We start from the raw sequence: 1153433 nt of genomic DNA, 5'->3' as shown, positions 1-1153433 counted from the left end.
TGGGTTGCCATTTCCTTCTCCACTGCATGAAAGTGAACAGTGAAAGTCAAGTCTCTTAGTCATGTCTGACTCTAGCGACCCCATGGACTGCAGCCTACCAGGCTTCTCCATCCATGGGATTTTCCAGTCAAGAGTACTGGAGTGGGGTACCACTGATCAGTGCCCACAGATTTCCCTAAATTAAGTTGTTTCTAAAGAAAAGAAATATGCTAAGTTATTTTTGTTGTTTATCTCATGGCCTGAATTGTGAGAGATTTTGCATTCAGAATAAAAAGAAACCATTGAGCACACGGAAGACTCTGAATATCATTGAGGACAGCTTTTCCATTAGATTCTAACTTTTATTATAACCTACTTGAAATTAGATTTGATTATTAGTTCTGTCTTTAGAATGCAAAGTCTTTAGACTTATTGAAATTTCTTCCTATAATCCTCAATGAGAGGGATCTTTGCTTGAAAATATGAGTAAATATGTAGATAATTAAGTAGATAAATAATAGACAGATAGATACATCTCCTTGTGCAGATGCTGGTGAACATAGAGATTTGAACTATTATTGCTTACTAAGAATCATGGCAGAAAGTGAAGAGGAACTAAAAAGCCTCTTGGTGAAAGTGAAAGAGGAGAGTGAAAAAGTTGGCTTAAAGCTCAACATTCAGAAAACTAAGATCATGGCATCTGGGCATCTGGTCCCATCACTTCATGGGAAATAGAGGGGGAAACAGTGGAAACAGTGTCAGACTTTATCTTTGGGGGCTCAAAAATCACTGCAGATGGTGATTGCAGCCATGAAATTAAAAGATGCTTACTCCTTGGAAGGAAAGTTATGACCAACTTAGATAGCATATTCAAAAGCAGAGATATTAGTTTGCCAACAAAGGTCCTTCTAGTCAAGGCTATAGTTTTTTCAGTGGTCATGTATGGATGTGACAGTTGGACTGTGAAGAAAGCTGAGTGCCGAAGAATTGATGCCTTTGAACTGTGGTGTTGGAGAAGACTCTTGAGAGTCCCTTGGACTGCAAGGAGATCCAACCAGTCCATTCTAAAGGAGATCAGTGTTGGGTGTTCATTGGAAGGACTGATGCTAAAGCTCAAACTCCAATACTTTGGCCACCTCATGTGAAGAGTTGGCTCATTGGAAAAGACCCTGATGCTGGGAGGGACTGGGGGCAGGAAGAGAAGGGGACGACAGAGGATGAGATGGCTGGATGGCATCACTGACTCGATGGACGTGAGTTTGATTGAATTCCGGGAATTGGTGATGGACAGGGAGGCCTGGCGTGCTGCAATTCATGGGATCGCAAAAGTCGGACACGATTGAGCGACTGAACTGACTGAACTGAAGAATCACTAGGATCGTGATATTTCATCCCTATGTGGAAACCTGGATAGAACCAAGAATCTGCTTTCTGTTTCTGAAAAACAAATGTTATATATGAAGTGAAAAACATATAATTTACATAATCTGAGGTGAAGAGTGGAGTAAAACAAGAAGATTCTTGAACCAACCAGAAGGAAATCTTTATAGAGACTTTACCTCCTGAACAATGCCAACTACATTCTCAGCAACACTTTGAAACTATGTCTTCATTGTCCAAGCCAAGCTCTGTAAATGAAATATTTTCAGTAACTAGGGACTTGCCTGATAATTTTTCTATGCTTCAGGTTGTCTTGACTTTGTCTTGACTTCAAGAGCTTTGACTTAAGTTATAATGAGCAAAATGGCTGTAAAGTGTCAGCAACTGAAAGATGTCACGTAAGAGCTGACTTTTCCTACACATCCATTTTAAGGGTGTATTTGCTAGAGTACTTTAAAAATGCATGCAGGTCACTTTTGCCTGCCTGGATTTGATACTGTTGCAATCAGGAGAAGCAGATGCACCCTATAGAAAGCATATCACAAAATGTTATTAAAACTTCAGATTTAAAATATTGCAAGTAATAATAATACATATTGTTAAAATACACCTAACTCAGAAGCGCATACACAGAACCAAGAATATATACAAATCTTTGTTTAATTACTTTCAGGTAAGCCTTCTTTTGTTTAGCACTTGGTTGTGGCAAGACAGATTAGAGGAGCCCACATTAAAGAGCTTATTTAGTCTTTCATGCTGGGTTTCTGTATCTAGAATACATGAATGATCGTGATAATTATAATTTATTATTTCAATATAGTATACAAGTAGCTAGCCAGCAGATAATAAGGGAAAGAAACAATGGTGAGTTTTAAACAAGAAATGTATATAAGCTAATTTTTAAAGAAACTGTTTAAAGTTCTTTTTTAAATAAAGTAGAGATACATTGACTTAGAGAATACAGAGTTACAGCTGCAATTTCTTCTAAAACTCAATGTACATACTCATATACACATTTTATCTTAAATATACCTGCATAAAGCACATGTCATGAATTTCTCTGATTTTATCCCACTGAAAGTGCAGTTTGTCCTCCCTCTCTATACTTGTCATTCTCTAGTCATGCTCTTTGCTAACTCACAGCCTTCATTCCTAACCTTTCTTCCATTATTCCCTGGCTAAAGCGAAGATAAAATTTGATTTCTTCAAAGAGGAATCCTTGGACTTTATGATTTAAATTATGTAACTCCTCTCCTCCAGTTATTTTTTATTATCTTTGTTGGTCATTACCTATTAATCAGTCTATTGTTAAATACTAGTATGCCTCTCTAGGCTTCCCAGGTGGTTCAGTGGTAAAGAATTTGCCTCCCCATGCAGGAAACACAAGAGGTGTAGGTTTGATCCCTGGGTCAGGAAGATTCCCCGGAGGAGAAAATGGCAACTCACTCCAGTATTGCTGGGATAGTCTGATGGACAGAGAAGTCTTGTGGGCTGCAGTTCCTGGGGTTGCACAGTCAGGCATGATGGACTGAGCACATACACAGTATGCCTATTGTAAATTCCATCCTGATAACATTATTCTGTGCTTAGTTAATCATTTTGTGTGCAGTGTTGAGCAGAAGTGCAAGTGTTGATGGCACTTACAAAATATTATCCTGAGCACTTGCTCCTTGTCTAATCTCCCTCATTTTAAGAAGAATCAGAAGAATCTAAAAGATGTGCCTCCTTCCATTCTTTCTCACATCTTAGCCAGACCATAGACATTTCCTGACAGCTTGACCTTCCACTATACACCACCCTAAAACAGTCACTATATATTGTACATCTGAGTATTTCTCACTCCTTTTACTGCTAACATGCTAATCTAACACTTTATCATCCACTGCTTAGGTTACTGTAATAACCCCCAAAAGGATTATCTGCTTCCCTTTTACTCCCAATCTCTGGAAACTTTTTTTTTTTTTTTCCAGGAAACAGAGTGGCCCTCTAAAAACATAAAATAGGATCATGTTGTTCCTCTACCCAAATATCTCCAGTGTCCTTCCATCACACTTAGAACAAAGCCAACATTCTTCCAAAGGTTAATAGAGCCCTCAAAGATCTGCTTCCCACTCAGGTTCAGTTCTTAGAGGTCTGCCTTTTCCCTTCCAATGCATCACACATTTCAAACTTTGCAGTGATCATTCCATATGCTGTGGACCTTAGCTCCTCTGCTCCCCTAGGTCCTTGCTTCAGACCTTATGAGCATAGGAAGCCAGAGAAATCTTGCTTGTGTATCTCCACTAACAGAGTTCCTTCCATAACTGTTTTCCCATCCTTTTGAGTTATTATTGATATATGGTGCATATAAACTTCAGGTGCAAAATATAATTTGATTTTCCACCATCACTTTCTGTCTGCATCTACTTCTTGTCCTTTTGCTTCATGTAACTTCATATTTTCTAGGATTTAAATATTTATTGTCTTTTTTTTTTGTCTCTTTTCACTAGAATATAAGCTTGCAGAGTGTGGGATTTTTGTTTTGTTTTAATTCACATCTAATTTCCAAACAACCACTGTGTTCTCTTTGACTAATGCTAAATAAATGTCAAACAAATGGACCATTAAAATATGAATGAATAAATGAATGAAAAAGTGAGTGCATGAATAAGTTAAAATTGACAAATCAAGTTGTGCAAGCAGCCATTTTCTTTGACAGGCAATAAATCTCGCCCAAAGAAGGACACATTTCCAGGGAAGGTTAAATATTCTGATGTAATAAATATGCATCTAAGCATTTAGATTTATACATATGTCCACAATATTTATTTTTTCTATTAATCCATATACTTTTTTATGATATCACTTATCTGTTTAATATTAAAAGATACTGAATTTTTATAGGCCATTTTATCCTGAGCAATATCATTTGTCAAGCATTCAAGATCCTTCATAATCTGGCTATAATCTGTTCTCTTAACTTTATTATCAGCACCATTCAATACTAAAATCTCATATCTCTTTTAAATAATGAGACAACATTGAAAATAATGCTGAAATCAAGCACCCACTCTTGGTTCCTCATACCATTCTCCAGGTGAAAACAAACAAACAAACAAAGCTCTTTTTGAAATGACTGATTCTAGGGCTGGAGCAAGGAATATATAAAATGATCCCAGATCTTATAAGATCAGAAATCAAGATAGTCTTCAAATATGAAAGCCACCACAATAATAGGAATATGTCAGAGGGGAACAAGAACCAACCAAAGACTACTAATGGCAAAACCTGTAACAATTTTGCAACAAAACAAATGAATTAGAATTGGATTATAACCCAGAATAGAAAACAAATGTTCTTAGGTCCATATTAATACAAGTAAATAATTGAATAAATACAAAGGAAATGAGAGACAAACCGCTCATGCAGAAGAATTATCAAAAGTTGTGTATATACTCTGCTTTCAAGGAAATGGAGCATAATTCTCTATTGCTTAAGAATAGTATGTATGTAGGCAATCTTTCCAAAGAGCTTAAGCGAAAAAGAGTAAATGTACAGTGGAGGAACCTGACAAACACTACTACCTCAGCAGGGTGATATAGGTCAACAGCAACAATGGTAAGTCATATTATAAACATATATCCTAAAAATGATATGATGAGAATGATACTTTACCTCTCTGGCTTTCTTTACCTAAACTCATAACCCAAGTCTAACCATGAGAAAAACATAAGACAGAGAAGATTTGTCTACAAAGTATTTGACCAGTATTCCTTAAAAACTGTCATGGTCAGCAAAAACAAGAAAAGTCTGAGAAAGAGCCATGTTCCAAAGGATGCTTAGGAAACAAGATGCCTAAATGTAATGCAGTATCCTAGATGAAACCCAGGAACAAAAAAAAGGGAAGAAAAAAAATGTTAGGCAAAACTCAAGAAAACTCTATACAGCACAATTTTATCCATTCATCTATTGATGGAACTTAGGTTGCTTCCATGTCTTGGCTATTGTAAATATTGCTGTTATGCACATTGGGGTGATGTATCTTTTTTAATTAGAATTTTCCCTAGATACATGCCTACGAGTGGGACCACTTGATTATATAGTAGCTTTATTTTTAGTTTCTTAAGGAAACTCCACATTTTTTTACCACTTTATAGTGGTAGTAGCTATAGTGGCTGAACTAGTTGACATCATCACAAACAGTGCAGGAGTACTTTTTTTTTTATCTACACCCTCCCTAGCATTTAACTACTTGCAGCTATTTTGATGATGCCCTTTCTGACCAGTGTGAGGTGATACCTTATTGTAGTTTTGATTTGCGTTTCTCAAATAATTAGCAATTTTGAGAATCTCGCCATGTACATATTGGCCATCTGTATGTCTTTTTTGGAAACTACCTATTTAGATCTTTTGCCCATTTTTTCAGTGGGTTGTTTGTTTGTTTGTTTTATATAAAGGTGCATATGCTGCTTGTATATTTTGGAAATAAATCCCTTTTGGCTTCATCCTTTGCAAATATTTTCCCCCATTCTGTAGGCTGTCTTTCTGTTTTGTTTATGGTTTCCTTTGAAATAATCCATAATGAAAAATAATCCAAAAAAGAACATATATATATAATGTCCGTGTGTGTGTGTATCTTGAATCACTTTGTTGTACGCCTGAAACTAACACAACATTGTTACCGAACTGTATTTCAATAAAAACTAAAAAAAAAAAAAAAAAAGTAAAACTAAAGAAACCCAAATAGAGTATATACTTATGTCAATATTAGTTTATTAGTGGTAACAAATATACTTGTTAATGTAAAATATTAATAAAAGAAGAAATTAGGAGTGAGTATATGGGACTATGTGCTTCCCTGGTGGCTCAGATGGTAAAGAATCTGCCTGAAATGCAGGAGACCCAGGTTTGATAACTGTGTTGGGAAGATCCCCTGGAGGAGGGCATAGCAAACCACTCCAGTATTCTTGCCTGGAGAATCCCCATAGACAGAGGAGCCCAGTGGGCTACAGTCCATGGGGGTCACAAAAGAGTCAGACATGACAGAGCTACTAAGCATAGCATAGTATATGGACTATACTATCTTCATGACTTTTATGTAAATTCAAAAATTTTTACTTAAAAAGAAACTCATTCTGAGCCTACAATGAGTCCATGATAAACTGTAAGGTATTTGAGCCTAGACATGGATTCAGAGCTCATCATTTTATCTACAAAGAAACTGAAACCAAAAAAAAAAAAAAAAACAAAACTTCCCTAGCTACTGGAAATTTTAAATAAATCTCTTATTTTAAGCATTTCTATGTAATACAGACATTTTGTTTTGACTTCTATTTGTCCACATCAGTTCTAAGATTGTTCCCTAAGGAAAGAATACTAGGCAACAATCTTGTAAATTTACATGAAACTTGAAAGTTTGGAAAATTGAGCTTTGAATTGTTCAGCTTTGGTGAATGTAGATTTCACCAAGGTATTTCCTTGGTGCTGAATATTTTTAAATCAAATAACATTTCTTCTGCCATATTTTTATTCACACAATAATTTTTGAAAAATCCATTAATGTTTCTTTTTTTTTTTAAGATCAAATTTTTTATTATAGTTATAATTAACAAACAATATTAGTTTCAGATATACAATATGGTGATTTAATATCTTTTATGGCAGTGGTCCCCAACCTTTTTGGCACTAGGGACCAGTTTTATTTAAGACAATTTTTCCACAGATGGGAGTGAGGGGTAATGTGAATGATGGCTCAGGTGGTAATGCAAGTGATGCGGAGCAATGGGGAGTGGAATGTTTCTTATTACATAAAATTGAAAGATATATTATCATAGTTCATTTGGAGAAGCTTGATTATTACTTAAACTATGCATCTTTTGAAACCTTATTTTGTTTGTAAAGTCCAATATCCTTCACTGTTGAACTCCCTGTCATTTGTGTCACTGGCATGAGCTATTACAAAATCTTTTTGTCCTTCAGAACTTTGTATCAATTGTCTGTTTTACTTTGAACCATGGAGACCTGACGACAAGGCAACATTTGACCAAGGAAATAAATTGTTCATTTTTATTCTTTCCTTAGAGAGTTGCTTTGTTTCTTGTATTGGCAGGAGAGGAGAATGCTGACAAGATGATATTGAATCAGACTCCAAAGTCAGCTTGGGTCATTAGCTTATATGTCAAGCAACAGCTTCACATTTGGCCTGAAAACAAATATATTTTTTAACATTCAAGTGCCATATTTATTTAATACTTTATTTTCTTCCTTATCATCATTTTACCAGTACAGAGATGATGGTTTAATAAGCCTTCCATTTCATGGTATTCTTAAACAATTTTGGCCTTAAATAATAATTATTAATTGTAATAAATTTAAATAAATTTGAGAGATATTATTTCTAAAAGGTTTTGCAGTTAACAAATTATCTGGAACTTATAATGTATTTTAATGCAGGCTTTTTATTATTAATATATATATTTATAAAATTGTTAAACACAGTAACATATTTTAAGTGCTATTCATAAAACTCAATGAACACATAATTTTTTAAAGATTTCCTTGAAATTAACTTTATTTTTCTTTCCTCTGTCAAGAACTTCTTTATATTAAAAGAGTCACAATGGGCATAATAATGTAAAAAACTTGGCAAATAATACATTAATCTGCTTGGCAACGTACCAAATTACATCTAAACCATCAAGCCAAAATGTTAATGCTCTTATGTTTGCAATGATTGTCTTTAATTTGTCCTAATGGCAGAAGAAAATCTGTTAGCATGTATTGGTTCTTGGCTAGGTACCAAACAACAATGTTCTAACTTTGTTCTGTTTGTCTGTTAAACCTCTGACAGTGATATTCATAATGACCAGTTCATTGTTTTTGCAATGCTTCATTTTGATGTTTTGTTGTACAGGGACACACACATCACAGCATCACTTTTAAAGCATTTTTAACTGAAATTGTCAACACTAATTTCATAATAGTTGTCAGTAGCTAGTCCCTGGATTATAACTTACTTGGTCAGAGGTTCAAAACATTTTTTGTTCTAAAGAATTTCTCCATTGATTAAATGTCATTCAATACATAGTTTCCTAACATTTGGGTTAGATGATTCTGCAGTCTTGGTTTCACCTTATAGCAGTTGTCAGTGGGATATCCCAGAAACCAATGTTTTTCATCCTAAACCCTTTAGTCAGGGCTACTGTGAAAAAGCCCCTTTATCCAAGCACAAAATCACTATTTGTTCTTTCCAATCCCCACAGCTTGGTTCATTGGATCTGGGATTCATTCACTTATTTCACTCATCCATCTATCTGGTACCTACTGAGTGTTCCGGACACAATTAAACACAAGGTAGCAGCCATACTTTTTAGGGTCCCTTGGAAAACACATTTATAAATGCATAGTTATTGGCACAGCATCATGATACTATAATATATTACTGGCAAAGAGCTCAGTGAAAAAATATTTATTTTTCATTTAAGAAGTGGCTTTATCAAGAATTCAAACTGCATAGACTTTCATTAAGTAAATGGATATAGGGTATTATAATCAGGAGAATGAAACAAAGTAGACCAAGTCAAGAAAAAGTATAAGTCCTTAATTCATCTTGGGAGTATGTCTTGAAACATCTCCTAGTGTTTTAGTTTTAAATTAGAAATTTAGATAAGATTTGCAGAAATAAAATATAGAACCACTAAAACTACAGGACAAGTTTTGCATTTATATAGTCTTGTTTAGTTTACTGGCTCTATCACTTTAAGACAGATGCCATTAGGCAAATTATTTAATCTGAGTGTCAGTATTTTTTATTTTTATTTTTTCCTGTAAAATGTGACTAGTATAATTATTGTGTCATGTGATTGTGAGGACTAAATAAATAATGTGTAAAGAACTCACCATGGTGATTGACAACTGTTGGAACCTGATAAAAACTGAATGTTGTACTTATTGCCATTGAGTAACTTGAAATTCTATAGGCTGGATATAGGTTGTCTGACATAAACCATGATAAATTCTTACTAAGTCAGTTTTGCCTAGGCTGATCTACCTTAAAGAAAGCCATGTCAGTTTATTTGTGATTAATAAAAAAGTGCAGAAAAATATTATTTTTAAAACTTTATTTAAAATTATTTTCTTCAAAATATGAGGGTCTCGTATTGCAAGATGATTTTATGTCAGTAAATGGCAATTAATCTAAATGTTTAAATTCTATATATCCAGTGAGTATTTAATAAAGAAAACAAATAATATAGAAATGCAGGGAAAATAATTCTAGACAGTTACTAAAAATAAATGATTATATTATATTTTATTATAAACATTTAGAATAAGTTTATTTTGAACAGCATTTACTAAAAGTTTCAAGTCCTTATTGTCCTAATCAAAACATTAAGTTCCACATTGTTTAGAAGCTTCCATTTCATACACTGTAAGGCTGTAATCTTAAGTCCTATGGAATTTAGTAAACTTGCCATTTATTTGTAAATTAATTCAACATTGGGGCCCTAGTGCAATGGAATGATTAAAATGTCTGCCCAATTGAACAATTTACTACTAGTAAGAGACCCAATAAATTTGAACTGCACTGGACATTCAAATATGTCCAGGAAGGTGACCATGTGCATAATTATTATTTTAATGGTTCAATCAATATCAGCCATTTTTATGTCAACATAAACCTGCTTCTCTAAAGCTATTGGGGTTTTCAAAAAAGCACTGTTATATTTATTTATTGTCCTGGCAATATATATTTATGTTCTTGGATAAGAAGAATGAATATTATGAAAATAACCTTACTGCCCAAAGCAATCTTCAGATTAAATGAAATTTCTATCAAATTTCCAATGGTATTTCTCACAGAATTAGAACAAAAAGTTTCACAATTTGTATGGAAACACAAAAGACCACAAATATCCAAAGAGATATTGAGAAAGAAAAATGGAGCTGAAGGAATCAAGCTTCCTGACTTAAGACTATGCTGCAAAACTTGATAATCGAGACAGAACAATATTGCCACAAAAACAGAACTATAGACCAATAGAACAAGATAGAAAGCCCAGAGGTAAACCCACACACCTATGAACACCTTTTGACAAAGGAGGCAATAATAGACAATGGAGAAAAGACAGCCTCTTCCATAAGTGGTGCTGGGTAAACAGGACAGCTATGTGTAAAATAATGAAATTAGAACACTGCCTAACACTGTGCACAAAAATAATCTCAAATGGATTAAAGACTTAAATGTAAGGTCAAAAACTATAAAACATTTAGAGGAGAATGTAGGCAAAACACTCTTTGACATAAATCAAAGCAATATCCTATTTGATTCACTTCCTAGAGTAATAGAAATAAAAGCAAAAGTAAACAAGTGGGCTTGTTTAAACTTAAGAGCTTTTGCACAGCACAAAAACCTACTGATATAAACAAGATGAAAAGACAACTTTCAGAATGGGGGAAAACAATTTCAAACGAAACATGTGACAAAGCATTATTCTCCAAAATATACAAGAAGTTCATTCAGCTTAATACCAGAAAAACAAACAACCTAATCAAAAAGTAGGAGGAAGATTTAAAGAGACATTCCTCCAAATAAGACATAAAGATGGCCAACAAACACATGGAAAATTGCTCAAAATCACTCATTATTAGAGAAATAGAAATCAATATTACAATGAGGTATCAACTCACACTAGTCAGAATGGTCATCATCAAAAAACTACAGACAATAAATACTGAAGAGAATGTGAAAAACAGGGTACCTTCTTGCACTCATGGATGTAAATTGACACAGCCACTATGAAGAATAATATGAAGATTCCTTAAAAGCTAGAAATAAAACTACAATACGATGGAGCAACCCCTTTATGGATTGCTACCTTGTAGTGGTGAAGGGGCTTGCATAACTCAGTGAAGCTCTGAGCCATGTCGTGCAGGGCCACCCAAGACTGATGGGTCATAGCAGAGAGTTCTGATAAACATGATCCACTGGAAGAGGGAATGACAAACTATGCCAGTATACTTGCCATAAGAACCTCATGAAATGTATAAACGACTATATATATATAACATGAATACAGGAGTACCCCAGGTCTGATGGTGTCCAATATGCTACTGGAGAAGAGCAGAGGAGAATGACCTATAGCCCCAGAATGAATGAAGCAGCTGGACCAAAAAAGATACAAGGCTTAGTTTTTGAAGTGACTGGTGACAAAAGTAAAATATGATGTTGAAAAAAACAGCATTCTATAGGAACCTGGAATGTTAGGTCCATGAATCAAGGAAAATTGGACGTGGTCAAGCAGGAGATAAGAGTAAACATTGACATCCTAGGAATCAGCGAATTAAAATGGACTGAAATGGGTGAATTTAATTCAGATAACCATTATATCTACTACTATGGGCAAGAATTCCATAGATGAAATAGAGTAGCCTCATAATCAACAAAAGAGTCTGAAATACAGTACTTGGGTACAACCTCAAAAATGACAGAATGATCTCGGTTCATTTCCAAGGCAAGCCGTTCAACATCACAATAATCCAAGTCTATCCCTCTATTACCACCAATGACGAAGAAGTTGAAATTGATCAGTTCTAGGACGACCTAGATTTCCAAGAATTAACACTTTAAACAATGTTCTATTCACCATCGGGGATTGGAAGGCAAAAGCAGTAAGTCAAGGTATACCTGCAGTAACTTGTAAGTTTGGCCTTGGAGTACAAAATGAAGCAGGGCAAAGGCTAACGGAATTCTGCCAAGAGAATGCACTAGTCATAGCAAATACTCTATTTCAACAACGCAAGAGACTTTACATATGGACATCACCAAATGGTCAATACTGAAATCAAATTTGTTACACTCTTTGTAGCCAAATATGGAGAAGCTGCATGCAGTCAGGAAAAATGAGACCTGGAGCTGACTGTGGCTCAGATCATCAGCTTCTTACAGCAAAACTCAGGCTTAAACTAAAGAATGCTGGGAAGAACACTAGTCCAGCCAGGTATGACTTAAATGAAAGCCTATATGAATTCACAGTAGTAGTAGCAACGGATAGATTCAAGGGACTAGATCTAGATAACAGTGTGCCTGAAGAACTATGGATAGAGGTCTGTAACATTGTATAGAAGACAGTGAACAAACCGTCCCAAAGAAAAAAGAAAAGCAAAAAGGCAAAGTGGTTATCTGAGGAGGCTTTGCAAATAGTGGAAGAACAAAGCAAATTGATATGCAAAGGAGAGAGGGAAAGGTGCATCCAATTAAATGCAGTTTCACAGCATAGCTGGAAGAGACAAGAAGCCCTTCTTCAATGAACAGTGTTTAAAAATAGAAGAAAACAGCAAGAGGGGAAAGACTAGAGATCCCTTCAGGAAAACTGGAAACATCAAGGGAGTATTCTGCCCAAAGATGGGCACAATAAAGGATAAAAATGGTTGAGACCTAATCGATGCTAAAGAGATAAAGAAGAGATGGAAAGATATTACACAGAAAAACTGTATTTAAAAAAAAAATCTTAATGAACTGGATTATTACTATGGGGTGGTTAGTCACCCAGAGCCAGACATTTTGGAGTGCAAAGTCAAATGGTCCCTTAAGAAGCACTGCTGCTTGTAAAGCTAGTGGATGCAATGAAATTCCAGCAGAACTATATAAATCCCTAAAGAAGGATGCCATAAAGGTTTTGCATTCATTATGGCAGCAAATCTGGAAGACCCAGCAGTGGCCACAGTACTGGAAAAGTTCAATCCTCATCCCAATTTCCAAGAAGGGTAGTACTAACCATCAGACAATCACACTCATCTCCCATGCTAGTAAGGATGTGCTTAAAATCTTGCATGCTAGGCTTCAGCATTATCCAAACCCAGATGTCCACGCTGGATTTAGAAAAGGAAGAGGAACTAGAGATCAAATTGCCAACATTCACTGGATTATAGAAAAAGCAAGAGAATTTCAGTGAAACATCTATCTCTGTTTCATGGACTATGAAACAGATTGAGATCTGTTGGAGTGTGAGGATCATGACAAACTGGGGAAAGTTCTTAGAGAAATGAGAATACCAGACCATCTTACCTGTCTCCTGAAAAATCTGTGTGTGGGTTAAGAGCAACAGTTAGAACCCTGTATGGAACAACTGATTGGCTCAAGATCGAGAAAGGAGTATGACAGGGCTATCTGCTGTATTATTTAACCCGTACTCTAAGCACATCATGAGAAATGCTGGGCTGGATGAGTTACAAGCCAGGATCAAGACAGGCAAAAGAAGCATCAACAACCTCAGATATGCAGATGATACCGCTTTAATAGCAGAAAGCAAAGATAATCTAAAGAGCCTCTTAATGAGGATGATAGATGAGAGTGAAAGAGTCAGCTGAAGACTAAATATATTAAAAAATAAATAAAGATTAAGAACATGGCATCCATCCCCATTATTGTGTGGCAAATAGAAGGGGAAAAGGTGGGAGTAGTGACTGATTTTCTCTTCTTGGGCTCCAAAATCACTGTGGACAGTGACCGTAGTCATGAAATCAGAAGATGATTGCTTCTTGGCAGGAAAGCAATGACAAACCTAGACAGTATGTTGAAAAGCAGAGACATTACTCTGCTGACAAAAGTCTGTATTGTCAAGTCTGTGGTCTTCCCAGTGGTTGTGTACAGTTGGGAAACGTGGACTGTAAAGAAGGCAGAAGGCCAAAGAATTGATGCCTTTGAACTGTAGTGCTGGAGAAGACTCTTGAAAGTACCTTGGACAGCAAGGAGATCAAACCAGTCAATCTTAAGGGAGATCAATCCTGAATATTCACTGAAAGGACTGATGGTGAAGCTGAAGCTCCAGTGTTTTGGCCATCTGATGTGAATAGACATCATTGGAAAAGTCCCTGATGCTGGGAAAGATTGAGGGCAGAAGGAAAAGAGGGTGTCAGAGGATGAGATGACTGGATGGCATCACTGATGCAATGAAAATGAACTTGGACAAACTCCAGGAGATGGAGAGGGACAGGGAGGCCTTGCATGCTGCAGTCCATAGGGTCACAAAGAATCAGACATGGCTAGGTTACTGAATGGCAACAACAATGACCCAGCAACTCCTCTACTGGGCATATACCCTTAGAAAACCATAATTGAAAAACACACATGTAGCCCAACGTTCATAGAAGCACTATTTATAATAGCTAGGACATGGAAGCAACCTAGATGGCTATTGACAGATGAATGGGTAAATAAGTTATACCTATATACAGTGGACTTTTTACTCAGCCAGTTGTACCGTGTTGGGTTGGCATTGTACAGAAATTAACAGCCATATTGGTCTAGAAACGTTAAACATAATTTTTTCCATTTGTACAGGGGTAACACACTGTATTAAATATGTAAGGTCTTATCTACATGGGTTTGATTACAGAAACTAATAAAGTATTCTCTAAATAAAAAAATAAAAGGAACACATCTGAGTTCTAGTGAGGTGGATTAACCTAGAGCCTGCTATATAGAGTGAAGTAAGTCAGAAAGAGAAAAAAATAATTTTTGTATATATATATATATATATATATATATGGAACCTAGAAAAATGGTACTGATGAATATATTTGTAGGAGAACTATAGAGATGCAGACATAGAAAACAGACTTTGGACATAGCGAGGGAAGGAGAGGGTGGGACAAATTGAGAGTAGCATTGACTTACATACACTACCACATGTAAACTAGATAGCCAGTGGGAAGCTGCTGTCTAGTCACAGGGAGGGGCTCAAACAGGTACTCTGTGACAACCTAGAGGGGTGGGATTAGGTAGGGAGAGGTTCAAGAAAGAGGGGATATATGAATATTTATGGATATATGAATATTTATGGCTGATTTATGTTGTTGTGTGGCAGAAGTCAACACAATAGTGTAAAGCAATTATCCTCCAATTAAAAATAAACTTTAAAAACTCTAATTTTCAAGAAATGATTTATTTTCTTACTTATTGGAGGCTTTCATTTTGCCATTTTTTTAGAATTGATTTGCAATTGAAAAATCCTACTAGTTTTCATTCATTTGAGAAAATCTTGAGCTCCTCTGTATTACTGAAGTTTATTTTTACTGTCTATAAATGTCTATTTTGATAGGTTTGGTTTTTTATTTAATTTTGTTGTTTCAACCAGAACTTGACTATATTGTGCTATTTTCTCTAGTCACAGTGATTTCTGATGAGAAATACTTTGCCATTTTCATTGTATTTTTCTTTACAGACTAGATGATGATTTTGTCTGGCAGTTTTCAAGATTTTTTGTTTATTATTTTTTATTTTCTGAAGTATAAATATCATGTGTCTTAGCATGTTTTTACTTCAGATTATCCTATTTTGATTCAGTTCAACTCCTTGAATCTATAAGTTTATTTAGCCAAATTTGCAGAGGTTTTAACCATTATTTCTTCAAGGTTAGACATTATTTCTTCTTTTTCAGCCCTTCTCTCTTCCTCTCCTCCTAGGACATCATTCATATAAATGTTAGGTATATTTTTACAGCTTCACAAACCCATGGGTCACTGTCATTTTTTGAGTGTATGTTCCCTCTGTTATTTCAGTTGTGTAATATTTATCATTCCATTTCTTATATATTGAAATATATAGATAGATAGATAGATAGATAGATAGATCCTTTCTTCTGTCTCAGTTCTTCTCGAGCCTATCCACTGATTTTTTTTTTTTTCTTTTTAAATTTCAGTTATGGTAGTTTTCAGTTCTAAATTTTTAATTTGGTTCTTCTGTATGTCTTCTTTCTATGTTAAGACTCCATTTTTACATTCATTTCAAGTGTGGTTTAATTGCTCATTGCCACAGTTTTAACATGTCTAAAATCATTATCAGATAAATCTAACATTTCAATCATTAATTGATGGCATCTATTGAGTATCTTTTTTCATTTAGTTTGTATCTTACTAGTTCTTGGTATGATGAGTTATTTTCTATTGAAATCTACACACTGTTGGCATTTTGTTGTGAGACTGGATTTTATTTAAACTTCTATTTTCACTAGACTCTTCTGACACCACTCTGGAAGGGAAAAGAAATGTTTCTTCCAGTTGGAGACCATAGTTCAGGTTCCCCATTAGACCTCCATTGTCACTGAAGTTAAGAGAACACCTTCTACTGTTGACAGGGGTGCAATTCCTAGTACTCTCATTGTCCCTAGGATGGAGGCAACTTTGTTAATGTCAAGTGATGAAAAGAGTCCTGATTTTCCACTAGACTTCCTCTGACAACCCTAGTAAAGAGGAAGAGTGTCTCATTACTGACAAAAGGAGAGGAAGCCCAACTTCCCATGAAGACAACTGCTATCACACTGGTGAGGCTCATCACCAGTCGGGAGGGATAAAATTCCCCACTTTCACTTGACCTTTCCTCACACCACCCTTGAGGAGTTTGGAGAATTTTGTTATAGTCTCATTAGTGTGGAAGTCTTGGCTCCATGCTCACTGTTTGCAGCTGTGGATGAGGGTAGAATCATAGGCTTTTTTCCTGTGCTGTTTGACTGAATTAGAACAGTTATTACTTAGGTTTTATATGTTGCTAAGCTCTTTCCTGGTCCTTTAGCTAGAAGAAAATAACTTTTGCTGGGGAAATTTTATCTGGGCCTGTTGGCATTTCCAGGTTGCCAGGCTTTCAGAACACAGTTATATGAGCCAAAAACAGAAACCAAAAACAAAAACAGTTTCATATTTCTGGAATCTCCAGATCCCTAAATAGTGTTCCTTCTTTCTATGTTTCAGAGTCTTGCATTTTGCCTTATAATTTTAAAATCTTTTCAATTATTGAATATTATTGAAATATTCCAAATTGCATATTATTACTTCCAAACTATTTTCTAATATCTTACTTTTATTACATGCATCAGTTGCCTAATGCCAATTTAGACTGTCCTATATTTGTTAGCTATTACTCATGAAGGCACAGAGAAGTGGAAACTAATCAGCTAGCTATAAACTCTTTTTGAAGAGTTTTTGTAAATAAAGTACAAAAAATAGAAGGTAAGCCCCAAGCATATTGGGGCTGGTGCACTGGGACGACCCAGAGGGATGGTATGGGGAGGGAGGAGGGAGGAGGGTTCAGGATGGGGAACACATGTATACCTGTGGTGGATTCATTTTGATGTTTGGCAAAACTAATACAATTATGTAAAGTTTAAAAATAAAATAAAATTAAAAAAATAGAAGGTAAAACTCAAATTAGGAAAACATTTGTATGTAAATGATAGCTATGACTTAACTAATTAATTAATTAAATATCAGCAAAGGAACTTTTTTTAAAATTTAAGTACAGTTGATTTACAATGTTGTGATAGTGTTAGGTGTACAGCAAAGAAATTTGATACATATATATATATATCTTTTTCTTATTCTTATTCTTTTTGCTTATAAGTTATTACAAAATATTGAGCATAATTTCCTTTGCTATACACTAGGTCCTTGATGGTTATCTATTTTACATACAGTAGAGACATTACTTTGCCAACAAAGGTCCGTCTAGTCAAGGCTATGGTTTTTCCAGTGGTCATGTATGGATGTGAGAGTTGGACTGTGAAGAAAGCTGAGTGCCAAAGAATTGATGCTTTTGAACTGTGGTGTTGGTGAAGACTCTTGAGAGTCCCTTCGACTGCAAGGAGATCCAACCAGTCCATCCTAAAGGAGATCAGCCCTGGGTGTTCTTTGGAAGGACTGATGCTAAAGCTGAAACTCCAGTACTTTGGCCACCTCATGCGAAGAGTTGACTCATTGGAAAAGACTCTGATGCTGGGTGGGATTGGTGGCAGGAGGAGAAGGGGACGACAGAGGCTGAGATGGCTGGGTGGCATCACTGACTCAATGGACGTGAGTCTGAGTGAACTCCGGGAGTTGGTGATGGACAGGGAGGCCTGGCCTGCTGCAATTCATGGGGTCACAAAGAGTCGGACACCACTGAACTGAACCGAACTGAAGAAAAGTGACTAAATGCAACATTTCTGTAAACGTTGTAATAATTATTTTGTCAAATGTAAACATGTAGTTATATAACTCAGATAGAAAATGAAAATCACTCAGTCGTGTCTGACTCTTTGGAGTGGGTAGCCTTTTTCTTCACCAGGAGATCTTCCCAATGCAAGGATCGAACCCAGTTCTCCCTCACCAGAAGCATATTGTTTACCAGCTGAGCCACGAGAGAAGCCCAAGAACAGTGGTGTGGGTAGTCTTCTTCAGCCGATCTTCCCAACTGCTTAGAACTCAAATAAGACCCCTTCATTAGCATCTTTGTTTGTTTTTGGTATAACAGATCAGCCTTTGAGCTTTTCAAGTACAATAATTGAATTGTAGCAGACTCTCATTAAATGGTTATTTTCTGAATAAAACCTATGTTGGATTCTTCCCTCATAGCTCAGTTGGTAAAGAATCTGCCTGCAATGAAGGAGACCCCAGTTATTTTCCTGGGTAAGGAAGATCCGCTAGAGAAGGGATAGGCTACCCACTCCAGTATTCTTGAGCTTCCCTTGTGGCTCAGCTGGTAAAGAATCTGCCTGCAATTCGGGAGACCTGGGTTCAATCCCTGGGTTGGGAAAATCCCCTGGAGAAGGGAAAGACTACCCACTTCAGTATTATGGCCTAGAGAATTTCATGAACTGTATGGTCCATGGGGTCGCAAAGAGTCAGAGTGACTTTCACTTTCACTTGGATTCTGCAAATAAGCTCACTTTGAACACAATCCTGAAAGATGATGCTGTAAAAGTGCTGCAATCAATATGTCAGCAAATTTGGAAAATCAGCAGTGGCTACAGGACTGGAAAAGGTCAGTTTTCATTCCAATACCAAAGAAAGGCAATGCCAAAGAATGGTAAAAGCACCTCACAATTGCACTCATCTCACACGCTAGTAAAATAATGCTCAAAATTATCCAAGCCAGACTTCAACAATACATGAAGCATGAACTTCCAGATGTTCAAGTTGGTTTTAGAAAGGGCAGAGGAAACAGAAATCAAATTGCCAACATCCGCTGGATCATGGAAAAAGCAAGAGAGTTCCAGAAAAACATCTATTTCTGCTTTATTGACTATGCCAAAACCTTTGACTCTCTGGATCATAATAAACTGTGGAAAATTCTGAAAGAGATGGGAATACCAGACCACCTGACCTGTCTCTTGAGAAATCTGTATGCAGGTCAGGAAGCAACAGTTAGAACTGGACGTGGAACAACAGACTGGTTCCAAATAGAAAAAGGAGTACATCAAAGCTGTATATTGTCATCATGCTTCAGTTCATTTCAGTTCAGTCGCTCAGTTGTCTCTGACTCTTTGAGACCCCATGAATCACAGCATGCCAGGCCTCCCTGTCCATTACCAAATCCCGGAGTTCACTCAAAGTCATGTCCATCAAGTCAGTAATGCCATCCAGCCATCTCATCCTGTGCCGTCCCCTTCTCCTCCTGTTGCCAATCCCTCCCAGAATCAGAGTCTTTTCCAATGAATCAATCTTTGCATGAGTTGGCCAAAGAACTGGAGTTTCAGCTTTAGCATCAGTCTTTCCAATGAACAGCTAGGACTGATCTCCTTTAAGATGGACTGGTTGGATCTCCTTGCAGTCCAAGGGACTCTCAAGAGTCTTCTCCAAGACCACAGTTCAAAGGCATCGATTCTTTCGTGCTCAGCTTTCTTCACAGTCCAACTCACATACATACATGACCACTGGAAAAAACCATAGCCTTGACTAGACGGACCTTTGTTGGCAAAGTAATGTCTCTGCTTTTGAATATGCTATCTAGGTTGGTCATAACTTTCCTTCCAAGGAGTAAGCATATTTTAATTTCATAGCTGCAGTCACCATCTGCAGTAATTTTGGAGCGCCAAAAAGAAAGTCTGACACTGTTTTCACTGTTTCCCCACCTATTTCCCATGAAGTGATGGGACCAGATGCCATGACCTTAGTTTTCTGAATGTTGAGCTTTAAGCCAACTTTTTCACTCCCCTCTTTCACTTTCATCAAGAGGCTTTTTAGTTCCTCTTCACTTTCTGCCATAAGGGTGAGGCTTCAGCAATTCATGAGCCGTGAACTTCCAGATGTTCAAGCTGGTTTAATTTTTTTATTTTTATTTTTTGATTTTATTTTATTTTTAAACTTTACATAACTGTATTAGTTTTGCCAAGTATCAAAATGAATCTGCCACAGGTATACATGTGTTCCCCATCCTGAACCCTCCTCCCTCCTCCCTCCCCATTCCATCCCTCTGGGTCGTCTCAGTGCACCAGCCCCAAGCATCCAGAAAGCAGGAAAAGAAGGAACATATCTCAACATAATAAAAGCTATATATGACAAACCCACAGCAAACATTATCCTCAATGGTGAAAAATTGAAAGCATTTCCCCTAAAGTCAGGAACAAGACAAGGGTGCCCACTTTCACCATTACTATTCAACATAGTTTTGGAAGTTTTGGCCACAGCAATCAGAACAGAAAAAGAAATAAAAGGAATCTAAATTGGAAAAGAAGAAGTAAAGCTCTCACTGTTTGCAGATGACATGATCCTCTACATAGAAAACCCTAAAGACTCCACCAGAAAATTACTAGAACTAATCAATGACTATAGTAAAGTTGCAGGATATAAAATCAACACCCAGAAAGCCCTTGCATTCCTATACACTAATAATGAGAAAACAGAAAGAGAAATTAAGGAAACAATTCCATTCACCATTGCAACGGAAAGAATAAAATACTTAGGAATATATCTACCTAAAGAAACTAAAGACCTATATATAGAAAACTATAAAACATTGGTGAAAGAAATCAAAGAGGACACTAACAGATGGAGAAATATACCATGTTCACGGATTGGAAGAATCAATATACTGAAAATGAGTATACTACCCAAAGCAATCTATAGATTCAATGCAATCCCTATCAAGCTACCAACAGCATTCTTCACAGAGCTAGAACAAATAATTTCACAATTTGTATGGAAATACAAAAAACCTCAAATAGCCAAAGCAATCTTGAGAAAGAAGACTGGAACTGGAGGAATCAACCTACCTGACTTCAGGCTCTACTACAAAGCCATAGTTATCAAGACAGTATGGTACTGGCACAAAGACAGAAATATAGATCAATGGAACAAAATAGAAAGCCCAGAGATAAATCCATGCACATATGGACACCTTATCTTTGACAAAGGAGGCAAAAATATACAATGGATTAAAGACAATCTCTTTAACAAGTGGTGCTGGGAACTCTGGTCAACCACTTGTAAAAGAATGAAACTAGAACACTTTCTAACACCATACACAAAAATAAACTCAAAATGGATTAAAGATCTCAACGTAAGACCAGAAACTATAAAACTCCTAGAGGAGAACATAGGCAAAACACTCTCTGACATACATCACAGCAGGATCCTCTATGACCCACCTCCCAGAATATTGGAAATAAAAGCAAAAATAAACAAATGGGACCTAATTAACCTTAAAAGCTTCTGCACATCAAAGGAAACTATTAGCAAGGTGAAAAGACAGCCTTCAGAATGGGAGAAGATAATAGCAAATGAAGCAACTGACAAACAACTAATCTCGAGAATATACAAGCAACTCCTACAGCTCAACTCCAGAAAAAAAATAAATGACCCAATCAAGCTGGTTTTAGAATAAGCAGAGGAACCAGAGATCAAATTGCCAATGATCCGCTGGATCATCCAAAAAGCAAGAGAGTTCCAGAACAATATCTATTTCTGCTTTATTGACGATGCCAAAGCCTTTGACTGTGTGGATCTCAATAAACTTTGGAAAATTCTGAAAGAGATGGGAATACAAGACCACTCGACCTGCCTCTTGAGAAATCTATATGCATGTCAGGAAGCAACAGTTAGAATTGGACATGGAACAACAGATTGGTTCCAAATAGGAAAAGGATTATGTCAAGGCTGTATATTGTCACCCTGCTTATTTAACTTATATGCAGAGTACTTCATGAGAAACACTGGGCTGGAGGAAGCACAAGCTGGAATCAAGATTGCCGGGAGAAATATCAACAACCTCAGATATGCAGATGACACCACCCTTATGGCAGAAAGCGAAGAAGAACTAAAGAGCCTCTTGATGAAAGTGAAAAAGGAGAGTGAAAAAGTTGGCTTAAAGTTCAACATTCAGAATTCTAAGATCATGGCATCAGGTCCCATCACTTCATGATGGCAAATACATGGGAAAACAGTGGAAACAGTGGCTGATTTTATTTTTGGGGTCTCCAAAATCACTGCAGATGTTGATTGCATCCATAAAATTAAGACGCTTACTCCTTGGAAGGAAAATGATGAACAACATAGACAACATATTAAAAAGCATAAACATTACTTTGTCAACAAAGGTCCATCTAGTCAAGGCTATATTTTTTTCCAGTAGTCGTTATGGATGTGAGAGTTGGACTATAAAGAAAGCTTAGTGCTGAAGAATTGACACTTTTGAACTGTGGTGTTGAAGACTCTTGAGAGTCCCTTGGACTGCAAGGAGATCCAACCAGTCCATCCTAAAGGAGATCAGTCCTGGGTGTTCATTGGAAGGACTGATGCTGAAGCTGAAACTCCAATACTTTGGCTACCTGATGTGAAGAGCTGACTCATTTGAAAAGACCCTGACGCTGGGAAAGATTGAGGGCGGGGGGAGAAAAGAACGACAGAGGACGAGATGGTTGGATGGCATCACTGACTCAATGGACATGGGTTTGGGTAGACTCTGGCAGTGGTTATGGACAGGGAGGCCTGGCGTGCTGCGGTTCATGGGGTCGCGAAAAGTCAGACATGACTGAATAACTGAACTGAACTGAACTGAACATGATCCAATCTCCTTCAACTTAGTGTTCCTTTACCATTGCAACTGAACTCTCAAAAGAAATATATCCAATTCTTTCACATAAAAGACAAAGTAAGTGACCACAGTTAAGCCAAGTAGATGCATCCACATAAGACTTGGCAAAAATGATTAATGTGGTGTGGTGGCTGTAAATGTGGAGATGTGGTACAAGCATTTGTTTCTCTTAGGGCAGCTCTAACAAACTGTTTTTCTGTCTCTGATGCTCTAGGACTCAGGTAATAGGCATTACTTTTGTAAGATTTCCAGTGGAAGAATCCCAGTTATATCTAGGTATTTTCTTGACTAGGTCATTCCAGGGTTGCTGCGTTGTTGCACAAGCTTCACGCTATGCTATGACTCAGGCCACATGCCTTTGCCAAGCTAGTTATTTACAGAGTTGTTTCTGCTTGGAGGAAAATATTTTACTAGTTCATATATATTTGCTTCAAAGACTGGTGGGGTGGACTTCATTACTAGCAACATAGCATCAAACCTTATTTATCTGGTCTTCTAGAAATTTTGTAGGCAAAATAATACACTGTAAGAAATCCTGTTGTTTATAGTGATTATGTTGGACTGTTATCTGCAACTATGGAGTTTAACTGGAATGAAACTCTTGCCCTTTTACTTTACACCTGGTAGTGATACTGCAATTCAGTATGATTCTCTTTTGTGTGTGCTCCTTGTTTATCAACTTACAATATGTTTTGAAGGAAACATTTAGGCCAACAATGTGCAAAATTGAAAGTGATTTTTCTTGGTAGTCATTTTTTTTTTTTCTATAACTCAAGAAGGAAAGCATTCGTATAAAATACGGTGTAAATGTTGGCATCTTACATGCTTACATACTTTGTTCTAAATTATCTTTTATTCTTTGAACTGAAATCAAGCATAAAATTCTGCAGTATGTGAAGCCAAGCAAAAAATAACTATTTTCTTCAGGAAGCACTTGTTCCAGTAAGATAACTTACAAAATATTCAAACTTGCTTCCTTACCAAGACCACAGCTTCTTCCTTAGAACTAAACTAATAAATTTCCAGCTCATCAAGCCTGGCTTCAAAATTCCTGCCTTACAATCTCCATCTTCATCCAAAGATTACATGGTAAATCTTGCTCAATTCCAGTATATATTCCAACTTCTTAAAGTATTCCTTCAAATCGTCCAGCCTAAGGGTTTTAACTTTATTAACTCAAAATACACTGGGAAAAGAAATTAGAGTTAATGTAATTATAAAGCAATGTTTCCTAATTCTGTATCTCTCATATGTTCATCTCAACTTAGAAGATTTTACATTAGCAAATATTTAGCAAGATGACTTCTAATTTCACATATTTTCTTGTTTATAACTGATTATGGAGTATGAACTTGTGAAGATCTAGCCATTTTCTCACACCTTAACATTTTTTTCATAATGTTATATACTTGTGAATTGGTTAGCTAGATTTCAGTGCATAAAGAAAAGTAAAGCAAAGCTAACAATTTTGTGTGAGAATTAAATCTTTAAATTTTCTCACATTAACACATGTTCCAACCTGACCATATACAAATTGGTTAATTGGTTATTCAATTTTGAATATAAATTATGCTTATTATCACAATATTCTTCATTATTCTGTTTTTTTTAATCAAGAATTACATAGTTTGTGTATGTTTATTTATGCTGAAATATAATCGGGGTTTAAAATAGTTTCCTACCATAATTCCATAAAGCTTAAGCTAAGATAAATTATAAACTAAAGGAATGACAGAAAACAACGAACCTGTAAATATATTGTTAATTATCAGCTTCAAGTATCTTCCTTAGATTTTCAAGAAGCCTAAGTCCATTTTCATATATTTTCTTTAATTCAAAATCTGAACTTCCATAAACCCTACACAACAGGTATGCTTTTCTTGAGCCAGCTAACAACTCACAAACATAAAAGCTATACCCTGAGGTAAGTTTTTTGGCCCAACTTACAAATGACTGATGTTTCATTTAAAGAAGACACAAATAATTGGAAACATATCCTGTGTTCATGGATTAGGATAACTGATATAGTGAGCATTCATTCAAAGTGATCAACAGAGTAAGTGGAATCCCTATCAAAATCCCAGTGGGACTTGTCACAGAAGTTAAGAAGAAATCCTAAAATTTATATGGAATCACAAAAGATGCTGAATAGCTAAAGCAATCTTGAACACAAAAAAGTAAATCTATTTAAAAATTATATTATGAAGCTATGTTAATTAATATAGTATGGTACTGGTATAAAAAACAGACCCTTAGAACAAAGGAAAGAAATAGAGACCTTAGAAATAAACACAGGCATATATGGCCAACTAATCTTAATTCTTGCCAAGAATGCAAAATGGGAAAAGAATGAATTATTCAACAAATGGTGCTGGGAAAACTGGATAATCACATGTAAAAAAAGTAAAAGACCCATATGTTACACCAAATCAACTCAAAATGGATTAATAACTTAAAGGTAAGGCCTAAGATCTGTATACAGTGGAAGTGAGATTATACATTGGAAGTGAGAAATATATTTAAAGAACTAGATCTGATAGACAGAGTGCCTGATGAACTATGGACAGAGGTTTGTGACATTGTAAAGGAGACAGGGAGTAAGACCATACCCAAGAAAAAGAAATACAAAAAAGTAAAATGGCTGTCTGAGGAGGCCATACAAATAGCTATGAAAAGAAGAGAAGCCAAAAGCAAAGGAGAAAAGGAAAGATATACCCTTTTGAATGCAGAGCGCCAAAGAATAGCAAGGAGAGATAAGAAAGCCTTCCTCAGTGATCAGTGCAAAGAAATAGAGGAAAACAATAGAATGGGAAAGACTAGATATCACTTAGAGAAAATTAAAGATACCAAGGAAACATTTCATGCAAAGAAGGGAGCAATAAAGGGCAGAAATTGTATGGACTTCACTTTCAGTTTTCACTTTCATGCATTGGAGAAGGAAATGGCAACCCACCCCAGTATTCTTGCCTGGAGAATCCCAGGGACAGGGGAGACTGGTGGGCTGCCATCTATGGGGTCCCACAGAGTCAGACACGACTGAAGTGACTTAGCAGCAGCAGCAGCAGCAGCAACAGAAGCAGAAGATATTAAGAAGAGGTGGCAAGAATACACAGAGGAACTGTACAAAAAAGATCTTCATGACCCAGATAATCATGATGGTGTGATCACTTAAATATAGCCAGACATCCTGGAATGCAAAGTCAAGTGGGCCTTAGGAAGCATCTCTACGAACAAAGCTAGTGGTGGTGATGGAATTCCAGTTGAGCTATTTCAAATCCTAAAATGATTCTGTGAAAGTGCTGCACTCAATATGCCAGCAAATTTGGAAAACTCGGCAGTTGCCAAGGGACTGGAAAAGGTCAGTTTTCATCCCAATCCCCAAGAAAACCAATGCCAAAGAATGCTCAAAATACTACACAATTATTCTCATCTCACACGTTATTAAAGTAATGCTCAATATTCTCCAAGCCAGGCTTCAACAATACATGAAGCATGAACTTCTAGATGTTCAAGTTGGTTTTAGAAAAGACAGAGGAACCAGAGATCAAATTGCCAACATCCTCTGGATCATTGAAAACGCAAGAGAGTTCCAGAAAAACATCTACTTCTGCTTTGTTGACTATGCCAAAGCCTTTGACTGTGTGGATCACAGTAAATTGTGCAAAATTCTGAAAGAGATGGGAATACCAGACCACCTGACCTGCCTCTTGAGAAATCTGTATGCAGGTCAGGAAACAATAGTTAGAACTGGACGTGGAACAACAGTCTGGTTCCAAATAGGAAAAGGAATATGCCAAGGCTGTATATTGTCACCCTGCTTATTTAACTCATATGCAGAGTACATTATGAGAAACGCTGGGCTGGATGAAGCACAAGCTTGCTGAAATCAAGATTGCTGGGGGAAATATAAATAACCTCAGGTATGAAGATGACACCACCCTTATGGCAGAAAGCAAAGAAGAACTGAACAGTCTCTTGATGAAAGTGAAAGAGGATAGTGGGAAAGTTGGCTTAAAGCTCAATATTCTGAAAACTAAGATCATGGCATCCAGTCTCATCACTTCATGGCAAATAGATGGGGAAACAGTGGAAACAGTGGCTGAGTTTATTTTTTTTGGCTCCAAAATCACTGCACATGGTGACTGCAGCTATGAAATAAAAAGGCGCTTACTCCTTGGAAGAAAAGTTATGACCAACCTAGAGAGCATACTTAAAAACAGAGACATTACTTTGCCAACAAAGGTCTGTCTAGTCAAGGCTATGTTTTTTCCAGTAGTCATGTATGGATGTGAGAGTTGAACTATAAAGAAAGCTGAGCACTGAAGAATTGATGTTTTTGAACTGTGGTGTTGGAGAAGACTCTTGAGAGTCCCTTGGACTGCAAGGAGATCCAACTAATCCATCCTAATGGAAATCAGTCCTCAACGTTTAGTGAAAGGACTGATGCTGAAGCTGAAACTCCAATACTTTGGCTACCTGATGCGAAGAAGTGACTCTTAGGAAAAGACCCTGATGCTGGGAAAGATTGAAGGCAAGAGGAAAAGCGGACAACAGAGGATGAAATGGTTGGATGACATCACTGACTCAATGGACATGAGTTTGGGTAAACTCCCGGAGTTTGTGTTGGACAAGGAGGCCTGGCGTGCTGCAGTCCATGGGGTCTCAAAGAGTTGGACACGACTGAGTGACTGAACTGAAGTGAACTGAACGTCTAAAATCATAACATTTCTAGATGAAAAATACGGGGGAAATTACTTGATGTTAGCTTTACTTTTTTTTTTTTTTTTTTGATCCTACATTTTTATTCCCACAGGACAGCCTAGGGTAGGTCTGCGAGCACTGAGCTTGGTGAAAGAACTTTTTCGAGCAGTGTTGCATACTGTGTTCCCCGGGTATACACTGCCAGGGGTTGGTTTATAAGCAGACCATCATGGGCCCTGGCTTGAAGGCTGCAAGGGCACAGGCGGCAGGTTCCAATGGGAGCACACTTGTGGGGCTATAGGTAGTGTGGCAGGTTCTTCTCTATCACCAGGGACTCTTCCATGGGACCATACCATGTCATCACACAGCGCTTTTGTCAATGAGGAACTTGGGAACGTTCCATTTGATGGCATTTCCCACCATGCACCTCATCTTGGGTTGGACTTCATTCACTTCCACAGAGGGTGGGCTGCCATCCCCATTCACAAAGATACTATTGCACATTTCAAAATTGACATGAGAGCCTGCAGTACTCTTTGATCCCTGTGTTACTTCCTGGCTCCTGCCTCTCAAACTTGTGAGGGAAGACCAGTATCCCTAAACCACTGTTCAAGTGTATGAACAGTGAAGGTCATCCAGTTGAATGTAGTTTAGGTCCTTCTTGCCTCCTTGGGTGGCCACATTGGTGAGAATGCACAGAGAGCCCTAGTATTTGTCCAGGTTAAGTTTTATATATAACACTAAAAGCACAGGTAACAAAAGAAAAAAAAGTGAGTTTTTAACTGGTTCCCTGATGGCTCGGTCAATAAAGAAGCTACCTGCAATGTGGGAGACCTGGGTTCGATAATTGACTTAGGAAGGACCCCCTGGAGAAGGGCATGGTAACCCACTCCAGTATTCTTGCCTGGAGAATCCGCATGGACATAGGAGACTGTTGTGTTGTAGTCCATGGGGTTGCAAAGAGTTGGACATGACTGAGAAACTAAGAACAAGAGCTTCTGCACAGCAAAGGGTGCTGTCAACAAAATGAAAAGACAACTGCAGAATGTGAGCAAATATTTGCAAACCACCTACCAGATAAAAGATTAATATCCAAAATATATTTTAAAAAATTTAATTCAGTAGCAAGAAAAAATAACTTCCACCAAAATGAACATAGGTCTTGAATAGATATTTTTCTATAGGAGAGATAAAAAAGGCCAACAAGTAAATGAAAATGTGCTAAACATCACTAACATCAGGAAAATGCAAATCAAAATGACAATGAACGTGCATCATAAAAAAAGCAAATGGAAAGGATGTGGAGAAAAGGCAACTTTTATATGCTGTTGGTGGAAATATAAATTGGTTCAGGCACAATAGAAAGCAGCATGGAGGTTCCTAAACAAACAAACAAGCAAAAAAACACAGCAGAACTACAATATGATTCAGAAATTCTACTTCTAGGTATTTATCCAAAAGATTTTACATCAAGATCTAAAGAGAGATCTGTATTCCTGCATTCACTGCAGTTATTCACAATAGCAAAGACTTAGAAGCAATCTAAATGTCCATCAATGGATAAAGGATAAAGAAAATATGGTATACACATACCATGGAATATTCTTGAGTTAAAAAAAAAAAAAAGAAAATTCTGCCCTTGTGACAACATAGATGAACCTGTCATATTATGATGTCAGATCCTATGCATAATAAGACAAAATCCTATGATCTTATTTCTGTGGCTTATCTAAAATAGCCAAACTCACAGAAGCAGAGTTTGTGGCTGCCAGGATCTACAGAAAGGGGAAATTGAGGAAGTGATGTTCAAAGGGTACAAAGTTTCATTTCTATAAGATAAAGTTCTAAAGATCTTCTCTATAGCATAATGCCCATAGCTATCAACACTATATTGTATACTTAAAATGTGCTAAGAGATTAAATCCTATGTTAAGTGTTCTTAACACACACACACACTCACACATAAACACACATGAATAATAATAAAGGACATGTGAAGAAATTTTGGGAGGTGATGAATATGTTTATGGACTGAATGGTGGGTATGGTTTATGCCCACACTCATTTTGTTGTGTACATTAAATATATACAGCTTTTTACATGTCAGTCATGCCTCAGAAAGAAAAACATGTACATGAGACAGTAATAGAGAAACTTCTTTAAATTTAATATAGGGTTAAAGGCACAAGCAGATCGTTTCAGTTTTCTTAAAATGACAGTGTTATAAACACACACATACACATATATACATATACTTTAGAAAAAGATATTTTCAGCAAAAAAAATAGTCTTAAGCTCATTATAAAGGTCATTTAAGATGAAATATAAAATTTCATTTTAAGAAGAAAAAAAAAATCAATTCTCAAGGAAAACTTGAACAAATATATTCCCAGGAAAACAGTTTATGAGTTTTGTAGGGAAATAGTTAAAAAAAAAATCTTCTAATCTGGAAAATTTATCCACAAAGGAAGCAAAGGAAACTGTTATGGAATTAGCATTAAACCTGAATGTCATGTACATTGTGGGCAGTCTGCTAAGATGTTCCAAAAACAGAAGGAATCCTCAGCCTTTCAGATATTTAATCAGATACAACCGATTACATACATGTTTTCAAGATGAACTGTAACTACTTCTTACGTAAGAGGACTTGACAAAATCATTTATCACGCATACATTATCCTAGTTTTACTTGATAATTAGGGTGGCCATTTATGCTAGCAATTTGACTTTATCTGGAGGAACAAAAAGCTACTTCTTATCTCTTAATGTCAAGAGCTATTTTTTGTCACTTGGAATAAGACCCACCTAAGGCTAGGTTTCTTTTCATATATCAGTTCAGTTCAGTTGCTCAGTTGTGTCTGACTCTTTGCCGACCCCATGGACTGCAGCACACCAGGCTTACCTGGATCTTGCTCAAACTCATGTCCATCCAGTGGGTGATGCCATCCAATCATTTCATCCTCTGTCATCTCCTTCTCCTCCTGCTTTCAATCTTTCCCAGCATCAGGGTCTTTTCCAATGAGTCAGCTCTTCACATCAGGTGGCTAAAGTACTGGAGTTTCAGCTTCAGCATCAGTCCTTCCATTGAATATTCTTGGTTGATTTTCCTTAGGATTAATTAGTTTTATTTCCTTGCAGTCGAAGGGATTCTCAAAAGTCTTCTCCAACACACAATTCTTTCCAAATATGGGCACTGGGAAATCTGGTTGCTCTCTCCCTTGGTGCTGATATTTCAAAGAGAGGATTCTCAGGTTCTCAAGATATTCCTGGTTTCAGAAAATTAACAAAAGTCCAGCCTATTAAAGGCCAATCTAGTCTTTGAAAGTATTTGTATCCATTTCAAAGAGATGAGAAAACAATTATTTAAAGGTTTTTTAAGGTAAGTGCTCTGAGAAAAGAAAGGGAGGAAAACCTCTGACTTTCAACAGGGAAAAGTAAAGCCTCTTTATTGTCAACTTTAGACAACCAAAAATGACAGTGTAGAGAATCAAAGAGCATTACAGATGATGACTTTTATTAATAAGAAACATTAAAAAGATAGAAAAGAATAGAAAATCCAGAAGCTTTTTAAAAATATTGATATAACAAAAAGGTTTACCTTAACTCTGCTTGAAATGAAGGAGTAGAATTTTTTTTTCTTGAGAAAGACATCATTGTTAGACTATTTCATAGGAAAAGACAAGTATGAAACCATAACTTTATGTTTTATTTTCTGTATGAATGAACATAATCATCAAAATAACATTTACTTATATATATTTTTTTAATTATTTATTTATTTATTTCACTTGGCTTTGCAAGGTCTTAGTTGCAGCATGTGAAATCTTCAGTTTTGTTGAGGCATGCAGAATCTTTAGTTGAAGCACATGGAATCTAGATACCTGACCAGTGATTGAACATTAGGAGCATGGAGTCTTACCCATTGGACCACCAGGGAAGTCCATCCTCAAAACAAAAAGAAAGCAACATCCAAGGGATTAAGATACTTGTCTGGCTATCCTTAAATCCTGACAGATTTCCTAGTATATAAACAATGTTGAAATAGTGTCTATATCTTAAATAAATGGGAATGTTATATTACAGTGCTTGGGCTATATCTCATTGGAAAAGTAAATCATTTTATGAATGTGATTGACATCAGACTTGTATTTTTTTTTAATAGAAAGTTCTGTGGAAGTTGGATTTTTAAATAAGCAAGGCAGAAGAAAAACTTGAAGAAAGCTTACAGTGAGGAATGTAACTCATATTTCTGTCTAAGTTACTTAGTCTGCTAGTATCTAGGCAAAAGTATCTTAACAATCCTAAAAGCACCCTGTGTATTTCTGTGGGTTAAAATTTCTCTCAGATTCTCTGGGCTCTGATTTTTGCATCTACTAAATTCTCATTAACATTTCTATATCCTATGGCTGATTTTTCATTTCTGTCCTGATACTGAAAAAATTAGTCATTTCATCATTTTGCTGTTTAGCCCCTCAGTTATGTCCAAATCTTTGCTACCCTATGAACTGCAGCACGCTAGGCTCCCCTGCCCTTCATCATCTCCTGGAGCTTGTGCAAACTCATGTCTATTGAGTTGGTGGTACCTTCGAACCATCTCTCTCTGTCGGTCCCTTCTCCTCCTGCCTTCAATCTTTCCCACCATCAGGATTTTTTCTAATGAGTCAGATCTTCACATAAGGTGGCCAGAATATTGGAGCTTCAGCTTCAGCATCAGCATCAGTCCCTCCAATGAATATTCAGGATTAATTTCCTTTAGAATTGATTTGTTTGACCCTTGAAGTCCCAGGGATTCTCAAGAGTCTTCTCCAAAACCACAGTTTAAAAGCATCAGTTCTTTGGTGCTCAGCTTTCTTTATGGTCCAACTCTCACATCCATATATGACTACTGGAAAAACCATAGATTTGACTATATGGAACTTTGTTGGCAAAGTAATGTCTCTGTTTTTTAATATGCTATCTAGGTCTGTTGTAGCTTTTCTTCCATGGAGTAAGCTTCTTTTAATTTCATGGCTGCAGTCACCATCTGCAGTGACTCTGGAGCCCAAGACAATAAAATCTGCCACTGTTTCCATTGTTTCCCCATCTATTTATCATGAAGTGATGAGCCTGGATGCCATGATCTTAGTTTTTTGAATGTTGAATTGTAAGCCACCTTTTTCATTCTCTTCTTTCACCTTCATCAAGAGGCTTTTTGGTTACTCTTTGATTTCTGCCATAAGGGTGGTATCATCTGCATATCTGAGGTTATTGATATTTCTCCTGGCAGTCTTGATTCCAGCTTGTGCTTCATCCAGCCTGGCATTTCACATGACATACTCTGCATATAAGTTAAGTAAGCAGGGTAACAATAAACAGCCTTGATGTACTTCTTTCCAATTTGGAAACAGTCTGTTCTTACATGTCCGGTTCTAACTGTTGCTTCTTGACCTGAATATAGGTTTCTCAGGACACAGGTAAGGTGGTCTGATATTCCTATCTCTTGAAGAATTTTCCACTGTTTGTTGTGATCCACACATAGGTTTTAGCATCTTCAATGAAGCAGAAGTAGATGTTTTTCTGGAATTCTCTTGCTTTTCCTCTGTTCCAATGGATGTTGGCAATTTGTTCTCTGGTTCCTCTGCCTTTTCTAAATTCACCTTAAACATTTACAAGTTCTTGGTTCACATACTGTTGAAGCCTAACTTGGACAATTTTGAGCATTACTTTGCTAGCTTGCAAGATGAGTGCAATTGTGTGGTAGTTTGAACCATTTTTGGCATTGATTTTCTTTAAGATTGGAATGAAACTGACCTTTTCCTGTCCTGTGGCCACTGCTGAGTTTTCCAAATTTGCTGCCATATTGAGTATAACACTTTCACAGCATTATCTTTTAGGATTGGAAATAGCTCAGCTGGAATTCCATCACCTCCACTGGCTTTGTTCATAGTGATGCTTCCTAAGGCCCAGTTGTCTTCCCACTCCAGGATGACTGGCTCTAGGTGAATGATCACACCATCATGTTTACCTGGGTCATTAAGATCTCTTTTGCATAGTTCTTCTGTGTATTCTTGCCATGTCTTCTTAGTATCTTCTGCTTCTGTTAGATCCATACCATTTCTGTCCTTTATTGAGCCCGTCTTTGCATGAAATGTTCCCTTGGTATCTCTAATTTTCTTGAAGAGATCTCTAGACTTTCCCATTCTATTGTTTTTTTTTTTTTTCTATTTCTTTTCATTGATTCTTTGCCATTAGAGTGGTACTATCTGCACATCTGAGGTTGTTGATATTTCTCCCAGCAGTCTTGATTTCAGCTTATGTTCATCCAGCTTGGCATTTCACATAATAGGCTTCCCAGATAGCTCAATGGTAAAGAATCCACCTGTAAATGCATGAATTCAAGGGTAGATGCAGGGACATTCTCTGCATTGGGAAGATCTCCTGGAGGAGAAGATGGCAACCCACTCAAGTATCCTTGCCTGGGAAATCTTATGGGCAGAGGAAGCCTGTGGGCTTCAGTACATGGGTTCCCAAAGAGTTGGATATGACACACAGCCCACCCTCTTCATATAGCTCAAATCAATAGGGTGACAATAGACAGCCTTGTTGTACTCCTTTCCCAATTTTGAACCTGTCAATTGTTTCATGTCCAGTTCTAACTGCTCCTTCTTGACTTACATACCGGTTTCTCAGGGGACTAGTAAGGTGGTCTGGTACTCCCATCACTTTAAGAATTTTCCACAAGTTGTTGTGACCCACACAGTCAAAGGTTTTAGTATAGTCAGTGAAGCAGAAATAGATGTTTTTCTGGAACTCCCTTGCTTTCTCCATGATCTAACGGATGTTGGCAATTTGATTACTGGTTCCTCTGCCTCTTTGAAGCTCAGCTTGTAGATCTGAAATTTCTTGGTTCACATATTGCCAAAGCATAGCTTGAAGGATTTTGAGCATAACCTTGCTAGCTTGTGAAATGAGCACAATTGTATGGTTGTTTGAACAATCTTTTGCAAAGCCTTTATTTGAGACTGGAATTAAAACTGAACTTTTCCAGTCTTGTGGCCACTGCTGAGATAGACAGACAGACAGATATATAGATTTGTTATAATGAAGTAGCCATATACAATAATGGGATCATGTGAGCTGGGTAACCTGTGTCTGTAAGTCAGTTACTGCTACATCCGATGTGGAGCTTGACAGCCATGGGGTATGAGCCACTTATGGAAGACAGGTTTAAAATGGGGAAGATCAAGGCAGACTGAAACACTCAAAAACAAGTTGGATTCTCAGAGGATGAACTGACACACTTTCTGTTCTTGTGCCATCTGATTTGATGATGAGGGTGTTTTTCAGAAACCAGGGTCCTTCATCATGAAACTGAACACACATCTCTGGCCCAGGAGTTAGAAAAGCCAGAGGATCCTAGGGAAGATAAAGATGGTGCAGCCCTAGTTGTTGCCTCATGCCAGCAATGTGAGTCAGCAGATGGGAGGCATTGGATATGAGCTAAAAAATGGCTGCTTCTTCCCTCATGCCCTCCAGTTCCCCTAAGAATCCCCCCATGACCCATCCTAAGTGGAAACATACAAGAAAATAATAATCACCATTATTAATAATATTAATAATTAATTCATATTAATTATTAATATTAAAGAAATGCAATTCAGCCTAGTCAGTTTTATACTTTACAGAGCCATCACATACAGAGTTATCTTTACTTCTTGAATCCCTCACCCCTCTCCCTACTACAGACACTCATACGAGGCAGCTGTCCATAATGAACTTTTATTAGAAATTTTTGGAAAACAGCAATTCATATCAAAAAGTCCTTTGACTTCTTATGCTTAATTGGCTTATTGATTTAGTCTCTGTTATATTTCTCATTTACACACTGAACAGATAGCTATATGTGCATTCACTTTTATCCATAAATGATGTATACTATCCCTCCCGGATGAAATAAACTCCATTTATTCATCTTTTTTATACAATTTATAAACATTTTTATCAATATTACAAAATTTAGCTTTAAAATTTTTGCAGCCATAAGTTAAATAGCGAATTTAAAAAATGAAGTCTATTTTCTATTGCTGTAAACAGGAATGGTGTTCTTTTGGAGATGATAAATAATCCAAAAGTCTTTAGTCACCAGTGTCCTAGGAAAGACTGTTTTAGGCAACCTACAACATAATTATTATGTAGCACAATAAAAAATTACAGGAACAAAAATCCATTTGACAGACTAAAGAGCCTTTATTCTTTACCTTGAAATATTGACTTCTTACATATAACTTTCCTAAGTGAAAATGTGTCTTTGCTGCACATTCTTATTTAAATGTCCTAGAAATTTGCCATAGACTTTGTTGACTAATATATGCCTGTACAGATAGAACTTCAACTTTGGTAATCTAAGATCTGCCAAATGTTCTTACATACTACTTTGCAACTTCTGATGATCTTCTATTATTTTTCTTTAAATATTTTATACTTTTGACAGAAATCCAATAATGTTCTCAAGGTTTGATGATGTTTTGGGTTTTCAAGGTCATTTGCAGTAGTTGATAGATCATGATCCCCATAAAGGCACATCTTGCAGATTTATATTTATTGGCCTTTTACTGTGTAAAATTAAAATTTGTTTTCAATAAAATTCTGCTATTAGAGGTGATATTTCCTGTAAACAATGAGTGCTATTCAGGCATTTATTTTCTTTTTGGAATTTACTATAAAACAATAATTTCTGAAGTTGGAAATGTTGAATTTAGTAGTTGTAAACCAGAATATTTCAATGGCTTAGAACAATATCTGAAATAAAATAATAGATATTTGATCTTCAGCAGGGGTGGCTCATGTTGTGGTCTGGGTGTGGGTTGGAAAAGAATTTCCAGACATGAGACAGAAGGAGAGGGAAATAAAGTTTGTTAGAGTGGGAGACACTGTTAGACAGCGGGCCAACTCAAAGGGTCCTTAGTCCACTTTTATACACAGGTACAAGGAATGGGCTAGGGGTCTTGCAGGTCATTTGTTGATTGGATGAGGCATGTATCCTGGGTGGGGGGAAGAGTAAGGCAAATATCTTCTCCCTGTAGGGTAGGAGGGGAGACAGGTTATAGTGCTCAGGAGAACCTGAAATCCATTAATAGTTACAATATGGGGAGAGAAAGATGATAAGGGTCTGGTTTTTCCATTCCTGCATTCCAAGACCCTCCTTGGTTTTATCTGCTCTTTAGTCCTTGGGTCACCATAGATAGATATAGATATATATTAAGCTTTTACATCTAGTTAAAAGATGATTTACACATAAAGGAATTTGAATTGTGGGACATTAAAGCTCAGTTTGACATGGGTAGAAACTAATAATTTCCATTATAAAACTAATATCCAATATCTAAATGTATTTCTTTCAAAAACCCTTGGTACCTTTTCATATGTATACGTCCCTGTTTCTTGGAGTTTGGCTGTGAAACTATAAAAACATATTACAGAAAGAAAGCAAAATATCTGCAAAGGCCAACCTCAGAGTCAGAAACCATCTTGGCAGTTATTGGTGCCAATATCAACATATGTCTAACAGCTAAAATGTATTTTTCATGGTATCTGTTAAAAATGTATAGCAATTATTATTTTTTGATCTCTAAAACTTCAGTCTCACTATCTACCACTCCACTTTTCCAAATCTAAGGCAAAACAAGACAAAGCAGAAAAATTTTCTTTGCAAAAGACTTCAACATTCTCCTAAACATACCCCATAACATTTTCTCCGATTACTATGGTTCTTTGAAACCTCAGCTATCTCACTTTATTTAAAATATATAAACATAAAATGCCCCAAGTACAACTTTCTTAGGAAGCAAGTATTCTGGGCTTGACTCTGAGTAACTCAGCAGCCTTCTGCTTTTGAAAGGCCTGTTGTTTCTAAACTGTACTGCTTATTGCTCCTGGGTGAAAGGGTTTGACATTTAGAAAAAACAAACAAACAAACAAAAAAACAAAACGGCATATTGAAACAGAAGAAAGTCCTGTCCCAAAGAAAGAGGGAGAGAGGGTAAGGATAGGAGCCAAAAGTTCAGTTGAATGGGCTTCCCACGTGGTGCAGAAGTAAAAGAATCTTCTTGTCAGTGCAGGAGACACAAAAGACGGGTTTCATCCCTGGGTGGGGGAGACACCCACCCCTTTAGCCCCCCACCAGCAGGAGGAGGAAATAGCAAGCCGCACCAATATTCTTCTCTAGGAAATCCCATGGACAGAGGAAATTGGCAGCTATAGTCCACGGGGTCGAGAAGAGTCAGACACAAATGAATGACTGAGCAGAGTGTACATAATGTGAGTAATGAATATACATGGATATGGGCAAAATATTAAGGTGGTTTAAAAGACCTGCAGAATGTTTAATTCATACATTTCCCCCAAAGTATATGGATGCTATTTTAATATATTAAAACATATTTTTACATTAAAAAGTGTAATTTAGAGGGTGGCCCAGAAAACCACTAGATCATTCAGGTATGACCTAAATCAAATCCCTTATTATACAGTGGAAGTGAGAAATAGATTTAAGGGACTAGATCTGATAGACAGAGTGCCTGATGAACCATAGATGGAGGTTCATGACATTATACAGGAGACAGGGAGCAAGACCATCCCCAATAAAAAGAAATGCAAGAAAGCAAAATGGCTGTCTGAGGAGGCCTTACAAATAGCTGTGAAAAGAAGAGAATCAAAAAGCAAGGGAGAAAAGGAAAGATATACCCATTTGAATTCAGAGTTCCAAAGAATAGCAAGGAGAGATAAGAAAGCCTTGTTCAGTGACAAGTGCAAAGAAACAGAGGGAAACAATACAAAGGGAAAGACTAGAAATCTCGTCAAGAAAATTACAGATATCAAGGGAACATTTCATGCGAAGATGGGCTCAATAAAGAACAGAAATATTATGGACCTAACAGAAGCAGAAAATATTAAGAAGAAGTGGCAAGAATACAACAGAAGAACTGTACAAAAAATATCTTGATGAACTAGATAATCACGATGGTGTGACCACTCACCTAGAGCCAGACATCTGGGAATGTAAAGTCAAGTGGGCTTTAGGAGGCATCACTGTGAACAAAACCAGTGGAGGTGATGGAATTCCAGCTGAGCTAGTTCAAATCCTAAAAGATGATGCTGTGAAAGTGTTATACTCAATATACCAGCAAATTTGGAAAACTCAGCAGTGGCCACAGGATTGGAAAAGGTCAGTTTTCAATCCAATCTCTAAGAAGTTCAGTTCAGTTCACTCGCTCAGTCGTGTCCAACTCTTTGCGACCCCATGAATAGCAGCACACCAGGCCTCCCTGTCCATCACCAACAACCAGAGTTCACTCAGACTCACGTCCATCGAGTCAGTGATGCCATCCAGCTATCTCATCCTCTGTCGTGCCCTTCCTCCTGCACCCAATCCCTCCCAGCATCGGAGTCTTTTCCAATGAGTCAACTCTTCACATGGCCAAAGTATAGGAGTTTCAGCTTTAGCATCATTCCTTCCAAAGAAATCCCAGGGCTGATCTCCTTCAGAATGGACTGGTTGGATCTCCTTGCAGTCCAAGGGACTCTCAAGAGTCTTCTCCAACACCACAGTTCAAAAGCATCAATTCTTCAGCGCTCAGCCTTCTTCACAGTCCAACTGTCACATCCATACATGACCACAGAAAAAACCATAGCCTTGACTAGATGGACCTTTGTTGGCAAAGTGATGTCTCTGCTTTTGAATATGCTATCCAGGTTGGTCATAACTTTCCTTCCAAGGAGTAAGCATCTTTTAATTTCATGGCTGCAGTCACCATCTGCAGTGATTTTGGAGCCCAGAAAAATGAAGTCTGACACTGTTTCTACTGTTTCCCCATCTATTTCCCATGAAGTGATGGGACCGGATGTCATGATTTTCATTTTCTGAATGTTGAGCTTTAAGCCAATTATTTCAGTCTCTTCTTTCACTTTCATTGAAAGGCTTTTTAGTTCCTCTTTACTTTATGCCATAAGGGTGGTGTCATCTGCATATCTGAGGTTATTGAGATTTCTCCCAGCAATCTTGATTCCAGCTTGTGTTTCTTCCAGTCCAGCGTTTCTCAGGATGTACTCTGCATAGAAGTTAAATAAGCAGGGTGACAATATACAGCCTTGACGTACTCCTTTTCCTCTTTGGAACCAGTCTGTTGTTCCATGTCCAGTTCTAACTGTTGCTTCCTGACCTGCATACAGATTTTTCATGAGGCAGGTCAGGTGGTCTGGTATTCCCATCTCTTTCAGAATTTTCCACAGTTTATTGTGATCCACACAGTCAAAGGCTTTGGCATAGTCAATAAAGCAGAAATAGATGTTTTTCTGGAACTCTCTTGCTTTTTCCATGATCCAACGGATGTTGGCAATTTGATCTCTTGTTCCTCTGCCTTTTCTAAAACTAGCTTGAACATCAGGAAGTTCATGGATCACGTGTTGCTCAAGCCTGGCTTGGAGAATTTTGAGCATTATTTTACTAGCGTGTGAGATGAGTGCAATTATGTAGTAGTTTGATCATTCTTTGGCATTGCCTCTCTTTGGGATTGGAATGAAAACTGACCTTTCCCAGTCCTGTGGCCACTGCTGAGTTTTCCAAATTTGCTGGCATATTGAGTGCAGCACTTTCACAGCATCATCTTTCAGGATTTGGAATAGCTCAACTGGAATTCCATCACCTCCACTAGCTTTGTTCGTAGTGATGCTTTCTAAGGCCCACTTGACTTCACATTCCAGGATGTCTGACTCTATGTCAGTAATCACACCATCGTGATTATCTGGGTCATGAAGATCTTTTTTGTACAATTCTTCTGTGTATTCTTGCCACCTCTTCTTAATATCTTCTGCTTCTGTTAGGTCCATACCATTTCTGTCCTTTATCAAGCCCATTTTTGCATGAAATATTCCCTTGGTATCTCTAATTTTCTTTAAGAGATCTCTAGTCTTTCCCATTCTGTTTTTGTCCTCTATTTTTTTTTTTTTTTCATTGATCGCTGAGGAAGTCTATTATCTCTTCTTGCTATTCTTTGGAACTCTGCATTCAGATGCTTATATCTTTCCTTTTCTCCTTTGCTTTTTGCCAAAGAATGGTCAAACTACCGAACAATTGAACTCATCTCACACACTAGCAAGGTAATGCTCAAACTTCTTCAAGCCAGGCTTCAGCTATATGTAAATTTCCAGATGATCAAGCTGGATTTAGAAAAGGCAGAGGAACCAGAGATTAAATTGCCAACAACTTCTGTATCATCAGACAAGCAAGAGAGTTCCAGAAAAACATCTATTTCTGCTTTATTGACTATGCCATAGCCTTTGACTCTGTGGATCACAGTAAATTGTGGAAAATTCTGAAAGAAATGGGAATACCAGACCACCTGACCTGCCTCTTGAGAAACTTATATGCAGGTCAGGAAGCAACAGTTAGAACTGGACATGGAACAACAGACAGGTTCCATATAGGAAAAGGAGTACATCAAGGTTGTATATTGTCACCCTGCTTATTTAATTTATAAGCAGGGTACATCATGAGAAATGCTGGCCTGGAGGAAGGACAAGCAGGAATCAAGATTTCCAGGAGAATTATCAATAACCTGAGATATGCAGATGACACCACCTTTATGGCAGAAAGTGAAGAACTAAAAAGCCTCTTGAAGAAAGTGAAAGAGGAGAGTGAAAAAGTTGGCTTAAAGTTTTTTAACTTTCAGAAAACTAAGATCATGGCATCCAGTGCCATCACTTCATTGGAAATATATGGGAAACAGTTTAAACAGTGGCTGACTTTATTTTGGGGGGCTCCAAAATCACTGCAGATGGTGACTGCATCCATGAAATTAAAAGATGCTTATTCCTTGGAAGGAAAGTTATGACTCACCTAGACATCATATTAAAAAGCAGAGACATCACTTTGTCAACAGAGGTCCGTCTAGTCAAGGCCATGGTCTTTCCAGTAGTCATGTATGGATGTTAGAGTTGGACTGTAAAGAAAGCTGAATGCTGAAGAATTAATGCTTTTGAACTGTGGTGTTGGAGAAGACTCTTGAGAGTCCCTTGGACTGTAAGGAGATCCAATCAGTCCATCCTAAAGGATATCAGTCCTGGGTGTTCACTGGAAAGACTGATGCTGAAGCTGAAAGTCCAATATTTGGCCACCTGACATGAAAAGCTGACTCATTTGAGAAGACCCTGATGGTGGGAAAGATGAGGGCAGGAGGAGAAGGGGACGGCAGAGGATGAGATGGTTGAATGGCATCTCTGACTCAATGGACATGAGTTTAGGTAAGCTCTGGGGGTTGGTGATGGATAGTGAGGTCTGGCGTGCTGCAGTCCATGGGATTGTAGAGTTGGAAATGACTGAGGGGCTGAACTGAACTGAACTGAACTGAACCTTTACATAACTTGTTTATTGTTCCAACAAAAGGATAACAATGGGTTATTCACCCTCATCTATGTCGACTGAAAGATAAATTTTATCATCAGGATTTCTTATCATAGACTCAGACTATTATTTGCTCTGCTGTTAGACACTCTGGTCGTCTAATTTGCAGATATTTGCAACTGCTACTTTTTTTCATAGCCTGCAAAATGCTTTCATTCCAGCTGAGAAAGGTACTGCATTCCAAATTAGATTCCAGCTTCTGTCTTGATGAACAATGAGAAAAATATGCTCTGCACTGTTTGCACCTTGAGACAGTGTCTTGACTAAGTGACAAATCATTCTCACTTGGAATATCTTTATTTTGCTTAAAAACCATCCATATATATCCTCAAGCCTCTGTGAGTGGTTAAGTGATTATAAATAGATCCCTGTAGTTCAGTTATACACCAACACTCCATTCATTACCAATGAAAATGACATTTCAAATTCTTGGTACAAATTCTATTAGAATACATTATTAGAAGTAAATTACAGTTATATTATTGGCTTGCAAAAGACTTTTCATTAAAAGACTACCTGGCAGTACCTGGCCCAGCTGGTAAGGTTTAATAGTTCATAAATTAGCGATTGCACTGCTTTGGAAATCTATCATTTATTTTTATTGCTTTTAAACATGTTTGCTTGTTGGTTCAAGTCATTAAACATTTATACACTTAAACTTCTTAGCAATAAAATCCATGATTTTTTTGGCAGTCCCTCAACAGATCATACCAGTCTTAATACTTTTGTCTTCATAAATTAGAATATAATTCAGTAACATAAATTACAGCTCTAAATTTGATCTAATTCTGGAATCTATCAAGTTAGCCACCTCATTTAAATGAGTTACTGCCTAATACATCAGAGGATTTCATTCATTTTCATGGTCTAATTACATCAATCAGTTGCATCTAATAATTTTTAAAGTTGACTTGCAATAAATCATAAATATATAGAGAAAAAAATTACATCAGTTGTATTATCAGAGACCAAATTTCGTGAACTGGTGTGCCAGAATTATGTCATAGCATTTTTGCTTAATATGTAATTAATAATCTATTTTGTTTGTTAATTTAAATTTATTATTTTTTTTTTAGGTTCATCAACAAAGAGGAATGACGTTAATAATACTGTCTGGACATCGCTTTGCACCTTGTATGTTTTTAATTTTGACCTTCACAACAGATCAATAATTTAGATTGGAAAACATCTTAATTTGGAAACAAGAATAATAAAGAGAAAAAAATTAAAAAAATAAAAATGGTCATTGAAAGTTCCAAATGCCTTTGTCAGTCGGCATTTGAAACTGCTCTTTATTTCTCTGGAATTTTCTTTCTGCACTGAGGTATTCAATTTTCCTTTCTATCTTAACACATTTATCTTATTTTCATTATCACAAGAGGACTTGTAGAAGCAGGGATGCTGGAAAGGATGTTGACAACTTAGCAGGAGCCTTCAAAGGTATATTTATGGAAGAACTGATTTGTATTATACCAGAACCTTCTTCCCTCCTTGTGATTCCCGTCAAATTTTACTATTATTTCACTTTTCACTTTTCCTAATTTGGCTCCTTATTAATTATCCATGAATTATTTCTTTTTCATTTCTCAACAGCAATCCCGAGCTGCTTGATGGCAAGGGTAACATTTTAGATCTAAGTGTGCCTCAGAGTGTCTGAAACCTTACCAGGTGGCTCAGTGGTAAAAATTCTGCCTGCCAGTGCAGAAGACACAGGAAATCTGGGTTCAATCCCTGGGTTGGGAAGATCAACTGGAGGAGGAAATGGCAACCCATTCTAATATTTTTGTCTGGAAAATTCCATGGACAAAGCAGCCTGGTGGTCTACAGTCCATAGGGTCACAAAGAGTAGGACATAATTGAAGTGACTGAGCACACACACACAGTGTCTTGACATAATAAGTAATCAAAAAATACCTGCTGCATTAAAGAAAATACTTTCCTTACAAACATTATTTTCATTCTTCATTGTCTTTCAATTTTAGCCTACAGATGACAGACAAAATATCTGAATTTTTTTTTTTAAATATCTGAATTTTTAACCAATATTTTTCCCTTGGTTTATGGCCTCAACTTCATTATGAGGATATTCTGTGGTTTAATAATGTTCTTTAAGCCTAGCTTTTCTAACCTTACTGTGAAATAAAGTAGAGTAAAATTGCTGCTTATCACATTAGGATATGAGATTGTCTGTTTGTAAACAGCAATAATTATTTGGACAGGTAGAGGAATTGGTCATATAGTGAATATTAAGATAAAGTTGAGTTTTGGGACAAGCAATACGTGAAACCAAGAGCACAAGATAATTAAATGAAGATCTTACTGTTTATTAAAAAAAGTTTTTTTGTGGCAAAAGCTCTGCCTTTGAACCCCCTAACCATAGGTTCACACTGGATGCAGAAAAAAAATTTTGTGGCACCCTCCTTAGCATTTCAGTATTAAGTACAGCTTACAATGCTCTACATTCACTTAGAAGACCTTAAGGTCACTTAAAAACTGAGAATGAGGTAACTGAAACACAAAATTGACTGCCTAGCACTATACATGAAATGTGGAAAATAAGATGTGCAGAAACAGTTATATAGACCTGGAAGAAGATACCGGTTGTGGTAAGTAGAAGTCTAAGGATGGCTTTCCGAAGATTTACATCCCCTCAATATTCAATGAAGCACACATCTAGGTACTGCAGAGAAAAGATTTTGTTCATGGAAACAAGTTGCTGATTAGATCAACTGACCTTAAAATTGAAAGAGTATCCCAGATTTTAGGAAAATTATCCTGGAGACACTATCTGGAAAGTCCAAACATGCCTGATGCTTAAGTTTATATTCAATAATAATTTCTTTTTCTCTAGTTCCTTTTGATTTCTGAAATTGTTGAAGCAGTTGTTAAATGCTGCAATTCTCCTCTTCTTTGGTCTCATTGCATTTACCCTGACTCTTATTCTGGAACTTTTTTTTTTTTTTTTTTCTCCTTTATTCCCTACATTCTATTCTTTACACCTATGTCTCCTTAAAACTGTGTTCTCTAATTTACTTCTTGGTATTTTTGTATGCTTTTCAAATATGTTTCCTTGTCCTCATTCCTTGCCCCATTCTACATCTTTACCTATTACCTCTTGTAACTATTTACATATTATCCATACTGCAGAATTAATGAAAACCAAATTAATTTGTTAGGTCTTTAATTTTTACTCTTAACTCTAGACATGCATTTCATCTGCTTGTTCTACATTTCTCCGTAGATTTTCTACTAGTATCATAAATTTGGCACATCCCAAACCCCTTTCTTAATGCAATCAATTCTTTATCCTTACTATACAAATGGGGCTATTTCTTTAGATAAATTTGCTAAGTTCCTTTGGGTGATCTTTGATTCTTCAGGAACTTCTCTTTATCCAATTATCGTCAAATTGGTGTAGCAACTACTTCCACTACATCATCTGTATATAATGCCTCCTTTCCATTCTGATTATCCTCTTAACATGATTATTGAAGACCTTGTAAATAACTCTACTTTTCTCAAACTTAGCTGTGCAATGCTGTAGTTTATTAAATAGATCACTGCTTTTGTTACTTACTTAGTCAAAAACTTTCCAGACACGCTGCATATAATTTTTTCTTTCCCTATTTGGCCCCACTGAAGATATCATTTTTAACTTTTCTCCCCTCCAGTTTCCTATGTAATCATCCAGATAAACCACTTCTGTTGTTTCCTGTCATCACAGTTTTCCAATGTGATACTATTTACCAGGTGCCAAATCCAACTGATGTCTTTAGCGACTGACCACATTTTATCTTTTCTCCAGGAATTTCCTTTTGATTTAGAACAGTCGTATGGACTCTGTGGGAGAGGGAGAGGGTGGGAAGATTTGGGAGAATGGCATTGAAACATGTAAAATATGTATGAAACGAGTTGCCAGTCCAGGTTCGATGCACGATACTGGATGCTTGGGGCTAGTGCACTGGGATGACCCAGAGGGATGGTATGGGGAGGGAGGAGGGAGGAGGGTTCAGGGTGGGGAACACATGTATACCTGTGGCGGATTCATTTTGATATTTGGCAAAACTAATACAATTATGTAAAGTTTAAAAATAAAATAAAATTTAAAAAAATTAAAAAAAAAGCTAAATGATGTTATCTCTCCCTCCATCTTTTTTTTTTTTTTTATTCACTGGTATTCTTTAATGACACCTTAATGTCCACCGAATTTTCTTCTGTTTATACCTCATGTCCTCCTACCAAAATTGTTAACTCTTTGATAAAGTAAAGGCATCTCATTTATCTTTCTAGGAAGCCCCCAGCACATTACTTTGCTCTCGAAAGATATCTATAACACATTTACTTAATTAGTTTGTTGTGTTTAAGGAACGAGGAAAAAAAAAAGACTGCTAAATTTACCTTAACAATAAATAATATATTTACATTCCTCTTTCAAAACCATTTTATTTTTCTCTCAATAAATATGATGTCACCTATTCATTCATAGCATTCCATACAGATTTCAGAAGGACTAAAGGAGAAGTGATGTAACTATTGATATGTCTTGACTTTCTTGCAAAATAGAGTAGTAAAAGGTTTATTATTCTGTCAATTATTTCCAAAGAATGACCATTCTTTCCTTGAACTGGTTTATGTGTACTCTAACAATTCTAACACAATGTGACAGTAAATGGAACTAAATGACAGAATAAACTAATATTCAAAAAAGACAGCATGTAGCTATTGACTTGTACACTGGAACTGGCTCATCTCCACGCCCCCCCCCCCCCACTGCCACCAAAAGAAAAAAAGAAAGAGAGAGAGAAAGAGAGCTGGAATTCACTTTCCACAATGTGATATTTACTTTGAGTATCACTTCACCATTTTAGGGGAAAATTTTCTATAAGATAACATAAAAGTGTGTAATGTAAGAGCAGTTGCATACATAAAATCAGCACAACTACAAACAAAAATAACCCACACTTTCGACCAATGGTCTCCAGTCTTTTGGGGACCAAGGATCAGTTTCATGCAAGATAATCTTTCCATGGACCAGGGAGAGGGGGAATGTTTCATGATGATTCAAGTGCAATACCCTTACTGTGCACTTTATTTCTATTTTATTATTATTATATTGTGTTAAGATAATGAAATAATTATATAACTTACCATAATGCAGAATCAGTGGAGCCCTGAGCTTGTCCCACAACTAGACAGTCCCATCTGGCAGTGACAAGAGACAGTGACAGCCACTCCCCAGAGCTAGCATTTCCACCTCAGCTCCACCTCAGGTCATCAGGTAGTAGTTCTCATAAGGAATGAAAAACTTAGATCCTTTGCATGCACAGCTGAAAGTAGGGTTTACTCTCCTATGGGAATCCAAGTTGCCACTGATCTGACAGGAGGCAGAGCACAGGTGGTAATGTGAGTGATGGGGAGTGGTTATAAATACAGGTAAGTCTTCACTGGCTTACTCACTGCTCATTTCCTGTCCTTTGGCCCAGTTTTTAAGGCCATGGTTCCTGGTCCAGGGGGTTGGGGAACCCTTGTTTTAGATGGTCTTTTAAAAGTCTTATTAGTTTTCTTTTTCCATTTCCTCACACATCAACTTTATTAAGTTTTCATTAGTTTTGTAGCTGTATATTATTTAGGATTTTTCAGAATACAGGGCACTCAGGTATCTCCCAAGGATCTTGTGATTCTTCAGTCTTCACATCAGCAGATGTGGGAAAGAGGCTGAACTTCTAGATCTTTAATGTGCTCTCAGTTAATGCCAATATTGCTGATATGAGGGCTGAGCTTCAAGAAGCAAGAAACTAAAGAGATAAAAGAAATAAAAGGTTAACTTAAATTTTTTACATACTCTAAATCTCTTTTGAGATAAGATGAAACTGGATAGAATTTTAAGGGATAGACAAAGAAGTTATTTTGTATCATACTTAGGATAATTTAAAGTTTCTGTATTTTTAAAAAAGTGCATTCTACTTTATAGAGAATTGTAGAAAAGAGAAAACTAAATAAGCCTTACACACGTTATTCAAAAGTAAATAGTAGAAGATTAATAATACTGTTAAATATTTAAAGGAAAAAGAGGGGACAAGGCTAGGCAGTTAACTAAATCCTCAACTTTTATACAGATTCTTAGATCACCATTAAAGAAACATAGATGAAATTGCTGTGGAACTTTTATTTATTTAATAATCTCTTGAAAGCATATGCTAATCTGTTCTACAGAAAACAACCAGAAAGGATAAGAAAGGAGTGTGCAATAAGCAACTTGTCTCACTTGAAGAAATATTTGATTCTAGTTGGACTTTCCTTTATTAACCATATAATAGAGTAGCCAAGGAAATTTATTTAAAATAATTTGCTATATTTTGAGATATGTTATTATTAATATATTATTTTTAGTAAATCTTATTATCTAGCTGCTATTGTAGTTTTTTTAAATTAAGCATAATTTGCTCTGTAAAATCCAAATGCAATGTTGAAAATGCCTAACCCTGAGGGACATCATGTGTAAAATGAGGATAATACACCTTCTTTATGTAAGGGGATATAGAAGTATAGAGAAGTATTGTTGAAATTTTATATTCTTCTAAAGTAAATGAAAGTGTTCCTATTTCCTTTTTATCACCCGTGTGTCCATAGAGTATATTGTCACATTCTCTTTCATGTGCCTTTCACTTTTTAAAAAAAATTCAGCACTATTTCACATGTTATACTGTCATCAACCAAAACAAAACATATATTAAAAATCAACAGTGTGATGTGACACCTAAAATATAAACACATACAAATTCTTGAATGTATAAATTGCATTTTATGTCAATTCAAATTTACATTCTACTTAAAGTGGCAGTATATAATGGATAAACATTCTCTGATCTTTTTCCCCTGAAGAAAAACATCAATCAGCAGTATGTCATATATGCACTTATCTCACAAAAAGTTGACAAATTGTTAATATTTCTTATGTTCAAATAAGGAGTTGAAAAAGCCAAGTAAGAAAAATCATAGTTAAGTGAAAGAAAAACTTTTTGTGTATATCTTTCCTGTTGTTCAGTCACTGAGTCATGTTCTTCCTGCAAATATCCTTCCTAGAAAACATATATTTTTAACTTTTGGTTACACAATGAAAAAAATCATTCAGTTCCATTCTTTTAAATCAGATTGTGCAGTCTATTTTATCTTTATGATTTTCTGGTGATGAATATAAAATGTAAAAACAACCTAACCCATTTTCAGAAATTTAATTTAAGTACTGTTTCTTTTCAAACAAAGGATATGAGTTTTCCCAATACTCTTCTCTGTCCTTCCATATGTCATATTTGATTTCATTTCTGTTTTCTATTTCCCTGACTGCTTTTATAAGTCCAGTGCTTGATACAGGCGAACAGCCCTGACATTTAAAGCAGGAGAGCTTGAATACCATGAACTTGACATTCAGAATTATACTTTTCAGCCAGAAATCCCCAACCCTAACATCTTTCTAGGGATGAAACCATTAATTTAGAAAATCATATTAGAAAGCAACATTTACTTCCTTTGAATCCCATCCTGTTTTCTAACAGTGTGAACTACGTAACACAACAGAAATACTTTATTTAAAGAATTATTTAAACACAGAATTATTGTGGTTAAGTGCAAAAAAATGTTCCTTTTTGTTTATGTGAATATAATAATTGCAATGCTATTTCTACTTTTTCAAGTCAATATAGCAATTATGGGAATATTTTAGATTTAATCATTTCTTTAAGAATCTGTACATTTTAAATATTCATTCAGCATTCTCAAAGTTAAAGAAAATTCTATTTGACAGCATTTGATTATATTGACTTAATGTGAAACATAAATGCTTTCATACTTACTGTTTAAAATTATTTAAAGGGTCCAATATTGGAGAAAATATTATATCATGATCAATATATAAAGTGAATTGCTTTAATTTACTAAAAATATTTAGTTTGCTAAACAATCTATAATTAATCATATCCATTATTTATTGGACAAATATAAAGTATAAAAGAGAGAGAACAAATAAATGAAGGCTTTATTCCATCTGCCCCGTATTTCTTCCTATAATACATAAAAGTAAGAGATTTGTCTAATGGAATACAGAATAAAGTAAAATGTATGGTTATATTTCGGAGAAGGCGATGGCACCCCACTCCAGTACTCTTGCCTGGAAAATCAAGAGTATGGACGGAGGAGCCCGGTAGGCTGCAGTGCATGGGGATGCGAAGAGTCGGACACGGCTGAGCGATTTCACTTTCCCTCTTCACTTTCATGCGTTGGAGAAGGAAATGACAACCCACTCCAGTATTCTTGCCTGGAAAATCCCAGGGGTAGGGGAGCCTGGTGGGCTGCCGTCTATGGGGTCGCACAGAGTTGGACACGACTGAAGCAACTTAGCAGCAGCAGCTGCAGCATGGTTATATTTATTTAGAATTACTGAATTCATTCAAAAAATACAAAGATGCATATTCAAAATCAAAACAAAATTATTTTTCTAAATTATTCATGCTATTTTTATTCTTCTCTGAAGGGAGTGAGAGCATTTCACACAGCAGTGACATGAAGTTTTAAAGACAGTACATTTCCTTTTGTTTACTGGTAATATAGTTATTTTATTCTTAATATTCTCAGGAATTTAAAGCAGGCCTTTATATATTAATGCAGATCCCGCATAGTAAATTAGATTCTCAGCTTTGAAATTTAATTAAAATTTTAGAATCTTAACATAATTAACTATGTTATAATCAATAATAAGATAGTATCACACAAATGGTATTCCTTTGTCTAAGGAGTCACACAGCAGTAGAAAACCCAGATGAGTATTATTATGCCATGTCTATCTGAATGTAGGTGTCTAGTTGCCTAGAACAGTGGTTCTCAAAGTGAGGTTCCTAGGCCAGCAGCATCAGCTCACCCAGGTACCAGTTAGAAATGCAAATTTAGGCTCAAGGTGTTTATGATATGTGCTAATTTATGAAAACCACTGACTCAGAATAGCTCAGCTGTTTCTCCTTCTTACTCCCTTATAATCAGTTCCAAATGTAACTGTAAAAATCTCCCTACCACCTTTAGAAAACCACACCCTATCCTCAGAATTACAGTTTGTCTTTTGTGAGAAATAAAGACAAAAAAAGAAAAAAGCTTATTAGCCTCAAAAATTCATCTTTGTTACATTTAAAATATACTTTACAATAGCTTTCATTTTGTTTTCTTACACTTCAAAACACTGTAAAGATTGGTGCCATATAAGTCTTTTAGTGAAAAATACATTTTTTTTTTTACTTATTTATAGCAAATCAAACCCTGACACTCTGATAACTGGCAGTGTGATTGTACAGCTCTTCTAATAGTACTAACTAAAATTATAGATCACCATGGATGGTAACTGCAACCATGAAATTAAAAGTTGCTTGTTCCTTGGAAGAAAGGCTATGGCAAATCTAGACTGCATATTAAAAAGTAGAGACAGCACAGCACTTTGCTGACAAATGTCCCTATAGTCAAAGCTATGGTTTTTCAATAGTCATGTACAGCTGTGAGAGTAGGACCATAAAGAAAGCTGAGCGCTGAAGAATTGATGTTTTTGAACTGTTGTGCTGGAGAGGACTCTTAAGAATTCCTTGGACAGCAAGGAGATTAAACCAGTCAATCCTAAAGGAAATCAGTCCTGAATATTGAAATGCTGAAGCTGACACTCCAATAATTTGGCTACCTAATGCAAAGAGCTGATTCATTGGAAAAGACTATGATCTGGGAAAGACTGAAGGCAAAAGGAGAAAAGAACAACAGAAGATGAGGTGGTTAGTTAGCATCACCTACTCAATGGACATGAATTTGAAGAAACTCTGGGAGATAATGAAGGACAGGGAAGCCTGGCGTACTGCAGTCCATTGGGTCACAAAGAGCCAGACATGACAGTGACAGAACAATTCTAGAAAGGGAATAATGATGTCTAGGGTTTTTAATGTTGATAAAACAAAGGTAGATTAAGTGATTATAGGAGGGCTTCCCTCATAGCTCAGTTGGTAAAGAACCCGCCTGCAATGCAGGAAACCCCAGGTTGATTCCTGGGTTAGGAAGATCCCCTGGAGAAGGGAAAGGCTACCCACTCCAGTACTCTGGCCTGGAGAAATCCATGGACAGTCCATGGGGTCGCAAAGAGTCGGAACGTCGGAAGACGGCTGAACGACTTTCACTTTCGCTTCTTGTAAAGTGCTAGGAACAATGTAGGTGCTCAATACCTACATACCCTTTCTTATGTTTTCTTACCCATAATCTCTTCTTTTCTTGCAATCATGTCTCAGTGGTCCTTAAAGAAAGAAAGAAAAATGAATATGTTAATCGCTCACTCCTGTGGGATTCCATGGACAGCAGCCTGCCAGGTTCCTCTGTCCATGGAATAATCCAGGCAACCATGCTGGAGTGTGTAGCCATGCTCTTCTCCAGGGGATCTTCCCAACTCAGGGATCAAACCCAGGTCTCCTGCATTGCAGCGAGACTTTTTCCTGTCTGAAGCACCAAGGAAGTGCAAAGACTCTTCAGGTGATTCTCAAAGTAAGGTTTGAAAATAGTTCTAAAAAGAATTTTGTCTCATAAGCTCTGATAAGTATAAATCATATGCCCTGTTATTTCCCACTAAATATATAACACTTCCTAAAAGCCTCCTCTTTCACCTAATTATACCCATTTGTCCATGTTTACAACTCTGCCTGATCTATTATCTCTTTCTTTGGAGATAGTAGGAACTTGAAAATAGAAAATGTCTTTATCTTTTGTCCTTAATTCTACGTTGTTTAATAGGTACTTTGAAGACAGTATTTGCATTTCTATAGCAGGTCACATACCTCATCTGTACAAATTTATTTATCTTGGGAAAAAAAAGATTATTTGGGTATTTTTATAATTATCCTTCATTTAGTTCTGCATTAATAGAATCTACAGGTGCTAGTAAGTGTCACATTTTGAATTTTAAATATTAACCATTTTTGCTTTACTATCACAAATATATAACTTATTTTTTACAATTGTTTAAATTCTGGTAACTCAGGTAATTTATTTACTATGTATGATTCTATTTTTCAATGTTCTACTAAATCCAAAATGTTGGTACTAAAGCTTATTTATTACCAAATATACTTGATGATATTCCCCTATTCCACAGTTTTCAAAAATTATAATTTACTTTGTTATATATTCAATGACTTTGTAATCTAAGTTTTCTTTTTCTTTAGTTTCAACTCTTCACATTATGTCATTGATCTTAATACTAAAACAGTTTTTTGTTTCATATTTTCTAATATTATCTCTTTTGTTTCCTTCAGGACCATTTCATGGCCTACACTCATTCACTATTTCAGCAATCTCCTGTATATATTAAAGCAGAGATATTTTGAATAAGTGTGGAGGATAGTAGTGACAGTATGGGATTTCTTTTTCTTAAAATTTATAGGGAAGAATGTAATATAGCATCTAAAATTTTAATTAAAATACCCCTTAAAAAGAATTTATGCACTGCATTAATTCTACTAGTAAATACTTAACTCTTTCAACAAAGTATTCTCTTCAATCATGTCTGACTCTATGAGACCCAGTGGACTGTAGCCTACCAGGTTCCACTGTCATGAGATTCTCCAAGCAAGAATACTGGAGTGGGTTGCCATGCTCTTCTTCTGGGGATCTTCCCAATCCAGAGGTGGAACTCCCATCTCTTAAGTCTCCTGCATTGCCAGAAGGTTCTTTACCATTAGTGCCACCTGGGAAGTCTATAGCATGAACAGCTTCATTTAATTTCTGACCCTATAACTTGCTAAGTATATGTCTTTGGGTACTTTATTTAAACTTAACTTATATAGAGCTTAATTTCTCAACTGAAATTAAAGTGAACAACATGAGAGCTGTGCATTTCAGTTTAATTTAGGTTATTATTAGGACCATAACCTGAAAATGGTCTCTCAGCTCTGTGGAGCTGCTCTGAAGAGGTGGGGGGTGGTCAGTATATATGTGATTTTGGAAAAGGAGTACATGCATTCAAGCACATATCTTGGCAGGAGGTTACTGTTAGTTGAGAGGAATCCATTAATGATTTTCGTGCTTTTCTAAGTATGAGATGATATAGTAATTGGGGCTTACAAAATTTTCTTCTGAAAATATCTGACTATTCAAAGGCCTATTCTGCCAGTTTCCCCAGACCACTGATCCATCATTCCTGATCTTCATCCTGAATTCCTTTCAGTGTGTGGTGAAGGTCAGAGACTGCAGTGCCTCAATCCTTGTAGCACCAGATGGCAAGCAACATTCTTTAGTTGGCAGTGTTCCCTCATGGTAATAAATTCAACCAATGTTTAGGAGGCATTTCATGACCATTTTGTCCCATGATACTAAGAAATCCTCACTTCTACATTAGGCCAGGATTTTGTTGATACGTCAATCAGTGTGCTATGAGTAGACTAAGCCCTATTAATTGTGGCCAAATGCCAGGGGACCACCTGTTTAACTAGTCTGTTATGGCCCAAGAAAGTTTCTTTTTTGTCTCATCTTTCAATTTCTAGTGTTATACTACTACAATCATTGATCTTATTTAGAACTATATATTTGGTCAATCATTTTAACTCACCTAGTCATCATTATTTTTATTGGGTGCATAGTTATATATTTGGTAATACAGGAAACAATTTTGTAAAATATGTAGAATACAAGTAATATAGATAATAGCATTAACTGGGTCATAAGTAAGACTTAAAGCCAAGAACTTCCTTTAGATGTGGTTCAGTCTATCTCTAGGTCATCTGATACAATCTGTCCCACATGAATCACTGTCCTAAAGGTATATATTGATATTTTTTTAATAATTTTATGGCAGTTTAACTTTTTTAATTTAAATTTATTTATTTTAATTGGAGGCTAATTACTTTACAATATTGTATTGGTTTTGCCATACATCAACATGAATCCACCACGAGTGTACACGTGTTCCCCATCCTGAACCCCCCTCCCACTTCCCTCCCTGTACCATCCCTCTGGGTCATCCCAGTGCACCAGCCCCAAGCATCCTGTATCCTGCATCTGTTCAGCCCAATTTCCTAGTATTATTATGCTGATTATCCTTGGTATGGTTTATTACCAACATAAGGAGGTTTTTAAACTTCAGTGATTGTAGCCTGATGTTAACCTTATATGCATTCATGCTAAGTCACTTCAGCCATGTTCAACTCTTTGTGACCCCATGGACTCCCACTAGGCTCCACTGTCCATGGGATTCTCCAGGCAAAGATACTGGAGTGGGTTGCCATTTCCTCCACCAGAGAATCTTCTTGATCCAGGGATTGAACCCAAATCTCTTACTTATCCTGCATTGGCAGGCAGGTTCTTTATCACTAACGCCACTTGAGAGGATCTAACTATATATATATATATATATATATATATATATATATATATACATACACATATTGGAGAAGGCAATGGCAACCCACTCCAGTACTCTTGCCTGGAAAATTCAATGGACGGAGGAGCCTGGAGGGTTGCAGTCCATGGGGTCGCTGAGGCTCGGACACGACTGAGTGACTTCACTTTAACTTTTCACTTTCATGCATTGGAGAAGGAAATGGCAACCCACTCCAGCGTTCTTGCCTGGAGAATCCCAGGGATGGGGGAGCCTGGTGGGCTGCTGTCTATGGGGTCGCACAGAGTCGGACACTACTGAAGTGACTTAGCATATATATATATATATATATATCCATAATTGCATGAGGTTCTTCCTAATAATGGAAGATTATGTTATTTGGTAGGGATTCAACTTACTGTTCTGACAGAGTTTGAGTAAACATAAGATTTTTATTTATTGCCATGTTCAGAAAAAGTATGATTGTTTGGCCAAGTAAGGTGGGGGAGGGGGTCATCCCATCTAATAGTATTAATAGTAATAGTGGACCAAACAGAGCAATCATTTATTTCTTCTAGAATATCTTTACTACAGGCCATCCAGTTAGAGCCTTGGAGAGGAGAAATCTACTATGGTAACCCTGAAGTACTGGATGTGGATAATTGATCATAAACTCAGATAATTGGATTTATTTTTAAACTGTGTATGAGTGTGCTCATACTAGAATACAAAGGTTTGATTCATATGCAAAACTATAAGAAATTAAGAAAACATGTATACTGGTATACATGTAGGCATTTTGTCTATTTCTAATGTTGTCTTTTCATCCAGACGTTGTTTCTCCTCTGTTTGAACACTGTTTTAAGGCGCATTTGAGATCAGCAGCCTCTGTATAGACCAATATGATGCAGAGGTACTTTGTATGTGCACACATGCTCTGTCTTTGCTACCTTTGGACTGTAGCCCACCAGGCTTCTCTGTCTATGGGATTTTCCAAGCAAGAATACTGGAGTGGGTTGCCATTCCTCCTCTAGGGGATCTTCCCAGTCCAGGAACTGAACACCCTTCTTCTGCTTCTCCTGCATTGTAGGCAGATTCTTTATCATTGTGCCATCATAGAAGCCCCAAGATCTTTTTTAAGTGAAAAATATAAATGCAAGAGACCTGTTCATGTATAGAATCTTTTTCTTAGTTTCTTTTTCACAACCTTCTATGACTTCTTTTTTCACCTTTAGATTTTTCCATGCATACAAAATTGTTTTCCTTAGTAGTTTTAATTGCATTTTTAATTAGAATTCTTAATTCTTAAAAGCTTTAATTTCTAGTAAAAACTAAGAAGTAAGCAATTACACACTAGAAATTTATATATTGACAAAATTATAAATACTATTTCTATGTAGTTTTATATTATATTATAATTTCTATATCTTAAAATATATATTATACATATATTTATATGAAATTGAAAGTGAAGTAGCTCAGTTGTGTCTGACTCTTTGTGACCCCATTGACTGTAGCCTACCAGGCTCTTCCCTCCATGGGGTTTTCCAGGCAAGGATACTGGAGTGGGTTGCCATTTCCTTCTCCAGGGGATCTTCCCAACCCAGGGATCAAACCCAGGTCTCCAGCATTTCAGGCAGATGCTTTAACCTCTGAGCCACCAGGGAAGCCCAATATATATATAAAAATATATATAAATCATATATAAATATATTTATATATTATGTGTATGCTGCTAAGTCACTTCACTCGTGTCCGACTCTGTGCGACCCCATAGACGGCAGCCCACCAGGCTCCCCTGTCCCTGGTATTCTCCAGGCAAGAACGCTGGAGTGGGTTGCCATTTCCTTCTCCATATTATGTGTATATATTTCTATGTTATATATAGAAATTATATATTATATTAACATATACAAATATTTATATTTATAAGCTATTTATAATTTCTGAACACATATGCTAATAGAAAATGTCTCATTGTGACACCAAACATATTTATTAACAGTGATAAATATATTTAGTGTCCTTGTAAAAGGAAGCCTATATTGAGAAATTAATATTCCAGTATCTTATTTTATTTGGAAATGATCAAGGGATTCTAGTAGCCCTCCATCATTTAATTTTATTTAGCACTAATCTGTGAAGTTTCAAGTTACCAAATAACTGGGGAAATTATTTTTTAGGTGAATATTCCTAAAAACATAATTATTTCTAAATAATTTAACTAAAAACACTTACTAAATTTAACATACCTATAAAAACTTTATTACATCAAGATTTTTTTAACAAATTTTTATAGCAGAAATAATAAGGTCTTAAAACTTCCAGTAAACCTAGATATAGCATAGTATACTAAATGTTAATGCCTCAAAAGACATATTTATACTAATTAAATCAATAGATTAATATCAAATATTGATATTTTCCAGATCCCATGAACCTGAAATTCATTTAGGTTAGTGTGTTTCTGATCATTTATATAAGTGCTTAATTTGCTTTAAGCCAATTAAATATATATCATTTACAGATTAATTTAGTAATACTATCTGAAGGAAGAGACATATTGTATCTGTTATGTACACACAGACATACAGGCAAACACACGCAGGGATCTCATAACTTTGTTATCAATACTTATTCATGAGTCAGGTATTGCATTAGTTTAAAAATAACAGTGGGACTAAGTTAAGTTTACTTGTTTAAGTTTCAAAAGACCTCTTTTCTGACATTTTATTTTTAATCTCACGAATGGGAGATGGTCTAGATAAGGCAAAACCAATACAATATTGTAAAGTAATTAGCCTCCAATTAAAATAAATAAATTTATATTAAAAAATAAAATACATGGAAAAAGAAAAAAAAAAGAGTAAGATTTCCTGAGAGTTCTGATATAACACTTAGATCTCAAGACACAGGAAGAGAAGTACAAGCTTCTTGTACAATACTAAGACTTGTTCTTTAGGGTCAGCAATCTGAAAAAATGTTTTATCAAGCTGGCTTTATCTAACTGTGTGTATAAAAACCATTTTGGAATGTCATAAGGGCCTTGTGTTGTCCATTTTCAAGGTGAGATTTCTTTTACTCTCCAATTAAGTACTTGTAAGTATAAGTTCCATACATACATAAACCTGGCTAGGGTCTTAGTTGGAGGTTGGTTTTCTAAAACCCTTCATTTAGCCTAATTGTGGAAAAACGTTAAGCCAGCCTCCAACTTAATTACTCAGACTTCTTAGTATCTTTCAATTGTAGGGGGCACTTTACCCTAGAGTCTTTTACCCAGCCTCCCTAGGTACCTGTTGAAACTGAAAGTGCTAGCAGCTCAGTCATGTCTGACTCTTTATGACCCAATGGACTGTAGCCTGCCAGGCTCCTCTGTCCATGTAATTCTCCAGGCAAGAACTGGAGTAGGTTGCCATTCCCTTCTCCAGGGGATTTTCCAGACCCATGGATCGAACCTGAGTCTCCTGCATTGCGGGTAATTTCTTTACCTTCTGAACCACCAGGAAAGTCTAGGTACCTCTTATTCACAGCTGTAAAGGTCTCATGATCATCAACGAATACTTCAGTTCAGTTGAGACACTCAGTTGCGTCTGACTCTTTGTGACCCCATGGACCACAAAACGCCAGACTTCCCTGTGCATCACCAACAACCGGAGCTTACTCAAACTCATGTCCATTGAGTCAGTGATACCGTCCAACCATCTCATCTTCTGTCTTCCCCTTCTTCTCCCACCTTCAATCTTTCCCAACATCAGGACCTTTTCCAGTGAGTCATCACATCAGGTGCGCCAAAGTATTGGAGCTACAGCTTCAGCATCAGTCCTTCGAATGTATATTCAGGACTGATTTCCTTTAGGATTGATGAGTTGGATCTCATTGCTCTCCAAGGGACTCTCAAGAGTGTCCTCAAAGACTGTAGCTCAAAAGCATCAGTTCTTCGGTGCTCAACTTTATTTCTGGTCCAACTCTCACATCTATACATGAACACTGGAAAAAACAGCTTTGACTTGATGAACCTTTGTTGGCAAAGTAATGTCTCTGTGTTTTAATATGGTGTCTAGGTTGGTCATAACTTTTCTTCCACAAAGCAAGCGTCTTTTAATTTCATGGCTGAAGTCACCATCTGCAATGATTTTGGAGCCCCCGAAAATAAAATCAGCCACTGTTTCCACTGTTTCCCCATCTATTTCCCATGAAGTGATGGGACTGCATGCCATGATCTTCGTTTTCTAAATGTTGAACTTTAAGCCAACTTTTTCACTCTCCTCTTTCACTTTCATAAGAGGCTTTTTAGTTCCTCTTCACTTACAGCCATAAGGATGGTATCATCTGCATATCTGAGGTTATTGATATTTCTTCCAGCAATTTTGATTCCAGCTTGTGCTTCTTCCAGCCCAGTGTTTCTCATGATGTATTCTGCATATAAGTTAAATAAGCAGGGTGACAATATACAGCCTTGACGTACTCCTTTTCCTATTTGGAACCAGTCTGTTGTTCCATGTCCAGTTCTAACTGTTGCTTACTGATCTGCATATAGGTTTCTCAAGAGGCAGGTCAGATGGTCTGTTATTCCCATATCTTAAAGAATTTTCCAATGTTTATTATGATCCACAAAATTAAAGGCTTTGGCATAGTCAATAAAGCAGAAATAGATTCTTTTATGGAACTCTTTTGCTTTTTTGATGACCCAAAGGATGTTGGCCGTTCGATCTCTTGTTCCTCTGCCTTTTCTAAATCCAGTTTGAACATCTGGAAGTTCATGGTTCATGTACTGTTGAAGCCTGGCCTAGAGGATTTTGAGCATTACTTTACTAGCATGTGAGATGAGTACAATTGTGTACTAGTTTGAGCATTCTTTGGCATTGTCTTTCTTTGAGATTGGCATGAAAACTGACCTTTTCCAGTCCTGTGGCCACTGCTGAGTTTTCTGCATTTACTGGCATATTGAGTGCAGTAGTTTCATAACATCATCTTTCAGGATTTGAAATAGCTCAACTGGAATTCCATCACCTCCACTAGCTTTGTTCATAGTGATGCTTCCTAAGGCCCACTTGACTTCACATTCCAGGATGTCTGGCTCTAGGTGATGACCACATCATCGTGGTTATCTGAGTCATGAATTTTTTTTTTTAATATATATTTCTTCTGTGTGTTCTTATCATCTATTCTTAATATCTTCTGCTTCTGTTAGGTCCAAACCATTTCTGTGCTTTGTTATGCCCATCTTTGGATGAAAAGTTCCCTTGGTATCTGTAATTTTCTTGAAGTGCTCTCTAGTCTGCCCCCATTCTATTATTTTCCTCTATTTCTTTTCATTTATATTATTGCAACCAATATTTGAGATCCCAAGACCAGCAGGGACTCACCTAAATTCATCTGAACTCAGTGAAGAAGTACATGGGCACAAGGGGACCTAGCAGGGAGTTAAGGGGGAGAGAAGTCTGTTCTGAGTCCCTTCATGGTCATCAAAATTGTTGATGGAAATAAAAGCACACAAAGTGACAATTGTGAGTTACAGTGTTATTTGTGGATTTACTTAGGACCGCAGCCTGTTGGACAGTCTCTCAAATAGCTCTGGGGAACTGCTCTGAAGAAGTTATAAGAGGGGAAAGATCAGTATATATATATATATATATATATATATATATATATATATGGTTTTTGAGAAGAGGTATGTGCAGTTAAAACATCTATTTCTGCTTTATTGACTATGCCAAAGCCTTTGACTGTGTTGATCACAACAAACTGTGGAAAATTCTGAAAGAGATGGAGTAACAGACCACCTGATCTGACTCTTGAGAAACTTATATGCAGGTCAAGAAGCAACAGTTAGAACTGGACATGGAACAACAGACTGGTTCAAAATAGGAAAAGGAGTACGTCAAGGCTGTATATTGTCACCCTGCTTATTTAACTTATATGCAGAGTACATCATGAGAAACGCTGGACTGGAAGAAGCACAAGCTGGAATCAAGATTGCCAAGAGAAATATCAATAACCTCAGATATGCAGATGACACCAACATTATGGGAGAAAGTGAGGAGGAACTAAAAAGCCTCTTGATGAAGGTGAAAGAGGAGAGTGAAAAATTTGGCTTAAAGCTCAACATTGAGAAAACTAATCATGGCATCTGGTCCCATCACTTCATGGGAAATTGATGGGGAAACAGTGGAAACAGTGTCAGACTTTATTTTGGGGGGCCCCAAATCATGGCAGATGGTGATTGTGGCCATGAAGTTAAAAGACGCTTACTCCTTGGAAGGAAAGTTATGACCAACCTAGATAGCATATTCAAAAGCAGAGACATTACTTTGCCAACAAAGGTCCGTCTAGTCAAGGCTATGGTTTTTCCAGTGGTCATGTATGGATGTGAAAGTTGGACTGTGAAGAAAGTGAGCACCGAAGAACTGATGCTTTTGAACTGTGGTGTTGGAGAAGACTCTTGAGAGTCCCTTGGACTGCAAGGAGATCCAACCAGTCCATTCTGAAGGAGATCAGCCCTGGGATTTCTTTGGAAGGAATGATGCTAAAGCTGAAACTCCATTACTTTGACCACCTCATGCGAAGAGTTGACTCATTGGAAAAGACTCTGATGCTGGGAGGGATTGGGGGCAGGAGGAGAAGGGGATGACAGAGGATGAGATGGCTAGATGGCATCACCGACTCGATGGACATGAGTTTGGGTTAACTCTGGGAGTTGGTGATGGACAGGGAGGCCGGGCGTGCTTCAATTCATTGGATCACAAAGAGTCGGACACAACTGAGTGACTGAACTAAACTGAACTGAACATGCAGTTAAGTACACATTTTGGTAAAAGATTACTGTTAGTCGAGAGAAACAGATGTCTCTGTTAATAAATTTAATGCTTTTATAAGATTGGGAAGATGGAAAAAAAATGGGGCCCATAACATTTTTTACCGAAATATCTAGCTATCAGAAGACCTGTTCTGTCAGTTTTCCCAGAGCACACAGTGCAGCATTCCTCATCTCCAACCTGTTTATTTCAGGATGTGTGGATGTCAGTGACTGCAGTGAAACAATCCTTGCAGAACCAGACAACTAGTGACATAATATAGTCTGTATTCAATATTCTATAATTGGCATCTTCGTCCCTCTGTTCCATCATCTACAAAATATGGTAAATAATAATGGCACTTACTGTCTATGAGTATATTGAAAACTAAATATATCTATAAATACACATTCAGTGGAAGACGTTAGTTAGTAGTTACATAGTTATAGTTGTGGTAATAAATAAGTATTTATTAAAAAAGAATATTTGGCTTCATAAAGATGTTGTTGTTGTTCTTTGGTTGTTAAGTCATGTCCAACTCTTTCCAACCCCATGGACTACAGCAAATCAGTCTTCTCTGTTCTCTGTCTCCCAGAGATTGTTCAAATTTATGTCAATTTAGTCAATGGTGTCATCTAATCATCTCATCCTCTGTGTCCTCCTCCTCTTTTTTGCCTTCAATATTTCCCAGCAACAGCTGTTTGTATCAGGTGGCCAAAGTATTGGAGCTTCAGCTTTAGCAACAGTCCTTCCAATGAATATTCAGGGTTGATTTCCTTTAGGATTGACTGGCTTAGTCTCTTTGCTGTCCAAGGGACTCTCAAAAGTCTTCTCCAGCACCACAGTTTGAAAGCGTCAATTCTTTAGCACTCAGCTTTCCTTATGGTCCAACTCTCACATCCATACATGAATACTGGAAAAACCATAGCTTTGACTATGCAGATTTTTGTCAGCAAAGTTATGTCTCTGCTTTTTAATACTCTGTCTAGTTTGTCATAGCTTACTTTCCTAGGAGGCAGCTTCTTTTTTTTTTTTTTAATTTATTTATTTTAATTGGAGGCTAATTGCTTTACAATATTTTATTGGTTTTGCCATACGTCAACATGAATCCACCACAGGTGTACATGTGTTCCCAATCCTGAACCCTGCTCCCACCTCCCTCTCCATACCATCCCTCTGGGTCATCCCAGTGCACCAGCCCCAAGCATCCTGTATCCTGCATCAAACCTGGACTGGTGATTCATTTCTTATATGATATTATGCATGTATCAATGCCATTCTCCCACATCATCCCACCCTCTCCCTCTCCCACAGAGTCCAAAAGACTGTTCTATACATCAGTGTCTTTTTTGCTGTTTCACATACAGAGTTATCGTTACCATCTTTCTAAATTCCATATATATGTGTTAGTATACTGTATTGGTGTTTTTCTTTCTGGCTTACTTCACTCTGTATAATAGGCTCCAGTTTCATCCACCTCATTAGAACTGATTCAAATGTATTCTTTTTAATGGTGGAGTAATACTCCATTGTGTATATGTACCACTGCTTTCTTATCCATTCATCTGCTGATGGACATCTAGGTTGCTTCCATGTCCTGGCTATTATAAACAGTGCTACAATGAACACTGGGGTACACGTGTCTCTTTCAATTCTGGTTTCCTCGTTGTGTATGCCCAACAGTGGGATTGCTGGGTCATAAGGCAGTTCTATTTCCAGTTTTTTAAGGAATCTCCACACTGTTCTCCATAGTGGCTGTACTAGTTTTCATTCCCACCAACAGTGTAAGAGGGTTCCCTTTTCTCCACACCCTCTCCAGCATTTATTACTTGTAGACTTTTGGATCTCAGCCATTCTGACTGGCATGAAATGGTACCTCATTGTGGTTTTGATTTGCATTTCTCTGGTAATGAGTGATGTTGCACATCTTTTCATGTGTTTGTTAGCCATCTGTCTGTCTTCTTTGGAGAAATGTCTATTTAGTTCTTTGGCCCATTTTTTGATTGGGTCATTTATTTTTCTGGAGTTGAGCTGTAGGAGTTGCTTGTATATTCTCGAGATTAGTTGTTTGTCAGTTGCTTCATTTGCTATTATTTTCTCCCATCTTGAAGGCTGTCTTTTCACCTTGCTTATAGCTTCCTTTGTTGTGCAAAGCTTTTAAGGTTAATTAGGTCCCATTTGTTTATTTTTGCTTTTATTTCCAATATTCTGGGAGGTGGGTCATAGAGGATCCTGCTGTGATGTATGTCAGAGAGTGTTTTGCCTATGTTCTCCTCTAGGAGTTTTATAGTTTCTGGTCTTACGTTTAGATCTTTAATCCATTTTGAGTTTATTTTTGTGTATGGTGTTAGAAAGTGTTCTAGTTTCATTCTTTTACAAGTGGTTGACCAGTTTTCCCAGCACCACTTGTTAAAGAGATTGTCTTTTCTCCATTGTATATTCTTGCCTCATTTGTCAAAGATAAGGTGTCCATAGGTGCGTGGGTTTGTCTCTGGGCTTTCTATTTTGTTCCATTGATCTATATTTCTGTCTTTGTGCCAGTACCATACTGTCTTGATAACTGTGGCTTTGTAGTAGAGCCTGAAGTCAGGTAGGTTGATTCCTCCAGTTCCATTCTTCTTTCTCAAGATCGCTTTGGCTATTTGAGGTTTTTTGTATTTCCATACAAATTGTGAAATTATTTGTTCTAGCTCTGTGAAGAATACCTTTGGTAGCTTGATAGGGATTGCATTGAATCTATAGATTGCTTTGGGTAGTATACTCATTTTCACTATATTGATTCTTCCGATCCATGAACATGGTATATTTCTCCATCTATTAGTGTCCTCTTTGATTTCTTTCACCAATGTTTTATAGTTTTCTATATATAGGTCTTTAGTTTATTTAGGTAGATATATTCCTAAGTATTTTATTCTTTTCGTTGTGATGGTGAATAGAATTGTTTCCTTAATTTCTCTTTCTATTTTCTCATTATTAGTGTATAGGAATGCAAGGGATTTCTGTGTGTTGATTTTATATCCTGCAACTTTAATATATTCATTGATTAACTCTAGTAATTTTCTGGTGGAATCTTTAGGGTTTTCTATGTAGAGGATCATGTCATCTGCAAACAGTGAGAGTTTTACTTCTTCTTTTCCAATTTGGATTCCTTTTATTTCGTTTTCTGCTCTGACTGCTGTGACCAAAATTTCCAGAACTAAGTTGAATAGTAGTGGTGAAAGTGGGCACCCTTGTCTTGTTCCTGACTTTAGGGGAAATGCTTTCAATTTTTCACCATTAAGGATAATGTTTTTTATGACAAACCCATTGAGGGTTTGTCATATATAGCTTCTTAATTTCATGGCTGTAGTCACCATCTGCAATTGGAGCCCAAGAAGAGAAGATCTGTTGCTGTTTCAATTTTTTCCCCCTTCTATTTGCCATGAAGTGATGGGACCAGATGCCATGATCTTAGTTTTTTTTAATGTTGACTTTTAAGCCAGTTTTTTCGCTCTCCTCTTTCACCCTCATCAAGAAATTCTTTAGTTCCAATTCACTTTCTGCCATTAAAGTTGTATCATCTGCATTTCTGAGGTTGTTAATATTCCTCCTGGCAATCTTGATTCTAGTGTGTGAATCACCCAGCTTGATACTTCACATGATGTACCCTTCATATAATTTAAATAAGCATGCTGACACTATACAGCCTTGTTGAACTCCTTTCCAAATTTTGAAACAGTCAGATGTATAATTGCTGGTTTTAATTGTTGCTGCTTCACTGCATACAGATTTCTCAGGAGGAAGGTAGTGCTAGTTGTTCAGTTGTCTTTGACTCTTTGTGACCCCATGGACTGTAGCCTGCCAGGCTCCTCTGTCCATGGAATTTTCCAGGCAAGAATACTGGAATGGGTAACCATTCCCTTCTCCAGTAGATCTTCCTGGCCCTTGGATTGAATCTGGGTCTCCCGCATTGAAAGCAGATTTTTTTACTATCAGATCCACCATAATCTGATATTGCAATCTCTTTAAGAATTTTCCATAGTTTATTGTGATTTACACAGTCAAAGTCTTTAGTGTGCTCAATGAAATAAGTAATAGATGCAACAGTCATTTGAATTAAATTTGCTCATTCCTGTCCATCTTAGTTCTCTGGTTCCTAAGTTGTTAATATTCAAGCTTGCTATTTCCTGCTTTACCACATTGTTTACCTTGATTTATGAACCTAATATTCCAGGTTATTATATGATACTGGTCTTTACAGCATTGAACTTTATTTTCACCCCCAGTCACAACTGCAGCTGAGCATTGTTTCCATTTTGGCTCAACTGCTTCATTCTTTCTGGAGCTATTGGTAATTGCCCTCTGCTTCTATATGGCTCAGATGGTAAAGAATTCTCCTGCAATGCAGGATACCTGACTTTGAGCTCAGGATCCAGAAGATCCCCTGGAGAAGGGAATTGCTACCTACTCCAGTATTCTTGCTTGGAGAATTCCATGGAGAGAGGAACATGGTAGGTTATAGTCCACGGGTTTGCAAAGAGTCAGACATGACTGAGTGACTAACACTTCCACTTTCATTCCCCCAGTAGCATATTTGACACCTTCTGAACTAGGTCTCATCTTCTGGTGTCATATCTTTTTGCCTTTTCATACTGTTCGTGGAGTTCTAGCAAGCATACAGGAATGGTTGCTACTTCTTCCTCCAGTGGACCACTTTTTGTCAGAACTCTTCATCATAACCTGTCCATCTTGGTTGGCCCTACACAGCATGGCTCATAACTTCATTTAATTACACAAACCCCTTCAACCTGGCAAGGCTATGATCCATATAAAGGATAAGGAATGTACAAATACATAATTCTAGAATTTACCATTTTATTTAGAAAATATACCACATACCTAAAGAAATCAAGAATTTACATGTCCTATGCTAATTTATATATAGTCAAGATACATAACAATTATGAATATGTATTTAAGTATTAGTAGGGAAAAAACAGATCTATAGTTAACAATCTTGTGCTAATATTTTGACTTTTCCAATTATCAAATGACTAACATCTAACGAGTCACACAAGCTATCCAAGATTTAACTTTATTATTGTAAGTAGAAAATGTATCATTTTTCATGGTTGTTCTGAGATTAGGTATAATCGGTATAAAACACTTAGCATGCCAAGTGAGAGGAACACTCTTGGTAGATAATTTTATTTCTTATAAATGTGAGAGCTGTAAAGAAGACAAAACAAAGATGTGTATTTATAGAATAACAAAAGGAGAATAGAGAATTAAAGAAATTTAATTTGTATTATGAGAGTATTATGCAAAGTATTATGCACATTACAAATAATGTAATTTATTTGAAATTAAGCTATTATGTCACATTATACAGTTACATTTAAATAGTTATCAGTATTATCTTCAAATATTGATGGAAAATCTACTATGAGTTCTCAAATATAAAATTACTACATTATTAGCTATAGCTAAGTACATATAGAAAAAGATAATCATTAAATCACTGGTTATAATGCCATATTGATTTCATTAACTGTCATCACTAATTTTTTTTGTCATTTATATTTATCATAAAATGCTTTAAAAATTTTTAAACATTCTCCAAGATACAGTTTGTTTATCCTAAGTGATGATGCCTTGATATTTCTGCTTTCCTTTAGCAACACTAATGTGAACAGATGATGCTAGAGATTTTCTGCAAGTGTTAATTAAGGAAAGAGATGAGTTTATAGGGAATGAATAATATCTCTAGATAAGGACTTAAAATTTGATTTACTCTCAGTTTTTTTTTGCTGATTATCTACTTTAGAAATATTGATAGTTGATTATTCTCTCAAATTAGTTTAATTATATACTTCACGTTTGTCTAGTATATTCCTGAATGGATTTCTAACATTCACAGTCAAATTGTAAGTTTCCTACTTTCCAATGTATTAGATAAAATATTTAAAGTACTTGAAGTCATCTATAAATATTAACTTCCCATTGCATCTTCCTATTCTCTTTTATGTTATCTGTCTCTTCTGTCTATTCTTTGGTGTTGCAGTTATTATCCAGAATAGAAGTAATGGAACCCCAAATACCTCTTAATTATATAAATGATTACAAATTATGCAAGTATAGAGACATTTGTCAATAGTTACAAAAAACAATACTGTTTAATCATAAAAAATAATTTGAAAGATTTTTAAAAAGCTGTTTTGGAAATGTTTCAGCCAGAATTGCTTGGATAATATAGGTTAAAAAAAAATGCCTCCTCTGAATTCATACCTTTTAGTCAGAAAAATCAGGAAAAGGCCCCCAAGTTGATGCACACCTCCAAGCCAATGCAAAGCACCTGGAGAAGTGAATAGGATTTGATTTCACTCCAAGGGGACCCATGACTGAGATGCTTCTATGTAAGACACAAACTGCATAATTATGACGGCCTTGGTCTCAGCCAAAGTGAAGCACCCTGTGAGCTTTCGACTAACTAGAGATTTATCATTAGCTAAACACTGTAGGAGCACTTTTCTGATTGTAACTTAAGCAGAAATGGGTGAAAAGGAGGGAAGACACTTTGCATAAGAGATTTCCATGTTCTAACAATTGTAGCAAACTATTTAGATAGAATTTGAATGCCGGTACCAGCCGGCAAAGTCAATCAGGTCCCGAGAACGTGCATGACGTGGCTGAGAAAGAATACTACAGCAAAAGAATACTACAACAAAGATGGGGTCGAGAGGATCAGACACGTCTCCATGAAGGGACGCACTCTGACCACGACTTTATTCAGCATCTTATATTTATACAGGAGAGCATGAGAAAGACAAGACAGTTAACATTCTTTTTGGCAGACCTATACATCTTACTAAAAGTCACAAAAAATCTTGAGAGCATGGGAATGGCACCCTGTTATTATTTCTTACACCAGATAACATTTCCTTGTGCATGAGAAGTTTGTCCAGAACTCCAGGTGTCTGCAGTAAATAATCGCCTAATCTCTGGGGTGGCAGGACAGAGAGCTATGTTTGCAAGCAAACCCTCAAGGACTGAGGCAGCTCCCAGAGCTGTGTCCTTTAGATAAAGGACCCCATTCTCATGGGCAGCTCCCTGCATCTCCCCCTTTCTTTTTATATAGGCGCATGCTTATGTTCCTTTAACTGCAGACAATTTCCATAAATGGAAGCCTTTATCATCCATAGATCATCAATCAATTTTTTAATTAAACAAGGTGCAAGAAATAAAACAGTTAAAATTATTAAGAATAATCCTTCTATGGCTGCTCCCAAGTACCAAATACTATTGACGGTAGGTACGTGTCGAAAAAGTTCTTTAACAAAAGACTCAGCTCTTTTTGCAACATCTAAATCAGGTCTAGGTGCATTTTCAATGTTCATTATTTTTTTATGTAGATGTAATAAATCTAAGGAAATATTTTTATTATGCCAAATACCTTCTAAATGGGCTTTCACCTTATCCCAAGCAGTTGTATTACCACTATATTTTTTTGGGGTAACAGATCCATCGAAAATCGGCATGACATTGTACCCGTAATCTCAACTTTATACTTTGAACCTCTTCACCTAAAAATTTTACAACATCATAAAGGGCATTCAATCGATCCTCTAGCTTTTTGTCAATATCTTCTTGAGTCCCCAGGGTAACGGATACATTTTGTGCCAGATTATTAACAAAAGTTGCAGTTTGCACTGATTGTGCCAGGGACAGGGCTGCAGTAATCGAGGAGGCAATAAGGGTTACCAAAGCTACAAATCCCAGAATTATTAACCCTATTCCCCTGCGATAACGCATCAAAGCACCCTCTACTTCCCTCCTCTTTCATCATACCAAGACCCATTGATCTTTACGGGAATCATAACAAAGGCAGGCTGTCTTAAAACTAGAACCCTAGTCTGATTAGTAACTCCCCTGATGCAATTAGTCAAAGTACAGTTGTTACAAGTTATATCATAATTTCATAACCCAGGTTGTATATTTACAGATCTTACTAGTGAAACATAAGGGTGAGGCACACACGCACGAGGGTACCTCATGGTGAGATTCCATAAATAACCGTGTCTCACTTTCGATCCCACCTGAAGGTAGGAACCCTCACATCCAAGGGCGGTAGCTAATTTCCAGATTTCTGTTTGGAACACTTTAGAGCCGCCCAAATTCCAAATATGGGATGCAAAGTTTCTATTGTCCTGAGCTCCAGGGTTTCTGGCTGAGTCTGGAGACCAGTCCCATAATGACTCATTTGTCCCAAATATGTTATAAACCGTAGCAGTTCCATCTTGACAGTTTTCATGGTGCAGCAGTGACTCTTCCCCTTGTTCCAAAGTCGCAGAAAGGGATATCTAAAGGACTAGTCCCATTACGATGTTGAGGAATTCCAGATTCTTTCGTTACTCCAGGAATGTCCAGGTTCCAACTACTGTCAGAATTGACATATCTTGACTCCCCAACAAAAAGACATCCTGTTGAATTAAAATATTTAGACAGACAAATAGGTAAACGATCAAACACTCCATAATAAGAGAAATTAACTTGATTAGGAATAATATGTTTATCTGAAAAACCACCCAAAGCCACAGTATCATTAGTGTATATGGGAATGGACCGACCCTCCCAGCCTGCCGGTTGGAGAAGGGGAGGGTCGGGAAAATAAGCCCAATAAGCATTTGAATATTCTTCAGAATGTGCAGTATTAATCTGATTTAAGATAATTAATAAGGTTATCAGGAAGCTTAAATGCGATATTGGATCACCCCGCACAGCAATACGATTCTGTGCCTCTCGCATCAATGCCTGGAGTTGTTGCTGAGATGGTAATTCATCATGCTCTTGAATCGTCAATCTCCTCATCTGGTTTACTAGAGATCATCTCCGCCTTGCGTACCAACCTTTCTGGCAGCCAGCGCGGTGCTTCGGCATCCTGTGGGAAAACACAAACATGCCCTCATCCCCAAATTATTATAGGATCTGGTCCATACCATTTTCCCACAAGTGGGTCTTTCCAAAAGACTTTAGGTCTTATTGTTTGCGCATCAAAGTTCCAAAATCTTTGTGCTGCTGAACGGCCACGTATATCCAATTGTAAAAATTTAGAACAAATAAAGCATGGTTTAGAGAGTTGGAGGGGGTATTGAGATACAATTCCCCCTTCCTTAGTTTTTGCAATTGATGTTTGAGAGTTTGATGTGCCCGTTCAATAATTTTTTGACCTTAAGGATTATAAGGGATACCCGTTTTATGTGAAATAGACAGTTGTGTACAAAAGAGTTGAAAATTTTTTCCAGTGTATCCTGGACCATTGTCTGTTTTTATGGTTTTAGGGGTTCCCATAACAGCAAAACATTTAATGCAATGAGCTATACAATGTTTGCTAGCTTTTCTGGATTGTAGAGAGGCATGTAAAAAGCTGGAGAAGGTGTCAATAGTAACATGAACAAATTTTTGTTTACCAAATTCAGGAATATGAGTAACATCCATTTGCCATATGTCATTTGGCAACAATCCTCGGGGATTAACTCCATAATGGGGGACGCTAAAAAATTGAGGACATGTTTGACATTGTTTAACAATCTGTCTGGCAGCTTCTCGAGTAATGCCAAATTGAAGTCTTAAGCTATTGCTGTTTTGATGGTGTAAGCTGTGGGAAGTTTTTGCCATTTGTTCCAATGAAGGAAATATCATACGTGTAGCTTCATCAGCCAAAGCATTGCCTCGTGCTAAAGGTCCAGGAAGTCCAGAGTGAGCATGAATATGACCAAAATAGCATTTATTAACTCTAGAGCAAATTAAATGTTGTATATCACGAAAAAGAGTTTGGATAGTAGAATTCAGGGTACCAATAAATGGAACAGTCTCAATAGTGTTTAAGGCTCTTATGATATATTGATTGAATATAAATTAAATGGAGCAGAGATTTGTAACAGAGCCTGAAAAACGGCAAATAGTTCTACTTTTTGAGCTGACATAATTAGTACGCCAGGTGGCAGTATTGCCCTGTACAATCAAACTAGCTATTCCATTAGAAGAGCCATCAGTAAATACAGATAGGGCGTCAGCAAGGGGCTGAGAAACAACGATTTTGGGGAAGAGAAATTGGTGATAGGGAGCAAATTGCAAAATTTTATTCCTTATCTCGCTTTTGTTGTTGATGCAGTACTTTTTTGACTGTCTTTCTTTGTAATGTCGCGGCCAAAGTTATGTCTTGAACGTACGAAGGGCCGATATCGGCACAGATCCGTACATAATCGGGTAAGCCTCCCTTTTTCCTGTAAGGTCTCAGGGCAGCTTGACAAGCCGAATTGGCATTCTCATAAGCAAGCTGTTTAGCCAACACCATTCCCGCCTGCTCATCCCCTATCATTTTACTAATTGCCTCAAGCAGGCGGGCAACAAAATCTTGATATGGTTCATCTGGCCCCTGGTGAATTTTAGATAAACCTTTGGTCTTTTTAGCAGAATTTGGAAGTTTTTTCCATGTTCATAGAGCCACAGCACTAATCTGAGGGTAGGCTCCAGGCAAATAATTAAGTTGATTATTAGTGTCTCAATAATCCCCCTCTCCCACCATCATTTTATAAGTGGTGTTCAGTCCCTGTCACCGATTGATATCGGCTGTGATCCCACACTGTTCAGCAAACTCAGATTTCCATAGTAAATAATCTCTTTCAGATAGACAAGCCCGAGCATCCTGTTTCTAATCATTAGGTGGCAGATTTTGATTTCCTAAAGCCTCTATAATAGCCTGAGTAAATGGCGCAGTTGGGCCGTATTGTGCACAAGCCATTTTTAACTCTTTTAGTTGCTTAAAGGACAACGGTTCATAATACCTCTGCTGTTGAGCATTTTCAAATACTGGATAGATTCTTGAAAACCCGGGAATATGTTCTCTTTCATCATTAGCTCGCTTAATCGCTTGTTGAAGAGGAGATAATAATATCTCACTTCTAATTTTTATGTTTTCACTGGACAAAGAAGCAGGGATAGATATAAGCTCTCGCGGTTCTATGAAAGGCGGAGGTGGGTCAAGCCCAGCAAAAGCCAAGGGAGGACATGCTGGAGGCACGGGCTGGCTGGAGTGGGAGTGTCCCTGTGCATTCTTTTTTATTGCTATAACAATCTTCTGAATTAAATTCTCCAGCTGTTCTTCAGAAAGCCCTGAATACTTTAATTCCCCTTTTCCTGAGGGGGGTTGTGTGCCAACCATCATCTCCCAAGGCACATCCTCTCTATGGTACTGAGCTGCTTGTTTATCTAATTCTTCCTGTTTATCAGAGCTTAACACATCGTTATTCCTTCCAGCCTTACAAGCTGCTCCCTCGGGCACAGCATAAAGTGGCTCAGGCGGAGGGACGGAAGGCTCTGCAACTTCGGGTTTTGTGGAATCCCGGAGGGCTGTTTGAATCTTATGCCCCTCATGTTCAGGATCCAGACAGTCTCTTATGAGGGTCCACAAAGAAAAAGCATCCACAGGGACACGATTGGGACCATGTAAGGAGTAATATGTCTGCAATTGTTTTCCTACTTTCTTCCAAGTTTCCAGACTAACTGTTCCTTCCTCTGGAAACCAAGGACAAACTTCTTCTACAAAAAGTAAAAATTTCTCTAACTGTAACTTATTTACATGAATTCCCCTGCCTTTTAACATAGTTTTCAACATATGTACAAATAACTGGCGGCTATTGCCTTGTCCCATGATTTATTACTCTTGACAATAACACTCCCTGCCCTTTACTTCAAATAATTAGGAATTCCTTGTTTCTTATCTCTATCCTGACGGGCAGCGGCCGTCGTTGCGCTCCAATTCTTGAGTCCCTGTTCGGGCGCCACCAGCCGGCAAAGTCGATCAGGTCCTGAGAACGTGCACGACGCGGCTGAGAAAGAATACTACAGCAAAAGAATACTACAACAAAGATGGGGTCGAGAGGATCAGACACGTCTCCATGAAGGGACGCAGTCTGACCACGACTTTATTCAGCATCTTATATTTATACAGGAGAGCATGAGAAAGACAAGACAGTTAACATTCTTTCTGGCGGACCTATACATCTTACTAAAAGTCTCAAAAAATCTTCAGAGCATGGGAATGGCACCCTGTTATTATTTCTTACACCAGATAACATTTCCTTGTGCATGAGAAGTTTGTCCAGAACTCCAGGTGTCTGTAGTAAATAATCGCATAATCTCTGGGGTGGCGGGACAGAGAGCTATGTTTGCAAGCAAACCCTCAAGGACTGAGGCAGCTCCCAGAGCTGTGTCCTTTAGATAAAGGACCCCGTTCTCATGGGCAGCTCCCCACATTTGAAGATGAAAATATTTGTTGCTGCTGTTTAGTGGCTAAGTTGTATCCAACTCTGTTGCAATCACATTGACCGTAGCCTGCCAGCCTCCCCTGTCCATAGGATATCCTCCCACAAGAATATTGGAAGTGTTGGAAGTGTTAGTTTCTCAGCTGTGTCCAAATCTTTGTAATCCAAGGACTGGGGTTCACCAAGCTCTTCTGTCCATGGGATTCTCCAGGCAAGCATATTAGCACCGGTTGTCATTTCCTTCTGCAGAAAATATTCCCCACCCAGGGATCAAAGCCAGGTCTCCTACATTGCAGGCAGACTCTTTATCATCTGAGCCACCAGGGAAGCTAATGAATACTGGAGTGGGCTGTCACATCTTTCTCCAGGGGTTGAACCCAAGTTTCCTATATTGTAGGCAGTTCTTTACACTGAACTACCTAGGAAGTTCAATAAAAGTATAGAAGAGTTTTAACCTTTAACTTGTGTTCTTGTATTTAATATATTATTTAATATCTGAAAAAAAGAAGTCAGCAGTAAAATTTACAAAATGGGGAAGATAGAATGACAGAGGTCTTCCCCAGTGGCCCAGTGGTAAAGAATCCTTCTTCAATAAGGGAGACGCAGGAGACTCTGGTTCAATCCTAAAGCATAATGACAGAAAACTTAAAGCATTTTAAGGAGTTGCCTAAATATCACATTTACATTTTAAAATGTTTCACTTCAATCACTCAGTCGTGTCTGATTCTTTGAGACCCCTTGGACTGCAGCACGACAGGCTTCCCTGTCCATCACCAATCCTAAAGTTTACTCAAACTAATGTCCACTGAGTCAGTGATGCCATCCAATCATCTCATCCTCTGTTGTCCTATTCTCCTATTGCCTTCAATCTTTCTCAGCATCAGGGTCTTTCAAGTGAGTCAGTTCTTCGCATCAGGTAGCCAAAGTATTGGAGTTTCAGCTTCAGCATCAGTCCTTCCAATGAATATTCAGGACTGATTTTCTTTAGGATGGACTGTTTGGATCTCCTTGCTGTCCAAGGGACTCTCAAGAGCCTTCTCCAACACCACAGTTCAAAAGCCTCAATTTTTCAGTGCTCAGCTTTCTTCATAGTTCAACTTTCACATCCATATATGACTACTGGAAAAAAACATAGCTTTGATTAGACGGACCTTTGTTTGCAAAGCAATGTCTCTGCTTTTTAACATGCTTTCTCTAGGTTGGTCATAACTTTTCTTCCAAGGAGCAAGCATCTTTTATGGATGGAGAAGGCAATGGCACCCCACTCCAGTATTCTTGCCTGGAAAATCCCATGGATGGAGGAGCCTGGTAGGCTGCAGTCCATGGGGTCGCTAAGAGTTGGACACGACTGAGCGACTTCACTTTTACTTTTCACTTTCCTGCATTGGAGAAGGAAATGACAACCCACTCCAGTGTTCTTGCCTGGAGAATCCCAGGGACGGAGGAGCCTGGTGGGCTGCCATCTATGGGGTCACACAGAGTCGGACACGACTGAAGTGACTTAGCAGCAGCAGCCGCAGTCACCAATGTGTGCTTTACTTTTGCAGACTGTTTAAAAAAAAATTGTTAATAAAAAGTAAAATTTTGCTTTCTTTAACAGGCTTCAGTTCAATTCAGTCACTCAGTCTTGTCTGACTCTTTTTCACACCCATGGACTGCAGCATGCCAGGCCTCCCTGTCCATCACTAACTCCTGGAGTTTACTCAAACTTGTGTCCGTTGAGTCAGTGATGCCATCTAATCATTTCACTCTCTGTCATCCCCTTCTTCTACTTCCTTCAATCTTTCCCAGAATCTGGGTCTTTTCCAATGAGTCAGTTCTTCGCATCAGGTGGCCAAAGTATTGGAGTTTCAGCTTCAGCATCAGTCCTTCCAATGAATATTCAGAACTAATTTCCTTTAGGATGAACTGGTTGGATCTCCTTGCAGTCCAAGGGACACTCAACAGTCGTCTCCAACACAACAGTTCAAAAGCATCAATTCTTTGGCTTTCAGCTTTCTTTATATTCCAACTTTCACATCTATACATGACTGCTGGAAAAACCATAGCCTTGACGAGACAGACCTTTGTTGGCAAAGTAATGTCTCTGCATTTTAATATGATGTCTCAGTTCAGTTAAGTCGCTCAGTCATGTCTGACTGTTTGTGACCCCATGAATCGCAGCACGCCAGGCCTCCCTGTCCATCACCAACTCCCGCAGTTCACTCACACTCATGTCCATCGAGTCAGTGATGCCATCCAGCCATCTCATCCTCTGTCGTCCCCTTCTCCTCCTGCCCCCAATCCCTCCCAGCATCAGAGTCTTTTCCAATGAGTCAACTCTTCGCATGAGGTGGCCAAAATATTGGAGTTTCAGCTTTAGCATCATTCCTTCCAAAGAAATCCCAGGGCTGATCTCCTTTAGAATGGACTGGTTGGATCTCCTTGCAGTCCAAGGGACTCTCAAGAGGCTTCTCCAACACCACAATTCAAAAGCATCAATTCTTCGGCACTCAGCCTTCTTCACAGTCCAACTCTCACATCCATACATGACCACAGGAAAAACCATAGCCTTGACGAGACGGACCTTTGTTGGCAAAGTAATGTCTCTGCTTTTCAATATGCTATCTAGGTTGGTCATAACTTTCCTTCCAAGGAGTAAGCATCTTTTAATTTCATGGCTGCAATCACCATCTGCAGTGATTTTGGAGCCCCAAAAAATAAAGTCTGACACTGTTTCCCCATCTATTTCCCATGAAGTGACAGGACCGGATGCCAGAATCTTCATTTTCTGAGTGTTGAGCTTTAAGCCAACTTTTTCATTCTCCTCTTTCATTTTCATCAAGAGGCTCTTTAGTTCTTCTTCACTTTCTGCCATAAGGGTGGTGTCATCTGCATATCTGAGGTTATTGATATTTCTCCCAGCAATCTTAATCTAATCCTGTACTTTATCCACCCCATAGTTTCTCATGATGTACTCTGTATATAAATTAAATAAGCAGGGTGACAATATACAGCCTTGTCGTACTCCTTTTCCTATTTGGAACCAGTCTGTTGTTCCATGTCCAGTTCTAACTGTTGCTTCCTGACCTGCATACAGATTTCTCAAGAGGCAGGTCAGGTGGTCTGTTACTCTCATCTCTTTCAGAATTTTCCACAGTTTTTGTGATCCACACAGTCAAAGGCTTTGGCATAGTCAATAAAGCAGAAAGAGATGTTTTTCTGGAACTCTCTTGCTTTTTCCATGATCCAGTGGATGTTGGCAATTTGATTTCTGGTTCCTCTGCTTTTCTGAAACCAGCTTGAACATCTGGAAGTTCATGGTGCATGTATTTTTGAAGCCTGACTTGGAGAATTTTGAGCACTACTTTACTAGCTTGTGAGATGAGAGCAATTGTTCGGTAGTTTGAGTATTCTTTGGCATTGCCTTTCTTTGGGATTGGAATTCCAGTCCCATGGCCACTGCTGAGTTTTACAAATTTGCTTAACAGCCTTATGACCATTTAAATTAATTTAAATTAAATTAACAGACATAACTTTAAATATGTAATTAAAAAGTAATTTATATTGCAGAAAACTGACCAAAAATTTTAACAGCACATTGGTTTTCTGTATAGATAATTTGACTTGGAATCCATTAAATCATTTGAGAGATGCTGATGCTTTATTCTCTACTCCTTTAACCTATGTTGATAAATAAAAGCATTCCAGAGAAAGATAATATTGTGTGATGTCAATGACATGTGGAATCTAAAAAATATAAAAACCAGTGAATGTAACAAAAAAGCAGACACAGATGTAGAGAAGACACTAGTGGTTACCAGTGGTGGGGGTGCAGGCAACACAGAATGAGGGAGTGGGAGGTACCAATTATTGGATGTAAGATAGGCTCTAGGATACAGTGTTCAACACGGGGATTATAGCCAATAGTTTTCCATAACTGTAAATGGGAAGTAACATTAAAGTTGCGTACAGTTAAAAAAAATGAATTTAAAAAGTTTCTTAAGTAAAAATGAAACACCCCAAAGTATACATACCGTTTTATTCTTGCTATTCTGAAATTTACTTTGCTAGACTTCCTGGAATTATTCTTAATTCTCTCTTGTCTTCTTTCATTTTCTCTTCTTTTTTCACCTGTTCTCTCCCACTCTCTCTCTGCACCCCTTTTCCATAACCTTGTTTTTCTATTTTCTGGAACATCCTATTAAAATTTATTTTTAATTTATTTAGTTTGCATGACCTACTTCTTGTTCTTGCTATGATTTACTATTCTGAATATCTTCTTTCACCTCTGAGTGCATTTATTGTTTTGTACTTTTCCTCTTTGTTTTCAAAGACATCTTTCTTCCTACCTCTGATTCCCATTTCTCTGGGTTATTTTGTTTGTTTGTTTGACTTTTTCTTTTTATTGTGAAGTGTTTCCTCAAAAGTCAGATGATTTTTGATACTCTTCTTATATTTAAGAGTGATGTACTTACTATAACACAAATCGATAATTATTTGTAGTTGATAAACCACTAGTGAATGTCACTATGAGCTGATTCAATTCTTTCATTGGCACATTATTCACTGAGAATAACTGCAATTCTTTTCCCTTGAGCTGGTTGGTTTTCCCCAAAGAGAAAGCCTTAACATATTCTTCCAGTAAATAAAGAAGCCTGGTGACCACATTCTTAAATTGAGCTGTTTTATGAACTGGGATTTCACTATCAACGTGTAAAATGTCATCAGATTCATATATTTTAGTTCAATACTTTAACCAACAAATATGCCTGCTGTCTTCAAATTTAATTAACTTAATAGAATGTTAATTAGTTAATCAGTTCAATAGAGAAGAATGGTCAATTTTTCTGTTTGGATTTCAGTTGCAAACATACTTGTAATGTTGTAAATGTTGTCTTTTTTCTTGTAGCTGTTCTGTAGCTGGACCTACTACCTCCATTCAATAATAAGCTTTTTGTTTACACCATTTTATTAAGAAAGCTATTATTCCTTTATCTATCTTCTCTTCTGTTCCTTTTTTCTGATCTCCATTTGTCTTATTTTTGTATAAGTATACCTAATTTTTTCTTCTTTATGATGGAATTAAAAGATTATAGACACTTATTTGCATTTGAAAAATTCTGTCTCATTAAAAGTACTGATATTTAAAGTACTTTTAAAATTGATTTTTTTTCCTAAAAGCTTGTCATCTACCCTAAGGGTAAATAGTAATTGCTTCCCTGAATAGAAACCTTCTACTCTATCCCAAATTATCTAGCATTTATGAATGGATAAAAATTATCTAAGAAGTGTACCTTTATCTTTGAGTAATACAATATTTGCTACTTTGGTATTTATTGTATGGCACATAGCAGCAAGCATTTCTTTAAGAGACATTAAATTATTGAGTGAACTGTAGTTATTTCTGTACTTGCGTTTTGTACATTGGCTGGCTCAGTTAGTCAGATGAGCAAATGAGGAAGTAACAGAAGAGAAGTAATTTCTAAATTTCATGTGGTCATGTTGACAACAGGGAGTGTGCAGCATTCATCTTTATATCTCCAAATTTACTTTATTCAACTAAAATATTTGAGGTTCTGTGATAGATAAAACCCTGTTATTGACAAACTTATGATTCATTGATGCTTACATTCTAGGTGAGAAAAGTCAAATGGTAAGCAAATTCTCACATATGTTGTATTAGTGATTAGTACTTTAAATTTGGACAAGGATAATAAGTACGATAATAAAAATACTGCTCCTTTGTATATGGTAGTCAACATACTTTTGCAGTAATGTGACACTGAGTAGATTCTGAAATAAATGTGGTAGATAGCATATGCTTATCTAATAGAGTACATTGTAGGTGAGAGGATAGCAGTTCAAAATACTCAGATATGAAGCAGGCTTTTTGAACTTGTGGGATTACAAAGAAGTCAGTGTTTGAAATGTAGTGAATGAGGGAGCCTATAGGGATATCAATTTCTAGCTCATAAAATTCCTTAAAGATGTGAAAAGGGATTCAGAATTTACTTTGAGTGACATTCAAAATTATTAGAAGTTATTGCATGGAGTTGTAACATGATACAACTTACAATTTAGTGATATAATAGAAAATTATATGGAGAACAGATTTAAGGGTAAATCACAAGGAAAAGTACAAGTCATTAAATTTAAGAATCAGATTTTTAAAAATAGCATGAGAGGACCTGACAGAAGTGATATAAGCTATCAGTAGTGACTGCTTTGGGAATAAATTAAAAAATTAACAGTTTTATTTTGTCGACTTGACATACTGTAGGAGATTCAAGAATAACTACAAATAACCACTTGTTCCAAGCACAGAAAGGTAGACTTAGTTTTAAAGAGTAGAGGGAAGGAAATGTTGATCAAGATATGGGGGCTGGACAGAAAGTCATGGTTGAAATTATTTACATATTCTATGTTAAGATGTCTATTTTAATCCAAACACAGATGTTGATTGTGTGGATCACACAAAACTGTGGAAAACTCAGAAAGAGATAGGAATACCAGACCACCTTTCCTGTCTCCTGAGAAACCTGTGTGTAGGTCAAGAAGATACAGAACCAGACATGAACAACAGGCTAGTTTAAAATTGGGAAAGGAGCATGTCAAGGCTGCATATTGTCACCCTACTTGTTTAACTTAAATGCAGAATACATCATGTGAAATGTCAGCCTGGATAAAACAAAATTTGAAATCAAGATTGCCAGGAGAAATATCAATAACCTCAGATATACAGATGACACCACCCTTAGGGCAGAAACTAAAAAGGAAATAAAGGGTCTCTTGATGAAGGTGAAACAGGAGAGTGAAAAAGCTGGCTTAAAATTCAACATTGAAAAAACTAAGATCATGACATCTGCTCCCATCACTTCATGACAAATATGAGGGGGAGAAAATGGAAACAGTCACAGACTATTTTCCTAGCTCCAAAATCACTGTTGACAGTGATGGCAGCCATGAAATAATTAAAAGATACTTGCTTCTTGGAAGAAAAGCTATGACAAACCTAGACAGCATATTAAAAAGCAGAGACATCACTTTCCCCACAAAGATCCGTATAGTCATAATTATGATTTTTCAAGTAGTCTTGTATGGATGTCAGAGTTGTACTAATAAGAGATCTGAGCAGTGAAGAATAGATGCTTTCAAACTGTAGTGCTGGAGAAGACTCTTGAGAGTCCCTTGAACAGCAAGGAGGTCAAGCCAGTCAATCCTAAAGGAAATCAACACTGAATATTATTTGGAAGGACTTTTGCTAAAGCTGAAGCTCCAATACTTTGGCAACCTGTTGTGAGGAGCCAACTCACTGGAAAAGACCCTGATGCTGGGAAAGAGTGAAGGTAAAAAGAGAAAGGGCCTGCAGAGGATGAGATGGCTGGATGACATCATCGACTCAATGCACATGAGTTTGAGCAAACTCTGGGAGAGAGTGAAGAACAGGGAAGCCTGTTGTGTTGCAATCCATGGAGTCACAGAGTCAGACACTACTGAGCAGCTGAATAGCAACAACAGATGTTGAGCTTCCAGTTGGCTAAGTAAGTCTGGAATGTTGAAGTAGAAGCCAGTTCTTAGGCTGTATTATTATGTACTATAATAGTTACATAATAGTTACACATAATTGTTACTTCTCTATTATTTAATGGGACTACCAGGATAGAAAAAATTTTTGAGGGCTGAGAATTCCTCAAGTTCAAATGTGAAAACTCTTATTGCATGTTCAATATCTTAGATGTTCTCTGACAAATGCCAAGGGAATAAAAATCAAATTATTCACCAAATGTGAGAAATGGTCAAAAGTGGGTCATTCCTAATGTAACTGACATGCTTAAAAAACAAATCATTTAAACAATTTTTGATGTCTTTCCCCATATCCATATAAGATCTGGAAATATAAAAAAATGCACTAATAATTTTCACAAGGTAAAGAATCTGCCTGCAATGCAGGAGACCCAGGTTCGATCCATGGGTCAAGAAGATCACCTGGAGAAGGGCATGGCAACACACTCCAGTTTGCTTGCCTGGAGAATCCCTTGGGCAGAGGAGCCGGATGAGCCACAGTCCATGGGGTCTTAAAGAGTCGGACATGACTGAGCAACTTTCACTTTCACTTTCACTTTTCAATAATTTAGAAATAATAAAACAGTGGAAATTCTGTTTATGCTACACCATGTATATTATCGTGATTATATACTTATCAGAGTGATTATTTATGTCCAGAAGCTAACACATTTCAGTGTTTTTAATAATAACAGACAGAGAAGAAACACAAAACCATTTCTCTCCCAAATGCCTCCTTTCTTGATATTTAAATTTCTTATAAAAATATGTCTATATTTTTCCCTTTTAGTAAAATTTCCATATTTGTAGATTAATTTGTGGAAATATATGCAAACTATTTTCTAAATAGATAATGTAAATTCTGTGGATAAGTGTAATTTTATAATATATATTTACAATGTTTATGACCATTGTTGTTGCTACTGTTGTTTAATTGGTAGGTTGTGTCTGACTCTTTGGGATCGCATGGACTGCAGCATGCAGGCTCCGCTATCTTTCATTATCTCCAAATTTGCTCAAATTCAGGCCCATTGAGTCAATGATGCCATCAAACCATCTCATCCTCTGCTTCCCTCTTCTTCTTTTACCTTCAGTGTTTCTCAGCATCAGAGTCATTTCTAGTAATTCATTCTTCATCAGGTGGCCAAATTACTGGAGCTTCAGCCTTAGCAACAGTCCTTCCAATGAATATTCATTCAGGGTTGATTTCCTTTAGGACTGATTGGTTTGACCTCCTTACAGTTTAAGGGACTCTCAATAGTGGTCTCCAGCACCATAGCTCAAAAGCATCAATACTTCAGAGCTCAGCCTTCTTTATGGTCCAACTCATGTCCATACTGGACAAAAACATAGCTGTGATTATATGGACCTTTGTTGGCAAAGTGATGTTTCTGCTTCTTACTACACCTGTAGGTTTATCATGGTTTTCCTTCCAAGGAGCAAAAGTCTTTTAATTTCATGGCTACAATCACCTTCCACAGTGATTTTGGAGACCAAAAAAATGACACCTATCACTGCTTCAATGTCCCCCCCTTCAAGAAGTGATGGTACAGGGAGGGAAGTGGGAGGGGGGTTCAGGATGGGGAACACGTGTACACCTGTGGCGGATTCATGTTGATGTATGGCAAAACCAATACAATATTGTAAAGTAATTAACCTCCAATTAAAATAAATACATTTATATTAAAAAATTAAAAAAAAGAAGTAGTGTAACTGGAAGTCACGATCTTAGTTTTTTTAACGTTAAGTTTAAAGTTCGCTTTTTCACTCTACTCTTTTATTCTCAAGAGGTTCTGTAGTTCCTCTTCACTTTCAGCTCTTAGAGTGGTATTATTTGCATATGTATGGTTGTTAATATTTCTTCCAGCAACCTTATTCTGGTTTGTGATTCATCCAGCCCAGCATTTCACATGAAGTACTCTGCATATAAGTTAAATAAACAGGGTAACTATATACAGCCTTGATGTACTCCTTTCCCAATTGTTTTTCCATGTCCAGCTCTAACTTTTGCTTCCTGACCTGCATACAGGTTTCTCAGGAGATAGATGTGGTGCTCTGGTACTCCTGTCTCTGTTAGAATTTTCCACAGTTTGTTGTGATGCACAGTCAAAAGCTTTAGCATAGTCAATGAAGTAGAAGTTTTTTTTTTTTTTTTTCCTGGAACTCTCCTGCTTTATTCATGATTCAACGAATTTTGGCAATTTGATCTCTGCTTCCTCTGCCTTTTCCAAATCCAGCTTGTACACATGGAAGTTCTCAGTTCACATACTGCTGAAGCCTAGCTTGAAGAATTTTGAGCATAACCTTGCTAGCATGTGAAACGAGCCCAATTATATAGTAGTTTGAATATTCTTTGACATTGCCTTTCTTTGGGATGGAATGAAAACTGACTTATTCCAGTCTTGTGGCCACTGCTAAGTTTTCCAAATTTGCTGACATATTGAGCACAGCACTTTAACAGCATCAACTTTTAGGATTTTAAGTTGCTCAGCTGGAATTCCATCTCCTCCACTTGATCTTAGTAATGCTTCCTAAGGCTCACTTGACTTCACAGGTCTAGGTGAGTGACCACACCATCGTGGTTATCCAGATCATTAAGATCTTTTTGTGTAGTTCTCCTGTACATTCTTGCCATGTCTTCTTACTCTCTTCTGCTTCTGTTAGGTCCTTATCATTTTCATTTATGAAAATGTCCATCCCAGAATGAATTGCTCCCTTGATATCTCCAATTTTCTTGAAGAGATCTTCAGAGATTTTAAGATATCTTTAGAGATTGCAGCCAAGTACTGCATTTCAGACTCTTTTGTTGACTATGAGGGCTATTCCATTTCTCCCAATGGATTCTTTCCCACTGTATTATATACAGTTGTCTTCATTGAGTAACACAAGCCCCTTCACCATGACAAAGCTGTGATCCATGAATAGGATATGAGCATTACTTTCAATAAATCGAAAAATAGAATGTTGAGCTATCCTATACCTCTAATTCCTTTGTTACTTTACTAATTGATATCCACAAACTAAGGTCTACATTTCTCTAACTACATACCAATATGTTACTTCTATAATCCAATGTTACTTCTATATACCAATAATGTTACTTCTATAATTCACTTCTATAATGTTACTTCTATAATACTGACATAGTCAAGCCTCTACTTCCTCATTTTATGATGATTTTTTCAAGACACACACAAAAAAATTTTCAAGTACACTTAATAAAAGTTCTGTTTTGGTCCATTAAAAAGTTACATAGAATTTTTATTCCTAGATACATTTTATTTGTATTTAGATAAATAGAAACTTCATGTATCTTTGTTATATAATTGAGTAGCTATCAAAAGTTAGGTAATTTTATTTTGAATTAATTTGAGCATATGCAAACAAGAATATATATTTGTATGTATAAAGTAGATGGTAGTTTAACCCTGATGTAAATTTTATGTTCACTTACAATTTATACTCCTAAATAGTGTGTCTCTGACTGAACTCTCAAATATTACCTTGGAAGATGTATGGGAGATCAGTTTTTAGACTTTATGCATAATATGTACTTAGCCATAATTCAAACATATAGAATATACATAAAATATTTTATGTTGTAATTTAGCTCAAATTTCATTCATGGGCAATAAATTGGTGCTTATTAAATAATAAAATACAACTCCTTTCTATGCAGACATACAATTCTATCATAGGTGTTCAATCAAAATGTGCTTACTTACTAAATCAAATTTAATTATATACATAGTGAAAAGCATATCCAGTGCACTTACGTCAGATTTATGTCATATTATTCTATAGAAAAATCAGGTTTATTTTTCATAAAGGAAACTGATCAAGAAAAAATTTGTACTTAATTGAAAGAATAAATGAAGGAAAGGTGTCTTCAATTATCTTTACATATCTTAGCCATCTCCTATTTCCTGGGTCATGATTGAAGTAATAGAATTAGCATTTTTAAACAGAAAATTCTTTTAATATCTGAGAAACTTTACTTTCAAAATGAAATTAATCAATTAAGTCTATGAGATGACAACAAAATATATGCCTGATTTCTTTTAGGAAGGGTAGAACTATTAAAAAATATAGTAGAGCTATTCATGATATTGGCATCATTTTCTAATTCATATTTTTCTTATTTATGAATTTGTATTTGTTATATATGAAAATCTTAATTCTAAAATGATAAATTTATTTACATCTACATGTAATTTATTTACATCCTACATAAATTTACATCTTATTTACAGAGTAAAGAACTACTTTACACTGAATATTTATAATATAACTTTCTTTTGTCTCTATGTACTTTCTATATGTGTATACACATCCATATATAAAATGTTATATATATATATATATATATATATATAGAGAGAGAGAGAGAGAGAGAGAGAAATGCATTTATCTATGCCCATAGAAATATATAAACTCTTATATAATAGAAGTCATAACCTTAGATGTTGTTGTGTGTTTGGTTTTTTTTTTTGCATATCTTTGCTCCTACATTGAAACAGTTTCATGTATCTACAGGCTATTAGAAGTCCTTCTAAGAAAAGCATTGCTTAAAGAACTCTCTTGTACCCTACATTCATAAACTATTTTAAATTTTATTGCAATAAATTTTTACTTTTTCAGAAAATTTTAAAAAATGTTTCAAATTTATTGACAGAAAATCATTCATAATTTCCCATTAATATTTTATCTTTAGTATTTTTCATTCCTGATATCAGTAGGGTTTTGTTTCTCCCAGTTCTGAAGTGCAAATAAGAACTACAGCAGACTGTCTTTCTATTTCAGTCCTAGGGAGGCCATGATAAATTCCCTACTGCTAAATATCCTTAAAGTAACTTCAATCTGGTTATGCTTTAATCATGTGCTTATTATAATTATCAACACTACCTTGTCTCTGGCAGTTGAGAGTTACACCAGATTTCTGCTCTCTGGTAGCTGTTCAGATCAGATCAGATCAGATTAGTTCCTAACTCATGTCCGACTCTTTGCGACCCCATGAATCGCAGCACACCAGGCCTCCCTGTCCATCATCAATCCCGGAGTTCACTCAGACTCACGTCCATCGAGTCAGTGATGCCATCCAGCCATCTCATCCTCTGTTGTCCCCTTCTCCTCCTGTCCCCAATCCCTCCCATCATCAGAGTCCTCCCCAATGAGTCAACTCTTCGCATGAGGTGGCCAGAACACTGGAGTTTCAGCTTCAGCATCATTCCCTCCAAAGAAATCCCAGGGCTGATCTCCTTTAGAATGGACTGGTTGGATCTCCTTGCAGTCCAAGGGACTCTCAAGAGCCTTCTCCAACACCACAGTTCAAAAGCATCAATTCTTTGGTGCTCAGCCTTCTTCACAGTCCAACTGTCACATCCATACATGACCACAGGTAAAACCAAAGCCTTGACTAGACGGAACTTTGTTGGCAAAGTAAAGTCTCTGCTTTTGAATATGCTATCTAGGTTGGTCATAACTTTCCTTCCAACGAGTAAGCATCTTTTAATTTCATGGCTGCAATCACCATCTGCAGTGATTTTGGAGCCCAAAAATATAAAGTCTGACACTGTTTCCACTGTTTCCCCATCTATTTCCCATGAAGTGATGGTACCGGATACCATGATCTTCGTTTTCTGAGTGTTGAGCTTTAAGCCAACTTTTTCACTCTCCACTTTCACCTTCATCAAGAGGCTTTTGAGTTCCTCTTCACTTTCTGCCATAAGGGTGGTGTCATCTGCATATCTGAGGTTATTGAGATTTCTCCCAGCAATCTTGATTCCAGCTTCTGTTTCTTCCAGTCCAGTGTTTCTCATGATGTACTCTGCATATAAGTTAAATAAGCAGGGTGACAATATACAGCCTTCACGTACTCCTTTTCCTATTTGGAACCAGTCTGTTGTTCCATGTTCAGTTCTAACTGTTGCTTCTTGACCTGCATACAGATTTCTCAAGAGGCAGGTCAGGTGGTCTGGTATTCCCATCTCTTTCAGAATTCTCCACAGTTTATTGTGATCCACACAGTCAAAGGCTTTGGCATAGTCAATAAAGCAGAAAGAGATGTTTTTCTGGAACTCTCTTGATTTTTCCATGATCCAGCACATGTTGGCAATTTGATTTCTGGTTTCTCTGCCTTTTCTAAAACCAGCTTGAACATCTGGAAGTTCACGGTTCACATATTGCTGAAGCCTGGCTTAGAGAATTTTAAGCATTACTTTACTAGTGTGTGAGATGAGTGCAATTGTGTGGTAGTTTGAGCATTTTTTGGCATTGCCTTTCTTTGGGATTGGAATGAAAACTGACCTTTTCCAGTCCTGTGGCCACTGCTGAGTTTTCCAAATTTGCTGGCATATTGAGTGCAGCACTTTTACAGCATCTACTATTTAAATAAGATTTAATGGAGAAATCTTGGAATGCCAACTATTACTGAGATTTTTTAAGGACTCATGCAGACCCTTATTAATTTTTGTTTAAACTTTGGTAAAGGCAGTATTTCCACACCCCTCTAGTATTGAAGTGTGTGAAAATGAGCCATACTTAACACATTTGCTTCAATATTTCTACTTTTTGAAATCAATGGATTCATGTTTCTGTATTAGACTAAGTTTTGGCATTTTTGTTGTTGCTGTTTTTGTTTTCATTTGCTAATTCATGTCCAAACTCTTTATGACTGCATAGACTGTACACTGCCAGACTCCTCTGCCCATGCCATGGGATTTCCCAAACAAGAATACAGGAGCGAGTTGCCATTTCCTACTATAGGGAGTCTTCCCAACCCAAGGAGTGAACCCACATCTCCTGAATTGGCAGGTGGATTCTTTTTACTACCGAATCACCTGGGAATCCAGTTTCAATTATAAAATATAATGCTTCAGCATTTATATACAAGATGATCACTGTGGTAAGTCTAGTTATCATCTGGTATCATTTAAAGTTATTACGATATTATTGACTATATCCCATATTCTGTATATTGTATCCTTATGACTTTTTTATTTTATAACTGGAAGTTTGTACCTCTTAATCTCCTTCATCTATTTAAACCACCTTCCATACCTCTACCCTGTAGCAACTATCAGTTTGTTCTGCATATGAATCTGTTTCTATTTTGTTTGTTTATTTGTTTGTTTTTTAGATGCCACATACACAATATGTGAAATACAACACTTGCCTTTCTCTGACTGACTTATATCCTTAGCATAACATATTCTTGTCACAAAGGGGAAGGCATTATTATGTTTTACGGCTGAGTATAAGAAAGCCTTCCTCAGCGATCAATGCAAAGAAATAGAGGAGAACAGTAGAATGGGAAAGACTAGAGATCTCTTCAAGAAAATTAGAGACCAAGGGAACATTTCATGCAAAGATGCGTTCAATAAAGGACTGAAATGGTATGGCCTAATAGAAGCAGAAGATATTAAGAAGAGGTGGCAAGAATACACAGAACTGTACAAAAAAGATCTTCACGACCCAGATAATCACGATGGTGTGATCACTGACCTAGAGCCAGACATCCTGGAATGTGAAGTCAAGTGGGCCTTAGAAAGCATCACTACAAACAAAGCTAGTGAAGGTGATGGAATTCCAGTTGAGCTATTCCAAATCCTGAAAGATGATGCTGTGAAAGTGCTGCACTCAATATGCCAGGAAATTTGGAAAACTCAGCAGTGGCCACAGGACTGGAAAAGGTCAGTTTTCATTCCAACCCCAAAGAAAGGCAATGCCAAAAAATGCTCTAACTACCACACAATTGCACTAATCTCACATGCTAGTAAAGTAATGCTCAAAATTCTCCAAGCCAGGCTTCAGCAATATGTGAACCGTGAACTTCCTGATGTTCAGGCTGGTTTTAGAAAAGGCAGAGGAATCAGAAATCAAATTACCAACATCTGATGGATCATGGAAAAATCAAGAGAGTTCCAGAAAAACATCTCTTTCTGCTTTATTGACTATGCCAAAGCCTTTGACTGTGTGGATCACAATACTGTGGAGAATTCTGAAAGAGATGGGAATACCAGACCACCTGATCTGCCTCTTGAGAAATCTGTATGCACGTCAAGAAGCAACAGTTAGAAGTGAACATGGAACAACAGACTGGTTCCAAATAGGAAAAGGAGTACGTGAAGGCTGTATATTGTCACCCTGCTTATTTAACTTATATGCAGAGTACATCATGAGAAACACTGGACTGGAAGAAACAGAAGCTGGAATCAAGATTGCTGGGGGAAATCTCAATAACCTCAGATATGCAGATGACACCACCCTTATGGCAGAAAGTGAAGAGGAACTAGAAAGCCTCTTGATGAAAGTGAAAGTGGAACGTGAAAAGGTTGGCTTAAAGCTCAACATTCAGAAAACGAAGATCATAGTATCCGGTCCCATCACTTCAAGGGAAATAGATGGAGAAACAGTGGAAACAGTGTCAGACTTTATTTTTCTGGGCTCCAAAATCACTGCAGATGGTGACTGCAGCCATGAAATTAAAAGATGCTTACTCCTTGGAAGGAAAGTTATGACCAACCTAGATAGCATATTCAAAAGCAGAGACATTACTTTGCCAACAAAGGTCCATCTAGTCAAGGCTATGGTTTTTCCAGTGGTCATGTATGGATGTGACAGTTGGACTGTGAAGAAGGCTGAGCATCAAAGAATTGATGCTTTTGAACTGTGGTGTTGGAGAAGGCTCTTGAGAGTCCCTTGGACTGCAAGGAGATCCAACCAGTCCATTCTGAAGGAGATCAGCCCTGGGATTTCTTTGGAGGGAATGATGCTGAAGCTGAAACTCCAGTGTTCTGGCCACCTCATGTGAAGAGTTGACTCATTGGAAAAGACTCTGATGCTGGGAGGGATTGGGGACAGGAGGAGAAGGGGACAACAGAGGATGAGATGGCTGGATGGCCTCATTGACTTGATGGACGTGAGTCTGGGTGTATTCTGGGAGTTGATGATGGACAGGGAGGCCTGGTGTGCTGCGATTCATGGCGTCACAAAGAGTCAGATATGACTGAGTGACTGAACTGAACTGAACTGAATATCCTGTTATTCTGATATATATATATATATATATATATATATACATATACACACACATATATACACTACACATTCTTTTTCCATTTGTCTATCCATGGACCCGTTTGTTGTTCCATATCTTTACATATTTACTGTTGTAAATATCTTAGTGTTTTTGTTTTCTTCAGAAAAATAACAAGAAATAGAATTTCTGAATTGTATCATAGTCTTATTTTAATTTTTTGAGGAACCTGAATACTGTTTTTTATAGTGGCTGCACCAATGTATTATACATTTCCACCAATAATGCATAAGGGTTTCCTTTTTCTCCATATTCCTCCCAAAACTTGTTGTTTGTTGGCTTTTTGATAAAGACATTTTGATACCTATGAAGTGATATTTCATTGTGGTTTTGTTTTGCATTTCTCTGATGATTAGTGATATTGAGCATTTTTTCATGCTTCTGTTCACTGTCTATATGTCTTCTCTGGGGGGAAAATTGCCTATTCAGATCCTCTTACCATTTCTAATTGGATTTTTTGGTTGCTTATTTGCTATATGTTGAGTTATATGAGTTATTTGTGTATTCTGAATACTAATTCTTCATTAGATATAAGATTTGAAAATATCATCTCCCATTCAATAGGTGGTTTTTTCATTTTGTTGATAATTTCCTTAACTGTGCAAAATTGTACAAAATATTTTTAGTTTGATTTGGTCCCATTTGCTTAGTTTTGCTTTTCTTTGCCCTTGCCTGAGAAGACTAAAAATACTGCTATGGATCAATGTCAAAGAGCTGACTGCCTAAATTTCTTCTAAGAGTTTTATGGCTTTAGTTCTCACATTTAAGTTTTTAACTTATTTTGAAGGGCTTGTTATTGTTGTTGTTTGTTTTTGTTTTGGCTGTAATATAGTGGTTCATATTTATTATTTTATGGTACCTGCCAAGTTTTTCCAACATCATTTATTGAAGATAAATTTCCTATTGTAATTTTTGCCTCCTTTGTCATAGATTAATTGACCATATGTGCATGGTTTATTTCTGAGCTCTCTTTTCTGTCCCATTGGTCTATGTGTCTGTTTTTGTGCCAGTACCACACTGTCTGATTACTATGGCTTTATAATATAGTTTGACATCAAGAAACATGGCATTTCATTCTTTTTCAAGGTAACTTTGCCTATCCAGTGTCTTTCATGATTCCATACAAATTTCAGGATTATATGTTCCAGTTCCATAAGAAAATGTTTTTTGATGTTTTCAGGGGGATTACAATGAATAGGTATACTGCTTTAGGTATTATGGGTATTTTAACAGTGTTAAATCCTCCAAACATGAGCATAATGTATCTGCTTATTTGTGTTCATATCAGTTGAGAGCCACTTTGATTGGGCACCTGGCTCGAGCAACGTAAATGGTACTATCAAGATAGATGACCAATGTCAAAAATGATACCTACCAGTGCCTAGCCAATTAAGTAGAGGCGGATTTTTATTTTTTTCATTTTTAATATGGAGCCCAATAGTGCTTCCAACAGATCTCTGCCCTTTCAGCACTGGCTCCAAAATTAGTCAATGAATATGCCTCATGTTTGGCCCAGGGGCTTTTCACTGCCTTTGCACTGAGACTCAGAGAGTGAGTTTTTACACAAGCCTTTTAAAAGTTAAGTCTTGGTTTGCTACAGCACACTCCCTCCCTCCCCTTACTGCCAACTCTCCAGGGAGTAAGCCCTGATAGATTTCAAAGCCAGTTATTATGGGTGATTGTATTCCAGTGCAGGTTCTTAGGGCTGGGGTGCCCAGTGTGGGGCTTGAACCCATAACTCCTTAGGGAGGACCTTCGTGTTTATGGTATTTCTGTTTTGGGGGGAGCAAGTGTCATTGCCTTTAGGTGTGGGTCCTAAGTAGACTGAGTTTCTACTTCTCCTACCCATCTTGATATGTTTTCTAAGTTATACCTGAGTTTTAGAAGAGCCATTCTGCTCTCCTTCAGGTTATTTCCAGATTTGTTTTATATACAGTTATAGTTTTGGTATGTTCATGAGAGGATGTGACTCCAGGATCTCCTTACTCTGTCATCATGACACCATACCCCAAATGCTGGCATTTTAAACTTGCTTAATGAAATGGCAACCCACTCCAGTGTTCTTGCCTGGAGAATCCCAAGGACGGGGGAGCCTAGTGGTCTGCCGTCTCTGGGGTCACACAGAGTCAGACACGACTGAAGCAAATTAGCAGCAGCAGCAGCAGCAATAAGACTATCAGTTCAGTCACTCAGTCATTTCTGACTCTTTGAGACATCATGGACTGCAGCACGCCAGGCTTCCCTGTCCATCAACAACTCCTGGAGCTTGCTCAAACTCATATCCATCGAGTCAGTGATGCCATCCGACCATCTCATCCTCTATCATCCCCTTCTCCTCCTGCCTTCAACTTCCCAGAATCAGGATCATTTCCAAAGAGTCAGTTCTACACATCAGGTGGTGAAAGTTTTAGAGTTTCAGCTTCAGCATCAGTCCTTCCAAAGAATATTCAGGACTGATTTCCTTTAGGATGGACTAGTTGGATCTTCTTGCAGTCCAAGGGACTCTCAAGAGTCTTCTCCAACACCAAAGCTTAGAAGCATCAATACTATGGCACTCAGCTTTCTTTATAGTTCCGCTGTCACATTCATACATGACTACTGGAAAAACCAAAGTTTTGACTAGATGGACCTTTGTTGGCAAAGTAATGTCTCTGCTTTTGAATATGTTATCTAGTTTTATAATAGCTTTTCTTCCCAGGAGCAAGTGTCTTTTAATTTCACGGCTGCAGTTAACACCTGCAATGATTTTGGAATGCAAGAAAGTAAAGTCTGTCACTGTTTCCACCCCATCTATTTGCCATGAAGTGATTTAACCAGATACCTTGATCTTAGTTTTTTGAATGTTGAATTTTAAGCTAACTTTTTCACTCTCCTCTTTCACTTTCATCAAGAGACTCTTCAGTTCTTCTTCACTTTCTGCCATAGGGTGGTGTCATCTGCATATCTGAGGTTATTGATACTTCTCCCAGCAATCTTGATTCCAGCTTGTGCTTCACCCAGCCTGACATTTTGCATGATATACTCTGCATATAAGTTAAATAAGCAGGGTGTCAATATACAGCCTTGATGTACTCCATTCCCAATTTAGAAATGGTCTTTTGTTCCATGTTTGCTTTTTTTTTTAAATTTTATTTTATTTTTAAACTTTACATAATTGTATTTGTTTTGCCAAATATCAAAATGAATCTGCCACAGGTATACATGTGTTCCCCACCCTGAACCCCCCTCCCTCCTCCCTCCCCATACCATCCCTCTGGGTCTTCCCAGTGCACCAGCCCCAAGCATCCAGTATCGTGCATTGAACCTGGACTGGCAACTCGTTTCATACATGATATTTTACATGTTTCAATGCCATTCTCCCAAATCTTCCCACCCTCTCCCTCTCCCATAGAGTCCATAAGACTGTTCTAAACATCAGTGTCTCTTTTGCTGTCTTGTACAGAGGGTTATTGTTACCATCTTTCTAAATTCCATATATATGCGTTAGTATACTGTATTGGTGTTTTTCTTAACTGTTGCTTCTTGACCTGCATACAGATTTCTCAGGAGGCAGGTAAGGTTGTCTGTTATTCCCATCTCTTGATGAATTTTCCACTGTTTGTTGTGATCTATACAGTTAAAGGCTTTGGCGTAATCAATGAAGCAGAAGTAGATGTTTTTCTGTAACTCTCTTGCAGTTTCTATGATCCAGTGAATTTTGGCAAGTTGGTCTCTGGTTCCTCTGCCTTTTCTAAATCCAGCTTGAACATCTGGAAGTTCACAGTTCACGTACTGTTGAAGCCTGGCTTGGAAAATTTTGAGCATTATTTTGCTAGCATGTGAGATGAGTACAATTGTGTGGTAGTTTGAACATTCTTTGGCATTGCCCTTCTTTGGGATTGGCATGAAAATTGACCCTTTCTAGTCCTGTGGCCACTTCTGAATTTTTCAAATTTGCTGGCATATTGAGTGCAGTAGTTTCACAGCATCATCTTTCAGGACTGAAATAGCTCCACTGGAATTCCATCACCTCCTCTAGCTTTGTTTGTAGTAATGCTTCCTAAGGCCCACTTGACTTCACATTCCAGGATGTCTGGCTTTAGGTGAGTGATCACACCATCATGGTTATCTGGGTCATGAAGATCTTTTTTGTATAGTTCTTCCATGTACTCTTGCCATCTCTTCTTAATATCTTCTGCTTCTTTTAGGTCCATACTGTTTCTCTCATTTATTGTGCTCATCTTTGCATGAAATGTTCCCTTGGTATCTCTAATTTTCTTGAAGAGAACTCTAGTCTTTTCCATTCTATTGTTTTCCTCTATTTTTTTGTATTCATCACTGAGGAAGGCTTTCTTATCTTTCCTTGCTATAGTTGATTTCAAATTCTGGAGAGACAATAAAGTACATTAGAAGCCCTCAGAGGTATTTAAGGCAGAACAGAGAGCCCTAATACTCTGGTTAAAGCAATATCTAACATTATGGAGACATTCTTAAACTTGGATCTCATGATTTTTTCCACTGGATTTTAGATATCATTACAATGAATAGCTAAGTGCTTATTAATACCAATTATATTGGCAGTATGTCCTCCATTATATATTCTATATTTAAATTTGTTCCCTGTAAATCAAAATCATTATAAATTTATTGTGATTAGTGATGACATAAAGCTGAATGAGAAGGGCCAAGAGGTAAATCCAGTTCTCTAGCTATTAATACTAAATGAGGTATATTTTGATGTTGATGTGATCTTTTCTCGTTGCCGTTCATGGCTGTTTCTAGATCTTCACAATTCCTAGTTTCTTGACCTCAAATTTGCCTTCAGGGCATGGTTTTTCATTTTGATCCAGATCCTGCTTTTGATGCTTCAAGTTTTTACCCTTTACAAAAATATCGATTATATTTTCCTGGATACAACCTTTCATTCCCCAGTGGTTCACAGCTACCCCCTCTTGCTGTCCTCCCTTCCTGATTCACTTCAAAAGTGTATGGGATTAAAAGGTTTGTTGGGATATACACTTCTGAGTCTTTCCTGGCACTTGAAAATAGTTTTCCCTCAGCAAGTTGAGTTTGTCAGAATTCCCTCCATTAAATTCTTTGCAGCAGCAAACCTATATTTTGGCTTGATTCTGATTCCAAAATATCATCTTGATTAGTCTCCCTTTACAACTTAAATGGAAAATAAGTTTTTGATTGGCTTTATTACCCAGAAAGGCAAACTTATTTTCTTAATACAGGAAAGCCCTAGTTCCCAAGTAGTACTAATCAATATTTTTGACCAATAGGTACAAACTAACAAATTATTATTTAAAACATATTTATTTTATTTGTCTTTGTTCCAGGATCCTGTATTCTAACTTCAAGTGCTCACAAAAGCTGAACTCATTGCTGAGGCTTGAACTTCCCTTCAGGGGCTACACTCTTCCATTCTCATTCCCCAGTTACATACTTTCTTGACCCCTTGTCAAGTTTAAACCTTTTTTTTTTTTCTTTCTTTTTAACCTTTTGATGCCCTTCACACATTTTTTGCACCCTACACCTCTGACCACTACCAATATGTTTTCTATATCTATGGGCTTGTTTTGTGTTTCTTTTAGTTTCCACATATAAGAGAAAGCAAACAGTACTTGTCTTTCTCTGTCTGGTTTATTTCACTCAGCATGATATGTATATCATAACTCCTTTATTCATTCTTCCATTGATGGACACTTTGGTAGTTTCCATATCTTGACTATTGTGAATAGTGCTTCAATGAACATGGGGTGCATACAGTTTTTCAAGTTAGAGTTTAATTTTCTGTAGATAATATCCAAATTGAAATTGCTGGGTCAAAAAATATTTTTAATACATTTTGGAAGAGGTTAAAAAAGCTTATTTAGTACCAGCCTGTCAGGAATGAAACTATTAAACACTGAACACATTGAAATTATATCTTTAAAAAATAGAAGTACGGTACTGTAATAATTCTGACTACAGATGGGTTAGTGTTTGGAGTACAATTCCTTTTATGTGGTGCTGCTAACTTCTGAGCATGCTTAGAATCTGAGTTATTTCTTCCTGTGCATGAAGAGGACGGGACATATTCAGATTATCCTAATAATATGCTCTTATTGATGTTCATTAATGTCTTCATTTGAATAAGACCTATAAACTGAAAAAAGACAAGTTATGTGTCTCTACATTCAAATATAATGGTAAGACAATACCGCAAAATTTGTATATGCAAGTTTGCAGGAATTACTGAAATTCTACAGTATATACTCACATGAGGCTCTAATAAAGGTGAAGAATATGACTCACAGGAGAAAGGATGCTCAGGCAAACACAGAGAGGTCTCAATGCCCCAGAACAATTTCTAAAACTCTTTGTTTTTTGTAGAAAATGTGTTTTGTCTTTGAACAGTGAACTACCAGCATCAGTCTGAGATACATTAGCTATGGAAGCCAAGGCTCAAGTGTACTGAATAATATTTTATGGCCTAAGATGGCTAAAACTCTGCACAATAACCAGTTAAACAGTAAATACCAGAGTCCCAGACATTTCTGGATATCACTATAGGGCTACCATAGACCAAACTCATGTTAACCCTATGTCTAATGACAGATGCATGAATAAAGAAGATATAGTACATGTATACAGCAAAATATTAGTCATAAAAAGGAGCAAAATTAGATCATTTGTAGAAATGTGGTTGGACCTGGAGTCTGTCATACAGAGTGAAGTAAGTCAGAAAGAAAAAAGCAAGCATTGTATATTAACACATATATGTGAAATCTAGCATGGGAGATGAGTGCAATTGTCTGATGATTAGCACATTCTTTGATGGTACACTTCTTGGGAACTGGAATGAGAATTTACCTTTTTCAGTCCTGTGGCCACTGCTGGGTCTTCCAGATATGTTCACATAATGAATGCGAAACCTTGATGGCATCCTGTTTTGGGATTTGAATAGTTCCACTGGAATTTCATCTCATTCACTAGCTTTTTTAACAGCAGAGTTTCTTAAGGCCCATTTGACTTTTCACTCCAGAATTTCTGACTCTGGGTGACTCACCACACCATCATAGTAATCTGGGTCATTAAGATCTATTTTATACAGTTCTTCCATGCATTCTTTGCATCTCTTCTTTATTTCTTCAGCATCTACTTGATATCCACCATTTTTATCCTTTATTGTGCCGATCTTTGGGCAGAATGCTCACTTTATGTTTCCAATTTTCCTGAAGGGATCTCTAGTCTTTCCCCTTTTGTTGTTATCTTCTATTATTTGAAGAAGATCTTCTTGTTTCTTCTAACTATTATTTGAAATTCTGTGTTTAATTAGATGTATCTTTCCCTCTCTCCCTTACTTTTCACTTCTCTTCATTCTGCTATTCATAAAGCCTCCTCAGATAATCACTTTGTCTTCTTGCTTTTGTTTTTCTTTGGGATGGTTTTGTTCTCTGCCTCCTGTACAATATTATGGACTTCTGTCCATAATTCTTCAGGCACACTGTTATCTAGATCTAGTCCCTTGAATCTATCTGTTACCTCTATTGCAAATTCATATGGGATTTTATTTAAGTAATACCTGGCTGACCTAGTGTTTTTCTGGTATTCTTTAGTTTAAGCCTGAATTTTGATATAAGAAGCTGATGATCTGAGCCACAGTCAGCTCCATGTCTTGTTTCTGCTGACTGTGTACAGCTTCTTCATCTTCAGCTACAAAGAATGTAATCAATTTGATAAAATATTGCATGCTAGTCTTCAGCATTAGCTAGTCTTCAGCATGTCTTCATCATGCTAGTCTTCAGCTAGTCTTCAGCAAATCAACAAATATCAGACATCTAAGTTGGGTTTAGAAAAGGAATAGGAACTAGAGATCAAATTGCCAAAATTCACTGGATTATAGAGAAAGCAAGGGAATTTCAGAAAAGCGTCTATCTATGTTTCGTTGAGTATGCTAAAGCCTTTGACTGTGTGGATAATGACAAACTGTGGAAAGCTCTTAGAGAGATGGGAATACCAGACCATCTTACATGTCTCCTGAGAAACCTGTATGCAGGTCAACAAACAATAGTTAGAATCCTGTATGGAACAACTGATTGGTTCAAAAAATAAGAAAGGAGTACAACAGGGCTTTCTGCTGTCACCCTGTTTGTTTAAACTATACGTTGAGCAAATCACGAGACATGCCAGGCTGGCTGAGATACAAGCTGGAATCAAGATAGGCAGGAGAAGCATCAACAACCTCTGATATGCAGAAGATACTGCTCTAATGGCAGAAAGTGAAGAAGAGGTAAAGAGCCTCCTGATGAAAATGAAGGAGGAGAGCGAATGACCAGCTTAAGACCAAGTATTTAAAAATTAAGATCACGGCATCTGGCCCCATTACTGAGTGGCAAATAGAAGGGAAAAATGTGGAAATAGTGACCATTTTTTTCTTTTTGGGCTCCAAAATCACTGCAGTGAGCCATGAAATCAAAAGACAGTTGCTTCTTGGCAGGAAAGCAATGACAAACACAGAGAGTGTGTTGTAAAGCAGAGACATTACTCTGCCTACAAAAGTCCATATAGTCAAGGCTATGGTCTTTCCAGTGATCAAGTATGGTTGCAATATTTGGACCATAAAGAAGGTAGAACTTCAAAGAATTTAGGCCTTCAAACTGTGGGGATGCTGGATAAGACTTTTGAAAGTCCCTTGGACAGCAAGAAGATCAAACCAGTCAATTTTAAGGGTGATCAACCTTGAATATTCACTGGAAGGACTGATGCTGAAGCTGAATCTCCAGTATTGTGGTCATCTGATGTGAAAAGACAACTCACTGGAAAAGTCCCTGATGATGGGAAAGATCAAGGGCAGAAGGAGAAGAGGGCATCAAGGGATGAGATGGCTGGATGACATCACCAAGCCAATAAACATAAACTTGGGCAAACTCTGGGAGATGGTGAGGGACAGGAAGGCCTGGCATGCTGCAGTCCATGGGGTTGCAAAGAGTCAGCCACGACTGGATGGCTGAAGAACAACAGCAACAAAATGTGGAATCTAGAAAAATTATATAGACAAATCCATCTGAAGAGCAGGAGTAGAGATGCACACATAGTGAATAGGCATGTGGGCATGAGGTGGGGAGTGTAGTGAAGGTGAGTTGGGAGATTAGGATTGACACATACATGTGTAAAATTGATAGCTAATGGGAACCTGCTGTATAGCAAGGGAGCTCTGCTCAGTACTCTGTGGTGACCTATTTTGGTGGGATGAGGGAGGGAAGGAGGTCCAAGAGGGAGAGACATATATATATATATATATATATATATATATATATATATATATAGAGAGAGAGAGAGAGAGAGAGAGAGAGAGAGAGAGAGAGAGAGAGAGAGGAGAGACCTTAATCACTTTGTTGTACAGCAGAAACTAACACAACATTGTAAAGTAATTAAAATAATTGTGGATTTGCATTGTTGGATTTTGCCATTTGATATTGGAATCCAACATAATACTGGTTATGTTATACATCATTTTAATACATGTTTCTCACTTTATGCTTCTTTTTTTGCTAATGACTTATTACTTGCTGTTTATTTTATACTTATTTTAGACTGTAGGATTGATGTTAGACAAAAAGTAAATTTGAGCAATTTATTTATTTGAATTCAAAATGGGTTTAAAGCAGGAGAGACAACTTGCAATATCCACAATGCATTCGGCCCAGGAACTGCTGACGAATATACACTGCAGTAGTGGTTCAAGGAGACAAGAGTCTTAAAAATGAGGAGCACAGTGGCAGGCAACTGAAAGTTGGCAATGTCCAGTTGAGAGGATTATCAAAGCTAATCCTCTGACAACTACACAAGAAGTTACCCAAGAACTCAATGTCAATCATTCTATGGTCACTCAGTTTTTGGAAAGGTGAAAAAGTTTGATAAGTGGGTGCCTCATATTTGCAAATTTTAAAAAAATATATCATTTTGAAGTGTCATCTTTTCTTATTCTATGCAACAACAACCAAAGATTTATTGACTAGATTGAGATGTGCAATGAAATGTGAATTTTATATGACAACTGGCAGTGACTAGCTCAGTGATTGGGCCAAGAAGAAGCTCAAAAGCAATAACTCCCCCCCCCCACCCCCAAAACAAGCAATAACCAAAACCAAACTTGCACCAAAAAAAATGGGCACTGTTTGGTGGTCTGCTGCTGGTCTGACTCACTACAGTTTTCTAAATTACAGTGAAACCACTATATCTGAAAAGTACACTCAGCAAATTGATGAGATGCACCCAAAACTGCAATACCTGAAGCCAGCATTGGTCAACAGAAAGGGCCAAGTCTTCTCCAAGACCATGGCTGACTGCATATCACACAACCAAGGCTTCAAAAATTGAACAAATTGGGCTAGAGAGTTTTGCCTCATTCACCATATTCCCCTGACCTCTCTCCAACCAACTACCACCTCTTCTAGCATCTAGACAACTTTTTTGCAGGGAAAATGTTTCCACAACCAGCAGGAGGCAGAAAATGCTTTCTGAGAGTTTGTTGAATCCTAAAGCATGGGTTTTTATGCTACAGAAATAAACAAACTTATTTCTCATTGGCAAGCATGTGTTGATTGTAATGGTTCCTATTTTGATAAATAAAGATTCATATTGATGTATGGCAAAACCAATACAATATTGTAAAGTAATTAACCTCCACTTTAAATAAATTTATATTAAAAATAAATAAATAAATAAAATGGCAAAAAAAAAAAGATGTGTTTGAGCCTAGTAATAATGATTTAAAATTCACAGTCCAAAACTGCAGATGTTTTTGTACCAACCTAATACTCCAACTGAAAAAAGAGAGAGAGAGAGAGAAAGAAAGAGAAGTTAGGCACACAACAGCCACTAGTCTCAAAGATAAATATTCTCAGGTCCTCTCTGAGAAAGGAAATGAGTCTTCAGTAGGGTCTGATTCTGCTTTCTAAGAGTTCTTCCCCATTACTCTGTCCTCTCTCTGCCTTGCCCCATTTCTCTCAGATTTTGGTCTGCTCTCTGAAGCACCCTTTCTTTTGTATAAGAAAAGTCTCATAATTGAAGGAAAATACACTTCCAAGCCTATAGAGCTACTGCAATTCCTCTTCGCTCAAGCTGGTGTTTTTTGTTTGTTTGCTTTTTTCACATAAAACTTTTACACAGTCTTTGTGGAATATATGTATATCAAAAATTTTATCACTTAACATGACAAAAGTCACACCCACTGCTCTTTCCCAGACAAATTTTTTTCACTTTCAAGTGGCTTGTCAGTCTGCTGCAGAACAATCCACATCTGACTCTTTGAGCCACTGTTGTCTGTTTTGTTTTATCTTGTCTAGGACCTAATCCTATTAGATACCGCCTTAAATCTTTCAGAGTTCTTAAGGGTCTTACAGCCACACTCTTCATTTGATCTTTGACCTAGGTCTCATATAACTTTGAGAATTTTTTTACTAACCGAGAAGACTGGAGATGAAATGCAGTTTTGTTCTTCCAACCTAGCAAGTCCTTTCTCCTCTATCAGTCAGTTAGTCAGTTCAGTTGCTCAGTCGTGTCTGACTCTTTGTGACCCAATGGACTGTAGCACGCCAGGCCTCCCTGTCCATCAGTAACTCCCAGAGTTTACTCAAACTCATGTCCATTCAGTCCGTGATACCATCCAACCATCTCATCCTCTGTAGTCCCCTTCTCCTCTCATCTATCTTTCCCAGCATTAGGGTCTTTTCAAGTGAGTCAGTTCTTCACATCAAGTGGCCAATGTATTGGAGTCTCAGCTTCAACATTAGTCCTTCCAGTGTACATTCAGGACTGATTTCCTTTAGGATGGACTGGTTGGATCTCCTTGCTGTCCAAGGGACTCTCAAGAGTCTTTTCCAATACCACAGTTCAAAAGCATCAATTCTTCAGCACTCAGCTTTCTTTACAGTCCAACTCTCACATCCATACATGACTACTGGAAAAACCATAGCCTTGATGAGATGGACCTTTGTTGGCAAAGTAATGTCTCTGTTTTTTAATATGCTCTCTAGGTTGGTCATAACTTTTCTTCCAAGGAGTAAGTGTCTTTTAATTTCATGGCTGTAGTTGCTATCTGCAACTACAGATTTTGGAGCTCCCCCCCAAAATAAATAAATAAATAAAGTCTGCCACTGTTTCCACTGTTTCTCCATCTATTTGCCATGAAGTGATGGGACCAGATGCCATGACCTTTGCTTTCTGAATGTTGAGCTTTCAGCCAACTTTTTCACTTTCCTCTTTCACTTTCATCAAGAGGCTCTTTAGTTCTTCTTCATTTTCTGCCATAAGGGTGGTGTCATCTGCATATCTGAGGTTATTGATATTTTTCCTCTATAGTATCCCTCAATTCTGCTTGCAAACTAAAGGGTACATTCTTTATCTCTTCCCTCCCTTGTAGCTATTTATCAATCACAGCTAATACAACCAAATGGACACTTGCAACTTTAGTTCCAGTCATTCCCTTATACAAATCCAAAAATTCATTGAATACATTTCTTACTATCCAAGTTATCACACATGAGAGTTTGTCCATTTGTATTTTCACTACTATATAGAATATGGAGGCAGAAATTGGAAAAGCATAGAGAGAACTACTGGCAAAGCACCAGTGCAAGCCAATGGTATCAGAGGCTGAGAGAGCAGTGAATTAGGGAACTGTTTAGTAAACTAGAAAATGGAGTGCTATCACCTCCTTCCAATGGAAATACATGTTTTTGTTTTTGTTTTTGTTTTCCTTTTTTAACAACAGCATTCCACTTCCAGGAACTGCATCAATCATATCAATCTGAATGACCCAAAACAATAGCCATTTGTTTGGATCACAGAGCTGCTATTATTGTGGTAATCTGGTCTAAAGTGAAAGTGTTAGTCTCTCAGTCCTGTCCAACTCTTTGAAACCCCATGGACTATAGCCTTCCAGGCTCCACTGTCCACAGCATTTTCCAGGCAAGAATACTGATGTGAGTAGTCATTCCCTTCTTCAGAGGATCTTTTTGTTATCAAACCCGAGTCTCCCACATTTCAGGGAGATTACATATGGTCTGAGCCACCAGAGAAACCCCCAATCTGATCTAGACCAAGTTTAGATAATCTGAACTGTGTCTACTAATGACTGACATGTTGACTGGTGGTAAATTGTCCCTTGTGGTCTCACTGCCACATGTGGAAGTTGTCTGGGATGACAGTGGCAATTGCACTTGTGCTGCTTATTACCCAGGAGACTAGGTCAAACACGTTCATATGTGAATGGGCTCCCAAAGCAACAAGAGAGGAAACGTGCAAGCTTTTGGAGGCTTGTAAGGAACTTGCTTAAAGTTACTTCCACCTCATTCTAGCAATCAGCTTCCCAGGTGGCTCAGTGGGTAAAGAATATGCCTGCAATGCAGGAGATGCAGACAGATGTGAGTTTGATCCCCAAGTGAGTTTTTGGAGAAATTGAAATGTCACATGGTCATGTTTTCAATCACATCATCACCTGTGGTAAAGAAACTCTACCCTTTAAACTGATATTTTTAAAATGGTCTTAGAACCTAAAACCTACTTATTTTTCTACTGATGTAAGTCTTTTCCTTGATCACTAAAATATCAGCATTTGTGTTAGAAATGATAATCTCTATCCTCATTTGCAAGAAAAAAAAATACTGAGACTCAAAGAACCGTATCAGATTGACTAAAAATAAAGCACGATTTATAATTTATTGATATTTTAATCTATATGCTATGTTATTCTCAATGTGCTAAATATATTAGTTTGGTCATATATTAAATAACTATACTTAACAAAGAACCCTGCTGTAAGTAACATTTGTTTAATGAATGAATGTGAATGTGTGTGTTGAATTGTCATTCTTTTATAATATATCCTGTACTGATCTGTAGTTGCTATAATCTTTGAGTTAAGAAATGGTATGACAGCTCAATCTAGGTAGCAGTTTCACATAATAATAGCTGAGAACAGTCTACTAGCTGCTTAATAGATATGAGCCAATAATATGATTAGCAATAAAAGTTCATTTCAACATTTAAATTTAACTCTATAGAGCATTGGACTTACAATGTTCTACAGTTACAAAGTAGGGCTGCCCAGGTGGTGCTAGTGGTAAAGAAACTGCCTACCAATGCAGGAAGTGTCAGAGACATGGGTTTGATCCCTGGGTCATGAAGATCCCCTGGACGAGGGCATGACAACCCACTCCAGTACTCTTGCCTAGAGAATCCCATGGACAGAGGAGCCTGGCAGGCTACAGTCCACAGGGTCACAAAGAGTCATACACAACTGAAGCGACTTAGCATACACACAGTTATAAAGTTGGGAACTATGCAGATAATTGAGACTGAAATATTTACTGTTTTAAGTTAATCAAAAATGACAAGATTATTTGTCACAATTAGAATGTAACATTTACTTTATATTGTTGTAATTATAGTGATTTTTTCTGTTTGTACATTGCCATACCTAGGAGATTTTTTATTATTATTATTTAGAATAAGAAAAATAAGGTACAGTAAATAAATGAGTATATTAATGTGTGAGGGCTGCTATAATAGAATACCATAAACTGGGAAATTTAGAATAATATAAATGTTTTGTTTTGCAGTTCTGGAGGCCAAAGGTTTGCATCAAGGTGTTGATAGGGCTATGCTCCCTCTGAAGGAGCTGGAGAATCATCTGCTCCAGGCTTCTTGCCAGCTTCCAGGTAGTTCCTTGGCTTGTGCTAATCTTCCCATGACATTCTTCTCATGTGTGTCTACTGCCTCCCTAGGATTAAACAATCGTATTTAGTCCCAAAAACCATTTGTGATCTATAATAGCATGTTGAGTGTTATTTCTATTTAAATTATAAGTATATGCAATCTACCTGTATATAAATTTATAGTTTTTATATAGAAAAATGCAACTATCCCATGTATTGCTTCTTTTTTTTTTTTTCCCCCATGGTTAAAGAATATTTTTCTTATTTTCAAATACATATATATATAAAGTTGTAAAAATATAAATATTAAAATACATAATCACCATTTGGAAAAGAGTAAAACAAAGTTATATAAAATCTGATGTAGGGAAAATCTAGAGTTCATAATAACTAAATTTGAAGTACCTAAAGCTTTAAATTTATATGCTTATTACTTTAGCTTATATGCAGAGTACATCATGAGAAACACTGGACTGGATAAAGCACAAGCTGGAATCAAGATTGCCGTGAGAAATATCATAAACTTCAGATATGCAGATGACACCATCCTTATGGCAGAAAGTGAAGAACTAAAGAGATTCTTGATGAAAGTGAAAGAGGAGAGTGAAAAAGTTGGCTTAAAGCTCAACATTCATAAAACGAAGATCAAGGCATCTGGTCCCATTACTTCATGGCAAATATATAGGATAACAGTGGAAACAGTGGCTGTCTTTATTTTGGGGGGGCTCCAAAATCACTGTAGATGGTGACTGCAGTCATGAAATTAAAAGACTCTTGCTCCTTGGAAGAAAAGTTATGACCAACCTAGAGAGCATATTAAAAGGCAGAGACATAACTTTGCCAATGAAGATCTGTCTAGTCAATGCTATGGTTTTTCCAGCAGTCATGTATGGATGTGAGAGCTGGACTATAAAGAAAATTGAGCGCTGAAGAACTGATGCCTTTGAACTGTGGTGTTGGAGAAGACTCTTGAGAGTCCCTTGAATGCCAAGGAGATCCAACCAGTCCATTTTAAAGGAAATCAGTTCTGAATATTCATTAGAAGGACTGATGCTGAAGCTGAAACTCCAGTATTTTGGCCACCTGATACGAAGCACTGACTCATTAGAAAAGACCTTGATGCTGGGAAAGATTGACGGTGCGAAGAGAAGGGAACAACAGAGGGTAAGATGGTTGGATGGTATCACCAACTCGATGGACATGAGTTTGAATAAACGCTGGGAGTTGGTGATGGACAGGGAGGCCTGGTGTCCTGGAGTCCATGGGGTTGCAAAGATTCAGATACTGAGAAACTGAACTGAACTGAACTGAAAGCTTTAAACGTTACCAAAAATATTGGTTGAATATAATAAATGATTTATGAAATATTAATGATGACAGTGATAATGATACTAGTTTATCTTGATGATCAGTAGTAGGAATCTTAACACTGACATAGGTATGACTCTTCTACATGGTGTAACTCACCTAATGAATGAGGAAAACACATTTGAGTAAGATGTGAGGTTTCTGGATTGCTTTTCCTGCCCTTTATGGTGTACCTTTTGCTGCTGCTGGTGTTGACTAGTATAAAAATTTCACACTGTGAATGGATATTTTTCTAAGAAATATTGGCTGCTGCTCATATTATCTTCTGTGACACTGGCAGGATGAAAAACCTAGCAGCAATTCTTCATCCTATAAAGATGACAACATGAGAAATTTCTGTGAATAGTTACTTTGGATGTCATTCAAATCAAGAATATATTAATTTCTCTCATTTGAATGCATTGCTAATCTAGAATAAAAATAGAAGAGTACAATATATTATGTACTTAAAGCAAAAACTCAGATAGTTACAGATATACAGATTCAGAAGTAACCTTGCAGATTTCATTGTTCTTACCCTTTATAGATCATAAAATTCTCTAAGAATCTTAGAAAAGCTATGCAATCTTGTTCTCAAAATCCACATGTGCACATTGCAGCACAGTTTTAGAAATAATGTTCAGGGATTGCATGGACTTTCTCGAGGCAATCTGTAGACTTTCAATAATTATAGACTTCACATAAAAATATGAATCAATAAATTGTCTTAACTTTTGAAGCAGCTATAATTCAAGAAATTTGGCAAACTTTTGCACATGATATAGTGATTTTAAAGCAATTTGTGAAAACTATATGTTGATTTTTACATTCGTGATTTTATATAAGACTTTCCTTAGTATTAAATTTTTGATCTTTCAATGATTCCTTGAGGATAAATCTAATAAAAAAAATCTAAGAACCATTTTTTTATGTTATTTACTTGCTAAAAATCTATCATTTGTAGTCGAAGTAGAAAATATGAAATGCAAAACAGATGCTCTTCTAGTATCATTGGATTTATTAATCCTAGAGCAATGATTAACCCAGCAAAAAATAGTGTCCTTCACAGAGAAGTATTAGAGAAAACTAATTAGGCTGTGCAGATTTTAATTAGAAAATAAATTCCACTATGACAGGATTTGAAAAACAAAGTTGAAAAGGGTAAAAGCACATTGAAACCTTGTTAAAGGAAATATATTATTAGATTATGATATTTTGATATCATTTGCCCACACTCAATTATATCTGATATGTGTTGTATTAATCACCAAACAAAAATGTACTACTTAATAAAGTCAATTATACACAGGTAGCTTGAATAATTCTCTGAAACGTACACACTTCAGAAATTGTTGACTATAATGGTAGTTAAGGTTGTTTTCTTAACTTTGCTTATTTGTCTTTAGGATTAGTAAATTAGTTATAATATAATGACTGTACAGACCATTTTGTCCACTTTAATATTATAATGAATAGGGAAATAAATATTGAAGTGTTACTGAAAACAGTCTTTGAATTGAACCACATATTAAAAAATAACTTATGTAGGCTCTGCTGCTACTCTGAGCTAATTACCAGTGTCATTTCCATAATTATGCACCATATTCATTTCACAGAGCAATCCTTAGGATGGAAATAACATAATTTAGCATACCCATTTCAGTAAACTGCAGAGTTGAAAATATGCATGAATAAATTTTAAGGTATATGAATTCTTGGAACAGCAGTGTCACAAAATGTCTGGGAAGTAAACATTAATATCATCAAATTAGTTATTTTAAACAACTTTGAGCTCATGACTTTGCATAAGCCTTTATTTAAATTCAAAACAGTTAAATGTGATTAATGCAAATTCCTTACTCTGAAATCTGTGATTAGATAGATAAAACTAGGTTTAACTTTACCCTATCAAAGAGATACTGATTTAAATATAAGCATTTATCATATATATTTCAAGAAACATACTTTTTTGATTAAAAAAAAAAGACTTCTAAAACATGTTTTTTTAAGCTTAAGAACTGACTTCTCCATGTAACAGATAAATAAATGATATAATGAATTCAGCAGTAATTAACATGGTTCTTTGGAAACAAAATTTCTTGAGCTGGAATACATCATATTATTTAGTCTCAAAATAGTCTTATGACAAATGAATGACTTATCACTATTTTACAAGTAGAAAAATTCAAACATTAAAGAGGTTAAATGATTTCTGAAGGTAGCACAAAGTGCTAAACAGGGAGGCTGTCCAGGATTCTGGGTCTATCCTGGTTCAAATCTGGTGGACTTTCAACACAATACTTGGACATAACCCTGATATTTCACTTCAAAACATTTGAAGATGTTTTCTGAGAAAATGCACATTGATGTTTGAAGCTAACGCAAATTAAGCCCTCAGGGCTTCCCAGGCAGCACTAGTGGTAAAGAAACCCCCTACCACTGCAGGAGACATCAGAGATGGGATTTGATCCCTGGGTCAGCAAGATCCCCTGGAGGAGGGCATGGCAACCCATTTGAGTATTCTTGCTTCAAGAATCCCCATGGACAGAGGAGCCTGGCAGGCTACATATGGTCACAGAGGGTTTGGACACAACTGAAGCGATTTAGCACACAGGCACCCAAGAGGAGAGTCAAAGAGATTAAAAACACATTGGAAAATAACGTTTGGTATTTATCAGTTCCCTTTCCTGCTCCAGTTCCCAATACATTGCCCTTCACATTTTGCTTCAATCTTCTCATTTCACCCATAACTGAATTGATCCCACATGGCATTTTCTAATTTCCTGTGTTCCTGACGAGTTACGTAGGACTATCTCCTATGTTGGTTCCACAATGCTTACAACTGATTGACACACCACTACTTTATGGCTGAGTGAGCAGACTCATAATCTACTGTTAGATTTTAAGAATTTTGCAAAAGACACACAATACAAATTTTTTTTCCATCCTCTTTCCCAAATCTAAAAGTATATTTCAGTGTAACTCAAGACAAGATCAGAAAAAGCCTCTTCTACAGAGCTTAATTTTTTTCATGACTAGCAACATGAATTTTCCTAATTGGAATATAGCTGGTGTTTTCTCATTTGAATAATTTCAGTTTATTTGTATTTACCCAATCATTCATTTTGGAGAAGGAAACGGCAATCCACTCCAGCCCTCTTGCCTGGAAAATCCCATGGACGGAGGAGCCTGATAGGCTACAGTCCATGGGGTCACAAAGGGTCGGACACGACTGAATGACTTCACTTTCACTTTTCACTTTCATGCATTGGAGAAGGAAATGGCAACCCACTTCAGTGTTCTTGCGTGGAGAATCCCAGGGACGGGGAAGCCTGGTGGGCTGCCTGTCTATGGGGTCGCACAGAGTCGGACACGACTGAAGTGACTTAGCAGCAGCAATCATTCATTTATAGCTTATTTCTATGAAAATTGGAGATTGTTAAAAGCATTCTTTTGAAAATTGATATATAAAATTAACATTTTAAAATGCATACTATATTGGGATGTTTGCTTTAAAGGTCTTTGATACAATCAGTTAATATTCTAAAACCATATCAGCTAGCATAAAGCACCAGCAAAACATTTTTGTCCTAGTTTGTTCTCATTGCTGTATATACACCCAATCTACCATACTTTGCTAATCATTTGGTTCTATTATCATTGATTTCTTTTTATTTATGAACTCAACATAAGTTTAATATGTGGAATTATTCAGGATAATATCTGTCCTGTGGTTGGTGCTCTAAAAATTCATCTTCCTTTTGTGTATCCCAGCATGAAATGATGTTGTACATTTTTTAAAGATAAAAATACAGTGTCTTAATTTTTTTTATTAAACAACTGTTTTCGACTCCTTGCTATATGTCAAATAATCCGCTAATAACATTATGTAACCTTTAATTTTCACAATAAACTAGTGACAGTGTACTATGAAATGTATAATAATATATTTATGCATTTACATTATTAATCCATTTATTCATTTAGCTGACAACTTCTGCAACTTTCATATGCCACACCAACTACTAGACTATTTACTCATGGTCTCTCTCATGAGGCTTTATTTTTTAGCAATAGAGAATGGTACATAAGCAGAAAATAAATAAATATAATAACTCCTCTGAATAAAGTGTGTAGAGGAATCACTCAAGCACTGATAATGGAAGAGCCTATTAGAGGGGAAATGAAATCATAACTAGTAGCCAAGTATATGAATAGCTATTAGAGTCAACTCTTAACATGGTCAATGGTTAATAATAATAAAAAGTAAATCAATACTCCAATTACTTTTATTCTTACCATTTCATTTCTAGTTAGTACAGAAGAGTAAATTATTTCTCAAGTGATGCTATAGTTTTTATATTTCAAACACTAACCATAAAATACCATTAATACAAGGTCTACAGAAACATGTATTTTTTGTTTGTTTGTTCATTTTGTTTTGTTTTGATTCTTAGGCACTGGGAAGATAATATCTTAGTCTGTGGTACTAAAACAGATTTGTACCTAACTTAACTGTAATGAATTTTAAAATTGAATGGAAATAGTTAGCAATTATTAGAGTTTCATCCAAGAATCCCTCATTTTTTACTTCTCTAGTAAAATCACATTATCTTGAATTGGAAGGATACTACTCATCCAAGGAGATTACTTATTAAAGTACGCATTTTTTTATGTGATCTTTGAAATTTATCTAGGTAAATATAAAGCTTGAGAGATTAAATCTGATAAGTCTTGATGGTAAAACGATAAGATATAAAGACTTGAATTCAGCGAACAAGGTGTTCTCTTTCTCCATTTCACTCCAGTGCTATCACCTAGACCATTTTTTTTTTAATTTACAATGTAAGAATTAAAGGTAGACATACTTGTTTCAACAACTAGATGTTATGAATGAAGCACAACCAAAGGTCTGATGTCTTGCACTTCTATAATCTCACATCAAGCAGTCATTAGCAAAAGCATTTTCTACTAGTCAATATTGTTTGAAGTCAGATAAATTCTATAGTCAGGAAACTTAGATTGTATGGGTGCACATGAAGAATAGTGCCCTGAGTTGTCCATTATCAAAATGTCTGAGGTTAAGTGGAGAATTGCACTGAACAATGTCTAAAATCTAATTTCCTAGACAGGAGGAGAGGCAGCTAACTGTCTTTTACAGAAAATTCATTTATTTACAATTACCTTCCACTTTTAAGTTTTCTAACATCTGGCAGCATCAGTCTTCTAATTTTATAAATGACTGAACTATTAGACAAATTTCATTTTTTTTTTCACTTTTTCTTGTGAATTATCTGGACGATAGTTACAAAATTCTTTTGTTTTTGTTTTTCTGAAAATCCCAAGGCTTCACAAACTGTAATCAAAGTGGCAATGTGAAAAAGTAATAGGTTTGGATAACAGCTATTCACTCCTGAATTTTACATCAGCATTCAAAAGTCTTATCAATATTGTCAGTGTCAAGAGGTATGCTAGTTGGCAAAATGATTTCTTTAAGAATTGCAATCTTCAGCTTCGTAAATTAGAAAAAATTCTAAAGAAAAAAAGAGTGGAACTGTACATGTATGCCCAATTTGGCAATTGCCAAGTTGTTAGATGAATGTATGGAACTATGTATTTTCAACAATGAAAGTAATTTTCCCTCTAACTAAGCAAAGTTTATATTCTTGGAGCATATATAAAACACATATATGAATTAGAGATATTAAGAATATAATGTGAGTTTAAATACATTGTATTCTATTATAGAATTCACAGATTTAGCTTATCTATCCATCTATTTTATCATCTATTATTGATCTAAATCTAGATGTAATATAGTGATAATCCAACTTAGATATGAAGTGGACTCAAGGAAAAAATGTACAGGAAAATGTTAATAAACAAAACAGGAATTTGATCTGGAAAATATGGATAAAAATACCAAATGAAGAAAAACATAAGTAACAAAGGGAATGTTGCTATTGATTAAGGGAAAGACTCAAAACTGATTGTCTGGGATCGAATCTCAGCTTTAAAACTGAATTTGTATATGACTTGGGCAAGTTTCCTGATTTTAAAAGTCCCACAGATTATAGTGAGAATTTAGTAAATTAACATATACAAGGAGATAAGAACAATGCCTATTGTTTAATAAAAGCAATATCTTTATTATTATAAAATACTCAAGTAATAAAGAATCAATGGCTGCTATGGCTGAGTTTAAATATAGGACAGCTCTTTCTAGTAATAAGAGTGGACAAAAGTAAGTGGAAACTTCAATTTTTTAAAATAGTTTCTTTATTGGAAATTCTATCTTCTCATGCAAAAATTCCTAGCCCATAGAACTGTAAAAATTGTAAAGTATATAAATTACAATCTGACAATATTTAGTATTTTAACTGTTTCTATTATTATTTTTATTATATGATTCTTTTCAGAGAAGGCAATGGCACCCCACTCCAGTACTTTGCCTGGAGAATCCCATGGACGGAAGAGCCTGGTAAGCTGCAGTCTATGGGGTCGCAAAGAGTCGGACACGACTGAGCAACTTCACTTTCACTTTTCACTTTCATGCATTGGAGAAGGAGATGGCAACCCACTCCAGTGTTCTTGCTTGGAGAATCCCAGGGACGGGGGAGTCTGGTGGTCTGCTGTCTCTGGGGTTGCACAGAGTCGGACACGACTGAAGCGACTTAGCAGCATCAGCAGCAGCAGCAGCATGGTTCTCTTTATTATAAAAGACCATAATAAAATTTGGGATTACCAAAGATTGTTTTATGTTTCTGTTTTTACTTATTATGGATCTTCTTGGGTTAATTTATGACTTCAAAAGTTTATGTTGTAATTAGAAAAATAATATTTAAAATGCCAAGAACATATCTTCTAAAACACATAACGTTGGAAATTTTCTAAGTGTCTTTTTATAAAGGTTGAAGTAACAAATGTTTAAATGCAATACAATAAATATAATTTCTGAGAGGGTTTAAATTAACACATAACAATATAGTCCAAGACCATAGCTGGCATTTCATTTGTCATTTCTCACAAGAGTTTTTAGATGGCAATTGTTTAGCAGAGGATTTAAGCCTGACTCTCAGAAGAGTTGCTGAAAGTGTGAAAGTGAAAGTGTTAGTCACTAAGTCACGCTCCACTCTTTGTGACCCCGTGGACTGTAGCCTGACAGGCTTCTTTGTTCCTGGAATTCTTCAGGCAAGAATACAGGAGTGGGTTGCCATTTCCTTCTCCAGGGGATCTTCTTGACCCAGGGATCAAACCCCAGGCTCCTGCAAGGGTCCTTTTGCAGGCAAACCCTTTACCATCTGAGCCACATAAGGGGCCACAATAAGAGTTACTCGAATTTTGTTACTCAGTGATAGTAGTTAACTGTACTTAGAAACCTTGCAATATAAAGTTGTGCTTGTGAATACATATGAGTGTTTTTCCTTGAATATCAGGTATCAAACAAGGTTATAAACTTCATTGTCTCCATATAAAAGTGAACAAAATCAGCATCTCTCTTCAAGGAAAAAAGTCATGATTTACATCAATAAATATATAAACTCTTGTACAGTCCACAAATTTTACATGATAGCCTGGAGCCAAAATAGTTTCAATCTGGACTTTTCTTATGAAAGTTGTCATTAACTCTCTACCTGTACTATAGCAGATTTTCAGCATTGCACTATTCAAATGTGAAATTTAGAGAAAGAATTTTTTACTTAATGCTACTTATCCTAGAATGTATGGAATAAAAGTGAGTATCATAATAACTAAAAAAACCAACAAACAAAAATTTTACTATATAAGGCAATAAGACTTGAACTCCATATCAAGGTGTATTTTGAAGGATAATTTATTGTGTTTTATGTAGTAAACAATGTTAACATTCCTTCTTCAATACAGTAGCTAGTCACTCATTTTTATTTGAGAAGATTTGCAGTTCATAAATGTAAGAATATGCTATGCTTTGTGGGGTCAAAAGTGATTTAAAATAATATGGACAGAAGGGAAATAGATTGGTGGGTGTCTGGCATCTCTTTTCCCCACTAAGATTTTCATTTTATTGTTCAGGATCAGTACTGAGATCAGTTTCTTTCTTATCCCTGAGTCTCAAAGCATTATTAAAATTCAACACTGAGGCATATATTACTAGCTAACATTTTCTATTGAGTTAGTATAGATTAGGTAGTAAACAGTTTCTGCCCACAGAGTCAAAAGGCAATGAAAAATCAATAAAAGTTTCAACTGCTCTTATTTTATTCTTGATGAAATTCTCCAGAAATTGTGTGTGTCGCATAGATAAATAATTGAGTTGTGGGTATAAAATCCACTAGATTTTACTATAAAATTATTGCATAAAATATATGAGTTTTAAAAAGGAAATGACACCACTATTATTGGCCTTGCCTGAATACTAAAATATAAATGCTTCTTGATTGGTTGGGCTATTTCTCTTTTGAAACAAAAATCAACATGAGCTATGCTTTAAGTGTTTCTCTGTGAGACAATAGCTACAGAATGGGAAAAAAACAAAAAACAACTTTGACAAGTCTTAAAATCTAAACTTAGGAGTCTTTGTATTTATACCTGAAAGTAAAAGGATTAGTGGGAAGGATGATAACTTCAGCTCAGTTCAGTTCAGTTCAGTTGCTCAGTCATGTCTGACTCTTTGCGACCCCATGAATTGTAGCACGCCAGGCCTCCCTGTCCATCACCAGCTCCTGAAGTTTACTCAAAGTCATGTCCATCAAATCAGTGATGCCATCCAGCCATCTCATCCTGTGTCATCCCCTTCTCCTCCTGCCGCCAATCCCTCCTAGCATCAGAGTCTTTTCCAATGAGTCAACTCTTCACATAAGGTGGCCAAAGTACTGGAGTTTCAGCTTCAGCATCATTGCTTCCAAAGAACACCCAGGACCGATCTCCTTCAGAATGGACTGGTTGGATCTCCTTGCAGTCCAAGGGACTCTCAAGAGTCTTCTCCAACACCATAGTTCAAAAGCATCAATTCTTCGGCTCTCAGCTTTCTTCACAGTCCAACTCTCACATTCATACATGACCACTGGAAAAACCATAGCCTTAACTAGATGGACCTTTGTTGGCAAAGTAATGTCTCTGCTTTTGAATATGCTATCTAGGTTGGTCATAACTTTCCTTCCAAGGAGTAAGCGTCTTTTAATTTCATGGCTGCAATCACCATCTGCAGTGATTTTGGAGCCCCAAAAAATAAAGTATGACACTGTTTCCACTGTTTCCCCATCTATCTGCCATGATGTGATGGGACCAGATGCCATGATCTTTGTTTTCTGAATGTTGAGCTTTAAGCCACCTTTTTCACTTTCCTCTTTCACTTTCATCAAGAGGCTTTTTAATTCCTCTTCAATTTCTGCCATAAGCGTGGTGTCATCTGCATATCAGAGGTTATTGATATTTCTCCTGGCAATCTTGATTCCAGCTTGTGCTTCTTCCAGCCCAGCGTTTCTCATGATGTACTCTGCATATAAGTTAAATAAACAGGGTGACAATATACAGCCTTGATGTCCTCTTTTCCCTATTTGGGACCAGTCTGTTGTTCCATGTCCAGTACTAACTGTTGCTTCCTGACCTGCACATAGGTTTCTCAAGAAGTAAGAATGATAACTTAGAACACGTATTTTAAAAATGATTTTCAGAATACTCTGTAAAACTACTCCATACTCCACCTCACTTTTAATACATTGTTCTAGAGGAAAGGAAAGGTAGGTGAAGATGGTCAGGCATATCGGACTCTTTGCAGCCCCATGGACTGTAGCTTACCAGGCTCTTTCATCCATGGGATTTTCCAGTCAAGAGTACTGGAGTGGGTTACCATTTCCTTCTCCAGAGGACCTTCCCGACTCAGCTATGGAACCTGGATCTCCCGCATTTCGCACAGACGCTTTACCATCTGAGCCACCAGGGAAGCAAAGTAAATCGTGTCCCTGGGTTGTCCTAGAGAAGGAAATTGTAAAAAAAAAAAAAAAAAAAAAGACAACAGTACATCAGGGAAAGAAAAGTTAATGCGGAAGTAGACAACAGGTGTAATAACATCACAAAAAGTAAAAGGCACTCTTAAAAAAAGTTTGAGACAAAAACAATCAGTATATTTAAAGGGATACAATGGAAACTATTAACTGAAAGAAAGCAGGAGTGAAAAAAACCTCTATTTATTTAGCCTAAAGAATCATCTAAGGACTAAAGTAAAAGTTTATTATTATTTGCTGTGGTGTGGCATAGGGTTTGCTTGTGTGGCCGGGATTCTATTGTTTACGAATATACTATTGTGCTTATCTATTTAGGTTTACTTCTATGTGATCTCTTCCCATCCAGACAGATAAAGATATTTGCTTTAGAGAGGTTCAGATTATTATGAAAGTTATTAAAAGGAAAAGAGAAGACAAATGCTCAACTTTGGACTTCAAAAATAAAATTTCCAAATATGCAAAATTTTATAATCATTAAAGCCAGGCTTTATTTAGAGAAAAAGAGAAAAAAATATTTTATAGCTCAAAAATAGATTAACTGTAGACATCAAGATAGAAAATTGACCAATTGAGAAATTATACAATTTTAACAATTCATAGATTAAAGGGAAAAGAAAAAATGACACAAAGGAAGGCCTAAAAGAAAAGGGGGTTGGTAGAGTCTTTCCTCTATGATTCAGAGGGAAAGTAAGGAGCTTGTATTATATAGGTGAAACCAGCTCTAGGCTGTGTTAATGTTAACATGAGTACTAATATTGAATTTGATGAATACAGGTGGTGGGCCATTGATTTTCAAGTGTAGTCCATAGATTCCTAGGGACCCATGAGATGTTCTCAAGGTGTCTTCCAGGTTTAGGAAAAATACTAAGAAATTATTTGCTTTTTGAAATTATATTGACATTTGCACTCATGGTAGAAAAAACAGTGTTGTGTAACAATACATGTTTTTTCAAGATTCAAAATATGGTACCAAAATCATACTGAATCATACTGAATTCTTCACTACCACACATACAAAGTAAAAAAAAAAAAAAAAAAGTAAAAAAAAACCTCTCATCTAAGACTGTTAATTAAACAGCAATAGAAAATTATTAATTTTATTAAACATTGACTCTTGAATGTCATTTTTATATTTTATGTGTGGCACAAATATAATTCTGTGTAGCTCAGTTCTGCCATATACATACCAGTACCATGACTTTCTCTAGAAAGTGTGTTAGTTGCTCATTCTAACTCTTTGTGGCCCCATGGACCATAGCCCACCAGGTTCTGATGTCCATGAAATTTACCAGGCAAGAATACTAGAGTGGGTTGCCATTTCCTTCTCCAAAACACACTTGTAAAATAGTCTGAGTTTCAATCTCAACTGTTTTTTCCATGAAATAACATTTTTGTTTGAAAAACAATTTACCAACTATAATGATTTGGACCTTGGCATCTAGCAGTTTTTCAAAACAGGAATGAAGTGAATCTGACACTTGAAGGAAAAAGATATAACTAACAGTGTTCATTGACAATGGCAATCATTTTTATGGTAATATTCATAGCTAATTTGTATATCTAGATACTTGCTGTCCATTGCCTAATGAAATTTCTAAAAGTAGAACTCTAAAAAGCTTATATTCATCACTATTGTGACTTTGACAGCTTCTCAATGCTTAGAATTTTCTGATGAGATTGATGGAGACATTAACATTTATGATCTTTTAAAATATATGTTATAATAAAATATGTCAACCTTGAAGATATATATAATTTAGTGAACCAATATTTTCCAAATGAGCAACCCATGATGTTACAAAATTATGCAATAATAAAACCTCTATTCAAAGTGCAAGATAGACCAATAGTTTTTAATGAAGCCAAGTATCAAAGAACTTAATAGTTTCAGATAATATATCACATCTAAATTTTAAGAAATTATCACTTGTTGAGTTTCGGCACAGTGTCAAAAAATATCTCCAGTCATCAGAAAAGAATACTGGAACAGTTGCAGAGGTACATCACTTCAGTCAATCTTCAAGGAAAAAAAAAAAAAAAAAATGAAGTGTAGAGGAGCTTTCAGATGGTACAATCTCTGAGATTCACTTCAACAAGGCTGAAGGCTTAAGCATTGCTCTATGCCAGTTGCTCCCCATCAGTGACTGAGGAGTGTAGATTCCAGAGCTGTACCATTATGTCTGAGATGGAACTCCACTAATTGTCAGTCTTTACTCTGATGCTCCTCATTCATTTAGCCAAAATTATTAAAAGCTACACTGGTATCTGAGATCTTCCTCCCAGATCCTTTTTCCTTCACTTTCTCTTTTCTTCCTGCCCAGTATCACAGTCTGCAAGTCCTCTCTGGCTTATCTTACTCTCTTTCCTTTTTATCTCTCACAGACATCTCTTTTAATAAATATCTTGTATTTCTATATTTGCATCTCCTGCCTGGGGGACATTTTCTGTTACATGATCCAAATGTATTTCCATTTCCAACTATATAAATATGTATGTAGAGTGGATTTTCATCATGTATGCCAACCAACATGCATATCACAATAGATTGGTGAAAACAGATATGAAAATTCAGCCCTCTTTGTTGTGCCAGATATTGAAAGATTTGCAAAACCATAAGATAATACCACTCTTGTAACAAATTTACAGGAGTATAGATTTTTTTTCATAAAAATATTTTATTTATGTTAGCATAATGAGGTTTTTTTTTTTGCTATTTTAAGATAGTTAATGTATATTTTAAAACATGTAAATCAAGTATATATTTGCTTTGTTGGTGGTGGTGGTGTTGCAACAAATTACCACAAATTTAGTGGTTCAAAATAACATAAATTTATTATCTTCCAGTTCTAGATGTAAGACATCTGAGGTAGCTGTTAGTCAATTAAAATCAAGGTTTTCCCAAGGTTATGTCCATTCTTAAGACTCTAGGAGAGAATTCACTTCTTTACCTTTTCTAGCTGATAGAGACGGACCTTATTCCTTGGCTCTGGGCCCCTTTCTGGCAATTGCATTGCTTGTACCTCTGCATCAGTCATCACATCTTCTTCTCTGAGTCACACTCTGCCTTTACTGCCTCCCTCTTCCATCTTTTAAGGATCTTATGCTTACATTGAGCCTACAAAGATGATATAGGACTATCTTCCTCTCTCAAAACCCTAAACTTAATCATATTTCAAAGTCCTTTTTATATTTATAATAAAGCATAGTCACAGGTTCCAAAAATTAAGTCATGAGCACCTTTGAAAGGGTATACTATTCTACCTAACACACAGTGTAAGAATAAAAGTGTTTAAGAAGGTAAGAAGGTATGACATGGGCTTGATAACCATGTTACTAATGGAGTAAGGATGGAAAAGAGTATAGGATGTCACCATTGCAATTCTTTTTACGGCTAAGCACATTTTTGGTAGATGGTTAGTTGTAAATGATGAAATAAAGAAATAATATCAAATAGTCATTCTTTTAGAACCAGAAGACAGAATTCTTAATCCATTCACTCCAATTTAAAAGGCCATTTCTCATACTAACCATTTATCTCATGAAAAATTATGTCTACTAATGCACTGAATCATATAGGAAAATATCCTTATTCCCTTTCACTTTGGAATTAAACTAAAGATTTTCCTCTAATTTTAAATGTTGTAGAAACTGAACAATGAATTTTTTTCTACAACAAAGAAATTTAATTCATTTAGTCTCACTTTTGACTCTTGAAGAAAAATATATTTACCCTAGAGACTAAGGGAGATGGAGGTGACATAGGGTGATGATGAGGAAACCTTGACATTTACCAATCGTCATTTATCAGTATCCAAAACATCTTGAACTGAAGTTAGGCTACAGGTTAACTTCCTTCTTCAAGTATGTTTCCAATAACGAATTATTTTCAGTTTGACCTGAAAGTCACTGAAAAAATTATTGTATGGATCTATATACTATGTCAGAAATATCAGTGTGATATGAGTTTTACTTGAGGATACAAAATTATGGAGCTCTGTAGTCATAGATAAATCACTCAACTACTTTAAGTTTCAGTGTCTCCATGTCAGATGACAATTACTTCCCTCTGTCCTTTCATGATTGTTGGACTAACCAGTGCCATCATTTCTGTGAAAGTGATTTTTACCTTTTAAAAAAAACATTGATGGCATTATTATTAATCAGGAAGCTTCTATGCATTAACTTTTCCTACTCTCTAAATGAATATTATTGTATTAATATTTCAAAGATCAAGTATGTTATTTACTATCAAACACAAAAGGTGATATTATTTCACTAGGTCCTGGGTTAGGATTATAAGTGAATCATTTTTCTACATCACATTTTAGTCATATTCCTTAAACTTTCAATTACTTCAAAGGATAAAATTATTTTCTTTTGAAAAAAATATCTTCAGATTATTTCCAGGTGTTTGTCCAAAGACTAAAGTTAAATTTTAAAGTTAACTGTGAAAAGAGACAAAGATGGTCACTACATAATGATCAAAGGATCAATCCAAGAAGAAGATATAACAATTATAAATATATATGCACCCAACATGAGAGCACTGCAGTATGTAAGACAAATGCTAACAAGTATGAAAGGAGAAATTAACAATAACACAATAATAGTGGGAGACTTTAATACCCCACTCACACCTATGGATAGATCAACTAAACAGAAAATTAACAAGGAAACACAAACTTTAAACAATACAATAGACCAGTTAGACCTAATTGATATCTATAGGACATTTCATCCCAAAACAATGAATTTCAACTTTTTCTCAAGCACACATGGAACCTTCTCCAGGATAGATCACATCCTGAGCCATAAAGCTAGCTTTGGTAAATTCAAAAAAATTGAAATCATTCCAAGCATCTTTTCTGACCACAATGCAGTAAGATTAGATCTCAATTACAAGAGAAAAACTATTAAAAATTCCAACATATGGAGGCTGAACAACACGCTGCTTAATAACTAACAAATCACTGAAGAAATCAAAAAAGAAATCAAAATTTGCATAGAAATGAATGAAAATGAAAACACAACAACCCAAAACCTGTGGGACACGGTAAAAGCAGTCCTAAGGGGAAAGTTCATAGCAATACAGGCACACCTCAAGAAACAAGAAAAAAGTCAAATAAATAACCTAACTCTAGACCTAAAGCAACTAGAAAAGGAAGAAATGAAGAACCCCAGGGTTAGTAGAAGGAAAGAAATCTTAAAACTTAGAGCAGAAATAAATGCAAAAGAAACAAAAGAGACCATAGCAAAAATCAACAAAACCAAAAGCTGGTTCTTTGAAAGGATAAATAAAATTGACAAACCATTAGCCAGACTCATCAAGAAACAAAGGGAGAAAAATCAAATCAATAAAATTAGAAATGAAAGTGGAGAGAACCCAACAGACAACACAGAAATACAAAGGATCATAAGAGAGTACTATCAACAATTATATGCCAATAAAATGGACAACGAGGAAGAAATGGACAAATTCTTAGAAAAGTACAACTTTTCAAAACTCGACCAGGAAGAAATAGAAAATCTTAACAGACCCATCACAAGCACGGAAATTGAAACTGTAATCAAAAATCTTCCAGCAAACAAAAGCCCAGGTCCAGACGGCTTCACAGCTGAATTCTACCAAAAATTTAGAGAAGAGCTAACACCTATCCTGCTCAAACTCTTCCAGAAAATTGCAGAGGATGGTAAACTTCCAAACTCATTCTATGAGGCCACCATCACCCTAATACCAAAACCTGACAAAGATCCCACAAAAAAAGAAAACTACAGGCCAATATCACTGATGGACATAGATGCAAAAATCCTTAACAAAATTCTAGCAATCAGAATCCAACAACACATTAAAAAGATCATACACCATGACCAAGTGGGCTTTATCCCAGGGATGCAAGGATTCTTCAATATCCGCAAATCATTCAATGTAATACACCACATTAACAAACTGAAAAATAAAAACCATATGATTATCTCAATAGATGCAGAGAAAGCCTTTGACAAAATTCAACATCCATTTATGATAAAACTCTCCAGAAAGCAGGAATAGAAGGAACATACCTCAACATAATAAAAGCTATATATGACAAACCCACAGCAAACATTATCCTCAATGGTGAAAAATTGAAAGCATTTCCCCTAAAGTCAGGAACAAGACAAGGGTGCCCACTTTCACCATTACTATTCAACATAGTTTTGGAAGTTTTGGCCACAGCAATCAGAACAGAAAAAGAAATAAAAGGAATCCAAATTGGAAAAGAAGAAGTAAAGCTCTCACTGTTTGCAGATGACATGATCCTCTACATAGAAAACCCTAAAGACTCCACCAGAAAATTACTAGAACTAATCAATGACTATAGTAAAGTTGCAGGATATAAAATCAACACCCAGAAAGCCCTTGCATTCCTATACACTAATAATGAGAAAACAGAAAGAGAAATTAAGGAAACAATTCCATTCACCATTGCAACGGAAAGAATAAAATACTTAGGAATATATCTACCTAAAGAAACTAAAGACCTATATATAGAAAACTATAAAACACTGGTGAAAGAAATCAAAGAGGACACTAACAGATGGAGAAATATACCATGTTCATGGATTGGAAGAATCAATATAGTGAAAATGAGTATACTACCCAAAGCAATCTATAGATTCAGTGCAATCCCTATCAAGCTACCAACAGTATTCTTCACAGAGCTAGAACAAATAATTTCACAATTTGTATGGAAATACAAAAAACCTCAAATAGCCAAAGTTATCTTGAGAAAGAAGAATGGAACTGGAGGAATCAACCTACCTGACTTCAGGCTCTACTACAAAGCCACAGTTAATCAAGACAGTATGATACTGGCAAAAGACAGAAATATAGATCAATGGAACAAAATAGAAAGCCCAGAGATAAATCCACGCACATAAGGACACCTTATCTTTGACAAAGGAGGCAAGAATATACAATGGATTAAAGACAATCTCTTTAACAAGTGGTGCTGGGAACTCTGGTCAACCACTTGTAAAAGAATGACACTAGAACACTTTCTAACACCATACACAAAAATAAACTCAAAATGGATTAAAGATCTCAACGTAAGACCAGAAACTATAAAACTCCTAGAGGAGAACATAGGCAAAACACTCTCTGACATACATCACAGCAGGATCCTCTATGACCCACCTCCCAGAATATTGGAAATAAAAGCAAAAATAAACAAATGGGACCTAATTAACCTTAAAAGCTTCTGCACATCAAAGGAAACTATTAGCAAGGTGAAAAGACAGCCTTCAGAATGGGAGAAGATAATAGCAAATGAAGCAACTGAAAAACAACTAATCTCAAGAATGTACAAGCAACTCCTACAGCTCAACTCCAGAAAAATAAATGACCCAATCAAAAAATAGGCCAAAGAACTAAATAGACATTTCTCCAAAGAAGACATACAGATGGCTAACAAACACATGAAAAGATGCTCAACATCACTCATTATCAAAGAAATGCAAATCAAAACCACTATGAGGTACCACTTCACGCCAGTCAGAATGGCTGCTATCCAAAAGTCTACAAGCAATAAATGCTGGAGAGGGTGTGGAGAAAAGGGAACCCTCTTACACTGTTGGTGGGAATGCAAACTAGTGCAGCCACTATGGAGAGCAGTGTGGAGATTCCTTAAAAACCTGGAAATAGAACTGCCTTATGATCCAGCAATCCCACTGCTGGGCATACACACTGAGGAAACCAGAAGGGAAAGAGACACGTGTACCCCAATGTTCATCGCAGCACTGTTTATAATAGCCAGGACATGGAAGCAACCTAGATGTCCATCAGCAGATGAATGGATAAGAAAGCAGTGGTACATATACACAATGGAGTATTACTCAGCCATTAAAAAGAATACATTTGAATCAGTTCTAATGAGGTGGATGAAACTGGAGCCTATTATACAGAGTTAAGTAAGCCAGAAAGAAAAACACCAATACAGTATACTAACGCATATATATGGAATTTAGAAAGATGGTAACAATAACCCTGTGTACGAGACAGCAAAAGAGACACTGATGTATAGAACAGTCTTATGGACTCTGAGAGAGAGGGAGAGGGTGGGAAGATTTGGGAGAATGCCATTGAAACATGTAAAATATCATGTATGAATCAAGTTGCCAGTCCAGGTTTGATGCAGGATACTGGATGCTTGGGGCTGGTGCACTGTGACGACCCAGAGGGATGGAATGGGGAGGGAGGAGGGAGGAGGGTTCAGGATGGAGAACACATGTATACCTGTGGTGGATTTATTTTGATATTTGGCAAAACTAATACAATTATGTAAAGTTTAAAAAATAAAATTAAATTTAAAAAAATAGAAAAAAGAAAAAAAAATAAAGTTAACTCTGTTGAGAAGATATTGTGTTATTGAGTAGCTTGTGCAATATATTCAATTTCAATAAAACTCATGTCAAGGTTTTGTTTAATTTTAGAGGGGGAAATATAAATTCAGTTTAATGCTTTTTCTGATATATACATCTTTTTCAAATAAGACATGAAAAAAAATTTGTTTACAATTATATGGTAGAAGGGTTCAAGAAGCAGGTTTTCCAAATATTTTCTAATTGACAACACGCCAGGCTTATGGATTTTTATCTTTATTCTGAGGATCATGAAGTACCTAGTTAATTTAATTGTTTAATGGAATGTGTGAAATTTTTATATATAAACATATGCATACTTTCCCTGGTGGCTCACATGGTAAAGCGTCTGCCTGCAATGCTGGAGACCCAGGTTCGATCTCTGGGTCAGGAAGAGCCCCTGGAGAAGGAAATGGCAACCCACTTCAGTACTCTTGCCTGGGAAATCCCATGGACAGAGGAGCCTGATAGGCTACAGTCCATGGGGTTGCAAAGAGTCAGACACGACTGAATGACTACTTTACAGGCTTTATGCATACTTTCTAATATTAATTATAAAGTTAAAAACATTTTAATTCTAGTTTCTGGTCTCAACCAAGTGATTATCATCTATATTATCTCATACAATCTACCTTCTTTTCATAGCAACTATTACCCAGGGATCAGCCCAGTTGAGATGATCTCTTTGTGGGGAAGGCCACCCTTATTAACCAACTGCCTTACTGAAGTATGGCACAGGAGAGATGAGAGAGGCAGAGTCAGAAACTTTTCAAGTTGATTTTTTTTTATTGTGGTTAAAATATACAGAAAACATTTACCATTTTAATAATTTTAAATGTCCAATTCATTTTAATGACATAAGTGCATTCACTAATGCTATCAACCCATTGTTATGCAGCTGTCATCACTATTCATATCCAGAACTGTTCGTTACCTCCAACTAAAGCTCTGTACCCATTAAACATAATGCCCTGTTCAACCCTTCCTCCCATTCCCGTGGCAACTGTTATTTTATTTTCCATCTCTGTAAATTTGATTATTTTTAAAGGTCATTTCAAATGAAAAATAACAGATGCTTAAGGATGAGAGGGAATGTGGAATATCCATCAAATATCCTTATTACCAGTCCAAAGCTCTCTAGTGTTTGCAATAAAATAATCTCATTGTCAGACTATAGATGGTCTAAAAAGGTGAATACAAAACCCAGATTAATTTCAGGACAACATTATGATGTTGTTTTAAGAGTAAAATGATTGGACTGGACTAGTAACAGTTGTGCTAGGCAGAATTCTAAAATAACTTTCAAGATTTCCTACACTGTCCTTCCCTCTTCTGTGTAATTCCTAGTAGCTTAAATAGGGTTTCATTTCATAACATAATGTTATGTTCTCTACAATTCAGCTCAAAATAGGAATATTTTCAAATTAATCACATGATTCCTTTAAAAGCAGAGTCTTCTCCTCTGGGTGGCAAAAGAGGAAGTCACAGATTTAAAGTGTGAGATGGATTCCAAATGCCATGACTGGCTTGAAATTGGAAGGGGTCATTTGACGGGAAATGTGGGTGGGTTCTAGGAACTGAGAGCGGTCTCCTACTGACAGACAGCCAGGAAGTAGGGACCTCAGTCTCCTAACCTCTAGATAGGAATATATCAAAAATATGATTGGAAGTGAATTTTCTTCCACAACTCAGCTTGTCCAACACCTTGGCCTGGGAATACTCTGAGTAGAGAATTCAGCTACATTAAAGCTAGACTTACAACTTGCAGAACTCAGGACTGGTCATTGGGTACACTTATTTTATTTGTGATAATGTATTATGCACAAAAAGAAAGAAATGCATAGCATAGCCCAAAAAGATGTCAAAAGTGGTGAGGCACTATTAGTAGTCCCTGGAAGGGGTCTAAAGTCTGATGTAGTCAATTCGCCAGGGAAGAGAGGGGCTACACCTCATATAATGTGGTTTTCTTCATAGAAGCAAACAGGCCAAACTTTGGCAGCAGTCATGATTGCATGCAGTGGTGGCTTCTGTATAATAACATATAGTCCTTTACTGGGTGCCTTGCACTGCCACATTTAGTCCAATGAGCACACAAGCATCATGCTGTAACATGATCAGTGCTAACTTGATAAGCAGCCTGATTTCAGTTAGTCTCCTCAGAGGAGGGGCCTTTATCATGGGTATCTATATGAGTGATGCAGACTCTGCAATCAGTAGCCTCAACAATATTATTTAACAGTTTGAGACCTCAAACAGGATATCTTTAATTTGCTAGTCCATAGTATTTAATGTGGCAGACTAGATATTGGCAATAATCCAAGTCAGTAAAAATGTAATAGATTCATCAGTGGCAACAGTGATCAGGGTTAAGAGAATTCCCTTTATTTCTGACAAGTGACCAGAACAATCATGCCAGATTTTAGTCTGATATGGTTGACACCCAGGTTGAACAACAGTGGAATCACGATAGCCGCTATCTAGTTTTAACTTGCAAAATCAACAGTGATTTGGGGCCAGATATTTAGGAAAACCTGTGTCAATCAAGGCTTACATAGAGCCAGTGCCTCTTCTTCAGGTGTTAAAATGTGACATAAGATTTCTTTCAAAGGGATAGCTGCCATCCCATAATACAAAATTAAAATGGCACTAGGGCCATTTATACTCTTGAACTTTCTTTCGAAAAGTGAGCTTGGCTGGATCCTTCATGTATTGTTAGCCTTTGGTCAGAGTTGACCCATCTCAAAATAGTGATACCAGACTAGAGAGCCACAGGCTGTTCATGGGTCAAACATTCAGCTTTATGGAAATATCAGGAGTGGGCTAGTAACTGCTTTACAAAAGGGATTTCCCTGGTGGCTGTGTGTGCAATGCATGCAACCACCCAGGATGCCTCTGGGTGGAGGTGACCTTCTATTGCCAGAGGCTGTAATCAGAGGTGCATATCTAAGGGGATTATATTTTTGTGGGATCTTAAAAGTACAAAGAGCCACAACTGAGGTCAACTTCCACCATAGCTGAGTAACTCTCTCACCAAGCTAAGAATCCTGATTTCTGGGTAATCCATATGAAGGGTCAAGTAAAATGTCTATGTGAGGCATGCATTGTCTGCAATAGTCCAAAGAATTTATATGGTGATTATCCTCTTTTTGGTGCTAGAAGGCCAACAATGTAACAGAGGAATTTTCAAATGTTCAAAAACCTGTGCTTGGTGAGTAGGAACCTGATTTGTGTTGGGGTTTATCGAGCTCCTCTTTTATTCGAGATATGATAATACTACATTCACAATGGAGACTGAAGTTTCCGACTTGGTCACCAACTGGAGCTAGTCTATGTGGTGAAAGCTTTGGATTCAGAGAGTATAGGCTTTTGTGCCATATTATGAACCCTCAGTAGTGTCCAATCCCAGAGAAGTTTAAATATCCATAGGGGAGCATTGCAGATGTTCTCTGGGGGCCTTTTCAAATGAATATGACAGACATAATACTGTTTCTTAAGTGTTAGTGGAATAGAAAAAAAAAAGTGTTGGCAATATCTCAGCAGCATATCATGCATCTTCAGTCCTGGCAATGGATTCCTGGAGAATCCTATGGACAGAGAGGCCTGGCAGGCTTCAGTCCATAGATCTGCAAAGAGTTGGTCATGACTAAAGCAACTTAGCACGCATGCATGCACGCACACGTGTCATCACTTTGTCTGGAAGAGCTGGGGCTACAGGAGCTAACACTGATGATATTTCCATTCTAGAAGACTCCAGATCTTGTAACACTTTCCCCTGGCCATGGAGGGCTGCTGTAGATAGTGCATCTTTCATTACTTCTGCTGACTTTAATTCCTTTATCAGGATTGTGATTTTCCTTTCACCTCCTGGGGTTCTATATTGTTTTTGTTGGAACAATAGGAACAAACAAGAATCATTCTCCATATGCAGCAGTCTCTAAATGGGAGAATCTCCTTTGATATTTTATGAGCACTAAAAGAACAAATAGGTGAATAACATGAATGCCAATTACACATTTCACATTAACAGCACATTGATTTGACACTGACAAAGTTACGATAAAGTGACTTTCGTGAACTGTATGTTTGTATGTGTGTGCACTCACATGCATGTGTATTTTCAGGCACCCATGTGTTTTCTTCTACAGGAACGCAAAGAAGTCTAACACTCCTCCCAAGGGGAGTGCAGAGCTATTAAGAAGGCAGGGAAATCTAGCCTGTGGGGAATTATCAGGGAGGTTTTTAATCTTTTGGTTGTTTTTTTTTTTAATTTTATTTTTAAACTTTACATAACTGTATTAGTTTTGCCAAATATCAAAATGAATCTGCCACAGGTATACATGTGTTCCCCATCCTGAACCCTCCTGCCTCCTCCCTCCCCATTCCATCCCTCTGGGTCATCCCAGTGCACCAGCCCCAAGCATCCAGTATTGTGCATCAAACCTGGACTGGCAACTCGTTTCATACATGACATTTTACATGTTTCAATGGCATTCTCCCAAATCTTCCCACCCTCTCCCTCTCTCACAGAGTACAGAAGACTGTTCTATAATCAGTGTCTCTTTTGCTGTCTCGTACACAGGGTTATTGTTACCACCTTTCTAAATTCCATATATATGCGTTAGTATACTGTATTGGTGTTTTTCTTTCTGGCTTACTTAACTCTGTATAATGGGCTCCAGTTTCATCCACCTCATTAGAACTGATTCAAATGTATTATTTTTAATTGCTGAATAATACTCCATTGTGTATATGTACCACTGCTTTCTTATCCATTCATCTGCTGATGGACATCTAGGTTGCTTCCATGTCCTGGCTATTATAAACAGTGCTGCTATGAACATTGGGGTACACGTGTCTCTTTCCCTTCTGGTTTCCTCAGTGTGTATGCCCAGCAGTGGGATTGCTGGGTCATAAGGCAGGTCTATTTCCAGTTTTTAAAGGAATCTCCACACTGTTCTCCATAGTGGCTGTACTAGTTTGCATTCCCACCAACAGTGTAAGAGGGTTCCCTTTTCTCCACACCCTCTCCAGCATTTATTGCTTGTAGACTTTTGGATAGCAGCCATTCTGACTGGCGTGAAGTGGTGCATCATAGTGGTTTTGATTTGCATTTCTTTGATAATGAGTGATGTTGAGCATCTTTTCATGTGTTTGTTAGCCATCTGTATGTCTTCTTTGGAGAAATGTCTATTTAGTTCTTTGGCCCGTTTTTTGATTGGGTCATTTATTTTTCTGGAGTTGAGCTGTAGGAGTTGCTTGTACATTCTCGAGATTAGTTGTTTTTCAGTTGCTTCATTTGCTATTATCTTCTCCCATTCTGAAGGCTGTCTTTTCACCTTGCTAATAGTTTCCTTTGATGTGCAGAAGCTTTTAAGGTTAATTAGGTCCCATTTGTTTATTTTTGCTTTTATTTCCAATATTCTGGGAGGTGGGTCATAGAGGATCCTGCTGTGATGTATGTCAGAGAGTGTTTTGCCTATGTTCTCCTCTAGGAGTTTTATAGTTTCTGGTCTTACGTTGAGATCTTTAATCCATTTTGAGTTTATTTTTGTGTATGGTGTTAGAAAGTGTTCTAGTGTCATTCTTTTACAAGTGGTTGACCAGAGTTCCCAGCACCACTTGTTAAAGAGATTGTCTTTAATCCATTGTATATTCTTGCCTCCTTTGTCAAAGATAAGGTGTCCTTATGTGCGTGGATTTATCTCTGGGCTTTCTATTTTGTTCCATTGATCTATATTTCTGTCTTTGTGCCAGTACCATACTGTCTTGATAACTGTGGCTTTGTAGTAGAGCCTGAAGTCAGGTAGGTTGATTCCTCCAGTTCCATTCTTCTTTCTCAAGATCACTTTGGCTATTTGAGGTTTTTTGTATTTCCATACAAATTGTGAAATTATTTGTTCTAGCTCTGTGAAGAATGCTGTTGGTAGCTTGATAGGGATTGCATTGAATCTATAGATTGCTTTGGGTACTATACTCATTTTCACTATATTGATTCTTCCAATCCATGAACATGGTATATTTCTCCATCTGTTAGTGTCCTCTTTGATTTCTTTCACCAGTGTTTTATAGTTTTCTATATATAGGTCTTTAGTTTCTTTAGGTAGATATATTCCTAAGTATTTTATTCTTTCTGTTGCAATGGTGAATGGAATTGTTTCCTTAATTTCTCTTTCTGTTTTCTCATTATTAGTGTATAGGAATGCAAGGGCTTTCTGGGTGTTGATTTTATATCCTGCAACTTTACTATAGTCATTGATTAGCTGTAGTAATTTTCTGGTGGAGTCTTTAGGGTTTTCTATGTAGAGCATCATGTCATCTGCAAACAGTGAGAGCTTTACTTCTTCTTTTCCAATTTGGATTCCTTTTATTTCTTTTTCTGTTCTGATTGTTGTGGCCAAAACTTCCAAAACTATGTTGAATAGTAATGGTGAAAGTGGGCACCCTTGTCTTGTTCCTGACTTTAGAGGAAATGCTTTCAATTTTTCACCATTGAGGATAATGTTTGCTGTGGGTTTGTCATATATAGCTTTTATTATGTTGAGGTATGTTCCTTCTATTCCTGCTTTCTGGAGAGTTTTTATCATAAATGGATGTTGAATTTTGTCAAAGGCTTTCTCTGCATCTATTGAGATAATCATATGGTTTTTATTTTTCAGTTTGTTAATGTGGTGTATTACATTGAATGATTTGCGGATATTGAAGAATCCTTGCATCCCTGGGATAAAGCCCACTTGGTCATGGTGTATGATCTTTTTAATGTGTTGTTGGATTCTGATTGCTAGAATTTTGTTAAGGATTTTTGCATCTATGTCCATCAGTGATATTGGCCTGTAGTTTTCTTTTTTTGTGGGATCTTTGTCAGGTTTTGGTATTAGGGTGATGGTGGCCTCATAGAATGAGTTTGGAAGTTTACCATCCTCTGCAATTTTCTGGAAGAGTTTGAGCAGGATAGGTGTTAGCTCTTCTCTAAATTTTTGGTAGAATTCAGCTGTGAAGCCGTCTGGACCTGGGCTTTTGTTTGCTGGAAGATTTTTGATTACAATTTCAATTTCCGTGCTTGTGATGGGTCTGTTAAGATTTTCTATTTCTTCCTGGTCGAGTTTTGGAAAGTTGTACTTTTCTAAGAATTTGTCCATTTCTTCCTCGTTGTCCATTTTATTGGCATATAATTGTTGATAGTACTCTCTTATGATCCTTTGTATCTCTGTGTTGTCTGTTGTGATCTCTCCATTTTCATTTCTAATTTTATTGATTTGATTTTTCTCCCTTTGTTTCTTGATGAGTCTGGCTAATGGTTTGTCAATTTTATTTATCCTTTCAAAGAACAAGCTTTTGGTTTTGTTGATTTTTGCTATGGTTTCTTTTGTTTCTTTTGCATTTATTTCTGCTCTAAGTTTTAAGATTTCTTTCCTTCTACTAACCCTGGGGTTCTTCATTTCTTCCTTTTCTAGTTGCTTTAGGTGTAGAGTTAGGTTATTTATTTGACTTTTTTCTTGTTTCTTGAGGTGTGCCTGTATTGCTATGAACTTTCCCCTTAGGACTGCTTTTACCGTGTCCCACAGGTTTTGGGTTGTTGTGTTTTCATTTTCATTCATTTCTATGCAAATTTTGATTTCTTTTTTGATTTCTTCAGTGATTTGTTAGTTATTAAGCAGCGTGTTGTTCAGCGTCCATATGTTGGATTTTTTAATAGTTTTTCTCCTGTAATTGAGATCTAATCTTACTGCATTGTGGTCAAAAAAGATGCTTGGAATGATTTCAATTTTTTTGAATTTACCAAGGCTAGCTTTATGGCCCAGGATGTGATCTGTCCTGGAGAAGGTTCCATGTGCGCTTGAGAAGAAGGTGAAATTCATTGTTTTGGGATGAAATGTCCTATAGATATCAATTAGGTCTAACTGGTCTATTGTATTGTTTAAAGTTTGTGTTTCCTTGTTAATTTTCTGTTTAGTTGATCTATCCATAGGTGTGAGTGGGGTATTAAAGTCTCCCACTATTATTGTGTTATTGTTAATTTCTTCTTTCATACTTGTTAGCATTTGTCTTACATACTGCGGTGCTCCCGTGTTGGGTGCATATATATTTATAATTGTTATATCTTCTTCTTGGATTGATCCTTTGATCATTATGTAGTGACCATCTTTGTCTCTTTTCACAGTCTTTGTTTTAAAGTCTATTTTATCTGATATGAGTATTGCTACTCCTGCTTTCTTTGGTCCCTATTTGCATGGAAAATCTTTTTCCAGCCCTTCACTTTCAGTCTGTATGTGTCCCCTGTTTTGAGGTGGGTCTCTTGTAGACAACATATGTAGGGGTCTTGTTTTTGTATCCATTCAGCCAGTCTTTGTCTTTTGGTTTGGGCATTCAACCCATTTACGTTTAAGGTAATTACTGATAAGTATGACCCCGTTGCCATTTACTTTATTGTTTTGGGTTCGAATTTATACACCATTTTTTTGTTTCCTGTCTAGAGAATATCCTTTAGTATTTGTTGGAGAGCTGGTTTGGTGGTGCAGAATTCTCTCAGCTTTTGCTTGTCTGAAAAGCTTTTGATTTCTCCTTCATACTTGAATGAGATCCTTGCTGGGTACAATAATCTGGGCTGTAGGTTATTTTCTTTCATCATTTTAAGTATGTCTTGCCATTCCCTCCTGGCTTGAAGAGTTTCTATTGAAAGATCAGCTGTTATCCTTATGGGTATTCCCTTGTGTGTTATTTGTTGTTTTTCCCTTGCTGCTTTTAATATTTGTTCTTTGTGTTTGATCTTTTTTAATTTGATTACTATGTGTCTTGGGGTGTTTTGCCTTGGGTTTATCCTGTTTGGGACTCTCTGGGTTTCTTGGACTTGGGTGATTATTTCCTTCCCCATTTTAGGGAAGTTTTCAACTATTATCTCCTCAAGTATTTTCTCGTGGTCTTTCTTTTTGTATTCTTCTTCTGGGACCCCTATGATTCAAATGTTGTAGCGTTTAATATTGTCCTGGAGGTCTCTGAGATTGTCCTCATTTCTTTTAATTCGTTTTTCTTTTGTCCTCTCTGATTCATTTATTTCTACCATTCTATCTTCTAATTCACTAATCCTATCTTCTACCTCTGTTATTCTACTATTTGTTGCCTCCAGAGTGTTTTTAATTTCACTTATTGCATTATTCATTATATATTGACTCTTTTTTATTTCTTCTAAGTCCTTGTTAAACCTTTCTTGCATCTTCTCAATCCTTGCCTCCAGGCTATTTATCTGTGATTCCATTTTAATTTCAAGATTTTGGATCAATTTCACTATCATTATTTGGAATTCTTTATCAGGTAGATTCCCTATCTCTTCCTCTTTTGTTTGGTTTGGTGGGCATTTATCCTGTTCCTTTATCTGCTGTGTATTCCTCTGTCTCTTCATCTTGTTTAAATTGCTGATTTTGGGGTGTCCTTTCTGTATTCTGGCAGTTTGTGGAGTTCTCTTTATTGTGGCATTTCCTCGCTGTGTGTGGGTTTGTACAGGTGACTTGTCAAGGTTTCCTGGTTAGGGAAGCTTGTGTCGATGTTCTGGTGGATGGAGCTGTATTTCTTCTCTCTGGAGTGTAATGAAATGTCCAGTAATGAGTTATGAGATGTCTATGGTTTTGGGTTGACTTTGGGCAGCCTGTATCTTGAAGCTCAGGGCTGTGTTCGTTGCTGGAGAATTTGCTTGGTATGTCTTTCCCTGGAACTTGTTGGCCCTTGTGTGGTGCTTGGTTTCAGTGTCAGTATGGAGGCGTTTGATGAGCTCCTGTCAATTAATGTTCCTTGGAGTCAGGAGTTCCCTGGAGTCAGGGTTTGGACTTAAGCCTCCTACTTCCAGTTATCGGTCTTATTTTTACAGTAGTTTCAAAACTTCTCCTTCTATATAGCACCATTGATAAAACATCTACGTTAAAGATGAAAAGTTTCTCTACTGTGAGGGTCACTCAGAGAGGTTCACAGCGTTACATGGAGAAGAGAAGAGGGAGGAGGGTGTTAGAGGTGACCCAAATGAGATGAGGTGGAATCAATAGTGGAGACAGTGGGCTAGCCAGTAGTCACTTCCTTATGTGCACTCCACAACTGGACCGCTCAGAGATGTTCACGGAGTTATACAGAGAAAAGAAGAAGGAGGCAGGAGACAGAGGTGGCCAGAAGGATAAAAGGGGGAAATGAAAAGGAGGGAGACAGATCCAGCCAGTAATCAGTTCCCTAAGTGTTCTCCACCATCTGGAACACACAGAAATTCACAGAGTTGGGTAGAGTAGAGAGGGGTTAGGGAGGAGATACAAGTGACCTGGTGGAGAAAATGGAGAGTCCAAAGGGAGAGAGAGCAGTCAAGCCAGTAATCTCGTACCCTAGTGAAAAATGGGTCCTGAAGATTGGGTTCTTAAAGGTACAAAATTGGTAACAAATACATAAAAGCAAAAATTAAAAATCTAGTGTAGAGTTTGGAATTTCAAAAATGCGATGTTAATGAAAAGAAGAAGTAAAAGAAAGAGAGAAAAAACGAACAAAGAAAAACAAACAAGGTCGCGAAAATTATAAGGAATCTAAAGGTACAAAATTGATAACTAATACCAAAAAACAAAAATTAAAAATCTAGAGTAGAGTTTGGAATTTCAAAAATACAACGTTAAAAACAAAAAAAGAAGAAAAATAAAGAGAGAAAACAAACAAACCAACAAAAACAATGTCACAAAAATTATAAAGAAAATACAGGTACAAAATTGATATCAAATACCAAAAGCATAAATTAAAAATCTTGAGTAGAGTTTGGAATTGCAGATATACGATGTTATATAAAAGAAGAAGATAAAGAAACAGAGGAAAAAAAAAGTCACAGAAATTATTAAAAAAACTATAGGTACAAAATTGATAACATATACCAAAAGGCTAAAATTAAAAATCTAGAGTAGAGTTTGGAATTTCAAAAATACAATGTTAAAGAAAAGAAGAAAAAGAAACAAAACAAAACAAAACATGGTCAAAAAATTATAAAATATATATACGAAGTTTGCTGAAGAAGAAAAAAAAAATAGGGTCTTTTTTTTTTTTTTTCAAAGTAATAGTTATAAAAGTGAAAATTAAAGGACAATAGAGGACCTAAAAATTTTTTTTTAATTAAAAAAAAAGGCAAAAAGAAAGAAAGATTGATCGTAAAAATAGTAAAAATATATCTAGGTCTTTTTCTGGTTTTGTTGTGAGTATTGTGGGTTCAGTTCATTTTTGGCTAGTTCCTTAGTCCGACTTATATTTCTCAAGATCTATAGGCCCCTTCCTACGTATTCCGTAGTAACCACAGGGTTTTAATCTATGGCCTGTAGCTTCCAAGGCGTTTCCCTCTGTTACAGCTTCTGCTGTTTGCTGGTCTCTTCAGTGTCTGGTTCCCGCCCTGACACAAAGGGGACGGTTGAGGACACTATTTTTTTTTTTTTTTTTTTAATTTAGGCTCACTTGTTCAGCCGCGCCGTGGGGAGGGAGGGAGGGATGCTGCAAACAGATAACACTGGCGTGCGCTCGCAGTGCCTCAGCCACACTGGGTCTGCCCCCGTTCACGGCGCGTGTAGCCTCCCTGCCCACACTGCTAGGGCTCTAGGTTGTTCCGCCGGGAACAATCAGAGGCTGGCCCTGGGCTGAGCTCCCAGGTCCAAGCCGCTCAGGTTCAGGCACTCGGGTAGTCCTCAGAGGCGCAGACTCGGTTGGGCCTGCGTTTTGTGTTCTTCCCAGATCTGAGCAGCTCAGGTGATGAGGTGTTTGGCGGGCGCCAATGCTGCGACTTATCGCCTCCCGCCACTCGGTTCTCTGGATGTAAAACCTGCGCACCTTCTCAGGCAGATGTTGACCGTCCAGACCCCCAAGAAGTTTTAGTTAGCAAAGAAGCCCGCTTACAGTTTTATAGATAGTGTCTCTCTGGGGCTGCGATTGCCCCCTTCAGGCTCTGGCTGCCTGTCACCGGAGGGGGAAGGTCTGCAGCCGGCTATCTCTGTTCAGTCCTTTGTTCTGTGCGCGGGCCTGGCGGTGTCTTAGGTTAGGGCTGGCTTTTCGCGTGGTAGATATCCCACAGTCTGGTTTGCTAGCCCAAATTATTTCGCTCAGATAGCGCTCAGGACATTCGGCCCGATTCTTACTCTAAGGGACACAGCCCGCGCCGCACTTCCCTGCCCAGCCCCCGCTTGCTAATGCCGTGTGCAGGCGTCTGCGCTGCTTCTCCGCTGGGGGAGTTACCGTAGGGCTCACAATCTGCGATTTTTAATTGTTTATTTTATTTTTTTCCTCCCTTTTATGTTGCCCTCTGTGCTTCCAAAGCTAGGCACAGATTCGGCAGTGAGAAGGTTTCCTGGTGTTTGGAAACTTCTCTCTTTTTAAGACTCCCTTCCCAGGACGGAACTCCGTCCCTCCCTCTTTTGTCTCTTTTTTTGTCTTTTATATTTTTTCCTACCTCCTTTCAAAGGGTTGGGCTGCTTTTCTGGGTGCCTGATGTCCTCTGCCGGCATTCAGAAGTTGTTTTGTGGAATTTACTCGACGTTTAAATGCTCTTTTGATGAATTTGTGGGGGAGAAAGTGTTCTCCCCGTCCTGCTCCTCTGCCATCTTGGCTCCTCCCTCCAATCATTTGGTTTTTTGCTTCAGAGACAGCCCTGCCTCCTCTGCTGTGTACCAGATGGTTTCTGCCACAACTCAGAAAACTTGGGGCTCATTTGCTCTCACCTCTGTTGCCTCCAGCTTTCAAGTACTTCTGCACATGGCTCCTCATTAGCCAGAGATACATTGCCTACCAGCGGGGGAGTGGGGATTGCTGTCCCGTTGTCATAATAACTTTTTCTTCCTATCTAAGGACAGTGAGCAAAATTTAGTGCATCAGTTTTATGGCTTGTTTTAATCTTAACTCTTACTGTTAACCCTCTAAATCTATAGTTTCATCTGAAACAGTGAGAACCTCTTATTTCCTCTGCGTCCTATGGGATGAGAGAGGATTAGGTTGGGTGTCTACTTTTTCTCCAGGTATACTTCATGAGGAAAATCATATTGTAGCAGACATTTACTAAGATTTAGAACTGCAGATATCTAGAGCAATTTTTCTTGCCTCTAGGTATATTTCAAAATTCACAGGCCTTGCTTTTGGATTGGGGTATGAAATATGAAAGTGTGCAGTGAAAAATTATCCTAAACTTTTTTTTTTTGATCAATTCTACTGTATGGATGGAACTGATTTCTAAAAATTAGAAAATATTATGAGAAGATTTCCTTTGTAAGTAATTCATTCAAAATTGGAGTTTTAATGGACCTGTGTGATGAAGTGAGAATGGCTTAAGGCAATTGAGGGAAATGTATAATTATAAAGATTAGCCATGGAACCCAAAAAGACAAAGAGGGAAGTGAGATTTTGAAGATATTTAGCAATAGAGAAGATGACTAGAAGCAATCCTTTGTACAATCTATTATAATTAAGGAATCATAGATGATGCCATACCAGAAGGAATTGTCTAGAGATGCAAGAGGAAAATTTATTAGGGTAGAATAGTTGAAATTGTGGCTACAGAAAGATTACAGTAATAAAACTACTAGGTCAAGCATATTTGTTTGCTTTTACATAGCACATTATCACATACATAGTGACTTAAAAAAACTTGCATTTATTAAGTGAATTTTCACAGGTCAGGAGTCTGGGCATGGCCTAGCTGAGTTCTCTGCTTAGGGTCTTACAAGTCTGCCATCAAAGTGTAAACTGGAGTATGATCTCACTGGGAGAGTAAACTAGAGAATAATCCTCTTCCAAGTTTATTCAAATTGTTTTGCAGAATCCATTTCCCTGTGGTTGTAAATCCAGTGGTCCTATATTCTACTGTGGGTTGAATACTTCCCTCATGTCATGTGGTCCTCACCAACAGCATTTCACAATATGGCTGACTGTCTCTTCAATACTAAAAGGAAAATCTGCTAAGACAGAGTGTAATAGAATGAAATGGAGTCAATCATCTCATCACCTTTGCTGTATTCTATTGTGAAGAAGCAAGTCCAGGTTCCACCCTTAGTTAAGGGTAGACAATGAGACACTATGGGTCCCTTTAGAATATGTTTGACACAAAACATATTCAGAATTGAGTTATTGATAACTGACTAATGGTAGGCAAATGAGTGAGAAGATATCTTTGGACATTAAGTTTTGATTTTTCCTTTGAACTCTGTGAATAATGAATTTTAGTTTTGTTACCAAAACTTACAAAATGTGAAATTCTCAATTAAATGGATTTTATAAATATTACAGTATTTTTATTCTCCCATGAAAATATTTGGTGCAATGCCTATAAAACCATAATTCTTACCCAAAGAATTATTGATAAAATGCCAATAAACACATATAAAATTAAGAATAAAAAAGGTCATATCCAAAGAAGACATGTAAATGATCAATAGGCACATGAAAAGGTGCACACATTACTATTTATTAGCAATATACGAATCAAAAGCACAATGAGATACCACCTCACATCTGTTACAATGGCTGTTATCAAGAAGACTGAGAAAAAACACATGTGGGTGAGTATTTGGAGAAAAGAGAACCCTTGTGCACTGTTGGTGGGGATGTAATGATGCAGTCAATATGGATGACAGTATGAAGTTTCTTCAGAAAATTAAAAATAGAACTACCATCAGTTCAGTTCAGTTTGGTCGCTCAGTCGTGTCTGACTCTTTGTGACCCCATGAATTGGAGCATGCCAGGCCTCTCTGTCTATCACCAACTCCTGGAGTTCACCCAGACTCACGTCCATCAAGTCAGTGATGCCATCCAGCCATCTCATCCTCTGTTGTCCACTTCTCCTCCTGCCCCCAATCCCTCCCAGCATCAGAGTCTTTTCCAATGAGTCAAATCTTTGCATGAGGTGGCCAAAGTACTGGAATTTCAGCTTTAGCATCATTCCTTCCAAAGAACATCCAGGGCTGATCTCCTTTAAAATGGACTGGTTAGATCTCCTTGCAGTCCAAAGGACTCTCAAGAGTCTTCTCCAACACCACAGTTCAAAAGCATCAATTCTTGGGCACCCAGCTTTATTCACAGTTCAACTCTCACATCCATACATGACCACAGGAAAAACCATAGCCTTGACTAGACGGACCTTTATGATTCTTTAATTCCACTATTGGCCAGCTAAAAAACTCCACATATTGACATATACCATACATGTTGAAAATCATTAGTAATTGATTATTTAGGTTTCAAGATTAACTTACATTATTTTAGAGATAATTATCAATAGAAATTCATCTAGAAAATTTTGAAAAAATGATCTACAAAGAACCACAGGATATTATTTATTTATATATATAAATACATATTTATACATGTGTGTGAGTCTGTGCTCAGTCACTTAAGCCATATCTGACTCTTTGCAACCCTGTGAACTGTAACCTGCCAGGCTCCTCTGTCCATGAGATTCTCCAGGCAAGAGTACTGGAATGGATTGCCATGCCTTCCTCCAGGGGTTCTTCCTGACCCAGGGATCAAACCTGGTTCTTCTGTGTCTCCTGCACTGCAGGTGGAATCTTTACCACTAAACCACCAAGGAAGCTCCAAAATGGGACTGTTATTTTCAGAAAATAAAAATAAATTGAGCACATAGGTATACTCAAATAATTTAAAAAATAAGAAAAAAAAAGAGGTGTGCATGTAAACATGTGTGAATACTAAGCAACAGATATATAGATATATACATAATAAACCAAAATCTTCCATATAATCTGTCAACTGAAACTTATTTTCCTCATAAATTAATGCAGGATATATAACAATCCCAGATGTCTTATAAACTAAAAATTGCAGCACTGCATATATATTCAACAACAGTCTAGAGTTCAATAGATTCGCATGACCTAAGAAAGAAGTGAGGCTAATAAAACTGGAAACTCATTGAGTTTTAAAAGGTGATGACCATGGAAATAGAAGTGCAGTGTTTCAAATTGACAGGATAGTATAAATCTATGCTACAGGCTTTAGATATATACCTGTCAAAACAGAAACTGGATGTAGAGAGAATCACTAACAAGCGGGAGTACCACACAAAAAAAAGAGAATTGTGTGTAAAGAAAAACCTTTTCAATTAAAGAATGGGTACTTGCTTTTGTTCTTAAACTATTAAGGGAAAGTCAATCACTTGATTTCATTATGAATCCCTTCTCTGTCTAATTAACTACCTAATGCAATAGTATGTTTGACAGTAAATATATTAGCTTGAGTCTAAGCTAATTTTATGTGATTTGAGTTTCAGGGAGAAATATTTATCCATGTATGTATTTTCTGAAATTGAAAATATACTTATTCTAAAAAAACTAAGAGAATTTTAAAAACCCTTCTCATCTCTCTGAAGGCAACAGCTAACATTAAGACTATATTTTATGGATCAACTTTAAATTACTAAATTTTTATAAAAATCTGACATTGATTACTTGCACTTTTATATAAGCAAGAAAAAAGAAAGACACTGACTTTTACACTGACTTTCATTTTCACATTATATGGAATATATATGGTCTAAAAGCACATGAAAAAATGCTCAACATCACTTATTGTTCAGTTCATTTCAGTTCAGTCACTCAGACGTGTCCGACTCTTTGCGACCCCATGAATCACAGCACACCAGGCCTCCTTGTCCATCACCATCTCCTGGAGTTCACTCAAACTCATGTCCATCGAGTCGGTGATGCCATCCAACCATCTCATCCTCTGTCGTCCCCTTTACCTCCTTCCCCCAATCCCTCCCAGCATCAGAGTCTTTTCCAATGAGTCAACACTTCTCACGAGGTGGCCAAAGTATTAGAGTTTCAGCTTTAGCATCATTCCTTTCAAAGAACACCCAGGGCCGATCTCCTTTAGAATGGACTGGTTGGATCTTCTTGCAGTCCAAGGGACTCTCAAGTGTCTTCTCCAACACCACAGTTCAAAACATCAATTCTTCAGCACTCAGCTTTCTTCACAGTCCAACTCTCACATCCATACATGACCACTGGAAAAACCATAGCCTTGACTAGACGGACCTTTGTTGGCAAAGTAATGTCTCTGCTTTTGAATATGCTATCTAGGTTGGTCATAACTTTTCTTCCAAGGAGTAAGCGTGTTTTAATTTCATGGCTGCAGTCACCATCTGCAATGATTTTGGAGCCCAAAAAGATAAAGTCAGCCACTGTTTCCACTGTTTCCCCATCTATTTCCCATGAAGTGATAAGACCACATGCCATGATTTTAGTTTTCTGAATGTTGAGCTTTAAGCCAAATTTTTCACTCTCCTCTTTCACTTTCATCAAGAGGCTTTTTAGTTCCTTTTCACTTTCTGCCATAGGGATGACAAATGCAAATCAAAACTGCAATGAGGCTTCACCTCATACCAGTCAGAATGGCCATCATCAAAAAAAATCTACAAACAATACATGCTGAAGAGAGTGTGGAGAGAAGGGAACCCTCTTACACTACTGGTCAGAAAATAAATTGGTACCACCAGTAATGAGAACAGCATGGAGGTTCCTTAAAATACTAAAAATAGAGCTACTATATGACCCTGCAGTCCCACTCTTGAGTATATATCCAGAGAAAACATGGTCCAAAAAAATACATACACCCAAAATTTCATTATAATGCTGTTTCCAATAGTCCAGACATGGAAGCAAACTAAATGTCCATCAAAATAGGAATAGACACAGAAAGTATGGTTCATATAGATAATAGAGTATTGCTTAGTGACTAAAAAGAATGAAATAATGTCATTTGCAGCAACATGGATGACCCTATAGATTGTCAGGCTGAGTGAAGTAGGTCAGACAGAAATAGAATTATGTATGTGAATCTGTTTATGATTTGTAAATAAGCAAGCTTTTATTATTACTTTTCAGATTCATACAGGGGCTATGATACAATATGTAGAGCTCTATTCCTTTTATCTAACAAAATGTTCAGATAATGAAATCAAGTTCTGACAAAGTGTGGTCCACTGGAGAAGTGAACGGCAAACCACTTCACTATTCTTGCCTTGAGAACCCCATGAACAGTATGAAAAGGCAAAAAAATAGTACACTGAATGATGAACTCCCCAGGTTGGTAAAAGTGAAAGTGAAGTAGCTCAGTCGTGTCCGACTCTTTTCGACCCCATGGACTTTAGCCTACCAGGCTCCTCCGTCCATGGGATTTTCCAGGCAAGAATACTGGAGTGAGTTGCCATTTCCTTCTTCAGGAGATCTTCCCCACCCAGGGATCGAACCCAGGTCTCCTGCATTGTAGAGAGACACTTTCTCATCTGAGCCACCAGGTTGGTAGGTGCCCAATATGCTACTGGAGAAGAATGGAGAAATAACTCCAGAAAGAATTAAGAGAGATAGCCAAAGCAAAAACAAGGCCCAGTTGTTGATGTGACTGCTGATGGAAGTTAAGTTCGATGTTGTAAAGAACAATATTGCATAGGAACCTGGAATGTTAGGTCCATAAATCAAGGTAAGTTGGAATTGGTCAAACAGGAGATGGCAAGAGTGAGCATCAAAGTTTTAGAAATCAGTGAATGAAAATGGACTGGAATGGGCGAATTTAATTCAGATGACCATTATATCTACTACTGTGGGCAAGAATCCCTTAGAAGGAATGGAGTAGCCATCATAGTCAACAAAAGAGTCTGAAATGCAGTACTTGGGTGCAGTCTCAAAAACGAAAGACTGATCTCTGCTCATTTCCAAGGTAAACCATTCAATCGCACGGTAATCCAAGTCTATGCCCCAACCAGTAATGATGAAAAAGCTGAAGTTGAATGGTTCTATAAAGAGCTACAACACCTTCTAGAAATAACACCAAAATAGTTGTCCTTTTCATTATTGGGGAATGGATTGCAAAAGTAGGAATTCAAGAGATACCTGAAGTAACAGGCACATTTTGCCTTGGAGTACAGAATGAAGCAGGGCAAAGGCTAACAGAGTTTTGCCAAGAGAATGCACTGGTCATAGCAAAAACTCTCTTCCAACTACAAAAGAGAAGACTCTGCACAAGGACATCACCAGATGGTCAATACTAAAATCAGATTGATTATATTCTTTGCCGCCAAAGATGGAGAAGCTTTATAGTCAACAAAAACAAGACTGGGAGCTGACTGTTACTTGGATTATGAATGCCTTATTGCAAAATTCAGACTTAAGTTGAAGAAAGTAGGGAAAACCACTAGAATCTTCAGGTATGACCTAAATCAAATCCCTTACAACTATATAGTGGAAGTGAGAAATGATTCAAGGGATTAGATCTGATAGAGTGCCTGAAGAACTTTGGACAGAGGTTCCTGATATAGTACTGGAGGCAGTGATCAAGATCATCTCCAAGAAAAAGAAATGCACAAAGGTAAAATGGTTGTTTGAGGAGGCCTTACAAACAGCTGAGAAGAGAAGAGAAGAGGAGTGAAAGGAAAGGAGAAAAGGAAAGATATACACATTTGAATGCAGATTTCCAAAGAATAGCAGGAAGAGATAAGAAAGTGTTCCTCTGTGATCAATGCAAAGAAATAGAGGAAAACAATAGAATGGGAAAGACTACAGAACTCTTCAAGAATATTAAAGATGCCAAGGGAACATTTCATGCAAAGATGGGCATAATAAATGACAGAAATGTTATGGAACTAAAAGAAGCAAAAGATGTTAAAAAGAGGTGGCAAGAATACACAGAAGATCTCATGACCCAGATAACCACATTGGTGTGATCACTCACCTACAGCCATATATCCTGTAATATGAAGTCAAGTGGGCCTTAGGAAGCATCACTATGAACAAAGCTAGTGGAGATGGTGAAATTCCAGTTAAGCTATTCCAAATCCTAAAAGATAATGCTGTTAAACTGCTGCACTCAATATGCCAGCAAATTTGGAAAACTCAACAGTGGCCACAGGACTGGAAAAGGACAGTTTTCATTCCAATTCCAAAGAAAGGCAATGCCAAAGAATGCTCAAACTATTGAACCATTGCAATCATCTCACACTCTGGCAAAGTAATGCTAAAAAAAATCTCCAAGCCAAGTTTCATCAGTACATGACCGATGAACTTCCAGATGTTCAAGCTGTATTTAAAAAAGGCAGAGGAACCAGAGTTCAAATTGCCAAATTTTTCTTTGGGTCATAGAAAAAAACAAAAGAATTCTGGAAAAGCATTTACTTCTGTTTTATTGATTATGCCAAAGCATTTGATTGTGTAGATCACAGCAAACTGGAAAATTCTGAAAGATATGGGAATACCAGACCGCCTTACCTGCCTCTTGAGAAATCTGGATGCAGGTCAAAAAGCTACAGTTAGAACTGGACATGGAACAATAAACTGGCTCCAAATCAGGAAAGGAGTACATCAAGACTGTATATTGTCACCCTGTTTATTTAACTTATATTCAGTGTACATCATGGTAAATGCCAGTATGGATGAAGCACAAGCTGGAATCAAGATTGCCAGGAATAATATCAATAACCTCTTATATGCAGATGACACCACCTTTATGGCATAAAATGAAGAAGAACTAAAGAGCCTCTTGATGAAAGTGAAAGAGGAGAGTGAAAAAGTTGGCTTAAAACTCAACATTCAAAAAACTAAGATCATGGCATCTGGTCCCATCACCTCATCACAAATAGATGTGGAAACACTGGAAAAAGTGACAGACTTGATTTTGGGGGCTCCAAAATCACTCAGATGTTGACTTCAGCCATGAAATTAAAATACACTTGCTCCTTGGAAGAAAAATTATGACCAACCTAAACAGCATATTAAAAAGCAGAAACATTACTATGCCAACAAAGGTCTATCTAGTCAAAGCTATGGTTTTTCCAGTAGTCATGTATGGATGTGAGAGTTGGGCTATAAAGAAAGCTGTGTGCAAACAAATTAATGCTTTTGAACTGTGGTGTTGAAGAAGACTCTTGAAAGTCCCTGGACTGCAAGGAGATCAAACCATCAGTCTTAAATTAAATCAGTCCTGAATATTCATTAGAAGAACTGTTGTTGAAGCTGAAACCCCAATACTTTGGCCACCTGATGCAATGAACTGACTCATTTGAAAAGACCCTGATGCTGGGAAAGATTGAAGGCAGGAGGAGAAAGGGACGACAGAGGATGAGATGGTTGGATGGCATCATCGACTCGACGTTCATGGGTTCGAGCAAGCTCTGGGAGTGGGTGATGGACAGGGAAGCCTGTTGTGCTGCAGTCCATGGGCTGGCAAAGAGTTGTGCATGACTGAGCTGTGGAACTGAACTGAACTGAATTGATTCCTTTTATTCCACGGCTCACACACACCACATTTCTTCATCTTATAAGCCAGCAGCATAGGATCTTCAGATCTGTTTGATTCTGTGTTTACACTGCTTTCTATCTTACAATAATCCTTGTGACTCCATCTGGACCACCTATTATCATCCAGGATAATTATTTATTTCAAGATTTCTAACTCAATCACATCTTCAAAGTCCCTTTGCCATTTAAGGTAACATAATGACAGCTTCTAGATATTAGTACATTGACATAGAGGGGGCCATTATTTACTCTATCATACAGATAAAGGCATAATAACAAAAATGTTTCCAACTCTACTCTTAGCTTGGTGCAAAAGTAAATGCAGTTTTGCATTATTGAACTTTGCCATTTGATATTGTAATACATTGTAAAATGTGGTTATGTTATACATCATTTTGATAGGCATTTCTCACTTTATGTTACTTTGCTAATGAGTTATTATTTACTGTTTATTTTATGTTTATTTTAGACTTTAGAAATTATATTAGACAAGAAGCAAATTCGAATGATGTTTTTTTTTTTTTTTGAGTACAAAATGGGTCATAAAGCAGCAGCGACAACTCACAACACAAACAGCACATTTGGTCCAGGAATTGCTAACAAATGTATAGTGCAGAGGTAGTTCAAGAAGTTGTGCAAAGGAGATAAGAGCCTTGAAAGGAGGAGTTTAGTGGCTGGCCACCAGAAGTTGAGAATGACCAACTGAGTGCACCATCAAAGCTGATCCTCTTACCAGCTACACGAGAATTTGCTGAAGAACTTAGTGTTGACCATTCTATGGTCATTTGGCATTTGAATCTAATTGGACAGGTGAAAAAGCTTGATAAGTGGGTACCTCATGAGCTGACTGCAAAACAAACACAATCATCATTTTGAACTGTTTTCTTTTATTCTACACAACAACAATGAACCGTTTCTGGATCAGATTGTGCTATGTAATGAGAAGTGGATTTTATATGATAAATGTGACAACAAGCTCAGTGGTTATACAGAGAAGAAGCTCCAAAGCACCTTCCACAGACAAAGCTGAACTGAATAAAAAGTCACAGTAACTGTTTGGTGGTCTACTGATGGTCTGATCCATTACAGCTTTCTGAATCCCAGAGAACCACTATATCTGAGGAGTATACTGAGGATATTAATGAGATGCACCCAAAATGCAATGCCTGCAGCTGGCATTGCTCAACATATTGGGCCAAATTCTTCTCTAAAACAGTGCTCAACCACAGCTTGCACAACCAATACTTCAAAAATTGAATTAATTTTATTCAAAAATTGACTATTAATTTTGCCACATCTACCATATTCACCTGACCTTTGCCAATGGACTACCACTTCTTCAAGCATCTCCACAACTTATTGCAGTGAAAATGCTTCCACAACCAAAATGTTGAGGTTTGACAGAAAACAGCAAAATTCTGTAAAGCAATTATCCTTCAATAAAAAAATAAGCTTTTCTTTTTTTTTTTTTAATTAAAGGGACATAGAAAAAAAAAGAGGCAGAAAATGCTTTCCAAGAATTTGTTGAATCCAGCAGCAAAGACTTACACTACAGGAATAAGCAAACATACTTCTCATTGGCAAAAGTATATTGATAGCTGTTGTTGTTCAGTCACTTAGTCATGTCCAACTCTTTGCAACACCATAGAGTGCAGCACTCCAGCTTTCCCTGTCCTTCACTATCTCCTGGTGTGCACTCAAACTCATATCCATTGAGTCGGTGATGCCATCCAGCCACTTCATCCTCTGCCATCCCCTTCTCCTCTTGTCCTTAATCTTTCCCAGCATCAGGGTCTTTTCCAATGAGTCAGTTATTAACATCAGGTGGCCAAATTATTGGACTTTCAGCTTCAGCATCAGTCCTTCCAATGAATATTCAGGACTGACTGGTTTGATTTCCTTGCTGTCCATTAGACTCTTGAGAGTCTTCTCCAGCAGCACATTTCAAAAATATCAATACTTTGGTGTTGAGTTTTCTTTATGTTCCAACTTTCACATCTATAAATGACTACTGGAAGAAGCATAGCTTGACTACATCATTTTTCCAGTAGTCATGTATGGATGTGAGAGTTGGACTATAAAGAAAGCTGAGTGCTGAAGAATTGATGCTTTTGAACTGTGGTATTGGAGAAGACTCTTAAGAGTCCCTTGGACAGCAAGGAGATCCAACTAGTCCATTCTAAAGGAAATCAGTCTTGAATATTCATTGGAAGGACTGATGCTGAAGCTGAAACTCCAGTACTCTGGCCAGCAGATACAAAGAAGTGACTCATTTGAAAAGACTCTGATGCTGGGATAGATTACAGGTGGGAGGAAAAGGGGATGACAGAGGATGAGATGGTTGGATGGCATCACCGACTCAATGGATATGAGTTTAAGTAAGCTCTGGGAGTTGCTGATGGACAGGGGGGCCTGGTGTGCTGCAGTACATGGGGTTGCAAAGATTTGGATATGACAGAGTGACTGAGCTGAACTGAACTGAGGCCAAACTTTGTTGGAAAGTGATGTCTCTGCTTTTTTATATGCTGTCTAGGTTTGTCATATCTTTCCTTCAAAGGAGCAAGCATCTTTCAGTTTCATGTCTGGAGTCACCATCTGCAGTGATTTGGGAGCCAATGAAAATAAAGTCTCTCACTGTTTCCATTTTTCCCCCATCTCTTTCCATGAAGTGATGTGACTGGAAGCCATGATCTTTGTTTTTTGAATACTGAGTTTTAAGCCAGATTTTTCACTCTCCTCTTTCACCTTCATCAAGAATCTCTTTAACTCCTCTTTGCTTTCTGCCATTAGATTGTTGTCATCTGCATATCTAAAGTTATTAATAATTCTTCTGGGAATATTGATTCCAGCTTGTGCTCCATCCAGCCTGGCATTTTGTTTTGATGTACTGTGCATATAATTTAAATAAGCAGAGTGACAGTATACAGCCTGATGTACCGTACCCCTTTCCCAATTTTGAACCCATCCATTGTTCCATTTCTGGTACTAAATGTTGCTTCTTATCTAGCATGCAGGTCTCTCAGGAGACAGATAAGTTTTTTTTGCATTCTCATAGTTAAGGGTTTTCCAGTTTATTTTGATCCACACAAAGGCTCTAGTGTAGTCAATAAAGCAGAAGTAGATGCTTTTCTGGAACTCTCTTGCTGTTTTCTTTGATCCAGTGGATGTTGGCAATTTGATCTTTGATCCAGTGGATGTTGGGAATTTGATGTCTGGTTCCTCTGCCTTTTCTAAATCCATATTCTTTTACCTCTGGAAATTCTCAGATTTACCCACTGTTGAAGCTTGCATTGTAGGATTTTGAGCATAACCTTGCTAGCCTGTGAAATGTGTGCAATTGTGTGGTAGTTTGAACATTCTTTGGCATTGCCCTTCTTTGAGATCGGAATTAAAACTGACATTTTCCAGTCCTGTGGCCACAGCTGAGTTTTCCAGATTTTCTGGCTTATTGAGTGCAGCACTTAAAAAGCATCATCCTTTAGGATTTAAAATAGTTCAACTGGAATTTGATCATCTCCACTGGCTTGGTTTGTAGTAATGCTTTGGAAGGTCCACTTGATTTCACATAGAGCCAAGGATGTCTGTCTCTAAGTTAGTGATGACACCATAGTGGTTGTTTGGGTCTTAAGGCCTTTTCTGTACAGTTCTGTATATTCTTGTCACCTCTTCTTGATATCTTCTATTTGTGTTAGGTTCCTACTGTTTCTGTCCTGTATGCTGTCCATCTTTACATAAGATGTTCCCTTGGTATTTCCAGTTTTCTTGAAGAGATCTTTACTCTTTCCCACTCTATTGTTTTTCTCCATTGCTTTGCATTGTTCATATAAGAAGGCTGTCTTATCTCTCCTTGTTCTTCTTTGGAACTCTGCTTTCAGATGGATATATACCCTTTCAGATGGATATTAATTGTAATGGCTCCTATTTTGATTATTAAAGATGCGCTTGAGTGTAGTTATAATGATTTAAATTTCACAGTCTGAAACCACAAGTACTTTTGTTCCAGTCTAGATTTACTAGACTTAAATATCTCTTTTGATGGCTTAGTCGCTAAGTTGTGTCTGACTCTTGCAACCCCATGAACTGTAGCCTGCCAGGTTCCTTTGCTCATGGGATTTTCCAGGCAAGAATACTGCAGTGGGTTGCAATTTCCTTCTCTAGGGAATCTTCCCGATCCAGGGATTGAACCCAGGTCTCCTGTACTGCAGGCGGATTCTTTACTGACTGGGCTATCAGGGAATCCCCTATAAACATCTCTAAGAGTCATAACAAAGTACTAGAAAAACCAAATGCTATTTAAATATTAAAAGTAAGCATTACTACTGGTATTTACCCCATGTTTTCCTTTTCATTTCATTTTCTACATTTATTTTTAATTGGAGGATAATTGCTTTACTATGTTGTGTTGGTTTCTGCCATACATCAACACGAATCAGCCACAGGTATGCATCTGTCCCCTCCCTCTTAAACCTTCCTCCCACCTCCCACCCCAGCCCATCCCTCTAGATTGTCACAGAGCCTTAAATTTGAGCTCCCTATGTCATATAGCAAATTCCCACTGGCTATCTATTTTACATATGGAAATGAATATGTGTAATGCTACTCTCTCAATTCGTCTCTCTCTCTCCTGCCCCCACTGTATCTACAAGTATGTTCTCTATGTTTGTGTTTCCATTGTTTCTCTTAAAATAGGTTTATCAGTGCCATCTTTCTAGATTCCATATATATGTGTTAATACATGATATAATTTTTTTATCTTTCTAACTTACTTCACTCTTTATAATAGTTTCTAGGTTCATCCACCTCATTAGAACTGACTCAAATATGCTCCATTTTTTGGTTATATAGTATTCTATTTTGTGTATGTATACACACACACACACACACATATATATATATATATATATATATATATATATCACAACTTATTTATGCATTCATCTGTCAATGGACATCTAGGTTGCTTCCATGTACTAGCTGCTGTAAATATTGCTGCTATGAACATTGGGATGCATGTATCTTTTTCAATTATTGTTTCCTCAGGGCATATGCCTGGTGGTATGATCACTGGGTCATATGGTAATTTTATACCTAGTTTTTTTTTTTTTTTTTTCCTTTCTTTTTAAAGAAATAATATTGTTTTATATAGTGGCTGTAACAATCTATATTCCCACCAACAATCCAAGAGAATTCCCTTTCTCCACACCTTCTCCAGCATTTATTGTTTGTTTTTTATTGACTTTTTGATAATGGCCATTCTGATCTGTTTGAGGTGATACCTCATTGTAGTTTTGATTGCATTTCTGTAATAATGAGTGATATTGAGCATCTTTTCATGTGTTTATTAACCATCTATATGACTTCTTTGGATAAATGTCTGTTTAGGTCTTCTGTCCTTTTTTGATTATTTGTTTTTCTGGTATTGACCTGCACGAGCAGCTTGTATATTTTGGAGATTAATTCTTTGTCAGTAGTTTCAGTTTCTATTATTTTCTCCTATTTAGAAGGTTATCTCTTCCCCTTGCTTATAGTTTCCTTTGCTGTGCAAGAACTTTTAAGTTTAATTAGATCCTACTTCCTTATTTTTGTTTTTATTTTCACTATTCTAGGAGGTGGATCATAGAGGATTTTACTGTGATTTATGTCAAGGAATGTACTACTTATATTTTCCTGTAAGAGTTTATTATTTCTGGCCTTACATTTAAGTCTTTAATCCCATTTGAGTTTATTTTTATGCATATTGTTAGGAAGTGTTCTAGTTTCATTCTTTCACATGTAGCTGTCCAGTTTTTCTAGCACCATTTATTGAAGAGGTTGTCTCTTCTCCATTGTATATTTTTGTCTCCTTTGTCAAAGTGAAGTGTCCATAGGTGCATGGGTTTATCTCTGGGCTTTTTATCTTGTTCCATTGGTCTATATTTCTGGTTTTGTTTGTTTGTTTGTTTTTTGTGCCAGTACGATACTCTCTATTTGACTATAGCTTCGTAGTATAGTCTGGAGTCAAGAAGGTTGTTTTCTCCAGCTTTCCTTTTTTCTTTCTTAAGATTGCTTTGACTGTTTGGGGTCTTTTGTGTTTCCATGCAAATTGCAAAGGTTTTTGTTCTAGTTCTGTGGAAAATGCCTTTGGTAATTTGATAGAGATTCCACTGAATCTGTAGATTGCTTTGGTTAGTATAGTCATTTTTACCATATTGATTCTTCCAATCCAAGCACATGATATATCTCTCCATCAATTTGCATTGTGTATTTTTATTTCATTTTAAAGTAGATTTTTCTTTCACTTATCTAAATTTTATATAAAATAGTTATGCATGCAGGCTTTTCAATAAACACAAAATTAACACAATAATTAGAATTTATAAAACAGTATAAACATGAAATGCACATTTATACTTTGATTGTCTTTATGCATAATAAGCAAAAATATCACCTGAAAACAGTCAGTAATGGTTTAGTATAAAATCTTTGAACATACTATTGCTGCTGCTGCTAAGTCACTTCAGTCATGTCCAACTCTGTGTGACCCCATAGACGGCAGCCCACCAGGCTCCCCTGTCCCTGGGATTCTCCAGGTGAGAACACTGGAGTGGGTTACCATTTCCTTCTCCAAGGCATGAAAGTGAAAAGTGAAAGTGAAGTCGCTCAGTCGGGAAAATCTTTAAATATACTGTTAGCAAAGTTTTAATCGGAGAAGACAATGGCACCCCACTACAGTACTCTTGCCTGGAAAATCCCATGGATGGAGGAGCCTGGTAGGCTGCAGTCCATGGGGTCGCTAAGAGTCGGACATGACTGAGTGACTTCACTTTCACTTTTCACTTTTCATGCATTGGAGAAGGAAATGGCAACCCACTCCAGTGTTCTTGCCTAGAGAATCCCAGGGACGGGGGAGCCTGGTGGGCTGCCATCTATGGGGTCACACAGAGTTGGACATGACTGAAGTGACTTAGCTTAGCTTAGATTAGCTTAAATGTTTAATGTAAAATCTTTAAATATACTGTTAGAATAGTCATTACCATACAGTTATACAATGAGAAATAATTACTTGTTGAAATTCTATTTATAGTATGCCAGCATGGTATATATTTTTGAGTAAACAAAATATAACTATTAAAGATATTAAAAAATAAACTTCAGAAGTAATATAATACATATTCTCCCAAAAAGAAGCAAATTGTTAAATAATAACTTAATGATTGAGAGTATTTGTTTGTACATAAATAATGTTTGATTCCTTTGTCAAAGAGAAGAGTCTTATTCAGGTCATTGATTAGTCTGAATTCTGACATTTAAATTGGTAGTGTAGTAATGTAATAAAGAAATGATATTACAAACACCAATCTTATTTAGAATATGTATACTCAAGTTCTAATTCAAGACAGAGAAGAAAATTTAAATTTATAATCTTTAATCATATATCACATCTTGTACATAGCCATAGCATTCTATTTCCTTCACAGAATATACTTCTTTTTTGAAATATACCAGTATGACAAAATATTCAGTCTAGTTATACAATATGCAGACTTATTTATTGTTATTTTATGACTGTGTTTGTAACTACTCAGCATATTCCTTATATCTGAGTCACATATTCTGTCATGGTAGCAATAAATTGTGAGGTCTCTGAGGACATAAACTTGTAGCTTGCATTACATTTTGACCAAGGCAACACTGAACTCAAAGAATGGAAAAAATAATTTTAAATGACCATATTAACTGATTTCAAGATAAAAATCATTTTTTTTAAAAAAATTCAGGGTTTCTTTTCTATATAATTTTATTTTTGGTTCCTATAATAGATAAAGTGGAGAATGCAAGTGGAGAGCATGTCTTCAGTGGATTAAAAAGTTGTTCAATAATTCCTAAGCCTGAGGAAAAGCATGTGAATGGACTTTATTTTAAAATTATATTATACTAGCAAATCAAACTTCAATAATATTTCTTTAAGAAAACACATTTTTGTGATTTTTTTCTGTTCATAATACTGAACTACATATGCAGTTTCTTTCAAAAAGGACACCATGATCATTTATGCCTACTCAAACCAAACTGATAATAGTGTATTTTGATATATCATTTTCACACTTATTGCTTCAGTCAACATCCTTGTACAGTATTCATGTGAAGAAAAATAAAATAACTTACAAGACATGTTTGAGTTAAGACTGTAGAAGGCTCTGTGTGTCTTTAGTAATAAAAGACTGCTGCTGCTGCTGCTAAGCTGCGTCAGTCATGTCTGACTCTGTGCGACCCCATAGACGGCAGCCCACCAAGCTCCTCTGTCCCTGGGATTCTCCAGGCAAGAACACTGGAGTGGGTTGCCATTTTCTTCTCCAGTGCATCAAAGTGAAAAGTGAAAGTGAAGTCGCTCAATGGTGTCTGACTCTTAGCGACTCCATGGACTGCAGCCTACCAGGCTCCTCCGTCCATGGGATTTTCCAGGCAAGAGTACTGGAGTGGGGTGCCATTGCCTTCTCTGAATAAAAGACTAGGAAATATAAAAATATAATCTAGGTTCTATCAACATCAGGCAAGTTCAGTTCAGTTGCTCAGTCATGTCTGAATCTTTGCAACCAGATTGACTTCAGCAAGCCAAGCCTCCCTTTTCATCACCAACTCCTGGAGCTTACCCAAACTCACGTCCATTCAGTTGGTGATGCCATCCAACTATCTCATCCTCTGTAATCATCTTCTTCTCCCACCTTCAATCTTTCTCAGCATCAGGGTCTTTTCTAATGAGTCAGCTCTTCTCAACAGGTGGCCAAAGTATTGGAGTTTCAACTTCAACATTAGTCCTTCCAATGAACATTCAGGATTGATCTCCCTTAGGATGGACTAGTTGGATCTCCTTGCTGCCCAAGGGACTCTAAAGAGTCTTCTCCAACATCACAGTTTAAAAGCATCAATTCTTTGGCACTCAGCTTTCTTTATAGTCCAACTCTCACATCCATACATGACTACTGGAAAAATTATAGACTTGACTAGACTAACCTTTGTTAGCTAAGGGATGTCTCTGCTATTAAATATGCTGTCTAGGTTGGTTGTAACTTTCCTGCCAAGGAGTAAGCGTATTAATGTCATGACTGCAATCACCATCTGCAGTGATTTTGGAACCCCCAAAAAATAAAGTTTGCCACTGCTTCCACAGTTTCCCCATCTATTTGCCATGAAGAGATGTGACAGGATATCATGGTCTTAGTTTCCTGAATCTTGAGCTTTAAGCAACTTTTTCACTCTACTCTTTCACTTTCATCAAGAGGTTCTTTCATTCTTCTTTGGTTTCTGTCTTAAGGGTGATATCAACTGCATATTGGAGAAGGCAATGGCACCCCACTCCAATACTGTTGCCTGGAAAATCCCATGGATAGGAGAGCCTGGTAGGCTGCAGTCCATAGGGTCGCTAAGAGTCGGACACGACTGAGCGACTTTACTTTCACTTTTCACTTTGATGCATTGGAAAAGGAAATGGCAACCCACTCCAGTGTTCTTGCCTGGAGAATCCCATGGACAGAGAAGCCTGGTAGGCTGCAGTCCATGGGGTTGCACAGAGTCGGACATGACTGAAGCGACTTAGCAGCAGCAGCAGCAACTGCATATCTGAGGTTATTGATATTTCTCCCGGCAATCTTGATTCCAGCTTGTGTTTCTTCCAGCCCAGCATTTCTCATTATGTACTCTGCATATAAGTTAAATAAGCAGGGCGACAATATAGAGACTTGAGGTACTCTTTTTCCTATCTGGAACCAGTGTGTTGTTCCATGTACAATTCTAACTATTGATTCCTGACCTGAATACAGATTTCTCAAGAGTCAAGTCAAGTGGTCTGGTATTCCCATCTCTTTCAGAATTTTCCACAGTTTATTGTGATCCATACAGTCAAAGGCTTTTGCATAGTGAGTAAAGCAGAAATAAGTGTTTTTTCTGGAACTCTCTTGCTTTTTGCATGATCCAGTAGATATTGGCAATTTGCTCTCCGGTTCCTCAGCCTTTTCTAAAACTGGCTTGAACATCTGGAAGTTCACGGTTCATGTACTGTTGAAGCTGGTCTTGGAGAATTTTGAGCATTACTTTACTAACGTGTGCAATGAGTGCAATTGTGTGGTAGTTTGAGCATTCTTTGGCATTGCCTTTCTTTAGGATTGGAATGAAAACTGACATTTTCCAGTCCTGTGGCCACTGCTGAGTTGTTCAAATTTGCTGGCATATTGAGTGCAGCACTTTCATAGCATCATCTTTTAAGATTTGAAATAGCTCAACTGGAATTCTATCACCTCCACTAGCTTCATTTGTAGTGATGTTTCCTAAGGCCCACTTGACTTCACTTTCCAGGATGTCTGGCTCTAGGTGAGTGATCACACCATCGTGATCATCTGGGTCATGAAGATCTTTTTTGTACAGTTCTTCTGTGTATTCTTGCCACCTCTTCTTAATATCTTCTGCTTCTGTTAGGCCCATACCATTTCTGTCGTTTTTTGTGCCCATTTTTGCATGAAATATTCCCTTGGTATCTCCAGTTTTCTTGAAGAGATCTCTAGTCTTTCCCATTCTATTGTTTTTACTTTATTTCTTTGCCTTGATCACTGAGGAAGGCTTTCTTATCTCTCCTTGCTATTCTTTGGAACTCTGCATTCAAATGGGAATATCTTTCCTTTTTCTCTTTGCTTTTTGCTTCTTTTCTTTTCACAGTTATTTGTAAGGCCTACTCAGACAGCCATTTAGCTTTTTTGCATTTCTTTTTCTTAGAGATGGTCTTGATCCCTGTCTCCTGTACAATGTCACTAACTTTCATCCATAGTTCGTCAGGCATTCTATCAGATATATTCCCTTACATCTATTTCTCATTTCTACTGTATAATCATTAGGGATTTGATTTAGCTCATATGAATGGTCTAGTGGTTTTCCATATTTTCTTCAATTTAAGTCTGAATTTGGCAATTAAAGAGTTCATGATCTTAGTCACAGTCAGCTCTCGGTCTTGTTTTTGCTGACTGTATAGAGCTTCTCCATCTCTGGCTGCAAATAATATAATCAGTCTGATTTCAGTGTTAACCATCTGGTGATGTCCATGTGTAGAGTCTTCTCGTATTGTTGGAAGAGGGTGTTTGCTATTACCAGTGCATTCTCTTGACATTACTCTATTAGCCTTTGCCCTGCTTCATTCTGTACTCCAAGGCCAAATTTGCCTATTACTCCAGGTGTTTCTTGACTTCCTACTTTTGCATTCCAATTCCCTATAATGAAAAGGACATCTTTTTTGGGTGTTAGTTCTAAAAGGTCTTATAGGTCTTCACAGAACCATTCAACTTCAGCTTCTTCAGCATTACTCGTCAGGGTATAGACTTGGATTACCTTGTGATTGCATGGTTTACCTTGGAAATGAGCAGAGATCAGTCTGTCATTTTTGAGATTGCACCCAAGTACTGCATTTCAGCTATGATGGCTAACCTATTTCTTCTAAGGGATTCTTGCCCCACTAGTAGATATAGTGGTCATCTGATTTAAATTCACCTATTCCAGTCCATTTTAGTTTGCTGATTCTTAAAATGTTGATGATCACTCTTGCCACCTCCTGTTTGACCACTTCCAATTTGCCTTGATACATGGACCTAACATTCCAGGGTCCTATGTAATATTTCTCATTACAACATCAGGCAAACAAATGGTTAATTTATTCTGTGAATATATATTAAGATTTACTTTTGTTGTTTAAAGGACTGGATGCCTAGGTCATAAGAGAAAAAAAAAATTCAAGATTTTGTTTATAGCAATAGTTTTTTTCAAAGTGAGAAACATGTATTTATAAATGTCTTAAAATTGTATTATATACTACTCTATAAGTTTACAATGTGTATCATGTACATAGGGATGTGTGCTTATATATATAGGGCCGTATACTTTTGATGGAGAAGGAAAAGGCAACCCACTCCAGTGTTCTTGCCTAGAGAATCCCAGGGATGGGGCAGCCTGGTGGGCTGCCGTCTTTGGGGTTCTGCAGAGTCGGACACGACTGAAGCGACTCAGCAGCAGTATACTTTTGAAGTGAGATGTGTATACATGGATCTGTAAGTGTAGGTGTGTGCCATTGTGTGTATGACCATGTGGATGTAAACACTGCAGGTGTTGATATGTATGTATGTGGATATCTAGGGGTGTATGGAAATAGGAGGGAATGTTATGTGGGCACACATTGTATATGTGGGTATGTATAGGAGGAGTATATTTGCCTTTGTGATTCACAACCAAGGGCAATTTTTGTCATCACGGAATGTTTGGCAATATGTAGATTTATTTTTGGTTGTCACAACTGTAGGGGAAATGGGCTACTGATTTCTAGCAGGTAGACGTTAGATAGTTTCCCACTAGATGCTGTTTAAAAAGCTACAATACATATGCAACCAGTTATAATGAAGAATTTTCCAGTACATAGCAAAACGCCAATAATACTGAGTTTGAGAAACACTGGTATGGTGTGGTGTGTGTGGGTGTGTGCGAGGAGATTTTTATATGGATATTATAAAACTTGCACAGTACACAGCAATCAATAACCATTTCTGTGATGTTACATTTCATGTCATAAATAAAACCAGAGGTGATCTCCTCACATTCCTTTGCATTATCGGTATTCAACACACCCAAAAGATTTTTACTATTCTTGTCTGACAAACCATTTACTGAGAAACAATTAACACCTACTCAGTATGAGTATGGGACATCTCTGATAACTCAGTAAAGATCTAGCTGTGATGTAGGAGACCCCAGTTCAATTCCTGGGCTGGGAAGATCCACTGGAGAAGGGATAGGTTAGCCACTCCAGTATTTTGGCCTGGAGAATTTCATGAACTGTAGTCCATGAGGTCGCAAAGAGTTGGACATGACTGAGAAACTTTCACTTTCAGTGTGAGTATGACATAAAACTTTCCCCAAACCATAAACATATGTTAATGAAGATTCCTTTTTACAGGCTCTCAAAAAAACAACTTTTTAAGATACTGAAAGAAACCCATTACCTTTAACAAGAGAATGTGTGTGTGCTCAGTTGCTTAGTCATGTATGACTCTTTGTGACCCTATGGACCCTATGGAGTTTGTAGCCTGCCAGGCTCTTGCATCCATGCACTTTTCCAGGCAAGAATACTAGAGCCATTTTCTACTCCTGGGAATATTCCTGACCCAGGATACAAGAGAATAAGTAATGCTTGTTTAAAATCGAGTCTTTATGGAAGTGGATGATTTATTATTACTTGCTTTATTAATACATAGATAACTGAATACTTTTTATGTTTGGAATATAAGCATATTGGATTTAGCATATTAAATCAAAGTGCAAAATGATCTTTTATTTTTTCCTTTTCTCTTCCACAGTCCTTGAAAAGCTTTCTAGTATTAAAGTCCTGACATTTGCTAATCAAAAACTATGTACTAGGTAGACAATTTAATGCTTTCCTTTCATTATGATTTCTATTTTCTCACTTTTCAACTATTTCAGGTTCATCTTGATAGAAGAAAAGGCTGAAAATTATATCACCAGTTTATTACTGCATTTGTCTGGGGGCACTTTTTAGATTGAAATGACACTAAATCCACTGGGAGGCAGAAACTATGGATGCAACCCACACAGCTGTGATCAAACCTTTGACTCTGTTACTACAGCTGTCAAAATAAACTGATATGAAATATGAAAAAAGAGAGAGTTCTTATTTTTAACTTTAGATACACTCCTATAACTCTCTCAAAATATTTTCTGTTGGTTATAAAAAAGGCCCATACTTTTTCTGTCATAAAGCTATAAAATGCATAATAAATACAGATTGCATATATGTCAAAGGCAAAATTATTTATTAGCACAAAGACATGCATGCTACAATTTCATAGGTAAGGTTATTTCTGTCAGTCTGCATACAATTTATTTTTAAAGCATGTATTTATGGTAGCTGCATGAGGTCAGTTTTCTTCCAAAATGATAATGTAGAATGTCACAGCTGATATTTAGCTATTATTTTTAAACATTATTTTACATATAAAATGCTCTTTTCTCACGGCAAAATAACACTAACAGCATGCCTTTTGGGGATTCAGAGGAAAGATACATCAACTTACATTTTTTGCACTTTCTTTCACATCTATAATGGGATATTATTGGGAGTATAAATAAATATTAGAGTAGTTTTGCATCTATTTCATAAAAAGTTGCTGTTGTCAACATAAGTAGCTGAATTTGTGTAGTTGTCTTTTGGTGTGCATAAGATGCTACAGTTTTCTCCTCCTCTTTAAAAATCTTTACAAATGCTTTAAAAAGATATCTGAGAGAATGGACAATCAGACTAATCTATGCCTGTGGGCTCATCTTTAATACATTATCTGTCTGTCTGGTTTTCGTTTTGATAAGCAAGGCAACCCAGATGATAACAAAGTCATTTATCTCCTGAGGTTACAACCATTGCATTGCTGCCTCCTTGATGAACAAACATATTCACTGCAGAGAAAGACACTCTAAAATTTTACATCAGATTAAATAGGATTACACAAAATAGTTATAAACTATCAATCACAAATCATTGAAAATAAAAATGCTCTGCATTTTTCTATGGAAATTTCTAGAGTTGGAATTGTTTCATGATCATGAAATTTGACATCCAAGTTGATAGTAATCAGCTCCTTAAATTTGGATAGTTTCTGGAATATGCAAATGAATGCTGATGAATATCAGATGGTGTAAAAAAATTGACTTCAGGTATCAATTAACATGTGAACAATTACAAAATATTTTGAATTCCTATCTTATTAATAACTGTTTTTTTCTTGCTTCTGAATTTTATTTTAGTTGGAATATAGCTGATTTACTTTGTTGTATAGCAGAAACAGAAAACTCTAAAGCAATTATACCTCAGTTAAAACAACTGCTTTTTAATCAGTGCTGTAGAGTAGTAAGTATATTAATGGATGATAAAATGCCAGTAATCCATATGCTACAAGAAGGAAACTGACCTTTTCTTTTAATTTTATTGTATCTTTTACATTTCCTAGGTTCTTGAGCCAAATATTATAGTGAGAGGATAAAGAGAGCCCCAAGGTGGCTGCATTAATAAAGAATCCCTTGTGACTCAGCTGGCAAAGAATCTGCCTGCAATGCGTGAGACCTGGGTTTGATCCCTGGGTTGGGAAGATCCCCTGGAGAAGGGAAAGGCTACCCACTCCAGTATTCTGGCCTGGAGAATTCCACGGACTATACAGTCCATGGGGCCCCATAGAGTTGGACACAACTGAGTGACTTTCAGTAACTCACTGCCTGCAATGCAGGGTCGGGAAGGTCTATTGGAGAAGGAAGTGGCAACCCTTTTAAGTATTCTTACCTAGGAAACCCCATTGACAGAGGTGCCTGGTGGGCTACAGTCCATGGGTTGCAAGAGTTGTCCAGAACTTAGCAACTAAATCACTACCACCAATGACTACCTAAAACTGACCAAAGGCAGAGTGACACTGTGCTAGTCAATATAAAAAACTGTGACTCTTACCAATAATCTCTTTAAGAGATTTAATTTTAAAGTGAGACTACAAATATGAAAAGCAAATATTTCCTTCCCTGTTAATAATGTATCTATATTAATATTTGAAGAAAAGCATTACCAAAAGTGTTTTAATCACATTTAGGACATGTTTAAATATTTTAGGAGAACAACATAAAGAAAAGAAAGAGAGTACAAAGTGGAAGGGTCATTTTCATGTATTTGGGATAAGCAAAATGAATTAAAGTGGTCAAAATTTGTTAACAATGATAAATAGTTACTACCATGAAATCACTGATAGTTCAGTTCAGTTCAGTCACTCAGTCGTGTCTGACTCTTTGTGAACCCATGAACCGCAGCACACCAGAACTCCCTGTACATCACCAACTCCCAGAGTCCACCCAAACACATGTCCATCAAGTCTGTGAAGCCATCCAACCATCTCATCTTCTGTCATCCCCTTCTCCTCCTGCCCTCAATCAATCCCAGCATCAGGGGCTTTTCCAGAGTCAGCTCTCCACATCAGGTGGCCAAAGTATTGGAGTTTCATCTTCAACATCAGTACTTCCAATGAATGCCCAGGACTGATCTCCTTTAGGATGGACTGGTTGGATCTCCTGCAGTCCAAGGGACTCTCAAGAGTCTTCTCCAACACTACAGTTCAAAAGCATCAATTCTTCGGCACTCAGCTTTCTTCACAGTCCAACTCTCACATCCATACATGACCACTGGAAAAACCATAGCCTTGACTAGATGGACCATTGTTGGCAAAGTAATGTCTCTGCTTTTCAATATGATATCTAGATTGGTCATAACTTTCCTTCCAAGGAGTAAGTGTCTTTTAATTTCATGGCTGCAATCACCATCTGCCATGATTTTGGAGCCCAGAAAAATACAGTCAGCCACTGTTTCCCCCTCTATTTGCCATGAAGTGAAGGGACCAGATACCATGGTCTTAGTTTTCTGAATGTTGAGCTTTAAGCCATCTTTTTCATTCTCTTCTTTCACTTTCATCAAGAGACTCTTTAGTTCTTCTTCACTTTCTGCCATAAGGGTGGTGTCATCTGCATATCTGAGGTTATTGATATTTCTCCTGGCAATCTTGATTCCAGCTTGTGCTTCCTCCAGCCCAGCATTTCTCATGATGTACTCTGCATATAAGTTAAATAAGCAGGGTGACAATATACAGCCTTGACATACTCTTTTTCCTATTTGTAACCAGTCTAACAGAAGCAGAAGATATTAAAAAGAGGTGGCAAGAATACACAGAAGAACTGTACAAAAAGTACCTTCATGACCCAGATAATCACAATGGTGTGATCACTCACCTAGAGCCAGACATCCTGGAATGTGAAGTCAAGAGGGCCTTAGGAAACATCACTACAAACAAAGCTAGTGGAGGTGATAGAATTCCAGTTGATCTATTTCAAATCCTGAAAGATGATGCTGTGAAAGTGCTGCACTCAATATGCCAGCAAATTTGGAAAACTCAGCAGTGGCCACAGGACTGGAAAAGGTCAGTTTTAATTCCCATCCCAAAGAAAGGCAATGCCAAAGAATGCTCAAACTACAACACAATTGCACTCATCTCACATGCTAGTAAAGTAATGCTCAAAATTCTCCAAGCCAGGCTTCAGCAATACATGAACCTTGAACTTCCAGATGTTCAAGTTGGTTTTAGAAAAGGCAGAGGAACCAGAAATCAAATTGCCAACATCCGCTGGATCATCAAAAGAGCAAGAGAGTTCCAGAAACACAGCTATTTCTGCTTTATGGACTATGCCAAAGCCTTTGACTGTGTGGATCACAATAAACTGTGGAAAATTCTTCAAGAGATGGGAATACCAGACCACCTGACCTGCCTTTTGAGAAATCCGGATGCAGATTAAGAAACAACAGTTGGAACTGGACATAGAACAACATTGATAGTTACTTCAGTTAAAAAAAATCATATGTTAAGCCATTAATTATTGAATAAATGTTTTTTTTTTTCAAATTAAAAAAATCATCTTGGTATAAATAGTTACAACTGTTAATTGAGTTGTGCATTAATTTTATTTCTGAAAACATCTGGAATATGTATTCTCTTAACTGTGTATAACAGATAGGGTAGAAACATTACAAGTACTTTACCTAGAGTGAGCTTGGGCATGTTACTTTGGGTATGTCTCCAATTATTCATCTCTGAAGCATTGTAATAATGACTGGCCTTGATTATTGTAATAACAAAATAAGACAGTTTGTATTAACACATTATGAGACTGAAAAGTGTCAAAATTTTAGCAAACATTTATTAAATGTAGGTATGTACCAAAAACGGTGCAACATACTGGGAGACACACAGTTAAATTACAACAGTTTCTATCATTAAAGTAACCTTTCCTACCAGTGGGAGACATGCAGTTATATCTTTAATTTATGTTAAATTCTAAACAACAAGCAGTTGAATGACTAAACACCTATTTAATCTCCATTGTGTTTGCAAATTACTACAAAAGTGTCCCTTGGTAGCTTAGAAGGTTAGGAATCTGCCTGCAATGAGGGAGACCTGTGTTCTATCCCTGGGTCAGGAAGATCCCCTGCAGAAGGGAATAGCTACTCACTCCAGTATTTTTGCCTGGAGAATTCCATGGGCAGAGAAACCTGGCAGGCTATAGTCCATGGGGTCACAAAGAATCAGACACAACTGATCAAACACACACAAAAGTGTAGTCCTTATTCAAAATAGTTGAGGATCAGAATTTTATATCTTTCACCAATATTTATCATTTCCTCTTATTTTATACTGTCAGCCTAGAGAACTTGCAGTATTGTGTCTAACGAATTCTCATTACCTTTTTTTACCTGAAATGTTTTTATTTCATATTTATTCTTTAAAGATTATTTTTCTGAAAAAAAAAAATCTGGATTAACAAGTTGAAATTTCTTTCAGCACTTAAAGTTGTTTCACTGTTTTATGTCCTCCACATTTCTGAGCAGAAGTCAACAGTATTTAAGTATTTATAATATCATTGTCTTGCATGAAATGAATCTTACTCTGGTTAATTTTTCTTAACTTTTGAGTTTCTGTAGTTTAACCATGACATGCATAAGTGTGGTTTTCTTTGTTTTTATACTGCTTAGGACTCACTGGGCATCAAGAAATTGTAAATTTATGTCTTCAACATATTGCAAAATTCTCTTCTATATTTTAAAAGTTATTTTTCACCAGTATCTCTCCATCAGCTATCTGTCTGTGAGTATATATGGGTAAACTCCAGGAGTTGGTGATGGACAGGGAAGCCTGGCATGCTGCAGTCCATGGGGTCACAAAGAGATGGACATGACTGAGTGACTGAACTGAATTGATATGTGTACATATATCTATAACAGTTTGCATAAGTTACTGAGGTTCTTTATAGTTACCATATTTTTTATGGTACATTTTATGGTACAATTTTAGCTACATTTTTATTGATTCTTTCCTCTGCTATAATCTCCATTCTGCTGTCTAGCCTATTCAGTGAATGATTTTATAACAGAGATTGGAGTTTACCCTCCAGAATTTCCATTTTTCAGTTCCTATTTCTTTGTATTTCTTTATCTTTTCATTTATGTACTATTATATATTTTTTTCCTTTGAGTATATAATAGTAACTGATCTACTAATTCCAATATCTGACTCATCACAAGCTCAGGCTCCATAGATCACTCTTCTTCTTAAGAATTTGTCGCTTGTTTCCTTTCTTTAGATATTGATTAATTTTGTATTATATCATGGATATTGTGAGGGTATATTTGGCAATCCTAATTTCTGCTGATACTCCTTCAAAAAGTCATTCCTTCATCCCTTCTCCTTCCCCTTCCTTCCTTTCTCCCTTCTCTTTCTCTCTATCTCTCTCTTTCTCCCCCTTTCCTGTTCCTTCTCTCTTGTTTCAGATGGCGGTCAGATTGGTAGGACTCAAACAACCAGTAGACTGTTGAGTAGTAGATCAAATCTTAGTTCAGTTCTTTGATTCATAGATGGGTTGCTTGAAGCCAAGCATTCGTTTTTTCAGAGGCCAATCAGGTGTTTTGGATTTGGACAGAATTTGTACATAGACTTTTAGACCCATTTTCTATGGCTATCTCCTTTTCAGAACTCCTTGTTCATCCAATTTGCAGAGTTGTGTTTGATCTGAATTTTTTCCTCTTGTTCTTCAGGACACAAACACTACTATATATATACATATATATATATATATATATATATATACACATATACATATACATATACATATATATGTATATATATATTTTTTTTTAATAAAAAATTTAACTATGTGGTATGATACAGATTGTAGACTGTGTCCAGTGTTTGGGCTAGATGCTACAAAGATAGGAAATTCACTCAGTACTTTTACCTTATTAAATGGTAAATATCTCTAGATTGTGTCTACATTCAGTTGCTCCCTAGTGATATCAAGTAGTTTTTGTTTTTACTCATACCTGACCTGCCTCTTGAGAAACCTGTATGTAGGTCAGGAAGCAACAGTTAGAACTGGACATGGAACAGACTGGTTCTAAATAGGAAAAGGAGTATGTCAAGGCTATATATTGTCACCCTGTTTATTTAACTTATATGCAGAGTACATCATGAGAAATGCTGGGCTGGAGGAAGCACAAGCTGGAATCAAGATTGCCAGGAGAAATATCAATAACCTCAGATATGCAGATGACACCACTCTTATGGCAGAAAGTGAAAAGGAACTAAAAAGCCTCTTGATGAAGGTGAAAGAGGAGAGTGAAAAAGTTGGCTTAAAGCTCAACATTCAGAAAACTAAGATCATGGCATCTGGCCCCATCATGTCATGGGAAATAGATGGGGAAACAGTGGAAACAGTGGCTGACTTTATTTTTGGGGGGCTCCAAAATCACTGCAGATGGTGATTGCAGCCATGAAGTTTAAAAAATGCTTACTCCTTGGAAGGAAAGTTATTACCAACTTAAATAGCTTATTCAAAAGCAGAGACATTACTTTGCTAACAAAGGTCCATTAGTCAAGGCTATGGTTTTTCCAGTGGTCATGTATGGATGTGAGAGTTGGACTGTGAAGAAAGCTGAGCACCGAAGAATTGATGCTTTTGAACTGTGGTGTTGGAGAAGATTCTTGAGAGTCTCTGACTGCAAGGAGATCCAACCAGTCCGTTCTAAAGGAGATCAGTCCTGGGTGTTCATTGGAAGAACTGATGCTAAAGCTGAAACTCCAATACTTTGGCCACCTCATGCAAAGAGTTGACTCATTGGAAAGGACCCTGATGCTGGGAGGGATTGGGGGCAGGAGGAGAAGGGAACAACAGAGGATGAGATGGCTAGATGGTATCACCGACTCGATGGACATGAGTTTGAGTAAACTCTGGGAGTTGGTGATGGACAGGGAGGCCAGGAGTGCTGCAATTTATGGGTTTGCAAAGAGTCAGACATGACTGAGTAACTGAACTGAACTGATAGTTCTTGGCAAAATGGTTTGCCACATAGTATCTTACTAAAGCAAAATGCAATTGGAAGTTACTCAGCATTAAAATTATAAATATTACTTTTTCTTTCTGAAAAGGAGAAAATAACTAATGTGTCACCCTGAAAACATAAAACTGATTTTTATTTATTTAGTTCTCAAAGGATTCTGCCTCTCTTTCTCAAGCTAAATTGGAAAATAAGATGTATTAAAAGAGCAATTTTTTACTCAAATATTTCCAGATATTTACTTAAAGAAATAACACCACAAAAGGGCTCTCTTATCATCCAGGGAAAACATAGTGAGTCATACCTGTCTTACAGTGAAATATGGATTTAAGTGAAGAGGATCCTAGAAGTTTACACACATCTCTTTAAACCTTAAACTAGCTAGAGGTTTCTTACTGCTTTTGTTAATTGTTCCTGCCTGAAGTAACACTGCAATCCAGATCTTTATTTGGCATTTCTGAATGGAGTTCTTCACAGCCAAAATTGATACCAAAGTCATATACAACAGTAGGAATGTACTGGATGTTAAACTAATAAATTACTTCAGGAACTCTTGATGAGAATCTATTTCCTGTGAATTGCATGCTTTGATAGGGGTAAACTAACCCTTGGAAATTTTCTAAGTTTTATTTTTAAAATAAAGTTTGTGTTGAAGTCAAAAGTACATAAGGAAAGAACAAATCATGAAAATAGAAATATACAAGTGGTCTTCAAGCAAACATACATGTGCAAGTTCACCATGATCCAGGCAAGTAGCATGGGAATTCCAGAAGCTTCCTCATACAAACTCAGTAAATGGTTCCACAATCTTCCCCACTTATGACCTGTTTCCTGATTTCCAGTAGATTAGCTTTTCTTATTTGGAGACATTTGGAAAATTACTTAGAAAGTGAAAGTCTCCCAGTCATGTCCGTCTCTGCAACTCCATGGACTATACAGTCCATGACATTCTCCAGGCCAGAATACTAGAGTGGGTTGCCATGCCCTCCTCCAGGAGATCTTCCCAACACAGGAATGAAACTCAGGTCTTCCACATTGCAGGGAGATTATTTATCAGCTGAGCCACAAGACAAGCCTGAGAATACTGGAGTGGGTAGCCTATCTCTTCTGCAGTGGATCTTCCCAAGCCATGAATCAAATCAGTGTTTGAACAGTGTTCAAATTATTTATTCACTCTACTGTTGATGAATATTTGTCAGGCTTCAATGTAGTGACTTTTAAGTATAGCATAGTTATGAATATCTTTTATTGGTGCTAAGATTTACCAGATTTTCCTTAAAGATGGAGGATCACAGATTGTGGATATCTTAAGGTTTACTCAACGGTGACAATTTTTAATAGTTTTTCTTTTTCTTTTTTTCTTATTTACCATCTCATAAGCAGTGTGCAAGAAATTCAGTTTCTCAAAATCTTTGATAATATTTGATAGTTTTAAAACTATAGTCTTTTTTTTTTTTTTTTTTGCTGTGTAGTTAGCAAACTTACTGAGGTCTTCATCTGTATTTCTATTATGACAAGCAAGTATAAATAAATTTTTGATGTATTTGTTGACCATGTGAATAGCCTCTCTTGTGAAGTGCCTTGTTAAGTTATTTGCTTATTTTTTTTAGTGCTGTCTGTCTTTTCTTGCACCTATCTCTGGATTCAAATATATTACAAACATATTGCCAACATAACACCAGTATATTACAAATATCTCTGCCACTCTTTGGATTTACTGTTTTACTCTAGGAGTGCCTTTTGATAAATTCTCAGTTTTATTTGTCTAGCTTCTCAACCACTTCTGCAATAATGAGTGCTTTTTGTAATCTCTTAAGGAAATCATGATGCACACACATATGTTATAATCTAGAATTTTTATTGTTTTGTATTTAATTTGGGGGATTCTAAAAATTGGACTGACTTACTTTAAAAGAAGAGTGAGATTATTATAAAATATTCTACTTCAGTGGCTTGAGGTCATTTAGGATTTTAAGTATAGATTAGATGATTATTTTAAAAGAATTTCTTTTGATTCCTAGAGTTAATTTTTTACATTGATATTATTTATCAATCTTTTAAATGTGCTATACTTCAATGTTTAATTGAGAGAAATATCATATGAGGAAATTTTAGTTCTGTCAGATTTACTTTATAAACTTAAGATAGTATTTATTAGGCCCATTATTTTTGGGAGATTGATGAAAATGTTCTAAAGTTAGATTTGTGGAAGGCTGGTCAGGAAGATCCCTTGGAGTAGGCATGGCAACCCACTCAAGTATTCTTGCCTGGAGAATTCCATGGATAGGGCAGCCTAGCAGGCTACAGTCAATGGGGTCACACAGAGTCGAACATGACTGAAACAACTTTCCATGCACACATGCACGATTCTGTACATCCAAGGAAAGATAAACCAGAGATCATATTGCCAATGTCCGCTGGATCATCAAAAAAGCAAGAGAGTTCCAGAAAAACATCTATTTCTGCTTTATTGACTATGCCAAAGCCTTTGCCTGTGGGAATCACAATAAACTGTGGAAAATTCTTACTGAGATGGGCATATCAGGCCACCTGACCTGCCTCCTGAGAAATCTGTATGCAGGTCAGGAAGCAACAGTTAGAACTGGACATGAACAGCAGGCTGGTTCCAAATAGGAAAAGGAGTACGTCAAGGCTGTATATTGTCACCCTGTTTATTTAACTTATGTGCAGAGTACATCATGAGAAACGCTGGGTTGGAGGAAACACAAGCTGGAATCAAGATTGCCAGCAGAAATATCAATAACCTCAGATATGCAGATGACACCACCCTTATGGCAGAAAGTGAAGAAGAACTAAAGATCCTCTTGATGAAAGTGAAAGAGGAGACTAAAAGCTTGGTTTAAAGATCAACATTCAGAAAACAAAGATCATGGCATTCAGTCCCTTCACTTCATGGTAAATAGATGGAGAAACAGTAGCAGAATTTATTTTATTGGCCTCCAAAATCACTGCAGATGGTGACTTCAGCCATGAAATAAAAAGATGCTTGCTCCTTGGAAGAAAAGTTATGACCAATCTAGACAGCATATTAAAAAACAGAGACATTACTTTTCCAACAAAAGTCCATCTACTGAAGGCTATGGTTTTTCCAGTAGTCATGTATGGATGTGAGAGTTGGACTATTAAGAAAACTGAGCACTGAAGAATTGATGCTTTTGAACTGTGGTGTTGGAGAAGACTCTTGAGAGTCCCTTGGACTGGAAATCAGTCCTGAATGTTCATTGGAAGTACTGATGTTGAAGCTGAAACTCCAATACTTTGGTCACCTGATGTGAAGAGCTGACTCATTTGAAAAGACCCTGATGGTAGGAAAGATTGAAGGCAGGAGAAGGGATGACAGAGGATGAGATGGCTGGATGGCATCACTGACTCAATGGACATGAGTTTGAGTAAACTCCAAGAGTCAGTGATGGACAGGGAGGCCTGGCGGGTGCAGTCCTTGGGGTCGCAAAGATTCGGACACGACTGACAGACTGAACTGAACTGAATTGATACATTTTAAAGAGTTGAATTTTATAGTATTCAAATTTGTATGTATAAATCTATTAATTTTTAAGTGTAAATATGTTCCAAGATTAATATATTTTAAAAGAAACACAACCAATCTTTTTTACAAGTATAGATAATTCACCTTTGTTACCTGTGGTAATTATCCCCAAATTATATTTTGACTGAGCTTACAAATGCTAGCTCAGATTTATACTTATTAATATTACAAATATATCATTTAATATATTTTGACATTTTTTGAAGTGCTTCTTGTAACCTAAAAATGTTATTTTTTTATCTGTGTATTGGACATGCTTTATTAAGAATCAGTTAAGCAAGTTATATTATATTTTTTAATAGCAGTGTTTCTTTGCTTCCTCCCACCCCATTCACTAAATTCTGTTGGTTGGATCTAATTTTCTTCTCCAGGTTTAGTTTTTATTTTAGTTTTAAATTTCTTACTTTGTCCATACTCATATTAGAGCTTATTATTTTGTGTCAGTATTTAATGGTACCTCAACATTGTACTGTTTAAAAGACTAAAGTTTAGATAATTTGAGTAAATTGTTCAGAAATACAAAAGAAAAATTCTAAAATAAGGAGTAGAAATCTGTCCAACACCATCTCTATTACATATTTTTATTCCAATTGACATAAAAGTAGATGCTTTGAGGCAATATAGCACAATTTAAAACAAATTAATGTTGGCTTAGGTAACACAACAGAAAATGTTGAAGGTGATAATTGGACAAAACTATATGAAAGTAGATTAATAATCATTTGGCATTTTGTCAAGACATTTTAAGATTTATAGTCCCATGTAATTCCAGGAAAAACCTTAAAAGTAATCACCTCCATTCTTAGAGATATAAAATCAATGTTTAGAATAGGTACATAAATTGTTATTAAAATGGCAATAAGTGAGAATTTGAAACTCATAATTTTTGACTGAATTTTTTGCTTCTTTTGAGCTTAATAATGTTTCTCATTATAGACATATAGGATTTTATCTAATTTCTTCTCCCTTTTATTCTTGTTTTCTCAAAACAATCTTCTAAATTGTGTTCGTATCTCTTTAGCTTAAACTACGAATTTCCATCATTCACCTGCTCATACTAAAAGACTAGCAGACTTCAAGCTGTCCTCTTCTTGACTGATCCTTCCCAGGAAATAGTATCTCAAGAGACAACAGATCATTCTTGTATGAAAAATGAAGCGAATGTGTCATATGGGAGTGGACTGTCAAGCAGAACAGATGCAGAGAAATCCCTTCTCTCTGTTCCCTATCAGTTATTTTTTACTTCCTACATGGCAAGCTTTGTTTTAAGGTCTTAGGCAAGCATATTAAAAATATATAATAATTTTAAAAACAATTATTTTGTTAACAGTAAAAATTAAATGTCTTTCATGTACAACTTTTCTAAGTCTTTGTTACAGCAAAATTTAGATGCACAGTCAAATGTTTATTTACTGATCCCAGTTAGATATTTTGTTATTTTTGATGCAATCTGCTTCAAGCAATAAACACATTATTCTAGATCAATACTAGAGGAAAGGGACTCTATAATCATGGAAATATCTAAGTAAATGACAAAGTCTCTCCCTGGTAAAACTTTAATCAAGCTCCTCTGAATCATCTTCCCAACATGCCTAGGTTTTTCAATTTCTGTGTCAGTCTTGGTTTTGCCTAGTTTTAGCAAAAATTCCTGTAAGTTGGTTTAGCTTAGAATTTCCCACCTTCCGTATCTCATCATCCTTAATATATGGCCAAATTCTCATCACCAACACTCCCACAGAAGATATCTGACCAGCTTGGCCTATTATTAGCAAGAAACTTTTAGGTCAGTTTAGCAAAGAGTCATTCTACCAATTCTTTACCAAAACTAGCAAGTGATTTTCCTTTTATCAATCTCTACATGATTTTCTTTGACCATAAATCCCCACTTTCCTGTTATTTGAAATTGAGTCCCGTTTAAACTCTTTAACTATTGTCTAGCTCTAGTTTTCCTTAACAGAGCTCAGCCACAATCAGAGTTTTGAAGAGTGAGGAAAGATTTTGAAAAGGCACACTTTCAGCCTTGATAGTTTTATCATGCATAAAAGCAACCTCAAGATTTCAAGGCATTCAAACAACAAATAGCTATTTCTTGTGCAGGCAATGTGAGATTTGTGGGCAACAGTAGATCTGCTGGGCTCAACTGGGCTTGACTTGGCCTCAGACATCTCCCTATGTCTATGTCCAAGCCCAGGATGCAGTAATAAATGTAGAAATGAAAATAAAATAAGTTGTGATTCTGCTTAGTTAATCCTTATACAACTCATGATTATGTATGTATTAGTTGCTCAATCATGCGCCATTCTTTGTGACCCCATGGACTGCAACCTGCCAGACTCCTCTGTCCATGGAATTCTTCAGGCAGGAATACTGGAGTGGGTTGCCATTTCCGACTCCAGGGAATCTTCTTGACCCAGGAATCGTACCCACTTCTGCATTGTAGGCAGATTGTTTACCATCTGAGCCACCAATTGACTTCTAGTAAAAGACAAGCCATGGAGCTTAAATAATGTCTTAGTAAGTAGTGAGAAAGTTTCTTCCTTCAGGAGTAAGTTTACATTTCTAGGAAGAGGGGGATTAAATCTCAGAAGCCTGGGGCCAGTGGTTTATATTCCAAAGGATTATAAATGACTGGAGATCTGGCGGTTTTCTTCCTTGTCAGAGAGGGAGAGAGGACAGCTGTCCCATTACCATGTAAACTACCAGATTCATGATTTCAAGGTTCCATTCCTGTGGTGCAAGAAACCCATCTGTATGCGCTAGCCTAACCATCTGGCATTCATTACACTGCCCCAGAGAGAAGAGGAACTGGGAAGTGATGAATTACTGCAATTATTGTTGTAAGTACAAATCATCTGTCTTTGATCCAGAAACTTTATGTTTCTGAATATTATTTATATAGATATTTCATAATAGTATTTATATAAAAAGAGGCATTGAGAACTTAAACTGGTAGTCACTGCTCTTACAGTGAAGAGAAGTAGAGAGTGGTCAAAAAATATAAACAAAGTTTCCAGTTTCCACTTAAAACTCCCACATTCATATATGCTTATATTTTATTGGCCTAATCAGATCATATGACCCAGCACAGAATCCATGAGATGAGATAAGTATGGCAAAAATAGGAAGGAAACAAAAATTGTGAGTGAATATTACAACCCACCACCGTCCATAGGACTTAAATATTTCTATCCTTCCTGCACAGTAAGTGTACTTATCCCTTTTCAAAACATCTAAGTTCTTATCCAATCACTGTGTCAAGCTTAAAATCAAGGTTAAAGTCGAGTCTGGATCTAATCCATTTCTGGAACTGATGTCTCATGATTCAGAAAACCAAGAACTAAGACAAAAACAGGTCATCTGCTTCACACACATGCACAACACACCCCACGGTGGAAAAGAGGGCTAAAATGACTACAGTAGATTACAGGCAACAAATGGGAAGCACACAGGCCATCTCTGGTTCCTGAGAATTTTGAAATTCAGCCAGAAGGACAGATGTTGCAAGGTCATTCTATTCTTCAGTTAAGACACAGTATTTGATTGTGCCTTGGCTCTACCCTCTGGGGTTAGATACTCTCTTTTATTCTTCATTGGATTTGGTTCCTCACATAAAGTCCTCCTGTTTCATTATCCTCCCTGACCAGAATTGAAAAGGGAGCTGGGGAATATACCTTTCTTGGCAGCCATTCTGCTTTTCCTGCTTGCTTCCTGCCAGAAATATTTGCACTCTCTAAGTCATTTTACATCTCTTTGAGTCAAGGTCTCTTTTAACCCAAACTGAAGGCATTTTTCATAATAGAGCCTTTGAAAATGCATTGGTGCTTGTTTCATTTCACTCAGCATCATCTGTACATAGCCACACCTTTCTCTCATTATGTCAGCTTAATTACTGATATTTTTAACTTATCAGGCTTTCCTGGGATGACACTTTATGGTTCCTTTACTTGACCCATTTTTATTTAACTGAAAAGATGTAATGCTGCTGCTGCTGCTAAGTTGCTTCAGTCGTGTCTGACTCTATGCGACCCCATAGACGGCCTCCTACCAGGCTCCTCTGTCCCTGGGATTCTCCAGGCAAGAACACTGGAGTGGGTTGCCATTTCCTTCTCCAATGCATGAAAGTGAAAAGTGAAAACGAAGTCACTCAGTCGTGTCTGACTCTTAGCGACCCCATGGACTGCAGCCCACCAGGCTCCTCCATCCATGGGATTTTCCAGGCAAGAGTACTGGAGTGGGGTGCCATTGCCTTCTCCAGAAAAGATGTACTAAGGTCACTTTATTCAAGTCAAAGCTCTTTTTAGAGAGACCTATTAGTCATGTTCCTGATTTGGCCTTAGTTCTTGTTGTGTCCTAATTTAGAATTCTGGGGAAATAAATGTTTAGGATATTGTAATAGCCATTGTATTTACACAGGAGTATACCTGAAAAGTATGTACATTGTTGATAGATATTTATGATTGTCTACAAAGATAAATTATTTTGTTTTTCCAGGAGTTCTTTATTCCAAATTTGTTAGGAAAACACTTTCATAATGGTTTTGCATTTAATTTTAATCTGAATAATTTTTAACAAATATAAATACTCCTATTGTCCTCCTTTTTAGTATAGTGATGAAACAAATCTCAGTGTTAATTAATAACCCTTTTAGGAAACCAAAATATAAATTCAACATAAAAGATCTTAACAATTTTATTATTAAGAATTTGGTAAATACAGAATCAAGTACAGGTGTTAGAGAAAATAAGATATAACTTGAAAGTGAAAGTGAAAGCACTCAGTTGTGTCTGACTCTTTGCAACCCCATGGACTGTACAGTCCATGGAATTCTCCAGGCCAGAATACTAGAGTGGGTAGCTTTTCCCTTCTCCAGAGGATCTTCCCAACCTAGGAATCGAACCTAAGTCTCCCACATTGCAGGTGAATTCTTTACCAGCTGAGCCACAAGGGAAGCCCATATGTATATAATTTAGAAGTTATAACATCTATAAGAAATATAACTAAGAAGTATATAAAATCATAAATAATTACAAGTAAGGATAAAAAATATAGAAACAATAATTATTATGAATTTAACCCATATAATAAAAGTTAATTTTTAATATTTTGAAAGTATATTAAAAAGCATGGAGAATTAATAATAATTTGATGACAAAATAAGGCTCTAATCTGAGCATAAAATAATTCAGTAATTTTACAGCAAAAATGACCACAGATTCTGATCTTACATTATTCATATAACAATTTTCTGTAAAAAATTCCTAATTATTACTTTAAATGTATGTTTAGGCAGGCTCAAATATATATCAATTGTAATAATGTAAAGTTTTAAAATATAATACCTACTATATTAAATAAAATCAGTTATTTATATTAAAATTTCCATCTGAATAAATCATAAGAACAATTTTAATAAAAAGATAGTGAACACTACTTTTTGTACTTCTAAATTCATATTTTTCTGAAATGCTTGTACCTAGTATAATTAGCAACTTATATTAATTATTACATTTAACCAAAGTAATCAATGTTTCTTTTCTCCAGACACAAGAGATGACTAAAGGACAGAAAATTTAGAATAGCTATTTTATTCTACATGGATACTTACTTATTATTAAAATTTGGTGCTCAAAAATAAGCAATTTTAGCCAGACAAGCAGTGGTTTCTACTATAACAAACTCCTCTTGGCATACCTACATTGTTGCTATTGTTTAGTCACTAAGTTGTGTCTGACCCTTTTGTGACCCCATGAACTATCAGAGAAGCCCATACCTACATGCTAAGTCACTTCAGTCGTGTCCGACTCTGTGAGACCCCATAGACAGCAGCCCACCAGACTCCCGCATCCCTGGGATTCTCCAGGCAAGAACACTGGAGTGGGTTGCCATTTCCTTCTCCAATGCATGAAAGTGAAAAGTGAAAGGGAAGTTGCTCAGTCGTGTCTGACTCTTCCCGACCCCATGGACTGCAACGCACCAGGCTCCTCTGCCCATTGGATTTTCCAGGCAAGAGTACTGGAGTGGGTTGCCAGTGCCTTCTCTGAGTTTATGAGTAGGTTAAACCAAACAGACAAACCAACCAACTATGTTTTCATTGTGTGTGATTTACTATCTAGGGCCCTGGATTCAATATTCATATTTGTTGTTGTTCACTTACTGAGTCATGTCTAACTCTTTGTGACCCCATGGACAGCAGCACACCAGGCTACCCTGTCCTTCACCATCTCCTGGAACTTGCTCAAACTCAGCTCCAACCAACCATTTCAGCCTCTGTCATCTCCTTCTCCTTCTGCCTTCAATCTTTCCTGGCATTAGGGTCTTTTCCAATGAGTTGGCTCTTTGAATCAGGCGGATTAGGTATTGAAGCTTCAGCTTCAACATCAGTCTTTCCAGTGAATAGTCATGGATGATTTCCTTTAGGATTGACAGGTTTGACCTCCTTGCTGTCCAAGGGAATCTCAGAGTTTTCTCCAACATTATAGTCCAAAAGCATCAGTTATTTGGCTCTTAACCTCCTTTATGGTCCAACTCTCACATCCATACACAAATACTGGAAAAACCAGAGCTTTTACTATACAGACCTTTGTCCACAGAGTGATGTCTCTGCTTTTTAATATGCTGTGTAGTTTTGTCATAACCTTCTTTCCATGGAGCAAGTATCTTAATTTCATGGTTGCAGTCACTGTTCACAGTGAGTTTTGAGTCAAAGAAAATAAAGTCTGTCATTATTTCCATTGTGTCCCCATCTATTTGCCATGAAGTGATGCGACTGGATGCTATGATCTTGATTTCGTGAGTGTTAAGCTTTAAGCCAGTTTTTTAACTCTCCTCTTTCACCTTCATTAAGAAACTCTTTAGTTCCTCTTTACTTTCTGTTATTACAATGATATTATCTGCATATCTGAGGTTGTTTATAGTTCTCCCAACAATCTTCATTCCAGCTTGTGAATCATCCAGCCTGGCATGATGCATTCTGAATATAAGTTAAATACACAGAGTGACAATATACAGCCTTAATGTTACTCCTTTTTCAGTTTTGAACCAGTAAGTTGTTCCATGTCTGGTTCTAACTGTTGCTTCTTTACTCACATACAGGTTTCTCAGGAGGCAGGTGAGGTGGTTTGGTATTCCCATCTCTTTAAGAATTTTTCACAGCTTGTTGTGAAAGGTTTAGCGTAGCCAATAAAGCAGAAATAGATGTTCTTTTGTAATTCTTTTGCTTTTCCTATGATCCAACAGAAGTTAGCAATTTGATCTTTTGTTCCTCTGCATTTTCTAAATCCAGCTTTTACATCTGAAAATTCTCAGTTCATGTGCTATTAAGATTAGCTTTTAGGATTTTGAGTATTATCCTGCTAGCATGTGAAATGAGTGCCATTTTGTGGTAGTTTGAACTTTCTTTGGCATTGCCTTTCTTTGAGATTGGAATGAAAACTGACATTTTCCAGCCCTGTGGCCACTGCTGTGTTTTCCAAATTTGCTGGCATATTGAGTGAAGCACTTTAACAGCATCATCTTTTAGGATTTGAAATAGCTCAGCTGGAATTCCATCTCTTCCACTAGCTTTGTTTGTAGTAATGCTTCCTAAGGCCTACCTGACTTCAGACTCCAGAATGGCTAGTTCTAGGTAAGTGACCACATGATGTTGGTTATCTGGGTCATTAAGACCTTTTTTGTACAGTTCTTCTTTGTGTTCTTGCCATCTCTTTTAAATCTCTTCTGCTTCTCTTGGGTACTTCATTTTCTGCCCTTTATTGTTTCCATTTTTGCATAAAATGTTCCCTTGGTATCTCTAATTTTTTTGATGAGATGTTTTATCTTTCCCGTTCTATCGTTTTCCTTTATTTATTTGCATTATTCTCTTAAGAACATTTATCTCTCCTTGTTATTCTTTGGAACTCTGCATTCAGTTGGTTATATCGTTCCCTGTCTCCTTTACTTTTTTTTTTCTCTCTCTTCTTTTCTCAATGCTCATTACAAAAACTAGTTAAGTATTTACTTGTTTCTGGTAACTCTGCCTGTTCCAGGTGGCCAATGTGTCATGTTCAGAGTCTTAAATGCTACTGTGTGGCCATTGCTGTCTCTGAAGAACAGTATACTAACACATATATATGGAATTTAGAAAGATGGTAACAATAACCCTGTGTACGAGACAGCAAAAGAGACACTGATGTATAGAACAGTCTTATGGACTCTGTGGGAGAGGGAGAGGGTGGGAAGATTTGGGAGAATGGCATTGAAACATGTAAAATATCATGTATGAAACGAGTTGCCAGTCCAGGTTCGATGCACGATACTGGATGCTTGGGGCTAGTGCCCTGGGACGACCCAGAGGGATGGTATGGGGAGGGAGGAGGGAGGAGGGTTCAGGATGGGGAACACATGTATACCTGTGGTGGATTCATTTTGATATTTGGCAAAACTAATACAATTATGTAAAGTTTAAAAATAAAATAAAATTTAAAAAAAAAGGAAAAGGAAAAGTTGATCCTGGTCCAGCTCCAGACAACCTTCTCTGAACAAACTAATCAGCAACTTTTGACAATGATGAAAATCAGGATGTCGTGAACTGTTGGTGTGCTTAATTTCATCAGCCCTTGACCTAAATGTGAGGTGGAGGTAGGAAAAAGAGAGTGGCAGGGATTGAGAAAGATAAATACAGTCCATGATGTCTACAATCTGGCCTGACAACTTCTGTTGATCAGATGAAGTAGGGAAAGGACTAAGATAAAGTGAAAATAATAATAGTAATAATAAACAAGCAAAATGAGGTTACTGTACCAATCACAAAACATTAATAGTTCCAAATCTCAGTTTATATGAGCAAATGTTTATCAATTAAAGCTTTGTGTGTGTTCTAAGTCACTCAGTCCTATCTGACCCTTTGTGACCTCGGACTATATAGACCACCAGTTTCCTGGGTCCAAGAGATTCTCCAGGCAAGAATACCAGAGAAGTATGTTGCCATGCTCTTCTCCAGGGGATCTTCCCAACCCAAGGATCAAACCCACATCTCAAGTCTCCTACATTTACAGTTTCTTTACTGTTAGCACTACCTGGGAAACCCTAATTAAAGCTTTGTTCTTAGTTGCTCAGTCATGTCCAGCTCTTTGCGACCCTCTGGACTGTAGCCCGCCAAGATCCTCTGTCTATGGGCATTCTCCAAGCAAGAATACTAGAGTGTGTTGCCATGTCCTCATCCAGGGGATCTTCCCAACCCAGGGATCGAACCTAGGTCTCCCTCAATGCAGGAAAAATCTTTACCATCTGAGCCACCAGGGATGCCCAATTAAAGCTTTAATCTGCATCTATTCTTCAAACCTTGTAGATAGATTAATGAAGATGCTCAGTCAGAGAATTACCCTTCTTGACAGCAACAGCTCAAAAGCAAAACTCCATTTTCTTGGATCCTTTCTGACTCACCTAACAAATACCCAAATCCTGTAATATTATTACATATTTTCTAGTTCCTCCTTACAGAGACATCCAATATTTTTCTCTCAGTATGTTTGTTATTGCAGCATGCTATAAAACTAGCTTAGTTCAGTCACAGAAACCATGATAGTTGAAAATAATCTTGTTTGAAAAGTATCTGTTGGGGAAAAATAGGCAAAGTTTAAGTTTCTTGGAGTTTCTGCCTTCTCTCTTTAGAATCAAAATTTTCTTGAAAATGAACTAAACTAAAAGTGAAGCAATAAATGTACAAAATAGACAAATAAAGGAATAAATCTATAAAAATAGTTTGTGATTATTTAGCAGTAAGACAATCAATATCCATTAAGAGTAAGGCTACTGGGTAGTACAAGCCCTTAAGAATCAAACCACTGTTTCTAACAGCAAAGTATGGTGAATAAAGAAATTTCTATAAATTATTTAAACTCTAATCATAAAATTAATTGTGCCCAATTTTACTGCTTGAAAAATTTTAACTGTGATATTGGCAAAATACAGTCACAGTCTACAGCTAACACTCTGTTATATTCATCGCATACTCTTATCTGTTCAAAAGGAAGACATTTACTACATGAAGCTATTATATATGAGGCTACCATACAAGAATTGTAGGGACAGTGTTTGATTTCACTATCAACTAGTTGCTCTGCCTATCTTGTTTGAAAGGTATCTTAAGTGTCTGGGAAATATGGCTCCTAAACTTGGTCCTTTAATATAGGCCTAATGAGGATAGGAACAGACAAGTTTTGCCCATATTTGTTCCTTTGAATACTGTAAGGGTTATTGAAAGCAAAATAATGCCTTTATAACTAAAAGGGTTATAGTACCTGGCATTAGGATATATGTGAATCCATGACATATACTTTAGAAATATGCCCTTTTAACCACCAAACATTATATATATATATATATATATATATATATATACACACACACACACATATACATACTTTTCCCCAGGGACTGTATTCTGATGATCTTTGTTCTCAGATTTATGTAATATTTTCATATTTGAATTTCTCACATGTAAATCCTCACTGCAAGCAGAAGGGCTTATGAGACCATAAAGCACTATAGCTAGTTTTACTCCTTAGCAAGATATTCTGTCTTTATTTCAGAACCTTTTCTTTAGTTCAGCAGGATGAATTAAGGAATAATGACAATCAGGCTCCTTACAGTTCCAGTATAGACAGCTAGAGGTTTTCTTTCTGGTTACAAGAATCTAACATTCCCTACTGTTACAAGAAATATAATTCTTCTCACAATATTACTAAGAGAAACCCTCATATTTTTATATTAGTTTAAATTTGTACCTTTAAGAAGTCTGTAGAAAGGTCTTTAGATACCTGTCCTTGTTAATAATTGGCACCAAACTCACTTTATCTCAGGATTTAAAAAAAAAAAAATTATTTTCTAAGACTCATGCTGGAAACCATTTTGCCAGAGCAACAAAAACTTCTTCTTTTTTTTTTTTTTTTTTTAGCTTTGTCCAATCTTTTTTTTTTTTTCTTTTCTTTATTTTTTTTTAAATTTTATTTTATTTTTAAACTTTACATAACTGTATTAGATTTGCCAAATATCAAAATGAATCCGACTTGTGGTTACTGAAGAGGTTCTTGTGACCATAGTTTTTGGATTAACAGGATATATGGTTCCACAGTGAGAGGGTTATTTTATAGTTATTTTACATCCTTTGCAAAGGTCAAAACTTATTTACTTTAACCAGAAGAGAATATAGTAACTTCTTCAATGTCCTGAAGAAAAATAACTGTCAATTCTGTTTGCCAGAAAAATCTTTCACTTAAGAAAGAGGGTAGAGATTTTTAGTTTGACAAAAACTAACAAACTTTTGAGTACTAACAACTTTTAAGTGAAAAACTATCCCAGAAAGAAACTAACAAAAATTATCTCAAAAGAAAAGAGTGAACGTATAGATAAATTATATTTTAAAGATTGTAAGAGGAGCAAATTCATATTTGAGAGTTTAAACCATTATTTGGAACTAATATCATACACATCAGGAGAAACTAAATGAGAACTTATTACTAACCTTACCTATATCACTATAAAAATGCAAGCAGAAAATAAATGAAAAATTACTACTGACTACTTATATCCTTGTCATTCTCTCTAACAGATGCTGGCAAATCTGGTCAACTGCTTGATTTTGTAAGGCCCAGGAGGTAAGAATGTTTATCACATTTCTTATATGCTTAAACATAAGTTAGAAAAAGAATAACATTTCATGACACATAAAAATGGTATACAATTCAAGTGTCCACAAATAAAATTTTGTTGGATCATAGAACATTCACCCATTTAGGTTTTGATTGTGATTGCTTTTGTGCTACAACATCAGTGTTGCTATAACAAAGATAATTTGGTTGCAAAATTGAAATATTTACTAAATGAATGTTTACAAAATAGTTTATCAATCCAATTGTGTAATCCCAGACTCATTCATTGATATTTGTAACTGAGTTCTGAATTCTGTCTAATTAAGACTCACTTCAGCATAGAAATGTTTTTAACATTTATGGAACACAGCAAAAGCAGTGTTTAGGGAGAAATTTGTCATAATAAATGCATAAATTTATTTTGCATTTAAAAAAAATGCAAAATATATTTTGCATTTATATATCAAAAGTTATATAAAAAAAGATATATCAAAAATATATACCAAAAATCAACAAATTAAGTCATAACCTTCTGGAAACTATAACAAAAGATAATTTAAGTCTACAGTAAACAGATAAATATGAAACAATAATAAATAGAACAGAGTCAATGAAATGATAAACAGTAAAACAATGAAGAGATTTAACAAAATCAAAAGTTGGTTATTTTATAAGATCAATAAAAATGATTAAACCTCTAGGAAGGTTAATCAATAAAACAGAGGATACATAAAATATCAACTTCAGAAATAAAAGAATCATTGCTGTTTATCATATGAACATTGAAAGAATCATAAAGAATACTACATGAAGCTCTATGCCTGCAAATTGATACCTTGGATAAAATGGACCAGTTTCTTTAAACATACAAACAACTAAAATTCATATAAGGAGAAATAAATATATAATCTATACAGGCTTCTGTCTATTATAGAAATTGGTTCAATAATTAATAATCTTCTATAAAGAAGGCTCAACTGGAATTCCATCACCTCTACTAGCTTTGTATGTAGTGATGCTTCCTAAGGCCCACTTGACTTCACAATCCAGGATGTCTGGCTCAATGATCATTATGATTATCTGGGTCATGAAGATCTTTTTTGTACAGTTTTTCTGTGTACTCTTGTCACTGCTTATTAATATTTTCTGCTGCTGTTAGGTCTATAACATTTCTGTTCTTTATTGTGCCCATCTTGGCATGAAATGTTTCCTTTGTATCTCTAATATGCTTGAAGCGATCTCTAGTCTTTCCCATTCTATTGTTTTCCTCTATTTCTTTGCACTGATCACTGAGGGAGGCTTTCGTATCACTCCATGCTGTTCTTTGGAGTTCTGCATTCTAATGGGTATATCTTTCATTTACTCCTTTGCTTTTTACTTCTCTTCTTTTCACAGCTATATAAGGTTTCCTCAGACAACAATTTTGCCTTTTTGCATTTCATTTTCATGGAGATGGTCTTGATCACTGCCTCCTGTACAATGTCATGAACCTCTGTCCATAGTCCTTCAGGCACTCTGTCTATCAGATCTAATTCCTGGAATCTGTTTCTCACTTCCACTGTATAAACATAAGGGATTTGATTTACATAATACCTGAATGGCCTAATGGTTTTCCCTACTTTCTTTCATTTAAGTCTGAATTTCCTAATAAGGAATTCATAATCTGAGCCACAGTCGGTTCCCAATCTGTTTATGCTGACTGTGTAGAGCTTCTCCATTTTTGGCTGCAAAGAATATAAGCAATTTGATTTCAGTACTGACCATCTGGTGATGTCCATGTGTAGATTCTTCTCTTGTGTTGTTGCAAGAAGGTGTTTGCTATGAACAGTGTGTTCTCTTGGCAAAACTCTGTTAGCCTTTACCCTGCTTCATTCTGTACTTCAAGGCCAAATTTGCCTGTTACTCCAGGTGTTTCTTGACTTCCTACTTTTGATTTTCCAGTCCCCTATAATGAAAAGGACATCTTTCTGGGTATTAGTTCTGGAAGATCTTGTAGGTTTTCATAGAACTGTTCAACTGCAGCTTCTTCAGGATTACTGGTCAGGGCATAGACTTGGATTATTGTGATATTGAATGGTTGCCTTGGAAATGAACAGAGATCATTCTGTCGTTTTTGAGATTGCACCCAAGTACCGCATTTTGGACTCTTTTGTTGAATATGATGGTTACTCCATTTCTTCTAAGGGATTCTTGCCCACAGTAGTAGATATAATTGTCATTTGAGTTAAATTCACCCATTCCAGTCCATTTCATTTCACTGATTCCTAGAATGTCGATGTTCACTCTTGTCATCTCCTCTTTGACCACTTCCAATTTGCCTTGATTCATGGACCTAACATTCCAGTTTCCTATGCAATATTGTTCTTTACAGCATCTGACTTTACTTTCATCACCAATCATATCCACAACTGTGTGTTGTTTTTGCTTTGGCTCTGTCTCTTCATTCTTCTGCAGCTATTTCTCCACTGATCTCCAGTAGCATATTCGGCACCTATCGACCTGGGGAGTTCATCTTTCAGTGTCCTATCTATTTGCCTTTTCATCCTGTTCATGGGGTTCACAAGGTATGAAACTGAAATGATTTGCCATTCTCTTCTCCAGTGAACCATGTTTTGTCAGAACATGCTAGTGGAGGTGAAGGAATTCCAGTTCAGAGATTTTAAGTCTTAAAAGATAATGCTGTGAAAATGCTTCACTCAGTATGCCAGCAAATTTGGAAAACTCAGCAGTGGCCACAGGACTGAAAAAAGGTTAGTTTTCATTCAATACCAAAGAAAGGGAATGCCAAAGAATGCTGAAATTACCACACATTTGCACTCATGTCACACTCGCAAAGTAATGCTCAAAATTATTCAAGCCAGGCTTAGACAGTATGTGAACCGGTTAACCTGCAGATGTTCAAGCTGGATTTAGAAAAAGCTGAGGAACCATAGATAAAATTGCTAACATCCACTGGGTCATTGAAAAAGCAAGAGAGTTCCAGAAGAAAAAAAAAAAAATCTACTTCTGCTTTATTGACTGCGCCAAAGCCTGTGGATCACAACAAACTGTGGAAAATTCTGAAAGAGATGGGAATACCAGACCACTGGACCTGTCTCTTGAGAAATCTGTATGCAGGTCAGGAAGCAACAGTTAGAACTGGACATGGAACAACAGACCGGTCTAAAATAGGGATAAGAGGATGTCAAGGATGTATATTGGCACCCTGCTTATATAACTTATATGCAGAGTACATCATGAGAAATGCTGGGTTGGATGAAGTGCAAGCTGAAATCAAGATTGCCAGGAGAAATATCAATAACCTCAGATATGCAGATGACACCACCCTTATGGCTGAAAGTGCAAAAGAAGTAAAGAGCCTCTTGATGAAAGTGAAAGAGGAAAGTTAAAAGATTGGATTAAAATTCAACATTCAGAAAAGTAAGGTTATGGCAGCTGGTCTCATCACTTCATGGCAAATAGATGGGGAAACAGTGAGATACTTTGTTATTTTGGGTTCCAAAATCACTGCAGATGGTGACTGCAGCCATAAAATTAAAAGACACTTACTCCTTGGAAGGAAAGTTATGACCAAACTAGACACCATATTAAAAAGCAGAGACACTATTTTGCCAACAAAGGTCTGTCCAGTCAAAGGTATGTTTTTCCAGTAGTCATGTATGGATGTGAGAGTTGGACTATAAAGAAAGCTGAATGCCGAAGAATTTATGCTTTTGAAGTGTGGTGTTTGAAAAAACTCTTGAGAGTCCCTTAGACTGCAAGGAGATCCAACCAATCCATCCTAAAGTAAATCAGTCGTGAATATTTATTAGAAGGACTGATGCTGAAGTTGAAACTCAAATACTTTGGCCATCTGCTGCGAAGAACTGACTCATTTGAAAAGATCCTGATGCTGAGAAATATTGAAGGCAGGAGGAGAAGGAGATGGCAGAGGATGTGATGCCTGGATGACATCACTGACTTGATGGACATGACTTTGAACAAGCTCTGAGAGTTGGTAATGGAAGGGAAGCTTGGAGTGCTTCAGTCTATGGGCTCACAAAGAATTGGACACAAGTGAGCAACTAAACTCAACACACACACACAAACTTGGAATAATGAGCATTTTTAAACTGACTGAGCTACTGAACTGAACTGATGTGAAGAACTGACTCATTTGAAAAGACCCTGATACTGGGAAAGATTGAAAGTGGGAGGACAAGGGGATGACAGAAGATGAGATGGTTGGATAGCATCACTGACTCAATGGACATGAGTTTGAGTAAACTCTGGGAGTTGCTGATGGACAGGGAAGCGTGGTGTGTTGCAGTCCATGAGGTCACAAAGAGTCAGACACGACTGAGCGACTCTACTAAACTGATAAAGAAAGCTCCATATTGAATATGGTTTAACTGATGTATTCTATCACACATATAATAAATGTTACCAATTTTCCTAAGTCTTTTCCTGAAAATAGAAGCAAAAATACCACTTCCTAACACATTCTATGAAGTTAACGTTACCTTAATTCTAAAACCACCACCCTTATGGCAGAAAATGAAAGGAACTAAAAAGCCTCTTGATGAAAGAAAAGAGGAGAGTGAAAAAGTTGGCTTAAAGCTCAACATTCAGAAAATGAAGATAATGGCATCTGGCCCCATCACTTCATGGGAAATAGATGGGGAAACAGTGGAAACAGTTTCAGACTTTATTTTTGGGGGCTCTAAAATCACTGCAGATGGTGACTGCAGCCATGAAATTAAAAGACGCTTACTCCTTGGAAGGAAAGTTATGACCAACCTAGATAGCATATTGAAAAGCAGACATTACTTTGCCAACAAAGGTCCGTCTAATCAAGGCTATGGTTTTTCCAGTGGTCATGTATGGATGTGAGAGTTGGACTGTGAAGAAAGCTGAGCGCCTAAGAATTGATGCTTTTGAACTATGGTGTTGGAGAAGACTCTTGAGAGTCCCTTGGACTGCAAGAAGATCCAACCAGTCCATTCTGAAGGAGGTCAGTCCTGGGATTTCTTTGAAAGGAATGATGCTAAAGCTGAAACTCCAGTACTCTGGCCACCTCATGTGAAGAGTTGACTCATTGGAAAAGAGTCTGATGCTGGGAGGGATTGGGGGCAGGAGGAGAAGGGGACGACAGAGGATGAGATGGCTGGATGGCATCACCGACTTGATGGACGTGAGTCTGAGTGAACTCCAGGAGTTGGTGATGGACAGGGAGGCCTGGCGTGGTGCGAGTCATGGGGTCACAAAGAGTTGGACACGACTGAGCACCTGAACCGAACTGAATTCTAAAACCATATTCCAAGAGAGGCATACTACAGGCAAATATTTCTCATGAACCTAAGTGCATAAACCTCAAAATTTTTAGTGAATTGAATTTATTCATGTGTAAAAAATGTAATTCCCCATGCCCAGTCAAATTTATTTTTGGTGTGAAATACTGGTTTAATGTTCAAAAATCAATCAATGTAATTCAGCATATCAGCAGGCTAAAGAAGACAATTGTATGATCAATTGATTAATGATCAAATTGACAAATGATCAATCACAGAAAAAAATAAAATAAAATCCAATTCATTCACACTCATATTCTTGGTTAAAAGAGTAAAAATAATGATTAGCAAGCTAGGAGTGGAAAACATTTCTTCAACTTTAATCTTGATGAAGAACATCTACAGTTACCTGCTGCTACTGCTAAGTCACTTCAGTCGTGTCCAACTCTGTGTGACCCCATAGACCGCAGCCCACCAGGCTCCCCTGTCCCTGGGATTCTCCAGGCAAGAACACTGGAGTGGCTTGCCATTTCCTTCTCCAATGCAGGAAAGTGAAAAGTGAAAGGGAAGTCACTCAGTCGTGTCTGAGACTCTTAGCAACGCCATGGACTGCAGCCTACCAGGCTCCTCCATTCATGGGATTTTCCAGGTAAGAGTACTGGAGTGGGGTGCCATTGCCTTCTCCGACAGTTACCTGCAGATGATATCATATATAATGGTGAGGAAGTAGATGGGTTACCCTTATGTCAGGAGACAGCAAATTAGCCAAGATGGCATGTTTAGGCTCTCTTGCTCCATATTTTGTAAATAATGGGTTTTAACAGCTGAGATCATTTATAGCACTGTGCATCCATGTCATGAGGTTTATGTAATAGCTGAGATCATGTGTAGCACTATGCATGTGTGCCATGAGGTACTTGCTTGGTCATGGGCTACTTTGTGCTGTACAGATATATGAACTCCACCTAGAAAGTGGTGGCATTACAGCTGCATCATGTCTGTGTCTGTGAGGAGAGACACAGCCATTAGAGGAGAGAATATAGCCTGTCTACTGCTAGGGCTTCTGCATCAGCCAGGAGAAAATATTGTTACAGCTATTGCATCAGTCAGGAGAGAATGAATGTGTCTGCAGTTCCTATGGCTCCTTGTCTTCTTCCAACCTCTTAGCTCACACTTTATCTATCATGAGTCCAAGGAACAGTGTGAACAGTGTAACATGTAAGACAATTGGCACTGTGAGCAGAGTCAGGGATACAATTGGCATAGTTGATAGGATACCCAACAGGTGGAAGAGCCTGAGGCTCCACTGGATGGAGGAAGCCCATGGCCACCATATAACATGTGGTACCATGTGGCTGCAACTGTCTCATCATGGGCTCCAGTGGAACAATGGAAGGAGGTGAATGGTTCATGGTATAGCATTGAAAAAGCGTTACAAGCAGTGAGTTCCCATTTGCTGAATAAGGTGGCATGGACTATCACTATCACCATAGGGTGAAGGTGAATATGGATCAGGCCCTACGTGATACCATGCTGGTGTGCAATGTGCAGAGACACTTGGATAGAACTAGAGCAACGTACGCTTGCATTAGAGCAAGAACCCTGGGGCCCTGAAGAACCTAGCATCTCTGACAGTGAAGCAGTAAGTGATGGTAAGATGGTGCTGATGAACATTATGAGACTGTGGGTTGTCACTTGGCAGTGAGGCTTATTGTACAGCAGAAAGTGAAGCATGAGCAGCTTATGGCCCAGGGAGGGTATCCTCAAGAGATTGCCAACATGACTGAGTTCATGACTTACCGACCATATACTCGGGTGGAGTTGGTCAACTTGGGTAAGTAGTTTTGGCAAAAGCAAGAGGAAACCTTGGCAGCTTGGCTTTTGTGCCTCTGGGACACAGGGGTGGTCTTGGTGCCTGTGGCGGAATTATGGGTCCTTACTGAGAGAAGTAGAGGGACAGCATGCAAGATGCCCTTTTAAAAAAGTGAAGACACCAAAGGGGGCCCAAGCTGACAGGGGTCCCATCCAGGTTATGTGGATGCAAATGTGGCCTGATCTGTGTGAAGTATGCTATAAAGGCTGTGTCCTGTGATGCTGTACTAACCTCTGATTTTCTTGCAGATTTAGAACAGTGTGAAAGCATTTGGAATCTTGTGGGTGGGCTATAAATGCCACAAAAATCACTTCCTTGAAGGGGTGGGCCTTGAACCTGTTGAGGGGGAGGGGTTCAGATTCTTAATAATTAAAAAAAAAAAAAACCCACAGGGGTGGAGTTGTGCCTGTGGAGGCTTTCTTGCAATCTTGCAAGGACAGACTGTGGACTGGACTTGGCCATGAAAGATAAACACACTCCATATGCGGTGGCTGGCTCTTCTAGCCCCTTGAGGGCAAGGACTGCAACATGAGTTCAAGGTGATATCTGCTGTTGAGTTTTGCTATGTATTGAGAATGGAACTGTTTGTTGTTATAACAGTTACTGCTGTTGCAAGATGTAAATCCAAGGGTCAGTGTTACTTAGCAAGAGAATATCACAGAAGATGGACTGTGCATAGAATGTGAGGTGAGAGAGCCTGAAGGGGTGGAGTATGGAGAGTGAGAAATTTAGCCAAGATGGCATGTTCAGGCTCTCTTATCCCACATTTTGTAAATAAGGACTATGTAACTGCTGAGATCATTTATAGCACTATGCATGCCTGCCTATCATGAGGTTTATGTAACAGCTGAGATCACTTGTAGCATTGCACATGCATGTCAGGATGTACTCACTTGGTCACAAGCTACTTTGTGCTGTACAGATTCATGAGGTCCACTTAGAAAGCAGCAGCATTACTGCTGCATCATGGCTGTGTCCATTTCTGTCAGCCATGAGAGTAGAGAATATAGTGTGTCTGCTGCTAGGGCTCTGTGTTAGCCAGGAGGGAACACTGCCATGGCTGCTGCACCAGCCCGGAGAGAGGTTGTGTTGTGTTAGGTTATTCTATGGCTGCTGCTACAGCTGCTATGTCAGCCAGGAAAGAATAAATGTGTCTGCAGTTCTTATGACTCCTCAAGTCTTCTTCCAGTCTCTTAGCTTGGGCTTTGCTTACCATGGATTCAAGGAACAGTGCACATAATGTGAACAGTGAGATAATTGGCACTTTGAGCAGGGTCAGCAATACATATTAAGATAAGGAAAATAAAAAGATTTCATCTCTGATCACTACTATTTAACATTGTATAGGAAGTCATGGTTGGTTGAATAAGATAATAAACAGAAATAAAAATGTTTAACAATTGAAAATAAAGAAATCAAACTGTTTTTATTTACAGATAACATGATTTTTTATGTAGAAAATTTCAAGGAATCAATTAAAACAACAACAACAAAAAAACTAGGTACTAGTGAAACAATATAGTAAAGTGGTAGGATACAACGTTAAAATAAAAAAGTCAATTGTTCACAGATGCAAGCTTTTCTAACCAGGAAACCTTGACAAGCCATTCATCCAACCCCACCCACAGGGAGCAACCTCCACAATAAAGACAAACCACAAACTTCTAGCCTACAGAAAGGCCACCCCAAACAGAGCAATCTAAACAAAATGAAAAGGCAGAGACTATTCAACACATAAAGGAACATGATAATGCTGATCAAACCAAACCAAACCAAAGAGGAGGAGACAGGGAGTCTACTTGAAAAAGGATTCAGATTAATGATAATAAAGATGATCCAAAATCTTGAAAACAAAATGGAGTTACAGGTAAATAGATTAGAGACAAGGATTGAGAAGATGCAAAAAATGTTTAACAAGGACCTAGAAGAAAAAAAAAAGAGCCAATCAACAATGAATAATGCAATAACTGAGATCAAAGGCACTCTGGAGGGAATCAACAGTAGAATAACTGAGGCAGGCAGAAGATAGGATAAATGAGGTGAAAGATAGAATGATGGAAATAATTGAAGCAGAGAGGAAAAAAGAATTAAAAAAAGTGAGGACAAACTCAGAGACCTCTGGGACAATTAAATGCCCCAATATTTGAATCATAGGAGTCTCAAAAGGAGACCAGAAAAAAGGGTATGAGAAAATACTTGAGAAGATAATAGTTGAAAATTTCCCTAAAATGGGGAAGGAAATAGCCATCCAAGTCCAAGAAAACCAGAGAGTTGTAAACAGGATAAACCCAAGTTGAAACACTCCAATACACATATTAATCAAATTAACAAAGATCAAACACAAAGTTCAGTTCAGTTCAGTTCAGTTCAGTCACTCTTTGCGACCCCATGAATCACAGCACACCAGGCCTCCCTGTCCATCACCATCTCCTGGAGTTCACTCAAACTTACATCCATCGAGTCGGTGATGACATGCAGACAGCTCATCCTCTGTCGTCCCCTTCCCCTCCTGCCCCCAATCCCTGCCAGCATCAGAGTCTTTTCCAATGAGTCAACTCTTCGCATGAGGTGGCCAAAGTATTGGAGTTTCAGCTTTAGCATCATTTCTTCCAAAGAAATCCCAGGGCTGATCTCCTTCAGAATGGACTGGTTGGATCTCCTTGAAGTCCAAGGGACTCTCAAGAGTCTTCTCCAACACCACAGTTCAAAAGCATCAATTCTTCGGCACTCAGCCTTCTTCACAGTCAAACTGTCACATCCATACATGACCACTGGAAAAACTATAGCCTTGACTAGATGGACCTTTGTTGGCAAAGTAATGTCTCTGCTTTTGAATATGCTATCTAGGTTGGCCATAACCTTCCTTCCAAGGAGTAACTGTCTTTTAATTTCATGGCTGCAGTCACCATCTGCAGTGATTTTGGAGCCCAAAAATATAAAGTCTGACACTGTTTCCACTGTTTCCCCATCTATTTCCCATGGAGTGATGGGACCAGATGCCATAACCTTCATTTTCTCAATGTTTAGCTTTAAGTCAACTTTTTCAGTCTCCTCTTTCACTTTCATCAAGAGGCTTTTTAGTTCCTCTTCGCTTTCTGCCATAAGGGTGGTGTCATCTGCATATCTGAAGTTATTGATATTTCTCCAGCAATCTTGCTTCCAGCTTGTGCTTCTTCCAGCCCAGCGATTCTCGTGATGTACTCTGCATAGAAGTTAAATAAGCAGGGTGACAATATACAGCCTTGACATACTCCTTTTCCTATTTGGAACCAGTCTGTTGTTCCATGTCCAGTTCTAACTGCTGCTTCCTGATCTGCATATAGGTTTCTCAAGAGGCAGGTCAGGTGGTCTGGCATTCCCATCTCTTCGAGAATTTTCCACAGTTTATTGTTATCCACACAGTCAAAACTTTGGCATCGTCAATAAAGCAGAAATAGATGTTTTTTTTTTCTGAAACTCTCTTGCTTTTTCGATGATCCAGCAGATGTTGGCAATTTGATCTCTGGTTCCTCTGCCTTTTCTAAAACCAGCTTGAACATCTGGAAGTTTACAGTTCACATATTGCTGAAGCCTGGCTTGGAGAATTTTGAGCGGACTAGCATGTGAGATGAGTGCAATTGTGCGGTAGTTTGAGCATTGTTTGGCATTGCCTTTCTTTGGGATTGGAATGAAAAACGACGTTTTCCAGTCCTGTGGCCACTGCTGAGTTTTCCAAATTTGCTGGCGTATTGAGTGCATCACTTTCACAGTATCATCTTTCAGGATTTGAAATAGCTCAACTGTAATTCCATCACCTCCACTAGTTTTGTTCGTAGTTATGCTTTCTAAGGCCAACTTGACTTCACATTCCAGGATGTCTGGCTCTAGGTGAGTGATCACACCATCGTGATTATCTTGTTTGTGAAGATCATTTTTGTATAAATCATTGCAATGAAAAGAATAAAACACTTAGTTATAAATCTACCTAAAGAAACAAAAGACTTATATGTAGAAAGCTATAAAACTCTGATGGGATAAATCAAAGATGATCTGGATGGCAAAATTACCATGTTTATGGATCAGAAGAATCAAAATAGTGAAAATGAGTATACTACCCAAAGCAATCTATAGATTCAATGCAATCCCTAACAAGCTGCCAATGGTATTTTTCACAGAACTAGAACAAATTTTACAATTTGTATGGTAATACAATAAAACCTTTAACAACCAAAGCTATCTTGAGAAAGAAGAATGGAACTGGAGGAATCAAACTGCCTGACTTCAGACAATACTACAAGGCTACAATCATCAAGACAGTATGGTACTGGCACAAGACAGAAATATGGATCAATGGAACAAAATAGAAAGCCCAGAGATAAATCCATGCACCTATGGACACCTTATCTTTGACAAATGAAGCAAGAATATACAATGGAGAAAAGACAATCTCTTTAACAAATAGTGTTGGGAAAACTGGCCAACCACTTGTAAAAGAATGAAACTAGAATATTTTCTAACACCATACACAAAAATAAACTCAAAATGGATTAAAGATCTAAATGTAAGACCAGAAACTATAAATCTCATAGAGGAAAATATGGGCAAAACATTTTCTGACATAAATCTCAGCAAGATCCTCTGTGACCCACCTCCCAGAGTAATGGAAATAAAAGCAAAAATAAACAAATGGGATATAATGAAGCTTAAAAGATTTTGCCCATTGAAGGAAACTATAAGCAAAGTGAAAAGGCAGCCTTTAGAATGGGAGAAAATAAAGCAAATGAAGCAACTGACAAATAATTAATCTCAAAAATATACAAGCAGCTCATGCAGCTCAATGCCAGAAAAATAAGTGGCCCAATCAGAACAAGGGCCAAAAAACTAAACAGACATTTCTCCAAAGAAGACATACAGATGGCTAACAAACACATGAAAAGATGCTCAACATCACTCATTATCAGAGAAATGCAAATCAAAACCACAATGAAGTACTATCTCACGCTGCTCAGACTGGTGGTTATTAAAAAGTCTACAAACAATAAATGCTGGAGAGGGTGTGGAGGAAATGGAGCCCCCTTACACTGTTGGTGGGAATGCAAACTAGTACAGCCACTATGGATAATGGTGTGGAGATTCCTTAAAAAACTGGAAATATAATTGCCATACAACCCAGCAATCCCACTGCTCAGCATACACACCGAGGAAACCAGAATTGAAAGAGACACGTGTATCCCAATGTTCATCACAGCACTGTTTAGCTAGGACACGGAAGCAACCTAGATGCCCATCAGCAGACAATTGGATAAGAAAGCCAGGGTACTTATACACAATGGAATATTACTCAGCTATTAAAAAGAATATATTTGAATCAGTTCTAATGAGGTGCATGAAACTGGAGCCTATTTATACAGAGTGACTTAAGTCAGAAAGAAAAACACCAATACAGTATATTAACGCATACATGTGGAATTTAGAAAGATGTTCCTGTATGTGAGATGACTCTATATGCTAGAGAACAAAAGAGACACAGATGTAAAGAACAGACTTTTGGATTCTGTGGGAGAAGAAGAGGGTGGGACGATTTGAGAGACTAATGTTGAAACATGTATATTACCATATGTGAAACAAATCACTAATCCAAGTTCGATGCATGAAACACGGCACTCAAAGCCAGTGCACTGGGACAACCTTGAGGGATGAGATGGGGAGGAAGATCGGAGGGGGTTCAGGATGGGGGACATGTACAACCGTGGCTGATTCATGTCAGTGTATGGCAAAAACCACTACAATATTGTAAAGTAATTAGCCTGCAATTAAAATAGATTAATTAATTTTTTAAAGTCAATTGTTCTTCTATATACAAGTAGTGAATAATTAGAACTTGACAATTAAAAGAAATTACCATATACAGTAGCACTAAAAATAGTTCATTACAAAGCTAGTAAAATGCATATAAAATCTGTATGTGAAAGACTACTAAATGCTAATGAGTGAACTCAAACTCCTGTATAAACAGAGAAATATCCATGTTAATTAATTTTAAGAAGCAACATTTTTAAGATGTCAATATTCTCAACTTTTATCTGTGGATTCAACACAATGCAAAAAAAAACTACAAAAAGCTATTTTATGGTCAGAAATATGACTTAAATTTATGTGGAATGACAAAATACAGAATAGCCCACACAATATTAAAGAAGATAAATAAATGTAGAGAACTTATACATTCCAATTTCAAGATGATAATAATTATTAACACAGTGTGGTGTTGTTGAAAGAACATACCTGTAGATCAACAAGCCAGACTCCATTAATGGAGCATAACTGAAAGTTTAAAAACATAGTGAACAGATCTTTGCCAAAAAAGCAAAGACAATTTCGTGGATAAAGGATTGTCTTTGCAACAAATGGCCCTGGAAAAATTGGATGACCATTTGCAAAATAAATGACACAGACTCTGTCCTTACACATGTCACAACAATTTAGTCAAAATGGACCATAGATTTAAATGCAAAATGCAAGACTATAAAACTTATGGAAGAAAATTTATGAGTTTTGATTTGATGATCCATATAAGAGATAATACCAAAAGTGTGATCCATAAAAGATACAAAAAAAGGTAATTTGGAATTTATTAAAATGAAATAATTCTGCTATGCCAAATACACTGTTCAAATAATAAAATACAATGAACAGATAATAAAATACAATGAACAGATTGGGTTATATCATTTCCAAAATACATATCTGATAAAGGATTATATCCAGAACATGAAAATAATCTTTAAATCTCAAAATTTAAATAGAAATTAATAAAATGCACCATACGCCTATGAGGTTAATAGGGAAGTTTGATATGTAGTATATGAAAACTCCCTATTTTCATATTTTTTTCTATAAACCAAAAACTTAAAAAAAATTACTTAAGAAAATCAAATAACCAGCTAAAGTATGCTTAATATTATTATTAATTGTTTCTTTAATGAATTTAACCTTCATCAGCAAAATACTCAGACATCAACATAAATATATTTTTGACTAATATGAGATAATGCTGGTGACTTCAATTTGTGTTTTGCCTAATATTAATAAGTCATCTTTATGGAAATATAATATTAAACTGACAATTAAATTTGTATGATGGATGCCAATCTAAAATTACTCTTGAGCTTTAAATTATTGATTTCACACCTGATGTGTTTCAGTGTGTGTTGATAACAAATGGAAAACTCCTCTGTATCATGCCTAGCTAAATGATCTCTATTAACTTGATGGTAAGTATTCTTTCATACTTTTTTGCACAAAACACAGCATACATTACAAATCAGGTATATAAGAAATATATTCAATTAGAAAAAAAAAAGAAATATATTCAATTAGATATTATGAGACTGACAAGCACATGAAAAACACATCTTCAACTTGAGAAGAAAATTTGAACATTATCTCATCTTTTTGTTGTATAAAGAGGTTATAAGAATTAATAACAGTTTTTTGTATTTATATAATATTCAAAAGTTTCATGCTAAAATTTAACATAGCATGGCATAAACTGCCTGTTATTCAAGTCCCATGAAAAAATTTGCATTAATAGACATACTTTATTGCAGCCATTACCTTTAAATACAAGAACTGTTTATTGTTAACAACTTTGGGATAATTATAGGATTATTTTATATATAATTAATCATTTTACTATAAAACTTCATAGATTAACTTTTAAATGAATCCATATCACAAATGTAGAGACTCATTGGGAAGCAGAGATAGTATATGTTTCCTTTAAGATAGGGACAGTTAATAATTGATAAATAATCCAAAGCTAAAAGTACATTTCAGAATTTAAAAAAGAATAGATGTTTATGTTGTTGTTCTCATTACTTATAATGGTCCATCATTTCAAGAGTTTGGAAAGGCTGGTCCTTTAAAACTATGAACAGATTAGATTCTAGGTCAAACATATTTTAAGGTCTAGAATTTGTTCATCTTCCCAATATTTTCAATAATTAGACAATAGCATACTTTTGCTACCATCTGACACCCACAGATCCTCAAAGGGTATAGTGAAGTGAAGTCGTTCAGTCATGTCCAACTCTTTGCGACCCCATGTACTGTAGCCTACCAGGCTCCTCCATCCATGGGATTTTCCAGCAAAAGTACTGGAGTGGGTTGCCATTTCCTTCTCCAGGGGATCTTTCCAACCCAGGGATCGAAAATGGATCTCCCACATGGTAGGCAGATGCTTTACCATCTGAGCCACCAGAGAAGCCCAAAGAGTATAAGGTAAAATTAAATAAAATCTAATGAACTAGAGCTTTCAGTTGGGAAAGGACCAGTAGTAGGATCTACTTAGTCTCCCTTGATCTCCTAATTCTTTTTGTTTTGCTTAAAAATTATTTGGAATTATGTCTGCTCTCTTCTCCCATTATCCTGACTGACAGTGGAGAAAAATAAAATAAAACTAATAAGTAAAATCTGTTAAGAGATTCAGCAGTATCAGAAAATTACTTGAAATCTATGACAGAATTACTTAAATTTACAAAACTAAATGATACACTCAGTATAATTATTAAAGTCAAACTTCAGGATATGGCTCCAGACCTCATTAACAAGAAACTACAGGGGAAGGGTGTAGGAATACAGGTGGTTCTTAGAACAGAAACAAGAACCCTCAACCTGAATGATCACATCAAATCAAACATTATGTACCAGACTTAAATGTTGTATTTCTATAAATCTGGCAGTTTTAAAATTATTTTTAAAAGATTTAGACATTAATTAGTACTGTGAACACAATGTATTAATTGTGTGTAATATGGAAGAACAGAGAAGGCAATGGCACCCCACTCCAGTACTCCTGTCTGGAAAATCCCATGGATGGAGGAGCCTGGAAGGCTGCAGTTCATGGGGTCGCTGAGGGTAGGACACGACTGAGAGACTTCACTTTCAATTTTCACTTTCATGCATTGGAGAAGGAAATGGCAACCCACTCCAGTGTTCTTGCCTGGAGAATCCCAGGGACAGGGGAGCCTGGTGGGCTGCCGTCTATGGGGTCGCACAGAGTTGGACACGACTGAAGTGACTTAACAGTAGCAGTAGCAGGGAAGAACAAATATGACTCCATATTGTATCTCTTTTACTTTAACCATTGTACTGGAATTTTTTTTGCTACAAGTTAACTACTAGTTTCCTATAATTTAAAGTGCACATAATGGTCCATCTTCTGAAACCTTGCCTCCCAAGTCTGAGCATTAAGCTAAAATGCCTTTGTTTAAGCTTTCAGGAAATATCTTGATCAGTTCAGTTCAGTCGCTCAGTCGTGTCCGACTCTTTGCAACCCCATGAATCACAGCATGCCAGGCCTCCCTGTCCATCACCAACTCCGGGAGTTCACTCAAACTCATGTACATCCAGTCGGTGATGCCGTCCAGCCATCTCATCCTCTGTCGTCCTGCCCGCAATCCCTCCTCCTGCTCCCAATCCCTCCCAGCATCAGGGTATTTCCTAATGAGTCAACTCTTTGCATGACATGGCCAAAGTATTGGAGTTTCAGCTTTAGCATTAGTTCTTCCAATGAACACTCAGGACTGATCTCCTTTAGGATGGACTGGTTGGATGTCCTTGCAGTCCAAGGGACTCTCAAGAGTCTTTTCCAATATCACAGTTCACAAGCATCAATTCTTCGGTGCTCAGCTTTCTTCATAGTCCAACTCTCACATCTATACATGACCACTGGAAAAACCATAGCCTTGACTAGACAGACCTTTGTTGGCAAAATAATATCTCTGTTTTTCAACATGCTATCTAGGTTGGTCATAACTTTCCTTCCAAGGAGTAAGCGTCTTTCAATTTCATGGCTGCAATCACCATCTGCAGTGATTTTGGAGCCCCTCAAAATAAAGTCTGACACTGTTTTTCACTGTTTCCCCATCTATTTCCCATGAAGTGATGGGACCAGATGCCATGATCTTAGTTTTCTAAATGTTGAGTTTTAAGCCAACATTTTCACTCTCCTCTTTCACTTTCATCAAGAGGCTTTTTAGTTCCTCTTCGCTTTCTGCCATAAGGGTGGTATCATCTGCATATCTGAGGTGATTGATATTTCTCCGGCAATCTTGCTTCCAGCTTGTGCTTCTTCCTGCCCAGCATTTCTTATGATGTACTCTGCATAGAAGTTAAATAAGCAGGGTGACAATATACAGCCTTGTTGTACTCCTTTTCCTATTTGGAACCAGTCTGTTGTTCCATGTCCAGTTCTAACCGTTGCTTCCTGACCTGCATATAGGTTTCTCAAGAGGCAGGTCAGGTGGTCTGGTATTCCCATCTCTTCAAGTATTTTTCACAGTTTATTGTGATCCACACTGTCCAAGGCCTTGGCATAGTCAGTAAAGAAGAAATAGATGTTTTTCTGGAACTCTCTTGCTTTTTCCATGATCCAGCAGATGTTGGCAATTTGATCTCTGGTTCCTCTGCCTTTTCTAAAATCAGCTTGAACATCTGGAAGTTTGCGGTTCACGTATTGCTGAAGCCTGGCTTGGAGAATTTTGAGCATTACTTGACTAGCATGAGATGAGGGCAATTGTGAGGTAGTTTGAAAATTCTTGGGCATTGCCTTTGTGGGATTGGAATGAAAACTGATCTTTTCCAGTCCTGTGGCCACTGCCAAGTTTTCCAAATTTGCTGACGTATTGAGTGTAGAACTGTCACAGCATCATCTTTCAGGATTTGAAATAACCCACCTGTAAATGAGTGCAGGTTAGAAGAAATTAACACAACTCTTTCAGAGTCTGGCTGGAACCAGGAAATATTTGCAACAATGTATCATTGTTGGTTTTTTTTTGTTTGTTTCTTTTTACTTTACCTCCTCAACTCCCCATCTTTGTTACATAAAAGAAACTAGCTTCCAACCATCCAAACCAAAGATGATTCTTTGAGACCCTAGTCCACCCTCTTGGTCTGTTGGCTTTCCAAATAAAGTCACTACTACTTTCTCTAAGAACTTGTTGCCTCATTTACTGGCCTGTCATGTGGCAAGCAGTATGAGCTTGAACCCAGTAATCCAAAGTTTATTTTTCTTATTGTGGTGTTTCCAGCAACAACTGGCTAACATACTAAAATCTGATTTTTTAAGATATTCTTTGGCAATTTTAAAGACTTTCATTAAACTATTTGAGTGCAGACATCAAAACTTTATACATATGTTTTTCTCACCAGCCCTTTTTCAGAACTACTCAACCTTTGTTATAGTGATGTCCATCTTTACAGTGATACGTTTTGCTAATTAACTTAGCTGTGCTTGATCAAATCATTTTAATATTTTCTTGGACTTTTTCTGGAGTCAACATTTCAAAATTATGTTTTCTACAGCACTGAAGTATCATAAACTTAGAGTAATGCAGCTCTTGCACTCACTGATACTTAGAGCCCCGGATACCCTATGAAGAAAGGGGCTTGACTCTGCAATTGACTTGAAGACCTCTGTGCTTCTGCATAAATGTGTGAATGACAATATATGAATGAATGAAAGCATCACCTCTAGCTTTTCATTCATATGTGTGTTTGTATGTGTGTGTTTTGCAGGTGTTGGAGAACTATATAAATCATCTTCCTTTCTTGAATGGAATAAAATATTTACTGGGTGAAATGATCATTAATTATCAAACTATGGATAATGATTTAGGAAATATAAAAACAAACAAAAGAAAGGCCAAAAAGGAAAATATACTTCCCTCCAACTCCTCAGGTGGTTCTGAGTTTTTTGTGATGCTATTAAAATTCTATGGTGGAGAGTTCTGAAAAATGTGGTCCATTGGAGAAGGAAATGGCAAACCACTTCAGTATTCTTGCCTTAAGAACCACATGAACAGTATGAAGAGGGAAAAAAGATAGGATACTTAAAGATGAACTCCCCAGGTCAGTACATGCCAAATATTCTATTGGAAGACTGGAGAAATAATTCCAGAAAGAATGAAGAGATGGAGCCAAAGCAAAAACAACGCCCAGTTGTTAATGTGACTGGTAACGGAAATAAGTCCTATGCTATAAGGAAAAATACTGCATAGGAACCTGGAATGTTAGGTCCATGAATCAAGGTAAATTGGAATTGGTCAAACAGGAGATGGCAAGAGTGAACATCAACATTTTAGGAATCAGTGAACTAAATGGACTGGAATGGGTGAATTTGATTTAGATGACAATTATATCTCCTACTGTGGGCAAGAATCCCTTAGAAGAAATGAAGTAGCCCTCATAGTCAACAAAGAGTCCACAATGCAATACTCGAGTAGGTGCAGTCTCAAAAACAACAGAATGATCTCTGTTCATTTCCAAGGCAAACCGTTCAATATCACAGTAATCCAAGTCTATGTCCCAGCCAGTAAGGCTGAAGAAGCTGAACGGTTCTATGAAGAGCTACAACACCTTCTAGAACTAACACCCAAAAAGTTGTCCTATTCATTATAGGGGTCTGGAATGCAAAAGTAGGAAGTCAAGAGATACCTGGAGTAACAGGCAAATTTGGCCTTGGAGTACCAGATGAAACTGGGCAAAGGGTGAAATAGTTTTGCCAAGAGAATGCACTGCTCATGGAAAACACTATCTTCCAACAACACAAGAAAAGACTCTACTATGGATGTCACCAGATGGTCAATATCAAAATAAGATTGATTATATTCTTTGCAGCCAAATATGGAGAAGCTCTATACAGTCAGTAAAACAAGACTGGAAGCAGACTGTGGCTCAGATCAAGAACTCCTTATTGCCAAATTCAGACTTAAATTGAAGAAAGTAGGGAAAGAATGACCTAAATATGTATGACCTAAATCAAATCCCTTACAATTATACAGTGGAAGTGACAAATAGATTCAAGAGATTAGATCTGATAGATAGAGTGCCTGAAGAACTATGGACAGAGGTTCCTAACATTGTACAGGAGGCAGTGATCAAGACCATCTCCAAGAAAATTAAATGCAAAAAGGCAAAATTGTTGTCTGAAGAGGACTTACAAATAGCTGAGAAAAGAAGAGAAATTAAAGGCAAAGGAGAAAAGGAAAGATAAACCCATTTGAATGCAGAGTTCCAAGGAATAGCAGGAACAAATAAGAAAGCCTTCCTCAGTGATCCATGCAAAGAAACAGGAAAAAATTAAAATGGGAAAGACTAGTGATCTCTTCAAGAAAATTAGAGATACCAAGGGAATATTTTAATCAAAGATGGGCACAATAAAGGACAGAAACGTTATGGACCTAACAGAGGCAGAAGATATTAAAAAGAGGTGGCAAGAATACAGAGAAAATCTTCATAATCCAGATAACCATGATGATGTGATCACTCACCTAGAGCCATACATCCTGGACTGTGAAGGCAAGTGGGCCTCAGGAGGCATCCCTAGGAACAAAGCTAGTGGAGGTGATGGAATTCCAGTTAAGCTATTTCAAATTCTAAAAAAATGATGCTGTTAAACTGCTACACTCGATATGCCAGTAAATTTGGAAACCACAGCAGTGGCCACAGGACTGGAAACTTTTCATTCCAATCCCAAAGAAAGGCAATTCTAAAGAATGTTCAAACTATCTCACAATTGCACTCATCTCACAAACTAACAAAGTAATGCTCAAAATTCTCCAATCCAGGCTTCAATAGTATGTGAACCATAAGCTTCCAGATGTTCAAGCTGGATTTAGAAAAGGCAGTGGAACCAGAGATCAAATTGCCAACATCTGTTGCATCATCAAAAAACCAAGACAATTCCAGAAAAACTTTTTTGACTATGCCAAAGCCTTTGACTCTGGGGATTACAACAAACCGTGGAAAATTCTGAAAGAGATGGGAATGCCAGACCATCTCAGTCATGTAGGTCAAGAAGCAGCAGTTAAAACCAGACATGGAACAACAGACTCTTTCCAAATTGGGAAAGGGATAAGTCAAGGCCTCATATTGGTGCTCTGTTTATTTAACATATGTGCAGAGTACATCATGTGAAATGCTGGGCTGAATGAAGCACAAGCTGGAATCAGGGTTGCCAGGAGAAGTATCAATAACCTCAGATATGCAGATGATATCACCCTTGTGGCAGAAAGTGAAAAAGAATGAAAGAGCCTCTTGTTGAATGTAAAAGCAGAGAGTGAAAAAGATGGCTTAAAACTCAGCATTCAGAAAACTAAGATCATGGATCTGGTCCCTTCACTTCATGCAACAAGATGGGAAACAATGACAGACTGTATATTTGGGGGCTCCAAAATCACTGCAGATGGTGACTGCAGCCATTAAATTAAAAGAAGCTTGCTTCTTGGGAGAAAAGCTATCACCAACCTAGACAGCATATTAAAAAGCAAAGACATGACTTTGCTGACAAAGGTCCATCTTATGAAAGCTATGGTTTTTCCAGTAGTTATGTATCCATGTGAGAGTTGGGCTTTAAAGAAAGCTGAGCGCCCAAGAATTGATGCTTTTGAACTGTGGTCTTGGAGAAGACTCTTGAGAGTACCTTGGACTTCAAGGAGATCCAACCAGTCTATCCTAAAGGATATCAGTCCTGGACTGATATTCATTGGAAGGACTGATACTGAAGCTGAAACTCCAGTATTTTGGCCACCAGATGCAAAGAGCTGACTCATTGGAAAAGACCTTGATTCTGGGAAAGATTGAAGGTGGGAGTAGAAGGGGACAACAGAGGATGAGATAGTTGGATGGCATCACTGACTCAATGGACATGAGTTTGAGTAAACTCTGGGAGTTAGTGATGGACAGGGAAGCCCCTTATGCTGCAGTCAATGGGGTTGCAAAGAGTTGGACACAACTGAGTGACTGAACTGAAGTGAATTAAAATTGAGCTTTGGAAAGTGGAGAAATTTGAAATAACCATATGGGAAACAGGAGTTTATTTCAGAAATGAGCATGAACTTGGAGAATACCATTTTTTTGCTCAGGAAATGTAGGCAAACCATAAACTTTTACATTCAAATATTTAGCTCTAAGGATCAATGGGTGCTATTTGACATTTTATCACAAGATGGTGATGAAGTTTTTTGGAAGCAGAATACAACCATATACTCTAACCCTCCTTAGTTTTAGAAAACTAAGATCATGACATCACTTCATAGGAAATAGATGGGGAAACAGTGGAAACAGTAACAGATTTTAGTTTGTTGGGCTCCAAAATCACTGCAGATGGTGACTGCAGCCATGAAATTAATAAACACTCGCTTCTTGGAAGAAAAGTTATGACCAACCTAGACAGCATATTGAAAAGCAGAGACATTACTTTCCTGACAAAGATCTGTCTAGTCAAAGCTATGGTTTTTCCAGTAGTCATGTATGGATGTGAGAGTTGGACTATAAAGAAAGCTGAGCACCAAAGAATTGATGCTTTTGAACTGTGGTGTTGGAGAAGACTCTTGAGAGTCCCTTGGAACACAAGGAGATCCAACCAGTCCATCCTAAAGGAAATCAGTCCTGAATATTCATTGAAAGGACTGATGCTGAAGCTGAAACTCCAGTACTTTGGCCACCTGATGTGAAGAACTGACTCATTTAAAAATGCACTCATGCTGGGAAAAATTGAAGGCAGGAGAAGAAGGGGACAACAGAGGATGAGATTGTTGGATGACATCACCAACTCAATGGACATGATTTTGAATAAACTCTGGGAGTTGGTGATGGACAGGGATGCCTGGTTTGCTGCAGTCTATAGGGTCGCAAAGATTTGGACATGACTGTGCAATTGAACTGAAGTGAATTTTAGACAATCATAAAAGTCTACAGTGTCATATCCTCACTATATCATTGTTTTATATCTTCTCATCAGTGGTGGTCCATTTCCTATTTTCCATGGGGCCTTCATCTTTATCACTCATAACAGTCCTGTAATCAACTATCTATTCGACTTTGTTAGTTTGTTTTTTTTTTTTCTAGATAACATTCAAATTTCTTTCATTGTATCACATTCAGTGATGTTCATTATTTTTTTTCATTTTTATTAGCATGTTTACTATTTATTTTCCCAGCAGCATAATCAAATAAACAAAATATTTTGAAAATTCAAGACAAAAATTCCTGGCAGCAGGTTTTGGGGACAATGAATGATACAGTGACTGTGTAAATCATTTCATTTTACTCATACACAGCTTCTACCTCAATTCATTGGGATGCTTGGGTGTGTCATTTGAATAATACATACAAGGAAAACATGCCTCTAAACATATTTAATTCTTCCCTGAAGGCATCATAAACTAATATTCTTGATTCTATGCAGATCCAATTATTTTTCCCTTGGTAGAAATAATGTTTACTCATGATTTGAGGAAAGCAGAATGAATAAAAACTAATAGTCACTCATATTCCTGGGGAATAGTAACCTCATTTACTTCTCACAATATTATGTGATTGTGATAAAGAAATGGAATGTAGCACAGATAAAGTGGTTATTTTCATTTTAATATCTGGTACTCTGTAAATTGAGATAACCCGGGCTAAGTTGCAGAGGTAATGAGACAAAAATCTCAGGGACTTCATACAGTGTATGTTTATATTTTGTTTACAGTTTGTGCCTATTTCAGGTTAGTGTTCATGAAGAGGGAGTGGGAACATAGGGGTTGTGACTGACATCATTCTTATTCTGTGAGCCAAGCTGACCTAGCCTCTCTGTAAGAAAAAATTTCTTGGCACTTGTGAATGCAAATGGAGAGAAGTGTCTACCAATCAAGCGTTGTAACTTAAAGGCTTCCACCCTAAGTGACTAGCCCTTCATTTACACTAGCACTTCATTTACAAAAGCCAACCAAATGGCTAGGCTTAACTTCGTAGAACCAAGGAAGTACCACCCACATTCACGTGCCAGAAAAGATGAGAGTGGAATGTATCTGTGCACAGATCTAATGTGTCCATGGGCACTAGGAACTTTTTTTGCCCACAAACAAGAAAGCTGATTTTAAAATACTGAAGTCATTTTCAACTATAGTTGAAATGTTTTATATTCCCTGTGGATCTTTATCTGTATAATTTCTACACTCTTAAGTATGTGACATAATCAGTAGTAACACACTGAATGATTCTTAGAGATTAACAAATTAGGAATATTGATTAGAGATTTACAAATTGAATAGCCCTAAATATCTCAAATAATCAGCTGGTGGCCAGGGTTTCTTGATTTCTAGGAAGGCAGTGATGAGAGAATAAGTAAAAGTCCAGCAGGGGGAACTCCAGACTCATTCACTTGTTCTGATCAACAATTATGCTTGTATGTAAACCAAGATCCTACTTCAGTGACAACATATATAGTAACTAGACTGGGCAAAGAGAGGGAATTTTTTTCTTCCTCTAGATATGTCATAGTACAATTTCAGAGAATCTAACACTTCTATTGTGCCAAATGCTGTTCCCCACAAAAGTGGTCTTGCTGTGCCTTATATAAAATATCCATTTACTTCCCCACATACAATAATTCAGGAAGAAAAATTTCATTTGATAATTTTCATTTCAGTAATATGGATCATATGCCAGGCACTGGGCTATAGACATAACATTTTTGTGGTGTTTGTACTGCGAAGGATGGAAAAGAAATGTAAATAAATTAGAATACCATATGGCTAGCACTCTAACAGCTCAAACCATTACTAAAGGGACATTAACAAAATAAATAAATAAAAAAGAACTTGCCTTGAGAGAGTTCAAGAACTTTTTCATGAAACCGATTCTATTTGGAGTAGAAATTTTCCAAGTGGTTAAGTTCAGTGCAGTCGCTCAGTCGTGTCTGACTCATTGCAAACCCATGAACCGCAGCACGCCAGGGCTCCCTGTCCATCACCAACTCCCAGAGTCCACCCAAACCCATGTCCATCGAGTCAGTGATGCCATCCAACCATCTCATCCTCTGTCATCCCCTTCTCCTCCTGCCCTCAATCTTTCCCAGCATCAGGGTCTTTTCCAATGGGTCAGCTCTTCGCATCATGTGGCCAAAGTACTGGAGTTTCAGCCTCAGCATCAGTCCTTCCAATGAACGCCCACGACTGATCTTCTTTAGGATGGACTGGATGGATTTCCTTGCAGTCCAAGGGACTATCAAGAGTGGAGAAGGTCTTTATAAGAAAACAGATCAAGAAAAATTGTATCTTCAAAAATACATTGTAACTTAATTCTGGTGCTATAGGTGAGAGAATAGGGACAATTGCAATGAGGAATTAACAGATATTTTAGTATTGTGGTTGTTAGTATTATAGTTGCTTCAATTAAAGAATCTAGATGATCAGTTAGTTTCATAGGAAAATAATTCCCTAGCAAAACAATCTCTTTAACATTTACCTTTTCCTTTTATTTAACTATACCCATGACTAACTGACTCATCCAATCTCCATGAAGATCTCTATATTATCTTCATTTCATGCTACTAATCCCTCCGAGTATTATGCAGTACAGAGGTGAATTCTTTCTTCTTTGATCACCCTGTCTAGTAAACTTTACAGCCTTCTTTTCCTTTCCCTAGACCCACATGGATTCTCTTCTATTTCAATATCTGATACCTCATCTCATTTCCCTTTTGTTTCCCTCTTTTTGTTTGCCTGGGAGCTTTTGGACCTCATGTGCTTTGCTTTTCCTTGATTAATTACCCCTGTAAATTAATTTATGTAGATCTTTTATTCAGTAAAATTGCTATGTTGAAGTTAAGCTGTTCCAAGTTTTGGGAAACCATCAAGAAAGGTATGTTTCTGAAACATCATACCTCATTTGAAGGGTTCACTCTCAAATAATTTACAGCTTTTTATTCCTGATTTAGTATAATCAAAAAGATGGAGGCATATTTGTCCTACTCATCACTCCATCTGTATCAGAACGTTGTGTGTCAAATAATATTAACATAGTGAAAACAACAGAAATTGAATCACCAAAGGTAACCAGACAAATTCTCAGAGAATCTTGTCAAATAGTGGTCATGGTATATTTTGCACAGCTGGATAGTTTCATTTTTGTGTATAAATGAAACCAAATACAGGAAACTTTTGTTAATTGATTACATAATACTACACATCTATTAACAAAATTTAATTAATTTTCCTCTTAAACATGATAGTATTTCTTAATATTGGAATTTATCTAACACTACATAGAGTATTCAGTGCTCATTTATCTTTCTTGAAAGTCAGTTTCATCCATAAATGATCAGAGATGTTACAGTATTTGTCCTTGAATCTCCATACACATGTTAAATATCTTCTTCAAAATTAATAAATATTTATTGTTTTAACTCTTCATAAAGTATATCATTATATCTGGGTGAAAGGCAGAGCAACCACATCTTATTCTTATTCACAACCAGATAGATCATTTAAATTATTTACTCAGCATTATTATATGCAAATTTATATTTTAAATGCTAACATGAATTATATTCCTGACCTCTTCCTCAGTGAACTTCTCTGTCAATGACCTATTTCCTGAAGACTTGGAAATATTATAAAATCTCCCAACATTCTCCCCTGGGACACTCTGAACCTTTACACAAGTGTATTTTCAAATGGAATCAGCCCCTGACTTACAAATGACCATTGTATTAACTTTATGTCTCCTTTATAAAATAATCTCCACAGAGGCTATCTCTGCCATTGCTATTGAAGTTGTCAACAAAACACACACACACAGACACACACACTGAGTGCGGTTATTTTGAGTAAGGGGTCATTTCCTCATGTCCCCCCTTTTTGGTTCATGAGAAATATGAAATCGATAGAAAGATACCTATATCTATATTTTAAAAACTTGGGATTTGACCCTGATAATTACTAGGCATGATGATTCTTTCTTTCTCCTAACCACAACACTATACCAGGTCAGTTAGTACATACCTAGATGGCAGTCTTCCAAAAAGGGATCCAGAAGATTTAAATATAAATATATTTCAGCAACATGAATTCTCTTATTGAATTGATGTATTACTAGATCATAAGTATGAGATGACCACTTGATTGAGTCACTGCCTGCTCAGTATCTCTATATTAGCCAACAGTAAGGGCAAAGTAGGGACATAAGATTTTATGTAAATTAAAAAATGCCTTTGTCCCTCTTGCACCTATCCATTTTGGACTAAAAGTTTGTATATGAGTAAGATGTGATTGAAATATAGGGGAAGTCGCAGCTATTGGGATGGAGTATACTGACTTTGTGCTGATGGAGTATGAACAAAAATCCTAGCAATTATCTAAGAAATATCTTAGATTACTGGAGGTATAAGAAATGAAGGAAATTAATATTATTTCCCTTTGAAAATCACCACTGGAGCCCTTTCTATGAAGAAAGTATCTTTATATAGTTCTCCAAGATGGTTTCAATCACCTTGTTTTTTTTTTTTTTTTTTTTATATTGAAGTGTTCTCTTTGTGGGAATGCAAATTGATAAAGCCACTATGGAAAACAGTATGGAGCTTCCTTTAAAAACCAGGAATAAAACTACCATACGACCCAGCAATCTCACTACTGGACATATATCCTGAGGAACCACAATTGAAAAAGATACATGGAACCCAGTGTTCATTGCAACACTATTTACAATAGCTGGGACATGGAAATAACCTAGATGTCCATCAACAGATGAATGTATAAGACAGTTGTGGTACCTATAGATAATGGAATATTACTCAGCTATAAAAAGGAACACATTTGAGTCAATTCTAATGAGGTGGATGACCTATTATCCAGAGTGAAGTAAGTCAGAAAGAGAAAGGAAAATATCATATATTAAGGCATATATATGTGATCTAGAAGGATAGTACCAATGATCCTATGTGAAGGACAGCAAAGGAGACACAGAGATAAAGAACAAACTTCTGCATACAGTGGGGGAAGGAGAGGGTGGGATGATTTGAGAGATTAGCATTGAATATATACATTACTATATGTAAAATAGATAGCCAGTGGGAGCTTGATGTATGATGCAGGGACCCCAAAGCCTGTGTTCCCTGTGCTCTATAAAAACCTAGAGGGATGGGATTGGGAGAGAGGTGGGAGAGGGGTTCAAATGGGAAGGGACAAATGTATACCTGTGGCCAATTCATGATGATATTCAGCAAAAAACATCACAAATATTGTAAAGGAATTGTCCTCCAGTTAAAAAACAGAAATGTAGTTGATTAACAATGTTGTATTTATTTCAGGGTGTACAACATGATGACCCAACATTTAAATATATTACAAAATGATCAACATGATAAGTTTAGAAATCATCTATCCTTATTCAAAATTATGATGGTATTATTGACCATATATCTTATGCTGTATGTTATATCTTGATGACTTATTTATTCCATAACTAGATAGTGTATCTCTTAATCCCTCTCACTTATTTTGCCCAATCTCCAACCACTCACCCTTTGGCAACCACAATTTTTTTTTCTAAATCTGAGTCTGTTTTAGCTTTATTTGTTCATTTGTTTCATTTTCTAGCTACCACATGTAAGTAAAATCAAACAGCATTTGTTTTTCTCTGATTGATATGTTTAACTTAGCATAATGCTTCTTAGGTCCACCCATATTATGGTAAATGGACAAATATAAATATATATATATGTATATTTCTTTTTTGTTGTTGTTCCATGGATTTTAAAAAAAGCTTTATTGAGGTATAATTTACAAATCCTAACATATATATTTCAATATATACATATATACCACTTCTATTTTTTTCATTTATCTATTGACAAACACTTAGATTGCCTTCATATTTTGACTATTGTAAATAATGATGCAAAGAAAATAAGGGAACATGTGTTTTTGTCACAGTTATGTCTTGCTTTTCTCTGGATAAATACCCAGAGATGGAGTTGCTGGACCACATGGTAGTTCTATTTTTATTTTTTAGAAAAACCTCCATATTTTTTTTCATAATGGTTGCACCAATTTATATTCCCATCAACAGTAGACGGCAGTTCCCTTTGCTACACATGCTCCTAACCAACACTTGTTATTTCTTGTCTTTTGGATGATAGACATATGACAGAAGTGAGGTGATATCTCACTGTGGTTTAATTTGCAGTTCCCAGATGATTAGTGATGATCAGCATCTTTTAATATGTCTGTTGGCCATCTCTATATCTCTGTTGGAAAAATGTCTATTTAACTACTCTGTATATTTTTTAATTGGATTGTTCAGTGTTTTTTTGATATTGTTTTGTGAATTCTTTGTGTATTTTAGATGTTACCTCATTATTGGCTATACGGTTTGCAAATATATTCTCCCATTCAATAAGTTGGTTTTACATTTTGTTGATGCTGTCTTTCCTTATACAAAACATTTTTCAATTTGGTACAATTCCATTTGTTTATTTTGCTTTGTTGCCCTTGTCTGGGGAGTCAGAAGCAAAAATATATTGCTAAAACCAATGTCAAATAGTTGACTTGCTATATTTTAATCTGCAATTTTATGACTTACATTTAAGACTTAAGAATGTTTTGGGTTGATTCTTTATATATAGCACAAAAAAAGTGTCCAAGTTGCATTTTTTTGCATGTAAATGTACGGTTTTTCCAACATCATTTATTAAGAAGTTTTTCCCATTGTATATTTTCACCTTCTTTTTTCTAGATTAATTTATTATATAAATATGGATTTATTTCTAAAAAGATATAGTAAATCCATCTTTACTGTATAAATATTTATTTATTTTTTTACATTGATCCTGTGTCTGTTTTTAGCCAGTACCGTACTGTTTTGCTTTGTGGTATAGTTTAAAATGAGGGAGTGTGATTCTTTCAGCTTTGTTGTTCTTTCTCAAGATTGCTTTGTCTATTCCAGGTCTTGGGTGATTCCATTTAAAGTTTTTGATTATTTATTCTAGTTCTATGGAAAATGTCATTAGTATTTTTTATACAGATTTGATCAAATCTGTAGTTTGCCTTGGATCATCAGATCAGATCAGATCAGTCGCTCAGTAGTGTCCGACTCTTTGCAACCCCATGAATCCCAGCACGCCAGGCCTCCCTGTCCATAACCAACTCCCGGAGTTCACTCAGACTCACGTCTATCGAGTCGGTGATGCCATCCAGCCATCTCATTCTCTGTCATCCCCTTCTCCTCTTGCCCCCAATCCCTCCCAGCATCAGAGTCTTTTCCAATGAGTCAACTCTTCACATGAGGTGGCCAACGTACTGGAGTTTCAGCTTTAGCATCAGTCCTTCCAAACAAATCCCAGGGCTGATCTCCTTCAGAATGGACTGGTTGGATCTCCTTGCAGTCCAAGGGACTCTCAAGAGTCTTCTCCAACACCACAATTCAAAAGCATCAATTCTTCGGTGCTCAGCCTTCTTCACAGTCCAACTCTCACATCCATACCTGATCACAGGAAAACCATAGCCTTGACTAGACGAACCTTTGTTGGCAAAGTAATGTCTCTGTTTTGAATATGCTATCGAGGTTGGTCATAACTTTCCTTCCAAGCAGTAAGCGTCTTTTAATTTCATGGCTGCAGTCACCAACTGCAGTGATTTTGGAGCCCCAAAAAAGAAAGTGTGACACTGTTTCCACTGTTTCCCCATCTATTTCCCATGAAGTGATGGGACCGGATGCCATGATCTTCATTTTCTGAATGTTGAGCTTTAAGTCAACTTTTTCACTCTCCACTTTCACTTTCATCAAGAGGCTTTTGAGTTCCTCTTCACTTTCTGCCATAAGGGTGGTGTCATCTGCATATCTGAGGTTATTGATATTTCTCCCAGCAATCTTGATTCCAGCTTGTGTTTCTTCCAGCCCAGCTTTTCTCATGATGTACTGTGCATATAAGTTAAATAAACAGGGTGACAATATACAGCCTTGACGTACTCCCTTTCCTATTTGGAACCAGTCTGTTGTTCCCTGTCCAGTTCTAACTGTTGCTTCCTGACGTGCATGCAAATTTCTCAAGAGGCAGATCAGGTGGTCTGGTATTCCCATCTCTTTCAGAATTTTCCACAGTTTATTGTGATCCACACAGTCAAAGGCTTTGGAGTAGTCAATAAAGCAGAAATAGATGTTTTTCTGGAACTCTCTTGCTTTTTCCATGATCCAGCAGATGTTGGCAATTTGGTCTCTGGTTCCTCTTCCTTTTCTAAAACCAGCTTGAACATCAGGAAGTTCATGGTTCACATATTGCTGAAGCCTGGCTTGGAGAATTTTGAGCATTACTTTACTAGCATGTGAGATGAGTGCAATTGTGTGGTAGTTTGAGCATTCTTTGGCATTGCCTTTCTTTGGGATTGGAAAGAAAACTGACCTTTTCCAGTCCTGTGGCCACTGCTGAGTTTCCCAAATTTGCTGGCATATTGAGTGCAGCACTTTCATAGCATCATCTTTCAGGACCTGGAACAGCTTAGCTGGAATTCCATCACCTCCACTAGCTTTGTTTGTAGTGATGCTTTCTAAGGCCCACTTGACTTCATATTCCAGGATGTCTGGCTCTAGGTCAGTGATCACACCATCGTGATTATCTGGGTCATGAATATTTTGGATCATATGAACATTTTAATAATATGAATTCTTTATATACAGAGGCCTCTGTATCTTTCCATTTATTTGTGTCATCTTCAGCTGCTTCCATCATGTCTTATAGTTTTTAGAATATAGGTCTTTCTAATCCCTGATAGCTCAGTTGGTACGGAATCCAGCTTCAATGCAGGAGACGCAGGTTTTATCCCTGGTTCAGGAGTTTCCCTTGGAGAAGAAAATGGCAACCCACTCCAGTATTCTTGCCCAGAAAATCCTTAACATTCAGAAAACGAAGACCATGGCATCTGATCCCATCATTTCATGGGCTATAGATGGGGAAACAGTGGAAACAATGTCAGACTTTATTTTTTGAGGCTCCAAAATCACTTCAGATGGTGATTGCAGCCATGAAATTAAAAGATGCTTACTCTTTGGAAGGAAAGTTATGACCAACGTAGATAGCATATTCAAAAGCAGAGACATTACTTTGACGACAAAGGTCCATGTAGTCAAGGCTATGGTTTTTCCAGTGGTCATATATGAATGTGAGAGTTGAACTGTGAAGAAGGCTGAGCACCGAAGAATTGATGCTTTTGAACTGTGGTGTTGGAGAAGACTCTTGAGAGTCCCTTGGACTGCAAGGAGATCCAACCAGTCCATCCTAAAGGAGATCGGTCCTGGGAATTCTTTGGAAGGAATGATGCTAAACCTGAAACTCCAGTACTTTGGCCACCTCAAGCGAAGAGCTGACTCATTGGAAAAGACTCTGATGCTGGGAGGGATTGAGGGCAGGAAGAGAAGGGGATGACAGAGGATGAGATGGCTGGATGGCATCACGGACTCGGTGGACATGAGTTTGGGTGAACTCCAGGATTCGGTGATGGACAGGGAGGCCTGGAGTGCTGCAGTTCATGGGGTTGCAAAGAGTCAGACACGACTGAGTGACTGAACTGAGCTCAACTAAACTGAACCTCAGATTATTTTTGTTTTTGTTGGCATGGGATATCTTTTTCTATCTCTTCACTTAATTTGTATATATCTTTGTATTTGAAGTCAATCCCTTGTAGACAGCATGTTAATATCTTGTTGTTTTTAGCCATTCAATCTTTTTATGTCTTTTGCTTATAGCATTTAATCCATTTACATTTAGAGTAATTATTGATGAATATCTATTTATTGTTATTTTGTCATTTTCTGGTAGTTTTGCCATTCGTTTCTATTATTTTCTTCTCTTAATCACTTCTCATGTGATATGGTGATATCCTTAATGTTTTGGGGGCTTCCTTTCTCTTTGTGTGTGTGTGTATGTATTTTTATTTTTTATTTGTGTTTATCTTGAAGTTCATATATAACAATTTATATGTACAGGTATTTATTTTAAGTTGATATTCACTCACATTTTTATGTTTTAGTATTATGCTATACATTTTTTATTTTTTATATTTATTAACTAACTGTAGATATAAATGATTTTCTTTCTTTTGTCTTTTACATTCTTAGTTTTGTAAGTGGCTGATGCACTACCTTTAGTATATACTTGCCTTTACCAGTGAGATTATTGTCTCTCCTAATTTTAATTTGTTTGTGACTTTTTGTTTCTACTTAGAGAAGCCCCTTTGACATTCTTTTAAGGCTTGTTTAGTGGCCATACACTCCTTTAGCTTTACTTAACTTTGAAACATTTCTCTCTCAATTCTTATTAATAACCTTGGTATCTAGACTATTCTTGGTGGTAGGCATTTCCCATTTAAGCTCTTTGAATATATCTTGTCACTTCCTGCAGAGTTTCTAGGAAAATTCAGCTGATAATCTTTTAGGAGTTCCCTTATACATAACTAGTGGCATTTCTTGCTGCTTTTAGGATTCTCTGTTTATGTTTAATTTTTGGCAGTTAGTTACAATGTGTCTTGGTGTGGTCGTGTTTGCATTCATCTTATTTGGAACCATCTGTGCCTCCGGGACCTGGATATCTGTTTTATTTCTCAGGTTAGGGAAGTTTTCAAATATATTATTTCTTAAATAAGTTATTTGCCTCCTTCTCCTGTCTTCTCCTTTTGTGACCCCTATAGTTTGAGTGTTAGCACGTTTGTTGTTTTCCCAGATAGCCATTAAACTATCTTCATGTTTTGTTTTATTTTTTCAGTTAAGTTTATGTGATTTCCACTACTCTGATTTTCAGATCATTAATCTACTCTTTTCATCATCTAATCTACCTTGATTGTTAATTCCCTCTAGTGTATATTTTATTTTAGATGTTGTATTCTTCAGGTGTAATTGGTTCTTTTTCATGTTTTCTAACTCTTTGTTGAAGTTCTCTGTGTCTTCATCCATTATTCTCCCAAGTTTGGTGAAAACCTTTATGCTTATTACCTTGAACTTTTTATCAAGTAAATTGCCTATCACCATTTTGTTTAGTTACCTTTCTGAAATTTTGTCTTATTCCTTCATTTGGAATGTATTTCTCTGTTTCCTCACTATGACTAATTTTTTTGTCTTTATTTCTTTGTGTTAGATAAGTCCATATGTCTCTCAATCTTGGAAAAGTGTCCTAATGCAGATGTATTGTGTGGCCCAGCAAAATGCTGCCCACTTGTCACCAGAGCTATATGCTCCATTGGTATTTTCTATGGGGGTTGTGTACACTTTTCTGTTGTATCATGGCTAATTACTGCTGGTGCACTGGTAGTTGAGGCAGGCCCTCGGCCCATTAGCCTGTGAAGTCCCACTTGGTGCAGCTGCAGCCAGTGCACTGGTGGGCAGGACAAGCCTCTGGCTGTGAGCCCTGTCTGTAAGTGATTTCTAATGGTGCTTTCATGGTTGAAGTAGGTCCCTGCCTACAAGATCTGGCAGTGTGTGACTGCTGTGTACGTGCTGATGGTCCCCAGAACTAATTGTTTAGAAGCAGGATTCCAACATGGTACCTGCCAGTACTGGCGCCAGCATAATAGAATGAGATCCTAAAGATGGTAGCTGCTAGCATCTCAGTTCCCATTAAGAATCCAAACTGCCTCTGTTTCTTTGGAAGGCTCTCCAAGGTCAGAAAATGAGTTTGATCTAGGAACATTTCAAATTACTGCTTCTGTGTGGGACTCAGAACATGTGAAATTTGTGTATGCCTTTTAAGATCTGAGGCTTGGTGGCCCCCACCCCTCTGATTCATGTAGACAGTTTTGGGCACTTGTCTTCCCAAAGAAGGACCCCCAATCTGAGAAGATCAACGTGTCCTTGGTTTCTTCATCCCTCTAGATGTTGCATGTGTCTCTTTCTTTATATCATTAGTTATGAAAAAATCTTTTATGCTCATCTTCAGGTTATTTTCAGAGATAGTTGTGCTGTAAATATTTGCAATTTTGTTGTGCTCATGGGAGTAACTGAGCTCAGGATCTTCCTTCTCTGTCATTTTTATCTGATCCAGTCATGATTATTTTAAGTTAAAGATTTTAGTTCCCCATTACCTCTCAGAAAGTTCTCACCATGATATCATTGTCATTTTTATTAACTTTACTGATTTTATAAAAACTAATTTTATAAAAAATACCAGGGCTTGCCCCCAGCTTTAATACACTTCTCAAGAAACACTTGCTGCCACATCTTGATTTACCCATTCCCATTCTCCTACTTACCACTCAGTCATTTCATGTGTAGGATAGAATGAACAAGAGGACAATTTTGACTTGTTTTTTTCTCAATGGTGTCTCTAAAACAAAGATTAGGCTCAATTATTTTAAATAAATTTGGAATTCTTAGACATATCTGCCTTATGTCCATATTAGAGGTGGCCATATCAGAGGTGCTGACAGTCTTGATTTTAAGCATGGTGAAGAAGGAAATGGCAACCCACTCCAATATTCTTGCCTGGAGAATCCCAGAGATGGGGGAGCCTGGTGGGCTGACATCTATAGGGTTGCACAGAGTCAGACACAACTGAAGTGACTTAGCAGCAGCAACAGAGAACTACCATATGCACTCTCTTGACTATATTCTTTGAATGGAAATTCAGGCATTAACTTGCCTCTTTCCTGAAATACAGTGACTTACAGATTAGAGGGGATCACTAGACCCAGTACCTCAGAATGTCACTAGTTTGAATAAATGATTATCTTTAAAATAAGTCGTTGCAAGAATATACAATGGTGAAAAGACAGTATCTTAAGCAAGTGGGAAAGCTGTACAGCTATATGCAAGGCGATGAAATTAGAACTCTCTTTCATACCGTATACAAAAATATGCACAAAATGGTTTAAAGACCTACAGATAAAACATGATACCACAAAAATCCTACAAGATAACATAGGCAACATTCTTGGACATTGCCAATAGCTATATTTTCTTAGATCAGTATTCCTAGGCAAAAGAATAAATGCAGAAGTAAACAAAGGAGAATTACTCAAACTTGAAAGATTTTGCATAGCAAAGGAAACTGTCAACAAAGTGGCTGAATGGCCTACAGAATGGAAGAAAGTACTTACTAATGATGTGTCAATATTCAAAATATATAAACAGTTCATACAATTCAACACAAAGAAAAACAAAACAAAACAATCCAATCAAAAAATGAACAGATGATCTAAATAGGCATTTTCTAAAGAAAATATGCAGATGGCCAAAGGCACATGAAAAGATATTCATCACCACTAATTATTAGAGAAATGCACACCAAAAGCACAGTGAGATCACAATGGTCATCATCAAAAAGTCTAAAAATAATAGATGTTGGAAAGGTGAGGAGAAAATGGAACTCTCCTATGCCATTGGTGGAGGTCTAAATTGGTGCAGACACTGTAGAAAACAGTATGGAGTTTACTTTAAAACTAAAAATAGAGCTTCCATATGATTCAGCAGTCCCACTCTGGGGCATATATCTGGAGAAATACAAAAACTCTAATTCAAAAAGATACATACACCCCGATATTCATAGCAGCACTATTTACAATAGCCAAGTCATGAAAGCAGCCTAAATGTTCACTGACAGATGAATGGATAAAGAAGATGTGGTATATGTATACAATGAACTATTATATAGCCATAAAACAATTAAATAATGCCTTGGGCAGTAACACAGATAGACCTAAAGATTGTCATCTAAGTCAAGTCAGATACAGACACATTATTATACACACACACACACACACGCACACACGCACAGACACACATAACTGAATCACTTTGCTGTACACCTAAGACTAATACAATATTGTAAATCAACTATACTTCAATTAAAAATAAATAAATAAAAAGAAGCCATTGGACTGACCCTAATTGCATATTACTGAGGGGATTTAAATGCAGAGATACCAGAGAAGCACATGCACAGAAAAAAAGACATGTGAGGATACAGCAAGAAAGGAGACATCTGCAAGCCAAGGAGATATCTCTTCAGAGAAACCAACCCCACTGACGACTTGATCTCAAACATCTAACCTCTAGAACTGTGAGAAAGTAAATTTATGTAGTTGAAGCCACTCAGTGTGTATTGTTTTGTTGTGACACCCCTAGTAAAGTAATACAAACACTATGATGCAACATAATTAATTCTCAGAATATATTTAATAGATGAGCTAATGAAAATGAATCCAATACCATAGCATCCATTCCATTCCACAGTGCTTATGTCTTAGCTACCAAGAAATGTTCTTTTATTCTTCATCCCAGCAGAATAAAAAAAGTAATTCTTTTCATTCAAAAATGTTACAGAAGCAGCTTATCAAAAAAAAAAGTAAAAAAAAGAGAGAGAGAGAAAGTGAGAAGATTGATGATGTACTCTGTGGTGCTGACAATGCTACGATGAAGTCTATGAGATAACACAACCCTTGATGAATGATGATACTGTTTTGTCCATAAGACTTTTGAATGATGGTGCCTGCAGTCAGTAATATCAGATTTTTATTTTTATTTTCTAGAGGAATTTCATAGAAATAAATTTAACTGTTTTCAAGGGAAACAATATCTAGCTAAGTGAACAGAATGCCAAAGATCTATAAATACTTTTCTCAAAGATATTTTACTAAATGCAATACTTATAGATTTCTATCATCTTTGTTTTTAGGATAAAAGTTTGTGCTGAAAGTGTGACTCTACTCTTGTAGTTTTTGTCTTTCAAGACTCTGCATTTCCTTATATTTACAATTATCTGGTGCTCTTTTATTTTTCCTTGGTTAAATATGCCTTTAGGAAATAATCAAATATCACATGCTTATTCTTAATATGAATTACTATTTAACTACTCCTGGGGAGGTTTATACATTAGGCCACATCTTTAGTTATAGAATGGAAAAATCTTTTTAAAATGAACTGACACATCATATTTCGGAGCTGGGAAGTCTTTCTTAAGGTTCCTGAAGACATATAAGTTCACCTTTGACACTCTAAATGCAAACTTAAATACAATTATCTCCATCAATAAGCAAAGGTCCCACCAGATTACACAGTATATCTTTCAAGCTGACTCAGTACTTCAGACATGTAGCAGTTTACTCTTGAGCTACTGGGTCACTCGGCCCCGCATGGCCCATAAGTGATTAGATGGACACAGATAACTTGTTAAAAGATAACTTATATAAAAAAATAAAAGGAAGTGCAGAGTCTTGAAAGACAAACAGATATCAATATTTTCTGATAGATAAACAGCTGAGTTAAAGTTGGCAAAACCAGGACCTTTCTCACTCATAGACTTTGTATAAAAGATATGAATGAAAGGTAGATGGGCAGACAATGCGATGGAGAGTGACATATATGCAGAGTAGTTTGGAAGAGACATTAGTTGGTTTCACATTCAACAGGCACTTCCTGAGAATACATAGATAACAGTACTAGAAAGTAGACACCGAAAATTAAAGTCAATCAACACAAATGATAAGTAGAAGCTATGAAGCAATAAAAAGCTGAAATAATCAGAATGTAAGAATTATAGTATGCTTAGAAATATTTGACATTATGCAAAAGTAAGGATAAGCACTGTATTAAAATGCCAAGTATACATCACCTTGCTTCAGTATTTGGAAAATTACTATCTTATTTCATGTCAGTTTTGTACATTGCACAACACAACACTATTCTAGGTCATTTTAAATAAAATCCCAGATATCAAATTATTTTATATGAATACTTTAATATCTATTTTTAAATGATCTGACTCAAATCTCAACAGTGTTTTTCTCAATAACATTATTTTGCTTAAGATATTTAACAATAACTTCTCAATAATATTTAAATACTTAGTTAAATTGTACATGTGTCTGATTGTCTCCTGTGGTAGCTCTCAAATTATTTGGTCTCAGGGAATCTGTATACTCTTAAACATATTGACATTTACAAGACTCTCTTGCCATATTATGCTATCTATTGATATTTGATTTATCATAAATTAAAACTAAGAAATTAGTTTTACTATGCTTCCATTCTTTTAAAAACAATGGTAAAAAGTTCATTTTTACACAAATTCCACATCTTTAATGGAAAAAGAATGGTATTTCTCCATTAAAAGTGAGAAGAGTATAGTATTCCTTTACATTTTTGCAGATCTCTTTAATATTTTGTGTGATAAAAGACTGCTGTTTCTTACATCTTGCATTGCATTCAAAATGTTGCTATCTGTTGTTTTAATGCAAGTATGTGAAGAAATATACCCCCACTCACACACACACATAAATGTAGTTGGAAAAGGAAGAAACAAAACAGCATTCTTAAATAATCTTGTATAGTCACCTTTAACATTATACCAAAATGAGACAAGTGGAATCTTCCCTCAACTTTATTGAGAAATAATTGAAAATTAGTATCTATTCAAAATGTATAATGTGATGATTTGATTATGTATGTATATGCACATTAAGAAATGATTAAAAGATCTATTCACAGCATTTTCAAGTACACAATATACATTGTTAACTAGTGTCACTGTGTTATACATTAGATTCTCAGAACTTATTCTTACAACTAAAATTTTGTACCCTTTGACCTATATCTCCCCATTTCCCCTTCCCTCCAAACCCTAGCAGCCATCATTCTTTTTTACTGTTTATGTGAAATTGGTTTTATTTTTTTCTTAAAGATTTGACCTATATGCAGTTTAATATTTGTCTTTAGGATTATGCCAGCAAGAATACTAGAGTGAATGCCATTTCCTCCTCCAGGGGACCTTTCCCACCCAGAGATAGAACCCACGACTCCTGCATTACAGGCGAATTCTTTACCACTGAGCCACCTGGGAAGCCTACACTTTCTTGTCTGTTGAAATCCTAACTCACAATAACTCTGAATGTCCACTGTAGTTGGAGATGGGGCTTTAAAGAGGTAGTTAACCAGGCTTCTCGTGTGGTGCTATGGTAAATAATCCACCTGCCAATGCAGGAGGCACAAGAGATGCAGGTTTGATCTCTGGGTTGGGATGATCCTCTGGAGTAGGAGTGGCAACCCACTCTATTCCTCTTGCCTGGAAAATTCCATTGACAAAGGAGCCCAACAGGTTACAGTGCATGGTGCAGCAAACAGTGAGACAGGACCGAACACACACTTTTAACATAAAATCAAGTCGTTGGCCTGGACACGAATTCAGTATGGTTATCTCTAGAACTCTGATGAAATAAATTTATCTGTTTTAATTTTATTTTATTTTTAAACTTTACATAACTGTATTAGTTTTGCCAAATATCAAAATGAATCCACCACAGGTATACATGTGTTCCCCATCCTGAACCCTCCTCCCTCCTCCCTCCCCATTCCATCCCTCTGTTTTAAGCCACAGGAATGTGGCACTTTGTTAGGGAAGTCTTAGAAAACATGTACTCTCTTTCTTTTTTTCTTTGTTTCTTCATCATGTTTATTAAAAGCAGTTTAATTATTAGTACTGTAGTGAATTCTGGTGATTGCTTCCCTGTAATACCATGTAATTTACTTTTCTATTCTCACAGAAATTAATGGTTCCTTCTCTAGGAAATTTCATGTTCATTTTTCAATAGTAATCCATAAATGATGCTACATTATATGTTTTCAGGATGATTCACATAATATCTGTGACCATGTGTTTTTTTCATGATCTTAGCTGATAATTTCATGATCTTAGATGATAATTCATTTGGAATTATCATCTTTAGTTATCAATTTATTTAAAAAATTCCAAGCAATGTTGTAGATCCAGAGATTGAACCTGCATCTGAATTGGCAGGCAGATTCCTTACAATTAGCTCCTCCTGGGAAGCCCTGAGTAGGGTATATGTGTATGTGTATATACATATGTGTGTATGTGTGTTCACTAAGTTGCTAAGTTGTGTCTGACTCCCTTGCAGTCGCATGGACTATAGCCTACTAGGCCTCTCTACACATGAAATTTTTTTCCAATCAAGAATGCTGAGGTGGATTGGATTTCCTCCTCCAAGGGACATTTGTGACCCAGGGATAAAACCCACATCTCCTGTGTCTCCTGCATTGGCAGGTGGATTCTTTACTACTATGCCACCTGGGAAGCTGTAAATACATGCACAAACACAGACACATATATATGAAGTGAGGTGATATCTCATTCTGGCTTTGATTTGCATTTCCCTGATGATTAGCAATGTTGAGCATCTTTTCATATACACGTTGGCCATCTGCATTTCTTTCAAACTATTTTAAAAGGTTATATCCAGAGCTGTCAACTCCTTGAAAAGTATTGATGTACTGAATTATATGGATTATTGTTACAGTTTACTTATTTGAACAATGCACACACCATATATTTTATTTAAAATATTTGATTAAAAAAAAGCCTTGTCACATTTGGAGAAATAAATTAATTTCATTGAGCACTGCCTTTTTAGAGATAATTTTCTTTTCTATAGGCCTAACAATAATTACATTTCATATTGTGATCCAATCTAATAGGTTTATACTTTTATTGGGAATTTCCCTAAGATGTAATTTAACTGTCAGTAGGGGATCTATAAAAGCATAATGCAATGTGCTGTGAAGATCTTTTGTCCTATAACTATTTGTTTCTATAGAATCCTTTTAGATTTAGTACTTACAATGAATCAGAGCTTAAACAGAGATAAAGAAAGCTGAGAACTTGCAGACTACTTGACTCAAATAATTAAATTTTGTGTACAAATAGGAGAATTGACAAAGAACATAACAGTTTATGTACCCTTAAACCACATATTTAAGGACATTTTGGTGTACTATAGTAACATGTCAAAAACATAAAAATGAAGACAATTTTCAAAGGCAAATGACCCATAAGCAATATCTAAATTTATGTCTTTTTTTCTTGAATCTAAGACATGAAATAGTAATAATTTAGAAGATATCTCCCCATTATCTATCCATCTATCTATCTATCTATCTGTCTGTCTGTCTATTATCTATCTGTTGAGTAGCACCTGTCTGCATTCAGTTAAGGAGCAGAATGTATAAACTGTTTCAAAAGAAAAAAGTTTGCTGGTTTATCACGGATAGTTACAGACTTTAAAAAATAGATAGGCTGAAAGAAAGAAATTCAGGAAAAATGTTTTCAGGAAATATGAAAGTGCAGGACCCCAGGGATTGCGTGAAGCAGCCACCAGTGATCCCAGCTGCCTCTGGGAACCAAAACAAATCATTTTCAAGAGCATACCCAGAGGTCCTGGAGGTTCTGTTGCCAGAGAAAGCATAGTATGCCTCGTTAAAATTGAATTTCAGATTTACAACACTTTTGTTTGACTAACTATGTGCCAAACATTGCATAGAACACATCTATATTAGAAAGCATTTGTTGTTTTTTTCTATTCAAATTCAACTGATTGCACTGTATTTTAATTTGCTAAATCTTGCAAGTCCAGCTGAAAACTACCATGGTGATCCTTGAAGCCTATAGCTCTGCAGTGTGTAATCCACTGAAGGACATCTGGGAACTGGAGGAAGTCATCTCCAATGATCTCAGCTGGCTGCCCACAGCTGACAAGAGAGAATAATAGCTTCTCCTATTCTTTTCTGGGAAAGGAGTTTTAGGTTTTCCTCGAGGGAAGAACATGAATGGAGACAATGAGGCACTGACAATAATCAATCTGCTATGTGAGTTTACCTAGAGTAATCATAGTTCAAACACAAATCTTAATTAACCATACTTTACTACACTGACATCAATCTTAGATCTTAAGATTTAAATCTTTTATAAATATTAAATATTAGATGATTTTTCATGAGTTATTCTATTAACCTGAGGCTTAATGTATATATTTTCTACTTCTCACATTATTGGATATTTAGGTTGCTTTAAAAAGTATTTCAAGTAAATGGAATTAAACATTAAGGAATTAAAAGGAAAATATTATTAGAGATGATTTTCCAAGTGAAATAAAATATAAGGTAGCCATAAGAAATAGTAATAAAACAAGAAAAGTGCAAAAAATACTTTTTTGAGTCTTCCCTGGTGGCTGAAATGGTAAAGAATCTGCCTGCAGTATGGGAGACCTGGGTTTGATCCCTGGGTTGGGAAGAACTCCTGAAGGAGGGCCTGACAATGCACTCCAGTATGCTTACCTGGAGAATCCCTACGGACAGAGGAGCCTGGAGGGCTCAGTCCATGGGGTCGCAATGAGCTGGACATGACTGTGTGACTAGGCACAAGAACACACATGAAAAATTGGAATTTAAAATAATGAAACAATGATAAATCTTACAATGTTGTGTTAGTCGCTCAGTCATGTCAGACAATATGTGACCCCATGGGCTGTAGCTTGCCACACTCCTCTGTCCATAGAATTCTCCAGGCAAGAATACTGGAGTGGGTTGCCATTTCCTTCTTAAGGGAATCTTCCCAACTCGGGAATCAAACCCTGGTCTCCTGAATTGAAGGAAGATTCTTTATCATCTGAGCCACCGGATAAAACTTACAAAGGACAGGCAAATAATGTATATAAAGGACATAGTGGAGTTGGGAAAGAATGTTAGAAAAGCTACGAAGAATTCATGGCAAACAGTGACATGACTTAATCAAGACTTTTAAAAATATTAATTCAGATGCGCTATAGAGTTAATGGTTTCCTAATTTTTAAGTGCCAATACTATTGCAACATCATTAATGTTTGATAGTAAATGAAATCACTAGGAATGCTTTCAGGATTAAACTATAGAGACAACCTACAAAAAGACAAGGATTTCACTTATTAACATGTAACTCTTGCCAAGAATTTAATGTCTCTGTCTCAGAACTTTATGTCTCCTCCAGTTACAGTTCCCCATAGAGAAATTTAATGCGTACAATTCTAGACATTCTTAAGAACCTTTAGTTCAAGTTATTTCTTTGGAGAGAAAGTTCTTTTCTGATGTAACTTGAATGGGAGCATCATAACTGTGTTTGTACCAATCAGGGGAACATGTCACTTTACCAAAAACTTATTTCCTTAATAAGTTCTTCATTCTCTGTTTCCTTGTAACTCCTAAACTTTGGTCTCAGTTTCAAAGTTACATTGCCCTTAAAAGTGCAATTCAGACTTCCCTGATGGCTCAGTGTTAAAGAACCCACCTGCCAGAGAAGGCAACATGGATTTGACTCTTGGGTGGGGAAGATCTCCCTTAGAAGGAAATGGCAGCCCGCTCCAATATTCTTGGACAGAGATCCTATGGACAGAGAAGCTTGACCGGCTAAAGTCCATGGGATTGCAAGAGTCAAACACTACTTAGAGACTAAACAACAACAACAAAACTGCAATAGCTCTTATATTTGAAAAACTACAAACTCCCTTTCATTTCAAAGTCTGTAAAAGCTTTCCATTTGGTGGTTTCCAAACGTATCTTCCTGGACAGCATTTTTTTGGTTTTTTTTTTGATGGTATATATCTGGCATGGAAGACACTGATGTCAGCACATTGCTTGACCTGATAGTATGTTGCTGTTGTTGTTGTTCAGTCATTAAGTCATTTGCAACTCTTTGTGACCCCATGGATTGTAACATACCAGGCTCTTCTGTCTTCCATTATCTCTTGGAGTTTGCTCAAATTCATATCCATTGAGTCAGTGATACTATCTCATCCTCTGCCTCCCTCTTCTCCTTTTGCCTTCAATCTTTCTTAGTTAGCATCAGGATCTTTTCCAATGAGTCATCTCATGGCATCAGGTGGCCAAAGTATTAGAGCTTCAGCTTCAGCAGCAAGCCTTTCAGTATTCAGCTGGCAAAATTAGTAATTATCTGTAGGTGGTTTTTTTTTTGTTTTTGTTTTTAGAAATTCCATCTTTTGTTGCAAAATTGAATTGTAAAAAAAGTAAAAAAAATAGACTCAGGATAGATATCCTTCTAATCTACAGTAGAAATTAATGCAATTGTAGGATTTAAAGGCTAATTTATACTTGTATGTGCGAGCTCTTTCACTTCAGTCACATCCAACTCTTTGCAACCTTATGGCCTGTAGCCTAACAAGCTCCTCTGTCCATGGGATTCTCCAGGCAAGAAGACTGGAGTGGATTGCCATGCCTTCCTCCAGGGGATCTTCCCAACCCAGGGATTGAACTCTAACTTCCTGCATTACAGATGGATCCTTTATCACTGAGCCACAGGGGAAGAACAATTTGTACTTATATATTATAGCTAATATTATTTGGCAATAAGTTTAAATTGTTTCATTAAGCAGTATATGATTCTACTCAATTGTGTGAAGTTTTTTAGGCAAGATTTTAAACCAGAAACACTGCCTCATTGTTATATTCCAGTACAATGACCAAGTCAGTATTTCTTTAAAAAACCCAATTGATGGATATCCAGTGATCACTAATATTTTTATCACAGTGTTACTTAAAATTACAAAGAAATGTATATCTTAACTATAAGCATAACTTTGACTTTATAGCATGTGCATTTACATTGTTAATTAAATAGAGTGGATACTGTTTTTTTATTGAAGTACAATCTGCATTTGCAATATGATATCTGCTAAAAAAAAACATTCAAAATAATTGATGTAGCTCAAACTATTATATTCCATGTTTCCTCAATTCCCCTAGTATTCTCTGTTATTGTTCTTATTATCCTATCTTGTAAATTATTTATTTTCTAACTAATCCTCCTATTTATTATATCTTACTTTTAAAATCTGATGACTACATCTCTCTGTTTCAATAAATTGTTTCTACATTGTATATATATATTTTGCATTGGTCTTCTTAATATTATTTTCTATATGGACCTTAATTTTTAATCCATCAATTGCTTACCTGCAACTAAGCAGAGAAAATTGTCTTCTCTTTCTTAGTCTTATGCCTTAATTTCTATTTCTATGTATAACCCGGTTCCTACTTCAAAAGTTGACTGACAGTTCATATTTACTGAAATTAAAATTCTTACTATTGAAGGAGATATAAATACATTTGCATATGTCCTAATTCCCTTTAACGGAACAGATGGATGGGGAAATTGTAAAGTAGCTTGAATTTAACTAACAATCAATGTCATCCACATGAAACACTGTGTAGAATAAACATAGCACTTCTCATTTGATTGCAGTTCTAGTGCACTTTATCATACATATCATTTATCCATGAAGATTGAGTGTGTCCTTTTACAATCACATTTGGAAAATGGGTAGATGAGAAATCAAGCTTACTCTATAAAAAATACTGTTATAGGACCCATTTGTCAACCACAATACATGATTCTTTTGTATCAATCTGTCACCATAACTTTCTTAGTGGGCTTGCAACTTCACTCATCTATCTTTATCTGCTATGAAACTTCATGTTGTGTTAGTTCTATAGGAAAATAAAATGAATGGATACTTTATGGCTTCCAATTGAAAATAAATGTTTCATGGAGAGCATTTTTCTTTTCACTGAACCAGCTGAATGACAAGCATATGATTACTGTTCTTTGTGTCTACAAATTTTTAAGAGGGAAAAACACACTAAAGCCAGTTTGGTTACTATTCAAAAGAAACTGCATCATGGTGCTAGGCATATTCTTCTTAGAGTTATATTACTCCAGTGAACACTTGGAATGAACATAGAAATCTCTAGGAAATCTGTATTGTTAGCCATGTGGTTGGAGATGGAAGGTAGCAGTAAGTTTGTGTAAAACCAGGTGCCATGAGACTTCCTGAGAACTGAAGTCCATCTAATTACTTTTGTTCATTTAAACCTGTTTCCTTTCTTTTTTCATATAACTGCATTTTCATTTATTACTTTGGGATTTAAAATTTCAATTAGTCTTTAACGAATCATTTTGAATGAATTCATGATAGAACATTTGTAAGGCAAGAAAACACCAAAATTAGAATATTTTGATTATTATTTCATATATATATAAATTTATGTCATTTATTATGATAAATATTTATAAAAGTATACATTTGATTCTATGTTCTACATGAAAAAAATTATAATTATACCTATCTGATCACCCATTTTATTATGAGCTCAACACTCATTTGTTTACTAATTATTGTTTTGACTTTCCAGTTTCTTTATATTTACTTCTGGTAAATGTTTATCTTAACTTTACGACTCTTAGTTTAATAAAATATTCATAGTCCCAGACAGTAGCTTTTTTGGTTATTTGTTTTTCTGTTTTGTAGATTATTTTCTCAGATAAGCCATTACATAGTATTGGACAGAGTTTCCCTGTGCTACTGAGTAGGTCTTAATCAGTTACCTATTTTATAGCAGTGTGTATATGTCAGTTTATCTTCCAGTTTATCCCCCATCTTACGTGTTGGTAACCATAATTTTTATTTTCTACACCCCTAATTCTATTTCTTTCTTGTAGATAAATTCATTTGTACCTATATTTAGATTTCACATACAAATGATATCATATGATGTTTGTTTTTCTCTATCTGACTTACACAACTCAATATTACAATCTCTAAGTTGCTACAAATGGCATTATTTTGTTCTTTTATATGGCTGAGTAGTATTCCATTGTATATGCACCACATTTTCTTTATTCACTTCTCTGTTGATGGAAATTTAGGTTGCTTCCATGTCCTAGCCATTGTAAATAGTGCTTCAATGAACATTGGAGTGCTTGTATCCTTTCAAATTATGGTTCTCTTTGGAAATATGTCCTGGGATTGCTGGATCATATAGTATGGCACCCTACTGCAGTACTTTGTCTGGAAAATCCCATGGATGGAAGAGCCTGGTAGGCTGCAGTCCATGTGGTCACTAAGAGTCGGACAGGACTGAGCAACTTCACTTTCACTTTTCACTTTCATGCATTGGAGAAGGAAATGGCAACCCACTCCAGCGTTCTTGCCTGGAGAATCCCAGGGACCGGGGAGCGTGGTGGCTGCCGTCTATGGGGTCACACAGAGTCGGACACGATTGAAGTGACTTAGCAGCAGTAGCATAGTATCTCTATTTTTAGTATTTTCAAGGAACCTCCATACTGTTTTACATGGAGGCTGTAGTTTACATAGTTTACATTCCCACCAACAGTACAAGAGGGCTCCATTTTCTCCGTGCCCTCTACACATTTATTTTTTGTAGATTTTTGAGACTGCTTATTCTGACCGGTGTGAGGTGATACCTAATTACAGTTTTGATTTGCATTTCTCCAGCCATTAGTGCTGCTGAGCATTTTTTCATGTGCCTTTTTGACATCTTTATGTCTTCTCTTGAGAAATGTCTGTCTAGATCTTCCATTCACCATTTTTTATTGGATTTTTTTAAAAAATTCTGAGCTACATGCACTGTTTATATATTTTGGAGATTAATCCCTTGTCGGTTGCTTCATTTGCAAATATTTTATCTCATTCTGATAATTGTATTTTTCATCTTATTTATTTATTGGTGTGCAAAAGTTTTTAAGTTTAATTAGGTCTTTTTTGTTTATTTATTTTTATTACTCTTGGAGGTGGATAGTAAAAAATCTTTCAAAAATTTATGTCAAAGAGTGTTTTGCTTGTGTTTTCCTTTAACTGTTTATTTTATCCAGCCTTACATTTAGATCTTTAATTCATTTGGAGTTTAATTTTGTATACAATGTTGGGGAATGTTCTAATCTCATTCTTTTATATGTAGCTCTCCAGTTTTTCCAGCACTACTTATTGAAAAGACTGCCTTTTCTCTACTGTATATTCTTGCTTCCTTGTCATAGATTAGGTACCCATAGGTGCATGGGTTTATCTCCAGATCTTCTATCCTGTTCTGTTGATCTATATTTCTGTTTTTGTGCAAGGACCAGGCTGCTTTGATTACTGCACCTGTGTAGTAGTGTCTGAAGGTGAAGCCAGGGAGCCCAATTTCTCCAACTTCATTTCTCTTTTCCAAGATTGCATGAGCTATTCAGAGTCTTTTGTATTTCCATAAAAATTGTAGGATTTGTTGTTGTTGTTGTTGTTCTAATTCTGTGAAAAATGCTCTTGGTAATCTAATAGGAACTCCACTGACTCTGTAGATTACTTTGGATACTATAACCATTTTCACAATATCGATTCTTCCAATCCAAGAACACAGTGTATTTTTCCATATGTTTGGGTCATGTTTAATTTCTTTATTCAGTATCTTATAATTTTCTGAGTACAAATATTTTGCCTCCTTAGATAGGTTTATTCCTAGGTGTTTTATTCTTTTTGATGTGACAGTGAATGGGATTGTTTCCTTAATTTCTCTTTCTGATTTTTGTTGTCAGTTTATAGTAATTCAAGAGATTTTTGTGTATTAATTTTGAGTCCTGCAACTTTACCAAATTCATTGATGAGCTCTAGTAGCTTTCTGGTAGTGTCTTTAGGGTTTTCTTGTATAATATCATGTTATCTGCAAACAGTGACAGTTTAATTTCTTCATCTACAACGTGGGCTTCTTTCACTGTGTTTTTTTCTCTGATTTCTATGGCTTGGACTTCCAAAACTACATTAAATAAGAGTAAGAGTGGATGTACTTATCTTATTCCTGATCTTAGAGGAAATACTTTCAGCTTTTCACCATTGATAATGATGTTTGCTGTGGTTTTGTTATATACTCCTTTTATATGTTGAGATTGTCTCCTGTTATGAACACTTTCTGCAGGTATTTTTTTTTTTAATTGTAGGATAATTGCTTTACTATGATATGTTGGCTTCTGCCATAAGACAACATGGATCAAACATAAGTATACATATATCAACTCTTTTTTGAGCCTCCCTCCCACCCTCTATTTCACCTCTCTAGGTCACTACAGAGCACCAGGCTGATTCACTGTGTTATATTATATAGCAACTTTCCATTAGCTATTTTACACGCTAATGTATATATTTCAATGCTACTCTATCAATTAGTCCCACCCTCTCCTTTCTCTGCTATTTCCACACGTGTGTTCTTTGTGTCTTCAGCATTTTTTTTTTTTTTTTTTTTTTTTATCTTATGTTAAAGCAGTGTTGAATTTTGTTGAAAGCTCTTTCTGTATCTACTGAGATGATCGTGTGGTTTTTATTCTATAATTTTTTCAAGTAGTGTATAACATGCCACACTGACTGATTTGCAAATATTGAAAAACCCCTGCATTCCTGGGATAAATCCAACTTTCCTTTCCCTGCTGTTTCCACAAGTGTGTTCTCTGTGTCTTCAGCAGTTTTTTTTTTTTTTTTTTTTTTTTATCTTATGTTAAAGCAGTGTTGAATTTTGTTGAAAGCTCTTTCTGTATCTACTGAGATGATCGTGTGGTTTTTATTCTATAATTTTTCAAGTAGTGTATAACATGTCACACTGACTGATTTGCAAATATTGAAAAACCCCTGCATTCCTGGGATAAATCCAACTTGATTATGGCATATGATCCTTTTAAGGTGTCATTGGATTTAATGTGTTGAGGATTGTTGTGTTTATGTTCACTAGTGATATTCACCTGTAATATTTTTTGTGTGTGTGTGATATCTCCCTCTGGTTTTGGTTTCACAGTGAGGGAGGCTTCATAGTGTGAGCTTGGGAATATTTCTTCCTCTACAAATTTTGATTAGATTTTCAGAAGGGTAGATATTAACTCTTTTCTAAATGTTCAATAGATTCACCTGTGAAACCATCTGGTTGTTCAAAGATTTTTAATCACAGTTTCAGTTTAAGTGCTCATGATTGGTCTGTTCATATTTACTATTTCTTCCTGGTTCAATCTTGAAATGTTGTAACTTTTTAAGGAGTTGTCTTTTTCTTCTAGGTTTTTCATTGTATTGGCATACAGTTGTTTGTAGTAGTTTCTTATGATCTTTCATGGTATCCGTTGTAACTTTTCCTTTTTCATTTCTAATTTTATTGAGTCCTCTCACTTTCTTTCTTGATGGGTCTGGTTAAAGAATCACCAATTGTATGTATCTCCTAGAACCAGCTTTTAGCTTCATTAATCTTTGCTTCTTTTTTCTTTTGCCTAGTTTATGTATTTCTGACCTTTATGATTTATCTTCTTCTTCCACCTTTGGGTTTTGCTCATTTTTCTCTAGTTGGTTTAGTTATAAGGATAGGTTGTTGATTTGAGGTTTTTCTTGTTTCTTGAAGTAAGACTGTATTATAAACTTCCCTTTTAGAATTGTTTTGCTATGTCACATAGGTGGTAGACTTGATTTGCTGTTCAGATTAACAAAATAAATAAATAAATAAACTCTTCCTCTGGGACAAATTTTGGGCAGGCTTAATTTGCATCCCATCATAAAATACTGGGGTTTCCTAAATTTATGATTGTTTAGTTTTATGCAGTTCTACTCTGTGCACAGTCTGTAACCAGATTTCTATGCATTGTCCCTATTTGACTTGAGGTAAAAGGAAACTAATGACAAGATGAAGTTCATGCTGCCTGTGGTGCTATGACCAAAGGTTGTTCTGTTATCTGCAGTATCCATAGGAGATACTGATTAACTTGTTAGCTTAGCAATAGGGTAAATTTTCAGGCCTTTAATTGTTCTTTATATAAAGTAGAAAATTGATGAGGCATTAAATTAGGTCAAACCTACTAAATATACTTTTGTTGAACATTTATGGTAAAAAATTAAAAAAATATGGCCTCACTTAATCTACTATTATTTTTTTTTTCTTTTTCTTGTGACATTTTGACTATGGGACTATTATAACTTTTTGTTCTTTCTTTCCTATATTTGGGTTTTTTCTAACTCACTACTTGGTGTTTAACCAACTCTGAATGTTGTGTCTCTGTCAGGAAGCATCCACAAGCCTCTTATCCCTATCCATAAGAGGGCAGACAGGATGAAAACCACAATCCAGAAAACTAACAAAAATGATCACATGGATCACAGCCTTCTCTAACTCAATGAAACTATGATCCGTGCCATGTAGGGCCACCCAAGATGGGTGGTCATGGTGGAGAGTTCTGACAAAATGTGGTCCATTGAAGAAGGGAATGGCAAGCCAATTCACTGTTCTTGCCTTGAGAAACCCCCACTCCCTCCCACATGAACAGCATTAAAAGGCAAAGAAATATGACACTGAAATATGAACTCCCCAGGTTGGTAGGTGACCAAAATGCTACTGGAGAAGAGTAGAGAAATAATTCCAGAAAAAAAGGAGAGATGGACCCAAAGCTAAAACAATGCACAGTAGTGGATATGACTGGTGATGGAAGTAAAGTCCAATGTTGTAAAGAACAATATTGCATAGGAACCTAGAATGGTAGGCCCATGAATCAAGGTAAATTGGAAGTGGGCAAACAGGAGATGGCAAGAGTGAATATCATCATTTTAAGAATCAGTCAAATAAAATAGACCAGAATGGGTGAATTTAATTCATTTGACCATTATGTCTACTACTGTGGGCAAGAATCCTGTAGAAGAAATAGAGTAGGCCTCATAGTCAACAAAAGAGTTCAAAATGCAGTACTCAGTGCATTCTCAAATATGACAGACTGATATCTTTGTTTCCAAGGAAAATCATTCAATATCACAGCAATCCAAGTCTATGCCCCAAGCAGTAATGCTGAAGAAGCTGAAGCTGAATGGTTCTATGATGCCCTACAAGAACTTCTAGAACTAACACCAGAAAAGGATGTTCGTTTCATCATAGGGGATACAAATGAAAGTAGGAAGTCAAGAGATACCTGGAATAACAAGCAAGCTTAAACTTTGAGTACAAAATGAAGCAAAACAAAGGCTAACAAAGTTTTGCCAAGATAACACACTTGTCATGGCAAACTATGACACTCTTTTCCAACAACACAAGATAACTATACACATGGACATCACCAGACAGTCAATAGCAAAAATATGATTGGTTGTATTCTTTGCAGCTGAAGAAGAAAAGCTCTATACAGTCAGCAAACACAAGACTGGAAGCTGACTGTGTCTCAGGTCATTAACTCTTTATTGACAAATTCAGATTTAAACTGAAGAAAGTAAGGAAAACCACTAGGCCATTCAGGTATGACCTAAAACAAGTCACTTATGATTATACAGTGGAAGCAACAAAGACATTCAAGGGATTACATTTGATAGACAGAATGCTGGAAGAACTTCAGATGGAAGTTCTTGACACTGTACAGGAGGCGGTGATCAAGTCCATTCCCAAGAAAAAGAAATGCAAAAAGAAAAAATGGTTATCAGAGAAGGGCTTACAAATATCTGAGGGGAAAAAAAAAGAAGTAAAAGACAAAGGAGAAAAGAAAAGATATACCCATTGGAATGTGAAGTTCCTATCAATAACAAGGCAAGATAAGAAAGCCTTCCTCAGGGATCAATGCAAAGAGAGGAAAACAATAGAATGAGAAAGACAAGAGAGCTCTTCAAGAAAATTAGAGATACCAAGGGAAAGATTTCATGCAAAGATGGGCTCACTAAAGGACAGAAATGGTATGGACATAACAGAAGCAGAAGATATTAAGAAGAGGTGGCAAGAATACACAGAAGAACTGTATAAGAAAGATGTTCACAACCCAGATAATCATGAAAGATGTGAAAGTGTTGCAATCAATAGGCCAACACATTTGGAAAACTCAGCAGTAGCCACAGGACTGGAAAAGGTCATGTTTCATGCCAATCCCAAAGAAAGGCAATGCCAAAGAATGCTCAAACTACAGCACAATTGCACTCATCTCATACGCTAGTAAAGTAATGCTCAAAATTCTCCAAGCCAGGCTTCAGCAATATGTGGACTGCGAACTTCCAGATGTTCAAGCTGTTTTTAGAAAAGGCAGAGGAACCAGAGATCAAATTGGCAACATCCACTGGATCATTGAAAAAGCAAGAGAGTTCCAGAAAAACATATATTTCTGCATTATTGACTATGCCAAAGCCTTTGACTGTGTGGATCACAATAAACTATGGAAAATTCTGAAAGAGATGAGAATACCAAACCACCTAACCTGCCTCTTGAGAAATCTATATGCAGGTCAGGAAGCAACAGTTAGAACTGGACATGGAACAACAGACTGGTTCCAAATAGGAAAAGGAGTACATCAAGGCTGTACATTATCACCCTGCTTATTTACCTTATATTCAGAGTACATCATGAGAAACGCTGGGCTGGAAGAAGCACAAGCTGGAATCAAGATTGCCGGGAGAAATACTAATAACCAAGGAACTCAAAAGCCTCTTGATGAAAGTGAAAGAGGAGAGTGAAAAAGTTGGCTTAACACTCAACATTCAGAAAACGAAGATCATGGCATCTGGTCCCATCACTTCATGGAAAATAGATGGGGAAACAGTGGAAATAGTGTCAGACTTTATTTTTTTGGGCCTACAAATCACTTCAGATGGAGACTCCAGCCATGAAATTAAAAGACACTTACTTCTTGTAAGGAAAGTTACCAACCTAGGCAGCTTATTAAAAAACAGAGATGTTACTTTGCCAACAAAGGTCCATCTAGTCAAGGCTATGGTTTTTCCAGTGGTCATGTATGGACTGTGAAGAAAGCTGAGCACTGAAGAATTGATGCTTTTGAACTCTGGTGTTGGAGAAGACTCTTGAGAGTCCCTTGGACTGCAAGGAGATCCAACCTGTCCATTCTAAAGGAGATCAGTCCTGGGTGTTCATTGGAAGGACTGATATTGAAGCTGAAACTCCAATACTTTGGCCACCTCAAGTGAAGAGTTATTGGAAAAGACCCTGATGCTGGGAAGGATTGAGGGAAAGAGAAGAAGGGGACAACAGAGGATGAGATGGCTGGATGGCATGACCAACTCAATGGACATGAGTTTGGGTAAACTCTGGGAGTTGGTGATGACCAGGGCGGCCTGGTGTGCTGCGATTCATGGGGTCACAAATAGTTGGACATATGGTGACTGCAGCCATGAAATTAAAAGACGCTTCCTCCTTGGAAGGAAAGTTATGACCAACCTAGATAGCATATTCAAAAGCAGAGACATTACTTTGCCAACAAAGGTTCGTCTAGTCAAGGCTATGGTTTTTCCTGTGGTCATGTATGGATGTGAGAGTTGGACTGTGAAGAAGGCTGAGTGCCGAAGAATTGATGCTTTTGAACTGTGATGTTGGAGAAGACTCTTGAGAGTCCCTTGGACTGCAAGGAGCTCCAACCTGTCCATTCTGAAGGAGATCAGCCCTGGGATTTCTTTGGAAGGAATGATGTCAAAGCTGAAACTCCAGTACTTTGGCCACCTCATGCGAAGAGTTGACTCATTGGAAAAGACTCTGATGCTGGGAGGGATTGGGGGCAAGAGGAGAAGGGGACGACAGAGGATGAGATGGCTGGATGGCATCACTGACGTGATGGATGTGAGTCTGAGTGAACTCCGGGAGTTGGTGATGGACAGGGAGGCCTGGCGTGCTGCAATTCATGGGGTCACGAAGAGTCAGACACGACTGAGCGACTGATCTGATCTGATCTGATCTGAAAGATTCGGACACGACTGAGCGACTGAGCTGACTTGAACTGAACTGATGGTTTTTTCAGTAGTCATGTATGGATGTGAGAGTTGGACCATAAAGAAAGCTGATCACTGAAAAATTGGTGCTTTTGAACTGTGATGTTGGAGAAGACTCTTGAAAGTCCCTTGGAATGCAAGAAGATCAAACCAATTAATCCTAAAGGAAATTAGTCCTGAATATTCATTGGAAGGACTGATACTGAAGCTGAAGCTCCATATTTTGGCCACCTGATGAGAAGAAATGACTCACTGGAAAAGACTGAAGGCAGGAGGAGATGGGGATAATAGAGGATGAGATGTTTGGATGGCATCACTGACTTATGGGCATGAGTTTGGTAAAGCTCTGGGTGTTGGTGATGGACAGGGAAGCCTGGTGTGCCTCAGTCCATGGGGTTGCAAAGAGTCGGACATGATTGAGTGACTGAACTGATGAATGAATGTTATCTCTGTATTATTTGTATTCATCTATATATTACTGCTTTTTCATACTGTCCATGCTGTTCTCTGGGGAAGAATACTGAAGTCAGTTGTCATTTCCTTCTCAAGAATTATCTTGTTGGAAAAGACTCTGATGCTGGGAAAAATTGAAGGCAAAAGGAGAAGGAGAGGTGAAGTTTGAGATGATTAGAAAACATCATTGACTCAGTAGACATGCATTTATACAAACTCCAGGAGATAGTGGAGGACAGAGGAGACTGGCATGCTGCAGTCCATTGGGTCACAAAGTTAGACAAGACTTAAGGACTGAAAAACACAAATAGCAACAAATATATCACTGTGATTTTTAAACATTTTTCATGAGTTTTGTAGCAATAACTAATTAGAAAGCATAATGAAAATTTAAAGAATATAATATTTAAATATTACCACAAGGTGAAATCAATATTAATTTATGTGTATATATATTTATATATTTTATCTTAAAAATTATTGTCATCTTTACTCACATAGAATTCTGTATTGTTATATAGCCCTAATTTAACAGTATCTTTCTCAACAGGTGATAATAGGAAATATCTAGGTCCTCTGGGAGTCCTTTTATAGATAGGTAGCTAGGAAGCAGTTTTTTTCTGATGGAAGAAAGTTTGTAAGTAAGCTTTGCTGAATACAAAAAAGAAAACACAAAATTTTGGAAGAAATAGTCATTCTGAATTCAGTGTATTTCCTTTTACTCTGATTTTTCCCTACTCTCATCCTGCATGGTTTCATCCTCCTAATGAACACAACATAAAAACTGTTAATATAAAAAAAAAATTGTCAAACAAATATGTGAAAACATTTTTGACCTTATCCTAATTGATGTGAATATAATTTGGGACAAAAAGATTCTAATCAGTTATAGAATATACCACAGCAAAATTTTGCAATTTACAATGCTTAAACATGTTAGCAACAATGGTAAGATTTGTCCAAATCAGTAATATGATGTGTAGTGAAAGCATGTAAGCAGAAGCACCTCAGTCCCATGATTGGTTGAGATGATGCCACTGGGAATAATGGCAATATCCATCAGAACTATGAATATGAGGATCTGCTTCAAATAAAGAGGTGAGAGTTGAACAGGACCAACTTTCCTGAAAAAAAAAAAAAAAAAAAAAAAAAAAACTATTTTAGAAAAACAGCAATTTGGATGCCCTGGAGACTGAGCAAAACATAGAGAAACAGGAAGAGAATTGGTATTTGGAAGTCAAAATGCAAAAGAATATAAAAGAGAAGCTTGCATGAAAATTAGCCATTGATAAGGCAACTTATTTGGAGAAAAAAAGATAGTCTTTTCAAGAAATATATCTAGCTGCAAAAAATAAATTCACAGCCTTACCTCATACCATACAAAAAATTAACTTCAAATAAATCATACACCTCAATCTGGAAGCTTTAAGTAGCAATATTTTAGAATAAATGATAGCAGAAAATCTTTGTGACCATGGATTGTGCAAAAAGGTTTTGATAAGACACCAAAATCATGATCTATAAAAGAAAATTTGACAATGCTTCATCATATTAGTTTTTAATTCAAAAAACTCCATTCAGGAAATGAAAAGATAAACCACAGATGGCTTCTTCTCCTCCCTACCTTGATTTTCTTCCCCAGTTTTCTTGCCTAGAAACTGAGTGACTTTCTTATTTAAGAATGTTTTCTGAAGGTTTACTTCCCACTCAATATCTGATTGTACTCATGTGAGAGACCCAACTTCCAGCATCTAGTTCAGGCAAGAAAATTTGTATATTATTATAAATGTGATAACTGTGAGACATTATTCAGTTGCTGATTTAAGTTTCTAAGTTTTGGATTTTTAAAAATATACCATAAAATAAGTGGCAACTTTTAGAATGTAACATTAAAAACAGCTTGCACACTGATATTTAGCTATATTTGTTTTACCATAAAAATTAATGTATGAAGTAAATATATGCACACATATAATCATGTTTTGGTACATACCTATTCAAATTCCATTGAAGATATAGAATTATATATTAATATAGTCAACTGTTTATCTTAACTTATGAAATATTCATTTAGAGGGAAAAATAAGAGATTTTTCTTAAGTTGTTGTTCAGTCGCTAAGTCATGTCTAACTTTTTGTGACCCCATGAACTCCAGCACTCCAGGCTTCCCTGTCCTTTACTGTGTCCCAGAGTTTGCTTGAACTCTTGTCCTTTCAATCAGTGATGCCATCCAATCATTGCATCCTCTGTTGCCCCCTACTTGTCTTGCCTTCAACTTTTCCAATGAGTGGGCACTTGGCATCAGGTAGCCAAAGCGTTAGAGCTTCACCTTCAGCATAAGTCCTTCCAATGAATATTCAGGGCTGATTTCCTTTGGGATTGACTGGTTTGATCTCCTCGTTGTCCAAGGACTCTCAAGAATCTTTTCCAGCAACAGAATTTAAAAGCATCACTTCTTCGACACTCAGTCTTCTATATGATTCAACTCTCACATACATACATGACTACTAGAAAAAACATCGCTTTGACTAGGTGGACCTTTTTTGGCAAGTAATGTAATGTCTCTTCTTTTTAATACACTGTCTGGGTTTGTCATAGCTTTTCTTCCAAGCTGCAAGTGTCTTTTAATGTCATGGCTGCAGTCACCATTCACAGTGATTTTGGAGTCCCCTAAAATAATGTCACTTACTGTTTCCATTGTTTCCCCATCTATTTGCCATGAAATGATGGGACCAGATGCCATGATCTTGGTTTTCTGAATGTTGAATTTTAACCCAACTTTTTCACTCACCTCTTTCACTTTCATTAAGAGGCTCTTTATTTCTTCTTTGCTTTCTGCCACAAGGGTGGTGTCATCTGTGTATCTGAGATTATTGATATTTTTCCTGGCAATATTGATTCCAGCTTGTGCTTCATCCAACCTGGCTTTCCCCATCACGTACTCTGTATGTAAGTTAAATAAGCAGGGTGACAGTATACAGCTTTGATGTACTCCTTACCTGATTTGTAACCAGTCTGTTGTTCCATATCCAGTTCTAACTTTTGCTTCTTGATCTGAATACTGATTTCTCAGGAGGCAGGTAAGGTGGTCTGGTATTCCCATCTCTTTAAGAGTGTTCCCCTGTTTGTTGTGATCCACAGAGTCAAAGGATTTGGTGTAGTCAATGAAACAAAAGTAGATGTTTCTCTGGGAACTCTCTTGCTTTTTTGATGATCCAGCAGATGTTGGTAATTTGATCTCTGGCTCTTCTGCCTTTTCTAAAACCAGCTTGAACATCTGGAAGTTCACAGTTAATGTACTGTTGAAGCCTGGCGTGGAGAATTTTGAGCATTACACCAGCATTTGCTAGTGTGTGAGATGAGTGCAATTGTGCAGTAATTTGAACATTCTTTGGCATTGCCTTTCTTTGGGACTGGAATGAAAACCGACCTTTTCCTGTCCTGTGGCCACTGCTGAGTTTTCCAAATTTGCTGGCATACGGAGTGCAGCACTTTCACAGCATCATCTTTCAGGATTTGAAATAGCTCAACTGGAATTCCATTACTTCCACTAGCTTTTTCTCATAATGATGCTTCCTAAGGCCCACTGTTCTTCACATTCTAGGATGTCTGGCTTTAAGTGAGTGATCACAACATCATGGTTATCTGGGTCATGAAGATCTTATTTGCATAGATCTTTGTGTATTCTTGCCACCTCTTAATATTTTCTGCTCCTGTTAGGTCCATACAATTTCTGCCCTTTATTGTGTTCATCTTTGCATGAAATGTTCCCTTGGTATCTCTAATTTTCTTGAAGAGATCTCTAGTCTTTTCCATTCTATTGTTTTCCTCTATTTATTTGCATTTGTCTCTGAGGAAGGCTTTCTTATCTTGTTCACTCGGGTTAACTGACTGAAAACAATGTACAAAACCATTAAATTTCTCTCATACAGTGCTAATTGAAACCACTAGGAACAAGACACCAAACAATGTGATTAGACAGGTTCAAGTACTGATATCAACTGTGCTCTTGGAATCAGCCTCCTGTTTAAATCCAATAGACTGTCAAGGTTTAGGTGACTTTCCCCTTAAGTTTCTATATTGCCCTTGTATTGTAGTTGTAGTTGTTCTTGTTGTAGTTGTTCCCAGGAATTAGCCCACTTATAGTAGAATTATTAAACAATTTTACCTACTACATCTTGACCCACAAAGAGAAAGACTAGAACAATTCCATCCTCTATAACAGACCTGGTCAGTGAGTTAAAGCTGACATAGCAGCAATACCTTTTTCAGATTGGGTCTGGACAAATTTTGTAATGGCCTTTCTTTTTACATGGCTTCCATTCTTGAAATATCTGCCTAAAATGCACACAGAAATAATGAGTCAGGTATACCTCCAGAAGTTCCTCTGAGTAACAAGGGTAGTTTCATTTTAAAGTAATATCTGTATTCATCTGAGGTTTACATGATTTACTGGTGGTGTTTTCTTTTATGCTTGAAGATCACTTATAAACTCTAATGTATAAGTTATTGTGTTTTCAAGACTAGAGTAATATCTGGCTTCTACACAGAAAGTATAATTTCCAATGGTACATCGTTGGTTATAGGGAAAAAAAAGTGCCGTTAAAATTGTTGGGGATTTCCAAATGTGACTTATGTTAATCAAGGTGACCTTGACATAAACTTTAGGGTTTCATCTTCAGTTTGAATAATTGATTCTAATCTTTGTTTTTGAGGAGACTTAGTTAAGGGAGACAGCATAATCTGTACTGTTAGTGTATACTACCAACTGGGAGCAATTCTTCTGCCTCAAAGAAAGTCTGACTAATGCTTTCAGAAATGGAAATTTAGGAATATGGAAAGGTACTTACATGTGTTTTGTGTTGGAAGTGCAGTGTCTGGGCTCTTCAGTAGCTGTTTTTGGTAGATTTCTACTTAGGGATAAGGAGAATGCAATCAAATCATGATGAGAACTGTTTGGTCAGTGATGGCCAACACAGCAGTACTGAATTCAAGTTTCCTATAATATTTTAGGAAATCTGCAATAGAGTATTAAAAAATATTATTGGAGTATAGTTGACTTACATTTCAGTTTAGATTGTAATAGATTGTAATAATCTATTACAATGTATAAGTTTCATGTGTACAGTGAAATTACTCAGTTATACATATACATATATGTATAACCAAAATTATTTCCCCTTATAGACCATTACAGAGTGTTGAGTAGAGCTCTCCGTGTTATACAGTAGGTTCTTATCATTTACCTGTTTTGTATATGGGCTTCCCTGGTGACTGAGCAGTAAAGAAGCCACCTGCAATGCAGTAGCTGAAGGACCTGGGTTCAATCCCTCAGTTGGGAAGATACCCTGAGAGGAAATGGAAACTCACCCCAGTATTCTTTTTGCCTGGAGAATTCCATGGACAGAGGAGCATGGTGGGCTACAGTCCATGGGGTCGCAAAGAGTCAGACATGACTGAATCAACATAGCAGTGACAGCTTTTTATATATAGAAGTATACATATGTCAATGCCAATCTCCCAAGTTGTTCCTCTTCTTATACTCTAGAAACCATAAGTTTGCTTTCTACATCTGTGACTTTACTTCTGTTTTGTAAAAAAGTTCATTTGTATTATGTGCTGTGTGCTGTGCTTAGTTGATCAGTTGTGTCTGACTCTTTGCAACCCCATGAACTGCAGTCTGTCAGGCTCCTCTGTCCATAGGGATTCTCCAGGCAAGGATACCGGAGTGGGTTGCCATGTCCTCCTCCAGGGGATATTTCAAACACAGATGTCACATATTGAAGGTAGTTTTTTTTGCTTTTTTTTTTTTTTTTTTTTTTTTACCATCTGAGCCGCCTGGGAAGCCCAGAATTTTAGCTAAGACAGTAAAATTGGGAGTGGGGGAGGGCAGGGTAAGGCTCTAAATCATGCTGAGGGTTATGGAGAAAGAGGATGAAGACAGGGCAGCTATTTCCCGGTGATTGTTGTGTTTCCCTCTCCATACTATCAGCCCACACTTCTGTCCCCACTACTCCCCTCCAGGGACTGGAGTTAGAATCTAGATGGGCCCCTGACCACACACATCACTGGGTTAGGTGGTGGAATCGACAGGGTGTTTTTGTTCATTAAGAAGGTTCCAGGGGGCTGTTGTGAAAAGATAGATTATTACTGAGAACAAATCCTCCCATTTCTTTAAACTTTTGTGATATTACTTTTCAGGTGCCAAAGTTTTTATTGTCCTATACTATTAATACCACAAAAATTTTCTCATTACAGGAAAGCTAATATTATCTTTAAAAATTCATCTCAGACCCACCTCCTTAATTTGGAATGACCAGATGCAAGAGGGATGAAGGTGTATGTTTTACATACAGAAAGCCTTTATGGCCCACAAGTTTACCTACATTGGATACTGGAATAGGCCTGGTTGACAATGTAGTCAACTGAGTGGTCAATATCCTTATGATTGGGGTCCTGTCAGTTCAAGAACATAATCTAGACAGCTGATCCAGAATTAAGTTGAATCCTCTAGGCTCACATTTTACCTTGATGACACCTGGATATTGTAGTAATCAGGCTGGACTGGGGTTGGTCTTAAAGAAAGAAGTGTGATCCAGAAATCCTCAGGGCAGAATTCTACATTCTCTAAAATTCTCTATAGCCTCTATGCATTTTGTCCTCATTGCTAACCACATATTGGCCAAAAGGAGATCACTTATTGGGACAGTCACATATAATTACCAACCTGACTTTCTAAAATATATGTGCCAAGAGGAGGTGATGGAAAGGGAAAGAGAATCAAAAATATTTTTGAGTCCATTTGTAGGAGGCTTTTCAAAATACTGAGGTGCCCATGGAATGTGTCTTCAATTCAGTTCAGTTCAGTCACTCAGTCATATCCAACTCTTTGTGACCCCATGAACTGCAGCACACCAAGCCTCCCTGTCCATCACCAACTCCCAGAGTCCACCCAAACCCATGTCCATCGAGTCGGTGATTCCATCCAACCATCTCATCCTCTGTCATCCCCTTCTCCTCCTGCCCTCAATCTTTCCCAGCATCAGGGTCTTTTCCAATGAGTCAGTTCTTCACATTAGGTGACCAAAGTATTGAAGTTTCAGCTTCAATATCAGTCCTTCCAATGAACACTCAGGACTGATCTCCTTTATGATGGACTTGTTGGATCTCCTTGCAGTCCAAGCAACTGTCAACAGTCCTCTTCAACACCACAGTTCAAAAGCATCAATTCTTCAGTGCTCAGCTTTCTTTATAATCCAACTCTCACATCCATACCTGACTACTGGAAAAATCATAACCTTTACTAGATGGACCTTTGTTGGCAAAGTAAAGTCTCTGCTTTTGAATATGCTATCTAGGTTGGTCATAACTTTCTTTCCAAGGAGTAAGTGTCTTTTATTTTCATGGCTGCAATCACCATCAGCAGTGATTTTGGACCCCAGAAAAATAAAGTCTGACACTGTTTCCACTGTTTCCCCATCTATTTGCCATGAAGTGATGGAACCAGATGCCATGACCTTAGTTTTCTGAATGTTGAGCTTTAAGCCAACTTTTTCACTCTCTTCTTTCACTTTCTTCAAGAGGCTCTTTAGTTCCTCTTCACTTTCTGCCATAAGGGTGGTGTCATCTGCATATCTGAGGTTGCTGATATTTCTCCCAGCAATCTTGATTCCAGCTTGTGCTTCTTCCAGCCCTGAGTTTCTCATGATGTACTCTGCATATAAGTTAAATAAGCAGGGTGACAATATACAGCCTTGACATACTCCTTTTCCTATTTGGAACCAGTCTGTTGGAATGTGTCTAGGGAATGAGAAAAGTCAGATATCCTGATTATCATCCCGTTGTTGAATGCTTCATGATAAGAGGCACTCTGTTACATGAAAATGATTAGGAAAGCTGAAAATATTTTGCATATTACTAGAGTTAAAGTGATGTGGCAAGAGTCAGCTGAGAATGAAAGCGTCCTCAATCTATGAGTAATACAGTACAATACTACTTTATGAGATGAACTACTTTTAAATTAATCTTTTATTTTTGTGTTCTTTTTTCATCTCTGTCTCCATTTATATATATATATATACACACACACACACATACATATATTCCAATGATAAAACTGAAATGAAAAAAATGTATGTGTTGACAGCTGAGATAGATATGTGCATGTAAATTCTTTATGCAGAAGAGAAATAATTGATCAAAATATTTCCCTGAAGCAGTGTGACTGATCATATAAAAGATACTTGGTTACCTGCCTACAATGCAGGAGATGTGACTTTGATCCTAGGAGTGGAAGATTCCTTGGAGAAAGGCATGGAAACCTACTCCTGTATTCTTGCCTGGAGAATCCCACAGAGAAGCCTGGAGGGTGACTGTCCATGGGTCACAAGGAGTTGGACATGATTGAGTGACTTTCACTTGGTTACAAGTTAAATTCAAATAAATATTCAGAATTTTATTGGCTTTACAATATTCTATTGGTCAAGAAGGCAAATATTTAAATCTTTACATTTAGACATTTAATATCATATATTTTGGGGTTACATTAAATATATTTCACAACCAGCACTGCAAAGCAGAGAGACCAATAAAAGGGACACAATGATCATTCACAATTGATACCAGCTATGAAAAACAAGTCAGCTATACTGGTGAGCATTAGCTCATATGTATTCAAGATAGCCAGAAAATACTCATTTATGTAGACACAATTATCTGGTAATTTGGAATGATGATTTGCTTCACTGATGAAACTTAAAAATCAATCTGATGGAAACTATTTTTAGCATGCCAGAAATATTCATGGCAAAATGTCATTAGTATAATGTACTTGATGGCACTGAAATTTAGGAGCTTGATGATATAGGGAAATAACTGTTCAGGTGATATTTTCATTCTTACTAATGATCTAATATGACCCAGAGCATGATTTCTTTCTTTTTTTTTTTTATGATTTCTTTTTAGACTGATTTTACTTTATCTTAGATTCTTTCTTACTTGCAAAGGGCTGTCTCATTGAAAATAGTGTGTATATGTTTGAACTTACAGCAAAATATTGGATGCATTCAAATCAAAGCTTTCATATTGCTGTAATATTTGCATAATAAAAAGTCATTAGGTGGAAAAAATACTCAAAATTAAAATCGTATTTTCAATTTAGGCAATTGGACATGAAAAGAATTTACAATGTGTAAAGATGGGAAAGAGTCATAGATTTTAGAAAGTCTTAAATCTTTTGCAAATTTGTATTCAAATAATAATTAATGTGGTAGTATGTGAACAACATATTTTATTTTCACTTGTTTTGAAAAAATGCATTTTAATAAATAGCACAATAAGAATACTGGGATCACATGTAAAATCAATAAAGTATTCAGATATTTATAATCAGACCTAGAATAAAAGATAATAATAATAGAAGTTAGTTTCTGCTACTCTGGTTCTGGCAGTCATTAAATAGCAAGTTGTACGTAAACATGCAAATTACCTATCAGGCTCTTATGCACAGCTCTTGTACATGGACTGCTAGTAAATTCAGAGAACCACCAAAAGGATTCAGGGAATATGTGTATAAAAGTGCAAAAATACTTTGAATATTTTTACATGAATAATGTGTCTTTTGCATTGTGAAACAGGTTTTATAGTGGAGGAAAATATGATTTTTCTATTCTATAGATATACATATTTGCATATCTTTATCATCAGAAATGTATCCTTAGATGTTTGATTGTAGGTATTTTACTGAATAAAACTGTGTTAAGACACCACTGCTGTTTTAAATGTCATTTCATTATTAAATATAAAGTCATAAGAAATTTCTTCTTGTTTAAAATTTATATCCTTAGACAAATTAAAATATCTTAATGATTTCATATTTTTTTCCTAATTTTCTTTGTTGAAAAAAATTTTCCATGTGTTTCATAAATGAATTTTCTAAAATTAGTCCTGACAAGTATGTCTAGGAAAGCTATTAATAAGACTTAGTATCATGAAATAATATCCCTGAATTGAGTTCAAATGTTTGTCCTTGACCAATGAGGTTGCTGTGTGACCTTGGACAAAAATCATTATTTGGTATTTTTCTAATTATTGTCACTTGTTATATAAGGGAATATATCATGATATATCTAAACTTCTATTCTTTTTCATTCTAAATCATGAATGCATATCAAATGGTTAACAACCTCTTTAGAGTTATGGTTTAAATATAACATGATTTCAATAACAGTTCAATTATCTATCTTTACCTAAAATACATTTGCATTTCATAAAGGCAGTAAGGCAATAAAAAGGATAATTCCACCTTCCATGTACCTGGCAATTTTTAATTAATTTATTTATTTATTTTATTCTTTGAGGTTAGAGAAATCACCAATGGAGCTCCAAGTCAAGACCCAGGTATGATCTTTCCACATGATTGAAATTTCTCAGCTAGTTGACTAGTCATAAGAATGATCCCATGATTCCTAAGCAATGTATATATTGTACTATTTAACATCTTTGAATGCCATTAGATGGATATGACTATGATATTTTAAATCAATTGATCTTCTGGGTTTCTTCCAAAACAATTCTGCTTTGAAACTTCCTTGAATATGTGGAACAGCACACCAGGATTTGTCCTGCAATTACTCATTTAGTCATTCTAAATTTTATCACCCATGGAAACAGTCATTTGTTCTGATCTGTGAGTTTCCACCCAGATTCACAACTAATACAGCAAATATTTGTTGTTGTTCAGTCACTAAATTGGGTCCAGCTTTTTGTTATTCCATGGACTGCAGCCCACCTGGCTCTTCTGTCCTCCACTATCACCTGGAGTTTGCTCAGATGCATGCCCATTGAGTCAGTGATGATATCTAACCATCTCATCCTCTGCACCTCTTTTTCCTTTTGCCTTTAATATTTCCCAGCATTAGGATCTTTCCCAATGAGTCATCTCTTCACATCAGGTAGCCAAAGTATTGGAGCTTCAGCATCAGTCCTTTCAATGAGTATTATGGTTGATTTCCTTTATGGTTGACTGGTTTGGTCTCCTTGACATTCAAGGTACTCTCAAGAGTCTTTTCCTAGCTTTCCTTCCAAAGAGCAGAATTTTTTAAATTTCATGGCTGCAGTCACTGTTCCCAGTGATTTTGGAGCCCAAGGAGATCAAATCTGTCATTGCTTCCACTTTTTATCCATCTATTTGCCATAAAGTAATGGGACCCATTACTTCATGGAATCTACAATCTTAGATTTTGAATGTTGAGTTTTAAGCCAGTTTTTTTTCACTCTCTTCTTTCATCTCATCAAGAGGCTCTTTCCTTCCTGTTCACTTTCTTCCATTGGAGTCATATCATCTGTATATGTGAGGCTGTTGGTATTTCTCCTGGCAATTCCAGCTTATGATTTATCCAGCCCAGCATTTTGTATGATGTACTCTGTATTAAGTTAAATAAGCAGAGTAACAATATAGAGGCTTGTTATAATCCTTTCCCATTTTTGAACCAGTTTGTTGTTCCATGTCCAATTCTAATTGTTGCTTCTTGACCTGCATATATGTTTCTTGAGAGATAGGTAAGGTTGTCTGATATCCCATCTCTTTAAGAATTGTTGACAGTTTATAGTGATCCACACAGTCAAATAATTTAGTGTGGTCTATTAAACAGAAGTAGATTTTTTTCTGGAATTCCTTTGCTTCCTCTGTGATTCAACAAATGTTAGCAATGTGATTTTTGGTTCCTCTGCCATTTACAAACCCAGCTTGTATATCTGAAAGTTTGCCATTCATGAACTGTTGAAGTCGAGCTTGAAGGATTTTGAGAATTACCTTGCTAGCCTGCAAAATGAGTGCAATTGTATAGTAGTTTGAACATCCTTTGTCATTGCTCTTCTTTGGCATTGGAATGAAAACTGACCTTTTTCCAGCCCTGTGACCACTGCCGAGTTTTCTAAATTTGGTAGCATATAGAGCGCAGCACTATAACAGCATCATCTTTTACATTTTTAAGTATCTTAGCTGGAATTCCATCACCTCCATAGCTTTGTCCGTAGTAATGCTTCTTAAGGCCCACTTGACTTCACACTCCAGGATGTCTGGCCATAGGTGAATGACTGCACCATTGTGGATCTCCAGGCCATTAAAACCTTTCTTGTATAGTTCTTCTGTATTTTCTTTCCACCTCTTCTTAATCTTTTCTGCTTCTATCTCAAGTTATCTTGAAGAGATCTCTAGTTTTTACCGTTCTACTATTTTACTCTATTTCTTTGCTTTATTCTCTTAAAAATGTTTTATTATCTTTCCTAGCTATTCTCTGGGACTCTGCATTCAGTTGAGTATATCTGTATCTTTTCCCCTTGTCCTTCACTTCTTTTCTTTCCTCAGCTATTTATGAAGCCTCCTCAGAGAACTACTTTGCTTTCTTGCATTTCTTTTTCTTTGGGATGTTTTTAGTCAACACCTCCTGTCCAATGTTACAAACCTCCACCCATACTTGTTCAGGGACTCTGTCTACCAAATCTAATCCCTTGAATCTATTCATCATTTCCACTGTATTCACCATTTCCACTGTATCATTTCCACATAAGGTATTTGATTTAGGTCATACCTGAATGGACTAGTGGTTTCCCCTACTTTCTTCAACTTAAACCTGAATTTTGTAATAGGAACTCATGATCTGAGTCACAGTCGGCTCCAGGTCTTGTTTTTGCTGACTATATAGAACTTCTCTATCTCTGGCTGCAAAAAACATAATCAATATGATTTCAGTATTGATCATCTGATGATATTCATGTATATCTGGGGTTGTAGGAAATGTGTATTTGCTATGACCAGCATATTTTTTTTTGATAAAACTTTGTTCGTTTTTGCCTTGCTTCATTTTGTATTCCAAGGCCAAACTTGACTGTTGTTCTGAGTATCTCTTGACTTTCTACTTTTGCATTCCAATCCCTTATGATTGGTGTTCATTCTAGAAGGTGTTGTAGATCTTCATAGAATTTGTCAACTTCAGCTTTTTTGGCATCAGTATTTGTAGCATAGACTTAAATAACTGTAATGTTGAATGGCTTGCCTTGGAAACAAACTGAGATGATTCTGTCATTATTGAGATTACACTGTAGTATGACATTTTTAACTCTTTTGCTGACTCTGAGAACTGCTCCATTTCTTCTAAGAGATTCTTGTCCATGGTAGTAGATATAATGGTCATGAATTATTTGCCATTCCCATCCAATTTAGTTCACTGATTCCTAAGATGTTGTCATTTACTCTTGACATCTTCTGCTTGACCATGTCTAATTTACCTTGATTCATAGATCTAACATTCTCCTTCCCTATGCAGTATTTTTCCTTACAGCATCAGACTTTACCTTCTCTGCCAGACATATCTACAACTGAGCATCATTTCCACTTTGGCCCTGTCATTTCATTCTTTCTGAAGCTATTAGTAATTACCCTCGTCTCTTCTCCAGTAGCATATTGCACACCTTCTGACCTGTGGGGAGGGAGGGGGGTTGTGGAATCTTCCAGTGTCATAACTTTTTGCCTTTTCATACTCATGTGATTCTCAAGGCAAGAATACTGGAGTATATTACCCTTTCCTCCTCCAGTGGACTATGTTTTATCAGATCTCTTCACTATGACCTGCTTATTTTAGGTGGCCCTGTATGTCATGGCTCGTAGCTTCAGTGAGTTTTGCAAGCCCCTTTGCCATAACAAGGTTGTGATCCATGAAGGGGACAACTAACATATCTAGCCACATAATTCACCACTCCAGTCAATTAATATACGTGATCTTATGCTGCTGCTATGATTACTGTCAACCTTAAAACATATTTATACTAATTTTTTTATTTGGAACCAGTTTTCTATCCTAAAGTTCTAAAATTAGCTATCAGTAAAAGCCTAGGACCTTCGCTTTGTAATAATTTATTCAATGTCAGTCTTCTTATATAGATATTATTATCCCCTTGATTAAATAAGCAATATTCAGGTCTCTGAATATTTAGTTGTATTTACCAAAAACCTATGATGTATTACTTAATATTTATTGTTTTCCATATAAATATTGTATATTTGTAATAATTATCATGATATATTTATATTTGATGATTGCTTGCAAATAGGGATTATATTTACACAGGGGAAGTTGATAAGAAATTAATACATAATTTGGAAGGGGATAAAAATACTAGAAATTTTAGAGGAATATTAATGATTTTGTAGTTCAACACTGCTATTTAGGAAACAATCAAGGTCCACTAATTGTATAGCTAGATTGTAGCAGAATTGGGAATAAGACACAGCTCAACAATTTTCTTTCCAGTATTTCACAATCACAATGCTGTCTAACATGTCATATGTTACAAGGTTCTATGTTCATCTGTGGCAGCACTGTAATGACACTTCCTATTTTTAGTTTGTTAAGAATAAATAATCCAAATCTATCACATGATAGCATTTTCTATTGAATCTGTGAAATAACAGAATTGCACTGCCTTTCTGGAGGAAGGCAGCAAGTACAGCTTCTCAATGGCATGCCCTGAGTACAAGCATTTGAGACAATCTTTGTTGTTTGTCTATGTGCTACTGTGGCCAATATCAGAAGCTTGATGCTCATGTGGTCCAATTAACTGCATGTTGTTCTTCAACAGCTGATAGTCTAGTTGATTTATTTCTTTTCAGGTTGATATCTTTATATAAACATTTTAAAAAATATCTATTTATAGTAAGCTTTTGTTTCAGAAGAAAATTGTATTTAGCATTAATTTCTTTTATTTTAAAGGAATACATGAAAATATTATTATGCAGTAACTGAAAGAGAATTAAAATATTTTGAATGTTGAATCATTATAATATGTGAAGTTAGATATGTAGATTAGAGAGGTTCTCTGAACTTTTAATTTGGTGTCATCATATCTCTGGAATTTGTACTGGTCAAAACATCATTAATAGATACAATAAAATGTACATTTTTCAAATGATAATATTTTTAATTCATAAAAAATGTTATTCATAAAGGGCAATGTGTTTTGTTTTTAGGGGGAATAAAAGAAATCACAATCTATAGACAATAAGATTTTATACATAAATGAGCCTGAAAACTTCACAGAAAGAACTAAAACTGTAAATTTGTTACTTAAGAGAAAAAACTCATTGGAAAAGACTTTGATGCTGGGAGGGATTGGGGGCCGGAGGAGAAGGGGACGACAGAGGATGAGATGGCTGGATGGCATCACTGACTCGATGGACGTGAGTCTGAGTGAACTCCGGGAGTTGGTGATGGACAGGGAGGCATGGCATGCTGCGATTCATGGGGTCGCAAAGAGTCGGCCACAACTGAATGACTGAACTGAACTAAACTGAAGAGAAAAAAACATTGGGGAAAATGAAAAACATATTAAAATACTCTTTTTAAAATGATATATGGGAATGAATATCAATTTCCTCATGATGGGAATGCACATTCTGAATAAATTATAGATATATTAGAAATCATCAAAGAGTTTTTTTAAAAACCTGTGTATTTCTTATTTCATAAAATTCCAACAAATTTATCAGCACCAAAATAGTAAGTACATGGATATTACTGTGGCAGTGTGAGAATCCTATACAGATAAATTTTGGATTAAAAATGGAATATCTTTCAGTTGAGAGATTATGTAATATCCATAATCTTCAAATTATAAAACAACAAGAGAAAAAACACTAAAGAGAAAGATATATGTATAATTTATAGAGGCTCAAAAAATCACACATTATTAACAGTCTGATAATTATAACCCTCATTAATACGGATTTTTAAAACTTTAAAAGTTAGTTTTCATAGTATCAGATCAGATCATATCACAGTCGCTCAGTCGTGTCTGACTCTTTGCGACCCCATGAATCGCAGCATGACAGGCCTCCCTGTCCATCACCAACTCCCGGAGTTCACTCAGACTCACGTCCATCAAGTCAGTGATGCCATCCAGCCATCTCATCCTCTGTCATCCCCTTCTCCTCTTGCCCCCAATCCCTCCCAGCATCAGAGTCTTTTCCAATGAGTCAACTCCTCACATGAGGTGGCCAAAGTACTGGAGATTCAGCTTTAGCGTCATTCCTTCCAAAGAAATCCCAGGGCTAATCCCCTTCAGAATGGACTGGTTGGATCTCCTTGCAGTCCAAGGGACTTCAAGAGTCTTCTCCAACACCACAGTTCAAAAGCATCAATGCTTCGGCATTCAGCCTTCTTCACAGTCCAACTCTCACATCCATACATGACCACAGGAAAAACCATAGCCTTGACTAGGCGGACCTTTGTTGGCAAAGTAATGTCTCTGTTTTGAATATGCTATCTAGGTTGGTCATAACTTTCCTTCCAAGGAGGAAGCGTCTTTTAATTTCATGGCTGCAGTCACCATCTGCAGTGATTTTGGAGCCCAGAAAAATAAAGTCTGACACTGTTTCCCCATCTATTTCCCATGAAGTGATGGGACTGGATGCCATGATCTTCATTTTCTGAATGTTGAGCTTTAAGCCAACTTTTTCGCTCTCCACTTTCACTTACATCAAGAGGCTTTTGAGTTCCTCTTCACTTTCTGCCATAAGGGTGGTGTCATCTGCATATCTGAGGTTATTGATATTTCTCCCGGCAATCTTGATTCCAGCTTGTGTTTCTTCCAGTGCGGCGTTTCTCATGATGTACTCTGCATATAAGTTAAATAAGCAGGGTGACAACATACAGCCTTGACATCCTCCTTTTCCTATTTGGAACCAGTCTGTTGTTCCATGTCCAGTTCTAACTGTTGCTTCCTGACCTGTATACAAATTTCTCAAGAGGCAGGTCAGGTGGTCTGTTATTCCCATCTCTTTCAGAATTTTCCACAGTTTACTGTGATCCACACAGTCAAAGGCTTTGGCATAGTCAATAAAACAGAAATAGATGTTTTTCTGGAACTCTCTTGCTTTTTCCATGATCCAACGGATTTTGGCAATTTTATCTCTGGTTCCTCTGCCTTTTCTAAAACCAGCTTGAACATCTGGAAGTTCATGATTCACATATTGCTGAAGCCTGGCTTGGAGAATTTTAAGCATTACTTTACTAGCATGTGAGATGAGTGCAATTGTGCCATAGTTTGAGCATTCTTTGGCATTGCCTTTCTTTGGGATTGGAATGAAAACTGACCTTTTCCAGTCCTGTGGCCACTGCTGAGTTTTCCAAATGTGCTGGCATACAGAGTGCAGCACTTTCACAGCATCATCTTTCAGGATTTGGAATAGCTCAACTGGAATTCTATCACCTCCACTAGCTTTGTTTGTAGAGATGCTTTCTAAGGCCCACTTGACTTCACATTCCAGGATGTCTGGCTCTAGGTCAGTGATCATGCCATTATGATTATCTTGGTCGTGAAGATGTTTTTTGTACAGTTCTTCTGTGTATTCTTGCCATCTCTTCTTAATATCTTCTGCTTCTTTTAGGTCCATACCATTTATGTCCTTTATCGAGCCCATCTTTGCATGAAATGTTCCTTTGATATCTCTGATTTTCTTGAAGATATCTCTAGTCTTTCGCATTCTGTTGTTTTCCTCTATTTCTTTGCATTGATCGCTGAAGAAGGCTTTCTTATCTCTTCTTGCTATTCTTTGGAACTCTGCATTCAGATGCTTATATCTTTCCTTTTCTCCTTTGCTTTTCGCTCCTCTTCTTTTCACAGATATTTGTAAGGCCTCCTCAGACAGCCATTTAGCTTTTTTGCATTTCTTTTCCATGGGGATGGTCTTGATCCCTGTCTCCTGTACAATGTCACGGACCTCATTCCATAGTTAATCAGGCACTCTATCTATTAGATCTAGTCCTTTAAATCTATTTCTCATTTCCAGTGTATAATCATAAGGGATTTGATTTAGGTCATACCTGAATGGTCTAGTGGTTTTCCCTACTTTCTTCAATTTAAGTCTGAATTTGGCAATAAGGAGTTCATGGTCTGAGCTACAGTCAGCTCCTGGTCTTGTTTTTGCTGACTGTAAAGAGCTTCTCCATCTTTGGCTGCAAAGAATATAATCAATCTGATTTTGGTGTTGACCATCTGGTGATGTCCATGTATAGAGTCTTCTCTTGTGTTGTTGGAAGAGGGTGTTTGTTATGACCAGTGCATATTCTTGGCAAAACTCTATTAGTCTTTGCCCTGCTTCATTCCATATTCCAAGGCCAAATTTGCCTGTTACTCCAGGTGTTTCTTGACTTCCTACTTTTGCATTCTAGTCGCCTATAATGAAAAGAACTTCTTTTTTGGGTGTTAGTTCTAAAAGGTCTTGGAGGTCTTCATAGAACCGTTCAACTTCAGCTTCTTTAGCGTTACTGGTTGGGGCATAGACTTGGATTACTATGATATTGAATGGTTTGCCTTGGAAACGAACAGAGATCGTTCTGTCGTTTTTGAATTTGCATCCAAGTACTGCATTTCGGACTCTTTTGTTGACCATGATGGCTACTCCATTTCTTCTGAGGGATTCCTGCCCGACGTAGTAGAGATAATGGTCATCTGAGTTAAATTCACCGATTCCAGTCCATTTCAGTTCACTGATTCCTAGAATGTCGACATTCACTCTTGCCATCTCTTGTTTGACCACTTCCAATTTGCCTTGATTCATGGACCTGACATTCCAGGTTCCTATGCAATATTGTTCTTTACAGCATCAGACCTTGCTTCTATCACCAGTCACATCCACAGCTGTGTATTATTTGTGCTTTGGCTCCATCCCTTCATTCTTTCTGGAGTTTTTTCTCCACTGATCTCCAGTAGTAGCATATTGGGCACCTACTGACCTGGGGAGTTTCTCTTTCAGTATCCTATCATTTTGCCTTTTCATACTGTTCATGGGTTCTTAAGGCAAGAATACTGAAGTGGTTTGCCATTCCCTTCTCCAGTGGACCACATTCTGTCAGATCTCTCCACCATGACCTGCCCATCTTGGGTTGCCCCATGGGCATGGCTTAGCTTCATTGAGTTAGACAAGGCTGTGGTCCTAGTGTGATTAGATTGACTAGTTTTCTGTGAGTATGGTTTCAGTGTGTTTGCCCTCTGATGCCCTTTTGCAACACCTACCGTCTTACTTGGGCATGGGGTATCTCTTCACAGCTGCTCCAGCAAAGCACAGCCATTGCTCCTTACATTAGACAAGGGATATCTCCTCACCACCACTCTTCCTGACCTTCAACGTGGGATAGCTCCTCTAGGCCCTCCTGCGCCCATGCAGCCATTGCTCCTTGGATGTGGTGTTGGTCCTCCCAGCCACCGCCCCTGGCCTTGGGCATGGGGTTGCTCCTCCCGGCTGCCCCTCCTGACCTCAGACACAGGGTAGCTCCTCTCAGCCGTTTCTGCGCTGTCACAGTCTGGTACTCTTGGCCACTGCCCCTGACCTCAGACATGGGGTTACTCCTTTTGGCCGCCGCCCTTCGGGCATAGGGTCCTCCGGGCTTCTGCCCCTGACCTCAGACGTGGGTTTGCTCCTCTCAGCTGTGCTTAGCATGCCAGTTGTCACAGCCGCCTGCCCTTTAAGAAACTTACCTTAAATTTTACAATTCAGTTGTGTTGATTTGCTTTCACACAATAAGGGATGATCATAAAAACTAATTGCAGTGCTGGACTATCTGTTGATTGATTCTTAAAACATCAAGTAGGGTATTTTTAAATGTAGTGAAAATACACATTTAAATTTGAATAACTTTTCCATAGCACTCCTATTAGATGATATATCATGTAGAAAAGTAAAAGCATCTAGGTGTCATGTTATTTTATAAAGTTAAGAGGCATGCTAGAAATTACATATAATCAATATGAATGCAACTATAACACTCACTACATATGGCACCCTCCAATTTAATTCTTTCTTCATACTTACTACTGGTGCTGGTTTTATATTTAGAGTGTGCATAAAGAACAAATGCTTTGGTACCAAAAAAAATCCATTTAATTTCTCAAATCAGTGCTTCAATAACCTGTGATGGATTCATGTTGATGTATGGCAAAACCAATACAATATTGTAAAGTAATTAACCCCCAATTAAAATAAATAAATTTATATATATATATATATTTAAGTTATTTTTGAGAAATGTATATTAGTACTTAATTTTAATTTAGGGTTTGATTTAAAGAATAGACCTTTTTCTTTTATAAAGAGAAACCATCAATTTTTCCAGGAGAAATGCCATGGAAATCATCCATAAACATTTAAAAATTCAGATTAATGAATGGTACAAGGAAAATATTTGGGAAAATAGTTTTATTTTCATGAAAGGTAAGGTAACATGTAAATACAATTCATTTATACAATGTGACTAAACTGGGTTTTAGAATGGTTAATCCCATTTCAAATCAATCACGTCACCTGACTGTAATATTTTTTTCAAAAATGATAAAGATATTTTTAAAATTAAGCATAATTTATTGTGTTCCTATTTGTGCTTAGAAGGAGTGATATTTTCTAGAGTTGAAATGAATAATCATTTGTAATTGAAAGTTTAATAATTTTACAGTTATCAATATGATTATTTATCATCTATATTTCAAAAAATAAATAGTAGCATCTTAATATTTTCTTATCATTAAAATATAATCCTATATTTAAGACATGGATGTTTTTTAGATTACTTGTATTTATGCTTATATTTTGTTTATTCAAACTGAAAGAATATATCCCACTTCTCTTTAGGGAGTGTTCCCCTGTCCCCATCTTTAGAAGTAATCTTTTATCTTATGTTTTCATTCTGGTCATTGTTCCAGAATGTCTACTGTACTTTTAAATATTGAAAAAAAGAATAAATAATTATAACCACAATGGGACTAGAACGTTCATTACTTCCTAACCAAGTTCTTTTAGAGTCTTTGACTCTTATGTGATAGATTCATTACCTGTAGTCTTTTAAAATATCTAATTCTTTCAAAAGCATTCTTTCTTTCTTTCTTTCTTTTTTTTTTTTTTTGCTACTGGGGACTTAATAATCAAATATTCCTTTATATCTCCCATTTTTCAGTTCAGAGTTCTGGGAACTTATTGGCATTTTGCATTTCACAATATTTATTAAAATCATTCATAGTTGGATCACCTGCAATGTTCTTCAAGCCTCTGGCAACTACTCAGTATTAAAATTCTTCAGTGAATTTTAATACTCAAACTCTTCCCATCCCAAATACTGAAACTTACAACTCAATATATAACATGTCCTAGCTATGTGGTCATAAGTATAATGCCTAAAGGAAATGAGGGAGAGCCTAAGAGAAATCAGGCAGAATACTTAGAGCTTTCGAGTGCACATAGATTCTTCTGGTAGATTCATTTGTCAAAATAGCAATCTGCTTTTTGAAGCCTGAGAATGTGGTTACTAGATTGAACAAAAGTGTGAAAACTTTGGAGTTCTTTTGAATCTTCTATCAGTAAAATTTAGTAAAATTTTCAGGAAAATTCAGCTTCCCTGATAGCTCAGTTGGTAAAGAATCTGCCTGCAATGCTGGAGATCCCTTTTGGATTCCTGGGTTGGAAGATCCACTGGAGAAGGCACAGGCTACCCAATTCAGCATTCTTGGGCTTCCCTTGTGGCTCAGCTGCTAAAGAATCTGCCTGCAATGCAGGAGACCTGGGTTCACTCCTTGGGTTGGAAAGATCCCCTGGAGAAGGGAAACGCAACCCACTCTAGTATTTTAGCCTGGAGAATTCCATGGACTCTACAGTTCGTGGGGGTTGCAAAGAGTCTGCCATGACTGAGCAACTTTCACTTTCACTTTGTTCTCAGTAAAATTTACTCATTAAATGCTTGCCCCTGATCATGTTAAATTCCTTCTGCCTGCTATTTATATTGTACTATTGTTGCTTGAGAAGAGGTGGACTTCTGGGGAATTCCTTTCTGATCTTTTCTTCCGTAGCTAAAAGAATCAGAGTTCTGAGAAGACAGTAATAGCAACAGAAACAGCCCTAAAAGGGGAAGTCATTGTTTCCTCCAAAGTTCTAAATATGGAGAATAGCAAGAAACCCAGACCTCTAAGAGAAGGTTGTTGGTAGTAGTTTATCATGGGTAACAAATTAAATATCTAACCTGTCTGAATATCTCTATCTTTTTAAAGCCTTCCATGATTCAGACATACAATGCATTCTAATATTGACTGTATCTCCAATATTTTCTTATTTACAGTCCTCTTGTATTCATATCACACTTTTAATTGCATTCTCATTTGTTATTTGATTTGAGTCATATATTATCAAATATAAATTATGAAATATATAGTTACATGACTTATTTGATTGGCGAATGACCAAATAATTGAGCATAACTAGATTTAGGCTATGAAATTTGCATGTGACTGAGCAATAGTGTACTGGTTTTGCAAAATCTTTTGATAATAAGTAGTTTTGTATACAGCCTACATGTACTTTTTTCAAATTTACATGATATAATTGATACCATGACATTATTGTTTACTCTCAAAAGTAAGTGTAACAATCTAATGTGCAAATAGTTCAGGTGACTTATATTGATAAGTGGTTCACACTTTCACAAAAATTACTCTGATATATAAAGATGTCATTTTAAGAAAAGCAATAATTCAAAATAGGAAAACATGTCCTTTTTTGCACCTACATATCCTTCACATCCCACATTATTTTGGAAGTAAGTAATTCTGTCTTAAAACCTGCATGGACTCTTCTCAACCTATTCTTACTGTGTCTGGCCTTAAAGTCCTTATGCAGAGTTCAGAGGTCCTTTCATATTTAGAAGTTTTCATTTTAACATCTAAGGAAGTAGAACCTGCCAGTGGCGACAGCTAACAATGAAATGGCTTGCAACAGATAAGAGTCATGAAGATGATTTTTAAAAACTTTATTTTTCTCACATTTGTTGAATTAAGAAATCTATTTCATTAATAATGGTATGATTGCTTTAATACAGTTTTGTTGGATATGCTTTGGGAAAAACTTTCTTTCCTTCTTTCTTGGTCTGGTGAAAAAGAATATACATATATATCAATCACTAGAACTATCCTCTTAGCAGATATTTACGTGTTCAGTAAAATATAGCTAACTATAAGCCCAATAATGTAGAGCAGGTCTCTAGAACTTTTTCATTTTGCCTGAATGAAACTTTAGCTATTGATCAGCCACCCCTTTATTCCCCTCTCCTCAGTTCCTTGCTACCACGATATTATTTTTTGTTTCTATAATTCTGACAACTTTAGATACCTCATGTAAGTGGAGTCATGCCACATTTGACCTTGCATAACTGATTTAGTATGTTATTGTTTTCTTCTCTTGGTCAAATGGTCAGGTAGGGATAAAAAATATCTAAAAGACTCCTAAATATCTAAATCCTCAATTTTGAAATATTGGTCAATATAAGCATCTATTGGAACATAGAATTAGTGATATGGCTTATACATTATGGAGGTTCTTGAAGCAATTTTCTTAAGCCTGTTTTTAAGTCAAATATTTTGCAGACATTAAGTAACATGGCCCTTGTTCCCAAAAGAGGCTTTGAAAATTTCACAGATAAAGGATATTTGCATTATGTTTCCTGGCCCTTTATTTTCCTTTTTTCAAACTGTGATAAATAAATGGGTCTAAGGTCAGTTCCTTTATTACTTTGTAAAAATTTAACTCTACTTCCATTTTTAGTTTGAATGTTTATGATAGTGTCAAAAGAGGCTAATGTATATATTTTGTGCATGATTTACTTGGATGATTGTGAGGTAAAGAACCAGTGTGAACATTCTGTGACAGCATTTCAGTGTAGAGTTTAAGAATCCTATAATAGTAAAAATGGAATGATTAATATATTATATATGGAGGATTCTTATAAATCGTATTTAGTGTGCTTTATTTGTGTGACATAGATTTGACTGAGACAATGTGAAATTAAAATTAATTAGCTCTCATTATATAATTTGTGAAAATGCCTATATTTAAATATTTATTCTTAAGGTGTCTAATAATACCATGATAAATCTATCTCTGTAAACATTTTCTGAAAAGTTATAAGTTTTGTGCAAAAAGAGCCCAAACTACTTACTTTCATTAACCAAGGAAACTTATTCCACCTGAAACAGAACAAAGTAAGAAGGAATAAACTTTAAATTTCATCTTACTAAATAATTTGGTAACAAAAATGAAACTGCTGATGTGTTTAATCAGCAGTTTAATCTCTAGCCCTCTTGGATAAAGTTTCTGTTGCTAAATTAATTCAGTCATTTTATTAAGGGACCTTTTTTCATAGCATTATCCATAAAAGATCACAGCCTAATAGACAAAATCAATTGTTGGTTTATTCATTTAAGTGGTAAGCTTAATTTAATTATTATAAACTTAACTCCATTAAAATAATTTAAAGGTACAAAAATTCACTGGACACCATTTATCATTACTGTATATTTTGACTTGATGTTATCTATTATTATCAAATAAATATGATAACATCAACTAGTTATGCTATATAGCAGTTATTGTTTTCAAATTTTTATATTTATTTTGAATGCAACAAAGTGAAATATTAAATGATAACATATACTTTAATGATAGTATTAGTGTAGTAGTGTTAGTCACTCAGTCATAAACTGAGTGATAGATCCCATAAACTCTAGTCTTCTAGGCTCCTCCTGTCCATGGAATTCTCCAGAAAAAGATACTGGAGTAGGTTGCCATTTCCTTTTTCAATGAATCTTCCCAACCCAGGGATCAAACCCTAGTCTCCTGGGCTGCAGGCAGATTCTTTACTATCTGAGCCATCATGGAAGCCCTACTATTTACTTCCTAAACAAACATAAAATACATGAAGAGAAGGGTTCTATTGGCCCTGCTGTCTTACAATACCAGTAATCTGTGAGGGTCTTTCTTCCCTCCCTTTGGAGTTTAATACCATAAGATAATGCTTATAATTTGAGGGAAGAATCAAATAAATGATCAATACAGATATAATAGATTAAATTATTGTTCACCACTATGCAAAACCCTCCATCCCTCCCCCCCCCACACACACATACACATACTATCTCCAACACACATGTCTGTGATGTTGTATTTAGCCATGTGACTTGATTAGCCAGTGGGACTGTGAGTGGAAATGGTAGGATGCCATCACATTTTTCCTTCTGACCTTCTCCATGAGCCCTGGAAACCACAAGTGTGAAAAGAACCTGAATGAAACTTAGCTCAAAGCAAAGTTTCTCCATTTTCATCACAGAATTGAGTAAGAAATAAATAATATTTTCCACTCAAATTTTGTGATTTCTTATTAAAGAAAAGCTGATGGATGCTATGGGATTTTATAATAAAGCTTGCTTTTGGGGTGGAGGTGACAGAGGAATGGCATGAAAAGGAGAGCATGTGAGTAGGTGCAAAGTATTCTTGATGTTCTAGTACTTAAGTTGGATGATGGATCCATAGGAGTTCATTATGCCTGTAACTCACATAAAGCAGATATGATGCTTGTGTAAAATATTACCCAAAAATATCACAAAAGAAGAAAGAAGCAAAGTGAGTCTCTCAGTTTTAAAAGGAACACAGTGAATCAGCATTATGCCTATGTATAAATCATTTTCATAATATTTCTGTGCAATTTCATGTGTCCATATCATACTTATTATATATAGACAAATGTTAACATATATTTTATATTTTTAAAAGCTATTTAAGATGGTTCAATATCATTCTCAACTACAGTTCTCAGCAGAGCAAAACTAAATTAACTTCACTTAATCAGTTTAGAAACCAATTTATTTCTTTATTCTTCAAAACCATAAAAACAAAGTCTTACATACTTGAATGACTTTCTGAAATATACTGATTATTTTTTCTTTATATTTCTGTGACACAGTTATATAATTTTTATATATACCTATATATTTATAGATGTAGTAGCTTTGCCTCTACATGTATTTCTCAAATACTGTTATTCATGTGCTTGTACCAAATGATTTTGCACACTTAAATGAGTTAAGTATACTCAAAAGTTCCCACAGGTAAACTTTTTATCTTGGACAATTTTTCATTGGGGGAGCAGAGAACATTTGAAATATTATTTAGTGAAGTATATTGTTTAATAAAAAATTCTTTTAAGTTACTAGAGAATCATGAATATCTACTGAAATATTTTAAAATGTCAATTATTTTCAAAAATGTGTTTATGATATTTTATTATCGATTAAATAATATTGAATAAATATCAATTTATCATTGATTAAATACTTAATTTAAATTTTATTTAAAATTACACTACAAGCAAATTTGGTGTACAAAAACATTATATCTTATAATCATTAACCATGAAATCATACAATTAATGAAATGCTAGAGACCAAACCAAACAAAAATATATGATTATAGCTTATGAACTTAAACACTATAGGTCTCATATTGATGCTCCATATCTTGCTATGGTGGAGTGACATTGTTGTTATTGTTCAGTCACTGTGTCCAACTTTTTGCAACCCCATGGACTGCAGCATGCCAGGCTTTCCTGTCCCTCACTATCTTCTGGAGTTTGCTCAAATTCTTGTCCATTGAGTTGGTGATGCTATATAGCCATCTCATCTGCTGCCCCTTGTCCTGTTACCTTCAATCTTTCCTAGCATCAGTGTCTTTTCCAATTAGTCAGCTCTTCCCATCAGGTGGCCAAAGTATTGGAGCTTAAGCTCCAGTTTCAGTCTTCCAGTTTCAGCCCTAAATGAATATTTAGGGTTGATTTCTTTTAATATTGACATTACCAACTTTGCATTTATAGATTTTAGTTAGAAACCAAAAATACAATCTAGAATTATGTCTATCAATCTCACTAAAGGGAAAGCAAATTCATCAACTTTCTTTTTGTTTCCAACTAACAAAAAAAATGAAAAATAAATATAAAACAAATGCCATGAGTGCATGTTTTTTATATTATCAGTATCTCTTGTTATTATTCAAAGCCGAGTACTTTATTTTAGATTCTTTGCCACACTCAGTATTTTTTTTTTTTTTTTTGCCTATTTGAGTATCTTGAAACAAAGAAAACAGGGAGATGTGAACTCTTATTAAAGAAAAAAACAAATCTCATTTATATTGCATCACCTGAAATAATTTTAGAATATAAATAGTGAGGAAATTCATTAAATAATGTCACTCAGTAATATTTTTACAATTTGAAGTAACTTCCAGATGAATGAACTTAGTGCATTTGAGTAGGCTCACTTTTAAATTAACATGTAAATGTACTTTGGTCTTTACCACATAGATACTATTCTTTTCTCTTAAAGGCTTCTGTAGATTTCCAATTTTATGATTACGAAGATATCCATTACACATATTATTATAATGATCACTATAGATTTCCTTCAATAAAATTGAGCAAAATGAAAAAAGGTTCTATATTCTAATTATAACCAATCATTTTGCCCAATAAAGAGATAGGGAAATAGGGAGAATTGATTGCAGATAGGGATAATTAAAAAGGACACTTCCTCAGTTCTTGGTAAGGACACAAAGAAGAATCTGAGGTCTTACTCATGGCAAAAATAAGTTTATGGAAGAAAGAACAGAAGGAACACCTTAAGGGAGAAGTAAGTCAAGACAGGCACTGCACAAGAAATGACAAGGTACAGGGGTTTTCAAGACAGTGCTTTTATATTTTGATTTAGGTGGGTGTGGACTGAAAATTTTGTTTGGCAGTTGCAAGTTGAGTAACAACAGGCATTATAAAGAATATCTTTGCCATAATTCAGTCTACTATAATCAGATGTGTGTAAGTTTAAAATGTTTATGAACCATTAATGGGCTCCTGGTTGCCTAAGGTCACTTGCAGACATATCTGTGTATCAGGGCACAAGGGATTTGGAGAAGTCCTTGTGGTTAGTTTGCGTCCATGGTGTGCATAGTGCACATGCTTTCAGTGGAAAACTGGTGATTTTTTAGCATAGCTGTGAGTTCTCCTTGGCCTCTTTGGGGCCAGTCTGGAGTGGTGTTTGAAGATCACCTTGAATCTTTTTGGCTAGACCACTGTTCGTTGCTTATGCCTAACTTCCTACCTAACCAATCTACTTAAATTTATATGAATATTCCACATGTATCTAATTGGTTTACCTTAATGTAACTGTAATCAATATTTACTATCCATTTCCACAAGATGACTGAGAGGTGATCACATACAACTTTAAAAATTTATTTTCATAATCTATTTGATTGATATATTTATTATTTTTCCTAGTGTAGATCTTGTTACATATTAATATGTTTATTCTGCATCCTGCAAACCTGACTTCTCTAGTACAGATCTGTGATGAATGCCTATTTCATTTTTGGTTGTTACAGTGAAAGTCAGAAAGTCACTCTATCTAATTTTGCATGCATCCCTCATATATTATAATTTAAAAAAAAACACCTTTTAAGAAATAAAATAAATGGATTCAGAATACTATCCATGCTTATAATTATTATGAAATAAAATAAGAACAAAACATTTAACAATGATGGACATTATAAGCAGTCAGGTAATTTTTCTTTCAAGAAAGGCCCTGTTTCATGAAATCAGAACATGTTGCAATTAGGCTTGGAAAGACCCATCTAGCATTTTGTCCATGTAGTATTTTAGACCCAAAACATCTAACACAGAGTTGAAGTATAGTAGTTAAATTTTAAAGTTACCATAATTCCTTGGGTATATATAAAACTCCAAGAACATGGTTATTAACATGTGAAATAACAAACTTGGTGTTTAACAGCAATTTTGGTAAATCAGTTATTTCATGTCTATATTTACTGAGAAAATATATACACCAATGACATCATTGACATAGAAAATAAACTTGCTTGTGATTACTAGATATTTTGCAAGATAGTGATTGTTTCATGTTTATGAGGGCACTTATTTAGTATTGAATATCTTCCCTATCTAATCCAATATGAGAAACCTACCAAAGTGTATCATCAGCTATGTAGGACATTGTTTTTTGTCTTATTTAGAATGTTATTGCTTTCCTGGAGCACTATATTGACTGAAGTTATCTTTGGAATTAGAGACTGACTGTTCTTTGCAGGTATACACATATATTTCAATATGCATAGATCTAGAAATAACAAATGGAGTAAATGTCTATAACCCTGCTCCTAGGAAACTTTGTGAATAAGAATAAAGTCAGCTTTAGGGAAATATAACCAACCACATTTACTAACCTTGTGTTCTCCATTGCCTTCAGGGAGTAATTAATGAAGACAATGCTTCTTGATGATTACTCTATTCTCTTAGACCACTTTCTGTGGCATAGTGTGCTGATAGATTTTTTTTTAAGGATATAATCTTGGAAGAAAAACTATGACTAACTTCAGTTCAGTTCAGTTCAGTTCAGACGCTCAGTCGTGTCCAACTCTTTGCAACCCCATGCATCACAGCATGCCAGGCCTCCCTGTCCATCACTAACTCCCAGGGTTCATTCAGACTCACGTCCATCGAGTCACTGATGCCATCCAGACATCTCAACCTCTGTCATCCCCTTCTCCTCCTGCCCCCAATCCCTCCCAGCATCAGAGTCTTTTCCATGAGTCAACTCTTTGCATGAGGTGGCCAAAGTACTGGAGTTTCAGCTTTAGCATCATTCCTTCCAAAGAAATCCCAGGGCTGATCTCCTTCAGAATGGACTGGTTGGATCTGGTTGCAGTCCAAGGGACTCTCAAGAGTCTTCTCCAACACCACAGTTCAAAAGCATCAATTCTTCGGTGCTCAGTTTTCTTCACAGTCCAACTCTCACATCCATACATGACCACTGGAAAAACCATAGCCTTGACTAGACGGACCTTTTTGGCAAATAATGTCTCTGCTTTTGAATATGCTATCCAGGTTGGTCATAACTTAGACAGCATATTGAAAAGCAGAGACATTACTTTGCCAAAAAAGGTCCGTATGGTCAAAGCTATATTTTTTTTTCCAGTAATCATATATGGATGTGAGAATTGAACCATAAAGAAGGCTGAGTGCTAAAGAATTGATGCTTTTGAACCGTGGTGTTGGAGAAGACTCTTGAGAGTCCTTTGGACTGCACGGAGATCAAACTAGCCAATCCTAAAAGAAATCAATCCTGAATATTCATTGGAAAGACTGATGATGAAGCTGAAGCTCTAATACTTTGGCTACCTCATGTGAAGAGCCCATTAGAAAAGACCCTGATGCTGGGAAAGACTGAAGGCAGAAGGAGAAGGGGATGACAGAGGATGAGATGGTTGGATGGCATCATCGAGTCAATGGACATGAGTTTGAGCAAGCTCCAGAAGATGGTGAAGGACAGGGAAGCCTGGCGTGCTGTAGTCCATGGGGTTTCAGAGTCAGACACGACTTACAACTGAATAACAACAACATAACCTCACAGAAGCCCAGGAAAATAAAATCCATCACTGTTTCCACTTTTTCTACTTCTATTTACCATGAAGTAATGGGACTGGATGCCATGATCTTAGCTTTTTTTTTTTGTTAGAAGTTCTTTATCTTTTTTTTATTTTTTTAAACTTTATTTAATTTAACTTTAATATTGAGTTTAAAGCCAGTTTTTTCACTCTCATCTTTCACTCTAATCACGAATCTTTTTAGTTCCTCTTCACCCTCTGCCTTTAGAGTGGTATCATCTGAATATCTGAGGAGGTTGTTGATATTTTTCCCAGAAATCTTCATTTTAGCTGTGATTCATCCAGCCCGGCATTCCAGATGATGTACTCAGCATAGAAGTTAAATAAATAGGATGATGACCGATTTAATTTTTTAGCCTCCAAAATCAATGCAGACCGTGACTGTAGCCATGAAATTAAGATGCTTGCTCCTTGGAAAGAATGCTATAACAATCCTAAACAGCATACTTAAAAGCAAAGATGTCACTTCGATGACAAAAGTCTGTATAGTCAAAGATATGATTTTTCCAGTATTCACATATGGATAAGAGAGTTGGACCATCCAAGTACCAAAGAATTAATGCTTTTGAATTGTAGTGCTGGAGAAGACTCTTGAGAGTCCCTTGGGCTGCAAGGAGTTCACATTAGTCAATCCTAAAAGAAATCAACCCTGGATATTCATTGGAAGGAATGATGCTGAAGCTGAGCTCCAAAACCTTGGCCACCTAATGTGAAGAATTGACTCACTGGAAATAATCCTGATGCTTGGAATGATTGAAGACAAAAGGAGAAGGGAGTGACAGAAAACGAAATGATTGGATGGTATCACTGATGCAATGGGCATGAACTTGAGCAAACTACCAGAGATGGGGAAGAATAGAGATACCTGGTGTGCTGCAGTTCTTGAGGTCACGAACAGTCGGATACCACATGGTGACTGAACAATATTTACTGCAATATACTTGAAAGACTAACATTTGGGTTCTACCTGTATTGAGCTATTTCACATTCTTTGTGCTGTTTCAGAATTAAAAGTTGAGTGTAGGAGGCAGGAAGAATAAAAGAAAAGCAGGCCCCAGCAGGGGCCGCAAAAGAAATTTATAATTATTGATAAACTGGATGCTATAAGGCATGAGACTCTTGGAAATAGTCCAGAGGGGACAGTGCATAATCTTGAAAACAAGATATGATCCTGGCATCAGAAAAGTGACCCCAGACTGTTTCTCAACTGGCGTCTCAGAGACACATGTTTTATGTATCTGGTGGAAAATCTATAGATAATATTAGTCTTAGTTCAGTTCAGTTCTGTCGCTCAGTCATGTCCGACTCTTTGTGACCCCATGAATCGCAGCACACTAGGCCTCCCTGTCCATCACCAACTCCCGGAGTTCACTCAGACTCACGTCCATCGAGTCAGTGATGCCATCCAGCCATCTCATCCTCTGTCATCCCCTTCTCCTCCTGCCTCCAATCCCTTCCAGCATCAGAGTCTTTTCCAATGAGTCAACTCTTCGCATGAGGTGGCCAAAGTATTGGAGTTTCAGCTTTAGCATCATTCCTTCCAAAGAACACCCAGTGCTGATGTCCTTTAGAATGGACTGGTTGGATACTGATTTGTTATTGATTACTGTTTCCTAATTACTCAAGGGTTAATGATCATTTTGTTCTTTGGCCCTGAAGGCCACATGAGTTATAGTTTAACTCCCCGTTTAATCTTTCATTCACGGCTGAAAGTATAATAAAGCTGGCTTGGATTCAGTTTTGGCACCTTCACCTTGGAGCAGTGTTGGTCCCCTGATCCTCTGAATTCTTGTGTCTTGTTTCTTATTCTCTTGCTGTATCACACTTTTGAAAACCCTGCTTGTTGAGCTGGTCTTAACAGTTGAGTAAGTTAAACTATGTTTCCTACCATACCCTAAAATCAATTAAATCCTTTCTAGAAATGTCATAAAGATCACATAAACAACCTTTGCCTGGCATTTGTTTATGTAGGAAGAAGACATACTCAAGGGCCTGCATATTAGAAACACTGTTAGCTTGCCTGGAAAATCCCATGGACCGAGGAGCCTGGTAGGCTACAGTTCATGGGGTTGCAAAGAGTTGGACATGACTGAGTGACTTCACTTTCACAGCCCCTCAGTGCCATTTGAACAAATGAATAGAGTAGTTCAGGCAGAGAAATCTGAATTTAAAAAAAAAATTAAAATGAGAGAGAACATGCCAATTTCAGGGAAATAAATATAGTTGAGAGTTCCTGGAGCACAGCTCCAGAGATACAAGCAGGAGAATCAATGAAACTACTGTGTAAGGGTGTATCAGGAATATCATCTCCTAAGATGCAGATTTTCATTCTAAAGTAATGGGAGACCACAAAATGATTGTGAGCAGGAATAGCACACTATCAAGTTTGCCCTTTAAAATAATTAGTGTGACAGGAAACTTGAGACTATCAAAGAGAAATAAGACTAAAGATTGAAATACTGATGGGGAAGATATAGCAATAGCCCAAACAAGAGATGATAAGGGTATGAAATACTAAGCAGTAGTAAGATGGGTACGAAGACAATTTTTGACAGATATTTAAGAGATGAAATTAATATGATTTATGAATCATGGAAATTTCACTGAATCTAAATTTTCTGCCAAATTCAAAAGGAGACCTAAAGAGTAATAATCTTGGTAGGAGTAAAGGAAATGATTTGTTTTTGTGGAATATGTCATGTTTCAGTGGAAATATTCAACAGAATTTGGAAAACTGGTCTGAATTCAATTAAAGCAATCTGGGTTTGAAGCTTCTAGTTATCAAATATAGTGTTAAGTAAGTGTTAGTCACTCAGTAGTGCCCGATTCTTCACTCCCCCATGGCCTGCAGCCCACCAGGCTCCTCCATCCATGAGATTTTCCAGGCAAGGATCCTGGAGTGCATTGCCATTTCCTTCTCCAGGGGATCTTCCCAACCCAGAGATGGAACCCAGGTTTCCTGCACTGCAGGCAGATTCTTTACCAACTGAGCTACAAGGAGCAAATATAGGTATCAGAAAAAGGACAAGTCATGTGATGTCATCAAGTAGTAGATAATAATGGGATGGTATAAATAAAATTAAGGATTCTAAGTTCATACTATCCATAACCTCCATTTTCCAACTCTGTTCTCTTTTCATTAATACATCAGTTGGCATAGTTAATATACCTTTACTTGAAATTCTGCCTTCAATGCTTTCTGTGACACATTATTTTTTTCCTTCTCTCATATATCCAGTGTATTTCACTAGATCTCCCTCTTCCTCTTGTGACTGAAAAGCCCAATCTTGATGCTCTGATCTTATGTCTAGTAAAGCTATTTTATATATTTATTTTGAAAAGACCCTGATGCTTGGAAAGATTAAAGGCAGGAGGAGGAGGGGACAACAAAGAATGAGATGGTTGGATGGCATCACCGACTCAATGAACATGAATTTGGGTAAACTTCGGGAGTTGGTGATGGACAGGGAGGCTGTGGTCCATGAGTTCTCAAAGAGTTGAACACGACTGAGCAACTGAACTGAACTGAACTGATTTCCACCATGACCCATGCTCTCTCAGTTTATTCACCATTAGAACAGTCATTACTGATGTATGAAATAAAAAGTTAGATCAGATCAGATCAGTCACTCAGTTGTGTTCGACTCTTTGCGACCCCAGGAACCGCAGCATGCCAGGCCTCCCTGTCCATCACCAACTCCCAGAGTTCACTCAGACTCACATCCATCGAGTCAGTGATGCCATCCAGCCATCTCATCCTCTGTCGTCCCCTTCTCCTCCTGCCCCCAATCCCTCCCAGCATCACAGTCTTTTCCAATGAGTCAACTCTTCACATGAGGTGGCCAAAGTACTGGAGTTTCAGCTTTAGCATCATTCCTTCCAAAGAAATCCCAGGGCTGATCTCCTTCAGAATGGACTGGTTGGATCTCCTTGCAGACCAAGGGACTCTCAAGAGTCTTCTCCAACACCACAGTTCAAAAGCATCAATCCTTTGGTGCTCAGCCTTCTTCATAGTCCAACTCTCACATCCATACATGACCACAGGAAAAACCATAGCCTTGACTAGACAAACCTTTGTTGGCAAAGTAATGTCTCTGCTTTTGAATATGCTATCTAGGATGGTCATAACTTTCCTTCCAAGGAGTAAGCGTCTTTTAATTTCATGGCTGCAGTCACCATCTGCAGTGATTTTGGAGCCCAGAAAAATGAAGTCTGACACTGTTTCCACTGTTTCCCCATCTATTTCTCATGGAATGGTGGGACCAGATGCCATGATCTTCGTTTTCTGAATGTTGAGCTTTAAGCCAACTTTTTCACTCTCCACTTTCACTTTCATCAAGATGCTTTTTAGTTCCCTTTATTTTCTGCCATAAGGATGGTGTCATCTGCATATCTGCAGTTATTGATATTTCTCTCGGCAATCTTAATTCCAGCTTGTGTTTCTTCCAGTCCAGCGTTTCTCATGATGTACTCTGCATAGAAGTTAAATAAGCAGGGTGACAATATACAGCCTTGACAAACTCCTTTTCCTATTTGGAACCAGTCTGTTGTTCCATGTCCAGTTCTAACTGTTGCTTCCTGACCTGCATACAGATTTCTCAAGAGGCAGATCAGGTGTTCTGGTATTCCCATCTCTTTCAGAATTTTCCAGTTTATGGTGATCCACACAGTCAAAGACTTTGGCATAGTCAGTACAGCAGAAATAGATGTTTTTCTGGAACTCTCTTGCTTTTTCCATGATCCAGCAGATGTTGGCAATTTGATCTGTGGTTCCTCTGCCTTTTCTAAAACCAGCTTGAACATCTGGAAGTTCACGGTTCACATATTGCTGAAGCCTGGCTTGGAGAATTTTGAGCATTACTATACTAGCGTGTGAGATGAGTGCAATTGTGTGGTAGTTTGAGCATTTTTTGGCATTGCCTTTCTTTGGGATTGGCATGAAACCTGACCTTTTCCAGTCCTGTGGCCACTGCTGAGTTTTCCAAATGTGCTGGCATATTGAGTGCAGCACTTTCACAGCATCATCTTTCAGGATTTGGAATAGCTCAACTGGAATTCCATCACCTCCACTAGCTTTGTTCATAGTGATGCTTTCTAAGGCCCACTTCACTTCACATTCCAGGATGTCTGGCTCTAGGTCAGTGATCATACCATTGTGATTATCTGGGTCGTGAAGCTCTTCTTTGTACAGTTCTTCTGTACAAAAAAGTTAGATATCATCCCTCTATTTAAAATTTCTAATGGCTTTCAAACTTGTTGATGGTGAAATAGAAGTTCTTGCAATGTCCTATTAACTCTTCATGGTCTTCACACAGCTAAAATTCTGGTCTTACATATTTTATCTCCCCCTCAACCACTATAAAATGTGGAATTTACATGGAATCCTCTTTTTTTTCAAGCACATGATTCACATTATCACTTGAAATCCTCTGCAGTTACCGTTTGCTCTGACTACAATGCCGTTCCTCCAGAAAGTCAAAGACTATTTTGAAGCCTTAGTTTTTTCATAAAATGTATCAGATTGAAAAAGCTTTCACTGCATATTAGATCTTTAATAGCATCCATACCTACTTAATTTTTCAATACAATTATCAGTTTTGAAATGTTATTTTGTGAATCAGCTCAGAATATGGGTAGCACAGAGAAGGAAATATTTCTCTTCTGCCTCTGAAAAATCTCTGGCATCTACTGCATTTTCAGACATCTATAAATACTCAAATTTTATTTTATGAATAACTAAATTTAATAAATGTGATTAAGGAATAGGGAGAATATCTAAAAAATTTATGGGTAAATATGACTCAAACCCCCCACCAAACAAACAAACAAACAAAAAACCACAAAAAAACAGGATATATACCAATCCGAGCTCATAGCTGAAAGAAACAACATCCAATTAAACTAGCTTAAGCAGAAAAAGTATTTATATAATAAAATCTGATAGCTCATTGGATCTCTGAGAAAGCAGGAGAGTTTGGCTTGAAGTCAGTTCACGAATGAAAAAAACACAAAAAAACAGGGTATATACCTATCAGAGCTCATAGCTGAAACAAACAACATCCAATTAAACTAGCTTAAGCAGAAAAAGTATTTATATAATAAAATCTGATAGCTCATTGGATCTCTGAGAAGGCAGGAGAGTTTGGCTTGAAGTCAGTTCACGAATGATACAACATATTTTAATGATTCTCCACTGCAAATTCCCCTGTAGCAATTGGGCAAAAACATTCCACTGGACATTGCCTTCATTGGACATTGAACACTAGGAGCTCTGCATTGTTGCTATAGACAGTCTTACATGAAAACAGATTCCTTGTTGTGTCCATTTCTTCACACTTCTTGTTGCTGAATATGTCTTTCTCAAATCGCTGAAGCCTGTGTCACAAGCCTGAATCTATGCACAAGAGAGAAAGTAATATAAGATCTTAGCTTCTACACAGGAATGGTAGACATTATAAGGTGGGAAATCGCCAGTATATAAGATGAGCATTCAAATAGTGTTTAGAAAAGTCTAAAAGAAAGAATAAAGAGAATGGAAAGAAAAAGGTTGAGTGTTATAATAAAAAGAAGCTTGCCATCAGAGGAAAATACCAGGGGTAGCAATTTGATCATTCAGAGACTATTTATTGAGTGTTTCCTAGCAAGCAAACAATCAAGCCTGGATTCTATTCCATATGAGCTGGCAATCTTGTTGTAAAGATACAAACTAACCAAAGAATTTCTAATGAAGTAAATATAATTTTCAAAGAAAGTTACATAGGAGTTACAGGAGCACTTTATCAAGTCTGTAAGGGCAAGAGAGACTTTTTTTAGAAAAGTTGATATTTAAAAGATCACTAAAAATTGAATACATTTTAGTTAAGAGGCAGGAAAGGGAAGGGAATTTTAAGAAGAGAAAGCAGTGGTAAAATTTACTGTATGTTTCTAATACAGGGACTAAATAGCCCAAGTCTTGACAGTGAGGAAAAGTATAGAGATTTTGAGTAAATAATGAAGCCTCATTACATCTGGAGGGGATCCTTTGGGTTTCAAAGCTAATTGCTCTTTTTTCCAAGTAGGGTGAGGAAACAACCCAGTGTTTTTGAAACTCACTATATACAAGACCGGGAGCTGACTGTGGCTCAGATCATGAACTCCATATTGGCCAGTCCAGACTTAAATTGAAGAAAGTAGGGAAAACCACTAGACCATTCAGGTATGACCTAAATCAAATCCCTTATGACTATACAGTGGAAATGAAAAATAGATTTAAGGGACTAGATCTGATAGACAGAGTGCCTGATGAACTATGGATTGAGGCTGGTGACATTGAACCAGAGACAGGGACCAAGATCATTCCCATGGAAAAGGAATGCAAAAAAGCAAAATGGCTGTCTGAGGAGGCCTTAAAAATGGCCGAGAAAAGAAGAGAAGTGAAAACCAAAGTAGAAAAGGAAACATATAACCATCTGATTGCAGAGTTCTAAAGAATAGCAAGGAGAGATATAAAAGCCTTTCTTAGCGATCAATGCAAAGAAATAGAGGAAAATAACAAAATGGGAAAGATGAGAGATCTCTTCAAGAAAATGAGAGATACCAAGGGAACATTTCATGCAAAGATGGGCTCGATAAAGGACAGAAATGGTATGGACCTAATAGAAGAAGATGATATTAAGAAGAGGTGGAAAGAATACACAGAATTGTAAAAAAGAGCTTCACAACCCAGATAATCACGATGGTGTGATCACTGACCTAGAGCCAGACATCCTGGAATGTGAAGTGAAGTGGGCCTTAGAAAGCATCACTATGAACAAAGCTAGTGGAGGTGATGGAATTCCAGTTGAGCTATTCCAAATCCTGAAAGATGATGCTGTGAAAGTGCTGCACTCAATATGCCAGCACATTTGGAAAACTCAGCAGTGGCCACAGGACTGGAAAAGGTCAGGTTTCATTCCAATCCCAAAGAAAGGCAATGCTGAAGAATGTTCAAACTACTGCACAATTGCACCCATCTCACACGCTAGTAAAGTAGCCAGGCTTCAGCAATATGTAAACTGTGAACTTCCAGATGTTCAAGCTGATTTTAGAAAAGGCAGAGGAACCAGAGATCAAATTGCCAACATACACTAGATCACCGAAAAGTCAAGAGAGTTCCAGAAAAACATCTATTTCTACTTTACTGACTATGCCAAAACCTTTGACTGTGTGGATCACAATAAATTGTGGAAAATTCTGAAAGAGATGGGAATACCAGACCACCTGACCTGCCTCTTGAGAAACCTATATGCAGGTCAGGAAGCAACAGTTAGAACTGGACATGAAACAATAGACTGGTTCCAAATAGGGAAAGGAGTACAGCAAGGCTGTATGTTGTCACCCTGCTTATGCAACTTATATGCAGAGTACATCATGAGAAACACTGGGCTGGAAGAAGCACAAGCTGGAATCAAGATTGCCGGAGAAATATCAGTAACCTCAGATATGCAGATGATACCACCTATATGGCAGAAAGTGAAGAGGAACTAAAAAGCCTCTTGATGAAAGTGAAAGTGAAGAGTGAAAAGTTGGCTTAAAGCTCAACATTCAGAAAATGAAGATCATGGCATCCAGTCCCATCACTTCATGGGAAATAGATGGGGAAACAGTGGAAACAGTGTCAGACTTTATTTTTCTGGGCTCCAAAATCACTGCAGATGGTGACTGCAGCCATGAAATTAAAAGACGCTTACTCCTTGGAAGGAAAGTTATGACCAACCTAGATAGCATATTCAAAAGCAGAGACATTACTTTGCCAACAAAGGTCTGTCTAGTCAAGGCTATGGTTTTTCCAGTGGTATGTATGGATGTGAGAATTGGACTGTGAAGAAAGCTGAGTGCTGAAGAATTGATGCTTTTGAACTGTGGTGTTGAGGAAGACTCTTGAGGACCCCTTGGACTGCAAGGATCTAACCAGTCCATCTTAAAGGAGATCAGCCCTGGGTGTTCATTGGAAGGACTGATGCTAAAGCTGAAACTCCAATACTTTGGCCGCCTTATGGGAAGAGTTGACTCATTGGAAAAGACATTGATGCTGGGAGGGTTTGGAGGCAGGAGGAGAAGGGGATCACAGAGAATAAAATGGCTGGATGGCATCATCGACTTGACAGACATGAGTTTGGGTAAACTCCGGGATAGCAGGGAGTTGATAGCATATCAACAGATATCCCTGTTGATAGCAGGGAGTCCTGGCATGCTGCAATTCATGGGTTGCAAAGAGTCAGACACGACTCAGTGACTGAAATGAACTGAACTGACCTGATACGTTAATTAGTGGATAAATGGAGAATAATATATTTTAAATCTTGAATGATGAACGAAATGTGTAATAAGACATAGGGTCAGACTGATTTTAAAGGAATTTTATATATTAAGAAGAAAAAGCTAGGGTTTTGTTTTAAAAAAATCTTTATGAAATAAAAGATTAATCCAAGATTCTCATGAAAGCAAAAGGGAATATTAGCCTACATCCAAATAGCAGCATTAACTCACGAAAGAGTGATTACTCTTCACTGAGATAAAGAAAATAAAACACTGATGAAAACCTTTGAGAAAAAAATCTACTACTAAATATGGAATTCACAATATTTTTATACAAAATTTATTGTCTGTTTTATACTTAAGAGGTAGTACATATTTGTCTCCTATAGAATAAATATTTATAGTCAGTAAATAGTAAGCAGAGTTTCTCCAAGTGCAATTATTTGTATACTTTGAGGTGAATTGGGAGCTTGTTAAAAATATAAACTTCTAAATATCAAATTCTAAGCATCACAGCCTTAGCATGTAGCAAAGTGCTAACTCTTGATTTATGGGGATTTTCTAAGCTAGTTTTAACTGAAATATGTTCAGATAAACTGACTGCAAATTAAAGGATTATAGCCAATTTATGAAAAAAAGAAATACACTTTGTCACTGATGAGAGGCTTATAGGCATATAGCCATTCTATTATGGGCTCTCATTAAATACTATTAGCATGCCAAAAAGCTTTTCCTAAAGTATGATACATTGCTTTCCTGTCATCTTTCAAAGGTACTTGATTATCTTTCTAGGACATATCCCCTTGATAGAATGCTTGTAGTATTGAGAATATATGGTGATTTATTGTTTGCTCTATGCTGGTACACTGGTACACCCTTTATTTCTCTCCATCCTCTAATTTTCTTATCTACTGTGAAAACCTCACATGTACCTTGTGGATAACCTCACATGTATCTTGTGGATAATGATATTCAATACCTCTCCTGAGATTATATTTTAGATTTTCAATCACCAAGTTTTTGTTGTTGCTCAAAATAATGGCAAACAGAAATATGTAAGATAGAATGAAAGATTATTTGCACATTTATCTTGCTGTAGAACCCTTAATTTATACAAATTGATGGTCACTTCTAATTTGAGAAGTCAATTAATTGATTTAAAATCACCATTCTTATGAGATACTACTGTACCCTAATCCCTGTGCATGGCAATGGAAAGCAAAGAAGAACACAATATCTTGTCCAAATGTAAAAATATACATTTATGGATCTTAAGGGGAGACTTTGTAATTTACAGTAAGAATTTTCAAATAATAGCTGATTCAAATCAGGAGAGAGAATTGGGCTGTCTTATACTTTGGCCACCTGACGTGAAGAACTGACTCACTGGAAAAGATCCTGATGCTGGGAAAGAGTGAAGACAGGAGAAGGGGATGACAGAGAATGAGATGATTGGATAGTATCACTGACTTGATGGACCTGAGTTTGAGCAAGCTCTGGGAGTTGGTGATGGACAGGGAGATCTGGCATGCTCTAGTCCATGAGGTCGCAAAGTCAGGCACGACTGAGTGATTGAACTGAACTGATTGTCATGGCTGCTTATATTATCTTGGTATTTAATTTTCACTTCTTGTTTAGCAATACAATAAATTGTAATAGTAATTAACTTTGTTATTACTACTAGAACTTGTAACTGCATATCACTAGCACAGGGAAGGATCATTGATAAAATTCAAAATTCAAAGTATGGTTTATACTGAACATGTATTAATTTTACATCATTATAATGTCAAAAATTTTAAGTTGATCCATTATAAGCCAATGACTGTCTGAACAGTAATATTAATTTTGACACAAATTATTTTAGCTGAGGTCTTCTTTTGTGACTCAGCTGGTAAAGAATCTGCCTGCAATTTTTTAGCTGAATGGTGACTCATAAGACAGTTATCAGTTTCATTACTATGTACAACAGATTATTCTTCAAACAGAGATTTTTTTCAGTTTGTGATCTTCCAGATTAATAAATTTAGTCTTTTATCAATTCTATGTCCTCGGAGAATGTGTCCATTTACTGTTCCTATTGTCCTCTTAACTGATGGTTTCTTAGCTTAAAATCTACTGAGCTTTAAATATACAGAGATAATCAATAGTATAATAATATATATTTCTAAAATACGTAGTACCTTGAAAATGAACATATGGATATGTTTTTATTTAGTAATATGACATCGAAATATTATATTGTAGTAATGTATAAATAATTAAAAAAACAAAGTATACATAACTACATGCTGCAGGCCTTGACATTCATTGAAATATGAAGAATATACATGCAACTATTGTCATTGATAAAAATCACAATGTATATTATGACTGCATTAAAGCCATTGAGGTAAATAAGATTCACCTGCATATTATATTGAAGGAAATCTTACAGTAAAAGATTGTAATTAAAATATTTTAATAAAATTTCTATGTTTAAAAACAGAGCTTTCTATAAACAAGAATGGTGACATCAAGCTTTGAAAATATTTTACATAGATAAGTAAACAGATTCAGTGCTTTGAATAAAAATATAAACAAAGTAAACATGTTCAGTACAGTCGTTCAGTTGTATCCGACTCTTTGCAACCCCATCAACAGCAGCATGCCAGGCTTCCCTGTCCATCACCAGCTCACGGAGCTTGATCAAACTTATGACTGAGATGGTGATGCCATTCAACCATCTTATCCTATGTCCTGCTGTTCTCCTCCTGCCTTCAATCTTTCCCAGAATTAGGGTCTTTTCCAATAAGTTAGTTATTGGCATCAGGTGGCCGAAGTATTGAGGTTTCAGCTTCAGCATCAGTCCTTCCAAAGAATATTCAGGACTGATTTCCTTTAGTATTGACTGGTTCGATCTCCTTGTAGTTCAAGGGACTTTCAGGAATCTTTTCCAAGCCCACAGTTCAAAAACAGCAATTCTTCAATGCTCAGCTTTCTTTACAGTCCAACTCTCATCCATACATGACTACTGGGAAACCTATGCTTTTGATGAGATGGAACCTTGTTGGCAAAGTAATGACTGCTTTTTAATATGCTGCCTAGTTTGGTCATAGCTTTTCTTTTAAGGAGCAAGCATCTTTTACTTTCATGGCTGCAGTCACCATCTGCAGCGATTTTGGAGCCCCCCAAAATAAAGTCTCTCACTGTTTCCATTGTTTTCCCACCTATTTGCCATGAAGTGATGGGGTCAGACGCCATGATCTTAGTTTTTTTAATGTTAAGTATTAAGGTAACTTTTTCACTCTCCTCTTTCACTTTCAAGAAGGTCTTTTGTTTTTCTTTTCTTTCTGCCATAAGGGTAATGTCATTTGCATATCTGAGGTTTTTGATATTTCTCCCAGAAATCTTGATTTCAGCTTGTACTTCATCCAGCTCAGCATTCTGGATGATGTACACTGCATATAAATTAAATAAGCAGGGTGACAATATACATCCTTGATGTACTCCTTTCCCTATTTGGAACCAGTTTGTTGTTCCACGTCCAGTTCAAACTATTGCTTCTTGACTTGCATATAGATTTCTCAGGAGACAGATAAGGCGGTCTGCTCTTCATCTCTGTAAGAATTGTCCCCAGTCTGTTGTGATACACACAAAGGCTTTGGCATAGTCAATAAAGTAGAAGTAGATTTTTTTTTTTTTAATTCTCTCTCTCTCTGTCTTTTTTTTTTTTTTCCCCCTATGATTTTGGCAATTTGATTTCTGGTTCCTTTGTCTTGAACATCTGAAAGTTCATAGTTCACATACTGTTGAAGCCTGGATTGGATAATTTTGAGCATTACTTTACTAATGTGTTAGATGAGTGCAATTGTGTGGTAGTTTGAGCATTCTTTGGCTTGCTTTTCTTTGGGATTGGAATGAAAACTGACCTTTTCCAGTCCTGTGGCCACTGCTGAGTTTTCCAAATTTGCTGGCATATTCAGTGCAGCAGTTTAACAGCATCATGTTTTACAATTTCAAATGGATCAACTGGAATTCCATCACCTCCTCTATCCATTTTTCTAAATTTATTTATTTTAAATGGACGCTACTTACTTTAAAATATTGTAGTGGTTTTGCCATACACTGACATGAATCAGCCAAGGGTGTACATGTGTTACCCATCCTGAATCCCCCTCCTACCTCACTTGCCATCCCATCCCTCTGGGTCATCCCAGTACACCAGTCCTGAACACTCTGTCTCATGCATCAAACCTGGACTGGTGATCTGTTTCACATATGATAATATACATGTTTCACTGCTATTCTCCCAAATCATCCCACCCTCGCCTTCTCTCACAGAGTCCAAAAGACTGTTCTAAACATCTGTGTCTCTTTTGCTATCTCACATATAGAGTTATCATTCCCATTTTTCTAAATTCCCTATATAGGCATTAGTATATTATATTGGTGTTTTTCTTTCTGGCTTACTCCACTCTGTATAATAGGCTCCACTTTCATCCACTTCATTAGAACTGATTCAAATGTATTCTTTTTAATGGCTGAGTAATATTTCATTGTGTATAGGTACTACGGCTTTCTTATTGATTCTTCTGCTGATAGACATCTAGGTTGCTTCCATGTCCTGGCTACTATAAACAGTGCTGTGAGGAACATTGGGGTACATGTATCTCTTTCAATTCTGGTTTCCTCTGTGTGTATGCCCAACAGTAGGATTGCTGGGTCATATGGCAGTTCTATTTCCAGTTTTTTAAGGAATTTCCACACTGTTCTCCATAGTGGCTGTACTAGTTTGCATTCCCACCAACAGTGTAAGAGGGTTCCCTTTTCTTCACACCCTCTCCAGCATTTACTGTTTGTAGACTTCTGGATATCAGCCATTCTGACCGGCATGAAATGGTACCTCATTGTGGTTTTGATTTGCATTTCTCTCATAATGAGTGATGTTGAACATCTTTTCATGTATTTGTTAGCCATCTGTATGTCTTCTTTGGAGACATGTCTGTTTAGTTCTTTGGCCCATTTTTTTTTTAATTGGGTCATTTATTTTTCTGGAATGAGCTGCAGGATTTGCTTGTATATTTTTGAGATTAATTCCTTGTTAGTTGCTTCATTTGCTATTATTTTCTCCCATTCTGAAGGCTGTCTTTTACCTTGCTTATAGTTACCTTCATTGTGCAAAAGCTTTTAAGTTTAATTAGGTCCCATTTTTTGATTTTTGCTTTCATTTCCGTTACTCTGAGAGGAGGGTCATAGAGGATCCTGCTGTGATTTATGTCAGAGAGTGTTTTGCCTATATTTTCCTCTAGGAGTTTTATAGTTTCTGGTCTTACATTTAGATCTTTAATCCATTTTGAGTTTATTTTTGTGTATGGTATTAGAAAGTGTTCTAGTTTCATTCTTTTACAAGTGGTTGACCAGTTTTCCCAGCACCACTTGTTAAAGAGATTGTCTTTTCTCCATTGTATATTCTTGCTTCCTTCATCAAAGATAAGGTGCCCATATGCCGGGGTCCAGCCCCAGTGGATCCAGGGAAATTTGAAGGAGAGATGGCATCAGTGAATACACTGGCTTTAATTAAATATTAATTAGAGATATAAAGAGTAATAGAATAAGGATAGCTCAGCAGGAAAATTCAGCGGAGAAAAGAGGCTGAATAACTTGGTTTACGTGGAAAGCTAATAAAATTCCAAGGCAAGGAATTTACGTCACCTACGTAGGCTGCAGGCATCCTCCGTTCTCCCGAAGGAGAGGAGACACTGACGCCTCCCTGGTCAGATTTTAGAAGCCCAGGCACAATTAGTAGGCTTGACAAGCCTCCATGTTCCAGATGGGAACTCAGTTAGAGGTTGAGAGAAAGAATGACATGGGGAGACCAGTCTTTCGAGGAACTGATCCCATTTTTTATTTTTCCAGGGTCTGTTTTTATACACTGAGATGTTATACAAAAGTCACATGGGGTCAGCAGTTCTGACTTTTATTAAAGTCAGGTGCTTCATACAAATGTATACAGAGGTCTTAGGGGTGTTAAATCATTTTCTGGCCAGGGGGCCTGCTGACAATTTATGACCCTCTCCTTGTGACAGTGGTCAGTCAACCAGAACACTTATTTCTCTGGGGGTGATTATTCTTAAAACAGACGCCACCTTCCGAAGGTACCAGATAAAGTTACATTCCTATAGGGTGAGGGTGTAGTGGGTTTTAATTAAGGAAAGAATTTGCTTAGCCTAAGGTCTAACATGATTAATATCAAAGATTAATACTTATTTCTTCTATATATTCATTAATGTGTATAAGGGCAAGGGATGTGGAGACTTAGCAGCAAACACTGGCTCAACAAATGGAAAACCCTTCACCAATACAATTTCTAATCAGCCCACTATACTATACTAATAGTTTTCTAACTACTCTAAAGAACCTGTTTTTAGAAGGTTTAAAGCATTTTGTGCCTCTCACGGTTGGGAGGCTGTGAGCAATCACATGTGGCCGGACAAGCCTGTCAGGCAGGCTAGAGAACCTTCAGAGGAGTTTGTAGGTTAAAACACTCCTGTCATGCCCAGGAATTATTATTAACTGGAGCTCTAAGTTAACTCATTCTCCTAAAGAGGTGGTGGGGGACAGCCCCCCATAAAGTCAGAGGTGTAGGTGAGAGCACAAAGTAGTAAAGTAGGCAGGCTCTGGTTTTGGGGGAAGATGCTCGAGAATTTCCAGGGGGACTCCTGAGGCTCAATCCCGCCTTTGTGTATGTCGAGCCTCCTTCCTCATGACCTTTGCCACGGGCAGAGTTCCTCACGCTGGCTCCCAGCATCCATAGGTGTGTGGATTTATCTCTGGGCTTTCTATTTTTTTCCATTGATCTATATTTCTATCTTTGTGCCAGTACCATACTGTCTTGATGACTGTGGCTTTGTAGTAGAGTCTGAAGTCAGGCAGGTTGATTCCTCCAGTTCCATCTTCTTTCTCCAGACTGCTTTGGCTATTAGAGGTTTTTTGGTATTTCCATACAAATTATGAAATGTATTGTTCTAGTTCGTGAAAAGTACCATTGGTAGCTTGATAGGAATTGCATTGAACCTATAGATTGCTTTGGTTAGTATACTCATTTTCAATATATTGATTCTTCCAATCCATGAACATGGTATATTTTTCCATCTATTTGTGTCTTTTTTGATTTCCTTCATCAGTGTTTTACAGTTTTCTATATATAGGTCTTTTGTTTTTTTTAGGTAGATATATTCCTAAGTATTTGATTCTTTTCTTTGCAATGGTGAATGGAATTGTTTCCTTAATTTCTCTTTCTGTTTTCTCATTGTTATTATATAGTAATGAAAGGGATTTCTGTGTGTTAATTTTATTTCCTGCAACTTTACCATATTCATTGATTAGCTCTGGTAATTTTCTGGTGGTTTCTTTAGGGTTTTCTATGTAGAGGATCATGCAATCTTCAAACAGTGAGAGTTTTAGTTCTTCTTTTCCAATCTGGATTCCTTTTATTTCTTTTTCTGCTCTGATTGCTGTGGCCAAAACTTCCAGAACTATGTTGAATAGTAGTGGTGAGAGTGGGCACTCTTGTCTTGTACCTGACTTTAAGGGAAATGCTTTCAATTTTTCACCATTGAGGATAATGTTTGCTGTGGGTTTGTCATATATAGCTTTTATTATATTGACGTATGTTCATTCTATGCCTGCTTTCTGGAGGGTTTTTATCATAAATGGATGTTGAATTTTGTCAAAGGCTTTCTCTGCAGCTATTGAGATGATCATATCGTTTTTATCTTTCAATTTGTTAATGTGGTGTATGTCATTGGTTGATTTGTGGATATTGAAGAATCCTTGCATCCCTGGGATAAAGCCCACTTGGTCATGATGTATGATATTTTTAATATGTTGTTGGATTCTGTTTGCTAGAATATTTTTAAGGATTTTTGCTAGAATATTGTTAAGGATTTTGTTCATCAGTGATATTGGCATATAGTTTTCTTTTTTTGAGGCACCTTTGTCTGGTTTTGGTATTAGGGTGATGGTGGCCCCATAGAATGAGTTTGGAAGTTTACCTTCCTCTGCAATTTTCTGGAAGAGTTTGAGTAGGATAGGTGTTAGATCTTCTTTAAATTTTTGGTAGAATTCAGCTGTGAAGCCATCTGGTCCTGGGCTTTTGTTTGTTGGAAGATTTCTGATTACAGTTTCCATTTCTGTGCTTGTGATGGGTCTCTTAAGATTTTCAGTTTCTTCTTGATTCAGTTTTGGAAAGTTGTACTTTTCTAAGAATTTGTCTATTTCTTCCAAGTTGTCCATTTTATTGACATATAGTTGTTGATAGTAGTCTCTTATGATCCTTTGTATTTCTGTGTTGTCTGCTGTGATTTCTCCATTTTCATTTCCAATTTTGTTGATTTGATTCCTCTCCCTTTGTTTCTTGATGAGTCTGGCTAATGGTTTGTCAACTTTATTTATCTTCTCAAGGAACCAACTTTTAGCTTTGTTGATTTTTGCTATGGCCTCTTTTGTTTTTTATGCATTTATTTCTGGCTTAATTTTTAAGATTTCTTTCCTTCTACTAACCCTGGGCTTCTTCATTTCTTCCTTTTCTAGTTGTTTTAGGTGTAGAGTTAGGATATTTATTTGACTTTTTTCTTGAGGTAAGCCTGTGTTGCTATGAACCTTCCCCTTAGTACTGCTTTTACAGTGTTCCATAGGTTTGGGGTTGTTGTGTTTTCATTTTCATTCGTTTCTGTGCATATTTTGATTTCTTTTTTTATTTCTTCTGTGATTTCTTGGTTATTCAGCAGAGGGTTGTTCAGCCTCCATCTGTTGGAATTTTTAATAGTTTTTCTCCTGTAATTGATGTCTAATCTTACTGCATTGTGATCAGAAAAGATGCTTGGAATGATTTCATTTTTTTTTAAATTTACCATGGCTAGATTTATGGCCCAGGATATGATCTATCCTGGAAAATGTTCCATGTGCGCTTGAGAAAAAAGTGATATTTGTTGTTTTGAGGTGAAATGTCCTATAGATATCAAATAGGTCTAATTGGTCCATTGTATCATTTAGAGTTTGTGTTTCCTTGTTAATTTTATGTTTAGTTGATCTATCCATAGATGTGAGTGGGGTATTAAAGTCTCTCAGTATTATTGTGTTATTGTTAATTTTCCCTTTCATACTTGTTAGCATTTGTCTTACATATTGCAGTGCTCCTATGTTGAGTGCATATATATTTATAATTGTTATATCTTCTTCTTGGATTGATCCTTTGATCATTACATAGTGTCCTTCTTTGTCTCTTTTCACAATCTTTATTTTAAAGTCTATTTTATCTGATATGATTATTGCTACCCCTGCTTTCTTTTGGTCTCTATTTGTGTGGAATATCTTTTTCCAGCCCTTCACTTTCAGTCTGTATGTGTCCTTTGTTTTGAGGTGGGTCTCTTGTAGACAACATATATAGGGATCTGGTTTTGTATCCATTCAGCCAGTCTTTGACTTTTGATTGCGGCATTCAACCCATTTACATTTAAGGTAATTATGATAAGTATGATCCCGTTGCCATTTACTTTGTTGTTTTGGGTTCGAATTTATATACCCTTTCTGTGTTTCTTGTCTAGAGGAGATCCTCTAGTATTTGTTGGAGAGCTGGTTTGGTGGTGCTGAATTCTCTCAGTTTTTGCTTGTCTGTAAAGCTTTTGATTTCTCCTTCATATTTGAATGAGCTCCTTGCTGGGTACAGTAATCTGGGTTGTAGGTTTTTCTCTTTCATCACTTTAAGTATGTCCTGCCATTCCCTTATGGCCTGAAGAGTTTCTATTGAAAGATCAACCATTATCCTTATGGGAATCCCCTTGTGTGTTATTTGTTGTTTTTCCCTTGCTGCTTTTAATATTTGCTCTTTGTGTTTTACCTTTGTTAATTTGATTAATATGTGTCTTGGGGTGTTTTGCCTTGGGTTTATCCTGTTTGGGACTCTCTGGGTTTCTTGGACTTGGGTGACTATTTCCTTCCCCATTTTAGGGAATTTTTCAACTACTATCTCCTTAAGTGTTTTCTCATGGTCTTTCTTTTTGTCTTCTTCTGGGACTCCTATGATTCGAACATTGGGGCATTTAACATTGTCCCAGAGGTCTCTGAGGTTGTCCTCATTTCTTTTAATTATTTTTTCCTCTCTGCTTCATTTATTTCTACCATTCTATCTTCTACCTCACTTATTCTATCTTCTGCCTCCATTATTCTACTGTTGGTTCCCTCCAGAGTGTTTTTGATCTCATTTATTGCATTATTCATTATATATTGACTCTTTTATTTCTTCTAGGTCCTTGTTAAACATTTATTGCATCTTCTCAATCCTTGTCTCCTGGATATTTATCTGTAACTTCATTTTGTTTTCAAGATTTTGAATCATTTTTACTATTATTATTCTGAATTATTTTTCAGGTCAACTCCCTATCTCTTCCTCTTTTGTTTGGTTTGGTGGGCATTTATCCTGTTCCTTTACCTGCTGAGTATTTTTCTGTCTTTTCATCTTGTTTAGATTGCTGTGTATGGGGTGGCCTTTCCATATTCTGGCAGTTTGTGGTTCCTATTTATTGTAGTGGTTCCTCACTGTGAGTGCGGTTGTATGGGTGGCTTGTCAAGGTTTCCTGGTTAGGAAAGCTTGTGTCGGTGCTCTGGTGGGTGGAGCTGGATTTCTTCTCTCTGGAGTGCAATGAAGTGTCCAGTAGTGAGTTTTGAGATGTCTATGGGATGGTGTGACTTTGGACAGCTTGTATATTGAAGCTCAGGGCTATGTTCCTGTGTTGCTGGAGAATTTGCATGATATGTCTTGCTCTGGAAATTGTTGGCTCTTGGGTGGTGCTTGGTTTCAGTGTAGGTATGGAGGCTTTTGGATGAGCTCTTATCGATTAATGTTCCATGGATTCAGCAGTTCTCTGGTGTTCTCAGAATTTGGACTTAAGCCTCCTGCCTCTGGTTTTCAGTCTTATTCTTACGGTAGCCTCAAGACTTCTTCATCTATACAGCACCAATGATAAAACATCTAGGTTAATGATGAAGTTTCTCCACAGTGAGGGACCCCCAGAGAGGTTCACAGAGTTACATGGAGAAGAGAAGAGGGAGGAGGGAGATAGAGGTGACTAGGAGGAGAAGAGGAGGAATCAAAAGGGGAGAGAGCAAGCTAGCCAGTAAACAATTCCCTATGTGTTCTCCACAGTCTGGACCCCTCAGAGATGTTCATGGAGTTAAACAGAGAAGAGAAGAGGGAGGAAGGAGATAGAGGTGACCAGGAAGATAAAAGGGAGAAACAAAAGGAGAGAGACAGATCCAGCCAGTAATCAGTTCCCTAAGTGTTCTCCACAGCCCAGAACACACAAAGAGATTTACAGAGTTGGCTAGAGAAGAGAAGGGGGAGAGAGGAGATAAAGGCAACTTGGTGGATAAAAAGGAGAGTCGAAAGGGGGAGAGAGCAATCAAGCCAGCAATCACACTCCCAAGTAAAAATGGGTAGTGAAGATTGGGTTCTTAAATGTACAAAATTTGATAACAAATACCAAAAAGTAAAGATTAAAAATCTAGAGTAGAGGTTAGACTCTCAAAAATAGAATATTAAAAAAAAAAAGTCATAAAAATTATAAAATATATATATATGAAGTTTCCTTTAAAAATAGGGTCTTTTTTTTTTTTTGCAGGGTAATAGTAGGTTATAAAAATAAAAATTAAAGGAGTAATAGAGGACAAAATTTTTAAAAATTTTTAAAAAATTATAATAGTAAAAATATATCTAGGAATTTCTCTGGAGCTGTTGCAGACAGTGTGGGGTCAGTTCAGTTTCAGATAGTTCCTTGATCCGGCTTATACTTCTCAAGATCTATAGGCCCCTTCCCAAGTAGTTAGTTCTAACTACAGGGTTTTAATCTGTTGCACCTGTCACTTCCAAAGCAGTTCCCTCTGTTTATTTTAGCTTCTCCTGTTTGCTGGTCTCTTCAGTGTCTAATTATGCCCTGACACAGGGGGGTGAAGGTGGCTGCTCATTTAGGCTCCTTTGTTCAGTACTACCGTGGGGAGGGAGGAACACTGCAAACAGATATCACTGGCATGTGTGGGGAGTGCTCACAGTGTCTTGGCTGCACTGGGTTTGCCCCCACTCATGGCGTGTAGGCTTTCATGGTCTACACTTCTCAGGTTCTAGGTTGCTCTTCCAGGGAACTGTCTGAGTCGGGCCATGGCTTGCATGCACTTTCCAGGCCTAAGCCACTCAGGTTTAGGTTCTCAGGTGCTCCACAAAGGCACAGACTCGGTTGGGCCTGCGTTTTGTGCCCTTCCTAGGTCCAAGCAGCTCAGACGACCAGGTGCTGGTGAGTGCAGTCTCTCCCAGGTGGGGGTTGCATCTTATCGCCTCCCCTGTCCCAGACATTCAGTTTACTGGGTGGCTGCGTGTGTGCCCCTCTCAGGTGTGCTGTGTGCCTCTTCTGGGAAGCTGATCTCTGGCTGCAACCCTCCCGGCGGATGTCAACCATCCAGAGTCGCACGAAAGTCTTGGTTAGCAATGGAGCCTGTTTGCAGTTTGGTAGAGGATGCCTCTCTGGGGCCGAGATTGCCCCTTTCCGGCTCTGGCTACCCCCACCTGCCTGTCTTCAGTGGGGGATGAGCCAGTCCACAGCCTGCTAGCTCTCCTCTGGTATTCGCTCAGTCCTTTGTTCTGTGAGCAGGCCTGGCAGTGCCTTAGGTTAGGGCTTTGTGGGATAGTTTCTCTCTCTCTCTCTCTCTCTCTCTCTCTCTCTTTCTTTTTTTCCTCTCTTTCTCTGGCTATCCCACAGTTTGGCTTGCTATCTCACGTTAGTTCCCTCAGATGTCCTCAGGGCATTCGGGCCTGGTCCTTACCCTAAGCAATGCAGCCCGTGCCTCCCTGCTCAGCCCCTGCTTGCTGGTGGCGGCTGTGAGTGCTGGGAGTTGCCTAGGCATGTAATCTATGGGTTTTATTTATTTATTTTTCCTCCCAGTTATGTTGCCCTCTGAGATTCCAAAACTCCCCACAGACCCACTGGTGAGAGTGTTTCCTGGTGTTTGGAAACTTCTCCTCTTTTAAGACTCCCTTCCCAGGATGGATCTCCATCCCTACCTCTTTTGTCTCTTTTTTGATCTTTTATATTTTCTCCTACCTCCTTTCGAAGACAATGGGCTACCTTTCTGGGTGCCTGAAGTCCTCTGCCAGCATTCAGAAGTTGTTTTGTAGAATTTGCTCAGTGTTCAAATGTTCTTCTAATGAATTTGTTGGGGAGAAAGTGTTGTCCACATCCTATTCCTCAGCCATCTTAGGAACCCCCTCCCATCTTTATTCTTAGTGATGCTTCCTAAGGCACACTTGACTTCAAATTCCAGGATGATTGGCTCTAGGTGAGTGATCACACCATTGTGGTTATCTGGCTAATTAAGAACTTTTTTTTAATGTAGTTAAATCTGAGTATTCTTGCCACCTTTGCTTAATACCTTCTGCTTCTGTTAGGTCCATAGTGTTTCTGTCCTTTATTGTGTCCATCTTTGTATGGAATTTCCTCTTGACCAACCTAGATAGCATATTCAAAAGCAGAGACATTACTTTGCCAACAAAGGTTCATCTAGTCAAGGCTATGGTTTTTCTTGTGGTCATGTATGGATGTGAGAGTTGGACTGTGAAGAAGGGTGAGTGCCGAAGAATTGATGCTTTTGAACTGTGGTGTTGGAGAAGACTCTTGAGAGTCCCTTGGACTGCAAGGAGATCCAACCAGTCCATTCTGAAGGAGATCAGCCCTAGGATTTCTTTGGAGGGAATGATGCTAAACCTGAAACTCTAGTACTTTGGCCACCTCATGCGAAGAGTTGACTTATTGGAAAGGACTCTGATGGTGGGAGGGATTGGGGGCAGGAGGAGAAGGGGACGACAGAGGATGAGATGGCTGGATGGCATCACTGACTCGATGGACGTGAGTCTGGGTGAACTCCGGGAGTTGGTGATGGACAGGGAGGCCTGGCGTCCTGCGGTTCATGGGGTCGCAAAGAGTCGGACACGACTGAGCGACTGATCTCTGATCTGATCTCTAATTTTCTTGAAGAGATGTCTAATTTTTCCCATTCTATTGTTTTCCTCTATTTCTTTGCATTGATCACTGAGGAAGGCTTTCTTATTTCTCCTTGGTATTCCTTGGAGCTCTGCATTCAGATGGGAATATCTTTCCTTTTCTCCTTTGCTTTTAGCTTCTCTTCTTTTCTCAGGTATTTGTAAGGCCTCCTCAGACAAAGATTTTGCATTTTTGCAGTCCTTTTTCTTAGGGATGATCTTGAATACTGCCTCCTATAAGATGTCTGAACCTCCATCCACAGTTTTTCAGGCACTCTGTCTATCAGATCTAACATTTTGAATCATTTCTCACTTCCACTTTATAATTGTAAGGGATTTGATTTAGGTCAACCTGAATGGTCTAATGGTTTTCCCTACTTTCTTCAACTAAAGTCTGAATTTCTGAGTTTTGCAATAAGTAGTTCATGATTTGCGCCACAGTCAGCTCCCAGTCTTGTTTTTGCTGACTGAATAGAGCTTCTCCATCTTCAACTGCAAAAGAAAATGAATAATCTGATATTGCTATTGACCATCTGATGATGTCCATGTGTAGAGTCTTCTCTTATGTTGTTGGAAGACGGTGTTTCCTATGACCACCAGTTTGTTCTCTTGGTAAAACTTTGTTGGCCTTGGCCCTGCTTCATTTTATACTCCAAGGCAAAATTTGCCTGTTATTCCAGGTATCTCTTGGCTTCCTACTTTTGCATTCCAGTCCCCTATGATGAAAGCAACATTTTTGGGGGGTGTTAATTCTGGAATGTCCTGTAGGTCTTCATAGAACTATTCAGCTTCAGTTTCTTCAGCATTACTGGTCAAGGCATAGACTTGGATTATTGGGATATTGAATAGTTTGCCTTGGAAACAAACAGAGATCATTCTGTCATTTTTGAGATTGTATCCACTCAAGTATTGCATTTTGGACTCTCTTGTTGACTATGATGGCTACTCAATTTCTTCTAAGGAATTCTTGTCCATAGTAGTAGATATAATTGACATCCAAATTAAATTTGCCCATTCAAGTCTATTTTAGTTCAGTGATTTCTAAATTGCCGATGTTCACTTTTGCCCTCTCTTGTTTGACCATTTCTAATTTACCTTGATCCATGGACCTTACATTCCAGGTTCCTATGTAGTATTGTTCTTTACAGCATCAGACTTTACTCCCATTACCAGTCACATCTAACACTGTATTGTAAATCAGAACTAATATAATATTGTAACTCAGCTAAACTTGAATAAAAATTTTCAAAATTAAAAAAAATGTAAAATAACATAACTGTGTGGTGTTTTCACTTTGGCTCTGTCTCTTCATTTTTTCTGGAGTTATTTCTCCACTCTCCTCCAGTAGCATATTGGGCACCTCCCGACCTGGGGAGTTCATCTCAGTGTTATATCTTTTTGCTTTTTCATACTGTTCATGGGGCCCTCAAGGCAAGAATCCTGAAGTGGTTTACCATTCCCTTCTCTAGTGGACCGCATTTTGTCAGAAGTTTTCACCATGTCCTATCCATCTTGGGTCACCCTACATGACCTGGCTCATAGTTTCTTTGAGTTAGACAAGGCTGTGGTCCATGTGATCATTTTGACTAGTTTTCTGTGATTGTGGTTTTCATCCTTCTGCCCTCTGACAGATAAGGATAAGAGGCTTATGGAAGCTTCCAGATAGGAGAGGCTGACTCTGGGGGAAACTGGGTCTTTTTTAATGGGTGGGGTAATACTCAGTAAATCTTTAATCCAGTTTTCTGTTGATGGATGGGGCTGTGTTCTCTCACTGTTGTTTGACCTGAGACCAAACTATGATGGAGATAATGAAGATAATGGTAACCTCCTTCAAAGTGTCCCATACTTAGATTGACTCACTCAATGCTCCCAATCCTCAGCAGGCCACAGCCAAAGCATGCCTCTGCTGGAGACTCCTGGACACTCAGAGGAAAGTCTGGCTCAATCTCCTTTAAGGTCACTGCTCCTTTCTCCTAGGTCCTGGTGCACACAAGGTTTTCTTTGTGCCCTCCAAGAATCTGTTTCTCCAATCCTGTGCAAGTTCTGTAATCAAATCCCACTGGCCTCCAAAGTCAAATTCCCTGGGTGTTCTCAGTCCCTTTGTCAGATCCCTGGGTTGGGAAATCTGTTGTGGGTCCTAGAACTTTCTTAACATTGTGAGAGTTTATTTGGTATTATTGTTCTGCAGTTTTTGGGTCATCTAATTGGCAGCTCTGTGGTGGGGTTAAAGGTGACCCCCTCTAAAAGGGCTTATGTCACACATTGTGTGACCCAGGTCTGCCACATCCGGAGCCCCTGCCCCTGTGGCAGGACACTGCTCACCTGTACCTCTGCAGGAGACACTCAGACAATCAAAGGCAGGTCTGGCTCAGTCTCCATGGGATCTCTGGGTAATGGTGCGCACAAAGTTTTGTTGAGCATCTCTGGCGGGTATGAGGTTTGATTCTAAAAGGAATTTTGCCCCTCTTACCATATTACTAGGGCTTTGCCTTTGCCCTTGGACGTGGGGTATCTTTTTTTGGTGGGATCCAACGTTCTTCTGTTGATGGTTGTTCAGCAGCAAGTTGTAATTTTGGAGTTCTCACAGGAAAAGATAAATGCATGTCCTTCTACTCTGCCATCTACAACAAGTTAACATGTACTAGGTAGATAAGTTAGGAAAGGGAAAATAATTCAGAATATGGAGAAGAGTGTGGAGGTTCCTTAAAAAACTGGAAATAGAACTGCCATAAGACCCAGCAATTCCAGTGCTGGGCATACACACTGAGGAAACCAGAATTGAAAGAGACATGTGTACGCCAATGTTCATCACAGCACTGTTTACAATAGCTAGGATGTGGAAGCAGCCTAGATGTCCATTGGCAGACAAATGGATAAGAAAGCTGTGGTACATATACACAATGGAATATTACTCAGCTATTAAAAGGAAAACATTTGAATCAGTTCTAATGAGGTAGCTGAAACTGGAGCCTATTATGCAGAGTGAAGTAAGTCAGAAAGAAAAACAACAATATAGTATATTAATGCATATATATGTGTAATTTAGAAAGATGACAATGATGACCCTATATTCAAGACAGCAAAAGAGGCACAGATATAAAGAACAGACTTTTGGATTCTGTGGGAGTAGGCGAGGGTGGGATAATTTGAGAGAATAGCATTGAAACATGTATATTGCCATATGTGAAATAGATCACCAATCCAAATTCGATGCATGAAACAGGGAACTCAGAGCCAGTGCACCGGGACAACCCTGAGATGTGGGATGGGGATGGAGGTGGGAGAGGAGTTCAGGATGGGGGACACATGTACACCCATTGCTGATTCATGTCAATGTATGGCAAAAACCACTATAATATTGTAAAGTAATTAGCCTCCAATTAAAAAAAAAAAAAAAAGAGAGAATGTCCTCTCTCTCATATATGTGTGAGTGAGTGTGTGTGTATATAAGGGCTAATTCAGGTATCTTGGAATTACTACACACTTTTTTTTTTTTTAATCAGAAGTAAACTTTAAAATATTGAATTTAATATGAAAAGCTTATATGCTTTATCTCAGGCATTGTTTAGCTCCTTATGCATTTTAATGATTGCTTATAACTAGCAAGGTTATTTATTATTGTTATTATTTTTCAGTCACTCAGTGGTGTCCAACTCTGTGAGCCCATGGACTGCAGCACTCCAGGCCTCCCTGTCCCTCACCATCTCCAGAATTTGTCCAAGTTCATGTTGATTGCATCGGTGATGCTGTCCAGCCACCTCATCCTCTAATGCCCACTTCTCCTTCTGCCTTCAATCTTTCCCGGGATCAGGGACTTTTCCAGTGAGTAATCTGTTCGCATCAGTTTCAGCTTCAGTTTGTGCTTCAGTTTCAACATCAGTCCTTCCAGTGAATATTCAGGTTTTATCTCCCTTAAGATTGACTGATTTGATCTCCTTTCTGTCCAAGGGACTTTCAGTAGTCTCCAGCAGCACAGTTTGAAGGCATCAATTATTTGGCATTCTGCCTTCTTTACAGTCCAGATTTCACAACTGTACATGACCACTGGGAAGACAATAGCCTTCACTATAAAGACCTTTGTCAACAGAGTAATGTCTCTGCTTTTCAACACACTGTCTAGGTTTTTCATCTCTTTCCTGACAAGAAGAGATTGTCTTCTCCTTTCATGGTTGCAGTCACCATCCACAGTGACTTAGGAGCCTAAGAAGAGGAAATCTGCCACTACTTACACATTTTTCCCTTTAGTTGCCATGCAGTAATGGGGGCAGATGCCATAATCTTAGTTTTTTTTGTTTTTTTTGTTTTTTTTTGTTTTTTTTAATAGTTAACTTAAGCAGATTCTTTCATTCTCCTCCTTCAACCTTATCAGGAGGCTCTTTAGTTCCTCTTTGCGTTCTGCCATTAGAGTGGTATCATCCACATATCTGAGGTTGTTGCTGTTTCTCTCACCTATCTTGATTCCAGCCTGTAACTCATCCAGCTCGACATTTCTTATGATGTGCTCAGCATATAGGTTAAACAAACAGGGTGACAGCAGACAGCCCTGTCATACTCCATTCTCAATCTTGAACCAATCAGTTGTTTCATTCAGGATTCTAACTGTTGATTCTTGATATGCATACAGGAGACAGGTAAGATGGTCTGGTGTTCCTATCTCTCTAAAAATTTTTCACAGTTTGTCATGACTTTGGTTAAAGTCAAAGGCTTTAGCCCAGTTCATGAAACAGATATATATATATATATATTTTTTTTTTTCCCTGAAATTGCTTTCTCCAATATTTCTCAAATATATATACATATATATATATATATATATATTTTCCTGAAATTCTTTTGCTTTATCAAATGTTTCTCATATATATATATATGAAACATATATATATATATATTTTTTTTTTTTTCCTAAAATTCCTTTGCTTTCTCAAATGTTGGCAATTTGATCTCTAGTTCCTTTTCCTTTTCTAAACTCAGCTTGGACATCTGGAAGTTCTTGGTTAGCATAATGTTGAAACTTAGCATGCAAGATTACAAGTCTGACCTTGTTAGCATGGGAGAGGACTGATAATAAATATGCAGCTCCCCCTTCAAGGATCACTGCCTTGTCATGGTGAAGGGGCTTGAGTAACTCAAATTGAGTTATGAGAAGCTATGAGCCATGCCATGCAGGGTCATCAAGATGGATGCATCATAGCAGAGAGTTCTGACAAAATGTGAACCACTGGAGGAGGGAATAGCAAACCAGTCCAATACACTTGCCGTGAGAACCTCATGAACTGTATGAAATATATATTTATTATTACTAGCTGCTTATTTCTAGCAGTCCTCATCTCTCAGTTTTAAAAGACAGAAAGTCATTTTCATTAGACCTCTATTTGTCATCAAAATTCTACCTTAATGGTTTGAATGGGATTGTTGGCTATTCCTACCATTCATTTTGGTAATACACGGTAAGCAACTACTCAACAGAGGATGAAGACAATAACAAAATGTTGTGTGTGTTTAGGACAAAAGCTTCAGGAAATGTTGTTGCAGTGCTAGTGACGTTTTAGGGGCATTCCACAGTGCTTCCCCAATATTTGAGTTACCCAAAGGAAATGGAGTGGAAAACAGGTCACTTTGCAACAATTACCTTTCCTCAATAGACAATTCTATTTTTATAAATAAATATACAGATCTTCTTTGGGGAATTTTTTATTTCTGTCCATTAATTTCTACCTTTTTCTAGGTCTGAATTTGAATATTTCATCACTCCCCTCCTCCATAAATAGCTCTTGCCCTACAATGGGGGTGGAGAATTAGCTTAAATGGTTGAGTGCTCACTTAGCATGAAAGAGGTAGCAGGATGGATGCCTGCATTTTCCACCTTGGGCTAAAAGGTCAATTGGTAAAGAATCCGCCTTCAGTGCAGGAAACCCCAGGTTGATTCCTGGGTTGGGAAGATTCACTGAAGAAGGGATAGGCTTCCCACTCCAGTATTCTTGGGCTTCCCTGTGGCTCAGCTGGGTAAGGAATCTGCCAGCAATGTGGGAGAACTGGATTTGATCCCTATGTTGGGAAAGTCACCTGGAGAAGGGAAAGGCTACTCACTCCAGTATTCTGGCCTAGAGAATTCCATGGACTGTATTCCATGTCCATGGGGTTGCAAAGAGTTGGACATGACTGAGTGACTTTCACTACAACGGTAATCAGCTGGTGGTTCAGACTGTAAAGAATCTGCCTGCAATGCAGGAGACTGGGGTTCCCTGGGTTGGGACTATACCCTGGAGAAAGGCTTGGTGACTCATTCCAGCATTCTTGCCTGGAAAATTCCATGGACAGAGGAGCCTGGCGGTTTATACTCCATAGGGTCACAAAAAGTTGGACAAGACTGAACTGTTAACACTTTCACTTTCAACAATGGTAGCTGAGGCAAAGCACTTTTCTCTCCTTTTTTGTTTCCCATGTTTGCAGAGACTTTATTATATCACTTAGTATAAGGAAGAATATTATTCCAATGTAACATATTGGGAAAATAAAGCTGAAATGTTACATATTGGCTTCTGTCTGTAGGTAGAACAGGAGTTAAAAGTCTGTTGTTCATTCCCAATCTGTAAAATTTAGTCAGTCAATTAAATATTTTGTTATTATTATTTTGTTTTCTTTCTTTTTTTTTTTAACAACTTACTATTTTAGGCAATCTCAAGGCTAACACTTGACATGCCAGGATAGAGGTTTTGGAAAATTTTATTTCACTGCATGAACCTCCAGCTACCCCTTTGAATGGAATACATTATAAATCTTGAGGAAGGAAAGAGCTTCTGAACCATAGTAACTCATTGAGTCAAAGACTTTTTTCTTATTGCCCACCAATGTTAACTCTGCTGTATATCAAATGTTCTTCTGTTGAGAAAATTCTAAGAAAAATATAGGACCAAAACAACACAAAATAAAAATCTTAAGATTAATCTGCTATTTTTTATGAAACATCCAATGAAGTTGGCTGTGGAGCTCTAAGAAGGAAAGCCTTGAGTCATTTGTAAATGTGCAACACAGTTTTCTACATGTGCAACAGAGTTTAATACTACTTTTCTAAAACATTCTTCTTTTAGTCTATTCACTAAAATGACATGTAAGGGGATTATTAAGAATTCACCATAGTAACAAACTAACCTAAAAAAAATATAAATTCCTAATCAATATTGATCATTGAAATTAACTTCAGTTTATACACTGAAAATTATACTATATTACTATAATCTTAATACTCTGTGCTCTTTTGGGGGGTAAGGTGGCTAATAATTAATGTTCTAAATTTTATCTTAATCTTTTTCAATCTTTTGGTTGCAGGTAAAGAAATGCAGAATATACAGAAATGATGAGAAGTCAATTCTAGAGGGTGTATATGTCTAAACAGGGAGAAAAAAATATACATGAAAGGTAATTTATGAACTTCTAGACAACCCTTATAATTCATGAACATTGTATGAATATATTATAAGTACCTTTACAGATGTTATGTAGTGTTATTTGGGGAAGACTGTCAGTGCAAGGAAGATGCATCTCTATATGTGGCTATGTGCTGTGTAATGTAAATGTCAGGTGGTACATGCACAGTATTTAGCTAATGAAACAGTTCTTGCTGTTGGCAAAGAGAAGTGATGTGGTATAGAGAGAATTTCTCAACAACCCTGAGGCATATGTAAATGAGATCAATGATGGGAGTGAGTCTTAAAATGAAATTATCCATAGCTTACGTTTTATGTTCGAAGAAAACTAGATTGTTTTCATTTTTAATAAATGTGTCATTATATTAAGTAACTTTAATAGAAATAGATCTGAAAAATTGTTCTCAGAGCTTGTCAGTGAAACTAACTATGAAGGTTCTCAAGAAACTAAATTTGTTATTAAAAAGCATGCAGTTATCTACTAAATGAGTCATTTATGAATCTCTGGGATTCAGAAGAGAGGGGATTGAAAGAAGCAATAAACACAAAAGGGCTTCAAAGAAAACACCCTGTAGGTGCATTTTTTCTTCTCCATGATTCAGAAAACCAAGAAATCATAAGAAAATAACTTGGATGGATAGTTATACTTTTCTGTCTAAATCTAACAGACAGCAGGTACTGAGACAGTCAAAGAAAAGCAAGCAACCCTCACAAATTATGTCTTACAGATGAGCCTGTGTTAAAATGTGTGAACTAACTCAAAGATCTATCTTCTGGATTTCTATTGTCTCTGCTACCGTATCTATTTACATTACATTCTAACTCTGAAGTATTTTGCAGAGATAGACATTTTGTATTTTTTGCTTTACCCAACAAATATCAAATTCATGTATATATATATACACATATATAATAATTATGAGTATTTTAAGTTTAAAAAATTAAATTCTATATACATTATATTTTAGACTATAATTATAAATTACACAATAAAATTTCATATATATATAATTTATAGATATAAATATAATATATAAAATTTCATTTCACTTTTGAGTGGTAAGTACAGTACTTGTGTTGTTTATGAATGAGAGTACTCCTCTTTTTTCTTTTAAGCCTAATAGTTTATATTACTTATGATTTAAGATTCATTTGTTGATATTAACATGCCAAAGGAACTCTGAATGCTCATGAATTTATGTTTATGTTTTAAATATTACTTTGATATCAACCAGAGAAGGCAATGGCACCCCACTCCAGTACTCTTGCTTGGAAAATCCCATGGACAGAGGAGCCTGTAAGGCTGCAATCCATGGGGTCGCTAAGAGTCATACACAACTGAGCAACTTCACTTTCACTTTTCACTTTCATGCATTGGAGAAGGAAATGGCAGCCCACTCCAGTGTTCTTGCCTGGAGAATCCCAGGGACGGGGGAGCCTGCTGGGCTGCCGTCTATGGGGTCACACAGAGTCAGACACGACTGAAGTGACTTAGCATTGATATCAACATTTTAGTGACAAATACCCTTTAATTCACTTCCTAGTTGTTTTGAAGGTAAGAAATGGCAAAACACCAGTTTGAGAGATACATGAATTTGATATTTGTTGGGTAAAGCAAAAAATACATTTAAAAGTATCAATGTAGGCAATTATATACCTTAATAAAAAAGATTTGATTTTTTAAATTTTTTATTACACAGTAGTTACAATTTTAGTTCATTATTTATATTTAATACTTAAATTATTATATCAAGTTTTCTGATCATGAATTTTCTATGCCATAAATTTTTTTCCCTTGTTAGAGATTCAGATGTACATTGAGGAAATCTTCTTTCTTCTTAGAACATATTTATAACACTAGCTATTAAGTTAAAAGGTATATTCCTCTTATCACAGGGAGGGAATAACAAGATATGTCTACTTCAAAATGAATTTATTACTGCCTAATGTATGTGTGCTAAAAGGAAGAAGAGCATTGTTGTCAAATGCTTTGTAAAATTTAGAAAAGAACTCTCATAAATTTGAGATTTCCAATGTATGAAAAATTTGTAGGCTACATATATATTTCTAAAGAGAGAAATAAGAATGAAATATATTTCATTACCAAAAGCATAACAAAGACTAGATCCCAGCTTACTCATGAAAGATGTTTGAAGCATTTATGTTGTTGCTGTTGTTCAATTGCCAAGTCGTGTCTGACTCTTCATGCTCCCATGGACTGCAACATGCCAGGCTTCCCTGTCCCTCTCCATCTCCTGGAGTTTGCCCAAGTTCATGTCTATTGCATCAGTGATGCCACCCAACCATCTCATCTTCTCTTACCCTCTTCTCCTGCCTTCAAGCTTTCCCAGCATCAGAGTCTTTTCCATTGTGTAGGCTATTCACATCAGACAGGCAAAGTATTAGAGCTTCAGCTGCAGCTGCAGTCCTTCCAATGACTATGAAGGTTGATTTCCTTTAAGTTTGACTGATTTGACGTCCTTGCTGTCCAAGGAACTCTTAAGAGTCTTCTCCAGCACCACAGTTGGAAAGTGTCAATTCTTTGGTGTTCTGCCTTCTTTATGGCCCAGCTCTGACAACCGTATAGAAAGGCCATACACAGCCTTGACAATTCAGACCTTTGTTTGCAAAGTGATGTCTTTGCTTTTTAACACACTGTTTAGATTTGTCATAGCTTTCCTGCCAAGAAGTAATCATCTTCTAATACCAAGCCTGCAGCATTTATATTTGTTTAAAATTTGCAGAGCCTGTACCAATAATAATGGCAACTAACATTTACCATTTTCCAAGTGTTTTAGCTATCAGTATAGTTCAGTCACTCAGACATGTCTGACTTTTTGCGACCCCATGAATCGCACCACGCCAGGCCTCCCTGTCCATCACCAACTCCCGGAGTTCACTCAGACTCATGTTCATCGAGTCGGTGATGTCATCCAGCCATCTCATCCTCTGTCATCCCCTTCTCCTCCTGACTCCAATCCCTCCCAGCATCAAAGTCTTTTCAATGAGACAACTCTTCCCATGAGGTGGCCAAAGTATTGGAGTTTCAGCTGCAGCATCAGTCTTTCCAACGAACACCCAGGACTGATCTTTAGGATGGACTCGTTGGATCTCCTTGCAGTCCAAGGGACTCTCAAGAGTCTTCTCCAACACCACAGTTCAAAAGCATCAATTCTTGGGCATACACCTTTCTTCACAGACCAGCTCTCACATCCATACATGACCACTGAAAAAACCATAGCCTTAACTAGATGGACCTTTGTTGGCAAAGTAATGTCTCTGCTTTTGAATATGCTATCTAGGTTGGTCATAACTTTCTTTCCAAGGAGTAAGTGTGTTTTAATTTATTGGCTGCAGTCACCATCTGCAGTGATTTTGGAGCCCCCCAAATAAAGTTTGACACTGTTTCCACTGTTTCCCCATCAATTTCCCATGAAGTTATGGGACCAGATGCCATGATCTTAGTTTTCTGAATGTTGAGCTTTAAGCCAACATTTTTACTCTCCTTTTTCACTTTCATCAAGAGGCTTTTGAGTTCCTCTTCACTTTCTGCTATAAGGCTGGTGTCATCTGCATATCTGAGGTTATTGATATTTCTCCCGGCAATCTTGATTACAGCTTTTGCTTCTTCCAGCCCGGTGTTTCTCGTGATGTACTCTGCATATAAGTTAAATAAGCAGGATAACAATATACAGTCTTGATGTACTCCTTTTCCTGTTTGAAACCAGTCTGTTTTTCCATGTCCAGTTCTAACTGTTGTTTCCTGACCTGCATATAGGTTTCTTAAGAGGCAGGTCTGATGGTCTGGTATTCCCATATCTCTATATCATCTTGGAAATGTCTGAAAAAATACTGAGAATTTTTAATTACATTTTAAATGAGGAAACTAAGTTGTATAGAGTTTAAGTGCCACTCCAAGAAATAGGTAGAAGGTTATGGACAGAGTATAGACTAAGATTTTTATTTTATAAAAGATATTCTTTGAACATTGGGGTGAATGTAGAGGTGAGGATGAATCATACAAAGAGATCAGCACCAAATCATTCTTAAGAGAACAGCAGGAATTTCTTTTTAGTGTTTTATATATCTGAGTCAAGGGCAGCTAGAGCTCAGTTTTTCTCATGACTATATTTACAGTGGCTAGAACACTAGGCATACAGCAATAATATTTACATTAAATACAAACATTCCTCTTTTTCAAGACATTCCTACATTTTAGTGTTTCAGAAACTTCATCTTAGATTCAAAAGCTATGTGGATAAATTTCCAGATATTATCATATTTATGAGATAAAATTAGAAGCCTATTCAGTTCAGTTCATTTCAGTCGCTCAGTCATGTCCTACTCTTTGTGACCCCTTGAATCACAGCACGCAGGCCTTCCTGTCCATCACCAACTTTCGGAGTTCACTCAAAGTAATGTCCATTGAGTCGGTGATGCCATCCAGCCATCTCATCCTCTGTCGTCCCCTTCTCCTCCTGCCACTAATCCCTCCCAGCATTAGAATCTTTCCAATGAGTCAACTCTTCGCATGAGGTGGCAAAAGTACTGGAGTTTCAGCTTTAGCATCATTCCTTCCAAAGAAATTCCAGGGCTGATCTCCTTCAGAATGGACTGGTTGGATCTCCTTGCAGTCCAAGGGACTGTCAAGAGTCTTCTCCAACACTACAGTTCAAAAGCATCAATTCTTTAGCACTCAGCCTTCTTCATAGTCCAACTCTCAATCCATACATGACCACAGGAAAAACCATAGCCTTGACTAAATGAACCTTTGTTGGCAAAGTAATGTCTCTGCTTTTGAATATGCTGTCTAGGTTGGACATAACTTTCCTTCCAATGAGTAAGCGTCTTTTAATTTCATGGCTGCAGTCACCAACTGCAGTGATTTTGGAGCCCAGAAAAATAAAGTCTGACACTGTTTCCATTGTTTCCCCATCTATTTCCCATGAAGTGATGGGACCAGATGCCATGATCTTCGTTTTCTGAATGTTGAGCTTTAAGCCGACTTTTTCACTCTCCACTTTCACTTTCATCAAGAGGCTTTTGAGTTCCTCCTCATTTTTTGCCATAAGGGTGGTGTCATCTGCATATCTGAGGTTATTGATATTTCTCCCGGCAATCTTGATTCCAGCTTGTGTTTCTTTCAGTCCAGCGTTTCTCATAATGTGCTCTGCATATAAGTTAAATAAACAGGGTGACAATATACAGCCTTGATGTACTCCGTTTCCTATTTGGAACCAGTCTGTTCTTCCATGTCCAGTTCTAACTGTTGGTTCCTGACCTGCATACAAATTTCTCAAGAGGCAGATCAGGTGTTCTGGTATTCCCATCTCTTTCAGAATTTTCCACAGTTTATTGTGATCCACACAGTCAAAGGCTTTGGCATAGTCAATAAAACAGAAATAGATGTTTTCCTGGAACTCTCTTGCTTTTTCAATGATCCAGCAGATGTTGGCAATTTGATCCCTGGTTCCTCTGCCTTTTCTAAAACCAGCTTGAACATCAGGAAGTTCACGGTTCACATATTGCTGAAGCCTGGCTTGGAGAATTTTGAGCATTACTTTACTAGTGTGTGAGATGAATGCAATTGTGTGGTAGTTTGAGCATTCTTTGGCATTCCCTTTCTTTGGGATTGGAATGAAAACTGACCTTTTCCAGTCCTGTGGGCACTGCTGAGTTTTCCAAATTTGCTGGCATATTGAATGCAGCACTTTCACAGCATCATCTTTCAGGATTTGAAATAGCTCAACTGGAATTCTATCACTTTCACTAGGTTTGTTCATAGTGATGCTTTCTAAGGCCCACTTGACTTCACATTCCAGGATGTCTGGCTCTAGGTCAGTGATCACACCATCATGATTATCTGGGTCATGTAGATCTTTTTTGTACAGTTCTTCTGTGTCTTCTTGCCATCTCTTCTTAATACCTTCTGCTTCTTTTAGGTCCATACCATTTCTGTCCTTTTTCAAGCCCATCCTTGCATGAAATGTATCTCATTGTAGTTTTGATTTGAATGTCTATAATAATGAGCAATGTTGAGCATCTTTTCATGTGTTTGCTAGCCATCTGTATGTCTTCTTTGGAGAAATGCCTGTTTAAGTGTTTTCCCCACTCTTTGATTGGGTTGTTTGTTGTTCTGGTATTAAGTTATATGACCTGCTTTTATATTTTGGAAATTAATTCTTTGCCAGTTGTTATCTTTGCTATTATTTTATCCGATTCTGAGAGTTGTCTTTTCACCTTGTTTGTAGTTTCCTTTTCTGTGTAAAATCTTTTAAGTTTAATTAGATTGCACTTGTTTATTTTTGTTTTTATTTCAATTTTTCTAGAGGTGAGTCATAGAAGAACTTGCTTTGATACATTTCTTCTTCTTGATACATATATTTCTGTTAATGTCACAGTTCTCCATGGCACCCAAGTTTTTATCATCTTAGATCATTTGTTTCAATCAAAACTATTTCCCAGTAATGAATTGTGCCCAATATCTAACAACTTTCTTTTTTAAGTTCTTCTTCTCAACTGTTCCCATCTAAAGCTGGCTTCTGAAATTCTCTTGAGTGACTTTTATAGTCCATATTCCAGATTTCTCTCCAAATAAGTGCATGCAATCCAGACTAATAGTTCTAAAACAATGGATTCTAACTTCCCACAGAAAAAAATTCAAAAATCTGGTGTTCAAATCTCTATCTAACCTGAACTTTATTATTTACAATCAACAGAAATCACTGGATTGAGGACATGAGCCTGAATCTCACTTAAAATTTTTGCAAATTGTGTATATTTGCCCAAATTTATTCAAAATTTTTCTTTCCCAAATATTTTTGGAATATTTCCAAAATATTCTTTCCTAAATATTTAAACTCATTTTCTCATATAGTTTTGCAAGTCTTAAATAGTTAGACTCACAAAATCTTGTATACTCTAAAACAGTAACAGGCAAATCTAACTAAAAATAATAGTAGTAATAGAAGAGAAGGAGAAATAGCTTTTTCCAGCATCGTTTTCCACTTTTAACTTACATAAACGATGTTACAAGAGACATCTATTTGTTGTATTTAGTCCTTTTCTACATTCTGTTACTTTGCACAAACTCTTCTTCCCACTCAATTATTTTTCACCCTTCTCCTGCATGGAGTGGCCCATCTCCATTCTTGTCACTTTAAAGTGCCCAAAGAGATCAAAGTGATCTCTTCTGTGAATGCTTGGAACTTACATTTTGGCAATGCAATGTGTCCCAGGCTTTTCTTGTCCTTTTTTCTTGTTCATGGCTCACAATCAGCCATTTCACTAGTAGCCTTTGTTCCTTTTATTTGGAAATTACATTTAGAAACCAAGTATAGCCACTGAGTGTGCTCAGTGCACTTGGGGAGTCCCTGTTTCTCGACTTCCCAGAGGACAAAGCTAGATAATACTGTGCACATATGTCAATATAAAAACATTTATATTTATATAAATGTAGATAAATGTAGTTATAATTATTTCTGTGCCTGTAGAACTGTATGTAAATTAATATAAAGTCAAATTATTTTGTATTTTAAAAAGTGTATCTGATAGAATGTACTTACTATGAGCCAAACTTTGGGTTTTTACATACATTTTTTTTTTTTAAAATTTGTGCCTCAAAACAACCCTGTCAGATGGCTGCAATTCTTATCCTCATCTTATACATAAAACTAAGGTTAAAAAGATTGTTACACTAATGCAATACTGTAACTTTGCTGGTTAAATATAGAAATCCTACATGTTGAAGACAAATTGCAGAGAGGAAAAATAATTGCCTGAAAGGGGAAAACTAAATTCCTTTTCTTCCTTCCTTCCCATCTTATTTCCTTTCTTTCTTTCAGAAAAATGTAATATTATTTCTAGACTTTGGGTGAAAATACTTTACCAGAGTGTGAAAAGCATGACTTGATGTTAAGGTCTTTTTGATTTACAAATACTGTATGAATTACTGTGCTGAAAGTTGCAAGGTTATGATTGGAATTTTAGCAGAATGCTGCTATGATAAATTAACAATGCCTGCCAAGAATACCTGAGGGACAGGTGGCAGTATGTTATATTTAGTAACTCTATTATAACAGCCTATTTTCAGTATTCCCTGTTTTCAATTAATCATCTAATTCCCTACAACATAGAATTTAGTGCACTCAGCTAATTTTTTAAACTCACCTATGTTTTCAACAAAATTGTAAATGTTATTATGAAAAAATATTTATATCCATCTTGTTCATTTTTATAATCTGGAGTGTCTAGTATAGTGCATAGTACATATATGTACATATATGTACAAAATTATAAATTGTGAAAACAAAGGTTAAATGTATATCTTATTTTGAAACCTTGTGTGAACAACAGAACCTTAGTAGGTGAATAATATGTTATAGACAAATTTAAATAACTGAGAACTAATAAAATGTTCTCAAAGGTCATCTGGGAATTGCTACCATCCTAACAGATATTTATATTGAGATGCAAAATGACAGATGAAAATTTCCAATATCAGATTTTTTAACATCAGCTATAGCAATAGTCCTAGATAACCTCATTAGTGCTGCAACAGTTATAAAGTCAATGGCTTTTAAAGTATATGATGTAATGAATATTCATGTTGTGCAGATAGTAGTGGGAATGCTTCTAGAACTCCACCTCTTTTCTAATACATTCTGGTCAAGTACTGATCTCTCTATGGAGTAAGTATTTCACCTTTATATTAGTTTATTCTTAAATGCACCCAAGCATCGAGATGAATGCTATAAACTTAATATATATGAAATACAGTTATGATGTATTAGAACAGAATCTTTCATATCTACTGTGGAATCTTGCTTTGTTTTTAAAAGTATGCTTCCTTTTTTAGGAGAGATAACAGAAACAACTTCTATCACACTCAAAAGCAGCCATCTACTATAGAGAGTAAAACGTGGCAGAGAAAATAGAGTGCGCTTCTGTCATGAAATCTACACAGAAAACTATATCCAGTGACATTTTCATTATTTCTGTATGTTAGCCAAAAGCATTAAGATTTGAATGGATTAATTTATTTCTATTACCAGAAACCTGAGATAACATAATGCTTTTTGTTCTGTCTGCAATATGACCAAGAGAAATTGTTATGAATATGTTTAATTTCTCTGATTAAATGCTAAAGGACAAAATTATCCACCATTGTTGTTTAATGAACAAGATAATTTTGTTTTTAGAATGTATTAAGACATACACAGTGATGGGAATTATGGATACACTAAAAACAGTTTAGAAAAATACAATAGATCTTATTTTTCTTTTAAAAAAATTAAAATTTTCTTGTATTTTTACAAATTTTATGATAGTGCATTAATTCAATGCCCAGAGAGGTAGATATCTGTAAAGCAATACATTTATCAAGAATATTAAGACAAACATAATTTCTAACAGTCAAAAAAAAAAAAAAAGAAGAAGAAATCAAGATGTGAGTTCAATCAGAGAGTTTCAGGGACAAAAATAATTAAAATTTATTTTTCTTATTGGGATGATATTGTCTAGTAGTATAGATTTTATTGGGAATTAAAAATTCATACTTCATTTTGTTCATTCCTTGCTCTATGGTACTAACGCATATATATGGAATTTAGAAAGATGGTAACAATAACCCTGTGTACGAGACAGCAAAAGAGTCACTGATGTATAGAACAGTCTTATGGACTCTGAAAGAGAGGGAGAGGGTGGGAAGATTTGGGAGAATGGCATTGAAACATGTAAAATATCATGTATGAAACGAGTTGCCAGTCCAGGTTCGATGCACGATACTGGATGCTTGGGGCTGGTGCACTGGGACGACCCAGAGGGATGGAATGGGGAGGGAGGAGGGAGGAGGGTTCAGGATGGGGAACACATGTATACCTGTGGTGGATTCATTTTGATATTTGGCAAAACTAATACAATTATGTAAAGTTTAAAAAATAAAATAAAATAAATAAAAAAAAGAATAAAATGTGTTCCCTGAAATGGCATTGTTATTATTCAATTATATGAGAACTTAAGAAGATGTTATAATGGATATATGAAATAGGTAATAATAATTTTGTAGAATTTTAAAGATGCTTAAGATTTTAGTGTATCCCGCTCTTAAAATCAGGTAAGCAGGGTTTCCTTCTGTTTTTTTCTTTTTAATATATGCAAAAAATCCATTGTGGTGATTTACTACCGAGAATCTCTTTGGCTTCATTTTTGTAAGCCTGGAGGTCAACATTTGGTTGCAGAGAATTCTTAGTCACTCTTATTACTGTCATTTTTTATAACCAGAAGAAGCTAGAAAGGTAGATCCTTTCTCAACTTGTAAATGTCAAGTGGGCTGCTGTTGAAATGCATATTTTCAGTCATAAGTTAAAGTATAAGAATATCTTCAAAGTGTTTCAAATAGAAGATATGTATCATATTTCCACCTGAAAATAGCAGGGCATTCTTGTTAAGATTTTTTTTTTTTTTAAACGGTGTCTGCTTGACTTGGGCAACAGATACAGTCAATAATTTTTTGACTCTGTGGGAGAGGGAGGTGGAGGATGATTTGGGAGAATGGCATTAAAACATGTATAATATCATATAAGAAACGAATCGCCAGTCCAGTTTCGATGCAGGATACAGGAAGCTTGGGGCTGGTGCACTGGGATGACCCAGAGGGATGGTATGGGGAGGGATGTGGGAGGGGGGTTCAGATAGGGAACACATGTACACCCGTGGCAGATGCATGTTGATGTATGGCAAAACCAATACAATATTGTAAAGTTAAAAAAAAAAAAGTAATAATAATAATAATAAAATTAAAAAAAAAAGAATTTTACAGTATAACTCTGTCAAAATGAAACCAGAAGGTTATGACACCATCCTTTCTTTCTTCCTGCTGAGGTGACGACCTAGGTAATTTCAAAATAGCATTTTTTTCCTTACAGAAAAATTGCTGCTAAAATGAAACAAAAGCAAGCTTGCAATTGCTGTCAAAAATACATAATGCAATCTACAATGTTTCACTCAAATAATCATACTCCAATTTTTGCATTCATGTAGCATATTTAAACAAGCAACCCCAGACACACAGTAGAAAATTCTAACGTATAATAGACCACTTCTCTTTCCCTGTACTTTTAAGTTGTCAGTTTTCTTCTACAATATTTCATCAGAATATCACAATAGTTTTATGATGTGAGGAGACCGTGTTTTATTATTTCCATTTTTCTCAGGTTAAACGACTTGAACAAATACCAATTATTTAAGCAAAACTGAGAATCAAACCTCCCAATTTATGTTCTAGTATGATTTCCTGAAAAACACTGAAAACAGTTCCATTTTTGTTGTTTGCCAGAGGCTGGCTTTCAAATGGTCCACTCCCTCCCCATCTGTCCACATATAAACAAATTATACAGCAATTCCTGGCATTCTTTCCTTTGGTGTGGTGAAGTGTGTCACTCTAGTCATGGATTCTCCAAGCTCCACCCCCTTATCACAAGAAAGCCCAAGATATTCTCCTAACCTTCTCTACTCAATCCATGTGGATCAGCTTTACCAGCTGAGCTACCAGGAAAGTCCCATGGATCAGCTTTAGAGAGTGTTTGCTTTCTCCCATGAGCCTCATTATGTCAGTAGTACAACTGTTCCCATCTTCTTGGGTATCATCAGTCTTTATGCTTGAGCCCATTTTGGTTACGTGAGAGGGGCATATCTCACTTTTGCAATATGGCCACAAAATACACATAGACCTAAATTTCAATTTACTTTTGTAGAAATTTTCCTTCTGAATCTCTACAAATAAAATAGTTCTCCTGCTTTCTTCTTCTGTAATCTTTACCTATATTTACACGGAGTGTTCATTTCTCTTCAAGATTCCTCCTCTTGCCAGTAGCTCCTCCCTGCCTCCATTTTCCTTTTAGACCTGTGGTCTTTCCATGCCCTGTTTTAGAAAACATGTGACAATATAATTGATTGTTCTACTTACAGCAAGGAAAATTTTACACAGGAACATGCAAATTTGTATTTTAAAATTGATTATGCTGTTGGAACAGGGGTCGGAAAAATTTTTAAAGAACCAATTGGTGAATATTTTAGGCTCATGGGCCAGATTGTTCCTCTTGCATCTATTCAACTCTATAATTGTAACACAAAAGCAGCCATAAACAACACATAAAGAAGGCTTTTATGGCTTAATTCTAAGATAAATTTAAAATTGAACTATCATATGATCTGGCAATCCCACTTTTGGGTATATATCTGAAGGATTTGAAATCAGTATCTCCAAGAGCTATCTGCATTTCCATGTTCATTGCAGCATTATTTACAAAAGAATTGTTCAACAACCGATGAATGAATTGAGAAGATGTGACTTGTGACTTACAGGTAGATAGTAGATAGAGAGATAGACAATACACAGACACAAAGGAACATTAATATTATTCAGCAGTGAGAAAGGACATGTATCATTTTCAATGACAAGGATGAAACTTGAGGGCACTATGCTAAGTGAGATAAATAAAGAAAAAGACAAATATTGGATGATATCACTAATATGTAGAATCCAAAAAAAAAAAAAAAAAAGACAGTATAATGGTGGTTAACAGCTGCTGGGAATAGGGGAATTGGGGAGATACTGTATAAGAGTACAAATCTCCAATTAATAGATATATAACTTCTGGATATATAAGGCAGACATAATAATTATAAGATCAGATCAGATCAGTCACTCAGTCGTGTCCAACTCTGTGATCCCATGAATCGTAGCACGCCAGGCCTCCCTGTCCATCACCAACTCACCAAGGTCACTGAGACTCACGTCCATCGAATCAGTGATGCCATCCAACCATCTCATCCTCTGTTGTTCCCTTCTCCTCCTGCCCCCAATCCCTCCCAGCATCACAGTCTTTTCCAATGAGTCCACTCTTCACATGAGGTGGCCAAAGTACTTGAGTTTCAGCTTTGGTATCATTCCTTTCAAAGAAACCCCAGGGCTGATCTCCTTCAGAATGGACTTGTTGGACCTCCTTGCAGTCCAAGGGACTCTCAAGTGTTTTCTCCAACACCGCAGTTCAAAAGCAACTCTCACATCCATACATGACCACAGGAAAAAGGTAGCCTTGACTAGATGGACCTTTGTTGGCAAAGTAATGTCTCTGCTTTTCAAAATGATATCTAGGCTGGTCATAACTTTTCTTCCAAGGAGTAAGCGTCTTTTAATTTCATGGCTGCAGTCACCATTTGCAGTGATTTTTGAGCCCAAAAAAATAAAGTCTGACACTGCTTCCACTGTTTCCCCATCTATTTCCCATGAAGTGATGGGACCAGATGCCATGATCTTTGTTTTCTGAATGTTGAGCTTTAAGCCAACTTTTTCACTCTCCACTTTCACTTTCATCAAGAGGCTTTTTAGTTCCTCTTCACTTTCTGCCATAAGGGTGGTGTCATCTGCATATCTGAGGTTATGATATTTCTCCTGGCAATCTTGATTCCAGCTTGTGTTTCTCTCAGTCCAGTGTTTCTCATAATGTACTCTGCATATGAGTTAAATAAACAGGGTGACAATATACAGCCTTGACGTACTCCTTTTCATATTTGGAACCAGTCTGTTGTTCCATGTCCAGTTCTAACTGCTGCTTCTTGACCTGCATACAAATTTCTCAAGAGGCAGATCAGGTGGTCTGGTATTCCCATCTCTTTCAGAATTTTCCACAGTTTATTGTGATCCACACAGTCAAAGGCTTTGGCATAGTCAATAAAGCAGAAATAGATGTTTTTCTGGAACTCTCTTGCTTTTTCCATGATCCAGCGGATGTTGGCAATTTGATCTCTGGGTTCTCTGCCTTTTTTAAAACCAGCTTGAACATCAGGAAGTTCACGGTTCACATATTGCTGAAGCCTGGCTTTGAGAATTTTGAGCATTACTTTACTAGCGTGTGAGATGAGTGCAAATGTGTGGTGGTTTGAGCATTCTTTGGCATTGCCTTTCTTTGGGATTGGAATAAAAACTGACCTTTTCCAGTCCTGTGGCCACTGCTGAGTTTTCCAAATTTGCTGGCATATTGAGTGCCGCACTTTCACAGCATCATCTTTCAGGATTTGAAATAGCTCAACTGGAATTCTATCACCTCCATTAGCTTTGTTCGTAGTGATGCTTTCTAAGGCCCACTTGACTTCACATTCCAGGATGTCTGGCTCTAGGTCAGTGATCACACCATTGTGATTATCTGGGTCGTGAAGATCTTTTTTGTACAGTTCTGTGAATTCTTGCCATCTCTTCTTAATATCTTCTGCTTCTGTTAGGTCCATACCATTTCTGTCCTTTATCAAGCCCATCTTGGCATGAAATGTTCCTTTGGTATCTCTGATTTTCTTGAAGATATCTCTAGTCTTTCCCATTCTGTTGTTTTCCTCTATTTCTTTGCATTGATTGCTGAGGAAGGCTTTCTTATCTCTTCTTGCTATTCTTTGGAACTCTGCATTCAGATGTTTATATTTTTCCTTTTCTCCTTTGCTTTTCACTTCTCTTCTTTTCACAGCTATTTGTAAGGCCTCCCCAGAAAGCCATTTTGCTCTTTTTGCATTTCTTTTCCATGGGGATTTTCTTGATCCCTGTCTCCTATACAAACCTCATGAACCTCAGTCCACAGTTCATCAGGCACTCTAACTATCAGATCTAGGCCCTTAAATCTATTTCTCTCTTCCACTCTATAATCATAAGGGATTTGTTTGGTCATACCTGAATGGTCCAGTGGTTTTCCCTACTTTCTTCAATTTAAGTCTGAATTTGGCAATAAGGAATTCATGGTCTGAGCCACAGTCAGCTCCTGGTCTTGTTTTTGCTGACTGTATAGAGCTTCTCCATCTTTGGCTGCAAAGAATATAATCAGTCTGATTTCGGTGTTGACCATCTGGTGATGTCCATGTATAGAGTCTTCTCTTGTGTTGTTGGAAGAGGGTGTTTGTTATGACCAGTGCATTTTCTTGGCAAAACTCTATTAGTCTTTGCCCTGCTTCATTCCATATTCCGAGGCCAAATTTGCCTATTACTCCAGGTGTTTCTTGACTTCCTACTTTTGCATTCCAGTCCTCTATAAGGAAAAGGACATCTTTTTTGGGTGTTAGTTCTAAAATGTCTTGGAGGTCTTCTAGAACCGTTCACCTTCAGCTTGTTCAGCATTACTGGTTGGGGCATAGACTTGGATTACTGTGATATTGAATTGTTTGCCTTGGAAAGGAACAGAGATCATTCTGTCGTTTTTGAGATTGCATCCAAGTACTGCATTTTGGACTCTTTTGTTGACCATGATGGCTACTCCATTTCTTCTGAGGGATTCCTGCCCGAAGTAGTAGAGATAATGGTCATCTGAGTTAAATTCACCAATTCCAGTCCATTTCAGTTCACTGATTCCTAGAATGTCGACATTCACTCTTGCTATCTCTTGTTTGACCACTTCCAATTTGCCTTGATTCAAGGACCTGACATTCCAGATTTCTATGCAATATTGTTCTTTACAGCATCAGACCTTGCTTCTATCACCAGTCACATCCACAGCTGTGTATTATTTGTGCTTTGGCTCCATCCCTTCATTCTTTCTGGAGTTTTTTCTCCACTGATCTCCAGTAGTAGCATATTGGGCACCTACTGACCTGGGGAGTTTCTCTTTCAGTATCCTATCATTTTGCCTTTTCATATTGTTCATGCGGTTCTCAAGGCAAGAATACTGAAGTGGTTTGCCATTCCCTTCTCCAGTGGACCACATTCTGTCAGATCTCTCCACCATGACCTGCCCATCTTGGGTTGCCCCACGGGCATGGCTTAGTTTCATTGAGTTAGACAAGGCTGTGGTCCTAGTGTGATTAAATTGACTAGTTTTCTGTGAGTATGGTTTCAGTGTGTTTGCCCTCTGATGCCCTCTTCCAACACCTACCGTCTTACTTGAGTTTCTCTTACCTTGGACATAGGGTATCTCTTCAGGGCTGCCCCAGCAAAGTGCAGCCATTGCAACTTACCTTGGATGAGGGTGATCTCCTCACTGCTGCCCTTCCTGACCTTTCACATGGGATAGCTCCTCTAGGCCCTCCTGCACCCGCACAGCCATGGCTCCTTGGACAGGGGTTGGTCCTCCCGGCCACCTCCTGTGGCCTCGGGCTTAGGGACGTGGGGTATCTCCTGTCGTCTCCGCCCCTGACTTCGGACAGGGGAGTAGATCCTCTCGGCCATTCCTGCGCCACTCTCGGCTGCTGTCCCTGACCTCGGACATGGGGTAACTCCTCTTTGCCGCAGCCCTTCGGGCATGGGGTATTCCCAGTCTGCCCCAGACCTCGGACTTGGGGTGGCTCCTTTTGGCCACTCTTAGAGTGCAGGTGGCAGATGCCTGCACTTAGTGCACTGGATAGTCAACAAAATACCCTATTATATGCTTCAAAATTTCTAACAGACTAGATGTCAACTGTTCTCAATAACAAAGAAATAGTAATTATGTGACATGATAAAGGGGTTAGCTAACACTTCTGGAATTATTGTATCGCAATATATAAATGTATCAAACAACAACACTGTACATCTCAAATTACAAAATGGTATATATTAATTATATCTCAATTTTCAAATGATAAAAAATAAATTTTATGTACAAAAAGCAAGTGCCAACTATACTTGAACTATAGGCTGTACTATGACTCAGTTCAGTTCAGTTCAGTTCAGTTCAGTTGCACAGTCGTATTCGACTCTTTGAGACCCCATGAATCGCAGCACACCAGGCCTCCCTGTCCACCACCAACTCCCGGAGTTCACCCAGACTCACGTCCATCCACTCAGTGATGCCTGCCAGCCATCTCATCCTCTGTCATCCCCTTCTCCTCCTGCCCCCAATCCCTCCCAGCATCAGAGTCTTCTCCAATGAGTCAACTCTTCGCATGAGGTGGCCAAAGTACTGGAGTTTCAGCTTTAGCATCATTCCTTCCAAAGAAATCCCAGGGCTGATCTCCTTCAGAATGGACTGGTTGGATCTCTTTGCAGTCCAAGGGACTCTCAAGAGTCTTCTCCAACACCACAGTTCAAAAGCATCAATTCTTCGGCACTCAGCCTTTTCACAGTCCAACTCTGACATCCATACATGACCACAGGAAAAACGATAGCCTTGACTAGGCAAACCTTTGTTGGCAAAGTAGTGTCTCTGCTTTTGAATATGCTATCTAGGTTGGTCATAACTTGCCTTCCAAAAGTAAGCGTCTTTTAATTTCATGGCTGAAGTCACCATCTGCAGTGATTTTGGAGCCCCCAAAAAAAGTCTGACACTGTTGCCACTGTTTCCCCATCTAGTTCCCATGAAGTGATGGGACCAGATGCAATGATCTTCATTTTCTGAATGTTAAGCTTTAAGCCAACTTGTTCACTCTCCACTTTCACTTTCATCAAGAGGCTTTTGAGTTCCTCTTCACTTTCTGCCATAAGGGTGGTGCCATCTGCATATCTGAGGTGATTGATATTTTTCCCTGCAATCGTGATTCAAGCTTGTGCTTCTTCCTGTCCAGGGTTTCTCATGATTTCTCTGCATATAAGTTAAATAAGTAGGGTGACAATATACAGCCTTGACGTACTCCTTTTCCTATTTGGAACCAGTCTGTTGTTCCATGTCCAGTTCTAACTGCTGCTTCCTGACCTGCATACAAATTTCTCAAGAGGCAGGTCAGGTGGTCTGGTATTCCCATCTCTTTCAGAATTTTCTACAGTTTATTGTGATCCACACAGTCAAAGGCTTTGGTATAGTCAATAAAGCAGAAATAGATGTTTTTCTGGAACTCTCTTGCTTTTTCCATGATCCAGCAGATGTTGGCAATTTGATCTCTGGTTCCTCTGCCCTTTCTAAAACCAGCTTGAACATCAGGAAGTTCACGGTTCACATATTGCTGAAGCCTGGCTTGGAGAATTTTAAGCATTACTCTACTAGCGTTTGAGATGAGTGCAATTGTGCAGTAGTTTGAGCATTGCCTTTCTTTGGGATTGGAATAAAAACTGACCTTTTCCAGTCCTGTGGCCACTGCTGAGTTTTCCAAATTTGCTGGCATATTGAGTTCAGCACTTTCACAGCATCATCTTTCAGGATTTGGAATAGCTCAAGTGGAATTCTATCACCTCCACTAGCTTTGTTCATAGTGATGCTTTCTAAGGCCCACTTGACTTCACATTCCAGGATGTCTGGCTCTAGGTCAGTGATCACACCATTGTGATTATCTGGGTCGTGAAGATCTTTTTCATACAGTTCTTCTGTGTAATCTTGCCATCTCTTCTTAATATCTTCTGCTTCTGTTAGGTCCATACCATTTCTGTACTTTATCGAGCCCATCTTTGTATGAAATGTTCCTTTGGTATCTCTGACTTTCTTGAAGAGATCCCTAGTCTTTCCCATTCTGTTGTTTTCCTCTATTTCTTTGCATTGATCGCTGAGGAAGGCTTTCTTATCTCTTCTTGCTATTCTTTGGAACTCTGCATTCAGATGTTTATATCTTTCCTTTTCTCCTTTGCTTTTCACTTCTCTTCTTTTCACAGCTATTTGTAAGGCCTCCCCAGACAGCCATTTTGCTTTTTTGCATTTCTTTTCCATGGGGATGGTCTTGATCCCTGTCTCCTGTACAATGTCATGAACCTCATTCCATAGTTCATCAGGCACTCTATCTATCAGGTCTAGGCCCTTAAATCTATTTCTCACTTCCTACTCCTATATTATTCCTATGTAGTTTACTGCAAAGAGGTAACAAACCAAGAAAAAAAAAAATCACTCAGTATCACTTAATTAGTTTATCATTTAATACTTAAGAAAACAAATGAGAGATGGTTAAATAATAAGTATATGTATGTTTCAAGGAAGTACAGTAATTATTTTTATTCTGAGTTCCATAGACTAGACATATAATAGCTATTTATTAAATAAATGAAGCAGCCTATCACACACCACTGAAAACATTATAGCAGTCTTTGGAATATATATTTAATATTTAAAATTGAAAATGAATCAGTTAAGTTTTAATTTAGTAGTCCAGAATATTATCTACCAAAAAAATAAAATAAAAATCAAAGAGTTTAGCTTTTGAGGGTATTATAACCATGAAGTGACCCATGAAACAGTAAAATATAAAAATTTGTGTTCTGAAGAGCTAGATCTAGCAACTAATTTTCTTATTAAAATATAAATATTGTACTTTATAATTATAAATACATATATGGTTTCTAAGAAAGAATGCACTCATTTTAGCAGAGTTAGAACATCATTTTGTAACTGTAATAACATATTCAATTGAGCAATTCTGAAATAACTGCAAAGCAGTGCTAGTTAAACATGTTTGGCTTTGGTTCCTGCCCAAGAACACATCCAAAAGATTAAATCTGCAATAAAACAAGCCAAAGGCCTCTGGAGGATATTAAGATAGTTGCCTACTCTACTTTTGATTGTGTTTCCTAAAACTTCTCATTTGAATATAAATCTGAACTCTGAATAATGTTTCTTTTTTTTTTTTTAAATGTAACTCAAGGGATTTGATAACCTTTATGAAGAGTTTTGAATCAGAGCAATGCCCCTCTTTATCTTTGATCTGAAATCTATTCTTTATTTACCCATAGGGATAAGCAATTTTGCCACCGCCACTCGTGGGAGTTGTGTCTGCATATGAAGAAGAATACAGGTAAGTATTTCCTATAATCAGTATTCATTAATATTGTTCATAAATATATTTTTTCACCCTTAATATCTTTGACACTGGCATCATTAGGGGTACATAGGCAAAGAGTAATATGTGGTTCTTGCTTTCACTGAGTTTTGAATTAGTAAGAAATGCAGACAATAAGCAGGAAATTAAAAAATACAGCATGGTGAGATAATATTTGACATACTTGTTGAGGTTTTTTTCTTATTACTTAATTTTTCAATTTTTCCTATTTAATCAGCAGCAGCTCTGTTTCCCTTTAAAAGGAAACAGTGAAAAGACATAAAGCAGAGATAGCCATACTATGTTTCTGGCTTTCACTTTAAACATCTAGACCCTTTAGAGAAGTTTAATGTTATTGCAGAATAGGTTAAAGAAAAATGACCCAAGGTATATGACAAAAGTCTCTGGCAGAATCAGTGTATGGATGTGACACCACTCACTTCATTTCCAGAAAGTAAGTATCCTGAGTAGGAGGGAAAAAGAGAAAAGTGAAGGAGATTAGGCTTTTTTAGACAGTCTGCCAGTACTACCTGAGAAATGTCAGGCACCTGGAGAGAAAATGAATGTATAAACGTAACTGGGCAGATAGATCCATGGAGAGTTCCTACAGAGAGTTTCTGCTCTCAAGTGAAGCATAGAAGAAGCAAAGATTTAACGGGAGCCATGACCAGTGTGGTGTTGGACAACTTGGTTATTTCTGTGAGGTACTGATGTAACCTGCAAAATACAGGATAAGTAGAGAAGTCTGCTTTTCCCCACAAAATAATCTTAACTTTATCAGAAGCAGGGAGGTAAATACAAGAACATTATCCATCATCCTGTCTGTAGGGAACTGATTATAAATTAAATCAAACTATATAATATTTTAGAGTCAAACACTGGACTTTGATATCTCTTTGTGAAGTCTATGATTCTCCTATTTTCTATAACTATAGTATTAATAATTATTAATATTAATAATACAATGATGTATACAGAGTAGGATGTATACAACATATAATGAAGACACAATTAATAATTAGAATGCTTGTTAGAGCTTAGGAAACTTTTATTTTGAACTCAATGATTGTATATATGTTGTTGCTTTTCACTTTGTTAAGAAAAATTGTGAGGGAATTAAAAGTGTATTTTTTGGAAATGGATTTCAGTTAACACTGAGACATATGAGTGGAAGTGAAATTTAGATTTGTAAGTCTCTGGTACTGAAGTATCAACAAAACCTGAGGCAGGCAATAGATGGGCCCCAGGTCAGATATTTACAGCTAGCCGCTTATTCATGCTTCAAAAATAAAAATAATAAACGGAACAGAATAAGTAGCTGGACTCTATCTCCTGTAGACATCAAGGTAATGGGAACAGCAGGAATACAGAGGGACTAAGCCCTGCTTAGGTAAAAGATATGGTGACCACATATTACTCTTCTTGAAGTAAAGAAGACCCCTTCATCCCTCCAAGCTACACATGTGCAGAAAAGATCCTCAGGGGAGGGGTAGGAATCTGTCTTGGCTCAAAGGTGCATGTGCACACACAGTGGTTGCCCTGAGCCAGGTAAAATATGGACTCAAAGACCAACAAAGCAAAATGATTGGCCAGAGGAAACTGGAAGAACTGCCCTTATATGAGTGATGTAAACCACCCCAAAAGTGTGTGATTCTCTCTCCAAGCACACTTGTGCTTTATCCACACAAATCTCCTCTCTTGATAAATATTTTTCCTTGCCTCACTACTTTTCATCTCTGCTAAATTCTTTCTTCAAAGAAACAAGAGCCAGGGCTCTGCTACCAGCCACAGCCCCTGGTGTTCTAATGGCTAAGATTTGGCACTTTGACCACCATGGCCATAGTTTAATCCCTGATCAGGGAACTGAGGGACTTTCCTGGGAACTCGGATGGTAAAGAATCTACCTGCAATGCAGGAGACCAGGGTTCAATCCCTGGGTTGGGAAGATCCCCTGGAGAAGACGATGGCAACCTACTCCAGTATTCTTGCTTGGTGAGTTCCATGGACAGAGGAGCCTGGCAGGCTACAGTCTATGGGGCTGCAAAGAGTCAGACATGACTGAGTGACTAACACACACACATTCACATGCACACACACACACACACACACACACACACACACACACACACAGACATAGGGAACTGAGAGGCATCCCTGATGGCTCAGTGAGTATAGACTTGATCTTTTCTATAGTCTTTTTAGTCTCTTTTATATTTACTTCTGCTTTAATCTTTGTTATTTCTTTTCTTCCACTAAATTTGGGCTTCATTTGTTCTACTTTTTCTAGTTCCTTGAGGTGGAAATTAGGTTGTTTATTTAAGACTGTTCTTATTTCTTAAGGTTGGCATTTATCAGTATGAACCTCCCTCTTAGAACTTCCTTTGCTATATTCCATAAACCTTAGTATGTTGCATTTTCATTTTTTTCCAAGGCATTCTCTTTTGATTTCTTTTTTGACCTACTGATTATTCAGTAGCATGTTGTTTAATCTCAATATATTTGTGAATTTTTCACTTTTCTTTTGTAATTAATTTCTATTTTTATACTACTGTGATGCTATCAATGTATATAATTATTCAAATTCTATCTTACCTGGCAAATCATATTTTTTTCCTGATGAGTACAGGTAATTTTGCTATCTTTGCAGTATGCAGTGTCTGTACTCATTTTCACACAGCAGGCATTGTGCATGTTTGAATTTACAGATAGTTCCCAGAATATTATTAAAACTTTTTTCCTTTCCATTAACTCATTTGAAATAATTTTTCAACCCATTTACATTTAAGGTAATTATTGTTTTGGGTTCTAGTTTACACACCCTTTTTGTGTTTCCTGTCTAGAGAAGATTTTCATAGATATAAGGAAAGAGGTGCAATAAACACAGGAGAAATAGATAATGAACTGATACCAAGTATCTCTCTTTTATTGTTAATACTTTTATTTACAAAATAAAGCAGGAATTATACTTGGTGTGCCCAGGAAATGTTCAATTTATGCAATAACTATTCTGAGGTATAGGAGAATAAAATCAAGGCAACCATAAATTAAGTGCTAGTAAAATTAAAAGTGCTTAGAACATTGCCTAGCATATACCAAGGGATAAATACACATTACATATATATATATATATATATATATATATATATGTATATATGTTTCTTTACTTATTGCCTAAAATAAGTAAGTATACTTAACTTTATTAGATTTGGGTATATAATTTATTTCCAATTTTTAAGACTTTTCAATTAATACACTTGCTTTTACAAATTGATTCTAGGGATCAATATAGCTTATTTTAGAAACAGTTAATTAAATCTAATTTTTGAAACATATGAAAATAATCTCTAAGTTTTAAAATAAGGAAATTTTACTTTCATAAAACTGTGCCTGTATGACTTCAAATGAAAGTCTTAGTGAAATTATGTTTCAAGGCACAATTTTTTTTTTTTTTTTTCCTGCTGCTGCTGCTGTTAAGTCATTTCAATCATGTCTGACTCTCTGGTGATTTAAAATTAATATTCCTGCTACCACTATTTTGACTCAGCATAGTTTTACTCTCTATTCAAAAGCTTTGCATGGACTTTTAAACAAACAGAACTTTTATCATCTCTTCCCTATAGCACAATAGCCTCCATACTTGGTATTTATTTATTTTATGGGTTCCTCTGGTAGCTCAGATGGTAAAGAATCTACCTGAGGAGCTGGAGATTTGAGTTCAATCTCTGGGTCAGGAAAATACCCTGAAAAAGGAATGGCTACTTATTCCAATATTCTTGCCTGCAGAATTCCATGGATAGAGAAGCCTGTCAGGAGTCTCCTACAGTTCATAGAGTCTCAAAAAGTTGGCCACAACTGAATGACTAACTCACATAGAAGACATCAGAAAAGAAAGGTTGAAAAGGCAATAATCTATGTACATATCTCAATTTATCACAATGAAGAGTTAAATTCAAAGAAAGAAAAAGATGATTCTTTAAATTTTTTAAATTAATATTAAAACCAAGCATTACTACTAACTTCTGTAATTGAAAAATCTTTTCTAAAACCCTGTTTTAAGCTAGAGGATTACATAAAATTTCTATTTTAAAAGTTCTGGCAAAATTTATGTACTTGATTATGATACCTAAAAATTTTTATAATCATGACATTATTTGAAACATGCCTGTGTTACTTAAAATGGATAACCAACAAAGATCTACTATATAGCACAGAAAGCTGTGTTCAGTATTCTGTAACAACATCAGTGGAAAAATAACTTGAAAATAAGTTTTATATATATCTGAATTGCTTTGCCTTACACTTGAAAGTAATGCAGCACTGTTAATCAACTATACACCAATATAAAGTTAAAAAAATTAAGTTATTATGTAACAAAAAATATAAATATTCTTCTGTCATAAAATTAAATAACATTTATTATGAACTTGGCTTCTACCTCGATCTGACTGTTACAATTCTACCCAGATGAGAATAAATAAGCTCAGAATAATAGTGGTCTAAGTACAAGTGGTCTAAGTACAAGTGGTCTAAGTACAAGGGGTCCAAGGCAAACCATTCAATATCACAGTAAACCAAATCTATGTCCCAAGCAGTAACACTGAAGAAACAAGTTGAATGGTTCCATGAAGACCTACAAGACCTTTTAGAACTAACAACCCCAAAAAATGTCCTTTTCATTATAGGGGACTGGAATGCAAAAGTAGGAAGTCAAGAAACACCTGGAGTAATAGGCAAATTTGGCCTTGGAATACAGAAAGAAGCAGGGCAAAGGCTAATAGAGTTTTGCCAAGAGAACCCACTGGTCTTAGCAAACAACCTCTTCCAACAACACAAGAGAAGACTCTATACATGGACATCACCAGATGGTCAACACCGAAATCAGATTGATTATATTCTTTGCAGTTAACATGGAGAAGCTCTATACACTCAACAAAAACAAGAAAGGGAGCTGACTGTGGCTCAGACCATGAACACCTTGTTGCCAAATTCAGACTTAAATTGAAGAAAGTAGGGAAAACCACTAGACCATTCAGGTATGACCTAAATCAAATCCCTTATGATTATTCAATGGAAGTGAGAAATAGATTTAAGGGCCTAGATCTAATAGATAGAGTGCCTGATGAACTAAGGACTGAGGTTCATGACATTGTACAGGAGAGAGGGATTAAGACCATCCCCTTGGAAAAGAAATGCAAAAAAGCAAAATGTCTGTCTGGGGAGGCCTTACAAATAGCTGTGAAAAGAAGAGAAGCAAACAGCAAAGGAGAAGAGGAAAGATATAAGCATCTGAATGCAGAGTTCCAAAGAATAGCAAGAAGAGATAAGAAAGCCTTCTTCAACGATCAATGCAAAGAAATAGAAGAAAACAACAGAATGGGAAAGACTAGAGATCTCTTCAAGAAAATTAGATATACCAAGGGAATATTTCATGCAAAGATGGGCTCGATAAAGAACAGAAATGATATGGACCTAACAGAAGCAGAAGATACTAAGAAGAGGTGGCAAGAATACACAGAAGAACTGTACAAAAAAGATCTTCACGACCCAGATAATCACAATGGTGTGATCACTGACCTAGAGCCAGACATCCTGGAATGTGAAGTCAAATGGGCCTTAGAAAGCATCACTACGAACAAAGCTAATGGAGGTGATGGAATTCCAGTTGAGCCATTTCGAATCCTGAAAGATGATGCTGTGAAAGTGCTGCACTCAATATGCCAGCAAATTTGGAAAACTTAGCAGTGGCCACAGGACTGGAAAAGGTCAGTTTTCATTCCAATCCCAAAGAAAGGCAATGTCAAAGAATGCTCAAGCTACCACACAATTGCACTCATCTCACATGCTAGTAAAGTAATGCTCAAAAAACTCCAAGCCAGGCTTCAGCAATATGTGAACCGTGAACCTCCAGATGTTCAAGCTGGTTTTAGAAAAGGCAGAGGAACCAGAAATCAAATTGCTGACACCTGCTAGATCATGGAAAAAGCAAGAGAGTTCAAGAAAAACATCTATTTCTGCTTTATTGACTATGCCAAAGCCTTTGACTGTGTGGATCACAATAAACTGTGGAAAATTCTTCAAGATATGGGCATACCAGACCACCTGATCTGCCTCTTGAGAAACCTATATGCAGATCAGGAAGCAACAGTTAGAACTGGACATGGAACAACAGACTGGTTCCAAATAGGAAAAAGAGTACATCAAGGCTGTATATTGTCACCCTGCTTATTTAACTTATATGCAGAGTACATCATGAGAAACGCTGGGCTGGAATAAGCACTGGCTGGGATCAAGATTGCTGGGAGAAATATCAATAACCTCAGATATACAGATGACACCACCCCTATGGCAGAAAGCGAAGCGGAACTAAAAAGCCTCTTAATGAAAATGAAAGAGGAGAGTGAAAAAGTTGGCTTAAAGCTCAACATTCAGAAAACGAAGATCATGGCATCTGGTCCCATCACTGCATGGGAAATAGATGGGGAAACAGTGGAAATAGTGTCAGACTTAATTTTTTTGGGCTCCAAAATCACTGCAGATGGTGAGTGCAGCCATGAAATTAAAAGACGCTTACTCCTTGGGAGGAAAGTTATGACCAATCTAGGTAGCATATTCAAAAGCAGAGACATTATTTTGCTAACAGAGGTCTGTCTAGTCAAGGCATTCTTTGGAAGGAATGATGCTAAAGCTGAAATTCCAGTACTTTGGCCACCTCATGTGGAGAGTTGACTCTTTGGAAAAGACTCCGATGCTGGAAGGAATTGGGGGCAGGAAGAGAAGGGGACGACAGAGGATGAGATTGCTGGATAGCATCACTGACTCGATGGAGGTGAGTTTGAGTGAACTCCCGGAGTTGGTGATGGACAGGAAGGCCTGGCGTGCTGCATTTCGTGGGGTCGCAAAGAGTAGGACACGACTGAGCGACTGAACTGAACTGAAGTACATATTATTAAAATGATTAAATAGAACAAAACTTGTTGTGATCACCACATCCTTTTTCAGCTGTTACTCTCTCTGCTCTCATTTGCTCCTCAACTTCATGTGCAAACTAGCAAAAAAAAAAAAAAAAAAAAAAAATCGAAACGTTTTCTATACTCAATTTCTTTCTGCACTGCATTTTCTTTCATTAACATCTGAAGACCCTGGGATATGACAAATTAAAATATTGCCTTGAAAGTGGCACTTTGAACTTTTGTCACCATAACCATGGGACATAGCAATTTTTGCTTTTCCTTATGTATGCAACATATGCCATTTTTAACAGCTTTGTCTCTCTTAAAACTTTTATTTTCCATAATACAATACCACATATCTTAGTTTTTCTATTACCTTATTTAGCCCTTTCTTCTTTTTTTTTTTAAACCTAAATACACGTTTTTGTCCATGTCTCTATGTTCATTCAAACAGTAAAAAAATATATATATATTTTTAGCATTACTCTCTTCCTAGAACTGGTTGTACTTTGTGAATAAAGCAGTTATGTTTTCTCTCGTCACTGAACCTATACCCTACTGAGGTAGAAAAATAAAATCAAATAAGTAAATAGATATATGAAATATATTGTGATACAATGATAAAGTGATACTGCTGTAATGACAGGATAACATAGAACATATTTAGGGTAATCAGAGACAGAATTTTTAAAGAGGGTCTAGTGAAAGTGACCTGAAAGATCCAGGTAAGTGTTAGTGGTGGTAGAGGACAGAGAACCTGCTCTGGAAGGCATAGTCTTTGCAAAGGTACTGAATTGTATTCTTAGAGGCCACCAGAATGTGGTGAACAAGGGTGAGAGTGATAAGACGGGGTTGGGAGAGATTGGTGAGACTGATGAGTCAGGGTTGGGAGAGATAAACAGAGATATGATGCTGCAAATGCAGTTCACTCTTCCACTTATCACATCTTCCTTTCCATTTGTTTGTTAATGATCATCAAATCCATATAGAATCAGTCCAGATTTTAAGAAAGACCTGATCCGGGAATAATATTGAGAGCTTATATATGTTATTAAAGCCATGAGGCTGGAAGAAATAACAATACAATGAAAGAATGACTGTAAAAAGAGAAGAGGGTTTGGTAATATTTATTGTTCTGCAAGATGAGGAGGAAAAACTGGCCAAAGACACTTGAGAAGAAGCAAACAGATGGGCCAGAGGCTAACCAGTAGAGTGTAGTGTCCTAGCAGCCAAATGAAAAATGTGCATCAAGGATAAATGCTGATGAGAGTCTAGTTAAAAACAAAAAAGCAAACTGTTCATTATTTTTAAATATACAGTGAAGATCATTTGAGCAAAGAGATAAAAAGGGAGACGTGTTATCTATCTATCTTGTTAAGGCATTTTGTTGTCAAGTGTAGCAGAGAAATATGCCCATAGATATAGAGTTTAAAGGTCTCAAGAAAACAATACTTTTGATGAGAGAACCAACATGTTCTTATGTGATGTTATATTAGACAAAGAAGGATTGATGTAGAGATAAAACAGAATATTAATTGAGAGATATTCTAAATGATCTAGTATACAAGTTGAAGGATAGAGACATGGATAACTTAACACATTGCAAGGAATTTTTAAAATGACAAGTACTAAAAACATATCAGCTACTATTCCTATATTATATTTATTTTCATGACTAAGATTGGTTGGTGCAAACTCTCTATTTTGAGAAAGACAGAGAGAAAGAAAAAGGTAGACCACATAGTGGTAACCAATGTCAATAGGACTCTATGCTTCAGTCCCCTGACCCCTATGTATGTCCAGATGCATATATGAAAGGGGTTTTCTGAAAAAAAAAAAAAAAAGAAAGAAAAGAAACAATCTATATATAAGTAATCTCAGACCTGTTGCACTCAAGTGATTGATAAATTATGCTATCGTGATGTCACCAAAAGCACTTCATGATAAACGCAATTTCAAGTGGATCAGGTGTTCATGCTGAATTTTCTCCTGTAATTATGCCAGGCTTGCTGGCATTAAGAAAAGAGTGGAGAAAGGTTGAAGTGTAGCATTTTTCCTTAGATATAGAAAAAAATCATAATTTCTAGTCATTGTGAACTAAATAGGAAATTGTAATACATCCCCAAAGATTTACAATTTAATTGCAAGTCTAAGAATGTCTTTTTTTTTTTTTTTTTTTCCTCTAGTATTTTGAAACTGGGACATTCTACATGCTGTGAACTTCTTGCTTTTCCTGTACCTTTATATTAACTACACTTGATTAAGACTCCTAAAACAATTTCCTGATTATTTAGTAGTTTGTTTTTGCTTAAATGCAAAGAAAGAAAAAAGCACATTTTCTAGATGTGATTATAATACCAGCATCAGTTTTGTATTTAACTAGAATGTATGCATTTAAAGGACAATTCTTTCCCCTTTAAGTTACAATATAAAAACTATTGTATCATGTAATGTGTTCTAAACTGGGGAGATCTGAAGGAAATAAAAGAAATAATTCCTGATTTTAATTATTTTAATACTTGATTAAGATTAAATACTTTACATAGAATTATAAAAACTCATGGGTCAGTTTATAATTAGATTCTAACATAGGTAAAATTTGTATCAGAGGTTTAAGGGCTACAGGGATTAAGACACAAAAGAACCAGCACAACCACAGAAATGCTGGCTAAGGACACCCAACCTCTTCTGTGTGACCAGAGTAGATTTATACAAGATTAAGCATTAAACCAGATTGTATTTGCCTTATCTAGATAAGATGAAAACATGAGCAAAGCCAAATATGTATTTATTTTCCCAATTGTTATCAAACTGCTTTGAAAAGTTATTATTACGGCCAATATTTGAAAATAGTCTATATTTATGAAGATAATACTGTATAAAATCAATAAAATCATTCAATAAAAAGTATGTTATAAAACAGCTGCCATAAGCAAAATGATAAACTATAGAATTATTATTTAACAGTTATTTTAAATTATTTTTTTAGCTATTCATATGAAGAATCTTTGAAATTAAACCCAAATTTATTTTTTAAACTGCCTTATTTAAATGTACAGAAGAGAGAAAGTAGCATTGACATATATATACTACCATGTGTAAAATAGATAGCTAGTAGGAAACTGCTTGGAGAAGGCAATGGCAAACCACTCCAGTACTTTTGCCTGGAAAATCCCATGGATGGAGGAGTCTGGTAGGCTGCAGTCCATGGGGTCGCTAAGAGTCGGACACGACTGAGCGACTTCACTTTCACTTTTCACTTTCATGCATTGGAGAAGGAAATGGCAACCCACTCCAGTGTTCTTGCCTGGAGAATCCCAGGGACAGAGGAGCCTGGTGGGCTGCCGACTATGGGGTCGCACAGAGGCGGACACGACTGAAGCGACTTAGCAGTAGCAGGAAACTGCTAATATAACACAGGAAGCCCAGCCTAGTGCTCTGTGACAACCTCAAAGGGCTGGATCGGGGGTAGTGGGATGGAGGCTCAAGAGGGAGAGGATATATATATATATATATATATATATATATATATATATATATACATAACAGACAGAGAGATATGACTGATTTGTGTTAATGTAGGGCTGAAACCAATACAACACTGTAAGGCAATTGTCTTCCAATTAAAAATATGTTGAAGACATTTTACAGTACACATTCAGAAATATATCAGTAGTTAACTTTTTAAAGGGTTTTCAAAACATTCTAGGTGTGGTCACTGGGGAAAAATCCGCTGGAGGAGGAAAAAGCAACCCACTCCAGTATTCTGACCTGGAGAATCCCATGGACAGAGGAGCCTGGAGGGCTACAGTCCATAGAGTAACAAAGAATCAGACATGACTGAGCAATTGATCACACAGGCACATGGTCATTGGACCAATAATTGAAAAATCTGAATTTTGAGATAAATAATATGCATCACAATTTGCTAAATCACTCAGGCTTTCTGTATTTTTTTCTTATGAAATGATATTAATATTATATATATTTGAGATGGCAAACCAACTGTGAAAATCTTAGAGAAGATATATATAAATCTTCTTTGTAGTACACAAGTACTAATCACTGAGCTTGTGTTACTTATCCATCTTTTTTATTCCCACTGAAGATTTTTTTCCTCTTTAATTAAAATAATTAACCTATATTTGGTGTTTAATGTGTGTCAGGCTGTTTGAGAGCCTTATGTGTATTATTTTCAGAAATACTAATATTTATCTTGCATTATCTTCATTTTTCCTACTGCTATTTGTACTTTATAGACAGGAGAACTGGTACGTGAATACTTTAGGCAATTTTCCCATATTAGACAGGAAGCATGTCTGACCCCAGCTTCTTTGACCTTAAAACCTGAATACAGAATCATTGTGCCATAAGGCCTCCCAGGATTCTGCACTTACAATACTCATATTTGAAATGAATTAAACTAATTTTGCAATTGAATTTGAGAACAATTGGGTTAAAGCTCTTCCAATGATTTGTTGAGTAATTTTAATTATTTTATATAAGGCTTTTCAAATTATAAATGGGATAAACCATGTTTCAATGCTTGAGAATCTAATAACAAGATGAATAATGACAGAACTAACTAGTCATTACTGGTCTACCTTATCTTGCCTGCGTGTGTGCTATGTCACTTCAGTCATGTCCTACTCTTTGTGACTCTATGCACTATAGCCAGCCAAGATCCCTCGTCCACGGGATTCTCCAGGCAAGAATACTGCAGTGGGTTGCTATTCCCTCCTCCAGGAGATCTTCCCAATCTAGCAATCGAACCCACATCTCCTGTGGTTCCTACAGTGCAGGCAGATTCTGTATCACTGAGCCACCGGAGGAGTCCCCACCTTATCTTACCTGGTGGTAACTCATGTTTTTGTCCTGAGTTTATCCTTGCTAAAGCAAATATATACAATCATGATGTTCATCAATTGGTTATTTTCATTTGTTTCTCATTTTATTGAAATAAAATGATTATTTTATGTCATCTTTTTGTTCACAGAATACAAATACCCTTAAGTGGCAATAGATTTAGATCCAAATTCTTTTTTCTCAGATTCCTTCACTTAGACACATAGTCATAAAAATGCTAAATATTATTTATATTATTTTATATTTCTTGATACATACAACTATACATTGAGAGTATATTATGCATATTTTCTTTTCAAACACATTTTTCCCCTCTGTAACTACCATTCATTCAATCATTTTAGTTTTCTAAATCCATTTTAACTCACAATTCAGATTAGTGTTAAGTGTACCTCCTTTCACTTTTTTTGACATTTTCTTCTATGAGTAATATGTATACATTTTAAACATATATTGACATAACATAAGCACATATATATTAATACAAAAGGTTTTTGGTCATTAATTACCTTCTAGAAATGAAATATACATGACACAAAATTATCATCTTACTTTTTTCCAGCTTAATAATATATCATGGACAATATTTTGCTGTTAGCTGGTATATTTTGAAAAAAAAATTTTTTACTAATTATTTTTAATGATTGCATAATATCCCATTGAGTGGATGTACCATATATTTTCAGTCTTTCCTCTGTAGATAGATTTAATGGGGCATCTTTCCTCTGTAGATAGATTTAATGGGGCATGAAACAACAGACCAGTTCAAAATTTAGAAAGAAGTATGTCAAAGCTGTATATTTTCACACTGCTTATTTAACTTATATGCAGAATATATCATGTGAAATGCCCAGAAGGAATTAAGAATGCTGGGAGAAACATCAACAACCTCAGATATGCAGATAATACCACTTTATTGACAGAAAATGAGGAGAAACTAAAGAGCATCTTGATGAGGGATAAAGAGTAAAAAACCTGGCTTAACCCACAAGATCATCACATCCGGTCCCATCACTTCATGGCAAATAGATGGGGAAATATAGAAACAGTGGCAGATTTTATTATCTTGGGCTCCAAAATGACTGTGGACAGGGTCTACAGCCAGGAAATTAAAAGACCTTTGCTCTTTGGAAGAAAAACCATGATAAACATAAACAGTATATTAAAAAGTAGAGACACAACTTTCCTGATAAAGGTCTGTATAGTCAAAGATGTGGCTTTTCCAGTACTCATGTATGAATATGAGAGAAGGCTGAGCACCAAAGAACTGATGTTTTAGAACTGTGGTTCTGGAGAAGAATCTTGAGAGTCCCTTGGGCAGCAAGGAGGTCAAACCAGTGAATCCTAAAGAAATCAACCCTGAATATTCATTGGAAAGACTGGTGCTGAAGCTGAAGCTCCAATACTTTGGCTACCTGATGTGAAGAGTCAACTCACTGGAAGAGAACCCTGATGCTGGGAAAGATTGAAGTCAAGAGGAGATGGGAGCAGCAGAGGATGAGATGGTTGGATGGCACCATTGATTCAATCAATGTGAGTTTGAGCCAACTCCAGGAAACAGTGAGAGAGGAAAGCCTGGCATGTTACAGTTAATGAGGTCACAAAGAGTAGGACATGGCTTAGCAACTAAACAACAAAATTGAAATAGTATTGCAATAAATACATTTTATTTATATCCTTAGCTGTTTTTTTTTTTTTTTTAATTCTTCCTGATAGATTCCCAGGTGCAAGATGCTAGAAAGAATAAGTATGTGCATCTTATTTCTAAATCACCTTGACAGATTGCTTTACAGATGCTACAACAATTTTATCTATAAATCAACAATGTGTAAAGCACTTTATCCTGATTCTCCAACAACAGGACATTTTACTCTTTAAAATTTTTCCACGTCAGGAATTTTTCTAAGATCTGCCAAGATATGTATCTTTTTCTCATCAATTCCTTCTAGCATGAGATGAGTCCTTTCAACCTGCAGACTCAAGTCTTTCTTCAGCTCCAGGGTATGTTCTACTATTTGCAGAGTATTTGTTTCTCTGTCATCCATTTCCTTGTCTCCTGATTGAATTGCTATTATATACAATGCTAAGCATTTGGGTTTATTACTTACCTTTTCAAATGTCAGTTTTCATTTTTTTTTTTCCTGACATTACTTTTACTACTTTTTTCCTGAAGCCATCTAATTTAAGTATTGCTATTGACTCTGTGAAAGAAGGATTTTTTTTTTTTAATGAGGGAAACAAATAAGCAATTTATGCATTTTATTTTATTTAAAAAATTTTTTTAAATATAAATTTATTTTATTTTTTCTGAGGATTACGGCATGGCTATTTTTTTAAATTTTATTTTATTTTTAAATTTTACATAATTGTATTAGTTTTGCCAGATATCAAAATGAGGTTAAGATGGATTTTTTTTTTTTTTGAGGTCCGGAGAACCTTCTTAGTTTTCAGTTCAGTTCAGATCAGTCACTCAGTCGTGTCCTACTCTTCGCGACCCCATGAATCACAGCATGTCAGGCCTCCCTGTCCACCACCAACTCCTGGAGTTCACTCAGACTCACATCCATTGAGTCAGTGATGCCATTCAGCCATCTCATCCTCTGTCATCCCCTTCTCCTCCTGCCCCCAATTCCTCCTAGCATCAGAGTCTTTTCCAATGAGTCAACTTTTTGCATGAGGTGGCCAAAGTACTCAAGTCTCAGCTTTAGCATCATTCCTTCCAAAGAAATCCCAGGGCTGATCTCCTTCAGAATGGACTGGATGGATCTCCTTGCAGTCCAAGGGACTCCCAAGAATCTTCCCCAACACCACAGTTCAAATGCATCAATTCTTCAGCGCTCAGCCTTCTTCACAGTCCAACTCTCACATCCATACACAACCACAGGAAAAACCATAGCCTTGACTAGACGGACCTTTGTTGGCAAAGTAATGTCTCTGCTTTTGAATATGCTATCTAGGTTGGTCATAACTTTCCTTCCAAGGAGTAAGCATCTTTTAATTTCATGGCTGCAGTCACTATCTGCAGTGATTTTGGAGCCCAGAAAAATAAAGTCTGACACTGTTTCCACTGCTTTCCTATCTATTTCCCATGAAGTGATGGGATTGGATGCCATGATCTTCATTTTCTGAATGTTGAGCTTTAAGCCAACTTTTTCACTCTCCACTTTCACTTTCTTCAAGAGGCTTTTGAGTTCCTCTTCACTTTCTGCCATAAGGGTGGTGTCATCTGCATATCTGAGGTTATTGATATTTCTCCCGGCAATCTTGATTCTAGCTTGTATTAGACTTCAATATTGAGTGCTTTTTCTTTCATTTGTTGAAGTTCTCCCCTGAAAAAGGCATGAGAGACTCCATCTTTTATAAAGATCTCTTCTAATTCTTATTCTTCTTGAGCTTTCTAGCTACAGGATTATACTGTTTTGGTATGATTTACTTTACAAAAATGTTAAAAAGCATCAAAGTTTATAAAGTTTAATACAATGACTAACTGCATCAGCATTACACATTTTCAAGTGTTTGTCATGTTTATTTCAAATCTTGGTTTTCTTTTTAAGAATAGACATAAATATTCTTTCATATTTTGTCTTAAGCCTCATCTTTTGTCCAAAAGTACAGGAAACATCATTTCTAAATTTGAAGTTTATCATTTGTGTATGTTGTGAAATAATTTTATTAAATAATTAATGATCTCAAATAGTATATGTTCTTCTTTGGTTTATTTTTTCATCATATGTATGTGTATTTACATTATTGCCAATTTTTTTTGGAACCTGAGGTTTATGTATGTCAATGCATATCATTCCACTTTCAGTAATTTCAATCTTTTCATCATTTGAGTTTCAGTTCAGTTCAGTCACTCAGTCGTGTCTGACTCTTTGCGACCCCGTGGACTGAAGCATGCCAGGCCTCCCTGTCCATCACCAACTCCTGGGGTTTACTCAAACTCATGTCCATTGCCAATGTTGCCATCCAACCATCTCATCCTCTGTCGTCCCCTTCTCCTCTTGCCTTTAATCTTTCCCAGCATCAGGATCTTTTCAAATGAGTCAAGTCTTCGCATCAGGTGGACAAAATATTGGAGTTTCAGCTTGAACATCAGTCTTTCCAATGAATACCCAGGACTGATCTCCTTTAGGATGGACTGGTCATATCTCCTTGAAGTTCAAAGGACTCTCAAGAGTCTTTCTCCAACACCACAGTTCAAAAGTATCTTCTTTGGCACTCAGCTTTCTTTATAGTCCAACTCCAACGTCCATACATGACTTCTGGAAAAACCATAGCTTTAACTAGACAGAACTTTGTGGGCAAAGTAATGTCTCCATACCAGAATAATATACAAATTTAGATTGCTACCAGTGTTCTGCTAATATAAATATATTTGCAATGAGTATTTTCTAAATGTTTCCTTAGGTACATCTATGAGACATTCACTAGGAGATTATACCTTAAAGGGCAATTGCTTGGTTACAGAATATGGGCAATTCCAACTTTACTAGATATTGCTGGCCAAATTGCACTATAAACTACTTATACCAAATACATTCTGACCGGCAGCATGTGAGAATGCCTATTGTTCCATCTCACTGCCAGGAATTCTTGTTTCCATTCTAACTTTTGCAAGTTTGATATTTGTAAAATACTATTTCATATGAATTTCAATTGGGATTTTTCTAATAACCAGTGAGTTGAGTAATCTTCCTGTGACTTACAACTACTTGAGTAGTTTTATCCTTTGTAAATCCTTTATGCAATTCAATTTACAATATTTTCTGTTATATTTTAGATGTGCACCTTATAACAATTGTTTATTCAATATCACAACCAATATTTTAACATGTTTTATAATGCTGTGTTGTGTTCATCAATATTTTAACATGTTACTCATGAGTAATTTTATAATAATCCTTAGCTATTCATACTTACAGCTTCAAGTCCTCTAAATAGTGTTAGGACCAGTCCTATTTCAGATAATTTGCCTTTTAATTTCCAGGTTTACCACCAGCATGATACTTACTTTATTTTTAAACTTCACTTACTTGTTGAAAATAATGTTTATTTTATTATCAATTGTACACATTTCAGTGGGGATTTCTTTTCTTTTTAAAAATTTCTCTTTATTACCAAGATTAGGAGTATATTACTTGTTGATCTGAATTCATAGGAGTTCAGGATAACCTGCTAGATGACCTAGAAAGCACTTCAGACATGGTCTAAGCCCAGCTGAGCATATATAGTAGCAGGAAAGTTTTCAATCCTTTATGAAGGTAACAGGAAAAAGTGTACTTACTCACCAATCTTAAATTTGGGTATTTGTTTTGGTTTTTGAGATTGGAGAGGACTTGGTCCATGCATATATGCTTCTGTGTATCTTTCTTGGATCAGGGATCCGTATAAGCCAGACTCTTTCTCAGTCATACTCTTATGGTACTTCCTCCAGGAATGGGCCATGCAGGATACCAGATTCTCATTCTATGTTAAAGAAAGTGAGATAACACCATTTTAGTTATCTCTGTCCATGCCTTATTCTTCCCTGGAAATCATGACTACTTGACTTGCTGGTACTGAATGGATTAAACTGCCACTATCATAGAAATCTTAGTAAGATTTCATTTTAATGTGATATTTTAGACATGTGGAATTGTTTTCCAAAAGATAAAAATTGTGACACAAGTCATTATTTGACTTTTTGCTTTCTCAACTATTATAAAACACATAGAAAAGGTATTTTGATATGCATGGCAATTGAAACGTCTAATTCCCAAAGTAACTGAGTAGAACAATAACATGGTAAAAATAATTCTTGATAGTTTGATGTGAGTAAGAATTAAGTTATAAGGACTCAAACAAATACCTAAAGTGTAAGAATTGGAATTTTATTAAAAAGAAAAAAAATAACTACATAGTTAAGTTAGAATAATTTACAACATAGCTTGGAAATTTCAGCTTAACCCAAGTTTGAATAAGCACAGGCTACAATAAAGCATGAGTTTTGAAGCCCTTGAGTTTAAATCATTGGCTCTGTAATACTGATAACCCAAGAAAATAACATTCTCAGTCCTAGTGTGTTGATGCTTGTCTGGTGGCTCAGACATAAAAAAAGCTGCACACTATTTATATTATTGTGAAGTCACTCAGTCATGTCCGACTCTGTGTGACCCCATGGACTGTAGCCCACCAGGATCCTCCATCCATGGAATTTCTAGGCAAGAGTACTGGAGTGGGTTGCCATTTCCTTCTCCAGGGGATCTTCCCAACCCAGGGATTGAACCTGGGTCTTCTGCATTGCAGGCAGATGCTTTACCGTTTGAGCCACCAGGGAATCACACATTTATGTTATATAATAACCACTTAAAGCATAGCTTCTGGCATTTTTTTTCAGATCAGAGTATATAAAATAATTTTACATTTGAAAAAATAATTTACAAGCTTAAAAATTTATTGATGATTCAGGGCTAAGTTTGCTGTCAGTTCTTGAGTTCTTAGAAGATGTCAGAAGCTATGCTTTAAGTGGTATTTATATTACATAATACCATTTATATAATATTTATAATATAATACCAATTATATAATATTTATATTATATAATACCACTTAAAGCAGGTATTTATTATATATAATACCACTTTGATGCTAAAGCTGAAACTCCAGTACTTTGGCCACCTCATGTGAAGAGTTGACTCCTTGGAAAAGACTCTGATGCTGGGAGGGATTGGGGGCAGGAGGAGAAGGGGATGACAGAGGATGAGATGGCTGGATGGCATCACTGACTCGATGGACGTGAGTCTCAGTGAACTCCGGAGCTGGTGATGGACAGGGAGGCCTGGCGTGCTGAGATTCATGGGGTCGCAAAGAGTTGGACACGACTGAGCAACTGAACTGAATTGAACTGAAAGCAGATATTTATATTATATAATACCACTTAAAGCAGGTATTTATTATATATAATACCCCTTAAAGCCTAGCTTCTGGCATCTACTAAGAACTCAATAACTGACAACAAACTTAGCCCTGAATCATCAATTAATATTTAAGATTTTAAATTATTTTTTCAAATTTAAAATTATTTTATATACTTCTGATCTGAAAAAAAAAAACAGCTTGAACATGTGGAAATTCATGTTTCATGTACTGTTGAAGCCTGGCTTGGAGAATTTTGAACATTATTTTACTAGCATGTGAGATGAGTACAATTGTGTGGTAGTTTGAGCATTTTTTGTCATTGCCTTTCTTTGGGATTGGAATTAAAACTGACCTTTTCCAATCCTCTGGCCACTGTTGAGTTTTCCAAATTTGCTGGCATATTGAGTGTAGCACTTTCACAGCATTATCTTTTAGGATTTGAAATAGCTCAACTGGAATTCCATCACCTCCACTAGCTTTGTTCGTAGTGATGCTTCCTAAGGCACACGACTTCACATTCCAGGATGTCTGGCTCTAAGTGAGTGATCATACCATGGTGATTATCTGGGTCATGAAGATCTTTTCTGTATAGTTCTTCTGTGTATTCTTGCCACCTCTTCTTTATATTTTTGCTTCTGTTAGGTCCATACCATTTCTGTCTTTTATTGAGTCCATCTTTGCATTAAACATTCCCTTGGTATCTCTTATTTTCTTGAAGAGATCTCTAGTCTTTCCCATTCTATTGTTTTCCTCTACTTCTTTGCCTTGATCATTGAGTAAGGCTTTCTATCTCTCTTCGCTATTCTTTGGAACTCTGAATTCAGATGGGTATATATTTCCTTTTCTCCTGGCCTTTCACTTCTCTGCTTTTCATAGCTGTTTGGAGGCCTCCTCAGACAACCATTTTGCCTTTTTCTGCCGGGAGCCGGCATATTGCATATTGAGTGCATATTGAATATTGAGTGCAGCACTTTCCACAGCATCATCTTTCAGGATCTGGAATAGCTCAACTGGAATCCTATCACTGCTGAGAGCCAGCGTGAGGCACTCCACCCATGACAAAGGTCATGAGGAAGGAGGCTCGGCATACGCAAAGGCGGGATCGAGCCTCAGGAGTCCCCCTGGAAATTCTCGAGCATCTACCCCCAAAACCAGAGTCTGCCTACTTTCTGCTTTGTGCTTTCACCTACACCTCTGACTTTACGGGGGGCTGTCTCCCACTACCTCTCTCTGAAAAAAGAGTTAGCTTACAGCTCCAGTTAATAATTCTTGGATGTGACAGTGTTTAACCTACAAACTCCTTTGGAAATCCTCTAGCCTGCCTGAATAGGTTTTTCCGGCCACATGTGATTGTTCAGAGCCTCCCAACTGTGAGAGGCAGGAGATGTTCTAAACTGCCTAAACACAGATTCCTTTGAGTAGTTAAAAGATTGATTAGAAAATGTATTGGTGAAGGGTTTTTCACTTGTTGGGCCAATGTTTGCTGCTAAGTCTCCATACTCCTTACCTACTGTGTCCTTGGCAGTGTATTGATTGATATAATGGGTGTATAGAAATGTAAAATGCCGCTTTGTCCAATGCTTTTTGGAAGGCTGGCGCCTGACTTTGGAATAATCACCTTTAGAGAAAGATAAGTTTCTTAAAATGTTAACAGGCCTCCGGGCCAGAAGATGATGTCAATCACCTGAACTTTTGCATATGATAAGTTTGCAGGAAGAAAGCCTGGCTTGCTGCATGACTCTACCCCTTCCCCCATTATCCTCTATGCATACCTTAAGGTATAAAAACTACTTTGGAAAATAAAGTGCGGGCCTTGTTCACTGAAACTTGGTCTCCCCATGTCATTCTTCCCTTTAACTTCTGGCTGAGCGTCCATCTGGAGCGTGGATGTCCTCTGCGACCATTTATTTGCCTGGGCTTCTAAGACCCACTCGAGAAGGTGTCTAAGGTGGGGCACCTTCCGCTATTCGAGAGGGCGCCTGCGGCCTCCGTGGTCAGAGCTAACCTGGTGTCACGGGTTATATTGATTTTCCGCGTAAACCAAGCCACTCAGCTTCTTTTCTCCACTGAATTTTCTTACTGAGCTATCCTTATTTCAGCCGCTTTTCTCCACTGAATTTCCTCACTGAGCTATCCTTATTCTATTACTCTTTGTATCCTTAATTAAAGTGTAATTAAGCAGTTATTCCCTGACCCTCGCCTAGCCGTCTCTCCTTCGAATACCCTGGATCAGCCAGGGCTGGTCCCCGGCATTTTTCCATTTCTTTTTCTTGGGGATGGTGTTGATCACTGCCTCCTATACTATGTCACGAACCTCTGTCCATAGTTCTTCAGGCACTCTGTCTACCAGATCTAGCCCCTTAAATTTATTTTTCACTTCCACTGTATAATCATAAGTGATTTGATTTAGGTCATATCTGAATAGTCTAGTGGTTTTCCCTACTTTCTTCAACTGAAGTCTGAATTTGGCAATAAGGAGTTCATGATTTGAGGCAAAGTCAGCTCCTGGTCTTGTTTTTGTTGACTCTATAGAGCTTTTCCATCCTTGGCTGCAAAGAAGACAAGCAATCTGATTTCAGTATTGACAATCTGGTAATTTCCATGTGTAGAGTCTTTTCTTGTGTTGTTGGAAGAGGGTGTTTGCTACAACTAGGGTGTTCTTTTGGTAAAACTCTATTAACCTTTGCCCTGCTACATTCTGTACTCCAAGGCCAAATTTGCCTTGGATAACCACAAACTGTGGAAAATTCTTAAAGAGATATAAATATCAAGCCACCTGACCTGACTCTTGAGAAATCTGTATGCAGGTCAGGAAGCAACAGTCAGAACTGGACATGGAAAAACAGACTGGTTCCAAATAGGCAAAGGAGTAAGTCAAGGCTGTATATTGTCACCCTGCTTATTTAACTTATATGCAGAGTACATCATGAGAAACACTGGGCTGGATGAAGCACAAACTGGAATCAAGATTGCTGAGAGAAATATCAATAATCCCAGATATGCAGATGACACCATCCTTATGACAGAAAGTGAAGAAGAATTGAAGTGCTTCTTGATCAAAGTGAAAGAGGAGAGTGAAAAATTTGGCTTAAACTCAACGTTCAGAAAACTAAGATCATGGCATCTGGTCTGATCACTTCAAAGCAAATAGACACAGAAACAGTGGAAACAGTAGCAGATTTTATTTTGGGTGGGGGGAGGGCTCCAAAATTACTACAGATGGTAATTGCAGCCATGAAATTAAAAGGTGCTTCCTCCTTGGAAGAAAAATTATGACCAAACTAGACAGCATATTAAAAAGCAGAGGCATTACTTTCCCAACAAAGGTCCATCTAGTCAAAGCTATTGTTATTACATTAGTCATGTATCGATGTGAAAGTTGGACTATAAAGAAAGCTGAGTGCCAAAGAATTGATGCTTTTGGACTGTGGTGTTGGAGAAGACTCTTGAGAGTCCCTTGGACTGCAAGGAGATCCAACCAGTCTATCCTAAAGGAAATCAGTCCTCAATATTCATTGGAAGGACTGATGCTGAAATGTCGATACTTTGGCTACCTGATGTGAAGAGCTGACTCATTATAAAAGACCCTGATGCTGGGAAAGATTGAAGGCAGGAGGAGAAGGGGATGGTTGGATGGAAACACTGACTCAATGGACATAAGTTTGAGTAAAGTCCGGGAATTGCTGATGGACAGTGATGCCTGGCGTGCTGCAGTCCACGGGGTCGCAAAGAGTCAGACAGGACTGAGTGACTGAATTGAAATGAGCTGATCTGAGAAAATATAAAACTGTGATTTAATGCAATACATTTTTATCAGCTTAAAATAAATAGATTTTATTTTTCCTCTCATTTCTGGTACTGTCAATCGTAAAGGAAATCAACCTTGAATATTCATTGGAACGACTGATGCTGAAACTGAAACTCCAATATTTTGATCACCTGATGTGAATAGGTGACTCACGGAAAAAGACCCTGCTGCTGGGAAAGGCTGAGGGCATGAGAAGGAGACCGAGGTTAAGATGGTTGGATGTCATCATTGATTCGATGGATATGAATTTGAGCAAACTCTGGGAAAATGTGACAGACAAGGAATCTTGGTGTGCTGCAGTCCATGGGGTCGTAGGAAGTTGGACACGACTGAGTGACTGAACAACAACAAGTCTAAGGGAGTAAAATGTAAATAGTATAATGAAGATGCCCATACATACAATCATTCTCATGATATTAAAGCATAACAGATATGTGAGCAAATGATGATAGTTTTAACTGTTACTAACAACTGTTGGCAGATTATCATAAATGAATATATTTTAGAGAGTCTAACAGTTAAAATAATAAAATATTCTATTTCATATTATCCTCAGTATATTGTACATGAAAAAGAAAGATCCTAGGGAAGTCCCATCTGTAGTAAAGGAAGAATAAAACAAAACTGTTTACTATGTATACTTAATACAAAATGCTTACAAGCATTGGTTTCAGCTCCATTTACTGCATGTACTAATTAGTTTTTATGTTTGTCTTACAGAAATATAGAACTTTTCCTGTTACATTAATATAAAACTTTTATTTCATGTGTTCATAAAAACTATTGAAAAACCACTTTTTCCTGTATTATCCACCTTATTAAGTTTATTTTATGCATTATGGTACACTCCTGAATAGAACTTAATAATTTACAGAATTTGTCAAACCAACCAGGCTTCAGAAAATTAAAACATTTTTGCCTGAGTTTTAATGGGAAATAATATGAACTTTTGGAAATGTATCTAGAGAATGCAACCTGTAATAAAAAAGTAAATAACTGTATACATGAAATTGTGCTTAGAAAAAGGAGTATTGATTTTAGCTTCCAGATGTAAGCATCTACTCTTCTTCACCTTTTCTTAATTTAGGTAAATCTTAAACTTTCAATTAAAAATGATTATTATTCTAGTATCAACAACTCATTCTAACTAATAGCTTTTGACAAATAGCTATCCAGTTATGACTATTGAGTCATCTGTACAAATAAAGTTTTCATTTATTTAAGTTTTTGAAATCAACATTGAATATATTTTATAGATATTCAAAATGCTCTGACTCTCACTTGAATAAGATTCCTCTAATGCAAAACCCATCCTTTATTTTTATCATATTTCACACTAACAGTGGTGGGGACATGAAAGACATTCAGAATGTCACATAGAGAGAAGTTACAAGTACTTAAAAAAAAAAATTCAAACACGTAAGCTGAAATAAGTAACATACCTGAGTAATGCACTCTTTAGTTAATGTGTATTTTCTTAAATAATAAGCACTAATTTTGGAAAATGGGCTCTCCTAGTTGATGACTCATTTTGTAATAGAACCATAAATTGAACTGTAGACTTTAGAACCATAAATAAGGACTAACTTCTCTTCATCAGAGTCATAAATATTTAACATATTTTTATTGCTGGCTTTGCAAATGAATGTTGATTGGTAATTAAATAAGAATACAAGTAGAAAAGAATAAAGAGTAACACTGATACATGTTTTTAGCTGAAAAGAATAAAATGTATATTTTAAAAATGGTGTTGGATGCCAAAATATTAAACTAAACCAATTATATCTTAACGGAGCACCTGAGAATCTCTCTCGCTTTCTTTTTTTGAAGTACAGAAGCTTCATGAAATCTTTTAATTAAAAAAAAATATTTGAACTTTCTAGAACACACTGACATTTTAAAAAGACACAGAAAACTACAGAATGAGAAAAAAAAGAAATAAAAAAGAAAAGAAGCAAACAGGAGGACAAAAGTATACTTAAGGATTAGACAAAACCTTGAAGGAATGCAGTTATTGCAGGATTAATGTATGAGTATAAAGGATATCAAATTTCTTTGATAATGTTAGAGTAAGCAAAACTGAGTTGTTCATAACAATGTACCTAAAGAGAGAAATAATTACGAAAAATTGTCACTAGGTTACAGATCAATAAAATACATCATTTAAAAAATAAGTTGCATGTCATCTTATCTTAACAGTATGAAATATTGTTACATCAAAGGTAAAATATGATGTGTAAATTAGATACATAGATATATAAATTAGTAGCATGTTATATATACAGTTTTAAACTATTCTAGCATACATCAGGTAATGGAATTTTCAGATAAAATATATTTTTATTTTATTTGGCAGCACTGCACAGCTTGTGGAATTTAGTTGTCCACCAGGGATTGAATCCAGGCTCTGACAGTGAAGGCACTGAGTCCTAACCACTGGACTTCCAGGGAATTCTTATATATTTTAAAAATATTTAAATTAAAAATATATAACTATATGCTTTTTCATTAATTTTAAAAAAGTTTATTACTATCCATTAATGATAGCAGAAAGCTTTGATTGAGACTTCAGAACGTTTCTATTCCAAGGTAGTCTATTTTAAAAACCACTTATATAAATTAAAATCCTGCAAATGTAAATGTTGTTAATTCTGGTTTTGTTGCAAGAAAGGGGATCTCTTCCAAGGCCCAAAGTGTGTTCTTGTTTAACATTCAGAAATGAATTGTCCAAGGAGACATATACTGACAAAGCAAGAGACAATTTTGGAAAAGGTCACACGTGTGGAGAACAGTAGGGTTAGGGAACCCAGGAGAACTGCTTTGCCATGTGGGTCCCAGTCTCAGGTTTTATGGTGACAGGATTAGTTTCCTGGTTGTCTTTCACCAATCACTGTGATTCAGAGTCCTTCCTCTTGGTGCATGCTTTGCTCAGTCATGATGGATGCCGGTGAAAAGTATTCTGAAAGGTGGTAGGACAAAAGGTGTCACCTTTTGACCTTTCCCAAACTCTTCTGGTTAGTGATGTCTTATTTGTTCCATGTTCCTTATCAGGACCTCCTGTTGTAAAAATAACTCAGGCAGATAGTTACTATGGTGCCTGGCCAGGATGAGTGGTTTCAATCAGTGTGCTTCCCGTAACAGTTTTTTCACTGTTTGAGCTTCTCAGAAGGCTCAGTGGTAAAGGATCCACCTACCAATGCAGAAGCTGCAAGAAGCACAAGCACAGGTTTGATCTCTGGGTCAGAAAGATCCCCTGGAAGAGGAATGGCAACCCACTCCAGTGTTCTTGCCTGGAAAATCCCATGGGCAGAGGAGCTTGGTAGGCTACAGTCCATGGGGTTGTAAAGAGTCAACAACACTGAGCTTGCAAACATGCAAATCTAAGCATAGCCAACATTCTTAAAAAACAAATTAACAACATCAACTTATATGTTTTGGAAAAAATACCAATCATTCATATAAAATTCATAATATTATTCTTTCTTATACTTTTACAAATTATGCTTAATCAGATTTTATCCAGAATAGAATTTGACTGTATGTCTATTGGGCCTAGTGTAAGACTAAGAAACATCTGCCAGGCAAGACTAAAAAGAATATTGCTTTCTTGTAGAATAAACTGAAAATTTTAAATATTATGTTCTTGTATATAGTCCTTATCATATTACACTTTTGTTTTCTTACTTTCATATTCTAGCCCTCACTACTATTTGTAACACATATGTACATATAAACACAAACCTATACTTTTACTTCCACTAAAACATAGTTTTCATTTGCAAATCATAGAGGGTCACACAACTATTAGATTTAAACTGAATCTTACCCACCCTTGAGTCAAGATCAATCCCTGTTTTATTAAGGTGAGTAGGCACTATGTTCTCTGATTTGCAGAGGTGTAGCTGATACTAACTGGAGAAAGATAATAATATCAAGAGCCTCCTAAAATCAGAGATGATGGGAAACTCTTAGAGAAATCAAAGAAAAGTAAGCTATTACTTTAAAAGAGCTACAATAAAGAGTACTAGCATACCTTTCCATATTGTCCTGTAAAATACATCTTTTGTATTATATTTGAAACTTGTACCAACTATACTGAAATGCAAAATGCATGTGAATATTGATGACAGTGTAGTTTTTTGGTGTTAAACTGATTATAAAACAGGGGAAGATTAAATTTAGGTTAAATAAAAATGTATTATAAATCTTTGCTGTTTACTTCTTCTGATTAACCTCCTCAGTTCAGTCGCTCAGTCATGTCTGACTGTTTGCGACCCTATGATGCAGCACACAGGGTTTTCCTGTCCCTCACCATCTTATAGAGTTTGTCCAAGTTCATGTCCATCACATTGACTATGACACCCAACCAGCTCATCCTCTGTCATCCCCTTCTTCCCCTGCCCTCAAGCATACCCAGCATCAGGGTCTTTTCCAGATTCAGTTCAGTTCAGTTCAGCCGCTCAGTCGTGTCCGAATCTTTGTGATCCCATGAACCACAGCACACCAGGCCTCCCTGTCCACCACCAACTCCCAGATTCCACCCAAACCCATGTCCATTGAGTCGGTGATGCCATCCAACCATCACATCCTCTGTCATCCCTTTCTCCTCCTGCCCCCAATCACTTTCAGCATCAGGGTCTTTTCCAGTGAGTCAACTCTTAGTATGAGGTGGCCAAAGTACTGGAGTTTCAGCTTCAACACCAGTCCTTTCAATGAATACCCAGGACTGATCTCTTTTAGGATGGACTGGTTGGATCTCCTTGCAGTCCAAGGGACTCTCAAGAGTCTTCTCCAACACCACAGTTCAAAAGCATCAATTCTTCGGTGCCCAGCTTTCTTTATAGTCCAACTCTTACATCCATACATGACTACTGGAAGAAACATAGCCTTGACTAGATGGACCTTTGTTGACAAAGTAATGTCTTAGCTTTTTAATATGCTATCAAGGTTGGTCATAACTTTCCTTCCAAGGAGTAAGTGTCTTTTAATTTCATGGCTGCAATCACCATTTGCAGTGATTTTGGAGCCCAGAAAAACAAACACTGTTTCCCCATCTATTTGCCATGAAGTGATGGGGCTGGATGCCATGATCTTAAGTTTTCTGAATGTTGAGCGTAAGCCAACTTTTTCACTCTCCTCTTTCACTTTCATCAAGAGGCTCTTTAGTTCTTCACTTTCTGCCATAAGGGTGGTGTCATCTGCATATCTGAGGTTATTTATATTTCTCCCTGCAATCTTGATTCCAACTTGTGCTTCCTCCAGCCCAACATTTCTCATGATGTACTCTGCATATACTTAAATAAGCAGGGTGACAATATACAGTCTTAATGTACTCCTTTTCCTATTTGGAACCAGTCTGTTGTTCCATGTCCAGTTCTAACTGTTGCTTCCTGACCTGCATATAGGTTTCTCAAGAGGCAGGTGAGGTGGTCTGGTATTCCCATCTCTTTCAGAATTTTCCAGTTTATTGTGATCCACACAGTCAAAGGCTTTGGCATAGTTGATAAAGCAGAAATAGATGTTTTTCTGGAACTCTCTTGCTTTTTTGTTGATCCAATAGATGTTGGCAATTTGATCTCTGGTTCCTCTGCCTTTTCTAAAGCCAGCTTGAACATCTAGAAGTTCACCGTTCATGTATTCCTGAAGCCTGGCTTGGAGAATTTTGAGCATTACTTTACTAGCATGTGAGATGAGTGCAATTGTGTGGTGGTTTGAGCATTCTTTGGCATTGCCTTTCTTTGGGATTGGAATGAAAACTGACCTTTTCCAGTCCTGTGGCCACCGCTGAGCTTTCCAAATTTGCTGGCATATTGAGTGGAGCACTTTCACAGCATCATCTTTCAGGATTTGAAATAGCTCAACTGGAATTCCATCACCTCCACTAGCTTTGTTCATAGTGATGCTTAGTGATGTTTCCTAAGGTTCACTTGACTTCACATTCCAGGATGTCTGGCTCTAGTTGAGTGTGAGTGATCACACCATCATGATTATCTGGGTCATGAATAACTTTTTTGTACAGTTCTTCTGTGCATTCTTGCCACCTCTTCTTAATATCTTCTGCTTCTCTTAGTTTCATACCATTTCTGTCCTTTATTGAGCCCATCTTTGCATGAAATGTTCCCTTTGTATCTGTAATTTTCTTGTAGAGATCTCTAGTCTTTCCCATTCTACTGTTTTCCTCTTTTTCTTTGCCTTGATCACTGAGGAAGGCTTTCTTATCTCCCCTTGCTCTTCTTTGGAACTCTGCATTCAAATGGGTATATCTTTCCTTTTCACCTTTGCTTTTTGCTTCTCTTCTTTTCACAACTATTTGTAAGGCCTCCTCAGACAGCCATTTTGCATTTCTTTTTCTTGGGGATGGTCTTGATTTTTTGTCTCTTGTACAATGTCATGAACCTCCGTCCATAGTTATTCAGGCACTCTGTCTATCAGATCTAGTCCCTTAAATCAATTTCTCACTTTACTGTATAGTCTTAAGGAATTTGCTTTAGTTTTAACCTCTTACATTTGTTCAATTCATTTTCTTTATAAACTCTTCTGGACAATACTCCTTGTTTTCTGTCTTCACTGAAATTAGAGCTTTATAATCGATATAACCTCTTTCTAGGTCTATATGAGTTTTCCTATCATGTAAGTGAATATAGTTTATAATTATCATTGGGAAGTTTGTATTTTTATTGTGTATAATATGCCAGAGAAACCGTATGTAATTCAGTCATATTAAATTCTTTTGTTTAAAAATCCAAGCAAAACACTTGACTGTGTGTATATATGTACTGGCACACAGACACACAAAAGCGGCAGAAACAGCACTGATTTAAAAGTCAGAAGAACAAAGTTCTGTTTTTCTGTGCCGCTACATCTCTTCATGCCATAGTAGATGGAGAACCATATGATTTGATTTCCCTGGAATTCGTTTCTCTCAAATATTACAGAGGAAGGAGGAGTTGGTTTCTAATGTTTATTTGGTTTAGTTTCCCAGTTCATGTGAATTATTTTTAGCAGACTTCAAACTCAAAACTTAGACATAATTACAGTGTTTTGTATTGAGACAGATACTATCAATGATCAATGCATTTTTAGAAAAGTTTAGTTTACGTCCTCTGATGTATTGAACTGGAAAAACTAAGGGTGATACAGTACACCTTTCACCTGTTTAAAAATGAACAAGGATGTAGAAAGACTATTTGTAATGAAAAATGCAGTGGATCAAATTCCATTAAAGTTTTAGTGTGACTTTTATCTAAGGTGACAATGAGCTGACCTTATGAGCTCATCGCTGGGGAGCTAGGCTAAGAGACAACTTCAAGGTCATCACTTTCAAGTAAGATCTATGGCTAACACTGTTTCCTGATGAAGAATGAGCAACTGTGAACTTTTTGGGCATACGTTTCCTTGTACCACAGTAAGATACATAATGTGAAAGAAGTCATATAGATATAATTTATGCATGTGTTAATCATGATCAGCCTTTTTTATTCTTTAACCTTGAGCTATAACTAAGATACTTCAAGCATAATTTTGCTGGGAAATAGGCTTATATATTACCATTTTAAAGTGAGGTTTTATTCTCTGGCATCATTTAAGCTACCTCTGAAATAGTGTTTTCTTACCCAATTATAACACAGATAAAAATATATTTTTTAATTTATGTTTATTTAGTATTTGAATTTTTTGTTGCTTAAGGCTTGTGCCATACATTGTCAGAATTGACTGTGTTTGTGTGACATTTGGATGGATCAGTAATAAATCTCCTGTACCCAAATATGCCCCTTTTATCTGCTTGCTGAATCTTTCACTCTATCATTATTTGTGTTTCGCTCTACCATTAGGAGGGCTTCCCTGGTAGATTGGATGGTAAAGAATATGCCTGCAATGAAGGAGACCTGGGTTTCATCCCTGAATTGGGAAGATTCCCTGGAGGAAGGAATGTCAACCCACTCCAGTATTCTTGCATGGAGAATCCCCATGGACAGAGGAGTCTGGTGGGCTACAGTCCATGGTGTCACAAAGAGCTGGACATAACTGATCAACTAAGCACAGCTACCATTAGGGATAAATATTAAAGTATGTTACTGGAAGAGATGGCACCCTGCCTAAAATCAAGTTTTCTAATACACATGTATCCATATTAAAACCTGGAAAGCAATGATTTGCTTTTTAAAGTCTATAACCAATAGTCTTATGTTGTTCCTCTTTCACTCCCTTTCACCTCTATCTGTCTTTATTTCTATTCCCTCTTCTATATGTCCTTCTCTTATTTTTCCTCTTTCTTCTATTTTTTTATGCTTCTGTGTAGCCACTCTATTCCACTTTACTCGTTAGTATCAAATGCCGTCACTTTGAATGCCCAAGTAGCAATTTAAAATATTATAATTTCCCCCAAAGACCAGTAGGCATACACTTGTAGTTGCACATGTTGGGTTTGATAATCATTTCAAAAGGAAGAACATATATCATGAGGAGTCACAGCATGAGGGTGTTAGAAAAAATCCATCATAAAATTTTGGGCTTATATTAGGTATATGTAAGGTGAGTTCAAGGAAGCAGGAAATCAAACAAAAACACATGTATACCTGTGGTGGATTCATTTTGATATTTGGCAAAACTAATACAGTTATGTAAAGTTTAAAAATAAAATAAAATTAAAAAAAAATCCATTTTACTCTGGGTGTTTTCAGGAAGCAGGGGCAATTGATTCCTACTTAGGCTACCTAGATGGAAGCAAGACCAGAGAGAAGCAAAATGGTAATTAGAATAGAAGCATCTGCCACTTCCCTTAGCCAGGATAGGAGTATGTCTGGTCTTTTTGTGGATTAGACATTATTTATGTATTCATATTTATAGACGTTATTCTATTTGATCAGGATTACAGAGTGGTCTTATTTTCTTTGACTCTCTCACGGTCACTGATTAACACTATCTGATGCTAATATTCTGTGAATTTGCTTATTTTTTTATTGAATAACACCATAGTCCACCCCGGCTTTCAAGGGGTGTTTTTTACTTTATCTTTACCAAGCTATGAGTCTCAAGCAGTCCCTTTCCTGAGTCTAGGGGTTAAAAGTATGTGCTCTTGAACCACACTGCTGGGTTTGATTGACTACTGCATTTGTCATTTGCTAACTATATTACAGAATACCTACTTCATTTAACTGTACTTTATCTACTTCCACTGAAAAATGGACATTGCAGTCTCTCCCTTATGGTGTTATGAGTATTAAATTGGTTAATACATGTGAAATAGGGAGAACACTGCTTATCACACAGTCGTGTTGTAGAAATGTTAGCTAATAGTATTTCATCAGCTTTCCTTTCCACAGATAAGTACTGGAACATCCCCCAAAAATGTTCATATCATGATTAAATCTTTTGCACTATCACTATTGTCTTTATAACCTCTTTATACACCCAATTTTAGATATGTTTAAGCTCTAGTAACCCTCTAGAAACATCTGTGTTCTGGCTCCTTCAGGTGAGCCTTTCATCTCAGATTCACCACTTCCTTGAACTTCACCATCTCCTTAACAGTGCTCACTGCCTTGGCCCAAAGTGGCTTACAAGTATATGCAACTGAGGGCAAGTACCATAAACTCCCACCAATCACATTTGGGTCCCATCTTTCCTGTCTAATAACTAACCTTTTCCTTTTACTGATTAGAATGTTAGTACATTATATAAAATTTTTTTTTTTTTGGCTTTACAGCAGTTTAGGACTGCTCTAAAAGTAAGAAGTATTATTTGTCTTACATTTATGGCAGGATAATTTTGAAAGATTTTCATTTTGCAACAGCTTATGTACTTTTTTCTCAGTTTTCCTTTTTAGGTAGAGAAACTTTGCAATTTCCTACTTTGGTGGCATTAGTAAGGTGAGAAGCAGCTGCAACATTTGGTCAAAACTCTTCCTGACTTTGCTTAAAGCATAAACCAACTGATTTGACTGTGCAGTTGCTGATGTGGTAGAAAAGAACCACTGACGAAGTTCATTATGTGTAGGAATGGTGTCATGAAGTGAGAGACTGAGGAATATGTGTTAATTCTCTGAACAATGGGAACACACAACAGTATTCTAGGAAAGTGTCCCAAGGAGGTGGTATGTACCATCTATAACAAAGACTGAACTCACACATAACACCAAAGAAGTAGAACTTTTAGACCTAAAACAACTGGGAAAAAGGGCATCTCAGTCATAAACCCTAGAATATAAGGCATTAAAACAGAAGCCCCACGAGGGTAGGCCCTTTACTTTCTTGTTGAGTGAGGATTATATGTTCAAAAGGAAAACAGTTCCCAACACTACTTCTAACATATATTTTAGTCAGTAAGTTAATGAATGATTGATTATATCTCCAGAACTTTTGTACAGATTGACTGGAATTAGGGGAGAACACTTGTTGACAGGCAGGATGCCTATCCTACTAGGAATCTGGTTCAATAAGACACACACCTCACCCAGAAATTCATTATTTCATGGCTGTCTTGGAATCAGGTTTAGAAATCTATCCTCCAGAGATGTATGTGTGTGTGTGTGTGTGTGTGTGTGTGTGTTCATCTCCCCAGAATAATAACTACAAAATGATGGTCATATGGAAATCCTCCCTGATTTTAAATTGTATCTTCCCAAACACTGCAACAATAATGGTAGCAGCACTGATACTAGTATAATTTCAACTTTCAGTGCATTTTACTACAGTTGTATCATTTGCTGTAAGTTATGTAGTCATTAACTCTGTCATGAAAATAAAGCCTATTCTTTTTAAAAATTTTAGGTTGTGACAGCCTGACTAATGGCATTTTCCTGATTAGGTCATGCTTTCTTACACCTCTGTGCCTTTACACAAACTGCTCTCTAGGCTTTAATGCCGTCTCACCATCTGTACTTGGCTAACTTCCAACTCACAGTTCATGAGTTTGCTTAGGCACTCTACACCCAAGAAGCTTTTAGAAAATAATTTTCAGTAGAAGAAAGAGGCTGTGAACACATTGATGAGTGACCTAAACTAGATATGAGGAAAAAAAAGGAAGAGAAAAGAGGGATTTGACATAATTATTAAAATGTTTTGTTCATAATTTTGCCTAGACTGATGTATATTTTTAGCTTTGTATAGTATATTTAATTCATATTTAACCACATAATTTAAGTGTGTTCCCTGATATTATATATAGATGCTAATGTTCAGATTTCATTTCTTGAGATCTTCAAATTACAAAAGAAACTCATTTTTAAAGTAATTATTAATAATGTCCTGAAAATGTGACTGTCAAGAGGAAATTGTGTATCTATCTATATATATAGTCTAATTATCACATTAAAAATAAAATCAAAACTATATAATGAAGATTAGCTCCAAAAAGAGCACAAAATTTAGCATCTGTGCCAATACTTCATATTTAGTGCTCTTTATCTTCTATTAACACTATTATTTTGTTCTTTAAAATAATGACACTATAAGTAAAATTTAACATTTGATGAACTTCCTAGGATTTGTTAGTATTAACTCTCTCCAGGTAGTTGAAAATACTGTAATATAGAAATGGTCCTTATAATATGTTATCACTATAATTTAGTATACATGCTTATACTAATAACTATATATCTATTTATTCATGTAAATAATAATATCTTTTTTGGGGTAGATATTGTTACAATTTTTAGAGCAGTATTCCACACATAACTATTGCCTTTCCTTTGAATGCATTTTCAATCCTTATTTCATTATGCAGGCTATCATTAACCACAAAGGTAAATGTTTTCAAAAGGAAAAATTAAAATTCTCCCAATGTGAGCATTGGAAGGTTTAAATGCATTCAATTCTGAGATCCACAATGACAAACCAAGTTCTAGTAGTAAAGTGATGTCAAAGACAAATATTATATGATGTCATTTATATGTGGAATCTAAAATAAGACACAAATGAACTTATCTGCAAACAGAAAGACTCACAGAGAAGAGGGGTTAAGGATGAATGGATTAGGAATTTTAGATAATCAGATGCAACTAATTTATATAGAATGGGTGAAAAACAAGGCCCTACTGTATAGCACAGGGAACTGTTTTCAATACCTTGTGAAAAATTATAATGGAAAAGATTATAAAAAGAACATGTGCACATCACTTTGCTATACATAAGAAATTAACACATTGCAAATAACCTTTACTTAAAAAGAAAAGAAGCAGATTATTTGGTTAGTGTCTATATATACTTCCATATCATAAGAATTACTAAATTCCAGTTTTAAATAGTAGTCAATGTTGGTGTTTAATTTCATGAATCAACTCGTATGGGCCATGGTCAAACTTTATTCTGGATATTTCTGTGAAGATGATTTTTGGAAAGCATAATTATCCTTTAGGATAATGTGGGTGGATTCACCCAATCAGCAGAAGGCCTTAATAGAAAATCACTGACCCTCTCCAAACAGGAAAGAATTCTACTACCAAAATAACTTTGGACTTGGCACTACAACGCTTCCCTAAGCATCCAGACTTCTGGTCTACCTACTGATTGGTTGATTTGGACTTGAAAAATTTCTGTATATGTGTGAGCTAATTACCCCAAATAAATATATTTTCCTCACTCCTTGTCTATCTTTCTGTATGTATGTATTTGTGTTTTCAGATGGATTGGTAGGGATTTGAACAATGGTTATCAGAACACTAGGCAGAGGAGAAAGGAAAATACAGGGAGCTGGATATTTTCAAAATCTCAATGCCCAAATAGAACTGAAGTAATTAAATAATAGAGTGTTATCCTTGGCCACAAAAACCTATTAACTTATGTGATACAGTTTAAACTGTAGCCTGGGAAACCAACCAGTATAATTATTATTGCATTTCTATGGAAACACTAATTTTCTCTCCCCAGAAAACAACTTTACAAGAAAACTTTAAGAATTCAGTCTGTTTGTCAACTGGGGATTCATGAATAATTTTGGATTTGTGTAAGGACTGAACTGAACTGAAGGATAATGTACAATCATTTACCTCAAATTGGAAATTGTGCATATTTTACCTAAATTTTTATGCATTTGGAACTAAAGTTGTATACTTTACTTACATTCATTCTTGATTCTTTCTTCTCTATCAAATTTTATTAAATATACAATATGCTCTATGTTCATTGCATTGCTGTTAGCACAAACGAACACAAAAGGGGAAAACATACAAAACACTAACTCAAAGTTAAACTGTAGCTGAACTTGCAAAGAGCAAACCAACCTGGAAACATTTATAGAAAACATAATTAAACCCTATATTGTAATTTAGAGAACCTAAGGTTTTTGCCATGAGTCTGTAGTATTGACAGAGAAATGTTCAGGAATTAAAAATTTTAGAATGTCTTTCATTTTAAAACCAGCTTCTTAAAATTCAGGTAGATATCCAAGCAAAAGATCTATGTGTACCCATAGAATTAATATTGGACACTGTCAGAAGTTCTATAATAACTTCAGTGTAAGCTTATTCATGGTTGACTGGAAATTATTTTAATTGTGGCATGATGGTACTACCAAGTTTTTTTTTATTATTATTATCTTGGAAAAAACACATTTAAATTAATGTGAAATATTGGAAATTATATCAGGGTACCACTGGAGGCAGAGAAATAATCTAGAATAAAATTGCCTATTGACTCTTTCTGGTAGACAGCATAGGCTAAGAAGGGCACAAAGGACTTATGACTAGGTCAACTCCTAACTCATTTCACTCCAGAATTATAATTTTAAAATAAATAAATAAATTAGAGGTATAGCTAGACTTACATGATATCATGTATCTTAGCATAACTTTTTTCAGTTAACTCCAGTGTATTCTAGGAAAGGGTCTCAGAAGGGAAAATAGTAGAGAGCTGTGATAAATAAATGTTGGAATTGTTTTTTGTTTGTTTTGCTACATTTATCATAAGAATATTTATTCAAGTGGAACCCAGAAGTCTTTCCAAATAGTTTTTTATACTGACAGGTAATTGACTTCAACTGGAAGAGAAAATAACTGGCAAAATTCTAGGTAAAGGAGGTTGAATGTCTGCAGTATAACCTGATCACTGGTGTTATTTGGAACTTCTGAACTATAACAGTCTTCTGCAACTCAACAAAATGCAGTTGAAATTAATAAGGTACCAAAGAAATGCATGTTCAGCAGCTTAATTAACTTAAAGTGGATGAATCAAATCCCAAATAAAGAGCAGATGCTCCAGTATTCCTAGGGATGAATATATTATAGATTCTGAAAAATGATCACACTTTCACATTTCTAAATGTCCAAGGAACTGAAAATCAAGGTAGCTCAAGTATGACAATAGTTTTTATTTTAGGTTCATCTTTAGGATAATTTTTTTCAAAGACAATATTTTAAAACATACTTATAATTTTCTACTATGTTGAATATCATATTTTCCAGGGCATAGTATAGATTTCAGAATCATTGCTGTTGTGTTTAGTTGTGTCCAACTCTTTGAAATTCCCCAGGACTGTAGCTTGCCAGGCTCCTCTGTCTATGGAATTTTTCAGGCAAGAATACTGGAGTGGGTTGCTGTTTTCTACTCCAGGGGATTCTCTTGATCCAGGGATCAAGCCCACATTTTCTGCATTGGTAGATGAATTATTTAACAGTACTATTACTTGAAAAATTTATTTATATTATAAATATTCTGCTGCTAAAATGTTTAATATAAAATCAGATAATATGACATTCATATTATTCTAAGGTATTATTTCTAGATTTAGTGGAATTTGAACTATGTTAACTGAAGCATCACTGCCTTCATGTCATAGACTCTTGAATCTAGTACATTTTTTCACTTTCAATAAATGTCAGTAACCTGAATGTACAGCTCTTTAAGAGTTTAATTTGATTTCTACAAGTCAAAAAAAAAAAAAGATGCAGATGTGAAGTTAATCTCAAAAAGAAGATTGAACAAAGCAGTTCCATAATGCAAAAACAGTACTCTCTCCACAGGCTTTATAACTAAAATGTATTAATAAATTGCAGCAACAGTCATATCAAAATTTATGTTATGTGTATTTTCTACCTTTCATTACTTCAAGGTAGGTATGGTCAATATCCAAATCAGATTGATTATGATCTTTGCAGCTGAAGATGGAGTACAGTCAGCAAAAACAAAACCTGGAGCTAACTGTGGCTCAGATTATGAGCTCCTTTTTGCAAAATTCAGGCGTAATTTGAAGAAATTTGGAAAAACCACTGGGCCATCCATGTATGACCTAAATCACATCTTTATGATTATACCATGGGCTTCTCTGATAGCTCAGTTGGTAAAGAATCCACCTGCAATGCAGGAGACCTTGGTTTGATTCCTGGGTTGGGAAGATCCCTGGAGAAGGGATAGGGTATCCACTCCAGTATTCTTGGGCTTCCCTTGTGGCTCAGCTGGTAAAGAATCTGCAATGTGGGAGACATGTGCTTGATCCTTGGGTTGGGGAGATCCCCTGGAAAAGGGAAAGGACCTAAATCACATCCCTTATGATTATACCAGTGGAGGTGATGATAGATTCAAGGGATTAGATATGGTAGATAGAGTTCCTGAAGAAATATAGATGGTGGTTCATAACATTGCATGAGAGGCACTAACAAAAACCATTCCAAAGAAAAGGAAATGAAAGAAGGCAAAGTGACTGTCTGAAAAGGCTTTAAAAATAGCTGAGGAAAGAAGAGAAACAAAAAGCAAGGGAGAAAGGGAAAGATATACACCATTGAATGTAGAGTTACAGAGAATTACAAAGAAAGACAAGAATATCTTAAATAAGAATGGAGGAAGTAGAGAGGACAATGCAAAGAAACAGAGGGGAAAATAGAATATGAAAGACTAGAGATCTCTTTAAGAAAACCAGAGAAATGAAGGAAACTTCACATAAGGATGGGCATGATAAAGGACAGAAACAATAGGGACCTAGCAGAAGCAGAAGACATTAAGAAGAGGTGGCAAGAATACACAGAAGTATCATGCAAAAAAAGGTCTTAATGACCCAGATAACCATGGTGGTCTGGTCACTCACCTACACCCAGACATCCTGGTGTGTGAACTCAAGTTGACCTTAGGAAGTATTACTGCAATCAAAGCTAGTGGAAATGATGGAATTCCCTCTGAGCTATTTCAAATCTTGGACTATGCTACATTTAATATGTCAGCAAATCTGGTAAACTCAACAGTGGCCACAGGATTGGAAAAGGTCAGTTTTTATTCCAATCCCTAAGAAGAACAATGCCAAATACTGTTCAAATTACTGTACCATTGCACTTAACTCATATAATATTAATACTAAGGTTATGCTCAAAATCCTTCAAACTAGGCCTCAGCAGTATATTAACTGAAAACATCCAGATATACAAGCTCTATTTAGAAAAAGCAAAGGAACCAGAGATCAAATTGCCAACATTTCTTGGATCATAGTGAAAGCAAGGGAATTCCAGGAAAATATCTATTTCTGCTTATTGACTACTATAAATCCTTTGATTGTGTGGGTCACAACAAACTGGAAAATTCTTAAAGAGATGAAAATACCAGACACCTTACCTGCCTCCTAAGAAACCTATATTCAGGTCAAGAAGTGACAGTTAGAACTGGACATGGAACAACGAACTGTTTCAAAATTGGAAAAGGAGCATGGTAAATCTATATGTTGTTATCTTGATTACACAACTTATATGCAGATTTCATCATGTGAAAGGGTGGGCTGGATGGCTCACAAGCTGGAATCAAGATTGCTGGGAGAAATGTCAGCAACCTCAGGTACCAGTCTAATGGCAGAAAATGAAGAGGACCTAAAAACCTCTTGATGAGGGTGAAAAAGGAGAGTGAAAAACATGCATTAAAAAAAAAAAAAAAAAAACCTCAACAAGAAAAAAACTAATATCATGGCATTCAGTCTCACTACTTCATGACAAATAGAAGGGAAAAAAGTGGAAGGAGTGACAGAATTTATAAGAAAATAAATTTTGGGCTCCAAAATCACTGCAGATGGTGACTGCAGCCATAAAATTAAAAGACATCGTTCCTTAGAAGGAAAAAGCAGAGACATAACTTTGCCAACAAAGGTCCATACAGTCAAAGCTATGGCTTTTCCAGTAGTCATGTATGGATGTGAGAGTTAGACCATAAAGAAAACTGAGTGCCAAAGAACCGATACTTTCAAACTGTGGTGCTGGAGAAGACTCTAGAGAGTCCCTTGGATTGTAAGGAGATCAAACCAGTCAGTCCTAAAGGAAATCAGTCCTGAATATTCATTGGAAAGATTGATGCCAAAGCTGAAGCTCCAAAACTTTGGCCACCTCATGCAAAGAACTGACTCACTGGAAGAGACCCTGATGCTGGGAAAGATTGAAGGCAAAAGAAGAAGGTGGTGGCCAGAAGATGAATTGATTAGACAGCATCATTGACTCAATGGACATGAATTTGAGCAAACTCTAGGAGACAGTGTAATACAGAGGAGCCTTGTATGCTGCAGTCCTGGAGTCACAAAGAGTCGGAGACAATGACTGATCAACAGCACACTTTCCTCTGTAATATGAAGTATGTGTAAGTGTGTGTGTGTGTGTGTGTGTGTGTGTGTGTGTGCTCAGTAGTGTCCAACTTTTTGCAACGCCATGGACCTTAGTCTACCAAATTCCTCTGTCTATGGATTTTTTCAGGCTAGATTACTGGCATGGATTGACATTTCCTACCCCAGGAGATCATCCTGAACCAGAGATCAAACCCCCATCTCTTGCATCTCCTATATTGGCAGGAGGATTCATTACCACCATACCATCTGGTAAGCCCTTTCCTTAAGTGTAATTGCTAGCAAATACTAATGTTAAGAGGTGAAATTTATTATATACTACCAAATTTGAGGCATAGTTCTATAGACCTTACAACATAAATGTTATCAGTGCTGTTTTCCAACAGTGAAAGGGAGGTAGAGAGAGATCCTATAACATGTTCATGATTGCAAAATTCTAAGTCTAGAGCTGGAAAAGATTCTTCTGCAGACATCTTCACTACTCTCCTCAATTATTGTTCTAAATTCTTTGGGCTCCAGACTTCATTAATAGTTTGTAAAGATAGTATGTATATGATATTTCTAATATTCTTTAAGTTAAGCTGGTAAGATAATGCAGTTTTATTTATATGAAGATCTACAGTTACCTGTCTAATCTAAAGTTAAGTCTAGACACCATTATTTATTAATTTTGTGGGTGATTTGCTTCATATGTCCCTGACTCTTATGTTCTAACTGGAAACTTATTATAACAATAATAATACTGAGAATAACACCAACTTGTAGAGTTATTTTGAGACTAATTACACACAATTCATGTAAAGTAATTTGCATGCTATTTTTAAAATTTGTGTATTTTCAGGGTTGAACAAAGTGGTTATTACATAGTAACCAGTCAACAAATACCACTGATATTAGTAAAAGTTCTAGTATTATTAGCAAATGACAAATACTATACTGAGTTCTTTAATAGAGAGATGAATATGATAGAATCAATGTTGAAAATAATTTAAAAAGACAGAAATAAATGAAGAATGAAAAGAAACTTCATTCATTTCTGATGGAAATACTGAATAGAAGAGCCCGTTTTAAAGACAGTTTTGAAATTTTTACACACTTTTTCATAGACTCAGTTATCCTGTCTATGGATACTGTGCTCTGCTTAGTTGCTCAGTCATGTCCAACTCTTTGTGATCCCATGGGCTGTAGCCCTCCAGGCTCCCCTGTCCATGGGGGTTCACCAAAGCAAGAATACTAGAGTGGGTTGCCATGTCCTCCTCCAGGGGATCTTCCCAAACCAGGATATTGATTCAAATAAATTGAAAACTCATATTCATACAAACATCTGCACATGGATGTTTGTAGCAGCTTTATTCAGAAGTTGAAAGCAAATCAAGAGGTCTATCAACAGGTGAATGACTGGACAAACTGACACTTTTAACAATGGAATAACTATTCAACAATGAAAAACATGGTGCATTAATTAATACAAAGCTATGGCTGAATCTAAATGCCTTTTGCCAAGTGGAAAAAAGCAGAACTCAAAAGAATATTGATTGTAATACTGCATTCTAATGTAACATGCTGGAAAGGCAAATCTATAGGAACAGTAAAAGATCAGTGGTTAACAGGATTTGGAAGAATGAAATGCAATCTTATGAAAAAGAGACATACAAAGAATATTTTAGGGTGATGTGCTTTATGATACTGGGGTACTGGGTACCTCATCCTATGTAGGTTTCCAAATCTAATATATATATATATATTTTTTTTTTCGCAAGCTGTAAACTTTAATGTAAGAAAACCAAAAAGAAAAAAATAATAAATAAAGCAGTCAACCAGAATGCCATGATGAAATACAAACTGTGAAGAATGAATCTAATCTGTATTACAAATATATCACATAACCTTACTGAAGAGGGTGAAGTGAATAAGAGCTGAACTGAGCTGATCTGTGTAACATAGGTAAACAATATTTTGACTGGAAACGTAAAGGTTAACAGCAAAAAGAACTATGCATAAACAACATGGTTTATTTGACTTTTTTCCCACAGAAGTATAGGTTAGCAATTTTGAAGCTATTAATATCTGTATTTAAGAGTTTAAAAATAAGTCATAAATGATAGATAATAAGAGGCTGGATATTTACTGTCAGATTTCCAGATAATATCAGTAGACAATGCACCTTCCAGAGTTGGGACTTAATCTTCTCTTACCCTTAAGTGGGGATAAATTTAGTGACTTGCTTTCAATAATAAGGTAGAAAAGGGAAAAATAAAACAGTAATTTTACAAGGGAGAAAGCTAGGACACACTAACTTAACTAAGTGATCAAAATTAAAATTATCAATAATGTTGTGTGTCTATTACTTACCTGTGCTATGACATGGTAAGAAGGGTATTCAACCTCTGTGACATTCTTTTCCCCAAACCATAATTCCAGTCCAATTATGAGAAAAACACAAGGTAAACGCAAAATATGACCCATTTTAGAAAATGTGAGAGTCAATTCCTAGGCAGGTTGATAAGAAGTCCAGAGGAGATAGGTGTCTGGAATTCTCAAGGAAGAGGAAAGGACACTTTTTTTTTTTTTTCCCCTCTACATTCCTTAGTCTTAGTCACATTGGAGGTTTTTTGTTTTTTGTTTTTTTCTTTAAACCCAGAACTGATGATTACACAACAAACAACTCAGTTTAAACTCTGTAATAGGGATTATATAGAAACAATGTATCCTACTTGAGAACAGTTTCTCCTTCCTGAAAACCTTCTGCTGCTGCTGCTGCTGCTGCTGCTAAGTCGCTTCAGTCGAGTCCGACTCTGTGCGACCCCAAAGACGGCAGCCCACCAGGCTCCCTGATCCCTGGGATTCTCCAGGCATGAACACTGGAGTGGGTTGCCATTGACTTCTCCAATGCATGAACGTGAAAAGTGAAAGTGAAGTCGCTCAATCGTCCTACTCTTAGCGACCCCATGGACTGCAGCCTACCAGGCTCCTCCGCCTTTGGGATTTTCCAGGCAAGAGGGCTGGAGTGGGGTGCTATTGCCTTCTCTGAAAACCTTCTAACTAATCCTAATATCTTAGAATGTAGATTATGGGAGTGGGTCTGGAAGGATCTTTCTATTGTTAAATTCTAATCCTGTTATCTTAAAATGTAAATTGTGGGTTTGGGCTTGGTAAAATTTTTTAAACCTTGAGACATTCTTTTGATTTATTGTAATAACTAATTTAAAAAGTATATAATTCCCTTGCTAAAGAATAATGAATGAGGCACTCTCCACCCCCTTCTGATGTCTATGTCAGAAGCTTTCTCTGTCCCTTTTTACTTTAATAGAACTCTGCTCTACAAAAGCTCTTAAGTGATCAAGTCTGGTCCCTGGTCCCAAAGTTAAATCTTCTTCGGAGATCTTGAATCCTGCACCATTCAGCATAAGCTATAAAATGCTAAACCAGCATTCTTCAAAACTGTCAAAGTCATGAAAATCAAATATTAAGAAATTCACATAAGAGGATAATAAGAAAATCAATATAATCAAGACACAACTTGGTATCCAGAATAGACCTTGAAAACACAGAACAGACTTTGATAGAAAAACAAATGAAATTTAAGCACAGTATGGAGTTTGCTTATTAGTAATGTGTCAGTGAAAATTTCTTGGCTTGACAAATGTATCAAAGCTATGGTAACATTACTAGAGAAGTCCATATGGAAACTCTTCGTGTTATCTTTGCAAATTTTCTATAAATCTAACTTTAATCCAAGCTTTAAAAAATGCCTATGAAAAAAGTTATAGTAGAAAATATAGAAAACATGATAAGTTTTTGGATATATTAAAGATAGATTGAACAATGTTTGCAGAGTAGGGATTGAGTATCCATACGATACACTTATTTATATGAAATTAAAAGACACTTACTCCTTGGAAGAAAAGTTATGACCAACCTAGACAGCATATTAAAAAGCAGAAACATTACTTTGCCAACAAAGGTCCGTCTAGTCAAGGCTATGCTTTTTCCAATAGTCATGTATGGACACGAGAGTTGGACTATAAAGAAAGCTGAGCACGAAGAACTGATGCTTTTAAAGAGTGGTGTTGAAGAAGACTCTTGAGAGTCCCTTGGACTGCAAGGAGATCCAACGAGTCCATGCTAAAGGAAATCAGTCCTGAATATTCATTGGAAGGACTGATGCTGAAGCTGAAGCTCCAATACTTTGGCCATCTGATGCGAGAACTGACTCATTGGAAAAAAAAACCCTGATGCTGGGAAAGACTGAAGGTAGGAGGAGAAGGAGACGAAAGAGGATGAGATGATTGGAAGGCATCACTGACACAATGGAAATGAGTGAAGGGTAAACTCCAGGAGTTGGTGATGGACAGGGAGGCCTGGTGTGTTGCAGTCCAAGTGGTGGCAAAGAGTCAGACACAACTGAGTGACTGAACTGAACTGAACACTTATTTGTTGCAGATCAGTGCCAATGTAGGAGACATAAGAAACATGACTCTCATGCAGAGTCGGACACAACTGAAGCAACTTAGCATGCATGCACACCAAGATTAGGACTTTCCAGGTGGCACAATAGGAAAGAATCCACCTATCAATGAAGGAGATGCAAGAGATATGGCTTAGGTCCGTCATTCAGGAAAATCTCCTGAAGTAGGAAATAGCAACCCCCTCAAGTAGTCTTGCCTGCAAGATTCCATAGATAGAGGAAGCTGTTAGGCTACAGTCCTTGGGGTCTCAGAGAGCCAGAGGCTACTGAGTGTGTGCGCACATGCGTGCGCACACACACACACACACACACAAAGCCAAGACTGTGTTTATACATTTTAATCCACATATGGTTAACTATGGACAGGGAAGCCTGGTGTCCTGTAGTCCATGGGGTTGCAAAGAGTTGGTACGACTGAGTGACTGAGCAACAACAATGGCAAACTATGCATTTATGAATTACTAAATTAATACCTCACAATTTTACCTATCAGGCAATAATGTTTTTACTAATTGCATAATTTTGTAAATGTCCTAGTAAAGTCTTCATTTTTATTTATCAAATTATTTTGCATTTTTGTTTAAAAGTACCTTTTGCAGTTTCAATATATTATTAAATATTTCATATACTATCATACCATCAGCCTTTGGAACATATAACACATTAGACATAATATGTGCTTAATGAATGCTGCTGAATCAATTATTAAAAGAAATTCAATATTTGTGTCTTTTTATTTACTCTAATCACTAGAAGTAAAGAATTACACAGTACATGCAATTACCACATACAAATCAAGCATTTTAGAATTTGTTGAATCTCATTTTATAAGCTTATTATTTTAAAATTCCACTTCGTAACATCTTTAAATTCAACACATGTGAAGAAATGTATCATTTAAATTCAATGAAGCAAAGATAACACAGTAGCTTCCCAATTCACTTTAATCTCCATAAGCCTGGGATTTTTTTTTTTTTTTTTTTTTTTTTTGCTGACTCTCTGAATTGTTTTCTTCTTCTTTTATTTATTTATTTTCTATTCCATTAATTCTGGTGGATTTAAAATATTGTTACCTATTTAGTCTCATTTCTTTATATAAAAAATTATGTATATGAAGAAGTTAGAAAGAGTAGTTATATTTCAAGTTGAAATATATGTTTTAATTCTTGAAGCATTCATTAACTACTAAAATGTTTATTGCTAGCATTCAGACATCACACCCTAAAATAAAAAAATCCTGCCAAGTGTTCTTTGTTTAACTAAGGTTACAATAGATACATCGGAAAGATTAGTTACTATGAAAATCTATTAACTCATGAATGTAGATAATTTAAAGCCCTATTTAGTTTTATTTTTTTTTTTTCCTGACTGCCTTGCACAGAATGCGTAAGATTCACAAATGAGGACATTTGTATATTTTCTGTCCCCAATATCACATTGCATGTAAAATTAAGAAGTTACCACCTAAGTATAACTCTTTGGGAAGTATTAACTTGGTTATAAAAGTAAACAACTCTTAGTTGATCATTTCACATATCTGTTATGTGACATTGTATAGAATCTGAATGTCATAGATCATTGAGTTAAGATACTTGAAAAAAGGTAAAAATTTTACATGTAGTGAGCTTAATATTCCAAGAAAATAAATTTATCTTTTATCACTGATCACTTTTTTTTGTTAAATTTGAGACAGCTATGTGGAAAGCTTAGCAAAAGATTTTCATTCTTCAACAAAACAAAACAACAAAGAAAACAACAACAACAAAGAAACAAAAAAATCACCTTGAACTTAGTTAACAAGGAAATATCCCACATAGAGACTAAGGAAACACGATAACGTCTTTCTACTAAATCTAGTCACTGACTAGGTAGATCCAATATATTTTTGGAAGGATACTGGGTGTTCACTGCAAGGACTGATGCTAAAGCTGAAACTCCAATACTTTGGCCACCTCATGCCAAGAGTTGACTCATTGGAAAAGACCCTGATGCTGGGAGGGATTGTGGGCAGGAGGAGAATGAGATGGCTGGATGGCATCACCGACTCGATGGACATGAGTTTGAGTGAACTCCGGGAGCTGGTGATGGACAGGAAGGGCTGGTGTGCTGTGATTCATGGGGTCACAAAGAGTTGGACACGACTGAGAGACTGAACTGAACTGAGAAAGCTAGAATTTGAAGCACATAAACATAACCAAGAAAAATGAAACAATGAAAAAACCTCACAACAGACAGAAAATAATTTTGAATATTTTTTTGTTCCTTTACTTTTGACTCTTACTTCCTATGCATTATTTCTATGCTGTGCTGTGTGCTGTGCTTAGTCACTTAGTCGTGTCCAACTCTTTGGGCCACATGCACTGTGGCTCAGAGGGTCCTCTGACCATGGGGATTCTCCAGCCAAGAATACTGGAGTGGGTTGCCATGCCCTCCTCCAGGGAATCATCTCGACCCAGGAATTGAACCAGGATCTCCTGCATTGCAGGCAGATTCTTTACCAGCTGAGCCACCAGGGAAGCCCAATATTTCTATATACAACTTTAAACAAAGTTGACTCCTACCATATAATTGTGTATCCTGATCTTATTATCAAATATACCTATATCTCAATATATATATTCCTAAATCTGCATGCTAAATGGAAAGCAAACTGTATTAATCATTTACTTATTACTGAATGTCAAAGGATGGATGAAGTTTCAGGAAAGGCAGGCAAATGTATATATTTGTGTGTTTTTATATTTTTATATAAAAAAGTAGAGAATATTTCTATCCCATTGCTTCTTTCTTTCAGTAGGAGACAAGGTCACCTGCTGAGAATTATTAGGATATGGAAAACAGACTGATTGTAGAAGCATAGTAAGATTTCTACTCTACTTGTTGAGATAACCATAAATGTATATTGGTGGCTGTCTACTCACTCTTCTCAAGATGCACAGTAGCATGGGGCTATTTCTGTAACAGATGAAAAGGGTAGTTGTTTGGCTTCATCTTGGACTCCAGTTTTGCTGGAATGGATAATAAAAGAATAAGAGATTTTAAGGGGTTTATTTGTAAAATAACTTTTGAGCCTTGGAAACCAGATTATATAGGCAGGCAGGGAAATCTAAATGGGAGTTAAATTCCCATTTAATAAATATAAGCACGCTGCTCTCTGTCCACACCTTCATTTATAGCAGAAACTTAGAGAGTCCGTAGTCCACTGAGATAGTATCCTACTTTCTCCACCATGGTACAGTTACAAATATAGAATGTGCTAATAGTAATGAGGAAATCAGCAAAATAGTAAGCCTGATAGAGGATTTGAAGAAGGGACATTTACATAATCAGTTAAGGACTGCATGCTACAGAAGCTCACTAAGATAGGAATGACATTGTTTACTATCCTATTATGTGCAAAACAGACATCTTTTAAGTTGTCTTCTCTACCAAACAGAATAATGTTCATCTTTATTGGTAAAAATATACAAGTAAACAAATGATAACAGAGGCTAGGCTCTTGAAGACGGTAAATAGTAGTCCTGTTAAACAATGATATTCTAGAGACATTTAGTCTACTCTTGGTCTTATATCCAAAATTTGTTTATTTTTCTTTAAAAAAAAGAAAGAAAGAAAAAAAAAAAAGAAACAGTAATCACACAGACTAAATTCCTACCAAACAGCCTTTTTGCTTGGCTCGATTAGATATTTGCAGGCTACAAATATGCTTTCACCTGTTTTAGAACTGTTTTAACCCATCTATTTTTCTGTACAATTTTCAATTTCTCCCTGGTTGTGGAAAATACAATAGGAAGAACTGGAGAGACACAGATTTGTCTGTCTTCTTAGACTGTCATGAGTTAAAGGCTATGTAGCAAGCACTGAACCTCCAATCCAGTACCATCTGCTTTGTAACTATAAACCAATTAAATTTTTGTCATTAATTATCTTTCAGTTTAATTCTTCACTGCTAAAAAATTCTACCTTGATTGACTCTTCATGAAGATTTACCTGTATTACCTCATCATTAAAGAAGTGGAGACTTCTCTTCATTAAAGAGTGCTTGGTGTCATTCCAGATCAGATCAGATCAGTCGCTCAGTCATGTCGGACTCTTTGCGACCCAATGAATCACAGCACGCCAGCCTCCCTGTCCATCACCAACTCAGGAGTTCACTCAAACTCACGTCCATTGAGTCAGTGATGCCATCCAGCCATCTCATCCTCTGTCGTCCCCTTCTCCTCCTGCCCCCAATCCCTCCCAGCATCACAGTCTTCTCCAATGAGTCAACTCTTCACATGAGGTGGCCAAAGTACTGGAGTTTCAGCTTTAGCATCATTCCTTCCAAAGAAATCCCAGGGCTGATCTCCTTCAGAATGCACTGGTTGGACCTCCTTGCACTCCAAGGGACTCTCAAGAGTCTTCTCCAACACCACAGTTCAAAAGCATCAATTTTTCGGCATTCAGCCTTCTTCACAGTCCAACTCTCACATCCATACACGACCACAGGAAAAACCATAGCCTTGACTAGACGAACCTTTGTTGGCAAAGTAATGTCTCTGCTTTTGAACATGCTATCTAGGTTGGTCATAACTTTCCTTCCAAGGAGTAAGCGTATTTTAATTTGATAGCTGCAGTCACCATCTGCAGTGACTTTGGAGCCCAGAAAAAGAAAGTCTGACACTGTTTCCACTGTTTCCCCATCTATTTCCCATGAAGTGATGGGACCAGATGCCATGATCTTCGTTTTCTGAATGTTGAGCTTTAAGCCAAGTTTTTCACTCTCCACTTTCACTTTCATCAAGAGGTTTTTGAGTTCCTCTTGACTTTCTGCCATAAGGGTGGTGTCATCTGCATATCTGAGGTTATTGGTATTTCTCCTGGAAATCTTGATTCCAGATTGTGTTTCTTCCCATGCGGCATTTCTCATGATGTACTCTGCGTATAAGTTAAATAAACAGGGGACAATATACAGCCTTGAGGTACTCCTTTTCCTATTTGGAACCAGTCTGTTGTTCCATGTCCAGTTCTTACTGTTGCTTCCTGACCTGCATACAAATTTCTCAAGAGGAAGATCAGGTGGTCTGGTATTCCCGTCTCTTTCAGAATTTTCCACAGTTGATTGTGATCCACACAGTCAAAGGCTTTGGCACAGTCAATAAAGCAGAAATAGATGTTTTTCTTGAACTCTCTTGCTTTTTCCATGATCCCGCAGATGTTGGATATTTGATCTCTGGTTCCTCTGCATTTTCTAAAACCAGCTTGAACATCAGGAAGTTCACGGTTCACATATTGCTGAAGCCTGGCTTGGAGAATTTTGAGCATTACTTTACTAGCTTGTGAGATGAGTGCAATTGTGCGATAGTTTGAGCATTTTTTGGCATTGCCTTTCTTTGGGATTGGAATGAAAACTGACCTTTTCCAGTCCTGTGGCCACTGCTGAGTTTTCCAAATTTGCTGGCATATTGAGTTCAGCACTTTCACAGCATCAATTTTCAGGATTTGGAATAGCTCAACTGGAATTCCATCACCTCCACTAGCTTTGTTCGTAGTGATGCTTTCTAAGGCCCACTTGACTTCACATTCCAGGATGTCTAGCTCTAGGTCAGTGATCACACCATCGTGATTATCTGGGTCATGAAGATCTTTTTTGTACAGTTCTTCTGTGTATTCTTGCCATCTCTTCTTAATATCTTCTGCTTCTGTTAGGTCCATACCATTTCTGTCCTTTATCGAGCCCATCCTTGCATGAAATGTTCCTTTGGTATCTCTGATGTTCTTGAAGATACCTCTAGTCTTTCCCATTCTGTTGTTTTCCTCTATTTCTTTGCATTGATCGCTGAAGAAGGCTTTATTATCTCTTCTTGCTATTCTTTGGAACTCTGCATTCAGATGCTTATATCTTTCCTTTTCTTTGTTGCTTTTCACTTCTCTTCTTTTCACAACTATTTGTAAGGCTTCCCCTGACAGCCATTTTGCTTTTTTGCATTTCTTCTCCATGGGGATGGTCTTGATCCATGTCTCCTGTACAATGTCACGAACCTCATTCCATAGTTCATCAGGCACTCTATCTATCAGATCTAGGCCCTTAAGTCTGTTTCTCACTTCCACTGTATAATCATAAGGGATTTGATTTAGGTCATACCTGAATGATCTAGTCATTTTCCCTACTTTCTTCAATTTCAGTCTGAAATTGGCAATAAGGAGTTCGTGGTCTGAGCCACAGTCAGCTCCTGGTCTTGTTTTTGCTGACTGTATAGAGCTTCTCCATCTTTGGCTGCAAAGAATATAATCAATCTGATTTCGGTGTTGACCATCTGGTGATGTCCATGTATAGAGTCTTCTCTTGTGTTGTTGGAAAAGGGTGTTTGTGATGACCAGTGCATTTTCTTGGCAAAACTCTATTGGTCTTTGCCCTGCTTCATTCCGTATTCCAAGGCCAAATTTGCCTGTTACTCCAGGTGTTTCTTGACTTCCTACTTTTGCATTCCAGTCCCCTATCATGAAAAGGACATTTTTTGGGGGGGTGTTAGTTCTAAAAGGTCTTGTAGGTCTTCATAGAACCGTTCAACTTCAGATTCTTCAGCATTACTGGTTGGGGCATAGACTTGGATTACTGTGATATTGAATGGTTTGCCTTGGAAACTAACAGAGTTCATTCTGTCGTTTTTAAGATTGCATGCAAGTACTGCATTTCGAACTCTTTTGTTGACTAGGATGGCTACTCCACTTCTTCTGAGGGATTCCTGCCCACAGTAGTAGATATAATGGTCATCTGAGTTAAATTCACCCATTCCAGTCCATTTTAGTTCACTGATTCCTAGAATGTCGACATTTACTCTTGCCATCTCTTGTTTTACCACTTCCAATTTGCCTTGATTCATGGACCTGACATTCCAGGTTCCTATGCAATGTTGCTCTTTACAGCATCAGACCTTGCTTCTATCACCAGTCACATCCACAACTGTGTGTTCTTTTTGCTTTGGCTCCATCCCTTCATTCTTTCTGGAGTTATTTCTCCACTGATCTCCAGCAGCATATTGGACACCTACTGACCTTGGGAGTTTCTCTTTCAGTATCCTATCATGGGGTTCTCAAGGCAAGAATACTAAAGTGGTTTGCCATTCTGCCGGGAGCCAGCATATTGCATATTGAGTGCATATTGCATATTGAGTGAGGATCTGGAATAGCTCAACCGGAATTCTATCACTGCCGGGAGCCAGCGTGAGGAACTCCGCCCATGACAAAGGTCATGAGGAAGGAGGCTCGGCATACGCAAAGGCGGGATCGAGCCTCAGGAGTCCCCCTGGAAATTCTCGAGCATCTACCCCCCAAGCCAGAGTCTGCCTACTTTCTGCTTTGTGCTTTCACCTACACCTCTGACTTTACAGGGGGCTGTCCCTCACTACCTCTCTCTGAAAAAAGAGTTAGCTTACAGCTCCAGTTAATAATTCCTGGGTGTGACAGTGTTTAACCTACAAACTCCTTTGGAAATCCTCTAGCCTGCCTGAATAGGTTTTTCCGGCCACATGTGATTGTTCAGAGCCTCCCAACTATGAGAGGCAGGAGATGTTCTAAACTGCCTAAACACAGATTCCTTTGAGTAGTTAAAAGATTGATTAGAAATTGTATTGGTGTAGGGTTTTTCACTTGTTGGGCCAATGTTTGCTGCTAAGTCTCCATACTCCGTACCTACTGTGTCCTTGGCAGTGTATTGATTGATATAATGGGTGTATAGAAATGTAAGTAGTAGCCTCAATGTTTGTAACGTTGGACCCTTGAGTTAATTCTTTTCTTGATTGAGCCCACCTCACCTTTGCCCTATAGGAATGCAGCTTTGTCCAATGCTTTTTTGGAGGCTGGTGCCTGACTTTGGAATAATCACCTTTAGAGAAAGATAAGTTTCTTAAAATGTTAACAGGCCTCCTGGCCAGAAGATGATGTAATTCACCTGAACTTTTGCATATGATAAGTTTGAAAAGCCTGGCTTCGATTAGGACCAGGATCTGCTGTCCTTGCATGACTCCACCCCTTCCCCCATTATCCTCTATAAACAACTTTAGGTATAAAAGCTACTTTGGAAAATAAAGTGCGGGCCTTGTTCACCAAAACTTGGTCTCCCCATGTCACTCTCTCTTTCAACTTCTGGCTGAGTCTCCATCTGGAGTGCGGAACCCGCCATGCTTGCTAATTATGCCTGGGTTTCTAAGATCCGACCGGGGAGGCCTCAGTGTCTCCTCTCCTTTGGGAGAACGGAAGGACGCCTGCGGCCTACGTAAGTGGTGCAAACTTCTTGTCTTGAAGTTTTATTGGTCTCCCGCGTAAACCAAGCTACTCAGCCTCTTTTCTCCACTGAATTTTCCTACTGAGCTATCCTCATTCTATTACTCTTTATATCTTTGATGAATAAATAATTAAATAGGTCGCCGACGCCGTCCCCGCTTCGAATACTCTGGATCAGCCGGGGCTGGACCCCGGCACCATTCCCTTCTCCAGTGGACCACATTCTGTCAGATCTCTCCACCATGACCCGCCCATCTTAGGTTGCCCCACGGGCATGGCTTAGTTTCATTGAGTTAGACAAGGCTGTGGTCCTAGTGTGATTAGACTGACTAGTGTTATGTGAGTATGTTTCAGTGTGTCTGCCCTCTAATGCCCTCTTGCAACACCTACCGTCTTACTTGGGTTTCTCTTACCTTGGGCATGGGGTATCTCTTCACGGCTGCTCCAGCAAAGCGCAGCCATTGCTCCTTACCTTCGACGAGGGGTATCTCCTCACTGCTGCCCTTCCTGACCTTCAACGTGGGATAGCTCCTCTAGGCCCTCCTGTGCCAGTGCAGCCAGGGCTCCTCGGGTGTGGGATTGCTCCTCCCGGCCACTGCCCCTGGCCTCGGGCGTGGGGGTGTGGGTAGGACAAGGAAAAGTAATATAGACAATATCAGGGGCTATTTTGAGTTGTACCATATCTGAACCAGCTCTCTGCATGTTTCTATTAAATGTTATAGATCATTCCATTACTTGAAATGATTGAGAAAGTTAGTACTTATAGTTTCCTGGCTTATTCAAAATGTTTACTTATGAAGGAGATTTTGTATATGTTATTATTTTGTCTCATAAAAGAGACTTCAGGTTTAATACAGTAATGCTTAAATTTATTCATAAGCAACTTAACCATAACCTTAATTTTTTTTTCTGTTATACTAATGAGATACTTTTAGAAGAGTTCAGACTTAAAATCTAAATAAAAAAAAATTTAAAAAGTGAAGCTAAGCCTGAACATTTGCTGCTTTTTGTAACACTCCAAAATAGTCATGTATTTTTAATGACTATTTGTGAATTGTATTTCTAATTATTCATTAAAATTCATTGTTAGATGCTATGAATATGCTATAGCATAAATTCCCATGAATATAAAATGAAAATCAAAATACGTGATGTTAAATCTGCAGAAATGTTTCTCCAATATGATAGTAGAATTCATAATTATAAATACTTTATAAGCTTCATATTTTACTGATAGTTTTAATTCAAAATTAATTGCATATCTTTGCACAATAATTATCTCACTGAAACCATATACAAGTCCTTTTGTCCTTGTCTTTTGAAGTAAAATGCTGACTCAAGATTTAGTGATTGGAAAGTGTGAAGATGTAGGAACAACGAATAGCTGTTGAGTTGAGGAACTGGTATCTATTTAGAGTATAATTCTGTCACATAGCACAATCAACAAACTCCCATTCCCTGAAAGATAGAGATAAATGCCTGGCACACATTACTAAGTGGTTTTTATAGAAAGAAGAACCCTCCAGTGAGAACTGGAACATAGACCCTAGACTGGTTGAAACCAGAAGTTTGCTGAAACTTCATTTTGATACCAAGCAATCTGAGAATTATCCATTAGCTGATTATGCCCTGATCCTCAAACACTGTAAAACTTCTCACCATCCTCTCCAGAATGGGTCATGCAGTCTTGAGAGCATTAGTCCACTGTGACCCACTTGCCCATCAAAGAAATAAGAGCTACTATTTTCTACTTCACCCAAAAGTCTGTCTCTGTGTGTCTATTTGGTACTGATGAAGAGAGGCAAAATTTCAACAACATGACCAAAATGCTAAACTTAATTGCTAAGTAAAAAAACTTGAGTATGTGTTCTTTTTTATCAAAAATATTAACTGATAAACATTTTCTGAGGAGTACCACCACTCCATTTGTGAAACTTAAAAAAAAATGAAAACACATGGAAAATATCTACCCAGGGAATTCCCTGGTGGTCCAGTAGTTAAGATTCCATGCTTTCAATGCTGAGAGTACAAATTCAATCCCTGGTCTGGAAAATTCCCACAAGCCATGTGGTGCCAGAGGTGGGGCCACACCTACCTAACTCAGATTTGATGGATCAAAGTTTTCAGGGATGAAGCCAAAAAAGATCCCCCTCTCATAAAGCTTCCATTATAATAAGGTATAATAAGGCATAAAACAACATATACAAATACACATAAATTTACTCATTATAATATCTCAGTTGCTAAAGTCTATACAGGCAAAAGACACAGAGTAGAAGAAGTTAAGACAATATCAGATTGTCAGGTAGGTAATCTCTGAAGAAGTAATACTATTCTGGGAATCCAGGGAGCAATTCCTAGAAGATATAGAGAAGAATATTTCAAGAAGGAAGAAAACATCAACAAAAAGGGCTTGCATAGGAATAAGCTTGGAATACTTAGAGAGCCACAAAGTGATAGATACCTCTGGTACAGACTCAACAAAGGGGAGGTTGGAATGGGTCAAATTCAATTATGGGGTCAAAGGCCAAATTATGAAAGGCATAATAATGTGAGATAAGCTTTTAGATTTTGTTTTAAGAAGTAACATAGTCTGAATCATAATTTTAAAATAGCACCCTGGCTACTGAACAGAGAATAAATTCTCAATATGAATAGTAATGGGGGGAGGCAAACTGCTTTGGCAATAATGGCAAACAACAGCCAGATATGTTGGTGGTTTAGACTGGGCATATAGAAGTGGGGGTGGTGAAAATTGTGCATATATTTTTAGAAGAGATGCTTTATTACCTCATCTGCTCTCTGTAGACATGAATAACTCTTATGATTTCCTGAAGTGTTTCTGCATTTGAGATACAGGAGCTAAAAAAGATAATACATTGAACACCAAAACTATCTGCTTCCTGTCATTTCTCCAATACAGAACCTTCCACTAAATTTCCTACTTTGATTGATAACACCCATTTATCCAAACCAGAGAACTTCAGTGTCTTCCAGACACTTTTTTTTCACTCCATTTTGACAGCCATTGCCTTTGGTGACCATTAATACCTCTGCAAAATGTCCTTACTTCACCTCTATGATTCTTCCTTACAACAGTTTCATCTCTCAACTGAACTCTTGATCTAATTGGAAAATTTTCTGCCCTCATCTTTACTTCTTCATGAAGACACTATTGTGATTGTTTTCAGTTCAGCTGCTCTGTTGGGTCCAACTCTTTGTGACCCCATAAACCACAGCATGCCAGGCCTCCCTGTCCGTCACCAACTCCAGGAGATTACCCAAACTCATGTCCATTGAGTCGGTGATGCATCCAACCATTTCACCCTCTGTCCTTTCCTTCTCCTCCTGCCTTCAATCTTTCCCAACATCAGGGTCTTTTCAAATGTGTCAGCTCTTCACATCAGGTGGCCAAAATATTGGAGTTTCAGCATCAACATCAGTCCTTTCAATGAACACCCAGGACTGATTTCCTTTAGGATGGACTGGTTGGATCTCCTTTCTGTCCAAGGGACTCTCAAGAGTCTTCTCCAACACCACAGTTCAAAAGCACCAATTTTTATGCACTCAGCTTTCTTTATAGTCCAACTCTCACATCCATACATGACCACTGGAAAAACCATAGCCTTAACTAGATGGACCTTTTTTGGCAAAGTAATGTCTTTGCTTTTTAATATGCTATCTATGTTGGTCATAACTTTCCTTCCAAGGAGTAAGTGTCTTTTAATTTCATGGCTGCAATCACCATCTGCAGTGATGTTGGAGCCCCAAAAAAATAAAGTCTGACACTGTTTCCCCATCTATTTCCCATGAAGTGATGGGACCAGATGCCATGATCCTCATTTTCTGAATGTTGAGCTTTAAGCCAACTTTTTCACTCTCCTCTTTCACTTTCTTCAAGAGGCTCTTTAGTTCTTCTTCATTTTCTACCATAAGGGCGGTGCCATCTGCATATCTGAGGTTATTGATATTTCTCCCGGCAATCTTGATTCCAGCTTGTGCTTCTTCCAGCCAAGCGTTTCTCATGATGTACTCTGCATATAGTTAAACAAGCAGGGTGACAACATACAGCACTGATGTACTCCTTTCCCTATTTGGAACCAGTCTGTTGTTCCATGTCCAGTTTTAACTATTGTTTCCTGATCTGCATAGAGATTTCTCAAGTGTCAGGTCAGGTGGTCTGGTATTCCCATGTCTTTAAGAATTTCCCACAGATTGTTGTGATCCACACAGTCAAAGGCTTTGGTGTAGTCAACAAAGCAGAAATAGTTGTTTTTCTGGAACTCTCCTGCTTTTTCGATGATCCAGCTGATGTTGGCAATTTGATCTCTGGTTCCTCTGCCTTTTCTAAAACTAGTTTGATTGTTTTACTGCTATACTTTTATCCTCTGATGATTTCTATTCATCTTTAAAATACTTTCAAACTTCAGATTATTTATGTCCAACTCTCCCCTTCCTGAGATATTGCATCCTAAACTAATACCAGACAGCTTTGTGGTTTGCATATATGGTACATTGTTTAAAACTTTATCTTCCCATTATGCTCTTTTGCCTTCATCCACTTGACAAACTTCCTTTTCCAGCCACTGAAGCTCATGGTTCATAATAAAGAGACTGAATTTAACTAAATCCATTTATTCTGTTTGGGACTTCACCTCTTATGTGAAAAACCCCTTTCTTCACCCAGACAAAATTGATCACCAACTTCTCTATAATGTTTATGAACATTAACATTTTTAAGTGCTATTTCCATGTGTAAATGTGTACATACTCCTCAAAAGTGCTCATATCTTTTTTTAGAAGTTTTCTGACATAAAGAATGATAAATTGTTTGCTTTTGAAAATGTGGTGCCTTGCATACATTCAAATATATTTCAATATTCTTTGTAACTCAATTACTACAGTAGAGGAATAACTGCTAAATAATATATTAATAGATAGATAATAATGATATGTCCTTAAAGTAGTGACTAATCCCTTACACTCACTCTTGTTTAATCTTGGTCTAGAACATATGCTTTTGCCATTTGGTTTTGTGTCAAAAATTGACTTCAAAACCTCAGGCCAAATTTTTTTCTCATGTAGGTTAATGAATAACCTCCTTGTGCAGGCCCTGAGACTCCTCAGTATCTGCAATTGCTCAAGGCTCAAATATTAAGTTGCATAAATGTCAGTAACCACATTTCTCCCGTTTTGGCTTTTAGTTTTTCTAATACACTACCACTCATGTATAATATAAATTTAATAATTCATATATGATTCTTATATAAATATGTGTGCTTTAGAAAATCACCTGTGCAATGTCTTTCCCTGCTACGGTAAACTGAGAAGACTGGTTTCTTGGCAGAAAAGACATGTAAAATATTTTCTTTAGTACAAAAAGTAAATAAATCCTCAGCCATTTTTTTGACTGCATAATTAATTGCCTTACTATATCTTGGAGCCCCAGGCGTCGCTAGTGGGAAAGAATCCGCCTGCCAATGCAGGAGACATAGAGATTCAGGCTCAATCCATAGGTTGGTAAATTCCCCTGGAGGAGGGCACGACAACCCACTCCAGTGTTCTTGCCTGGAGAATGCCATGGACAGAGGAGCTGGTGGGCTACAGTGCATATAGTCACAAAGAGTCAGACATGACTAAGGTGACTTAGCATGTACGGCCTATATCCTAATCTCTTTTTTTTTCCCCCTAATGCCTGCTAGCTCCCCTAAATAATATATAGGTAACCATATTTGTTGGGATCCAAACAAGCAAAGAGAATCCATTGTCTTAACTGGAAAATTTAATATAAAAATTGAAAAAGTAATTAGAGGACAGAAAGGCGAATGGGGAAAAAAGGAATTATTTAACAGAAGCATCCACTGTCTCTACTGTTTTGAGAAGAAAGGGCAGAGGTTAGGGTTTACTGGAGCCTAGAACGTTGGAGAAGAACCTCCCAAAGGAACTTCAGCCTCAGAAAATGAGACATAACTCATCTAGAGCTGGCATCTCAGGAACTCAGAGCAGGGTCTCTTCCAAACTGAGACTCAGACATGTGAGTAAAAATGCTGCTCAGCTTGTCTCTGAAAGCTATACCATAGATGACAAATCGCTGTTAAGATGACTGACACAGGAACAACTGAACAGAAGGAGTAGGTTCTTTTTGTCTCTTCTTACTTTCCCATCTCCCTCTAGCAATCTGCCAAAGGAAAATTGCAGTTTGTAAAATCTGTCTTCCAATTTCGAACAGAAGATGGAAGTGGATACATAGGGGAACAACAACAACTGAAAAATCAACACTCAATCTGTACAACAGCTATTGCATTACTTTGAAGGTCTGATGTACACATCATGTCACATAATAAAGGAATCCATGAGTTGGGTCCCAGGAACAGAGGCTTCATGCTGTGTTATGAGCAGTATCTTGACTGCTGTCAACCTAAAAGTAATAAGCAAGATTAAGTCATATTTCTGGTTAATTATTGGCTATTTGCAAGTGGAAAGCCAAGTTCTTTGCAATATTTTCATTAGTAAGCAATCAATAATAGCCTGCTTTTTTTCCTGTGGCCAAAGAGATAAACTCAACCTAAATTTCACAGAATGCTTTAATAGACTGAATCAATTATGAATTAAATTATTCCTATGCTAATGCTAAGTAGTTAGAATAGGGAAAAGGAGTCCAAAATGGTGGTGGCTAAAAGACAAATAAAGGAAAATCTCATAAAAATGCAGCAAATCCAGTGAAAATGGAACAAAAGAAAATCTGAAGACCAGAGTGAGAACCTCAGGTGAAACAAACAACCCTCCTGGGTAGCCCAATTCACATAGGGCAAGCTAAGGGGGAGGAGAAAAAAACCATATAAAAAGAGGAGCCAAAATTGAACCCCTCTCTTCTTTTGGGTTGGCCCACCTCACGCCTCTAGGATGTATTTTCCTTTTCTTGCCAAATAAAACTGAGCTGTAACCAAGCTGTAACACCGGTCCACCACTTCAAATCTGTGCTCTAGTGGAAACTGCACACTCCCCTGACACTAATATTCATCAACATATTCCTCTATACGTAGACCAATGTCTAATCAGTTTGAATTGCATTACTCAGATGATTACATCATTGCACTAGCCTGAAGTGTCTTGAGATTACACCATTGAACTAACATGAAGTGTCTTGAGTAAAACACTACAACTTCAGTTTTTGCAATTAATATGTCCCCAATATGCAGCATGATATCATACATGAAGTAGTTTCTTGGTATATGATTGGTATAAAAAACAAAAGAGGGAGGAGGGAGGAGGGTTCAGGATGGGGAACATGTGTATACCTGTGGCAGATTCATGTTGATATATGGCAGAACCAATACAATATTGTAAAGTTTAAAAATAAAATAAAATATTTAAAAAAAACCCACAAATTTTGAAAAAAGAAATTACTTGTTCCTTTAAATCATACCTTGAGATATTTTACATTTTCACTAATATACCAGGGTAATATACAAAATTCAGTGACTTGTAAGTATTAATATTACAATGATTTTCAAAGTTTCTATCTCACATGCAAAGATGTATTCATTGTGAGAATCTGCCTTTGCAAGATAAAGGCAAATTTTATTTAATGCCTAATTATACAATGTATATTCAATATGTATGATTTAATATTGATTATAAGCCTTAGTATTTTTAGTTTCCTATATTTTCATTAAGAGAAATGAAAAAATATCTCTAAGAAAATATTCCTAACAAAATATTTGAAGTTATCCATTTTTGTATTTATATTTTATGGAGAAGGGTATGGCAACACACTCCAGTAGTCTTGCTTGAAGAATCCCATGGACGAAGGAGCTTGGCGTGTGACAATCCATGGGGTCGCAAAGTGTCAGACACAACTGAAGAGACTTAACACATGCGTTTATATATTAACACTGTTTCCTATGCTTGTGCTATTTTAATTGATTCCTTCCTCACCATGGCATCTCCCCTCACAATCATACCCCATCAATAAAGCAATACACTGTTATACTGTGGGTTTTATACTAATCTTATACGATGGACCCTGGACTTAATTTTCTTTTAAGGTCAAGGGAGTTTGGCATTTTTTATTAGCATGAACTCTTTTGGAAAAAGTTAGTGCTGATTAGCAAAGAAGACATATATTGATACTAAGGAATATTGGCAGAGGTGTATGGACACTGTATGCCATTCAGTGTCCCCTTTTAAATGAAATTAGCTTTTCATGAGTACAATATCTTTATTAACTTGCTAAGGCTTCCCTAGTGGCTCAGCAGTGAAGAATCCACCTGCAGTGCAGGAGATGCAGATTTGATCCCTGGGTCAGGAAGATACCCTGGAGAAGGAAATGGCAACTCATTCCAGTATTCTTGCCTGGGAAATCCCAGGGACAGAGGGGCATGATAGGCTACAGTCCATGGGAAAACAAAAGAGTCAGACATGACTTAGCTTCTAAACAACAGCAACAACATATATTCAAATTAGCTTTAAGAACAATATATTAAAATAAATCATTTCTTAATTGTTCATATTTTTAAAATCTTCAAAATTAAGTGTTCTGTCATATTTTCACTAGTTATATTACTTACTATATTATGTCTATATAAATGCTTTATGTTTCATAAATATCAGTATATATTTTTATATTCTTTATGTTTTTATTTTATATCAAATATATGTTATTATACATCTCTATCTATCTGATTTGTTAGTGTAGCTGTGATAGTTAATTTTATATCTCAACTTGATTGAGCCATTGATGCTTGATTAAACATTGTTTCTGGAAATATCTGTGAAAGCATTTCTTGATGAGATTAGTATTTGCGTAGGTAGACTCCATGGTCTTCCCAGGTGGCCCTAATGGTAAAGAACCCCTCTGCCAATGCAGGAGACTCAAGAGACGTGGGTTCAATCCCTGGGTCAGGAAGATCTGCTGGAGAAGTGCACAGTAACCCATTCCAGTATTCTTCCCTGGAGAATCCTGTGGGCAGAGGGGCCTGGCAAGCTACAGTCCATAAAGTCAGAGTGAGACATGACTGAAATGACTTACGTGCACACACACACGTAGATCCTGTAAATTGCCCTCCCAGTTGTAGCTGCATATTTGCATTCTCAATTGACTGAAAGCCCGAATAGAACTAAAGGCAGAGGGAAGAGGAATTCATCCCTACTTTCCTGCCTCATTGATGGAAACGGAACATCTCCTATTCTCTTTTGCTCTCCAACAGTTCCCCTGATTCTCAGGTCTCTTGACTCAGACTAAATGACACCACTGACTTTCCTGTGTCTCCAGTTTCCATACTGCAGATTACTGATTTTGTTTCTCTGGAGAAGCCTAAAAGAACAACCAGTCAAGAACTAATATATTCCAGTCATGGCATAATTCATAGAGAACTTAAAGAGAAATAGGACCATCTTTATCCTCAAGGAAGTTTCAGACTTTTAATTTCTTTTTAAGTACTTGACTTCTCTTATCTGTAGGTCACAAGTATGCTGGAATAGTGACGGTGTCTACAATAAAAAAAATATTTAAGAAATAACAATACTTCGAATTTTCATTAAGGCTATATATTTCTCAAAATGATTCTGGATATACTCTCTGATTTCTTATTTTGATCTGTGAATTAATGCTAAGATGTATAAAATTTGCATATTTTATACATAACAAAATTAAATCAATAGTATTTCATAAATAATATTATTCATATATTTAAATCATGTTCAATTAAATTTAAATATTAAGTTTAAAGATTTTCTTACACAATTAAATTATATGATTTTCCCTTAAAAATATTTCTAGAGTTTGAATAAAAATATGGTTTGCCATTTGCCCATGAGATACTAAACTGACTGAAGTTTCTAAGCATAAACATCAGTGTGAAACATTGTTTATTCTTCTGCATTCCTTCAGGATCTAATTTATGTGTTTTCTTTTGTGATACACTATTCTCAAAGCAGAAAGTATTGCTTTCTTGTCTATGCTCCAACAGCATAATTCTTAATTCTACCTCAGAAAATGTGTACTACATAAACACTTCCCAGATATTCTCAGACATAAGTCATTTAATTTGGACCTGAGAGGAATAGAGACTCTGAAATGTTTAAAAGCCTGAAGACATCTCAGTTACACTTTTCTATGCAAACTTACTTGTATATGTTCAAAATTCTGGATGGCATTTGGAATTCTGGGTCTTCTGATGTGGATCTCCCCAACGTCAAAAGAGGAAAAGCAAATAACTTTATTGATCCAGACAAGCATGTCACTATCTCTGAATGTAGGAAACTTCTGGTATCCTTGGATGATGTTAAAGCAGGAACACCTATAAGTAAAGGCCCTGTTTCCACAGCTTCAACCTGAGTATAAGGAATGTCAATGTGAAGTACACATAAAAGGGGAGTGAAAGGCATGGAAAACTACTCAAAATGAGTTTGCAAGTAAGGGCACAGATAATCCTACAAGGTGCTATGACACTGGGATGGCCTTTCATTATTGTCCCGAATTGTGGTGTGAAGACAGGGCTTCCACATCCTTATATCAGCCAGTTGATGCGGTTCAGGACATGCTATCCTAAACTTTGGCTTGAAAATCTTACACTGAAGGAGTTTGAGTAAAGGCAGAAGCAGGGAGTTCACTCTGACCTTCCTCAACTCTTACCCATCTTTCCTGAATGCAGGAGATAGTCTTCCATGCAAAAAACAGCCTTCTGGTACCAAAAGGAAGGGAAACATTCTTTTTACCACAGATAGGGAATTTAGGGCCAAGATATCTGTAAAAACAAACCTTTTAAAACTATCCCATCGTTCTAGTTACTTCTTTACCATTTACTACTCTCTGCCCAAATCCCTCTGTTTTGCCAGTTGATGTCAAATGTAATTTTTTTTTTCTTTTGTCTAAAAGGTATAAACACTTCCTGCTCTGTTCACTTCAGGTTTTCATTCTCTTGGGAAAGTTCCCATGTATGTAAAAATTCAGTATAATACGTATGCTTTCCTTCTATTAATCTGTCATTGTAACTAATTTTAAAATTAGCCAGGGCCTAAAGAGGGTCAAGGAAAACTTTTTTCTCTCCTCCACATTTGGGGAGACATTTCCCTGTGGTCTGGGTCAAGTCTCGGTGAGAGACACCTGTAAACATTCAACTGCTGATATTTTTTAACAACAAGTAAAATTGGTGTGTTTGCTCTGAAGGGGGCATCCAAGCACAGATGCACTATTCATAACAGTAATCTCTTGAAGACTGAATGTTTCCCATCTGTATGTCTTATTTGGAGAAATGTCTCTTTAGAGTCACATGAAAAGATGCTCAGCATTGCTAACTGTGGGAGAAATGCAAATCAAAACTACAATGAGATATCACTTCACACCAAACAGAAAAACCATCATCAAAAAATCAAACAATAAATGCTGGATAGGCTGTGGAGAAAAGGGAACTCTACTGCACTGTTGGTGGGAATGTAAATAGGTACAACCTAGTGGAGAACAGTATAGGGTGTGTGTGCTCAGTTGTATCTGACAATGTGAGCCTCCATGGATGGTAGCCTGCCAGGCTCCTCTGTCCATGTGATTCTCCGGGAAAAAATACTGAATTGGATTATCATTTCCTTCTCCAGGGAATCTTACCAGCTCAGGGATCAAACTTGTATCTCCCGCATCTCCTTGCATTGGGAGGCAGATTTTTTTTTAATCACCGAGAAACTTGGGAAGTACCAGAGAACAGTGTGGAGGTTTCTTGAAAATTAAAAAATTGAGCTACCATAAAATCTAGTAATCCCAGGCTTGGGCATATAATTCAGAGAAAAACATGGTTCGAAAGGATACATGCACCTCAATGTTCATTGCAGCACTGTTTACAATAACCAGGACATGGAAGCAGCCTAATTGTCCATCGTGTCCATTGTACAGGTGAATGAGTAAAGAAGATGAGGTACATATATACAATGGAATATTAGCCATTTAAAAGAATGAGACAATGCTATTTGCAGCAACATGAATAGACCTGGAGATTACCATGTTATGTGAAGTAAATCAGAAAGAAAAGACAAACATAATATAATCTTGCTTACATCTAGAATCTAAAAAAAGAAAAAAATGATACAAATGAACTTATTTACAAACAGAAACAGACTTACAGACTTAGAAAATGAATTTATGGTTACCAGGGGTGAAGTTTCCCAAGGAGGGTAGATTGGGAGTTTGAGATTAATATGTACAAGCTGCTATATTTTTAAAAAATGCCTTTCCAAGGGAAAAAAAAAGATTAAATGTTTCCCATTAATAGTAAAATTACTTACATGCATGCTATAGTTTTGTTACTACTACTAAAGCAAATATTTCTTCTATCATATTTCCTACAAGATTTTTCAGTGAAGGAGAACTATTGATTTTTGTCTAATAATTCCAGAACTAATCATTTTACTGAATTACTATTTAATTTTGTTATCTTAGCTTCCACAGATATATAATTATACCCATATGCATATCCAGGCTACTTTGACTTAAAATAGCAATTTATTCCTGGAAAAACAAAATTAGATCAATTATTATCATACATGTATAATATCACATAAGAAACGGATCACCAATCCAGGTTCGATACAGGATCCTTGGGGCTGGTGCACTGGGATGATCCGGAGGGATGGTACGGGGAGGGAGGTGGGAGGGGGGTTCAGGATGGGGAACACATGTACGCCTGTGGTGGATTCATGTTGATGTGTGGCAGAACTAATACAATATTGTAAAGTATTAGCCTCCAGTTAAAATACATAAATTTAAATTAAAAAAAAAAAAGAAGAAAGTCCGTGCAAAGCAATGAAGACTCAGTACAGCCAAAATACACAAAATTATTTTTTTAATCATAATGACCTTCATAGTTTTAGATTTAGATAAAAGATGGTCAGAAGTGGAAGAAAGAATAGAAATAAATGCTCTAGATCAGACATGATGGGAAGAAGTAGCCACTTAAACATCAGCTACTTCTCTTCCTAGTCAATTTGATTTTTTTTTAGTGATTTTATTTTTTTAATTTATATTTATTTATTTTAATTAGAGGCTAATTACAATATTGTATTGGTTTTGAGGTTACTGAGCTTATATAGGATCAGATGTCATGTAGAATTACCTTCAATTGTGAAATTTTCACCCAATATTTGATACCTCGTAATTTGGCATTGATGTCAATGGTCAAGAGAGTTTGGTATAGACTTTTCTACATATCTCAATTCTGCAAATGCATAACAGTAAAAGATTTAAAAATTCCCATTGGTAAAAATCTGATGAGAGTTAATTGCAATGGAACTGACAAGGAAATTTGGTTATTTCTATGACATACAATATTTTAAGATGATAGCTGAAATTATGACTCATAGACTTATCCCAGGACATATCAGATTTGTATGAATTTTATACAATCTCTGGAACACTTACATTAATAAAATATACCATACAAATAAAACTTAAGAAAGCCAAACACATATTCTTATTGGACAAGGCTTCCTTTGTAATTTAAACTATCAGATAATCCTAAATAACAGTACTACTTTTAAGTAGACATATCAAAAAGCATAATTACTGTTGAAAATGTGTAGACTCTTGAAAATTTATAGACTTACATCACTTTAATTTATTTGTTTCAGAAATTATGCTTAGATTATACATGAAAGTTTTGTGAGTCATTAAATGACAAACCATCATCTTAACCTACCTTTCTTGCTGACAAATTCTTTAACAGAGATAACATATGAGTTTATTTGACTCAGTAACTTTGGTGGAGTAATTGCTATGCTGCTGCTGCTGCTGCTGCTAAGTCGCTTCAGTTGTGTCCGACTCTGTGCGACCCCATAGATGGCAGCCTACCAGGCTCCCCTGTCCCTGGGATTCTCCATGCAAGAACACTGGAGTGGGTTGCCATTTCCTTCTCCAATGCATGAAAGTGAAAATTGAAAATGAAGTCGCTCAGTCGTGTCTGAGTCCTAGCGACCCCATGTGAACCTTGGGGACTACAGCCCACCAGGCTCCTCCATCCATGGGATTTTCCAGGCAAGAGTACTGGAGTGGGGTGCCATCGCCTTCTCTGAATAACTGCTATAAATCTGCATTATATTTAATATTGATAACTCTCAAATCATGCCTGCTTTAATTAAGGCCAAAAACTGAAACTAATTTTTTCTCCTCCCAATTACCTTAGATTATAAGAACTTGAAAAACACTTGGGTTATTTTCTATATTTGGGGGGAAACATGTGATTTATATGAACACTTAATCTTCTTTTCTTTTCATTTCTTTTTCCTTGGCTTGTGGAAATCATACTTCTTCAGGGATTGAACCCAGGCTCTGGGCAGTGAAAGCCCAAAAGTCCTAACCACTGGACCACCAGGAAATTCCCTATAAATTCTTTGTATAATGCAAAGGTAGAAAAAAACCACACATTATTAATGGCATAAATGCACATATATATATAATCATACAGACAGATGAAGAGATCTTAGCTTTCCTTTTAAAATTTTAGCTATGAGATGGGAGTGATACTAAACTCATTATCTTACAAAAGAATAGGTGGATCCAAATTGTACTGTGGCAGATGGAATCAATTAAAGCTACAACCTCTATAATCTACCCCTCCAATTTTTTTTTTTTTTTTTTTTTTGCTTTTGATAAAATTGCCTCTCTGAAGTTTGTGTTTCAAACAGATGACCTCTAGTTCCTGGAAAAGGCTTGGAGAAACACTTGTATCCTGTTGACACAGATAAAGAAGGCAAGTTCCCCCAGGAAATATCTTTGTGTACTAAGTCCAGAATTTTTACAGTAGCTATGAGTCTTTTGAGACAATGAGACAAGTTTGTGGATTGGCAAAATGGATGAGTAGGCTTTCTCTATTCTTGTGTAGACTCAAATTGTAAGACGATTTGTCCATGTTGTCCTCATTCATAGGACAATTATTATTAATTCCCCCAAATTGGGTTGCAATCTAAATGAAGTGAAGGGAAGGACTCACCTTTCTAACCTCATTATCTTTAGATCAGGGAGAAGAACTTCATTTGCCATAGATATCATAAGATTTCTATATTCTGAATTTAGAGTCCTTTTTCTTGGAATATTCCTTTGTTTTATTTCACAGTTTTATTAAGCTAATGGAAGAAATCTTTAAAAAGACAATCAATCAATAAAACAGAGACAAACCATTTCTACTGGCTTTAAATATCTGATTCCTTTGGCCATAGAATTACTTAAAAAAAAAATCCTTTAAAATACATTGTCAGATTTTAGCCAGGACAAATAAATATTACTGGCAGCAACCCCACAGACACAAAAGGCATCCCAATACAGGGTGCAAAGGATACTCCCCTCCCAAATTTCAGCACTTCTCCCAAAGAGAGTCAAAGGAATTAAAGACTTGGATAATTTCCTTAGAGCTGAAATCATTCATAAGACCTTATCTACAAATGGAGTGCAACCTATATTTTTGTCTGGCCTTATCTCAAAAGGTTTTCCCTGGTGGCTCAGTCAGTAAGAAATCCATATGCAAGGCAGGAGATTTTGGTTAAGGAAAATCACCTGAAAAGGGAATTGGCAACCTGCAGCATTATTCTTGCCTGGAAAATTCCATGAACAGAGGAGCATGCCAGGTTAGAGTCTGATGGGCCACAAAGAGTCAGACACAACTGAGTAGCTAAGTACAGTTCAATTCAGTTCAGTTTCTCAGCAGTGACCCCAGTTTCTCTTTGTGACCCCATGGACTGCGACACACCAGGCTACCATGATCAATACCAACTACTAGAACTTGTTCAAACTCATGTCCATCAAGTCAGTGATGCAATCCAACCATATGATTCTGTCATCCCCATCTCCTTCTGCCTTCAATCTTTCTCAGCATCACGGTCTTTTCCAATGAGTCAGTTATTTGAATCAGATGGCCAAAGTATTGCAATTTCAGCTTCAACATCAGTCCTTCCAATGAATGTTCAGGACTAATTTCCTTTAGGATTGACTGGTTGGATTTCCTTGCAGTCCGGGGGACTCTCAAGTGTCTTCTCCGACACCACAGCTCAAAAGCATCAGTTCTTTGGCACTCAACTTTCTTTACAGTCTCACATCCATACATGACTACTGGAAAAGCCACAACTTTGACTAGATGGGCTTTTGTTGGTAAAGTAATGTCTCTGCTTTTTAACATGATCTCTATGTTGGTCATAGCATTTCTTCCAAGGAACAAAATTTCAAGGTTTCTGTCACTATTTGTAGTGATTTTAGAGTCCAAGAAAATAAAGTCTGTCCCTGTTTCCATTTTTTCCCCATCTATTTTCCATGAAGTTATGGAACCAGATGCCATGATCTTCATTTTTCAAATGTTCAGTTTTAAGCCAACTTTTTCACTCTAATCTGTCACTATCATCAAGAGGCCCTTTAGTTCCTCTTCACTTTCTGCTAAAAGAGGGGTGCCATCTACATATCTGAGATTATTGATATTTCTCCCAGCAATCTTGATTCCCGCTTATGCTTCATCCAGCCTGGCATTTCACATAATGTAGTCTACACATAAGTTAAATAAGCAGGAAAACAATACTCAGCCTTGAAGCCCTCCTTTTTGAATTATGAACCAGTCCATTGTTCCATGTTCAGTTCTAACTGTTACTTCTTGATCTGCATACAGATTTCTCAGAAGATAGATTAGGTGGTCCAGTATTCCCCATCTCTTTAAGAATTTTATGTTTTGTTGTGATCCACATAGTCAAAGGCTTTAGCATAGTCAGTGAAGCAGAAACAGAGGTTTTTCTGGAATTCTCTTTTTTTTTTTCTATGATCCAACCAAGGTTGGCAATTTGATCTCTGGTTTCTCTGCCTTTTCTAAATCCAGTTTGTATGTCTGGAATTTCTAAGTTCACATACTGTTGAAGCCTAGCTTGGAGAATTTTAAGCAATACTTCACCAGCATGTGAGATGAGTGCAATTGTGTGGAAGTTTAAACATTCTTTGGCATTAACTTTCTTTGGGACTGGAAGGAAAACTGACCTTTGCCAGTCCTGTGGCCATTGCTGAGTTTTCCAAATTTGGTGTCATATTAAGTGCAGGCCTTTAAGAACAAATCTTTTAGAATTTGAAACAGCTTAGCTGGAATTCCATCACCTCCACCACCTCTGTTCATAGTGATGCTTCCTAAGGATTATTTGACTTTGTACTCCAAAATGTCTGACACTAGGTGAGTGATCACACCATCATGCTTATCTGGGTCATTAAGATTTTTTTTGGTATATTTTTTTTTCATTCTTAGCACCTCTTCTTAATATATTCTGCCTCTGTTAGGTCCATACCATTTCTGTCCATAATTGTGCTCATCTTTTAATGAAATGTTCCCTTGGTATCTATAATTTCTTGAAGAGATCTCTGTCTTTCCCATTCTATTGTTTTCCTCTATTTCTTTGCATTGAGAGAAAGGCTTTCTTATCTCTCCTTGTTATTCTTTGCAACTCTACATTCAGATGGATATATCTTTCCTTTTCTTCTTTGTCTTTCATTTCTCTTCTTTGCTCAGGTATTTGTAAGACCTCTTCAGACAATTTTGCTTTTTGACATTTATTTTTCTTGGGAATGGTTTTGATCACCACCTCCTGTACCATGTTAGAACCTCTGTCCATAGTTCTTCAGGCACTCTGTCTATCAGATCTCATCCCTTGATCAATTTGTCACATCCACTGTATAATCACAAGGGATTTGACTTAGGTCATAGCTGAATGGCCTAGTGGTTTTTCCTACTTTCTTCAATTTAAGTCTGAATTTTGCAATGAAGAGTTCATGATATGAGCCACAGTCAGCTCCCAATCTTGTTTTTACTGACTGTATAGAGCTTCTCAATCTCTGGCTGTAAAGAATACAAGCAATCTAATTTCAGTGTTGACCATCTGGTGATGTCCATTTGTAGAGTCTTCTCGTGTTGTTGGAAGAGGATGTTTGCTATGACCGGTGTTATCTTGGAAACACTCTGTTAACATTTACCCTGCTTCATTTTGTACTCCAAGGCCAAATTTGCCTATTATCCAGGTATTGCTTTACTCCCTACTTTTGAATTTCCAATGCCCCAAAATGAAACAGTCATCTTTTTTGGGTGTTAGTTCTAAAACTTGTAGGTATTCATAGAACCGTTCAACTTCAGGTTCTTCAGCATTGCTGGTCAGGGCATAGACTTGGAATACTGTGATATTGAATGGTTTGTCTTGGAAACAAACAGATCATTCTGTCATTACACCCAAGTACTGCATTTTGGATTCTTTTGTTGACTATGATGGCTATTCCATTTCTTCTAAGGGATTCTTGCCCTCAGCAGTAGATATAAAGGTAATCTGAATTTAATGTGCCCATTCCAGTCCATTTTAGTTCACTGATTCCTAAAATGTTGATGCTCACTCTTGCCATCTCCTGTTTGGCCACTACCAATTCACTTTGATTCATGGACGTGAATCAAGTTTCATATGGTTTTTATGAACTTGATTCATTCCAGTTTCCTATGCAATATTCTTTCCAGCATCTGACTTTACTTCAATCACCAGTCACATCCACAACTGGGCATTGTTTTCTCTGTGGCTCCAGCTCCTTATTCTTTCTAGAGTTGTATGAGCACAGCACATAGCAATTTACCAGAGAATCCTTGTGTCCCATCAACCTTTGTAGGGGTCTTTCTTTGAGGGTGAATATGGAGGCATTTCAGTTTTTGTGACAGGATTTGACAAATTCCTTGAGAACATTTTTTTCCAGTGTCCTGGTTGATTGCAGACCAGTCACTGATTTCTTGACTACTGTTCTGATTTTGGACCTTTGAGAAGGATGGACCCGAGGAGGCCTGGGTGTTTTCTTAGGTCTCTAACTTCAGAGGTACTGCAGTTGCTATCCAATAACTTGGTGGATTTTTAATGGTCTATGGTTTCTTCAGAGTAGAAAGGCAATTAAGATATAGGATAATTAGACTGAGAGTACTGAGTGTCTGTTTTAGAATCTTTTATTTTAGGTACCACTTGTGTCTATTTTAAATACCTTTTGTGTCAGGTCATGAACTCCATATTGCAGAACCCAGACTTAAATCAAAGAAAGTACAGAAAACTACTAGACCATTCATGTATAACCTAAATCAAATCCTTTATGATTATACAGTAGAAGTGACAAATAGATTCAAGGGATTAGATCTGATAGACAGAGTGCCTGAAGAATTATGGATGGAGGTTTGTGGCATTATACATGAGGCAGTGATCAAGACCATTCCCAAGAAAAAGAAATGCAAAAAGGCAAAATGGTTGTCTGAGAAGGCCTCACAAATAGCTGAAAAGAAGAGAAGCAAAAAGCAAAGGAGAAAAGGAAAGATATACTCATTTGAATGTAGAGTTCCAAAGAGTAGCAAGGAGAGATACAAAAGCCTTCTTCAGGAATAAATGGAAAGAAATAGAAGAAAACAGTAGAATGGGAGAGACTAGAGATCTCTTCAAGAAAATTAGAGATACCAAGGGAACATTTCATGCAGTAAGCACAATAAAGCAGAAATGGTATGGACCTAACAGAAGCAGAAGATATTAAGAAAAGCTGGCAGAATACACAGGACTATACGAAAAAGATCTTAATGACACCGATAAGCATAATGGTGTGATCACTCACCTGGAGCCAAACATCCTGGAATGCAGAGTCAACTGGATCTTAGGAAGCATCACTACAAACAAATCTAAGGGATGTGATGGAATTCCAGTTGCTGCTGATGCTAAGTCACTTCAGTCATTAACGACTCTGTGCGACCCCATAGAGGGTAGCCCACCAGGCTCCCCTGTCCCTGGGATTCTCCAGATAAAAACAACGGAGTGGGTTGACATTTCCTTCTCCAATGCATGAAAATGAAAAGTGAAGGTGAAGTCACTCAGTCACGTCTGATTCTTCACAACCCCATGGACTGTAGCCTATCAGGCTCCTCCATCCATGGGATTTTCCAAGCAAGAGTACTGGAGTGGGTTGTCATTTCCTTCTCCAGAATTCCAGTTGAGCTATTTTAAATCCTAAAAGATGAGGTCGTTAAAGTGCTGCACTCAATATTCCAGCACATTTGAAAGCACAGCAGTGGTCACAGGACAGGAAAAGGTCAGTTTTCATTCCAATCTCAAAGAAAGGCGATGCCAAATAATGTTCAAAATACTGCACATTTGCACTCATCTTACACGCTAGCAAAGTAATGCTCAAAATTCTCCAAGCCAGAAATTTCAACAATACGTCAACTGAGAACTTCCAGTTATATAAGGTGGATTTAGAAAAGGCAGAGGAACCAGAGATCAAATTGCCAACATCCGTTGGATCGTCGAAAAAGCAAGAGAGTTCCAGAAAAACATCTGCTTCAAAGCCGTTGACTGTGTCCATTCAGTTCGGTTCGGTTGAGTAGCTCAGTCATGTCTGACTCTTTGCAACTCCATGAACCACAGCACACCAGTCCATCACCAACTCCCAGAGTCCACCCAAACCCATGTGTGTGTATCACAACAAACTGGAAAATTTTTCAAGAGATGGAAAAATCAGACCACCTTACCTGCCTCCTGAGAAATATTTATGCAGATCAAGAAGCAACAGTTAGAACTGAACATGGAACAACAGACTGGTTCAAAGTCGGGAAAGGAGTATGTCAAGGCTGTATATTGTCACCCAGCTTATTTAATTTATATCCATAGTACATCATGTGAAATGTGGGGGTGGATGAATCACAAGCTGAAATCAAGATTTCCAGGAGAAATATCAATAACCTCATATATGCAGATGACACCATCCTTATGGCAGAAAGCGAAGAAGAACTAAGGAGCCTCTTGATGAAAGTGAAAGAGGTGAGTGAAAAAGTTGACTTAAAACTCAGCATTCAAATATACAAAGATCATTAAATGAAGACCCATCACTTCATGGCAAATAGATGGGAAAATAATGGAAACAGGGATAGACTTAATTATTTTGGGCTTCAACATCACTGCAAATTGTGACTTCAGCCATGTAATTAAAAGTTGCTTGCCCCTGGAAGAAAAGGTATGACCAAACTAGACAGCATATTAAAAAGTAGAGACATTGCTTTGCCAACAAATGTCCATCTAGTCAAAGCTATGATTTTTCCAGTAATTATGTATGGATGTGAGATTTGGACCATAAAGAAAGATGAACAGTGAAGAATTGCTGCTTTTGAACTGTGGTGTTGGTGAAGACTCTTGAGAGATCCTTGGACTGCAAGAAGATCCAACCAGTCCATCCTAAAGGAAATCAGTCTTGAATATTCTTTGGAAGGATGATGGTGAAAGTGAAACTCCATTACTTTGACCACTGATGGGAAGAACTGACTCATTGGGAAAGACCCTGATGCTGGGAAAGTTTAAAGGCAGGAGGAGAAGGGGACAACAGAAGATGAGATGGTTGGATGGCATCACTGACTCAACAGACATGAGTTTGAGCTGTTTCTGGGTGTTGATGGTGGACAGGGAAGCCTGGTGTGCTGCAGTCCAAGGGCTTGTAAAGAGTCAGACATGAATGAGCAACTGAACTGAACTATGCCTTTAAGTTTTTCATTAGCATTTTCCAATGTATCTTTCAATAAGGCTATATTGGAAACTTGAACCCTTTGGAGTGTTCTGCATAACAATTAAAATAAGTATCCTATTCTGTTTATTAGGCCTGGGAATCCTTGTTTTTAAGTGCAATTTAATGGATGATCTTGTCTAACTAGTATCTTAAGATTTTGCCATTTTTATAAGTATTTATAGCTTTTAGAACCACAGTTTTTAGACATAAAATAAATAGCATGTGTCAAAAGATGATGAACTTAATTCTTTAAAACTTCAGGTTTCCAATTTTTTTTTTTTTTTTTTTTTTTTTTTTTAGCTTTGTGTTTCTCAGGACCAAACTAATACCTAAGAGGATCTGCCACTTAGTTGACTTTGTTGTGGATTTGTGGTATTTAAGGCAATGGCACCCCACTCCAGTACTCTTGCCTGGAAAATCCCATGGACAGAGGAGCCTGGTAGGCTGCAGTCTATGGGATCGTGAAGAGTCGGACATGACTGAGCGACTTTACTTTTCACTTTTAACTTTCATGCATTGGAGAAGAAAATGGCAACCCGCTCCAGTGTTCTTGTCTGGAGAATCCCAGGGACGGGGAAGCCTGGTGGGCTGCCGTCTATGAGGTCGCACAGAGTCGGACATGACTGAAGCGACTTAGCAGCAGCAGAGCAGCAGAGTGTATCTCATTACATGAAAACTTTCTTGAGATTGTCAGGTGACCTAGTTTTAATTTAACCCATTGTATGAGCAACCTTATTATGGCCTTGGAGACTTAGAGTTAAGTCTAATATGTCGGTCATACTATTTTAAACATTATGTGACTGCAGCCATGAAGTTAAAAGACGCTTATTCCTTGGAAGGAAAGGTATGATCAATCTAGATAGCATATTCAAAAGCAGAGACATTACCTTGCCAACAAAGGTTCATCTAATCAAGGCTATGGTTTTTCCTGTGGACATGTATGGATGTGAGAGTTGGACTGTGAAGAAGGCTGAGCGCTGAAGAATTGATGCTTTTGAACTGTGGTGTTGGAGAAGACTCTTGGAGTCCCTTGGATTGCAAGGAGATCCAACCAGTCCATTCTAAAGGAGATCAGCCCTGGGATTTCTTTGGAAGGAATGATGCTAAAGCTGAGACTCCAGTACTTTGGCCACATCATGCGAAGAGTTGACTCATTGGAAAAGACTCTGATGCTGGGAGGGATTGGGGGCAGGAGGAGAAGGGGATGACAGAGGATGAGATGGCTGGATGGCATCACTGACTCGATGGACATGAGTCTGGGTGACCTCCGGGAGTTGGTGATGGACAGGGAGGCCTGGCGTGCTGTGATTCATGGGGTCACAAAGAGTCGGACACGACTGAGCAACTATTTTGATCTGATCTGATAATGTTATATAGAATGCTGCTGCTGCTAAGTCGCGTCAGTCGTGTCCGACTCTGTGCAACCCCATAGACGGCAGCCCACCAGGCTTCCCCATCCCTGGGATTCTCCAAGCAAGAACACTAGAGTGGGTTGCCATTTCCTTCTCCAATGCATGAAAGTGAAAAGTGAAAGTGAAGTCGCTCAGTCATGTCTGACTCTAGCCACCCCATGGACTGCGGCCTACCAGGCTCCTCCGTCCATGGGATTTTCTAGACAAAAGTACTGGAGTGGGGTGCCATTGCCTTCTCCAGTTATATAACATATTATCATTATTTATTTATTATATAGCACTATATATGTAATATATAACATTTTAAAATAAATTTTGCTTGAAATGAAGATTTGGATGAAAGGGGAGTGAAGCTCCATTATGAGAATGACTATAGCCACTGTTAATATGAAAAAAATTGAGTGAACTCAGAGAAGTACCAGATACATTGTCTGTGCTTCTTTTTGTTCCCCAGGCCACAATGCTCAGCTTTGTATCTCATCTCATTCGTCATCAATTGTGATGTCAAAAATGAATAAAGAAGACAATTTAGGTAGTATCAACAAACTTTATTTAGCACTTCATGAAGTTGACAGTTTCTGTTATCAAGGAACTAGAGAACTGAAAAATGGAGCAGAAAGAGAGACGCTTGTACAGAATAAAGAGTAAAAAGAAAAAAAAAAAGATAAAAGTATAGAATATCTGATTGTCTGAGGCTACATAGTCAATCTTTTTTAGGGGAAAAAAGGTACAAGAAAAATGTTTAGACATATCTGACTCCACGTTTGGGGATTGGCAGACTGAATAGACTGCATTTCTGGTCCAGGGGAGCACTTACAGGGACAAAAATTATCTAAGTTAAGAGAAGTGTGTGACAGACAATGAGATGGTTGGATGGCATCACCAACTCACTGGACCTGAGTCTGGACAAACTCTGGAAGATATTGAAGGACAAGGAAGTCTGGCATGCCGCAGTTCATGGGGTCACAGAGAGTCAGACACATCTGAGTGAACAACAACAAAGAAAGCAATTTCATCAAATGTGCACACATATGCCTTCACACACTTTGCTTTTGAAAGAGAAGTAAAAGAGTAAGTGAAAAGTTCAATTTAGTTATAGGTAGTAAGAAATAATTCTTTTATATTACATGAACCAGGCAATATATCAGGAAAATATAAAAATCAATGATCTAATTTCTATGTATATAGTTAGTGAAATCAGTTCAATATTGTTAGTTAAAATATGACAATATTTGAAAATATGCAAGCTATATATTATATTGACAGGGATAATCAAAATCATAAGACAAGTAGATATAGAGCAAGACTTAAACAGAATTTAAAATAGCATAGGAGAGTATTTATGTAAGGGAGAGAAACAGGAAAATAGGGACTGCAAGAATTGACAAGATACTTGATTTTTTTCTTTCCTGGTAGCACAATATAAGACAGAAAGTTAAAATTGGATTTTTTTTCAGTCTCAGTTTTGGTTAATGCCTCAAAAGTCAAAAAAATTTAACAAATGCAAAGTACATTCAGACCCTAAACTAAAGAAATTTCTGTGTACTAAAGGCATATTTAGTTGTGAAGTGGGTTCTGTGACTTCTGGTCTGCATAAGAATCAGAAGTTGAAAAATCCAGTTGGGAGAATGAATTTCAGATTCAGTACTTCAGGCTTCAGTACTCTTCTTGGAATGGAGAAAGGTGCTTCTTCTTTCCCAGGTGGCTGAATGGTAAGGAATCTGCCTGTATGGTTTGATCCCTGGGTTGGGAAGATTCCCTGGAGAAGGAAATGACACCCACTCCAGTATTCTTGCCTGGGAAATCCCATGGAAGAGGAACCTGGTGTGCTACAGTCCGTGGGGTCACAAAAGAATCAGACAGGACTTTATGACTAAGCAAAAACAAGCTTAAAAAAATATAGGAAAGTTTAAATTTTAAGATATCCACATAGTTTGCTATGGGTTTTCTGAAGTTCAAAGGAAACTGAGATACTATTTGACTCCTGTGAAGAGAAGTCTTACTATAAAAGTTGGAAATGGGACTGCCATTTTCTGGCAATGGAGAGAAGACCCTAAGGATGGTATGTCTGTATTCTATAACAAGTATATTTCTCATAGACTACACAAAATTGAACAAGTATATCTTTCTAGGATTAGCCTAAAGGATATCTAAAAGACTTCTCAGTTTTAAAGATGGACACATTTCTAGAGGTCTAAGGGATAAGGGGATAGCAGAAAGTTGTCAGCCACAGGAAGAATTGTGCTATAATATCAGGTAATTTACCATTCAATCAAAATTGAAAAGCACAACTAATATATTTGCCATGAAGAGGGTACCAGCACCAAAACACATATCCATCAGTCAGATAATAACTGTCCAGCATATATTGTTCCTTGTTCTCCCAAACTCCATCTGTTTTCAATCCAGAGGGGTCCAAAATAACAGATGCAGATTTGGCTAGGAGAAGATGAGAAGGGAAAAGAGACAACCTTTTCCAAATGTAAGCTTTATGACTAAAAGCAGAACTGAATTGGAATTGGGAAAAATTTTGAATTTTAAAATAAAGTTTTAACACTAAAAATGAATCATTTAATTACCAAAGTAAAATTCTGCTTGTAATTGACATGGGCTAGAAAAGCAATGAGACCTGATCAAGATTTCATTGACAGTTCCAAAAGGGAAAAAAAAAAATCTAGAACATAGACTTTATGTATGTACATATAAGAGTTAGGTAAAGACAAGTAGGAACATTTTAAGAGAATTTATTGTCTGTGTGAAATCACTTAGAGAAAAGAACCAGAAGCTTCAGGAAAATTTTTATGGATGAAGCAAGTGCAGAAATGGTGAAAAAAAGTGACAAAAGATGATGGAGATTAAAAAGTAAGAAAGAGTCAAATCATTAAAGATTCGTAGGTCAAGATAGAGTTTCTGAAATTTATGCTAAGTGCAAAAGATGACAACCATTGAAGAGTTTTAAACTGCTGAGCGAAATGATCAATCAATGTCACATTTACTCATTTTAATTCAGTAATATCTCTGAGTGGTTCTATATTCTCCCTTCCTGTGGCCACTACTCCCACAGTTCTAATAAATTCACTAATCCCAGAACCTATTATTTCTCACCTGAACTATTATAGGAGACTTTTAAAAGACCTCTTAAATGTATATTCTTGTTAAAGTACAACTTTGATCATCTCTATTTCCTATTCAGTAAGTCTTCATTAGCTAAAGGATGTGTTACCCTATTCTTTGACTTAATATTCAAAGCTCTCTGTTTTGGGTTCCTGTCTAGTTTTACATCACAACTTAGCTACCAACTTGAACTCTTCCACATTTGCTATATTCTTGCAATTATTCCTTCCCATCATTTTCCTCAAGCAGTTTCCTGTGCTCTTACACTATTCTTCTTCTCTGTGGGGTCAAATTCTCTCTTTGCACAAAAATGTAATCCTAATACCGCTTCTGGTGTCCACAAAATCTTCTTTGACCAACTCAAGCCAGATTCTGTGTCCTTCCCCTTCTTTGTGTTATAATTTAATTAATTAATCAGGAAAACATGTATACAGAGTTGTCAAATGGAACACCTTCTGCTAGGCATCTCTCTCTTTCTCTCATTTCTAAAGTAGGATACATAAGATAAGTTTTGGCACATGTGGCACTAAAAACATAATGCTTTATCCAAATGAAAGATGTATCATGCAATGGTATAACTTGATAATCCCTACAGTAGAATTTTATACTGTCTGTGTGACCTCACAAGGCAAACTCTAAGTATCTCCAAGGAGGGATTGGAGATGGCTTTATGAAGGAGGTATGCCTAGGCTTTGATGAAGATAAGAGTTTTTAGACCAAATGGGTCAAAGGCATTTCAGACAGAAAGAATGTCTGTTTATGCATTAGCACCTGTGGGATACATATACCTGACAGTGGAAACTGAGTCTACCTCCTTACATTTTCAGTTTCCGAGTTTCATATCCTACACAGAATAAGCAAGAATATCTTTTCTGTCCAACCCCTTCAACTACAGATCGTGAAAACTGGGCAGCTCACAGAGCCTTCCCTGACATAATCTATCATATATCCTTAGGCAACTGTCACCATTGTGGTTCCAAACAAGGTTCATCATTGTCCTCATAAAACCCTCAGCACACACTTTCCCAAAACAGAGAAGATATTGAGGGGAACACTTCTTCCACCCCTGATATTTTCCTCCTTGGGCAGAGTCACACGTTAACATTGTAGTCTGACCCTTGTCTGTCAGCTCCTTTATTCATTGCATGTGAAAGTGTTAGTCACTCTGTCATGTCTGACTCTTTGTGACCCCATGAAGTACAGCCTTCCAGCCTCCTCTGTCATGGAATTCTCCTAGCAAAAATACTAGAGAGGGTAGCCATTTCCTTCTTCCTGACCCAAGGATCAAACCTGGGTCTCCTGCATAGTAGGCAGATTCTTAACCATCTGAGCCATGAGGGAAGCCCAAACAGTGGTTAGATGCCACAAAGTAGTTGGCAATGTCTTAACTGTATGCATGTTGTCAGGCCTGAGAGCCTTGTCCATCCTTGTCAAGGGGAGTGATACCCTTCTCTCCTTTCATATAACACTCATGGCATAGCAGGAGTGAGTTTACTATAGCTGAGTCTGGGAAAAGAAGCCAGGCAGTATGACTCTGCAATTTCAACTCTTCTTTTTCTTGGGAACTTATCTGAGCATCCTAAAATTCATTCTTCTCTGTTCCTTTACATCAAGGGAAGACAAGGCAGCCCCAGAAAGCTGACTATGAGTGGGTGAAAAAGTTGATTTAATTCAGGAATTCCAAATCAGTAAGTCTGTTTCTTTCTTTCTCATTTTCTTCTTTCCTTCCATCCTTCCATGCTTCTTCCCTTCCTTCCTGTCTGTTTTTATCACTCACATAAGTAAAATTCTCCAAAGCATCCCCCTCAAATGTCTTGTTTTTATTTTTTTTATTTTTATTTTTTTATTTAATTTTATTTTATTTTTAAACTTTACATAATTGTATTAGTTTTGACAAATATAAAAATGAATCTGCCACAGGTATACATGTGTTTCCCATCCTGAACCCTCCTCCCTCCTCCCTCCCCATTCCATCCCTCTGGGTCGTCCCAGTGCACCAGCCCCAAGCATCCAGTATCGTGCATCGAACTTGGACTGGCAACTCATTTCATACATGATATTTTACATGTCTCAATGCCATTCTCCCAAATCTTCCCACCCTCTCCCTCTCTCACAGAGTCCATAAGACTGTTCTATACATCAGTGTCTCTTTTGCTGTCTCGTACACAGGGTTATTGTTACCATCTTTCTAAATTCCATATATATGCGTTAGTATACTTTATCGGTGTTTTTCTTTCTGGCTTACTTCACTCTGTATAATAGGCTCCAGTTTCATCCACCTCATTAGAACTGATTCAAATGTATTCTTTTTAATGGCGGAGTAATACTCCATTGTGTATATGTACCACTGCTTTCTTATCCATTCATCTGCTGATGGACATCTAGGTTGCTTCCATGTCCTGGCTATTATAAACAGTGCTGCGATGAACATTGGGGTACACGTGTCTCTTTCCCTTCTGGTTTCCTCAGTGTGTATGCCCAGCATTGGGATTGCTGGATCATAAGGCAGTTCTATTTCCAGTTTTTTAAGGAATCTCCACACTGTTCTCCATAGTGGCTGCACTAGTTTGCATTCCCACCAACAGTGTAAGAGGCTTCCCTTTTCTCCACACCCTCTCCAGCATTTATTACTTGTAGACTTTTGGATCGCAGCCATTCTGACTGGCGTGAAATGGTACCTCATAGTGGTTTTGATTTGCATTTCTCTGATAATGAGTGATGTTGAGCATCTTTTCATGTGTTTGTTAGCCATCTGTATGTCTTCTTTGGAGAAATGTCTATTTAGTTCTTTGGCCCATTTTTTGATTGGGTCATTTATTTTTCTGGAGTTGAGCTGTAGGCGTTGCTTATATATTCTCGAGATTAGTTGTTTGTCAGTTGCTTCATTTGCTATTATCTTCTCCCATTCTGAAGGCTGTCTTTTCACCTTGCTAATAGTTTCCTTTGATGTGCAGAAGCTTTTAAAGTTAATTAGGTCCCATTTGTTTATTTTTGCTTTTATTTCCAATATTCTGGGAGGTGGGTCATAGAGGATCCTGCTGTGATGTATGTCGGAGAGTGTTTTGCCTATGTTCTCCTCTAGGAGTTTTATAGTTTCTGGTCTTACGTTTAGATCTTTAATCCATTTTGAGTTTATTTTTGTGTATGGTGTTAGGAAGTGCTCTAGTTTCATTCTTTTACAAGTGGTTGACCAGATTTCCCAGCACCACTTATTAAAGAGATTGTCTTTAATCCATTGTATATTCTTGCCTCCTTTGTCAAAGATAAGGTGTCCATAGGTGCATGGATTTATCTCTGGGCTTTCTATTTTGTTCCATTGATCTGTATTTCTGTCTTTGTGCCAGTACCATACTGTCTTGATAACTGTGGCTTTGTAGTAGAGCCTGAAGTCAGGTAGGTTGATTCCTCCAGTTCCATTCTTTTCTCAAGATCGCTTTGGCTATTCGAGGTTTTTTGTATTTCCATACAAATTGTGAAATTATTTGTTCTAGCTCTGTGAAGAATGCTGTTGGTAGCTTGATAGGGATTGCATTGAATCTATAGATTGCTTTGGGTAATATACTCATTTTCACTATATTGATTCTTCCAATCCATGAACATGGTATATTTCTCCATCTGTTAGGGTCCTCTTTGATTTCTTTCACCAATGTTTTATAGTTTTCTATATATAGGTCTTTAGTTTCTTTAGGTAGATATATTCCTAAGTATTTTATTCTTTCCGTTGCAATGGTGAATGGAATTGTTTCCTTAATTTCTCTTTCTGTTTTCTCATTATTAGTGTATAGGAATGCAAGGGCTTTCTGGGTGTTGATTTTATATCCTGCAACTTTACTATAGTCATTGATTAGTTCTAGTAATTTTCTGGTGGAGTCTTTAGGGTTTTCTATGTAGAGGATCATGTCATCTGCAAACAGTGAGAGTTTTACTTCTTCTTTTCCAATTTGGATTCCTTTAATTTCTTTTTCTGCTCTGATTGCTGTGGCCAAAACTTCCAAAACTATGTTGAATAGTAATGGTGAAAGTGGGCACCCTTGTCTTGTTCCTGACTTTAGAGGAAATGCTTTCAATTTTTCACCATTGAGGATGATGTTTGCTGTGGGTTTGTCATATATAGCTTTTATTATGTTGAGGTATGTTCCTTCTATTCCTGCTTTCTGGAGAGTTTTTAACATAAATGGATGTTGAATTTTGTCAAAGGCTTTCTCTGCATCTATTGAGATAATCATATGGTTTTTATTTTTCAATTTGTTAATGTGGTGTATTACATTGATTGATGTGGATATTGAAGAATCCTTGCATCCCTGGGATAAAGCCCACTTGGTCATGGTGTATGATATTTTTAATGTGTTGTTGGATTCTGATTGCTAGAATTTTGTTAAGGATTTTTGCATCTATGTTCATCAGTGATATTGGCCTGTAGTTTTCTTTTTTTGTGGGATCTTTGTCAGGTTTTGGTATTAGGGTGATGGTGGCCTCATAGAATGAGTTTGGAAGTTTACCATCCTCTGCAATTTTCTGGAAGAGTTTGAGCAGGATAGGTGTTAGCTCTTCTCTAAATTTTTGGTAGAAATCAGCTGTGAAGCCGTCTGGACCTGGGCTTTTGTTTGCTGGAAGATTTTTGATTACAGTTTTAATTTCCGTGCTTGTGATGGGTCTGTTAAGATTTTCTATTTCTTCCTGGTCGAGTTTTGGAAAGTTGTACTTTTCTAAGAATTTGTCCATTTCTTCCACGTTGTCCATTTTATTGGCATATAATTGTCAATAGTACTCTCTTATGATCCTTTGCATTTCTGTGTTGTCTGTTGTGATCTCTCCATTTTCATTTCTAATTTTATTGATTTGATTTTTCTCCCTTTGTTTCTTGATGAGTCTGGCTAATGGTTTGTCAATTTTATTTATCCTTTCAATAAAACAGCTTTTGGTTTTGTTGATTTTTGCTATGATCTCTTTAGTTTCTTTTGCATTTATTTCTGCTCTAAGTTTTAAGATTTCTTTCCTTCTACTAACCCTGGGGTTCTTCATTTCTTCCTTTTCTAGTTGCTTTAGGTGTAGAGTTAGGTTATTTATTTGACTTTTTTCTTGTTTCTTGAGGTGTGCCTGTATTGCTATTTGACTTTTTTCTTGTTTCTTGAGGTGTGCCTGTATTGCTATGAACTTTCCCCTTAGGACTGCTTTTACCATGTCCCACAGGTTTTGGGTTGTTGTGTTTTCATTTTCATTCGTTTCTATGCAAATTTTTATTTCTTTTTTGATTTCTTCTGTGATCTGTTGGTTATTCAGTAGCGTGTTGTTCAGCCTCCATATGTTGGAATTTTTAATGGTTTTTCTCTTGTAATTGAGATCTAATCTTACTGCATTGTGGTCAGAAAAGATGCTTGGAATGATTTCTATTTTTTTGAATTTACCAAGGCTAGCTTTATGGCCCAGGATGTGATCTATCCTGGAGAAGGTTCCATGTGCACTTGAGAAAAAGGTGAAATTCATTGTTTTGGGATGAAATGTCCTATAGATATCAATTAGGTCTAACTGGTCTATTGTATCGTTTAAAGTTTGTGTTTCCTTGTTAATTTTCTGTTTAATTGATCTATCCATAGGTGTGAGTGGGGTATTAAAGTCTCCCACTGTTATTGTGTTATTGTTAATTTCTCCTTTCATACTTGTTAGCATTTGTCTTACATACTGCAGTGCTCCCGTGTTGGGTGCATATATATTTATAATTGTTATATCTTCTTCTTGGATTGATCCTTTGATCATTATGTAGTGACCATCTTTGTCTCTTTTCACAGTCTTTGTTTTAAAGTCTATTTTATCTGATATGAGTATTGCTACTTCTGCTTTCTTTTAGTCCCTATTTGCATGGAAAATCTTTTTCCAGCCCTTCACTTTCAGTCTGTATGTGTCCCCTGTTTTGAGGTGGGTCTCTTGTAGACAACATATGTAGGGGTCTTGTTTTTGTATCCATTCAGCCAGTCTTTGTCTTTTGGTTGGGGCATTCAACCCATTTACGTTTAAGGTAATTACTGATAAGTATGACCCCGTTGCCATTTACTTTATTGTTTTGGGTTCGAATTTATACACCGTTTTTGTGTTTCCTGTCTAGAGAATATCCTTTAGTATTTGTTGGAGAGCTGGTTTGGTGGTGCAGAATTCTCTCAGCTTTTGCTTATCTGAAAAGCTTTTGATTTCTCCTTCATATTTGAATGAGATCCTTGCTGGGTACAATAATCTGGGCTGCAGGTTATTTTCTTTCATCATTTTAAGTATGTCTTGCCATTCCCTCCTGGCTTGAAGAGTTTCTATTGAAAGATCAGCTGTTATCCTTATGGGTATTCCCTTGTGTGTTATTTGTTGTTTTTCCCTTGCTGCTTTTAATATTTGTTCTTTGTGTTTGATCTTGGTTAATTTGATTAATATGTGTCTTGGGGTGTTTTGCCTTGGGTTTATCCTGTTTGGGACTCTCTGGGTTTCTTGGACTTGGGTGATTATTTCCTTCCCCATTTTAGGGAAATTTTCAACTATTATCTCCTCAAGTATTTTCTCATGGTCTTTCTTTTTGTCTTCTTCTTCTGGGACCCCTATGATTCGAATGTTGTAGTGTTTAATATTGTCCTGGAGGTCTCTGAGATTGTCCTCATTTCTTCTAATTCGTTTTTCTTTTATCCTCTCTGATTCATTTATTTCTACCATTCTATCTTCTAGTTCACTAATCCTATCTTCTGCCTCTGTTATTCTACTATTTGTTGCCTCCAGAGTGTTTATAATTTCACTTATTGCATTATTCATTATATATTGACTCTTTTTTATTTCTTCTAAGTCCTTGTTAAACCTTTCTTGCATCTTCTCAATCCTTGCCTCCAGGCTATTTATCTGTGATTCCATTTTAATTTCAAGATTTTGGATCAATTTCACTATCATTATTTGGAATTCTTTATCAGGTAGATTCCCTATCTCTTCCTCTTTTGTTTGGTTTGGTGGGCATTTATCCTGTTCCCTTATCTGCTGGGTATTCCTCTGTCTCTTCATCTTGTTTAAATTGCTGAGTTTGGGGTGTCCTTTCTGTATTCTGGCAGTTTGTGGAGTTCTCTTTATTGTGGTGTTTCCTCGCTGTGTGTGGGTTTGTACAGGTGGCTTGTCAAGGTTTCCTATTTAGGGAAGCTTGTGTCCATGTTCTGGTGGATGGAGCTGTATTTCTTCTCTCTGGAGTGTAATGAAATGTCCAGTAATGAGTTATGAGATGTCTATGGTTTTGGGTTGACTTTGGGCAGCCTGTATCTTGAAGCTCAGGGCTGTGTTCCTTTGTTGCTGGAGAATTTGCTTGCTATGTCTTGCCCTGGAACTTGTTGGCCCTTGTGTGGTGCTTGGTTTCAGTGTCGGTATGGAGGCGTTTGATGAGCTCCTGTCAATTAATGTTCCTTGGAGTCAGGAGTTCCCTGGAGTCAGGGTTTGGACTTAAGCCTCCTACTTCCAGTTGTCGGTCTTGTTTTTACAGTAGTTTCAAAACTTCTCCTTCTATACAGCACCATTGATAAAACATCTACGTTAGAGATGAAAAGTTTCTCTACTGTGAGGGTCACTCAGAGAGGTTCACAGTGTTACATGGAGAAGAGAAGAGGGAGGAGGGAGTTAGAGGTGACCCAAATGAGATGAGGTGGAATCAATAGTGGAGAGAGTGGGCTAGCCAGTAGTCACTTCCTTATGTGCACTCCACAACTGGACCACTCTGAGATGTTCACAGAGTTATACAGAGAAGAGAAGAAGGAGGCAGGAGACAGAGGTGGCCAGAAGGATAAAACGGGGAAATGAAAAGGAGGGAGACAGATCCAGCCAGTAATCAGTTCCCTAAGTGTTCTCCACTGTCTGGAACACACAGAAATTCACAGAGTTGGGTAGAGTAGAGAGGGGTTAGGGAGGAGATACAGGCAACCTGGTGGAGAAAACGGAGAGTCCAAAGGGAGAGAGAGCAGTCAAGCCAGTAATCTCGCTCCCTAGTGAAAAATGGGTCCTGAAGATTGGGTTCTTAAAGGTACAAAATTGGTAACAAATACATAAAAGCAAAAATTAAAAATCTAGAGTAGAGTTTGGAATTTCAAAAATGCGATGTTAATGAAAAGAAGAAGGAAAAGAAAGAGAAAACGAACAAAGAAAAACAAACAAGGTCGCGAAAATTATAAAGAAACTACAGGTACAAAATTGATAACTAATACCAAAAAGCAAAAATTAAAAATCTAGAGTAGAGTTTGGAATTTCAAAAATACAATGTTAAAAAAAAAAGAAGAAGAAAAATAAAGAGAGAAAACCAACAAACCAACAAAAACAATGTCACAAAAATTATAAAGAAAATACAGGTACAAAATTGATATCAAATACCAAAAAGCATAAATTAAAAAATCTTGAGTAGAGTTTGGAATTGCAGATATATGATATTATATAAAAGAAGAAGAGAAAGAAACAGAGGAAAAAAAAGAAAAAAAAAGTCACAGAAATTATAAAAAAAAAAAAAAAAAAAAAAACTATAGGTACAAAATTGATAACATATACCAAAAGGCTAAAATTAAAAATCTAGAGTAGAGTTTGGAATTTCAAAAATACAATGTTAAAAAAAAGAAGAAGAAGAAAAACAAAGAGAGAAAACAAACAAACCAACAAAAACAATGTCACAAAAATTATAAAGAAAATACAGGTACAAAATTGATATCAAATACCAAAAAACATAAATTAAAAATATTGAGTAGAGTTTGGAATTGCAGATATACGATGTTATATAAAAGAAGAAGAGAAGGAAACAGAGGGAAAAAAAAAGTCACAGAAAAATTATGAAAAAAACTATAGGTACAAAATTGGTAACATATACCAAAAGGCTAAAATTAAAAATCTAGAGTAGAGTTTGGAATTTCAAAAATACAATGTTAAAAAAAAGAAGAAGAAGAAAAACAAAGAGAGAAAACAAACAAACCAACAAAAACAATGTCACAAAAATTATAAAGAAAATACAGGTACAAAATTGATATCAAATACCAAAAAACATAAATTAAAAATATTGAGTAGAGTTTGGAATTGCAGATATACGATGTTATATAAAAGAAGAAGAGAAGGAAACAGAGGAAAAAAAAAAGTCACAGAAAAATTATGAAAAAAACTATAGGTACAAAATTGGTAACATATACCAAAAGGCTAAAATTAAAAATCTAGAGTAGAGTTTGGAATTTCAAAAATACAATGTTAAAGAAAAGAAGAAAAAGAAAAAAAAAAAAAACACGGTTAAAAAATTATAAAATATATATATGAAGTTTGCTGAAGAAGAAAAAAAAATAGGGTCTTTTTTTTTTTTTGCAAAGTAATAGTTATAAAAGTGAAAATTAAAGGACAATAGAGGACTTAAAATTTAAAAAAAAATTAATAAAAAAAAAGAAAGAAAGATTGATCGTAAAAATAGTAAAAATATATCTAGATCTTTCTCTGGTTTTATTGTGAGTATTGCGGGTTCAGTTCATTTTTGGCTAGTTCTTTGGTCCAACTTATATTTCTCAAGATCTATAGGCCCCTTCCTATGTAGTCTGTAGTAACCACAGGGTTTTAATCTATGGCCTGTAGCTTCCAAGGCGTTTCCCTCTGTTGTAGCTTCTTCTGTTTGCTGGTCTCTTCAGTGTCTGGTTCCCGCCCTAAAAGGGGACGGTGGAGGACACTATTTTTTTTTTTTTTTTTTATTTAGGCTCACTTGTTCAGCCTCGCTGTGGGGAGGGAGGGAGGGATGCTGCAAACAGATAACACTGGTGTGCGCTTGCAATGCCTCAGCCACACTGGGTCTGCCCCCGCTCACGGCGCATGTAGCCTCCTTGCCCACATTGCTCGGGCTCTAGGTTGTTCCGCCGGGAACAATCAGAGGCCGGCCCTGGGCTGAGCTCCCAGGTCCAAGCCGCTCAGGTTCAGGCACTCGGGTAGTCCTCAGAGGCGCAGACTCAGTTGGGCCTGCGTTTTGTGCTCTTCCCAGATCCGAGCAGCTCAGGTGATGAGGTGTTTGGCGAGCACCAGTGCTGCGACTTATCGCCTCCCCGCCACTCGGTTATCTGGGTGTAAAACCGGCGCACCTTCTCAGGCAGATGTTGACCATCCAGACCCCCAAGAAGTTTTAGTTAGCAAAGAAGCCTGCTTACAGTTTTATAGATAGTGTCTCTCTGGGGCTGCGATTGCCCCCTTCCGGCTCTGGCTGTTCAGTCCTTTGTTCTGTGCGTGGGCCTGGCAGTGTCTTAGGTTAGGGCTGGCTTTTCACGTGGTAGATATCCCACAGTCTGGTTTGCTAGCCCAAATTATTTCGCTCAGATAGCGCTCAGGACATTTGGGCCCGATTCTTACTCTAAGGGACACAGCCCGTGCCCTGCTTCCCTGCCCAGCCCTCGCTTGCTAATGCCGTGTGCAGGTGTCTGCGCTGCTTTTCCACTGGGGGAGTTACCGTGGGGCTCACAATCTGCGATTTTTAATTGTTTATTTATTTTTTTTCTCCCTTTTATGTTGCCCTCTGTGCTTCCAAAGCTCGGCACAGATTCGGCAGTGAGAAGGTTTCCTGGTGTTTGGAAACTTCTCTCTTTTTAAGACTCCCTTCCCTGGACGGAACTCCATCCCTCCCTCTTTTGTCTCTTTTTTTGTCTTTTATATTTTTTCCTACCTCCTTTTGAAGAGTTGGGTTGCTTTTCTTGGTGCCTGATGTCCTCTGCCAGCATTCAGAAGTTGTTTTGTGGAATTTACTCGACGTTTAAATGCTCTTTTGATGAATTTGTGGGGGAGAAAGTGTTCTCCCCGTCCTACTCCTCTGCCATCTTGGCTCCTCCCCCAAGTATCTTGTTTTTAATGTGCCTTAGACCCTCACTGATACCCACAGTGATTGTTTTCATTGAAATAAATAATTATTTCCTGTGTGTTTTAGGAAAAAGTTCCAGTTTTTTCCCAAATGGCCTGTATATGATCCTAGAATGCCTATGGATAATCTATTATGGGTTATGACAATAATGGCATAGTAAATATCTATTTCAAGTGAATGTCTCCTGGCTGTTAGGCTATATTGATCACAAGTTTGTGAAATCAATATTTATATAGATATTGTTTTATTATGTATAAACAAAAGATGCTAGGGAAAAAAATCTTCTTTAATCCTGCTTTATTGATTTTAGTTTCTATGTTTAATATTAATTAGTACCAATGTCTAACTAAGCATAATTTAATGATGTGCAATTTCACCAAAGTTGTATTTAATACAAAGATTCAAAATAAGAATATAATTTAATGTTATCACAATACCTGTGCTGCTGTTGTTGAGTCGCTAAGTCTTGTCTGACTCTTTGCAGACTTCATGGACTTCTCTGTCCATGGGATTTCCCAGGCAAGAATACTGGAGTGGTTTGCCATTTCATTCTCCAGGGAATCTTTCTGATCCAGGGATTGAATCTATATCTTTGCTTGGCAGGCAGATTCTTTACCACTGAGCCACTGGGAAGTCTGCCCCAATATATTTTTAGATGAAATGTAATGATTTTTAAAATTTTTAAATTATTACAAAACATTGATATTAAATTCCACTGAATTATTCATTCAGTGACATAGGGATTAAGTGAAATGTCTCTACTTCAGACATATAAAGTGTGAGGATTTTTTATATTTTTGAAGGAAGATATCTGATGAAAATGTATTTATTAGTTGAGATGAACATTAAGTGTTTCTATCAAAAACAAGATTCCGACTTGTGTAATTCTGAGACAGAAATTCTAGAACTGTACCCTATAATGTCTTCAACAAAATCAGTTCTGCTTAAAGTCATTTTTAGGTTAAATTTAAAAGATAAATGCCTAAAACATCTAAAAAATTCAAACTATGCACAGTATGATAAATATTTCTAAAGTCTTATAAACAATCCAGCTTGGTGTAACAAAAAAAATTAATCACTTTAGTTTTATCTTTTTATAAATTTTCTACATATGTACAATCACATATAGATAATACATATGTATATGATACAATTCACTTAAAGATATTTCTGTGTTAGCATTAAATATATATTTTTGCTATGCATATTTTATAGGCCTTTTTGAAACTATTTTCTCTATTCATAGAATTAAATATTACACAGGCACTCTGTCTATGTGCATGTGTGTATGCTCAGTTGTGTCTGACACTTTGTGACCCTATGGACTACAGCCCACCAGCTTCCTCTGCCCATGGAATTTTCCAGGCAAGAATACTGGAGTAGGTTACCATTTCCTATTTCAGGGAATCTTCCTGACCCAGAGATGGAACCTACTTTCTTACATTGGCAGGCAGATTTTTTTTTTACCACTGTGCCACCTGGGAAGCCCACATAGGCAATTTAGAAAATCATATATTTTATTTCACATTTTTAATAATAAAATTATGTACAAATTCTTACTGGAGATTCAAGCTACTTATCTAGAAAATTCTCCTAAAACGTCAATTTAAGTTTCAAAATCCTGACTATAAAATTTCAAATTATAAAACAAAAAATAATTTTAAAAGAGGGAAAATAATTAGTAATTAATTTCACTGAAATTTAATATATTGCTATATTGAAAATCAAGATCAATGCTATCTCTGTGTTTGAAACATAAGGAAGAATGAATAAGAGATTCTGTTTTATTCAGATGTGTGGACACTGTCTACACAACAACTTCTTTCCTCCTAACTGGAAATTCATTCAGCCCAATTTTTGTCACTCATGAGATGTAAAGCAGGAATGGCAAGAAGACAACATTGGAGGAAGTGTCATATGTTCTGTCTATATCATGAACATGGTTAAGCCAACATAATTGCGTCAAATTATATTTTCCAACAGATTCAAAATTCGTCACACTTTATCCAGATTTAGAACTAAGGGAAAAAAAAATTTAAAAATCCAATTAGTCAGTCATTTCAAATTATGCTTCTTTTCTCTAAGATTCTGACATTTCTTCTTAATTTCTTGTCACTTGGAGTTTAATTAGTAAACTAATATTGGTTTTAAAACATTGAATAATATTTTTTTCTAGACCTAAAATATATTTTGGAAACTGGATGTAGTATAGCCTCCACATTATTTTCATCTGTTCATTTTCACTCTTTTGGACTCCTTTTGTAGGTAGATACCAGTTCAATTCTATTTGGTAAATCATTGGAAAGACTATGTTTTAGATGTACTAAATATGTCTTACTAATGTAAAGATAAATCATGTCTATCACTTTTTTTAAACAAGGTGTGGCAATTTGACATGGAAAGAATTAGATCAGACAAAAAATAAGGTTTGCTTATTGTTTAATTTTGCTTTGTTTTGTTTTACAAATGTACATAAGGGAAACAAAACACAATATTATATAGTCAACAGTAGACTTTCACATTGATTTTGTGGGGTTTAAGTCTCCATCGATTTTCAGAAAAATAAAAGGAAATTTGTAGTTTATTCTAAGTTTGCAAGACAATCCTTTTTAAATACAGTTACTCTAAACTACATGATAAAATGGTTATCCTAGACTACAAAATTAAAAACTAAGTATATTTTCTTCAAGATAATAACAATAATTTTAATTCAGGAGAAATAGAAATATGTTTGAGATATATTTTGCAAAGACTAACTACCACCTTCAGATGGTTGTGTTGTTCTTGGGTTACTTATAATGCACTGTTTTCTTTGTAGAGAGAGTACTAATACAGTTTCCAACTAGTAGACATATTTCCTCCAAAATTTTTTTGTGTCTACTAAAAGAATTTCACTGAATATGAAGGATATAATTACATATATATTTATATCTATCTATCTATAACAATTTATATTTTTAAAACTCATAGTTATATTGGAACCTTTTTAAAGCAAACCTAAAAAAAATAATAATGTCAAATGTCCAAAAGTCAATAGCTACTGAAGATTTGGTTCCAAAGACACAGTAATAAAAGGTTTCAGAGACTATGTAGTTCAGAAAACTTATACTTGGCTGTTATTTTTTAAGGCCAGACATTCTTCAGCACTAGTGTACATTTTGTAACTCAGTATTTATATTTGAAAATATGACATGAAACAGAAGAACTTTTTTATTACATAATTGTAAGTAGGATGGTTGGAGCAAGAACATTCATCTATTTGCATAAACTCTAAAATACTAAACAAAGAGTACTTCCTCTCAGCCAGGCAACCAACCCTTTCATTTCCACATCAACCTTTTACATGAAGGTATTATTAGTTATCATCATCATCATCATTATCATCTGTACTTTATGAATGAGAAAACAGATGGACAGTTTGCTGGGTAATTTTTTGAAGGTCACTCAGTACATTTCCCAGGACTGAGATATGAATCCAGACTGTCTGATTCTATTGTCTAAGACCTTGATCATTATGTTACATTGCCTGTGAAGCTTCACTGAAAAAGATTGAGCAATCTGACAAATAATCAAGTTTTAATTGAAATATTTTTAAAGGAAATAATCCATTCTAATCAAATACTGAAAATACTACTGTTTGACATTTAATATTTGAATATGTTATAAATCAAGTATCATAGGCAGACCAAAATTATTTTAAGGTCTTTCATCATTTCTGAGAACAGCTTCCTGTCAATTTCTTGAACTTGGAAATCTTTATTTTCAAATCTATATAAAATGCTTCATGTGTTATTTATATCATATATTTTAAGTAAGATATTCAGAAACAAGAATGTGACTGTAAACAAGGAGCTAAGAAAACAAAAACTTATATGATGTATGAACATATATTTGGGTATTTTTCCAGAATATATTTCCAAAATTTGGCTATCTTGAAACATATCAAATTATATCTGTCTAATCTTTGTTAAAGATGTTGAGGTCATATAAATTATACTGCCATTGTCTGTAAATTTAGCATTAGACATCTATGCATTTACATAGAATATCTAATTGTAAACAACAGCCTCCCAAACAGCCCTGGACACTCCTGAAAGTCCCATGACCCAGGATCCTCCCATTCAGGCAAACCAAGATAGTTAATTATCCTTTTTTATTTGATAAAACTAGAAAGTAGAAGTAAGGAAAAAGGAATGTAGAACTCCAGTAACTTTCCCATTTCAATTATCCTTTAATCCACCTCCAATGCAGGACATGGAGTTTCAGTCTCTGTGTTGGGAAGATCCCCTGGAGGAGGAAATGGTAATGCACTCCACTAGTTTTGGATGAAAAGTCCCACGGACAGAGCAGTCTGACCGGCTACAGTCCAAAGGGTTGCAAAGAGTCTGACACAACTGGGCAACTGATCACATGCACTATATCACCACTTACTTTGACTTTAATATGTGGAAAGATTTTAATTGTACACTGGTTTATTCAATAATTGGTTGCATTCAATAATTGCTCATTATGAGAACATTGCATATCAAATTCTACATCATGTTTTTGGCTATGAAAATAAATGGATATATTGAATCCTGTATTTTTCACTTCTCAGCCTTCTTTATGGCCCAACTCTCACATCCATACACCACTACTGGAAAAGCCATAGCTCTGACTATACGAACCTTCATCAGCAAAGTAATGTCTCTGATTTTTAATGCTCTGTATAGGTTTGTCAGTGATCACATCTCGCGTGGGCTCCTGTTTCTAGCTGACGTCACTACTAGAACATCCATGTTTGTCTTAATCAGAACAAAATATAGTCAAGTACTGTCGTGGTTCTGATTTTTTAAATAGTTCTACTCCAAAATCACTGCAGATGGTGATTGCAGCCATGAAGTTGAAAGAGGCTTACTCCTTGGAAGTAATGTTATGACCAACCTAGACAGCATATTAAAAATAGAGACCTTACTTTGCCAACAAAGGTCAGTCTAGTCAAGGCTATGGTTTTTTCAGTGGTCATGTATGGATGTGAGAGTTGGACTATAAAGAAAGCTGAGCACAGAAGAACTGATGCTTTTGACTGTGGTGTTGGAGAAGACTCTTGAGAGTCCCTTGGACTGCAAGGAGATCCAACCAGTCCATCCTAAGGGAGATCAGTCCCGGGTGTTCATTGGTAGGACTGATTTTGAAGCTGAAACTCTAATACTTTGGCTACCTGAGGCAAAGAACTGACTCATTTGAAAAGACCCTGATTCTGGGAAAGATTGAGGGCAGGAGGAGGAGGGGATGACGGAGGATGAGATGGCTGGATGGCATCACTGACTCGATGGACATGGGTTTGGGTAGACTCCAGGAGTTGGTGATGGACAAGGAGGCCTTGGGTGTTGCAGTTCATGGGGTTGTAAAGAGTCGGACACGACTGAGTGACTGAACTGAAGTGAACTATACAAATTTATCTTTGTACATTGTTGTAACATAAATGATTCTATTTTGTTAACATTAATTGAATAATATGATTTGTTGTAGTTAAGTGTGGTTTAAAGCATATTGAAAGCAGAGACATTACTTTGCCAACAAAGGTCTGTCTAGTCAAGGCTATGGTTTTTCCAGTGGTCATGTATGGATGTGAGAGTTGGCCTGTGAAGAAAGCTGAGCACCGAAGAATTGATGCTTTTGAACTGTGGTGTTGAAAAAGACTCTTGAGAATCCCTTGGACTGCAAGGAGATCCATCCAGTCCATTCTAAAGGAGATCAGCCCTGGTATTTCTTTGGAAGGAATGATGCTAAAGCTGAGACTTGAGTACTTTGGCCACCTCATGCAAAGAGTTGACTCATTGGAAAAGACTCTGATGCTGGGAGGGATTGGGGGCAGGAGGAGAAGGGGACAACAGAGGATGAGATGGCTGGATGGCATCACCAACTGGATGGACGTGAGTTTGAGTGAACTCCGGGAGTTGGTGATGGACAGGGAGGCCTGGCATGTTGCAATTCATGGGGTCGCAAAGAGTTGGACACGACTGAGAGACTGAACTGAACTGAACTGAATCATTGATTAGAATTAAGACTTCAAGCAGAAGAAACAGTCAATATAAATTTGGTTTGAAAAAAATAAAACTTTCTCTGTTCCTTACAATAGGAGTCCACAGATAGAAGGTCTGGAGTTGTAAGGTAATTCTCTTGCTGTGGTCTTATTGATTTTCTTAATATGAAGTGATTAGGGAAAAGGGACTTCCCAGAAAGTGCAGTAGTAAAAAATCTGCCTGCTAATGCAGAAAACACAAGAGACACAGGTTTGGTACCTGCATTGAGAAGATCCTCTGGAGTAGGAAATGACAACTCAATTCAGTATTACTGCCTGGAAAATTCTATGCACAGAGGAGCATGGCAGGCTACAGTCCAGGGGGTTGCAAAGTGTCATATACAACTGAATAAGCATACACACACACACACACACACACACACACACACAGACTTGCACAGGGAAAAGAAAGAACTAGAATGATATGGTTTATCCTAGGCAAATGAATTGTGTGAACTCTTTTAAGTGAAAGAGTAAAGAAATAAGAGGTTGCAATTTGTATATAATGTGGTGAAGCTATAGATATAAAATTTAAAATTTGTTGATATATGGCAAAACCAATACAATATTGTAAAGTTAAAAAATAAAATAAAATAAATTAAAAAAGAAAAAAAATTCTATCTGGAGTTTGGAAGACAGTTTTTAAATGTAATGCTGTATTTGTGAGTCATCAATTTACCCTTTGTAGTTTTGCTTGCTTTGTTTTGCTATTGAGAAGATTAATTCAGTTTTGTCTTACATTATATATTGTATCTGGAGAAGGCAATGGCACCCCACTCTAGTACTCTTGCCTGGAAAATCCTATGGGCAGAGGTGCCTGGAAGGCTAGAGTTCATGGGGTTGCGAAGAGTCAGACACGGATGATCGACTTCAGTTTCACTTTTCACTTTCATGCATTGGAAAAGGAAATTGCAACCTACTCCAGTGTTCTTGCCTGGAGAATCCCAGGAATGGGGGAGCCTGGTGGGCTGTTGTCTATGGGGTCGCACAGAGTCAGACACGACTGAAGTGACTTAGCAGCAGCAGCAGCATATATAGTATCTACTGAGTAAGTATAAATTTATTATAAAAAATAAGTAGCAGAAAAATCTTAACAGTAGGACACCCATGAAAGTAACAAAGATGATTTTGTCCTGAATTACCTACCATGTAATTTTTATATAGTGTATATCAAAATTATGTTATGAAGACTAGGATATATAAGGGGAGAAATAAGGAATGTTGCAATTAAAATATTGGTAAATTAGAGGTGTCCCCAGAACTTCTCAGTAGAAAAAGGAAGCATAAGTCCATAGGGAAGAAGATGATAATAGGAATGGAACTGTAGATGTAATCAGTTCATTTGGCAGATTAACCTATAAAATAGATAGTTTCATGAAAAAGGGGGATGTAGAGTAAAAAGCTAAAATCACAAAGAAAGAGCCATTTAAGTAAAAGGCAAAATAATCAAAGAGAAGAACATTAACCATGTTTTCAGTCAGATAGGGAGAAAAATCTGGTGTCATAGGAACCAAAATTGGAGTTTATAAAAGAATTTGGGAAATAGTGTTGACAAATCTGAACCAAAGACCTGATGGATTATGGAAAAGGAGGGGCCAACTTCTTCCCTCTGGACTTTTGCAGCTTGTGCAGAAGCACTGATTTATGGTGAATTTCCAAAGTATTTGAACCAGAATAAAGGAGAGATCTGACAAAGGAAAGGAGAATGAGAATGAGTGGATTGTGTGAATCTGTAGCCTCTGCTTGGTTCCCTGGTCTATATTCCTTTCTATAAAGACCAATATACATGTCCCTCATTCTGTACCTGCCTGTGAGCACCCTGGCCTACAAAGATCACCTTCTCCAAGGGACTGAAACATCAGTGTTCTATTCTTTGACCAGTCATCTATCACCCCTGAACACGAATGTGTTTTTTTAATGTGTTAACAGTTTTCTTCTACATAGGGAAACTATTAGGATTGCTCTTCTTGTATGCAAGATGAGAACAATAACATTTTCTTAACTAGAGCTTGTCCAATAATTTCAAGTAGAAAAAAAAATTGGAAAGTAGTAAAGGGGTTAGCAGTTAACTGGTTTCATAAATTTTAGGACATGGTTTGGAAAGAAACTACATTTCAATGTTTTGGGGAATAAAATTTTGTTTCCGAAGTTACCCAAAGCATGAGGAATTTGGAAGACATTAGGTACCAAGGGAAGGAGAAACTAGTGTATTCACATAAGCAATGAGTAAAATTGAGGAATATTATTTATTATTGAGGATAATGTATTAAAGATGATAAACAGAGGGAAAGAAAAGCCTGGAGTGGGAGAGACTGAAACAAGAGAAGGGACATTTCTAGAGGCAAATCTGCATTATCTGTGAAGTAAAATGTGGAGTTGCTTAATATAGCAAGGAAGACAAAGTATGTGACTATAAAGATGTAAAGAAATACTTACCATGAAGAGCCCTTTGAATCTTTAATGTCTCATTTGACCCCTGACTCTATCACCTACGTTTTGCAGAACTAACATAGGTAAAATAGATAGTTGACAGCCAAAAGTTATTCATTTGTTTCTCCACTCCAATATATAAGCTTTTGTTAGTAAACTCATACCCTAAATGGCCATAATTCTGCTGTTTAATTCATTCTCTTTTTAAATGTCAGACAGAAGAAAAATGTTGCTGTTACTGAAGAAATCAGCCAGATTTATCTTGAGTCCAATAAGTAAAATGTGATCTCACCTCATATCCTAATTTGTTTTATTTTTTTTTAATATGATTAGCTTTCAACTTTATTCTTTGTTTCTCTTTAACAAAAATCTTAGTCCTGAGGTAACAAAGACCGTAAACTGGGTGACTTAAAACAAGGTGAATTTATGGTCTTTAAGTTGTGGAAATTAGTTGCCCAGAATCAAAGTGTTAGCATGGCCATGCTTCTTTCTAAAGCTCTAGATGAGGACACTTCCTTGTCTTTTCCAGCTTCTGATAGTTCAGGTATCCTTGGTTTATGACAGCATCACTTCAATCTCTGCCTCATCTTCATAGGGCCATCTTTGCTCCCTGATGTTTGTCTAACTTTCCATGGTCTTCTCCTTCTTGTGTCTCTGTTTTCTCATCTTTTAAGCCGCCAGTTGTATCAGACTAGGACCTACCCTAATTCCATAAGATATCATCTTAACTTCATTATCTGCAAAGACCATATTTCAAAGTTATATCACATTCCCAGGTACTGGGGGTTAGGACTTCAAGTTTCTTTGGGGAGACACAATTTATACTATAATAACTGCAATTAAAAAGCCAAGACTTAATATTTTGCAACTTATATTCCTCCCTTCCATTTCTAAAACATCTGGAAACTACATATCCGAGCTCTTTTTGTATGAGCCTCAGCTAGGGGATTGAGTGAGCCTCAGCTAGGTCAGTGGACTGATAGCCAAAGAGCTACATACAAATCCCATCTCTGTCTGTGGAGATTTTAGAGGCAACATTTGAGTATGTGGCTTCCATATAGGGAATTCACTTGGGTCACTGAGTCACATTCAGGGGAGAGCTTCTACAAATCTCAACACAGGAATTTGCACACATGAAAAATAAATTTTCCTTGTTAAGTCAATGAGTTGCAGAGAGACTACCTTAACAGACATGCACATGTACATTAAGAAAAGGTTCTACTCTCAATGTTATTATTGGACCCTCTAATATTATGTCTAGCAATAAAGGACAAAAATATATAATATGTATAAAACCCTCTTAATCTACAATGCAGTGTTGTCGTTATCTTCATATAGCTCATTTTCTCTCAAGACTTAGAATATACTATCAGTTTCATTGGACAATATTTTTAAGGTGAAAAGACTTGCAATTAATGATTAAGTCCCAACTGTTTTCAATGCACAATAAAAATGATATCACTTTTATGGCATCACTGAGTCAATGGACATGAGTTTGAGCAAACTCAGGAAGATAATGAAAGACAGGGAAGTCTGGCATGCTGAAGTCCATGGGGTCGCAAAGAGTTGGACAAGACCAAGTGACTGAACAACAATGACAATAAAAGTAATCAAGTTTACAGATTTCCTAAGATGACTGATATTCAAATATCTTAAAAGCAAAATAATTGCAAGACATTGTCTGGCAAAGGTTAATTATCACTCTACAGGTTATTTGATGGGAAATCCTACATATGTATGTGTTGTAGAAACATGTTTAGACCAGCAAATTTATATTAATGTGTTCATTCAATTATGCATTCACACAATGCTTTGGTGCCTATGTTTAATACCCTCTGCTTGGATTTAGGTATAGCATAGCGAAGCAAATAGGCAGGTTTCAGCTTGCACTGAGTTTACAGAACATGGGAGGAAATAATAAATGATGACACAGGTGTATAATTACATACTGCCAGAGTGTTATGAATGAGATGCAGAGGCAGATATAAAAACACAGAGCAAGAAATGTGATCTATCCTGTATTGAGCTGAGAATGTTCCCATAAGAAAGTGACATCTTTCACTAAGTGTTTAATGTTCAGTAAGAATTAACTAAAACAAAAGGTGGCTGGTAGAAAGTGGTTTATGCATAGGCAAGAAGAGGTCCAAAGGTCCTGGAAATAAATGGATTAATTCTAGGAGTGTAGAGAGCTTGTGAAAAATGTGTGAAATGAGAAGAAAAGTAGGGGACAGAAGTGGCAGGAAGCTGCAGTCTATGTTAGGGATTTTTTTTTTTCCATACTAAAAAAAAAATATGGTCATATTTGAAATGAAAATATAATTCTGCCTGCAATTTGTAGAGAGAAAAATTGATCCGGGAAAATAATTTTGGAGACAGCTATAGTATTTCAGTTTTCAATCTTAGACTAGCGGTTTGGGAAAATGAGAGAAGTAAATAATTTAAGAAATATTTAGGATGTGCTGCATGCAAACCATAGAATATAGGCATGTAAAAACATTTTACTATTTCCTCTACTATATATTGCCTTTCCTTAAAACACTATTCCTCCTTATGGCATATCTGTGCCTATGCCTTTCTGGGGAAAGTAAGAAATGATATGGATTAGGGATAAGAGAAAACTTGTCAATGAATATCCATTACAACTTAGTTTCACCTCCTAATTATTTGGAGGGAAATTCAATCAATTCACATTCAACTCTGCTATTTCCCCTCTGTTAGTATGTATTCTCTTCCCTTCTTCTCTCCATTGTTGAAATGTGAAGGCTAGATCCACTCTCTCTGGCGAGGGAAGAACCATTTTTGTGCTTTGTTGTTTTCCCTATGTATTCAACAAGTTGTCCTTCACTCTGCCTGGTCACTGAAATACCAAGAGTGTACTCTGAGGTGAAACCTGTTTTAGTCTTGTAGAAATAGAACACTTGATGTCAGTAGTCTTGGTTATCCCAAATCTATCTAACCATTTTTTTTTTTTAATTGGAGGATACTTGTTTTACAATATTTGCTGCTTTCTGTTGTACATCCACATTAATCAGCCATAAGGATACATATTCCCTGGTATCTCAGGCTGTAAAGAATCTGCCTGCAGTATAGAAGACTTGAGTTCAATCCCTGGGTTGGGAAGATTCCCCTGGAGAAGGGAATGATAATCCACTCCAGTATTCTTGCCTCGAGAATTCCATAGAAATAGGAGCCTGGTGGGCTACAGTCCATGGAGTCATAAAGAGTTGGACTTGACTGAGTGACTAACACTCACATACATATGTCACCTCCCTTTTGAGCCTCCCTCCCACCCCCATCCCACCCCTTGAGTTTGTCACAGAGCATCAGGCTGAACGCCCTGTATTATACAGCAATGTCCCACTATCTATTTTATACATGGTAATGATACATATTTTAATGACATTCTTTGAATAGCAAATAGGAAGCCAAAAATTTGCTTCTCCACATCTTTTACCCATCTCTCCCCCAAATCATACCCATCCTCAGTATCTCAATACTGTTTCCTCTTTTTTGTCAGGAGGGACTTCCCTTGCATCATAACATGCATTTCTCTATCATATATATATCAATCCTGCAAAAGACTCTGTCAGAATAAAGTTTATACTTTGTTCCTCCAAAAGTACTTTACTCTCCCCAAGCCTTGTTCTTGGTATGTAAACAAAACAATAAAACAACAACAAAATAACTTTTGGCATTTGAGGGTTTTTGCTTATTTCTATAAAACCCGAATTTCAACATTAATATTTCTACATACACACAAACTAAATTCTAATTTGAAGATCAAAGTTGAGCAAAGACCTGTTTGTTCTTGACTGTTCTCCCCAAACCATAGTAATGATTCAAAGCTGGGAAAAGTGAGAGTCTAAACCATATTTAGAATTACATGTCATAAAAAAAAGAAAAACATTTTTAGTGGACAGTCACATCTGTTAATACCTTTTTCCCTTTAAGAATGGCTTTTTTCTTCACAAAATGATATCTGGGTACTTAGTGAAGTTTGGATACCTTTAAGCAAATTGAGAAGAAATCTGTGGTCCATACACAGAACTTAAGTGCTAACTTATAAATGTACTTTTCCAGCACATTCTAAATTCGATCACTGTTCATGAATCAAAGATATATGATTAATCCACTGTATCTTTCTGTTTTGTGTGACTTTCCTGGTGGCTCAGGTGGTAAAGCATCTGCCTACAATGCGGGAAACCTGGGTTTGATCCCTGGGTCGGGAAGATCACCTGGAGAAGGAAATGGTAACTCACTCCAGTATTCTTGCCTGGAAAATCCCTTGGACAGAGGAGCCTCTTAGGCTGCAATCCATGGGGTGGCAAAGAGTTGGACATGACTGAGCAAGCAGGCATTAATGATATTGTACCTTGCCATTATATTTGAGTTCAATATCTTAATGTTCTTTGTTCCCTGCTTGATTCTGATTCACTCCATTCTCAGTACTTCAAACATTTATACACACATCTGTCTAGGAATTTTAGCATTGATTGGGAGGTTGCAAAGCTGCCATGATTAAAGTGGAGAGACAGTTCTGGGAAGACATAAAGAGACAGATAGAAAATATTTTGCCAGTCTGACTATATGGCTAAAGATGATTCTAATAATAAGAACACTCTAAATGTACTTTAAAAATCAAATACCTGTATGTGCTATTAACTTGTGAAATAGTAATATGATTATAGGTTTTCTCAGATAAAGGAATTTGAAAAAGTTAAATCCTATCAATTAAAATTATATTCTATTAATTTATGTTAGACACATTTAGTAAAGGAAAAAATTGTCTTGCATACAGGAAATAGTGTCAGAAAAAAGCATCCTTTTGTACCTAAGAAAGAAATGCTGGCAAGCTTCCCAGTTTAGTGTGCATTAAACACACACACACACAAACACAGGCGCATACACATTCATACACACAGCTGCTAAGTCGCTTCAGTCATGTCCAACTCTGTGCAACCCCATAGACGGCAGCCCACCAGGCTCCCCTGTCCCTGGGATTCTCCGGGCAATAACACTGGAGTGGGTTGCCATTTCCTTCTCCAATGCATGAAAGTGAAAGTGAAGTCACGCAGTCGTGTCCGACTCTTAGAGACCTCATGGACTGCAGCCTACCAGGCTCCTCCGTCCATGGGATTTTCCAGGCAAGAGTACACACAGAGTAAGTCACAAATATTAATTTTATTTTTTAATAGAACAATTTGTAATTCAAGTGTGATAAATATTTTAATGTACTAACAACATACTTATCCCTCAAGCAAACCTTTATTTTGGAAAGCTCTAATATATTTTAAATACATATTTCCCAAATAAGAATACTGGAGTGTGTTGCCGTTTCCTTCTTCAGAGTGTCTTCCAGACCCAGGGATCAAACGCGTCTCCTGCATAGGCAGGCAGATTCTTTACCAGTGAGGCACCTGGGAAGCCCTCGTAAATGTCCTATATACATGGAAAAAGAATATATACATATGTATGTCTGTATATATACGTGTGTCCGTATGTATATGGACTGTATGTCTGTGTATATATACATACAGACTTACAGGTCATTGGGAAAGAAAATCTTTATAGTACAGTGAAGAAGCAATACTCACAACAGTGAACTTTTACATCATGGAAAACGACATGCCAATGGTTAACACGTTGTATTGTATAAATGTTAGCCATTTGAGTTATGAATTACTATTGAATCAATAGTACTGAACCTTTGAAATTTATTACTAAGCTTCTTGCTTTTTTGTGTTCAAGTCAATACAGATTCGATGGTCCCATAAATCTTATTGTTACTTCTAAAGTGAGTTGTTTCTCCTCCCTACCATCACCAGCTACCCTCTCCCCGCAGAGTAAAGACAGCGTAAAGCTTAAGTCATATTGTTCCTTCAATAGCTGAGTGAAGGAAGTAAATGAATTACACAGTAAAAGACAGTTATGGAGCACTAAGGTTCAGAGAGAACAGTGGGTGTGAGTATCATGTAGCTTCCAAACTGCTAAAAAGGATCTTGATAAAGTGGATCCCAGCTGTGTTACTCCAGATGCCTGCTTTCTCTTAATGACCCTTAGAACAGGCAACAAAGCAATTAATGGTCTATCTGTTAAAAAAAAAACAACAAACTGTCAGATAACTTTTAAATAAAAATAGGATAAAAGGCAATTCTCAATGTAAACCTCATGTAAACATTTTAATATGAACTTGCCCCTAGGATAATTTATATGTAATTAATAAATTATGCTGCTGCTGCTAAGTCGCTTCAGTCGTGTCCGACTCTGTGCGACCCCATAGATGGCAGCCCACCAGGCTCCCCCGTCCCTGGGATTCTCCAGGCAAGAACACTGGAGTGGGTTGCCATGTCCTTCTCCAATGCATGAAAGTGAAAAGTGAAAGTGAAGTTGCTCAGTTGTATCCAACTCTTCGCGACCCCATGGACTGCAGCTCACCAGGCACCTCCGCCCATGGGATTTTTCAAGCAAAAGTACTGGAGTGGGGTGCCATTGCCTTATAAAAATCAAAGTGTCTCAAAACAGGTAGAGTTATTAGTGACAATTACTAAATACCTTCCTAAATACAGTTTCTATCTACAGTTATGCAAACTGGTAACTATTTAGCCTCTGCTTGGTTAATTATGAAAACCAAAATTCACACTATTATTAAAAAAAGATTTCCTTATTAGAGAGTCTTGTTTTTAATGAGTTCTTGTTATTACTAATGAGTTCCTGTTATTCATTACTTGAAGTGTGCACTCTTTAAACACTCCCACAAAAATTCAACTTACTCTTTGCAACAAGGCAACTGTCATATTGATTTTTTATATGACAGGCTTTAGATATTTAGTGCAAGCACATGTTTGGGAGAGATGACGTCTGAGCTTTCTCCTTTTCATCAGTTTTCTAATGTAAATATTTATAATGATTCAAAGCATTCTTTTTATGAAATGAATGATCATAGAAATCATGCTCATAACTCTTAATAGCCATATATTTCTGTATATGTTTATTTCTAGAATACAAAGCTGATTTATTTTAGCTATTTACATTTACAATGTAATATGTGCCTTTGTCCATGATAATTTAATAATTGAGACTGGATTAAAATACATCAATTTTTTTACTGTGACTTGAAACTGTCACACTAAGTGTTTAGACTTCACTTATTAAAGAGCAGCTAGCAAACGTGTCACTTAAATGACAAGGTTAATAGGATCTATATCTCCTACTTTTAACAATTTTTGTCTCATCAGATCATCACTATGTTAAGGGTCAATACATATCTAATTGATAGAATTAAGTAAAAGTAAATGAATTATTAAATTATTATATAATTGTGATTACTTTTTGTTTCTAATTTCAGTGTTGGATCTTAAACTTGCTCTCTCTATAGATAGAGTATATAGCTTATTTGTTCAGTAATTATATAAATATGCATGCCTGTGTGAAGTCGCTTCAGTCATGTCTGACTCTTTGTGACTCCATAGCCCACCAGGCTCCTCTGTCCATAGGATTCTCCAGGCAAGAATACTGGAGTGTGCTGCCATGCCCTCCTCCAATTATATAAATGTACATCTGTATAATTTATAGATTATATATTTATATAATTTAGTGCAACAATGCAGTTTAAGACTGGAAATAATTGAACAATATATTGAATTAACATATCAGATTGAGCACTCTACCATTGTTCCTACCATGAATCAGAAGGAATGTATGTGTGCAGCCTTCTATTGTGCCATAAGAGAACAATACAAAATCATCTATGTATTCATGCCCTCTTGACAGGAGAAACTAGAGAAAAGACAAAAAGCAATAGACACTGGTTGTATCTCTTATTCAGATGGGAGCAATCTCTTCGAGCCCATAAACCAGCTCAAAGCAGACACCTCTAGCACGTATCCTAAATAATTGGGAACCTCAAACCCTACAGAAGAAATACTTGATCTTTTTCTGCTCCAAGGCATGGCCTCAATATAATCTATCTGATGGTGAAAGATGGCCCTTTGAGGGCACGCTTAATTAAAACACAATCTTACAGTTAGCTTTTTTTTTTGTAAACAGGAGGAGAAAATGGTCAGAAGTCCCTTATGTACAGATTTCTTTGATTTAAGAGAAGAACCCACATTACATACAAATTGTGGGTTCTCTCAATCTGTACTGCCTGTAGTTTCTTCTGAATTTTTAAGTCCAAACTGTTTCCCTTACCTGGGACTGACTAAATCAAATCTTGGGAACTTCACTGGTCCCTATCAACTCCATCTGTGGTTCCTACTCCAAAGCTGTACCCTTCTCTTCTTCCATTACAAGAAGTAGCAAATTTGGGGTATGGGGACTAGTATGGGTCCACATTCCTTACCCTCTCCATGATGTATGGCAAATTAAAATAGACCTGGGAATTTTTGCTGATAATCCTGATAAATATATAGAAGTTTTTCAGGGTCTTAAAAAATTCTTTGACCTAGCCTGGGGAGACTAAACCAAACAAACCCTCACTGGAGAGGATAGAGATAAGGTAATTAGTGGTGCTCAACAATGGGGCTTCCTGGTGGCTCAGACAGAAAAGATTCTGACTGCAGTGCAGGAGTCCTAGGTTCAATCCCTGGATCAGGAAAATCCCCTGGAGAAGGGAATGGCAACCCACTCCTGTATTCTTGCTTGGAGAATGCCATGGACAGAGGAGCCTGGCAGGCTAGTCCATGGGGTCACAAAGAATCAGACGCTAGTGAGTGACTAACACCACCATCAATAGATGATAAGTAGATTTCTCTCCTGTCATAGAAACTGATAGAAAATTATTGTGTATCTCTGAGTATATCTCTGAAATGTGTCTCTATAATTATGACTTCATTTTCTTTTAAAAAGCAGCCATATTTGTACCTACTCTCCCTCCATACCCATGCTCTTTCCCCAAAGTGGAATTTGGGAGTAGGAGATACAGGGAAAGAATCTCAGTAATTAGTAAGGCAATGGCACCCCACTCCAGTACTCTTGCCTGGAAAATCCCATGGATGGAGGAGCCTGGTAGGCTGCAGTCCATGGGGTCGCTAAGAGGCGGACACAACTGAGCGACTTCACTTTCACTTTTCACTTTGATGCATTGGAGAAGGAAATGGCAACCCACTCCAGTATTCTTGCCTGGAGAATCCCAGGGACGGTGGAGCCTGTTGGGCTGCCGTCTATGGGGTCGCACAGAATCGGACACGACTGAAGCGACTTAGCAGCAGCAGCAGCAAGAGGAATGTGGAGACCTGAAACTCACAAGACAGGTCCCCTGCACATGCTGAAAAGCAGCACACCCACCTGAAACCACAGTAGTGTAGATATTTGTGGATTCAATACCTGCAAGTGATTAACAGAGAGACAAACAGAGATTCTCACACCAAAATAAGCAGAGAACCAGGTATAAACAAACATTTCAGAAAATTTGTCACCATCTAAAAGAAAAAATTCAACTGTAAAACAAATTTTTAAGGAAACAAGAAGAGAATAATTGTATTAGTAAGTGAAAGTAATGTCCAACTCTTGTAAATTAAGGACCCTAGAAATTTAAAATAAAAGCATCAATACTTAATATTCAATATGCTATGAATCTTCATTGAGTGTCAATTCAAATAAAAAAAAATCTGGGGACACATGAGTTCATTGTGGAAATTAAAATACTCATTGAAAATTTGGTGGTGCTATGGAATTATTGGGAGTTTTTGCTTGTTAATGGTATTGTGCTCACCTTTAAAATAAAATGTCTTATTTTTTGAGTTTATGTTAATATATTTGTACATGAAATGATAAAATATCTAGGATTTGCTTTAAAATAATCCACAGGAGAGTAGATAATTGATGTGGATAGAAGTGGAGATGAAAAAAGATATATGAATTGACCATGAAATTTGATTATGGGTAGTACGTGAAACCTTGCTCTTCTCTTTATTTTTGTATATTCCTTACATCAGCAGAAAAGCAGAGGATAATAAGATAACAAACAATTTAATGAGTTAGAAAGACAGTTTGAGAAAATTAGGGTAATTTGGCAGGCTGTACCCTAATAGTTTAGCCATGAATGAAGCATCATTTACAACTTTCTCTAACTGATGTTCTAAGAGATGAGAAGAAAATATATGTAGAAACAAATACATCGTAAAGAAGAAGAAAAACTTAAAATTCCAGAATACTGAATGCATATGTAGAATGAATTAAAAAAAATCTGGAAAAGTACAATTATTCTATTGCAGAAGACATTAAAAAATGCCTTAAAGGAAATGAAATAAATTATCAGCTATACAAGTAAAAATACATGTGTGCATATATGTATATATATATATGAACTTGTTTCATATATATATATGTATATATATATGAACTTGTTTTAATCATCAACCACACTGCATGTTAAAAGCATAGTAACAAGAAATCAAGTGAACATTGTTTTAAAGTTAGACCGTTATTAGCATCAGATGGTATTTGGCAATCATATAGTTTCAACTGGACAGTGCTAATAAGTCCTGAATGAGATAGTGAGGCTTAGGGAGAGGCAAATTGTAGGGGGAAAACATCCCCACCAACAAAAACAAACCAAAAAACAAGGAGACTGAGTGTTGCTGGAATTTTCTATTACTTGGGGTAACAGTTAATTGAGTCATCAATTTAATTATTTTTCTACCCCATTTATTGTTGCTCTAACATGCCAAACATATGCCTCTGAGCCTTTTCACTTTTTTTTTTTTTTCCTGACCCAATGACTATTGCCCTGGTAATTGCAAGACTCCCTTTCACCCTTCCACTGCTTTATTCAGATCTCTTCTCAAATGTCATTTTATCAGAGAGAATTTCTCTAACCATATTATCTAAAATAATTGTTGCAGCTCCCTCAGAATTCTCTAGTTCTCCCCTTGCTTTATTTTTCTACATAATAATTAAATCCCCATGACATTATTTACTTATTTATTTGCTTGTTTGTCTTTTCCCACTAGGATGCAAGCTCCACTGAAACATCCAGAACAGGGTTTGACACTAGTATGAAACAAAAAACATTATTAATTATTTAATGCCTTGGAAAAGAAAGAGCTAAGACACCCCACCAATATTTATTTGGAAAATGATGGTTACTTGCTAAAGTGCAAAAGCAGAAAAAACATATGTTATTTATATCTTCTCTAAATGTTAAGGGAAGAATATGAACAAAAATGACATATGAAATTCAATAGCAAATGCTTTCCACTAGATTTAACATTGTCTCTGAATATAATTCTTACAAACCAAATTAACAAAATAAATTCAATTCTGTTTGTATTTTATCAAAGAAAATCTCATTTTCAAAAGCCCACATCTTGTCTTTAACATACTCAGATGATATTTCAGCAATTTCAAATTATGAATAACCTGAGTTATATATATATTATACATTATGATTTTAAATAAATACAAGAATTCAATAAAGTGAGATCTTTGGTGACAGCCTGAGGCGCTGAGTAAAATATTGTTAGAAGGATTTTCTAAGTACAAATAATTTTTTTCTCTGTAGGCTTCCTTTTTTGATATATATTCCTTATTACTTAATAATAAATTCTTACTGGTTTGACATAACATACTTTAAATTGTTTACATTACCCAGTGGTTGCTAATTGCTTCCAGATGACAGACCTTGGGAATGGTACCAATCAGTGACATCTTTAAACCTCCCCTAGTATGGAAGAGTGACATTTGTAGGTGGCCTCACCCTCAGGCCACTGCCTTCCCAGGGTGATTGCTTATGGTCTGGTCATATAAAGTGAATAGAGGGCTGCTTCACTAAAAAACTGGTAATATTTTTAACAGTAAATGGAACTTTGAATATTCCTCACAATCACTCTCTGATAGCTGTGATCAATGAATGAAAATTTTGATAATGTAAATCTGATCACACTTTGTCACCATTAATCCATGTAATAATCTGAAATTGCTATCAAAGACCTTATTACTGAACTACATGACTATTTTTTAAAGTAAACTTCAAAAATTTCTATTTATTCTTTATAATTTGTGGGCATCAAAGCATTATTTTAACATTCAAACAGCAGTAATACTTTCTATCTTATAATATTTAAATTTAATAACCTATTAACTGAGTTTCATAATTTGCATACTGCTGCTGCAAAGTCTCTTCAAGTCACTTCCAACTCTATGCGGCCCCATAGACGGCAGCCACCAGGGTCCTCCGTCCCTGGGATTCTCTAGGCAAGAATACTGGAGTACGTTGCCATTTCCTTTTCCAACGCATGCATGCATTCCAAATCGCTTCAGTCGGTCCGACTCTGTGCGACCGCATAGACAGCAGCCCACCAGGTTCCTCTGTCCACAGGATTCTTCAGGCAAGAACACTGGAGTGGGTTGCCATTTCCTTCTCCAATGCATGAAAGTGGAACGTGAAAGTGAAGTCCCTCAGTCGCGTCCGAGTCTTAGCGACCGCATGGACTGCACACCGCCAGGCTCCTCCTTCCATGGGATTTTCCAGGCAAGAGTACTGGAGTGGGTTGCCATTGCCTTCTCCGAATTTGCATATTAACTATGCATTTATTGTTAACCATTTCAATTTAGAGACAGGATGTAGAAAGACAGAAATTGATATTTGTTGAGTAACTTCTATATGCTGGCCCCTATGTTGAAAGATGTAATTTAGTTAGTTTTTTGGTTTTTTTTTTTTTTTTTTTTTTTTCCCTTCAAAACTTTTGAAACATTATAGCCTCTGTTTTACAGATTAGGAAAGGAAGTCTCTGAGGAGTCTGGAAAATATTTCAAGATAAAACAGTTAATTAGTATCAGAACTGGAATTCAAATCCAAGTCATTGTACCCAGAGTAAACCCTATCTGTATCATTTTAAAATTTTGGTAGATATTGGTAGATGTTAGGCAAGGCCCCTCTCATTTAGTCAAGATTGAAGACTCAGCAATATAATTCTCTTCTTGATGTCTCTCATTGCTTTCTTATTGTTTCAGTTTCTTCTTTCTGGACTTTCTTAAATTCAATTCTTTCTTCCAATTCTATTATTTATTTCTGTATACTATTTCTAAGATAGATTTGTTGTGTATGTCCTCAGTTGCATCTGAATCTTTGCAACTTCATGGACTATAGCCCACCAGGCTCCTCTGTCCATGAAATTTTCCAGGAAAGAATGCTGGAGTGGGTTGCCATTTCCTGCTTCAGGTAATCTTCCTGACCCAGGAATCGAACCCACCTCTCCTAAGTCTCCTGCTTTGGCAGATGGAGTCTTTACCACTGTGTCGTCTGGGAAGCAACAAGCATAGATATCACAGTTTTATAAAAATGTGCAAATATCTTGTTTTTCATTATGCACATTAAAATGTCATTTTAGACTTATGGAGAGTTTCTATTTCTTCATGATTTTTTCTTTTAGTTAATACCCTGTTTCAGAAATAGAGTAGATGATAGTAAATGTTTTATTCACTTAATTTTAAAGAATCCATGGGTATTTACAATCATGTTTTATTTGGAACTGTGTAACTCTGAAGTTAAATCATAGGCCAAAATGGACTACTAATATTTCAGTGTTCAGTTCAGTTCAGTTCAGTCGCTCGGTCGTGTCCAACTCTTTGAGACCCTGTAAATTGCAGCACGCCAGGCCTCCCTGTCCGTCATCAACTCTCGGAGTTCACTCATACTCATGTCCATCGAGTCGGTGATGCCATCCAGCCATCTCATCCTCTGTTGTCCCCTTCTCCTCCTTCCCCCAATTCCTCCCAGCATCAGAGTCTTTTCCAATGAGTCAACTCTTTGCATGAGGTGGCCAAAGTGTTAGAAAAATTGAAACTTTGTGTTCAGGAAGTTCAAATTGCAGGTTAAATGCAGAATACTAAATGAGCAGGAAACAAGAAAATTGAGCTTATCTTTAGAGTAACTGGAGATAGACTGGAGGAAGATTACAGTTATGTAAAGTTTAAAAATAAAATAAAATTAAAAAAAAAAACACTAAAAAAAAAATAAAGATTATCAAGATGAAATTCCTGGTCTATATGTCAACTGACCACCTACATTGATAGTAGGTGACTATCACTTCTACTTACCAGGTAATGCTAGTGGTAAAAAGCCCATGCCAATGTAGGGGACATAAGAAGCACGGGTTTGATCCCCTTGAGGGAGGATCCCCTTTAGGAAGAAATGGCAACCCACTCCAGTATTCTTGCAGAGAGTATTCCACGGACAGAGGAGCCTGGAGAACTACAGTTCATGGGGTCACACAGAGTCAGACACAACTGAAAATGCTGATGAGTAATAAGAAATTTGTACAGGTTACATCATTGATCTTTAGGTTAATAATCTAGAAAAATAAATATTACCTCTCTGGTTTTCAAAGGGATTTCCCACAATATTCACTACACTAAGCTCTTTCCTGACCCAGGATCTTTGTATATAACATTTCTTTTTCTTCTTTCTTTTTCTGTGTTCTCCTTATCCATAAAGTCTCTGCTTTATAATCCATCTCCAGAGTCCTGATTTCCCCTTGAGAACTAATACAATTTATAAAGTGAGATAACATATGGCAAAGTGCTTTTAAAAATAAAAACCCAGCACTGTAATTTATATCCATTTACTAAATACCAATCCTGATACTAAATCCCTAAATTAAATTAAGATAGCCCTCTATATGAGACCAAGCATTAATACTACCCAGCTTATTTTAGAAAATTATTATGGAATGATCCTAGACTAAACCATTGAGTTTCCTGATGGAGGAGAAAATATTCCTGATGATGTATTTCTTTCTTTGGATCCTTGCACTTTTCCAATCTAATTGAGCTAACTTAAAAAAAAAAAAGTCTTAAGTGATATATTCAGTTCAGTTCAGTTCACTTCAGTTGCTCAATCATGTCTGACTCTGTTTGACCCCATGGACTGCAGCACACCATGGTTCTCTGTACATCACCAACTCACGGATTTCACTCAAACTCACGTCCATCTCGTCGGTGATGCCATCCAACCATCCTATCTTCTGCCGTCCCCTTCTCCTCCTGCCTTCAAACTTACCCAGCATCAGGGTCTTTTCCAATGAGTCAGTTCTTTGCATAAGGTGGCCAAAGTATTGGAGTTTTAGCTTCAGCATCAGTCCTTCCAATGCATATTCAGGACTGGCTTCCTTTAGGATGGACTGGTTTGATCTCTGTGCAGTCTAAGGGACTCTAAAGAGTCTTCTCCAACACCATAGCTCAAAAGCATCAATTCTTTGGTGCTCAGCTTTCTTTATAATCCAACTCTCACATCCATACATGACTACTGGAAAAACCATACCTTTGACTAGATGGACCTTTACTTCACTGCTTAAAACCCTTTACATTAACTGCTTAATTTTCCATTGTAGATACAATTAACAAAAAAAAAAAACTATACCCTGCAAATTATGGAATAATGTCATCTCAGCCTTCTCCTTACCTAATCCCTAAGAGTGGCCTTTGTATTCCTCCAATATACCATTCTCTTTGCTAAGTGGCTTTTTTTGGACTGTGAAGAAGGCTGAGTGCCAAAGAATTGATGCTTTTGAACTGTGGTGTTGGAGAAGACTCTTGAGAGTCCCTTGGACTGCATGGAGATCCAACCAGTCCATTCTGAAGGAGATCAGCCCTGGGATTTCTTTGGAAGGAATGAGGCTAACGCTGAAACTCCAGTACTTTGGCCACCTCATGTGAAGAATTGACTCATTGGAAAGGACTCTGATGCTGGGAGGGATTGGGGGAAGGAGGAGAAGGGGACAACAGAGGATGAGATGGCTGGATGGCATTACTGACTCGATGGACATAAGTCTGGGTGAACTCCAGGAGTTGGTGATGGACAGGGAGGCCTGGCGTGCTGCGATTCACAGGGTCGCAAAGAGTCGGACACGACTGAGTGACTGGACTGAACTGAACTGAACTGAACTGAACTGAAGTGGCTTTCAGAGGCCATTCTTTGGTCTTTCTCCGGCTCTTGTGCTGATTGTTTTCTTTTATTTTTGTATTTTATCTCTTTCTTCTCATCTCTTTATCCATCTGTTTTACACACACACACACACACACACACACACACACACACACATACATATATTGCTATCTTTTATATGGGTTCTAAGATCAACTTTATAGAGCACACTTTTCTAAGGATTCTACATAAAATGGAGAACTATGAAGTGCCTTCTGCTATCTCATCTCTTACCACTTCATAACACCAAAATGTTTGGGTTTATTTTTTGTTTCTTTAGATGTTTTCTAGCTTTTCTTCTCATAGAAAATGTCAGTTTTGTGTGGATAATGAGAAGCCCCTCTTTACTTTTCATGTTATAAGTACATAACAAGGATCCAGTCATTCAGAAATAGATATTTGTTCTATGATTGAACAAATTTCAACAATTTTATGACACCAAGTCCAACAGTTAATCATTTCTACCTAACTGTCTAAATCATTATTAGGAAATCAGATATTTCAATATTGGACTGGATTTTTTTAACTAAATAGCAGGTTAGTTAAAATTCTTATTTTATTGAAGACCATAAATAAGTCTTTCCTTATTGATAAATTCATTTTTAAACTGTAATTCTCCTAGATGTTTCTGATTTTTGAAAACAATTGCCAGTGTCATTGTAAAATTCCCTTCTCCATTGTCTTCTCTTGGAAAGCATTACTGAAAGGAGACATAGTAGAGGTTTTATGTTTAATGACACGACCAGAATGACAGACTCTAGGTAGCAACAATAAGAAGACAATTAAAATATTGCAGCTGTGTGGAATTCAATATCTTCTGTGAACTATCTCCATTTAAAGTTTGGAAAATGTGTTTTTAATATCCAGGAAATGATATCTACCACATAAACTGAATTAATCTCTTGCAAAAGGAAATAAATGTCAAATTATTTGTTTCTCCTTTATTGTTGTTGACTGCATTGTTCCCTATGATTTGATTTCCTTTCAAACTTTATGTATGTGCATGTGCATATAAATTTACATATACCCACATATGTATATGCATAAAATATATTTGAATAAAAAACAATATATTTATACTGCACTAACTGCTTTATTCTATGGCTTTAACTGGGGATTGATACCCACAGCAAAGGAAAAGAGGTTTTCAAAAGGTTAGTGAAGCACAATTTTTTGTAAAGAAGTATATGATGTTAGGAGTTATGTTCCATATGAAAATTAAAACTTTGCATTTCAATGACCTGTAAAGTTCTCTTATTAACCAAAGAAGTAGACTCAGGAGTGGCTGATTAGGTCTATATACTCAGTGATTGGTACTTTGGCTTCTCCATACTTCATATTTGCATCTTTGGGAAATGGGCATGAGAAATAATTATGAAAAATCACCTGCAAAAGCTGTATGTAAAAATTAGAAAAATTATCAATCTAATAAGAATTAGAATTATTAGAAAATTATTTTTCAATAAGAATTAGAAAAATATTCAAAACATTGTATGGTGTGGATAACTCATAATTTAAAATCTTTTTGTTTATATATGTTATATACCAGAATAGGTCCCTATTTTCTTCACAGCACAAGACTGAGGACACAGGTAATTCTCAATATTAAATTGATTGATTGAAATCTCCTGTGGTTTCAATTAGCTCTGCATGGCTTGACATTTTTGTAAGTCAGAAATCCATAGTCTGGGTTTTCAGTGCTTACACATAAGTATAGATTTGTGGCAGAAGATCAGAAATAATGAATGAACCTTCTAGAAAGCTCGTTCTATTGGATGGAAGTGTCAATCTTAGATTCTCCAGTCAGGAATCTGGAAAGAGGAAATTTGATATCTATCCTGTAGTATAACTTGTTCTAGTAGTCTATTATATTCACAAAAATCAGCATTAGTAAATGGAGACATATTCAATTATTGAAAATGTGTTTTTATAATGCAAATTAAAATTTTTAAATTTTTGACAAAATATAGCTAATAAAAAAACTCAAAATTCAGAAAACTAAGATCATGGCATCTGGTCACATCACTTCACAACAAACAGATGGGGAAACAGTGACAGACTTTATTTTTTTGGGCTCCAAAATCACTGCAGATGATGATTGCAGCCATGAAATTAAAAGATGTTTGCTCCTTGGAAGAAAAGTTATGATGAACCTAGACAGCATATTAAAAAGCAGAGACATTACTTTGCCAACAAAGGTCCATCTAGTCAAGGCTATGGTTTTTCCAGTGGTCATGTATGGATGTGAGATTTAGACCATAAAGAAAGCCAAGCACTGAAGAATTGATGCTTTTGAACTGTGGTATTGAAGAAGACTCTTGCGAGTCCCTTGGACTGCAAGGAGATCCAACCAGTCCTTCCTAAAGGAAATCAGTCCTGAATATTTATTGGAAGTACTGATGCTGAAGCTGAAACTTTAATACTTTGGCCACCTGATATAAAGAACTGATTCATTTGAAAAGACCCTGATGCTGGGAAAGATTGAAGGCAGGAGGAGAAGGGGATGACAGAGGGTGAGATGATCACATGGCATGACTGACTCAATGGACATGAATTTGAGTAAACTCTGGGAGTTGGTGATGGACAGGGAGATATGGCATGCTGCAGTCCATGGGCTCGCAAAGAGTCAGACGTGACTGAGCAACTGAACTGAACTGAGCTAAGCTAATATTCATATGCAAAGCCAGAATGTTGACTAGCAAACAACACATTTAACTAAATTTGTACTACAAATGGGCTTCCCTGGTGGCATAGACAGTAAAAAATCTTCCTGTAATGCAGGAGACCTGGGTTTGATATCTGGGTCAGGGAGATCTTTTGGAGAAGGGAATGGCTACCCACTCCAGTATTCTTGCCTGGAAAATTCCATGGACAGAAGAGCCTATCAGGCTAGTCCATGAGGTTGCAAATTGGTAGACACAACTGAGCAAATTTGACTTTCAGTAATATCAGGTAGCATGGTGAAAGAGATTAAAATAATAAAAGGATCCATTCAACTCAGAAATAACTCATATTTTGTTTTGCTGACAGATCTGAAATTTCCTAAATTACATTCAAATTCAGATTATGATAGTTGTTTTACAAAAGAGTTTAGAACAGTAGAAGCTATTCATATACCTAGATTCATGCAGAAGCCCAGTTTATAAAACAGATAAAAACAAGATTGTCTTTATCCAAGCTGGAAAGTCCACCCTAGGCTGTGACTGCAGGTGGTGCCCTTAACATTTTTGGCAATCCCTAAAGAATGATAAAGAACTTTGAATATATCTTGGTTTAAAGATTCATTTACTAAATCTTGATGAAATATGAATTATTTTGTTGGCTGAAATTACAAATTAATACCTGAGCATGACTTAAGTTATGTGAGCATCTGACATCAATGAACAGGACCAAAAAAAAAAAAAAAAAAAAGGAGAAAGAGATTACCTTTAGGAAACAAAAACAGAATTAGACTTTATTGAACATTGATAGTATAGAGGGGAAAGAAAAAGGCTGTGAGCTTGAAAGATCATTTCCCTAGAAATGCTATACCTTCCCAAAACTTTTGGAGCATACTTCTATCATCTTTTATCTCCTTTAGTACCATAGCATTATAATATATGCTTGTCCCTGTTTATTTTTAACCTGGCAGCCAATATGTTCTTAGAAAATTAAAGTCAGATGTCATCACACCAATGCTCGACACACTCCAATGGCTTCTCATCTCATTCAGAATAGAAGCAAACCTTCTTATCTACTCACCTGGAAGATCCTTTAAGCCACCTTACTGACGCTCACCCCACACTGAGTTACCTCATAGCTCAGTTGGTAAAGAATCTGCCTGCAATGCAGGCAACCCAGGTTCAATTCCTGGGTTGGGAAGATCCCCTGGAGAAGGGAATGGCAACCCATTCCAGTATTCTTGCCTGGAGTATCCCATGGACAGAGGAGCCTGGCAGGATACAGTCCATGGGGTTGCAAGCATCAGACACGACTTAGCGACTGAATCATCCCCCTTCCGCTCCACCCCACCGCAAGTTCATCTTCAGCTAGGTTCCCCTTTGCTGACTCAGCTCTAGTTGATATGACTACTTAAATATTCCAAAACATATCATTTCCCAGGGTCCTTGCTTGTCTATTTGATCTGTTTGGGATACTGTTCCATTTACATGAACAAAATCTGCTTTCACTTCCTTCTGGACATAGCTGAAGTGTCCATCTCCCAGTGGAATTTGGTCTTTCAGACCTATTTCCCTTCAAAACTTTTACCTTCTTTCTTTGATACTATCTCCATAGACATCTTCATCATCTGGTATTTATTTATTTATTGACCTTTAATTTATATCACTCACTTCAAAGATGTAAGTTCAATGAGGGCATGGATTTTGGTTTACCTTTTTTCTTAATTGCCTCATTCCTATCACTTTGAATAGGGCCTGGCACATAGTTGATGCTCAATAAAAAAGAAATGTGTTTGAATACATGCAGTAATGCATGAGTGAGTTAAATATGTGTTTCTAATGTAACTAAAGCTTATAAATTTAAATGTAAAGACTTAAAAAATTTTAATATTAACAATGAAAAAAATTGCCTAAATACATTACACATTGCATTGCCTCTTTCTAGAAAGGAACACAGAATATAAGCTGATTTTTTTTAATGTTTTAGAATCATTTAGTAATATGACTGAAGTATTCCAGAAAACACTCTTTTATAATTCTATTTGCTCTTACACAAAATAACTCCAGACAGAATGTTTTGTAGTACTTTTGTTTAATTTTTTTTTTTCCTGCTCTCTCCTACAGGAGTCCATTCTACCCCATCCCCCAAACTGGTCACTATTATTAATTCAAAAAATATATATTAATTTATCATGCCATGATAGGCACTGTGTTGTTGTTGTTGTATAGTTGCTAAGTCATGTCAGGCTCTTTTGTGACTCCATGAACGATAGCCCACTAACATCCTCTGTCCACAGGACTTCCCAGGGAAGACTACAGCAGTGGGTTGCCATTTCCTTCTGCAGGGGATCTTCCCAACCTAGGGATCAAACCTGAGTCTCCTGCATTCGCAGGCAGCTTCTTTATCTCTGATCCACCAGGAAAGATGTGCTAGGCGCTGTGAATTCAATAGTAAATAAGTTATGTTCCCTGCCCTCTAAAACCATTATAGCATAGTAAAATAATCTCTGTTGTTTCCAGAAATTATTGTCTCAAAAGAGATACTATTTTTGTTCTTGCCTAAATACACACATGCATGCACACACACACACACACGCAAATACACACTAATTTTGAAAAGTTCACTTTTGAAAATGCTAAAAATATCTCTTTTATTAGAGCAGAGCAAATGTATAGATAATTATGAAATTCCAAACTCTGAATCACACAATTTATTAAAGGATATTGAAGTGTCATAAGAAATGTGTCTTTTTTAAAACATGTACTCTTGTACTTAGCAGGAGGAAAAATGTACCTGTGGAAAACTGTCTGAGATATATAATGAAAGAAAGTACCTGTGATGTGGCAAGTGGAGTTTTAAATTTATTTTTCTTACACTAAGTCTTTTATAATGTCTAGCTAGTAAGATTTTTATACAGATTAAATGAGATAGTTGTCTGGAATTTAGAAAGGTGTTATAAAATTATACTTCCCATTTTAGTTGCCCAGATCACTATTAAGAATAAAGTATAATAGGATTAAAATTTTTATAACTTTAACTTTGGAGAAAAGGTTCCATATTTAATCTGAGAGTCTATCTAGTATGAATAGATTTAAAGAATGTAGTATAATCTACAATTGTATCTTTTTCCCACTGTCATCTTTATTTATAATGTTGTTTTAGAAAAGTGAAACTGTTTATCTCTCAATTGTGTCCAACTCTTTGCGATCCCATAGACAGTAACCCACCAGGCTCCTCTGTCCATGGAGTTCTCCAAGCAGAATACTGGAGTGGGGTGCCATTTCCTTCTCTAGGGGATCTTCCCAACCCATAAATTGAACCTGGGTCTCTCATGTCTCCTGCATTGCAGGTAGACTCTTTATTACTGAGCCACAGGGAAGCCCAAACTCTACACAAAACTTAAGTAGGCAAAAATCTCATGAAATTTTTGTGGTGTTATGATTTTCAGATTTATCACTCTATTTTTCATCCTTTATAGTATGCTTGTATTCAACACATATCATATTTCCTCTGTTCTATAGAGGAAAGCCTTGCCTATAGAAACTTCCCATCTTCCATTTTGGCTAATAATTAGTGTAGCATAGGAAAAGAAAGGTCCCTGTAGATACAGGAGACAAGTATTCAGTCTAGAGATTCATTAGTTAGCCTCCTACAAGGCTGACAAGTAATCTTCTTTTGGACTGGGGACCAAAAGACATCTTGATTGGTAGTAAAAGTCATGAAAATATACTAAATACCTCGAGCTCTGATATTCAAATTAAAAATTAGAAACCTATTTACTTGTATTAACAATGCTCAAAGGAATTTGATTTCTCAGAATAAACTTCTTGAAGCTCTTTGAATATACAGTTTACTTGAAATAAGTTATAGTATTATTTCTAAAACAGGTTATGCATGAAATGTTGCTCTCAACTCTTATATGTTCACGTGTTACTTAACACATGGACTTCTGGGAAAAGGAGCATTTGTAAACCATCTATAATTTATGTTATATACCTAGTCAAAATTGCAATAAGGCAAATGGAATCTTAATTTCTTAAGACAGGCCTTTTGACTCTAGATTTTTAACACATCTGATAATAATGAAGATGAAAGCAAATATAAAAGCTTGGCAGATGTTCCTCCAGATAGAAAGATGGAGGTATAGAAACCTGACATGAGAAAATCTTATAAAAATTTCCAAGAGCCTATGTCCATATGAGACACAAGACAATAAAATATCATCCACAAAGTTAATTCTGGGTTGGCTCTAATTTTCAGGTCTCGTAAGCAGGAAAAGGTAATTGCAACTATGTTGAAGCTAATATTTAAATTTTGTGTTACTATTTTCTTGTTTATATTGACATCATAAACTCTATAAGTTCTAAGTCTGTATTGTATATACTATAATCCTACTATTTTATTTTGTCCTTAATGGTAAAAATTTCAGAGGATGCAAAGGTTACCTCACAGTGATAATGAAAAATTTAAATATGACATGAAAAATAATGAAATTACTTTATTCCATGTAAATCTTAACACTTTTGGAAATATAAAATATTAGTGAAACAGTTTTCTCTTTATCTATATTAATATATTGTCTGTATATTTATATATTTTTAGAAATATTTCCATAGAAAAAGTAAGGGTTTCTTAAATCATATCATATTGTTCTGAGCAGTGTGACTATAACCAGAGCACCTACTTCAAATGTCAAAAGAGTGAATTTTCACCTTGGAAATTCTGCACACAATTTTGAGAATAAAAAGATAATTAAATGAAACCTAGGTCATCGTTAATATGAATGCACTCTTTTAGTGTCATTTTGAATTCCTACACTCATGCAGTTAACTCAGAAATATATGTATGAGAACTTCTCAAGCATATACATTTATTGCCTGATTCAAATCAAGAAGGTCAAATAAACCAAAGAGGTAGAGTGGATTAAAATGGCCCCTAAGGATCAATTAACACCTACAAATGTTTAGTAAGCAGTCATTTAATTGCTGCTTAACTAAACTATACATACACTGTAATCAAGATTAATAGACTTTGAACATGTAATGTTTATTTGATTTAAGAAGTATAAGCCCTTGATACAATATATGAACTCACTTAATATTAGTGCTATATAGCATTATTTCATTAATTTTCAGGAAGAATATATCATTACAGAAGTATTTTAATTTCCACTTCCACTCATTTTAAATATTTTCTAGTGATGTCCATAGATATATATCATTAAAATAAAACAAATATGAACAAAAAACAAACTAAAGTACAGGAATCTTTAAGGTTTGAACTTTCAAATTGGATAATAATTAGCTGCTCAAGTGCTTTTGTTGAGTATTATTATGTAGAGGCAAATTACTAGACATTGTAGAAGTACTGTCTAAAAGATTCAGAAGGATCAGAATTCACTTGGAGCAAATATACATTTATGTGAATGTGTTTAGAAAATGATTGATAAAAGAGAAAACTTTCCACCAAGAAAATGCTTGGGTTCACATTCAATTTTGCTTTTTGGTTAAATGTTTGAGTTGTAGGAACCTTCAGTTAGGTGTATTTAATATTCATATTGAAATTAATTATTATTTGAAGAGTTTTATACATGTGTATAGAAGTAAATTTTTGAGCATCCTCTGGATTTTTTGCTAAAGTTTTGTCAGGAAACTACGGCAATACTATGAACATTCATTTGAAAGACCCTGATTGAAATGACAGATCAATATAATTAAACAATAGGATTAGAAAAATTGAATTGATTTTCTTGTTTAAAGGAAAGTGTAATGTGATTTTGGGGATTCTTCAAAAGTGTCTATTATGTCTTTGTCCTCTTCCTTATAAGCATGGTTATCTTAAACCTTAATTTAGTTGACTCAGAAGTAGATTACAATTGATAATTATAAAGTAAAATAGTTATAATTTATAACTGGCTAAGCAATCATCCTTTGTTAGCACTTACAGCCAGTTTCTAGGAACTTAATTCTTTCATATCTGCTACTTCTTGGCATTGGACCTAATGTGTTGCAAGTGCTAAATTATTATTATTATTATTATTATTTTAGTTTGAATACTGGATACTTAACAAGGCATATTTTTTCAAAAAGTTTTCTAATACATAAATGTAAGTCATGATATCTTAGTAAATTTATTTTTTCATTTCTTCTCTCTTTTTCTCCTTCCTTTTCTCTTTCTTTCTGACTTTCTTTCCATTCATTTTCTTTTCTCTCCTCCTTACTTCTCTTATTGCTTCATTTTTTCCCTTCTTCCTTCTTCTACTTCAATAATAAAATATAACACTAAAGCTAAATAAATATAAATATCTACTTAAGAATTTAATTAATATTTCTTTATATTAAAACTCAAATTACATTAATTTGGGTCATATAAATTTGAACAGATAACTTTTTAGCTGCATAATAATCATATTGGTATTGCAAAGTAAAAGTGGAATACAAAATGGAATTTCAAAATAGCAATGGAAATGAGTACTGAATTATAGTTTTGAATGTTTCACATATGAAGAAGGAAACTATAGCAAACCTTATTTATATTATTTTATATTATATATTATTTAAATTAAGTTTAAATTAAATGAAGTTGGAAAATCCATGATGCAATCAATTTCTTAAAAAGTCAGTTAGTTATATGCACTCATATTTCTGTACTACCTCTGATGGAAAGTTTTCTCTGTCTTGCTTGTAATGTGTGATTTCATACATTGCTTTCTTCCCAAAGGGAAATATTTGATTCAGTTCTTGGATAAAAATGATCTGTCACCATTGTTTGATTTAAAAGGCTTTTTTCTTTTCTTTTCTTTTTTAACTCTGAATACTGAAAGAAAAAAAATCAAGGCACAGGGGACTGTAGTCCAGCTGTTGTGGAATAAATCAATATTAAAATGTGTAATAGTGGATTTTCTTCTTCTGAAAGTAGGGATTGTGTGTGCTTAATTTCTTGTTTTATTAATACATCTAACTGTCTAAGAAAGAAATGTAGCTTCAGTTTCTGTTTAACTTTACTGCTCAACAATGGGGTAATATAGTAATACTATAACTGTGCTTTAATCTTTGATTCTTGTGTTCTGTTGGGGGTTGATGAAGCTATGACTTTCATAAATTTCTGTGAATTTCATTTAATTAAACAACCATATTCCTTGTTGAGTTAGGGAAACTGCAACTTCTCTGATCTGTTTGACGTTGGCAAAAATGATTTCGGTTCTATTTTAAAGGCTCATTAAAGGAAAAGCTGAAAAATATCTTCGTGGTCATAGCTAGAATGGATCATAAATCTTCTCATTCTAAATATAAGGACAAACACATCTTTTCTTCTTCAAACAAGAGATTTCTGCAGAATAGTAGCCTTTGGGTATATTCAGTTTTTTCCCCCTAACCTCTTCCATACATTTCATATCACGATTTTTGTACTAGAAGGTTATGCCTTGAAATTACATTTTATCATTTTATTCCACTTCTTGGTTTACACGGAGAACAGCTTTCATTCTACGGCAACTCATTAAATGCACTGATTTTGCAAAACTCGTCCCCTGTGCTCAGATGCCCATCTTCAAATTTCTACCGTGTGCCTCTGGCCCCCAGGGTGAAGCACTGCCTGAGTGCGTTAATGGCAGAATCACAATGTAATTGTCAGAATGGTGGCATCGTCACACTTTGACGCCAGCATCCTGTTTCTTTCTTCTCACTACAGAGAAACTAAGGCTAAAGGTTAAAAGATGCGCTTTATTAAATAATTCAAGCCATTAACCTGCAACCTACAAAGCGATGGCAGCCTATTAAGTTTACGCTGCCATGATTCACATTTGGTGTTTACTGATGCTAAACCATATTGCCTGTTTGCTTTACTTTTATTGCTACATAGTAATGTAGTGAGGAAGGAGAATAAAAAAAGGTGACAGGACCCACACAAGGGGACAATAAGAGCATCAGACTCACTTGCATAAAGAAGATTGAAGCCTTCCCTCCCTCCCTCCATCTCTCCGTATAGGCCTCAATGCACATCTGCGTCACTTACTGGGGAGGAGGAGGCGCCGAGGAAGAGAGAAAATTGTACTGTGAGGACCTTGACAGCTTCACGGCGCGGGCTTTCCTTTTGCCCTCCTGTATTTGCTGGATTTTTTTTTTTTTTCCTCTCTCTCTCTTATACAAACTGACTAGATAAAACCACCCCTTCTCGCTTTGCAGAAGGCATTGGACTTTCTCAGAGATACCCGCAGCTCTCAGAGCATCTTCCTAGAGAGCAGGGACAGGGGCGCAGGTGCATCGAGAAGGCTGAGGGAGGGGGGGTGTGCTTCTTCCGCGACTTGGGGATCTTTCTCTCTGCAATCTCCAGGCACTGAACTCTAAGCTGCAAGGATAGGGGAGCCAACAGCTTCTCGACTGAGGCTCTGCCATCCGTGCATACTAGGGAGGTGTATCCAGCTGCCTTCGCCTCCAGAGCTCTGAGCGCGCAGACCTCCCTCCCTCGCGCGTCTCCGGCATCAGGGCCGTCCCTCACCGCGGTCACCTCGGGACCCCGCAAGGAGATCGGGGATTCTCAGTCCTCTGCGTCCAGTTCCTGCCTGTGCACCAGGCCGTTGAGTTCCCCACGCGCGGGTCCTGAGGTCCTGACCGCAGCTGAGCCGCACGGCTCTTCTGTTCGCGCTCCGGTCGTCGCCTGGCAGGGCGCGCAGCCGCCCGGTCCCGTCTGTTCCCGGGGTGCAGAGGGAGCCTCCCGCCTCCTTCTCCAACCCGGGGCTCCGTTGGCCTGCCTCCCCAACCCGTTTAGTCCTGCATCAGCTGAGGTCCCTTAGCCTTCCTTGCGTCAAGTATGTCAGGCTCTGGGCGAAAAGACTTCGATGTGAAGCACATCCTGCGACTCCGCTGGAAACTCTTCAGCCACCCGTCGCCGTCGGCCGGCAGCCCGGCCGGGGGCAGCTGCCTGCAACAGGACGGCAGTAGCAGCTTCGAGCACTGGGGACCTAGCCAGAGCCGCCTGCTCAAAAGCCAAGAGAAGGGCGGAGTGAGCACTTTCTGGAAGAAGCCTTCCTCTTCTGCCTCCTCTTCTTCGTCTGCCTCCCCGTCCTCTTCTGCCTCTTCCTTCAGCCCTCTGAATGGCACCCTCCTGCCTGTGGCTACGAGGCTGCAGCCAGGGGCGCCCGGGCAGGGAATCCACCAGCCCGCCAGGACTCTCTTCTACGTGGAGTCCTTAGAGGAGGAGGAGGTTCCCGGAATGGACTTTCCTGGACCACACGACAAAGGGCTTGTCCCACAGGAGTTCAAAGTGGAGCCAGACAACTCGAGCCAAGCAACAGGTGAAGGGTGTGGACACAGGTACAGTAAGACCCAATGGGACAGCCAAGCAGCCCTCAATTTCCACTCGTTCCCGTCCCACCCCGTGTGCTCTGGTAGTTACTAAGTTTTAGGTTGAAAAATTTGATTAAGTGATGCCAGCCTGATTTTTATTAATCAAGTTGTAATCTTATTAAAAGTTCCCTCGTTAATTTCTATTGGCTCCTACATATTGCTTTTCTTTTGGAGTTGTAATCACAAATTGAATATATATGCATTTTGCTAACTCTCCAGGTAGAGTGGTTCTCATATTTCTGAGGTTACGGTATTTTTCTGTCATTTTCTGTCATTAAATGGCATGTGTGAATCTCCCAGTTATCTAATGTGAGGAGAAACTTCACTATTCAAATGTATCTCGTATACTGGCCTAGTAACTGTCTTGGCAGATTATCTAGGATCGTTGTGGCTTGAATCTATATTCTAGGAGTAATGAGGTGGACAGAAGGAGGTTCTGGACAACATTATCTTCTCTCTTTTTCCTCCATCCTCTATCCCAACTTGCCTTTTTATCCTACTTCCTGATCACCTTTGCTTTGTTCAACGTCTTAGAATTAAACTCTTACTAATGCCTTTTGCATTATTCTACCTTGATTCATTGGCTCAGTATGGACTGTGTATTCTTAGTAAGCAGGTCAATGTCAATTTCCTGTTTATTTCTAGTATCACATCTTTGAGTACAGTTTTTCTACTGTCAAGACATAGAAAAACTCTCTCACACATGACTTCATTCTGAGTTTGATATTTTCAGAGAATTAACTCATTCTACACTAGATAATTACTACTTTAGGCATATAGTGAAGGGATCTGAAAAGGTTTGCATTTTAATTCATATATGAGAATATATTATGAAGAAGAAATACAGGGGAACCATAGGAAAATTATGATGAAACAGTTAATAATAAAATTTACCTTTCAGTAAATAAATTAGAAACAGAAACAATGTTTTAAACTTCTGCTTCATTGAATCAACATTTCATAAAGTTGTCATGAAAGAACACATAAAACAAAATACTATAGATGTTTCTCTGTTGACAAATGTGAAGTTAAAGATACAAAAATCATCCTTAAAAATTTTCAATTATATGGATTATGTGGATTTGAATTTGAATTTTAAGAATCTTGAACATAATCTTATATGCAAAGATAATATAATGGAAGTTTATTATTTTACAAAGAGAGGTTTAATTTACTATTTTCAACTATGAGAAAGTTTTTTCTATATATAGGAGACCTAAAATATAAATTTATCTATTATTCAGTTTAATTAAGATACTTTACAAAAATAGTCATAACTTTGGGTATCATTACTACTGTGAAGTTATTTGATTTATGTATTCACTGGTGACCTACAGTTATGGATTTTTTAAAAAATAAAATATGTTGGGCTTTAGCCCCTTTGAGCACTTTTGATTTTATTTTTTTTTTTTTTTGGGTAATCATATCTAAAGATCTAGTATTTCACCTTATATGTTTAAAAGAAAACCAGTTAGGTTAAATATTTACCAACTACTGTTATATTGAAACTGGTACTTATGCGTCTCAGGCAGTTCAGGAAAAAAAAATAGATATTTTTTTCAGTTTTGTGAAGTCTTCTCATCAGCTCAACACCTGACCTTCTGGGAATATTTATGTTTGATAGTTTTAAAAACCAATTTGCTTTATAAAAATATATCTTAAGTATATAAGGCATATTTGGCATAAGTAATTTCAGTAGAATTTTATATAAGTTGGAGACTTTGGAAATACTTATGGAGTATTGGCTTAAGAAATTAAATAAATAAAACTAAGAACTAATAGTCTAGGTTAAAGATAAAACACCCATCAGATTTACTTCCAGTCCCTCGCTTTTGAATATACATCAGTGTTTTTACTCATTAAGAGTTGTATATGAAAACAATTCTGAAAACAAGTCAAGTGCCACCCCAAATCATCTTTACTTTTGATATGAGGGCTTCTATAAGAAGTTCGTATGTGTAAAATATTGAAATTAAGGTCTAATTTTATTTTAAAATTCTTATGCTTAAATCCTTTAGTTAAATTTTAATTTGTTGCTGGACAAATTAGTCAGCACTGATAGTATTCTCGTGGATTTTATGTGTTCCTAAACATTCATAGACTACTGGTTCTGTGTTCATGATTGATTGACAGCAAGCTACTAAACTTAGCAATTAGTTATTATCAATACATATTATTATAATATGTTGTAAGAATAATGTCCATTTCCCAGGAAGGACAACATTTCCAATATGTTAAATACAAAATGGAAAACAATATGTAAGATCATTCTGTAATATGGATTTACTTTGGTTTCTATCATAACCCATGCAGGAAATCTACATGAGGTTCATAATGACCAGTGGACACATAAACCATATAAACCTGCATAATCATTTTGATTACTTGAATCATTACTCTATTACTATTCTATGCTGTCACATTTGATATTTAGCATTTTGCTTCATCAATTCTGAGCACTATAGCTAATCTACATATGTAAACAAAGAGTTGGCCCTTTTCCTCTTTCTCCATTTCTCTTTATTTATTTGTTCTCATACTACTTAAGAACATTGTTTTATAAAAGTAGCTCAGTTTTATTTGTTGTTCAAATAGCAGCTGGGAGTTGCTCAGCAAAAAGAAGCTCATAATCTCAGAATTCTGGAAAGCTCAATTACCATGGAGTTGAAACATAAAGGTAGCAAGAAGACATAGTAAATTGATTTTCTGCTGAAATCCAGTCTTTATCTTATCCCACTTTATCAGACATACATAAACAAATCTCAGTATTCTGCCTTACCCGTGACACTACTAAGAATCCTAACTCTTAAAGTAATAGGCTCTTGCCCTGTGCTATTATTTATTTACCTTCTCTTTTTTACTGTCTGAACTTAGTTGTTGGCGAGTGTATCATTTCCTAGCCATCAGATCATTACACATTTTTGGTATGCCTAATTTTTTTTGTACAAGATTCTATATGAGTAAACTAAAAAAACAAAGACCTATTCTTGAAGTTCACAGTAATGTGAATAGGAGAAAATACATCATGTTTAACCACTTGCTTTTTTAGTTTTTTCAATTCTCACAGAGTGGAGGCTTCTATTTTCATGGCTTCAGTTGCATATGTACTCAGTTTAGTTGAACTCTGTGACCCCATGGACTGTAGCCCGCCAGGCTCCTTTGCACATGGGATTTTCTAGGCAAGAGTACTGAAATTGGTTACCATTCCTTCTCTAGGAGATCTTCTCATCCCAGGAAATGAACCTGCATCTCTTGCCTCTCCTGCACTGGCAGGAGGATTCTTTACCACTGAGCCACCAAACTGTATTTTAGTTGCATTTCAAAACTCAGACTCCGCCTCTCCACACTCAACCCTCTTCTTTACCCTCACCCTGACTTCTGGTCTCACACATCCATTTGACCTCTCTGGTGGAAATCGCAGATACAATAAGAACACAGCACATACAAAATTGAGCTCATAATCTCGCTTCTCTCTTGCTCAGTTTCCTTCTTCTCTGTCTTGGAGAAGAGCATTCCATGCATTAGGTTGTGCAAGCCAGAAATACAGGATCGTACTTGTCAAAATCCTTTTTCTCTTGATTTTCAATATTCCACCAAGTCCTGTCACTTTTCCTTCAAAACTGTCCTTTCTCCTGCATCTGTCTCACATCTCTCCAACTCCATCAACTGCACTTCATTTAAAAATACTGTCGTCTTTTATGTCAACTTCTGTAACTCCCATCTACATTCTCTTCCTTGGTTAATCTTGCCACCTGTAATCTTCCTCCATACTCGAGTCAATGAAAATTTATAAAATAAAAATTTGAATTATTTTGCCAGATCCTGATTCTCCTTTTATTTTTCAAAGCATTTCCACCACTCTGACCATGATCCATTCTGTGGACAGCGATGCCCTGAAAGAGCTGAACCTTGTCCCTCACAAGATCCCTGCACTCCTCCCCTGTCTTCCAGGTCAATGTTCTTCTGTATTGCTTTTCTCTACCTCTGGGCCTCACGAAGTTAATTCCTTTCCTGATTACATAGTGATTCTCCTTCCCTCAATTGACCCTTTTCTGAATTCATTCCTATTCATTATTAAGATGTCTTAAATAAAATCCTTGTAGCTTTCTTGAAGAAGCATTCATTGATCTTCCAGAAAAAGTCACTTTAAAAATTTTAATTTATTTTATTCCCTTATTTTATGTTTTTAGAGTAATTGGTCTCTGTTTTGAGTTTCTTATTATAACTATATATTAACATATGTGCTACTTTTTTTTTTTTATTTATCTAACTCTGCCTCATGGACAGCATGTTTGTTTGCTCATTATTTTATACCTATCATAGAGCATATAGTTACTCAATAAATACTGTTGAATGTATACATATTTGTCATAATCATAATGAATGACTTTGATTAAGAACTTGTTATTTGCCAGGTAGCATGCTGAATATTTATATTGTGGAGTTTAATATTCAGAACAACTCTGATTCTGATATAATTATGGATCTCTTTGTTAAATGATTAAATAATCATTTTATGATTATGAGAAGACTGAGATATAGACAGGTGATTAATTTCCCCCAAATAGCAGGACTGTAAGGAGTACAGCTGGATGTTTAATCCTGGTTCTCTGACTCCTGACACCATAGTCTATGCCACTTTGCCAACTCTTCTCTCAGTCTGCTTAAACAAACAAACAGAACAGAAGAAAAGAGGCTCCAGCCAAGATTATGCTGAAAGAATTCTCTTATTTTTCTGGTGGAAATTATGCTTGTGTCTCAATGTTTAAATGAACTATTTTAAATGATAGTGATGTACAACTCCTGATAAGGTTCAGTCAGAGAGGACTTAGCCCAAGTTAAAAAACACAAAATTATTTTCTGAAGTATTGCTTATTCAGTGCATTTTACTTTTTAGTTAAATCAAAGTATAAGGAAATAACCTAGACATAAAAAAATCATTAATTTTGGAGTCCAAAGGAGAGCATTAAGACAAAAAAATCTCCTTCTGAAGTACAGAACAATTGATACAGAGATGTGTCACAGAAAAGAACATATACCATTAGAATCTCATATAAGTTTATGGAATTTATTTAGAATGGAAAGAAATCAGCCTTGTTTCAGTCAAAAGGAAAGGAAAATGACATGAAGTGCTATTTCTTCAGGAATGTAGCTCTCAAAACATTCTTATATGGAACACTAAAATAAATAACATTCATATTTTCTCCATGACCTCAATTTTGTAGTAAAAAAGTGTATGGAGTGATTGTATTCAATTTTATGTCTTCCTTGTTAATTTATTCTAGGATTGGGTATTATACAGCCTATTAGAATTTAAGTCAGAATTAGCAAAAAACAATAGTTTGTCTGCGGGAAGTTGTTTGTTTGTTTTTTACTTATTTTAGGATGCATTTACCAATATATTGTGGTGTTTGCAAATAAGTCTACAGTTTCCAGATGCCATCTCCTCTGAGTACGTTTGCTTCAGGCAAACTAAGAAGATCATAAAGGAAAAAGTAATAAGATCACTGGGTTGGTTTGCAAGTACTTAAAACTCCAGAGCTATCTAAGAGAAAGATGTGAATACAAATGCAAGATGAAATAAATAGAACTCTTAGTTGTAACAAACCATAAAACCTCTACACTAGTTGAAAAATCATATTCTGGTTTTCTTTGAAATTTCTAATGGATACTTTGTAAACTATATCATTAACCACTTCAAGGCATCAGTTTAAACATTTAAAAAATAAGGAAAATCTTGGGGAGGGAGGAGAGAGGAGGGTTCAGGATGGGGAGCGTATGTATACCTGTGGCAGATTCCTTTTGATGTTTGGCAAAACTAACACAGTGTTTCAGGTTTAAAAATAAAATAAAAATTTAAAAAAAATAAAAAATAAGGAAAATCTCCCTATCAACCCTTGGTTAATATAGAATATAATATTGATAAGTTATTTTAATTTGTTGATTTCTTGTATAAGTATCAACAGATAATTTGTATATCTGAAAGATGATATATTTCTAACATGTACATGTTAAGTCAAATTTCATTGCTTTTGACTAAGAGCTCTTACAGAATTTATAGAAATTTTAGATCTACAGGATATTTTAGAATTATATCAAGTTTAAGAACATGAAAATGTACTATGTTTTAAATGGAGTCTCACAGTAATGAGACTATTGATTTTATTTTAACATCCAAAATAACTAGGTATTTTTGTAGTAGCTGTAAAAACAAATTCTCTGGAATGTACATAGTTTAGACCAGATAAACTTAATTTATCATTCTGCATTTAAGATAAGATTATTCAAAACTTTGAGGAAAACATGATATAGAAACAGATAATCTGAGCAGAATCTAATATTTGAAAGTATTGTAAATCAAGTATAGGTAAAAATTCTGTCCACAATATTTAAATAGGTTTTGGTGCTACTACCTTTGTTCACTTTCTGGCCAGGATTTGGAAACAGATTGGTATAAGAACTTATGAAAGCATTACCCAGTTTAGCTTGACTGATAGAATGTGTGGTATGATTTTAAAATCCTGCAAATGGTAAGCCAACAAGGGAGATCATTTTGACTGAAGATCATGTCACAGAACCAGTACTTGAAAATGATCTGACAGTCTTTGATAAAGGTAAAGAGTGGAGTCAACTGATTTAATTCTAAATTCAGATTTCCCCATCCCTTAAGCAGCCTTAATCCAACTTTTACAATTTCTCATAGGAAATCTTTCAGTTTAATTTCTTCTCATACTTGTTTGTAACACTGTCCCAGTAGATCATTTGGGCTCCTTTATTCTTAACGATGTTGATAGGTACTTAGTCATGTAAATCACCATTTTCATCTTGGCTGAAATGTGATGGGATAACTTTAAAAATTAAAACATAAAATTAGGGGGTTTTAAACTACAAAGGTAGGAATAATTTAACTATTTTATAGTTTTAAAGAGGTGAATACAAAAATCTCTTTATATCTACAATAAACATATGGTTTGTTTTGATTTACTTTTTTAATAGATTCTAATTACATTAAAATGTCTGAGATGTTTCTTTAGGCTAATATTCACAAGTACCAACTTCAGAGTAGACAGAAAAATACCCTTGGAAAGAAAAATTGTTTTGAATTTATATCTTCAAATTTATGGATATAAAAATGTCCTGACTTTTTAATCCTGAGATTCATCTTTGAACTCTACAATGTTGAAAATAAGTTGAAGTAGTTTATCATTCACAGTAAAATTTAAATATGATTTCTACTTTTTCAGTTACCTTACCTTTCAGTAGAGTGGTTTACACACATTAGTACCTAGATATTTGGTCTTTGGTAATCTGACGATATTTAAACACTTACTTGTACAATTTTTTCTTAAAAGGCATGGCATTTTGCATTTTAATTTCTTTATGACTGTGGTTTATAGCTGTTTTGGTTAGTGGTTAGCTGGACTTCCCTGGTGGCTCATACAGTAAAACATCTGCCTACACTGTGGGAGACCTGGGTTCAATCCCTGGGTCAGGAAGATCTCCTGGAGAAGGAAATGTCAACCCACTCCAGTATTCTTGCCTGGAAAATCCCATGGACGGAGGAGCCTGGTAGGATACAGTCCATAGGGTTGCAAAGAGTCGGACACAACTGAGCGACTTCACTCACTCACTCACTAGCTTGGTTAGTGGTTAGTTATAGTGGTTTTGGAGAAGGTAATGGCATCCCACTCTAGTACTCTTGCCTGGAAAATCCCATGGATGGAGGAGCCTGGAAGACTGCAGTACATGGGGTCGCTGAGGGTCGGACACGACTGAGCGACTTCACTTTCACTTTTCACTTTCATGCATTGGAGAAGGAAATGGCAATCCACTCCAGTGTTCTTGCCTGGAGAATCCCAGGGACGGGGGAGCCTGGTGGGCTGCTGTCTATGGGGTCACACAGAGTCGGGCACAACTGAAGTGACTTAGCAGCAGCAGCATAGTGGTTTTGGTTAGTAAATTCTTATTAGCAATAGGAATATGCCCATATTAATCTGCCTAAGAATAAGAAAATTTTGAAAAGCAGTCAATGTTAAAATAATTGTAGATCAAATAATTTTCTTTAAGTCAGGATAAAAGAACTGAGATTTCTGCTTCTGGCTGAGTTAGAATAAAAGGCATTAGGCTTATTTGTGCATCTAAAATAACAACAAAGAAAGAAAGAAGAAAGGAATACAGAGAAAAAAAAGAATGAAAGGAAGAAAGGAAAGAAGGAAGTAAGAAAATAAAGAAATAGGAAAAAAAAGAAAAAAAACAAGAAAGAAGAAATATATGAAACAATGTATTCAAGACACTGGACATCAGACATGGAAGGAGAGTAATTCCTGAGATATGAAAAACAAATGGAGAAAAGGGAACCCTCTTACACTGTTGGTGGGAATGCAAACTAGTACAGCCACTATGGAGAACAGTGTGGAGATTCCTTAAAAAACTGGAAATAGACCTGCCTTATGATCCAGCAATCCCACTGCTGGGCATACACACTGAGGAAACCAGAAGGGAAAGAGACACGTGTACCCCAATGTTCATCGCAGCACTGTTTATAATAGCCAGGACATGGAAGCAACCTAGATGTCCATCAGCAGATGAATGGATAAGAAAGCAGTGGTACATATACACAATGGAGTATTATTCAGCCATTAAAAAGAATACATTTGAATCAGTTCTAATGAGGTGGATGAAACTGGAGCCTATTATACAGAGTGAAGTAAGCCAGAAAGAAAAACACCAATACAGTATACTAACGCATATATATGGAATTTAGAAAGATGGTAACAATAACCCTGTGTACGAGACAGCAAAAGAGACACTGATGTATAGAACAGTCTTATGGACTCTGTGAGAGAGGGAGAGGGTGGGAAGATTTGGGAGAACGGCGTTGAAACATGTAAAATATCATGTATGAAATGAGTTGCCAGTCCAGGTTCGATGCACGATACTGGATGCTAGGGGCTGGTGCACTGGGATGACCCAGAGGGATGGTATGGGGAGGGAGGAGGGAGGAGGGTTCAGGATGGGGAACACATGTATACCTGTGGTGGATTCATTTTGATATTTGGCAAAACTAATACAGTTATGTAAAGTTTAAAAATAAAATAAAATTAAAAAAAAAAAAGGGGGAAAAAAAAAAAAAGACTGAGGGCAAGAAGAGAAGGGGGTGACCGAGGATGAGGTGGTTATATAGCATCGTTGACTCAATGAGCATGAATCTGAGCAAACTGGGAGACAGTTCGGGGACAGAGGAGCCTGCTGTACTGGACTTCATGGGGTCATAAAGAGCCAGACCCAACTTAGCAACTATACAATGATAACAAGTAGGTTATATATCCAGAGTAGGCGCAGAACAGGGCAAAGGTTGGACACAGAGTGAAGCTGATGGGATAATCTGTGAGCACTAGTGAGGCATCCCCTAGTGAGAGATGTCAGGGTAGGAGGTCCTGCCTTCCTGGGTGCAGGCTAAGAGTCAACATTGTTTGGATGCTCACGTTAGCGTATACTCACTTGTACTCAAAGACTGGAATGTCCAGAGCCACCTGGGTCAACCCCCTCAAAATGAGAGCTCTGCAAATTTTTCTATTGACTGGCCGTTTTTTAGAAGAATTACATTTCCTTCCCTAAAGGTCTAAGAACTACAGAGAGTTAAACTAAAAACTGTTCTCCTGGATCCTTCATTTTTTTTTTTTTAAATTTGGAGTGTGTAATATCTGACAATTCGTTTTTTCCTCTTAGGATATTATTAAAAATTGATTTGTGTGTTCCTTCAAAAAACAAACAAACAAACAAACAAAAAAAAAACAAATGGAATGAACACTAATTGTCCAAGCTCACTGCCTTCAGAGATTCCAGGCACTGATACAGGGAAGGAAAAAGGAAGAAGAGTGTACAAACCACCCTGGATTGAAGAGATGGAGCTAAGTGGTCAGGAAGACCAAAGTAGTGAGACCTCAAATGATGGTGTCATAAAAGAAAGCTGCAATAGGTAGAAAGCCCCAGAAGTCTGTGGAGGTGCCACTTAAGTATTCAGCAGGTCAGTATTCAGTAGACTAATGATAGTTACACATGTTTAAGGAAACCACTCAAGTTCTGGGAAAGAGCCATGTCAGAATTATAGGGATGGTTGTTGTTCAGTTGCCAAATCCTGTCTGACTTCTTGCAACCCCATGGACTGCAGCATGGCAGGCTTCCCTGTCCCTCACCATCTCCCAGAGTTTGCCCAAATTTATGTCCATTGAATCAGTGATGCCACCTAATCATCTCATCCTTTGTTGTCTCCTTCTTCTTCTGCCTTCAATCTATCCCAGCATCAGGGTCTTTTCCAATGAGTTGATGCTTTGCATCAGTTGGCCAAAGTATTGGAGCTTCAGCTTCAGCATCAGTCCTCCCAATGCGTATTCAGGATTTATTTCCTTTAAGATTGACTGGTTTGCTCTCCTTGCAGTTCTAGGGACTCTCAAGAGTCTTCTTCAGCATTACAGCTCAAAAACATCAATTCTTTGATGCTATGCCTTCTTTATGGCTCAGTTCTCACATCTGTACATGGCTGCTAGAAGGACCGTGAAGTGAAGTGAAAGTCACTCAGTCCTGTCTGACTCTTTGCAACCCCATGGACTATACACTCTATGGAATTCTCCAAGCCAGAACACTGGAGTGGGTACCTGTTCCTTTCTCCAGGTGATCTTCCCAACACAGGGATTGAACCCAGGTCTCCCATGTTGCAGGGGGATTCTTTATCAGCTAAGCCACCAGGGGAGCTCAATAATACTGGAGTGGGCAGCCTATCCCTTCTCCAGCAGATCTTTCTGACCCAGGAATTGAATTAGGGTCTCCTGCATTGCAGGCTGATTCTTACTGGCTGAGCTACCAGGGAAGCCCCAAAAGACCATAGCCTTGAGTACATGTACCTTTCTTTGTGAAGTGATATCGCTGCCTTTTAATGCACTGTCTATGTTTGTCATAGCTTTCCTGCCAAGAAGCAAGCATCTTTTAATTACATGGCTGCAGTCACCATCTGCAGTGATTTTAGAGCCCAAGCAGAGGAAATCTGCCATTGCTTCCACTTTTCCTCTTCTATCTGCCATGATGGTACCAAAGGCTTTGACTGTGCAGGTCACAACAATCTGTAGAAAATTTGTAAAGAGTTAGGAATACCAGACCACCTCACCTGCCTTCTGAGAAAATTTTATGCAGATCAAGAAGCAACAGTTAGAACTGTACATGGAACAACAGACTGGTTCCAAATCAGGAAAGGAGTACATCAAGGCTGTATATTGTCACCCTGCTTATTTAACTTATATGCAGAGTACATCATGAGAAACGCTGGGCTTGAGGAAGCACAACCTGGAATCAAAATTACTGGGAGAAATATCAATAACCTCAGATATTCAGATGACACCATACTTATGGCATAAAGTAAAGAACTAAAGAGCCTCTTGATGAAAATTATAGAAGAGAGTGAAAAAGTCAGCTTAAAACTCAACATTCAGAAAACTAAGATCATGGCATCTTGTCCCATCACTTCATGGCAAATAGATGGAGAAACAGTGGAAACAGTGTCTGATTTTATTTTCTTGGGCTCCAAAATCACTGTAGATGGTGACTGCAGCCATAAGATTAAAAGACTCTTGCTCCTTGGAAGAAAAGTTATGACCAACCTAGACAGCATATTAAAAAGCAAAGACGTTAATTTGCCAACAAAGGTCTGTCTGGTCAAATTATGTTTTTTCCAGTAGTATGTATGGATGTGATAGTTGGACTATAAAGAAAGCTGAGTGCCAAAGAATTGATGCTTTTGAACTGTGGTGTTAGAGAAAACTCTTGAGATTCCCTTGGACAGCAAGGAGAGCCAACCAGTCCATCCTAACGGAAATCAGTCCTGAATATTCATTGCAAGGCCTGATAGTGAAGCTGAAAGTCAAATACTTTAGCCACCTGATGTGGAGAACTTACTCATTTGAAAAGACTCTGATGCTGGGAAAGATTGAAGGTGGGAGGAGAAGGGGAGGACAGAGGATGAGATGGTTGGGTGGCATCACCAACTCAATGGAAATGAGTCTGAGTAAATTCCGGGAGTTGGTGAAAGACAGGGAGGCCTGGTGTGCTGCATGTAGTCCATGGGGCTACAAAGAGACAGACACGACTGAGTGACTGAATTGAACTGATGAGACCAGATTCCGTGATCTTAGTTTTTTTAATATTGAGTTTTAACCCAGCTTTTTCACTCTCCTCTTTAACCCTCATCAAGAGGATCTTTGTTCCTCTTCGCTTTCTGGCATAAGTGTAGTATCATCTGCATATCTGAGGTTTTTGATATTTTTCTTCACAGGGTTGGTACCTGTTCTTAATAATTAGAATGGAAAACCTAATGATTCCTGATACTAGATAAAGTATGTGGAAGGGTATTAACTACTTAGTAATAGAAAATAACTAGCCCTGGAGTAAACACTTCCATGGTTCCGTTTAACAAATCTTAACAGGAAGCCCTCAAAGCATCAAAGTGCCTCCAAGTAATGTAACTGTGCTCCAGAACAGAGTTGAAAAATAATCCATATATTCATAAATTTTTAGTACCAAAGAAGGCAAATATTGCAATGTCTGACATTGAATTGAAGATAACTAGGCAACAAAGATGGAGAAGGCGATGGCACCCCACTCCAGTACTCTTGCCTGGAAAATCCCATGGACAGAGGAGCCTGGTGGGCTGCAGTCCATGGGGTCGAGAAGAGTTGGACACGACTGAGCGACTTCCCTTTCACTTTTCACTTCCATGCGTTGGAGAAGGAAATGGCAACCCACTCCAGTGTTCTTGCCTGGAGAATCCCAGGGACGGGGGATCCTGGTGGGCTGCCATCTATAGGGTCGCACAGAGTCAGACACAGCTGAAGTGACTTAGCAGCAGCAGGCAACAAAGAAGTGGAAACATATTAACCATAATGAGGAGACATATCAATCAACCAAACTGACCCCAAACTCTAGAAAAGTCTTTAAAGCAGTTAAAACAATATTCCATATGTTCAAATAGTTAACTCAGCCATGGTAGATATGAAAAAATCAATATCAAACCTCTAGACCAAAAGACAACACAATGCCTGAGATGAAAAAAATATATTAAATGAAATTAGTGACAGGAAGCAGAAAAACATAATGAATTTGAAAACATAGCAATGAAACTATCCAAAATTAAACAAGGAAAGAAAGATTTGATAATTTAAAAAAACTAAATAAATATATACTTAGAATTCCCAAAGGAAAGAGAAAAATGAGAGCAAAAAAATTAAAGAAATAATGGCAGAAAGTTTCCAAACTTTATGAAAAATATAAACCCATATTTTTAATAATCCTAATGAATTCTAATCACAAGAAACATGAAAACTGCCATAAGTCACATTTTAAACAAATTCTCAAAACCAAGGATAAATATAAAAATATTAAAACTTCCAGAGAAAACACATGTTGTGTAGAGGGATATAAAATAAAGAATGATAGATCTTTTTTTTTCCATTGGAAATAATGCTAGTGAAAAGTGGAACATCATCTTTTGAGAGTATAGGGGAAAAAAACAAAAAACAAAAAAACTACCCATCTGAAATTCTATATATACCCAAAATATTTTTCAAAATGAGAGTGATATGATATTTTTTCAGACTTAGAATAGTTGCAAAAATTCATCAGAAGGAAACATGCTCTACAAATATTAAAATTCATTAAAGACAAGAAAAATGAAACCAGTTAGCACAGAGGAATGAAAAACCACCAGAAATGTTAACTGCATAGGTAAAAAGATAAAGATTTTTCTTGATTATATAAATCTGGAACATTTGGAACATAAATAGTGGTTAAACAAGCAAAAACCACAAAAATATGAGGTTTTTACCACATGTGTAACCTATACTTATAACTGCTATAGCATTAAGGGAAGAAATAAAAGTATAAGGTTCTTTATACTAAATGTAAAGAGGTGTATCATTTGAAAGCAATCTCAGAAGTATATTGTAAATCCTAAAACAACCGCTAAAGTAACAAAACAATAATAAAGTAACAAAACAAAATAGCTAGTCATCCAGCAAAGATAAAATGCTCTTTTAAGAATTATTCAATTAATCGAAAAAAAATGAGAGCAAAGTAGGACAAATAGTAAATTCAGAGCACAATTATAATCTGAAATCTTACTATATCAAGAATTACGTTAAAGTAATAGCTATATACATCCATAATATAAAGACAGAAATTATCATTCTATTAAAAGCCCTAGAAGAAATACACTTTAAATATAAACACAAACATTGGATAAAAAGGAAAAGATAGAAACAATACATAGCATGCTAAGACTAATCAAAAGAAAGCTGAATGAATATATAAAAATATTAAACAAAGTATCTCTCAGAAGAAAGAATATCAATCTGATAAAAAGAATCTATTAAAAATACCCTAGAGGCAACATCAAAATGTCGAAAGATTAAATGTGTTTCCTCTAAGATCTGGAAAAGAATGAGAATGTCTTCTCTCACAACTTTTGTTCAACATTGTATTGGAGATGATAATCAGTTCCATAAGGAAACAAAAAGAAATAAAAAGCACCTATATTGGAAAGGAAAAATAAATGTTTTCATTTGTACAAAATAGATCATCATAGAGTAATAAATAAACACTATGGTTTTGTTTGCTATGGAATCTACAAAACGATGGAGTTTTCATGGTTTGGGATACAGAATCAGTATACAAAATCCAACTGCATTTCTATATACCATCAAGGAATATCTAGAAATTGAAATTACAAAAATAGTAACATCAGTAAATTTTGAATATGTATAAATGCATACAACAAAAGATGAGAGAGACTCATAAGCTCAAAACAATAAAACTAGGTGGATAGAAATTAAAGTCCTAAAAATGGAAATATATATTATGTTCATAGTTCAGAAAACTTACTATTACTGAGATGTTGATTCTTCTCCAGTTGATTTATAGATAGTATACATCCTCGAAGAAAATATGTTTGATTTTTTTGAACAAATTGACAGATTTATTCTAAAACCCATTGAAATATTCAAAGAAACTATAGAAAGACAAAACTTGAAATTAACCTACTTTGAATAGTATAGTATCAAGGTCACAATATATAGATTAATGGGGAGTAATTAAAATATTTTTATAACAGCCATATTGAGCATGGCTTCCCTGGTGGCTCAGATAGTAAACAATCTGCCTGAAATGCAGGAGATCCGGGTTCTATCCCTGGGTTGGGCAGATCCCCTGGAGAAGGACATGGTAACCCACTCCAGTCTTCTTGCCTGGAGAATACCATGGACAGAGGAGCCTTGTTGGCTACAGTCCATGGGGTTGCAGAGTCAGACACAACTGATTAACACACACAATATTATAGAGTAATACTTCACACCGTAAAAAATAATAAGCAACTGGTCATTAAACACTTATAACTGAATGAAAAAAATGTTATGATGAGCCAAAGAAGCTCAATTGTATGGTATATTTCTTTTAATATTTATGTACTGTAAGTCATGTATACACTGATTATTCATATTTTGAATAATAATTTGATCCTAATTTTCCTTGAATCATATATTGGAGTCAAAGACTGACTGAATTTGAATACATGGTTCCAGGAATCATTTATTGATATTTGCCTTGCAGAACTTCATTATGAAATTATTCACATTAAGTTTTTTGTTTCCTTCTTGGCAGTAGATGAGAAAGAAGAGAAGGCTGAATAGTTTTACAGCACGCATTTCTGCAAAGAAAGCTCAGAAATTCTTGCTGTGTGCCCACAAGGACTTTTATCTTGAGGCAGTGGGAACCATACCCATTTCTCATGCTAGAGGAGCAGCAGTACAGTATTCTGAGCTTTCTCTTAAAGACACAGAAAGGAAATGCTGTGCTGTCCTCATCTCTGATTCTTCTTTGTATTTTACCAGATGGTTTGGAAGGATCACTAAACATATTTTCCCACAGAGGAAAAACAAAAGTTCATTCTCCTCTCTAGCTCTTGTCCTAACAGTTATAAAATATTCACCTGCAATTATTCCCTTAATAATGGCCTGTGACTTTTAAATAGATTTATTATTAGAAGAAAACACATTCAATTTTAAAACTAAATTTATATTATTAAAGAGCTTATCAAAGAACTCAAAATTATTTCTTCTTAAAAATTGAGGTGTAGTTGATTTACAATATGTTAATTTCTATTCTACAACAAAATAATTAAGTTATAAATATGTATATATACATTCTTTTTTATATTATTTTCCATTATAATTTATTATAATGGATAAGGATGTTGAATATAGTCCACTGTACCATATAGTAGAACCTTATTGTTTATCTAGTCTATATAAAATAATTTGCATCTGCTAACTTCAAACACCCACCCAGTCCTACTCCTCCCTCTTGAAAACAACAAGACTGTTCTTTGTGTTTGAGTCTGTTTCTGTTTCATAGTAGTTTCATTTGTGTTGTATTGTAGATTTTGCATATAATTGATATATGGTATTTGTCTTTCTCTTTCTGACCTCACTTAGTATGATAATCTCTAGCTACATACATATTGCTGCAAATGGCATTATTTTATTTATATTTTTTCTCTGACTTTCTTTTTTTTTTATTTTTTAACTTTACAATATATTTTTTAAGCTGAGTAATATTGTATAAGTGTGCCACATCTGAGACATTTAGGTTGTTTCCATGTCTTGGCTATTGTGAACAGTGCTGCAATGAACACAGGGTTTTATGTATATTTTTGAATTATAATTTTGATTGGATATATGCCCAGGAGTAGGATTTCTGGATGATATGGTAATTTTATTTTTAATTTTATTTTCCATGCTGTTTTCCATAGTGGCTGCACCAGCTTACATTCCCACCAACAGTATACAAGGGTTCCCTTTTCTCCATGCCCTCTCCAGGATTAGTCACTTTAGTTATGTCTGACTCTTTGTGACCCTATGGACTGTAGCCCATCAAGCCCCTCTGTCCATGGGATTCTCCAGGCAAGAATACTGGAATGGGTTGCCATTTACTTCTCCAGGGGATCTACTTGACCCAGGGGTTGAACTTGCATCTCTTATGTCTCCTGCATTGGCAGGATTATTCTTTACCACACTAGATTGTTCTAGTGTCACCTAGAAAGCCCTAGACCGAGGTCTAGACCTAGAGACACCCTCTCTAGCATTTGTTATTTGGAGACTTTTAAATGATGGCCATTCTCATTGCCATGAGGTGGTAGATTATTACAGTTTTTATTTGCATTACTCTAATAATTAGCAATCTTGAGTATTTTTTCATGTGCCTTTAAGCCTTTGTATTTCTATTTTGGAGAAATGCCTATTGAGATCTTGATTATATTTAAAACTGTATTTAAGTTATGGTGACTGTGAAGCAATCAATTTAGTTGATGAGAATCAAACTTTAGAAAATTTTTCTGTTACAGTATGTGATATGGACTAGAGAAAAATAGATGAAACTAAAAATAGAGGGACATTTAAAAATTCTAAAACAACAATCTACTGAGAAATTATTACTAATAAAAAGGAACAGAAGATAGAAAACTCATGGAAAAAAAGTGCCTCAATTGTCCCATTAATTTAAGCTTTAATTGTAAAAGACAGAGAGAGGTAAGAAGATTTCTACAATTCTGGGTGGGGAAGTAAATGGATTTGTTCTTGCTCTACAAAGTGGACAGTGCAGGAGGCTAGAAGGAGGAAAATATTTTTTGTTTGAACAATCTGAGTCCAATAAGCAGCTGACATGACTACTGTAATTTTTTTAGTTCATTTGGAAGAACTGTAGTGGGGTGATGGAGTAAAGGGATTACAATAATTAAATTTTAGAATATGCTGGGACTTCAGATTTCACATGAAAAATAGACCTGAATAGTGACAACATGAAATATGTGGTTATGAGAATGAGTAAGTTGGAATAAAGATGTGGAATTCAAGGCACTGGAAGCAGGAGCTACATTGCTTGATGAATCATCTATAGAAGATTAAATATGTCCAGAAATATAGTTGGATTTGAGGGATCTCAATGTCTTCAATGAAGAGAGGCACAAAAAAATCAATATGAGGTATATCAATGGAAGCAACTCGGTTGAGTCCATATATAAATTTTATTTGGTGAAACTCATCATAGATGTAGTTTAATTTATTTGTGAATGTGTACAATGGGCTTCCTGGTGGAGTTAGTGGTAAAGAATCTGCCTGCCAGTGCAGGAGACAGAAGAGACTTGGATTTGAGCCCTGGGTCAGGAAAATTCCCTGGAGTAGGAAATGATAACTCAATTCAGTATTCTTGCCTGGAAAATTCCATGGGCAGAAGAACCTGGCTGACTACAGTCCATGAGGCCGCAAAGAGTTGGATGTGACAGCGCACGCGCATACACACACACACACACACACACTCACATGTACACACAAATATATATATATTACATATAAATTTAGATACAAATCAGTTTAATTTACATATAAATTAATTATATATAAATGTATATGACATATATAATATAAAATAAAATTTATAAATGGACAAATACTAAAATATGTTTATTTTTAATTTATTAACTTGAGGTAGTAAATAACTTCCACAGATAGTACGGTGCTTCTGAAATAGCCATCACATTATTTCGATGGAAAGAAAAGCTATTGGAACCAAAGAGAAAATATCAAATGCTTGGGCCTCTGGAAATTTAAAACTACTTCAAAATAGATTTTCAGTACTCACACACGTCTATATTTTTTTATGTTGAATTTAATGAATAAAATTTATATCTCTGTTGTTTATGCAAATAACAATTATTCTTATATTCTTTAGAAAGAAAAATAATTTATGAGTAATTTTGTATTTCACACAGCTTTATCCAATGTTTCACTGACCTGGAGAATTGCATTGGCCTAGGAATTAGCACAAAGAGAAGTGTACCAGAGTGAGCTGATGTAATATCACGAACCTATATACATAAGAATGTCAAAGCAGTATAATCGCTTCTGAAAAATCAGTGATTGCCACAATCTCAGGAAGTAGCCTTCTTATTAGTCCTTATTGACTACTACTATTACCTTATAGTATGATGTTAAATATAACACCTCTTTTTAGTATTATATTTTATTTAAAAGTACAGATACATTTCATTTAATACATTAAAGTAAACTGACAGTTATTTGGGGCTTTGCTGTCTTTAAACAGAAAAACTTTGGCAGTCACAATTCAGAAGGAAGGAAGGATGCGACACTTAAAACTACAAATGTACAATTCGAACTCCTTGAAATTATAAAAACTTTATGATGAAAATGTTAACCTCTTTCAAATAACAAATATATTGGAAGCAGAAATTGCATCATAATTCTCAAATCACTGTAAATCAGGTAAATGGCTTAAATTTATATGTTTATGATACCCAGGTAAGAAATAATCAAAATATTTTATTGTTGATAGGAATGCAGTTTGCTGTATTTGGGAGGGAAGGGCATGGGGCAATATTTATTGGTGAAAAAAATATAAAAGTCTTTTAATCAGTAATACAAATTTTGAGATTATATCCTTCAGAAATAAAAGCACTATAAGTTAAGGAACACCCATATCCCACATTTCCTCACTGATAGAAGTATGACAAAAAATCATTTTATATCCTTCATGTAAAATATACATTATAAAATGCAAAATATGTCCTCTGTCTCCCTTTTCTCCTTCTGTCTTCAATCTTTCTCAGCATCAGAGTCTCTTCTAATCAGTTGGAAGAGGGGAACAGAGGATGAGATGGTTGTATGGCATCATGACTGCAATAGACATGAACTTGGGCAAACTTCAGGAGATGGTGAGGGACAGGGAAGCCTGGCACATTGCAGTCCATGGAGTCTCAAAGAGACAGACATGACTTGGCTACTGAACAACAACAATAAAATATACAGAAGTTGAAAAAGAATGAATAAATGTAGAATGTGTTGGATAACACTTGGATTCAGTGCATAAAGTAATTTGTAAAAATTTGTGTGAGACATGTAAAATAGTGTATATGATCACATTATATATTAAAACAAAGAATAAAACATCTCCACATTCATGTTTATATGTTTAAATGCCTTTGTAAGATCAGAGAAAATAACATGGTAATTCAAATACCACATTTTTACTTTTGTTTCCAGAAAATTATAAGATTCTTGTCTATGTTCTTAATGTGATACCTTGAACTTTATTACAATTATGTTTTTTAAAAAATATTAAGAAAAGGTTGTAAAATTTTTAATTTAGCAAATATTTACTTTAAAAACAATGCATATAATTGTGGTCAAAATTTGGTAAATTCCTAGGAGGTGTTAAAATGCAATATTGCCATCTACTGGTCATTTATTCAAATTAAAGTGACGTGTTAATGCCTGCTTGGTGTCACTTCAGTTGTGTCTGACTCTTTGTGACCCTATGGACTGTAGCCTGCCATGCTCCTCTGTCCATGGAATTCTCCAGGCAAGAATCTATGAAATTCTCCAAATTCAACACAGTGGAGTGGGTTGTCATTTCCTTCTCCAGGGGATCTTTTCAACCCAGGGATTGAACCCACATCTCCTATGTCTCCTACATTGCCAACTTGGTTTTTTTTACTACTAGTGCCACCTGGGAAGTCCAAAATCTATATAATATAATGGACAAATAAGGACATTAAAATATTCTAAGATATCAACATTCACCATGGAATGATTTTTTTTCCTATTCAGTGTATACCACATTACCAGGGTGATGCTGGCCTCATAAAATGAATTTGAAAGTTTTTTTTTTGATTTTTTTCTAATGGTTTCTTTATCATTATTAAATTTCTCATTTTCTTCATGCACTGCTTTATTAATTTAGTTTAGTTGTCTATGTGCTGTTGTATTTTACTGAACTCATTTTAAAACAAATATTCTGATTTCTTTGTCAGTTCAAAAATCTCTATTTCTGGAGAAGGAAATGGCAACCCACTCCAGTATTCTTGCCTGGAAAAGTCCATGGACAGAGGAGCCTGGCTGGCTGCAGTCCATGGGGTTACATGACTGAGCATGTGTGCATGAGGGTGGAGGGTCACGGGTTGGTAGCAATAAACTGGTAGAACTAAAAAAAAAAAAAAAAAAATCTCTATTTCTTTAAGATCAGTTATTGAAACTTTATTGGCTTCTGTTGGTGGTGTCATGTTTATCTGATTCTTTGTTACTCTTGTTTCTTTGTGTTGGCATCTGCATTTGAGTAAATGATCTCTCTTCTAGACTTTACACATTCCCTTTGTCAGGAAAAGGCCTTCACTAGTCCAGTCAGCGTGGGCACCGGACCAATCAACTGGTGTTGACAGACAAGCAGGGCTTACTATCAAAGATCTTGGTTGGGAAAGGCCACGACAGTTCTCTGAGATTGGGAGTGAGGGATCATCAGTTGAGTTCCACAATTGGGTTGGCCTTCTGTTTGGGTTTTACATTCAAGTGGAGCTGCTGTACGGGCTTCCTGGTTGGTTGAAAGCACTCTGTGGGCAAGGGGTCAATAGCTGGGCCCTGTGGTCACTTCTGGGTGAATTAGGTCTCAGGTTACATTCCCTGGCAGTGAGGCTACTAATTAGACTCTGTAATTGTACAAGTCTGCAGGCTGGGCTCTGCAATTGCTTATGGTCAAGTGAGGTACCACTTGTTGTTCAGTTGCCCAGTCATGTCCAACTCTTTGTGACCCCATGGAGTGCAGCATGTCAGGCATCCCTGTCCCTCACCATCTCCCAGAGTTTGCCCAAGTTTATGTTCATTGCATTGGTGATGCCGTCCAGTCATCTCATGCTCTGACACCCTCTTCTCCTTCTGCCCTCAATCTTTCCCAGCATCAGGGACCTTCCCAATGAGTTCTCTGTTTGCATCAGATGACCAAAATATGGAAGCTTCAGCTTTAGCATCAGTATTTTCAGTGAACATTCAGGGTTGATTCCCTTAAGATTGACTGGTTTGATCTCCTTGCTGTCCAAGGGACGTTCAGGAGCCTTGTCCAGCACGACAGTTCGAAGACATCAATTCTTTGACATTCTGCCTTCTTTCCAGTCCAGCTTTCACAACTGTACATGACCACTGGGAAGACCATAGCCTTGACTATATGGACCTTTTTCAGCAGAGTAATGTCCCTGATTTTCAACACACTGTCTAGGATTGTGATCGCTTTCCTGCCCAAATCAATCGTCTTCTGATTTCATGGCTGCAGTCAATGTTCATAGTGATTTTTGAGCTCAAGAAGAGGAAGTCTGTCACTATTTTCACCTTTTCCCCTTCTATTTGGCATGCAGTAATGGGGCCAGATACCATGATCACACTTTTATTTTTCTTAATATTTAGTTTTAAGCCAGATCTTTCACTCTCCTCCTTCACCCTCATCAAGAGGCTCTTTAGTTCCTCTTTGCTTTCTGCCACTAAAGTGGTATCATCCACATACCCTAGGTTGTTGATGTTTCTCCTGCTTGTCTTGATTCCAGCTTGTAATTCATCCAGCCTGGCATTTCTCATGATGTGCTCAGCATACAGATTAAACAAACAGGTGACAGCAGAAAGCACTGTCATACTCCTTTTTCAATCTTGAACCAATCAGTTGTTTCATCCAGGGTTCCATCTGTTGCTTCTTGACCTGCATACAGGTTTCTCAGAAGACAGGTGAGATGGTCTGGTATCCCCATGTCTCCTACAGCTTTCCACAGTTTGTCATGATCCACACAGTCAAAGGCTTTAGTGTAGTCGATGAAACAAAGATAGATGTTTTGTTTGTTTGTTTCCCCTGAAATTTGCTTGCTTTCTCCATAATTCAGTGAATCTTGGCAATTTGATCTCTAGTTCCTCTTCCTTTTCTAAACCCAGCTTGGACATCTAGAAGTTCTTAGTTCACATAATGCTGAAGCCTAGCATACAAGATTTTAAGCATGACCTAACTTGCATGAGAAAAGAGGGCAATTGTCTGATGCTTAGCACATTCTTTGATACCAATTCTTGGGAATTGGAATGAGGATTGTCCCTTTCCAGTTTTGTGGTCACTGCTGGGTTTTCCAGATTTGCTGACAAAATGAATGCAAAACCTTGATGGCATCATCCTTTAGGGATTTGAATATTTCTACTAGAATTTCATTACATCCACCATTAGATATGCCCTAAAATTAATCAGGTCCATCAAATTGCCAACATCTGCTGGATCATCGAAAAAGCAAGAGAGTTCCAGAAAAACATCTATTTCTGCCTTATTGACTATGCCAAAGCCTTTGACTGTGTTTATCAGAATAAATTGTGGAAAATTCTGAAAGAGATGGGAATACCAGACCACCTGACCTGCCTCTTGAGACATCTTTATGCAGGTCAGGAAGCAACAGTTAGAACTGGACATGGAACAACAGACTGGTTCCAAATAGGAAAAGGAGTACGTCAAGGCTGTATATTGTCACCCTGCTTATTTAATTTATATGCAGAGTACATCCTGAGAAACGCTGGACTGGAAGAAACACAAGCTGGAATCAAGATTGCTGGGAGAAATATCAATAACCTCAGATATGCAGATGACACCACCCTTATGGCAGAAAGTCAAGAGGAACTCAAAAGCCTCTTGATGAAAGTGAAAGTAGAGAGTGAAAAGTTGGCTTAAAGCTCAACATTCAAAAAACGAAGATCATGGCATCCAGTCCCATCACTTCATGGGAAATAGATGGGGAAACAGTGGAAACAGTGTCAGACTTTATTTTCTGGGGCTCCAAAATCACTGCAGATGGTGACTACAGCCACGAAATTAAAAGATGCTTACTCCTTGGAAGGAAAATTATGGCCAACCTAGACAGCATATTGAAAAGCAGAGACATTACTTTGCCAACAAAGGTCCATCTAGTCAAGGCTATGGTTTTTCCTGTGGTCATGTATGGATGTGAGAGTTGGACTGTGAAAAAGGCTGAGTGCTGAAGAATTGATGCTTTTGAACTGTGGTGTTGGAGAAGACTCTTGAGAATCCCTTGGACTGCAAGGACATCCAACCAGTCCATTCTGAAGGAGATCAGCCCAGGGATTTATTTGGAAGGAATGATGCTAAAGCTGAAACTCCAGAACTTTGGCCACCTCATGCGAAGAGTTGACTCATTGGAAAAAGACTCTGATGCTGGGAGGGATTAGGGGCAGGAGGAGAAGGGGATGACAGAGGATGAGATGGCTGGATGGCATCACGGACTCGACACACATGAGTTTGGGTGGACTCCAGGAGTTGGTGATGGACAGGGAGGCCTGGCATGCTGCGATTCATGGGGTCACAAAGAGTCGGACACGACTGAGTGACTGAACTGAACTGAACTGATAGAGTGGGCATGATGATTGGATAGGCCATGGTTATGCTTCTCTGTGTGTGAGGTCACTATCTGCACTGTCTTGTTGGGCAGGGCCTCCAACTATATTGTACTGAGTACAGTTGGGTGGGGCTTCAGACTGTGTTCTGTTGTATGGCAAGTCACCGTCTATGTTGTGGTCTCATGGTTGTGTGGGGCTGCAGTCTGTATTCTCATAGGGCCACTAGCTGGGTTCCCTGCTAGTCTATGTCCAGCAATTGAGGGTGCCATAGGCTGGGCTGTGCTCCTTGGTGGAGTTGTAGGCTAGGTGGTCCAGTTAGCCAAGCTATCAGGGTGCCCAGGATCACTCATTATGCTGAACAGTTAAGCAGGGATTCTGGCTTGGTTCCCTGCCAGCGCAGGTCTGTAGGGTAATCTCCAGGTCTGCCAGGATTCTCAGGCCTGGCTTCCTGGTGTGTGAGACTAGAGTTTATGATCAGCAATTAGTGGAGCTGTGAATTTGTTTTTCTACCCTGATGAGCTACAGAATGTTTTAGCAGTTTAGCAGTTATGTAGAACTTTGAGCATGCTTACCTGTCCAGAATGGCTTCAAAGATAGTACAGCCTGTTGGCTGAGAACTGCAATCAAGCAGAACTGTTAACAGAGCTTCCAGACCAGATCAGGCCATTAGCTCAGCTCTGAAGATGAGCAGAGCTACTGGCTGGATCCTTGCTTGACAACTCCTTTAAGCAGGAAGCCAGCTGGCCAAGATCTGAGCACTGGTTGCTGGTAGCCCTGGCCCTTCTCTGTCTCTTTGGATTTGCAGTGGTTAAATCTGCAGATTTCCCCTTGTAAACATTTGGAAATGAGGTGTGGGTATCCACTTTGGCTTTCTTTTCCCACTGAGAAACCATAGTCCCAAGGGGGCCCTCCTGGTGCGTTGTTATGACAACCTGGGAGATAGGTGATGTTATCAACGTGAAACTGCTCTTCTCATCCTTATAATGAGGTCCTTCTCAGTCCTCATGATCCAGGAGGGGGCCTAAACTTTATCCGAAGTTTCTGAGATTTCCACAATTGTGACTTACCTATGGATAGTTGACAGTTGGTCTTCTTGTGGTAGGGACTGAAGTTGAGAACAACGTATGTCACCGTTTTGATGACTTTGCTCTCCAATTTTTCAAATATTATAAAAATTTACTTAGATGTTGTGCCAAAATAGTAGAAAGAGAATTCAGAGTGCCTACCTCATAAAATATGGCTTCCCAGGTGGTGCAGTAGTAAAGAATCTTCCTGCCAATGCAGGAGATACAGGAGATGCAGATCAACCCCTGGGTTGGGTAGATCCCCTGGAGGAGGAAATGACAACCCACTTCCAGTATTCTTTCCTGGAGAATCCCAAACAAAGGAGCCTGGCAGGCTACAGTTCTTAAGGTCACAAAGAGTTGGATACAACTGAGTGACTGTGCATGCATGTACCTCAAGTATAATCGTTTCCACTATTTAATAGTATACATGGAAAAAAAAGGGACAATTCACTCCAGTATTCTTGCCTGGAAAATCCTATGGACAGAGGAGCCTGGTGGCTACAGTCAATGGGGTCACAAGAGTCAGACATGACTTAGTGACTAAACAATAACGACAATAATATTAAATATAAGTATAATGTTAACAGAGTATGATATATATTTCAAATGAAATTTTCTATTTTAAAATGATCACACTTTCAAATCATACAAGCCAAATTTATGGAGTCTAGACTATTAGAAGGAAAAAAAAATAGCTAGCTACTCCTAAGTCTGTGCCTTCCTGAGTTGCATGAGTCTTCCATGTCTGCCTTACTCACCTCACATGCATATTTATTGAGGAAATCATGACTGAACATCTGAAAGCACTTGGAGACTTTAACACATTACACATAATAGTCAAGCCAGCAATATCAGTACTTGGCTCCATAATACTGGGCTTAATGAAACTAGATTGAAAACACTTGGAACGTGTCACTTTTTCTCTTTGGACAAAGCTTTATCTAGGCTTTAATATTACCCTGTGTAATTTGCTAGAGAATTTTTATATAAAACTTCATTAGTAAAGCATCTCACCTTGATATCGCTATTACATAATAACCTGACAGTGTTCTCCACAATGATTCATTGGCTTTTGTTTGGGGAACACATGTATACCTGTGGCGGATTCATTTTGATATTTGGCAAAACTAATACAGTTATGTAAAGTTTAAAAATAAAATAAAATTAAAAAAAAAAAAAGAAATTATTAAAGGTTTAAAATGTGCCAAAAGAAAAAAAAAAAAAAAAAAAAACAGTTGTTCTTTTAAACGATTCTCTGAATGTTTCTCCAAGTTTTTGAAGTACCATATCAATATTTTCAGTCTTTCTCTTTCAGAGAAGCAATATGCTTCCAAGTCTAACTCTGGCTCTCTTTCAAAATATCAGCTTGCCCTGAAGCTAATAATTACGCCTAGAGTATTCTCATTTAGCTAATTGTTAGTTTAATAATTTGAATCAAGAGTTGTCTTCAAAAAAAAAAAAAAAAAGAGTTGTCTTCAGATTAGATAATGTGGCAATTAATTCTTTTTATTCCATTTCCTTAAGAAGACACTCTTTCCTGGTAAATCTTCTCTGCTAATCATGTTTCTCTTTTACTTGGAATGTGAGGTCAAGTTATAGTACACAAAGCAAGGAAATTTTCCTCTGATTTGAAGTTTTATTTCTGTTTTTAAGTCTATTCTCACAGCAAATGATTTTCAGGAGTCATATTAGCAAGTAGAAATCATGTACCTACTTGTTAAGTAGAAACCCTTACCAATTCTCAAAGTGGAGTTGTTTGAGAGGTTGTTTTGAATTTTCTCCTAAGAATACCAGTAGGAAGTTATCAAAATTCCCATAATGTACATTAATTACACTAGAACTGAATCACCTCATCGGGAATGTCTTTAAAGTTTCCAGCTTGAAATTATAGAAGAGAATCACTTCCCCTCTCCTCAGTAACATTAATGGCATTGAAATCTGGAAATCACTGTATACAGCATTAGGAAAATAAGCAATTTAAAATATTCCATAGAGTCAACTTCATGGCATGCAATCTACCCAGTCTCACAAATCTGTGCTTAGAAGGATCCCACATTTGGTTTAATGCTCTACTATTTCCCTCTTGTGTGTGTGTGTTCAGTCATGTCCTATTTTTTTGTGACACCGTAGACTATAGGCCACTCTCCTCTGTCCATTGGATTTTCCCTGCAAGAATACTGGAGTGGGTTGCCATTTCCTCCTCCAGGGGATCTTCCCAATCCAAGGATCAAACCTGTGTGTCCTGCGTCTTCTGCATTGCAGGTAGATTCTTTACTGCTGAGCCACCACAAAAACTATCTCCCTCTTAAAACTCCTAATGATATTGAATGAGGAACCTTGCACTTTGATTTTCCATTGAGTCTCACAATTATGTCATTCCTTTGTAATAGTCCTGAGAATGCAACTAGAACAAGTGCTTCTCTTTCTTGGGTCTTCTGTATCTTTAGTTTTCCTCTTGACAAATCTGACAATCACTGTAAAAGATTTGATTTATAAATTATTGCAATAATCTTTCTCAAAATGAGTCCCCAGATCCTAGGACCTTCCCAAATTTCACTTAAATGCAACTGATTCCATTGACTATATTGAGTAGATTAATGACTGAAACAATACTTATTATTTGGAAGGGTACTAATTTTTGGCATAGTAGTAAAGAACTCACCTGCCAATGCCAGAGACAGAAGAAATGTGGATTTGATCTCTGGTTTGGGAAGATCTCTTGGAGAAGGGCATGGCAACCCACTCCAGTATTCTTGCCTGAAGAATCCCATGGACAGAGGAGCCTGGAAAGCTACAGTCCATAGGATCACAAAGAGTCAGACATGACTGAAATGAGTTAGCACACAATCACTCTGTGTGTATCAATCTGCCTGTATCAATGTTATATCAGAGTCAGCGTAACAGAAGCTTGAAAAGCAACATATCTAGGTATAGACAAAAGGAAGAGACTATTTTTAGTAGAAATGGGGATTTGGTAGAAGGCATGGTCATTGAGATGTATTCAATTAACTCCATTCCCACGTCTCTTCTGATTAATTCTCGTGGATAACTGCATTAAATGGAGATAAAGACATATAACTTCTAACTTTGTTTATTTGGAACAGTATGAGAAGAAAACCAGATTGGAAGGCAGAAAAAAAAAATGGTCTGCAGTTATGGGTTTGCAATGAAAAAGGCAGTAGAGGTAATGATAGGGACCAAAGGGTGACCTTAACTCACCTGGTCAGCTAAACAAGCTACTCAAGTTGTCACATAAATATGGCAATCCTCTAGTGTTTTCCCAGATAAGTCAAAGTGCCTACAGAGTAAAATGATTCCTTCTGCTTTAGATAGAGAACTGCACTGTAGCATCTCACAACTTAATTTAAACCTTTCTAAACACAATCTAGAGGAAGAAGAGATCAAATTGCTAACATCCATTGGATAATCGAAAAAGCAAGAGAGTTCCAGAAAAACAACTATTTCTGCTTTGTTGACTACACCAAAGCCTTTGACTGTGTGGATCACAACAATCTGTGGAAAACTCTTAAAGAGATGGGAATACCAGACCACCTTACCTGCCTCCTGAGAAATCTATATGTAGGTCAAGGAGGAACAGTTAGAACTGGACATGGAACAACAGACTGGTTCCAAATTGGGAAAGGAGTATGTCAAGGCTGTATATTGTCACCCTGCTTATTTAAATTATATGCAGAGTACATCATGCAAAATGCCAGGCTAGATGAAGCACAAGCTGGAATCAAGATTGGAGAAATATCAATAACCTCAGATATGTGGATGACACCAACCTTATGGCAGAAAGGGAAGAAGAGCTAAAGAGCCTTTTGATGAAAGTGAAAGAGGAGAGTGAAAAAGTTGGCTTAACCAATACAATATTGTAAAGCAATTAGCCTCGAATTAAACAAAATAAATACAACAACAACAACAAAAGTTGGCTTAAACCTCAACTTTCAGAAAACAAAGATCATGGCATCTGGTCCCATCACTTCATGGCATATAAATGGGGAAACAATGGAAACAGTGACAGACTTTATTTTCTTGGGCTCCAAAATCACTGCAGATGATGATTGCAGCCGTGAAATTAAAACATGCTTGCTCCTTGGAAGAAAAGCTACAGCAAATCTAGACAGCATATCGAAAAGCAGACACATTACTTTGCCAACAAAGCTCCATCTAATCAAAGCTATGGCTTTTCCAGTAGTCATGTATGGATATGTGAGTTGGACTATAAAGAAAGCTGAGTGCCAAAGAATTGATGCTTTTGAGCTGTAGTGTCGGAGAAGACTTGAGAGTCCCTTGGACTGCAGGAGATCAAATCAGTACATCCTAAAGGAAATCAGTCCTAAAGGACTGATGTTGAACCTGAAACTCCAATACTTTGGCCACCTCATGCGAACAACAGACTCCTTGGACAAAACCCTGATACTGGGAAAGATGGAAGGCAGGAGAAGTGAACTGAACTGAACTGAAACACAGTCCATCCAAAAGCTTTCTGGTATGAACGAATGAGAATTTTCTATTTTATTCTATCAGTCAGGTCATTACATTCACTCAGTGGTGTCTGACTGTTTGCAGCCCCATGGACTGCAGCACGCCAGGCTTCCTTGTCCATCACCAACTCCCAGAGCTTGCTCAAACTCATGTCCATGGAATCTGCGATGCCATCCAACTATCTCATCCTTTGTTGTCCCCTTCTGTTCCTACCTTCAATATCTTGCTTAAAGAATCCAATTTTCTCATATTAAAAAGAACCACTGGTAATTAAAAAATAAAATTAGTTCTCATGATTGGTAAAATTAAATATAGCCTTTTACCATGTTTTAGTAAAATATGTAACTCCAAAATCAGATGTGAGTGTTATTCTCAAATAATGTCACAAGAGGAACTCTATTAATTATTCAAGTATATCGAATAACTTCGTATATATATTATATATTTGATAAAGTAAATATACCAGTTTACAATATAGACTGCAATTCTAATAGTCACTTAGCTTTTATAACTTATCCTTCATATACCACCAGAGAAGGCAATGGCACCCCACTCCAGTACTCTTGCTTGGAAAATGCCATGAACGGAGGAGCCTGTTAGGCTGCAGTCCATGGGGTCGTGAAGAGTTGGACACGACTGAGCGACTTCACTTTCACTTTTCACTTTCATGCATTGGAGAAGGAAATGGCAGCCCACTCCAGTGTTTTTGCCTGGAGAATCCCAGGGATGGGGGAGCCTGGTGGGCTGCCGTCTATGGGGTTGCACAGAGTCAGACACGACTGAAGTGACTTAGCATAGCATAGCATCATATACCACTCTTTGATCACTCAAGAATGACCAATGCATTGGCAGCAAAGTTCATTATGTATGATACAATTGGTTCAAAATCCCATGAGAAAACAAATACTTTGTTAAAATCAGACTAATGTCAAGTATAAACTTCAATTTGGAAATTAAATCTACCAAATTAAGTAATGCCTTCCCACATGTGTTTTTTGTGTCAAAACATTTGTCTTATTATGAGGCAGATACTTCAGGAGGAAAAAAATCAGAAAAATAGGACATTGCTGCTCCATTTTGGGGGCAGGGGCATATAATTGCAGTGCTTCAGTTCAGTTCATTTCAGTTGCTGAGTCGTGTCCGACTCTTTGCGACCCCATGAATCGCAGCATGCCAGGCCTCCCTGTCCATCACCAACTCCTGGTGTTCACTCAGACTCACGTCCATTGAGTCAGTGATACAATCCAGCCATCTCATCCTCTGTTGTCCCCTTCTCCTCCTGCTCCAAATCCCTCCCAGCATCAGAGTCCTTTCCAATGAGTCAACTCTTCGCATGAGGTAGCCAAAGTACTGGAGTTTCAGCTTTAGCATCATTCCTTCCAAAGAAATCCCAGGGCTGATCTCCTTCAGAATGGATTGACTGGATCTCCTTGCAGTCCAAAGGACTCTCAAGAGTCTTCTCCAACACCACAGTTCAAAAGCATCAATTCTTCGGCACTCAGCTTTCTTCACAGCCCAACTCTCACATCCATACAAGACCACTGTAAAAACCATAGCCTTGACTAGACATATCTTTGTTGGCAAAGTAATGTCTCTGCTTTTCAATATGCTATCTAGGTCGGTTATAACTTTTCTTCTAAGGAGTATGCATCTTTTAAATTCATGGCTGCAGTCACCATCTGCAGTGATTTTGGAGCCCAAAAAAATAAAGTCTGACACTGTTTCCACTGTTTCCCCATCTATTTTCCATGAAGTGCATAGAAAGCATCACTACGAACAAAGGTAGTGGAGGTGATGGAATTCCAGTTGAGCTATTTCAAATCCTGAAAAATGGTGCTGTGAAAGTGCTGCACTCAATATGCCAGCAAATTTGGAAAACTCAGCAGTGGCCACAGGACTGGAAAAGGTCAGTTTTCATTCCAGTTCCAAAGAAAGGCAATGCCAAAGTATGCTGTTGTTACCGCACAATTGCACTCATCTTGCATGCTAGTAAAGTATTGCTCAAAATTCTCCAAGCCAGGCTTCAGCAATATGTGAACTGTAAACTTCCAGATGTTCAAGCTGGTTTTAGAAAAGGCAGAAACCGGAGACCAAATTGCCAACATCTGCTGGATCATCGAAAAAGCAAGAGAGTTCCAGAAAAACATCTATTTCTGCTTTATTGACTATACCAAAGCCTTGGACTGTGTGGATCACAATAAACTATTGAAAATTCTGAAAGAGGTGGGAATACTAGACCACCTGACCTGCCTCTTGAGAAACCTATATGCAGGTCCGGAAGCAACAGTTAGAACTGGACATGGAACAACAGACTGGTTCCAAATAGGAAAAGGAATACGTCAAGGCTGTATATTGTCACCCTGCTTATTTAACTTATATGCAGAGTACATCATGAGAAATGCTGGGCTGGAAGAAGCACAAACTGGAATCAAAATTGCCAGGGGAAATATCAATAATCTCAGATATGCAGATGACACCACCCTTATGGCAGAAAGTGAAGAGGAACCTCTTGATGAAAGTGAAAGAGGAGAGTGAAAAAGTTGGCTTAAAACTCAACATTCAGAAAACGAAGATTGCAGTGCTTAGGGTTACCTAGATTTTATACTCCCACTGCCCCCCATTTCATTATCTTTCTGAAAGGTAAAAGTTTTGGGCTATCAAATTGACTTATGGTTTTAGATCCAGTTTATTTCATGTGGTCTTTGGTTATACGATGGTAAAGGATGTGTACACTCTTGTGGATGAAACTCTCTGAGCCTGACAGGCAGAATTTATTTTCTCTAATATAACTGTGGGATCAGAAATGTTCTCTGTTACACCCTTCCTTCATCTCTCCATCTCTGCCTGCTTTCTCTTTATCATCTCTCTTAGTATTTCTGTGTCTCTCTTTCCCAAATCTTATTTTCAATGCATCCAAGGTATTCAAGTATAGATAATGATAGAGTTCTTAAAAAGATGTATCATATAATTTATTTTCATTTTATTGTACCATGCAGTTTTCTTGAGGAAAAGAGACACATGCAACTTGATATAACTTTCTTAAGAAGTTCCTACAAGGAGAAACATTCATAGTGCTGACAAAAAAAAAAAAAATAATGGATTTTTCCTATTTTTATCCATTGACACTGAACAAATAAAATTAGATTTCAAGATTATATTTAAAATGTATTAACATATTTTGGTTATAAAGTCTCATAAATATTATTCTACAGTTTAGATGTGATGCATAAACCATTCTATCTTTCTATGTATGCATAGTCCAATGAAAGAGAAAGTGACTGTCATCAGTCATGTCCAACTCTTTGCGGCCCTATAGACTATACAGTTCATGAAATTCTCCAGGCCAGAATATTGGGGTGTTTAGCTCTTACTTTCTCCACAGGACTTCTCAACCTAGGAATCAAAGCAGAATCTCCTGCATTGCAGGGAGATTCTTTGCCAACTGAGCTATCAGGGAAGCACAGTCTAATATTATAGATATTATCTACACATGACAACTGAGCACTTAAAATGTGGCTAGTCTAAATGGAAAATTGAATCTTAAAATTTGTTTAATTTTAATTATTCTAAATATACATGTAAACAATAGCATGTTGCTAGTTGCTACCACATTGGAATAGCACAGTCTTATCATAAAAAATATGAGCAACTTTTCTATATTTTCAGGGTACTATAAAATCATGGTGGAACTAAGAAAGGGATAATTCAGTTCATAAAGTTAAAGCTGTGATTGAAAAAATTTGTACTTATAATCTATTGAATGCTTTACATTCCACAAGTCATTATTTTAACCACCAGTATGATTTTTCATTAATTAAAATTATGCAAGCTCTATGCTTACAAAAATAGGCAAAATCATTCATTATTATATGATATATATGCTTATAATTTTGACTATTACACATAAGTGAAGATAAGAATTATTATTTCATTTTAAAGAGTAAATGAGATTCTAGGCAAGGATATACTAGGTAAGGAAAGATTCTAAGTAGAGGAAACAATCTGTACAAAGTCATATATATATGTATATATATATGTAAAATTAAATACAGAAATAATAAGTGATAGCTGAATATAACAATAATAGATTTGGACTGAAGAAAAGATTAGAAAGATGTATTAGTTTTTTAATACTTTGTACCAGTTACCACAAAATTAGTAGCTTGAAACAACAATCAATTATTTTTGCTATTTCCCTGAGTTAGGAGTAGGGACATGGCTTAGTTGTGTTCTCTGTTGTTCTTAGTTGTGTTCTTAGTTGTGTTCTCTGTTGAGCCTCATAAGCCTGAAATCAAAGTAAAAGTTGAGATTCATTCTATCCACAGGTTTGACTGGGGAAGATTGTTCCCAGGTTCAATCAGGTCTTTGTCACAATTCTTTTTGTTGTGGATATTAGACTGAAGGCTCCAGCTTCCTATTGTCAGTTAGAAGCCACTCTGAGGTTCTGGAGGACACCCACTGTTCCCTACAACATTATCTTCTCCATAGGCAATTCACACATTGTCTATTAGCTCAGTTAAAGACAAGGGCAAAATTTATCTCTACAGTCTCCTGCAATGGAGTCTCATATAATGTAACTTAAGATAAAAGAAAGTCACGGATTCTACCTGCACTCAAGGAAAAGGGATTGTATTACTGGTAAAACTCATTAGTGATCACCTTATGTTGTGTCAAGCACAAAAATCTAATCAGGATTTATGTATGGTGTGTATTAGACTTAATTGGGCATCATATATTTTTGAGTTGAACACCATATATTTTAAGTTAAAAAGATGTGCTTTGCAGACAGAAGTTGTGGTATGCAATGAAGAGACTCATGTTTTCACTAAATTGAGGGAATAAAATCAGAGGTTTTTTGGTTATTGTTTGTTTACTTTGTTTTGATAGAACTAAATCCAATGGATCAATTATTTAAAAACACCTTGCCCTACTACAGACAGGTATCAGGTAATGAAGCCCTATATTTGAGTTCCAAATTCTGTAGTTTGAGAAAGCCAGTGCATTAACTAAGGAAGCTAAAGAGAATGAGGACACTGATTCTCTTTTTCATAGAAGTATGAGCAGGAATACAGGTGTCAGGCATGTCAACCATACATCTGTAACTGGAGAGAGGAAAACAGGTTAAAAAAGAAAACAGGAATGACAAAAAAAAAAAAAAATAGAAGACATATATTCTCTAAGGTAAAATGTTAAAATATCTATGGTGCAGTTTATTTCAAGATTAAAACATTTTTAAAAGTATTTTATCAATAGTTCCAAGTGCTTAAATATAAGAAACAGATTAGTGGTTGCCTAGATCTGGAAGACTGGGGAAGGATTTTCTAATGGGCCCAGGTGTCTTTGGGGAAGATAATAAAATTCTCAAAACCTAAATTTCATGATACTTAAACAACTGTGAATATAGGAAAAACATTGATTTATACACTAAATAGGTAAATTTTATCGTGTGTGATTTATATCTTAAACCATCATATAGAAAATAAAATAATTTTACTGAAAGAAAATTGGTATTTATAAAATCTTCTCATGTATAGATATTTTTTATATTCCTGAAGTTTGAGGTATAAGGATCTTTGGACATAATGAAAGAATGTGTTGATGCCTAGAATATATATATATATATATATATATAATATATATATATACACACACATATATATATAATATAAAATTCATAACTGTAGATGGAATGAGATAAAATCGTATTAATCATATACAACAATTTATGAGAACATTTTTTCAAAACTACATAGGACAAGCCAAGGAAAAGTTGAAAAACCATATTAAAATCAACAATAAAAAGAACTGTAGGCCAGGCCTGGGTGTATCCTACATTCACAGCTTGGTGGGAAGGTGCTCCCATGGCAGCCATTTTGCCTTACGGACTCCTCTATAGAGAAGGCTTTCCCACCTGAGAACTGGCTGAAAGTGTTGACAGCTGTGTTTCCAACATTTTCTTTGGCATCTATCAGGACAGGTGGTAGCAACCATCCAAACAAAGCATCATGATTTCAGCCAGACTTTTGTTTTTTGAGTAAATAGAATGGAACGAAAACCCTACCCCACGAAAAAAGCACAATTATGTGCAGTGAGACAAGAGCATTTGAAAATACAGTCTCAGTAGTTTGTGACCTGTGGAATTGTGCACAAATGCTTATTCTGACCTTGTTGTAAATGGAAGAAGAGATACAATTTCAGATGTCAAAATATTTTTGAAAGATATTAATCAAATGGAGGAGTAGCAGTAAACTCAACAAATAAGTGAACCAAGCTTGCAGAATGGAATATTAAATAGAATTGAGTGCTTGATCAGCAAAATTAGGTATAGGCTCAGGATGTGGAAGCACAAAAAGTATACAGCTAGATTTTTTTTTTCTTACCAGACAGAATATTGTTCTCTAAAGAAAACAAACATTTCCAGAGAAATATCTATAGGTACATGTGAAAAAAAAATTATGATGAAATGAGACAGAAAGAGTATGAGTCCTTATTGTATGAAAATTGACTGTAAGAGATTTTCTTACAACACTTTTTCAGAGTTTGCTTGTAGAAGTGTCACAAAGAATTAAGACCAAATTTAAACAGTTCTCTGAAGCAGTTTGTCTTAGAGGCAAATAATAATAATAATTAAAAATTCAGATTCTAACAAATAAAATAAATGTGCTACAGGAGCAGATTGAATAGTTGATTGAATAATTAAGATAATAAGCAGATCAAATAATTAGGATCTGAAAAGAAGGTAAAGGAGTCCTAAGGAAAATGAATGAAATGATGTCCTAATGATGAAATTAGTTAAATAGTTTAAAAAAGATAGATAACCTTGATGATTAAAAGCATTGCTGCCCTGTTTAAACAAATAGAAGTGGGAAATTAGTGGAGCTCTTTTGATAGTAGGATAGTCTCAATCTGGGCAGAAAACCATTTTTGCAAAAATAATATTTGGACTTTGAAAAAACTAGAACTCCTGTGGATTTTTTTTTTTAATGAATACAAAAAAAAAAGAAACTTAAAATTCCAGTCATAAAGAGTGATTAAAAATGAGGAGCAAGAACAAGAAGAAAGAGAAAATGATTCGGTGAGAAATATAAACAAACACTGTGGAAAAGAAGGTGGACTTACCCGGTGGTTCAGCATTAAAGAATCTGCTTGCAATACAGGAGACACAAATTTGGGTTTGATTCCTGGATTGGGAAGATTCCCTGGAGAAGGGAATAGCAACCCACTCCAGTACTCTTGCTCAGAAAATCCCATTTACAGAGGAGCCTGGTAGGCTACAGTTTATAGGGATGCAAAGAGTCAGACACAACTGAAGTGACTAATCATGCACACATACATGGAAAAGAAGATGAGGGGGAAAAAGAAAAAAAGAAAGGGTTTGTGATGGAAAAATAAGAAAGTTGCTCATGAAATAAATACACAAGCTGACCTTCTGAATGAAGAGGCAGCAGATCTCAGAATCACAAAAAAGATCATCAAGTGGAGCATGAAGGTGAAGCAGATAGAGGAAGAAGCAGATGCCAGAATATATGAGAAAAATATGAGTATAGATAAGAAGATCAACAAGTTAATATGGAAGGCCATGCAAGCACAGAAACAAAAGTTGGAATAGAGAAAAATAATATCCAAGGATAAAGACAAGAAGAAATCTAGTGATTAAAAGATAAGAAGAAAAAGATAAATAATGTGAAGTTAGGATTCAATGAGTTGAAAGAAAGCAACACTCAGAATGAGGTCAATGGGATCAGTGAAGACATTAAATCTGAAGATGACGCTCAATTCAATGAAAACTAATGTGGTAAGACCTCAGACCAAACAGAAGACTATTGTGTGAATATTTTTAGAATAATATTGAATATGGCACCAAATAGTGACATTTGAATGAACTGAAAGAAAGCTATAATAAAATAGAAAAAAGTATCATGCAGTTCTTTTTAATTAAAAGTTAATTAACGGCTGATTGTGACTACCAGATTTCAGAAAATGTGCTAATATTATATATGCCACTGATAACCTAGGTCCTATGCCATGTTTGTTTTTTCTTTAGGCTTTTTAAAGAGTACTACCTAAATATAAGGCTTATTCAGTTTTTAATTGCCAGTTTTCTTTCTTGAAATTTGAAAGAATTAAGCATTAGTATCCACACTAATAAGACTGAGATTCCATTTTTACAACTCTTCTATTCCTAGCCTTTGACTTCCTGTTAGCAAAAAATAAGTAACTTTATTTTGAATTCAATTGGTTTCATTAGTGGTAGAAGAAACCACATGGCCTATATTTTCTGATTTTTGTATTTTTAAAGTAATTAGCCTCCAATTAAAATAAATAAATTTAAATTTAAAAAAAAGAAAAAAAATTTGAATTGGAAGAAGGATGTATTTATACCAATCAGTGTTCTTGCTAACGTACCCTATTATAATTAGACATTAACAAAAATTATAACTAAATTACATATGTTTTTTTTTAATTTAAAAAAGCTGTAGTTTGTTAAATGCACACTATGTGCCAGACACTATAATAAGCCTTTTCTATCAGTTTTTTTGTTTGAGTCTCAACTAGCCTCTTTGGGAAAAGATAACATTGTTATTTTCATATTTCAGATGAGAAAATAGAGAGACAGCTATATCACAAAGCTCAATATTAACACATATAAGATTATAAATCAGATATTCACACAGGCTTATATAAATATATGTGTGTGTGTAAATCTAGTAACAAAAGTTTTCTTTCCACTTTAATTTAATGCAAATGAATTTATATATCTAGTCAATGATAACAATTTGAATTTTGACTTATAAAGCAAACATTGAGAAAATGGCCCCAATCACAATTTAGTGAGTGAGGATGGATAGTGTGTCTCCATGAAATGTATCAACTGTCTGAGCAACATATATTTCTATGAAAATAAGAAAAAAGACCATCTGGGAAAGTTATTGAATGTATTGTATTTCTAAATTTCCCTTTTTAAGTAGGTCTTTCTATATTTGTTGACCAGGTAGAATGTAGCCACATGAGTAGCTCTTACAGATTCTGAATTTTTTATGAGTTGTAGAAAGTATTGAATCTTGCAGGACCTAACTGAAAACCAAATCAAAAGACTTGGGTTCCAGTTTTGTCTTTATCATGCTATGTAATTTAAGGTAATCAGGATCAAGTTGACAGAGTAGAAAGGCCCAGCATTCATCTCCTCCTGTAGCAAAACCAAAATTACTGCCACATATAGAGCAACTCTCTTTTGAGAAAGACCTCAAGAATATCACAATAGCTCTTCTACAACTAATTATATAAAGAAACATATCAATGTGGAAAGATTAGACACAGACATGATCTATTCAAGACCTATACCTCTGGAGGGAAAACCAAAAGTGGAAGGGTATATCACAAATGTCAGAGTCCTCGCTAAGGAGGCAAAGGATTGAGTCCTACATTGGACACCCCAGCCCTGGTTATTGGCACCGGGTATATGAACCCTGTTGTGAAAGTGAAGATCTCTCAGTTGTGTCCAACTCTGCGACCTCATGGACTATACAGTCTATGGAATCCTCCAAACCAAAATACTAGAGTGGGTAGCCTTTCCCTCCTCCAGGGGATCTTCCAAACCCAGGGATCAAACCCAGGTCTCCTGAATTGCAGGTGGATTCTTTACAAGCTGAGCCAAAAGGGAAGCCCATGAATCCTCTTAATGGGTTTAAAAACTAGCAGGGCAAATGACCAGAGAATTGAAGGATTGTAAGAAACCTAAATTCCACTGTTAAAGGCCACACAGAAAAACTTACTCCTTTTGAATTCCAAAGCAGAGACAGCTGATTAAAATACTTCAAGCCCTTTAGCTAGGCTTCCAAGATTGCTCCAGAACGCAACCTCCAGCTATGCCAGTCTCTGGCCCCAAACCCCTGTGTCACCGAGGTGGTAGCCCTTGGAAAGCTTCAGCTGAAGCCTTGGCCAGGAATGGGGTTTGAATACAGGTCCTCTCACCATGGCAGTGGATCTTGGTGAATCCCGGAAGAAGCTGTGACCTGCACCTGGCTCTGGCATCAGTCAACCTTGCCAAGGCAGTGGCCCCCAGTCCATCCTGGCAAGAGCCCCAACCAAGGCCAACATTGGCTCCAGCTCCTCCTGTCATAGCCACTAGGCACAGGTAGCCTGATTAGATCATTCTACAAAAGGGCATGCTTTCAAGACCAGAAGAAATATCTGTTTTGCCTAATTCACAGAGACACACACAGAATGTAATGAAATATGAGATGAAAGAAATATATTCCAAATGAAAGGACAAGATGAAATGCTAAGAAAAAAAAGCAAATCAAACAGAAATAAGTAATTTATCCTATAGAGTTCAAAGCAACAGTAATAAAAATGATCATTAAAACTGGAAAAAGAGGAACACGATGTGAATGACAACAAAAACTAGAAAAATATACAAATGAAATAGAGCTGAAGAATACAATATCAAATGAAGAATATACTAGAAGAAATTAACAACAGATTAGGTGATACAAAAGAATGCATAAGTGACCTGAAATATCACCCAAGCAGAACAGCAAAAACAAAAAGAACACTGGGATGACCCGGAGGGATGGTATGGGGAGGGCGGTGGGAGCGGGGTTCAGGATGGGGAACACGTGTACACCCGTGGCGGATTCATGTTGAAGTGTTGCAGAACCAATACAATATTGTAAAGTAATTAGCCTCCAATTAAAATAAATAAATTTAAATTTAAAAAAAGTTTAACTGAAGGAATAGAGTTGTCACTTAAATATTCTTTACTTGACAATCCTTGCTTTAAATAGAAATGAAAATGTTCTTCTGTATATTGGGTGCTAATAAATCATGCTTTTTATGCATTTCCAACTAAAAAAAATGAATATAGTTCTCACAAGAGAATAGTATGAATAACTATGCATCAATAAACTGGACAACCTAGAAGAAATGGATAAATTCCCAGAAATATACAATCTTTCAAAACTGAATCAGAAATAAATAGAATATATGAAGATAATAATTATGGAAAATGAAATTGAATTAGCAACAAAAAATTCTCAGTAAGCAGAAGTCCAAGATGATATGGTTTCACAAGGGAATTCCTCAAAATATTTTTTAAAGAGGTATTATCTATTCTCAAATTACTCCAAAATATTAAAGAGAAGGGAATGTTTCCACACTTGTTCTACAAGGTTAATAATGTGATGCCAAAACCAGAAGAGGACCATCCACAAAATATAATTATAGGTCAATATTGCTAATGAATGTAGATGTAAAAATACTCAATGAATTACTAGCAAGCTGAATTTTATAAACATTAAAGGAATCATATATCATGATCAAGTGGAATATATTCCAAAAATTGAAGGATGGCTCTATACTACAAATCAATCAATATGATATGCCACATTAATAAAAGTATAAAAACCACATGATCATATCAATAGATGCAGAAAAACATTTGACAAAATTCAACATTTATTCATAACAAAAACTCTCAACAAAGTGAATATGGAAGGAAGATATCTTAAAAAAAAAACATTTATAAATGAATCCAAATTGGAAAATAAGAAGTAAGCCAGTCACTATTTACAGATGACCTGATACTTTAATTGTTATTCAGTCACTAAGTTATATACAACTCTTTGCGATCCCATGGACCACCAGGTTCCTCTGTCCATGGGGTTTTCCTGGCAAGAATCCTGGAGTGGGTTGCCATTGTCTTCTCCAGGGAATCTTCCCAACCCAGGAATCAAGCCCTCATCTATTGCATCTCCAAAATTGGCAGGCAGATTCTTGGCAGGCAGATCCCTGAGCCACCAGAGAAGACAGAGTCTATAATAGAAAACATTAAAGACTCCACCAAAAAAACTTCAAAAATTTGTTGCTGGAAGTTGTTTTTTTTTTTGATGTAGTTATAAATGAAATTTTTTTTCTTGATTTTTCTGATAGTTCAATATTAGTGTTTAGAAACAAATGGAGTTCTCTGTAGTAATACTGTGTCCTGCAACAAATTTAACCAATAAGGTAAAAGAGAGAAGAAAGAGTATACCCTGAAGACTATATGACATTCATGAGAGAGATTGAAGACAACACATATATTAAATAAAAAGATATACTGAGTTTATGAAGAGGATGAATAGCACTGTTAAAAATATCTATACTACCCAGAGCAATTTACAGATTCAATGCAATTCCTATTAAAATGTACATGGCAATAAATAAAAAGATATACTGAGTTCACAGACAGGATGAATAGTATTGGTAAAAATATCTATACTACCCAAAATGATTTATAGATTCAAAGCAATTCCTATTAAAATATGCATGACATTTTTCATAGAACTAAAACAAATAATCATAAAATATGCATGGAACTACAAAAGACCCTGAATATCTAAAGCAATCTTAGGAAATAAGAGGAAAGCTAGAGATATAATGCTCTCTGAATTAAAATTATATCACAAAACTATGGTAATCAGAATGGTATGGTACCTGCACAAAAACAAACACACAGATCAATTGAATAGAGGGGGCACAGAGATAAACCCATGCACATACAGTCAAATAATCTGAAATAATAGAAAAGACTATAAAATCGGATTGGGGGTACTAGAAAACATGATTCTTACTGTTGTTCATTGAAAAATGATGTCAAACTCTTTGTGATCCAAAGCATGCCAGGCTTCTCTGTCATCCACTATCTCGAGTTTGCTCAAATTCATATCCATTTAGTCAGTGATACTATTAACTATCTCATCCTCTGCCTCAACCTTCTCCTTTTGCCTTCAATATTTCCCAGCATCAGGGTGTTTTCCAATGAATCAGCTCTTCACACCAGGAGGACAAAGCACTGGAGCTTCAGCTTCAGCATCAGTCATATTCAGGGTTGATTTCCTTTAGAATTGACTCTTTTGATCACTTCACACTCCAAGGGACTTTTAAGAGTCTTCTCTAGCACCACAATTCAAAAGCATCAATTTTTTGGTGATCAGACTAACATTTGCTGTTCACTCACTCAGTCATATCCGACTCTTTGCAGCCCCATGAAATGCAGCACCCCAGGCTTCCCTGTCCTTCAACATCTCCCAGAGCTTGCTCAAACTCATGTCCACTGAGTGAGTAATTTCATCAGACCATCTTTCTGCAGTGATTTGGAGCCCAAGAAAATAAAGTCTGTCACTGTTTCCATTGTTTCCCCATCTGTTTGCCTTGAATTGTTGGGACCAGATGCCAAGATCTTCATTTTCTGAATGTTGAATTTTAAACCAGCTTTTTCATTCTCCCCTTTCACTTCATCAAGAGGTTCTTTAGTTCTTCTTTGCTTTCTGCCATAAGTGTGGTATCATCTGCATATCTGAGGTTATTGATATTTCTCCAGGCTATCTTGATTCCAGTTTGTGCTTCATCCAGCCCAGCATTTCACATGATGCACTCTGCATATAAGTTAAATAAGCAGGGTGACATATACAGCCTTGACAATATACAGACTTCCATGACTACTGGAGGAGACTCTTGAGAGTTCCTTAGATTGCAAGGAAATCAAACCAGTCAATCCTGAAGGAAATCAGTCCTGAATGTTCATTGGAAGGACTCATGCTGTAACTAAAACTCCAATACTTTGGCCACCTGATGCAAATAACTGACTCATTGGAAAAGTCCCTGATTCTGGGAAAGATTGAAGGCAGGAGGAGAAGGGGATGACAGAGGATGAGATGGTTGAATGGCATCACTGACTCGATGGGTATGAGTTTGAGTAAGCTCTGGGAGTTGGTGATGGCCAGGGAAACCTGGCATGCTGCAGTTCATGGGGTTGCAAAGACTCAGACACGACTGAGTGACTGAACTGACTGACTGATGACTACTGGAAAAACCATAGCTTTGATTATATGGACCTTTGTTAACATAGTGATGTCTCTGCTTTTTAATGTACTGCCTAAGTTTATCATAGCTTTCCTTCCAAAGAGCAAGCATCTTTTAATTTCATGGTTGCAGTCACCATCCGTAGTGATTTTGGGGCCCAAGAAAATAATATCTGTCACTTCTTTCACTTTTCCCCTTTCTATTTGCCATAAAGTGATCTGACGGGATGCCGTGACCTTAGTTTTTTTTTTTTTTCATGTTGCATTTCAAGCCAGCTTTTTCACTCTCTTCTTCCACCTTCAAGGGGCTATTTTGTTCCTCTTCATTTCCTTACTTTAGAATATCATCTGTATGTCTGAGTTTGCAGCTTTTTCTCCTGGCAATCTTGATTCCAGCTTGTGGTTCCTACAGCATGGCATTTCACATAATGTATTCCACATACTAATTAAATAAGCAGGGTGACAATAGCGAACTTTGTCATATTCATTTCCCAATTTTGGACCAGTCAGTTTTTCCATGGCTGATTCTGTTTCATCTTGAACCGCATACAGGTTTCTTAGGAGACGGTAAGTTGATCTGGTATTCCTACCACTTTAAGAATTTTCCACAGTTTGTTGTGATCCACACAGTCAAAGGCTTTCGCACAATCAATGAAGCAAAACTTGATCCTTTTCTGGAATTCCTTTGCCTCCTCCATGATCCAATGAATGTTTACAATTTGATCTCCGTTTCGTCTGCCTTTTTTTAAACCCAGCTTGCACATTTAGAAGTTCTAGGTTTCTGTACTGCTGATGCCTAGCTTGAAGGACTTTGAGCATAACCTTGCGAGCGAGTGAAATGGTAGTTTGATCATTCTTTGGCATTGCCTTTCTTTGGGATTGAAATGAAAACTGACCCTTTCTAGTCCTGTGGCCACTGCTGTGTTTTCCAAATGTGCTGGCGTATTGAGTGAAGCACTTTTACAGCATCATCTTTTAGGATTTGAAATAGCTCAGTTGGAATTCCATCACTTCCACTAGTTTTTTTGTAGCAATGTGTCCTGAGGCCACTCAACTTCACACTAAAGGATGTCTGGCTCTAGGTGAGTGACCACATCATTGTGGTTTTCCGGGTCATTAGGTATTTTTTTTTTTTTTTTGTATAGCTCTTCTGTGTATTCTTGCCACCTCTTCTTAACCTCTTCTGATTCTGTTATATCTCTACCATTTGTGCCCTTTATCATACCATTCTTGCATGAAATAATCCCTTGGTATCTCTAAATTTCTTGAAGAGATCGCTATTCATTCCCATTCTATTGTTTTCCATTTCTTTGCATTGTTCATTTAAGAAGGCTTTTTTAATCTCACCTTGCTATTCTCTAGAACTCTGCATTCATTTGGGTACGACCTTTCCTTTCTCCCTTGCCTTTTGCTTCTCTTCCTTCATCAAATATTTTTAAGTCCTCCTCAGACAAGTACTTTGCCTTCTTGGGTTTCCTTTTCTTTGGGATGTTGTTGTTCACTGTCTCCTCTACAATGTTACAAACCTCTGTCCATAGTTCTTCAGGCACTCTGTCTATCTGATCTAATCCCTTGAATATATTTGTCACCTCCACTGTATAATCATGAGTGATTTGATTTAGGTCATATTTGTATGGCCTAAGATTTTCTCTACTTTCTTCTGTTTAAGTGTGGGTTTTGCAATAAGTAGCTAATGATCTGAGCTACATTCAGGTCCAGATCTTGTTTTTACTGACTATTTTCTGCTTCTCCATCTTCAGATGCAAAGAACATAATCTGATTTCAATATTGACCATTTGGTGATGTCCCTATGTAGAGTCATCCCCTGGGTTGTTGAAAAAGGGTTTTGCTCTGACCAGTGTATTCTTTTGACAAAACAGACATCCTAAGATGTCTATTTTTACTATTGTCATCTCCTGCTTGACCATGTCCCGTTTACCTTGATTAAGGACCTAATATTCCAGGTTCTTATGCAATATTGTTCTTTACAGCACTGGACTTTACTTTCACCACCAGACACATTCATAGCTGATTGTCATTTCTGCTTTGGCCCAGCTGCTTCAGTCATTTAGAATTATTAGTGATTGCACTCTGCTCTTCCACAGTAGCATATAGGACACCTTCTGACCTGGGGGACTCATCTTCTGGTGTCATACCCTTTTGTTTTTTTTGTACTGTTCATGGAGTTCTTGTAGCAAGAATACTAGTGTGGTTTCTCATTACCATTTCCACTGGACCACATTTTATCAGATCTTTTCACAGCTGCACATAAAAAATAAAACTATATATTTTCTCACACCAGATACAAAAATAAACTCAAAATGGTTTAAAGAGTTAAATGTAAGACCGGAAGTGATGAAAGTTTTAAAATAAAAATAATATATACAGTACACTCTTTGGGATTAGCAATATTGTTTTAAATGTTTCTTCAGGCAGTGGCAATAAAAGCAAAACAAGCAAATGCAACCAAATCAAACTAAAAACTTTTTTCACAGTCAAGGAGACTATCAACAAAGCAAAAAAAGCAGACTGATGTATATAAGAAGATATTTTCAAACTATTCTGCATTAAGAATATTTTTGAAATTATATCTCCACTAAAAAGATATTTTCAAACTATATCTCCATTATATCTTTAGTGGAAAATATATAAAGAACCCATACAACTCAATATGAATACCAAATAGGTAAATAAATAAACAATAATTCCATTAAGATGGGCAGGAGGATTGCTGGAATCTGGGGGACAATGGATACATGTATATGTATAGTTGAGTCCCTTTACTTTTCACCTGAAATTATCACAACATTGTTAATCAACTATACCCCAATACAAAACCATTTTTTTTAAATGGGCAGGAAAAGATGAAAATAAAATTTTCCAAAGAAGACAAATAGATGGCCAATAGGCACCTGAAACACAGTTCAACATCACTAACAGGGAAATGCAAATCAAAGCAATGAGCTATCACCTCATATCTGTCAGAATAACTATCATCAAAAAGACAAGGAATAACAAATATCGGCAAAAATGTGAAGAAAAGGGAAGTCTTGTAAACTTTCATAGGATGTAGATTGATATAGTCAGTATTGAAAATAGTACTGATGTTCAAAACATTAAAAAATCTGCGATGATCCAGCAATTCCACTCCTGAATATTAATCTGAAGAAAATGAAAACATAAATTTAAAAAGATATATGAACCTCAATATTCATTGAAGAATTATGAGCAATAGCCAAAATATGTAAATAGCATTAGTGTCTATCAACAGGTGAATGAATAAGGAAGATGTGGTGTACATACTATTACTCAGCCATAACAAATAATTAAATTTTGTCATTTATGAAAACGTGTGGACCTAGAGAGGATTATGCTAAGTCAAATAAGGCAGAGAAAAACAAATACTGTATATTTTTACATAGTGTATCTAAAAAACAAACTAGATAAACAAATATAACAAAACAAAAATATAGTCACAGAGACAGAGAAGAACTAGTGTTTGCCAGAAGAGAAGCAGTGAAATAAGAAATTAACTAGTTGAAGGGAATTAAAGGTACAAATTATCAATCATAAAATGAGTAAACCACAGATGTAAAGAACATAAAATATTGTCAATAGTATTATAATAACTTATATGGTGTATAATCTATACAAATATCAATCACTATGGTGTATACCTAAAATTCATGTAACAAAGTCAACAATTAAAAAAACAAAAACAAAAGCTTATGTTTTGGAAAATCATGCCTTGAATCCATAAAAGTTAGATTCATATGAACACTTTAGGATAATCAATAGACCTATACCACTAGATTTTTTAAAATATTTTCTATAGTATAACATATATGTTATTTATATGTTATATATTATGTTTTACTATTTAGTAATGTACATTAATCTTTATTTTATATATGTTATTCACTATATTTTATGAAGAATCAATAAAATTCAAGAGTATTTTCAACCAGTAATTCAAACTATTTTAATGACCCAGAGGTATGTATTTTATCTTTGCCAATAAGATCAAAATCAAATAGGGTCATAGAGGATCCTGCTGTGATTTACGTTGGAGAGTATTTTGCCTATGTTCTCCTCTAGGAGTTTTATAGCTTCTGGTCTTACGTTTAGATCTTTAATCCATTTTGAGTTTAGTTTTGTGTATGGTGTTAGAAAGTGTTCTAGTTTCATTCTTTTACAAGTGGTTGACCAGTTTTCCCAACACCACTTGTTAAAGAGATTGTCTTTTCTCCATTGTATATTCTTGCCTCCTTTGTCAAAGATAAGGTGTCCATAGGTGCATGGATTTATCTCTGGGCTTTCTATTTTGTTCCATTGGTATGGGGAGGGAAGAGGAGGGGGGTTCAGGATGGGGAACACGTGTATACCCGTGGCAGATTCATGTTGATGCATGGCAAAACAAATACAATATTATAAAGTAATTAACCTCCAATTAAAATAAATAAATTTATATTTAAAAAAAAGTCAAATTGGGTAAGCTGGTCAAACAGCCCACAATATTTTTTATATTTCTCTTATTAACCTTTTATCAGATATATTTTCTTATCTTATTATACTATGTATTCTGTGGAGTACTTCTCTAATCCATTAAAAACAGCAAGGTAATAACAAAAATAAATCTTCTAACAGCAATAGCAAAACCAGTGTCACCTAAGTGCTTAAGCAGAGCATATAGAATTAGTATAACAATATGAGCATAGCTAAAATTCAAGAAAAAATTCAGGACAAGCCAAGATGTGAATAGCTACAGGCAGGCTGGATTCAGGAGATGGTTTATAGTACTGCCACGGACCACTGATTCTTTTGTACTTTCCATTTCCTCCCTTTTTGAACCAGAAATGTATATAATTGCTCTCCTATGTTTGTCAGACCATGATATGTAGGAAGCATTTATGGTAGATATTTTGTCTCTACTTTTACAGATCTTCAGATGAAAAGGAATACTGCAGTAGTCTGTACTAAATAACTAAATAAATTATATAATAAACTAAATAAATAAATAATAACTAAATGTGGTCATGTGTGGATGTGAGAGTTGGACTGTGAAGAAGGCTGAGCACCAAAAAATTGATGCTTTTGAACTGTGGTTTTGGAGAAGACTCTTGAGAGTCCTTTGGACTGCAAGGAGATCCAACCAGTCCATTTTGAAGGAGACCAGCCCTAGGATTTCTTTGGAAGGAATGATGTTAAAGCTGAAACTCCAGTACTTTGGCCACCTCATGCATAGAATTGACTCATTGGAAGACTCTGATGCTGGGAGGGATTGGGGGCAGGAGGAGAAGGGGACGACAGAGGATGAGATGGCTGGATGGCATCACTGACTGGATGGACGTGAGTCTGGGTGAACTCTGGGAGTTGGTGATGGACAGGGAGGCCTGGCGTGCTGCAATTCATGGGGTCGCAAAGAGTCGGACATGACTGAGTGACTGAACTGAACTGAAATAAACTACATGCTGGAGTCTCATGTACACATGAACCTAATTTAAATGATGGTATCTTGGGATTTTCAAGTGACAGTGTAACAGGATAAATCTCTTGGAAATTTCGGGAGAGGAGTAAATGTATTTTGCATTTTGGAGGGACATGAATCATGGGAGTTAAAGGCTGGGCTGTTACAGATAGACTTTTGAACGTGGCCTTGATTTTCACATCTTGTATAATATCCTTTGCTCAAGTATGAATGAGGCATGTGACTTCCTTGTAACAAAATGTCAAAGATGATGGTATTTAATTCCTATATTAAGTTAGATTCTATTGCAAAGGAAATAAGATGATAGCTGTAGATCTAAATTTATATATGACTACACTTGCAGTATACACAAAACTCTCAAGATTCTTTCCTTGTTGGCTTAGAAGAAGTGAGACACCATGTTGTGAAAGGACCCATAGAGAAATCCACATGGCTTGTATCTACTGAAAGACTTTGGCAGTAAGGAGATGAATTTGGTTAACCGCCAGAATAAGTTTGGAAGCACATTCTTCTCCAATTTGCTGTTCTGGATGTAAAAGTAGCCCAGGTAACACTTTGATGGCAGGCTTGTGAGTTTTTCATATAGACCCAAGAAAATTGAGAGATAGTGAATATATGTATAGTTTTAAGCTGTGAAAATTGTGATGAAATATTATACAGCAATAGAAAATTAATATACCACTGTGGCAGTTACCCAGAACTGACATACTTCCCAAGATACATTTTAAATCTGAGACATCCTTGAGCAAGCTGGGGCACATTGGTTTTCCCAAAATACCCTTACTTTTTGGTTGGGTCTAATGCATTGGAGAAGGAAATGGCAACCTGCTCCAGTGTTCTTGGGTGGAGAATCCCAGGGACGGGGGAGCCTGAGGGGCTGCCGTCTCTGGGGTCGCACAGAGTCGGACATGACTGAGGTGACTTAGCAGCAGCAGCAGCAATGTGCATTTTAAAGTATACTTGGTATAATTTTTTGCAAAATTTCTATATAAATAATAAATTTTTCATGACATGTGCTTTTTAGTATTTCTGCAAAAAGAAACTCCCTGAATATAGTGGTTGAATTAAAATAAGTGTGCTATACTCCTAAAAATAATGTTAAAACCAGTGAGTAATGTTTTAGAATAGCCAAACATTTAAACATTTAAGAAAATCAGTGGCTGAACAAAATCGATTTAAAAAGCAATTGTATTTCTGCATACTAGTAGCAATAATCTGAAAGTGAAGTATATGATTTACAATGGAATAAGAAATCATCATATACTTAAGAATAAATCTAATGAAAAATGTGCAAGTTTTCCACAACGAAACATACAAAAAGTTGTTGAATGAAGATCAGTAAGGTCTAAAAAAAATGAATGCATAAATTGGAAGACTTGCTGTCATTAGCTTGTCCATTCTACTAAAACTTATCTATAGATTTAATGACTTTGGAACCCAATCCCGAGATAGTTTTGTTGACAAAACTGACAAGCTGATTTTAAAATCTGTGTGGAAATGCAAAAGGTCTAAAACAACCATAAAATTTTTGAAAAAGATGAATAGTTTAGGACCTACACTGTCTCATTTCAGGGCTTGTCATAACACTGTAGTAATCAGAATAAAATTGTGGGGTTAGTATACAAAATGCAGCAAATAAACCAAGATAATAGAAAATTCTGAAATAAACTATGACACATTTATGATCGACTAATAGCCAATCAAGATTCCAAGTCAATGAGGAAATAAAAGTTATTTTTAACAAATTGTGCTTAGAGCTACCAAAACTTTGTACAGGGCAAGTCAAACTTCAAATTCCACCATACTCTGTACACAGAAGCTAATTTCACAGAGATCACAGACTTAAAAGCTACAATTACAAACTTTTTACAAGTAAATATAGTTAAATATTTAGATTACATTTTTTGTTGTTTCGTTGCTAAGTCACTCTTTTTGCAGCAACTTTCGTTGCTAAGTCTGACTCTTTTTGCAACCCCATGGACTATATGTAGCCCACCAGGCTCCTCTGTCCAAAGGATTTCCCAGGTAAGAATCTTGGAGTGATTGAAATGAGTTGCCATTTTTTCTCCAGAAGATCTTCCTGACCCAGGGATCAAATCTGTATCTCATGCATTGGCAGACAGGTTCTTTATCACTGAACCACCAGGAAAGCCCTGATAACATTAATGCAGCCAAATATGTTTTCAGAGAAGTAAAAAGCAGTGAATTTGAAAGAATAAAAGTGATAAATTGCAGTTACCCAAAACTTAAAATATTTACTAATCAAAAGATATTATTAAGATTTGGGAGAATGGCATTGAAACATGTATAATATCATATATGAAACAAGTCGGCAGTCCAGGTTTGATGCACGATACTGGATGCTTGGGGCTGGTGCACTGGGACGACTCAGAGGGATGGTATGGGGAGGGAGGAGGGAGGAGGGTTCAGGATGGGGAACACATGTATACCTGTGGTGGATTCATTTTGATATATGGCAAAACCAATACAATATTGTAAAGTTAAAAAATAAAATTAAATTAAAAAAAAAGAAGTAAATGTGTAAGCTACAGAATGGGAAAAAACTATTTCTTTAAGGACACTTCTGGTTAATAGAAATGTTCTCTATTTATATTGGGTTGAGTTATGCTATATATGATTGTCAAAAGAAAAAATATATCAGTTGGAAATATAGTAATAATTAAAACATGTTACTGAGAAGTAAGAAGATAGACATATTTAATTACATGAAATTTCAACATTTTAGTAGCCAAAAATATCCCATCCAAAGGCAAGTGAAGACAATGATCTGTAAAAATCATTTGAAATGATGATAATTGTAGAAAATTGGCATGAAGTATATGGTCATATAACAATAATAGATAAATTAAAATGATGTTCAAATAAAAGAAATTTCCTCAAACTTAGTAACAGTTTATGAAAAAAAAAAAAAAAACACACAGAAATCTCATTCACACTCATCAGTTTAGCAAAAAAGAAAAAAAAAAAAAACACACACACACTTAAAGACCTGTTACACAGATTAAGGTTGGAGCTTTGAAAAAAATAACAAATGGATTCCTCTTTAATATTTTTGGCAGAATTGTGAAGTGTTGTATCAATGGAGGAATATTCTGAAGACAGAAATGAATATTACAAATATAGATACTTTAAAAATGAGAGATTCTAATTTTGGCACAGTGATATTCTGGCTAGATCTTTGTTTGTGGTGGAGTCTGTGCTGTGGGATATTTGTAGGATATTTAAAGCATCTCTGGCTTGCACTCACACTCCCCAGTATGTAAGCTTAAATTGTCTCTGGATGTTATTCAGTGTTCTGTGGAGGATGAAATTGCCCATGGTTAGAACCACAGTTTTAAGTTAACCTCTCAAACGTTTTTGTTGCATTATTATAGTAGCAGATTTGCTAAAAAAAAAAAAAAGGCAAAAGAATTAATAGTGTAGTGACACCATGGAATCTTAGGAGGCCATCAAGATAATGAATCAGCATTATACTGGTTGATTAGAGGAACTTACATAAGGTACTACTAAATAGGAAGAAAAGAGGGAAACAGCCTAGAAAAAAAGATTGTCCTAAAATAGTCCTTGTACTTATGATTTTCAAAGGATTCTATTCCTGCGTTTGAATTAAACTTGTATCAATCTGCATATAAATAAATAAAATGAAGGTTAAAAAAACAAATTTGGCATGGTTGTGACTGGCCAATCTATCAGTCTGTCAGCCTATTTATAAAACCAAGATGAGCAGATGTTCTAATGAGGTGATTCAACAAGGTAAAGAAACAATATTAATTTCTAGGTATATCTGAAAAATACAAAATGACTGTTTTAAAATGTATTAGAATTGATTTAATTTTAAAGCTCATTCCTCCACTTATCATACTTCTTTCTTCATTTATGATTTCCTTTGGGGAAGTAAAATGATTCTGTGGTCACTTAACAGCTATACACTCGAGGCCCTTGCCAAGTGTTGAAGGGTATTTGAAATAAGAGCCAAGCTGTGCTGGCACGCTCTTCAGATTCATTCCCTGGTCCAATCAGACAGCACTCAGACTAGCAGACACACAAAGGCAGTCTGAGGCCAATGCCAACATGTATTCTTTCAGATGCTGCCAGCTTTTGTCCAGACTGCACGTTGAGTAATGAACAGGCTGCCATTATTAGTGGCAGTATCTTGGTACCTATCCACAAATCCCTTTTTTCACCTAGTGAGCCAAGATGGAATGAACTATCAAGAATTATGGAATACACAATTATGGAAATATGGAATATGTCCTGGTGTCCACATGCCCTGGAAATCTGCTATGGACCCATTTTAAAAACATTCTAAGAGAGTGAAATAAATTAATCACATAGAATATGAATTAAGATCTCAATATCCTGAGTTCAAATCCCAGCTCTAACACTTACCTAGAGGTGTGACCATGGACAAATTACTTAGCGACTCAAAGCGTTTTATTCTGTAAGCAATTTGCAAAGTGATATATCATATTACCTACTTGGTTGTTTTGTTACAAAGCGTTAATATTCCTAAACCACTTAGACCAGAACTTATATAATCATTATATAAATGTTTGCTATTACTAATACTATTATTCTTCTATTGAAAATATTGAGACTATAGGAATATAAATTGTCATAAAACATATTATTTTTATTATTCTTTTGTGCTGATGAAACTAAATTATGTGTGGATCCTTGATTAGGTGGGACATTAACAAAATGAAATGATTTTTTAGACATGAGGAAGTAAAAGTAAAATAGTACAGATTACACAGACATCATGAAGAGAGTTAGAAAGCTACGTGTCCTGTTACTTTACTAAGCTTGTATCATAGAATATATGAAATAGACCATAAATGTCAGTATACATAGGAGTCTTTGAACAACACACATTAAGTCCACTCAACCTGAGAGACTGTGATTCAGTGAATGTGATATACAATAGAAGTAACAGATTCAAGGGATTAGATCTGATGGAGTGCCTGAAGAACTATGGACAAGGTTTGTGACATTGTACAGGAGGCAGTGATCAATCAAGACCATCTCCGTGAAAAAGAAATGCAAAAAGGCAAAATGGTTGTCTGAAGAGGCCTTACAAAACACATGTATACCTGTGGCGGATTCATTTTGATATTTGGCAAAACTAATACAGTTATGTAAAGTTTAAAAATAAAATAAAATTAAAAAAAAAAAGAATTAAATTAAATCTAAAAAAAAAAAAAAAACAAATACCTGAGGGAAAAAAAAGAGAAGCTAAAGGCAAAGGAGAAAAGAAAAGATATACCCATTTGAATGCAGAAGTTCCAAAGAATAGCAAGGAGAGATAAGAAAGCCTTCCTCAGTGATCAATGCAGAAAAATAGAGGAAAACAATAGAATGGGAAAAACTAGAGATCTCTTCAGGAAAATTAGAGATACCAAGGGAACATTTCATCCAAAGAAGGGCACAATAAAGGACAGAAATAGCATGGACTTAACAGAAGCAAAAGATATTAAGAAGGGGTGGCAAGAATACACAGAAAAACTATACAAAGAAGGTCTCAATGACCCAGATAACCAAGATGGGGTGATCACTCACTTAGAGCCAGACATCCTGGAAAGTGAAGTCAAGTGGGCCTTAGGAAGCATCACTATGAACAAGGTTAGTGGAGGTGATGGAATTCCAGTTAAGCTATTTCAAATCCTAAAAGTGAAGCTGTTAAAGTGCTGCATTCAATATGCCAGAAAATTTGGAGAACTCAGCAGTGGCCACAGGACTGGAAAATGTCAGTTTTCATTCCAATCTCAAAGAAAGGCAATGCCAAACAATGCTCAAACTACCACACAATTATACTCATTTCATAAGCTATCAAAAAATAATACTCAAAATTCTCCAAGCCAGGCTTCAACAGTACATGAACCATGAAATTCCAGATGTTCAAGCTGGATTTAGAAAAGGCAGAAGAGCCAGAGATCAAATTGCCAACATTCATTGGATCATCAAAAAAGAAAGAGAGTTCCAGAATATCTTCTTCTACTTTATTGACTATGCCAAAGCCTTTGGCTATGTGGATCACAATAAGCTGTGGAAAATTCTTCAAGAGGTGAGAATACCAGACTACCTTACCTGCCTTCTGAGAAATCTGTATGTAGGTTAAGAAGCAACAGTTAGAATCATACATGGAAAAATGGACTGATTCCAAATTTGGAAAGGAGTATGTCAAGTCTGTATATTGTCACCTGGCTTATTTAACTTATATGCAGAATACTTCATGTAAGATGCTGGGCCAGATGAAGCACAAGCTGGAATAGAGATTGCCAGGAGAAATATCAATGACCTTAGATATGCAGATGACATCACTCTAATAGCAGAAAGCAAAGAAGAACCCAAGAGCCTCTTGATGAAAGTGAAAGAGGAGCATGAAAAAGCTGACTTAAAACTCAGTATTCAAAAATCAAAGATCATGGCATCTGGTCCCATCACTTCTTGGCAAATAGATGGAAACAATGGAAACAGTGACAGACTTTATTTTCTTGGACTCCAAAATCACTGCAGAAGGTGACTGCAGCCATAAAATTAAAAGATGCTTGCTCCTTGGAAGAAAAGCTATAACCTACCTAGACAGCATATTAAAAAGCAGAGACATTATTTTACCAACAAATGTCCATCTAGTCAAGGCTATTGTTTTTCCAGTAGTCATGTATGGATGAGAGAGTTGGACGATAATGAAAGCTGAACACAGAAGAATTGATGCTTTTGAACTGTGTTGGAGACTCTTGAGGGTTCCTTGGACTGCGGGAGATCAAATGAGTCAATTGTAAAGGAAATCAGTCCTGAATATTCATTGGAAGGGTTGATACTGAAGCTGAAACTCCAATACTTTGGCCACCTGATGCGAAGAACTGACTTATTTGAAAAGACTGATTCCGGGCAAGATTGAAGGCAGGTGGAGAAGGGGATGGCAGAGGATAAAATAGTTGGATGACATGACTGACTCAATGTACATGAGTTTGAGCAAACTTCAGGAGTTGGTGATGGACAGGGAAGCCTGGCCTGCTGCAGTCGCTAGGGTTGCAAATCAGTCGTGATTGAATGACTAAACTGAACTGACTGAACTGAATGTGGTATGGGTTCAGGGAAAAGGGATAGTTAAGAAGCTTGTAAGTGGTTCTTAGGATCAACCTGCTGTGGATATCACTGATATAGAAGAGATTTAGTTAAGTGATTGACCCTGCCTTGTCCCTGGCCTAAGTTTTAAGAAGGCTTGGAGAGCCTATAAAAACTGCAACATGTATGACATGGTTGATAAATGTCAAGTCTGTATTTCTATCATATGCTCAAGAGCATTCTGTCTTCATTTGTATTAAATGTTATAAAATTGTTTAATTCCTCTTCTGGCCATCAAACTGTGCAGCTTGTCAAGTGAAGACCTGACAACTGAATGATAATGAGAAAACCCAATGAGCATATCTTGAGATAGGTCCTTTTATAGAATTTATTGTTTAAATAAATTCATTTCAACATAAAATGTTTCATGATTTTTATAAATATATAATGGTTCTTACTTTGTATATGTATGTGTTTATTTTTTTGGTGAAATAATTCCAATTGAAAAGCCCTTATAATTTCAAAAAGCACATTTATGCCAGTACACTGAATACAGTGGTGACATTAAAGGAACAGTAAAGTTGGCAGTGATCTTGATTAGCTGGACTCACATTCTCGTTTCATAGATGAGAAGGTGAGGAGACTAAGGCTCTCAAATGTTAATTGACCTTTACAAGGTCCCAGATCTCATTAGTGGCTTTCCAAGTACTAGAATACTATTTGTCTGACTGCAAAGCCAATATCTTTCACTAAGCTCTTTGCCCTTCATGTAATATGAATTTGCATTTTTGCTGTTGTTGTTGTATTTTTATTAATATTTGGGGAGAAGATTTGGAAGTTATACAAATAAAATTTTTATGATTAAATGTGTTATTGAAAACTTAATGGGGGAATTTAAATAACTCTTTGAACATCATTAATTTGCTAATCCCAAATACTTTTTTGTCTTTGAATGAGGAGCCTATTTAATATGACCTTTTAAATATAAGCAGATGAAATTGTATCTACTTTCCTCACTGTAAATATTGTATCAAGAAGACTGTTAGTTGGTGCCTACATGGTCTAAGAATCTTCTCTGATATGTTTTTTTCTCCTTTACCCAGATTGAGTTAATTCCCTTCTTTAGAGCACTCAGGAAGCCATACAGAGCTGAACTATGCCAGCTTTGTAAATCATTCCCATCTCAGCTTAGACCAAGCCAAACAGATGCAGCCTCTGCTAGATAAAGAATGGCCATCTAGAAGGGCACCTGTAAAGAACAGGTTAATAGAAACTTTTCCAGTACAAAATTTTTAAAAGAATAATAAATATGGACTGAATTCTACTTGACCTTTTATTTAATGAGAGGAAAGTCTTTGACAAAAAGAAAACATGAAACCTAACAAGATAAATATCACAGAAAGGGCACAGAACATGTGCAGAGCTTGCATGGCTTCTATTTCATTGGATACAATATTACTTTTTTTTCTTAACCTTTAGTGCTTATGATGTAATTCCTAATATTTTTAGCTTAAAATCATTTTTAGTTAATAGATTTTATTTTAAAGTAGTTTAAGTTACAGGAAAATTGTAAAGGAATATAGATAGTTCCCATAAACTTCCCACTACCTACCTGTGACCCCATTTTCCCTATTAATAGCTTGCATCAGTGTGGAACATTTAGTACAACTGATGAACCTATGTTGATATATTATTTTCAGCAAAAGTCCATTGAATATATTAAGATGAGTTCTTTTTGTTGTTAGTTTCTATGGATTTTGCCAAATATTAATATAAAGTTATACACCCACCATACAAATATCATACAAAGTATTACTGTACTCAGTTGTGTTCCATTCTTTGTGGCCCCATGGACTGTAGCCTGCCAGGCTCCTCTGTACCTGGAATTTTCCAGGCAAGAATACTTGAGCTTTTGCCATTTCCTACTCCAGGGATCTCCCCAAACCAGGGATCGAACCCACATCTCTTACACCTCTTACATTGCAAGTGGATTCTTTACCACTGTGCCACCTGGGAAGCCCAAATATTACCACTACCTTGAAAATTCCCTGTCTTAGACATATTTATTTCTACCACCAAACCTTCAGAAATTATATTTTTCATCTGTGTAGTCTTCCATTGTTTAGAATGCCATGCAGCTGACATGACATATACATAATATCATACAATGAATAGTCTTTTCAGATTGGATTCATTCACCTAGTGACACACATTTAAAGTTCTTTTAAAAAATTAATGAACAATATTTCATTTTGTGGCCATACATACCATTGTTTATCCAATTCAACTTTTTAAATGACATTTTGGTTGCTTCCATTTTTTGGAAATTACAAATAAAACCTCTATAAATATTTACTTGGGAGAAGGCAATGGCACCCCACTCCAGTACTCTTGCCTGGAAAATCCCATGGACAGAGGAGCCTGGTAGGCTGCAGTCCATGGGGTCGCTAATGGTCGGACATGACTGAGCGACTTCACTTTCACTTTTCACTTTCATGCATTGGAGAAGGAAATGGCAACCCACTCCAGTGTTCTTGCCTGAAGAATCCCAGGGACGAGGGAGCCTGCTGGGCTGCCGTCTATGGGGTTGCACAGAGTCAGACATGACTGAAGCGATGTAGCAGCAGCAGCAGCAAATATGTACTTGGAGGATTTTGTGTGCATATAAGCTTCCACTACATTTGATAAAGGTTTAGGAGCACAATTGCTGTATTATACCATAAGAATATGGTTAGATATTTAAGAAACTGCTGAACTGTCTTCCAAAGTGGCAGCACCATTTTGTACTTCGACCAAAAATGAATGATGGTACCTGTTTCTCTATATTTTCATCAGGATTCTGTATCTTCAGTATTTTGGATTTTGACATTTCTAATAGGTATATGGTGGTACATCATTATTATTTTAATATGAAGTTTCTTAATAATGTGATATTGAACATTTTGTCTATCTTTATTGGACATATATATATATGCATATATATACAAATATATATGGGCTTCCCTTGTGGCTCAGCTGGCAAAGAATCTGCATACGATGAGGGAAACCTGGGTTCAGTCCCTGGGTTGGGAAGATCCCCTGTAGAAGGGAAAGGCTCCCCATTCCAGGATTCTGGCCTGGAGAATTCCATAGACTGTATAGGGCATGGGGTCGCAAAGAGTCAGACATGACTGAGTGACTTTCACTTTGACACATAAATATATATTCCTGTATATATTTTGGCAAGGTTTCTCTTCAAAGCTTTACCTGCATTTTTTCCTTATTTTTAAGTTTTGAGAGTTTTTCTGTGTTTTGAATACAATTTTTCTACTGGTTATGCATTTTGTAAAAATTTTCTCCAACTCCGTGGCTTGTCTTTTCATTCCCTGAAGAAAAAATTTTGCAAAACAGAAGTGTTTAATTTTAATGAAGTCCAATTTATGATTTTTTTTCTTTCATTTATTGGTCTTTTGGTCTAAGTTTGAAAAATCATTGTCAATCCTGAGGTCACATAGATTTTCATCCCTGTTACCTTCTTGAAGCTTTATAGTTTCACATTTTACTAGCTTTAGAGCTAGTTTGCCAGTTTCCAAAAAGTAACTTGCTGAGATTATGATTGGCATTGCATTGATTCTACAGATCAAGTTGTGAAGAAATGACATTTTAATAGTATTGCTCTTCCTATCTATGAATATTGACTATTTCTGCATTTATTTAGAACTTTGATTTCTTTCATCAAATCTTAAAGTATTCCTCATGTAGGCCTTGTATACATTTTGTCAAATTTTTACCTAAACTTTTTTATGCTACGTAAAGAGCATTGTGTTTTAAACTTAGAATATATATAGTACTGTTTATTAATTCCAGTTGTTTTTGTTGGTTTTTGGCAAGATTTTCCACATAGACAACCATGTCACTTGCAAACAAAAGAGACAATTTTATGTCTTCCTTTCCAATATTTGTACTATCTATTTTGTTTCTTGACTTATTGCATTAAGCAGAGTGTCCTGTACAATGTTGACTGTAAGTGGTGAAAGATGGTATCCTTTCTTTGTACCTGATCTTAGAAGGAAAACAACTAGTTTCTTATCATTATTAGTATGAGGTTAGCTCTAGATTTTTTAGGTCTCTTTTCCTTGTATGGGCTTTTCTGGTGGCTCATACCGTAAAGAATCTGCCCACAATGCAGGAGACCTGGGTTGGATCCCTGGGTTTGGAAGATTCCCCCTGGAGAAGGGAATGGTTACCCACTCCAGTATTCTGGCTTGGAGAATTCCATGGATAGAGAAACCTGGCAGGCTCAGTCCATGGGGTTGCAAAGAGTCAGACATGACTGAGCAACTTTCACTTTCCTTGTTTACTCAGAGTTTTTATCATAAATGAGCGCTTTATATTAGCAAATGCCTTTGCATTTGCATCTATTGATATGATCTTGTGGTTTTTCTTCTTTAGCTTGTTTTTATAATGGATTTTATTAAGTTATTTTTGAATGTTAATGCAGTCTTGCATACCTGAGATAAATTCCACTTGGTCATCCTATATATAATCATTTTTATACATTGTTGTATTTAATTTGCTAATATTAAGTTGAAGATTTTTGCATACTTGTGAGAGATACTGATCTGTACTAATATCTTTCTTGTAATGTCTTTGTTAGGATTTGACTTTATTCTGGAATAGATTGTAAAGAACTGACATTGTTTCTTCCTTAAATGATTGGTAAAATTTACCTGTGAAAACATCTGGGCATTTTGCCTTCTCTTTTGGAATGTTATTTATTTGATTCAGTATCTTTAAAGGTTATCTGCTTCTTCTTGCATGAGGTTTGATAGATTGTATCTTTCAACAAATTGATTCATTCCATCTAACTTACCAAATTTGTAAGCAAAAAATGTCCATAACATTTTTTGATTAAATGTTCATGAATTCAATAGCACTAGTCCTTCTTTTCCCTGGAGAAGGGCATGACAACCCATTCCAGTATTCTAGCCTTGGAGAATCCCATGGATAGAAGAGCCTGGCAGACTACAGTCCATGGGGTTGCAAAGAGTCGAACAGAACTGAAGCCACTTACCACCAGTCCTTCTTTTATTTTTGATATTAGTAATTTGTGCCTTTTTTTCTTTTTTCTTGACTAGTCTGAGTAGGGTTTATCAATTTTATTAACCTTTCCAAAGAATCGGAGTTTGTTTGCTTTGCTTTTCTCTATTTTTTTTTCTTAGTTTCAATTATATTGATTCCTGCTCTGATTTTTATTATTTTATTTTTTATTTATTCATTTTATTTTTATTTATTTTTTTTTACTTTGAAATGAATTTGCTCTTGTTTCCTAGTTTCTGAGGGTAGAAGCATAGATTATTAATTTTAGATAACTTCAAATTTATGATTTCAATGCTAATTTCACTCTACTGTTTTTTTAATATAAATTTATTTATTTTAATTAGAGGGTAATTACTTTACAATATTGCATTGGTTTTTCCATACATCAACATGAATCCTCCACGGGTGTACACGCGTTCCCAATTCTGAACCTCCCTCAGACCTCCCTCCTCATACCATCCCTCTGCTTTTGATGCATATCACATACATTGATAGTTTGTGGTTTCATTTTCATTTAATTCAAACTATCTTAAATTTTCCCTTCAATATGTAGATCCCTCATATTGATCTACATATTATTGAGAAGTCTCAAAATCTGCAAATATTTTTTGAATTTTCCAGGTATCCTTCTGTTATTGATTTCTAGTTAAATTTTATTGTCACCTACTAGCATACTTTATATGATGTTTGTTCTTTTAAATTTATTAAGGTAAATTCTATGGCCCAAAATATCATCTATCTTGGCGAATTTTCCATGTGAGCTTGAGAAGAATGTGTATTCTGCTGGTGCTTGATGAAGTATTCTATAAATGTCAATTAGATCCAATTGATTGATGGTCCTATTTAGTTCAGCTACATTCTTACTGAATTTTCCCTGCTGTATCTGCCTTCTACTGATAGGAGAGTGTTGAACTCTCCAAATACAATAGCAAATTCATCTAGTTCTCTTTGCAGTTCTATCAGTTTTGCCTCATGTGTTTTGACACTCTGTTATTAGGCACATAGATATTAAAGATTATTATGTTTTCTTGAATAATTGACCCTCTTATCATTATATCATGCTCCATTTTATAACTCTTATTGCCCTGAACTTGGCTCTGCCTGAAAGTAGTATAGCTGTTCCTAAAAATAATATAGCTTTTTCTGCTTTCCTTTGAATAATCTTAGTCAGGCATAGTTTTCTCCAAACCTTTACTTCCAAATTATCTGTCTTTATATTTAAAGTGAATTTCTCTTAGACAACATATAGGTGGGTCTTTTTTTCTTTTTTTGTTCTCTGAGATTCTCTGTTTCTTACTTGTTTTACTTAGACCATTCACATTTAAAGTGATTATTAATAGCTGCAATTATATTTACTATTGCAATTTTATCTATTTTAACTGTTTTCTATATGTTGCCTTTGTTTTTTGTTTCATTTTACTTTCACATTTTCTACCTTCTTTGTTTGGAAAACATTATATTATTCAATCTCCTCTCAGCATATGTTATGCTTCTTTTAAAAATTCTTAGTGACTGTCTTTGAGTTTTAAATATGTGTAATAGAAATCTCCTACAGCTCTACAGTTACCTTATGAGAATACCTTATAATAGGTACCTTATAACAGAGTATATTTCCAGTTCTTCTCTCCATTTGTTTATATGACTATCATTTATCTTACTTATCTGCTATCAGTTCAGTTCAGTTTAGCTCAGTTTCTCAGTCTTTTCTGACTCTGAGACTTCAAGTACTGCAGCATGCCAGGCTTCCCTGTCCATCACCAACTCCGGGAGCTTACTCAAATTCACGTCCATTGAGTCAGCGATGCCATCCAACAATCTCATTCTCTGTCGTCCCCTTCTCCTCCTGCCCTCAATCTTTCCCAGCATCAGGGTCTTTTCAACTCAGTCAGTTCTTCGCCTCAGGTGGCCAAAGTATTGGAGTTTCAGCTTCAGCAGTAGCCCTTCCAATGAATATTCAGGGCTGATTTCCTTTAGGATGGACTGGTTGAATCACCTTGCAGTCCAAGGGACTCTCAAGAGTCTTCTCCAACACCACAGTTCAAAAGCATCAATTCTTCTGTGCTCAACTTTCTTTATAGTCCAGCTCTCACATCCAAACATGACTACTGGAAAAATCATATCTTTAACTAGATAGACCTTTATTGGTAAGGTAATGTCGCTGCTTTTCAATATGCTGTCTAGTTTGGTCATAGCTTTTCTTCCAAGGAGCAAGCATCTTTTAATTTCACAGCTGCAGTCACCATCAGCAGTGATTTTGGAGCCCCCCAAAATGAAGTCTCTCCATTGTTTCCCATCTTTTTTGCCATGAGTGATGGGGCCAGATGCTATGATCTTAGTTTTCTGAATGTTGAGTTTTAAGCCAACATTTTCATTCTCCTTTATCAATTTCATCAAGAGGCTCTTTAGTTCTTCTTCACTTTTCTTCCATAATGGTGGTGTCATCTGTGCATCTGAGGTTATTGATATTTCTCCCAGCAATCTTGATGCCAGATTGTACTTCATCCAGCCTGGCATTTCTCATGATGTATTCTGCTTATAAGTTAAATAAGCAGGGTGACAATATACAGCCGCGACATAGTCCTGATTTGGAATCAGTCTGTTGTTCCATGTCCAGTTCTAACTGTTGATTCTTGACCTGCATGCAGATTTCTCAGGAGGCATGTAAGGTGGTCTGGTATTCCCAAGTCTTTAAGAATTTTCCACAGATTGTTGTGATCCACACAGTCAGAGGCTTTGGCTTTTCAAGATGGTGGAGTAGAAGTATGTGCACTCATCTTTTCCTGTGAGGACTCCAAAATTACAATTTGCTGCTGAACAAACATTGACAGGAGAATATTGGATGCCCCCCATAAAAGATACCCTACATCCAAGGGCAAAGGAGAAGCCCCAGCAAGATGGGAGGAAGAGCAAAGTCACATTTAGACTCAAACCCCTTACACTCCAGAGACGCTTAGAGGGCTCAAATAAACCTTGTATGTACCAGGACCAAGAGACCCCACAGAAACTGAGCCAAAACTATGTTTGAGTGTCTCCTGTGGAGGTATGGGTCAGCAGTGGCCTGCCCCAATGGCAGGGGCTCTGGGTGAAGCAGTCCTGGGTATGGCATAATCCCTCTTGGAGGAGGTATTCATTAAACCCACCATAGAGCTGCCAGAACTTACACAGGACTGAGGATACAGACTCTTGGAGGGCACAAACAAAACCTTGCGTGCACCAGGACCCAGTAGAAAAGATAAGTGACCCTACAAAAGACTGATCCAGACTTGCCCTTGAGTGTCTAGGAGTCTCTGGCAGAGGTGTGGATCAGTGGTGGCCTGCTGCAGGGTCAGGGGCACTGAGTGCAGCAGTGCGTGCGTGGGACCTTTGAAGGCAGTTGCCGTTATCTACAGGCTATAACCACCAAATACAGCATTGCTATTTTTTTGAACAAAATAATAGAAACACTTTTTTTGTTGTTGTTAATGATAGGAGTATGGTCCATCAAGCTGTGACTTACTATAGACATTGGGGCTTGCCCATGTGTACAAAGCCCAGACATTCTGTCAATTTTTCTTGAGCAATTACATCAAGAAGCTAACATCTAATGTACACAATGCTGTACACAATGCTGTACACAAGCTATTCATGTGTCATTTTCATATGGCCAACAGCCATTGACAAACACAGCACCCTCTTCATATTGAACTTGCTCATGGACTTCACTTCATCAGCTTTGGACACCATGTTCTCACTGTGACTCAGAAAGGAATGAAACTCGCCAGTCTTATACAAATCTGGGCCCAGGATCCATGGGATCAAGCAGATCAGAGACTGTAGACAAAGAGGCATCACACTTAACCAGCTTCTTGACCAGGTTAAATAATTAAAAAAATAAAATAAAAACGTATGTTTTACCTTTACTTATTCCATCCATGGTATGCTTCCTTTCTTTATGACACAATTTCTCACCTATATCATTTTCCTTCTCTTTTAATAACTTCTTTTAACATTTATTACAAGGTAAGCCTATTTGTGACAAAGTCTCTCTACTTTTCTTTGTCTGAGAAAGTATTTCTCCTCATGCTTGAGAAATTATTTCACTAAATAAATTTTAGCTTGGTGTTTTCTTGCCCTTTTTTTTTTTTTTCTTTAAACATTTTAAGTAATTATTCCACTCATTTTTCTTGCACAGAAGAGATATTTCAGAAAATTTTGATGTAATTCTTATCTTATTCCTCTATAGGCACGTTGCTTCCCTCTTCCCTCTGGATTCTTTCAAGATTTTCTCTTCATTTTTGATTCTCTGAAGTTTAATATGATATGCCTAGATAAAGATTTTTTGGTATTTATCCTACTTGGTGTTATCTGAGATTCTGGATCTGTGGTTTGGTATCTGTCACTAGTTTTGGAAAATTCTCAGCCATTATTATTATCACATCTATTTTTTTCGGTTTCTTTTTCCCATTCCTCTCCCTTTGGTATGTCCATTACACATAAGGCTACAGTTTTCACAATTAGCCCACAGTTCTTGGAAATTCTGTTCATAGTTTTTCTCTTTTCATTTTAGTTTTGGAAGTTTTTATTGACATATCTCCAAACTCATTATTTCCATATAAATGTGTATGGTCTATTGATGACCTCATCAAAGGCATTCATTTATGTTACAATGTTTTTGAATTCTAGCATTTCTTTCTGTTTCCTTATCAGAATTTACATACCTCTCCTTACATTACTTGTCTGTTTTTGCATGCTTTTTATATTTCCCATTAGAGCCTTTAGCATGTTATATTTAACATATTACTTTTCCATTAGAGCCCTTAATGAAGTTATTTCAAATTCCCAATTTGAAGTTTTCAAAATCTATGCCATATCTAATGCTTGCTCTGTTTCTTCAGATTTTATTTTTTGCCCTTCTGGAAAACCTTGCTAATTTTTGTTGAAAACTGTACATGATGTATCAGGCCAAAAGAACATGAGGTTTTATGATTGTCTGGCTAGAAGTTAGACCATTACTGCTTGTTGAGGCTGTGTTTTCAGAGGCTAAAATTGGCTGTGGTGCTCTTGTTCCATGTCACCCCTGTTTTATCTGGTTATCCATAGATGCTTTTTTTTTTTTTTTTAACTTTACAATATTGTATTGGTTTTGCCATAGATGCTTTTTTAAAACCATTTAAGTCTTGCAGGGTTTCATTGTTGTTGTTGTTTAGTAGTAATCCCCATTTATTGTTCAAGAGAGTTATTGATGTGGTGGTAGAGAGGTTGTACAGGCAATATATATAATGTCCTATGATTAGGTCACAGTCTTTCAGTGAGCTGTTTAGCTGGCTATTCCTTTCTCCCAGATGGGTTAAGTTTTGATAAAATCCCAATAGGTTACATTCTGGTGTGATAATATAATAGATTTGAGGTTAGGTCTTATTAAAGAGAACAGAGAGCTCTGATGTTATTTCAAGAGTTTCTTCTTTTTCCCTTTCCCTACTAGAAATAAGAGAGGAATTTTCTCATATCTTCACATTAAGACTCCAGTAGAAGACCTCTGGAATACTCACAAAATAAGAACCTTTCTCTCCTAAAACAGAGCCTCTAGAATGTTTAACTCTCAAATTAATTTCCTCAAAGCTTTTACTAAATTTTGATTAGCTTTATGGGAGGCAAGAAAACTGATTGTATTAAAATTGTTTTTCAACTATTTACATAGATTTATCATCAAACTTTATCATCAGAATTTACATAAATCCATAACTATTTAGTTATTTCATACGTGATGTTATTTCATATTCATATTATTTATTTCTATTCACAAAAGAGGCACATTTCTATATTCTTCAGGATAATCATACCAACTGTACAGAATGACTTTAAAAAAAATACTGGAAGTTGTTTGCATGTGAGGTTACATTTGTGATATTTAATCTGGGCTCAAAAACTCAGATATATGTCACTGTATAAAAGACAAAGAAAATTTTTTAAAAATTAGCAACATCTAGTACAATGTATCTTGTTCTAGAAGACTTTAAATATCTTAATAAAATTATAATTTGTTGATTTATGTCATTATAAGTAAAATGAAAAATAGCATTTTTCACTTACAACTTTGTTAGGTCTAATGATCAAAACTTTAATTAAGAACAAATTGTTTATCATGATCAAAGAAAACTTTAAAAATGAACAGCAATTCTGCTGAAAGTATAACTCTGTGACAGAGAGATTGTAAATTCAAAACATATATAAAAGTTATTTATATTTTATGTCTTGTATTAAGTTTGGAAAAATTGATACATATTTCTGTTACTTTTAAAACAAATTTTAATATTAATTGAAATGTTAACTAAATACTTAGAAACATATTATTCTCATAAACAATAACCAACAAAATATCAATGATGATATTTAAAATAAGCATTCAATAAAACAAGCCAGACAGAGAAAGACATATACTACATGGTATCACTTAAATGTAGAATCTAAAAAAACACACACACACACACACACAAAACAAAGACTGGAAAATTAGTGGTCAGGGATGGAGGATGGGGGAAATAGGGAAAGATACAAACTTTCAAGCTATAAGATGAATAAGGTCTGAGGATCTCATCTAAATATGGTGACTATAGTTGATAACACTGCATAAAATAACTGAAATTTGCTAGTAAAGTCATAAAGTAGAACTTAAATGTTCTCAGCAAAAAAAAAAAAAAAGTGAAATTTTTATTAACTAGATTTGGGGACTCCTTTCACAGTGTATACATAAATCACTACAATGTATGTTACAGTTTTATCTGTTAATTACATCTGAATAAAGCTGAAAAATATTAATAAAGCAATAGCATACAAAAGTTATGTGGAATAAAATAAAGTTGAATCTACACAAAAAGGATTAAAATTGATCTAAAATACTTTGGTTTTCATATGATAATTGGGTCAGATATGACACAACAAATAAAACAACAAGAATGACAGTGCTTTAGATTCATACAGAAACATGAATCTGAGTAAGGGAAAATGTGCTTAGGTTGGTGGATAGCTTGGTTAGTATCTAAGAGTAGCTATATAAAATAATTATTTTTCATTTGTTATAATGTAATCTTTCCACTTTCAGCACAAGTACCTATACTGTGGTTACAAATAGAAATCTAAGAACTTAGCCTAAGCCATCATGTGTCATGCAAATTATCCATTATAATTCCAACCCTAACAGGGATAAGAACTTTTCTGAAGCTGTTTTATGAGGCCTATTTCTAATGACAAAGAGAAGCAAATAAAAATTCCCCAGCATTATCAGATTCTGGAATAAACTTTTCTTACTACCCAGGAAGGATTATGGATCTGAGGCCAAAATCGAGGTAGTACATGGTTTCTGATTCCCAAACCTAATTTCATGTAGCTTTAAAGAGCAATTTTGCTCATTTTCCTAATTGACTAAGTCATTCAGTTCAGTTCAGTCGCCCAGTCGTATCCGACTCTTTGCGACCCCATGAATTGCAGCACGCCAGGCCTCCCTGTCCATCACCAACTCCCGGAGTTCTCTCAGACTCACATCCATCCGGCCATCTCATCCTCTGTCGTCCCCTTCTCCTCCTGCCCCCAATCCCTCCCGGCATCACAGTCTTTTCCAATGAGTCAAAGTTGGCAAAGTAATGTTCTGCTTTTGAATATGCTATCTAGATTGCTTTCCTACCAAGGAGTAAGCGTCTTTTAATTTCATGGCTGCACTCACCATCTGCAGTGATTTTGGAGCCCCTCAAAATAAAGTCTGACAATGTTTCCACTGTTTCCCCATCTATTTCCCATGAAGTGATGGGACCAGATGCCATGATCTTTGTTTTCTGAATGTTGAGCTTTCAGCCAACTTGTTCACTCTCCTCTTTCACTTTCATCAAGAGGCTTTTGAGTTCCTCTTCACTTTCTGCCATAAGGGTGGTGTCATCTGCATATCTGGGGTTATTGATATTTCTCCCAGCAATCTTGATTCCAGCTTGTGCTTCTTCCAGCCCAGCGTTTCTCATGATGTACTCTGCATATAAGTTAAATAAGCAGGGTGACAATATACAGCCTTGATGAACTCCTTTTCCTATTTGGAACCAGTTTGTTGTTCCATGTCCAGTTCTAACTGTTGCTTCCTGACCTGCATATAGGTTTCTCAAGAGGCAGGTCAGGTGGTCTGGTATACCCATCTCTTTCAGAATTTTCCACAGTTTATTGTGATCCACACAAAGGCTTTGGAATAGTCAATAAAGCAGAAATAGATATGTTTCTGGAACTCTCTTGCTTTTTTGATGATCCAGCAATTTGATCTCTGGTTCCTCTGCCTTTTCTAATACCAGCTTGAACATCTGGAAGTTCACGGTTCATGTATTGCTGAAGCCTGGCTTGGAGAATTTTGAGCATTACTTTACTAGTGTGTGAGATGAGTGCAATTGTGTTATAGTTTGAGTATTGTTTGGCATTTCCTTTCATTGGGATTGAAATGAAAACTGACCTTTTCCAGTCCTGTGGCCACTGCTGAGTTTTCCACATTTGCTGGCATATTGAGTGCAGCACTTTCACAGCATCATCTTTCAGGATTTGAAATAGCTCAACTGGAATTCCATCACCTCCACTAGCTTTGTTTGTAGTGATGCTTTCTAAGGCCCAATTGACTTCACATTCCAGGATGTCTGGCTCTAGGTGAGTGATCACACCATTGTGATTATCTTCGTCGTGAAGATCGTTTCTGTAACCTGGAGTTAAGCTGTTCATTAAAATGTTTTTTGATCATGTCTATATACTATTTTCTACTATTTACACCCTAAATGGCTTACTCAAGTCTGTATCCTTATGCTTCACACAACTGTTATAGAGTAGGTGTCCAATAGAGGCTTGTTAATTTTGCTTCATAAAGATCTTTTAAGAAAATAAATCTCTCACTGCCATATGATTTAGACTGACTAAATTGGTAATTTTACTCTTACTTAACATGTTTTTAAAATGTGCTTCAATTTTCTACCACCTCTTGAGAATGCAAAGCTTGAGTGTAAATTCACAGTGCAGACAGTAAAAAGTACAGCTGGTAAACCACAGGGCAAATTTGCAAACCCTTTTGTTGCCTGATTTAGTTCCGTTAATTACTGTTTATTTTGAATAATTATGCTATAGTCTGTAGTTTAAAAAACATTTTTGTCTGAACAAACTGATAGAAATATTTATCAATGTCTTTAGCTAATGCTTTAATTTCCCCTGGATAATCACTGTGGAATGTGAAATTTATAACACTGGTCTCCATAATAGGAGTTGATATATGCTTAGCCTTCTCTTTAATTTTTTTTTTTTTTTTTTTGCCTTATCTTGGTTTTGATGAAACAATGAATGTTAGTGGTAAACCTGGGAATTCTGATTACCATCTGTCTGATCCACCTGCTAAGGCCTTATTTCAACTGATGCTGAGGTGCTATTGAACAAAGGCTTTGCTTCTAACATAAAAATAAATCTAAAAAATTCTAGTTATAATAAGTTCAAATAACTTGCCTTTGCCAAGTTTATTTCCCCCTAAACACAAAGATTTAAAGAATAAAATCTAAGGGAAAATATTATGGTCTCTAAAACCTTCCACTCTTCTTAGAATTTTATTTACACAATACTTATTGCTCCAAGGTACATTTCTTTCCCAGTGTTAATGAACAATGAATTAAAAGATGAATGCTTTCTTGTTAGTGACTGTAGTAGGAATAGGAAAACACCTCAATATTCAACCTTTCATTCTTATTAGATAACTTCCCACCTCTTCCCAATCTATTATCTTCTTCTTAATATGGTTCAAGATGTAGGGAGGATTGACTAGCATATGTGCTTGCCAAAATCATCCTCTCCATCCTTTTAAACCCTGATTTCATTTTTATAATTGTACCTTTCCTAACTTTAATCAAATTACAGTTGTGCTTTAGTTATTTAATAATATATCTATGGAAGAATACAAGTCTCTTAAGAAACTTGTGGTCATAACAAAGTGTGTCTCAGATTTGGGGTACTTTCTGAGTAATATTAAGCTAATGGAAATTTTAAAGTAATATGGGAACACATGTATACCTGTGGCGGATTCATTTTAATATTTGGCAAATCTAATACAGTTATGTAAAGTTTAAAAATAAAATAAAATTAAAAAAAAAAAAGAATCTAAAAAAAAAAAGAAAAAAAAATAATAAAATAAAAACAAAAAAAAAATAAAGTAATATCAGAAGTAATGTGACAATAAAGAGAGCAATTAATGTTTATTTTCTCCTTACTTCCCCTAATTTGATGCCTCATTCCCCATCATAACATGTTGGTGTTAAGAGACTGTCTCTGGTTCTGAATGAAGAACTGATGTGGAGAGAATTGACTTTGGGTCAGGAATTGACCACTGCACATTTGAGCAGTCAGGGTCCCAAGACAATCTGTGATGTGTTTTATTAATAGAAAAAGAGAAGCAAACAGGGTCAACAATTTTCATTTATTTGGGGCCAATTGTCTTTGAGAATGAAAAGTATGAATTATTTTTCCCTGTATGTGTGTGTTAGTTGTTGAGTCGTGTCTGATTCTTTGCTACCCCATTGACTGTTGCCCACCAAGCTACTCTGTCCATGGAATTCCCAGGCAAGAATACTGGAGCGGGTAGCCATAGGCACATACAAAAACTTTTTCAGAGATTCATATATCAGTGACACCATAGATTGGATTATTTGGTGGTTAAAATTCAAAGAGATATAAACCAAAGTCAGGAAACCAGCAGATTTATTTAAGGTTAAAATTTGGAAATACTCCAAGGGAATAAACATTAAAAAAATATGTTATATTTATGCACTAGAATACTAGTGAGTTATTTAAGAAAGATGAATCTCAAAAAAATTTCTAAGCACAAGTAGCTAGTTACAAAGAGTATGTGCTTTATAATCCTATTCATATGATGTCCTATGACAGGCCAAAGTAATCCACAGAGATAAAAATTATATGTCTTGATCTGATCAAAAGGTTTGATGGGTATTTGACTGCAAAGAGTTATAATGAAACTTTCTGGATGAGGAAAACTGAATCTAATTAAGATGAGATAATGTTTTCACACATGTATACGTCGGTCAAAATTAGACAAACTATGTTTCTCTATTGGAGAAGGCAGTGGCACCCCACTCCAGTACTCTTGCCTGGAAAATCCCATGGACGGAGGAGCCTGGTAGGCTGAAGTCCATGGGGTCGCTAAGAGTCGGATACGACTGAGCAACTTCACTTTCACTTTTCACTTCCATGCATTGGAGAAGGAAATGGCAACCCACTCCAGTGTTCTTGCCTGGAGAATCCCAGGGATGTGGGAGACTGGTGGGCTGTCTATGGGGTTGCACAGAGTCGGACATGACTGAAGTGACTTAGCATAGCATGTTTCTCTGTGTGCATTTTGTAGTACTGAAAATACATCTCAAAATGAATTAGAAGAAAGTAGATAATCAGACTTGAAGAACTGAAAGCTCCAGGTAACAATGTCAAGGGGATGATACATTGGAGTCAGTTTTTCTTACACTGTTTGATATAGGTAAGCACAAGGATGGTAGCACAAGTCTGTACACTAGCATTGGCAGGTGGCCAGGTTATTTATATATTTATCCTTTTATTCAAGATATATTTACTCTTTAGACATAAGAGGCATTAAATATAAAATGGTGGGCAATTGTCTCTAACCTTGTAATCTTCTAGTTAATTGAATATTAACCACATAATTGAAAATATGGAACAAAACAACCAGAGAGAGAACTCTCATAACAGTTGTGTGGACAAATGCTGAGCATCAGCTTCTAAATGACAAGTTTTAACACCCTTGTACGTATTAACATGAAACACACTAAAGCATTTCTATACTATTTAATGTTCATCTAACACATTTTGGGTGCCAGCTGACCTAAGTAGATTTTGCAGCTTTGTTCATTCTCTTTGCATGCTGATTGACTAATCCTCATAGATACCTGCTGCTTCGTTCAGAATGCACAGGTCCTTTAATTAGTCTTCTACCTAGAGCTGCATAATCAATCAATTATTAGGACAGGTATTTTCATAACCTGTGATCATTCATTTAATATTTTGATGGATATTTTCTCAAAGAAAACATTTCATAATATTGATGTTCTGGCTGTTTTGAGTTAAACCTGCTGAATTTAAAAATCATTCAGACCCTAGGTAGAAAAGGAAACCATCCTGTTGTATAAGCCCATCTATAAATAAAATCTAAGTTGAAACTCAATATTTTTCAAAATTTATTCTCCAAGGAAACATGTCTCACATACAGCAAAGCAAGCATTCATGCAAAGTACTGAATTCTGGGGTAACTTGCCAGGCTGTTCTACTGGCAATAGAAAACTGAATGTTTTCATATTCTTTCTTTTCCAAATTCAAATGTATTCAAAATTATCTCAGTAGTTGGCCTATTCTTTGGTATTTTTGAGTGGGAAGATGAGGTTACATTTTTTAAAATAAGGAATTTTGCAAAGCCGATTTCTATTTTATTTACATTGACATTTCTGATTAAGTATTCTAAGTGGATGAATATCACTATGCTTGTTAGGTTGTGAATTTAAATTTTCTTTTCTTTTTTCATTTCAGTTTTATCAATGGATAACTTTTTAATGACAAAGTCACAAGGGGTTATGAGAGTATGAGTGAAAGTGTCAATATAAACATTATTGAACATAACAGTTCATTAGTTATAATGGTCAAATCAGATCATTTAATGATGCCAGAGAAATGTTATTAAATGCATTACATGTTCAAATCCATAAAAGCTATGACTGCAGTTTTTAAAAAGAATGTATCCTTATTGTTAAAAACTGTGCAGTTATTATTAATGCTGTCTTGGAGTGGCTGATTCAAAAAATAAAACCATACTTCTTAGAAAAATGTAGTATTGGTATAAAGAAGACACTTGGGTCTATCTCTCAAGGGCCTTATGTATTCCACTGACAGCAGCCTCCAGAAAGAAAAGCAAAGAGAGATAAAAATGAATTTTAGATGAAGTATTGGGATGATTGATGAATTAAAACTAAGTTGTTTTCAGAACTTATCTGCATTGCTAACTTAATGCAACTTAGCTGCATTGCCATTAAGAAAGAATCTGTGGCCAAATTTAACAGTCAGTCAGTCAGTTCAGTAGCTTGGTTGTGTCTGACTCTTTGCAACACCATGAATTGCAGCACGCCAGGCCTCCCTGTCCATCATCAACTCCTGGAGTTCACTCAAGCTCATGTCCATAGAGTCAGTGATGCCATCCAGCCATCTCATCCTCTGTTGTCCCCTTCTCCTCCTGCCCCCAATCCCTCCCAGCATCAGAGTCTTTTCCAATGAGTCAACTCTTCGCATGAGGTGGCCAAAGTATTGGAGTTTCAGCTTCAGCATCATTCCTTCCAAAGAAATCCCAGGACTGATTTCCTTTAGAATGGATTGGTTGGATCTCCTTACAGTCCAAGGGACTCTCAGGAGTCTTCTCCAACACCACAATTTAAAAGCATCAATTCTTTGGCACTCAGCTTTCTTCACAGTCCAACTCTCACATCCATACATGACCACTGGAAAAAACATAACCTTGACTAGACTAACCTTTATTGACAAAGTAATGTCTCTGCTTTTGAATATGCTATCTAGATTGGTCATAACTTTCCTTCCAAGGAGTAAGCATCTTTTAATTTCATGGCTGTAATCCCCATCCACAGTGATTTTAGAGCCCCCCAAAATAAAGTCTGACACTGTTTTCACTGTTTCCCAATCTATTTCCCATGTACTAAGTATCAAATTTAACAGTACTAAGTATCTCCAGGAAGCAACCATGATGTGACTGCGAAAATGAAAAAGGACCTATAAAGGAGAAAATAAAGTTCTTTATTAATTTAAGGTAAAAAGAAGATCAAGGACAATATCAAACACCTTTGAACAGAAGAGAAAAACTGATAACTGAAAAGGCAAATTCATTTAATATTTTTTAAATTCATTAATTTTGTTATTTTTTCAACAAACTTTGTGTTTGTATAATTGATTATAATTTTGTTAACATAAATGTGATTTGGGATGAAATTACTAAAACAAATGCAAGTTCAAAACATTTAAAAAAACAAAGCCAGTCCAGGTTCGATGCATGAAACAGGGTGCTCAGAGTTGGTGCACTGGTATGACCCAGAGGGATGGAATGGGTAGGGAAGTGGGAGCGGGGTTCAGGATGGGGAACACATGTAAATCCACAGCTGATTCATATCAGTGTATGGCAAAAACCACTACAGTCCATGAAGTCTGCAAAGAGTCAGACAAGACTTAGTGACTCAACAACAGCAGCACAGGTATTGTGATAACATTAAATTATATTCTTATTTGAAATCTTTGTATTAAATACAACTTTGGTGAAATTGCTCATCATTAAATTATGCTTAGACATTGGTACTAATTAAAATTAAACAGAAACTAAAATCAATAAAGCAGGATTAAAGAAGATTTTTTTCCTAGCATCTTTTGTTTATACATAATAAAACAATATCTATAGAAATATTGATTTCACAAACTTGTGATAATATAGCCTAACAGCCAGGAGACATTCACTTGAAATAGATATTTACTATGCCATTATTGTCATAACCCATAATAGATTATCCATAGGCATTCTAGGATCATATACAGGCCATTTGGGAAAAAACTGGAACTTTATTCTAAAACTGGGATACATTATCTCACCAAATTGGCACACAGGAAACAGTTATTTATTTCAATGAAAACAATCACTGTGGGTATCAGTGAGGGTCTAGGGCACATTAAAAACAAGACACTGGGGGAGGTGCTTTGGGAGAATTTTACTTATGTGAGTGATAAAAACAGACAGGCAGAAAAGGAAGGGAAGAAGCATGGAAGGATGGAAGGAAAGAAAATGAGAAAGAAAAAAACAGACTTACTGATTTGGAATTCCTGAATTAAATACAACTTGGGTGCTCAGCTTTCTTCACAGTCCAACTCTCACATCCATACATGAGTACTGGAAAAACCATAGCCTTGACTAGACGGACCTTTGTTACTAAAATAGTTTGTTATTAAAATATATTGAAGAATAACATATTAAAATTTGTTATGGTTTGTCTATACACTTATTTTAGCAAAAACATTGCTCAGTTCAGTTCAGTCGTTCAGTGGTGTCCGACTCTTTGTGACCCCATGGACTGCAGCACGTCAGGCTTCCCTGTCCATCACCAGCTCCCAGAGTTTACTCAAACTCATGTCCATCAAGTCAGTGATGCAATCCAACCATTTCATCCTCTGTTGTCTCCTTCTCCTCTAGGTTGGTCATAGCTTTTCCTCTGCAGAGCAAGCATATTTTAATTTCATGGCTGCAATCACCATCTGCAGTGATTTGCAAGCCCAAAACAATAAAGTCTCTCACTGTTTCCATTGTTTCCCCATTTATTTGCCATGAAGTGATGGGACCAGATGTCATGATCTTAGTTTTCTGAATGTTGAGTTTTAAGCCAACTTTATTAAGTTCAAATTTTAAGTAATGACTTCAAATATGGTAAAGCCTCTGTTAGATTTTTGTTGCTATTTAGTCACTAAGTCATGTCCAACTTTTTGTGACCCCATGGGCTCTAAAAGAGTAGCCTGTAAGGCTCCTCTATCCATGGGATTTTCCAGCAAGAATACTGAAGTGGGTTGCCATTTCCTTCTCCAGGGGATCTTTCTGACCCAGGGTTCGAATCTGCATCTCCTGCAATGGTGGACAGGTGCTTTACTGCTGACCAGGGAAACCCCTCAATTAGATAATGCCTTTGAAAGATATTAAGTTTTTTTGTTTGTTTGTTTTGTTTATTTGCAGTTTAGCCACCATCTTTCTTTAGAGTATAGAATATGGATGGAGGAGCCTGGTGAGCTACAATCCATATGGTTGTAAAAGAGTCAAACATGACTTAGCAGCTAAATATTAATAACGATAATGCCAAAATATTTCTCACAATCACCAGAGGAATATGATAAATGATGTAAACATTCTTCAGTATTATACCTTATTTTTCAAACCAGTTCCCATAGGACAAGTGTGTTGATTTTGTTTTTGTGTTTCATGGTTAAGGGGTAATATGTAGTCTTAAAAGAGTGATGCTAAATATACTGCATTAAAAAGAAACATAACTCATATTTCATTATGGTTCCATTAACTTTGAATTCCACTGCTGATTAAGCATACACATTTTCTGTGCACTGGAATTTTTACTACTTACTGGAAATTTGGATTGCAGTATCAACTGAATTGAAATTCAGTGTATTATGCAGCTTTAAGAAAGTAGAGGTCAATAATACTATAAAATCTGTTTAAAATATTGGAAATATTTGTTATACACAAGAATAAAAATTAGTCTGTACAAAATAGCTTACTAGAAATTGACAAATCAAAACAAACAAAAATAGCCTCTCTACAAAACTAAAAATAAGAAAAAAAATACCTTTATTTCTATTTTTTTAAGTTAGGATTTTTATTCTTGCTCCCCCAACCCCCAAACACAAAAGCACACAAAAGAAAAACAGACATTGATTTTCTTAGCAATTTACCTGCATCTCTGAAATGTCAGTAGAACAAACTGGCAGATAGTTAATAATATCAGCAAAGGCAGAGAGAATCATAAATCACATGTGGGATGTACCCCTAATATCAGGGAGATCTCCACTCATCTAGTTCAAGAAACTTTAACAATACCTTTATCACATGCCCCATTGCTGAACATTTAAATGTTGTCAGTGTTGAATTGTCTTCCTCTTATTGAGTTAACTTTGATTCAAGGAGTGTCTGCATAAAATACTTGCCTTTTAGAAGGAAATGTCTATGTGTTCTCCCCAGTGAATATCAAGTATTTGCTATATGATATTTTTATTTAAGGAGCATGGTATTACTGATTAAATAAATGTATAAAATTTCTACTACATGCCATATTTATGTAACATTAAGGAAAATGTATGAAGCCCTATATTTTTACATGAGAAAATATCTTAATGATCATTTTGTAGAACACCCTAACACTCCACTCCATACATCTATTTTTATAGAAATTTGTGACATAGACATGTCTAATATCTTTCCTACTGTCATATGTTATATTCCAACTAAACTTAATTTGAGAGTATGACTAACCTCCTTATACTAACCAGTATTGATTTCCATTTACAATTCTATTCTAAGGATGATGTTAGAGAAATATTTATTTATCTGCTCTAGTCAGTTATGGAAAATATAGTATTCATTTTCCTAGGGATAATTATTACCACAAAACTAGTTAATGCATATAAAAACACTTTCAAAATGGAAAAATGTCACAAAGATGATTATACTAATATGCTTTATTACGAAATTGTTCTCATAAAAAATATTTAGAGCTGGATGATTATCAACTACCAGGTTAATGTTTTTCTTCTATCATGGTTAAAATTATTTTTATAATATGCCACAGTCTAGAGAAGTTTGTATCACCATAATAAAACTAAGAAAAAGTAAGTAATTCAAATCGATGTAGTAACCAGGGAGACTAATATGTATTTTAATAGAGCCTTAGAATATCAGTTATAACACATAAAAGAGGAATTAATCAATCACCATCATCCTTTAGGGAATTTCTGAAGTAAACTGCAGTTCAGTTTCTATGCTCTTTATAAGCAAAAGATAAGTTAAAAAAAAAAGGAAAACCTCAGCTCACTTACTTTAACTGAACATATCAGAACCTCAAACTTTATTTTAATATTTTATAATCTTAAACCTTATAAAACTTTAACTCTCTAGATAAAAGTTTAATACAGAGGTAGAGGCTGGCTTCTGAAGAAGGTGTTATGGAAAGGTTCCTTAAGAAGGAATAAGGCTCCAGAATCATGTGTGAATATTTCATGTAACGCAAATCAGTTTCATCAAAAGGCCTCCTTTTGAAGACAGATAGAACATCAAAAAAAATGACTTTCAAACTTTAGATGGATTCTATTACTAATATTAAATTGATAAAATTAGAAGAATTTTTAATATTTTCACCTCATTCATTTAAATGGCCAATTAAAGGTAGCAGTATATTTTCAGTAAAAACTTAAGGCAGTAAATTGATCACTTACAGTACTAATTTTTTTATTTAACATTCTGAAAAGATATGCTTTAAAGTGTCACTCTCAAATAAATGATCCATTAGTCTGCTTTATTCTTTGTTTTCTCTCCCATTTTATTATTTTACAGTTTTAGATACTTTGATTTGTGGTCAGTATAAATGTTGTATCAGAAGACAATAGATAGAATAATTATGGTTTGTCCTGCGACAAACTGAGGGGACAAAAATACCTTCCTTTCTCACTTTGAAGTTTGTTGTGAAGTTAACATGGGATAAGATACTATATATAAAAATACACTGAAAATCATAAAATCACATGTAAATAAACTACTAAAAGTTTACAGACCTTAAAGTAGTGTCATTAGCATGTAATAAATTACAAATGCTTATGTTGATGTCAATGATTATTACACTCCAGCAGATGGTGAGAAAACCAGCAGAGAAGCTGCAGTTCATTTGTGTGATGATTTAGGGGCTCATTTTTATTTCTTTTCACTAGTAATTCAGACCAAGTTCAAGTAGTGATTGCTAAAATAACTCTGAAATATGATAAACTGTGGCCTATGTATTTCAAAATATAGGTAGAGGCACTTTAACAGGGAAAAATGTAACTTTATCAAGAACTAGTATTTCTTCACCTTAGTGACAAAAAGAAATAAATGAATGGAGTTCAGTTACTGATAGGGCAATTGATTTTGTCATTTATCTCTACAGTTGATCCTAATCTGAACTATTTTGACCTTGATTTTCCATAGCTTCTATAAACTGGGTTTTAGTATTCTCCTTCTGGAAGAAAATATTAAAGAAAATATAAAATTAAAAAATGAGTAAGAAAATACTTCCTAAAGTATACTGCTAATCAAACCTTTATTATTAGTACCAAAGATATCACATTCAATAAGACAGGTTAAAGTGGTAACAAACGAATTACTCTTTAAGAGAAAATGGGTTTATCCTAATGAATTGAAAGTGAAGAAGTACACTGTTAGTCACTTAATCATGTCCAACTCTTTGCAAACCCATGAACTGTAGCCCATCAGTCTCCTCTGTCCATGGAATTGTCTAGGCGAGAATACTGGAGGGGGTAGCCATTTTTATCCAGTGTATCTTCCTGACACTGGCATTGAATCTGGGTTTCCTGCATTGCAGGCAGATTCTTTACCATCTGAGCCAACTGGGAAGCCAATTATCCCAATAACGTAAGCCAATTTCAAAACTAAAGTAAATAAAATTATTTTGTAACTGGGTTTATTTTCTCTATGTTTTCCCCCTTTTAGATACCATTCTTAGGTTTCAAAATACTTTTAGCTCACTGCCTTATCAGATAAAGTTGATGCAACAATATTTACATATTTTTTAATAACCTCCTCATTTATCAAAGAATATGAATTACATCAAAGAGTCTCTTGATGAAAGAAGTGAAAATAGAGAGTGAAAAATCTGGCTTAAAACTCATTCAAAAAGCAAAGATCATGGCATCCAGTCCCATCACTTCATGGTAAATAGATGGGGAAACAATGGAAACAGTGACAGACTTTATTTTCTTGGGGCCCAAAATCACTGTAGATGGTGCCTGCAACCATGAAATTAAAAGACACTTGCTCCTTGGAAGAATATCTGTGACCAATCTAGACAGCATATTAAAAAGCAGAGATATTACTTTGCCAACAGAGGTCCGTCTAATAAAAGCTATGGCTTTTCTAGTAGTAATGTATGGATGTGCGAGTTGGACCACTAAGAAAGCTGAGTGCTGATGAATGGATGCTTTTGAACTGTGGTGTTGGAGAAGACTCAGGAAAGTCCCTTGAACAGCAAGGAGATCCAACCAGTCAATCCTAAAGGAAATGAGTCCTGAATATTCATTGGAAGGACTGATGCTGAAAATCCAATACTTTGGCCACCTGATGGCGAAGAACTGATTCACTGGAAAAGACCCTGATGCTGGGAAAAATTGAAGGCGGGAGGAAAAGGGGATGACAGATAAGGAGATGGTTGGATGGCATCACTAATTTGATGGACATGAGTTTGAGCAAGCTCCAGGAGTTGGTGATGGACAGGGATGCCTGGCGTGCTGCAGTCCATAGGGTGGCAAAGAGTCGGACATGACTAAGTGACTGAATGAACTGAACTGTCTTTGTCATTTAAAATGCTTAAAGATAAATCTAAAGATAATCACAAAATTAAAACTGAACCTTAAATTGTTTTCTGAAATATACTCCGAATTTAGGTAATAATTCACTAACATTTGTGGTAGGAGGATAATCACATATCATCAGGTTCTGAGTTTCCCAAATGCCTATGTCTTGTCAGACCAATCAGCCTTATTGAAACTCCAGAGAGTATATACTTTATTAAATTCCTGGAAAATGTAATTTTGCAATAGTCCCATGTTTCTTTTTCTAAGATTTTCCTAGAGAAGTAGAGTGATATATGCCAGTAATAAAAGAATTGAAGTCTCTCCCTTAAAAGGAATGAAAACTTGTCTCAGACTCTGAAGAGATCTCATCAATAACTGACTTGAGGACGTCCACTAAGATGTGAGGAGAAACTCAAGTCCAGAAATGGAGCCTAGGGTTTTAAAACTGATCACTGAAAATATCAAGACTGGCCCCCAGCTTCACAGGAGGTACTTTTTCCATTCTACTTTTAAATATTGTTCTGCTTATGCCTGGAAATCTAGAAGCAGCCATAGAAAAAGTAGGATATAGGTAAAAAATCCACATCAGATGAAAATTTACATTTTGAAGTTAAGAATTTAGTTTCTAATATATTTCAATTCATATATTTAGCTCTGTTTTTAAAGTAGTTTGTTGGGAATTTGTTTTGCTAAATTGAAATCACTAAAACATGAGATGCCAACTGTTGCCTAGAGATTAGAAGAATTTCCCTTTTAATAGGTCAAATTTTTGTATTTAATGAATGAATTCCCTATATTATTCAGAAGCAATGAATGTGTGAAATAATGTGTCTCTAAAGAGCACAGCCTTTATAAACTGTATTACATGGAGCAAAATTCATTCCTATATGATTATATATATATATATATACACATACACACACACTATGTGTGTGCCAAGTCACTTCAGTAATGTCCAACTCTGTGTGACCCTATGTACTGTAGCCTATCAGGCTCCTCTGTCCATGGGATTCTCCGGGAAATAATACTGGAATGGGTTGTCATGCTCTTCTCCACGGATTCTTCCTGACCCAGAGGTCAAACCCATGTCCCCGATGTCTCCTGCATTGTCAGGTGGGTTCTTTACCACTCGCACCACCTGGGAAGCCCATATACTATATGTATGCATAGATACTATATACATGTCAACTACAAATTGACACATGCCACTGGCACTGGCCGTCTACCTCTACAAGGATTAAATTATATACTGCCACAGTTGCTAATATTCAACATTCCTTGAAAATAATTCAAAGTAGAAAGCAAAAATGAGGTACTCTGTCCTCTAGAAAAAAACTGGCAGAACACGTTTTCAGATAGATATTTTCAGGAGCCAATTTTAAGAACTCAATTTTTGTATTACCTCATATCTAGAAAAGCAATAAAATCCTTCATGGTGACAAGGGACTGCTCCTAAAGACTAGCAGAAACCTTCTGAAAAAAAGATGTGCAGGATTGCATGTAATTCTGCTTCAACAAAATCACTTATATACTGACCTTTCCCCTGATTTCTCTGAAACAGTTTCTCAGAACTATCTGAAATGCTGTCTCCTAAGCTATAGTCCTCATTTTCTTCCCAATAAAGCTTAACTCACAACATTCACACTGTACATTTTTTAAAGTTAGCATGTATGGGCTTCCCAAGTGTCACAGTAGTAAAGAATTTGCCTGGCAATTCAGGAGATGCATGAGACTCAGGTTTGATTTCCATGTTAGGGTAATCCCCTAAAACAGCAAGTGGCAACCCACTTAAGTATTCTTGCCTGGAAAATCCCATGGGCAGAGGAGCTTGGCAGACTATAGTCCATGGGGTTGCAAAGAGTTGGACACAACTGAGCACCACAACCTATCCACCCACTGTGTGTATGTGTATATATATATATATATATATATATATATATATATATATACACCTTATTAAGCTAATTTTTGTAATGTGGATATTTGTGCACAGTGAACTAATTTCTAGATTGGAATATAATATTCACTTTCTAAATTTAATAAAAAAATTTGTGATTTTTCTTCTAAAGTTAAACTGGTCAAGTTAAGTTTCTTATTTTTTCTTATGTCTTATATCTATGATAAATGTATTTTTTTGGAATGATTTACTATTGCACAAACATCTCAGATTCTGATCTAGTCTTGTTTATTTCCTCCCCCCCACCCCCCGCACTGGTCATATAGGTAGTCTATATAGATACTCTGGTGTACATGTTTAGATGGTTTGGTTGTAAGCTCCATAGAATATAAGCATTTAATTACTACATTATTTATAGTCCCTAACACAGGATAAGTTTTCATTGAATGAATTTATCAAAAAACAGTCAATGTCATATGGTAGTTTTAGTCCAAGTTTTTAAAGGAATCTTCATACAGTTTTCCATAGTAGCTGTATCATTTTTCATTCCCACCAACAAAACAATATGGTTCCCTTTTCTCCATATCCTCTCCAGCATTCATTGTTTGCAGATATTTTAATGATGGCCATTCTGACCAATGTGAGGTGATGCCTCATTTTAGTTTGAGTTGCATTTCTCTAATAATGAGTGATGTTGAGCATTTTTCATGTGTTTGTTGGCCACCTGTATGTCTTCCTTGGAGAAACATATATTTAGACTTAGAAAAAAATAGAACAGTGAATGCAACCTAAATTTGTAACTATAAAAGGAAAAAACGAAAGTCAATAATTTCTAGAAAAACAAATGCCTTATAACAAGATAGATAATCAACAGTTGCAGTTTTAGTGCTTAATATGGCAAGATAGAAAAATATGGCCTAGGAAGGCAGATAAACCTGGGTCCAGTCTAGAATCTGTCACTCTGTACCTCTGGGATCTTAATGTGTGATTTATTTTCTCTGAGAGACATATGTTCTTCATTTGTAAAATGGGGACAATCATCTTTACTTTCCAGAGATTGTGTGAGGATTAAATGTAATAATGAATGTAAAACATCTCTCAAAGTCTGCCACTGTGGTCTTCTTGACATTGTTTCCCACATTATTCTATGTGACCCCTTCGCTCATACTCAAGCCCCTACAATCAAAAGAAACAAGTATTTTCAGTACTTTGTATGTCTTTTTCATTGGTTGTATTCTCTGTCTATAATTTCCAGTTTGGTGGCTTGATAGACAAATCAAATCTTTTCTTTTCTTTTTTTTTTTTTTAATTAAGCTTACCCTGCTACCAAAAAAAGATTCAATGTAAGTCACCTCTTTATCTTAGACAAAAGAGAGCAGAGAAAGTACAAAAAGAACAACTTAACTAGAAAATATTCCCTTAAAGAAGTCAGTTGAAGGTTGGATTAAATGAAAGAGAGATTTACTGGGATGAGGCAGTTTTCAGCCAAAAAGTTTAATTAAAAAAATGACTAACCTGGTACAAGAAAGTTTCTCTGCTAATTTGAAAATTAAACATCATTTCTTGTCCTTATGTTTGAGAGGAAATCAGTACTACCTGACTTAAAAGAACTATCATGAAATATTTTATTTTGCCAAATTAAGAGATGTTTCATGGGGATGACAAATTGTCATTTGGAGAATATATTTTCTTTAAACTAGATATTTATTTTTAAGGGTAATCCAACAATGTTTCAAACATTTAAACATGTTGTATCTGGTAACTTTTAGAAATCTGAAGGGGATTTCTTGTTTCTGTTATTTGAGTTTTAACTTTTCAATGAAGTTCAAATTGTTATATTTCTTTATTAATTCTTTTTACCACTCTGCTGCTTGCCAAATATCTGTGTACCACTCCCTACTTGTGATTTACCTAACATATGGTAAATATTTCATAAATATGTCATCAAAATAAGATGGTTTTGTTTTGAGAATACAGTAAGAAAAAAACATCTTGATAGGATGTTTGCTAACAATAAAAAGAATTACTTGCAATTGAGGATTTGTACCTAACAGAATAAGGGTTTAAAAATTAAGATCAAGCATAAAATGGCTTTTGTTTGTTTGTTTTAGTAGATTCAATCATACATTATTTTGGTCCTGATTACAATGTTTGTTTAACGATTTTGAAGTAATTCAAGTTTTCTTTTGGAAAGATCACCTTAGAAAAAGAACTCTCAGACTTTTAGATGATGGTTAGTAGAATCAAGACTTCATTCTTTCAGCTGTGTATTGAATTTGGGATTGCAATTCAAATGTTGACAAAATGATTTCAAATAAGAATTGCTGTACATAACACTCATAAGAGTTAAGTGTGACTCTTTCCTTTTTATACCAACAAAACTTGGTCTCAGAAGGTAATGTGACTTTCCCAAGGTTTCCCAATGAGTGATAATCAAGACTGGAAATAGGCCTTGGAGGCCTGTTCAGTTCAGTTAATCTTGTATGCTGAATATTTAAAAATGGACAGATTGACTATGTTGCCTAGAGGTTCAGAGACATAGTAACATTTCTTTTTAACAATTGTAGTAAAATATCTAATCTTTTTTAATCCTCAAATATGATTATAAATTGAGAATTAAGAGAAGTTTTATTAATTTTCAAAATATTACCAATAATCTCATTAATGGTATGGCCCTGATAGAAGCAGAGGATATTAAACATAGGTGACAAGAATACACAGAAGAACTATATAAATAAAAAAAAAAAAATCTTAATGACCCAGATAACCATGATGGTGTGATTATTCACCTAGAGCCAGACATCTTGGAGTGTGAAGTCAAGTGGGCCTTAGGAAGCATCACTACTAACAAAACTAGTGGAGGTGATTTGAAACAGTTCTATCTGAGCTATCTCAAATCTTAAAAGATTAAACTGTTAAAGTGCTGCACTCAATATGTCAGCCAATTTGGACATCTCAGCAGTGGCCACAGGACTGGGAAAAATCAGTTTTCATTCCAATTCCAAAGAGGGGCAATGCCAAAGAATGTTCAAACTACCACACAGTTGCATTCATTTCACATACTAGCAAGGTAATTCTAAAAATCCTCCGAGCTAGGCTTCAACAGCACGTGAACCAAGAATTTCCAGATGTTCAAGCTGGATTTAGAAAAGGCAGAGGAACCAGAGATCAAATTACCAACATCCATTCGATGATAGGAAAAGCAATAGAACTCCAGAAAAAGAAAACATCTACTTCTGCTTCATTGATTACGCTAAAGCCTTTGACTGTGTGGATCACAATAAACTCTGGAAAATTATTAAACAGATGGGAATACCAGACCAAATTAACTGCCTCCTGAGAAACCTGTATGCAGTTAGAATGGGTTCAATTGACTGGTTCAAAATTGGAAAAGGAGTATGTCAAGGTTATATATTATCACCTGACTTATTTAACTAATATGAGAGTACAGCATGCAAAATACCAGGCTGGATGAAGCACAAGGTGGGATCAAGATTTCTAGGAGAAATGTCAATAACCTCAACTATGCAGAAGGCACCACCTTTATGGCAGAAAGTGAAGAGGAATTAAACAGCCTCTTGATAAAAGTGAAAGAGGAGAGTGAAAAAGCTGGCTTAAAATTCAACATTCAAAAAAATAAGATAATGACATCTAGTCCCATCACTTCATGTCATATACATGAAGAAACAATGAAAGACTTTATTTTCTTGGGCTCCAAAATCACTGTGCATGGTGATTGCAGCATGAAATTAAAAGACACTTGCTCCTTGGAAGAAAAGCAATGATAAACCTAGACAGCATATAAAAAAGCAGAGACATTGCTTGCTGACAAAGTTCTGTTGAGTCAAAGCTATGGCTTTACCAGTAGTCATGTATGGATGTGAGAGATGGACCATAAAGAAGGCTGAATGATGAAGAATTGATGCTTTTGAAATGTAGTGTTGGAGAAGACTCTTGAGAGTCCCTTGGACTTCAAAGAGATAAAACCATTTAATTCTAAAGAAAATCAACCTGAATATTCATTGGAAGGACTGATGCTGAAGCTGAAGCTCCCAACAATTTGGCCATCTGATGCCAAGAGCCGCCTCATTAGAAAAGATTCTGATACTGGGAAGGAGAGATGACAAGAGGAGAAGGGGATGACAGAGGATGAGATGGTTGGATGGCATCACCAACTCGATGGAGATGAGTTTGAGCAAGATCTGGGAGATGGTGAAGGACAGGGAAGTCTGTAGTACTGTTGTTCATGGGTTTGCAAAGAGTTGGATATAATTGAGTGACTGAACAACAACAATAAATCTCATTAAGTTAGTGTATAGCCAGGGATTCAATTTTTTTCATTCAAACTAATCCTAAGATCATGTATTTATACATTTGGAAATTTAAGTGTTGTTTGTTAAAAAAAAAAAATGTAGCTTACACCTAGGGATGTATCTCAAAACCAGGTATTTGAAAATAATTTTTTATAAAACTAATAAGGAAAGGTATATATACATGTATATATAATTATTTATATTAAATAAATTGACAAATTCACAATAAACTATATGTAATATATAATGATCTTGATTTATATTTTATTGTGAATTTATCTTTTCAATACAAATAATTTAGTTCAACTAATATGTATTTGGGTCCTACTATTACACTGTTTTTGTTTTAATAAATAAAACAGGATGAGGGGGCAGTAAGTTATGAACATGATGGTACTATTCTAGACAGATTGATAAGAAATCTCTCCATAAGATTTCATTTGAACAGAGATCTAAATACAATGAAGGAGTGAGCCTTATCAAAAACTGAGACAGTTGTGTTGTAAGACAGAGCAAGTTAAATGCCTCTGGGAGGGAACAAATGTGGAATGTTCTAGGAATATAAACAGACTTCAGAATACCAATCAGGATTGAGCCCTAGGGAAAAGTTTGAAGAGAATAAATAAGTGGGGAAGGAGAGAGTAGGCTACATAGAGCCTTATAGGTCAGAGTGAGGAATTAGAATTTAATTCTGAGTACAATGAGAAGTTGCTGGAGAATGTTGTATAGATGATGTGAGGGAGTTTTTATATAGATTGCAGCTGCCATAAGACATGGAGAAGGCAATGGCACCCCACTCCAGTGTTCTTGCCTGGAGAATCCCAGGGACGGGGGAGCCTGGTGGGATGCTGTCTATGGGGTCGCACAGAGTTGGACACGACTGAAGCGACTTAGCAGCAGCAGCAGCCATAAGACAAGTGTGTGTATAAAAAGGTGAGTAAGAATTGCATAAATATACCAATTAGAAAGAAATTGCAGAAGTGCAGGTGAGAGATGATGTATTAGGCTGGAATTGGTAGAAGCATTGAGAGACTGATTGTATTTTAAGACTTTTGCTTTTAGTAAGATGGGGTAGATGGACTCTTTCCAATTCCTCTGGCTAAAATTATATATATATATATATATATATATATATGTGTGTGTGTGTGTGTGTGTGTGTGTGTATATACATACATACATATATGTGTGTGTGTGTGTGTCGCTTTAGTCATGGCTGACTCTGTGAAACCCTATGGACTTAGCTCGCCAAGCTCCTCTGTCCATGGGATTCTCCATGGAAGAATACTGAAATGGGTTGTCATGCCCTCCAGGGTATCTTCTCCACCCAGGGATTGAACCTGTGTCCGTTAGCTCTCCTGTATTGGCAGGAAGGTTCTTTACCATTAGTGCAACCTGGGAATATATACTTATAATAGATATAAGTAAAAGATACATAGATACAGTATAGATATCTTGGGTTTTTCATTTACTTAGAGAAATAGGGTAGATTTTATATATATATATATATATATATATATATATATATATATATATTTAACATAGTAAGATAAAATGTATAGAGATGAAGTCATACTGTTTAGGTACTTTGGGACCCACTGGGAATGGCACAGTGGTGATTTCTCCAGGTTTCATTTTCACCTTATATAGCCTAGTTTGAATTATGAAATCAGCAACCTGGAAATACCAATTGAAGAGAAAAAGTGTTTGTTGTTCAGCCATGCCCAACTCTTTGTGACCCTGTGGACTGCAGCCCACCAGAAATCTGCTCTTTAGTCAAATACTACAAAGGGGTGGTCTAAAACAACAGAAAGGTTTAGACAGAAATCTTTTAGATATATACCCTCTATGAATACTTCAGTCAGATACAGAAGGAAACAAACAAACAAACAAATAAAATACAACTTCATTCTCACTTCTACCAGCAAATCCTGAATAGGAAGCACAGACATCCATCCTGGTGATGTATAAGGAGGGCCCACTGTGGAGGCTGCCTGGTGGTTCCCTGGTGGCTCAGAGGGTAGTGTCTGCCTGCAATGCGGGACACCCGAGTTAGCTCCCTGGGTCGGGAAGATCCCCTGGAGAAGTAAATATCAACTCACTCCAGTATTCTTGCCTGGAGAGTCCGATGGACAGAGGAGCCTCATAGGCTACAGTTCACAGGGTCGCAAAGAGTCAGACACCACTGAGTGTCTTTACTTTCTTTCTTTCTACTGTGTTGGGCTCAGAGAAGTTCAACAGGGAAATAATGAGGCAGTACTCCCTGAACTCATCAGAGCAATGTCATAGAGCATGTGCTGAGGCACACAATTTAAATAACATCAGAGAGTGGTGTTTCATCTTCACATGGCAACAACAAGGCCCTCTCCTAAAATCCTCTCTCCAACTGCATCAGTGGAGACCATGTTGGGAGTCTCAATTTCTAGGCATACTAAATGGTTTTCCCTCGTAGCTCATTCAATAAAGAATCTGCCTGCAATTAAGGATGAAAGTGAAGTCACTCAGTCGTGTCTGACTCTTTGCGACCCCATGGGCTGTAGCCTACCAGGCTCCTCAGTCTATGGAATTTTCCAGGAAAGAGTACTGGAGTGGGTTGCCATTTCCTTCTCCAGGGGACCTTCCAAACCCAGGGATTGAACCCGCATCTCCCGCACTACAGACAGACACTTTACTGTCCTAGCCACCAGGGAAGCCCATTCAGGATACCTGAGTTCAATTCCTGGGTCAGGGGAGATCCCCTGGATAAGGAAATGGCAACCCACTCCAGTATTCTTGCCTGGGAAATCCCATGCACAGAGGAGCCTGGCAGGATACAGTCTGTGGGATAGCAAGAGTCAGACACGACTTAGCGACTAAACCACCAAAGGGTAACAAAACACCTTTCCCCGCTCAGCTAATGTTAGAGAAGAGAAATACTAGTGCATCCAGGGATTTCACCATCACTCATTATCATTAAGGCCACTTCTCCACAGTGTCAGTGGAAGCCAAGTAGGAAGCAGTAATAACGTCTTTCTAGCCCTCCCAGTCAGAGTGATATCAGGAGGGACTTAATGGGGAGCCTGACCTCCCATTTCTCCTATACCCAGTAGTAGCAGAGAGAACCTTTCAGCCTCAACCCACTGAAGCTGAGTAGAGAACTTAGACTTACATATCAACTTGAAAAATAATGAGGCTGTGCCCTTCCTCATGATAAGAGCACTGTCAGAAGACTCTAAAGCACAAGATTTAAATAAGACTTATAGTATTATAACAGGAAATACAAAATGTCTAATTACATTCATTACACGCAAATTAGGAGGATTCAAGTATGATGAAAAAAGCCAACAAAAGACAACACTGGGATGACTCAAGTGTTAAATTATTTCCCAAAGATTTTAAAGCAGCCAACATATATGCATTTCAAGGAGCATTATAAACATGTAGGTGGCTCAGTGGTAAAGAATCCACCTGCAATGCAGGAGGCCCTAGTTTGATCCCTGTGTCAGGAAGATGACCTGGAGGAGGAAAATAGAAACTCACTCCAGTATTCTTACCTGTAAAATCCCATGAACAGAGGAGCCTGGTGGGCTAATGCAGTCCCTGGTGTTGCAAATATTTGGACATTACTGAGCAACTGAGCACACAAGTACTATAGAAATAAAAAATAGAAAGCTTCAACAAATGCATAGAAAATATAATGAAGAGTCAGATGGAAATTATAGAACTAAAACAATACAATAATTAAAATAAAACTCAAATAATGATTTCAATAACAGGATGAAGAGATCAGAGGAAATAAATTTTTAGCTTGATAGATTTATAGAAGTTCTTCAAACTGAACAATGAGGAAAAAGAAGACTGGAAAAAGAAAAAAAAAAAAAAAAGAGATAGCCTCAGTGCCATGTGGACTGTAACAAAATATCAATCTCTGTGTAATTAGAGTTGACAAGGATAAAAGAGGATGAGACTTAAATAATAATGGCTAAAAACTCCCTAAATTTGACAGACAAAACACAACAGAAAATGACAGTACCAAACATAGACTCACAGATTGAATAAGAATGAACCCAGAACAGAATAAAGTACCCCAAAATACATATCATATCATAGTGAAATTTTGAAAACTAAATTTTGGAAACAGAGAAAAAAGGTATTGCCTATAAGACAAAAACTTGAATGACAGTGAATTGCTCATCAAAAATCATGGAGGTCAGAAGGAAGTGGTGAAATATTTTTAAGTACTGAAAGAAAAGAACTGTCAAACTAGAATTCTATATTGATTTTTGACAGGTACTGTTAAAAAGATGAAAAAAAAAAAAAACTAAATGTGGGATAAAATCTTTACTAAGGTTATATGTGCCAAAAGATTCATATCTAGAATATTTAAATAACTTCAAAGCTCAATCATGAAAATACTCAAATGATCCAATTAAAAACCATACAAAGAAATGAAGCAATATTTAGCAAAGAGAATATACAAATGCCAATTACATGAAAATATTTCAACCTTACTGTCCATTAAAGAAATAGAAATTAAGACCATAATGAGATATTGCTAAATAATATTTTTAATTAATATTTCTCTTTTTTAAGTTTTTAAATTATGAAAATATGTTAAGACATTTGCTGGAGATTTGGAAAATACAGAACAAAGTAACATATAGTTCTACTGTATATTGCAATTACTTTTTAAGTAGATAACAAGATTTTTAGTTGGAGTTTCAATATTAAATTCTAAAAAATTAATAGAATGAATATAAAAGTAGAATATAGTAGATCTGAAAAGCACTATGAACCAATTCAACATAATTAACAAGTATTCAGTTTTCATACACTAGCAGGAGGCAAAACCTATTCAAGTTCCCACAGACTATATAAACCAGGAGACACTGGAGCATATCCAGGGACATAAAAAAATTTCATTGTCTAAAGGTATTGAAATCCTGGAGTCTGTTTTCTTATCACTGTGGGACCATGTTAGAAATCAATAAGCAATCCATGTAAATACAAAAGACATCATTAAATACTAGCAAAAAAGAGATATTAAATCTATCCTATATTGCAGTTTGGAATGCATAATGGTACACAAATTTTAAGAACTGAATAAAATAATAAGCAAATTTAGAAAACCCAATTATTGTATTAAATAACATTTAGTATTGAAAAGAAAATTCAGAAGATTTCCCAAGGTGGCAGGGAAATAGGACAGGGAGACTACTTTATCCCTCACAAATTCATCAAAGAATCATTTGAATGCTGAGCAACTTCCACAAAACAACTTCTGAACACTGGCAGAGGACACCAAGCACCCAGAAAGACAGTCCATTCACTTTGAAAGGAGGTAGGACAAAATGTAAAAGACAAAAAGAAGGACAAAAGAGTTAGAGATGGAGATCCATCCTGAGGAGGGTGTCCAGAAGGAGGAGTTTCCACACAGTAGGAAACCTTCTCACAGGCAGGTCCGAGGGGAGCTTTGGAATCTCAGATGGCAACATAACCAGGAGGGAAAAAAAAAAAAAAAAATGCAGAATAGATGCCTAACTGCAACTGCCAGTGGAGAAGTATGCCAGACGCTGGCTTCCCCCACCAGCAAGCAGCGGCTGAACATGGAGGTGTGGGCTGCATAATCAGTGCTTAGGGTAAGGACTGGGCCTAAATGTCCTGAGAACAATTTGAGGGAGCAAACATAAGATAGCAACCCAAACTGTGGGATCCCCAGAAAGGAACAAAAAAGAGAGAAGTTTCCCATGAAAGGCTCTAATGCGCAGCCTGGCCCACTCATAGAACAAAGGATTGAGAGAATAACAAAGGAGAGCTAGCCGGCTGTGTACAGGCCCCTCCCCCACACCAGAAGCACAAGTGCAACAGCCAGAGCCAGAAGGCAATGGGCTGCTACAATCTCAGCCCCAGAGACCAGCATCCTTCACCAAACTGTGAGCAGGTCCCAGTTGTTAACCACATCTTTCTGGCATCCTGAATGGCTGGCATAGGCCAGGAGGGTCGCAGCCTGAGATCAGCTCCCCAGAGCAGACACATGACAAACCTGAGACTGTGCTCTCACAGCGCACCTGGGAAACTGAGAGGACCAGCTGGGGAGGTGATTAAGACTCACAGCCCACCTGGGACAATGTGCTCACCAAGCACCTGGTCCCCTGAGCTGCTCGGACTTGGGCAGGGCACAAAATGCACAAACAACTGAGTATGTGCCCTTGCGGAGTACCCGAGAAACTGAGAGGCTTAGACCTGGGAAGTGCATGAAATGCAGGGCCTGCTTTGGACAGTACCACTGCAGAGAAACCTTGGGCCTGAGCAGTATAGACCCGGGAAGCACACACTGCCTTGAGCTGGGGCAAACCCAGTGTGATCCATACACTGTGAGCACTCCCCACACAAGTCAGCAATATTCGTTTGCAGTGTCCCTCCCTCCCCACAACACAACTGAACAAGTAAGCCTAAATAAGTGACCACCTTTGGCCCCTTGTGTCAGAGCAAAAATTAGACACTGAAGAGACTTACAAACAGAGGAAGTCAAAATAAAGAAGAGGGAACTGCTCTGGAAGTGACAGGTGAAATAGATTACAACTCTGTAGTTGCTGCTGCTGCTGCTAAGACACTTCAGTCGTGTCCAACTCTGTGCCACCCCATAGACGGCAGCCCACCAGGCTCCCCCGTCCCTGGGATTCTCCAGGCAAGAACACTGGAGTGGGTTGCCATTTCCTTCTCCAATGCAGGAAAGTGAAAAGTAAAAGTGAAGTCGCTCAGTCCTGTCTGACTCTTAGCGGCCCCATGGACTGCAGCCTACCAGGCTCCTCCATCCATGGGATTTTCCAGGCAAGAGTACTGGAGTGGGGTGCCATTGCCTTAACCCTGTAGTTAACCTTGACTAAACATTGGAGGGGCCTATAGACCTTGAGAACAAGCACAATCTGGAACAAGGAGCTATGTGAAATTGAAATGACCCCACACTGCCCACAACAGTTCCAGAGAAATTCCTAGATGTATTTTTACTATTATCACTTTTTAAATTTTTTAAAAAATTAAGTTCTTTATTACTCCTTTAATTTTTATTTGTATAACCTACTATTACCTTGCCAAAAATTACCCTATTTTTAAAGCATATTCATATATATATATATATTATAATTTTGTGATTGATTTTGTTTTGTATGTTCAATATTACAGTTTTAAGAGTCTAATCTCTACTCTAGATTTTTAATCTTTGCTTTTTGGTATTTGTTATCAATTTTGTACCTTTAAGAATCTAGTCATCAGTATCCATTTTCACTTACGGGTGTGAATACTGGCATGATTGCTCTCTCACCTTTTGACTCTTCTTTTTCTCCCCAAGGGCACATCTATCTCCTCCTTCCCCTTCTCTACTTAATTCTGTGAATTTCTCTGGTTATTCCAGGCTGTAGAGAACACTTAGGGAACTGATTACTGGCTAGATTGGCTTTTCCCCTTCTGACTCCCCTTCTTCTCCTTGTGGTCACCTCTCTCTCCATCCTCCCTCTTCTCTTCTTCATGTAACTCTGTGAACATCTCTGGGTATCCCTCACTGAGGAGAACTGTTTCACCATTAACCTAGATGTTTTATTATGTGTGCTCTGCTGCTGCTGCTAAGTCGCGTCAGTCATGTCTGACTCTGTGCGACCTCATAGATGGAAGCCCACCAGGCTCCTCTGTCCCTGGGATTCTCCAGGCAAGAACACTGGAGTGGGTTGCCATTTCCTTCTCCAGTGCATGAAAGTGAAAAGTGAAAGTGAAGTCGCTCAGTCATGTTCGACTCTTAGCGGCCCCATGGACTGTAGACTACCAGGCTCCTCTGTCCATGGGATTTCCCAGGCAAGAGTACTGGAGTGGGGTGCCCTAGAGCTGGAGAAGTCTTGAGGCTACTGTAAGAATAAGACTGAAAGCCAGAGGCAGGACTCTTAACTCCCAAACTTGAGAACATAAGAAAACTCATGATTCCAAGGAATATCAATAGACAAGAGCTCACCCAAAATCTTCCATTCCTACATGGAAACAGAACTCCACCCAAAAGCCAGCAAGTTCCAGAGCAAAACATACTATGCTAATTCTCAAGCAAAGCAGGAACACAGCCCTGAGCATTAAAATACAGGCTGCCAAGGCCATGTAAAACCCATAGATACCCCAAAACTCACTACTGAGCACTTCACTGCACTTTAGAGAGTAGAGATCAATCTCTACCCTTCAGAACACAGAGGCAAGCACGCCTAACTAGGAAACCTTGAAAAACCACTAGTCTGGCACCACAAAGAGGCACCACAAATTTCCAGCCTACAAAAAGGCCACCCCAAACACAGCAATCTAAACAAAAGAAAAGGTAGAGAACTATACAGCAGGTAAAGAAACATGATAAATGTCCACCAAACCAAACACAAGAGGAGGAGATAGGGAGTCTGCCTGAAAAAGAATTCAGAATAATGATAGTAAAGATAGTAAAGATGATCCAAAATGAAAGCAAAATGGAGTTACAGATAAATAGACTGGAGAAAAGGATTGAGAAGATGCAAGAAATGTTTAACAAGGATCTAGAAGAAATAAAGAAGAGTCAATGAATAATGAATAATGCAATAACTGAGATCAAAAGCCTTCTGGAGGGAACCAACAGATAGAATAAATGACACATGATAAGTGAAATGGAAGATAGAATGGTGGAAATAAATGATGCAGAGAGGAAAAAGAAAAAAGAATTAAAAGAAATTAGGACAACCTCAGAGACCTCTGGGACAATGTTAAATATCCCAACATTTGAATTATAGGTGTCCTAGAAAAAGAAGACAAAAAGAAAGGGCATGAGAAAATACTTAAAGAGATAATAGTTGAAAACTTCCTTAAAATGGGGAAGAAAATAGCCACGCAAGTCCAAGCAACTCAGAGAGTCCCAAACAGGATAAACTCAAGCTGAAACACCCCAAGACACATATTAATCAAATTAAGAAAGATCAAACACAAAGAGCAAATATTAAAAGCAGCAAGAGAAAGCAAAACATAACACACAAGGAGTTCCCCATAAGGAAAACAGCTGATTTTTCAATAGACACTCTTCAGGCCAGAAGGGAATGGCAGGACATCCTAAATGTGATGAAAGAGAAAAACCTACAACCCAGATTATAATACACAGCAAGGATCTCATTCAATTATAAAGGAGACATCTAAAGCTTTACCAACAAGCAAAAACTGAGTGAATTCAGCACTGGCAAAGCAGCTCTTCAACAAATGCTAAAGGATCTTCTCTAGGCAGGAAACACAGGAAAGGTTTATAAACTCAAGCCAAAATAACAAAGTAAATGGCAATGGGATAATACATTTCAATAATTACCTTAAATGTAAATGGGTTGAATGCCCCAACCAAAAGACAAAGAGTGGCTGAATGGATACAAAAACAAGACCCCTATATATGCTGTCTACAAGAGACCCACCTCAAACCAAGGAACACAAACAGACTGAAAGTGAAAGGCTGGAAAAAGATATTTCGTGCAAATAAAGACCAAGAGAAAGCAAGAATAGCAATACTCACATCAGAAAATATAAACTTTGAAATAAAGGCCGTGAAAAGAGACAAAGAAGGACATTCTCTAATTATCAAATAATCAGTCCAAGAAGTAGATATAACAATTAGAAATATATATGCACCCAACATAGGAGCACCTCAATACATAAGGCACATGCTAACAAGTATGAAAGGGGAAATTAATATTAACACAATAATAGTGGGAGACTTTAATACCCTACTCACACTTCTGGATAGATCAAGCAAACAGAAAATTAGCAAGGAAACACAAACTTCAAATGATACAATGGACCAGTTCGACCTAATTGATATATATAGGATACTTCACCCCAAAACAATGACTTTCACCTTTTATCTGAAGTGCACATGGAACATTCTCCAGGATAAAACACATTCTGGGCAACAAATGTAGCCTTGGTAAATTCAAAGAAATTGAAATAATTTCAAAAATCTTTTCTGATCACAATATGGCCTGGAAAATCCCAGGGATGGGGGAGCTTGGTGGGCTACCATCTATGGGGTCGCACAGAGTCAGACACAACTGAAGCGACTTAGCAGCAGCAGCATGGTAAGATTAGATGTCAACTACAGAGGGGGAAGAAACTATTAAAAACAAAAACATATTGAGGTTAAACAACATGCTTCTGAATAACAAATCATGGAAGAAATAAAAATGAAAATCAAAATATGCATATAAACAAATGAAAATGGAAAAACAATAGCCCAAATCCTATGGGATTAAGTAAAAGCAGTGCTAATGGGAAGGTTCATAGCAATACAAGCTTACCTCAAGAAACAAGAGAAAAATCAAATAAATAATCTAACTTTACACCTAAAGCAACTAGAAAAAGAAGAAATGAAGAATCCCAGGGTTAGTAGAAGGAAGGAAATCTTAAAAATTAGAGCAGAAATAATTGAAAAATAAATAAATGAGCCTACAGCAAACAAAACAAAACAAAACTAAAAGCCTGTTCTTTGAGAAGATAAATAGCAAAACCATTAGCCACATTCATCAAAAAAAAAAAAAAAAAAAGAATCAAATCAACCAAATTAGAAATGAAAATAGAGAAATCACAACAAACAACATAGAAATGCAAAGGTTCATAAGAGACTACTATCAGGAACTATATGCCAATAAAATGGACAGCTTAAAAGAAATGGATGAATTCTTAGAAAAGTATAACCTTCCAAAACTGAACCAAGAGACATACAAAATCTTAGCAGACCTATCACCAGCATGGAAATGAAAACAGTAATTAAAAAATTTTCAATAAACCAAAGCCCAGGACTAGATGGCTTCACAGGTGAATTCCGACGACATTTTAAAAAAGAGCCAGCATCTATCCTACTCAAATTCTTCCATAATTTTGCAAAGGAAGTTAAACACTCAAACTCATTCTGTGAGGCCACCATCACCCTAATATGAAAACCAGGCAAAGATGCCACAAATAAAATAAAAATGCAGGCCAATATCACTGATGAACATAGATGCAAAAATTCTCAACAAAATTCTAGCAAACAGAATCCAACAGCATGTTTAAAAAGATCATACATCATGACCAAGTGGGCTTTATCCCAGGGATTCTTCAATATTTGCAAATCGATCAATGTAATACACCACATTAACAAGTTGCAAGATAAAAACCATATGATTATCTCAATAGACACAGAGAAAGCCTGTAACAAAATTCAACATCCATTTATGATACAAAGTGTCCAGAAAGCAGGCACAAAAGGAACATACCTCAACATAATAAAAGCCATATATGATAAACCCACAGCAAACATTATCCTGAATGGCAAAAAATCAAAAGCATTTCCCCTAAAGTTAGGAACAAGACAAGGGTGCTCACTCTCAGCACTACTATTCAACATTGTTTTGGAAGTTTTAGCCACAGCAATTAGAGATGAAAAAGAAATAAAAGGAATCTAGACTGGAAATGAATAAATAAAACTCTCACTGTTTACAAATGATGTGATCTTCTAAATAGAAAACCCTAAAAACACAAAAAGAAAATTACTGGAGCTAATCAATGAATATAGTAAAGTTGCAGGATATAAAATTAATACACAGAAATTTTTGTATTCTTATACACTAGCAAGGGAAAACAGAAAGAGAAATTAAGGAAACAATTCCATTGACCATTGTGATGAAAAGAATAAAATACTTAGGAACAAATCTACCTAAAGAAATAAAAGATCTATTTATAGAAAACTGTAAAACACTGATGAAAGAAATCAAAGATGACACAAATAGATGGCAAAATATACCATGTTAATGGATCAGAAGAATCAATATAGTGAAAATGAGTATACTACCCAAAGCAATCTACAGACTCAAGGCAATCCCTATCAAGCTACCAACGGTATTTTTCACAGAACTATGACACCTCATGTGAAGAGCTGACTCGTTGGAAAAGATTTTGATGCTGGGAGGGATTGGGGGCCAGAGGAGAAGAGGACGACAGAGGATGAGATGACTGGATGGCATCACCGACTCGATGCACATGAGTCTGAGTGAATTCCAGGAGTTGGTGATGGTCAGGGAGGCCTGGTGTACTGCGATTCATGGGGTCACAAAGAGTTGGACACGACTGAGTGACTGAACTGAACTGAACTGATGACATATAAATTCATAATGTTTATGGAAATACAAAAACCCTTGAATAGCCAAAGCAATCTTGAGAAAGAAGAATGGAACTGGAGAAATCAACCCGTCTGACTTCAGACTATAGTATGAGTATACAAAGTATAAAGTATGAGTATACAAAGCTACAGTCACCCAGACAGTATGGTACTGGCACAAGGACAGACATACAGGTCAGTGGAACAAAATAGAAAGCCCACAGATAAATCCATGCACCTATGGACACCTTATCTTTGACAAAGGAGGCAAAAATATGCAAAGGATAAAAGGCAAACTCTTTAACAAGTTGTGCTGGGAAACTGGTCAACTACCTGTAAAAGGATGAAACTAGAACACTTTCTAACACCATACAAAAAATAAACTCAAAATGGATTAAAGATCTAAATGTAAGACCAGAAACTATAAAATCTTAGAGGAAAACATAAACAAAACACACTCTGACATAAATCACAGAAAGATCCTCTATGGCCCACCTCCCAGAGTAATGGAAATAAAGCTAAAAATAAACAAATGGGACCTAATTAAATTTAAAAGCTTTTGTACAATGAAGGAAACTATAAGCAAGGTGAAAAGACAGCCTTCAGAATGGGAGAAAATAATATCAAATGAAGCAGCTGATGGAGAATTAATCTCAAAAATATACAAGCAAATCCTGCAGCTCAATTCCAGAAAAATAAATGATCCAATCAAAAAATGGGCCAAAGAACTAAATAGACATTTCTCCAAAGAAGACATACAGATGGCTAACAAATAAATGAAAAGTTGATCAATATCACTCTTTGTCAGAGAAATTCAAATTAAAACCACAATGAGGTACCATCTTATACCAGTCAGAATAGCTGCTATCAAGAAGTCTACAAACAATAAATGCTGGAGAGGGTGTGGAGAAAGGGAACCCTTTTACACTGTTGGTGGGAATGCAAACTAGTACAGCCACTATGGAAAACAGTTTGGAGATTCCTTTTAATCTCTGGGTTTATTAATACATTGATATTTATCATTGAAACATTGATGTTTTGAAGCATGATCATGATCAAATGAAATTTTACTGCATAATTGCTAAAGCAATTAAATATTTTCCAAGTATTTATGATTGAGTTTTTTTTTTTTTTCCCCCTGTGTACTCTAACCTACAAACTAGATATGGTCTTAGCTAAAGTGTTAGAAACATTTATTCCTTTAGTATTATAGACCATTTAATTCCATACCAGATTTGATAAAGTTATCACCTCACTTGATTTCCATAAAATGATAGATTCACATCAAATTTTTTTCCCTTCCTTCACTGAACTTAAGTTTCTCAAGAGCTCCTCTTTGCTAGATTCTCAAAAATGTACCAGCCACCTATTCCTGATTTTCTAAATCTCTCACTTGATTTAGAGTGAGACAGTTTCTAGGCTTCAGTCTCCAAACCTTCATAAACAGGTTTTCTTTTAAACAAGACACTTCACTTAGCATTTACCAAGGCATTCTCTTTAAAGACTTACTGATAAAAGTGATTTTCTGTTTGTTTGGTGTATATTTTTAACTCAAATTAATATCACCAGCAAATACTATGCTATTTTAAGGAAATATACCTATACAATCTTTTTTTAGTAAAGACGACTGCAAAATTTTACTCACTTGTAATCCTGTTTCTGACAAGGGAACTTTCTTCACAGTCCTGCTCCTGATATCATAGAATCAGCAATACATAGAAATACAGTTGCCATGACAACTCTTTCACAAACTTAAAGCAAACACATATCATAGTATCTGCTGAGTCCCTGTACAGCAGGTAGATGGAGAGCCCAGGTTTATATCCATTTTTTTTTTTCAGATTCTTCTGATCTGAAGAACGCATTTTACAATAGAAAACAGATTTATTGTAATCAAAGTTAAGAGTAGGTTGCTTTCTACATGCAACATTCTTTAGCCTTTTATGTGTGAAAGATTTTGTTCAGTTCAGTTCAGTCGTTCAGTCGTGTCCAACTCTTTGCAACCCCATGAATCACAGCACTCCAGGCCTCCTTGTCCATCACGAACTCCCGGAGTTCACCCAAACTCATGTGCACCAAGTCGGTGATGCCATCCAGCCATCTCATCCTCTGTTGTCCCCTTCTCCTCCTGCCCCCAATCCTCCCAGCAGCAGAGTCTTTTCCAATGAGTCAACTCTTCGCATGAGGTAGCTGAAACTGGAGTTTCAGCTTTAGCATCAACACCCAGGACTGATCTCCTTTAGAATGGACTGGTTGGATCTCCTTGCAGTCCAAGGAACTCTCAAGAGTCTTCTCCAACACCACAGTTCAAAAGCATCAATTCTTCAGTGCTCAGCTTTCTTCACAGTCCAACTCTCACATCCATACATGACTACTGGAAAAACCATAGCCTTGACCAGACGGATCTTTGTTGGCAATGTCAGGCTCCTCTGTCCTCCACTATCTCCTGGAGTTTGCTCAAATTCATGTCCATTGAGTTGGTGATGTTATCCAGTCATCTCACCCTCTGCTGCCCTCTTCTTTTACCGTCAATCTTTCCCAGCATCAGTGCCTTTCCCAATGAGTCAGCTCTTCACATTATGTGGCCAAAGCATTGGAGCTTCAGCATCAGTCCTTCCAATGAATATTTAGGTTTGATTTAGCTTAAGATTGACTTGTTTTATTTCCTTGCAGTCCAGGAAGTTGAGGATGATTAAATATCTAGAAACTCTTATCAAAGGAGAAGTCCACAGGCTTAAATCTACATAGCAACCATAAACTTGATGTGCTTTTCTTGATAACCTCCCCTCCTCTCCCACATAATCTTTTATCTTTAGCTGGAAATGGTATTTAAGGTGAGAGATTGGGCCATTTTAGGGAGTTGCTCAGCTTTTCTGGGTCTCTGCCATTGTATAGGAGATATATATAATATTAAACTTCTATTTTTCTCCTGTTAATCAGTCTTTTATTTTAGGGGGTTTCAGACAAAAAGCCTAGAATGTGCAAAAAATTTTATTTTTCCTCCCCTATAATAGTATATCTGAAAAAAAACAAAATCAAAAAAGGCACAAGTACCGAATGTTCATTGCAGTACTGTTTACAATAGCTAGGGCATAGAAGCAACTTAGATGTCCATCATCAGCTGTGGTACATATATACAATGGAATATTATTCAACCATAAAAAGGAATGCATTTGAGTCAGTTCTAACTATGTGGATAAACCCAGAGCCTATTATATAGAGTGAAGTAAGTCTGAAACAGAAAACCAAATATTATGTATTAACACATATACATGGAATATAGAATGATGGTACTGATGAACCTATTTACAGGGCAACAGTGGAGATGCAGACATAGAGAACAGACTATGGGCATAAGTTGGGAGGAATGAGAAGTTGGGATGAATGGAGAGAGTAACATGGAAGCATATACACTACCATGTGTAAAACAGATAACCAATGGGATTTTGCTGTATGACTCAGGAAACTCAAGTCAGGGCTCTGTAAAAACCTAGAGGGGTGGGAAGTGGGAGGTAGGTTAAAGAGGGAAGGAACATATGAATACCTATGGCTGACCCACGATGTATGGCAGAGGCCAACATATAATTGTGAAGTGATTTTCCTTCAATTGAAAATAAATAAGTTAGGGGGGAAAAAAGTATACCTGTATGTTTGATATTAAGTCAGTATTAGGGCTTAATGACTGAGTTTTACTCAAACAACATTCACTAGTAGTTTGGGAGCAACTTCTATTGAAGTTTAAGTGTAGTTGAGAGAAAGCTGCAAACAAGATTTTCCCCTTATTACTTACTTAGATAAAGAGAGTAAAATTTTTCTTCCAGCACAGGTCAGCTCAGAAGGAGAATATTTGAGGATAAAACAAAATAATTAAAATATAATGGTGTGCATTTTAATAAATATCAGCTTACAAAATTACATTTGTAGAATCAGATTTAGAAGTACCAGTAGCAAGCAGTTTCATGAATTCCAGAGGTAGTATCTATGCTTAAAAACAAAAACCTGCAAATGATATGCTCATGGCATTTTATGATCTTAAAGAGAATACTAACTCATGACAATAAAACACCATATGAGCTGTGCATTGCAGGGTTAGTTTTTACCTGGGTTTGATTCCTGGGTTGGGAAGATCCCCTGGAGAAAGGAAAGGCTACCCACTCCAGTATTCTAACCTGGAGAATTCCATGGACTATACAGTCCATGGGGTTGCAAAGAGTTGGACATGGCGGAAAGTCTTTCACTTTCAATATTTTGAGTAATTTTTGAAAACTCTATTTTTAAAATGAAAAACACAGCTATTTAATTGTCATGGAGCTGTAAGATTTTTGTTTTTTTAATTGAAGCTATGTATAAGAACAAGGTTGAGCTTCCCTGGTAGCTCAGCTGGTAAAGAATCTGCCGGGCAATGCTGGGGCTTCTGGTTCAATTCCTGGGTAAGGAAGATTCTGTGGAGAAGGGATAAGCTACCCACTCCAGTATTCATGGGCTTCCCTGGTAGCCCAGTGAAGAATCTGCCTGCAATGTGGGAGACCTGGGTTTGATCCCTGGGTTGGAAAGATCCTGTGGAGGAGGGCATGGCAACCCACTCCAGTCTTCTTGCCTGGAAAATCCCCATAGACAGAGGAGCCTGGTTGGCTACAGTCCATGGGGTTGAAAAGAGTCAGACACGACTGAGCAACTAAGCACAACACAGCACCTAAGAACAAAGTACTGAAATCTCACTGGGAAATTTTATTAAGCTTATTGCCAGAGAACCATACAATTTTGCATGGTATTTTCCATGTTTCATTTCTACAAAAGTAGAGTCCACTATATTCATTTCTTCAAGTTTCCCTGTCATTGTATTTTCTACTGTATTTTCCTGAAATAAGGTATAATAAAATGTTATCAGATTCTACTAGTTAATATTTAAGCACATTGGTTTCAAAACTTTTTTCCTTTGGTACTGAAAAAACAACTTATCCTACTCATGCTTTCAGACTTTGGAAATCTTGTCTATTTTGCAAGTCATTATAGCAATTACTACTTTCTCCCATCCATTTCTTCTTCACCTTCTTACCCCATTGCCACCACTTGATCATCATAGCATCTATTAGTGTGCTCCATCCTATGCTTAGCACGAGACTTAAGATATATTTACAGATGTTTATGATAAACCTTTAGAGAAACAAACAAAGCTATACTTTCTAGACTGTGATATTGAAGTTCACATGAGTTAAATTAATTTGCCCAAGTCTATGTTATATCTTAGTGGTATAATCAGGATTCAGTCCCTGTTTGTTCATCTAAATTTTATCATCTTTCTCTTTCTATAAAATATCTTTCTGTTCTTTGAAATTTCATGATATTTTTGGCTCTTCTATTTTCACTTAACTTTTCCATTCTCACTATCTGTCATATTTATGTTTTCAGTAACACATTCTAGGGCTTCCTTGGTGATTCAGCAGTAAAGAATCTACCTGCAATGCAAGACATGCAGGAGACTTGGGTTTAATCCTTGGGTTGGGAAGATCCCCTGGAGGAGGGCATGGCAACCCACTCCATTATTCTTGCTTGGGAAATCCCATGGACTGAGAAGCCTGGAAGTCTACAGTCCATGGAGTCTCAAAGAGTTGGACACAACTGAAGGGACTGAGCATGCACACAACACATTCTAAATGGTTCAGGAAAATATTCTTATTTTTTATTTTTATTTTTTTTTTCATTGATTAGGGTCATACCTTTTATATGAAATAGTTTACAACCATCTAGAACAACTGAAGACCATATAGCTTCTAGTCAAATGGCCTTCCTATCTGTAAGGAATGTATGCCTTTCTCTCTTAAGAATCAACTACTCAGAGCAGCCAGTTCCTATCTAGCTCAGGGTCCTCATTGATCATCCATCGTCAATTTGCAAAGAGTGCAAAGGACTGCAATCTGTCCATAGCTGATATTCTGGAACAGTATATTTGATGAAATTTATTCTTTAATAGTGTCTTGCTGTTGTGTTGTTCAGTTGCTAGTCATATCTGACTCTTGGCAACCCCATGGACTGAAATAGGCCAGGCTCTTCTGTCCTACACAAGCTCCCAGAGTTTGTTCAGATTCATGTGCATTGAGTTGGCGATTATATCTTTCATCTCATTCTCGGTGGCCCCCTTATCCTTTCACCTTCAACCTTTCCAGATTCACAATCTTCTCCAATGAATTGTCTCATTGCATCAGGTGGCCAAAGCATTGGAGCTTCATCTTCAGTATTAGTACTTTCAATGAATATTCAGTTGATTTCCTACAGAATTGATTCATTTGCTCTCCTTGCAATCCAAGGACTATCAAGAGTCTTCTCCAGCCCCACAATTTGAAAGCTTCAATTCTTTGGTAGCTCAGTCTTCTTTATGGTCCAGCTCTCACATCTGCACATGACTACTGGAAAAACCGTGGTTTTGATAATATGGACCTTTGTTGGCCAAGTGATGCTTCTGCTTTCTAAATTATGTCTTAGATCCTGCCTAAAGGAAAGAGAAAAAAAATTTCGAGACACTTTGGTTATATATGAATTAACTTTTGTCACTAATTTAGAGTAACAAACAGCTTCCAAATATCAATAACTTTCATAAATATTTTTTTCTCATCCAGTGACATCAGTTCAGTTCAGTTCAGTCGCTCAGTCATGTCTGACTCTTTGCAACCCCGTGAATTGCAGCACGCCAGGCTTCCCTGTCCATCACCAACTCCCGGAGTTCACTGAGACTCACGTCCATCGAGACAGTGATGCTCTCCAGCCATCTCATCCTCTGTCGTCCCCTTCTCCTCCTGCCCCCAATCCCTCCCAGCATCAGAGTCTTTTCCAATGAGTCAACTCTTCGTATGAGGTGGCAAAAGTTCTGGAGTTTCAGCTTTAGCATCATTCCTTCCAAAGAAATCCCAGGGCTGATCTCCTTCAGAATGGACTGGTTGGATCTCTTTGCAGTCCAAGGGACTCTCAAGAGTCTTCTCCAACACCACAGTTCAAAAGCATCAATTCTTCGGTACTCAGCTTTCTTCACAGTCCAACTCTCACATCCATACATTCCCACTGGAAAAACCATAGCCTTGACTAGACGGACCTTTGTTGGCACCTGATGCCTGTTAAAAGTGTTTCTGTGACAGGATGTGGGTTATATTCAAGTCAGCTCATGTGTCTTCAGGTCCTGGATTCCAAGCTTAAAGAGCACATTCTACTTGAAATATGCTGTACTCCTGTTAGAGGGCAAGAGCTCAGGAGGGCTGGATCATATTTGTAATGCATCTTAAAGCCCCTTGCATAGAACACTTCTGCTTTCACTCTATTGTAAGAAGAAATCTACTGGATAAAACTCAAAACCTAAAATTTCAAGCACTATACTTCACTCCATCTGGTTGGGATATAAAATAGAAAGTCAGTATTTGCTGATTAATAGTAATTTCTACTATGGTCCGCTTTTTTGGTCACATTCCTATCCTCTTTTCCACATATAACACATATTCATCTCTCCCCAAGGAAGACACACTGAAATTCTCATCCCAACAGAGTATCAGGCTCAAAACACAGTATTTCCTGATGGTGTATAGATCAGTCCAGATGTGAGTTATTAGCAATCCCCTCCTTACATACATGCACACATATGAGTGACAGAGAGACAAAATAACTTCAGTAAACACTCACATTCAAACAGGGAGGGAATGGGTAACTAATAGCAATGCTTATTATGACAATCTTAAAATACTGTTAGGCTAATAGTGCAAGTTGTTCCCAACCAAGATGGCAGTGTTCTTTGATTAGGCTCTACTATTGCTCCCAGGAAGTTGCTGTCTTAGCTATGAGTTTTGAAACTCAATCGGACTCTGTAGTGTTCTTGGGCACAGAATCCTTTCTATGTCCCCTGTTTCTTGTTTATAACAAATAGACACCTGCTTCCATGGCCTTCCCTGAGTTACAAAGGGCAGATGCAAACAGTTACTAATCAGGAAAGGTAGAAGATGCAGAGACAAGGGAGGAGACCACCTTGGTCACATTAGGGAAAAAAAAAAAAAAAGTTTAGTCCCTGCACATACCCAGATTCTTATCAGCAGCTCAGACTTTGAACCATTGCTGTAAAACACCTCACCTAATCCCCTTAGGCTGGGACACAGTTTTTGAGGCATGAGCCCACCGCAGGCCCCTTTGCCTGGCAAAGTAATAAAGCTATTCTTTCTACTTCACCCAATATTATATCTCTGTGGTTTGATTCAGCACCATTTCACAGAGACTGAGTTTTCAGCATAATTCATGGATCCTCCTTTGGGACAACCTTCCTGTCCCTTTATCAACATTGACCATCTTTTATGATAGGATTGGGAATTACGTATTTCTTTTCACTAGAGTGCTTAGACTACTTCCTGTCCATAAAAACATAAAAAACAAACAAACAAACAAACAAAACATTTAATATGTTGAATTATCATAGTCTCCTTTAATTCAGATTCCCTCCGCAAAGGCAGGAAGAAGTAAATAATCTAATCCAATCAGTTCCATTGGATTGTTGAATATAGTTTATTCAACAACTATATTGCTATTTATAAATTCAGTGACAAGTACTTTGAGATTATCAGTCATCCATGGACTTCAACCTTATTCCTTTTAATGGAATTATTTGGCCCAACTAAAAGGATTTGCTGGGGCCATTTGTCCAATCAGGATTCTTAACAAATGTCTTATGATGTCTCAAGACTCAAAGTATATCTGAATTTTATATTTAACTGGTAAAATAGAGGCAATTGTTTCCTTTCATATCAGTTCAAATCCTGAAATTTCTGTATTATTTCCTTCTTTCTTCACAAATTTAACTGTGATAATTTGTTTTTCTGACCTCAACTACTCTTTGTAGTATCTTATCCCAGCAGTCCCCAACCTTTTTGGTACCAAGGACTGGTTTCTGAGTACTGGAGAGAGGGTTGGTTTTATTGGGTTGATTCAAGCACACTACATTTATTGTATCCCCCACTCACCTCCTGTTGTATGGCCTGATTCTTAACAATCATTGGCTGGTATGGGGATTGGAGACCCCTGCCTTCATAAATGCAGTTAACAAAACACAAGTCCTTCCAATAACTTTCTTCTAGAAATTTCTTTGGTGAGATCCATACATTCATTAAGTATATTTTCTGCCTCTCAAATATTCTTGGTCAGTAGGTTTACCAAGTGTTTCATCATTATATAACATGGCACTATTCTAATCTCTATAAATGGATTCCTCACTGTCTGCCAAATTAATCCTAAATGAATCCCAACTACTTTGCTATCTTTAGTCATCTGTTGCAGATGACTAAATATAAAAAACTTTTTATATTGTGCACTTTGAAAAATATTCCCTCTTAGGTAACATTAATAGGACTTTGAGAGGGTAGTAACTGTCATGGTAGGATTGCAATATTGTTTTTTGGTATAGTTTTTCCCTTCCTGTTCTGGGAAATGCAGTCACTTCAGACAGCTACAGTACAAAACTAATATATGCATTCATATCTTGTCTGGTTTTGTAACTGCAAAGTTCTGTCCTCAAGAAATGTGGGCTTTGTTGGGAGCCATGAAGGAAAATAAATGAACAACATTTATTTGAACTAATTCTAGAAGTGATTTATGCTCCATTATTCTCCTTGGGCATTTTTTGACACCAAAGCAGTCACTGTATCTCTGTGCCTTCTTACTTTATCTTTGTTTTTCTAGATTAGCAGTCAGGAATATCATTTGTAAATGAGAAGGAATTTTATTTTTTACATTTTAAAAGTGTATATTTTTATAAAACAGTCAAAACACTATGGTAGTCTTTTTAAATGAAACAAACATCCCACACCATGTGTTTCTTTTTCATCACTTAATCTTTCATATTCACTATTGTATTTGAGAATATTCTTTCAGTACAATCACTCTAAGCTACAAATTTTATTCATATTATGAAGTACTTGATACATGCAAATCAACAGCATGAACTCAATAACTATTGTTATTTAGAACTCTTTTAACCATGAAATTGAAGGGAATCACATGGAGAAGGAAATGGCACCCCTCTCCAGCACTCTTGCCTGGAGAATCCCATGGATGGAGGAGCCTGGTTGGTTGCAGTCCATGGGTTTGCTAAGAGTCAGACACGACTGAGCGACCTCACTTTCATTTTTCACTTTCATGCACTGGAGAAGGAAACGGCAACCCACTCCAGTGTTCTTGCCTGGAGAATCCCAAGGACGGGGGAGCCTGGAGGGCTGCCATCTATGGGGTCGCACAGAGTCGGACACGACTGAAGTGACTTAGCAGCAGCAGCACACATTTTATAAAAATGATGAATCATAGAAATTTAGTCCAAGTACATGATTTTCCAACAACTCTACATTCTATTTCTACCATATCTCATTTTTTAAAATTGTAGTTTGCTTTCTTTTCAATAACTAACCCTGCAATGCACAGCTCATATGGTGTTTTATTGTCATGAGTTGTGCCCTCTTTCTCTCATACACACACTGTACACATTCACAAAACACACACATACATAAACTCCTCTGAGTTTTTAATGTTAGCAACACTTTTAAAGTCATCATTAAATTTCTAGCAACTGCACAATTCTTAGACTGTATTAGGTGTCTTATAAATTTGGGTTGTTATTTTTACCCATGGAAGAATGGGTGTTCAAATTGGCTAAGTGACATATTAAATATGATAGTCAACTATTAAAAATAGCTGGGTAAGAATCCAAATATACTAGCTCTCAATTTAGTGTTCCTTTATGTGTAATATACATGAATAACTATAATACATATCATACAAATAAGAACATTGCAAACTATTTCTAAATCCCTAAAACTGAATTTCTGGAAAAAAAAAAAAAAAGCCTCATCATGTTGAACTTAACTATATGTAGTACTATTTTATTGTTCAAATAGTCCTGTCTAGAAACAATCTATATGACTTACTCAACTTTACATCAGGTAGGGAGGTATTTTTGTTTTTTCTATTTGTTTTAGTTATACATGTATCTCTTATAACATGTTGAAACAATAATAACTTGTTACTATTTTAACTTTCTATGTGTAACTTTCTTTGGTTCTGTCACATATTCATTCATTAGATTGTCTGTTTATTGCTGATCCTGTGGTTTTTTAACAAAGGTGCTCTTTTAACATGAAAATAGCACCCAAAAGGGTATCCTTTTTGCCTCTAACTCCAGGATGTTTCTGCAGTGAGCAGGTCCTTTTTGGGTGATTTCAAGAGGAAGGTCAATGTGATGAGACTTGGCTGAATTTCTCTGCCTTTTCTGAACTTCCAAAACATTTTACCTGATTCAGTGCTTTTGGGACTGATGCTTTATTAGCTTTGGAGCTTTTGCTGAGAGTGCTCTGTCTCTGTTATTTTAACATACTAGACAGTTTATGGCTAGGATGAAGACAATCAAAGAAAGTTTGCATATAAGCATTTAAGCACGCTTAAAAAAAGTCAAAAGAAATCTTAAAATTAGTTTAGGAAGTTCATATATTTATAATGGGTTTTTGATCTGAATTCAAATGGCATCTTTCCAGTTTACCTTTTAACTTATACACATACAGAAATTGACTGTGCAGATGTAGCGTGGGTAACTTTCTCAAGATATATAATTATTTACCCCAGAAGCTACTACTTAAATATGCAAATTATTTTCCAGATGGTCTGTTCAGTAGTAGGAATATTTAAAAATAAATAAAATAAGACTAAACTTCTTTAAAGAGCATGTACTAGAATTCTTAAAGATGAGAAATAAATGAGTACCTATATTGATGCATAAAATAATTCCATCTCACAATCAACTAACAAAGTTAATACTTAAGAGTCATGATATATGTTCTGAATAAGCAAATAGTGTCCTAGATCCTCATTAAAACATCATACTCATAGATTATATATTTAAACTATCCATGATAATGTCTTTTCCACAACTGTATAAAATTCTGAGCATTGTTTAGGAAAATCAGTCAAAAAACATTGACTATGATTTATGTGAGTGGCATCTTCAAATACTGGAAATATGGAGACTCTGGTGCCACTTGACCTGGTTAATTTTCTGTGGGCCACATAAAATTCATATATATGTAAACATCCAGTGCTATATTAGAATATGTAGCTTTCTTCATGGGGCTGTTGTGAGGTTTGTAAACAAAATATTGTAAGGAATTGGATGATATGAGGAACTTATAAACTATTACCTATTATCTCTGTGATTGTCCTTCAACTAGAGTTTCTCACACTGAAGTATACATATATTTAAGGTCACATGAAGACTCCTTCAAAACCAAATTTTAAACTATATTTAAGGAAATAAATTGCATACCTTCCACTTTTTTTAAACAACCCTTCCTAAAATCTATTATTATAAGAATGCATCTATGTTGGGCAAATTTTCCTTTTTGACTCCTTTTCTCAAGTATTATTCTCATAAGTTTAGAGAAAGAATGAAAGGAAGATAAGAAAGCAGGTAAAAAAGAAGACAGAGAAAGAAAGAAAGAAAGGATGGAAAAAGGGAGCAATGAAAGAAATAAGGAACAAAAGAAAGAAAAGATATTCTTTTTCCCAAACTGAAACTTGTAGTGGACCATTGTGTATTAAAAACACATAGACATTAAATAAAGGATATATTTAAATTGAAGAAGAACCCCTGAATGTGAAAAAAAAAAAAAAAAGTTTACGTAAGGAAAAAAATGACAAAACTACCATTTTAGTGAAAAATTCATGATAAACATTAAATGCCCTAAATTTGCTAGTACAAAGTTAAAAAAAAAAAGTGTTTAAAGCCTCTATTATTCAGTGTTTTCTAGAGAAACAGAACCAATTACACACACACACACACACACACACATTTATTATAAAGAATTGGTTCATGTGATTATGGAAACTGAGAAGTCCCATGATCTGTTCTTTGTAAGCTGGAGACCCAGAAAACATGTCCAAAGACCCGAGAACTGGAAAACCAATGGTGTAGATTCCTGTCTGAGATGTTATGTCCCAGCTCACCATTGAGGCAGAAAAAGAATGCAAATTTATCTGTTTGTTCTATTCAGCCCCTCTTCTTACTGGATAATGCTTACCCACAATGGTGAGATAACTTTATTTTTCTTAGCCCTCCAATTCAAATGGTTGCCCCATCCAGAAAAACCCTCACAAGACTTATAATGTCTAAACTTAGCACCCCATGAAAAAATTCAAGCAATTAATTAAACATTTTGAAACATTTCAATACTGTCTAAAATATTAGGTCACATATCTTTTGAAACTTGTTGAACTTATGAGAAACATTTTTGACTATCAAAATGAAAATGATGTATGAGGCTAATTCCAAAGGGAAAATATGTACTTTTACAATGCTGGCATCTGCTAATCAACTTCCAAACAGTTTATCAAACTCACTATGGCAAAAAGAGAAAATGAAACATATTGCGGAATCTGACTGAGACAAGGTACCATCTATACATTCAGCAAATATTTAACTTTTAGACCTAGATTTTCATTTACTGGCAATATAAAGGGGGCATAGCTTTGCTATACAACACTATGAGAAAGCAATTAAACAAAGTCATATTGTGAGTGTTTCTATGGTGAACTGTCCTGGCTGCTTCAATAAAGTTAATGTCACAAAGAAGAAAAACAAAACAAGAAAGAAATTTTGGAAGAAAGTGGCTCTGGACTTCCCTGGTGGCTCAATGGTAAAGAATCCACTTGCCAATTCAGGAGACGTGGTTGGAACCTCCGTCGAGAAGATACCCTTAAGAAGGAAATGACAACCCACTCTGGTATTCTTGCCTGAGAAATCCAATGGAGAGAGGAACCTAGTGGGCCACAGTTCATGGGGTCACAAAAGAATCAGACACAACCTAGTAACTAAACAGCAACACAACAACAAAAAATGGTTCTAGGTTAAAAGTTTCCAAATAGAGAAAACAAATGCAATGGTGAACTTGACTGGATCCTAGATTAAAATGATAATAACAGAGTAAAATATATTTAAGGCAGTTAGGGAAATATGAATATAAACTGAAGTGATGTTATGAGGCTGCTGCTGCTAGGTCACTTCAGTCGTGCCTGACTCTGTGCGACCCCATAGATGGCAGCCCACAAGGCTCCCCCATCCCTGGGATTCTCCAGGCAAGAACACTGGGGTGAGTTGCCATTTCCTTATCCAATGCATGAAAGTGAAAAGTGGAAGTGAAATCATTCACTCAGGTCCGACTCTTAGCGACCCCATGGACTGCAGCCTACCAGGCTCCTCCGTCCATGGGATTTTCCAGGCAAGAGTAATGGAGTGGAGTGCCATGTGGGGTTTATTTCTAAACACAATTTTTCCCCTCCTCCCATCTTGCTGGGGCTTCTCCTTTGGCTTTGGACATGGGGTATCTTTTATTAGTGGGATCCCACATTCTCCCGTCAATGGTTGTTCAGCAGTGAGTTGTAATTTTGGAGTTATCGCAGAAGAGGAGCACATGCCACCATCTTGGAGTCAAATATAAATCAAACTTCTAGAGCAGGAGAATGAGTGCTCATTATGTTGGTTATCATGTTTAACAGCTATAATGCAAAATATTCTTCAAAAGTCAGAAATTCTTAGACACGTCCAGGTTCTCTATTCCAATGTGTGGCTGGCACCACACTCACCTCATTCCTTAGGAAAGTCTGTGAGTGTCCAGGAGTCTCTGGTGGATGCATGGGTTGACAGTGGCCTGCCATGGGGTCTGTGTGTGAGTGTCACCTGTGGGTGCATGGGTTAGCAGTGGACTTCTGGAGGGGCAGGGGCTCTGGGTGGTATAGACCTGGGAATGGCATAAGTCTTATTGGAGGAAGTCACCATTAACCCCACCATAGAACCACCAGAACTTACACAGGACTAGGGAAACAGAATTTTAGAGGGCACAACAAAACTTTGGGCACACCAGGACCCAGGAGAAAGGAGCAGTGAGTCCACAAGAGACTGATCCAGACTTGCCCATGAGGGTCCAGAAGGCTCCACCAAAGGTGTAGGTCACTGGTGGCCTGCTGCAGGGTTGGGGACCCTGAGTACTGCATTACTTGCATAGAACCTTTTGAAGGAGGTCACCATTATTTTCATTACCTCCACCATTGTTTGGCCTCAGGTCAAAAAACAGGGAGGAAACACAGCCCCACCCATCAAAAGAAAATTGGATTAAAGATTTACTGAGCATGGCCCTGCACATCAAAACAAGACCCTGTTTTTCCCTCAGTCAGTCTCTCCCATCAGGTAGCTTCTATAAGCCTCTTATCCTTCTCCACCAGAGGGCAGACAAAATGAAAACCACAATCACAGAAAACTAGCCAATCAGATCACATGGACCACAGTCTTGTCTAACTCAATGAAACTATGAGCTCTGCCGTGTAGGTACACCCAAGATGGATGGGTCATGGTGGAGAGTTCTGACCAAACGTGGTCCACTGGAGAAGGGAATAGCAAACCACTTCAGTATTCTTGCCTTGAGAACCCCATAAACAAAATGAAAAGGTAAAAATATAGGACACTGAAAGATGAACTCCCCAAATCAGTAGGCACCAAATATGCTACTGGAGATCTGTGGAAAAATAACTTCAGAAACAATGAAGAGACAGAGTCAAAGTAAAAACAACACCTAGCAGAAGCAACATGCAGAAGAGGCTGAAGTTGAATAGTTCTATGAAGACCAACAAGACCTTCTAGGACTAACACCTAAAACAGATGTCATTTTCTTTATAGGGGACTGGAATGCAAAAGTAGGAAATCAAGAGATACCTGGAGTAACAGGCAAATGTGGCTTTGGAATACAAAATGAAGCAGGTCAAAGGCAAACAGAGTTTTGCCAAGAGAATGCACTGATCATAGCAAATACCCTCTTCCAACAACACAAGAGAAGACTCTATACATGGACATCACTAGATGGCCAACACTGAAATGAGACTGATTATATTCTTTGCTGCCAAAGATGGAGAAGCTCTAAACAGTCAAGGAAAACAAACAAACAAACAAGACTGGAAGCTGACTATGGCTTCCATCATGAACTCTTTATTGCCAAATTGAGACTTCAATTGAAAAAAGTAGGGAAAACCACTAGATTGTTCAGGTATGACCTAAATCAAATCCCTTATGATTATACAGTGAAAGTAACAAATAGTTTCAAAGGATTAGATCTGATAGAGTGCCTGAAGAACTATGGACAGAGGTTTGGGACATTGTACAGGAGGCTGTGATGGAGACCATCCCCATAAAAAAGAAATTCAAAAAGGCAAAATGGTTGTCTGAAGAGGCCTTACAAATACCTGAAAAAAGAAAAGATGTGAAAGGCAAAGGAAAAAAGTAAAGATATACCCATTTGAATTCAGAGTTCCAAAGAATAGCAAAAAGAGACAGGAAAGACTTCTTCAGCAATCAGTGTAAAGAAATAGAGGAAAACAATAGGATGGGAAAGACTAGGATCTCTTTAAGAAAATTAGATATATCAAGGGAAATTTTCATGCAAAGATGGGCACAATAAAGGACAGAAATTGTATGGACTTAACAGAAGCAGAAGATATTAAGAAGAGGTGGCAAAAATACACAGAAGAACTATACAAAAAAGATCTTCATGACCCAGATAGCCACGATGGTGTGATCACTAACCTAGAGCCAGACATCCTAAAATGTGAAGTCAAGTAGGCCTTACGAAGCATCACTATAAACAAAGTTAGTGGACATGATAGAATTCCAGTTGAGCTATTTCAAATCCTAAAAGATGATGGTATAAAAGTATTGCACTCAATCTGCCAGGAAATTTGGCAAACTCAGCAGTGGCCACAGGACTGGAAAATTTTCATTCCAATCTCAAAAAAAGGCAATGCCAAAGAATGCTCAAGCTTTCATACAATTGCAGTCACCTCACACTCTAAAAAAGTAATGGTCAAAATTCTCCAAGTCAGGCTTCAACAGTACATGAACTGTGAACTTCCAGATGTTCAAGTTGAATTTAGAAAAGACAGAGGAACCAGAGATCAAATTGCCAACATTTGTTGCATCCTTGGAAAAGCAAGAGAGTTCCAGAAAAATATCTACTTCTGCTTTACTGACTATTCCAAAGACTTTGACCGTGTGGATCACAACAAACTATGGAAAATTCTTAAAGAGATGGGAATACCAGACCACCTGACCTGCCTCCTAAGAAATCTGCATGAGGGTCAAGAAGTAACAGTTAGAACTAGACATGGAACAACAGACTGGTTCCAAATTGGGAAAGGAGTACGTCAAGGCTGTATATTGTCACCCTGCTTATTTAACTTATATGCAGAGCACATCATGAGAAATGCTGGGCTGGATGAAGCCCAGGCTGGAATCAAGATTTCTTGGAGAAATGTCAACAATCTCAGATATGCAGATGACACCACATTTATGGCAGAAAGCAAAGAAGAACAAAAACACCTCTTGATGAAAGTGAAAGAGGAGAGTGAAAAAGTTGGTTTAAAACTCAACATTCAGAAAACTAAGATCATGGCATCTGGTCCCATCACTTCATGGCAAAAAGATGGGGAAACAATGCAAAAAGTGACAGACTTTCTTTTTTGGGGCTCCAAAATCACTGCAGATGGTGACTACAGTCAAGAAATTAGAAGATGCTTGCTCCTTGGAAGAAAAGCTATGACCAATCTGGACAGCATAATAAAAAGCAGAGACATTACTTTGCCAACAAAAGTCCATCTATTCAAAGTTATGTTTTTTTCCAGTAGTCATGTATGGATGTGAGAGTTGGAATATAAAGAATGCTCATCGCCAAAGAATGGATGCTTTTGAACTGCAGTGTTGAGGAAGACTTTTGAGAGTCCCTTGGAATGCAAGGAGATCCATCCAGTCTATCCTAAAAGAAATCAGTACTGAATATTCATTGGAAGGACCAATACTGAAGCTGAAACTCCAACACTTTGGCCACCTGATGTGAAGAACTGACTCATTTGAAAAGACCCTGATGCTGAGAAAGATTGAAGGCAAGAGGAGAAGGGGATGACAGAGGATGAGATGGTTGGATGGCATCACCGACCCTATGGACATGAGTTTGAGTAAGCCCCAGGTGTTGGTGATGCACAGGGAAGCCTGGCATGCTGCAGTCCATGGGGTCCTGGAGAGTTGGACATGACTGAGTGACAGAATTGAACTGAACTGATGTTATGGTATGATTTTTAATTTCTAGGTCATGTTCAGTTCAGTTCAGTTCAGTCGCTCAGTCGTGTCTGACTCTTTGTGACCCCATGAATTGCAGCACGCCAGGCCTCCCTGTCCATCACCAACTCCCGGGGTTCACTGAGACTCACATCCATCGAGTCAGTGATGCCATCCAGCCATCTTATCCTCTGTCGACCGCTTCTCCTCCTGCCCCCAATCCCTCCCAGCATCAGAGTCTTTCCAATGAGTCAACTCAGCATGAGGTGGCCAAAGTACTGGAGTTTCAGCTTTAGCATCATTCCTTCCAAAGAAATCCCAGGGCTGATCTCCTTCAGAATGGACTAGTTGGATCTCCTTGCAGTCCAAGGGACTCTCAAGAGTCTACTCCAACACCACAGTTCAAAAGCATCAATTCTTTGGCACTCAGCCTTCTTCACAGTCCAACTCTCACATCCATACATGACCACAGGAAAAACCAAAGCCTTGACTAGCCAGACCTTTGTTGGCAAAGTAAAAAAAAAACAGAGATACTAAAGCTTTATTCCCAGAGATAAAAAAAGATCCTAAAAGGTTACTCTGAATGATTACACACCAACTAATTGGAAAACCTAGAAATGGATAAATCTTAAAAACATACAACCTACCAAGACTGAATCATGATGAAATATAAAATATGAACAGCAGGAATATTTGCAAGGATATTGAATCAGTAATTAAAAATCTTCCAAACCAACTGCCAGGACCAGTCAGATTTACTGGTAAATTCTACCAAACATTCAAGGAAGAATTAATACCAATTCTTTTCAAGTGCTACCAAAAAACAGAGGAGAAGGAAATATTCCCAATTTATTTTATGTTGCCAGAATTATCTTGATATGAAAATCAGACAAAAAATGCCAAAGGAAAAGAAAACTACATGCCAGTATCTCTGATGAATATGTATGCAATAAAATATTACCAAACAGAATGCAAAAATACATCAAAGGAATAATAGATCATGATCAAGTGGGATTTATTGCAGGGATAGCAGACTGGTTCAACATCTACAAATTTGTCAATGTGATACACCGTCTTAACAAATTGAAAAATAAAAATCATGTGATCATTTTAATATAGGTATAGAAAAAGCATTGATAAAATTTAAAATCCATTTGGGATAAAAAGCTTTCAACAAAGTTGGTATAGAGAAAATATCCTCAAATAAAACAATGTATGACAAACCCACTGCTAACATTATGCTCAATATGAAAAGCTGAAAACCTTTGCTCTAAGATTGATAGCAAGAAAAGAATGGTCAGTCTTGCCACTTCTGTTCAACATAGTATGTTAGAATTTCTAGTCAGAGAAATTGGGCAATAAATAGAAACAAAAAAAATCTAAATTTAAAATGGGGAAAAAAAAAACTGTCACCATTTGTAGATAAGATAATATTATATATAGAAAATCCTTAATACTCCAACAAGAACTGTTACACCTAATAACTCAGTGAAGTTGCATAATACAAAATCAATAGACATAAATATGTTGCAATGACAGATTAAAGAGAAATTAATAAAAATATTTAAAATTGCATCAAAAATAATAAAATATCTAGGAATAAATTTAACCAAAGAAGTGAAAGATCTGTGTATCAAAACTTACAAGACTTAATAAAGAAATTGAAGAAGACAAAATAAATGGAAAGATATTCTGTGCTCATGGATTGGAAGAATCAATATGTTTAAAATGTTCATACTACTCAATCTACAGATTCAATACAATTTCGATAAAAGTTCTATTTTTTTTTCAAAGAAATAGAGTAAATAAACTTAAAAATTACTTGAGGTCACAAAATAGCCAAAACAATTTTGAAAAAGAACAAAGCTGAAAGCATCATATTTGTTGGTTTTAAACTATATTTCAAACTTATAAAAATAGTGTTGTATTGATATAAAAGCAAATAAATTGATCAACAGAACTGAATACAGAGTACTTCTCCCAAAAAAATACATTTATAGTCAATTAACTTATGACATAAAAGCCAAGAATGTGCAATAGATAAAATCTAGTGTCTTCAGTAAATATATTGGGAAAACTAGACAACCAAATGCCAAAGAATGAAACTGGACCACTATTTTTTTACCATAGACAAAAATTAACTCAAAATGGACTAAAAACTTGATCATACAAATTCTGAAAACATAAAAATTCTGGAGAAAAATACAGGAAAGAAGATCCTTGACATTTGTCTTGGGAATGATTTTTTTTGGCTATGATACCAAAGCATAAGTAATGAAAGCAAAAATAAATAAGTGTAGCTACATTATAATGGAAAGATTCTACACAGCAAAGAAAATTATGAATGAAATGAAAGACTACATACTGAGTGAAAGAAACCATTTGCATATCATTTATTGATATGGGGTTCATATTCAAAATATATCAAGATCTTATACAACTCAATAGCAAATATATATATATATATATATATATATAATTTATTAAAAGGTGGGAAGGAGATATGAATAGACATTTTCCCAAGGAGGACATAGCCAATAGATACATGAAAATATTCTTAACATCATTAATTAGAAGGGAAATACAATTCAAAACTACAGTGAGGTAACACTTCACACCTTTTAGAATAGCTAGTATCAAAAAAACAAGAAATGATAAGTGTTTGTGAAGATATAGAGAAGGGGAATGTCTAGTTAACAATTGAAATATAAATTGGTTGCAACCTCTGTGGAAAAACAGTATGGAGGTTCTTCTAGGATTACAAACAGAACTATCACACAATCCATCAATTATACTTTTGATATTCAACTAAAGAAAAGAAACACACTAATTTGAAAAGATATATGTTCCCTTATGTTTGTTGCTGCTTTATTTACAGTAGCCAATATATGGATACAATATAAATGTCCATGGATGAATAAATGAATAAAGAAGTGAGATGGAGATGGAGAAAGGAATGGCAGCCCACTCCAGTATTCTTGCTTGGAGAATTCTGTGGACAGAGGAGACTGGTGGGCCATTAGAGTCACAAAGACTTGAACACCACTGAGCAACACACACACACACACACACACACACATATACATTTACCCACAAAAAGAATGAAATTGTGCCATTTGCAGCAACATGTATGGATCTTGAGAGCATTAAACTAATTGAAGTAAGTCAGAGAAAGACAAACACAATATGATCTCTCTTATACACGTAATCCAAAAAGATCAGTACTTGCCAGGATGTGAGGAGGATGAGATGGATAGGAAGGCCACAGAGGTTTTTAGCTCAGTGAAACTAATCTGCATGTTACTATAATGGTGTATATCAGATAACCGTGATAGTGTGATCACTCATCTAGAGCCGGATATCTTGGAGTGCAAAGTCATGTGGGCCTTAAGAAGTATGACTACAAACAAAACTAGTGGAAGTGATGAAATTCCAGCTGAGTTACTTCAGATTATAAAAGATGATTCTGTTAAAGTGCTACACTCAATCTGTCAGCAAATTTGGAAAACACAGCAGTGGCTACAGGACTGGAAAAGGTCAGTTTTCATTCCAATACCAAATAAAGGTAATGTCAAAAGAAAGCTCAAATTACCACACAATTGTACTCATTTTACATGCTAGCAAATAAGGCTCAAAATTCTCCAAGCTAGACTTCATCAGTACATGAACAGAGAACTTCCTGGTGTTCAAGCTGAATTTTAAAAATGCAGAGGAATCAGAGATCAAATTGCCAACATCCGTTGGGTCATAGAAAAAGCAAGAGAATTACAGAAAAACATCTACTTCTGCTTCATTGACTACAGTAAAACCTTTGACTGTGTGGATCACAACAAACTGAAAAATTCTTAAACAGATGGGAGTACCTGACCATTTTACCTGCCTCCTGCAAAATCTGTATGCAGATAAAGAAACAACAGCTAGAACTGGACACAGAACAACAGACTGGTTCAAAATTGGGAAAGGAGTACCTCAAGGCTGTATATTGTCACCCTGCTTACTTAAATTATATGCAGAATACTTCATGTAAAATACTGGGCTGGATGAAGCCCAAGCTGGAATCAAGATTGCCAAGAGAAATATAAATAACCTCAGATATGCAGATGACACCAACCTTATGGCAGAAAGAGAAGAGGAACAAAAGAATTTCTTGATGAAGGTGAAAGAGGGAAATGAAAAAGCTGGCTTAAAACTAACTCAACATTAAAAAAAAAGGAAGATGATGGCATCCCATCTCATCACTTCATTGCAAATACATGAGGAAACAATTACAAACTTCATTTTCTTGGGCTTAAAAACCATTGCATATTGACTACAGCCACAAAATTAAAAGACACTTGCTCCTTGGAAGACAGCTATGACAAACCTAGACAGTGTATTAAAATCAGAGACATTACTTTGCCAACAAATGTCCCTACAGTCAAAGTGATGGCTTTTACATTGCTCACGTATGGATGTGAGAGTTGGACCATAAAGAAGGCTGAGCACTGAAGAATTAATGCTTTTGAAGTGTGGTGCTGGAGAAGACTCTTGAGAGTCCCTTGGACTGAAAGGAAATCAAACCAGTCAATCCTAAAGGAAATCAATTCTGAATATTCATTAGAAGGACTGATGCTGAGGCTGAAGCTCCAATACTTTGGCCACCTGATGCGAAGAGCTTACTAATTAGAAAAGACTCTAATGCTAGGAAAGATTGAAGGAATGAGGAGAATGGGATAACAGAAGATGAGATGGTTGGATGGCAACACTGACTCAATGAACATGAGTTTGAGCATACTCTGGGAGATGGTGAAGGACATGGAAGCCTGGTGCGCTGCAGTCCATGGGATCACAAAGAGCTGGACATGACTTAGCTACTGAACAAAAAGAGTCCAGATATTAAAGGTACAGCTCCTGCTTCTCCCAGGTAGTCTCAGGATAGAGAGAAACAATCAAGTTAGCTAAAAATGAGAACACAGGTAAGTGTGATAAATCTCATCCATGGTTCTACACACTGAGAAAAATGCTCAAACTCTACTTTAAGGACAAATAGACTAGGAGGATCATTAAAAAGGGAGTTTGATTCTTTCAGTCTTGAAGAACTAATGTAAAAACAGTAAAGTAGAGGAAGAAGAAGATTTAAAAAATATATGATATTTCTTTAAGCCACCTCACCTAGTGAATCACTCTGCAGAAGTTGTAACATTTTGCATACTGGTGGAAAGACAGTTATTTGCCTTAAACTTCAGTTTAACTACTGATGCTGCTGAAAAATAATTTTCCTTCAAAGAGATATTTCTCTATTTAAACTTTACTGCTCAATCGTGTACTTTGCGACCCCATGAACTGCAGCACACCAGGCCTCCCTGTCCATCACCAACTCCCAGGTTCACCCAGACTCCTGTCCATCGAGTTGGTGATGCCATCCAGCCATCTCATCCTCTGTCATGCCCTTCTCTTCCCTCCCCCAATCCTTCCCAGCATCAGTGTCTTTTCAAATGAGTCAGCTCTTCGCATCGGGTGGCCAAAGTATTGGAGTTTCAGCTTCAACATCAGTCCTTCCAATGAACATGCAGGACTGATTTCCTTTAGGATGGATTAGTTGGATCTCTTTGCAGTCCAAGGGACTCTGAAGAGTCTTCTCCAACACCACAGTTCAACAGCATCAATTCTTCGGCACTCAGCTTTCTTTATAGTCCAACTCTCACATCCATACATGACCACTGAAGATACCATAGCCTTGACTAGACGGACCTTTGTTGGCAAAGTAATGTCTCTGGCTTTCAATATGCTATCTAGGTTGGTCGGTTCTGTATACTAAATGCCTGAGTTTGGACCTTCCTTAAACTTCAATGGCTTCCTCAATTCTTCAAAACTCTTTCTCCAATGTTCTGGATACTATATGTTCCTTTCGTTCCTTTCTCTAACCTTACTCCATTGTTTCCTTTTGGTTTTTCAACACGTTCCTTTCCTACTGGTTCTCTTCTATCTACATTTAGACACCTCATGTTTCTTCTGTCTCAAAACACTAAAACAAATAACCTTCCTACATTTGATATTTCTTTCTGTCTAGCCTTCAGAGAATTTTTTCATGACTTAAGTTAAGCAGGAGCTGTCCATTCTCAAGTATCATTTCTTGGAATCGAACTTCGAGTCATGGCATTCCATTGATAAATTGCCTTTAATTTATTAATTACATAAAGTATTCTAATGAATATTTCATATTCAAGTGTTTATTCAGCTACTGAATCATTTAACTGGCAGTTATCTTTTATCTGTGGGTTTTTTTTTTTTTTTTTTTTTTTTAATTCTCTCACCCATTTGCTTGCTTTAGTGGTACCAGTCTCTTCTGTTTCTCTCCTATCTTTCTGACTTCAATGCTTTCTCATCTTTTTTATTATTGGTGACACCAAAGTCCTTCCATTTTTTCACTTTACAGTATATCCTGTTAGAAACTGACCACATTCTAAGCATTCATTTCAACTCCTATGCACTACCAAGTCTTAAGTATCTATTTTTCTCTTCAAACCTCCCTTTAAATTATCAAAACTTTTATTCTGTTTGGATTACCTATATGTACCTTCAGTTCCACAATTCAACAAGTGAACTAAGTGTTTTCTAATCTGCTTCTTTTCCTTGCTTCCAATCTCATGAAATGGCACAGTCATCCCACAAATTGCTGCTGCTGCTGCTAAGTCGCTTCAGTCATGTCCAACTCTGTGTGGCCCCATAGATGGCAGCCCACCAGGCTCCTCTGTGCCTGGGACTCTCCAGGCAAGAATACTGGAGTGGGTTGTCATTTCCTTTTCCAATGCATGCATGCATGCTAAGTTGCTTCAGTTGTGTCTGACTCTGTGCGACCCCATGGACAGCAGCCCACAAGGCTCCTCCATCCACAGGATTCTCCAGGCAAGAATACTGGAGTGGGTTGCCATTCCCTTCTCCACGTTCCACAGATTAACTCAGCTCAAACTTCAGAATCACTTGAAAGTTCTCTGTTACTCTCTAAAATATTACACTAATCCCCACAGAATTCACCTCTTCATCCTCTGAGATGAAGTCTTCATTATTTTTGGCTTGTACTGCTGAAGTGACTAATTAATTAGCCTTGAGAAATAGGACAGCATGATGGGTAAAGGAGCAGTCTCTACATCCCTACTGTCTGAATTCAATTCTTGCTGCTTCCACTTTACAACTGTGTGACATTTATAACCATTCCTCAACCTCTGAATTTATAAAGTGAGGATAGTCATAACATCTATATCTAGGGATTATTGTAGTAACCATGTTAACATGTGAAACTCCTGTCTGATATAAAGTAAATGTTGTGTCAGGGTTAGTTGCTATCTTAGCTCTCAGTGAAATTTTTCACTCATAGCTTTCAAGACAAATATTAAACTTTTTAAAAATTTTGCACATAGATCATTTTATGATTTACCCTATGTTTATTTCTGTTATTTCTTGCCCCTCCCCAGAAAACATTTTGAGATTCAGCCACAACATTATACTTAAGCCTTCCATAATATTGTTTTTCTATTTTCATAGTTTCAATCCTGTTTATGTTAATTTTTTTCAACCTTAGGATTTAGTAGTCATAGGTGTGTTTGTGTGTATATATATATATATATATATATATATGCCTGTGTGAGTGTGTGTGCTATCATAGATAGCTAGGTTAATTTCAGAATACTATAAGAGAGTTTTCTGGGGTGAAGTGGTGTTTCATTTTTAGAAGTCAAAGTAGAATCAGTACCAACCTGAATTTTTGAGGATGTTCTTTTTTTTTTTTAATTTTATTTTATTTTTAAACTTTACAAAATTTTATTAGTTTTGCCAAATATCAAAATGAATCCACCACAGGTATACATGTGTTCCCCATCCTGAACCCTCCTCCCTCGTCCCTCCCCATACCATCCCTCTGGGTCATCCCAGTGCATTAGCCCCAAGCATCCAGTATGATTCATCAAACCTGGACTGGCAACTCATTTCATATATGATATTTTACATGTTTCAATGCCATTCTCCCAAATCTTTCCACCCTCTCCCTCTCCCACAGAGTCCATAAGACTGTTCTATACATCAGTGTCTCTTTTGCTGTCTCGAGGATGTTCTTTTTTATATAAAGGTCAATGCACTTTCTTAGAAAAGTTTTGAGTTCTAAAACTGTTATCTTCATCAAAACATGTAAGTATTCATTTAACATTTCTGTAGCTTATTTTTATTCATCTCTAAAATTAAAGTATTTAATATTTAAGGATATATTGAACAGGGATGACACAACAGTGCCATGTATATGAGAAAGTGTTTCTTTAAGGAATGCAAATACATTCAAGAATGTTATGGTAATACTGTATTTCAATTCTATAATATGTACGTGTGTGTGTGTGTGTGTGTGTGTATAACCTACTACTCCCACTTCCATAATAAATTCTGATCATGTTTGTGAATCCCTTATTAGTATATATTACTTTAAACTGAAGTTTTAAAAATACTTTTTAGTTTGCCTTTTTCAGAAGTAATTCAGTACTCATTATAATACTGTATGTATTGCTTTAAAACTGTTTAAAATACTGTGAAAGAAGAATAAATACTTCTAGAAACCTATTCCAACTAAAGAAAAAAATAAAGTAACATACCATGTTTACCAGCAAATCTTTTTGCCATGAAAGCAAATGTGTTTTGACTGTTTGTTTTTTTTTAGCCCTCCTATATATTTAGCTCTGCAAGCTAACTGAAAATTCATAAATTACTAACATTATCATTATGCATACTACATTTTTGTTCAATTTCACAATGCTTTAAGCACATTGATATTTATAAAAGTTCCATAGCAATTGGAGTAACATTTTTAATCTTAGAGACTCTCATTATAAATGCATGAATGATGGTATAAACAGCATAAAAAACTCCCTGACTTTATTTTGCATTTCCTTATCTCTTTCACTAGCTTTCAATTTGACAGATTCAGTGATGATTTTCTTCACTGTCACACTCAAAATATAACATTTATGTATTTTTCCTCTTAACTATTTGTCTTTTAATAAATGCTATTAAAATTCTGATTAGAACTGCACCGGAGTATTCTGATATTCTTCAAACAAAAAAAACAATGAATATTATAGCCACATAAAAGTATTGCTTTATTATAAAGTTGTGCACTCATTTTAATTTCAGTATCCACTCTATTTTTTCCTAATAGAATTTGTTGTTAACTTTGATTATTGTAAGACTGGATTATATATTATTATTAAACAGAAAATTAATATTAACATTAGGAATAAGAATCCTTTTCAGCTAATTTTTTCTCTCAGTTTATCAGGATAAAATCATTTATCTTTCTCATTCAAATATATGGATTCACATAAGCATCTGAAAAGTGAAGGCATATTTTATTATTGGATATTGTTTATCAATGTATTTTATTAACATTTTATTTTTGGAATATATAAATATATATATATATACATATATATATATATATATAAACTACAGGCTCCCTCTCATATATATATATTTGTATATATATATTGGTGAGCCAATATATATATCCCTAGAGCCAACATAGTAGTGAATATATTTTCTCTCCTCAAATTTATTTTCCATCTCTCCATATATTAGCCATCAAATAAATGTGTATATATTTTGTGTATATATTGTGTTGCAATTATAAACCTTGGGTTATATACCATAAACTCATTTCAAATCACTTCTTTTGATGTCTATAACAAGTAGCAATAAAATGGTTTGTTTTATTAAATATGGAATTTACCAAATGCAGAAGCTTATATTTTATGGATATGAAATCTGTTTTTTATTATAGTTCAAGCTGCATTATAGGCATCTGATAAACAATTTTCTACCCTACCAGTGCTAAAACATTCTAGAAATTCAACTTTTTAACAGCTTTCAAAATTCCAACAAATTTTAAATATTTTATAATAGTTACAATGCAAATATGATGCTGAATTCCTATATAAAACTATGTAACATTATTCATTTTGTTCACCAATTTGGAAGAAAACCCATATTATTAGAGATTTTTAAAAAAGTTATAACTATGCAATACAGACAGCAATGCTTCAAATCTATGAGGTAGCTTCCAGTCTGATAAAATTAATATATTATTACACTGCACATTCACAGTAAACTAAACAAACAGATTACATGGACTACAACCTTGCCTAACTCAGTGAAACTATGAGCCATGCTGTGTGGGGCCATCCAAGATGGACGGGTCATGGTGGTGAGTTCTGACAAGACGTGGTCTACTAGAGAAGGAAATGGCAAACCACTTCAGTGTTCTTTCCTTGAGAATCCCATGAATAGTATGAAAAGGCAAAAAGATATGACACTGAAAGATGAACCCTGGAAAGTGTCAGCTGGGAAGGCCATAGAAAAATAATATGTACGAAACGAGTTGCCAGTCCAGGTTCGATGCACGATACTGGATGCTTGGGGATGGTGCACTGGGACAACCCAGAGGGATGGTATGGGGAGGGAGGAGGGAGGAGGGTTCAGGATGGGGAACACATGTATACCTGTGGTGGATTCATTTTGATATTTGGCAAAACTAATACAATTATGTAAAGTTTAAAAATAACATAAAATTTAAAAAAATTAAAAAAAAATACTTGAGGACAAAATTAATGGTAAAAGAGATTCAAGAGAGGTGGTGCTTTAGTTGACTTTTCAATAATAGTCAGGCGGCTCTAGTAGTGCATTAGACAGAAGATGTGGGTTCCATCCCTGGGTCTGGAAGATCCCCTGGAGGAGGATATGGCAAACCACTCCAGTATTCTTGCCTGAAGAATCCCAGGGAAACTGGCAGGCTACAGTCTTTATGGTCTCGCAGTCAGACATGACGGATGTGACTCAGCATGCATGCTTGAAATACTAGTCAAGGAAGAGAAAAAGCATCCTTTAAAAGAGCAGCATGTGCAAATTCTCAGTTATTTAGACAGAGATCAAAGCTGACAGTCTAAATTAATTGTATACATAATGGGACAGAATCTGGCAGTATAGAAAAGTTTTTGTCCCATGGATAGGAGCCTGGCCTTTTACTCCTAAAACACTTGCCTTTGAATGCCATTTTGTTTTATATGTTGTTGATAGCATCCATAGTAATGTTATTTAAAGCCCCAACATTCCAACTAAACAAACTTGTGCATTGTAACTGTGCTGTCTATCTACATCTATATCTATCTATCTATCTAGTCTATCTGTTTCCAAACAAAAAGTCTGTAGCTTATGCTATGATCCTTGATCTCTCAGCTATATTTCACATATGTGATGGCCCCTCTTCCTGGGGAACAAGTAAGACAAAAAATTATATCCAAGATTCTATTTTCTGTTCCTTATACTTCTCTGGCATCTTTACACTCTATATGTAGAAAGTAAAGGGTGAAATATTTAAGAGAATGTGAACTTAAATAAATAAAATGGAAAACAGTAAAAATATAAACTGTTGGGAAAGAAGACAAATGGTAAACAGAGTCAAACCTTTTACTCCTAAATGACAAAAGAAGATGTGTGTAATTATACAAAATAGGACAATTAAGGAAAAATTTTTAAAAATGTGGAAAGTCTCACAACCATTCAATTTTCCTGGAAAACAGTGGAAATTTATGAATAGAATTTAATAGAATTTTTAAAATGTAACTCTGCCCCATAATGACAAAATTCATTAAGACTCTACCAGTAATTCATGTATTATATTATTTTCAAGGGCAAAAGTTTGCACTTTACATTTAGAAAAATATAAACACCCTTCAAAAGTGCTGTAAACAATTTGAATAGTAACAAGTGCCAAACTGCAAATAAATTTTTCTCTGAAAAGAGTAACATATTTTTTAAGGGGAAAGTGAACATTTCCAAGAGCTAGATTTTCTTACCCTCCAAAATGGAGACGGCAGAAAAGCCATTGACTAAGGGAAATAAAATAACAGCAAAGAAAGAAAGTATATAAATAAACATTCAAACTATGTTTAATATCTGGTCTAGATATTTTATACTAAAATTCTAAGCATTCAAATGAGGTTCTCTGCATACTTTTTAAAAATTAATTTATTTATATCAATTAGAGACTAATTACTTTACAATATCGTGGTGGTTTTGCCATACATTGACATGAATCAGCCATGTATTTACATGTGTCCCCCATCTTGAACACCCCTCCCACCTCTTTCTCCATCCCATCCCTCAGAGTGGTCCCAGTGCACCAGCTTTGAGTGCCCTGTTTCATGCATTGAACTTGGACTGGTCATCTATTTCACATATGGTAATATACATGTTTCAATGCTATTCTCTCAAATCATCCCACCCTTGCCTTCTCCCACAGAGTCCAAAAGTCTGTTTTTATATTTGTGTTTCTTTTGCTGTCTATGTATAGGGTCATTATTACCATCTTTCTAAATTCCATATATATGTATTAATATACAATATTGGTGTTTTTCTTTCTGACTTACTTCACTCTGTATAATAGGCTTCAGTTTCATCCACCTCGTTAGAATTGATTCAAATGTGTTCTTTTTAATAGCTGAGTAGTATTCCATTGTGTATGTGTACCACAGCTTTCTTATCCATTCATCTGCTGATGGACATCTAGGTTGCTTCCATGTCCTGGCTATTATAAACAGTGCTGTGATGAATATTGGGGTACACGTGTCTCTTTCAATTCTGGTTTCTTTGGTGTGTATGCCCAGTAGTGGGATTTCTGGGTTGTATGGCAGTTCTATTTCAGGTTTTTAAGGAATCTCCATACTGTTCTCCATAGTGGCTGCACTAGAGGGCATTCCCATCAGCAGTGTAAGAGGATCCCTTTTCACCTCACTCTCTCCAGCATTTGCTACTTGTAGACTTTTTCATAGCAGCCATTCTGACCAGCATGAGATGGTACCTTATTGTCATTTTGATTTGTATTTCTCTGATAATGAGTGATATTAAGCAACTTTTCATTTATTTGTTAGCCATCTGTATGTCTTCTTTGAAGAAATGTCTGTTTAGTTCCTTGGCCCATTTTTTTTATTAGGTCATTTATTTTCCTGGTATTGAGCTGCATGAGCTGCTTGTATATTTTTGTTATTAATTCTTTGTCAGTTTCTTTGTTTGCTATTATTTTCTCCCATTTGAATGCTGTCTTTTCACCTTACTTATAGTTTCCTTCATTGTGCAAAAGCTGTTAAGTTTCATTAGGTCTTGTTTCTTTATTTTTGCTTTTATTTCCATTACTCTGGGAGGTGGATCATAGAAGATCTTGCTGTGATTTTTGTCAGAAAGTGTTTTGCCTATGTTTTCCTCTAGCAGTTTTATAGTTGCTGGTCTTATATTTAGATCTTTAATCCATTTTGAGTTTATTTTTGTGTATGGTGTTAAAAAGTGTTCTAGTTACATTGTTTTACAGGTGGTTGACCAGTTTTCCCAGCACCACTTGTTAAAGAGAGTGTCTTTTTTCTTTTTTTTTTTTTTTTGAGAGTGTCTTTTCTCCATTGTATATTTTTGCCTCCTTTGTCAAAGATAAGGTGTCCATAGGTTCATGGATTTATCTCTGGGCTTTCTATTTTGTTCCATTGATCTATATTTCTTTCTTTGTGCCAGTACCATACTATCTTGATGACTGTAGCTTTGTAGTATAGCCTGAAGTCAGGCAGGTTGATTCCTCCAGTTCCATTCTTCTTTCTCAAGATTGTTTTGGCTGTTAGAAGTTTTTTGTATTTCCATACAAATTGTGAAATTATTTGTTCTAGTTCTGTGAAAAACACCCTTGGTAGCTTGATAGGGATTCCATTGAATCTATATTATTGCATTGAATTATTGAACTATCACATTGAATTATTATTGCATGAATCTATATATTGCATTGAATCTAGGGATTGTTTTGGGTAGTGTACTCATTTTCACTATATTGATTCTTCCAATCCATAAACTTGGCATCTTTCTCCATCTATTTGTTTCATCTTTAATTTCTTTCATCAGTGTTTTATAGTTTTCTATAAATAGGTCTTTTGTTTCTTTAGATAGATTTATTCCTAAGTATTTTATTATTTTTGTCTCAATAGTGATTGGAATTGTTTCCTTAATTTCTCTTTCTGTTTTCTCATTGTTAGTATATAGGAATGCAAGAGATTTCTGTGTATTAATTTTATATCCTGCAACTTTATTATACTCATTGATTAGCTCCAGTAATTTTCTGGTGGTGTCTTTAGGGTTTTCTATGTAGAGAATCATATCATCTACAAATAATGAGAATTTTATTTCTTCTTTTCCATTCTGGCTTCCTTTTGTTTCTTTTTCTTCTCTGATTGGTGTGGCTAAAACTTCCAAAACTATGTTGAATAGTAGTGGTGAGAGTGGGCACCCTGGTTTTGTTCCTGACTTTAGGGGAAATGCTTTCAATTTTTCACTGTTGAGGATAATGTTTGCTATGGGTTTAACATATATGGATTTCATTATGTTGAGGTATGTTCCTACTATGCCTACTTTATTGAGGGTTTTTAATCATAAATGGATGTTGAATTTTTTCAAAAACTTTATCTGCATCCATTGAGATAATCAAATGGCTTTTGACTTTCAGTTTGTTAATGTGGTATACCACATTGATTGATTTTCAAATATTGAAGAATCCTTGCATCCCTGGGATAAAGCCCACTTAGTCATGATGTATGATCTTTTTAATATGTTGTTGGATTCTGTTTGTTAGTGTTTTGTTGAGAATTTTGCATCTATGTTCATCAGTGATAGTGCTCTGTAGTTTTCTTTTTTTGTGGCATCTTTGCCTGCTTTTGGTACTAGGGTGATGGTGGCCTCATAGAATGAGTTTGGCAGTTTAACTTCCTTTACAATTTTATGGAAGAGTTTGAGTAGGATAGGTATTAGCTCTTCTCTAAATTTTTGGGTAGAATTCACCTGTGAAGCCATCTGGTCCTGGGCTTTTGTTTTTTGGAAGATTTTGATTACAATTTCAATTCCCATGCTTGTGATGGGTCTGCTAAGATTTTCTATTTCTTTCTGGTTCAGGTTTGGACGGTTATAGTTTTCTAAGAATTCATCCATTTCTTCCAAGTTATCCATTTTATTGGCATATAGTTGCTGAGAGTAGTCTCTTATGATCGTTTGTATTTCTGTGTCATCTGTTGTGATTTCTCCATTTTCATTTCTAACTTAATTGATTTGATTCTTCTCCCTTTTTTACTTGAGGAGTCTGGCTAATGGTTTGTCTATTTTATTTATCTTTTCAAAGAACCAGCTTTTAGTTTTGTTGATTTTTGCTATAGTCTCCTTTGTTTCTTTTTCATTTATTTCTGCTCTAATTTTTATGATTTCTTTCCTTCTACTAACCCAGGGAGTCTTCATTTCTTCTTTTTCTAGTTACTTTAGGTGTAAAGTTAGATCATTTATTTGATTTTGCTCTTGTTTCTTGAGGTAAGTTATGAACAACAACAACAACAAAAAAGTTGATTAACACTGGTTTTACTGAATCCCATATGTTTTGGGTTGTTGGATTGTCATGATTTCATTTTCATTTGTTTCTATACATATTTTGATTTCTCTTGTGATTTCCTCTGTGATTTATTGTTTACTCAGGAGAGTGTTGTTTAGCCTCCATATGTTTGTGTTTTTAATTTTTTCTTTCTGTAGCTGACATTTAATCTTACCACATTGTGATCAGAAAAAAACGCTTGAAATGATTTCAATTTTTTTAATTTACTAGATTTATGGCCTAGGATGTGATCTATCCTGGAAAATGTTCCATGTGCACTTAAGGAAAAGGTGAAATTCATTGTTTTGGTGTGAAATGTCCTATAGTTATCAATTAGGTCTAACTGGTCCATTGTATCATTTAAAGCTTGTGTTTCCTTGCTAATTTTCTGTTTAGTTGATCTATCCATAGATGTGAATGGGGTATTAAGGTCTCCCACTATTATTGTGTTACTGTTAATTTCCCGTTTCATACTTGTTAGCATTTGCCTTACATATTTTGCTGCTCCTATGTTGGTTGCATATACACATAATTATTATATCTTCTTGGATTGATCCTTTGATCATTATGTAGTGTCCTTCTTTGCCTCTTTTCATGGCCTTTATTTCAAAGTCTATTTTATTTGATATTAGTATTGCTACTCTTGCTTTCTTTTGGTCTCCATTTGCATGAAATATGTTTTTCCAGCCTTTCTTTCATATGTGTCCCTTGGTTTGAGGTGGGTCTCTTTTCAGTTCAGTTCAGTAGCTCGGTTGTGTCTGACTCTGTGACCTCATGAACCACAGCATACCAGGCCTCTGTGTGCATCACCAACTGCTGGAGTCTACTCAAACCCATGTCCATTGAGTCAGTGATGCCATCCTACCATCTCATCCTCTGTCATCCCCTTCTCCTCCTGTCCTCAATCTTTCCCAGCATCAGGGTCTTTTCCAATGAGTCAGCTCTTTACATCAGGTGGCCAAAGTATTGGAGTTTCAGCTTCAACATCAGTCTTTCCAATGATATTTGGATCTTGTTTTTGTATCCATTCAGCCACTCTTTGTCTTTTGGTTGAGTCTTTAAACCCATTACACTTAAGTTGATTATTGATAAGTATGATCCCATTTCCATTTACTTTGTTGTTTTGGATTCGAATTTATAAGCCTTTTCTGTGTTTCCTGTCTAGAGAAGATCCTTTAGCATTTTTTGAACAGCCGCTTTGCTGGCACTGAATTCATTCAGTTTTTGCTTATTGGTAAAGCTTTTGGCTTAAAGCTCAATATTCAGAAAACAAAGATCATGGCATCTGGTCCCATCACTTCATGGGAAATAGATGGGGAAACAGTGTCAGAATTTATTTTTTTGGGCTCCAAAACCACTGCAGATGGTGACTGCAGCCATGAAATTAAAAGACGCTTACTCCTTGGAAGAAAAGTTATGACCAACCTAGATAGCATATTGAAAAGCAGAGACATTACTTTGCCAACAAAGGTCTGTCTAGTCAAGGCTATGGTTTTTCTGGTGGTCATGTATGGATGTGAGAGTTGGATGTGAAGAAGGCTGAGCACCAAAGAATTGATGCTTTTGAACTGTGGTATTGGAGAAGACTCTTGAGAGTCCCTTGGACTGCACGGAGATCCAACCAGTCCATTCTGAAGGAGATCAGCCCTGGGATTTCTTTGGAAGGAATGATGCTAAAGCTGAAACTCCCATATTTTGGCCACCTCATGCGAAGAGTTGACTCATTGGAAAAGGCTCTGATGCAGGGAGGGATTGGGAGCAGGAGGAGAAGGGGGCAACAGAGGATGAGATGGCTGGATGGCATCACTGACTCGATGGACGTGAGTCTGAGTGAACTCCGGGAGTTGGTGATGGACAGGGAGGCCTGGCATGCTGCAATTCATGGGGTCGCAAAGAGTCAGACACGACTGAGCGACTGAACTGAACTGAACTGAACTGGACTGAACTGAAAGATTTGGATGTCTTTTTCATATTTGAATGAGATCCTTCTTGGGTATAGTAATCTGGGTTGTAGGTTTTTCTCTTTCATCATTTTTAGGATGTCCTGCCATTCTCTTCTGGCCTGAAGTGTTTCTATTGAAAGATCAGCTGTTGTCCTTATGGGGATCCCTTGTGTGTTATTTGTTGCTTTTCCCTTGCTGCTTTTAACATTTTCTCTTTGTGTTTTATCTTGATTAATTTGATTCATATGTGTCTTGGGGTGTCTCACTTTGGGTTTATCCTTTTTGGAAATCTCTGGGTTTCTTGAATTTGGGTGGCTATTTCCTTCCCCATTTTAGGGAGATGTTCAAATATTATCTATTCAAGTATTTTCTCATGCCCTTTCTTTTTGTCTTCTTCTGGGACTTCTATGATTCAAATGTTAGGCTATCTAACATTGTCCCAGATATTTCTGAGGTTGTCCTAATTTCTTTTAATTCTTTTTTCTTCTTTCCTCTCTACTTCATTCATTTCCACCATTCTATCTTCCGCCTTACTTATCCTATCTTCTGCCTCAGTTATTCTACTGTTGCTTCCCTCCAGAGGGCTTTTGATCTCAATTATTGTATTATTCATTATTGATTGATTCTTTTTTATTTATTCTAGGTCCTTGTTAAGCATTTCTTGCATCTTCTCAAACCTTGTCTCCAGTGTATTTATCTGTAACTCCATTTTGTTTTCATTTTGGATCATCTTTACTATCATTATTCTGAATTCTTTTTCAGGCAGTCTCCCTATCTCTTCCCCTTTGTTTGGTTTGGTGGGCATGTATCATGTTCTTTTACCTGCTGAATATTTCTCTACCTTTTCCTTTTGTTTAGTTTGCTATGTTTGGAATGGCCTTTCTGTAGACTGGAAGTTTGTAGTTCCTCTTTATTGTGGAGCTTGCTACCTATGGGTGGGGTTGGAAGAGTGGCTTATCAAGGTTTCCTGGTTAGGGGAGCTTGCTTCTGTGTTCTGGTGGGTGTTAATTGTGAAACAATTCTCCACAGTGAAGGAAACCCAGAAGGGTTCACAGAGTTACATGGAGAAGAGAAGAGGGAGGCAGGAGATAGAGGTGACCAGGAAGAGAAGCAGGGGAGTCAAAAGGGGAGAGACCAGTCTAGCCCGCAATCGGTTCCCTAACAGTTCTCCACATCCTGGAATACCCAGAGAGATTCACAGAGTTAAGTAGAGAAGAGAAGGGGGAAGGAGGAGATAGAGGTGACCTGGGGGAGAAAAGGGAGAGTCAAAAGGGAAGAGAGGAATCACACCCCTAAGTGAAAATGAAGAATGAAGACTAGATTCTTAAAGGTACCAAATTGATAACAAATACCAAAAAGCAAAGATTACAAATCTAGGATAGAAGTTAGACTCTCAAAATACAATATTAAAAATACAAAACCAAATCAATCATATATATGTTTGTGTGTGTGTGTGTGTATATATATATATATATATATGAATTTTGCTTTAAAAATAGGGTCTTTTTTTGCAAGGCAATGGTAGGCTATAAAAAATGAAAATTAAGGGAGTAATAAAGAACTTAAAAATAAAAAAAAATTGATAATAGTAAAAATACATCTAGGAATTTCTCTGGAGCTGTTGTGAGCAGTGTGGTGTCGGTTCAGTTTCAGATAGCTCCTTGTTCCAGCTTATAGTTCTCAAGGTCTATAGGCCCCTTCCAGTACTTAGTTAATGTTAACTGCAGGGTTTTGATTTGCTGCATCTGTCACTTCCAGAGCAGTTCTCTCTTCTTTGTTTATTTTGGTTTCCTCTGTTTGCAAGTCTTTTCAGTGCCTAATTTCTGCCCTGACACAAGGGAGTGAAGGTGGCCACTTATTTAGGCTCACTTGTTCAGTTGTGCTGTGGGGAGGGAGGAAGGCTGCAAACAAATATTGCTTACATGTATGGGGTGTGCTCACAGTGTATGGACCACGCTGGATTTGCCCCAGCTCACAGGACTGTGTATTTTCTGGGTCTACACTGCTCAGGCTCCAGGTCGCTCTGCAGGGGTACTGTCCAAAGCAGGCCCTGCATTTCTTGCACTTCCCATGTGTAAGCTGCTCAGGTTCAGTTTCTCAAGTCCTTTGCAAGGGCACAGACTCAGTTGGGTGTGCGTTTTTTGCCCTTCCCTGGTCTGAACAGCTCAGGTGACCAGGTGCTTGGCAAGTGTACTGCCCCAGGTGGACCGGGTGTCTTAATCACCTCCCTGGTCATGACCACTTGGTTTCCTGGGTGTACTGTGAGAGCACTGTCTCAAGTGTGCCGTGTGTCTCCTCTGAGGAGCTGATCTCAGGCTGTAACCCTCCTGGCAGATGTCAACCATCCAGGATGCCATGAAGATGTGGCTAGCAACTGGGAGCCTGCTCACAGTTTGGTGGAGAATACCAGTCTCTGGAGGTGAGATTGCTCCTTGCCTTCTGGCTCTGGCTGTTGCACACCTGCCTCTCTGCCTCTGGCGGTGGGGTGGCGAGGGTCCTGTCCACAGCCAGCTAGCTGTCCTTTGGTATTTGCTCAATCCTTTGTTCTGTGAGTGGTTCAGGCTTCACATTACAGCCTTTTGTGAAATATTTCTCTCTCTCTCTCTCTTTCTTTTTTTTTTTTCCTCTCTGGCTATCCCTCAGATTGGGTTGCTATCTCACATTAGCTTCCTCAGATTGTCCTCAGGGCATTCAAGCCCAGTCCTTACCCTAAGGATGCAACACGTGCCTCCCTGTCCAGCCCCTCCAGTGACGGACTCGAGTGTCTGGTCTACTTCTCCCCTGGGAGTTGTAGTTAGGCACATAATCTGTGGGCTTTTTTTTTTTTTTTTTCCTCTTCCTGGTTATGTTGCCCTCTGAGATTCCAAAACTCCCCACAGACCTGCCAGTGACAGGGTTTCCTGTTATTTGGAAACTTCTCCTTCACAACTCCCTCTGCAGGATGGGTCTCCAATCCCTAACTCTGTTGTCTCTCTTTTTGCCTTCTATATTTTGTCCTACCTCCTTTTGAAGAGAATGGGCTGCCTTTCTGGGATCTTGATGTCCTCTGCCAGTGTTCAAAAGTTGTTTTGTGGAAGTTGCTCAGCATTCAAATGATCTTTTGATGAATCTTTTGGGGAGAAAGTGGTGTCCCCATCCTATCTCTCTGCCATCTTGTGACTGCCCCCCCCTTCATACTTTTTGAAACATATTAAGAATCAGAAAAGAATCCATAAGGATAGAGAAAAGCAAATATGATGCTTTCCAAAAGGGGAAATAGACTTCAGCCTATATTGCAATGTTTGTTATTAATGATGGAAAAATGGATCAAAGAATTTTAAGAATTTGTAAACTCCAGAAATCAGTGATCATTATTCACAATTTGATAGATTCATTTGGACAGTTAAATAAATGTGATAGGGAGGTCATATTTATTTCATAAATATATTTTATTTTCCACACAATTTAACACAATAAGTGTATTTGAAGGGAATGCTATTAGTTGAACAATTTTATTAAAAAAAAAAAAACTTGAAAAATAGAACGACTAGAGGTTTTAAACTGTTCTTTCCTTGAGATGATTATTCCATAGTTTTATCTATCAGTCTGCCAAAGGTTAGCAATCATACATATCACATTTGTGAAACTGCAATGTAAAATATTGCAACGTTTTATGTCTCATAGTCCTAAAGGAAGCTGTAGCTTATTTTGATCAAGGGATACTTAGGAAATATGTGAACTCTGCCCTGTCCACCCCTGGTAGCTCTTAGAGACTCTGCCTGCCAATGCATGAGACGCAAATTTGATCCCTGAATTGCAAAGATCCCTGGAGAAGGAAATGGCAATCCACTCCAGCATTCTTAGGTGGAGAATCCCACAGACAGAGGAGCCTACTGGGCTACAGTCCATGGGGTCACAAAAGAGTCTGACACAACTTAGTGACTTAAGAACAACAACAAAGCTCTGCCTTGGTTCCAAAAATAAAAGATATGAATAGGATATACAAGTGTTGTCTTAGTAAGGCTGTATGTCGAGCATAAATTCAGAGTTTTAGTTAGTAGTTGCAGTTCTTATTTCCTTTTTATTATTATTATTTTTAATAGGAGGATGATTGCTTAACAGTGTTGGGTTTATTCCTGAAATATAACAATGTGAATTGGCCATAAGTATCACCGTCCTGTTGAACTTCTCTCCAATCCCCCACTCATCCCACCACTCTAGATTGAGCTCCCTATTTTATACAGAAACTTCAGACTAACTGTGTATTTCACATGTTGCTGCTGCTTTGTCACTCAGTCTTGCCCAACTCTGCAGTACCATGGACTGTAGACACCAGGCTCCTCTGCCTATGGAATTTTCCATAAAAAAAATACCTGGAGTGGGTTGCCATTTCCTACTCCTCTATTTTACATATGGTAGTGTATGTGTTTCCATACTATTCTCTCAATTCATCCCATCCTTTCCTTCCTCTGCTATATCTGCAAGTCTGTTTTCTGTATTTGTGTATCTATTCCTGCCTTGCAAACATGTTTATCAGTACTACTATTCTAGATTCCATATATACATGTTAATATATGGTATATGCTTTTCTTTTTCAGATTTACATCACTCTGCATAACAGACTCTAGGTTCATACACCTCACTACAACTGACTCAAATTTTTTCCTATTTATGGCTGAGTGATATTATATATATATATATATATATATATATATATATATATATATATATAACGTCTTCTTTATCCATTCATCCATCAGTGGACACCTAGGTTGATTCCATGTCCTGGCTCTTGTAAATATTGCAGCAATGAATACTGGGGTACATATGTCTTTTTTAATTATTATTTTATCAGGGTATATGCCCAGTAATGGGGTAGCTGGGTTATATGGTAGTTTCCCTGGTGGCTCGATGGTAAAGAATCTGTCTTCAATGCAGGAGACACAGGAGATGCGGTTTGATCCCTGAGTCAGGAAGAAACCCTGGAGGGGGAAATGGCAATTCACTCCAATATTCTTGCCTGGAAAATCCCAAGGACAGAGGAGCCTGGCAGGCTACAGTCCATGGGCTCACAAAAAATCAAACACGATTGAAGTGACTTAACACACACACATGGTAGTTTTATTCCTATTTTTTTTAAAAGACTCTCCATATTGTTCTCCATAGTGGATGTATCATTTGTATTCCCACTAACAGTGCAACATGATTCCTTTTTCCCCACATCTTCTCTAGCATTTTTGTTCTTAGACTTTTTGATGACAGCCATTCTGATTGATGTCAGGTGATACATTATTGTGGCTTTTATTTGTTGAGTATTTTTTCATGTATTTATTAGCCATGTGTATGTCTTCTTTGGAGAAATGTCTGTTTAGATCTTTTTCCCATTTTTTGATTCAGTTGTTTATTTTTCTGATATTGGGTTGCATGAACTACTTGTATATTTTGGAGATGTATCCTTTGTTAGTTGTTTCATTTGCAATTAGTTTCTTCCATTTTGAGGATTGTCTTTATATCTTCTTTCTTTAGTTTCCTTTGCTGTGCAAAAAAGCTTTTAAGTTTATTGTTTTTTAATATAAATGTATTTAATTGGAGGTTAAGTTTAATTAGATCCAATTTGTTTATATTTGTTTTTATTTCCATTAAGAAGGTGGGTCAAAGAAGATCTCTCTGTTACTTATATCAAAGAGTGTTCTACCTGTGTTTTCCTTTGAGTTTTATAGTTTCTGGCCTTACATTTAAATCATTAATCCATTTTGAGTTTATTTTTGTCTGTGATGTTAGGAAATATTCTAATTTCCGCCGTTCAGTTTTCATAGCACAATTTATTAAAGAGACTCTTCATTGAATGTTCTTGTTCCTTTATTAAAGATAAGGGGCCCATAGGTGACTGGGTTTATCTCTGGGCTTTCTACTCTGTTTCATTGATCTATATTTCTGATTTTATGTGTGTACCATACTGTCCTGATTACTCTAGCTTTGTAGCACATATGATCTGAAGTCAGGAAGATTGATTCCTCCAGCTCCATTTTTCTTTCCCAAGATTGCTTTTGTTTTTCAGAGTCTTTTGCTTTTCCAAACAAGTTGTGGTTTTTGTTGTTGTTGTTGTTATTGTTGTTCTAGTTCTGTGAAAAATGACATTGGTAATTTTTTAGAGGTTGCATTGAATCTGTAAACTGCTTTAGGTAGTACAGTCATTTTCACAATATTGATTCTTCTAGTCCCAGAACATGATATATCTCTCTGTGTCAACTTTAATTACTTTCATAACTGTCTTCTAGTTTTCTTCATACAAATGTTTTGTCTTCTTAGGTAAGTTTGTCCACTACATTGCAGGCAAATTCTGTATTATCTGAGCCACCAAGTAGATTTATTCCTAGCTATTTTGTTCTTTTCATTGCAATGGTGAATGAAATTGCCTCCTTAATTTCTCTTTCTGATTTTTATTTGTTAGTATATAGGATAAGAGATTTCTGTGAATTGATTTTGTATCCTGTGATTTTAATAAACTTATTGATTAGTTGTTATAATCTTCTGGTGGTATCTTTAGGATTTTCTCTGTATCTATCATGTCATTTGCAAACTGTGAGGGTTTTACTTCTTCTTTTCTGATCTGATTTCCTTTCATTTCTTTTATTTCTCTGATTGGTGTGGCTAAACTTTCCAAAACTATGTGGAATAGTAGTGGTGGAAGTGGGCACCCTTGTCTTGTTCCTGACTTTAGGGGAAATACTTTCAACTTTTTGCCATTGAGGATAATGTTTGCTGTGGGTTTGTCATATATGGTTTTTATTATGTTGAGGTATGTTCCTTCTGTGCCTGCTTTCTGGAAACACAGCAAATTTAACTATGTTAAATAATTGTGGTGAAAGTGGGCATCCAGCAGACAGCCCTGTCATACTCTTTTCTCAATCTTGAGCCAATCAGTTATTCCATACAGGGTTCTAACTGTTGCTACTTGACTCACATATAGGTATCTCAGGGAACAGGTAAGACAGTCTGGTTTTCTCATCTCTTTAAGTGCTTTCCACAATTTATTATGATCCACGCAGTCACTGGAGGATATTCCAAGGGAGGAAGGAATGGCAAACCACCTCAGTATACTTGCCATGAGAACCTCATAAACTGTACAAATGGACTTGTCATATATGGCCTTTATTATGTTGAAGTAGGTTCTTTCTATGCCTATTTTCTAAACAAGTTTTTATAATAAATGGATTTTGAATTGTGTTGCAAGATTTCTTTGCATCTACTGAGATGATCATATGGTTTTTATCTTTCAGTTTGTTAATGTGGTGTATCACATTGATTGATTTGCACATATTGAAGAATCTTTGCATCCCTGGGATAAACCTCAGTTGATCATGGTGTATGATCCTTTTAATGTGTTGTTAGATTCTGTTTGCTAGAATTTTGTTTAGTATTTTTGCATCTATGCTCATCAGTGACGTTGGGAATTTTCTTTTTTTATTATCTATGTCTGATTTTGGGGCTTCTGTGGTGACTCAGTGGTAAAGAATCTGCCTGCAATGCAGGAGCAACAAGAGACATTGGTTTGATCCCTGGGTCAGGAAGATCTCCTGGGGGAGGAAACAACATCCTACTCCAGTATTTTTTGTTGCCTGATTTTGCCATCAGGAGATGGTGGCCTTATAGAATAAGTTTGAAAGTGTTCTTCCCTCTGAAATTTTTTTAAAGAATTTGAGAAGGATAGGCATTAGCTCATCTTTAAACATTTGATAGAATTCACCTGTAAATACATCTGGCCCTGGGTTTTTGCTTCCTGGAAGACTTTTGATCACAATTTCTATTTCTATTCATAATTTCTATTCCTTCCTGATTCAGTTATTATAGAAGATTATACTTTATATAAATGTATAGTCTAAAAGGGGCTTGCCAAGTGGCACTAGTGGTAAAGAACCTGCCGACCAATGCAGGAAACATAAAATTTGTAGGTTCAGTCTCTCGGTCTGGAAGATCCCCTGAAGGAGGGCATGGCAATCCACTCCAGTATTCTTGCCTGGAGGTTCCCCTGGAGAAAGGAGCTTGGTGGCCTACAATGCATACAGCTGCAAAGAGTCAGACATGACTCAAGTGACTTAACACAAACACTCATACTATAAAAGGTTATACTTTTCTAAGAATTTGTCCATTTCTTCCAGGTTGTCCATTTTATTGGCATAAAATAGTATTTTATGATCTTTTGTATTTCTACATAGTCTGTGTGTAACCTCTCCTTTTTCATTTCTAATGCTGTTGATTTGAGATTTTCTCCCTTTTTTATTAATGAGTCTGGCTAATGGTTTGTCAATTTTGTTTTGTTCTCAAGAAACAAACTTTTAGTTTTATTGATCTTTGCTATTGTTTCCTTCATTTCTTTTTTCATTTATTTCTGCTCTGATCTTCACAGTTTATTTCTTTCTACTAACTTCTGGTGTTTTTGTTCTTCTTTTTATAATTGTTTTAGTGTATATTTAGGTTGTCTATCTGATATTTTCCTTGTTACTTGAAGTAGGATTGTATTGCTACTTGTATAAAATTCCCTCTTTGAGAACTGCTTTTGCTGCATCCCATAGGTTTTGAGTTGTCATATTATCGTTGTCATTTGTTTCTAGGTTTTTTTTTTTTAATGTGTCATCTATTTTTTATTTCCTCTTTGATTTCTTCAGTGACCTCTTGGTCATTCAGAAACATATTTTTTAACCTCCATGTGTTAATGGTTTTTATATTTTTTCCCCTATAGTTGGTATGTAATCTTACAGCATTGAAGTCATAAAAGATGTTTGATATGATTTCAATTTTCTTAAAGTTACTAAGGCTTGATTTGTGACCCAAGATATGATCTATCCTGGTGAGTGTTCTGTGTGCACTTGAGAAAAACATATATTCTGCTCTTTTTGGATGGAGTGGCATTAGATATCAATTAGGTCCACCAGGTTTAATGTGACATATAAAACAAGTTTCCTTATTAATTTTCTCTCTGAATGCAGGTCTATTGGGTGCAGGTGAGGTGTTAAAATTCCCTACCATTACAGTGTTCCTGTTGAGCTCCCCTTTTGTGTCTGTTAGTGTTTCCCTTATGTATTGAAGTACTCCTAAGTTGACTGCATAAATATTTACAAGTGATGTGTCTTCTTTGATAGATATCTTGATCATTATGTAGTCTCCCTCCTTGTCTCTTATAATACTTTTTTATTTTAAAGTCTATTTTGTCTGACATGGGTTTTGTCATTCTTACTTTCTTTTGATTTCCATTTGTATGGAATATATTTTTCATCCTCTCAGTTTCAATGTGCATGTGTTTCTAGGTCTGAAGTGGGTCTCTTGTAAACAGCATATATATGGGTCTTGTTTGTGTATCCATTTAGCCCATCTGTGTCTTTTGGCTGGAACATTTAGTCTATTTACATTTAAAGAGATTATTTATATATATGTTACCATTTGCATTTTCTTAATTGTTTTGTGTTTGTTTTTGTAGCTCTTTTCCTTCTCTTGTATTTCTTTCTTAGAGAAATCTCTTTAGAGTTTGTTGTTAAGCTGGTTTGGTGGTGCTGAATTCTCTTATCTTCTTTTTGTCTGTAAAATTTTTGATTTCTCCATCGATTTTGACTGAGATACCTCCTGGGTAGAATAATCTTGGTTGTAGGTTTTTTATCCTTTCATTATTTTAAATACATCCTGTCACTCCCTTCCATCCTACAGAATTTCTGATGAAATGTTAGCTGTTGATTTTATGGGATTTTTGTTGTATGTTACTTGTTGCTTTTTCTTTACTCCTTTATTGTGTGTGTGTGTGTGTGTGTGTGTGTGTGTGTGTGTGTGTGTTTAACCTTTGTTGGAGAAGGAAATGGCAACCCACTTCAGTATTCTTGCCTGGAGAATCGCATGGACCCAGGAGCCTGGCAGGCTACTGTCCTTGGGGTCTCAAGAGTCAGACATGACTTAGCAACTAAACTACTATTACATTAGTTTGATTGATATGTGTCTGCTAATGTTTCTCCTTGGTTTTATCCTGTATGTGACTCTCTGTGCTTCTTGAATTCAATTGACTATCTCCTTTCCCATGTTAGGGAAGTTTTCAACTCTAATCTCTTCAAAAATTTTCTCCAACCCTTTCTCTTTGTCCTCTGAGATCCCTATATTTCAAATGTTCACAAGTTTAACGTTGTCGCAGGGGTCTTTGAGACTATCCTCAATTCTTTTAATTTTTTATCTTTTATTCTGCTCTTCAGCTATTATTTCCACCATTCTATCTTCCAGCTTACTTATCTGTTTGTCTGCCTCAGTTACTCTGCTAATGATTCCTTTTAGAGTATTTTTAATTTCAATAACTGTGTTGTTTGCCACTATTTGTTTATTCTTTATTTCTTCCAGGTCTTTATTACATGTTTTAGAGGATTCTTGTTTTTTTTTTTTCCTGTTTTTGAGATTTTATATTATCTTTACTATCATTATTCTGAATTATTTTTTAGGCAGCTTGCCTATTTCCTCTTCACTTATTTGGCCTTGTGGCTTTTTATCTTGTTTCTTCATCTTCATAATAGTTTTATTTCTTTCAATTTTGTCTAACCTACTGTGTTTGAGATGTCCTTTCCCAGACTATAGTGTCATAGTTCTTCTTGCTTTTAATCTCTGTCCCTGGTGGGTGAAGTTGATCCAGCAGTTTGCATGACTTTTTTTTTTTTTTTTTTAATTGTCTTTATCCAGGTTTAGTTGTGGGCCTACTACTTTAGGATGAAAAACAGAGAAACATGAATTCATTCTCTGAGGGCTATATTTAAGATGGTATAGCCAAGGTAGCAATGTCAATTAGTACTTACTATTAATGGAAAAACAACAACAAAAACATGAACTAGGCAAAGTGTATTGTCTAGTTAAGTGATAATATCATTAAGATATGTGCCAGAGAAGAAAAAAAAAAGATTTTTGAACGACAAAAATCTTCACAAATCATCTATATTTTCACTGCATTTAAGTTGCACCAAAGATAACATTTTCTAGCAACTTTAATTTAAAAAATATACATTATTTGGCACTCCAATAACATTTTGATTCATAAGATTTATATAAAAATAAATTTTACACTAAGTTATATTCTAAATTACATTTGATTTATATGCACTTTCTATGCATATAGAAAATGACATTTTACAGGGTCATTTGGGAGCTCTATTTTTAGTTTAGTTTAGAACCTGCATAGTGTTTTCAATCGTGGGTATACCAATTTACGTTCCCACCAACAGTTCAGGAGGGTTCCCTTCTCTCCACATTCTCTCCAGCTTTTATTTGTGGATTTTTTGTTGATAGCCATTCTTACCAGTGTAAGGTGATATATCATTGCACTTTTCATTTGCATTTCTCTAATAACTAGTGATGTCGAACATCTTACATGCTTATTGGCCATCTATATGTCCTCTTCAGATAAATGTCTATTCAGCTATTCTGCCAATTTTTTGATTGAGGTTTTTTTTTTTTTTAATTTTGGTGTTATTAAGTGTCATAAGCTGTTTGTAAATTTTTTTGAGACTAATCCCTTACTAGTCACATCATTTGCAAATGTTTTCTCTCAATCTGTGGGTTATCTTTTCATTTTGTTTATTGATTCCTTTGCTGTGCAAAACTTTTCAATTTAAGTAGGTCCCATTTGCTATTTTGTGCTTTTATTTCCATTAATCTGGGGAGATGGATTGAAAAAGATGTTGCTGTGATTTTATGTCAGAGTATTCTGCTTATGTTTTTGTCCAAGTGTCTTATAGTGTCTGATCTACCATTTAGGTCTTTAATCCATTTTGAGCTTATTTTTGTATATGGAGTCAAGAAATGATTTACTTTCATTTATTTACATGTGGCTGCCCAGTTTTACCAGCACCGTTTGTTGAAGAGACTGTCTTTCTAACATTGTGTAGACTTGCCTCCTTTGTCATAGATTAGTTGCCTACAGGTGTATGGGCTTATCTCTGGGTTATCTATCCTGTTTCATTGATCTATATTTCTATTTCTGTGACAGTACCACACAGTTTTATTTACTGTAGCTTTGTAGCATATTCTGAATCCAGGGAGTTTAATTCCTCCAGCTCTGTATCTCTTTTTCAAGATATCCAGGGGGATTAAAAAAAAAAAATAAGGCCTGAAAAGTAACATGCACTCAAGTGTTCATTGCAACAATGTTTACAACAGCCAAGACATGGAAACAACCTAAGTGTCTATTGACAGAGGAATGGATAAAGAAGTTGTGGTACATAGGTACAATGGAATATTACTCAAACATTTAAAATAATCAAATAAGGTCATTTGCTATAACATGAATGGGCCTAGAGAGTGTCATACTGAGTAAAATAAATCAGACAGACTAGAAATATCATATGACATCCTTCATATCTGGAATCTAAAAAGAAATGATGCAAATGAACTTACTTCCACAGATAAAGACTCACAAATTCAGAAAATGAACTCACTGTTGCCAGGGCAAAGGGGTCATTAAGGAATTTGGGAAGGTCATTTACACACTGCTATACTTAAAATGAATAATCAAAAAAAATTCTATTGTATATCACATGGAATTCTGCTCAATGTTATGTGCTAGCCTGGATGGGAGGGGGGTTTGGGGGAGAATGGATACATATATAGGTATGGCTAAGTCCTTTTGCTCTTCACCTGAAATTATCACAACATTGTTAATCAGCTATACACCAATATAAATATTTTTGGTGTTAAAGAATAAATAAAATTTAAAAAAATGAAAGTGTATTATTAATGTGCTGGTTTGCTTATACAGGAAGCAACCTAGATGTCCATCAGCAGACAAACGGATAAGAAAGCAGTGGTACATATACACAATGGAGTATTACTCAGCCATTAAAAAGAACACATTTGAATCAGTTCTAATGGGGTGGATGAAACTGAAGCCTATTATACAGAGTGAAGTAAGCCAGAAAGAAAAACACCAATACAGTATACTAACGCATACATATGGAATTTAGAAAGATGGTAACGATAACCCTGTATGTGAGACAGCAAAAGAGACACAGATGTATAGAACACTCTTTTGGACTCTGTGGGAGAAGGACAGGGTAGGATGATTTGGGAGAATGGCATTGAAACATGTATTATATCATATATGAAACGAATCGCCAGTCCAGGATCCATGAAGGATACAGAATGCTTGGGGTTGGTGCACTGGAATGAGTCAGAGGGATGGTATGGGGAGGAAGGTGGGAGGGGGGTACAGGATGGAGAACATGTGTACACCCGTGGTGGATTCATGTTGATGTTTGACAAAACCAATACAATATTGTAAAGTAATTAGCCTCCAATTAAAATAAATAAATTTATATTAAAAATGTTTAATTAAATCATCAGTATAGAGTGATAGAAACGAAAAAGTAGCTCTTTATTTTCCAGTTACTCTTTTTCATTTTCTTCAATGAAGACATCAAATTTGAAAAAAAAAAAAAAAAAGAAAGAAAGAAAGAAAAGAAAGAAAGAAATATAACATTGGAAAACTTGCTGATTTTACATTTATATGCTATATATTTCAGCTGGATCCTACAGGAAACTAAGATAGTCTTAATTTTTGGAAAGGAAGCAAATAGAAAATGGAAAATTAGTAAAAAAAAAAAGTATATATATATTGAAATTTATTGATTTATGAATTAAGTTTCAAATATTTTGGTTTATATAGTATTTTAAAAGCCTAGAAATTTATGGTATTACAAGGTCTATAATTTGGTTTATTTCTGTGTTAAATTTTGAATTTTTCTGCTAATCATGAATTTTTTTAAGCTAATCTTAAATAATATGCAAGCCTTCATTTTCTTTTACAAGGGATACCTTGAAACCCTGTAACTACAATTCCATTGCCGGGGTTTCATTTATATTTTTCTTTTTATATTTTATTGATCAGTCACTCATTCCTGTCTAACTCTTTGCAACCCCATGAACTGCAGCACCCGAGACTTCCCTGTCCTTCACCATTGCTCAGTTTGCTAAAACACATGTCCACTGAGTCAGTGATGCTGTTGAACCAAGTCATCCTCCGTCATACCCTTTTCCTTCTGCCGTCAGTCTTTCCCAGCATCAGGATCTTTTCCAGTGAGTTGGGTCTTCGATCAGGTGCCCAAAGTATTGGAACATCAGTCTTGCCAATGAATATTCAGGGTTGATTTTCTTTAGGATTGACTGGTTTGTTCTCCTTGCTATTCAAGGGTCTCTCAAGAGTCTTCTCCAGCACCACAGTTCAAAAGCATCAATTCTTCAGTGTTCATTCTTTTTTATTTTCCTGCTCTCACATCCATACATGACTACTGGAAAAATCATAGCTTTGACTATATGGACCTTTGTTATGCAAAGTACTGTCTCTGCTTTTTAATACACTGTCTAGGTTTGTCGTATTTTTCCAACCAAGGAGCAAGCATCTTTTAATTTCAAGGCTGCAGTCAGCATCCACAGTGATTTTGGAGTCCAAGAAAATAAAATCTGTCAGTTTCTTGTTTCACCATCTATTTGTCATGAAGTGATGGGACCAGATGCCACGATTTTTGTTATTTGAATGTTGAGTTTTAAGCCAACTTTTTCACTCTCCTTTTTTACCTTGTTCAAGATGTAAAACTCAAAAGTTGAGTTCTTCGCTTTCTGCCATAATGGTGATGTCATCAGCATGTCTGAGGTTATTGATATTTCTGCCCACAATCTTGATTCCAGCTTGGGCTTCATTCAGCCCAGCATTTTTCATGATGTACTCTGCAAATAAGTTAAATAAGCAGGATGACAATATAAAGCCTTGCCCTACTCCTTTCCCAGTTTTAAACCAGTCCATTATTCCATGTCAGGTTCTAACTGTTACTTCCTGACCTGAAAACATGTTTCTCAGGAAGCAGGTAAGGTGGTCTGATATTCTCATCTCTTTAAGAGAGTTTTTCACACTTCATTGTGATACCCACATTCAGTGAATTTTGCATAGTCAATGAAGCAGTAGTAGATATTTTTCTGGAATTCTCATCTGGGTCCAACAAATGTTGGCAATTTGATCTCTGGTTCCTCTACCTTTCCTAAATACAGTTTTTACATCTGGAAGTTCCTGGACACATACTGCTGAAGCCTAGGTTGAAGGATTTTGAGATTTCTTTGCTAGCGTGTAAAATGAGTGCAACTGTGTGGTAGTTTGAACATTCTTTGGCATTACCCTTCTTTGGGATAGGTGTGAAAGCTGATGTTTTCCAGTCCTGTGGCCACTGCTGTGTTTTCCAAATTTGCTGGACTATTGAGCACTTTAACAGCATTGTCTTTTAGAATTTGAAATAGCTCAGGTGAAATTCCATCGCCTCCACTAGCTTTGTTCATAGTGATGCTTCTTAAGGCCCACTTGACTTCACACTCCAGGATGTCTGGCTCTAGGTGAGTGATCACACCATTGTGGTTATCTGGGTCATTAATTTCTTTTTTGTATAGTTCTTCTTTGTATTCTTGCCACCTCTTCTTAATTTCACATTGCTCCATTAGGTCCATATCATGTCTGTCCTTTATTGTACCTATCTGTGAAGGAAATTTTCCCTTGCTATCTCTAATTTTCTTGAAGAGATCTAATTTTATTGTTTTCCCCTATTCTTTGCATTATTTACTTAAAATACTTTCTTATCTCTCTATACTATTCTTTGGAACTTTGTATTCAAATGGGTGTATCTTTGCTTGTCTCCTTTGCCTTTCACTTTTCTTCTTTTCTCAGCTATTTGTAAGGTCTCCTCAGACAATCCTTTTGCCTTTTGCATTTCATTTTCTTCGGGATGGTTTTGATCACCACTGAGTGCACAATGTTACAAACCTCTGTCCATAGTTTTTCAGGCACTCTGTCTATCAGATCTAATCCTTTAATCTATTTGTGTTTTTGCATTATGGAATCCATATTAGCCAGTCAAGGGATTATGACAATATCTTTTGACATACACTAGTAGACACATTGCTGAAAATATTACAATTTAATTAATATTTAAGACACACTGCTTAATTTTCAGACATGTTGCTGAAAATACTATAAATAATATGATATATTTTGATTATGAGAAACATTTAAAAGGGCGGTATAAAAATAATACTTTAGAAATACTAGAGAAACTACCTTTTAGCATTGTAAATTACCTATTTTTTTGTCAATGAAATGTCTCTGGGAATTCAGTGAAGTACATAATAGAGAGAGAAAAAAGAATCATTTGCCAGAAGGATACAATTTTATTATTTATTTAATGAATGAAATAAAAAGTATTGGCAAATTCCATGGTGATATCCCCATTACCATCTTCATGGTTCTATCAAAAATATTTAAAGAACTTCATTTTTAAAAAAAATATTTGTTTATTTATTATTTATTTGACTGCACTGGATCTCTGCTGCAGCATGCTAGATCTTCATTACATCATGTGGGATCTTTCATTGTAATGCATGGATTCTCTAGTTGAGGCACACTGGCTATAGAGTGTTCAGGATTCAGTAGTTGTGGTCCATTTGTTTAGCTGCTCTGTTGTGTGTGGGATTTTAGTTCCCTGACCAGGGATCAAGTCTACAACCCCTGCACTTCAAGGTAGATTTTTAGCCCCTGGACCACCAGGGAAGTCCCTTGATAAGCTTCATCTTATCATACTTTCTTTACTTGGCCCTTTGAGATACCAATACCTTTCAGTTGTTTGTCTTTGACTTTCATCTTTAACTTTTTTTTCCAAGTTCTTCTCAGCTTCAATTGCTGGTTATTCTGAGGGCTTCATTCTTAAACTTTCTACCTTTACTACATATGGTCATTGTGTATGTGATCTGCCTCAGTGGCATGGTTTTAAATATTGTCAATAAAAAATATGGCAGCCAAATGTATTATTCAAACTCCCAACTTTCCTAGCACTCAAGAATTTTATCCAATAGCCTATTTGACATTGCCACTTGGATTTACTCTGGCAATGAATTCTTGTTTATATTCATTTCTCCTGGTTTTTTTTCTTTTTCAATTACATATGGTTCAAAATCATCCCCCAACTTGTTAAGGTAAAAAACCTATACATAATCCTGCATTCCCTTTTTTACCTTTTATACTTTCATACTTGACATCAATCTAACTATATAATCTATCAGCAGTACCTTTGAAGAATATTGCAAATGCTTATCTTCTTTCAGTTCAGTTAAGTTCTGTGTCTTAGTCATGTTTGACTCTTTGCGACCCCATGAATCACAGCACGCCAGGCCTCCCTGTCCATCACCAACTCCCGGAGTTCACTCAGACTCATGTCCATCGAGTCGGTGATGCCATCCAGCCATCTCATTCTCTGTCGTCCCCTTCTCCTCCTGCCCCAAATCCCTCCCAGCATCAGAGTCTTTCCAATGAGTCAACTCTTCACATGAGGTGGTCAAAGTACTGAAGTTTCAGCTTTAGCATCATTCCTTCCAAAGAACACCCAAGGCTGATCTCCTTTAGAATGGACTGGTTGGACATCCTTGTAGTCCAAGAGACTCTCAAGAGTCTTCTCCAACACCACAGTTCAAAAGCATCAATTATTCAGTGCTCAGCTTTCTTCACAGTCCAACTTTAAGATCCATACATGACTACTGGAAAAACCATAGCCATGATTAGACGGACGTTTGTTGGCAAATAATGTCTCTGCTTTTTATATATTATCTAGGTTGGTCATAACTTTCCTTCCAAGGAGTAAGTGTCTTTTAATTTCATGGCTGCAATCACCATCTGCAGTGATTTTGGAACCCCCCAAAAAATAAAGTCTGACACTGTTTGCCCATGTATTTCCCATGAAGTGATGGGAGCAGATACCATGATCTTCGTTTTCTGAATGTTGAGCTTTAAGCCAACTTTTTCACTCTCCACTTTCACTTTCATCAAGAGGCTTTTGAGTTCCTCTTCACTTTCTGCCATAAGGGTGCTGTCATCTGCATATCTGAGGTTGTTGAGATTTCTCCCAGCAATCTTGATTCCAGCTTGTACTTCTTCCAGTCCAGCGTTTCTCATGATGTACTCTGCATAGAAGTTAAATAAGCAGGGTGACAATATACAGCCTTGGTGTACTCCTTTTCCTATTTGGAACCAGTCTCTTGTTCCGTGTCTGGTTCTATCTGTTGCTTCCTGACCTGCATATAGGTTTCTCACGAGGCAGGTCAGTTAGTCTGGTATTCCCATCTCTTTCAGAATTTTCCACAGTTTATTGTGATCCACACAGTCAAAACGTTGTTATAGTCAATAAAGCAGAAATAGATGTTTTTCTGGAACTCTCTTGCTTTTTTGATGATCCAGCGGATGTTGGCAATTTGATCTCTGGTTCCTCTGCCTTTTCTAAAACCAGCTTGAACATTTGGAATTTCATGTATTACTGAAGCCTGGCTTGGAGAAGTTTGAGCATTACTTTACTAGCGTGTGAGATGAGTGCAATTGTGCGGTAGTTTGAGCATTTTTTGGCATTGCATTTCTTTGGAATTGGAATGAAAACTGACCTTTTCCAGTCCTGTGGCCACTGCTATTTTCCAAATTTGCTGGCATATTGAGTGCAGCACTTTCACAGCATCATCTTTCAGGATTTGAAATAGCTCAACTGGAATTCCATCACCTCCACTAGCTTTGTTCATAGTGATGCTTTCTAAGGCCTACTTGACTTCACATTCCAGTATGTCTGGCTTTAGGTGAGTGATCACACTATCATGATTATTTCAGTCGTGAAGCTCTTTTTTGTACAGTTCTTCTGTGTATTCTTACCACCTCTTCTTAATATCTTCTGCTTCTGTTAGGTCCATCCCATTTCTGTCCTTTATTGAGCCCATCTTTGCATGAAATGTTCCCTTGGTATCTCTAGTTTTCCTGAAGAGATCTCTAGTCTTTCCCATTCTGTTGTTTTCCTCTATTTCTTTGCATTGATCGCTGAGGAAGGCTTTCTTATCTCTCCTTGCTATTCTTTGGAACTCTGCATTCAGATGCTTATATCTTTCTTTTTCTCTTCTGTTTTTCACTTCTCTTCTTTTCATAGCTATTTGTAAGGCCTCCTCAGACAGCCATTTTGCTTTTTTGCATTTCTTTTCTGTGGGGATGTTCTTGATCCCTGTCTCTTGTACAATGTCACAAATCTCATTCCATAGTTCATTAGCCACTCTGTCTATCAAATCTAGTCCCTTAAATCTATTTCTCACTTCCACTGTACAATTATAAGGGATTTGATTTAGGTGGTTTTCCCTACTTTCTTCAATTTAAGCCTGAATTTGGCAATAAGGAGTTCATGATCTGAGCCACAGTCAGCTCCTGGTCTTGTTTTTGCTGACTGTATAGAACTTCTCCATCTTTGGCTGCAAAGAATATAATCAATCTGATTTTGCTGTTGACCATCCAGTGATATCCATGTGTAGAGTCTTCTCTTGTGTTGTTGGAAGAGGGTGTTTGCTATGACCAGTGCGTTCTCTTGGCAAAACTCTATTAGTCTTTGCCCTGCTTCATTCAGTATTCCCAGGCCAAATTTGCCTGTTACTCCAGGTGTTTCTTGACTTCCTAGTTTTGCTTTCCAGTTCCCTATAATGAAAGGACTTCTTTTTTGGGTGTTAGTTCTAAAAACTCTTGTAGTTCTTCATAGAACCGTTCAACTTCAGCTTCTTCAGCATTACTGGTTGGGGCATAGACTCGGATTACTGTGATATTGAATAGTTTGCTTTGGAAATGAACAGAGATCATTCTGTCGTTTTTGAGATTGCATCCAAGTACTGCATTTCGGACTCTTTTGTTGACCATGATAGCTACTCCATTTCTTCTAAGGGATTCCTGCCCACAGTAGTAGATATAATGGTCATTTGAGTTAAATTGACCCATTCCAGTCCATTTTAGTTTGCTGATTTCTAGAATGTCGATGTTCACTCTTGCCATCTCCTGTTTGACCACTTCCAATTTGCCTTGATTCATGGACCTGACATTCCAGATTCCTATGCAATATTGCTCTTTACAGCATCAGACCTTGCTTCTACCACCAGTCACATCCACAACTGGGTATTCCTTTTGCTTTGGCTCCATCCCTTCATTCTTTCTGGAGTTGTTTCTCCACTGATCTCCAGTAGCATATTGGGTACCTTATCGACCCGGGGAGTTCCTCTTTCAGTAGCCTATCATTTTGCCCTTTCATACTGTTCATGGGGTTCTCAAGGCAAGAATACTGAAGTGGTTTGCCATTCCCTTCTCCAATGGGCCACATTCTATGAGACCTCTCCACCATGACCTGCCCATCCTGGGTGGCCCCACCCCTGGCTTAGTTTCATTGAGTTAGACAAGGCTGTAGTCCGTGTGATCAGATTGGCTAGTTTTCTGTGATTATGGTTTCAGTGTGTCTGCCCTCTGATGCCCTCTTGCAACTCCTACCGTCTTACTTGGGTTTCTCTTACCTTGGACGAGGGGTATCTCCTCACAGCTGCCCCTCCTGACCTTGAATGTGGAGTAGCTCCTCTCACCCTTCCTAAGTCAATAAGAACTAATTTATTTGATTACATCCTAATGGGAGATTTATATTAGTGAAAAATTAAATTTCTATCTCTTTTGGCACATAAATGCATAAGTGTGCATACTTGGTCAGTTGAGTTCAGTTCAGTCACTCAGTCGTGCCCGACTCTTAATGACCCCATGGACTGCAGTACACCAGGCCTCCTTGTCCATCACCAACTCCTGGAGCTTGCTCAAACTCATGTCCATCGGGTCAGTGATGCCATCCAACCATCTCATTCTCTCTTGCCCCCTTCTCCTCCTGCCTTCAATCTTTCCCAGCATCAGGGTCTTTTCCAGTGAGTCAGTTCTTTGCATTAGGTGACCAAAGTATTGCAGTTTCAGCTTCAACCTCAGTCCTTCCAATAAATACTCAGGACTGATTTCCTTTAGGATTGACTGATTTGATCTCCTTGCAATCCAAGGGGTTCTCTCAAGAGTCTTCTCCAACATCACAGTTCAAAAGCTTCAGTGCATAAGTGTGCATGCTTAGTCAGTCGTGTCCAACTCTGCAACTCCATGGACTATAACCCACCAGGCTTCTATGTCCATGGGATTCTTCAGGAAAGTATATTGCAGTGAGCTGCCATTTCCTTCTCTAGGGAATCATCTTGACTCAGGGATATAACCCATGTGTCTTGCCTGCATTGGCAGGCACGTTCTCTACCAGCTGTGCCTCCAGGGAAAACTTTTGGCACATATATTTGGTGCAGTTCAAATACTCGATAGAATTTTTTCTTCAAGTCACTAAAAAAAAAAAAAAAGGTAATCAATTGTTATCATCAGCATCTATGTAAGAAAAAAGAGGAAAGTAGTGTAAGGAGAATAATTGTTAATGTAAATGAGAACCATATAATTATTGGTGAGAGAATTACAGAAAATTTTGGGGACATATTAAAATAAATGACTTATTTTGCTGTTCCCAATAGATTTTTAATGCATATATTTATATACATGCTTATTTGAGTGCATAACCAGCCATGCACATGAGTGTATCCAAATATGGGGACCATATCTCCAGACACAGAAAATATACACATTCTTCTATGTCCACAAAAATGACAAAAATCTTTACAATTTTGAAAAGATAGGACCCTAGATGTGAAAGCTAGCTATGAGACACAAGTGCATGTTCTCAAATGAATTAAACAACTTGACATTTCTCATAACCCTTTTTCCTGAGATGATGGATTCCCTCTATGAGTCAAAGAAGCCTCTTAATATTTATTTTTGAATAAATATTCAAAATTAAGCCTATAAAACAATCATGACAACCTAATTTTCAGTGCAATAAATTGCATATATGATTGAGCTGTGTAATAGGCCCTTCAGAAAATGATACTCTAAAATAAATACTTCTGGAGATTATGAAGTTGGAAAATTTAAAGCTAGAACTCTTACAGGAGAAGTATGGCATGATACTTAGGGAAACAGGATAGCAAGGAACACCAAATCAGGATAAACCAATACATATTAATGCCATATTATGTTAATTTCCAACATGGAACCCTAAACATTTTCATTTTATATATCATCTGGCATGTGGTTGGAAAAAAGCACTTATTGATTTTCAGATAGTATTTCCTGCCTATAAACCAGTTGCTTTATTATATCATATTTATTATTGTAGTAAGTCAAAAATAGTTGTATAAGGGTAGGTTTTAATCTTAACTAGTAATGTAAGTGTCAAAAAAATGTACCATTAGAAATACCTATCAGCCTCTCCTAAGAAAGCATTACAATGGAGATTAGCTTGCCTTTTCTCAGTGGGTCTGAAACTATCTGATTTTTCTTCAAAACAGAAAACTTAATTTTTCTGTCTGCTTTTTCAACATCAGACTTCTCAGGTAATCCATAGTAAGGAGTCAGGTGGCAGAAGAAGTATGTATCACAGCTTATATAAAATATTCTCTCCCAGAGAGAAACTTGAGGAACAGAAACCATCAGAGGAACCAGGGAGCTTATTCTGGCCAACTCATGTGTTTGAGCATGCATTCTCTGAGTGGGAAGTCAAACCTGCTTGTTTTATTCAAATGAACAAAAGTAACATTTTATTTAGTTTTTCCATCTTTCGTACTGCCTTTTCTCTTACTCTGTTCATTACTTGAATTGCCACATGTCCAGAGTATAGACTTTCTTTTTCATAGTTAGAAATACATTCTTATAGTTTATAAGCAGCTGAAGAAACAAATAACATGTTGCACTGTCTACAGTAATAGAAACAAAATTTTTAAGGGAATCATAGGTCTCTTCACAGTCTTTGAATCCTCATAGTTAGGGGATATATCTGTGTCTGTGCTTGTTTTATTGTGTGTTCTAATAAATGATTATGACTTGTATATATTATTTTTTTAATTACTTTAATGTGTAAAGTTAGGAAGTACTAGACAAATTGAGATTCTTTGCTATTTAATGATTCACCAACAAAGCTTAAATAAATTATAGGTGAAATGTTTCATAGCAAAGAATTTCAACAAAGTTTAAATAAAAAAGCCAAGTCCATCTCCACACTCTCAGATGAATTAAAAAAGATGTAAGTGCTTATATTTGGTGTTTCCCTTTGTATTATTCAAAAATATGTCAACCTTAGTCTGATTATCATTATTCTAAGCTATACTGTTTTTAAAGTAGATATTTCCCATGTATATATCAGCAACTTGGAATGTAATATTCACTTAAATAATGAGTACATCAATATGTCCTTACATAGATGTGTATGTGTGCCTTTGTGTATGAGTGATTTCTGGGAAAAGTTAATTTTTGAGCAGAATACGCTCATAAAAAACATAATGAAGTCTAACTTCTATAATTTTATTATGAATCTTAGAAGTAGATACTTTTCAGAATCAAATGCACATATTTGATTCACTGCAGTATGATATTTCAAATATATTTTCCCAATCTAATTAGTATCATAGGGCTTGTAGATAGATTCATGTATTGTTTATACATTAAATTATTAGCAGTATTTCCTTTAATACCTATGATATCTGAGAAAACACTAGACTCATAATTGCAATCAGATAACTTTTTTAAACTACATTTTAACATTAGAGTCATAACTCTACAGGTTATCATTCATAATGCTAACAATATTTATTAACTAAATAAAATATGGTAATCTATTTTTATTTAAAAAGCTAAAAGAAGAGGAATTTGTACATATGTAAGACTGTGCTTTTTTTTAGTTGCTCAGTCTTGTCTGACTCTTTGATACCCCATGGATTGTAACCTGCCAGGCTTCTTTGTCCATAGGGAGTCCAGAAGACTGGAGTGGGTTGCCATGTCCTCCTCCAGGCTATATTCCCAACCCAGGGATCAAACCCATGTCTTCCACATTGAAGGCAAATTCTTTACTATCTGAGCCACCAGGAAAGTCCATGAATACTGGAGTGGGTAACCTATCCTTTCTCCAGGGGATCTTCCCAATCCAGAAATTGAACCAGAGTCTTCTGCATTGCAGACAGATCCTTTATCAGCTTAATAAGGGAGACTTATGTAAGATTAACTTGGAAATAAATAATGATTGCTCAGATCAGTCTAATTAATGTGATGATTCAGATTATTGCAGAATCCTATGAGTCTTTTCTACAATAAACTATCTAAAATTTGCTGCTGCTGTTACTGCTGGTAAGTCGCTTCAGTCGTGTCCGACTCTGTGTGATCCCATAGATGGCAACCCACCAGCCTCCCCCATCCCTGGGATTCTCCAGGCAATAAAACTGGAGTGGGTTGCCATTTCCTCGTCCAATTAATACATTACAAATATTTCCATTTGACTACATGTCAACTTTATTTTATTTGTAGAAAAAGTTGGAACTTAAGCCACTATATTTAATAATTGCTGTTCATTTGCTATAAATATAAATCAAAATAAAAGCAGAGTGCAAATTATATTTTAAAATATTTAAACATATTAACATTTTCATGGAACAGCTATTTTCTTTAAAATAAATGTATAATTTGATAAAAAACAAACACTAAATTTTAGCTAACCAGTTGGTAGACCTGAACAGACAGGATCTTCTAAAGCACAGGTGATATACTGTTTGAAACTAGATATTTATACATTTTCAGTTCATACTATTAGGCTGTAAGAATGTCAAAATAGTAAATAGTAGTTATAGTTTATTGGGGCTATCCAGACATCTCAAAGATAATCTGTTTACCAGTGCAGGACATGAAGGTGACATACATTTAATCCCTAGGTCAGGATGATCCCCTGAAGAAGGAAATGGCAACTCACTCCAATATTCTTGCCTTGAAAATTCTACGGACAACGAAGCTGTGCAGGCAACAGTCCATGGGGTCACAAAGAGTGGACATGACTGAGTGACTGAGCACATAGTTTATTACTGTTTATTAACCTAATTAGTAATATAAATACTTAAGGAAATACATTCAAAAAGAAAAATTTCCTAGACAGGCAACCTAGATTCTTTTACATGATATATTTATTTAAAAAAATATTTGAAAAAAATTTTTTGCTCTAATTATATTCTACATATGAGCTTGTCAGTCTCCCAACTCTAACAGACCCAAAGGAAGCAAAGTTTATTATGGTACTTACTATGAGAGTAAGGAGGCTTTGTGTAAGAAACATTGAAAAAATGATTAATATCCTCAACAGTATTGCTGTAGAAACAGCACAGTTTCTAAAATATTGCCATTTAGAGTACCTCTTGATAAAAACTACTATAAACTTAAAATTAAATATAATGAAATAATTATTGAGTGGAATGAAATAAATTAATGCTCTTCATTGAATCAGAAGTTCCTATGTGTACAATTGGTGTTGTTCATTTGCTAAGTCTGGTCCAACTGTTTGCAACCTCAAGGACTGCAGCATGCCAGGCTTCCCTGTCATTCACTATCTCCCAAGTTTGTTTAAATTCACGTTCGTGGAGTCAGTGATGTGATCTAACCATCTCATCCTCTGCCTCCCCCTTCTACATTTGCCTTCAATCTTTTCAGCACCAGGATCTTTTCCTGTGAGGAAGCTCTTTGCATCAGGTGGCCAAAGTATCAGAGCTTTCCTTTAGGATTGACTGGTGTGATCTCCTTGCAGTCCAAAGGTCTCTTGTGAGTCTTCTCAAACATCACAGTTCAGAAGCATCAGTTCTTCGCTGCTCAAATTTCTTTATGGTCCAACTTTCACATCCATACATTACCACTGGAAAAAAAACATAGCTTTGACTATATGGATTTGTCAGCAAAGTAATGTCTCTGCTTTTTAATAAGCTGTCTAGATTGGTCATAGCTTTACTTCCAAGAAGCAAGTGTCTTTAAATTTCATGGCTGCAGTCACAATCCACAGTGATTTTGGAGCTCAACAAGAATAAAGTCTTTCACTGTTTCTGTTGTTCCCCATCTATATGCCATAAACTGATGGGATCGGATGCCATGATCTTAGTTTTTTGACTGTTGAGTTTAAGCCAGCTTTTTCATTATCTTCTTTCACTTTCATCAAAAGGCTCTTTAATTGCTTCTCACTTTCTGTATAAGGGTGGTTCAGTTCAGTTCAGTTCTGTCGCTCAGTCGTGTCTGACTCTTTGTGAACCCTTGAATGGCAGCACTCCAGGGCTTCCTGTCCATCACCAGCTCCCAGAGTTCACCCAAACCCATATCCATTGAGTTGGTGATGCCATCCAACCATCTCGTCCTCTGTCGTCCCCTTATCCTCCTGTGTCATCTGCATATTTGAAGTTATTGATATGTCTCCCAGCAATCTTAATTCTAGCTTGCGATACATCCATTCAGCATTTTGCATGATGTACTCTGCATATAAGTTAAATAAACAGGGAGACAATATACAGCTTTGACACACTCCTTTCCCAATTTTTTACCAGTCTGTTGTTCCATCTCCAGTTCTAACTGTTGCTTCTTGACTTGTGTACAGTTTTCTCAGAAGACAGGTAAAGAGATCTGGTATTTGCACCTTTTAAAGAATTTTCCACAGTTTGTTGTGATCCACATACTCAAAGGTTTTATAGTAGTGAAGCAGATGTTTTTCTGAAACTCTCTTGCTTTTTCTATGATCCATTGGATGTGGGCAATTTAATCTCTGGTTCCTCTGCCTTTTCTAAATTCAGCTTGTGCATCTGGAAGTTCTTGGTTCATGTACTGTTGAAGCTAAGCTTGAAGGATTTTGAGCATAACCTTGCTTGCACGTGAAATGAGTGCAGTTGTACAATAGTTTGAACATTGTTTAGCATTGCCCTTCTTTGGGATTGGAATGAAAACTGACATTTTCCAGTCCTGTGGCCACAGTTGAGTTGTTCAAATATCCTGGCACTTTGAGTGCAGCTCTTTAACATGATCACATTTTAGTATTTAAGTAGCTCACTTGATTTCCATGACCTCCACTAGCTTTGTTCGAGCAATGCTTCTTAAGGCTCACTTGACTTTACGCTACACAATATCTGGTGCTAGGTGAGTGACCATACCATCATGGTTGTCTGGGTCATTAAGACCTTTTTGGTATAGTTTTTCTGTGTAATCTTTCCACCTCTTCTTAATCACTTCTGCTTCTTTTAGATCCTTATGATTTCTGTCCTTTATAGAGCCTATCTTTGCATGAAATATTCCCTTGATATCTTAAATTTTCTCAAAGACATCTCTAGTCATTCCCATTCTATTGTTTTCTCTTATTTCTCTTCATTGTTTATTCAAAGAGTCCTTCTAATGTTTTCCTGAATTTCTCTAAAATTCTGAATTCCATTGAGTATTTTTTTATTTCTCTAATATTATCTAATGCAAACGTTTCTAAAAAATATTCATTTACTCAAAATATAAATCAGTAGCTATATATTGAGGTATATTTATATATAGTTTTATAATTCATAAAAAGATGCATGCAATAAAAGACAGAAATGGTATGGACCTAATAGAAGCAGAAGAAATTAGAAGAGGTGGCAAGAATTTGCAGAAGAACTATACAAAAATGGTCTTAGTGACCTGGAAAACCAGGATGGTGTGGTCACACACCTTGAGCCAGACATCCTGGCGTATGAAGTCAACTGGGCTTTACGAAGCATCACTATGAACAAAACTAGTGGAAGTGATGAAATTCCTGCTGAGATATTTCAAATCCCAAAAGGTGATGCTGTTAAAGTACTGCACTAAATATGCCAGCAAATTTGTAAACACAGCATTGGCCACAGGACTGGAAAACATCAATTTTCACTCATCTGAAAAAGGGCAATGCCAAAGAAGGCTCAAACAACTGCACAATTGCACTATTTCACATGCTAGAAAGGTCATACTCAAGATCCTTCATGCTATGCCTCAAGAATATGTGAACAGACAATTTTCCAGATGTACAAGCTGGATTTAGAAAAGGTAGAGGAAGCAGAGGTCAAATTGCCAACATCCACTGGATCATAGAAAAAGCAAAAGAATTCCAGTAAAAAATCTACTTCTGCTTCACTGACTACACTTAAACCTTTGACTGTGTGGATCACAACAAACTGTGGAAAATTCTTGAAGAGGTGAATACCATTCCACTTTATGCACCTCCTCTGACACCTGTATGCAGTTCAAGAAGCAGCAGTTAGACCTGGAGATGGAACAACTGACTGGTTCAAAATTGGGAAAGGAAAATGTCATGGCTCCATATTGTCACCCTGCTTATTTAATTTAAATGCAGAGTACATCATGTGAAATACCAGGCTAGATGAATCACAAGCTGGAATCCAGACTGCAAGGAGAAATATCAACAACCTCAGATATACATATGACACCACCCTAATGGCAGGAAGTGGAGAGGAACTAAAGAGCCTCCTGAAGATCAAAGAGGAGAGTGTTAAAGCTGATTTAAAACTCAACATTCAAAAAATGAAGATAATGGCTTCTGGTCCCATCACTTCAAGGCAAATAGATTGGGAAACAATGGGAAAGTGATAAACTTTATTTTCTTGGGCTCCAAAATCACTGAAGATGGTGATTGCAGCCATGAAATTAAAAGATGCTCCTTAGAAGAAAAGCTATGACCAAACTAGACAGCATATTAAAAAGCAGAGAAATTACCTTGCTGTCAAATGTGCATATAGTCAAATTTATGGCTCTTCCAGTAATCATATATGGATGTGAGATTTGAACCATACAGAAGGATAAGCACCAGAGAATTGATGATATCTAACTGTGGTGCTGGAGAAGACTCTTGAGAGTTCCTTGAAATTCAAGGAAATAAAACCAGTCAATCCTAAAGGAAATCAACCCTGAATACTCATTAGAAGGCTGATACTGAAGGTGAAGCTCCAATAGTTTGGCTACCTGATTCTAAGAGTTGACTCATTGGAAGAGGCCCTGGTGCTGGGAAAGATTGAAGTTAGGAGGAGAGGGAGCAACAGAGTATGAAATGTTTGGATGTCATCACTGACATGAATTTGAGCCAACTCCAGGAGATAGTGGAGGACAAGGAAGCCTGGTCTTCTACAGCCCATGGGGTTACAAAGGGTCAGACATGACTCAGTGACTGAACTGAACTGATATTAGAATTTGATTGATTCTTTTCTCAGGGCTAAACTTGGATTATCAGTTTGGGGCAGAAAGATCTAAGAGGTAATGTCACACAATATCAAAGTTATATTCCAAAAACATGACATTACTCTTGATATTAACCAGGACCAACTAGCTGAGGAAGTGTTTCCTTATTTTAAAGTTATGTTTTCTTCCTCCCTAATGACTTAATTTTAATTTTGATTTGTAGCTATCATGCTTTCCACAAATCCAAGTAGATACCAAATCTAACTACCATTAAAATACACAAAATGTGTTTCTCTTCTTGTTGGACAAGGAAAAGCATGGCAAACCTAGCAACTTTCCTGTTCCTTAAGCTCAATTATCATCTACAGGTGGATCTTTTCATTATTAGTTAGCATTCAAGTATGCTTATATGACTGGACAATATTATCTGTCATTGGTGAATAAGGCACTACTAACTCACTCCAGTATTCTTGCCTGGAGAATCCCAGGGACAGAGGAGCCTGGTGGGCTGCCATCTATGGAGTTACACAGAGTCGGACACTACTGAAGTGACAGCAGCAGCAGCAAAAGCCTATGTATATGCTCACTACTACTTTGAGCAGCCCAAACAAAACACTCATGCAAAACCACTGCAAATCTTATGTTGGCTCCAATCTCTTTTCCAAAGAATTAGTTTAATAGGGGCAAACTTTATTTTACAAAGGGGAGAAGTTGTAAATACTTTACTATAGTTGGACTTTTAGCAAGCTAAAAAGCTGCCTTGATTAAAAAGTAAGTACATAAAAGGTAGAACTTCACAATCTAACTTTTAAGACAAGCTTTAATCCATTAGCTTATAAATATTCTTTGATATCTGAAAATGTATCTCATTTGAATTTTTTAAAAAAAATATTTATTATACTATGCCTCCTCACTTCTTTCAATACATACTGTCTTAACTATTTTACATCCAGTCGCCAAGATCTAACTCCAGCAATTTTTCTAGAATATTTGCTCTTTTTAAAATAATAGAGCATTGATTTTCCCATTATAAATAATGTATCTGTGCTGGTTAAAGTTAGCAGAAGACATTTGTTCAAAACCGGAAGTGGAGCATATAAATTAGGATGACAGTCAAGTTCAGAATATAGTGATCCTCTTTTTTTTTTTTATTTATTTATTTTTTTTTGTCTCCAGTTGTATAAAGAAATAAAAGACTTAGGGACAGAAGAAGGAAGACAAAAAACAATGGTAATAAACCTACCCCATCAATAAAAAGGTATGATCCCTATTCCCTCTATAATTCAGTCAAAGAAACAGATCTTTTCTTCTCTTCCCAGAAGCAAATAAATGAGGAGAGGGAATATCTTTACTTATACAGGACAATAAAGGCATCAATAATGATAAGATACAAGAAGAAACTTGCACTTGCTAAATTTTGAAAGAGGGATTATGGGGCAAGACAGAATGAGACTTCAGAAGGAAAAAAAAAAGTATTTAAAATGACAGAGGGTCCTTGTGATGGTTGTGAGAAAAGGGAAAAAGAGGAGAGAGCACTCACTTGAGACACTGTTATCCAGTCTCTCAAACTTGCATGGATTGAAAATCTGATTATTTGGCATACAGTATAAGTTTAAAAAAAAAAAGAACTTAAGGTCTAAGGATTATTATACCTACTCATTCAATATACAAGGTTTAGATTCATTTACTACAGACCTTGAATGCAATTAATCTTTTTTTTTTTTTCAAAATCACACACACACACACACATACACACATTCAGTTCGGCTTCTGGAAAATAATTGACCTAGGGAGGGAGAGTTTTTTTCCCCATCAATGACAGACACTGGGGGCTTCCCAGATGGGGCTGCTGGTGGTAAAGAACCTGCCTGCCAATGCAGGAGATGATGTAACAGATGCAGGTTTGATCCCTAGGTCAGGAAAATCTCCTGGAGAAGGGCATGGCAACCCACTCCAGTATTCTTGCCTAGAGAATCTTATGGATGGAGGAACCTGGCAGATTATGGTACATAAGGTCGCAGAGAGTCAGACCTGACTGAAATGACTTAGCATGCACTGATGCGAGGGGTAAGAAAGCATCTATCTCAAGAAACTAATGTAAATAGAGTTTAGGATAAGGTCACTGTCTCCAGAGGGGAATTACAAACATAAATGGTAAAAGAAAAGAGTCTTTTCATATGCAATAAGAGAATTCATTGAAACTACTGAATGTGGTTAGACTCAGGGTTCCCTAATAAACCAGAGCAAACATGTAACATTCTTCAGGTTAGAGTAATTCAACATTTGTGGAATAGAGTTCTTACAGATTTCACGACACTGGGCTAAATACCTGGTATACCAATCAAAACACATGTTTTCCCCCTCTTACCACCTCATTTAAGGCACAACAAGAGTGTGAAATTATTTTTGTACATTAAAAAAATATTTTTTATTGTACATTAAAATGAATTAATTAAATTCATTTAATCAAATTTTATTCACATTGCATTAAAATTTTCTATTGTTATAACATAATTTCCATTGTTCCTGGTAAAGACAAATAGACACTTAAAAAAAATTCATAGTATTGGTGGGGTGGATATGGACCAAAAATTAAAACAGAGGAGAAGGGATATATGAAACATCTGAAGAAAAGAATGGCACAGTTTCAGTAACAGATACTTTATTGATAAATATTCCCTAAATTATTAAATATAATTTCCTTTGTTAAAAATGAATTCATCTTTAATCAGAGCACAGAAAAATTCCTCAATTTTTTAACTTCTTAATAAAACATTTTCTGTGAGTACTAGCCATAAAATAAATACTTTAAATCTATTGATGAATTCACTGTGTCAGTTAACATGCAGTAAAATAATCATTTTTGTAATATTTTGTGGACATTTATCTTATTTGTGGACAATTTATGAGGACCAAAATGGAAAACTGTTCACATAAATGTGGATTAAATGTAAGTACATTAGAAAAGACTATTTGTATCAGCTATTTCTAAAGAATATTTTATTTTATGGCTGTAATAAATTTTATTTTCAGTTACTTAACAAGCATAAATATCCCTTCAAACTTTATGTATCTTCAAGATATCCATTTTTCAAAATGCTTTAAATGCAATATGAACCTAGATAAATATTTATTTATGCATTAGTATTCTCCAAGGTTAAACATTAAATCAAATTAAATCAATTATATCCACATGTAATAACTTTTTTAATGGCTCCATCCACTCACTCTTGTGAATTATCAAGACTTATTGGTCTCCACTGAATTTTTCATATTAAAATTCTGTGGCAAAGTAAAGATGAATGTGGATAATTTCTGATTTCAAAAGTAATTCTAATTGTGCACCATCACATATCTCTAAAACTATCCACTGCTAGATATTATGACAAGCATATTGTTTACATTAAAAGTTAAAAAAAACAGAATGATATTTTGATATAATAACAAAATTTGAGAGTCAGCTTTAATTTTGCATAATTTAAACCAGAATTAGGTTAAGTAGCAGGTCAGGAAGCAACAGTTAGAACTGGACATGGAACAACAGACTGGTTCCAAATAGGAAAAGGAGTTCGTAAAGGCTGTATATTATCACCCTGCTTATTTAACTTATATGCTGAGTACATCATGAGAAACGCTGGACTGGAAGAAACACAAGCTGAAATAAAGATTGCCAGTAAAAATATCAATAACCTCAGATATGCAGATGACAGCACCCTTATGACAGAAAGTGAAGAGGAACTAAAAAGCCTCTTGATGAAAGTGAAAGAGGAGAGTAAAAAAGTTGGCTTAAAGCTCAACATTCAAAAAACGAAGATCATGGCATCGGGCTCCATCACTTCATAGAAATAGAAGGGGAAACAGTAGAAACAGTGTCAGACTTTATTTTTATTTTTATTTTTTTTGGGCTCCAAAATCACTGCAGATGGTGACTGCAGCCATGAAATTAAAAGACGCTTTACTCCTTGGAAGGAAAGTTATGACCAACCTAGATAGCATATTGAAAAGCAGAGACATTACTTTGCCAACAAAGGTCCGTCTAGTCAAGGCTATGGTTTTTCCAGTGGTCATGTATGGATGTGAGAGTTGGACTGTGAAGAAGGCTGAGTGCTGAAGAATTGATGCTTTTGAATTGTGGTGTTGGATAAGACTCTTGAGAGTCCCTTGGACTGCAAGGAAATCCAACCAGTCCATTCTGAAGGAGATCAGCCCTGGGATTTTTTTGGAGGGAATGATGCTAAAGCTGAAACTCCAGTACTTTGGCCACCTCATGCGAAGAGTTGACTTCTTGGAAAAGACTCTGGTGCTGGGAGGGATTGCAGGCAGGAGGAGAAAGGGACGACAGAGGATGAGATGGCTGGATGGCATCACTGACTCGATGGACGTGAGTCTGAGTGAACTCCGGGAGTTGGTGATGGACAGGGAGGCCTGGCGTGCTGCAATTCATGGAGTCGCAAAGAGTCGGACAGCTGAGTGACTGAACTGTACTGAATGTTTGAAAAACTTTTTTCAATGCACGATACTGGATGCTTGGGGCTAGCGCACTGGGACGACCCAGAGGGATGGTATGGGGAGGGAGGAGGGAGGAGGGTTCAGGATGGGTAACACATGTATACCTGTGGTGGATTCATTTTGATATTTGGCAAAACTAATACAATTTTGTAAAGTTTAAAAATAAAATAAAATTTAAAAAAAAATGGAAAAAAAAAAAGAAAAACTTTTTTTTTTTTTTTAATCTGTACACAAAATAACTGAAGTTCAATACTAGGTATTTGTATGTGATCAAGTAGAAATGCTTAAGGTGTGGTCCACAGTGTTTTTGGAGATTCAGGAGAGTCTTTAAGAAAATGATGAGCTTTGAACTAAGACTCAAACGATGTGCAAATATATATGGTAGATAGATAGAAATATGAGTTATTTCACTGATAGGAATACCCATAAGCAGGAACCAGGAAGTATTAATACCATGAAATTCTGCAAGAGAAATTGTAATTATTGATGTGGGAAACATCAGCATATGGTAAATTCTGAGTGACAATCGGGGTTTAAATTATGAAAATTTTTAGTTTACTTCTGTATTTATTTTGTGAATGAACCTTAGCCATTCCAGAATTTAATACTTTTTCAACTCTCATTTTAAAACCATCATAAATACCTGAGAATTCTGTTGACAATGAGTGGATCTGTTGACCATTCTGCATTGCATATAGCTTGAGAGCCATAGATGTAGAAAAGGGAAACTGCAAAATACTGTAATTATTTCTGCTCTATTCTGTATGTACCCTTATTTATGCATATCTTTGAGTGTTTGGGGCTTCCCGGGTGGCTCAGATGGTAAAGCGTCTGTCTACAATGCAAGAGATCCGGGTTCAATCCCTGGGTTGGGAAGATCCCCTGGAGAAGGAAATGGCAATCCACTCCAGTCCTATTGCCTGGAAAATCCCATGGACAGAGGAGCCTGGTAAGCTACAGTACATGTGGTCGCAAAGAGTTGGACACAACTGAGCGACTTCACTTTGAGTGTTTTAGAAAGTTTAATAGTGTACTGATGGCAATTCTAACATTCTACCATACTTTATTATAGAATTAAGCTGATTTTCCAGCTCATCTATAGTTAGCCAAGGAAGTTTTGAAAAAGAATAGGGTGATATGCACACTGTATAAAATATATTTATAGCAATTAAAATAGTCTGAGGCATAGTCAGATGAGAAGCTAGAATAGAGAGAAAATGACAAAATCATGTATATAAGGGAATCAAATCATAAAAATGACTTTCCCAGTTGGCTCAGATAGTAAAAAATCTGCCTGAAATGCAGGAGACCCAAATTTGATCCCTGGGTTGTGAAGATTCTCCTGGAGAAGGAAATGGCAACCCACTCCTATATTTTTACCTGGAGAATTAAATGGACAGAGGAGCCTGGTGGGCTACAGTCCATGAGGTCACAAAGAGTCAGACACAACTGAGGAACTAACACTTTCACTTTCAGTAAACATCGGCATATATTTATGGATTTCTACTGTTTCTTACTAATAAATGTCAATACTAAGCTGATTTTACTGGAACACCTTTGGAGACTATATTGATGCCAATAAAGCAATGCTTCATTAATTATTATTCTTTTCTATAAATTTCCTTGCTATTTTCAGGTATTCTTTCATATAAAATGTAAAATACTTTAGTCAAATTATAATAAAACATTTGTTTTTAATCACTAAAACATAATTTGTTTAAATGTTACATATGACTAATAGTAGATTAATCAGCTTTTATCTAAAATGAATTGCTTTTTAGAATATTTATATTTGTGTCAATAAATTTAAACTTCAGTAAATAATTCTGTATTTTTAACTGTTGCTCAGGCAAAGTCTCTAATTCTCAAATTCTATTTAGAATTTGTATTCTAAATTACTGAAATCATTTTGGTTATTTATTTTAGAAATAAATATTTATATTGCCCTAAGTCTGTTTAGCAAGAATCTAATTTAATTTATATGTATTCTTAAAGTCACTTTTCTACAATTGTGTTTAGTCCATTTGTTAGCATTTTGCATTATTCTGCAGGATAGACACATATTTTTCCATAGCATAGACATCAACACTTTTATTTCCCATGTTTGAAAAAAATGAGCTCAACTGAATTTCTAGCTTCAGTTATTTGATATATCTGTATGCAGAATATCTCTCTGGATTGATTTTCTCAAAAATATTAAAAATATGCATAGGACATTATATGATATATATAGATTTAGTAATGAATTTTGTAACTTCTTCAGGAAGATACATTGCAGATACATTAAAGTATAGATGCATGCATGCTAAGTCGCTTCAGTCATGTCCAACTCTGTGCGACCCCATGGACAGCAGCCCACCAGGCTCCTCTGTCCATGGAATTCTTTAGGCAAGAGTACTGGAATAGGTTGCCATTTCCTTCTCCAAAAGCATAGATAAGCCTCTCACCTTCAAAGAATTTTGCAATTACATTATTACTCTTTAAAAACATGCACAGCAAGAAATTATATTCTAAGACATTGCATTCACTATCTTTTCTTTCTTACTTGAATATATTTGAAATATATGTCTATGCAGAAAATAATAAAGTAAAAGTTATTTGCAGTAATTTTAATTATACATGTAATTATCAAAGTGATTATCAAAGATAGTGTTTTTTAATTAACAGTATTTTAGCTACTATAGTAGCTTTTATTTTGCTTGCCCCAGCACATTATTTTATTTCATACAATAAAATTATCTGAGAAATGAAAAGTGGAAAACAATTATAATATTTTAACAGAGCTATTATCACTGAGATATTTTTTCCTTAAGAGCAATTGGGTAATTTTGAATATGTCTTATAAGGTCTTGGTATACATAATGATGTGACTCTGAAATAAATATTAATGTTATTAATTGCATTATATAATCAACAAGATAATAATAAAACAAGGAAAACATGAACTTGACAAGATAAAAAGCAATCAATTTTAATATCCTCAAATGAAAACACAATTACTATACAGCCAAAATGTAACCTTCTAAGTGCTTTTCTGTGATCCAAAAAGGCCAGGACAAAAGTTAAAGCAACATAATTTTGGATGCTTAGCATTTCATTCCCATGCTCCTCTGTCCGTGGAATTCTCCAGGCAAGAATACTGGAGTGGGTGGCCATTTCCTTTTCCAGGGGATCTCTCTGGCTCGAGGATCAAACCTGGGTCTCCTTCATGGCAGGAAAATTCTATACCATCTGAGCCACCAGGGAATCAGAGGTTATTTCACTGGTTAGTCAAATGTTTTTATATTGTCATTTGTCATGGGAGTCTTTATTTATTTTCTGATCTGACATTTTCCTATCTGTCAGATCTATACAAGTACTTGTTTCACCATTTCTAAACTTTTTCTATTCCCAGCCTCTTATTTATGGAATTCCATTTCCATTAACAAAAACTGGGTAATAAATTCCTGTTTAGAATAATGGTTTAAAACTTCTCACATACACCACATATGGGACATTTGTGAAATCGCTCTGACATGTCCGACTCTTTGTGACCCTGTGGACTGTAGCCCATGAGGCTCCTCTATCCATGGAATTTTCTAGGCAACAGTGCTGGAGTGGCTTGCCAAGTGTCCTTAAAAGTAGATCCCAAGTTAAAGTTATAATAAGTATGTGTAAACTAGTACCAGTGCATAAATCTATTTTTGCTTTATATACTATGCCAAAGACTGTGTGGATCACAATAAACCGTGGAAAATTCTGAAAGAGATGGGAATATCAGACCACCTGACCTGCCTCTTGAGACACCTGTATGCAGGTTGAGACACAACAGTTAGAACTGGACATGGAACAACAGACTGGTTCCAAATAGGAAAAGGAGTACATCAAGGCTGTATATTGTCACCCTGCTTATTTAACTTATATGCAGTATGCATCATGAGAAATGCTGGGCTAGAAGAAGCACAAGCTGGAATCACGATTGCTAGGAGAAATATCAATAACCTCAGATATGCAGATAACACCACCCTTATGGCAGAAAGTGAAGAGGAACTAAAAAGCCTCTTGATGAAAGTGAAAGAGGAGAGTGAAAACATTGGCTTAAAACTCAACATTCAGAAAACTAAGATCATGGCCTCTGGTGCCACCACTTCATGGGAAATAGATGGGGAAACAGTGGAACAGTGGCTGACTCTATTTTTGGGGGGCTCCAAAATCACTGCAGATGGTGATTGCAGTCATGAAATCAAAAGGTGCTTACTCCTTTGAAGGAAAGTTGTGACCATCCTAGACAGCATATTCAAAAGCAGAGATATTACTTTGTCAAAAAAGGTCCATCTAGTCAAGGCTATGGTTTTTCCAGTGGTCATTTATGGATGTGAGAGTTGGACTATAAAGAAAGCTGAGTGCCAAAGAATTGATGGTTTTGAACTGTGGAGTTGGAGAAGACTCTTGAGAGTCCCTTGGACTGCAAGGAGATCCAACCAGTCCATCCTAAAGGAGATCAATCCTGAGTGTTCATTGGAAGGACTGATGTTGAAACTGAAACTTCAGTTCTTTGGCACCTGATGCAAAGAGTTGGCTCATTGGAAAAGACCCTGATGCTGGGAAAGATTGAGGGCAGGAGGAGAAGGGGATGACAGAGGATGAGATGGTTGGATGGCATCACCGACTCAATGGACGTGAGTTTGGGTAGACTCCAGGAGTTGGTGATGTATGGGAGGCCTGGCGTGCTGCGATTCATGGGGCAGCTAAGAGTCGGACACCACTTAAGCGACTGAACTTAATGTGACCATAGCATTTTTAAAGTGAGTAACTAAACTCTGATCCTGTGGGCAAGCTCAGAGTTTGAGCTTGCAGGGTAGCAGTTTGAAGAGACTTAAAAGCCTTTTGAGTATCTGGGGACCATGCCAGATTGTCAGTTTGCTATGTCTCAGTTGTAAATTTATGTAAAAAACCATGCAATTCCCCATAACCCGGAACCCAAAGGAGAAATAGCCTGTAATGCCCAAGAATCCTCATGTCATAGACAGAGGATGATTTAGTATAGGTTTAACTCTAGAAAGTATCCTTCAAGTCAATGAATGAAAAATATATGTCTCATTCAGGAATTTCAGATAATAATGTATAAAGATTAGGCACTTATTATTCATATATTTTGAATTAGTCTCCCTTTATCATTTGACTTCTTTACACCCAATATAGGAGTGTTGTATGGACTGTTACAGGGAATTAATAGTCCTTGTTCCTTTAAATTTTCAATGATGGGTTTTATCCATTCCTTAACCTCGGGCTTTGATGTGGAAATAGGTGAGGGTCTTTGAGCTTGATAAGGAACAGCACTTTGTGTTCAACCCAGTTTTTCATCAGCCCACACTGTAGGATTTACATTTTGTGCTATTAAAAATAGTGGGTTCCATATTCGTGAAATCAGAGGCCTGTATCTTCTTCACTATATCCCTCCCCAGAACGGGTGAGGGAGTCTCTGGCATGATTAGAACATTGTGAGAAAATAGTACAGAGTCCCAGTTGCCACTTAAAGGATGACTGAAATAATAGCATTTGACTCATCCAGACAGCCCATTACAGTAGTGGATTGGGAGGGAAGTGGACCAGGAGCTTCAGTGAGCATAGAGAAATTTGTCCCCACGCTGATCCAAAAGAAAATCAACTGATTGCCCATACCCCTCCTTCACCCACCCCACCCCACTGCCACAGTTATTAATACTCAGGATTCCTCAGGTATAATTAGGATATGAGCTTGTGTAAGGACCCCTGGGCACCTACCATTTGGATTGTCTTGAAAGTCTGACCCATGGGGCCTGCATCTTGGAGGCACTCTCTTCTCTAGTATGGTCCTTTGCAGACTGGATTTTTTTTTTTTTTTTTTTTTCCTTACTGGCTAGAGAGTAAGCTGAGGTTGGAGTAGATGCTTGAGGGCAATCCTGCTTGAGATGTCCTGCCTTCCCACAGCAATAAGAAGTCCATCCCTTTTCACCTTGGTTCCTCTGGGCATTATTCCTCAGGCTGTTTCAGAGCAGATCTAACAGCCATTATTGGCTGCCTGGTTCTTTTTTCCTCCTATTTTCCTCCTCGTATTCTCCACCATAATATACCATCTGAGTTTGCTGTAACAGTTTTTTAAAGACTGATTTGGCCCAAATGCCTGTTTTTATAACTTATGACAGATATCTGGAGGTGACTGAGTGTGAAATATATCTTTAAAGAACATTTCTCTCCATATTTTTGGGATCAATGTCACTAAACTTGCAGACAGCCTCTCGTAGTCTATCTAGGAGTTAACCAGGGGTTTCCTTCTCTTCCTGTTCTGTCAGTCAACTTAGCATAGCTTAAAATCTTAGCATGTGCTCACTTGAGTCTTTGAAAAATACATCCCGCAAAGTGGCTCTGATTCCACCTTCTTTTAGCTGTGTTATCATCTCAGTCTGGCACCATTATGGGAACTGCTTGGCTCCCAGTAGGAAGGAGGGCTATTTCATGTTCCCTCTTTCCCTTTGTCTCACATTCAAGCAATTTGTCTCCAAAAGTTGTAGCTTCCCCTCAAACTAAAGCTTTTTGAGTCAGGGGTCAGTGACTGTCTCAAGACATACATTACATCTCTCCAAGTAAGCTCATAAAGTAAAGTTAGCTCCATAAAGGCTTCTATGTACTTTTTGGATCCTATAAATAGTCTTGACCGCAATTAGTACTGTTTGAATTTTTATGAAAACTGAAACAACCCTTCCTGGAAGGGTGCCCTGATTCTCAGCCTGTTCAATTGGGAGCCACAGATACAGGGGCAAAGTAAGAGGACAGGAGGGAGCTGAAGTTTTCACACCCAAGTCTGAACCCTTAGGACATAAGTCTGGCATGTCTCACAGAGAGATAAAGAGCAACACATGGCACTTCTACCCATTTCCCTTGTCTTCTACAGAATGGGTCTAGTTTGTAAAATAGTATCACAATTCAGAGACCCTTAAGAGACCCTTCAAAAGGCCAGCATTCCCCGCCTTCCAAAGGATACTGTGGCCATTCAGTATCACAAAGATCAGACTTGTCTTTTTTAAATTTGGGGGATCAAACTTGTCACAGTTTTGAAACACACTTTAAAGGAGTGGTTCTGGAACTTCTGGCTCACATCTGTAAGAGAGAAAAATGTGGCATCAACAGCTATGGCTTCTTTCTATCAGAGGCATCCCTTATTGCTCTAGATGGGAATGTAGACAGACTTTCCACCAAAGCTTTCCTTCCCTGGTCGGACTTAGTCTGCTCCTTACTGACACAGGTGCCTTACTTGTGCCTCCTGGTTCTACCACCAAGGAGGGATGGAGATGCACCAGGAGTACACCTGATGGCATTCCAAATTGATTTCTAGTTCATACCACACGACCTTTGTTTAATTTGCTAGACTAGTTTTCCAGAAAATTTCCCAAGCTAGTACTACTGGGGAAAGCATCAGTCTTCCATGTGCCCATTGACATTCCTGAGTACAGTCCTGACTGCAGTAGAAGTGATGAGTCATTGCCACATCAGTAAAACACTGGAGAGCTTTATCTAGTCCGCTAAGAGCTAGTACTCCCAAGGAAGTAGCCCACTGTACTCCCAAACTGGGATTCCTGCCCTATGTTCTTAAACACCTCACCCTCACTATCAACACTTTCATATAGTTTGGAGGCACAGCTATGGCAAGGACTCACCAGTTCCACTTAGTTCTTAAACATGATCCTAGAAAGTCTGTACCAAACTTGGGGTCTAAGTAAAAGTACATAGTTAATGGCATGAATCACAAGTCCCTCGAAAGTCTATGATCTGACAGATTATGTTAGTAGTTCTAATTCTCCACATAATTATTAAATCATCAAAGAGACCAGGAAAAGCTGACCAAGATAGGAAAGTTTGGCCCACACGCTAGCTCATTTCTGATTGCTCCCCTCGCAGGGACCTTGGGTGTCTCTTGGCACTGACAGGTTGGTTTAAAGCCCTGACAAAGCTCCCCTTTTGGAGGCTACCTTCAGTCATTACCACGAGACACTGCAGAACTGCAAAGCAGGGCTCATCACTTGCTTCATGCAGAGTATGTCCTTCATTCACACAGGCACACAGAAGAGTTAGTAAAGTAAAGCAGAAAAATGTGTATACTGAGAAAACAGAGAGGCTATTTCTCTCTGAACACATAGAGTGTTCTTATCTTGTCCTGAATATCCCGGACAAGCCCCCAAGATGATAGCTTATGGTGAAAGATGTTGGATTCGTGATCTCTGAAGAAGATTTAGCTTCAGGACCAGGGACCTGGCTTGATCACTCAAGAGTTTTAGTGTAGCAGAGTTTTACTAAAGTATAAAAAGGGGCAGAGAAAACTTCTGAGATAGACATCAGAAAGGGGACGAAGAGTGCCCCTCCCCTTGCTAGTCTTAGAAAATGAGTTATATGCTTTTTTTAACTGGTTATTACAATAAGTCAAAAGAATGTCTCAAGGTTGTAAAGATCTTACTAGACCCACCCCCACAATGTACATTTTAAGATCAAGTGAACTCACTCAATCGTGTCCAACTCTTTGTGACCCCATGGACCATAGCTTACTATGTTCCTCCATCCATGGAATTTTCCAGGCAAGGGTACTAGAGTGGGTTGCCGTTTCCTTCTCCAGAAGATCTTCCCAACCCAGGGAATTGAACCCAAGTCTCCAGCATTGTAGGCAGACGCTTTACCTTCTGAGCCACCAGGGAAGACGTTTTTAAGATAACAGGATTTTAACTAACAACAGAAAGATTTTACCAGACCCACTCCCATAATATACATTTTAAGGTAACAGGATTAGTCAGGTTTTCAAGAAGGAGAAACTGTTCTCAAGCAGGATACATTGTTGCTATATAATCCTAATCACAGAGTTGTTTCCTTGTATAACCATCAGCTCTGGGCTTAAAGAAAAAAACGTTTTATGTGCTTTAAGACTAAGGAATGTAGACAAGAAAACATTTACCCTTCCCTCCTTCTTGAGAATTCCAGACCCCTTTTGTATCTTCAAGAGCCCCAGACCCCTTTCTTCTCCTCGGGGTCCCCGGACTTATCAACCTGCCTAGGAACTGACTTTCTCATAACTTAGGGAGAAGACATAAAAATCCTGCCATGATAATTTAACTCAGATTTCTCACAAAATAAATCACTTTTTTTTCCTGATTAAATAGACCAAATAAAAATTTGGTGGATGGACTATCCATTTCACACAAGTACCTTCTAATATATATATATATATCCCCCCCACCCCCCACCCCAGAGACGTTTCTAGATAACTAAAATCTACTATTCACAATTTCATTCCCTTGATCACTAGTCAAATTTTTTTTTTTTTTTTTTGTATAAAAGACTAGATAGTAAAAATTTTTGGCTCCATGGTCTCTGTAGCAACTAATTGATTTGCTGCTGTGGCAAGAAAGTAGCCGTAGAGAACACATGATCTAACAGATGTGGCTATGTTCTGATAAAACTGTATTTACCAAAACAGGTGGCAAGCTTGATTGGACAACTGGATAAAGACGAAACAACCATATTTTGTTGTATTCATAGGTACTGTCATTGACTACAATTTGTATCATCAGAATCTATAGTTTCCATTCCAGAGAGCTTTAAAAGTATGCTATTCATCTCTGTGCCAGTAAATTTCTTGATGGTGAAGGGATATTCACTAGGACATACAATAGTTATGGCTAAATAAGTTGGCCATAATAGATCTCCTGTATCATTCCATATACGAATCCATACAAAGTATGCTACCTGGGCTTCCCAGGTGGTGCTAGTGGTAAAGAACCTGACTCCCAAAGCAGGAGGCATAAGAGATGCAGATTCAATCCCTGGGTCAGGAAGATACCCTAGAAGAGGGCATGGCAACCAACTCCAATATTCTTGCCTGAAGAACCCCATGGACAGAGGAGCCTAGTGGGCTCCATAAGGTTGCAAAGAGTCAGACACAACTGAAGTAAAGTGGCATACATGCACACATAAGCACAGTGGAATGATATAAATAAGATAAAATAATACAGAATTATATGTTCATAAGTATTTTTCTTTCTTCTTTAGTATGACTGAGAAATGTTGACATTACAGATTCTAGGATTTCTGTTACTTCAGTTTTCCTTTAGCCCATAATTGATGTTGCAGCCACTCTTCTGAATCCTCTGAAACCACATAAATTCATTTTATACAGGTCAACCTTAACCTGATACCTTCTGAATATTTTATTATTAATGTTTCTCAGATCCCTGTCTATACAAATTAGCATCTTATTGTAATAATTTTAGTGCGTGATGTACCTTCTCAAGGCAGAATTTGCACTATTTTATCATTCATGTCAATTTCCAACTGCATTTCATATTAAGAGCACTTTCAGAATTTATACCATTTCATATTGCATGAATCTTTCTCTCTAAATTATCTTCTTGGATTTTTCCTTTTTTGAGTGCTGAAAATTTTCAGAATCTAAATGTGATTTACTCATCAACCATTAGATCATGGCCTGAAGCACAATTTTCCTTATACTGAATTTAATGTTCTTTAAAACATATAATTTCACTTTGTCTGATTTTACACATCTAAAATATATTTTTTAAATATATTATACATATATATATATATGCATGAACTAGGCATTTAAAAATTTAAAACAAGTAAACCACAAATTTATTATTTGTTTTGTTTTATATATCTATTTATTGTTTAAAGTAGGTACGATTTTTAAAGCAACATACTGCACTGTACTGATATGCATCTAATTCACAAAAATACTCTTTCAATTTCACAAACACTATTGGTCACATTCCCACATTTAGATTTTTTTTTGGAAATATGAATAAGAGATTAAGTGACTAAGCAAATTTAAATATACACATTTATTTACACAAACATCTATGAGAAAGTTTATTAATGGTAATTCTATTTTACAGACAAATAGAGATTCAGAATGCATAGACACACACTTATATATATTCACTTTTCCCTGACTCCTAAGTTATTGCTTTTATTTATTCCATCTTACCAATGTGTGTGGTGTGCTTGTGTATGTGTGTGTTTCAACACTTCTTATAAGAATCCTTACTTAAAATTCTATTGTAATTATCTTATAAGAGACAGTTTATCCAGAAGAAATTAATGACTATATTCATTTTTTTTCTTGTTTCTAAATAGTAGCAGATGGTGCTTGAACTTTATCCATTATATTTCCTCCATCTGAGCCTCTCTCCTGGGGATAATTGAAAGATTTTAAAATTATTGTGTTTAAAATAGCCAGACATTTATTTTTATCATTAGTTTACTCTTCTATATCAACATATGAAGATGATGTTTCATACTCTAGTATTAAAATACAAAGTTGATTTTTTAAAATGAATTTATTTAAATGTTTTCCCTTTTCTTTTTCAAAATAACAAAACATTAACTCTAAGTGGAGGACTTCTGGAGTTAAATATATATGCAAGATTTGATTTTACTGTCAGAATATTTTATCAATTTTTGAACTTTGAAATTATTTGTAATAATATATTTATAGTTTTAAAATCGAAATAAATGTGCTTTATATAAAATATTTAAGAAATGCAACAAAGGAAGAATATAACAAACTTTTAAATTTTCATGAAAAAATTTTTTTAAATTAAAATAATTATCTTAATGAAAACACAATATAAATAAATGTACATTTTCTTCAATGTATACTAAATTTGCAGATCTAAAATGGTTATTTTGTCATTTAAATAAAATAATCTTTTACTAATTACAGGCCTTCCCCAAGAACTATGCATGAGTCATTTTTTTAATATTGTTTTAGAAATGTTTTTGAAATTATTCTCACAAGACCACAGCTAATTAATTTCTCAAGATAAACAAAACATTTCTTGCAAATTTATCTTGCCATTTTAGTTCTACTCTTAATCATTGACATTAAAATATTATGCGTGCATTCTCAGTTGGTTCAGCCATGTCCAAGTCTGCACAACCCTGTGGACTGTAGCCCAACAGGCCCCTTTGTCTATGGGAATTCTCCAGGCAACAATACTGGGGTGAGTTGTTTTGCCCTTTTCCAAGGGATCTTCCTGACTCAGGGATAAAACCTGTGTCTCTTATGTCTCCTGCATTGGCAGTCATGTTCTTTACCACTAGTGCCACCTGGGAAGTCCAATAATGCTGAGATCTAGTCTTTGTCAGGGTTTCTTGTTTGAAATAAATATATCAAAATACCTGTTTAGATTATTTTTTAAGTACTTACTACATTATATTTAGTTTACTTTTTAGTATTTTCACAGCATACGTAAATGCATTATGAGAGAATACACGGGAGTATATTCTGGTAATACTAGTTGCAAATATTTTGTTTTTGTTTGTTTGTTTGTTTTCTACTGAACTTGGAACTATTGAAAATTTAGCAATAGCAATTTACTCAAACATTTTAACAACTATTTCTGTTTGCCAGGCATTTCTGTTGGCTTTTGAGATATAAATGCCTTTACCAAAAATATATTCTTGCATTCTATGAAACAAATAAATATAAAATGGCTGATTTATTTCCAAATAGTTAATGAATTCCTAAAATATCTATATGCCAGAGGTGTATTTAAATCATACTAGATAGTTAGCATATCAGGGTAAACTGCAACCTCACAAGCTATGAATATTAAAATATATCTTTCAGAAAGAATTGATATTTAAACTGATCTCTGAAGGAGTAAAGTTATTCATGAGAATCTCAATGTTTTACGCAAGTTTCAGGTAAAGAAAAAAATTGTGTGTGAAAGCTTTAGAAGAAAGGAATCTAATACATAGCAGGAAGTAGAATTAGTATTCCTAGAATTAAAGATTGAGCTGAAGAGTATTAAAAGTTGAAGTATCAGATCAGATAGGAACTTATAATGTGTGATTTGTTATTTGAACCAAGGAGGCAATAAACACTGAGAGCTGCTTGGCAGTGTGCAGAATTTATGATGTAATAGTTTTAGATTGGCAGGTAGGTAGGCATCTTAAAGGGAAAAGAGATGGGTAATTTGGAGGGGTTAACTTTTTTAAAGTTAGTGTTGTGTTAGTTACTTAACATTGTTGTCTGACTCTTTGTGACCTCATGGATTGTAGCCCACCATGATTTTCTCCAGTCCATGGAGTCCATGGAATTCGCCAGGTCAGAATACTGGAGTGGATAGCCATTCCCCTCTCCAGGACATCTTTATCAGCTCAGGGATTGAACCAAGATCTCCTTCATAGTAGGCAAACTCTTTTCTGCAGTTTAATCTTCCAAATGTAACTGTGTCCTATTCCATGAGCTGTTATTTTTGCCTAATCCATATATTTTTTGGAAAAATATATGCTTTATATCAGGTTTGTTTGGAAGAGGAAAAGTAAATTATGTTTAGGTCTGAATTGTTTAACACAGGGGCAGAATTGTATGTTGATCTGCTCTCCACCATTAAGAAATGAACAATAATAATGCCAGAAGAAAACATACTAATGCCCTTGACAAAAGCAGTTTCATTATTTGGGTGGTTGGAGAAGTAGGATTTCAGTAGATTGAGTAGCATTCAGGGAGTCAGGGATTAAGATAAAGTGTACAGACAATACCTTCAAGACATGGTTGGGAAAGGAAGTAGAAAGGAACAGCTATGGCTAGAGTAATTCAAGAAGTTGCTAACTGACAACCACAAATCATGAAGAGGCAAAAAGACAGCTTACTTGGGGTCTTAGAATTTCAAAGTGAGATCACAAATTCTGGAGGGAACCAGAATAATATACCACTGGAGGACATCCCCTGGGGGCAATCTTCCAATTACAAATAAAGACACAGCTAGGTGGAACACAGGGAAAGTGAAGTCACTCAGTCGTGTCCGACTCTTTGTGACCCTGTGGACTGTAGCCCACCAGACTCCCCGTCCATTGGATTCTCTAGGAAAGAATACTGGAGTGGGTTGCCATTTCTTCTCCAGGGGATCTTCCTGACCCAGGGATCAAACCCAGGTCTCTCGCATTGCAGGCAGACACTTTAACCTCTGAGCCGCAAGGTGGAACACAGGGAAAGGAGGTGTTAAAGGTGAAATTAAATCATGGTCTGTTAATACTTGAGTAGCCTAGAAGCCTTGTTTGTTGGAATACAAAAGGCTTATCATAACAATATGTTTTATTGTTACACAGTGAGGTAAAGGTAGGTGTTTGGAAGTTGAATCCAGTGTTTCCAGGTAATTGCCAGGTCTTGTTGGAAGAAACATTTCTAGAAAACTGTTGGGGGCTGCTAGGTATTATCTGGTTCTTTTGACAAAGAAGAAAAGGCAGCTGTAGCACAGTAGATTAATAGGATATTCTGGGACAGTAGATGAATTCTGAATAAGACATAGTAGAGGGATGATAGAATGATTGAAGATAGCCAAAGCAAGAGGATCCCAGTATTCAATCAGTAATCTGAAGCACTGATGGGAATCCAACTTTCTATTAGATTTCCTCCAGTAGCTAGACTTTGGGAAGTGCAGTGGCACTATTTTTCCAGGCATTATTTTCCCAGTGGCATTATTTTCCCAAGCATATGGGGTCTGGATAGATTTTGAGAGATATAATGATAATACTGGAGAAGGAATGGCAACCCACTCCAGTATCCTTGCCTGGAGAATCCCATGGACAGAGGAGCCTGGCAGGCTACAGTCCATGGGGTCACAGAGTCAGACACAACTGAGTGTCTGAACTGAACTGAGGATAGCTCCTGGCCCTGGTTAGTGAAATAATTTTAAGCCAAACAGATTAATTAAGTGACCAAGAACTGAAGCCAGAGACTTACTCTCAGCAGAGTTAAGACAAGATCTATGGTTTTCATAGACTTACCACTAATGAAGGATGCTCACTCTATGTAGGGTAAAGAACATTAATAAATCCATAGCTACACTGAGGAGTCCCCAAACTTTAAATATCTGGTCTTTCATAGTTAAAATCAAAGGACCAAAAGACCAGAGCCATGTCCTCTAAACTTTCATTCCAGGCATAAATTCATTGCAAGTTTTCATTCATTGAACATTTTGCCTATAAGAAGGAAAGCAAGAAGGAAGAGTGGCAAGCTGATGCATCATCAGATATTACATAATGAAGAAGATATAGCAATTCCCTGATGATAGCAATTCCCTGATGAACAAAGGTAATGAGAGAGATTTAATCAGGGACCATGCTGACTACTGGAGTGGTCCAGAGTCGTGGAAGTGTTGTCTGCATCACATACCATCAGCTTCACATCAGAGTCAGTTTCTTTTTTTTTTTTTTTTTTTTTTGCAGAATCAGTTTCAGTTCTAGGTCTCCAGGTATTTCAGAGGCCCACTCAGGTATGGAAGCCCTTTTTTTTTTTTTAAAGGGGAAATATGATTCTACAAGGTTATACTTTTATATTTGGTAGCATACCAACTTTGTTTGAAAGTACCTGATAGGATCTCTTCCATCTGAGCTGTAAGGCATCCTTTGAAAGCTATCTTTTCCAATAAACATAGTCTCCTGGCTGTTAATTGTGGTACTTTATATTGTTTCCTGGGAGCTCACTGTGTAAAGATTTTTCAGTCACGTACTCATTTTTATTTAGAGGCTTAATGAGAATTTAACAATAATATAAAATATCTCCCTTGAGTAGAAGAGCTCATCTAACCCTGGGCCAAAAATCATGGATTTCTAGTATTTTTTTCTAAGGGTGACTATTTGTTTTCCAAAATGTGTAGATCTTACATTTAATAGAACAATGGGTAGGAATTGAGGCAAAAAAAAAAAAAAAAAGATTGAAAGCCTCAGAGAGTTTTACCAATTGAGTTTTGATAATGACACTGGTTCTTCTACTAGACCAGAAAATTGAGGCAATAAGCACAATGGAAATGCTGTATAGTATGCCAGATTTCACAAACAACATTTGAAATTTGTCCAGTGAAATGGCTACCTTAGACACTATGTAATTCCAAGGGAATTTCCTAAGTAAGAATTATCTTTTCCAACCATATTTTGGTCACTGCCAAGTGACTCATCTGCAAGAAAAGGCTTCCATGCATTGGGAATTTGTGCAAATTGTCTCCAGAATATATTTGTATCTTTGAGAGGAAGACAGCTGAATAAAATACAGTTAGCAGTTAGCAAAGGGACCTGGAATCAAAGAAAGTGGTTTTGAGGAGTATGACTAAGCTTTCCTAAGTTATACCTAGGTTAGATCTGACACCTCTGACATATTTTGGCTGCTGTTGTGGGAGGTTTCCAAAAGTATTGTATTCCACAAATATTTTTTTATCAGTATCCCCAGTATGGTTTCTTTAGTGACTGCAGGACAGCTCTTTGGCCCCTAACAAAGCCCAGTGTCTTACTTGAGTTTAGACAAATTGAAGTTTATCCCTGAAGACCTCATGCCTTTAGTGTGCTGGTGAGTGAGGAAGTGTAGGTTGTCCCTGAGGCTTGCTTCCTCAATGGGAGAACATAGCAAATGTTTGTCAACATATTGGCATGAAGCAGAGTCATGAGCAAAATACACTTGAGTCAAATCTTTGTTCAATATCTGTGAAAAATAAGTGCGGCTTTCCATGAAGCTCTGAGACACAAAGTAAATTGACATCTTACCCACATAAAGGAAAACAGGTATTGACTATCTGGATGTATATGGAATGAGTCGCCAGTCCAGGTTAGATGCACAATACTGGATGCTTGGGGCTGGTGCACTGGGATGACCCAGAGGGATGGTATGGGGAGGGAGGAGGGAGGAGGGTTCAGGATGGGGAACACATGTATACCTGTGGCGGATTCATTTTGATATATGGCAAAACCAATACAATATTGTAAAGTTTAAAAAAAAAAAAAAAGCACTACATAAATCCCTAACTGTTAAAAGCTGTGGGCTTCCCTGGTGGCTCAAATGGTAAAGAATCTGCCTGAAGTGTGGGAGACCAGGGTTCGATCCCTGGGTTGGGAAGATCCCCTGGAAGAGGGCATGGCAACCCACTTCAGTATTCTTGGAGAATTTCATGGACTGAAGAGCCTGGAGAGCTACAGCCCATGGGGTCGCGAAGAGTCAGACATGATTGATCAAACACACACATAAAAAACTACGTGTTTGGAAGGATTAACTTTAAAATAGTATGAGGGATGAGGAGCACAGGGAGATGTGGTATGACTATATTGTTTATGGCTCGAAGATCTTGAATGAAATGGCTGTCTGCATTATGAAGTTTGTATATGGGAAGGACTAATGTGTTACAGGGACTTGGTCATGGGATTATGAGGCCCCTTTAGGGGTATGCCTTGGCAAGGGGACACAGTTTTTTCTAGGGCTTCAGGTCCGAGAAGGTTTTGCCTCAAGGAAGGCAAAGATTTACTGGGATCTGTTGTTCTTCAGTCACTAAGACCTGCCTGACTCTGCAAACCTGTGGACTACAGTACATGAGGTCTGTGTCCTTCATTGTCTGCTGGAGTTTGCTCAAACTCAGGTCGGTTAAGTCAGTGCTATCCAAACATTTCATCCTCTGTCACCCCATGGACTATAGCCCTCCAGCATCCTCTGTCCATGGGATTTCCCAGACAAGAATACTGAAGTGGATTGCCATTTCCTTCTCCAGGTGATCTTCCCATTCCAGTGATCAAGTCCAGGGAATGAGGCACAGATTTTTATTTGTAGAAAGGAACTTAGAAACAGTCTCTGAATGTGAAGTAATGTTTGATTCACAGACCTTTTGGGTTTCATGAGTTCATTGGGAGACTTCAGTAAATCAATTGAAATAGGCTTCCCTCTCTATTTGCTTAGTTTCAGACCTTTTAGCTTCTAATTATACACACAAAAAGACCAGTTTTGGAATTTCAAAAACTCCCCGTTGTGGCCAGATCAATTTTATGCCATGAAGTGAAGGGACCAGATGCCATGATCTTGGTCTTTTGCATGATGAGTTTTAAACCAGCTTTTTCACTAACCTCTTTCACTTTCATCAAGAGGCTCTTTACTTCCTTTTCGCTTTCTGCCATAAGGGTGGTGTCATCTGCATATCTGAGATTATTGATGTTTCTCCTGACAATCTTAATTCCATCTTGTGATTCATCCAGCCCAGCATTTTGCCTGATATACTCTGCATATACTTTAAATAAGCATGGTGACAATATACAGTCTTGATGTACTCCTTTTTGCATTTTGAGCCAGCTTATTTTTCCATGTCTGGTTCTAAATTTTGCTTCTTGACCTACACACAGGTTTCTTAGGAGGCAGGTAAGGTGGTCTGATAGTCCCCTGATATTCCCATCTCTTTAAAAATTTTCCAGTTTGTTGTGGTCCACAAAGTCAAACTGGAGGAGGAAATGGAAACCCATTTCATTATCCTTGCCTGGAGAATCCCATGGACAGAGGAACCTGGTGGGCTACAGTCCACAGGATCTCAAAGATTTGGACACTACTGAGCAACTAACATACATACACACACACACACACACACACACACACACACATACAGAGAGAGAGAGAGAGAGAGAGAGAGAGTAAAAGGCTTTAGTGTAGTCTATGAAGCAGAGGTAGTTTTTTTTTTTCCCCCCTGGAATTCCCTTGCTTTTTCTATGATCCAACAGATGTTGGCAATTTTATCTCTAGTTCCTCTGCCTTTTCTAAATCCAGCTTGTACATCTGGAAGTTCCCAGTTCACATACTGTTGAAACCTATCTTGGAGAATTTTGAGTATTACTTTCTTAACATGTGAAATGAGTGTAATTGTGTGGTAGTTTGAATACTCTTTCGTGTTGCCCTTCTTTGGGATTGGAATGAAAACACCTTTTCCAGTCCTGTAGCCACCACTGTTTAATGACATAGTTCTTTCCAAAAGGTCAAAAATAATTTTTCTTCTTTTTATTGCTTTAATACTTTAGGTTCAGGAAATCTTAAATATGTTTAAATTTTAATGGGAAGAAGTTATATTAAACTTTTAAAATTGTGTTTCTTAAAACTTGAGGCTTTAGGGACTTCCCTGGTGGTTCTGTGGCTGAGACTCTGTTCTCCCAATGCAGAGGGCCCAGATTTGATCCCTGGTCAGGGAACTAGATCCCATATGCTAAAGGCTTTATACTCTTGGATAAATAAGAATAAAATAAAAGGAAAAATAACAATAAAAATAAAAATTATTATGTCATATCACAACAGCTGTTAGACTCTCAGATTAGAAAGAGACTATAAAGTTTATTTAGGTTGAAGACATAAAATTCAATAATCCAATGTCAGATTTTTCTGGCATTTTAGATATAGAAAACATTGTAGAGATATGACATCTATATCTTAAAATTTTAAGATTGCATTTATTAAAATAATAAGCCTAGGTATATAATAAGTCTTCATTATACAATGAACTTTAGCTTAATATTAATAAGCATCCTGAAACTGCTTTTTATATCTTGAGCCAAAATTTAAGAACAACAAGCTTTATTCAAGTCTGAGATCAGGAAATGATTTAAGAGGAAATGTGTAAGCACTGTGACAGTGACTTTATAAGGAGAAAATAGCATCAAACCAACATAAATGTTTCTCTCACAATTCAACTTCTCAGGAAAAGTGACTTGTTTTCATATATAACATGAAAAAACAAAGCATTAGAAATTTTAGGACAGAAATCTATGAATGAATATGAGTTCAGTTCAACTCAGTTCAGTCACTCAGTAGTGTCGGACTCTTTGCGACCCCATGAATTGCAGCACGCCAGGCCTCCCTGTCCATCACCAACTTCCAGAATTTACTTAAATTCATGTCCATCGAGTCGGTGATGCCATCCAGCCATCCTCTGTTGTCCCCTTCTCCTCCTGCCCTCAATCCCTCCTAGCATCAGAGTCTCTTCCAATGAGTCAACTCTTCTCATGAGGTGGCCAAAGCATAGGAGTTTCAGCTTTAGCATCAGTCCTTCCTGTGAACACCCAGGGCTGATCTCCTTTAGAATGGACTGGTTGGATCTCCTTGCAGTCCAAGGGACTCTTAAGAGTCTTCTCCAACACCACAGTTCAAAAGCATCAATTCTTTGGCGCTCAGCTTTCTTCACAGTCCAACTCATATCCATACATGACCACTGGAAAAACCATAGCCTTGCCTAGACAGACCTTTGTTGGCAAAGTAATGCCTCTGCTTTTTAATATGCTGTCTAGGTTGGTCATAACTTTCCTTCCAAGGAGTAAGCGTCTTTTAATTTCATGGCTGTGATCACCATCTGCAGTGATGAACTCTGAAAAAATAATTTTTGAGGCTAGTTTCTAACTCTGTTCTTTTAAGACTTATTCTCAAAGTATTTTCAAAGTCTTCAGAAAAGGCTCAAGTTCCTATAATAATCATTTGCTAATGTACCTAGGTTATGTAAAAAAAGACTACCTTGACAGTAGTTAGCTTTTTTACTTTGCCTAGATCTTGTCAAATTTTATGTATGCCCTGTTTCATTTTATGTCTATGGTCTCACCATGCTCTAAAACTGAAAGTAAAATAAATTATATTTTCCCCTATCTCATTTACTATTTCATCCATCACAACTTGAGTGACTTGAAAATAAAATATACTAGATCGTTTCCCAATAACATTTCCCAAGCTATGAAATTCTTAATGAGGTGTAAAACTTTCTGCCCTAAGTACATTATTTAACTTGTAGAAAGTTAACATAAGGATCTGAATTTATCCAAAACTTCCTGGAAACCTATCTGGAGCCATTTTGCAAGGCTGTCTCTAATGTCTTGACTTTTAGACTTTATTCATGTCATTATCAGCCTGATACCAGACCAGAAATATCAGTGTCTTAAAGGGGCATTCTTGATCTAATTGGCAACTTACAGTTCTGACTCTATTCTCCTTAGTTAAATGAGAGTCAATAATATGCTCATTCTTGATTTAAAGATGTATCATTCAGGCAATTTTGCGACTTTTCTGTTCAGTGTGTTAATGTCTGAAATAATTCCGTTATTCTTGTCACATATGCCTAAGCCTGAATTTCTAAAATATATGCTGGAAAATACCATATTCTGGGGTTGTAATTTGCAAACTTGTGAAAAGAAGACAAATACTATAGCAATTTTTCTATTAACTATTTTAAATATTTATTACTGCTATTAAATATAATAATAATAATAATAATAATAAAAGGAATTGATGCAAAAAAAGGATAAGTAAAACACTTTTGAAAAAAATAATGAAAAATAAATATTTAAAGGAAAACATGAAAATTCTGATGAAAATAACCATGTTGCAAAGGAAAATATTATAAATAACAGAGAATACACATAATTTTCATGGATTTAGATTCATAAACTTGTCTGTATATTCTTTTGGGTGTTTGATGTATACAAAAACATCTTCTGGAAATAATACCAAATATGTTTTTTCTTATCTAACTAAAATGGCTTTTTTTTTTTTTAATTTTTTTACATTATACTGGAAAGGCCCTATAGGAAAATGTTGAATAGAAGTAGTACTAGTAGATTTTGTTGTTAATTTCAAGGTCAAAATGATTCAACAAAATTTGATATTTGCTGTATGAATGAATGAGGTGGTTTATATAATTAAAAGTTTTCCTTTAAGTCCAACTTAGTTTTGATTCATTACCAACCATATATTACATACTTTTATTTTTTTTATTCATTTCTCTTTCACATACTTTTCTATATTTGGTTGTTAATATTTTCTTACAATTTATGTAAATATCTTTAAGAGAGACAATGGCCATTAATATTCCTTCCCTGTATCATCCTTCCCAGGTTTTGTATCAATGTTATATTTGTCTCATTAAAATACCTGAAAGACATGATCTCTTTTTCCATTCTCTAGTGACAGTCTTTTTATTTTAGTTTAAATATTTTCTACTTACTTTTTCAAATCACTGCTATATTAAAGAATATTAATATTAATGATAATTATTTTCACATCTACTAAATACCTAGCTGTGATCCATCAATCTAAAGATATTTGTAGTACCTGGTGGTCTGTTTCTAATGTTTGTTTTTCTCCCTGTAACTTCTTTATAAGTTTGTTACTTTTCTTTAATGTCAAGTGCTGTATGCACATACACAAGAAATAAAAAAACCTAAGTAAGGTTATCTCTTTCTAGTGAGAATTTATTTTGACTGTTTGTTGGCATTTACATTAGAAAATCAACTTAATTCAATTGGAGATTTCATTGATTCAAATCTAAGTTTCAGCTTTTGTATTATCTTGTCTATTTCCAGTTTCTCTGACTTCTAGGATATAGTTCTTCAGAAGTTCAGTTGAGAGTCCATTAATTTGCCCGAGTTCCCTGTTTTTGTTTGCCCTTAAATTCAAATTGCTATCTTTCAAGCTCTGTTTAACTTCTAAATGTCCTATAACTATTTTTTACTCACCTAGCACATTTCAGTTAAGTTCAGTTCAGTTGCTCAGTCGTGTCCGACTCTTTGCAACTCCATGAATCGCAGCACACCAGGCCTCCCTGTTCATCACCAACTCCCAGAGTTTACTCAAACTCATGTCCATCGAGTCAGTGATGCCATCCAGCCATTTCATCTTCTGTCGTCCCCTTCTCCTCCTGTCCCCAGTCCCTCCCAGCATCAGAGTCTTTTCCAATGAGTCAACTCTGCATGAGATGGCCAAAGTACTGGAGTTTCAGCTTTAGCATCAGTCCTTCCAGTGAACACCCAGGACTGATCTCCTTTAGAGTGGACTGGTTGGATCTCCTTGCAGTCCAAGGGACACTCAAGAGTCTTCTCCAGTACCACAGTTCAAAAGCATCAATTCTTCAGTGCTCAGCTTTCTTTATAGTCCAACTCTCACATCCATACATGACCACTGGAAAAACCATAGCCTTGATGAGCACATTTAGGAATCAGCAAATAACCACTAAGGGAAAACTGGCACACAATAGTGGCCATACCTGAACTTTCCTGCACTATGGTCCCACATGGCCCTCCAGTTCTGGCTACTTTTGAGGAAAATATCCATTCTTCCACCAAGCCACATAGTACCAGCAGAAGTTCTGCTTAGTTCCCACGTTATTAGCTTTTTGGTTCTCAGACTCCTACTTGATGTTGTTTATAGTTGGTAGAAAACTTAAGGAGGAAAGAAAACATTGTGTGTAATTTTGAGCTGACTTTCATGAGTTTATCTTTATTCTAGGATCTTATTCTTTCAGATCCTAGCTGCCTTAGAAGGTATAAGTATATTCCAGTAGTTATTTTGATATTTTATGCAACTTTTTTCTGGTGTTCCTGGTGAGGGGTTTAGTTAGCAAAAAGTTATTGCATTGTAATGGGAAGTATAATACTCCATGTAACTTTCTATCTTGAAATATGTCATTTATTTCCTTATTAATGTTATGCATCTAATACAGTTTCATTTTTTAAGAATTTATTATCAGAGCACATAATTGAGTCTGCTGGTCTTATCATGCATGTATATTGAGAGTGTTCTATATATAAAATATGTATCTTAATGTCTTTATTGTGAAGTAGCCTATAATATTATTAGATATAAGAGCCAAAATTAAGTATCATGGATTTTATGAAATCCTAAAACTTAATGAAGCACAAGCTGGAATCAAGATTACTGGAAGAATTATCAATAACCTCAGATATGAAGAAGACACCACCGTTATTGCAGAAAGTGAAGAAAAACTAAAGAGCCACTTGAAGAAAGTGAAAGCGGAGAGTGAAAAAGTTGGCTTAAAGCTCAACATTCAGAAAACGAAGATCATGGCATCCGGTCCCATCACTTCATGGAAAATGGATGGGGATACAGTGGAAACAGTGGCTGACTTTATTTTGGGGGGCTCCAAAATCACTGCAGATGGTGCCTACAGTCATGAAATTAAAAGACACTTACTCCTTGGAAGGAAAGTTATGAACAACCTATACAGCATATTAAAAAGCAGAGACATTACTTTGCTAACAAAGGTCTATCTAATCAAGGCTATGGTTTTTCCAGTAGTCATGTACAGATGTGAGAGTTGAACTATAAAGAAAGCTGAGCCTGAAGAATTGATGCTGTTGGAGAAGACTCTTGAGAGTCCCTTGGACTGCAAGGAGATCCAACCAGTCCATCCTAAAGGAGATCAGTCCTGGGTGTTCATTTATAGGACTGATGTTGAAATTGAAACTCCCTATATATATGGGAGTTTAATTTAATTTAATTTAATTTAATTTAATAATAGTGAATTATTCCCCTATTTCATTGACATACACACATATATATATGCATAGTGTGTGTGTGTGTGCATGCTTGTGCATCATATACATATAATTTTATTATTTAATGTAGTAATTAGAAATTGTCATAATTTATATGAAGTTATATAATACTTTGGCTACTTGATGCAAAGAGTTGACTCATTGGAAGAGACCCTGATGCTGGGAAAGATTGAGGGCAGAGGAGAAGGGGATGGCAGAGGATGAGATGGTTGGATGGCATTACGGACTCAATGGACATGAGTTTGGGTAAACTCCGGGAGTTGGTGATGGACAGGAAGGCCTGGCATGCTTGTGGTCCATAGGGTTGCAAAGAGTCAGACATGACTGAGCGACTGAACTGAGTTTTTTACATAATTATATATGTATGTTTTTGTTTAATGAATTGAGTACAGAATATGAGTCAACAATCTACTGTCAAATTTTTGTCAGTCTTTTTCCAAATGACATTATATAATTTCTCGCAGTAAAAATCACCTACTTATATAAAACACTTATTAAAATCTCACAAGAATAGTAATTTAGAAACATATATTTAAATGGTCAAACTCAATGTCAAATTGATTAAATTAACATTTAACTAGTAATTCATTTTAGGGAGGTTATGTTTGTAATTTACCATTTCTCACTGTTTTCAAGTTTATTAGCTCCTAATAAATACAGATAACCTATCTTTTAAATTTCTCTAAAGTGAGAAAAATTTACAATTCACTTATTGCTTCTTAAAACAAATCATTTAACCCCAAATGGGTTTTCTGACATACTAATAATAATGGACATTAGGAGAGAAACTTAAATTTAAAACTAAATTTTGTATGTAGTTCTGAACAATTGGTGGCACTTTATAAACCCCATCTTTTTGTGCTTTTTGTGTGTGGTTTGCAGACTGTCAGAAACTAGCCATTTGCTGACACCTCAAAGTGATATGGACTCTGGTAGCTCTGAAGAATTCTATCAGGCTGTGCACCATGCTGAGCAAACATTCAGAAAAATGGAAAGTTATTTGAAGCAACAGCAACTCTGTGATGTTATCCTGATTGTTGGGAACCGAAAAATACCTGCACATAGGTATAGTAATCTGTCTTTATCTGAAATATGAAGTCATATATTCATAATGATGGTCTAGTATATAGATTTCAAAATACTCTTCAAATAGAGAAGTAAGCATCCATGTTTTTAAGGACGTTTGGGTAATTTTCTTGGTGAGAGTTATAATGCCATGTTAAGTCATCTTTTTAAGAAGTAAAGCAAATATAAATAGTTCAGAAATAAAGCTTGTAATAAGGTTGAAAAATACCCCATTTTATTGACTCATTATTGGGTCATACTAATTGGGAATCAATTTTGACTTAGGAGTATGTACCTAAGCTCTGAAATGTGCTTTGTATTTATATTTATATTTGACTTAGGAGTATGTACCTAAGCTCTGAAATATGAGATATGCTTTTCTGTCGAAATTGAAAGAAAGTCATGTTATTTTCGGTATACGCTATTTCAACTAGGAAATTAACTGTGATATCACAGGAAATTCATAGTGATATCTTTATTTTAAATGTATTAAAATTTCCTTAATTTGTGACATACTGATACTATTTCTAAGGCCCAATATATTCAAAGGTTAATGCATTTTTAAATATTCCTTAGTGTTTACTTATAAATAATAATTCTCAGTTACATGAACTAGATATCTGATTGTGTCCTATTTATATGCTATTAGTTTATTTCTGAAAATTCATTAAATTTGATGTTGAATTTTTCCTCAATTTTTCTATTTATTTTTTGAAATTTTAATGAGAAAAGAATTTTAATTTAATTTTTGATACTGATTATTTTAAATAATTGAATATATGGACAAATCACCTTAGGCTACCTTGACGTATGCTATTTAATACCATTAATACCAATGAATAAATAGAAAACAATAAACTGTGTAAAATAAATATTTAAAATGTGCCTCTCTTTCCCATATTTTTAAACTTATATTGCATTATCTAGATAATATATATGCACCTAAGTGCAACCTATTAAAAGAATTCCAAAATATAAGGCTATATTTCTATTATCATAAGAATGTTAAATCATGGACATTGCATTTAAACCAATACACTAAAAATGCATAGGAAAGAACATTTGACATTAAATAATTAATCTAGTAGATCTTATGGGGTTCAATTCATCAATTAACTATGACAGCAATTCTAATAATACAATAGTGATAGTCACTAAATCATGTCCAATTCTTTGTGACCCCAAGGACTGAAGCTTGCCAGGCTCCTCTGTCCATGGATTTCTCCAGGCAAGAACATTGGAGTGGGTTGCCATTTCCTTCTCCAATAATACAATATTCACACTTATTTTGCAAACACTTCTATGAAATTGCATTATCATTACCAATAGAACAATTGTATTATCATTATTATTGAGACAGTGTTGCAATATGTGTGACAAATATGTAGATTATTCTAACCTATCATCTAAATAGCAACTAGATAAAAATTCTGTTAACAAGTGATTTTAATTTCATAATGTAGCTAAGTTTATTTTAATTACCCACTAGTTAAATATATATATATATGTTAATGTCTGAAATAATTCCGTTATTCTTGTCACATATGCCTAAGCCTGAATTTCTAAAATATATGCTGGAAAATACCATATTCTGGGGTTGTAATTTGCAAACTTGTGAAAAGAATACAAATACTATAGCAATTTTTCTATTAACTATTTTAAATATTTATTACTGCTATTAAATATAATAATAATAAAAGGAATTGATGCAAAAAAAGGATAAGTAAAACACTTTTGAAAAAAATACAGACTTCTTGTAAATGGTCTTGCTTAATTGGTTAGCAACTACCAAAACAAAACATTTGAAGGTAAAACTCCAAATTTTAAATATAGGAATTTTTCTTAGGTAGGCTGCCTATAATTAGGGATGTCAGATGCTGAAAATTAGACTGGCAAGATCAATATTAATAATTTAGACAGTCAAATTTTCAAAAGTAAAAGAATTAAGACGTTTTGATGGCTTACTCTCTAATGATATACAAGTATATAATGAAATACGGTTAAGCTTTTGAAAGTTTTTTTCTCCCTTTAGCCATCATTAAGAATAAGTGCCTTGGACATAAGTAAATGAGAAAATCTTAAACAGCTAACTTCCTGTGAGTTGGAAATAATGGCACTTTTAATTTTTTGTGCATATAAAAAGTGTGGAAGAATCTAAAACACAGTCAATAATCTTTGTTCTTGGGAAGTAAGGCTCTTAGGCATGATAAATGAGGCACTGGAATTATTTTTAATATATAAACATGTATATGCTTTGAACGTCTTAGTATGAACATTTCTGCTGCTGCTGCTAAGTCGCTTCAGTCGTGTCCAACTCTGTGCGACCCCATAGACTGAAGCCCACCAGGCTCCCCCACCCCTGGGATTCTCCAGGCAAGAACACTGGAGTGGGTTGCCATTTCCTTCTCCAATGAACATTTCAAGATCAAATAAATTCTTAAGTGAAAAATCAAATGATATATGATAGAGAAGAAAGGATCTTGCTCTACAGACCAAAATATTGGGTATCTCAGGAAGCAACATATTCTATTTTCATTTTCCTGCAGGGGCTTCCCTGGTGGCTCAGACAGTAAAGAATCTGCCAAAATGTGGAAGACCCAGGTTCAATCCCTGGGTTGGGAAGATACCCTGGAGAAGGGAGTGGCAACCCACTCCAGTGTTTTTGCCTGGAGAAGTCCATGGACAGAGGAGCCTGACAGCTACAGTCCATAGGGTTGCAAAGAGTAGGACACAACTTAGTGACTAGCACTTTGACAGTGTATTTATTTATTTCAAGAATATATTTATTACTCTAATGTTCTTTATTGAGCACTAGTATTATGGAAATAGTTGAGGCTAAAAGGGGGAATTGCTATATTTAGAAACATGTTTAATTTCATAAGTAACTTAGATATTAATACTCAAGAGTAGGCAAAGAGTAATGGTTATCTCTACTGATGGAAAGTTAGTTTATAGATATTCTTTGATGGGAGCAGAATAAATTATAATAGTCCTGTACAAACTTCAGAAGAAAAAAAAAGAAAGATCCCAGTGCCTGCTGGCTTTGGTAACTCCAGACAACTCCCATTGTACTAGGCTCTGGAAGTGCTCCTGTAGACACAGGATGCCTATGAGGCCCCCTCAACCCAGACTGGGTTCCTTGAACCCAGGCTTCTGGTTGGCCCAACCAGGCCAACTACCAGAGATCCAGGCTTTTATCCTTCCCAATGTCGGGCCATCCACTTGTGCCACCAGGTTCCAGTGCCAGGCTTGCACCTGTGGATCCAAAATTTAAGTTGGTTCCCATGGATCCAGGCTGCCCTTGCAGCTCAGCTGGTAAATAATTCTCCTGCAATGTGGGAGACCTGAGTTTGATCCCTGGGTTGGGAAGATCCCCTGGAAAAGGGAAAGACCATGCACTCCAGTTTTCTGGCCTGGAGAATTCCATGGACTGTATAGTCCATGGGGATGCGAAGAGTCTGATACTACTGAGCAACTCTCACTTTCACTTGCCCTTGGATCCAGGCTGTCTGCTGTATCTGCAACAGAAACTTGCTCTGGCAGAACAAAGCTTCAGACTGGCCTGAAAGTTCTCACCTTACAAGCAGACTCTGGTGGTTCCAAGTTCAAGGCTTACTCTACTGCCACACCAGCCACAAGAATAATCCAATACTGCAATATGCTGTTGTATTAATCACTTTGTTATTATATATGTATATATATATATGTTAGAAGACAAAAGTGTTCAAAATAACTATAGCTACAATAATTAGTTAATAAATACACAGCATAACAACAGGTGAATTGTGACACCAAAACAAAATATGGGGAGATGGGAAAGTGGGAGTAAAAGGTCAGAGTATTCTTATGAAAATGAAATTATCAGCATAAAATAAACTAATTTTTATTGAATATTTTATGCATATTTCATGATAATCATAAAGCAAACTTACAACAGATACACAAAGTAAAAAAGAAAGGAATCAAAACATAACACTAGAAAATTATCAGTCCCGAAGTAAAGATAGCAAAAAAGGAAGGAAGAAACAAGGAATCAGCAAAACAGTCAGAAAACAATACAAGACGTTATAAATCCTTCAGTTCAGTTCAGTTCAGTTGCTCAGTCACTTCTGACTCAGCGACCCCATGAATCACAGCATGCCAGGCCTCCCTGTCCATCACCAACTCCCGGAGTTCACCCAAATTCATGTCCATAGAGTCAAGTGATGCCATCCAGCCGTCTCATCCTCTGTCGTCCCCTTCTCCTCCTGCCCCCCAATCTCTCCCAGCATAAGGGTCTTTTCAAATAAGTCAACTTGTCACATGAGGTGGCCAAAGTACTGGAGTTTCAGCTTCAGCCTTAGTCCTTCGAGTGAACACCCAGGTCTGATCTCCTTTAGAATGGACTTGGATCTCCTTGCAGTCCAAGGGACTCTCAAGAGTCTTCTCCAGCACCACAGTTCAAAAGCATCAATTCTTCGACACTCAGCTTTCTTTATAGTCCAACTCTCATATCCAAACATGACCAATGGAAAAACAATAGCCTTGAATAGATGGACTGTTGGCAAAGTAATGTCTCTGCTTTTCAATATGAGGTTGGTCATAACTTTCCTTACAAGGAGTAAGAGTCTTTTTTTTTTTTTAATTAAATTTAATTTCATGGCTGCAATCACCATCTGCAGTGATTTTGGAGCCTCAAAAAATAAAGTCTGACACGGTTTCCACTGTTTCCCCATCTATTTCCCATGAAGTGATGGGACCAGATGCCATGATCTTAGTATTCTGAGTGTTGAGCTTTAAGCCAACTTTTTCACTCTCCTCTTTCACTTTCATCAGGAGGCTTTTTAGTTCCTCTTCACTTTCTGCCATTAGGGTGGTGTCATTTGCATATCTGAGGTTATTGAGATTTCTCCCAGCAATCTTGATTCCAGCTTGCACTTCGTCCAGCCCAGTGTTTCTCATGATGTACTCTGCATATAAGTTAAATAAGCAGAGTGACAATATACAACCTTAACTAACTCCTTTTTCTATTTGGAACCAGTCTGTTGTTCCATGTCCAGTTCTAACTGTTGCTTCCTGACCTGCATATAGGTTTCTCAATAGGCAGGTCAGGTGGTCTGGTATTCCCATCTCTTTCAGAATTTTCCACAGTTTATTGTGATCCACACTGTCAAAACTTTGGCATAGTCAGTAAAGCAGAAATAGATGTTTTTCTGGAGCACTCTTGCTTTTTCCATGATCCAGCGGATGTTGGCAATTTGATCTCTGGTTCTTCTGCCTTTTCTAAAACCAGCTTGAACATCTGGAAGTTCATGTATTACTGAAGCCTGGCTAGGAGTATTTTGAGCATTACTTTACTAGCGTATGAGATGAGTGCATTGTGTGCTAGTTTGGGCATTTTTTGGCATTTCCTTTGTTTGGGATTGGAATAAAAACTGATCTTTTCCACTCCTGTGGCTACTGCTGAGTTTTCCAAATTTGCTGGCATATTGAGTGAAGCACTTTCACAGCATCATCTTTCAGGATTTGAAATAGCTCAACTGGAATTCCATCACCTCCACGAGCTTTGTTCATAGTGATGCTTTCTAAGGCCCACTTGACTTCACATTCCAGGATATCTGGCTCTAGTGAGTGATCACACCATCATGATTATCTTGGTTGTGAAGATCTTTTTTTGTACAGTTCTTCTGTGTATTCTTGCCACCTCTTCTTAATATCTTCTGCTTCTGTTAGGTCCATACAATTTCTGTCCTTTATCAAACCCATCTTTGCATGAAATGTTCCCTTGGTATCTCTAATTTTCTTGAGGAGATCTCTAGTCTTTCCCATTCTGTTTTTTTCCTTTATTTCTTTGCATTGATCGCTGAGGAAGGCTTTCTTATCTCTTCTTCCTATTCTTTGGAACTCTGCCTTCAGATGCTTATATCTTTCCTTTTCTCTTTTGCTTTTGGCTTCTCTTCTTTTCACAGCTATTTATAAGGCCTCCCCAGAGAGCCATTCTGCTTTTTTGCATTTCTTTTCCATGGTGATGATCTTGATCCCTGTCTCCTGTACAATGTCACGAACCTCCGTCCATAGTTCATCAGGCACTCTATCTATCAGATCTAGTCCCTTAAATCTATTTCTCACTTCCACTGTGTAGTCATAAGAGATTTGATTTAGGTCATATCTGAATGGTCTAGTGGTTTTCCCTACTTTCTTCAATTTAAATCTGAATTTGGCAATAAGGTGTTCATGATCTGAGCCACAGTCAGCTCCCGGTAATGTTTTTGCTGACTGGATAGAGCTTCTCTATCTTTGGTTGCAAAGAATATAATCAATCTGGTTTTGGTGTTGACCATCTGGTAATGTCCATGTGTAGAGTCTTCTCTTGTGTTTTTGGAAGAGGGTGTTTGCTATGACCAGTGCATTTTCTTGGCAAAACTCTATTAGTCTTTGCCCTGCTTCATTCTGTACTCCAAGGCCAATTTTGCCTGTTACTCCAGGTGTTACTTGACATCCTACTTTTGAATTCCCATCCCCTGTAATGAACAGGACATCTTTTTCAGGTGTTATTAGTAATTATTCTTAATATAGTTGGATTAAACTCTTTAATACAAAGGCATAGAGTGGCTGAATGACTTAAAAACTAAGACCCAGTTATATTCTGTCTACAAGAGACTCAGCTTTAAGAACACACATAGTCTCAAAGTAAATGGATAGAAAAAGTTATTCCAAGCAAACACATGTAAAAAGATCACAGTAGCTATGGTTATTTCAGACAGAATAGACTTTAAGCCAAAAATTGTAACAAGAGACAAAGACGGTAACTATATAGTGATAGAAGTGTTAATTCATCAATAGAATATGACAGTTATAAAAGTATTATGGTAATCCTTTCACAGTATATATATGTATCACATTCACACATTATATAACAACAGTGGGCTTCATAGGTAGCTCAGCCGGTAAAGAAACCACCTACAATACAGGAGAATCTTGTTTGATTCCTAGGTTGGGAAGATTCTCTGCAGAAGGGATAGGCTACCCACTCCAGTGTTCTAGAGCTTGCCTGGTGGCTCAGATGTTAAAGAATCTGCCTCCAATGGAAGAGACCTGGGTTCGATCCATGGGTAAGGAAGATTTCCTGGAGGAGGGCATGGCAACCCAGTCAAGTATTCTTGCCTGGAGAATTCTCATGGACAGTGGAGCCTGGTGGGCTGCAGTCCATATGGTCACAAAGAGTCGAACATGACTGAGAGACTAAGCAAAGCACAGCACATATCAATAATATCTCAACAAAACTAAGCTGGGGGAGGTAAGAGAAGCTGAAAACTTTTGTTTTTTTCCCCATTGTTTAGATATCATTTAAATATCCTCTTTATTCTTACTGTGAATATACAGCAACCAGTGAAGCATCTTTCCTTGTATTAATTAAAATAGATGTTTATCAAACATATTAAAGTATTGGTCTATGCCCTGCTGGTGATGCAAAAGAGTTACAAAACATGCTCATTTTCCTTGTGAAGCTTCCAACTATCTTGAAGAGGAAAGATTAACCAATAGGACAATGTATTTGTGTTTGTAAATAACTACAACTGAAATATATGGCTGAGATTCCAAATACAAGAGACAATGAAAGAAATGAATATTATATGAGAGTATTATAAAAGTTTTTTTAGGAGAAATTGAGATCAGTCTAATGAAAGAGAACAAATATGCTATTTTAGATAGAATAGTATGGAAAATAGAGAAGTAAATAATTTGCAGTTTTGAAAATTACGATGTACCAGCTTAGCTAACGTGAAGCAATACAGAAAGTGAGCTATAAAATTAAGGCAAATGTTATTATCATAAACCTTGATATCTTGTAGAGAGGTTTGCATTGGAATTATGTGTACAATTAAAGTTCACATAGGTTCTTGAATAGGGGAGTAACATAGTCAAATCAATGCTGTGCTTAGTCACTCAATTGTGTCTGATTCTTTGAGACCCCATGGGCTATAGCCCACCAAGCTCCTCTGTCCCTGGGGATTTTCCAGGCAAAAAGTCTGGAGTGGGTTGGCATGCCCTCCTCCAGAGGATCTTCCCCACCCAGGGATCAAACCCAGGACTCCCACATTGCAGGTGGATTCTTTACCAACTGAACCCCAGGGAAGCCCAAGAATACTGGTATGGGTAGCCTATCCCTTCATCAGAGGATCTTCCCCGCCCAGGAATCGAACTGGGGTCTCCTGCATTGCAGGTGGATTGTTTACCAGCTGAGCTAATCAAGTCAATAATAATAATGATAGCTTCCCTGGCGCCTCTGATGGTTAAAAACCTCCCTGCAATGGGGGAGTCCCAGATTTGATCCCTAGGTAGGGAAGATAGCCTGGCAAAGGAAATGGCAATCCACTCCAGTATTCTTGCCTGGAAAATCCCATAGACAGAGGAGCCTGGTGGGCTACATGGAGTTGCAAAGAGTCAGACATTACTGAGAGACTAACACTTTCACTTTCAATAATACTAGTTAACACTCACTCTATTGCTTATCTGCCAAACCCTATTTGAAGTGCATGTCATATACTAACCCACTTTGTCCTGAAAAGGAAGAAAATTATTTTTCCACTTTTTCTCTCATAGAATAGAAAATGGAGAAATTAAGAATTCAACCAAATTATGCATTTCATAGGTGGTGGAAATATATTCAAACCCAGGCTGTCTGGCTATAGAAGTAATGCTTTAATGACTACAATAGTCTGCTTAGCATAATTTACAAAGACAGTCTGAAAAATGGCACAGGTTTAGAATATGTACAAAAGATGGGCAGAGCAAAAACTAACTACTGCCCCAGGAAGCTGTTATACTTAATCCAGGCATGAAATGAGGACTATGTAAACACTGAAAAATAGATGAATTGAGAAACGCTTTGAACAGTGTCATTAGTCAGGATCTTTGGATGCAGAGTAGAGACTGGAATTCAGGTGTGCACAGTTTATTTATAAAGTATTTTCAGAAGAAGAGCAGGATAGGGCAGAAGGAGCAAATCCAGGATGTGGTCTTGGCAGGTCCATCGTTTCATCTTTAACTCCTAGTCATACCCTGAGGAAAAGGGACAGCCTTCACACCTTGGTTCTATTAGTCATCATTGTTAGACCCACTCACAGGCTGAGAGTTGGGAAAGCTGTAGAATTCTGGAGATGAGGTAAGAGTAGCCTGAGCACATGGAATGAGGCAAATTCTGTTAGACCAAGTGCAATTGGTCTACACAGAAAGGACAACTGGAAGCAGTTAGGTGTCAATATCATTGGTGCTGGAAACATAGGTGTACCTCATAAAAGGGGTCTGGGCACAAGAACCATACAGTCCAATTCAAGAGGAAAGATGGGTCTTGTGTCATATTTATACGGGCAACAAAGCCAGAGGACATAAGTGATGACTTGTAATACTGTGAAAATTCAATATATTGGTGATACACCAAGTAGAATTAGGGAAGTAAAAATAAAAGAGCTCTCCTAGGGAATATTAGAATGCTACTGGGATATCTAGTGAGCAGTTTCTACAGGCATTCTAGATAAGATGCTAGATTAAAACCACAATAAATGTTATAATTAAGACCATGCTCAAACATGGTTCCGAAACAGTGAGTATTAAGGCCAAAATTTAGAGACCCAAGAAAAAACCTGGAGGCAGTGAAAGGGTCAAGAAGTAAGAGTAAGAAAAGTTAAATAATTTGAGGAAAACAAGGCTAAGGAAGTCTGCACTGCCTTAGCTAAAATGGGATTTAGAGAAGGCATGGGAAGTCCACAGTGTCAAACTTCACAGTAACCTGGAGTAGGACTTAGACAGGTTTAATAGCTTTGTAAGGAAATAAATTTGTAGTGACCTCAATAAGAGACTTTTCCAGAGTGACTGCAGGCATTCACTATTTATGCAGTTTTTGCTCCTGCTTCTCTTGCATTAATAGAAGCTATATACTCACCTATGAAGATATTACTTTCTGTTATGCATTGCGTTCCTCTTTTAACATCTAATTCAAATTTTATGTGTCACTAAATCTAAATGCAGTATAAAGTTTTCTGTACTTCTCTTACTGAGTTAGCAGTATTTTGTATTTTATAGCTGATGGAGAAGATTTCATATCATTATTTAAGATAAAATTCTGTAGGTTTTGTAATATTTTCCTCTACATGGATGTTGCCTGGTTGCAAATAAAGCCCTTATATACTTAAACTGGTTAACTGGCTAACTTTATGTCAGTATATTTCTTATGCTCCAGAAAAAAAAAAAAATATATATATATATATATATATATACACATACATATATATGTCTGTGGTTTATGATAGTTTACCATGGTATTCAGTTATATTTAGTTCTTTTGGTAAAACTGATTAACAGTGATTTATCTAATCAGTGTATAACAAATATTTAAATCTATCTGTATCTTAATTATTTTGTCACCTATGGGAATATAAAGAGTTGACATGTTTAGGTACTTACCGTCCTTTTAAATATGTAGCAAACTGATAACTTTAAATATTTCTAACATGTTACCAATTAGGCTATTAATATTAATAGTTAAAATCATGAATCACATCCCTAAATTCATGAAGTATATACTGAGGGTTTTTTCCAGTTGAAAAAAGTCATAAACTTATGAATCATAAACACTATAAATCATAAAGTTATACTGATACCACTAATTTCAATCCACTTTAAACAGAAAAGAGTTTCAGGAATAATTCAGACAACTGATTAAAACACACATCTTAACTACAATTCAGTTTTCAATTTTTTTTTACAATTCTCTATTCATTTAGAATCAGAACATATTGTCAAATATGTTACTCATTCATCTTAAAATATATTCCTACTTAGGATTTTAAAGTATACAAAAATATTAACAATCATTAAAACAACAATAAATCATCAGAAAATTGAAATAGCTGCATGTTTTTAAAGCTATCAAAAAGTTGTAGCAAAACAATAAAAATTAAAAATAACTAAAAACTAAAGTAATATTCTCTTCTTAGCTTCTACTTTTATTTTAATGGTGTGAGTTGACCACAATGTCCATTTTACAAGTGAGACTTAACGACACATGGGAGAAAGTTTGGAGAATGGAAATCTACAGTCAAGAGCAAAATCAGTCAACTCAACCTGGAAAAAGGCCATTAAAGCAAGTATGAAAAATAATTTAAAATATTTATACTGCTGCTGCTGCTGAGTCGCTTCAGTCCTGTCCGACTCTGTGCGACCCCATAGACGGCAGCCCACCAGTCTTCCCCCTTCCCTGGGATTCTCCAGGAAAGAACACTGGCGTGGGTTGCCATTTCCTTCTCCAGTGCATGAAAGTGAAAAGTAAAGTGAAGTCTCTCAGTTGTGTCCGACTCTTCGCGACCCCATGGACTGCAGCCTACCAGGCTCCCCCGTTCATGGGTTTTCCAGGCAAGAGTACTTGGAGTGAGGTGCCATTGCCTTCTCGGTTTTTACTGCTGCTGCTGCTGCTGCTGCTGCTGCTAAGTCACTTCAGTCTTGTCCGACTCTGTGCGACCCCATAGACGGCAGCCCACCAGGCTCCCCCGTCCCTGGGATTCTCCAGGCAAGAACACTGGAGTGGGTTGTCATTTCCTTCTCCAATGCATGAGACTGAAAAGTGAAAGTGAAGTCGCTGGGTAGTGTCCGACTCTTAGCGACCCCATGGACTGCAACCTACCAAGCACCTCTGTCCATGGGATTTTCCAGGCAAGAGTACTGGAGTGGGGTGCCTTGCTTTCTCCGAAAATATCTATAGAAAAAGATGAATATGATAATGCAAGTTGATATTAACAGAGATTTGGAAAAAAAATGTTGACTCACTAGAAGTCTTCTGCAATAAAACACAAAGCAAAAGAAAAATTGAGTGTAAACTGAGCTGACTCAACAACATGTAAGGTATTCTCAATTATTGGAACATACATAAAGTCCAAAAAAGAGTTAGAAGAGGAATTGGGTGAAAAAAATGAGGTACAATTAACAGATAATTTTCTAAATTTGATGAAAAAGATCCATCCACCTCTCCAGGAAGCTCAGAAAATGGTAAGAAGAATAACAAAGTAACCACATCTATATAACTTAAGCCTTAATAGGCTAAATCTAACTCCTAAAATAAACTGAGAAAAACTAAAACAATTAGAGATAAAGGACATAGTAAAACAGGGAAACAATTATAAGAATGAAAAATCATTTCTATTAGAAACAATAGAGACTTGATCATAATAGAATTAGTTTTCTAGCTCAAAAAAGTTTTTCTCTCAATCTAGAATTCTATATCAAGTGAAATAACTTTATATTCTCAATGCAGCTAAATCAAGATAATTTTATATAAATGAAAACTGACAGAATTTATTATCATCAGACATTCTTTACAAGAAATACTAAAGAAGCTTCTTTCACTTGAAGGGTATTGATACCCTTCAGTATCTTTATCCTTCTTTAGAACAAAATTGAGTCATTTTTACTTTCACACATATATTCTTTGGGCTTCCCTGATAGGTCAGTTAGTAAAGAATCACCACCTACAGTGCAGGAGACCCCAATTTGATTTTGGGGTTGGGAAGATCAACTGGAGAAGGGACAGGCTACCCACTCCAGTATTCTTGGGCTTCCCTCGTGGCTCAGCTGATAAAGAACCCACCTGCAATGCGGGAGACCTGGGTTCGATCCCGGGGTTGGGAAGATCCCCTGGAAAAGGGAACGGCTACCCACTTCAGTATTCTGGCCTGGTGAATTCCAAGAATTGTACAGTCCATGGGGTCCAAAGAGTCGGACACAACTGAGTGACTTCACTTTCACTTTCATATATTCTTTAAAATGATTCTTGACTGAGCAAGAAGAAAGTAAGGAGTAGGACTAAGAAAAATTATGCTGTTGTGAGGTTCTTGCAATGTTTATGAAGCATTGTGAAAGTGAAGTCTCTCAGTCGTGTCCAACTCTTAGCGACCGCATGGACTACAGCCCACCAGGCCCTCCGTCCATGGGATTTTCCAGGCAAAAGTACTGGAGTGGGTGACATTGCCTTCTCCGTTAACAGCGGCTAGGCATATTATATTTACTTGGAGCTGGTATCTTGGTGACAGCCTTAGTGCCCTTGGACATGGCGTGCTTGGCCAGCAATGAAGCATTAGGTTGGTACAAAAGGAAATGCAGGGAATGCTAAATCAATATAACTAGGCTTAAACACATCTTTATTAATCAAAATAAGAACCATTACAATCAACGCATTTTTGCCAATGAGAGATAAGTTTGTTTTTTCCTGTAGGGTAAAAATCCATGCTTCAGGATTCCACACTCTTGGAAAGTATTTTCTGCCCCCTGCTGGTTGTGGAAGAATTTTACCTGCAAAAAGTTGTCCAGATGCTTGCAGAAATGGTAGTTGATTGCTGAGAGAGGTCAGATGAATATGGCTGATGAGGCAAAACTTCGTAGCTCAATTTATTCAACTTTAAAGCTTGATTGTGTGACATGCGGTCAGGCATTGTTATGGAGATGAATTGGGCCCTTTCTGTTAACCCATGCCAACTGTAGGCATTACAGTTTTCAGTGCATCTCATCGATTTGCTGAGCATACTTCTCAGATGTATTAGTTTCACTAGGATTAAGAAAGCTATAGTGGATCAGACCAGCAGCAGTGACCATGACTTTTTTTTTTTTTTTTTTTTTTGGTGCAAATTTGATTTTGGTAAGTGCTTTGGAGCTTCTTTTTGGTGTAACTAGGGAATCCCAAGTGGCTCAAATGGTAAAGAATCTGCCTGTAGTGCAGAGAACTGACTTCAATCCCTGGGTATCAAAGACTCCCTGAGAAGGGAATGACTCCCTATACCAGTGTTCTTGCCTGGAGACGTCTATGGACAGAGGAGCCTGACAGGCTTCATTCTATGGGATTGCAGAGAGTAGGACTCAAGTGAACAGCAAACACTTTCACTCAGTCCAATTGCTGAGCTGGTTGTCATAATATAATTAACTTTTCAACTCGTGTCACAATCCAATCAAGAAATTATTCATTGTTATTGCACAGAATATGTACAGAATAAGAGAAGACAACACTTCGAAGCAAAGTTTTTTTTTCTTTTTTTTTTTTTTTAATTTTGGATCCCACCTTCAGAGGGTGACGTGAGTTGAAAAGTTAATTATATCATGACAAACAGCTCAGCAATTGAACTGAGTGAAAGTGTTATGGGAAATAGATGGGGAAACAGTGGAAACAGTGTCAGACTTTATTTTTTGGGGCTCAAAAATCACTGCAGATGGTGATTGCAGCCATGAAATTAAAAGGTGCTTACTCCCTGGAAGGAAAGTTAGGACCAACCTAGATAGCATATTCAAAGCAGAGACATTACTTTGCCAACAACGGTCCATCTAGTCTATGGTTTTTCCAGTGGTCATATATGGATGTGAGAGTTGGACTGTGAGGAAAGCTGAGTGCTGAAGAAATGATGCTTTTGAACTGTGGTGTTGGAGAAGATTCTTGAGAGTCCCTTGGACTGCAAGGAGATCCAACCAGTCCATTCTAAAGGAGATCAGTCCTGGGTGTCCATTGGAAGGACTGATGCTAAAGCTGAAACTCCAGTACTTTGGCCACCTCATGTGAAGAGTTGACTCATTGGAAAAGACTCTGATGCTGGGAGGGATTGGGGGCAGGAGGAGAAGGAGACAACAGAAGATGAGATGGCTGGATGACATCACTGACTGGATGGACGTGAGTTTGGGTGAACTCTGGGAGTTGATGATAGACAGGGAGGTCTGGCGTGCTGCGATTCATGGGGTCTCAAAGAGTCGGACAAGACTGAGCGACTGAACTGAACTGAATCAAGCTTTTTCACCTTTCCAATTTGCTTCAAATGCCAAGTAACCATAGAATGATCGATGTTGAGTTCTTTGGGAACTTCCCATATAGTTGTAAGAGGATCAGCCTTGATGATGGCGCTCAATTGGTCACTGTCAACTTCCAATGACCAGCCACTACACTTCTTATTTTCAAGGATCTCATCTCCTTCACAAAACTTCTTGAACCACCACTGAAGTGTATGTTCAATAGCAGTTCCTGGGCTAAATGCACTATTGATGTTGCAAGTTGTCTCTGCTGCTTTATGATCCATTTTGAACTTGAATTAAAAAAAAAAAAAATCTCTGAAATTTCCTTTTTGTCTGACATAATTTCCATAGTCTAAAATAAATATAAAATGAAAAAACAAGTAATAAGTCATTAGCGAAAAAGAAAAATAAAGTGAGAGATACACATTAAAATGATGTCTAACATAACCACAGTTATTTAAGCATGTATTTCAGTATCAAACAGCAAAGTTCAGCAATTCAAAGTCACGATTACTTTTGCACCAACCTAACAGTGAATTTTACTTGACAGTAGACTGTTACTAGTTAAAAATTAGTGTGTAATCTCTAGACAGAGTCAGCAAACTTAAATGCAGAGGCCGCATCCAACATGCAGGCAGGTTTTGTATGAACCATGAGCTAAAATTCATTTTCACATTTTCCATTGATTGAATTTTCTTAAAGGAAAATGTGATAGTATATGTTATAGTGGGCAACTGAGATGCTAAATTCCGTTTGACTCTGTGTGATCCTGTGGACTATAGCCCACTGGGCTCCTCTGTTCATGGAATTTTCCAGGCAAAAAACTGGAGTGGGTTGCCATTTCCTTCTCCAGGGTATCTTCCCAACCCAGGGACTGACTCTGTGTCTCCTGCATTGGCAGGTGGATTCTTTACCACTGAGTCACCAGGGAAGCCCTAGAGAATGTATGCATGATTCTTAATACCTAAACTACTTTATAACTGACTATTTGTAGAAAAAGTTCTGACCCCTATTTAAAAGCAACCACTTAAAAAAAATTCACATATACTTGCAAGAAAAAAGAGCCAGTTAAAATATAAATGAATGAGATAAAATAAAAGACACTAATAAATAAATACATAAACCAAAAAGACTAAATGGAGCAAATTGAAAGCAAATATAATTGAGTAGAACAGTAGAATTAAACCTGAATATAATTTTTTAACAATAAAATTTAGTAAATTTTCAAAACTGGATGTATGCTTGGTCTCTCAGCCATGCCCAACTCTGTGACTCCATAGACTATAGCCTGCCAGGCTCCTCTGTCCATGGGATTCTCCAGGCAAAAATATAAAAGTTGGTTGCCATTTCCTTGTCCAGAGGATCGTCCCAACCCATGGATCAAACCCAGGTGTCCCACATTGCAAGACAATTCTGTAATATCGGAACCACCAGGGAAGCTCAAGAATACTGGAGTGGGTATCCTATCCCTTCTCCAGGGGATCTTCTCAACCCAGGAATTGAATTAGGGTTTCCTGCATTACAGGCGGATTCTTTATCAGCTGAGCTACCAGGGAAGCCTCAAGGAACTGGGGATAAAATGGGCTAATTCTTGAGAAATGTAAACCTTAATGAAGAAAAAAAGAGTATATAAAAAAGGCTTGTAGCTAATTTAATCATTGAAATTGGACTAATATGTCACTTTTTCCCAAAATAGGCCAACAAAGATTTTATTCAAGTAAGGTCTGGAACATTTTAAAAGAAAAGTTATTTACTTTCTTTCATAAATTGCTATATATAATTTAGAAGATATTAAGCTGCCAATTCATTTTACAAGGCTAGTATAATCTTTATTCAAGAGTCAAATAGGGAAAACAAGAAAAGAAAATAGCAGGTTCATTTTTCATGACTTTAAATAGAAAAATCCTAATGATAATTTTGATTCAGAAAAAAAGACATTTTGTGAATTTTAGCATCTACATATTATAAATCTTTTTGGCAAAGCTAAAAATTAAAGGTGTTTTCCTTACTTGGTAAAGCTCATACAACAAAACTTTAGCAAGCATTCTACAGAAAGAGTCTAGATGTGACTTGTTTAAGATAGAAAGTAACCCAAATTTTCTCTCCCAACATGGCTACAGTTTAACACAACATTGAGGTCCTATATGAACCTGAAAGAAAGGCATAGTGAAAGGAATTATGGAGAATGGACAGGAAGTGGTCAAAAGAAGATTCTTAGCAGATGCTTTAATCATCTGCCTAGGAGACAAAGCAGTTAAATCAGAAAGACTATTAAAATACAATATTATAAAGTAAAAAATAATAATAATAATAAAAAAATTAAAAAAATAATAAAAAATACTTCAGTAAATATGCCAGATAAGAGATAGATCCATGAAAGTTTCAACTAATGAATCTTACATCAACAAAAATCACCAAAAAAGTAACTTTTTAAAGTTATTATTCATAATACTAACAAAACTCTAAATTATGTAAGAATCAAAAAAGAACACAAAAGATAATTTTAGAAAAAAAATAAATTTGAATAAAAAGCAGACAAGATATTCTGAATACATGGAGAGATATTTTATACTTTTATATTGGATGACTTTAGTAATAAATATATGAACTATCCCCAATTAAATCAGAAATTCAATGCATTTTAATTAAAATTCCATTTAATTTATTTGAAGAGCTTGCATTAAATTTCATATGAAGACTACAACTCCACTAATAGTTAAGTGAAAGTAAAAATAAAAAGAGAGGATTTGTTTCACTGCTTATAAAGACTATTTAGAATCATAGCTTTTTTATAAAATGTATTGTATTAGCACAAGGACAGGAAAATAAGGGGGAAAAAACTGACAGATCACAATACATTCAGGACTCAAATTTGAAATATAGTTGGCACCATTAATTCACTGGGACAAATGAAATTCTTTAGTAGTTTCATGGAACATGGACGAGTATGTGGAGAAAAATAAAATTGGAATCCTATCCAAAAGGATGAATGACTTAAATTTGAAAGAAAAAAATATAGAAGAAAATGTAAGACAATACTCTGTGACCAAAGGTTGGAGCAGAATGTTATAAATCAGTTTTTTAAAGTACACTTCATAAGGCAATAAATAGACAGATGCACACATATGTATATATACATAATGGATGGATGATAGGCTGATGGATGGATGGATGGATAGACAGATAGTGTCCTTCATTGCATTCTTGTTTGACACATTCATGGCCTAAATAAGATCCTGTGACTCTTTCAGGCTTGTTCTGAGCTCAGTCTCTGACTATTTTGCTGCCATGTTTACAAGTGATGTTTGTGAAGCCAAGCAAGAGGAGATCAAGATGGAAGGCATAGACCCCAATGCTCTCTGGGACCTTGTCCAGTTTGCATATACAGGTACAGTAAATGGATTATAATCTTATGTTAATATCTTTTGAATTTTAGAATTTTAGTATATGTTTTAAAGCTAAAAAAGAAAAACTTCTTAGCTTGTATCAGTCTTCTTTTTTTGGTTGAGACACTAACAGAGAAAAATCAAACCACATTTTCCTTTGTCAATGAAATGACCAATGTAAATTATATATAAATGTTCTACTCTCTCCCACAAATAATTTATAATGATTTTTTAAAAACTGGTTTATAATAATAGTCAATGGAATGAGTTTGGAAGACAGGAAAGAGATTATTAATTATTAAATATGAGTTTGTTTATGTCCAAACTTAGAGCATTAGGAAGAAAAGCTATAATTGTCTTTCTTTTAGGAAATGATGGGTTCAAATAATTATTTTATCCTTGTAACATGTTTATTTCAGTATTAAAACCTTCACAGACAATTTAATGTGGACTTGACAAACAGCTTAAAAAGGAAAATGAAGACACTTAGAATTGTGAAAATGGCTAATTTTTAAAGCATTTTTTCTTTTTTCTGATCTATTATGTTCTTTTGTTGGCCTTTGCACCATATTATATTTAGCACAAATAATTTTGCTAATTTAGCAAATAACTGTTAAATGCTATTCAATGTACAAGTCTTAGCTGTGCCTCTGGAGAATAAACTAATGAATAAACCATGTATTTGCCCTCCAGAAGCTCACAGTCCAAGTGGAGGTAAAAAGTTAGACAAGGGATAAATATGATAGAATTCCAAATGTTAAGAGGAAATTAGAGGGCATAAAACCTGCTATTTAGAGCATTATTATGACTCACATTTGTTTAAAGCATTTTAATAACTTTCAAGGTTAGTAAGAGAAGGGGACGCATTATACTAAAATCTTGTGATAGAAGCAAAGGCAAATAGTATGGATTGGTGTAATATTTTTAGAAGTGACAGGTAGTTCGTTTTGCCCTAACTCTTGATCATAGTGTGAAATGAAGAAAGAAAGAGAAGTTAGAGCCTGATTAAAAGCAGCAAGACCCTAATTAAAGGAGCTGTGTTTTTGCAGTACTTCTGGTTACAGGGAAATGAGAGATGGCATTGTGAAGATCAGACTTTTCTGGTGGCTCAGTGGCAAAGAATTCACCGGCAAATACAAACTTGATCTCTGGGTCAGGAAAATCCCCAGAGAAGGAAATGACAACCCACTCCAGTATTCTTACCTGGGAAATCCTATGGACAAAAGAGCCTGGCGGGCTACAATCCATGGTGCTGCAAAAGAGTCACACACAATTTAGTGAATAAACCACTACGTTGTGAAGATTAGCCACTAGAACCAGACACTATAGAAGTAGTAGGAATCTGTTCTCTTGGAGAATTTAGCTTCTCACAAAGAGAAGTTTACTATTAATACTATACTTACTCAGTAAAACAAACCTCTTTGGGGAAAAAAAAAAAAAAACAAAAAAACACATGTTCTGGGTACTTGAATCTCAAGGCAGCAATGTGATGGAAAGACTTAAACATTTTCCAGCCTCAGTAACTTTTAAATTACATTTTGTCAAAGCAAATATTGTAGTGGACAAAGTTAATCAGGTAAGCACAAGGCTGTTGCAACAGGGGAGTGAGATCAGAATTCAGTCTTAATTTTGCTGAAACAAAGGGTTAGGGGAGTATTTTTAAGTTCTGGGGTAAAAGAGAGCACAGGCCATTGCTTATTGGCTTCACCGAAAAGAAAAGTAAACTTTCTCCTCTTTGTGACAGAAGGTAGTTTCACAACTTGAAGCAAGGTGCCCACTCAAATTCTGCTCTTTCCATTCCACAAATATAGAGATATACGAGTGCTATTTCCCTTGATGTTGGATTTTCAAAGAGATGGCTTTCAGGTCCTTGAGAAAAATCTTCCTGTTGTATAACTGGAAAGAAGCCAGTTTTTTCTTTTTAATAATTTTCATCTTAAAGAGGTAGAGGAAGATTTATAATTATAAGTTTTCTAAAGCAAATGCTCCAAGAAAAGAGAGATTAAAGGCTTCGAGTCAAGAAGTAGGCTGTTTAAATTTTAGTGAAGCTGAGGGGTCTTTAAGACCATCTTGTTTGATTTCAAATTGCAAGCAGCTTGATATAATGATATAAAAGATTGCTGACTTTCCAAGCAAGAGATAAATAACATAATCACACTACTGTTTCCTAGAAAGAGAAGAATCATTTTAGGAATCCTTCTACAAACATAAAGACATAGATCCAACACTTACAGCCTCTATGGCTTCTTGGCAGCCTTGCATTCCTTGAGCAAAAAACTAGGTCAAAAGACACTTATCATTGTGCAACAGAAAGTTGGAAGGTGTTTCAAAGCTTTCTGCTGAATATAATGACCCAGATTTGCCTCTGCTTTGTAGAGAGCAGACCAGATACAAAGCTGCCTTTTGGTTACCTCTGCCAGTCTGGCCTTTGCTCATATTAATATATCCATACCTACCTCAAGGTTGATAAATTTCCAGTTGTTACCGAAATGTGCTAGATGAGCTAATAATTTGCATCATAATATTGCACAATATTGGAGGTTAGTCATAATAGAAAGTGTGTACCTTTTTTTAAATATATACACAATGTAAGAAATTATAACAACAGTAGAGATCAAGTAAACAATGATACAGAAAAGAAAGACTAAGAGGTATCTCTGTATCTAAGAGATAAGAGGTGTCTATTTAGCTAGCCAACTAACTGCTCTCTAAGGCTTTCCTTTGTAGAAGGCTAAAAATAAACACATCTCAGAAAAGGAGAAAGAATGAATGAGCAGTGAGATCCTTAAAGGGTCATCCAATTGATAATATTTTCTTGAATTCTCAAGTTTGGGTAGCCTCAGAGAAACTAAGGAGGTTCAACTGTCTCAAGAAGTCACAGTTAATTATTAGCTGTCTAGTTCTGCATCCGGTAGAGATGGGTAAGTGTACTTTAAAATGATTTAAACAGATACAATTTCCTTGAGTCTGGAGAGTCTTTTAGGTTTGAAAGAACCATGTGTAGCTATTTTTATAATCTCATTAAAAATTTAAGAGTGAACAGGCAAACTTCCTTGGAAGAATTAACTGAGATAAGCTTCAACAATTATAGAGTTCAATAATTTTTGACTTGAACAAAGAGGAAGCATTCTTTAAAGAATTCATGTGGTAAAGTTTGTAAGAAGTATAAGACATTCTCTCTATTTACCTTTCTTTTTTCCTACTCCATCCAATTAGAATGAGAAGGAATGGAATCAGGAGTGTGGTAGCATTTCATTAAGAACCAAAGCAAATATTTAGAGATTTTTATTTTTTCCCTAGTGATTAGAAAGAGTGACCTGGATAAATAAATAAATGAGTGATGGATAATAGCTCAAATGAAATTAGAATTTCTTCTAAAGGAAAAATATATAATAATATAAAGGTTAATACTAGCAATATGTAAGATAGAATAAAAAAGCCAATAAGGTCTTTGTGTTGACAACAGTAAAGAAAATGCTCTTGAAAATATGAAGGGTAAAGATATAACTTATAAAAATAACAACTAATTATTACAGTATCAAAACTAGCTACTTAAAATAAAAGTCACTATAAGGTCATTTTTTTTACATCTATAATAGTTCAGTAATAAAAAGAAAATGAAGTTTATATCAATGTTAGAAATAATTGTATATCTAACAAGAGAGTTCCTATTGCCTTTCTAAATTCTTGATTAACTTTGATTTATTCTTTTTACAACTTTCTATTTAATTTTATTTATTTTTTTAAATTAGGAAATATGAGCATGATCTTAGTCATTTGCACAGAACAAAAGCCTATTTAGTAACTGTGTATGTTATAAATGTCCTTTAAGCAGTGTCTTAAATTTAAAATTTGAATATTTAATTAAATCCAGAGAGTATGTAATTCTGCAAGCTAATGATATATACGTTTTTCAATATCAAAAAATAACTTGGTTAAAAATATATGAGCACTTATTGTCTGAAGATGGTCACACTAGGGACTACAAAATGAAACGTAAGTTGAAACACTAAAATGACATAAACTTTTAAATAAGTTTAGTAATTTATAAATTTATTGGAGTGAAGCAGCTCTTTAATTTTGTTCTTGAAACTAGTAAGATCTATGTATCACCATCCACTTACTGGCATTCTCAGTTGTAGAGCATGAAATGAACTTTAAAAAAAAAAAAAAATTTATGTTGTTCTGATTTTATTTAAATTTTACTTTACAATATTGTATTGGTTTTGCCATACATCAGCATGCATCTGCCACGGGTGTACATGTGTTCCCCATCCTGAACCCCCCTCCCACCTCCCTCCCCATACCATCCCTCTGGGTCATTCCAGTGCACCAGCCCCAAGCTTCCTGTATCCTGCATTGAACCTGGACTGGAGATTCATTTCTTATATGATATTATACATGTTTTAATGCCATTCTCCCAAATCATCCCCTCCTCTCTCTCCCACAGAGTCCAAAAGACTGTTCTATACATCTGTGTCTCTTTTGCTGTCTTGCATACAGGGTTGTTGTTACCATCTTTCTAAATTCCATATATATGCATTACTATACTGTGTTGGTGTTTTTCTTTCTGGCTTACTTCACTCTGTATAATAGGCTCCAGTTTCATCCATCTCATTAGAACTGATTCAAATGTATTCTTTTTAATGTCTGAGTAATACTCCATTGTGTATATGTACCACAGCTTTCTTCTCCATTCATCTGCTATCCTTTCAAAGAACCAGCTTTTGGCTTTGTTGATTTTCTCTATGGTCTCCTTTGTTTCTTTTGCATTTATTTCTGCCCTAATTTTTAAGATTTCTTTCCTTCTACTAACCCTGGGGCTCTTCATTTCTTCCTTTTCTAGTTGCTTTAGGTGTAGAGTTAGGTTATTTATTTGACTTTTTTCTTGTTTCTTGAGGTATGCCTGTATTGCTATGAACTTTCCCCTTAGCACTGCTTTTACAGTGTCCCATAGGTTTGGGGTTGTTGTGTTTTCATTTTCATTCATTTCTGTGCATATTTTGATTTCTTTTTTTATTTCTTCTGTGATTTGTTGGTTATTCAGCAGCGTGTTGTTCAGCCTCCATATGTTGGAATTTTTAATAGTTTTTCTCCTGTAATTGAGATCTAATCTTACTGCACTGTGGTCAGAAAAGATGCTTGGAATGATTTCAATTTTTTTGAATTTACCAAGGCTAGATTTATGGCCCAGGATATGATCTATCCTGGAGAAGGTTCCATGTGTGTTTGAAAAAAAGGTGAAATTCATTGTTTTGGGGTGAAATGTCTTATAGATATCAATTAGGTCTAACTGGTCTATTGTATCATTTAAAGTTTGTGTTTCTTTGTTAATTTTCTGTTTGGTTGATCTATCCACAGGTGTGAGTGGTGTATTAAAGTCTCCCATTATTATTGTGTTATTGTTAATTTCCCCTTTCATACTTGTTAGCATTTGTCTTACATATTGCAGTGCTCCTATGTTGGGTGCATATACATTTATAATTGTTATATCTTCTTCTTGGATGGTGGAGGAATAGGACGGGGAGACCACTTTCTCCCCCACAAATTCATCAAGAGAACATTTAAACGCTGAGTAAAATCCACAAAACAACTTCTGAATGCTGGCAGAGGACATCAGGCACCCAGAAAAGCAGCCCTTTGTCTTCGAAAGATGTTTTATCAACGGTGCTGTATAGAAGGAAAAGTCTTGAGACTATTGGAAAAATAAGACTGAAAACCGGAAGCAGGAGGCTTAAGTCCAAATCCTGAGAACATCATAGAACACCTGACTCCAGGGAACATTAAGCGATAGGAGCTCATCAAACACCTCCATAACTATACTGAAACCAAGCACCACCCAAGGGCTAACAAGTTCCAGAGCAAGACATACCACACAAATTATCTGACAACACAGGAACACAGCCCTGAGCTTCAATATACAGGCTGGCCAAAGTTACTCCAAATCCATTGACATCTCATAACTCGTTACTAGACACTTCATTGCACTCCAGAGAGAAGAAATCCAGCTCCACCCACCAGAACACCAACATAAGCTTCCCTAACCAAGAAACCTTGACAAGCCAGGGATACAACCCCACCCACAGGGAGGAAACGCCATAATAAAGAGAACTCCACAAACCGCCAGAATACAGAAAGGACACCCCAAACTCAGCAATATAAACAAGATGAGGAGACAGAGGAATACCTAGCAGGTAAAGGAACAGGATAAATGCCCACCAAACCAAACAAAAGAGGAAGAGATAGGGTATCTACCTGATAAAGAATTCCGAATAATGATAGTGAAAATGATCCAAAATCTTGAAATAAAAATGGAATCACAGATAAATAGCCTGGAGGCAAGGATTGAGAAAATGCAAGAAAGGTTTAAAAAGGACATAGAAGAAATAAAAAAGAGTCAATATGTAATGAATAATGCAATAAATGAGATAAAAAACACTCTGGAGCAACAAATAGTAAAATAACAGAGACAGAAGATAGGATTAGTGAAATAGAAGATAGAATGGTAGAAATAAATGAATCAGAGAGGAAAAAAGAAAAACAAATTAAAAGAAATGAGGACAATCTCAGAGACCTCCAGGACAATATTAAACGCCACAACATTCAAATCATAGGAGTCCCAGAAGAAGAAGACAAAAAGAAAGACCATGAGAAAATACTTGAGGAGATAATAGTTGAAAACTTCCCTAAAATGGGGAAGGAAATAATCACCCAAGTCCAAGAAACCCAGAGAGTCCCAAACAGGATAAACCCAAGGTGAAACACTCCAAGATACATATTAATCAAGTTAAAAAAGATCAAACACAAAGAACAAATATTAAAATCAGCAAGGGAAAAACAACAAATAACACACAAGGGGATTCCCATAAGGATAACAGCTGATCTTTCAATAGAAACTCTTCAGGCCAGGAGGGAATGGCAAAACATACTTAAAATGATGAAAGAAAATAACCTACAGCCCAGATTACTGTACCCAGCAAGAATCTCATTCAAATATGAAGGAGAAATCAAAAGCTTTACAGACAAGCAAAAGCTGAGAGAATTCAGCACCACCAAACCAGCTGTCCAACAAATGCTAAAGGATATTCTCTAGACAGGAGACACAAAAACAGTGTATAATCTCAAACCCCAAACAATAAAGTAAATGGCAACGGATCATACTTATCAGTAATTACCTTAAACGTAAATGGGTTGAATGCCCCAACCAAAAGACAAAGACTGGCTGAATGGATACAAAAACAAGACCCCTATATATGTTGTTTACAAGAGACCCACCTCAAAACAGGGGACACATACAGACTGAAAGTGAAGGGCTGGAAAAAGATATTCCATGCAAATAGAGATCAAAAGAAAGCAGGAGTAGCAATACTCACATCAGATAAAATAGACTTTAAAACAAAGGCTGTAAAAAGAGACAAAGAAGAACACTACATAATGATCACAGGATCAAAAAAAAATTTTATACCTGTGGTGGATTCATTTTGATATTTGGCAAAACTAATACAGTTATGTAAAGTCTAAAAATAAAATAAAATTAAAAAAAAATTTAAACATGTTCCCTCATGTAATGGAGTTTTTATTCTATAATTTTATTCATCTAGAAAGAGATCTGGAATATTATTTGTTTAATCTACAGTAAAGCCTATGATTTGAGATAATGAAGTCAAGGCTGTTCTGAAACTATTGTACAGAATGTCTTCCAAAGGATGGGATCAGGGAAGAAAACATATGTTTATATTTTCTTATTATCCTACTTTCAAATTCCTTAGAAACTTAGAGATCTATAGAACTTTAGAAATTCTTTCTTGAGCGTTATGAATTTCACTAATTAATATTTTTCTATAGCTAAGAATATGATACAAAGCAGAGGCAACAGAACAATTTTTTTGAGGATTACATATCTTAAGCATTGACAGAATCATCATAACATAGATCAGAAATTCGTTGGTCTCCTTTGAATTAATATTAAGGGATGCATGCGTGCATCATAAGTCACTTCAGTTATGTCCAACTCGGCCAGCCCATGGACTGTAGCCTGCTAGGCTCATCTGTCCAAGGAATTTTCCATGCAAAAATGCTGGAGTGGGTTGCCATGCCCTCCTCCAAGGGATCTTCCCGATCCAGGGATCAGAACCCAAGTCTCTTATGTCTCATGCATTAGCAGGAGATTTATTCACCACTAGCATCACCTGGGAAGTCCAATATTAAGGGATAGCTTTTTAATTTTTTTTTCAATTCTTTATAGACTCTGAATTTATTACTGCAGCCTAGTTAGTGAGCTAAAGTAACTTGACAAAATCCATAGTCAGCTGTTGAATCTACCTCTAGAGTAAACTGTCAGAGCACAAATTGAATGGTATTATCTCTACTGAACCAATATCCTTTTGTAGAGTGTTAGTTAATTAGTGACTATCTTGCCCTCACAATAGTTTAGTTAGCTTAAATCCACTCCCATATAACTAGGCAATGGCTCACTGCAGGCTTGAGTCATACTTCCTCCCAAACTAGTGGTGGTTCCCTGCAGGAACATGTGATACCTGATAGCTTCAGCACATGAATGCCTGACAATTCTTGCTTTGTGAATGAACTGAATGCCTCTGAATTTTTACTATAAGGCCCACTATGTGCTGTGTCCTATGATGGGCTCTGGAAGACAATATGCTGATTTATACACATTCTCTACCTTTTAAGGGTTTTTCCAAACCCTTAAAAAACCTTTTAAGGGTTTTTCCAAACCCTTAAAAAACCTTTTAAGGGTTTTTCCAAAGTATTTTGAGTTTCAAGTAGCTGCTACTACTGCTAAGTCACTTCAATCATGTCCGACTCTGTGCGACCGCATAGACGGCAGCCCACCAGGCTCCCCTGTCCCTGGGATTCTCCAGCAAAGAACACTGGTGTGGGTTGCCATTTCCTTCTCCAATGCATGAAAGTGAAAAGTGAAAGTGAAGTCGCTCAGTCGTGCCCAACTCTTAGAGACCCCATGGACTGCAGCCTACCAGGCTCCTCTGTCCATGGGATTTTCCAGGCAAGAGTACTGGAGTGGGGTGCCATTGCCTTCTCCATTCAAATAGCTAATTTTTGCTATAAACATACTTTTTGATATACACAGCCTGGTGTTTCCTCATTAGAGAATGGTGTAAAGCGAATTTTGAAGGTTACTATACTGATTGTGGAGAAGGAAATGGCAACCCACTCCAGTGTTCTTGCCTGGAGAATGCCAGGGACGGGGGAGCCTGTTGGGCTGCCATCTATGGGGTCGCACAAAGTCAGACACAACAGATGCAACTTAGCAGCAGTAGCAGCATACTGATTGTGTAAATATCAATTTTAGCCAGAAATAGATGATCACATTGTGAAAATGAAAGAGGAAGTTTAATATATTTGAAAAGGATGCTTTGGGATTCACTGTAGTTTAAAGTTGCCATCAGACTGATAGAAATATCCTTCCCGTTTATCCTGACATACTTGAAAATATACTTTGTTCATTGAGGCATAAGAAAATAAAGTTTGAACAAATATAGGTGATGGGATTACAGCGTTGCTAACAAAATACCAGGTCCTGTAGAGAACTGATAGGGACAAGGTTTAAATAAAGGAAACTGTCCATCTAGCAGTGGTATTAAAAAGAGGGGTAGAAAATTAAACTGCCAAATGGCAAAATTTTAATCATACTGAAGAGTTAACTTCCTTAAAAGACAATCAGAAAAAAAGGTTTGTGTACCATTGAAGTTAAGTAAGGCCTTAGTACATGCTAAGGAATGGTAAGATAGTTTCTGTTTAGTGCCAAACATTTGAATAAAATACCATGAATGGTATGAAAATACACATACACAGGAGCTAACAAGTTTAATGTTCTGCCTTAATATTAAAACATATACATCAATATACACAGCCTGGGCTAAATATTCTAAATTCCCTTCAGAATTTTTATGGTAATTAAAAGTAAATTATTTTCTGATTTTTATTACTGGTTTAATTCAAGTGGTATGAATATACAAACACAATATTATTTTTAAACTTATGGCTTTTGCTAGATAAGAAAATTATCTTCTCAGTTTAAGAAATTGAGCTTTAAAAGACTGGTTTTATATATTACCATTACCAATTAACTAAAAATGTTGAGAATAATTATCATAGGATGTTGAAATAACCTATACAAATCAGTAAGAAAAAAGTAAAAACAGCAAAATAAATCAGTTGTGTATTGCCATGATACTCCTACCTTTCCACTATTTTACCAGGAAATTTTGTATGTGTGTGTGTGTGTGTGTGCGGGCACACCTGTGCATTCATGCAACACTAAATAATATATAATTAATTGGGGGAACATTATTGTATCAAATAGATAATTTAAAATGATGTATACCACACAATTGACTCATCTCACATGCTAGTAAAGTAATGCTCAAAATTCTCCAAGCCAGGCTTCAGCAATCTGTGAACCGTGAACTTCCTCATGTTCAAGCTGGTTTTAGAAAAGGCAGAGGAAACAGAGATCAAATTGTCAACATCCGCTGGATCATGGAAAAAACAAGAGAGTTCCAGAAAAACATCTATTTCTGCTTTATTGACTATGCTAAAGCCTTTGACTGTGTGGATCACAATAAACTGTGGAAAACTCTGAAAGAGATGGGAATACCAGACCACCTGATCTGCCTCTTGAGAAATTTGTATGCAGGTCAGGAAGCAACAGTTAGAACTGGACATGGAACAACAGACTGGTTCCAAATAGGAAAAGGAGTTCGTCAAGGCTGTATATTGTCACCCTGTTTATTTAACTTATATGCAGAATACATCATGAGAAACGCTGGACTGGGAGAAACACAAGTTGGAATCCAGATTGCCAGGAGAAATATCAATAACCTCAGATATGCAGATGACACCAGCCTTATAGCAGAAAGTGAGAGGAACTAAAAAGCCACTTGATGAAAGTGAAAGAGGAGAGTGAAAAAGTTGGCTTAAAGCTCAACATTCAGAAAACGAAGATCATGGTATCCGGTCCCACCACTTCATGGGAAATAGATGGGGAAACAGTGGAAACAGTGTCAGACTTTATTTTTCTGGGCTCCAAAATCACTACAGATGGTGACTGCAGTCATGAAATTAAAAGACGCTTACTCCTTGGAAGAAAAGTTATGACCAACCTAGATAGCATATTCAAAAGCAGAGACATTACTTTGCCAACAAAGGTTCGTCTAGTCAAGGCTATGGTTTTTCCTGTGGTCATGTATGGATGTGAGAGTTGGACTGTGAAGAAGGCTGAGAGCTGAAGAATTGATGCTTTTGAACTGTGATGTTGGAGAAGACTCTTGAGAGTCCCTTGGACTGCAAGGAGATCCAACCATGGGAAGTCCATTCTGAGGGAGATCAGCCCTGGGATTTCTTTGGAGAAAATGATGCTGAAGCTGAAACTCCAGTACTTTGGCCACCTCATGCGAAAAGTTGACTCATTGGAAAAGACTCTGATGATGGGAGGGATTGGGGGCAGGAGGAGAAGGGGACGACAGAGGATGAGATGGCTGGATGGCATCACTGACTCAATGGACCTGAGTCTCAGTGAACTCTGGGAGTTGATGATGGACAGGGAGGCCTGATGTGCTGCGATTCATGGAGTCGAAAAGAGTTGGATACGACTGAGTGACTGAACTGAACTGACTGAAAGTTACTGTGGCTCAGATCATGAACTCCTTATTGTCAAATTCAGACTTAAATTGAAGAAAGTGGGGAAAACCACTAGACCTTTCAGATATGATCTAAATCAAATCCCTTATGATAATACAGTGGAAGTGAAAAATAGATTTAAGGGACTAGATCTGATAGACAGAGTGCCTGATGAACTATGGACAGAGGTTCTTGACATTGTACAGGATACAGGGATCAAGACCATCCCCATGGAAAAGAAATGCAAAAAGCAAAATGGTTGTCTGGAGAGGCCTTACAAATAGCTGTGAAAAGAAGAGAAGCCAAAAGCAAAGGAGAAAAGGAAAGATATGAGCATCTGAATGCAGATTTCCAAGGAATAGCAAAGAGAAATAAGAAAGCCTTCCTCAGTGATCAATGCAAAGAAATAGAGGAAAACAACAGAATGTGAAAGACTAGAGATCTCTTCAAGAAAATCATAGATACCAAAGCAACATTTTATGCGAAGATGGGCTCGATAAAGGACAGAAAGGGTAGGGACCTAACAGAAGCAGAAAATATTAAAAAGAGGTGGAAAGAATACACAGAGTAACTGTACCAAAAAGAGCTTCATGACCAAGATAATCATGATGATGTGATCACTCACCTAGGGCCAGATATCCTGGAATGTGAAGTCAAGTGGGCCTTAGAAAGCATCACTATGAACAAAGCTAGTGGAGGTGATAGAATTCCAGTTGAGCTATTGCAAATCCTGAAAGATGATGCTATGAAAGTGCTGCACTCTATATGCCAGCAAATTTGGAAAACTCAGCAGTGGCCACAGGACTGGAAAAGGTCCGTTTTCATTCCAATCCCAAAGAAAGGCAATGCCAAAGAATGCCCAAACTAGTGCACAATGCACTCATCTCATACGCTAGTAAAGTAATGCTCAAAATACTCCTAGCCAGGCTTCAGTAATACATGAACTTCCAGATGTTCAAGCTGGTTTTAGAAAAGGCAGAGGAAACAGAGATCAAATTGCCAACATGCTCTGGATCATGGAATAAGCAAGAGAGTTCCAGAAAAACATCTATTTCTGCTTTATTGACTATGCCAAAGCCTTTGACTGTGTGGATCACAATAAACTGTGGAAAATTCTGAAAGAGATGGGAATACCAGACCACCTGACCTGCCTCTTGAGAAAACTGTATGCAGCTCAGGAAGCAACAGTCAGAACTGGACATGGAACAACAGACTGGATCCAAATAGGAAAAGGAGTACACCAAGGCTGTATATTGTCACCCCGCTTATTTAACTTATATGCAGAGTACATCATGAGAAACGCTGGGCTGGAGGAAGCACAAGCTGGAATCAAGATTGCTGGGAGAAATATCAATAATCTCAGATATGCAGATGACACCACCATTATGGCAGAAATTGAGGAATAACTAAAAAGCCTCTTGATGAAGGTGAAAGAGAAGAGTGAAAAAGTTGGCTTAAAGCTCAACATTCAGAAAACGAAGATCAGGATATCTGGTCCAATCACTTCATGGGAAATTCATGGGGAAACAGTGGAAACAGTGTTAGACTTTATTTTTTGGGCTCCAAAATCACTGCAGATGGTGACTGCAGCCATGAAATTAAAAGACGCTTACTCCTTGGAAGAAAAATTATGACCAACATAGATAGTATATTGAAAAGCAGAGATACTTACTTTGCCAACAAAGGTCCATCTAGTCAAAGCTATGGTTTTCCCAGTGGTCGTGCATGGATTTGAGAGTTGGACTGTGAAGAAAGCTGAGCACTGAAGAATTGATGCTTTTGAACTGTGGTGCTGGAGAAGACTCTTGAGAGTTCCTTGGACTGCAAGGAGATCCAACCAGTCCATCCTAAAGGAGAACAGTCCTGGGTGTTCATGGGAAGTACCGATGCCAAACCTGAAACTCCAGTACTTTGTCCACCTCATGTGAAGAGTTGACTCATTGGAAAAGACCCTGATGCTGGGAGGGATTGGGGGCAGGAGGAGAAGGGGACGACAAAGGATGAGATGGCTGAATGGCATCACTGTCTGGATGGACATGAGTTTGAGTGAACTCTGGGATTTGATGATGGACAGGGAGTCCTGGCATGCTGTGATTCATTTGGTCTCAAAGAGTCGGACACAACTGAATGACTTCACTTTCAGTTTTCTCTCTTATGCATTGGAGAAGGAAATTGCAACCCACTCCAGTGTTCTTACCTGGAGAATCCCAGGGACGGGAGAGCCTGGTGGGCTGCTGTCTATAAGGTCGCCCAGAGTCGGACATGACTGAAGCGACATAGCAGCAGCAGCAGCAATGTTACTGAACACTATGTCTGACTAATATGAGAGGGAATGTTGTTTATATGTACTTATGTAATTTCCAGGTAGTGTGAAAAATGTGAACTTCCATTGTCCTAGCATCAACTGTCATAAAATAACAATTTTTTTTTTTGAGGAATGTTATTGACATGTACACACTGCCATATTTAAAATGGATAGACAACAAAGACTTACTTTATAGCACAGGGAACTCTACTCAGTATTATATAGCAAGCTAAATGGGAAAATAATTTGAAAAAGAATAGATACACCTGTATGTATAACTGAATGACTTAGCTGTATACCTGAAACTAATACATGTTCTAATAAGTATATATATGCTTTATAAGCATGTAGATTACATACTTTAGAAAGCATGTAGATGGCACCCCAATGGGAAACAGTGATTGTTTATTTAGCACAAATTAAAATATCCTAAGGCTTGGACAGGATAGGCTAAGGCTTCACTTTCAGAATTTTGCAATTTTAGGTATAACTTTGTTTTATTTTTGTATCTAAATAAGAATTATTATTAAAAAATACTGCAGAAGTTTAATATTCATTATTTTAGGATGTTTCACACACATCTTAGTTATGTCTTATGATATTCAGGTTTATTTTGATATTGGGAAAGCTGTAACACCAACTTCGTATGTTTCTAAATAATACGTATCTTTGAAAATACTCCTTTAGTTGAATTTTGACTATGGCTCAATACCTTGTATTTCTAATTTGAAACAGCTGATACTCTTTGTAGACTGTATCTAAAAACAACTAAACACAATTACAAACAATAAAGGAACAAAAACAAGGAAACCAAACAATTGCAACTTTTCTGCACCCTTCTTCAAATTTCTATAAATTACCATTGTTTATGGTTCACCATATTTATGAGGAGTTACTTTTTTTTCATGCTTGAGAAAAGAAATTTATAATGAGAACCCTAAGCACTTTAATTTTAAATACTTTGTCTTGTTCAGATAAACGATGGTAAAGACTTCCCATAAGAAAAACACATTTCAGCCATAAAATAGATCCAAAGGAGCACCTTATCTCTGACCCTTTAGATTGTGTGCTTAAACTCTCTTCTCAGGCACCTTGTTGCTACCTCTGAACTCCCTTTACATTCCTCAACCAGAGAAAACACTATCCTGATGGTGTTCATGTGAATCTGATGTCTGATGCAAGTTCCAACTCCATCTTTTCTTCTTTGGAGAAATGTTAATGCAGAATAGAAAAAAAATTACTAAAGAAAATCTAGACTAGTAATGGAAATGTAGTCCTGTGAGAAGAATTATAAAAAATCACTTTGTGCATGTATGTTAAGTTACTTCAATTGTGTCCGACTCTCTGCAACCTGATGGACTGTAGCCCACCTGGCTCACCTGTCCATGGGATACTCCAAAAGATCACTTTACATTTACTTAATATGTATCATTTTTTATTTTTTATGCATTTATTTCCACGAAGAGTAGCAATACTTTGAAATATATGTCATTAATAATTATAAGTTTTTCTGGGAAATGTAGTCTATAATAAATGGACATTTTTTATACAATATGATTTTTTGAATTTTGGGGCAGATTATTTTATTTATCAAATTAAATTAAACATATTTAAACCTGAGTACAAACATTGCTTTTTATACTTATTTAATTTAAATTTTCTTTTTCACAAAAGGACTTCAAGCTAAAATAATTAAATAAGACCATCTGTATATCTTCTTTGGAGAAATGTCTGCTTAAATCTTCTGTGCATTTTTTGATTAGGTTGATTTTTTCATATTGAGCTGCATGAGTTATATGAATATTTTAGAGATTAACTCCTTGCTCATTGCTTTGTTTGCATTTTTTTTTATTGTTTGTTCCCCACCCCCCCGCCCCCATTGAGAGTTGTTCTGTTTTGCTTATGCTTTTCTTTGCTGTGGGAAAACTTTTACATTTCATTAGATCACATCAAAAAAAAAGGTATTTTTTCTGATTTATGTCAAAGAATGTTCTGCCTATTTTCCTCTAAGAATTTTATAGTGGTTGGCCTTATATTTATGTCTTTAATTCATTTTGTGTTTATTTTTGTGTATGATGTTAGGGAGTGTTCTAATTTCACTTGTAAGCATGTCAGTGCCCAAATTTCCTAGCTCCACTTATTAAAGAGCCTTGTCTTATCTCCATTGTATGTTTTTGTTTCCTTTGTCATAGATTAGGTGGCCATAGATGTGTGGGATAATCTTTGGACTTTCTATCCTGTTCCATTGCTCAATAGATCTGTTTTTGTTCCAGTGCCATGCTGCTTTGATTACTGTAGCATTGCAGTGTAGTCTGAAGTCAGGGAGCCTGATTCCTCCAGCTCCATTTTTCTTTCTCAAGATTGCCTTGTCTAATCAGACTCTTTTGTATTTTCATACAAATTGCACAACTCTTTGCCCTAATTCTGTGAAAAATGCCATTGGTGATGTGACAGAGATTGTATTGAGTCTGTAGATTGCCTTGGGTAGTATAGTCACTTTCAAAAAAGAGACATTTGCTGTTCAGTCTCTAAGCTGTGTCTGACTCTTTGTGGCCCCATGGACTGTAGCATGTTGGGTTCTCTGTCATCCCACTGTCTCCTGGAGTTTGCTCAAATTCATGCACATTATGTCAATTATGTCATCCAACTATGTCAACCTCTATTGCCTTCTTCCCCTCCTGCCTTCAGTCTTTCCCAGCATCATGGTCTTTTCCAATGAGTTAGCATCAGGTGACCAAACTATCAGAGCTTCAGCTTCAGCATCAGACATTACAATGAATATTCCATGTTGATTTCCTTTAGGATTGACTGGTTTGATCTCCTTTCTGTCCAAGGGACTCTCAAGAGTCTTCTCCAACACCACAGTTCAAAAGCATTAACTTTTGGTGCTCAGCCTCCTTTATGGTACAACTTTCACATTTATACATGACTACTGGAAAAGCCATAGCTTTGACTGTACAGACCTTTGTCAGCAAGCAATGTCTCTGCTTTTTAATATTCTGTCTATGTTTGCTATAGCTTTTCTTCAAAGGAGAGAGCATCTTTGAATTTCATAGCTTCAGTCACCATCCACAGTGATTTTGGAACCCAAGAAAATAAAGTCAGTCACTGTTTCCATTGTTTCCCCCTCTGTTTGCCATGAAGTAATGGGACCAGACACTATGATCTTAGTTTTTTGAATGTTGAGTTTTAGGCCAGCTTTTTCACCCTCCTCTTTCACCTTCATCAAAAGGCTCTTGAATTCACTTTCTACCATTTAGGTGGTATCATCTGCATTTCTGAGATTAAGAAGACATACTAATTTCAAAAAAGCACATGAAAAGATACTCAGCATCAATAATTATTAGATACATGCAAACCAAAACTATAGTGAAATATCACCTAACACTGGTCAGAATGATCATCATCAAAAAAATTTGCAAACAATAAATGCTAGAGAAGATGGGGAGACAAGGGAAACCTATTACACTGTTGGTGGGAATGAAAATCGACACAATAACTATGGAGAACAGTATAGGTATTCTTTAAAAAACTAAAAGTAGAACAATCATATCACATAGCAATCTGACTCCCAAGCATGTATCTGGAGAAAACCATCATTTGAAAAAAATACATGCAATCTAGTGTTCATTGCAGCACTATTTACAATGGCCAGGACATGGAAGCAATCTAAATGTCCATCAACAGAGGAATGAATAAAGAATACATGGTATATATATTCAATATAATATTACTCAGCCATAAAAATTAAAAAAAAATGGGATGATTCTGTTTGCACCAACATGGAGGGATCTAGAGATTGTCATAATGAGTATAGTAAGTCAGAAGAGAAAGACAGATATCATCTATCACTTATGTATGGAATCTAAAAAATGATACAAATGAACTTATTTATAATACAAAATAGAAGTAGGTTCATAGATGTAGAAAAATCTATGGTTACATGGAATAAGCGATGGGAGAGAAATATATTGGAAGATTGGGATGGACATATACTCACTACTACATATAAAATAAATAATTAATAAAAAATCTCCTATGTAGCACAAGGAACTCTACTCAGTACTCTATAAATGACCTATATAAGAAGAGGATCTCTAAAAAAGAGTGGATATATGTATACGTATAACATTCACTGTGCTCTAGACCTGAAATTAACAGACTATTTTAAATCAACTTTACTCCAATTATATATATATATATATATATGTAGGTGAAGAAATTGACATGTTAGTAATATATACATGGATGTTCTAGGTAGCATTCTGGGAAAGGATTTCATGCTTATTTGAGAATCAGTTGTGTACTCACTAATACTTGATAGCTATTACACTTCTCATTCATTGGGATAAAAAATTACTGATTGTAAATACAGATTCTTAGATGTGATGATCTCAATGAAAATATGAATGCAAATAGTCAGAAAATGAAGATAGTAATCTCTGAAACTTATCTATACTAAAGACAAAAAGGAAATTAGACAATAACATATTAAGCATATTTTGAGAGCCACTATAGCACTCCAAAGAAAATTATCTGTTAAATAAATAAACAAAAACAATCTGATAATTCAGAAGCCCCAGCGTACAGAGTGCATAGGATGGCCTCTTGCGCAGATAGGATAGTATTAACTCCCAATATAGGCAGATGGTCAGAAAACAAAATGTCAAAACTGCAGACTTTTTAAATCCCAGTACACAACCATCCAAGTTAGTACCTAAAATATATACTCAACCAGGACGGAGCAACTTTGAGGTTAACTTCAGTTCAATCTGCTTCTTTGAGAATCTGTGGTAGGTAGCAGCATGTAGGTATTGTTACTGTATATCTAATGAGAAGTTGTATTCTCTTAATCTTTTCCCTTGCAATCTACCTTATATTTTCTAGACTGAAGTAGAGCAATAAATGAAGAAAAAAAATCTAATAAGCCATTTAAAGAAGCCATAGGATTATAACATTGCTTGCAGTTTTGCTCTTAAGTATCCATGGTTTATAAAACTTTTTGAAATTCAAGTAAAAAGACCTAATAGAAGGCATTCAAATTCAAATCTGTAATACCCATAGAATGATTTGAATCCTAAATGTCTTAAAATTCAGTTTGGAAGAAACTGAAATTTTGTTTGGAAGAACTAAAATTCCAATATTTTGTTTTAACTTCTCAGTCACTAAGACAAAGAAAAAAGGCTAACAGCTATGCTATTAAAATCAAAACTAATATTACTCAACAGAAACACAGCTTACTGATATTAATATCTGAGAGAAATATTTTTGTGTATTTGAATACTTGAAAACCAGAATGGTGTACTTCAGACATCTTCACTAATGTCTCAGGAGTAGATATTATAATGCATTACGGAACTGTTTTTTCTGTTGTCTGATCTGAATTCAAAAGATAATGTCCAGAAACACAGATTATTAATAATTTAAAGTATAAAACAATAGGATATTAAAATCCTTGAATCAAACTCTCTTGGATTCAAAAAACATTTAATTTGAAGAGATTATTGTTCAGTTCAGTTCAGTCGCTCAGCACACCAGGCCTCCCTGTCCATCGCCAGCTCCCAGAGTTCACCCAAACTCATGTGCATTGAGTTGGTGAAGCCATCCAACCATCTTATTCTCTGCAGTCCCCTTCTCCTCCTGCCTCTAATCCCTCCCACCATCAGGGTTTTTTCCAACGAGTTAGCTCTTTGCATGAGGTAGCCAAAGTATTGGAGTTTCAGCCTCAGCATCAGTCCTTCCAATGAACACCCGGGACTGGTCTCCTTTAGGATGGACTGGTTGGATCTCCTTGCTGTCCAAGGGACTCACAAGAGTCTTCTCCAGCACCACAGTTCAAAAGCATCAATTCTTCGGCGCTCAGCTTTCTTCACAGTCCAACTCTCACATCCATACATGACCACTGGAAAAACTATAGCCTTGATAGACAGACCTTTGTTGGCAAAGTAATACCTCTGCTTTTTAATATGCTATCTAGGTTGGTTATTGTTACCTACGCTAAAATTAAGTGTACACTTTCCATGTAAAGATGTCCTAAAGTATTAAACTTTGCAATGGCCAAATGAACATATATGTGATAGGTTTGACATATATGTTCCCAAATTATGTTGCCTAAAGTAGATGATTGGATAACTTGTATAACTATGAGTTGATCATTTTTTTAATATGTATTTTTGTTTTGCTCATAGCCAAAATTTGCTTGAGTATTGAGTGGGAGACTGCTTTAGGTTAAGCTCTATAGCAAGTCCTTGTATAGCATCGACTATGGAAATAATTCTATGTAGTTTATTAGGGACAGAAGAGGTGGCAAAAATACACAGAAGAACTACACAAAAAAGATCTTAATGACTCAAACAACCAAGATGTTGTGATCACTCACCTAGAGCCAGACATTCTGGAGTGTTAAGTCAATGGGCCTTGGGAAACATCACTACAGACAAAGCTAGTGGAAGTGATAGAATTCCAGTTGAGTTATTTCAAATCCTAAAAATTAGTGCTATTAAAATGCTGCATTCAGTATGCCAGCAACTTTGCAAAACTCAGCAGTGGACATAGGACTGGAAAAGGTTAAGTTTTCATTCCAATCCCAAAGAAAGGCAATGCCAAAGAATGCTCAAACTACTGCACAATTGCACTCATTTCACATGCTAGCAAGGTAATGCTCAAAATCCTACAAGCTATGTTTCAACACTATGTGAACTTAGAATTTCCAGATGTGCAAGCTGGATTTAGAAAAGGCAGAGGAACCAGAGATCAAATGCCAATATCTGTTGGATCATCAAAAAAGCAAGATGTTCCAGAAAAATATCTACTGCTTTATTGACTATGCCAAAGCCTTTGACTGGGTGGATCACAACAAACTATGGAAAATCCTTAAAGAGATGGGAATACCAGACCACCTGACATCCCTGCTGAGAAGTCTGTATGCAGGTCAAGAAGCAACAGTTAGAACTGTTAGAAACAGGACAACAGACTGGTTGTTTCCTGGTTGTATTTCCTGGTTCCAAATCAGTAAAGGAGTACATCAAGGCTGTATATTGTCACCCTGCTTATTTAACTTATATACAGAGTACATCATGAGAAATGCTGGGCTAGATGAAGCAGAAGCTGGGATCAAGATTGCCAGGAGAAATATAAATCACCTCAGATATTCAGATGACATCACCCTTATGGAAGAAAGGGAAGAAGAACTAAAGAGCCTCTTGATGAAATTGAAAGAGTATAGTGGAAAAGTTGGCTTGAAACTCAGCATTCAGGAAATTAAAATCATGGCAACCCGTCCCATCACTTCATCGCAAATAGGTGGGGAAACAATGGAAACAGTGATGGACTTTATTTTGGGGAGCTCCAAAATCACTGTAGATGGTGACTGCAGCCATGAAATCAAAAGACGCTTGCTCCTTGGAAGAAAAGTAATGACCGAACTAGACAGCATATTAAAAAGATGAGACATTACTTTACCAACAAAGGTCCATCTAGTCAAAGCTATGGTTTTTCCAGTAGCCATGTATAGATGTCGGAGTTGGACTATAAAGAAACCTGAGTGCTGAAGAAATGATGCTTTTGAACTGTGGTGTCAGAGAAGACACCCTTGGACTGCAAGAGTCCAAGACTCACAAAGAGTCTGACATAATTGAGCAACTGAACTGAACTTACTTTTCTCCTGAGAAACCTGTATGCAGGTCAAGAAGCATCAGTTAGAACTGGACATGGAGCTATGAACTGGTTCAAAATTGGGAAAGGAGTATGTCAAGGCTGTATATTGTCATCCTGCTTATATAGCTTCTATTCAGAGCACATCTTGAGTCCCTTGGACTGCAAGAAAATCCAACCAGTCAATCCTAAAGGAAATCAGTCCTGAATATTCATTGCAAGGACTGATGCTGAAGCTGAAACTTCAATACTTTGGCCACCTGATATGAAGAACTGACTCATTTAAAAGACTCTGATGCTGGGAAAGACTGAAGGTGGGAGGAGAAGGGGACAACAGAGGATGAAATGGTTGGATGGCATCACTGACTTGATGGACATGAGTTTGAGTAAGCTCTGGCATTTGGTAATGGACAGGGAAGCCTAGTGTACTGCAGTCCCTGAGGTCACAAAGAGTCTGACATAATTGAGCAACTGAACTGAACTTACTTTTCTCCTGAGAAACCTGTATGCAGGTCAAGAAGCATCAGTTAGAACTGGACATGGAGCTACGAACTGGTTCAAAATTGGGAAAGGAGTATGTCAAGGCTGTATATTGTCATCCTGCTTATATAGCTTCTATTCAGAGCACATCTTGTGAAATGCTGGCTAAATGAATGACAAGCTGAAATCAAGATTGCCAGGAGAAATATCAATAACCTCTGATATCCAGACAATACCACCTTTATGGCAGAAAGTGAAGAGGAATTAAAGAGCCTCTTTTAAGGGTGAAAGAGGAGAGTGAAAAAACCAGCTTAAGACTCAGCATTCAAAAACATATATGGCTATGGCTGATTCATGTTGATATTTGGCAGAAACCAACAAAAATCTGTAAAGCAATTATACTTCGATTAAAAAAGTAAATAAGTTAAAAAAAAAAAAAAAGCTAAGATGCTGGCATCTAGCCCAATCACTTCATGGCAAACAGATGCGGAAACAATGGAAATAGTAACAGGCTTTATTTTCTTGGACTCCAAAATCACTGTGGATGGTGATTGCAGCCATGTAATTAAAAACAGTTGCTCAAAAAAAAAAAACAAAAAAAAAAACAAAAAAAAACAAAAAAACCAACCTTGCTCCTTTTAAGAAAAGCTATGACCAAACTATACAGCATATTAAAAAGCAGAGACAAAACTTTGCCAACCAAGGCTCATATAGTCAAAGCTATGGTTTTTCCAGGAGTTCTGCATGGATGTGAATTGAACCATAAAGAAGGCTGAATAACAAAGAACTGATGTTTTTGAACTGTGATGTCGAAGACTCTTAAAAGTCTTGAACTTCATGCAATTCAAATCAATCCTAAAGGAAATAAACCCTAATGTTTTTTGGAAGAACTGATGCTGAAGCTGAAGCTCCAATATTTTGATCACCCCGTGCAAGCCAATTTATTGGGAAAGACTGATGCAGGGAAAGATTGAAAGTAGGAGAAGAATGGGATGATAGAGTACAAGATGTTTGGATGGCAAAAACCAATACAATATTGTAAAGTAATTAGCCTCTAATTAAAATAAATAAATTTAAATTTAAAAAAATAAAAAAAGAAACAACCCTAGGAATTTATTGGTATAAATAAGTAAATTCTAATCATTTACATAATCTGTTCTCAAAGAGATAGAGCATAACTCCCTGTTCCTTAAGTGTGGCTGTGCATTAGTACTTTCTTCTAGACAGGGGAAGAGTTCTTTAGCATTCAGAAACCTGACAAACACTACTTCTCCCAAGTAATCAAAATTGATATCAACAGTGATGTCATGCTGATAATTTGCACCCTTGATATGATGTGATGAGCCCTAAAGCTCATAATATCAGTGTAATCATAATTAAACAAATCCCAATTGAGGGACCGTCTACAAAATAACTAAATAGTACTTCAAAACTGTCAAAGTCATCAAAAACAAGGAAAGTCTAAGAAACCATCACCTCCAGTGTTCTTGCCTGGAAAATCCCACCTACAGAGAAGTCTAGCAGGCTGTAGTCTATAGGGTCGAGAAAGAGTCAGACACAACTTAAGACACTAAGCAAACAAACAAAAGAAAAAAAAAACTGTCACAGCCAAGGGTTTCCTAAGGAAATATAATGACTAAATGAAATACGGTACTTTACATGAGATCCTGGAACAGAAAAAAAGGACAATAGGTAAAAAATAAAACAGCATATGTGAGTAAAGAATGAACTTTATTTAATAACAATATAACAATGCTGTTTCATTAATATATGGATCATATATATTAACTAGGAGAAACTAGCATATGCTATATGAAAAATGTCTGTGCTACCTTTGCAAATTTATGTAAATCTAAAGTATTTTAGGAAAAACGTTATTCTTTAATCCTCTATACATTTCTAAACTGTCATTTTTTTACTTTGTTTTAATTCTAATGTAGCAATGATTTTTTTTTAATGAAGAAACATGGAGATAGATGACAGATGGATAGGCTATTTTAATTTACTTTATGTATTTTATAGGCAGTTCTTGCACTTACAAGGTAAAATGTATTATTTTTTTCAAAATAACTGGCTTAATGCATGAAATATGGTTGTACAGCACAGTTGTTAGAATACAGCTTGTCTATTAAAAATGTAAACAACATAGATTCATATTCTTCTATAACAGTCACAATTTTCTTCCCCTTATATTTTACATATTTTCACTCCAGTACAGAGTAAATTTAAGTATATTCCCTTTTAGGAAATCAGAGTTTGAGTCTAATTGTATGTGTTTGGATTAGTCAGTAGCTTTAGCATTTATTTAATGTGAGGTAAAGGTAACACTGGATGTGGAACAACAGATTGGTTCCAAATAGGAAAAAGAGTACATCAAGGCTGTATATTGTCACCCTGCTTATTTAACTTATATGCAGAGGACATCATGAGAAACGCTGGGCTGGAAGAAACACAAGCTGGAATCAAGATTGCTGGGAGAAATATCAGTAACCTCAGTTATGCCAATGACACCACCCTATGGCAGAAAGTGAAGAGGAACTCAAAAGCCTCTTGATGAAAGTGAAAGTGGAGAGTGAAAAAGTTGGCTTAAGCTCAACATTCAGAAAACGAACATCATGGCATCCGGTCCCATCACTTCATGGGAAAGAGATGGGGAAACAATGGAAACAGTGCCAGGCTTTATTTTTTTGGGCTCCAAAATCACTGCAGATGGTGACTTCAGCCATGAAATTAAAAGACGCTTACTCCTTGGAAGGAAAGTTATGACCAACCTGGATAGCATATTCAAAAGCAGAGACGCTACTTTGCCAACAAATGTCCATCTAGTCAAGGTTATGGTTTTTCCAGTGGTCACTTATGGATGTGAGAGTTGGACTGCGAAGAAAGCTGAGTGCTGAAGAAATGATGCTTTTGAACTGTGGTGTTGCAGAAGACTCTTGAGAGTCCCTTGGACTACAAGGAGATCCAGCCAGTCCATTCTAAAGGAGATCAGTCCTGGGTGTTCTTTGGAGAGAATGATGCTGAAGCTGAAACTCCAGTACTTTGGCCACCTGATGTGAAGAGCTGACTCATTGGAAAAGACTCTGATACAGGCAGGGATTGGGGCAGGAGGAGAAGGGGACGACAGAGGATGAGATGGCTGGATGGCATCACCGATTTGATGGACGTGAGTCTGAGTGAACTCCAGGTGTTGGTGTTGGTGATGGACAGGGAAGCCTGGCGTGCTGCAATTCATGGGGTTGCAAAGAGTCGGACACAACTGTGTGACTGAACTGAACTGAACTGAAAGGCAGCACACATTGGAGGTACCCTATTCAAAACTCAGTACCTTCTTACTCCACCAGTCAACTCAACAGAGAGTGATTCTATTGATACAATTTGTGTAGGGTTAAAATCAATGACTGAGGTTTTACCTCATTGGTAATTATTGGTTAAATATTGCTGATCATTTTATGGTCATGTCATAAAATTTTTTTCTTAGACAACATAAAAAAGGGCTTTGGGGAACTTTTAGTAAAGATATCTTCACTGATTCAAAAGAACTCTACATAAAGGGATATTTTCTCTTCTGATGGGTGTTTTCTTGTCTGAATTTGAAGCTTAAAACTATGGCAACTATGAGAGAAACAGCAAGGATCTTGAGAAGATGGCAGTTTCCTGATGACGTGTTGAGCCTTATCAATTAATCAGCTCTCATCCTTTGGACTTGTCAAGGAAGATTCTAAATGTTTCCTTATTATTTAAGAAAAAAATTTCTCATGGTTTTCTACTGCTATAGTTATCAGCTTCTTAATTATTTCATTTGCCTATCAGATATTTTAAGCTAATTTTCAGTGGCACCTAAAGTAAAATCATACAGGCTTTACCTCTCAGTAAGTGTTAAAGCTCTTTGTGAACAGTAATGCCTTAAAAGTTGACTTAGTGGATGTATAGAATTGCTTTTTTTCCCCCCATTAATGCCAGTTGTATCTTTTTTAGGTTCACTTTTAAGTCAAATACTTAGCAGATTTTTGCCTTTCTACCTTCTAAATGTGCCAGCGAAATAGCCAGGTTATAGATACAAAGTAGATCATGCATGAGATAACTCAATTTATGTGCATTCAAGCTCAACACTAACTATATTCCATTTATGCCTTCTGGCTTTTACAAATGTATCCTTTCATTGGATATATTCCAAGTTGAAAAAAATAGAATATTTTTGACTCTTTGAAACAAACAATGTTACATCCTCCAAATTTACATCCAAAGTTATCACTAAGTAACTTTTAAAAATTAGTCTGCAGATAACCTATGAAAATTTAGTTTCTCACAAGAAAGAATGGTGAGATGCCCTGCAAATATTTTACCTAAATTATTATAAAGTACAATGTTAGAGCCAGCATTTGAATTTGGATTGAATATTTTTTTATTATATACCCTATAACATTTCACTGTATAATATCTATGAAACACTTTGATTTGGGAAGGTAAACATACTAACATGGATATACACACACACACATACACTATTTTATATGTTAGGCTTACACTTATAAGATTTTTTATACAGTACTTTGGTCAAGCATTTTAAATTGACAATAGTGTATATGAAGTTTCCATGATCATAATAAGAAGATCTATATATTGTAAGCTTAAGAAAAAAAGAACATATAACCACAATTTCTCTAAATTATAATATCCTATCTTTGTGATTTTGTTAGTAAAGTTTGAATTAAAACCATCAGAAAGTATTTACAGTTAGTAGTCAACTCAAATTATCTTGGTTAACATTTGAGTATTCTTTTTTTAAAGTTTTATTAATGAATAATTAACACTCAATGAGCTACATATACATAAGGTGTATAATGTGATACTTTGACATGTGTATACATGTAGAAAGGCTTCCCTAGTAGCTCAGATGGTAAAGTATTTGCCTGCAATGCAGGAGACACAGATTAGATCCCTGGGTGGGGAAGATCCCCGGACAAGGAAATAGCAACCCACTCCAGTATTCTTGCCTGGAAAACTTCATGGATAGAGCAGCCTGGTGGGCTATAGTCCATGGGATCACCAAGAGTCAGACATGACTGAGGGGGTAACACACAAACATGTAAAACCATTACCACAATCAGGATAAGGAATATATCTGTCACCTCTTTTCATGATCCATTTTGTTGCATCTACTCATCCCTCCCCATGCTCAGGTACTAATGATCTGATTTGTGTCACTCATAACTGATAAGTTTAGATGTTTAAGAATTTTAATTAAACTGGATCATAAAGTTTTTTTGGCTGATTTTATACATTCAACATAATTTTTCACTCAGCATAATTAACCAAGATATTGCACATATCAATATTTTTAAATTATTACTGAACAGTAGTACAGTAAATGAATAGATTACAATTTATTTTCCCATTTACTTGTTGTTGAACATCTAGGTTGTTTTCAGGGTTTGGTCATTACAAGATAGATCTACTATAAGCATTCATGCAAAATGATTTATATAAACATATTATTTTATTTCTCCTGGGTAAATAGTTAAGAGTGGGATGACTAAGTCATTTTAAAAGCAAAATTGTATAAAACTATTTTCCAAAACGGTTATACCATTTCATATTCCCATCAGCAGTCCTAATGCATGTGTAGTGGTATTTCACTGTGCATTTCACCTTACATTCTCTTAAATACTAATTATGTTGAGCATTTTATTTTTTATTTTTTTACATTTTATTTTATTTTTAAACTTTACATAACTGTATTAGTTTTGCCAAATATCAAAATGAATCCGCCACAGGTATACATGTGTTCCCCATCCTGAACCCTCCTCCCTCCTCCCTCCCCATTCCATCCCTCTGGGTCGTCCCAGGGCACCAGCCCCAAGCATCCAGTATCGTGCATCGAACCTGGACTGGCAACTCGTTTTATACATGATATTTTACATGTTTCAATGCCATTCTCCCAAATCTTCCCACCCTCTCCCTCTCCCACAGAGTCCATAAGACTGTTCTATACATCAGTGTCTCTTTTGCTGTCTCGTACACAGGGTTATTGTTACCATCTTTCTAAATTCCATGTATATGCGTTAGTATACTGTATTGGTGTTTTTCTTTCTGGCTTACTTCACTCTGTATAATAGGCTCCAGTTTCATCCACCTCATTAGAACTGATTCAAATGTATTCTTTTTAATGGCTGAATAATACTCCATTGTGTATATGTACCACAGCTTTCTTATCCATTCATCTGCTGATGGACATCTAGGTTGCTTCCATGTCCTGGCTATTATAAACAGTGCTGCGATGAACATTGGGGTACTCGTGTCTCTTTCCCTTCTGGTTTCCTCAGTGTGTATGCCCAGCAGTGGGATTGCTGGATCATAAGGCAGGTCTATTTCCAGTTTTTTAAGGAATCTCCACTCTTGTTCTCCATAGTGGCTGTACTAGTTTGCATTCCCACCAACAGTGTAAGAGGGTTCCCTTTTCTCCACACCCTCTCCAGCATTTATTACTTGTAGACTTTTGGATCGCAGCCATTCTGACTGGTGTGAAATGGTACCTCATAGTGGTTTTGATTTGCATTTCTCTGATAATGAGTGATGTTGAGCATCTTTTCATGTGTTTGTGAGCCATCTGTATGTCTTCTTTGGAGAAATGTCTATTTAGTTCTTTGGCCCATTTTTTGATTGGGTCATTTATTTTTCTGGAGTTGAGCTGTAGGAGTTGCTTGTATATTCTCGAGATTAGTTGTTTTTCAGTTGCTTCATTTGCTATTATCTTCTCCCATTCTGAAGGCTGTCTTTTCACCTTGCTAATAGTTTCCTTTGATGTGCAGAAGCTTTTAAGGTTAATTAGGTCCCATTTGTTTATTTTTGCTTTTATTTCCAATATTCTGGGAGGTGGGTCCTAGAGGATCCTGCTGCGATGTATGTCAGAGAGTGTTTTGCCTATGTTCTCCTCTAGGAGTTTTATAGTTTCTGGTCTTAAGTTTAGATCTTTAATCCATTTTGAGTTTATTTTTGTGTATGGTGTTAGAAAGTGTTCTAGTTTCATTCTTTTACAAGTGGTTGACCAGATTTCCCAGCACCACTTGTTAAAGAGATTGTCTTTAATCCATTGTATATTCTTGCCTCCTTTGTCAAAGATAAGGTGTCCATAGGTGCTTAGATTTATCTCTGGGCTTTCTATTTTGTTCCATTGATCTATATTTCTGTCTTTGTGCCAGTACCATACTGTCTTGAGAACTGTGGCTTTGTAGTGGAGCCTGAAGTCAGGTAGGTTGATTCCTCCAGTTCCATTCTTCTTTCTCAAGATCGCTTTGGCTATTCGAGGTTTTTTGTTTTTCCATACAAATTGTGAAATTATTTGTTCTAGCTCTGTGAAGAATGCTGTTGGTAGCTTGATGGGGATTACATTGAATCTATAGATTGCTTTGGGTAGTATACTCATTTTCACTATATTGGTTCTTCCAATCCATGAACATGGTATATTTCTCCATCTGTTAGTGTCCTCTTTGATTTCTTTCACCAGTGTTTTATAGTTTTCTATATATAGGTCTTTAGATTCTTTAGGTAGATATATTCCTAAGTATTTTATTCTTTCTGTTGCAATGGTGAATGGAATTGTTTCCTTAATTTCTCTTTCTGTTTTCTCATTATTAGTGTATAGGAATGCAAGGGATTTCTGTGTGTTGATTTTATATCCTGCAACTTTACTATAGTCATTGATTAGTTCTAGTAATTTTCTGGTGGAGTCTTTAGGGTTTTCTATGTAGAGGATCATGTCATCTGCAAACAGTGAGAGCTTTACTTCTTCTTTTCCAATTTGGATTCCTTTTATTTCTTTTTCTGTTCTGATTGCTGTGGCCAAAACTTCCAAAACTATGTTGAATAGTAATGGTGAAAGTGGGCACCCTTGTCTTGTTCCTGACTTTAGAGGAAATGCTTTCAATTTTTCAGCATTGAGGATAATGTTTGCTGTGGGTTTGTCATATATAGCTTTGATTATGTTGAGGTATGTTCCTTCTATTCCTGCTTTCTGGAGAGTTTTTATCATAAATGGATGTTGAATTTTATGTTGAGCATTTTAGAGTCATGTATCTTCTTTTGTGGACTGTCTGCTTAGATCACTTACCCATTTTTATAAGCATTTTTATATAAGCTTTATATAATAAGATTTTTATTATTATTTCGTTTGAGAGTCCTTTATGTATTTTAGACACAAGTACTTTATCAGACATATGATTTTGCAAACATTTTTTTCCCAGTTCATAGTTCATCTTTTGTTCCTTTACTACTGTCACTGTAATGATTTTTAACATTTTTTTCCTGTAGATTATACTTTTTGACATTTTATCTTAGAAATAATTAATTAACTTAAAGTTATAGAGATTTCTTAGAGAAGATTTGTAACTTTAAGTTTTAAATTTAGGACGATGGTCCATTTTGAGTAAATGTTATATATTGTGTAGACTAAAATATAAGTTTTAGTACATGGATATCTGCTTGTTCTGATTATTCAAAGACTGTGCTTTTTCAATTGAATTGTTCTTGTTCCTTTGCAAAACTTTATATATTATTGGTTGTATTTTTAGAATCCATTCTTTTCTATTGATCTATTTGTCTATATTTAGACCAATAGCCATAAATTTTAATTACTACAGCTGTATAAAATGTCTTAAGATCTATAGTGTCATTATTTCTACATTTGTTCTTTTTCAAAGAACATTCTTGGTTGTTGCATTTATATATGAACTTTAGAATGCTAAAATTTCTACAAAATGTCTGCTTGGGTTTTGAATATAATCATAATAAACCTATAGATTAATTTGGGGTCAGTTGCAATCCTGATAATATTGTATCTTCCAGCCTGTGGACACAGTATATCTCAAACTTCACCCATCACCTCAACTATTCTAATTAGAAAGCTGTATTGGGATATCCTCAAGACTAACACTCCAGGTTTGATGATTCATGAGAGGATGACTCACAGGACTCAGCATACAAACCAATGGTTCTGATTTGTTTTATCAAAAAGATTCAGAGCATAATGAGGATAGGGAAATAGTGTACAGTGTATAGTCTTGGAGCAATCAGGAGCAAACTTCCAAGGTTGGCATTTCAAATGGAATAGTACAGGGTACACTTAATTTCCTCTGCAATGAGTTGTTACAAAGTCTGTGAATTGTTATCAACAAGGGAGAGTTTTTATTGAGGCAGCTTTTGCTTAGTATATGCCAAAATTCAAGACTCCCAGAAAGAAAGCAGTTGTTAAGCATAAGCCATAATGTTTACACGAACAGTTTAGGCACAGTGAGCCATATATACTACTGAATAGTGGGAACCCTCTTGAAATCTAAGTTTTCAGATACCAATCAAGGGCAAATCTTGCGAGCATGCCTTTTCAAGGAGAGCAGTTCAAACTTGCTGTGTTAATTTGTTAATTCTTTCTGCACATATGCTACTGAGACCAATAATCAATTAAAATTAAAGTCACTCTCCTAATGTTCTGAAGTCACAGTAAAAATAGAATCTATAAAGATCATATCATCTGAATGTATCCTTTTTAAACTGATTTTCACATGATCAGTGTTAAAAAAACAAGCATCTTTTTGATAATCATTGAAAAATTTTAGATACAGTTCCTCCAAAATCATGACAAAATTTTAAACACATACATATATATGTATATATACTTGTTGTGCTTATAATCAATAGTAAATAATAACAGATCTTATTGTACACATTTTATCTTCCCTATATCTTATATTTTTATTGATATAAGTGTGCTGCTGCTGCTGCTGCTGCTAAGTTGCATCAGTCGTGTCCGACTCTGTGCGATCCCATAGATGGCAGCCCACCAGGCTCCCCCGTCCCTGGGATTCTCCAGGCAAGAACACTGGAGTGGGGTGCCATTTCCTTCTCCAATGCATGAAAGTGAAAAGTGAAAGTGAAGTCGTTCAGTCGTGTCCGACTATTAGCGACCCCATGGACTGCAGCCTACCAGGCTCCTCTGTCCATGGGATTTTCCAGGCAAGAGTACTGGAGTGGGGTGCCATTGTCTTCTCCAGATATAAGTGTATGGGTACATATTTCATAAAACATAAAATCTACATAAAGTATAGGTTTCTATAATTTTTAGAATATTTTATTTTGATGTTTAATAATATTCCATAGTATATTTGGATAAGGAGGCCTGGCATGCTACTATTCATGGGGTCGCAAAGAATCAGACATGACTAAGCGACTGAACTGACTTGAATATTCCATAAGCTTTAATATATATATGTATAATTACACTAATATAATTAGTCTTAAAGTCATTTAGACTGGTTGTTTGACATTATTATTGAATGACAATGTTACCGATAATGTGAAATATAAACACCTCAAATTATTTTATTGCTATTGACAAATGTGTCCTCTGTCAAATTGATCATGATGTTTGATGTTCTAGTAGTTGATAATATCTGAAGAGGGTCCTTGTGCATTTATTAAAATGTTGAAAATTTGTTTATAACTTTTATTATTGATAATGTCCCTCTTTTATACCAAGCTAAAATTTAGGTAACTAATTTAATTAGCAACTAATATGCAATAAAATTATTTTAATTTCCTTTGAATTTATATCCAAAGGTAAATAGAATTTACCTCTCTCTTTTCTTCATCAAATCCCTTGATATACTGGGAAACAGGCTTTAGATTTCTTTGCTTTCATCCTTTCAATGAAACTCATAAATGAAACATAATTCTCTTCATCTATTAAACATGTTAAGTTATGAGTGAAATGTCATGTTTTAAACTGAAATTATCCCTCAACAACATATGACTTATTAATTATAAAGGGAAATATTTCTGTAAAAATTTAAGTTTCTTTAAAATAAAGGTATCTGGCAGACACTATTTTAAACAAGATACCAAATTTAACACCAGCAAGAGTGGGATATACTGCCCTTATCACTCACTCTGTATGCATGGAATGAAAAACAGCACTTATATTGTCTCCCTACCAAAAGGTATTGGCTAAATCTAATCATGGGGGGGAAAATATGACTAATTCACATCAAGGAATTCTGAAAAACATCTGGTCTGAACTCCCCTAATATAAATGTCATGAATGACAAAATGGCTGGCAAACTGTTCCAGATTAAAGAAGACCAAAGAGATGTAGCAAGTAAATAATGTATGAGATTTCATTGTGTGTGTGTGTGTGTGTGTGTGTGTGTGTGTGTGTATGTGTGTGTGCGTGAGCATGCATGCACATGCGCTTAGCCATATCTGACTCTGCAACCCCCTGGACTGTAGCCCATAGGTTCCTCTGTCCATGGGATTTTCCAGGCAAGAATTTTGGAACTGGTTGACATTTTCTACTCCAGGCAGTCTTCCCAACCCAGGAATTGAATCTGCATCTCCTGCTTTCCTGCATTAGCAGGATGATTCTTTATCACTGCACCAACTGGGAAGCCCTTGATTAGATGCTGAATTTAAAAATAAAATCAGTAAAGCATCTTATTTGAACATTTGGGGAAATTTACTTTAGGGCAAATACTATTGTTTTTGAGTGTAAAAAATTAAATCTGTGAGTGGCTATCTAAAAGAATGCTGTTGTTTTTAAAGAGAGACACACTGAAGTATTCAGAAGTGAAATACATGTTGATTAGAAGTACTATTAAAATAATTCATCAACTATAGGATAAACACACAAACATATACATAAATATAGCAAAATGTTAACACTTTGTGATTGTGTTTTTCTTAGTTAAGTTAAGGAAAATGTACTTAAGTGCTTATTGTACTATTATTGTAAAGTATTGATATTTTTAAAAATTCAGAATAAATTTTTGATGTGGGCAAAAAATAAAGGCATTCTGTTTATGAAGAGGTTTCTTAATAAGTATCCTGTCCTTAAAAGCTGAATTTTTTACAGTAAACAACTTCTCTTAGAATATAATAAAAATGAATAAGAATGAATGATGAAATAAAGATACATCTAAGAAAAAAAAATGACAATATCATCACAAAGTTAAAAAATGTATTCCAGCTGGCAAGAATATATTTCTAAATTTTAATTAGAGTCTAATTACTTTACAATATTGTACTGGTTTTGCCATACATCAACATGAATCCACCACGGTGTACACGTGTTCCCAATCCTGAATCCCCCTCCCACATCCCTCCCCATACCATCTCTCTAATTAGCCTCCAATTAAAATAAATAAATTTAAATTAAATTTTTTTTATTTAGATAACAACAACATAATAAATATTCATCAATTATTTTCCCTATGGTTTTACACTTGAGGTTCAATTTAGACACCTGAGACAGCTTTCAACTCAAGTATAAGTTTTAATTTATTTTTGGAGTATTATTAGTTTATATATTGCATATTGTTGTTTGAAGCTAATAATTCTGGGTGTGGATTCAGAGCTCAGGCTTCTTGCTTCCCATGTAGCTTCCATTCACTGGGGTTTTTATGTAGGCCTTAGTTAGCTTGTGGGCTTCCTAGGTGGCTCAGAGGTAAGGAATCTACCTGCCAAGGCAGGAGATACAAGAAATGTGGGTTGGATTCCTAGGTTGGGAAGATCCCTTGAAGAAGGAAATGGCACCCCACTTTAGCATTCTAGTCTGGAAAATTCCATGGACAGAGGAGCCTGGTTGCCTTCAGTTCATGGAGTCGCAAACAGTTGGACACAACTGAGTGAATGAGCATAAAGCACACTTAGCTGGTAGAAAAGAAAGAGTAAGGGTGAGGCACAGTCACATCATAAATGTTGGTGTGGTAGCAACACAGATCCACTGACATGTGTCATGATGTTAGTATGTGATTTGACCCCATGTTCAGGACAAATGAGTGCAGATATTTCTAGTGAAGGGTAGTCATGTGTATCACAAAAGCTAAGGTGATATAAATCATTTCTGAGACTGCATGACCTAGAAAACTTCTCCCAATAGCAATGGAAAATCTGAATGGAACTAAATCACTAAGGATGTGCTGAATTGTTACATGAAAGAAAACCTACATAGTTGAGCCTGGAGATCTCTTCAAGAAAATCAGAGGTACCAAAGGAACATTTCATGCAAGGATGGGCTCGATAAAGGACAGAAATGGTATGGACCTAACAGAAGCAGAAGATATTAAGAAGAGATGGCAAGAATACACAGAACTGTACAAAAAATATCTTCATGACCCAGATAATCATGATGGTGTGATCACTGACCTAGAGCCAGACATCCTGAAATGTGAAGTCAAGTGGGCCTTAGAAAGCATCACTACGAACAAAGCTAGTGGAGGTGATAGAATTCCAGTTGAGCTATTCCAAATCCTGAAAGATGATGCTGTGAAAGTGCTGCATTCAATATGCCAGCAAATTTGGAAAACTCAGCAGTGGCCACAGGACTGGAAAAGGTCAGTTTTCATTCCAATCCCAAAGAAAGGCAATGCCAAAGAATGCTCAAATTACTGCAAAATTGCACTCATCTCATACGGTAGTAAAGTAATGCTCAAAATTCTCCAAGCCAGGCTTCAGCAATATGTGAACTGTGAACTTCCTGATGTTCAAGCTGGTTTTAGAATAGGCAGAGGAACCAGAGATCAAATTGCCAACATCCGCTGGATCATGGAAAAAGCAAGAGAGTTCGAGAAAAACATCTATTTCTGCTTTATTGACTATGCCAAAGCCTTTGACTGTGTGTATCACAATAAACTGTGGAAAACTCTGAAAGAGATGGGAATACCAGACCACCTGATCTGGCTCTTGAGAAATTTGTATGCAGGTCAGGAAGCAACAGTTAGAACTGGACATGGAACAACAGACTGGTTCCAAATAGGAAAAGGAGTACGTCAAGGCTGTATATTGTCACCCTGCTTATTTAACTTATATGCAGAGTACATCATGAGAAACACTGGACTGGAAGAAACACAAGCTGGAATCAAGATTGCCGGGAGAAATATCAATAACCTCAGATATGCAGATGACACCACCCTTATGGCAGAAAGTGAAGAGGAACTCAAAAGCCTCTTGATGAAAGTGAAAGTGGAGAGTGAAAAAGTTGGCTTAAAGCTCAACATTCAGAAAACAAAGATCATGGCATCTGATCCCATCACTTCATGGGAAATAGATGGGGAAACAGTGGAAACAGTGTCAGACTTTATTTTTTGGGGCTCCAAAATCACTGCGGATGGTGACTGCAGCCATGAAATTAAAAGACTCTTACTCCTTGGAAGGAAAGTTATGACCAACCTAGATAGAATATTCAAAAGCAGAGACATTACTTTGTCAACAAAGTTTCGTCTAGTCAAGGCTATGGTTTTTCCTGTGGTCATGTATGGATGTGAGAGTTGGGCTGTGAAGAAGGCTGAGCACGGAAGAATTGCTGCTTTTGAACTGTGATGTTGGAGAAGACTCTTGAGAGTCCCTTGGACTGCAAGGAGATCCAACCAGTCCATTCTGAAGAAGATCAGCCCTGGGATTTCTTTGGAAGGAATGATGCTGAAGCTGAAACTCCAGTACTTTGGCCACCTCATTCGAAGTGTGGACTCATTGGAAAACACTCTGATGCTGGGAGGGATTAGGGGCAGGAGGAGAAGGGGACGACAGAGGATGAGATGGCTGGATGGCATCACTGTCGATGGACGTGAGTTTGAGTGAACTCTGGGAGTTGGTGATGGACAGGGAGGCCTGGTGTGCTGCGATTCATGGGGCCGAAAAGAGCCCAACACAACTGAGCGACTGATCTGATCTGACCTGATCTGACTTACACAGATGAGATTTATAAACATTCCAGAAATAGCTCCATTATTTAATAAGTTATACCAGTAGTTAGGGGAAAAAAGAAAAGAAACATTGAAGAGCTCAGTTTTGAGGTTAACTGACCAGAAAGAAAGGAAAATTCCTCCCCTGTTGACTCAGATGGCAAAGAATCTGCCTGCAATGCAGAAGACCCAGGTTTGTTCCCTGGGTTGGGAAGATCCCCTGGAGAAGGAAATGGCTACCCACTTCAGTATTCTTGCCTGGAGAATCCCATGGATAGAGGAGCCTGGCAGACTACAGTTTATGTGGTCACAAAGAGTCAGACATGACTGAGTGACTAACACACAACACTGACCATAAAGAAAGAAATATTATAGGAATGTATAGACACAGTGAGTTAAATACAATATTAGCAACATACCACATGTGTGGTTATAAATATATATGCAGATGTTAATTAAAGACACCTAAATATTCCATATTCATATAAACAGTGTATATATTGTCAGAAAGTTAGTGCATCTTTGCTCTCCTAAGCTTATAAAAGTGTATGTGTGCATGCATGCTAAGTTGCCTCAGTTGTGTCCAACAGTTTGTCACTCTGTGGATTATAACCCCCCAGGCCTCTCTGCCCATGGGATTCTCCAGGCAAGAATGTTAGAATGGGTTGCCATTTCCTCCTCCAGGGTATCTTCCTGACTCAGGGATTGAACCCTTCTTTTTTGTGTCTCCTGCATTGGCAGGGCGGTTCTTTACCCCTAGAGCCACCTGGAAAGACATGTGTTGTAAAATATTTTTCTATCTATCTTTTCTTTTTTTTCATTACTGAATTCACAACCGAAGGAACAACCATAATTCCTGTTTAATAGGGTACATGTATTTCTGAGGAAGCTGTCTTCATGTTTGGATGATTTTGAATATCATACAAATTAAGAAATGCAAGATGCTGAAAGCAATTACTGACCTTTCATGAGTTGTATTTATTTGGATTATCAATTTAGGTTCAATAATTTCTAGAAGGTTGGCCTAATGTTTTGAATAATAGACTGGTACATATTATTTCATGCTTTAAACAGTTTCATAATTCTTTTAACATTTAGGTTGCTTGGAATTAAAGGAAGAAACCATTGAAAACCTTCTTGCAGCAGCTTGCCTTCTTCAGCTTCCTCAAGTAGTGGAAGTGTGCTGCCATTTCCTCATGAAGCTCTTGCATCCATCAAACTGTTTAGGAATCCGAGCATTTGCAGATGCTCAAGGATGCATTGAATTAATGAAGGTGGCCCATAGCTACACGATGGTAAGGAAATGTAATTTTTTAATAATAGCAGCATAGCTGTATTGTCAGAGGTTAAAATAATTATAGCTATTGCATTCAAAATTAAAACTCAAAATTAGTTTTGAATCACTGGTACATTTTTATCACTAGACACAATGTACTGTATAGTATTTAAGAACCTCAAAATAGAAAAAGACATCACACAATGGTCTTTATTATGGCTGCATTTACATTTTATAGATGATATAGATATAGATATTGACTGCTTGGGATTTTAAATGATTCTTAAAATAATTTTTGTCTTAATTTCTCCCAGGATATCTATCTATTACATCTCCTTCCACAGCTGCTTTTCCCCCTCTTTTCTTTCTAGTTAAGAGCTAGCAGCTTATGTCACAAAATTTTTTCTTTTGCATTTTTCAAACAACCTCTCTACCACGGACTCAGGTTTGTGCATGCTATGTTGCTTCAGTCATGTCCAAGTCTTTGCAATGCTATCAGGCTTCTCTATCCATGGGGATTCTCCAGGCAATACTGGAGTGTGTTGCCATACCCTCCTCCAGGAGATCTTTCTGACCTAGGAACTGAACCTGTGTCTCTTTAGTCTCCTGCACTGGCAGGCTCTTTACCACTAGCACCACCTCAAAAGCCCATGGACTGAGGTATATTAACCAAAATTCAGTATTGAAATCCTACCCCAGATGTGATGGTGTTTGGAGATGGAGACTTTGGAGGTGAGGTCATCATAGCAGGCCCCTCAGGATGCCCTTATAAGAAGAGACACTGTAGAATTTGCTTCCCCTTTCTCTCTTTCATGTGAGGACACAGTGAGGAGATAGCCATCTGACAGCTCAGAAGAGAGTCCTTAGAGAACCCAGTAACACTATATTTTAATATTAGACTTTTCATCCTTCAAAATAATAAGAAATAAATTCCTGTTGTCTAAGCCACCTACTCTGCAGTATTTTGTTATGGAATCCTGAGCTATCTAGTACACTTTTTATCATAGCATGATATGTTAGGTTTGCATTTGTCTGTATGATTTATGGAGAAAAAAAGATAGTGATAGTACATTTTAAAGTATTTATTGGGATAGTGAATATTGGATTTCAGAATTCCTGGGAACTTTTATACTAAAAGGGAAAATATTTAGGTACGTAAATCAGATGATGTTTGTGGGTTGTTTTTTTTTTTTGTAAATTTGTCTTTCTGTACCATTTTTCATAAAAGGTGTAAATTGATTATCAGTCAGTAAATAGTCCTTTAATACAAGCCTATTTTATATTTTTCTCTTTGATTTCTTACTGTATGTATAGACATACATGTAGATATTTTAACAGAAGGATTAAAAATCATTTAAAGTGTACACTTTAAATGGGTGGACTTTGTAGTGTGTTCTTTAAATGTTATCTTCATTCTAGAATTGAATAATCAGTTAGAATATTTTCATACTGATCATTTTATATCCTAGAAGCAATCATTGCAAAACCAATACAATATTGAAAGTAAAAAAAAAAAAATGCTTAATAGAGTGCCTAGAATATAGCAAGCACTATATAAAATGTTAACCATTCTTGCTATTTTTATTATTAATATTATTAATGATTTGATGTTTATTACTGGAACAACCAACTCTAAAGCATATAGCTTTCTCTTTGCAACTCAAAGGAATAATTTATATGAAATAAATCTCATTAAGCTTTATAGTTGCTATTTATTTAGAAACTCTTATTTTGAGATTTAGCACCTTTTCAAATTACTAATGACAATCAGCCATTTAAGTCTCCTTATTGTTATTCTTAGACAGAATCTCAATATCATTTTAATTTTCTTCTTTAATCCTTTAAGCAGATTAGTAAATCAAATAAAATGTAGAAATAAAGGAAGGAGATGCCTGCTTTGTACTTCTATTGTCAAATTCTTTTTCTGAAATATTCTATGACAGGGCACAGTATTACTATTCAAATTATATGAACCATATAAAATTAATGTAAATAAATACTTCATCAACCAAAATATCAAAACCCAACTGCTGTCATTTAATTATGCACATTTCATTACACTTCAGAGTTCCTGGCTTAGCTAAGCCAAAGAACAATATGCCTCCATGTCCAGTGGGATAATGGTCCCTTCTGGTCTGGTTTGAAATTATTAATTTAATAATCAAAACATTTTCCTTGCAGCTGCTTGAACTGATCTGAAATTTATCACACAATAGTATCAATATAGTTTTTAAACACATTAAAATATTCTTTATAGTAAACTATACATGTAAAACAGAAATATAGGAATGTCCTTGATAAGACATTCAACATTCTAAACAACTCTATCTTAACTTATTTTTGAGACTATGGATTGATCGTGTGTTGTGTTATGCTTGTCAAAATTAAAATGATTTCAAATTCTGTTGGAAGCATGAAGCTCCAGTGTTCTCCAGATGCTCATGGGTTACTCTTTTACTGCAAAACATTTTCTGGAAAACAGTTGTCTTCCTAGAGTATTATTTTGTCTCAGTTCTAATGCTTTAAAATGAGTGTATCTGATATTATAATTTTTTTTACCATATATTAGCCTCTGATTCATGTTTAATCTTGCATATTTCCTCATTTAATCTATTTAATTTGTGCTCCAAGAACAAACTTATTAAGCTTTTTCTTATTCTTCTCCTTAACTCATTCAGTAGCAAAACATCTCAGGGTTTCTACTGAGTAAACTCTGGTACTGAATTAATATATTTATTGGCTCTAAATATGCCTTCTTTGCTTATTTTACACATGGCATTCTTGTTTTAATTTTCAATTTCCTTGCCAAAATATTTTAAATATGAACTTGATCTTTCAACATTCAGGTCTTAACTTGCTGTCTGTATGCCTTTACTTTTTATATGTTTTGCTGTTCCCTTTGGAAATTTCACTTATTTGAATTTTCAGCTGTTGATTTTGTGTGATTCCAAAATCTATTCAGGGAAAGTGACCCTGCTTGGCAGTGGTTCATGTGTGAAATATTGAAAAATTTTGAATGCAAGCTCAATATTAGACAGAAGTGTAAAATAAATTCTGAAACATTAATTTACATTTTGGGTACAGGAATATACAGATACCAACAAGAAAATTGAAGGAAATAGTTCCTCTTACTCTATTGGAGTTCAAAATGAAACCTGTTCTTAATTCTGGACATCTAATTTTAAAAACATTAGAGAACAACAAACAGAAGATGAGAATTATAAGAATAGCAAAAATTTTATAATCATGAAATATGAAGAAAAGTTGAAAAGATTTGGTTCTTATAGCTGAATAATATCAGGGCATGGAAATAGATATCTTTGTGTATTTGATAGAATGAGTTTTTGTTTGAAACAGCACCATTTGTGTTTTCTAATCCTGTTGTTAATTTTAGTAGTATAACCTTCTTTTCAATTTAAATATCATAGGAAAGAATAATATTGAAGTTGAAGTGTTTTGTGTGATGATAATGAAGGGTCTGGAGTCTCCTTCCGTCTTCTGAGTTTTCTTTCTCTGCTGCTTGTCTATTTCTACTCATCATCAACATCACTTCCTACTAAGGTCAGCTCTGCCTTTAGAGGAGACTCCTGGATCTTTATTTTTAAGAAATCCTCTCTTCATATTGTTCTGGTTTAGACTTTGACAATTAAAAGCATTCGTGCAAGGTATAGAAAGTGGAAATGAAGGCGAATCCATTATTTCTGCACAGGTAGATGCAGGCAAATACGTGGATGAATGGAAACTTGAAGTAACTTCTAAGTGAGCACTTGAAAGCAATTAACTTCACTGATGTAGACTGAGATGGTTGATTGGAGATTTCTGGAGGTTCTTGAGGAGTTCAGTGCCTTTGTGGAGTACTTGTCAGAACAGTTCATATTGAACAGAGGTAGAGATCATTAGCAGAAAGTTCCCTGACCTTCATTTCCACAGCTATTTAGGTCCCCAATTCCCTATCCAAGATCTATTTTACATAGAAAACATGGTTTGTTTTTCTAATCCAACAATGTCTTAAACACATACCCCAAAATAGCAAATTTAAGCTCCACATTTTGATAGAAGTAATTCTCCCCACCTAACTTCTCAACAACTGCCTAGGCATTTTTCCTAAAAAATAAATTGAATTAATTTCACCACTTCTCAATATGTCCATGAATTCCTTTCACTTGTTCTTTATTCATGATAGTTCTTTTATCTGGAATCCCTGGTATATAATTCTAAATAACCACCCTCACTTCTCAGTTTAAGTTCACCCACGCCTAAGAAATATTTTAAAAATTTTCATGGCATTCTCTGTCTTATTTAAATCCTTAGTATTCCTTTTCCTAGCACTAAATGGTGTCACTATACATTTTCTTATGCAATTAATTATCCCTTGTGTCTTTATGACTGACTTCACAACTACATTGCAACTTCTTTGTGACAGAGAACAGGTCTTCCCACTGAGATTTGTTTTTCCCAACAAATCTCCATTGAGATTTGTATGTACCTGCATGTGTAATGATTGAGAGCATGTGTAATATATTGACTAATTCCTATAGTTCCCATGGATATTTAGAATTACTATTCTCAGAACTCCCAAATTCAGTTATTCAGCAAGACTATCCATGTTTTCCTCTAACTTCTAATGATATTTCCTATTGTTATTTTCTTGTTCACACAATTCCAGCCACACTGTTCCTCTTGCTTATTTTTTGACTACAGCAAACATACTATCACCAGATGAACTTTGCATTGTTCTTTCTTACTTCTGCTGGAAATGCTCTTCTACCAAATATTTATATCCTTTCTTTGCCTTATTCAGCTTTCTGCTCAAAGGTCACTTAGACAAAAATCTCTTCTCTGAATATCCTATTAAAAGTGACATTACTTTCAAAACTCTCTCTTTCCTTAAACTGTTTTCTGTCATTTAGAGTACTTTTATTCTAGTTTCATATCATTAATTTTTTGTTAAGGGTTGTTGTTGTTCAGTTCTGCCATAATGTGGTATCTCCTAGATAGCATCTGTTTAACTTCCTATAGCTTGGAAACCTAGATAGATGTGTCTTCATAGCATTCATTGTTGAAAGGGGAAGTTACTATTGACTACTTCATACCAGGAACTGTAGAAAGATACAATGGTGACCCAAATAGACATATGTTGCCCTTGTTATTCAGTCAGTAGGTTGTATTCAACTCTTTGCAACCCCATGGACTGTAATGCTCCAGGCTCCCCTGTCCTTCACTATCTTCTGGGGTTTGCTCAAATTCATATCCACTGAGTCAGTGATGCTAACTATCTCATCCTTTGCTACCCCCTTCTCCTTTTGCCTTCAATATTTCCCAACATCAGGGTCTTTTCCAATGAAATTGTAGGATAATATAAGAGACCAAAACAGGAAAAGCTTTGGCAGTGCAAAATTTTGCAGAGTTAAGGAGACTTTGTTAAAGATTTGTGATGTTATATTAAAATAAGGATATAACACTGAACATTTCTGAGCAAGTAAGAGCCAAGATTTAATTTTAAGACCAATCTTCAGATGGCCTGAGGAGAAGGCAAGAAGAAAGACCAAGAATAAGGTTAATACTTCATAAGAGTATATTATATATAAAAATATGTATATTTACACATACTGGGTGAGTGAGAAAGAAAAAGAGAAACTCAGGCAGCTCCTGACATTTTGCTTGATGGCAAGCTTATCTCTACTGGTGCTGGTGGTGCACAAGTTAAATACATAGTATATACCAGATTTTTTGTTTTTTTTTGTTTTTTTTTTTCTATGTTTCTCTTTACTTGCTTGGTCGCATATTAAAAAGCAGAGATGTTACTTTGCCAAAAAAGGTATGTAGAGTCGAAGTTATGATTTTTCCAGTAGTCATGTATGGATGTGAGCGTTGGACCATAGAGAAGGCTGAGTGCCGAAGAATTGATGCTTTTGAACTATGGTGCTGCAGAAGACTCTTGAGAGTACCTTTGACTGCAAGGAGATTGAGTCAATCCTAAAGGAAATCAATTCTGAATATTCATTGGAAGGACTGATTATGAAGCTGAAGCTCCAATATTTTGGCCGCCTGATGTGAAGAGCTGACTCAGAAAAGACCCCGATACTGGGAAAGATTGAAGGAAGGAAGAGAATGGGATGACAGAGGATAAATTGGTTGGATGGCATCACCACCTCAATGGACATGAGTTTGAACCAGCTCCAGCAGATGGTGAAGGCCAGAGGGAAGCCAGGTGTGCTGCAGTCCATGGTATCACAAAGAGTCGTACATGACTAAGCAATTGAACAACAACAATATATCAAGCATTGTCTACATGTTAAACAAACTTTTAAATTTTAATCTTTTCACAACTCCTGCAAAGTATGTGTTATATCCATTCTAAAATAAAATTAAAAGATGCTTACTCTTGGAAGGAAATTTATGAACCTAGACAGCATATTAAAAAGCAGAGACATTACTTTGCCAACAAAGGTCAATCTAGTCAAGGCTATGGTTTTGCCAGTGGTCGTGTATGGATATGAGAGTTGGACTATAAAGAAAGCTGAGTGCCGAAGAATTGATGGTTTTGAACTGTGGTGTTGGAGAAGACTCTTGAGAGTCCCTTGGACTGCAAGGAGATCCAACCAGTCCATCCTAAAGGAGATCAGTCCTGGGTGTTCATTGGAAGGACTGATGTTAAAGCTGAAACTTCAATACTTTAGCCACCTGATGTGAAGAGCTGACTCATTGGAAAAGACTCTGATGCTGGGAAAGATTGAGGGCAGGAGGAGAAGAGGATGACAGAGGATAAGATGGTTGGATGGCATCACCAACTCAATGGACATGAGTTTGAGTAAACTCCAGGAGTTGGTGATGGACAGGGAGACCTGGTGTGCTGTGGTTCATGGGGTCGCAAAGAGTAGGGCACGACTGAGCAACTGAACTGAACTGAATGTTTAGTGAGGCTAAATAACATACTCAAGAATAGTAGAACATGCTAGAATGGAGATTTAAATATGACAGTGTCTTACTGCAAACTTAAAGCTCTATTTAATGTGCTAATAAATTTACATATTACCAGAATATCAAGTTGGATTCCTGATATCCAGAATATTTCAGGGCATGGATTACTTGAGACAAATGGACACTATAAACCTGTAGCATGGATGAGATCAAAGAATTCCGTGAAGATTTTGCTCCTCAGTTTTACCATTTCCCTGTTCACTTCACCCTTACTTTCTATCCAGTGCTACCAGCTTTGAAAGATTCCACAATGTTTACTCTAGAAGCAGAAGCAGTTTCAGTAAGACTAATTGGAGGCTGCTATGATCAGTCAGTAGCTTCAAAAACCAGGTGTTTCATAGATGGAGCATCAAGCCTTCCAAACTCAGCATAAGAGCAGCAGCCCTTTCAAAGGCCAGAACCTGAAAGCTCCTGTACATAGTTCACTTGTCTTTCAGAGCTGTAAAAGTAATGCCAGAGAAAATAAACTTTATTGATGTGGTTTCTGTTTATGGTTTTAAAACACCTGACATTTCTCATGATTTCTAGTCAGCAGCATTTTTTTTTTTTTAATCTTTACCAAAAGTCCAACAAATAAACCATAAACTAGAATTTGCTTTGAGAGAACAAATGGAATTTAAATGTCTTTGTTTTCCTACATTGCCAAAATAAAGTTCACTTCATCCGTATTCTCCTCAGGACTCCTATGTGATGTATTAGTACTAAAATTTGCTGTGAACATTTTTTTGTTTTGTTTTTCATTCATTGCTTTGTGTTAGTCCCTTTGAGTATCTCATTTACAAACATGGTGTGAATAATGAGTTTAAATCAGTATATAAATGTCAACCTGAAACTTATCCAAATTCGATTTTCAGAATTTCTTTGTAAATTGAAGTAAAGGTGTTGAGTGAGTGTAATAAGTTGCTTGAAGGACAACCACCACCTATGTTTAATCCTCACAAGCAGTGAGAAGCATGCAGAGGCCTCTATAGAAAGGAACCTCCTCTCATCTTGTGTTTGTTTATGCTTTCCTTTACTTGCTTTGTCCCTAAATTAGACTGACAACTCTTCACCAGCAGTTTTACTTTGTGTTATTACTCACAGTCATTGGTAAAATTCTAGTCTATTGCCTGCAACTGGAAGTTGATTTTAGTGGAAGAATTTTTAAAAATTGTCCTTAAATTGCTTAGTGTTGTACACAAACGGGATATTCAGATTATACCAGATAAATTGACAGAAATGTATAATAAATAGTAATATTATAATAAATATTCACTTATGCAATTGCAGTTTGACTATATAAAAATTGTTAATTGTTAGGATTCTAGACAATAACCACAATAAAATGTGCATTTATGACCGTTTCAAAGACTAATTAAGCATACTCAAAGAGGATCCAAGGAAAATTGTAAGCTTTTAAAGGATTCATTTTACACAAAGTCCATTTCTTCTATTCAGATGCCCTTTGAGTATGTTTCTATTTTAGGTTTTCATATTCAAACTGAAGATATTCTATTTTAAGAAATGCGTCCTTCTGCTTTGCTGTTGATAATGGTGAAGATGATAATATTCACCTATTTGAAAAAGACTCCATTCATTGTAGGAATTCTTTCATTTACATAACTCTGATTTTATTTTCATTTCTTTTACTGGGCTATTTCTAAAATACAATGATTTGGCACACAGCTGCACACACACACAAGCAAAATCTACTATTAAAAGTATTAAAATGTATTAGGTTATTTGGGGTTTCCCAGGTGGCTATAGTGGTAAAAGAATCCTCCTGCAAAGAAGGAGACATGGGAGATGCAGTTTTGATCACTAGATTGGGAAGATCCCCTGGAGGTAGGCATGGCAACTCACTCCAGTATTCTTGCCTAGAGAAACCTATGGACAGAGAAGCTTGGTGGCCTATGGTCCATAGGGTTAACTACCAGATTTAAATCTTTGTTGAGTTGCTATATCATGAGTTGATTCTGTGGAACAATACAATGAAAGAAATTCCAAGAAGGAACACTAATGTCAAAAAATTTCCTATAAACCCAAATCTAAAGGATTTTCAGAGTCACTTGTAAGTAATATTTTTTAATATAAATTTATTTATTTTAATTGGAGGTTAATTACTTTACAATATTGTATTGGTTTCGCTATACATCAACATGAACCCACCACAGGTATACACATGTTCACCACACCCTTTCCAGCATTTATTGCTTGTAGACTTTTGGATCTCAGCCATTCTGACTGGCATGAAATGGTACCTCATTGTGGTTTTGATTTGCATTTCTCTGATCATGAGTGATGTTGAGCATCTTTTCATGTGTTTGTTAGCCATCTGTATGTCTTCTTTGGAGATATGTCTATTTAGTTCTTTGGCCCATTTTTTGATTGGGTCGTTTATGTTTCTGGAATTGAGCTGCAGGTGTTGCTTGTATATTTTTGAGATTAGTAAGTAATATTTAATTATTTGAATTATTTAATCTATAGAATTTCATTCTATGATAAATAATATTTCTACTTTGTTAGAATAGTTCTAAAAGGGCTTCCTAGGTGGTGTCAGAAGAAGGAAAAGCCAGAAACTTGTTGGCTATAGTGTCTTTCATTCTGCAAATCAGTTCTTCAACAATGAAATCAATAACTTGCTTTTGTTCTGAATTTTTAAATGCCTATGAAAAACTGATTTTCTATGCATATGAAAGTTTGAGTTTATTACAAAAATTTGCACCTTATGAACTAATGTTATAGAATATTTATATTTTCTGATGAGGTAATGAATTACTCATCAGGGAACTAATTTCTTTTTATGCTTCCATTTAGATTTTTCTTTTAATGTCACTTTTGTTAAGGACTACACTTGAGCTTAAAGATTTTTAATAGTACTTTTTAAAATAGTAATAAAAAGAAGAGGGATAGATTATAGTTCACAGGAAACATGCTAAATCAATCCTTGCCTGAGGGGAAGCCCAGTCTGCCTTTTGTACACAAGGCAGCATAGAGCTGGGGCTGATCATTACCTTAAAATAGTACTTTCAGAAATGTACAACTAGGCACAATTCAACAAAAAATAGCTTCCAATAGAGTATTGGGTATTCCTCCCAGACCCCAAGTTACTCTAAATATGTTAAATTTTTTGTACAGAGGTGGACTTAATATTCCATGAGGCACAAACTACATCTGACTTGTTCACTGCTATACTCTTAATTCTTAGGATAGCATCTTACTCACTGTAGACACACAATAAATTATGTTTGAAAGAAATAATAAATGAGTTCTTTCACATATTAATAATTTGAAATACTATTAAAACTTACCAACTTAAATTAAATATTAATATTAATAATTTGAAGTGATACATATTATCTCCGAGCTTTCCAGGTGACTCAGTGGTAAAGAAACTGCCTGCCAAGCAGGAGATGTGTGTTAGATCCCCTTGATGAAAAGATCCCCTGGAGAAGAAAATGGTTACCCACTCCAGTATTGCTGCCTGGGGAATCCTGTGGAGAGAGGAGACTGGTCCATGGGGGATGCAAAGACATGACTCAGTATTAAGCAACAGCAATTTACACAGCAATAATTAAAAATATTTATATGGTGCCTAAATTTACTTTTCATATCTCTTTATTAAAAATATGTATAAATAAATAAATAGTAAATGCTTATAGAATGTATCATGATCTCAAAGTTCATTAGCTGTTTTTTTAATCAGCAATTTCTAAACGTTTTAATAAGTAACAGTTTTTGTTCCACCTACTGTGTATGTATATTTTTAAATTGAGTTTTCAGTAGACCTATTTCATATTCAAGGTCTATATTCAATATTTTTGATTATTTATAATAAAAACTGTTCATTTAAATTTAATTTTCATTGAAGATCCTATTGCTATCCATAAATACATATAAACCTTTGTGATTTAATAGAAAGAATATGTACTACAAAAAATAGAAAGAATATGTAATACAAATATGTACTACAAAGAAAGAATATGTACTACTAAAAATAGTAGCGCTGCTGCTGCTGCTACTGCTAAGTTGCTTCAGTGGTGTCCGACTCTGTGCGACCCCATAGATCACAGCTCACCAGGCTCCCCTGTCCCTGGGATTCTCCAGGCAAGAACACTGGAGTGGGTTGCCATTTCCTTCTCCAATGCATGAAGGTGAAAAGTGAAAGTGAAGTCGCTCAGTCATGTCTGACTCCTAGCGACCCCATGGACTGCAGCCCCCCAGGATCCTCCGTCCATGGGATTTTCCAGGCAAGAGTACTGGAGTAGGGTAAAAATAGTAGGGCAAATGTAGGCAATTGTCACATATGAGAGCTAATTATATAAACTAATACATAATTAAAAGTTTCTAGATGACAGAAAGCTGAAATTAGCAAAGATTTAATAAAGGAGATTCAAATCCCAACCTAAGTAAATTAAAGAAATAGTTTAGATGATGAGTTTTATTCCAATAAGTGTCCTATTGTATTTTTTTAATACAAGGCAAGCTTTACTTGAATAACAAAAAAAAATCTATTTTAGTTTTGTTAAAGAGTTAAATAATTTATAATTAGTAAAAAGCTTTCTTGAAAATTATGAAGTTTAAACATTTTAAAACAAATTGAACTATTTTTTCTATACTAAATCTAAGTAGATTTATTTAAAGACTCAGATTACTAAAGCCAGATATGCTACTCTAAACATTTGTTAAATACAATTTGCATTTTAATTAGTTCTACAGTTAGAGGAAAAAGAAGAGATTGTAAATATATGGATATTGATGGAATTCATTTCTTCTCCAGTTCTATTTGAAAGGAAAATGACCTGATTATTAATGTATGAAGCATTGTTTCTATTTTTACTTCTGGCATATGGAAAAGAATAAATGAAGATAACTAAGATACAAAAAGACAGGATTAAAGGAAATTTTTAAAAAGTACATAATTTTCAAAAGAAATGTATTGTAGTTGAACTAGAAGAAAATTGATGAAGCTAAAATTAGATTTATTATATATAGTTAGTGATTAAAATATATGAATATATTTATATATACAAATAAATATCTTTAATAACATTTCAAACATTAATGAGAAGAAAGGTTGTATTTTAAGTAGTAAACTGTAATATTTGGTTTACATGAAGTTTATATGGCTTCAAATATTGACACTTACCACATGTATAACACATATCACCATTATCATATTATTTTTATATTTAATAAATTTACATATCTGACAAAAACTAAAAGAAGCATAAAAAAATAATTAGGATATCATCTTCATTAGTTAGGTTTGCCTTGTCTTATGTGCTAACAGATATCATTTGAGGATGTAGTAATGAACTTATTTTTCTTTGAAATAATAATGTGGCAAATTATATTTTCTTAATTATTCAGAAAGATTATAGGGAAAAGTTGTCATTAAATATTAAAAATTTGAAAGTCTCAAATATTGTTCAAGACTCTAAAGCTTGGTTTGTAGGTATCAAACCATTTGGTATACATTTAACAGACTGTTTCAAAGCCTTTAATGATTTGTGATGATTTGGTTGTCAGTAGATTTACGCATCACTTGGTGTAGGAAAGAATATTATTGTACTAGAGCATTTAGACTAAAAAATGGACAGTCTGATGAACTCACTTGAAATCTATCACAGTAAATTGACACTCTCTTTTTCTTTTTTTAAAATCATAAAATGCTCTGAGAATTATTGCCTTATTATTTTCAAGATGGCATAAATATGAGTAATCTATCCCAGCTAGGTACAAATAAAATTTGGTAATAACCATAACTTAAGCTAAACAAGACCAAAATTTACAAACTACTAATAGTATATTCCCCAATCCCTCCCAGCATCAGGGTCTTTTCGAATGAGTCAACTCTTCGCATGAGGTGGCCAAAGGATTGGAGTTTCAGCTACAGCATCAGTCCTTCCAAAGAAATCCCAGGGCTGATCTCCTTCAGAATGCACTGGTTGGATCTCCGTGCAGTCCAAGGGACTCTCAAGAGTCTTCTCCAACACCACAGTTCAAAAGCATCAATTCTTCTGTGCTCAGCCTTCTTCACAGTCCAACTCTCACATCCATACATGACCACAGGAAAAACCATAGCCTTGACTAGACGAACTTTTTTGGCAAAGTAATGTCTCTGCTTTTGAATATGCTATCTAGGTTCATCATAACTTTTCTTCCAAGGAGTAAGCGTCTTTTAATTTCATGGCTGCAGTCACCATCTGCAGTGATTTTGGAGCCCAGAAAAAAAGAGTCTGACACTGTTTCAACTGTTTCCCCATCTATTTCCCATGAAGTGGTGGGACCGGATGCCGTGATCCTCATTTTCTGACTATTGAGCTTTAAGCCAACTTTTTCACTCTCCTCTTTCACTTTCATCAAGAGGCTTTTGAGTTCCTCTTCACTTTCTGCCATAAGGGTGGTGTCATCTGCATATCTGAGGTTATTGATATTTCTCCCGGCAATCTTGATTCCAGCTTGTGTTTCTTCCAGTCCAGCATTTCTCATGATGTACTCTGCATATAAGTAAAATAAACAGGGTGACAATATACAGCCTTGACGAACTCCTTTTCCTATTTGGAACCAGTCTGTTGTTCCATGTCCAGTTCTAACTGTTGCTTCCTGACCTGCATACAAATTTCTCAAGAGGCAGATCAGGTGGTCTGATATTCCCATCTCTTTCAGAATTTTCCACAGTTTATTGTGATCCACACAGTCAAAGGCTTTGGCATAGTCAATAAAGCAGAAAGAGATGTTTTTCTGGAACTCTCTTGCTTTTTCCATGATCCAGCAGATGTTGGCAATTTGATCTCTGGTTCCTCTGCCTATTCTAAAACCAGCTTGAACGTCAGGAAGTTCACGGTTCACAGATTGCTGAAGCCTGCCTTGGAGAATTTTGAGCATTACTTTACTAGTGTGTGAGATGAGTACAATTGTGGGGTAGTTTGAGCATTCATTGGCATTGCCTTTCTTTGGGATTGGAATGAAAACTGACCTTTTCCAGTCTTGTGGCCACTTCTGAGTTTTCCAAATTTGCTGGCATATTGAGTTCAGCACTTTCACAGCATCATCTTTCAGGATTTGGAATAGCTCAACTGGAATTCCATCACCTCCACTAGCTTTGTTCGTAGTGATGCTTTCTGAGGCCCACTTGACTTCACATTCCAGGATGTCAGGCTCTAGGTGAGTGATCACACCATCATGATTATCTGGGTCATGAAGATCTTTTTTGTATAGTTCTTCTGTGTATTCTTGCCATCTCTTCTTAATATCTTCTGCTTCTGTTAGGTCTATACCATTTCTGTCCTTTATCGAGCTCATCTTTGCATGAAATGTTCCTTTGGTATCTCTGATTTTCTTGAAGAGATTCCTAGTCTTTCCCATTCTGTTGTTTTCCTTTATTTCTTTTTTTTTTAAAATTTAATTTTATTTTTAAACTTTACATAATTATATTAGTTTTGCCAAATATCAAAATGAATCTGCCACAGGTATACATGTGTTCCCCATCCTGAACCCTCCTCCCTCCTCCCTCCCCATACCATCCCTCTGGGTCGTCCCAGTGCACTAGCCCCAAGCATCCAGTATCATGCATTGAACCTTTATTTCTTTGCATTGATCGCTGAAGAAGGCTTTCTTATCTCTTCTTCCTATTCTTTGGAACTCTGCATTCAGATGTTTATATCTTTCATTTTCTCCTTTGCTTTTCGCTTTTCTTCTTTTCACAGCTATTTGTAAGGCCTCCCCAGAGAGCCATTTTGCTTTTTTGCATTTCTTTTCTATGGGAATTGTCTTGATCCGTGTCTCTTGTACAATGTCACAAACCTCATTCCATAGTTCATCAGGCACTCTATCTATCGGATCTGGGTCCTTAAATCTATTTCTCACTCCCACTGTACAATCATAAGGGATTTGATTTAGGTCATACCTGAATGGTCTAGTGGTTTTCCCTACTTTCTTCAATTTAGGTCTGAATTTGGCAATAAGGAGTTCATGGTCTGAGCCACAGTCAGCTCCTGGTCTTGTTTTTGCTGACTGTATAGGGCTTCTCCATCTTTGGCTGCAAAGAATATAATCAATCTGATTTCAGTGTTGACCATCTGGGGATGTCCATGTAAAGAGTCTTCTCTTGTGTTGTTGGAAGAGGGTGTTTGTTATGACCAGTGCATTTTCTTGGCAAAACTCTATTAGTTTTTGCCCTGCTTCATTCCATATTCCAAGGCCAAATTTGCCTGTTACTCCAGGTGTTTCTTGACTTCCTACTTTTGCATTCCAGTCCCTTATAATGAAAAGGACATCTTTTTTGGGTGTTAGTTCTAAAAGGTCTTGTAGTTCTTCATAGAACCGTTCAACTTCAGTTTCTTCAGCGTTACTGCTTGGGCATAGACTTGGATTACTGTGATATTGAATGGTTTGCCTTGGAAACAAACAGAGATCATTCTGTCGTTCTTGAGATTGCATCCAAGTACTGCATTTCGGACTCTTTTGTTGACCATGATGGCCACTCCATTTCTTCTGAGGGATTCCTGCCCACAGTAGTAACTATAATGGTCATCTGAGTTAAATTCACCCATTCCAGTCCATTTCAGTTCTCTGATTCCTAGAATGTCGACATTCACTCTTGCCATTTCCTGTTTGACCACTTCCAATTTACCTTGATTCATGGACCTGACATTCCAGTTTCCTATGCAATATTGCTCTTTACAGCATCGGACCTTGCTTCTATCACTAGTCACATCCACAGCTGGGTATTATTTTTGCTTTGGCTCCATCCCTTCATTCTTTCTGGAGTTATTTCTCCACTGATCTCCCGTAGCATATTGGGCACCTACTGACCTGGGGAGTTTTCTTTCAGTATCCTATTATTTTGCCTCTTCATACTGTTCATGGGGTTCTCAAGGCAAGAATACTGAAGTGGTTTGCCATTCCCTTCTCCAGTGGACCACATTCTGTCAAATCTCTCCACCATGACCCACCCGTCTTGAGTTGCCCACTATTGGTTAGGTGTGAGACATATGCCACCCCTAGAATTTGGAGTTCAATCACACCATGGGAAATATGTGTCCAAGATGGTCACAATCATGTCCCAAAATTAAACTAAATATCTACCATTATTAAGTTAATGGTTGCTTTAATTGCTAAAAAATTTAATTAACATGTGTATTCAGTTTTTATTTACAACTTATGGAATATTGTTGTTATTTGGTCTCTAAGATATGCCCAATTCTTTGTGACCCCATGAATTGCAGCATACCAGGCTTCTCTTTCCTTCACTATCTCCCTGAGTTTGCCCATTGAGCTAGTGATGCCATCCAACTGTCTCATTCTCTGTCACCTCCTCCTCTTGCACTCAATCTTTCCCTGCATCAGAGTCTTTTCTAATGAGTTGTCTCTTCACATCAGGTGGCAAAAGTCCTGGAGCTTCAACTTCAGCACCAGTCCTTCCAATGAATATGCAGAGTTGATTTCCTTTAAGTTTGGGTTGATTTCCTTGATGTTCAAGGGATTCTCAAGAGTCTTTTCCAGAACCACAGTTCAAAAGCATCAGTTCTTCGGCAATCAGCCTTCTTTATGGTCCAACTCTCACATCCATACATGACTACTAAAAAAAAACATAGCTTTGACTATACGGAATTTTGCTGGCAAAGTGATGTCTCTGCTTTTTAATACACCGTCCAGGTTTGTCATAGCTTTTCTTCCATAGCACAAGTATGAATATAATATTCCATATATTCTATAGATATATATTGATTTTGATTCGTTATTGATTTGAAAGAAAGAAGCAAACATATAAAACACACTAGAGTTGATGGACAAGAACTAATCAAAAAAATATTTATTGGTGTGACAAGACAGTCAAATAATACATGTATTCATTCCCTAAAAAAAAGGGTGAGCATCTTTTCAAGTTGGTAACTAAAGAACAAGTTTGTTTTCCTTATATCTGTTTACTACATGAAATATTATATCTATATTTTGATAATATATGAAATATCATATAGATTTAAAGGAGAACAAACGTCCTATGGAAGAAAAGCTATGACAAACATAGATAGTGTATTAAAAAGTAGAGACATCACTTTGCCAATAAAGATCCAAATAGTCAAAGCCATGGTTTTCTCGTAGTTATGTATGGATATGAGGGTTGAACCGTAAAGAAGGCACCAGTGTGTTTTATATTTTTGCTTCTTTGTTTCAATGTAAATCTTTAGAAAGACTAGAACACTCAAATACTTCATTGTAAAAGTAACACAAATTGTATTTAGAAGGTATTGTTTATTATTAAAACATGTGAAGAAAAATAAGGAATTGTTTCCTATAGCAAATATACCAAAATAAAGATTTTAGGCAGAAAAATAAGTCTTTTATCATCATTTTAGCCAAATGATGATAATATAGCATAATAAGAATTTAGCATAATAACCATTTAGAGTAATAATTATTCTCTTGATAGCAGTATATGCCATATATATATTATTTTGATACACACATATGTATACAAGTTTTTTACATGATTCATTTAATAAAACCAGACTTTTGTATAATTATATGCTTAATTTATGTTTATAGTATTCAATATCTTCAGCTATCAATCTATCACAGATAAAGGAAGTATTTGCACAGTTTCTGAAATGCCAAGGACCTAACACAGAATAACATTTCTAGTTAACATTTCTTGAGGCCTTTCCCTGGGTTTGACTTAGGTGTTTTTACACACATTAGTATAGCATCCCTATGAAATAGATAAAATATTGTTATTATTTTACAGATGAGAAACTGAAAACACAATAAGATTAAGTGTCTTGCACAAAGTCACCCAGCTAATGAATTGTAGACCTTGAATTTTGAATTTTTGAACACAACTATGAACCATTTTGTCCCACTGCCTTAGATTAAACTGATAAATATCACTTTACTGGAAAAATATATCATCCAAAATTTAAGGTAATTTTTTCAAAAGTGATTTTTTTGAAAAAGTAACAAAGAAAACAGATACATGGGCCTTAGTTTAAGGTTAAATAATGTGGAAAAGAAAAGTGTAAGTGTTAGTTTCTCAGTCATGTCTGACTCTTTGCAGCTCCATGGACTGTAACCCACCAGTCTCCTCTGTCCATGGAATTTCCCAGACAAGAGTCCTGGAGTGGATTGCCATTCCCTTCTCCTAGGAATCTTCCCAACCCAGTAATTGAATCTGGGTATCCTGCATTGCAGAGCAGATTCTTTACCATCTGAGCCATCAGAGAAGCCATAAGTATCAGTTGTTGTCATCATTGTTGTTTAATCACTAGGTCCTGTCCAATTCTATTGTGACCCCATGGACTGTCCTGGAGTGAGTAGCCATCCCTACTCCAGGGGATCATCCCGACTCAGGGATCGAACTCAAGTCTCTTGCATTTCCCGCATTGGCAGGTGGATTCTTTACCACTGAGGCACCAGGGAAGCCAGATAAATATCAAACATGAGCCAAATATGTAAAGCGCATCAGAAGTATAAAGTGCAAGGCTAATAGAAAAATTATAATATTTTTATCACCACACCTAGGTTTGCTTCTAAATTTGCAGACAATGGAAGTGATTTATTTTGTTCTGCACCTTACATTAGCAGATTACTAGTTAGGTATTTGATAAAGTTTCTTTTCACTGAAGGAAGATGTCTTCAGCTTTTTCCAAAGGAAATGTTACTGTAATTGCAGCTCTGTTTTAGTTCTTTATTGACTAGATAATCTTATGGCAGAAAAATATATGCTCCCAGTTATTTGATCAGTAAGATCATTTACATTTTAAAATACAAAAGCCCCCTAGTTATCTGCCAAGTTGGTGCTAAAACAGCATGAGTCGTTAATTGTTATGCATAAATGGACTTTATGAATATGCTAAAATGACATAGGGTTTAACATTTATGACTGTTTATGCATTTGTATTTTTAATGTTTCTGTTCATTTCCTGTGCAGCCTTTACTTTATGACTTCATAGAGAGGAAAATTAATGTTTGTGAGGTTTTTGTGTCAGAGATAATATATGAACAAACACATATTTGCTGACCTCTCTTTCTTTTAAGAACATGTTAGAATGAAAAATTCAAATGAATAAGAATCTTTTACATTCATCATTAGACTTTGTTCTGTGACTATTTTTAGTATGAAAAGGCATGTTTCTATAAGACAAAAAGCTCAAAGCTTTCATAAATTTATGTAAAATCTAATATTCTTAAGGACATGTCAAACAAACACAAATAAGAAAACCCACTTATGTCTTACTATTACTCAACAATTTAGCCATCTTATTTGTTATTAATTCAATAACTTTACTTTAATTTTTGCCCTATTTTTCTTTCTGATACATGTGAAGTAACTTTGAATGTAGGAGTCCACATGGTGACATTGATTTAGAAATGTCATTTTTATTATAACAATTTCATGAGTACTGCCTGATTATCTGTTAAAATAACATTGTCAACTACAAATGGACTAATGCTTTATACCTTTTAACATTTATTTAACTATCCTAATTTTCTTTTAAAAGGATGTTAACCTAGGAGTCACATGTTAGGTAGTTGACAGTCTCACATACAGTTTAAATGAACGGGAATTCTGATAAAGATGATAAGTAGTAAGCACTCTTTTCACAGCTCCTTTTATAAAATTCTTTGAAATGAAAGCATGAAAATAGAAATTAAGAAGACAATGTACCCACATTTGAATTAGATAATTGTTAAATCAATAATGTAAATTGTGAAGGACAAAATATGCCAAATAAGTAAATTTAGGCAAAAAATAAAAGGGAAGCACCAAATTGACATATATATTATTAGACTTTCCTTCAGGGCTGACCCTCCGTTTGTGATGGGGAATTCCATCTCTTTGTAGAGAAAAATCTGTGGCATTAACATACTCAGTATGCCTTTTTCTAAAACTTTCTTTATTTTATTTATTTTTATTTTCCCACTCAAGAAACTTCACACCTGAAAAAAAACAGCACAAATTAACATCTAAATACCCAGTTTAAGGTGGCTCAGACGGTAAAGCATCTGTCTGCAATGCAGGAGACCTGGGTTCAATCCCTGGGCTGGGAAAATCCCCTGGAGAAGGAAATGGTAGCCCATTCCAGTATTCTTGCCCAGAAAATCCCATGGACCGCAGAGCCTGGTAGGCTACCATCCATGGCGTAGCAAAGAGTCAGAAACGACTGAGCGACTTCACTTTCACTTTCACCCAGTTTAAACTCGGTAAGAAAGCTGTGGTACATATACACAATGGAGTATTACTCAGCCATTAATAATAATACATTTGAATCAGGTTTAATGAGGTGGATAAAACTGGAGCCTATTATACAGAGTGAAGTAAGCCAGAAAGAAAAACACAAATACAGTATACTAACACATATATATGGAATTTAGAAAGATGGTAATGATAACCCTGTATACGAGATAGCAAAAGAGACACAGATGTATAGAACAGTCTTTTGGACTCTGTGGGGGAGCGAGAGGGTGGGATGATTTGGGAGAATGGCATTGAAACATGTATAATATCATATAAGAAACGAATCGCCAGTCCAGGTTCGATGCAGGATACAGGATGCTTGGGGCTGGTGCACTGACCCAGAGGAATGGTACAGGGAGGGAGGTGGGAGGGGGGTTCAGGATGGGGAGCACATGTACACCCGTGGTGGGTTCATGGTGATGTATGGCAAAACCAATACAATATTGTAATTAACCTCCAATTAAAATAAATAAATTTAAATTTTAAAAAATAAATAAATGATAAAATTCAAGCTTTGCAAGGTGAAAAAGAGGATCCAGTTTAGGAATATCTGCAGCATCTATCCTGGGTATCTAGGAGTCCTAGATACAAATGTTTACATTTAATAATAACCATCAAACTCATCGATATCATCATCATTATCTTTAACAAGCATATATTCTACAGATAAATTGGGGAATGCATATGTGTGTAAAATATGTAGATTCTTTGAAAGAATATCCTATTTAGTATAAGAAAGGGAATATAATTTCCAGAGCTCTTTTCATTGAGTAAAACAATTAAAGATTAAATAAAGAAAGTAAAAGTGAAGTCACTCAGTCGTGCCAGACTCTTTGTAGCCTGCCAGACTCTGCTGTTCATGGAATTCTACAGGCAAGAATACTGAAGTGGGTTGCCATTTCCTTCTCCAAAATGTAAAATAACCAGCTCTCAAATGGTTGCTCATGCCGGATTAGTTCATGATGGTGAAAGACACACTTATTCATATTTCAGGCATATGTTACCAAGACTTTTAAACTATATTTCAGAAATTCCTAGAGGCACAAAATATTGTTGAAAATTGTGAATAGCTTATATGTTTGATCACAAGGCATGTGAGAAGTAGTGTCTGAATAAATAGCTGGAAAATTAGGATATGATCAATGTGAAGGGACTCTAACATCATAATAAATACTTTGCATATTTTTCCTATAATTAAATGGGAATATTGAAAAGCTTTTATGTAGGAGAATGACACAACTGTGCTTTACAAAGATGATGGAGAGGAGGATATAGTTAATTGATTAATGGAAGGACACACACTAGAAACCAGGAGAACTGCTGTAGGCCATTGAAATACTGTTCTTTATGAAACAGTTGCATCTAGATTCTAACAGATAGGCTGAGTATGCAACAAATGTTGCAGAGGCAAAAAGCAATTGATGAAAATAGGAAACTAAATCCCACTGAGCCTGACCTTTGAGTTGTGCTGCTGTGGTTGACCCTAAGCTATATTAAGTTTGTGCTTTGATGAAACATATCCAAATATATATATAAATGTAACTGGCTATTATAACAAAGAAGGCAATGGAAACCCACTCTAGTACTCTTGCTTGGAAAATCCCATGGACGGAGGAGCCTGGTACGCTGCAGTCAATGGGGTCGCTAAGAATCAGACACGACTGATAGACTTCACTTTCACTTTTCACTTTCCTGCATTGGAGAAGGAAATGGCAACCCAGTCCAGTATTCTTGCCCAGAGAATCCCAGGGACAGGGAGCCTGGTGGGCTGTTGTCTATGGGGTCACATAGAGTCAGACACGACTGAAGCGACTTAGCAGCAGCAGCATGAGATAGCCTTTCATGAAGTTCTAGGACAGAGGAGCCTGGTGGGTTGCAGTCCATGGTGTCACAAAGAGTCGGACATGACTGAGCAACTAAGCACAGCACACAGCAAAGAAAGAAAGATAAACAAGGGAGAAATCATCCACTGTTTTCTTTCTCATACAACACTCAGTTTCATGATCCCCCAAAAATGAACAGTGTGTATCTAAAACAGTGTGTATCTTCATGCTATATAAGATAAAATGAAAGCAACTTTTAGGGATGAAATATTTAACAGTTTTAACAAAAAAAATTACTCAATAATATAAGCCATATCTACAAAGTATTTTTATAGACAAGTCCACAAATTGAAAAAACATGGTAAAACCATATGGAAAAGCAAAACTGAATAGAACGACAGGCCTGGAGTGCATTTTTGGCTCACCTTCTCTTCCTAAGTGGCCCCTTCCCTTCCCATCTGGCCCATAGGGCTCCCATATCCCCAGAACTATCCAGACATGGACCTCTCCCTACTCCCCAGGTCAGCGAGTTGCCCTGCATGCTGTTTCTTATGGACCTGGACAATACTGGTTGGCTTGGAGACTGGCCTCCAGCCAAAGTAACATTTGTGGCTGGAAAAGCACATTGGCCTCCTTGACCTTGAGCAGTATTGAGCCCTGTCTGGGAAGCTGGCTGAAAAAGTGGCTGGCTATGTATGAAACATCAAGCTTTTTCCTAGATTTGGATGCCACCTCAGGTTGGGGACAGGATGCCATGAGAGAGATAAAGATGCCATGCAGGGACTTGGAGCCATGAGAGAGATAAAGGACAACATGCAGTTTGACAAGGTTTTCATCTGCATCAGATCTCTGATGGCATATGGTCACTGTGAGGTCCAAAAGTTCAGTGGGGTGGAGAAACACCAGGGCCCAGTCTGTTAAATGCATTATCCTCACTAGGGACTAGCTACTGATCTTAAAGTACCTGCTCACTGATGACAAGAACACTGAGGCCAAGAAAAGATCCTGAGCTTGTAGCACATCTTGTTTACCTACAGCCACAGTCAGATTTCATAATCAGCCACTGTCAGTCTTAATTAATTTAAATAATAAATTAATCAAGACCAGTCAGCACCTAGTTCTGTTGGATAAGGCTACTCCCTTGGAGGGAGATTACACAGCAAGTGGGTAGCCTCACAGAGGTCCTAAAGGAGCTTGAAGTTCCTCAAGGAATAAGCCAAGGGGCTGCCACAGTAAATAGTAGCTGAAGGAAAGAAAAGCAAGAAGGCAGGGAATACTACATCATCAGAGACTGGATGCTATGGATCAGGGAGATATAGTTTTTGTTGTTGTTTAGTCCCTAAGTCTTTTGAATATACTCTTTCTCCTCTTACTAACACATTATTACTACATTAATAATAAAATGTCTTGCGTAAGAAAAACATTTTTGTTTCTTTCCTGAGCCCTTTATTGGATAAGGAAATGGCAACCCACTCCAGTATTCTTGCCTGGAGAACTCCATGGACAGAGGAGCCTGGCGGGCTATAGCTCGTGGGGTCACAAAGAGTTGGACACGACTAACATTAAGTCCCTAAGTCGTGTCCAACTCTTGTGTGATCCCATGGATTGTAGCCTGCCAAGTTCCTCTGCCGATGGAATTCTCCAGGCAAGAATGTTGAAGGTGGTTATCATGTCCTTTTCCAGGGGATCTTCCCAACCCAAAAATCAAGCCCATGTTTTCTGCTTGCCAGGCATATTCTTTCCAATTGAGTCACTTGGGAAGCCCAGAGAGATATGATACTCCTTTGCTTTCCTAGACCCAGCCATCTAGTACTTTCCAAGATGGTGGCACTTGGTGCATAACTAGCATGGAAATGCTATGTAAAATCAGTCAGGGATCTTTTAATTTTTTAAAAGATTTATTTGTTTATTTATTTTTGGTTCTGCTTGGTCTTCATTGCTGTGCACAGACTTTAGTTGTGGCTATCGGGGGGCTAATTGTGATGCATGGGCTTCTTATTTCAGTGGTTTCTCTTGTTACAGAACACAGGCTCCAGGTGCATGGGCTTCAGCAGTTGCAGCTTAGGGGCTCAGTGGTTGTGGCTTATGGACTCCAGAGCACTAGCTCAGTAGTTCTGGCCCATGGGACTTAGATCCTCCATGGCATGTGTGAACTTCCCAGATGAGGGATCAAACTCTTGAACCCCACATTGGCAGGCAGATTCTCAACCACTAGACTACCAGGAAAGCACCAGGAACCTTTTTAATTGAAAAAAAATATCTTAAAATAAGTTGAAACTAAATTTTCAATGCTACATTCCTCACTCGTAGAAAAGTAGATGCCAGTGATACTATTTGCCAAGGAATTTATACATCCAGCCTGAAACTTATTGAGAGTAAAACAACATCTCAAGAAAAAATTAGAGTGAGATATTAGCAAAATTTTTGTCCCAAAAGAAGCAGATCATATTTTGGTGAAAGGAGAGAAATACCCATTTGAAAGTTGGTTCATATAACTGAAAAGACTAAGGGTGGGGCAAGCTTTAGGCTTGGCCAATTGTTGTGTGCAGTAAATGAAATTAAATTACTTCATATTTGCATGAAATAACTGGGTCCTTTAGGTTGACTTTGATTCCAAATTCTGCATGATTCATGTTGCTGTTCCTCACTGATATCAAATTATTATTTTTCACCTATTTCTTTAAATGTTATATTTCATTTTTATCTAAATTATTCAATGAATCTTTTAATATATTGTATTTAACTTTGCAGAAAATTATTTATCTGTGGTTTATTGACCATACATCACATGTTTTACAAAAACATGAAAAATTTCTGAAAATATCTTAAATTTTGGAGGCCAGGGTAGTGTGATAAATATACTTTAAGACCTTGCTAATCCAAGTACCTTGTTATAGCTAATGATACAACAGTGAATGTGACAATATTTATTAATATTTACTGCATAAAGTTTTCAGTGCTGTGAAATTTGACAGACTATTTGGGACTCACAAAATAAAGCACCCTTGACTCTGAGGAACTTAAGGAAGACCACAGATGACTTAATGCCTGATCTGAGACTAGGAAAAGAGAACAGAAGGGAAGGAAAGGGAAAAAGAAAAGAAGACAATAGCAACAAATGAAGAATATAGTAAGAAATTAATTACTGATAATATCTAGGTTAATACACTGCTTTTACTAGCTTCATGTTATTTATTAACTCAGTGTTTATTTTTTTTAATTTTATTTTATTTTTAAACTTTACATAATTGTATTAGTTTTGCAAAATATCAAAATGAATCCACCACAGGTATACAGTTTGTGAGTTTTGCTCATTACTTAGCTATATCCTAAACAATTAAGATTTATCTTCAATTAAAAAAAAAAAAAAACTAAAAATTACTTCCAAAACCCAAAAAGTCATTCATGCAGTGACCAATAAAATTTTATTGATATTTGATAAATATCTGATAAATTGCTATTTGATAAACTATAGGGAAAATAGTTTGGTGATAATGAGAAAACATCTAGAGATTAAGATAAGATTTTCTTTTTAATTCTCTCCACCAGAAAAACAATAATGACTGCCAAATCTGAATATATTTTTCTTTTAATTGTTCAATAATGATGTAGTTTATTGATATTTTGTGTACTTTATTTCCTTTACCTTAGATATTTGCTGTTTTAGCCTCCCTCAAACTGCAAGTTTTCAAGAAAATTCCTTAGAATAATATTATGTAAACTATTTTACAACAGGGTGATATTTTCACTCTAGAAAAATTATTTATGTGGATGTAGATACATTTGGGATAAATTCTCTCTGCATGTGAAAGTATGGTTATTTTGCACAAGTTTCATCATAAAGCAGAGGCAGTTAAAATTTCCTCTGGGCTAAAATATATCAAGTAAGCATCTAACTTGCAATTTTATTCCCTTTTCTTTCTCCTTCTATCTTGAATATCCAGTGAATTATTCCCCTATTTCATTGACATACACACATATATATATGTATAGTGTGTGTGTGTGTGTGCATGCTTGTGCATCATATACATATAATTTTATTATTTAATGTAGTAATTAGAAATTGTCATAATTTATATGAAGTTATATTTAAGAACTTAATTTATAATTAATATTTAAATGGAATAAGTAATTTTAATTAGCAATATGTATCATGTGTAGTTGGAGAAGGATATGGCAACCTACTCCAGTATTTTTGCCTGGGAAGTCCAATGTACAGAGGAGCCTGGCAGGATATAGTCCATGGGGTCACAGAGTCAGACATAACTTTAGTGACTAAACAACAACATCATGTATTACATGTATTAATTACATTACTAATGATTAATTACATTAATATTGAAGATTATTTTTCAAAATATTTAATATTTAATTTAAATACTTTTTTAATATAGTGTAAAAATAGCAAATACTCTATTTTAACACTGTAAAATGATAGGAAAAATTCTGTAATCAGCTTTATATTAGCTGATGAGTTTAGAAAAATATGTTGATAAATAAGACTTCTTTTATTATAATGCTCAAAGTGAAACAAAAATACAATTTTGTGAGTCTTCCTCATCACATAGCTATGTCCTAAACTATGCAGATTTATCTTTCATTTAAAAAAAAACCTAAAAATTATTTTCAAGACCCCAAAAGTCATTCATTCAATGACTAATATAATTTTATCAATATATGTCATTTTTATTTGATAAACTATTGGATAAGTATTTTGGCTGTAATGAGGAAGCATCTGTACATTAAGATTTTCTTTCTAATTCTCACCATCAGAAAAATAATAATAGTGACTTAAAAGTCTAAATATGCTAAAAAAACAAATATAAAGAAAATAACACCATCTATATCTTTAGAAATGAGTGTCTAAATTAGTTAGTATAATGTATAGCTATCACTTTTGATTCATGTATAATTGTACAAGTTATACAACTTGAAAATGAGTGATTCATAAATTACATGTATGACATATTTCATTTTATCAACAAAAGAATTTCTATTTAATGAAAGTATTCTTTTTTACAATTTCCTCCTCAAATTCTTACACTGTAAATTTAAGGAAGAAAAGAACTGTGAAACTGTGTACCTTCCCAGTTTGTATATCAATTGAAAGGTTGAAAAAGATCATAGGAAGAAAGAATAGCTACCCAAGGAACAAATTCTGTAAACCCTTCTCTTATACCATTTCCTTACCATCTCTCTCTCTCTCTTTAGCTGCTAAGTCATGTTCAACTCTTGCAACCCCATGTACTATAGCCTGCCAGGCTTCTCTGTCCATGAGATTTTCCAGACAAGAATATTGAAGTGGGTTTCCATTTTCTTCTCGATTCCTTACCATATTCAGACTTAAATTATAACACTAATAACTGCTCCTTATACATTTTCCTGCAGCTTCTAATTCTCCAGGCTTCCTGAAAATATTTCTCTATATACTTCCTTGATAAGTCTATCTTCCCTCCCCCACTGCAGGGTCACGGTCTTTGTAGATCAGGACTTGGGGACTGGAGTTGATGAGAAGGATGCAGGGGACCCAAGTGTCGAGTGAAACAAGGGTGCTTTATTTGCAGAAACACATGTTTATATATCTTAATACAAGACAGCTTTAGGAAGTAAAAAATATTGAGCAAAAACAAAGCCAAGCGAATAACAATCTTCAAAGGGCCAGAAAGCATTCCATATCCTGAGTAAGAGGGGCATAACTGAATAGATTACATTTAAGTAAGGTCACTGAAGGGAGTCACTGAAAGGAATCCAAGCAGGTGGCCTTTCTCATGATCTCAGTCCTGAGAACTGCATGCAGCTCTGCTCACTTCTGTTTTCCAGGAACTGATAAGGAATAGAGAGTCTTTGAGAAATAGCACACAAAAGAAGAACATAGTGGATCCCTTAAAGTTGAACGCTCCCTGACAGCAGGGTTCTTGTCTGCTCTATTCTCTTATCTATGCTGTCTCCCAATTCACCCATGACTTATGGCTTCAATAATTATTCTAAAACTGAGACCTCACTTTTGAGTTCTGGAGCTCAGTTCTCAATCTCTGTATAATTGTTGATAGTTGTTTGTGTTAGTTGCTCAGTGGTCTCCAACTTTTTGTGACCCTATGGACCTGTAGCCCACCACGCTTCTCTGTCCATGGAATTCTGCAGTCAAGAATACTGGAGTGGGTAGCCATTGCTTCTCCACGGGATCTTTCTGACCCAGGGATCAACCTGGTCTCCTATAATGCAGGCAGATTCTTTACTCTCTGAGATACTATGGAGGTCCACTGATAGCTGCTGTGTTCAAATTAAATTAATTATATTTTCTAACATATACTCTCCAACTTTTCAGTTTAGTTCAGTCACTGAGTCGTGTCCGACTCTTTGCGACCCCATGAACTGCAGCCTGCCAGGCTTCCCTGCCCATCACCAAGTCCTGGAGCTTACCATAACTCATGCCCATTGAGTTGGTGATGTCATCCAACCATCTCATCCTCTGTCGTCCTCTTCTGCTCCAACCTTCAATCTTTCCAAGCATCAGGGTCTTTTCAAATGAGTCCCCTCTTCACATGAGGTGGCCAAAGTCTTGGAGTTTCAGCTTCAACATCAGTCATTCCAATGAACACCCAGGACTGATCTCCTTTAGGATGGACTGGTTGGATCTTCTTGAAGTCCAAGGGACACTCAAGAGTCTTCTCCAGCACCACAGTTCAAAAGCATGAATTCTACACTCAGCTTTCTTTATAGTCCAACTCACATCCACACATGACTACTGGAAAATCCATACCCTTGACTAGATGGACCTTTGTTGACAAAGTAATGTCTGCTTTTTAATATGCCGTCTAGGTTGGTCATAACTTTCCTTCCAAGGAGTATGTATCTTTTAATTTCATGGCTACAGTCACAATCTGCAGTGATTTTGGAGCCCCCAAAAATAAAGTCAGCCACTGTTTCCACTGTTTTCCCAAATATTTGCCATGAAGTGATGGGACCAGACACCATGATCTTAGTTTTCTGAATGTTGAGCTTTAGGCCAACTTTTTCACTCCCTCTTTCACTTTCATCAAGAGGCCCTTTAGTTCTTCTTCACTTTCTGCCATAAAGGTGGTGTCATTTGCATATCTGAGGTTATTGATATTTCTCCCAGCAATCTTGATTCCAGCTTGTGCTTCTTCTAGCCCAGCATTTCACATGATGTACTCTGCGTATAAGTTAAATAAGCAGGGTAACAATATACAGACTTGACATACTCCTTTTCCTACTCGGAACCAGTCTGTTGTTCCATGTCCAGTTCTAACTGTTGCTTCCTGACCTGCATATAGGTTTCTCAAGAGGCAGGTCAGGTGGTCTGGTATGCCCATCTCTTTCAGAATTTTCCATAGTTTATTGTGATCCACACAGTCAAGATCTTTGGCATAGTCAATAAAGCAGAAAAAGATGTTTTTCTGGAACTCTCTTACTTTTTCCATGATTCAGTGGATGCTGGCAATTTGATCGCTGGATCCTCTGCCTTTTCTAAAACCAGCTTGAACATCTGGAAGTTCACGGTTCACGTATTGCTGAAGCCTGGCTTGGAGAATTTTGAGCATTACTTTACTAGCGTGTGAGATGAGTGCAATTGTGTGGTAATTTGAGCATTCTTTGGCATTGCCTTTCTTTGGGATTGGAATGAAAACTGACCTTTTCCAGTCTTGTGGCCACTGCTGAGTTTTCCAAATTTGCTGGCATATTGAGTGCAGCACTTTCACAGCATCATCTTCCAGGATTTGAAACAGCTCAACTGGAATTCTATCACTTCCACTAGCTTTGTTCATAGTGATGCTTTCTAAGGCCCACTTGACTTCACATTCCAGGATGTCTGGCTCTAGGTCAGTGATCACACCATCATGATTATCTGGGTTGTGAAGATCTTTTTTGTATAGTTCTTCCGTGTATTCTTGCCACCTCTTCTTAATATCTTCTGCTTCTGTTAGATCCATACCATTTCTGTCCTTTATCGAGTCCATCTTGGCATGAAATGTTCCCTTGGTATCTCTAATTTTCTTGAAGAGATCTCTAGTCTTTCCCATTCTGTTGTTTTCTTCCATTTCTTTGCATTGATCGCTGAAGAAGGCTTTCTTATCTCTTCTTGCTATTCTTTGAAACTCTGCATTCAGATGTCAACACCGAAATCAGATTGATTATATTCTTTGCAGCCAAAGATGGAGAAGCTCTATACAGTCAGCCAAAACAAGACCAGGAGCTGACTGTGGCTCAGATCATGAACTCCTTATTCTCAAATTCAGACTTAAATTGAAGAAAGTAGGGAAAACCACTAGACCATTCAGGTATGACCTAAATGAAATTTCTTATGATTATACAGTGAAAGTGAGAAATATATTTAAGGGCCTAGATCTGATAGATAGAGTGCCTGATGAACTATGGAATGAGGTTCGTGACATTGTACAGGAGACAGGGATCAAGACCATCCCCATGGAAAAGAAATGCAAAAAAGCAAAGTGGCTGTCTGGGGAGCCATAGCTGTGAAAAGAAGAGAAGCAAAAAGCAAAGGAGAAAAGGAAAGATACAAGCATCAAAATATGGTAATACAGTAATAGTCCTAACAATTGAGAAAGTTTGCTAATATACGCTGAAATCCAAATGAATATATTTTTTTTAGTCCCTTGAAATATAGACTATTTAAGTAGTCTTGATAAGATTGAACAGAATGTGTAATAATTACAGTCAAATAAGTTTTCATTACAAATGAAGAAGTGTCATGTATGAAAATCAAGATAGAAATTGCATCTTTCTTTAGAAAAATTCTTTTCTAGTATCAAAGAGAATGATTGAATGAGAACTAAACCATATTTATAAAGGCTTTGTATTCAAGATAAAATTAAGATTATAAAAAACATAATTTTGAGATTATAAGTTCTCATATAAAAAATACTAATTCCATTAAATTTGGAAAATCCCAAACTAAGAAAAAAATCAAAGAAAAACATTAAAATTATCACCAGTATAAGACAATTTTTTATTAAAATATTTTGTTCCAGCCCTTTTTTCTACATATTATTAAAATACAGACCATATTTTCATCTAGTGGGCCTTGAAGTGACAATAAAAACAGGATTTTCTCACAAGTGCCCATGTAAACCTACTTTGTGAGTCCCCTTTTCATTGCCTTGCTGAATAATATCAAAGACCGGGCTCCATAATTGTTCTGATGGTTTGTAGTTAATGAAAGTTCTCCAAGGAATCTTGAGTCATAGAATTAGCCTCATTTCTGTAATTAAAACGTCCAGTCTTCTCAAATACTTATTAACTGAATCCTGTGTAACCTCAGTGACTGTTTAGTAAGTGGTAACTCTCATGGGAGGTTAACAAGGAAAGAAAACACATACTTTATTTACCTGCTAAAAATTCACTATGTGAAGCCACTTTGCTAATCAAGATTCTTATGCCAGTTACTTTAGTTTCCTGGGAGATTTTGATACACTGGGTTAATCTGGGGGCATTAATTGATTAGTGTGGCAATCTTGTTAAATAATTTCCTGGGGCACTGTGACAGTATAAATTTGTACAACTTTTACTTACTTATTCCAGTGTTTTGCCCCCAGCCACTTATCAGGGATTATTTTGGCAAGGAGATAGTGTGGCACGGGATTAATAACAGGGCTTTGGAAGCAGACTGCTTGACATTAAATATATATTTAATTAATGGCTGTGCTGAGTCTTTCTTGCTGCAGGGGCTTTTTCTCTAGTGTGGAGAGCAGGGGTACTGTCTAGTTGTGGCTCATGGGCTTCTCATTGCTGTAACTTCTTTTGCAGAGCACAGGCTCTAGGGTACATGGGTTTCAGTAGTCACAGCACAGGCTTAGTTGCTTGGCTTCATGTGGGAATCTTCCAGGACCAGGAATCCAGCCCATGTATCCCACATTGGCAGGTCAACTTTTTTTACCACTGAGCTACTACTGACACCACAACTGCTTGCATTTTTAATATGACCACTTTGGAAAGCCAGTCAAGCCGAGTAACTTCATTGTGACTCACTTTACCTACCTTTTAAAGGGGTGTGATTATACCATCTACCTCATTGAGTTGTGAATATTAAATATCATATTTAATATCTTAGAAATTTAAAGGATGAAGTCACAACTGTATTACTTACATAGTTGCAATTATTTCAAATAATACTGAATTGGCTGGAATTTAAGATTTTGTATGTGCTGTACTGTGCTTAGTCATTCAGTTGTGTCTGACTCTTTGTGACCTCATGGACTGCAGCCCACCAGGCTCCACTGTCCATGGGGATTCTCACAAGAACACTGGAGTGGGTTGCCATGCCCTTCTCCAGGGAATCTTCCCAACCCAGGGTTTGAACCCAGGCCTCTCGCGTTGCAGGCAGATTCTTAACTATCTAAGCTACCAGGGAAGCCCAAGATTTTGTATGCTGCTGCTGCTGCTGAGTTGCTTCAGTCATGTCCGACTCTGTGCGACCCCATAGACGGCAGCCCGCCAGGCTCCCCTGTCCCTGGGATTCTCCAGGCAAGAACATTGGAGTGGGTTGCCATTTCCTTCTCCAATGCATGAAAGTGAATAGTGAAAGTGAAGTCACTCAGTTTTGTCCGACTCTTCGCGACCCCATGGACTGCAGCCCAGCAGGCTCCTCCATCCATGGGATTGAAGTCAAAACATTTACCTCTTCTCTAATGCCCAGAATTTGACATAAAGGCTTGTCATAGAGTGAATAATAAATAAATGTTTTAATATTGGTCAAAAGGAGAAATCATCATCTACCTTTCAATATCAATAGCTATAAATATTACCAGTCCAAGAATTTGGTTAATTTAAAGCATGAAGAGGAAAGGTCCCAAGCTACAGTGTATGCTGTTCTCCTTCTCATGTAATTTTAAGAACTGAGTTCAGAATTGAAGTGATTGAAATTTATCAAAGTCAAATAGCATTGCAATATTATCAACATTGTTAATGCATGTAAGCACATTATTTTCACATCACACTTGAAAAACCAACTTTTGATCATGTTTATATTCTGTTGAGTTAGTAAACCTCATTGTTTGGAGACTTATGATGAGAGTAATCTGTACAAAGTTGGAACTGAACCAACCAGACAAGTGTTTGCATGTGCTCTATGCAATTTAGAGATAGGAAACAAAGTGAATTTACTCAAAACGGAAGAAACGTAAGGATAGCAATTTTAACTGCCTTGTCAATTTATTTTTTTCAGGATAACAATGATATAGCCAGTTTTATTTATTGTAGCTATTTTAGTAAGGCATTCCATTACTGTAGGAAGTATAGTTATGGGAGCTATCATAGAGAACAGATTAACTAAAAATCATAAGTTGTAAATCTTCCAAAAAATGTAAAAATCATATCATGATAATTGATCATGATCATATCAAACCCAATATAGTTCAGCATGAAGCCAGATATAGTGATGCTGGAGCCAGATTTAAAATCCTTGGTTGCTCTTCTCAATCACATAAAGTTGCATAAGCATGGGCTATTTACTTAAATTCTCTATGCTTGAGTTTCCTCAAATGGCAAATATAGGTGTTCAAACAGGTTTCTGGCTTTTCTTCTTTTCTACTATTTTTTCTAGTAATAGACTAACATGTGTAACACATAGTTTATGGGTTCTTTAATTATTATTATTTTTTTTACTGAACTTTTTATTTTTTTAATTTTATTTTATTTAACTTTACAATATTGTATTGGTTTTGCCATATATCAAAATGAATCTGCCACAGGTATACATGTGTTCCCCATTCTGAACCCTCCGCCCTCCTCCCTCCCCATACCATCCCTCTGGGTCATCCCAGTGTACCAGCCCCAAGCATCTAGTATCGTGCATCGAACCTGGACTGGCGACTCGTTTCATATATGATATTATACATATTTCAATGCCATTCTCCCAAATCATCCCACCCTCCCCCTCTCCCACAGAGTCCAAAAGACTGTTCTATACATCAGTGTCTCTTTTGCTGTCTCGTATACAGGGTTTTGTTACCATCTTTCTAAATTCCATATATATGCATTAGTATGCTGTATTGGTGTTTTTCTTTCTGGCTTACTTCACTCTGTATTTATTATATGGAGTTCTGTCCTCATATGGTACCAGGACCAATGGGAATAATATGCAAGAAGAATGCTTTGAATTGAGTACAATTTTTTTTTTTTTTTAATAATATTACCTTCTTCAATTGGTAGGAAGTTCCCACTGATGGGAAAAATGACTGTTGAAGATTTGTAAGGATGTTGAAAAGAGGTTCACACAATAGAAATGCAGCTGAAATACACATTTCATTTTTGTATGTACATTTCTTCTAACATTCATATCCTAGGTGAGAATCTTCACAATGATTATTTCAGCTATACCTAAAAATACCCTAGTTGAGACTCATAAAATAAAATTTAAGCAAGGTAACTTTGTCAAGAGTTGCTTGACTTTCATATTTCTTGATTTCAGCAAAGTTCAAAACTCTAATATTAATGCATTTTTCTCATGAAATAATGATAATAAAATTTATTTTTATATATTTCATAATTTTTCTTAAATTTTTCTTAAATTTCTTCTAAGACTTTTTTTAGTGTTCAGTTTACAAAATGAAAAATCTCTGTTCTGTACATCAAAATCTAAGACTATGTAGATGTTACATTTATTTTATTAAATCTAAACTAAATATGGTATTTGCTGATAATTTTGAGTATTTTTCTTCAAACACATGGAACATGTGTTAAGCATTCCTTTAAATAAATAAGAAAAATTAAAAACATAATATCATGATCATTGATACAAAACATTATGTTTCAGCCTTACATTTTCATATATGATCTATATCCTCTTTATACTATGTTATCTGTAGCATACCTCTTCTCTCAATTTTATTTCTGTGTTGGTCTGTGTGCCTTCATATTTTTTCACCCTCCATCCTTTATAGTTCTATATGTGTCTAGTAATAAATTCTCAAAACTAAAGTCCAGGGAATTGTTTTAACATATGGACTAGTTTTTTGAACTTTTGCTTACAGTTATCACTACTAATCTTTCTTGTGTTGGAAGCATTTTATTTTACAGTCTTTCATTTGCTTCTGCACTTTCATTACTCCCATTTGAGTTTTCTTTTCATGATTGCATTCAGTTTCTTCTCAAAGACTCTTTCATCTGCTTTGGAAGAGGGTCATTATATGCATTTATTCTAAGAAATATTTTGAGTACCTAGGTTGCTCCAGACTTTGAAACAGAATTATCAAGGATTTAGTCAAGGATGAATCTTAACTTTGCAAACAGTAAATATTATAAAATTATAGTATTGAATTCTCTCTTTTCAGTGTTGTAGTTCTCCAAAACATAATTTGTTTCTGCTAGCATTATATTATTCATGCTTTCAATTTCTACAGTCAGGTTTTTTACCCACCAATTGACTGGAAATGCTCTTTAAGGAAACTAACGGCAAATCTATGGTTTTTTCTGTTTTCAATCCCATTGAACTTACTGTAATTTTTAGTTTTCTTAATTAAACTCTCCTTAAAATTTTCTTTCACTTGCCTCTCTGTCTCATCAGTTCAGTTCAGTCACTTAGTCATGTCTGACTCTTTGCGACCCCATGGACTGCAGCACGCCATGCATTCCTGTCCATTACCAACTCCTGGAGCTTTCTCAGACTAATGTCCATGGAACCATCTCATCCTCTGTCATCCCCTTCTCCTTCTGCCTTCAATCTTTCCCAGTATCAGGGTCTTTTCTGAGTCAGCTCTTCATAACAGTTGGCCAAAGTATTGAAGTTTCAGCTTTAGCATCAGTCCTTCCAATAAACACCCAAGACTGATCTCCTTCAGAATGGACTGGTTGGATCTCCTTGCAGTCCAAGGGACTCTCAAGAGTCTTCTCCAACATCACAGTTCAAAAGCATCAATTCCTCAGTGCTCAGTTTTCTTTTTACTCCAACTCTCACATCCATACATGACTACAGGAAAAACCATACCTTTGACTAGACAGACCTTTGTTGGCAAAGTAATGTTTCCACCTTTTAATATGCTGTCTCATAGATATATCTTTTCTTCCTTTTCCTTAGATCAGCCATATTGGCCAAACCACAAAAGAAATTCAATTCTCCAATTAAAATGACTTCGGATCCTGTCTATCGCATTTCTAGCTTCCTGTCACATATTAATATTTCCCATATAGTGTGCTTTATCACCTCAATAGTGAGTCATGTAAGAACTTGTACTTTGTCAGATGTTAAGTCTTTCTGAATGTTCTCCATTTTTGCCAAAGGTATTGTCAATTTATTTGACTATCAAACTGCAAATTGGTGGTGTCAAAATTTAAGTTGTCATTAAGTCACTTGCACCTGATCTCACTCTGTTTAGTCTACTTTGTTTTCTTTTGGTCTTCCAAAATATGTCATCTGTTTACCCTTGATCAGAATTATCATTGTATCCAAAGCATTCTATACACAATTCTACCTTTCCAATTTGTTGAAGTTCTTCTTTCACTATGGTTAATTCATTGGCTAACTCTTTCATGGAAATGTGTCTGCCTACTTTGAAAGTGAAAGTGAAGTACTCAGTTGTGTCCGACTCTTTGAGACCCCATGTACTGTAACCTACTAGGTTCCTTTTTCCATGGGATTTTCCAGGTAAGAGTATTGGAGTGGGTTTCCATTTTCTTCTCTAGGAGATCTTCCCAAACCAGGGATTGAACCCAGATCTCCTGAATTGTATGCAGACGTCTGAGCCAGCAGGGAAGTTCCTGCCTACTTTAGTCCTAATTTAATACCATCACAAGAAACAAAGTTACATGCAAAGAGGAATGGATTAAAGATATACCATTCTGTATGTGTGGTTGAGTCCTTTGCTGTCCACTTGAAGCAATCACAAGCTTGTTAATCAACTATACACCAATAGAAAATAAAGGAGTTTCATGTCATAAAAAGATATATAATTCTAGATTTAAATTAGCATCTATGTGTGTGTCTTTGGATACATTTCCTATTCTCTATGAGTGTCATTACTTCTGTGCATAAATAAGATCAAATAAGAAAATATGAGTAAAGTGCCTTTCATGGTGAGAAAAATACTAGTAGCACTTATTTTTATTGCTGTACACAATTTTATAATGATGCATGCTTTCATTTTCTTTTCTGTTTTCAGTTAGGCATTTAAATATGTAAACGAAATGCCATAATATAAAACAACTAAAGAAGCCTCTGCATAAAATTAATAATTTTTAAATATTATATCCATTCTTCTCAACTGTTTGCTTGCACAGTATCTTACAAATGTAAATGTTCCATGAATTTCTTCTTTGTATTTCTGGTGATATTGGACCAAGGCTTTACTGGGATATGCAATCAGGGTTTCAAAATTGAGGGGAAAAGAAAAAAGTATGTTAGAAAGCAGGAAAAGAAATGCAAAGTAGTGCATTACTGAGCTCTTAACAACCTAACAACAAAACACAATTGGTAGTTGAGCAATGAGGAATATCTTCAAGACAACCCATGTAGAACCACTGTGGCTCAGATCTGTTCATCCAGAAGATAAAAAGAAAGGATTATCTGCCAACATATCTTGTCTTCTGTTTCTCAGAGTCAGAGTTTGTACCACTGTACATTATTTATCTGTCTCTTCAAAATTGTGTTAACCAGCTCTGCTCATCCAGTTAGTAGTCCCAGATTATAGTTCAGTGGAACTGTTCCAATGTCTACTGTCAAAAGCATCCCCTCCACTAGGATCTAGGATCTTTTGCTCAACCAGTTCTTGAGCTGTAGAGAACTAAAGCACACTTTCATGATTGAGTTATTGACAGTAATATTGACAAAGACTAATCCTAAATTTATCTCTTATTTTCTTAGGTCATGAATTCTAGCACTTGAGAATGCAGGATTAAATACCAGCATTGATTCAATGCATATACTATAATTTGGAGAGACATGCCCCAATAACACATGGTCTGTGTCCAAAGCTGGTGCATTATCCAAACCCATAATATGTTGTTTTACTATTCTTTAGGCCAGACATTTATCAGTGATATAATAAGACCAATGAATCTTGTGTTCAAAAGCCTATTCATAATGTTGTCAATCATACTGTATCAATGAATTAGGAATTCCCTAGACCATTAAATGATGTTGACAAGCAACAAAGGTAAATCTAAGTATAGGATATGTTGCTGTTTCAGAAAAGATTAAATTCTGTCACCTGCAACATAAATTGGGACCTATGTAATTCACTTTTGCCTGGTGGTTAGCTGGTCTTCCCCAAAGAGTTGTACTGTATTAGGAAGTCACAGCTAAATCGAAGTTGTTGAGAGACAGTTCCTAGTTTCAGGCCTGGGCATAGCTTCCATCCTTGCTATATTGGTGATCTCTTTATGGGACCATTGTAGGAACATAATGGCTAAGGAAAGATGATAGCTGATGTGAATGACACAAGTAACTGTCTACTTGGTTATTGAGAGACTCCTCTGTAATGGATGTTATATGCTGAGCATTAAAGAAAGATCCTTATTTTATGAGCACTCCAATGGATCTATTGACATAAGATTACCCCAGATTTCTTTGCCACCGATCTTTCCCTATTGTTCCTTTCTGGCCTCTTATAAGCCAGCTAAGCTGTTTTCCTGTGCTGAGAAGGTGATGTACAATTTAGACTTCTCTATCTTCATACAAAGTATACATCCAAGTGTACTGTTCACAGATTTGACTATTGCAAGGATTTTCTTTCATCATGGTCCTGGTCAGCACCAGTGTAGCATGCCAAGTCTTTTCTAAACTAGATCTGAATCCTTATTTTTTCCCATAAATTTATTTTAAGGAACCCAATTTGAGTGGAGGAATGTACTTACTAGTGCCTTTTAGACCTGTTGGAATACAGTGCTTCCATTTAACCATTGTGATTGCTGGGCTCGATGCCTACTTTACATCATTATCCAATGGATTTAATAACATCAAACAATTTTCAGTCACTGAATGTTCCATGATAAGAACTTTGGTTACCACATGAGCCCAACAGTGCTCCAATAGCTGGCTTTTTTTTTCAGACCTACAGCAAGTCTTATTTACAGTGTGTGTGTGTGTGTGTGTGTGCACGCGCACGCGTGCATGTGTGCACACTAAGTTGCTTCAGTCATGTCCGACTCTTTGCAACCCTATGGACTGTAGCCCACCAGGCTTCTCTGTCCATGGGATTCTCCAAGCAAGAATACTGGAGTGGGTTGCCATGGCCTTCTCCAGGGGATCTTCCTGACCCAGGGATTGAACCTGCATCACCTACATATCTTTCCTTGGTAGACAGGTTCTTTACCACTAGTTCCTCCACCTAGGAAGCCCCCTTACAGAGGGTAGTCTTGCTATAAAACTTAAGAAGCTTGAGCCATGATTTTAACCACTGACACTTGTTAGTTCTCTTCCCCACATTCTTATCCATTAGTTCTCTCCCCCCAATTCTTATCCACTCCAGAACTAATTTTCAATCCTATATCACAAATGGCAGGGGAAACTTACCCAACAACTGGGACTTGCATACACCAGCCCCATTAGAAACCAATAGCTTGAATAAATTTGAACAACAAATAAATTTGAATCATATTCTTATATGCCTTAAAAATCCAAAGAGACCTAGTAAATTCTGTGCCTTATTTTCGCTGGGTAGTTGGTTCTCCCATTACAATCTAGACCATGAGGTTATTGAAAAGTCTACAGATGCAGCAGATCCTCAAAACTTCTTAGGGATTCAGGTCTCAACTTCTGGCATACATGTGTTTTGCTAAGTTATCTAGAATACTCTTCACTTCCTGTTCACCGAAGCCAATTATCATGATAATATATATTATCAATAGAGTGGATTTCTTTGATGTCTCATGGAATGTCAGGAAAGCAAAGTTTTTGTAGACTCAGTTCAGTTCATTTAAGTAAATCAGTCATGTCCAACTCTTTGTGACCCCGAGGACCGCAGCATGCCAGGCTTCCCTGTCCATCACCAACTCCTGGAGCTTTCTTTAACTCATATCCATTGAGCTGCCATCCAACCATCTCATCCTCTGTTAACTCCTTCTCCTCCTGCCTTCAACCTTTCCCAGCAATAGCATCTTTTTCAATGAGTCAGTTCTTATCAGGTGGCCAAAGTATTGGAGATTCAGCTTCAGCATCAGTCCTTCCAATGAATATTCAGGACTGATTTCCTTTAGGATTGACTGGTTTTATCTCCTTCTCTATCCAAGGGACTCTCAGGTGTCTTCTCCAACACCATAGTTCAAAAGCATCAATTCTTTGGTGCTCAGCTTTCTTTATGGTCCAGCTCTCACATCCATACATGACTGTATGGATACCTTCCATACTTTTCCAAAGCTATGGAAAAACCATTGCTTTGATTAGACAGACCTTTGTCCATAATGTCTCTGTTTTTGATATGCTGTGTAGGTTGGTCATAGCTTTTCTTCGAAGGAGCAAGTGTCTTTTAATTTCTTCACTGCAGTGACCATCTGCAGTGATTTTGGAGCCCAAGAAAATAAAGTATGTCACTGTTTCCATTGTTTCCCCATCTATTTGTCATGAAGTGATAGGAACAGATGCCATGATTTTTGTTTTTTCAATGTTGAGTTTTAAGGCAGTTTTTGTAGACTATATCAGGGCAAAGAATATAATCACATTGCAAAAAGAGCTCCAAGATTATTAAAGCATACTGCCATCTTTATTATATAAAGACAAACTCCTATGTTCTTTTTTGATAATGAGAATTCAGAGAAAATCATTTGTCATGTCCATGGCTAGATACTAATGCCTCAGGCAACTGTGAAAGTCTTCCCATACCTGGAAGCACCACCTGAGGGTTGCTCCATGCCTGAGGGGATAGAGTCTTTCTCTTTCCAAGCTTCAAGCCTCTGTTTCTTCTGGCCAGCTCTGGGCATTTTTCAGAGAGCAACTACAGAATACAGATTGGTACTTTTGGTGCTTCTTCACGTGACTTAAATTCTCTGCTATTGACATTTAAAACTAGCATTATGCAAAATAAAGATGAAGAGTAAAATTCATGCTAGTAGTTTAAAGTTTTCTTTATTTAGAATGACATTGGTGGTAGTGGTTTAGTTACTAAGTCGTGTCCGACTCTTGCAACCCTGTGGACTGTAGCCTGCACAGTTCCTCTGTCCATGGGATTTTCCAAGCAAGAATATGAAGTGGATTGCCATTTCCTTCTCCATGGGATCTTCCTGACCCAGGAATCGAACCCAGGTCTCCTACATTGCAGGCAGATTCTTTACCAACTGAGCTCTGAGGGAAGCCCAAAGAATGACATTAAATAGAAAATAAAAAGCACCATGACAAATCAAAAGAAATGCTCTGGAAGAAAAGAAAAAGCTTAGCATGTACCTTATAGAGCCTTTTCTCCTGCTCTTTGAACAAAAGATTGTACATCTTCACTTTGCCTTGTGCCTCACAAAGTGTAGCCAGCCTTGCCAGAATCAGGAGATTCTGAGATATGCAGTAATTTGAGAACCACTGTTCTAACACATCAGGAAATCAAAGAGCTCTGCCAGCTGTTAGTATATCTCAATTATTATTATGATTTTTTTTTTATTTCTCTGGAGATAGTCACAGAGACGGTTTATGGAACCATTGTACCTGCACTGAGATGAAACTTCATTATGAAACTGAATATATTGTGCAGCCTCTATAGATCCCACTATAACAAGAGAACCATCATAGCATTTAAATGTCACCCTAAATCAAAAAGTCTTTAAAGATGTCAGGTTACCTCTTCTCAGTGCACATCTACTCTTAGCAAAATCTGAAGATCCCTTTGGGGTAGAATCAGAGTGAAATTTATTACATACACTTGTGTCTATATTCATTTTATATACTTTTCAAAGAATCTTATTACCCCATTAAATTAACATATTCAGGTCTGTGAATGTACATTGATCTAGAAATTATAAGTACAGTTATTAATAAAATTTGCTATTTCAGTGGCTAATGATTGCAGTGGCTAGTGATTCAGTTCGGTTCAGTTCAGTTCAGTTGCTCAGTCGTGTCTGACTCATTGCGACCCCATGAATCGCAGCACGCCAGGCCTCCTTGTCCATCACCAACTCCTGGAGTTTACTCAAACTCATGTCCATCAAGATGCCATCAAGCCATCTCATCTTCTGTCGTCCCCTTTTCCTTCTGCTCCCAATCCCTCCCAGCATCAGAATCTTTTCCAATGAGTCAGCTCTTCACATGGGGTGGCCAAAGTATTGAAGTTTCAGCTTAGCATCAGTCCTTCCAATAAACACCCAAGACTGATCTCCTTCAGAATGGACTGGTTGGATCTCCTTGCAGTCCAAGGGACTCTCAAGAGTCTTCTCCAACACCACAGTTCAAAAGCATCAATTCTTCAGCACTCAGCTTTCTTCACAGTCCAACTTTCTTCACAGTCCAACTTTCACATCCATACATGACCTCTGGAAAAACCATAGCCCTGACTAGACGGACCTCTGTTGGCAAAGTAATGTCTCTGCTTTTGAATATGCTATCTAGGTTGGTCATAACTTTCCTTCCAAGGAGTAAGCGTCTTTTAATTTCATGGCTGCAGTCACCATCTGCAGTGATTTTAGAGCCTAAAAACACAAAGTCTGACACTGTTTCAACTGTTTCCCCATCTATTTCCCACGAAGTGATGGGACCAGATGCCATGATCTTAGTTTTCTGAATATTGAGCTTTAAGCCAATTTTTTCACTCTCCTCTTTCACTTTCATCAAGAGGCTTTTTAGTTCCTCTAGATTTAGTAATTCAACCAAAAGCATTTCATATTGCTGCATATTCATAATATATCCAATCATCTTGCAATTATTTTTAATTTGCAATAACAGAAAAGCACAGGTAGTTACTGAGTAAAGATCAAAAATAGCCATTGTGAATTAAGAGCATTAGGACATGTCAAGTATTTAAAATGTGATCTTATGCCCAAAAGCTTTGTCTCTCTGTACCTCTGTGCTGTACACTTGGGTGAAATAGAAAAGAATAGCTTTAATGCTTTGCCAGCAAAGGGATAGACACTGGACTTCTGCCTCAAAAAACTATCAACCCCAGAGAACTTGATGTTCTCCTAACCTTGATGAGCTTCTCTGTCCCTTTAATGTTTCCTTGGGTGATTTCTTGGCTGTTCCTTACATGATTAGCAGAGAGGGGAAGACTGTGTGTGCTCAGCCATGTCCAACTCTTTGAGATCCCAAGGATTGTAGCCCACTAAATTCCTCTGTCCGTGGGATTTTTCAGTCAAGAATACTAGAGGGGGTTGCCGTTTTTTACTCCAGGCTTTTTTTCTGACTCAGGGATCAAACTCATGTTCCCCACATTGACAGGCAGATTCTTTACCACTGCTCCACTTGGGAATGCCCAACTGTTCATCAAATCCACCCTTTATTACTCATAGAAGATTATAATGTCTGGAGTCTTGCCTATAAAAAATGGAGAACAGAAAGGTTTTCATGCCTGGGATGCCACAGGACACTGCTTGGTTTCAGCACTTTATATAAAAATGCTTCATAAGAAATATAAAACTTTTTTTTTTTTTTTGGATTACTGTGATGTTAAATGATTTGCCTTGGAAATGAACCAAGATCATTCTGTCATTTTTGAGATTGCACCCAAGTATGGCATTTCAGACTCTTGTTAACTGGGAAGGCTACTCCATCTCTACTAAGGGATTCTTGTCCATGCATTCATGGTAATTTGCTTCAGTCATGTCTGACTCTTTGTGACACTATGGACTGTAGCTCACCAGGCATCTCTGTCCGTGGGATTCTCCAGACAAGAATAAGTTTCCACTTCGACTCAGCCTCTTCATTCTTTATAGAGCTATTTCTCCACTCTTTCCCAGTAGCATATTGGACATCTACCAACCTGGGGGGCTCATCTTTCAGTGTCACTTATTTTTGCCTTTTCATACTGTTCATGGGTTTCTCAAGGCAACAATGTTGAAGTGGCTCACCACTCCCTTCCCTAGTCGATCATATTTTGTCAGAACTCTACAGCATGATCCGTCCATCTTGGGTGGCCCTGCATGGCATAGTTCATTGTTTTATTGAGTTACACAAGGCTATGATCCATGTGATGATTTTGATTAGTTTTCAGTGACTGTGCTTTCATTCTGTCTACCCTTTGATGGATGAGGATAAGAGTCTTCTGCAAGCTTCCTGATGTGAGGGTCAGGCTATGGAATAAACTGGGTCCTGCTCTTGTACCAGAGCCATGCTCAGTAAGTATTTAATTCTAGAGATCACTTCAACAAAATGAGAGATACCAAGGGAATATTTCATGCAAAGATGGACACAATAAAGGACAGAAATGGCAAGGATATAACAGAAGCAGAAGAGATTGAGAAGAGGTGGAAAGAACACACAGAAGAATTGTACAAAATATGTCTTAATGACCTGGATAACAATGATGGTGTGGTCACTCACCCAGAGCCAGACATCCTGGAGTATGAAGTCAAGTGGACCTTAGGAAACATTACTCTGAACATAGCCATTGGAAATGATGGAATTCCAGTTAAGCTATTTTGAATCCTAAAAGATGATGCTGTTAAAGTGTTTCACTTAATATTCCAGCAAATGTGAAAAACTCAGCAGAGGCTACAGGAATGGAAAAGGTCAGTTTTCATTCCAATCTCAAAGAAAGACAATGCCAAAGAATGTTCAAACTACTGCACAATTGTACTCATTTCACATGCTAGCATGGTAATGCTCAAAATCCATCAAACTAGACTTCAACAGTACATGAACTGAGATCTTCCAGATATACAAGCTAAAACCAGAGACCAAATTGAGAACATTTTTGGATCATAGGAAAGGCAGGAGAATTCCAGGAAAAAAATAAAAAAAAAACATCTACTTCTGCTTCATTGCCTATGCTAAAGCCTTTGTGTGGATCACAAGAAACTGTGGAAAAATTTTTTTTAATTTTATTTTATTTTTAAACTTTACATAACTGTATTAGTTTTGCCAAATATCAAAATGAATCCGCCATAGGTATACATGTGTTCCCCATGCTGAACCCTCCTCCCTCCTCCCTCCCGAGTCCATCCCTCTGGTTGGTCCCAGTGCACCAGCCCCAAGCATCCAGTATCGTGCATCGAACCTGGACTGGCAACTCTTAAAGAGATGGGAATACCATACCACCTTACCTGCCTTCTGTGAAATCTGTATGCAGGTCAAAAAGTAAAAGAACTGGAAATGAAACAGTGGATTGGTCAAAATTGGGAAAGGAGGACATCAAGGCTGTATATTGTTACCTTGTTTATTTAACTTTATCAGAGCAAAACATGCATAATGCCTGACTGGATGACTCACAAGCTAGAATCAAGATTGCTGGGAGAAATATCAATATCCTCAGATATGAAGATGACATCAGCCCAATGAAAGAAATTTAAGAGGAAGTAAAGAACCTCTTGATGAAGATGAAAGAAGAGAGTAAAACAGCTGACTTAAACTCAACATTCAAAAAATTAAGATTGTGGCAGCTGGTCCCATAACTTCATGACAAATAGATCTCAGAAAAATGGAAACAGTGACAGATTTCATTTTCCTGGGCTCTAGAATCATTGTGGACAGTTACTTCAGCCATTATATTAAAGGATGCTTGCTCTTTGGAAGAAAAGCTATGAAAAACCTTAACAGTGTATTAAAAAGCAGAGACATCACTTTGATGACAAAGGTTTGTATAGTCAAAGCTGGTCCATATAGTCAAAGCGGGTCCATGTGTTCAAACTACTGGTTTTTCCAGTAATCATGTACAGATGTGAGAGCTGGACCATTAAGAAGGCTGAGAGATGAAGAACTGATCCTTTTGAACTGTGGTGCTGGAGAAGATTCTGGGAGTGCCTTGGACAGCAAGATCAAACCATTCAGTCCTAAAGCAAACAACCCTGATGCTGAAGCTGAAGCTCCAATACTTTGGCCACCTGATGGGAAGAGCCAATTCATTGGAAAAGATTCTGATGCTGGAAAGATTGAAGGCAAGAAGAAAAAGGGTGACAGAAGATGAGATGGTCCAATGACATCATTGACTCAATAGACATAAGTTTGAGCAAACTCTGGGAGAGAGTGAAGGACATGGAAGTGTGTTGTGTTGTAGTCCATGGAGTCACAAAGAGCTATACATGACTAAGCAACTGAACAAGAACAGCAAAGATCTCTTCAGGCTCTAAAATGAAGTGATCTTGAAGGGCTCCACACACATTTTCACTGAAGTCATAAGCCTTAATTACTCACTGCATTACAGGATATCTGTCTTTGTCAGGGTCCAGCTTAGAGCTGCTGCTGCTGCTAAGTCACTTCAGTCATGTCCGACTCTGTGCGACCCCATAGATGGCAGCCCACCAGGCTCCTCTGTCCCTGAGATTCTCCAGGCAAGAACACTGGAGTGGGTTGCCATTTCCCTCTCCAATCAGCTTAGAGCTAACTTAGAGCATAACTTGATGCAACCCAGTGTAAGGATCCAATGGTTTGGGGCCTCATTACCATAGGACCATGAGGAATGGTCAGGGGCTATTTTCCTAGCTTTCTAATACCCTCTTTTGGGTTTCTAATTTGACTCACAGGTAAGCATGACTAATGTGTGTGTATATGTATGTGTTAGTCACCTAGCCGTGTCCAATATTTTGCAACACCATGGGATTCTCCAGGAAAGAATACTGTAGTGGGTTGTCATTCCCTTCTCCAAAGGATCTTCTCGACCCAGTATTGAACATGGGGCTTCCACATTACAGGTAGATTCTTTACCATCTGAGCCACCAGGGAGTTGGGGGCTAACTAAAGAGAGGGACCAGTGGTCCCCTAGAGAACTGAATGTTTTCTGTAAAGAATTTTTTAAATAATGTCTTATCATTCAATTCTAATTAAAGTAATTAGGAATAGATGATCACCTCTGAGAAATTTAAACTCGACTAGATAATGTTAGTTTCCTATTGACCAAATAACCAAGTTTTCCTTCTCATTTCTTCAATCATAAAAAGCCTCAACAATATTTTGAATTCAATGGGAGTGTGGCCACGTCTTTTCATCTTTATATTTAATTTCCTAATAACAGCATTTAATATATTTAGATATGCAGTAAATTTAGCTGAATGACAGATTTGGTGAGGATAATGATTCATCCACCAGCTTTAACCACTAAGTGCTTAAATAAAAAGCAAGCATGAAAAATTGATAAACCTTACAGTGAGGTAAACTGGTAGGAAGAATCCTAAAAATGCTTTTCTCTGCCAAAATCCCCTAATTATTCAATCAAACACTAATCTAGATATTGCTCTGAAGGCACTTAGCAGATTGAACTGAGTTGACTAATCAACCAACTTTAAGATACAGTGATTATCTGGGATCATTGTGTCATAACATGAGTGCCTAAACACAAAAGCAAAGCCAGGAGAATCAAAGAGAAGTGGCAGAGTAATTAAGTTGAGGCTGAGGGCGGGTAGTACAGACTGGAAATTTGAAGTCTCAACCTGCCTTTGCTGTATTTAAAGATGGAGGAAGGAGTATGCGATAAGCAAAGCAGGAAGCTGAGAATAACCAAGGAAGAGCCAGCTATGAAACAGGAAGCTCAATCCCACAACCACATAAGGACTGAATTATCCCACAACCTAAATGAACTTCTAAATAGATTCATTTTCAAATACTCCAAAAATATAGAGCCTTGTCTACATTTTAATTTTGCTCTTATGAAACCTGGAGCAGAGAACCAGCTCAGCTGCACTTTTCCTGGAATTCTGATTTCCAGAACTTCCAGGTAATGTTCTTTAGTCACTAAGTCATGTCTGACTCTTTTGTGATCCTGCCAGGCTCCACTGTCCATGGGATTTTCCAGGTAAAAATATTGGAGTGGGTAGCCATTTTCTTCTCCAGGGGAATATTCCCAACCCAGGGATCTAACCCACATCTCCTGAATTGGTAGGAGGATTATTTACTACTGAGCCACCTAGAAAGCTCTTAAGAGATAATAAATGGATGTTTTTGTGAAGTCAAAAAATTTGTTACAGCAGTGAAAGGAAATAAATATACAAAAATATTTTTATGTTAAATCATCAGAAAATAGTTATTTAATAGATTTATTAAATGTAAAAATGTATATTTAGAGTATTTTTTAGAAATAAAGACTAACCATTTCCATATTGAAACTCTCTGGGATGGCAATGCACATAGCCTGTGTGAGGTATGAACTTCTATTTTTCCACAACAGTTCTTGTCTCACTTTGCTGCATCTCATTTTTAAAATATAATATTCTATGGAATTATGCTTGGCACCAACTTGTATATTTAATGATTGCATGTAACAATATATGTTTTAATGCAGCTAATGTTTATTTTATTTGCTGAGACATAAATCAATGACATGTGTCAAGTTATTATTTGGAAAAATCAAAGAATAATTATTACATATATGAATAACTATTAAGAGGATTATCTTTCATTATTTCAATTATTTTGCATAAAGTAATGTATTCTTTTTCATTAATTTCCATTTCATTGTTTTTTGGAAGAATTTTTATAGCTTTGAACTTTACTTGATTTTTTAACAATGATTATGTCTGCTGTTTAAAATATTTTAAAATGGATTAATACAAGAGAAGTTGCTCTGCTGTGATTTTTTTAACATTAATTATGAATTAGTACACCCCAGATGGAAATAGTCTAAATCCTTTTATTAAGCCATAAATGTATGCAGAATTACAATTAAAATTCCACATGCTTCTGTAGAGATCATTTAGACCTTAAGATTGCAAAACTGTAATGTATTCTGATGGAGAAAGCTAATGCTGATCTTCACTGCTAAATAATGTGATTATGTAAGCAAGATCCATACTCATTGCTTTCTTTCCTACATATAATTTTTACCTCAATTGTTTGAGTCTTTTAGATTGTGCATATAACAGACTTTCCTGATAAGTCTTACAGGCTTAACAAAAAAAGACTATATAAATCTAGGTTGACAAAACAATCCTTTTTTGTCCTAAAAAAAAACAAAAACAAACAAAAAAAAACACCCTGTTTTCTGTTGAAAAGGATAAATTTTCTTTCAGTTTGTTCTAAGTACAGACTATGTACTACCTGATAAAATATACATTCTTACATATCAAAATAGATTCTAAAAGTCAATTTGCTGCAAGTTGAGGGAAGACAGAAATATCTAGAAATAAAATTTTCTTTTTCTTTCAAAGTTGTAAAGGATTATTATTTTTATATTTTCATCAAGCAATGTAATTTCTCTTAGAAAACTTTTATGTGATCAGATGGCCTGGATGCTTTGCTGCAATGAAAGAAATGCTTTTGAATACCTTTGTGTGTGTGCCTTTGTGTGTGTGTGTGTGTGTGTGTGTGTGTGTGTGTTAGTCACTCAATCATGTCCTACTCTCTGTGACCCCATAGACCTCACCTGCCAGGTTCCTCAGTCCATGGGAATCTCCAGGCAGGAGTACTGGAGTGGTTCATCAGTTCCTTCTGCAGTTTGAATACATACATAGGCTAAATTCTCATGATTAATTTGGCAATAATACTGTTTCTCCCAGAACTGACACAAACATGTGGCTTTCATTAAGACTGTCCAGAGATTTTTTACTTTCCTCTTAACTTTTCCTGTTGCTGACATTCTCAGTGATTTCTATAAGACACCTAAAAGAAACCTGACAAATACTGATGCAGGGCAATTTATGAAGGAAGGGGGAAAAAGACAGGTTTGGCTTCTACTAAGGAGTAAATGTGTCTGATGTTAATAATTAAAAAAAAATACTATTACTCTAATAATTTATTCATGCAGTGTTACACAGTTTACAAAGCAATTACATATTTGACAATAGTAATATTAAACATCCCCATTCCCAACAAAATAGATGTATACCTGTTTAGCTAACTGGGTTTGCTTTTCTTAGTGGTGTGCTCAAATGCTCAGTTGTGTCCAACTCTTTGTGACAATATGGACCGTAGCCCATCAGGCGCCTCAGTCCATGGGATCTTCTCAGCAAGAATACTGGAATGGGTTACCATTTCTTCCTCCAGAGGATCTTCCTGACCCAGGGATCAAATCCATGTCTTTTACATCTCTTACATTGGCAGGCAGATTCTTTACCACTGTCTCCACTTGGGAAGCTCCTTCTTGGTGGTAAAGTTTATAAATAATTTCTACGCACTCTGTTAACTTATATTAGTAGATAATATGTATCACATATTACAATTTTTGAATAGTATGTCTTCAGAAGCAGAAGCAGACCAAATCATTACAAGAATTTCAAGAATTGCTCCAAAATAGTTTTGCACATACCTTGCATATCATTGCATGACTTAGGATTTTCTTTCCTTCTAATTTCTTCCCCCTAATTTGCTTGATAGCAAGTTACAAAAGGTTCCTTGGTAGGTGTTTGTTATAGAACCTATTTTTAAGGTGAAGAGATGAGATATCAGAGTAATTAAATGTCTTTGCCTAGGAAATCATGACTAGGAAGTATTAGAATTGAGGGTTTATCCAATTCTTTTTACTAAAAAAATAATTTATCTTTCCATCACAATTTCTAATGTGTCTTATCTCTTTAGCAACATTTTTTCAGAAAATACTTCATCATAGACATGTATTTCTTAAGGGACTTATAACAAAATTATCTTTTCCCACATATAATCTTGAAAGATGACCATCAGAAACCATTTTTGATACTGAATAAAGTTTGGGGGTTATTATAAAATGCTTCTTTTGAAATTTATTACTCAAGTATTTTGGGAAAAAAATTCTATCAACAAAGTAGACATATTTAGTGGGTGGTAAAGAATTAACTATGAAAACTGGCAAAGCTTCATTTTAGTTGTCTTTCCTGGTGGCTTAGTGGCAAAGAATCTGCCTGCAATGTAGGTGATAGGGGTTCAATCCCTGGGTAGGAAAGATCCCCTGTACAAGGAAATGGCAACCCACTCCAGTAGTCTTGCCTGGAAAATCCCATGGACAGAAGAACCTGGCAGGCTACAATCCTTGGGATCACAAAAGAATTGGACATGACTTATGGACTAAACAACCACAACAAAGGAAACAAAAGTAGGTATTTCGGAGAAAATTCAGTGAAAATTGTGTCTTTTCCTCAGGCTTACTTTTCTGATTTTGAGGATTAAGATCGTTCAGAGAGGTTAAAAAGTAATAGTTCTTTAGTCTTTATAACATGTAAATCAGAATTAAATATTCAAGCATGTGTAAAGATAAGCAATACAATAATAATATATTTGCCCTAGAAACAATGTGAGAAATTGCAAGAAAGACAATTTTACTTCAAAATGAGTTCAGTTTTCTGACAGTTTTTAACAGTAGTATAAGTTTTCTTCCAGCAGTAGATTTCCTATTGCTGAACATAATTGCAAGGCAAGCATTGCACAACATTATGTACTGTGCACATAAAGTGACTTCAAAGATTGCTTCCATTTTGAGATGATGTGAAGTCACAGAAATTTTTATTTCTTAACCCTGCTAGGTAATGATATGAGTATTAGACTAGATAACATCAATATTATTTAGTATTCTCCAAATCTATGGTTCTATGAGAAATATTTCCTCATTTTAGAAATTGTTATTTTATAGAGAAAAATTATGTATGTCCTAATTCAAATTCCTCCTTGGCCTCCTTTATTTCATATGCATTCTCATCCATTGGACTTCATGAAATCTCTCTCTCTCTCTCTTTTTTATCTTGTCATACAATGTATATACTTCTCTTTCAACATCATATTGTCCTCCTTATTGTAAAGTAAGTGTATTAGGAGGCAGAATCTTTTTCTTTATTATTTTTCTTATCTCTCTTTTCTTAGTATTAAAAACATACTAGTCATAGGAAAAAAAAATAAAAGTTTGTTGACTGAATATTAGTAAAGAAAATAGGGAAGATAAAGAACTATGAACTTGAATTCAGCTACCAGTAAAAGCCTAAAAGGAAGGGTAAACTCTGATGCAGAACAGCTACTGGCTAATGCTTATATAACACTTGCTATGTATCAGGTATTTTTCTAAGAAAAGTATTAATCTCCAAACTTAATCCTCACAGGACTTCCCAGGTGGTGCTAGTGGTAAAGAACCCATCTGCCAATGCAGGAGATGCAAGAGACACCAGTTTGATCCATGGTTGGGGAAGATTCCCTGGAGAAGGAAATGGCAACCTACTCCAGTATTCTTTCCTGGAGAATCCCAGGGACAGAGGAGCCTAGTGGGCTACAGTCCATGGGATCCACAAGAGTCTGACATGACTGAAGCGAATGTTCACACTAGTGCTACTATTTTTATCCTCATTTATAGATAAGGAACTTCCCAGGTGGCTCAGTGGTAAAGAATCCACTGCCAAGCAGGGGACATGAGTTCAGTCCCTGGAAAATCCCCTGGAGAGGGATACCCCAAACTTGCTTGGGAAATCCCATGGACAGAGGAGCCTGGCAGGCTTCAGTCCATGGGGTTGCAAAAGCATCAGACACGACTTAGCAACTAAACAACAACAGCCAAGAAACTTAAATTCCTAATGTGCAGCCAGCAGATAGTCAGGACAGGATCTAAATCCTATCCAATTTACTAAGTCAATACTAATCTATTGACTCTCCCTAATTACCAGGCTACATTATTGGATCCAGTTATACTAAGAACGAGTTGAAAACATGATTCAAGTAAGCACTCAGGAATCAGGGTGCATGACGTTGCATAGATCTAAGTAAGTAAGCAAGTCTAAACTAGATGGGCAGAAAGAACAAGAAGAAAAAAATAACAGAAGGATGGATAGCCCAGGTAATATAACAAGATGAAAGACTGAATTCCTAATCTCATCCCTATCTTGACTAATAGTATGACTATGTATGAGTGCCTCTGAGCCCCAGGATTCTTATCTGTAAAGGAACAAGGTGTGACTATCTCCTAATGAATCCCTTCCCTTTGAACTCTGAGGTAGTGCTCAAGAGCTTAGGCAGCAGCTTTGACACAGGCATTAAAAATTCACAGAAGCCAAATAATCAAAAGCCCAGGAAAATTGGTTTTAACCTGAAAGGTTAGAATCTTGACAGTAAAACCAGTGTAGCAACTGTAAGGTGTTACTTCTTAGCCCCTGATAACTTGGGAGAGAAGTCTCTCCCTGTTCTGCATTATTAGAAAGTTTAAATTTTAGAGGGAATGGGGAAAATGTATGTAAAGATAAGTTGATCCAAAGATCAGACCACTTTTTCCTATCCCTGACACTCATTTGGGTCACAGGAACGCTAGCTAATTCTTTTTTTTAACTGGTCTTACTCATTTTTATTTGAAATTAATTTTATTGGAATATAGTTGCTTTACAATGTAGTGATAGTTTCTGCTGTTTAGCAAAGTGAATCAGTTACACACATACATATATTCTTTTTATTCTTTTTAATTTCCTCCCATTTAGGTCACCACAGATCATTCAGTAGGGTTCCCTGTAATAAACAGTAGGTTCTTATTATTTATCTATTTTTTACATAGTAGTGTATATATGTGAATCCCAGTCTTCCAATTCATCCCACCCCTTCTTCCCCTCTTAGTAACTATAAATTAGTTCTCTACATTTGTGACTCTATTTCTCTATTTCTTATTTGCAAATAAGTTAATCTGTACCATTTTTCTAGATTCCACATATAAGTGATATTTTATGATATTTTTCTCTAACTTACTTCACTCTGTATGACAATGTATAGGGCCATCCACTTCTCTGCAAATGTCACTATTCTGGTCCTTTTTATGGGCCAAATTAATATTAATATTACCCATTGCATATATGTACCATGTCTTTTTGTCCATTTCTCTGTTGATGGATAATTTAAGTTGCTTCCATGTCATGGCTATTGTCAATAAGGCTGCAATGTAGAGTGTAGTACACTCTTGACTTACGGTTTTCTCTGGGTAAATGCCCAGGAGTGGGATTGCTGGATCACATGGTAGTTCTATTTTTAATTTTTTAAAGGAAACTCCATACTGTTCTTCATAGTGGATGTACCAATCTACATTCCTGCCTACAGTTTAGGAGGATTCCCTTTCTTCCACATCTTCTCCAGCATTCATTGTGTGTAGTTGTTTTTTTTTTTTTTTTTTTTATGATGGCCATTCTGACCAGTGTGAGGTGACAACTCATTATAATTTTAATCTACATCTATTTAATAATAAGTGATATTGAGCATCTTTTCATGTGTTTTTTGGCTATTCATATGTCTTCTTTGGAGAAATGTCTAATTAGATCTTACCCCTAGAAAACTGATATTTCTTAAAGATATTATTCTATAAAATAAAGAGTTTAGTCAAAAGATTGGTAATAATTGCCATTTTTTTCTTAGGTTTATGTGAGAGCTTTTAGCATAGTTATTTTTAGACTTTCTCTTATATGTTATTTTCCTCGGGCTCCCATAACAAAGTACCAAACACTGGGTAATTTCAAACAATGAAAAAGTATTCTCTTGCAATTCTAGAGGCTAAAATTCTGAAATCCAGATGCTGGCAAGGCCAGACACTTTCTGAAGTTTAGGAAAAATCTTTCCTTGCCTTTTCCAACTCCTGGTGGTTGCTGGCAATCCTTACCATTCCTTGGCTTCTGGCAGCTTGACTTTTACCTCTGCCCCTTTATCTATGTGTTAGTATGCCTTTGTTTATATGGTCTCCCCTGGTCAGAATACATTTCTTTCTGTTTCTCATTTTCTACTTTATGTTCCTACCTAATATTCCAGGTATTTTTGAAAAACAAGATTTTACAGACTTGAGGACAGTCATTTCCCATGCTTTGCACATTGTCTAGCTGTCCCATGTGTGGTAAACATTTGATGAAAATTAATTTCATTCTCCTCACTACAGTTATCCAGGAATAAATGTTAGGTGTTCAATAAAACTGTGTAGAATGAATGATTGAATGAACTTATAATAAAAGTAACATACAAAAAATAAACAACTCAAAATGTACTGATGTCTCTCATTATTTGATCTTCTCAGGTAACAAAGAGTTAGCTAAGATGTAAGGAAACTAGTGTGAAAAGATACTTTTCTTCTTTAGTGAATAAAAAATAATGACACTTAAATTATTAGATTCTACAAGCTAAACTGCAAATAACACAGGAAATATTAGGAAAGATATCATTGGAAGGAGACCTGATGGGTTATATATATATGTATATATATATGAACTTCATGGGAAATAGATGGGGAAACAGTGGAAACAGTGTCAAACTCTATTTTTCTGGGCTCCAAAATCACTGCAGATGGTGACTGCAGCCATGAAATTAAAAGATGCTTATTCCTTGGAAGGAAAGTTATGACCAACCTAGATAGCATATTCAAAAGCAGAGACATTACTTTTCCAACAAAGGTTCGTCTAGTCAAGGCTATGGTTTTTCCTGTGGTCATGTATGGATGTGAGAGTTGGATGTGAAGAAGGCTGAGTGCCAAAGAATTGATGCTTTTGAACTGTGGTGTTGGAGAAGACTCTTGAGAGTCCCTTGGACTGCAAGGAGATCCAACCAGTCCATTCTGAAGGAGATCAGCCCTGGGATTTCTTTGGAAGGAATGATGCTAAAGCTGAAACTCCAGTACTTTGGCCACCTCATGCAAAGAGTTGACTCATTGGAAAAGACTCTGATGCTGGGAGGGATTGGGGGCAGGAAGAGAAGGGGATGACAGAGGATGAGATGGCTGGATGGCATCACTGACTCGATGGATGTGAGTCTGAGTGAACTCTGGGAGTTGGTGATGGACAGGGAGGCCTGGCTTGCTGCAATTCATGGGGTCGCAAAGAGTCAGACACAATTGAGTGACTGATCTGATCTGATCTGATATGAACTTCAGCATGCCAATGTATATATAACAAAAAATAAAAAAATAATAATGAAAACAATATAATCTATGTGTCATTGTGATGGATTCAGTCATATCCAGTATTATCTTCCAATGTATAGTTTATTTATAGCAATACTTAAAAATATTTCTTATTTCCTAAAGATATAGTATAATTTATATAGATACAAAATTACAAGAATGCAATCTAGATTAGATGTAAGAAAAAAAGAAGAAGAAAATCTGCTGTAGTAGTATTTAATAACTCTATTACCAGAGCTGTCTGAAAAAGTAATCAAATCATAAAAGGCTATAGCCGTACTCTCTGCTAGATTTCAATTTGACTCAAAGTTTTCTAGAAGCCAAATAAAAAGATGAATCTGATCAATTTCATAATTTACAACATCCATGATAAAAGCAAACCAATTTACACAGGAGAAGTGCAATTATTCCTGCTACTAAAATCTGAAAGAAATTTCTCCCAAGCATTATTGTAAGAGTACACCATAAAATAAAATGAAATCCTTGAACAATATCTTTATGATAGGCACTGCTAAAAGTTTCACAGAGCTGATTTTTATGGTACCCCTCACTATATACTGATGGTCTAGCTATACAATTTCATATGTAGTTTTAAAAAGGCATAGATTTTTGAATAACTGGAATAATAGATGAACAAAAATTCTCTCAAAGTTTCTTCGGAAACTTCTTTATCTTATTGAAGCTCTTTAGAGAAATTCGGTGGTACTAAATCTCAGAGCACACAGTTGGCTCATTTAGTAAATAAGTATCATGCACATGTGCATGCAAAGTTGCTTCAGTCATTTCTGACTCTTTGAGACTATAGCCTGCCAGACCCTTCTGTCCATGGGATTCTCCAAGAGACAGTTCTGAAGTGGGTCCTTTGCCCTCCTCCAGGGATCTTCTTGACCCAAGATTCAAACCCTTATCTCTCTCTTTTTTTTTTTTTAATTTTATTTTATTTTTAAAACTTTACATAATTGTATTAGTTTTGCCAAATATCAAAATAAATCCCCCACAGGTATACATGTGTTCCCCACCATGAACCCTCCTCACTCCTCCCTCCCCATACCATCCCTCTGGGTCGTCCCAGTGCACTAGCCCCAAGCATCCAGTATCGTGCATTGAACCTGGACTGGCAACTCATTTAATACATGATATTTTACATGTTTCAATGCCATTCTCCCAAATCTTCCCACCCTCTCCCTCTCCCACAGAGTCCATAAGACTGTTCTATACATCAGTGTCTCTTTTGCTGTCTCGTACACAGGGTTATTGTTACCATCTTTCTAAATTCCATATATATGCATTAGTATACTGTATTGGTGTTTTTTTTTTTCCTTTCTGGCTTACTTCACTCTGTATAATAGGCTCCGGTTTCATCCACCTCAGTAGAACTGATTCAAATGTATTCTTTTTAATGGCTGAATAATACTCCATTGTGTATATGTACCACAGCTTTCTTATCCATTCATCTGCTGATGGACATCTAGGTTGCTTCCATGTCCTGGCTATTATAAACAGTGCTGCGATGAACATTGGGGTACTCGTGTCTCTTTCCCTTCTGGTTTCCTCAGTGTGTATGCCCAGCAGTGGGATTGCTGGATCATAAGGCAGTTCTATTTCCAGTTTTTTAAGGAATCTCCACACTGTTCTCCATAGTGGCTGCACTGGTTTGCATTCCCACCAACAGTGTAAGAGGCTTCCCTTTTCTCCACACCCTCTCCAGCATTTATTACTTGTAGACTTTTGGATCGCAGCCATTCTGACTGGTGTGAAATGGTACCTCATAGTGGTTTTGATTTGCATTTCTCTGATAATGAGTGATGTTGAGCATCTCTTCATGTGTTTGTTAGCCATCTGTATGTCTTCTTTGGAGAAATGTCTATTTAGTTCTTTGGCCCATTTTTTGATTGGGTCATTTATTTTTCTGGAGTTGAGCTATAGGAGTTGCTTGTATATTCTCGAGATTAGTTGTTTTTCAGTTGCTTCATTTGCTATTATTTTCTCCCATTCTGAAGGCTGTCTTTTCACCTTGCTAATAGTTTCCTTTGATGTGCAGAAGGTTTTAAGGTTAATTAGGTCCCATTTGTTTATTTTTGCTTTTATTTCCAATATTCTGGGAGGTGGGTCATAGAGGATCCTGCTGTGATGTATGTCAGAGAGTGTTTTGCCTATGTTCTCCTCTAGGAGTTTTATAGTTTCTGGTCTTACATTTAGATCTTTAATCCATTTTGAGTTTATTTTTGTGTATGGTGTTAGAAAGTGTTCTAGTTTCATTCTTTTACAAGTGGTTGACCAGAGTTCCCAGCACCACTTGTTAAAGAGATTGTCTTTAATCCATTGTATATTCTTGCCTCCTTTGTCAAAGATAAGGTGTCCATATGTGCATGGATTTATCTCTGGGCTTTCTATTTTGCTCCATTGATCTATATTTCTGTCTTTGTGCCAGTACCATACTGTCTTGATAACTGTGGCTTTGTAGTAGAGCCTGAAGTCAGGTAGGTTGATTCCTCCAGTTCCATTCTTCTTTCTCAAGATTGCTTTGGCTATTCGAGGTTTTTTGTATTTCCATACAAATTGTGAAATTATTTTTTCTAGCTCTGTGAAGAATGCTGTTGGTAGCTTGATAGGGATTGCATTGAATCTATAAATTGCTTTGGGTACCAAAAATTTAGAGAAGAGCTAACACCTATCCTGCTCAAACTCTTCCAGAAAATTGAAGAGGAAGGTAAACTTCCAAACTCATTCTATGAGGCCACCATCACCCTAATACCAAAACCTGACAAAGATCCCACAAAAAAAGAAAACTACAGGCCAATATCACTGATGAACATAGATGCAAAAATCCTTAACAAAATTCTAGCAATCAGAATCCAACAACATATTAAAAAGATCATACACCATGACCAAGTGGGCTTTATCCCAGCGATGCAAGGATTCTTCAATATCCGCAAATCAATCAATGTAATACACCACATTAACAAGTTGAAAAATAAAAACCATATGATTATCTCAATAGATGTAGAGAAAGCCTTTGACAAAATTCAACATCCATTTATGATAAAAACTCTCCAGAAAGCAGGAATAGAAGGAACATACCTCAACATAATAAAAGCTATATATGACAAACCCACAGCAAACATTATCCTCAATGCTGAAAAATTGAAAGCATTTCCTCTAAAGTCAGGAACAAGACAAGGGTGCCCACTTTCACCATTACTATTCAACATAGTTTTGGAAGTTTTGGCCACAGCAATCAGAGCAGAAAAAGAAATAAAAGGAATCCAAATTGGAAAAGAAGAAGTAAAGCTCTCACTATTTGCAGATGACATGATCCTCTACATAGAAAACCCTAAAGACTCTACCAGAAAATTACTAGAACTAATCAATAACTATAGTAAAGTTGCAAGATATAAAATCAACACCCAGAAATCCCTTGCATTCCTATACACTAATAATGAGAAAACAGAAAGAGAAATTAAGGAAACAATTCCATTCACCATTGCAATGGAAAGAATAAAATACTTAGGAATATATCTACCTAAAGAAACTAAAGACTTATATATAGAAAACTATAAAACACTGGTGAAAGAAATCAAAGAGGACACTAATAGATGGAGAAATATACCATGTTCATGGATTGGAAGAATCAATATAGTGAAAATGAGTAAACCCTTATCTCTTATGTCTCCTGCATTGGCAAGTGGGCTCTATTTTGTTGCTGTTGTTCACTTGCTCAGTTGTGTCTGACTCTTTGCAACCCACAGACTGCAGTATGCCAGGCTTACCTATCCTTCACTATCAGCCAGAGTTTGCTCAAACTCATGTCCATCAAGTCAATCATGCCATCAGATCATCTCATCCTCTGCCACCCCCTTTTCTTTCTGTCCTCAATATTTCCCAGCTTCAGAGTCTTTTCCAATAAGTCAACTCTTCACATCATATGGCCAAAGTATGCTTCTGCTTAAGCATCATTTCTTCCAATGAATATTCAGAGTTGATTTCCTTTAGGATTGACTGGTTTGATCCCCTTGCTGTCCAAGGGATTCTCAAGAATCTTCTCCAGCACCACATTTCAGGAACATCAGTCCTTCAGCTCTCAGCCTTCTTTTTGGTCCAATTCTCACATCTGAATGCAACCCACTCCTGTATTCTTGCCTGGAGAATGCCACAGATTGAGAAGCCTGGTGGGCTATAGTCCATAGGGTTGCAAAGAGTCAGCCACAATCAAGCCACTAAAATTACTACTACTACTGGACAAAAATATAGCTTTGACAATAAAGATTTTTGAATTTTCACAGTATTGTATTAGGCACACAGGAAACACAGGGAGCAAAATTACTTCATGGAATAGGCTATTCTATGAGGTCAAATGTAAGAAAAAAAAATAGCTAAAAATCTGAAAGTAAAAGTTGATTGCTTTTGTGAAAGCTGAAGACCCTTCAAGCCTTGGATTTGATTCTAAGAATACATTCACAACATGGGTCAGGTCTTGAGCAAACAGGTTTGAATTTGCTCTGACAAACAGATGAATCAGCACTTGCTGCCTCTCTGCTATGTTTTAGCAGGAGACTAAGTCACCAAGGTTTTTGGGGAAGAGAAGTGCCACTACTTCAGGTTTTACATTAAAAAAAAAAATAATCCAGTAGAGATTTATGCCACCCTTGCGGCTTTAAAACTATTATCTGATAAGTCTTAGTTATCTTCCTTGGGGTTGTCTCAGGAGACACGGAGGAATATGGAACAAAAGTAAAGGCCAATAGTCAAGTCTTTGTCTTCTCTTACCATTTATTAGACACATAAGACACTGTGATGAAATGTAAGATTTTCAACAAGTAGTTTTTAGAAAGTGTTTGAAAAACACTACACTGAAGTTCACTATCTCCAAATTTATTTTTCTCTAAGATCATAAATATATTTATTCAATAAATCTGTACTGTTCACTGGCAATGTTCCAGAATCTAGATATAAAAGGTTAATTCAAAGTCTTTGTCTCAAGGAGCTCAAACTTTGTGATAAGATCCCTAAGTACATCAAAGATTATACAGAATTTTGGTAATTGATATGTCATGTACATACACTGTGCATGCATATAAGATAGGGCAGCCAGATCAAATGGGAGTGAACAGAGAGGTCTTGAGAGAGAGAGAGACAGATATGTGTGTGTGTATATATATATATATATATATATATATATATATATATATATATGTAGAGAGATATGCATATCCATATATATGGATATAGATATACATATCCATATTTAGTTTTTGAACTGAATCTTGAAAAATGAAAGCAATTAGGATAACAAAGGTGGCTAATAGCCATTTTAAGCAATGGAGTGAGAATAAGGCAAATCTAGAGTAATTTTGTGGCAGAAGTGCCAACAAGTTTGGAAACATAATGTTTAGAATCAGAAAGAGATCAGGTTATAAAGAACCAATATGCTTAACCAAAAGATTTGAACCAGAACAAAACAAAACACAGCACAGCGAAACTTTAGAATAGTGTCAAGAGCACATTTATGTTTTAGAAATACCCTTCTCACAACAGTACAGTGGGACCACTAGAGAAGCTAAGGATAGAGTCAGGCAGAGTCATTAGAGGATATGGCAGCAATCTGCTAGAAAATAAATGGGAATCTAAATTAAGTCACAGAAACTGTCAGGAGAGAGGTTTGAGAGCTATTAAGAAGGTGAAATATATGGGATTTTGTGACTTTTTATGCTCTGTTCTCTTTTTTCCCTTTTGAATAAACAGTGATGCATCTTATAGTGTTAGATCTGTGTAATTTTATTCCCACTTTCTGATTGATGTATATATAGTCAAGCTTTTAATAAATCAAAATGCTATTTTTTCATATTCACAAAATCTTACATAGTAGTCCACTTGAAACTTGAACATTTAATCACTTAGTACATTCTGCCTGCATAACAAAGCTCAATGTTATAATCCTCCAGTTATTACAAGATCTGTGCTCTCTCGGATACATTTACACTCCAATTACAATTACAATGCTTTCATTTTAACAGCTTCTCGCTTCTGAAGGATTATGTCTCAAGGATTATGTTATAATGAAATCAAAGGTTATTGACTACTTTTCTCATTTCTTTCTGGGAGGCTTTGCTAGCTAAATAAAACTGAGGCCAAATTTATGCCAAACTATTTCTCTCTCTAGGAAAACATAATGGAAGTTATAAGAAATCAAGAGTTTCTACTGCTTCCAGCTGAGGAGCTCCATAAACTCCTGGCCAGTGATGATGTCAATGTTCCCGATGAAGAAACCATCTTCCATGCATTAATGATGTGGGTCAAATATGACATGCAGAGGAGATGCAATGACTTGAGTATGCTTCTGGCCTTCATAAGACTGCCGCTCCTTCCACCTCAGGTAATTAGATGCTGTTTTCGCAGCTAAGACCGACTGAAAAATTCTGTGCTAAAATTAAATATTACAGCCAATGTTTTACTATTATTTGATGGGTGATGGTTCTGATTCCCAAATCTGCCACTTACTTAATAATGCCTATATGACTGTAGGAATGTCAATTTCTCTAAAGTTTAATTTCTTTATCAAATCAAATTATACTACCACACAAAAATTTTATGAGGCTCAAATTAGATAATATAGGTAAAGTACTTAATATCAATAGAATATTTTAAAGATTTTTAGAATATTGCAATTATTTGCAATATAATAATTGCAAAATAATTCTCCACCTCCCTGTTTTGATGATTGATCTAACTACATGTCTGTCTAGTATCTAGCTTACTAACATAAGATACAATAGCATGATCATTTTCTGAAAAATATATCTCCATAGAATATTCTTAAAAGCTCAAAGCATGAGATTTCAAACGCTTATAGAAGGATAAGATATATTACTGAATGGCAGAAAATTGTGAAGAAACAACATTTGGCAATTGGGACTATGATATCTTTTATAATTGGAACTAAAGAAAACCCACACACCAAATGTATGATCCACCTCATTTTATTGATGAGTTATGCAGGACACAGGTGATATGATAAAATATCAAGTTCATTCAACTTATAAGAAAAAGCATAATTAATTTTCCCTGATTCAGAGTCTTGTGTCTGTAAAATAACTTCCAATGTTGAAAAATCATCCATGAATAACATTGTTAACTCAGGGTGTCTGGTATTTCACGGCATTCAAACATAAGTTTGAAGGTGGCTCTGTCCTCTGAAATGATAGATAATATTGTGTGTTTGTGGGTGTATATTTTGTATGGTTTATTAGGAGGTTTATTAGGAGCCTGTCCATTTGAATCCAAATCACCATTGACATTTTCAACAATTCACATAATACTAAAAACGTAAGATAGGGAATTAGAAAATCAGGAAACAATAGACAAGCATAACCTGTTGTAAAAAGTGAAGAGAGAGGGAAGTAGGATCACAGATTAAGAATGGAAAGTTAAGGAAAAAAAAAAACATTGTGCCAAAACTGGGAAATAAATGAATATTTATGAAGAAAGTAAAAATTGTATTTCATTTGGCTATTCAAATAAAGTAAAAGAAAAGAGAAAATTTATGGAAATCCCACCTAAATGAATTATGCAAATTTATCCTATCTGCTTTATTGACTATGCCAAAGCCTTTGACTTTGTGGATCACAATAAACTGTGGAAAATTCTGAAAGAGATAGGAATACCAGAGAAACCTGTATGCAGGTCAGGAAGCAACAGTTACAACTGGACATGGAACAACAGACTGGTTCCAAACAGGAAGAGGAGTACAGCAAGGGTGTATATTGTCACCTGGCTTATTTAACTTATATGCAGAATACATCATGATAAATGCTGGGCTGGAAGAAGCACAAGCTGGAATCAAGATTGCCGGGAGAAATATCAATAACCTCAGATAGGCAGATGACATCACCCTTATGGCAGAAAGTAAAGAAGAACTAAAGAGCCTCTTGATGAAGTGAAAGAGGAAAGTTAAAAAGTTGGTTTAAAGCTCAACATTCAGAGAACAAAGATCATAGCATCTGGTCACATCACTTCAAGGCAAATAGATGGGGAAACAGTAGAAACTGTGAGAGACTTTATTTTGGGGGGCTCCAAAATCACTGCAGATAGTGATTGCAGCCATGAAATTAAAAGACACTCCTCAGAAGGAAAGTTATAACCAACCTAGACAGCATATTAAAAAGCAGAGACATTATATTAAAAAGCAGAGATATTACTTTGCCAACAAAGGTCCATCTAGTCAAAACTTTGGTTTTTCCTGTAGTCATGTATGGATGTGAGATTTGGACTATAAAGAAAGCTGAGTGCTGAAGAATTAATGGTTTTGAACTGTGGTGTTGGAGAAGACTCTTGAGAGTCCCTTGGACTGCAAGGAGATCCAACCATTCCATCCTAAAGAAAATCTGTCCTGAATATTCATTGGAAGGACTGATGTTGAAGCTGAAACTCCAATCCTTTGGCAACCTGACACAAATAACCAACTCATTTGAAAACAGCCTGATGCTGGGGAAGATTGAAGGTGGGAGGAGAAGGGGATGACAGAGGATGCAATGGTTAGATGGCATCACTGATTCAATGGACATGAGTTTGAGTAAACTCCAGAAGTTGGTGATGGACAGGGAGGCCTGGTGTGCTGCCATCCACAGGGTTGCAAAGAGTCAGACACGACTGAGTGAATTAACTGAACTGAACAGGCATTTTGGTAACTGGACAAAGAATGGATTGTAAAGTCATGCACTGGATTTTTCTAGATCCCAGATATGTTCTGATACCAGATATTCTCAGAGCATGGACATCTTCTTTCTGAATAGAAATGGCCAATGATCACCAGTAGCCAAAACAAGTAGATAGCCATTAACTTATGATAGATGATGTGGTAATTCGTCACTTTGATCCTGCCCATCCATTTCAGCTTTTTTGTTGAAATGTAGGGAGCTTGGAGTCAAATTGGTGCTCAAAAATCATTATATATAGTAGGACACATACCAGAGGAGGCCAAAAACATGACCAGAATCCCATCTTTTCACAATATGCCTTTTGTTCATTGGACAAAGGAGTTCAAGGAGTGTTCCTTGTCCACTTTTTTGTCATTAAGAGTGGGAGTTCCTCCTACATTTACATCTCTATATATTTTTATATCTTCTTCACTGTTACATTAGAACAAAGATGTACATTCTATTGGCTTATTTGTTCCTAAGCCTATGCATTACACATAGTTTTTTAATTCTGATTGGTACAACTGCTTTACTTTGATTAGTGAAGCAATATTTAATAACATCAGAAAACAAATCATTATTGTGTTTTCCTAAAACTAACTAGTAAACACTTTTGCCTTTTATCACAGTGCCTGATAGAGATAAACACATCATTTATCTACTTTCCATTTCTCATCTCTCAAACTGGGATCATTATAAGCATAAGTTTATGTATATTTTCAAGCAACAGATGTGCAGGAGGAAAGAGTAAAACACATTTTCTTTTCATAAAAACAGTGTCTTTAGATATAATATTAATTAATTAATTACATGCCTTTATAAGCACTTTCCACACAATATTTCTAATCTTAAAAAGCACAATTGCAAGATAATGTGCAGAGAGATAAACAGGTTCAAAAGAGTTAAGTGATTTTTCAAAGTCATAGAGCTAGTGAAAAATCCAGTTTTCCTGCAAATCTGGGCTGGCTAGATATGAACATATGCAGAGACATTTCTACTGTGAGTATATGCTCTTTCCTTATTTACTGTCTAAACTGGAAGATCATTAAAATGTTCTGAATATAGAAATTTTTAAGATTCTTATAAAAAAGGCTGGGAAAGGAAGAGTGAGGGAATTGGAACTAACATACATTTCTTTCTTTCTTTCCTTAGTCACCAAACTTATCTCATTTAATGTCTATAATATCCCTATGTAGTAAACATTATTATTATCTTTTAACAAATGAGTAAGTTGAGAATCAACATGATAATCATCTTTCCAGTAAATTGTATAACTCAGACTATTCTAGTTGCATTTGATACTGTTTCTGTTCTCTCTGGTGGGAAATAAGTGCAGTGTTTATTTCTGCTGTTAGTTTCCTATTTACCTCAATGCCCAACCAGAGTTTTAAAAAGTTGAATTAAATCCAGAATTTTCCAGCCTTTACATGAATTTTCAAAGCTGCTAAACATCTTAAGGTTCTTCAGAAAAGCCATATGTTGATCAGAAGACACTTTTTTCTTGATGGGTTTTAGAACCAGTAAATACAGATTTTGTTCTTAATTCTGACAGTGATTAATGTATGGAGATTTTTTTTTTTTAACCTTCATTGATTTGTATGTATATACTATGTATCTTATTATACTACATATGTGATTATACTGCATTTTGTATTATACATAATATATATTATACACATATTTGAAAGTGAAAGTGTCAGTCAATCAGTCATGTCCAACTCTTTGTGACCCCATGGATTGTAGCCTGCCAGGGTCCTCTGTCCATGGAATTTTCCAGGCAAGAATACTAGATAGACTGGGTACCATTCCCTTCTGCAGAGGATCTTCCTGACCAGGAATTAAACTAGGGTCTTCTGCATTGCAGGCAGATTCTTCAGCAGACTCGTATATATTTACACAAAATTACATAATATATAATATTTTAAAATACTAAAAATATTTAAAGGAAGAAGAAGCTACATTTTCCTAGTGTGGTATGGGTTTATTTTAAAAAGAAATAGTCCTTGGATTGATTTTTCAGGGAGATTTGAGAGAAGAATTTGACTTATCTTTTTATAATTCCTATAGATTTAAATGATACATTTCAGGTTAGTGACAGACCAATATTCGGAAGGCCAGATATGAGCTGCTTATAATATTATTAAGCAAAACATAATAAACTACTGATCAAGACAAGAATGCAAAGGCAAAGGAGATTTAGCAATGTTTAAAATTAAAAAAAAAAGGGGGGGAGGAATATGTGCTTCTAGGGTAAAGTTAAACTAAATAACCTATAAGTTTTTATATAGTTAGCAGTTTCTTTTTCTATTTAGTGAGTGCACACACACAGAGAAATTCTAAAGTAAAAAGAAAAGTAAACACAATGACGGAAGTTTTAGCAGAAAAGAAAACATGTTAAAAGATTGATTAGAGCCAAAGCATAAATGTAGACTACAGTAAGAGTTTACTTTTATTAATATAATCATGAAGCAACTAACCAACTTCACTTAAGCATATTTCAGTTCCTCATTCTCACTATCTGCATTCTTATGTTTGTTACTAAGTCTATAATGTTATAGAAGTTATTTCTTATGTTCTGATATTCTTTATTATTCAAAATTAACATGCTATTATGAAGTATAAATTATATTAATTTGGTTTAGAAAAACAAAAAGAAGCAGCAAATTTTGGTAGAGGCTATGGATCTTAGTTGGGAACAGTGGCAGACAAAATAAGCTTGAGAAAAGAATGGAAGAAAAGACATTTTAAAAATTCCCAGAGGGATGGTACGGGGAGGGAGGAGGGAGGGGGGATTCGGGATGGGGAACGTGTATACCTGTGGCGGATTCATGTTGATGTATGGCAAAACCAATAGAATATTTTAATTAACCTCCAATTAAAATAAATAAATTTATATTTTAAAAAATTCAGAAGCAATAATGCTTATTTTACTCTCTATTGAAGTAGAATTGCTAATACTGAAATAAATTCAATTGACTTAGCTATAGAAAGAACCAGAGGAAAAGGCAAAATCAAAGAAATACTTAATTGAGATGTACTTTAAGAAATGGTGAATGACTTCTATTATCTTTTTAAATAAGTAAGGAACAGAATTTTGCATAAAAGTTTTCATGTTTTCTTAGATACCCAGGGGAGTTATAATTTCAAAGGAATTGGAAAAATATGGAAATTTCATTTTAAAGAATGGATGATTATGTATACAATATACATATCACAAGAAGGCTACTCAGTTTGATTCACTTATTTTTCTATATTTCCTTTTTTAAAGACACCATATAAGAACATGTTGCTATGCAAAAAAAAAAAAAAAAAAAAGTTTTAACATTTTGTAACTATTGCTTCCACTGGTTTTAACTAATTTAGTAAAATGGATCTTTGTAATAGGTACATATATATTTATTTGTTATAGATGCATTTTAAAAGTATATGTAAGTATCCATTTTGATATGTTCTTTTCTAATGAGTTATTTGAGTAAGTAAAAGCATGGTACTCTAAAAAAATACAGTTGTATGTAGGATCACACCAAAAGTCTTTAGGTAAATTCACTTTTACCACAGTCAGAAATTATTTAAAAGTTTGGAGATACACAGATAGACTTTGTTTCATGTCTTGGAATTGGTATTGTTTATTTCTTTTTTTTTTATTTTATTTTATTTTTAAACTTTACATAATTGTTTATTTCTTTTGAGGCAACAAGGAGAACCATTTCTCACAACTTTCTAACAGCATACCTACTGACTCTTAACATAAATAAATAGTAATGTCTATGTGTATAAATATTTATTTTCTGTAGCAAAATGTGAAAGAAAATAAAAAGGTTGAGGTGGATAACAAAATGTGACATAGGTTTAGAGGAGTATTATTTATAATAAGAAAATTAAAAATTTAAAAATAACAAGGAGACACAAGAGTTTAACATAAGGAAACAGATATTACCTCTGTCCTATAAGAATTAATGCTCTCTATGCAAAGCTATAAGAAATTTATTCCAAAATATTTTGTTAATGTTAGTTACAGCAATACAAGAAGGGAGAGGTCCTCAACCATTTGTCCCACTGAATGTGTGACAACTGATCAGATACAAGAAACACAAAAGCTGTTTTTCTATAAAAATTATAGCCACAACTAAAAAGACAAAACCACTAATTAAAAGCAAAGAAAATGACAAAGAATGAATCAATGGAAAAATAGCAGTTATAAATAAATCAAAAAGCTATTTGGCAAAACTAATACAATTATGTAAAGTTTAAAAAATAAAATAAAATTAAAAAAATAAAATAAAATAAAAAAAAATGACATACACACACAAAAAAAAGCTATGGCTTTTCCAGGAGTCATGTATGGTATGAATGTGAGAGTTGGACTATAAAGAAAGCTGAATGCCAAAGAATTGATGCTTTTGAACTGTAGTGTTGGAGAGGACTCTTGAGAGTCCCTTGGACAGCAAGGAGATCAAACCAGTCAATCCTAAAGGAAATCAGTCCTGAGTATTAATTGGAAGGACTGATGCTGAAGCTCCAATATTTTGGCCACCTGATGTGAAAAACCAACACTTTGGAAAAGACTCTGATGCTAGGCAAGATTGAAGGCAGGAGGAGAAGGGGAACACAGAGGATGAGATGATTGGATAGCATCACCAACTCGATAGACATAAGTAAACAAGCTCTGGGAGTTGGTGATGGACAGGGAAGCCTGGCATTCTGCACTCCATGGGGTTGCAAAAAGTCGGATATTATTGAGCAACTGAATTGAGCTCACTGAGCTGACTGATTACCAGTGTTTGTTACTTCTTTGTTTTTTTCCTATTTTTGTCTCTCTGATTTGCTTGCCATGTGATTAATTAATGATTATACAAGGCCATTATCAAAGAAATAGTATTTTCCATAATACTAGAGTACAATAGTTTTTTTTAAATTGTATATTAAAGTTATTCTTCTTCAAAAGAGACCTGTTTTCAAACAGTGTCTTTAAAGCAGAAATGCACAAACAATACATATATCTGAAATCTAATAGATGTATCTTAAATATTATTTAGCTTCATGGTCATTTGATCTACCATGGCATTCACAGTTTAAGGTACAACGTTAAGAAAATACAAAACCTTTTTATTTCAGCAACTTTTAAGTCAAAATCTTGTTAATTTAAAGAAGTATTTGCACATGCACAAACTCGTACATTCATGTTACTACCTTTGGTCAAGTAAAATACATGGAGGGGATGTTGTAATCTATTCTGAAAGCCTTTATTTTTGCTACAGTATGTCAAGTGTTTCTGCCTTAAAAAAGGGTTGATCACAGTGCTTCTGGTTTTATTCCAATCTTTCTTTATACTGAATCTTCTCTACTGCAATTACGCCTTCTACATTTTCTACTATGAATTTTACTCTATATTGGATAATTCCAAGCAACCTACAAATTTTCATTCCTTCAGACATACTAAAGCAAAACAAAATATCTCATACTCCTTTGACCAACTACTCCAGTTCCCTGTTCTTTTTTCCCAGCAAAAATATGTAGTCATCATTTATAGTTGCTAAATGTACTTTGTTGGAATCATCTTTCTGTAATAAAAGTTCTTTGAAATAATCATGATCACTCCAAAGAGTGCTGTCATTTGTGTTTTCATATTACTTGACTTCTCAGCAGCCTTTGACATAATCTGGCCACTCTTACTCAATAATTGCTCATTCTTTCTACTTTCTGATGTTGCAATGACTTGGGGCATCACATAAAAATTGCATTTACTTCTATACTTTTAAATACTATCTGGGAGTCAATTATGAACTCTGATTATGTATGTCTAGCTTTAAAGTTTTCCTTAAAGATAGATTCAAATACCCTATTAAGTACTTGACATTTCTAGTTAGATATCCAATAGTTATTCAAAACTTCACATTTCCAAAATGAAAGATTTCAAATTCCCAAGTCTCCCCCGCCCCCTACTTCCAATTTTAGTAAATATCACTACTAACCACTTAGCTCTTCAGACCTAACTCCTAGAATCATTTTTAATTATCTACTTTGCATTGCATTTAACATTCATTTCCTTAGGATGTCCTTTTCACTCATTCTAAACCATGTCCTGAATCTTTGTGTGTGTGTGTGTGTGTGTGTGTGTGTGTGTTTTAACACATCTCTAAAATAAAACCCTAAAATACATCACCAGAGAGTTTCTCCTACTCTGAAATAGCCTGATGTTTATTATTCTAACTTTTATGCTTAACTGCTGCCATAACTTCCATTCAGCAAACAGAATTTTACAGTATGAATCAATTAATGTCAAACTTAAGATTTAGATACTTAGGATTTCCCTGGTTGTGCAGAGGGTAAGAGTCCACCTGCCAATGCAGGGGACCTGGATTCAATCCCTGATCCTGGAAGATTCCACATGCTGAGGAGTGACTAAGCCCATGCACCACAACTACTGAGCCCATACTCTAGAGCCTGCACACTGCAACTACTGAAGCCTATGCACCTAGAGTCTGTGCTTCGCAACGAGAAGCCACTGCAATGAGAATCCAGTGCATCACAATGAAGAGTAGCCCACACTTCCTGCAAGTAGAGAAAACCCACACCCAGCAATGAAAACCAAATAGAGCCAAAAATTAAATAATTACTTACTTTAAAAAGAGATTTAGATAGTTAGAACAAAATTTTAATATCCCTGCCCTACAAGACCCTACAACTGTCCCAGTATCACTCCTCTGAACTGATATCCTATCAGCTCTCAGGACACTAAAGACACACTGACATATCTTCTGTTTCTTGAGCATGTCAGGTTTCTTTCTTCTGTAGTACATTTGTACCAGCTGATTCTGGGGATTAGAAACTGTGGTATCCACAAGAAGAGGGTGGTGATACAGTTTTCTCAGGGGTAAGCAATGAAAGGGGAAGCATAATCTATAGATAATTAAAGACAACAATAAAACTGATTTAACATTGGTCTACTTTTATCATTGTGATACCTTGACAATTCTAAGCAAAGCTAGAAATAACTTCCTACCTCCTGGGTACAACTGCCCATCACACCCCTTTTCTGGTCCTTCTTTGCCTAGAAGATGTTCCTCCTATCGTGGCATCACTAACTCATTTTTTTTTTTTAACTAAATACATCTCACCTTCAATGTGTCTTCTTAGCACTTTCATATATCACTTTCTTGCTTAGTAGAAGTTTATTTGTTTTTGAGTTTCTTGTTCACAAAGTACCTGTCATAGTTGATACTCAATAAGTATTTGCTGAATCAACAAATGGGAAGTTAGGTCCTAGGAATTTTGGCTTCATTTATTCTAGAATATTCATTGGAAGGACTGATGCTGAAACTCCAATACTTTGGCCACCTGATGCAAAGAACTGATTCATTTGAAAAGACCCTGATGCTGGGAAAGATTGAAGGTGGGAGGAGAAGGGGATGACAGAGAATAAGATGGTTGGATGGCATCACCGACACAATGGATGTGAGTTTGAGTAAACTCTGGGAGTTGGTGATAGACAGGGAGGCCTAGCATGCTGCAGTCCATGGAGTCACAAAGAGTCGGACACAAATGAGTGACTGAACTGAACTGAATTCTAGCTGTCTGTTGCTATATGATTTGTTTGGAATGTGAAAGAAAGCACTGTGTTTGATTGCTATGTTCTGTGTATTAGTTGCTCAGTCATATCCAACTCTGCAATCCCATGGACTGTAGCCTGCCAGGTTGCTCTGTACATGGAATTAACCAGGCAAGGATACTGGAGTGGTTTTCCATTCCATTCTCCAGGGAATATTCCCTGTAGACACAGGTCTCCTGATTTGCAGGCATATTCTTTACCATCTGAGCCACCAGGGAAGCCCATGTTTTGTTTTGTTTTTTTACCTTTAAGCTAACAGTGGATACTAGGAACACTGTCATCAAGGGGAATCATAGCATATAGATTCAGATTTTGCTAAAACAAAACAAAACCTGTTATTGAATGGACAATGGGAGATCAGTCCTAAATAGGATATGACCTCTCTCTTTATTCTGTTAGATAAATTAATAAAATAAATGTATCAAAATGAATAATACGTATTAGTTGCATATTTAAAACTAAACTGTCTTAAGAAAAATTGGTTTCATTTTCATGGATAGCATAACAAACCAGAAGGCAAAAGTTCATTCCACAAAGAAAGGAAAATTCAACTTAAATATAAAACTATCTCAAGCATTTTTGTACATACTAAATAATATACATAGTATTTATCAAGAGGCCACACTGTGTAAGAAAAATTACTTTTCTCAGTTAAACATTAAAAAAAGAATTTCTCTTTCTGTTCATGCCTATTATATAAGGATGATAAAATTAAAATTGAATATGTTAATTTGTAAGAGGACTAAGAAAAATTGTGGAACATTTTTAATAAAGCATAAGTCATTTAAATCATTCAAACTTTTCAAATAATTTTGATTTATGATTTGGAGGAATTTAAATGAACTATTAAAGCTAACAATATTTCAGCACATAGAGTTTATAGAGATGAGATCTGGAGATTAAAACAGGATCCTTAGACTTAAGAACACTCAATCTTTCAGCAAATTTCAAGGCTATATCCTATGAAAAGAAAATTTACACTGGTCCAATTATAGAATTATTCTTTAATTTTGGTAAGTGATCTGTTTGAGATATACATAAAAGTCAACGTTCAAAAAAACAAAGATCATGGCGTCTGGGCCCATCACTTCTTGTCAAATAGATGGGGAGACAATGGAAATAGTAATAGATTTTATATTCTTGGGCTTGAAAATCACTGCAGATGATGACTGAAGCCATGAAATTAAAATCAAAATAAAAAGATGCTTGTCCCTTGGAAGAAAAGCTATGACAAAGCTAGACAGCGTATTAAAAAAACAGAGATATTACTTTGCTAACAAATGTCTGTCTAGTCAAAGCTATGATTTTTCCAGTAGTCATGTATGGATGTGAGAGTTGGACCATAAAGAAGGATAAATGCTAAAGAACTGATGCCTTTGAACTGTGGTGTTGGAGAAGATGTGAGAGTTCCTTGGACTGCAAGACCAAACCAGTCAATCGTGGGGATAATCAATCCTGAATATTCAATGTAAGGACTGATGCTGAAGCTCCAATACTTTAGTCACTTCATGAAAAGAGCCAGTTCTTTGGAAAATATCCTGATGCTCAGAAGAACTGAAGGCAGGAAGAGAAGAGGATGACAGAGAATGGAATGCTTGGATGGCATTAGCAACTTGGTGGTCATGTTTGAGTAAGCCCTAGGAAATGGTGATGGAGAGGGAAGCCTGGTGTGCTACAGTCCATGGGGTCACAAAGAGTTGGACATGACTGAACAAACTAACAACAACAGCAATACATAAAATACATATATTCCTACATCCTCTTGTCCACATTGCTATTTTTATACTTTTTTTGCTTGTTACTCTTTGAGGAACAATAAGACAGCCTTTTGGGTGATACAACTCATGAGTTTCCAGATTTCAAATAAGGTGAAAAAGCAAATTATTCAGTTCAGTTCAGTCGCTCAGTCATGTCAGGCTCTTTGCAACCCCATGAATCGCAGCATGCCAGGCCTCCCTGTCCATCACCAACTCCCGGAATTCACCCAAACTCATGTGCATCGAGTCAGTGATGCCATCCAGTCATCTCATCCTCTGTTGTCCCCTTCTCCTGCCCCCAAACCCTCCCAGCATCAGAGTCTTTTCCAATGAGTCAACTCTTCGCATGAGGTGGCCAAAGTACTGGAGTTTCAGCTTTAGCATCAGTCCTTCTAAAGAACACCCAGGACTGATGTCCTTTAGAATGGACTGGATGGATCTCCTTGCAGTCCAAGGGACTCTCAAGAGTCTTCTCCAATACCACAGTTCAAAAGCATCAATTCTCCAGTGCTCAGATTTCTTCACAGTCCAACTCTCACATCCATACATGACCACAGGAAAAACCATAGCCTTGACTAGACGGACCTTTTTTGGCAAAGTAATGTCTCTGCTTTTCAATATGCTATCTGGGTTGCTCATAACTTTCCTTCCAAGGAGTAAGCGTCTTTTAATTTCATGGCTGCAATCACCATTGTCAGTGACATTGGAGCCCAAAAAACTAAAGTATGACACTGTTTCCACTGTTTCCCCATCTATTTCCCATAAAGTGATGGGACCAGATGCCATCATCTTAGTTTTCTGAATGTTGAGCTTTAAGCCAACTTTTTCACTCTCCTCTTTCACTTTCATCAAGAGGCTTTTGAGTTCCTCTTCACTTTCTGCCATAAGGGTGGTGCCATCTGCATATCTGAGGTTATAGATATTTCTCCCGGCAATCTTGAGTCCAGCTTGTGCTTCTCCCAGGCCAGCATTTCTCATGATGTACTCTGCATATAAATTAGATAAACAGGGTGACATTATACAGCCTTGATGTACTCCTTTTCCTATTTGGAATCAGTCTGTTCCATTCCTGACTTGCATATAGATTTCTCAAGAGGCAGATCAGGTGGTCTGGTATTTCCATCTCTTTTCACAGTTGCACAGTCAAAAGCTTTGGCATAGTTAATAAAGCAGAATTAGATGTTTTTCTGGAACTCTCTTCCTTTTTCCATGATCCAGCGGATGTTGGCAATTTGACCTCTGGTTCTTCTGCCTATTTTAAAACCAGCTTGAACATCTGGAAGTTCACGGTTCACATATTGCTGAAGTCTTGCTTAGAGAATTTTGAGCATTACTTTACTAGCGTGTGAGATGAGTGCAATTGTGCGGTAGTTTGAGCATTCTTTGGCATTGCCTTTCTTTGGGATTGGAATGAAAACTGACCTTTTCCACTGCTGAGTTTTCCAAATTTGCTGGCATATTGAGTGCAGCACTTTCACAACATCATCTTCAAGGATTTGAAATAGCTCAACTGGAATTCCATCACCTCCACTAGCTTTGTTCATAGTGATACTTTCTAAGGCCCACTTGACTTCACATTCCAGGATATCTGGCTCTAGGTGAGTGATCACACCATCGTGATTTTCTGGGTCATGAAGATCCTTTTTGCACAGTTCTTCTGTGTATTCCTGCCACCTGTTCTTAATATCTTCTGCTTCTGTTAGGTCCATACCATTTTTGTCCTTTATCGAGCCCATCTTTGTATGAAATGTTCCCTTGGTATCTCTAATTTTCTTTTTTTTTTTTTTAAATTTTATTTTTAAACTTTACATAATTGTATTAGTTTTGCCAAATATCAAAATGAATCCACCACAGGTATACATGTGTTCCACATCCTGAGCCCTCCTCCCTCCTCCCTCCCCATACCATCCCTCTGGGTCATCCCAGTGCACCAGCCCCAAGCATCCAGTATCGTGCATCGAACCTGGAATGGCAACTCGTTTAATACATGATATTTTACATGTTTCAATGCCATTCTCCCAAATCTTCCCACCCTCTCGCTCTCCCACAGAGTCCATAAGACTGTTTTATACATCAGTGTCTCTTTTGCTGTCTTGTACACAGGGTTATTGTTACCATCTTTTTAAATTCCATATATATGTGTTAGTATACTGTATTGGTGTTTTTCTTTCTGGCTTACTTCACTCTGTATAATAGGCTCCAGTTTCATCCACCTCAGTAGAACTGATTCAAATGTATTCTTTTTAATGGCTGAATAATACTCCATTGTGTATATGTACCACTGCTTTCTTATCCATTCATCTGCTGATGGACATCTAGGTTGCTTCCATGTCCTGGCTATTATAAACAGTGCTGCGATGAACATTGGGGTACACGTGTCTCTTTCCCTTCTGGTTTCCTCAGTGTGTATGCCCAGCAGTGGGATTGCTGGATCATAAGGCAGTTCTATTTCTAGTTTTTTAAGGAATCTCCACACTGTTCTCCGTAGTGGCTGCACTGGTTTGCATTCCCACCAACAGTGTAAGAGGCTTCCCTTTTCTCCACACCCTCTCCAGCATTTATTACTTGTAGACTTTTGGATCGCAGCCATTCTGACTGGTGTGAAATGGTACCTCATAGTGGTTTTGATTTGCATTTCTCTGATACTGAGTGATGTTGAGCATCTTTTCATGTGTTTGTTAGCCATCTGTATTTCTTCTTTGGAGAAATGTCTATTTAGTTCTTTGGCCCATTTTTTGATTGGGTCATTTATTTTTCTGGAGTTGAGCTGTTGGAGTTGCTTGTATATTCTCAAGATTAGTTGTTTGTCAGTTGCTTCATTTGCTATTATCTTCTCCCATTCTGAAGTCTGTCTTTTCACCTTGCTAATAGTTTCCTTTGATGTGCAGAAGCTTTTAAGTTTAATTAGGACCCATTTGTTTATTTTTGCTTTTATTTACAATATTCCGGGAGGTGGGTCATAGAGAATCCTGCTGTGATGTATGTCAGAGAGAGTTTTGCCTATGTTCTCCTCTAGGAGATTTATAGTTTCTAGTCTTAAGTTTAGATCTTTAATCCATTTTGAGTTTATTTTTGTGTATGATGTTAGAAAGTGTTCTAGTTTCATTCTTTTACAAGTGGTTGACTAGATTTCCCAGCACCACTTGTTAAAGAGATTGTCTTTAATCCATTGTATATTCTTGCCTCCTTTGTGAAAGATAAGGTGTCCATATGTGCATAAATTTATCTCTGGGCTCTCTATTTTGTTCCATTGATCCATATTTCTGTCTTTGTGCCAGTACCATACTGTCTTGAAAACTTTGGCTTTGTAGTAGAGCCTGAAGTCAGGCAGATTGATTCTTCCAGTTCCATTCTTCTTTCTCAAGATCGCTTTGGCTATTCGAGGTTTTTTGTATTTCCATACAAATTGTGAAATTATTTGTTCTAGCTCTGTGAAGAATACTGTTGGTAGCTCGATAGGGATTGCATTGAATCTATAAATTGCTTTGGGTAGTATACTCATTTTCACTCTATTGATTCTTCCAATCCATGAACATGGTATATTTCTCCATCTGTTAGTGTCCTCTTTAATTTCTTTCACCAGTGTTTTATAGTTTTCTATATATAGGTCTTTAGTTTCTTTAGGTAGATATATTCCTAAGTATTTTATTCTTTTCATTGCAATGGTGAATGGAATTGTTTCCTTAATTTGTCTTTCTGTTTTCTCATTATTAGTGTATAGGAATGCAAGCGATTTCTGGGTGTTGATTTTATATCCTGCAACTTTACTATAGTCATTGATTAGTTCTAGTAATTTTCTGGTGGAGTCTTTAGGGTTTTCTATGTAGAGGACCATGTCATCTGCAAACAGTGAGAGCTTTACTTCTTTTCCAATTTGGATTCCTTTTATTTCTTTTTCTGCTCTGATTGCTGTGGCCAAAACTTCCAAAACTATGTTGAATAGTAATGGTGAAAGTGAGCACCCTTGTCTTGTTCCTGACTTTAGAGGAAATGCTTTCAATTTTTCAGCATTGAGGATAATGTTTGCTGTGGGTTTGTCATATATAGCTTTGATTATGTTGAGGTATGTTCCTTCTATTCCTGCTTTCTGGAGAGTTTTTATCATAAATGGATGTTGAATTTTGTCAAAGGCTTTCTCTGCATCTATTGAGATAATCATATGGTTTTTATTTTTCAACTTGTTAATGTGGTGTATTACATTGATTGATTTGTGGATATTGAAGAATCCTAACATCCCTGGGATAAAGCCCACTTGGTCATGGTGTATGATCTTTTTAATGTGTTGTTGGATTCTGATTGCTAGAATTTTGTTAAGGATTTTTGCATCTATGTTCATCAGTGATATTGGCCTGTAGTTTTCTTTTTTTGTGGGATCTTTGTCAGGTTTTGGTATTAGGGTGATGGTGGCCTCATAGAATGAGTTTGGAAGTTTACCATCCTCTGAAATTTTCTGGAAGAGTTTGAGCAGGATAGGTGTTAGCTCTTCTCTAAATTTTTGGTAGAATTCAGCTGTGAAGCCGTCTGGACCTGGTCTTTTGTTTGCTGGAAGATTTTTGATTACAGTTTCAATTTCCATGCCTGTGATGGGTCTGTTAAGATTTTCTATTTCTTCCTGGTCGAGTTTTGGAAAGTTGTACTTTTCTAAGAATTTGTCCATTTCTTCTACGTAGTCCATTTTATTGGCATATAATTGTTGATAGTAGTCTCTTATGATCCTTTGTATTTCTGTGTTGTCTGTTGTGATCTCTCCATTTTCATTTCTAATTTTATTGATTTGATTTTTCTCCCTTTGTTTCTTGATGATTCTGGCTAATGGTTTGTCAATTTTATTTATCCTTTCAAGAAACCAGCTTTTGGTTTTGTTGATTTTTGCTGTGATCTCTTTTGTTTCTTTTGCATTTATTTCTGCTCTAAGTTTTAAGATTTCTTTCATTTTACTAACCCCGGGGTTCTTCATTTCTTCCTTTTCTAGTTGCTTTAGGTGTAGTGTTAGGTTATTTATTTGACTTTTTATTTTTTTTATTTATTTTTTTAAATTTTATTTTATTTTTTAAACTTTACATAATTGTATTAGTTTTGCCAAGTATCAAAATGAATCCACCACAGGTATACATGTGTTCCCCATCCTGAACCCTCCTCCCTCCTCCCTCCCCACACCATCCCTCTGGGTCATCCCAGTGCACCAGCCCCAAGCATCCAGTATCGTGCATCGAACCTGGACTGGCAACTTGTTTCATACATGATATTTGCTAACAGCAAAAGAGACACTGATGTATAGAACAGTCTTATGGACTCTGAGAGAGAGGGAGAGGGTGGGAAGATTTGGGAGAATGGCATTGAAACATGTAAAATATCATGTATGAAACGAGTTGCCAGTCCAGGTTCGATGCACGATACTGGATGCTTGGGGCTGGTGCAATGTATTTGACTTTTTTCTTGTTTCTTGAGGTGTGCCTGTATTGCTATGAAGTTTCTCCTTAGGACTGCTTTTACCGTGTCCCACAGGTTTTGGGTTGTTGTGTTTTCATTTTCATTCGTTTCTATGCAAATTTTGATTTCTCTTTTGATTTCTTCTGTGATTTGTTGGTTATTCAGCAGCGTATTGTTCAGCCTCCATATGTTGGAATTTTTAATAGTTTTTCTCCTGTAATTGAGATCTAATCTTACTGCATTGTGGTAGAAAAGATGCTTGGAATGATTTCTATTTTTTTTTTCAATTTACCAAGGCTAGCTTTATGGCCCAGGATGTGATCTGTCCTGGAGAAGGTTCCATGTGCACTTGAGAAAAAGGTGAAATTCATTGTTTTGGGATGAAATGTCCTATAGATATCAATTAGGTCTAACTGGTCTATTGTATCGTTTAAAGTTTGTGTTTCCTTGTTAATTTTCTGTTTAGTTGATCTATCCATAGGTGTGAGTGGGGTATTAAAGTCTCCCACTATTATTGTGTTATTGTTAATTTCTCCTTTCATACTTGTTAGCATTTGTCTTACATACTGCGGTGCTCCCGCAGAGCTGAGATCTGGATCTCCTTGAAGAGGAAACAACCATGGCTTTCTAGATGGTAGAGAAGTCACTAAGTTAGTAAAATAATGGCAGAACTAGAGAGAAACCTTTTCTCTAGAACTTATTAGAAATCTTCCTGACATGTCCCCAAAGAGACACCCTACTTCAAAAATCACCTGAGGAGTCTTTTGGAGGCAGTTTCTAAGTTCTTCTGGCCAGCATGCACTACAAGAGGCAATTACTGGAGAACCTGCAGGCAAATCATATTATTGTTATTTAGTGGCTAAGTGGGCTCATACCAGGAAACAAAATCTACAGTGTCTCTTTAGAGCCCTCTATGTCAATGCTTACTTAGTGCTGGTTGGCAAAGAAAAATTACTTAAAGGACCTTGATATTAAAAAAAATAATAACCTAAAAGAATGATTTTGGAACTAAGAATTAATAAAATGATATTAATTGTAAAACTAGGGGGGTGGAGTCAAGCATGTTCATATACTAACAGGTATGATCCAGAAGAGAGGTAAATTTGATGATGTATGAGAAAGGGAAGGATTGTCTGAATATTTTCTTTTTAAAAACATTAATTTATTTTAATTGGAGGCTAATTGCTTTACAATATTGTGGTGGTTTCTGCCATACATTGGCATGAACCAACCATGGGTGTACATGTTTCTCCCCATCCTGAACTCCTCCTATCTCCCTCCACACCTCATCCCTCTGGGTTTTTCCAGAGCACCAGCTTTGAGAGCTCTGCTTCATGCATCATACTTTCACTAGTTATCTATTTTACATACGCTAATATACATTTTCAATGTTATTCTCTCAAATCTTCCCACCCTCACCTTGTCCACATAGTCCAAAAGTCTGTTCTTTATGTCTATGTCTCTTGCTGTCTTGCATATAGGGTCATCTTTATTGTCTTTCTAAATTCTATATATATGTGCTAATATACTGTACTGGTGTTTCTCTTTCTGATGTACTTCACTCTGTATAATAGGCTCAAATTTCATCCACCTCATTCAAACTAACTCAAATGAGTTCTTTTTTTACAACTGAGTAATATTCCATTGTGTATATGTACCACCACTTCCTTATCCATTCATCTGTCAATAGATATCTAGGTTACTTCCATGTCCTACCTATTGTAAACAGTGCTGCAATGAACACTGGGGTATGTGTGTCTTAATTCTGGTTTCCTCAGTGTGTATGCCTAGCAGTGGGATTGCTGGATCATATGACACTTCTATTTCCAGATTTTTAAGGAATCTCCACACTGTTCTCCATAGTGGTTATACTAGTTTCCATTCCCACCAACAGTTTAAGAGTGTTCCCTTTTCTCCACACCTTCTCCAGAATTTATTGTTTATAGACTTTGTGATGGCAGCCATTCTGACTGGTGTGAAATAGTACCTCATTGTGGTTTTGATTTGCATTTCTCAGATAATGAGTGATGGTGATCATCTTTTCATGTGTTTGTTAGCCATTTATGTGTCTTCTTTATAGAAATGTCTGTTTAGTTCTTTGGCCCATTTTTGATTGAGTCATTTATTTTTCTGGTTTTGAGTTGCATGAGCTGCTTGTATATTTTAGAGATTAAGTCTTTGTCAGTTGTTTTGTTTGCTATTACTTTGTCCCATTCTAAAGACTGCCTTTTCACCATGCTTATAGTTTCTTTTGTTGCACAAAAGTTTTTAAGTTTAATCAGGTCCCATTTGTTTATTTTTGTTTTTATTTCCATTAATCTGGGAGGTGGTTCATTAAGGGTCTTGCTGTGATTTACATTAGAGAGTGTTCTGCCCATGTTTTCCTCTAACAGTTTAACAGTTTCTGGTCTTACATTTAGGTCTTTAATCCATTTTGAGTTTATTTTTGTGTATGGTGTTAGAAAGTGTTGTAGTTTCATTATTTCACAGGTGGTTGACCAGCTTTCCCAGCACCACTTGTTAAAGAGATTGTCTTTTCTCTATTGTATATTTTTTCCTCCTTTGCCAAAGATAAGGTGTCCATAGATGTTTGGATTTATCTCTGGGCTTTCTATTTTGTTCCATTGATCTGTATTTCCATCTTTGTGCCAGTACCATACTATCTTGATGACCGTAGCTTTGTACTGTCCTAAGTACTTAGGACTTAGTCCTTAGTACTTAGTCCTAAGTCAAACAGGTTGATACCTTCAGTTCCATTCTTCTTTTTCAAGATTGCTTTGGTTATTGGAGATTTTTTGTATTTCCATACAAATTGTGAAATTATTTGCTCTAGTTCTGTGAAAAATACCATTGATACTTTAATAGGAATTGCCTTGAATCTATAGATTACTTTGGGTAGTATACTCATTTTCACTATATTGATTCTTTCAGTCCACGAACATGGTATATTTCCCCCTCTATTTGTGTCATATTTGATTTCTTTCATCAGTATTTTATAGTTTTCTATATATAGGTCTTTTGTTTCTTTAGGTAAATTTATTCCTAAGTATTTTATTCTTTTCATTGCAATGATGAATGGGATTGTTTCCTTAATTTCTCTTTCTGTTTTCTCATTGCTAGTGTATAGGAATGCAAGGGATTTCTGTGTATTAATTTTATATCCTGCAACTTTACTATATTCATTGATTAGCTCTAATTTTCTGGTGGTTTCTTTAGGGTTTTCCTATGTAGGGGATCATGTCAACTGCAAACAGTGAGAGTTTTACTTCTTTTCAATCTAGATTCCTTTTATTTTTCTTCTCTGATTGCTGTGGCTTAGACTTCCAGAATTATGTTGAATAGTAGTGGTGACCATGGGCACCCTTGTCTTGTTCCTGATTTTAGAGGAAATAGTTTCGAGTTTTTGACATTGAGGATGTTTGCTGAGGGTGTGTCATATATGGCTTTTATTATGTTAAGGTATGCTCCTTCTGTGCCTGCTTTCTGGACAGTTTGTGTCATAAATGGGTGCGAATTTTTCAAAGACTTTCTCTGCATCTATTGAGATAATCATATGGTTTTTATCTTTCAATTTGTTAATGTGGTGTATCACATTGATTGATTTGTGAATATTGAAGTGTACTTGCATCCATGGGATAAAGCCAACTTGGTCATGATGTATGATCTTTTTAATATGCTGTTGGATTATGTTTGCTAGAATTTTGTTGAGGATTTTTGCATCTATGTTCACCAGTGTTATTGGCCTATAGCTTTCTTTGTTTTTGACATCTTTGTCTGGTTGTGATATTAAGGTGATGGTGGCCTCATAGAATGAGTTTGGGGGTTTACCTTCCTCTGAAATTTTCTGGAAGTGTTTGAGTAGGATAGACATTGGCTCTTCTCTAAAGTTTTGGTAGAATTTACCTGTGAAACCTCTGGTCTTGGGCTTTAGTTTGTTGGAATATTTTTGATTGCAGCTTCCCTTTCTGTGCTTGTGATGGGTCTATTAAGATGCTCTGTTTTTTTCCTGGTTCAGTTTTATAAGGTTATACTTTTCTAAGAATTTGTCAATTTATTCCAAGCTGTCTATTTTATTGGGATATAGTTGCTGATAGTAGTCTCTTGTGATCCTTTGTATTTCTGTGTTGTCTGTTGTGATTTCCCCATTTTCCTTTCTAATTTTATTGATTCTGTTCTTCTCCCTTTGTTTCTTGATGAGTCTGGCTAATGGTTTTTCTATTTTATTTATCGTTGCAAAGAATCAGCTTTAATTTTGCTGATTTTTGGTATAGTCTCTGTGGTTTTTATTTCATTTATTACTGCTCTGATTTTTATGATTTCTTTTCTTCTACTAACTTTTAGGGTTCTTCTTTTCTTCTTTTTTCTAGTTGCTTTAGGTGTAAAGTCAGGTTGTTTATTTGATGCTTCTCTTGTTCTTGAGGTAGGCTTGTACTGCTAGGAACCTCCCTCCTAGCACTGCTTTTCAGAGAAGGCAATGGCACCCCAATCCAGTTTTCTTGCCTGGAAAATCCCACGGACAGAGGAGCTTGGTAGGCTGCCGTCCATGGGGTCACTAAGAGTAGGACACTACTGAGTGACTTCACTTTCACTTTTCACTTTCATGCATTGGAGAAGGAAATGACAACCCACTCCAGTGTTCTTGCCTGGAGAATCCCAGGGATGGGGAGCCTGCTGGGCTGCTGTCTATGGGGTTGCACAGAGTCGGGCACGACTGAAGTGACTTAGCAGCAGCAGCACTGCTTTTACTGAATCCCATAGGTGTTTTGTTGTCTAGTTTTCATTTCTTTTTGATTTCCCTTTTGATTTCTTCCCTGATCTGTTTGTTTACTCAGAAATGTGTTGTTCAGCCTCCATATGTTTGTATTTTTAATAGTTTTTTTTTCCCTATAGTTGACAGATAATCTTACTGTGTTGTGATCAGAAAAGATGCTTGAAATGATTTCAATTTTTTCTTAATCTATCAAGGCTTGATTTATGGCTCAGGACATGATCTATCCTGGAGAATGTTCTATGTGCACTTGAGAAAAAGGTGAATTCCATTGTTTTTCAGTGAAATGCCCTACAGATATCAATTAGGTAGAACTGGTCCATTGTATCATTTATAATTTGTGTTTCCTTGCTAGTTTTCTGTTTGATTTTATCTATCCATAGGTGTGAGTTGGGTATTAAAGCCCCCCACTATTACTGTGTTACTATTTATTTCCCCTTTCATACTTGTTACTCTTTGCCTTGCATATTGAAGTGCTTCTATGTTGGGTGCATATATATTTATAATTGTTATATATTTTTCTTTGATTGATATTTTTATCATTATGTAGTGTGATTCCTTGTCTCTTATGAAGGTCTTTATTTCAAAGTCTATTTTATCTGATATGAGTATTGTTGTTCCTGCTTTTTTTTGGTCCACATTTTCATGAAATATGTTTTTCCAGTGTTTCATTTGCAGTCTGTATGTGTCCCTAGGTTTTAAGTGGGTCTCTTTTAGACAGAATATATAGGGGTCTTGTTTTTGTATCATTCAGCCCGTCTTTGTCTTTTCATTGGAACATTTAACCCATTTACACTTAAGGTAATTATTGCTAAGTACGGTCACATTGCCATTTACTTTGCTGTTTTGGATTTGCTTTAATAAACCTTACTGTTTTTCCTGTCTAGAGAAAACCCTTTAGCATTTGTTGAAGAGTTGGTTTGGTGGTGCTAAATTCTCTCAATTTTTGCTTGTCTGTAAAGCTTTTCATTTCTCCTTCATATTTTAATGAGGTCCTTACTGGGTATAGTAATCTTGGTTGTACGTTTTTCTCTTTCATCACTTTAGGTATATCCTGCCATTCTCTTCTGACCTGAAGAGTTTCTATTGAAATATCAGCTGTTATCTTTATGGGGATCCCCTTGTGTGTTATTTATTGCTTTTCCCTTGATGCTTTTAATATTTACTGTTTGTGTTTGACCTTTGTTAGCTTGATTAATATGTGTCTTGGGGTGTTTTGCCTTGGGTTTTTCCTGTTTGGGAATCTCTGGGTTTCTTGGATTTGGGTGGCTATTTCTTTCCTCATATTAGGGATGTTTTGATTATTATCTCCTTAGGTATTTTCTCATGCCCTTTCCTTTTGTCTTCTTTTTTTTGGGACACCTATGATTCAAAGGTTAGAGGGCTTAACATTGTCCTAGAGGTCTCTTAGATTGTTCTCATTTCTTTTAATTCTTTTCTCCTCTCTGCTTCATTTATTTCCACCATTCTATCTTCCACCTCACTTATACTATCTTCTGCCTCAGTTATTCTACTGTTGTTTCCCTCCAGAGCACTTTTGATCTCAGTTATTGCATTATTCATTGTTGATTGATTCTTCTTTGTTTCTTCAAGTTCTTTGTTAACCATTTCTTGTATCTTCTCAGTACTTGTCTCTCATCTATTTATTTGTATCGCCATTTTGTTTTCAAGATTTTGGATCATCTTGACTATCATTGTTCTGAAATATTTATCAGGTAGACTCCCTGTCTCCTCCTCTTTTGTTTGATTTGAAGGGTTTTTACCATGTTCCTTCACCTGCTGAATATTTCTCTGCCTTTTAATTTTGCTTAGATTGCTGTGTTTGGGGTGCCCTTTCTGCAGGCTGGAAGTTCTTCATTGTGAAGTCTGCTCCCTGTGGGTGGAGTTGGACTAATCACTTGTCAAGGTTTCCACAGAAGCAATCACAGAGCTTGCTTCTGTGTTCTGGCGGGTGAGGCTGAATCTCTTCTCTCTGGAGTGCACTGATGTGTCCAGTATTTAGTTTTGGGGTGTCTCTGGGTTTGGCATGGCTTTGGGGAGCCCATCTTTTAATGTTCAGAGTTGTGTTCCTGTTTTTCTGAAGAATTAGTGTGGTGTGTCTTACACTGGAACTTGTTGGTTCTTGGGTGGAGCTTGGTTTCAGTGTAGGTGTGGTGGTATTTGTGAGAGTTCTTGTCTATTAATGTTCCCTGGAGTCAGAAGTTCTCTAATGTTCTAAAGTTTTGGAGTTAAGCCTTCTGACTCTCACTTTCAGTCCTTCTCTTACAGTAGTGTCAAGATTTCTTTATCTATATAGCATAGAAGATAAAACCCCAAGTTTATTGGTGAAACAATTCTCCACAACCAGGAACACCCAGAGAGATTCACAGAGTTATATAGAGAAGAGGGAAGAGGGAGATAGCAGTGACCTGGAGGATAAAAGTGAGACTCAAAAGGAGAGAGAGCAATCCAGCCATTAATCAAATCCTTAAATGAAAATGGATAGCAAAGATTATATCCTTAGAGGTAAAAATTTATAACAAATATCAAAAAGTAAATACTAAAAAACCTAGAATACAGATTGGACTCTCAAATATATAGTATAGAAAATACAAAGCATAATATACCACAAAAATTAAAAAAAAATATTATATATATGGAATTTTTTTTTTAAATAGGTTTTTTTTTAAAGGTAATAGTCAAAAGTTAAATATTAAGAATTGATATTAATAAACATATATATAGGAATTCTCTGGAGCTATTGTGAACAGTGTGGGGTCAGTTAATTGTCAGATAGTCCCTTGTTTCCACTTGTACTTGTTCTCAATGTCTATTAGCTCAGTTCTGTTCAGTCGCTCAATTGTGTCCGACTCTTTGCGACCCCATGAATCGCAGCACTCCAGGCCTCCCTGTCCATCACCAACTCCCGGAGTTCAATCAGATTCACGTCCATCGAGTCAGTGATGCCATCCAGCCATCTCATACTCTGTCGTCCCCTTCTCCTCTTTCTCCCAATCCCTCCCAGCATCAGAGTCTTTTCCAATGAGTCAATTCTTTGCATGAAGGGACCAAAGTACTGGAGTTTCAGCTTTAGCATCATTCCATCCAAAGAAATCCCAGGGCTGATCTCCTTCAGAATGGACTGGTTGGATCTCCTTGCAGTCCAAGGGACTCTCAAGAGTCTTCTCCAACACCACAGTTCAAAAGCAGCAATTTTTCGGCACTCAGCTTTCTTCACTGTCCAACTCTCATATCCATACATGACCACAGGAAAAACCATAGCCTGGACTAGACGGACATTTGTTGGCAAAGTAATGGCTCTGCTTTTGAATATGCTATCTTGGTTGGTCATAACTTTCCTTCCAAGGAGTAAAGCGTCTTTTAATTTCATGGCTGCAGTCACCATCTGCAGTGATTTTGGAGCCCAAAAAATTAAAGTATGACACTGTTTCCACTGTTTCCCCATCCATTTCCCGTGAAGTGATGGGACCAGATGCCATGATCTTCGTTTTCTGAATGTTGAGCTTTAGGCCAACTTTTTTACTCTCCACTTTCACTTTCATCAAGACGGTTTTTAGTTCCGCTTCACTTTCTACCATAAGGGTGGTGTCATTTGCATATCTGAGATTATTGATATTTCTCCCAGCAATCTTGATTCCAGCTTGTGCTTCTTCCAGCCCAGCATTTCCCATGATGTACTCTGCATATAAGTTAAATAAGCAGGGTGACAATGTACAGCCTTGATGTACTCCTTTTCTTATTTGAAACCAGTCTGTTGTTCCATGTCCAGTTCTAACAGTTGCTTCCTGATCTGCATACACGTTTCTCAAGAGGCAGGTCAGGTGGTCTGGTATTCCCATCTCTTTCAGAATTTTCCACAGTTGATTTGATCCACACAGTCAAAGGCTTTGGAATAGTCAATAAAGCAGAAATAGATGTTTTTCTGGAACTCTCTTGCTTAGATGCCCCTCAAATACACAGTAGCCAATATTAAATGCAGGGTTTTAATTTGTTGCATCTGTCACTTCCAGAGCGGTTCCTCCTTCTTTGTTTATTTTAGCTTCCTCTATTTGCCAGTCTCTTCAGTGTCTAATTTCCGCCCTGATACAGGGGGTGAAGGTGGCCACTTAGGCTCATTTATTCAGTTATGTTGTGGGGAGGGAGAGACATTGCAAACAAATACTGCTGACATGTGTAAGGTGTACTTGCAGTGGATGGACCACACTGGCTTGCCACAGCCCAAGGTGACATGTACTTTCTGGGTCTACACTGCTCAGTCTCTAGAGTGGTCTTCACGGACACTGTCTCAAGTGGGCCCTGCATTTCATCCAGTTCTCAGGACTAAGCCACTCAGGTTTTTGGATGCTCTGCAGGGGCATGTACACAGGCGGGCTGTGAGTTTTGTGCTGTTCCAAGGTCCAAACAGCTTAGGGTGCTTTTTGAGCACAGTGTCCTAGGTTGGCCATTCATTTTATTCACCTCCATGGTCCTGGCTGCTTGTTTTCCCAGTTGTGCCATGAGATCACAAGCCCAGGTGTTCCGTGTGTCTACCCAGAGGGGCTGATCTAAGGCTGTGATGCTCCTGGCAGATGTCAGCAGTCCAGAGTCCCAGGAAGACGTGATTAGCAACTGGGAAATTGCTCAGAGTTTGGTGGCTCTGGAGCCAAGATTGCAGTGGCCCCTTGCCTTCTGTCTTTAGCTGTTGCAGGCCTGTCTCTCTGCCTCTGGGGAGAGTGCACCAGGGGTCACCGTGATGCATTAGAGTCTTTTGCAGCAAAGGTCTTTTCCTTTTTTTTTTTTTTTTTTGTCTTTCTAGCTATCCCACTGTTTGGGTTGCTATCTCACATGAGCTCCTTCAGATTGTCCTCAGGGCTTTCAAGCCCTGTTCCTACCCTAAGAACCAATCATGCAACTCACACCTCTCTGCTCAGTCCCCATTTGCTGGTGGTGGATGTGAGCATCTGTGCCACTTCTCTGCTAGCAGCTGCAATTAGACATATATTCTGAGGTTTATTTTTGTGTTTTTCCCTCCCAATTATGTTGCCCTCTGTGATTCCAAAGCTCCCCACAAACACACCTGTGAGAGGTTTCCTACTGTGTGGAAACTTCTCCTTCTTCACAACTCCCTCCCCAGGACGGGTCTCCATCCCTAAATCTTTTGTTCTCTGTATTTGTCTTTTATCTTTGGTCCTACCTCCTTTTGAAGAGATTGGGCTGACTTTGTGGGTGATGCTATCCTCAGCCAGCTTTCAGAAGTTGTTTTGTAGAGTTTCGCAGCATTCAAAGGATCTTTTGATGAATTTGTGGGGGAGAAATTGGTCTCCCCTTCCTATTTCTCTGTCATTTCGGTACCTCCCCCCTTGCCAAATATTTTCTTTGAATGTACTACCATAGGTAGGATTTCATGCACAAGAGGGAAGATTGGCTTTAAAAAAACAAATTGGAAAACTGTCTATGAAAATTAAAAACATGGGCATGCAGAAGTGCATAGGTGAGCATGCAATGGTGGATCCTAAATTGACTCTGGGATCAATTCAGTGTTTGATCATGGAAAGTATACTTAATTTCATTAGACTTCAGTTTCCACTTTAGGGCAAGGAGATGGAAATATCCCTTTTGAGAGTCACACTGTATTCTTGAAAATAGGTTTTAATTTCCTAAGAATTAAAGCCTGCTCAAAATTCTGCAACATAGATAACTTTACAGAGAATTAAGAAATGTATTCCTACCCATGTTAAAAAAATATGTTTCAAAACTCTCATGAACTTTTCATTTATTCAAAGTATATTAATGCAAAACAAAACATGACTTGAAGAATGACATTTGCTCAGCAAAAAAAAAAAAATGATTTTTTATGAAATATAGATTCCTTCCATTGTAGTCTGTAGCCTGCCAGGCTCCTCTATCCATGGGATTTTACAGGCAAAGATACTGAATTTGCTTGCCATTTCTTCCTCTAGGGGATCTTCCTGACCCAGGGATCCGAACCCATGTCTCTTATGTCTCCTGCATTGGCAGACAGGTTCTTTAACACTAGCATCACCTGGAAAGCCCGCCATTGTAGTAATTTTCTGCTAAGTCATCATTTACAACTTTTAAATGAACAAGAGAAAACAACAACAACAACAAACTTAAAAAAAAAAAAAAAACTGTTAGCATTACAATGCAAACCTCAATAATTTAAAGTGTTCCTAATAGGGAAGGAAACAAACTTAAACTATGTGAAGAAACCACAAATGAATTAAAATTTGTCACACATGTGCTGACTCAGTGGTAAAGAATCTGCTTGCCAATACAGAATACATAGGTTCAGTCCGTAGGTTGGGAAGATTCCCTGGAGAAGGAAATGCAACCCATTCCACTATTCTTGCCTGGAAAATCCCATGGACAGTGGAGCCTAGTTGGCTATAATTTTGGGGCTTACAAAGAGTCAGATGTGATGGAGAACACTCCAGTACTCTTGCCTCAGAAATTCCAGGGACAGAGGAGACTGGGTGGGCCTCAGTCCATGGGGTCACAATACAGCATAGACACTTAACAACAAAAATAAAAATAAACAAAAAAACCAAAAGGCAGAAACAATTACTACTATAATTATAATTTCCAAGAGTATCAGATAAATGAAATAGTTTATTATTTTAATGATTCTGAAAATGGAGAAAAAAATACTCCCTAGAGAAGAGCAGCTTAACATTGATGACTATCCAAAGAATTAGGCACATACACTCTTTTCCATTTGAATTCAGTGAAAGGTACCTAGATGTCACCCAAAATATAAATGATCATTTTAATAATATTAAAATAACAACACACTGTTAATGTTAAAAATAATAAATACTTGTTATTTATTCAAAATATTCAAAATTTATTGAACCAATGTTTTCCTTTCCAAAATATAAAGGAACATTATCTTATTGGTGTTGAGTGTAATGCAATTTCAATATTTTAACCACTAAGAAAATGGAGCACATGTTAATTTAATATTTCTTATATATACATCAAATTTTCCAATTCAACTCCTAAAAATTAGACATTTTATTTACTTTTCATATGATCAATTTAAGTTAATGAAAATAGTATACAAATGGCTATTATCAGAAAGATTTGTTACTCCTCTGTTACTTAACTTCATCCAATAAAATTTATTTTTTGAACCAGAGGATAATTTATGAAATATTTGTGTGATTTTTTTTTTTTAACTTGTTAATTTGAGGTTGTGTTTACTCCAACATTCCACCTACTGTTAGCTTCCTTATCAGGCCAATAAAAATTACCTTGAATTAATTTTCTCACAATTTCCAAGGAAGATATGTGAATGATTACAAAATGCCATAATAAAATATGTTCGTTCCTTACTTTTATTGATTTTTATTGTCTTAACGACTTTCAAAACCAGTGTCCTAATGTTTTGCCAATAGAAACTAAGATTTGAGGATTAAAGAAAACTATTTTAGGTAATATTTTTACTTTAATAACTCATAGATTTGTGTAAAATGAAATTTAGGAATCCTAATTTTAAAATTATATTTTTTCCACCCATGAGAACAAACTTTCAAACAAAAAAATATATCTTTTGACTCTTATGTCTAAGCATTTAACTCAAATTGAAGTATAAACTATCATCATGACACTAGCACAGAAATGACATTACAGATACTGAATATCTCAACTTTCTGTGTTATAGGTCAAGAGGAAATCTAGATAATTTAAACCACAGTGACTAATTTTATTGTAATTCAAATAAAAAATGAACCATTAAGTAAAATTTTGTAATTTATAAATGTTTTCCTTGAAATTTATGATCTTATAATTATGTATTCAGTTTCTCAATGTTCTTTACAACTATCTAAATATTTTCATATATTGTATTTCTTTGTATACATGCTATGTTTAAAATGTATCATGTTGCATAATTAATGAAACTTAATACTATCATATTTATAGCTTTAAACTGCCAATCATACATTTTAAATATATAATCTGTGTATGTATATTTTTAGTGAGATTGTCCATAGTCATGATGTCTATTTTATGATTTATTTAGTAGTAAAATATAGTGTATCTGTTCAGTTCAGTTCAGTTGCTAAGTCGTGTCTGACTTTTTGTGGCTCCTTGTCCAACACCAACTCTCAGAGCCTACCCAAACTCATGTCCATTGAGTCCATGATGCCATCCAACCATCTCATCCTTTGTCGTCCCCTTCTCCTCCTGCCCTCAATCTTTCCCAGCATCAGGGTCTTTTCCAATGAGTCAGCTCTTCGCATCAGGTGGCCAAAGTATTGGAGTTTCAGCTTCAATATCAGTCCTTCCAATGAACACCCAGGACTGATCTCTTTTAGGATGGACTGGTTGGATCTCCTTGCAGTCCAAGAGACTCTCAAGAATCTTTTCCAACACCACAGTTCAAAAGCATCAATTCTTCGGCACTCAGCTTTCTTCACAGTCCAACTCTCACATCCATACATGACCACTGGAAAAACCATAGCCTTGAGTAGACAGACTTTTGTTGGAAAAGTAATGTTTCTGCTTTTTAATATGCTGTCTATGTTGGTCATGACTTTCCTTCCAAGGAGTAAGTGTCTTTTAATTTCATGGCTGCAATCACCATCTGCAGTGATTTTGGAGCCCCCCAAAATAAAGTCTCTTACTGTTTCCCCATCAGTGTATCTGGTATAATACTAAATGCTTTATGCATATTATATCCTTAAACATTTCACCACATACTTATTATTATACTGCAGATATTTACTTTCTACTTGAGGAAACTGAAACTTCATTAAATCACCCAAAGACAAGTATAGTGGATAAAGGATTCTGCCTGGAAAATATTTAGTAATTTTTTTAATGCATTTGTGTATTATAGAACAATAATAGAATATTAAAATTCTTAGAACAATATTATAGAAAAACTATAGGACAATAATCTAAGAATGTTAATGTGATAATTTAAATATTTCAGGTATACTTCTGAGGGTGTATTTTTATTTTTTTCCACTAAAAATCTACATTTGGCATGTTATAATGATTTAATAAATGGATGTTTAAAGAATCAAATTTGATTATTATTTTTAAAGCAAAATATTTCTTTTTCTTCCAAATAACTTTTAAAAATGAACATCATGTCACCTAACTGAAAAAATAACTTTTTAAAATAGATACTTCTACTGCTACTGCTAAGTCACTTCAGTCGTGTCCGACTCTGTGTAACCCCATAGACGGCAGCCCACCAGGCTTTCCCGTCCCTGGGATTCTCCAGGCAAGAACACTGGAGTGGGTTGCCATTTCCTTCTCCAATGCATGAAAGTGAAAAGTGAAAGGGAAGTCGCTCAGTCATGTCCAACTCTTCACGACTCCATGGACTGCAGCCTACCAGGCTCCTCTGTCCATGGGGTTTTCCAGGCAATAGTACTGGAGTGGGATGCCATTGCTTTCTGCAAAATAGATACTGTATAAGTTATAGTCTATCAGTAAAGCCTTCTCTGGTATGGTTCAAAGGACAGGGCTACATGTATATGTCTCATTTTCCTGCTATGATTAGGAGCCAAAATAACTAACTTAAATAAGGATTGTGTGAGAAAGCAGTGAGAGTTAATCAGTGACAATCAAAAGGTGAAAACAGAAGAGAAGGTAGATAAAAAATTAATATTTTCATTATTTATTTTAAAATTATCATATATTATAGAATTCCTGACCAGCACTACTATACTTAAAAACATATTTACTTTTGCAAAATATTTAAAATATTATTTCACATAAAATTATTTAATAGATTGTGTTAAGAAGTTTCTTTAATTGATTTTGTTTCCATCTGGATTTTAATAAAACATAGTACACATTCCAAGTGTGGTACTTCTGCAAAATTCAAATCCTTCACAGTTCCATGGTTAACACTTTTATTTTTCTTCTTGTACCTCAGACAGCTTAGAGTTACATATAATTCAATACTTGTGTGTGTAATTAGCCTCTCAGGCATGTTCAATTCTTTGTGACCCCATGGACTATAACCCACCTGGATCTTCTGTCCATGGAATTCTCCAGGCAAGAATACGAGAGTGGGTTGCCATCTTCCCAACCCAGGAGACTGAACCCAGGTCTCCATTGTTGCAGGCAGATTCTTTACTGTCTGAGCCTCCAGGGTAGCCTCATTGAAGACTTGGCCAGATTAAATACATATTAAATAACTATAAGAATGAAATATGAAATCTTTAGGGCTAAAATATCCCATATTTCCCACAGGAAAAAACTGCTAATGTTGAGGATGAAATTACAAAATTACTAAAACAGCAACAAAAATATGGCACATTTTCAATGATTAAACCCTCTTATTACCTCTGTATTGGGTCTCTGAAATATTTTCAATGAATTGCTCTAGACTAGCATTTCCCAGTGGTTGTTTCTGGACTAATAGTATTTAAAGGTATATATCACAAAAATGTTTTATGCAAAAAAAATTTATAAACCCATTTTTCTATATCTCTATTTTAAAATTTCACAATGCAGATTGTCACAATAGAATATTAGTAAATAAAATCATATAATCCTGTCATGGAATCACTGACTTTTCCGAAGAATACTTATTTCAAGTAAAGGCTATTAAAGTCATGGAAAGAATGATCTACTGAACATGTAGGGTTGCACTGTTCTGAGTGGTTTTATTTGTGAAAGTTTGGAATTCTCAATGGCAAAGGTCAATAAACATTGGATTTTCATTTACAGTAAATTATCCTAAATTAAGGGTGTTCTAAGATGTATTTATATTTAAAGAAATTGGCTTTCTTTCACTTCTATGAGTCTGTCTGCCACAAAGTAGTCTGCTAAATTGGCTTTGCTGAACTGTAAAAGCAGCATATTCAATGAATTCAATAAGCTGACCTATAAAGACCCTGGAAATAGAGTCATAAATAATAATGAGTGTGTTATTCTCGATTCAGTCAGCTGTGGGAGTTTTCCAAACCATTAAACAACTTCCCAATTAGCTACAAATTCAGCATGAGTGCTGTACTCTTTTCAAGAAGAGGTTAAAAACAAGAGATGGCAAATATATGGTAAAGATTTAAAGAGTAATGAATATTTAATCACAATGAAAACCTGAAATCTGGTCTGAGGGAGTAGTCACTCATAATATTCATGTGTTACAACAGGAAAAGATGAACTTGATTCTGACCATTAGTTTCCACCTCATGCTAATAAATAAGATCTATTTAAAAGATTCATGTCCATTTCCACTATTGGTCAATTTTTTAGGAGAGTGGGTTTTTTTTTTTTTTTTTTTTTTTTTATATAGGTACCTCGCTCAGTCATGTACAACTCTTTGCAACCGCATGGATTATAGCCCACCAGGCTCCTCTGTCCATGAAATTCTCCAGGCCAGACTACTGGAGTGGGTAGACATTCCCTTCTCCAGGGTATCTTCCCAACCCAGGGATTGAACCCAGGTTTCCCGTATTGCAGGTGAATTCTTTACCATCTGAGCCACCAGGGAAGTCCATACATTTTCTTTAAAAAACCCTCAGTCTCCTTTCCCTCTATACTATCACTGTTTTTAGATTATGCTTTACCATTTTTTTGCAAAGGATTCCATCTTAATTGCTTAACTCCATGATATCTTTCTTCATGTGTACCTGATCTCAGGAGGGTTCAGCCTGCACAGTCTTGAAGTGGAGCTTGGGCTCCCAGCCACAGATTAAGGCTGGATTGCAGCAGTGAGAGCAGCAGATCCTAGACACTAGACCAATGGTCAGTGATAAGGGTCTTAGCTCTATGGCTTTGCAGGAAAGAATTCCCACAAAGAGGGAAAGTAGTTAAACAAGTAAAGTATTTATAGGAAGAAAAAGAGTACAGTACCTGTGGATAGACATATAGGTGGACTCAGAAAGTCATTGAGTTGAACCCTCATGAAAGTTTGAATTACTGGTATGCCTCATTTCTTCCAGCTTTCCTTTGGCCAATCATCTTAATTTGCCTACTTCACAGTCCGAGTTTGGTATATCTCAGGATCCTCTCATATGTGCACATGCATCTCTTAGCTAAAATGGATCCTATGGGAAAGACCTATGGATAGCCTGACATTAATTAACATCATTCCCCTTTGACTTCCAAGGAGTCTTTTTGCACATATGTGGTCACTGAGGTCTCCTGACTTTGAGAATGAGAAATATGTGGTCTGGGCATGACCCAGCCTCCTCTCTTAATTATCCTGCTAGTCTCATTGTGGAGTTTTGTCTCACAGGGAATGAATCTCTAATCACTTTACCAGGAGGGGGACATCTACCTCCTGCTATATATTTATTCTTCAAAATGCTTTCAAAGTGAAAGTTTTATTTTTTTCAAATAAATTTATTTTCATTGGAGGTTAATTATTTTACAATATTGTATTGGTTTTGCCATACATCAACATGAATCTGCCACAGGTATATACGTGTTCCCCATCCTGAACCACCCTCCTCCTCCCTCCCCGTACACACAAATTTAATTACAATGTTCATTGGCTTTGGAAAACACACATCAGATACATATATAGCATATATTATCCATAGCATTACATTCTTTGTTACAATCTTCTTTCCTATAGTTATTAGTCTACTCATTCAGAACAGTAGAATATTTTTAAAAAAATTTTCTGGTTTAACACATGACAAGCCTTCTTACCTCTACATCCATAATCTGAACCTCATACTCAGACTTGCATGTGCTTGACTAGCTTACCTGCTTCACCATTAAAAACTCAATTTAGGGTTAACTATCCTATGAGGCACTTCCCTGATGACTTCTACTCATTTTCAGAAATGGGTGCTCCTTAAGATGCTCTTATAGTACCCCTTTTTAACTCCATTCCTAGCACTGGTAACATTTTATTTAGGTTACTTAGAGGTATGTGTTTATGTGGCCTAATCCATGTAAGTTCCTTAAGATTTCATCTTCAGTATCTGACACAGTTTTTAATATACTCAAGGCCATGTTCTTTGCATATGTAAAGTCCACAGACTAAGAGGAAAATGTCAGAAAAAAAAATACTACTTTTTGAGAAAAAGAACGCTTATTTAAAAAATAATAATAATAACATTAACTCCAGATAATGCTTGAGTGTTTCATGACTGTCCTTTGACTGAAATAAATATTAATACACATAACTGTATTGTTCATTAAGCTGTTTTGAGTATTAAGATGAGGTGAATGCATAATATTCAAATAAAGATGTCCTGAGAGGAATCAGTAGGAAAAGGCAATTCCAGTGTTGCAAAAGCAAATGAATGTGGGTGTTTGCATCATTCAATAGAAATCGAATGTGAGTATTTATTTGCATTGTCAAAATGACAGCTGAAACAAAATCAGATAATTCATTCACTTAGTACTTCTGTGATAATAACGATTATCTTATTTAGGGATAATAAAACGTGATAAATATTCTAACTTTAAATATAAAGCAGTCTTGCAAATTGAAGCCCCATTTTTTTTTTTTTTTAAGCCGAGTCCTTCTTTTGGCCAGTTCTTAGGCTTTCCATGAAATTTGTTTACAGAATTCATTCAACTTCAAATTTTCCCCGTAGAGAATGAGAGGTAAATGATATATCTTATCAATACTTTGCATTTTGCTTACATCTGTCTCAGTTCAGTTCAGTCGCTCAGTCATGTCTGACTCTGTGACTCCATGAATCCCAGCACTCCGGGCCTCCCTGTCCATCACCATCTCCCAGAATTCACTCAAACTCACATCCATCGAGTCGGTGATGCCATCCAGCCATCTCATCCTCTGTCGTCCCCTTTTCCTCCTGCTACCAATCCCTCCCAGCATCAGAGTCTTTTCCACTGAGTTAACTCTTTGCATGAGGTGGCCAAAGTACTGGAGTTTCAGCTTTAGCATCATTCCTTCCAAAGAACACCCAGGACTGATCTCCCCAGTATGGACTGGTTGGATCTCCTTGCAGTCCAAGGGACTCTCTAGAGTCTTCTCCAACACCATAGTTCAAAAGCATAAATTCTTCGGCACTCAGTTTACTTCACAATCCAACTCTCGCATCCATACATGACCACTGGAAAAACCATAGCCTTGATTAGACGGACCTATGTTGGCAAAGTAATGTCTTTGCTTTTGAATATGCTATCTAGGTTGGTCATAACTTTCCTTCTAAGGAGCAAGCATCTTTTAATTTCATGGCTGCAGTCACCATCTGCAGCGATTTTGAAGCCCCCCAAAATAAACTCTGACACTGTTTCCACTGTTTCCCCATCTATTTCCCATATCTTTCTTTTAATATTCATTTCAGTTCAGTTGTTCAGTGGTGTCTGACTCTTTGCAACCCCATGGACTGCAACATGCCAGGCCTCCCTGTCAATCACCAACTCCCAGAGCTTGCTCAAACTCATGTCCATTGAGTCAAAGATGCCAACCAATCATCTCATACTCTGTTGGCCCCTTCTCCCTTCGCTTTCAATCTTCCCAGCATCAGAGTCTTTTCAAATGAGTTAGTTCTTCATATCAGGTGCCCAAAGTATTGGGTTTCAGCTTAAACATCAGTCCTTCCAATGAATATTCAGGACTGAATTACCTTTAGGATGCAGTGGTTGGTTCTTTCTGTCCAAGGGAAACTCAAGAGTCTTCTCCAACACCACAGTTCAAAAGCATCAATTCTTCGGCGTTCAGCTTTCTTTACAGTCCAACTCTAACATCCATATATGAATACTGTAAAAACCATAGGCTTGACTACACAGACCTTTGTTGATAATGTCTCTGCTTTTTAATATGCTGCCTAGGTTGGTCATAACTTTCCTTCTGAAGAGTAAGCATCTTTTAATTTCATGGCTGCAATCACCATCAGCAGTGATTTTGGAGCCCCCCAAAATAAAGTCTATCACTGTTCACTGTTTCTCCATATATTTGCCGTGAAGTGATGGGACCAGATGCCATGATATTACTTTTCTGAATGTTGAGTTATAAGTCAACATTTTCATTCTCCTCTTTCAATTTGATTAAGAGGTTGTTTACTCTTTCTTGGTTTTCTGCCATAATGGTGGTGTCATCTGTATATATGTGGCTATTGATATTTCTCCCAGCAATCTTGATTCCAGGTGTGCTTCATCCAGTCCAAAATTTCTTGTGATGTATTCTGCATATATGTTAAATAAGCAGTGTGACAATATACAGCCTTGACATGCTCCTTTCCTGATTTGGAACCAGTCTGTTGTTACATGTCCAGTTCTAACTGTTGCTTCCTGACTTGCATACAGATTTCTCAGGAGGCAGGTCAGGTGGACTGATATTCCCATCTCTTTCAGCATTTTCCACAGTTTGTGGTGATCCACATACTCAAAGACTTTGGCATAGTCAATAAAACAGAAGTGGATATTTTTCTGGAACTCTTACTTTTTCAATAATACAGCAGATGTTGGCGATTTGATTTCTGGCTCCACTGCCTTTTCTAAATCCAACTTGAACATCTGGAAGTTCACAGTTCACATACTCTTGAAGCCTGGTTTGGAGAATTTTGAGCATTACTTTGCTAGCGTGTGAGATGAGTGCAATTGTGTGGTAGTTTGAGCATTTTTTGTCATTGCCTTTCTTTGGGATTGGAATGAAAACTGACATTTTCCAGTCCTGTGGCCACTGCTGAGTTTTTCAAATTTGATGGCATTTTGAGTGCAGCACTTTCATAGCATCATCTTTTAGGATTTGAAATAGCTAAACTGGAATTCCATCACCTCTACTAGCTTTGTTCATAGTGATACTTCCTAAGGCCCACTTGACTTCATATTCCAGTCTCTCTGGCTCTACTTGAGTGATCACACCATTATGATTATCTGGGTCGTGAAAATCTTTTTCTTTTTTTTTTTTTTTTTTTTTTTTTTTAATTTTATTTTATTTTTAAACTTTACATAACTGTATTAGATTTGCCAAATATCAAAATGAATCCGCCACAGGTATACATGTGTTCCCCATCCTGAACCCTCCTCCCTCCTCCCTCCCCATATAGTTCTTCTGTGTATTCTTGTCACCTCTTCCTAATATCTTCTGCCTCTGTTAGATCCATACCATTTCCATCCTTTATTGTGCCCATCTTTCATGAAAATTTCCCTTGGTATCTCTAATTTTCTTGGAGATCTCTAGTCTTTCCCATTCTATTGTTTTCCTCTATTTCTTTGCACTGATCACTGAGGAAGGCTTTCTTATCTCCCTTTGTTCTTTGTAACTCAATATTCAAACGGATATATCTTTTCTTTTCTCCTTTGCCTTTCACTTCTCTTCTTTTCATAGCTACTTTGTAAGGCCTCCTCAGGTAAACATTTAGCCTTTTTGCATTTCTTTTTCTTGGAGATGGTCTTGATCACTACCTCCTGTAAAGTGTCAGAAAACCTCCATCCATAGTTCTTCAGGTTACTCTGTCTATCATATCTAATCCCTTGAATCTATTTGCCACTTCCACTGTATAATCATAAGGGATTTCATTTAGGTCATACCTGAATGGTCTAGTGGTTTTTCCTATTTTTTTCAATTTAACTCTGAACTTGGCAATAAGCAGTTCATGATCTTATATTTTAATCCTCTTCTTGCTTTTTTGCCCCAGCACCCAGCTTCCTTCATATTTGTAATTTTCTACCCTTCTCTTTGTTTCCTAGGTCTTAAACTTGGTTTAGGATATTTCCAAAAGTTTTATTTTCAAATGCAATCATGAAGTATCCCATTCTTTCAGATTTTCTGAGTACCTATTAGAACACATCAGAGAAAAATAAAACACAAAGAAAAAGAATAATTGCAACACAATTGCATAAGACCAGTTAATAAGAACTTTCATATACCTGATAGCAAGTCATTAAGAAATTTCATAATAATAAAATAAAACATTTATCAATTAAATTGCAAAGCTGGAAATAATCTTTAAAGTAGCTGACAATACACATAAAATTAGTGAAATACAGCATTTGTTCACTTTGATTTTTGTTATCCAAATTTATCATTTAGCTTGGCCTGCCATAATAAAATCCTACAGACTATGTGACTTAAATAGCAGTAATTCATTTTCTCAGAATTCCAAAGGCTATAAGTCCAAGATCAAGGTACCAGAAAATGTAATTCTGGTGAGATCACTTCCTGGCTTCCAGACAGTCAATCATCTTCCTTTTGTGTTCACCCATGGCCTTTTCTCTCAAAGGGATGAGAGTGGGAGGAGGTTGCATACACTCTGATGTATCTTCCTCTTCTTTTACAGACATAAGGACACCAGATCTCTCTGGTTAGGGCTCCATCTTTATGATGTCATTTAACCTTTATGATGTTAAATGATGTAACATCTTTATGATGTTATCAAACCCAGGTCACCCATGTTGGAGGCAGATTCTTTACCAGGTGAGCCACAAGTAAAGCTTCATTCAACCTTAATTATCTTTGTAAATTCCCTATCTTCAACTGAAGTCATTTTTATGTTTAGAGCTTCAACATATAAATATGGGGAGGGTACAATTTATTCCATAACAACACATAAAAAATTCACTTTGTATTGAGTTTATGTTTATCTTTACCTTAGTGAGTTGTGATAATCTGATGGTCATAAGGAATATTTAATGGCTATAAAATTAACTTTGACACATGAAAATGTCACTGTTAAAAAATACTTTGTGGAAATATACTTTTGAAGAAAAGAATCTAAAAGAATTTATTTTATATATCCTCAGTTCAGTTCAGTCACTCAGTTGTGTCTGACTCTTTGTGACCCCATGAACCACAGGAGGCCAGGCCTCCTTGTCCATCACCAACTCCCGGAGTTCACCCAGACCCATGTCCATTGAGTCAGTAATGCCATCCAACCATCTCATCCTCTGTCATCCCTATCTCCTCCTGCCCTCAATTTTTCCCAGCATCAGGGTCTTTTCTAATGAGTCAACACTTCGCATAAGGTTGCCAAAGTATTGGCGTTTCAGCTTCAACATCAGTTCTACAAATGAATACCCAGGACTGATCTCCTTTAAGATGGACTGGTTGGATCTCCTTGCAGTCCAAGGGACTCTCAAGAGTCTTCTCCAACACCACAGTTTAAAAGCATCAATTATTTGGCAATCAGCTTTCTTTATATTCCAACTCTCACACTGGTACATGACCACTGGATAAACCATAGCCTTGACAAGATGGACCTTTGTTGGCAAAGTAATGTCTCTGATTTTTAATATGCTGTCTAGGTTGGTCATAACTTTCCTTATAAGGAGTAAATGTATTTTAATTTCATGGCTGCAATCACCATCAGCAGTGATTTTGGAGCCCACAAAAATAAGGTCAGCCACTGTTTCCACTGTTTCCCCATCTATTGCCATGAAGTGATGGGACCAGATGCCATCATCTTAGTTTTCTGAATGTTGAGCTTTAAGCCAACATTTTCACTCTCCTTTTTCACTTTCATCAAGGGGCTCTTTAGTAGTTCTTCACTTTCTGCCATAAGGGTGGTGTCATCTAAGGTTATTGATATTTCTCCCGGCAGTCTTAATTCCAGCTTGTGTTTCTTTCAGCCCAGCGTTTCTCCTGATGTACTCTGCGTATAAGTTAAATAAGCAGGGTGACAATATACAGCCTTGATGTACTCCTTTTCCTTGGAGTACCAGTCTGTTTGTTCCATGTCCAGTTCTTTTCTTGCTTCCTGACCTGCATACAGGTTTCTCAAGAGGCAGGTCAGGTGGTCTGGTATTCCCATCTCTTTCAGAATTTTCCACAGTTTATTGTGATCCACACAGTCAAAGGCTTTGGCATAGTCAGTAAAGCAGAAATAGATGCTTTTCTGACTCTTGCTTTTCAATGATCCAGCAGATGTTGGCAATTTGATCTCTGGTTCCTCTGCTTTTTGTAAAACCAGCTTGAACATCTGGAAGTTCACAGTTCACATATTGCTGAAGCCTGGCTTGTAGAATTTTGAGCATTACTTTATTGGCATGTGAGATGAGTGCAATTGTGCAGTAGTTTGAGCATTATTTGGCATTGCCTTTCTTTGGGATTGAAATGAAAACTAAGAGCACCTGGGCACAATTGCAAAAATGAAAGAATGATCTTGGTTCTTATCCAAGGCAAATCATTCAACATCACAGCAATCCAAATCTGTGCCCCCAACAACTTATGCCAAAGAAGCTGAAATCGACTTGTTCTATGAAGACCTACCATATCTTCTAAAACTAACATTAAAAAAAAATGTCCTTTACATGATAGAGGAGTGGAATGCACAAGTAGGACATCAAGAGATAGCCAGAATAACAGGAGTTTGCCCTTGCAGTACAAAATGCAGTACGGCAAAAGCTAACAGAGTTTTATCAAGAGAACACACTGGTCATAACAAGCTTCCTGTTACAACAACTCGAGAGATGACTGCACATAGGCATTACCAGAATGTCAGTAGGGAAATCAGATTGATCATACTCTTCGCAACCAAAGATGGAGAAACTTTATACAGTCAGAAATAACAAGAACTTGAACTGACTGTTACTGAGATCATGAGCTCATTATTGCAAAATTTTTAGGCTTAAATAGAAAAAAATAAGGGAAAACACTAGGCAATTCAGTTTATACAGTGGAGGTGATTAATATATTCAAAGGATTAAATCTGGTAAACAGAGAGCTTGAAGAACTATAGATGGAAGTTTGTTATATTGTTCAGGATACAGTAATCAAAATCATCCTGAAGGAAAAGAAATGCAAGAGAGCAAAGTTTTGTCTGAGAGGGCTTTACAAATAGCTGAGGTAAGAAGAGAAGCAAAAGACGAGAGGGAAAGGGAAAGATATACCTAACCGAATGTTGAGTTCCACAGAATAGCACGGAGAGATAAAAAACCCTTCCTCAGTGATCAATGCAAAGAAATAGAGGAAAACAATAAAATGGGAAAAACAGATTTTTATCAGGGAAACTGGAAATATTTCATGCAAAAATTGGCATAGGAAGGACAGAAACTATAAGGACCTAACAAAAGCAGAAGAGATTAAGAAGAAGTGGCAAGAGTACACACAAGAACTTTACAAAAAGGGTTTTAATGACTGGGATAATCATGATGGTGTGGTCACTCACCTAGAACCAGACATCCTGGAGTCTGAAGTCAAATGGACCTTAGGAAGCATTACTACATAGAAAGCTAGTGGAGGTAACAGAATTCCAGCCAAGATATTTACAGTCCTTAAAGTTGCTGTTATTTACAGCAATTTACAGTTACTGCTAAAGTACTGCACTCAACATGTTAGCACGTTTGGAAAATGCAGTAGTGGAAAACTCCACAGTACTGGAAAAGATCAGCTTTCTTTCCAATTCCAAACAAGGGCAATGTATCCAAACTATGATACAATTATGCTCATTTCACATGCTAGTAAGGTTTTGCTCAAAATACTTCAGGCTCATCTTCAGCAGTATGCAAACAGAGATTCCAGAAGTACAGGCTGGGTTTAGAAAAGGCAGAGTAACCAGAGATCAAATTGTTAAGATTCAATGGATCATGGAGAAAGCAAGATAATATCAGGAAAACAAAGACATCTACTTCACTGACTACTCTCAAGTCTTTGACCGTGTACATCAAACAATCTATGGAAAATTATTACAGAGGAAAGCACCTGTCTCCTGAGAAACCTGTTTGCAGGATAAGAAGCAACAGTTAGAATTGGACATGGAACAAATGACTAGTTCAACATTGAGAAAGGAGTGAATCAAGGCTGTATATTGTCATCTGGCTTATTTAACTTAAATGCACAGTATATCATGTGAAATGCCAGGCTGAATGCATCTCAAGCTGGAATCAGGATTGCCAGGAGAAATATCAACAGCTGCCGTCTATGGGATTGCACAGAGTTGGACACGACTGAAGCAACTTAGCAGTAACAGCAGCAGCAGCAGATATATAGATGATACCAATCAATTACAGAAAGTGAAAGTGAAGAGGACCTAAAGAGCCCCTTCATCAAGGTGAAAGAGGAGAGTGAAAAAGCTGGCTTAAAACTCAACATTTAAAAAACAAAGATCATGGCATCCTGTCCCATTCAGTCCAGTTCAGTTCAGTCACTCAGTTGTGTCCAACTCTTTGTGACTCCATGAATCTCAGCACGCCAGGCCTACCCGTCCATCACCAACTCCCAGAGTTTACCTAAACTCATGTCCATCGAGTAGACCATCATGTCCATCGGTGATGCCATCCAGCAATCTCATTCTCTGTTGTCCTCTTCTCCTCCCGCCCTCAATCCTTCCCAGCACTAGGGTCTTTTCCAATGAGTCCACTCTTCACATGAGTTGGCCAAAACATTGGAGTTTCAGCTTCAGCATCAGTCCTTCCAATGAACACCCAGGACTGATCTTTAGAATGGACTGGTTGGATCGCCTTGCAGTCCAAGGGACTCTCAAGAGTCTTCTCCAACACCACAATTCAAAAGCATCAATTCTTCAGCGCTCAGCTTTCTTCACAGTCCAACTTTCACATCCATACATGACCACTGGAAAAACCATAGCCTTGACTAGACGGACCTTTATTGGCAAAGTAGTGTCTCTGTTTTTTAATATGCTATCTAGGTTGGTCATAACTTTTCTTCCAAGGAGCAAGGGTCTTTTAATTTCATAGCTGCGATCACCATGTGCAGTGATTTTGGAGCCCCCAAAAACAAAGTCTGACACTATTTCCACTGTTTCCCCATCTATTTCCCATGAAATGATGGGACCAGATGCCATGATCTTCGTTTTCTGAATGTTGAGCTTTAAGCCAACTTTTTCACTCTCCTCTTTCACTTTCATCAAGAGGCTTTTGAGTTCCTCTTCACTTTCTGCCATAAGGGTGGTGTCATCTGCATATCTGAGGTTATTGATATTTCTCCCAGCAATCTTGATTCCAGCTTGTGTTTCTTCCAGTCCAGCCTTTCTCATGATGTACTCTGCATAGAAGTTAAATAAACAGGGTGACAATATACAGCCTTGACTTACTCCTTTTCCTATTTGGAACCAGTCTGTTGTTCCATGTCCAGTTCTAACTGTTGCTTCCTGACTTGCATACAAATTTCTCAAGAGGCAGATCAGGTGGTCTGGTATTCCCATCTCTTTCAGAATTTTCCACAGTTTATTGTGATCCACACAGTCAAAGGCCTTGGCATAGTCGATAAAACAGAAATAGATGTTTTTCTGGAACTCTCTTGCTTTTTCAGTGATCCAGTGGATGTTGGCAATTTGGTCTCTGGTTCCTCTGCCTTTTCTAAAACCAGCTTGAACATCAGGAAGTTCACGGTTCACATATTGCTGAAGCCTGGCTTGGAGAATTTTGAGAATTACTTTACTAGTGTGTGAGATGAGTGCAATTGTGCGGTAGTTTGTGCATTCTTTGGCATTGTCTTTCGTTAGGATTGGAATGAAAACTGACCTTTCCAGTCCTGTGGCCACTGCTGAATTTTCCAAACTTACTGGCATATACTTCATGTCAAATAGATGGAGAAAAAGTGGAAGCAGTGGCGGATTTCAGTTTCTTGGTCTCCAAAATCACTGCAGACATGGACTGCAGCCTTGAAATTAAAAGACTCATGCTTCTTGCATACAGGGTTATCATTACCCTCTTTCTAACAATTAGCCTCTAATTAAAATAAATAAATTTAAATTAAAAAGACTCATGCTTCTTGGAAAGAAATTTGACAAACTTTGACAGTACATTAAAAGCAGAAACATCAGTTTGCCAACAAGTATACTTATGGTCAAAGTTATGGTTGTTCCAGTTCCTTTTGTCTTTCATTTGCGTACCTAACTCTTTGTGATCCCATGAACTGCAGCACGCCAGGCTTCCCTGTCCTTCACTCTCTTCTGGAGTTTCCTCAAACTTGTGTCCATTGGGTCAGTGATGCCATCCAACCATCTGATCCCCTGCTCTCCCCTTCTCCTCCTGACCTCAGTCTTTCCCAGCATTGATGCATTTTCCAATGATTCAGCCCTTTGCATCAGGTGGCCAAAGTATTGGAGCTTCAACTTCAGCATCAGTCCTACCAATGAATATTCAGGGTTGATTTTCTTTAGGATTGACTGGCTTGATCTCCGTATTGTTCAAAGGACTCTCAAGGAGTCTTCTCCAGCACCACAATTCAAAAGCATCTATTTTTCAGTATTCAGCCTTCTTTATGTCCAACTCTCACATCTGTATATGACTACTGGAAAAACAATAGCTTTGACTATATGGACCTTTGCCAGTAAAGTGATGTCTCTGCTTTTTAATACACTGTCTAGATTTGTCATAGCTTTTCTTCTAAGAAGCAAGAATCTTTTAATTTCATGGCTGCAATCATGGTCTTCAGTGAATTTGGAGCTCAAGAAAAGAAAATCTGTTACTGTTTTCTACTCTTTCCCCATCTATTTTTATGAATGATGAGACCAGATGCCATGATCTTAAATTTTTTAATGTTGACTTTTAAGTAGCTTTTTTGCTCTTCTATATCACCTTCATCAAGATGCACTTTAGGAACTCTTTGTTTTCTGCCATTAGACTGGTATCATCTGCATATTTGAGGTTATTGATATTTCTCTTGATTTTTGCAATATTTATGTCTGAATGTGAGAGTTGGACCATAAGGAAGGGTGAACACTGAAGAATTGATACTTCCAAATTGTGGTGCTGAAAAAGACTCTTGAGAGTCCCTTGGACAGCAAGGAGATCCAACCAGTCCATCCTAAAGGAAATCAGTCCTGAATATTCACTGGAAGGACTGGTGCTGAAGCTGAAACTCCAATACTTTGGCCACCTGATACAAAGAACTGGCTCATCTGAAAAGACCCAGATGCTGGGAAAGGCTGAAGGTGGGAGGAGAAGGGAATGACAGAGGATGAGATGGTTGGATGACATCACAGACTCAATGGACATGAATTTGAGCAAACTCCATGAGATAGCATAGAATGGAAGAGCTTGGTGTGGTACAGTCCATGAGGTCCCAGAAAGTCAGAGACTGAACAACAACAACAAAGGGGCAAGATAACTAGAGTTCTTTGGACAAGGTACCAGGGGCGCAGAAGATGAGGTCAGCAGTGACCAGAAAGTGATAATATAGGTCTTGTACTGAATCATACATACTTTAAATTTTAATTTAATTAATAAGAAAGACACTGTAGGATTTTAAGTGAAGAACACACATGCATTATATTTTTTTCTTAATTTGTATTATGGAAACTTTCCAATGGATTCAAAAGTAGAGAGTAATTAGATCTTTAAAGGATTGCTTTAGTTAATGTTTGAAAAATAAATATATAGTAGAGAAATAGTCAATATTCTAGCATGAGTTAAAATTCATTGATGATGATTCTTATGATAAGATATTAATAAAGGCACTACTTACAAAGATGTGGCCAGTTTTGAAGAAATGACCAAGGAATATTGAGGATTCAGAGGCCTTGAATTATAGGGATGATGGAGGAAACCTTATTACAAAGTCCAGAGTGACTGGGGCTATGGCAGAGAGGCTCCCCTACTTTAACTTTCCTCATAAAGAGATAGCCATACCACACAGGAAGTAGAGAAGACACGTTCTCATCTTTGCTTCCACCTTTCTGCTTGTAAATCCCATTGGTTGGACCCAAACAAGAGCAAGTCCAAAAGGAGCAAGGAGATATATTTTCAGAAGGTTCAGTATTTTAAGGAACTGAAAAGGGCATAATGATGCAAAATGAATAATGGGAAAGCAAATGAGAAATAATCAACACTAAGATGGAAACCTGGAAGCAGATTTACTAGTTAGGAGATATTAAAATACTCCAGGTGATGATGGTGAGAGACTGTCCCAGGATGGTAGTAGTGAATATATTCAGGATCTATTTTTAAGCTCAAATAAAAAGTATTGTCCTGTGTATTTGAAAGGTAGAATGAGAGAATGCAATAGTATGTTTGGGTTATATGTTTATATAACTTCAGATATAAGGATTAAGGTGAGTGGATGGATGAATGGGTAAATGAGTACAATAGAAATAAAGATGAGAGAAAAGAGATGGGGGAGAGGTGGAGGAGGTGTGTTTTATAAAGAATAACATCTCAGTACACAAGATGTTATACATGATTTTCTTTCATTCTTCTGGTCTATGAGTTTTCTTAGTGAAACATCTTTCATGCTTGGCAATGAGGTATCTATCCTTATGGATTCAGTTAAGGGAGACCTACCATTGTAAATATTTCTTTACCACATAGCTACTGACTCATTGAATCTTCCTGTTTCCTAGAGTAACAGATATAGAAACAAAATACTCTAGGAAACAGGAAGATTCAATGAGTCAGTAGCTATGTGGTAAAGAAATATTTACAATGGTAGGTCTCCCTTAACTGAATCCATAAGGATAGATACCTCATTGCCAAGCATGAAAAAGAATGAAAGATGTTTCACTAAGAAAACTCAGTCATGTCCGACTCTGTGTGACCCCATAGATGGTAGCCCACCAGGCTACCCCGTCCCTGAGATTCTCCAGGAAATAACACTGGAGTGGGTTGCCATTTCCTTCTCCAATGCGTGAAAGTGAAGTAACTCAGTCGTGTCCGACTCTTCGTGACCCCATGGACTGCAGCCTACCAGGCTCCTCTGTCCATGGGATTTTCCAGGCAAGAGTACTGGAGTGAGGTGCCATTGCCTTCTCTGTTCTTACTGCTGCAGCTGCTAAATTGCTTCAGTCGTGTCTGACTCTGTGCGACCCCATAGACGGCAGCCCACCAGGCTCCCCAGTTCCTGGGATTCTCCAGGCAAAAACACTGGAGTGGGTTGCCATTTCCTTCTCCAATGCATGAAAGTGAAAAGTGAAAGTGAAGACTCTCAGGAGTGTTTGACTCTTAGCAACCCCATAGACTGCAGCCTACCAGGCTCCTCTGTCCATGGGATTTTCCAGGCAAGAGTACTGGAGTGGGTTGCCATTTCCTTCTCCTCTTACTGCTACAAGGACTTATTTATTTCATAACTGGAAGCTTGTACCTTTTGATCACCTTCATCCATGTCTCCACCTTCCCCTGTGCCTTGGAAACCACCATAAGTAATTTGGACCTATGCATTCATTTCTTGTTTGTTTGTGTGTTATTTAGACTTACATATATTTGGGATCATATAGTACATCTCTTTTTTCTCCATATGAATTATTTCTCTAAACCTAATGCTCTCAAGGTCCGTCCATTTGTCATAAATAGCAGAGTTTTCTTCTTTTTTAAGGCTGTATGTATGTAAACATATACATTTGTTGTTGTTCAGTCACTCAGTCATATATGATTCTTCACAGCCCCATGGACTGCAGCACACAAGGCCTCCCTCACCATCTCCTGGAGTTTGTCCAAGTTCGTGTCTATTGCATTGGTGATGCCATACAGCCATCTCATCCTCTGATGCCTTCTTCACCTTCTGCCTTCAATCCTTCCCAGCATCAGGGTCTTTTCTAATGAGTCAACTATTCCCATCAGGTGACCAAAATATTGAAGTTTCAGACTCAGCATCAGTCCTTCCAATGAGTATTCAGGGTTGATTTCCTTTAAGACTGACTAGTTTGATCTCTTTTTCCAAGGGACTCTAAAGAGTCTTCTCTGGCACCACAGTTCAAAGGTATCAATTCTTTGGTGTTCAGCCTTCTTTATGGTCCAACTCTCACATCCATATGTGACCACTGAAAAGACCATAGCCTTCACTATACGGACCTTTAGTCAGCAAAGTGATCTATTTGCTTTTCAACACACTGTCTAGGGTTCCTGCCCGAAGCAACTATCTTCTGATTTCATGGTGGCAGTTACCATCTGCAGTGATTTTAGAGCCCAATAAGAGAAAATCTGTCACTACTTCCACTTTTTTCCCTTCTATTTGATGTGAAATGATGGAGCCAGATGTCATGATTTAAGTTTTTTTTTTTTAATATTAGTTTTAAACCAGCTTTTTTGCTCTCCTCCTTCACCTTCATCAAGAGATTCTTTAGTTCCTCTTCACTCTCTGCTGTAAGATTGGTATTATCCACATATCTGAGGTTGTCGATATTTCTCCCACCAATTATGATTCCAGATTTTAGCTCATCCCGCCTGGTATTTCTCATGATGTGCTCAGTGTATAAGTTAAATAAACAGGGTGACAACAAATAGCCTTGTACTCCTTTCTCAATCATGCACCAATCAGTTCTCCCATACAGAGTTGTAACTGTTGCTTCTTGACCCACATACAAGTTTCTCAGGAGACAGGTTAGGTGGTCTGGTATTCCCATCTCTTTAAGAGTTTCCACAGTTTGTTATGATCCACACAGACAAAGGCTTTAGCGTATCAATGAAACAGTGGTAGAAGCTTTTACAGAATTCCCTTGCTTTCTCTATGATCCAGTGAATATTGGCAATTTGATTTCTGGTTCCTTTGCCTTTTCTAAATCCAGCTTGGGCATCTGGGATTTCTTGGTTCATGTCATGTTGCAGCCTAGCATGCAAGATTTTGAGAATGAGCTTACTAGCATGGGAGATGAGTGCAATTGTCCACTGGTTTGAGCATTCTTTAGTACTCCCCTTCTTGGTCACTGGGATTAGGATTGACCTTTTCCAGTCCTGTGTCCACTGCTGGGTTTTCCGGATTTGCTGACATATTGAGTGCAGCACTTTGGAAGTAGCATCTCTTAGGATTTTAAATAACTCTACTGGAATTCCATCACATCCACTAGCTCTATTGACAGCAGTGCTTCCTGCTGTCACACTTGACTTCACACTCCAGAATGTCTGGGTCTGGATGGCTGACCACACCATTGTGGTTATCAGGTTCATTTGGATCTTTTTGTATAGTTCTTCTATGTATTCTTTCCATCTCTTCTTGATCTCTTCTGCTTCTACTAGGTCTACCATCTCTGTCCTTTATTGTGCCCATCTTTGGGTGAAATGTTCCCTTGATATTTTCAATTTTCCTGAAGAGATCTCTAGTCTTTCCCTTTATGTTATTTTCCTCTATTTCTTTGCACTGTTCATTGAAGAAGGCCTTCTTGTCTCTTCTTGCTATTGTTCGGCAATGTTTGGTGTGGCTATGGGTTCATAGTCTCTGAAGCAAAGAATTCACTCCAGGACCAAAGGAACACAGTTGCTCATGTCTTTGCAGCAGAGTAACAGTTTTATTTAGAGTTAAGAAGTAACCAGAAGAGGGTAGGGAGAGTCCTATCTTCAGCCTTTAAGACATCTTATTATATACTTTTTGACCTGTTATTAAAAATAACTATTGTATAGGATTGCACGGTTAACATTAGGTCAGTATGTTTCCCTTAGATCTTGTAAGGAAGTTTGGTCTTCCTGACAATATCAAGGAGCCTGTTCCTATGGCACCTTTATTATCAATTAACCAGTTTCCCAGTCTCACTTCTGTTGTGGGTAATTGGCCATAAATTCCAAACAGCCATCAATTCCAAAACATGAGTGACTATGTGACTAGGCCCATGGAAACTCCCTATCAATCTGCCTAAGGCATGTTATCAATATTCTCTGGAACTCTGCATTTAGTTGAGTTTGAGTAAGCTCTGGGAGTTCATGATAGACAGGGAAGCGTGGCATACTGCAGTCCGTGGAGTCACAAAGAGTCGGACACGACTGAGTGACTGAACTGAACTGAACTGAAACTTTCCCTTTTTCCCTTGCTTTTTGCTTCTCTTCTCTCTTCATCTATTTGTAAAGCCTCTTCAGATAACCGCTTTGCCTTCTTCCTTTTCTTTTCCTTTGAGATGGACTTGTTCACTGCCTGCTGTACAAAGTTATGGACTTATGTCCATAGTTCTTCAGGTCCATTGTTTACTAGATCTAATTCCGTGAATCTATTCCTCACATCTATTGCATATTCATAGGGGATTTAAGTCATAACTGGCTGGCATAATGGTTTTCCCCACTTTTGTTAATTTGGGCCTGTATTATTTTGCTATGAAAAGCTGATGATCTGAGCCACAGTCAGCACCAGGTCTTGTTTTTGTTGACTGTATACAGCTTCTCCATCTTTGGCTACAAATACTGTAATCAATTTGATTTCTGTATTGACAATTTGGTGATGTCCATGTGTAACGTTGCCTCTTGTGTTGTTGAAAAGGGTGTTTTCTATGACTGGTGCAGTCTCTTGGCAGAATTCAGAGGATGAGCAAAAGGTGATATATATATGTGGGTTTTCCTAGGTGGCTAAGGGGAAAAGAATCTGCCTGCCAATGCAAGAGACACAGACACAGGTTCAATCCCTGGGTCAGAAAGATCCCCTGGAGGAGAAAATGGCTACCGGCTCCAATATTCTTGCTTGGGAAATCCCATAGACAGAGGAGGCCGGCTACAGTCCATGTAATTGCAAAAGAGTCAGACATGATTTAGTGACTAAAGGACAACAGCAAATATATATATATATATATATATATATATATATATATAGAGAGAGAGAGAGAGAGAGAGGGAGGGGGAGAGAGAGAGAATATATGTATATAGGTATATATATCTCACATTTTTCTCATCCATTCATCTATCAATAAATGCTTGTGCTTCTCCTATTTCTTGGCTATTGTAGATAATGCTGCAATGAAAATGTGGGTGCTGATATCTTTTCAAGTTAGTGTTTTCACTTCATTTGGAAAAATGCCCAGAAGTGGAATTGCTAAATCTGGTGAATATCACTTTAAACAATTCTCTTCCAGCATGTATCTACACATTAAAATGATTAATGTAATTTTTTGCAATGACATGACACTGTCATTCAAGTCCCAGAGGATTATCTGTAAAAAGCAGAAGAGTAAATAGTCTAATGATTACTGTTTTGAAAATGTCAGTGAAGTCGCTCAGTCGTGTTCAACTCTTCACGACCCCATGGATTGCAGCCTACCAGGCTCCTCCGACCATGGGGTTTTCCAGGCAAGAGTACAGGAGTGGGGTGCCATTACCTTCTCCAATGCATGAAAGTGAAAAGTGAAAGTGAAGTCACTCAGTCGTGTCCGACCCTCAGCGACCCCATGGACTGCAGCCTTCCAGGCTCCTCCATCCATGGGATTTTCCAACCAACTGAAAATTAGACTGCTAGATAAAAAATTTCAGCTTAATACACTTGCTTAACTGTAAATACTGGAAAATAATTGCCATATGCTCCATTATATTATATGCTGCTGCTAAGTCGCTTCAGTAGTGTCCGACTCTGTGCGACCCCATAGACGGCCTCCTACCAGGCTCCTCTTTCCCTGGGATTCTCCACGCAAGAACACTGGAGTGGGTTGCCATTTCCCTCTCCAATGCATGAAAGTGAAAAGTGAAAGTGAAGTTGCTCAGTCGCTTCCAACTCTTAGCAGCCTCATGGATTGCAGCCTACCAGGCTCCTCCGTCCATGGGATTTTCCAGGAAAGAGTACTGGAGTGGGGTGCCATTGCCTTCTCTGATTATATTATATAATATAGTATAAATTATAGTATAGGTTCAGTTCAGTTCAGTTCAGTCGCTCAGTCATGTCCAACTCTTTGCGACCCCATGAATCTCAGCACACCAAGCCTCCCTGTCCATCACCAACTCCTGGAGTTCACCCAGACTCACATCCATCGAGTCAGTGATGCCATCCAGCCATCCCATCCTCTGTCGTCCCCTTCTCCTCCTGCCCCCAATCCCTCCCAGCATCAGAGTCTTTTCCAATGAGTAAACTCTTCACATGAGATGGCCAAAGTATTGGAGTTTCAGCTTTAGCATCATTCCTTCCAAAGAAATCTCAGGACTGATCTTCAGAATGGACTGGTTGGATCTCCTTGCAGTCCAAGGGACTCTCAGGATTCTTCTCCAACACCACAGTTCAAAAGCATCAATTCTTCAGCACTCAGCTTTCTTCACAGTCCAACTCTCATGTCCATACATGACCACTGGAAAAACCATAGCCTTGATTAGACAGACCTTTGTTGGCAAAGTAATGTCTCTGCTTTTCAATATGCTATCTAGGTTGGTCATAACTTCTTCCAAGGAGTAAGCGTCTTTTAATTTCATGGCTGCAGTGACCATCTGCAGTGATTTTGGAGCCCCAGAAAATAAAGTCTGACACTGTTTCCACTGTTTCCCCATCTATTTCCCATGAAGTGATGGGACCAGATGCCATGATCTTCGTTTTCTGAATATTGAGGTTTAAGCCAACTTTTTCACTCTCCTCTTTCGCATTCATCATTATAATACAAATTCTATTATAAATTGTTAGGGATTGATATATTACTTTATATACCAAATGTCTGGCATAGTATTTGACACAATTCAATTATTTTAATGCCTTTAGTAGTAAGATTAATAAGCATCTATCTTCCCTATCCCTGAAGTTTGTTCAGTCAGGATGTTTGAACCACTCATTTCATACCTAAACTTTAGAAACTCTACAGACAGAGTGTATACACAGTGGAATTAGCTTTACTTGGGAGAATTATTTAAATCCCTTATTGACTTGCAAGATGCATCCACCTTGATGTTTTCACAGGGACTTATTTCACTGATGATGATCAAAAGAGGTATGTTAGGCTTTGATCAGAGCAAATCTAAAGAAAGCTGGGAATCTGCAAATATGCTGTGATTAAAATTCTTTCTCCATCTTCTCTTAGTGAAATGAGGAAAGTAAAATACTGACTGCTATCTTATAATTAGTGTGAGAGAAAGTAAGAAAGGTTCTTATTTAAAGAAAATGCCAGTCCAGGTTCGATGCATGATACTGGATGCTTGGGGCTGGTGCACTGGGACGACCCAGAGGGATGGAGTGGGGAGGGAGGGAGGGAGGAGGGTTCAGGATGGGGAACACATGTGTACCTGTGGCGGATTCATTTTGATATTTGGCAAAACTAATACAATTATGTAAAGTTTAAAAATAAAATAAAATAAAATAAAAAAATATATATATAAAAAAAAAAGAAAATTGAGTTAGGGCTAGCACAAAACAAAAATGTAATATTAGGCTCCTGTTATTATTGAAATTGGGGGATCCAGTTTTCCAGACAATAAATGAATGCAGTCTCTTCAGTTGCTTATGGTAATGTGTAGGCCAACCTTCTGCAATAGCCCTGTCAAGGAAGGCTATTTGAGAATAACCCTTACACTTAGTGGACTACACTTTTTGGCTATGGTTAGTCTGTGTTACCTCTTCAGTCAGAGAAATTTCTTATTAGAAAGTTTATAGAATTCCAGGATAACACTGAAGATCACAATTAATTTTTTCAGGAGCATTCTACTTAACACAGAATTGTTTGAAATCAGATGATTTTAGTAACTTGTCAAGGTAGAAGGTTGGTCAAGGTATAATGAGCTTGAACTAGGTATTTGAATTACATTAGGAAATACTTTCAGTTGTATGAAATTAAAACAAGATAGCAAGACAATATATTTTGAGTATATATATTTTAGGACAGTATGTGAGAGTACCATGAATTCTGTATATAATTGCTTGTACCATATACAACAATTGAAATTATGAATCATTCTCAGAAATTCAGAAAAGAACTAATAAGAATGTCAACCAGTAAAATGACTTTTGGAAAGGAAAGAGAATAGTTAAATAGAAGGGTTTTAGGCAATATTACAATAATGTACATTATCTGATGATGCTGTGGATGTGGAGTTGACTGAGAAAATAAGAAACTTTGCTAAATAGAATTACCAGTGGATCTACTACCACAGACAGGAAGAAAAATTTGAGGAGTATTTATTAATTGATACCATAGTTTCCAAATTAGTTGAAATCAGATTAAATAGAAGTGGCTCAAAACGTAAGTATAGATACAAAAATGCATACCTTGTACCACCAATGAAAAGTAGAAGACATAAGCCAATACAGGTGTGAAAATGATAATAAGAAAGAGCAAGTTCAGATATAAATGTATGATTTGAATTATCAATGGAACATTCAAGTTATGCTTCTTAATTGAGTCAAAATGACCTTACCATAATGTCCAAGATCCCAAATTATTTGTGTAATAGAATTCTACTATTAACCATGATTGAAAAGAGGGCTTCCCTGACAGCTAAGTTGGAAAAGAATCTGCCTGCAATGCAGTTCAGTTCCTGGGTGGACAAGATCTGGTTGAGAAGGGATAGGCTACCCACTCTAGCATTCTTGGGCATCCCTCGTGGTTCAGCTGGTAAAGAATCCACTTGCAATGAGGGAGACCTGTGTTGGGAAGATTCTCTGGAGAAGGGAACAGCTACCCACTCCATTATTCTAGCCCGGAGAATTCCATGGGGTCAAAAGAGTCAGACACGACTGAGTGACTTTCATTTTTATGACTGGAAATAAGCATGGATCTGGGATAAGTTATTTAGAAATATATGTTTGGTTGGTTGATAAGCAAAGATATTTCTGAAAAGAAGACAGTAAGTATTTATGAAGAGGATTAACATGCAAGTAATTTGAGATGTGATAGTGAATATATTTTTGCCTTTGTGCTGTATATTTTCAAGTTTCAGTACTGAAGATATTATTTAAAATAAATTAATAGATACTCTTAATTATAGTAAATTATCAATCACTTAAATAGTTATTGAACAGTTCATAGGCACTTTTAACCCTGTTAATCATACCTGAGAAGAGATGCCACACATTTTTCTTGATTTTCTATAAGTTTACAAATCAGTATGACTATGAAGCTTTTAATCAACTACACAGATGGAAATTGATTAAAGTCTAATATGACCAATTAAAAACAAATTGTGTCAACTGTGGCCTGAGTAATTAGGTAAATCCTTGTGGAAATAATAGGTCTTAAGCTAGATTCTGAAGATTGAGTAATATTTTAATGAAAGCATCAGAGGTAAAAGCATTATTTCACTACTTTCTAAAGCCATAATATATTCAGATGAGAGGAAGAGATCAGAAGAACTAAATTATGAAATACAGAATAATGTGCGCTAAGTTATTAGAGAAAGTGGCTGAATAGCTAGAATGCAGTTATATTATAAAATTTATGGCTTGCTAGTCTGAGGCTATTGAATAATGTCTTCCAAACAATAAGAAATTAAAGCAGGTTTTGAAAATAACCTAGATATGAGTAAATTAATGACGGTGTTCTAAGGGGTGGGGAGAAGGGTGGGGTTGAGTAGAATAGATTAGCGATAAGAGAAGCTGCAGGTATCCAGGATCTGGATTATAGCACCTGGCACAAAACATGCGCTAAGTAAATAGGTGCAAACTACTTACTAAATGAATGTATGAATGACTCCAAGGTCTGGAGCCTACATAGGATGCAATAAAAATTTTCAGGATGAAAGTGGAGTGCATGCAGGACACAGGATTGCTTCTTTGAGCCTTAGAAATGCTGACCTTGCAAACCACCTTAGAAATGCAAAAATCCATGTTAAATAAATGCAAGTTAATAATAAATTATGGATGCATGAAATCTATTTTAACTTATCACTAATAGGAACTATCATTTGAGTTAATTTTTATGAGCTCTGCTTCTTTTGATTATGTCATTATTCTTGTCTATTTGTACTGTCAGCTTAGCCAATTACTTTTCATCTTAAAGCAATCAAATATTTCTGTGTTCAGAATAAAATTAATGAAATTGCTTCTCATTTTGCAAATGGTTTCTTCCAAATACTTGAGCAGGAATCATTCAAATGTATCATTTGGATATATCAGATGTAAGTTTTAGCATGTTGGTAATTTGTGTTTTCAATGTGACATGATAGCACTGAAAGAGAACATAAAAAGCTCTATTATGTCTACTTTCCTTACTTAATTAAAAATAAAAATAACATCCTCACATTTTATTCAGAATCATTGGTGTGTCAGTGGAAAGAACTAGAAGATATTTCATTTTCTTAAAATTTCATGATTCTATTGTTAAAATTCTTTTCATCTAATGTTAATGGGATTTTAGGTGAAACATGTGGGTCTGGCTGCTTATATAGATGAGTTTCTTTTAGGCTGCAGGCAGATGTTCTGGCCACGGTTGATCTAGTTTTCTTGCACAAGCTTAGGCTGTTTCAGTCACAAGCAGATACTGAAGTAATTAATAAACGACTGCAAAAATCAGTGAAACAATGTTTGAGCCTGGTTGTCCATTTTCCTCTCTCTCTCTTTTTGAAAATCTATCAAATAGGTTGGAAATATATAGAAAACTTCTCTAGGCATGAAACAACTTATGGTTTCCCTTGGGAGGTGGGACAGCCCTATTTATGAGCTCTCCTATGAATCCTGTTTATTTATTGTGATGTCACAAAGTTCTGTGATAAATAAAGTCTCTCCTTTGACCAGCACTTTCCACTCATTGTTAAAGAGGCTCAAGGTTCAAGGTCACTCTCAGTGTGACTGCTAAATCATTGTTTCCTTGTAGAATATCTTAGATAAATAAACCACATAAAAATTTTAAAAAAAGTATTTTATTTGCATCCCCTACTTATAAGACATTGAAATAAAAATAATTTTCCTGTAGTTTATGGAATATGATAATATTTTATCACTTTTCTTATTTATTTTGTCAAGCAGAAAACTTGAAAGACCATGTATGAAGCTGTCATTTGTTCTGTAGGGACTGTCACTTCTAATAGGAATTAACTTTGTTTCATAGTTTAAAATTTTGTGAGTTGATTATTTTAGCACAACACCTAATGGCAAAGTGAGTTTAAAGTACTGTGAAATAATATGAGATATATGAAATTTTGTCACTCTCATGAATGTAAGAAAGTTCATAACTTTGACAGCCCAAGAATATAGTCTTAGAAGAGTTAATACATGCTTTGGTCCACAATACGTGCAAATTTATCTTTGTTTATTCAACATTGCATTCCATTTTCCAATGGATCTTTAGTCAGATAAAAGGTACAGAAAGGTGTATTTGCAATGCTTTCTACAGATTCTGTTGGTTACTGTGCTTTTCAATACAATGTTACTCTTACTTAAAGAATACCTTTTAATATAGTTGTCTTTACTTCCAGCCACTAACATTTTAGAAAAGTTTTGCTATAATTTATATTTCTCTAATATTTTTATTTTATATTTTAAGAAGTCTAGATATAATGCATATTTCTGTAATGTAGATATTTTATGATTTACTGAAAAACTTGTATGCTCTCTGTGTAATAAAAGTAGGTTGTACAGCACAAATAATTTGTGCATTTGATTTTGTTTGCTTATGATGAAATGTTGGGTCTTCCCTCATAGCTCAGAAGAACCTGCCTGCAATTCAGGAAACCCAGGTTTAATTTCTGGGCTGGGAAGATCCCCTGGAGAAGGCATTGACAACCCACTCCAGTATTCGTTGCTGGAGAATCCCATGGACAGAGGAGCCTGGCAGGCTACAGTCCACGGGTTTCAAGAGTCAGCTAGGACTTAACAACTAAGCCACCACCATGATGAAATGTTACAAAGTTACAATTTAAGGGAGCACTCATACTTGCAAGTTACTGCAGAGAATCATGACAAAGATTCTAGCCAAGAGGGTATTTTCTTTGAAACATTAAGTTATAAGTTATACAGAAATGAGACAATTTTTTTAATATTTTCTTCTTTAGAGGTTGGAGAAACCGTGCAAATCTAGATACTTAAATAATACATTTCATTTTAATGGAGTAATATTTTCAGAATCATAATTTCTAATTTATGGAAAGCATTTGAAATAAATTCATATAAATAATTTTGTAAAATGCAGTTTGAATTAGTATCTATGTATAAGAATGCAGATTAAAACAGATTAAAACATTAAATATTTTTATATTGCTAAATATGAGATTCAATTTCTGAAATCTTAATAAATTGTATTTTAATAAATGTAACGGTCATTTGAAAGAAATATTGTTTTAATAACCATTTCTTTTTTGTTTTTTCATAATTAAAGTCTGTGATAAAGTAAGTGAAACTTTGAGCAGAGAAAAATAAAGCAATAATGTTTTAATATAAGAACTGTAGTGAGCATATTTATTCTAATTAAAAGTTTATAGCATATCTGGTAATTGGAACTTTCTGAGTTACTATTGAGTACTCTAGCTTTAATGAATACATTATTCTAGTTTTTAATATTAATCAATTCTGAGTATCATGCATGAGGTTTGTCTGGATGTTCATTAATCCAGTTATCTTCTGCAGCTATAGGGTTATGTTACAACTTACTGGTTATTATTTACTCACAAAGGAAAATAACAAAGATTATAGGGAGATAGATCATATTTGCAAAGTAGCTGCCTAGCTCATGTGGAACTTTGGCTGGAACAACCTCTTAGTATTTCACACAATGTTAATTATTAATATACCCTATGCTATCCTTCATATTAAGTCAGGATGTTTTTATTTCTGGCATATCTTCTACATAATAACATATTCTAAAACATTATTTTGTACATAGTGGGGTTTTCTTTTTTTTCTTGAGATTTATACACAAATAATTTATAAGGACATAGCTATTGGTTACCTTAAGTGTAAGAACATACTAACAGTAAAGATATTGATAAAGTTCCAAGGATATTTTTTTGTAAACTAAATTATATTATGATTATCTTTGACTGGAAATAGTATTTGTATATAATATCCTAAGAATAAACTCTGATTTATAGATAATTACTGTACAAATTCTGGTATATAAACATGAGTGTGTTTCAAAGTGGTAGACAATTATTGAAACATTGATATATTTTTCTAAATGGGACAGAGCAAAAGAAATGTCAGAGTAGTTTAAGTTTCTCAAAAATTTAAAAATGCAAAAAAGTAACTTCTATTGCATAGGGAGGACCAAAATTTGTGTTAATCTTTGATCATTTCAGAAAATCTAAAAACAGCTCAAGTTTAGGAAACAGATTAACTACCTCTTACTCTCAATTTGGACCTGAGTTTGGAATGGAATAATCCTAAAAACTGTTGTCATGGAATATGAAATAGAGACCCAAGTGATATAGTACCCATATGCAAGAAATATTTTTACAAGTTACAGTTTGAAACAGATTGAAAACAGTACAGTGATTAAGAAGAATTTAACTTCTTTCAAAATAAAGAATGTTGTCAACTGGTTGAGTACACCAAAGTTAAGAAATTTTACAGAATGATTTGTTAATAAAATGGAAAATATCATTTAAATACAGAATATCTTGGTCATTTTTTAGAAATAAAGTACAAATTTTAAGATTATTTTGTATATCTTTCAGGTCATGTTTGTTTGTTGTTGTTTTTCTTTCCCTTTTGGACTTGCTATGAGTTGATATTTATTTAAAGAAACAAGAAAAACAGGGATATTTTCTTCAAAAGGCCAGAGTTAAATAAACCATGTGCTTCCTGAGAAAGGCTTTCTCACTTTTATACCATTTAGAATATTTTAATTCATCAGATTAGACAGTTTACACTTGGAGGTGGAACCGAGAAACAAAACAAGGAGATGTTGGTGGATGTGATTAGTGCCAGAGCAAACTTGCCAGCCTCATGATGGGATGAAGGGTGTCCAGGGAAGTGTCAGCCCTTCTTACTCAGGAGCCCTAGGACATGTGGCCTGGAAAGTTGGAGAGAGAATGAAGCAGAGGTGCATTAAACCAAAACCAACTTTACTCTCTTTCTAACAACAGATCTTTTTGCCAGGCCCTCTGTGTAAAGCTTTTAAATCTGTTGGCTTCATCTCTATTTCCGAACCATTTGTGATATGTGCAGATAGGTGAGGACTTTGGGCATTGAAGAGATCTGGAGAAATCAGTCCATAAATGAAAATTTGAAACTTAAGACAAGCCTTACTCAAAACCAAGTGGGTGATCACACATGCAGTGAGATCTCGGGAGTCTGAGATCTAAGTTCTAGCTATAAGGAGTTCCTTTTTTTTTTTTTTTAATTGCCATTTGGGGTTTTTTTGTTTTTTTTTTGTTTTTTTTTATATTAAAGTATAATCAACTAACAATGTTGTGTTTGTTTCAGGTGCACAGCAAAGCAATTCAATTACAAATATATAGGTATTCTTTTTCAAGTTCTAGGACATACTTCAAAATAAGTTGTATATAATATGTTTTTATGGATATATCTATCAACATTAAGAAATTCATTTCCCATTTGAAATTATTACTTGAAAGTATTTTAAACCTAGGCACTCAAAGTTGGCTGTCCTCTGAAACTCCATTTTTACAGAATTCCTTTCATTTTCTTTTATAATTTTTTTTAATTTATAAAAATTTTGAAATAAATCTTATATACTTTGCATGTGTATTTAGAAATAGATACATATTTAGTTTTTCAAGTAGATGATAAGGTCAGTGCTTTTACCTTCAACTTTATCTTCAATGTATATATCATCTTTTTGAATTCTAAAAAGTATAACAATTCCCTTAAGCAAACAAATGAGTTTGTTCCTGGTTTTTCATGGATTGACTCCTTGCCAGGAAAGAAGAATCTTTTTTCTTCCTGTTGGGCTCTGCTATTGTCCCAGAGAAAGAATTCCCCCTCTATTTCCCCAAATCTATTTCATTAATGTTTCTATTTATTAATATTTTACAAGTAAAATAGTAGTCCCTTAAGAAACATGTAGGAAGGCAACAAAGTTTTAGTATATAAGACAAAAAGTACAAGCAAGACTCTAATTAAACATCTTCTAAAGCACCTAGTAACTCTAATACTTTTTTTTTTTAACTTCATAGCACCTTTTTTTAAATTGGAGAATAATCAAGTAACTGATATGTTTTTGTGTTCTCTCTTATTCTTCCAACAGTAATTTATATATTGCAGTAGTTAAATAAATTTATTTGATTATGGTTCAAATCAATTTCTAAATTATATGTTGTCATCATTTATTAACTTATTCACTCAGTAAACATTTATGTACCAATGTGGTACAGTGTCTTACCAATGAGAAGAAAAGGTCAGTGAGTCAATGTTAATGTTTCTACTTATAAATTTTCTAAATCCATGCAACATATTCAACTCTCTTGAAATAAAAAAGGTTTCATGAACAAAAAAAGAGAATATGATACTGAAAGAGTCAAAGAAAAAGAAAATGCAAAGAAGGGCAGAGAAAGAGGAAAGTAAAAGGTATTTTGGATGTATTCAAAAAAATGTACAGAAAAAGAATTTGTGGATATGATAACTTTTTATAGTTAAAAAAAAGAGGAATAATATAACATAAAATTCTGGTCTCCCTCAGGTGCTGGATTTTTGGTAATTTTTATTTATTTATTTTAGTTTCACTATTCGAAACAATTACTTTGCCTGAAGTACAGTTTTTCAATGGTTTGCATAATTTAAAATGTGTTATGAGTATAATTTTCTATTTTTATTGAATTGTTTTAATTTGAAAGGGATTAAAACTATGCTTGAACATCTTAGATTATTATATCTTTTAAAACTTTAAAAGCTTTGAAGTATGCTTGGAATACATTAAAGTATGTGACTATTTATGATAGGTTTGTTAGGGCTTAATTTGTTGAAGATTTTTTTTTTAATCTACTTTACCAGAAATGTTTACGGCCAAAAAGGCAACTATATTTGATTTATGAACAGATTTTATAAAAAGGAAACAAAACTGAAAATTGATATTTAGAAGTTTCTTTGTACTCTGAATGGCAAAATAATAATAAATAATATGGAATCAAAAATAATATATTTTCTGTTTTTCTTAGCCATGCATTTAACTCTTATTTATTTCTCAATGTAATCAATTCTTATTATATTTTTCATCCCTGTCAGTAGAAGGGCAATATCAAAGCTACTAATCTTCTAATTTTCTAATTAGATATGCTCATACTATAAAAAGCATTATTAACATGAATGTGTATTATTCACAGATATTGGCAGACCTAGAAAACCATGCATTATTTAAGAACGATCTGGAATGTCAAAAGCTGATTCTGGAAGCAATGAAGTACCATCTGTTGCCAGAAAGAAGAACTTTAATGCAAAGTCCAAGAACTAAACCTAGAAAATCTACAGTCGGAACTCTGTATGCTGTGGGAGGAATGGATAACAATAAAGGTATTTAGTTCCAGATCTTTAATAATATTCACCTGGTATCATACCATAACAAGAATTTACTATTGTAATTTGTGTAATAACAACAAACTTCACAGAAACTTACCTTTATTCATTAAAATTTTAGACTTAGGAAAATATTATGATGCCTCATTTTTCCTTTGTTTCAATCTGTGGTTACTGTTTCTTTTTCTTTTTCATCTTTAAATCTTTTATCTCTTTGCATTATGTACAAGATTTCATATGAAATAAAAAAAAAAAAAAGATCAAAAGCACTTACTTACAAAACACAGACCAAATGATTTGTTGGGTATCTTGAAAAATGTATTTCTGTTCTAAGTAAGTATATTAATATTCTATTCTAGTCTAAGTAAAGTAAAATGTATTTCTATTTCTAAATGCAATGCGTCAGCCCTATGCTTGCTGAGAGTAACATTTATGAAAAAGAGAGTCTCTGCTTTTGAAGAATTTAGAACCTTAGCAGCAGCAGCAACAGAAGCCAGAGGGCTTCCCAGGTAGCACGGTGGTAAAGAACCTGCCTGCCAACTCAGGAGACATAAGAGAATTGGTTTCCATTCCTGGGTTAGGAAGATCCCCTGAAGGAGGGCACGGTAGCTCACTCCAATATTCTGCCTGAAGAATCCCGGGCCAGAAGAGCTTGGTGGGCTACCATTCATAGCATTGCAAAAAATCAGACACGACTGAAGTGACACCACAGACACATGCACAGAAGCCGGAAAAAATAGACAATTATCAATGAGGGTACTGACTTGGCAGGTATCATTTTTAAGTTTAATTTTCTTTTTTTTTCCACATGAAATATTTTTTCCACTTCTTAAAACAAAAGCAGGTACACTTTATAGTAAGTCTCAGATTTGATAAATGGGCAGTGATTTTGTACATGTATATAAAAATTTAAGTTCAAATTTATGATATTTGCTTTTAAAGAACACTGCATTCTACAGAAAGAATGCCCATATAAGATCAATTCCATTTGTACCTCTGCACATATCATTTAAAAATAAAGACAAAAAGAACAGTGATTGAATCAGGCAAGCCTGTGGCTAGGATTAAACAGTAAACAATTATCATCAATATAAAAATTAACATTAATATAAAAATCATTATCCTATTAATTAGCCAAAAGACATGGCTAATTTAAATTTAAAAATTTAGTGACTTTAAATACAATTGCCATAGCATAAAGTAGTATGAGTACAGGAGTACACTGAGTTAAGCTGTTTCCCATCATCCCCAAACCATCCCCCCGATCCTGGTTCACAAAACCAGTCTCCTGGTGCCAAAAAGGTTGGGGATCACTGGTCCAAAGGATTAGAAGAGTGTGACAAAACAAAAGGTTTTAAAAAAAATTCCTGATTAAGTCAGAGATAAAACAGGAACAAAAAAATTGATGGAACCTTTAGGAATTCTCACCATACCCACAACCCTCTAGAATTGGATGTTAAATATATCCCAAACTTAGATGAAAATCCTACATTTAATACCAAACCTCAGAGAACCTAGTTTTCCTGCTATAGCAGAAAATTAGAGAAGCCAATGTTTCAAGAGATTTAAACAACTAGGACATTTTCAAGGTAATCGTTGTATTTGCATCATGCTTTTTCTACTTAAAAAGTGTTTTCTACATCTTATTAACTTGTGTTAATAAGTTATCTCTAAATGACCATTAGGATTTTATCCTAAAATTGTTATTTCTTTTCTTGAAAGATAATGAAGAAAAGGAAATTAAAATGTAAAAAGAGGCAGAGAAATCAAAAGAAAAAAATGTAGCAAAAATTAGAATTTATTTTGCATGACTAATTTGAAAAATAAAGCAATACACTGATAATGACACAATATGTTAGAATACAATGATATAGAATACTTAGTGTGTTTTTTGAAATTTTTTACATACTCATATTGTGCCTTATAAGGCTATATAAACATTTTGTTGAGTTCCTCTTCAGTTCCATAATTACTGGGATTCAGGTGATATTCCATAGCATTGATAAGCTATGAGTACAACCCCTGTAGATTTTTGTAGACATTGCAAAACTTCAGAGCATTTTTCTCTCCTTTCCCTTCCTTTCTTCTTATATTCACATGGAAGTACATGGATCCTACAATGATGCATTTTCCTGCACATCTATTTTGTTCCAGGCTCTGTGTTAAGAACTTGTGTACCATGTTGAATATTATGAATTACTATTCCTATCTCATGGGCTTCTCATGTGGTGTTACTAGTAAAGAACCCACCTGCCAATGCAGGAGACACAAGAGAGGCAGTTTCCATCCTTGGGTTGGGAAGGTCCCTTGGAGGAGGAAATGGCAACCCAGTCCAGTATTCTTGCCTAGAGAATCATATGGATAGAGGAACCTGGTGGGTTTATAGTCCATGGGGTCTCACAGAGTCAGACACAACAAGCAACTGAGCATGCACACATGCACCCCTACCTCACAGAGCTGCCAAGTTAATCTGGGAAAGTGAACAGTAAACAAAATATTTGTGAATAAAATGAGCTTGAGAAGAATGAGTTTGTGAGTACAATATCTATAATGCTTGGGTGCTAACCTAGTTGAGTGTAGGAAAGTGGAGAAGTACAGAGAAAGTGTTCGTTGTTGTTCTTAGCTGAAATCTAAAGGATAATTAGACATTAGCTTAGCACATTATTAGAATGGTAGAGTAGGTGTGGTAGCAAATTCCAGACTAGAGATACATCAGATGTGAAGACTTATAGCTAAAGAAGCATGACATCTTCAAAACCAGAGAGAAATCCTTTCTGGCTGAAATATGGCCAGTGGAGAAGTAAAACCAGCATGGTAGTGTGGGGGAAAGACACAATCCACTTCAGGGAAAGGCTTAGCAAGGTAGATTCTGATTTGAAATCTAGACATCATGAAAGCAAGTGATATTCCAGCTGGAGTAGTCTTTGCAATCAGATGACTATTTAAATCCAGGAGTATCACTTAAAATCTGTCTAATTTACCCTTTCTCAATGCTATGTTGTGTTTCTGTAGCAACTACAGTGATTAAATGTAAAGAGGCTAAATACAAGGCATTCCAACATGTTTGATTAGTGCCAAAGAGGACATCAGAGAACTCTGTAGCAAACTGTGCTGATTTTCCTCATCACATTATAGATTAAGGTCAAACCATCTAGGAACTTTGGTGGCATAGACTATAGGGACTCTATGACTTAATAGTGATGTGACACACAAGTGAACATTGGACAACAAGATATTCATATAATGGCATTTATAGGAATAGCATTGTGTATTGGGCTTCCCTTGTGGCTCAGCTGATAAAGAATCCACCTGCAATGCAGGAAACCTGGGTTCCATCCCTGGGTTGGGAAGATCCCCTGGAAAAGGGAAAGGCTACCCACTCCAATATTCTGGCCTGGAGACTTCTAGGAGCAAGCTCCAGAAGTTGGTGATGTACATAGGGTCTCAGTCCATGGGGTCACAAAGAGTTGGACAGGACTGAACGACTTTCACTTTCACTTCCAAATGCCTTTTGCACCAATACAAACAGCATTGAAAAATTGGGAATCACATGATTCATTTGAGAGAAAAGAATCAAGACATAAATGAAGTTAGCAGTATGTCTTAGAAAGTATGATTGATTCACTGCCGTAACTGGAATATACTGAAAAATATATCTTTAAAAATATAATTTAGAGTATGTGAAAGTGAAAGTGTTAGTCACTCATTCGTGTTCCACTCTTTGCGACGCAATGGACTATAGCCTGCCAGGCTCCTCTGTCTGGAATTCTCTAGGCAAGAATACTGGAGTGGGTAGCCATTCAATTCTCCAGGGGATCTTCTTGACCTGGGGATCGATCCAGCATTGTAGTCAGATTCTTTACTGTCTGAGCCACCAGGAAGCCTAATTTAGAGCATATTTCAGTTCAGTTATTCAGCCATGTTCGACTCTTTGAGACTCCCTGGACTGCAGCATGCCAGGCTTCCCTGTCCATCACCAACTTCCTGAGCTTGCTCAAACTCATGTCCACTGATTCAGTGATGCCATTCAATAATAATAATGAGACTGAATTTTTCTTTTTGTATTTTGAATTCTTCATGTTTTTATTCATCAAATGTAATAATGAAGACTGACATTAATTTCCTATTTTTCAATTATTACATATTTTTATTTTAATTTCTTGAACTAATTGCAATATAAAATACAATATATGGTATAAAATTCAATAGAAATAACTTATGAGGTGCTTTATTCATTTTGTGCATTTTATAAGGAATAATTTAAATATCTTACAAGTTTGCTGTAAACATCTAGTAGGTAGCATAGCATACCTAACAATTTCTGAGCAAATGATGAATATCATATAAGAGAACAAAAGCAGGCTATGGAGAGCCTTATATTCTTTCAGAAATAATTTATTTTCTTTTTGACAGACACTTAGGTAATATGAAAATATCATCTTCCAAACAAGCATTGAGTGATTTGAGACTAAGATGTAGTATCTGTGAGTGCTGCCCCACTCCTGATTTGCCTTCACTATTTATAGAAAGGTCATTATTCTTTGGCCAGTCCTGTGTGCCATTTTATTTTCATCTCAGAAGAACCAGTTCTATCTAATTTTTAGCATCTTAGCTTCCATTTTCTGCCTGAATTTCTGTCTTTCTTTGTGTATCTTGCTGCTGCTGCTGCTGCTGCTGAGTCGCTTCAGTCGTGTCCGACTCTGTGCGATCCCATAGAAGGCAGCCCACCAGGCTCCCTGATCCCTGGGATTCTCCAGGCAAGAGCACTGGAGTGGGTTGCCATTTCCTACTCCAGTGCATGAAAGTGAAAAGTGAAAGTGAAGTCGCTCAGTCATGTCCAACTCTTCGCGACCCCATGGACTTCAGCCTACCAGGCTCCTCTGTCCATGGGATTTTCCAGGCAAGAGTACAGGAGTGGGGTGCCATTGCCTTCTCCTTTGTGTATCTTACAAATTAGCAAATGCCCAGAACACAAGCAATGATGGTTTTTCATTCTTTTCTCTGAGTCTAAATTCTGACTACTTTGGTTACCCTGGACTACAGTTAGTGTCTCCCCAGCCCCATGAGGGCTCCGCTCGTGGCTCAGTGGTAAAGAATTCAACTGCCAATTCAGGAGATGGGGGTTCAGTCCCTGGGTAGGGAAGATCTTTTGGAGAAGGAAATGGCAACTCACTCCAGTATTCTTGCCTGGGAAATGCCATGGACAGAGGAGCCTGGTAGGCTATAGTCCATGTAGTCACAAAAAGTTGGACACAACTTAGCAACTGAACAACTAGAACAACAGCCCCAAAAGCTGTCAAGAAGCTGGGCCCAGCAAGTACTTCAAGGGTTCTTGATTCAATAGCACTGCCTGTGAATCAATCCTTCAGAGGTGGCTCAGTGATAAATAATCTGTCTGTAATGAAGGAGACCACTGTTTATGCCCTGGGGAAGGGCATGGAAACTAACTCTAGTACTACTCTTGGCTATAGAATCCCATGGACAGAGGAGCCTGGCATGCAGCAGTCCATAGGGTTGCACAGAGTCAGACATGAATGAAGCAACTAAGCAACAGCAGCAGAGAGGGGGAAATGGCAAAGAATGTTAGACTCAATTCAGTTCACATCCTTTCTATTTTGAATTTGTCCTCCTAAGTGTTAACAATCTTTTTTAGTCTCTAATGTCTTTAAACAGCTAAATTTTTTGTTTGAAGACTGTTGCCTTATAGTTACTCTTGCAGAGATAGTTCATCTGACACAAACTAAACCATCATAGTTAGCAGCAGAGGCCCTTGTGAATTTAGCTTGATGATTTCAACATGGTGCATTTCTGGAACTTCTCTTTGAATTTTTTTGAGATATATATGATAATGTTGATGTTCTCATCTTATTTGTTTTTTTTAATAAATTTCATCTATTATTACTTTAAATAGTTCATAGGTTTATTTTATATTATGTAGCTAGTAACTCTAACATCTAAAAGTTTGAGAGTTGATTGTTATTTCTGGCATTTATGTTAATGTTATACCTTGAGTAAGATTAGGTAAGATTATTTTGAAGTTATAGTTCATTTCATTACTCTGTGGCATATTCAGGGTCATAATTGGAGATGTATCAACCTAAATACAGACATAATCTGAGAAATTGCCAGAAATTGGGTTTACACTAGAATAGTACAGTTGTTGCAATTTGGGAAATGCAATCTCTAGTAGACTACAAGCTAGCCCATTGAGGGTGTGGAGTGGGCTGTATTTATAGGCAAGGAGTGCAAAGAGGACAGGCTCCACCCAGAGTCCAAGAAATTAGTTTATGGTCTTGAGAATAGTAAGAGATTCTTGGAAGATGGTCACTGGTAAAATTTGGCTTTTAAATGAGGCATTTTTGAGAAATGAGTCTCTGAGTTCTTGTGTCATCTTCCTGAGAGTGCATGCATTGAGATAATCCATTTCATATTTTCTGGTTCCATTTTAGATTAAAATCCTTTCACACGTTCCTCCGGCATGTATGAGTCAGCTTCAACCAAGAACTCTGACTACCTGTGACATACAGTCTCATCAGTTCAGTTCAGTCCCTCAGTCATGTCAAACTCTTTGCAACCCCATGGACTGCAGCACACCAGGTTTCCCTGTCCATCACCAACTCCTGGAGTTTGCTCAAACTCATGTCCATCGAGTCGGTGATGCCATCCAACCATCTCATCCTCTGTCATCCCCTTTCCTCCTGCCTTCAATCTTTCCCAGCATCAGAGTCTTTTCCAATGAGTCAGTTCTTCACATCAGATGGTCACAGTATTGGAGCTTCAGCTTCAGTCCTTTCAATGAATATTCAGGACTGATTTCCTTTAGGATTGACTGGTTTGATCTCCTTGCAGTCCAGGGAACTCTCAAGAGTCTTCTCCAACACCACAGTGCAAAAGCACCAGTTCTTCAGCGCTCAGCTTTCTTTATTCACACTCTTTATCCAGCTATCCAGCTCTCACATCCATACGTGACAAGTGGAAAAATCATAGCTTTGACTAGATGGACCTAGGCTTGATGCAAAATCTCTGGATCATTCATCCCCCCTCCTCATGTTAGACCCAAAGCAAATGCTTTAGATCCTACATAGGTGTAGACATCTGCTCCAAGGAAATGCAGGATTTTGTACTCAGCAATGTCTGTGCCAGGTTTCACCTCAATGTTCTTCAACTATTCAACTCCAGATTTTCTTGTAGTGTTTTTCCTAGCATTTAAGTCCAGTAAAGCAAACACTGGGTTGCAATTTGCCCAGATTTACTGGTATTTTAATTAGAGGGCACAATGGCATCTCTTCTATTCTCCAACAGAGTCTTTCTTTTTCTTTTGCATCTTTTTTTTTTTTGTAAACTTTTAATTTTTTTTATTTTGTATTGGGGCATAGCCAATTAACAATGTTGTGGTAGTTTCAGGTAAACAGCGAAGGGAATTCACATATGTATACGTGTATCCTTTCTCCCCCAAACCACCCTCCCATCTAGGCTGGCACATACCATTTAGCAGAGTTCCATGTTCTATGTTCTTTTGTACCTTGATTTTTTTCTCCATAGATTGTTTTACTTGTTTTATGCCTTGTACTTTTTGGAGAATAAGGATTTTGTTTAGAATTAAGCTATTACCAAACCTGACATTTTCCCACTTTTTACATGTTTACATATTAGATAACAAAGTTAGATAGCTTCTGAGTATTCAGAAATGTGATAATACATATTCACATGTAACTTCCACATCTCTAAAATGAAGATAATAATTCTACCTCAAAGTATTAAATTATATCAGGTAATAAATTAGAACAGTTCTCATTACAATGTAGATGATGATTCAACCATTTGAATCCATATTCTTCCTATAGCAAATGCAATTCAAATTCATGTCTGAGCTTAAACAGAAATTGATACATATCTTTGATCTGAGGCATTGTTAGCAAAAATTCAGAACTGTAAGTATAAATTCAAGAGTATATGCATTCTAACATAATAGATTAATTTCCTTTTCAAAATTATAAGCAACTTGGAAACAGGAACCTTACATTTCTTTTTTTTTTAATTTATTTATTTAATTTAGAGGCTAATTACTTTACAATATTGTATTGGTTTTGCCATACATCAGCATGAATCCGCCACAGGTGTACACATGCGCTGGGATGAACCTTACATTTCTAACATCAGAAAGAACCGTTACTTAGAGCAGGCTTTCAGTAAATGTCTGCCATACTTAAATTACAACCTATTTAACTAATATTAGTAAATACCCAAAATTAAAACTCATATGTATATGCATATATATACTATTTGTCTACGTAAACTTTGTATAACTATGAAATTCTCCTTTATTTATAATCTTTGGGGGATTATTAAAGGAAAACTATAAATAAAACTTGCCATTACCAGAATAATTTTCCCCAAAAGATCCTTCAATTATTGTGATAAAAGATTCAACAATTATTGTGAATCTATGTTATTTATACTCTGTAACTGTTTGACAATGAAAAAATTATTTCATCAGTGACATATATATATATATATATATATTTAAGTGTAGTTGATATTATGTTAAAATGGCATATTATGTTAGTTTCAGGTTACAGCATAGTGATTTTGTAATACATTAAACACATTGTGAAATGATGACAGCAGTAACTCTAGTAACCATTTATAACCACCCAATAATATTATAGTATTACTCTCTAAGTTCCTTATGTACTATAGTATATCCCTGTGACACTTATCGCAGGAAATTTACTCCAATTAAGCCTCCTCACATATTTTGCCCAACCTTCCACCGCCTTCCCTTCCAGCAACCAGCTGTTTTCTATCTGTATGAGTCTGTTTCTGTTTTATATGTTCATTTGATTTTTCTTTAGATTAAGCATTCAAGTGAAATCAGGGAAACAGTGGAAACAGTGTCAGACTTTATTTTTTGGGGCTCCAAAATCACTACAGATGGTGACTGCAGCCATGAAATTAAAAGATGCTTACTCCTTGGAAGAAAAGTTATGACCAACCTAGATAGCATATTGAAAAGCAGAGACATTCCTTTGCCAACAAAGGTCCGTCTAGTCAAGGCTATGGTTTTTCCAGTAGTCATGTATGGATGTGAGAGTTGGACTGTGAAGAAAGCTGAGTGCCAGAGAATTGATACTTGTGAACTGTGGTGTTGGAGAAGACTCTTGAGAGTCCCTTGGACTGCAAGGAGATCCAACCCTTGGACTGCAAGGAGATCCAAGCAGTCCATTCTGAAGGAGATCAGCCCTGGGAATTCTTTGGAAGGAATGATGCTAAAGCTGAAACTCCAGTACTTTGGCCACCTCATGCGAAGAGTTGACTCATTGGAAAATACTCTGATGCTGGGAGGGATTGGGGGCAGGAGGAGAAGGGGACAAGAGAGGATGAGATGGCTGGATTGCATCCCTGACTCGATGGACGTGAGTCTGAGTGAACGGCAGCTGGTGATGGACAGGGAGGCCTGGAGTGCTGTGATTTATGGGGTCCCAAAGAGTCGGACACGACTAAGTGACTGAACTGACTGACTGACTGATGCCTTTCTCTGTCTGATTTATTTCACTTAGCACATTGTCCTCTAGATCCATCAATGTTTTTGAAGTGGCATAATTTCATTTACCATGACTAAGTATTATTTCGTTGTATATGTATACCACATTTTTGTATTCATTCCTCTACCTATGGACACTTCAGTTGTTTCCATATTTTGGATATTATATATAATGTTACAATGAATGGAGGAATGCATATATCTTATTGACTTAGTGTTTTTGTTTTCTTCAGGTAAATACCAAGAAGTGAAACTGTCAGATAATAAGGAAGTTCTACTTTTAATTTTTAAAGGAAACTTCATAGTGTTTTTCACTGTAGCTGCACCAGTTTACTGGAGAAGGAAATGGCAACCCACTCCAGTGTTCTTGCCTGGAGAATCCTAGGGATGGGGGAGCCTGGTGGGCTGCCGTCTATGGGGTCGCACAGAGTCAGACACGACTGAAGTGACTTAGCAGCAGCAGCACCAGTTTACATTCCCCAGAATATTGCACAAAGATTCTTTTTCCTCTATACCCCACTAATATGTGTTATTTGTTGTCTTTTAAATGACAGCCATTCTTACAGGTGTAAGATGATAGCACGCTGATTCTGATTTGCATTTCCCTGATGATGTTGAACATTGTCTCATGTGTCTCCTGGCCATTAATATATTTTACTTGGAAACATATTTATTTAAGTGCTCTGCATATTATTTAATAAGATATATGTTTTTGATACTGAGCTTTATGTTTTGTTCCTATAGTTTGGATTTTAACTCCTTGTTAAATATATTATTGTTTAGTCTCTAAGTTGTGTCTGACTCTTTGTGTCTCCATGAATTGTAACTGCTAGGCTCTTCTGTCCATTGGATTTCCCAGACAAGAATACTGGAGTGGGTTGCCATTACCTTCTCCAGGGGATCTTCCCAACCCAGGGATCAAACCTGCATCTCTAGAATTGCAGGCAGATTCTTTACCACTGAGCTACCTGGTAAGCCCCTTTATTGAATATATCATTGGCAAATATCACCTCTCATTCAATAGGTTACTTGTTCGCTTTCTTGATAGTTTTCTTCCCTGTGCAAAAGCTTGCAAAATATTTTCACTTTGATGTAATCCTTTTTGTTTATTTTCATTTCAGTTTCCTTTGTCTGAGGACACACACATACATACATACACATGGGCTTCCCTTGTGGCTCAGCTGGTAAAGAATCTGCCTGCAATTCAGGAGACCTGGGTTCAATCCCTGGGTTGGGAAGATCCCCTGGAGAAGGAAAAGGCTGCCGAATCCAGTATTCTGGTCTGGAGAATTCCATGGACTCTATAGTCCATGAGGTCACAAAGAGTTTGATATGACTGAGTGACTTTCACTTCACTTTACTTCACACATATGTATATATATAGACATATACATCTATATAGATAGATAGATATAGATATAATCTTGCTAACACTGATGTCTGAAAGCATACTGCCCATGTTTTCTTCTAGGATTTTACAGTTTCAGGTTTCACATATAGGTTAAGTCTGTAATCCATTTTGAATTTGTTTTTGTATATGGTGTAAGAAAGTCACCCAGTTTGATTCTTTTGCATATAGCTGTCCAGTTTCCCCATTTATTGAAGAGGTTGTCTTTTCCACAAGTTATATTCTTGCTTACTTTGCTATAGATTAACTGAGCATATATGTGTAAGCTTATTTCTGGACTTTCTACTCTGTTCCATTGATCTATGTTTCTGTTTATATGCCAGTGCCATGCTGTTTTCATGGCTATAACTTTGTAGTATAATTTGAAATCAGGGCCCATAATACTCCAGTCTTGTTCTTTTTTCTCAGGATTATTTTGATTATTTGAAATTTTAGGTTTAATTATTCTAGTTCTGTGAAAAATGCTGTTGATATTTTGGTGGAAATGTCACAGAGTCCATAGATTGCTTTGGGTAGTAAGGACATTTTAACAATATTAATTATTCCAGTTCATGAGCACAGTATATCTTTACATTTTTTGTATTTTTTTTTCAATTTCATAAGTGTCCTACAGTTTCCAGAGTACAGATCTTTTACTTTTTTGGTTAAACTTTTTTCTAGGTATTTTATTCTTTTTGATTCAGTTGTAAATGGAGTTGTTTTCTTTATTTATCTCTCTGATACAAAATTATTAGTGCATAGAAACACTACATATTTCTGTACATTAATTTTATATCCTGCTACTTTAGTGAATTCATAAGTTCTAATATTTTCAGTGGAGTCTTTAGGGTTTTCTAATTATAGTATCATGTCATCTGTAAACAGTGACAGTTTTACTTCCTTTCAATTTTAATACCTTTTATTTGTTTTTTCTTGTGTGACTGGCATGGCTAGGACTTTCAATAATATGTTTAATAGAAGTGGCAAGAGTGGGCATCCTTATCTTCTTACTGTTATTAGAGGAAATACTTTCAGTTTTTCATCATTTAGTATGGTGTTTCTATGATATGTCATATATAACTTTTATCATGTTCAGTTACATTCCCTCCACACCTATTTTGTTGAGTGTTTTTATATCTTAGATGAATGTTTACTTGGTCACAAGCTTTTTCTGCATCTATTGAGATGACTCTATAATTTTGTTTTAGTATAGGTTCATCTCTGGGACTCTGTGCTTTCTGGATGTGGATATCTGTTTCCTACACCAGTTCAGGGTTGCTTTCACTGTTATTAATTCTGATAGTATTTTTTTGTCCCATTTTTTGTATCCTTCTAAGAAGCCTATAATGTTAATGTTAGTATGCCTTGTGTTGTCTCAGAAGTCCCTTAAGCTAACCTCATCTTTTGGTTTCTTTTTTTCTTTTCCTCTAGCCTGTCTTCCAGATTACTGATCCATTTTTCTGTATCATTTAATCTGCTGTTGATTTTCTCTGTGTATTTTTTATTCAGTTAATATATTCTTCAGTTCTAATTGGTTCTTTTTTATGTTTTTATCAATTTGGTGAAGTTTTCACTGTGTTCTTTCATCTTCTCCTAAGCTCTGTGAGCATTTTTATGACCATTAATTTAAACAATAACATTTTTTTCTAGAATGCTGCTTATCTCCATTCTATTTAGCTTCCCCCCTCCCTGAGGTTTTCTGTTTTTCTTTCATTTGCAACATATTCCTTTGTCTCATGTTGTCTAACTCTTGGTGTTCGTTTCTATGTATTAGGTGGATCAGCTATATCTTCTGGTCTTGAAATAGCGGCTTTGAGTAAAAGATGTCCTATTGCACCCAGTAGCACTGTACTGCCTCAGTGCCAGAGCCAAGTGCTACACGATTTTCCCATATGTGGGGTGCATGTGCCCTCCTATTGTGGCTGGGCTGTGATTTCTCTAGGTACAGCTAGTATGTAGGACTGGCCCCCACTCATCTAGCTGAAAGGCCTGGCCACAAGTGTTGCATATACTCTGTTGTATGTGACTGACTCCTGGTGTGAGCACCCCTTTAAGGAAACACCGGTGCTGGTCAAGGGCATCTGCCAGGTCTGGCTCTACTGCCAGTCAAGTGTACCTGCCTGGACTGGTGGTCCAAGGAGCTACTTTGGATAGTGTCTACTGCCAATTGAAGGTGGCTATTAATAGGTAGGTAGCTACTTTGGAGGGGCACAGTCTAAATCATGTCCACAGGTGAACTTACCTCGGTGGGTTGTTGTGCTAGTAAGTTACATGGCAAGAGTCATAAATGGCACTAAGCAACTAAGTAGAGGAGGATAAGAAAAAAAAAAAATACAAAAAACTACTAGCACTTACCACTCCTCCATATCCAGAGAAAGTTCCAACAAATCCCAGTCTCTCAGATACACACCTTAAATCACCTTAAAATTAATCAATGGATTTCTTCATTATGAAGCAGGTACTTTTTTTCTGCATTGGGCTTCAGAGCAAATGAGTTTTTCATGTTCCTTTAAGAGAAATTTTTGGTTTCCAGTAGCCATCTGGCTATCTTGGACATAAGCTTGCTTATTTTCAAAGTCAGACATTGTGGCAGCTTGTCTTCCCAGTGCAAGTTCCCAGGCCTCAGAAGATTCATGTAAGGTTTAAAACCTTTGCTCTCCAGGGATGACTAGTTAAGCTGTGATGTCCATTTCACCCCTGGTTTCCAGTGTCTGGAGTCCCGGCAAGACTGTATGTGTACCCCTCCACCCATCTCAACGTGGCTTCTTTTTATCCTTAGTCATGAAAAAGAAAAAAAAAAAAGTTTCTGCTAGTTTTCTGGCCATTCTGAGTTAGTTGCTGTATATGTAGTTGTAATTTTAGTGTTTTTGTGGGAGGAGGGGAACCTAGGATCTTTTCATTGTGCCATTTTGCCCCCTCCAACAGCATTACTTTAAATACCAGCTTCCAAGCACCACCATATAAAAAATTTCATTTACATTGTATAACAAATTTTATTTGAGAACATTTTGGTTTTGACAGAGGTTAAAACGTTCGTCTAATTTTTTTATCTGACCTAAAACCTATTCATGATGAGATGTACACATAGTGACTTTTTCAAATATCAGCATAAAATTCTGACATATATTTAATTGTTAATATGTGATTTTTAGTTATAATTTTATAGAAGTTTGGAACTACTTCTCTAGTGTACAGGATGAACAAATAATCCCAGGATGGGTAAATAAACTTTTGATTTTAAGAAACATAAAAGAAAGGATCAGTAATTGAAAAAATTAGAAAATGGTCTATTATGTGTATTTCTCTTTCATGTTTTGTAAATTACTTTTATGTATGCACAATTATAAATATTTAAAAAATTTCTCCTAATTTAAATTATCTATTTGATCAATTTCTCATGAGCTTTATTTCTTTATAGCATATCTTTGAAAAATAACAGGCATTATATTAAAATTAAGAATATATTTTCAAATTTTATTTTTAGGATAGTCATGAAAAACTATTAAATTAGTACTTTTAAGTGCTCATAAAATGTATATACTTAAATCTCCAGAAAATATATATATTTGAATACAGATTATTAAACTCACATTCAGGACATTTTTAAAAAAATAAAAGTCTTATTACATGTTCTAAAACAGTCTTTTTTTAGTTCCGTTTTCGTGTGTATATTATTTCCTCAAAGAATAAATTAGCCATATGAAAAAAGCAACTTTTAGGCATAAAATGTATAAACCCCATTTTTACGAGATTATTTCTAAGCTAAAATACATAGTGTAATTATTAAAAGTTCTATAGCTCAACACAAGGTTGAGCTATAGTAAGTTATATATTTCTTACTATTAATATCTCAAATATATCCTATTAGCAATATTTCAATCTAATTTGGCTTCAAACTTTAGTCATTAGAGTTCGATGCATGATACTGGATGCTTGGGGCTGGTGCACTTGGATGACCCAGAGGGATGGTATGGGAAGGGAAGAGGAAGGGGGGTTCAGGATGGGGAACACGTGCATACCTGTAGTGCATTCATGTTGATGTATGGCAAAACCAATATAATATTGTAAAGTAATTAACCTCCAATTAAAATAAATAAATTTATATTAAAAAATAAATGGATGAGCCACATGTAAAAATAAATAAATAAATAAATAAAAATCTTGTTCTTCAAAAAAAAAAAAGAATCACTCTGCCCTCTATAGTTAATCAGCTATCAGGGATTGTCTGATTTACATCAGCATTTCTAGTACTTTGGTTGAAACTTTATTATCTTATGTCTCTGTTTATATAACACATGTAAATGCATGTGTTTATCAAATGGATCATTTTTTTCTGACAAAACGTTAATAAACCAGATAATTATCTCCTTACCTCAAGTTTCTCTCCAATCCTACTCATTCAGCTCATTATTTTCAAATTAATTTGTCATAGCTTTTTAACATGATCTTTAAAATATAAAGATATAAATAAAGTTATAAAATAAAAACCTTCATTAGGCCCCTATCTCCCAGATAGAGCTTAATATTCTTCACAAGTGTAATATCTTTATTATCTGTCATTACAAATTTAACCAGAAAAATTTTCCTATTTTGTGTCCATCACAAATGTCTTGAATGATTCACAAGTATCTTGAATGATACTTTTAATTGTTATCAAATTTCATCATTCACTCCCTCAGATTTGATGCACTATATTGGTTGCACTATATTGGTCGACACACACATTGTCGAATGCTTTAGTATCTTTTCCCATTTTACACTTCTCTTTGCTTGTCTAAACCTACTGTAATATTCTCCCACCCATGGTTTCTCAGTTAACCTTATTTGATCCCTGTTCTACAGTATCTTAGCATTGTGTGCTTGCCATTTTTATTACATCAGTCATTATATTGAATACATCTTTTTTTCATTAACTTTAATTTGCAGAAAATAATACAAATTTTTAAACATAGAAAAAAGTTAAAAGAATCATACAGTTAAATTCCACATACTCACCTAGATTATACAGTTAAAATTATGCTTAATTTACTTTGTCACATATTTATTTAGCTATTATTCTTCTACTCATGGCTCATATTTTTTTTAATTTTATTTTATTTTTAAACTTTACATAACTGTATTAGTTTTGCCAAATATCAAAATATTTTTAATGCATTTTAAACTTGTAGACATAAAATATGCTTAATTCTGGACACATTTATGAATATTATTAACAAAGTTTCAACATTTTTAGAGCTTTTGGGCAATAGTAGTTTACAGTGAAATGCAGAAGTCTTAAGTGTACTTTTAAATGAAGTTTGACAAATATATTACCTAGGTAATTCAAAGTCTTAACTTTGGAGATCAAAGATTGAGAACAGTGTCATTACCTCAGAAAGTTCCCTCTTATCCTTTCCTAGTTCGTCACCAGCTTCAACATCTCTAAGACAACTATTTCTCTGAATTTCTTGAACTAGTTTGGCCTATTTTTTAACTTCATGTGAATGCAATCATACATTTTATTTTTCTTTATCTAAGCTTTCTATCAATCAGCATATTTTAGTGATATATCCATGGCATTGTACATATCAATAGTTCATTCTTTTTTTAAAAAAATTTCTTAATAGCAATCTGTTTATCCAGTTTCCTGTTGATGAACATCTGGGATATGTCCAGTTTTAGCTATTATAAATAAAACTTCTATGAGCAGTCGTGCACAAGTATTTTTTTTTTTATCACTGCACTTTCATGTATAAGAGACACATAAACCAATGTTATAAGGCATATGATTTTCCAAAAATGTGAGTGGAAAGCATCATAAAAATATCTCCTTGTGTCTTGAGGACAATACAAATACATGAGCAAATAAATCACAAAAATGTGCTGTTTTCACTATGGCTGATCACTACTAAACCTATTTACTTGTTTGTGATTTTTATTCTACTAATAACCTTTTCATGATCCAAAATCACAATTATTTTAGTAGGAGCAAATATAGTAATTACTGCCCTATATTCCCTGTACATGCTAATCACAACACAACAAGGAAAATACACTCACAATATCAACAATATTTCACCTTCCTTCACAAGATAAAATGCACTCATATCACTACATATTCTACCTCTATTACTTCTATCCCTAAAACCAATGACATGGGTTCTACTCTAATGACATGTCACATGTTGGGTAGCAACCTGGACTTTTAGAGATTTTTTTTTTGCATAGTAAATATACTGAAATTATTGGAAGTATTTGTATTTAATGCCAAAAATTTTGAAGAATTTTATGTTAGTTCTGTTTCACACTCAGGTAGTTTTGATAGCTTGACTTTTAAAGAATCCTTTTAAGATCATGAAGCATTAACACATTTCAGAAATACTAATGTAGACTTGAAGATAATGATCTACACACATAATGATATACCTGTCAAGAGATGATTAATACCAAGAGCAAAATTCATGAATAAATACCATGGGGAATAAGCACATTTAATTTACTCTATCACACTTGAGTCATATTAACTATGCATATTACCCAAGGAATCCAACCATACATTCTGAGAGAGATAGGGGTAATGATTCCAATGATGAGGGTGATGTTAACCTCAATTTCCATGGCATAAGCAAGAAATGGGAGAAATGAAAATGCTGATACCTCAGAAAATTCCAGTGTCTGTGTTGTACAGGGAGTAGAGTAATGCATTTTATTATTTACTTTTTATTTTACATAACAGCAAGCTATAAAAAAAGAAAACTTAGTACCTTATTTTGTATCAGTAACAATGAAACACCAAAAAAAGATATTTCCCTAAATTTAAAAAAATATAGATATATATCTTGTGAAAATTTAAGTCCATATTAATGTGCATTTAATAGAAATATAAGGAATTTTTAAGAAAACAATTTTAATTATATTAAGATGTTTTTTGTCTGACATACAGATTTTAAGGCCTAATTCCTCATTGGAAAACCAGATACCTTTTATTTTAATAAAATTGCTTATTTTAGTAAAATTAAAACAATTAGAGTTGTGTGTCTTGTATCCTTTAGCAAGTTAATTAAATATTCCAAATGTTGGTGTTCCTGACACATATTATGGAAATAATAGCACATACTTTTTTGAGATACTCAGAAATATCAAGACAGGATGTATGTTCTCCGATGTAAAACTTAACTGCATCCTAAATCAATAAATGATGGCAATGCAATCTTTGTAATTTGCACATATATATTTTAATCTTGTATATGAGTCATTGTTTTATACATTTTTATTTATCAAAATTTCAATGTCAGTACAATTTAATCTTTACCACATAAGAATTTTGAAACTGTTATTATTCTTTAATCAAATAGTTATATTTTATACCAGTTATACAAATAAATCATGTTCACATATTATACTATTCTTAATCTTCAGTTCAGTTCAGTTGCTCAATCGTGTCCGACTCTTTGCGACCCCATGAATAGCAGCATGCCAGACCTCCCTGTCCATCACCAACTCCCAGAGCGCACTCAGACTCACATCCATTGAGTCAGTGATGCCATCCAGCCATCTCATCCTCTGTCGTCCCCTTCTCCTCCTGCCCCCAATCCCTCCCAGCATCAGAGTCTTTTCCAATGAGTCAACTCTTCACATGAGGTGGCCAAAGTACTGGAGTTTCAACTTTTGCATCATTCCTTCCAAAGAAATCCCAGGGCTGATCTCCTTTAGAATGGACTGGTTGGATCTCCTTGCAGTCCAAGGGACTCTCAAGAGTCTTCTCCAACACCACAGTTCAAAAGCATCAATTCTTCGGCACTCAGCCTTCTTCACAGTCCAACTCTCACATCCATACATGACCACTGGAAAAACCATAGCCTTGACTAGATGGACCTTGCAATAACATTCTAGTTAGAGGCATTATTGTTGTACATAATTAGTTTCCTCCAAGTGGCTTCTTTACAGAAATCTGTAAAAGTGACCATTTCCAAGGTCTACCTTTGAAGCATGGGAAAGAATAACAAGGGTTTCATAAGGTTAGCAGTCTAATTGCACTTCTATTAAATGCTCACGTGTTGGATAGAAAAGTTTGACTTTCTGTTCAATAGTTCTGTTAATATTGTTTTCTTCCCCAAATCAGGAAAAAAAGAAATTAATCTCTGCCTCCCAAATTGGAAACTATTAATTATGAAATTGGGTTGCAATTGTATCCATTCTACTGCCATTTTCTCAATATTTCTTGGGTTCCCAGATCATAATTTCATCCTTTTTGGATTATCTAATTTGCTGCAAATATTCCTTGAGTACTTATTAATCTCTAGTCACTGTTCTTGGTGCTGGTAAACCAAACAGCAAATGTCCCTGGTCTGTTGTAATTTAAATTATATTCAACAGACTAAAAAAATATATACAGTTAGTTTAGTATATGTGATGATTAGTAATCAATAAATATAAAGTAAAAACAAAAAAACATCAGAGGAACAGGATGAGGGAATAGTGCTGAAATTTTATTAATGTTGGCTGAGGAAGGCCACATTCATAAGTTAAATTTGACATACAAACTGATATCTGGAAATTCAGTCATTTTTTTTTCCTAAAAAGAATATTTCTTTGTTTTATTATTATTAATAAACATTTTATGTTTCTTTTTATCCAAATATTTATATTTTATTGGCATTTTAAGAGTAAGGGATAGCAAAGTATGGCCTACAAGTCAAAACTAACTGACCAATTTGTTTACATGGTTTCCATTTTTACATTATAATATTTTAAAGTAATCAAAGAAGGAATAATATATTATGATTCATTTAGTGAACATTTTCATTTTTTTAAATTCAAATTTCAGTGTCCATAAAGTTTAATTGAGACTCATTCATTTTGCTTATCTATTGTTTACAGCTGCTTTCACTCTATAATGCCCATATGGTTGCAACAAATAGACTCAGAAAAACACACAAAGATCTGTTTTTTACTCTCTGGTCTTTCATGGAAGAAAGGTTTCCAAACTCTGTTATAGAAGAAAGTAAAGCTCTATATCATATTTCTTGAACACTTGAGGTGCCAACTGTATTATTTACTTGACCCAACCCTAATTTACTGGCAGCTGGAGTGGGCAATTTTTATAATATGTTTACAATGTCCCACCTTAAGCAGCTTCCTGGTCAACCTGCTTATCTGCCTAGGAACATTCTTTGAGGTAGTGAGAGCAAGGTCAGACTGCCTGCTCTTTTCATAGGAAGCCCAACTCCATAAGCAAAGCTTCAGGAACCATCCACAACTAACTGGGTATGGAAGTATGTGATTTTACTGTAATATCAATTCCAATGATCTTATTTTTTTCTTTATATGCTCTACTTACATCTTTGGTAAATTCTCTTCAATTATCTTTTTTTTTTTTTTAATGGGAGTGGTTTTATCATAGTAGTAGTAGTGTAAGTCAGTTGTGTCTGACTTACACTGTGTGTAAGTCAGTTGTGTCTGACTTAGACTCAGTTGTGTCTGACTCTTTGCGACCTCATGGACTATAGCCCATCAGCCTCCTCTGTTCATGGAATTCTCCAGGCAAGAATACTGGAGTGGATTACCGTTCCTCTCGCCAAGGGATCTTCTTGACCCAAGGATTGAACCCACATCTCTTGCATTGCAAACAGATTTTTTGCCATGTGAGCCATCAGGACTTTATCTTAGCAGACATAAAAGCATCCAAGGGCCTGTCCATGAATTCAGCAACAAAAATGAAGTGACCAATCACCTGCAGACTTTGAAAAAGGTGAGGTGATTTGTTACTGATCACAAAGTTTATCTGTTATTAAGTAGTGATTTGGGAACTGAAGAGCTATTAGCAAAGTTTGTACTCGTTATTCATAATTTATTATGGTAACTAAAACATGAGGACCAAGTGTTTTATTTAACTAAACCATGGTAACTGAAATTTATTCACGCTAGAATTATGCAAACCTAGGATTATCTGTATTTGAGGAGATACTGCAGAATCATACTGCAGAGAAAGGGGGCTAGAATGCTATGGTAGGAGACTGACAGCCTCAAACTTATAAATAAGAAGCCCTCTTTTGCTTTGGTTAAAGTCTTAGAGGCACTCTTCTCTTCTTGACACAAAGCAGTGCCATTGTACAACTTTGGCATCAGGCAAGCAGAAGGCACTCTGGCTTAGACTAAGGCATTTTAAGAGGCTAAAAAACTTTTGCACAACATAGGAAAATATAAGCAAGGTAAAAAGACAGCCCTCAGCATGGGATAAAATTATAGCAAATAAAACAACTGGCAAAGAATTAACCTCCAAAATACACAAGTAACTCATGAAATTTAATAATGGAAAAACAACCTAATCAAAAAGTGAGCAGAAACCTTAAACAGATGTTTCTCCAAAGAAGACATACAGATGGCTAATAAACACATGAAAAGATGCTCAACCTCACTTATCATTAAAGAAATGCAGATGAAAATCACAATGAGATATCACTTCACACCAGTCAGAACAGCCATCATCAAAATGTCTACAAACAATAAATGCTGGAAAGGATGTGGAGAAAAGGAAATCCTCCTGCACTGTTGGTAGGAATGTAAATTGATACAGTCACCATGGAGAATAGCATGAAGATTCCTTAAAAACTTCGAAATAAAACTATCATAAGACCCAGAAATCTCACTACTGGGCATATACCCTGAGGAAATCATAACTGAAAGCAACACACATACCTCAGTGTTCACTGAAACACTATTTACAATAGCTAGAACATGGAAGCAACCTAGACGTTCATCGACAGACAAATAGTTGTGGCACATATACACAATGGAATATTACTCAGTTATAAAAAGGAATGTATTTGAGTAAGTTCCTAATGAGGTGGACAAACCTAGGGCTTTTTATACAAAATGAAGTCAGAATGAGAAAGACAAATATTGTATGCTGCTGCCGCTGCTAAGTGGCTTCAGTCATGTCTGACTCTGTGCGACCCCATAGACGGCAGACCACCAGGCTCCCCTGTCCCTAGGATTCTCCAGGCAAGAACACTGGAGTGGGTTGCCATTTCCTTCTCAAATGCATGAAAGTGAAAAGTGAAAGTGAAGTCTCTCAGTCGGGTCTGACTCCTAGCGACCCCATGGACTGCAGCCTACCAGGCTACTCCGTCCATGGGATTTTCCAGGCAAGAGAACTAGAGTGGGTTGCCATTGCCTTACACATATATATGGAATCTAGAAGTGAAGTACTGATAAACTGATCTACAGGGACGCAATGGAGATGCAGACATAGAGAACAGACTTTTGCATAGTGAGGAAAGAGAAGGTGGGATCATTTGAGAGAATAGCATTGAAACATATATGTTACCTTGTGTAAAATAGCTAGCCAGTGGAAATTTGCTGTAGGACACAGGGAAGGCAAAGAGAGGTGGGATGGGGAGGGAGATGGGAGGGAAATTTAAAGGAGGGGATATATATATATATATATATATATATATATACACACACACACACACACACACACCTGTGGCTGACTCAAGTTGATATATGGAAGCAACCATCATAATATTGTAAAGTAATTATCCTCCAATTAAAAATAAATAAAAATTTTAAAAAGAAAGACTATATGTTCTAAAGAAAGAATCAACAAAGAATTAAAAGGTAATAGTCTTTCAAACTGATATATTTTGGAGGTAAAATAGAAGCAATAAGAAAATCACATTATTACATTGTTTTGCTTATCTTATACATGGTAGCTGTGAATATCAAAGGATGCCTAATTAAAGCTATATCAAGCATGCTGATGACGTGTCAAAACCACAGTAGCAGGGACTCTTCCCTTAGATTGTGACTGGCTGAGTGAACAGTGGCAAGAATTAAAACCATCGTTTATTCTAAATGTCTGCATTGCCTCCTTGTTGACAACCTCCTTGCAGCCACAGGTCAGTTATTGATTTTCACTAACAGCCAGGTGCATGATCAGATAGATCAACATCTTTCATGTGAAGGCAAAGCAAATTTCTTAATATAACTAATAAATATAAGATCATAAAGAAAACATTAATTATTAACTATGAAATATAAACTTAATTTCCTTGAGTTTCCTTATTGAATCATCTTATTATTGAGCATGTTCTATGATATTTGAATATTTAGTGGTGCTTTAGATTTTCATATATGTAAAATTTTAAAATTACCTAACTGTATGGATAAACTTGGAGAAGGAAATGGCAACCCACTCCAGTATTCTTGCCTGGAGAATCCCAGGACGGAGGAGCCTGGTGGGTTGCTGTCTATGGGGTCGCACAGAGTCGGACACGACTGAAGCGACTTAGCAGCAGCAGCAGGGATAAACTGATATTTTTCTCTCTATATTCAAAATACATGGCTAGATCATTTTATCCTGAATTTGTCTCATCATACTTTTCATCATCATCAGTATTGTTGGAAGACAAAAATGGAAATTGAATAGATAGGTGGAATTAACCATTTTGACCTGATTTTTACTTCCTTGGCTTGAACTGGACAGACTGCACTATCATGAACATTTAAAGAACAGCTTTTTATACTGAAATTCTGAAGCTGGATAATTTCTAAAGCATTTAACACAATAGTGATCATCATACAGCTTTAAGAAAATGATTCACTTGCAATTCTGTGTCAGAGAAACCTGAGCAGTTGCAGTTAGGTGGGGGAAATAACTTTAAAATGCTGTATGACTTTTTCTGAAGAAAAGCAATATAATAGAAGAAAACTTATTCTTTCATCTTTGCCTTTTTGAGGACCACTCTACTTGATGTCTTCCTCAATAACTCCATTCGGTCACTTTGGTTCCACTTCAGTACCTTATTTGAACTTGAAGTATATCTTTGGAGATTAGCAGTTCACTGTCATCAGTTTTTAATCAAGGTGTAGAAACAACTCAAAATCACTAATAACATCGTGTCAGCCGAAACCCGGTTTTGTTTTTGTTTTCATACACAAAGAATTGACTTTGGGGATAGATGTTGAATTACCAGTCTTCCCTGATATATAAGGCTCAGTTAATAAAGAATCCATCTGCAATGCAGGAGACCCCAATTCGTTTCCTAGGTTGGGAAGATCTGCTGGAGAAGGGATAAGCTACCCACTCCAGTACTCTTGTTACTTCCCTGGTGGCTCAGCTGGTAAAGAATCCGCCTGAAATGTGGAAGACCTGAGTTTGATCTCTGGGTTGCAAAGATCCCCTGGAGAAGGGAAAGGCTACCCACCCCAGTATTCTGGCCTGGTGAATCCCATGAATTGTACAGTCCATGGGGTTGCAAAGAGTTGGACATGACTGAGTGACTTTCACTTTCAAAAGAGATATTTTAAGGGGAGCATCATACTTCTCCAAGACTCTCAGGGGAAGAACTATGTAAAGTCAAGGTATTTGCTTTCTTAACAATCTTTAGAATCAGGAAAGTTGCTCATGTATTAAATAAAATTCTGGTTGTTTATACAATTACCAATGAGTCTACAAAGAATTTCAGCTCCTAGAAGCAATGTTGGGTCTTCCCAGATGGTTCTGATGGTAAAGTACCTGGTTATCAGTGCGGGAGATGCAAGAGATGTGGGTTCAATCCCTGGGTCAGAAAGATGCCCTGGGAAAGGAAACGGCTATCCACTCTAGTATTCTTGCCTGGACAATCCCATGGACAGAGGAGCCTGGCAGTCTACAGTCCATGGGGTCACAAAGGGTTGGACACAACCGAACACACACAGCACAGAAGCTATGTTGCATTATTATGAGTGAAGGAAGGTTCTCTCAAGTCAAAAGTGAATCACCTGTTGGTGAAGTTTTCTTTCATAGCCTCATCTTCAGTAGAAAGAGACAAAGCTTAGTGACTAACTTGGCTATGCTGCTGCTGCTACTTGGCTATAGTCATTTCTAAAGTCTCTTCTGAGGATGGATCAGGGCTAAAATTATAAGTTAAATTCTTCAAAATTTAGTCTAGTGAAAACTTTATTTTATCTTTTAGTAGTCAGAGAATTTGGGTCACTTATCTGTACATTGTGTGGGTCTTTCAAAGAATATGGATTGGATAATAAATTAGTATTCTGGGATAAAAAAAAAGCCATCATAATTATAAATTCTTGAGTACTGAGTACATTTTCTTGGTCAATCTCCCAGTGAATGTACCGTACATAAGTGCATCCTTTTTCTAAATCAAGTATCTTTTTACACACCCACGTGGGAATAAGCCAGTGTGTGTTTGGGTGCATTTCATATATACCAGATCTTAATACTCCAATGTGTGGTTCTTCACTGACAAGGGGAAACAGACTTCTCAGGACTAACTCAATTTACTTCCATGATAAAGACTCATGGAGAATGAGAAGTAAAAGACTGAGAGATATGTAGAAGCCATCGTACTTTCATGTAAATGTGGTACTAATGTAAACCCTCAGTTTGAAATGAATAAACATCAGTAGATCACAAAGAGCCTTCAATTAAGATATCTTTATAAGGGAGAGTGCTCATTAACAAAAAGACAAAAATGTACTTTCCAAGAGTTTATAATTTAGGTGGAGATCAATGAAGTCTCATGCTTTTTTTTTTTTAATTGCACTTATGTAAAGGCATTTCAGTGGCTTTTATTTGTGTCATCTGTCAAAAGAAGTGCATACAGCCTCATTTGTCAATCAGCTGTCCAAAAATGTCTCCATAGCTCTTAGGAAATTATAGATAAGAAAATAGAAAATAAGGTCAATGCTTTAGAAGAAGCAGTTCTGCTTATGCGGCAAGAAATTAAAAATTTAAAAATTAAATTGTCTTTAAGGTGCCATGCTGAATTTAAATGGATGTGCGTTACCCCTCTATAAGTGAATGAGTCCATGCACTCTTGGGAATGCATTAGGAATCATATTTTAGGCGTCTGGAATCATTCAAATTTTAGTATTGATATTTCTAAGTTACATAAGGATATTCAGAATATGAAGCAGGCAGAGTTTGACTTTTCCTCTCAATGGCTTTCTAATTCCCTCTTTGAAAATCTGGAGGAGTATCTTTCCCATGGATCCTTTTATACAATAATGATTAATGCGGCCATGTGCTTATGCCTGTTAGTTCTGATTTGTGTAATAGCCCCGTGCCTTTTCAGAATACTCAGCTGAAGTGTTTCTGCTCTATCTACTGAGTTTCATACCTATGCTCTAAAAAATAAAAAAGGGGGAGATGTCAGGAGCTGCATTAGGCATTACTGACAAAATGGAGGCATGGCCCCCAGCCCCCTCTCCTCATTCAGCAGGCACAGACCCGGGATTAAGGAGTTAGGCCTTGTAATTCTGACTTTTCTTTTCCTCTCCTCGACTGAGTTGACTGAAAAGGAATATTAAGGTGCTTATTGTTCTTGAGAGGAGGATGAGAAGGCACAAAGTCTTCTGCAGCTGTGCTCAGAAAATAATTCATAAAGTTAATCACTGACATTTGTTCAAGGACTTTTACAAAAGAGTGTTCCAGGATAAGCACATAGGCTGTAGCTTGAGGCCATGGGAGGGATTGCTATCTGAAGCCTATTTGTGAGGAGAATGTTTATGGCAAAGGAGTTTACTGAATTTAGGGCTTAGAAATAATTAAAACAGAAGTTAAAGATTTAAGGAATGTTGTAAAGTTAGCATATTTTACTATAGCTTATAGAAGTTAGGAATTTTTAGAGATACTACAGCTAGAAGCCTTTTTAAGAGATAGTGAGCTCAGGATGTTAGGGGCAAACAGGATTTAGGAAGATAAGTATAAACTGAGGAGTGTAGCATGAGTTACAGTGTAATCACAAGTTAAGTATAGGACACATTAGAGGAGGTAGATAATAGATGATAAGGCTGATTCCAAGAAAATCATTGAAGCAGGAACTCTGTTTGAAGAGCAACAGTGATTTGTGGAGATAATAAATCTGGGAGAGGGGGAACTGAAAATGTCAAACCTCTGGCCTAATGTTTTTGTAAAAGTATAAAAGAGAATCTTAAACTTGAAATAAACAGGCAGTCCAAGAAAACTGGGAGAGGCTGTCTCATTCGCTGACACCGTCCATCTCTTCAGGTTGAATCCCTGGCTGCTGGAGCTGGACTCTGGCATCATAGAGCCAGTAATAATACAACTAGAACCCAATTGTCCAAAAAGCCATGTTTCCTTTCATTTATCAGTGCTGACATTTTCAACAAAGGTTAGAAAATTTCTTATAAGTATTATAAGGAAAGTATTTCTAACAAAAAGCTTTCAAACTTTTTTAAAAAGTTACTTAAGAGGGCATTTTAATAATAATATAAATTTGAAAAACTTGGCTAGTATTAGGCAAACTTTAGCTATGAAAATAAATATTTAATTGAAAAATTTCAAGTAGCATGACTTTATGCTCAGTTCAGTTCAATCGCACAATTGTGTCTGACTCTCTGTGACCCCACGGACTGCAGCACTCCAGGCTTCCCTGTTCATCACAAACTCCCAGAAATTACTCAAATTCATGTCCTTTGAGTCGGTGATGCCATCCAACCATCTCATACATTTTCATCCCCTTCTCCCACCTTCAATCTTTTCCAGCATCAGGGTCTTTTCAAATGAGTCATTTCTGTGCATCAGGTGGCCAAAGTTTGGAGTTTCAGCTTCAAAATCAGCCCATCCAATGAATATTCAGGACTGATTTTCTTTAGGATGGACTGGTTGGATCTCCTTGTTGTCCAGGGGATTCTCAAGAGTCTTCTCCAACACCACAGTTCAAAACCATCGATTCTTTAGCACTCAGCATTTTTTATAGTCCAACTCTCACATCCATACATGACTGCTGGAAAACCATAGCTTTGACTATATGGACCTTTGTTGGCAAAGTAATGTCTCTGTTTTTTAATATGCTGTCTACATTTGTCATAGCCTTTCTTCAAGGAGCAAGTGCCTTTTAATTTCACAGCTGCAGTCACCATGCAGCTGTGATTTTGGAGCCAAAAAAATAAATTCTGTCACTTTTTCCATTGTTTCCCCATCTATTTGCCATGAACTGATGGAACAAGATGCCATAATCTTCATTTCCTGAATGTTGAGTTTTAAGCCAACTTTTATTCTCCTCTCACTTTCATCCAGAGGCTTTTGAACTTTTCTTTGCTTTCTGCCTTAAGGCTGGTGTCATCTGCATAGCTGAGGTTATTGATATTTCTCCTGGCAATCTTGATTCCAGCTTGTGCTTCCTCAAGCCCAGCATTTCTCGTGATGTACTCTGTATATAAGTTAAATAAGCAGGGTGACGTACATATAAGTACGTCAATAAAGCCTTGACATACTCCTTTCCCTATCTGGAACCATTATTTCATTCCATGTCCAGTTCTAACTGTTACTTCTTGACCTGCATACAGATTTTACTGAAGACAGGCCAGATGGTCTGGTATTCCCATCTCTTTAAGAATTTTCCACAGTGTGTTGTGGTCCACACAGTCAAAGGCTTTGGCATAGTCAATAAAGTAGAAATAGATGTTTTTCTGAAGAAGGCTGAGCACTGAAGAATTGATGCTTTTGAACTGTGGTGTTGGAGAAGACTCTTGAGAGTCCCTTGGACTGCAAGGAGATCCAACCAGTCCATTCTGAAGGAGATCAGTCCTGGGATTTCTTTGGAAGGAATGATGCTAAAGCTGAAACTCCAGTACTTTGGCCACCTCATGCGAAGAGTTGACTCATTGGAAAAGACTCTGATGCTGGGAGGGATTGGGGGCAAGAGGAGAAGGGGACGACAGAGGATGAGATGGCTGGATGGCATCACTGACTCGATGGACATGAGTCTCAGTGAAGTCCGGGAGTTGGAGATGGACAGGGAGGCCTGGCGTGCTGCGATTCATGGGGTCGCAAAGAGTCGGACACGACTGAGCGACTGATCTGATCTGATCTGGAATTCTCTTGCTTTTTTGATGATACAACAGATGTGGGCAATTTGATCTCTGATTCCTCTGCCTTTTCTAAATCCAGCTTGAACATCTGGAAGTTCATGGTTCATGTACTGTTGAAGCCTGGCTTGGAGAATTTTGAGCATTACTTTGCTAGTGTTTGAGATGAGTGTAATAGTGCAATAGTTTGAGCATTCTTTGGCATTGCCTTTCTTTGGGAATGAAATGAAAACTGACCCTTTCCAGTCCTGTGGCTTCTGCTGAGTTTTCCAAATTTGGTGGCATATTGAGTGCAGCAATTTCACAGCATCATTTTTAAGATTGGAAATAGCTCAACTGGAATTCCATCACCTCCACTAATTTTGTGCATAGTGATAATTCCTAAAGACCCACTTGACTTTGAATTCCAGGATGTCTGGCTCTTGGTGAGTGAGTGATCACACCATTGTGGTTATTTGGGTTATGATCTTTTTTGTACAGTTCTTCTGTGTATTCTTGCCACCTCTTCTTAATATCTTCTGCTTTTCTTAGGTCCGTACCATTTCTGCCCTTTATTGTGTCCACCTTTGCATGAAATGTTCCCTTGATATCTCTAATTTTCTTGAAGAGATCTCTAGTCTTTCCCATTCTATTGTTTTCCTCTATTTCTTTGCATTGATCACTGAGCAAGGCTTTCTTATTTGTCCTTGCTTTTCCTTTGGAACTCTGCATTCAGATGGGTGTATCTTTCCTTTTCTCCTTGCCTTTCATGTCTTTTCTATTTGTAAGACCTCCTTAGACAACCATTTGGCCTTTTGCATTTATTTTTCTTGGTGATGGTTTTGATCACTGCCTCCTGTACAATGTTTATGCTAAGTGAACATTTATTAAGAAAATGAAAAAAATAAAGAAATGATGTTTAATAATGTTCTATTAGAACACATTTGAATCGATTTAATATCAGCCAGTATGTTTTGATGTGAATTATCAAAATTAAAAATTTTCTAAATCTTTTGGAAATTTAATAAAATAATTTAATTTTAGAAATGCTTAAGTTAATCTTTCAATATGCAGGTGGTATTCATATTGTTTTTCTGTTGTCTGCTAATGGCATTAGCATATTTCTCTTAACATATTAAACATAATTTATATATTTAAAGATGTTTTAATGTTTGTAATTAATGTCTTAGTTTATAAAAACTTTGATATATTGACATTCACTCTTTGCTATTGATGCAAAAAGTTTTTGCTAATTTTTTTAAATTTTGTTTCATTGTTTAAGTCTTGCTGTCTGTTTTTTTTTTTTTTTTATAATTTGTCTCTTTATTTTTGAGGTAACTATATTATTTGAGTGGTTAGTGATCATATAGACTTAAAAAAATTCTAAGTCTCGAGGTTTTTCCTCCTGAACTATTGCTCTTAGGCCCACCTAGAATTGAACACTTATCAACTACATTTTCATCTTCTAGGATGTTTAAGGTTTTAGTAGAATGTGACCAAAGGCACGTTACCAAAAATTACCCTGTCTCTGAGAAGCACACTGTAAACATGCTAGTTCTATATCTCTCTTTGCTGTGCTTTAACACATGTCACACCTAAACCTCATTTCTCTAAAAAGAGAAAGACAAAAGTCTCAATGACTTTTTCTCCAAAAGACAATTGATTACCCCAGCACTATTCATCTGAATAGTAAAATGTTTTTTTAATGATTTGTACAGCCACTTTTATCATATTATACTCACATGTTTTAAAGTTGCTTTTGACTTTCTTTTCATGTTCATTAATATAGCCATTTTCTTTCATCATAAAGCCACTTTTTTTTTTCAGTTTTATTTATTTATTTATTTTTATACTTTACAATATTGTATTGGTTTTGCCATACATTGACATGAATCCACCGTGGGTGTACATGTGTTCCCCACCCTGAACCCCCCTCCCATCACCCTCCCCACCCTATCCCACTGAGTCATCCCAGTGCACCAGCCCCAAGCACCCTGTATCATGCATCAAAGCTGGACTGGTGATTCATTTTACATATGATATTTTACATGTTTCTCTGCCATTCTCCCATATTATCCTGCTCTCGCCCTCTCCCAGAGAGTCCAAAAGACTGTTCTATACATCTGTGTCTCTTTTGCTGTCTCACATACAGGGTTATTGTTACCATCTTTCTAAATTCCATAGCCACATTTCTAAAATATCTAAAGTTATACAATACTTTTTAATATTTCATAGACTAATTTTTTCTCTGGATTCCTTTGTATTGGAGATTGTCTCACCTTTAAAAATGTATTTCCTAACATTTGACATTTGAATGTTCAGAGAAACACAAGCACAATTTTATAAATATCTTGTACAAATATCATTATTATATAAATTGTGATTTTAAGATAATTATGATTTCCATAATAGCAAACTACCTCATTCAAAAGTCATATGATTCTTTCCATTCATTTAAATTAACATTATTCAATAAAGTTTTTCATTGTTTTTTTGTCTAGAGTTGGAACCTATCTTGCTGACTTCATTTTTAGATAATTTACTTTTAGTGGTGCTATTTAAATAAGTTCTGTTCTTTATACAATCTACGTGATTTTTATAAAAGGAATCGCATTCCCTTCTCCAGGGCATGTTTCCGACCCAGGCATCAAACCTAGTCTCCCACACTGCAGGCTGATTCTTTACCATCTGACCTACCAGAGAAGCCCCTATATATTTATATCTCTATACAACTCTTCCTCAATTTATAATTTATGTCTTGAATCAATTGCAAGTCCAAAGTATAGTAAGCTGAAACTGTATTTAATACACTAACCTATAGAACATCAGAACTTAGCCTAACCCACCTTAAGTGTGCTCAGTCTACCTACAATTGAGTAAAACCATCTAATGCAAAGCCTATTTAATAGTAGAGTGTTGAAAATCATATGTAATTTATTGAATACTGTCTGAAAGTGAAAAGTAGAATGGTTGTAAGAATATTAGTTATTTAACTTTGTGATGATGTGGCCACATATGAACTGCTTCTCACTGCCCTGCCCAGCTTCACAAGAGATTATTGTACTTCATATTGCTGGATCAGCAAAAGATTAAAATTCAACTTAAGATTTCTATTGAATACATACCACGTTCACACCATCATAAGCTGAAAAATCATTAAGTCAAACCATTGAAACACATTCGGGGACTGTCTTTATATAGCTATATATCAGTTTATTATCATTTTACAAATATTTATATTGGATCTAGAATCTCCTTGGTTGTTTGCTTGGTACATATGAAAGTGTTATGGTGATTATGAAATGCTTGCAATACCATCCTAAAAATTTAGAAGGGATTACCTAAAAAGTAAAGACTCATTTGTCCTTGAAAGATATTTTCTCTGCAATAATACTTTTTTGTAAGTACAAGAATTTTATCTTGAAATTATATTTTTCATAAGTATGTAGATACATGAAATTTTTATTATATGAAAACTTCAGAATATATCATTTTTAATAATGATATTTTCTTTAAAATTTGAGGTCTTAAGTATTTTAAAAAGTATCTAATGCTTTAAAATTTTTCCAGAATTCTTCTCAATATTTATTGTTTTCTATAAAAATGTATATACATCTGACTAATTTAACCTTTCCAAAAGTTTGATGGCATCAGGATACATTACTTATTATTGGGCATGGCATCAGGAGATACATTACTTATTATTGGGCCATGATGTTCTTTGGTCATTGTATAATGTGTTTTGTTGTATTAGCCATAAATGTTTGTTCTGAGTTAAAACAATGCATTTTTTTCCTGGTTATTCCTTCACTATCAGCTATTGCTATTTTCAAATGTCTCAGACCATTTTGATTTGCAGGTTTGTAAAAAGTATTGAAAGTCACGTAACTAAGCTTGTGCTCTCTCTGCTCAATCATGTCCAGCTCTTTGCAACACCATTGACTATAGCCCACCAAGCTCCACTGTCCATGGCATTACTCAGCAAGGGTACTGGAGCGAGTCTGCCATTTCCTCCTTCAGGGAATCTTCCCTGATGCAGGGATGGAAACTGTTTCTTCTGAGTTTCTCATTTCAGGTGGATTCTTTACCACTGAGCCATTGCAGAAGCCCTGTTACTAAGCTTATTAATATTATATTAAAATTACTGTGTGGGCTTCCCAAGTGGCTCTAGTGGTAAAGAACCCACCTGCTAAGGCAGGAGATGCAAGAGACCTGGATTGGATCCCTGGGTAGGGAAGATCTCTTGGAGGAGGATATGGTAAACCCACTCCGGTATTCTTGCCTGGAGAATCCCATGAACAGAGGAGCCTGGTGGGCTAGAGTCCATGGGGTTGCAAAGAGTCATACATGACTGAAGCAACTTAGCAGGCAAAAGAAAAAGAAAAAAAAAACTCACTGTGATACCTGAAGTCCTTTCTATTGGGTTGAATAAAAGCCTTTAGCTTCTTTATATTTTGTGGCATCTATTTTGTCTTTAGAAAATTCCTATCATTTTATTCTATGCAGTGTTCAAGATAAGTATCATTGCTAAATATTTGAATTATAGATATGAAATAAACCATCTGTAATTTATAATCACATTTGACTGTATGTATGAACAATTCCAAAGATACCTAGAACCACACTTTAATAACATATTGAGCACTTTTTTCTCAGTTTTGTATTTTAAGAAAGGAGTTTGCTGTTTGTTTTGTCAGAAAAACACTTTTGTGTTTGTATTGTATCTAATATCTTCTGGTTATGTTACTGAAGTTGGAAAAAATATACATTTAAAAATGAAAAATAAAATGAACTATATTACTGCTATAACATATTGACATAAACACTTTTTAAAACAAGTACCAACTTTTAGCTCACAAGTGGGTCACAGGTCCAGGAAGGCATGTCTGGTTTCCTCTGCTCAAGATCTCAAAAGGCTTGAAGCAAGGTGCTGGCAAGGCTGTGTTCTCATCTGAAGCTGGAAGCCATCTTCCAATGTCATACAGATTACAGAATGAGAGTTTATGAAAATAGGCTGCTATTTGGCCTGCAGTCACACATTTTAAAGTTGTGCCTCCACTTTGCAGGCATTTGAAATAACCAGTGATAGTTTCATAAACAAAGGAACCCCAGAGTAACTATGTCTTAAAATAAAATTTCCTTTTTAATCTCTTCCAAATGCATTGCTAACCAACACTTCCTGTTCTTAGTTGCTCAGTCGTGTCTGACTCTTTGCAACCCTACAAGGCTCCTCTGTCCATGGGGATTCTCTGGGCAAGAATAATGGTGTGGGTTGCCATGCCCTGCCCTCCTCCAAAAGATCTTTATAATCCAGGGATCGAACCCAGCAGTTCACTCTTATTCATATTTTGTTTTTAATTTATGTAATGACAAATATTATCTTTACTTTAAGGAACAACACAGGGTAATATTGCTTAGACAGAATGGATTCATCCTTTCTCTGATTCAGGAAACCACCAAGGGGAAAAGTAAAGGAAACAACAGGACTAAAAAAAAAAAAAAAGTTGATAAATGTTTGCAAGTATAACACAGGAAGTTTATATAGACAACTAATGAGGTATGCTGGTGAAAAAATTCCTTACAGAATATTATTATTATTAACTTTCATTAGAAAAAGAGCAGGCATATATTTAACTTCATGATCATTGCAAATTAGATAAAATATTTAGGTTACATGCTGACTAATGAGGAAATAATTTACTGACTACTATAGTAAACTCTACAAATCAAGAAATACTTTTTTTAAAATTTTTATTTTTTTTTAATTTTTTAACCTCCCATTAAAATAAATAAATTTATATTAAAAATATTTGTTTTATATTACTAAAATTTCTTTTCTTTTTTTTTTTAACTAATCAAAACTGAAGAGTAGAGTGAACATAGACTTTGGTTTCTGGGGTAGGAAAATAATGCCTCCCAAAGATATCTATGGGGCTTCCTTATAGCTCAGATGATAAAGAATCTGCCTGCAATTCAGGAGACCAGGATTTGATCCTTGGGTCACGAAGATCCTCTGGAGAAGGCAATAACAATCCGCTCCAGTATTCTTCCCTAGAGAGTCCCATAGACAGAGGAGCCTGGCAGGCTACAGTCCGTGAAATTGCAGAGTCAGACAAAAGCAACTAACATGTATGTATGTATGTGAAGTGAAGTTTCTCAGTCGTGTCCGACTCTTTGCGACCCCATGGACTGTAGCCTACAAGGCTCCTCCCTCCATGGGATTCTCCAGGCAAGAGTACTGGAGTGGGTTGCCATTTCCTTCTCCAGGGGATCTTCCCGACCCAGGGATCCCCAGGATATGAGTATGTTAGCTTACATAGCAAGTGCAGGAAAGGGGCTGGTTGTGAAGGGAATACAGGTTGCTAATTAACTGACCTTAAATAGATTTTTCTACATTAACTCAAATTAAATTCAGGTGAGCCTATTATAATCACAAGAATTACTGTCAGAGAAACACTATGTTGTGGGACCTGAAGATGGAAGAAGAGGCCACAAAGAACATGTGAGGCCTAAGCACCACTTCTCTAGAGCCTCCTGAAAGAAAGAGTTGCCAACAACTTGATTTTAACACAGGATCTAATTTGAACGTCTGACCTTCAGAACAAAGAAATAATGTGTGTTTGTTAGGCTGCTAATTTGAGATAATTTTTTTACAATAGCCGTAGTAAATTTAAACAACCTTAAAATTTTGCATAATGAATATAGGAATGCATTCCTATTTCTGATGTAGTTCAGTTCAGTTTAGTTCAGTCCAGTCGCTCAGTCGTATCCGACTCTTTGCGACACCATGAATTGCAGCACGCCAGGCCTCACTGTCCATCACCAACTCCCGGAGTTCACTCACGTCCATCGAGTTGGTGATGCCATCCAGCTATCTCATCCTCTGTCATCCTCTTTTCCTCCTGCCCCCAATCCCTCCCAGCATCAAAGTCTTTTCCAATGAGTCAACTCTTCACATGAGGTGGCCAAAGTACTGGAGTTTCAGCTTTAGCATCATTCCTTCCAAAGAACACCCAGCTATGGTACATATACACAATGGAGTATTATTCAGCCATTAAAAAGAATACATTTGAATCAGTTCTAATGAGGTGGATGAAACTGGAGCCTATTATACAGAGTGAAGTAAGCCAGAAAGAAAAACACCAATACAGTATACTAACGCATATATATGGAATTTAGAAAGATGGTAACAATAACCCTGTGTACGAGACAGCAAAAGAGACACTGATGTATAGAACAGTCTTATGGACTCTGTGGGAGAGGGAGAGGGTGGGAAGATTTGGGAGAATGGCATTGAAACATGTAAAATATCATGTATGAATGAGTTGCCAGTCCAGGTTCGATGCACGATACTGGATGCTTGGGGCTGGTGCACTGGGACGACCCAGAGGGATGGAATGGGGAGGGAGGAGGGAGGAGGGTTCAGGATGGGGAACACATGTATACCTGTGGCGGATTAATTTTGATATTTGGCAAATCTAATACAGTTATGTAAAGTTTAAAAATAAAATAAAATTAAAAAAAAAAAAATAAAATAAAATAAGAAAAAAAAAAAAAGAACACCCAGGACTGATCTCCTTCAGAATGGACTGGTTGGATCTCCCTGCAGTCTAAGGGACTCTCAAGAGTCTTCTCCAAAACTACAGTTCCAAAGCATCAATTCTTCAGTGCTCAGCTTTCTTCATAGTCCAACTCTCACATCCATACATGACCACTGGAAAAACCATAGCCTTGACTAGACAGACCTTTGTTGGCAAAGTAATGTGTCTGCTTTTGAATAGTTACTTTAGGATAAAAATATATAGGTCACCTTTGAAAACTATAGCTAGAGGAAAAACACTGTAAAAACTAAAAAATCCTGCCATGTGTTGAGGTTTAAGACGTGCCTAGTTTGCTTGAATGAGACTTTGAATCTCAAATCCAGTTCTCAATTTTCCCTTTGAATAGCAACCAACAATCTTTGGTTGTTCAGAAGCCATTGACTTCACATATTTTCAATGATTTTCTCTTAGAAAGATGACTATATTTTAGATTCCCGGCAGAAAATTCGATCAAGGTTTTTGAGATTAAGAAAATAGTTGTTCAGACATTTACTTCCTTGCATACCCAGATCTGCAAAATATGGGTTTCTTGGCAATGGATTAATTACAATTAGGTTATACTATTTCTTCTGTCATGATTTGTCAAGAGTTAGTCATAAGAGAGAGGCATTTGCATATAACATACAACTCAGTTTTGAGACATTCATGGCATTCCAATGCTATTAAGCTTTGATAATTCAGATGACCTTGAAATTGTTTAATACTTTAGTTCACCTTGGAATTTCAATTTTTATGTATTTGAATAAAACTTTTAATATAAAACATAAAGAATTCACCTACAATGCAGGAGATCTGGGTTCAATCCCTGGGTTGGTAAGATCCCCTGGAGAAGGGAAAAGGCTACCTACTCCAGTATTCTGGCCTGGAGAATTCCAAGGACTGTATAGTCCATGGGGTAGCAAAGAGTCGGACACAACTGAGAGACTTTCACTTTCATAATAATTGCATTTAAGCATAAAATAAGCAGATTTATTTAAATAGTATTTTATGTTAACAAACTGTATCAAATAACTTTCATGAATATTAAAGTTCATTTTTACTCTAACAATAGTACTATAATACTTCATATTTAGCTATACGAAAATTAGCTCATGTATTTAATAACATCAGAAAGCCAAATTTAATTCATTATAACTCAGTATTTATATTATTACTGCTTTTTCACTTTTGAATAAAAATTGAGCATAATTTACACCATTTTTACTTCAATTAGTAGAACTTTTCCTGCCAAGTTGTTTATATTTGTTTAGTTCATTGCTTGTTAGGTTCTATGAGTAAATGAGACCTCTGAAGAATGTCTTCCCTAATTTGCAAACTTGTAATATATTACAAGTAAAATAATTTTTAGTGCATAAGTGAAAGTACACAAAACATTGACTTGTAAATGTAGGGATATTTAATCATTAAAGATGTAACATTGATGAATATGAGTCTAAACATGATGAAATATGGAGCAAGATCAGTGTTTACTGGCTTATAATTTATCATACAAACATTTGTGAATTAGTTCAAGGTAGATATTTTTAATGTGAAATATTTAACTGAACCCCTTAAAACATATGTCATTAATGATTTAGCTTATTCTTTCAATTTCAATTTTACTAGTCAGATTCACTGCATTTCTCAAACTTATACATTAAAAAGCTTTTAGGAAAGATAAGCTATTTTATTTAGATTATAACATAGTTGATAAGGATAGGAGATCATTTCATGTCTCTAAATTCTATTGCTATTTCCTGGATGCATTTTATTAAAAATAAGGTTAAAAAAAAAAAGGCATAGCTAACATTTGCGTATCTTAAAGCTGACTTTTAAAACCTTTGTTATTTAAGACATAAGACAAATTTTAAAGCAATTTGGTAAAGGATTTGCTAAATTAACGTCTCTTCAACTCTCAGAAATTTTACAGATAGCATGTGTAACTTAGTTATTTAAAAGGACTTTAATATATTTCTTTTTAGGCTAGGCTTATGTTACATTTTTTTTTTTTAATAGCAAACAATGATAAAGGGAAGCTATAAAATTTACAGAACTGTCATGCTAAATAATGATTCCATTGAGTCAGTAGTTTAGCATGAGATAATTATGTAATTCAAATAAGCTGAACATTTGTGTCTATTTTAATCATTAATGCCTTCTCTGCCAAGAAGAGAAAATAAGGTACTTAAGTTACTACTCCCTTTGTTTTCTTGCCAGCTTTTTCTTCAAGAAAAGTGAATGGGACAAGAACGTTTTCATATCATAATTTGTGCAGTGTCTTGGGAAGATTATTTTTTGGATTCATAGTAAACAGCGACTTTTTGATTTATATTTTATCAGGAGCTACAACCATAGAGAAATATGACCTCAGAACAAATTTGTGGATCCAGGCAGGGATGATGAATGGCAGGAGATTGCAGTTTGGTGTGGCTGTTATTGATGACAAACTCTTTGTAATTGGAGGTCGAGATGGCTTGAAGACATTGAACACTGTTGAATGTTACAACCCCAAAACCAAGATTTGGACTGTTTTACCACCAATGTCAACGCATAGACATGGTCTAGGTAAGATTCTTCTTTATTGATATCATTTTTGGAAAGTATTTTATTGAAAGTAAGAAAGTGAATGAAAGTGAAGTAGCTCAGCCGTGTCCAACTCTTTATGACCCCATGGACAGTAGCCTGCACCAGGCTCCTCCGTCCATGGGATTTTCTAGGCAAGAGTACTAGAGTGGGTTGCCATTTCCTTCTCCAGGGAATCTTCCCGACCCAGGGATCGAACCCAGGTCTCCCACATTGTACACAGACGCTTTACTGTCTGAGCCACCAGGGAAAGTAAGAATGTGTGTTCAAATATTGTATTATTTTGATCAATTATCATTAACTTGAGATAAGCTGTGAACTCATTTGGAACATATATATATATATATATATATATATACACATATGTATATATACACACATACACATGTTGATGTATATATATGTTAATATATATATAGGAACATATATGTAGATAGATTCTTGACATTTTCGTATGTTGACCACTGTGCATGACCACTGTGCATTAAACTGTTAAAAGAGTGATGTTAAATATACCAAGATGAAATATCCTTGGTTTCCATCAATGGATGAATGGAAAAAGAAAATGTGATACATATACATGATGAAATATTGTTCAGCCATTAAGAATAATGAAATTCTGCCATTTGCAACAACATGGATGGGCTTTGAGGGAATTATGCCTAGTGAAATAAGTTAAATAGAGAAAAATAACCATATGACCTCATTTACATGTGGAATCTGGAAAAAAAAAAAAAATCATGGATTTAGAGCAAAGATTGGTTGTTGCCTGAAGCAGGGTTTTGAGAGTGGGTGAAATGGGTGAAGGGACTCAACATTAAAAATTTCCAGTTATAAAATGAGTAAGTCATGGGGATATAATGTACAGCATGGTGACTATAATTAATAAAACTTTATTGCATATTTGAAAGTAGTAGGAGAATGGATCTTGAAAGTTCTCATCATATGGGGAAAAATTGCAACCATGTGTCAAGATGGATGTTAACTGAACTACTGTGGTGATCATATACAAAATATACAAACATTGAATCATTATTTGTACAGGAAACTAATGTGCTGTATCAATTGTATCTCATTTTCTTAAATAAAATAAAAGCAAGGACTTGTAAAAAATATACCTAGATGAGTAGACCTCAAGTTACTCAGTTTTCAAAGTTCTCAGTTTTCGAAGTATGATACTCATACAGCATGAAACATTCATCTACTATGAATAGAAAATGCAGAACTATCATGGAAAGACCAGAGTAATACAATGTGGAAGAAGAAACAGTTAATGTGAATTGAGAAAGCAATTAAGGTGATTTTCTCTAGCATTAGTGGATAGTCAAATCTTTGCATTTAATTGTTGCCATCTTGAAAAGTCCATGGGGAGAGGGCAGAACAGACTTAGGAAAAGAGTGACTCATCAATAGGCACTAGAAATCAATATAATAGGATTCAACTGATCTCCACTAGGGAGTAACCTGGAGATGGGGTGAACTGTATTTGGATTCAGAAGTTCTGGGTGTGAGTTTTCAATCTATCATTGGATATTGGCTTGATTTGGGGCCAGCAGTTAAACTGTGAGTCTTCATTTCTTCATTTGCCACCAATTTAAGGTTAAGAATTAGATTAAAATTGAATGATGATAATGAATGTGAAATCACTTGTAAACTATAAATTCCTCAACAAATATTTGAAAAAGAGTAATATAATATAGATCCTGAATTTGTGTTTCTCATCCTGTGGATTGTAAGAAGTCCTAGTTAGTTTTTTAAAGACCTGAAATATGTCAGATAGTTGACTAAGTACATTTAGAAATATACATTAGGCCAGTCCAGGTTTGATGCACGATACTGGATGCTTGGGGCTGGTGCACTGGGATGACCCAGAGGGATGGTATGGGGAGGGAGGAGGGAGGAGGGTTCAGGATGGGGAACACATGTATACCTGTAGCAGATTCATTTCGATATTTGGCAAAACTAATACAATATTGTAAAGTTTAAAAATAAAATTAAAAAAATTTAAATTAAAAAAAAAGAAAGATAATGAGGTCTAATTGCAAATTTACTGATCCAGACTTTCAAAGGAAAGCAAACTCATAAAGAATTTAAAAAAAACAAAAATTAATGGTAGTTTAAGGTCTTCAGCACTAAAATATAATTCATATCTGCCATCATCTAAGACAAACTTTAAAAATAGCTCTGAACTAAAACAACTTATCTTTATGTTCTTCTGATTTACCTCCACTTTTATCAGTTTTCTGATTTTTATTTTATTTGCCATAGTTAGTAAATGTCTTGCTCTGTGATATGCAGTGAGATTACAAGATTGCCCATGTATCCCATATTATACTCCAAGTGGCAAGACACTAAAGTAAAATTTTAATATAAAATAAAAACTCAAAATAATTTAGTTGACCTATATAACTTTCCCTCACCTAGATTTGTTTGAAAAAAATCCTCACATGATTATTTTAGAAAGCCACATGAGTTCTTGGTTGTTGAAGATGTGGTCAAAAACATTTCATAGGTATCAATAAATGAAGATTGATTCTTTCTGCTGGATAAAATAGCAAATAAAACTGTATTAATGTTAAGTCTATGATATCAGGGAGTAATGCATCTCTCTAGGGAATGAAGCTAATGAAGCCCACTATTGCCTCAACATGCTGCGTTTTTATTTTAGCATTATATCTGTGAAACACATAGTTCTATAAATCATGTCTTCTTTCCCACAACATTTATTTTGTATAAAATTGAATAAGTCATTCTTACAATACACTGTTTGCAAGTAAGTAGTTTTAGGAAAAATTGATAAAATAGTAATATAGCTGTTGTTGATTATGGATTTTCTATATGCCATGCTTTGTGTTGCATGTTAAATATATGATAGGATTTGTTTTTGTTTGTTTAGTTTTCAACTGAGATAAAATTAAGTGTTAAAGTGTAGAATTGAGTACTTTTGAGTCTATTCACAGAGTTATGTAGTCATCACCACTATCAAACTACAAAATATTTTTATCACCCTAAAAAGAAACCCTGTAATCAATAGCAGTCACTCAATATTGCCCCATCTGCCTGGCCCCTTTAGCAAAAATTAAACGATTTTCTGCCCTGGTGAAATTGCCAACTCAAGATAATTCATTTAAATAGAATCATATAATTTGTGGTTTTCTGATTTGTTTCCACTTTTTGGTTATTATGAATAAAACTAAAATGAAAATCCATGTACGTATTTTTGTATGAATATATATGTTAAGTTCTGTTGGATATGTACATATGAGAAAAGTTGTTGAATTACACGGTAGCTCCATCTTTAAATTTTGGAAGAACTGCCAAGCTATTTTCCAGAATGGCTGTTCCATTTTCCATCTCCTCAGCAAAATATAAGGGTGCCAATTTTTCCACATCCTTGACAACACTTGTTACTGTTTATTCTTTTTCTATTATAATGATCGCAATGTTATCTCATGATTTTATAAAAATTTCTCTAATGAATAATTTTGAGAAATATTTCATGAGCTTATTGACCATTTGTACCTTCTCTGGATAAATATATATAAGTTTTGTTCAGTTTTTTTTTTTTTCTTTTATTGTTCACTTTATATTCTATATATGAGTTTTCTATCAGATATAACATTGCAAATATTTCATTCCATTCTATGGGTTCTAATTTAACTTTTTGATAAGACCCTTTGAAGCACAATAACTATTGACTTACTAAAGTTAAATTTATTTTCCTTCCTTTTGTTGCTTCTGCTTTTGGTGGAATATAAGAGAAAGTATTTTCTAATTGATGGTCATAAAATTTATGCTAATACTTTAGAAATTTTATACTTTTTGGTCTTAAATTTAAAAACATAATCTATTTATTAATATGATGTGAGCTAATACTTTAACATCATTTTTACATGTTGTTTCACTGTTCTTTGTTGAAAAAAATCTTTCCTTTCCATTGAGTTATCTTGGTGCATCATCAAAAATGTATTGGCCATAAATATGAAGATTTATTTATAGACACTCAATTCTACTCTATTAATATCCCTACCTATACTTACACCAATACCACACTGCCTTGATTACTGTAACTTTGTAATAAGATTTGAAATTGGATAATGTCAGCTCTCTGACTTATGTAGGACTGTGTTTAATAGCCACATATCTGTTATTGTCATATAAATTGCATATTTATACATTATACATCTGTCTCAATACAGTTTTAAAATTATTACTTTATGCAGATGTCTTTATAATGACAGGAGAAAATAAAGTGTCATAAATTATTAAAAATACAGTTATTACCTTAATAGAGTTCTTTACTCTTCTTGTGAATTTATGTTCCTATCTAGAAATGTCTACAGCCTGACCCAAAGGACCCCTTTCAGGGAAGATCTATTAGCAACAAATTACCTTTATGTTTTGTTTATTTATTTTTTAAAATCTTGATATATGATCATTTCCCCTTTATTTTTAAAGGACATAAAATTCTTAACAGTCTTTTTATGTTAACACTTTGAATATGCCATACCATGTCTTTTGGTCTCCTTGATGAGAAATCAACTGTTAATCTTTTTGAGAATCCTTTGTGCCTGATAAGTTGCTACTCTTTTGCTACTTATAAGATTCTCACTTTGACTTTTAACAGTTTGTGATATGCCTATGTGTGCCTAGTTTTGAGTTCATCCTACTTGTAGGTTATTGAACCCAGCTATCTCCCAGTTCAGCTGAGCTCCTGATAAGGCAGAGTTGTAAACTGACCACTGAAGTGTTGAAAGATTGCCCCAACATGAACACTGAGCCCCTAAGCAAAGGCAAGTTTTCTTTCTCCTTTCCTCATAAAGGTCTTGGCAGAAGTGCCTGAAGAAGACCTCTTGCCAAGACTCAGACATGGATACCTTAGGATGAAAGGTGGCTGGGAGAGAAATGCCAATATGTGAAGAGCATGATCAGCTAGATAATCTGAGTCCTTCAATGCAATTTTCTTGAAAGTTTGCAGTACTTTGGTTTTGCACCAAGATTGGTATAGGGATAATAGCTTTCCCCTATGAGACCTGCCAGGTAAAGCCTTTGTAATAGCTTATGATCAGGTTTAAAACATTATAAGTAGATTTTTAGCAGGAGCTAGACTCTTCATGACTTATCTTTCATTCCTGCTTACACAAATCCTCAAGGTCAGATAGAGATGAAAACTTATTACCTTCACAGATTTTACCTGTGTATGTGCACATGACCTTTAAGAGTACCAGGAATATGTCAGTTTTTGCAAATTTCTCCATGGACATCCTTTCCCCAGTTCTTCTGTTGTTGTTGTTGTTTTTTTCAGCTTTTTGTTTGCTTTAACTGTTTTCACCACCTCAGGCTGCATTGACATTAAGTAATTGCCACTGATTTTTTTTTTTCTTGACACACATCCTGGAGCATTCTCAGTAAGAAGAAGCCTTAATCAGGTGAAACAAGAAACTCTTGCAAGTGTAGGTTTTAAGAAAACTACAAGACCCATCAGAATAATAGCATTTTCCTAAGAATGAGACTTCTGAGGAATCTCCAAAATCTGTCCAGAGCCCTTCATTGGCTGATATGCTGTTAGATTTCATCACTACCTTGATCGTGAGGTTGTTGGTTTTCAAGATTACTGGACAGTTAGAGAAAAGGTGCTTGGAATAAAACCATAGAGCTCATTATTCTTATGTAGATTAAGCTGTTTTAATTTGTTTCTTGAATAAATCTCTTTAAATATTTAATATTTTTATTTCTCTTTCAGAGTTCTGATTTTGAAACATTTTGTCAGTGTTCTCATTATCTTTTATTGTGTCATTGCTGCAGATGTCAACAATAGAAATGATTTTTTTGTGGGTACAATAAGCAAAAACTGGCTAATCTATAAGAAAAGGAGTCTTTTGAAAACATAATGGCTACTAAAACTTTACAAGTGTCTTATATGGTCTAGCCATCAGCACAGGAAAACATTTTAAAAGCAATGAGAATAACACTGATGTTGGCCTTTTGTCAACTATGTTGGTGAACAATGACTCTTCCCCATAGATGGTGAAGTTAGCCACCCTTGAGCCAAAAGGACACATACATAACAGACAAACATAAGTATGAAACTTCAGGCTGTACACAAACCAAAAAAACCCAACAACTGAAAAACAAATAAACATAATGTTTAGCTTATGAAATTCATTAGATATCCTGAAACATGGCTGAAATTAAGACAGACTTATTAATTCAAGTGAAAAAATGACACCCCTTGGAAAGTCTGATAAGGACAAACATGCTTCCAGGAAAGGTACTGGGTGCCCCAACTGGCATCGTTGCTTCTACTCACTCTAGAGATCTGTGAGATAGCTCTGAGTCACTGACCTCAGCTTTTTAGACAGGAATAAGAGGCAACTCAAACTGTTGTCATCTATCATGGTAGACAAGGCTGTTTCAAATGGCTGATCATATGTGTGAACATTCTTAAAATAAGAAGGATATTCCCATTCAGAGGCAATGTAAAAAAAACATGTTCAATCTGTATTCGACATTTACTAACTGATTAAATACTCACAGTTCAGTTCAGTTCAGTCGCTCAGTTGTGTCTGACTCTTTGCAACCCCATGGACTGCAGCATGCCAGGCCTCCCTGTCCATCACCAACTCCCGAAGTTTACTCAAACTCATGTCCATTGAGTCGCTGATGCCATCCAACCATCTCATCCTCTGTCATCCCCTTCTTCTCCTGCCTTCAATCTTTCCCAGCATCAGGGTCTTTTCCAGTGAGTCAGTTCTTCGCATGAGGTGGCTAAAGTATTGGAGGTTCAGCTTCAGCATCAGTCCTTCCAATGACTATTCAGGACTGACTTCCTTTAGGATGGACTGGTTGGATCTCCTTGCAAACCACAACCACCTTATAATTTAGACATTTTTGCAGTTTTAAGGTTTAAAAAATCATGGACCAAGTGGCCAATTAGCTTTCCCTATGTCACCCTCCTTGTAAAGAAGATTTGTACTTGTTATTTTTTTAGCTCCAAAGTCATATTTTTTTTCTAATATAACATGCTGTTGCCAATAAGTTAATAATAATAACAAATATTTTTGTTTTTCAATTGCTAAGTTGTGTCTGACTCTGAACAACCCTATGAATTGCAGCATGCCAAGCTTCCCTGCCTTTCACTATCTCCCAGAGCTTGCTCAACTCATGGCTGTTGAGTCAGTGATGCCATCCAATCATCTCACCCTCTGTTACCCACTTCTCCTCCTGCCTTCAATCACTCCCAGCATCAGGGTCCTTTCCAGTGAGTTAGTTCTTCACATCAGGTGGCCAAAGTATTGGAGTTTCAGCTTCAACATCAGTACTTCCAATGAATATTCAGGGTTGATTTCCTTTTAGATTGACTGGTTTGATTTCCTTCCTGTCCAAGGGACTCTCAAGAGTCTTTGCCACACCAGTTTCGAAGTATTAACTTCAGTGCTCAACTTTCTTTATGGCCCAACTCTCACATCTGTACATTTGTACTGGAAAACCCATAGCTTTAACTATAAGTATCACTTTTGTAGGCAAAGTGATGTCTCTGTTTTTTAAAACGCTGTCTACGTTTGTCATAGCTTTTCTTTCAGGGAGCAAATAGCTTTTAATTTCATGGCTACAGTCACCATCCATAGTAATTTTGGTACCCAAAAAAATAAAATCTGCCACTATTTCCACTTTTTTCCTATTTATTTGCCTTGAAGTGATGAGACTGTATGCCATGATCTTTGTTTTTTGAATGTTGAATTTTAAGCCAGATTTTTCAGCCTCCTCTTTCACCTTCATCAGGAGGCTCTTTAGATCCTCTCTAATTTCTGCCATTAAAGTGACATCATCTACATATCTAAGGTTGTTGATATTTCTCCTGTTTATCTTGATTCCAGCTTGTGAGTCATCCAGACCAGCATATTGCATTATGTAGTCTGAATATAAGTTAAATAAGCAGCCTTGACCTACTCCGTTCCTAATTTTGAACCAATACATTATTCCATGTCTGGTTCTAACTATTGCTTCTTGACCTGCATACAGGTTTCTCAGGAGGCAGGTAAGATGGTCTGGTATTCCTGTCTCTTGAAGAATTTTCCACTGTTTGTTGTGATCCACATAGTAAAGGCTTTAGTGTAGTCAATGAAGGAGAAGTAGATTTTTTTTTTCAATTATCTTGTTTTCTATCATCCAGAGGATGTTGGCAATTAGATCTCATTTCTCTACCTTTTTTAAAATCTAGCTTGTACATCTGGAAATTCTTGGCTCATGTACTACTGATCCCTTACTTGAAGGATTTTGAGCATAATATTGCTAGCATGTGAAATGAGTGCAATTGTATGGTAGTTTGAAAATTCTTTGGCATTGATTTTCTTTGGGATTGGAATGAAAACTGACCTTTCCCATTCCTGTGGCCACTGCCAGATTTTCCAAATTTGTTGGCATATTGAGTGCAGCACTTTAACAGCATCATCTTTTAGGATTGAAACAGCTCACCTGGGATTTCATTACCTCCACTATCTTTGCTCATAGTAATGCTTCCTAAGGCCCACTTGACTTCACACTCAGGGCTGTAGCTCTAGGTGAGTGACCACAGTATCCTGGTTATCTCAATCACTAAGATCTCTTTTTTTTTTTTTTTTTTACAGTTCTTCCATGCATTCTTGCTTCTTCTTCTTAACATCTTTTGCTTCTGTTAGGTCCATATTGTTTCTGTCCTTTATTGTCCCATCTTTACACGAAATAGTCCCTTGGTATCACCACTTTTCTTGAAGTAATATCTAGTCTTTCTATTGCTTTTTTCTATTTCTTTGCATTGTTCACTTAAGAAGGCATTCCTATGTCACCTTCCTATTCTCTAGAACTCTACATTCATATGGAAATATCTTTCCCTTTAGCTTTTGCCTTTCACTTCTCTTCTTTTCTCAGCTATTTGTAAGGGCTCCTTAGACAATCATTTTGCCTTTTTGCATTTCTTCTTCTTGGGATATGGTTTTGGTCACCATGCAATATTATGAACCTCCATCCATAGTTCTTTAGTCACTCAGTCACTCCAATCTACTCCCTTGAATCTGTTCATCACCTCCACTGTATAATCATAGGGATGTGATTTAGGTCATACCTCAATGTCCTAGTGGTTTTCCCTACTTTCTTCAATTTAAGTATGAAATTTGCAATAAGGGGTTCATGATCTGAGCCACAGTCATTTCTTGCATTGGTGGAAGAGGGTATTTGCAATGGCCAGTATATTCTCTTGACAAAACTATGTTAGCCTTTGCCCTGCTTCATTTTATACTCCAAGGCCAAATTTGCCAGGTATCTCTTGACTTCTTACTTCTACATTCCAGTCTCCTCTGAAAAAAAGACATCTTTTTGGTGTTTGGTGGAGTTCCATGGTGGGAGCAGGGTAGTGACCAGAGCCCTGAGTTCCTAATGTGGTGGGGCAGGAGGTTATGAAGCACTTCTCACCACTCTGGGGCAGCTGGGCTTGCCAGACCTGGACAATAACTCTGAGGAGCCAGAGACGAGGAAAGATGGTGGCCAGCTATTGGCCAGTGGTGGGCCATGTGGGTAGCAGAAAGTTCCCAGGACAGCCAGCAGCAACAGTGAGGCCAAGGAGCCCTCAGTTCATGATCATCCTCCAACCTCAGCTCCAGCCTTCCCTGTACCCCCTTCCCAGAAAATCCAACAGGTCCTTTGGCCAGCCCCGACGTGGCACACTGACTGACACCCACTGGTGAGTGAAGGTTTACATGCCCAAGGGCCAAAGAAGAACCAGAATTTGGACAACCAGGGTGCAGGGCATGTCTGTCCAGTTACAAACAGTGGCTGAAGGACATGTCCCTAGTAGTCAGGGCATGACAAAACATGGTCCACTGGAGAAGAGAGTGGCAAACCACTTCAGTATTCTTGACTCAAGAACCCCATGAACACAAAGAAAAGTCAAAAAGATATGACACTGGAAGGTGAACCTCCTAAGTCAGTAGCTGCCCAAAATGTTCCTAAGGATGGGCCCAAAAACAGCTCAGAAAAGAATGAAGTGGCTGGGCTAAAGTGGAAACATCGCTCAGCTGTGGATGTGTTTGGTGTTGAAAGTAAAGTCCAAATGCTGCAAAGAACAATATTGCCTAGGAACCTGGAATGTTAGGTCTATGAATCAAGGTAAATTGGACACGGTCAAGCAGGAGATAGGAAGAGTGAACATCGACATTTTAGGAATCAGTGACCTAAAATTGACTGGAATGGGTGATTTTAATTCGGATGACCATTATGTCTACTATGGTGGGCAAGAATCTCTTAGAATAAATGAAGTAGCCCTCATAATCAGAAGTGTCCAAGATGCAGTATTTGGGCACAAAGTCAGAAATGACAGAATGATCTTATTTCATTTCCAAGGCAAGCCATTTAGCATCACAGTAATCCAAGTCTATGCCCCAAGCACTAATGCTGAAGAAGATGAAGTTAAAGAGTTCTATGAATACCTATGATATCTTCTAGAACTAACATCTAATACAATACTCATATTTATATATTTTTTAAAATTTTATTTTTTAATTAAGGTTCATTCTCTCATTTTATGTACACAAATTAAAACACATGCACACAAAAATATCAGTTTAGTGTCTGAGTGTCTCAAACTGTTAGCATGTTTGACTGTGAAAATTTCTATAGAATGAATTTGAGGAATGATTCAACCAAGTATGTCAGATTTGAAATACAGACATAGATTTAGATATAGACAAATGAATAAGTATATGAATAGGTAAAGAAATTGACTAGATATATAAAGTTCTGTGTTAATTTATATAAATTTCTCAATTTCACTGAGTGAAAAAGGGGAAAATGCTGATAGTGGTATGTTTGTTATTTTCATATCAATCATTTAGCTATACTAAAATGATACAATTTGAACTAATAAATCAGGACCAAAAGTCTCTATATTCTGCCATTTAAGGATTATCTGTTTTATAGGCTGGTATCCCATTTAGCCTTCCTAGCAGGAAAACCTTCTATGTATATAGACTCTAGGAACTTATTACCTAATATTATGGATTCACAAACTAACAAGAATTCCTGGAATATTTCAGGGATTAACAGAGAGAGAAAGATATATATATATATATATAATGCAACTTCTCAAAACACAGACATGGTTCAGTTTTAACTTAAAAAAAAAAAAAATTAAATAAAAAATAACTTAAAATACCAAAAGCAAAAGTAACACAAATGTATTTGGTATTCTTTGCTAGTCACCAAAGATATTCAGTCTTTGAAATAATCAATTATATAAAAAAAGGGAAAAGTATAAAAAAAAAATTCAAATTTGTTTGTTGAAATAAAATATTAAATAGAATTTTGAAAAAAATAAAATTGGCATCATTGTCATCTCTAAAAATCATTAAGAGTAAATAAATTAAAATTATGGCAAAACAGATAAGACAAAGAAATAGTCAGTATGATATTGTTATTCATGGTAGTTTTAGAAAAAAAATATTGAGAAAGTGAGAGAGAAAATAAGAAATAATCTGAGAGAATTTCTCTGAAGTATAATACATGGTCTCTGCTGACCTGAAGTAAATAACCAGATATTTTTCCAACAAAGATGGGTTTACTGGGCCAACAAAGAATTGCTATGGTAAGCTATATGCAAGGTCCCACATAACAAATGAAGGAGAACATTTTTATGGAGAGGAAAAGGAAGTTGGGAGGATTATAGTAAAGAGTCCGTGACATTTTATTTTCTGGATCTTTGCCAGGAAAGAAGAGGAGTCCTTCTGCTACTGTCTCAGAATCTGAGAGCTCTCCTTTCTGGTGTCCCAATTCTAGTTAATTGAAATTCCTGTTTATTATTATTATTATTTTTAAATTTCCCCTTTAGTAAAAAAATTTTTTTTTTAATTCAGTGTTGATAAAGAGTTATATCTAGTTTCAGAGACTTTTTGTCCCTAATATCAGGAAGGACCTTTCTAAGGTGTACTGTCTTATATCAGAAGGAAAGTGTACAGATTGGAAACCTATTATGATCACATTTGAGTAACAAAGAAGAGTTGGAATCACTTTCTGTCTAAAGTCCATATATTATCAAGATCATCATCATTGGAGCTCATCTGAAGCATTACATCATCATCGTAAGTTTGGGAGACACATTTATGATAGGTCTCACCTTGATAGTTTGAGGAAGTTGTCTCCTCAAATGTTCTCTGCTTCTATTGTAGAAAATGTTTACTTTTAGGTTACCAGATAATGTGCAGTTCCAGTCAGTGTTCAGTGCTTTCTTTAGGTGTATCACATGAATCAAAGAACCTTTTTGGTGAAGTTTGTTGGCACAAGGGTTAGTTAGCAGTACCCAGAGAGTATGAAGAGAGTTTGGTATTTTCCAATTGACAAAATCTCCAGATTGCAAGATGTAATGCTTAATGTCTTCATCTTGAGCACACTGTGAAAAGATTTCTTTCTTTACCAGAACATGGTTATTTTTAATAGAAGCATTTATGCTTTTGCAATACGAGAGTATTTTTTATCAGTTGTGGGTCAAAATAAATAGAAGGCAAGTATATTAAACTTCCTGTTATTATCTCACAGGATCAGAGTTTATAAATTCCCAAAGGGGTGAATCTGAAGTTTAGAAGGACCAACAGCAATGCTCTTGGTCAAGGTGTTTGGAGGGTCTTGACAAATCTTTCTAGTTGAGTCTTCATAATGTTGTTAATGCTTTGGACTTAATCAGAGGATTGAGGGTGGTAAGCACAGTGAAATTGTTGCAAAATAAGCCAAATAAGGCAGAATTATAGAAGTACCTGGCCAGGAAAATGGTTTCCTCTCTCTTTATGAAGTTTGAGAGGCATTCCCCCAGGTATGGATAATATTTTCAAAAAATATTTTAGCAGTAGAAAAGGAAATAGTCTGTAAGCAAGGAAAGGTTTCAGTCATACAAACTAAAACTAAAATATATTTATATCCATAAGACCGAGGAAGTTGTATGATTCATTTGCCAGAACTCAAATGGTCCATTGGAAAGTTAAAAGTTTGGGAGCAGTACATACAGGCTTCCCCAGGCTGTATGTTGCACATATGGAACAAGAGAGGCAGGCACATTTTGTAAACTTTTAAAAATTTTACCACCGATATCGATACATGAACACTCTTATTTTGTCAGTAGACGAGTTGTTTAATGCACATACTGTTATTAAGATTCTAAATTTTAGAGTTTCTAGTAAGACTGAGTTGGTATTTGGTCCAAACCAGAGTTTTATCCAATTAATAATTTAATTTTCATTGGCTGAATCCTTGCCAGAAAAGAGACTGTCTTCCTGTTGGGTTCCTCTATTGTTACCAGGTATGAGAACTCCACTGCTGTTCTCTCAATTCTATTTTATTGAGGTTTTTATTTATTTATTTTCATACCTCTAAAACGAGTAGTCCAGAGGGCAATCAGAAAAATGAGTGAAAAAAGAACACATTCACTCTATCTGTATCAAATTGCAGAATATCAAAGATAAAGAAATAATTACATACCTCCCGAAGAGGGAAAACACATACTTAAGCTAATGAGAAAAATAGCCATGTGTGAATAACAAGGAAATAACTGCAATAAAATACCAAAATCCACAGAAAAGAAAGGATGACCAGGCTGTCAGGCTTTTTAATAGCAATGCTATTGTCCACAGATAATGAAAGCATTCTTCAAACTTCTGATGCATAAACTTCTGATGCTCATTTATGTCACGCCAAACTATACCTCATGCTATGAAGGGAGGGAAAAAAAAAGACATCTTCAGATATTTTGATTTTGCTGATTTCAGCAAGGATATGTACCTCAAAATCTATTCTCACAAACGTAAGACTGAAAAAAGAAAGATGCATCTTAAGAAAAAACAATCTTCTAAACCTTTTCATTCTCCTCTTTCACTTTCATCAAGAGGCTCTTTAGCTCCTCTTCACTTTTTGCCATAAGGGTGGTGTCATCTGCATATCTGAGGTTATCGATATTTCTCCCAGCAATCTGGATTCCAGCTTGTGCTTCTTCCAGCACAGTGTTTCTCATGATGTACTCTGCATACAAGTTAAATAAGCAGGGTGATAATATACAGCCTTGACATATTCCTTTCCGAGTTTGGAACCAGTCCGTGGTTCCATGTCCAGTTTTACCTGTTGCTTCCTGACCTGTATATAGGTTTCTCAAGAGGCAGATCAGGTGGTCTGGTATTTCCATCTCTTTCAGAATTTTCCACAGTTTATTGTGATCCACACAGTCAAAGGCTTTGGCATAGTCAATAAAGCAGAAATAGATGTTTTTCTGGAACTCTCCTGCTTTTTCAATGATCCAGCAGGTTGGCTTAAAGCTCAACATTCAGAAAACTAATATCATGGCATCTGGTCCCATCACTTCATGGGAAATAGATGGGGAAACCGTGGACACAGTGTCAGACTTTATTTTTGGGGGCTCCAAAATCACTGCAGATGGGGATTGCAGCCATGAAATTAAAAGACGCTTACTCCTTGGAAGGAAAGTTATGACCAACCTAGATAGCATATTGAAAAACAGAGACATTACTTTGCCAACAAAGGTCCGTCTAGTCAAGGCTATGGTTTTTCCAGTGGTCATGTATGGATGTGAGAGTTGGACTGTGAAGAAAGCTGAGTGCCGAAGAATTGATGCTTTTGAACTGTGGTGTTGGAGAAGACTCTTGAGAGTCCCTTGGGCTGCAAGGAGATCCAACCAGTCCACTCTAAAGGAGATCAGTCCTGGGTGTTCATTGAAAGGACTCATGCTGATTCTGAAACTCCAATACTTTGGCCACCTCATGCGATGAGTTGACTCATCAGAAAAGACTCTGATGCTGGGAGGGATTGGGGGCAGGAGGAGAAGGGGACGACAGAGGATGAGATGGCTGGATGGCATCACTGACTCTATGGACATGAGTTTGAGTAGACTCAGGGAGTTGGTGATGGACAGGGAGGCCTGGCATGCCAAAATTCATGGGGTTTCAAAGAGTCAGACATGACTGAGCAACTGAGCTTAACTGAATGTTAGGATTCAAAGATCTCCTTCATTATCAGGAAAGATAGAGGATAAACAGTTGTACTTTCACAGAGTTCTTGATCTCATGGGAGAAATATCTCATTAGATAATCTCTTTGCCAAGAGCAAACACAGGGTTGTTTCCCACCTGCAGACACTTGGTGAGTCCTAATATGGCACTGGATTTTCCTTCTTCTTGTTGCTAAGAAGCCCGGTTCCACCTCCGGCCTGTTATACTTGGCTAAAGGAAAATTGCTAAAGCCATCTGAGGATGCTTAATTTACAACTGAGGGTGAACTGGGGTGAAAGCCTGGGGAATCTGTGTATATGCATCCAGAAATGCTCACCTGCCAGAAGAATAAAACAAATGAGGTTTCATAAACTAGCCAAGGGAAATGTGAAGTTAAAATTAAAATATCAAGAAACAATTTTCAAAACAATGTCATGAGTATAACTTAATAAAATTCTTGAATATAAGTATGAGGAAAGAGAACCCAAAGTGACATCTATTATCAGTGTTTTCCCTGACTTTTAGGAGCTATACTTATAGCAACAAATAATGAATGGACTGAAGAAAATAGCAGCCTAATAAAACCTTGCAGTTGTTTGTGATATGATCCATTAGTCTAGAAAATTCCATTTTGAACTGTCAGTTTTCATTATCTTAGAAGGAACACTTGCTTCAGCTTAGCCTTTGCTACTTTAATTACATCAGTATGTATCTGTCCTCTTCATACCTCTTTTATTTAAAAAATAGTATTTGTCACAAAACTAAGGCGTCTACATTTCTTTAAAAGTTTGGTAATTTTCACAAGAAATACAATTCAAAACTGCCCGCTCAGTTTTATATATCAGATTTTTAAAAAAACACTGTGAAAAGAAAAAATACATATGCATATAATGAAGTAAGTTGACAATGTAAAAAAAAAATTACTCTGTTGATACTACATACCCAAATACATGTATGCAAATATATACACAGATCCACAATTTTAAATACATATGCATGTCTGATTGATAAAACAGGGAAAGTTCTAAGCATGATATGGGATATAACAAGAAGTTTTTTAGAGCAAACAGCTACCATTTTCATTTGAAACTTTAAAGTTTGAGTAAACAGAAATTTATAAGAACAGTTTTCTTATTACTTCGACAGATGTAATATAGACACAGACATGTATATACAGCTTTAAATAATATTTTAGAGCCTTTAATTTTTTTAACTTTTATTTAGCAGTTCCTCTGGGAAATATTATGCATAGAACATTAGTAATGCCAGCAAAAAAGAAGGAAAAGAAAGAAGGGAAGGATAAAGAAGAGATAAGAAATAACAACAAACACCTTTTCAACAGAATGTGCACTTATAAACTGTGATTTATAAACTCTAAATATTAGTGAAATCCTCGTTATATATTCAGTCTTCTGTGATCCTATCAGTTGTTGAATTCTAAGCTTAGATATTCCCTGGTGTCTTTCCATTGAATTATGTGTTTTTTTTTTTTTTTCAAATAAACTTTTACTGAAGATATTTTAATACTAAGAATTCAATAGGTGCTGAGGAAAAGGAGATAAGTAAGAGAGAAGAATGACCTTCAATATTGTACATACTAGTTGTGAATGCTCTCTTACAAATAAAAATCATTAATCCAGGCGTAGAGATTCTGTGTTTGGTTTGTAATGTAATATCTTACCTATTCTATTACTCATTTCTGAAGTAAAATTTTATATCACAAATTGGTCCTCAACATGATTCTGCAGCCATTTGTGGATAACCTATCTCTTAAATCTGCCTGCAAAGCAGGAGACCCCGGTTCAATTCCTGGGTCAGGAAGAGCCAATGGAGAAGGGATAGGCTACCCATTGAAGTATTCTAGGGCTTCCCTGGAGGCTAGCTGGTAAAGAATCTGCTTGCAATGTGGGAGACCTGGGTTCGATTCCTGGGTTAGAAAGATCCCCTTCAGAAGGGAAAGGCTACCACTTCAGTATTCTGGACGGGAGAATTCCATGGACTGTATAGTCACAAAGAGTTGGACACAACTGAGCAACTTTCAATAGTGTAAAATTTGTGGACTGAGTATGAAGAATTCCTTTTGCTATACTCTACTCCAATAAAATGCTAAAAACTACTAAATCTTCTAGAACAGGTATCCCCAACCTCCAAATCTAACACCTGATAATCTGAAGTAGAGCTTTTAAGTAATAATACTAGAAATAAATTGCATAGTAAGTGTAACCTGCTTGAATCATCCCAAAATGATTCCCCTCACCATTCCATAGAAAAATTATCTTTCATGAAACTGGTCCCTGGTGCCATTAAGGTTGGGGACTGCTGTGAGAACACTGACCCTTAAAACTAGTATCTAAACACCAAGCTTCTTCATTATGAGAAACTTTGATAAATGTACTTGTTTGATCTAAGAGTCACAGTTTTAAGTTTCTCTCTTTGAGCAATTGGTGAGTTTTCTGTCCCAATAACATTGTGGATAATATGGCTAATTATGTTTCCCTATATGAATTAAATGTTATAAAGTCTACAATTAAATTTGCAGTCTAAAAGTAACAAACATGCATGCATTTTTTTTTTTGTAGCAATCTCATATTGGGCTCTATTTTATCTTTCTTTGATTGTTTTGCTATCATCTAATTTTACTAAAATATATCCATCCCTATTTTACATGTCTTTGGAATCACCTTAAATTTTCAATAATAAGATGAGGTATTAAGTTAAAGATAAGGCTAGAAGAACTGGTTTAGTTAAATCCAATAAGTTGTTTGTAAGAATGTTCATTTGTTAAGTTATTCCATCATTCAAGTAGAATTAAAATTGTACTACTACATGCTTATGTTAGGATAAAAAGATGAATGAAATATTATACTTTAAGATCTTACATCTGAGTAAGGAGACCAAAAAAGTTAAAAGACAATTTAAATGAACTGTTGTACGTATTAATACAATAAGTAAGAGTATTATGATCATATTCTTTTAAGTCACAATGGATAGGTTAGAAAGGATTCTAAAGAGAAGTGATGCTGAAACTAACTATAGAGTATTAATAATCAAGCAAATTGAAGAAAAAAATATATTTCAGTCAACAAAACATGTAAAAATATCAATGTGAAAAAGAAGCATAGAATATTTGAGTAGCAAACCACAAGGTTATTTGAACACAAATTTTCTGGTGTTGCATTGTCTTATGGATATATTTTAATGGGTTCATGTTGATATATGGCAAAAACCAATACAATATTGTAAAGTTAAAAAATAAAAAAAAAATAAAATAAAATAAAATATAGCAAATATAATTTTATTCATTTTTAATATACAGTATAAGAGAAGGAGGAGCATACCTAATATGACCTCCATAATCCCACTTATAATAATATTTAATTGAAATTTAAAATTTAATAGCAAAATATTTATTTTGAGAAAATTTCTTGTGCATCATTGGCTTGGTACATTTGAATTTAGCTCAGATATCAAAAAGCAAAAGGCATAAATTCTCCTGATATCTTTTTCTTAGGTTAAATAGGAAATAGATGAAATGGGATTTTTAGAAACCATGAGCGCAATTTGGTCACTCAGGTGAATCACACATAAATAGCTATTAACAGAAAAGGAAAAGTATTAAATCAACTACAGAAACTGTACCACTTCAGTTTCTGTCATTTTCATTATAACAACTAATTTATTGCTTACATTTGCTTTATCTGGGGAGATTATTTTATTTTATATTTTATCTTTTTTCATAGATATCTTCAACCTGAATGATCACATGAATTTTCCATGTTCCAATTTAAAATGCATGTTAAAATTACATTTAATAGAAGATTTCTTCATTTTTAATAATTTCCATCTCAATATGCTGGTGGTAATGGGACACTTGGAGAATTAAATGGCACCCCATTCCAGTACTCTTGCCTGGAAAATCCCATGGATGGATGAGCCTGGTGGGCTGCAATCTATGGGGTGGCTAAGAGTCGGACACGACTGAGCGACTTCACTTTCACTTCACTTTCATGCATTGGAGAAGGAAATAGCAACCCACTCCAGTGTTCTTGCTTGGAGAATCCCAGGGATGGGGAGCCTGGTGGGCTGCCGTCTATGGCGTCACACAGAGTCGGACATGACTGAAGTGACTTAGCAACAACAACAAATGGGATACTAGAGCAAGCAAAACAAAACAAAACAAAACAAGTGTAGATTAATAGATATCTAAATCTGCAGAATGGCTAAGAGACTCCAGAATGCTAATCTGACACTTGAGAAAACAAGTCCAGAAAGGTTAAATAGCTTGCTGAAGTTTATTCAGTTTATTAATCATTTGGTTTGGAATTCTCCATGAATTTGGGATTTGTTTTGTTCTGCTTTGCTACTTACATTAATTTTCTACTTTATTCTGATTATTTGCAGATTACTATTTCTAGAGTAGATCAAGTATATTTTTCACAGTCTGATGAGTCCAGGGGTGAGCAAGGTTTTGTGAGTCTTAAAGATGAGGCTTTTCTTAAGAAATATAAATATAATAGCCTCTTGAACACATCGTTAGAGCCATTTCATGGGCCTCAGAAGGAGCCTGGTGAGAGGACTGCTAAGCCTTAAGTTTCATCAGCCTCACAGGAATTATTTTCTCAATGAGCAGTATTACCAACGTTTACTCGAACATCATATTTTGCTTTAGTGAATACATAAGTTGATGTGTTTCTCTTTTTATGGAAATCACTAATAGGGTTTTTTACATATGAATTCATATCATACTCAAGTGTATTGTTATTGTTGTTTTTTCACTAAGTCGTTTGTGACTCTTGTGACCCCATGGACTGTAACTCACCAGGATCCTCTGTCCATGAGTTTTCCCAGGCAAGAATACTGGAGTGGGTTGCCATTTCCCTCTCCAAATGATCTTTCCAACCCAGGGATCAAACCTGTGTCTGCTACTTTGGGACACAGATTCTTTATTACTGAGCCACAAGGGAAGCCCATTCAAGAATATATTAGTTAATAATTTTATAAAAACTGTTTTCTTTTTTCATGTAATATGCAAAAACTATAAGCATAGTAGCCTATACACTTCATTAATAAAATACTAAGATTTATGCATGTTTGCATGTTTATGATGTTTGTTAAAGTGACTAAATCGCTTAACTTTTGAAATCAGTCAAACCATTGTTTATACAAGTCTAGAGATTTGTGAAATACTAACAGCTAGTGTGAGACCAAATATTTATTTTAAAAAAACACTATCATAGTTAATGTTTTGACACTAATAAAATACCCTTATTTCCTATTTTATTAAGGGGATATTTTGAATTTTTCTACTGTAATCAATTAGGCATTCAGAAAATATATTTCATTTAAATTACTCCAAATAAATCTCTAATGAAAGTGAAATGATTTTTTTTTTAATTTTTAGATGAGATCAAATCAGTCTTCTTTGTGTCTTTATTCTAATTCCCATTGCTAGAATGTAAACCCACAGAGGACATAATTCTTGTTTCTCTTGTTTGATGTCTTAAGCACTCAACACATATAGAAAACCAAATATTTTTGAATAAATTATTATTTTTAATTCAAAGTATACCATATAAAATTGAAGGTATTGGCATTGATACTAATTATTTATGTGACTTATTATCATAGTAGATGTTTATTTACCAGTAGCTTTTGTTATGGCAATTGGCCAGCAGTGTGGACTCACTCTGCCTCTTTCAGTGCTGTTTCTGTAACACCTCAAACATTTTAAGACACCAAATACTAAGGCTTGAGTGCATTAGCAATGCCAAGTTCAAGGAGCTAGTTGTGCACTTAATAGTGACTTATTAGTTCAATAAGATGAATTCATCATTCAGCACTACCAGGAAAATATTAAACAAAAGTGCATTGTATTCTTTTTTCCTTTAGCGATTAGATTGTCAGATTAAATACAGACGAAAGCTTATTTCAAAAGCATTTTACCTTTTCACAAGACATGAACCTCTGTTCAAGAAACAATAAAAATGAAAAATGATCCTAGCAAGTTTTCTTCTCTGGCTGTTTCATTTAAAAAGTAGTTTTAAATATGGAAATTCAAATAGAATTTGGAAGTGGCTTTAATGGTGACTTTTAAAATGAAACATAAGTCATCAGTACTCAGTTATGTGATTTTTCAAAGCTAGCAGTTGCTGAAAAGTTAACATGTGAGAAAACATTATAGCATTAATGTTCCAATTGAATGGAATGAGATAGGCTATGTATATATATATTTTTTAATCTGTTAGATTCACATTGTACTTTAAACTTTAGGATTAAAGAAAGTAATGCAAAAATTAACTCATACAACATTTTATGCTTGGTTGAAGGGCAAAAATAAGGAAAAATTATTTTCATTATTTTGCCAGACTGAACTGTTTAACATTCTTAAATAATGACAAAAATGTAGAATAATTGGCAGTTTAAGGTACTACACAGAAAAGTACAATATATTACATTTTAAGAGAATGAATCACTATATATATGTGCAACTCTATATTTGTACTCTCAGGTCAAAATTGGTTAAAGTTTTCTTAGACATTTTGATGCATCTTGCAAACATATATATCTATAAATCTGTATATTTTTACAAAGAACAGTACATTATGATTAGTTCTTATCTTTAATCTGAATGGTCTAATCATTAGGACTCCATATATGTTAAAAGGAATAATGCTGCATTATTGCTATTCTTTTCAGTGCTTAATTAGTTTTTTCTTTATTATACATGGAAATAAAATAAAAAGTTTTATGAAAAAGTTATCTTTGATAGTTAATATGTTTGTTATTTTGTAATAAACTATCACCTCACTTTGGGATTGGAATGAAAACTGACCTTTTCCAGTCCTGTGGCCACTGCTGAGTTTTCCAAATTTGCTGGCATATTGAGTGCAGCACTTTCACAGCATCATCTTTCAGGATTTGAAATAGCTCAACTGGAATTCCATCACCTCCACTAGCTTTGTTTGTATTGATGCTTTATAAGACCCACTTGACTTCACATTCCAGGATATCTGGCTATAGGTGAGTGATCACACCACCGTGATCATCAGGGTTATTAAACTCTTTTTTGTACAGTTCTTCTGAGTAGTCTTGCCACCTCTTCTTAATATCTTCTGCTTCTGTTAGGTCCATACCATTTATGTCCTTTATTGTGCCCATCTTTGCATGAGATGTTCCCTTGGTACCTCTAATTTTCTTGAAGAGGTCTCTAGTCCTTCCCATTCTATTGTTTTCCTCTAATTCTTTGCATTGATTGCTAAGGAAGGCTTTCTTATCTCTGCTTGCTGTTCTTTGGAACTCTGCATTCAGATGTTTATATCTTTCCTTTTCTCCTGTACTTTTCACTTCTCTTCTTTTCACAGCTATTTGTAAGGCCTCCTCTGACAGTCATTTTGTCTACCACCCAGTTTCACTTATCTCACACACTAGTAAAGTACTGCTCAAAATTCTCGAAGCCAGGCTTCAGTAGTACGTGAATCATGAATTCCAGATGTTCAAGCTGGTTTTAGAAAAGGCAGAGGAACCAGAGGTCAAATTGCCAACATCTGCCAGATCATCGAAAAAGCAAGAGAGTTCCAGAAAAACATATATTTCTGCTTTATTGACTATGCCAAAGCCTTTGACTATGTGGATCACAATTAACTGTGGAAAATTCTGAAAGAGATGGGAATACCAGACCATCTGACCTGCCTCTTGAGAAACCTGTATGGAGGTCAGGAAGCAACAGTGAGAACTGGACATGGAATAACAGACTGGTTCCAAATAGAAAAAGGAGTACGTCAAGGCTGCTTATTGACACCCTGCTTATTTAACTTATATGCAGAGTACATCATGAGAAACGCTGGGCTGGAAGAAGCACAAGCTGGAATCAGGATTGCTGGGAGAAATAGCAATAACCTCAGATATGCAGATTACACCACCCTTATGGCAGAAAGTGAAGAGGAACTAAAAGGCCTATTGATGAAAGAGAAAGAGGAAAGTGAAAAGTAGGCTTAAAGCTCAACATTCAGAAAACTAAGATCATGGCATCTGGTCCCAACACTTCATGGTAAATAGATGGGGAAACAGTGGAAACAGTGTCAGAATTTATTTTTGGGGGGCTCCAAAATCACTGCAGATGGTGACTTCAGCCATGAAATTAAAAGACACTTACTCCTTGGAAGGAAAGTTATGACCAACCTGGACAGCATATTCAAAAGCAGAGACATTACTTTGCCAACAAAGGTCCATCTAGTCAAGGCTATGGTTTTTCCTGTGGTCATGTATGGATGTGAGACTTGGACTGTGAAGACAGCGAAGTATTGATGCTTTGGAACTGTGGTGTTGGTAAAGACTCTTGAGAGTCCCTTGGCCTTCAAGGAGATTCAGCCCATCCATCCTAAAGGAGATCAGTCCTGGGTGTTCTTTGGAAGGACTGATGCTGAAGCTGAAACTCCAATACATTGGCCATCTCATGCAAAGAGCTTACACATTGGAAAAGACCCTGATGCTGGGAGGGATTGGGGGCAGGAGGAGAAGGGGATAACAGAGGATGAGATGGCTGCATGGTATCACCAACTCAATGCACATGAGTTTGGGTGAACTCCAGGAGTTGGTGATGGACAGGGAGGCCTAGCATGCTGAAGTTCATAGGGTTGCAAACAGTCGGACATGACTGAGCGACTGAACTGAACTGAACTGAAGTTCAACTTGGTGCTTTAATATATTAGATTGAAATTTTAAGACAAGATTTTATTCATTCAATTAATGTATTGCCAAGGACTTCCCTGGGTGCCAGAGAGAGAACTATGAACAAACATAATCCTGTTCTTATATTGCTTTGGGCTAAGCAAGGTAACAGAAAACTCTCTAGTAGCTCTTGACCTTTGATTTTAGGAAAACTTATCTTTGGCTTTACTTAAATAAAGTAAATACTATACTTAAAAATAAAATGTGTACCTTAATGTATTAGATACACTACAGTGTTGAGATTTTCAAATCTTTTCTATAAGAAACTGATTTTTGTGCTGTCAAATTTCAAAAGAAGTAACACATTTACTATAAAAACTGTGTTACATAATGTGTGCTTGCCAATAACTCAAAATGATGAACGTCGTTGGGAGAATACAAATATCTATCTATCTATATATCTATATCTATATATCTATATATATACACATATATATGGTTTCTGTAAGTATTCTAACTTTAAAATATAAATATTAGAGTTTCTTTAGTATCTATCTGTAGGCTATAGTAGCTGTGGAATATAATTTTTGCCTCCACAGCCTTATTGTCTATGTGATTGGGGTAAAAGGTGTTGGATCAAATTCTGATGCACACATAAGGTGTTTTTCTGAAAATCAGGCAGAAACAAAACTAGTCATATCAGTTGATATATAAGCTAAACAAAGCACAGCTCCTTGTTATGGAATACAACTAAAACTATGGTTTAAACTAAGCTATGAATCCTCATATTTGGGCATACCTGAAAACCTGAATTTTTGAAAGAAAAAGCCTTTGATTTTGAACAGGTTACTGAATAATGTTTTATGACTATAATTATAACCTTCTTCTTTAATCAGATAATATCGACATAAGGACAGAGGTGTTTGCAAAAAAATATTTCTTCTTAGTCCACATATGTTAAAGACCACCCATTTTACTAAATGACAGAAAATTTCTATTATCAATTATATGAAAAATCAGTGAAAGATTAAACTAGATGATATGCTTGTAATAGTCTACGCCTGAAAGTGAACTTATGATTTAGAGTTGTTTAAATAAAGTAACCACTCTTCTTTTATGCCTACTCTCCAATATTTATTTTAGACCAAAAAAATTCTGCTATTAATTAATGAGTCTCCCTAAATTGAAGGATTAAAAATACATTGTATTCAGTATGTCGACATCTTCTACAATAGATCAGTTCAGTTCAGTCTTTCAGTCGTGTCCGACTCTTTGCCACCTCATGAATCCCAACACGCCAGGCCTCCCTGTCCATCACCAACTCCCGGAGTTCACACAGACTCACGTTCATTGAGTCAGTGATGCCAACCAACCATCTCATCCTCTGTCATCCCCTTCTCCTCCTGGCCCCAATCCTTCCCAGCATCAGAGTCTTTTCCAAAGAGTCAACACTTCGCATCAGGTGGCCAAAGTACTGGAGTTTCAGCTTTAGCATCATTCCCTCCAAAGAAATCCCAGGGCTGATCTTCAGAATGGACTGGTTGGATCTCCCTGCCTTCCAAGGGACTCTCAAGAGTCTTCTCCAACACCACAGTTCAAAAGCATCAATTCTTCGGCACTCAGCCTTCTTCACAGTCCAACTCTCACATCCATACATGACCACAGGAAAAACCATAGCCTTGACTAGACGAATCTTTGTTGGCAAAGTAATGTCTCTGCTTTTGAATATACTATCTAGGTTGGACATAACTTTCCTTCCAAGGAGTAAGCATCTTTTAATTTCATGGCTGCAGTCACCATCTGCAGTAATTTTGGAGCCCCCAAAAATAAAGTCTGACACTGTTTCCACTGTTTCCCCATCTATTTCCCATGAAGTGATGGGACCGGATGCCATGATCTTTGTTTTCTGAATGTTGAGATTTAAGCCAACTTTTTCACTCTCCACTTTCACTTTCATCAAGAGGCTTTTTAATTCTTCACTTTCTGCCATAAGGGTGGTGTCATCTGCATATCTGAAGTGATTGATATTTCTCCCAGCAATCTTGATTCCAGCTTGTGCTTCTTCCAGTCCAGCATTTCTCATGATGTACTCTGCATATAAGTTAAATAAGCAGGGTGATAATATACAGCCTTGACATACTCCTTTTCCTCTTTGGAACCAGTCTGTTATTCTATGTCCAGTTCTAACTGTTGCTTCCTGACCTGCATACAGTTTTCTCAAGAGGCAGGGCAGATGATCTGGTATGCCCATCTCTTTCAGAATTTTCCACAGTTTATTGTGATTCACACTGTCAAAGGCTTTGGCATAGTCAATGAAGCAGAAATATATATTTTTATGGAACTCTCTTGCTTTTTCCATGATCCAGCGGATGTTGTCAATTTGATCTCTGGTTCCTCTGCCTTTTCTAAAACCAGCTTGAACATCAGGAAGTTCATGGTTCATGTATTGCTGAAGCCTGGCTTGGAGATTTTTGAGCATTACTTTACTAGCATGTGAGTGTAATTGTGCGGTAGTTTGAGCATTCTTTGGCATTGCCTTTCCTTGGGATTGGAACGAAAACTGACCTTTTCCAGTCCTGTGGCCACTGCTGAGTTTTCCAAATTTGCTGGCATATTGAGTGCAACACTTTCACAGCATCATCTTTCAGGATTTGAAATAGTTCAACTGGAATTCCATCACCTCCACTAGCTTTGTTCGTAGTGATGCTTTCTAAGGCCCACTTGAATTTGCATTCCAGGATGTCTGGCTCTAGGTCAGTGATCACACCATCATGATTATCTGATTCGTGAAGATCTTTTTTGTATATTTCTTCTGTGTATTCTTGCCACTTCTTCTTAATATCTTCTGCTTCTGATAGGTCCATACCATTTCTCTCCTTTATCGAGCCCATCTTTGCATGAAATGTCCCCTTGGTATCTCTAATTTTCTTGAAGAGATATCTAGTCTTTCCCATTCTGTTGTTTTCCTCTATTTCTTTACACTGATCACTGAGGAAGGCTTTCTTATCTCTTCTTGCTACTCTTTGGAACCTCTGCATTCAGATGTTGATATCTTTACTTTCCTCCTTTGCTTTTCGCTTCTCTTCCTTTCACAGCTATTTGTAAGGCCTCCCCAGACAGCCATTTTGCTTTTTTGCATTTCTTTTCCATGGGGATGGTCTTGATCCCTGTCTCCTGTACAATGTCATGAACCTCATTCCATAGTTCATCAGGCAATCTATCAGATCTAGGCCCTTAAATCGATTTCTCACTTCCACTGTATAATCATAAGGGATTTGATTTAGGTCATACCTGAATGATCTAGTGGTTTTCCCTACTTTCTTCAATTTCAGTCTGAATTTGGTAATAAGGAGTTCATGATCTGAGCCATAGTCAGCTCCTGGCCTTGTTTTTGTTGACTGTATAGAGCTTCTCCATCTTTGGCTTCAAATAATATAATCAATCTGATTTCAGTGTTGACCATCTGGTGATGTCCATGTGTAGAGTCTTCTCTTGTGTTGTTGGAAGAGGGTGTTTGCTATGACCAGTGCATTTTCTTGGCAAAACTCTATTAGTCTTTGCCCTGCTTCATTCCGTATTCCAAGGCCAAATTTGCCTGTTACTCCAGGTGTTTCTTGACTTCCTACTTTTGCATTCCAGTCCCCTATAATGAAAAGGACATCTGTTTTGGTGTTAGTTCTAAAAGGTCTTGTAGCTCTTCATAGAACCATTCAACTTCAGCTTCTTCAGCGTTACTGGTTGGGGCACAGACTTGGATTACTGTGATATTGAATGGTTTGCCTTGGAAACGAACAGAGATTATCCTGTCGTTTTTGAAACTGCATCCAAGTACTGCATTTAGGACTCTTATTTTGACCATGATGACTACACCGTTTCTTCTAAGGGATTCCTGCCCACAGTAGTAGATATAATGGTCATCTGAGTTAAATTCACCCATTCCAGTCCATTTCAGTTCGCTGATTCCTAGAATGTTGACATTCACTGTTGCCATCTCTTGTTTGACCACTTGCAATTTGCCTTAATTCATGGACCCGACATTCCAGGTTCCTGAGAGATATTGCTCTTTACAGCATTGGACCTTGCTTCTATCACCAGTCACATCCACAGCTGGGTATTCTTTTTGCTTTGGCTCCATCCCTTCATTCTTTCTGGAGTTATTTCTCCACTGATCTCCAGTAGCGTATTGGGCCCCTACTGACCTGGGGAGTTCTACTTTCAGTATCCTATCATTTTTCCTTTTCATACTGTTCATGGGGTTCTCAAGGCAAGAATACTGAAGTGGTTTGCCATTCCCTTCTCCAGTGGACCACATTCTGTCAGATCTCTCCACCATGACCCGCCCGTCTTGGATTGTCCCATGGGCATGGCTTAGTTTCATTGAGTTAGACAAGGCTGTGGTCCTAGTGTGATTAGATTGACTAGTTTTCTGTGAGTATGGTTTCACTGTGTTTGCCCTCTGATGCCCTCTTGCAACACCAACTATCTTACTCGGGTTTCCCTTACCTTGGGCGTGGGGTATCTCTTCACGGCTGTTCCAGCAAAGCGAAGCCGCTGTTCCTTACCTTGGACGAGGGGTATCTCCTCACTGCCGCCCTTCCTGACCTTCAAGGTGGGATAGTTCCTCTAGGCCCTCCTGCGCCCGTGCAGCCACTGCTCCTTGGACGTGGGGTTAGTCCTCCCAGCCGCCGCCCCTGTCCTCGGGTATGGGGTTGGTCCTCCTGGCCGCCGCCCCTGGCCTCGGGTGTAGGGTAGGGACAACATAATTAGAACTTTTAGACTTTTATGAATAAAACAACTTTTTTGCTAACATATTATCTATGTTAAATATATATATTCTCATACTTTTAGCAAAAAAAAATAAATGCTTTAACATATAATTTTTTTCTTTAGCGCTTTTATCATCATTTAAACAATAATGGCCAATAATTTTATCCTAAAATATAGCCTATCATTTTTATCTATATCATAAAATACTTATATTTCATTAAGATTATGTTAGTTATAATAAATACAATCAAAATAAATATTGAGATTGATTTTTCCTACTTTAATGATGACAAGAAATTTGCATATTCCATGTCAGTATGAATAAAGACATATGACTATTCAACATCTTCAAGCACTAACTTTATGCTGAATCTCAATAACTGCTAAACATTAGAAATGTGTAAAATATCAATACTATAGGTAGAATTTATAACTAAGATAAAGAGAGAAACAAAATAAAAATGGTGAAAAAGTAATTGAGTTTTGAATTGTGAAATGTGAATCCAGATCGTTTCTTTTATTCTTCTGAGACAAAGTTTTAACCTTGACCCTGTTTTATTACCCTCAGTATATGAAATCACATTAAACTAAAAGTTACATTTATTTTTGAAAAAGTGCTAAAAATGGGCCAAAGAAATTTAATTTAAATCTTATTTAACTTTCACAATAACTGCTTGAGGTAAGTAGCCTTATTAACATTATCTTTACAGATTAGAAAACTGAAGCACAAATAAAACAACTGAGTTACTGTTATACTCAAAACTTTTTGCATCCAATTCCATGCTTTAATAGTGATCCTTTTATTAATTGTCTGCTCAGGTTATAGGTTGGAAAACACCTTCATGTCAGTCACCTAGAGTGTGCTTTCCATAACTACAGGATCTGTATCAGCAGATTCAGGCAACCATGGGCGGAAAATGTTTGACAAAAACTTCCAGAAAGTTCCCAAAACCAAACCTTGAACTTACATGAGCAGTCAACTATTTACATAACATTTACATTGTATTTACAACGATTTACATAGCATTTACATTGTATTAAGTATTCAGATCAATTCAGTCACTCAGTCCTTTCCGACTCTTTGCCACCCCATGGACTGCAATATGCCAGGCCTCCCTGTCCATCACCAACTCCCCAAGCTTACTCAGATTCATGTCCATTGAGTCAGTGATGCCATCCAGCCATCTCATTGCTTACTGTCCCCTTCTTTTCCCACCTTCAATTATTCTCAACATCAGGGTCTTTTCAAATGAGTCAATTCTTTGCATCAGGTAGCCAAAGTATTGGAGTTTCAGCTTCAGCATCAATCCTTACCATGAATATTCAGGAATGATTTATTTTAGGATGGACTGGTTGGATATTCTTTCTGTGCAAGGGACTCCCAAGAGTCTTCTCCAACACCACAGTTCAAAGCCATCAATTATTTGGCTTTCAGCTTTCTTTATAGTCCAACTCTTATATCCATACATGATTACTGGAAAAAATCAAAGCTTTAACTAGATGGATTTTGTTGGCAAAGTAATGTCTATGCTTTTGAATATGCTGTCTAGGTTTTCATAACTTTTCCCCCAAGGAGTATGCATCTTTTAATTTCATGGCTGCAATCGCCATTTGCAGTGATTTTGGAGCCAAAAAAATAAAATCTATCACTGTTTCCATTGTTTCCCCATCTATTTGCCATGAAGTAATGGGACCAGATGCTATGATCTTAGCTTTCTGAATGTTGAGTTTTAACCCAACTTTTTCACACTCCTTCACTTTCATTAAGAGGTTCTTTAATTCTTCTTCACTTTCAGCCATAAGGGTGGTGTCATCTGCATATCTAAGGTTATTGATATTTTTCCCAGCAATCTTGATTCCAGCTTGTGCTTCTTCCAGCCCGGAGTTTCTGCATGTAAGTTAAACAAGCAGGGTGACAATATACCACCTTGATGCACTCTTTTCCCAATTTGGAATCAGTCTGTTGTTCCATGTCCAGTTCTAACTGTTGCTTCCTGATCTGCATACAGATTTCTCAAGAGGCAGGTCAGGTGGTCTGGTATTCCCATCTTTTTAAGAATATTCCAAAGTTTGTTGTGACCCACACTGTCAAAGCTTTGGCATAGTCAATAAAACAGTACCAGATGTTTTTCTGGAGCTCTCTCTCTTTTTTGATGATCCAACAGATGTTGGCAATGTGATCTCTGGTTCCTCTGCTTTTTCTAAATCCAGCTTGAACATCTGGAAGCTCACCATTCATGTACTGTTGAAACCTGGCTTGGAGAATTTTGAACATTACTTTGCTAGTGTGTGAGATGAGTGCAATTGGGTGGTAGTTTGAACATTCTTTTGCATTGCCTTTCTTAGGGATTGGAATGAAAACTGACCTTTTCTACGTATTAAAAACAATCTAAAAATAATTTAAAGTATATGGAATGATGTGCCCAGGGTGTATGCAAATATTGTGCCATTTTATATAAGGAACATGATCATCCTCAGATTTTGATCTGAGGGGAGGTAGGACTGGAACTACCACCTTGCAAATATCAAGGAGAACTATATTCCTATGCAATGAGTCAATTCCTAAGAAATTTTAATGGAATGATATGTGCCCTAACAGATTGAATAAAACAGGGATCAAGAAGATAAGACATTTTAGGAACTTGTGAGCCGTAATTTTCTTTTTTTCTTTTTATTATGCTTCTTTTTATTTTTTCAGCTTCTACAATTGCTTATTTTCTTTACATTTATATACATTTGTTTTCATTTAATTAAATATAGCTGCATAGGACTAGCAGAACTGAGAGTAACAAATCGACATTCTTTTCTCTTCTGCCTCTTAAAATAGCATTTCTAGTATTAACTAAAAACTCTAAAGATCCATCACAATAAAGTGATGGATTCCTGGGAATCTTGTCTTAATGAAATTATTTTATATACTTTACGCATTCATTCATAAATTTACAATGTTGAAAAGCATACAGATAGGCTTAGTGCAATTTGTTGTTTTGAAGTTTTATCTCCACATTTGGCTCAGTGGTAAAGAATCTGCCTGCAGTGCAGAGCCACAGGAGACATAGATTTGATCCTTGGGTCTGGAAGATCCCTTAGAGCAGGAAATGGCAATCCCGTCCAGTATTCATGCCTTGGAAATCCCATGAACAGAGGAGCCTGGTGGACTACAGAACATGTGGTGGCAAAGAATGGGACATGACTGAAGTAACTTACCAGGCAAGCAAACTCCACAATTAGATTCACATGTTTTCCAATTGTGATCACTTCATCAAAGAGTAAAAGAAACATGTTACACCATTATTGTGGTCAAATAGAATTCATGAAAAATTATTTTATAATATATAATCCCTCTATCTCAGCATTCAGGAAGCCCTAAGATCTAAAGCTATGAACCCAAATCCTTTTACACGTAGTCTTTGGCAAAAAAGTGTATCTGGTTTTCATTTTTAGACTTTTATACCTGTTTTTGACTACAAGCAGCTAGCATGAATTTGAACTAACAAAGGTCTATTGCTGCCAGTTTTTAAAAGTCAAATGAAAGTGTTACTTGCTCAGTCATGTCCAACTCTAGTAAGTATTAGCATGAAATGTCAGAAAAGGGTTTTTAGAGGAAATGTCTATAGTGGATCTCTAACCTTGGCTGTTACATGTAGAAATTTATGGAGATATATTAACCCGTCTGCATGCGTGCTAAGTCACTTCAGTCATGTCCGACTATTTGCGGCCCCATGGATTGTATACCACCAGACTTCTGTCCGTGGGATTCTCCAGGCAACAATCGTAGTGTCGATTGTCATGCTCTCCTCCAGGGGAATCTTCCCAATCCTCTTGGGAAGACCCAGGGATCCAACCCACACCTCTTATGTTTCCTGCATTGGCATGCATATTCCTTGCTACTGAGCCACCTGGGAAGCCCATTAACCTGTGTGCATCCTCTTAAAAGATTTAAGATGGAAAGGTAAAGACAAGTGGTTCATTAAAGGTAAATTGAAGCAGCTGATTTCCAATGCTTACAACAATTTTGAAGACAATGGATTAAAAATAAAATGTTGCCAGTGTTATAAGATTCTGAAAGGTAAGGACCCTGACTTTTTTTTTTTTTTTTTGCTTTTTTCTTATCTTTGAAAGTTACTAACAGCACAGAAAATTAGATGACAGCTTAGAGGGAACAGGCTGGAATGACAAAACATGCAAAACAGAACAAGAGTCTGCAAAACACAGAAGAGGACACAGAGGAGATGAATGTGCAGCCATTGTGGATTAGGGGAAGAATCTTGATGTGGAGATCTATAGGGGAGAGGAACAGATTGGTAAAGCCAGAAGGCATGTGTGGCAGCTGATCAATATTGTTTTGAGTGCCAGATCTTACAACAGTGAGATAAGCTAATCACAGCTTCCCCAAAACTATTCTGAAGATTGTATGTTTTCTATGTGCTTATGTCCTACATGCTTGTAAAACATAAACAACAAACTTATGCTAGGATCCACTAGAAAGAAATAAAATAATTAGGTCTCATGTGTTTTTCTCTTGTGCAGGAGATATTAATTACCTTAGTCTCTACCCTTAAATTAATTTCCCTTATTACAAAAGTTAACCCTCTAAAACACAAACCTAATCATCTTTTTATCTAACTAGAAAGAACAAACTCTTCAACATAGCATTCATAGCTCATTAATATTTACCTAATGTTATCATAAACTCTGCTATTTCCCTCTACTATTACACTCTGAGATTTATAACACTAAATATTTTAACAAGCCGTAAACACACAGAGCTCTTTTACAGCTAACTGTGAACAAGGTGTTGCCTCCACCCAGACTGAAAGGGTAAAAGTATTAGTTGCTCAGTCATGTCCAACTCTTTATGACCCCATGGATTTTAGCTCACCAGGTTTCTCTGGTCATGAAATTCTCCAGGCAAGAATACTGGAGTGGCCTGCCATTTCCTTCTCCAGGGAATCTTCCTGACCCAGGAATTGAAGCCAGGTCTCCTACAACTCAGGCAGATTCTTTACCATCTGAGTCCCCTCCTCTATTTTCTGACTAGTGAATTCTTATTCATCTCGTAATATTTGGGTCTGTCATTTTCTACATAAAATCCTCCTTTACCATCCTTCACAATGCTCATTGTTCTCTTTTCTGCATTCCTGGTAAATAGTGGTTTTATTATGTCACCAATAACTATGGATCACACTTATTTAATTATCATACATAGCTAATTAGCTTCTAGAATGAAACAATATCATATTCATTTTTATTTAACTGCCTACAAGTTCCTAAAATATTGCCAGATCATATTAGAACTTGGTTAAGTGTGTAGAAGATACTATCATCGATTGCAGAAAATCATTAATAGACCCATTAAAAAAATAGTTTCCTTTTAAGATAAAATTCACACTGGCTTAATTTCAATATATCAATATATCTGAAGCTCAAGTGCACACACACACACACACACACACACACACACACACATATATATATATACACTATATATATAGTATATATATTGGAGAAGGCAATGGCATCCCACTCCAGTACTCTTGCCTGGAAAATCCCATGGGCAGAGGAGCCTGGTAGGCTGCAGTCCATGTGGTCGTGGAGAGTCGGACACGACTGAGTGACTTGACTTTCACTTTTCACCTTCATGCATTGGAGAAGGAAATGGCAACCCACTCCAGTGTTCTTGCCTGGAGAATCCTAGAGATGGGGGAGCCTGGTTGGCTGCCGTCTATGGGGTCGCACAGAGTTGGACACGACTGAAGCGACTCAGCAGCAGCAGCAGCAGTATATACCTAGTCAATAGAACCTAGAAAAATTTCAGGAAATTGCAGTTTAAGCAAGAAATAATTAAAAATTAACAAATATAAACAGGGTCTTAATTGATGAAGGTATTAAAATTACTAGGTGGGTTGTTAATCATGTCACTTCAAGTTCAACATGTAACAAAAACATAAACTGTGTTCAAACATGTTGAAAATTAACCTTTAGTTCAGTTAAGTTCAGTCACTCAGTCATGTCCGACTCTTTGTGACTCCATGAATCGCAGCACGCCAGGCCTCCCGGACCATCACCAACTCCCGGAGTTCACTCAAACTCATGTCCATCAAGTCAGTGATGCCATGCAGCTATCTCATCCTCTGTCTTCCACTCCTCCTCCTGCCCCCAATCCCTCCCAGCATCAGAGTCTTTTCCAATGAGTCAACTCTTCGCATGAGGTGGCCAAAGTATTGGAATTTCAGCTTTAACATCAGTCCTTCCAAAGAACACCCAGGGCTGATATCCTTTAGAATGGACTGGTTGGGTTTCCTTGCAGTCCAAGGGACACTCAAGAGTCTTCTCCAACACCACAGTTCAAAAGCATCAATTCTTCAGTGCTCAGCTTTCTTCACAGTCCAACTCTCACATCCATACATGACCACTGGAAAAACCATAGCCTTGACTAGATGGACCTTTGTGGACAAACTAATGTCTCTGCTTTTTAATATGCTGTCTAGGTTGGTCATAACTTTCCTTTCAAGGAGTAAATGTCTTTTAATTTCAGGGCTGCAATCACCATCTGCAGTGATTTTGGAGCCCAGAAAAATAAAGTCTGACAATGTTTCCACTGTTTCTCCATCTATTTGCCATGAGGTGATAGGACCAGATGCCATGATCTTAGTTTTCTGAATGTTGAGCTTTAAGCCAACTTTTTCACTCTCCTCTTTCACTTTCATCAAGAGGCTCTTTAGTTCTTCTTAGCTTTCTGCCATAAGGGTGGGATAATCTGCATGTTTGAGATTATTGATATTTCTCCTGGCAAACTTTATTTCAGCTTGTGTTTCATCCAGCCCAGCGTTTCTCATGATGTACTCTGCATATAAGTTAAATAAGCAGGGTGACAGTATACAGCCTTGACATACTCCTTTTCCTATTTGGAAACCGTCTGTTGTTCCATGTCCAGTTCTAACTGTTGCTTCTTGACCTGCATATAGGTTTCTCAAGAGGCAGGTCAGGTGGTCTGGTATTCCCATCTCTTTCAGAATTTTCCACAGTTTATTGTGATCCACACGGTCAAAGGCTTTGGCATAGTCAATAAAGCGAAATAGATGTTTTTCTGGAACTCTCTTGCTTTTTTGATGATCCAGCAGATGTTGGCAATTTGATCTCTGGTTCCTCTGCATTTAAGAGAGAGCAATAGAAAACAAAAATAGCTCTGACATATGTTTTGTGGCTGAAAATATTTTGATATATTAGTCTTGACCTTATATTGGTAAAATATCTCCTTTAAATCTTTAGACACTTGTTTTATTCAAGATAGTTCAATTTTATTTTCATCTTCTGTTCTGGTAGAAAATTTTTTTAGAAAATGAAGGTTAATTATTTAGTTTTCAGTTTAGTTCAGTTCACTTCCTTGGTTGTGTCCAACTCTTTGTGACCCCATGGACTACAGCACGCCAGGTCTTCCTGTCCATCACCAACACATGGCGCTTACTCAAACTCATGTCCATTGAGTTGGTGATGTCATCCAACCATCTCATCCTTTGTCGTCCCCTTCTCCCCTTGCCTTCAATCTTTCCCAGCATCAGGGTCTTTTCTAATGAGTCGGTTTTTAGCATCAGGTGGCCAAAGAATTGGAGTTTCAAACTCAGCATCAGTCCTTCCAATGAATATTCAGGACTGATTTCCTTTAGGATGGACTGATTGGATCTCCTGGCAGTCCAAGGGACTCTCAAGAGTATTCTCCAACACCACAGTTCAAAGCCATCAATTCTTCAGCACTCAGCTTTCTTTATAACTATTATATCCATACGTGATTACTGGAAGAAACCAAAGCTTTGACTAGATAGACTTTTGTTGGCAAAGTAATGTCTCTGCTTTTTAATATTCTGTCTAGGTTGGTCATAACTTGTCTTTCAAGGAGCAAGCGTCTTTTAATTTCATGGCTGCAGTCATCATCTGCAGTGATTTTGGAGCCCCAAAAAACAAAGTCAGCCACTGTTTCCACTGTTTCTACATCTATTTGCCATGAAGTACATGGGACCAGATGCCATGATCTTAGTTTTCTGAATGTTGAATTTTAACTCAATATTTTCACTCTCCTTTTTCACTTTCATCAAGAGGCTCTTTAGTTCTTATTAGCTTTCTGCCATAAAAGTGGGATCATCTGCATATCTGAGGTTATTGATATTTCTCCTGGCAATTTTGATTTCAGCTTATGCTTCATCCAGCCCAGCATTTCTCATGATATACTTTGCATATAAGTTAAATAAGCAGGGTTACAATATATAGCCTTGATGTACTCCTTTCCTGATTTGGAACCAGTCTGTTTTTCCATGTCCAGTTCTATCTGTTATTTCTTGATCTGCATACAGATTTCTCAAGAGGCAGGTCAGGTGGTCTGTCATTCCCATTTCTTTAACAAATTTCCACAGTTTGTTGTGATACACACAGTCAGAGGCTTTGGCATAGTGTATAAAGCAGAAGTAGATGTTTTTCTGGAACTCTCTTGCTTTTTCAATGATCCAATGGATGTTGGCAATTTGATCTCTGGTTCCTTTGCCTTTTCTAAATCCACCTTGAACATCTGGAAGTTCACAGTTCATGTACTGTTGAAGCCTGGCTTGGAGAATTTTGAGCATTACTTTACTAGCATGTGAGATAAGAGCAATTGTGTGATAGTTTGAGCATTCTTTGTCATTGCCTAAAATGATCGGTGAACAATTCTATGATTCAAATGTAATTCAAAATATATTGACTTAAAATATTTATTTTCCATCTACTTATTTTTTACTGTGGGAATTACTTTTTTTTTTTTTTTTTCCTTTTCTTTGATAATAAGTCAGACTGCTGTATCTGGGATATGGGAAAAATAAACATTTCTCAGTTTTAAAAATAGAAAATTTTTCTTTTACTATCCACATCAAAATGATGTCAAATTACATAATTAGTTTTAATTTTTAGTGATTTTACTCAATATTTTTGAAGTTTATTCTCTAAGCATTTATTAAATAATTAACAAGCTGTGGTCCATGTGATCAGATTGGCTAGTTGCCTGTGCCTGTGGTTTCACTCTGTCTGCCCTTTGATGCCCTCTCTCAGCACTTACCATCTTGCTTGGGTTTCTCTTACCTTGGACGTGGGGTATCTCTTCACGGCTGCTCCAGCAAAGCGCAGCCACTGCTCCTTACCTTGTAAGCGGGGTAACTCCTCTTGGCCACCGCCCCTGACCTTGTCTCACTCAATGACCACAGCTTGTCTAACTCAATGAAACTAAGCCATGCTATGTGGGGCCATCCAAGATGCATGGGTCATCCGTCTGACAGAATGTGGTCCACTGGAGATGGGAATGACAAACCACTTGAGTACTCTTGCCTTGAGAACCCCATGAACAGTATGAAAAAGCAAAAAGTTAGGACAGTAAAAGATGAATTCCCAAGGTCGTTAGGTGCCCAATATGCTACTGGAGATTAGTGGAGAAATAACTCCAGAAAGAATGAAGGGATGCAGCCAAAGCAAAAATAATACCCAGCTGTGGATGTGAGTGGTGATAGAAACAAGATCCAAGGCTGTAAAGAGCAATATGGCATACAAACCTGGAATGGTAGGTCCATGAATCAAGACAAATTGGAAGTGGTCAAATAGGAGATGGAAAGAGTGAACATCTACAGTCTAGGAATCAGCAAGCTAAGATTAACTGGAATGGGTGAATATAACTCAAATGACCATTATATCTACTGCTGTGGGCAGGAATCCCTTAGAAGAAGTGGAGTACCCATCATAGTCAACAATAGAGCCCAAAATGCAGTGCTTGGATGCAGTCTCAAAAACGACAGAATTATCTCTGTTCATTTCCAAGGCAAACCTTTCAATATCGCAGTAATCCAAGTCTATGCCCTGACCAGTAATGCTGAAGAAGCTGAAGTTGAACGGTTCTATGAAGACCTACAAGACCTTTTAGAACAAACACAAAAGAAGATGTCCTTTTCATTATAGGGGACTGGAATGCAAAAGTAGGAAGTCAAGAAACACCTGGAGTAACAGGCAAATTTGGCCTTGGAGTACAGAATGAAGCAGGGCAAAGGCTAATAGTGTTATGCCAAGAAAATACACTGGTCATAGCAAACACCCTCTTCCAGCAACACAAGGGAAGACTCTACACATGGACATCACTAGATGGTCAACACCAAAATTAGACTGATTATATTCTTTGCAGCCAAAGAGGGATAAGTTCTATACAGTCAGCAAAAAGAAGACCGGGAGCTGCCTGTGGCTCAGACCATGAACTCCTTATTGCCAAAATCAAACTTAAATTGAAGAAAGTGGGGAAAACCACTGGACTGTTCAGGTATGACCTAAATCAAACCCCTTACGATTATACAGTGGAAGTGAGAAATAGATTTAAGGGACTAGATCTGATAGACAGAGTGCCTGATGAACTATGGACAGAGGTTCGTGACATTGTACTGGAGACAGGGATCAAGACCATCCTTAAGAAAAAGCAATGCAAAAAGTCCAAATGGCTGTCTGAGGAGGCCTTACAAATAGCTGTGAAAAGAAGAGAAGTGCAAAGCAAGGAGAAAAGGAAAGATATGAGCATCTGAATGCAGAGTTCCAAAAAATAGCAAGGAGAGATAAGAAAGCCTTCCTCAGCAACCAATTCAAAGATAGAGGAAAACAATAAAATGGGAAAGACTAGAGATCTCTTCAAAAAAAATTAGAGATACCAGGGGAATATTTTATGCAAATATGGGCTAAATAAAGGACAGAAATGGTATAGACCTAACAGAAGGTGAAGATATTAAGAAGAGGTGGCAAGAATACACAGAACAACTATACAAAAAAGACCCCCATGACCCAGATAATCATGATGGTGTAATCACTGATCTAGAGCCTGACATCCTGGAATGTGAAGTCAAGTGGGCCTTAGAAAGCATCACTATGAGCAAAGCTAGTGGAGGTGATGGAATTCCAGTTGAGCTATTTCAAATCCTGAAAGATGATGCTGTGAAAGTGCTGCACTCAATATGCCAGCAAATTTGGAAAACTCAGCAGTGGCCACAGGACTGGAAGAATTCATCTTTCATTCCAATCCCAAAGAAGGGCAATGCCAAAGAATGCTCAAACTACTGCATGATTGCACTCATCTCACACGCTTATAAAGTAATGCTCAAAATTCTCCAAGCCAGGCTCCAAAATATGTGAACCATGAACTTCCAGATGTTCAAGCTGATGTTAGAAAAGGCAGAAGAACCAGAGATCAAATTGCCAACATCTGCTGGATCATCCAAAAAAGCAAGAGAGTTCCAGAATAAAACATCTCTTTCTGCTTTATTGACTATGCCAAAGATTTGACTGTGTGGATCACAAGAAAATGTGGAAAATTCTGAAAGATGGGAATACCAGACCACCTGACCTGTCTCTTGAGAAATCTGTATGCAGGTCAGGAAGCAACTCTTAGAACTGGACAGGGAACAACAGACCGGTTCCAAATAGGAAAAAGAGTACATCAAGGCTGTATATTGTCACCCTGCTTATTAACTTATATGCAGAGTACAGCATGAGAAACCCTGGGCTGGAGGAAGCACAAGCTGGAATCCAGATTGCTGGGAGAAATAACAATAACCTCAGATATGCAGATGACACCACCTTTATGGCAGAAAGCTAAGAAATACTACAGAGCCTCTTGATGAAAGTGAAAAAAGAGAGTGATGTGTTTGTTAGCCATCTGTATGTCTTCTTTGGAGAAATGTCTATTTAGTTCTCTGGCCCATATTTTGATTGGGTCATTTATTTTTCTGGAGTTGAGCTGTAGGATCAAAACCACTATGAGGTACCATTTCACACCAGTCAGAATGGCTGTGATCCAAAAGTCTACAAGTAATAAATGCTGGAGAGGGTGTGGAGAAAAGGGAACCCTCTTACACTGTTGGTGGGAATGCAAACTAGTACAGCCACTATGGAGAACAGTGTGGAGATTCCTTAAAAAACTGGAAATAGATCTGCCTTATGATCCAGAAATCCCACTGCTGGGCATACACACTGAGGAAACCAGAAGGGAAAGAGACACGTGTACCCCAATGTTCATCGCAGCACTGTTTATAATGGCCAGGACATGGAAACAACCTAGATGTCCATCAGCAGATGAATGGATAAGAAAGTTGTGGTACATATACACAATGGAGTATTATTCAGCCATTAAAAAGAATACATTTGAATCAGTTCTAATGAGGTGGATGAAACTGGAGCCTATTATACAGAGTGAAGTAAGCCAGAAAGAAAAACACCAATACAGTATACTAACACATATATATGGAATTTAGAAAGATGGTAACAATAACCTTGTGTACGAGACAGAAAAAGAGACACTGATGTATAGAACAGTCTTATGGACTCTGTGAGAGAGGGAGAGGGTGGGAAGATTTGGGAGAATGGCATTGAAACATGTAAAATATCATGTATGAAACGAGTTGCCAGTCCAGGTTCGATGCACGATACTGGATGCTTGGGGCTGGTGCACTGGGACGACCCAGATGGATGGAATGGGGAGGGAGGAGGGAGGAGGGTTCAGGATGGGGAACACATGTATACCTGTGGCAGATTCATTTTGATATTTGGCAAAACTAATACAGTTATGTAAAGTTTAAAAATAAAATAAAATTAAAAATAAAAGAAAAAAAAAAGAGAGTGAAATTATTAGCTTAAAATTCAACATTCAGAAAACTAAGATCATGGCATCCAGTCCCATCACTTCATGGCAAATAAATTGTGATACAGTGAAAACAGTGGCTGACTTTATTTGGGGGGTTCCAATCCAGATAGTATATTGAAAAACAGAGACATTACTTTGCCAACAAAGGTTCATCTAGTCAAGGCTATGGTTTTTCCTGTGGTCATATATGGATGTAAGAGTTGGACTGTGAAGAAAGCTGAGTGCCAAAGAATTGATGCTTTTGAACTGTGGTGTTGAAGAAGACTCTTGAGAGTCCCTTGGACTGCAAGAAGATCCAACCAGTCCATTCTGAAGGAGATCAGCCCTTGGATTTCTTTGGAGGGAATGATACTGAAGCTGAAACTCCAGTACTTTGCGACCTCATGAGAAGAGTTGACTCTTTGGAAAAGACTCTGATGCTGGGAGGGATTGGTGACAGGAGGAGAAGGGGACAACAGAGGATGAGATGGCTGGGTGGCATCACTGACTCGATGGACATGAGTCTGAGTGAACTCTGGGAGTTGGTGATGGACAGGGAGCAACTTTTTCACTCTCCACGTTCACCTTCATCAAGAGGCTTTTTAGTTCCTCTTCACTTTCTGCCATAAGGGTAGTGCCATCTGCATATCTGAGGTTATTGATATTTCTCCCGGCAATCTTGATTCCAGCTTGTGTTTCTTCCAGTCCAGCGTTTCTCATGATGTATTCTGCATAGAAGTTAAATAGACAGGGTGACAATATACAGACTTGACGTACTCCTTTTCCTATTTGGAACCAGTCTGTTGTTCCATGTCCAGTTCTAACTATTGCTTCCTTACCTGCATACAAATTTCTCAAGAGGCAGATCAGGTGGTCTGGTATGCCCATCTCTTTCAGAATTTTCCACAGTTTTTGTGATCCACACAGTCAAAGGCTTTGGCATAGTCAATACAGCAGAAATAGATGTTTTTTCTGGAACTCTCTTGCTTTTTCCATGATCCAGCGGATGTTGGCAATATGATCTCTGGTTCGTCTTCCTTTTCTAAAACCAGCTTGAACATCAGGAAGTTCACGGTTCACATATTGCTGAAGCCTGGCTTGGAGAATTTTAAGCTTTGCTTTACTAGCGTGTGAGATGAGTGCAATGTGTGGTAGTTTGAGCATTCTTTGGTATTTCCTTTCTTTGGGATTGGAATGAAAACTGGCCTTTTCCAGTCCTGTGGCCACTGCTGAGTTTTCCAAATTCACTGGCATATTGAGTGCAGCACTTTCACAGCATCATATTTCAGGGTTTGGAATAGCTCAACTGGAGTTCTATCACCTCCACTAGTAAAATATTCCTAGTAACTTAGTCCATCTTGTTCTACCTGTGATCAACATTTAACAAATATATTTGCATCAACCAAGGTGTATTTTACATCATAATTATATAGAGAAAGATATTTATAGACCGTGTATTTTATATATTTGAAGAAGGAAATGGAAACCCGCCCCAGTATTCCTTCCTGGAAAGTTCCAAAGGCAGAGAAGCCTGGCATGGTTTTTCAGTCCATGGGGTCACAAGAGAGTTGGACACAACTTCTCAACTGAACAACAGTAAAAATTGTATATTATATATATATACATTTATAACATTAGGAAAAATTTCACAACCTTTTTTTTTCCTCTCTCCCTCTCTTTCTCTATTTCTATAAATATATAAATAGAGGTATTTAATATTTTTAAGATATTTTTCCAGGGTAATGTGAGTAAAATATATGCTTACTTATCTATTTCCATATTCCTCATTACTCTCACTAATGATTAGTTATAAATATTTACCAGATACTACTATAACTTTGGTGATGATTATAAATAAGAATTTAGAAAATAAAATAAATAAGCTGTGCTCAGAAAGTTATATGCATATTATGAAGCCACTGATGAGTTAGATATATTCTGTGTCTTCCATTAAGGAATATTTATTCAACTCAATGATTAAGTTAAAAGAAATTTAAATGAACTATTATTCATTTAAAAATAAATTTCTCTACCTAGGCAAAAGGAAATCTTATATTTCACAGTTTCATGATTTTTAAATATGTAAATAATGGTAAATATATAAAAATTAAATACTAAAAAGTACTTTAAGGTTTTCATTATTTTTCATAATTAGAATATATATTCTCTTTAAATTGGAAGGACTGAGAGTTTAGAATAAAGTTAGCAATATTTTGAATGGATAATATTAACATGGACAGGTGATTTCTTTCTCAGGAGAACAAATCAATATATCAATTGCATTAATATAAAAATAGTAAAACAAATATTTTGAGGTAAATTATGTAAGCAGTAAATTTTACTTTTAAGCTAAACTTTTTGCAGGAGTTACCTGTCAAAATGACTGCCTCCAAGATCACTCTTTATATTTAAAGACCTTAATATCCATTGTATTTATCTGTGCTCTAAAACCCATATGGAAACTGTTCAGCTTTAACTTGTGGTGTTTTACCTGACAATTAGTAATGGATTGATGCCTTTGTTGAACTATTTTGAAGAAAAATTACACAAAATTTTCTAATATTATATTGCAGAATTTTCAGAGGTAATAATACTATGTCAAAGCTTTATATTGTCACCCTGCTTATTTAACTTAAATACAAAGTACATCACGTGAAATGTTGGCCTGGATGAAGCACAAGCTGGAATCAAGATTGCTGGTGGAAATATCAACAATATGCAGATGACACCACCCTTATGGCAGAAAGTGAGGAAAAACTAAACAGTGTCTTGATGAAAGTAAAAGAGGAGAATGAAAAACTTGGCTGAACACTCAGCATTCAGAAAACGAAGATCATTTCATCTGGTCCCATCACTTCATGGCAAATAGATGGGGAAACAATGGAAACAGTGACAGACTTTATTTTCTTGTGCTCCAAAATCACTGTAGATGATGACTGTAATCATGAAATTAAAAGATGCTTGCTCCTTGGAGGAAAAGCTATGACCAACCTAGACAACATATTAAAAAGCAGAGATGTTACTTTGCTGACAAAGGTCCATCTAGTCAAAGTTATGGTTTTTCCAGTAGTCATGTATAGATGTGAGAGTTGGACTATAAAGAAAGCTAAGCACCGAAGAATGGATGGTTTTGAAATGTGGTGTTGAAGAAGACTCTTGAGAGTCCTTTGACTGCAAGGAGATCAAACTAATCAATCTTAAAGATCAGTCCTCAATAAACACTGGAAGGACTGATGCTGAAGCTGAAACTCCAATACTTTGGCCATCTGATGCAAAGAACTGACTCATTGGAAAAGACCCTGATGCTGGGAAAGATTGTAGGCGGGAGGAGAAGGGGATGACAGAAGATGAGATGGTTTAATGGCATCACCAACTCAATAGACATGAGTCTGAGCAAGCCCCAAAAGATGGTGATAGACAGGGAAGCCAGGTGTGCTGCAGTCCATGGGGTTGCAAAGAGTCGGACATGGCTGAATGACGGAACTCAGCTGAGGCACTCTTAAAGGATAAGTATACTGAGATGCAGGAAATAAGGGATTTTTTTTTTTTTTCATTGTCACACAGCTGGTAGAAACAAACTGAAATTTGAGCTCGGGCAATTACCCTCTATTGTCAATGTTGCCAACAAAAATCATCTGCAGTTTCTATCAACATTTATGATACCAATGAAATGGACCTATAAAAGTTGCTTATTCATACAATGTAATAGTATATGCAATGGAAAATAATAAATGAATGCCTCATCTAATCACCTGAATGAATGTTATAAACATAACTTGAAAGGGAGAAGACACAATATTTTTTTCTTACCCCTAACCCTGATATTCTCACTCAAAATACCTTGATTAATTAAAACATTTTAATATATAAAATCATTAATTATATTTGTATGTTTTTTGTGTATATTCCCCATTAAAATATTATAAAGTATTTAAAATTTTATAAAAACTAGATCATAATACTTTCACAAAATATTGTTGTTTCTTTCCAAAGTAGTATATTTAAACAACAATCTCATCATAAAAATTTCTGTTCTAATGTTTTTAAGAGTTTTTGATATTAAAACACTTTTAAAATTTTAAAAATAGTAAAGTATGGTTGTCAAAAACTTTCTCTCAAAGATGTTTTATTTTTATATCCTGATTATTCTGATTACCAGCTATATCAAACATTTTATATGCTTATAGGACCTTCTTATATCCTATTCTATAAAATTTCTCTGTTGTCCATGGGGTTGCAAAATAGTTGAACATGACTGAGCAACTAAACAGCAATATAAAGTACAAAATTCCTGGCAGGCTACAGGGATTTCCCAGGCAAGAATACTTCCCAGGCAAGTTCATACATATAAACTTGAAGGTCCATATGTAGGGAACTTACTGTAACCTCAAAATTATAATCATTACAGATTAAGTATTTTTATAGAGTACATAACTGAATAAATAGTCACCAGACAAATTAAAACTTGTATAGTGAAATGCAAAAAAGCAAAATGGCTGTCTGCAGAGGCCTTACAAATAGCTGTGAAAAGAAAGGAAGCAAAAAGCAAAGGAGAAAAGGAAAGATATACGCATCTGAATGCAGAGTTCCAAAGAATAGCAAGGAGAGATAAGAAAACCTCAGCAATCAATGCAAAGAAACAGAGGAAATCAATAGAAAGGGGAACACTAGAGATCTATCTCGTCAAGAAAATTAGAGATATCAAGGGAATATTTCATGCAAAGATGGGCTCAATAAAGGACAGAAATGGCAGGGACCTAACAGAAGCAGAAGATATTAAGAAGAGGTGGCAAGAATACACAGAAGAATTGTACAAAAAAGATCTTCATGACCCACATAATCACGATGGTGTGATTACTCACCTAGAGCCAGATCCTGGAATGTGAAGTCAAGTGGGCCTTAGAAAGCATCATTATGAACAAAGCTAGTGGAGGTGATGGAATTCCAGTTGAGCTATTTCAAAATCCTGAAAGATGATGCTGTGAAAGTGTTGCACTCAATATGCCAGCAAATTTGGAAAACTCAGCAGTGGCCACAGGACTGGAAAAGGTCAGTTTTCATTCCAATTCCAAAGAAAGGCAATGCCAAAGAATATTCAAACTACTGCACAATGCACTCATCTCACATGCTAGTAAAGTAAAGCTTAAAATTCTCCAAGCCAGGCTTCAGCAATACGTGAACTGTGAACTTCCTGATGTTCAAGCTGGTTTTAGAAAAGGCAGAGGAACCAGAGATCAAATTGCCAGCATCTACTGGATCATTGAAAATGCAAGAGAGTTCCAGAAAAAAAAAAATCTATTTCTGCTTTATTGACTATGTCAGAGACTTTGATTGTGTGGATCACAATAAACTATGGAAAATTCTGAATGAGATGGGTATACCAAACCACCTGACCTGCCTCTTGAGAAATCTGTATGCAGGTCAGGACACAACAGTTAGAACTGGACACGGAACAACCGACTGATTCCAAATAGGAAAAGAAGTACTTAAAGGCTGTATATTATCACCCTGCTTATTTAACTTATATGCAGAGTACATCATGAGATATACTGGGCTGGAAGAAGCACAAGCTGGAATCAAGACTGCCAGGAGAAATATCAGTAACCTCAGATGTGCAGATGATACCACACTTATTGCAGAAAGTGAAGAAGAACTAAAGAGCCTCTTGATGAAAGTGAAAGAGGAAAGTGAAAAAGTTGGCTGAAAGCTCAACATTCAGAAAACAAAGATCATGGCATCTGCTCCCATCACTTCATGACAAATAGATGGCAAACAGCAGAAACAGTGTCAGATTTATTTTTTTGGGCTCCAAAATCACTGCAGATGATGATTTCAGCCATGAAATTAAAAGACGCTTACCCCTTTGGAGGAAAGTTATGACCGACCTAGACAGCATATTAAAAAGCAAAGACATTACTTTGTCATCAAAAGTCCGTGTAGTCAAGGCTATGGTTTTTCCAGTGGTCATGTATGGATATGAGAGTTGGACTATAAAGAAAGCTGAGAGCCAAATTATTGATTCTTTTAACTGTGGTGTTGGGGACGACTCTTGAGGGTACCTTGAATAACAAGGAGATACAACCAGTCCATCCTAAAGGAGATCAATCTTGGGTGTTCATTGGAACGACTGATTTTGAAGCTGAAACTTCAATACTTTGGCCACCTGATGCGAAGCGCTGACTCTTTGGAAAAGACCCTGATGCCAGGAAAGATTGAGGGCAGGAGGAGAAGGGAACATCAGAGGATGAGATGTTTTGATGGCATCACCGACTCAACGGACATGGATTTGAGTGGACTCTTGGAGTTGGTGATGGACAGGGAAGCCTGGCATGCTGTGGTTCATGGAATCATGAAGAGTTGGACACGACTGAGCAAATAAATGAAATTGAACTGATAGTATTGGTACAGAACCTACTTTCAAAATCAAGAGCAACTTCTCTCTTTCCATATCCAATACAAACTTGGACTTGGTAAGAAGTAGGCAGGTAAATAATTGACCAATCCTCCTGAAAACACTCTTCACTCATAATTTTCAAATACCAGAAGCTCTGAAAAATCCTCCAACCCATCTGAACATTTCCTCTCTGTCTCCTTTGTCCTTTTTTTTTTTCCTTATAATTGATACTGGGGCCACTCAAGACTTTGCTGCTGTGAATAATGTATTTATGAAATGAAGCAGGATCCTATGGTCCTTGATCCCTCCCATGTCCTCAGCCTGACTTTTGTCAAATAATAAGTTTAATCATAGAAGTGAAAGCATGCAAAACAAAGGAAAACAATCAAAGGAGACCAATAAAAATATTGTAGTCATTAAACATAATCAAAGACATTCAGCTCCTTCTGCAGGGCTATAGGTAATATTCTGAACCATATCTTTGAGTTATCTTAGAGATACTGAAACCTCCACCAGGTGGAGAATTTAACTACATGATGACCAGACTGTAGTCATGACATAAACTGCCACAATTCTGAGAACTGGCCTCAAGAAATGCAACAAAACAACCCTGGAACTGAAGACTAACTATATTTAAAGCAATCAAGATGATGCTGGTCAGACCACTGGTGACCAACTTCAAGACTGCTGTCAAAACTGACTGTGGTGTTTCAGCAAGTAACTCCCTCCTTCCACTTTAAAACTCTTGTTGGGATGAGGGTAGTAGGGTACTTGGACAGGCACCTCCCCTTCTCACCCTGTCTCTTGGTTGCTGACATTCAAATAAACCAAACTTTCCACCAACCTGGCCTTTTTGATGGCTTTTGAGCAGCAAGCACACAGAACCCTGGATTCTGTAACACTTTTTCTATTTTAATTGAGTATTTAATGACCATGTAAGTTCAATGAGGTCAGGGACTTTTTTTTATTCACCTATATTTTCTTGGCACTTTGGCAATAAGAAAAATTCCTAACACATAGTAGACATTCAATAAACAGTAGTTGAATAAGTTATTAATTCATGAATAGATTAAAAGTATCATTTTACTTTCACATCTGTGTTGAGACACAATTCTCCATGAGTCTTTCACATTTTTGCACAACTTTTAAACAAGACTGACTTCCCCTCCCCCAAATTTTTATAATAGAAAGACTAGTAAGATAAAGATAGTTCCTTTCTCCATAATAAAAGACAATCATACTTAAAAGCATGAAGAGAATGTCTCCTTCTGGAGCAATGGGTATATAAGTTTGTTGTCTGTTGTATATTACTTTGCTTCCAACTTCAAATTAACTTACAACCCATTGAATGTACAGATTTCATCTAACTATTGTCAAAGCAAAAAAAAAAAAAAAAAAAGATGTAATAGATAAACAAACAAGGAAGACTTTATTCAATACTATTGCAATAAGGAAAAGAGGCCAGAATTGGCCTAAAACAAAAGGGAGTGGAGGGAGTTTCTGAGAGCTGTAATGCATGGGTGGATCATAAGTAGTCTATGTTTGCAAATTGGCCTTATTTAAACAAAGGTAAATTGCATTTCCTATCTTCCAAACAAGAGGTAGACTTACAACTTGAAGCAAGGTGTCAGTTGAAGTTAAGCTCTTACTCTTGCACAGAAACTGGGAGATAAAAACACTAACTTTCTTGCTGATCATATTCCTAGGTTCTTGCGAAAAGAAAGTATGCGGCTGTAACACTGGCAATAGGCTTTTTAAAAGACTAACTTCTCAAAGGGACAGAAAACTTGCAATTTGCAATTACAAGTTGTTTAAAGTAAGTGTTTTAAGGAAAGTGAGGTCAGGGTTCTAGAGGCAGGAGAATCCTGTCTCAAGTCTGGTCAACATGAAGGAGATGTTAAAGTCCTCTTGGCATAACCAAGACTGGGAAATTGGGGCTTGGAGAACTGATAAAAAAAAAAAAAAATAAGTGTTGATACTCTGACTATTGCCACTGTTATGGTAATAACTATCTTTCTTCTATGACCCAGGAGCCTTGTGTCTTCTCTCAATATACATACTTTTGTGGCAGTTTAACTTGTCAGCTAGGAAATAGGGTAAGAATCACAGATACTTCAGAGTTCTTAACAATCAGACATTCCGCTTTGAACTTGTGGAAAATTCACCAGAATTCCCCTAATAGATAATGAGACCACTTCAGTAAATATAAACACAATATTTAAATACTTAGTGATTGTTTAACATTTAAGAAAATTCATCTAATATAGAAGTGAATTAACAGGAAAAAAACAGTGTGTAAAAGTTGTATATATCATCTATTGATGACTCATAAATAATTTAATTGCTTGTGTTTAATAATTTCAGCTTATACGAAAAGAGGCATTGTATTCTCTAAGCTTTAGATACATTTATTATGTCTTGACAGGGAGCCAAAACTTAGAGGCCCCTAACCTGAAAATCAAACTAATTATATTACACTGCTTAATGCAGTTTTGCTGAATGTAAATAAAAGTACTTTAAATTGCAGTGTACAAACAGTCTTCAAAAGTAGAGGCATAAGATGCATCATCTCTGACTTTTAGATTTTGAATCTTCATATGATCATAAATAAGAAAATATATTTTCCTTCATAAAGCATCTAGGTCATAATATTTTGATGGATTCCTTTATGTTTTCATGTGAATGAAATGGTTCAATTAATAGTGATTAGTTATGACCTCAGTGAAATCATTTGTTAGCTGATAGAGGCCATTCTGAATGACATAACAGCTGAAAAACAGCTTTTGTTGTTAATTTGATTTGAGAACCTCACTGTGTCATGATTCATTCACTTTTTCTCTCTCCTTTATTGCAGGTGTGACAGTACTGGAAGGCCCTATCTATGCTGTGGGAGGCCATGATGGCTGGAGTTATCTGAACACAGTGGAGAGGTGGGATCCTCAGAGTCAGCAGTGGACATTTGTAGCTAGCATGTCAATTGCCCGAAGCACAGTTGGGGTGGCAGCATTGAATGGCAAGTGAGTAGACTTTTTTTTTTTTTTAATCTGCAAAAAGATTTTGAGTGAATGTTCTTTTAAAATAACATTTAGCAAACTGCTTTAAAAAAACTTTTTTAAAAATTTAAGTTTTGATTTTTTTTAAGTTTAGTCTTCATGGATTATTGACAGTTCAAGAGTGTGTATTTTTCCGATTATCACTTCTTGTAAAATAAAACCAAACAAAAATAACAAAAATGACCAAAAGCCCCCCAAAACCCCAAAAATATATAGAACAGGGAATTTTACTCAATACTCTGTAATAATCTAAATGAGAAAAGAACTTGAAAAAGAAGATACATGTATGTCCATAAGTTAATCACTTTCTTGCATACCTGAAACTAATATTGCTAACTATTGTTGTTATGTAGTCGCTAAATTGTGTCTGACTCTTTTGAGACACCATGGACTGTAGCCCACCAAGCTCCTCTGTCCATGGGATTTCCCAGGAAAGAATAATGAAGTGGATTGCCATTTCCTTCTCTATGGGATCTTCCTGACCCAGGGATTAAACTCCAACATAAAATAAAAATTAAGAAGAATAGCCAAAAAAAAACTTGAAAACAAAACAAAACAAAAAACAACAAAAATCCTCAAATTTCTTAATCTTAATTGCTTGTTTAAAAGTATTAAATATATTTCATGAAAATTATGTCAACTGCATATTTTACCATTTCTGGTGAAATAGTCTAAGGAGACTTTTGAAAGACTACCAAAAGTTTGGTTCTTAATGTTTTTTACCTGATTGTATCAATCTCTCTACTTTTCTCCTTTTCCATTCCTATCACACTAAGTCAGGGATTTTAAAACTCAACACTGTTGATATTTTGAGTCAGATAGTTCTTTGTTGGCTATGAGGCTCGGCCCTGTGCATTACAATGTTTAGCAGTAGACTGGCTTCTATCCACTAGATACCAGCTGTACCCAACCTGCCCAATGTGATAACCAAAAGAAGTCTCCAAATATTGCCTAATATATCCTCTGGGGTGGCAAAATACACTCCCTCTCACTATCTAAGAAACTCTGCCCTAAACAAAGATAACACCTCTGGCAGGGACTACAGCAGAAGTTTCCAGTCTCCTTCCTTCTCTTCCCCCTAAAGTCCATTTGCTAATGCAGCCAGAGCTGCTTTAGAAATACAAATAACATATCAGTTCTCTTCAAGAACGTCTTAAAATTAGAATACAATGCCTATCTCTACCTAAAGTCATCCACTGGATCTTGTTTCTGCCTACTCTACATTTTTTCCTCAATACATCAGCCAAATTGCCCTTTCATCTTTGCTTCAAATACAGCAACTCTAATCCCACTCAATCCCTTTGAGTGTACTTTTTTTTTTTTTTTGCCTAAATGCTATTCCTTACAATTTTCACATGCTTGGCCTTTTATCATTGCTCAAATTTAATCTCAAATTCTGTCCAAATAGACAGTTATTTACTCTTACTCTTATTTAAAATAGACCACCCTGGACACTATCCCAAATTGTTTGCAGTTCATTAAATTACATATGCTATTGTTTTCTATTTTTACTAGGTATACATGGTCAATAAATCTTGGTATCTGTCTACAACATTCCTTATTGTATCCTTAGGCATAATGCACATTCAATCTATTTACTGAATAAGTGTTGAAAGAATTTACACATCCAATTAAGTAATAACTTTTGAGAATTTAATTACCTTTGACAAATTTTTCCTAAATATGTGTAAGTATCTATGAAGTTATTATTATATCCCACTGTTAAAATATAAATAAACTGCTTCTTGCAGCTAAATTGCACATACATGCATTCTTTGGCTTTAAAAACTCTAGGAAATTCACATTTTAATGGCTATACAGTAATTTATTTTATGCCAAAAAATTCCCACAAAAACACACAAAACGTGATAAATGTAAGCTAACACTATAAATTTAAGTAACTAGTACTGATCTGAAATAAGCAGACTGCCAAATATGACTGCAGCAAAGGCAGGTTTATTCAGAATTAGCACAGAATTGCAATTTTGGATCTACAATAATGGTGAGTATATGCATGTCCCAAAGTGTAAGAGGAAGAGAAAGATTTTATAGAGAAAAAGGAAGTTGAGAAGGTTAGAGTAAACACAGAGTGTTTTTTTCCCTGGCTTAGTTGTTTTCATGAAAAAGAAGATTCTTTCTGTTGTGTGTGTATTGAGTCATGTCTAACTCTTTGTGACGCCATGGACTGTAGCTTGCCAGGCTTCTCTGTTCATGGGATTCTCCAGGCAAGAATAATGGATCTGGTTGCCCATTTCCTACTTCAGGGCATCTTCCTAACCCAGGGATGGAACACGTATCTCTTGCATCTCCTGCATATGGGAAGCCTTTCTTCCTGTTGGGCTCTGCTATTATCATAGGGTGTAAGAGTTCCCCATTTCGATCTCTCAGTTGTCTTTAATTGAGTTTTCTGTTTACAAATTATTTACACTAGTCTCTGACTTTTAATATCCAAAATATCTGCTGCTGCTGCTGCTGCTAAGTCGCTTCAATTGTGTCCGACTCTGTACAACCCCATAGTCGGCAGCCCAACAGGCTCCCTCGACCCTGGCATCCTCCAGGCAAGAATACTGGAGTGGGTTGCCATTTCCTTCTCTAATGCATGAAAGTGAAAAGTGAAAGTGAAAGTGAAGTCGTGTCCGACTCCTAGTGATACCATGGACTGCAGTCTACCAGGTTCCTCTCTCCATGGGATTTGCCAGGCAAAAGTACTGGAGTAGGTTGTCACTGCTTTCTCTGATCCAAAATATCTAAATATATCTAAAACACATATCTACAGTGATTTGTGTCTAAAACAATCCCCCAAATTTAGATATTATACATGAAAATATACACTGAATACCATTAGATATAAACTTTTGGGCACCTTCCTAACTGTACCCTTAGGAAGAATTTCTACAAAGTGAATTGCAAGACAATTGGGACTGAAATGTTTTCTAGCTTCAAAGGACTATTTTTTTTTTTTATTTTTAAACTTTACATAATTGTATTAGTTTTGCCAAATATCAAAATGAATCCGCCACAGGTATACATGTGTTCCCCATCCTGAACCCTCTTCCCTCCTCCCTCCCCATACCATCCCTCTGGGTCATCCCAGTGCACCAGCCCCAAGCATCCAGCATTGTGCATCGAACCTCGACTGGCAACTCATTTCATACATGATATTTTAATTTAAACTTTGTCCCTGGTGCATGCATACATGCTGTAGCTTCAGTCATGTCCAACTCTTTGTGACCCCAAGGACTGTAGCCCACCAGGCTCCTCTGTCCATGCAATTCTCCAGGCAAAAATACTGGAGTGGGCTACCATTCCCTTCTCCAGGGTATCTTCCCTACTCAGGGATCGAACTGATATCTCTTATGTCTCTTGCATTGGCAGGACAGTTCTTTAGCACTAGCACCACCTGGGGAGCCCTGTCTTTCCTAGGAGTCACCAAAATGCTTTTTCAATAGTATCATGCAAAAAATGTCTTGCATCCTGACTGATAACTTATTATCATGATTTGCTTTGAAAAATAATTGTTTTAAAAGCAAAATGTTTTTATTAGTGTGAGGCTAAGTTTGAGTAAACTGCTCATTCTATTTCATCAGATGTGTGTATATGTATTACAGAACTACTTTCATCAATATTAACATATTATGTCCATTTATGATTTTAATTGCATATATTTTGGACTCTCAAATTTCATATTTATATATTTATCAATCTGTGATTTCCTCAGGCTTAGGATTCAGTTTTCATTTAGGTTTATTGTGCACTTAAAATTAGGACTTCCTGGTAAAGAATCTGCTTGCAATGGTAAAGATCTATTGGTAAAAATGGTAAAGAACATGACTGCAATGCAGGAGACTCATGTTTGATCTCTGGAGTGGGAAGATTCTCTGGAGAAGAGAATGGCTGCCCACTCCAATATTCTTGCCTGGAGAATTCCATGCACAGAGGAGTCTGATGGGCTAGAGTCCATGAGGTCACAGAGCCAGACATGACTGATCAACTAACATTTTAAAAGTAAATTCTTGATATTTGGCAAAACTAATACAATTATGTAAAGTTTAAAAATAAAATAAAATTAAAAAAAATAAAAGTAAATTCTTACTGTCATATATACTTCCTGAGAATCCATTAAGGAATTTGCCTAGAAATAAATATTTCCAGAGTACTTAGAGAAAATGTTAGATCTATACATTTGAAATTTTTCATTTGATAATACAACCTTACTTTTATATCTTAAAATTAGTCTCTATTTATTTTGTGCATGGGTTTATGCTCTGCCACTCAGCTTTGTCTTACTCTTTGTGATCCCATGGCCTGTAGCCTGCCAGACTCTTCTGTCAATGGAATTTTCCAGACAAGAATACTGGAGTGGGTTGTCATTTCCTACTTCAAGGGATCTTCCCAATCCAGGGATAGAATTCACCTCTCTTGCATCTCCTGCATTAATAGGTGGATTCTTTACCAGTGTTCCACCTGGCAAGCCCCAATGTAGCTTAGCAGTTTTAATTTGAGTATAGGTTTAATATTATGCTTTCTGAGCTTTATTCACATTTGTTTGTATTTTTGAACATTGCAGATATTATATTTTGGTTTACATATTAGTATGTATTAATTATGCATTTAATAGTGCAGTAGAGAAGAAAGTTTAAGTATTTATGTTTATAGTAACCACCTTACTAAAATGCACATGTCAGTTATATTTCAATTTATATATATTTTCAAAATATATATATTTTTCAATTTATAATGATAGATTTTCTAGGAAGATAAACATGGTAAACTGAATGCAAATGAAATTTTTTATTTCTTAATATGTATGCTTGTCTTCTTTTTAATGAATTCCTTTTATTTTTAGAATAACAACATAAATATTAATATCAGACAACCTCAACTGTCTTTTAATTGGGAAAACTTTAATACTTTGCTGTTTGTGTGACATTAATTGTTATTTAGGATACTTATACCAAGTGATTTTAAGGACCAGATCTTATTATTGTCTATAATTTCATTAATGGAAATTTTACTTAAAAAATCATATTTGGTATGATGTTTTATTAAATTTTCTTAAAATGTATAAAATTATGTTTTATTATGGTAATGTAAATAAATATCATGACTGTAAATCATTATTATATGCACAGAATAAAACCAACTCATCCTTTTTTAATTATTCATTTAATATTTTGCTGCATTCTATAGTCTATTTTTTATCTGTTTGGTCTACATGGACTAATGGTTTTGAGAATCAATTTCCTAACATTTTCCATATGATATGGAGCTTTTCTTATAGATTGAGAGGCTTACTATAATATATCTGTTATGTTTCTACAAACATGAGAAGTATAAATATTTGAGCATGAGAAATGATAGAAAATATATATATATATTCCATTTAAAAGTTATATTTTACTGAGATTCTAATATTTAAAAGAAAGCAGTTTTATATTACTTCCAATCCTACGACTAATAAAGTAATTGATTGTGTGTTGTTATATCTACTTTTGTACTGTTATTATCTTCCTAGTTTCTTATATTTAGGAGTTAACATTATTATTCATTTTGTCTTAGGTTTTCTCAGTGTCATTATTCTGTTTTTGTTTCTCTTTTTAATCAAATATGTGCATAGAATGAAGCTCAACTTGTTTTTCCTCTTGTTTTCTTATTCATTAATTTGAACTTGGCTTGTTGTTGTTCAGTTTCTGTCTCACTCATTGAGACCCCATGGACTCAGACACCAGGCTTCTCTATCCTTTATTGGCTCCTGGAGTTTGCTCAAATTCATGTCCATTGAGTCTGTGATGCCATCCAAACACCTCATCCTCAGTCATCCCCTTCTCCTATTGCCCTCAATCTTTCCTAGAAACAGTCTTTTCCAATGAGTCAGCTCTTTGCATCAGGTGGCCAAAGTATTGGAGTTTAAGCTTCAGCATTAGTCCTTCCAATGAATATTTAGGGTTGATTTCCTTTTAAATTGACTGGTCTGATCTCTTTACTGTCCAGGGGACTCTCAAGAGTCTTCTTGAGCACCACAATTTTTCTCTATGGTCTCAGCTTTCTTTATGGTCCAACTCTCACATCCATACATGACTGCTGGAAAACCATAGCTTTGACTCTACAGACCTCTGTCAGCAAAGTAATGTCTTTGCTTTGATAAGATAAATATGTCTATATTTGTCATAACTTTTCTTCCAAGAAGCAAGCAGCTTTTAATTTCATGGCTGCAGCCACTATCCACAGTTATTTTCTTGGAGCCCAAGAAAATAAAATCTGGCACTATTTCCACTTTTTACCCAACTATTTGTCATGAAGTACAGGGACTAGATGCCATGATCTTAGTTTTTTGAATGTTGAGTTTTAAGGCAGCTCTTAAACTCTCCTCTAACACCCTCTTCAAGAGGCTCTTTAGTTCCTCTTTGCTTTCTGCCATTAGAATGGTATCATCTGCATAACTGAGGCTGTTGATGTTTATCCCAGCAATCTTGATTCCAGGTAGTGATTCATCCAGCCCAGCATTTCACATGATGTGCTCTGCACAGAAGGTAAATAAGCAGGGTGACAATATACAGCTCTGATGCACTCCTTTTTCAATTTTGAACCAATTTGTTGTTCCATGTCCAGTTCTAACTATTTCTTGTCCTGAATACAAGTTTCTCAGGAGGCAAGTAAGTTGGCTTGATATTCCCATCTCTTTAAAAATTCTCCAGTTTGTTGTGATCCACACAAAGAATTTCATATAGTAAATGAAGCAGAAATAGATGTTTTTTTCTGTAATTTCTTTGCTTTTTCTATGATCCAATGGATGTTGGCAATTTGATTTCCAGTTCTTCTGCCTTTTTTAAATCCAGCTTGTACATCTGCAGCTCTAGGTTCACATACTGCTGAAGCCTAGCTTGCAGGATTTTGAGCATTAACTTGCTAGCATGTGCTTAATTTTATTTATTTTGTCTTGAAATTCAGAATTTCACAAAATAGTATTAATAATTGTATTGTAGTTTGTTTTGCCTTAGCATAACAAAATTGTCATTTTAATAGTTTCCACTTCTTGCTTATTAATGATAGTGCTGCTGTGAGCATCTTCAAATATATATGTCCTTTGTGAGCATGTATATACAATTTAGCTGGGTTTGGACACGGAACAGCAATTGCTAGGTTATCCAGCACACTTGTGTTTAATAAATTTTATACGGTTTATTCTATTCTAGTGGATAATATTCAATTAATGACTAAGATTGAACACTTTTTTATGTACTTATCTGTTTTGTTTTGTTTTTGACTAAAATATATGCTTAAGTGTTTTTCCTGTTTCCATGGGAGGATTTTCTTTATTTTTTCTTTCATTTTGCTTTGTAGAGTTCTTCATGTGTTCTAGAAATTACTTCTAGGTAAATGCATCTTACTTTATTATTAGTAGTATATTACTACTACTACTATTTTCTAGGAGGGATATGTTGATTATATAATTTATTAGACCTTATATGTATATTAAACTTTCCTATGTCTTCACTCATTTGTTGTAAATTGGTTTGACTAGTTTAATGTCAAAGCCATGTATCGTTAAACAGTGATTACTAATCTGCTGCAATTTTTTTTTATTATTATTAGCTAGATGTGTGATAAGTCCAGAAGTTTTTCACCTTTAATGTGTTTTTAAATTTCAGACTTGCATTCTTACAAAGATTTTTTTCTATCAGTTAAGGTACAGTCAAGTGACAGAAACTACAATAGTCACTTATCAGTTATTCTACATAAAGATAATCTAATATAAGTATTTGTTAAGTAGATATAAAAATTAACTAAAGAACACTATGGGCTTTCCTGGTAGCTCAGAGGGTAAGGCGTCTGCCTGTAATGCAGGAGACCTGGGTTTGATCCCTGGATCAGGAAGATACCCTGGAGAAGGAAATGACAACCCACTCTGGTACTCTTGCCTGGAAAATCCCACAGACGGAGAAGCCTGGTAGGCTACAGCCCATGGGGTCACAAAAAGTTGAACACGACTAAGCGACTTCACTTTCTTTCAAAGAACACTATACCGTACTGTATCAACTAAAGGAAACAGCTATTGTCCCTAGTATTGGAAAATTAAGAGGGGATTGTAATTATTAAGATTTAGAAAATCAGAGATGAATTTCTGATAATTTCTTAAATTAAGACATTTTCTTAAATTAAGATTTAGAAAATCAAATTTAGAAAAACTTGTGCAGCTGAAATCCAGACATTTGTGATTAGATCCCTGCTCAGCTAGAGCTGGTATCTCTGATGTGAAAGAGGGGTTCCTTGGCCTCTGATCTGGAGTTCTGAGGAGGTGGTGGTGCCAGTCTGCTGCTACTGATAGTTCTGAGTCTCAATAAGGCTGATATTAAGTTTTTAAAAATGGCAATTGAATGAAACTGGATGCAAAAAGAAAGATGGGGCGACACTCACAGGACTGGGAAACAAGCAAAAAGGAGCAAGACCCTTCCTCTTCTAGCACCTTTCAATCTCCCTCTAGCACCTGTTCATTGTCACATCTAAAAGAGGGAAGGAACCAGGTGGCAAGACAGAAAAGTGGTTCACTAAGTTTCAGTCCCTACATCAAAAAGCAGAGTACAGAATAGAGAATGTGGGGCTGAGAGATAGTAGTTTACCTTCTGTCATATTCTTCTCCAATTTTATTTTTTTTTAATTTTATATATATATATTTTATTTTATTTTTTAACTTTACAATATTGTATTGGTTTTGCCATATATTCCATTTTAAAATGTTTACCAGGGTACAACCTGATAGCTGCCTTTCATTCTTTTAACTTGGTATTTGGAAATTCATTTGAATAATCTCAATCATGTCTTTATTTGACTGAGGAAGGTTTTATCTACTGAGGATTAGTTTTTGTTTGTTTTATTCTTTTTCCATTATTCTAGTCCTTTGGTTTTGGGATATATATTTTAGTATATATTTATGTTAATGGTTATGTGTAGTTTTGAGCACTGATTTCTTTTCCATAAGCACATTTCTTTCCCAGTGATTTTATTTCTTTTCCACTTAACTTGGGAAAATGATTCTATATTTCATATTTAATTTTTGCCATTTTGTGAATTTTACTGTTGCCAATGCAGACACATTTTTTTTTTCATTTTAATTTTCCTTATGTGATACCTTTTGATATCTCTGTTTCTGGACTCATATTCATCTTATTTCAATTAGGTATGTTTTCTTATTGTTTTTCTTAAAAATATCTTATATTTCCAAATCTATATATTATAAATTTTTTTTGAGAGCACATTTAGTGACTTTCTTACCACTTATATCAATGATAATAGATTCATTTCTTGTATCCTTCAGAAAATAGGTATCTCACAGCAACTTTGCTTGAGATGAGAATATCTGCACTTCATTATATTATTCATTTGTTACTTTTTTCTTTGAGCAGAAGACACACATATGCACACACAAAACACACATATGTCATTTTAAAGTTTAATACATTATTTATCTTGTTCTAGTGGTCAGGATCTAGTGTTAGTCGATGAGTGTGTCTGACTCTTTGCAACCCCATAGACTGTGTAGCCCACAAGGCACCTCTGTCCATGGGATTCTCCAAGCAAGAAAACTCAAGTGGGCTTAAAACATTAAAATGACATCTGTGTGCTTTGTGTGTGTGTATGTGTGTCTTCTCATCTATCTACCTATCTCTACCTGTCTATGTGTGTGTGTGTGTGTGTGTGTGTTATTATATATCCAAACTTAAATAGGAATAAATGGGATAAAATTTTTAATAAATAAAATACTTAGCAAATAACCTTTTCATAAAATTTTACATTTTATTATAATTATAATAACTGTTTATCCAATTTCCTCCCTTTTAAATCAACTACACAGGAATTAATTATTTGTGTTTTTGTGTGGTCCTTGAGATCTTGGAAGTAGAACAGTGAGTGCTCCTGAAGAGAGAGATTGTTTCCCTGCCCAGAGATTGGACCTAGGTAGCTTGGATGAAAACCAGGAATATTAACCACTAGACCACCAGGGGCTAGAGGCTAGAAGTAAAGTGGCCCTGGATCTTTCCCTGGTTTGAAAGCAAGAATGTTTCAAAGAGGCAAAAATTGTAAAAAAAAAAAAAAAAAAAAAAAAAAAAAAAAGGTACAAAGTTTATTATTAGAGACACAGCACAGTGTATAGGAGAGCATACAGAAAAGCAATTTGTTTAAGTCAGAAGCTAGGCAGAAATACACAATCAGAGAGAAAGGGTATGAAGTTCTTCTCTAATGAAGAGGAGCACAATGAGTCAGAAACTTTGTACTATATACATGTTACAAAGCACAAGTTCATGTGCTCAAGGCACAATGAAGCCAAATCAAAACATTGGAGTTTGGAGGAGAGAAATGTTTAATGCAGGGCTGTGCAAGGGGATAGGTGGCTCATTCTAAGCCCAAAGCCTTGAATTCCCTGATGGATTTCAGCAAGATAGTTTTAAAGGCAAAGTGAAGGAGGGGTAAGTTTGGTTGTTTCAAAATTCTTAGTGTTGACATGCTTTTTTCCTGCAGCTGTCCATGGATGTCAAACCACTATGTTCCTATAAACTTCCAAGTCAAATGTTATTATCTGTTCTGCAACTTTTTATCTCTACATGAATGGAAATGTCAACTCAGTTTATTTATCTTCCTCTATTCTTGCCTCATCACAGCAAAGATTTGGAACAAAGGACTAAAGTTTAAAGCAAGAGACAAGTTACAGCTCAGTTACAGCTCAAGTAGACAGATCTTCCAAGACATGGGAGTGGGGCAACCCTGAATGAGTTCTGATGACTGCTTGACTTTCTTTTTTACTTCCTGTCTCCTCCTCTTGGTTGTGCTCTGTTCAAAATAGGGCTTCTACTCACTACCAATCAGGAAAGGGAATGAAAATTGGCATATACTTAAGGCTGACTGACAGTTGCAAGTTACATAAAAGCAGGCTCTGTTGCACATGTCTTCCATAATTCAGTCTTCTATAATCAGATGTATGTTCAGTTCAGTTCAGTTCAGTCGTTTAGTCATGTCTGACTCTTCGTGACCCAATGGACCACAGAATGCCAGGCCTCCTTTCCATCAACAACTCCAGGAGTTTATTCAAACTCATCTCCATTGAGTCGGTGATGCCATCCAACCATCTCATCCTCTGTTGTCCCCTTCTCCTCCTGCCTTCAATCTTTCCAAGTATCAGGGGTTTTTCAGATGAGTTAGCTCTTCACATCAGGTGGCCAAAGTATTGGAGTTTCAACTTCAGCATCATCCTTCCAATGAACACTCAGGACTGATCTCTTTTAGGATGGACTGCTTGGACCTCCTTGGAGTCCAAGGGACTCTCAAGAGTCTTCACCAGAACTCCAGTTCAAAACCATCAATTCTTCAGTGCTCAGCTTTCTTTATAGTTTAACTCTCACATCCATACATGACTACTGGAAAAACCATATCCTTGATGAGACAGACTTTTGTTGGCAAATTATTGTCTCTGCTTTTTATTATGCTGTCTAAGTTGGTCACGACTTTCCTTTCAAGGAATAAGCATCTTTTAATTTCATAGCTGTTATTATCATCTGCAATAATTTTGGAGCCCCCCAAAATAAAGTCAGCCACTGTTTACACTTTTTCCCCATCTATTTGCTATGAAGTGATGGGTCCGGATGCCTTAGTTTTCTGAATGTTGAATTTTAAGCTAACATTTTCACTCAACACTTTCACTTTCATCAAGAGACGCTTCTTCACTTTCTGCCATAAGCATAGTGTCATCTGCATATATGAGGTTATTGATATTTCTCCTAGCAATCTTGATTCCAGGTTGTACTTCATCCAGCCCAACGTTCCTCATGATGTACTCTGCATGTAAGTTAAATAAGCAGGGTGACAATATACAGCCTTGATGTACTCCTTTTCCTATTTTCAACAAGTCTGTTGTTCCATGTCCAGTTCTAACTGTTGCTTCTGACCTGCATACAGGTTTCTCAAGAGGCAGGTCAGGTGGTCTGGTATTCCCATCTCTTTAAGAATGTTCCACAGTTTATTGTGAGCCACAGAGTCAAAGGTGTTGGCATAGTCAATAAAGCAGTAATAGAGGTTTTTCTGAAACTGTATGCTTTTTCAATGTTCCAGTGGATGTAGGCAATTTGATCTCTGGTTCTTCTGCATTTTCTAAAACCAGCTTGAACATCTGGAAGTTCACAGTTCATATACTCTTGAAGCCTGGCTTGGAGAATTTTAAGCATTACTTTGCTAGCGAGTGAGATGAGTGAAATTGTGTGGTAGTTTGAGCATTCTTTGTCATTGCCTTTCTTTGGTATTGAAATGAAAACTGACCTTCCCAGTCCTGTGGCCACTGCTGAGTTTTCCAAATTTGCTCACATTTTGAGTGCAGCACTTTCACAGCATCATCTTTTATGATTTGAAACAGGTCAACTGGAATTCCATCACCTCCACTAGCTTTGTTTGTAATGATGCTTCCTAAGTCCCACTTGACTTCACACTCCAGGTCTGGCTCTAGGTGAGTGATCACACCATCATGATTAACTGGGTCATGAAGATCTTTTTTGTACAAATCTTCTGTGTATTCTTGCCACCTCTTCTTAGTATCTTCTGCTTCTGTTAGGTCCCTACAGAAGCAGGGACCTTTTCTGTCCTTTTTTAAGCCCATCTTTGCATGAAATATTCCTTTGATATCTCTAATATTCTTGAAGAAATCTCTAGTCTTTCCTAGTCTTTAGGTTTCCTCTATTTCTTTGCACTGATCACTGAGGAGGGCTTTCATATCTCTCCTTGCTATTCTTTGGAACTCTGCATTCAAATGGGTATGTCTTTCCTTTTCTCCTTTGCCTTTCACTTATCTTCTTTCACAGCTATTTGTAAAGCCTTCTCAGAGAGCCATTTTTTTTTTCTTTGCCTTTCTTTTTCTTGGGGATGTTCTTGATCCCTGTCACCTGTACAATGTCCCAAATCTCTGTCCATAGTTCATCAGGCACTCTTTCTATCAAATCTAGCCTGTTAAATCTATATCTCACTTCCACTGTATAATCATAAGGGATTTGAGTTAGGTTCATACCTGAATGGTCTAGTGGTTTTCCCTACTTTCTTCAATTTCAGTCTGGATTTGGCAATAAGGAGTTCACGATCTGAGTCACAGTCAGCTCCCAGTCTTATTTTTGCTGACTGTATAGAGCTTCTCCATCTTTGGCTGCAAAGGATATATTCAATCTGATTTCAGTGTTGGCCATTTCATTATGTCCATGTGTAGAGATGTCTGTATGTATAAAATATTTATGAATCCTTAAGCAGCTTCTAGCTGCCTATGGTTACTTGAAGAAGCCCCTGTAGTTAGTTTGTATCCACAGTGTGTCTAGGGCGCATGCGCAGTAGTTGGAAAAGTCTGTTGTTATTTTTATAGCATATCTGTGAGCTCTCCTGGACATGTTTGGGATAGGATTTCGATATCAGCTTGCATCCTTTTCAGCTAGATCAGATCAGATCAGATCAGTTGCTCAGTCATGTCCGACTCTTTGCGACCCCATGAATCACAGCACGCCAGGCCTCCCTGTCCATCACCAATTCCCAGAGTTCACTCAGACTCACGTCCATCAAGTCAGTGATGCCATCCAGCCATCTCATCCTCTGTCTCCCCCTTCTCCTCTTGCCCCCAATCCCTCCCAGCATCAGAGTCCTTTCCAATGAGTCAACTCTTTGCATGAGGTGGCCAAAGTACTGGAGTTTCAGCTTTAGCATCATTCCTTCCAAAGAAATCCCACAGCTGATCTCCTTCAGAATGGACTGGTTGGATCTTCTTGCAGTCCAAGGGATTCTCAAGAGTCTTCTCCAACACCACACTTCAAAAGCATCAATTCTCCGGTGCTCAGTCTTCTTCACAGTCCAACTCTCACATCCATACATGACCACAGGAAAAACCATAGCCTTGACTAGATGGACCTTTGTTGGCAAAGTAATGTCTCTGCTTTTCAATATGCTATCTAGGTTGGTCATAACTTTCTTTCCAAGGATTAAGCATCTTTTAATTTCATGGCTGCAGTCACCATCTGTAGTGATTTTGGAGCCCAGAAAAATAAAGTCTGACACTGTTTCCACTGTTTCCCCATGTATTTCCCATGAAGTGATGGGACCAGATGCCATGATCTTCATTTTCTGAATGTTGAACTTTAAGCCAACTTTTTCACTCTCCACTTTCACTTTCATCTAATCCACCCCTTTTTGCTCATGCTTAACTTCCTACCTAACAGGAAAATGTTATACTCTTAAAGGTCAGAGCCTTGAAAGTGGGTATCCGGTATATTTCAGGCTGTGGGTAACACTCTGAACTTAAAGCAAAAGCCATAGGATGCAAAGGTTAAAGTAAAATAAAGAGATTTAATATGGAGTCAGATTCATTCTCCGTATTACAATCAGTTTGTATTAAAATTGTATTATCTTAGATTAACACATTTAAAAAAACAGCTTGTTTTCTTGGTCTTATTGAGGGGTGTTAATAGGTTTAGGAGGTTTTTGAATTGCCTCTGGAAGAAATAACTTCTAAACTGGGATGTGAGTGACTTATCAGATTGGCAGAAAATTAGGAAGTATTGCAATGAGAAGGAACAAGCTGTGTCCAGTTCCTGAGTATGAAATGCAGACAAAAGAAGAAAATTTTAGGTTTGGCTGGAATATAATGAGAAAGAGTGGTCCCCCAAAATTGGAGATGATGGCAGCCTTCATGTCATATAGCCATATGGCCATGATAAAGATATAAAATGTTTAAAAAGAGAAGTAATATGGTTGCTTTTTATTCTGTTATTTTTGGCTGTGAGGCATGTGTGGGGGGTTCTTAGCTCCTCACCTGGGGATTGAACCTGTATCCTCTGTATTAGTAGGCAAAGTCTTAACCACTGAACCACTTAAAATTCTCCAAGCCAGGCTTCAGCAGTAGGTAAACTGTGAACTTCCAGATCTTCAAGCTGGTTTTAGAAAAGGCAGAGGAACGAGAGATCAAATGCCAGCATGTTCTGGATCATGGAAAAAGCAAGAAAGTTCCAGAAAAACATCTATTTCTGCTTTATTGACTATGCCAAAGCCTTTGACTGTGTGGATCACAAGAAACTGTGGAAAATTCTGAAAGAGATGGAATACCAGACCACCTGACCTGCCTCTTGAGAAATCTGTATGCAGGTCAGGAAGCAACAGTTAGAACTGGACATGGTACAATAGACTGCTTCCAAATAGGAAAAGGAGTACGTCAAGGCTGTATATGTCACCCTGCTTATTTAACTTATATGCAGAGTACATCATGAGAAACGCTGGACTGGAAGAAACAGAAGTTGGGATCAAGATTGCCAGGAGAAATATCAATAACCTCAGATATGCAGATGACACCACCCTTATGGCAGAAAGTGAAGAGGAACTCAAAAGCCTCTTAATGAAAGTGAAAGTGGAGAGTGAAAAATTTGGCTTAAAGCTCAACATTCAGAAAACGAAGATCATGGCATCTGGTCCCATCACTTCATGGGAAATACATGGGGAAACAGTGAAAACAGTGTCAGACTTTGTTTTCTGGGGCTCCAAAGTCACTGCAGATGGTGATTGCAGCCATGAAATTAAAAGACACTTACTCCTTGAAAGGAAAATTATGACCAAACTATATAGCATATTGAAAAGCAGAGGCATTACTTTGCCAACAAAGGTTCATCTAGTCAAGGCTATGGTTTTTCCTGTGGTCATGTATGGATGTGAGAGTTGGACTGTGAAGAAAGCTGAGTGCCAGAGAATTGATACTTGTGAACTGTGGTGTTGGAGAAGACTCTTGAGAGTCCCTTGGACTGCAAGGAGATCCAACCAGTCTATTCTGAAGGAGATCAGCCCTGGAATTTCTTTGGAAGGAATAATGCTGAAGCTGAAACTCCAGTACTTTGGCCACCACATGCGAAGAGTTGACTCATTGGAAAAGACTCTGATGCCTGGAGGGATTGGTGCAGGAAGAGAAAGGGACGCCAGAGGATGAGATGGCTGGATGGCATCACTGACTCGATATACGTGAGTCTGAGTGAACTCCGGGAGTTGGTGATGGACAGGGAGGCCTGGCGTGCTGCGATTCATGGGGTCGCAAAGAGTCAGACATGACTAAGCAACTGAACTGAACTGAACTGAATATGGTTGTATTTCAACTTTATAAAAATCGCTCTGGCTGAAGTATCATTTATAAAATTATTAGAATCTCATAAGAGAAGTAGACTGATTAAGATGTATTCCAGTGCCTAAAGTGATTACTTGATAAACCATGGCTCAGAATTGAAATGTATTGAACAGAATGTTACTAATCATGGTTCTTGGCTTCATAGTCAATAGAAATTGATAAGAGGCCAGGCAATAAATTCAGGCAAGGCTTTACTGGGGCTCTTGCTGCAGAAATAGGGATCAAAAACTAGATATTTCCTTGCTTGCTCCCTGAGTTGGGGCAAGATGTTTCCTACTATGGGGTAGAGGTGGGTCCAGGTATTGGGTTGGAGAGATAGGTGATCTGCCCACTCCTGGTGGTGCTGTAGCAGAGTGCATGTGCAGTACCTTGCTTTTGTTCCCAACATCTTGTTTTTGTTAGGTTTTGGTCTTTTTGTATCTTTTTTTAAATGATTTGCACCCAGTGCTGCTGCTGCTTAGTCGCTTCAGTCCTGTCCGACTCTGTGCGACCCCATAGACGGCAGCCCACCAGGCTCCCCCGTCCCTGGGATTCTCCAGGGAAGAACACTGGGATGGGTTGCCATTTCCTTCTCCAAAGCAGGAAAGTGAAAAGTGAAAGTGAAGATGCTCAGTTGTATCCGACTCTTAGCGACCCCATGGACTTCAGCCTACCAGGCTCCTCCGTCCATGAGATTTTCCAGGCAAGAGTACTGGAGTGGGGTGTCATTGCCTTCTCCTTGCCCCCAGTGGGCATGCTATTTTTAGTCCATTATAGTTTCTTTGTATTTTGTTGCTGGAAGTGTTGTTCATCCAGGTGCAAGCACTGCAGTAAAGAAAGGATCCCAGGTCCCAGCCTGTTTTACAAGCACTGTAGCAAGGGTCTCAAGTCTGGCCTGTCTAAAGACAGTTCATCTTGGTTCCTTATTTGAGCATAGCCACTGCCAAACTCCTCAATCTGAAATACAGTGGTTTCATGAAAAGGACCTCTCCTTCCTTTTCCAGTCTTCACTCTTAAACATCTGCTTTAGAAACACCCTACATCACAGGCATAATGAGCTGCTTGATTGTTCACACTCTTTTGCCTTTTCAAATACTCATTTCTCTGCCTCAACTTCCCTTCCATGTTTTCCTTAATAATTTGTGACTGTCCACTGTCCACTTAGTTTCTCTCCTCAGATTTTCATCTGGTCATTGGATACCTTTGGAAATTCTCTAGATTGATAGCCTGTCACAACTCTAGATCTCTCTATGCATTAAGTTCCATGTGGCAAGATTGGTACTCATAGGATTCAGTTTTTTGTACTTGAGAACAATAGTTTAAGAAATCATTAAAATATATTAAAATGTACCTTTACCTAAAAAAAACCTAAACAAGATCATTTATAATAGCTCCATCAGCCAAGAACTAATTTAATCTGCACCTTTTCCATGAACCCTTTTATTTATTTTTATTTTTTAATTTGTATTTATTTTTTTAATTTATTTATTTTAATTGGAGGCTAATTACTTTACATTATTGCATTGGTTTTGCCATACATCAACATGAATCTGCTACAGGTGTACACGTGCTCCCCATCCTGAACCCCTCTCCCACCTCCCTCCCTGTACCATCCCTCTGGGTCATCCCAATGCACCAGCCCCAAGCATCCTGTATCCTCCATAGAAACTGGACTGGTGATTCATTTCTTATATGATATTGTACAGGTTTCAATGCCATTCTCCCAAATCATTCCACCCTCTCCCTCTCCCACAGAGTCCAAAAGTCTGTTCTATACATCTGTGTCTCTTTTGCTCTCTCATATACAGGGTTATCGTTACCATCTTTCTAAATTCCATATATATGCGTTAGTATACTGTATTGGCAGAGAAGGCAATGGTACCCCACTCCAGCACTCTTGCCTGGAAAATCGCATGGATGGAGGAGCCTGGTGGACTGCAATTCATGGGGTCACGAAGACTCAGTCAGGACTGAGCAACTTTCCTTTCACTTTTCACTTTCCTGCATTGTAGAAGGAAATGGCAACCCACTCCAGTGTTCTTGCCTGGAGAATCCCAGGGACAGTGGAGCCTGGTGGGCTGCCATCTATGGGGTCACACAGAGCCGGACACGACTGAAGCGACTTAGCAGCAGTAGCAGCAGCATACTTTATTAATGTTTTTCTTCCTGGCTTACTTCACTCTGTATAATAGGCTCCAGTTTCATCCACCTCATTAGAACTGATTCAAATGTATTATTTTTAATGGCTGAGTAATAATCCATTGTGTATATGTACCACTGCTTTCTTATCCATTCATCTGCTGATGGACATCTAGGTTGCTTCCATGTCCTGGCTATTATAAACAGTGCTGCGATGAACATTGGGGTACACGTGTCTCTTTCAATTCTGGTTTCATTGGTGTGTATGCCCAGAAGTGGGATTTCTGGGTCATATGACAGTTCTATTTCCAGTTTTTTAAGGAATCTCCACACTCTTCTCCATAGTGGCTGTACTAGTTTGCATTCCCACCAACAATGTAAGAGGGTTCCCTTTTATCCACATCCTCTCCAGCATTTATTGCTTATAGACTTTTGGATAGCAGCATTCTGACTGGCATGAAATGGTACCTCATTGTGGTTTTGATTTGCATTTCTCTAATAATGAGTGATGTTGAGCATCTCTTCATGTGTTTGTTAGCCATCTGTATGTCTTCTTTGGAGAAATGTCTATTTAGTTCTTTGGCCCATTTTTTGATTGGGCCATTTATTTTTCTGAAATTGAGCTGTAGCAGTTGCTTGTATATTTTTGAGATTTGTTGTCAGTTGCTTCATTTGCTATTAATTTCTCCCATTCTGAAGGCTGTGTTTTCACCTTGCTTATAGTTTCCTTTGCCGTGCAGAAGCTTTTAATTTTAATTAGGTCCCATTTGTTTATTTTTGCTTTTATTTCCAGTATTATGGGAGGTGGATCATAGAGGATCCTGCTGTGATGTATGTCGGAGAGTGTTTTGCCTATGTTCTCCTCTATGAGTTTTATAGTTTCTGGTCTTACATTTAGATCTTTAATCCATTTTGAATTTATTTTTGTGTATGGTGTTAGAAAGTGTTTTAGTTTCATTCTTTTACAAATGGTTGACCGGTTTTCCCAGCACCACTTGTTAAAGAGATTGTCTTTTCTCCATTATATACTCTTGCCTCCTTTGTCAAAGATAAGGTGTGCATAGGTGCATGGCTTTATCTCTGGGCTTTCTATTTTGTTCCATTGATCTATATTTCTGTCTTTGTTCCAGTACCATACTGTCTTGATGACTGTGGTTTTGTAGTTGAGCCTGAAGTCAGGCAGATTGATTCCTCCAGTTCCATTCTTCTTTCTCAAGATTGCTTTGGCTATGTGAGTTTTTTTGTATTTCCATACAAATTGTGAAATTATTTGTTCTAGCTCTGTGGAAAATACCGTTGGTAGCTTGATAGGGATTGCATTGAATCTATAGATTGCTTTGGGTAGTATCCTCATTTTCACTATGTTGATTCTTCGAATCCATGAACATGGTATATTTCTCCATCTATTAGTGTCCTCTTTGATTTCTTTCACCAGTGTTTTATAGTTTTCTATATATAGGTCTTTAGTTTCTTTAGGTAGATATGGTATGCTAAGTCACTTCAGTCATGTCTGACTCTGTGCGACCCCAGAGATGGCAGCCCACCAGGCTCCCCAGTCCCTGGGATTCTCCAGGCAAGAACACTGGAGTGGGCTGCCATTTCCTTCTCCAATGCATGAAAGTGAAAAGTGAAAGTGAAGTCGCTCAGTCGTGTCCGACTCTTAGCGACCCCATGGATTGCAGCCTAACAGGTTCCTCCGTCCATGGGATTTTCCAAGCAAGAGTACTGGAGTGGGGTGCCATTGCCTTCTCCAATATATTCCTAAGTATTTTACTCTTTTCGTTGCAATGGTGAATGGAATTTTTCCTTAGTTTCTCTTTCTATTTTCTCATTATTAGTGTATAGGAATGCAAGGGATTTCTGTGTGTTGATTTTATATCCTACAACTTTACTATATTCATTGATTAGCTCTAGCAATTTTCTCGGAGAAGGCAATGGCACCCCACTCAAGTACTTTTGCCTGGAAAATCTCATGGATGGAGGTTCCTGATGGGCCGCAGTCCATGGGGTCGCTGGAGTCGGACACAACTGAGCGACTTCACTTTCACTTTTCACTTTCATGCATTGGAGAAGGAAATGGCAACCCACTCCAGTGTTCTTGCCTGGAGAATCCCAGGACGGGGAAGCCTCATGGGCTGCCACCTATGGGGTCGCACAGAGTTGGACACAACTGAAGCGACTTAGCATGGTAATCATCTGGTGGAGTCTTTAGGGTTTTCTACGTAGAGGATCGTGTCATCTGCAAACAGTGAGAGTTTTACTTCTTTTTTTCCAGTTTGGATTCCTTTTATTTGTTTTTCTTCTCTGATTGCTGTGACCAAAACTTCCAAAACTATGTTGAATAGTAGTGGTGAAAGTGGGCACCCTTGTCTTGTTCCTGACTTTAGGGGAAATGCTTTCAATTTTTCACCATTGAGGATAATGTTTGCTGTGGGTTTGTCATATATAGCTTTTACTATGTTGAGGTATATTCCTTATATTCCTGCTTTCTAGAGAGTTTTTATCATAAATGGATGTTGAAGTTTGTCAAAGGCTTTCTCTGCATCCATTGAAATATAATATGGCTTTTATTTTTCAATTTGTTAATGTGGTGTATTACTTTGATTTGCGGATATTGAAGAATCCTTGCATCCCTGGGATAAAGCCCACTTTGTCATGGTGTATAATCTTTTTAATGTGTTGTTTGATTCTGATTGCTAGAATTTTGTTAAGGATTTTTGCATCTATGTTCATCAGTGATATTGGCCTGTAGTTTTCTTTTTTTGTGACATCTTTGTCAGGTTTTGGAATTAGGGTGATGGTGGCCTCATAGAATGAGTTTGGAAGTTTACCTGAACCCTTATAAAATCCACTCATTTAAAATTAACCTTTCCATCTTTTGTGCTCCTAACACACATGACTGATACTTTTCTCTGCAATTTGTCAATATCTTATTTCAGTGGAACTTAAACAGGTGCCTTTTCTTGACAAGCATCATTTGTAAATCATTCTTTCTCAAGAATTAGAAATGAGTGCTTTGCTTTATTCATTAAAAATTACAAATACATATTTGCTATGATGACATATCAAAGAAAATAAATTGAACCCACCCTCAGAGAACTTACATTTATTAATATGGGGAATAAGAAATAGAAGAAGAAAGAAATTTAGAATTGTGATAGGCATAGAGTGAGATTTGGCAAGAAAACTTTGAGGGATTAAAATTGAAGTGACTGTTTCTGCCAGCTTTTGGGTTAGTAAACTCTATCAGGTTGTGGGATGTAGCTCATAAACCTAAATTAATTTCTGTGTTTATAATCTTCAGAGATTTTTTTTTTAGAAAGTAGAGCCACTTTCTAATAAAATAAGGTAAGTGTTCTTCCTTACCTTACCCTACCTTACCTTCCTTACCTTCCTTACCTTCCTTACCTTACCTTCCTTACCTTCCTTCCTTATCTGCTATAATAACAATAAGTCCGTTATGTTTGGGGCAATGAATTATGCTCAGGACCTGAGATTGTATTTGCCAATATTTTAAAAAACAAAATCCCTGTAGGAAATTCACAAATGGATAGCATATAGGGTGATATCTCTTAATAAGCTAATAAATAAATAACAAACCGATGTTAGATTAAATATACCATTGTTCCAGGCAAGGGGAGAAGATAAAAATACAGTTCAAATTTAGTTGAAATATATTCTTTCTGAGTTTTGGTTTCTGGAAGAGGTAGTTTTGCCAACCAACAACTAATGTCCAGTGGGGCAGTTTTGCCAACCAAGAGCTAATGCCCGGTGGCCAGTGAAAAACTGTAAGTTCCTCAGTTGCTAGAGCACCGTGCAGGGAACCCTGATGGTGTTTGTACTGAAGAGCAGGCTGATATTCCTGGGGTTCTTGCCTGATTTTTCACTGCTGCTGATAAAATAGTCACCTTTATTGTGACAGAAATTAATGCTCAAGGTCTTTGGAGAGCTAGATTGGCTTGGTTCAGGAGGAAACTCTGGAATAACTCTCACAAACTCTGTATTTATAGTCTAAATATTCCCTCTGGTGTAGTTGCTTGTCCACCAGTTTTTATTGAAAAACCCCCAGCTAGGGCCCCTCAGCAGCTGAGCTACTGTTTACAATCAGAGCAGATGAGATGATAACATCCAGACACAATTTACTTCATTCTTATATCAAAATAACTTTTCTTCTGAAAACAACTTTGCTTTTTGGTGATGAACAAATTGATTTGAAATTATAGTAAACCAATACACAACAAAGTCTGAGATTGAGTTTGCCACACATACCAACATTTGGCAACATTACCAACCAGGGTTCTTGGCCTTCCACAATTATTAGAAATTGATTAGCAGCCAGACAAAAAATTCAGTCAAGGCTTTATTGAGGTTCCTGCTGCAGCAGTGGGGAAAAGAATAAAAAATAATTTCCCTTGCTGGATTGGTCCCAGTGGGAGGTAAGCTCTTTCCTTATACAGAGTGAGGGTAGGGCCAAGTCCAGGGGATGGGCCAGAGGGGCAGCTTAGGTATTTTGCCCACCCCTGAGGCAAAGTTTTAGGCAGGGGACATGCACACTATTCTGCTTTTCTCAAGGCTCTTCAAAAGTGGCAGTTAGGTTGTTTTGTATCTTCTGTCCAGAATTTGTCCTAACTGTGCATGTGTGCAGTTATTTTTAGTCCCATAGAGTTTCTCTACATTTTGTTTCTCAAGCTATATCCAGGTGCAAGCATTGCCACATTTCAGCAAAGCATTCCAGATTCTAGGCCTGTCTCAAGTGGGAATAAAAGCAGTCATGCAGCCAATTGTGTAAGCTTACTGAAATCCCTCTCACTGTATTGTCAGACACTCCTCAAGAACCTCTCATGGAAATTACTCACTAAAAGGCACATGCAAGAGTATTCTGGTAGCAGGTATGACAAGCCTGGGGTGAGGTGAAAGAGTTCTCCATCAACTGAAAAACAAAAGACCAAACAAAGTTCTGGATCTAGAGTTTTTTCTAAGGTGTTATATATACCACAATTTCTATAACCATCCCTCAAGTTATGTATGTGTCATTGAGTTATGATAAAGTATGTGCGTGTGGATTAGTCTCTCAGTCACATCCGACTCTTTGTCATCCCATGAACTGTAGCTCGCCAGGCTCTGCTGTCCATGAAATTCTCCATAGGAGAATACTGGACTGGGTTGCCATTCCCTTCTCTAGGGTACCTTCCCAACCCAGGGATTGAACCTGGGTCTCTCATATTGCAGGCAGATTGTTTATCATCTGAGCCACCAGGGAAGCCAGTGATAAAATATGCCACATATTAAATAACTTTCCCTAGAATACAGATTATAAATAACATATTTCTGGGGAAAAGACAAAATGGGATAAAAAGAGACTTTCTAGTGGAGATGTACCTGTCCACCTTATATAATAACAAGGTACCTAGGACAGAATCCACAATGGCACACAGTGCTGGAAAGGATCTAGTGCTATGATAGAAGCTTCTAATTGCCTCTTAATACTCATTCACTCCTTTTTATATGATAGTATGCACATCACTGTTAGCTAGGCAGGAGACCACCTAAAATAAAGACAAATTTTCCCAGCACCTGATCAATCAGGTATTGTCATGTAGCTAATTTCTGGTCAACAGGAGATAAAAAGTGAGTTGTGCAACTTAAAAGATGAAACTTAAAGGGAAAGGATTATATTCCTTCTATTTCTCCTCTATCTTTCTGTTTGAACTATTGTTGTGATAGTTAGAACTCTACCATCAGGACCAGAACAATTGTAGAAAATTCTCCACAAAGCTTTAATGTTGTTACACATTTCAAGGCAAAAAAAAAAAAAAAAAAAAAAAAAACAACAACTTTTTTTTCAACATATTTTCAAGGTTATTTGTAAATGTAATAGCTTTGGAAGATAGCAATGCCTTTTTGAGGGACAGAGAGCAGATTTGTTCCTTGACTGAAATAATAAGCACAATATTGCCCTTCAGAGCAACAAGTTTGCTGGCAATCCCTTTAAAGATGATAATTAAAAACTCCAGATGTGAAAAAAAGCCCTCCAAGTAAACGGCATTCACCTAAATCTCTCTGCATCACCCTGGTGGGACTAGGGAATGGCAGCCCACTCCAGTATTCTTGCTTGGAGAATTCCATGGACAGAGAAGCCTGGTGGGCTACAGTCCTTGGGGTGGCAAAAGTCACACACAGCTTAGCATGTAAGTCATCCTACAGATGATAGATTGAAAGTTGGAAGCAGCCTGGATCTCAACATATCAGCAAACCCTCTTTACATTTGAACTCATATCTTTAAATAATGCAGAATTTATTTCCTCCAACTGCCATATTGTATGGACAACCATACCCCAAAGACATTGCAGGTTTGATTCCAGACCACTGTAATAAAGCATATATTGCGATAAATGGAGTCACACATTTTTTTTGTTGTTGTTTCCCAGTGCATATGAAAATTGTATTTACACTATTGTTGTTTAGTCACTAAGTCGTGCCTGACTCTGCAACTCCATGGACTGTAGCACACCAGGTCTCCCTATCCCACACCATCTCCCAGAGTTCGCCCAAGTTCATGACCATTGAGTCAGTGACGCTATCCAACCATCTCATCCTCTGCTGCCGTCTTCTCTTTTTGCCTTCAATCTTTCCCATCATTAGGGTCTTTTCCAATGAGTAGGCTCTTTGCATTAGGTAGCCAGAATATTGGAGCTTCAGCTTCAGCATCAGTCCTTCCAACGAATATTCAGGGTTCATTTCCCTTATGATTGACTGGGTGAATCTCCTTGCTGTCCAAAGGACTCAAATCTTCTCCAGAACCACGGTTCAAAAGCACCAATTCTTCGGCGCTCAGCCTTCTTTATGGTACAACTCTCACATCAGAACCTGACCACTAGAAAAACATACCTTTGACTACATAGGCCTTTGTCAGCAAATTTACAATAAACCATAGTTTATTAAGTTTGAAATGGCATTATGTCTTTACAAACAATCTACACACCTTAATTTAAAAAAGTACTTTATTATTTGAAAATGCAGAATTGACATATAACTTTGTTATATTAAAAAATGCAATATCTGCAAAATGTGACAAGGTGGAGTACAATCAAAGGCAATAAATGCATAAATTATACATAAAAAGACATATGCCTGTACTAGAATTTAAAATATATGGCACTAAAAAAAAAAATAAAAAATAAAATAAAATAAAATATATGGCACTGAGATGGGCACCTGGCAACTAGATCTCAAAATAGGAAGGCCTGTTTACTAAAGTTATTGTAAAAGTTTTCTGTAAAGCTGAATAAACACATAATTTAGGGAAAATTGTATGAAAGATTCATTCATTCTCAGCAAAATTCTAGAAGAGTTTACTTAAGGCTATTTTTGACCTCCTGCCAATTTTTGCATGCAAGGAGGGACATACTGATCAATATTCACAGCAAACTGATTTATGACACTAATGTCTCCTGAGAATGTTATATTTTTTTTTGTCCTTATTGTCTCCAAATGAAATTCCAACTCCATTGCACAGCATACAATGCTCTTCATTTTCAGTCAGTCCTTTTCATCCTAGCAGCCATCTCTCCTTTCCCCTGTTTACTACCATCTGTTCCATCAATATGACATACTTGCCACTCTTTATTTATCATGTGCTATGACCTTTCATGTCCCTTGTCTTTACACATAATGCTTTCCCTGTATGCAACACTTTTCCCTATTTCTTTATCTTACAAATTTCTACTCATCGTTCAACTCTAAGGTAAAAATGTCATGTTTCCTTTTCTTGCCATGAAACTGTCAGCTGTCACTTTTTATTTTGTCAGTGCCTTTATTTCTAGTATCAGATTCTTCTCTGCTCTTCATATTCTCAACATTTAATTTGTCATTGTAGTGAAATAAAATAGGGAACCATTTTAAATTATGATTAAATAGTTTGTCAGAGAGATCTGAGAAGATAACCTTGGATAATTGCTGATGAATTTTTATGTATGCATTACACTTTTTTCTAACTGCAAAATCTTTTCTAGTATTGAAATACATCCGTTGGTTTTAATAAAGACTCCATTAAAGCAGCCCAAAATGACACTTTCATCTTTTCTATACAATTTTCTCATTTCTTTTTCAGATTCTTTAAGGAAAAAAATGTAGTATATTTATTCTTTTCCAGCAGTTTTGCCCTAGTATTAATAATTTATATTGCATTATCCAAACTAAAGTAATTTCATTGTTAATCTGTAGACTACATAATACTGTAAAGAACATTAAAATGGACTTCCCTGGTGGCTCAGATGGTAAAGTGTCTTGCTTACAATGTGGGAGACCTGGGTTCGATCCCTGTGTCGGGAAGATACTCTGGAGAAGGAAATGGCAACCCCCTCCAGTACTCTTTCCTGGAAAATCCCATGGACAGAGGAGCCTGGTAGGCTACAGTCCATGGGGTCCCAAAGAATTGGACACGACTGAGTGACTTCACTTTCTTTCTGTGCTCCATTCGGCAGCACATATACTAAAATTGGAACAATACAGAGAAGAACATTAAAATGGACTTTTACCATATGAAATAAAATACTGATGACCTAGGTTACACTTTAGTAAATCATAAAATAACAGCTGCTGCTGCTGCTGCTAAGTCGCTTCAGTCGTGTCCGACTCTGTGTGACCCCGTAGACAGCCGCCCACCAGGCTCCTCCTTCCATGGGATTTTGGCTTCCTCTTTCACTTAGGGTCAATGACTACATTTGTTTTAGAGAATAGACAAAATCTAAACACCTGTGTGAAGTCCCTGTACCTGAACCCATCAGCTCATCTCCCACCCTGCCCATAATCTCTGCTCCTGCTGCCCTTGAAACTTTGTACTCATCTGTTTGAACGTGAAAGTGTTAGTCGCTCAGTCATGTTCTACTCTTTATGACAACATGGAGTGCCAGCCTCCTCTGTTTAGCTGGCTTCAAATTTTCCCCTCTTAGAAGTTCCTGCACTCACCTCCAACCACTATTATCCTCATGAAATTCTTGGACAAACTTTACCTTCCCAATGAGACCTTTTCTGGTGTTTAAAATTGTGACCACATTTCAATTGTAATTGATATTTACAGCTCTAACTCTCATTCCCACCAGTTTCACTCCTGGTCCCACTTTCCTGCTCTATGTCAACAGTGTGTATTCTGTCTGTATACCCTCTAGTAGAATTGAGTGCAGGGAATTTTCTTCTTGTTTTGTTTATGGATACATTCACAAAATTTTGGATGGTATGTGACATATACTAGGCCTTCAAACTTATGTGCTGAATAAATGGGTAAATAAATAAATACAACTCTGTATCTTAATGTGATGCAATCTTCATGACTGGGATCAAATAAGCAAAAATTATTTTTATTAGAAATAGATGATGTATTTCTACTTCTGTATTTATGAATGTATTTTAAGTAAAATTTATGCTGTAATATATATTTTCCTGGGTTCCGATCATAACTCTCAGTAATGAAATAGCAAAATAAGTGCATCAAGTAAGTTTCAGCAATATTTACTCAGGCTAATATTGTTATACTCTTTTTTCCTATAAAGCTTTGTCTGTCCAGATTACACATTAGCTATAGTATAGACACTAATTAAGATAGTATGACAATATGTGTATAGATTATTTCATTTATTTAATGTTCTAAACTACGAATACAGAGCACAAGAAGTAAGCATGATCTACGTACTGGAAAAATCAATTGCTGAACAACAAGTAAAATAATTGATTTTTTTTCTGATTATCCTCATTTTCAAGAGAAATTGAAGATAAATATCTTACTATTTTTTACAATAGACATTCCTTGATATTTATTAAAATAATACATTAAGATTATTTAATTACATATGTAAAAACAGTTTTAATCTAATATTCTAGAAATAGTAGTTAGAAAACTATAGTAGTTTAAATTTCATCTAGTATACAGTATATTAGAATCATAGGAAGTCCAGGTATAGGAAATTAGTTATAGAGTACCTTTAACAAAAATTTCCATGCGAAGTAACATTTTTTAACACATTGGAGGCTCAGGTTGTGATTGAAATTTTATTTTTCAAGGAATTTTCCTTTCCTCCATTTGTCATATAGACTGAAATACTAAATCATGTTTTCTCAATTGTGTTTTTAGGTTGTATTCAGTTGGCGGTCGTGATGGAAGCTCCTGTTTAAGTTCAATGGAATACTATGATCCTCACACAAATAAGTGGAATATGTGTGCTCCAATGTGTAAGCGGAGAGGGGGTGTAGGAGTGGCCACATGCGATGGTTTCCTTTATGCAGTAGGAGGTCATGATGCTCCTGCTTCAAATCACTGTTCTCGGCTACTAGACTATGTAGAAAGGTGAGAACCCAATGCATGGTTAAAATGAAAGACAGAATGTGAATTACATTGATACCTAATGCAAGTGACCATATCAACAAAATATGCCCAATCTGCCTAAGCTAAGAAAGTTAATTCAACTCCTAGAGCTGTTTCATTAGTCTCTTTCTTTCTCCTTCTCTCTCTTTCTCTTGCTTGTGTATCACACAAACACACACACACAATATACTATGTCTTATTTTTTCTTTCCTCATCGTCACTCCTTCCCTCCTTCTTTCTTTCTTTCTTACCTTTTCAACTAATATTTTTTGAAATCTTACAATTTTATTCACATAATCCTAAAGTAATCTTTAAACGTCTCATGAATACATTTTATTTTTTAATTTAAATTTATTTATTTTAATTGGAGGCTAATTACTTTACAATATTGTATTGGTTTTGCCATACGTCAACAAGAAGTTCATTTAAAATAAAGCTGTAAGTACTTTTTAAATGTATGAATGCCTGTTAATTTTCTTTAAAAAATTGAATATTTCATTTATTTGTTTTATTCATCCTGTCGTATTCGTTCTACTACTCACTTCAAATTTACAAAGATGATTTATGAGCTTTGTTTAATGCCATACCTTTCACAACGTAAGACAGATTTATTAAAACTGTATTCTCTATAATTTTGAAGTATAACAGAAATATAGATCCTCTTTTAACTCTTCCTAAAAATGGCAGGTGCACAGAGGTTGGAGTGAAAAGTCACCTTGGCTTCAGTCCTGGTCCAACAATGGACACACTTCTGGCATGGTTATAACAAATTTCTCTTTCATAGCTGCACATCACTTAGCACTATTATGTCATGTGCAGAAGAATTAGAGAGACTTTTAGTGATATTTATATTTTCAACTGGACATGGAAAGATAGACTAGTTCCAAATCAGAAAAGGGGTACATCAAGGCTGTATATTGTCACCCTGTTTATTTAACTTATATGCAGAATACATCATGAGAAATGCTAGGCTGGATGAAGCACAAGCTGGAATCAAGATTGCCAGGAGAAATATCAGTAACCTCAGATAAGCAGAGGACAGCACCCTTATGGCAGAAAGTGAAGAAGAACTAAAGAGCCTCTTGATGAAAGTCAAAGGGGAGAGTGAAAAAGTTGGCTTAAAGCTAAACATTCAGAAAACGAAGATCATGGCATCTGGTCCCATCACTTCATGGCAAATAGATGGGGAAACAATGGAAACAGTGACAGACTTTATCTTCTTGGTCTCCAAAATCATGGCAGATGGTGACTGCAGCCATGAAATTAAGACACTTGTTCTTTGGAAGAAAAGTTATAACCAACCTAGACAGCTTATTAAAAAGCAGACTTTTGCCAACAAAAGTCCATCTAGTCAAAGTTTTGGTTTTCTCTTGTAGTCATGTATGGATGTGAGAGTTGGACTATAAAGAAAACTGAGCACTGAAGAATTGATGCTTTTGAACTGTGCTATTGGAGAAGACTCTTGAGGGTCCCTTGGACTGCACAGAGATCCATCCAGTCCATCCTAAAGGAAATAAGTCCTGAATATTCATTGGAAGGACTGATGCTGAAGCTGAAATTCCAATATTTTGGCCACTTAATGCAAAGATCTGACTCATTTGAAAAGACCCTGATGCTGGGAAAGAATGAAGACTGGAGGAGAAGGGGACAACAGAGGATGAGATGGTTGGATGGCATCACCAACTCACTGGGCATGAGTTTGAGTAAAGTCCAGGAATTGGCGATGGAAAGGGAACCCTGGCTTGTAGTCCATGGGGTCTCAAAGAGTCAGACACGACTGAGCAACTGAACTGATTACATAAGGAAACATGTTGATATATGAAGAAGTGAGATTAGAGAATACTGAAATTATTTTTTTAATCAGCTGGAATAGGATAAGTAATTCCACTGTAGTGAATAACTTCAAAATTCTCAGTGACTTCACACTGTAAGCTCTTTTTCTTTTTCATGCCACATATCTATGAAAGCCATGATTTTATTACTCTGGTACTCAGAATGAGATATAAGATAAAATACGAGCACCTATTGGTTTCAGTGTCAGAAGGGAAAAGCCAGAGAGTAGTACTACATTGTTCATCCATTCATAAAGATTCAATCTTCAAATATTAAAAATACAGTTTTCCTTTATTTATGCTTTGTTGACAACTCAATCTCATGGCCACCGAAATTTTCAGAGTGTGGGAAGACATTAACTGACGTTGTACCTAGGAGAAGAACAAGAGATGTCTGGCATATCATGCTGATGAACATAGCAATTTTCCTCTTAATATTAGGAGACCACATCCTTTATATTTATGTCTGTTAGTAGAATAGACAGTGGGAGAAGGGGGCTATCTCTCATTTATGATTTTTTTTCTAAAAATGCATGAGCATTTTTACTGAGAATAAAGTCATTGAAAGAGATAGTTTCTAGCAAACAGGCTCTGTTCAAACTTGAGGTCCTTCTTGGATAAAATACAGAAACATGTCTGACAATATTGTTACTCTATGAAATGGACTGTAGATTTATATATATATATATATATATAAAGAATGGCATTAAGCTCACCATAGTTTCATTCCACCATTATCTTATCCAGTGAAATTAGGAACTAGAGGTACTACAGTGAGGATGGTGGCCAGAATACAAATTAATAGATGTATACTTTTATACACACAAACATATAATCATTTATTTTAAAATACTGCCAACAGAATGGCAGGTTATCCACATTGTCCTCTGTAAAATTCTTGGGAAAAAATGACAAAGAAGAGGAATATGACAAGCCTCTGAATTTCACAGCAAATATCTAATATATAAATGTCACTAATTAAATGATATATTATACACATATTATTTCCTAAGTTTACTCTCTAATGTATTAAAATGATGTTTGTGAACAGAGGCATAAATAATACAGTCTAGGAATACATTTATAAAGCAAAATTATATTTAAATAAGTGTGGTTATTTTAAGTTATAGGAGTACAGTAAGAATGAATAGCTTAAGTAATGCAGAAGCACACAGCACCATTATTATTCTTATCCAAGCTCATACCATGTGTCAGGTTGATAACATTTTTGCACTTTTTATTGAATATATTCTATATTGATGATTTCACATGTAAATCATCAATAAATCAGGATACATAATGTTGCCTTTGTAGAATTACTTTGCACATATAATGTAAGGAATGTTTCTTAGTGTATAAACATAGGCAAACAAATCATTAGGAATAGCAGATAGTGTAAATGCTGTTTTATAGATAAATAAATAGGTACAAAGACCAAAATTGTTTTACAATGATTTCTTATAGAAGTGTGTATGTGTGCATACTCACTTGTATCCAATTCTTCATGACCCCATGGACTGTAGCCCGCCGGGTTTCTCTGTCCATTGGATTTTCCAGGAAAAAATACTGGCGTGAGTTGCCATTTCCTTCCCTACTTATAAAAATGTAAATACATTATAAACTAGTAAAGTACAGTTATATAACATCTATCAAAAATTGTAGAATTGGGCTTCCTTAAATGCAAGGAACCTTGGTATCTCAAAGCAGAACAGAAAAGACAGCACGGACTGAGTAAAAACAGGGAATCTAGAATAGCTAATGGAAGAGTAAAATCTAATGTTGCAGACAAGCCTCACTCTAGTGAGAATGTCTTAGTGAACAAAATCAGTGTCCAAAAATGCAGGAAGTTCTAGAAGAATTTAGATTCAGAACGTAAAATTCATTAGAAAGAGCACATTCATCTATCTATTTACTTATTCAATAACTATTGCTTTGGGTGTACTTTTCACTGTACTATATCTTAAAATGTTTTAGAATAAAGAGATAAGGAAATGAATAATTAGCATTTTAAGATCACAAACAAATTGGGAAATTAGGCAAAGGACTGGAAAATATGCTCAAAGATGATTCTAAGAGATCAGGACCATCTTTGTCCTTTAATCTGCATATCAGTAATGAAATGTAATAGGAAAGAGATGCCAAGATCAAAGGAACTTCCTAAACTCGCCTTTGTAGTATCCACTTTGTTTCCTCCAATCTTTTCCCCTTTGAGTAGCCAGAGGAATATTTTCATGATGCAGAATTGGCCTGGAAGTGCAATGGAGTTTTCCTTTGTTTCAATTGTATCAACATAATAAAAAATTATTTGTTTTGCAACAATTTTCCCACTAAAACAGATTCTAAGTGCTAGTCAAGATCATCTTGTCTATTCCTATATTCTTCCACTTGGCTCAATTCCTGGCACTGATTAAGCAATCAACAAACATTTATTGAGTCATTAGACAATAAGTAAAAACAAACAAACAAACAAACAAAAAAACCCTTAAATTTATCCAAGGAAAAATCTCATGAGATATACTATAAATATGTAGTCAGAAAGATAGATAGATAGATTTTAAAAGAAATGGATGGATGGCCATTTGGATGGACTGATGGAAAGATATGTAGATAAATTTTGACTTTTTATTTCTCTATTTGCATGTGAATAGCCATTTCCATCATCATAAGCTGAGGATTCTTGATTTATATATATTTTAGACATACTTTTAATACAAAATTTTTGATGGGACAAAAATATTAAGTAAGCATTATTCAGGTATTAGTTGAAAATTATATCGTACTGATAAACACTATTAACAATGCTCACAATTTTTTATATATTGCTTATAATAAGTATAAACTTTTGTTCAAAATCTACCAAACTCCTAAGTCATAACTGAAAAAGTCATATAAAATAACAGTGTGCTATGTGCTTAGTCATGCCTGACTCTTTGTGACCCATGGACTGTAGCCCGCCTGGTTCTTCTGTCCATGGGAATTCATTGCTGTCATCATGCATATGTGCATGCTAAGTCACTTCAGTTGTGTCCAACTCTGTGTGACCCCATGGACTGTAGCCCACCCAGTGCTTCTGTCCATGGGATTCTCCAGGCAAGAATACTGAAGTGGGTTGCCGTGCCCTCTTCCAGGGTACCTTCCTGACCCAGCCCTCATCTCTTATATCTAACCTGCACTGACAGGTGGATTCTTTACCACTTGCATGACCTGGGAAGCTGATCTTTGTTAAAAAAATAAAATAACAAGATTTACTGTCTTTACATGTAGTATAAACACATTACCCACTTAATTAAATAATTCTTTTAAAAGTACCATAAATATTAACATATAAAGCAATAATCAGATTTTGAAGTTTTCATTTCTCCTGATTTCTCATTGCAAACTTTTGGTTTCGATATGATCCAAGAATTTCTGAGCACCGAAGACAGATGATAAAGGAGAGACCTATTTTAATTTTAATTATGGATGCTTAGTTATACTAAGGCTTATATGGTGTATTCATATATTAATTCATATTTGTATTTTTATATGAGGTCCTAATTTTTTACAAAAATGTAATTACTTGAATTGTTTAAGGTTAAAATGTTAGGTAGACACTTTTGCACTTTTTAATAAGTATCAATTTTTATTCTCCTTAAGATATTATTGTTGGAGCCAGTCAAATGAGTATAGCATGAAAAGACTAACTGGGTTTTTTGCCATTACTTTTCTATTATTGTGCATGTATAATCTTTGCTATTTCTTTGATAGCTAATTATGTTCAAATTTTTATAGAAATATATACAATAGATGGAGATCCTCCGACATAAAAACAGGGGCCCTACTTTATATGTAAATGCAATAATTATTAACCTAGGCCATAGCTATACTACTTTATGTTTGTGATTAGATATTTGTCTCAATGGTTTGTGAGGCCAGTGTTATCTTTGGAGTGAAAATTTGGACACAGGGAGTGGCAGATTAATCTGCTGTCCTAAGATATTGGGCCTGGAATTCTGGCTTTGAAGGAAGACATGAAAATACAAAATGTGATGTCTTATACAGCTGGAAGGATATCAACCTTGGTATCAAACTGTAAATTTTATTTACATGTTGAGACAACTATTTCAGTTCAGTTCAGTTCAGTCTCTCAGTCGTGTCCGACTCTTTGTGACTCCATGAATTGCAGCACGCCAGGCCTCCCTGTCCATCACCAACTCCCAGAGTTCAGTCAAGCTCACGTCCATCGAGTCGGTGATGACATCCAGCCATCTCATCCTCTGTTGTCCCCTTTTCCTTCTGCCCCCAATACCTCCCAGCATCAGATTCTTTTCCAGTGAGTCAACTCTTCTACCTTACACAGTTAAAATTTCACTCCCATGTCTAAAAGTGAAAAATCCAAACTGCTTAGGATACAGAGAAAACAAGCTCCCCCAAATCAAATGCCTAATAAGAAAGCTTGGATAACATTATCTATTTTCTGAAGTCTAGAAAAGAAAAGCTAGACAGTGATCAACAGTATAGTATGTTAATTTAGTAGGAGAAGGTTTTAAGTTCATATATGTCTTGTTATATTTCTCTAAAATTCTCCTTATTCACCTCTTACATTATATAAATCTTATACTATCAAAACTTATTTTGATAATGGGTTTGAAATGTAGAAGTGAGAATAAAATACTTGCAGTTTCTTTCTTATAACTTTCCATGTCCTAGTAGAGATGACTTTTTGCCTATATATCAGTTAAAAGGCACTACTCTATCCAGCAACAGCTAACAGAGAGTCATTCAAATTCTCCTCCTGTTTTGAGTGGCTTACATCAACATGACTGGTAGCAGTGTTTTAATATTTTGCTTTAAAATTATGCCCCAAATCATGATACCACCACTACCATCATTCAATTCAGTTCAGTCTCTCTGTCGTGTCCGAATTTTTGCGACCCCATGAATCAAAGTACGCCAGGCCTCCCTGTCCATCACCAACAACCGGAGTTCACTCAGACTCACATCCATCGAGTCAGTGATACCATCCAGCCATCTCATCCTCTGGCGTCCCCTTCTCCTCCTGCCCCCAATCCCTCCCAGCATCAGAGTCTTTTCCAATGAGTCAACTCTTCCCATGAGGTGGCTGAAGTACTGGAGTTTCAGCGTTAGCATCATTCTTTCCAAAGAAATCCCAGGGCTGATCTCCTTCAGAATGGACTGATTGGATCTCATTGTAGTCCAAGGCACTCTCAAGAGTCTTCTCCAACACCACAGTTCAAAAGCATCAATTCTTGGGCGCTCAGCCTTCTTCACAGTCCAACTCTCACATCCATACATGACCACTGGAAAAACCATAGCCTTGACTAGACGAACCTTTGTTGGCAAAGTAATGTCTCTGCTTTTGAATATGCTACCTAGGTTGGTCATAACTTTTCTTTCAAGGAGTAAGTGTTTTTTAATTTCATGGCTGCAATCACCATCTGCAGTGATTTTGGAGCCCAGAAAAATAAAGTCTGACACTGTTTCCACTGTTTCCCCATCTATTTCCCATGAAGTGATGGGGCCAGATACCATGATCTTCATTTTCTGAATGTTGAGCTTTAAGCCAACTTTTGCACTCTCTACTTTCACTTTCATCAAGAGGCTTTTTAGTTCCTCTTCAATTTTTGCCATAAGGGTGGTGTCATCTGCATATCTGAGGTTATTGATATTTCTCCCAGCAATCTCAATTCCAGCTTGTGCTTCTTCCAGTCCAGAATTTCTCATGATGTACTCTGCATATAAATTAAATAAACAGGGTGACATTATACAGCCTTGACATACTTTTTTTCCTATTTGGAACCAGTCTGTTGTTCCATGTGCAGTTCTAACTGTTGCTTCCTGACCTGCATACAAATTTCTCAAGAGGCAGGTCAGGTAGTCTGGTATTCCCATCTCTGTCAGAATTTTCCACAGTTTATTGTGATCCACACACTCAAAGGCTTGGCGTAGTCAATAAAGCAGAAATAGATGTTTTTCTGGAACTCTCTTGCTTTTTCGATAATCCAGCAGATGTTGGCAATTTGACCTCTGGTTCCTCTGCCTTTTCTAAAACCAGCTTGAACATCTAGAAATATTTAAAAATACATAATGTGTGCTCACAACACTAGTAATAATTTTCTGTTATATGAGCAGATAAAATAATTATCAATACATAAAATAATCTATTTCTCCTTAGTTTTGAACTGTTTAAGGTAATTGTTTTAAAAGTTATGTTTTACTAGCATTCAGAATGCCTAGGAATACTATATGTTCTGTTTATTGACACTAGCTTAAATAATTTTTAAAACTCTAATAATAAAACTGCACCAAAGAGGAGTCAAAGAGTTACTTATCAGATCCTTACTTTCTCTGGTACAGTTAACCTCCCCTCAACTTTAAGGGAATTGATTTACTTCATACCTGAATGGGCTAGTGGTTTTCCCTACTTTCTTAAATTTAAGTATGAAATATGCAATAAGAAGTTCATGATTTGAGCCACAGTTAGCTCCTGATCTTCTTTTTTTACTGACTGTATAAAGCTCCTCCTTCTTCAACTGCAAAGAATAAAAACAATCTGACTTCAGTATTGACCATCTGGTGATGTCAATGCACAGTCATCTTTTGTGTTGTTGAAAGTGGATGCTGGTTATGACCAGTGTATTCTCTTGGCAATACTCTGTTAGTCTTTGGCCTGCTTCATTTTGTACTCCAAGGTCAAATGTGCCTGTTACTCCAGGTATCTCTTGACTTTCTACTTTTGCATTACAGTCCCCTATGATGAAAAGGTCATCTTTGTGTGTGTGTGTGTGTGTGTTAATTCTAGAAGATCTTATAGGTCTTCCATAGATCATTCAATCAAATCCCTTATGATTATGTAGTGAAAGTGACAAATAGATTCAAAGGATTAGATCTGATAGAGTGTGTGAAGAACTATGGACAGAGGTTCATAACACTGTACAGGAGGCAGCAATCAAAACCATCCTCAAGAAAAAGAAATGGAAAAAAGCAAAATGGTTGTCTGAGGAGGCCTTACAAAAAGCTGAGAAATGAAAAGAAGCAAAAGGCAAGGAGAAAAGAAAGATATACCCATCTGAATGCAGAGTTCCAAAAACAGCAAGGAGAGATAAGAAAGCTTTCTTAAGTAAATAATACTAAAAAAAGGAGGAAAGCAGTAGAATGGGAAAAACTAGATATCTCTTTAAGAAATAAGAGATTCTTTATTTCCCTATTAAGAAAATTAGAGATACCATAGGAAAATTTCATGCAAATGTGAGCAGAATAAAGGACAAAAAAGGTATGGAGCTAACATAAGCTGAAAATATTAAGAAGAGGTGGCAAGAATACACAGAAGAACTATAGAAGGAAAGGTCTTATGAACAACCATGATGGTGTGGTCACTCACCTAGAGCCAGACATCTTGGATCATGGAGTCAAGTGGGCCTTAGGAAGCATTATTACAAACAAAAGTAGTGGAGGTGATAGAATTCCAGTTGAGAAATTTCAAATCCTAAAATATGATGCTGTGAAAGTGCTTCACTCACTATGCCAACAAATTTGGAAAACTCAGCAGGGGCCACAGGATTGGAAAAAGTCAGGTTTCATTCCAATCCCAAAGAAGGGCAATGTCAAACAATGCTGAAACTACTGCACAATTGCACTGATTTCACATGCTCTCAAGGTAAGGTTCAAAATCCTTCAAGCAAAATTTCAACAGTATGGGAATCGAGAACTTCCAGACATGTCAGTTCAGTTCAGTTCATTTCAGTCCCTCAGTCATGTCCAACTCTTTGCAACCCCATGGACTGCAGCACACCAGACCTCCCTGTCCATCACCAACTACTGGAGCTTATTCAAACTCATGTCCATTGAGTTGGTGATGCCATCCAACCACCTCATCCTCTGTCATCCCCTTCTCCTTCCACCTTCAATCTTTCCCAGCATCAGGATCTTTTCAAATGAGTCAGTTCTTTGCATCAGGTGGCCATAAATTAGGCTGAGCACAAGGGAGCCCTCTTACACTGTTGGTGGGAATGCAAACTAGTACAGCCACTATGGGGAACAGTGTGGAGATTCTTTTAAAAACTGTAAGTAGAACTGCCATACGACCCAGAAATCCCACTGTTGGGCGTATACACTGAGGAAACCAGAATTGAAATAGACACGTGTACCCAAATGTTCATCGCAGCACTGTTTACAATAGCCAGGACATGGAAGCAACCTAGATGTCCATCAGCAGACGAATGTATAGAAAGCTGTAGTACATATACACAATGGGATATCACTCAGCTATTAAAAAGAATGCATCTGAATCAGTTCTAATGAGGTAGATGAAACTGAAGCCTATTATACAGAGTGAAGTCAGAAAGAAAAACACCAATACAGCATATTAACGCATATATATGCAATTTAGAAAGATGGTAACAATAGCCCTATAAGTGAGACAGCAAAAGAGACATAGATGTAAAGAAAAGAATTTTGGACTCTGTGGGAGAAGGCAAGGGTGGGATGATTTGAGACAATAGCATTGAAACATGTATATTATCTTATGAGACATAGATCACCAATCCAGGTTTGTTGTATGAGACAGGGTGCTCAGGGCTGGTGCATTGAGAGGACCCTGAGGGGTGGGTTGGGAGGTGGGATGGGGGTTCAGGATGGGTAACACATGTACACCCATGGCTGATTCATGTCAATGTATGGCAAAAAACAAAAATAAAAACAAAAAACACTACAATATTTTAAAGTAATTCACTTCCAATTAAAATAAATAAGTTAATTAAAAAAAAAAAAAGGTTGAGCACAGAAGAATTGATTGGACAGCAAGTAGATCAAATCAGTCAACCTTAAGGAACTCAACCATGAATACTCATTGGAAGGACTGATGCTGAAGTTGAAGCTGCAATACTTTGGCTACCTGATAGGAAGAGCTGATTCACTGAAAAAGACCCTGATGTTGAGAAAGATTGAGGGCAGAAGGTGAACTGGGCAGCAGAAGATGAGATGTTTTGATGGCAACATCGACTCATTAGATGTGAGTTTGAGCAAATTCCAGGAGATAGTAAAGGACAAGGAAGCCTGCCGTGCCACCATCCATGGGGTGGCAAAGAGTCAGACAGGACTGAGTGACTGAATCACAACAACCTTGAAGAGTAGATGTAGTGGAATATGAAGGTGAAAGTTAAAATGTTAGTCACTTGGTCTTGTCTGACTCTTTGCAACCCTATAGACTATAGTTCACCAGGCTACTCTGTCCATGGAAATCTCCAAGCAAGAATACTGGAATGGGTAGCCAGTTCCTTTTACAGGGGATCTTCCCTACCCATGGATCAAGCCTATCTCTCCTGCACTGCAGGCAGATTCTTTTCTATTTGAGAATATGGCCTAAATCAAAATAGATTTTTTCTTACACCTTCATTTAAAAGTTGAAATTAATTTAAATTAAAAAAATATTTTTTGTATAAAAATAAGCAAAAAATGTTGACATAAGGAGCAGACATCTAATTGTATTGCCCATGAAGCATATGATATATTTTTATCTTCAAATTATGTAGTAACAATGCTTGAAAAAGTAATGATATCTCAAATTTTTCAATAGGGCTTTTCAGTGAGAAATTAACTTGTTCTGTGGCTATCATATGCCTTCAGCAAGTTTTCATTTTACAGCCAATTTTAGCCACTATATACTGATGCATCTCTTGCTGTAGGCTATAAACTTTAATAGAGTCCCTGATACAAACCTCACATTCTGACCATGAAGGCCAAGATGAGATGTAGGAAAGGCAGACAGCTAAACACATAAAGACAGTTCCCTTGCTTGATTTTTCTTTTCTTTTCTATAAACAGGCAACCTGAGGCAAAAAAAAAAAAAAAAAAAAAAGTGCTTAGAAGAAGATTTTGTCAAAAACATGAACTGATAAAAATAGAGTTCACTGTTCATAATAGTCAGAAAGTGCTTATACATCTGTGGTCTTCTCCTAAGCTAACAAAAGCTGTTTTTTTTTTGTTGTTGTTGTTGTTGTTGTTTTTCTTTTTCTTTTGAAGGGTAACAATTATGTGTATCACTAGGCTGAGAGGTGGATCCATGAACTTCTATAAACAAAAAAATCAATTTTGATTCATTAATGTGAAAACAATGATGAACATATTGGCTAATTTTAAATTTGTGTGATTACTTCAAAAATATCTAGTGGAAAGAAAAAGTGTGTCAGAGGGAGGAGGGTTAAGATTCATTTTCTGTCTTGGCTTGGTTTGATTTTCCAACTCTATATATTTAAATACCATCACAATTCCTGATGCAAATGAAAAGATTGCTATTAAACACTTAGCAATTCCTGAAAACAGATATACCTAATTCAAAGATCTGAATCTTCCAGGAGAAAACATTAATATTTAAAATTTTCCTTAGAAATTTTATAAAATAAGAAAAGAATGATGTCTGTTTCTAAGCATAGGACATTATTTCTAAACTTCACCTAAATACAAGATGTACTCAGTTAAGTTCACTTGAGTTCAGTTCAGTTCAGTCACTCAGTCATGTCCGACTCCTTGCAACCCCATGGACTGTGGCACTGTGGACTTGCAGCCCCTGACTGTGGCCAGGGCTCACTGTCCATCACCAACTTCTGGAGCATATTCAAACTCATGTCCATTGAGTCGGTGATGCCATCAAACCACCTCATCCTCTGTCATCCCCTTCTCCTCCCACCTTCAGGATTTCCCAGCATCAGGATATTTTCAAATGAGTCAGTTCTTTACATCTGATGGCTAAAGTATTACAGTTTCAGCTTCAACATTAGGCTTTCCAATGAATACTCAGGAATGATTTATTTAGGATGGACTGGTTGGATATCCATGCAGTCCAAGGGACTTGCAAGAGTCTTCTCCAACACCACAGTTCAAAAACATCAGTTCTTCAGCCCTCAGTTTTCTTTATAGTCCAACTCTCACAGCCATACATGACTACTGGAAAAACAATATCTTTGACTAGATAGACCTTTGTTGGCAAAATAATGTCTCTGCTTATTAATATGCTATCTAGGTTGGTCATAACTTTTCTTCCCAGGATCAAGTGTCCTTTAATTTCATGGCTTCAGTCACTATCTGCAGTGATTTTGGATTTCCAAAAAATAATGTCTGTCACTGTTTCCATTATTTCCCCATCTATTTGTCATGAAGTGATGGGACCAGATTCCATGATCTTAGTTTTCTGAATGTTGAGTTTTAAGCCAAATTTTCCACTCTCCTCTTTAACTTTCCTCAAAATTCTCATTAGTTCTTCTTTGTTTTCTGTAATAAGTGTTGTGTCATCTGCATATCTGAGGTTATTGATATTTCTCCTGGCAATCTTGATTCCAGCTTGTGCTTCATGCAGCCAAGCATTTCTCATGATGTACTCTGCATAGAAGTTAACAAACATGGTGACAATATACAGCCTTGATGTACTCCTTTCCCTATTTGGAACCAGTCTGAAATTCCATGTCCAGTTCTAATAGTTGCTTCTTGATCTGCAGTCAATTTCTCAGGAGGCAGGTCAGGTGGTCTGGTATTCCCAGCTCATGAAGAATTTTCTACAGTTTGTCATGATCCACCCAGTCAAAGGCTTTGGTATAGTCAATAAAGCAGAAGTAGATGTTTCTCTGGACCTCTCTCACTTTTTTGATGATCCAATGGATGTTGGCAATTTGTTCTCTGGTTCCTCTGCCTTTTCTAAAACCAGCTGGAACATTCAGAAGTTCATGATTCACATACCGTTGAAGCCTGGCTTGGAGAATTTTAAGCATTACTTTGCTAGCGGGTGAGATGAGTGAAATTGTGTGGTAGTTTGAGCATTCTTTGGCATTGCCTTTCTTTGGGATTGAAATGAAAACTGACCTTTTCCAGTCCTGTGGCCACTGCTGTGTTTTCCAAATTTGCTGGCATTTGAGTGCAACACTTTCACAGCATCACCTTTTAGGATTTGTCATTCCACTCTATAATCATAAGGGGTTTGATTTAGGTCATACCTGAATGGCTTAGTGGTTTTCCCTACTTTCTTCAATTTAAATTTGAATTTGGCAATAAGGAGTTCATGGTCTGAGCTACAATCAGCTCCTGGTCCTGCTTTTGCTGGCTCTATAGAGCTTCTCCATCTTTGGCTGCAAAGAATATAATCAATCTGTTGTCAGTATTGACCATCTGGTGATGTCCATGTGTAGAGTCTTCTCTTGTTGATGGAAAATGGTGTTTGCAATGACCAGTGTGTTTTCTTGAAAAAAATCTGTTAGCCTTTGTCCTGCTTCATTCTGTATTCTAAGTCCAAATTTGCCTGTTACTCCAGGTATTTCTTGACTTCCCACTTTTGCATTCCAGCCCCCTACAACGAAAATGACATCTTTTTTGTGTGTTAATTCTAGAAGGTCTTGTAGGTCTTCATAGAACCATTCAACTTCAGCTTCTTCAGCATTACTGTTCAGGCATAGACTTGGATTACTGTGATATTGAATAGTTTGCCTTGGAAACAAATCGAGATCAATCTTTTGTTTTTGTGATTGCATCCAAGAACTGCATTTCAGGCTCTTTTGTTGAATATAAGGGCTACTGCATTTCTTCTAAGGAATTTTTGTCCAGAGTAGTAGATTTAATGGTCATATGAGTTAAAATAATCAATTCTCCTCCATTTTAGTTCACTGATTCCTAAAATGTCAGTGTTCACTCTTCCTATATCCAATTTGTCTTGATTCATGGACCTAACATTCAAGGTTCCTATGCAATACTGTTCTTTATAGCATTGGACTTTACTTCCATCACCAGGCAGTGGGTATTGTCTCTGCCTTGGCTCTGTCTCTCCATTCTTTCTGGGGTCATTTTTCCACTGATCTCCAGTAGCATACTGGGCACCTACTGACCTGGGAAGTTCATCTTTTAGTGTCCTATCTTTTTGCCTTTTCATACCGTTCATGGGGTTCTCAAGGCAAGAATACTGCAGTGATTTGTCATTCCCTTCTCCAGTCAACTAAGTCCTGTCAGAACTCTCCACCATGACCCATCTGCCCTGGGTGGCCCTATATGGCTTGGCTCACAGCCTCATTGAGCTAGATAAGGCCATGGCCCATGTGATTGGTTAGTTTCCTTTGATTGTGGTTTTCATTCTCTCTGCTCTCTGATGGAGAAGGATAAGAGGCAATGGAAGCTTCCTGAAGGGAGAGACTGACTGAGAGGGAAACTGGGTCCTGAGCATGGACAGGAGTATGCTCAGCAAGTCTTTAATCCAGTTTTCTGTTGATGGGTTGTGCTGTGTTCCCTCCCTGTTATTTGACCTCAGGCCAAACTATGGTGGAGGTAATGAAGATAATGGCGACCTCCTTCAAAAAGTCCCATGCATGCACTGCTGCACTCAGTGCCCCCAACCTTGCAGCAGGACACCTCCGATCCATGCCTCCACTGTATACTCCTGGACACTCAAGGGCATGTCTGGATCAGTCTCTTATGGGGTTCTTTTCTGGGTCCTGGTGCACTCACGGTTTTGTGTGTGCCCTCCAAGAGTCTGTTTCCCCAGTCCTGTGTAAGTTTTGATGGCTCTGTGGTGGGGTTAATGGTGACCTCCTCCATGAGGGCTTATGCCATATCCAGGTCTACTGCATCCAGAGCCCCTACCTCTGCAGCAGTCCAATGCTGACCCGTACCTCTGCAGGAGACACTCAAACACAGTTCTGTCTCAGTCTCTGTGGGGTCTCTGGGTCCTGGCACACACAAAGTATGTCTGAGCCCTCTGTATAGGCCATGGAAATCTCTAGGCCAGAATACTGGAGTTGGTAGCCTTTCCCTTCTCTTCCAGATCCCTGAATCTTCCCAACACAGGGACTGAATCCAAGTCTCCCGCATTGCAGGTGAATTCTTTACCAGCTGAGCCACAAGGGAAGGCTTGTAAGATGTACTTGTGTTTTATTAATTTTCCTGTGGTATTCGTATATGAGAATGTCTTCATTATTTGAGCTTTACTTAAAATTTCAGAAGCCTTCAGAAATGCATTTATTATTCTTTACTGCAATTAGCATTAGATTTTGTCTGTTTTTCTCTCTTTCTGCAAAGTGAGCAACAAAGTCTGTTGGTAGATAGTAGTTGAAAAAAAAATCCTATAGAGCTGAATAAGAATCATATGGGGACCGAAATAGGACTTCAGAGAAGCTATTTAAGTGAAACATTTGAAACAAATTTAATATTTGGTTAAAATTTAAAAAAATAATAATAACTTGGACCCTCTGCTTCAATCTCTTGATTTACCAATTTCTCCACTCAAGTGAATCCCAAGTAACTGTCACTGAAACATAGTTCTGTTCATGTTGTGTTTCCTCAAATGTCAAGTTTTCTTATTTTTCTATTGAATAAACATGAAATACTTTCATACTCTGGGAATCAAGTAATCTATTCAATTCAGTTCAGTTCAGTTCAGTCACTCAGTCATATCAGACTCCTTGAGACCCCATGAATCGCAGCACACTAGGCCTCCCTGTCCATCACCAACTCCTGGAGTTCACTCAGACTCACGTCCATGGAGTCAGTGATACCATCCAGCCATCTCATCCTCTGGCGTCCCCTTCTCCTCCTGCCCCCAATCCCTCCCAGCATCAGAGTCTTTTCCAATGAGTCAACTCTTCCGGTGAGGTGACTGAAGTACTGGAGTTTCAGCTTTAGCATCATTCCTTCCAAAGAAATCCCAGGGCTGATCTCCTTCAGAATGGACTGGTTGGATCTCCTTGTAGTCCAAGGCACTCTCAAGAGTCTTCTCCAACACCACAGTTCAAAAGCATCACTTCTTCAGTGCTCAGCCTTCTTCACAGTCCAACTCTCACATCCATACATGACCACTGGAAAATCCATAGCCTTAACTAGACGGACCTTTGTTGGCAAAGTAATGTCTCTGCTTTTCAATATACTATCTAGGTTGGTCATAACTTTTCTTCTAAGGAGTAAGTGTCTTTTAATTTCATGGCTGCAGTCACTATCTGCAGTGATTTTGGAGCCCCCCCCGCCCCCAAATAAAGTCTGGCACTGTTTCCCCATCTATTTCCCTTGAAGTGATGGGACTGGATGCCATGATCTTCGTTTTCTGAATGTTGAGCTTTAAGCCAACTTTTTCACTCTCCACCTTCATTTTCATCAAGAGGCTTTTTAGTTCCTCTTCACTTTCTGCCATAAGGGTGGTGTCATCTGCATACCTGAGGTGATTGATATTTCTCCCGGCAATCTTGATTCCAGCTTGTGCTTCTTCCAGCCCAGCGTTTCTCATGATGTACTCTGCATATAAGTTAAATAAGCAGGGAGACAGTATACAGCCTTAACATACTGCTTTTCCTATTGGAACCAGTCTGTTGTTCCATGTCTAGTTCTAACTGTTGCTTCCTTACCTGCATACAGATTTCTCAAGAGGCAGGTCAGGTGGTCTGGTATGCCCATCTCTTTCAGAATTTTCCACAGTTTATTGTGATCCACACAGTCAAAGGCTTTGGCATAGTCAATAAAGCAGAAATAGATGTTTTTCTGGAACTCTCTTGCTTTTTCGATGATCCAGCGGATATTGGCAATTTGACCTCTGGTTCCTCTGCCTTTTCTAAAACCAGCTTAAACATCAGGAAGTTCATGGTTCACGTATTGCTGAAGCCTGGCTTGGAGAATTTTGAGCATTAGTTTACTAGCATGTGAGATGAGTGGGATTGTGTGGTAGTTTGAGCACTCTTTGGCATTGCCTTTCTTAAGTAATCTATTAGCTGATCAAATATCACCTTTTAAATAATGGTTCTTCTTATACCTTTGATCCTAAACACACTGCACACCTATTTTTCTCAAAGCTGCCCATGCACTTTTTTTTTTTTTTTTTTTTAGCACTTTTGTTCTTTTGTGGAAATATCCTCTTTTTTTTCTAGCAAATTTAGGATAGACTTTCAGACCTTGTTTAAAGAAGATTTCAAAAGTGAATTATTTTATAATTCTCCCAGATTTTTAACCATTACTTCTGTTTCATGATCATAGCACTTTATTTGTACTCTCTTGAAAGAACCTCATTCCACTGTAGAAAATATTTATTTTCATATCTGTATTTCTTAGGAAAAATTATGATATTCACTTTTGTGAAATGACTGCATCCATCTAGTTAAGAGTCTAGTCATATTTTTAAAATACTTTAAACAATAGAAAGCCCGACTTTGTTAATATTGGCTCTGGAACATGTGTTCAAATAATTGAGCTTTTAGGAAAAATGCCAAGTTTTCTTTTCCATGGCTTGTTTTGAAACAGCATCATTAATATCTAATAGTAAAGCTGAATGTGATTAAATTATGTTATACTCTATCATCCTTTTATTTTAGATATGATCCCAAAACAGACACATGGACTATGGTGGCTCCTTTGAGTATGCCCAGAGATGCTGTTGGAGTCTGTCTCCTTGGTGACAGATTATACGCTGTTGGTGGCTATGATGGCCAGACATACCTCAACACTATGGAATCCTACGATCCACAAACTAATGAATGGACCCAGGTAAAACTAATGAATGGACCCAGGTAAAACTGTTGCCAGCATAAGTTGCTTCACATATAAGAATTTTTTTCATTTACTTCCTGTGGAGAAGACGTGTACATACAACAGTGTACTTAGTTGAATTACTCTGAACTCAAAGTGACTGATTTTTGTTCATGTTCATGTTCATTTTATTAAAAGTTTATTAAATCATATACTTTTGTGTACTTTTCTATTGTGTATTCTATACTTTAATAAAATTTATATTACAAAGTGGAATTTATGCTTCAGTGGGACTTCCATTTTAAGTCATACCAAGGGACGGGGACTGAATTTTAATCAACTGAAACAAAAAATAAAAGTGAAATATATTTGTTCACAAAAATTTAACTTTGCTTGGTTTTAGAGATAACAAAATCAAGTGGATAGAAGCTTATAGAAATTAGCTTTCTGCTTCCCATTTTTTTGCTGGGCTATCTTTCTTATGTTCCTTGCTACCTATGGCAGAAAGAATATTCCATGGGATGTTGCTGCTGGAAACTCCAAATGAAAAACTCTTCACAGCCATAATCATAAAACAAAAGAACTTTTTTCAAAAAGGCCCCCAGAAAAAATAGCAAAGAGGCCTGAATAGTCTGTTGCATAATGCATTCATTCCTGGCTGAACACTTTGTTCAACAAGATGGAGAAAAATAATTGGCTTATCTTAGATTAACCTTCAACTATACACAGCAATTAGAGATTCAGGATCATGTTCAGAGAAACTTCAAAACCAGTCAAATATCTGGAGAATGTGTGTTGGGGTGGGGAAACATAAGGGTAAGACACCTTAATTAAGGTGGAAAATACCTTATGCTTACAGTTACTATAGACTTGCTTGTAATGAAGGGAATGGGTATATTTTCAGACTTTTTCTTTAATACTCAATTTCTCTCAACTTTTTTTTCTTTCCAAATCTCTCAATATTTATTATTTCTCTGCTTTATCAGAAACTTAAAATCAAGAAACATTTCAAACAAGCAAACCATTTTTCCAGCACTGGGTACATTTAAATTCCAAAGTCTTACTTAGTTGAAGCAGAATAATAACCTGTCTCCTTGTATTCCTTAATGTATAGAGGGCTTTATTTTTGATCACAGAGATGGACTAAAATTTATATGAAGAACTTTAACACTGATTGAAGTAAATTTTTAAAAGAAATGCTTACTTTTAAAGATACATAACTTTCTTTGATGATATGTGTTCAACTACAATATTAAACAGACTGAGTTGGAAGTACAAAATCAAACTCATCATGGTCAAGCTAAAGTATCTGCCTTATGACTATTACTCTTCCCTAAGGGGAAATTCTTTTATTTCAATGAAGATAGATGCATTTGACAAAGGAGGATGAAAACAGGTAGAATGGAGGAAAGATCAGTGTAAATTTGGAGAACTAGGTTCTGTGATTTTCTGTGTTTAACTTTAATTGTGAAAAAGTAGTGTTCCTTATCCAGGGAGAAGAAAACATATAATAAGGTATAATTTTTGCACTGAGAGTTTAGAAGATATATTTTAACTCCTTACATTCCCAAGTTCCTAGTTTTACAAAGGGAGCAATGCATGAATTATTTTTGATTTGCTAAGGAAGTACAAATTCAATGTTACATATCTTAAATGAACCACTTTTACAAATGAATATTAAATAAAGAGGCCTATGGGAATATAAATGATTTAATATAATATTTTCATTATATATATATATATTTATAGTAATGAGCCATTATGCTTATCATTGCTCTAAAATTGAAGTCAGAATAATGCATATAGTACTAATGGGTAGAAACTTCCAACAGCCATTTTCCCTCATCTATGTTTTATTATACTCTTTTGGATATATAGTATTTTACAAATAGCAAGGTGGTATTTAAAATATTTTAGAACAAATTTATTTTAATATAATAGACATTAATTTTAAAATTTATAAATTAAGATTTTACATCCATATCTTTTCATTCTTTATATTTTTAAGACTTTCAAGGGGTCATCAGGAAACCTACACAAAATCACTTTGGAAAATTTTCAGGATTCCAGAATACTAGAGAAAGCTCTCATATTTGCTGTATATTGCCTGTCACTTTCCCTTCACTTACTCCACAGATGGACAAAATCAATTGGTGCAAGCATTAGAATAAATAAGAAAATTATATTGAAATATATAATAATGTATATTTGAAAAACTTCCCAAGCTAGCTAGAATTGGAAATAATGAAAATAGATGAGGGGACATTTGCAGATACATGTCTTGCATGGGTACATACAGAACACACACATACATGCTTGCATGAGTGTGTGTATTTGTGTTTTAAATAAACTTGATTTTTCCACTTAATTTTTTTTTTTTTTTGCATATGATCTGGAACAAAATATGTGTGCTTTAAAGCATAGAAAGAAATTTTTAATTTTGTTTCCTCTAGCTTGAGTAAAATCATCCTTTCATGTGTTTCTTTGGTACATGGTCATAGTGCTGTCATGCTGCATCTATCTGCAGCTATAAAAACCAAATACAATATGTCATTTACAGTCATATATCGAAAGACTGGCATAGTTGCTAGCATGGGTAAGAGATGTGTGAGACTTTCTTAAGTGAATAAATTGTGAATTATTTTTGCAGCTCAGTTTACTCTGTTGTACATGGGTTTAGTTCATTTGCATACAATCAATCTATAAGATATTCAGAATTAGTTTCAGGGAAGTCTGGTAAGATATTTGCATCTTGAATTGCTGTTTAATAACTGGTATCATGCCAACCTTTTTAGATTAAAAATCCCATGGACGGAGGAGCCTGGTAGGCTGCAGTCCATGGGGTCGTGAAGAGTCGGACACGACTGAGCGACTTCACTTTCACTTTTCACTTTCATGCATTGGAGAAGGAAATGGCAACCCACTCCAGTGTTCTTGCCTGGAGAATCCTAGGGACGGCGGAGCCTGGTGGTCTGCCGTCTATGGGGTCGCACCGAGTCGGACACGACTGAAGCGACTTAGCAGCAGCAGCAGCAGCAGCAGCAGCAGTTTACTGAAAGGTATAATGCTGGAAAGAGAAAAGGGCAGATTGTCGAATATGTATTAAGATAAAACTGAACCAAGGGGAAGAAAGGGAAAACTCTCAAATATTTAAAAAGTACTTACATACAATACAATATATCAAATGCTTAAAATAGAATGATAAATGCTGAGGTAAGAGAAATACTTTACACTATGCTAGAACTTAAGTGTATTAGGTAGAGAAATCTTCTTTCGGGAAATTATATAAATAGACTGTGGCATGGCAAATAAATAATAGTTAAACATAAAAATATGGGGAGTGGTTTGGTTTAAAAAACAGAATTTTTAAAGAGTCATGGGAAGGAGAACACATGGCATGTTTCATTGAGCAAGAAATAAAGTAGTGAGGAATAAGTTTGGAGAGATAAAATGGGTCTTTAGGATATAAGGCAAGAAACCTTGTTATAGAATCTTGAATTTACCATGAACCGAAAGGATAGTTAATGAAGGACTTTAGGCAGGGAAAGTAAATAATCAGAATTGTGTTTTAAAATGACTGCACTTGATAGGATTGGAAATATGATTAGGGAAAGATCAGAAATTTATTAGGATATACTTCACTAATTCACTGTATGGGTGGGAATTTTTTCCTTCTTTCCTTCTAGTTTTTTTGTTTGTTTGTTTGTTTTTGGCTAATCTAACAAATTGACATAAGACAAATTAACAGGAAAAAAACAAATTTAATTTTGTGCATATGGAAACCCCATATGGACTCAAAGAAGTGGCCAAAAGCAAGAAGCTCTTATACTGTTTTAGACAGAATTTAGAAGACAAAGTTGTTTGGGATTAGGTAGTAAATTAGTGAAGAAGTTACAAGGTTTTCTGACATGGCCTTCTTGGCCCTAAACTCCTTATATCTGGTGATAAGGATGCTTTTTACACTCCTAGTAGAGAGAGGGTACCATGTCACATGAAACATTTATCTCCTGCTTTAAGGGGTCAAAGGAGGGTCACAGTGCCCCTTCTGCATGAAGTATCACTCAAGTGTCTTTAATTCAAAATAATCAACGTGCCACAGTGGCATATCCTGGAGTGGGTTATTCTATTCTCCTTTCACACTCAAGGTGAAATTGTAACCTGAACTAGTTGAAGATAGTAGGAATGGTGTGATTCAATTGGTAGGAGAGATAATTATAAGACTTGATGTTATTCAGCCGTAAGGTTGAGGGAAATGAAACTAAGGGCTGTAGATATGTTCTAGGTTCCTGTCTTGAGCAACTGAGTAAAAGGATAAAAGAAATAACAGAAAGAAGAGTAAACTTGGGGCAGTGGGGGAGGGGAGGGAGCAGTGATTCATTTTTACATGCAAATATAATCATGTATAGAGACATAGATGCAAATGTAGATAGAGGTATACTTCATCTGGAACTATGCATAGTACTTTTCAGTGCTGAATGCACATAGAGAGCATCTGGGGAACTCTTCAAAAATACTACTCAGAACTCATGTCATTCCTATTGAATGGTGGGCCTTGAGTAGTTATATTTTGTAAAAGCTCCTTAGATGGCTGTGACATGAAACAACACTTGAAAATCATTGGAAACTAAAAGAGAGACAATGGAAACTGTGTGCAATTTGGAGTCAGAAATATTGCAAATTGTAGACCTAAATGTTACCAGATTTATATCTCTTCATACTCCATTCACTGTAATATAGAGATGACAACATATGTTGGGATTATAAAACTGACTGTGGTGATCAACAAAAATTATTCTTAATACACAATATGCTATCAATATATCACATGCTCCTTTTTGCCTTTCACTTTGAGCAAATATCTGTGAAAAAGGAGACATAACATTGACCTTTTTAAAAAAGATACTGTATTAAATGAAAGGTATAAAAAGTGATATGAGAAGATTTTCTATTTGTTTTAACCTATAGAAAGATAGCAGGTGACAATAAGCACAATTAAAAGAACTAATGTATAATTAGATAATGGTGGTAATTTTCATATGTAGAGGGTGGGATAGTGTCCTTTCTCAATCAATAAGATAGTGTATATGATCTGAAGTTATTTTGCTCTCAGCTACTTCATTTGCTACACTTGATTAATTTTATCTTCGGTTTGAAATAATATCCTGTAATTTCTAATCTACCTGATATTTTTATGTAAATGAATTATTCTTAGAAAACTGTATCTAAAAATCATTGATCTCAAAAGTTCAAATTATTAAATTCTTAGCTTACCTCCATGGAATGAATTTTTATTACAAATTCTTTAAAATTGTTGCTTTCAATATATTTCTAGCCAATTTCATATTCAGGATTATTTTTTAAAAATCTCAGTTCTCATCAATAACACTCATAATATGGATTTTAAAATAGGCCCTGTAGCAATTGTAATTATGTTCTATTGATGACAGCATATTGAAATGACATCATTAAATGTCTCTGTTTAGAATGAATTAATAACACATTTTATTCAGTATAATATCTTTGGAAATGACTTTCCAGTGACTTCAATAGTGAAGCAACTATTTCATCTAAAATATACTCCAAGCTATCAATTTGAAATTTCATCAAAAATGTGTCCAGGCAAGCTTCAGAAAAAATCTTTGCTGAAAACTTTCCTATAGAAGCTTCATTTCATTAAATATCATTAAAGAATTTATTACTTTTATCAAAAATTCCACAAATAATTGTAGGTTTTAAATACTTCAATATTCATATTATTTTATATAAATGCCATTTTTATTGTTTCCATGTTTATTGTATTACTTGCAGATATATTGGGAAATGATAATCATATTTATTAATGATTTTCATGGATATGAATGGATGATTTAAATATGTTATAATCTGTATAGTTTTCCATAACAATAAAATGTGTCTTAAATCATATTTCTCTTTTTCCAACAGATGGCTTCCTTGAATATTGGGAGAGCTGGTGCCTGTGTAGTAGTCATCAAGCAACCTTGACTTATATTTTTGGAGAGGTTTTATTTGCTGGAGTGGTTATTTTTATATCAGAGGGCAGGAATGAGAACTTCTGGAGATGAAAATTCTTCAAGAAAAAGGATTTTGGTAGATTTACCTACTGAGATCAAAAAAGGTAGAAGATGAAACAGAGTTATGGGAAACAAGAGAACATTAAACTGCTGTGGGAACACTATCTGGTCATATGTTAGTTCAGGAATGGTTATTGGTAATTTGTTTTGTATTGTAGCATACAATAACTAGAGTTACCAAGGCTCGTATTTCTTGGGCAGTTAAAAGGAGAGATAAAGATTTGTGACATGGATAATTTCATGACTAAACATTATAATGTTTTATAATCTGTGATGATATTCCAGAGGTTGCCAAGAGTAGAAGACATGATATTTCATCTGACAGAATCTGATTGATTCTGCCTTAATTTCCTAATCAGATGTGGTCATACTAGGAGGTGGAATGATGCTTTATTAAACAAACATGCTTTTTCCTGATTTTCCTAAACTATGAGGACAATTAGAGAAACAGATTCATGCTTGCCTCTTGCACTCAGAAAACAAATCAAAGCTGCATATGTCATCCATGAGGATGGTTGAATTTTACTGAAACTGTATTAGCAATTTGAAGTTGGCAAACACAAAGGATTGTTTTCATTAAGCTTACCATATTGCTTTGCTTTTTGATCACACTGAGAATCAGTACAATTAAAGGCTTTTGCCTTATGATGAGTTGAGTGTAAGCATGGAAACTAGTTATTCTGAATGTTTAATATATATATATATATATATGTATATGTGTGTGTATATATATATATATATATCCATTGCATGCTGAAATCCTTTAGAATTTTGTTCATAAAACATCTTAGAATTTTGAGGGAGAAATCTATGATACCTTCATTTGCAGTGTTAATGGCCATTGTCAGAAGGAGGGCAGACTTCAGACCCTCATTCCCTACTTTTCAAACTGGCTACATTGATAAGCACATTATTTTATGCCAAATGTTTGTAATTGTTTAAAGCATATAGTGGAAATGTTATACAATGTCTTCAATAGATCCAGGTAAATGTTAAATATAATTAATAAATAATAGAAAATTTGCTTTTATCAGTGTACCTTTTTTCAATAAATTTTAATTCAGAACAGAGTAAAAAATTCACAAGTTATTCTGCAAAAATAGGCACGTTTTGTTGCTTAAACTTTCATAAATCAAGGAGCATATATTTTCATCAAAATAAGCTTATTTCTTGCTAAATACTATGCTGTCACAAAGTGCAATCTCTACTGATTTTTTTCATGATCACTCACTTGAGACAGCAATTATGCTTAGAAAATTAATATCCCATAATGAGAGTGCTGATAATCATGCTGCTGCTGCTGCTGCTGCTAAGTCACTTCATTCGTGTCCGACTCTGTGCGACCCCGTAGACAGCAGCCCACCAGGCTCCCCCGTCCCTGGGATTCTCCAGGTAAGAACACTGGAGTGGGTTGCCATTTCCTTCTCCAATGCGTGAAAGTGAAAAGCGAAAGTGAAGTCGCTAAGTCGTGTCCGACTCTTAACGACCCCATGGACTGCAGCCTACCAGGCTCCTCCATCCATGGGATTTTCCAGGCAAGAGTACTGGAGTGGGGTGCCATTGCCTTCTCCGGATAATCATGCAGGAACTATCAATAGAAAGAAAGTCCCTCATTTTGAGTCAGTGTAAAACATGTAATTGAGTTTTATTGTTGGGTAGTGGAAAAATACCAGAAACCTAGAAACCAAGAAAATATTGATAATTTGTGTAAAGGAAATATTAGGAAATCCAGTGTTTTTCCAATGTGTATATGTGATAAAATGTTATCAGTCACATTTCAGAAAATAACATAATTATAAATACAAGATGTTAAGGAAGTATCAGTGATTTTTAATTGTAGTTAAAAGATATATAGCTTGAAATGCATATTTTAGCCATTTCAAATTGTGCAGTTTACAATTCAATTTTTTTTGCCTATGTGTTCTCTTCAACACATAGAACATGTGGATAATATCAGCTAACTGGAGTGGACAACTTATACTTGAAATGTTAACGAATAGAGGGGAAAGTAAAATGATATATATCTATTTTTCAACCATTAAAAGTTTGTGGCAGTCATATTTAAAACTTGGTTAATACATTTATCAACGTTTTTACAAATAATTTTTTCCCTAAGAGGAATATTCCACCAAACAACTTTGCTGTATCCAACCAAATATTTTCAATATGTGAAACATATTAGCTTGCTGCTGCTTGCATTTCATACTATGAGTGTACACACCCAGTTTACCAGTCAAGGACATTGAAGAGCAGTTTGGGGAATAAACTCAAAGCTTATATGAGATAAGAAGAATGGATATTATTTTGTCATTTACTAAAAAATATATTGTCTTCCAAGGTTACATGCTAAATGAGTTTCAGGATGTACCATCTACCCTGCTATGACTCCAATCCAGGATTCTTGAAATTTAACTTTGTCAACTGGTAATTCAGCTATGCTAAGGACGCCACTTTGGGGTGAAATTTCTGCTAAAGATAGGATTCACTATTTGGCTGTTTAATTAATAAGGTATATCTAAAGAAAAGAAGCATATTAATAGAATATACTATCAATGTTGCTAGTTTTTCTAATATACTGTTCATGTTTTTTGTAACATTGATGTCTCAGAAGCATAACTTATTTTTATAAGTAGCTCTATTTAATCTTCAAATACAGTAGTTTTTTTGTTTGTTTGTTTTTAATTTTCCTGGTCCCACCACATATCATGTGAGATCTTATTTCTGCAGATGAGGGATCAAAACTGCAACCCCTGCAGTGGAAGTGCAGAGTCTTAACCACTGGACCACCAGGGAAGTCTCTGTGTAATCTGCAAATGTTTTCAATGTTAATGATTACTATTATTGATACAAGGAATATATAATATACAACTGTCCCACCATATCCATGCAGCATTGGCCTGCCAATGCCCGCCAAAGACAAGGACCTGCCCTGGGTGTCATAGTTTGTAGATGCTCAAGACCCATAGTCATGATTCACATTCATGGGTCCCACCAACCTCAGACCATGTAGTACTGTATTTATTGAAAAAATATCCATATGTAAGTTAACCCATGCAGTTAGAATTCATGTTGTTCAAGGGTTAGCTATAGTTCAAAATTATTTATAAAATATGTAATCACATCCAAGTGTCCATACATGGTAGTACTGGAATTTTTAATGTCACACATTAAAACCCAACATAACACAAATTTACAGTTTGAATGTAATAAAAAATAATATTTGTAAGTTTCCCCTGGGTAGATATTGCAACAAAGACCAAATAAGACTAGAAGCATTAGTGAAATCAGCTGAGAATGTCTAAGGAGATTAAATTGTTAATTATTTTTTGCATAGCTTGAAGAAAACAAAACAAAACAAAACTATTTAGAAAGTAAAATATTTAAGTAATCTGCTAAAATCTATGATAAAACAATAACTTTGAAAATTAATATTTAAATATAGGCTAAAACATAATGCTGAAATATCTAGTCATATTTTTAGATTGAAATGTTACTATAAATTTTTTAAGATTTTGAGGCTTTTGGGAACTTTTAAACATATCCATGTCACTCTTAAAAACTATGCATTGTGGTTTTAGTATTTTAAAAGACGTGAAAGTAGCAGTAGAAGTAATAAGGGAAATAAAAATCAAAGTTAATCTTTTTGGCAAGAAGGGAAACAATTCGCTATCCCCAAAATACCATTTTTGGGGTATTTGGACATAAGGATTATCTTGAACTGACTATTTTTTAAGAAACAGCAGACACAGAAAAATCTCTGAAAACTAGGTAGACATACTGTTAGAGACATTTGTATTTATATGAGAAATTCCATTTGTAAAGGTATCTCCCTCTCTGTACAGGAAGAGGATGATGACTAAATATCTAGAGACTCTAACAATGGAAAAAGCAAATCTGATTAGCCACCTTACCCTACTTACTGTGATTTTACTGGTCCCATTAGTGGCTCCTCCAACTCCAGTATCTTCTTTTGTCTTTAGCTTAAAATGATAAGCTTTGTTAATGATTTTAATGCTTTTCTAGATATGAGAAGATGAAAAAAACAAAAAGCTCAGAAAACCTTCTGAAAATATCTATGTAAAGACTTGTTTTGTCAGGTTTTCCCAAAGCACAGAATGCCTCATTCCTGATCTCTGCCCTAAATATATTTCAGGGTGATTTTTAAGTTCAGTGACTGCAGTGGCAAGGGACTTAATCCTTGTCAAAGAAGATGGTGAGTGACAATTTTTCATTCAAACAGGTGATAATCATCTCACTTTATTTTATGAATGTGATATCTAAATCCTTAAGACTTTGATGGTAAAAGACTTTGATGGTAAAAGACTTTGATGCTTCCTATTACACTGATATATATATTTTTTTCTAACACTTTTGGTCTTTTTCACTGTTCATTATTCCTCTAAATGATAGTGAACCAGTAGATTCATGCAATAGATTGGTGATAGTGGTGGAAAAATAAATTAAATAAACAAAAAATTTTCCAATCTAGAAAACCCTGCCACAAAAATACTAGGAAAAATTAATTATTTAATAAGCATAAAACCAGAATGTAATACACATCACACATAACATGCTATGAGGTGGCAAAGATAGAAAGCTCATCCTTTCTATAGCCAAGCAGACACAACTCATTAAGCATTTTTTTTTCAAAATAAACAATATTTACTTCTTAAGTAAGAGGAACTGAACATTTGTCATATAGTTCATCCTAACTTTACCCAGCAGTTGCTTTTTAAAAAAACTACTAATGTGACTTGTTAAACTGGAACACCAATTTCAGCCATTATTTCTCTGTAAACTCTATTTCCATCTCAGTTTTTTCAATGAAGGTACCAACTAAGGCATCAGTAATCCTGTCTAGTTCTCATATGAAATCCATGTACTCCAGGGTAAACTTTATTAGGAATAAAAGCATTTTTTTTCTCATCTACTTTCATTTTGTCTAATTTTTCAATGGGTTTAAAAACTAAATGAGGAGTGTGCTATACATTGAATTCTCTCCAAGCCCAAGCAGCAAAAGTTAGCTAGGTGAAATGTGTATATGATAAGCAGAGAATTCCAATTACAAAACCTTACAATTTTTAAAAAGGAAGATATATGCAAGAGAAATTTTATGTTCATTCTATGCCAATTATTTTATAATCTGTTTTAGTCTTACTGAGACAAGATAGGACAGAAGTAATCCCTGGTCTCAAGGAGCCAAATTTGGTGTATGATTCTTATTCACCTTCATTCTCCTAAGATTATAAGTTCAAATTTGCTTGGGAACTAACTATCAACTTGCTTGTGTTAAGAAGCAAAAGTCAGCCAAGTCAATTTTGAAGATCTAATTGACTTCATTCAATGATTCATGAACTGGGCGGCACCCCATTTAGGAACTAGAAGAAAGCTTGCTGCTAAGTCACTTCAGTTGTGTCCGACTCTGTGCGACCCCATAGATGGCAGCCCACCAGGCTCCCCCGTCCCTGGGATTCTCCAGGCAAGAACACTGGAGTGGGTTATCATTTCCTTCTCCAAATGCATGAAAGTGAAAAGTGAAAGTGAAGTCGCTCAGTCATGTCCGACTCTTAGTGACCCCATGGACTGCAGCCTACTAGTCTCTTCCATCCATGGGATTTTCCAGGCAAGAGTACCGGAGTGGGGTGTCATTGCCTTCTCCAAGAAGAAAGCTTAGAGAGGGTTATACAAAATGGAAGCACTTTATAGGAAGGACATAAGGCAAGGGAACTATTGGCAAAAGAAATAATAATGTTTAGGCAAAGATGTCTTCTTTGGTGGGGGGAGGAAATATCATACATTTTATTAGGCAGATTACCACTTCTTTCCCTTGGGGATGATGAAAGTCTTACCTGAGATATTATTTCATTGGTGATGATCAGGCAATTCTGAACTGCTTGATTAAAATTACATTTCTGAAAGTCAAAATGACAGGTTAAGTATTAAATCTAAGTTTGGTATCATGGACTTTAGCACTAGCAATACCGTTTTAGGCCTACAGTCTTCATTTTAACCCTGAGAAGGGCAAACCACTTCCCTTGCCTACTGAGAAACTTGTGTTTTCAAAATAAATTATATTTAGAATTGGTATATTAGCTCAGTTGATAAAGAATCCGCCTGCAGTGCAAAAGACTCTGGTTTGATTCCTGGGTCTGGAAGATACAATGGAGAAGGGATAGGCTACCCACTCCAGTACTCTTGGGCTTTCCTGGTGTCTCAGTTAGTAAAGAATCTGTCTGCAATGTGGAAGACCTGAGTTCGATCCCTGGGTTGGGAAGATCCACTGTAGAAGGGAACGGCTATCCACTCCAGTATTCTGGGCTGGATAATTTCATGGACTATATAGTCCATGGAGTCGCAGAGTTGAACATGACAGCACAACTTTCACTTTCACTTTAATATAGATAATGGAGAAAATAAAACCCACAGCATCAACATCTTTTGTATTAAACTGAGAGACACTGACAAGAATACACAGGAGAACTGTACAAAACAGATCTTCACAGGCCAGATAATCACGATGGTGTGATCACTCACCTAGAGCTAGACAACCTGGAATGTGAAGTCAAGTGGGCCTTAGAAAGCATCACTATGAACAAAGCTAGTGGAGGTGATGGAATTCCAGTTGAGCTATTTCAAATCCTGAAAGTTGATGCTGTGAAAGTGCTGCACTCAATATGCCAGCAAATTTGGAAAACTCAGCAGTGGCCACAGGACTGGAAAATGTCAGTTTTCATTCCAATCCCAAAGAAAGGCAATGCCAAAGAATGCTCAAACTACCACACAATTGCACTAATCTCACATGCTAGTAAAGTAATGCTCAAAATTCTCCAATCCAGGCTTCAGCAATATGTGAACCGTGAAATTCCTGATGTGCAAGCTGGTTTTTGAAAAGGCAGAGGAACCAGAGATCAAATTGCCAACATCCGCTGGATCATAGAAAAAGCAAGAGAGCTCCAAAAAACATCTATTTCTGCTTTATTGACTATGGCAAAGCCTTTGACTGTATGGATCACAATAAACTGTGGAAAATTCTGAAAGAAATGGGCATACCAGACCACCTGACCTGGCTCTTGAGAAATCTGTATGCAGGTCAGGAAGCAACAGTTAGAACTGGACATGGAACAACAGACTGGTTCCAAAGAGGAAAAGGAGTATGTCAAGGCTGTATATTGTCACCCTGCTTATTTAACTTCTATGCAGAGTACATCATGAGAAACACTGGACTGGAACAAACACAAGCTGGAATCAAGATTGCTGGGACAAGTATCAATAACCTCAGATATGCAGATGACACCACCCTTATGGCAGAATGTGAAGAGGAACTAAAAAGCCTCTTGATGAAGGTGAAAGTGGAGAGTGAAAAATTTGGCTTAAAGCTCTACATTCAGAAAACTAAGATCATGGCATCTGGTCCCATCACTTCATGGGAAATAGATGGGGAAACAGTGGAAACAGTGTCATATTTTAGGTTTTTTGGGCTCCAAAATCACTACAGATGGTGACTGCAGCCATGAAATTAAAAGATGCTTACTCCTTGGAAGGAAAGTTATAACCAACCTAGATAGCATATTCAAAAGCAGAGACATTACTTTGCCAACAAAGGTCCATCTACTCAAAGCTATGGTTTTTCCTGTGGTCATGCATGGATGTGAGAGTTGGACTGTGTAGAAGGCTGAATGCCAAAGAATTTATGCTTTTGAACTGTGGTGTTGGAGAAGACTCTTGAGAGTCCCTTGGACTACAAGGAGATCCAACTAGTCTATTCTGAAGGAGACCAGCCCTGGGATTTCTTTGGAAGGAATGATGCTAAGGCTGAAACTCCAGTACTTTGGCCACCTCATGCGAAGAGTTGACTCATTGGAAAAGACTCTGATGCCTGGAGGGATTGAGGGCAGGAGGAGAAGGGGATGCCAGAGGATGAGATGGCTGGATGGAATCACTGACTCGATGGACGTGAGTCTGAGTGAACTTCAGGAGTTGGTGATGGACAGGGAGTCCTGACGTACTGCGATTCACGGGGTCACAAAGAGTCAAACACGACTGAGTGACTGAACTGAACTGAACTGAGGGACACTAATAAAATGTTTGTTTTGGGAGCCAAGATAGCAGAGGAGAAGATGCAGAGTTCACATATCCCCAGAATTAAGCCATTTGCCAGATGCTGGTGAAGGGACCACAACAGCGAGGCTGATGGGAGGAATCTTAGAGCAACCAGTAGGATTTCAGGGGAGAGAGTTGTGGGAGAAATGGAGATGGGTTTGGGCTGGCACATCTGAGCAGCAGCTGGGGAAGAGAAGGTGTTCACATGCCTGGAGTGGCAGACTTACCTCAGGGTGATTCACTGGGGAAGGAGGGACCTTTGAGGCTTGGAGGATTGGGGATAGCATTCCTGGTGTTTCCTCCACCCACTTGGCTAACAGAACCTGCTGGGGTCCCAGGCCTGGAACTATGCCCTCTGATCTCCCTTTTGCTGTGTGGAGCCTGGTGCCATTGGAGCAGGGAAGAACAGGAATCTGATGGACTGGGAGAAATCCTTAAGCTTTGGGGTGTTGGGTTAGCCACCTGACTTTCCTCAGCTGAAGCCTGTGCATGATTCCTCATCATCCAAGGCCAGAGTTACTCCAGAGCCCCTCTGAGTTAGGCTGAGGCTCAGATTTGCCCCTGCACACACAGAACCACCCCTGCCCAGACACTTCTGGCATCATGAATCCTGAGCCTAGACCCCACCCCCATCTAAGACCTGCTACTCACAGGCAACACTTTTCCTGACTTATTGTTTTGGAGGGAGTTTGTTTTTTGGGTTTTTTGTTAGTTTGTTTTTGCTTTACTTTAGTTTGCTATTGGGATTCTGTTTACTTCTGATTATTTTTTCATATATCTTCTTATTTTTCTAATACACCTGTTAGTTTCCAGATTTATTTCATTTTTTTTTATCTTTGTTATTGTTCTCCTTTTCTTTTGTTCTCTATTTTTCTTTGTGCCATTCTGTGTGGCATGTGGGATATCAGTTCAAGGGCCAGGGACTGGGGCTGAGCCCCTGTGGTGGGGGTACTTAGTTTGAAACACCAGACTAACCTCAGATCCCAGGGAATATTAATTGGAGTGAGGTCTCCCAGAGATCCACGTCTCAACACTGAGACAGCTCTAATCAACTACTTTCAAACACCAGTGTTGGAAACCTCAGGCCAAAAAACCTGTAATATAGGAACACCATCCCACCCACCCAGAAAAAAAGAAAAAGAAATGAGAAGAGAGAAAAAAAACAAAACAAAACAAAACAAAAAAACAGAGAAGCAAGGTAAAAACCTGCAAAACCAAAACAATAACGAAGAAATAGGTAACCTGTGTGAAAAATAATTTATAGTAAAGATAGTAAAGATGATCCTGAATTTCAGAGATAAAATGGTTAAAAAAAAAAAAAAAAAAGGCAAGAAACATTTAATGAGAACCTGGAAGAATTAAGTTGCTCCAGCAAGAGAGTTCCAGAAAAACATATATTTCGGCTTTATTGACTATGGCAAAGCCTTTGACTGTGTGGATCACAATAAACTGTGGAAAATTCTGAAAGAGATGGGAATATCAGACCACCTGATCTGCCTCTTGAGAAATTTGTATGCAGGTCAGGAAGCAACAGTTAGAACTGGACATGGAACAACAGACTGGTTCCAAATAGGAAAAGGAGTACCTCAGGGCTGTATATTGTCACCTTGCTTATTTAACTTCTATGCAGAGTACATAATGAGAAACACTGGGCTGGAAGAAGCACAAGCTGGAATCAAGATTGCTGGGAGAAATATCAATCACCTCAGATACGAAGATGACACCACCCTTATGGCAGAAAGTGAAGAGGAACTAAAAAGCCTCTTGATGAAAGTGAAAGTGGAGAGTGAAAAAGTTGGCTTAAAGCTCAACATTCAGAAAATGAAGATCATGGCATCTGGTCCCATCACTTCATGGGAAATAGATGGGTAAACAGTGGAAACATGTCAGACTTTATTTTGGGGGGCTCCAAAATCACTGCAGATGGTGACTGCAGCCATGAAATTAAAAGACGCTTACTCCTTGGAAGGAAAGTTATGACCAACCTAGATAGCATATTGAAAAGCAGAGACATTACCTTGCCAACAAAGGTCCGTCTAGTTAAGGCTATGAATTTTCCAGTGGTCATGTATGGATGTGAGAGTTGGGCTGTGAAGAAGGCTGAGCGCTGAAGAATTGATGCTTTTGAACTGTGGTGTTGGAGAAGACTCTTGAGAGTGCCTTGGACTACAAGGAGATCCAACCAGTCCATTCTGAAGGAGATCAGCCCTGGGATTTCTTTGGAAGGAATGATGCTAAAGCTGAAACTGCAGTACTTTGGCCACCTCATGTGAAGAGTTGACTCATTGGTAAAGACTCTGATGCTGGGAGGGATTGGTGGCAGGAGGAGAAGGGGACGACAGAGGATGAGATGGCTGGATGGCATCACTGACTCGATGGACATGAGTCTCGGTGAACTCTGGGAGTTGGTGATGGACAGGGAGGCCTGGCGTGCTGCGATTCATGGAGTCACAGAGAGTTGGACATGACTGAGCAACTGAACTAAACTGAACTGACTGAGCCATGTCTGTCTCTTTGTGACCCCATGGACATGAGGGGCCTCTGTCCCTAGGATTCTTCAGGCAAGAATATTGGAGTGGAGTACTATGCCCTCCTCCAGGGGATCTTCCAGGCCCAGGGATTGAACCTGCATCTCATGTCTGTGCATTGGCAGGCAGGTTCTTTACCACTAGTGCCACATGGCTTCTCTCATGGCTCAGTGGATAAGCAATCATCCTGCAATGCAGGAAACACAAGAAACATAGGTTTGATCCCTGGGTTGGTTAGACCCTTTGGAGAAGGAAATGGCAACCCACTCCAGTATTCTTGCCTGGAGAATCCCAAGGACAGAGGAGACTTTGGGCTACAGTCCATGGAGTACCAAAGAGTTGGACATGACTGAATGACTACCACCTCTACCACATACTAAAAGAACTAAAGAATAAACAAACAGTGATGAACAACACAATAACTGAAATTAAAAATACTCTAGAAATCAATTGCAGAATAACTGAGGCAGATGAATAGATAAGTGAACTGGAAGATAGGATCGTGGAAATAACTGCTGAAGAGCAGAATAAAGAAAGAATGTAAAGAATAGAGGACAGTCTCAAAGACTTCTGGTACAATATTAAATGCATCAACGTTTACATTATACTGGTCCCAGAAGAGTAAGAAAAATAGGGTCTAAGAAAATTAGAAAAGATCATAGTCAAAAATGTCCTTAACATGGGGAGAGGAAATAAAATAACTAACCAAGTCAGAAAGCAGAGTCCCATACAGAATAAGCCCTAAAAGAGCCACACCAAAACACATATTAATAATAGTACCAAAAATTAAACACAAAGAAAAAATATTAAAAGCAACAAAAGAAAAGCAAAAAGTAACATACAAGGGGTGTGTGTGTGTGTGTGTGTGTTCAAATGTTCATTAAGTGGCTTCAGTTTTGTCTGACTCTTTGCCAACCCGTGGACTGTAGTCCACCAGACTCCTTGGTCCATAGGATTCTCTATGAAATATACTGGAGTGGGTTACTATGCCCTCCTCCAGTGAATCTTCTGGACCCAGGGTCTAAACCCACATCCCTCATGTTTCCTGCATTGGCAGGTGGGTTCTTTAGCACTAGTGCCACTTGGAAAGCCCTTACATGCAAGGGAATCCACATAAAACTGTCAGCTGATTTTTCAGAGGAAACCCTTTAGGCCAGAAGAAAGAGTCAGGATATATTTAAAGTGATGAAAAGTAAAAAATAAAAACAAAAAACCACACAAAGCAAAAGCCTACAACCAAGATCACACTGTGTAACAAGGGTCTCATTCAGATTTAATGAAGAAATCAGAAGCTTTACAGGCAAGCAAACACTAAGAAAATTCAGCACCAATAAACCAGACTTACAACAAATGCTAAAGGAACTTCTCTAAGCAAGAAATGCAAGAGAAGAAAAAGACACAAAAACAAACCTAAAATAATTAAGAAAATGGTAACAGGAATATATATATCAATGATTACCTTAAATGTAAATGGATTACCCTTTTACACCATTGGCATGAAAGTAAATTGGTACAGCCACTATGGAGAACAGTATGGAAGTTCCTTAGAAGAACTAAAAATAATGCTACCTTATTACTCTGCAATATCACTCTTGGGCATATACTTGGAGAGAAACATGATTGAAAAGGATACAAACAGCCCAATGTTCAATGCAACAATGAAATTTGTCAAGACATGGAAGTAACCTTAATGTCCATTGACAGAGGAATGGATAAAGAATATGTGCTACAAATACACAATGGAATAATACTCAACCATTAAAAATGAAATAATGCCATTTGAAGCAACACGAGTAGACCTGTAGATTGTTCTACTACAAGTCAGACAAAGAAGGAGAACTGCCATATGACATCCCTTGTATGCAAAATCTAATTTAAAAAAAGATACATATGAATATCCTACAAAACATTAATGACTCACAGACTTAGAGAACAAATTTGTGGTTGTCAGGTGGGAAGGATGTGGGAGAGGGATAGTTAGGAAGTCTGGGACCGACATGTACACACTGCTATGTTAAAATGCATAGCCAACAGTCTTTTATTGTATAGCACAGGGAACTCTGCTCAATATTACATGGCAGCCTGGATGGGAAGAGAATCTAGAGGAGAATCGATACATGTATGTGCATGGCTGAAGTCCTTTGCTGTCCACCTGAAACTATCCCAACATTGTTAGTTGGCTATACTCTCATGTGAAATAAAAAGTTTAAAGCAATGTAAGTAGATTAAATACCCAAACCAAAAGACACAGACAGACTTAATGGATACAAAAAGAAGACCTGTGTATATACTGACTAGAAGAAACCAATTTCAAATTTGGGACACATACAAACTGAAAGTGAGGGCATGGAAAAAAATATTCCTTGCAAAATGAAATCAAAAGAAAGCTGAAATAGCAATACTCATAAAATAGACATTAAAATAAAAACTATTACAAGAGATAAAGAAAGACAGGACATTGATCAAAGGATCAATTCAAGAAGCTGATATAGTGATTACATATATTTATGCACTCAGTATAGGAACGTCTCAATACATAAGACAAACACTAACAACAATAAAAGGAGATATTGGCAGTAAGACAATGATAGTGTGGGACTTAGCACTCTAGTTACGCCAATAGACAGATCATCCAAATAAAAAATAAATAATAAAAAACACATTTTAAATAACACAATAGGTCAGATAGATTTAACAGATATTTATAGGACAACCCAATCTTAAGTATCCAAATAAATTTTCTTCTAAAGTGCACATGGAACATTCTCCAGTATAGACCACATCTTGGGTCACAAATCAAGGCACAGAAAATGTAAGTAAATTGAAATCAGATAAAGCATCTTTTAAAAGCACAGTGCTATGAGATTACAAATCAGGTACAGGGAAAACAACAACAACAACAACAACACATAACCTAAATAGAGCACAGAAGAAGATGGTGGATGAGTTAGATGGAGAGATGGCCAGCCACCTCCAAAATCCACCTCCAAAAACTCATCAAGGTTCAGAATAGCTCCTACAAATCAACCTCTAGGTGTTAGCAGAAGACTGCAGGCCTCCAGGGGGCTTAGGCTAAGCTCCCTGGAATAAGGTAGGAGAGAGGATGGAGACATTAAAAAGGAAAAGATGGAGAATTTTGGATGGGAGTTGTGCCCCAAGGGTGGGAGGGAGTTGTGAAACAGGAAGAGTTCCTGTGCACTGAGCAACTCCCTCACAGGGGGCCCCAAAGAGGAGCTGCAGAATCTGGGAAAGCCAGGCAAAGCTGGGACTTAGAGGGCAAAAAAACAGAGAAAGCTGCACTTCTCAATCTATAAACAGCTCACAGACTATGGCCCTGACAAAACGGCAGGCTCAGGGAACCAACAGAAGCCCACAGAAGTCCCTTGGTGCAGAGGGGAGGCCAGGGTGTCAAGTGAGGCACGGCATACAAAGCTCTGCAGCACACACAACCCTTGTGGTGCAAAGAGCAGGTTCAGGGATGAAAGAAGAACACACAAACCTTGCAACATAGAGGGTGAGCCCAGTGAGCCAAACCGAATGCACACAATCTCCAGGACATAGAAGGAGGACCTAGTGAGCTGAAACAAGTGCACACAAGCCCTGCAACACAGAGGGTGAGCTCAGGGAGCTGAGGGAAGCCCATAGAAATCTCTATGATGCTGAGGGCAAGGCTGATAGCCGAGAAAAGATCCACACAAGTCCTGACTTAGCAAACTTCAGCCTGCAGTGCAGGGCAGGGTTAGGGAATGGAAGCACTGGCAAAGAGTACAAGGACAAGTAGGGGGCTGGTGGCAGTAAGGATATGCTGAGAGGGCCACTTCCATGTGGCTGCGGAAATGGACATGCTTAACACTGCTAAAGCTAAAAAGACTGCTCAAAGACATACAAAATCCATAGACACCCCAAAACCTACTACTGGACACCACACTGCCCTTCATACAGACGAGATCCAGCTCCATCAAATAGAACACAGGCACTAGATCCTCCAACCTGGAAAACATCACAGGACACTAATCCAAACCCATTCACAGGGGCAGATTCCACAACAAAGAAGAATTATGACTTTGAGAACTTTTTTTCATTTTCTTTTTTCTTAAAAGTCACACTGTTTATTTCTCCTACATATTTCTACCTTCACATTAGCCTTTTGTGGTGTTTTACCCTTTTATTTTCTTGTTAAAAAAAAATAATAAGTTTTTTTCCACCTTTTTTTGGGTGATTTTTCTGATTTTGTTTTTTGATATATTTGACTGCCTTTCTTCTAGTTCTTTACCACCTGTAGCTATTCCTGAATATGTATAAATCTCTTTCACATATGTCTATTTATCTTTGCTTTTCTATTTTTTCTTTTCTCTATTTTTTAACCTCTCTTTCTCCCCTCCTTTTCTCTTTTCTTGCTCTTCTCCTTTTTTCCTTCACCTTCTCTTTTTTCACCACATAAGTTGAATTGTTGTGCTCTCTTTGGGGTATTCCTCAGTTGGCAATCTTCTTAGGCTCAGTTTTCCAAATTGGGTGTTAATTAGCTCTGCTTTAATTGGTTGATATCACTTTTGGTTTCCCTTGTTCACCAAGTCAATCTCCTGTATTCTTTTCTTTTAAACACTTTGGTTATAACTCTGTGTTGAAGTGTGTGTACATGTCTCTTTATTTCTGTAATTACCTACTTGATCTCCTCCCACTAGAACACAGTCACAAGTCATTCCTAAAAAGAAGTCAACACAAACCACTCAAAAAAACTTTCCCTCCAAGGACAAAAACCAAAAGGAAAAAAAGAATACAACCATAAAGCCTGAGGAAAGGAGACCTCAAGTGGAGCAAGTTAGGAAAAAACAAAAAATGAAAAGACAGAGAAATACAGCACAAAAGAAAGAAAAGACAGAAACTCACAAGACCAAATAAATGAAGAGGAAATAAGCCAACTACCTGAAAAAGAATTCAGAATAATGCTAGTAAAGATGCTCCAAAGACTTGAAAATAGAATGGAGAAGATTAAAGAAACAATTAACACAGTTAATATAATCACCAAGGACATAGAAGAAATAAAGAAGAAGCAAACAGAGATGAATAACACAATTACTGAAATTAATACTCTAGAAGGAATCAATAGCAGAATAGCTGAGGCAGAGAAATGGATAAGTGAGCTGGAAGATAGATGGTGGAAATAACTAGTGAAGAGCAGAATAAAGGAAAAGAATGAAAAGTATTGAGGATAGCCTCTGCAAGTCAGAAGGGAATGGCACAAAATATTTAAAGTACTGAAAGAAAAAAAAATCTATATCCATAATTACTCTACACATTAAAGATTTCATTCAAAATTGATGGAGAAATAAAAATCTTCACAGATAAGAAAAGTTAACAGAGTTTATCTCCACCAAACCAGCCTTAAAACAAATACTAAAGGGCCTACATAGTCAGTAAACACAAGAGGAAGGAAATACCTATGAAAAGAAACCCCCCCAAGATTAGAAATGCCAGTAGGAACACACACACACACACAATTATTTTAAATGTAAAATGATTAAATGCACCAATGGAAAGATACAGACTTAGTGAATGGATACAAAAACAAGACTGATATATATGCTGTCTACAAGAGATGCACTGCAGACCTAGATAAACATACAAACTGAAAGCAAAAGGATGAAAAAAGATACTCCATACAAATGAAAACCAAAAAAAAAAAAAAAAAAAAGCAAAGCTGGATTGGCAATCCTTATTTCAGACAAAGTAGACTTTAAAATAAAGAATATTATAAGAGACAAAGAGGGACACTACATGAAGATCAAGGGATAAATCCAAGAAGAAGACATACCAATTGTAAATTTTTATGCACCCAACATAGGAGCACCTCAATACATAAGGCAAACATTAACAAGCATAAAAGGGGAAATCAACAGTAACATATCAATAGTAGGGGACTTTAACACCCCACTTAATCAATGGACAGATCATCAAAACAGAGAGTCAATAAACACAACATTAACTGAAATATTAGACCAAATGGACTTAATTGATATCTTCAGGACTTTCCATCTTAATATGGAAGAATAAAAGTTCTTCTCAAGTGCACATGGAGCATTCTCTAGGATAGACCACATCTTGGGCCACAAATCAAGGCTCAGTAAACTTAAGAAAATTGAAATCATATCAAGTATCTTCTCTGATCACAATGCTATGAGAATAGATATCAACTACAGGAAAAAATCCCATGGACAGAGAAGCCTGGTAGACTACAGTCCATGGGATTGCAAAGAGTCAGACATGACTGAGCGACTTCACTTTCATTGGAGAAGGAAATGGCAACCCACTCCAGTACTCTTGCCTGGAAAATCCCATGGATGTAGAAGCCTGCAGGCTACAGTCTATGGGGTCACAAATAGTCGGACATGACTCAGCGACTTCACGACTTCACAGGGGAAAAAAAAAAAAAAAAACCTGCATAAAAACACAAACTCATGAAGATTAAACAATGCATTACCAAATAAGAAGATGTTGCTGCAGAAATAAGAAGGGGAATGAAAAAAAAAAACAATTTCTAAAAACAAATGGCAATGAAAACATGATGACCCAAAACCTATGGAATTCAGCAAAAATGATTCTAAGAGGAAAGTTTATAGCAATAAAATCTTACTTCAAGAAATAAGTAAAGTATCGAATAGACAACTTAACTACATCTAAAGCAGCTGGAAATAGATGAACAAAATTCCCTAAAGTCAACAGGAGGAAAGACATCATAAAGATCAGAGCAGAAATAATTGAAAAAGAAATGAAGGAAGCAATAGCAAGATTAATAAAATGAAAAACTGGTTATTTGAGAAGATAAACAAAATTGACAGACCACTAGTCAGACTCATCAAGAAAAAAAATGGAGAAAAATCAAATCAGCAAAATTAGAAATGAAAAAAGAGAGGTTACATACAACAGACAACACAGAAATACAGAAATACAAAAGATCCTAAGAGAATATTATGAGCAACTGTATGCTAATAAAATGGACAACCTATAGGAAATGGACAGATTCTTAGAAAACTTCAACCTACTAAGACTGAACCAGGAAGAAATAGAAATTATGAACAAGTCAATTGCAAACACTGAAATAAAAACTGGGATCAAAAATCTCCTCAAAAACAAAAGCCCAGGGCCAGATGGCTTCACAGGGGAATTCTATCAAACATTTAGAGAAGAGCTAATGCTTATTTTCCTAGAACTCTTTCAAAAAATTTTCAGAAGAAGGAACACTTCCAAACTCATCCTATGAGGCCAGAATCACCCTGATACCAAAGCCAGGCAAAGACAACACACAAAAAAAGTTGCAGGCCAATATCATTGATGAACATAGAGGCAAAAATCCTCAACAAAATTCTGGCAAACAGAATTGAACCACACATTAGAAAACTCATGCACCATGATTAAGTCAGATTTATTCCAGGGATGCAAGGATTCTTCAGTATATGCAAATCAATCAAAGTGACATATTATGTTAACAAATTGAAAGATAAAAACGATATGATCATCTCAATAGATGTAGAAAACACTTTTGACAAATTTTAGCACCCATTTATGAAAAAAAAAAAGAAGGAACCCACCTCAACATAATAAAGGTAATATTTGATAAGCCCACAGCAAACATTATTCTCAATGGTGAAAAACTGAAAGCATTCCCCTAAGATCAGGAACAAGACAAGGGCGTCCACTCTCACCACTTTATTCAACATAGTATTGAAAGTCCTAACTACAGCACTTAGAGAAGAAAAAGAAATAAAAGTAATACAGTTCAGAAAAGAAGAAGTAAAACTCTATTTGCAGATGATATGATACTATATGTAGTAAACCCAAAAGAAACTATCAGAAAATTACAAGAGCTTATCAGCGAATTTAGAAAAGTCGTTGGATACAAGGTCAATACACATAAATCATTTGCATTCCTATGTACTAACAATGAAAAAAACCAGAAAGAGAAATTAAGGAATCAATCCCATCCACCATTGCAACAAAAACAATAAAATATATAAGAATAAACCTACCTAAGGAGACAAGATAACTATATACAGAAAATTATAAGACACTGATGAAAGAAATCAAAGGCAGCATAAATAGATGGAGAGATATTCTTTGTTCTTGGGTGGGAAGAATCAATATTGTGAAAATGACTATTCTACCAAATGCAATCTTACATATTCAATGTGATCCCTATCAAATTACCAATGGCATTTTTCACAGAACTAGAACAAAAAATTTCATAATATATATGGAAACACAAAAGACCCCAAATAGTCAAACCATTCTGGAGAAAGAAGAATGAAGATGAAGGAATCAACTTTCCTGACTTCAAACTACTACAAAGATACAATCATCAAGACAGTATGGTACTGGCACAAAAACAGAAATATAGACCAATGGAACAGGATAGACATCCAAAAGATAAACTCACACACCTATGGGTTCCTCATTTTTGATAAAGGAGGCAAGAATATACAATGAGGCAAAGATAGTCTCTTCAATAATTGGTTCTGGGAAAACTGGACAGCTACATGTAAAAGAATGAAATTAGAACACTTCCTAACACCATACACAAAGATAAAATGGATTAAAGACCTAAATGTAAGACCAGAAACTATAAAACTTTTAGAGGAAAACTCAGGCAGAACACTCAGTGACATAAATCAAAGCAAGATCCTCTATGATCCAACTCTTACAGTAATGGAAATAAAAAATAAATAAACAAGTGGGACCTAATTAAACATAAAAGTCTTTGAACAACAAAGAAAATTACAAAAAAGGTGAAAAGACAACCCTCAGAATCAGACAAAATAATAGTAAAGGAAACAGTGGACAAAGAGTTAATCTTCAAAATATATATACAAGCAACTCAATACCTAAAAACAAACAACCCACAACCCAATCAAAAAGTGGGGAAAAGACCTAAGCATATATTTTTCTAAAGACATACTTCTAAAAAAAAACATAAAACTAATACAATTATGTAAAGTTTAAAAATAAAATAAAATTAAAAAAAAAACATATTAAAAGATGGTCAACATTGCTCATTATTAGAAAACTGCAAATCAAAACTACAATGAAAAACCACCTCATGCTGGTCAGAATGGCTATCATCAAAAAGTCTAAAAGCAGTAAATGCTGGAGAGGGTGTGGAGAAAAGGGAACCCTCTTGCACTGCTGGTGGGAATGTAAATTGATACAGCCAATATGGAAGATGGTATGGAGATTCCTTTAAAACTAGGAATAAAACTACCATATGACCCAGCAATCCCACTCCTAGGCATATACCCTGAGGAAACCAAAATTGAAAAAGACACAAGTACCCCAACATTCATTGCTGCACTATTTACAATAGCTAGAACTTGAAAGCAACCTAGATGTCCATTGACAGATGAATGGATAAAGAAGCTGTGGTACATATATACAATGGAATATTACTCAGTCATAAAAAGGACAACATTGAGTCAGTTCTAATGAGATACACTATCCTAGAGCCTATTATATAGAGTTAAATAAGTCAGAAAGAGAAATGTAAATATCATATACTAATGTATATATGTGGAATCTAGAAAGATGGTACTGATGAATTTATTTGCATAGCAGCAATGGAGAAACAGACTTAGAGAACAGATGGACACAGGAGGAGGGGAGGAGGGAGAGGGTGAAATGAGATGTACGGACAGAGTAAAATGGAATCTTATAATAATATATGTAAAATAGATAACCAATGAGAATTTGCTATATGACTCAAGGAATTCAAACAGGGGCACTGTAACAGTCTGAAAAGGTGAGATTGGGAGGAAGATAGGAGGGAGATTCAAGAGGGAGGGGACGTGGGTGTATCTATGGCAGATTCTTGTTGATGTACGACAGAAAACAACAAAATTCTGTAAAGGAAATATCCTTCAATTTCAAAATAAAAAATAAAAAAAAAGAAGCCTAAATAAATGGAGGTTAAACAGTACCTGCTAAATAACCAAGAGATCACAGAAAAAACTGAAGAGGAAATTTAAAAATACATAGAAAAAATGACAATGAAAATAGATGATCCAAAACCTATGGTATGCAGCAAAAGCAGTTCTAAGAGGGAAGTTTATAGCAATTCAATCTCAGGAAATTAGAATAATGTCAAATAAACATCTAACCTTACACCTAAAGCAACTAGAGAAAGAACAAAGAAAACTCAGTCAGTGGAAGGGGAAAAAAATCATAAAGATCATAACAGAAATAAATGAAATAAAAACAGGAAATAATAACAAAGATGAATAAAACTAAAACTTTGTTCTTTGAGAAGATAAGCAAAAGTGATAAACCTTTAGCCAGACTCCTCTAGGAAACATAGAGAAGGCTTAAATTAATAAAATTATAAATAAAAAAGGAAAAGTTACAATCAATAATGCAAAAATATAAAGGATCATAAGAGACTACTACAAGCAACTATATGTAAACAAAATGAGCAATCTGGAAGAAATGAATGAATTCTTAGAAAGTCACAGCCTCCCAAGAGTGAACTAGAAATAATTAGAAAATCTAAACAGAGCAATCACAAGTAATGGAATTGAAGCTGTAATTTAAAACCTTCCAACAAAGAAGAGTCCAGGACCAGATGGCCTCACATACAGGTTCTATCAAAAATTTAGAGAAAGCTAACATCTATCTTTATCAAACTCTTCCAAAAAATTGCAGAGGCAGTTTGCAGAGGCAAACTCATTCTCAAGGCCACCATCACCCTGATACCAAAATGAGACAAAGATATCACAAAGAATGAAAATTATAGACCAGTATATAGATGCAAAAATCCTCAGCAAAATGCTAGCAAACATAATCCAGCAACATATTAAAAGGATCATACACCATAATCAAGTGGACTTTATCCCAGGAACCCAAGGATTCTTCAATACATACAAATCATTTGATATGATACACTTTGTTAACAAATTAAAGAATAAAAAACATATGATCATCTCACTAGATGCAGAAAAATCAGCTTTTGACAAAACTGAACACTGATTTATGATGAAAACGCTCCAGAAACTGCGCATAGAGGGAACTTACCTCAACATAATAAAGGCCATGTGTGACAGACCCATGAAAACTATCATTCTTAATGATAAAAAACTGAAATCGTGTCCCCTAATATCAGGAACAAGACAAGGTTGCCCACTCTCACCATTCTTATTCAACATAGTTTTGTAATTCCTTATGACGGCAATTAAGAAAAAGAAATAAAGGAATATAAATTGGAAAATAAGAAGCAAAACACTCACTCTGCATATGACATGTTATTATACATAGAAAATCCTAAAGATATCACCAGAGAACGATTGAACCTATCAATGAATTTAGTAAATTTGCAGAATACAAAGTTAATACACAGAAATCTCTTGCTCTATACATCTAATCAGAAAGAGAAATTAAGAAAACAATCTTAATCACTATTGCAACAAAAATAATAAAATATCTAGGAATAAACTTATCTAAGGAGACAAAAGACCTGTATGCCAAAAACTATAAGACACTGATGAAAGACATCAAAGATGACACAAACAAATGGAGAAATACACCATGTTCTTGGATGGGAAAAAATGATATAATGAAAACAACTATACTACTTAAAGCAATCTCAGATTCAGTGCAATTCCTGTCAAATTATCAATAGCATTCTTCACAAAATTAGGGCAAAAACTTTACAAGTTTACAATTTGTTTGGAAATACAAAAGACCCTGAAGAGCCAAAATATTCTTGAGAAACAAAAATGGAGCTGGAGGAATCGGGCTCCTGAACTCAAACTATACTACAACACGACATTAAATAAAACAGGTGGTCTTAGCTGAAAAGCAGAAATAGGGACTGATGGTACAGGATAGAAATCCCAGAGATAAACCCACACACCTATGTTCACTTAATCTATGAGAAAAGAGACAAGAATATACAATGGAAAAAAATACATCTTCTTTAATAAGTGGTCCTAAGAAATCTAGACAGCTACATGTAAAAGAATGAGATTAGCATACTGCCTAACACCATACACAAAAATAAACTCAAAATGGATTAAAGACTTAAATGTAAGACACTATAAATCTCTTATTAGACAAAGCAAGAAAAACACTCTGTGACAAAAATCACAGCAAGATTTTTTTTAACCCACTTCCTCAGGCAATGAAATTAAAAATGAGAATAAAGAAATGAAACTTAATTAAACATAGTAGCTTCTGTACAGCAAAGGAAACCATAAGTAAAACAAAAGGACAACCCTCAGAATGGGATAAAATATTTACAAATGAAACAATGAACAAAAGACTAATCTTCAAAGTATACAAAGAGTTTATGTGGCTCAATATATTTAAAGAAACAACAACCCAAACAAAAAAAAAAAGGCAGTTCTAAATAGAGATTTGTCCAAAGAAAATCTAAATATGGCCAAGATGCTCATGAAAAGGTGCTCATAATCACTTATTATTATAGAAATATCAATTAAAACTATAATGAGATATCACCTCATACCAGTCAGAATGGCCATTATCAGAAAATCTACAAATGATCAATGATGGAGAAGGTGTTGAGAAAAGGGAACCCTCTTACATTGTTTCTGGGAATGTAAATTGATATAGCCATTGTGAAGAGCAGTATAGAAGTTCCTTAAAAGGATAAACATAGAATTATCATATGACCCAGCAATCCCACTACTTGTCATATACCCAGAGAAAACCATAACTTAAAAAGACACATGTGCTCCAATGTTCATTGTAGAACATTTGTAATAGCCAGGACATGGAAGAAATCTAGCTGTTAATCAACAGATGAGTGGATAAAGAAGATATGGTACATACATCCATGGAATATTATTCAGCCATGAAAAGGAATGAAATTGAGCCCATTGTTGCTGCTGCTAAGTCACTTCAGTCATGTCTGATTCTGTGCTACCCCATAGATGGCAGCCCACCAGGCTCCCCTGTCCCTAGGATTCTCTAGGCAAGAACACTGGAGTGGGTTGCCATTTCCTTCTCCAGTACATGAAAGTGAAAAGTGAATGTGAAGTCGGTCAGTTGTGTCTGACTCTTAGTGACCCTATGGACCACAGCCTACCAGGCTCAGTGGGGTGCCATTGCTTTCTCTGAAGTCCACCATAGTGATGTAGATAAACTTAGAGTCTGTTATACAGAGTAAAGTAAGTCAGAATGAGAAAAACAAATATTTTATATTAACACATACATATGGAACACATACATATAGAAAAATGGCATTAATGAACCTATTTGCAGGGCAGGAATAGATACACAGAAGTAGAGAATGATCTTCTGGACACAGGACAGGAAGGAGAGGCTGGGATAAATTGAAAGAGTATTATTGACATATATACAGTACCATGTGTGAAATAGATAGCTAGCAAGAACCTGTTGTATAATACAGGGAGATCAGCTCGGTGTTCTGTGATGACCTGGAGGAGTGAGATGGTGATTTGGGAGGGAGGGAGGTTCAAGAGGGAAGAGACATATTTAGACATGTAGCAGATTCACTTCATTGTTCAGCAGACACTAACACAATTTAAAGAGATTATGATCCAAATAAAAAGAAAAAAATTTGTGTAGTTAAAAGATAAACAAAAGCACATTAAAACATTTAAGTGATTATTTAAGAAAAAATTAGTTCTAATCAAACAGCCTGGAACTGGAAGTGGTTTAGGGATGCTCAGTCTATATAAGCTAGAAGAGAGACATAAACAAAGGAGGTGCAGAAGCAAAAAGAGTATTTGACTGGATACCGCTTAAAGCTTAGTTGGTTGTGATTGGTTGTTTTTAGCCATTTAATTTCATAACTTTGAGGCATTTACAGGCTTAGATTTTTGTTTGCTTTCATAGGCTACCCATGCACTGGTTCCCAATCAGTCTAATGGCCTCTTTGCTTAATTATCAATATTAATTGATTTTGATGTGTCAGAAGCTCAACTTTAATTGACATTCTAATGTAGTAAACAACATTGATTTTAGATTTTTAAAAATTTATGTGAAAGAAAGTGTATATTCATTTTGATATTTGGCAAAACTAATACAGTTATGTAAAGTTTAAAAATAAAATAAAATTAAAAAAAATTATGTGAAAGAAAGTGTATAAACAATACTTGAATATTAAAAAAGTTGAATTTATAATTTTAATGCTATATTTGTTAGTGTTGACTAATGTTTTGAAAAGTTTCCTGTCAGGATAAATTCTTCACGAACTTAAAACACAAGCATATTATATTTATTAGTTTAGATTAAAATGTGAGGGGAAGTTTAAATAAGCTGTAGATGAGACTGTTAAAGGAAATTTAATATAACTACATTTATATGCACACATGTTAATCAAGGAGCCTTTAAAAATTATTAATATTTTCATAGATTTATAACTAAAATGCCAAGAATCTGAAAGTTCAATTTAGAAACTTAAGGAAAATGTGATTTGTTTATAGAATTAGTTTTAAGTTGATTTTTTGTATGTAAATAATAGCTACTAATAATCTTTCTTTAAAAAGCACAAAAAAATTTTAATATTTATAAAGTACTTCCATATCTATTATTACTTCATCAGTGTCTCCATATTCAAATTAGCAGTTCCTTCAGAGTTATACTCTATCCATCATAGAACTAAAAATATAATTTTATGATACAAATCCGACTATCCATTTTTTATTTTTTTTCTTTTTTAATTTAATTTTATTTTTTAACTTTACAATATTGTATTGGTTTTGCCATATATCAACATGATTTTTAAATATGTTAAGTTAAATATAAGTGTTTGAGAAAATGCTTCATATTGACTCAAAAATTAAACTAACTTATGGATATTAGATTATTTTCAGTAAAAATTTTGAAGTGTTTTTATTGCATTTAGACAATGATCTAGTTATTATATCTTGATATCATGACCTAATATAAATGCATTTGTATTCTATTTCATTTTTTCCCCCACCTTTAGACAAGTCACTTGTTAGATAATTGAAGTTAAATTCAAATACTTTTATTTTGCTTAGTAATAATTCAGAAAAATGAAATGTGGCTATTTAGAAATTCAGAATTATATCTCATGCACAAATCTGTTGATATTCTTTAAAAAATAATAGGTATTTTAATGCCTATGTTTTTCTAAATGTCCAAAATCTCCTTTTCCATCACTTCTGTTACCAAATATAAATGACGTGCAATAATTAACTAACACAAATAGCATTTAGATATTAACTAGTACTAAAGCTACTTACAGAGAATTACTTTTTAATTTAAATCATTGAAAAGAGAGATTAGATTGAAGCTAGTTTGGTATCAGTTAAAGAATTAAGAGAATTCCTAAAAGACTCTAGGAAACAGGCCATGAAGTGTAGACATTAGGGAGAATAGCTAAATTGCATGCCCAAGCACTGCCTTGATTGATTTTTGCTCTGATCCTCTCACAAAATTACATTTGCAAAAGTAACCATGGAAACTAAAAGCTTGACTATGGGAACTGAACTAGCAAAGTAATATCAATGAATATAGTAAAAGGAAAGCTAAGGTGATTTCAAAGTCAAAGAGGTGTCTTGTTTTACATTTAAATATGTTACACTGAGTTTTCTAAATCCTAGGAAATCAACATCTACTTACTATCAGAAAGAGTGGATACAGGAAAGTAGATTAACCAATAAACAAAATGTTTATGTTCCAATGATTACTCTCCAATTTTCTATGTATGTGTTGCTTATAAAGTGGTTTAGCACATATATAAAAATATTTCTTTAATAAAAACATCACATTCTTAGATATACATTTCAACTAGAATAAATCACTTCTTTGGTCATAAAATATTATTTTAGTGACATTATTTGTATACTAATTCTATTATTCATATACTATGCTATTATTTTGAACTGAACACCTATCATTACAATTCAGGAACTTGCTGAAAAATCTCAGTTCTTCAATTGGCTTCACAGTATGTAAGAATATACAAATTATAGATCCATAATAAAATAATTCTTATCTGTAATTTATAGCATAAAGATAAATTAAATGTGATATATTTGTAATGCAACATATTAATTTGTCAAATATTCACCATTTTATAATTCTAGGAATCTAAGTTGATGTTGGGGGCATAATTTTAAACAACAAATTAGTTCTCCATATTCATAACAGTAAAAAGAACATATTTAAGAGCAAATAATACCTGTACCCTGAATAAATATTGGGGTAAATTTAAGGGCCAGATGTAAAAGAAGTTGATGCTGCTGCTGCTAAGTTGCTTCAGTCGTGTCTGACTCTGTGTGCCCCCATAGATGGCAGCCCACCAGGCTCCCTCATCCCTGGGATTGTCCAGGCAAGAACACTGGAGTGGGTCGAAGTAGCATCAAATTGAAGCCAAATACAACAGATGTCTTAATCGCAGGGGGCCTTGGCCTGCAGTGGCTTGAAGCAGAGTTTCAGTTCCCTGGCCAGGGATTGAAGTCAAGTCATGGAAATGAGAGTGCTTAATCCTAGTCACTGTACCAGGGGCCAGTGACAAGACTCTGTATCATCAGCTTTGTAGAAATGATGTTCCACAAAGGGACAGGAAGTAGTGAAACAAGTAAAGTAATTATTTGATGGGAAAAGGATATGTGTGGGTAGACATAGGGGTGGGCTCCAAGAGAGTCAGTCCTCATGGTAATTTGATTCACCTATACAAGGCATTTCTTCTGGGTTTCCTCTGGCCAATCATCTTGCGTTGCCTGTTTCTGAGTCTGTAATTTGTTTGTTTTAGCCAAGACGAATTCTAACAAAGGAATCTAAGGGTTGCTTGACATCATCTGTCGAGTGTGTAGTCAGGTCAAGTGTAGTCTGTGCATGTGTAGTCAGGAAGGTTTCCTTAACCTGGAGAATGAGAAATATGTGGTGTCTATCTTTTATCTGGGCAGGGCTCAGCTCCTCACTCCTGCTATTATGAAGTAGTAGCAAATTCAAAAACATATATATCTGATTCCCAATGGACTGATCACTCCTCAATTGGTCCTTTGACCAGTCATGAATACCAATCAAAATCAGGTTAAGAAATCAGGTTCTTAAACGTTCAGAAAGTATTCTTAGGTGTTGAAATTTGAATTTAGATCACACAGTCTTGTATCTGGGCTCTACCTTTTTCCAGGGCAAATTGCTTAACTTCTTTATTTTTGAGCTTCCTCACTTTGTACATTGCATCCTCAGTCACTCAGTTGTGTCTGACTCTTTGCTACCTTACCAGTCTTTTCTGTTCAGAGATAACATCATAGGTCAGTTGTTTTAAAGTTCTGTATATCAGGCATCTTAAAAGAGAAATGAATAAAAAAAAATGTGTGCATTTGTGTGTGTAGTTAAATTTGTATTAAATATTCAGCAACTGAATCCGATGCACCACCAAACCAGTGGATTCTAAGAGGTTGTTGTAGGAAAGTCTTCAACTGGAAGAGTCGGAACAATTGTAAACATTCTGGGAATATCTTCATTGGCATTTCAAATGTGATTGCTGACCACGGAGATGACACATAAGGTTCAAGAAACAAATTTACATTAGTTGTTTCTGACCCTCTCTGAAGGCCAGAATCAGCCGGCTGTTTAACACAGCTTTTCAGAGTTTCTCGATGCTCTTAAGAGCTAGAATGTCAATGCTCTTGGTGCAGTTGCACAGTCGTTGACATCTCTTGAACAAGGTCACATGTAAAGGACACAAATATTTTGCTAGACTTCCTTAGTCACCCTACAGAGACTTATCCAGGGGTAAATTTGGCCGAGGCATGATCTGCTGTAAATGGTAAGTCTTACAAGAGTTTTATCCAGTTGTCAGGGTTTAGCTCACAGGATGTCATATATTCTGATAGGGATATAAAAACAAGTTTTAGTTTTTAGTGACAGTGAGTCAAGTGGAAAGAAGAAAACTGCAAACAATAACATGAATAGTTTTAGCCAGATATTGAAGGAAACATAGATCTAAACATTTGAGCAAGTTAAAAAGATCCATTCAAGTTTTCAAATAGGTGAAATTAAATTCATAGGGTGAAATTAAACCTTTGCAAATCCATTAGTTTTCTGAAATTTATATAGTGGTGCAAAATAGCTTAAGACAGTGAACTGAAAGAGTCTGACGACCTGGGAAGACTGTTTTCCATTGAAACATTAAAGTTTTCTCTACTCTCTCCCATCTTCCTTTTGAGAAAAAGTAATTTTAAAGGAAGGTTATTATTGATTATAAAATAAGGCTGATATTCTTAGGTATGTCCTGATTACTTTCATGTGTATAGTAAATATGATAATTTACCATGGTCTTTTAAAATTTGCTTTGCTAGAATCTCACATTGGAGATTCTCAGACAGGATTTTTAAAATTCTTGTGAGTCGAAGGAAGTCAAACCAAGAACTTAAGTACCTATTAATTTGGTTGAATTCTCTCTTTTCAAGACTGCCAAAATATCTTCATGTTCCTGGACCTACTTCTTTAATTGCATGTTAGAGTGGGAATCCTGTAACACAGGTACCAAACCAGTTTTTCCAAGATAACTTTGTAAGCATTGGCTTCATAAATTCAGTCTTAGTTTCTTAAAGGTATCTGATCATATCTGACTAAGTCAGCATATTATTCAAGTATGACAAATTCAAGCAATGGGCTTGTGTGCCTGAGGTGCAGAAAGCCAAAACTCTTGAGTTCAGGTGTTAGCATTGAAGTAAGGATTTATTGCTGGGCACCTAGCAAAGTAGTAGGGGGCACAAGTCTCAGGTCCACTCCAACGTGGTCCTTGAATTATTGATTTTTTAAAGAGAAAGAATAAAGAAGCTAGGATTAATCATTTAAACATTGTCTTATGATGTTTCTTAACCATAGTTTTGAAAATCAAGATGCCTGCATTTTATGAGTCTCTGGTCTTGTGTTCCATGACCAAGGGATCAGTCAGCTCATCTTATTCTAGAGAAAAAAACTGAGCTTGTATATTAATGGTGCTGTCAACAACAGAAATTTTAATACAGTAATGATGTTATCCATGTCTGCATGCATGCTAAGTCTCTTCAGTCATGCAACACTCTTTGTCACCCTATGGACTGTAGCTTGACAGTATCCTCTGTCCATGGGATTCTCCAGGCAAGAATATTGAAGTGGGTTGCCAAGCTCTCCTGAAGGGGATCTTCCCAACCCAGAGATTGAAGCTGCATTTCTCATGACTCCTGCAATGCAGGCCATTTCTTTACCACTGAGACAATGGGGAGGCCTAATGATATTATGAAAGTGAAAGTGAAGTCGCTCAGTCATGTCCAACTCTTTGCGACCCCATGGACTGTAGCCTACCAGGCTTCTCTGTCTATGGGATTTTCCAGGCAATAATACTGGAGTGGGTTGCCATTCCCTTCTCCAGGAGATCTTCCCAACCCAGGGAATGAACCCAGGTCTCCTGCATTGTAGGCAGACGCTTTACTGTCTGACCACCAGGGAAGTCCATGATATTATAGATAATGGATAATAGCGATCTTAATTACCTGACTGATTAATTAGTGTTCATTTGGCAAAGGATTGTGATCAGAGGGAACAAGAAAGAGAATGAAGCTTTGAATAGGGAGGTTAATCATAAACTTCGCAGGGATACTGAGTTTTAGGGGGACTTAACTTTGATGACCTTTCAGGCAAGTCCTTGGTTACGTATCAATTTTTATTATCATATCCTGATAAAACAGAGAACAGATTCTTATTGTACCTGTCATAAATGAAGATTATCCACACAAGAGTGAGAAAATGCTGAAACAATGGTATTCCATCACTTGAGTTTTGAAGAACTCAAATATAAGCAGGGAAGTGGGAAATCTTTATAGTTAAAACAAGGGTTGAGGCATCCTTTGATTGGGATTTGTAGGAAAAGGGAAAGCTGGAAGCAGGCTAACTAGAAAAGAGTCATCTCATGTTTGGGGAGCATATTTTGCTTTCTCTAATTATACTTGAGTTGTAAGGGGGGGTAAAAATAGTAAAATATGAAAAGGCCAGTTCCCTTATACATTTCAGCACTGCGTATATATTTAATTAGGTTCTCATAATTTTATAGCTAAAATTATAAAAATAAAAAAGCAAGTAAATTATTTAAATTGAAATCCTGGGAACTATCCTTTACTAATTTGACGATGACTAATAGAGTTTTTCTTGTGGGGAAGGGGTTAGATAATGATAGCCAAATAAAAATTTGAGTTAGGTAAGTATTAATAGCCATAATTTTGTACAATTGCTGTTTTGTTTTTTTTAAGTAAGTTTCAAAATGAATTTTTCCATACACTACATGTTTCTTAAGGAAATATCATCTACATAGACACAAAGTTCACCCAACATTTTACACAGTGTTAAAATATATACTGAGGCATATTAAAAGTTTTAAGGATTTATTTGAGTAAAAATCAATTGAATAAGGAAGTTTCCAACTTAGCAAATATAAAGGAGCTCCCAGGAGCTGTTCAAGATGAAAGACTTTTATAGGCAGAAGGGAGTGGAAACAGGGAAATTACACTAGGCAAGAAAGTGGGTTGTTTATTGCAGTACAACTTTCCTTTAGGGGATAGTATGGGTCTGTCAGACAGATTACCTAACTAGTGTTGATGAGGTGATTCCTGATTGACTGGTTTAAGAGTCCATTCTTAGGAGAGTCAGGAATATATTATAATTACACTTATCTGTAATTAAGCCTTGGTTTGAGGATGTGGGGCTTAACATAAGCAACTCCATTTTGGGCCTGTTGTCTTGTTTTTAACAGTAGAGGCAATGAAGTCCAGTGATCTGACCTGCAGTTTTAGTAGGTGTGACCAATTCCTTGAGTGAAAACTGGAACAGATAAAAGACAAGCTTCTGGAGGCAGAAATGCAGTACATTTATAGTTAGTATTGGAAAACCAGAACTATTTCTGTAACAATGAATGAACACAGGATTGTAAAAGTTAAACCTAATTTACTACCTTTTAGGTATATTCTGCAGGTCTTAATAGATTCTTCACTGTTTATTTTGCAAGTGTACACATGGTTTCTGAAATATTTTAGCTAATCCACTGTGGTTTTGCAAATTACACATAGGGGAGGGTTACCAAAGACAGAGACAGAGTTATTCAGATTGATAAATTTCAATTTTAATAAGCAAGATAATTTACTTATGAGGCTTATATTGGGTAAACACAATATGTGTACATACTAAGTTGCTTCAATCATGTCTGATTCTTTGCAACCTTATGGACTGTACCCCCACCAAGCTACTCTGTCCATGGGATTCTCCAGGCAAGAATACTGGATTGGAGTGCCATGCCCTCCTCCAGGAAATCTTCCTGACCAAGGGACTGAATCCTGAGACTCCTGCACTGCAGGCAGACTCTTTACAACTGTCACTGGGGAAGCCTGGTAGATCTCTATACCCACCCACCAAATTTTAAAAGTTTATATAGAGACCTTAACAGGGTTTGGTCAAGTATTTAGTCCAGATGGTCTCAACATCTTACTCTTTTAAGACTACGTCCTTGGAACACCTCCCACTGTGGGAAAGGTAGGCAAAGTATACACCCCAGAAACCAAGGAAAATGGGAGGAGCCTCTGATTGCCAAAGTCTAGTTCAAAAAACAATGGGAGGTCATGTCCTGGCCTCCTTCAACATCCACAAAATTTAAACACCTTGAATTTGACCAGTGAAAGCCTATTTTCAACATTCATTTATTAATTGATTCTAATTAACAAGCAAATTAAACTCACTCCTTTGCATTCCTCCTTCGAGTATTAATCTTCAATAAGATCTCCTCTATTAAAAACTCTTTTTTAATACAATAGAGATAAAAGAGAAGAAAAAGTCAAGTTGATTGTTCAAAATTATTAAGGCATTAAACATAATCTTATATTTTAAAACTCAAATAGCATTCTTATGGAAATAGCTATATTTACTGGCTGAATATAGCAGTATTTTCCAAAACATCTCTTTTTTTTTAATACTATAGATTTTCCAAGTTCTTTTCTTATTTCCAATTTTGTCATCTTGTTGTTTCTTATGATCATCTTTAAAAGGAGCAACAAGCTTGATATCCCTGTTACAACTGAGATACTGGTATTTAAGAAGGTACTTTAACATTTTCAGTTTGTTAAAATGTGTGTGTTAATCGTTTAGTCATGTTTGACTCTTTTAGACCTTATGGGCTGTAGCCCACCAGTCTCCTCTGTACAAAGAATTCTCCAGGCAAGACTACTAGAGTGGATTGACATGCCTTTCTCCAGGAGATCTTCCTGACCCAAGGGTCGAACCTGGGTATCCTGCATTGCAGGCAGATTCATTACTGTCTGTGCCACCAGGGAAGCCAGTTAATGGTATAATGTTTACTTGGAACTCTGGTAATCCCTTCAGATCCCTGAACTTTTTTTTTTTTTTTTTTTTAAGGTGTAGTAATAGCTTGGGAGAAAATTGAAGCTTCAATGCCTGCCAACATTAGAGATGCATTTCAGTTTAAAAAAAACTCCCTGTTACATCTCCCAGTATTCAATATTTACCTAATACTAGGAAAAAAAATTAGTTTTTGAAGGGGTTCAAGCCACATTTTCCTAAGAAATGGCACCTTGGCATATTGAATATTTTAAGCTGAAGAAGTTTGAGAAAAGGGCTGAAAGAGGAAAGTTACTCTCTTTCAGCCCCTCACCCATCCTTCCTGAAACAGATTAGGAAAACTTCAAGTGAGAGATGCTTTTCCCATACCCAGGAGAAAGGAACATCCTTATCTCTGAAGACAAATGAAGGCCCGGAACAGTCTTAACATACAGGCCTTGTTAAGTTTCCCTCAGTTTACTACCATTACCTTACACTCCTTATCTTACCTTATTCTTCCACAATTGTCTACTTACCATCAAATCTAGACTAAAAATATGTATGTCTGTTTCTTTGGGTCTTCATTTCTTTCTAAGAGCTCCTGTGTCACATAAAACTTAAATAAATTTGTATGTTTTTCCGCTGTTAATGTCTTTGTCAAATTAACTTTCAGATCTAGCCAGGGACCCTAAAAGCTGAAAGATATCTCACTCCCCTACATTTTCATTTCTGGATCCTTCAAATGTTTTTCTTGCTATTGTTGCTTTAAACAAAAATTTGTTCTATTCCCTTTCTTTTTTTCTATTCTAGCATATGCTTGCTTGTTTGAAATCCATGTAAAATAGATTTAAGCACTCCTATCTGTGAAATGGGGTTATTATCTCATTAATATATTGTTTCTACATTCATATAATTTAATATAGTACCTGGAACAGAGAGCATAATAAACAATAGTCTTTAACTGTTTTAGATCAGTCCAGTCAGCACAATAAACATATTGTTTAATTTTTAATTAAATTTGATTTAATTTTAATCCTAAAAATATCTCAGCTACACATCAATACTGTTTTAATGTCTATTTTGTTTATAGAAGAAGCATCACTGCTTTGTTTGAGAATTCAAATTTAATTAGGTTTATACCTTTTTTTTAGTTAAATATTATTTAGCCTCAAGAATTACATTCTCTACATACATTATTGGAAAAGACATCTAGTTTCCTCTAATAGCAGAGCCATGGTTTATCTTCAAGTGGAAGTAGGTAATAATAAAGCTTCTTCTTTCTCTCTCTCTATTTTTCCTGCATTGTTCATGATGAGCAGTAAAAAGAGAGGCTGAAGACCTCATTAAGTTGTATACTTGATAGATTTTATAAAGCAATCCTCAATAGCAAATAAGAAAGAAGCAAAACTGAGCCATAAATAAAGCAACAAAATTGAAATGAATTGCACATTGTTTGAAAAATCAGGAAGGCAAGGAAGAAGAAAATTCTGTTGTTTATGGAGCATTCAACACTTGCTTTTCTTTTTTCTATTGTAAAGGCTATTTGGGGGAAAATATTTTTTGTAGAAAAACAGTGGTCATCATCAAGTTTTATTCAACTTTTTGCTAACATGTCACACAAAAAATTAATAAATTTACTATATACCTACTAAAACTTCTTCCTACGTGACAATCCAGGGACAATAAAGTTCTGAAACAGCAAATTTCCTTCTCTTTTCAAGGCAACACCAAAGAATGCTCAATCTACCACACAATTGCACTCATCTTACATGCTAGCAAAGTAATGCTCAAAATTTTCCAAGCCAGGCTTCAACAGTACAGGATCTGTGAACTTCCATATGTTCAAACTGGATTTTGAAAAGGCAGAGCAACTAAAGATCAAATTTCCTACAACCATTGGATTATCAAAAAAGTAAGAGAGTTCCAGAAAAACATATACTTCTGCTTTATTGACTATGCCAAAGCATTTGACTGTGTGGACCACAATCCACTGTGGAAAATTCTGAAAGAGATGGGAATACCAGACAACCTAACCTGCCTCTTGAGAAATCTGTATGTAGGTCAGGAATCAACAGTTAGAACTGGACATGGAACAACAGACTGGTTCCAAATAGGGAAAGAAATATATCAAGGCTGTATACTGTCATCCTGCTTATTTAACTTATATGCAGAGTACATCATGAAAAACACTGAGCTGGAGGAAGCACAAGCTGGAATCAAGATTGCCAGGAGAAAAATCAATAGCCTCAGATATGCAGATGACACCACCCTTATGGCAGAAAGTGAAGACGAATCAAAGAACCTCTTGATCAAATTGAAAGGGGAGAGTGAAAAAGTTGGCTTAAAACTCAACATTCAGAAAACTAAGATAATGGCATCTGGTCCCATCACTTCATGGCAAATAGATAGGGCAACAATGGAAACAGTGACAGACTTTATTTTTTTGGGCTCCAAAATCACTGCAGATGATGACTGCAGCCATGAAATTAAAAGACACTTACTCCTTGGAAGAAAAGCTATGACCAACCTAAACAGCCTATTAAAAAGCAGAAATATTACTTTGCCAACATAAGTCCGTCTAGTCAAAGCTTTGGGTTTTCCAGTAGTCATGTATGGATGTGAGAGTTGAACCATAAAGAAAGCTGAGCACTGAAGAATTGATGCTTTTGAACTGTGATGTTGGAGAAGACTCTTGAGAGTCCCTTGGACTGCAAGGAGATCCAATCTGTCCAGCCTTAAGGAAATCAGTCCTGAATATTCATTGGAAAGACTGATGCTGAGTCTGAAACTCCAAGATTTTGGCCACCTGATGCGAAGAACTGACTCATTAGAAAAGACCCTGATGCTGGGAAAGATTGAAGGCTGGAGGAGAAGGGGACGACAGAAGATGAGATGATTGGATCACATCACCAACTCAATGGACATGAGTTTGGGTAAGCTCTGGGAGTCGGTGATGGACAGGGAAGCCTGGCATGCTGCAGTCCATGGGGTTGCAAAGAGTCGGGCATGACTGAGCAACTGAACTGAACTAAATTCTCTTCTTTTTTTCCCTCCCACTTCCCATTCTTCTCTTCCCCTATCTTTCTCTCTATTCTTCAATAATGGCATTCATCTTATTTTAGGAAAACATTTTACCTTTAACTCCAAGTATTTGGGATATTCCAGAACCATCATTTGCATCATCTTTTTCTTGGCCAATTCAATTCATTCAGCTGTAGATTGTTCTCCATAGTTGGTTCTCTCATTATATGCTCATATCCTGAACTTTGGTGATTCTAGGACCATGCTTTCCACTTAGAGATAGTCTTAGCATCTCTTTCAGAGTCTCAAGATTCACATTAATCCTTAGCAGTCTTCCATGTCTGTGTTTTGGAACATATTTGAAGAAATAAATGTAAATATATAAATAAATATGTAAATAAATAAATAAATATTATATAAAGTGAATTCCTGATTATCTTTCAAGGCTATTAGATACTGAGAACTGACACAGAATGATTTTATATCTGTTTAATAATTTTAATTCTCTCTCCAAATAAAGCATTTACTTTATCAGATATTCACTCATAAATGGAAATAATGAGCACACACCCATACATAATACATGTTGCCTAAGCATTCTCAAATTATCTGTGATAAGGATCCTTATTACATTTTTTTCAATTTATTGCAGATGAATACATAAAGACTTTATGTCAATGTTAATTGTTCTTGAAGTTTCTAAATGTTTATTTCCATTTCTGTACTTATTTTGTTAAAGACCTGTGACCAATAATGTATAGCCTATTACATTGAACTGAATATATTTATTACCATGATAGGTCACTATTGCTGCTGCTGCAGCTGCTAAGTCCCTTCAGTCGTGTCCGACTCTGTGCAACCCCAGGCAGCCCACCAGGCTCCCCCGTCCCTGGGATTCTTCAGGCAAGAACACTGGTTGCCATTGCCCTCTCCAATGCATGAAAGTGAAAGTGAAGTCACTCAGTCGTGTCCGACTCGTAGCGACCCCATGGACGGCAGCCTACCAGGCTCCTCTATCCATGGGATTTTCCAGGCAAGAGTACTGGAGTGGGGTGCCATTGCCTTCTCCGAGGTCACTATTAGCTCTCTCAAAATAAAGCCTGTAATTTATCAAACATTCACTCATAAATAAACGAGTCAATCCTAAAGGAAATCAGTCCTGAATATTCATTGAAAGGACTGATGCTGAGGCTCTAACACTTTGGCCACTTGATGCGAAGAATTGACTCATTAGAGAAAACCCTGATGGCTGGGAAAGATTGAAGGCTGGAGGAAAAGGGGACAACATAGGATGAGATGGTTGGACGGCATCAACAACTCGATGCATATGAGTTTGAGCAAGCTTTGGGGGTGGGTGAAGGACAGGGAAGCTTGGCAAGCTGCAGTCCATGGGATCACAAGGAGTCAGACATGACTGACTGACTGAACTGAACTGATATGCCACTGTATCTGTTGGGATTAGATTTAGTGGGAGCACCAAGGTCAAAGTGTCATAAATGAGAGCTCTTACAAGTATTTTTTTTTTTGTTTCATGTAAAGTCTAAAGGTATGCATGTCAGGACTGGTGTGGCAATTTTCCTTTTTGGAGTCCCCAGATACCTAGGTTTTTTCATCTTCCTTATTTATGTACTTAGACTCTACTGGTTTTCTATATGGGAAATATAAAGAATCCAGCACTTGTCATCACATTTATATAAAGGAAGCAGAAAAAAGAACAAATAGAAAAAAGAACAAATAGAAAAAAGAACAGAAAAAAGAACAAACAAACCAGGAAAGAACAAATTAAAGTAGGAAAACACTCTTGCTGTCTATGGAAGAAATTCCAAGCAGCTGAAATATGGCACTTGTGTTTTTATCCTATTATCCAAATTTAGATACATGACCAGACTTAACATCATGAGAGGTTTTGAGATGAAATCTTATCCCGTGGAGTTTGATTAATTCAAAAAAAGGAAAAAGAAAATTGCAAACCATATCTGTTACATTATTGTATAGATTCCATTTGGTGTTTAAAAGAGTTACCAAATTATGCACTTGATTCATCACTTTAAAAATTTTATCTAAATTTTATTTGACCTTTGAAATTTTTGAAGCAGTAAAGAAGTAATGACTTTTTTTTTCCAAAATTGGAATCAGCTGAGGTGATTTTCTGTTCTTGCTTTGTCTATTCAAGAAAAGAAATGTAGGTTTAATTTTAATACAGCTCACTGACTCTTTCAATTAGATATGAATGATAAAGCTCATTTCACTGCCTCAGTAACTATGACATAACTGGACAATCATTTCCTCAATAGTGCCATTTACTGAAGAGACTGAAGGAGGATACATTCTTATCATTTTAGCTTGACAAAGCATATGACTTCTGGGATGGATTAAGTACTCCGATGACAATTTTCATGGTCATTTTTTTTATATTTCATGATGGACTTTGATAATATATGCCCTTCAAAACACTAATATTAAAAGGCTATTGCTTAAACACATCTGGAGGATATTTTTTCCTAATAAATATTATGAGGTCACAGTTGCCTAAAATCATTATCAATGGAATTCACTAATCCAAATGGGCCACTGTGAGGAAGAAAGTAATTACATTAATTTGAAAATATGTGAAAATTAAAAGTATTTAAAAAAGAGAGATTTAATCTTTTAAGGACTTTTGCTAAAAAGTCACACAGTCATTTCTTCTTCTCTCCTAAAACTGCTTTTTCTTCCCCAGTAACCAGATCAAGGACAAAAAAAGAAAGAAAGAATCACAACTTGGCTTAGGATATATTAGATGCCATGATTTAGATTACTGTTTTGAGGATTAGACATTGGAGTTATAAAATTCCTATACTAAAAGAAGTATTTTATACCCCACTGGGGTATAAAACTCATAGTGGTATACACCAACTGATTATTTTTCTAAGATTGGCATTAGTGCTCAAAATATATATTTTCTCACATTATAACCTTACTGTCAAGTCATATTTGGAGTTCAAATAGAAGTAATTCTGTTGTCTAGAGAAGATTGTACCTTGCATAAGGTTAGTTTGGACATATATGAATTAATTGGTTTTATTTTTTGATCATATATTAAAAGGGTTCAGTGATGCATTCTATACATAGGGGAGAGGTAAAAAGAGTGATGCTTATGCTTCCCTGATGGCTCAAACAGTAAAGATTCTGCCTGCAATGAAGAGACTGGGGTTCAGTCCCTGGATTGGGAAGATCACCTGGAGAAGGAAATGGCAACCCACTCCAGTATGTTTGCCTGGACAAGTCCATGGACAGAGGAGCCATGGGATATATATATATATATATATATATATATATATATATATATATATATATATATATATATAGCCATGGGATCTCAAAGAGTGACTGAGCTACTAACTTTCACTTTTCTCTTTGGTTATATAAGCTGGTGAAACTGACTACATATTGTTGTCATTCATTTAAGGTAGAAAGACCTGAAAGAGGATCATATTTTGAAATCAGCATTGTACACATTTTTGGAGTGAATGCAATACACAGCATTATTATGTTCCTAAATTACAAAATAATATGTTCTTAAGAGTAAAAAAAAACATATTTTAGAAGTTATCTAACCCACCATCTTAACTGATAATAGCTATACTGTTTCTGTTTGGATGTTTCAAGTGTTGATATTTTCTTGGATTTATAGACACAGAATAATACTTTTAAAATAGGTATTATTATTTTGGTATGATAGGATGACACCTGACTTTTTATAGAAGATAATAATAGTTTTGAAAGTAAGTACATTCCTATAGGACATGATGCATCTTTTCAAGACCTTGAAATTACTTAATGAAACACTTATTAAATATAAACTATAAAATATATTTATTTCTATATTTATTTTATTAATAATATACATAGTACATAAAAAATGGGCTTCCTTGGTAGCTCAGTTGGTAAAGACTCTGCTTGCAATACAGGAGACCTCAAAAGCCTCTTGATGAAAGTGAAAGTGGAGAGTGAAAAAGTTGGCTTAAAGCTCAACATTCAGAAAACGAAGATCATGGCATCCGGTCCCACCACTTCATGGGAAATAGATGGGGAAACAGTGGAAACAGTGTCAGACTTTATTTTTCTGGGCTCCAAAATCACTATAGATGGTCACTGCAGTCATGAAATTAAAAGACGCTTACTCCTTGGAAGGAAGGTTATGACCAACCTAGATGGCATATTCAAAAGCAGAGACATTACTTTGCCAACAAAGGTTCGTCTAGTCAAGGCTATGGTTTTTCCTGTGGTCATGTATGGATGTGAGAGTTGGACTGTGAAGAAGGCTGAGCACCGAAGAATTGCTGCTTTTGAACTGTGGTATTGGAGAAGACTCTTGAGAGTCCCTTGGACTGCAAGGAGATCCAACCAGTCCATTCTGAAGGAGATCAGCCCTGGGATTTCTTTGGAAGGAATGATGCTAAAGCTGAAACTCCAGTACTTTGGCCACCTCATGCGAAGAGTTGACTCATTGGAAAAGACTCTGATGCTGGGAGGGATTGGGGGCAGGAGGAGGAGGGGACGACAGAGGATGGGATAGCTGGATGGCATCACTGACTCGATGGACATGAGTCTGAGTGAACTCCGGGAGTTAGTGATGGACAGGGAGGCCTGGTGTGCTGCAATTCATGGGGTCGCAAAGAGTCGGACATGACTGAGTGGCTGATCTGATCTGATCTGGGTTCAATCCCTGAGTTGGGAAGATCCCCTGGAGAAGGGAAAGACTATCCATTCCAGTATTCTGGCCTGGAGAATTCCATGGTTTTATAGTCCATGGAGTCACAAAGACTTGGACTTTATATAAAGTAAAGCTTTATTTTATATAGAGTAAGCTGGCCTTTTACCCCAGTTCCTGGGAGCTTACCTCTAAATTCTTGGCATTTCCACATGATATGCCTATCTCTGCTCATGGTGCACCTTTCAGACAATTCTACTAATGATGTGTGACTCACGGTAGCCCTTACCCAGCTAATGATAACCTGAGATGACTCAGGATACAAGCCATTTCAAAAGGACCAGTCAAGTAATTAGAGGGTCTGTTTGATCTTTTTGGAGGGGAGATGGCTGGAGATTGAGTTTAACCTCTTGGTCAGTGATTCAATTAATTATTCCCACTTAATGAAACCATTTAGAAAACTAAGAACATGGCATCCAGTCCCATCACTTTATGGCAAATAGATGGGTAAACAGTGGAAACAATGGCTGACTTTATTTTTCTAGGCTCCAAAATCACTGCAGATGGTGATTGCAGCCATGAAATTAAAAGATGCTTACTCCTTGGAAGGAAAGTTATGACCAAACTAGACAGCATATTAAAAAGCAGAGACATTATTTTATCAAGAAAGGTCCGTCTAGTCAAAGCTATGGTTTTTCCAGTGTTCATGTGTGGATGTGAGATTTGGACTGTGAAGAAAGCTGAGCGCCGAAGAGAAGAATTGATGCTTTTGAACTGTGCTGTTGGAGAAGACTCTTGAAAGTCCCTTGGACTGCAAGGAGACTCTTAAGAGTCCTTTGGACTGCAACCAGTCCATCCTAAAGGAGATGAGTCCTGGGTGTTCATTGGTAAAACTGATGTTGAAGCTGAAACTCCAATACTTTGGCAATCTGATGCGAAGAGCTGACTCATTTGAAAAGGCCCTGATGCTGGGAAAGATTAAGGGCAGGAGGAGAAGGGGACGACAGAGGTTGAGATGGTTGGATAGCATCACTGACTCAATGGACATGGGTTTGGGTGGACTCTGGGAGTTGGTGATGGACAGGGAGGCCTGGCGTGCTGCAGTTCATGGCATCGCAAAGAGTCAGACACAACTGAGCGACTGAACTGAGCTGAATGAAACCCCAGTAAAAACTGTTTACACTGAAGATTGCAAATGCTATAAATTCTGTTTTATTACAAATACCTTTTTTTTTGGTAGAATATTTTATATAATATATGTTTAGTCAGAAAAGTGAAAGTGAAAGTCACTCAGTTGTGTCTGACTTTTTGTGACCCGGTGGACTATAGCCCCACCTGGTTCCTCTGCCCATGGAATTCTCCAAGTCATAATACTGGAGTGGCTAACTGTTCCCTTCTCCAGGGGATCTTTCCAACCAGGGATCAAGCCCAGGTCTGCCACATTGCAAGTTAAATCAGAAAGCGTGGCAGAAAATATTTTATGCAGTATATGTTAAGTCTAATACTTGGTCTTACTTGTAAGTTGTTAGTCTATACAATTTTATGTATATTCTGACAGAAATATTAGATTGCTGGATCTGAGAAACAAACAATGCATTAGACCAAACACCCTGGAGAACGTCTTAATCCCCATTACTTGACACTCAATCCTCATTGGGTGATACAATGGCTTAGTCTGTTCAGGCTCCTATAACAGTATATCATAGACTAGGTGGTCTATAAACAACAAAAATTTGTTTCTCACACTTGTGGAGGCCAAGAAGTCCAAGATCAAGGTGCTACTAGCAGGCTAGGTGTCTTGTAAGAGCCCACTTCCTGGTTCATAGACAGCTGTCTCCTCGCTATGTCTTCACACAATGAAAGCAGAGAGGAAGATCTACAAGGCTTCTTTTATAAGAACACTAATCAAGGGGTCCACTATTATGATTTAATCATCTCCCAAAGGCTCCACCTTGGAGAAGGTAATGGTACCCCACTCCAGTACTCTTGCCTGGAAAATCCCATGGACGGAGAAGCCTGGTAGGCTGCCGTCCATGGGGTCCTAAAGAGTCGGACACGAGTGAGAGACTTCACTTTCACTTTTCACTTTCATGTATTGGAGAAGGCAATGGCAACCCACTCCAGTGTTCTTGCCTGGAGAATCCCAGGGATGGGGGAGCCTGGTGGGCTGCCATCTATGGGGTCGCACAGAGTCGGACACGACTGACGCACTTAGCAGCAGCAGCAGCAGCAGCAGCAGCAAAGGATCCACCTCCTAATATTCATATTGTGGTTAATATTTTAACAAGAATTTGAAGAGGAATACAAAAATTTTGTTTATTGCACACAGTATTTGGTATTAATTTGACATGCAGTGGGTTTGCATCACAGTAGTTATACCCGAAAATTGAAATACTTAGTTCTTACATGGGAGAAGGAAATGACAACCCACTCCAGTATTCTTGCCTGGAGAATCCTGTGGACAGAGGAGCTTGGGAGGGCTGCTGTCCACACGGTTGCACAGAGTGGGACACGACTGAAGTGACTTAGCAGCAGCAGCAGCAGCAGTGATTACATAGAGCAACTGGTGCACCTACCCATTTTCTTTGCCAGAAAAGGAAAGAGACTTAATTCTTAATCAGAAAAATCAATGAATCTCCTCATATGAGGATTAGAAGGGCTTCATGATTATTACCCAAAAATTTAATTGTTGTCTCTCAGAAGATGGAGTGTCTAAGTGTATTATTACTGTAGAACACAAGCAAATATTCTTCAGGAAGAAGCGGGGAATTTTTACTATACTGAAATGTGTCTAGGGAACGATATGTTCTCTACATTTAATATAACTTATATTTATTTTCCTATAGAAGGCCTGAAATGTGCAGAAAAACAGAAATCCAGTGAGAATTATCTCCTGGTATTATCTTTAAACTGTAATTAATTAAGAAATACTTTAAAATTTAGATGTAAAGTTTTCCAGGGAATATTTTTCATAATTGAGACTCTGATTTCTTAACTTTCTTTAATATTTTATTTATATAAATAATTATTACACCTTAATAATGTTAAAAAAACACAACATAGTCATAAAGGCTACTTCCCTTATGGAACACACAGTCTAGTGCCGAAAACAATGTATGTACTGTAAACACACAATTCAGTTCAGTTCAGTCTCTCAGTCATGTCTAACTCTTTGTGACCCCATGAAATGCAGCTCGCCAAGCCTCCCTGTCCATCACCAACTCCTGAGTTCACCCAAACTCAAGTCCATTGACTTGGTGACCATCCAACCATCTCATCCTCTGCCTTCCAATTCTCCTCCTGCCCTCAATCTTTCCCAGGATCAGGCCTTTTCTAATGAGTTAGCTCTTCGCATCAGGTAGGCAAAATATTGGAGCTTCAACTTCAATATCAGTCCTACCAATGAACACCCAGGACTGATCACCTTTAGAATTGACTGGTTGGATCTCCTTTCAGTCCAAGTGACTATCAGGAGTCTTCTCCAACACCACAATTCAAAAACATCAATTCTTCTGAGCTCAGCTTTCTTTAAAGTCCAATTCTCACATCCATATATGACTACTAGAAAAACCATAGCCTTGACTAGATGGACCTTTGATGGCAAAATGATATCTCTGCTTTAATATGCTGTCTATATTGGTCATAACTTTCCTTCCAAGGAGTAAGCATCTTTTATTTTCATGGCTGCAATCACCATCTGCAGTGATTTTGGAGCCCAAAAAAATAAAGTCAGCCACTGTTTCCCCATCAGTTTGCCATGAAGTGATGGGACCAGATGTCATGATCTTAGTTTTCTGAATGTTGAACTTTAAGCCAACTTTTTCACTCTCTTTCACTTTCATCAAGAGTCTTTTTAGTTCTTCACTTTCTGCCATAAGGGTGGTTTCATCTGCATATATGAGGTTATTGATATTTCTCCTGGAAATCTTGATTCCAACTTGTGCTTCATCCAGCCCAGCGTTTCTCATGATGTACTCTGCATAGAAGTTAAATAAGCAGGGTGACAATATACAGCGTTGACATACTCCTTTTCCTATTTGGAACCAGTCTGTTGTTCCATGTCCAGTTCTAACCTTTGCTTTGTGACCTGCATATAGGTTTCTTAAGAGGCAGGTCAGGTGGTCTGGTATTCCCATCTCTTTCAGAATTTTCCCGGGTTTATTGTGATCCACATAGTCAAAGGCTTTGGCATAGTCAATAAAGCATAAATAGATGTTTTTTCTGGAACTCTCTTCCTTTTTTGATGATCAAGAGGATGTTGGCAATTTGATCTCTGGTTCCTCTGCCTTTTCTAAAATCAGCTTGAACGTCTGGAAGTTCACAGTTCATGTATTGCTGAAGCCTGTCTTAGAGAATTTTGAGCATTACTTTACTAGCACAAATGGACAGAAAATTACAATTTGTAAAGGTCTATCAGTAGAATCTGACAGTTACAGAGGTCTAAAAAGGATTGTTTGAGACACTAATGCATTTTAATGAAGAATGGATGTAATTTACTCAGGAGAACTCTCTAAGGAGAGAGACTTGCATACACCATGCTCTGTGGTGGAAGCACAAATAGCCTGTTCCTCAGTTCAGCTCAGTTCAGTTCAGTCACTCAGTCGTGTCCGACTCTTTGTGACCCCATGAATCACAGCACGCCAGGCGCTCCTGTCCATCACCAACTCCCGGAGTTCACTCAGACTCATGTCCATCGAATCAGGGATGCCATCCAGCCATCTCATCCTCTGTCGTCCCCTTCTCCTCCTGCCCCCAATCCCTCCCAGCATCAGAGTCTTTTCCAATGAGTCAACACTTCACATGAGGTGGCCAAAGTACTGGAGTTTCAGCTTTAGCATCATTCCTTCCAAAGAAATCCCACGGCTGATCTCCTTCAGAATGGACTGGTTGGATCTCCTTGCAGTCCAAGGGATTCTCAAGAGTCTTCTCTAACACCAAAGTTTAAAAGTATCAATTTTTCGGTGCTCAGCCTTCTTCACAGTCCAACTCTCACATCCATACATGATCACTGGAAAAACCATAGCCTTGAGTAGATGGACCTTTGTTGGCAAAGTAATGTCTCTGCTTTTCAATATGCTATCTAGGTTGGTCATAACTTTTCTTCCAAGGAGTAAGCATCTTTTAATTTCATGGCTGCATGATGGTACCATGGTACCATCTGCAGTGATTTTGAAGCCCCCAAAAATAAAGTCTGACATTGTTTCCACTGTTTCCCCATCTATTTCCCAGGAAATGATGGGATCAGATGCCATCATCTTCGTTTTCTGGCTTGGCTCATAGTTTCTTTGAATTAGACAAGGCTGCGGTCCATGTGATTAGATTGGTTAGTTTCCTGTGATTATGGCTTTCATTCTGCCTGTCCTCTGATGGAGAAAGGTAAGAGGTTTATGGAAGCTTCCTGATGGGAGAGACTAAGGGGAAAACTGGGTCTTCTTCTGATTGGCTAGGCCACACTCAGTCAATCTTTAATCCAATTATCTGTTGATGGGTGAATGCATCTATATTCAGAATTTATTATAACTGCCTCCTAAAGTGGTCAGTGTGAGCATGAAGTGTTAGATAGACAGGATCTTGGACTGGGGAGCAACCCAGTGTGATGGTCTCATCTCTGCTTCTGATTCCTGTGCCTTTGATTCCAAGACCATAACATGGAAATAATAATTCTTGTCCAATCTCTCTCACAAAGGACAAAGAAGAGGAGAAGTCACTGCCAAGAGTGGATCATCCTTAACAATATCCTGAAATTCACCTGTGCTCCCTGATGAGGCCGATGAGCACAAGAGGCCATTTTTGGTACCAAAGCTCCAGTTTCTTGTGGAGTCCAGTTGAAGGAAGGAAGTCCACTCTGGGATGCTTTATCAGTTGCCATAACTGTCGACTAAAAAAGCATGTACAACTTGAGAATTGTGAGTTAAGTTTTATTTGGGGCTAAATGAGGGCTGCAGCCTGGGAGGCAGCATCTCAGATAGCTCTGAGAGACTGCTCAAAAAATAGTTTAGTTACCTCAAATGTCTAATGAGAATAATAATAGAGTTAAGGGAGTTAAAGCTGGAATCAAGATTGCTGGGAGAAATATCAGTAGCCTCAGATATGCAGATACCACCACACTTGTGGCAGAAAGTGAAGAACTAAAGAGCCTCTTGATGAAAGTGAAAGAGGAGAGTGAAAAAGTTGGCTTAAAATTCAACATTCAGAAAACTAAAATAATGAAATCTATCACATCACTTCATGGCAAATAGATGGGGAAACAGGGGAAACAGTGGCTGACTTTATTTCTGGGGGCTCCAGATGGTGATTGCAGCCAGGAAAATTAAATCATGCTTTCTTCTTGGAAGAAAAGTTATGACAAACCTAAACAGCATATTAAAAAGCACGGACATTACTTGTCAACAAAGGTCTGTCTAGTCAAGGCTATGGTTTTTCCAGTAGTCATGTATAGATGTGAAAGTTGGACTATAAAGAAAGCTGAGCACTGAAGAATTGATGCTTTTGAACTGTGGTGTTGGAGAAGACTCTTGAGAGTCCCTCAGACTGCCAGGAGATCCAACCAGTCAATCCTAAAGGAAATCATTCCTGAATATTCATTGGAAGGACTGATGCTGAGTTTGAAACTCCAATTCTTTGGCCACCTGATGCGAACAACTGACTCATGAGAAAAGCCTCTGATGCTGGGAAAGATTGAAGGTGAGAGGAGAAGGGGATGACAGAGGATGAGATGGTTGGATGGCATCACCAACTCAATGAGTTGGGTAAACCCATTGGCACATGAGTTTGGGTAAACTCTGGGAGTTGGTGATAGACAGGGAGACCTGATGTGCTACAGTCTGGGGTCGCAAAGAGTTGGACATGACTGAGCAACTGAACTGAACTAAGGGAGTTAAAACTAAATCTATTTTTCAGTGAATGCCATCATCTTAATGGCATGACTATAAATTTGCTTCTTTAGTAAAATGCAAAAATTGATGTACAATAATTGATTAGATTGTAAATTATGTATTGTATGATAGAAAATGTTGGTGCAACTTCCTTCTAGTATCCCACAGATTACATATTATGAATATAAAGTTTAAGAGAATCATTGACAGATATAATTTAATGATAGAAAAATAAATTGGTTGGTATTTTATTATAATTTTTCAATTATTTTAACTAATTGTGTTATTATAATTTAAAATCTCATTTTATTGCAGATATATATAACATGAACTATAAACATTTTGTTACAAAATCCTGTTTTAAACATACACACATACATGAGCTAAATTAGCATAATCTGTTAAGCCAGTAAAGATTTTAATGTTCCCATTTCAGTGTACAAAACTAGACATATAGATGAAGAGCAGATATTTTGAGAAAGATCATACAACCAGTAAGCAGCTAAATCTGCTCATATTGAAGACCTAGCTCTAATAACCATCCTTCTTATATAGCAGCTCACATAATCAATGCACTTGAACTTTTTGACATATAAAAAATGTATTGAGAAAATTTTCTATTTACAAATCATTTTTGATTGCTTTGAAATCTTTAAATGAATTGTTGAAGTAAAATATTTACTACTAACTGTGCTTATTCTTTTCATTACCATTTTTAATAAGAGAATAAGTGAAAGGAAGACAAAGGCATAGAATAAAAAAAGGAAGCATTACTTAATTTGTCAATGCAAAAACCTTTTTACTACAGTAAAGTGCTTGGAAAGTATTGAGTAGTTGTCCAATATTAAGTCATCTTTAGGAATAAAATGAAAATTTGACTGACAAACAATGCAACCTTAATGTTTTAAGTGAATTGGATTTTCTGAGTGCTTGATGTTTTGTCCCTGTAGGATCAATGAATTCCCTATTTTTTCTAGATGAAAACAGTTGAACTGGACATTGTGCCTCCCTTTTGCTGTTCATTATAAAACCTAACAGAGTAGCCAGTCAATGTCAATTTGTGTGCAACATTTCTAGTTAGGTTACTAAGAATCAGAAAAAAGAACAGAAAGTAGGAGCCAGGTCCTGCTCTTTAAGTGATGTTTCACAAGAAAAGAGTCAGGTACCTGTTCCTAGCTCTTCTGAGGATACTAAGCAAGAAACCCTTAGCAAATGAATACTAAAAGAACATTAAGGAATTTTGTGAAAATGGAAATAACATTTCTTAAAAGGAAATAACCAGGAAATTAATTCTAGATAAGTAAGTTAGGATCAGAAATGAAGACATTTAGTCTAGCTCATCAGTTTAAATTACAGATGACAGGAAAGCAGTCATGTGGAAGCAAATAATTTTATCCATTTAAAATAATGATATTTTCTCATAATGATAAAATTATGAATTTGTCTAAATTAAAAGTGAAATTTGGCATTCTAAATGACAAAAACCACAATATTAATAGTATTTTTAAAAATCAGTTTTAGTCAATTTGAAGACCTTATGTAAGTTGAAATTGTGTAAACAATTTTGTTTTCCAAAAATATACACATTAGAACATATATTCCAATTGATTTTTACATGCATTGAAAAGTTGCTGTTGTAAATTGAATATAAAAATTTAGATATATAGTTTTCTATGATGAATGACCACTCACAGTCTTTAATACATGAATATGTACTATGAATCTCTAAGGTTAGGATAGAGTTTTCAGTACTTTCTCAGAAATTTCTATTTTTTCATCCATTTACTCATTCATTTACTCAGTCTTAATTTTTTTTTTTTTTCAGTATCTCCAAATATAAGGCACTTTATTAGGCACTAGGAATATAGGAATGAACAAAAGAGACAAAACTGCCTATCTTCAAGTCTTTGCATTCTAACTGGAAATCTTGTGGGTCTAATGTTTTCTGTATCAGTCTTTGAGAAACATAGACAAAATATACACAGATTGTTCAAAATGTAAATAGGGAAATAGGTAACATTTAGCTGAAATGGAAAAATGCAGTGGTCTTGGATGTTTTGTTAGCAGAGATCTTGAGACTATTTATTTGACACCACTTCAAAAATATATATTTCAGTAATAATGCCATTCAACATACACAGCTGATGAAATTAGAAGATTAAAAAAAAACAATAATCATAAATATCATTTAAGAAGTCAGATACATAAATTAAACAGTAGATTAGAAAATCATACAATTTCATAGTTGCCATTTTTCAATCACTAAATTTTGTTTGATTCTGTAACCCATGGAATGCAGCATGCTAGGCTCCCCTGTCATTCACCATTGCCAGAGTTTGCCCAAGTTCATGTCCACTGAATTGGTGATACTATTCAACCATTTCATCTTCTGCCACCTTCTTCTCCTTTTGCTTCAATCTTTCCCAGCAACAAGATATTTTCCCGTGAGTCAGCTCTTCACATCAAGTGGCCAAAGTATTGGAGCTTCAGCTGCAGCATCAGTACTTCCAATGAATATTCAGGATTGATTTCTCTTAAGATTTTCATTAAGATCTCCTTGCAGTCCAAGGGAATCTTAAGAGTCTTCTCCAGCATCACAATTCAAAAGCATCAATTCTTTGGTGTTGAGTCTTCTTAATTGTCCAAATCTCACATCCATACATGATTACTGGAAAGACCATAGCTTTGACAATATGGATATTTGTCTGCAAAGTGATGCCTTTGTTTTTTAATATACTTATATTAAAGTATATTATATATATGCTTTATAGTTTATAGTGAAAACCAATTTCACTTTTAATTTATAGTTATAGCCTTCCTTCCAAGAAGCAAGTATCTTCTAATTTCAGGGCTACAGTCACCATCTGCAGTGACTTTGGAGCCCAAGAAGAGAAAAACTATCAATGCTCCTACTTTTTCCCTCTTTTTTTTTTTTTTTTTGCCGTGATCTGATGGTACCAGATGCCATGATCAGTTTTTTGAATGTTGAGTTTTAAGCCAGTTTTTTTTAACTCTACTACTTCATCCTCAAGAGGTTCTTTAGTTTCCTCTTCATTTCCTGCCATTAGAATGGTATTGTCTGCATATTTGAAGTTGTTGATATTTCTCCCAGCAATCTTTATTCCAGCTTGATATTCATCCAGCCCAGCATTTTGCATGATGTACTCTGCATATAAGTTAAATAAGTTAGGTGACAGTATACAACCTTGACTTACTCCTTCCTCAATTTTGAACCAGTCAGTTGTTCCATGTAAGGTTCTAAGTGTTGCTTCCTGACCCACATACAGGTTTCTCAGGAGACGGGTAAGAAGTTCTGGTATTCCTATCTCTTTAAGAATTTTTTGCAGTTTGTTGTGATCCACACAGTCAAAGGTTTTCGAGTAGTCAATGAAACAGAAGTAGATGTTTTTTCTAGAATTCCCTTGCTTTTTCTATGACCCAACAAATGTTAGCAATTTGATCTTTGATGCCCCTGCCTTTTCCAAACCCAGTTTGTGCATCGGGAAGTTCTCGATTCAAGAACTGCTGAAGCCCAGCTGGAAGGATTTTGAGCATAACCTTAGTATGGGAAGTGAGCTCAATTTTCCAGTTGTTTGAACATTCTTTAGCTTGCCCTTCTTTGGAATTGTAATGAAAACTGACCTTTTCCATTCCTGTGGCCTCTGCTGAATTTCCAAGTTTGCTGACATATTGAGTGCAGCACTTTAACACTATCATCTTTCAGTATTTTAAATAGCTCAGCTGCTCATCATCTCCACTAGCTTTACTGGGCTTCCTAGTTTCCACTAGTGGTAAGGAACCCAACTACCAGTGCAAGAGATGTAAGAGACCCAGGTTTGATCCCTGGGTTGGAAAGACCCCTGGGGGAGGAAATGGCAACCCACTCCAGTATTCTTGCCTAGAGAATCCCATAGACAGAGGAGCCTGGTGGGCTACAGTCTAAGGGGTCACAAAGAGTCAGACATGACTGAAGCCACTTAGCAAACATACAAAAACCACTTGACAATTTCACAGTAAGTGTTGCAATTTAAAAGAAATGATTCATTGAAAATTCTAAAATTTAAGATGCAAGTGGCAGGATTTTGTTTATTCTCTGATAGAATGCAGTCTACATGTCATGATACTCTCTTTCAGTTTCACCAAAGACCACCATATAGCTTTTGACAGCCTAAGTTTTACTGAAGTTGGCATTATTAGCTAAAAAAATATAATTTATCAAAAGTGAAGTGATTGCTCTGTGGCATCATCAAGAATAGTGGTTGGATCAACCTAAGGCAGTGATACTCACTGTATCAACAAAGGGATCTCTTCTCCTTTAAACTTATCTTAGGAAGTAATAGTTGCCTGCATATGAAGTTGTCTATGTTGGAATATCAATGGTTGTGGCTAGATACTATTACAGGGAATCTCATGTACACGAGTTACAACATACACATATTTTTGAATGTTGTATGTGGTGCAGATTCTATATTGAAATAAAATGAGAAACACTGAAGGTTGATCTTCACATATTTTGATCACCAAAAATTTTGTTAGTGCTCATAAAGGTTTACAATAATTGCTTAATTATTATTTAGTTTTATTAAGCTGTCTGTTGGGTTCTATAGTATACTTTTCATATGGACTCACTTAGCCACTGCACCTCAGCAAATTCTTGTAATTATTTTAATGTTGCAGGAAAAGAAGCAGATACAGGCCAAGGTTAAATAACAAAGTTCATACAGTGGCCCTGATATGTGACATCTGATATATGAGAACTGAAAGACAGCACTGGTTCTATTCTTCTCTACTTTACACACAGTCTTGAGTTATATTTTGAGATAATGATAAACATAGGGTCCTCCCCATGTTAGAACAGTGCTCAGCACAGAGTGATATATATATATATATATATATAGATAGATAGATATAGATATAGATGAAATTAGCAATATGAATGTAATTAAGTCTTTATTCTGATTTACAAATGAATTGATTCCATATGAAGGTTTGAAAATAAAGTTGATCATTATCTAGCAATAGGAAGTGACCGATTTTTCAGTACTTTGCTCATTACAAACCAAAAATACGCTTAAAATGTTGCATCTATTTTGAGATAACACTTTTCAAGGCTATTTTCCCACTCTACTCCATTAAGCTTATTTGAATATATAAATTGACTTTCAGGTATGCAAATATACATCACAATCTGAATTAAGTTTCATATATAATCAGGCTGGTAGTCAAATTGTTGTTTTTATTGTATATTTACTTTATTTTTGCTAACAGGGTGTATTACTTGAGGAAAGACATTTTTGGTGTTTACAAATGTGTCTGGGTCTGCATACTTGGAAAATATTGCAACCAAACTCAGTTCGATTAGTCAATATGTATTGATCACAATCAGAGTAATTCAGGTTTAGTGATTATAAATTGCAGCAATAACATTTCTTTTTATAATAATAAATTATAACTTTAATTAGAAAGTCTCTCATGTGATATTTTTCATTTGTGATAATCTCTTTATCGTTATTTAGAGCACTTGTATACAATCAATACTCTATTAGTGCTTCAAGCTAACAGTTTGTGTGAATCAAAAACTCAAAAGCTGTCCTCAATGAAAAAATCATTATCATTATTACCTTGTTATTTAGTATTTATTGTAGACCACGTTTCTTCATTGAGCTTAGACATCATTTATATTAGTTTTAATGGTCTCACTAAATTACTTACAAAAAATGAGAAAAAATTCTATTTACTAAATTTGAAAGGCTATTATTTTTAAGCTTGAGGTTCTCTGTATATTGAATTAATTAAAATTGTATTTGAAGAAAAGAAATAAGAAAACTTGAGCCAAGTTACTTCAAAGATTTCTAAAGCATGAAAAATTCTTTTATATCCTTTTTACATTTTGCATAGATATTATTCCAAATCACTGAATAATTGAAGAAATTAACAATAGATATTGTCTTCCATTTTCCCATGCAACGTTCCATATTTTGGTTTCATTTTTCAGGATGATATGTTGCAAAGAAAAGAAAATTGCCTATTCAAACACATCCACATTCTCCATTGCTTAATAAATATTAGAAACTCCATTCAATTTTGAAATATAGATATTATTAAAGGAAATAATCAGTTTACATTCCCACCAACAACAGGATTTCCTTTTCTCCATATCCTCTCCAGTATTTATTGTTTGTAGATTTTTTGATGAATGGCCATTCTGACTGGTGTGAGGTGATACCTCATTATAGTTTTGATTTGCGTTTATCTAATAAGTGATGATGAACACTTTTTCATGTGTTTATCAGCCATTCGTATGTCTTCTTCTTCTTCTTTTTTTTTTTTTTTGCCTTTCACACTGTTCATGGGGTTCTCAAGGCAAAAATACTGAAGTGTTTTACCATTCCCTTTTTCAGTGGACCACTTTTTATCAGAACTCTCCACCATGACCTGTCTGTCTTAGGTGGCCCTGCACAGCCTGGTTCATAGCTTCACTGAGTTACACAAGACTATGATCCACATGATCACTTTCGTTAGCTTTCTGTGGCTGTGATTTTCATTCTGGAGGCTGAGATTATAGATCTTACTTCTTCTGTCTGCCCTCTGATGCATGAGGATAAGTGACTTGTACAAGCTTCCTGATGGTAGGCACTAGCTGTAGAGAAAACTGGGTCTTGCTCTGGTGGGCAGGGCCACACTCTGCAAATCTTTAATCCGATTGTCTGTTCATGAATGAGACTATGCTCCCTCCCTATTAGTTGCTTGGCCTGAGGCCACCCAATCCTAAAGTCTACAGGCTCTATGGTAAGGCTACTGGTGACCTCCAAAAGCTACTTATGCCAGCATGCACCTCCCAGGACTGCTACTGCAAATGTCCCTGTCCCCTGTGGCAGGCCACTTCTGAGCCACACCTCTGCAGGAAACCCTCAAACACTCAGTCTGCTTTAGTCTCTTATGGGGCCACTGCTCTCTTCCCCTGGGTCCTGGTACACACAAGATTTTGTTTGTGCCCTCCAGGAGCCTCTATTTCCTCCAGCTCTGAGGGAGTTCTATAATCAAATCTTGCTGTCACATTTCACGTAAATGTCATATCACATGTGTGGAGTTGGACCATAAAGAAGACTGAGCACTGAAGAACTGATGCTTTTGAACTATGGTCCTGGAGAGGACTCTTGAGAGTCCCTTGGACAGGAAGTAGATTAAACCAATCAATCCTAAAGGAAATCAACCCTGAGCATCACTGGCAGAACTGATGCTGAAGCTGAAGTGCCAATACTTGGCTACTTGATGTGAAGAACTGACTTATGAAAATATCCTGAAGCTGGGAAAGACTGAAGCCTGAAAGGGAAGGGGGTGGAAGAAGATGAGATGATTAGATAGCATCCCTGACTTAATGGACATGAAACTGAGCAAACTCTGGGAGATAGTAAAGGACAGGGAAGCCTGAGCATGACTTAGTTACTGAAAAATAATAACATCTTCTTTGGAGAAATGTCTGTTTAGGTCTTCTGCCTATTGTTTGATTGGGTTGTTGTTTTTCTTGTATTGAGCTGTATGAGTTGTTTGTATATTTTGGAGATAAATCCTTTGTCAATGGTTTCATATGCAATTCTTTTTTCCCATTCTGAGGGTTGTCTTTTAATATTGTTTATAGTTTCCTTTTCTATGAAAAAAGCTTTTAAGTTTAATTAGTTCTCATTTTATTTTTGTTTCTATTTCCAGTGTTCTAGGAGGTAAGTCATAGAGGATCTTTCTGTGATTCACACCAAGAGTGTTCTGCCTATGTTTTTCTCTAAGAGTTTTATAGTTTCCGGTTTTATATTTATGTCTTTAATCCATTTTGAATTTATCTTTGTGTATGGTTCAAGATGAGTTCTAATTTCATTTTTTAAACATGTGGCTGTCCAGTTTCCCAGCACCACTTATTGAATAGTCTATATTTTCTCTATTGTATATTCTTGCCTCCTTTGTCAAAGAAAACAATAAATGCTGAAGAGGATGTGGAGGAAAGGGAACAGTCTTGCACTGTTGGTCAGAATGTAAATTGGTACAGCCACTGTGGAGAACAGTATGGAGATTTCTTTAAAATATTAGGAACAAAACTATCATATGACCCAGCAATCCCAATACTGGGTATATATTGTGAGAAAACCATAATTGAAAAAGACACATGTACCCTGCTGTTCATTGCAGCACAATAACCAGGACATAGAGGAAACCTAGACGCCCACCCACAAATGAATGGAGAAATAAGTTGTGATATACATGTACTATGTGATATTATTCAGCCACGAAAAGGAATGATTTTGAGTCAGTTCTAGTGATGGATGAACCCAGAGCCTATTATACAAGTAAGAGAAAAACAAATATCATACATTAACATATACGTATGGAATCTAGAAAAATGGTACTGATGACTCCATTTGCAGGGCAGGAATAGAGACTCAGACATAGAGAGCAGACTCATGGACACAGCAGGGATAGGAGAGAGTGATAAATTGAAAGAGTAGCACTGAAATATATGCATTACCACATGTGAAATAGCTAATAGGAAGTTGCTATATAACACAGTGTTCTTGCCTGGAGAATCTCAGGGATGGGGGAGCCTGGTGGGCTGCCATCTGTGGGGTCACACAGAGTCAGACATGACTGAAGCGACTTGGCAGCAGCAGCAGCATATAACACAGGAAGGTCAACTCAGTGCTCTCTGACAACCTAGAAGGGTGGGATGAGGTGAGAAGTGGGAGAGAGTTTTATAAGGGAAGGAACATATGTAAACCTATAGTTAATTCATGTTGATGTATGGCAGAAGCCAACACAACATTATAAAGCAATATCCTCCAATTAAAAATAAATAAAAAACAAAGGAAATAATCATTCCAGCAAATATTACTTGACAGCAAATTCATAGTTACCCTGTTATCCTCTAAAGGGTGTGCAAAATGAGACATAGCTTTGAATTAAGTTGGCGAAGTAAAATATTTGTATATAAAATATAATAAATTAAAACAGAAAGTAAAAAATATAATGTAGGGATTTTAAGGTTAAAATAACTCATATGTGTTGGTGGAGTTTAGAGAATCTATTTGGGAACCCATTTGGACTTACTGAAATTCAACAACCAAGTGGTAAAAATTAGGATTATGTTCAACTGAGAGTAAAAGAGATCCAATTTCCCCAGTGATTTCAACAGTCAAAATATCTGGAAGTGTGCTGATATAGCATCTCTGCTCCACAAAGTCCTCACAGATTCTGAATCTTCAGTTCAGGGCTAAGCTATCCCTAGACTATAAACCATATTCACAGAGTCCAAAAACAAAACAAAACAAAACAAAAAAGCAACTTCAGATATCAGCATGGAGAAAGAAATGAATAAGGGGAGAAGGTCACTTACCATTTTTGTTGTTGTTAAAGAATAACTAAGACTGCCTTGATGTTCTTCTTGGCTTGACCAAAATTTCTAGAAATTTCTTTCTAACTGTAGGTCCCTGATCTCTATTTTGTTGGAACATTTAACTTGTAATTTAAAATTTTGCCTCTGACCCTCTTATATATGGGGAAAAAGAAGATGCAAATGATAATGTAACTAAATATACACAGGAATTGAAATTAAGGTCTTGTGAAAGTTTTTCTCACTGAGTGAATGACTGAACAAATTATTGAAGATGAAGATGGACAAACTAGGGAATTAGAAGAGCATTGGTAAGAGCTATAAGAATGAGTCTTCAAATGGCAACTCTTGTAAAACAGAGAATGGAAAATAAGTATACTGTTAAAAACAAACAAACAAGCAAAAAAACTATATTCAACCCTCCTGGACTATCAGATTAAGTGAACCAGAGAAACAGGAAAACTCAAAATGCAAAAGTTTCTGAAAATAAGATTGCCAAAAGTATGGTAGCATAAAACTAACATTATATTCAGGGTTATGCATATATTGATTAAAAAATTACATTGTTTTTTCTCTCAAAAGGATCACAATTTAGTTGGATATATTTGGAAAACATTCAAAGTAATCTTAAAAATGGTTTATAAGTATTCTTGTATTTGAAATGAAGAGGTAACACAGAAACTTCCTTTAGCACACATTCAGTTCAGATCTGTCGCCCAGTGATGTCCAACTCTTTGCGAATCCATGGACTGAAGCACACCAGGTTTCCCTGTCCATCACCAACTCCCAGAGCCTGTTCAAACTCATGTCCATTGAGTCAGTGATGTCATCCAAGCATCTCATCTTCTGTTATCCCCTTTTCCTCCTGCCTTCAATTTTTCCCAGCATCAGGGTCTTTTCCAGTGAGTCAGTTCTTCACATCAGGTGGCTAAAGTATTGGAGTTTCACCTTCAGCATCAGTCCTTCCAATGAGTATTCAGGACTGATTTACTTTAGGATTGGGAATAAACAGTTTATTAAGACATGAATATTATAGCAGTGTAGTTCAGTTGTAAATAACTAAAGAGATGTCAAAGGAACAAAATAAAGAATACTAAACATTAAAGAATAATAAAGAATAATAAGCATTAAAGACCGGGTTCAAATGAAAGAAATAATCAATAAGAGTAATGAAAAATTAGCTTTCTTAAGACAAACTCCAATAAAATCACCTTTCAACATAATAATTTTTTTTTAATGGGAAAAGATGTTTGGTTTAGCAATGACTCCAGACCACAATAAATTTTACTAAATATAGTACACAGTGAACATGAACTTGTTAAACTACTGTGAATGCCATGAATGCTCTTTAAGGAAATAATCACAGTAAAAAAAAAAAAAAAAAAATCTAAGCTAGTTAGTCAAGGCCTAAAAGAACTTGCAAAGTTAGAATGTGTCAGCCTCTCTGACTCTCCATCTGGAGATTCTTTCTACCTAACATATCCATAGAGATTTACAATTTAATTTTTATCCCACAACATACTTCTTGTCCTGCAATGCTGACTTACATGTTTCTAAACAAATTGCAGTATAAACAGAGCACATTTGTCTTGGTATTACATTTTTTGGTAACTTTAAAAACTTATAATTTCTTATCATGCCCAATTCTAATCACCAACAGTGTCTCTCTCAACTCACTCAACCCTTAAATATCATTTTGTTATTTCTTCATTTAAATTCTATCATTTATTTTATGCTTAAAATATACTTACATATGCTTAAAATATACTTACAAAGCAAAGGATATCATTAAAATTAATTGTATTTATGGCGCAACCTTTTTTACCTTTCAAAATTATGTATTATAAGCCAAATTGGAAAGAAAGGATCTAATAGAAGAATTTTCCACAGTTTGGTGTGAGTCACATAGTCAAAGGCTTTGGCATAGTCAATAAAGCAGAATAGATGTTTTTCTGGAAATTTCTTGCTTTTTTGATGATCCAACGGATGTGGCAATTTGATCTCTGGTTCCTCTGCCTTTTCTAAATCCAGCTTGAACATCTGGGAGTTCACAGTTCACGTACTGTTGAAGCCTGGCTTGGAGAATTTTGAGAATTACTTCACTAGCAGGTGAGATGAGTGAAATTGTGTGGTAGTTTGAGCATTACTTGGCATTCCCTTTCTTTGAATGAAAACTGACCTTTTCCAGTACTGTGGCCACTGCTGAGTTTTGCAAATTTGCTGGCATATTTAGAACTGGACATGGAACAACAGACTGGTTCCAAATCGGGAAAGGAGTACGTCAAGGCTGTATATTGTCACCCTGCTTATTTAACTTATATGCAGAGTACATCATGTGAAATGCTGGGATGAATGAAGCACAAGCTGGAATCAGGATTGCTGGGAGAAATACCAATAACCTTAGATATGCAGATGACACCACCTTTATGACAGAAAAGTGAAAGTGAAGTGGCTCAGTCATGTCTGACTCTTTGCAACCCCAAGGACTATACCTGCCAGGGTCTTCCATCCATGGGATTTTCTGGCCAAGATTACTGGAGTAGGTTGCCATTTCCTTCTCCAGGAGATCTTCCCAATGCAGGGATCAAACCTGGGTCTCCTGCATTGCAGTCAGACTCTTTACCACCTGAGCCACAAGGGGACTTCAGAAAGTAACAACAGAAAGTAAAGAACTAAAGAGCCTCTTGATGAAAGTGAAAGAGGAGAGTGAAAAAGTTGGCTTAAAGCTCAACATTCAGAAAACTAAGTTCATGGCATCTGGTCCCCTTACTTCATGGCAAATAGGTGGGGAAACTGGAAACAGTGACAGACTTTATTTTTCTGGGCTCCAAAATCACTGCAGGTGTTGACTGCAGCCATGAAATTAAAAGACACTTGCTCCTTGGAAGAAAAGTTATGACCAACTTAGATAGCTTATTAGAAAGCAGAGACATTACTTTGCCAACAAAGGTCCATCTAGTCAAAACTATGGTTTTCTCAGTAGTTATGTATGGATGCAGGACTTGGACTATAAAGAAAGCTGAGTGCCAAAGAGTTGATGCTTTTGAACTGTGGTTTGGAGAAGACACTTGAGAGTCCCTTGAACTGCAAGGAGATCCAACCAGTCCATCCTAAAGGAACTCATTCATGAATATTCATTGGAAGGACTGAAGCTGAGTCTGAAACTCCAATACTTTGGCCACCTGATCCGAAGAACTGACTCATTGGAAGAGACCCTGATGCTGGGAAAGATTGAAGGCTGGAGGAGAAAGGGATGGCAGAGGATGAGATGGTTGGATGGCATCACCCACTCAATGGGCATGAGTTTGAGTAAACTCCAGAAGTTGGTGATGAACAGGGAGGCCTGGTGTGCTGCAGTCCATGGGGTCACAAAAAGTTGGACATGACTGAGCAACTGAACTGAACTGAATAGAAAGAAGAGAAGAAATTTGCCAGATGTAAACTAGATCTCAATATTGTCAAGAAGCCAGTTTGTTAGGATTAAGAAGATGAGAGAGATAAATGTTGAGAAACTACTAGCAAAGTTCACAGTTTGAATTTTACATTTCAGCAATGCATTTCTGGGAAGGCACTAGGGTTTCCCTGATGAATCAGGTGGTAAAGAATCTGCCTACAATTCAGGAGCTGCTGCTAAGTCACTTCAGTTGTATCCAACTCTGTGCGACACCAGAGATGGCAGCCCACCAGACTTCCCCGGCCCTGGGATTCTCCAGGCAAGAACATGGAGTGGGTTGTCATTTCCTTCTCTAATGCATGAAAGTGAAAAGTGAAAGTGAAGCAGCTTAGTCGTGTCCAACCCTTAGCGACCCCATGGACTGCAGCCTACCAGGCAACTCCGTCCATCGGATTTTCCAGGCAACGGTACTGGAGTGGGTTATCATTGCCTTCTCCAGCAATTCAGGAGACCCAGGTTCAATCCCAGGGTTGGGAAGATCCCCTGGAGAAAGGAATGGCTATCTACTCCAGTAATCTTTCCTGCATAATTCCATGAACACAAGAGTTTGGTGGGCTATAGTCCATGGCTTCACAAGGAGAAGGATATGACTGAGAGACTAACACTTTGACTCTCACTTTTTCAAGGTCTTGGGTGTTCTTGGCAATGGTTAGCCAAATATAAGTGTAAATAAAGAGTGTGTAGTTGTCAAGAACAAAATCTCAGATACTGGCTGTGACATGATCATTTATAAGTTGGTTAAGTCATTAATGTACAATAATAGAGCTTAAATTTGAAAAATAATTTTAAGTCCAGTTTAGATAGTACACGTTAAGAGATGAAATACAATTTTTTTTTGTTTTGTTGTTAAATTAATGTTAGTTTAAATAAAGAAAAGTAGTGATTATCTGGTATAAGATTCAAGGATATATAGATGAAAAATTTAGAAGATAAAGCCTTTAGCAGATGAATGGATAAGAAAGCTGTGGTACATATGCACAATGGAGTATTACTCAGCCATTAAAAAGAATACATTTGAATCAGTTCTAATGAGGTGGATGAAACTGGAGCCTATTATACAGAGTGAAGTAAGCCAGAAAGAAAAACACCAATACAGTATACTAACACATATATATGGAATTTAGAAAGATGGTAACAATAACCCTGTATACGAGACAGCAAAAGGGACACTGATGTATAGAACAGTCTTTTGGACTTTGTGGGAGAAGGAGAGGGTGGGAAGATTTGGGAGAATGGCATTGAAACATGTATAATATCATATATGAAACGAGTCGCCAGTCCAGGTTTGAAGCACGATACTGGATGCTTGGGGCTGGTGCACTGGGACGACCCAGAGGGAGGATATGGGGAGGGAGGAGGGAGGAGGGTTCAGGATGGGGAACACATGTATACCTGTGGTGGATTCATTTTGATATATGGCAAAACCAATACAATATTGTAAAGTTAAACAAAACAAAAAAAAAAAGTTGTAATTTTTGCAGCTTGTCAGTTTGTTCTTGTCAGCAGGCTACACTCTTGTTTAACATTCTAAAAAGAATGCTGTTGGGTCATCCTCAGGATCCTGAAAGGTAGGCAATGAAATTATCACTCATCCAAGGCATGTAAAAGAACTTACCTCCCCAGACTATTATACAGAGTGAAGTAAGCCAGAAAGAAAAACACCAATACAGTATACTAACGCATATATATGGAATTTAGAAAGATGGTAACAATAACCCTGTGTACGAGACAGCAAAAGAGACACTGATGTATAGAACAGTCTTATGGACTCTGTGGGAGAGGGAGAGGGTGGGAAGATTTGGGAGAATGGCATTGAAACATGTAAATATCATGTATGAAATGAGTTGCCAGTCCAGGTTTGATGCACGATACTGGATGCTTGGGGCTGGTGCACTGGGACGACCCAGAGGGATGGAATGGGGAGGGAGGAGGGAGGAGGGTTCAGGATGGGGAACACATGTATACCTGTGGCGGATTCATTTTGATATTTGGCAAATCTAATACAGTTATGTAAAGTTTAAAAATAAAATAAAATAAAAAAAAAAGAAAAAGAAGCAATAACAGGAAAAGGATTTTAAAAAGTTTTAATTCACCAGAATTCACTATTAAAAATTATAAAAAAAAAAAAAAAAAAAGAACTTACCTCCCCAGACTAGATATAGCAAGAAAGGATTCTCTGATTCCCCTGTCTTCTGATAAAAAGAAAAAAGTGGTCTGGTCCATTTGGAGATCTGATACATCACATTTTGAACTAAAAGCCTTCATAAGCATGCAAAGTTATTCAGTTACTATAAGGAGTTATTCAGTGTTTCCTTCCAGTAAGTCTTTTAAACACATAGCTAATAGAGAATAAGTTTATATTTAAACTCTACTCATTTCATTGAATTAGTGAGAATGAAAAATACCACTGTGTCACCCTCATATTGCTTAAAACCATATAACATATTAGATGTGAATAGAGTGAGGAGGAAAGACATTCATATTTTTCCATCTGCTATATTCCTGCAGTGTAAAAAGTATTTAGAAATGTCTCAATTAATTAGATTGTGAATTTTGGTGGCAAAAATGGGTCACCCATTCGTTTTGAATAACAAACAAATGACATTCAAAACACTGCTATGTTCAATCATGAACAAAATCATTAAAACAAAAATTAAACATTAAATATATAGTGTATTGCTTACATGATTCCCACAGAATTAAAATTCTCAAGAATTAAACTTACAGATACACACATGATCAAAAACATTCTGAGCTGTCATTTATTCAGGAGAGCTTTTCTCAGGCATCACATTCTGTAGCCATCTGTTTATTCATTTTTTATCAGAATTTTTGAATATTTCCTTTTCATTTAATTAGCTTCATATTTAGGATTAAATGCATATTATATTACCTTTCTCTGTTGTTCTCATGCTTATACTGTTACTTTCCTAGTTTTTATTGTTCATTTGTCTCTGGTGACTGCAGCCATGAAATTAAAAGGTGCTTACTCCTTGGAAGAAAAGTTATGACTAACCTAGAGAGCATATTCAAAAGCAGAGACATTAGTTTGCTAACAAAGGTCCATCTAGTCAAGGCTATGGTTTTTCCAGTGGTCATGTATGGATGTGAGAGTTGGACTGTGAAGAAAGCTGAGAGCCGAAGAATTGATGCTTTTGAACTGTGGTGTTGGAGAAGATTCTTGAGAGTCCCTTGGACTGCAAGGAGATCCAACCAGTCCATTCTGAAGGAGATCAGTCCTGGGATTTCTTTGGAAGGAATGATGCTAAAGCTGAGACTCCAGTACTCATGGGAAGAGTTGACTCACTGGAAAAAACTCTGATGCTGGGAGGGATTGGGGGCAGGAGGAGAAGGGGACGACAGAGGATGAGATGGCTGGATGGCATCACTGATTCAATGGATGTGAGTCTAAGTGAACTCCGGGAGTTGGTGATGGACAGGGAGGCCTGGCGTGCTGCGATTCATGGGGTCTCAAAGAGTCGGACACGACTGAGTGACTGAACTGAACTGAACTGAGTCTGTCCTGAAATCTATTTTATTACTCTATAAAATGTTTTTAAAAAGTAGCAAATCAGCTGAAAGAATATAAATAAACAATATAGTTGAGACTTCAGAAGGAGTATTGGAAATTGCTTCAAATCAAGATAAGGCTTCTCTAGAGGAGAAGCCCCTGGGTCGCACCAGTGGTAAAGAACCCGCCTGCTAATGCAAGAGACATGGGTTCAATCCCTGGGTATGGAAGATCTCCTGGAGAAGAAAATGGCAGCCCACACCAGTATCCTTGCCTGGAAAGTTCTATGGACAGAGGAGCCTGGTGGGCTATAGTCCATGTGGTCGCAAAAGTGTCAGACAACTTAGCATTTGAGAACATCTAGAGAAGAAGAGTAGGAGAGGGCATTGGCACCCCACTCCAATACTCTTGCCAGGGAAATACCATGGGTGGAGGAGCCTGGTGGGCTGCAGTCCATGGGGTCGCAAAGAGTTGGACACGACTGAACGACTTCATTTTCACTTTTCACTTTCATGCATTGGAGAAGGAAATGGCAACCCACTCCAGTGTTCTTGCCTGGAGGATCCCAGGGACGGGGAAGCCTGGTGGACTGCCTTCTATGGGGTCGCACAGAGTCGGACACGACTGAAGCGACTTAGCAGCAGCAGCAGCAGAGAAGAAGAGTATGTATAGAAAACTAAGGTGTAAATCAGAAGTTACTATTTAGTAAAGAATAATCAAATGAAAACATCATGAAGAGTAATACAAGATGAGTAAAAGGAACTACAGTAATAGGATCTAAATGCTGAGTTTCAATATTTGATTCAAAGAGTTACAGGCCATCCTTTTAAATTCCCAACCATAATGTATTACATGGCTTATTCAATCAACAAATAATATACTTATTCATCAAAAAAATAAGTTGCAAATACACAATCAATGTATAATTTAGTAGAAATATTTTTTTTCTTTTTCTTTTCCTTCATTTTCTTTTTAAAGAAGAGATCAATCCAAGAGCAATATAATAGCCTAGCAGTTAAAAGAGCTTCCCTAGTGGCTCAGTGGTAAAGAACCCACCTGCCAATGTAGGAGGCTCAGGTTTGATTCTGAGGTTAAAAAGATCCCCTGGAGAAGGAAATGGCAACCCAGTATTCTTGCCTGGGAAATCTCATGGCCAGAGGAGCTTGGCAGACTACAGTCTATGGGGTTGCAAAAGAATTGGACACAACTTAGCAGATAAACAACAAAAGCAGTTAGAAACTCTATAACATTTGACAGTTACTTAATCAATGAGTATAAATAATTATACAGTTCATTAATAGGAATGCTGAGAGAATTTAATGAGGTGATATATATTGTTTTCACTTTATGATTCTTAATAACCTGCTTTTTACTTTGTGACTGAAGACATGTCGCTGACATACAAATCATCATCCCTTCACATGTAGCCAAGTCAAGCATCATCTTTTGACAGCTCTTTTGTTTCTCCCTTACATTTTGATTTTGCATTGTCCCAGAATAGCTTTTCTATCTACACTTGCTCTCTGGATAATTACATTCATTCTTATGTCTTTAAATGCTATCAAAGTATTTAAAATGTCCACATTTATTATATCTCCAGCTCATATTGCCAACTTTCTCCAACAATGCTTCTAGTTGGTTGATTAATCAGCATCTTAAACTTGAAAAGTCTACAATTGAACTTCTGAAACTGCTCAAAATCTTGTGTAGCCTCAGATTGTCACACCTCAGTTGATGGCAGCTTATGCTTCTAATTGCTCAGGCCAAAAATCTTAGTGCTATCCTTGAATTCTTATTACTGAATGAGAGCAGAGTGGAGAGGGGAGAAAAGATTATTGGTACTTCTTTTAAAATATTTGCTAAAGCCAAGCACCTTTCACCATCCTTATGCACTCTGGTAAAGCCATCACCAAAAGTTCTCTTGTAGTAATCCAATCTCTAAACTAAAAATGTGGCTTCCACACTGTCCCTTTTCAGCTTGTTTTCAGCAGAGTTACAGGAATAATTCTCTTAAAATACAACTCTTAACGCGTCACTCCTCTGCTCAAACTCATAGTAAATGCTATTTATTATTTTTCTGTCCTCATTCTTCACTATATTTTGCTGGGTTGCTATACTCACAAAATACCTTATCTAGTCTACTTTATTTTTATAGCATTGATTACATTCCAAAATACTTGATGATTTTATATAATTAATATATGTATTATTTATATTATCCTCTCTCCCCCAATTAGGGGAGGGAAAGATTCCTCCACAAGGGAGGAATCTGGACTCATTTCTTCACTGGTGTGTCCTAGGAGCCTAGGATTGTGTCTGGCATGCAAAGGGACACAATCAATATTGGCCAAATGAATAATTTCTACTCAATGTCTTAGTTGCACATGACAGGATTAACTATTCCTTTCTTATAGAAGAAAGAGTTTCTTACTCCTTTCTTCCTCTCTAGCTTCTGACACATGGAGCATTTGGGCTTCATATGCTGCCTCTCTATCACTCTTCTGACTACATCTCTTATTCCCATCTTGACATTCAACACCTAATCTTTTTTCATTTTCTGTATCTGAACTATTTTTGTTAATAACATCAGTTACATGGGTTCAATGTCAAATGTATGGTGACAAATTTATGCAGGTTTCTCCATCAAAAACCTAAATATTTTGTACGAGACACATGTATCCAACATTCTACTTGATGATTTCATTAACTCACCATTATTTCTAAATGAACAGAATGTGGCAATCACTGTTTTCCTGCTAAAAATCTATTTTACTGACTTTAACAAATGATAGCAACATTTGCAAATTAAAGTTAGAAACTCAGAATTCTATTATATACATTCATTTATATTTTATTAAATCTTAATTATGTATTTATTATTAATTTTCTCTCAGTATTCTAAACTCCATGAGATCGAGGAAAATGCCTAGCTCTGTCATCACTCTAAATACAATTTGCTTGGGGTGGTGCACTGGGAGGACCCAGAGGGATGGAATGGGGAGGGAGGAGGGAGGAGGGTTCAGGATGGGGAACACATGTATACCTGTGGCGGATTCATTTTGATATTTGGCAAAACTAATACAATTATGTAAAGTTTAAAAATAAAATTAAATTAAATAAAAAAAAAATAAATAAATACAATTTGCATGTATGTGTGTATATTTATGTTGTTTATAAACATTGAGAATGAACTATTATTATTTTGATGGTTCTTGTATTATTATTATAAAACATAATTATTGATTCTTCTAAGGTGATTACTATGTAGTTGAACAAAAATTAATGCACAAAAATAATTTTTAACACTGTAGTACTTTAATGGTTGAGAAGAACTCTAGGAAAATTAAATCAGCTTTCTTGTTTCACAGATAGTATACATAAGCTGTGACAGAATACAATGTAGAGCCCACTTATTCTTTCTAACCTTTTTCATTATTACTTTTTTGTGGCTTTTGATTCTGCCACGTTGCTATGAGTATATGTCTTTGTTTTCTAGTAAGTATATTCTATTTGTTCAAAAGCCTACTGTGCTCTTTGGATTATTTGAAAATAAAATAATATGAGAATACTTATACTTTTGACCTTAATTTCAGATGCCTAATAATCACTTTTTGAATTGAATATATGAATAAACTTTCTCTTCATTCTAGCAGGTACAGCAGCATTTTCATGAGTTTATAAAGAGCATGTAAAACAGAATTTTGTATTTTTCTAAAGGAGATCCTCTTTTCCACACAGTATTTTAAGCATGAATCAAGGAAACCTTAATCTTACTTAAAATACTATAGTATTTCAAACACAAATTAAAGTATATTAGTATTCTTTTATTACTTTAATGTTCTGGATTTTTCACTTTCATAATGCTATTTATTCTTTCAGTATTTTTATACACAATAGACAGAATTTTCCTTTAAAAAGTTTTATTCAAACTTGGAGTTTTCTTAAAGAATAAGCTACCTAGCTTGTGGTAGACAGATTGGGTTTAGTAGAAGTGTCTGAATGTGTCTAATTTTTATTTCAGGTTTGCAGTACTTTGCTTGAAGTAGACAATAAATATCTCATATTCATATGTAATATATAGTGTTATATATGAAAAATACTATGTTATGCATATGTATACATGAACCATGAACTTGTGGATGTTCAAGCTGGTTTTAGAAAAAGCAGAGGAACCAGAGATCAAATTGCCAACATCCCGTGGACCATCGAAAAAGCAGGAGAGTTCCAGAAAATCATCTATTTCTTCTTTATTGACTATGCCAAAGCCTTTGACTGTGTGGATCACAGTAAACGATGGGACATTCTGAAAGAGACGGGCATACCAGACCACCTGACCTGCCTCTTGAGAAACCTATGTGCAGGTCAGGAAGCAACACTTAGAACTGGACATGGAACAACAGACTGGTTCCAAATAGGAAAAGGAGTACGTCAAGGCTGTATATTGTCACCCTGCTTATTTAACTTATATGCAGAGTACATCATGAAAAACGCTGGGCTGGAAGAAGCACAAGCTGGAATCAAGATTTCCGGGAGAAATAGTGACCTCAGATATGCAGATGACACTACCCTTATGGCAAAAAGTGAAGAGGAACTAAAAGCCTCTTGATGAAAGTGAAAGAGGAGAGTGAAAAAGTTGGCTTAAAGCTCAACATTCAGAAAACTAAGATCATGGCATCTGGTCCTATCACTTCATGGCAAATAGATGGGGAAACAGTGGAAACAGTGTCAGACTTTATTTTGGGGGGCTCCAAAATCACTGCAGATGGTGATTGCAGCCATGAAATAAAAGACGCTTACTCCTTGGAAGGAAAGTTATGACCAACCTAGATAGCATATTGAAAAGCAGAGACATTACTTTGCCAACAAAGGTCCATCTAGTCAAGGCTATGGTTTTTCCTTTGGTCATGTATGGATGTGAATGTTGGACTGTGAAGAAGGCTGAGCGCCAAAGAATTGATGCTTTTGAACTGTGGTGTTGGAGAAGACTCTTGAGAGTCCCTTGGACTGCAAGGAGATCCAACCAGTCCGTTCTAAAGGAGACCAGCCCTGGGTGTCCTTTGGAAGGAACAATGCTAAAGCTGAAACTCCAGTACTTTGGCCACCTCATGCGAAGAGTTAACTCATTGGAAAAGGCTCTGATGCTGGGAGGGATTGGGGGCAGGAGGAAAGGGGGATGACAGAGGATGAGATGGCTAGATGGCATCACTGACTCTATGGACGTGAGGTTTAGTGAACTCCGGGAGTTGATGATGGACAGGGAGGCTAGGAGTGCTGCAATTCATGGGGTTGCAAAGAGTCGGACATGACTGAGTGACTGAACTGAACTGACAAATATAATGGTTACTTATTTGTGTAGGAATAGAAAAATAGATAGACCATTAAATTATGAAAGAAATTGAAAGAGAAGGGAAGAAAGAGGGAAGCGGTTTTAATGTGGACATACGATAAAATGCTGGAAATCTAGAAGAAAAGCTCGCAAGATATCACATATTTCTTTTGACCTTATAAAGAGATACATGTGTGCTAAAGTAAAACTAATGTGAATCTTTATCTTCAAAAGCACAACTCTGAGAATTTCCCTTTTCTTATAACGCAAAACAATATTATTCTATTGGTTTTTTCTTGGTGTTTTATTTATGTGATATAGCTGAGTTCAGATTAAGCATTCTCTATTATTCAAATATATTGTTTACAAAGATTGTTTTGGGGATCCATTTAGACAACTCATTTAAAAAATTCAGAAACCTATGAAAAGTAATGTTGTGTTTATATATTTTTTGTTTTGTTATTTTACCAAAGATATTTAAATTTAATATATACAGAATTAAATATACCCAGGGATATCAAAAAAATACTCTAGTACTATGTGAAGGCTTTAAAGTATTTGCACCGACTGTCAAAAACCTTTTCTGTTGTTAACTGTGGTTACTTAAGTCAGAGATCTATGAAATTTTCATCAATCAGGCCAAATTGTACATGGATTTGGTGAAAGAAAAACTTTACAAAAGGTTACCTCAAAGAGTTTATAAAGAATGTGCCATAATCAGTGACCCTTGTTTCTCTGCTTGTTATGATTCTTTCACTCATTACAGTCAATTACCTGAATCCAACCAGTTTTCTGCATTCAAAGAAAGTTCATTTGAGGTTGCCTTGGCTTTCCTCAATTTTTAAAGATATAATTGGCATAATATTATGTAAGTTTAAAGTATAAAATAAGTTGATTTGATACATTTACATTTTCAATATGATTATCACCATAACCTTAGCTGGCATCTTTATCACCTCGCATAATTTTAATTTCTTTTATGTGGTGATAATAATTAAGATCTACTCCCAGTAATTTTGGTGTGTATAATATAGTATTTGATTATAATCACTTTACTGTTCATTAGATTGCCAGAATTATTTTCATTTTCTAGTTACAAGTTTGTACCCTTAAATATCTCCATAATATCCCTATTCTGCAGGCCCTACTAACAACCATTCTACTTTCTGTTGCTACAAATGTGGCTATTTTAGATTCCGCATATAACCTGTATCATGGAATATTTGTAGCTTTCTTTCTGACTTACTTCACCTAGCATTATGCCCTTCAGTTCCATCCATGTGGTTGCAAATGGCAGGATTTCCTTCTCATAGGTGAATAATGCTCATCTTTAAATGTTCATTTGTTAAAATAAATAAATAAATAAATGTTCATTTGTTGACAGACCCTTACATTGCATTTTGGGTATTGTGAATAACACTGCAATGAGCATGGAAGTACAAATATCTTTTTGATATCCTGTTTTTATTTCCTTTGGATACATACCAAAAAATGGAATTACTAGATCACATGGTAGTTTTATTTTTAACTTTCTGAGGAACATCCCTCTTGATTTCCATAGTGCCTAAACCAATATACATTCTCCCCAACAGTGCACAAGCGTTCCCTTTTCTCTGCGTTCTCACCAACATTTGCTATCTTGTATCTTTTTCATGACAGCCATTCTAACAGCTGTGAGATGATACCATCTTCTGATTTTAACTGGCATTACCCTAATGATTCCTGATATTGAACCTATTTTCAGGATCCTATTGACCACTGGAAAGCTTCTTTGGAAAAGATGTCTATTCAGTTTCTTTGCTCATGTTTTAATTGGATTATTTTTCTGATACTGAGTTGTTTGACTCCTTTACATATTTTAGATATTAACCCTTTATCTGATATATGGTTATAAATATTTTCTCCCATTCTATAGATTCCATTTTGTTAATTGTTTCTCTCATTGTGCGGAAGCTTTTTAGTTTGATGTATTTCCACTTGTTGACTTTTGCTTTTGTTCCTTGACCTTTTGGGGTCATATCCAAAAAAATTATTACCAAGACCAGTGTCAAAGTGTTCCTCTCCTATGATTTCCTCCAGGAATTTAAGGTACCATGTCTAATGTTTAAGTCTTTACTTCATTTCAAGTTAACTTTTGTAGGTGGGGTGTAAGATGGTTTGATTTCATTTTTGTCCATGTGGCAATCCAGCTTTCCAACATCATTTATTGAAGGAAGTATCCTTTCTCCATATGTATTCTTTACTCCCTTGTCTAATATTAGTTGACCATATATACGTGGATTATTTTAGGACTCTCTATTCGGTTCCATTGGTCTATGTGTGTTTTTATGCCAGTACCATACTCTTAGTTACTATAGCTGTGAACCATAGTTTGAAATCAGGAAGTGTAATGCCTCTGATTTGTCCTTCTTTCTCAGTATCGCTTTTCTATTCAGAGTTCAATACAACAAACCAACAAAGAATATCATACTGAATAGTAAAAAGTTGAAAGCATTTCTTCTAACATCAGGAACAAAACAAAGAAAAGGGTGTCCACTCTCACTGTTCTTATTCAACACAGAATTAGAAGTATATTTAGAAGAATTAGACAAGACCAAGAAATAAAAGGTATCTGGGTCATCCCAGTATACCCGTGGCAGATTCATGTTGTTGTATGGCAAAACCAATACAATATTGTAAAATAATTAGCCTCTAATTAAAATAAATAAATTTAATTTTAAAAAAGGTATCTGAATTGGAAAGGAAGGAGAATTGTCACCATTTACAATGGATATAATCTTATATACAGAAAACCTTAAAGAATCAATCATCCAACTGTTGTATTTAATCAAAGATTTTAGTAAATTTCAGGATATAATATAAACATACAGAATCAATTTTATTTCTAAATGTTAACAACAAAATATCTGAAAAAAATAAAAAAAAAAATCCCATTAAATCCCACCAAAGACAATATAATATAAATTTATTATATTAGTCATAAGTTTAATCACATAAGTGAAAGATCTATAGAATGGGAACAAACTTTTAAAGAAAGATGTTAGAGAAGACAAGCAAATGGGAAAACATCCATGTTCATGGATTGGAAGAATTAATGTTAAAATGTCCATATTACATAAAAGATCTATAGGTTCAATGCAATCCTTTTCAGAATTCCAGTAACTTTTTTGAAAAATTCCAATGACATTAAAAAATTATTTATTTATTTATTTGACTGTGTCAGGTCTTATTTGCAGCATAAGAGTTCTTCATTGAAGCCCACAAGGGCTTCTTTAATTGTGGTGCAAGGGCTTAGTTGCCCTATAGCATGTGGGATCTTAGTTCCCCAAACAGGAATTGAACCCCCCATCCCCTTCATTGTAAAGTGGATTCCTAATCACTGGACCACCAGGGAAGTCCCTCCAGTGGCATATTTTCACAGAAAATAAATATCATAATTTTTTATGCAATTACAAAAGACTCCAAATAAGCAACATTATCCTAATTTTTAAAAATTTTAACACATGAAGTTAAACATTAGGGGATAATTATTAAATCATGAAATTTAAAGTAAATAAACTAAAAGCATTCTGATTTCTAGAGATAGAAAGATTACTATAGATAACAGGATCCTACAGGGATACATTGATTTTCAATATAAGAAAAGTCAAGGTTGCCAAAATCTTGTAATAATCCCTGGTATTGCTGAAGTTAAGGAAAATGTATATTTTCAGTAATCTTCAAATATCTACTCCATATATGTTGAATTTTCATTTGGAGAAGAAGATGGAATAGCTTGGGAATTCTCAATTTCAGTGACCAGTAAAAAATTGCAAACATAAAACTAATGGCTACAATGTAGGTAAAATATTAAGAACAATTGATACATATTGCAAAATGCATTATTTTAGTCACACACTTCATTCAACTAATATATTTTATAACATAAGAGAGAAGTCGCTCAGTTGTGTCCGACTCTTTGAGACCCCAAGGCCTGTAGCCTACCACGTTCCTCTGTCCACGGGATTTTCCAGGCAAGAGTACTGGAGTGGGTTGCCATTTCCTTCTCCAGAGAATCTTCCCAACCCAGAGATTGAACGTGGGTCTCCTGAATTGTAGGCAGATGCTTTACCATCTGAGCCACCAGGGAAGTCCATTTTATAACATTAGGAGTAATAAATGAAAAAAAAAAATCTAGATAGAAACATACATGAATTTTGTTCTGTCTGAGGAATTTTCGTAATGACTGTGCCTCTACTTCTTTTGGTAGTAGAAATTAAATAAATGTAAGAAGACCAGAAATCTGAACTAGTTACAGAGAAATAAGAAAAGTAAACATGTTAGTATTTGACAGTGATGAATATTGTATAGATTATTATTATTTCATGGAAAATATTTTAATTGTGGTGATATGTGGCTCTTAAAATAGAGTATGTGCTCTTAAGAGTACTATAAAATCATTAAACAGTAATTAATTTGAGCAATTCCTAATAAACTTCTGAGTCTTATGCCTAAAACTTGGCAGGTGTTAAACCACATAATAAATTCTGACATCTTGCCAGATGTCAATGATAATACCTACTTGACAGTGATAAGTATAAAATGTTAGAAGAGAAAATCACTTCAAGTAGATTATTCCTGTCAAGCCTCAGCTGGCTTTAACTAGGAGTGCACATAACAGTTGCTTTGATGTACCCTAGGGTATACTCTGGGAGAAAATTAGGGTAGATGTTGGAAATTTTTCCTATAATTTCTATGAAATCTGTGTTCTGTGCTAAAAAGAAAAGTGATGGTAACATAAAACATTATCATATTCTGCTGTTTTGAAATAACATATAGACTGTTAGTGTCTTATATTTTTAACTTGAGCAGCCCCACAAAATCAGTTCTTCTCTGCATCCTTCAATGTAAACAGTTTGTCTGATTTTTAAATGTTTGCTAGTATCATCTTTGAGGATCTAAAAAAAGATAAGCATTGTACTAATATACTTTTCAGTCTGTAATTATGTGGAGGAAAAGTGAAAAGAAAGTGAAAGTGTTAGTTGATCACTCGTGTTTAATTCTTAGCAACACTATGGACTTTAGCCCAACAGGCTCCTCTCTCCATGGAGTTCTCCAGGCAAGAATACTGAAGTAGGTAGCCATTCCCTTCTCCAGGGCATCTTCCCAATCCAAGGGTTGAACCCAGTCTTCCATATTGCAGGCAGATTCTTTACTGTCTGAGCCACACGGGAAGCCTTATTATGCCAAAAAATATAGTAAAAAAAAATTGGGAAAGACTCAACTCGTACAATACTGTGTGTCAATTTTATCTCAATAAACCTGGAAAACATAATTTAGAAGAATGCTTGTCCAAAGATTGTTTTCCATCGCCCTTCTTTCTCCTGAGGCATGTAGGTGTCTTACATACCTTGATAATGAAGCAACTGCTTTAAACTCAAGTGTATACTAAGATATGTTTTGGGAAGTTAATTCTTGGAATTGTTGTGCAAATCATTGGCAAAAGAAAAAAAATCAAATGCTAAAATGTAAGATACAATCATTCCTTAATTTCAGTATATTTTAAAATGTCATAAAGAGAAAATATATGACCTGTGTAGGCATAATTATTATTTGAGTCCCAAGTCATAGGAAACAAAATGATAACTCAATAGTTTTCTCAAATATCTCAGTCTATAAGCAATTGCTTTTCTCTTACGTTGATACACCTTAATGGAGATTTTAATATAGTGTTCATTTAAAGCTTAACAATTCTCCAACACCAATCTTAGAAGTTCCCAGTTTTATTTTTCCTACTAACATTTTGTGGATGGATTCCAAAATTTTATGGATATTGAAACAACAGGCAACACAGTGAGGACCACAAAACCTCAACAAGTTTGGCTTTTAGAAAGTAATTCTCTCTCTCTTTTATTTTTCCCATCAGAGAATAGCAATAAAAACACAAAGAAAAATCTTAATGGGATATATGGAAATGTCTAGCCCTGAAGACAAACTTTTTATCTTTTCTATAAGCTTAACCATCTTGGAATGTGAAGTAAAGTGGGCCTTAGAAAGCATCACTATGAACAAAGCTAGTGGAGGTGATGGCATTCCAGTTGAACTATTTTATATCCTGAAAGATGATGCTGTGAAAGTGCTACACTCAATATGCCAGCAAATTTGGAAAACCTAGCAGTGGCCACAGGACTGGAAAAGATCAGTTTTCATTCCAATACCAAAGAAAAGCAATACCAAAGAATGCTCAAACTACTGCACAATTGCACTCATCTCACACGCTAGTAAAGCAACGCTCAAAATTCTCCAAGCCAGGCTTCAGCAATATGTGAACCATGAACTTCAAGATGTTCAAGCTGGTTTTAGAAAAGGCAGAGGAACCAGAGATCAAATTGCCAACATCCACTGGATCATGGAAAAAAGCAAGAGAGTTCCAGAAAAACATGTATTTCTGCTTTATTGACTATGCCAAAGCCTTTGACTGTGTGGATCACAAGAAACTATAGAAAATTCTGAAAGAGATGGGAATACCAGACTACCTGATCTGCCTCTTGAGAAACCTGTACACAGGTCAGGAAGCAAAAGTTAGAACTGGACATGGAACAACAGACTGGTACCAAATAGGAAAAGGAGTACGTCAAGGCTGTATATTGTCACCCTGCTTATTTAACTTATATGCAGAGTACATCATGAGAAACGCTGATCTGGAAGAAGCACAAGCTGAAATCAAGACTGCCGGGAGAAAAATCAATAACCTCAGATATGCAGATGACACCACCCTTATGGCAGAAAGTGAAGAGGAACTAAAAAATCTCTTGAAAATAAAGAGGAGAGTGAAAAAGGTGGCTTAAAGCTCAACATTCAGAAAACTAAGATCATGGCATCTGGTCCCATCATTTCATGCGAATAGATGAGGAAACAGTGGAAACAGTGTCAGACTTCTGTTTTTTTGAGCTCCAAAATCACTGCAGATGGTGATTGCAGCCATGAAATTAAAAGATGCTTCTCTTGGAAGGAAAGTTATGACCAACCTAGATAGCATATTGAAAAGCAGAGACATTACTTTGCCAACAAAGGTCCGTCTAGTCAAGGCTATGGTTTTTCCAGTGGTCATGTATGGATGTGAGAGTTGGACTGTGAAGAAAGCTGATGAGCACCAAAGAATTTATGCTTTTGAACTGTGGTGTTGGAGAAGACTCTTGAGAGTCCCTTGGACTGCAAGGAAACCCAACCAGTCCATCCTAAAGGAGACTAGTCCTGGGTGTTCATTGGAAGGACTGATGCTGAGGCTGAAACTCCAGTACTTTGGCCACCTCATGCGAAGAGTTGACTCATTGGAAAAGGCCCTGATGCTAGGAGGGATTGGGGGCAGGAGGAAAGCGGATGACAGAGTATGAGATCATTGGATGGCATCACCAACTCGATGCACATGAGTTTGGGTGAACTCTGAGAGCTGGTGATGGACAGGGTTGCCTGGTGTGCTGTGATTCATGGGGTTGCAAAAAGTCGAACATGACTCAGCGACTGAATTGAACTGAATTAATAAGCTGAACCTGCATTACCATATTCTTCTGAGCAGTAAAACCGTGTGTGTGTGTGTGTGTGTGTGTGTGTGTGTATGTAAAAGGAAGAGAGATTCTTAAACCTCAAAGCTTGTCAGTAAAGTTTTGGCTTTCTTTTATAAAAAAAAAAAAAAATTATATAAAAGAACTACAAAATAATCACTTGGTTAATTTACTGAAGATATAAAAAAGAGACTATGGTATCAGAAATTAGTATGTAGTTAATTATTGTATTTATAGCTCAAGAGTAGAAGAAACTCTAACTCTCTTAGATTTATTTGATACATGAAGTGTTCAAAACTTATTGTGATGATAAAGACTCATGTTTTTAAAGTTAAATCTGAATTCAATAAAAAATATTATTCAGGGATTACATTGGATAAAATATTTTAGTATTTAGAAATCACCATTACAAAAAGGAAACACGCTGGAACTCTGAAGATTTTCTATGTACTCCCTCTTCAGCTTAACTGTTTCTAGTTTTTGGCAACTTTCATCTAGCAAACTGATGTGTAGCTGGTCATAGAATATGTCCTATGGTATTGTTGGTGGCTTGTGTTTGGAGCAGTGGATCCTTAAGGGAAAATGAACTTTATAGATCTTTCCTTTTTGAGCATTCTCGTCTACTTTCTATGGATCCACAGAAGAACAGTTGTAACTGGGCTTTATGCTTTGCTTTGTTTCAGCTGAGCATCCATTGCTTAAAAAATATGGATGACAAGATACTTTCTATCATTATCAAATACTCCTGTGGTCCTTATCGCTTTTCAGATTTTATTAATTTGCCATCCCAAATACATTACTAAATTAATATTATTTTAGACATTCATTCATGCAACCTCTCTGACTATTTATAAGAATCTTCTTTATATGTTATTTTAGAAGAATCATTCATAAACCATAATAATTAATTTAATTTCAAGAAGTAAATGTATTACATACAAACCACTTGCTATAAAATATAATAATACTCCTAATCCAACCACCTAATCTAACAACTAGAACCTTGCCAATAACTTTGCTGTGCAAATTTCCCCATTTCTTCTTTCTTCTCCCCAAAGTTCACTACTATTGAAAGTTTTAGCACTATTGTGTTTTTGTAAAACATTTTATCAAATTTTGTGTGTATTATTCTACAATAAGTTTTTTCCATAAAATATTGTATTTCTGCCAGTAATCCATGCTGTTCCCTATAGCTCTCATACACATTTTGTGAAATTGAAAAAAAAAAAAATATATATATATATATATATATATATATATAATATGTGTCCCAGTAATTTTGTGTGTGTTCAGTTGCTAAGTCGTGTCCCACTATTTGTGACCCCATGGACTTCAGTACACCTGGCTTCCTTGTTTCTTTTTCCCAGAATTTGCTCAAATTCATGTCCATTGAGTCTGTGATGCTATCTAAACATCTCATCCTCTACCACCCTCTTCTCTTCTTGCTTTAAATCTTTCTCAGCACCAGGGTCCTTTCCAATGAGTCAACTCTTCATATCAAGTGGCCAAAGTGTTGGTGCTTCAGCATCAGTCCTTCTAATGAATATTTAGAGTTGGACACGAATGAAGCAACCTAGCAGCAGCAGCAGAGTTGATTCCCTTTACGGTTGATTGACTGGTTTGATCAGTAATTTTACTCTTAGATATATGCCATGGGAGGGGGGGCTTGCTAATTTTCACTAGTAGACCTATGATTCATGAGTAGACATTAAATTGTTTATTGCAGCATTGGACAAATCAGTAAAAAGCAAACAAACAAACTAGAAGTCAAATGCCTATAAAATTGAGAAAAATTGTATTTAGGTAAATAAACTGTGTTGTACTCAGACCTAAATCATGCAGTAGTACTTTATTTTTGAAACGCAGAAATAATTGGTTTCTAAAAAATATTTTTTAGGGCTCCTCTTGTGGCTAAGCTGGTAAAGAATCTGCCTGCAATGGGGGAGACCTGGGTTCGGTCCCTGGTTTAGGAAGATGTCCTGGAGAAGGGTGAGGCTACCCACTCCAGTATTCTGGCCTGGAGAAGTCCATGAACTGTATAGTCCATGAGGTCACAAAGACAGACTTTCATTTTCACATTCAAAAATACATTTTTATCTAGAAAAGTTTTCTATCTGTATTTATCAAATATTCAGGTAATTCTGTATTCAGGGAATTCTGAAGTTATCATTTAGAAATTTACAATCTTTGACTGGAACTTCTCTTGTTTTTCAAACATTGCTTTGTTGAAATCAGCTTTTCTCCAGTGTCTTATCTTCCTTTCCTTTGTTAACATAGTTAGAGATCTGAACAAGACTACTTTGATCTGGATCCTTTTCTCCCCAAGCGCATCCATTTGGAGACAAAAATCTTTCATAGTGTCCATATGGCACTATCAATTATTGATATAATATAGATCCTACAGCTGCTCTGCTTTTATAAGTGCTCCAAAACAACAATGAGAATGACATAAATAAGTAAATATCCACCAGGAATTTTGCTGCTTGAAGAAAAATATGCTGGAGAAAGGAAATCTAAGTCTTTTTTTTTTTTTTTGGCAGCTGAATTACTTGTGCTTGAGTCAGGCATTTTTCCCTATGTGATTTGTGAATGAATTGTGGAATAGACCAGAAATTTGCAGAAAAAAAATATATGTCTATGATAGCAGAAAACAGTCTCCAGGGGTTATAAAATAGATCTACAATAAGAGTAATATACACATGCATTAACAAGAGGTTTTCAAGAAGATCATCTTGAAAACAAAGAGATTAAATGTTATGTGCAGTGATTTCCTTCTATCAAAATAAATTTAAGGCTGTGGAACAGAATGCTTATAACGCTTCTACTCTCATCTTGAAAATCTGCCAACAGTCAGAGGTGAGGCTGAAAGGATAAAGAGGAAACAATAGAGGGACTCAGGGATAAGTGATGCCTTAGAGAACTAGACATTCTTTTTTTAGCTGCTCCCTTTTTCTTGATGCTTAGTTCAGTCAGTTCAGTCACTCAGTCATGTCCAAATTTTTGCAACCTCATGGACTACAGCACGCCAGACTTCTGTGTCTGTCACCAAATTCCTGGAGCTTACACAAACTCATGTACATTGAGTCGGTGATGCCATCCAATCATCTCATCTTCTGTTGTGCCCTTCTGTTCCTGCCTTCAATCTTTCCCAGCATCAGGGTCCTTTCAAATGAGTCAGCTCTTCACCAGGTGGCCAAAATATTGGAGTTTCAGCATCAGTCCCTCCAATGAATATTCAGTACTGATTTCCTTTCAAGTTGGCAGGTTGTATATTCTTGCTGTCCAAGGGACTCTCAAGAGTCTTCTCCAACACCAGAATTCAAAAGCATCAATTTGTCAATTCTCAGTCCAACTTTTTATAGTCCAACTTTCACATCCATACATTATTACAAGGAAAACCATAGCATTAGCTAGACAAAACTTTGTTGGCAAAACAATGTCTTACTTTTTAATATGCTGTCTATGCTGGTCATAGCTTTTCTTCCAAGGATCAAGCATCTTTTAATTCCATGTCTGCAGTCACCATCAGCAGTGGTTTTGGAGTCCAAGAATATAAAGTCTCTCACTGTTTCGATTGAATCCCCATCTATTTGCCAAGAAGACCACATGCCATGATCTCAGTTTTCTGAATGTTGAGTTTTAAGCCAAATTTTTCACTCTTTCACTTTCATTAAGAGGATCTTTAGTTCTTCTTCGATTTCTGCAATAAGGGTGATATCATCTGCATATCTAAGGTTACTCATATTTCTACCGGCAATCTTATTTCAAGCTTGTGCTTCATCCAGCCTGGCATTTCCCATTATGTATTCTGCATATGAGTTAAACAATCAGGGTGACAATATACCCCCTTGATGTACTCGTTTCCTGATTTGGAACCACTCTGTTGTTCCATGTTCAGTTCTGTCAGTTCTTGACCTGCGTATGGATTTCTCAGGAGGCAGGGATGGTGGTCTGATATTCCCATCTGTTGGAGTATTTTCTTCAGTTTGTTGTTATCCATACAGTCAAAGGCTTTGGCATAGTTAATAAAGCAGAAATAGATGTTTTTCTGGAACTCTATTGCTTTTTTGATGAGCCAACAGATGTTGGCAATTTGATCTCTGGTTCTTCTGCCTTTTCTAAATCCAGTTTGAACATCTGGAAGTTCACAGTTCATGAACTGTTGAAGCTTGACTTGGAAAATTTTGAGCATTACTTTGCTAGCATGTGAGATGAGTGCAATTATGTGGTAATATGGACATTCTTTGGCATTGCCTTTCTTTAGAATTGGAATGAAAACTGCCCTTTTCCAGTCCTGTGGCCACTGCTGAGTTTTCCAAATTTGCTCGCATTTTGAGTGTAGCACTTTAACAGCATCATCTTTTAGGGTTTGAAACAGCTCAACTGGAATTCCATCACTTCCACTAGCTTTGTTTGTAGTGATGCTTCCTAAGTCCCACTTGACTGCATTCCAGGATGTCTGGCTCTAGGTGAGTGATCACATCATCGTGGTTATCTGGGACATGAAGATCTTTATTTTGTAGTTATTCTGTGTATTCTTGTCACCTCTTCTTAATGTCTTCTGCTTCTGTTAGATCCATGCCATTTCTGTCCTTTATTGTGCCCATCTTTGCATGAAATATTCCCTTGATATCTCTAATTTTCTTGAACAGATCTTTATTCTTCCCCATTCTATTGTTTTGCTCTATTTTTTTTGCATCAATCATTGAGGAAGGCTTTCTGTTCTCTCCTTGCTCTTCTTTGGAACTCTGCATTTAAATGGATATATCTTTCCTTTTCTCCTTTGCCTTAGCTTCTCTTCTTTTCTCAGCTATTTATAAGGCCTCCTCAGACAACCATTTTGCCTTTTTGCCTTTCCTTTTCTTAGGGATGGTCTTGATCATTGCCTCCTATATAGAGTCACAAACCTCTGTCCATCCTTCTTCAGGCGCTCTGTCTATCACATCTAATCCCTTGACTTTGTTTGTCACCTCCATCACCTTCACTGTATAATCGTAAGGAACTTGATTTCCTGGTCATACCTGAATCATCTAGTGGTTTTCCCTACTTTCTTCAGTTTTTGTCTGAATTTTGCAATAAGGAGTTCATGGTCTTGTCCATAGTTAGTTCCCGGTCTTGTTTATCTGACTGTATAGGGCTTCTCTATCTTTCACTGCAAAGAATGTAATCAATCTGATTTTGGTGTTGACCATCTGGTGAGCTCCACCTGTAGAGTCTTCTCTTACATTGTTGGAAGAGGGTGTTTGCTATCCCAGTGCATTTTCTTGGCAAAACTCTATTAGCCTTTGCCCTGCTTCATCTTGTAATCCAAGGTGAATTTTGCCGGTTACTCCAGGTGTTTCTTGACTTCCTACTTTTGCATTCCAGTCCCCTATAATGAAAGGACATCTGTTTTGGGTGTTAGTTCTGGAAAGTCTTATAGGTCTTCATAGAACCATTCCACTTCAGCTTCTTCAGCATTACTGGTCGGGGCATAGACTTGGATTATTGTGGTATTGAGTGGTTTTCCTTGCAAACAAACAGATCATTTTGTCATTTTTGAAACTGCATCCAAGCACTGCATTTCAGAGTCTTTTATTGACTATGATCGCTACTCTATTTCTCTTAAGGGATACTTGACCACAGCAGTAGATATAATGGTCATCTGAGTTAAATTCACTCATTCCTGTTCATCTTAGTTCACTGATTCCTAAAATGTTGATATTCACTCTTGCTATCTCCTGTTTGACCACTTCCAATTTGTCTTGATTCATGGACCTAACATTTCAGGTTCCTATGCAATATCGCTCTTTACATCATCAGAATTTACTCCCATCACCAGTCACATCCACAACTGGGTGTTGTGTTTACTTTGGCTCCTTCTCTTCATTCTTTCTGGAGTTATTTCTTTACTGTTATCCAGTAGTATTGGGCACCTACTGACCTGGGGAATTCATCTTTCAATGTCCTATCTTTTTGCCTTTCATACTGTTCATGGGTTCTCAGGGCAAGAATACTGAAGTGGTTTGCCATTCCATTCTCCAGTGGACCACGTTTGTCAGAACTCTCCAACGTGACCCATCTGTCTTGGGTGGCCCTACAAGGCATGATTCATGATTTCTTTGGGTTAGACAAGGCTGTGGTCCATGTGATCAGTTTGATTATTTAGTTTTCTGTGATTGTGGTTTTCAGTCTGTTTGCCCTCTGATGGATAAGGGTAAGAGGCTTATGGAAGCTTCCTGATGGGACTGACTGTGGGGGAAATTGGGTCTTTTTCTGATGGGTGGGGCCATGCTCAGTAAAAGTTTAATCCAATTTTCTGTTGATGGGTGGGGCTGTGTTCTCTTTCTGTTGTTTGACCTGAGGTCAAACTATGATGGAGGTAATGAAGATAATGGCGATCTCCTTCAAAAAGTACCATGCACACATTGCTGTACTCAGTGCCCCTGACTCTGCAACAGGCCACCGCTGACCCACGCCTCTGCTGGAAACTCCTGGACACTCATGGGCAAGTCTGGATCAGTCTCTTGTTGAATCAGTGCTCCCTTCTCCTGGGTCCTGGTGCACACAAGGTTTTTTTTTTTGTCCCCTCCAAAGGTCTGTTTCCCCAATCCTATGTAAGTTCTGGTGGATTTATGGTGGGGTTAATGGTGACCTCCTCAAAGAGGGCTTATGCCATACCCAGGTCTGCTGCACCCAGAGCCCCTGCTCTGTAGCAGGCCACTGATGGACTGATATACTACAAGATGGCAGAATAGAGGGACCTGTGCTGATCTTCTCATGTGAGAACTCCAAAATTACAACTTTCTGCTGAACGACCATCGACAAAATGTTGGATCCCACCAAAAAAAGGATACCCACCTTCAAGGGCAAAGGAGAAACCACAGAATGCCAGTAGGAGGGGAAAAATTGCATTTAGAATCAAATCCCATACCTGCCAGAGACACTCGGAGGGCTCAAACAAAACCTTGTGTGCACCAGAAGACCCCATAGAGACTGAGCCAGACTTGTCTTTGAGTGTTTCTTGATTCTAAATTTTATGAATTCAAAGAATAATCATTCATTTTGGTTATAAATAGTTACTGTGTTTAATACTGACTGCAATGGACACTAAAATTATGATGAAGAAAAGATAAACCAATATTCTTTTTCACTCAGGAGTTATATATGCTACTATTTTCTATACTTTCCCATCCTTTGAATGACTAAAGACAAATATTAGTAAATTGTCAAAGATGTTGTTCTTAGTAATTACAGGGTTGAAAATTAAATCATACTTTTATTTTATTTTATTTTATTTTTTTACTATTTTGGCTATAGTTATGTAAAACATAACAGAGAAAATGGTCAAAGTTTAAACATGAATCAAGAGAGTTGTGGAATTGCAAAGAGTAAATTTCCAGTAAAAAGGAAAATCTAACTATTGATCCACCTATACACACTATACACACACACACACACACACACACACACACATACACATACACATACCTGCATTTATACATACATATTGTACTAGTGGAAGTTTCAACCTGATTCCTCAAACTTTTATCAAGTTATACAAATAATTTTCTTTGTTGAAATTCAGTTTTTTTCTGGGTAATCAAGTATGAGAATGCAGAACAAATAAACAGAAGTGACTGAATAGTGCATTTCTTATTATTTGAATTTAGATTCATTGAATAAACCCCTTCTAGAGAGCAATTTTGGAGAAGGCAATGACACCCCACTCTAGTACTCTTGCCTGGAAAATCCCATGGACAGAGGAGCCTGGTAGGCTGCAGACCATGGGGTCGTGAAGAGTCGGACACGACTGAGTGACTTCACTTTCACTTTTCCCTTTCCTGCATTGGAGAAGGAAATGACAACCCACTCCAGTGTTCTTGCCTGGAGAATCCCAGGGACGGGGGAGCCTGGTGGGCTGCCGTCTATGGGGTCACACAGAGTTGGACACGACTGAAGCGACTTAGCAGCAGCAGCAGAGAGCAATTTGAGTTGGCAAGACAAGAAATCAGAAAAACAAAAAAGAGGGGAAAAATATTTGTATTAAGAAGAGAATTGGTAAAACTAATAAAATGTGATTTACTTTTGGTTCATTTTATGGATGTACCTATATGATATATCAGAAAATATGAGAAGTAAAAGTAGTTCTGACAATCCTTTGTTGAATATGCCACATCAAAGAAGAAAAGCTGCATAAATAATACTGACATTGGAATAAGTCTTCATGAAAACACCATAATTAATGGAATGGAACACAAATTGTGAGTGAATTAGGTTCAGTATTCTATGGTGAACTTGCTAGTGGCACGGAGAATCATGACACATACTATCTTCAGAAAACATGACTGTGATAGAGCGTGGTAGAAGTCTAAGGCAAAATGTAAAGCCATCACACATTATTTCATCTTTCAGACAGAATTAAGTAGATTTAGTTTTGTTAGGTAGAATAGAGAAAAGGAGTCCAGAATGGTGGAGAGGGCTGACAGAATGTGGTCCACTGGAGAAGGGAATGGCACACCACTACAGTATTCTTGCCTTGAGAACCCCATGAATAGTATGAAAAGGCAAAATGATAGAATACTGAAAGAGAAACTCCCTAGGTCAGTAGGTGCCCAATATGCTACTGGAGATCAGTGGAAAAATAACTCCAGAAACAGTGAAGGGATGCAGCCAAATCAGAAACAATACCCAACTGTGAATGTGACTGGTGAAATAAGCAAGGTCTGATGCTGTAAAGAGCAATATTGCATAGAACCTGGAATGTTAGGTCCATGAATCAAGGCAAATTCAAGTGGTCAAATAGGGGATGGTAAGAGTGAACGTCGACATTCCAGGAATCAGTGAACTAAAATGAACTGAAATGGGTGAATGTAACTCAGATGACCATTATATCTACTACTGCGGGCAGGAATCCCTCAGAAGAAATGGAGTGGCCATCATGGTCAACAAAAGAGTCCAAAATGCAGTACTTGGATGCAATCTCAAAAACAACAGAATGATCTCTGTTCGTTTCCAAGGCAAACCAGTAATCCAAGTCTATGCCCCAACCAGTATCGCTGAAGAAGCTGAAGTTGAACGGTTCTATGAAGACCTACAAGACCTTTTAGAACTAACACCCAAAAAAGATGTCATTTTCACTATAGGGGACTGGAATGCAAAAGTAGGAAGTCAAGAAACACCTGAAGTAACAGGCAAATTTGGCCTTGGACAATGGAATGAAGCAGGGCAAAGACTAATAGAGTTTTGCCAAGAAAATGCACTGGTCATAGCAAACACCCTCTTCCAACAACACAAGAGAAGACTCTGCACATGGACATCACCAGGTCAACACCGAAATCAGACTGATTATATTCTTTGCAGCCAAAGATGGAGAAGCTCTATAAAGTCAAAAAAAAACAAGACCAGGAGCTGACTGTGACTCAGATCATGAACTCCTTATTGCCAAATTCAGACGTAAATTGAAGAAAGTAGGGAAAACCACTAGACCGTTCAGGCATACTACTACTACTACTACTACTATTACTACTACTAAGTTGCTTCAGTCATTTCTGACTCTGAGCAACCCCAGAGACAGCAGCCCACCAGCCTCCCCCGTCCCTGGGATTCTCCAGGCAAGAACACTGGAGTGGGTTGCCATTTCCTTCTACAATGCATGAAAGTAAAAAGTGAAGGTGAAGTCACTCAGTGGTGTCTGACTCTTAGCGACCCCATGGACTGTAGTCCACCAGGCTCCTCCTTCCCTGGGATTTTCCAGGCAAGAGTACTGGAGTGGGGTGCCATTGCCTTCTCCGACCATTCAGGCATGACCTAAATCAAATCCCTTATGATTATACAGTGGAAGTGAGAAATAGATTTAAGGGACTAGATCTGAGAGATAGAGTGCCTGATGAACTATGGACAGAGGTTCGTGACACTGTACAGGAGACAAGGATCAAGACTATCCTCATGGAAAAGAAATGCAAAAAAGCAAAATGGCTGTCTGAGGAGGCCTTAAAGTAGCTGTGAAAAGAAGAGAAGCGAAAAGCAGAGGAGAAAATGAAAGATATAAGCATCTGAATGCAGAGTTCTAAAGAATAGCAAGAAGAGATAAGAAAGCTTTCCTCATTGATCAATGCAAATAAATAGAGGAAAACAACAGAATGGGAAAGACCAGACATCTCTTTAAGAAAATTAGAGATACCAAGGGAACATTTCATGCAAAGATGGGCTAGATAAAGGACAGAAATGGTATGGACCTAAAAAAAAGCAGAAGATATTAAGAAAAGGTGGCAGGAATACACAGAAGAACTGTACAAAATAAATCTTCATGACCAAGATAATCACGATGGTGTGATCACTGACCTAGAGCCAGACATCCTGGAATGTGAAGTCAAGTGGGCCTTAGAAAGCATCACTACAAACAAAGCTAGTGGAGGTGATGGAATTCCAGTTGAGCTATTCCAAATCCTGAAAGATGATGCTGTGAAAGTGCTGCACTCAATATGCCAGCAAATCTGGAAAACTCAGCAGTGGCCATAGGACTGGAAAAGGTCAGTTTTCATTTCAATCTCAAAGAAAGTGAAAATGGAAAGTGAAGTCGTTCAGTCGTGTCCGACTCTTTGTTACCCCATGGACTGTAGCCTACCAGGCTCCTCTGTCCATGGGATTTTCCAGGCAAGAGTACTGGAGTGGGTTGCCTTTTCCTTCTCCAGGGGATATTCCCAACTCAGGGATAGAACCCTGGTCTCCCGCATTGCAGGCAGACGCTTTAATCTCTGAGCTACGAGAGAAAGGCAATGCCAAAGAATGCTCAAACTACCACACAATTGCACTCATCTCACACGCTAGTAAAGTAATAGTCAAAATTCTCCAAGCCAGGCTTCAGCAATACGTGAACCATGAACTTCCAGATGTTCAAGCTGGTTTTAGAAAAGACAGAGGAACCAGAGATCAAATTGCCAACATCCACTGGATCATAGAAAAAGTAAGAGAGTTCCAGAAAAAAAACATCCATTTCTGCTTTATTGACTATTCCAAAGCTGTTAACTGTGTGGATCACAAGAAACTGGAAAATTCAGAAAGAGATGGGCATACAAGACCACCTGATCTGCCTCTTGAGAAACCTATATGCAGGTCAGGAAGCAACAGTTAGAACTGGACATGGAACAACAGACTGGTTCCAAATAAGAAAAGGAATACGTCAAGGCTGTTTACTGTCAACCTGCTTATTTAACTTCTATGCAGAGTACATCATGAGAAACGCTGGGCTGGAAGAAGCACAGCTGGAATCAAGACTGCCGGGAGAAATATCAATAACTTCAGATATGCAGATGACACCACCCTTATGGCAGAAAGTGAAGAGGAACTAATAAGCCTCTTGATGAAACTGAAAGTGGAGAGTGAGAAAGTTGTCTTAAAGCTCAACATTCAGAAAACTAAGATCATGACATCTGTTCCCATCACTTTATAGGAAATAGATGGGGAGACAGTGGAAACAGTGTCAGATTTTAGTTTTTTTGGCCTCCAAAATCACAGCAGATGGTGACTGCATCCATGAAATTAAAAGATGCTTACTCCTTGGAAGAAATGTTATGACCAACCTAGATAGCATATTGAAAAGCAGAGACATTACTTTGCCAACAAAGGTCCGTCTAGTCAAGGCTATGGTTTTTCCAGTGGTCATGTATGGATGTGAGAGTTGGACTGTGAAGACAGCTGAGTACCAAAGAATTGATGCCTTTGAACTGTGGTATTGGAGAAGACTCTTGAGAGTCTCTTGGACTGCAAGGAGATCCAACCAGTCCATTCTGAAGGAGATCAGCCATGGAATTTCTTTGCAAGGAATGATGCTAAAGCTGAAACTCCAGTACTTTGGCCACCTCATGTGAAGAGTTGACTCATTGGAACAGACTCTGTTGCTGGGAGGGATTGGGGGCAGGAGGAGAAGGGGATGACAGAGGATGAGATGGTTGGATGGCATCACAGACTCGATGGACATGAGTCTGAGTGAACTCCGGGAGTTGGTGATGGACAGGGAGGCCTGGCATGCTTTGATTCATGGGGTCGCAAAGAGTCGGACATGACTGAGGGACTGAAATGAACTGAACTGAACTCACTCATTACATCCAGATAGTCTCAATGCCACGTTTCTATCTCATGACTATATCCTTGGGGAAGCTTCTGACAGTGGGGAAGCAAGTGTGAAATGCATATTCCAAAGATAAGGGAGGAGATGGGGAGCCTCCATCTGCCTAAGTCCAGATTTCAGGTCACATCTGCTAGATAATCTCTCCCAAGTTCATTGAATAGTCTCCTGGTATGATAATAACTTTAAGGTTAGGTTTCTATCTCAGACCTCTTGCCTGAGCTCTGAACCTACATCTCCATTCCAAATCAGCTACTTAAATGTATCCCAGGAGATACAAGCTTAGCACTCCAAAATCAAAGTTATCATTTCTCAGAAATGACTTTCCCCCCTTGACATATCTTTGTTTGGTGAATAGCTCCACATTTTTTTCAACAGCAGAGAGGGACCATATCCTTCTGCAACATTCTATCCAATCTTTTGAACTTCTGTAGAATATAACTCTTCATTAACACCATTATCCAATTCTTTGCCCAAATGGGACCATTAAAAAAAGAAAAATTAACCCAACTTTTTCTTTGAAAAAATTGTATATTCACATGCAATTGTAATTAAGAGAGCAGAAATATCCTATGTACTTTTTACTGAGTTCCCCAATGGAGACATCTTGCAAACGAACAGTGTACTATTACAACCAGAATTTTGACATAGGCAAAATACTTTACAGTTCCATCAGAACAAGGATCCCTTATGTTGCCATTGAAAAGCCACATCTAATTTCCACACCCCCATTCTTGACAACAACTGGTCTGTTATCCACGTCTATAAATTTGTCATTTCACAAACGTAATATAAATGATATCATACACTGTGAGATCTTTGGAATTGTTTTTTTTTTTTTTTTTCAATCAGCATAACTCTCTAGAGACTCATCAAATTGTTAAGTATATAGATGTTCATCATTTTTCATTACTGATTAGTATTTCTTGTCCTGACTGTACCACAGTTGGTAGAACCATTTTTCCTTTGAAGGGAATCTTTTTTTTTTCTTTTTTTCTTTCAGTTTTTGGCTATTGCAAATTAAGCTGCTGTAAAGATTCATGTACAAGTTTTTGTGTGAGCTTACATTTTTTATTTCTATGGGATAATTGTTCCAGAATGAAAGTTCTAGGTCACATGATAGCTGCATATTTAGTTTTATAAGAAACCACCATCTGTATCATTTTATATTCCCACTAGCAATATATGCATTATACATTAATTTTCTGCATCTTTGCCAACATTTGCTGTTGACTCATATTTTTTAAATGATATGTCTTCATGAGTTAGACTAGTAAGTAGTAAGGTATTGCAGTAGCTCAATAAATGTTTGTTGAAGACTTGTTGAATGACTGAATGAAATGCTTTGTTAATATCTTTAGAGATATTTCTATTTAGGTTAGGATAATTAGTGTTTGGGGATGATTTACATTCTCCCAGAAGAATGTTATGATAAAAATTAACAAAGTGAACTGGATTACTACTTAGATAGTTATTGATTAAAATTGATTTTATTTTCACAGCTATAGAAAATTTAAAACAAAATTACCATCTTTCACAAAATAGAATATGCATCATAAAGGCTTCTTTTGAATATCCTGGCCATTAAAATGTCTATTATTTATATAAACTGCTAACAAAATAACATGGAAATCAAAGCTATTCTGAGTATATTACATTGAGGAAAAATTAATTCTATTGCTAATAAAGCTAATATGGGTGCTTGTATTTTTCACTGAAACTTGTTTAAAAAGACTGTGTTAGATCTGTGAGGTTTGCATTATAAAGACAAAATGAAAAAATCTTTAATTTTGAAGTATGTACGAAAATTTTAAGAGGGAATTCATTTATTTAGCCATATTTACTTCAGTTAATATTTATTGACAACTAATCATATACCAAACATCGTTCTCTTCATTAGGATGCATTCAGTGAACAAGAGAGGAAAGTTTCTTGTATAAGTGAGGCTTACATTTTAGTAATAGACAATAAATAATATATCATTGTCTTATAGTAAGCAACTAAATTATAGCTTACATCATAAAAGATATGAAATAAAAGAGAAATGAAACAAGATTGAGAGGAACAAAAATTTTAGAGAACATGGTAGATTGTAATTTAATATATGAGGTTAAGTTAGACATGATCAGGAAGTTAAAATATGAAAAGCAATTTTTTTTTCATTTTTATAGGTGAAGAACATTCTTGATGATACAAATAGCCAGCGCCAAAACTGTAAAGTGGGAGAAAGAATATTTGTAAAACATCAAAAGGGAAGGGAAAATACGTGTGGATATAGCAGAGTCAGCGATTGGAAGAAAATAAATATTAAGTCATCGTGGAGACGGAAATGACCACCCTCTCCAATATCCTTGCCTGGAGAATTCCATGGACAGAGGATCCTGGCAGGCTGCAGTCCACGGGGTCACAAAGAGTGGGACACGACTGAGTGACTTTCACACTTACATAGTGATAATGCAAAAGCATATCCTAAAGGTACAAAGTCAGACACGACTGAGTGACTGAACTGAGGTACAGAAGCCAGATTCAGCTCCATTATTCCTTGCCCCAACTGCTCAACCCCCAATTTATTGGTCTCTCATGCAGCAAGCTGGAGAAGGCAATGACACCCCACTGCAGTACTCTTGCCTGGAAAATCCCATGGACACAGGAGCCTGGTAGGCTGCAGTCCATGAGGTCACGAAGAGTCGGACACGACTGAGTGCCTTCACTTTGACTTTTCACTTTCATGCACTGGAGAAGGAAATGGCACACCCACTCCAGTGTTCTTGCCTGGAGAATCCCAGGGACGGTGGAGCCTGATGGGCTGCCATCTATGGGGTTGCACAGAGTCAGACACGACTGAAGCGACTTAGCAGCAGCAGCATGTAGCAAGCAGAAAAGTCTTGGACTCAGTAACAGTGATTTATCTTATCAACAATATCATGAGTCACATGAGGAACTGGAGACCCAGAAAGATTTACCTAAATTAGCAGAAGAGAAGGAAAAAGGCCAATGATAGTTTAAGATCCATATTTTACTGACCTCAAAATCTGATGATTATTTTATACATTATAGCTCCTACTGTTTCTAAAATTATCAGTCATTTACTCGATGTTCTCATCATAAGAAAAAAGTTTTAAAATATATTTCTCCCAGTAGGTAAAGAGAATAAATCCCAAATAGCTTTAATATTATCTTAAGCATGCAATAGCTACATCTTGAAATAAATAATATAATAAACCAGATCCTTTATTATATTAGATTAAATAGCTATAACCATGGAGTTCTCTGGAGTTTTCATATGTCCAGGGTCACATATTGTAAGTTTTCAAGGCTGCTATAAGAGCTACCAATAATTTGGTGGCTAAAAACAACAGAAAAATATTATTCTGTAGGATAGAAATCTGAAATAAAGAGATTGGCAGTGTTGCTTCTCTCTAAGAGCTCTGATGGAAAATCTGTCCCCTGACTTATTTCTAGCATCAGGTGACAGAGGACAATTCTTGCCATTCTTTTGCTTAGAGATGCATCACTACAAAACCTGGCTCAATATTCACATGAAGTTTTCCTTGTGTGTCTCTTCTCCATAATTATGAGTATATTGTTTGTATTAAATTAAAGGCTCATTCAATCTCAGTATAACCTCATCTTAATTATATCTGCAGAGATCTGATCTCCAAATCAGGTTACATGCAGAAGTATCAGGCATTAAGATTTCCATATATCTTTTGAGTGGACACAATTCAACCCATAAAATATAGAAATCATGCAGCAGAGATCAACTAAAAACAATGAAGCAAAAAACTATATAGGCTGAAATACTGGGGTACTTGTTGGAATATTGGTATCTATGTGAGTATGTATATTTGTGTGTTTGTTTTTATGATCATGGTTTCAAATTTACATGTCTTGTCACAATTCATGCACTGCTTTTAGGCTACAGTCAGCCTCCATACCTGAGGATTCTCAATTCACAGTTTTAAACAATTGCAAATTGAAAATACTTTTAAAAAATTCCAGAAAGTTTCAAAAATCAAAACTTGAATTTGCCACATGTTGGTAAATATTTGCATTGAACTTATAACAATGCATATAGCATTTAGATTATAAAGGTAGGGATTTTAAATACATAGAAGGATGTGCATGGGTTTCATAAAAATACTATACTGTTTTATATAACAGAGGAACATCCTCAGATTTTGATATCAGAGGGGATCTTGGAACCATCCCCTGAAGCTACTGAAGGATGAGCTTGGCTCTTTTTGGTGCTAGTGGTAAAGAACCTGTCTGCCTATGTTGGAGACATAGAAGACATGGTTTTGATCACTGGGTCAGGAAGATCCCCAGAGGAGGGCATAGAAACCCACTCCAGTATTCTTGCCTGGAGAACCCATGAACTGAGGAGCTTGGCAGCCTAGGTCAAAGCTTTGTTTTACCAATATTTATATACAGATATGATAATTGGACCTTAAAAAAGGCTGAGGACAAAATAATTTATGTTTTCACAATGTGGCACTGGAGAAGACTCTTGAGATTGCCTTGGTCAGTGAGGAGACCAAACCAGTCAATCCTAAAGGAAACCATTCAATCCTAAAGGAAACCAACCCTGAATATTCATTGGAAAGATGGCTGCTGAAGCTGAAGCTCCAATACTTTGGCCACCTGATGAAAAGAGACAATTGCATAAGACCCTGATGCTGGTAAAGATTGAGGGCAGGAGGAGAGGGTGTGACAGAGGACGAGACAGTTGGATGGCATCATTGACTCCATGGACATGAATTTGAGCAAACTGGGAGATACAGAAGGATAGAGAAGCCTGGTGTTATACAGTCCATGGAGTCACAAAAAGTTGGACATGATTGATTGAACAACAGCAAATTCAATATCAGCTTAGTAAAATTCCTATAAAGTATAAAATATTATGATTTTTCTCAATTTTTTCAATAAAGAAAGGACAATTATAATCTTTACTCCATGTGGAGAGAGAAATATTACTTTAAAATTTTGACTTCCACAGTTTATGTTAATTGATTAGGATCAGATAAGATTAGTCTCTCAATCATGTCCGAATCTTTGCGATCCCGTGAATCTCAGCACACCAGGCCTCCCTGTCCAATACCAACTCCCAGAGTCAACTCAGACTCATGTCCATCGAGTCAGTGATGCCATTCAGCCATCTCATCCTCTGTCGTCCCCTTCTCCTCCTGCCCCCAATCCCTCCCAGCATCAGAGTCTTTTCCAATGAGTCAACTCTTCACATGAGGTGGCCAAAGTACTGGAGTTTCACCTTTAGCATCAGTCCTTCCAAAGAAATCCCAGGGCTGATCTCCTTCAGAGTGGACTGGTTGGATCTCCTTGCAGTCCAAGGGACTCTCAAGAGTCTTCTCCAACACCACAATTCAAAAGCATCAATTCATCAGCACTCAGCCTTCTTCACAGTCCAACTCTGACATCCATACATGACCACTGGAAAAACCATAGCCTTGACTAGATGAACCTTTGTTGGCAAAGTAATGTCTCTGCTTTTGAATATGCTATCTAGGTTGATCATAACTTTCCTTCCAAGGAGTAAGCATCTTTTAATTTCATGGCTGCAGTCACCATCTGCAGTGAATTTGGAGCCCAGAAAAATAAAGTCTGACACTGTTTCCACTGTTTCCCCATCTATTTCCCATGAAGTGATGGGAACGGATGCCATGATCTTCGTTTTCTGAATGTTGAGCTTTAAGCCAACTTTTTGACTCTCCACTTTCACTTTCATCAAGATGGTTTTTAGTTCCTCTTCACTTTCTGCCTTAAGGGTGGTGTCATCTGCATATCTGAGGTTATTGATACTTGTCCCAGCAATCTTGATTCCAGCTTGTGTTTCTTCCAGTCCAGCGTTTCTCATGATGTACTCTGCATATAAGTTAAATAAACAGGGTGACAATATACAGCCTTGACGTACTCCCTTTCCTATTTGGAACCAGTCTGTTGTTCCATGTCCAGTTCTAACTGTTGCCTCCTGACCTGCATATAGATTTCTCAAGAGGCAGATCAGGTGGTCTGGTATGCCCATGTCTTTCTGAATTTTCCACAGTTTATTGTGATCCACACAGTCAAAGGCTTTGGCATAGTCAATAAAGCAGAAATACATGATTTTCTGGAATTCTTGCTTTTTCCATGATCCAGCGGATGTTGGCAATTTGATCTCTGGTTCCTCTGCCTTTTCTAAAACCAGCTTGAACATCAGGAAGTTCACGGTTCACATATTACTGAAGCCTGGCTTGGAGAATTTTGAGCATTACTTTACTAGCATGTGAGATGAGTGCAATTGTGCAGTAGTTTGAGCATTCTTTGGCATGGCATTTCTTTGGGATTGGAATGAAAACTGACCTTTTCCAGTCCTGTGGCCACTGCTGAGTTTTCCAAATTTGCTGGCATATTGAGTGCAGCACTTTCACAGCATCGTCTTTCAGGATTTGGAATAGCTCAACTGGAATTCCATCACCTCCACCAGCTTTGTTCGTAGTGATGCTTTCTAAGGCCCACTTGACTTCACATTCCAGGGTGTCTGGCTCTAGGTCAGTGATCACACCATCATGATTATCTGGGTCGTGAAGATCTTTTTTGTACTGTTCTTCTGTGTATTCTTGCCACCTCTTTTTAATATCTTCTGCTTCTGTTAGGTCCATACCATTTCTGTCCTTTATCGAGCCCATCTTTGCATGAAATGTTCCTTTGGTATCTCTGATTTTCTTGAAGAGATCCCTAGTCTTTCCCATTCTGTTGTTTTCTCTATTTCTTTGCATTGATCACTGAAGAAGACTTTCTTATCTCTTTTTGCTATTCCTTGGAACTCTGCAGTCAGATATTTATATCTTTCCTTTTCTCCTTTGCTTTTCGCTTTTCTTTTCACAGCTATTTGTAAGGCATCCCCAGACAGTCATTTTGCTTTTTTGCATTTCTTTTCCATGGGAATGGTCTTGATCCCTATCTCCTGTACAATGTCACGAACGTCATTCCATAGCTCATCAGGCACTCTATCTATCAGATCTAGGCCCTTAAATCTATTTCTCACTTTCCCTGTATAATCATAAGGGATTTGATTTAGGTCATACCTGAATGATCTAATGGTTTTCCCTACTTTCTTCAATTTAAGTCTGAATTTGGCAATAAGGAGTTCATGGTCTCAACCACAGTCAGCTCCTGGTCTTGTTTTTGCTGACTGTATAGAGCTTCTCCATCTTTGGCTGCAAAGAATATAATTAATCTGATTTCGGTGTTGACCATCTGGTGTTGATTGGGATATTTCACTCAAAAGAGAGAGAGAGAGAAAAAAAAAAACTTTCATTCTCAGAAAGATAGGAAATAGCATGTAAATATTATTTACCTCTTTGATCATGGTAACTATTGTTTCATAAAGCTATGCCCTTCTAAAGAAATGCCAGGATAGCAGTACTAACATTCTGTGGTGTTATTGTTTTACCTTAACTTCACAGCTTTTACAATGATGCTAGAGTGGAAAGAGATTACTGAAACTCAGTTCCCCTGTCTTTATAAAAATATTTCCAACTTTTGTCACAGAGCTTGTTTGATTTTTTTTTTTTAAACACTCATGTCCACAACAATAAAATGGTTGAAATTTTCCTGAACTGTAAGTCTAACCAGCTCTTCTTGACATCATCCATAGCAAATAATATTTACTTTAGAATATCAAGGAACCACAATGCGGGGCGGGGGGGAGGGGGGGGGGAAACAGCACGGGCGGGGGAGGGGAGAGGGGCAGCGAGGAAAGAACAAAGATTGTTTTTTTCTTTTATAGCCTTTACTTTCACAATTCAACAGTAAATCAATGGTGAACATTTGGTTTGCCTGAGGCCAACATGAAATCAGCTTGCCTTTTGGAATTTATATTGTCTTTTGTTCTTATCTGCTAACTCTTCAAAATACGCACAAGCTTTCCCATCTTGGAGATCCTCAGCACTAGTGGTAGTCCCCACTGAATGTATCCATTTCATCAAAATGATATGAAATTCAGCTGTCCAACTTTGTATTTGTGAGGAGTATTGGTAGTAGAGTTCAAAATAAAGTTACAGAGTGGAAGTCATTTCACCACACAAATGATTTCCCCTACAGCTAATCCTGTTTTTATTCAGATACAGAGACTTGTCTCCACAAGGCTATTTCTCTCCCTAGGAAGAAGACAGGAAAAACCATCTGATAAAACATATTTAAGCACACAGACAAGAAAACTCCAATTTAGAGTACTTTCTTGACAAATGAGTGTCCCCTTGGTCATACCTATGTTCAATGTCAGATTCGAGCCTTACTAGTGACAAAGGAAGCTGTCAAAAAGGTGGAATGTATCAGTCATGATTTAAAACCACAGTAAGACAGGGTGAGCAAGTGAAAAGAACAGGGCATGAAGAAATTCAAAATGATAGGTCTGATTTAGCTGATAGCTGCATCATAAAGCAAAATTTTGATTTGCTGAAGCAGTATATTGAGAGCTTAAAGATATTTCCTTTTATACTTCTTTTATTTTTTCCTATAGATAATTGAATTCTGAGAATTATCAATTTCTTGAAACTATGAATCTAATGTGGACCAAAATAATTTGTAAGGGATAAAACATACAAATAAAGTTTGAATTATTCTTAACACAGCTCATGGAATGACTCTGTCCCCTTTAAACTAGGGCAAATACATTTAAATGGTTGAAAAATAAATGTTGCTTAGGGCTTCTGACATGTTACTCCACTGAGGACTAAGGCAGATTAAGGTTTCATCCTTCGTTTTAAAGAAAGCACAAAAAACTGGATATCTACCTCTGGGCTTATTGCAGTATCAAAATCTTTCTCCTTCCACAAAAACAGGAAGTTCTATGTTCCTTCTTCCACAGTTCTGAATATCCCAGAACTGTGTTAATATTTTGACCAGCGGAATTAGGGAATTCATCTTGTGCCAACCTAAGCTACCATGCTGTGTAAACCGAAGGCAGCTCCATGGAAACCCTTCTGAGTCATGGAACTCATGCCAGTCCTTCAGCTGAGCACCCAGATAGTAACCAGCATCAACATTCTAGTCATGTTGATTGGCCTCTTTGAAAGTTCATCTTCCAGCTCCAGCCCAGGCACACTAGCTGATTACACAGAGAACAGAGATAGAATTCCCACAAAGCCGTGATGAAATTGCAGATATGTAAGCAAAAGAAATGACTCTTCTTGTACAGTTCAGTTCAGTTCAGTCAGTCCTGTCCGACTCTTTGCAACCCCATTAACTGCAGCACACCAGGCCTTCCTGTCAATCACCAACTCCCAGAGTTCACTCGGATTCATGTCCATCGAGTCTGTGATGCCATCCAGCCATCTCATCTGCCATCCCCTTTTCCTCCTGCCCCCAAACCCTCCAAGCATCAGAGTCTTTTCCAATGAGTCAACTCTTTGCATGAGGTGGCCAAAGTACTGGAGTTTCAGCTTTAGCATCATTCCTTCCAAAGAAATACCAGGGCTGATCTCCTTCATAATGCACTGGTTGGATCTCCTTGCAGTCCAAGGGACTCTCAAGAGTCTTCTCCAACACCACAATTCAAAAGCGTCAATTCTTCAGCACTCAGCTTTTTTCACAGTCCAACTCTCACATCCATACATGACCACTGGAAAAACCATAGCCTTGACTAGACAGACCTTTGTTGGCAAAGTAATGTCTCTGCTTTTCAATATACCATCTAAGTTTGTCATAACTTTCCTTCCAAGGACTAAGCACCTTTTAATTTCATGGCTGCAGTCACCATCTGCAGTGAATTTGGAGCCCAGAAAAATAAAGTCTGACACTGTTTCCACTGTACCCCCACCTATTTCCCATGAAGTGATGGGACCAGATGCCATGATCTTCATTTTCTGAATGTTGAGCTTTAAGCCAACTTATTCACTCTCCTCTTTCACTTTCATCAAGAGGCTTTTTAGTTCCTTGTCACTTTCTGCCATAAGGGTGGTGTCATCTGCATATCTGAAGTTATTGATATTTCTCCCAGCAATCTTGATTCCAGCTGTGCTTATTCTATCCCAGCGTTTCTCATGATGTATTCTGCATATAAGTTAAATAAGCAGGGGGACAGTAAACAGCCTTGACGTATTCCTTTTCTTATTTGGAACCAGTCTGTTGTTCCATGTCCAGTTCTAACTGTTGCTTCCTGACCTGCACATAGGTTTCTCAAGAGGCAGATCAGGTGGTCTGGTATGCCCATGTCTTTCTGAATTTTTCACAGTTTATTGTGTTTCACACAGTCAAAGGCTTTGAGATAGTCAATACAGCAGAAATAGATGTTTTTTCTGGAACTCTCTTGCTTTTTCCATGATCCAGCAAATGTTGGCATTTTGATCTCTGGTTCCTCTGCCTTTTTTAAAACCAGCTTGAACATCTGGAAGTTCACGATTCACATATTGCTGAAGCCTGTCTTGAAGAATGTTGAGCATTACTTTACTAGCATGTGAGACGAGTGCAATTGTGCAGTAGTTAGAGCATTCTTAGGCATTGCCTTTCTTTGGGACTGGAATGAAATCTGACCTTGGAAAAGGTCCTGTGGCCACTGCTGATTTTTCTAAATTTTCTGGCATATTGAGTGCAGCACTTTCACAGCATCATCTTTCAGGATTTAAAATAGCTCAACTGGAATTTCATCACCTCCACTAGGTCTGTTCATAGTGATGCTTTCCAAGGCCCACTTGACCTCACATTCCAGAATGTCTGGCTCTGGGTGAGTGATCACACCATTATGATTATCTTGGTCATGAAGATCTTTTTTGTACAGTTCTTCTGTGTATTCTTGCCACCTCTTTTTAATATCTTCTGCTTCTTTTAGGTCCATACAATTTCTGTCCTTCATCGAGCCCATCTTTGCATGAAATGTTCCCTTGGTATCTCTGATTTTCTTGAAGAGATCTCTAGTCTTTCCCATTCTGTTGTTTTCCTCTATTTCTTTGCATTGATTGCTACAGAAGGTTTTCTTCTCTCTTCTTGCTACTCTTTGCAACTCTGCATTCAATGCTTATATCTTTCCTTTTCTCCTTTGTTTTTTGCTTTTCTTCTTTTCACAGATATTTGTAAGGCCTCCCCAGACAGCCGTTTTGCTTTTTTGCGTTTCTTTTCCATGGGCATGGTCTTGATCCCTGTCTCCTGTACAATGTCATGAACCTCCATCCATAGTTCATCAGGCACTCTATCAGATCTAGTCCCTTAGATCTATTTCTCACTTCCACTGTATAATCATAAGGGATTTGATTTAGGTCATGCCTGAGTGGTCTAGTGGTTTTCCCTGCTTTCTTCAATTTAAGTCTGAATTTGGCAATAAGGAGCTCATGAGCTGAGCCAAAGTCATCTCCCGGTCTTGTTTTGCTGACTGTATAGAGCTTTTCCATATTTGGCTGCGAAGAATATAATCAATCTGATTTTGGTGTTGACCATCTGGTGATGTCCGTGTGTACAGGACACATGTGTTGTGTTTTTGGAAGAGGGTGTTTGCTTGGGGATGTATTGATACCAGTAGTAGAAAACTAGAACAACTTGTTAGGAAGCAGCCTAACTATGCTACCCTTACCATATATCTAGCACCCCTCTTTGCTTTTTTTTTTTTTTTAAAGGACTAGGGAAAATGTAGAACAGAGTGAGTTCTCAGAGTTGTAAATAGCTGACCATAATTCTCTGGGTGTCAAATAAAGGGTGAAGAATAAGGTGGGAGAATATGCTTCTTTCCCTTTTAGGTCTCACTGCTCATATCCTGTAACACAGGATTAACTCTCAATAAGTTATTTGCGTTTAAACTACATTTGTCTCACTATCTGCAGGGGATAGGTTCCAGTATTTAAAGGAACACCAAAATCAGAAAAGGCTCAAGTTTTTAAAATAAAAATTTGTATTTGCATATAACCTATGGACATTCTCTCGTATATTTCAAATCATCTACAGGTCACTTATAATACCTAATACAATACTAACTAAACAGTTGTGAATATAATTCAAATGCTATGTAAATTATGGAAAATTTTGCTTTTTGGAAATTTCTGGAGACTTTTTCCTTTTAAAATGTTTTTCATCAGTGCTTGCTTGAATCTGAAAATGTGTAATCTAGTATAGGGAAGAGCCAAGTGTAGTGTCTTGAGAGAATCCTAACAATGACAACCTTTAACAAGTGATGCTGGTTACATTGTACTAGTCGAGTAAATATGCCTTACTTATCACTATTTTTACTCATAAAAATAATAGATGTAGAATCTTCTGATATCTGTTTTACAGCCTTTTGGTTTTTAGGTATGTGACTGGCTGATTGAACAATGCAGATTCAATGTGTTTTTGTTCTTGTTGTTCAGTCACTTAGTAGCGTCCAACTCTTTGTGACCCCATGGACTGCAGCATGACAGGCTCCCTTGTCCTCCATTATCTCCCAGAGTTTGCTCAAACTCATGTCCATTGAGTCAATGATGCCATCCAACCATCTCATCCTCTGTTACCCACATCTCTTCCTGCCCTCAATTTAACCAGCATCAGGATCTTTTTCAATGAGTCGGCTTTTCACATCAGTTGGCCAAAGTATTGGAGCTTCAGCTTCAGCACCAGTCTTTCCAATGAATATTCAGGGTTGATTTTTTACAGGATTGACTGATTTGATCTCCTTGCTGTCCATGGGACTCTCAAGAGTCTTCTCCATCACTACAGTTTGAAAGTGTCAATTCTTCAGTGCTCAGCTTTCTTTATGGTCTAACTCTCACATCTAAATGAATACTGACAAAAACAGCTTTGACTATAACTGACCTTTGCCAGCAACATGATGTCTCTGCTTTTTAAAGTGCTGTCTTGGTTTGTCATAGCTTTCCTTCCAAGGAGCAAATATCTTTTAATTTCATAGCTGCAGTCACCATCTGCAGTGATTTTGGGAGCCCAAGAAAATAAAGTCTGTCACTGTTTCCGCTTTTGTTCCCATCTGTTTGTCATGAAATGATGAGGCTCAATGCCATGACCTTAGTTTTTTGAATATTGAGTTTTAAGCCAATTTTTCTCTCACCCCTTTCACCTTTGTCAAGATGTTCTTTGCTTTTTCAATTCCTTTTCACTTTCTGTCATTAGGGTGATGCCATCTCCATAAATGACGGTATTATATTTATCCTGGCAATCTTGATTCCAGCTTGAGCTTCATCCAGCCCAGCATTTCGCATAATGTATTCTGCTTCTAAGTTAAATAAGCAGGGTAATAATATACATACCTTGATGTACTCATTTCCCAGTTTTGAACCAGTCCATTTTTCCATGTCTTGTTCTAATGGTTGCTTAAGAATCTCCATACAGGTTTCTCAGGGGGCAGGTAAGATAGTCTGGTATTCCCAACTCTTTAAGCATTTGCCATAGTTTGTTGTAATTCACACAGTCAAAGGCTTTAGCGTCGTCAATGAAATAGAAGTAGATGTTTTTCTGGCATTCCCTTGCTGTTTCTATGATCCAATGGATATTGGCATTTTGATCTTTGGTTCCTGTGTTTTCTAAATCCAACTTGTACATTTGGAAGTTCTCAGTTCATGTACTATTGAAGCCTAACTTGAAGGATTTTGAGCATTGCCTTGCTAGCATGTGAAATGAGTGAAATTGTGTGATAGTTTGGAAATTCTTTGGCATTGCCCTTATAAATATGGGTAAGTTTAAACATATTTTATTTTTTTCTCTTCTTTTTTTTTTTCATTTAATTCCAAGTGGATAATATATAATCTCTCTTTTACAATGACTAAGAAATTCCTTAATTATGAGATTATATGACACCTTCTATACATTTTCTGTTATTCATCTCTGGATATCCCTGTACTTAAATCTCCAGTTAAAATTCAATCTAAGTCATATATCAGCTTTTTGCAACCAACAATTAATTGGTTGTTTCAGACCCAGGAATTTGAAGTAAACAAGACGCAGGATCAGTTCTTTCCATCTTTCATCTCTTTACAGTGGAGATGAGTGCATTGGAGCTATGTCTTTTGTGGGTATTTCTGTTCTACTCTCTTCTGCTTCTGGGTTCACCTCCTCTGATGTTGGTAGGGAAGGAAAAAAAAAAAAGGCATGACAAAGACTTTAAAAACTAGGCACATATCAATGGTGGAATGGTCTGGGTATAGGTTTTATTTAGTCTGGCTGTCTTTGTTACTCGTCACTACCCCCAAAATGGTATTCTGAAGAGATGGAGGTCAATGTTAACTTCATAAAGGGTCCATTGCTGCTGTTATTCTTAGAAAATTTCATTTTTTTCCCCCTGAAGACTCTGAGAGTTTTGGGAGCTTGGGAAAGTATTTTTCTGTTCCTCCTTTTCCTAGAATATACCATTCTGCAGCCTCTATTCATTGTGTGTTTGTGAGCTTTTCTAGCATGTCTTCTACTTTCAGAAATATTCAAAGATTTGGCATAAATTTCTTTATCTCCATATGTTGCCAAATGCTAGTTAGACAATGGAAACATTACAGTGAGTTTTTCCTCTTTATATCACTTTAGCAGTAACATGACAAGACTGCATTTTCCTACCTTATGAAATGCACAAGCTTCATCAAACATAACTACTTGTATAGCAAGTTAACTTTACTCTCTCCTTCTGTGTGTGTGCTTAGATGCTCAGCTGTGTTCAACTCTTTGCAAAACTTCAGACTATAGCCCACTAGGTTCCTATGTCCATGGCATTTTTCAGTCAAGAATACTGGTGTGGGTTTCCATTTCCTCCTCCAGGGGATCTTCCCAACCCTGGGATCAAACCCATATCTCCCCTGTCTCCTGTATAGCAGATGGATTCTTTACACCTGAACCGTCATGGCAGGACCACTCTCTCCTACAATTATTCCAATTTTTGACTTGTCAATTTTCTTAAAACAAAACAAAGCAGAACATTCATAAGAGGGTCACTAAGATGTTCAAAATACTCACTGCTTAACTTAGTTCAAATGCAAAAATGTCCACCACAACTTTCCTAGACTCCACTAATCCACACCCAGCAGGTTTGCTGGTCTTAGTTACTACCATCATAGGATTGAAGCTTCTGTCCATGTCAAGCCATAACTGATAAAATCGTTCATTTACAGTTATCATGAGGCCTGGGGACACCAATCTCATGAGTTCTAGACATTGTTTTTCTCTATGCTTTATGTAGTAGAATAACCAATTCCTTCTTGTAGGATAGTAACTCTTTGATTTCCTAGCATAAGAATCTCAAAGTGACCAGGCAATAGCTATAGCTTCAGCCTACTGTTTTTCCCTTGAGGAAAAGTGACTTTCAGGGATCAGGACATTTAAGTTAGCAAAGCATACATTTACTGAAAGAAAAGATAGATGTTCCATATATGATTTTCTGATAATGATGGTAAAATGTCCTTTCTACTTCCCTTTAGATTCCCAAATCTATCTATTCTATGGAATGAGATGAATCAGCCTGTACTGGTTGTTGAGCCCTAGTACACTTTTCATCTCAAAGAACATTTCCAAAATGACAAACATATCATATGAGCTTTTAAATATGGCTTTAAGTGTCCATCCCAAATTTCCATAAGATTAGCTGTTCTTCTGATGATGTAGACTATCAAGGAGCATTTTGCACACTGTGAGATGGACTTGGAGTAGTACTTCACTTATTATATGGAATTTAAAACTTTCACTCTAAATAAGGGTCCCTAGTCAGTGACAGCCCAAAATATACTGATCAAACCTTGAACCATTTATGTATTTCTCTTTCTCCAGTATACAATTGCTCTGGTGAATGGCCATAAATTTCTTTGAGACTGTTGTTCAGTCACTAAGTTGTGTCCAACTATTTGTGAACCCATGGACTGCAGCCTGCCAGGCTTCCCTGTCCTTCAGTCTCCCCAGAACTTGCTCAAAGTCATGTCTATTGAGTCAGTGATGCCATCCAACCATCTCATCTTCTTTTGTCTCCTACTCCTCCCACCCTCAATCTTTCCCAGCATCAGGATCTTTCTAATGAGTCTGCTCATTGCATCAGGTGGCCAAAGCATTGGAGATTCAGATTTAGGATCAGTCCTTCCAATGAATAATTTTGATACAGTCTGTCTAGTCAAGGCTATGGTGTTTCCAGTAGTCATGTATGGATGTGAGAGTTGGACTATAAAGAAAGCTGAGCGCTTAAGAATTGACACTTTTGAACTGTGGTGTTGGAGAAGACTCTTGAGAGTCCCTTGGACTTTAGGGAGATCCAACCAATCCAACCTAAAGGAAATCAGTCTTGAATATTCATTGGAAGGACTAATGTTGAAGCTGAAACTCCAATACTTTGGCCACATGATGTAAAGAGATGACTCATTTGAAAATACCCTGATGTTGGGAAAGATTGAAGGTGAGAGGAGAAGGGGATGACAGAGGATGAGGTGACTGGATGTCATCACCAACTCAATGGACATGAGTTTGAGTAAACTCTGGGAGTTGGTGATGGACAGGGATGCCTGGTGTACTGCAGTCCATGGGGTCACAAAGAGTCAGACAGGACTGAGTGACTGAACTGAACTGAACTGAAATATATCTTTGAGATATACTTGAATAATTACTACTATGGTGGTGCTAGTGGTAAAGAATCCTCCTGTCAATGCAGGAGAAGTAAGACATATGGGTTTGATCTCTGGATCAGGAAGATCCCCTGGAGTAGGAAATGGCTACCCACTTCAATATTGCCTGGAAAATCCCATGAACAGAGAAGCCTGGCAGGCTACAGTCCATATCGCTGCAGAGTCGGACATGACTGAAGCGAATTAGGACATACATATTATAGCATTAAATTCCTATTTCTCAAAAATCCCTTATCTCTCCGTCAATAAAAAGCACTTAGGTATGAGGAATGGCTCAGGTCTGGAAACTGGATTAAGAATTTTTATTTGCACTGTGATAAAGTGCAGGCTGCTGCGACGGGCATGCCAAAGCACAGGCAACTGTGACGGGTGCGCCAAAGCACAGGCGGCTGCTACAGGCATGCTAAGCGCGGCCGAGAGGAGCTACCCCACGTCCGAGGTCAGGGGCAGAAGCCTGGAGGACCCCATGCCCGAAGGGCGTCAGCCAAGAGGAGTTACCCCATGTCGGAGGTCAGGGGCAGCTGCCGAGAGTGCCAGACTGTGACGGCACAGGAATGGCGGAGAGGAGCTACCCCACGTCCAAGGTCAGTGGGGGTGGCCGGGAGAAGATACCCCACGCCCTTAAGCCCGAGACCAGGGGTGGCAGATGGGAGGAGCTACCCCACATCCCCACGCCCGAGGACAGGGGCTGTGGCAGGGAGGAGCAAGCCCACGCCTGAGGCCAGGGGCAGTGGCCGGGAGGACCAACCCCACGCCGTGGCTGCATGGGCACAAGAGGGCCTAGAGGGGCGATCCCACGTTGAAGGTCAGGAAGGGCAGTGGTGAGGAGATACCCCTCGTCCAAGGTACAGAGCATTGGCTGTGCTTTGCTGGAGCAGCTGTGAAGATATACCCCACACCCAAGGTAAGAGAAACACAAGTAAGAAGGTAGGTGTTGCAAGAGGGCATCAGAGGGCAGACACACTGAAACCATACTCACAGAAAACTAGTCAATCTAATCACACTAGGACCACAGCCTTGTCTAACTCAATGAAACTAAGCCATGCCCACGGGGCAACCCAAGACAGGCAGGTCATGGTGGAGAGATCTGACAGAATGTGGTCCACTGGAGAAGGGAATGGCAAACCACTTCAGTATTCTTGCCTTGAGAACCCCATGAACAGTATGAAAAGGCAAAATGATAGGATACTGAAAGAGAAACTCCCCAGGTCAGTAGGTGCCCAATATGCTACTGGAGATCAATGGAGAAATAACTCCAGAAAGAGTGAACGGATGGAGCCAAAACAAAAACAATACCCAGCTGTGGATCTGACTGGTGATAGAAGCAAGGTCCAGTGCTGTAAAGAGCAATATTGCATAGGATCCTGGAATGTCAGGTCCATGAATCAAGGCAAATTGGAAGTGGTCAAACAAGAGATGACAAGAGTGAATGTCAACATTCTAGGAATCAGGGAACTGAAATGGACTGGAATGGGTGAATTTAACTCAGATGGCCATTATATCTACTACTGTGGGCAGGAATGCCTCAGAAGAAATAGAGTGGCCATCATGGTCAACAAAAGAGTCCGAAATGCAGTACTTGGATACAGTCTCAAATACGACAGAATGATCTCTCTTCGTTTCCAAGGCAAACCATTCAATATCACAATAATCCAAGTCTATGCCCCAACCAGTATCGCTGAAGAAGCTGAAATTGAACGGTTTTATGAAGACCTACAAGACCTTTTAGAACTAACACCCAAAAAAGATGGCCTTTTCATTATAGGGGACTGGAATGCAAAAGTAGGAAGTTAAGAAACACCTGAAGTAACAGGCAAATTAGGCCTTGGAATACGTAATGAAGCAGGACAAAGACTAATAGAGTTTTGCCAAGAAAATGCACTGGTCATAATAAACACCCTCGTCCAAGAACACAAGGAAAGACTCTATACATGGATATCACCAGACGGTCAACACCAAAATCAGACTGATTATATTCTTTGCAGGCAAAGATGGAGAAGCTCTATACAGTCAGCAAAAACAAGACCAGGAGCTGACTGTGGCTCAGACCATGAACTCCTTATTGCCAAATTCAGACTTAAATTGAAGAAAGTAGGGAAAATCACTAGATCATTCAGGTATGACCTAAATCAAATCCCTTATGATTATACAGTGGAAGTGAGAAATAGATTTAAAGGCCTAGATCTGATAGATAGAGTGCCTGATGAACTATGGACAGAGGTTCATGACATTGTACAGGAGACAGGGATCAAGACCATTCCCATAGAAAAGAAATGCAGAAAAGCAAAATGGCTGTCTGAGGAGGCCTTACAAATAGCTGTGAAAAGAATAAAAGTGAAAAGTAAAGGAGAAAAGGAAAGATATAAGCATCTGAATGCAGAGTTCCAAATAATAGCAAGGAGAGATAAGAAAGCCTTCTTCAGCGGTCAATGCAAAGAAATAGAGGAAAAAAAAACAGAACGGGAAAGACTAGGGATCTCTTCAAGAAAATCAGAGATACCAAAGGAACATTTAATGCAAAGATGGGCTCGATAAAGGACAGAAAAGGTATGGACCTAACAGAAGCAGAAGATATTAAGAAGAGATGGCAAGAATACACAGAAGAACTGTACAAAAAAGATCTTCACGACCCAGATAATCACGATGGTGTGATCACTGACCTAGAGCCAGACATTCTGGAATGTGAAGTCAGGAGGGCCTTAGAAAGCATCACTTCGAACAAAGCTAGTGGAGGTGATGGAATTCCAGTTGAGCTATTCCAAATCCTGAAAGATGACACTGTGAAAGTGCTTAACTCAATATGCCAGCAAATTTGGAAAACTCAGCAGTGGCCACAGGACTGGAAAAGGTCAGTTTTCATTCCAATCCCAAAGAAAGGCCATGCCAAAGAATGCTCAATCTACCACACAATTGCACTCATCTCACATGCTAGTGAAGTAATGCTCAAAATTCTCCAAGCCAAGCTTCAGTAATATGTGAACCGTGAACTTCCTGATGTTCAAGCTGGTTTTAGAAAAGGCAGAGGAACCAGAGATCAAATTGCCAACATCTGCTGGATCATGGAAGAAGCAAGAGAGTTCCAGAAAAGCATCTATTTCGCTTTATTGACTATGCCAAAGCCTTTGACTGTCTGGATCACAATAAACTGTGGAAAATTCAGAAAGAGATGGGCATACCAGACTACCTGATCTGCCTGTTGAGAAATTTGTATGCAGGTCAGGAAGCAACAGTTAGAACTGGACATGGAACAACAGACTGGTTCCAAATAGGAAAAGGAGTATGTCAAGGCTGTATATTGTCACCCTGTTTATTTAACTTATATGCAGAGTACATCATGAGAAACGCTGGGCTGGAAGAAACACAAGCTGGAATCAAGATTGCCGGGAGAAATATCAATAACCTCAAATATGCAGATGATACCACCCTTATGGCAGAAAGTGAAGAGGAACTAAAAACCCTCTTGATGAAAGTGAAAGTGGAGAGTCAAAAAGTTGGCTTAAAGCTCAACATTCAGAAAACGAAGATCATGGCATCTGTTCCCATCACTTCATGGGAAATAGATGGGGAAACAGTGGAAACAGTGTCAGACTTTATTTTTCTGGGCTCCAAATTCACTGCAGATGGTGACTGCAGCCATGAAATTAAGACGCTTACTCCTTGCAAGAAAAGTTATGACCAACCTAGATAGCATATTCAAAAGCAGAGACAGTGCTTTGCCAACAAAGTTTCGTCTAGTCAAGGCTATGGTTTTTCCTGTGGTCATGTATGGATGTGAGAGTTGGACTGTGAAGAAGGCTGAGCACCGAAGAATTGATGCTTTTGAACTGTGGTGTTGGAGAAGATTCTTGAGAGTCCCTTGGACTGCAAGGAGATCCAGCCAGTCCATTCTGAAGGAGATCAGCCCTGGGATTTTTTTAAGGAATGATGCTAAAGCTGAAACTCTAGTACTTCGGTCACCTCATGCGAAGAGTTGACTCATTGGTAAAGAGTCTGATCCTGGGAGGGATTGGGGCCAAGAAAAGAAGGGGACGACAGAGGATGAGATGGCTGGATGGCATCACTAATGCAATGGACGTGAGTGTGAGTGAACTCCGGGAGTTGGTGATGGACAGGGAGGCCTGGCGTGCTTCGATTCATGGGGTCGCAAAGAGTCGGACATGACTGAGTTACTGATCTGATCTGATCTGATCTAGGTTGGTCATAATTTTCCTTCCAAACAGTAACTGTCTTGTAATTTCATGGCTGCAATCACCATCTGCAGTGAGTTTGGAGTCCCAAAAAATTACACAAGGGCAGTTGATTAAATTATTAGAAGAGAAATGGGTTTGCATTCCTATAGCACAAAAAGCCAAATTCTGACAGTGAGCATTCACAGTAAAATCATCATTTGTTTTAGGGCACTAAACAGAGTAGTGGAAGAAAGACAACTTAAGATCTCCTCCAACTTGGTGTTTGAGTTGGGGATATTTTGAAAGGTGAAGAACAAAGAAGCTAAGTTAATCATTGTGATGTGATTTTTCCTTAGGTGAATTTTTCTTAGGTTGAAGTGGATTATTTAGAGAGAGACACATTCTATGGGCCAAATTCAGTCCATCTCAGAACATAGCTGCTTGTGGTATTTCTTAATCATAGCTTTTGAAGTCAGGATGTCTACACTTTACAAGTCTCTTGTCTGGTGCCCTATGACCCTGGAGTCTGTTAGCTCATCTTTCCCTGGAGAAACAACCTAAGTCTGTGCATTCATGATATCATCAAAATCAGCAATTTTAGTACATTAATGCTATTACAAACTACAGCAATTTTAGTCATCTGACTCTGGTGCATTAATGTGTTCAGTTAGCACAGGGGACAAGAAATTGAAAAGCTTTGGATAGTGTGGTTGATCATACACTTAGCAGAGAAATTCAGTTTTATGGGTACTCAGTTTCACTAGCAATCATTCTTCACTATCAGCCCCAATTTTGCAGATGGACTGAAGGCATATGCTGCCCTACCAGGACATTTGATACTGTGACATAAAAGTTAAAAAAAAAAAATTCTTGATTATGTGCAATCCCTGCTTCCAGCCTTGGCTATTGCAGCCCTGATCATATGACCACTGTATGGAGTAGGTGGGGGGGGGGGAGTGGGAAAGGTGATGTGTGGAAAAAGAGCACTGTCATCTTCCCCTCTCCCTCTTCCTCACATCTTCCAGGAAAACAGAGAAATCTATCCAGTGTGGACATCCCTTAATCCTACCCACGTTCATGGTAAATGTGAGAACATTCATGAAGGTACATAACCAGCCCTTCATGGTCTTATCTACCCATTTTAGACAACAATTTTTTAATTATTTATTCTAATTTTCTATAAAAACTATTACTGCAAGGAGGTTATTACTTTTTTCGTTGTTGGAAATTAGGGGCTGTAAAATATGTTCCTTGATTTGAAGAAATAACAGTTAGTCATTCAAAATGGTGTAATATCTTCTCTTCTAGTTATTCTATCATGCTGTAAGCATTTGTATCTACCACTAGATAAGCAAAGCAGAGTCCAGAGTCAAAATCTATCCTTGTCAAGATCCACTGATAAACTATTTTACAAAACAGAATTAGATTCATGGACATGGAAAACACATGTATGGTTATCAAAGGAGAAAAATAAATTAAAAGATCAGAATTAATAGATTATACACTACTATATATAAAATAAACATCAAGGTCCTACTGTATAGCAGAGGGAAATGAATATATTGTAATACCCTATAAGGGAAAATAATCTGAAAAATAATATATGTGTGTCTGTATATGTGTGCATGACTGAATCACTTTGCTGTACATCTAAAATTAACACAACATAATACATCTACTATACTTCAGTTTTTAAAAAGAGAAAAGACCCTTTGCAGCCCACAAGTATACAGATTTAAATGCCTTTTGTTTTAAAGTATAGACAGCCTTTACAGGGAACTAGCCATTTAAACTAGATGGGTAAAGATTGCTTGAAAACTTTGGTTTTTCTTTCTCAAAAATGCTGGACTCACTCTTTAGAAGAGTCATTAAAATACTTTTCATAATTTATCTTCAAACTTGACATCCCCTACTTTCCTAGAGCTATATCCATCACTCCTCTTGACACCCTTAATGTTTCCAACTTGCCAAGATTATTTTCCTTATGTATGAAGTTTGTTTTCATAGTTTCCTTTTCCCCATTCATGTGTTTTAGTCAACTTGAATTACTTTGTTTGCTTTCCTTTTCTTGTATGTTCATTATATATTGTTGTTCAGTCACTAACTTGTGTCTGACTCTTTGTGAAACTGTGGGCTAAAGCATGTCAGGCTTCTCTATCTTCACTATCTCTCAGAGTTTGCTCAAACTCATGTCTAATGAGTTGATGATACAATCCAGCCATCTCAACATCTGCCACCCTCTTCTCCTTCTGCTCTCAATCTTTTCCAGCATCAGGGTGTTTTCCAATGAGTTGACTCTTTGCATCAGGTAGCCAAAGTATTGGAGCTTCAGCATCAGTCCTTTCAATGAATACTCAGGGTTGATTTTCTTTAGGATTGACTGCTTTGATCTCCTCGCTGTATAGCAGACTTTCAAGAGTCTTCTCCAGCAACACAAATTGAAAGGATCACTTCTTCAACACTGAGATATTTTTATGGTCCAACTCTCACATCTGTACATGACTACTGGAAAACCATAGCTTTGAGTATATGGAGCTCTGTCAGCAAAATGTTGTCTCAAATTCAGAAAGATCCCCTGGAGGATGTCATCGCAACCCACTTCAATATTTTTGCCTAAAGAATCCCATAGACAGAGGAGCCTGCCAGGCTACAGTCCATAGGGTCATAAAGAGTCAGGATGGGGAACACATGTATACCTGTGGCGGATTCATTTTGATATTTGGCAAAACTAATACAATTATGTAAAGTTTAAAAATAAAATTAAATTAAAAAAAAAAGAGTCAAACACAACTGAAGTGACTTGGCATGCATGTGCACGCAGAAGGTAATAGGAGACAGGGAACACTATGAGAGAAGCACTGAAGAAGATGAACTATCTGAAATGAGTTATAGAGTTCTACTAAAAGCTAGCAAAAATAAAATAAAGAAGTAGTATAAATAAATTTAAAATTGAAATCATATCAAGCATCATTTCTAATCATAATGCTATGAGACTACAAACCAATGATAACAAAAAAATAAACTTCAAAAAATAAACACTTGGAGGTTAAATTATATGCTACTAAACAACCAATAAATCTGAATAAATCAAAGGGGAAATTAAAAATAAAAACACCTTGTGGACAAGTAAAAAATGAAAATAAAATGATCAAAACTGAGGCACAGAAAAAAAAAAAGTGGTTAATAGCAACACAAGCCCTCTTTAAAAAAATGAGAAAAGTTTAAAATAATAAAAAATTTCCCCTCAATTAACTAGAGAAGGAAAAATAAAATCCAAAGCTATTAGAAGAAAAGTAACCAGAAGGATCAGAGCAGAAATAATGAAAAAAGATACTTAAAGTCAATAGAAAAGATCAACATAATAAGAGCTGCTCCTTTAAAAGAGCAAATAAAACTGATAAGCCTTTAGCAATTCTCATCAAGAAAAAAAAAAAAAAAAATGAGAGAGAGGACCCAAATAAAATCAGAAATGAAAGAGGACAAGTTACAACACATACCACAGAACCACAAAGGATTATAAAAAATTATTACAAACAATTATATGCCAGTAAAATAGACCACTTAAGAAATTCCTTGAAGTGTACATTCTCCCAAAAATGAAACAGGAAGAAATGTCAAGTTGTGTAGGAAAATTACTGAAAGTGAAATTCAGTTGGTAATAAAAGAACTCCCAACAAAGGCTCATGATCAGACAGCTTCACAGGTGAATTCTACCAAACATTTGAAAAATTAACACCTATCTTTCTCAAACTGCTTCAAAAAATTGCAGAATGTATTATGATTCCAAAATCACCCTATAAGGTCAGCATAACCCTGATATTAAATCAATCATATCACAAAAAAAACCCTGCAGATCGATATCATTAATGAAAACAGATGACAAAATTGTCAAAACAGTATTAACAAACTATATTGAACAATACATTAAAAAAAGTTCATACAGCATGATCAAGTAGGATTATTTCAGGGATGCAAAGATACTTCAGTATCCAGAAGTCAGTCAGTGTAATATACTACATAATAAATTTAGGATAAAAAACACATGGTCAACTCAAAAGATGTAGAAAAATGCCTTTAGCAAAATTCAACATCCATTTATGATAAAATATCTCAACAAAGTGGATTTAGAGAGAATATACCTCAACATAATAAAGAACATATATAGTTAACATTACACTCAGTGATGAAAAGCTGAAAACATTTCCTCTGAGATTAGGAACAAGACAAGGATGCCATCTACACTACTTTTATTTAACATAGTACCGTAAACCTTCACCAAGACAGTCAGTCAAGAAATAGAAGTAAAAATAATCCAAATTGTAAAAGAAGTAAAACTGTCACTGTTTCAGGTTAAATGAAACTATTCAGAGAAAATCAAAAGACGTCACCAAATATACAGTTAGAGCTAAGAAATACATTCAGTAAAGTTGCTGGATATAAAATTAACATGAAGAAATCTATTGCATTTCTATATACTAACAACAAACAATGATAAAGAGCAAATAAAAACAAATCCCATTTGCAATTGCTTCAAAAAAAGAAAATACTCAGGAATAAACCTAAGGATATAAAATACCTGTACTCAGAAAATTATAAGACATTGATAAAAGTAATTGAAGACAACAAAAACAAATGGAAAGACATACCATATTCATGGATTGGAAGAACTAATATTATTAAAATGACTTTATTAACCTAAATAATCTTTAGAGTCAACACAATTCCTTTCTAAATAATAATAATGTTTTTTTTTTTTTCACAGAACTATAGCAGATGATATTTTGAGATTTAGAGTATTACAGAGAAATAAAAAAGATCCTAATGACTTTTCCACTTGATATCCATGACTTGAAAACTTATTTATTCTTTTCCCTTTGCATCATAGAAAAGGAAATAAAGTCAGACATTTCCCCATGCCACCTCTTAAACATGAAATGAAGTAGAGACTGGGCCCAGTGCCCCATAAGATTCACCCTTCCCCCACACCTTCTTTCTTTCAAAGTGGCAAGTTTAGGGAAAAAAAAAAAATTACGTTGTTTTTCTCAAGGCATAAGACCAAGGCCCCTTTGAAGACAAGAAGGAAGTGGAGGTGCAGATGAGAAAGAAAGACTTCTTAGGCACAGAAGCCCTTCCCTCAAGGAGAAAAGCTGCCCTGGGAGTCTGTTTGGAGAGGTGGAGATAGGTTATGTGGCAGTGATTGGAGAAGAACCCTGAAACCTTTTCCTTAAACCTGATATGCATTTACAGTTATAAGGAAAGAGAGAAAGTTTGAGGTAATATTAATCCTTCAAAGGCAGGATATGGAAGTCAAATAACATTTCTATCATGGTCACATTTTTATAACGCCTAAAAACTTAAGACAAGAAAATGGTAAAAAGGAAGTGGGTGGTGAAGGGATGAAGGCATTGTTTGAAGATCCAAAACCCACAGCTCACTCCAAAAGAAGATGAAGCAGCAGAGATGAAGCGGATGGGTACCACCATGAAAAAAGCCTTGAAAAAGACTTGTGAGAAGCAGTCACTCATACTCTGCCTCTCCATCACTCCCCACATTTTCACCTAGCTAGGCATGGGCTCTTTCAAACCCATGTCCTCCAGTGTGCTTTGGGGCCACTCATGCCCCTCCTGCCAGCTGGTCAGCCTCCCCTATAGTCTTCAGCTTGTAGCTGTCCTGGACATCACTCCTCAGTGAAATTGCATACAAGGGTTTCCCTGGTGGCACACTGAAGAAGAGCCTTCCTTCCAATGTTGGAGACATGGATTTGATCCGTGAGTTGAGTAGATCCCACCGGCGGTGGAGCAACTAAGCCTATGCACCAAAACCATTGAGCCTGTGCTCTAGAGCCTGGAAGCCACAACTACTGAGCACATGTGCCACAACTAATGAAGCCTGAGAGCCCTAGAGCCTTTGTTACACAATAAGATAAGCCACTGCAATGAGAAGACTGTATACGACAGCTAGAGAGTAACCTCAACTCACAACAACTAGAGAAAAGCCCATGCAGCAACAAAGACCCAGCACAACCAAAAATACATAAATTAAAAAAAAAAAAATTCCACCCATGATGAAGTAGGCCTTCTCAAAGTTGAAGAAAATGTCCAACTTCAAGTGTTTGTCCAATAGCTCTACTTACTGGTCAATAAGTTCCAGAGTTAAAGACATGTACAAGCTCCTTTGTCCTTGTCTTTTGAAGTAAAAGGCTGACTTCAGAGTTAATTATAGTGATATGTGAAGATGTAGAAAAAAAGAATACCTGTTGGACTGGGGTTGTTGTTCAGTCATTTAGTTGTGTCCAACTATTTGTGACCCCATGAACTGCAGTACACCAGGCTTCCCTATCCTTCACCACCTTCTGAAGTTTGTGAAAACTTCTCCTAGAGTTTGCCGAAACTCATGTCCATTGAGTCAATGATGCCATCCAACCATCTCATCCTCTGTTGCCCTCTTCTCCTCCTGTTCTCAATATTTCCCAGGATCAGAGTCTATTCCAGTGATCGGCTCTTCCCATCAGGTAGCCAAAATATTGGAGCTTCAGTATCAGCTTTCCAATAAATATTCAAGGTTGATTTCCTCTAGGATTGACTGCCTTTATCTCCTTTCTGTCCAGTGTACTCTCCAGAGTCTTCTTCAACACATTTTGAAAGCATGAATTCTTCAGTGCTCAGCCTTGTTTATGGCCCAACACTCACATAGCTTTGACTAGACAGACATGTTGGCAAAGTGATGTCTCTGCTTTTTAATATGTTGTCTAGGTTGTCATAGCTTTTCTTCCAAGGAGGAAGAGTCTTTTAATTTTGTGGCCGCAGTCACCATTTGCAGTGACTTTGGAGCTCAAGAAAATAAAATCTGTCACTGTTTCCATTGTTTCACCATCTATTTGCCATGAAGTGATGGGACAAGTTGCCATGATTTTAGTTTTTTGAAGGCTAGATTTTAAGCCAGCTTTTTAATTCTCCTCTTTCACATTCATCAAGAGGCTCTTTATTCTGGTCTAGGGAACTAGTATCAGTTTAAATTATAAATCTGTCACATAGAAGTTCCCTGAGAGATATAGATAAAGGCCTGACACACATTCCTAAGTTGTTTTTACAGGAAGCAGACTCCCAACAGATGAAAACTGCTGACCTCAAGATCATATTCCCTAGACTGGTTGGAACTAGTAGGTTCCAACTGACTCTTCATCACTTCAGCTAATTAGAAGAATGTCCATGAGCTAGTCGTGCCCTGCTACTTGAACCATTTTATTAGTTTTCAATATATTGCTCAGTATGGGACACACAGCCTTGAGAGCATTAGCCCACTGTGTCCCCCTTTTCCTGGCAAAGCAGTTAAACTATTCTTTCCTGCTTAACCAAACCTCTGTGTCTTAGATTCAATTTGGTGTCAGTGTATTGAGGCCAAGTTTCAGCAACACATGACAAGTTCATTGTCTGGACCCTCATTGATGCAGAAGAAATAGGGACTGGAGTGTCTCTTACAGATGACCTTAAGGTTTCTCCACTTCTGGAAGCTTCAAATTCTAATCTTGCAAGCCAGAATGACCTTCATAAGCTCTTGAACCATCTTCTTTTGCTGCTTGACTGATGTGGCCAGATACCATTTTTTACTGCCACATTATCCTCGTCCTGTCCGTAAGATTCTCCAGGCAAGAATACTGGAGTGGGTTGCCATGCCCACTTCAAGAGGATCTTCCTGACCCAGGGAATGAACCCACATCTCTTACGTTTCCTTCATTGGCAGGCAAGTTATTTACCACTAATGCCACTGGGAAGCCAGAACATCAACTTAAATCACATTGTTTTGCAGCTTCTAGCCCTTTGGACCACAGGTGCCATCTCCACCTCCTTTATTAACCTTTAGTTATTTTCATTTCTCCCTCTCACTTGAAGCCCAGCCTGCCCTGGAAACTTGAAACTCAAAATCTTGAAAGGTCATAAGGGTATCTCATTATGAGTACCATTGCTTGGGGCTTTCCCATTTAGTAATCAGCAGCCACTGCATAGTTGACATTTCTGTTTTGTCCATGAGCTGAACTTTGGAGAATTTGGAACATAATTTTTGTTATACAGTAAAGTATGTGTATATATATATATATATATATATATATAATTCAAAGTAGCCTCAGTGATATATGTGGACATCTTATGAATTAGCAAATATATCTTTTAACCAGTTTTCCAAAACATTTTTAGAACTGACTTAAAATAATGGTAATTTAACTTAAATTGATTTTGAAACCAAAACAAAGTCATTCTTTGCTAATGACTGCTTGATTTTATATTTTAAAGTTATCTTTGTATATAATTATAGCAGGTGGATTCTATAAAGCCTGTATAATACATAATTGAACAATTTACACTGTAAAGTATCTATTCTTCCAGTTAATCAAGGTTTTAAATTGTGAAAAACTGACATTTCAATGGTAAACAAAGTCTTGTGTTATTGTTAGAAGAATTGGAAGCTATGTAAAAATGTAAAGTTCATCATGTCACATTTGGCACTAGATTGTTTGGGTTGAAATACGTTCCCCATGACTTACTACATGTGGAACTTTGGGAAAATATTTCATTTCTTTGTACTTCAGTTTCTTCATCCATAAAAATGTACTTTCATCATTATCTTGTTGTAGATATTAAATGATTTAAAGAGGTATTACACTGAAGTAGTAAACATTATTTGACATATAGTTTGCATTCAATAAGCATTATTATTTATCTATTCCTTTCCCACAGAGAGATTTGGGGAGGGGTTAGGGCATATAGTTCATGAATTGCTTCGTTTTATTTTTCCTGTTGCCAAAAATAATGCTACAGTACCAATGAGGTACTGAAGGTGATTTCTACTGGGAGAACTGATAGTGAAATTTCCAGGAATTTTGAGAGTTGGTTGATATTATGTTGATAGCTTAAGACTGGCTACAGTGGATATAATTAATGAAACAGTCCCAAAAGGCAATTGCTAAACATTTGCTAGGATGATTCTGGGGTTAAGTTTGTTAACCAAGTCAATAGTTGTCTCTTGCACTGATCTGCTGGGCAAACATAAAGGATCCACTCATTTAAAAACGAAGAATTTGAAAATTTGGCAGTTTTCTGCAGTTTATAGGAACAATTTTATATACTATTGAATGTTTGTTTAACTACAACATGACCCAGAAATTTTGCTTCAAGTTTAGAGAGATAAAGAGAAATGAAGGTGGCTGTGCACAAAAAGAATTGTTCAAGAGTCCCCTAGCAATATTATTCATTATGGTCATAAAAAAGAGTTCTCTCAACAGGTGAGTATATTAAAAAGTGTTTGATACTCATACCAACAAATACGCAATAATAAAAAGAAACAAATCACTGATGAATAAAACATGGAGAAAGAATCTCACAGAATGAAGCTGATTGAAAGAAAGCAGATTAAAAAAGGTGTAGCATATGACCTTATTTATATAAAGATTAAAACTGAAAAAAAATAAGACTTGGAAAAAAGTAATCTGTAATGAGAGAAATTAGAACTGTCGCTGCCTTCGGTAGGTTGTAGTGGTAGTGGTAGTGACTGACTGGAAGGAGAGTGATAGAAATGTCTGCAGTGATAGAAATATTCTGTACCTTAAAATGGGTTTTGGCTTCATGGATATACACATTTATCATATGCTACCAAATGTACAGTTAACATTTGTGCATCTTAATTTGTATAAATTATATCTCAATAAAGAAAAAAAGCAAAATATTTCAGTGGAAATGCTTATTAATATAGAAATTAGTAATGATCAAATTTGATAATTATACAATAAAGTTTAGGGGAAGGAAAAGAGTAGTGATTGTACAGTTCATCTAATCTTTTCAAGGTGCTATAATTTTTTGAATGTGTCATCTTGTGTAATTTTTTTTTTAAATTTTATTTTTATTGGAGAATAATTGCTTAACAATACTGTGTATGTTTATAAATATTTCTAATATTCTAAAATTGGTTTAAATAAAATATTTACCTAATAAGATAGCTGGTTCGTTTAAATGAAATAATCCATCCAAAGAATTTAAGATGCTTCATTTTTGGTAAATGCTTAATAAGTTATCTTACAGCTATTTTTGAGAAATACACATAAAATGGAAAGAGAATATCTCATTAATTTCTAACTCCATGTCATAAAAATGACAGAGAGAATGGATCAGGTAAAATGAAAAACAAAGTGTATTTCCCCTGATCTGAATACTTCGAATATTCTTTGAAACAATTCAGGAGATGACAAATGAGAAAACAAACCTAATCAATCTTGCTGGACTTTAATTTTTGATTGGAAAGAGCAAGTATTATCCAAAAAAAATGGGAGAGAGGAGAGTAGTTTGGTGGCTTTGAAATGGGTGAGAGACAGACTGTCATCTTCCTTCTAAGCAGCATTAATGTATATTCTAGAAAAAAAGGAATTCGTGTCTTCTTATGCACATGGAAAATAGTTTTAAATTTAGACTTCAATATGGGAATACAATAAAAATTTGTAGTCATGCAAGTATTCTAATTAATTTTGACATACTTTCCTTTTCTAGGAGAAAAAAAAAGCTTTACCATTATATATTTAGCATTAGTAGTAAACAATGAAGATGAAGGAGGGGTGTTATTTCACTGTTTATTTCTATATACTTTTAAAAACAGATTTTTACTATGATTATATATTACTTTTATAATTTCAAATAGATATTTTAAAAGATTCAATGAAGAGATAATATATTATTAAATATCTTCTTTTCATCTGATTTCCTAAGTATGTAATATTATTATTCCTTATGCTGTGAGAAATATGAATCAGTATTACTACTGCCTCTATATTTTAGATTCATATTTCTATAGAGGTAAAATTAACATATTAATAAATTACATTGTACTTAGGTAGTCAGTTTTACATGTATTGAGCATTGTATACAACCCTGTAGCTATCATATTCAGCAAGGTATAGAAAATTTTTATCATACTCCAAAGTTACTTTTTGTCTCCTATATCCTACACCTTCACACCTCCCTCCTTGCAGCTACTCATCTTATTTCTATCACCAAGGACTATCTGTTCCTTGAGTTCCATAAAGCTCACACATTTGATCCTTGAACATACTGGGGGAGGATGGGGTGGCAAAATCCCAGGAGGTGAAAACTCTGCATATAACTTTAGAGTCAGCCCTGCATATCCACCATCCTCTCTTCAGCATCTGTGAGTTCAACCAGCTGTGGATCCTGTAGTTCAGGAGTGCATATTTGTTGGGAACCAAAATTCATGTACAAGTGTACCTATGCAGTTTAAACCCATGTTGTTCAAAGGTCAACTGTATATAATATTTATTCTTTGGTGTCTGACGTCTTAGACTGATTTTTTAGTAAAAAAAAAAAAAAAAAAAAAATTGTCCATGTTATTTTGAGTACCAGTAGTGTATTCTTTTTTTATGGCCAGAAAGTAAAGCATTCTTTGAGAATATCACAAGTCATTATCCAATTTGTCGATTTCTCTGTTAATGAGCATTAGTGTTGTTTCATGTTTTTGACTACTATGAATAAGGATGGTCTAAAACTCCTTTTAGTATTAGTATGGATGTGAGAGTTGGACCATAAAGAAAACTGAGCACTGAAGAATGGATGGTTTTGAACTGTGGTGTTGGAGAAGACTCTTGAGAATCCCCTGGACTGCAAGAAGACCAAACCAGTCAATCCTAAAGGAAATCAGTCCTGAATATTCATTGGAAGGACTGAGACTAAGGCTGAAACTCCAATACTATGGCCATCTGATGAGAAGAGCTGACTCATTGGAAAAGACCCTGATGTTGGGAAAGACTGAAAGCAGGAGGAGGAGGGGACTACTAGGATGAGATGATTGGATGGTATCATTGACTCGATAAACATGAGTTTGCACAAACTCCAGGAGTTGGTGATGAACAAGGAAGCCTAGCGTGCTGCAATCCATGGGGTTGCAAAGAGTCAGACACGACTGAGTGACTGAACTGGACTGAAAAATCCTTTTATCAGTGTTTTTAAGAACATATATTTTCACTGCTTTTTGGGTAAATGTGTAAAAGTGGAATTTTAGCCTTAAAAGATGTATATACACCTCTGGCTCATAAGACACATGTTTATGTACATAAGAATATGTATATATGTATTTTATGAGCCATATGCAGACATAAATTATATTTTATGTAGTAATAATATCCTATTTTGTTATGCCATTAAAAATGCCAGGCAATCCTTCAAAGTGTTTGTACCACTTACCACTCTCACCAGCAGTATGTAGGTTCCAGTTCCTTCAAAACTTCAACAGCAGTATTAGACTTTTTAAATCTATGCATTCTAGTGATTGAAAAATGGTAACTATTTGTGACTTCAACTAGCGCTATCCTGATGGCCAAGGATGTTGAGCACTGTATGTGTTTTATCAGTCATTTGTATGTCTCATTTTGTGGTATTTCAGTTCAAGTTTATGCTCATATTTGTTGTATTTTTTATTTGTAAGAATCTTTTATATATTGTGGATGTATATTTAAAACATGGGTCAAAGGTTTTTATTTCATTTTTGTGGCTTGTATCCTACTTTTCTTAATGGGATTTTTTCATCAACTGAAACTTAATTTTAATGAAGTTCAGTTTTTAGTTTTTTTTTTTTTTCTTAGATCAGTCCCTTTTGTGACCTCAATAAATCTACTCATCAATGACATGCTTTTTCTAAACCTCTGGGACTGAGGTGAAAATATTCAACCATCCTAATTATTTTTTGTGCATTTTACCTTCTCACGAAAAGGATGAGATACAATAAATTGAAAAAATTAATGAAAACAACTTTCTACTAGAAGGTGATAAATAAGTGTGTTTCCTTCTAAAAGTACAATGCATCTTCACAGTGTTTTAATAGGTTACATTTTTGTGGAGGAATTTATATTTGAACTATTTCCTTAGAAAAGGAGAGGAAAAATCCCATATTTTAAGTAAATTTTATACAAATCATTTTATATGAATCAATTAAGTTCAGTAATTCAGTAGTATATGACTCTTTGTAATCCATAGACTACAACAAACCAGACTTCCCTATTCATCACCAACTCCTAGAACTTGCTCAAACACATGTCCATCAAATTGGTGATGTCCTCCAACCATCTCCTCCTCTGTCATTCTCTTCTCCTACTGCCTTCAATCTTTGCCAGTATCAGGGTCTTTTTCAATGAGTCAGTTCTTCCCATCAGGTGGCCAAAGTATTGGAGTTTCAAGTTCAGTATCAATCATTCTGATGAATATTTAGGACTGACCTCCTTTAGGATTGACTGGTTGGTCTCCTTGGAGTCCAGTGGACTCTCAGCAATCTTCATCAGCACCACAGTTCAAAAGCATTGATTCTTTGGTGTTCAGTTTTCTTAATGGTCTAACTCTTATATTCATACATGATTACTGACAAAACCATAGCTTTGACTAGACAGACCTTTTTCAGCAAAGTAATGTCTTTGCTTTTTAATATGCCTTCTAGGTTGGTCATAGCTTCTCTTCCAAGGAGCAAGTGTCTTTTGATTTCATGGCTGCGGTCACCATCCCCAGTGATTTTGGAAGCCAAGAAAATAAAATCTGTCACTGTTTCCATTATTTACCCATTTATTTGCTGTGAAGTGATGGGGCAGGATGCCATGATATTCTTATTGTGAATTTTGAGTTTTAAGCCAGCTTTCTCACTCTCTCCTCTTTCACTTTCATCAAGAGGTTTTTAGTTCCTCATCATTTTCTGCCATAAAAGTGATGTTATCTGCATATCTGAGGTTACTGATATTTCTGCTGACAATCTTGATTCCAGCTTGTGCTTCATCCAGTCCAGTATTTTGCATGATATTCTCTGCATATAAATTAAATATACAGGGTGACAATATGCAGCCTTGACGTACTCCTTTCCCACTTTGAAGCCAGTCCATTGTTCCATGTCTGCTTCCAACTGTTGCCTCTTGACTGGCATACAGATTTCTCAGGAGGTAGGTAAGGTGGTCTGGTATTCCCATCTCTTGAAGAATTTTCCACAGATTTTTTGTGATCCACATAGTCAAAGGCTTTGGCATAGTCAATGGAGCAGAAGAAGATGTTTTTCTGGAACTCTCTTGCTTTATTGATGATCCAACAGATGTTGGCAATTTGATCTCTTGTGCCTCTGCCTTTTCTAAATTCAACTTGAGTATCTGGAAGCTCTTGGATTGTAGTGAAAACTGACATTTTCCAGTCCTGTGGCCACTGCTGAGTTTTCCAAATTTGCTGGCATATTGAGTGCAGCACTTTCACAGCGTCATCTTTCAGGATTTGAAATAGCTCAACTGGAATTCCATCACCTCCACTAGCTTTGTTTGTAGTGATGCTTCTTAAGGCCCGCTTGACTTCACATTCCAGGATATCTGGCTCTAGGTGAGTGATCACACCATCATGGCTATTTGGGTCATGAAGATCTTTTTCATATTGTTCTGTGTATTCTTGCCACCTCTTCTTAATATTGTCTGCCTCTCTTAGGTCTATACCATTTTTTGTCCTTTATTGTGCCCATCTTTGCATGAAATGTTCCCTTGGTATCTCAAATTTTCTTGAAGATACCTCTAGCCTTTCCCATTCTATTGTTTTCCTCTATTTCTTTGCATTAATCACTGAGGAATGCATTCTTATCTCTCCTTGCTCTTCTTCGGAACTCTGCATTCGGATGGGTATATCTTTCCTTTTCTTCTTTGCCTTTCAGTTCTCTTCTTAGCTGTTTGTTAGGGCTCCTTGGACAACCATTTTGTCTTTTTATATTTCTTTTTCTTGGGGATGGTCTTGATCACTGCCTCCTGTACAATGTCATGAAGCTTCATCCATAGTTCTTCAGCTAGTCTTTCAAATCTAATCCCTTGAATCTATTTTTCCCTTTCACTGTATAATAAGGGATTGGATTTAGGTCATACCTGAATGGTCTAGTGGTTTTTCTTCCTTTCTTCAATTTAAGTCTGAATTTTGCAATGAATAAAACTTCAAACACACATCTGGTAGAGTGGGAAACTCTTTAAATTTCACAGGCTAATGATGTAATTAAAAGTTACAGAAATTTAAATCTATAAAGTACTTTAAGGTTATGATTTTATAAATGCAAATTCATGTCTGTTTTGCAGAATACATAGAGTAGCTACAGATGTATTTAAATTCGTACTAAAACATGAAATGACAGATCTTCTTGACAATGCTGTTTTTTTTTTTTTTTCCCCTTAACAACCAAAAATATTTGTTTCTTTATGGACAAAAGCTTTTAAACACAGAAACACCTCACAAATTTCCAGGTGATGTTTAATTTTGTATCACAAGCAAAACATTTGAATTCTTATTTGCAAGTGCCATTACTCTTTTTTTTTTAATTTATTTTATTTTTAAACTTTACATAATTGTATTAGTTTTGCCAAATATCAAAATGAATCCGCCACAGGCATACATGTGTTCCCCACCCTGAACCCTCCTCCCTCCTCCTTCCCCATACCATCCCTCTGGGTCGTCCCAGTGCACTAGCCCCAAGCATCCAGTATCGTGCATCGAACCTGGACTGGCAACTCGTTTCATACATGATATTTTACATGTTTCAATGCCATTCTCCCAAATCTTCCCACCCTCTCCCTCTCCCACAGAGTCCATAAGACTGTTCTATACATCAGTGTCTCTTTTGCTGTCTCGTACACAGAGTTATTGTTACCATCTTTCTAAATTCCATATATATGTTTATACTTTCATCTGCTGGCCAGAGGATGCAAAAATTTTAATAAGCACACATTTTGAAAGGGTAGTCTGTGCGTTCAAACTTAAGAAAAGCTTTGTTCAAATACATATCTTTCCTATAATAAAAACTCTAAAAATAATTTTATTTTACTTCTTTATCATATGTATTATATATATCATATGTATATATATGATATATATATGATATATTATATATATCATATGTGTGTGTGTATATATATATATATATATACTACTGTGCATGTTTCAACTATATTTTAAAGTATATTTGAATAACTAGAACACTGATAGGTGATCATGCTTTATTGTTCTCCCCCTGATTTCTGAAAACAACCAAGTGATGTGTCACTTCAAAGTCAGGGTTGTTAATTTTTATTTTATTTTTTTCCCAAAATGAACTGAATCTGTAATAACTGATATGCCTGAAGTTAGCTCACAGGGCTCCCAAGTGAAATGTGTGATTCTTGGTTTCTTTTTTATTTGATCCTAAAATTTAGAATCTTAGTTGCTTTCTTTTTCACATTACTTGTAATTTTTGCTTTTCCAGTTATTTAATGAAAATTCATAAGCTTGCATATTTATAAATCTAAACAGATTCAAGATTTTATTTGTAGTCAGTGAGGATGAGATGGTTGGATGGCATCATTGACTCAATGGGCATGAGTTTGAGTAAGCTTGGGGAGTTGCTGATGGACCGGGAATTTTGGTGTGCTGCAGTCCATGGGGTCGCAAAGAGTCAGACACAACTAAGTGACTGAACTGAAACCATTTCAGATTTTCCCAAAGCTTGAATTATTGACATAGGTAGTACTTGATCAAGGACTTCTATGTGATACCAAATAAGAATACAGAAAGTAAAGGCAGTTGAAGTGACTTTTTTGTTTGTAAGCTGGTTGAAATCAAGTTTTCTTCTCTTATAACTGTAGCCAGAATGGACATATGCTAAGATATGGCCCAGAGAAATGGCAAAACCTTGCATAATTTACTCTTAGCTCTGGATATATGTTTCCATATTTTTTACCCTTTGAGCATAAAATGCTCAGTTTTTGAATACATTTTCAGAATCACAATATTTTACCAGTTTTTTCACCACAAAACAAGAATGTCAGCAAGCACCTTGATTTTCACGAGTGTATATCATGAAGGCTAGTGTGTAAACTATTTATTTAGAAGGTTGTCATGGTTACACTAGACATAAGAATTACATTAAACTAGAAATAAGAATTCATATCAGAAATATAGATTGATTATTAACTTTGTGTTATCAAATAATATTAAAATGAAGACAATATGGCCAGATTTAGTTTTATTTCCCAGGTTCAAAAAATATATTCTACATATCTTGATTTTAGTTACTATTTTTTGTATCACATCTCATTCTTTTTCATCTCTCAGAGCATAAAACGGAAAAAGCAGACACTCTATAAATTGAACACACAAGGAAGGAAGTAACAAAGAGTATCTAGAAACATTAAGAAAGACTTCTGAGAGCCTTGAAGTCTTTTTCCAGATGGACAATGCAATTTTAATTATTATTTATACTCTCCCCTCCAGCTGTTTTGTTTGTGAGTTTTGTTTAACTGTTGATTCTTATACTTGTAATATCTTTTCTTCCCCTTATAGAGTGCATTTGGGAAAATTATGACTGCAACTATTCTATGCTGGTTATTACAGATGTCCAAAGGGTGTAAGGGTGAAGAAGTTTTATTCCATGCCAGAGGGAAGTTTATTTCTATAAACTTTCTCAAATCTCATAGGTCAAAATACCTCTTTCTCTCATAGTTGTTAAATCTCTAGCGAGCATTTTTTATACACACAAGGTTTTAATGAAATAATCACCTATATGTTTGTTTTAATTAATCTTATGTCTAAAAAATAGCTTCTTACATTGTTTCTGCAGCTATAAGTATATAGAAAAAAGATTCTGGAAATATCAATTTCAGGAATTTTCCTAAGGTGTAGTAGTAAGTATCATGACCCCAACACTTATTTCTGTGCACATAGCTTTTAGTATAATCTGATTTCATTCTTTTTCAGCCTTAATTACCATCTTTTTTCCCCAATGGTTAAGTAATGCATTAAGATTTATGAATTGCATAGAAAGAAACTGTTGTGTGTATCACAATAGGACTAGGAAAAAAATAACTTTTCCTAAATCATATACAGAAATTGACATTAAATGTTTGTTTTAATGTATTTAAATATAACTTTTTCATAAGACATAACTCAATTTCATCAAATAATAGTGGGGAAAACAATATGATATTTAAAAGATAAAATTAGACTATAAAATTGCAGTAATTTATGTGTTATCTTTTATGTGCTTTTCTGTAAGCAGGTTGAACCACAGAGAATATAAAATTATATTAACCAACAGACAAAGAATCTAGAATTCAAGACAGAAAAAAAATAATTATTACTTAATGAACTTGCTATTAAGATTGGTGTGCTTGCTAGTGAGTGAAGTGAAAGTCACTCAGTTGTGTCTGACTCTTTGTGACCCCGTGGACTATACAGTCATGGAATTCTCCAGGCCAGAATATGGAGAATACCCAGGTCTCCCACATTATTGGCAGATTCTTTACCAGTTGAGATACCAGGGAAGCCCAAGAATACTGAAGTGGGTAGCCTATCCCTTTTCTGGAGGATCTTCCCCACCCAGGAATTGAACCAGGGTTTCTTGCATTGCAGGCAAATTCTTCACCAGCTGAAATACCAGGGAAGCCCTGGTTCTTCCTAAGGAAGGCATTATATCTAATCATCTGATTTATATGCTATTTTTGTAAAGAGATGTATGCTTTTGCAAATTGTCTGTAGAACAAAAACTGAAAATAAATTTAACTGAAAAAAAATGTCCATTTTGATTGTATGGAATATAAAATGTAATATAATAATTGCTTGCTTGTTAATTGCATGGAATGCAGTTGACCTTCTGAAATGGATGACTGGGTTTGATCATCTAAAGACCAAGGGTTCAGTTAAGAGTTTAACTTTTCATACTATCCATCCATGTGGTTTTCTAGGCAAGAATCTGATTCTGTGACAAAAGGAGAAGGGACACCAGAGGATGAGATGGTTAGATAGTGGACATGAATTTGAACAAACTCCAGTAGATAGTGGAGTTTGACATACTACAGTCCATGAGATTGGACATGAGTCAGATGACTTAGTAACTGAACAGCAAAAACAAACACAGATTATTTTTCATGTATTAGCTGACTCCCTAAATTTTTGTTGGTTTAGCTTTCCCCTGACAATGTTGAATTTTATCTGAGCCAAAAATTCCTGGAAAATAACAGCAATTAAACACTCTTCCACAGACACTACCCACTTTGTGTTCCAGGAAATGGCCTACTGCAAAGAACTATCTCAATATAACTTAAATAAAATTAGTGGATGACTGTCTCAAATAAATATGGCAAGACTAGACAGATATTTTTCAAATTCCCATTCTTTGGTTCATAAATGAGTACAAAAAAGATATTAATGACTAAGATAATCACGATGGTGTGATCACTCACCTAGAGCCAGACATCCTGAAATATGAAGTTAATTGGGGTTTAGAAAGCATCACTATGAACAAAGCTAGTGGAGGTGATGGAATTCTAGTGGAGCTATTTCAAATCCTGGAAGATGATGTTGTGAAAGTGCTCCACTCAATATGCCAGCAAAATTGGAAAACTCAGCAGTGGCTACAGGACTGGAAAAGGTCAGTTTCATTCCAATCTCAAAGAAAGGCAATGCCAAAGAATACTCAAACTACCACACAATTGCACTCATCTCACACACTAGTAAATTAATGCTCAAAATTCTCCAAGCTAGGTTTCAGCAATACGTGAACCATGAATTTTCAGATGTTCAAGCTGGTTTTAGAAAAGGCAGAGGAATCAGAGATCAAATTGCCAACATCTGCTGGATCATGGAAAAAGCAATAGAATTCCAGAAAAACATCTATTTCTGCTTTATTGACTATGCCAAAGCCTTTGACTGTGTGGACCACAATAAACTGTGGAAAATTCTGAAAGAGATGGGAATACCAGACCACCTGACCTGCCCTTTGAGAAACCTATATGCAGGTCAGGAAGCAACAGTTAGAACTGGACATGGAACAACAGACTGGTTCCAAATTTAGGAAAAGGAGTACGTCAAGGCATACATTGTCACACTGCTTATTTAACTTATATGCAGAGTATATCATGAGAAATGCTGGGCTGGAAGAAGCACAAGCTGAAATCAAGATTGCCGGGAGAAATGACAATAATTTCAGATATGCAGATGACACCATCCTTATGGCAAAAAGTGAAGAGGAACTAAAAAGCCTCTTGATGAAAGTGAAAGAGGAGAGTGAAAAAGGTGGCTTAAAGCTCAACATTCAGAAAACTAAATCATGGCATCTGGTCCCATCACTTCATGGGAAATAGATGGGGAAAAAGTGGGAAAAGTGTCAGACTTTATTTTCTTGGGCTCCAAAATCAGCGCACATGGTGATTATAGCCATGAAATTAAAAGATGCTTACTCCTTGGAAGGAAAGTTATGACCAACATAGAGAACATATTGAAAAGCAGAGACATTACTTTGCCAACAAAGGTCTGTCTAGTCAAGACTATGGTTTTTCCAGTGGTCATGTATGGATGTGAGAGTTGGACTGTGAAGAAAGCTGAATGCCGAAGAATTGATGCTTTTGAAGTGTGATGTTGGAGAAGACTCTTGAACATCCCTTGGACTGCAAGGAGTTCCAACCAGTCCATTCTAAAGGAGATCAGTCCTGGGTGTTCTTTGAAAGGACTGATGCTAAAGCTGAAACTCCAATACTTTGGCCACCTCTTGTGAAGAGTTGACTCATTTGAAAAGACTATGATGCTGGGAGGGATTGGGGGCAGGAGGAGAAGGGGACGACAGAGGATGCGATAGTTGGATGGCATCACTGACTCGATGGACGTGACTCTAAGTGAACTCCGGGAGATAGTGTTGGACGGGGAGGCCTGGCGTGCTGCGATTCATGGGGTCGCAAAAAGTCGGACACGACTGAGTGACTGAACTGAACTGAAATTCTCCCACTGATCTACATGGTCAGAATGTTCAATAACCTGTGTGTGTCTATATTCTTTAGTTATTAGTTCAGTTGCTCAGCCATGTCCGACTCTTTGCAAACCCATGAATCGCAGCACACCAGGCTGCCCTGTCCATCACCAACTCCCAGAGTTCACTCACACTCATGACCATCGAGTCAGTGATGCCATCCAGTCATCTCATCCTCTGTCGTCCTCTTCTTCTCCTGCCACCAATCCCTCCCAGCATGAGTTTTTCCAACGAGTCAACTCTTCGCATGAGGTGGCCAAAGTACTGGAGTTTCAGCTTTAGCATCATTCCTTCCAAAGAAATCCCAGGACTGATCTCCTTCAGAATTTACTGGTTGGATCTCCTTGCAGTCCAAGGGACTCTCAAGAGTCTTCTCCAACACCACAGTTCAAAAGCATCAATTCTTCGGCACTCAGTTGTCTTCACAGTCCAACTCTCATATCCATACATGACCACTGGAAAAACCATAGCCTTTACTAGATGAACCTATGTTGGCAAAGTAATGTCTCTGCTTTCCAATATGCTATCTAGGTTGGTCATAACTTTTCTTCCAAGTAGTTAGCATCTTTTAATTTCATGGCTGCAGTCACCATCTGCAGTGATTTTGGAGCCCCCCCCCCCAAAAAAAAAGCCTGACACTGTTTCCACTGTTTCCACTGTTTCCCTATGTATTTCCCATGAAGTTATGGGATCAGATGCCATGATCTTTGTTTTCTGAATGTGGAGCTTGATTCCAAATTGTGCTTCTTCCAGCCCAGCATTTCTCATGATATACTCTGCATATAAGCTAAATAAGCAGGGTGACAATGTATGCCTTGACATACTCCTTTTCCTATTTGGAACCAGTCTGTTGTTCTATGCTCAGTTCTAACTGTTGCTTTCTGTCCTGCATATAGGTTTCTTATGAGTCTGGTCAGGCGGTCTGGTATTCCCATCTCTTTCAGAATTTTCCACAGTTTATTGTGGTCCACACAGTCAAAGGCTTTGACATAGTCAGTAAAGCAGAAATAGATGTTTTTCTGATACTCTCTTGCTTTTTCCATGATCCAGTGGATGTTGGCAATTTGATCCCTGATTCCTCTGCCTTTTCTAAAACCAGCTTGAACATCAGGAAGTTCACGGTTCACGTATTGCTGAAGCCTGTCTTGGAGAATTTTGAGCATTAATTTACTAGCATGTGAGATGAGTGCAATTGTGCAGTAGTTTGAGCATTCTTTGGCATTGCCTTATTTGGGATTGGAATGAAAACTGACCTTTTCCAGTCCTGTGGCCACTGCTGAATTTTCCAAATTTGCTGGCATATTGAGTGCAGCACTTTAACAGTATCATCTTTAAGGATTTGAAATAGCTCTACTGGAATTCCATCACCTCCACTAGCTTTATTCGTAGTGATGCTCTCTAAGGCCCACTTGACTTCACATTTCAGGATGTCTGGCTCTAGGTGAGTGATCACACCATCGTGATTATCTGGGTCATGAAGATCTTTTTTGTACAGTTCTTCTGTGTATTCTTTCCACCTCTTCTTAATATCTTTTCCTTCTGTTAGCTCCATACCTTTTCTGTCCTTTATTGAGCCCATCTTTGCCTGAAATTTTCCCTTGGTATCTCTAATTTTCTTGAAGTGATCTCTACTCTTTCCGATTCTGTTGTTTTCCTCTATTTCTTTGCACTGATCACTGAGGAAGGCTTTTTTATCTCTCCTGGCTATTCTTTGAACTCTGCATTCAGATGCTTATATCTTTCCTTTTCTCCTTTGCTTTTTGTTTCTCTTGTTTTCACAGCTATTTGTAAGGCCTCTCCAGACAGCCATTTTGCTTTTTTGCATTTCTTTTCCATGGGGATGGTCTTGATCCTTGTCTCCTGTACTATGTCATGAACCTCCATGCATTGTTCATCAGGCACTCTATCTATCAAATCTAGTCCCTTAAATCTATTTCTCACTTCCACTGTATAATCATAAGGGATTTGATTTAGGTCATACCTGAATGGTCTAGTGGTTTTCCCTACTTTCTTTAATTTAAGTCTGAATTTGGCAATACGGAGTTCATGATGTGAGCCAGAGTCAGCTCCTGTTTTTGTTGTTGTTGTTGTTGTTGTTGTTGTTGACTGTATAGAGCTTCTCCATCTTTGGCTGCAAAGAATATAATCAGTCTGATTTCGGTGTTGACCATCTGGTGATGTCCATGTGTAGAGTCTTCTCTTGTGTTGTTGGAAGAGGGTACTTGCTATGACCAGTGCATTTTCTTGGCAAAACTCTATTAGTCTTTGCCCTGCTTCATTCCATATTTAATGGCCAAATTTGCCTGTTACTCCATGTGTTTCTTGACTTCCTATTTTTGCATTCCAGTACCCTATAATGAAAAGGACATCTTTTTCGGGTGTTAGTTCTAAAAGGTCTTATAGGTCTTCATAGAACCATTCAACTTCAGCTTCTTCAGCATTACTGGTTGGGGCATAGACATGGATTACTCTGATATTGAATAGTTTACCTTGGAAACGAAGAGAGATCATTCTGTTGTTTTTGAGATTGCATCCTAGTACTGCATTCCAGACTCTTTTGTTGAGCATGATGGCTACTCCAGTTCTTCTAAGGGATTCCTGCCTGCAGTAGTAGATATAATGGTCATCTGAGTTAAATTCACTCATTCCAGTCCATTTTAGTTCGCTGATTCCTAGAAGGTCAATGTTCACTCTTGCCATCTCCTGTTTGTCCACTTCCAATTTGCCTTGATTCATGGATCTAACATTCCAGGTTCCTATGCAATATTGCTCTTTACAGCATCGGACCTTGCTTCTACCACCAGTCACATCCACAGCTGGGTATTGTTTTTGCTTTAGCTCCATCCCTTCATTGTTTCTGGAGTTATTTTTCCATTGATCTCCAGTAGCATATTGGGCACCTACTGACCTGGGGAGTTCCCCTTTCATTATCCTATCATTTTGCTTTTTCATACTGTTCATGGGTTTCTCAATACAAGAATACTGAAGTGGTTTGCAATTCCCTTCTCCAGTGGACCACATTGTGTCAGACCTTTCCACCATTCCCACCCATCTTGGGTGGCCCCACAGAGCATGGCTTGGTTTCATTGAGTTAGTCAAGGCTGTGGTCCTAGTGTGACTAGTTTGACTAGATTTCTGTGATTATGATTTCAGTGTGTCTGCTCTCTGAGGCCCTCTTGCAACACCTACTGTCTTACTTGGGTTTCTCTTACCTTGGACATGGAGTATCTCTTCACGGCTGCTCCAGCAAAGCACAGCCGCTGCTACTACCTTGGACGAGGGGTATCTCCTCATCGCCGCCCCTCCTGACCTTGAACGTGAAATAGCTCCTCTAGGCCTTCTGGCACCCGTGCAGCCACTGCTCCTTGGACGTGGGGTTGCTCCTCCCAGCCGCCGCCCCTGACCTTGGATGTGGGGTAGCTCCTCTTGGCTGCTCCTGTGGTGTCGCAGCCTTGCACTCTTGGCTGCTGTCCCTGACATCGGACGTCGGGTAACTCCTCTCGGCTGCCGCCCCTGACCTCAGATGAAGGGTAGCTCCTCTCCACCACCGCCCTCGGGCATGGGGTCCTCCCGGCTTCTGCCCCTGAGCTTGGGCATGGGGTAGCTCCTCTCGGCTGTGCTGTGTGTGCCTTCGCAGCTGCCCGCGCTTAGTCATATCCAAATCTTCGGTAGTCTGCGTGCATGCTAAGTTGCTCCAGTTGTGTCAAACTCTTTGCAACCGCTGGACTGTAGCCTACCAAGCACCTCTGTCCATGGGGTTTTTCCAAGCAAGAATATCGGAGTGGATTGCCATTCCCTACTCCAGGGGATCTTCCTGATCTAGGGATTGAACCCATGTCTCACTATGTCTCCAGCATCAGCAGGTGAGTTCTTTACCACTAGTGCCACCTTCGGTACCCTGACTTCACCCAAATTTTGTCAGTTTTCTCCAAGTCTATGAACTTGGATCCCTCTTCTGTGAGTTCTTTCTGAGAATGTGTTATGTTGCTTCAGTCGTGTCTGACTCTTTGCAGCCCTATGGACTGTAGCCCACTAGGCTCCTCTGTCCATGGGGTTCTCCAGGCAAGAATACTGGAGTGGGTTGCCATACCCTCCTTCAGGGGATCTTCCAGAGAATAATTAACCTCAAAGAAACACATTCCTGATCTATTGTCTGATCACACTACAGGCTTATCCCATTACTCCACAATGGATTCCTTCTAGCCTTGCTTATTCCTTCTTATAAGTAAAACCCATCTTGGCCTGATATTTGAGAGGCTTAATGATTTCAAAATTTTAGTCCCTTTCTTCTTTTAGCTGGGGATTAGCTTTTTTCTTTTTTTTCTTCCCTTATCTAATTCTGAATTTGGTTTTCTTTGATAAACTCCTTAATGGTGATCAGTTTCTGAGTTAAAGTTACAGACAATAATCCATGAAAACTCATTCTGTATAAACTAGTAGTAGAACCACTCTCAAATTTTGGAGTTAAATTACATTTTTTAGGAAGAAAGAGAATCAGAGTAGTTGACATTTTAATTTTAATGCTTACCTAGGATTCAAAATACTAAATTAAATCTGATATACTATTATAAGTTATATGAAAAAGCGACCAAGTATCATAAACTTGAATTAGAAAAGGAATCAAGCTCTACACTTTCACTTTGTATGTTAGGGTAGATTTCTGGTTTACATGTTTAACCTTGGAAAGGTAACCTACTTTTTTACCATTAAAAAACAATCTATATTTTGGTTTTGCTTATGATCATTTAACTTCCAGATGGTCAAGCTGGTTTTAGAAAAGGCAGAGGAATCAGAGATCAAATTGCCAACATCTGCTGGATCATGGAAAAAGCAATAGAATTCCAGAAAAACATCTATTTCTGCTTTATTGACTATGCCAAAGCCTTTGACTGTGTGGATCACAATAAACTATGGAAAATTCTGAAAGAGAGGGGAATACCAGACTATCTGACCTGCCTCTTGAGAAACCTATATGCAGGTCAGGAAGCAACAGTTAGAACTGGACATGGAGCAACAGACTGGTTCCAAATAGGAAAAGGAGTACATCAAGGCTGTATATTTTCAACCTCCTTATTTAACTTATATGCAGAGTACATTATGAGAAACGCTGGACTGGAAGAAACACAAGCTGGAATCAAGATTGCCAGGAGAAATATCAATAACCTCAGATATGCAGATGACACCACCCTTATGGCAGAAAGTGAAGAGGAACTCAAAAGCATCTTGATGAAAGTGAAAGTGGAGAGTGAAAAAGTTGGCTTAAAGCTCAACATCCAGAAAATGAAGATCATGGCATCCGGTCCCATCACTTCATGGGAAATAGATGGGGAAACAGTGGAAACAGTGGCTGACTTCATTTTTTTGGGCTCCAAAATCACTGCAGATGGTGACTGCAGCCATGAAATTAAAAGACACTAACTCCTTGGAAGAAAAATTATGACCAACCTAGATAGCATATTGAAAAGCAGAGACATTACTTTGCCAGCAAAGGTCCGTCTAGTCAAGGCTATGGTTTTTCCAGTGGTCATGTATGGATGTGAGAGTTGGACTGTGAAGAAAGCTGAGTCCAGAAGAATTGATGCTTTTAAACTGTGGTGTTGAAGAAGACTCTTGAGAGTCCCTTGGACTGCAAGGAGTTCCAACCAGTCCATTCTAAAGGAGATCAGTCCTGGGTGTTCTTTGGCAGGACTGATGCTAAAGCTGAAACTCCAATACTTTGGCCACCTAATGCAAAAAGTTGACTCATTGGAAAAACTCTGATGCTGGGAGGGATTGGGGGCAGGTGGAGAAGGGGATGACAGAAAATGATATGGCTGGATAGCATTAGTGACTCAAGGGACATGAGTTTGAGTGAACTCCGGGAGTTGGTGATGGACAGGGAGGCCTGGCGTGCTGCAATTCATGGGGTTGCAAAGAGTGGGACACAACTGAGAGATTGAACTGAACTAAACTGATGAACATTTTTGCACAAAAAAGGCTAACCTGATTTTGAGAGGAAAATTTTAACTATAATCAGCAGTCCATCTATACATATGGTGTGGCAAGTCAGGTAAAAATACAGGAAGTAATCAAGAATGCTTGATGACTTTATCATATTTATTACATTATGTAATTTATGTATTATGTCCCAAGAATCTAGCCCTAGGCATGACACATAATTTATACTGATTGAATATTTACAGATTGAATTTGTAATATCTCTATGACATAAACAGATTTCATTTAGTATTTTACTTCATTCAAAAATCATGATGTTGGTTCTAAGGTATGTCAGTTCTCAAGATAAGACTGACAAAAAGGATAATGTGCATATTTATTATTGAGGAGAGGAAAGCAAATTTTTGAAAGTGAAAAAATTGCAGAAATGTCTATATCACTCATTTTCAAGTTTAATAAGCAACTCTTTAGTTTTATGTTTGGTCATCTTGAGATGAAGTCTTATTTGATATTATGCATTTTTCTGGTCATTTATATTTTTATGTTGAACTTATAAACTGAAATTATTTTATACTTAAAAGAAAAGTAAGCTTATGTTACAATAGTTTTGCAGGTTAGTAAAAACAGTTTGGAGAACAATTTACATTACAAAAATCAAATCCAACATGAATAAGAATTTCAGAAATGAGTCAAAATCAATTTGCTGAGAAACACAATCTTGACATTGAAAAAAAAGTTTCCTCAAAATGTACTATTATAAGATTACTGTCAGCTATAGTACTGACCACTGTAGTTTTCCCCATCTCAATAAGTACCCTTCGTTAACATTTCTAAATATTAAAAACTAGGAAACTTTTATAGTACTTATTTATGGATATGTATTCTAAATGATATGCACATACCTATTCTACAAAAGACTTCTCTCTTCTTATTCCCTCCTGCACTGTACTGGGTTGATAGAGTTGCTTCAATATTCATTCCCATGGAAACATTAGAATTTTTGGAAAAAGAGTCTCTGCAGATGTAATCAAGTTCTATGAGATCATACTGAATTAGAGTGAGACCTATATTCATTGTGACTGCCATTTAGACTTCTCCAGCCTTCCAACTTTCCCAGCATCAGCGTCTTTTCCAATGAGTCAGTTCTTCACATCAGGACCTTCAGATTCAGCATCAGTACTACCAATGAATATTCAGGAATGATTTCCTACAGATTGACTGGTTTGATCTCCTTGCAGTTGAACAGACTCTCAAGATTGTTCTCCAACATCACAGTTCAAAAGCATCAATTCTTTGGCACTCTCATATTCATACATGACTACTGTAAAAATCAGAGCTTTGACTAGATGGACCTTGGTCAGCAAAGTAATATGTCTGCTTTTTAATATGATGTCTAGGTTGATCATAGCTTTTCTTCCAAGGAGCAAGTATCTTTTAATTTTATGGCTACAGTCACCATGCACATTGATTTTTGAGCCCAAGAAAATAAAGTCTGTCAGTATTTCCATTGATTCCCCATCTATTTGCCATGAAGTGGATGTGACCAGATGCCATGATCTTCTTATTTTAAATTTTGAGTTTTAAGCCAGCTTTTACACTCTCTTCTTTCACTTTCATCAAAAAGCTCTTTAGTTCTTCTTCACTTTCTGCCGTAAGGGTGGTGTCGTCTGCATATCTGAGGTTATTGACATTTCTCCTGGCAATCCGGATTCCAGCTTGTGCTTCTTCCAGCCCAGCGATTCTCATGATGTAGTCTGCATAGAAGTTAAATAAGCAGGGTGACAATATGCAGCTTTAATGTACCCCTTTCCCAATTTGGAATCAATTCATTGTTCCATGTCCACGTCTAAGTGTTGCTTCTTGACCTGAATACAGATTTCCTTGTAAGGAGGTAAGGTGGTCAGGTATTTCCATCTCTTGAAGAATTTCCTACAGTTTGTTGTGATTCACACAAACACTTTGTGTAGTTAATGAAGCAGAAGTAAATGTTGTTCTGGAATTCTCTTGCTTTTTTTTTGATCCAACAGATGTTAGTAATTTGATATCTGGATCTTCTGCCTTTTAAAAATCCAGCTTGAACATCTGGAAGTTCACGGTTCATGTACTGTTGAAGCCTGGCTTGGAGAAATTTGAGCATTACTTTGCTAGTGTGTGAGATGAGTGCAATTGTGTGGTAGTGTGAACCTTCTTTGGCATTGCCTTTCTTTAGGTTTGGAATGAAAACTGACCTTTTCCAGTCCTGTGATCACTGCTGAGTTTTCCATTTTGCTGGTATACTGGGTTCAGCACTTTAACAGTGTCATCTTTTAGGATTTGAAGTAGCTCAATGGGAATTCCATCACCTCCACTAACTTTGTTCAGAGTGATGCTTCCTAAGGCCTGAAAGGTTGCCTTTAGCTGGGAGAGATGTAGGGATTCTTGGCCTCTGGAGGAGAGGAATTCAATCTGGGGCCAGTGATATGGCTTGATTGTTCAGAGTTTTTGTATAATAAAGTTTTATAAAAATATAAAAGCGATAATCAAAGCTTCTGACATAAGCAGAAGGGAGCAGAAAGAGTGCCCCCAGGCTAGTCCTTAGTTGGATGTTATATAGCTACTCAGTTCAGTTCAGTTACTCAATCGTTTCTGACTGTCTGCCACCTCATGGACTGCAGTACACCAGGCTTCCTTGTCTATCACCAGCTACTGGAGCTTACTCAAACTCATGTCCATTAAGTCAGTGATGCCATCCAACCATCTCATCTCATCCTATGTTATCCCCTTGTCCTCCAGCTTTTAATCTTTCCCAGAATCAGGGTCTTTTCAAATAAGTCAGTTCTTCGCTTTAGGTGGCTAAAGTATTGGAGTTTCAGCTTCAACACCAGTCCTTCCAATGGATATTTAGGACTGATCTCCTTTAGAATGGACTGGTTGGATCTCCTTGCAGTCTAAGGCACTCTCAAGAGTCTTCTCCAACACCACAATTCAAAAGCATCAATTCTTCAGTGCTCAGCTTTCTTTATAGTCCAACTCTCACTTCCGTACATGACTACTGGAAAATCCAAAGCTTTGACTAGATGGACCTTTGTTGGCAAAGTAATGTCTCCGCTTTTAAATATGCTGTCTAGGTTGGTCATAACTTTTCTTCCAAGAGCAAGCGTCTTCTACTAGCAGGCTGCTAATCGGAGAAAGTAAATTTCTCAAAGCTCAGAGACTGGCTCCAGGCCTCTCACCCACAACATGCATTTTGAGATAACACTGGCACAAGGTGAGTTGTCCTGGGCCATAAAAGGATTGACATGAATCTTGAAGAAAGGCAGGTTTCCAAGCAAATATATAGATTCATTAACATAGATTAGGAGAACAATGAATGAGTAAAACGTACTGGTTTGCTGAGCCATTATTGGTTCTGAGTCTCTTAAGAGGAACTGACTTGAAGAAAGACAGAGTCTAGGGTAAATACACAGCTCATTAACATAGCTTAAGAAAAACATTTCCATAGGAAAAATGCATTGGTTAGCTCAAGGTTTGAGAAAAGTTGTTTGGGTGGAACGAGGTGTAGTAATAGCAATACAGAATTTTAAAAGAAATCTCCCTTTGAATTTGTGTGCTGCTGCTAAATCACTTCAGTCATGTCCGACTCTGTGCGACCCCATAGATGGCAGCCCACCAGGCACCCCGTCCCTGGGATTCTCCAGGCAAGAACACTGGAGTGGGTTGCCATTTCCTTCGCCAATTCATGAAAGTGAAAAGTGAAAGCGAAGTTTCTCAGTCATGTCCGACTCTTAGCGACCCCATGGACTGCAGCCTACCAGACTTCTCCATCCATGGGATTTTCCAGGCAAGAGTACTGGAGTGGGGTGCCATTGCCTTCTCGGTTTTTGTATAGAGAAGGAGAAAAATCTGACCCTTGTTATTTGTTTCCTTTTGCTGCTTAAGAGAGATAAAAAGCACTTGACACTTGCAGCCTATTTCCTCTATTTGGAGACCCTTAGCCTTCCTGCCTGTTACCCTCTCAGGCCCACTTGACCTCACATTCCTGGATGTCTGGCTCTAGGTGATTGATCACACCATCATGATTATCTGGGTCATTAAAATCATTTTCGTATAGTTTTATGTGCATTCTTGCCACCACTTCTTATATCTCCTATTTCTGTTAGGTCCATAGCGTGTCTGTCCTTTATTGTGTCCATCTTTGCATGAAATGCTTCCTTGGTATCTCTAATTTTCTTAAAAAGATCTCGTCTTTCCCATTCTATTGTTTTCCTCTATTTCTTTGCATTGATCACTGAGGAAGGCTTTCCTATCTCTCCTTGTTATTCTTTGTAACTCTTCATCCAGATGGGTTTAGGTTTTCTTTTCTCATTTGCTTTTAGCTTCTCTTCTCAGCTCTTTATAAGGGCTCCTCAGACAACCATTTTCTTTTCGCATTTCTTTGTCTTGGTTATGGTCTTTATCACCACCTCCTGTACAATATCATGAACCTCCATCCATAGTTCTTCAGGCACTCTGTCTATCAAATATAATTCCTTGAATCAATTTTCCCTTCCACTGTATAATCATAAGATATTTTATTTACATCATACCTGAATGGGCACTGGAATCAAGCAGACTCTATACAGAAATACCCTGTATTAAAATGTTTGTGACAGTGATTTTACAAAGGTGAGTAAAAGTGTTAGGGGAAGCACACTGATTGAAACCACCCACCCTGGCCAGGCACCATAGTAACCATTTGCATGAGTTGTTTTATGACAGGAGGTCCTGATAAGGAATACAGAACTAATAAGCCACCACCAACCAGAAGAGTTGGGGAAAGGTCGAAAGGAGACACCGCATGTCTGTCCACTTCCTAGAATCCCTCTCACTAGCATCCATCTTGACTGAGTGATGCGTGTGCTACCAGGAAAGACCCTGAATTAGAATGATTGGCCAAAGACCACCTGGAAACTAATCCCATCACCATAAAACCCGAGACTGTGAGCCACGCAGCAGAGCAGTTCTCCTGGGTTCCCTTACCCTACTGCTCTCCACCCAGGTGCCCTTTCCCAATAAAATATCTTGCTTTGTCAGCACATGTGTCTCCTCGGACAATTCATTTCTGAGTGTTAGACAACAGCCCAGTTTCGGGCCCTGGAAGGGGTCCGCCTTCCTGCAACAAAAGGAGAGAGTGCTGGGAACTCTTATCACTCACAGAATATCCTATATTTCTAAAGACTAACATTCAGTGCTTTTTTTACTCTGAAGGATGGCTTTCTGTTGATTGACTCATTCAATTAAAAGGGAAAAGAACTACCATATGATGCATAAATTTTACTCCGGGGTATATACCTGAAAAACAAACAAACAAACAAAAAACAGTTATTTTAAAATATACATACACTCCAATGTTCATAGCTGCATTATTTACAGTAGACAAGATATGGGAACAACCTAAGTGTCCATAAATAGTTGAATGGATAAAAAAGATGTCAGTCAGTTCACTTCAGTCACTCAGTCGTGTCCGACTCTTTGCGACCCCATGAATCGCAGCACGCCAGGCCTCCATGTCCATCAACAACTCCCAGAGTTCACTCAGACTCACGTCCATAGAGTCAGTGATGCCATCCAGCCATCTCATCCTCTGTCGTCCCCCTCTCTTCCTGCCCCCAATCCCTCCCAGCATCAGAGTCTTTTCCAATGAATCAACTCTTTGCATGAGGTGGCCAAAGTACTGGAGTTTCAGCTTTAGCATTATGCCTTCCAAAGAAATCCCATGGCTGATCTCCTTCAGAATGGACTGGTTGGATATCCTTGCAGTCCAAGGGACTCTCAAGAGTCTTCTCCAACACCACAGTTCAAAAGCATCAATTCTTCAGTGCTCAGCTTTCTTCACAGTCCAACTTTCACATCCATACATGACCACTGGAAAAACCATAGCCTTGACTAGACGGACCTTTGTTGGCAAAGTGATGTACTCAGCCATGAAGAAAAATAAGCATGATATCGATTATATGTGGAATCTAAAGAAATCGATAAACTAACAAATATTGCATAAAAGAAGCAGACTTATAGATAGAGAAAACAAACTAATGATTACCTGTATGGGAGGGGCAATATAGGAGTAGGTGGAGTGGGCAGTACAAACTGTTGGGTGTAAGATATGCTCAAGGATGCATATATATGTAGTCAATTCTTTGTCAAACAGTAAATGGAAAGTAATCTTACAAAACTGTATAGTTGTATAAAATGAAAATCGGTTCAAAATTGGGAAAGGAGTATGTCCAGGCTGTATACTGTCACATTGCTTACTTAATTTATATGCAGAATACATCATGCAAAATGCTGGGCTAGATGAAGCGCAAGCTGGAAACAAGATTGCATGAGAAATATCAATAACCTCAGATATGCAGATGACAGCACCTTTATGGCAGAAAGTGAAGAGGAGCTAAAGAGCCTCTTGATGAAGATGAAAGAGGAGAGTGAAAAAAAACTGGCTTAAACTCAAAATTCAGAAAGCTAAGGTCATGGCATCTGGTCCCATCACTTCATAGCAAATAGGTGGTAAACAATGGAAACAGCGACGGACTTTATTTTCTTGGGCTCCAAAATCACTGGGGATGGTGACTGAAGCCATGAAATTAAGACACTTGCTCCTTGGCAGAAAAGCTATGACAAACCTAGACAGTGTATTAAAAAGAAGGAACATTACTTTGCCGACAAAGTCTGTATAGTCAAAGCTATGGATTTTCCAGTAAGTAGTCATGTATGGATATGAGAGTTGGGGCATAAAGAAGACCTAACAAGGAAGAATTGATGTTTTTGAACTGTGGTGTTGGAGAATTATCTTGACAGCCCCTTGGACTACAAGGAGATCAAATCTGTCAGTCCTAAAGGAAATCAGTCCAGAGTATTCATTGGAAGGACTGATGCTGAAGCTGAAACTCCAATACTTTGATCACCTGTAAAGCTGATTCATTAGAAAAGACCTTGATGCTGGGAAAGATTGAAGTAGAAGGAGAAGGAAATGACAGAGGATGAGATGGTTGGATGTATCACTCAATCAATGAACCCAAGTTTGAGCAAACTCCAGGAGATGGTGAAGGACAGGGAAGCCCAGCGGGCTCAGTTCATGGGGTCACAAAGAGTCAGACACAACTGAATGATTGAACAACAGCAATAAAATGAAAAAAAAAAAAAAAAGTGAAAAAAGGTAATAGACTTTCTTATACTTTAAATAAAATCATTTAGATAAGGTAACAATAGTTACTGTATTGTATTTAAAGTATATGTAAATTACTTAAAATTATGAAATAATTCTTACTCATGTCACTCTGCAAAGCAGGTGGTCACAGTTGGAAGCCAATTCTCTTCCAAAAGTAGGTTAAGAAACCCAGGGCCCTTCTTTTGTTTTGCTCTAACATCAACACATTGCTTCACAATCACTATAGAAGGAGAATGAATGATAGTTTGGGATGTTTTTAGCAAGTCAGATCTGAAAGTGATATACATTCTAGTAACTAGATCTTATAACTAAATCTCAGGTTGCATTGTTACAACTAGGGATCCAGTATGGACTTCGGAGAAATTTAGTACATATCTTATACCCAAGAAGTAAAGAAAGAATGTTAGATGAAGGGTTAGCCTGGATCAAATCAGTTCAATAAATAATTACTGAACAATTATGATGGGCCTGTACCTTGTGTGGTCAGTTAGAACTGAAGAGACATTAGGGAATTTCCTGTCATTCATAATTCATAATATTTTAAGCAAAGTTTAAATAACTCACTATATTAAATATTAAACATGAGATTGATACATTTTCATTTGGTGTTTTATGTTTGAACTGTAATCATTTTATTGTCATATGCTTAATATTTAGTTTTTCTATTTTATTTCTAAATATTTTGCAATTGTTTCTATATAAACTTTCCAAAACTTTTAAAATAAAAATCACCCTTGTGCAGACACATGAGAGATTAAGCAATATTTACTTATTGTATATAGAAATATACAGGAGTATACTCCTGACTCATAATACACCAGTCATATTAAACTGTGATAAAAATTGGAAAGCAGAGGTAAAGGGAATGGGGATTTTGAATCCCTGAGAGAACTTAACTAAAAGAACCTCAGTGTCAGCTCTGGCATTTGAAACCATTGTTTACAGGAATTACTCTAGAACCCATTATAAAAAAAAAAAAAAAAAGAAAAGAAAAGAAAAATCCTTCTTTAGTATCTGGTGATTTTAGCATAAGATTGAATAGTCTTGAACATCAGAAGTCCCCTTTTATTTTTTTGGAAATGCATTCTGTCTTAATGATGAAATGATGGAGATAATATTTGTAGGCTCACTCTCTTGGTTTATGAAAGGGAAAGCTGTTGATAACATTCTCAGTAAATCGGCCTCTTCTGTTTTAGCTTATAGGGCTTCAGAGAGGTGTACCTTCCCTCTTCAGCTTAGCCAGGACTGACAGGTGCTGAGAAGGGAGTACCTGCATTATTTGGACAAAAAATTTGGAGACAGAACTGAACTCAGCAGGGCAACAATACAGAGTGGCACTCATCATTTCAATCTTTTGTACTTAAACTAAGTTTAATATAGAGCGTACAGAGTTATTTTCTCTGTTTTGATCAATGGACTTATTTTTGTCTGTCCTGGTACCAAAATGCCTAGAACAAAATGTGTGTGTGTCCCTCTTTCTCTCTCCTGAAATTGTCCTTCTATACGTTTATGCTCCAAACAGTTATATTTTATGTGGAAGTGAAAAGATGAAGCCTTCATTGTTGTATATTAGTACCATACTTAAAATAGAAAGTAAAACAGCATTTACTAAAAGTATAATCGAGGACTGAGCTAAGCTTGTGATTAAAAGTGAAACTACCCTAAAGTAAATGATAGTTATACACAAAAGCAATTAAAAAAAAAAAAAAAGAAGAAGAAGAAGAAGTATGTCTAAGAAACAGGTAATATCTTGGGTTAAAATATATTATTCCCATTCCATTTTAGGCTAATTTTTAGGTGTCAAATCCTATCCTAACTGATGCTGAAATTTGGTATTATGATGCAAACACACAAGAGGCAGATATTAAAACAGAAATTGCCCAGGTAAAAGTAGTTTGGGAGACAATGGGGATCACAATAATCCCAAGTATGGAAGTTTGATTCTTGTTATCTGTTACTAAACAGATGACCAAAATGCTCTTTTTTATACTTTACAATATAAACTTAACATGATTGTACATTTTGAGATCTGAGAGTGAAAATTCAGATTGTTAGAGAGAGTTGTTATCTTTTCCCCTTCTCTTAGATTCAGTAATATCCTGTAATAAAGATAAAGACCGGGCTTGAAATGACTCATTAGAAAGAAAAAGACATACTTTTCACCTCTGGCCAACCTCTAAGAATGACTGAAAGTGTAAAAACCTGGAGGCTTTTGGGGGTGAAAACACTAAATTATTTAACAAAAAGCTTGTTATTGTTAGCAGAGTTAAGGAATCCAGAGCCAGAATTGGCAATGAGATTGAGATATGGAAGAACTCTGATTCCCAGGGTCCCTGTCCATGAATATCCTATTACAAACTACCAGGCAGACACAGGAGACAACTATTTTTATGGTTTAAGTGCAGATAGCAAGGATCAGGGAAGATTAATTTTGTCTTCCCATTCATTGTCTCAAATTGTCCAAAGTAGATGACTCAGTGGAGGCCATTAAATGGAGGGTTAAATAAGTGAGCATGTAACTAAGTATCGTCACAATGAAACCAATACTTCAAGTTCCAGCTATAGAATTGGGAACATGGCTCAACATGTTATCTGGCTTCCAGGGAGTTATCTTCCTAGTGTCTAGGATTAAGAAATTATAATTGGTCTCCCACTTAGCAACTCCAAGCCACTTTAATATTTGCTATCTTCACATACAATGAAGACACATGCCTACAAACATGCAAGATGTAAATGATAAAGAGTCAGCATTCAGAATATACATAATCTCCAATTCACATCTCAGATGTGGGCATGGATAACACTGAATAAGGAACTTCTCCCCAAAGTGGAAGGGGTTTCCCTGATAGCTTAGTTGGTGAAGAATCCATCTGTTATGCAGGAGACCCTGGTTGAGTTTCTGGGTTGGGAAAATCTGCTCAAGAAGGGATAAGCTACCCACTCCAGTATTCTTGGGCTTCCCTGGCGGCTCTGCTGGTAAAGAATCCACCTGCAATGCAGGAGACCTGGGTACAATCGCTGGGTTCGGAAGATCCCCTGGTGAAGGGAAAGGCTACCCTCTCCAGTATTAAGGCCTAGAGAATTCCATGGACTGTATAGTCCATGGGGTCGCAAAGAGTTGGACACAACTGAGCGACTTTTGCTTTCACTTTCCCAGAAGTGGAACCAAGAGGCATAGGGAGTGAAGTAGAAGTAATGGGCTAAGTATCTTCTGCTAGAAAAACAACAACAAGCAAGAACAACTAGGAATCATCCCACAATCAGGGTGAAAAGTCTACATTACTCTTTGAAATAAGATATTACCACATTCTTTTGTTTCCAGTTACTTCCTCTGTCATTTTTTTAACTCTAGTATTGTTTCACCTTCCTTTTTTTATTGTATTAATTAAAGTTAATGATCATTTATCCAAAGATCTCCAGGTCACAAGGAGACACAGCCTAAACTAATGGTGATCACACTTTACTTGGAGAGGAAGATGTATGCCATGACAAGAGGGAACTTTGAGAAGGAGATTAATGATTTTTTACAGTCAGGAATATTTTTGCAAACATACATATGGGAAGGATGATATATATGAATGTCAGTCTAAATTATAATTTTCAGAAATATTAAATCGCAACTTCTTACAAATACAATCAAATATTTACATTTTTTATTCTACACATCAATTAATTAGGGGAGCAGTAAGTCATTAATATAGGTCCAAAAAGCATTTCAAATATTTATAGGCAATTAAATAAAGAAGTATTAGTACAAGATCACTGAGTTTAATATAAAACTAGTCAATGATCTACAGAGTCATAAACCATAATCTTTGCTTTTGCCACCAGGCGAGAGTTAAGTACATCTCTACTGGACAAAATCTACAAGTTATAATGCTCTGTTACTAAATCTTGGACCTGAGATCAACAGTAAACAGTGAATTTCCAGATTTTAACATTGCACAGTTTTATTTGTCATTCAACCCTCAATAAAGTTGGAGAATAAAGGTAGGGAAAAAAGCAAAAATATATATTCTCCTAAAACTTAGATTAGGATACGTGTATAAGGCTGAAAAAACAGACCCATTTTTTTTTTTGTCTTTATTTCCAGATTTGAGATAATTTTTAAATCATTAGGTAGATCAAGGATTTTGGTTAGATGATTTTAGCTAAATAACACTATTTTGTCTTTGTTTGAAAAATGATATTTCATTTTCCTAATGGGAATCCTGGAGAAGGAAATCACAACCCACTCCAGTATTCTTGCCTAGAGAATCCTGTGGACAGAGGAGCCTGATGGGCTGCTGTCCGTGGGGTTGCACAGAGTCAGACACGACTGAATCAACTTAGCAGCAGCAGCAGCAGCAATGGGAATCCACCTTTATCGAATTTCTATCCATGTGGCTTCAGGGGTTGAATCAAACATCAGGACCAGTGTGGACATAAAACTGAGAGAAAACACTTCACTTTCCTTCAGGGGTGTGGAAAGAGCTGGATTCAATAGTTAGTCCTATAATTTTGAGTTTGAGAATTTTTGCAACCATATTGCTATTAAGACTGATGAGCCAATCTAGTAACAGAGTTAACTCAAGGAAGTATATTTGATAGTTGTTAGACTAAAACTTGTGGTGATATTACTGGAATCTTGTGGGAAACCACACCTGAATTCAGAAGTATCTTGACTTTGCAGTTACTTGAAGTCAAATATATCCTTAGTTTTCGTTCAAAGTAGACTGGCTTTTATTTTAAGTAGTTTTTTAAAACTTATTTAGAATGAATACATGTAAATTATACTTTCTGATCTTTGTGTTTCAGAGAATATCTTAATTTTGTCTTGACTTAATTGAGAATTTAGAGCCTGTTTTGATCAAAATTGTTCTTTCTAGGTTTCAAAAACATTTGTATTTGGTCTGAAAATCTGGGGAGATATCTGATTCAAATTTAATTGTTACTTCAGTGTAGAAGACTTGCTTTTAAAATTCTAGATACCATTCAATTTCCATCTATTTTTCTCTCATAAATTCTGAAGTAAGTTTCTCATTACGGAGTTGTTTGCACTCATCTTGCTTGGTTTTCTGTATGCCACTTGAATTAAAAACTCCTGTCTTCCTTCAGTTTGGAGAAATTCTTGATTAAAAAAATTCTTGATGATGAAAATTGTTTTTCTGGTTTTGGTCTCAGTTTCAAGTCATATATTTTAATTGCTAGTCTGATTCTATCTTGCTTTTTCTCTTTTTTTGATCAGGATCACAATAAACTGTAGAGAATTCTTAAAGACATGGGAATAGCAGACTACCTGACCTGTCTCTTGAGAAATCTGTATGCAGGTCAGGAAGCAACAATTAGAACTGGACATGGAACAACAGACTGGTTCCAAATAGGAAAAGGAATACGTCAAGGCTGTATATTGTCACCCTGCTTATTTAACTTATATGCAGATTACATCATGAGAAACCCTGGGCTGGAAGAAGCACAAGGTGGAATCAAGATTGCCTGGAGAAATAACAATAACCTCAGATATGCAGATGATACCACTCTTATGGCAGAAAGGGAAGAGGAACTAAAAGGCCTCTTGATAAAAGTGAAAGAGGAGAGTGAAAAAGGTGGCTTAAAGCTCAGCATTCAGAAAACTAAGATTATGGCATCTGGTCCCATCACTTCATGGGAAATAGATGGGGAAACAGTGGAAACAGTGGCTGACTTCATTTTTCTGGCCTCCCAAATCATTGCAGATGGTGATTGCAGCCATGACGCTTACTCCTTTGAAGGAAAGTTATGACCGACCTAGACATTATATTAAAAAGCAGAGACATTATTTTGCCAACAAAGGACCGTGTAGTCAAGGCTGTGGTTTTTCCAGTGGTCATGTATGGATGTGAGAGTTGGACTATAAAGAAAGCTGAGTGCCAAAGAATTGATGCTTTTGAACTGTGGTGTTGGAGAAGACTCTTGAGAGTCCCTTGGACTGCAAGGAGATCCAACCAGTCCATCCTAAAGGAGATCAGTCCTGGGTGTTCACTGGAAGGACTGATGTTGAAGATGAAACTCCAATACTTTGGCCATCTGATGCAAAGAGCTGACTCTTTGGAAAAGACCCTGATGCTGGGAAAGATTGAGGGCAGGAAGAGAAGGGGACGACAGAGCATGAGATGATTGAATGGCATCAAGGACTCAATGGACTTAGGTTTGGGTGGACCCTGGGAGTTGGTGATTGACAGGGAGGCCTGGCATGCTGCAGTTCATGGGGTCTCAAAGAGTTGGACACAACTGAGTGACTGAACTGAACTGAATATATTCTTGGAAATTTATCTAAATTCACAGTTGAAATCACTCTATCAAATTCTTCATTCTATTTTAGCATGATGATTAAATATTTCTGTGTTTCCTTAAACTGCACTTTTTCCCCAATCATATGTCCCTTGCTAGATCACTCTCACCTTGTCTTTCCCAGTATAAGATTTAGGCGGTACAACAACCTCTGTATAAAATGCTCTTCCACCTGTTTTTACATAATTAGTTCCTACTTATCCATCATATTTCAAATATCATGCCACATCCTCAAGGAATTCTTTAATTCTGAAGATGTTTTGGATGTCACTAAATCTGTTATTTTATCTTCATTTCATATAAAACTCTTTATAAATGTGTTAACCTGATTATTTAATTAAATTTATTTAATTTTGTACTTGAGAAGAAAAATGACCTGATAACAGACCATAGTGATACCAGTGTGAACTGTTATATATATGTGTGGAATTAATGACTTTATGAACGGGAAAGAAAATTCCTTTTTTTTTTAATTCCAGCCTCTTGTACAGTTTTTCCTCTTTTTCTTAAAATAAGTATGCTTTAGGGATCTCTGTCATTATTATGGTAGTGGATTAATTTCTTAAAATCCCAACCCCACAGTAATCATTAATAAAATGTTTGGTTTTTTAATACTCAGGTCTTTGCTTAGTAGCTAGTACAATATATTATCTGGATTTCTTTGTTTCCCAAATTGTTATCACAGTATCATCCTTGTTAGCATTTGTATTTTCTGTCTCTTTTTTCTGAAAGTGTTATGTCTGACTCCATCTTTCCATGCCTGCTGCAAGAAATTCTTCATGGAGCATTCTTAAAGTAGCTTTATCATCATAAAGTCAGATTTCAATCTGAGAAAAAACTTATCATTTGTTACAAAACTAACCATAGTGCACTTCCTCATTTATAGGATGTGCACCTGCCATTCATATTTCTGAATTCTGACTGCATCTTGCAACTATCATGTGCATTTATTGATTCCATATACCTTTTGATATGTTATATATCCTATTCAAGCCTCTCAACCTGAAATTTAAGCAAACTTCTCTAAATTCCTCAGTTAATAAGTGATTGAACTAGCTCACTGATGCAAGTATCTTTAGATTGGAAATCTATTTTAAAATCAAAATTTGTCTTTGTCACTAATTTCCCTGCTTAAATTCTTCAATTGCTCTTTATCACCTGAAACTTAAGTCTAAATTCTTCAGCATGATACATAAGCCCTTCTATGAATTGGTCTCTTTTCATAGATTCTGCTTCATTTCTTGCTATTTTACACCACAAACTTCTTATAAAGTGCTTCACATAATATATCATTTCACAATTCTATTATTTTATTTATACAATTTATTTTGACAGAAATGGTGGCCCCACATTTTTCTTTAACATTTATAGTTCTGTTTCTTCAAGTCTTGGTTCATTCCTGCTCTTGATACCTGCCTAAGAATAGTGGGGAAGTTTAAATGTTTATCTTCTAGGCTCCATAGCATTCCGAATGTTTATTATCTTATGTATACAAATATTACACAAAAATAAATGATTTTTTTCTATCTCCCCCCCCCATCAGGATGTAAACTACTTGAGGAGTGCACCTTTACTTTTTATCCTTTAAGCATTACTATTTCACCATGCTTGTCATGTAATCAATGAAATAAATTTAAAAAATACATTGAACTAAATTCTCTCATGAAACCTGAATCACAGGAAAGATGACTGGACCTGTCTAGGGGATTATGTTTAGCATGAAGATAGTTAATTTATATTTTAATCAGATGTTGGAGGAGTCCTACTGAAGGGGGGGTGGTCTTAGTTTAAAAATTTTTGAGCAAATTGTCACATTCAAGGCGATAATACTGATGGTGATAACATTTTCTAAACAGTTGTTCCAGGCTAAGCTTGTAACATATTGAATAATTACTGCTTATAATAGCCATGCCACAATGCATATCCCATTATCAAGGGAGGAAGTAGAAAAACAGAAATGTTAAGAAAATCAGTGCACAATGAACCTGTAATGAATGATAGCAACAAAAATCTAAGTACTGCAGTCTGATCCCACACACTGAACATATCCATAGAGCTTCAGTGTTGGAGTTTACAGAGTTTAGCATTCTAGTTTAAATTTAACAGAGATTCATAGCATGATGACAATGACTTGAAGAAGTCAGATAAGAACAGTGCTCCCAGTGATCAGAGAAAAACTGAAATGAACAGTTCCAGCAGTTCTCAAGTCTACATCCAAAAATTATTATAACTGAGAACTGAATGCTTTGGTAGAATATAGAATGAATTGTTATAACAATGTAAACAAAAGAGGAGATTTTCATGGTCTAATGGAGCTCTTGGTGGAAAATGGGCTTTGTTTTGGAAGTCAGTGTGAAGTAAGAATATTAGAAATGTGAGTCTTATTTATAATTTGGTTTCATAGCAACCCCACGTCCAAGGAGCGTCGGCTGCACTGGCGTTGGAGGGCCAATAGGAGCTAACCAAGTTCAAGGTCAGGAGGGGTAACCTCATCCAAGGTAAGGAGCAGCAGCTGCATTTTGTTGGAGCAGACATGAACAGATACCCCACATCCAAGGTAAGAGAAACCCAAGTGAGATGGTAGGTGTTGCGAGAGGGCATCAGAAGGCAGACACACTGAAACCATAATCACAGAAAACTAGCCAATCAGCATGGACCACAGCCTTCTCTAACTCAATAAAACTAAGCCATGCCATGTAGGGCTACCCAAGATAGATGGGCCATAGTGGAGAGATCTGAGAGAATGTGGTACACTGGAGAAGAGAATGGAAAACCACTTCAGTATTCTTGCCTTGAGAAATCCATGAACAGTATGAAAAGGCAAAATGATAGGATACTGAAAGAGAAACTCCCCAGGTCAGTAGGGGCCCACTATGCTACTGGAAATCAGTGGAGAAATAACTCCAGAAAGAATGAAGGGATGGAGCCAAAGAGAAAACAATACCCAGCTGTGGATGTGACTGGTGATAGAAGCAAGGTCCGATGCTGTAAAGAGCAATATTGCATAGGAACCTGGAATGTCAGGTCCATGAATCAAGGCAAATTGGAAGTGGTCAAACAGGAGATGACAAGAGAGAACATTGACATTCTAGGAATCAGTGAACTGAAATGGACTAGAATGGGTAAATTTAACTCAGATGACCATTATATCTACTACTGTGGGCAGGAATCCCTTAGAAGAAATGGAGTAGCCATCATGCTCAACAAAATAGTCTGAAATGCAGTACTTGGAAGCAATCTCAAAAACGACAGAATGATCTCTGTTCGTTTCCAAGGCAAACCATTCAATATCACAGTAATCCAAGTGTATGTCCCAACCAGTAACGCTGAAGAAGCTGAAGTTAAACAGTTCTATGAAGAGCTACAAGACCTTTTAGAACTAACACCCAAAAAAGATGTCCTTTTCATTATAGGGGACTGGAATGCAAAAGTAGGAAGTCAAGAAACACATGGAGTAACAGGCAAATTTGGCCTTGAAGTACAGAATGAAGCAGGGCAAAGGCTAATAGAGTTTTGCAAAGAGAAAACACTGGTCATAGCAAACACCCTCTTTCAACAACAACACAAGAGAAGACTCTACACATGGGCATCGCAAGATGGTCAACACCGAAATCAGATTGATTATATTCTTTGCAGCCAAAGATGGAGAAGCTCTATACAGTCAGCAAAAACAAGACCAGGAGCTGACTGTGGCACAGAACATGAACTTCTTCTTGCTAAATTCAGACTTAAATTGAAGAAAGTAGGGAAAATCAATAGACAATTCAGGTATGACCTAAATCAAATCCCATATGATTATACAGTGGAAGTGAGAGATAGACTTAAGGGCCTAGATCTGATAGACAGAGTACCTGATGAACTATGGACAGAGGTTCATGACATGGTACAGGGGACAGCAATCAAACATCCCCAAGGAAAAGAAATGCAAAAAAAGCAAAACATTTTTCTGAAGAGGCCTTACAAATAACGGTGAAAAGAAGATAAGCAGAAAGCAAAGGAGAAAAGGAACTATATACCCATTTGAATGCAAATTTCCAAAGAATAGCAAGGAAAGATAAGAAATCCTTCCTCAATAGAGGAAAATAATAGAATGTGAAAGATTAGAGATCTCTTCAAGAAAATTAGAGGTACCAAGGGAACATTTCATGCAAAAATGGGCTCGATAAGGGACAGAAATTGCATGGACCTAACAGAAGCAGAAGTTATTAGGACAGTAGCAAGAATACACAGAAGAACTGTACAAAAAATATCATCACGACCAAGATAATCACGATGGGGAGATCACTCACCTAGAGCCAGACATCCTGGAATGTGAAGTCAAGTGGACCTTATAAAGCCTCACTACGAACAAAGCTAGTGGAGGTGATGGCATTCCAGTTGAGCTATTTCAAATCCTGAATGATGATGCTGTGTATGTGCTGCACTCAATATGCCAGCAAATTTGGAAATCTCAGCAGTGGCCACAGGACTGGAAAAGGTCAGTTTTCATTCCAGTCCCAAAGAAAGGCAATGCCAAAGAATGCTCAAAGTACTATACAATTGCACTCATTTCACACACTAGTAAAGTAATGCTTAAAATTCTCCAAGCCAGGCTTCAGCAATACATGAATCACAAACTTCCAGATGTTCAAGCTAGTTTTAGGAAAGGCAGAGGAACCAGAGATCAAATTTCCAAAATCTGCTCGATCATTGAAAAAGCAAGAGAGCTCCAGAAAAACATCTATTTCTGCTTTATTGATTATGCCAAAGCATTGACTGTGTGGATCAGAATAAACTGGGAAAATTCTCAAAGAGATAGAAATACCAGACCACCTGATCTGCCTCTTGAGAAGCAACAGGTAGAACTGGACATGGAACAACAGGCTGGTTCCAAATAGGAAAAGGAGTACGTCAAGGCTGTATATTGTCACCCTGCTTATTTAGCTTATATGAAGAGTACATCATGAGAAACTCTGGGCTGGAAGAAGCACAAGGTGGAATCAAGATTGCCAGGAGAAATATCAATAACCTCAGATATGCAGATGACACCACCCTTATGGCAGAAAGTGAAGAGGAACTAATAAGCCTCTTGATGAAAGTGAAAGAGGAGACTGAAAAAGTTGGCTTAAAGCTCAACATTCATAAAACTAAGATCACGGCATCTGGTCCCATCACTTCCTGGGAAATACATGGGGAAATAGTGGAAACAGTGTCAGACTTTATTTGGGGGCGGGGGGTGGTGCTCAAAATCACTGCAGATGGTGATTGAAGCCATGAAATAAAAAGATGCCTATTCTTTGGAAGGAAAGTTATGACCAACCTAGATAGCATATTAAAAAGCAGAGATATTACTTTGCCAACAAAGTTCCTTCTAGTCAAGGCTATGGTTTTTCCAGTGTTCATGTATGGATGTGAAAGTTGGACTGTGAAGAAAGTGAGCACCGAAGAACTGATGCTTTTGAACTGTGGTGTTGGAGAAGACTCTTGAGTGTCCCTTAGACTGCAAGGAGATCCAGCCAGTCCGTCCTAAAGGAGACCATTCCTCGGTGTTCATTGGAAGGACTGATGCTAAAACTGAAACTCCAATATTTTGGCCACCTCATGCAAAGAATTGACTCTTTGGAAAAGACCCTGATGCTGGAATGGATTGGGGGCAGGAGGAGAAGGGGATGACAGAGGATGAGATGGCTGGATGGCATCACCGACTCGATACATATGACTTTGGGTGAACTCCAGGAGTTTACGATGGACAGGGAGGCCTGGAGTGCTGTGATTCATAGGGTTGCAAAGAGTTGGACACGACTGAGCGACTGAACTGAACTGCATATCAACTGAACATTCTTAATAATCAATATATTTTCATGTCTACATCTTCAGTTAAGTTCCATTTAATACATCTTCAGTTCAGTTCAGTCATATCTGACTCTTTGGACCCCACAGAATGCAGCACGCCAAGCCTCCCTGTCCATCACCATTACCCAGAGCTTGCTCAAACTCCTGTCCATTGAGTCAGTGATGATATCTGACCATTTCATCTTCTGTCGTCCCCTTCTCCTCCTGTCTCAATCTTTCCCAGCATCAGGGTCTTTTTCCAATGAGTCAGGTCTTTGCATCACATTGCCAAAGTATTGGAGTTTCAGCTTAGCCTCAGCCTTTCCAATGAATATTCAGGACTGATTTCCTTTAGGATGGACTGGTTGGATCTCTCAAGAGTTTTCTCCAACACCACAGTTCAAAAGCATCAATTCTTTGGTGCTCAGCTTTCTTTATTCTCCAACTCCCACATCCGTACATGACTACTGGAAAAACCGTAGCTTTGACTATATGGACCTTTTCTGGCAAAGTAATGTCTCTGCTTTTTAATATGCTGCCTATGTTGGTCATAGTTTTTCTTCCAAAGAGCTAGTGTCTTTTAATTTCATAGCCGCATCACCATCTGCAGTGATTTTGAAACCCCCCAAAATAGTCTTTCACTATTTCCATTACTTCCCCATCTATTTGCCATGAAGTAACGGGACTAGATGCCATGATCTTAGTTTTCTGAATTTTGAGTTTTAAGCCAACTTTTTCACTCTCCTTTTTCACTTTCATCAAGAGGCTCTTTAGTTCTTCTTCACTTTCTGCCATAGGGGTGCTGTCATCTGCATATCTGAGGTTATTGATATTTCTTCCATTTGTGATTTCAGCTTGTGCTTCATCTAGCCCAGCATTTCTGATAATGTACTCTGCATCTAAGTTAAGTAAGCAGGGTGACAATATGCAACCTTGATGTACTCCTTTCCCATTTTGGAACCAGTCTATTTTTCCTTGTCCACTTCTAACTATTGCTTCTTAACCTGCCTACAGGTTTCTTAGGAGGCAGGTAAGATCATCTGGTATTTATACCTCTTTAAGTATTTTCGATAGTTTGTTGTGATCCACACATCTTGGCTGGTTACAAATTTCTACATCTTGGTTGATTCTGTATCTTGGCTGGTTACAAAGGCCCTTACTTTTTTTTTTAAGAATGGCTCTACATTTAAGCTAAAAATGTGTCCTGTCCTGGAAGTTAAGATGTGAGTTCATAATATAGACTTCAGTAATCCAATACAGATAGCTAAATAGGCTAAATGTTCCAATTTGGTGATGGTGACAAAAGAATCAAGGAGAATTCAGGTTTTATGTTTTCTAATAATAGAACCCTTTTATTTTTATTTATTTTTAATTTTATTTTATTTTTAAACTTTACATAATTGTATTAGTTTTGCCAAATATCAAAATGAAGCCACCACAGGTATACATGTGTTCCCCATCCCGAACCCTCCTCCCTCCTCCCTCCCCATTCCATCCCTCTGGGTCGTCCCAGTGCACCAGCCCCAAGCATCCAGCATCGTGCATCGAACCTGGACTGGCACTGAAACATGTAAAATATCATGTATGAAATGAGTTGCCAGTCCAGAACCCTTTTATTTTTGAGAAGTAATAGATATGAGAGTTGGACTATGAAGAAAGCTGAGCACTGAAGAATTGATGCTTTTGAACTGTGGTGTTGGAGAAGACTCTTGAGAGTCCCTTGGACTGCATGGAGGTCCAACCAGTCCATCCTAAAGGATATCAGTCCTAGGTGTTCATTGGAAGGACTGATGCTAAAGCTGAAACTCCAATACTTTGGCCACCTGATGTGAAGAGCTGACTCATTGGAACAGACCCTGATGCTGGGAGGGATTGAGAGCAAGAGGAGAAGGGGACAACAGAGGATGAGATGGCAGGATGGCATCACCAACTCGATGGACATGAGTTTGAGTAGACTCCAAGAGTTGGTGATGGACAGGGAGGACTGGCGTGCTGCGATTCATGGGGTCGCAAAGTGTCGGACATGACTGAGCAAGTGAACTGAACTGAATAGATATGATACTAGCTGTGGACTTTTGTTGTGGAAGCGATAGAGCACAGTAATAGTAACTCATTTGTTGGTTCTACCGTGTGAATGGATTTATGATCTTGCTTTCAAAATCTCCTTTTTGTGCCCATAATCTGAAGATGGTTTCTACTCTACTTTGATATTTTGTGTGCTAACATTATTTTAATATTTTCTTCAATAATTGGTCTTAACTTATTACCACTAGTGAAGAACCTTGATTGACACAGAACCTGAAACTAGCAGATTCTTTAGAAAATTGAGGAAATAAAGACTTATTTTCTAGTTTGCATAAGAATAAACAGAGTAAAAAGAATTTCAGCTAATATTATAGGCTGGGGCTAAGGTAGCCAGGGGGTTCCCAAGTGGTGCTAGTGGTAAAGAACCCATCTGTCAATGCAGGAGACATAAGAAACTTAGGGTTCAATTCTTGGGTCAAGAAGATCCCCTGCAGGAGGGCATGGAAGCCTATTTTAGTATTCTTGACTGGAGAATCCCATGGACAGAGGAGTCTGATTGGCTGCAGTCCATGGGGTCCTAAAGAATCAGGCATGACTGAAGTGATTTAGCTACCATGCACGAATGGTAGCCCATGGCAAAGTATATAATTAAAATAAAACTTGTGACTAGTCATAAAATTAAAGTTCTGGAGAATCAAGTTGTTTCTGGCATTTAAAATCTGAACGATGTACAGAAAGGTAACTATTTCTAATGATGCCTTATAAATTAAAGAAATAATATACATTCACATTCTTAACTATACAACTCAGAGCATGAACTGTCAGGATTGTATAATTGTGCTAAAATAATTAGGAGCCTCTGGCAAATATTTGTCATAGATAAATGGGGTTAAAACTACAACAATGCAAACAGATCTCAAATTGCGATTCTAGGGTTTGCTATATCCCTGGGTTAGTCGGGAAAAAAAAAAAAAAACAACAAATCTTTTGGCTATTTTCCTAGAGAACACTTATTGTAGAGTCAATTAAAGAAAATGTATTACAAAGTAAAAAGGAAATCATGAATAGACATAAAACTCATAGGCACATGAAGGAGCCATCCTCATGAGAGCTAGAAGAACAAAGATAAGATACTAAGGTTATTAAAATCTAGAATTTTGCAGGAGGAGGCTGACAAAGAGGAAAATTCTAACCCCTGAATAGGAGTTGGGACTCTGTTAGTGCTGTGGCCTCAGGAAGCCAAAAGGAAGGCCCCTGAAAGCTGAAATCAGACATTTTAAAAGCTCAGATTTTTGTCTTTGAGGGTACAAAATGAAGCTAATTCTTGGAGTGTAGAAAACAGTTAGCAACTAGAACAAAATACAGCTCTTGCTGCTGCTAAGTCGCTTCAGTCGTGTCCGACTCTGTGCGACCCCATAGACGGCAGCCCACCAGGCTCCCCCGTCCCTGGGATTCTCCAGGCAAGAACACTGGAGTGGGTTACCATTTCCTTCTCCAATGCATGAGAGTGAAAAGTGAAAGTGAAGTCGCTCAGTCCTGTCTGAATTTAGCGACTCCATGGACTGTAGCCCACCAGGCTTCTCCATCCATGGGATTTTCCAGGCAAGAGTACTGGAGTGGGGTGCAGCTGACAGGGTGTAAAACCATGAGGAAGAGGCTGATAGGAAAGAACAATCTCATCAACTACTGCCTTCTCTTTTCTACTCTCTCACTAGCGCCCACTGTTGGTGAAACCTACCATGGATTCTGTTGACAAAAAATCAAAAAACAAAAACCACTTTTGAGTTTCCATTAACAGAAAGTAGAACATAAGAGGTGAATGTGGAACTAAGACTACAGTTGAGAAGACACATATAGCACATATGATAATTTACAATGCTTCTTGAATTTTCCAGTTCTTGTTATGTGAAATTCATTGATCAGTTAAAAAAAAAAAAAAAATGAGATCTAAGAAATAGAATGTAGAAAATGTTTCAATTTAGGGAACTCCTCCTCTTTATCTGTGGTCTTTTTGGATTTGGAAGGGGTAACTTCCCTGTTTGCTCACAGGCTAGAGACTCTGCCTGTAATGTGGGAGACCTGGGTTCAGGCTCTGGGTTGGGTAGATTCCCTGGAGTAAGGAATGGCTACCCACTCCAGTGTTCTTGCCTGGAGAATCCCATGGACAGAGGAGTCTGGTGAGTTACTGTCCAGAGGCTCACCAAGAATTGAACACAACTGATCAATTAACACTGAATATAATTTAAGTATGTCTCTCTTGTTTGTTTACCCAGTGACCCAAAAGTCTATCCCCTGTGAGTATTTACAGGGACAAGAAGACAAGCTCCACCTGGTCCCAAATACAAAGCAAACAGCTCTTGAGAGATGCTGGAAATACCTATGGCAAAGTGAACTGTTTTAAGGAAAGTGCAACAAGCCACATTCTTAAAATCATAGACCAAATGCAAAGGGACATTAATTGATTAGCAAAACTTACCTAGGATTACATAATTATCTGAGCATTCATTATTAGTGCATTGTGAGAAGCATAACATTGCAGATCAGATGGGTGATTTTGGAGATAAGGCAAGAATAAGCACTGAAGGTAAAAGTAACTTGTCTGAGCAGTTAGATAACACTCCAGAATGCACTGCTTATCCCTTCCCATAAAAAAGAAGGCCATTGTGGTCAAAAGGAAATAAAGCACAGAGAGAGATGGGAAATATGTTTAATTCAGTCCATGACATTCAGTATTTGTTCTGGCCAAGGACCACTATGCATCAAAATCTCTGGATTCAGTTTATGAAATACATCAAATGTAACTTTGCTTTCGGAGAAATCTCAAAACAATAGACAAAGAGCTGTAATTGTTCAACTACTTAGCCAATGTCTGGGACCTCACATTTGCATTAATAAAAAGAAGGTTGCCTAATTAGTACAGTGCCCAAAGCAAGACATCTTTTGAATTTTCTTCTTCACTGCCATGCAAGAGAATGGACCGGACAGGTTCCCCTGAAAGAGCTGAGGCACAATAGTTGGCTAATCAAATAAATTATACCAAATGAGCATTTCTAAAATGTACTTATTTGGAGGATTATCCTGCCACTTGTACATATAACCATTTCCTTTCTGTAAAAAAAAAAAAAAAAAAAAAAAGTCTTCCTTCGTATTGCAATAGTTTTAAGGAGTTTGATAAATTTATGCACTGGATAGATGCCTTAACTTCTTTTTGTATCTTCATTTTTAGTCAACTGAACAAGAAATCTATTTTGAATTTTGGCCAAGTTGGATGAGGCCTTTTTAATACTAACAAGCTTTCCCATGGATATGTGGCAGGATTGATATGAGGATTAAATGTATAGCATTTATTATCAGGAGTTTCCCTGATGGCTCAGCTGGTGAAGAATCCACCTGCAATGTGGGAGGCCTGGGGAGATTCCCTAGAGCAGAGAAGGCTACCCACTTCAGTATTCTGGCATGGAAAATTCCATGGGCTGTATATATAGTCCATGGGGTTGCAGAGAGCCAGGCTGGATGAAATACAAGCTGGAATCAAGTTTGGCATGAGAAATGTTACTGACATTTCATACATGCAGCTGACGTCACCCTTATGGCAGAAAGTGAAGAAGAACTAAAGAACATCTTGATGAGAGTGAAAGAGAAAAGTGAAAAACCTGGCTTAAAATTCAACATTCAAAAACTAGGATCATAGCATCCAGTCCCATCCCTTCATGATAAACAGATGGGAAACAATGGAAATAGTGAGACTTTCTTTTCTTGGGCTCCAAAATTACTGCAGATGTTTGTTGGGAGCCGCGTTAGGCATTACTGACAAAATGGAAGCACGGCCCCAGCCCCCTCTCCTCATCTCACAGGCACAGCCACGGGATGAAGAAGTTAGGCCTTGTGATTCTGACTTGTTCTTTCCTTTCTTTGGTTGAGTTGACTGGAAAGAATGTTAAGGTGCTTGAAAGAAGCATGAGAAAGCACAAAGCCTTCTGTGGTTGTGCCCAGAAAATAATCTATAAAATAACCATTGACATTTGTTCAAGGATCTTTACAAAGAATGTCCCAGGATGAGCACATAGGCTGCAGCTTGAGGCCATGGGCTATCTGAGACCTGTTTGTGAGGGAAATATTTATGGAAAAAGAAATTTGCTGAGTTTAGAAATAATTAAGAATATGGGTTTAGGAATAATTAAGAATAGCTATTGGAGAAGGAAATGGCAACCCACTCCAGTGTTCTTGCCTGGAGAATCCCAGGGACGGGGGAGCCTGGTGGGCTGCCATCTCTGGGGTCGCACAGAGTCGGACACGACTGAAGCGACTTAGCAGCAGCAGAAGCCTTTTTAGGAGATAGTGATCTTAAGATGCTAGGGGAAAATAGGATTTAGAAAGATAAGAAATAAACTGAGGAATATGGCATGAGTTACAATGTAATCACAAGTTAAGTATAGGACACATAAGAGAAAGTAGTTAATAGATAGTAAGGCCGATTCTGAGAGAATCAGCGAAGCAGGAACTCTGTTTGAAGGACAACAATGATTTCTGGAGATAATAAATCTGGGTGGGAAAAACTAAAAATGTCAAACCTCTGACCTAATGCTTTTGTCAAAGTATAAAAGAAAACCTGAAGCTTGAAATAAATATGTAGTTCTGTACTATGAATCAGAGGTTACATCATCATCTGCCAACACCGCTCACCCCTTCAGGCTGATTCCCTGGCTGTCAGAGCTGGACTCTGGCAGATGGTGAGTGCAGCCATGAAATTAAAAGATGCTTGTTCTTGGAAATAAAAGGTATGACAAACCTAGACAGCATATTAAAAAGCAGAGACATTACTCTGCCAATAAAGGTCCATCTACAGATGGTGATTGCAGCCATGAAATTAAAAGACGCTTACTCCTTGGAAGAAAAGTTATGACCAACTTAGGTAGCATATTCAAAAGCAGAGACATTGCTTTGCAAACAAAAGTCCATCTAGTCAATGCTATGGTTTTTCCAGTGGTCATGTATGGATGTGAGAGTTGGAATGTGAAGAAAGCTGAGCGCTGAAGAATTGATGCTTTTGAACTGCGGTATTGGAGAAGACTCTTGAGAGTGCCTTGGACTGCAAGGAGATCCAACCAGTCCATTCTAAAGGAAATCAGTCCTGGGTGTTCATTGGAAGGAATGATGCTAAAGCTGAAACTCCAGTACTTTGGCCACCTCATGCGAAGAGTTGATTCATTGGAAAAGACTCTGATGCTGGGAGGGATTGTGGGCAGGAGGAGAAGGGGATGACAGAGGATGAGATGGCTGGATGGCATCACCGACTCGATGGACGTGAGTTTGAGTGATATCTGGTAGTTGGTGATGGACAGGGAGGCCTGGCGTGCTGTGATTCATGGGGTCGCAAAGAGTAGGACACGACTGAGCGACTGAACTGAACTGAATCAAACCTATGGTTTTTCCAGTAGTCATGTATGGATGTGAGAGTCGGACTATAAAGAAAGCTGAGTGCAGAAGTGATGCTTTTCAACTGTGGTGTTGGAGAAGATCTTGAGAGTCACTTGGACTGCAAGGAGATCAAACCCGTCAATCCTAAAGGAAATCAGTCCTGAAAATTCATTGGAAAGATTGATGCCAAAGCTGAAGTCCAAAACTTTGGCCACCTGATGCAGAGAATTGACTCCTTAGTAAAGACCCTGATGGTGGGAAAGATTGAAGGCAGGAGGAGAAAGGGACAACAGAGTATGAAATTGTTGGATGGCATCACGGACATGAGTTTGCACAAGCTCCTGGAGTTGGTGATGGACAGGGAAGCCTAGCGTGGTAATGTCCATGGGGTCGCAAAGTGTCAGACATGACTGTGCAAATGAACTGAACTGAACTAAACTGATTTATTATCAGTGTCTGATCGATAGTAAGTAGTCAGTTAATGAAAGTTATTAAAAAATGAAGTATATTTATACTCTAGATCCTCAGCTTACTCCTATTTTTAGCACATGGGCTACCATCTACCACAGCAGCATTCTCCATCTACATCTCTTTGCCTGTTTTCCTGCTACTATGACTTTTTAGAGCCGACAGCTCACTTATGTTTCAATAGGCAAAAGAATCAAATTTCAGTTTATCTTGTACACTGGCCTACTGACTCCTTGATATCTGAGTCAATGTCCCAACACATATCTCATTTCTATCATGACCACTCTTTGTTCTTATCACACTAGCTGATTTTCTAACACTCTGACTTATCTCCTTCCATAGATTAACAATTTATCCTGATGAGGACAAAAGAGTCTCAGCATGAAGGAACAAAGCATGCAGCAGGGAATTCATGGATTTAGAGCCTGGCCACCAAATCACTGAACAATAGGATTTCAGCAAACAGTAAAACTGGGCATTAGGAGAGATAAGAGGAGAAGAAAGGAGAAGCATTTAGCTGATAATATAAACAGCACTACTGTACATAAGCATGGAATAAGGCTCCTGACAAGGAAATGATGCCATCTAGTGTAAATTGATTTCACATGCAGCCCAGTTGTCACAGAGCATTGCTAGTATCCTTTACCAAAAACCAAAAGGCCACATCTACAGAATGTATATTTGTCACTAAATTTCATAAGCTTTAAAAAATACTGATGTAATCCTATACTATTTTAGCTAAATTGAATGTTTCTATGTAATATAAAGAACAAAATAGTGTAAAATGCAGTACCTTAATAATAAAAAAAGAATAACAAGTAAAACTGTAATATACAGATTCAATTTATTATTCTCAAGATTTCCTTCTTGAATTTTTTATTTTTATCCCTTTTATAATTTAGGTACAAATGCTGTTCTTATTATTTAACATTACATTTATCAAAGTATTTTCACATACAATGAAAAAAAAAGTACATGTTTTATTATTTTGTTCTAACATTCTGTCAAATAGAATTTTTAAAAATATTTAAATGTAACAATTTTGTAATCCATTTCATAAAGAAAAAACCATATTTCTCCTAAAAGTGAAGATTAAAATGCAAAAATTGTTATGTGATTGATATTAGAGTTGATAGAAGTCAATAATTCTCTTTTTGTCTTAAGATTTTTCTTTGTAAATAGAGAGATTAAAAAGCCAAACAAACAAGATGGCAAAGTTGAAGAACATGCACTCATCTTCTGCTGCGAGAACTCAAAAACTGCAACTTACTGCTGAACAACCATCAACAGGAGAATGTTGGATTCCACCAAAATAAAGGATACCCCACCTCCAAGGGCAAAGGAGAAGCCTAAACAAGATAGTAGGAGAGGCAAAATTGTGTTTAGAATCAAACCCCATACCTGCCAGAGATGCTCAGAGAGCTCAAACAAAATGTTTTGCTCATCAGGAGAACCCACAAAGATTCAGCCAGACCTGCCCTTGAGTGTTTGAGTGACTCCTGTGGAGGTACAAGTCATCAGTGGCCTGCCACAGGGCCTGGGGCTCTGGGTTCAGCAGACCTGGGTATGGAATAAGCTCTCTTGGAGGAGGTCTGCAATAATGCCACCATAGAGTGAGAAACTTTATTTTGGGGGGCTCCAAAGTCACTGCAGTTGGTGACTGCAGCCATGAAATTAAAAGATGCTTGCTCCTTGGAATAAAAGATATCACCAACCTAGACAGCATATTAAAAATCAGAGACATTACTTTGCCAACAAAGATCCATCTAGTCAAAGATATGGTTTCACTAGCAGTCATGTATAGTCATGGGCTATAAAGAAAGCTGAGTGCTGAAGAATTGATGCCTTTGACCAGTGGTGTTGGAGAAGACTCTTGACAGTCCCTTTGACAGCTAGATGATTCAACCAATTCATCCTAAAGGAAATAAGTTCTGAATATTTATTAGAAGGACTGATGATGCTGAAGCTGAAACTCCAATACTTTGGCCACCTGATTCGAAGAATTGACTCCTTAGAAAAGACCCTGATGCTGGGAAAGATTGAAGGTGGGAGGAGAAGTAGATGACAGAGGATGAGATGGTTGGATGGCATCACTAACTCAATGGACATGAGTTTGTATAAACTCTGGAAGTTGGTGATGGACAGGGAGGCCTGGTATTCTGCAGTTCGTGGGGTTGCAAAGAGTCAGACACAATTGAGTGACTGAACTGAACTGAACTGTACTGACAGCTGCCTGAACTTACACAGGACAGAGGAAACAGACTTTTGGAGGGCACAGACAAAACCTTGTGCACACCAGGACCCAGGAGTAAGGAGCAGTGATCCCACATGAGACTGACCCAGACTTGCTCATGAGTGTCCAGGAGTCTCTGGTGAAGGTGTAGATCTGCAGTGGCCAGCAGATCTGCAGGGTTGGGAACACTGAGTGCTACATTACCTTCATGGGACATTTTGAAGGACGTCTCCATTATCTTCATTACCTCCACCATAGTTTGGCCTCAGGTCAAACAACAGGGAGGGAACACAGCTCCTCCCATCAACAGAAAATTAGATTAAAGATTACTGAAATGGCCCCACCCATCAGAAGGAGACCTAGTTTCTCCCTTAATCAGTTTTTGCAATAAGGAAGATAAGCCTATTATCTTATCCATCAGAGGTCAGACAGAATGAAAAGCACAATCACAGAAAACTAATCAAACTGATCACATGGACCACAGTCTTGTCTAACTCAAAGAAACTGTGACTCATGCCATGTATGGCCACCCAAGAGGGAGTGGTCATGGTGGAGAGTTCTGAAAAAATGTGGTTCACTGGAGAAGAGAATGGCAAACCACTTCAATATTCTTCCCTTGAGAATACATGAACAGTATGAAAAGGCAAAATCATAGGAAACTGAAACATGAACTTCCCAGGTCGGTAGGTTCCCAATATGCTACTTGAGAACAGTGGAGAAATAACTCCAGAAAAATAAAGAGATGGAGCCAAAGCAAAAGCAACACCCAGTTGTGGATGTTACTAGTGATGGAAGTAAAGTCCAATGACACAATATTGCATAGGAACCTGTAATGTTAGGTCCATGAATCAAGACAATATGGAAGTGGTCAAACAGGAGATGGTAAGAGTGAACATCAACATTTTAGAAATCAGCAAAATAAAATGGACTAGGATGGATGAATTTAACTCAGATGACCATTATATCTACTACTGTGGGCAAGAATCCCTTGGAAGAAATGGAGTGGCCATCATACTAAACAAAAGAGTCCAAAATGCAGTACTTGGATGCATTCTCAAAAATGACAAAATGATCTCTGTTCATTTGCAAGACAACCCATTCAATATCACAGTAATCCCAGTCTACATCCCAATTGGTAATGTTGAAAAAGATTAAGTTGAATGGTTCAATGAAGACCTACAAGAACTTCTAGAACTAAGACCCAAAAAAGATGTCCTTTTAATTATAGGGAACTGGAATTCAAAAGTAAGAACTCAAGAGATACCAGAAGTAACAGGCAAAATTTGCTTTGGAATGCAGAGTGAACCAGGGCAAAGGCTAATAGAGTTTTGCAAAGAAAACACACTGGTCATAGCAAACACTCTCTTCCAACACCACAAGAGAAGACTCTACACATGGACATCACCAGATGGTCAATACCGAAATCAGATTGATTATATTCTTGGCAGCCAAAGATGGAGAAGCCCTATACAGTCAGCAAAATCTAGACCAGGAGCTGACTGTGGCTCAGATCATGAACTTTTTATTGCAAAATTTACACTTAAATTAAAGAAAGAAGGGAAAAGCACTAGACCTTTCAGGGATGATCTAAGTCAAATCCAATATGATTATACAGTGGAAATGACAAACAGATTCAAGGGATTAGATATGATAGACAGAGTGCCTGAAGAACCATGGACAGAAGTTCCTGACATTGTACAGAAGGCAGGGATGAAGATCATCCCCAAGAAAAATAAATGGAAAAAGGTAAAATGGTTGTCTGAGGAGGCCTTGCAAATAGCTGAGAAAAGAAGAGATGTGAAAGGCAAAGGAAAAAGGAAAGATATACCGATCTGTATGCAGAGTTCCAAAGAAGAGCAAGGAGAAATAAGAGAGTCTTCTTCAGCAATCAATGAGAAGAAATAGAGGAAAACAGAAGAATAACAAAGACTAGCCATCTCTTCAGCAAAATTCGAAATACCAAGGGAACATTTCATGCAAAGATGGTCACAATAAAGGCCATAAGTGGAATGGATCTAACAGAAGCAGAAGATATTAAGAAGAGGTGGCCAGAATACACAGAAGAACTGTATAAAAAAGATCTTCATGACCCTGATAACCACGATGTTGTCAGCACTCACCTAGAGCCAGACATCCTATGTGAAGTCAAGTGGGCCTTTGGAAGCATCACTATGAACAAAGTTAGTGGAGGTGATGGAACTCCTGTTGAGCTATTTCAAATCCTAAAAGATGATGTGGTGAAAGTGCTGCACTCAATATGCCAGCAAATTTGGAAAACTCAGCAGGGGTCACAGGGCTGGAAAAGGTCAGTTTTCATTCCAGTTCTAAAGAAAGGCAATGCCAAAAATATTCACACTACCACACAATTGCACTCATCTCACACAGTAGCAAAATAATGTTCAAAATTCTCCAAGCAAGGCTTCAACAGTATGTGAACTGAGAACTTCAAGATGTTCAAACTGTATTTAGAAAAGGTAAGGAACCAGAGATCAAAATGTCAACATCTGTTGGATCATAGAAAAAGCAAGAGAGTTCCAGAAAAAACATTTACTTCTGCTTCATTGACTATACCAAAGCCTTTGACTATGTGCATCACAACAAACTGTGGAAAATTCTTCAACAGATGAGAAAACCAGACCACCTTCTCTGCCCCTGAGAAATCTGTATGCAGGTCAAGAAGCAATAGTTAGAACTGAACAAGGGAAAATAGACTGGTTCCAAATCAGGAAAGGTGCATGTCAAGGCTGTATATTGTCACCCTGCATATTTAATCTATATGCAGAGTACATCATGAGAAATACTGGGCTGGATGAATCACAAGCTGGAATCAAGATTTCTGGGAGAAATGTCAAAAACCTCAGATATGCAGATGACACCACCATTATGGCAGAAAATGAACAAGAACTAAAGAGACTGTTGATGAAAGTGAAAGAGGAGAGTGAAAAAGTTGGCTTAAAACTAAACATTCAGAAAACTAAGATCCTGGTGTCTGGTCCCATCACTTCATGGCAAATAGAAGAGGAAGCAATGGAAACAGTGACAGACTTTATTTTTTGGATTCCAAATCACTGCAGATGGTGATTACAGCCAGGATATTAAAAGATGCCTGCTCCTTGGAAGAAAAGCTGTGACAATCCTAGATAGCATATTTCTTTGCCAAATAACATCTGTCTCGTAAACCTATGGTTTTTCCAGTAGCCATGTATTGATGTGAGAGTTGGACTATAAAGAAAGCTGAGCTCCAACAAATTGATGCTTTTGAACTGTGGTGTTGGAGAAGACTCTTGAGATCCTTTGGACTGCAAGGAGATCCAACCAGTCAATTCTAAAGTAAGTTAGTCCTTAACATTCATTGGAAGGACAATTTTGAATCTGAAACTCCAATACTTTGGCCACCTGATTCAAAGAACTGACTCATTTGAAAAGACCCTGATGCTGGGAAATATTGAAGGTGGGAGAAGAAGGGGACCACAGGTGATGAGATGGTAGGATGGCATCACTGACTCAATGGACATGAGTTTGAGTAAGTTTCAGGAGTCAGCGATGGACAGGAAGCCGGGTCTGCTGCAGTCCATGGGGTCACAAAGTGTCAGCTATGACTGAGCGACTGAACTGAAGTGAGAGAGATACATAGTATAAATAAAATAATATTACATTTTAATTCCTTGTATAATTGTTGTAACTAGTTCACATTTCTCTATTACTAACTGAACTGGATTAGAGATATACTACTTTTAATATTGGGCCAATCTATGATTTTTAGATAAAGTTTTAGGCCTATTATACAGAGTGAAGTAAGCCAGAAAGAAAAACACTGATTCATTTTGATATTTGGCAAAACTAATACAGTTATGTAAAGTTTAAAAATAAAAAAAAATTAACCATTAAAAAAAAAAAGAAAGAAAAACACCAATACAGTATACTAACGCATATATATGGAATTTAGAAAGATGGTAACAATAACCCTGTGTACGAGACAGCAAAAGAGACACTGATGTATAGAACAGTCTTATGGACTCTGTGAGAGAGGGAGAGGGTGGGAAGATTTGGGAGAATGGCATTGAAACATGTAAAATATCATGTATGAAACGAGTCACCAGTCCAGGTTCGATGCACGATACTGGATGCTTGGGGCTGGTGCACTGGGACGACCCAGAGGGATGGAATGGGGAGGGAGGACGGAGGAGGGTTCAGGATGGGGAACACATGTATACCTGTGACGGATTCATTTTGATATTTGGCAAAACTAATACAGTTATGTAAAGTTTAAAAATAAAATAAAATTTAAAATTAAAAAAAATTTTTTTCAAACTAACAAAAACATTTTAAAAGAAAAATAATGTGACCATTTTTCCTGGCAGCCTCATCTTTCCTTTTGAATTTATTTTGGAAGCTTATTTTAAAAATAATTCTTCCAAAGAAGATTAAAATATTTTAATTGAATTATCAATATTTAGTTATTAATCTTAAAAGTATTTAGCATGTATTAGAACACTTTATTTGATATCATCACATTGAAAATATTAGTCCATTTTTATCTTTTCTGTTTCTACTAAAATGTCTACTTTGAGTTAATCTATTGATCCCTTTTGTGAAATAGATCTTTCTTTCTAGTAGGTTCTAAGATTTTTCTCTTCACCTTGGTATTGTGCAGTTTCATTAGTGTATGTCTAGAAACTGCTTTCATTTTTGTTTATCTAGATCAGAATTTTGTGTGATCATTCAGTCTCTACACTCTATCAGTTTTGACTTGCTGGCTGAAAATGGCATGATGGGTTGGCTTACCCTTTGTAGAATCCCCCACTCTCATTCCATGCAGGTGGAAGGAAAGGATCTTGGAAAGCCTCAAAATTAAATTTAGTTTTCAATATTCAATACAATTGTGGGAGATTTGTAAGATAGAGGTGAACTAGAGGTCATGTGCCTATTAATTTGGATTTCTTCTACTAATGAGCAAGATCATTATAATTCAAGTGTTCCTTCCAGGCTTTCTGGATATTAAGAGCCAGTTGCATTCGATCAATTCTGGTAACTGTGGAGTCTTAATTTTGAGTTTATCTCTTTAATTTCACTACATAATGGCCTGCATGTTGCATAAGCAGGTGTTACAAGGACTTCTTGTCTCTCTCTTTCACAAACACACACACACACACACACACATGCACGCCGGCTGCCCTCAGGCAGTGGCCCAAGCACCCTGGCACCACTGCCATGCAGGCAGCTGCAATATGCTAAGGCCCAGGCAGTGACCACAACAAAACAGCACTGGGGTCGTTATTGAAGAGCTCAAAGCACATGAGAAACAGTCAAAACGTCTTATCTTGATGAGATTCTCTCCAAGCCTGCGCATAGAGCCATACAGCAGGTAGAGCAGGCGAGGTCAGTTTATGCTGGTTGAAAGGGTGTGTGCATGCGTGTGTGCTCAGTCGTGTCCAATTTTGCGATCCCATGGACTGTAGCACCCCCACAAACTGCAGCACATGGCTTCTCTGTCCCTGGGATTCTCCAGGCAAGAACACTGGAGTGGGTTGCCATTTCCTTCTCCAGTTCATGAAAGTGAAAAGTGAAAGTGAAGTCGCTCAGTCGTGTCGACTCTCAGCGACCCCATGGACTGCAGCCTACCAGGCTTCTCCATCCATGGGATTTTCCAGGCAAGAGTACTTGAGTGGGGTGCCATTTCCTTCTCCGGAATTGAGGCTATGGGGACTTACATAAACACTGATACTCTGTTGCTGCTGCTGTTGCTATTATTGTAATACAGTCCTTTGTTGCTGACCCAGAATTCTTGTATCTTCTGCTCCTACCCAAGAAACTGGAAGGTTACCTTGTTAACTTGCAAATATAGTAAGATCTCAGACTTTTCATCTATCTTTGCACAAGGATATATCTTAATCCCAATATGGCCAGTATTGATCTCAGGGACAGTAGTCTTGTTCCCAGGTGGCCCTAGTGGTAAAGAACACACCTGCCAATGCAAGAAACATGAGGTGAGGGTTCCATCCCTGGGTCAGTAAGATGCCCTGGAGCGAGTCCAGTATTCTTGCCTGGAGAATTTCATGGACAGAAGAGCCTGGCAGGCTGCAGTCTACAGGGTAGCAAAGAGTCAGACAAAACTGAAGCAACTTAGCACACAAGCATATATTTTAAAAATATATATTCCCTTATTTTCATTCTGATTTAATATTTTTAATCAATTCTAGAAATGTATTATCAAAATATTAATTTGAATATTACATTTATTCTGTCTTCTGTACTATTGTTTTTGGAATATCTTTTTTTATATGTACTGATAGACTTATATTATCTTCAAAGTCCCTTGAATGCTCTTAATTATCATCCATTTTTTAAGTTCTTATTTTGCATACTGTAATATCCTCAATTTTGTCTCCCACCTTATCATTTCCCTCTCCCTCTGTCTCTCTCTAATAAAACCTGCCTAAAAATCACTGCAGATGGTGATTGCAGCCATGAAATTAAAAGACGTTTACTCCTTGGAAGAAAAGTTATGACCAACCTAGATAGCATATTCAAAAGCAGAGACATTACTTTGCCAACAAAGGTCTGTCTAGTCAAGGCTATGGTTTTTCCAGTGGTCATGTATGGATGTGAGAGTTGGACTATGAAGAAGGCTGAGCACCGAAGAATTGATGCCTTTGAACTGTGGTGTTGGAGAAGACTCTTGAGAGTCCCTTGGACTGCAAGGAGATCCAACCAGTCCATTCTGAAGGTGATCAGCCCTGGGATTTCTTTGGAAGGAATGATGCTAAAGCTGAATCTCCAGTACTTTGGCCACCTCATGCGAAGAGTTGACTCACTGGAAAAGACTGTGATGCTAGGAGGGATTGGGGGCAAGAGGAGAAGGGGACGACAGAGGATGAGATGACTGTATGGCATTACTGACTCAATGGACGTGAGTCTGAGTGAACTCCGGGAGTTGGTGATGGACAGGGAGTCCTGGCGTGCTGCAATTCATGGGGTTGCAAAGAGTCGGACACGACTGAGCGACTGATCTGATATGATCTGAGAGAGTAATTCCTCATTTTATCAAGGCAGCAATGAAAAGTTATTTCTTAAAAAATGTGTTGTGATAAGTAAAGAAGCTTTAAGTTTTAAGACCCTGTGATAGAGTATCTAGAGGGAGAAATTCAATTACTTGTTTTTCATCTGAATGTTTCATATAGTCAAGTTAGAAGAAATACACATCCTTCTTCAGTTTCTAGTAACATTAACAGAGCTTGACGTCTTAAATGTTTCATTCATTCCATTCATTCAGACTGTGAAGATTTATTGGTTTTTGAATGTCATGAATTGGTCATGCGTTGGCAGCCAAGAACTCATTCATGGCCTGTACACTTATTTTATTTGGTCTACATTGTGTAAACAATTGAGCCAGCATATTGATTTTTGAAAGCATCAAGAAAAAATCTACATTTCTGATTTTCTTTTTTCAGAATCAGTAGCTCTGGCTATGCTAATTCCACATTTCTGCATAGTAATGTTTAGCTTCTAGCAGTCCCCCAGATCCCTGCAAACTGACATACACTTTATTACATAGGTCATTCCTATCCTTTATATAACTTGCTTGTCATCTGCAAAAGCATCACTGAATATGAAATTTAGAAATTAAAAATAAAGATAAATAGGATGGACTAGTATAAGGTTGGGATATCCCAAAGCTACACAAGGAAGATGTCCCTGGAGGAAGAAATGATAAGCCACTTCAGTATTCTTGCCTGGAAAATCCCATGGACCAAGGAGCCTGGTGGGGTCTGCAGTCCATGGGGTCACAAAGAGTCAGACATGACTGAGCAAAAATCACACATGCACAAACAGACGGGGTAGTTTGGTTAGCTGGATTGTGTCTCAGAATGTTCAATAGATTGGAATTATAAAGAGCATGTTATTAATGAAATCAGGCTATGAGTCAGCCAGGACAGACAATTCTGTCCAGCAGAATGTAAAAAGAATACAAAATGCAAAAACTTAAAATCTTGTTGTTTTTTTTTTTTCTTTTTTTGTGTGTATGTGTATTTATAGATATTCTACCATTGAGTTGAATTTGAATATTGTATGTATGTCAGTACAAAACATTTGGATCTTTATTACTCTACAGTACCACTTTGCTGCTGCTAAGTCCCTTCAGGTGTGTCTGACTCTGTGCAACCCCATAGACGGCAGCCCCACCAGGCTCCCCCCTCCCTGGGATTCTCCAGGCAAGAATACTGGAGTGGTTTGCCATTTCCTTCTCCAGTACCACTTCTCTACCATAAGCAATAATTACATTGGCATATGCAATGGTTAATTTTATTTTAGTTATTTATGTTTTTTAATTTCAATTGTGTTAGGCCATTTTGCCTAGCTTTTGGTCAAATATCAATCCAGATGTTTCTACAAGGTATGCTGCTACTGCTAAGTCACGTCAGTCGTGTCCGACTCTGTGCGACCCCATGAACAGCAGCCCACCAGGCTCCTCTGTCCCTGGGATTCTCCAGGCAAGAACACTGGAGTGGGTTGCCATCTCCTTCTCCAATACATGAAAGTGAAAAGTGAAAGGGAAGTTGTTCAGTCGTATCCGACTCTTAGACACCCCATGGATTGCAGCCTACCAGGCTCCTCCATCCATGGGAGTTACCAGGCAAGAGTACTGGAGTGGGTCGCCAGTGCCTTCTCTTCCATTCTGCCGAGGTATATTTATATACAATTAACAGTTTAATCAGTAGACATTGAATACAGTATAGCACACATCATAATGTGTAAGTCATCCTCACATAATCAAATGACTGACAGCCCTAAGAAAAAAGCTTGAGGGCACCCTAAAGGAAGGAATTCCGCAGCCATACTGCCTTTGGACTTGAGACTACAGTACCAATCCTTCCCTGGGTCTCTAGCCTGCCAGCCTGCCTTGAAGATTTCAGACTTAATTCTCATAACTGTGTGAACCAATTCCTTAAAATTGGCACTCATTTCTCTCTCTCTCTGTCTCTCTCTTTTCATGTGTATATACACATACACCCTATTCATTTTGTTTCTCTGGATAATCTTAATTGTTACAGTATGTGTCTGCCTTGCTCTGATTCTCATTTGTCATCTGATTTAATAAAATTTTTTTCTAATTATATATATATACAGAAATAAATATAATACATAAATATGTATATATGTGTGTATCTTTATATCATAAATAAAAAATATATGATTATCTCAATAGATGCAGAGAAAGCCTTTGAAAAAATTCAACATCCATTTATGATAAAAACTCTCCAGAGAGCAGGAATAGAAGGAACATACCTCAACATAATAAAAGCTATATATGACAAACCCACAGCAAACATTATCCTCAATGGTGAAAAATTGAAAGCATTTCCTCTAAAGTCAGGAACAAGACAAGGGTGCCCACTTTCATCATTACTATTCAACATAGTTTTGGAAGTTTTGGCCACAGCAATCAGAGCAGAAAAAGAAATAAAAGGAATCCAAATTGGAAAAGAAGAAGTAAAACTCTCACTATTTGCAGATGACATGATCCTCTACATAGAAAACCCTAAAGACCCCACCAGAAAATTACTAGAACTAATCAATGAATATAGTAAAGTTGCAGGATATAAAATCAACACACACAAATCCCTTGCATTCCTATACACTAATAATGAGAAAATAGAAAGAGAAATTAAGGAAACAATTCCATTCACCATTGTAACGAAAAGAATAAAATACTTAGGAATATATCTACCTAAAGAAACTAAAGACCTATATATAGAAAACTATAAAACACTATTGAAAGAAATCAAAGAGGACACTAATAGATGGAGAAATAGACCATGTTCATGGATTGAAGAATCAATATAGTGAAAATGAGTATACTACCCAAAGCAATTTATAGATTCAATGCAATCCCTATCAAGCTACCAATGGTATTCTTCACAGAGCTAGAACAAATAATTTCACAATTTGTATGGAAATACAAAAAACCTCGAATAGCCAAAGCTATCTTGAGAAAGAAAAATGGAACTGGAGGAATCAACCTGCCTGACTTCAGGCTCTACTACAAAGCCACAGTAATCAAGACAGTATGGTACTGGCACAAAGACAGAAATATAGATCAATGGAACAAAATAGAAAGCCCAGAGATAAATCAACGCACATATGGACACCTTATCTTTGACAAAGGAGGCAAGAATATACAATGGATTAAAGACAATCACTTTAACAAGTGGTGCTGGGAAAACTGGTCAACCACTTGTAAAATAATGAAACTAGAGCACTTTCTAACACCATACACAAAAATAAACTCAAAATGGATTAAAGATCTAAACGTAAGACCAGAAACTATAAAACTCCTAGAGGAGAACATAGGCAAAACACTCTCCGACATACATCACAGCAGGATCCTCTATGACCCACCTCCTAGAATATTGGAAATAAAAGCAAAAATAAGCAAATGGGACCTAATTAACCTTAAAAGCTTCTGCACAACAAAAGAAACTATAAGCAAGGTGAAAAGACAGCCTTCAGAATGGGAGAAAATAATAGCAAATGAAGCAACAGACAAACAACTAATCTCAAAAATATACAAGCAACTCCTACACCTCAATTCCAGAAAAATAAATGACCCAATCAAAAAATGGGCCAAAGAACTAAATAGACATTTCTCCAAAGAAGACATACAGATGGCTAACAAACACATGAAAAGATGCTCAACATCACTCATTATCAGAGAAATGCAAAGCAAAACCACTATGAGGTACCATTTCATGCCAGTGAGAATGGCTGCGATCCAAAAGTCTACAAACAATACATGCTGGAGAGGATGTGGAGCAAAGGGAGCCCTCTTACACTGTTGGTGGGAATGCAAACTAGTACAGCCACTATGGAGAACAGTGTGGAGATTCCTTAAAAAACTGGAAATAGAACTGCCTTATGACCCAGCAATCCCACTGCTGGGCATACACACTGAGGAAACCAGAAGGGAAAGAGACACGTGTACCCCAATGTTCATTGCAGCACTGTTTATAATAGCCAGGACATGGAAGCAACCTAGATGTCCATCAGCAGAGGAATGGATAAGAAAGCAGTGGTACATATACACAATGGAGTATTACTCAGCCATTAAAAAGAATACATTCGAATGAGTTCTAGTGAGGTGGATGAAACTGGAGCATATTATACAGAGTGAAGTAAGCCAGAAAGAAAGACACCAATAGAGTATACTAACACATATATATGGAATTTAGAAAGATGGTAACAATAACCCTGTATACGAGACAGCAAAAGAGACACTGATGTATAGAACAGTCTTTTGGACTCTGTGGGAGAGGGAGAGGGTGGGATGATTTGGGAAAATGGCATTGAAATATGTATAATATCATATATGAAAAGAGTCACCAGTCCAGGTTTGATGCACGATACTGGATGCTTGGGGCTGGTGCACTGGGACGACCCAGAGGGATGGTATTGGGAGGGAGGAGGGTTCAGGATGGGGAACACATGTATACCTGTGGCAGATTCATTTTGATATATGGCAAAACCAATACAGTATTGTAAAGTTAAATAACTGGGAGGAGGTGTATGCATGCTACAAAATGGTTGTGCTTCTTCTCTATCCTCCAGCTCTCAAAAGACAGCATCTCTACATGCCCACCCTATCTGGAAACATACTAGAAAAGGAATTCTGAAGGACACAATTTGGCCCAGCAAAGTCAACACACCCCAAACTCCTAACTCACTGAGACTGAGAAATATAATAAATGTTCATCATTGTTCAAAAAAAAAAAAAAAATAAAAGAAAGAAAGAAAGAAAGAAAAAAAAAGAAAAATGTTTTATCACCTCTGAAACATTTCTGGTGCCACATTTCAGTCAAAAGTTTTTTTTTTCCATATGACCCAGCAATCCCACCGTTGGACATACACACCAAGAAACCAGAATTGAAAGAGACACGTGTACCACAATGTTCATCGCAACACTGTTTATAATAGCCAGGACATGGAAGCAACCTAGATATGCATCAGCAGATGAATGGATAAGAAAGCTGTGGTACATATACACAATGGAATATTACTCAGCCATCAAAAAGACTAGATTTGAATCAGTTCTAATGAGGTGGATAAAACTGGAGCCTATTATACACAGTGAAATAAGCCAGAAAGAAAAACACCAATACAGTATCAGTTCAGGTCAGTTCAGTCGCTCAGTCATGTCTGACTCTTTGCGACCCCATGAATAGCAGCATGCCAGGCCTCCCTGTCCATCACCAACTCCCAGAGTTCACTCAGACTCACGTCCATCGAGTCAGTGATGCCATCCAGCCACGTCATCCTCTGTCGTCCCTTTCTCCTCCTGCCCCCAATCCCTCCCAGCATCAGAGGTTTTTCCAATGAGTCAACTCTTCGCATGAGGTGGCCAAAGTACTGGATTTTCAGCTTTAGCACCATTCCTTCCAAAGAAATACCAGGGCTGATCTCCCTCAGAATGGACTGATAGGATCTCCTTGCAGTCCAAGGGATTCTCAAGAGTCTTCTCCAACACCACAGTCCAAATGCATCAATTCTTCGGTGCTCAGCTTTCTTCACAGTCCAACTCTCACATCCATACATGACCACAGGAAAAACCATAGCCTTGACTAGACGAACCTCTGTTGGCAAAGTAATGTCTCTGCTTTTGAATATGCTATCGAGGTTGGTCATAACTTTTCTTCCAAGGAGTAAGTCTTTTAATTTCATGGCTGCACTCACCATCTACAATGAATTTGGAGCCCAGAAAAATAAAGTCTGACACTGTTTCCACTGTTTCCCCATCTATTTCCCATGAAGTGATGGGACCAGATGCCATGATCTTCGTTTTCTGAATGTTGAGCTTTAAGCCAACTTTTTCACTCTCCACTTTCACTTTCATCAAGAGGCTTTTTAGTTCCTCTTCACATTCTGCCATAAGGGTAGTGTCATCTGCATATCTGAAGTTATTGATATTTTCCCAGCAATCTTGATTCCAGCTTCTGTTTCTTCCAGTCCAGCATTTCTCATGATGTACTCTGCATATAAGTTAAATAAACAGGGTGACAATATACAGCCTTGACGTACTCCTTTACCTATTTGGAACCAGTCTGTTGTTCCATTTCCAGTTCTAACTGTTGCTTCCTGACCTGCATATAAGTTTCTCAAGAGGCAGTTCAGGTGGTCTGGTATTCCCATCTCTTTCAGAATTTTCCACAGTTTATTGTGATCCACATGGTCAAAGGCTTTGGCATAGTCAATAAAGCAGAAATAGATGTTTTTCTGGAACTCTCTTGCTTTTTCCATGAGCCAATACAGTATACTAATGCATATATATGGAATTTAGAAAGATGGTAACAATAACCCTGCATGCAAGACAGCAAAAGAGACACAGATGTATAGAACAGTCTTTTGGATTCTGGGAGAGGGTGAGGGCGGGATTATATGGAAGAATGGCATTGAAATGTAAATTATCACATGTGAAACGAATCGCGAGTCCAGGTTTGATGCATGATACAGGGTGCTTGGGGCTGGTGCACTAGGATGATCCAGAGGGATGGGATGGGGAGGGAGTTGGGAGGAGGGTTCAGGATGGGAAATACATGTACACACATGGTGGATTCACGTCAATGTATGGCAAAACCAATATGATATTTTAAAGTAAAAAAATATAATAATAATTTATTTAATTAAAAATGCATTTCATTAAAAAATTTTTTAAAAAAGTTTTCAAACCCTCTTCTGATTTCTATTACCTTGACAAAGTTTATCTTGCTTTTGAACTTAATGTGAATGAAATCATACAATAGAGTCTCTTTTTGTGCCTAAAAGATCTCTCATTTATCAAAATATTGCTGTGATTATTCATACAATTTGTCACTTTTAATAGTTGATCATCATTTTTTTTTTGACTACTGAGTATTTTTCCACTTTATAAAAACATCACAGTGTACCTATCTGTTCTCTGTGAATATTTTGGTTGCTTTTAGTTTCTGCCTTCTATGAAAGTAGCTATTAGGAACTTTTTTTTTAGTGAACTTTATTTTTGCCTCTACTGTGTCTTCATTGTTTTATGTGTGCTTTAGTTGTAGTCAGTGGGGACTAGTCTTCATTGCTATGTGCAGACTTGTCTTGTGGAGGACAGTCTTTAGGCATAGAGGCTCAGGAATTGCAGCTTGTGGGTTCTAGAATGCAGATTCAGTAATTGTGGTGCATGGGCTTAAACGTTCCTTGGCATATGGAATCTTCTAGTAGAAAGGGTTGAACCCATATGCCCTGCATTGGCAGGTGGATTCTTAGCCACTGCACCACCAGGGAGGTCTGAACATTTATACACATCATGTTATGTACATATTTCTTCATCTCTACTTTAGAAAATTTATAACTGGAAAGTCAGAGCATCATATGAGTTTTTTTTAAGTTCTATAATTAATTAAAAAGAAAAAAACCTGCAAGTTTTGGGAAGTAGTGATATCATTTTATACTACTACTTGCATGTATGGGAATTTCAATTGCTCAACATAATTACTAAATTTACAATGGTAAATAATTTGACCCATCAAAAACACTTGTATTTCTATTTATTTTGAGCTTCCTTAACTTCTTTCAAGAGTAACTCTTATCTATAAGGGTAAATATCATGTACTTTAAAAAAATATATTCCTAGCTATGTTAAAATTTCTTGTTTTTGAAATAGAATTCAAAAATGTGTGTGTGTGTATATATATATATATATTACTCACTGAAATTGTATGTATATAAAATTAATATATATGTATTAATCTTATGTATTTCAACCTTGATGAACTTGTTTTTTAATTCTAATATTTTTTGTGGATATCTTAGGATTTCTATATGTAAGATCATGCCATGTATAAATAGATAAAAGTTTATTTCTTTCTAAAATCTGAATGTCTATTATTTATCTGTCTTGCCTAATTTCCTGGCTAGAATCTAAACCACACTGTTGATTAGAAGTGGACAGAGCTCACACTTGCTCCTTGTCTTGTTCTTGATCTGAAGGAGAACAAGTTCTATCAGTATCTATTACATATCATGGATGTTTGCTGTGGGTTTTTCAGAGTTTTCCTTTATAAGGTTAAGGAAATTTTTCTTTTCTCAATTGCTGAGTGTTTCTATCACAAAAGCATATGAGATCTTATAAAATTCTATACCTGAGATTAGATTGTTGGTGAGACACTCATGGAGTTTCTGATCTTTGTTCTTTTAATGTAATATATTATTATATTGGTTAATTTTAGTATGTTCTGCTATCTTGCATTCCTGGGAAAATGCCATGAACTTAGTTTTTTTTTATTTTCTGAATGTGGAATTTCAAGCCAGCTTTTTCACTTCCCTTTTTCACCCTCATCAAAAGGCTTTTTAGTTCCTCTACCCTTTCTGCCATTAGGGTGGTATCATTTGCATATTTGAAGTTGTTGATATTTCTCCTGATTCAAGGAGAATTGATTCAAGCCTGTGTTTCATCCAGCCTGGCATTTCACATGATGCATTCTGCATATAAGTTAAATAAGCAGGGTGACTATTTAACCTTGAGGTACTCCTTTCCCAATTTTGAAACCAGTCAACTGTTCCATGTCCAGTCTAACTATGGCTTCTTGACCTACATACAGGTTTCTCAAGAGACAGGTAAGGTGCTCTGGTATTTCCACCTGTAAGAATTTTCCACAGTTCGTTGGGATCCACATAGTCAAATGCTTTAGTGTAGTCAATGAAGCAGAAGTAGATATTTTTCTGGAATTCCCTTACTTTCTTTATGATCCAATATATGTTAGAAATTTGCTCTATGGTTCCCTGATTCTTTGAAACAAGCTTATACATCTGGAAGTTCTTGGTTTACATATTGTTGAACCTTCAGTTCAGTTCAGTTCAATTCAGTCACTCAATTGTCTCCGACTCTTTGCGACCCCATGAATCGCAGCACACCAGGCTTCGCTATCCATCACCAACTCCCGGAGTTCACTCAGACTCATGTCCATCGAGTCAGTGATGCCATCCAGCCATTTTATCCTCTGTCATTCCCTTTTCTGCCTGCCCCCAATCCCTCCCAGCATCAGAAGCTTTTCCAATGAATCAATTCTTCGCATGAGGTCGCCAAAGTACTGGAATTTCAGCTTTAGCATCATTCCTTCCAAAGAAATCCCAGGGCTGATCTCCTTCAGAATGGACTGGTTGGATCTCCTTGCAGTCCAAGGGACTCTCAAGAGTCTCCCCAACACTACAGTTCAAAAGCATCAATTCTTCGGCTCTTAGCTGTCTTCACAGTCCAACTCTCACATCCATACATGACCACTGGAAATACCATAGCCTTGACTATACAGACTTTTGTTAACAAAGTAATGTCTCTGCTTTTCAATATGCTATCTAGGTTGGTCATAACTTTTCTTCCAAGGAATAAGCGTCTTTTAATTTCATGGCTGCACTCACCATCTGCAGTAATTTTGGAGCCCAGAAAAATAAAATCTGACACTGTTTCAACTGTTTCCCCATCTATTTCCCATGAAGTAATCGGACTGGATGCCATAATCTTCGTTTTCTGAGTGTTGAGCTTTAAGCCAACTTTTTCACTCTCCACTTTCACTTTCATCAAGAGGCTTTCTTCCATAAGGGTGGTGTCATCCACATATCTGAGGTTATTGATATTTCTCCCGGAAATCTTGATTCCAGCTTGTGTTTCTTCCATTCCAGTGTTTTTCATGATGTACTCTGCATATAACTTAAATAATCAGGGTGACAATATACAGCCTTGACGTACTCCTTTTCCTATTTGGAACCAGTCTGTTATTCCATGTCCAGTTCTAACTGTTGCTTCCTTACCTGGATATAAATTTCTCAAGAGGCATGTCAGGTGGTCTGGTATTCCCATCTCTTTCAGAATTTTTCACAGTTTATTGTAAACCACACAGTCAAAGGCTTTGGCATAGTCAATAAAGCAGAAATAGATGTTTTTCTGGAACTCTCTTGCTTTTTCGATGATCCCGTGGATGTTGGCAATTTGATCTCTGGTTCCTCTGTCTTTTCTAAAACCAGGTTGAACATCTGGAAGTTCTCTGTTCACTTATTGTTGAAGACTGGCTTGGAGAATTTTGAGCATTACTTTACTAGCATGTGAGATGAGTGCAATTGTGTGGTAGTTTGAGTATTCTTTGGCATTGCCTTTCTTTAGGATTGGAATGAAATTGACGTTTTCCAGTCCTATGGTCAATGATGAGTTTTCCAAATTTGCTGGCATATTGAGTGCAGCACTTTCACAGTATCATCTTACAGGATTTGAAATAGCTCAAGTGGAATGCCATCACCTCCACTAGCTTTGTTCGTAGTGATGCTTTTTAAGGCCCACTTGACTTCACATTTCAGGATATCTGGCTCTAGGTGAGTGATCACACCATCGTGATCATCTTGGTCATGAAGATCTTTTTTGTACAGTTCTTCTGTGTACTCTTGCCATCTCTTCTTAATATCTTCTGCTTCTGTTAGGTCCATACCATTTCTGTCCTTTATTGAGCCCATCTTTGCATGAAATGTTCCCTTGGTATCTCTAATTTTCTTGAAAGGATGTCTAGTCTCTCCCATTGTGTTGTTTTCCTCTATTTCATTGCATTGATTGCTGAGAAAGGCTTTCTTATCTCTTCTTGCTATTCTTTGGAACTCTGCATTCAGATGCTTATATCTTTCCTTTTCTCCTTTACTTTTCACTTCTCTTCCTTTCACAGCTATTTATAAGGCCTCCCCAGACAGCCATTTTGCTTTTTGCCATTTCTTTCCCATGGGAATGGTCTTGATCCTTGTCTCTTGTACAATGTCACGAACCTCCGTCTATGGATTTGAGCATAAACTTACTAGCATTGGGCTTCCCTGATTAGATCAGTTGGTAAAGAATCCACATGCAGTGTAGGAGACCTTTGTTCAATTTCTGGGTTTGGAAGATCTGCTGGAGAAGGTATAGGGCACCTGCTACAGTATATTTAGGCTTCCTTTGTAGCTCAGCTGGTAAAGAATCTGTCTGCAGTGAGGAAGACCTGGATGCAATCACTGGGTTGTGAAGATCCCCTTGAAAAGGGAATGCTACCCATTTCAGAATTCCATGGACTATTGGGGTTACAAAGAGATGGACAAGACTTAATGACTTTCACTTTTACTAGCATGAAAAATGAGTGCAACTGTAGGGTGCTTTGAAAATCTTTTGCCATTGTCCTTATTTGGAATTGGAATTAAAATTGATCTTTTTCAGTCCTGTGGCCACTGTTGAGTTTTCCAAATTTGCTGATCCATTTAATACATCACTCTAACAGCAGTATCTTTCAGGATTTGAAATAGCTCAGCTGAAATCCATCACATCCACTAGCTTTGCTTGTAGTAATTCTTCCTAATGTCCACTTGACTTCTCACTCCATGATGTCTGGCTCTAGGTGGGTTACCACACCATCATTGTCATCTGGGTCATGAAGATCTTTTTTGTGTATTTCTTCTGTGTTATTGCCACCTTTTCTTAAATTTTTCTGCATCTGTTAGATCCTTGACATTTTCTGTCCTTTATTGCGCTGTCTTGAAATGTTCCCTGGATCTCTCCAGTTTCTTGAAGAGATCTCTAGTCCTTCCCATTTCATTATTTTCCTCTGCTTTTTTACAGTGTTCATTTAAGAAGGCCTTCTTATTTTTCCTACCTAGCTATTCTCTGGAACTCTGCATTCAGTTGGATATAACTTTCCCTATATCTCTTGCTTTTTGTTTCTCTTCTTTTCTCAGCTATTTGTAAAGCCTCCTCAGATAACCATTTTGCTTTCTTGTATTCATTTTCCTTTGGGTTGGTTTTAGTCACTGCCTCCTGTACAATGGTACAGATCTCTGTTCTTATTTCTTCAAGCACTCTACCAGATATAATCTCTTGCATCTATATCTCATCTCTACTGTATAATCATAAGGAATTTTATTTAGGTCATACCTGAATGGCCTACTGGTTTTCCATACTTTCTTCAATTTAAGCATGAATTTTGCAATAAGAAGCTGATGATCTGAGATAAAGTCAAAGTATTGATACAGATTTTTTAAACTGCTGCAGGCTACTAATATTTATTTTTAATCTTTTCAAAGAACTAACTTTTGGTTTTATTGATTTTATCCATTATTTTTTATTCTGTAATTCATTCAATTTAGTCATATTATGCATTATTTCCTTTTTTATACCTGTGGTTTTAATTTACTGTTATTTTTCTACTTTATTAAGGTAGAAGGTTAAGTTATTGATTTGAGATGTTTGATTTCCATTAACATATATGTATGTATTTTTATTTGTAAATGATGAAAGTGAAAGAGGAGACTGAAAAAGTTGGCTTAATTCTCAACATTCAGAAAACTAAGGTCATGGCATCTGGTCTGATCATATAAGATCAGATCAGTCGATCAGTCATGTCCGACTCTTTGCAACCCCATGAATTGCAGTACGCCAGGCCTCCCTGTCCATCACCAACTCCTGGAGTTCACTCAGACTCCCATCCATCAAGTCAGTGATGCCATCCAGCCACGTCATCCTCTGTTGTCCCCTTCTCCTCTTGCCCCCAATCCCTCCCAGCAGCAGAGTCTTTTCCAATGAGTCAACTCTTCGCATGAGGTGGCCACAGTACTGGAGTTTAAGCTTTAGCATCATTCCTTCTAAAGAAATCCCAGGGCTAATCTTCTTCAGAATGGACTGGTTGGATCTCCCTGCAGTCCAAGGGACTCTCAAGAGTCTTCTCCAACACCACAGTTCAAAAGCATCAATTCTTTGGCGCTCAGCCTTCTTCACAGTCCAACTCTCACATCCATACATGACCACTGGAAAAGCCATAGCCTTGACTAGACGAACCTTTGTTGGCAAAGTAATGTCTCTGCTTTTGAATATGCTATCTAGGTTGGCCATAACTTTCCTTCCAAGGAGTAAGCGTCTTTTAATTTTATGGCTACACTCACCATCTGCAGTGATTTTGGAGCCCAGAAAAATAAAGTCTGACACGATTTCAACTGTTTCCCCATCCATTTCCCAAGAAGTGATGGGACCGGATGCCATGATCTTCGTTTTCTGAATGTTGAGCTTTAAGCCAACTTTTTCACTCTCCACTTTCACTTTCATCAAGAGGCTTTTTAGTTCCTCTTCACATTCTGCCATAAGGGTGGTGTCATCTGCATATCTGTAGTTATTGATATTTTCCCAGCAATCTTGATTCCAGCTTCTGTTTCTTCCAGTCCAGCATTTCTCATGATGTACTCTGCATATAAATTAAATAAACAGGGTGACAATATACAGCCTTGATGTACTCCTTTACCTATTTGGAACCAGTCTGTTGTTCCATGTCCAGTTCTAACTGTTGCTTCCTGACCTACATACAGATTTCTCAAGAGGCAGATCAGATGGTCTGGTATTCCCATGTCTTTCAGTATTTTCCACAGTTTATTGTGATCCACACAGTCAAAGGCTCTGGCATAGTCAATAAAGCAGAAATAGATGTTTTTCTGGAACTCTCTTGCTTTTTCCATGATCCAGTGGATGTTGACAATTTGATCTCTGGTTCCTCTGCCTTTTCTAAAACCAGCTTGAACATCAGGAAGTTCATGCTTCACATATTGCTGAAGCCTGGTTTGGAGAATTTTAAGCATTACTTTACTAGTGTGTGAGATGAGTGCAATTGCGCAGTAGTTTGAGCATTCTTTGGCATTGTCTTTCTTTGGGATTGGAATGAAAACTGACCTTTTCCAGTCCTGTGGCCACTGCTGAGTTTTCCAAATTTGCTGGCATATTGGGTGCAGCATTTCCACAGCATCATCTTTTAGTATTTGAAATAGCTCAACTGGAATTCTGTCACCTCCACTAGCTTTGTTCGTAGTGATGCTTTTTAAGGCCCACTTGACTTCACATTCCAGGATGTCTGGCTCTAGGTCAGTGATCACACCATGGTGATTATCTGGGTCGTAAATCTCTTTTTTGTACAGTTCTTCTGTGTATTCTTGCCATCTCTTCTTAATATCTTCTGCTTCTGTTAGGTCCATACCATTTCTGTCCTTTATTGAGCCCATCTTTGCATGAAATGTTCCATTTGTATCTCTGATTTTCTTGAAGAGATCCCTAGTCTTTCCCATTCTGTTGTTTTCCTCTATTTCTTTGCATTGATTGCTGAAGAAGGCTTTCTTATCTCTTCTTCCTATTCTTTGGAACTCTGCATTCAGATGTTTATATCTTTCCTTTTCTCCTTTGCTTTTCACTTCTCGTCTTTTCACAGCTATTTGTAAAGCCTCCCCAGACAGCCATTTTGCTTTTTTGCATTTGTTTTCCATGGGGATGGTCCTGATCCCTGTCTCCTGTAGAATATCACGAACCTCAGGCCATAGTTCATCAGGCACTCTATCTATCAGATCTAGGCCCTTAAATCTATTTCTCACTTCCACTGTATAATTATAAGGGATTTGATTTAGGTCATACTTGAATGCTCTGGTCTGATCACTTCATGATAAAGGGATGGGCAAACAGTGGAAACAGTGGCTGACTTTATTTTTCTGGGTTCCTAAATCACTGCAGATGGTGATTGCAGCTATGAATTTAAGAGATGCTTACTCTTTGGAAAGAAAGTTATGACCATCTTAGACAGCTTATTAAGAAGCAGAAACATTACTTTGTCAACAAAGGTCCATGTAGTCAAGGATATGGTTTTTCCAGTGGTCATGTATGGATGTGAAAATTGGACTGTGAAGACAGCTGAGAGCCGAAGAATTTATGCTTTTGAACTCTGGTGTTGGAAAAGATTCTTGAGAGTCCCATGGACTGCAAGGAGATCCACCCAGTCCATCCTAAAGGAGATCAGCTATGGGTATTCATTGGAAGGACTGATGTTAAAGCTGAAACTCTGATACTTTGGCCACCTTATGCAAAGACCTGACTCATTTTAAAAGACCCTGATGCTGGGAAAGATTGAGGGAAGGATGAGAAGGGGGCGACACAGGATGAGATGGTTGGATCGCATCATCGACTCTGGACATGGGTTGGGTGGACTCCAGGATGGACAGGGAAGGCCTGGTGTGCTGCGGTTCATGGGGTCACAAAGAGTTGCACACGACTGAGTGACTGAACTGAACTGATATTTATAAATTGCCACCTGAACACTATTTGAGCTGCATACTATAAGTTTAAATTTTCACAAAGTTAAATTTTATTTTACTTTTTAAAAATTTATCTCAAAGTATTTTGTATTTCTCTCTCATGAATAATTCTTTGACTCATTAGTTACTTAAGGTATTTTTAAAAATTTGCACTTATTAGTGAATTTCCCAGATTTTATGCTTTTGATTTCTACTTTAATTCCATTATGGTGAAAGAATATGTTTTATATTATTTTAATCATTTCGAATATATTGAGTGTTGCTTTTTAGTGAACTTTCTGTTCTATCTTGGTTAATTCTCTATGTGTACCTGAGAAAGATTTTTATTTTGTCATTATTGGAAAGTGTTCTAACAGACATTAGGTCCAGTGATTTATAGTATTGTCAAATCATCTACTCTCATGCTGACTTCTGCCTAGTTTTTCTACCTACTATTGCAAGTGAGTTATGGATGCTTCGGCTCTCATTGTTATATTGCCTGTTTCCCGCTTCAATCCTTTCAGTTTTTACTTCATGTATTTTGGAGCTCTATTTATATATACATCTAGATTTAGATATTCCTAGCTTATGAAGCTATTATCATTAAAAAGCTCCTCTTTTGTCTCTAGTAACATTTGTTTGTTTTTAAGCCTATTTTGCCAGTATAGCCACTCTACTTTTTGGCTTATATATTGCATGGTATATTTTTTCCATCTTTTCACTTCTAACCTATTTGTATCTTTGAAAGTAATGCATATCTCTCATAGACAGCATTTAGTTTTGACCTTTTTTTTAATAAAATTTATTTTATAAGCTTCTGATATTGTGTTAAGTGTTTTTATATTCAATGTAATTTCTAGTAAGGTGGGATTAACATTGGAAATTTAGATAACATTTTATATATTTATATAAGCTTTGCCTCTTGATAGTTCCACGAAAAACATTTACTTCTGTCTCATTGACCATGCTAAGGCCTTTGACTGTGTCGTTGTTGTCACTAAGTTTTGTCTGACTCTTTTGCAGCCCCATGGACTATAGTTGACCAGGCTTTTCTGTCCATGGGATTCCCCAGGCAAGAATACTGGAGTGGATTGCCATTTCCTTCCTCAGGGGATATTCTTAACCCAGGGATTGAACCCACATCTCGTGCATTGGCAGGTGGATTCTTTACTACTGAGCCATCAGGAAAGACTATGTGTACCACAACTAACTGGACAATTCTTAAAGAGATGAGAACACCAGACCACCTTACCTCTCTCATGTGAAATCTGTATCAGGTCAAGAAGCAATGGTTAGATCCAGACATGAACAACTGATTGGTCCAAAACTGGGAAAGGAGTATGATGAGGCTGTATATTGTCACCCTGTTTATTTAACTTATATGCAGAGAATATCATGTGAAATGCTGGGCTGGATGAATCACAAGCTGGAATAGAGATTGTCAAGCGAAATATCAACAACTTCAGATATGGAGTTGATAACACTCTAAAGGCAGAAAGTGAAGAGGAACTAAAGAGCTTCTTGATGAGGATGAAAGGAGAGAATGAAAAAGCTACCTTGAAGCTCAGCATTCAAACTAAGATCATGGTTTCCAGTCTCATCACTTCAGGGAAATTAAGGGGAAAAAGAGGAAGGAGTGACAGATTTTATTTTCCTGGGCTCCAAAATTACTGTGGATGCTGTCTTGAGACTTGAAATTAAAAGATGCTTGCTCCTTGGAAGGAAAACTATGACAAACCTAAATAGCATATTAAAATCAG

General features: G+C 36.7%; 1 protein-coding gene, 1 long non-coding RNA gene, 2 other non-coding genes and 1 pseudogene across 5 annotated transcripts; 1 reads left to right on the top strand and 4 right to left on the bottom strand.

Annotated features, from left to right (window-relative positions):
- Positions 1–72609: 72609 nt before the first annotated feature.
- Positions 72610–74181, bottom strand: LOC129624135 (endogenous retrovirus group K member 7 Gag polyprotein-like; annotated as a pseudogene).
- Positions 74182–335598: 261417 nt separating this feature from the next.
- Positions 335599–339531, bottom strand: LOC129624134 (uncharacterized). Its single transcript, XR_008700769.1, has 3 exons — positions 338953–339531; positions 336992–337169; positions 335599–335965 (listed from the first exon to the last, which is right to left on the bottom strand). It is a non-coding gene; the product is annotated as an uncharacterized LOC129624134 (long non-coding RNA).
- TRNAC-GCA (transfer RNA cysteine (anticodon GCA)) lies at positions 337948–338019 on the bottom strand. The gene has a single exon. It is a non-coding gene; the product is annotated as a tRNA-Cys (tRNA).
- Positions 339532–400074: 60543 nt separating the features above from the next.
- Positions 400075–400197, bottom strand: LOC129624871 (U6atac minor spliceosomal RNA). Its single transcript, XR_008701198.1, has one exon. It is a non-coding gene; the product is annotated as a U6atac minor spliceosomal RNA (small nuclear RNA).
- A 45271-nt stretch (positions 400198–445468) lies between these two features.
- KLHL1 (kelch like family member 1) lies at positions 445469–963715 on the top strand. Of its 2 annotated transcripts, XM_055542626.1 has the most exons (11): positions 445469–445971; positions 639947–640129; positions 658177–658313; positions 696238–696434; positions 758429–758641; positions 821125–821311; positions 859965–860189; positions 910563–910725; positions 939177–939389; positions 957559–957730; positions 963656–963715. In XM_055542626.1, the coding sequence occupies exons 1-11, from the start codon at positions 445469–445471 to the stop codon at positions 963713–963715; spliced, it is 2253 nt and encodes a 750-aa protein (XP_055398601.1). The 2 variants fall into 2 exon arrangements, with proteins under 2 accessions (XP_055398601.1, XP_055398602.1); XM_055542627.1 differs by lacking the exon at positions 639947–640129.
- The last annotated feature ends 189718 nt before the right edge of the window (positions 963716–1153433 follow it).

The sequence above is a fragment of the Bubalus kerabau genome, chromosome 12 (genome assembly GCF_029407905.1).
Source record: "Bubalus kerabau isolate K-KA32 ecotype Philippines breed swamp buffalo chromosome 12, PCC_UOA_SB_1v2, whole genome shotgun sequence".
In the NCBI taxonomy this organism is placed as follows: domain Eukaryota; kingdom Metazoa; phylum Chordata; class Mammalia; order Artiodactyla; family Bovidae; genus Bubalus; species Bubalus kerabau.
This window is presented reverse-complemented; position numbering and strand designations above follow the sequence as displayed.

What these genes read in the sequence shown, in the direction of transcription:
- KLHL1 (XM_055542626.1), top strand. Translation starts at nt 445,469, where the DNA reads ATGTCAGGCTCTGGGCGAAAAGACTTCGATGTGAAGCACATCCTGCGA. An exon ending in TGTCCAGTTTGCATATACAG is followed by an intron (nt 658,314 to 696,237) that starts GTACAGTAAATG and finishes TTTAACATTTAG; the next exon opens with GTTGCTTGGAATTAAAGGAA. An exon ending in AACGCATAGACATGGTCTAG is followed by an intron (nt 860,190 to 910,562) that starts GTAAGATTCTTC and finishes CCTTTATTGCAG; the next exon opens with GTGTGACAGTACTGGAAGGC.